A 1,153,433-nucleotide genomic window follows, 5' to 3' on the forward strand; every position below is an offset into this window, starting at 1 on the left:
CAGCTCCCATAATCCCTAACCACTGACCATGCTGGCCAGAGGAGGAGACTGGAAATGGGAGACCAGCTACATCTGGAGGGCCAAATGTTATTCTCCACACTTGCATTACAAAGTATTCTGTTACTAAATTCTACACAAAATAGATAATTTCCCCTTCTACAAGACCATCTAGTTCCCCAGGAATATTGATATTGTATTTCTGAGCATTGTGCTTTCATTGCTCAGACTTTCTTTCCCTCAGTTATAACAAACTCGATGATGATGTGTCAGCTGCTTTATACAAAAGGGGGGGGGGGGAGATCCAAAGCAACTTGATAAGATAAAATACAAGAAATAAAAGCAAATTAAAACCAGAAAAACTTAGAACAATGAATAACACAAAATACATAAAATACCCACCCTGTGAGAAGATGAGCACCACCAAAGACCTGAGTAAACAAAAATGTCTTAGCCTGGCACCTAAAGACTGCCAAATACCTATGGAACTATGTATTAACAGACACATTTAAATAGTGATGTGTCTACTCAGAAGTAGACCCCACTGCACAGTTAGAAATTTATATTTAAATACTATTTAAATGTATGTTTTGTGCAGATGTTTTCAAAACTGCAGGTTCACACAGAAATGGGACAGAACTGATTTAGGGGTGGAAGCCAGCAAATGTGGTGTGGAGGGTCACAGATAGATTCATTTGCCCACCCTTAATTCCAGGGCCTTGTTCAGTTGCAGCCTTCAAGGGCAATCCCATATAATGCACAGTGGTACCTCAGGTTACAAACACTTTGGGTTACAGACTCTGCTAATCCAGAAGTATACCTCGGGTTAAGAACTTTACCTCAGGATGAGAACAGAAATCGCACATAGGCGGCACGGCGGCAGCGGGAGGCCCCATTAGCTAAAGTGGTACCTCAGGTTAAGAACGATTTCAGGTTAAGAACGGAGCTCCAGATCAAATTAAGTTCTTAACCAGAGGTACCACTGTACTTTGCAGTAGTCCAATCCAGAAGCCACAGATGGCCGTTGCTTAGTCTGCACCCTCACATCGTGATCTGTGTATCTGAATACAAATGGGCAGGTATGGTATGGAGCCATGGAGTGTGACAACCCACTTTCGACAAGGCAAATGAAAGGGCTTATGAGTAAATAACATGTCAGCCCCTAAAGAGAGTGAGAATTCACTCTTGGTTATGTTTTATGAGACAATGACAGATCACCAGTCACATTTCACAACTGACTCTTTCCATTTTTCATGCCTGCTGGTTTCAGATTCAATTTGGTTGTCATGCTGGGATATGAATCAAAAGTACCCTGATCGCTACATCGTAAGCACATTTGGTGATGTGAAGGGAGGAGCTGGCCTTCATAGTATCTGGAAGGAAGGAAGGAAGGAAGGAAGGAAGGAAGGAAGGAAGGACCCAAAACCCACACTTCCAACTCTACAATTCTATGATTTGTGATTCCTCCAGGAAAATGCAAAGATCAGCTCCAGGAGGTGATGCTTGTGGCCTTCTTTAGTGGCTTGTGGGACTTGTTGAATCCTGTCACAGTCCTCGATGGCTACAGCTCTGCTTGGTCCTTGCTGAACAGCCTTGCACTGCTGTGCTTTACAGCAGTCCTGGCACCTGGCGCTGGTTGGAACAGTTAAGGTCACGCCTTGTTAAACATGCAAATTGCAAACAAAATTAAAAAGGATCTCTCGCACTCTCTCCTTCAGCCTTTCACAAAACTGCTCATGTCCTCTGGCTCAGGGCCATTGTCAGCCTAAGGAGTTGTTTAATAATAGATGGTTTTTGAAGCCTGCCGTCGTTCCTGCAACTGGACATGAGAAAGAGAGGTGGAGGGGAGAGAAAGAGTGACTATCACAGCTTCATCTGTCATACAGAAGCCCATAGGGAATCCATTCTGAATTTCTATATGCCTTGTCTGAATTAGGCTACACAAGTGACATGTAGACCTGTGATTCTTCTTAAGGATATCCTCCCCTCCCTTTAAATCAAAAAGCATTATGAGGCTGCAAAACGTAGAAGCCCAGCCAACCCCAAGCCCACCCCTACCCAGCTGATTGAAGGCTGGGCTGGGGCGGACGGGGGCTCTGGGCTGGGGATTAGCCACCCCTGGTTTAAGACATGCCTTACCTTGAAGTGTCCATTATTACCACAAAAGTAGATGTGAGAAGCTGCTGCTGGCAGAATTTTTCTTTTGATGGGCCAGTCCTACCATGAGGCAAAATGAGGCAGTCACCTCCACGAAGGAGGATATCCCATCCCCAGAGTCCAAGTGGGATTCAACTGTCAGTCTGGTTGGCTTTTATAGTTGGAATGGAGGGAGGTGCCATCTTCTTGTCTTCCCCAAGCAGCAACATCTCTTAGGCTGCCTCCACTCTCTGCTCACGGATCCTCTTATTATAACCTTTGTCTGCTGGCCCTCCAAAGTGCACCAGCTCACAGCCTTCCCACTCCAGCTATTCCTATTGCACCAGCATTGGACTCATTCTTTATTATTATCCTGTAAAGGAACTCAGAGTGGTGTTCATGGGGGGTTTGCCTCATAAGGACCCTGTGAGGCGGGTTCAGCTAAGAAATGCTGGCCCAAGGCCTTTAGGGGGAGAGATGTTTGAACCGGAGATATTCCATTTAGTATTCTTCACTGCCTCTCCATGTATGATTTCTGAGGACAAGAAAGGAATCGGAGGTTTCCAGTCCTAAGGAACAGGATCCACTGAAAAGCTAGACTACTTTCTGAGTAAAATGTATTAAACGGTGCTGTAAAGCACAAGTCATTGTGTCAGGCATTTTAGTCCAGCAAATATATCCAGACAGAAAACTTCTTTCATTCCAAGGGCCACATTTCCTCATGGACAACTTTCTGGAGGCCACATGCCAGTGTAGGGTTGGGCCAAAGGTATAATAATAATGATTTTAAAAATATTATTTATGCCCCACCCATCTGGCTGGGTTTTCCCAGCCACTCTGGGTGGCTTACAGCGTATGTAAAAACATAATGAAAACACCAAGTGTTAAGAACCTCCCACTACAGGACTGCCTTCAGATGTCTTCTCAAAGTTGTATAATTCTTTATTTCCTTGACATCTGAGAGTTCCACAGGGAGGGAGCCACTACTGAGAAGGCCCTCTACATGGTTCCCTGTAACTTTGCTTCTCACATTGAGGGAAACATCATTGGAGGAGGACCTCAGTGTCCAGGCAGGACGATGGAGGTGGAAAAGCTCCATCGGGCATACAAGGCTGGGGCCACTGGCTTTCAAGGTCAGCACCAACACTTTGAATTGTGCTCAGGAATGTCCTGGGACTCAGTGTAAATTCTTTAGGACCAGTGTTATATGGTCCCAGTCACCAGTCTAGCTGCCACATTCTGGATTAGTTGTAGTTTCTTTGGGTCAGTTTCAAAGGTAGCCCCACATAGAGCACATTGCAGTAGACCAAGCGGGAGATAACCAGAGCATGCACCACTCTGGTGAGACACTCCGTGGGCAGGTAGGGTCTCAGTCTGTGTACCAGGTGGAGCTGGTAGACAGCTGCCCTGGACACAGAATTGACCTCCATGGACAGCTGTGAGTCCAAAATGACTCCCAGGCTGTGCACCTGGTCCTTCAGGGGCACACTTACCCCATTCAGGACCAGGGAGTCCCCCACACACCCCTGCCTCCCTGTGCCCCAGAAACAATACTTCTGTCTTGTCGGAAGGAGGGCAATAGATGTGACTTCTACACACACACACCACCCTCTGTCCAAATAACCAAAAGGCATTTTCACAATTCAAGAGCAGACACTAGGAGTGTCTTAATCAGGGTCAGGGAGGGGGTGATCCAGGGAGAGTCATGAGAGCCAGAGAGTCTTGAGGCTGCACGTCTGACCTATGCAGTTGAAAAATAAAAACAGTGAAACCCAAGGCACATATCCGTAACTCAAAAATATTGTTTTTGGATTATATTTGTGTGAGAACCACACGACAGAAACGGTTTCACTCAGATTCTAAAATGTCCATAAATGTTTCCATATAAAGATTTTCTAAAGGAATGAGAATTTTTACCCAGTCATCTGGAAGGGTATGTTTAAAGTCTACGAGCCAAGTATAGTTCCCTTTTTATCCTTTATTTTTTTATTCTTGATGTAAATCTTCAACTCTCTCAGTTGGTTACTGTGAAAAAAGCAAGAAATTGAATCCAAAAACTGACAGCTAAGTCCAACACAATTCTGCTGGTGGAGGCAGGAGAACACTGCAACCATTTTAAAAGATGCATCTTGTACCAAATTTAAGAACATCTAGGGCAGATCTGAAACCAAACTAATAACTTTGCAACATGATTCACAGGCTGCAAAATCTCTCTCTCTCTCTCTCTCTTTTACACACACACACACACACACACACACACACACACACACAGTGGCCGAGTTTGTAATTGCTTTAGGTGGCGGGTGACAAAGAAGGAGTCCTTCTAGGATCAGTATTGGGAGCTGGGCTTTTTAACTTGTTTGTGAGCAATCTGGAGTCTGGGTGAGGTGGTCAGGTTTGCTGATGATACTAAATGGTTCAGGGTTGTTAAAACAAAAAGGATTCTGCTCGGCTCCAAAAGGACTTCTCTAAACTAAGTGAATGGGAGGCAAAATGGCAGATGCAATTCAGCATAAGTGATGGATGTGGGGGCAAAAAACCCAATACTTTCACATATATGCTCAGGGTGTGTAAACTTTCTGTTATGACTTTGGGGTCATAGCAGAAAGCTCGATGAAGGTGTTGACCCACTTTGCGGCAGTTCTGAAAACAGCAAATTCCATGCTAGGAATCATTAGAAAAGGAATTGAACATAAAACTGCCACTGTCAGAATGGGATTATACAACTCTATAGTGAGACCACACTTGGAACATGATGTACAGAATATGATAGAGTTGGAAAAGGTTCAGAAAAGGGCAACCAAAATGTTTAAAGAGAGAAGATGGCAGCGCCCTGGAGGAAAGCGGGACACGACCCCATTAGGAAACTACTAAATTTGATAGAACACAGCAAAACAACCAAATCTCCACTGACAGTCATGTCTCTAGATATCCTTAAAGCCTTTGATTGTATGGAATGGAAATACTTAATAGAAGTATTAACCAGCATGAAATTCGGCCCTAACTTCCTGGATATCCTTAAACAAATTTACTGTATGGCTTCAGCAAAAATCAGAATCAATAATCAACTATGCAATAGAATGAAAGATCATTCTCCCCACTTTCTCCTCTCTTTCCCCCAACCACATAATGCATATGATAACAGTATCTTATACTGAATGTAAACAAACTTTTTCAGACTCTGAATTGAAAGTGGAGACTCTATATGTAGTTTTCTTTGTTTCTTTGTTTGCTTGTTACATGAGAAAATCTTTAAGAAAAACTAATTTTTAAATGCCAAAATGTTTAAAGAGTTAGTGCAACCTCCCTTTGAGGTTGCAACATTTTGGGCTTCTTGAGTTAGGGAAAAAGTTGCTTAAGGGAAGACATGATAGAGGTGAGTTTATGCATGGCGTGGAGGAAGGAAATAGGGACCCCCCTCCCTCTCTCATAACACTGGAATCCGTTGCCATCCAGGGAAGCTGAATGTTGAAAGACTTCGGAGAGACTAACTGGAGTTGTTATTCACACAGTGCACTGTTGGAACTATGTGAAGAAGCACCTTCTCTCATCTGTACTGAATCTTCCAATGGGGGTGCAAAAATCCTGCTGCTCCCCAGCATCTGCCACCCGGGGCTGCTCCTTCACCCTGCCCAACCGCAGGACTGGCCCTTCTCATGACTTCATGGTAGAGGCAGGATTCGAACTGTGCTGACATTATTAACCACAAAAGACAACTCACAGGATGGGATGTTTGTTCAATTTATTCCCCCCCCCCATAATAAAAAATAAATTAGTCATACGAAAAAATATCAAACTTTTTCCCCATTGGAGAAAATGTATACAAATATGAAAAAGATGCTGTACAGAACTGGTTCAGGTGCATTGCTGGTGATATATTCCTGAACTAGTACTTAAGTATTTTTAAACTTATACATCTCCCACTTTTTCTTTAAAAAAATCCATTTGTAGAAGTGGATTATTAACCATGAATTAAAGAAAACATTAACTATTGATTTACAGTACAATACTTTTATATATGTCAGTGTGGTATAAAACTCTAGGCCAGAGACTGGTTAGTATTGCCAAAAGAGCTGGACAGAAATGTCAATGGCATATATAAATAAATCCACTTTTAGTCCCTTTTTGTAAAACAATTGAACAAACAAATTCATATTCTAAATAATAGAACTATTTTGATGCAGTGGCTTATTCCATATAGACACAGCTTAGAATACATTTTTTCCTATAAACATCTTGTATTTACAAATATAAAAAATAAGTTATAACAAAGTATATCCTTCCTTGTTTCAGACAGGCTGGGTTAATTTCAGGTGTGTGGAGATCTGGGCAATTCTCCACTGCGTGGGCAGACCTGGCCGTGTTATGTATGTGCCTGTTGACTGAAGATGAGCCAACACTCCGTCCTGTCTGGGCTCAGAGTGGCCCAGAAAAAGCAGATCTTTTTTCTCCCCAAAGTCGGAAATGGCTCTGCTGGTCCCTGAGGCAATCTGAACTGATTTAGGATCTGGGTAGGCAGAATGGAGATGGGAGAGGGTGGGATTCTTCTTCCCCTCGGATTGAATCATAGCTGAACAAGAACTTGGGTTCATAACATTCTCCTTCTTTTTGAGGTGAACATTGCAAGCCCCACAAGGCTAATATTTCCAGGCTAAGAAATGCAAGTCTTGGTGCCATCTCTACCACCGACAACTTCTTTTGGTGTCTACACCAAAAGAGCAAAGCAGCTGTTAGGTTGCATCAGGGGTAATCAACACGGTGCCTCCAGATGTTGCTGGAGAACAATTCCCTTTGTCCCTGGCACTGTTGGCCAGGGTGGCTGAGGCTGATGGATGTTGAATTTCAACAGTCATCTGGTGGACACCACATTGACCTACAGCACACTGGTTCTGTCATGGGCATGTCTGAACATTGAATACAGACCTCTAAACACTCTTTCCCATCACTGCTAATAGGAAGAAATGAGTATTACTGAACAGCAGCAAAAGGAAGAGGGGTACGTCATGCACTTGAGCCAGGGTAGTCCACAAGGGGTGCCCTCCAGATGTTTTAGACTACAACTCCTATCAGCCACAGCCAATGCATGGCCAATGGACAGGGATAATGGGAGTTGGAGGCCACCATGTTGTTTACCCTTTTTCTAGTATTACACATGAAATATGTAGGTTGCTCTAGCTGTGATGGCTTACAGTGGCCACATCACCAAAGAAAGGAATATAGATCAGAAAAAAGAATGTTTAAAACACATGCTTATTTACTACAGATCAGCTGGGGTACTCATGTGGGGAACATTCTTCAGGACTGTTGGGGTCTGGGTCCTTACGATACAACCTTCCCCTGCTCTTCAGTCCTAATGGTGTTTGTCTTTTAAGACGGCTAAGATAAAATGAATGATGAGTCAAATGTTGGGTGGGTGGTCAACTAAATGAAGCTCGAATCACTAGGAAGGATGGATGATACAACTTCCAGTCAAGTCAGGTTTTGCGCACAGAGTGGAGAATGCACTATCTTGTCCTTTGCCTCAGGCAACAAAATGGATTAGAACACTCTTGAGAAGCAATGACAAAATGGCTGCCATGTGGGGATAGGGGTGGAATAACACAGAATTCCTGGCACTTCCAAAAGAGCGGAAAATGAGTTGGGGCCACAACATGGCCCCTGATCAGTGAGAAAAAGGCACCTGCTTCACTGTTCTCACATGCAAAGAGAAGTTCTTAGTGATTCTCCTGGGTGGAGAATGGATTGGAAGAGGATGGGTGTCCATCCATCCAATGAAATGTGGGTATGGTTGGGGGGGTTGGGGGGGCAGGCTCAATGCAAGGCAGGCTGAGTCAATGCAAACAGGTACTGACTATGAAGAATGAACATTTTCTCATGCAATGTGGATTTTTGAGAGGATATATACTGAGACCTTTTGCAGGCACCATAGGAGGTATTGGCCAGCACACTGCTGCCTGTGGGCACTGTGTTGGTGACCCCTGACTCAGAAGGAGGCCACCTGAGGTGCAGAGCATTAAAAGTAAATGCACAGTTTGAATGTCATCAAATGCATCATCCCAAAAGACGAGACAAATTTGTATAATAACTTTATATGCTGATTTATCTGTATGTATAGATGCAGATTTAGAAACAATTACTATAATTTAAATAGAAACACAATACATCCCATCATACTAGGAACAGTGACCAGGGGGCCTGTGTGTTTGCTTAGTCACCTGACTGGGTGTCGATGGGCAACTTGGATGCCCCATGTGCTCTCCCTTCTGATGGCCATTGTTAAACCAGATTTCAAACAGAGGCTGGTCCTCTGAAAAGCAGAGAATGTGGCCACCTTAGCTGCCGGCCAGAGAAGGCAATGGATGTGCTGGGTGGAGAAAGAGTCTGACCAGGTATAAGGCGGCTTTCTGAGTTTATTTTTAAGTGATCACAGGACAGATTAATTGTAGTGGAGGGAGACCGTCTAGTAATCGCTGCCATTATGAAATTGGTCGGGTGCATCCGTTTTGACTTTGCCACACATCAAGATAGCCAGTATTCAACAACTATTGGCATTTGCCAACACCAACAAAGAAAGCGACACAAAGGTAGGCTGCTGTGTTCATCCATGGGGCAGGGGACCCTGAACAAGGACAGCAACATAATCACCATTATTGGGACCAACAGTGTGTATGTGTCACAAACAATAAGCTAGCCTTCAAATTTCAGAGCTTTCCTCAGGAATGATGTAAACTACTAAAAAGAAAGGGGAAGTGGTTGAAGAGAGAGAGATATGTATGTTGCGCTTATAGCATTGTGAGCTGATCCTTTGAGGGAATTGGGGCAGCACTGCCCGTCTGCCCTTTATGCAATGCTGTGGTTTTGGGGATGTTTTTATTTATTTATTTATTACAAAAAAAGGCCTGACTGATTATATGTAATTTTATATGCAAAATTATGTGCAAAATTTTAAAATACATGTATTATACATATAAAAGTGTCAAACCCCAATGTGGCACTTTATTACTGCAGCATAATTTTATAAGCACTAATACAAAAGTATTTCTGTATAGTTATATGCATTCTTGTATGTATCTGTTTGAGAGCTGGTTGCTTTGGGAAACCTGGAGCGTATATGTATAGAAAATCATACATATAATAATGCATATAATCATTTATTAGAATAATGAACATGATGTGTGAGCATAGCTCATTTTTTAAGCAGAACTGGGTTTTTTTTAAGAAAATGCCATCCCTGGTTTCATCCTGGTGGGAATCATTTATTATGTCCAAGCAGGAACAAGAAGCTCTGCCTCGATACTAGCAAAGTTCCCAACATTTTTATTAGGTGTCATAGAAGTATTATGTAAAGGAAAATGGTCCTGAGGAAGAGTTTGATGCCAGTCAAGCTCAATGTTCTGGGATTTTCTCAGTACAGTCCTATGCATTAGAAGTAAGTTCTGCTGAGTTCAACGGGGCTTCCTTCCAGGCACAGGACTGCTGCCTCCATTGACCCCTACTGTCCCTGCATGGATTATTAGTTGACTCTGCCTGAGACGGTTCCTTACATCTCCCAAGATGGGCTTTTGCTTGGCTGTGCTTAATGATGTTTGGAAAAACCCAGTTTTACAGTGTACATTTCCAAAAGGGTTCCTATACAGTGTGCTAGTGATATCACAGAAGCATGCACACCCTCAAGGGGTGCGCCAGTATGGGAAACCTCTCTTTTTAAAAGGTAGACTCTGTTTCAGTCCAAGCAGCCACAAATGACTGGGCAGAAGTCCAGCGATGCCAGCGATGGAGCCGTGGTTATCTATGCCCCAGAAACCCAGACTGCCTGTTGGCCACTCTCAAGCACGAAGCGCAACACGCTGTTTTGTAATATGTGTAGACACACAGCCGGGCTTGCACGACAACGTTGCAGTTGTAATATTTGTCTTTGCAGTTCTCATCTGGAAAGGACAAAATAATTCCTTAAACAGGCAATGGCTAAGGGGTTCGCTTGTGCACTGACTGAGACCAGCAGGGAAGTCTCTGCTCCAGGTCCTGCATCGTCCCCATGATGGCATGAGCTCCTGTCAATAATAGCACCCCAATCAGTCTTCACCAACCCAGTGCCTTTCAGATGCTTTGGACTTCACAGTGGCCATGAAGTTTAGTATGAAATTCTCACAGTAAACACATTTTCTATATGCAGTTTTGATTAATTTTAGAAAGCAATTGTCCTTGACGTAATGCATTTTTGTATGGTTTTTGCATCAATCGACCACTTCAATTGGCAGAACTGGCACTACTGCAGGGCCCACATAATGCCCATTCTGTATTGGTAAGAACTCGGTTGTTTAGTGTGGCAGCACCTGCCCTTTGGGACTCCCTGTCTAGGAAGAGCAAGCAGGAGCCTCCACTATCTTCTTTGGTGCACCTGGAGAAAACAAGCATTCTTTTTTAGGCAACCCTTCCCAGGTACTTAGATATGCCAGTGTGAATTCTAATCTGTTTTAGCATTTTAAGTTTTCCTATAGGCCTGGGTAGCTCAGTTGACTAGAGTCTGGTGCTGACAATGAGAAGGTTGCAGGTTCAGTCCCCATGATGGACAGCTGCCTATTTGCTGCACTGCAGGAGGTTGGACCAGACGATCCTGGGGTCCCGTCTACCTTGACAATTCTATGATTCTGTATGTTTGGCTCCAATTTTTTCTTGTTTTCTTATTTTTACCTTTTTGTTAGCTGCTTTGAGGGTCTTTTAAAAAAATATTGAAGCAGTGTATAAATTTTATGAAATAAATAAATGATGAATCTGTTTATTTTATATTATTTTATAAAATTTATATACTGCCTGCTTGTAAGAAGAAAACCTCAAAGCAGTCATTGTTTATTTCATGGGGATGTAAGGTATTGGGCAATGTTGCAGTGAAGGCAAAACCCTTGGATCTCCTCAGATGAAATTCCAGCCCATCAGGGTCTCCTGCTTATGAGAGAGCAAAATTAGTGTCTAAGTGTCTATCTGCGCCTTGTTAAGTTGACCCTAGAAAAGTTGTTTCATTTTATTCTTGAAAGCAGAGCAGATCTGCTTCCAAGTTTTGGATTATGTTTGACATTCAATGGGGTGCAAGTTTCTTCCTGCAAAGCTGCAGTTTAAGCTGATCTGTAGGATTAAGGCTTTTTTTTTTAACCATAGATGTTAAAATCGAATTTTGTTTCTAAAACTCTTCAGGGAAAGTAGAAGTCTAGATGAGCACTTAACATTCACGGTGCTGCTTGGTGGTTTGTGTATGTTGGAGTTTTTTCTTCTTCCTGCACCTAGCTTTGCTTAAATAATACATTTCCCCAAACCACATGGCTTAAATAATACATACACCCAATCACTTTTGTTCAAAGTCAAGTACAAATCAATTTCATTTTCATGATACCTAAACACAAGGTAGCAGGCCGTTGTGTTTGACTGGCAGGCACTGTAGCGAAGCATTAATTGCTCAGCAAAACCCAGCTGTTTGAAGTGGAAGAGAAATTGCAAAAACAATGGCAATTATTATTCATACAAATCCTACACTGTTGCAGATGCAAATCTTGAATTTGAGCCATAGTCCTGGAATGTTGTACATGGGGAACCTCTTTAGTGACCTCAGCTTTGAAAAGTTGACAGAAGAATGGGGGAATTCAAATTCCTATTTGACAATTATTTTTCTCCCATTTTCTGAGGAGTTGGATCAGAAGTGGGGAGAACGAGAGGGAGGACTCTGGGAGGGAGGAGGTTCCAAGAACGAAATCAAAGGAGAAAGAGAAGGTTCATCATCTGTGCTCTTCCAGATATTTTAGGACTCCAGTTCCCATCATTCTCTTTTTCTACATCAAGGGTAGCCAATGTGGTATCATCCAGATGCTGCAGAACACACATCCCACCGTCTCTGATCATGGTGCTCAATGGGAGTTGAATACCACAACATCTGAAAAGCACATTACCTCCCCCCCCCCCCCCCGATGTAACAGCATACAGGTTGCTGGTGGAATCTTTTAGAGACTTCCTGGGCACTCAAATGTTGTGTGTGCCAATAAAAAGACTAAATCCCAAATGAAAAACCAATATACCTTTCAAAAGAAACTTGCTTATTTTGGTCTTGTTAAAAAGAAAAACATACACACACCTAAACTATTACATTTTGTTAAAATCTGACCTTATTGGCTTGCCTCAGTAGGCACAGTGGGTCAGTTTCATTTTTCCTCCACTAGATGGAGTTCCACAATTAGAATAATGGCAACATCACCCTACCTATTTCGGGTATGCAGTCTTGAGTGTTGCACTGCTCCTTCTCTTCAGGTTTAAGCTGGGAGTCACATCTGCTGCTGGGCGTCATTTCATCAGAGAGACATCGCACCTCTCGGACACGGAAGCCGCCTTCGCAGGACTTTGAGCACTGCAACGCATTTAAAATAAATAAATAAATGCTCTGGCAAAGTATGAAATTAAGAAAGCAAGCCACACTCACAGTGCAGCCCTGTGTATGTTTACTCAGAAGTAACCCTCACTGCAATCCACCACACTGTGACCAGTACCAACATTACTCAGTCATTTTGGGAATTTCCACAGATCAGGAGTGGCATGCCAGGTGCTGGCCCAGGATCAGCCCCAAATCAAAAGATCAACAGAACATCAACTGTGTCATTTTGCAGCTTCTAGTTTATTGCTTTCTCAGAATGCTGTTCTCTTGCCTTAAAACAAGAGTGGTAAGAGTAATTTGCCCTTCTGTGTTGTCATGAAAATCTATCCAGGAAGCAAAGCCCTCAAAGTAGGAGAGTGGGCAGAGCTGGGACAGCCAAAGCAATTTCCTCACTTAGCAGTCTGAAGCAATTTGGGATCATATGGTTTTCAAGGACTCTGGGAGGGAGGAGGTTCCAAGAACGAAATCAAAGGAGAACGAGAAGGTTCATCACACACACACAGCCCTCTGAAGACACCCAAGTAAGAAGGAGCTCTTCACAAACCACTTGATGTCCACTAGACCTATTTTTATCTCAGTTGAAGGAGATACAGGAATGTTTTGAGTTGTGCAGAAGAGACAGGTTTTCCTGTCAGCAGGGTGACTGTCGAGAACCTTTGTATGCTTCTTTCCTTGTAACATTTACAGCCCACCTTTCTTCCAAAGAACCAAAGGTGGCAGGTGTGGCTCCTGTTCCTCCCTTTTGTATCCCCACAGCCACCTAACCTAAAGATACCCAGTGACTGAGCAGGGTTTGCAGTCCTGGTGCCCCAGGTGTCCAACACTCTAACTTGGGGGGGGGGGGCGACCTCCAGTCATGCAGTCAATTGTGGTCCTCCAAGCTTCTCCATCTGACTCTCCTCAGGTCACGCACACTACCAAGTCACACCATCTCTCCCCGAGGCCACACCTCTCAGCAGCTTTACTCCGTACCCTCCTTAAGTGTTTCTGCTAAGTTGGGATGGAGGATAGAGCTCTCTCTCTCTCTCTCTCTCTCTCTGTGTGTGTGTGTGTGTTTTCTTTCTAGAAACTAGCCTACATGTCAAAGGTAAAATTCATATTAATTGTTCTTCTCACTTTTGCCTCTGGCCCCACCCACCACCACCAAATGGCCCCTGGGATGCTCTCCAGAAGAGAATGCGGCCCTCAGTTTGAAAAGGGTTCCCTCCTTCTGCTCTAAACCAAGGGTATTCAAGCTCCCCAGCTAAGATAGCTGATGTTCTGGGAGTGCTGGCAAGGGCATGAGGTCTAGAAACTTATTAGTGGGAAATGGCGGCTGCATGCAGCTGCCTAGGCGAACCGGATGCTGATGACCGGCCAGTTGGGTTCCTTGCTGAAGATGCTTTCATCAGCGCCTTGGAAGCAGACTAAACAGACAATTCCTTACTTGCATTCCTGCAGTGTTAAATGTCACTGCACAGATTACTTCTTTAAGTCAAGTCCTCAAAAGGAAAAACTTGGAAGGTGTCAGGTCTGGTAGCCTGGAGGCAGGCAGATGGTGCAGCAGAGAGGAGAGGGAAGCAGTTCAACAAGGAATCAAGCGGGAAGCCAGACAATGAGCAACTCTGCATGACACAGCTGAGTGACAGAGCACCTGCCTTGCATGCAGAAGGTCCCAGGTTCAATCTCCAGCACCTCCAGGTAGGGCTGCAAAAAGCCCCTTGTTTGAAACACTAGTCACTGCCAGTCAGTGCTGACATTAGTGAGCTAGATAGAGATTCCTCTGTTCAGTTTGACCAGCCACTTTCAAGGTCTGTGTGGGAGCTCCTTGGAGGACTAGAAGCTGCACCTCCACCAGCTCTGCATCCTTTCCTCACGGGGGAGCCCCTCCACCCCCCGCTGCTAGTTGTGGGCTTCCCACACACCTCTGGTTGGCCACTAGGAGAAGAGGAGGCTGGACTAGGAGGGCCTTTGGCTCTGCTTAACCTCTCCAGGGCTGGCCATAGGAACAGACGTCAGCTGAGCATTTGTGTTTTGGGCAGAGGAATCAACCAAACGCAGCCAAGTACTTACCGTGCTCCATTCGGTGCTAAACCATTTAGCGCCGCAAGGCTTGAGGTAGCAGGTCTGCTGGCTGGGAGGTGTCTCCAGAAATGAGCACTCCTCAGGGCTCAGCATGTCAAAGCTGCTTTCCGTTTTTCGGATACAAATCACTTCTCTCTGCTGAGTTCCACGGCCACATTCAATGGAGCACTATACATAAGCAAACAGAAAACAGAGGTGGAGATACATACTCATATGTTTACTTCATAAACTTTAGACTGTCTTTTTTGTTGATTGTTTAATTTTATATTTTTTTATAAATAGTCACATTTTTCTATTCTGTTTGGAAACCACTCTGAGGTTTCCTGCAACCAAGTGGTTTATAAGTTTTATGAAGCAAAGAGGAGGTTTACAGACAGAATAAAATAATAAGGTTATCAGTAAAAGCAGATAAAAACAAATCTTTAACGAGTTCAAAAGGTAAATTCAGCAATAAACTAAAAACAGATTAGACGATACATCAACACTCTACATGTCTGGAGGGGCTCGTCTACACAAAACTGTCTTCAGCAGGCGCTGGAAAGAGTGCCGTGAAGGCCCTGCCTGGCGTGAAGAGGCTCCGCGTCCCAGAGTGCAGGTGCTGCCAAACGTCAAAGATCCATTTCTTACAGATGTTGAACAGGCATTATGGGGCACCTGGAACAGGGCCAGTGCCATTGATCAAAGTGGTTGAGTGGGCATATATGGCATAAGAGGTATTCTTGCAGGAAAACGGGTCCCAAGTTGTTAATGACTTTATATATATATAATGGGCAACCAGTGAAGATCTCTGAGCACAGGTGTTATATATGCCAGCAATCGTGTTGCAGTATTCTGCACTAACCACAGATTCAGGATAGGTGCAAGGGAAGCCCCACAAAGAGTGTATTGCAGTAAATGTAATGGAGGTAGCTTATATAAAAAGTCCCACCCCCACCCCACCCCGTCTCAGTTGGTTGCTTACCGTTTTAAATACGCAAATTTTATGAATTAAGATATTTCACCGTATCTCCATAAGTGAACTAGCTTTTCTCTCCCCCCCTCAATAAAGAGAGCACAAAATATAACCTTTTTTTCACCATATTTTTTTCACCATATTTTCACCATATTTTTGCAGCCGTTAGCAAATTCTAAACAGAACTCAGAACTTTTAGAAGACATCTGAAGGCAGCCCTGTATCAAGAAGTGTTTTATGTTGGACATTGCATTATGTTTTTATATGTGTTGGAAGCTGCCCAGAGTGGCAGATGGGTGGGGTATTATTATTATTATTATTTATTATAGTGGTTGCTGATGGATATTGCCAGAACTTGTCTGTATTTTTTTGTTTGTTCCTGTGTGTTCCTGTGTGTGTGTGAGAGAGAGAGAGAGCGCAACAGCTGGCCTTTGGTATTTACACTTGATATTTGTCACATCTTTGTTCCCAGAGACAGATAATGCTGCAATTATTTGACTTGAATCAGAAAGATTAATTGGTTTTGCCCAGCAAGCAAAACAGACAGGAGACTCCATCTTTCAGGTTTAATAACTGTTCCATTTAGCAAAGCAGCTATATCAGTTCATGAGATTAAGGCAAATAGGGCAGGACTCTTCTTGCACCACAGAAATGTCTCGTTCCACTTTAAGATGATGGGGATACATGAAGGGTCAAACTACACATTTGCAGTCAATTGCATGAGACTTTGTTTGTTTGTTTGTTTGTTTGTTTGTTTGTTTACTTAAGCAATGAATCCCCAAGCAGTTGTCTAAAGCTGCAGTCAGTGAGGACTGATTATGTTTCTTTTCCCCATGGGCACATTCCTTATCAAAATATTACCTCCCAACAACTTTTTTTGCCCTGTAATAGACTTTGCTGTCTCAACCTGTCTCCAGATTTAATGGGATTATATTAATTGCATTTTTAATAGTATGGTTGGTTATATTTCAATGCTTGTATAATTTGTGAATTCACTATAGTATTACTGAGAAGTCAATTTGGGCTTTAAGCAGTTTACATTATTATTATTATTATTATTATTATTATTATTATTATTATTATTATTAGTTCTTTGCTGGCAGAGCTCTGAGGAAAGCCCTGAAATGGGGCATTCTGAGTGTGGGTGGGGGCTGAGGCAGCCAGGGATCAACTGGATTCCAAGCTGGGCTCACTGCCATCAGGCAATGGCATTGGGCCTTCTCCAGGCGTGACTGCTGTGCCAGCCTTGAATTTCCCTGCCACCCTCACCTTTCGCTGTGGCCACTGTGAGCTCTGCCCCTTGGCAAAGTCCCACGGCAGCGGTTGGGGCAGCTGGATTGCAGTCTAACTAAATTAGGCCTGGGGGGGAGGGGGTGTCCGGGAGTCTCCTCAATGGTGCACTGTTCTCCTGAGAAAGTGGTGCATTTATTGGAGGTGAGGAATGGTGAAACCGACCCTGTTGGGCTTAACTTTTTTGTTCTGCCTCCAGCATTTGAGGTGAGAATTCGGCTTGGCTTGCTCCCCGCCCCCCTTTCCCATTCTGTTTGATATGGGGGAAGTTAGATGCCACCAGGGTTTCCTTTTCATCTCCATAGCCTGCTCCTGAGGGAGGGGGCTTGGGCCCAGTTCAGAAACAACTTTTGGCCCAGGTAGCCCTCGACTGAATCTTTAAAGGTTAAATACACAATACAGTACCTGGCACTTTTTGGAAAAGGTCTTCAGGAAAGAAATCCAGTGCTATATTGGTTTCCATGTCACTTGAAAAAGGCTTTAAAAATACCAAAACACGCTTAGCACAATTTACTTAAAAAGAAGAAGAAGAAGAAGAAGGGGGAGCCTTGTTTTTACTTCTGGTAGATATGAAAAGCACAGGATACTTAACCAGCCCCAAGTAACCACTTTTAAATTGGCCCAGGGAGACTTCAAATGCCTGGAAAGCCCCTCAAACAGAAGAGAGCAAAAACTTGACCGCTGCTTCCCAAGAGGGGAGGACTATATGGCAAAGAGGCATGTCCTCACCCAGGCCTTTGATACCTGAGGTGTGTGTTTGCAGGAACCACCATGTTCCTGTGAATGTCAAGACTTCTGAACTGTTTTTTACTTCAATTCTTTCCTGCCAGGCCTTTGGCTTTGAATTATCTATGGCCTCCTTTGGTGGGTGGGATGTTCTAATCCTCCTCCCCCCTCCCCCTCCCCCCTCCCATTACTACTACTACTATATACTACCTCCCCTTCACCCTAACATGCCAGGGCAAGTTATAACATGTGAAACAACATTAAAGTATTAAATTAACATGAAAACTTAAGATCTTTCTTGGATCAGATGAATGATCCATGTAGTCCCACATCTTGTCCTCACAGTGGTGACTAGGTAAAGCCCACAAGCGCAACTGCTCTTTCCTACTTGAGATCCCCAACAGGCATTCAAATACATGCTGCCCTTGATCCCTTTACCCCCCTCCATTCATTTGTCTAATCCCCCTTTAAAGCCTCCCAGACTGGTGGTCTCCACCCCCCCCCCCATCCTTTAACTATGGTGCAAAACAGGGTTTCCTTTTGTCTGGAATCTCCCAGAATTCAGAGGTTGCCCAAATTTCCTTGAAACATCATTTTCAATAGAAATTTGGGTGGCCGCTCTAGATGGCAGATATGAAGCATAGAAATGATGGAATAACGTTTTAGCAAGCATGTTTGGAAACTGCCAGAGGTTCATAATGAAACCGATTTGGAAGAGACACTGATAATCTGCTCTAAACATGACTACAAATCAGACGGTCTGAATGGTGCAAGCACCATTTTCACCACAAATCAATCTTCAACACATATTTATTTTTTTACACTATATTATATATTGTAGCTGACCAGTGGAGAATTAAAATATTATGGGTTTTAAAATGTCCGTGGCTGCATATTCCTGAAGAATTTATTACTTTAGAGAAATAAATTAGAAGCCTGAAGCAATATGGTAGATTTATGGATAAACTCTCTGTGGGTGCTCCGGAGTTCAAGACATAATTCCTGTTAACAGCATTGTAAATTGCTGGTCCCAGAGGCAATTAACTCTTGGGATGCCAGTTAACATAACAGAAACTTGGAGCTGGTCCACCATTCAAAGGTCTATGCTGGGATGGGGGAAGATGTCTATGCAAGAAGAACAAGGATTGGGTGCTTTTCCAGGACTATTAAGCAGATGCACTCTAACAGTGCCCCAATATGAAACAAAGCTGTAAGATGCTGATTGTAAATGTTTGAGAGGGGCTTTCAAGTTGCATCAGCTTTTGTCCTGAGAGAGAGAGAGTCTGAGTGTGTTGAGCGAATGCTGCATTTCATTATGATTCCATAGCTTGGAATTCTGTGAAATTCTCGGCTGGCATTTTTATTACTTTAAGTTGCTTTTGTTTACATAGCTCACCACTAATCTAATTTAGATCTTTTTCCGACAGTATGTGTTAAGAGAGGAGGCAGAGGGCATGGAGGATTAAAAAGGGGGCCAGTTCTATTGCAGAAAGCCTTGAAGTCCTAAAAGCTTTATTGTGCATTTTGTGAGACTAAGCAGTTTATTGGCATGATCAGCCATATCAGGGAGTCAATTATGAAAAAAACGATAGAATTCTGATCATCAAAGTCAGAGATATAGGCCAGCGATCAGCAAACTTTTTCAGCAGGGGGCTGGTCCACTGTCCCTCAGACATTGGGGGGGGGGCAGGACTATATTTTTTGGGAGGGGGGAATGAACAAATTCCTATGCCCCACAAATAACCCAGAGTTGCATTTTAAATAAAAGGACACATTCTACTCATGTAAAAAACATGCTGATTCCTGGACCGTCCACAGGCCATATTTAGAAGACGATTGGGCCAGATCTGACCCCCGGGCCTTAGGCCTTTCCAGTGCTGAGGCTAAACCAAACTCCACTGAGAGTAATGGCTTGTCCACACCAGAGTTTGCATTCCCATTTAATTTGTGTAGTTGTAAAGGTGGTGTCTCCCCTTCGCATTAACACCCCGGCACAGTCGGCTTGATATTTACAGTCTTTATTACATATGTACAAGAAACAGCTACAGTTCAGGATTATGCATCCGAACCCATTGAGTCAGATTCGGGGAGTGGCTTCCTTCAATTCCCGCACCAACAAGGTGTGGGAATTGCGTGAGACATCTTTGATCCTTAGTTTATTTCCCTCCTTGTCTGTGCTGATTTGAAAGCCCCCTCCCTTCCAGAGTCTGAGCTCCCTTCTGGAGCCTCTGGGTGGTTGAAGGGCTCTGCAGCATCCCCGAGCCCCTGCTCCGCCTCTTCTGTCACTTGCTCCTCCAAATTCTCCCTGACAGTAGTCCACATGATGTGACCCTCAAACCACATCAATTTCAATCCTTTCCCCTTGTAAATTTGGTTTTACCTGATAAAGGGATAATCCAATAAATTGGAGAAAATTAGGCTCGAAACTGTTTTCCTTGGGGGTTGCAGACTATTTGTTTTAGCGTTTTGGGGTGGGTGGATCCACTGTCACTTTCTGCTGCTTCTCTTCCCTTGCCCACTAACTCATTACCTGAATTATCACTTTTGCTTGTAACTATTTCTGGTGTGCTTCAGGAATTCCCTTTCTTTCATCCTTCAGATTTACACAAAACCAGAAAACTGCCCAAGCAATCACCGTTAGACATTTCTACAGTAGATATATTGAGCAGCAATCTGAAAAAATGTGTGCTGAGAATTTAGTTGCTTTCATTTTCTTTTCCAGTGTGCTAGTAAGGGTGAGTCAGGAGCTTAGCCACACACATATATTCTTTTGACCTCTCAGATTTGCACAAATCCAGAAAATTGCACAAACAGATTTACGATTACTTGACTTGTTTTGCACAGTTCTTTGGCGGGTTTTTAAACCACCAACTAGGCATGCCCTATCAGTACTTAACTGCCATAATAGAATCAACAAATTAGAATGCAGGGACATACACAAAAGCCTAGTCCTTTGCACAGGAAACACCAACCTTGCTCCTCATATACTAATTCAAAAGCATGTTGTGACCCACCCTGGGACATTAGCATGAAGGGTGGATAATAAATCAAGGGCTGGATTCAACTAAACAGTGACTGCATTGGGAGCCATCTGGAGCCAGCACAAGTCCTGCTAGCACAATGGGCTTCCCCTACTCCTCCCTGGAGAACTCCCAGAACAGCACACACTCTGGGAGTGGGAGACACATAGGGCACAGTTTTTCAACATTTTTGAACCCATTGCTCCCTTGACCAACTACAATCTTTCTGCGGCACCCCTGTAGAGCTCAGGAGCCCAGTTATGTCACCCCTTGCCTGCAGCTCCTCACCACCTTTTCAAGCACCATCCCTTGTAGAGTGTTCCCTCAACCTCCCTCCTCTCCCCTCTCCTTGGGAATCCTCTGGGCAGCCACTGCTGCCCCCTGGTCTCTGAGTTGAAAGAGAGGTGTCTCCTCACACTGCCCCACAGGGGCCTGGGAAGAGGATTCCCCCCAGCCTTAACAGGTGAATGTGAGGCCAGCACCTTACCTTGGGAGGCAACAGTGGGTGCTGCCAGGCCTGCATGGCACAGTGGCTCCCCTTCAGCACTGAACACTCAGCTCCCAGGCACTGGCATAGGAGGAGGGGTGCAGGGACCCACCGCAGGTCCTAACACATTCCCAGTGATATCAGAATCCAGTTTGGTCTGAGTGATCTCTTCTGGTTTTCGTTTGGGGTTTGGTGTCTTGGGGGATTAGCTTAGTTTGTCAAGTCAGGTATGGATCAGCCAAGGAGTGTTGGGCTCAGCTCTTCCATCGCTAGCTAACCGTTATGAAGAAATGGCCAAATAATTAGGGAGAAGGACAGATCCCTAATTGATCCATCAGCACCTGTTTCTCTCCAGTTTAACTGGTTGAGGGAAAGTGGCCAGAAGGAATACAACCATAGTAGCAGAGAGAGAAAGAAACACCATTCAGATCTCTTAATGGAATTGTGTAGGGTAAAAAGACATTGAGAACATATGGAGCCAACAAAGGATAATTCTTCAGGAATAATAATGATAATGATAATAATAATAAACCCAAACATTCTGAAATGTGATGATTGCTAAAAGTATTTTCCCAAAAAGACCAATAAATATAATAAAGTAAATTAATGAAAAAGAGCCACATAATTAACTCGCCTGAACTCCGTTTTTCTTAATTTTTGCTGGATCTTCCCCCAAACATTTTGAAGATGAACAGTACCTGGCTCCAGCTTCCAGCAAACCATTCCACTTTCCCCAAACATGGCCCATTGTCACAGGGTGTGGTCTCTGCTGGTCTGTTGTGTCCGCAGCCCTCCAGTGGTAAACTGCTGATGTGGTTGGTCATGCATATGACGGAGCGTGTCCGGACACCAGAGCCACATTCGGCTGAGCACTGTCATCGTGGGAGACAACAAAGACATCCGTTAGCCCAACTGCTGCTTTAGTGAAAGCAGTTGTGAAATGCTTGGAAGGTGACTCAAGGGCTCTCTGGCACAAGAAGGTACACAAATCCAGATCAGGTTCTGACAGCAGGAAATCCACATTCTGCAATCAGAATATATATTCAAAGAGGAATCTTGCTTTGGAAGAGGGGAAAGGGCAAAATGGAAAGAGAGAGAGAAGACAGGGAGATGTTTCCAAGGTGTCATCTGTCTCCTGCCACTTATTCATGAAGCTTAGAAATCTGCTCTAGATAATGATGATGAAGATAAGTAAAAATTGACAGGGTGCTAAATTCTATGCAAGATAGCATAATATGGTGAATTGAGGTTTCCATCAAAAATACTTGAGAGTAATACCCTAGACAGTGTTATAGTACTCATGCAGCCTATTCTGTTGGAAAGAGATATGCAAACTTTTGGGACTGAGGACCACAATCCCTTTGGTGAATTGGTGGTGCTGTGAACAGCCAAAGCAGAAAGTCTCTGTCTGTCTGTCTGTCTCTCTCTTTCTTTCACACCCACACACCCACACACAGAGGCCTGATCCAGCAGGCTCTTCTTATATTCAATGAGCCTTCCATCCAGTATAAATCCTAATTTGCTGGCAGAGTGTCTATACATCTTTCTGCTAATCATTCACTTATTGTGCACACAAAGTGTGTTCCTTTAAAAAAAAACACCATTGATTTGTTATGCTAGGGGGTGACAGAGCATTTTAATCCACTTTAATTTAAATTTCTTGGTATTTGTTTGAATTCCTCCCACAAAACACTCACAGCCTGGTGGTACCATTTTGGGTCATTAACATTCCATGTCCACAAAGTATTTCAATTTCCTTCTGGTGCTTTCAGCACACTCAGCTAGCCATATTACTTGTTGAGGTTCTCCAGAAACTGAGTTCTGTTCTAAGTAAGCTGAACAAACGGATCACATTTCAAATTAGATGCCAACTAAGAAGATACCGACTTGCCCCACTCTGTGCTGTGAGATTTCAGCGCAGATTAACTGCTTGCAAAGGATATTAAAGGGCTTCAGCAGCAGACTTGGAGCCAGGATATTGTTGGGCTCTTGAGCTTTATTTCCATCTTTTAAAATTAAAACAAAGACATTTCTCTGCAAAAACCAGACACCCAACAGCATGCTTAAGCTTCTTGAAAACATCTGGGTGACATCATAAAAGCAGCAGAGGAGCCTTGCTGGCTCAGACCAAAGAGGCTTGTGTAGGCCAGCCATGGGTTCAGCCATGGGTTCAGACTCAAGAGCCTCTGGCTGCAGACTTTCCTGCTGTGGACGGCCAGGGCAGGTGTCACACTCTGAGCTTGTTGCTGGAGATCATGAAACAATGGAGCCTGAGAAACATGAGCCCCCTAAGAAGAACCTCCTGGATGCTCATGGGTGTCTTCACAGAGGGTCCACTGCATAGGGTCACCATACATCTGGTATTCAGTATTTGGCTCAACAACTTTGCCCAAAAACCTCAAGAACTTTTGTGTCCGGATTTTCACTTTTAGAAATATGGCAACCCTACCACTGCAGGAGCCAGCCAGCTCAGGGAGTACACCATGGAAGAGGCTGGAGAGCAGAGTGGGAGTTTTCAGGCCAGAGGGCTGGCTCTTTAAGAACACCCTAAGTCACAAGGGGCGGAGCCAGAGGGAAGTCAGTTGCATACACACCACACACTTAAAACACGCTTCTGCCTCCAAAGAACCCTAGGAGCTATAATTTGTTAAGGGTGCTGGGAATCGTAGCTCTGTGAGGGGTAAACTACAGTTCTCAGGATTCTTTGAATGGGGGGGGTGTCTCAAATTTGTTTAAATGCATGGTGTATATGCATATTTTTTCTGACACTTTTGCCCCCTCTTTTCTTTCAAAGAGTTCAGGGCAGCATGGATGGTTCCCCTGCTCCTGTCCTTGAGGGAATCCAGAGCACAGAGCATCCAGTGGGTGTGCTCATCATTACTCCATGTGGGCAGCAAGTGTGCAGTCTGGGTTTTAGCAACTGCTGTGCTAAAAGTTCCTAGGCTTGAAATGGTGGGAGCAACACCACTTGTAGTTGTACAGCAACAGGGAACTCTCTTACAGTGGGGGTAGGGCGGGATTTCATTCAGTTCACATCTCATAGAATCATAGAGTTGGAAGGGACCCTGAGGATCATCCAGTCCAACCCCCGGCAATGCAGGAATAGGGATCGAACCTGCAACCTTGGTGCTGCCACTCTAACCACTGGGCCATCTGAGCTAATGTGCACCTACCTACTTTGCACTTCCCAAAGCAAGGCACAAATCAGAGCCATCCCTAAAACACATAGACAACTGAATTTTCTTGTAAAGTTGTGCAACAAAAAATTTGTACAAGAAAGAAGGTGTATATATTAGGGGAGAGCGTGCGTAAGAAGAAAATACAATGACTATTTGGAAAAGGGGCTTGCAAAAGTATGTATAGTAGGAGAAATTGTGCCATCTAATAAAGACTTAAAAATAATCACAAAGTGATGTGCAAATGGGAAGAACTGCCAGGGCGGGGGGGGGGGGTGAGAAACTGAGAAGAACCAAAATTGACAATTGTGTCCATACTGAGTTTTTACCAGTGGCTACTGGCTGCCATTACTTTCCCACAACCACCAGCAGCCTGAAAGCCACACTGAAATGGTGCTGTGAAGATGCCAGTGGTATGTTTGCGCACAATCCATAATGTCACCTACCTTTCTACCTTCTGAGACTCACAGCAGGTTTATTGGGTGATTTCAAATAAAGAAACAGCACAAAGGGGTGAACGTCTTTCTTCTCAAGTACTGAGGCCCTGATCCAAATCTCTCTCTCTCTCTCTCTCTCTCTCTCTCACACACACACACACACACAGAGAGAGAGAGAGAGAGAGAGCAAACACACAGCTGCTTTTAAAGGAGTTTTGATCATGGATCTCCCATGGGACCTTGACTGTAAGGCAATCATATTTCTGTGGGTACGTGTGTTTGAAAGAAGTCACCTTAAAATCCAAACTCCAAAGGTAATAATGAGAGAACAGCTGGTGAATTGTGCACAACAGAGTAGCAAACATTTGGAAATGGTTAATATGAAGAATGCACCCAGTGTTTCTCTTGCTGTACATAAAAGCTTGCATTGCATAAAAACAGATCTCACCCCACTGCCATACACACATAAAGGCACCTAGTTCTTCCATTTCTTTGCTGCAACATAAATTAATGCAATAATTCTTTCTTTAAAAAACTATACAATATTCACAACCTATCCTTTGGGCATTCAGCAAAAAATGTTCTAAAAGCATTCTCCAGCATAAAAATAAATAAATAAAGACATATTTTTAAACTTGTGTGGGAACAAATAGTACATTCAGTGGGAGGGGAGAAAGGAAAATGAACTCGTAGCTGATCTGTATGTTCAACCGGGTGGATTTGCACCAATCCTGGATCTAATCCAGAACGCTTTAGTCAGTTTATTTATATTTCGCTGTCTTGGAGAATAATTCTTTTTCTTTTATGCACATGAGATATCGCTCCAATAAATTTCTAAAGAGACGTTCATCTCTGTGTAAAAGAAAATAAGCAAACACACTCAAAAATACTTTGTGATTATAAATTAAAAACGGGTCTCTATTACAAGAAGATCCTTTGAGCCTTTGCCCTGACAAACAAGCTTTGAGGAGCAGGGAGATTCTGGCAGGCTCCACAGCTGCCGGGAAAGAGGTAAGAATCGTCATAAAAGGATTGGAGTGGAAGACTTTAAAAAAAGAGAAAAGACCCAGTTCCTTCCCTTCTCCCCCACAGACAGGAGACCTACTCATCAGATCCCCGTGTGCAACCTGGTGCAATCACAGTGTAATCCCCACCCCCAGAGCTGGTGCACTGCAGAGGCCTCTTGGTGCCTAGGAGGAAGCCATCTTATTCCAGGTCCAGCTAGCCTGTGCCAGGACAGACTCACCTGTGGCTATACAGCAGAACAGATGCCAACTCCTGCCAGCCGCAGACAGAATGGCCAATGGACAAGGGTGACGCCAGAAACATCCAGAGGCCATTCCTGGCCTACACCGGCTGGAGGCAGTTCTCTAGGGCCTGTGGCTGAGGTGTTCCCCTCACCTGCTGCCTGCTTTTCTTTCTAAACTGGGGGTGTCAAGGTTCGAACCTGGGTGTCATGAGTCCCAAAGAGATGTGTCTTGAAAAGACATAGTGGAGGGGCGGGTCAGACCCAGACACAGGGTGGGGCAGCTGCCCGCTGCCGACTGTGGAGAGGGGACCCACAGTCTGGAATGCAGATACAGAAGGGAATGGTCTGTAAACTGCGGAAATCCTTATATGGTCTCAAGCAGAGTGCCAGGTGTTGGAACACAAAACTCACTGAGACGTTGCTTTCTCTAGGTTTTCACCAGGGCAAGGCTGATCCATGTGTGTTTGTCAAGGAGGAGGGGCAAAACAAACTGTATTGTTTGTTTTGTTGATGATCTTCTGATGTTTTGGAAGGATCAGGCTTTGTACCAAAGCACCCTAGCTCAGCTGAAGGAGCACTTTGACATGAAGGATCTTGGTGAGGTATCTAACTATCTTTCTTCAGGTGGAGAGGGACCGAGCAGGTAATTTTCTGGTACACCAAACACAGAAAATTGCTGGTTGAATTTGGTTGATGCAAACCCAGCAGACACACCGATGGTGACAGGTTACCAGGTAGATAGTACTGCTGAAGCGTTTTCTGACACTACGCTGTACAGATGCATTCTAGGCAAGTTGAATTTCATTGCTAGATGCTCAAGACCTGACATAGCTGTAAGCACTAACCTGCTTAGCAGACATGCTAATAATCCTACTGTTCAGGACTGGAAAGCTCTGAAGCGCATAGCCCGCTATTTGAAAGGGACTTTGCACTACAGGCTGAGGTTCACCAGTCAGAAGACTGGAGGTCTTGAAATCTTTGCAGATGCAAGTTTTGGAAGGTTTTTTTTGACACCATGGATGGTACAAGCACTTCTGGAGTATGCTACATGTACAACCACTGTCTGTTTGACTGGCTGTGCAAGAAGCAGATGACAGTAAGCCTAAGTTCCTGTGAAGCAGAACTCAATGCTTTGTCATTTTCACGCATGGATTGTGAATGGTTGATGCAACTGTTTGAGGACATCAGAGTTTCTGTGAAATGTCCTATACAAGTGTATCAAGACAATAGATCCTGTTTGGCTTTGCTGAACTCAGAGAGTTGCAAGCAAAGAACCAAGTATTTGCAGATTAAGCTACATCGTGCAAGAGAGTGTATTCAGAAAGGACTCATTCGGGTGTCCTACATGGCAGGAAATGAAATTCCTGCTGATCTATTGTCTAAGATTGTTAACAGAGAACAACTTAAGGTTTATGTACAGAGGTTGCAATTGGGTTGAACCACAGGTACTACAGGTTACACGGAAAGGGGGAGGATGTTAGGATATTTCTGTTCCACCTTAAAAGGGAGCAGGATGTTTGTGTCACAGCCTGCGCATTTCCTGTTTCACAGGATGCTTCTGTTGTGTCTTTGCTTTCGTTTCTCTCTCTGCCGGAACACTGAAGCAGGCAGTCATGTTTTTCTTTGTTCTGATCAACGCAGAAATAAACTTGTAAATAATGCTCTCCTGAGTGCATCTTTCGCTGTGTGCATTATCTGCTGATAGAGCGTGCACGGCTCTGGAATGTGGCAAGCTATTTCTGGAGCTCGTGTCGCTAATTGCTGATACTGCGTGTCTACGGGAGATCAATGGACGTCCAGAGACGACGTGGAGTCATGATGGACTTTGTCTCCCTGGCAGTATCCCAACACCCAGAAGGTTGGGAGAGGGTGTGCTGGGGCCCTGAGGGAGAGAGCAGTCCCCCCAGAAGGGAGTGACAGATAAGGAGCCAGATTCCAGGGAGGGTCCCAGTGGGGGACCCTCTTACACCTCACATCTGGCTCCATGCCAGCCTTGCCTCGGATCCCAGTGCTCCCTCTAGCACTGCCAGAGACCACTCCTGGCCCATCGTCTCAGAACAAGTTCAGTGCTCACTTTTGCCTCCCCCCCCCCTTTTCCATGCTCAAATTCTGCCTCTCCTGTTACCACACAATGGGACCCAAGGGGGAGGTGCACAGTCTGTTGGAACAACATCCTCACTTGCTTAGCATCTGTTCGGTCTCTGAACCCCATTTTGCTGAGGTGATGTACTGATTTGAGCATTAAAGCATTAGGACAGAAAACATACTCCAGAGTTTCAGATCTTTATCCAGTGAAATGATGCATGCAAAATATTTGCCTCGCCACTAAGCTTGAGCTGGAAGATGACCATTACAAGCCTTACCCGGTCGCTCCATTCTGTGAGAAACCAGCTCTTTGCGCAAGGCCCCATGTCACAGTTCTCGATATCGTTTGGGCGCAGTTTCATGTTACATTCTTCATCATCAACGACATCTCCAAGATTGCTGACACACTTCACATCTCGTGTCTTCTGACCCACTCCACATGGCACTGAGCACTAAAACAAGAAAGATCTCTGGGTCGGGCAGGCACACAGGGATTGCATGCATTTATTCATTTGGATTGCATTTCACTTCCTTTGCACCCTGCCCTTCCTCCAAAAGAAAGAAGTACAATTCAATTAAAAATGACCAAAAATAAAACAGAGTTTTGCTGAGGTTTTGATAAAAATCAGTTTGTTATTCATATGTTCCTCTTATGCTGGTCTGTGATCGTAATAAAGTTGTGTGTGTGTGTGTGTGTGTGTGCGTGCACACGCTTGCAGGGCTCTTTTACTGCATTGCAATGAAATAAGGAATTGATGGCTGTGGCAGTGATTGTATAAACCTGCCCTGCCAGGCAAATAAATATCCAGGACTAAAATACTATTTTCTATTATGTCATTGTTGCAAATTGGATGGAATACAGATTATGTTTTACAGTTGAAGCATATTTTAAATTGTGAACACTAATCTAACATTTGGAGCTATCCAACAAATGGCCCGAGATTTTGTTGTTGAAAGTCTCTACTCCATCCCACTTGGAAGATGAGGAAGTTTAGAGGGCCACAGTACATGGTCCCGAACCTCACCATCAGCATTTCCAATGGTCTCAGCAAGAAGGAGCAGGTGCTGACGAGAACATAAGAAAAGCCCTGATGGATCAGGCTGAAGGCAGGGATGGGGAACCTTAGGCCAGAGGGCCAAAGGCAGCCCCCCCCAACCTTTCTATTTAACCCTCAGGACTCTTCCCTGGCCCTGCTTTGCCGCTTCCAGGAGGGTTTCTGCCAGGCTCCAATATGTCCTTGAACTCTCTTAATGCTTCTTGTTTTCCTGCATGGAGGGCAGAGAAGGGTGTGCAATGTGGCCCTCAGGTTGAGAAAAGGCTATCCACTGCTTTCAGTTATATACTTTTCCCCTTAAAGGGCATCCACGTTCCCCAAGCTCACAGGAGCGGCTTTCCTGCTAGCCTCTTCTACCTGCCCTTTCGTAAAACATTCGGACAACTTCCACGTTATGGGTGACATCCAGTGTTTTGGTTCCATGAATGGAAGGACGTTCTGGTTGAGGAAGGAGAGTTGTGAAAGGAGCCCTTCCACAAATGGAGTGAGAACACTGGAAGTTCCCCAGTGTTGCAGGATCAGGGCTGGTGCAATGTCAGCTGCAGCCACTGCTCCTGAAAGGTAAGCCTGTTGGGGGGCATGTTCTGTGCTCTGAATCATTCCTGTTTACCGATGTCCATTCTGTCCGAATTTGCCATTCGCTGCAGATCTTCAGCTGGCACGTACTTGTGGTCTCTGGTTTCTCCAGATGGTGGCAGCGGTGTGGCTGGACCGTCAGGGTGCGGTTGGCATAGATCTGCCGGCACAGGACTTGGCGGTGCTGCATCCCAAGGCCGCAGGTCTTGCTGCATTCCGACCACTCGCCGATATCCCAGCTAAGAAATGCAGGAAGGAAGAAGAGATGGGAGTCATTCTGTATCTGTTTCGGGGTGGGGAGCCTCAAGCCTGGTGGTGTTGGTAGGGAAATGTGGCCCTCAATACCTCTCTGTCTGGTCCTTGCGACTCTCCCCAGGCCATGCCTTCCCCAGCTCCACCCTCCACTGGCCTTGCTTCACACCCTCCCTGGGATATGAGGGGTGCTCGAGTGTGGGTAGAAAGTAGCCCACGGTACGAAGACAATATTTGCCTTCATTGCCCCACCCACTTTTGCCTCTGGCCCCACCCACCATTAGGATGTGGCCCCCAGAAGGGAATGTGGCCCTCATGCTGGGAAAAAAGTTTAGCACCCCATCTATCTATGTGCTGGACAGAAAACGTTTTTGAGTCAGCCACTGTCCTAGCCCAGGGGTTTGCCAACATTTTTCTCTGGGCCACACTTTCCGAATAAAAATTTGCTTGTGCCACACTGTGTTTGAAATGTATGTGCGGATGTGGCACAAATCAATGTGCAGGGAGTGAAGCAGCATATATTATATTTGATCGGTGAAATGGGCACTGTTACAAGTGTTACATTTGTAAGAAATGCATCTTTAAGTGGGGCAACGCCACGCTTTGGAATGCTCTGCCTCTTGATCTCAAGCAGGTGCCCTCACAATACTCTCTTCAGAGCCTGCTAAAAACAATTTTGATTAGACAAACCTGCTCAGATGTTAAGAAAGTCTTAACATGGACTTAAATTATTCTTGTTGATTTTCTAAGTGATAATGTTATTGTCCTATCTTTTTTGTAAAATGATTTAAAATCAAGTGCTGCATAAATTTTATGAAATAAATAAATAATATTATTGATTGTTTCATTTTCTTGAGAGTTAACGGAGCACACCACAGGGGGTGAAGTCAAATGACCTCCCGGGCCGAGAGCCTGGGCAGTGGGTGCGGAGGTCCTGGACTGCCCAGACAAGACTAGTCTCTCAGCCTCGCTGATGTGGTCCAAAGGAAAGCAGAGTAATACGAACCCTGATTTAACCATACAAGTAACAAGCATCATTCTCTTACAAGGCTGGGCATGGGAAGGTGTTGCAGGCTTCCTCTTCCGGGGTGGGCTTGGTGCTGGTGTCACAGTAGCTCTCAGACACCTCCTCGTGGCTATTTCGGTTGACGCAGAGGAATATGGGATACTGGGAGCCTGCGGTGAAAAGCAAGGAAGGAAAAGTAAGAAGCAGTGGGGGGAAATCTCAGGGTCATATGTTGGGTGAAAGATTCCTGTATTGCCCTGGACTAGATGAGATGACACTTCTGTTCCCATTCAACTCTACAATTTTACAATTTATTTACTAATAGACTGACATAGTTGAGCCTTTGGCCTAATTCACCGGCTTCTTCTTATGTTCTTAAAGGTGGCAAAAAAACAAGAGTAGCAGTCAGTTCTTCCCTATGCATCTAACAGCAGCTTTTTTTGTTTTTAAATCAGGTTTCATTGGCCAATTAAAATAAACAAAAAGGAAAGGTAAATGGCCTTCACACTGGGCAAAGCATACTTGATCTTTGCTCTTGACTATCAGCTCAATCACTATGCCAATCTTTATTTTGCTTACGAAGTTTGTTGTCCTGAACTGCGCTGCAGCTTTGTTATGGCCCGTGGCTAAAACAAAATGCATATGGAATTGAATCACAGAACAAAGGGGGATTAGCTTCTTCCGCCTTGGAAATGTTTCCTAAACCCTTAGGATTGGGCTGCCCATTATATCATGTCGAAGAGCTGATCATGGTCGTCATCGTCGTCGCCCCCCGCCCCCCGCCTAAGCTCAGGAGGGGATTTTTGCAATTTCGCTTTGTGAGCCCTGGAATAAATCCCTTTCTGAATTCAAACCAGAGAGGCACCTCTGTCTTGCCAATTTCTCCAGGGCTAAAACTTGGACCAAGTTGGATAATCTTCCTAGTCAAAATATGACACACGGGTGGACTTGCGCCAACTCTGAAGTGTATTTTGATAACCAGACCGCAGCTCTCTTGAGGCAAGAAGGAATCTGCAGCAGAGCGGTCCCATTAACAGGCCAGCCTGCTCGGCAAAGAGCTAAGTCAGTCAGGCTTCTGTGGGGCACAGGCTGCTGGGCTGCAGCACTTCCCACAGGTTTGGGGGAACAAAATGGAAAAGGTGCAGCAGCGCCCCATAGCATCCCAAGGGAGGTCCTGGGACATCAGCAGGTGCCTGTTTCCCAAGGTCATGAAGGCTCCAGCTTGGAAGTGGACTGCTCTTCACCATGGACTGGAAAACTGTTTAGACGCTGGAGCCTCCACCCATTCCTGACTCCAAGTCTGGCCCTGAACATTAAGAACTTAAGAAGAGCCTTTAGCTGGATCAGGCCAATGGCCCATTTAGTCCAGCCTCCTGTTCTCACAGTGGCTGCCCAGATGCTTGGGGAAACTGGCAAGCGAGAGCTGAGCACTACAGCCCTCTCCTCTCTGTGGTTTCCAGCCACTGTAGCTCAGGGGTAGAGCATCTGCCTCACAAAAAGAAGGTCCCAGGTTCAATCCCCAGCATCTCCAGGTGGGATTGGCAGAGACTCCTGCCTTAAATCCAGGAATGCCACTGCCAGTCAGTGTAGACCATATGGAGCTAGATGGACCAATGTTCTGACTCAGTATAAGGCACCTGCCAATGTTCCTAACCATGGCCAGTAGCCATTGAAACCATGGATTTGTTCTCTGTGTCCTTCGGCTGTTCTCACACATTACAATTTTTCACTTGGTTGTGTTATTTATTTTTTCAGCTCTATCTTAATTTCCATATGTTAAGGTATCATGTTGCACATCTTGTTTTAAACATGCTTTAAATATTCCTAACAACCCATTTTATATGTTATAATATTTTACTTCTATCTTGTTTGGGTCCATGACCACATAATGAAGAGATGTGATTTGACAAAGCAGCACACCCTGAAGGCACTTTGTTTTAATTCATCTTGGACTTAAATGCTGCAGAGTTCATCATGGCCGGGGGGTGGGCAGGGGGGAATAAAACACCTTGGCTGTCCCGATTACCACTAATGGCTGCTTGGCAGCTGAAAAGAGGGGAAAGAGGCAGGTTTTCTCATAAAAGACATGAGAATGAAAGTTTCTGCCAAAATGGAATGTATTCAGTGGTGTGTTCAACGGGGAAAGCTTTCAGCATCACATATGCTAATTTACAGTAATTTCACTTCCAGAGGCATTTTTCTTCTTGCAGGATTTGCAGGATAGGTGTAACTTTTGGAACAGGGTGGAGTTTGCTCCTCCCCCCACAAATGGGCCCATGAACATGGAAAATTTTCAGACAGGATTGATGGAAGTCAAAAATTTGAATAAGATGTAAAAGTATGTTTAATTTCTGTTGAAAATGATATGTTAAACAAAAACCAATAAAAATTACATTTTTTTAAAAAAAATTGCTTCTCTCCATTGCTCCTGCAAGTGACATTTCCTCCTTCTATGAATGCATCCTGTCTTTGCCTTGGAGTTGATGTGTGCACCATGCTTTATAGCTCTTTACAAGCAGACACTGGCTATGTTTGCTTTTCCCTTGGTTAGAGACAAAGACAACACAGTTACTAAGTTCTTCCCGTACTCCGTATTTTGCCTTTGGCAGACCAGGATCCCCCAGGGTAGAATATATGTGTCAACTGTCCACACACTCCAGACCGCCTACCTTTCCCACACGTGGCGGAGCATTCGGTCGTTCCAACTTGCTTCCAGTTGTGCTCTCGGCTGCGTCTTGCTGGCTGACCAGCAGGCACCTGGTTGTCTGGCTGATGAGAGGGAAACCTTCCTGGCTGGATCACCGGAAAGGTCCCCACAGGCTGCCCCATGTGAGTGCCTGTCTCCCCATGCAAATCCTCCTCCTCATAATTCACTGTCTCTGTCACATCCAACTGGCCATTGAATGGCTCCCCTGGGGGAATGGAGACAATAACTGCTTAAAATAATAGTCGTTCCTCTCGACCACGAGCCATTCCAAATGCAGTAAGGCAAAATCCCCATGACAAGCTGGGATGTTTATGCAAGTCCAGAAGCGAGTTTTAACAGGAAAACACAACATTTGTTCATATATACAAAGGCTGTATGGTTCTTTTGGAACAAGGCACCTCATTTGTCACAAATCAGAAAAATGATGAGCTCTCTTACTGGTATCATGATTCCTGCACAGAGCATTAATTAGAGGATCATTGCATTGGGGGAAAATAAATATAAAGGCTATTTACCAATGGGGATCTCTCTGCTCATGCATTTGGAGATTTGAGGGGTGTTCCAATGAAGTCCTGAATAATGGGTTGTACCCAATGGAGTCATATGCAGAATGAACCCATTGAAATCAATGGACTTCAGCAACTATTTTTGCAACAAAACAGCATGATCTTAACTAGATATATCTAAACTAACGAAGTTCCATAGAATCATAGAGAGTCAGAAGAGACCCCAAGGCCCATCTAGTCCAACTCCCTATTATATAGTTTGGTTCAGAGCTGCTGACTTGTGCCCCAAAACAGTCATCTTACCTGGCCGTCGATGAAGAGGCACCTGAGGGCTGATGACATTGGGCCCTGGAATGATGTACTCATAATGTATACCTGGATTGGGCTGCTGATGAATCATCTAAGGCAAAAACGTATCAAATGAGTGCCTGGGCAGATAGGGGGCTTAAGCTTCTCCATAGCAAACATATCAATCTAGAGACATTGCTCAGACCCCAGATTCAGAGATAGGAGACTTGGGGGCTTGTAGTTCTTGGCCTCAAATAAAAAGTGAGCATTGGGACCCCTGAATTCTTCTGCAGCTGAGATGGAAATGAAAGCCAACCTTCTCAATTTTTAAACCACCCTTCATCACAATAGATACTTAAGCCATTTACAAACCATCATATGAAAGAGAACACAATATGCAATAATAAAAATATTGTTCAATTATTAATACAACAATAACAGAGAAACATTTTGATGAACATAGCAGCAGTCTGTCGTAACGACAGTACTAAAACCTTGACTAAGACAATTGATTTCTACCCCACACCAGGCTGAAGGAAACCCAGGCATCTACAGTTCCAAGGGGATGGAGTTCCACAGCTGGGGAGCTGCTACAAAGAAGGTCCAGCCTTGTGTCACTGCATGGCAAGCGCCATTCACTGGTGGAATGGCCAGAAGGTTCCCCCTGGCAATCTCAGGGGGGAGGCGAGGAGAAACATCTCAGCAAAATAGCTAGGTAGGCTAAATGGAAGTGATAAGCCCCACCATTCTCTTCTGGGTACAGCTATGAGGCTTAGCAGGTGGTCTCCTTTCAGTCACCATTTCTAAGCCTCACAGGATTGTGGCGAGGATCAAATGGGATAACTGCCACCCTGAGCTCCTTCGTGGGCAGGAATTTGATCAACAGTAACCCTACTCAAATTCAGTGGTACTTCTGAGTGCGCATGCAAGTCGAATAAGACTGCAAAGCAGTGTGTCCCCCCACAAATTCAGTGGTTTACATACTACTAACTATCAAGGGTGGTTCTTCTAGGTTATAGAGAAAGAGAACAAAATGGTCTTGTAGTTAACTGAAGTGGTATTATTATGCCTAATATTTGCAGCTTACATAGACATCCAAGATTTCATTTGTTGGGCCATCTGCTAGAAAGGATTCCCCTGCAGTACTTGAGATTTCATTGGGGCGTTTGTAGGTGAACATTGTTCCTCCTCCCTCATATCGCCCAGGTCGATCAATTGCCCAGTTCCCATTGATAATAGACCGCCCTGATCGACTCCGCAGTGCTGTGAGAAACAAGGGGGGAGATGGCATGCGTTAAGTTATACAAATATGTATTTATGATATATAAATGTTCATATTGACACAGCAATGTCCACATCAATAAAACCTGAGCACAAATTCCGTAACTGTTTGGTGGCAGAACATGTGCTGTATCTGCAAAGTGTCACGGGTTCCATCCTTGGTATCTCCAGACTGAGAATGATTCCTGCATGAAATCCTGAAGAGCTGTTGCCAGTCAATGTCAACAATACTGAGCTAGACAGACCAAGGGTTGTGCAGTACTTGGTATATGGCAGCTTCCTGTGTTCCTGAGTGTCTAGAACACATCTCTAGGCGAGTCCAGGATGCAGTAACAGGAGAAAATAAGTCATTCTGAAAATCTCACCAAAAAAGAAGAGGAAGAATTGCTTCCAGTGACACTGTATCACTCACCATGAGCTCTTGGAACTGTTTCCTTTATGGCAGGAATGGGGAACATGTGGTCTCCCAGATGTTTTGAACTACAACTTCCATCACCCCCAACCACTGATCATATTGGCAGGGGCTGATAGGAATTAAAGTTCAACAACATCTGGAGGGCCACAGGCTACCCATCCCTACTTTAGGAAATCCTCAGGTACCAACCGCTCCTTTCCAGAATGCCCTGCATCACTCAGCATCCTGCCTTCATTGCCAACACCACACCCAGAAGTGGCAACAGAATACCCACTGCCAGAGGGATAACACTGAGGCCTTTCTGGGGCCACTAGGTGGCGCGTTGGAAGATGGCCGACAATAACATCTCTCTGACCCATACGAGGTATTAAGGGGCTGCTATGGGAAGTAGGCAGCCTTCCTAAACCCCCCCAAGGGCATGGGGGGGCCTGCCCTTGCCAGCGGTGTTCAATGCACCCCCTGATCCGAGAGACGGGGGTGCGGAACACTTGGCACAAGCCCTCGATGGATTCAGATCTTCCCGACGCCGATTCCAATCAGCGCGCGCTGGTTGCTTCAGTCTGGAATTATATTTGGACTAATTGGCGATAACGGATTGGAAGAAAGACTGAAGCACATATATCAAGTAAGGCTCGAGATAAGGACTGCTGACTAATGCATCTCTGTGACCGGGAGCGACGGATGGATAAGTAAATCTCTTGATGAATTACCACCATGAGAACGTAAGGCTGGAACGAAGGGGGGGTGGAGGGAAAAATCCTCTTAAATCCCTTCATATGATATGATTACAATAATCCTCCACCCCAGAAAGAAATAAGATCGTCGCGTTTTAAATAACATAAACAGAACTTTAAAACTGTGTGGGGAAAGGAATACAATACGAGAAGATTGAAAGGCGAGAAGGAGGAAAATTTTATGACGCAGTTAAAAAAACATGGCGTCTCGCAAAGACAGGCCAGCAGGAGAACAGATGAGGGGGAGGAGATTCAGGAATTTGAAAAAGAAAGAAGGCTGGAATGCAAGTTGGACCTGACAGAGCCCCCGATATCGTTTGATTTACGGCTAGCCTGGGAAAAATAATGGACCGACCGAAGGCTGACAGAGGTCGCTCCTGAATAATATGAGTTTGGCAGCATACCCACACAGGGACGCTAAATCTTCAATCTGTTTGTGGAAACCATCAGAGACCGCAAAGAAAGGAATAAATGATAACAACAAGAAGAGAAAGAAGGAATAAAGATCTATCCGAATCGAACTGGATGGAACTGTCTAATAAAAGCAGCAAATAAGTGATGTCTGGAGTCATCTGGAATTTTGGACTCGTGCTGAGCTTGATATATGGGTACCCCCCAAAAATTTTAAAAATTTGGCTGTATAATTTGGAATTAATGTGATTTGAATAATGTGATGTGATTCGCCTATTAATAAAAAATTATTGGAAAAAAAAAAAACACTGAGGCCTTTCTAATGTAGGAAAAAAGTGAATGGGAACATGATATGGGTCTATGAGGTTGTATAAGGTGTGGAGGAAGTGGGTTGAGAGAGGCTTTATCCCTCTCTCATACTACTAGAACCCAATGAGATCGCCCAATGAAGGTGAACTTCAATAGATGGGGGGGGTCAATGATTCCTTCACACTGTGCATAGTTAAACTTATTGGCTTATGGACAATAAGGCTATCAATGGCTATTGGTAAAGATTTGTTTATTTTACTTATTTATGTGCTGCTTAATACAATAGTCCCTAATGTGTACAACAGAAATGCATCCTAAAACCAGTTAAATTAACCAGAATACTGGGGGGGGGGGGGACTCACCTAAATAATGAAAACTGAAAAAAATGCAAGTTGGTCACATATTCTCACCAAGATGAGAGGCAGCATGCTTGGGAGTGCTGCTTCACTTAGGTGCTTCTGGTGGACTTCCCCAAGGCATCGTTGGCCATTGTGAGACCAGGATGCTGGACGAGATAGACCTTTGGTCTGATCCAGCAAGGCTCTTCTTCTGTTCACTCCAATTGTAAACTGGAGTTTAAGCCGCAACCTTTTCAGACTTAGCAAGTGCTTGTCCACAGCAGGATCATTCCTCCTTAGATAGATCTGCTTAGTGACTTTAGCAATGCATCCATTTCCCCTGTGATCTGTCCATGGTCCTGACACCTTGCCAGTCACTTTCCATTGGCACTGGGTGTTCTTTGGATGTACTTCCTTCTTGCTGACACTTAATTCGACCTACCTCCTGGGCTGGAGGTTCTTTCCAAAGTTATGTTCCATTACTGAGAAGCGGCTCCTCCACAGGGGTGAGCCTTGAATAGGCACCTGGCACATCTACCCGTTGATTTAGCAGTGGAGTGCCTGGGTGCGCGTGCGCACGCACACAGTGATATTGTTGGACTCAAACTCCCACCAGCCCCTCTACTTGGGGATTATTCCTTTGAAATTTGATGAAATTTTATTTGATGGTGTTCACAAATGGTCAAGCCCTTTTCCTCTTCTTTCCTTTGCCACCATGTGGAATGGAAATGTTTCCTTGCCATCTGTGGGTCCCGCTGGCATGAGAAAGTGCTCTATGCATATGCTGATGTATGCACATAAAGTCCATCTGTATGAAGAGGGACCCTTCATATTGAGCCAGAATCCCTCCTTGTATAGAGCTCTTCCCTGCACTAGCTAAATGTGCAGATAGCAGGGAAGGGATTCTGTTGCATAGAGCTAGCACAGGGATATGTTCCCAGTGCAAAGTGCTATGGTCAATCTGCATGGCTCCACATCCCCCTTCACATGTTCTGTCAACATGTAGGAGATATGTGAACCTCCCTCCTGACATGGGGAGAAGTGTGCATGATTAACATGGAAGGATTCCACCACTTGCATTCCTTGCTTTTCTGGATTCAAGGTCTACCTCTTGTTAAAAGGACAGGGTGGAAACTTTCAACTGTCTGCGACAATAACTGACAGTCAGCAAGATGCAGCCAGTGCAATTTAATTAGAACACCTGTGCTACAGAGACCTTTGGCAAGCTTTTTCTTGGCTAGACTTAAACTATTTTTTAATATGGAATACTTCTATTAAAAGTATAAAAGTAGTTTTATTTGATAATTTGATAATTCCTAATGTAGTTCTCTGGTTCTTTTCTTAAATCAAAAGCATAGAAATAAATAGGAAAAATGCTGGCAAAGACAGAGTGGTTTATAATGACATTGCACAAAGATTGGATTGGTGCTTGGAAGCACCAATTCCTCACTGGCCTTGCAGACAACTTCATTGTCCAGAAAGTGGGAGAAGCAACAAGAGGAACAGCCATTTTAGATCTGGTCCTAACCAATGTCGATGACCTGGTTAATGGGGTAGAAGTGGAAGGATCATTAGGTGCAAGTGATCATGCTCTTCTGAAGTTTACTATACAACGGAAAGGAGCAGCCAAGCATACTAGGACTCAATTTCTTGACTTTAAGAAAGCCGACTTCATAAAACTTAGGGAAGTGCTGGGTGAGATCCCATGGACAGTAATACTAAAAGGAAAGGGAGTTCATGATGGCTGGGAGTTTGTTAAGAGGGAGATAGTAAAAGCACAACTTCAGGCAATACCAATGAGACGGAAACATGGAAGGTGCCTAAGGAAGCCAGGGTGGCTATCTAAAGAACTTTTAACTGAGTTAAGATTAAAAAAGGATGTGTACAAAAAATGGAAAAGGGGGGAAACCACCAAAGAGGAATTCAAACAAATAGCCAGCACGTGTAGACACAAAGTCAGAAAAGCTAAAGCACAAAATGAACTCAGGCTTGCTAGAGAGGTTAAAAGCAACAAAAAAGGCTTTTATGGGTATGTTCGTAGCAAAAGGAAGAACAAAGAAACAGTGGGGTCACTCAGAGGAGAAGATGGTGAAATGCAAACAGGGGACACAGAAAGGGCTGAACTCCTCAATGCCTTCTTTGCCTCAGTCTTCTCCGATAAAGAAAACAATGCCCGACCTGAAGAATTTGGAGCAAATGATTCAGCAGAGAAAACACAGCCCAGAATAACTAAGGAGATAGTACAAGAATACTTGGCTAGTTTAGATGTATTCAAGTCTCCAGGGCCAGATGAACTGCATCCAAGAGTATTAAAAGAACTGGCAGATGTGATCTCAGAACCACTGGCAATCATCTTTGAGAATTCCTGGAGAACAGGCGAAGTCCCGGCAGACTGGAGGAGGGCAAATGTTGTCCCTATTTTCAAAAAGGGGAAAAGAGAGGACCCAAATAATTACCGCCCAGTCAGTCTGACATCAATACCAGGGAAGATTCTGGAGCAGATCATTAAGCAAACAATCTGTGAGCACCTAGAAAGGAATGCTGTGATCACCAATAGTCAGCATGGATTTCTGAAAAATAAGTCATGTCAGACGAACCTGATCTCATTTTTTGACAGAATTACAAGCCTGGTAGATGAAGGGAACGCAGTGGATGTAGTCTACCTTGATTTCAGCAAGGCATTTGACAAGGTGCCCCATGATATTCTTGTAAAGAAGCTGGTAAAATGCGGTCTTGACTCTGCTACCACTCAGTGGATTTGTAACTGGCTGACTGACCGGACCCAAAGGGTGCTCATCAATGGTTCCTCTTCATCCTGGAGAAGAGTGACTAGTGGGGTGCCACAGGGTTCTGTCTTGGGCCCGGTCTTATTCAACATCTTTATCAACGACTTGGATGATGGACTCAAGGGCATCCTGATCAAATTTGCAGATGACACCAAACTGGGAGGGGTGGCTAACACCCCAGAGGACAGGATCACACTTCAAAATGACCTTGACAGATTAGAGAACTGGGCCAAAACAAACAAGATGAATTTTAACAGGGAGAAATGTAAAGTATTGCACTTGGGCAAAAAAAAATGAGTGGCACAAATACAAGATGGGTGACAGCTGGCTTGAGAGCAGTACATGTGAAAAGGATCTAGGAGTCTTGGTTGACCACAAACTTGACATGAGCCAACAGTGTGACGCGGCAGCTAAAAAAGCCAATGCAATTCTGGGCTGCATCAATAGGAGTATAGCATCTAGATCAAGGGAAGTTATAGTGCCACTGTATTCTGCTCTGGTCAGACCTCACCTGGAGTACTGTGTCCAGTTCTGGGCACCACAGTTCAAGAAGGACATTGACAAACTGGAACGTGTCCAGAGGAGGGCAACCAAAATGGTCAAAGGCCTGGAAACGATGCCTTATGAGGAACGGCTAAGGGAGCTGGGCATGTTTAGCCTGGAGAAGAGGAGGTTAAGGGGTGATATGATAGCCATGTTCAAATATATAAAAGGATGTCACATAGAGGAGGGAGAAAGGTTGTTTTCTGCTGCTCCAGAGAAGCGGACACGGAGCAATGGATCCAAACTACAAGAAAGAAGATTCCACCTAAACATTAGGAAGAACTTCCTGACAGTAAGAGCTGTTCGACAGTGGAATTTGCTGCCAAGGAGTGTGGTGGAGTCTCCTTCTTTGGAGGTCTTTAAGCAGAGGCTTGACAACCATATGTCAGGAGTGCTCTGATGGTGTTTCCTGCTTGGCAGGGGGTTGGACTCGATGGCCCTTGTGGTCTCTTCCAACTCTATGATTCTATGATTCTATGATTCTATGAAGCTAGCTGGTCTTTTCAAACTCCAGCTTGATATTCATCATAGATGATCAACTTAAATTAGGGTCGCCAATGCTATACTGTGATTAAAGCACCACCAAATGTCCTGTCAAAATGTTGAGAGACAATATGGAAATGAAGTTCTCCTGAGCAAAACTCGGGAATGAACTTTTAGGGGCTATTTTGCAGAAGCAAATTTCTTCACTGATCCGGCCCATGGAGGGATCTCCGCTGGAGTGAACTGGCCCAGGCGAGGTAAACCTTGCTGACCCCTGCTCTACACTCTTCCAACTAGGCCTCGGGTGAATGTGGTGCCTGGAAGGCACACCTTAATAAGCCTCTCTGTCTGAGGGACTGCAACACAACAGCACTATCTCCCTGGTTACTAAAGAAGAATAGAAAAAGAGACCTTCTGAACCAAACCAAAAGCCCCTCCAGTCCATCATCCAATCTATTACACCTTCAAAAGAGCTAATAACCTGGACAGCATCTGGTAAGTCACCCTAAATTGTCAATAGTAAGCATGTCAAATTGATGTCTTAGGAAATGTTATTCCCTATGTTGAAAGCACTTTTAGAATGCAATATTTGTATAGTTTGGAGTCAGACAGTGGGATGTGAAGGGCACTGCACCCTCTTTATACATACAAAGAACTTTGCACCTTTTTCGGGTGTCAATCACAGTCCAGAATGTGTCTGAAACATTAAACAGGAATGCTACAGAGTGAAGGAAATAGCATTTCAGATTCTTAAAAATTAAAACCTTGACAAACTTTACATCCTGGAGAAGTGGTGAAGTTAAATTACGTATTAGCTTTCCCCATTACAATAATAAAAGTATATTGTAAAAACCTGGCTAGATTTTAAAACAGTAAACCAGATCCAGAATTAGAAAAGGAGGCAGGCTGAATGCTCAAGGCGGCCACATTCCTAAAGAGGGTTTGATGGAGAAGATTTCCCCCAAAGCTCTCCTGGCTGCTTGTGGTATTCACTCTGTTCCTCCTGAATTCAAGCTTAACTGAGAATTCCTAAAATTATTTCTAAAACTAGAGAATGAACAACTTGCTGACCTTCCAGTTTCTATAAATTCAGTCCCCCCCTCCCCCGCTCCCAATGCACATATGTGCCTGATTGCAAATCTTGATGATGGTGATGATGATGATGGTTAAATCTGTTTACCACGCCTCGACTCACAGGTCTCAGGAGGGTTCACAGGATAAAATCAGAACATTAAACCACGAAAGACATAATAAAAACAAAAACAGCCCGGTAGCCCCTCCCCCAAACCCATTTTAAAAGGGCATCAGATGTCACTCAACCCAAGACCTGGTTAAAGAGGAGCATTTCTGCCTGGCACCTCGAGGTGTATAATGAATTGGTTCGAGTCCTACCCTCAAAAAAAACAAGCTTGTTTCATCTTCCATGTGAAAGCCCTTCAGATATTTGAACGTGGCTATGATATCTCTCCTCTTTTCCAGGCTAAACATAACCAGCTCCCTCAACCATTCCTCATAAGGCTTGGTTTCCAGACCCTTGACCATCTTGGTTGAGGAAGATGTGTCCATTATCACTTGCTTCTGAACCTCCTTGTAGCATTCTTAGCCATTGCTAGTGCTGATCTAGATAGACCATTACTTGCCATTGGGTTAAAATGGGCAACAGCTCAGTGGTAGAATATTGTCAGGTTTAGCGCTTCTCCCACACAAGACACAGAACGCTGGCAGTTTAAGTAGCTGAGGTTTATTTCTCAATAACAAGCCTACAGCAGTCCCAGCTTCCACAACTCATCCTTCAGCATCGGAGTCTGTTGACTCAACTGGCTTCTGACCCCTCCCAAGGCCAGATATACGCCACGTCCTCCCCCGCCTCCTGATGGCCCACCTCTGCTCTAATCACTTGCTCCGCCTCCTACTTCTTGGCGACTCAGGTGCAGCCAATTCCTCTTCCTCTGGAGATTCCTTTCTGCTGGGTGTGTTGCTGACAAACATGTGCTTTGCATTCAATCTTTAAGTGAATGTCCCCTGTCTGAAATCCTGGGAAAACACTGCCAATGTGGACCACATTGAGATAGATGTATCAGAAGTCAGCCTTAGTACAAGGCAGCTTACTCTGTTCCTATGGCAGAACTGGAGTCCAAATGTTTTAGGCACGGGCTCTTGGATTTTCCACATTTTGCAATGAGCTAAGGTGGATAGGAAGATGGTTCCCAAGTTGTCATGACGTGGAAGGCAGCATGGGCTAGGAGCTATGGTTTAGCACACCAGTACATGAATTGAAAATAGACCTGCAACAGAGAGACTACATGGGAACCTGTGTTTTGCAAATTTATGATGTATGTAGACAGAGCTTACAAATGAGTTTTTACTGTCATTGAATCTCCTGCTAGAGAACAAAACCAGCCTAATCTTCAGTGTTGCAGATAAATGATACTGGAATTTTTTTTTAAGGGTGAGTTGCCTGATGTGGATTAGAGAGGCTCAAAAAGCCTAATTTAGTGTGCATCAAACTGGCTGCTAGATTAACAGTCATAGGTTGGCTGGGATTCACACCCAAAGTGATGCTGGTAACTTCTAATGCTGGTGACTTAATAACTTCTGTGGAATGTAAAATTTACTATAAAATGGAAGAACACTTAAAAAAAAACAACCAACCAAAACCTAGAAGTGGAGCATTTTCCTGTCCTACAAAGATGCATAGCCAGAATTGAAGTTGTTGCAGAGTTTTACCAAAAGTGAAATTTCAAGGGGGGAAACAGAGGTTCCTGTTTAGGCAAAATCATTAGAAGAATTTAACAGGAAGGAAATGAGTTTTTATAATGCTGGGAGCTATCAGCCATAACTGTTCAGCTCTGCTTCTGGACTGGAAAGAAGGAAACTCCTGCCATTGAATCTTTGACGAACATGAGAGAAGTTCATCCAATGGGCCAGAGAAAGGGCGAATGCCCTGGGTTACCTATGCCAAGGTAGCTAGCCTGGTGCCCAAGATGTTGTGGTCTCCACCTCCTGCCCAGCCAGATCCATTCATGATAAGGGACGATGGGAGCTGTAGCTCAGCATCAACATCTTGAGGCCATTGGTTGCCCACCCTGCTGTAGGCTAGCCAGAGTGCACTGCTACAAATGAAGTATTGTCCCTATGCTGTGAAATAAGGAGGTATCAGGAACGGTTGGAAGACATTGCTAGCATAGTAAATATTTGTTGATTCCCCTCCCCACAAAAAAGTTTGTTATTTTTTTAGAACCTTTTTCAGGGAGGCATTGAATTGTAAAGTGAGAAATACTTGCCTGGGATGTCTGTGTCATTTTTCATGTTTATGAAGTGAGCCTGCTAACCTGGGCCAGAAATGGCTGTGATCTTGCAGGATAATGAGGGAAGATGGCTAGAAGCAAGCCTGTCTTTGTTATTAGGCATGTCTTTGGCAGTCACTATCATTATGGGATATGATTACTGATTTCCTTGGCTTGAGAAATGGGTTTTCAGTGTGAGGTGTGTCTCCCTAAAGATGTCACTAAGAAGACAGGCAACAGGTCTACATAAGGATATGACATCATAATCACACACACACACACACACACACACACACACTGCTTTGGGACCCAGCAAATAGTATGACATTGCTCCAAGCCTGCCTTAAGACTTTATCCTGCAAATGTCAGGGCCCACTTGCTTAAGTAACTGGGAAGGGACAAGACATAAGATTCACATTTCCGGGTTGGCACCTCTGGCAATGGCGGATTTCCTCTGATCGGGAGGAATCCGTTCCTTGGAAAATAGGGTCTGACCGCCACGGCGAGGCGGAGACCCATTAGAAACCACGGGCGGAAGAAGCTCGTGGACTTGGGATTCGGCCGGTACCTTTTGTGCCTCCCCTACTCGCGGGGAAACCCGGTTTCGGGGATCCAGAGAGACGTGGGGTGAGCGGCGCGGTACATTGAATCAACCGCTTCTTTAAAGGAGTGAATCTGCATTGCTGTTGCCAGAAAGCATCGACTTTTCCTGTGGACATTCGGACTCGAAATAATCACTTGTAAGTAAAATAGAAAATTGGACTTTTTAAACATCGTAATTTGGCATTGAAATGGGGAGGTTTAAACAGGAAGTCCGCCTTCCGTTTTGTAAACAGATCAAAGCAAAGACGTCGCAAGCTAAAGCCTGGGAAAAGTATTTTGTAAAACATTAAACTTTCATCATTTAAGACATTGAACCCCCCCTTGGAAGCAGGAGAAGAGGGGGGAACTCTTTGTGGATTGTTTAAACCTGCAGGAGAGTGAGCGAGACGAGATAATTTACCACTGTTTCGAGCCTGGGATCAGGCTGTTAATAAGATCGATGATTTGAGAAAATTATTTACTAGGAATGGAATACATCCTGATGGACAGTTGAATAAGAGATATATATCCTTTTCATTGTTTCCTCTGCACTTAAAAAGGAGAAAAGTAACTGAAAGTTGAATGGTAACTCTGTTATTGGACTTGGATTTATAAGGATAGATACAAATAGAAATTGTTTCCTATAGAGGGAGCCTTTGAAACTGTTGTAACTGCGAAGTGGAATCAAGGAATTTTCCACTAAGAACTAAGGAGTGTGTGAAATAAGTGACCTTGGATAAGACCTTGGATAAGAATGGCAAAACAAGAAGTTTTAGTGAATGCATTTTACAAAATAAGTGCTCTGTTGGAACAACTACATGAGAAGACGGACTTGACGGTAAAGAAAATTGACAATTTGGGACAAAATATAACTGATTTGGAACAAAAAGTGAACATTTTTACAGGAATTACTCAGGATGCGACTCAGGAACCCTCTGAAATGCAGACAATTCCAACAAGAAACAAAAGTGGGAGGCATCTAAAGAAACCAGTGTGGCTGCATAAGGAGCTAACAGATGAGCTGAGATATAAGAAGGGCATGTCTAAGAAATGGAAGAAAGGGGGAATCATGAAGAAAGCATATATACAATAAAGCAACAGCTGCAAGGAAAAGGCAGGCAGGCCAAAGCTCAGAATGAGCTCAGACTTGCAAAAGAGTTTAAAAATTTTTTTAAAAGGTTTATTTGACTATGTTTGAAGCAAGAGGAAGAACAAGCAAGTGGTAGGTCCTCTGCGTGCAGTAGATGGAGCAATGCTATTGGGTAACAGAGAGAAAGCGGAACTGCTGAACACTGACTTTGTCTCTGTCTTCACCCAAAAGGAAAGCGATGCCCAACCTGGTGATAACAGAAAAAATGGTATAAGGAAAGAGCTGCAGCCCAAAATAGAAAAAGAGGTAGTAAGGGACCACCTGGATACTTTAAATGAATTCAAATCCCCAGGGCCTAATGAGCTGAATCCAAGGCCATAAACGTTGAGAATTCTTGGATCCATTGGGCTAGGGATGTGGGGAGTAACACAGAATAGAATCATGGGGAAAGTTGTGGAAATATGGGTTGAAATTCACAGCATGCTATACTTGCTATACCTTGAGCAAGAATTTTATGAAAATGATATATACCGTAGATGGTACTTTACAACAAACAAATTACCAAAAATGTATAAATCAATGTCATAGAATCATAGAGTTGGAAGAGACCACAAGGGCCATCGAGTCCAACCCCCTGCCAAGCAGGAAACACCATCAGAGCACTCCTGACATATGGTTGTCAAGCCTCTGCTTAAAGACCTCCAAAGAAGGAGACTCCACCACACTCCTTGGCAGCAAATTCCACTGTCGAACAGCTCTTACTGTCAGGAAGTTCTTCCTAATGTTTAGGTGGAATCTTCTTTCTTGTAGTTTGGATCCATTGCTCCGTGTCCGCTTCTCTGGAGCAGCAGAAAACAACCTTTCTCCCTCCTCTATGTGACATCCTTTTATATATTTGAACATGGCTATCATATCCCCCCTTAACCTCCTCTTCTCCAGGCTAAACATGCCCAGCTCCCTTAGCCGTTCCTCATAAGGCATTGTTTCCAGGCCTTTGACCATTTTGGTTGCCCTCCTCTGGACATGTTCCAGTTTGTCAGTGTCCTTCTTGAACTGTGGTGCCCAGAACTGGACACAGTACTCCAGGTGAGGTCTGACCAGAGCAGAATACAGTGGCACTATTACTTCCCTTGATCTAGATGCTATACTCCTATTGATGCAGCCCAGAATTGCATTGGCTTTTTTAGCTGCCGCGTCACACTGTTGGCTCATGTCAAGTTTGTGGTCAACCAAGACTCCTAGATCCTTTTCACATGTACTGCTCTCAAGCCAGCTGTCACCCATCTTGTATTTGTGCCTCTCATTTTTTTTGCCCAAGTGCAATACTTTACATTTCTCCCTGTTAAAATTCATCTTGTTTGTTTTGGCCCAGTTCTCTAATCTGTCAAGGTCGTTTTGAAGTGTGATCCTGTCCTCTGGGGTGTTAGCCACCCCTCCCAGTTTGGTGTCATCTGCAAATTTGATCAGGATGCCCTTGAGTCCATCATCCAAGTCGTTGATAAAGATGTTGAATAAGACCGGGCCCAAGACAGAACCCTGTGGCACCCCACTAGTCACTCTTCTCCAGGATGAAGAGGAACCATTGATGAGCACCCTTTGGGTCCGGTCAGTCAGCCAGTTACAAATCCACTGAGTGGTAGCATAGTCAAGACCACATTTTACCAGCTTCTTTACAAGAATATCATGGGGCACCTTGTCAAATGCCTTGCTGAAATCAGGGTAGGCTACATCCACTGCGTTCCCTTCATCTACCAGGCTTGTAATTCTGTCAAAAAATGAGATCAGGTTAGTCTGACATGACTTATTTTTCAGAAATCCATGCTGACTATTGGTGATCACAGCATTCCTTTCTAGGTGCTCACAGATTGTTTGCTTGATGATCTGCTCCAGAATCTTCCCTGGTATTGATGTCAGACTGACTGGGGCGGTAATTATTTGGGTCCTCTCTTTTCCCCCTTTTGAAAATAGGGACAACATTTGCCCTCCTCCAGTCTGCTGGGACTTCGCCTGTTCTGCAGGAATTCTCAAAGATGATTGCCAGTGGTTCTGAGATCACATTTGCCAGTTCTTTTAATACTCTTGGATGCAGTTCATCTGGCCCTGGAGACTTGAATACATCTAAACTAGCCAAGTATTCTTGTACTATCTCCTTAGTTATTCTGGGCTGTGTTTTCTCTACTGAATCATTTGCTCCAAATTCTTCAGGTCGGGCATTGTTTTCTTTATCGGAGAAGACTGAGGCAAAGAAGGCATTGAGGAGTTCAGCCCTTTCTGTGTCCCCTGTTTGCATTTCACCATCTTCTCCTCTGAGTGACCCCACTGTTTCTTTGTTCTTCCTTTTGCTACGAACATACCCATAAAAGCCTTTTTTGTTGCTTTTAACCTCTCTAGCAAGCCTGAGTTCATTCTGTGCTTTAGCTTTTCTGACTTTGTGTCTACACGTGCTGGCTATTTGTTTGAATTCCTCTTTGGTGGTTTCCCCCCTTTTCCATTTTTTGTACACATCCTTTTTTAATCTTAACTCAGTTAAAAGTTCTTTAGATAGCCACCCTGGCTTCTTTAGGCACCTTCCATGTTTCCGTCTCATTGGTATTGCCTGAAGTTGTGCTTTTACTATCTCCCTCTTAACAAACTCCCAGCCATCATGAACTCCCTTTCCTTTTAGTATTACTGTCCATGGGATCTCACCCAGCACTTCCCTAAGTTTTATGAAGTCGGCTTTCTTAAAGTCAAGAAATTGAGTCCTAGTATGCTTGGCTGCTCCTTTCCGTTGTATAGTAAACTTCAGAAGAGCATGATCACTTGCGCCTAATGATCCTTCCACTTCTACCCCATTAACCAGGTCATCGACATTGGTTAGGACCAGATCTAAAATGGCTGTTCCTCTTGTTGCTTCTCCCACTTTCTGGACAATGAAGTTGTCTGCAAGGCCAGTGAGGAATCTGTTTGACCTTATGCTCTTGGCTGAGTTTGACATCCAACAAATATCCGGGTAATTGAAGTCCCCCATTACTACTATCTCCCTTCCTTTTGCATGCTTGGCCATCTGTTCCAGGAAGGCATCATCTATGTCCTCCGTTTGGCTTGGGGATCTATAGTAAACTCCCACAATGAGGTCACTGTTATTCTTCTCTCCCTTAATTTTGACCCAAATGCTCTCACTTTGGCTTTGAGGTTCTAAATCTTGGATCTCTTCACAGGTATACACATCCCTGACATATAACGCCACTCCTCCTCCTTTCTTGTCTGGTCTGTTTCTCTGAAATAGATTGTATCCCTCCATCTTTACATTCCAATCGCGGGACTTATCCCACCAGGTTTCAGTGATGCCTATTATGTCATATTTAGTTTGCTGTACCAAGAGCTCAAGCTCATCTTGTTTATTTCCCATGCTTTGTGCATTAGTGTACAGACATTGAAGTCCATTAGTCATTCCCCCGTGTCTCTTATTTAAGGATTTTTTCCTCCCACCACTAGGTCTGCTTGCTGTTTGCTCCATTTGGTCTATGACATTTGGATGATCATCTTCATCAATTGATAGACTCCTACCTTCAGGAGCACTGTCTCCCTCCCCCACATTAGTCAGTTTAAAGCCCTCCTGATGAGGTTTCTGAGTTTTTTGGCAAAAACATTCCTCCCAACCATTGTGAGGTGCAGCCCATCGCTTGCCAGAAGTCCATCTTCAAGAAACTGCAGTCCGTGATCTAAGAATCCAAACCGTTCCTGTTTACACCATTTGCGAAGCCAGCTGTTTACTTCCACTATTTTTCCCTCTCTCCCTGGGCCACGTCGTTCAACTGGGAGGACAGATGAGATGACGATTTGTGCATTTAATTGCTTCAATTTCCTGCCCAGAGCCTCGTAGTCTCTTTTGATCTTCTGGAGGCTATTGCTTGCAGTGTCATTGGTTCCCACATGAACCAAGAGGAAGGGGTATTTGTCAGTGGGTTTTATGATTCCTGGCAGTCGTTCAGTTACATCTTGGATCTTAGCCCCGGGGAGACAGCACACTTCCCGAGACATCTTGTCAGGCCCACAGATCACTGCTTCTGTTCCCCTCAGTAGGGAATCCCCTATCACCACTACACGCCTCCTCTTAGGTTTGGTCGGGGTTCTTCCGTGAGCGGCCCGTTCCAAGGTCGCCTGCACATTCCCTGAGGACTGACTTTGCTGTTCATCTTCATATACCTGATCGACTGTAATGAGGGAGAGATCCTCAAATGGAGTCTGCTCTTCGTCTTCCATGCTAGGGGAGAGGACCTGAAAGCGATTGTGTATTTCTAAACAATCAGAGCGAACCCTGGGCCTCCTACTTCTTTGAGTCACGTTTCTCCACATATCGGGCTCCTGTGTTGGTGAACTAGCCTCCTTCCCAGGGGAGTCTCCTGTCTCCTCCTTGGTGGAGACGGTGTGCTCTGCTGCTTCCAAGAAGAGCTCCAGCTCTCTAATTCTTTGGAGTGTAGCTACACGTTCCTCCAGTTGCTGGACTTTGTCTTTTAGGAGGGCAATCAACATGCAATTGCTGCATGTAAAGCTGCCTGCAACCTTTGGCAAGATGGCAAGCATTGCGCAGGAACTGCAGGCGACTGCAGCTGTTCCCTCCCCCTCCATCTTGAGAACGTGTCGTTGGGGGTGGCTACAGCGGTCCTGCATCATAAAAAGTGTGAAGACAGGACTAATAACTCCCCCCCAAAAAACCTAGGTCTCCCCCAACAAACGTTTGAGACTAGCTCCCCTAAATCTAAAAGATGGATCAAACTGTGCGCGCCACAGCTCTCACTTCCATACATCACTACTGGGAAAACCATAGCTTTTACTATACAGACCTTTGTTGGCAAGGTGATGTCTCTACTTTTTAAAATGCTGTCTAGGTTTGTCATTGTTTTCCTCCCAAGAAGCAGGCGTCTCTTAATTTCGTGGCTGCTGTCACCATCTGCAGTGATCATGGAGCCCAAGAAAGTAAAATCTCTCACTGCCTCCATTTCTTCCCCTTCTATTTGCCAGGAGGTAATGGGACCAGTGGCCGTGATCTTCGTTTTTTTGATGTTGAGCTTCAGACCATATTTTGCGCTCTCCTCTTTCACCCTCAATAAAAGGTTCTTTAATTCCTCCTCACTTTCTGCCATCAAGGTTGTGTCATCTGCATATCTGAGATTGTTGATATTTCTTCCAGCAATCTTGATTCCAGCTAGGGATTCATCCAGCCCAGCCTTTCGCATGATGAATTCTGCATATAAGTTAAATAAGCAGGGAAACAATATACATCCTTGTTGTCCTCCTTTCCCAATTTTGAACCAATCAGTTGTTCCATATCCAGCTCTAACTGTAGCTTCTTGTCCCACATAGAGATTTCTCAGGAGACAGATGAGGTGATCAGGCACTCCCATTTCTTTAAGAACTTGCCATAGTTTGCTGTGGTCGACACAGTCAAAGGCTTTTGCATAGTCAATGAAGCAGAAGTAGATGTCTTTTGGGAACTCTCTAGCTTTCTCCATAATCCAGCGCATGTTTGCAATTTGGTCTCTGGTTCCTCTGCCTCTTCTAAATCCAGCTTGCACTTCTGGGAGTTCTCGGTCCACATACTGCTTGAGCCTTCCTTGTAGAATTTTAAGCATAACCTTGCTAGCGTGTGAAAGGAGTTCAATTGTGCGGTAGTTGGAGCATTCTTTGGCACTGCCCTTCTTTGGGATTCGGCACTGCCCTTCTTTGGGATACAGTCATACCTCGGGTTAAATGTGCTTCAGGTTGAGCGTTTTCAGGTTACGCTCCGCTGCGACGTGGAAGTAACGGAGCGCACTACTTCTGGATTTTGCCGCTCACACATGTGCAGACGCTCAAAATGATGTCACAGGCAATAGCGGAAGCAGTGAATCGCGACCTGCGCACACACAGACGTGCAGACATGGGTTGTGTTCGCTTCAGGATGCGAATGGGGCTCCGGAACGGATCCCGTTCTCATCCAGAGGTACCACTGTAATGTGTTGAAAAAGATATTTACGGTAGCTCTCCCCAAAATACCAGAAGCTTTCTTACTGGGGATAACTGCAGCAGATATCCCCCCCCAAAAAAAACAGATAATTCTATTTCTTTGCGCAACAATGGCAGCACCAATATTATACACACAAAAATGGTACAATGAGGTGGTACCTACCAAAGAAGAATGGCAGCTGAAATTGATAGAATATGTAGAATTGGCAAGTTTGGCGTGTAAAATTAGAGATCAGAAAGAGACTGATTTTAAAGAAGATTGGAAAATGTTTTCAGAATACTTAAAAAATCAGTGTAAATGTGTTAAAACGCAAATAGGATTGGAGAAAGAACAGCAATGGGGGAAAACTTTTCATTTTTCTTTTGTGGTCAGGTGAAGGTATAGAGAAACTATAATATGCAGCATAAATTAAAATTTTGGGGGAACCGTGAAGGGAGAGATGGGAAGTCAAAGGTGGAATGATTGATTGCTAAATGTAAAATATTGCTGAATTATTTTATTTTATTTTATTATTTTTTTATTTTTTTAAAAAAGAGAATTATTGGAGAAGAGGTGAGAATGGATGTGGGCAAATATTGTTCCTCTCTTCAAAAAGGGGAGGAAAGAAGACCCAGGTAACTACCCAACCAGTGAGGTTGACGCCAATACCAGGAAAGGTTCTAGAACAGACAATAAAACAGTCACTCTGTGAGCACTTATATTTATATGTACCTGTTTAAAGCAAAAGAAAAGTTAAAAAAGAGAAAAGAAAAGGATGCTGTGACCACTAAGACCCAACATGGGTTTCTCAAAAACAAGTCATGGCAGATGAATCTCATTCCTTTTTTTGATGGAGTTACAAGCTTGGTGGATCAAGTGAACAGATTGGAAAACTGGGCCAAAACTAGCAAAATGAATTTCAATAGGGCCAAATGTAAGGTTTGACACTTAGGTAGAAGAACCAGCTGCATAAATATAAGATGGGAGACACCTGGCTTGGAAGCAGAACATGTGGATCTAGGGGTATTAGTCAACCACAAAGTTGATAGTTGATATGAGTCAACAGTGTGATGCAGCAGCAAAAAAAAAAAAAAAAGTAATGCTATTCTAGGTGGCATCAACAGAAGTCTAGTGTCCAGATTAATTCTGCTCTATTGTGCCTTGATCAGACCACACCTGGAGTACTGTGTCCAGTTCTGGGCCCCACAATTTAAGAAGGATATTGACAAGCTGGAGCATGTGCAGAAGAGTGCAACTAAGATTATCAAAGTTCTGGAAACGAAGCCTAATGATGAATGATTGAGGGATTTTGGTATGTTTAGCCTGGAAAAGAGGAGACTGAGAGGAGATATGATAGCCATCTTCAAATATCTCAAGGGCTGTCACAGGGAAGAGGGAACAAGCTTGTTTTCTCCTACTCTGGAGGGCAGGACTCAAACCCATGGCTTCAAGTTACAAGAAAAGAGATTCTGACTAAACATCAGGAAAAACTTTCTGACAGTAAGAGCTGTTTGACAGTGGAGAAAAAGTCTCCATGAAAGACAAGGACATTTTCTTTGTACTGCCAGCCTGAAGGAGACAGTTACACAGGAAGTTTAGTTCCTGTTAGCATCAAGGAAATGTGCAGACCTTGACTCACTCATCTGGAGGGGATCCCAGGAAAATGACCCAGACAGAGCAGAGATGAGTCAAGACCAAAGAGCAGCACCAGTCGGGAGAAGCTAAATGGCCAAATCCAATTAAACACAGCTCTATTTTTAATCTTTAATCAGGCCATTACATTAAGTAACAAAGGGATTTATTTAATTGAAGCCTTCATCCATAACATGCAATATTACTTTAGCCTATAGTGTCGTTGTTTTCCTTTTAATTCCCTTGATCTGAAATCAGTCTTTGTGCCTTATTATACAATTCAGGTGAAGAGCTTAACAAAACTCAAAAGGAAGATTAAGACATTTCTCTGGTGAAGGGAAAGCTTCACATAGTGGTCACGCTCAAAAAGGGGGTTTCACAAATGAATTCACAGGCAAGCACTGCCACACCCATCTCACTTTGAAATCAGGAAGGAAGAGCCCAGGGGAGTCCATCTCCCTTATTTCTTCATTACAACAAACGATTTATTGTCCCTGGTGTGCGTAGGAATGGAGTAGAAGTTTCAGACCAAGAGATTCTGCTGCCAAAGAGCCTTTTTGCTCTAGATCACTTGCGAGTCACGGCCTAATCCAAGGTGTATCACAACAGGTGCACTGACACCCTGCAAATATATGGTCAAAGATAAAGAAATGGGTCCCCACATGCATATTTGGGCCTGAAAAGGTTGGTGGCACCTGCTCTAGACTTGAGATGGGGGGTCACTTTTGTCTAGTGGTCCAGATAAAAAAGTGGCCACCTCAGACATTTGATAGGTGGGCAGGTCCACCCATCTGTCAATCATCTGACATCATATGTGCTCCAGCCAGAGTTTATGAACTATACAGGGGTGGCAACTTGAATAAAAAAATTGGGGGGGGGTGCAGGTAAGCCTTGCCCCACATCACAAGACGATCACAAGACACAGGGTGCACACACCACTTGAACGGCAATGTTCATCAACTTTTTGGGAGGGCAGCCTCCTCAAATATTTTATTGTGGGGACTGAAGGGACCTCAGCCCCTAGGAGTTGGCTCCTACAGACCTATATCATAGTTTCATTTAATATACTGACAAGAGAAGTGACTTTTCTCTCTCATCCTTTTCCTGCTTATGTTACAAGGATGTGAAATCCAGACTGTGTTGTTTTGCTGGTACGATACATGATAAATTAGCGACCCCCAACTGACAGATAAGGTAGGCATTCAAAGTCAGTATTTTTAGAAATGCACAATTAATTACACAGAGACCCAAATGAGATGGCTACCTTAGAGCTTCATGTGTCTGAATCCTGTATGAAAAAGGAGGAGGAGGTGAAGGAGAGAAAAAGGAAAATCCATATTTCACAGTTTCATACTGAACAGTTTCATTCTTAGCTTGTTCTCAGTTAGGATCAAGGCTGACATAACAGACATAAATCTAGGCCTAATAAACTTAAATTTATTTAGGATCTTCCCCAGTGTTTGACTGCCAAGAATGTGCATAGTACATCTTCTAGAGAAGGGTTTTCTGTTTAAAAACTTTACTGGTAATGGAGGACTTGGAAGCACAGGGCCAATTTCCTCACACTGAGTTTTAATGAGGTACAAGCATGGCAATATATCCCAGTCCTTGCCTGTAGATTCAATATTGTCCCACACTGAGTAGCCTTCATCAGCACAGGCATGTGGGAGAAGCAATGAATGAGCTGTGTAGGAGCTCCACATTGACAGATTCCTTCCTTCCTTCCTTCCTTCCTAGTCAAGAGCACTGGACAGGTTTGCAGGAATGACTAAGGCCACAGGCCACAGGTGGGCTCACAGCACTTTCGGGTTTCTATCAAGCCATTCATCATAACAAGTGCCATGCCAAGGCTAGGAGCTCACTGTGACTTGCATGAGATCATAAGGGTTTGTAATGCCATGATGGTGCCAGTCCCAGAGACCACAGGATTAGGACCCTAGGTAAAGGGAAAGGGAAAGGTACCCCTGCCCGTACGGGCCAGTCTTGACAGACTCTAGGGTTGTGCGCCCATCTCACTCAAGAGGCCGGGGGCCAGCGCTGTCCGGAGACACTACCGGGTCACGTGGCCAGCGTGACATCGCTGCTCTGGCGAGCCAGAGCCGCACACGGAAACGCCGTTTACCTTCCCGCTAGTAAGCGGTCCCTATTTATCTACTTGCACCCGGGAGTGCTTTCGAACTGCTAGGTTGGCAGGCGCTGGGACCGAACAACGGGAGTGCACCCCGCCATGGGGATTCGAACCGCTGACCTTTCGATCGGCAAGCCCTAGGCGCTGAGGCTTTTACCCACAGCGCCACCTAGGTAGCTGCTTTAGGACCCTAGGTAGCTGCTTTATACTGCATCAAATCATGGATCCATCTAGTTCATTGCTGTTAACACCAGGAGTGCGGAATCTTTGATTTGAGGACCAAATGTGGCCCTCCAGACCTCTCTCTCTGATTCTTGGAACACTCCCAGGTGACACACACACAGGGAGAGTGTGTCTGCTCAATGGTTTTTGCCTGGCTGGACAGTGTCCTTGATCTCTGATAATGCCTTTTGCTTGCCTGGAGGGAGGGCAGAGCTGGGTAGGTGAGTGTGTGCAGAAACTAGCCTACTGTGCAGAGGTAAAATTCACATTTATTGCTCTGTCTCCTTCTTGCCTCTGGCCCTGATCACCATGGATGTGTCAGAAGATTGCCCAGAAGGCAATGTGACTGAGGAGGTTCCCCACTCCTAATGTACACTGGTTGTAAACCTTTCCAGGGTTTCCTGGTGGTTCCTGGAGATGCTGAGGACTTCTGCATGCAAAGCAAATGGTTCACCATGGAGATGTGGTCCTTTAACTCCCTTCAGTTACTGAAGGACCATGGAGTCTCTGAACTGGACCACAACCTCAGCACCCATATCACTGTACCAAACAAATGTATATGAGTAATGAACACCGCCTGCTTCTAGTTTAGTGACATTGTGCTCATACCATTATTTGTTCATAAATATAATGACGAATTAGCTACAGACTGAGCTTCTTTAAATCAAAACAAATGTGGGGCAATCTTTTGCTAGAGCCTGAATAAATGTTAGATGAACAGCTCAGATTTCACTTGGAGGGTTTTGTACATTATCATCTTCCATTTGTAGACAATGCTGAAACACAATCACGTAGATGGACTAAGTTTCTCCATGTGCAAGCTGTAACACCAGTCGTATGTTTTTGTTAGGTTCTCCTCCCCTTGGTGGTAATAAAGCATGGAATTCTCAGATGGGGGTAATAAAACTGCTACTTTCTATGCTAGAAACAGATGCTCAGGCAGCGGCAGGTTAGAACTAATAACAAATAGCCTGGCATTATTAAATGTCACAGGAGAAATGAAGGGAGTTGCAGAAATCTCATCTTTTAAAAACCAGCTTGGATGGAATATAAATAGCATCAGGAACTTCGTCAGGAACTGGTGAGGGGTGTCACCTACAAGCGACAGGCAAATCTGTCTATTTTGGTTTCTCTTAAATTCTCATTTTTTTCAACCTTCATTTCTCCACATTTTTTCCATCAGTTTTTTTTAAAAATCCTCATGAAAATTCATCACTGAACACACAATTTTGTAAAAACATTTCCCCTAATTTAATGCATTTTAAATGCTATTTTCACATTAATGTAAGCATTTTCAGGCACATTTCCCCCTAGTATATGCATTTTTGTACACATTATTTGGCTTGAGAACTGAATTGCAGAATACGACGAAGTTCAGGTTTAAAGGTGGGTGTGTTTTCGTTCATGCATATTTTCAGAAAGTATGAATTAGGTTGATACTCTGCTAAATGTGAACTAAATCAAATTTCTCACCCTTCTGTACTGACTACATACAAGCAATGCTATTTTTCAGGGGGTACTCAAGGGTAAGCAGTACCGGCACTCCTTCTTTTTTGTTATTAAAAAGTGTGGCACTTACTGTAATAACTTCATGGTGAGTTCAGCACCTTTTTTTTAATAGAAAAAACGCACTGCATACAAGTGGTTATGATTTTGAGTTGTATCCAAGGCTGGGCCCACTCAGAGCAGACCCACTGAAATTGATGACATGACTAACTTAGATCCATATTGATCCCCAACATACAGTAAGTGTTGGAGACGTGGTCTCTGTTGAGTGATCTGTAAGGATGTGTTTCTCAGTCAGCTGTTTTGTGCCCCCGTTTCCCTAAACACTCCTGCTTTTCTTTTCTCCATTTTATGCTGGCAAGCACCCCCAAAAGCTGCAGGAAAATTTCCAACCCAATGCATCCAAAGAAACCAACACCAGCTGATACAACAACAGTCCCTTTTACGTGCTGGCCAATGAAATCATAGCACACATCTGCAATGAAAGCCTCTCCTGCTCTTACAAAAAAGCGGGGGGGGGGGGAGCCAAGGGCTGATACATCACAGAGCTGCAATGTAAATAATGAGTTGGCTGCACAAAAATGCATAATGGCTGTGAGTAACAGATTAGATGCTGCCAAGAATCAGCGAAAGATCTCTGACACTCACTCAGGTTTTCCAGCTAATCAGTTAAGCGAGGGTTCTCCTCTCATCAGGGAGAAGCGCAAGACTTTGCTTCAACACGCCCTCTCTGCACTCGCTGGCGTCTTTTCACTCTTCAAAGTGACTGACTGAGAAGTTTCACCCAACAGGCATTTAAAAGAAGCAGCTTGCGTCTATGTCAAATGGAACATTTCAAGGAGATAAAGCCTGAGACTCTTCATCTCAGGGTCATGGGTTCAAGCCCCACATTGGGCAAAAGATTCCTGCATTGCAGGGGGCTGGACTAGATGACCCTCGTGGTCCCTTCCAGCTCTACAATACTATGATTCTGATTGTAAATGGATGTTCAAGTGAAATTGTTTACCATAGTGATCCACAAACTGTCATAACAGCAGGAGACAAAGTTTCAAACATTTCCTAAGAAATTCTTGACACAGCACAGTTAGCGTTAGCTCACATATTAATCATTCCTAAGACCTTCCCCATGTTTGCTTTTGAGTATCATGCCTTCTCCTTAGTATGTGTTGAGAAAATGTTTCATTAGGAGTCTGAAGAATTTACTGCAGATCTAATCAGAGCTAATCCAAAGATAATAATAATAATAATAATAATAATAATAATAATAATAATAATAAATTTTATTTATATCCTGCCCTCCCCAGCCGAAGCCGGGCTCAGGGCAGCTAACAACACTAAAATAGTGCAACATTATAAAAATTAATTAAAATCAAAATTGATGGCAACCATAAACTAAAGTTTTGTAAAGACTGCCAAAGGAGGGAGTCAGGCTGCACCCTGACCAAAGGCCTGGTGGAATAGCTCTGTCTTGAAGGCCCTGCGGAAAGATGTCAAGTCCTGCAGGGCCCTTGTCTCTTGTGACAGAGCGTTCCACCAGGTTGGAGCCGCAGCCGAAAAAGCCCTGGCTCTAGTTGAGGCCAGCCTAACCTCTCTGTGGCCTGGGACCTTCAAGATGTTTTTATTTGAAGACCGTAAGTTCCTCTGTGGGGCATACCAGGAGAGGCGGTCCCGTAGGTACAAGGGTCCTAGGCCGTATAGGGCTTTGAAGGTTAAAACCAGCATCTTAAACCTGATCCTGTACTCTACCGGGAGCCAGTGCAGCTGGTATAGCACCGGATGAATGTGATCTCACAGTGAAGACCCCGTAAGGAGTCTCGCTGCGGCATTCTGCACCCGCTGGAGTTTCTGGGTCAGTCTCAAGGGCAGCCCCACGTAGAGCGAGTTACAATAATCACTCCACACACCAAGGAGTGGCGGGATGACAATTCCCCCCCCCAAGCGCCACCCTCTGTCCCCGACCAGAGAGAAACAAGTGCAGCCATTGAAGGACTGTGCCCTGGATCCCCACGTCGGCAAGGCGGTGGTCCAGGAGTTTGTGATCGACCACGTCGAAGGCTGCTGACAGGTCTAGAAGAATCAGCAGCCCGCTTCGATCCAGCTGCCTGCAGAGATCATCTGTTAGGGCGACCAGAGCCGTCTCGGTCCCATGACCAGCACGGGAGCCGGACTGGAATGGATCCAGAGCCGATGTTTCATCCAGAAACCTACCAAGCTGTTCAGCAACCGCTCTCTCAATCACCTTACCCAGGAATGGAAGATTCGAAACCGGGCGGTAATTGGATAGATCTAAGGGATCTAATGATGTTTTCTTTAAAAGCGGGCGCACCACTGCCTCCTTCAGTTCCCCTGGGAATGTCCCGGTGCCAAGGGACAAATTGATGATATCCCCCAGGGGGGCCCGCACCTCGTCTGGACACGCTCTAATCAGCCAGGACGGGCACGGGTCGAGAGGACAAGTGGTGGGCTTTCCAGCTCGGAGGAGTCTGTCCACATCAGCTGGGGATATCCGGTCAAAGTGGTCCAATACTGGACCCGAGGACAGTCGAGGGGCCTCCAGTTCCTTTATTGTATCCAAATTGGCAGGGAGGTCATGGTGGAGCAACAGGACCTTCTCCGCAAAAAAGCTCGCAAATGCCTCACAGCTGTGTGTCAAATTGTTATTTAAATTTGGCTGTCCTTTGAGGGACGTTAAAGACCAAATTATACTAAATAATTGCGCCGGGCGAGAGCTAGCGGATGCAATGGAGGCCGAGAAGTAGGACTTCTTAGCGGCCTTCACTGCCATCTCGTAGGTTTTCATAAAAACCCTATAAGATGTTCTTGAAGCTCCGTCACGGGCACCCCGCCATACTCGCTCTAGCCGTCTGAGGTCCTGCTTCATTTTCCGGAGCTCCTCGGTAAACCAGGGAGCCCGGTTTCTGCAGGGTCGCAGAGGGCGCTTAGGTGCAATCTCATTGATGGCTGCCAGGAGCTGGGTATTCCAGCCCTCAACAAGCTCAGTCAATGAGTCGCCAGGGGGAGAAAGGTCCCGCAAGGCTTGACGGAATCTATCAGGGTCCATCAGCCTCTGAGGGCGAGCCCAAATCGGCTCGCCACCTAAGCAGGGTGGGGGTGGAACGTCAATCCTGGCTTTCAGAGCGTAGTGATCAGACCATGGCACCTTCATCGAAGGAAACATGATCACATCTATACCGATGCCAAAGATCAAATCCAGCGTGTGGCCTGCTTGATGTGTGGGGCCCGAAAGAAACTGGGAGAGCCCTAGTGTCACCATGGAAGACACCATGTCCAGAGCCTGTGAGGAGGGAGTGGCATCAGCATGGATGTTGATGTCCCCCAATACCAATAGGTTAGGGAACTCCAAGGCCCAGCTGGCCACCGCCTCCAGCAGGCCTGACAGGGTGGCTGCTGGTGCGCTCGGTGGCCGGTACACCAGCCAGACAGCCAAGCTCATCTCGGAGCCCCACACTAGGCCAACACATTCAATGCCGGGGATTGATGGCGATGGTAGAGCCCTGAAAGAACAATCTTCCCAGATTAATAATGCCACCCCTCCCCCCCGGCCCACAGCCTGCGACTGGCGGAGGACGGAGAAACCCAGGGGCGCCATCTCTCCTAAGGTAACTGTATCCCCTTCGCGCACCCAGGTCTCCGTCACACAAGCCAGGTTGACCCCCTGTGAGATGAAGAAATCTCGCAGGGTGGCGGTTTTGTTGCCTATAGACCTGGCATTGCACAACACCAGTGACTGAGGTGAGTAATCCTTGCTCACCCTACCCTCGTGCCTCGGGATGGGGCGCAGATTGGAAGGGGTACGAGCATATCCGTATCTCGATCCGCTTCGCCTATGACATCTGCCCCCACCGCCATACCTCCCTCACCCCTCCACAGTAGGAATCCCAAGCCTCATACTCGCCTCCATTTACAAAATATAAAAGCAAACAAACAAACAAAAACAATTACACCAAAACAAAACCAATCCCCACCCCACTCAACAACCATCCCACCCCAACCCAAAATAAAACAAAACAAAACAAAAATACATGGATAAAAACCACCGTTTATGGTGGTACAACAAAGTAAAAAGTAAAAACACTTTTATTAACATATTTGCACAATTTAAATTAATTTAACAGGATTCACAGGGATGGTAGTATAACCTTAACTAACACCTTGTAACAACTATGCAAATCTGAGCTTCTCCTTCTTGAAAACAGGCCAGTCAATGTCTTGCATTAGCTGCTTCTTAGGGGGCGATGCACCAGTGCTTTTTTTCAGGGGGATGCAGCACCAGCACCTCCTTTTGGTTGTTGTTAAGAAGTGGGCACTTACTGTAACAACTTCACGGTGAGGACCGGCACCTATTTTCCTAGGGGGGAAAGCACTGAGATGCACCAAGCTTTGTAACAGCAGCAGTAAGATTACACAAGGGGAACTGTAAGGCCAGACTGACCCTGAAGTCCTATGCCAATATTTCTGTCACATCAAAGCACATAAATCAGCCATTCTCTCTATTCCTAGTCCTTATCTTGCATTCTTCAAATGCCACTTGATGGCCTGGCTGGCTCTATCAGAGCTGATGCTGTTGAAAACAAATGCATGGTTGGCAAGCTGAAGGACACAGCGGGAGATTGTCTGCCAGAACTGAATCCAGTTCATAAAGGAATATCTCCTCTGCTAAAATGGGTCAAGGACTTCCCAACTGATGCTTCACAGGTAAGATTCACCTTCTGTTGTGTGTGCAGGGTGGTCCCTCCCCCTACCTGGCCGATCCCCTGGCAATGCCTCCCCAGGCGAGATTGGGCAATTGGCTGAGGTAGGCAGAGACCTCCAGGTATCCAGCCTGGGGAGGATGAAGCCAGCCCGAACTACCAGGAGCCGCACTGGGATCCAGGGGGCTGCACGTGATCACGCCAAAGGCGCCCCCCATTTGATGTGGGGAGCGGTCACTTCCTTCTAGACTACATAGTCACTGTGGGATAATTCCACATCCACAATGAGGTCCAAAACAATTCAAAGCAAGCCCCAAATGGTTAGGTTCAGGTTCAGGCAGATTGTAAAGTCTTCAGGGAAATCACATCACTAGTTGACAGCAATAAAGTCTTCCAACAGGTTACTGAATCCTGATTTCATTGTGGAATGTACAATTCCTTCTTAATGTGTGTTTGTTTTCCTAATCTCTATATGCTTCCATTTTTCTCTACTTTGCTTCCTAAGCCATCACAGAAGGTAGGAGTTTGTTTGCACTGTACTTTTTGCCAAATTCATGGAAGGCATAGCCATACTCAGTTTGTGGCATGAGGCAGCCTAATTCTGTTTTGGCTGCAGTAGGGTGGTGGTAGTAGAAGCGGTAACTAGGGATATTGGAGAATTCAAATGAAATGAGAGTGGAATTACTTATTTGTCCCACGTTTAGAAATCAAAACAACAAATACAATTAATATTCACTGTTGTTGCTGGTTTCAATACGTAATTGATTATGCTGTTTCCCCCTCTCTATTTGTATTGCATTCCCTTTGCTCTGAAATTAATGTGGGTGGAATAATCCATTGGTAATGTAACTTACGTAACTTAGTCATTGATGTAAATTATGCAAGTTATATAATTTCACCAGAGCAAGCAGTGAGACAGTGTAATTTTTGGCAGGAGACAATCTGTAGTGGGATGGAAGCAGAGTCACATGTGATGAATACAGAGCTCTTTGCACTAAAACGGAACCAATGGCAATTCACACAAAACCCATTGACATTTGTTGCAATTCCGTGCTAAGCCATGAGTTTTCCTAAGGGGAAGCAACAGGGCAAACTGAAGTGTGGGTGAGGCCTGAATCATGATAAAGTATACTCATTGAAAACAATGGGACTTCAGCCTAACTGATTTCAGTGGGTCTGCTCTAAGGGTTCAATTCACAACCCACTTATGTGGGACTCAGCCCCATTGAATTCAATAGAGCTCACTTTTGAGTGGTTAGGATTACATCCAATGAGGTCCTATGATAGTAAGATTTCTGTTCTCAGAATGGAGAGGTAAGCAATTTGCAGCAATTCTCCCTCCCTCCTGCAGCCCTCTCCCCAACGCTGCTCTGAAGGATCCCCCAACCCTCTGGGTCACATTTAGCAGGATGTGACTGATCTAGGGGAGAGGGAAGTACGGAGCATTGCTTTCTTCCTTGTTTTGCTGACAGATTCTACCTTGCCATTATCTAAGTGATGCTATTAGATGCAACCCAACAACTTGATCCTACCCATAATATGCAACACTGTTGTGTACATAACATGATGCAACATAAACAACAAACTATTGTGCACAAAACATATTGAAAACCATTCTTTCCTGTAACAGAATTCAGAACACTACTTTAAAGTGATGAGCCAAAATCTCAATTCCAGCTCTGGAAAATACACTTTGATTTTAAATAACTATCATTTGGCCAGCATGGATTAAATGTTGGGGGAAATACATTCCTGTATGTTAATTTTATGGCCCATTTACAACAAATGAAGCATTAATTGAATGGACTCCATGGTGTTCTCCCAGGCGTCTAATCAACCATCGCTGCTAGAGACGGAGAACCACATGCAAAATATGTTAGACATGTTGCTGTGGGGAGAGGGAAAATACTGTTGAGATTTTAAACAAACAAAAATAATAATCCAGCTCCACCCTTCAGGCAGGTTAGGATTTTTCAGACACTTAACCTAACTAACAAAATAGTCTACAAATGCATAATCCACTAAATCCCAATCAGATTAAGGTTTCCTAAACAGAGGAGGGGAGGGAAAGACACTGAAACCAAGGATAGTATTTCATTTGGCACAACAAAAACAGCCAAATCCAATGATTAAAAACCGCTTGCCTGGTTAAGATCAAGGTTAAGGTCCATGTTAGCTCAAGATCCACAAAGCTAGGGAATTGAAAGTTCAGACAGATTTCTTCAAAGTGATGCTCCATGATCAGCAGCAATGCTGTGCAATGTCAGAAACTGTGCTTGCTCACAACTTAAGCTCCATACAGCCATAGTTTTCCTTGGTTTTTTCTCGGGACCCAAACCATTTGGAGAGGATGAAGTACCTGATACTATCAGAGTACTACACCATCCCTGCTCCTGGTTCCCAGTACGTTTCCAAGCACAGTTCAAAGTGTTGGTGCTGACCTTTAAAGCCCTAAATGGCCTTAGTCCAGTATACCTCAAGGAGTGTCTCCACCCCATCATTCAGCCCAGACAGTGAGGTCCAGCGCCGAGGGCCTTCTGGCAGTTTCCTCACTGTGAGAAGTGAAGCTACAGGGAACCAGGCAGGGAACCAACCTTCTCGGTAGTGGCGCCTGTCCTGTGGAATGCCCTCCTGTCAGATGTCAAGGAAATAAACAACTACCAGACTTTTAGAAAACATCTGAAGGCAGCCCTGTTTTGGGAAGTTTTTAACGGTTGATGTTTTATCATGTTTTTAATATTCTATTGGGAGCTGACCATTATTTTTTTCTGTTGATCCACGTTTACTTGTGGCTATACCCAGTGCTTTAAAAAATGTTTCGGTGTGCTCTCATTTTCCAACTCATATTGAAATAGTGCCCCTCAATGAGGGCAAACTTAGATTCACAAAATGTTTAGGGGAATGCGTACCCCCGCTTCTCCCCAGAAAAAAAGCACTGGTTATACCTTTGTAACACCTTTGTAATTGGGTTGTATATACACTTGTGGATATATGATAACATTCAATAAAAAGTTAATGCTTTTTTAAAAGAAGAAGGGAAGAAGACCCTGGCTGCCAGATTAGGCAAAGGCCCGTCTCATGCAGCTTCCTGTCTATGCAGTGGCAAACCTGGTGCCCACACCCTCCAACATTTCTCAGATGAAAATAGAGATATCCTTTTCTACACCAGGAAGCTTCTCCTGTGTTTTATCTCCTGCACACATAGATGCCATATACACATCTACATTGGTCACCTTGAGCCAATGGCACCCTCTCTGCCAAACCTACAGTACCTCACAGGATTGTTGTAAAGAAAAAATGTGTGAGTGAAGGGCTTGTGTACAACATGTTCCACAATTAAATGGAATAATGGAATAAAATTTTAGCTGTAAGCTGCCTTGAGTCCCTGTCAGGGAAAAAGAGGAGGAGGAGGAGGAGAGAAACTGTGAGAATGATCAGGAACATAAATGTTGAGTAAATGCTATTGAATTCAGTGGGACTTACTTCTGAGTAAAAATGCTTAGGATTGCAATGTAAGGTTGGCCAATCTTGACCCAGTTACCTAGGAGTAAGCTCCATTGAATACAGTGGAACTTACTTCTGAGTAGACAGTGTAAGGCTCCATTTACAATAAAGGAATAAGCACTCTGAGCATTTCCTAAGAAATGGCTGACTGCTGAAGCATTGCAATTAACTAATTTAAAGTGGATTGGTGACCTTTTCCTTCAAAGTTATAGGAAGGGCTTCATATGCCAGCACCAGGAGTTCAGATGCAAGGGGAAAGGGCAAGGAAGATCAGCCTGGTTCAAACAGGTCATAAGCCCAGTTATAAGCTTCCTCCTCCTCCTTCTCCTCCAGTAAGTTTTGGGAAAATGTGTAGGGAGCCAGCAATCCACAGAAGTGCACCAGACACCCTCATTATGTAGCTTCCAGAGGATGCAGAAGATATACCTCTTGACTGTGGCTCTGGATGCTTGAGGTGTATATTTTTAGGACCTACCTTATTTTTAGGGTTGCAAATTGTTTTAAACTATGTTTAATATTCTGTTTTAACATTGTAACCTGCTGTGGGACCTTAAGGCAAAAGGCAGCTAATAAACAAACAAACAAACAACTCAGGAGTAGTCCACATGATATCCTCCAAGTGTCATTTGACTACAACTCCCATCAGCCCCAACCAGCATGGCTAATGGACAGGCATGATGGAAGTGACAGTCCAACAAAATATGGAGAGCACCACATTGGCTACCCCCAAGAAAATGGTGAAATCAGAAACCAGGTTCAATTCTGGCAGAAAGGTGGAAACCTGGGCCTAAAAGGTTTGAGGACGGAACTGTGATGGCATAGATAAAGGCTCACTGGCCCATGAGGATAGAGCCCTTCCATAGCATGAAAAGAGATGGCTGCTAGCTCTGAGGGGACAGAATGGAAACAGTGGTCTTTGCCTTCAGGAATCAACTGAAGAAAAACCAAGTTCATGCAGAGCTTGTAGTGGCAGCAGTAAGTGGAAGGAAATGGAAAACTCAGGATTCCAGACAAGTGCATTGGGGAAAAGGCTACTGAATATAAGACAGAAAAAATAGTTAAAGAAAGGGGTGGGAAGAAGATGGCTTTAAAAAGAGAGAAACATTAAAGCCGATGTGACCACTCAGCCAGCATTTCACAGAAAGAGCACTGGCATAAAATTGCAACATTTCTGGAATCGGGGCGATTGGCGAGTATGGGAACAGAAGCAGCCCCTGGTTTCTCAGGCCTCACACAGTCCCTAGAGTCCCTGTGGCTTTGCCTGTGCCAACCCCAAGGTGGATGCTTTTAAAAACCTGTCACACATGGTTCACTTTAAAGCAGAGGGTCTGGCTGTCAGGCCTCTTGGTGCAGTAAATCAATCTTTCCCCCTCCCAAGAAGGAAGGTTCCCATGACTGCCCTTCCACCCAGCCGCTACCAGACACTTTGCCTACACCATAAAGGCAAATGTCTTTCCTGTTTTCACAAGTTGCAACCAGCTGATGAGAGACCCTGAGAGGCCACATCTGTACCTCAGATGCAAAGCAGATAAGATAAAATCAAAGCCAGGGCATCACACAGGGCTGCAGGAGATGGATACAGAGAGCCCAGGCTTCTGTTTTCAGCCATACTTTCACTAAGTAAAATGCAAAATACAAGCATGTGGATACATGTATTTGTGTGTACAAATTGTATGCAATTTAAATGGGTTTTGTATATATCAGTAGGCAATGGGCCAGTATGCATTTATCTCACAACATTTGTGGACCACTTGAGTGTAAAAGAAAATGGACTTAAACACTGAGTGCATTTGAAACTATGGAACAAAGCCAGGCTGGCCGATCCCAATCTATCCCTCTTTTGACCTCCTAGCATCAAGTTTTTAGTTTAAATGAAACATGACTTACCTAAGTAATTGTTGCTCTTGGACATTTCTGTAATGTTGATTTTTGTGGCCCCCTCTGGGATTTCTACTATCTTGTGGTAGCCAAGGTTGGTCAGGGTGTGCTTGAAGACCCCTGAGACCACTTGACAAGCTGTGTTATCCCCTCCGCATATCCCACATTTGTCAACCACTTTGTCTGAGCCCAGATAGTCATCGCAGCCAATGCTCTGTCAAGAAGAGACAAAAAGTATGGATCAGTTACAAGGATAACTGAAAAGGTTCCATGCAATGCCTTGGCATTTGGTTTTAAAAAATAATAATCAGCAAAACTAATAGGGAGTTCTCACAGATCACTGGAAGAACACATGCTTGGCTTGCAGAATTTCCAGGATCTCCACTCATGCAAAGCAGGTAGTGGAACTGGAGCAGGAAAACCACACCTGAGGAACAACAATAGGCAGCACAGGGCTAGATAGTGCAAGGGTCTGGATGAGGACAAGGCAGCTTCTTATGCCCCTTCTTATGCCTCCTTATCGAAAGGGCCACATGGGTTTGAGTAGGGGTGGGCATCCTTTTTTGTGGAGGGCTGTACTCTCTTGAGAGCAATCTGTTGAGAGCCACGCATTGGTGGTGGGAAGAACCAGAGATTATTATGGATGGAGCCAGAGACAAAAGTGTTTTGGATTAATTAATCTGGGATGAAGATCACCTTGCTCCAGGTTTTCACCATAGTTACCTTGAATTAGAATTTCCAATCTTACACATATGTACTTGGAAGCAAACCCCACTGTGTTTGATGGGGTTACTCTGAAATAAGGAGGAGGAGGAGGAGGATTTTAGTACAACAGACCAATCCAGCTATTAGAAACTAACCCATTTTAGTCCCCCCCCCCCTCTCTCTCACACACACACACACACAAAGTCTACTAATTTGTTTTCAGATGCCTTGAGGCTGGGGTGACTTATTCTCTCAAGCCATATGATTACGAATAAAAAGTTTTGAAAAATATATTTAACTTTTTCAAAACATTTCCTCTTTTGTTTGTTGTGAAACTACCTAAAATCAAGAGGAAACACTTTTAAAATCAATGAAACACAAGGAGGGAATGAACAGGAAGAAAAAGAACTCTGATGGGATGGGAGGATACTCCAGTTTCAGGTGAGGGGGCTACATAAAACAAGGTCTGCAAGTATATGGGTTGGTTTCTTGAGGGTTAGAAGATCCAGTCTGTGGCCCCTGAGTCTGAGCTGTGTAGGCCTCTTGTTAGTTTCAAGAGAATCAAGGTGGGAGAGGGCAGCAACTAACTAGCATAGTGCTACCATGAGTAGAGGCAGCTATGCATACCGAATGCTATACAATTGGACTTTTTAATGGCACTTCATGAGTGAGGCTTCTCAGGTCCTGGCAATAAATGGCATGAGGAAATCATCTGCTTTCAAGCTTCGCCCAACCACCATGATTTGTGGAACCAACACTTGTCAATAGATATTACTTATCACAGCAGACATGACTGTGAATTAATGCAGGACAAATAAAAAAATGTAGCAGGTAGACCAAAGCTGTCTGCAGTCAAGAACCAAAAAGTGGAGGGAGTGGGAATTCTTTAGAGAGAAGCATGGGAAGATGTTTGCCACCAATGGTCTATGTGACTGGAAGTGCTCTCCGTGGTTTTAGGTGGGGCTCTCCTCCAGTCTGAAGATGCCAGCGACTGAACATGGGAACTTCTGCATGCAAAGCAGGTCTCCCCCCGAACCATAGTCCTTCCATTCTCATTGCACTGGATTAAGGCAATGACTAGGACAGCGGGTTGTTCCCAATATTAGCCCCATTCAGAGGAGGCACACTGACATCACTGGGAATTAAATTCATTCATTTCAATGGATTTACTCTGAGCAGAACTAGCATTGGCTAAAACCTACATTCCCTCAAAACATGATCAAGAGGAAACCCCAAGAAAGATTTCAACCTCTTGTCATTTTAGAAACAGCTGAGTTCTTGTTTGGAGCAAGCTGTATTTTTAATGTACATAAAGCTGGAGAAAGAGAGAATACTATGGCAATATAGAAACTATGTATGCATGAGAAAAATAATATTGCATCTTGATATTTACGTAGCTTATTCTGGGCACAATGTGAGGTGTTGGCACTGACTTAGAAAACTCAGTGCAATTATTGCCCTAGTCTTCCAAGAAGGCTTCCCTCATTGTGATGTGTGTCCCAGCACAACCTCTGTCATTAGCCAATAGTTACCTCCGAACTGTGCTATGAGTCAAATCTATTCAATGAAGGCAAACAGGGAGACCCTAGAATCATAGAATCATAGAGTTGGAAGAGACCACAAGGGCCATCGAGTCCAACCCCCTGCCAAGCAGGAAACACCATCAGAGCACTCCTGACATATGGTTGTCAAGCCTCTGCTTAAAGACCTCCAAAGAAGGAGACTCCACCACACTCCTTGGCAGCAAATTCCACTGTCGAACAGCTCTAACTGTCAGGAAGTTCTTCCTAATGTTTAGGTGGAATCTTCTTTCTTGTAGTTTGAATCCATTGCTCCGTGTCCGCTTCTCTGGAGCAGCAGAAAACAACCTTTCTCCCTCCTCTATGTGACATCCTTTTATATATTTGAACATGGCTATCATATCCCCCCTTAACCTCCTCTTCTCCAGGCTAAACATGCCCAGCTCCCTTAGCCGTTCCTCATAAGGCATCGTTTCCAGGCCTTTGACCATTTTGGTTGCCCTCCTCTGGACACGTTCCAGTTTGTCAGTGTCCTTCTTGAACTGTGGTGCCCAGAACTGGACACAGTACTCCAGGTGAGGTCTGACCAGAGCAGAATACAGTGGCACTATTACTTCCCTTGAGCTAGATGCTATACTCCTATTGATGCAGCCCAGAATTGCATTGGCTTTTTTAGCTGCCGCGTCACACTGTTGGCTCATGTCAAGTTTGTGGTCAACCAAGACTCCTAGATCCTTTTCACATGTACTGCTCTCAAGCCAGGTGTCACCCATCTTGTATTTGTGCCTCTCATTTTTTTTGCCCAAGTGCAATACTTTACATTTCTCCCTGTTAAAATTCATCTTGTTTGTTTTGGCCCAGTTCTCTAATCTGTCAAGGTCGTTTTGAAGTGTGATCCTGTCCTCTGGGGTGTTAGCCACCCCTCCCAGTTTGGTGTCATCTGCAAATTTGATCAGGATGCCCTTTAGTCCATCATCCAAGTCGTTGATAAAGATGTTGAATAAGACCGGGCCCAAGACAGAACCCTGTGGCACCCCACTAGTCACTCTTCTCCAGGATGAAGAGGAACCATTGATGAGCACCCTTTGGGTCCGGTCAGTCAGCCAGTTACAAATCCACTGAGTGGTAGCATAGTCAAGACCGCATTTTACCAGCTTCTTTACAAGAATATCATGGGGCACCTTGTCAAATGCCTTGCTGAAATCAGGGTAGGCTACATCCACTGCGTTCCCTTCATCTACCAGGCTTGTAATTCTGTCAAAAAATGAGATCAGGTTAGTCTGACATGACTTATTTTTCAGAATCCATGCTGACTATTGGTGATCACAGCGTTCCTTTCTAGGTGCTCACAGACTGTTTGCTTAATGATCTGCACCAGAATCTTCCCTGGTATTGATGTCAGACTGACTGGGCGGTAATTATTTGGGTCCTCTCTTTTCCCCTTTTTGAAAATAGGGACAACATTTGCCCTCCTCCAGTCAGCCGGGACTTCGCCTGTTCTCCAGGACTTCTCAATGATGACTGCCAGTGGTTCTGAGATCACATCTGCCAGTTCTTTTAATGCTCTTGGATGCAGTTCATCTGGCCCTGGAGACTTGAATACATCTAAACTAGCCAAGTACTCTTGTACTATCTCCTTAGTTATTCTGGGCTGTGTTTCCTCTGCTGAATCATTTGCTCCAAATTCTTCAGGTCGGGCATTGTTTTCTTTATTGGAGAAGACTGAGGCAAAGAAGGCATTGAGGAGTTCAGCCCTTTCTGTGTCCCCTGTTTGCATTTCACCATCTTCTCCTCTGAGTGACCCCACTGTTTCTTTGTTCTTCCTTTTGCTACGAACATACCCATAAAAGCCTTTTTTGTTGCTTTTAACCTTCTAGCAAGCCTGAGTTCATTCTGTGCTTTAGCTTTTCTGACTTTGTGTCTACACGTGCTGGCTATTTGTTTGAATTCCTCTTTGGTAGTTTCCCCCCTTTTCCATTTTTTGTACACATCCTTTTTTAATCTTAACTCAGTTAAAAGTTCTTTAACTCAGTTAAAAGTTCTCAGTTAAAAGTCCCTGCTGTTCTTCACCATCCCTCTCCCTGCCTCACTCTCAGAATGGCCAAGGGGTCTTTCCTCCAAGTGGAGCACTCTGAGCCTGGTGGAAAGTGCCTACACCGTGCCTTGATAAAGTGGTACAAAATGCTCTTTAAACATGGGGGGGAATTAAAGAACCAGGTAATGGTAAATGTTTTCTCTAAGTTTAAAGAGCTTTTCTAGTCATGGCTGCAAACTGCAATGGCACCAAATAAGAACATAAGAACAGCCTTCTGGATCAGGCCAATGGCCCATCTAGACCAGCATCCTGTGCTCACAGCAGCTAGTCAGATGCCCTGTTGGAAACCCCCAAGCAGCACTCAAGCACAAGAGGCCTCTCCCCTCCCGCAGTTTCCAGCAAATGGTATTTAAAAGCATCATTGTCTCTGCTTGACACCCTGCCTAGTAGCCACTGAAAGCCTTCTCCTCTTTTAATTTGCCCAACCCTCTTTTAAAGCCATCCAAGGCAGCCTGAATCGAGTGCTATAGTTAACTCTGCTCTGGTCCAGGGGGTCACGAAGAGTCGGACACGACTAAACGACTAAACAACAATAACAATAGTTAACCATGCACTACATGAAACAGTCCTTTCTTTACCTTCATCTATTTCACTCAGCTTCATTAGACATCCATGAATTCTAGAGTTATGGGCAGGAAAGAAAAAACTTTCTCTACTTTCTCCTTGCCATGCATAATTTTAACAACTTCTATGATGTCACCTCTTAGATGCTCTCTCAGCTACCTCACATAAAATACCTCATTCTGAGGAGTGACCCCTTGATCTTTGGACTCAGGGCTGAAAGGAATCATAGAATCACAGAACTGTAGAATTGGAAGGGACCCCAAGGTTCATCTAGCCCAACCCCCTGCAATGCAGGAATCACAACTAAATAATCTCTGAAAGATGGCCATCCAACCTCTGCTTAAAAATCTCCACCATCTTCCTAGCATAGCCAGCACCTATGCAGGCCATGGGGTCCCAGGCACTCACACATTTTCAGTGAAAGGCACCCCTGATATTCTACTTGGCCATGCATGCATGGCGCACAGCATGCACACATGACATTGGCATGGCCACACGATGTGACCTCAGTATGCCCTGGGCACCCACTGTTGCTGCGGCAAGGTGCCCCTGAATGCAAGAGAAGAATCTGTGGTTTATCAACCACCACCACAACCTGGGCCCCAAAACCTGGGGACAAAACAAGGCTGCAAACCCCACATATACTAAGGACCCTCTTGCTTCAAGGATCTTCAGTGGAGACTGTGTTTCACCGGCTTTCAGGGATGTAGCACATTGATAGACCCTTTATGCAACCCAATGGAATTATGATTGGAGGAAATGGCTCAACTAATTTACAAACTGATTTGACCCAAGCCTTGAGTTGCTCACCCATTTTAACTCAGCATAATTTACCAGAGTTGCCATCATATTCTTTAACAGTAGCTTCTGAAATCAACTATAATTTTGGGGGGTGGGGGTGGGGGAGAATCAGGCGTGCTCTGCCAGACATTGGCATACAGAGAACTTCTGTATTCTGTTGGATTACCAGGAGTCTCCCCCTTCCAATAGCAGGAAGCAGATATTTATAACACTGATGAGTTATGGCATATTGGACCAGACACCAGTAATTGGTCCAAAACTTAATATTACTGGTCTTGGGCCAAACTAATTTTAGGGGTGAAGAAAAAAGCAATTTTTCTGGCAGGTTATTTTTTCCCCAGTTTCTGTTTGTTTTAAAGGCAGCTGCTCAGTGGTGATCATAGCTTTGGAATGTTTAGCAAGGATGGAGAAAATTTTCAGTCTTGCAGCTCAACAGGAAAGGTGAGTTATTAATGGGAGATGGAGCAATGCTGGCAACCTGTTTTGTTCCATCCTTCATCAGGATAAATTGTGACCAGATGATTAGAAAAAGAAAGAAGAAAAACAAAACAACAGGAAGAGGTAAAGAATGCAAGCCGAGACAATATAAGGAGGACATCACTTTCCATAGAGTGCTGGGAAAGGTTCAAATAACATCCTAAGACATGGGGTGGTATTCAATTAAGTTTTGCTCAGAGCAGACCTATTGAAATTAATGGCTCCCACTTAGTCATGCTCATTAATTTCCAGGGATCTGGAATGCCATCCATTCCCTCGCAGGTTGGGCCTACAACCTGCATAGCTCAAAGTGGTGCCCGTTGGAGCTATGGGTGAGGGGTGCTTCCCTGTGTACAAAAGTTTCAGGCAAAGAGTGGGACATCAATGAGAAAATATCTAAGTAAGCCTTTTCTGTTTGGATAGAGTTTTTCTTTTTCTTAATATTTTTTTTAGCCCCACAATCTCCCCATTTCCAATCTAAAATGGTACAATCCATTACTACAGAATGGTATGATAAAATATGAGGAGTGCTGCAGGTTCAGGCCCAAAGCCTATCTAGTTCTCTGCTCTCATGGTGGCTAAATCCCCCTGAGAAGCCCACAGGCAGGTCTGCCCCCACCTCCAGCCCCGAAGGCAGGACAGAGCCCTGGTGGTCAGCAGTCACTAGCCTGATCCTCCATGAATTATTCCAGCCGTCTTTTAAAGCCATCCAGTTTGGTGGCCATCATTGCCTCCCGCGGGAGCAAAAAAACACTTCATCTGTCCTGAATCTTCCAACATTCAGCTTCATTGGATATTCCTAAATTCTAGTATTATGAGAAAACTTTTCTTGATCCCCTTTCTCAAATCCATGCATAATTTTTTATACATGTCTATTTGATTCCCCCATGAGCCTCTTCTCTAAACGAAAACATCCCTAATGTAGAGAAGTTGCTCCAGCTCCTTCCTGTCCCCTTTGAGGTGAGGCAACCAGAAATGTGCACAGTATTCCAAGTGCAGTTGCACCATTGATTTGTACCTTGGTACTCAAACGGCTTAGCACCCGAACAAATTGGCTCCCAAATGCCACAAACGTGGAAGTGAGTGTTCCAGTCTGCGAACGTTTTTCAGAAGCCGAACGTCCAACATGGCTTCTGCAGCTTCCAATTGAAGGAAGCTCCTGCAGCCAATCAAAAGCTGCACTTTGGTTTTCAAATGGTTTGGGGAGTCAAATAGACTCCCAGAACGGATTAAGTTTGAGAACCAAGGTACCACTGTAATGGCATTATGATATTGGCAGTTTTATTATCAGTCCTTCTAGTAATGATCCCTAGCACCATCATCAAAGGTGTAAGAAGGCACTGTTTCCATTCTGCCCATACTCCTTGCACGCAGCACCTTTTCCAATTCACTGCAGTCCATCTCCCCCCAAAAGCACAGGATTCGTCTTACTGTCCATGTGGAGAAATTATGTAACACAAGTTACACATTAGTTATGTAATTGTGTTATTCTACCCCATTCATTTCTTTTTAAAAAATGCTTTTATTAAATTTATTAATTTTTTCATTGCTTATTCATACACATATTCCAATACTGTTTTCACATATACTGTGTGTGTGTGTGTGTGTGTGTGTGTGTGTGTGTATATAACCAGACAATATCAATATTTCTTCACAAGTGACTTAACATCACCTCATTGCAGCTTCTTCTATTTTCTTTCTCTTTTCGACTATGTTGTTTGTCTTTATTACATTTCTATTACATAATATAACTTATCTATCTGTTCTTAACTTTGCGAAATTTATTCGAAACACATCAAGGATTTTATTTGAGAGCAATGTTTTCCTAAATAGTCTTTTACACATTCCTACTCTTTTTTAATTTTTTGTTTTGATTGGTTCCTAATTGCCTCTGTCATTTTTGCCAATTCCAAATGCTCACATAATTTGATTCGCCATTCTTCCTTTGTTGGTGTCTTATCCCCCTTCCAATTCCTAGCAATTAACATTGCTGCTGCAGTTGTAGCATATAGAAACACTTTTTTTTTGTCATTGGGTATATCAATTGTCATAATGCCAAGAAGAAAGGCTTCAGGTTTCTTCTCGAATGTTTGTCGAAACATTTTTTTTAAATTTGTCATAGACAGTGTTCCAGAATTTTTTTATTTTATCACAACCCCACCACATGCGGTACATCGTTCCTTCCCCTTGATTACACCTCCAGCATACATGTGATTTTGATTTATATATTTTAGCCAATTTGCTGGGGATCATGTACCACCTATATAGCATTTTCATAAAGTTTTCTTTTATTGTATAGCAGGCCGTAAATTTTAAATCTTTTTGCCACAATCTTTCCCAATCCTACATCTGGATAGAGTGCCCAAAGTCTTTTGCCCATTGGATCATCACGTCTTTGATCTCTTCGTCCTTTACCTCCCAGTCCAGCAGGAGTCTGTATGTTTTTGATAATATTTTCTTTTTGTTTTGTAATAATTCTTTTTCTAGTTTTGATATCTCTTTCTCAAATCTGATTTTCTTATCTATTTTAAACACATCGTTTAATTGGTGGTGTCAGGGGTTCAGGAGCAGAGGCACAGGAGAGGGAGGAAATGGAGAGCGAAGGGGAGGAGTCCGAAGGAAATGTCAGCGATGACAGCGATCCGAGGTCTCTGAGTCTGTCCAGTGAATCAGAGGATTCACAAAAAGGGGCTCCCATGGTCAGGGCAAGGGGAGTACCCAGGGGGGCACTTCAGGGAGAAGGGGCCAGAGGGGACTCAGAGAGCAGCAGCTGGAAATCTGGACCAGCGTCCACACCAGAGGGAAGTAGGGGGGAGGAGTCCCAGGCATCGGGATCAGGCGGCGCGCTACCAGCGGGAGAACATGAGGCAGGATTGACCACGCCTCCGTCAGGGAGCGAGGAAACGGTTAAGAGGAAGGTTAAACGCGCACGCGCGCCAAGTTCAAATGTACAGGAAGGCAGCACAGTTGGCAGCCCGGGTAGGGAGCCAAGTCCTAAAGCCCGCTGAAGAGAGCGGGAGGAGTCAGGAGGGTCAACGTCTGCGTCAGAGGAGTCCAGGAGGGAGGAGACCCCGGGGGGCAGCAGGACCCAGAGGAGAAAGGAGAGAAGGGAGAGGTGGAGTAAGATTAGAGTCTTAAACTGGTGTACAGGGGGCGGAGATTCAGACGGAGCTTCGCCGGTCTAGACTCTAGACGTAGAGCTGGGGCGCTGAGGCTTGGAAATGGAAACTATTCTTCAATAAAGACTTTGATACTTTACTACCGGCTAGCGTTGGTCCTTTGTGAGCTGGGACCAGGAGCCAGCTCTGACAGGTGGTATTGTAACCTGTCCATACAATAATGTCTAATTTCTTCATATTTTAAAATTTTGAGTTGCTTATGCTCTTCCTTTAGAATTATTTTGTACATTGCCCAATTTTATTCCATATTCTTTCCCTTTACTGAGAAAGCCTCCATAGGTGAGAGCCACCAAGGTTTATTTGGTTCTAACTAGTTTTTATATCTATCCCACGCTGTATATAGAGATTTTTGAATTATATGGTTTAAAAACTCCCTGTGTACTTTCACTTTATCATAACCTAAGTATGCGTGCCATCCATATCCGTTGTCCCATCCTTCTATATCCAGTATACCTGTATTTTTCAGAGCCATCCATTCTTTTAGCCAACACAAACATGAGGCCTCATAATAAAGCTTTAGATCTGGCAAGGCGAAACCCCCTCTTTCCTTTATATCTGTTAGTAATTCAGGGTTTCTCACCTTGCCAGATAAATTTGGATAACTCCTTCTGCCAATTCTTGAAACATCTGATCCCCCCTATGATTTGGGTCATCTGAAATAGGAACAACATTTTGGGCAGCACATTCATTTTAATAGTTGAGATTCTCCCGCATAGGGACAGATTTAACCTATTCCAAATTTCCATATCTTTCTTAATTTCTTACCATATCTTATTGTAATTATCATTGAATAGATTGTTTTTGTTGTTATCCAAATTCCCAGATATTTAATTTTTTTCATTATCATCAGACCAGATGGAATTCAAGTTTTTCTTCGTCACCCATATTTTTTGCCATCAACTTCATTTTGTTTTTATTCAATTTGAATCCTGATAACTGATCAAATTCATGCATTCTTTCCAAAGTTTTTGAGAAACTTTCCTTTGTATATATTTTTTTATTACTTTTCAACTTATCATTTTCGACAATAATTGAACTTATTTTAACATCTTATACAATTTTTTGAATTGTATCAATCTCATCGGAAAATTTTCCAATCTAATCACTAAATATACATTTCTCACTTCCACTATTACTGATAGTACTATTACTCATAACTGATATCACTATTCTTCCGATAATTTGCAATGCTTCATACGTTTCTCCTTATAAAACTTATTGTAGTCCTACTAGCGTAATCTGTTGATTACAGTTGCTTTTCAAATAGTTCACATATTTACCCCAGTCTTCTGAGAATCTCTGATCCCACCGGTTTTGAATCCTTCCTGTCATCTTATCCAGTTCAGCATAGTCCATTAATTTTGTTCTGCTAGGCCCCTAAAACACAATGTCATCTTTCGTTGGTGCATTTCCAGTGTAGTAATTGCATCCCAAATTTCTTCCTGTATTTTTTCCAGATTTGTAATTTCTTCCTTGAGTTTTCCTTGGCTTCTCTTTATATCCTTATGATCACTTTGGATCTTCTTGACCACCACTTCTTGTTTAGAGGTTTTACTTTTAAACTCCTGCACTGACTTATCCACCTCTTTATTTTTGACAGTCAAGTCTTTAATCTGACCTGAGAGATCTATTATCAGTTTGGAGTTTTGTTCTATTTTACAGTGGTACCTCGGGTTAAGAACTTAATTCATTCTGGAGGTCCCTTCTTAACCTGAAACTGTTCTTAACCTGAAGCACCACTTTAGCTAATGGAGCCTCCTGCTGCCGCTGCACTGCCGGAGCCCGATTTCTATTCTTATCCTGAAGCAAAGTTCTTAACCTGAAGCACTATTTCTGGGTTAGCGGAGTGTGTAACCTGAAGCGTATGTAACCTGAAGCGTGTGTAACCCGAGGTACCACTGTATTCCCCATTTCATCTAGTTTTTTGTCCAGAGCTTTAATGTTATCGCTTAGGTCTCTTACATTCCTAAGATCAGCTCCTTTATGTCAGCATTAGGGTCTACCTCTACTATTGATTGTCTTCTAATTTGTGTTCCGGAGGCAGACGTCAATCCTATCATGGCTTGTATTTTTTGAAGTCGTTTTGGATTCCTTATATATCTGTGCCACGTATATTCAAGCTTTCCAAGAACTTCTTTTTATGTCTTCCTCTTGCATTTATTCTATTTTCTAGAATTTTACTTCAATTGGTTATTCCCTGCGGGTAATTTATTTTTTAATTTTTCATATTAATTTTTATTGTGCCCCACCTCGTTCGTCTCTCAATTCAATTAATATACTTTTCTTATTTTTCCCAACTCTCTAATTCGTTCTCTATCCTCTTCTTATTTTATTTTACTTTTTCCCTAATTACTTTGCTTCAATTATTACCCCTTATACCAAATTTTTGATTTGCAAACCTCAATTATATACAATTTATTACCCACAGTTATTTCTATCATAAATTATTATTGCTTGTCTATACACACAGTCAATTCATTAAGGATTTATCAATATATAATAGAAGAGTTCTTAAAAAATAAGGGTAGCAGAGAAAGATCTACTATATTTTTCACCCTTTAGGACGCACTTTCCCCCCTCCAAAAATGAAGGGGAAATGTGTGTGCGTCCTATGGGGCGAATGTAGGCTTTCGCTGAAGCCATCGCTCTCGGACCCGTTCTGGGGGCCGGTGTCGGGGGAAGCTCAGGCTTCCCCCACCTCCAGCCCCACAAGCTCCAGGAGCAATGGCGAGGTTGCGCAACCTTGCCTTCGCTCCCAGACCCCCAGCCCCGAGGCTAAAAATGAAGCCAGGACAGCTAGCGGGATCCAACCCGCTCACTGTCATGGCTTCTTTGCTCTTTGGGGCTCGGGGGGGATAATTTTTTTTTCTTTATGCCCCCCCCCCAAAAAAATAAGTGCGCCCTATGGGCCGGTGCGCCCTATAGGGCAAAATATACAGTAATTGTGTGCAGCTTCGCTTATCTCCCTGAGATGGCTCTCGGTGTGGTTCCCTTTTCTCGATAGTCTCAGTCGTCACCTGTTCACTTCCAACTCAGCTCTCTTTGGTTCCTCTTCCATCCACCTACTTCCGCTATTAATATCAATAAAGAAGCTGACTCATGCCCTGTAGATCTCCATTTTGTCTGTCCTTTCTGTCCTCTTCTCCTTCTCTTATCTGTTCCCAAGCTGTCCCCTCACCCCGCTCTCCATCCTGATGCTGTCCCACATCATCCCTCACCTCACTCTCCATCCATTTGCTGTCCCATGTCGGCCCTCCTCCACTTCTGGGGGTCCCACCAACAAACCCGCTCCAAGCGGCAAAGTCAGCCACCCATCTTCTCCTCTCCTCGGTCCCCTTGTCTGCTCCAATCCGGCCCCTTCTTTTTGCTGGGGTAAACTCTCCTCGCCCCATTCTTTTCTTGCCCAGCTGCTGTCTCTGACAAGGGTTGGGCTGCACATAAGTCTGTTTTCCCTCTCAAAAATGCTTTTAGGCTAGACAAATTTTATACTTTTTTTTAAATATGTAATAAATTTTCGCTTTTGAGCTTCTCTTTCACAAAGTTCTTTTCCACAGTTATTAAGACTGTGCTGAGGTGGACCTCCTTTTCTCCTTCACTCGCGCTTTAATTTTTAGTTCCAAATTATTGCTTTTCATTTCACGTACCTCCGTTATGCATAACTTGTTCTTTGTTGTTGAAAAGCAGTAGTTGTAGTTTTAATTCCAATTTATGGAGACGTTTAGCACTGATTTGCTCGAGTCCCGAGGTGTCTGACAGCCAGAAATGCCCTGTTCTGAGCGCTGAGGTTCTCCCTTCCTCCATCACTTTTAATTAGTGCTGGAGTGATCGGGAAGCCCCTTTCCTGCACCGCTTGGTACTTCTGGGGCTTGAGATCCCCTCGCAAGGCTTTTCAGGGGTCAACGTTGCCTTCGTTTCACCCCTAATTCTCATTTCTGTCATCAGGTATGCCTCAGTGTCTCAGAGTGCGGACCTGTGACCCGACACCCGATTCTGGATACAGGGCGAAGATGTGAACATTTCCATTTTCTTTTTGATTTTGTAATACTTTGTTTAAATCATTAAAACAGCAAAATCATAGATTCTAACAAACAAGCCACAATAAAGACAGCTGTTTACAAATACTAATAGGAATACAACAACAAATTGAAGGTGGCCTAAGGCTGAGCATCATCATGAAACTTGTTATTCCAATGCATTGAAAGAATGTACATTTTCCCTTCAACTTCTTAGGTTGATTTATGTGTCCTCTGTTATATTAACTTAATTAACATTTCTGTTTTTATCAGAATTCTCTGACACCTCTAATCTTCATTAAGCTATCCACTGTTGCCCCGAAGTCAAACTGTTGGAAGGTTACACCGCCTGCCGTGGCCTCAGAGACTGACAAGGGAGAGACATGTACTGTTGCATCTGGGGCAGATGAAGGCATCCCGTTGTCCTGCTGCAGATGCACCAAGGCATCTCTCTGCGCTCCTCCCAGCAGTCTTTCCTCCTCTGGTCACTGTTATGAATGCACAACCTGTCTCCAGGCATTAGAATCATCTGCAAGGGATTCCCACATGGCAGGGTTGATGATGTCAGCCTCCACGTCACATTTACAGACATCTTTGTGGTGCAGAGTTGGTCTGCAAGCGGGCCTGGTGCCCGAAGCCTCTTCCCTGTTGAGCACATCCTTGGGGATCCTGCCGTCTTCCATTCTGTGGATATAACCAAGCCAGAGTAGATGTTGCTGAGACAAGAGTGCATGGGAATATGTGCTTCGGAGAACACAAATTTGTCTGACACTCTGTCCTGCCATTTGATGCCCAAATCTTCCTAATGCAGCGAATGTGGAAGGCACTCAGGCGTCACACCCGGCGCTTGTAAGTTGCCACAACCTTCTTGCTTTTCAAGAGAGAGCAACTGTTTGAAAATTTTCAGCTTCCCATTTTCAGTTCACCTCTAGCATCAAACATTGCATAAAAATCACAGCCATGTGAAGTGAGAAGCTGAGAAGTGAAAGGGAAAGTGAGTAAGCAAGCTAGAAACTACAACCAGATCAAATTGATGTTAAACACACACACACACACACACACACATGAGGAGTAAGACTCTGAGCTCGGTACTTTGGGGGGGGGGGTTGTCCTACATGAGTTATGTTTTGAGGACTGTTTCTTTTAACAAGGCACATAAACAGAGGATACAATGTTCTGCGTGGGGCTACCTTTGAAGGTGACTCGGAAACTACAGACAACTAATCCAGAATGCTAGACTGGTGACTGAGTGTGGTTGCCAGGACCATATAACACTGGTCCTGAAAGCTTTTCATTGGCTCCCAGGACGTTTCTGAACACAATTCAAAGTGTTGGTGCTGACCTTTAAAGCCCTAAAGGGCTTCAGCCCTGTAGACCTGAAGGAGTGTCTCCACCCCCATCGTTCAGCCCGGACACTGAGGTCCAGCGCCGAGGGCCTTCTGGTGGTTCCCTCACTTCAAGAAGTGAGGTTACAGGGAACCAGGCAGAGGGCCTTCTCGGTAGTGGCACCTGCCCTGTGGAATGCCCTCCCATCAGATGTCAAGGAAATAAACAACTATCTGACTTTTAGAAGACACCAGAATGCAGCAAGTAGCTCTGTATACATAAGTTTTTATACATTTATTATTATTACTGTTTTAGTTTAGAAAAGAAGCATGGTACAAGAGGACAAGATAGAGGCATAAAAAGATACGTGAAGTGTGAAGAAAGTTGCTTGAGATTTCTCTCTCCCCTATGATACTTGAATCCCTCTAGGATCATCCAGAAAAACTGATTAGTAATGAGTGCAGACCAAAGAAAGTGCTCTGTTCTGCTTCTTGGTTCACTACAGAAATCTGGTTGGCCAATGTGAGAGCAGGATGCTGGACTAGAGGGGTCATTGGCCGGATCCAGCAGGGGCTTCTGAATTTCTTATTCTTAGGAGTGCACCAAGGTTTGCAGAAGTAATGGATGGGATGGATGAGCTGCTGCCCACTAAATCCGGGTCAGCTTTTTAGTCAGTTAAAGAAGCTCTGATCAATCATTGAAACTCTTCAGCTCTAAATTTAATTCTTATGTTCTGCATAGTCTGGACTTCACAGAATACTAAATCAGAACCCCATGAACATCTGTCCTCCTAAAATATATTTTGTAACAATATGATTTACACTAAAGATTTAACTCTACTCTTTAAAAAAGCCATGCTACATGCCAAACATCTTTCAGATTCACAAATATATCCAGCAACACATTTCCAAAACCTTTATAAGTTGCAGATTCCTGCTACAGAAACTGTTCAAGACTTACACCCAATTGTGTGCCAAATTTAATTTTGATGAAAACCCTGGAGAAAAACAAGGGGCAATCTGGATGAAACATTCAGTGGTGGACTTCACAGGGATTTAAGGCAGTGTACACAATGGGAAGGGCTACTTGCCAGCCATTCACGGAGATGAAGTGCTGATTCTCCAAATGGAAAACAGATGTTAACATTTCATTGCTAAGTGAATGTATTTAAATAGGTGCAGCAACAGCCGTGTACATAATGGAAAGTGACAATCATTTGTTTTCGCTGATCTAGTGGCACCAATCGTGAATGATAACAAGAATTATGCGTTGATGATGGACTCCAATTCTGAAGCATTAGGACTGGCATGGTGGCAGCTGGTGATTAGCTGAAAAAAATGATCCAACAGCAGCTCACCCAGAGTGGTACATGCTAGGGATGAAAGAACGGAAGAGCAAAGAGCCAGTCTAGTGTTGTGGCTACACAGCCAAGCTTAGCCTGTGGAGAGCTGGATTCAGGTCTCAGCCACAGAGCTCGGTGGGTGAACTTGAGTTCAGGGATGGGGGGGGGGAATAATAAGGTCCACTTTACACAGCTGACCAAACCAAAGCTCACCTCAGATGGCTTATGTATGAGGATGCAAACCCCAGTCATAGAAAGCGGCCTTATACCAAGTCAGACACTTTTGGTCCACCTAGCTCAATATTTTCTGGATGGGTTTTTGGGTTCTCTCCTAGCCTTCGCTGGGGGTGTCTAGGGATTACATCTGGAACCTTCCCCCGCTGTGTACCTGGGTCTTTCCCATGAGTGTCTGCTTTGCATTTAGGTTTGGTTTTTTTAATGTATTGGCTGGTTTGTGTGTGTGCTTAATTTTTTATTTTTTATAGTACCTTGAGATGATTGTGCAGAAGGTCATTCATAAATTGATGATGCTGATGATGTGATAACAATGGCACTCCTCTGCACCAAGAGTAACCAACATGATGCCCTCCAGATGTGGTTGGCTCCAGTGTCCATCAACGTCACCCCACATGCACAATGGTCAGGGATGACAGGAGATTTAGCCAAGCAGCACCCGGAGGGCACTACATAGGTTGTCTCTGCTCTGAGCACACCATCATATAATCCCAAGACTAATATTGATTTGGAGTCTACACTTCAAGCCAAATCCAAAGCTGGATAGTTCTCTCATTCAAGTATAATCCACAGTGCAAATTCTTCACCCAATTATTTCTGATCTACTGCACCAGATTTCATCTTACCAGAATTCTGGGCATCATGCCAGTGTATCAGCTTTGATTAATCTACTGTTTGTTTTTTCTTAGCAAGACAGATAGGATTTGTGTCAACATTTCAATTGGTGGCACTTTGGAAGTTTAATTCAGCATTTCCCTTTCCGGACCTTCTCACAGCATCCCATCCACAATCCCATCATCCACCTCGCTCTCTCTCTTTCCAATTTTGCTACCAAAAACGTTTTTCTTCATCTCATACAAAAGTGTATAAAATATGCATAGCAAAGAGAAACTGGGTAGAGAAAAGTTTTTCTCCCTCTCTCATAACACCAGGACCCATTGTTTTTGTAATCATTGAATCACAGAATTGTAGAGCTAGAAGGGACCCAAAGGATTGTCTAGTCCAACCTCCTGTAATGTGGAATGTAGAAAAATGTGTTTGTGTGAATTCCGAATCATCCTTAAACTTTGCTTTGGGGTCAAGCTGGTTTGCCACCTGGTTGAACATGGCCTACAGGCTATGCAGTGGTGGCTCATCAAAGGCTTAAGGAACCTCCCAGTTTTCTGCTTGCGAAAACAAAGCTCCCTTAGGTTTAGAAAAGTTTTCCTAACCAATTCACCACACCATCTCAGCCATTATCTTTGAAAAACAGGAAGTAAGAAAAACATTTCACATCTCTGTGCTATTTCTAAACACACCAAGTAGTGAGCCGCAGAAGGACAGTCGGATGGATTCCTCCCACCCCCTAAAGTAATACCAAACTAGTTATCAAGTGTTTCCAATCAGATATCTTGGGGAAAAGAATCTGTGTTTCATCTTTTAGAATGTTTTCCATTTGTCTCCATGGATGTACCAACAATGGATTTTCTCATCATCACCATTTTTATCCCCTCCGTGTCAGCTTTATGAGGTGAAAGCAGTTTAGAGCAGGTAGTAAACTTGATTAAAACTGGCTAAAGCTATAAGGGCAGCTTTACGTCTCCAAAAGTGAAGGTATCTGGAGTCCCTTCATTCTGCACCCATGCTGGAAACCATAAACTGTTTAAACCAAAACAAATGTGCACATGCGGCAATTTCCTTCAGGTTCACCTTCTTAGTGATTTTCTAAGGCAAACAAACGCATGCACACACACACCTTTTCAATGCCAAAACCTGCTTCATGTGGATTTTAAAAGAAAAGAAACATTTACAGTGATGAGGGGAACTTGATTTCATTAAAACGTAAGAGGTTCAGCACTTAAAAGTATACCAGAAACTTACAGGGAAGAAAAAAAGTTTGACTATGAAGAAAGGTTTGATAAGTTGAGTATGTTTAAATGGGAGAAGCAATGATTAAAAGAAAACATGACACCAATCTTTAAATATTTGAAGAGTTGTCACATAACGATGGGACATAGATGATGGGACAAATTTGTTTCCTATTTTCCAGAGGGTAGGACCCAAATCAGTGGGGTTAAAAGAATGACAAGAAAGAGGATTTAGACTAGGAAGTCTTCCCAATGGAAGGAGCTGTTTGACAATGGGACAGAGTGTTTTGGAACTCCTTTGTTAGAGGTTTTTAAGTGGAGCCTGGATGGTTGCCTCGAAGTTCTTCTGTGTCAGCAGGGTTTAGACCAGATGACCTTTCAGGTACCTTACACTTCCATAATTCTATGATCACAGTTCAGTGGTGGAGCCTGCGCCTTGCTTGCAGAAGTCCCTTGGTTCAATCCTGCACATCATAGGCTAAAACAGCCTTCTAAACGAAACCCTGGGTCTACAGATGTTGTTGGAGTACAGCTACCTTTGGCTCTAGCCAGGACAGCAAATGTTCAAAGATGGCAGGGGCTGCAGCCAAACAGGATCTGGGGATATGAAGCTGGGAAAGGCTGAGTTTAAAAGACCAACCAGCAGATTCAAACACAGAACTTCATGGTTGGGACCTAACATTGTAAGCTAACTGCAAATTATGTGTATTTTAACCTCAGAGCTCTCTTCAAATAAAGAAGGTGAAAGCCTTGTTACAACGTTGGTTTGCACTATAAACCCATTAGGTTTTCTGAATTGTGGGGATAGAACATGGCAATCCTAGAATGTACACACCTCCTTAATGTCTTAAAAAAACAAATCCAGCAAATCTAGTCCAACCTGCTGCAATGCAGAAATAGCAGCTAAAGAATCCCTGACAGATGGCCTTCCAACCTCTGTTTGGAAAGGAAACCTCTTTCCAGTAAAGGAAAGCCCACCACCTTCTGAAGCAGTCCAACAGCTCTTATCATCAGTTCTTCTAACTGTTGAACCAGAATCTCCTTTCTTGTCATTTGAATCTGTTAGTTTGGATCCTGCCCTTGAGCAGCAAAAGACAAGCTTGCTCCGTCTTCCATGTGAAAGCTATTATATCACCTCTTTTCCAGGCTAAACAAGCCCAGCTTCCTCAACCATTCTTCATAAGGCTTGGCATCCATCTTGGTCACTCTCTTCTGCACACATACAGAATATCCAGCATTACTTTTTACATAACAAAGAAAGCACCTACCTGGGCAGGAATAATGGCTATAAGGAATCGAGAACAGACCCATTCATAACATGGGTTCATTTAGATCTTGTGACTGAATCCATTAAGTAGTGGTTGGTAGACTCTGATTATGTAAATGCATTGCTAATTTATTCTCAAAGAACATGTGGTGAACAAATGGATTCATTATGACAACAGAGATCCTTGAACTTCCAAATGAGCTAGAGATTGTTGTGCATGCTTAAATAAGTATGACTTGACCTCTTTTAAATAAAAATACGCTGTCAAGTTTACATAATATTTTGAAAGAAGGGCTTCAGGAGGTCAAAATGAAAATGGTCTGATGTTGAAGCTTACCGTTAAACTGAGAAAACAACAACAATATAGCATGATATTGTCTAAATCTGAGGGGTGGGGTGCTTTATATTTTATATTGCTCATTCAACCAGTTTCAGAAAAGCCTGGATGAAGAGGAGTGGTGGGAGCCACCAGCCAGGGAAAGGGAAAACCCACAGGAGGAAGGCTCAGAGCCATGGCAATGGTAGTGGGACAAAGAGGAACAGTCAGAGGGAGAAGATTGGTGGGAGGGAGAAGATTGGTGGGAGGAGGTGGTGGAAGTTAAGGAGCAACAGGGTTTAGTGAGCAGGAAGAACCTGTGACAGGGAGCAATTCAGGCTCTGAGGCTGAAGCAGAGGAGAGCATGTCAAGAGATCTTCCCCCATTCCCTTTTAAATTTCCAGTCATGTATTGATCATTAATCTTTGCTCAACAGTTGATTACAGATTAAATCCCACTGAGATGATGCATCCAATGCTGAGTTAAACCTTTTCCTCCTGCTCATCAGCATATGTGACCAGTGACATCAGCTGGTGGGTAGGTGGATATGGTTTGGGGAAAACACCCTGGTGTGACAAATTCAACCCCCTAGTGGGCCAAGATTGCCCCATGGGTAGGAAGTTCCCACCTGCTGCTGTACAGGATGGGATAATGGCCAGTCTGAGTAGGTAGATACACTTCTGTCTGAGCTACTGGAAGGGGTCTCAGACACTGTTTCGGAGAACCCAAGGACTTTAGTCTTGGTGAAATTCCATGTCCAAATTGGGATTGCTGTGTCAGGTCTGGCTCAGGAATTCACAACCATCATTAAAACCATGGGGTTGCCTCACTATACCTTGGATCTAACCCACAGAGTGAGCCACGTCCTTGATCTGGTTTTTGCTAGTGATCATCTAAAGGTTGGGGGCACCCAAAAGTTATTGGACTGCAGTGCCCATCATCCCTGACCATGCTTGGCTGGGCTTGATGGTATCTGTGGCCCAACAATATTTAGAAGGCTATATGTCCTCTAAGCCTGCACTAGGCAGTCAATTAGCGAGGCCATAATCTATTTCCACAGCTACATCTCTGGTTACTGTGAAGGGTAAAAAAGAATCAGAACAAGTATTTTAAAGACATGCTGCCTTCTTACAAAATACCCAGGAGAATTCCTTTGAGCCCTCCTGTGAATCTTATCCTCTCCCTCTCCCATGCATTAAAGCTTAAATTGGCCAGCCCTGGCTTTCACAGTCCAAGAGATCATAGTACCTAGCCATAAATCAGCTTAAACCCAAGTACTGGGGCTTGACGGGGTTGCTAACTGGGCACTCAGCCTGCTAAATACAAACAGCTAAGTTTTTAGAAGGTTCTCTCACACCAATCTCCTGCTGATTTCCAGTCCTCTTGCTTAGAATTACCACTTTTTATTTTGTGCCATTCACTGCCTAGGGGGAAAACAGCAACAACAACATGTCTCTTGTAATACAAGATCCACAGGCACAAATCTCACGCTGTGCACTGTAAATGTGCATTGAAGAACCCTTCCAAATCTGGTCCACATTTCTTAGTAAGGTACATTTCAGCCATAAAACTTCAAGGACATTAAACATCTCTGCAGAAAGCTCTTCGTCTACTCCATTCCCACACTGTAACACAACAACAGCTTAGGAAAACCTCAGCGTTCTTCTCCCTTTTTAATAGCCATAGCAAACCCATATCAGCTAGGTGACAGATGTTCACCATTTGCAAATATACATGTGTGAATACACAGCCAAAAATAAAGAGGGGTCATTTCTCACATTAACAAATAAACACATGTGGTCTTATAACCAGAGAAAGTCACCTTCCTTTTCTGTGAGTGTGCAGATCTCCTACATCTAAAGGCACGGCACGGTTGGTTTTATTTCGCTGGAACAACTTGAAACAACCTTTTGATTTGGCCACCTATTCAATAAGAAATAGGGGAGGCAGCGGCCAATGGGGGTCACCCATCAAGGATGCTTAACTGAATCTGCTACTCATTTAACTATTGAAAACCTATCGCAAATCAGAGTGCATCCACTGCTTTCCTTTTCAAAAGATCTTGATCCCCTTTCAGCATCAATGACAATAGCAACACAAAAGGTGTTTCTCATTAGAGACCCTATTTCCCAAAGATGCGCCAACATTACTAGCCACTAAGGCCATTCTTCCTCCAGTTTTCGCATTCTGCCCTCTGCCATCCCCCCGAAAGGCAGGTGGGCCTCCAATGAGCTTCAAATGAGCTCACACGCCTCACAGGCGCACAATGGCGGCTAAATCTTCATTGGCTTAAAATTCTTTCCTCCCCAGAAACATACAATAGTGTTGCAGTGGGACTTTACAGAGTTATTGATGCAGGCAGAGATCCGGTTGCATTTCAAGTGTGTCTAAGGGCAAAAGAGGCTGCACTGCTAGGCGTTCTGATGTGTCTGGTGGAAACGCAATGTAGATGAAGGGCACTCCATGTTCCCCGTGTCACCACATCTTTTCAGTCTCGCCCATTGCTTTAAAATACCCTGTGCTTAAGCTCATTACACATGTGCATAAACCCTCTAACACATTTTGATAGTCTTATTGTTTTCTTGAAATCCCTCCAACTATTTACCCAAGCAGGACTCTCCATATTTGCTTAAAACATGCAGCAGCCTGAGCTCCTCAAAAGAAGAGCCAGATAACAGATCCAATGTTTTCTCCTCTGCTTATGAACTACAGAGTAATGTTCTTCAAAGCTCTGAATGGCTGGCATGGGAGTTAGATGCTTATTCTCTTCTCATTTCAGAAGTAGACTTTAGCTTAAATCAGAGATGGAGAATCTGGTGGCTTCCAGGCGCTACTATAGAACAAACCCTGCCGGATCAGGCCAAGGGGGTTGGACCAGATGACCCTGGGAGTCCCTTCCAACTTTATAATTCTATGATTTTAGACCTGCCTCCTGTTCTCACAGTGGCCAGTCAGGTGCCTGCAAGACCTGAAAACAAGAGCCCTCCCCCTCCTGTGACTCCCAGAAACTAGTATTCAGAAAGATTGTGGAAGCAGGGCAGAGCCACCCTGGATGACAGCACTGATGGCCTCCTCCTCCTCCTCCTCCTCCTCCATGGATTTGCACAATCCTCTTTGAAAGCCATCCAGGTTGGTGGCTGCCACTGCCTCCTGTGGTAGTGAATAAATACTTTATTTTATCTATCCTGATGATGCTGGACTCCAACATAATATATAAAATTTTAGAAATTAAAATAAAACCAGCCTACCTACCCCCTGGACATGTTCAGGCCCACTTAATCTAGGTTTCTTAGGGGGAGTGGTTTGGAAGGAAGGTTGGGCAGACTTATGCTCAAGCCCAGCTATGGGGGAAAAATGATTATCCATTGATATTTCTGAGTCACTTTCATCTCCGGGGACATTTAATTAGGGGTGCATAATGTTGTTGTTGTTGTTGTTGTTGTTAGATAAAGGACTAAAATAGGGTCAAATGTCTTATATGTTAGAGGAGGAAAGAGAGAACAGGAGAGGGTGGAGGGACCATTAATGATCCATTAATTTAAACACAGAGACTGTTATTTATGAATCCAGCCTGACTCAGCAGACGTCCCTTATGTTCCTATGTTGTTATGAATATATATATAGAGAGAGAGAGAGAGAGAGGAATATTTTTGTAGTTTGTAAATTATTGCCAAAATATATACAAAGACCTTAGCTGTATTTTTTCGTATTTTGTTATATCTTAATTCATCAACTAAATAAAAATATTTCACACATAAACATAGTGACAGTGGAGTGCATCCTTTGTCGCACTTAGAGCAGGCCCATCAGAATTAACTTAATTCCCACTGATTTCAAAGAATCTGCTATAAGCATGCCTAAATCAGGATCCATCCCAGTGATTTGCGAGGGCCAAGTAGCAGAATATAACGGCCACTGGAGCCTGTCGAACACAACACTGAAAATAAAGCCTGGTTTATCTTTTGTTTTGTTCTTCCACGCTGTCATCTGGAAAGGACTGCTCCCATGGGGTTTAAATGGCTAAATTCAGGGGTTAGAAAAATCCAGTCACCGCGAATACCAAGCTTTTACTGCCAGCTTTGACATTTTTGTAAGTAGGTTAAAATATGCCATTAAGTCAAGGAATTCGCCTTATGAAGTTATCACCTTTGCAGCTGATGACTGAACTAGTGGCAGTGATTTTTAATAGATATATATCTTCAGTGTGCATTAATCTAGAGGAAAACAAATGATATCTGCTGGTGGTTAATATTTCTGAGAATCCGCACTCAGTAAGAATGCCTTGCCTTAGAACAGAGGCGCCAGCTTGCGAAGGCGGCAGGGGAGGAGCTAACGTTGCATGCATGATGTCAGGGTGTTGGGAGGAGTCGGGGCGGAGCCAAACGCGGCAGCCAGCAGCTCCTCCTCCTCCTCTTGGTGCAGGAGGAGGAAGGAGGAGCCAGATGTTGGAGGCATGCTGCGCTCAGCTCAGCTCTTCGGCTCTCTACTTTTGAGACATAGGGGGCCCCAGCCCCACCCCAAAAGGGCTCAGCCCCTAGGAGCCCCTGCCTTAGAACATATGAACTGAGAATCTCTAAGCACCTGTCTTTGTACACCTGGAATTCAAGGCCTGTTGGTAACCTTGAAATCCACCCTCCCTCCTCACCTACATATTAAACACTAATAGCACAATCCTAGCCACACCTACCCAGTCCTGTTGAATTCAATAGGGCTTATTCTCAAGACTGCTGCCTAAAATTGCAATTTAGTATTAATATGTCATGATAAAATGTCCCCCCCCCAAAAAAAAATAATAATTACTCAGCTAATAGATCCCCTGTACTAGGAATATTTTATTTTGTATGGTTTCTTCATCTTTATTCAGCATAGCAGGGATAAAGAAACAAACACAATTTTCCTTGACGGCATGTGTTTGGGCACTAGTGTGGTCCAGTGGAGCAAATTTGTATGATAGTTGCCTTTTCACCAAGGCAGGCATATTGAAATTTAATGTTCTGAAATTGGATGTAAGATATCTGGGTTCTGATTAAGAATGTTGCCAAAGTTCCCAGTGCAAGTGAACCTCAGTGACTCTTCATGCTCACCTTAAATGCAAGGCATATCATCATCATCATCATCGTCCCACCTTTTCACCAGATTGGGACTCAAAGTGACTTACCCAATTTACCTCAAAGCTAAAAACATAATGGTTAAAAAGCAATTAACAGAATTAAAAGAATATTTAAAATGTACATGCTGATAATAAAAGCAACACAGCACTACAAGAACAACAATTGCTCCCCAGAAACTGCCCTTCAGAGACATCATTTTTGTGTCTGATCCCAGAGTTTGCATCACCATGGTGACAGGCTGCCGTTGATAGCCTGGCCTTCCACGAAGCCTCAAATCCACTTTTAACACTATATAGGTTTGTAGCCATCACGTTCTTAAAGTATCATCATCATTATTATTAATTAAATTTATTAGTCACCTTTTTGTCACACATAAAAACATTAAAATCAACATTAAAAAAAATCTAAAAGACCATTCTACTATTAAAAACTAGATTAAAACATTCCACCCACACAAAAATACCATAAATATTTTAATGTATTTTTAATCTTTGTTGGAAGCCGCCCAGAGTGGCTGGGGAAACCCAGCCAGATGAGCAGGGTACAAATAAATAATTATTATTATTATTATTATTATTATTATTATTATTATTATTACAATAAGTAATTAAAAGGCAAAGGCAAAATGAAGACTAAATACTTTTGTCTGGCACAAAAATCATACGTAATGATGGCACTAGGCAAGTCTCCCTGGGGAGAGCATTCGACAAGTGGGGAGCCACCACTGAGAGGGCTCATTCTCCTGTTGCTGCCCTCCAGACCTTCCACGGAGGGAGCACACAAAGAAGGGCCTCAGACGATGATCACGGGGCCCAGGCTGATTCCTATGAAGAAAAGCGGTCCTTGAGGTATTAGGGTCCTGTGCCTCATAAGGCTTCATAGGTCAAAGCCAGCACTTTGAATTGGGCCCAGAAGCTCATTGGCAGCCAATGCAGCTGAGCAGGATGATGAATTCTACAGTTCAGCAAATGCTCTGAAATATTTAAAAATTGTGTGCCACCCCCACCCCTGCCACCCCTAAGTAAAAAAATAATCTGTCAAGAGTTGGCGTCAGTGATACCAACTGAAGTACCAACAGTATCAGTGGGGAAGAAGAGAGTCCCCGAGACTCTCCCAGGCCTCTTCATGGTTCCTGTACTGGGAATATTGTAATGCAGAGCATGGCTTGTTTAGACAGTAGACCTTATCATTGGTCAGGGATGATGGAAGTTGTAGTCCAACAACATCTGGTGTGCCATTGGTTCCCCATCCTTGTTTGAAGTCCTCTTTGGAATGCTTCAGGGGGGCTACAGTCTTCAAGAGAACCTGCCAAGCCTCTTCTTTATTCTCTATGCAATGACTTAAGTCTGCTTTAAAGAAGGGTCAGGGCCCACCATCTCTTCCAGAAGGGCATCTCCTCAGGAAAACTTTTTTTAAAAAACAGCTAAAGACCATGAAGAAAACAGTCTTTTAAAATTACCCCAGAAACATAAGCGACCAGCATTTTGTTATACTGTTTATTGTCAAGGATCAGGAGGAAAGGAGGAAAGGAGGAGATAGGAGGTGTTGAGTGCTTGGCCCCCGTTTCCCAGCCCCATCCATGGTTGGTTGCTCTTTCTAAACCAGGCAGGGAAGCAAATCCAACAAGAAAAATGACAGGCCCACATTTGGAGAGCAGATGTCAGGCAACAATAAAAAATAAATAAATAAAAAGGCTGAGAAGGCTTAAGACTAAAGGGGGGAAAGCCTTGTTGTCATTCCAGTACAATCCCACAGATGGATGTTTAAAGTATTAGGCCTCTGCTGTTTTTCTGGCTGAACTATTTAGATTAACATGATGTAAAATCAGAAAGCAACATCAAAGAATAGTTGCTATATTTTCCGGTTCCTTAATCCCCCATTTCTCATCTCTCTCTGTCTCTGTGTTTAATTGTTACTGCTGTGTTAGAAACCTGATGGTTTTTAACACAGCACTAACAATTAAACACAGAGACAGATAGAGAACTTTCATAACTAAAGCTGACAAAATTTGCCACTCTGGTCATGTGTGGTGAAAGTGTCTGTGTGTGTGCCATTTTTCACAGGGGGTGGACTTTGGTGAGAGTCTTATCTTTGGTGTCTATGACAGCTGTTTCTCCCTCCTTTACTTCCTTCTGCTGTCATCACAGCAATCAGTTAGGTTTGTCACAAGCCACCCCCTTGGAGCAATGCATACCAGTGTGGTTCCCTTCAGAGGTTTTGGAGTACCATTCTCATCAGCCCCAACCAGCATGGCCAATGGTCAGGGATGATGTATGGCTATAGTCCAGCAGCATCTGGAGGGCACCAGGCTGCGGAAGGCTGTTGGGGAGCCTTTGTTGGGGCATTCAGGGAGAGCAGGTTATCATGGCTGTCTGCAGGAGCATCACCCTAGGCAGGAGCCAAACTAACATTCTTGGGGGGTTTTAAGGGAGAGGCTGCCTTTCATTTCAACATGGTTCAAAATGAAGTCAAGTTGCTCTTTTTGTTCTAAATGTAGAGAAACCTAGCAAGTCATCAAGATTTATTTTGGTGCCTTTGAACTTAGCCTTCCCACTTTTTTTCTGTGCAAAACTCTCACCTAATTTTGAGGGAATCCAGAAGACTCAGTAAGCAGAATTTCTCTGGGGTACTAGATTCACCTTCACTCTGGCTTTGGAAGGCTGTCTGCTGTGCTGGGCAACTTGTGTGGAAAAGAACAGCATCAATAAATGATGATTTGTTTAATGCAAGTTCAGGGTCCACATTGCCCAAATGCTTCCATAATGAAGACAGCAGCCTTGTAGCCAAGGCCCATGGATGGGCAAATCTGCCAATGCTGGTTTCTCATTTTCCCAACCTTATGTTCAGTTCAGTTCTTGATATTTCCACATCAGTTTGCAATGATTCTTATTTAGCTCACCAGGATTTTAGTGTGAATGTCTCATAATGTACACATTCATCTGTTGTTGTTTTTTTGGCCATTATAAACTTTTTTTGCAAAGCAATTTCCCCTAAAACAATGCACTACCCACATGCATTTTTGCACACATTACATAGCTAGAGAGCTGTGATGCAAATTTCAAAGGACAGCTGTGTTTTGGTTTGCACATTGTGTCAGGCAGTGCGAATTGGGGAGGTTCGCCTTTAAATGTGAATTGAATTTCTTTCCCAACTCTAAGCTAATCCTGGGTTGGGGTTTCAAGAGCCTTCTCGTTCATTTGTTATCCAAGTGGAGACACCTCGCCCAGAGCCAGCCTCCCTTGTGTGCCTTAATTCCACCCCCATCCCTTTGGTCATACTCCGCTTGGTCATTTTTCAGTCCACACCTGTGTTTGCTCCTGCCTTGAGCTATGTAAACACAGTTGTTTCATTTAAAAAATATCTGAACACAATAACAGGTTGTTTTAGGTTTGGAAATTCAACATCTGGCTTCTTCTGCCAGTGATGGCAAATGGTGAATATATTAGCTAATTAATTTTGCTTTCCTGGCACATATCAATCAGAAATGTAAAACCTGATGCCAACTCATAATGCCATGCAAGACAGCTTCCAAGGCATGATTATTTCGATACACATGCCCCCAATGCCCCTTCATATGCACAGGCTCAAAAAGATCAAGGGGAACAAAACCCTCCATAGCACTAATATGGATTAAGGAAGGAACTCAAAGCCTGTACCTGCTTGTTTGGAAAGGCTCTATTTTTCCCCAAAGGGAGAAAAATTAGGAATTAAATCAAATCCCACCCACGATGCACCGCATTGCCAGTGCATTAATGGAACATTGCACAAGAAACAACTGCGGGGCATTCCTGATGTACTTGTCAAAAATTAAGTGAAGTTAAAGAGCTGTATTATCAACTCCTATTTCAAGACCCCATCCATTTCAGAAGCAAGGAACTTCTTAAAATCATGTTCTGCTACACAAAAAACATCCTGGGGAAAAACAGGAATGAATTCCCCTGGCCCCTTCCTCCCCCTCTCATACACAAGCCTACGAAGTGTGAGGTTCTGTGTGAGCCACACAATTCCTACTGTGTGGTAGTGAAGTTTACCATGGTAGTTAGCTTTTAAATGTGCATTTACAGTCTTACAAATGCAAACATAATCTACTTTTTATTGCTTTTATTTCATAAATAGCTCAGCCATTTCCTTTGACCGGTAGCTCTATAGGAAGAAGTTGTGGGTAAGAGGTGAGAGGATGGAAAGAATGGGGGAAGGGGGTTGGTGTCTTCCCCACCTGCTTCCCAATGGGCCTAAACTGCCCTTCACATTTCACAGGCCTTTCCATGGTTTGTGAGAATACTGGCTAGCTCTGGTGGTGCCAGTATCAGGCTGCACTTTCATGAATCACAAGAGTCTTTCAAGAGTTGGTAGCTGGATCTTCTTTGAAACCTGAACTTGATACCGAAAACAAAAGCAGGGGATTTAAAATTATACTGGATTATGCAGTGCACTAAAGAATCTTAAAGTAGCTGTAATCTCATAATTATGGCATGTCTCTAATCTTTTAATTTGTATTGCATTTGGATTCCTGTTTACAGTAAACATTAGCAGTGCTTAACAGGGACTGCTTAAAATGAAGGGATAATTGTAATTCATGTTTGGAAGATTTTCTTGACATTTTGCTGGTCCCCTCAGTCTTAACCGGGTAATATATCAAGCTTAGTACTATGAAAGCAAAGCAAAGAAAAGAAAAATGATTTCTTCTGATACATATAGAACAGGATGGGTGACCAACTTCTTTTTAAAAAATCATCTTCTAAGCTCAAAACAGTTTATAATATACTGTATAACCATAGGTACATACAAAAGCTAAGGAATACTACAAGGTAAGAAGTTAAACAGCCTGCAAGAGTCAAGAAACACCTGATAGTAAAGGCATTGCTAACTTGTGATCCTGATGCTACATTCACACCATGCAGTTCTCCCACCTGCTAGGGTCTTGAATTCTGATTCAGTCTTCTGCAGCATTAGCTACCCCTCCCAGTTTGGTGCCATCTGCAAATTCCCTCAATTCCTTCATTTATAAAGTCGTTGAACAACAATGGGTCCAGCACAGAACCCTACGGCACCCTACTTTTTTGGTTCAGCCAGCCAACCGGTCAATAAAATCCACCTAATGGTTATCTTGTCCAGTCCACATTTTAGTATCTTCTATCACATTTTAGCACATTTAAAGCACTATGATACCACTTTAAACAGCCATGGTTTCCCCCCAAGTATTACCTGGGAGCTGTAGTTTGTTAAGGGTGCTGGGAGTTGTCATGAGACCCTTATTCCCCTCACAGAAGTACAATTACCAGAAAGGTTTAACAGCCAATCCCTTTTCATGGGGAACATTTTGAATTCTAGCTCTGTGAGGGTCTCCTGAGGTCTCCTGACAACTCTCAGCATCTTTAACAAACTCTTTGTTGGCTCGAGAGGCAGTGGAAGTGTGTTCCTTTGGGGTAATGCCAAACTGTGGGAGAGGTACAGCACCTGCTGTGGCTGTAGAAACCTTAACAAACTTTGAATCTCAGAATTCTTTGGGGGAAGCCATTGCTCTTTAAAGTGATATCACAGCACTTTAAATGTATCGTGTGAATGTGGCCAGAGTCTGCAGTGCAGGTGAACTAATCAATCTATTCACTGTCTGTGTCACTTTTGAATGTGTTCACTCCAAAGTCTGTTCCATTTCTGCATTAATCTATTTTTTTAAAAAGTGTCTTTCTATAGCAATATTTGCATGAAAATAAGTATTTATGAGTGTACTTTCTCACGAAATACACATTCCTAGATGTATTGTCTTCCAAAATGTACATTTTTAAAAAATGCATTTCTTTGCCAAGAACTGTCCTGGAACACTCAGGAAGCATGAATCCAGTGCAGAATGCAGTTCTGATCTGTACATGAGTCCAGGTGGGTGTGGGTCACTTCAGTTCACAGCAGAATTTGCAAAGATCACAATTCTCAAGCATCCCTTTTTTGAAAATCTTATCAGATGATGTAAGAGGTGTCCTTGGTGGATCAGACCAGTCCTCCTTGTCTGGCATGCTTTGCAGGAATCTGTCAGGTTTCGATACCTTCTGCTATCTAGCCTTAAGTTTAGTTCACCACATTGGTTTGTGATTTATTTATTCTTTACAAGTTGTCATGGAAATCTGCTGACATTTTAGTTTGCATTTCTTCTAATATACTAGGAATGTTCACTGGCTCTGTACGGGGACCAAATAGTGAAGAGAATTGGGGTGGTCACCTCCCAAGTAGAAGTCCAGTGTCAGTAACCCCACAGGTCAGACTGTGGCCCACAGAAAGCTTCTCCCTGACTCGAACAAAGCAACACATGCAAAACTGAAGAAGAATCCCTCAAGACACATCTTCTGCATTTGAGCTTTGAAGCACAGAATGTTTGTGATTCCCAACAAATTTCGACTAGAATCAAAGGTGGTAACATTATTGGCAGAGCATGCTTTGCGTGTTTGGGTGTCATTTCCAATGCTGAGTTTTCAGCAGAAGTTTGGGAGAAATAAACTGGGCAGTTTAAATGTGTCCCCACGATTCCCACCCACCTCCAGTACAAGATAGGTGGGAAATCTTACCATTGCCAATAAACTAGCTCCAACCTGATTTACATTAGAGTTCTGTTGATTCAAGTGTTCTCTTTTATGAAGAAAATGCTTGGCTGCCCTTCAAGGCAAATGGAGGGGGAGGACCTCCTTCAAGCAGTAAAACATTTTAAAGGACAGATGTCGAATCTTGTAATGGCAGATAACATTACAAGAATATATCTGTGTAATAAACACTATATGTATTGTGGAGTTCTGAAACAGCTACTATTACTCTCTGCAGTAAATGTTAAGGTGGCAAAATGTAAAGAATGGCTCATTAGATGGGAAATCTACAGGCTGTTGCACCCTAGGGGATGGGGATTTGTGGTCTTCCAGATGTTGTTGGTCTCTGAAATTTTGCCTAGCCAGCATGGTCATTGTTCAGGGAAGATGGGAGTTGTAGAGCCTGTAGGGTCATGGGCTCCCTATCCATGCTATACCTACTTTATCCCAAACATCTCTGTTCTCTACTACAAATCCTTCAGAGCCACCCAAACCCCTTTGAGATTCCACAAGACGGTTGCAAAGGCATGAAAGACGTGAGGGGAAATATGTCCTGGTAAGTCTAAAACCATCCACTAAAACCACACTGTGGCTGCATTGCTGTGTGAACAGAATCTAAGAAATTTCACAACCACTTTTCAAAATCCTCATTGTATATTAACTCAGATATAGCCTCCTTGGGGAAGACCTCCTTGGGGTTCTTCTTCTCAGGGACTGGAATATTAAATATTAACGTCTACATAAAATGTGAGCTAGGGAAGAATTCCTGGTTTACTCCCACCCCTTCCTTTTAAGTCCCTTTACTCAAGTGAGTTAGTGGCAACTGCACTCTGGCCATGGGGAGAGGGAAGCCGTGAAACAGAGCCCAAGGCTCCATTGGCCCTTGGAAAACATAGTTCTTCAACAGCAACTGACACAGCAATAGTACTGCAGGTACTATGAGGGAAGGAATAGAGTCAGGGTTTCATGGGCATGAGGGTAACAAGGCACAGGGCCTGGCACAGAAATAAGTCAAAACACACTTGTGGGATAAGTGGGGAGAGATGTTTAGGGGCTTTACGCATCCCAATTTCCACACACATCGTTTTTTATTTCATTAGTGATAGTAACAGGTGAACTTGGTGAAAAGATTAGGAAATAATTCATGGAAAAATTCCCATTGTTTCAATTTACTATAAGCTGGTATTGTATAACCTGCAATTGCTTTGAAATACAAGTTGCAGTGGATTTTATGCCCTTATAATGTGACCCCAAATGCCACTCAGAAAATGAATGATCTACATTCTCTGGGCACTTATGAAAGCCGCTGTCTCATGCAGCAATATGGGGCCTTTGCTCTGAGTGCAGGACGTCACAGCTTAAAAGCTTGGAATCCAATCAGACCTATCCATCTTCCTATCAAGAGTGAAACCACAATATTCTGAGAACTTGAGCCTGTAGAAGACCCCACAGCATGCTTTATAGCAAAGGCTCCTAATCCATTTCTGTTCTGCTGGCTAATGTTTCCTCCACCTTTCATGCCAAAGCTTCCTTCAAACATAACCTGAAAGATAAATAATATTTCATAGAATCATAGAGTTGGAAGAGACCATAAGGGCCATCAAGTCCACCCCCCTGCCAAGCAGGAAACACCATCAGAGCACTCCTGACATATGGTTGTCAAGCCTCTGCTTAAAGACCTCCAAAGAAGGAGACTCCACCACACTCCTTGGCAGCAAATTCCACTGTTGAACAGCTCTTACTGTCAGGAAGTTCTTCCTAATGTTTAGGTGGAATCTTCTTTCTTGTAGTTTGGATCCATTGCTCCGTGTCTGCATTGGCTTTTTTAGCTGCCGTGTCACACTGTTGGCTCATGTCAAGTTTGTGGTCAACCAAGACTCCTAGATCCTTTTCACATGTACTGTTCTCAAGCCAGGTGTCACCCATCTTGTATTTGTGCCTCTCATTTTTTTTGCCCAAGTGCAATACTTTACATTTCTCCCTGTTAAAATTCATCTTGTTTGTTTTGGCCCAGTTCTCTAATCTGTCAAGTTCGTTTTGAAGTGTGATCCTGTCCTCTGGGGTGTTAGCCACCCATCCCAGTTTGGTGTCATCTGCAAATTTGATCAGGATGCCCTTGAGTCCATCATCCAAGTCGTTGATAAAGATGTTGAATAAGACCGGGCCCAAGACAGAACCCTGTGGCACCCCACTAGTCACTCTTCTCCAGGATGAAGAGGAACCATTGATGAGCACCCTTTGGGTCCGGTCAGTCAGCCAGTTACAAATCCACTGAGTGGTAGCATAGTCAAGACCGCATTTTACCAGCTTCTTTACAAGAATATCATGGGGCACCTTGTCAAATGCCTTGCTGAAATCAAGGTAGACTACATCCACTGCATTCCCTTCATCTACCAGGCTTGTAATTCTGTCAAAAAACGAGATCAGGTTAGTCTGACATGACTTATTTTTCAGAAATCCATGCTGACTATTGGTGATCACAGCATTCCTTTCTAGGTGCTCACAGATTGTTTGCTTAATGATCTGCTCCAGAATCTTCCCTGGTATTGATGTCAGACTGACTGGGCGGTAATTATTTGGGTCCTCTCTTTCCCCCTTTTTGAAAATAGGGACAACATTTGCCCTCCTCCAGTCTGCCGGGACTTTGCCTGTTCTCCAGGAATTCTCAAAGATGATTGCCAGTGGTTCTGAGATCACATCTGCCAGTTCTTTTAATACTCTTGGATGCAGTTCATCTGGCCCTGGAGACTTGAATACATCTAAACTAGCCAAGTATTCTTGTACTATCTCCTTAGTTATTCTGGGCTGTGTTTTCTCTGCTGAATCATTTGCTCCAAATTCTTCAGGTCGGGCATTGTTTTCTTTATCGGAGAAGACTGAGGCAAAGAAGGCATTGAGGAGTTCAGCCCTTTCTGTGTCCCTTGTTTGCATTTCACCATCTTCTCCTCTGAGTGACCCCACTGTTTCTTTGTTCTTCCTTTTGCTAAGAACATACCCATAAAAGCCTTTTTTTTTTTTTTTTTTTTGCTTTTAACCTCTCTAGCAAGCCTGAGTTCATTCTGTGCTTTAGCTTTTCTGACTTTGTGTCTACACGTGCTGGCTATTTGTTTGAATTCCTCTTTGGTGGTTTCCCCCCTTTTCCATTTTTTGTACACATCCTTTTTTAATCTTAACTCAGTTAAAAGTTCTTTAGATAGCCACCCTGGCTTCTTTAGGCACCTTCCATGTTTCCGTCTCATTGGTATTGCCTGAAGTTGTGCTTTTACTATCTCCCTCTTAACAAACTCCCAGCCATCATGAACTCCCTTTCCTTTTAGTATTTAGTATCCATGGGATCTCACCCAGCACTTCCCTAAGTTTTATGAAGTCGGCTTTCTTAAAGTCAAGAAATTGAGTCCTAGTATGCTTGGCTGCTCCTTTCCGCTCTATAGTAAACTTCAGAAGAGCATGATCACTTGCGCCTAATAATCCTTCCACTTCTACCCCATTAACCAGGTCATCAACATTGGTTAGGACCAGATCTAAAATGGCTGTTCCTCTTGTTGCTTCTCCCACTTTCTGGACAATGAAGTTGTCTGCAAGGCCAGTGAGGAATCTGTTTGACCTTATGCTCTTGGCTGAGTTTGACATCCAACAAATATCCGGGTAATTGAAGTCCCCCATTACTACTATCTCCCTTCCTTTTGCATGCTTGGCCACCTGTTCCAGGAAAGCATCATCTATGTCCTCCGTTTGGCTTGGGGATCTATAGTAAACTCCCACAATGAGGTCACTGTTATTCTTCTCTCCCTTAATTTTGACCCAAATGCTCTCACTTTGGCTTTGAGGTTCTAAATCTTGGATCTCTTCACAGGTATACACATCCCTGACATATAACGCCACTCCTCCTCCTTTCTTGTCTGGTCTGTTTCTCTGAAATAGATTGTATCCCTCCATTTTTACATTCCAATCGTGGGACTTATCCCACCAGGTTTCAGTGATGCCTATTATGTCATATTTAGTTTGCTGTACCAAGAGCTCAAGCTCATCTTGTTTATTTCCCATGCTTTGTTCATTAGTGTACAGACATTGAAGTCCATTAGTCATTCCCCCATGTCTCTTATTTAAGGATTTTTTCCTCCCACCACTAGGTCTGCTTGCTGTTTGCTCCATTTGGTCTATGACATTTGGATGATCATCTTCATCAATTGATAGACTCCTACCTTCAGGAGCACTGTCTCCCTCCCCCACATTAGTCAGTTTAAAGCCCTCCTGATGAGGTTTCTGAGTTTTTTGGCAAAAACATTCCTCCCAACCATTGTGAGGTGCAGCCCATCGCTTGCCAGAAGTCCATCTTCAAGAAACTGCAGTCCGTGATTGAAGAATCCAAACCGTTCCTGTTTACACCATTTGCGAAGCCAGCTGTTTACTTCCACTATTTCCCCCTCTCTCCCTGGGCCACGTCGTTCAACTGGGAGGACAGATGAGATGACGATTTGTGCATTTAATTTTTTCAATTTCCTGCCCAGAGCCTCGTAGTCTCTTTTGATCTTCTGGAGGCTATTGCTTGCAGTGTCATTGGTTCCCACATGAACCAAGAGGAAGGGGTATTTGTCAGTGGGTTTTATGATTCCTTGCAGTCGTTCAGTTATATCTTGGATCTTAGCCCCGGGGAAACAGCACACTTCCCGAGACATCTTGTCAGGCCCACAGATCACTGCTTCTGTTCCCCTCAGTAGGGAATCCCCTATCACCACTACACGCCTCCTCTTAGGTTTGGTCGGGGTTCTTCCGTGAGCTGTCCGTTCCAAGGTCGCCTGCACATTCCCTGAGGACTGACTTTGCCGCTCGTCTTCATATACCTGATCGACTGTAATGAGGGAGAGATCCTCAAATGGAGTCTGCTCTTCGTCTTCCATGCTAGGGGAGAGTACCTCAAAGCGATTGTGTATTTCTAAACAATCAGAGCGAACCCTGGGCCTCCTACTTCTTTGAGTCACGTTTCTCCACATATCGGGCTCCTGTGTTGGTGAACTAGCCTCCTTCCCAGGGGAGTCTCCTGTCTCCTCCTTGGTGGAGACGGTGTGCAAGGATGAGAGAGTCTGGACAAGTGGGAAGGATGAGAGCAAAAGAACAAGGGTTCATGGAGAAAGAGGAAAAGGAGATGGATGGTCAGCCAAAGCGGGTCAATAGTGAAGAGCAACAGCAGTTTGTATAAGACCAGCTGTGCCAAAGAAGGCCTTGATTCCTTTGAGTTGTAGTAAGGCAGCTTCCAGGTGGAAGGTGGTCTTTAGCAGTGGAACACTAGGATAATGCCTTACTAAGAAGATACCATAAGAGCATAAGAGTTTTGATGGATCAGGCCAAAGACCCATGTAATCCATCATCTTGAGTCTCTAGAGTCTCTAGGACCAGGATAAAAGTGATAATCTAAAAAAGGGATAAGAAACTTGTGACCCTCCAAATGTTGCTAGATGACAAGTCCCACCATCCTTGGATGCAATGGGATCCAAGACCCATTGACCATGCTGGGGCAGGCCTGATGCGTGTGTGAGTCCAAAACACAGGTTCCCTATCCCCCAAGATGCAAAGAAGCAAACCATTAGTGCACAGTACCACAGTCAACAATTGATTGGAACACAGAAATATCACCGTCCTGGTTGCTTTCTTTCTTACCTCCCAGTATATCAAAGCCCCTAGATCTCTTTTACATCTACTGAGTCAAGCCAGGCATCAGCTATCCTATATTTCTGCACCTGATCCTCCCTGCCTAAATGTAGAACTAGACATTTATCTGCATTGAAACTGATTCTGGCCCAGTTCCTCCTGCAGTTACTGTAAGATCATCTTGAAGCCTGATTCTGTCTTCTAAGTGTTTGCTTCCCCTGTAATAAGTATCAACAACACTTTGAAAGGTTTTAACAAACAGTTTGACGGGGACCTTCTGGAGATGTTTCAAGTGTACAACTGCTGGCCATGGGATGCATCAATGGAGGAGATAACCCCATTCTTGTACTTTTTCAGGTCCATCTCATTAGGTCATGATTGCTTGCCAGATGAAATGATTTGCTCAACTGGAATCTATCTGCATGGCCTCTTGCCTTTGCATTTCATAACCACTTAATAAATAACTCATGTAAAAGGAGTCTGAAGGTCCAAGTTCTGCCCACACTAATGCATACAAGCACGGGGGGGGGGGGGGAATCCTGAGTCATTTCCTCTTTTCAGCTCTGCCAGGTGCCTGTAATAACTTAGCAAAACAAAAAGTAGCAAATTAAGATCTATTTTCTCTTGCACAGTGCTGGACAAAACCAGCAACCACAACTGAGTTTTCAATTTATAGCAGGGGGGCTATACATTTCTCTAGGCATGGCAAGGGATCACACTCCCCCTTCTTCCTCACTTAAGAAAAACAGCCAAAGGATGGAAGAAAACAGCCAGAGAAATATATTCATGACTGGCATGGGAAAATCTGGACTATGTTTTATATATAAGAATAACTATTAATCTCCCACCTTGAGGACCAAAAAGGGAGGGGAAAAAACAGGGAGAGTTTCTTTCTGGAGTAATTTAATAAGTTTGTACCAAGTTCTTGGCAAGGGGTGTGTGTGCGCGTGTGTGCGTGCGTGACAGAGGCCCTGGCACATGCCTCCAAACCAAACATAGAAATACAGGTACAGAGGTGTAAATTTACATCCTTCAACTGACTTAGAATCAGAGTTAGAAGGGACCCCAAGGGTTATCTGGTCCAACCCCCTGCAATGCAGGAACCTCAACTAGATCATCCTTGACAGACGGCTATCTAATCTCTGCTTAGAAAGCTCCAAGGAAGGACTTGCTTTATATTTTTATTTATATAGCATCGCCAGTGCACATGGCACTTGATGGAGTTACATACATAGGCAAACAGATATCAGGTCCCTGGACAGGAGAACCTACAGTCTGAATTATGAGGATGAAACGCATGGAGGGAAGAGCGGAAATAGAGAGAAGCCTACTATGTGCTCCAGTTGCCCATATTGACCAGTGCTTTTAAAGCAATCACTGCCCCTAAGTTGCCTTTTAGGGAGATTCAATGAAATTCTTTTGCAAAATTTTGCACCTGTGTTGACATGTGCACAAGACCAGATGAATACTTTCCTTCTCTTGCATCTCTTCCCACTCCAATAACTGTCTTTCTAGATAGCAAGTGTCCTTCAGTCCATTTGAGTTTCAGGCCATAGCGCTGTGGTGGACCACCTCATTTGCATGCAGAAGGTCCCAGGTTCAATTCTTGGTGTTTCCAGGTAAGATAGGAAAACAGTTGCTGCCAGTCAGTGTAGGCAGTACAGAGTTAAATGGACCACTAGGTCTGAGTCAAAAGAAGGCAGCTTCCTATGTTCTTTTGTTGGCAGTGCCTACTAGTAACCCCTTTCTTTCCTCCTTCTGCCCACCTCTGGCATAAACATTATCCTCCCTTGGAGATGCTGGAAAACAGACACCCCCAGCACTGGGTTGCTATGGAACATCATATGGGGGGGGGCTGACCCTGACCTCTGAAATGTTATGGATGAAAACCTTCCTCTAGAGAAGAAGGTCCTGCGCCCACAAACATCCACTTGCCTGAAATATTCTAACACTGCTGGAACCTTCTAGGGCCACAGCAGGGGGGAAAGTCCTCATATAGTCATCATTTCTCACCACTAAAGTCTCACAAAGTGAGGAATGATCTACACTAAATACTTTTGTGGTGAGCAGGGAGAGAAGAGTTATGTTCTCCACTGACAGTTTGGGCTGCCTGTCCCAACACCGGCTGTTGACCTTGCTCAGGGCCCCAGAAGGGGCATCAGGAAGAGAAGGTCCCCACCCAGCAAGAAGCTGTGAGGCTGCAATCCTGCCTAGGCTGCCCCGTGAGCATCTGGACTCTGTGGGGCTGACCTCTCAGCAGACAAGCAGACGGTTGTGCCACGACAGATGTCATATTTAACCTGACCTTTGGACGGTTATTTTGTAGAGCCTATCTTCTTTTAGCTGAATTTATATTTTTATGTTCTATTTGGAATGTTGTGGTTGTTTCTTTTTATGTGCTTTACAACTTCAATGGTTTTGTTTTTAGAGTGGTATATTCTGTTGTTGTAACCCTGGGACCTTATGGGGAAGGGAGGCTAAGAAATCAGATAAATAAATACTTCTCTTTTGTGTGGGTAGGAGAGAGTGAAGTAACTTGAGGCTGAAATATTTTGTGCACACGTTTTTCAGCCTGGGCAGCCCTGGCCGGGGGGCATGTTTACTATCAGCTCCTGACAGGACCACCATTGGCCTGAGAGAGATGTTGGGGGCAGCTCCTCCCCGCCCTTCCTCTGGGGCTGCTGGAGACCCGTGTTCCTGAAAGGCATCGCAGGCCAGGAGGAGCACACAGACTATCCTCTCCTCTTGGAAGGTAAGAACACAAGACGAGCTTGCTGGGTCAGGCCAAAGGGGGCCCATCTTATCCAGCATCATCCTTTTCTCACAGAGGCTACCCAGATGCCCCAATGGGAAACCCAGAAGCCGAACCCAAGCATAAAAGCGCTCTCCATTCCTGTGGTTCCAGCAACTAGAATTCAGAAGCATTACTTCTGAACTGTGGCAGCAGAGCATAGCCATTGTGGTTAATAGCCAGTGGTAGCCCTCTCCTCCTCCATGAATTTGTCTGTTCCTCTTCTAAAGCCACCTAGGGGTGAGGCAGTGGGGAGGTTGGCATGATGCAAACTCTCCTCACTCTCTCCTCCCCTCCTTTCCCCTCCAGCATAGCTAGTAATAATGTCGGTCAGGAGAACACCAGAATGTTTCACACATCTATAGCCCAATTTGTTCCTACCTGGGCCAACCCAAATGACACCCATCTCAACCAGCATAGAGACTGAGGTAAGGCAGGAAGTGACCAGATAGAAAGTCTTCTCAGTGGTGGCACCTCATTTGTGGAATTCCCTACACAGGGGCAGGCAAAGGCATTTCTTTTAATCGTTCCAAGAGTTTAATATATATTTAAGATATATCTTATTTAAGATAATGTAACAAAATGCTTTCAGGATCTTCAGGCAGCCCTGTATAAGGAAGCTTTTTAAGGGTTAAGGTTTTGCTGTATTTTTATATATGCTGGAAGCCACACAGAGTGGTTGGGGCAACCCAGTCGGATGGGCAGGGTCCTATTTATTTATTTATTTATTTATGATATTTTTATTTGTGCATTTAACCTTGTTTCTGTAAACTGCCCTGAAATCTCCTCTGAAAAGTGGAATATGAAACATTTGGGTAAATTTATTTACCTGAACACAAATAATTGTGCAGACCTCCTGTTGCAAATCTGTGCAATACAGAAGAGCAACCACACTAATTCTCCAGCACATGAGTGAGAAGATATGTGAATGGACTCCAGTTGATTTGTGGTAATTCATGAGACGGTAAAAAGAATCTGACGAGCTTCCTGTTTCCAGCGGTAGGAAATGGCTGACTACCACATGGCTGGACCCCAGACGTGCCAGTAATTCAGGGCTGATATGGGGATAATTAGCCCTGAGAACCTCCCCAGGGTGGGGGAGGACTGTCTCGCAGACCCGCGGATTGTCCGAGATTGCTGACCTGCATCAAGGTGCAGGTGGCAGGACACTGGGTCAAAGAGCACGGGATGGCTGGCACTCTCCGATGCCATTCTCATAGCCAGTAACATCTGCTTGGGAAAATGAATAGATTTGGACAATAAACAGACATGGACTGGATTGAAGAAGCTTTAGAAAAAACCTGCAGAAGTGTACAGTCCCTGGGGGTTGAGCTCGGACTTCATGGAGTTTGGATAATGGAGGTGTTTGGCATGTCCCCCCCCCCCTCCACCTAATATCTACAATCAGGACCCAGATCTGGGTCACGATAAAATAAAAGCACATAGAGGATTCACTAATCATTTGGTGAGAAAGGCCCTATTCGAAGTCTGGGAAAGAAATAAAACAATAGTAACAACCAAAACTCCCTGGTGGCTATCACCTATAGAGTCATCAGCCTTGCATAGAAGCAATATGAAAGATAGCTGGCTAACATATAGGGAACTCGTAGAAGAGATAAAAGATTGCCCAATAGTAAAGAAATTTGAAGAATTAAAAGAGAGGGGGTGAATTGGTTAGAATATTTTCAATTAAAAACAATATTTGAGAAGGATAGTAAGCTTAAGGGGTTTGATAAAAAAATCTCGGCATGGGAAAAAGAAATTTTATATAACAACCAACAGTCTCTCTCAAAAATATATAAACTGTTACAAAATGGGAAAGTAGAAAAGGAGGAAATAGGAGACGCTATTAAAAAATGGGAACAAGATCTGGGCCACCCAATTGAATATAATGAATGGGAAAGACTATGGACAAAAAATATAAATTTTACAGCATGTTACCTAATAAGAGAGAACTATATAAAAATGTATCACAGGTGGTACTTGGCACCAGAAAGGCTTGCAAAAATGAATAAAACATATAATAATAAGTGCTGGAAATGCAAGATACAAAAAGGAACCTTCTACCATATGTGGTGGACATGCCCCGAAATTGGGAAATTTTGGAGCATGATCCACGAAGAAATTAAGAAAATATTAAGAATATCATATAATAAAAGGCCAGAGGCATTCCTTTTAGGAATTTTAAATGACGATATTCCAAAAGACAAAACTAATTTTTTTCTTATACGCAACGTCTGCAGCAAGAATCCTGGTGGCTAAATACTGGAAAGGGAACCAGTTACCCACTAGGGGGGAGTGGCTATGTAAGATCTCAGAATACTTAGAATTAGCCAAATTGACAGATATAATAAGACAAAAACCAAAAAGTGAAGTAAAAAAAAGAATGGGGGTGCCTAAATGAATACCTCAAAAGCCAAGGTTCGAGGGCAGAAATCTGGCTGAGTCTGGAATAACCTTGTGAAGTGAAAGGACATGAAAGAAGGATTTATATCTAGATGTTAGGATAGAGAGGATAAAGAAAACAGGAAAACAGAATGAGAGATAAAGGAGGTGCTGTGGGATTGGTGGAAGTCAATGTCTTGTTGTTTTAGTGTTTATAATATTAATTTGTAAGATATGGATTTGTGGTTTTTTGTTTTTTGTGTTTGTTTTTTGTCTTTTTTAGTTTTCGAATGTGCGTTGTGTATTGTTATTGTTGTTGTTGTGTGGAAATACTAATAATAATAATACTAATAAAATTCATTTAAAAAATGTTTTTTTAAAAAATCTACAATCGGTTTTCAATGCCAAGCATGATTAAAACTTTAATAATAATAATAATAATAATAATAATAATAATAATAATAATAATAAAGAGTACAGATGGGCTTCTATTTGTAAATAGGCATTTAATCGCACAGCTTTACTTAAGACTTGAAAGATTTGATAAAGATGGGACAGGAGGCAAGATGACGCTCACTAATGACGCAGCAAGGAAAAATATATTCCTCCCTTTCTTTGAGGGCAGCAGGCGTTATGTGTTGGCTGATTTTGCAATGATAACAACTTGGAACAATATACGGTGCAGCTGTTTGCAGAAGTTTTTATATTAATTATGAGTGCGAGAGAAGGCTAAGTGGTGTCTAGCAGCCCCCCCTCTAGGGCCCGGAGGGAGGGGGTGCGGTCTCCAAAAGCCAATCGATCGCCAAATGACTGATATTTGTGGAACACAGTTTAATATTGCAAACAGTTTTGCCTAACAATTTCATTTGGAAGGTACTGGTTCAATAAAGCTCAAAAGGAAGGTTTGGACAATTAGTGAGCTGCTGAGCCATTAAACTGCAGATAACAGACTTGGACAACACCCCGGATTGGAACGGAGTCAGAGGAAGAGCTGATAAAAAGACAGTTGGAAAAATATATATTAACAAAGCTGTATTTGACGGATGTATATGATGTTTGACATGACTGAGAATGGTGGACTCAGGGACAAAGAATTATGAAGCATCAAAATCGAGATGTGGAAAATATGGAAACAACGAGGAGAAGCAGGACTAAGATGTGGAGATATGCTTCAGAGATCCAGACCATGGGGAGCTCCGAAAAATTAATAATTATAATTTGGACCATAATTTGGTCTTTTTTATTTTAGTTTATTTTTTATTTTTTAATTGGAGTATTATGATTGGATATATTAATTGGAAAATCAATAAAAATGATTAAAAAGAAGAAGAAGAAGAATCTGACTGCTGGATCCGGCCAAAGGGAGCCCCTCTAGTTCAGCAACCTTTGACCAGAGCAGCCAACCAGATGCGTATGGGAAACCTAGAAACAAGGGCATGAGCAAAATATCACCTCTCTCACTTATGATGCTCACCAACTGCTTTTCTGAGGAATATTTCTTCTGATACTCCAGGAGGTAAACAGATATATTGACTAGTTGTCCTAGACTCCTTCATACATGCAGGTGAAGCCCTGACACTGTGGTTGTTCAGCATATGGCTACCTAATCACTCCCTGATAAATGCAAAGCACTTCATTTTAAGAGCATATCTCTGCTCTCCCCATCTCTATGATACTCTCCATTGAGCCATGAGCCATAAATAGTTCTAAGGGCTCGATCCAAACCCACTGAAGTTTGCTGAAGACTTGCCAATGGGCTTTGGAAAAGGCCCATAGCCAGTGCTGCTTTTCATGTGTTTCATATTATCCTAAAGTTTCAAGGCTTTCAAAATACCAAAAGAGAGTCAGTACTATTCCACCAAAGAAATACAGGAAAAAAACCCTGTTTCAAGAGAGAAAGAGAGAAACTTGAGTTACTCATTTTAACTCCTTCCTGTGTTCTCTCCCTCTCTCCGCTCCCCCCCTCCTGTCATGAAGAATGGATCAAGGATTTTCAATTCTGCTTGGGATCATGTGTCAAGATTTAACACAGGGGGGAAGCACAATTCTTCTTCAAACTGAAATGCTAGGATTCAGAACTGAAAGGAATCACAGAATCATAGCACTGTAGAGTTGGAAGGGAACCCAAGGGTCATCTAGTCCAACCCCTTGCAATGTAGGAATCACAAATAAAGCATTCCTGGCAGATGGACACCCAACCTCTGCTTTAAAACCTCCAAGGAAAGAGAGTCCACCACCTCCTGAGGGAGTCTGTTCCCCTGTAGAACAATGTTTACTGTCAGAAAGTTCTTCCTGGTGTTTAGTCAGAATGTCCTTTCTTGTAACTTGAAGCCTACTCTCTGGAGCAGGAGAAAACCAGTTTGCTCCATCTTCCATACAGCAGCTTTTGAGATATTTGAAGATGGCTAACATGTCTCCTCTCAGATGAAGATGCCCCAGAGACCTCCCAAGTCACTGAAAACTTAAAGCAGAACTGTTCTGTTTTGGTAAACTAATACAAAGCATGTAAGACAACATCTGGATTTTCAGAAGAGCACTAAAAGCCTGATTCCATGAGCAGTTAGATGTAGCAAAGCCTGTTGAGATTGAAATCCAATGGCTTTGAGGAGAAGCCTAGCTCAGCTGGAAGAAACCCTGCTGCTATGGAAGCCCCTGCTCTGAAGCTGGTCAGTCTGAAAGTGATCTCATGAGTGCCCGGCAGAGGGTCTTGTTTAGCTGTGACAAAGGCAACAGGATGAGGACTCCAGTTTACAAGGGGGGGGTGTCCCTGCAAAGTGCAGGAAAAGAATGACATGGGCAAGCCTTGGCAGTAACATCCCCTCTTGCAGCCCTGAGAGGGCAGCCTTTCATTTCACCTCCTTTAAACTATGCTGCACTTATTATTTTTATTGCCCATGTGGTTCCATCTATATTGTGTTACAACAGAGCTCTATGTTTTAATTCTGCAAGCTCTTCAGATATAAACCAGAATCAACTAGGAACTCTGGTGATTTGGGGTTTTGCTTGCTCATGCTATGGACTTAGACTGCTTCATTGTTTTATAGCCTCATGCTGCTTTATTTTGAATCTCTAAAACTGCTTTCCAATCAATACAGCAGGCGCTGCCTCTCTTGTCTTTTGGGCACCTATTGAAGACCTTCATTTTTCATTCAATTTGAAACTGTTTAAGTATGCCATTGATTCTAATTTTTAAAAATCACATTATTGCTGCTTTTGATCGTTAAATTGCTTTGAGATGTTTTAAAGGAAGCACTTTATAAATGAAAGGGAAATAAAATAACTAAAAACAGTGTTGTCTGTTAACCACTTTGAGCACTTTCTGCTGTTACTCTTAAATTGCAACATACAAATACTGGAAAAGTGGTGGAATTTATTAAAGGAAGGGAGCAAATTAATAAAGAAGTGGGGAAGTAAGAAAAGCAAAGAAGAAATGAGGTCAAGCAGAGGAGAATTGGAAGAAGATGCCTACAGCTATGAGGGCAAAGGCAACCAGGCAAAGGAATGAGAGTCTATGTAGGGAGCAGGCAGGCTCACCCCATAGCATACAACAGTAGAGGCTGCATTCCTTACTCCCTTTGTCATTGGGGCAACTCTCAGGCACAGTGAGTTTACTGGCCATTGCTATTCAGTGCACAGTTAGAACTATGGAACTTGCTCCCACAAGATATAGTGGGTCCCTCTGAAAGGGGATTAGAAAAATTCATGGAGAGCAAAGTGAACAAAATGGCTGCGGCTATGATGGAAATGGAGCCGCTAACTACACTGTCAGAGGCAGTATGCTGGGAATCATGAGCGAAGAGAGTGCAGTCACACTCACATTCTGTTCACAGGCTTCCCATAAATATTGGGTGGGCCCCTGTGAGAACAGGATGCTGTGCTTGATGGGCCTCAGGTGTGGTCCAGCAGGTTCTTCTTATGGTCTCATTCTGCAGTGCCATCCAGATTATGGCCACAGAGGGGTCAACTGGACGAACCAATTTGCGGAGTGGGAGCCAAGGGTCTGCCTGGCCTTCTATAATTGCTGCCTGAGTCTGGATTCCTCAGTCTGAGGAACTTCCTAGATGGGGTAGGTGCTTTGGAGACTTCTGTGCCTCACTTTGCCTGCGCTACTACCTTTTGAAATGTGACCATCTGCCTGACTTTGACTACAACTCACAATGACGATATTACTGTGTTCCAAAGTAGCATGTGCATTAACTCTTGGTCAACCTTTCTTTCCCTTTGCCCCCATCTGCAGTTGCCTTTAGGGAAAATTCCCAAACAGTTTAAAAGGTCTTCATTTCACCAGCCAGTTCTAAGATAATTGACATGACACAGCTCAAAATCATCTCACAAATGATGTCACAACTTGTGAGTCTGAAATTTAGGATTGAAAACAAAACTGGACATTTCATTGATGTGACTTGTCATAAGTAATTTATCAAATGGTAAGAATACATGACAAGAGACAGCATTGATAGGATAATATCAGGGCTGGCCTGGGGGAGCAACTGGACCCAAATCCAGACTAGATTCTCGACACCCAGGGTCCCTAAGGTCAGCTGCTGGAGGCTGGAGACTTGGGTTGCAGCCTGAATTAGAGCATGCTAAAGCTGCTAGTTTCGGGGGCAAATTCGGACACGTAGGTCATCACGACAGTTCCCATAACACATTGGTGAGCAGCAGACATTGCCATGCCCCCAAGGAGAGTCAAAAAAATGTGATGCAATCACACAGCAGCACATAGCATAACTGCATTTTATTAAGATCAGCTCACAGTCACAAAAGAAGACCCAGGTAACTACCAACCGGTGAGCTTGATATTGATACCAGGAAAGTCATAGAACAGATAATTCAACAGTCAGTCTTTGAACACTTAGAAAAGGATGCTGTGATTACTGATGTCCAGCATGGGCTTCTCAAAAGCAAGTCATGCCAGACAAATCTCATTTCTTTTTTTCTTTTTCTTTTTTTTGAAAGCAGCCCTGTTTAGGGAAGCTTTTAATGTTTGATGGATTACTGTATTTTAGTATTTTGTTGGAAGCTGCCCAGAGTGGCTTGGGAAGCCCAGCCCGATTGGCGGGGTATAAATAATTTATTATTATTATTATTATTATTATTATTATTATTATTATTATTATTAAATTACAGGCTTGGTGGATCAGGGGAATGCTGTGGACATAGTGTATCTTGACTTCAGTAAGCCTTTTGACAAAGTCCCCCATGATATTCTTGTGGAGAAGCTTTATAAATAACTTGGCTGAAGGAAGTGGCTCATCCAATCTGCAGATGACATCAAACTGTAGAAGGCAGAATTAGAACTCAAAATGACTTCAACAGATTGGAGAACTGGACCCAAGCTAATGAAATGAATTTCAATGGGAACAATGGGAACTTAGGCAGGAAGAACCAGCTGCAAAAATATAAGCTGTAATGATCTCTGGCAGGCAAGCGAGCCACGATAAGAAGCAATGACTCTCCGGCAGTTTTATGTACATTTATTTACAACAAAACACATCCAGAGCATGGCTTCTCACCTGCTCGCATTGACGATAGTTGGCCAGTCTGAAATTTCGCTCCTCCCACAGCAGGAAGGACGCCAAACTCCCACCTTTCCCCTCTTGCCCTTCTGTTGCCCTCTGATCTTATCCAGGCTCCTAGAATGGGGACTGAAAGGCTGACCTTCCACCTCCCCCCTTTCACTTGACACAGTCTCAGACTTCTGCTTATCTGCTGATTGCCTAGCAATGCTCTAGCTGACTTCCAACTCTTCCTCTTCTCGAGAGCTAACAGTGTCTTCCTCTGGAAGGGGGGTCGAACTGCCCATCTTGAGTTTGACAGTCAGCTCTCATCTGCAGAGTCGGTCCCTCTTTCACTTAGTTCAGTTTCTGAATCTGACTCTTTCCTTGCGCTCTTGTGAGCCACATTCCTAACATAAGATGGGGGACACCTGGCTTACTAGTAGTACATGTGAAAAGGATCTAGGGAAGACCACAGGCTTAACATGAGTCAGCAGTGTGATGTAGCAGCAGAAAAAGCTACGGATATTACCAGAAGTAAAGTGTCCAGATCAAAGGAAGTAATAGTACCACTCTATTCTGCTTTGGTCAGACCACACCTGGAATCCTGTGTCCAGTTCTGGGCACCACAATTTAAGGAGGATGTTGACAAGCTGGAAAGTGCACAGAGCAAGGCGACCAAGAAGGCAACAACACTGCCAAAAATTTTGCAGAGCTGCTGCTAATGAAATCAAGAGTTGACAATCCTGGCGTAAGGCAGCTGCCAACATTTCAGTCATTAGCCATAGTGTGTGAGTGGTGATGCAGCAATTTGCCTGTGTCATTCCTGACCATATCCAGTGATTAATGTTGAGGCTATAAGCAACAGGGGAAATTTGTGCTTGTGAAGTGCCATCCAAAGCAGAAGTCTTCAAAGCAAGAGCAGAAATCCCCTCAAATCTCTCTGGTCCCGTTATTCTTTGACATAAATCTCTCAGCAGCTTTTAATCATGTGTCATCTGCAACCACATCCAGCTGTTTCATAACCAAATAACCCACAGCAACCAGACATAAAACTCTCTTTTAAACAAACAGTTTCACTAAATTTCCCAGCTATGGTTGTGACCCCCCCCCCCAAAAAAAGGGACAGAGCGCTTGTGTGTGGTGGCAGCACAAGAGCAGGAGGGGGGAATTGCAGAAGCTTCATAGCTTCATGTATCCATTTCATGTAGGCAGGTTCCAAAACAACCAGACAAATATCAAGCTGCAGGTACCATAAGGGCATTTCTTCTACAATTTTCAATAATGATGAGGCAGGTGGGTTTCATATGCATCACAGTGGTGACTAACGGTAGTTATAACCCTAGAGGTGCATTGCATGGATAAGATGGCACACCACCAGTGGTGAGGCAAAACCACACAAGACATTGAACCACTTGCCACTGGCTGCCTATCTATCCCATGTGAGTGTTTCTATACAGCTGGAAGGTTTGATTTGCACCACTGGAAAGTGGGTGTACCGGATTAGCCCCATCCACTCAGAATTTTAGCTGTATGTAAGAAGTCTGCAAGCAACAGGCACACATAGGAAGATGAAAACCTTTGATAAATTATGTCTCCTTTGTTAGAATGTAGAGATGTTATTCTTACTTGTCTTTTGTACTAAATCAATCTTCATTGGTAGGGTGCTGGAACGAACAAGTGGGCTGCAAGCCATTACTTAATTAAAGTTTTGAACTGCTGTAGATATATTATAAGCTGTTCAAAATAATGCAAATAGACTGACTGAAAAAAGTTAAGAACTTTGCTTCAGGATGAGAACAGAAATCATGCTCCGGCGGCGCAGCAGCAGCAGGAGGCCCCATTAGTTAAAGTGGTGCTTCAGGTTAAGAACAGTTTCAGGTTAAGAACGGACCTCCGGAATGAATTAAGTACTTAACCCAAAGTACCACTGTAAAAGGGGAAATTGTTTTGCCAAAAAATGCGTATTCAGCAAAATTGCATACAGCAGTGTGCATAACAGAAGAAACTCAAATTTGGAGGCTGATGAATTTTCATGAGGACATTGCAAACAGATATGGAAATGCAGACACTCAGACTGAAAATTTAGAAAGTGAGAAACTGAAACTGAAATTGACAGAGTTGACCATCCCTAGTTCCAACACTGGCAGAAATTACTTGGTCATCTGAAAAATAACTTAACTGCGAAAGAAAGAAAGAAAGAAAGAAAGAAAGAAAGAAAGAAAGAAACCCCACCCATGAGAATTTCACTAAATTATTTCCCTCCCCTTTAATAATTTTCAAATGTAGTTTCTTTTTTCATGAATTGATGGGGAGTGGTAAAAATATAGAAGAAAATTTCAGCACAGCACTGCTTTGTTCGTGTTATGCTGGATTTTCCTACCAGTTTACTTTTTATAAGCGCTTCTTATTATCATGCTAATTAAGAGAGAGAGAGAGGTGGCTAACAATGCTAATGAGTAAAAAAAGAACAGCCCTCGCTATGAGAGCAGAACAAGAAATTGGAACCCAGGATCCAACACTGGCAAAATGGTGACTTTGATCCATTGATGGGATTGCAGAAGAGCATTCTGAATTTTCAAACAGGTTCAGCACCCTGTGTATAAACAGAGTTGCTCTCAGAGTTTCTGTACTAAGTTATCCTTTTTCGCTTGCTAGGATTCTATCATTTTAGTTTCCAAAAGAAAAGCACAATCATTGTATATGCATAGAATCATTCAAAGGGATCCAAGGGTCATCAAGTCCGATCCCCCATTATGCAGGAATCACAACTATGAATCCCTGGCAGATGGCCATCCAACCTCTGCTTAAAAACATCTAAAGAAGGAGAGTCCACCACATTCTGAAGCAGTCTGTTCCACTGTCGAACACCTCTTCAAATCAGAAAGTTCTTCTTTGTCATTTGAATTCATTGGTTTGGGGCCTACGGCCTGGTACAGCAGTAAACAAGCTTACTCAATCTCCCATGTGACAACCCTTCAGGTACTTGAATATAGCTCTCCTACCACCTCCCTATCTCCTCTTCTCCATTCCCAGCTCTCTCAGCCGTCCCTTCTAAGGCTTGGTTTCCAGACCTTTTATCACCTTGATCACACACAAGTATCACCGCCAAGTGTTTGAGTTTCTTTGGGAATGAGTTAGCATAATTTATCCTGAAGGGTAGTAATGAAATTACATACACCGGGGAAGAAGAAGAAAAACTTTATTCAACTGAATCTGCCAAAAAAGATTGAAGTTTACACATGGAATTGCATAAAATATTCTACAGTTTCAATTTTTATGATTTATTTATTTTATTTCTACACTGCCCATCCTCTCTGTGGCACCTAGGACAGTGTACAGGTAAGCAAAAAATTCAAACAAAAATAAAATATTAAAAGCATTGTACGATATAATAGCACTATGCATTGACTCTTATCTGAATAATGAGGTGGATTGGAGTACTACCAACTCAGATTGCACCACTAACAAGGCATGTCAAGGTGGATCAGAGATTCACCCATCTTCTAACTAGCTCAGTTTTTCCATAAAGCTAAATGCACGACCAACATCCTCACCTTTCTCTTTATTTCTCTGAGAACCAGAACCAGACTGACTGAACAAACACTCAGGGTTCAAGGGGGAAGAAGGCAGCGAGGCGAAGGGAGATGGTGGAGAGACAGGAGGTCATCTTTCATTTTGACAGACAGGTCTAACCTTTAATTACAGCAATTTATTTCCCCTATACACACCAATCAGTGATTTGGGAAGAGAAAGGAGAGATGTTGAAGGAAATACATGGATCATCCTTAACCTCTGAGTTTTGGCTGTGACAGAAGGGCATTAGCAAAGGAGTTGGACAAACAGGGCCCCCAGAACGCTCTGTCAGAGCAACACTATATCTCTAGGCAGCCTTGCTCAGCCAAAGGGCTCTGGGCTGGGTGAGTTTCGTCCTCTCCAAAATTACTGTGGTTCAGGGCCAGCTCTACCATGAGGCAGTATGAGCCAGCTGCCTCTGGTGACAAATCCTGAAGGACAGAAAGGGGCTAGAAAGGCATGCCTTGTGGTGTGTCCTGCAACCCTGAGGCCCGCTTCCCGCCCTAGCATGGCCAGCGCACCAGTGAGAAGGTGTGGGGTGACCCGCCTTAGGCAGCATGCGCCACACGGGGCAAGAGATCTTGATCCGGATTCACCTTCAGGTAAACCAAAGACATAGATGAAAGCCAAAGCCAGGGAGAGCCGTGGCAACACCTGACAGAACGGCCCCTTTTCACCAAGACTCTCTGCGGAAGAGGGGCCCTCCCACAGAGAGGCTGCATTGCCACTGGCCTTCATGGGCCCGGATCTGGGGAAGGCAGGGGTGGCAAAGGTTGCTGGGCCAGCAACAATCCATCCCACACATTTCGAAGAGTTAACTCTTCCAGTTTGTGCTTCTGTTTGAACAGAGCTCATGGTCAAGATAAAAAATGTGCCTGGATTTAGGCTAGGCCTGAAGTTGAGCTCACAACCTCACCATAGACTGACCTTCCTTGGGAATCTGCACTTTGTGTATCCTAGGCCTCCTGTCTTTAACCCAGGCAAAGAAACAAATTCTGCATTTGTTTGTTTGTTTGTTGCGTTTATATCCCACCTCCTTTTCCAAGGTGTCACACATGGTTCTCCCCCCTCTTCATTTAATCCCCACAACAACCCTGTGAGGTAGGTTAGGCTAAGAAATGGTGACTGGCCCAGGGAGCTTCATGGCTGAGTGGAGGCTAGAACCCCAGACTCCCAGGTTCGAGTCTCTAACCACCACAGCATGCAATCACTGTTGAAATCAGTGATTCAAAAGAGCATTGTCCCACAACCCAGGAAACAGCCACACCAATTCTAGGGGGTGGAAGTGTTGTCAGCCCCTTCAATATTAGCAGGGGGCTCCAACCCCCCCCCCAATATTATTGGGGCAGAGGAGGCCAAACTGCTGAGCTGAGTGCAGTGCAGAATCAGAGGCAGGCTCCTCCTGAGCGCTAGAGAGAAGCCATTACCATTGAAGCTACATGGTACTGGGCAAAGCAGCTTCCCGATGCCACGCATCCTCCCGACGTCACACGCACAATGCGCCTCTGCCCCCCTCCCCAATCTTTGGCACAATGCACTGCCTCTGCCAGGAAGCATAGCCCGTAATCCAGCTACAGCAGAGAACCCGAAAGGAAGGGTGGGTGTCCTGATGCTAAGAGCCAAAAGGTCACACAGTTACTCAGCAAATAATGAGCCAGGTCCATTTCCTGATGGCTTCCTGGTGGAGATGCAGAATAATTCCACTGGCACACTTGTCTCTCCCAGGCGGAGCTGCGCACACTCAGAAGAACAACTTGCCAAAAGAGTGCTCCACATAGGAATGAGCCAAAATCATTCTATAGCCAACGTGCTGAGGAGGGGGGGGGTTGAGGTTTTTTAATAGAAATGGTAGGCCAGAGTTTCACAAGAACATCTAATTAACATGTATTGTGAGGCTTGAAAGCCATTTGTGTGTCTCATTACGTCCCATGGCAAAAAAAAGCATTTCCAGGTTGATAGAGGGGAAAATCACAAACACCATCTTTTTAAAGAGCTGTTTGAATAAGATGCATATCGTTTCCACGATGGGGGAAAGAGTTGGTCAATTATTTTGGCATTTTTGCAAAAATGTGCCTTGCTTTCAGCAGGGCTTGGGGAAAATATTTTAAATTCCTGGGGGTTGGTACAAAATTTCAAGGTGTCATTTGTGCACAGGGATAGACAACTGTTTCAGATTCTGGGGAAATCATTTGCCTGCGTACCTGGGCACCTCAGCACCTGAAACGCCCCAGCCTTCCTTTTAATATTATAAGACTCTAGGAAAGGAGGGAAATTTCATTTGATCTAAAGTGAGCTGTCTTGAAGGTGTGTTAGGGATGATATTTCTAAAAATATACAGTAAAGTACTGCCACAGAACATATGTAACTAATGCAACTTGTATGATGTTGACTTAATAGGAAATACTAATAACAACAGTAAAAAAACCCACACACCACAGCCTTAAACATTGCTCTATTTTAGGACATCATAACATGCAAGTACCATATTTTTCGCCCTATAGGACACACTTTTTCCCCTCCAAAAATGAAGGGGAAATGTGTGTGCATCCTATGGGGTGAATGCAGGCTTTCGCTGAAGCCTGGAGAGCGAGAGGGGTCGGTGCGCACCGGCCCCTCTTGCTCTCCAAGCTTCAGGAAGCTATCCGCAAGCCTTGCAAGCCCAGCGGAAGGTCCCGCAGGCTTGCAAGGCTTGAGGGCAGCAGCCTGCAGCTCACAAGCTCGGGGGACAGCAGGGAGGCGCAGCGCTGCCACCCTGCTATTCCCCGACCTGGTCTGGAGGCTGGCGGGGGGGGGGAGAGAGAAGCAAGCTTGCTTCTTCCCCCCCCCCCAGCCCCACAAGCTTGGGGGATAGCGGGGAGGTGGAGCACCACCACCCCGCTATTCCCGGACCTGATCTGGAGGCTGGCGGGCGGGAGAAGCAAGCTTGCTTCTCCCCATCGCCAGCCCCACAAGCTTGGTGGATAGCGGGGAGGCAGAGCACTGCCACCCCGCTATTCCCGGACCTGATCGGGAGGCTGGCGGACCCATCGCCAGCCCCACAAGCTTGGAGGACAGCGGGGCAAGCCGCTGCCCCACGGAGGCTAGAGAGGCTGTCCCTGAAGGCAGAAGAGGGAGATGGAGCGCTCCGTCTCCCTCTTCTAGCTTGGGGATGGCTGCACAAACCTGGGGGGAGATAAAAAAAATTCCCTTGATTTCCCCCCCAAAAAACTAGGTGCGTCCTATGGGCCGGTGCGTCCTATAGGGCGAAAAATACGGTAGATATTTCACAGTTATTGAGATTTCACAAGTTTTTATGGCATTTGATTTATCTTGTAAATTTGGCACTGAGAAGATCTGGAGATCAAAGCCAACAACTTCCTCACCTTCTGCTTTGCACATTTTTCACACCTGTTCACAACCATTGTTCTCTTTTGCTGCTGCTTAAGTGCCATTGGCACGATCACCTGACAGCGCCCTCTAGCCAATCAGATCTGACTATGTGACAACATCACTCAGAGTGAAGAGTTTGGGATAAGGTGAATTGAAGGACCACCATCCCGTGTGGACTTGCCTACACACTGCATGCATCAGCAGATGCCTTGCTCCACATCCGGCTGTCTTCAGGAGCCCAGCTAGCAATGACAAAAGAACCAGGACTTCTCAAGTTTGACACCAAGGCTGTGGAATTCCCTGCCCCAACAGGGATGTTTCTGTGATGTTTTCTCAGGAAATTGCAGTGATTTTTTTTAACTCTGTGAAGTGAAGTTTTTATTTACTTTTTATTTATGTTTTCTGCTGGCTCTGGTTTGTGTGTATGTACATATTTTGATGTGTTTTGCATACACTCTCAATTTGTGTAGCTTTTTCTTCTCCCACAGATATCCCACAAGCACCCCAAAGTTGACGGGCATTGCTATTCAGATGATGCACTGAATCTTGTGACTGATTATGTGGAGCAGAGGTTACCTGCCCCCCTCCCCAATATTTTTTCAAGTTGGCACCCATGCCTGCAAAGCAGCAGAGGTTTAGAACCAGGGTTTTCCTTCTTCTAGATGGGCTACCTTCCCAGGTTGACGAGCCCCATCTTCCCCTCACTTCCCTCCACAGCACGGGCAGAAACGGCCTTCTTGACTGTCTGACCCATTCTTGGTCTTACCTGCTCCATCCGCTGGAGCCTGTCTTTGCAAGCAGGGGAAGACCGTAACTCACTAAGGGTTTGAGACCCATCAGCCACCCTACCCTCACCTCACCTACTGTAGCTGGTCAGTGGAAGCCATTTCCTGGGGTGTGGCTGCTGTCACATGATGACAGCTCCTAGGAGCCACAGGTGAGAGCTAAATGCTCAGGTGGCACCACCAGGAAAGGACTTTGGGGCAGAGGTCCAGAGCTGCACTCAGCAAAATGAGCAGCAGGGCCCCAAATGCAGCAGGGATCGTTTGCCCCATTTTGAAACCAATTAAAGAGGAGGGCATAATCATATTTGAAGTAAACAAAGTTAAACACATTAGCACTTAAATCCCTGCCCCTCTGTGACCATTAAGAGCATTAAGTGCAGAGTCTTAAGTGATCCCTGCACATTGCTGGTGGGTGTCTTTCCATGTTGTGGCAGCTCCACAGCCTGCTGCCACCAGGCACCGAGATTTTTCCCCTAACTCTGCTCCAGCTGGCTAGTTGTGTGTGACTGGCTGACTGGGTTGGTGTGAAAGATCCAGTTTCACCGAGTGCAGATTGGCTGGGTGGCCTCGACAACGAGGATGTGCTCCCTCTTGTCCTCATCACCCCTCAGGCACACACACAACTTGCAAAGACTGCTAACCTAGGGCAGAGGTGACTTGGATGGCTTTAAAAGAGGATTGGGCAAATTCAAGGAGGAGGAGGAGGAGGTGGCTACTGATGCTTATGAGCCATGATAGTTATGCTATAGCAGATATAGTCATGGTTGGCCACTGTGAGAACAGGATGCTGGACTAGATAGGTTTGATCCAGCAGGCTCTTCTTATGTTCTCATTTCCACATCCATTCACTAAAGGGTACCAACAATATCTGCTCTGCTGTGAAGGGACAGCTCCCTCAGGCCTCCTCTTCCTCCCCTGTCCCCTGGAGGCAGCCATTTCATCGGAGTGCCTCAGTGGGAGATATGGCAAGAAGGGTTCACGCCACCAGCTTTGCTGAAAGACCAGCTGCATCAGGCATCACCTATTTCTGAACTGTGCCAGCTGCTCATTATAAGAAGAACTGAGGTGTCCCCCTCCCTCTTCTCTGCCTGTCCCTTTCCCCTTGTGTGTTGGGGGGGGGGTGTTTTATTGGACTGTAAGCCTGCAGGCAGGGACTGTCTTGCTATAGTTGGTTGTATGAAAGCTGCTCTGAGATCCCTTTGGGCCGAAGAGCGGGATAGAAACGCTCTAAATAAATAAAATCAATAAATTGAATCCCCAACAGGAGAGGCATGTTTTGTGGGTAGGATGGGAGACACAAATGTTCACAAAATGCACTCTCGCCTTCCATTCAAGCAATGCCTTAGCTCTTCTGCGACTTTTATCATAGGTATGTTTACTTTCTTTTCTTTTTTAAAGCAAAGCAGATTCTGCTCCCCTCTCCCGCCCCCGCCCCTATTTCAGAGACAATAAAGCAGAGCCTGTTTTCACATTCTGCCTGCTCTGGGGCCAGAGAGCTAAATGGACTGGGGAAAGTCTAAAGCATGTGGCAGCCGGTTTCCAGTGTGAAAACATTCCATGCTGCACCTCCTCCTCTGGCAATTCATTTCCAGGTAAGAGCACAGCCCTCGCTTTAACGGATAATAAGGGGAACTGGCAGCCCAACTCTGCTCTGCCGTTCTGGATTTGAGCTTTATATGGTTTTCTCAAGACCACATGTGTGCTCTGCGGTGACAGAAATACTTTCCATATGAGCAGCCACAGTCTCTCTCTAGCCAGGGCAAGGTAAGTCGGGGGGGGGGGCTCCAGCTAAGTCATAGAGCACATGCTTCTCATGCAAAACCCCCGGTATCTCCAGGGTGAGGGCTGAGAAAGACACACACACCCTGGAACCCTGGAAAGATGCTGCAGTCAGTGTATGCAATAATGAGGCACCTGGATCAATGACCTGACACTGATAAAGGCTGCTTCCCATGTTCTTATGTCAGTCATATTTCACTGTTTTTCACCCATGGCTGTTACGGTATAAATCACATAGTGCTCTTGTGGGATAAATCCACAGCTCAGTGGTAGAGCATCTGCTTTGCATGCAGAAGGTTCCAGATTCATTCCTCAGTATTTCTGAGAGAGACCCCATGTGAAATCCTGGAGAGCCACTTTTGATCAATGTGGACTATAATGAGGTAGACAAGAGAGCCACTTGATTCAGCATCAGGCAGCTTCCTTTGTTCCAAGTCCATCTACAAATTCAGTAAGAAAAAAACCAGTGCAATAAGTTTAAAGCTCTTTAAGAGCAATCCTGGGGCAATGGGTAACCTCCTGGCATCATGAACTTCTATGTACTCGAAATTAGTTCAGACTCTGCTCCCAGGCGACCTATGCATTTATATTTAATTACTGGTACATCAGCCAAGGCAATTGCCAACCCAGAAGGACTTCCAAATAAAGCTCTGGTTTCAGAAATTGCTGGACTGATTCATCCTGCATCTCCTCCACAGGCACACAGTATATGGCTAGGAGTGAAAGTGATCTTCAGCCTCAAGCCAGCTGCCGGAGGCACAGATGTAAGCTCAGCTCACTCCAGCAGCAGTGAAAGTAGCTGAGAGGAGCCTATAAAGCTGCTGGAAATGTCTGACAAGACTAACAAAAGGCAGAGCTTGAAAACAGAGTCTCTGTTCCTCCCAAGACTGACACTTTTTCACTAGTTTTTCTGCACACAAGACGACTTCTGTCCACTGGTCATTATAAGCAGACATAAATGTGTACTTTAATTGGACAACTACAACCAGCATTTTCATGGTAGTACTTAGAATAATCGAACCATTTTTTGTGGCGTGTGGTTTTCCAAATCCATGTACTAGATCTCTGAGATTTTTCATTTAAGTACGAGAACATTTGACATGGAAAGCTTGGATATTAAACACAAAGAAGGACGCCCCAATGATTTCAAATCATGTTGTCTTAAATTAAATAAATCACAGCATGTCTACTCAAAAGTAAGTCCTGCTGAGTACAAGAGAACTTACTTCCAGGTATGTAGGGATTACAACTTCCATAAGAAACCGTAACAATCAACAACAGTAACAGTAACTATCAAAAGTAACAAGAATCCAACTTCAGATATTCATTTCAATATGAATGTAACCAAACACATTCTATATAAAACCACAAACATGCATTCCAAAACACAGGCAGCTTTCACAATTCCTTTGCTAGTGAATCCAAGACTTCTCAAAACATGTGGCAAGGACATGCTCATAACTAGAAGGGTTGGGGTATTTCCCCAAAACAAGCTAACAAAAAGTAGTCATCAGCAACTTCCATCACACACACTTCTTCCTACAGAACCCTTTAAGTGCACAACTTTCACAGAGTGTTGCAAACTGTCCAGCATTTAAAGTTATTCCTACTGTTCTGCAAAGCAGAAAACACAACACACCTCTTCCTCAAACAAAGCAAGGTGAACTAACTTTTTGGCAGCTGGCCCTGTCCCTTCCTTTGCACTGATGGCATGTAGCACAGCCACCATGCAAAGCAACCTGCTGTCTTTTTGACGGGACAAGGTGGGACAGAAGAAGGACCCTGAGAACAGAGATGATTTCTAACAAAGTGTTACACTCAGCTTACCTCTTCTTCAGGTCTCGCTAGCCTCACAGCTTGAAAGTGAAGCAATGTCAATAGCAGGTAGCTGGAAAACATGATAACCGAACCTGACAAGTCTCACAGGGTTGGGATCCCTTTTCATCAAGCACTAACAGCTAACAGATGGACTGGTCTCTCCAAAGTTTATCCTGGTCCTGCGCTGTTGCTCAGTGCATGTCTCTCTCTGCTGCCTCACTCACTCTGCTCACTACCGGGAGCTTCTGAGCTCAGCCACTCTGCTCTGAAGACAAGTGGTAAGCTGATCTTTTCATGTAATGACTTCTCTCTGCTTGGGGAGGGGGCTCATAGCGGCAGTGAGCTAAGGAAAGGGGTTGGGTTGTGGGTGTGTGAGTGAGTGAGTGTGTGTGCGTGCGTGCGTGCGTGTGTGTGCGCGCAAACACACACACACTTAGTATTAAGAAGGGGAGGCACCAGGAAATGGGCAACAACAAGTCTGGCATCTGCTCCGATTTATAAAACTTTTAAGAAGCTACAGTAACTCCCCCACCCCTGCAAAAGGAATCTCACCAGTGCCTTATTAAGTTAGGCAGGCATGACTGGAGGATTGGAGGCTGAAGGTGCCTCTGGACAATTAAACAGTGAAAGCTTTTCAAGCAGCTGCCACTGCTCCAATTCCTTGCTATCTCCCCTCCCCAACATTTCTAGGAAATAATCAAGTATAACTTATTGGGAGGAAATGCAGAAAACCCCAGTTTACAAATACCCTGAAAACCTAACATTTCTCTACAGTAATACTAAATGCTGCAAGATATATACCTGCGTCAACGTTTATGCATCTCAAGCAGACAGCTTAGGAGAGTCATCAGTTAGCAGCTCCTGTGCAATATCCTGCCCAGCTTCCACTTGTCCCAACTGCCAACTCCATAATAAATATAATAAAAAGACAGGAGTGGAATTGGAACTTGGCAGTAATGAACTTGGGCAGGGTGGGGAACAGGCTGAGGCCTACCACATCCACTCCCTTCTTGAACTGGCCCAAGCCAGCCACTGACCAAGGCTGGGGAGCAGTTCTGCAACAGCCCCATAAGCCCCATATTCCCAGTTGCTTGTTGGTAACATTAGCACATACTCTACACAGGGGCTAAGAAAGCCAGTAGGGTCAATGTCAGCACCTATAAGTTGTGGGGATCTCAGCATCTGATGGGGCCACCAACCCCAAGTGCCCAGCTCCCATAGAATCATAGAGTTGGAAGAGACCACAAGGGCCATCGAGTCCAACCCCCTGCCAAGCAGGAAACACCATCAGAGCACTCCTGACATATGGTTGTCAAGCCTCTGCTTAAAGACCTCCAAAGAAGGAGACTCCACCACACTCCTTGGCAGCAAATTCCACTGTCGAACAGCTCTTACTGTCAGGAAGTTCTTCCTAATGTTTAGGTGGAATCTTCTTGCTTGTAGTTTGGATCCATTGCTCCGTGTCCGCTTCTCTGGAGCAGCAGAAAACAACCTTTCTCCCTCCTCTATGTGACATCCTTTTATATATTTGAACATGGCTATCATATCACCCCTTAACCTCCTCTTCTCCAGGCTAAACATGCCCAGCTCCCTTAGCCATTCCTCATAAGGCATCGTTTCCAGGCCTTTGACCATTTTGGTTGCCCTCCTCTGGACACGTTCCAGTTTGTCAGTGTCCTTCTTGAATTGTGATGCCCAGAACTGGACACAGTACTCCAGTTGAGGTCTGACCAGAGCAGAATACAGTGGCACTATTACTTCCCTTGATCTAGATGCTATACTCCTATTGATGCAGCCCAGAATTGCATTGGCTTATCGATGGTACTTAACACCAGTGAAATTAGCTAAGATGTACAAGGGATGTAACAAATGTTGGAAATGTAAAGATAAAGAAGGTGCATTTTACCATATGTGGTGGGAATGTAAGAAAATAAAAAATTACTGGGAAATGATATACAATGAATTGAAAAAAATGTTTAAATATACATTTGTTAAGAAGCCAGAAGCATTCCTGCTAGGTATAGTAAGAAATGAGATAAACAAGAAAGATAGGAAACTATTTTTGTAGGCAGTAACAGCAGCGAGAATATTGTTAGCCCAGAAATGGAAACAAGAAGAACTACCAACACTGGAAGAATGGAGAATGAAAATGATGGACTTTGCAGAACTGGATAGAATGACAGGAAGAGCTTATCAGACCTTGCAGGCCAGCGGCTGAAGAAGGAGCCAAAGGGTTTTCTTGTGTGGGTGATTCTTTGTGGCTGATTAGCTGCTCTCCCTGTACAAAGGTCAGAGGGGGCAGGGTTTCTGTTGAGGCAGGTGATTAGCTGTGGGAGGAGCTTATCAGACCTTGCAGGCCAGCGGCGCGCGCCTAGCGGCGCGCGCAGTTTGATCCATCTTTTAGATTTAGGGGAGCTAGTCTCAAACGTTTGTTGGGGGAGACCTAGGTTTTTTGGGGGGAGTTATTAGTCCTGTCTTCACACTTTTTATGATGCAGGACCGCTGTAGCCACCCCCAACGACACGTTCTCAAGATGGAGGGGGAGGAAACAGCTGCAGTCGCCTGCAGTTCCTGCGCAATGCTTGCCATCTTGCCAAAGGTTGCAGGCAGCTTTACATGCAGCAATTGCATGTTGATTGCCCTCCTAAAAGACAAAGTCCAGCAACTGGAGGAACGTGTAGCTACGCTCCAAAGAATTAGAGAGCTGGAGCTCTTCTTGGAAGCAACAGAGCACACCGTCTCCACCAAGGAGGAGACAGGGGACTCCCCTGAGAAGGAGGCTAGTTCACCAACACAGGAGCCCGATATGTGGAGAAACGTGACTCAAAGAAGTAGGAGGCCCAGGGTTCGCTCTGATTGTTTAGAAATACACAATCGCTTTGAGGTCCTCTCCCCTAGCATGGAAGACGAAGAGCAGACTCCATTTGAGGATCTCTCCCTCATTACAGTCGATCAGGTATATGAAGATGAACAGCAAAGTCAGTCCTCAGAGAATGTGCAGGCGACCTTGGAACGGACCACTCACGGAAGAACCCCGACCAAACCTAAGAGGAGGCGTGTAGTGGTGATAGGGGATTCCCTACTGAGGGGAACAGAAGCAGTGATCTGTGGGCCTGACAAGATGTCTCGGGAAGTGTGCTGTCTCCCCGGGGCTAAGATCCAAGATGTAACTGAACGACTGCCAGGAATCATAAAACCCACTGACAAATACCCCTTCCTCTTGGTTCATGTGGGAACCAATGACACTGCAAGCAATAGCCTCCAGAAGATCAAAAGAGACTACGAGGCTCTGGGCAGGAAATTGAAGCAATTAAATGCACAAATCGTCATCTCATCTGTCCTCCCAGTTGAACGACGTGGCCCAGGGAGAGAGGGGAAAATAGTGGAAGTAAACAGCTGGCTTCGCAAATGGTGTAAACAGGAACGGTTTGGATTCTTAGATCACGGACTGCAGTTTCTTGAAGATGGACTTCTGGCAAGCGATGGGCTGCACCTCACAACGGTTGGGAGGAATGTTTTTGCCAAAAAACTCAGAAACCTCATCAGGAGGGCTTTAAACTGACTAATGTGGGGGAGGGAGACAGTGCTCCTGAAGGTAGGAGTCTATCAATTGATGAAGATGATCATCCAAATGTCATAGACCAAATGGAGCAAACAGCAAGCAGACCTAGTGGTGGGAGGAAAGAATCCTTAAATAAGAGACACGGGGGAATGACTAATGGTCTTCAATGTCTGTACACTAATGCACAAAGCATGGGAAATAAACAAGATGAGCTTGAGCTCTTGGTACAGCAAACTAAATATGACATAATAGGCATCACTGAAACCTGGTGGGATAAGTCCCACGATTGGAATGTAAAAATGGAGGGATACAATCTATTTCAGAGAAACAGACCAGACAAGAAAGGAGGAGGAGTGGCGTTATATGTCAGGGATGTGTATACCAGTGAAGAGATCCAAGATTTAGAACCTCAAAGCCAAAGTGAGAGCATTTGGGTCAAAATTAAGGGAGAGAAGAATAACAGTGACCTCATTGTGGGAGTTTACTATAGATCCCCAAGCCAAACGGAGGACATAGATGATGCCTTCCTGGAACAGATGGCCAAGCCTGCAAAAGGAAGGGAGATAGTAGTAATGGGGGACTTCAATTACCCGGATATTTGTTGGATGTCAAACTCAGCCAAGAGCATAAGGTCAAACAGATTCCTCACTAGCCTTGCAGACAACTTCATTGTCCAGAAAGTGGGAGAAGCAACAAGAGGAACAGCCATTTTAGATCTGGTCCTAACCAATGTTGATGACCTGGTTAATGGGGTAGAAGTGGAAGGATCATTAGGCGCAAGTGATCATGCTCTTCTGAAGTTTACTATACAGCGGAAAGGAGCAGCCAAGCATACTAGGACTCAATTTCTTGACTTTAAGAAAGCCGACTTCATAAAACTTAGGGAAGTGCTGGGTGAGATCCCATGGACAGTAATACTAAAAGGAAAGGGAGTTCATGATGGCTGGGAGTTTGTTAAGAGGGAGATAGTAAAAGCACAACTTCAGGCAATACCAATGAGACGGAAACATGGAAGGTGCCTAAAGAAGCCAGGGTGGCTATCTAAAGAACTTCTAACTGAGTTAAGATTAAAAAAGGATGTGTACAAAAAATGGAAAAGGGGGGAAACCACCAAAGAGGAATTCAAACAAATAGCCAGCACGTGTAGACACAAAGTCAGAAAAGCTAAAGCACAGAATGAACTCAGGCTTGCTAGAGAGGTTAAAAGCAACAAAAAAGGCTTTTATGGGTATGTTCGTAGCAAAAGGAAGAACAAAGAAACAGTGGGGTCACTCAGAGGAGAAGATGGTGAAATGCAAACAGGGGACACAGAAAGGGCTGAACTCCTCAATGCCTTCTTTGCCTCAGTCTTCTCCGATAAAGAAAACAATGCCCGACCTGAAGAATTTGGAGCAAATGATTCAGCAGAGAAAACACAGCCCAGAATAACTAAGGAGATAGTACAAGAATACTTGGCTAGTTTAGATGTATTCAAGTCTCCAGGGCCAGATGAACTGCATCCAAGAGTATTAAAAGAACTGGCAGATGTGATCTCAGAACCACTGGCAATCATCTTTGAGAATTCCTGGAGAACAGGCGAAGTCCCGGCAGACTGGAGGAGGGCAAATGTTGTCCCTATTTTCAAAAAGGGGAAAAGAGAGGACCCAAATAATTACCGCCCAGTCAGTCTGACATCAATACCAGGGAAGATTCTGGAGCAGATCATTAAGCAAACAATCTGTGAGCACCTAGAAAGGAATGCTGTGATCACCAATAGTCAGCATGGATTTCTGAAAAATAAGTCATGTCAGACTAACCTGATCTCATTTTTTGACAGAATTACAAGCCTGGTAGATGAAGGGAACGCAGTGGATGTAGTCTACCTTGATTTCAGCAAGGCATTTGACAAGGTGCCCCATGGTATTCTTGTAAAGAAGCTGGTAAAATGCGGTCTTGACTATGCTACCACTCAGTGGATTTGTAACTGGCTGACTGACCGGACCCAAAGGGTGCTCATCAATGGTTCCTCTTCATCCTGGAGAAGAGTGACTAGTGGGGTGCCACAGGGTTCTGTCTTGGGCCCGGTCTTATTCAACATCTTTATCAACGACTTGGATGATGGACTCAAGGGCATCCTGATCAAATTTGCAGATGACACCAAACTGGGAGGGGTGGCTAACACCCCAGAGGACAGGATCACACTTCAAAACGACCTTGACAGATTAGAGAACTGGGCCAAAACAAACAAGATGAATTTTAACAGGGAGAAATGTAAAGTATTGCACTTGGGCAAAAAAAATGAGAGGCACAAATACAAGATGGGTGACACCTGGCTTGAGAGCAGTACATGTGAAAAGGATCTAGGAGTGTTGGTTGACCACAAACTTGACATGAGCCAACAGTGTGACGCGGCAGCTAAAAAAGCCAATGCAATTCTGGGCTGCATCAATAGGAGTATAGCATCTAGATCAAGGGAAGTTATAGTGCCACTGTATTCTGCTCTGGTCAGACCTCACCTGGAGTACTGTGTCCAGTTCTGGGCACCACAGTTCAAGAAGGACACTGACAAACTGGAACGTGTCCAGAGGAGGGCAACCAAAATGGTCAAAGGCCTGGAAACGATGCCTTATGAGGAACGGCTAAGGGAGCTGGGCATGTTTAGCCTGGAGAAGAGGAGGTTAAGGGGGGATATGATAGCCATGTTCAAATATATAAAAGGATGTCACATAGAGGAGGGAGAAAGGTTGTTTTCTGCTGCTCCAGAGAAGCGGACACGGAGCAATGGATCCAAACTACAAGAAAGAAGATTCCACCTAAACATTAGAAAGAACTTCCTGACAGTAAGAGCTGTTCGACAGTGGAATTTGCTGCCAAGGAGTGTGGTGGAGTCTCCTTCTTTGGACGTCTTTAAGCAGAGGCTTGACAGCCATATGTCAGGAGTGCTCTGATGGTGTTTCCTGCTTGGCAGGGGGTTGGACTCGATGACCCTTGTGGTCTCTTCCAACTCTATGATTCTATGATTCTATGATTCTATTCTAAGAACCCACTGACAAATACCCCTTCCTCTTGGTTCATGTGGGAACCAATGACACTGCAAGCAATAGCCTCCAGAAGATCAAAAGAGACTACGAGGCTCTGGGCAGGAAATTGAAGCAATTAAATGCACAAATCGTCATCTCATCTGTCCTCCCAGTTGAACGACGTGGCCCAGGGAGAGAGAGGAAAATAGTGGAAGTAAACAGCTGGCTTCGCAAATGGTGTAAACAGGAACGGTTTGGATTCTTAGATCACGGAGTGCAGTTTCTTGAGGATGGACTTCTGGCAAGCGATGGGCTGCACCTCACAACGGTTGGGAGGAATGTTTTTGCCAAAAAACTAAGAAACCTCATCAGGAGGGCTTTAAACTGACTAATGTGGGGGAGGGAGACAGTGCTCCTGAAGGTAGGAGTCTATTAATTGATGAAGATGATCATCCTAATGTCATAGACCAAATGGAGCAAACAGCAAGCAGACCTAGTGGTGGGAGGAGAAAATCCTTAAATAAGAGACACGGGGGAATGACTAATGGACTTCAATGTCTGTACACTAATGCACAAAGCATGGGAAATAAACAAGATGAGCTTGAGCTCTTGGTACAGCAAACTAAATATGATATAATAGGCATCACTGAAACCTGGTGGGATAAGTCCCACGATTGGAATGTAAAAATGGAGGGATACAATCTATTTCAGAGAAACAGACCAGATAAGAAAGGAGGAGAAGTGGCGTTATATGTCAGGGATGTGTATACCTGTGAAGAGATCCAAGATTTAGAACCTCAAAGCCAAAGTGAGAGCATTTGGGTCAAAATTAAGGGAGAGAAGAATAATAGTGACCTCATTGTGGGAGTTTACTATAGATCCCCAAGCCAAACGGAGGACATAGATGATGCCTTCCTGGAACAGATGGCCAAGCATGCAAAAGGAAGGGAGATAGTAGTAATGGGGGACTTCAATTACCCGGATATTTGTTGGATGTCAAACTCAGCCAAGAGCATAAGGTCAAACAGATTCCTCACTGGCCTTGCAGACAACTTCATTGTCCAGAAAGTGGGAGAAGCAACAAGAGGAACAGCCATTTTAGATCTGGTCCTAACCAATGTCGATGACCTGGTTAATGGGGTAGAAGTGGAAGGATCATTAGGCGCAAGTGATCATGCTCTTCTGAAGTTTACTATACAACGGAAAGGAGCAGCCAAGCATACTAGGACTCAATTTCTTGACTTTAAGAAAGCCGACTTCATAAAACTTAGGGAAGTGCTGGGTGAGATCCCATGGACAGTAATACTAAAAGGAAAGGGAGTTCATGATGGCTGGGAGTTTGTTAAGAGCGAGATAGTAAAAGCACAACTTCAGGCAATACCAATGAGACGGAAACATGGAAGGTGCCTAAAGAAGCCAGGGTGGCTATCTAAAGAACTTTTAACTGAGTTAAGATTAAAAAAGGATGTGTACAAAAAATGGAAAAGGGGGGAAACCACCAAAGAGGAATTCAAACAAATAGCCAGCACGTGTAGACACAAAGTCAGAAAAGCTAAAGCACAGAATGAACTCAGGCTTGCTAGAGAGGTTAAAAGCAACAAAAAAGGCTTCTATGGGTATGTTCGTAGCAAAAGGAAGAACAAAGAAACAGTGGGGTCACTCAGAGGAGAAGATGGTGAAATGCAAACAGGGGACACAGAAAGGGCTGAACTCCTCAATGCCTTCTTTGCCTCAGTCTTCTCCAATAAAGAAAACAATGCCCGACCTGAAGAATTTGGAGCAAATGATTCAGCAGAGGAAACACAGCCCAGAATAACTAAGGAGATAGTACAAGAATACTTGGCTAGTTTAGATGTATTCAAGTCTCCAGGGCCAGATGAACTGCATCCAAGAGTATTAAAAGAACTGGCAGATGTGATCTCAGAACCACTGGCAGTCATCTTTGAGAATTCCTGGAGAGCAGGCGAAGTCCCGGCAGACTGGAGGAGGGCAAATGTTGTCCCTATTTTCAAAAAGGGGAAAAGAGAGGACCCAAATAATTACCGCCCAGTCAGTCTGACATCAATACCAGGGAAGATTCTGGAGCAGATCATTAAGCAAACAATCTGTGAGCACCTAGAAAGGAATGCTGTGATCACCAATAGTCAGCATGGATTTCTGAAAAATAAGTCATGTCAAATTCAAATTCAAAACCTTTATTGCATTAGCAAACTGCCATAGCAAAATAAGACAATACAAAAAAGAAAAAGACAAACTAGAGACAAGCAACCCAGCAAAATTCAGGTGTTTTGGCTGGCGCAGTGACATTTAAGTTACCCGAAGGCAATAATGCAAAGATATAATAGCCAGCGCCCAAAAACTAGTATGCGGGTATATATAAAGCACAAAATGGCCCCAGAACAGACTCAGCATATTGAGTTAAAAGTAATAAAAAGATTAAAACAGGTCCAGGTCTAGGGCACGCTACCCTGTCAGAGTAGCCCTGAGTTTCAGAGCCTGCACTATGAATATTGCCACCCCACGTGAGATTTGGGGATTTGCGTCCACAAGAAGCGATTTCAAACAGTCTTCCTTAGATGTAATGGTGGACGGGATCAAAAGGAGGAGCTTAGATCTTATTGGCTCATAAATAGGGCAGTAGAAAAAGAAATGTATGAAGTCCTCTACTTCATTCATTGTGCATAGACATAGACGCTGGGTAATAGGGGTCTTAGAATAAATCCCCTGCAGGAAGGCCGTGGGTATAGAATGGAAGCGGGCCATAGTAAACGCTCTTCTCAAGTTGGGCTCCGTCAGGTCTATCAAGTAGTTGGCAAGTGATCTTACCACTTTCACTTTAGGGAGCCACATGGAGAGGCGAGCTGAGGTGGACTGTGCCCGGTCCATGGCCTCGTCTCTTGTAAGAATCCAGGCCCGGATTTTATGTTTGTCCCAAGAGGACAGCGAGTCAAGATTTGGAAGAGAGTAGCGTGCAGTAATAGTCACCATGGCCTTGGACCATTTATTGCTTTGAGAACACGTTAAAAAGGCTTGCCTGGCTAGTAGGGGACCTGGGGCATTGATTAATTTACAATAAAAGCTAATAATTCTAATGTGGGCTCTCGCAACAATGGAGGGGAGGCCCAGTTCTGTTCTTAACTGTGCTGCAACCGAGCCCTTGGGGAGACCCAGTATCTTCCGTGCAAAAGAGTTTTGTAGAATCTCCAGCCGTTGTAGTGTTTTTAAATTCCACCCCCAGATTTCAACCCCATACAATAACATCGGGAGGACTTTGCTGATAAATGCTTTTCTGATTGGTGGAACCAGCTGGCCGCCTTTTGCATAGTAGAATTTCTCCAAGGCTTTGATGGTTCTGCGGGCAGCCAGGATGGTTGTATTTAGGTGAGCTGACCAGCTAAGCCCATGCTGAAAAATGATACCCAAATACTTGAATGCTGAACAATGTTCAATAGAATGGCCCTCAAAATTCCAGAGTGACTTCCGAGTTTTCATGCCAAAAGTAAGAATTTTGGTTTTGGCGAAATTAATTTTAAGGGAGTTGGTATCACAATATGTCATGAGCCCTCTGAGCATGTTGTTTAAGCCCAGCTTGGTTAATGACAGTATCACCATGTCGTCCGCATAGAGTAATATGGGGATCTTGAGCTGTTGTAAGGAGGGGGCAGATTGATTTAGGGCCAATAAGTCATGTCAGACTAACCTGATCTCATTTTTTGACAGAATTACAAGCCTGGTAGATGAAGGGAACGCAGTGGATGTAGTCTACCTTGATTTCAGCAAGGCATTTGACAAGGTGCCCCATGATATTCTTGTAAAGAAGCTGGTAAAATGCGGTCTTGACTATGCTACCACTCAGTGGATTTGTAACTGGCTGACTGACCGGACCCAAAGGGTGCTCATCAATGGTTCCTCTTCATCCTGGAGAAGAGTGACTAGTGGGGTGCCACAGGGTTCTGTCTTGGGCCCGGTCTTATTCAACATCTTTATCAACGACTTGGATGATGGACTCAAGGGCATCCTGATCAAATTTGCAGATGACACCAAACTGGGAGGGGTGGCTAACACCCCAGAAGACAGAATCACACTTCAAAACGACCTTGACAGATTAGAGAACTGGGCCAAAACAAACAAGATGAATTTTAACAGGGAGAAATGTAAAGTATTGCACTTGGGCAAAAAAAATGAGAGGCGCAAATACAAGATGGGTGACACCTGGCTTGAGAGCAGTACATGTGAAAAGGATCTAGGAGTGTTGGTTGACCACAAACTTAACATGAGCCAACAGTGTGACGCAGCAGCTAAAAAAGCCAATGCAATTCTGGGCTGCATCAATAGGAGTATAGCATCTAGATCAAGGGAAGTTATAGTGCCACTGTATTCTGCTCTGGTCAGACCTCACCTGGAGTACTGTGTCCAGTTCTGGGCACCACAGTACAAGAAGGACACTGACAAACTAGAACGTGTACAGAGGAGGGCAACCAAAATGGTCAAAGGCCTGGAAACAATGCCTTATGAGGATCGGCTAAGGGAGCTGGGCATGTTTAGCCTGGAGAAGAGGAGGTTAAGGGGTGATATGATAGCCATGTTCAAATATATAAAAGGATGTCACATAGAGGAGGGAGAAAGGTTGTTTTCTGCTGCTCCAGAGAAGCGGACACGGAGCAATGGATACAAACTACAAGAAAGAAGATTCCACCTAAACATTAGGAAGAACTTCCTGACAGTAAGAGCTGTTCGACAGTGGAATTTGCTGCCAAGGAGTGTGGTGGAGTCTCCTTCTTTGGAGGTCTTTAAGCAGAGGCTTGACAACCATATGTCAGGAGTGCTCTGATGGTGTTTCCTGCTTGGCAGGGGGTTGGACTCGATGACCCTTGTGGTCTCTTCCAACTCCATGATTCTATGATTCTATGATTCTATGATTCTATGAATTAGGAATCGATGAGATCAGAGATTCACTGAAGAATGGGAATTTTTTTTAGAATATATGCATAACTTAAGTGAAAAACAAATAACGCTTGTAACGTTTAGCGAAGCTTTGTAAAAATTAAAATTAAAATTTTGGAGTGAAATTAGATTTAATTTAAGAAGTAGATAAGAACTAAGAAATGTGCGGAAAATTGATAAGGGAAGGAGTACCAGCCAAGTTGAGGGAAGTCAAAAAAATTAGAGAATGGTTTTAAAAATTGTTTGAATTGTATTAATTTGTCTTATTTGTAAACTGAATAAAAATTATATTAAAAAAAAAACAGAATTGCATTGGCTTTTTTAGCTGCCGCATCACACTGTTGGCTCATGTCAAGTTTGTGGTCAACCAAGACTCCTAGATCCTTTTCACATGTACTGCTCTCAAGCCAGGTGTCACCCGTCTTGTATTTGTGCCTCTCATTTTTTTTGCCCAAGTGCAATACTTTACATTTCTCCCTGTTAAAATTCATCTTGTTTGTTTTTGCCCAGTTCTCTAATCTGTCAAGGTCGTTTTGAAGTGTGATCCTGTCCTCTGGGGTGTTAGCCACCCATCCCAGTTTGGTGTCATCTGCAAATTTGATCAGGATGCCCTTGAGTCCATCATCCAAGTCGTTGATAAAGATGTTGAATAAGACCGGGCCCAAGGCAGAACCCTGTGGCACCCCACTAGTCACTCTTCTCCAGGATGAAGAGGAACCATTGATGAGCACCCTTTGGGTCCGGTCAGTCAGCCAGTTACAAATCCACTGAGTGGTAGCATAGTCAAGACCGCATTTTACCAGCTTCTTTACAAGAATATCATGGGGCACCTTGTCAAATGCCTTGCTGAAATCAAGGTAGGCTACATCCACTGCGTTCCCTTCATCTACCAGGCTTGTAATTCTGTCAAAAACCGTTTATTTATTGATATGGATTTCTCTCCACTCTTCACCATGCACTCTCAAGGTGGGTAACATATGGCTTAAAACAGCAAGCAAGCTACATAACACAGCACAATGCTGAACAACCAACTAGACTATACCAAGCAACAAGCAGCAACAACACTGGATTTGTACCCTGGTCTCCCAGGTCTACCCACTTTGCTGCACTGGCTGACTATTGTCTGATGTGTATTCAAACCATTGCTGATTTGTTCAATTGTGTTATAAAATTTCAATAATAATAGAAAAAGAACAGCCAGTTCCTCATCTTCCCCAGGGCCAATGGAACAGAAAAGACAACCAACTCCCTCACTACCACCCTTCTTCAGCTAGCTGTATGTGAGGTACCTCACGAGGAGGGGGCACTCAGACAGGGACCTGTAAAGCACAGAGCTGTGCTTGGAAAGAGTACAGCAAAATGACAACAAGGTGTGGCTTCCCTAGGGAGGGAGTTCCAAAGTCTGGGAGCATCCACCAAGAAGGCCCTCGCCCACATCCCCACCAAGCGTACCTGGAAGGGTGGAGGGCCTCCCCTGAAGAACTCAAACCCTGGCAGGTTCATAGGAAGGAACACGTCTTTCCAATAGCTTAGATCTAAGCCATGTAGGGCTTCACAGGTGAGAACTAGCACTTTGATTTGTGCCTGGAAACAGACTGGTAGCCCATGGAGCTGTTGTACCAAGGGAGTTGTCTTCTCCCTATAACCAGCCCTGGTTAACAACCTCACTGCAGCCCTTTGAGACAGCTGAAATTTCTGACCCCTTTTCAAAGGCAGCCCCATGTAGAGCATGCTACAGTAATCCAAACGGGATGTAACTAAAACGGGATGTTTTAATGTGCTTCATTTTTAGTATACGTGCTGCCAAATTTCCTTTAATTGTCTGCAGTACATTAGAGTGAACCTCTGAGGGCAGATGCCCAACCTTTGGTCTCTTGAGGTCTGTGGACACAGCATTACACTGTATGCACCTATAAGTGGTTCAATATGCTTATAGATTCTGATGTGTGAGAAAGTCTTGCCATACTGGCATTGGAAGAGGCAGGGTAAGATGGGGACCCACGCCTTCAGTGCAAAAGCTAAATGACCATATTGCTGCATTTATTGATTCAATTTGCATTTAAAGGCAAACCAACCTAATTCCAAAACAATACACAAACTGAAACACAACCATTCTTTAACATCTGCACTTCTCCAACTGTTGCAAGGCAGTTCTCCAGCCAAGGAATGTGTACAAACCCCCCATACACTATGAACTTATAAATGCATGTATTATTAGGAACAGCAAGCAAAAATGTGCTACGTAAGGGGGAACTGTTTTGCCAAAATGCATTTATTAGGTGAAATTGCATACAATAATCTGCATATTATGAGAAACTCGCACTAAAATGCTGATTAATTTTCTTGAGGGCTTTTAAAAAATCACAAGCCAATGTGGTACTGTGAAGAACTGAACTTAAAATGGGGGGGGGGGACTGAAAGAAATCAAAATTGACAAATTCACCCACCTCTTCTTAAGATCATAATAAAAGTCTCCTAGATCAAGCCAATGGCCCATCCACCTGTTCTTATGATGGCCGACCAGATGCCTGTGGGAAACCAGTGATTTGCAGCAGCTGGAACATAGAATCCTAGAATTGTAGAGTTGGAAGATACCTTTGAGGGTCATCTAGTCCAACCCCCTGCAATGCAGGAATCAACAGCTAAAGCATCCCTGACAGATATGCATCCAACCTCTGCTTAAAAACCTCCAAGGAAGGAGAGTCCGCAACCTCCCAAGGACTTCTTTTTACCATTAGAACATCATCTTTATATGCAAGCAACAGGCCATTCTAACATTTTATAGCAACCGACAATTACTAAAAGTACACACTGATACAACAGTAAAACACAGATTTATAATTCTAGCCCATATATCTATCTACTGGAAACCGAGCTTTATGAGGAATGGCTGCGGGAGTTGAGTATGCTTTGCTTGGAGAAGAGGAGACTGAGAGGGGATATGGCAGCCATCTTCAAACACCTGAAGGGCTGCCACATAGATGATGAGCAAGCTTGTTTTCTCCTGCTTCAGAGGAAAGGACCCAAACCAATGGTTTCAAGTTGCAAGAAAGGAGATTCCGACTAAATATTAGGAAGCACCTTCTGAAGATAAGAGCTGTTTGATAGTGGAATGGGCTACTTGGGAAAGAAGGGGGGCACCTGCCAGGGATTCATGTGCTGCAGGGCACTGAACTAGCTGGCCCTTGGGGTCCCCTTCAAACGCTATGAATCTAACAGGATTGTGGAAGGGGAGGAAGTGGACAGCATGGCACCATGTGGTGCAAAACACAGCTCTTGATGGGAAGAACGGGGGGGGGGGGGGGAGAGAGTTGGCAGCAGGCATGACGTGTAGCCCGGCCTGGAGGAAGTGATGCAGATGGAACTGAAAACCACAATATTTTATGAGGTCACCGAAAGACACTAATAGACCCTGAGGAACCCAGCATAATAGAATGAGGTCATGATCCATATTGGTGTGATATACCATATTTTTCTGTGTATAAGACGCCCCCGTGTATAAGACTATTTTAGGGCACTCCAGTTTAAGAAAATGGGAGATGGCACAGAGTTCTTTAGCTTTGGGGGGGGGGGGTTGCCAAAAATCACTCACCAGACTGACAAAAGCTGACAATTGCACGCATCAATAAAGCCACAAAGCATCTGCCCGATTGCCACCGGCAGCCGGCAAGCACATGCATAATTGCCGCAGTGGAAGCCAATCCACAGCAGCCCTTGCCACAGCCACCAATCACCCACCAAAATCGCTGCTGACAACTTCCTGCTCGCAGCTGCAATGAATCGCCCGCACCCTCTTATATCCATGTATAAGACAATCCCTGATTTTGAACATTGTTTTAGAGTAAAAAAACTCATCTTATACAGAGAAAAAGTATGGGGTGTTGGTGTGGGTGGGTGTGACTTGTGCACTTATTAGTACAGTTTAAACAAGCCACACTGCGGTTCAATAGTTAAACGTCTTTAACCTGCATTGCGTGGTCTCCATTTGTATTTCATTAACACCCCCCCCCCCTTTGGCAAAATAGCCAGGTGTGGACAACCGTGTGCAACAGTCCCAAGAATGCACAGGGCTGAGGAGGGAGCCACATGGGCTTTCCTTGTCTCAACCCAATCAGGTTTCAGTTTACTTCAGGAAATCCAAGGGTGAGTAGCTTAGCAAATGGATTACTCATGCTCTTTAAAAAAAGGAAAAGAAAGAAAAAAGGAAAGGGATGCATATGTTTAAGTGCTTTCCTGGATCTGGGGCTAGTTGAAGACCTGAGACTCTTTCCTTCAAGATAAATTCCCAGGGACTGCCCATGCCCAGAGCCTCGCAGTCTATAATACGGACCGCATGGTTATTTCACTAGCCTGTTCCAGACTAATTTTCTTCACCTCCCCACTCTGCAGATTGTCGTAGTCCTTCCAATTTGCAAAACACACAACCTGTGGCTATGGCCGTTTACTGGAACTTGGGTCCTTTCTATGATATTCAGCAGCACCAAGATATCTGGCATGGAAGCCTGAGTAGATCAACTTGCTTATTTAAAGTTTTCCACCGATGGCTCCAGTAGCCTCCTCATCCTTCACAGTAGCAACCTTTGCCTTGCTCCAGTACTGGCCAAAGACTCCGTGTGCCTGTATCACCTCTCTCCCTCTCCCCGTCCTGACTCTGGTGCCATGGGCCAGCCACTGTTGTGCCAGCATGCTGGCGCATGGCACAGAGCAGCAGAGGAGGTGGCCAATCTGGACTCCAATGTGCATGCTGCAGCTGCCCCTGATACCACCACAGCCGCAGCAGGAGATGCATTCATTGGAGGCCAGATCCTGTGGATTCTGCTGCCCAAGGCACCTCACGTCGGGTCACCTCACGTCGCCTCATGGGTGACCCAGCCCTGCTTCAGACTCTGTGTCATGCTCATTGCTGGATTCTGGGATCATGACAGGTTTGGAGTGAAAGGGTGGGGAAACTGCCTTCTCCCCTTCTCATTTTGGGCAGGGCCCTTTCATTTTGGGGGTGGCACTGAGACTCACCAGAGTTCTCTTATAGCACTTTATCAGCAGGCACACACCCTTTTCACCACCAACACCCCAAAATATATACTCAGTTTCAACAGATTCTGGGAGGAAATAGCAGCTGCCCCATTTTCTCCCAATATGCCTCCCAGAACTGGGAATTTTTGAGGGAGAGGGAAAGTGGATGTCAACCAGTCAGACCTCTGAGACTCAAATCCCCCAAATGACGTGGTTTGAAAATAGGTATACAAAGCAGGAGGGCCTTAGGTAAAGGTAAAGAGATCCCTGACCATTAAGTCCAGTCATGACCGACTCTGGGGTTGCGGCGCTCATCTCGCTTTATTGGCTGAGGGAGCCAGCGTACAGCTTCCGGGTCATGTAGCCAGAATGACTAAGCCACTTCTGGCGAACCAGAGCAGCGCACAGAAACGCCGTTTACCTTCCCGCCAGTATTTATCTACTTGCAGTTTGACATGCTTTCAAACTGCTAGGTTGGCAGGAGCTGGGATCGAGCAACGGGAGCTCACCCCGTCGCGGGGATTCGAACCGCCGACCTTCTGATCGGCAAGCCCTAGGCTCTGTGGTTACCCACGTCCCCTAGGAGGGCCTTAGATTTGCTCAAATTCTTCCAAAATGTCACAAAGTATTTATGACTTCATTGGCTTTTCATTGTGCTAAAATCATTATCTTCTTTCCTTGCCCGGAAATATGGTTTAGATGCTTAGGGAAAAAGCAAGCAAGCAAGAGGTCCTCAGTTGCCACCTGCCTAGACTTGAGCTCAAGCATTTATTTTGTCTGGCCTGACTTCAATCTTCTGTGTTCTGATGACAGATTCCTGGTCTCCATCCCAGGTTCCCCCATTCAAAAAGAAAAAAACCTCCAACCTTCTCTCTCATTCCTGACAGCAGTGAGGCAGTGCATGAAGAACAAAAGCCCATTTATAAGACACTGCTATCCCTCCCAACCCTCCAATTTGACTACAAACAAGGGACAACCTCATGCTGAATTTACTTTTCATATGATTAAAAACCTGCCTTGTGCAGACCAATGTATTGTCATCATGGAATGGTCTCTTTTGAACCCATCTCTTCTCAAAACAAACCAGGAAGAACTTTAGCAAGCTCTTCTAGCCTTTAGAAGCATTCTATGCAAGTTCCTCACTTTGCTTATTCTGCTGCAGCTCTGACCAGGACTGGCTCCAGGCTTTCATGGGAAGTGGGTGGGGCATGCTCCACAGTTTCAATTTCTAATGCTGGTCTACAACAATATTCTAGCAAAGGGCTCTTCATTATAAGAGAGCATACTCTGGTTTCAGAGAAGGTGAGATGCTGCGTGCGCAGAGGAAGAAACCCGCACATCCTGGCATGTTCTCCTGACAGGTTATTACAGCAGAGTGCTCCTGCACTCTCTCACTCTCTTCACAGAAAAATCACAACAGAGAAAAGGTCACAAAGCCATTCACATTGCCATGAGGTATCTATACCTTCCCTCTTAAAGGTTTATGTCCACTGTCATGCTAGACTGCACCCTCTGCAGGACAGGAGGGTGTATCACAACAGAAATCCAGTGTGAACACGATAAAATATGCCTTTGGCATATACCATTGAAGAGTTTCCTCTCCTAACATAAGAAGTGACAGGCTGTATTTTGTGTATCATATCAGCAATGAGTAAACATGAAAAAGAGATACACAACTCTGTGATGCCACCAGCAACATTTATTCCTCTAGAGATGCCCATACTTCAACAACATCCAGAATCCAAAATCATGTATGCATAGAACATGCTACAGATAATAAAGTTTTATCTCCAGATACACTTTAATATCAATTTGTTGATATATCAATTTGTTTAATATCAATTTGTTGAAATGCCATGTTTCAGACCCCTGTACTTGCAAATGCTGCTGAGAGGAACTACAGAACTGCAAACCAATCACCAAATGAGCCCTTTGGCTGAAATCATGAGCCTTAATTGAAAGCAAGATCAAAACACACTGGATTAAACTTTGCACAGCTGGTGTAAAAGAACACCAATGCCCCTTCATCCCAAAAGGAAACATTAAAAAATAAGAACCAACAACAAAGCAAATTCCTAAGGCATTCTCCACTCTGCAAGGAACCCAAAGAGAGCAGTCCAAGGAGAGCTAATCCTCTTCTTATATTACTAATACACCAGGCAGCGCCTCAGGGGGTTCGTGGTCCTTTCCTACAAAGTTCTGGAATCACTGAAAGAGCCACAACTATTTCATAAGGTGTCCATTTTCTGTCCTTCCCTGGATGTATACAGACTATTGAAATCTGCGTGATTCATGGATGGTTAACTTTGTTTCTTGCATAGCAGAAGTGGCCGTAATGCTGGCCAAGGTGTCAGGAGGTGTTGGGACTACCAACCGGGACACAATAGTTGGCATAGGCTGCTGCTGCTGCTGCTGCTGCTGTTCTTTGTGTCATTCCTTCCAGGCTGTAGGTCACAGTGTTACCTGGCTGGTCAACTGCTCCCAAGTTCCAGAGTGACCTCACTAAAGCCAACAGTTAGGAACCTCTGGTCAGGCAGGGACTGGGTAACAACTGCCTTCACTGCATCAGACCTATTCTTATTTCTTTTCTTATTTACAGCATATCCCACGTTTCTTCTATCATGTAGCCTGGCAGTGTGCACGTGGTTTGTGGCCAATTACGGGGACGCGGGTGGCGCTGTGGGTAAAACCTCAGCGCCTAGGACTTGCCGATTGCATGGTCGGTGGTTCGAATCCCTGCGGCGGGGTGCGCTCCCGTCGTTTGGTCCCAGCGCCTGCCAACCTAGCAGTTCGAAAGCACCCTCGGGTGCAAGTAGCTAAATAGGGACCACTTACCAGCGGGAAGGTAAACGGCATTCCGTGTGCTGCGCTGGCTCGCCAGATGCAGCTTGTCACGCTGGCCACGTGACCCGGAAGTGTCTGCCTATAGAGTGAGATGAGCGCACAACCCTAGAGTCTGTCAAGACTGGCCCGTACGGGCAGGGGTACCTTCACCTTTACCTTTACCCATCCAATAACTGAACAGACTGTCATAAATCCCAAAGAGACACTGCGGAGGGGCTGGTTGGATCAGGATAGGGGATGGGAGGAGTTGCCCATTGATGACCCTAGGGCATAGGTGTCAACTTTTCACTTTTCTTGCAAGGAATCCTATTCAGAATAAGGGAATTTCCCTTTTAAAAAGGGATGCCCTAGGGGGTGTCCCAGTGGGTTTGAACAGGATGCATTAGGGCTTTGAGAGGCAGAGGAATCACCCCAGGAGGGAATTACAGTTTAGGAGTCAGATCCCAGGGAGGGTCCCAATGGCATAGTCCCCCTCCAGAGCTCTGCTTTGTCCCCTCTTCTGTCAATCAGATAGCCTGTGCCTACTTCAACCCCTGGCTCCCATGCCAGTCTCTCCTCCAATCCCAACACCCTCTGGCACTGCTGGATCCTGCCCCTAGCCTATCCTCTGTCTGATTTGGAGCTGCTGCAGCCACTTCCCCCATCGCCTGGGCAAAGGAGACACCAGCACAGGACTGAACAGATGCCTCAGCCCTCCAGAAGTAGTTCCTGTTTGACTGCCCATTCCAAAGGACAGCAGCGCTTGCCACCCTGGGGCAGCCCATTTCCTAAGGTTGTGTGTTGTTTGTTGGATCAACCTCATCTGGAATACTGTGTCCAATTCTGGGCACCTGTCAGGGAGCCGACAAGGAGAACAGGTCATTTTCAGATCAGAGAAAGAGAGTGGAACACCTGGCTAACTTACAGTTAGTTTCTTTATCAAGGAAGCAAAATAAAGAACACCCAGCGACTTCTAAAGGTTGCTCCTGTCTTGATGAGGCAGTTGTTTGGACTGGCTTGTAGCTCCCCCTTCACTCCCTAGCCCTCTGTGTCAGGCCCCTCTGTCTGCCTATGGCCAGCTCCAAGGGACCCTCTCTGTCTGCCTGGATCTTTGCTTGGCAACATGCAATGAATGTCTTGCTCAGGGAGCTTGCAAGCTGTCAGCAGTGAAGCTATCAGATTGGCTCTGTGAGAGAAGTGCCACGTCTGACTCCTGTCCCTGCCCTGTGCTGGAGCACTTGCCTGTTTCTCTTCTTCACGATCTCTCAAGCTCCCTGCCTCCAGTGCTTCCCAGGCCATCCCCTCCTCTAGGGTGTGGCCGGTTTTCCACCACCAGGAGACAGCATCCAAGTCCTCTCCCTCTGTGCTTTCCCTGGGGGACTCTTGGTCAGGTCAGGCTTCCATCACTCCTCCTCATCAAGCCAATCCCTGAAAGCACCACAATTTTAGAAGGATGTTGACAAGCTGAAAGGTGTGCAGAGCAAGGAAACGAAGATGATGAAGGGTCTGAAAACAAAGCCTTATGAGGAACGGTTGAGGGAGCTGGGTATGTTTAGCCTGGAAAAGAGGAGACTGAGAGGAGATATGCTAACCATTTTCAATATCTCAAAGGCTGTCACATGGAAGATGGACCAAGCTTGTTTTCTCCTGCTCTGTAGAGTAGGACTCCAGAATGGCTTCAAGTTTCCAGAAAGGAGATTCTGACTAAACATCAGGAAGAACTTTCTGGTGGTAAGAGCTATTTGATAGTGGAATTCTCTCCCTTGGGAGGTTGTGGACTCTCCTTCCTTAGAGGTTTTTAAGCAGAGGCTGGATGGCCATCTGTCATGGATGCTTTAATTGAGATTCCTGCATTGCAGGGGGTTGGACTGGATGATCCTTGGGGTCCTTTCTAACTTTACAATTCTAATATGCTATGATTCTTAGCTTGTTGGATCAAACTCTTAGCTTTCTTAGCCATGTATAAACCCTGTTGTGCATTTGAACCCCATTTTGACTATGTACCGTCCTGACTTCAGCATTCAAAATTTGTACTCTGAATTTGAGTTCTTCATCCTCCATCCTTTCAGCAAAGTGATGGCCTCGTGTGTCTTCAGGCCATAGCCGTAGCTGGCTCTGGCTCCCAGCTCATGGCACCTGGCTCTCTCTTAAGTAGTTCCTAAGCTCAGCACAGACACAGAGAGACCTGCTCAGCCATGAGCCTTCAGTCTTGGGCAGTAACCCAGTGGGAGGGAGATGATTTGGCTGCCATCTTGTTGTAGTTGTGTTCTCATGCTTCTTTAAAGAAATTTTAAAATAACTTCCAAAAGCATAAAAGCTGATGAGTACATATTGCTTCTTGCTGAAGTACAAGCTAGCCCAGAAGCAGCAGTGTATTAATAGTAAGCTACCTCTTGTCACATATTTAAGAAACAAAGCACAATTAAGTTGAGTCACTCTCTCTTTGATTAAAAGGTCTATCTAAGTCCTACTCCGTAAGATGCCATAAAGCAATGCAAAGCTTTTGGAAGACATTTCTGGAGCTGAAATCAGCAAAATGCAATTCTAGTTACAATCCTATGCATCCACTCCAGAACCTCCCGCATCTTGCACCTAGCAATTAAAATTAAGAACCCTGGAAATGATTTCTGGAGATTGCTGGGGAGAGCCAGTGTGGCAGAGGGATCAGAGTGTACAGCTAGGATCAGGGTTCAAATCCCCACTCATCCATGAAGCTCATTGGGTGACTTTCAGCCAGCCAGTCTCTCTCAATCTAACCTACCTCACAGGGTTGCTGGGAGAATAAAATAAGACGCACACACCAGCGGTGTCACTTGACACACCCTTGAAGGAAATGTGAGATATAAATGTGTGTGAGTGTGTGTATCTGTAGCATATCCAATTATCTACCCAGTGAAAGAGAAAAATAAAAAGATGCTCCCAGTAAGAAAGAAAATGGACCAAAAGGCAAATGGAATGGAATGTAACAGGAAAAGTATTTCAAATTGATACTGTACAACCTTAGCAGACCTTGCCAGAAGTCTTCTGTGAGTGTAGTATGGGGGGGAAATTGCTGGAAGTTTAAATTGACACAACTTTTACTCAACACAGCAGATCTTTTACAAAACATCTGTATTATATGCCCCAGGAATGAAGGTATATTGAATTCACAGCTTTGTGAGTATACAAAAGCCAGATTGGCCTTTTTAAATTGGACTCCCCCCGCCAGGTCGCCCACACAAGTTGCTTTTGAAATGGGCTGAAGATGCAGATTTACAAGGCTAGACGGGGCTTCTATACAATGTCTTAAACATCTGTTAGATGTCTACACTGAGTCAAATATGCAGACATACTCAGCTTTCACAGGAGGCTGTGCATTCCCCCACTCACTCAACCTGTTCCTAACAAAATCCCTTATTTCTTCGTCACAGTGATATTATTATCTAAATGACAATCTGCTCCCAAGCAAACCTGCTAAGGCTGTAAGAACTTCCCTGCAGGTCCTTCTCCAGGTAGCCCTGCTCCCCAGAGGACGGCCATTTCAGCAGTGGTGAGGAAGGGGTGAATTTATTTCCATTTTAGTTTCTCTTATTTTCTCATTTCCCCAATCTTCTACATCAGTTTGTGATGGGGGCTTTTCAAGTCCTTATGAAAATTCATCAGCATTTTGGTGCCAATCTCTCTTACTTCACACATTGTTGTATGCAATTTCGCCTAATATACACATTTCTGCCTGCTCTTACTGGTAATAACTTCCCATGTTTTCAAACGGGGGTCTTTCCTAGCGCTTCCTGGAGACTGAACCTGGGGCCTTCTGAATGCAGGCATGTGATCTACTCCTGAGCCCTATTCCAAAAGAAAAGTGGGGGCACAGCAGCCTGCCTGACTTCTAGTCATACTGTTTCCCCGACTAATCCAATACTGGTACAGCTCCACAGGGACTTGGGCAGAGAAGTGTCTTTTCTGTCACCAGCTACCCAAAACATTTTCTAGCAGGAGATGCTGGCTTGGGGGTTGAACTTGGAACCTTTTGTGGGCAACTCATGCACATCACCACTGATCTAGCATGCCTACATTTGTGAGACAAGAGAGAGGAGCTCCCCACTTCCAATAGGCACAGAATATCACACATAAGGCGGGTGCTCCATGGGGAGGATTTTAAGTGCAGGTCTGGCTCTACCTGTAGGCAGAGTGAAGGGGCTGCCTCAGTCAGCAGATACAGGGGAGCAGGAGCAGGGGCAAGGTGTTGGAGGACAGAGCTGTGTGCCCCAGGGGTGGCTTGCTCTGCAGCCCCCTAACCAAGTCTTCTGCTCTCTGAAGACCATCCTGTTGCCAGTGCCGAAATAAGATTCAGCTACCAGCCTTATGGGGACGCGGGTGGCGCTGTGGGTTAAAGCCTCAGCGCCTAGGGCTTGCTGATCAAGAGGTCGGCGGTTCGAATCCCCGCGGCGGGGTGCGCTCCCGTTGTTCGGCCCCAGCGCCTGCCAACCTAGCTGTTCGAAAGCACCCCCGGGTGCAAGTAGATAAATAGGGACCGCTTACTAGCGGGAAGGTAAACGGCGTTTCCGTGTGCGGCTCTGGCTCGCCAGAGCAGTGATGTCACGCTGGCCACGTGACCCGGAAGTGTCTTCGGACAGCGCTGGCCCTCGGCCTCTTGAGTGAGATGGGCGCACAACCCTAGAGTCTGTCAAGACTGGCCCGTACGGGCAGGGGTACCTTTACCTTTACCTTACCAGCCTTATTGGCCTTTGTGCATGGCATTTGGGAGGTGGTGCTATCTTGTACTATGGCTGACTGCATATTATTTTCTCCCTCAAGTGTGCAGGAACTGTATAAACCAGGTCTGAGTCCCATTAGGGAAAAGGGGAAAGTTTAGCTCTGCCACCTACCTTCTCTAGGTAGTTATCTCCTGGTTCATAAAGCCACAATAGTGAATGACTTTAGGCCTGGGCAGAATTCCCTTGTGAAATGTTGGCAGTCATACTGAAACCTCCACCCACTCATCCGGCAAATGAGGCTAGGCTATTTACTCTGACATCATGCTTTTTCTGGATTAAAGTCAAAGCTGAAGCTGGTAAGAGAAAAGGATTCTTTTTTAACTGTCTGAACCAATATTTGGAACCAGTTTACCTTTTTAAGTACACACTTTTTCTGAGTAAATATTAGCTAAAAACCAAAGTACAATTTGCCATACATGCTACATTTTTCAATTATTCTCTAGTTAGGAACAGCGGGTGAATTCCGAATCTGTTCCAAGACAGGTGCTTTGTTATCTCTGTAAACGTAGTTGAGCTTGGAGAAAACCACAAGATCCTTTATTGGGTCACCCATAATGTTTGCATAGCTACTGCGCTCGGGGTGGTAGGTTTGACCTTAAATGTAGTAATAATTTAAAAGCAGGGGAGAGGGAGAATAGATCCTTCTGCTAGTGCCATGGGTGTAATCTAAATCTCACGCATCCGCAATTCAGTCTTGGGGAAACAGAGGCCATAGGTGAGCCAGGGGGATACAGATGCACCAAGTAGTCTGTGGCAGAGAAAGGGGACAGGGAGAGTTCAATCCTGGGCAGTCAAAGGGAGGTTTTAAGGACCCTGGACAGAGACCAGAGAGCAGCTAAGTTGCTCTGATAGGATTCAGTCTCAATGGTGCTTTCTTATACTTCTGAATAAGCCTCTCAGGGTCTGCCTCCATGCTGTGGAGTACAGATATATAAAAAATAATAATAAAAATACCCCCCCCCCCCAGCCTAGGCTTGGCGGCAGCCTCGGTCCATAGAACTTTTGGTGTTATATGTTCCACTCTCCCTGCTTCAGTTAATATCCTGGCAATCCCAATTTGAACCAGTTCATTAACTTTATTCTATGGCTACTAATATCCATTTGCTTATCTCCTTCTCCCATTTAATGCCCTAAATTAATAACCTAAAAGTTAAAAATTGTCAGGGCAAGGTGGAATGACAAGTCAATATGTGCAAATCTGCATCACTTATGGTACACAAAGAAACAGGATGCTTTTTGCTTATAAAATGGCAGGTTGTACAGCCAGAATACCCATGGTCCTGGATATCCTTTGCAAGTCCAAAATTATCTTTAAAGGTAAAGGTACCCCTGCCCGTACGGGCCAGTCTTGACAGACTCTAGGGTTGTGCGCTCATCTCACTCTAGAGGCCGGGAGCCAGCGCTGTCCGCAGACACTTCCAGGTCACGTGGCCAGCGTGACGAAGCTGCTCCGGCGAGGCGGCACCAGCGCAGCACACGGAAACGCCGTTTACCTTCCCGCTATAAAGCGGTACCTATTTATCTACTTGCACTTAAGGGTGCTTTCGAACTGCTAGGTGGGCCGGAGCTGGGACCAAACGACGGGAGCTCACCCCGCCGCAGGGATTCGAACCGCCAACCATGCGATCGGCAAGTCCTAGGCGCTGGGGTTTTACCCACAGCGCCACCCGCGTCCCTTAAAATTATCTTTAGCTTTTAGCAAATCTTCAGGATTTATTATTTGTGTGAGTGAGTGTGTGTGTGTGTGTGTGTAATAAATCTCTATCTGGAATTAATTACATTTAATTACATCAACACCTTAGGGCCGTTTAAAACTCGGCTTATCCTCACATTTCAGCTAGTTTTTGGCTCTTTCCCAAACGGTGTTTGGCAGTCCATTTGGACTCCTTGAAATATGTGAGATTCTCACTGACACTGGAACCATTGAAGTGCTGGACACAGATGCAGGAATCTGGTAAAGTGAGACAAGGGCAAGTTTTCCTTGTCAAATAAACACAAACTAATTTTCTTTCTATAGTATCTGCACTGGGCAATTGTTCACATGACTGAGTGTTCTCTCCCAGTTTTGAATTTGATCTTAATTAATTTTTTATAATGTTTTTACAATGTTGCACTATTTTAGTGTTGTTAGCCGCCCTGAGCCCGGCTTCGGCTGGGGAGGGCGGGATATAAATAAAATTTATTATTATTTTCATGCAGCCGTTTTGTCAAATACAACTTTTTTGTAGCAAGCCAAGATTCCCTCTCCTATACAAGTTGGAAAATGCCTTCTTAAAGGTATGGGAAAGGAGCTGAAGGTCAGGGATAGAGCAATTGCTTTGCATGCAGAAAGTCCCAGGTTCCAACTGCATAAGGTAGGCAAGAGCTCTCTACCAGAAACCTTGGAGAGCGATATCAGTCAACATTATAAATAATAGGCATGAAATGCTCCCCCACCTCCTTGTGCCATAACAAAGTCAGTAAATCTCCTCCGTGAGTCAGACGGGGGCCCCACAAAGCCCCATGCCATTTTGCATTTGAACTTTTTGGTAAAGTATAGCTTGACGTTGTCTGATATCTCAAAATTTGCCTGGGCTCATGGGTTTTGCAAGATATGAGGCTGTCCAAAATTCTGCTTGTGCAGCACTGAAGACCTCTGTCTTTTGTTGTTGTTAAAGGGCAGCAGCGAGTGATTTTTTTAATGTTAAGAAGCTTCATTTAAGTTTGTAACATACAAACAAACATGTTGCTCTGATTTAAAAAAATAAACAAACAAACAAAATAAAACAGAGCTATTCAAAACTCTGAAAGCTGCTGAACAGCATCATATTGTAAGTCCTATGCGAGGATACAAACCAGCACAGGAAACTAAACCAGCTTGAGACTGCAAAGTTTGTTTTTTAAAAAACACCACAGACACAAGAATACACACCACTAAGCCACCTCTTAGGGAAGCAGGTGGAGCTGTGGTCTAAACCACTAAGCCTAGGGCTTGCCAATTGGAAGGTCGGTGGTTTGAATCCCCACGATGGGGTGAGCTCCCGTTGCTCAGTCCCAGCTCCTGCCAACCTAGCAGTTCGAAAGCACGTCAAAGTGCAAGTAGATAAATAGCGGGAAGGTAAACAGCATTTCCGTGCGCTGCTCTGGTTTGCCAGAAGTGGCTTAGTCATGCTGGTCACATGACCCAGAAAAACTGTCTGTGGACAAACGGCGGCTGCCTCAGCCAGTAAAGCGAGATGAGCGCCGCAACCCCACAGTCGTCCACAACTAGACCTATGGTCAGGGGTCCCTTTACCTTTACTTTTAAGCCACCTCTTAATTATTTTAATTTGGGGTTCTTAGTTGACCTAATAAAGGTATTGTGCTAATATGGAAAATGGAGAAAATTAAATCCCTTTTATCACAAAGCTCCATGACCTATTTGTCTGCAATTTGACAGGGTTAATCTACTCTGGGAGTTTTCTTGTACCTACAAATTTCATCCACACTGATCAAAAGGGAGAAAAGAAAAGTTTTTAGATTCCCCATTACAGTAAATGAGGAACATAAGAACGCAAATTTTATACTGCAGTGGAGAGAGCACACAGCGATTCAGCCTGGTGCTTTCAGGACCAGAGACACGTGGCCCCATTGGGCTGCCCCACTTGACAGCCACATTCTGCAGTGATACTGATTTTTATATATTAGCAGCTTTGTAGTAATGCAACTTTTTATATTCAACTGTGTATTTTTTTCTTGTTTAAGCTATCTGTTGTTGCTTCAGTTTTTTGTACATCATTTAGATATATTTTTAAAATATTAAGCAGAATAGAAATTAAATCTTCATTATCATCATCTGGGCTGTTTTCAAGGGCAGCCCCACATACAGTGCATTACAGTAATCTAGATGGAAGGTCATCAGAGCATGGACGCCTAGTTTGTCCTCTTTATGTAAGGCAGCTTCCTGTGAGTCTATCAGTGTTACAGGACATGCTTTGGATGTGGAAGTTCAGTCCCTAGCGCAGTGCTGGCGAACCTATGGCACGCGTCCCAGAGCCCTCTCTCTTGGCACGCCAGCACAGAGCCAGCAGAAGGTGAGGGCAGCACATTGAGTCCTCAGCTCAACTTGTGTCCAAGTAGAAGTGCCTCAGACAGGGCGTTGGGGTGTGTGTGCGTGTGCAAAACGGAGCCACAACCTCCAGGTTGTGCATTTTCCCTTGGGGAGCCTCCGCTGTGGGTGGGGAGGGCACAGTGCTGTGCACGCGCTCAGAATCACGCTGCTGCCTTGGTGGACCGCCGAGAGTTCCGAGCGGCCGCCTTCCTCCTGCTGCTGCTGTGAAGTTGAGGCTTTACACACCGGCCGGGTCCAATGGGAGCAGAGTCAGTAGTGGAATGGAGGCTTCAAGCAGGAGCAGGGTGGGATCTCTCAGCTGGGGAGCAGGAAGCCTCCACTCCACTTCTAAGAGATCCCTGCTTCCACTCCTGCTTGCACGCAAGTAGGAGCGGGATCAGGCAGCTCAGCTGAGGAGCGCCTGGCTGCCTTCAGGTGGTGCAGGGGCTCTCAGATGCAGCTTCCGGGCTGCCTCCACCTTCCCCAACCCCAGCAACTATTCAGCCTGGCTGCCTTCATGGGATTGCAGGGGATCTAATGCAGAGGTGGGGGCTCCTTTAAACTTCTCCCTTGAGGGGGAGCCGTGAACCCCTCAATGGAAAGTGTGACACAGCCTGCACCTCCCCAGCTGAGCAGCCCCGATCCAGCTCAAGCAGGAGCAGGCTGGGGGGGTGGCGGCGGCATCCCTTGCCTGCTTGCCTGCCGCCCCAGCCCAGCCTTCCCTCACTCAGCACCTCCAGAGATGGAGGAGGGGGTGGTTGTTGTGGCGGCAGCAGCGGCAGAGGGACCCAGCGCTGGAGGGCAGCAGGTGCCTGCTCGCTTGCCACCCAGCCCGCCTTCCCTCACTCTGAAAATGGAAGTGTGGCAACCAAAATCAAAGTTAGAACAGAGCATGTTCCACTTCTGAAAAGAGTTTGAAAACCAGAGCACTCATTTCCAGGTTTGAAGTGTTTGGGTTCCAAGTAGTTCGAGAACTAAGCTGTTCAAAAACTGAGGTGCCACTGTATTTGCTCCACTCTCCCTCTAGATGCATGTGCCAACCTTCCCTTCTAAACTAAAACCTTAGTATTCAGGTTAAATTTCCATGTTGGCACTTTGCAATAAATAAGTGGTTTTTGGGGTTGCAGTTTGGGCACTCGGTCTCTAAAAGGTTCGCCATCACTGCCCTAGCGTCTCCAGGCAGCAGGAAAGGAAGACCTTCACCTGAAACTCCAGAGAAGTGCTACTATTCAGAAAAAGCAAAACTGAACTAGATGGTCAAATAGCCTGACCAGTTAGTTATTAAGGAAGCTTCCTGCTGGGGCCTGTCATCCCTTGCATCCAGTCACCCTGTTCAAAAGCAAAATGGGATTCATGCAGCCCATCAGAACCACCCAATTTAACCACTTAGCAAAACAGAGGAATCAAAACAGTGGGTCACACGTTCAGAATAAAAATTTGCTCATACTACACCGTATTTTGTTTATAATAAATACCGGTACATTGGAAAACAAAAAGAAACAACTCCCAACAGTGCTTGATTTACAACACAGAACACAACTACTTTAGAATATTATCACAGGACATCCAGAAATGCAGTCCCTTACATATGTATCTTAAGTATGTATGCAGACTCAAAGTGAGACGGGAGTTTGAAGCAGGGGTGCCAACTTGAATAAGAGATTGTGGAGGCCCAGGTAAACTCCACCCCACAAAATTGATCACATTATGCAGTGCATACACACCGTTTGAATGGGGATGCCAATCAACTTTGTGGGGTCCTGGCCCCCTCAAATATTTTATTGGGGGGCCAAAGCCCCCATAGCCCCTAGGAGTTTGCTCCTATGGTTTGCAGTATCACTTGATGCTCTCCTCATTTTAGAAAGGTATCTCACCATATTCTGCAAATAATATTGTTTTGGTACTATATTATACTACACTGAAATGTTTAAATGTTTCTTTGATTGCCCTTGAATCTTCCTGCCACACTTGCCATCCTCTCCTGCCACACCCTTTGAGAACCACTGTTTTAAGATTAAAATAAGTTTCTACGTGTATTTTGAAAGCACGTTGAAAGTACCTACCTACTATATATTCCAGTGTAAACAGGATGAAACTTCTGCAGCACATTTATTCATTCCTACAACATCTTTTTTGCAATTTAATAGGCAATGTCAATGATCAAATGATACAATCAGTCAAGACATTGACATCACAGTCTCAGATTTTACATTCCTCATTTAAACTGTTCCAATACATAATAAATGACTTCCAGATGTAGGGTTTTCCACCCGCCTTTCTCTTCTCCTGGATGCTTCTCATGTGCTAGTTCATCCTCTTTAAGTATTATTTTATTTTAAGATTTTTATCCCATCATATACCTACATTTCAAGGTGGCTTATCAAAACAACAACAACACAAAACAACAACAGAAAAACAGGGCAGGAGACAAAACACATAAAGTCACCCCATTTTTCTTCCTTTATTCATCTACCTGTGGAAAATGGGCTAAAGTCAGGAGGCAGGAAAATCACACCAAAAGCTTATTGCAGCCTTCCGCTAACCCAGGGACCCTCCAGTTGTTGCCGGACTCATGTGACAGAGACTTGGTTAGATGAAGCAGATGGGCCTGTTCTTGCCACTGCTTGTCCACCAGGTTTATCTTATGCATAGCAACCCAGGTCCTGTGAGTCGGGAGGGGGGGTTGGAGTGATCTTTAGGAAGTCATTAGCTTGCACCAGGTGTCCTGTTGGGAATGTCCAGTTTTCTGAGTGCATGTTTTGGAAGCTGGGCAATAGAGGCAGTACAGGATTCCTTTTGGTGTGCCATGCTAGGATTAAATGGGCACAAGATGTTGGACATAACATTATGATGGCTGACTGGGAACAGTTATGGACCACAGGTATGAAGTTTACGGCATGTAATGCCTTAAGAGAGAATATTATGAAAATGATATACAGGTGGTACATGTCACCAGTCAAGCTTGCAAAAATCTATCATTTGCCCGATAATAAATGTTGGAAATGTAAAGAAACTGAAGGTACATTCTTTCACCTTTAGTGGACGTGCCCAAGGATTAAGGCTTTCTGGGAGATGATATATAATGAAATGAAAAAGGTATTTAAATATACCTTCCAGAAGAAACCAGAGGCCTTTCTCCTGGGCATGGTTGGCCAATTGGTGTTAAAGAAAGATAGATTTTTTTTTATGTATGCTACAACAGCAGCAAGAGTGCTCATCGCGAAGTACTGGAAGACACAAGAATTACCCACTCTGGAAGAATGGCAGATGAAGATGATGGACTACATGGAATTAGCAGAAATGACTGGCAGAATCTGAGACCAGGGAGAAGAGTTGGTGGAAGAAGATTGGAAGAAATTTAAAGATTATCTACAGAAACACTGCAAAATTAATGGATGATAGAATGATGTTGGATTGAGGTTAAGGAGTTTTTAGCAATAATGTTTGAAATAATATGTAAAAATGGAATGTTAATAGACGGAAAGGTAAAGTTAAAATATATTAAGATTAAAATTAAGATAAAGGTAAAGAGGGAAAGGATTTGCTGAACAAACAACTGAATTGGAATACAAAGAGGGGAGGTGTGGGGAAGTCCGAGAAACAAGCAAATGTAAGAGATGTTTTGAAAGATGGAATTGGTTTTTAATTGTTTCTTATTTTTTGTATTTTTTCTTTTTTTTCTGTTATTTTGTGAAAATCTTAATAAAATATTATTTTTTTAAAAAAGGATTCCTTTTGGTGTGCCAACCTCCTTGCTGCACCAAGGATTCCCTGCCCAAGCCACTTCAGGTTGTGACGAATGTTCTCCTGGAGACAGCTACTTGGGTTGTCCTAGGGAATTTTAACATCCATGCTGACACAACCTTACAAATGCTGCTCGGGACTTCATGGAAAGCATGGCCTCCATGGGGCTGTCCCTGAGTAAGTTTGGCCCAACTCATAGCTGCGGACATGCCTTAGAGCTGGTGTTCACCTCTACGGATGTTGGTGATCTGACATTAAGTAAAAGCGAAACAAAAGAAGTGCCATGGTCAGATGGCTTCCTGGTGCAACTGGACTTCTCTGCGACCCTTCCCCTCTGCAGGGAGGTGGGACCGATTCGGATGGTCCGCCCCCGTCACTTAATGAATCCATTAAGATTGCAGAATGCAATGTGATTGAGTGTTTGGGGGGGGGAGGCTCATTTAATTTCATTGTACACAGGTTGTACATTGACAATACAGTGGTACTTCGGGTTACATACGCTTCAGGTTACAGACTCCGCTAACCCAGAAATAGTACCTCAGGTTAAGAACTTTGCTTCAGGATGAGAAGAGAAATCATGCTCCGGTGGTACGGTGGCAGCAGGAGGCCCCATTAGCTAAAGTGGTGCTTCAGGTTAACAGTTTCAGGTTAAGAACGGACCTCCGGAACAAATTAAGTACTTAACCCAAGGTACCACTGTAAAGGTATTATTATCAAATGGTTTCCAGAGAGTGGTAGGGGATGTTTTATCCCATGTTGATGGCCTTTCTGCTGATGCCCTGCAGAAAACAGCAGCAGATTCTTTCAGGTGGGGGCCCCCTGGTCCTGAATGGGGTAACTGTGCTGCTGAAGGACCAGGTGCACAGCCTGGGAGTCATTTTGGACTCTCAGCTGTCCATGGAGGCACATGTCAATTCTGTGTCCAGGGCAGCTGTCTACCAGCTCCATCTGGTACGCAGGCTGAGACCCTCCCTGCCCACAGACTGTCTCACTAGAGTGGTGCATCTCCTGCTTGGACTACTGCAATGCACTCTACATGGGGCTACCTTTGAAGGTGACCTGGAAACTACAACTAATCCAGAATGCGGCAGCTAGACTGGTGACTGGGAGTGGCTGCCGAGACCACATAACACCGATCCTGAAAGGCCTACATTGGCTCCCAGTATGTTTCCGAGCACAGTTCAAAGTGTTGGTGCTGACCTTGAAAGCCCTAGACGGCCTCAGCCCAGTATACCTGAAGGAGTGTCTCCACCTTCATCGTCCAGCCTGGACACTGAGGTCCAGCTCCGAGGGCCTTCTGGCTGTTCCCTCCCTGCGAGAAGTGAGGTTACAGAGAACCTGGCAAAGAGCCTTTTCAGTAGTGGTGCCTGCCCTATGGCATGCCCTCCCATCAGATGTCAAGGAAATAAACAACTAACTGAATTTTAGAAGCCATCTGAAGGCAGCCCTGTATCAGGAAGTGCACTTGGAACTGAGCACTGGCACCGCCCCCCCCCCCCCCATTCAGGCCAGTAGTGCCAGGAGGCAGGCCGCACCTGCAAATAAGCCTTGAATTTTAAAGCTGTTGTTTATTTGTGGGTGCATCTTATATTCGGGCCAATACGGTACTCCCTCCAAAAATTGACTCAAACTAGGCCTAGTCAATTGCATTATGTAAAGAAATATTTATGGCCAGTTTGGACAACCTAATTTAAGGGAGAACAGGAGGGAGAGAGAGAGACTGTGGAAACAATTTGAAACCTCCCTTAAATTATGCTGTAGATGGAAAGAAAGGAATATTTGCCTTGCTGCTGGAGTAGTGAAAGGTGATTAGGTTGCACCTAATTAAAATGCTAAATTTTGATTAGCTTGTGGCCAATTCAGGCTACCAATAACATTCCCACTGTTTAAAGAGTTCCATTAAAAATATTTGGGAATGTTTTGCATTTTTGCACTCCATCTGTGCTTACAGGAGAAGCAATAACATCAGATGTGGGGTCTGAATCCATTTATCAAATTATTTTCTTTCAGGTTTGCCTCTACCCGCACCACTTTTTCTGCCTGGCCTCTGCTCCCGTGGTACTGACATTTTAATTAAACCACAGCCAACACTATAAAACTACATCACTATGCGCTGAACTGGGCTAGGAGCTGCATTTCATCGGCACCAGTGCGCACAGCACTGAAGCACTGTTTGGTGGGGGAGGGGTAGTTGGAGGAGAGGCAGAAATAAAAGTAACCTGAAAACTGGGCAATTAATGCAGCTAAGTGAAGATTCTGTGGCATTTAAATGCCACACATCAAATTTATGCATGAATCCATTGCAGTTGACCCTCCAGCATTTCAGCAAGCTGCTAAGTAATTAAAACAAGCTTGATTAAAATAAGAAATAAAATTTGCTGAGTATTCTCAGCTCAGCGCAACAAAGAAGGCAGAAGTTATGCCGCCTCTGAAGTACGCCAGCCTTCCCCAACCTGATGTCCACCAGATTATATTTCCGATCTGGAGCAGGCAAAGGACAAGATGGGAAGATGGGAAGTGAGGAGAGAGTGACAGTGAGCATTGTAGATGCAGTAGCAGGGAGCCTTGTGGCAGCGAGGAGCAAATAAAGAAAGATCGAAAAATTCCTATCCGCTCCATTAACAGGGCTTTGAAAAATAAGAAAATAGCTCGAGGTCTTTCTTTGTCTTTTTTGCTGCTCCTTACTCCAAATGTAAGAACTCTAGCAGGCTGCTGATTACCTCTTGGTTGGATGACGGTATTGGACTCTGCATGGGGTGGCCCTCGAATGGGAGTAATGAGGAGCGAATAAATGGGGAGAGAAGCTCAATCAAAATGATCAAAGGGATGGAGCAACCCTCCTATGAGGAAAGGCTGCAAATTGCTGGGACTTTTTGGTTTATAGAAAAGGCAAGGAAGAAGTGACATGATAAAAGTTTATAAAACTTTGCATGGTGTGAAGAAAGTGGATAGAGAAAAGTTTTCCTCCCCGTCTCATAACATTAGAACTCATGGACCTCCAATGAAGCCGAATGTTGGAAGATTCAGGACAGAGAAAAGAAAGTCCTTCATCATGCAGAGCATAGCTAAACTATGGAACTCCCTCCCGCAGGAGGCAGGGATGGGCAGCAAGTTGTAGTGCAAGGAGGCATCCTCTCCAGCAGGGGGGCTTCTCCTTCCCCCTGCAACCCCCCAGTGCTCACTAATGGTTCCTCATCATCCTGGAAAGAAGTGGCAAAGTGGGGGGCCACAGGGCTCTATTCCTGGCCCATTGTTGTTCAACACCTTTATAAATGACTTGGATAAAGGATTGAGAGGCTGCTCATCCAATTTGCGGATGAAACCAACCTGAGAGGGGTAGCTAATGCCTCAAAAGACAGAATCGGGATTCAAAATGACCTTAACAGATTGGAGAACTGAGCCCAAGCTAACAAAATGAATTTCAGTAGAGGCAAATGTAAAGTTCTGCACTTAGGCAGGAAGAACCAGATGCACAAATATAAGATGGAGGACACCTGGCTTACTAGAAGTACGTATGAAAAGGATCTAGGGGTCTTAGTGGACCACAAGGTTAGCATGGGTCAATAGTGTGATACCGCAGCAAAAAAAAAACCTAAGACTGCATCCACAGAAATTTAGTGTCCAGATCAAGGGAAGTCACAGTCCCACTCTCTTCTGCCTTGGTCAGACCACACCTGGAATACTGTGTCCATTTCTGGGCTCCACAATTTAAGAAGGATGCTGACAAGCTGAAACTTGTGCAGAGGAGGGAGACCAAGAGGATCAAGGGTCTAAACTAAGCCTTATGAGGACAGCTTGAAGGAGCTGGGTATGTTTAGCCTGGAAAAGAGGAGACTGAGAGGAGATAGGATAGCTATCTTCCAATATCTCAAGGGCTGTCACATGGAAGTGGGAACAAGCTTGTTTTCTGCTGCTCCGGAGGGTAGGGCCCAAACCAATGGCTTAAAGTTGCAAGAAAGGAGATTCCAACTCAACAAAAGGAAAAAACTTTCTGACAGAAAGAGCTGTTTGATAGTGGAACAGTCTCCTTTGGGAGGGTGTGGACTCTCCTTCCTTGGAGGTTTTTAAGCAGAGGTTGGATGGCCATCTGTCATGGGTGAAATTCCTGCTTTGCATGGGGTTGGACTAGATGACCCTTGGGGTTACTTGCAACTCTACAATTCTATGAGTCTATGATTCTTGCACAAGCAAGCAGACATCATTGAATGTTGTCCATCTAAAATAGTTGTTTGGTTCCGAGTATGAATTAATGCATGGAAGCCTGTGGAGAGCCAATCCCCCTCCCACATAGGCTTTTGCTGTTATTGCCAATGGTTAATTACAGAACCTTCCCAGAATCTCTAAGCACTCCCAAACTTTAATTAAGCTTCTAGTCAGCTTTCTTTTTTTCTTTTTTTTTTAAAGGGAGCTCTGTGGCCAGGTGGGGGTGGAGGGTAGAGAGTTTTTGATATTCATGGTCATGGATGCTTTAGCTGAGATTCCTGCATTGCAGGGGGTTGGACATATGACCTTTGTGGTCCCTTCCAACTCTACAAGTCTATGATTCTATGAAATATCTTGACCTGACCTGAGTTAATAACAAATCACAGAACTGTGCAGTTGAAAGGAACCCCAGGGATCATCTAGTCCAATCTTGCAATGGAATGAATGGAGAGGGGAGAGGAGGTTCTCCCCCTGCTAACTAATGTACTAACCTAGTAAAGACATGCTGTTCTTCCCCCCCCAAAAATCAAATTACAGAATAAAACGTACTGTATATTAAGTACTTGAAAAACTAACCACTTATTTTTAATGCAGTGGGATATCAATCAATCTAGCTGAAATTAAGGCCTCATCCCTTGTCCCACCTCCAATACAGAGCAAAAAGGAATACATCGTTCAGCAGCTTTATTTTGGGTTGGAAACATTATAATTAAAGCCTTAAATGGAATGAAAACAGATCAAAACTGAGGTCATCCTGTGAGAAATGGAATTGCAGGGAAAGCTCCCACTTTTTGGTTACCCCTTATGTTCATGAAAAGACCACCCAAGGAACATTTCTTCTAAGAAATTGCCTAGATAAATAAATTGGGGGGGGGGGTGAGTTTTACATGCAACATTTAAAAAAACACACCACTTGGATGGCCACAGCGAGGGTGACATTTCTCAGCATCAATCATCAAAACACAAATCCAAAGTAGGAATGGGACAAAATCCTTAATCGGGTCAGAATTACACCAGGGAAATCAAATTATTTCCTACAAAACATGATAAATGGTTCTGTTTATTCTGAGCTGAATAATCCATAATATTATCAGCAGCAGCTTCACCTAATTTACGCTTTTTTTTGTAAAGAATTTCCCTAACACACTTTGGTATGTTATTTTCACTAACTTGTGCACATCTCACCCTCCAGTATACACAACTTTGTGCACATTACTCTGCTGGAGAACTCCTTTGCAAAATTCAGCAAAGTGTGAATTTCAAAGGAATCCCCTTCCTCTCTTCCACCTGCTTAGATGGTTTCTTCTTCCTGCTGTATTACCAATCAGTTCTCTCCCCCAAAGTACCAGTGCCTGCCGTATATTGCCCAACCCCACAGCGGAGCAAGCCCCCATACCGCTTCGGTTCAAGCAAGCGGGCTTCCTCAGAGGCACATGCACGCAGGCAGAGAGAGCCGAGAAGGTGCTTGCCCCTCTCAGGCTCCATGCACCTGCCTTTGCATCTGCTTTTGCCTGAGTGGGTTGGCTGCCTCTTTCCTCTTTCCTCCAGGAGTGACCAAACAGGAGGAAGAGGCAGCCTGCCTGCCCAAGTGAAGGTGGAGACAAAGACAGGCAGGTGAATGGAGCCTGATGGTTCCGGGCAAGCACCTTCTTGGGCTCCGTCTGCCTGCCTGCCCTTTTGCCATCTGCAAGCAATTTAAGAGGGCAATACATCTCAGTTCCCTGGCCACTGCCAGCATAGCGCAGGCAGGCAGGCAGGAGTGAGGTGCATTACGCTGGCGGTGGCTGGGGAACTGAGATGTATTGCCAACTCAAAACGTCTGAAACTGGTCACACGATCTGAATGACATACTGGTTTCAGGTAATTTATCAAAGTATTGCCCAGCTCTAGTGTTTGAAGTGGGAGTCAGGACAGGTTGGAAATGTGTGTGTGTCCTATGGAGCGAATGCAGGCTCCTTGGCTTCAGCGATAGCAACCCCTCTCGCTCTCCAGGCTTCAGGGATAGCCTCCTGAAGCCTTTGGAGCGCAGCACGAGTTCCCGCTGCACTCCGCAGGCTTCGGGTTCCTTTTGCTGAAGCCGGGAGAGCAAGACTCTCCCGGCTTCAGCAGAGAGGGAGAGCTGTGCTGCGCCCCTTCAGCCAAGCGGGAGGAGAAATGGAAGGGGCTCCGTTTCTCCTGCCGCTTCGCTGAAGGGGCACTGAGCAGGGGGAGGGGAGAATAGAATAGAATAGAATCATAGAGTTGGAAGAGACCACAAGGGCCATCGAGTCCAACCCCCTGCCAAGCAGGAAACACCATCAGAACACTCCTGACATATGGTTGTCAAGCCTCTGCTTAAAGACCTCCAAAGAAGGAGACTCCACCACACTCCTTGGCAGCAAATTCCACTGTCGAACAGCTCTTACTGTCAGGAAGTTCTTCCTAATGTTTAGGTGGAATCTTCTTTCTTGTAGTTTGGATCCATTGCTCCGTGTCCGCTTCTCTGGAGCAGCAGAAAACAACCTTTCTCCCTCCTCTTATTATTTAAAAAATAAAAAATAAAAAAAAATTCTTGTTCTCCCCCTCTAAAACAAGGTGCGTCCTATGGTGGGGTGTGTCCTATAGAGCAAAAAATATAGTAATTCATTCCAGAGGTCCGTTCTTAACCTGAAACAGTTATTAACCTGAAGTACCACTTTAGCTAATGGGGCCTCGCACTGCCGCTGCGCCGCTAGCACACGATTTCCGTTCTTATCCTGGGGCAAAGTTCTTAACCTGGAGCAACCACTTCCTGGTTAGCAGAGTTTGTAACCCGAAGCATCTGTAACCCGAGGTACCACTGTAATGGACAATTCAAGAAACCAAGCATTGCAATTACAATAAGTAACCAATACTTAGAAGACTGAAAATAAATCTAAGGCATTTCTTAATAGCATCTTCTATGCCTGCTTATTTTTAAAAAAGAAAAAGGGACTAATTAATCTCAAAATTGTTAACCGGCCCTCTGCTGTCAATTCTAACCAAGTTAGCCAGTTTATAACATATGGAACCTATGAAGGTTTCCAGATAATCGGTATTATTGTTGATGCCTCCAGTCCTACCATCTCACTGTAATTCCATCCCCACCTCAACTTGTATTTAACATGAACTCTATAGATCTCCCCCTTTGATTTTCCCCCTCATTAGGATAAGGCTTCCCAAATGCCAAAAACAAAACTATAATTATTAATTTTATTTTTCTTTCAAGAGTAGTTGCAACTGCCCTATGCTAAGTCACTGACCCAGCAAACTGTTGTCCCAGGGGAGACACTTTGAATAACGAGGTCCAATGCCCTTGTCATTTCATGGGATCATTCTGATTTATGGCCCATTAAAACCTAAATGGTAGTTCATTAGCAAGTGTATTACATTAATGAATGGAAATGGTGTCCCTCAAAGCAGAGCTGCAATCTACAGGTGAGCTTTTAAGACCTTGGGATGGAAAATGGGCATGCAAAGGGTCCATTTCCTTCCCCACCAGGTGTTCTGCTTTGGATATTGCTAGCTGAAAATCACTCCTTTCATGGGGCCATTAGTTTCACATTAAAGGGTCAGGGACTTTGGGGAGACTTTTTTTTTGTCTTTTGTTTTGTTTTTGATAGAGAGTAAGGAAGATGTTTTTATTATGGAAGATAAGAGACTATTCAACATCGGTTAATGAGTCACAGCATCCGTAATTACGCTCAGGCTAGTTAGGTAAGGTGAAACCAGCAGTCCAAGTTTAAGGAGTCTAAGATCAAGGTGGGGGGGTCAAGGCAGGGGGGGTCAGAACTGCATGGTAGGAACAGAGCTGTCCCAATGGGTTGGCATGCCCACCCACTAAGCTTTTGGAGGGTTGGGAGAAATTCACATATTGGGATGAATGGTTTTCCATGATAAGATATGAGGTGGCAGAGGGTTGAAGTCTTTTTTTTTATTTTACTATTCTGTACATCTAAAAGCACAATATTGTTAAATGTTGATCTGACATCAAAGATGGCTTTCCCCAGTGCAGTATGATGGATTTATACATGTGTGCTTTTATAGAAGAAAATCCTTAATAATGTGCCAGGTGTGCTGTGTGATACTGCCAAGACCATGTGCAAGACCTCACTTTTAATTATGTAGAAGTCCATTCGTTAAGTTAAATCTCTGCAATGGCTACTCCCCAAGTTGCTGCACCATATAAATGATGGGACACAATGGTCTTCTAACAAATGATGGCCCTCAGTAAAGGTGAGCTTCATTATAGACTACAGTGAGCAGGCTGCTAAGGCTGAAATTGCCTCCATGTGGGTATGCCATAAGTTATTTTCAGAGAAATAGAGCCCGAAATGTTTGAATGGATGGCACTGTTCAATCCTGTGAACAGCCAGAGCCGATTTACATTGCTCATGCTTCTTGGCAAACACAACAGCTTCGGCCTTGCTGTAATGAATTAACAGGACTTCCTGCTTCCAATAAATTCCAAATTTAGTAAGTAAATGCCTATTTGAGTTGATGATAGTTTAAAAGCTTTGCTGCCACTTAAAGTGAAGACAGTGCAACAGTAGGGAAGCCCAGCGGCATTCCTCATTGAGAATGACCCTGTGGGACTGATGCTATGTCATGACTGGACATTTGGGGCAGCCATTCATTTTTACCAAGAATATCATATGGAGTGATGCTATGTTGTAGGTTTCCACGGGGCTAGAGCAGCCTTTCTCAAACTTGGGTCTCCAAATGTTATTGGATTACAACTCCCATTATCTCTGACCATTGGTCCTGGTAGCTAGGGATGATGGGCATTGTAGTCCAACAACATCTGCGGACCCAAGTTTGAAATAGCATGGGCTAGAGGAAACACTCACCCACTGAAGGCCAGATAGTTGTTGGATTACAGCTCCCATCATTCCTGGCCATTGGTCATGCTGGCTAGGGCTGTTGGAGCTCAGCAATTCTGGGAGTGCAACATGTTAGCTATCTGTCCTCTGTGCACACCACAGGAACATAGGGAGTTATAGTGAGTCAGACCAGCTATCCATCTAGGTCAACATCATCAACACAGACTGATGAGTCTTTTCCAGCTCCACTTGGAGATTAAACCTGGGAGCTTTTGCATGCAAAGCATGTGCTCTAGCACTAAGCTACTATCACACCAAGAAAGAAAACAATACTGAAGACTTACAGAGTTGCAAGTGCCATTTCTCTGAACAGAAATCCATTCTTTTTAGCCAAATGGAGTCACAGGCCACCTGTTGCATACAGACAAAGCCCTTTATTCCACCCAAGAACTCTCTGCATGCACTGTACAACAGCAGCACAATGTTCCCACATGCCATCAAGACAGCAAACCTCCCCAGCATAAGGTGCTCAACCATAACCCATCCTGCATAATGAAACCTCAAATTATTCTATCCATTAATGAACATAGTCAGGATAATCAGTTACTTTTCATCCTGAACAATTGTGGTGAAAGCTCACTGAATGGAAGTGTCTTCTGGCAAAGAAAAGCCTTCTTTGGTCTCACAAGTCTGATTTCAGCCTGCCTGAGAGCTCTGGCTACACCACCTATTTCTCAAGGCTGGCTTTTCAGTTTAATAGAAGTACAAACTCCTTGACCTTAACTGGTTTCCGCAAAGACAAACCAAAGTTGATTGGCGCACTGTGCCGACATCTTTCATGAAAAGACTTGTTCTTCTCCAGGGAGACATCTCAATGAATTTCAGCAGCTGCTATCAAATTCATTGGAGAAGCATGCTAATCTGAGAATAATTAAGCCATGTTTGTTTTCCCACACACACTTATAAAGGCAGACAATCGTCTTAAGGCCTCCTGTAACAAGCTGAGATTTGCAATCTCCCCAGCTGGGTCTGACTCTTTCCACGAGGGTATTGTTGTTCCGGGCTCTGCATTCACTCTCTGTGTGCAGCAAATCATATCTTCAAACAGGTCGGAGAGGCGAGGATTTCCGACAGCCAATGAGAGCCAATAATTCTCCTCCCCTGAAAATCATTCTTTTCAAAGCCAAGACAATTAAAAAAGGTGTGTCTTGTCCCTCAAACTTTGGAATGGATGAGAAGGCCTTTCAACATACAATGTTAACAGAAAACCAAATACCAGATTCCTTTGTCATTTCATAAATTAAAGAGTGACACTGTCTTGTTGCTTAGCAAAACAACACATACATCTTTGGTGTTCTTTGTTATTTTCTTTAAGACCATTTATATCTTTTTGGGAGATTATGCTGCAAGATTTTAATGCAATTGAAACCCACCTTCTTGCAATTGTAAGCAAACTGCACTGCTAAAATGTAAATGTAGCTTTGTATGGATGACAGACAGGGACACAGGAATATGGGGAACGACCTTTTACTGAGTCAGACCATTGGTTGATCTAGCTCTGTGTTGTCTACACTGACAGGCAGCGACTCTCCAGGATTTTGGAGAGGGGTCTCTCCCAGCCGTACCGGGAGATGTTGGCAATGGAACCTGGGATCTTATGGATGCAAAGCAGATGCTCCACCATGCAGCCACGACCTTCAGTCATGGCTTCATTTTGTCCCATTTTGTGCAAATTTGTTTGGACAGAATGCACAAAAAGTTCCCATTTAAATTGTACACATTCATTAAGTAAAATGTACACTTTTCAATGCATCACAGATAAACATTTTGCATCCACCCTTCATGCAACGTATCTATTTTTGTGTGTACTTTTTGCACAAAAAAGCAGTGTCACGAATTGCAGAGGAGTTGTCAGGGACTGGGCAGAGGAGGAGGAATGGTAGAGACCGCCAGGGAGGAGGAAGAGGAAGACAGTATAGATTTACAACAGGGGTTTGAGGAAGGTCACAGCTCAGAGGCAGATGAGGGGGAAAGTTGGGAAATCATGGGGGAGCCAGAGCAACACCCGGCTGACATGTTGTCATTAGAAAGTATTCCAGACCCTCCATCTCCCAGAACCCGGCAAGCCTTAAAGGTAGGAATGCAAAGAGCTTGAGGGCAGAGGGCACATAGCAGCACCCGTAGAGGAGATGATGAGAATGACAAATGAGGAAGTGGGAGAGAGGGGGGTGGAGATTCACTTCGGACACTGCCATTATCCAAGAGGCTGGGTTCTATAGCCTCTCTCTGTAAAGACTGAAATAAAAAAAGGATGGTAAGAAACTTTTCCTTGTCTTTATACTTTCCTGGACAACCAAACGGGAGCCGCTGACAGCATCCTGACAGGAGTGCATAATCAAACTGGAAGGTGAGTTCTGAACTACAAGAAAATCTGGGACTATAGGAGTGGGTTGATCTTCTGGAAAAGTAGATCAAACACATTCCTCTGCCAGCCCTTCTCCTCTAAGTGATGGAGGGGCCTACTCAGTCTGCCCCAGACGGAGTAGGGAACAGTGTTCATAGAGTCATTGAAGTGCAGCATTGGAAGGGACCCCAAAGATCATTTAGTCCAACCCCCTGCATATGCAGCTGCCCCATACAGGGACTGAACCTGCAACCTTGGCATGGCAGCTAACAGATTGAGGTTGAATCCCAACAAATCAGAAGTCCTGTAGTTGGGGGACAGGGGGTGGGCAGGTGTGGGGGACTCCCTGGCCCTGAATGGGGTAACTGTGCTATTGAAAGACCAGGTGCGCAGCCTGGGAGTCATTTTGGACTCTCAGCTGTCCATGGAGGCACAGGTCAATTCTGTGTCCAGGGCAGCTGTTTATCAGCTCCATCTAGTAAGCAGGCTGAGATCCTATCTGCCCACGGACTGTCTCACCAGAGTGGTGCATGCTCTAGTTATCTCCCGCTTGGTCTACTGCAATGCGCTCTACGTAGAGCTACCTTTGAAGGTGACCCAGAAACTACAACTAATCCAGAATGCGGCAGCTAGACTGGTGACTGGGAGCGGCCGCCGAGACCACATAACACAGGTCCTGAAAAGCCTACATTGGCTCCCAGTATGTTTCCAAGCACAATTCAAAGTGTTGGTGCTGACCTTTAAAGCCCTCAATGACCTCAAAGGCCCAGTATACCTGAAGGAGCATTTTCACCCCCATCGTGGAGGGAACCAGGCAGAGGGCCTTCTTGGCATCGGCACCCGCCCTGTGGAATGCCCTCCCATCAGTTGTCAAGGAAATAAACAACTATCTCACTTTTAGAAGACATCTGAAGGCAGCCCTGTTTAGGGAAGTTTTTAATATTTGATGTTTTATACTGTTTTTAATCTGTTGGGAGCTGCCCAAAGTGATAAATTCTTCTTCTTCTTCTTCTTCTTCTTCTTCTTCTTCTTCTTCTTCTTCTTCTTCTTCTTCTTCTTCTTCTTCTTCTCCTCCTCCTCCTCCTCCTCCTCCTCCTCCTCCTCCTCCTCCTCCTCCTCACTACACTCTTGTCCAAACTCATTCAATCTGAGTGAAACAAAAATCTGTTAGGCAGCTCTTCATCCCAGCATCCTCTACTCCTCTGCTCTCTGTGGAAGTTCACATCCACACCCACACACTTTCCCAAGGGGAAAAATACTTACTGTGTGGAAGGGGAAAGGCGTATCAGATTGTGCCAGCTGAGTCTAATGGGAATTGTAGTCTGAAGGGCACTAGGCTTCAAAAGCTGCTCTGATCCTTCAAGAAGGGCTGTTATCATTTCCCAAAGGGAGGGGAACACTTTGAACACTCACCCCATCACTTTGTGCAGACTTACAGCTAATTCTGACCTAATTCCAGGGGTATGATTTGGGGCAAGCTCTCATGTTCACAAGTTGGATCACACCATTAGCAAGGTGTCTTGAGGTAAATCACAGAGTTCACAGCCTTCCAAGTAGCTCTGTTGCATTGTTGTTGTTTTTTCTAAAGACCTTCTTTTCTTTAAACAAAACCAAGCTGAACAGGGAAATGCTCAGAGTTCAAGAGGGCAGCAGCGGAGAGGGGAGATAGGAGAAACTTTCATTTTAAGGGACAGGTCTAGCGTTGAATTCCAATAAATTATTTTCCCAGGGCACTCCAATCACAGTGATTTGAGGGGGGAATAAACAGGGTCATTCTTCATGTGGGTCATTATTCTGCTCCACATTTTGGCTAAGAGAGCTGGGCATAAGAAGCAGAGTTATATTATTGGGAGGGTCTGCTTTTTTCCCAGTCTTTCCCCTAAGAAACAGTTAAGAAACATAGAACTCACTTTCTTTTTTCCTTCATGGAGGGCACTTCCAGGATGGGGGAGTTGCAAGGGAAAAAATGTGAGTTTTCTGGTGCAATGGTGAGAACTGGGACCTGGGAGACCAGAGTTCAAATCCCTACTTAGCCATGAATGAAGCTCCCTGGGTGACCTTGGGCCAGTCACTGCCTCTCAGCTTAACCTACCTCACAGGGTTGTTGTGAAGAGTAAATGGGGGGAGAACCTTGTAAACCACATTGAGCTCCTTGGAGATAGAAAACGTGGAATATAAATGCATTATTTTTTTTAACAAGGGTCAGAACTTTGGCAGGTTCCTTACCCAGCGGTGCCTCCCTCATGTCTTCAGTTTCCCATCTGGTTATTTCCCCTCCCTCCCCCCTCAAAAAACCCCAAAAAAGCTTGGCAAGTGAACATTATTTCAAATTTTCTACCTCTGCACTTGCATGAGAACCACTGCATCCATGTTTTTGAAATGTGGCCAGTTTCATCCTTTCAGATGGGGCATCCATGCCTGCAGTATGCATCCAGTTCTGGCAGAGGGGAAGAATACTGACTTGAAAGGTTCCCTTCACAAAACCCTGGATGCCTGTACTTGAACTTTGACAAACACAATTAATTGCCTGCAAATTTTGTCCACTTATGTGACAAGGGGGCGGGGGGAGTTACAGCCATTTTTATATTTCCCATTGTAGTAAATAAAAACAAAACAGAGGTTTGGATTTCAAATCCAAATCTGCAGCGCCCCCAAAACATATTGAATCAGATTGACACGCAGGAGATCTGAAATAGATGGGTTGCTATAGGTAGAGATGCAAAGTGGATCTTGTGGTCCGTGTACACTCCAGCTCTGTAGCCTAATCCTGAATCTTGCTTCACAGAGAGCTCTCCATGGTCCTGACCCTCTACTCTCTGGCCTGCACTTTGACACACTTCATCCAAATGTCACCCACCCAAGTCCTATCCTGGAACAGGAGAGAAGGAGGCAAACACTATTTCAGTTGGCCAAAGTTCTCTTCCTTGGTCACACCTTGGTGATTCTTATCAGTTGTATTAATACTACTGACTTTTTGCAAAAAATTATAAATGCAACTGTAGATGCACACTGGGAAAATCAAAGGATTGCGGAACTGTCGTTTTGCCAGCATAGATTAACAGGTTGGCTTATGTTTACCTTTATTTTGACATCTTTTCATCTCTCCAGAAGGAAGAGTGGGTGGGCAACCAGTAGACTCTGTCAGGAAATCCTTTATTTACATATGGTATGAAAGGGGAAAATATTTCTAAAAATAAAACTTGCTTTTTTTCCTTGACCAGCAGCCCTGAAATTTGATCCACCAGCACTGTCCATAAATTCTTCATTTGAGCCTCATTTCAAACATTTTGGTGAACAAAGCAGGACAACTGATGAGTGCAAAGCAGCCCACAATTAGCAAACAGGCTTGTGGAACATGCCACAACAATTCAAAAGCAGTCTCAGTCAACAACTATGCCTCTTGTTGAATACAAAGTGCTTTATGGTAACTGCAGTGCAGATTTCCAGGCACCTACAAGCATCATTGTTTCCAATACAGTACATCTGAATGTGCTTAATGCAGAAAATCAGTCTTTTCCTGGAGTTACATGGTAGGTTCGGATTGGTTGACATCCAACTCCAGAGTAAACTATATCCTTTTAGGAATGCTGAAGCAGCAGCAGCAAAGTTTGCAGACAAACACTACATTGAAAGACTGTTAATGCAGCAGCATAAGCTTTCAAAGGACTATTTTTACTTAGGAATGAGCCTTCAGTTTCTCCTCACAATGGCATGTCAATAGGAGCAGGATTTAAATGTACTGTGCTGTATTCTCTGTGCTTGTGAAATCTCACCCCTGTGGCTTTGTTTCTTAACTTCTAATTATTGAAGACAAAACCAGGCACATGTGTTTGCCATTATTCCGGGGGGGGGGGGTGTTATTAGAGGAAAGGCAAGTGAGTGGGGATCAAACACAAAGTTGTGGCTTTGGATGCAGAATCTTCCTCGGAATTACAGCTTTCATTTTAAATGGAATGTAAGTTCCTAGCCCTCAGAGCTGTGCTTCAAGTGCTTCGCAGATGCCTGGTGAGACCTCACAAGCCAGAGATGTCACTGCATAGTAATTCCAGTGACAGGCAGGGCATCCAGTAATGTTCATGGCCCATTTCTCCTCCTTATGATTAGCAAAGCCAGATTGAATTAGGCAAACCAAATGGCATGGTGCAAATTTGCTCGCTTTGCTTAATTTACATGGTTATCGGACTAAAAAGTTTTCAACAAAGAATCTGGAATCCCTGAGCACTGAATAATTAGTTTAATACCCATGAACAATTCTTTATTAAGAGGTGATGTAAGGGGTCAAAATAAGTAAAAAATAAATAAATCTCAAACCACTTGTGAAAATCCCCTCTGCTTCTATACCATATCCCCATCTGTCCTGATGGATTACTGATGTAAAGACAAATGAGCCCCAAGGCTTCATTGGCAATGAGCAGTTAGTGGTTCACTTCTTTGAATTTGGTTCTTCATAACCCAGCCCCCCCCCCCCAGGAGGGGAGCATAGCACAAATGGGGGGGGGGACATTTTTGTACCCAAAGCAAAATCCAATTCATCTTTGGGTTTTTAACTGTCCCAGAGAAATGAAATGTGTGTTGTGCTAGAAGAAGGAGCTTAAGTTTGCTTTCCTGGATCTGGTTGTTTTTTGTTTCAGAAAGCCAGGGGCTACATTTATATATTTTTATCCCAGTATGCTAATACCATCTGGGGCAAAAGAAGAGATTTCATGTTTTGTATGACTGTTTTGTTTTGTTTTGTTTTGTTTTGTTTTGTTTTGTCCAAGGCTCTTTTTGCAGCAATAGATCAATCTGTGGCAATAGATCTATTTTGATTGGACTCTCTTTTTTTATCTTAAGTCAGTGTTGGCCAGGACAAAAAAATGGGGGAGGGGGACACTTCATGTGCCAAATTCAGCTGGCTTCCTTGGGATATCTGCTTTTGTCCTGGACACTTCTTTATTTTTATTGACAGAGTTCTGTAGAAATTTTGCAATGAAAAGTGCACTGGGGTGTAATTTTGCCACCAGAGGTCTAAGTTTTTTATTTCAGGTCACTGCTTTCAGGACTTCTTTTTTCATCTCACACAACATGGTTAACCAAGAAACAAAATAACCTATCAGGTCACATTCATGCAGCCTAGAACATACTGGAGATTTGCCTGTTGTGCAGCAAGATTGGGGGGCGGGGAGAGATAGAGAGAGAAAAAGAGAGTGTTGCATGGCCTCAAAATGTAGGATCAATTTCCAGCTGATTTAGAGAAATGTGACTTCCTTTTGGAGTACACACATCAGGAGTACAGGAATTGTCTTCCCCATCCCCAGATTAGCAACAGCCGACTGTATTTGGCACCCTCTCCCATTTTAGGAACCCAAACTTGATCCGAGTGGATTAGAGATGGCCAAGGATTAGCAGAATCTCCTGGCCTAGTTCAAATGGTGATGGCTCAGAATGAATGGACCAGTGAACATTGGGAAATTTCCCAAAATGCTGTGAAACAGCTTCACTTGTTATCAAGCCAAGCCCAAATGATTTCCAGCCAGCTAGCCCCCAAATCTTCCCCCTCCCACCCAGAAGCCAGTCCTCAAAGCAATGCCAGTAGTAACCCTTAGGGAAATGGCCGGGACAGGGAAGGCCTGATGGCTAGTCAAAGTCTGCTTCATCCACACAAACAGGCCCTTAAGCTTGGCTTGAGGTGCTAGCCAAAAGGCGCTGGGCCTGAGGCTTTCAGCCATGGGCCAGAAGCCATGGTGTAAACCATTAAACAGTGGGGAGAACTGGGTGCTCGCCAAGGTGGTATTACTCCTGTATACCAGCACAATAAGGAAATCTAGAAGACAAGGAATTTGGGAAATGATTGTGATTTGGTATTGCCAAGTATAACACAGACTGAACAGGACCTCAACTTGCCCCAAGAGCTGCAGCCAGACTAGACGGCTGACTGACTCTAGTCCCTTTTTGCAACAGCTCCGTAGGCTACCAGTCTGTTTCTGGGCACAATTCAAAATGCTGGTTATGGCCTATAAAGCCCCACATGGCTTAGGCCCAGATCACCTAAAGGCTATCCCATAAACAAAGCTGCCCAACTCTGGAGTCTTCTGGGGAGGCCTTTTGCTCAGTCCTGCCACTTTCACCGGCGTGTTTGGTGGGGAGCAGGATAGGGCCTTCTTGGTGGCTGCTCCCAGACTTTGGAAATCCCTTCCTAGAGAGGCTAGACTGGCTCCCTCCTTGTTGCCTTTCACCAGCTGGTGAAGACCGTTTTATTCTGGCAGGCTTTGGGGAACAGACTGGAAAAGGCTCTGCTGTTCTTCCTATCTGTATTTCACATTGCCTTAATTATAGTTTAATTACTTTTTAATTATATGTTTTATCCCTTAAAAATTATTTGTGTGCCTCCTTGAGTCCAGTTTTCGGGGTGGAGAAGTAGGGTATTAATAAATAAAATAAAGCAAATGATAATAATAACAAGAACCATACAGCAGGAGCACCAGGTGTTGCTGGGCCCTGACTCCCACCGGCCTTTGCCCGCGTGGCAAATGCCTGTCTGCCATTGGCTCCCTAGTTTGGGTAGGTGCACGTGGCTCTGGGTCACACGCAACAATGTATCTCTGAGCTAACACAAGCAAAATTAAGTGAATGCTAATTTATATGTGAAAACGAATTCATTCTCTCCTGATCTTTATTTTATTTAACTTTTTAAAAATGCTGGCATTCAGCTACACGCTGTCTGTTTTCTGGGTTGGTTTGTTTTTAAAATGCAACCCTGCTTGATGTGTGCCATGAGAAATCCAGACGTTCATTTGGCCTCAGAGCAAAACTGAATAAAATTACTTTCTTGTCACAGAGCAGCCAAGCGCAACTCTTGCAGTGTCCCAGAAGGGTCTAAGCTCCAGCTTGCCTGTTTTGAGTTTGGAACTTTCTATTTCTATGAACTACTTTGGGCTTTTTTTTAAGTTCTCAGCAGCAGCCTCCTTTAAACAAAGTTCATGGGCCAAGCAATAGTCTCTTGTAGATTTCCCTCCCTCTCTCCCACCCCTCCCTACTCTACTACCACCAGAACTGTCGGACATGGGCCAATATGGATCCCTTCCATGTGGAACACAAATTCCTCTAAGGTTTTATTTAAAAAAGCAGGGATCTCACTCATTCATTCTGTACAGAAGACTTAATTATATTGGGTTGGCTCCAGGCTAAGACCACACCTGCATGGTACATTCAAAGCAATACTGTACCACTTTAAGCCATCATGGCTTCCCCCAAAGAATCTGTAGGGAGACTCCTATACCCCTCACAGAGCTACAAACTACAGAGTGATTTAGCAGTCTACCCCTCATCGAAGCATTACCCCTTCAAGGGTGGAGGTAAAACACAACCGTTGTGGCTAGATGCCATCAATAGCGCTGTCCTCCAAGAATTTGTCTTTTAAAGCCCATCCACATTGGTGGCCATCACTGCCTCCCTGGGAGTGTGTTCCATAGTTCAACTGTCTGTTGTATGAAGAAGAACTTTCATTTATCTGTCTTGAGCCGTCCTACACTGAGCTTCATTGGATGTCCAGTAGTTCTAGTGCAATGGGAGAGTGTAAAACACATAATCTGCCAAAACACACACACCCTGCTCTGGGGAATTTTGTGTGCAGAAGGTCCCAGGTTTAACCCCCAGCATCTCCAGGTAGGACTGAGAAAGGACACTCAAATCCTGGAGAGCAGCTACAAAAGTACTGTTTTGGGCGGGCAGAGTGTGGAAGACTCCCTGGTCCATAATGTGGCAACTGTGCCCCTGAAAGACAAGGTGCACAGCTTGGGAGTAATTTTGGACTCACAGCTGTCCATGGAGGTGCAGGTCAATTTTGTGTCCAGGGCAGCTGTCTACCAGCTCCATCTGGTATGCAGGCTGAGCCCCTACCTGCCTGTGAACTGTCTTGCCAGAGTGGCGAATGTTCTGGTTATCTCCCACTTGGACTACTGCAATGCATTCTACAGGGGGCTACCTTTGAAGGTGACCCGGAAACTACAACTAATCCAGAATGCGGCAGCTAGACTAGTGACTGGGGTCAGCTGCCGAGACCATATAACACTGGTCCTGAAAGACTTACATTGGCTCCCAGTATGTTTCCGAGCACAATTTAAAGGGTTGGTGCTTACTTTTAAAGCTCTAAATGGCCTTAGCCCTGTTTACCTGAGGGAGCGTCTCCACCCCCATGAGGTCCAGCTCCGAGGGCCTTCTGGTGGTTCCCTCACTGCGAGAAGTGAGGTTACAGGGAACCAGGCAGAGGGCCTTCTCAATAGTGGCACCCTTCCTGCTGCATGCCCTCCCATCAGATGTAAAGGAGACAAGTAACTATACAACCTTTAGAAGACACCTGAAGGAAAGTTTTTAATGGGTCAGCTCTAAATAGAACTAACACTGGATAAAACGCCTCCAGTGCCAATGGCTGGAAATCACAAGTGGAGGGAGGGCCATTGTGCTTGACTCCTGCTTTTAAGCTTCCCATGGCCATCTGGTTGGCCACTGTAAGAACAGGAAGCTGGAATAGATGAGACTGTGGCCTGATCCAGAAGGGTCTTCTTATGTTCTTAAGGGTACCTCTAATTTTAATCAGGAAGGTTGATTCTGTATCCTGTGTATCAACGTTCTAGGGCAGATGAGTGCAGAGATGATGATGATGATGATGATGATGATGATGATGATTGTTTCTGCATACCTAAATTAAGGGCAGGAAAATGTTCAAGAAGAACACAGCAGGATGTGCTTTGGCTAACATGGTCAGCCAGATGTTACATGGCTTGTTTTTTAAAAAATGTCTCATGGTTTGCTATAAAACAGAGACCGCCATTTTATGAGGTATAAATTTTAATTCTCCCAAAATTATGCTGAGAGTTTGGATAGATGTGAGAAAATTTGCTTAGCAACATGAAAAAAAGAATGCACTAACCATGTTAGGTTATTAATATTTGTCTCCAAGATGTATTTACAGCTAATTAGAAGACCCTTGTGGTTATGGTTCAATGAGCCATGTCATGTGGAAAACATTCATTTGTTTTTCATTTAAACGATATAGTCCTAAAAATGTGGCTATTGAATTAGACTAAGTGGCAGCTTTTATCATACAGAAACAGATGAGCTGCCCAGTCACTACTGTAGGGATGCCAGCTAAGTATTGTTATCAATTGATTTCCCCATCAGTCTGCATGATATTTTTAGAGGTTAGAAGAAGGCAGGCCCCTGTGGTGAGGACCTTGAACTAATTACACCTCCAAAAGCAGAGGGAATATGCCTCAAACCCTGGAGAGCTGGCTGGTAGTCATTGCCAACAGTACTGAGATAGTGGACCAAGGATATGACTGTGTAAGACAGTTTCCTATGAGATTGCTCTATCCAAGCGCTGAATCTAGACAGCCAAACCTATTATTGCCATTTTTATTTTCCTTAATTCTGAGGAATTCCCCCATTGTTCTGTTCAGAGAGTCTCCTGGCAGCCATAAGAGATGAAATCAATCTCAACTCAATGAAATATCAACCATGACATATTGGCTCTCAGCAAAGACAAATGACACATCCCAGGTTATCATTGGTCAAAACAGGAAATCTGATTACAGCAAGCCTGGTGGCATGTTTGTGCAAATTGAACACATTTGGTGGAAGCATCGCTTACGAGACAAAATGCAACTGGCTGTTTGGTTTTAATGATTCTTAACCAGCACTACACAGGACAACGAGACAGCACATCATTCTCAAGTATGAGTGGTGGCCGAACATGACATCAAAGTTGAAGTTTTGCATATCTTTCTTCATAACAGCCTAACATAGAAAATATAATTATGTGAACCACATAAGAATATGTTGATTGTCTCGCAAAAGAAAGCAGTGTGGGTGAGATCAAAACCCCACTAGCTGCAAAATTAAATCTAGTAGTAATGGACACTCTACAACCCCCAAAAAATATCCCAGTTCATATCTTTCTGGTTTTACTTCTGGCCATGCCTCATTTCCCCTTGAGAACGCCTTCTCTTCTATTGCAGTAAGATGAAGAAGGGTGATGAAAACCCTTGATCTTTCACAATCCCACCATCCTCCTTGACAACTGCTCATGAGGCTCATAAGAGTTGGAATCCAGCAACATCTAGGGGTTCATAGGTTCCCCAACACTGCAGAACTATGGGATTGTATCAAAGGCTTCATGGAAAAGGTAGACTTTGATTCAGGAAGATGGTGTCACACAGGCATACTGGAAGGCAGTTTTGAACATAGGGGGGCAGCAAGGGAGAAGGGGCTAAGTCATCTGAGAGGTGCAGGGGTGGTGGAGATCAAGAGTCAGATGTCATGGGCAAGTCTGCATTAGAATCCAAGCAACAACGAAAGCCTGGCTGTTTATCATGTTCTGTTAAGGACTCTCCTTAATCCCCAGGCTCCAAAAGGCAAGGAAATTAAAGCTTCCATGCCCTTATTAGGCATGTTACTTAGGCAATGCTGATTTGGTATTTTATCCTGTGGTTAGTTCAAGCTTCACATCAGCCAGAGGCAAGTAAACCAACACCTTACAAAAGGCAGGTTATGTGTATTATTGACAGGATCGTGTACAGTTTGGCTTATTTGCACTTTTAAAACCATCCCATCTTTTCTCCTTATAGATGAGCGAAGACTCATTGGCCTGCATTCTCCCTGCCCAAACCCCCATGTCAAAGCTGATGCCAAAACCTTGTTTGTCTAGACTCTGCTATGTATAGCTGCACATGTTTTACATACATGCTGTGAATGGAACTTAGATATCTTATTTTATGCTACACATGTTCTCTATTTCTCGTTTGGCACCAGAACCAAAATACTGTATGCATTGCCTAGAAGCCAAACTTCACATAAGGTATCTATTCAAAAAATGGACAAACTGAGGAAATGGGTCTCACAGCAACATGACAAAAATTAAATGTTCCACAAGACCTCTTTTCCCACCCTCAGTCCAGGATGGTTTTATTTTGCACTTAGCAGGTCTGTATAGACAGCCAGAAGAGGAATTCAGCTTTCTCTCCCTGCCGCCACACCTCAAAAAAAAAAAAGATGGGGAGGGGGAAACCTCTTAAGGCTACATCAAGTATCTCTACTGGAGTTAAATCCATTCCCTGCTGTCGAGCTGGAGTGGAGAAGCTGCGCTAAATATTTAAGGAACAAATGGCAGTTCCAACTTGGCTACCTTCTCCATGAGGAGATTTACTGAAGGTCTCATGCAGATGGAGCTGAAGACTGTGATAATGCGAACAGGACATATGGCAGCCTGCATGAAACCACCCTCCTCCAGCTCACCTTCTGGGCTCCTAGTGCATGCTCCGCAGCCCTAACGAGGATGGAAACCCTTGGAATCCCACTGGGTGGGGGAAACCATTTCCCAGCTCCATCCTTGAATTCCCTATAAAAGTGAAGGCAGGAAGCATATGCCCCTACTTTGCTTTCAGGAGTCAATGCCCTCTCGTCTCACCATGAAGCCTTCTCATGAAGCCAGTGCTGAGTGAGGGCAATGCTCCCTGACCTCACTCTGGAGACCTGGGAGGGGGGGGGCGTCACTTGTCTGCAATTGGGACTCTTGGAATTGTTACCACTGCCAGCGGTATGTCATACACACACACACCAAAATATCACCACACCCAAACTTCTCAGTGTGAGAAGAAAGTAGTGGAGTTGATGAAGGTATTTCATTGTCTGACTCTTCTTCAACATTTAGGGCCTGAAGGAAGCAGTGTTGACACAGAAGACTCACACATTCCCCTTATCTCTCAGTCAGGGCAGAATGTTTTTTCCCAAGATGATATTAGCAGCCACTTGCTAGGGCCTTGTGAAGATTCGCAAATATATCACAGCAGGATTCTTTTCACACACTCATTTTTTCCTGCGAAATGGGGATGTCTCTTCAAAAATGGTTGACTACAATTTTGGGTTCTTTTAAATGAATAAAATGATTTAAATCAGTTAACTTAATTGGTTATTTGACCAAGGCTGCACTCCAATGAGCACTTACTCAAGAGTAAGTCCCATTGAACACAATGGGGCTTAGGAAGTTATCTTAAACTAGATCAGAATTTTTGCCCAGCCAACTCAATATTGTCTACTCTGACTGGCAGCCACTCTACAAGGTCTCAAGGTCTTCCACCTCAACCTGGTATTTTCAACGGGATATGCTAAAGTTTGAACTTGGACCCTTCAGAATAGTCTATTACATGCTCTAGAATTTTTTATATTTTATATACATATATAATTCTATCAATATTTGTTTAATTATTGCTTTCTTGATGTTTTAGCAGTTCTTATTTTTATCTGTAAGCTGAATTACAGGGTATAATTTTTTTATTATTATTACTATTACTACTACTACTACTACTACTACTATTATTATTAAGCTATGGCAGCTCCCCTCAACTTATATATAATTGGATTAGGCTGCAAAAATGAATCAGCTGGCCTTCCTAGGTCTTCTCCAGTTGCCCACAAATGTGAAGGTGCTCAGTATTGCACTCTGCATCAACCTTCACATGTTGAAAGCAGGTATAATATGCACAGCTGCCCCCCCAAAAAACCCACAATGCCCTCCAGCTCCCCGAAATCAACCTGTATTCTTCTCCAAGAAGAATACCAAAGCCAATTCTTCCAGGCTTCTGGATCCCACGCAGGAGTGTTTCAAACTGACGTGTTCATCGTTCCAGTTCACAGTAGTGCTGCTCAGCTTGTGTCTGGCCTCTTGCAAGATAATTCTCAAACAACCAAAAGGGAAAAATAATAGGATGTATTTGTTACACTGTTCATGCCCTCAGTTGATGCTTTAAGATTCCAGTGAAATTTTGGTTTCAAAGAATGCTGTAAATTACTTTGAAATGTGGAAGATGTTATCCAAACATACTTTATCAGAGAAATTTTAACTCTGTCATCACGATTTCCCACAAACAGCTTTCAACGAAGTGTACAAAAGTGAATAGTCAATCTGTTTTCCTAAAATGACTCCCCACTAAGACACAAATATAGGGGATCATAATAATCACCACAAGAAAGGGTATAAATCCCAGAATAATTGTGCAAGCCCCAAAATAGTGTTCCAGTTTACAAATTCAAGATTTAAAGGAGGACATTTATTCCCAGATAATATAGAGCAAACACACACACACACACACACACCCCAATGGATATTCAAGAATTCTCTTGCCCACTGATCCAAGCTGAAATTCTGCTGGGGGAAACAGTCTTACTGGTCTCTGGGTGAAGTTAACAGGAGACCAGAATGGCCGAGTAGCTACTGGAATTTAAGAGATGTTAACAATGGACATAGGAACAATGTTGCAGGTGAAACAGGAGGACCATATTTATTCAGAACATAGAGACACCACCAAACACAATGCCCTTTTGCTGAGTTCTTCTGTCTTGGTCACTGAAGGCTCATGAGATAGATTACAAGATGGAAGTGGAGGCTAACAGGTGAACCGGGAAGACAAACCAGTAGAGAGCAGATTGCAGAACAAAGCAAGATGGCAGGAAAAAGATTGGCCAAACACAGTATGCAGGACCTTCGACAGCTCCAAGGTACCTTCCTCCAGCTGCCAGGGCTGAACTGAGTGTTTATGCCAACCCTGATGCCTTTTTTTAAAAAAGCCCCACCTCTTTGATGAGGTGCAACATCGTAAAGAGCTCATGAACTACCTTGAAGACTCAATTTCTTTCAAATCCTCCAATATCTTGGCCAGGCTTTATATTCCAGGATAAGGAAAGTTGAAGGGGTGACTTCCTACGGGGCTTTGGATACTTGCGTCAGTCAACTGGGCCTAGGTTTGCATCTAGCAGTGCCATTCTGTTCATCGTTTGCTGCTCTGGAGATTTGGCATGTGAGTTGTCAGTGCTATATTGGTCCTCTAAAGCTGTACTTTCTAGGTTGGTTCCAGAGTTGTAATACACTTGTATATATTACAATTGATAAAACACTTCTCTACCCCAAAAAAGAGATCTAAAAGATATTAAAGATATACATTCACATAAAAATCAAAGACCCACAGTTGGTCAGCACCTTTATTAGGATCAACCAAATGTTCTCAGAATAGTGAACAAACAAAAGTCAAAGTAATATCAAGAAAAACCTGAACCTAAGCAACAAAGCCATCAGAAACATCAAAACAACACAGTTTAAGGGGAAGCAACCAGTGCTGAATGCCTATCAAAATACGACAGTCTTCACCAGATATCCAATTATTAAAAAGGAAATAAGTAGGTGAACTTTTGAGGGAAGGTCTGGGGGCTGCAACTGAAAGGGGCCTGAAGATGATAGAGAGCAAAACAGGGTCTTCCCCCCCCCCCCCCGCAATCCTCAGAGACCCTCAGATTCCCTCCTAATCCTTCAACGGTGTCTCTGGAAATTGTTTCCATACAAACTACGGTATGTATGCATATTTGCTCAAAGTTGCACCAAAGTTTGGAGTCCTCAAGAGATTCACTCCTTAGTGGACCTTGAACGCAAAGGCATGGTAGTGAAAGAGTAGACACAACTGCACATACTTTAGCAGAAAAGGATTTCCAAGAACATACTGCGAAATTACAGATTCCATGAAAATGTAAAACGTGTGATGTTGCAACAGGAATTGTAACAGGCACCTTCTGCTGTAGCTTTTAAATGCCTGCTGAAAACTTTTCTGTTCTGTCTTGATTATTTTGCAGGGGACTGAAAATACATCTTTCCACAATGGAAACCTTTAAATAAGCTTTTTACTGTATGGTTTTTGTATTTTTGTTGTAAACCGCTTTGATATCTTTTAATTAAATAGTGGTCTATAAATATTCCATAGAACAAAAGTTTTTAGGGTGAAGGTCTGCATTGCAGGGGGTGCACTAGATGACTCTTGGAGTCCCTTCAAACTTCTATGACTGAAGGCAGTCAAGGGAAAAGAGGAAATAATGGTACCCACATGCTACAAAATAGATTTCCTCCCATAATGCAACAATTATTTCTTTTCAACCCATGCCTTAACATGAGTAACGAAGAGAGAGTTGCCAAATTTGGATTTCATTCTCCAAATAACAATTGTCTGTAAAATCATTCATTTGTAATCCTAACCGATAAAATAGTTTTGTTTCCTTCTAATAAATTGCCAAAGCTATTTTGGAATTGCTACAGAAGCCTCATGAAATGCACACTCTTGCTTGCTTTCCCTTTTCTCAGTATGTGTAGAATCCCAAAATATAACTACCTACACATGTTCTGAACCCAGTCTGCCATTGGATGAATAAGAAAACATATTAAATAATGGGAAAGTATACATCACTGATGCACAAGGCTTGAAAGAAAATTCTTCCCAGATCATGGCATCCAGGGATTCCAAAGCTTTGGCCATAAGATCTACCTTACCCTCGGGGCTTCTAACACACAATGTTTTAACACACTGAAGTACATAGTTATGTTTTCAATTGTATGAAAATGCTACAAGGAAAGTGTGTGTGTGTGTTACACAAACACACACAAATATTCATGGTTTTCTAGCTTTACATAAATTTTCTATTTGAAATCAATCTGTGTTTAGGTCAGCCTTCCCCAACCAGTTATTTTGGAAAACAACTCCTATTATCCCTGGGCATTGGGCATGCTAGCTGAGGTTGATGGAAGTTGTTGACCAGACTGGGGAAGGTTGGCACAGATCTGTGGAAGGGCTCATTCTTGAGTTGGCATTGTCACCATCAGCAGGGCCCTCAGTGAACCCGCAGCACCTCGTATCCCCTCCCACTGGAGGAAAGACCCTACAGCCTAGACTGTATCATCAGCATCCACGAAGCGGAAGACTCTGCAGTTCAGTGGTGGTGTTCCTGCAAGATGCCGCCTGGACCATCTGTCTGGACCACCTGCAGCTCTTTCTAGAGAGAAGGATGCGCCAGTAATTTGGGACCATGACTGCCAAGGTTATTTATCTATTCTCTTTAATATCTATTCTCTTTTGTACCTATCACTTCATTGCAAGAGAACCTCTACTACGTTTGCAAAAATAGAAAACCTTAAAATTATCAATTTAAAAAACAGTTTGAAACAGGCATTTCAAAACATTCAAAATATGATTAAAATTAACTGTAGCTAAAAGAGACAGAATAAAAGTAACAGTGTCGGGTCAGAGTTTGAGCTCTGAGCTGCTCAAGGCAGACTCGGCACCTGGAGAGGCGAAGCAGGAGCAACAGGAGGCACAAGTTGCCTCTACTCTGGTGGATTTCCCAGGAGCAGAGGCTCAGCGGCGCAAAAAAGGTGTTTCCCCACACTAGAAGTGGACTTTAAGACACTTTAAAAAGAAGAAATTTAGGGGGAAACCTCAGCGCAAAGGAGACCGCCCTCCGGTGCCTTCGCCTCCAGACCCCATGAGCTAGCGCTGAACTATCCAGTAAGATATTGACACAAATTCAAAGAGCGTCCCCCCCCCAATATATACAGTGAGAAAGGGGTTATTTAAGCCCCAACAATACATCAGAAACAAAAAAGGGGGGAACTAACAAACAGATAAAATTAAGAAGTTGCGAGTGGAATGCTAAAAGGGGGTCATCCCTCACAACAGAAATTAACGCTGCAGAATCGGCAGTGCAGTAGAGATCTTGAGGGGCGTCTCTGCGCTCCCAAAATAACACAGTCAACCCAAGAAGTGTCACTGGAGTTTGGAGCGGGGGAACAGTTTAGACCAGCTAAACAGATGACAGAAATAAGGAGAGCTCTTTACCAGAGACTTGCGGAGATCTGGAGAGGTGAAGAGAAGGCTGGAGAAGTGAGTCAGCAGATTGAGTGAGGTGGGCGGCAGCCATTACTGAAAGACTACACTGGAAAAGACTTCAAAGAGCCGCTTTAACACCAGAGAAAGATAGAGTGAGGAACAGCAGGAAGAGCAACACAGCAGTCACTAGTGGAAGAAGAAGACAGAACAGCCAAGAGACATAATAGTCAAGAATAGTAGGAAAAGCTACACAGTGGCCACTAGTGGAAGGAAAAGATATAACAGCCAAGAGGAAAAGTATATAGCCATACCCGCAACACCAATACTTGCTTAGAGGAACTGTAAAGCATAAACATCAGATATAAATAAAGGGGAAAATTAAAATTCCAAATATATCCAGCATAAAGATAAAATTAATTACCCATGAAAATTAGATCCAATTAAACTTCCCACAGGGGAACTTCCAATAGTTTTAATCTTTGGAGACCATATAGAATCTGAGTTGGAGAAGCGGAATCGAAAGACAATTGAAGTCAATCTCAAAATAACCAGCCATCCAAAAATATCCAAATACCCAAATGGGTTCAAAGAGAATGCAATCAACAATTGGCCAAACTTTAATTGCCAGCCAAGCAAGGAGAACTTCGGTGGCAGAAGGTGAAGCAAGTATGGATGTCAAGGATTTGATTATTGCCATGCAGAAAGACTTAGGGGACAAAATAATCTCAGTAGATGGAAACATAAAATCACTGGAAGGGAAAGTAGTAAACTATGGGCAATAAAATTGAAAAAAAAATCAGCTCTTATAATGGACCTCACACATCAAATGAACCAATTGACAATGAAGAATAAAGAAATTGATAAGACAGTGAAAGAAGTGAAGGCAAAGACATTGAAGCAAGAGGAAATAACCAAAAAGATGGGGGCTGAGCAAAAAGAACTCAAAAAAAAAATTCCAAGACAAAAACAAGGGGGAAATAGAGGACCTAAGGAAGATGCAGGAAGAGATTTGGGATGAATTGGCGGTCCTTGAGTTGAAACAAAAAGAAATGATTCTCCGCCTGAGAGGAATACCAGAGAGCCAGGATGAACACATTTTGACAAAATTATTAAAAGTCCTGGCGGACTGGTTGGGGGTCCAGGAGGAGGACTTATCACTAGATATTGATAAAATTTTCAGGATAAAACTGCATAAATCTAAAACCAAAAAAAGGACCAGGAGACTGCCTGGTCTTCTTGAACTCAAGACTTCTCAAAGAAAAAATATTATTGAAAAGTAGAAGTAATGCCTTATGTATAGATGACAAAGTCATAGAAATAATGAAAGAGGTCCCAACTCGCCTCCTGAAGAAAAGGGGAAACTACAAAACCCTGACAACTGCTCTAAAGAAAAACAAAATTTTATTTAGATGGGAATTCCCCGAAGGGTTAACTTTTACCTATAAAGGAAGACGCAAGACCTTCAGATCGGCAGAAGAAGCAGACCCTTTTCGTAAAAAAACCTGGAAGGACTTGGGGGGGAGAAACCACTAGAAGCTGAAGAAGCAAGAAACAGCACTAGAAAATAGGACTTTATTTTTAAACTTTAATTTTCAAAGGGTGACGTGTGAATATTAAGACTTTATGGCACTAAAGTGCATTTCTTGGAAAGTAAATTGGTTAAACAGTAAACTTAAAAGGAATAAAATAAATCACGTATTAAAGAGGAAAAAATGGGATATCATATGCCTACAAGAGACCCATATCTCCAAAAGTCATACAAGGGTCTTACAGAATAGAAACCTGGGTCTAGAGTTTATTTCATCAGGAACAGAGAGAAAGAGGGGTGTTGTGATTTATGTTAAAGCAAGCCTAGACTCCCAATTGCTTTTTGTAGATGAAGAAGGCAGAACTGTAGGAGTGTGGATTACTATAGAAGGGGGGAAAATAATCATAGTGGTCATATATGCCCCGAACAATAATAAATCAGAGGTTTTTTAAGGAGCTGGGAAAGAAGTTATGAAACTATATTGGGGAGAATATTGTTCTTATGGGAGATTGGAATGGAGTGGTCTCGGTTGAATGGGATAGAACTTTTAGAGGGAAACTTACCAATGAGGGTAAACTACCGCTCTCCTTTTTCCAGATGGTGGACAATTTTGACCTCTATGACTCATGGAGAATTAAACACCCTAATGGGAAAGATATTACACACTTCTCGGAAGCTTAAAAATCCGGGGGGAGGTTAGATGCTATTTGGATTTCTAAAGGGCTGACCCTCTTCTTAGAAAAAGCAGAAATTCTGGGAAGGACTATATCACATCATAATCCAGTAACAATACAAAGGGAAGGTGGAGGATGAATGATGAGATATGGAGAGACGAACAATGGGTGGCACAAGCAAAAAACAAGTTAGCGGAATTTTTCGAGATAAATGGGAAACAAAATACAGATATAAATGTAGTTTGGGACGCAAGTAAAGCATACATGAGGGGTCCTGGAATACAACAAATGGCTAGGCTGAAGAAGAAAAAAGACAATAACATCCAAGAGCTAACTAAACAGATAAGAATTAATGAAAAAGAATTGACCAAAAATCCAAAAAGACATTAAATATTACAGAAAATAAAGATATTGCAATCCCATATCTCTAGTATATTAAATAAGGAAGTAGGAAATAAAATTAAATGGGCAAAAGAAAGGTATTTTTTTTTTTTTTTATAATGTATTTTTGCTTGTAATTTTCATACAGGCAACTCCCAATTTACATGGGGGCTATGTTCTGGGCCTCTGTGCAGGTGACCAAAATGACATAGCACCCTGAAGAGTCTTCTTGGCTCCCCAGAGCCCCAAGGGGAGCAGCAGGGCTTACACAGCTGACGTGCGGGGAAGTGGCAGCTGCTGCTGTGCTACCCCACACATCAGCTGTTGGGCGGGAAGGCCTCAACAAAGCCCCATTGCGCCTCCGGCTCGTGGGGAGACCCTCTCCAGAACCCAAAGATGACACCCTCTTCAGACTCAGCGGAAGGTCTCCTTGTCAGACAGGAGAAATCTCCAGGGTGCTCCCAATTTCCAGGTTTCACTTTTGAGTTCCTGGCACTGTGCATTTGCATGCAAATAAAGAGTGCATAAATAGGGAGTTGCCTGCATTTATCCTCGTGAGCCAGGAGAACTATCCAGGATGTCCTCCATTTCCGGGTTCCAGGCACCATGCATATGTGCGCTTACATGCAAATAGTGTGTGTTTGTGTGTGTGTGTGTGTGTGTGTGTGTGTGTAAATTGGGAGTTGCCTGTATTTGTGCACTTTCCTTAGTATGTGCATTTTTGTACACATTGCTTTGGCTGAAAAATTTGGAGATATGTTAATTTCAAAAGATGGAAGTGTTTTTGGTTCTCATATTGTTTCAGAAAGTGCACATTATGTAGATTTTCCTTTAAAGGCAACCTGAATCTAATACAGTGGTACCCCGCAAGACGAATGCCTCGGAAGACGAAAAACCCGCTAGACGAAAGGGTTTTTCATTTTCTGAGGTGCTTCGCAAGACGGATTTTCCAAAGGGCTTGCTTCGCTAGACGAAACAGCCCTGCCTCTCCTGTCATGGCGACGGTCACTGCACGCACGCACGCTCGCTTCCCCACTCCTCCGGCTCCCTCCCACCTTCCGGCCGACCTTCCGACCTTCCGGCTGCCTCGCGCTGCTGCCCACCGCCCTCGCGCGCTCCCCTCAGGAGCTGTTGCCGCCAGCAGCCAGCGCTGCAGCCGGAGACGCGCTCCTGAGCCCCGCCGCCCTCCAGCAGCCGTGTCGCACGGTGTCCACAAGGCGCGGGTAAGTCCAAGGACCGGCTGCGGCAGCTGCCCTGCTTCTCCCCACCCCTCCCCACCGTGGTGCTTCGCAAGTTGAAAAAACTCGCTCTACGAAAAAACTCGCGGAACGAATTAATTTCGTCTTGCGAGGCACCACTGTACCTCCCTCATCCCTCGGTTAAACACAATAATCACCACTTGATGCAGCAGAAATCAAATTGTGTGGCCATTGTTTCTTTTAAATGTGAAGCTTCTTACTACTCAAATAACCTTCCCACCTTAGAGAAGGCAACAAAAATATTGTATGTGGGGTCACACAAAACTCCATGAATACGTACTACACAAAGTGTGTTGTTATAAAGCACCTGGTTTTTAAAAGAATGGCTTGTGTTTCATCCACTTGATCCATTATTTATTCTGCACTAGACCTAGGGCACGAAAGAAACTGTTGGATTTAAAATATGGGAAGAAATCTGAAACTTTTTAGTTTAGAGAAAAGGCAAGTAAGAGGTGACAGGATGGGAGTTTATAAAATTATGCATGGCAGGGAGAAAGTGGTAGAGAAAAGCTTTTCTCCCTCTCTTGTAGCCCTTGAACTCTGGACAGCCAGTGAAGCTGCACGTCGGAAGATTCAGAACAGATAAAATAAATAACTGATTCATGCAGTGCAGAGTTAAACTATGGAACTCACTCCCACAGGAGGCAGGGATGGCCACCAACTGCCTCCACCATCAGCAGCAATAAATGCCTCTGCACCCCAGTTGCAGGAAACCATGGGAGTAGGAGAGTGCTCCTCTGCTCTGCTCCTGCTTGCCAGATCCCCACAGGCATCTGGTGCAAACAGGATGCTAGACTAGATGGTCCAGTGGCCTCATCCATCAGGTGGTCCTTATGTTCAGATGTGGCCAAACCAACAACTCTTAGGGTTCAGAAAATTAGGGGGTGGAATTTATGGGCCTCCTCTATGCCCCCCCCCAAGCCTCAGCCTTATTCAGCACATTCAGAATCTTCAACGCTCACAAGCATCCTGCAGAAAAAGCAAGGAAATGAGCAGAAAATAAAATTCACAATTAATCATTATGCTGAAAAGGCAAAGGAAGAAAATGTCATACATTTTTCCTCCTTTTTTTGAAAGAAATTCTTAGGAGGTACATTAAATCCTTTCATTTCCTCTGCATGCCAGTCTTGCAGTGCTCCTAATTAACTCCAAGTTGGAGGTCAACTTACAAACTGGAGCTGAATTAAGGCAAGAGAAATGGATTCATAATTCAGAAGGAATTAACCTGCACCCTGTAATTCTGCAATGCCAATGTTGTGTTACATAAAAAACTAAGAGACACACAAAACCACTTTTTAGTTAGGTGAACTGAATTTCTACAGTTGAATTTTAGTGATTAAATAAATTAGATGACATTTCTTTTTAGTTCAGAACAGGTGGGGATCTTATCAAGAAATTGTTTCACCCTTTTGCTCACACATTTCTCCAAGATAAATCCTCCAAAACTATTTCCTTCATAGTTACCCATAAGTGTTTGGTGTGTGTGTGTAAAGATTAGGAAAATAACGGAGAAGTGTTGATTTCTCCCAAAGTTCTACTCCCCCATCTCTGCTCCCATTTTCTGCAGCAGGAGTAGCCAATATGGTGCCCCTCATATTAACTCCAGCTCCCATCTACCCCAGGCAGCCTGGCCAATGACCAGGCATGGTGGGAGTTGTACTTTTTGTCTCATTTGGCCAACTAATTCATGTTGTACATGGAAAGGCAAACATAAATCAAATGATTTTACAAGTTAATGGTAACAGAGTTCATCCCATCACCTGCAACTGTTTGCAGCTCATACCTGCCATTGCTTGGGAATTCTAAGAAACAAATAAACAAAAATCAGTGCAATTTTGAAAGGTTCAATACATCATTTTCATTCATTGGAACCAACATAGATGAAAACCTGCTCCTTTATTTCAAGAACCATGCAAAAGTTGGTCGTCAAAATGCAAAATGTACAGAGAAAAATAACAGATAAATAACTCATTGTTTATTAATATTATCTCTAGCAGGAAGTGCCCACTGCTACCTGGGAATTCAATGGGGGGGGGGAATAGTGTAGTTGGAGCTAGTATCTGTCATGAGAAAAATTGGGTGAAGCCAAGCCAAAGTCATTCTTTGGTCCACCATCTTGATTCAAAATGGTACCTGGCACTGAAACACTGATGAAGATTGCTGCCCTTTCCTCAAGAACCCTCATGCAGAGTTTAGTGATGATATCTCGAGAGGGGGCCAAACCCATGGCCCCCGAAAACATGGGCAAAGTCATGCCAATGTGACATTTTGGTCTGCCATCTTGATTCAAAATACTATCTGGCATCCAAATGTCAACAAAGGCTACCACCTCCAACTTGGAAACCCTGGTGCCGAGTTTGGTCAATGGTAGGTCACGAAGAGTCGGACACAACAACAACAACAATAATAATAATAATTTATTATTTGTACCCTGCCCATCTGGCTGGGTTTCCCCAGCCACTCTAGGCAGCTTCCAACAAAGACCAAAAATACACTAAAATATTACGCATTAAAAACTTCCCTGAACAGGGCTGCCTTCAGATGTCTTCTGAATGTCAGGTAGTTGTTTATCTCTTTGACATCTGATGCGAGGCGTCACTACCAAGAAGGCCCTCTGCCTGGTTCCCTGTAGCTTTGCTTCTCGCAATGAGGGAACTGCCAGAAGGCCCTCAGAGCTGGACCTCAGTGTCCGGGCAGAACGAAGGGGGTGGAGACGCTCCTTCAGGTATAATAGGCCGAGGCCATTTAGGGCTTTAAAGGTCAACACCAACACTTTGAATTGTGCTCGGAAACGTACTGGGAGCCAATGTAAACGACTAAACAACAACAACAACAACAAAACTTGAGAGGTGGCCAAATGCATAGAGAATAGATAGACTGACAGACAAACCACCTTCCAAAATATATAGTAGATTATGATTACTATGGTTGTTGTTGTTAGTAGCAGTAACGATTGAACAGGTTTATATAAAACACCCTGGCAGGGCTCTTAGCACACTGCTGCAGCACGGATTTTCGCAGCCCCAGGGGAAAGAGTGATCTGGTTGCTGTACTGTGCTTAGCAAGACAGGGCACCATTGACCAAGAGCATCACCCCACGCCCAGGGCAGGCTGTTTTCCAAAGGGTTGTACAGGGGCAGCACAGGAAACATCCTAGTAGCTTTAGCAAACAACCTGCTAGATACCTAATGAAATAAAGGCCACAAAGAAATCAGTTTCTGTAGCTGGGGAGGTTGGGAAAGAATGAAGTCCTCTTAATGACACAGTATCAAAATATCAGAGGAACCTCTGGATTAAACTTCAAACATTTCAAGCTAAAGCAGCATGCTAAAAACTCATAACGGAGTAGGTATTTTAAGAGCAAAGCTTACCGTATGAATTCCCCTGTAGAAATTCCAGTGAACAGTGAAAGTTATTTATTTTAAAGCTCAGTTTTAATTGGAAACATATGTTTGGAACAAATGAACAAAATTTCAGTAAGTGTCAGGGATGTGGCTCAACCGCACGCAGGCAAAGAGTCAGGTTCAGAAATTGACCCAAGTGAGAGAGAAGCTGGCTCTGTAGATGAAAGCTGGCTGACAGAGCCGGGAAGGGGGAGTTCAACCCCCCTTCACAAAGAAGTCACAGTCAGATAGCTCTCAAGAAGGGGAAGAGTTAGGAGGCAGTCAGAGGGTTGCTAGGCAACCAGCAGAGAGGCAAAGGATGAAGAGTGCATGTAGTGTGTCTAGTGTCATTTTAATGTCTGTCTGCAAGTAACTCCCCCCCCCACCCCATACATACATACATATTGTTAAGCATCACTGTGCCCAACATCAGCACCAGGAATTTTCCATTTTAACTTCTCAGAATGACAAGGAGAAGTACCTAAAAATGGATCCTGAAAAAGCATCAAAAGTGGGCTCTGCTGAGGTCCTATCAGCTCCGCCAGGACACTGCATGGCGGCACCAAGTTTGGTCTCTTTAAGCCACACAGTCCCATCCTTTCCCCCAGGGATTATAGGGGTCATAGTCCAGCAACATCTGGAGGGATGCAGCATTCCCCTCCTCATCTTAGACTCTCTGGCTCTCTTTTTCTCTTTGCTCATGGGATAGAATCAGTCTTCAAAATTAGCCTTCAAAACAGCAACTTTCCCTGTGGGAAGCCCACCTGCTCAAGCATTTATGCATAACTCGAATGTAGATTAAACGGAACTGATAAAGAAAGAAAGAAAGAAAGAAAGAAAGAAAGAAAGAAAGAAAGACAGGCAACCTTTTTAGCCTATAAAGAACAGGCCTGTATTGTTGAGGGAATCGTTTTTGTGTGACCAAAAAATATTTTTCCCCCATCTCTAATTTCTATTATTCCAAAAGTCTGCCAACCTGCAGCTATCATTCCTAATACTGGCACATTCTTGCTGAGGGAGAGAGAGATGCCTGGGCAAACATTTTCCATTCGGGATATAACAGAAAGCAGATCCTGAGCCCAAGCTCTGTCCTCCGCTTGCTATGAGCGATATATATGTGGCTAACGTATGTTTCCAATTTATACCACACAGGAGTCTGTAAAAACTACAGACAAGCCTAATTAAAATAAAATACTGCCAGGGAGCAATTGCAACTGCCTGGCCGTAGGCATAACATGATTTCCAACACACAGGCCAATTTTATTGTGCTATGAAGTTGCGGGGGGGGGGGTCCATAAAGCCCCCAAAACTACAAGGTAGAGACGTCATTAAAAGAATGAAAAGGGTGTCCTGGTTGTTGAAGAAGGCTGGGTTGATATCTGGTAGTGTGTGTGTCTAAAACTAGTTTTGAGGAGAGGGGTTTCAGGAGAACAGGTTCTGACTTCTTTAAAAGTAAGAGCAGACAAAACTCTTTCATAAGGCAGGTCAATGGCTTCACTGCATGGCTGCGCAGTATAAGAAATTCCCTTCCGCCATGCCCTCCACTTTGCGCCAAGGCAACAATGCAACCCTATATACGTGGTCATTATTTATGTCTATTCAAAATAAATTCTCATTTGAGATCAATGAGACTTACCCCGGGGTCATGAATTTGCTTGTATTCCTCATCCCTCACCATCCACTTGTTCCTTTGGTGTTGTGTCTCTTTGAATCAAAGAGTTGGAAGGGACCACGAGAGTCATCTAGTCCAACCCCCTGCAATGCAGGAATCTCTTGCTCAAACCCACAACCCTGAGATTAAGAGTCTCACGCTCTAGGGGCAGACGTGGCCTTGTTGTTGACCTGCTGCCCTTATCAGTTAAAAAAATAAATAAAGACCACACAGAATGAAATAAAGCATAAATAAATGAAGCACGGTAAGCATAATAAAATGCATATATTAGCAAATAAAATAAAGCTGCCAACTCACATTAGATGCAGAAACTAATAAATGGCTGTGACAGCAGGTATCTTTAAGTTAAATATGTAGCCTCTGCCCACCCAGATGTTGTTGGACTCTAGTTCCCATCAGCCTTGGGCAGCAGGACCAAAGGTCAAGGATGATGGGAAATGGAGTCCAGCAACATCTGCAGCATCTGGGAAAGGCTGGCTTAGGAGCATCAATATTCATTACCAGTGACTATTACTGCCTTATAAAGGTGTGGTTTTTTTCTGTTAGACTTTTTATCAGGTCTAAAGTTTCATTTAAACCCAGCCCTCACAAATCATTACATGGTTTCAAGTTTACTTTTGGGAGGCCAGCAGAGATGCCTAGTGGTGACTTGACATAATTCTGCCCAGGGCCACAATCTAGGCTGCATTCCTTTACACTACAGTTAAAATTTATTTGAACACCAGGCATGTGAGATTTGAAAATGATGGAAGATCTGCTTGGACCCCAGTGGACCAAATCAAGCTCCCAAGAGACACTTGAGACTTAAAAGGGAAAAGGCTACGTTCTGGATTCTCTTAAACATACACATCTTGGTTGTTCCAGAGTTGAGGCAGTCGAGAGTCTTGCAGATTGCACAGAAATGAGTTGGTCAGACTCTCCCAACCTGCTGATCTCAACCAGAATGGCTACAGCCACTGGCAGCCTTCCCACCATGAATTTCCTTAATCCTTTTCAAATACACCCTGAGCCTCTGGTCATAGCCAGGTCTGTGCACTGTGTGAAGTTAATCCTCCATTTGCTGCTCCTGAATCTGTTGCCCATCTATTTGACTGAGCAGCCACCAAGTTCTAAAATAAGTGGGGGGGGGGGACTTTGTCCTGTTGACATGACATCATGTGGCGGGGCTCACGTTTTCAAAATCCTTTCTCAAAAATGAGGAATAGAAGCTTGCTGGGAGAAAAGTGAACCAGGAAACTAAGTAGTTTATAATCAGATGTCGAGAAATTGGTTGTATGCTTTGATAGCCTTTCCCTTTTCAAAATGTAACTTAAAGTACATTCGCTTTTTTCCGCAATTCTGCTTCTGCCAGCTGGCAAGTGTCCTAATTTATGTCTGGGATGTAGAGGGCAGATCTGTCCACTTGCTGCTGGGTTTTGGAGCACCTTCACACAAGACTCTGTGTGTACGGTTGAGTGAGTCTCCTTCTCCATAAAGGCCTGTTTGGAGATCAGTGTTGGATATACATTTTCCTTGGCATGTGGGTCTTGGGTGGGGATTTATTTTATTTAACTTTTATGCAGCAGGGGAACAAAATGCTATAAACTACATTCTCACTGAAAGTTCATTCATTAGGGAAAATCAAATTATAAGCTGGGAAACAAGACAGCTCAGTTGCACGCTGCTTTGGAAACGACACTCAGGCAAACTCAGGTTGCATTAACAGGTGCATAGTGTCTAGATCGTGAGAAGTAAAAAGTCCTATGCAGGCCGTCTCCTCCTTGGTGCGTTTATAATCAAATGAGAAGAGAGAGGGACACAGCAGCCACCTCTGCCTTTTGCATTGTGCCTCCGTCACCTGGCCACTCCCCATGGAAGAAAGGCAGCAGTCAGCAGGAGGCCCGTGAGTCTGCATCAAGTGGGTAGCCTATTCCGGCACCAGCAGTCTTTAATTTGTCCCTGTTTACCCTCCAACTCATGCAGAGTGATGAGGATGTAACTTGTTTGTTTAAATATTTATAACCCACAGTTTCATAAAGTTTCATAAAGTATATCAAGGCAGCTAACCAAATGTAACAACACCAGTCCATAAATATCCATAAAACATCATTTTAAAAATCAATAAATTTTGGGTGTGGGCAAAGATGGCTGGGATGTCTTCACTATGGGGGAGTGGTGAACCCTGGAGAAGAGAAGGATAAGGGCAGACATGATAGCAGTCTTCAAACAGAAGGTATCAACTTTAAAGTGGAGGTTTCTGCTATTGCTCTTTTTCTATTTGCAGAATACTGCAGTATATTGTAGTGACTATATAATGAGCATTCAAAGGTGATTATTCAAATGAGCATTCAAAGGTGATTATCAAAGTGGAAGACAGAAGTTCCTGGCGTGCTCTGGTCCATGGGGTCACGAAGAGTCAGACATGACTAAACGACTAAACAACAACAACAACTATATGTAAAATTCAGTTTATTTGGTCTACAGATGATAAGCATCAAAATACAGTATGTGGTCCTTAAGACAACTACAGCAGAGAAAAAGCACAAGACACATGAAAACAAATTGAGCCTTTTAAAATAAAAGTATAACAATATCCATTATCAGATATATTCACTCCTTCATGCAACAGGCACCAAAATGTCTTAGACTGAACAAGTTTCCAGAGTGTTTTTTTAAAAACTGCTATCCAAAATAACCATCAGGAACCAGCCAGATCTGATTGTTCCTTCTGGAGTTTTACACACAATGTATATTTCATTCTTTAGAGTGGAGCACCACTGTGTGGCCTTTGTGAAATGAAAATGAATTCTGTATAACTTGAAGGCATGCCCACATTTCCATTCTCTACTGCACAGGTTCCCCATCCATCTGCCACACTCTCCGTCCTTCTGGGAATTGGGGGGGGGGGTAGTTATGCTTGTAGGTGTCCTGGGACCCATCCTTCAACTTTAAATTTTTTAAGTTGAAAGTTTTACAGTGAATTGAGGGAAATAAGAAAAGAAACAAAAGGAGAAGAAACAAAAGAAAACAGGATAACAACATGAGCACCAAGGAGGAGTTAAGAGACAGGGGGAAATGGGCTAACCGAAAAACCATTATATGGGCAAAGGCACACTCCCAGGCAAATCACCATGTTCTGAAACCTTGCCACATTACTGCTGGTGAGTGAAAAGTCAGATTTTAGCCATGCAAAAAGTGGCATCACATCCAGTCAGTGTAAGCATCATATGCTTCATCCGGGGGGGGGGGTGAGGGAGGAAGTGAAAAACGAGGCAGTGGGTGGGTGTCCTTTTGGGGCCACAAATGCTTTCACCACTCCGAGTTAAGGAAGGAGAGGGCAATGTGTTTGGGGGTTGGAAATGAGTTATGGGCTGACAACATCTTTCTGAGCCCTCAAATTGCCTTAGGAATTATTTCCCCAGTTTTCCTGTCTTCCTATCAGCTTCTCTGTGTGAACCAGCTGCAGCCTCCCAGGTAACACAGACGCTGTTAGGCAGTTGAATGTCCATCCATTTCCTTCCCTCCCACTCACCCTTCCGCCTGGCCCTGGGCACTGGCAGTCCCTGCTACGCCACTGTACTATACACGGTGTGAAGAAGGCCTACCTTTTGTTTTTCCTGCAACTTCATTCACCTTCATTTGATGACCCCACTGGGCTCCACCATCTCCCCAAGGAACTCCGTCTGGCATCAACCTTGCCACCTTTTAGGTGCCAGGCAAAGACGTTTCTGTTCTCCCAGGGTTTGGGATCTTAAGGTGGAAGTGACCTTTGACCAGTTTTGCTGTTTATCTTTAAGGGTGGTGCGGCATGGAATCTCCCATGTTATTTTTGGATAAACACTATGTTTTATAGTTCTATTTTATGATATGTTTACATTTTAGAAAGTTACTTTGTATTGTACGTATTTTTGTAAGTTGCTTTGAGATTGATTTAATTGATGAACAGATTTAGAAAAATAATAATAGCAGCAGTATTTCCAGGGGGAAGAATATTCTCTATCCACATTTTCAGAGGTCATTACAATGTATTCATTTCTTTATCGAGTGCAATGGAATAGCAGATTGTCCACCAGGTGGCACCAAAGGTCAATTTAGCTCACTGTGATCTGTGGCCTGGGACAATTGGGGAAGAAGGAATTGGCAACAGCAACCAGAACCGAATCTTACTTTTGATGATACGTGCAGCACACAACCTTGTTATTACCAACACACTGTTTTGACAGAAAAATAAATTTAAAACTTCATGGAGGCATCCTCGGTCAAACCACTGGCACCTCTTAGACTATGTAATTGTCCGTGCTAAAGATTGCCGTGATGTGCTCCTTACCAGAGCTATGACAAGCACCGACAACTGCTGGACAGATCACCGACTAATACGCTCCACGATGGCTATCAAGATTATACCTCAATGCAGGCTTCAAGGAAGGAAACCAAGGCGCAAAAACCAAGGCTTCAAGGACCAAAAACCAAAGCGCAAAATGAGCACTCAAGCCCTTCAAGATCCCATTAAACGGGATTGCTTCCAAATGACTCTTAAGGACCATCTGTTTCAGAATTCCCTGGTAACATCTAGGAACACTGGACCAAGCTAAAAATATCCATTATTGCAGCCTGTGAACAAATTATTGGATACCAAACCAAGAAACACCAGGACTGGTTTGATGAGAATGACAGTGAGATTGAACGCATGATTGACAAGGAAAGGAAGATCTTTCAGATCTGGTAAAGAGGTAGAAACTGCGCCACTAAGGAAAAAACCTATGCCAACGCTAAGGCTGAGGTTCAAAGAAGAACCAGAGAACTAAAAAATACCTGGTGGATAAAAAAAGCTCAAGAGATCTAGCACTTAGCCGCCACTCATGATGCACAGAGTTTCTTTAAAGCCACAAAGACCATCTATGGACCAATAAATCATGACATATGCCCCCTACGCTCAGCAGACGGTACCACACTTCTAAAAGATAAAAAAGCTATTGCACTGCACTGGAAAGAACATTACCAACATCTCCTTAACCACAGAATCATAGAATCATAGAGTTGGAAGAGACCACAAGGGCCATCAAGTCCAACCCCCTGCCAAGCAGGAAACACCATCAGAGCACTCCTGACATATGGTTGTCAAGCCTCTGCTCAAAGACCTCCAAAGAAGGAGACTCCACCACACTCCTTGGCAGCAAATTCCACTGTTGAACAGCTCTTACTGTCAAGAAGTTCTTCCTAATGTTTAGGTTCTTCCTAATGTTTTAACCGCAACTCCCCCATAGCTGCTGAGGTCCTCTCTCAAATTCCACAAAACCAAGTTAGAGATCAGCTTGCCGTATCTCCAAATCTGGGAGAGCTGTGTACAGCTACTAACCAAATGAAAAACAACAAAGCCAGCGGACCTGATGGGATACCTGCCAAAATCTTCAAAGTGGGTGGAATCGAAAAAATCCCGGAGAGAGACTAGATCACAGCAGACTTTAGAGATGCCAAAATCATCAATCTCTTTAAAAAAGGTGACAGAACTGATTGCGGAAACTATCAAGGCATCTCTCTATTAGCTGCGGCCGGCAAAATTCTTGCAAGGATCTTAGCAAACCGTCTCGTAACAATATCTGAGGTGACCCTTCCTGAATCCCAAAATGGTTTTCGACCTTCTAGGGGACAGTGGACATGATTTTCACTGCTTGACAGCTTCAAGAAAAATGCAGAGAGCAAAACCAACCCCTGTATATGGCGTTTATTGACCTGACTAAGGCTTTCGACACCATAAATCGTAATGCCCTGTGGACTGTCCTTCTGAAAATTGGCTGCCCACATAAATTTGTAAACATAATTCGGCTTCTCCATGATAATATGACAGCAACAATCACAGATAACAATGGCTCTCAAATTGAACTATTTGCAGTGGGATCAGGTGCTAAACAGGGTTGTGTTATTGCCCCAGCTCTATTCATTACCTTCATTGCCATGATCCTACACTTTGTCGAAGGGAAACTCCCCACCGGAGTAGAAATCATATATCGAACAGATGGAAAGCTCTTCAATCTGCGCAGGCTGAAAGCAAAGAGTAAGGTTACCGTAACTTCCATCATAGAGCTTCAGTATGCTGATGACAATGTAGTGTGCGCACGCTCAGAGGATGTCCTCCAAACCATCCTAAATATCTTTGCAAAAGCTTACGAAAAGCTTGACCTATCACTCAACATCCAAAAAACCAAAGTTGGCTGCACCAACAAGTACAAAATAACCCCTCTGCAGTGCCACAAATCCAACTCCATGGTGTAACGCTGGAAAATGTTAATCACTTCTCCTACCTAGGCCATTATCTTTCCACAAGGGTCAACATTGATGCCGAAATCCAGCATCGCCTGAGCTCTGCGAGTGCGGCTTTCTCCCAATTGAAGTGCAGAGTGTTTGAGGACTGGAACATTCACAGGGAAACCAAAATGCTTGTTTCCAAAGCTACCAACCTTACTGTATGCTTGTGAAACATGGACCACTTATCGATGCCATCTCCAACTCCTCGAAAGATTCCATCAACGGTGTCTCTGAAAATTTGTACACATCACTTGGGAAGACAGACAAACCAATACCAGTGTACTGGAAGAAGCAAAAATCACCAGTGTTGAAGCAGTGATTCTTCAACATCAACTTCGTTGGACTGCTTATGTTGTGCGGATGCCTGATGATCGTCTTCCAAAGCAACTACTCTATTCTGAACTTAAAAATGGAAAGCGTAATGCTGGTGGTCAACAAAAGAGGTTTAACGACTTTCTCAAGGCAAATCTTTAAAAATGTAGTATAAACACCAACAATTAGGAAACACTTGCCTGCGAGCGCTCCAATTGGAGAACAGCCTTTACCAAAGGTGTCATGGGCTTTGAAGACGCTCAAGCTCAGGACGAAAGGGAGAAACATGCTAGGAGGAAGGAATGCTTGGCAAAGCCACACCGTGATCAACTGCCATCCAGAAACCAATGTCCCCACTGTGGAAGGACGTGTGAATCCAGATACTTGCACAAACAAACAACATTTTTGATAGTGCAAGGAGAACCAGTGACTTACAATTATGCCCCCTCTATATGAAGACTCTCTGCCCTGATCTTACCACACCATTTATTCCCAATGATAACTCAGTGGAGAATAGGAGGCTGCAAGAGGGAGGGCAGAGCAAGGGAGTAAAATGCTGCTCACACTTATTAGGATCCAGCCCATGACCTATAGGACTGGCCACAGGCTGTCAGGCACCTTTCACAAAGGAGCTTGTCAATATTAATTGACTGCCCCTTTCTCCTCAGCAGTTAAAAGGTTGGGATGTGAACATTTTGGCTCCAATCCTACATACATTTAGGGTGACATCCTACATTGTGTATGGCAATGTAGGAAAAGTGCAGGTTCTATTATCACATATTCAGTATGATGCCATATTCCTCTGTACAGCCAGGCTCCCCATCGCCACGTGCCTTTGGGTTAGACTGTGGAAGGAGAGAGAGGTGAGGAAATGAAGACTGTGATACAAAAAACCAGAGGATGGAGTACCCTATGCAGTTTGAGGGTGAGCTTGACACTTCTGACGACACCCCCATATTCTCAACAAGGCAGGTGCCACCATGGAACCCAGTGCAAGTCTGGCTGAGACCACAAGATGTCAGATTAACACTAGATGTCACTATACCCTAATTTTACAACTACTACTATTTGCAGACACTGTATCTTTTTGGGTCACTTTGCATGATATAGCAGTAAAGACACCCAGCTGCAGAATTCACACATATTGCAGCAGGTGGGAAAGCTTTATATTAATACTTAATACTTGGGATCGTTCTCCTTCAAAATACTGACAGTAGATGGCCTGATCCTCTCCCCAGCTGCTGTTTGTACACATTTTAAAGGAGCAAGCTAAATTGCAACGCATTTGTCCTTTTCCGCCTGAGTGTCAGCATCTCTTGCTTTCCTGGATGAACATGAGAACATAAGGATGTAAAAAGAGCCCACTGGACCAGCATCCTGGTCTCCCGGCGGCCAGCCAGGTGCCTACGGGAAACCAGTGAGCAGGATTCAAGCACAAGAGCATTTTGTGGTTTCCAGCAACTGGAATTCAGAAACATGACTGCTTCTCACTGTGGAGGCAGAGAAGAGCCAATAAGGTTAGCAGCCCCCAATAGCCCTCCCCTGCATGAACTTGTCTACTATTTTAAAGTCATCCAAGGAAGTGGCCATCACTGCTTCCTGTGGGAACGAGTTCTCTAGTTCTACTACGTGCTGAATGAATCTCACTGCTTGGTCTTTATACTCTCCAGGCTCCCCCATTATGTCATGTAGTCAATGTGAGCACCCTGTGCCATTCCATCCTGGGGCCCAAGGAAACACTTGGGACAGCCCAGGGCTGGCCAACCTATGAGACAAGGTGAGGCAACCATCTCAGGCAGCAGGATCCCTCTGGCGCTCCTCAGCAGCCACCCCCCGCCCAAATGCCTCCTCCACAGCAGTCTCTTGGCAGATAGGAGCCAAAGCTGGTCTCCTCCTACCCTTGTTCCCAGTGTGAATTTTTATCCCCTTGTTCCTGGTGTGGATCTTCACTCACCCCTTCCTCCCTTGGTTTGCCTCAGGTGCAACAATTTATTGGGCCAGCCCTTGCACATGGCTTAGCAGCAGAGATATCTTGACAGCTGCGTCTTGCAGCTTTCAACCCCGTTCTGAAGCTGCTTCCTGCAATAGCCGAACAGCTTTTGTTCCAACAGAGAAACTTTAATCTCTCTGCTGCAAATGTCCAGGCCCTCAGGGGTGGCAGCTCTTGCTCAGTCACACCTGCACGGTGCCTCTGACAGGTAAACCGAAAGCTGGTCTACTTACCACCCATTCTGCCACTACCCGATAAAAAGAAGCATTTGCTTAGCTCATTCCTTTTTAAATTATTTTGCATTTCCACAGTTTATCTGGCACCCTCACAAATGCTATTCTGATAAGGAAAGGGTAGAATCCAAACCAATGGATTCAAATGGCAAGAAAGAAGATTCCAGCTAAAGTTTAGGAAGAATCTTCTGGTGATGAGAGGGGAATGGACTCCCTCGGAAGGTGGTGGACTCTTCTTCCTTGGAGGTTTTTAAGCAGAGGTTGGATGGTCATCTGCCAGGGATGCTTTAGTTGTGATTACTGCATTTCAGGGGGTTGGGCTAGATGACCCTCGGGATCCCTGCCCATAAACATTAGGGGAAATTGTGCATGAAAATTCATATATTTGGTGAAAATAACACCTAACAGTACATATTTTTGTGAAAGTAACCTATAAGAATGCATTGTACTCCTAACATGAATGCTAGGAGAAACATTCTGAGCACTAACTGGGAGACCAAGAGGTTGGCACATTCGCCCTTTCCTCCGCACAAGGTTCAATCATCCACCTCCCTTCTGTTAGCATTAAGAGGCTTTGCTAACAGGTTTGGAATGGGAAAGAAAGTCTCAATGATTATGTCAAGAAAGGAATGGCATTGCAGCTGTAAAAGAAGAACAAAAAGAGGCTTGTCATGGCACAATCCAACTGAGCTTTCTAAAAGGATTATGGTGCAGGACATTGTACAAGGCATGAGACACAATTATCCATGAGCCACAGTGAAAGCACAATAAAAAAAGGAGATCCTGCAGAACTCGATAGGAAGGGCTGGCTGCTGTAAGTGGCACTGGACAACTCTAAATACACATGGCTCCTTTGATAGCCTAATTGTGCAATGGACATTCTCACCTTAACTCTTTGAATTGCTGAAAGCAGGGAAAGGGGTTGAATAATTCATCATCACCACCCTGTTTGCAAGTGAAGATACAAGAAAAAGGAGATGGACTATCACTATGTTTTTTTTAAAAAAAAAAAAGGTATAGAGAAGAAGAATGTTAGCAGAAAGAGTAACCCAAGACACAGTTCCCACAGAGGCAGAACTAGGCTTTATTTCACCCGGCTCAAAGACCCAGTTTGGCACACACACACACCGGGCATTTGTGTACACACACACACAGGCTGGGAGCCTCAGTGGCGCCCCTCTGGAGGCTTCTTCCGGGGCAAAATACCAGGCTAGCCCTCACCCCCTATAGCTACCGTTCTAGTTCCCATTCCTTCCATTTCTGCAGCAATTCAAGCTAAGTGAGATTATGATGCTGGGTGCAAATGTTTCCACCATTGTGCTTATTTCCTTCCTACTTTTAGAAAGACATCATTTCATATAATCCTTTTAATTGGAGTGATCAGGGATTGAATCCGGGACCTTCTGGAGTCAATGCAGGTGTTCTCCTACCAAGACCCATCACAAAGCAGTAATGTGCATTAAAACGTCAATGAAAGATTAAAGCGTATTATGCATCAGTGCAACACTTGATATTGTAATGCTTCGTAAATAAAAAAAAGGGATCCTAGATGTGAAAGCACTAAGCAAAAGAAACAGCTAAAACAAGAAAGAGGGTGCTTCTTTCTCTTCTTTTTTTTGAAACTGGCTCTCTCTCTCTCTGGTGAATCTGAGGCTGGAGGAGGAATTCAATACAAACCTACCAATCCACTTTCTGAAACAATATGTGAACTGAAGCACAGCCGCACTGCTCCTGTATTTTACAATAAGGTTCTCCTGCTAAGGAAAGTGTAACCAACAACTGATTGATTGTTTTGGCAGGCATAAAATGCAAGAACATATCAGCTGGCAAATAACAGCCACTACGCGTCATCTGTGAAATGCTGTTGGATACAAAATATAGTCAAATATTAAATACCATGCTGTCAGATCCATTGCATTCCAGCTATCAAATCCTGGCAAATAATATCAAATATTGACATCAGGATTTTTCAAAATGTCAAGTAACTGGAGAATATCCAGCAAAATATTCAAAGGATTACTGACATCAGCGTTCAAAGGAGAGTGCAGGGAGGCAAATTAATTTAGTTGCTATGAAGTTCTAAACACTCTGGAATACAGATTAGTTACATGCCAATTTTGCTTCTGAGGTTTATTGAACATTAGGTCATTTGAATGGAAGTACAAGTTCGGCTAATCAACTAGCAGTGATCTGTACATTCTTACATGACAGCTCCTTTAATTTTTAATCTCATCACTCTCCTGTTTTGATCAGAACCTGCCTAAAAGAGATTCCCACTGTCATGCGCAGAGAGAGAGCATGAGCTGATGAACAAGCAGAACACAGGAAGCTGCCGGATACCAGGCCAGAAAACTGGTCCATACCGTCTAGCATTGTCCGCTCTGACGGGCAGCAGCTCTCCAGGCAGGGAAAGAGGCTTCCCCTCACTGCTCCTAGATCCCGTTTCAAATGAAGATGCTGCCAGGGGCCTCCTGCAGGGGCTGTACCGCTGAGCCATTCATTCCTTCAAAGCATTTGTTGCCCTTCTTTCCTCAGCAGGGCTCAAGGTAGCTCAGGACAATGACATTAAAACAATATAATGACAAGTAAGTAGCAGGAAGAAAAAGTGTCTTAAGACCAATGTCATAAAGACAGCTTCCAGCAGGTGAAAAGCAAGTCATCCAAACTACTTATGGCACATAAGTCAGGCAAAACCTGACTTTCTGCAGGCAAATAGCATGAATAATATTAAGCTGCCACAAGATACATAAATATTGTTCTAGCTATTATATATGGTGGCACTAAGAACGTTGTTGATGGAGAGATGTGGCTGAGGGGGGCGGGGGGGATGGGATCTGCATGGATGAGGTTCCTGTAAGAGAGAGATGTCTGAAGCAGCTCTTGCCCATCCCCCTTGGTCTCCCGGTGGAGTCCTATGCATCATGGATGACGACCCTGTGACCTTCAAGACTCCAACCCCCATCAGCCATAGGCAGCACAGCCATGGCCAGAGAGGATGGGAGTTGTAGTCCAGCCATATCTGTAGGGCCATAAGTTTGTCTCCCCCACTATTTGTTCATTCATTCATTTCAGATGTTATAAACTGATTTACGATTCATGGTCAAAAACAGAATATAAAGCATAATACAAATAAATAAATAAATATAATAAATAAAAATAGAATGTTGACTTTTGTTTTAATGAGTTTCAGCTTATAGTTGATTTTAATTATTTTTTGAAAGTTTCACATAGTTATCCATATTTTTATGGATAATTTCACTGTTTTATTCTTTTGAGGGCTTCTGTTAGCTTTTTTAACAATCAAGGGGCATATAATTTTTATTAAATAATTTAAATTAAAACAAAAAATACAATAAAATAATTCAGGACGGCTTGGGGAAAAGGAAACCTTTCAACAAATGTCAAGAACATAACCATACTGGGACTTGCTTCACTTGTAAGAGAGGAGATTTCCAAGAACCTGTCTCATAATGTGGCAAGCACATGCCTGAGAGCGCCTGGCTGCAGGGGCGCATGCGGCACCATCCAGAGATCTTCATCCATTGATCTCAATGGCCGGTGTGGATGCTGGAGGGGAGGCAGGTTTTTCACACGTTTGCATTACAATCCTATGAATGTCCACTCTGAAGGATGCTCCATGGACTTCAATGGTGCTTACTCTCAGATTATCAAGTGTGAGATGACTGCCATACTGTCCTCTGCATTTGTGTCCCCATCTCCCTTCTCCAAAAAAACCACCCAGAGAATGGCAAAGCAGCTACATTGTGAAGATCCCAGTTGAGCTTCAGGCACTCAGGATCAGAAGAGCCTTTGGCTTTAGATCAAGAGATCGCTTGGTGAATAATCTGACCTTAAAAACACACCTGCCATCCACAATAAGGTTACCAGATTTTTTCCCCCCAATGAATCCGGGGACACTTTTCAACTTCCTACTAAATAGATGGATTTTGTCAGGGGACTGATATCTAAATCCGTGGACTGTCCCTGGGAAATGGGGACGTCTGGTAACCTTAATCTACAAGAAAATGCAACACTTCCAACTATGCTACAAACAAAGCCCAAGAAGATGCGCAAGGTTGTCTGAATATGGACAAACATGGAGAGAGAGGAGAAAGATAAAGAGGAAAGGTTGTCTTTGTCTCTGTGACAAGTCCCCTGGCATGGCAAGCAATATATTTTAAAACAAAACATTCATCCTCCCCATGCACATACTTTGCTGGTGGGCTTTTTAGTTTAGTTTTGATTTTGAGAAATCAGCACGTAGAAATGGCGCATAAAGACAAAAGAAACCCTCTCCAGGTGGGCATCATCCCTACCTTGCACTGCCCAGACACGCAGACGGAGGTTGCATTTTGGTCACACGGCGTCCCGTCAATGACCTTCTCCGCTTGTCTCACGTAGAACCGATAACCTACTGCTCGACAATTAAGTTCGCATTTCTGACTGCCCTTAACTGAAAGAAAGAGAGAGCGAGAAGGCAATGAGTATGGATAGGGCTGGGTTATACGACCACAGCACAAACAGAAAGCTTGAGTGGAAAGAAGCTAATGGCGGGCTGGAGCTCCCCAACTTCTGCCTCGGGTGCGCTTGGGGACACCGTTGGCACTGGGTTCTATAAGCAAGAAGGCCGCAGTGGCCCCTCTCTCTGCATGGGCTTCCCGCCTAGGGATGGAGGAGAAAATTCATGGGGTCACATTTGAATGCAGGCTCACCAGATTTTCACTTCCCAAACAATACAGCCTTGTGATGCTTCAGAGCATGTTGGGCTCCATCAACTGCCCTCAGCCCCAGCCAGCAGGGCCAATTGTCAGGGGTGATGGGGGCCATCATAGAGCAATGTCTGGATGGCCAGAGATTCCCCACTCTTGCAGTGCATGAAGCATTACAAAGCTCTTCTTTGAAACTCACCCTTCTTTGAATTTTGCAATACAGTTATCAATACAGCCAAAGAATTGAAAATATCCTGGAAGAAGTGGCAGGAGAGAGTGAGAAGGGCAGGCAAAGCCCACGTCCACCACCACTGGACCACCCACTACCAACTGCCCAGAGGGAAGGAATCCAAGGGAAAGGGAGGCAGTCTAGGTTGGCCCAGACCTCTGCTCTTGCTCTAGCTGGGCTCGTGATGTTTTGTTTCCTTGTGTTTGAAATATTCTTTAATGCACATGTGTATTTTGCAACTTTGAGGGTGCCAGTCAAAAGGCAGGATAGGAAGAGCTTTTGACATGGATGTTAGCTGCAGAGAGGATTTCAATGACCCTGCAATGGAAAAGCTTGTAAAATGTGTATCTGATTGTATGGTATAAGACAGGGCTGTCCAACTTCCAAGAGACTGTGATCTACAACCACCACACACAAAAACTGGCAGTGATCTACCCACTCGATTGACCAGAGTTGTTGAGCCTTTAGGGAAGCCAAGGTTGTTGCGGAGGATCCAGCGACTGACCACAATTGACCAGGGGCATCCCACAATCGACTGGTAAATCATGATCGACAGCCCTGGTATAAGACTTACAGACTTTAGCTATGATGGCAGGACACACACACACACACACACACACACACTGCATGTTTCAAGGGTGATGAGAGGATCCAGAACATGTTTATTGTTGGGATACTGCCAGGGAGACGGAGGCATCGGGCAGGCCTCCAAGTCGCCTCCAGATGATCACCGGTCTCCCGTAGAACAGCATCAGGCAATTAGTGACACAAGCCTCAGAGACATTTCAAGACTCGTGCACACCCTTTTCAACAGTCTCCACAACGGAAGATTCAGACAGGAGAGCATATTTACAGCTTTATTCAACGTAGATCAGAACAAAGGAAAAACATGACAAAGGAAAAACATGTTTTCCATATAAACAGCCAGAAACAAAAGCTATATACAAAACAGAAGTTCCTGACTCTTTTAAGGTGGAACGGAACTATATCCTAACATCCTCCCCCTTTCCGTGTAACCTGTAGTACCTGTGGTTCAACCCAATTGCAACCTCTGTACATAAACCTGTTTAGTTCCAGCCTTCGGGCAAAATCTCTGAATATGACCTTGGTTCCCACAGTTCCAGCACTTCACAGCTGCCAACGCCTTGGCTCCCCCTGGAGGCTGGAATGCTGTCCCACACTGCTCCCCCTGAAGCACACAACCTGACTCAGCTGCATTCCTCCTATCATATTCGCTTTGCAAGGTCACCAAAACTTTTGTAGCAGTGAGGTCCTGCGCAGGAAGAGTCACCAGCTGGCTTGCCACAGCATGATAGCTCTCATGCAGGGAGTCCAGGTTAAGGATTGCATACAGAGACTCAGGCATATTAACTGAGTTAAGATTAAAAAAGGATGTGTACAAAAAATGGAAAAGGGGGGAAACCACCAAAGAGGAATTCAAACAAATAGCCAGCATGTGTAGACACAAAGTCAGAAAAGCTAAAGCACAGAATGAACTCAGGCTTGCTAGAGAGGTTAAAAACAACAAAAAAGGCTTTTATGGGTATGTTCGTAGCAAAAGGAAGAACAAAGAAACAGTGGGGTCACTCAGAGGAGAAGATGGTGAAATGCAAACAGGGGACACAGAAAGGGCTGAACTCCTCAATGCCTTCTTTGCCTCAGTCTTCTCCGATAAAGAAAACAATGCCCGACCTGAAGAATTTGGAGCAAATGATTCAGCAGAGAAAACACAGCCCAGAATAACTAAGGAGATAGTACAAGAATACTTGGCTAGTTTAGATGTATTCAAGTCTCCAGGGCCAGATGAACTGCATCCAAGAGTATTAAAAGAACTGGCAGATGTGATCTCAGAACCACTGGCAATCATCTTTGAGAATTCCTGGAGAACAGGCGAAGTCCCAGCAGACTGGAGGAGGGCAAATGTTGTCCCTATTTTCAAAAAGGGGAAAAGAGAGGACCCAAATAATTACCGCCCAGTCAGTCTGACATCAATACCAGGGAAGATTCTGGAGCAGATCATTAAGCAAACAATCTGTGAGCACCTAGAAAGGAATGCTGTGATCACCAATAGTCAGCATGGATTTCTGAAAAATAAGTCATGTCAGACTAACCTGATCTCATTTTTTGACAGAATTACAAGCCTGGTAGATGAAGGGAACACAGTGGATGTAGTCTACCTTGATTTCAGCAAGGCATTTGACAAGGTGCCCCATGATATTCTTGTAAAGAAGCTGGTAAAATGCGGTCTTGACTATGCTACCACTCAGTGGATTTGTAACTGGCTGACTGACCGGACCCAAAGGGTGCTCATCAATGGTTCCTCTTCATCCTGGAGAAGAGTGACTAGTGGGGTGCCACAGGGTTCTGTCTTGGGCCCGGTCTTATTCAACATCTTTATCAACAACTTGGATGATGGACTCAAGGGCATCCTGATCAAATTTGCAGATGACACCAAACTGGGAGGGGTGGCTAACACCCCAGAGGACAGGATCACACTTCAAAATGACCTTGACAGATTAGAGAACTGGGCCAAAACAAACAAGATGAACTTTAACAGGGAGAAATGTAAAGTATTGCACTTGGGCAAAAAAAAATGAGAGGCACAAATACAAGATGGGTGACACCTGGCTTGAGAGCAGTACATGTGAAAAGGATCTAGGAGTCTTGGTTGACCACAAGCTTGACATGAGCCAACAGTGTGACGCGGCAGCTAAAAAAGCCAATGCAATTCTGGGCTGCATCAATAGGAGTATAGCATCTAGATCAAGGGAAGTTATAGTGCCACTGTATTCTGCTCTGGTCAGACCTCACCTGGAGTACTGTGTCCAGTTCTGGGCACCACAGTTCAAGAAGGACACTGACAAACTGGAACGTGCCCAGAGGAGGGCAACCAAAATGGTCAAAGGCCTGGAAACGATGCCTTATGAGGAACGGCTAAGGGAGCTGGGCATGTTTAGCCTGGAGAAGAGGAGGTTAAGGGGGGATATGATAGCCATGTTCAAATATATAAAAGGATGTCACATAGAGGAGGGAGAAAGGTTGTTTTCTGCTCCTCCAGAGAAGCGGACACGGAGCAATGGATCCAAACTACAAGAAAGAAGATTCCACCTAAACATTAGGAAGAACTTCCTGACAGTAAGAGCTGTTCGACAGTGGAATTTGCTGCCAAGGAGTGTGGTGGAGTCTCCTTCTTTGGAGGTCTTTAAGCAGAGGCTTGACAACCATATGTCAGGAGTGCTCTGATGGTGTTTCCTGCTTGGCAGGGGGTTGGACTCGATGGCCCTTGTGGTCTCTTCCAACTCTATGATTCTATGATTCTATGAAAACCTCTATGAGTCAATTCCTGTCTGAGATGCTGCATATGCAAAACATGGGCTCTAAGGTCTTCCCCTGGCTCCAAACGCTTCCTTTGTAGCTTTCTGAAGTAAAGCAACACAGACCCAGCCTCTTGTCGGAGATGACAGGCCTGAAGCCCTTCCCACATCTCACGGGAGCTGGCCTTGCCAGCCAGGGTGATTAACTCTTCAGGAGCTACTGAGAGCAAAATTATTCCCAGGCTCTTGAATCCTGTTCCACCCATTCATCTGTCAGAGGGGCTGGGGGGTCCTCAGAAACAGTATGCCACACACCAAGCCTTCTCATCTGGCCCTTGCAGTACCTTGCCCAGGTCTGATAGTTGTGGCCATTAAGCTTTGGGCATGGAGCCCCAACTGTGGCTTGTAAAAGATCCATTTCAGCTCTTAACTTCAGCCATGAGCTGGTTTCCCTTTTACAATCAGCCTTATCTTTTGTTGTTGTTTAGTCGTTTAGTCGTGTCCGACTCTTCGTGACCCCATGGACCAGAGCACGCCAGGCACTTCTGTCTTCCACTGCCTCCCGCAGTTTGGTCAGACTCATGTTTGTAGCTTCGAATACACTATCCAACCATCTCGTCCTCTGTCGTCCCCTTCTCCTTGTGCCCTCCATCTTTCCCAACATCAGGGTCTTTTCCAGGGAGTCTTCTCTTCTCATGAGGTGGCCAAAGTATTGGAGCCTCAGCTTCAGGATCTGTCTTTCCAGTGAGCACTCAGGGCTGATTTCCTTCAGAATGGAGAGGTTTGATCTTCTTGCAGTCCATGGGACTCTCAAGAGTCTCCTCCAGCACCATAATTCAAAAGCATCAATACCCCTTCATGGATCACTGCCTTGCCGTGGCGAAGGGGCTTGAAGAACTCAGAGAAGCTATGAACTATGCCGAGCAGGGCACCCAAGATGAACAGGTCATAGGGAAGAGTTTTGACCAAACATGACCCACCTGGAGGAGGAACCGGCAAGCCACTCCAGTATCCCTGCCAAGAAAACTCCATGGACAAAGACAACAGGCCTTATCTTTAGCAGCTCGTAAATCAATGAGGCCTGCTTGCTCTTCTCTGCCAGGCTAATTACTTAGCTCGGACTTCAAAGTCTCTGCTGTGGCATCAGAAAAGCCTCCCTTTTCCACATACCTCTTGCAGTCTTCAACAGTCTTACTCTCCTGTAAGTGCCATGGGCCCGAAACCTGTTGTCCGGATACTGCCAGGGAGACAGAGGCATCAGGCAGGCCTCCAAGTTGCCTCCAGACAATCACCGGTCTCCCATAGAACAGCATCAAGCAATTAGCGACACGAGCCTCAGAGACATTTCAAGACTCGTGCACACCCTTTTCAGCAGTCTCCACAATGGAAGATTCAGACAGGAGAGCATATTTACAGCTTTATTCAACGTAGATCAGAGCAAAGGAAAAACATGACAAAGGAAAAACATGTTTTCCATATCCAGGAAAACAGCCAGAAACAAAAGCTATATACAAAACAGAAGTTCCCAGCGAGAACAGTGCTGGGAGTAAACAGGCATGTGACACACAACAATCATGCCTGACTCTTTTAAGGTGGCACGGAACTATATTCTAACATCTATGTTATCTGGTGGGACATTATTTCCTATGCTTCAGACTTTAGATGCTGAACGTTCACCACCCATGCCAGCCTGGGAAATATTGATGCCTTTATTCATATTGGTGTGTCACCATGTTTTCCTCTTATTTATTTATTTATTTATTTGCTTTGTATATGCTTTGATGTAACACCCTGCTACCCCACTTTAGGGTAGTATTGATATACTACATTGAATAATGTTGTAATAATCAACATTGAATAATGTTGATAAAGGTACCCCACAAAAAGCAGTGTTTAATCTAATCAACCAACCATGCTTATTTCTGTGCAATGAAATACTATGCCTACTAATTTCTGCAGATAACAGTGCTATTCAAAATGCACTGGAACAGCCCAAGTCTTCCCTCTTCCCTCCCCCCACCAGAAAATTGGCATCTCCAGGTACAGATGCATCCCATCCTCCTTTGCTCTTGGCCACCCAGTGACTTTGTATCAGGATCTGGCAACACTTAAGAGATAAATGCTCACTCAGGTGCCTCTCCACCTGTACTGTTTGAGGTGGGCAAGCACAGGACAGGGGCAGATTATCCTGATCTACATACAAGCAGCTGCAAAGTCTGAACTGGGGGGGGGGGTTCCAGTCCCCTTTCTCCCACTCCCCATCTCCTGCAACACACACTTGGAAAGAAAAAGTAGTAGATTCATGTTTTCCCAGGATCACTTCCTGCAGCACCAGTAATCCCTCTCGGTATTTGATGGGGCCATTACTGATTGCTAGCTCAGGAGATCACAGAACTAACAGGGAAAGCAGAGAAATCTGGTCCTCCTCAGAGCTTGCTCAGAAGCGGCTGGGTTACATTTTGTCCAAATCCCCTTCACAGTTCTGTATGGTGGCCAAAGTCTTAATGATGCGAGAAAATAAATGGAAGGTGAGTAGGAGAGGTGATGCAATTATTATTAAATTGCAACTTTTAAAAAGTGTTTCCACATCACCACCAGAAAATATCTGCAGCCTGTTCTTTTTCACATAATGTTGCTATTAACAGTTTTGGTGAGTTTTAACAGGAGACTGATCAAAGTATTGCAATGCAATTTGGAACAAATAGCAAAGCAGTATTTTGTGCACATGAATACACTTTTTCCCATGCTTTTCAATGTGTTCATTAGCAAAAGACACATTTTACATGCATCTTTTATGTAAAATACATATTTTTCTATGTCCATTTTGATAGAAGTTTGGGTGCAATTCAGCTTGCTGAGTGGGGTTGCATGGGTTAAGACAGATGGAGTGGGGGGTTCTCTGACTGTCCCTATAAATTTATCTTTGTGCTGACTACCTCTTCAATGTTTAGAGTAATAAATCCTAGGATGCATGCTGTTTACCACTTCCCACTCCTCAGACACTTTCTCTGGACCCCGAGGTGAGAGGACATGTTAAGTCTATCTTCTGAAAGCAAAGGAACAAGCATGGCCTCTTTGTTCCTCCAACTAGATAGTTAGCTAGGACTATGGAAACTTTCATATCAGGTATCTACTTCATTTATTATTTATTATTTTTACACCAAGTGTCAAACTGAATACTTTTCCACTAAAGGTGTGGTCCAAGCAAGGATTTAGTTCACTAAAGTTACCTCCTGCTGCAGCACGGAAACTCTCTATACTAATACTTTTTGTGGACCAAAAATGCATTTGAAAACCTGGAAAAGTGCACAATCAAACTGAATGGCTTCGATTCAATGTGCACGCAAGTCTGGGGTGTGTTGAATTGGGTTGGTCCCCAGTGAACCAGCAAGGTAAACCACAAAATCTGGAACACAGGCTTCCATAAGGATTAAGTAATTCACTTATTGCTCCATCTGCACAAGCCTCCATGAAGAAAGAAAGAAAGAAAGAAAGAAAGAAAGAAAGAAAGAAAGAAAAGCTTTAAAATTCATTTTTCTAACAACTGAATCCTCCTTGAAAGGGCCGGCTTAGCATTTGCAATGTGCGGAAATCAGTTGACTATTTACTGTATTTTGTGACACTCCTGCTGATCTGGTACAGGAGCTTTTCTGAATTAGTGGACTCATTGAGAAAGTTGCAGGAAAGGCACTTCCAGGAAAGTTAATGGAGTTTTGAATCAAAATGGCTTAAATTTGATTAAAAGCAGCATTAAAATCATTTTCTTCTTAGGATTTCACAAAAGAATTGTAAGGGGGAGGTCAAGGAAAAACAGTTACAAAGCTTCAGCTTTCATTGTTATTATTTGTAAATATGGGAGAAAAAAGTTCAGGTGATATTAACAAAAATATGTCTTCCACCCTGACTTGAACATATATAGGCAGTCCCTATATCCAAACAGATATCTAAACAAGACTGATGATTGTCACTGTGTTTAAAGGGCTTAAAGTGCTTAACTGGTGCACTTTTGTTGTCCATCTGCCCCATAATGCACACAAATATGAGCTGCTGTGGTTCATTTCTGAGCCGAGGAATAAATAACAAGCGGCTTCTTGAAATCCCCTCTTCCAATGTCATTAATAAAAATGGAAGCTCTGGCAGATGTCTCCTCTGAGGCCCTTCAGCTGACAGAGCACAGGGGAGAGACCAGCTGCAGTGAATGAGGGGAGAACTCTAGGTATGCATCAGTTCACAGGGAGGAGGACAAGCTGAAAAGCCTCTCTCGAAAATGAGAATAAGCCACTGAGCAAAGCCAGCCTTGGTGAACTGCCAGTGCTTGCTCAGTTCTCAGCACAGCAAAAACCGGTTGCCGGCCCAAGCTGCAAAGCACTGATAGCCGTGTTATCAAGCCTGCTTGTGCCCTGATCCAATTGTCAACTTGCAAAATAATTTGTTTTGCTTGGATTACAAACATTATTATTTTTTGCCTTTTCTTAGCCAAGCATCTTGTAGTAGCTATTGTGGGTAATTAGAAACTTCTTTCTCCTTTGGCTCAGGGCTTTCTTTGCTTCCTGCTGGGCTGGAAATGAAAGCCTTATGACGGCAGGGCTAAACAAGGAGGGGGAGCTGGGATGGATGCCCTCCCACCCCCCACCCCCAGAAACACTTTGTCCTGAAAGGGACAGCTCTTCAGTGAAAGCGCCAGCAGGGGCCTTGTCAAAACAGCACGGATGTCATTTCCATGGAGTCATAGCTGTTGAGGACCCAACCTTCTCCCTTGAGCCCCGCCTCCCTTTCCCCAGCCACCTTCCTCTCTTGACCATTTTTATGGACTGTAACCTCCTTCAGGCAGGGACCCATTCTCTCAATCCTTATAAAGTGCCATGGGCATGGATGGCACAATCTAAACAAAAAATAAAAACAAACAACAGATAAAAGGATAAAACATATTTCTTTATTTTTCATTAAATTTGTATACCACCATCCGTTGATCTCAGTGCAGTTTACAATAAAAATGTGAGATAAAAACAAATAAAACATAACAAAAACAAGAACAAAAAACCCCACAAACCAATATCCCCTCCACCCCCTCACACAAAGACATTTCAAAGGGTACAGGGTGTTAATCAGCCAAAGGCCTGGGAGAAGAGGAACGTTTTTGCCTGGCACCTAAAAACATACAATGAAGGTGCCAGCCAAACCTCCCTGGCTCCCGCATTCCACAAGCGGGGAGCCAATGCAGAAAAGGCCTGCTCTCATGTTGCCACCCTCCAGACAATATAATAGTTAAAAGGTAATTGAACTATAACAGGATTAAAATTATGTCAAAACTAATCTGTTAAAATGCAGAAACGTCACAGCACTATTAAAAACACTTTTGTTAAAAACCATCCAGTTCCCAAAGACCTCTTGGAATAGAACAGTCTTCACCTGCTGGCAGATGGACAGCAAGGAGGGAGCCAGTCGAGTCTCTCTAGGGAGGGCGTTCCAGAGTCTGGGAGCCACCACCAAGAAAGCCCTTTCCCACATCCCAACCTTCTCCCAATAAATGTGTTTGGTATTTCTCAAGCATTTTCTCCTCATCTGATGCATTTTTGTACATTATTCTCACTAGTATATTCATTTTGATGCACATTTCCCACTAATACATACATTTTGTAAACATTGCTGGGAGAACATCATCACAAAATTTGGATGTGTGAATTTGAAGAATCTGAAGAAGTGTGCATGCACACGAAAGCTCATCCCAATAACAAACTTAGTTGGTCTCTAAGGAAGGATTTTTTTTGTTTCGACTACGGCAGCCCAACATGGCTACCTACCTGAATTTTGAAGGGTGGCCATGTTTCTCTTCATCTTGTTTTAGAAAGCACAAATTTGATCAATTCTTCTTTTAATGTGAACTGAATTGAATTTCTCCCCCTTCCCAACCCAGAGCAACCTTCTATGAGATCCCTAAGGCATAAGTGGGGGAATCCAGCAATGTGCAAACTCAGGAGCAGAATCAAACACAATCCCCACCTGGATCAGGACAGGACAGATGGGGCGATTTTCTCTCCATGCCATCCCTAGTATATAAATGCTGTAATGATCTCAGGCAGGCGAGCAACCCCCGATTAAGAAGTAATGACTCTCTGGCAGTTTTATGTATGTTTATTTACCAAAAAAAAAAAAAAAACCCCAAAAACCAGAAAAACACACATCCAGAGCATGGCTTCTCACCTGCTCGCATTGACAATAGTTGGTGAGTCTGAAGCTTCACTCCTCCCACAGCAGGAAGGACACCAAATTCCCGCCGTTCCCCTCTTGCCCTTTCGTTGTTCTTTGATCTAGAACGGCCACCCTCCTCACTTTCACTTAACTCAGTCTCTGTCCTCTGCTTATCTGCTGATTGCCTAGCAATGCTCTGGCTGCCTCCTAAGTCTCCCGCTTCTTGAGAGCTAACAGGGAAGGGGAGGTCAAACTGCTCCTTCTTGGCTCTGTTAGTCAGCTCTCATCTACAGAGTCTCTCTCTCTCTCTCTCTCTCTTAGCTCAATTTCTGAGTCTAACTCTTCCCTGCGCTCTGGTGAGCTTCATTCCTGACAAATGCCTTTAAAAGATAAATAACCTCAATCAATTTTATATAAATGTGGCAGTTCACCAGCTGCGGGCAGCCACACAATCCTGACTCATACCACCTCCGGAATCTTAATTAAGGAGATAGAGCGATAATTTTTTTCCATATTTCTTTAAAGATTGTTTTTGCCACACATTAAGCACAACGGTCTGCTCCCAGGACCTCATTTTTGACCTGAGAGATTCTTCAGCCATTTTCTACAGTGGAGGAAAGAAACAGGAATCCAGACAAAACACATGGCAGTGTTCCAACCATCCTCTCCGAAAGTTGCCTTAGTTAGTTAATTATGTACAGTTACTGCTCTTTCTTTGTTTTAATGTGTGTGTAGAGAGAGAGAGACAGAGAGAGAGAGAGAGAGAGAACAGAACTCTCTCCCATGCAATGGGGTTATGGTGTGGTGGAAATCACCAATGAGAAAGAACAACTTAGTTCTTTGTGGTAGAGCAGGAGACCGAGAAAGATGACTGCATCAAGGAAGGCTCACAACCAACCAATACAGTGCCAAGTGCTTCTCAGGGTTCCAGCCAGCCATGCCCTTTCCCACTGCTCTCCATTGTGCCACTTCACCCCATGTTTTCTACCCCTCCTTCAACTGCCAGCCAGCATTCCATGCCTACTGAGCGTGCTCCGTCCCCAATTGCCTCTTTGGGCCTTCCCTGCCCTTAGGGTTCTTTCCCCGAAACTATTCCCCCAAGCCAGCTGATTCCCGCCCCCCATCTTGTGTTTGGTTCTTGGTAAAGATGAGGAAGAGAGAGTTTATAAGTAGGTGCCAAAAAGTCAGGAGGCCTGATAGTGGGGGGCTCTGAAGGACAGACAAGGAGAGCTGTGAGAAAGTACACAGAATGACTTCTCTCCCAGTCTTGTCTAGACTCTTAGAGCTGGAAGGGACCCGAAGAGTCATCTAGTCCAATCCTCTGCCTAGTTCTGGGCACCACATTTTAAGACAGAGATTATTATTAATTATTACAATTATTACTATTATTATATTTGTATACTGCCCCATACCTGCAGGTCTCGGGTTGGATCACAGGATATTGGCACACTGGAGCATATTGAGAAGGGGGAAACTAGGAAGACTAGAATGGTAAAGGGTCTGAAAACCAAATCCGTGAGGGAGCTCTGAGAAGAGCTGGATATGCTTAGCCCAGACAAGATTAACGGGTGACATAGTAGATGAAAAGACCAGCATTCCCATTAGCTTGCATTTTTCAGCTTCATTATCGGGTTTATACTTAACAGCATTTACAAACAACACGATAAAATACAATGTAATGAAAACCAACTAGTTAAAAAACATTAATTAAACGAGCAATTAAAATACAGTTTGCCCTGGCAGAAGACCAGCCTCGCCTGCACTTTAGTTTCCAAAAGCCCGTCTGAAGAGGAAGGTCTTAGCTCCCTGGCACAAGGACAGCAAGGAAGAAGCTGGTCTGGCTCTCTCACAGGTCGGCACCAGCTCTGCTTCTGATGTTGATGGAACCAAGAGAAGGCCTTTACCCGAGGATCTTCGCTGCACAGCCAGGAGGGTGCATACGGGGAGATAGGATTTTTCAGGTACCATGGGCCCAAGGCATGTCATAACCCACACTTTGAATAGTGCCCAGAAACAGACTGGTAACCAGTGAAGTTCTTTTAACAAGGGAGTTACATGCTCCCTGTAACTGACCCCAGTCACCAGTCTGGCCACAACATTTTGGGTCAGCAGAAGCTTCCACACACTTTTTAAAGGCAGCCCCACATAGAGTGTGTTACAGTAGCCAAGCTGGGATGTAATCAAGGCATGTGTCACCATGGCCAGATGTGACATTTCAAGCAAGGGGTGAAGCTGGGAGGTGGGCAAGTGTGGTGCTTTTCTTTCTATAAACATTTCTCCAGCCCTCTGCCACCTCCTTGACTTCCTGACCTGAAGAAGCCTCATGGAAGGAGGCTTAAGCAGGCAGTGTGCCCGTTACTGGCAAGATGTTTCGCATAATAAAAGATTTACACCCCCCCACCTTGAAAGTAAGTGCATCAAAAACCCTGCAACCTACCCACAAAAATGTATTTTCTCTTCCCGCTGCAGGAGAACAAGCTCTTTGGTAATTTCCATCAATATCTGAAGAGTCCATACTTGTAAGCTGTTTAGAAAATAACTGGAAGTTCCCAGCTGGACCACCATTTAAAAGCAGCATCTTTGAGAAGGCAAAGGCATCACCCTCGTGGTTCATCCTATCTATGCAGCAAAGGGTTACAGTTTACATTTGCTTTAAAATAAAACAAGCAAACAAGCAAACAAACACATTCTTTCTTTTCTCTTATGCAATCTGTTTGCATGTCTTAAGAAAAATGTGTTCACCCAAGGGAAGAGAAAAGAGGTAAAAAGTTGCTTATTTTGACTTTTAAATAGAATTTGGAAGGGCAGCAATGAACTGATTATACGCTGGGCACCTTCACCAAATCAATCAGCATCTAAGTCACAAAGAAAAGGCAATCCAATAGGCAGACTTGAAAAGTGGAACTGCAACTTGTAAAGTCCCTCTTTAAAAATGGGGAGAGGAGAGGATTTGTATTTCACAGGCTCTATGAAGAACCCTATGAGATCACCTCTATTGTGAGAGTCAGGATATGTTGCTGGTTCCCAGAAACCAGAGCCAAACAGCACTTGATGGTTCTTGCCTTCCTAAACCGAATGTCCACAGCAAGATTACTGTAAGTTGCGAGTTACTGAACCAGGTTCGTTTTTCATCTTCCCAACCCAATTTTTGAAGCTACGTCTCTGTTCAGTTCTGCAGGCCTGCTTTGCACCCATTTGCACATTTACCCTCATGTCCACACCTCCCCTCCCTCTCCTTTTGTGCAACCCCCCCCCCCTTGTACAGAGACCACCCCCATGGAAACTGCCTACATCTTCCTCCTCCCCCACATTGCAACTACTAAGGACCCTTTTCACCTTCTGCCTCCTAGTCTCCAGACTCCTTTCAAGCCCCTGCTTTCATATTCAGAACCATTCCCATGCTGCCTCCTTCTCCCTCTTTGCAACCCCCCTTTGCACCCGTCACTTCCTTGTCTCCTCCACTCTCCTGCTTACTTTCATCCTCTCTCCCTTGCACACAGACCAACCCCATCCCCATGCCTCTCTCCTATTCCACATCCTCCTTCATGGACACCCCTCATGTCACTGGATCTGTAAGGTGCCCAGAATCTTAACAGCATGTCTGTCCGCTTGTTCAGTCTGAGAAAGTTTAGTTCAGCTGCTGGTGGTTGTAAATGTATGGCTGTTTGCTTCTCCTAAATTACTACACCAAATTGGGAACTTCATGTTGAAGACAGCACATGGTATCAAGAGTGAAACACATTGTAGGAAGGTGCTGTGGAATATTGGGGGGCTCTGCATCCTATCTCTTTTTCATGTGAAGCAACTGAGAAATGGAACAGGGAGAAGTTTAATAGTCAGGGCTCACCCACTTTTAGTGTCCATCCTTTCTTGCTATACTAAAACAATGGCAGAAGATTGAGTAAAGTGTTTTGTTAGCTTTATGATGTTAGCATCTTGGTTGTACCCATCTCTGTTATTTCTCCTTGTTGAAACTGGTTTCTTTGTTTGTTTGTTTGTTTGTTTGTTTGTTTGTTTGTTTGTTTGTTTTGGAAAAACCCTGTGTTCCATTCTTGCTTGGTTCCATTCTGGGCAACTGAATGGCATCGCTCCATCATTCAACCATCACTTCTTCCATTAACATACCAATTCTTGAGAATTGTATTTCTCCACTGGGTAACCCTATTAAAAGTTTGTGGGAATGACCCTGATGGAATGCCATTTGTTTACTCCAAGAAACTGTTCTGCTTCAAGAGTGTTCCACTAATAAAATGTACACATTAACCTCTCCGCCCCCCCCCCAAAAAAACCCTAGATGTTCAAACCAGTCACATAACTAAGCTTGAATATTTCACTGGAATAACTTGTTTAACTCTATTTTTATTACATTATGTTGAGATATTTTCTCCTTATTAGGCCTCAAGATGAATCTTATCTGCTTAGAGAACAACATTTGTAGTGAGTGGTTCTGCTCCTTGGTTTCATTTCATTTTTCTTCTGGCAAACGTTTCTCCCTGTTCATATGGTTTTCCTTGCATTAAGTGGTTGCTGAGTGTTCATATGTCAAACGTCCATAATAAACTGTTTAAAGCCTTGACATAATCAGAAGATAAGCACTGGCTATTTAGAAGGTAGCTTACTGATCAAGCAGAACCCTTATCATTTTCCATTGTCTAAAATCTGTTTTCCTCTACAGTCAACTTCTGTAAAACAGTGGCATTCAGCCCTGTTCTGTGAGAGTAATAAAGTACACAGTTCTCTCTCTCTCTCTCTCTCTCTCTCTCTCTCTCATTCTCTCTCATTCTCTCTCTCTCTATATATATAAAGTGAAAATTCTAGAGACACAGTAATATAAAATCTCTTTTTCCATGCCATGAACACAGCTCAAAAGATTTCACACATAGGAGTATGTCCCCATAGAGCACTCTTTGGCCACATTCGCATCATATACCGTATTTTTCGCTCTATAAGATGTACCCGACCATAAGATGCACCTAGTTTTTAGAGGAGGAAAACAAGAAAAAAAATATCCTGAATCAAATGTTGTTGTAGCGGCTATCCCTGAAGCCAGAACAGCAAGAGGGATTGCTGTGCAGCAACCCCTCTTGCTGTTCTGGTTTCAGCGATAGCTGCACAGCTTTCATTCGCTCCATAAGACGCACACACATTCCCCCTTACTTTTTAGGAGGGGGAAAGTGAGTCTTATAGAGCGAAAAATACGGTACTTTAAGGAATCATGCTTTCCCCAAAAAATTATGGGAAGTGTAATTTATGAAGGGTGCTGAGAATTGTTAGGAGACTGCTATTCCCCTCCCAGAGCCAGAATTCTCAGTGTGTTTTAACAATCCATCTCTTTTCATAGGCAACTCTGGCAACTGAGGACTCCAGCAACACTCGGCACCTTTAACAAACTACGGTCCCAGGTCCCTTCTTGGGGGAGAAGCCATGACTATTTGAAGTCTTTTAATAGCTTTCAATGAATGGTGTGAGTGTGGCCATGGTCTCCCCCTTGCCCTTGACCCTTTTTGAGTAAAGAATGCCACTGATATTGGGTGACGTATTTGTCATTTGAATCACAGAATTGAAGGGGTCCCTTGAAGGCCGCCCAGTCCAACCGATGCTTCTCCTGCCTCTGCTCCAACTCCTCCACACAAGGCGATCCCACCACCCCTCTGGCTTGCGGGTTCCACTTCCAAACTGCTCTTTCTGGGGTTGTGTAATTGCTCCAGCAAGATGCCAAGCTGAATTGCACCAAATGGACTCACAGCGAACTGTCAAGGAGGGGGGCAGGGTGGATGGGAGCAAGGAGAGGAAGAAGTAAATGATGATACCTTTCTCTCCCCCCCCCAAAAAAAACCCCTGCATGTTTAAAATCCTGATTAAACTCGTGGTCAGGAGCAAGGAAGAGGAGAAGAGGCAAGCAGGCTGCCTGTGTCTCCTCTCCACCCAGCACCCATCCCAGCAGAGAGGGTGGGAATGGAGGGGCAGTGCAGCTCTGTAAGGGGGCTGGTTCTCAAAGAGGCAATGATCTCTCAGGAAGTAAAGGATGAAGGGGACTGTTCTCGTGAGGAGCACCCCAGACAGAACATTGCTTTTTGAGCGCTGCTCATGGAAGGGTACAGCGAATCTTGCAAAATCTGTGCACCCCTAACAGACACAGGAGAACACATTTGCACAATCCTCCATGATCAATGTAGTTCACACTCTTCCTCCTTTGGTTGAAAGTAATCAAAATAAATGGTATTAAAAGTAACAGATACACAAATAAATGTCAGTTCTTTAAAGATGTTACGTTAAATTAATCAAGCTGCTCCCTGGAAGAACAGTTTTAGGATGAAAGAGCAAGGACACTTGGGAAATATAAATGCTAAATTCTTTTGCAAATATTTTAGATATCTGGGATGCCGCCAATGAGCCTGGTTTTAGAAAGTTGAGGAGATGTGGGGTAGAGAAGTCTGGTGATACATTTTGCAAACCCTGGGAGAGATGCTGATAATATCATTATAAAGGCACAATAAAATGAGACATCTATAAACACTGGCGCCTGTTTCTGATAATGGCATGACATAAAGTTATGGATATGTTTTCAAAGCACGATGCCCTTGTTGGCTGGTATCTGTATTCCATGCCATTAGCTCAACAAGGGGCTCATTAGATGTCCTCTTGTGCCATGTTTCTAGGCAGAGTTTTGTGCTTAAAGCTCCATGTCCCAGCACTTTCTTTTCTGCCAGCACTTTCCCCACAAAAACTCTGCCTACTGCTGAAAACCATTCCATGGAAAACTCAAATTGCTGTTTGCTCCAATTCAGCATTAAAAAGTGGGTTTTCCTGGGGGAACTGGCAAGGCAGAAAGAAGGGGCTCAGCCTCAGAGCTTTAAACCACGGGTCAAAGGTAAGTGTGGCTGAGCCCTCAGTTCACGCTCTGCAGCACCAACCAGGGCTTCTAACAGGCAAGCCCTGCCTCACAAACTCCTGCCAGGCAGGTTCCCCTGGGGCTTTCTCATCCCTCTTTGATCACCTCATGAGCGGCTCTCATGAGGTGATCTGGATTCAACCTCAAGCCATAGTCCTAACTGACAGAGCCCCCCCACACACACACAACAGACCCGCTAACACTCTATTGCAGGGCTCTTCACACTGGGAGTCCCAAATGTCCTTCCCTCAATATTTCTGGAGGGAATATAACTTTAAAATACCCTACCACGAGCGCAAGTGCCCTTGCAACTCTGCAGAGGTGATTTAACAATCAGTCCCTCTTCCCAGCTCTGAAAGGGGAATGGGGGCCTCCTAACAACTCTCAGCACCCTTAACAAACTATAGCTTTCACAAAACTGCTTAAAGAGATATCATAGTGCTTTGAATATACAGCACAAATGTGGCCTAAAAGAGGCAGGTTAGGTAAAGGAAAAGGAGCAGGACCTTAGCACAAAACCTTAGCAAGAACAGATTTTGCTTTGAGAGGAAGCATCCACAAGGTGTCTCCACTGCTCCACACTGAGGCAATGACAAGGCAGATACAAATTCCCTAAGTTTCCTTGTAATTTTCTATATTTGCATAACTTTCTTTGCCCAATAGTTTACGGAAAGGAAAAGCTTCTATATGGAACTAACCATCTTGTTGTTGTTATTGTTGTTGTCGTTTATAAGCCACCCATCTGACTGGGTTGCCCCAGCCACTCTGGGCAGCTCCCAACAGAATCTTAAAAACACAACAAAACATCAAACATTAAAAACTTCCCTGAACAGAGCTGCCTTCAGATATCTTCTAAAAGTCAGATAGTTGTTTATTTCCTTGACATCTGATGGGACGGTGTAGCACAGGGTGGGCACCACTACTCTGCCTGGTTCTCTATAAACTCTCGTCTCACAGTGAGGGAACTGCCAGAAGGCCCTCAGAGGAGGACCTCAGTGTCCGGGCAGAACGATGGGGGAGGAGACACTCCTTCAGGTCCGAAGCCATTCAGGGCTTTAAAGGTCAACACCAAAACTGATTTGTATCTGGAAATGTACTGGGAGCCAGTGGACATCCTTTAGGACCAGTGATATAGGTCCCAATAGCAGCTCCCAGTCACCAGTCTAGCTGCCGCATGTATGTTTCTCAAGATACTAGCTCCTCATGGTGCATATATTGAACAACTAGCTCTGATGAAGAGTCCAGGCCAGAGCACCTGCCATTTAATTAGAAAGCATCCACATCTATTGAGGAAAAACACATTTTGCCCATGTTGTCCATAATGAGAGCAATAAAACTATAGCTCAAACACATCTTACACAAAATATGACATAAATGCCTTAGACCAGCAGTCCCTTCACAAATTGCTACTTAATGGATCATCAGTCTCTCTGTGTATTATTTATTAAAGTATTTTTGGATCCTGCCTTTTAAAAACAGTTGCAACAAGAAGTGAGCCAGTCACTTATGGAACAGTTGTCTCTCTGAAGAAATTGTTCTATCATCTCCCTGTCTGTCTATCTATATCTATCTATCTATCTATCTATCTATCATCTATCTATCATCTATCTATCTATCTATCTATCATCTATCATCTTTCTATCTATCCTCTATTTATTTAACTTGCTGTGCTGATTTTATCCTTTTTAGAACTTGTGTTTGTATACTTGCTTCTGTTTTTATCTTGTATGACACTCTGATGACTTGAAGGCTATGAAACAATCTTTGTTTGTTAAACCAAACCAAGCCCTCTCAGAAATTTAAAACAGATTAACTGCAATTAAAAAACAACTTTTAAACAACAGAACACACATTAATAAACCAAACAAAAAAACTTAAGTCATCAGCAAAGATTAAAAGGCATTATCAAAATGTCATTAAAAGGGAGGAATGAATTAAACTGTTTTTTCCTGACATCTAAAACTTGTAAAAGTGGATAAATGACAAACATCCTGAGAGCTCTGCTCTCTGAAGATTTCTCGTCAAGTTGCATTTTGGTCCTCCTGCCAGACACTTTAACTAACACCTGGGAAACCCATGCCGTCCAACCGTCCCTAGTTTCTGGTCCCTGGTCAATCCTTTGTTAAAATGTTGTTACTGTGAGCTGCTAATCATTCATCAGTGTTCAGCTACCTCCTCCTCCCCAGTCTCTCTAGATGTTACCGGTACATATCTGAGAGATGAGGAATAAATTTTGCCTCAAATGCACAGTTATGAACACCAAAAAGCACCATAGTTTGATGTCCCGTGCAGTGCAGAGGCTCAGGTATATACTGAGCTCATGATAACAGATTGTAATCCGATTATTGGGGCGGGGGCTGCCAAGCATATCTTCAGCTGAAATCATCCTTCTGGCTTTCAAATCAACGGAAGAAAAGCTATTGCAGAATAAATGAGTACACCATAAACCAGGTGGCAGAGAGTCTTCAGGAATGCATATGGGGGGGGGTCCTTCAGGGTTTTACAAGCATGTAAAGTGACCACCTGCCCTTCTTTACAGAGGAGAGTCTTGTTGAAGGGCAGTTGGCATTCTTTCCTTTGAAGGAGCCCTCTGTTTGAACTTGGCTGTCTGGTCTAAGTCTTTTTGGTGGGGGGTGCAAGAAGGAAGAGCAGAGGCCTTGACACTGACTTTCAACTGTTTGCACCTGGGGAGAAGACTGAGAAGCACACCTGTTTGCATCAGGGGTTGCCAACGTGGAGCCCTGTGGATGCTGTGGAGTAGAGCTCCCATCAGCCCCAGGCAGTGTGGCAAGAGGCAGGAATTATGGGAGTTGAAGTCCACAACATCTGGAGAGCACCTTGTTGGCAACCCCTGAATTACATTATAGTAATTCTTTCTAAATTTCTTCTAGATGCATAAATTAGCATATGCAAAACAGTAGCATCTTCTGACCTCTTTTTCAACGTGTCAGTGAGCATTCTTACAAGCTTCCCCTGTGCTCATGTGTGACATCTTGAGAAGGATACGGAAACATGTAATTGCAATAAGAAAAGACCCAGAAACAAAAGGAGGAGTAGTAGGAAGTAAATCATATAAAATAAAGGCCTTTGAGGATAATTTGATAAAAACTACTGAAAATCCGGCAAAAAGCGTACCAAAAATATTAGAAAGAATTTCTGAATACAGGAAGGTGGCAGGATTTAAAATAAATTTAAATAAAACTATACTGTTGGCAAAAAATATGTATGCATACACAAGAGAAAGAAGAACTGCAAATAATTTCAGGTCTGATAATAGTTAATGAGGTCAAATACTTGGGAATCTGTTTACAAATAAAAACAGCAATCCTTTTAATGCTAATTATATAAAGATGTGTAAAGAAATCAAAAAGGATTTAAAAATATGGAACTGGCTGAACCTGTCGCTCTGGGGGAGAGGATCCGCAGTAAAAATGAGTGTGCTCCCTAAGATGATGTTTACATTTCAGTAACTGGGGGGGACAGGATGTTTCAAGTCTTGGCAGAAAGACTTATCAAGGTTTCTTTGACAGTATAAAAAACCTAGAATAAAACACAAATTATTAATAGACAGCAAGAACAGAGGGGGACTCCCACTGCCAGACCTGAAACTTTATTACAAATTGGCTTGCTTATGTTGGGTAAAGGATTGGATGACACTGCAGAACTCAGATTTACTAGATTTGGAAAGTTTTGATAGCCGTTTTGGGTGGCATGCATACCTGGGATATGAGAAAGTTAAAATTCATAGAGGCTTCCTGAACCATGTTATAAGGAAACCACTATATAAGGCATGGGAAAAATATAAAGATATACTGGAACCCAAAACTCCCTGGTGGCTATCCCCTTTGGAGGCCATAGCAGTGAAAAGAATAAATATGGGGGGGGGGGGGGCTAGGCCACTTATAAAGATCTATTAGAAGAAGAAAATAACAAATTGAAAGTGTGGGGGGGGATTGAGGAAATAAAACATCACCTAACAGGCTAGCTACAATATTATCAACTAAACAAGGTGTTTAAGATAGACAAGAAAAATGGTTTTGCAATGGAAAAAGAAAAAGTAGACAAAGAATTAGTACCGTGCAAGTAGATTAATAGGTACCGCTCCTGCGGGAAGGTAAACAGCATTTCCGTGCGCTGCTCTGGTTCGCCAGAAGCAGCTTAGTCATGCTGGCCACATGACCCGGAAAAACTGTCTATGGGGTGGACAAACACCAGCTCCCTCGGCCTGTAAAAAGAGATGAGCGCCACAACCCCAGAGTCGTTCTTGACTGGACTTAACTGTCAGGGGTCCCTTTACCTTTCCCTTTAAGAAAAGAGTAATATCTAGAATGTATAGGCTTCTTCTAGAATGGGAGGTGAAAGATGAAGAGGTTAAAGAAGTAATGATTTAGTGGATGAAAGATTTCGATAAAAATATCCAACTATCGGCATGGGAAAGATTATGGAATAAAGAATGGCAATTTATGCCCTGTTATACACTAAAGGAAAATCTTTTGAAGATTTTACAGGTTGTATATAACTCCCACCAAACTATCCAAAATGTATAAAATGAGATCTAATACGTGCTGGAAGTGTAAACAGGCAGAAGGGACACTGTTTCATATATGGTGGGATTGCAAAAATATTAAGAATTTTTTGGATATTACCGTATATATGGGGAATTGAAAAATATGTTTAAGCAAACATAAAGAAACCAGAAGCCTTCCTCTTAGGCATTTTAGATTAAGATATTCCAAATGAAAAAAGAGAATATTAATTGCCAGAAATTGGAAAGGAGAGTTAGTGCCAACAAAAGAGGAATGGCAGGATAAATTATTTGAATATCTCGAACTGGCAAAAATGAGGAAACAGCCAAACCAAAAGTTCAAAAAAGAGTGGGAAATTTATAAAGAATATTTTAAACAGCAGTGCCCTCAAGTTAAACCCCATGCTTTGATTAATTTTCGCAAACCACAATTTGGATTATAAGAATAGTATTCAGATAACAAAAGAAATGGCAAAATGATTAAAGAAGCAGTTTAACAAATAGATAAGACAGACCCACTTTGAGGAAGACGGAAGTCTATTGGGGAAGATAAGGTATTTGGAATTAAGAACATGGTGACATAAGTTCTTTTGTAGGAACGTATGGATTTATGGGTGGATGGATGTTTTTGTTTTTGTTTTTGATCATTTTTGTTAATTTCTTGTGTGTGTTTGTTAAGTAAGAAAACTAATAAAAAGCATTTTTTTTTTTAAAGGAAACATGTTTTTCAACCCTACCTCTGTTGTGGTGTCATGGTACGGCTTTTGGAGAGGGTCTGCCACTCATGGTTGTCCACAGAAGATTCCAGATTCAAGCCCTGGCATCTCTGGATCAAAGCCTCTCTGGTAGCATTGATAGTCTTCCTCTAATGTTGCTCCCTAACATTCAGTGTTCAAAACTCTCATTGTTCTAGGCGCATTGTTTTGGGACAGGGAATTTCATTACTGCAAGCTCTGGGCACAGTACTGAACCTAAGATTTCAGATTAAAACTGCAGAGTGGAAGGAAAGGAGGACCTTTTTCTGCCTCCCCACTTCCAGCTACTCTCTAGAGAAGAGACCCTCAAAGAGCTTTTTTTAGGATTGAAGTTGATTGAACTTACATTTACACTTAGGTGTTGAGGAGACAGAAAAAACAGTGACTGCGGTAAAACTTCAAAGAAACAAGCTTCTCATTTGCTGGGCTGCTTCAACTCCCGAGACTCTGCAGCAGCCTTTGTCAACCTGGTGCCCCAGATGATGCAGCAGCAGCAGCAGCAACAGCTGCAAGCAGTGCAAATGTAGGATTTCAGAAATCCATGGGACTTCATGTTCAGGAAGATGGAGAGACTGTTATCCCAGCATTATCCATCCACCCATCTTTCCATTTTTGTCCCACCTGTCTCCAAGGAGTTCCAGGCAATCTACGTGGTTCTTCTCCCCTGCCCTCACTTTAACTCTCACAACAGCCCTGTGAGGTGGGTTAGGCTGAGGAAAAGTGACTTCCGGCCACAGCAGTGACTTTTGAGGAAGAGTGGCAGTTTGAAGCTGGTTCTCCCCCAGGCCTCTAACCACAGTGGCTTTCAAACTTCTGAAAGGAAGGAAGATATGAGTAGGTGTGTGTTATGTGTGTGAACATTTGAATACTATAAATATGCACAGATTGGTCAACCCAAGGAGTGACGCAAGGGAGAGCTCCGTGAGGAGCCCACAACACCATTTCCCTGGTGAAGAGAAATGGCTTTGGTGGAGCATTGGCTCCTGGGCAGAGCAAGGTCCAAACTCACAAATTGCACTGTTTGAAAATTGAAATATTTTTTGGTTTCTACAAATTCCTGGGCAACACCAGGCACTCCCCACTAGTAACAAAATAAATGTAATGAACAAACAGTAATTCCCCATTGGAGAAAAGAGTCACGAGTGTCAAAATGTCATCATGACTTAATGGTGTTTTCATCTTCCATAGGGTTGTAAAATGCTCCTGATCCATCAGGGCATTCACTCTGCAAAAGATGAGGGTTCAAGGTTTCAGACTCGCTCCATTAAACTTCTGCCGCCACCTGGCAGAAATCATCCGGGTAGCATGATACCAAAACTTTAATCTATATCTGGAATTTGGCACTCCACTCCTTGCCTAGTGAATGACATGGGTAGCAGGCAATAGGAAGAGACAAAAGACGATGGAGAATTGCATGGAAACTCTTCCCTAGGTACATGGTGCCAAGGGGGCCTCAATTTACTTTCCATTGCAATTTTTAATCTTCCCTGAAAGATCAGCAGATTATGAGCATTTTCTTTTCTCAGCACAATCACTTAGAGCACAGCTTCACAATGACACTGTGTGCCACATCACAAAAAAACAAGAAGGGGGGAGGTGAGGAAGAAGAAAGGAACATCAAGTTTCAGTTCGTACAACTCAGAGCAACATTCCAAGCAATGATTCAAGAAGAATATACAGTGTATATTCACAAAGTCAAGTGAACATATACAAGTTTCAATTCAGCCGAAACTGGATGGGGAGGTGGGAATGACTCTGCAAGGCAACAGCACAGAAAGCAATCTTTGTCATTAGCATAAAAAACTGAATAATATGTTAAAATATCAATGAATTCATAAAATGCCTTCAAAGCAGATGGCTATAAAACATAGGCACAAGGCCACCTTTTGTATACCTCTTTTGTGCTACTCAGTTGTTGTCCCAGATTATTCATGAGGCTAGCCATTAAATGACATAATAGATGCTTTTTAAAAAGTAAAGAAATATCCAACTTTTTAAATTCTTGCTAGGCTCCAATTTGGTACAGTTATATTGTGCTGGGTGCAATATGCCTGTGAGACAATGGCATTTCCACAGGCCCTGAGCACTATTAACAGGTGGAATTATTGTTAACATGAGATGGAGGATCTAAAAAACTATGAAAACCAAACCAAAAAAGCATGCCCTGTCCCAGTGAGCTTAAAATATAATTAACTCAAAAACTAAAAAGGAAGTACAGGAAGGTGCCTTATACTGGCTCAGACCAGTTGCCCATCTAGGCTTTAACTGTCTTCTCAATTAATGGCTCCCATGAAGAGGCCTGAGTCCCTGACCCATCAAGAAGGAGATGAGATGCCTAGGGCTCAGTTTGGGTATTTCTGCAGCAAAGGAGAAGAAAGTGTTAAAAAACAATAATGACATCAACCAGGCAGTATAAAAGGCATTTTAAAAGAGATGGAAAGGATCAAATGGGTATCAACAAGTGAAGAATCCCACCTATAACCATTGATAAGAGGAAAGCAGGAAGTCATGAAGCAGGAAGTGTAAGAAGGGGTTTAGAAAGCAACAAAGACCAGAAAAATGCAAAGTGGGAAGATGTAGAGAAATGAGAGATGAAAGATAAGCAGGAGCAAAGGATTGACTGCATTTGAAAGTAACAGATTCTTAAACTGGAATGTGAAAGGGAAGAGATAGCCAGCACAGGGATACCAAAAGCAGGGAAACCCCATCATCTCTTTGTGTGTCCTGGAAGGTGGGGAGGATACGGAGTGACAGGATAAAAGAGAGAGAGAACCAGCATGTGACACAATTCTACTCAGATGCAAGCCCCATTGAGTTCCATGGGCTTTACTCCCAGGTAAGGGAAGCATGGGATTGCAGCCTTAAGGGAGGAACAGGAGACCAGGTAAGAGAGCACTGTAACAGCATGTGTTAATTTAATGCATGTATTTGCCACCATCAAGGCACAATATAAATCCTCAGGGTAGCTGAGAATAAACCAACCAGAACACTATCAGCGCAGTGGCATTGTTGTTTTATTTCATCTCTGCATGCTCAAAGCACTTTGCATACATAACGAATTTTACAGCAACCCAGGAAGGAAGGTCACTTATTGATTATTGATTATCTTCATGCTCTCAGGTGAGAACTTCCACAAAATTGCAGGGCATTCCTAACCACTAGCTGTGTTCCCATTCAGGAATAGAAGCCTTGCTGTGCTGCTCACGTCTTGGGAGAGGGGATACACTTACCCCTTACACCCCTCTGCAAGGCTTTACCTTGCTGATATAGCACGGCAGGGGACAGCTTTGGGGCTGGGTGCCAGTTCTGAACCTGAGCATTGCACAGCTATAGAGTGCGGGGGGGGGGGTGCTCTGGAAATGGGGCAAACGGGGAAGGATATTTAAAGTGCTAGAATGCGCAGTCATGGCTTCCCCAAAGAATTCTAGGAGCTATGGTTTGTTAAGGATGATGAGAGTTGTTAGGAGACCCCTATTCCCCTCAAGAGCTACAGTTCCCAGAGTTTCCTAGGAAAATTGATTGATTGTTAAACCTTTATGGGAAATGTGCCTCTGGGAAGGGAATAAGGGTCTGACCCTAACAACTCCCAGCACCCTTAGCAAGCTACAGTTTCCAGGATCTGTGTGTGTGGCATGACTGTTTAAAGTGGTCTCGCATGTTTAAAATGTATGTGGTGTGAGGGTGGCCTAGGTCTTAGTCCTTCACTCTCATCATCACACCCCACTGGATTGTCAAAAGCATGTGTGGTGAGCTGCCTTGAGGGTCAAAATATTCTAAACAAATAATCCGCCAGAGGGATAATTTGATGATAAATGGCATGTCTAATGACAGCTCTTAAGTGTGACCAGCTGCATCTTTTGAGGTCCGTCTTCATGCAACAATTTAACATGTAGCACTTAAAACTATCTTTACCGCACCACACAAGGCAATAGGTAGGCAACCAAGTTGCTGAAAGGTCATTAATAAAAGTTAAATTGCCTGACTATAATTGCCAACTCTCCACTTGAACATTCCCCTCAGGCACCGCTGTGGCATATTAATCTTATAATGGAGTTGTTACAAGGTTTTGGCATTTTCCGGCTCACTGTTCCCAAACAATTAACAGGGTGTGTGTTTTTCTCTGTGTGTGCTGGCTTGGGTGATTTTAAAAATTATTTTAATCAGTCTGACCTTTGAGGCCCATAAGAAAATGCCCCTTTGTTTATAATGAGATAACCAAAACCAGGGTTTTTTAAAAAGGCACAGGCCTGCTGCTGTGCCAAGGAAAAAGCTAATTCTTCAAAAGTTTTGTTTCTGCTGCCACAGGAAGCTTACTGATCTTGGGCAATCATGGATCACATGAAAATATATGAGGAGGCGGGGTACTCTTTGGGAGCTAGAGGAAAGAGGGCAGCGAGATAGCAGAATTCTTTTCAAATTGGGACTGAGGGCTGTGGAAGCCAGTCTGGAGATAAAGTTATTGTTGCTCTGAAGATTTATTGGTAGCTTTTCTGTCATGTTGGGAAGAAGAGAGACTTTGACACTACTGGGTTGGTGCGCCAACGAAGAGGGTGTAGCCACAGAGGCTGGTCTGTCAGGGTGACTGGAACACTGTTCCGCCAGCCTCCACCAGCCTCACCTGCCTGCCTTCCAACTCACAGCTCAACCAGGGGGTGGAACTACCTGCCAGCTATCTGCACCTTAGTCTCCGGATTGCTTTTGTAGAACACAGCTGCAAGGAGGAGGAAAAGGACAGGGACAAAACCAGAACTGGTTGGTTCCACCTGGCACCGCCTCCAGCTGGCCTCCCTTTCTTCTGCCCTGCACACCAGCCACCACAAGGCCCAAGGTAACCTCAGGAAGAATATAGGGCTATTAAGAATCCACAGATGACAGATTCCAAAGCAGACTCACCTGATTTGATCTGGGTGGGAAATGACCCACATTGGATCATGAGACCGCTACAGAATCTGAGGTCCTGCAAGTCCCTTTAGCAAGGCATCCAAAGGTCACAGAGCTGCCTCTTTCTGGTCACATTTTTTATTCCATTTTAAGAACCCTTGGACATTCAGTTGCCTACAGCCTAGAGCTACTACAGAGGACTCCTTGCTGCCACTAGAGGAAACCCCCACCCCTACCGCAAGCATAGATAGATAGATAGATAGATAGATAGATAGATAGATGATAGATATAGATAGATATAGATAGATGATAGTTTATTTACATTAGTTTATTTATTTATTTATTTTCCCACCTTTCATAATAAGATCTCAGAGCAGTTCACACAGTAACAACCAGATGTTCCATTGCTCGCAGTGGGAATTCTATGGAAAACACTGGGATGGACATAACTTAAATGGGCCTGCCCACCCCTCTTAGAAGTGCCATCCTCACAACTGTTACCAAAGGCAGGAGTAGTCATCAATAGTATTAGGAAGAGCTAATACCCAGTGTTAGGTGTAGGCACTGACATGGTACTATCCTCTTAATCACTACCTAGGATACATCGTTTTATAGATATAGTTAGTGTGTGTGTGTTGCAGGAGGAGCCTGAGTCAAGAAATAAAGGTTCTGGGGCCATCTTCTGGGAACCCTGATTCAAGAAACCCTGGAGTTTTACGCGCCAGTTCTTCCAGCCAGTCCAGAAAGGGTACCTGGGTGCTCTCATGGATGTTACAACCCCCACAAGTCTTGAAGGTCAATTCTATATATGTGGAAAAGTGGAGGGAGAATGGTGCCTTTACCGGTTGCCAAAATTCCAAGAGGAGAAAGAGAAAGAAGCAGGGGGAGATCTTTGGAGAACTCCTATTGCGAAAAAAATAATGCACTCCAAGCTGTAAGCTATAAATTGTTCCTTTTTTCACCAAAGAGCAGCTTTCACAAAAGCTGCTGTTATCCATTATGCACTCTCCATTGTAACCATTCCTCATTGGCTCAGGCCCTCGAAAACACACACACACACACACACAGAGAGAGAGAGAGAGAGAGAGAGAGCGCTCCAGCCATCTCTCCTGAATTACCAACTATTATTTTGCACACGCACACAAAAAAGAGTCAGACAGTAAATACACTTAAAAGTCACTTGCTGAACTTGATGCCCTGAATATTTAAGGATGTGAAGAGTACCAGACCTAAAAAGCAAGTTAGGAAGAGGCGTTTTCTTCGAGACCATTCAATGTGTCCAGGCAGGAGAAAAAGCATTAAATACTAAGGATCAAATTAATATCTGTGGGTTTCAAGTCCCAAAGAGAAAAACAAACATGCACAGCTACAGATAAATGTCCTGAATAAAGCAACAGGTTTCTGAACTGTTATATTGCAGATCCATAATAAAAATAAAACCTAGCAACCTTTTGTGCTGGATGTTGTACAATCAGTTACAGCATCCTGTATGTGTTTACATGGAAATAATTCCTCTGTGTCCAGGTAATATTTGTTTTATGACATATTGATCCTGCCTATTCTCCAAGCACCTCAAAGGAACAAATATACAGTGTGTCTCCCCATTTTACCCTCAGAGGGAGGTCAGGCTGAGAGATAGAGACTTGTGCAAGGTCTCTCAACGAGCTGCATGACCAGGTAGGGATTTAAAACCTGAGTTTCCTCAGTCCTCATCCTGCTCTCCCACACACGCCTAGACTGCAATCCTATACTAACCAGAATTTAGTGGGGTTTACTTCCAAAGAGGCATGCCAAGAATAAGCACTAAGTTATGGAGCTAGTTGGTTGCACTGTTAAACTACAGTTGAGCTGAAGTCCACTCACCCCTCTTGGTGTGATGGCGTTGCAGGACGGTAGAGGCTTCACTGGGGCCCTGACAAGAGAACTGGAACAGTGGTGCCCTTCCTGGTAGGCAGTGAGTGATTAAGCCCCCTCCGCCTATCAGGAACTGGCTGTGCCAGGGGGCGGAGCCGACAGAGCAGGTAGGCTTCCCTTGGATCCACCCCTTGCCCATTTAAGCACCCTGCACCTGTTTGTTCCTTCGCTGGATTTTTTCCCTGCCCACCCACCCTCGGTTTAAGCTGATAGTCAATGACTTTGCTGTGGCTATGGTGGTCGCCGTTCTTTAAGGGATTGGGTAGGAATTTGCCCTCTGGGCTAACTGGCACCAAACTGGTGGTTTTGCCTACCTCATAGCAATCGTCACAACTGGTTGGGCATTAGGGCAATCCTTCGTTTTGGATGGAGGGGAGGTTGTAGTCTCCGCCTGCCCCTTCAAATACTGGGGTATCGCATTGAAGGGATCTGGGGGGAGTGGCCATGTCTGTGTGCCCGGGCGGGGCCAGGGCCGAAGGCACTCCCCCATATGGCAGTCCCTGCAGGGGTCACCCTATTTGATGTAAGTCTTAGGAACCACACCTGGATTGACCACATATCAATTGCCCCATGCCCAAGCCAAATCTCGTTCATCTGTATTCAATAAAGTTGTGGCCTGTTATGACCCAAAAAACCCAGCCTCAATGGTCTCTTATTTGCATGGTTTGGGGTATAGGGAACCCGATGCCTGGTCCTGCAACTCTAGAAACTCACAAATAAATGAAAGAACATTGTTTATTCATCATTCTAGCTAAAGTCCAAACTGGGCATGAATGCAGTGTACATCTACATGGGGGGGGGGGGGGCTAATCTCAGCCGCGCAGGGCCTTCATAATAAACATAAAAATATTAAACATAATAAAATATTAAACTTTTTTATTTAAAAAAACAACTTCCCTATACAGTGCTGCCTTCAGACGACTTCTAAAGTTGGTATAGTTTCTTATCTCCTTGGCTCAAGGGTCAGATAACTCCATAACTGCAATATGGATGGAGTGCAACTGTTTGCTCTGCCAAGCAATAGCCTAGCACCAGTTGAAATAGGAAGCAAGTGAGCATTTATGCATTCATTAGATTTTTATATTAGATTTCCATGCTGCTCTGCCCCCTTCCACACACAGAGAGAGGAACAACAAACCATCTAGCCAGATGGCCCACACTTTGGTGAGGCGGAATAATCAGCAGCAGCAGCAGCCCAGCACTGCGCATGGCAGGCCCCTTGCCCTGGAAGGCGGGGGGGGGGTGCAGTTTCTGTGGGGAAGCAAATCAGATATGAACCAAGATGTCCTAAGTGAAATCTTGCAATGAAAAGCAGAGCACAATGACTAACAGTGATTGTGCTTGAATACTGAATTAAAGCCATACTCCTGCCCTGATCCAGAAACCACAGTGATGTTTTAAAAATGAGAATAGCATCAAATCAAATCCACCAGATTTTCTTTTTCTTTGTACAGTTTGGAGAACACAGATTACTATGATGATCCCAAACATCATTTAATATTTATGTTTAGGGTTATCCAAATTTACCAATAAATATCCTAAATATTAGATTATTCTGAAAGAACATTCACACACAATCATAAAGTTGTTGACAGAAATATGTCCTGCTTAGTTCAATAAGTCTTAGACTGTCATTCTATACCTAATTATGTGGAAGTAATGAACTTAGTAGGTTTTTCATCAATGTAGACATGCACAGAATTGAGCTGTTTGAGTTCAATATTAAATATATTTATTTAGAAGTGCCACTGAACTCTGTGATGCTTAGTCACACATATGCACTGGACTTTGAGTTTCATTGTATCCAAGAAATAAGATTGCATGCTGCTTTACTCATTCAATCCAATCATGTGTGACTTACCCTCATGTATCTGTGCATAGGACAGCAATCCTATGCCTAAATCTCACTGACCTCATTATTGCTTACTTCTGAGTAGACAATGATAGGGTCGCACCAGTCAAACTGCATTTAGGCAGACTTGAACTCACAATGGTGCAAACATAAATTAATAGCGTTATTCATCCAGGTAGCACTCCCAAACGTAAAAGTCATATTCATTATATGGAGCAATTAAGAAACCAATTAAAGCAAAGGTTCCCAAATTCATTTGACCTACCACCAGTGCTGTTTTTGTAGAAAGAGAGGTGCCGGAACTCACCATGAACACCCCCCTTGTTCTCTCAGAATGGCAAAGGTGCCCACCTGAGAGGTGCTGGAACTGAGTTCCGGTGAGTTACAGCTGGAAAAAAGCCCTGCCTACCACCCCCTTTTCAGGAAAAAAATATTCAGTGCCTCCCCCCAGAAATCTACCTTCTTTAAGTGAACAGTGGTGGGTTTGGCACCGCAACACGCCTGCCATTGGCCAAATAGGCAGACAAGCTGCAATTCGCTTCCCAAACCTGGGTGAAGCCGAAAAGGGTCCACCAAAGCCCAGGAAAACCCCTCGCCTCCAACACGGATACAGGGAAGGCATTATTGATGTCCTGCAATGGCACCCAGCCTGGCAGGAAGCGTCATTACACAACAGATGAAACATGCACAGACAGTTTTTCAAAATTCTCTTCTCTTCTTTCTTTATGCTTTCACCACCCCCTTATTTTTATTCAATGCCCCCAACTGCACTGCACCCAAGGCTACAGCCGCCCCCCTGGATCATACCCAGGGTGGTTTCGGCCATATTGGGAAACTCTGAATTAAAGCATCAGCTCCTCAGTGCTGTCTTAAAAGGACCTCTCTGCACACAAAAAGTTGCCAGCGTCCTTTCCTTTCTGTAAGGCAGAAATCCCATCAGTCAGTTCTTCCTGCAGCTGTTCAGGCAGAGAGAAAAAGCAAGCCTGAAGTTTCAAGCATTATCAGTGTGCAATCTGACCTTCCTTCAAATTGGAGTTTATCCAGTGTTCCTAACAACGCCCCAAGGGCAACTAAACCAGGAATGACTTTTTAAGCAATCATCCAACAATAGATTCAACATGTTTCAAATATCTTCTCTTATTTCCCAAACATTAATAGACAGTATTTTCATTCTGATAAGCATCTAGGCAAGTCACAAGAAAAACAAAGAAACAAACAACAACAACCACCAGGAATCAAACCACTAGCATTTTGCTAGTCTTTGTCCTTTGCATGACAGTTACAAAAAGTATGAGAAATAATTAAGATAGCTTCAAAGGCTGGGGTACAGCAGCCTCTTCCCTCTCCTGAAAATGGAGGGACTTAAAGGATTTAGAGGGAAGCTGCTCTCTTTTTAGTTTGGCAACAGCAGATGACCTCTTGGTGTTGGCCAGCTACTGACCACCATTGTTTCCCAAGAATATCCCAGATATAGTGTTGTTTTGGAGCATTTAGGTGGGGAAATGGTGCCCTCGTGGAATACGTGTATCCAAGCTGTCCTTGATATCAGACTTTGTAGCACTGCGATGCATCCTTGGGACTCTGCAAGGAGGCTTTGCGCCTCGACAGAGCTCTCCCCCATGCCTACCCTGGACCCCCCCAGCACTCTGCACCAGGCAGTGAAGCACCTGCCATTTAAATTGTTTGCAACGCCCTGAGCCACGCTCTGGAGCTAATCCGAGGAACCCTGCTACAATGTTAGCTCACCCAGGGGCACTGTGCTGTGCCCCTCCCCTCAAGTCTGGAATCGACTCTGCTTGAAATATTTCTATGCATCAATTTCCTCACATTCTTCTCTTATCCCCCACTTTGGAGCTGAGAAACCATCTCTATATATCCTTTCCTTGCACTGCTAAAGAGAAGAATTGGGAGGGGGGATGACACGTCTGAAGTGGCTGTTTAGTTGCCAGAACACTTAATCTAGCCACCACCCTAAATTTTAAAGGGGGCCCCTGGATAATGCCTTGAGGACTTCCCATTAAACTGTCTGTAACAAGCTGGAAACCACTACAGATTCCTGCTTCCTATGACAATTCTTGCCAATGATGGGTTCAAGATATGTGCAACAGCTCCACAGTGTGTGTGTGTGCGCGCGCATACACATTATTAAAAAGAAATAAAACTGCATATCATCAATTCCTCCCAAGGAAAGCCTCAGTCTGCAAAAGAATTTGATCATTCCCATTTCAGCAACAGGGAATTTCAGCATTTCAGAACTATCACCCTGGAATTTCCCTCAACTTTCACTGAAAGAAGGTCTACACTGATACTGGTTTCAAAATTGCCAGGGACTCCAAGACCTACAACATCATTACTCTCTACCATAATCCAAAATATTAAATTTCAGCAACTTGTTGCTGTTTTCTTTTTTAAAAAAATAACAGCAGCAACAACATTGAGCATCTGTTTATATTTAGGACAGTCATTTTACTGTATTCAAAGGCAGAAAAAAAAGGGTTGGAACTAATGTTTCTCTGCTCTCTCTCCCACTGAAGAAAAATTAAGGAATGAGCAGAAAAATGTATGCTTAATGTAAGGAATCAAAGAGCAATTTACAGTGAAAAAATCACATCATCTGCATCAAAATATTAGGGATGGTAAGAGGAGGATGTTTGCTGTATGAAATTCAGAATACTCTTTATCTAGTTTATCAGTGCTCAAATGTATTATGAACTGAGACATTTACACCACAAGTAAATGAAGGATCCTCAGCATACATCCAAAATGTCCTTTAATTTAGGTCAATTGACTTTGCCTATATTATGGGAACTTTGGGTTGGGAACTTGCCCAGATCTTGTTCAGAAAAGCTTAGGGACTGCCCAGTTCCTGCCCCCCTCCCCAGCTTGGGAGCATCCCTGGGTTTGCCAAGTAGTCTTTCCCTGGAGGTGTAGATAAAGGCTATGGAGAGATTTCCTTAGAACTGTTTGAGCTCACATTGGTATCCAGAAAGGACAAACACACAGAGGCTAAATTTTAAAGCAAACCAATGAAATGCAAATAACAAATAAATAATGCAAAGTTTTATGGGTATAAAACTTTCAGGAGGGAATTGCAGTCTTCTGCATCCGCATGTATATTCCAAAGATGCTCCTGTTCTACCGTCCCAATACTTCTGTATGTGCAAAGTGTTTTATATCCTTATAACAACCCTCAATGTGTAGACTACTATTTTTATCCCATATTGCCTGGGGGGTGGGGACTGAGGCTGAGAGGAAGTGGCTTCCCCTAGGCTATCAAAGGAGGTCACAGTTCAGTGATGGAGCACGTGGTTGACATATGCTCCCCAGTTCAATTCCCAGTACCTCCAGTATGAAGGATCATGTAGCATGGTGGGAAAGGCCTCTGCCTGAGAGGCTGCAGGACCAGAGTTCCTCGATTTTGACGACTTCAATCTGACTCTGTATATTGAATGGAAAAGGCAAGATTCTGGACAGAGAAGTTGATCTGGCAAGCTTGTGCATAAGATGCTTGGAAGACGCTTCAGGAGTTGGAGGCAACCTCTACTTCCTCCAGACAGATACAGAAGAAACACAGAAGGCTCCCCTGGGTGCATCCATCAGGCTAACAGTGTGTGTGTGTGTGTGTGTGTGTGTGTTAATAAGGATTCTTAGATCACGGACTGCAGTTTCTTGAGGATGGACTTCTGGCAAGCGATGGGCTGCACCTCACAACGGTTGGGAGGAATGTTTTTGCCAAAAAACTAAGAAACCTCATCAGGAGGGCTTTAAACTGACTAATGTGGGGGAGGGAGACAGTGCTCCTGAAGGTAGGAGTCTATTAATTGATGAAGATGATCATCCAAATGTCATAGACCAAATGGAGCAAACAGCAAGCAGACCTAGTGGTGGGAGGAAAAAATCCTTAAATAAGAGACACGGGGGAATGACTAATGGACTTCAATGTCTGTACACTAATGCACAAAGCATGGGAAATAAACAAGATGAGCTTGAGCTCTTGGTACAGCAAACTAAATATGACATAATAGGCATCACTGAAACCTGGTGGGATAAGTCCCACGATTGGAATGTAAAAATGGAGGGATACAATCTATTTCAGAGAAACAGACCAGACAAGAAGGAGGAGGAGTGGCGTTATATGTCAGGGATGTGTATACCTGTGAAGAGATCCAAGATTTAGAACCTCAAAGCCAAAGTGAGAGCATTTGGGTCAAAATTAAGGGAGAGAAGAATAATAGTGACCTCATTGTGGGAGTTTACTATAGATCCCCAAGCCAAACGGAGGACATAGATGATGCCTTCCTGGAACAGATGGCCAAGCATGCAAAAGGAAGGGAGATAGTAGTAATGGGGGACTTCAATTACCCAGATATTTGTTGGATGTCAAACTCAGCCAAGAGCGTAAGGTCAAACAGATTCCTCACTGGCCTTGCAGACAACTTCATTGTCCAGAAAGTGGGAGAAGCAACAAGAGGAACAGCCATTTTAGATCTGGTCCTAACCAATGTCGATGACCTGGTTAATGGGGTAGAAGTGGAAGGATCATTAGGCGCAAGTGATCATGCTCTTCTGAAGTTTACTATACAACGGAAAGGAGCAGCCAAGCATACTAGGACTCAATTTCTTGACTTTAAGAAAGCCGACTTCATAAAACTTAGGGAAGTGCTGGGTGAGATCCCATGGACAGTAATGCTAAAAGGAAAGGGAGTTCATGATGGCTGGGAGTTTGTTAAGAGGGAGATAGTAAAAGCACAACTTCAGGCAATACCAATGAGACGGAAACATGGAAGGTGCCTAAAGAAGCCAGGGTGGCTATCTAAAGAACTTTTAACTGAGTTAAGATTAAAAAAGGATGTGTACAAAAAATGGAAAAGGGGGGAAACCACCAAAGAGGAATTCAAACAAATAGCCAGCACGTGTAGACACAAAGTCAGAAAAGCTAAAGCACAGAATGAACTCAGGCTTGCTAGAGAGGTTAAAAGCAACAAAAAAGGCTTCTATGGGTATGTTCGTAGCAAAAGGAAGAACAAAGAAACAGTGGGGTCACTCAGAGGAGAAGATGGTGAAATGCAAACAGGGGACACAGAAAGGGCTGAACTCCTCAATGCCTTCTTTGCCTCAGTCTTCTCCGATAAAGAAAACAATGCCTGACCTGAAGATTTTGGAGGAAATGATTCAGCAGAGGAAACACAGCCCAGAATAACTAAGGAGATAGTACAAGAATACTTGGCTAGTTTAGATGTATTCAAGTCTCCAGGGCCAGATGAACTGCATCCAAGAGTATTAAAAGAACTGGCAGATGTGATCTCAGAACCACTGGCAGTCATCTTTGAGAATTCCTGGAGAACAGGCGAAGTCCCGGCAGACTGGAGGAGGGCAAATGTTGTCCCTATTTTCAAAAAGGGGAAAAGAGAGGACCCAAATAATTACCGCCCAGTCAGTCTAACATCAATACCAGGGAAGATTCTGGAGCAGATCATTAAGCAAACAGTCTGTGAGCACCTAGAAAGGAATGCTGTGATCACCAATAGTCAGCATGGATTTCTGAAAAATAAGTCATGTCAGACTAACCTGATCTCATTTTTTGACAGAATTACAAGCCTGGTAGATGAAGGGAACGCAGTGGATGTAGTCTACCTTGATTTCAGCAAGGCATTTGACAAGGTGCCCCATGATATTCTTGTAAAGAAGCTGGTAAAATGCGGTCTTGACTATGCTACCACTCAGTGGATTTGTAACTGGCTGACTGACCGGACCCAAAGGGTGCTCATCAATGGTTCCTCTTCATCCTGGAGAAGAGTGACTAGTGGGGTGCCACAGGGTTCTGTCTTGGGCCCGGTCTTATTCAACATCTTTATCAACGACTTGGATGATGGACTCAAGGGCATCCTGATCAAATTTGCAGATGACACCAAACTGGGAGGGGTGGCTAACACCCCAGAAGACAGGATCACACTTCAAAACGACCTTGACAGATTAGAGAACTGGGCCAAAACAAACAAGATGAATTTTAACAGGGAGAAATGTAAAGTATTGCACTTGGGCAAAAAAAATGAGAGGCACAAATACAAGATGGGTGACACCTGGCTTGAGAGCAGTACATGTGAAAAGGATCTAGGAGTCTTGGTTGACCACAAACTTAACATGAGCCAACAGTGTGACGCGGCAGCTAAAAAAGCCAATGCAATTCTGGGCTGCATCAATAGGAGTATAGCATCTAGATCAAGGGAAGTTATAGTGCCACTGTATTCTGCTCTGGTCAGACCTCACCTGGAGTACTGTGTCCAGTTCTGGGCACCACAGTTCAAGAAGGACACTGACAAACTAGAACGTGTACAGAGGAGGGCAACCAAAATGGTCAAAGGCCTGGAAACAATGCCTTATGAGGATCGGCTAAGGGAGCTGGGCATGTTTAGCCTCGAGAAGAGGAGGTTAAGGGGTGATATGATAGCCATGTTCAAATATATAAAAGGATGTCACATAGAGGAGGGAGAAAGGTTGTTTTCTGCTGCTCCAGAGAAGCGGACACGGAGCAATGGATACAAACTACAAGAAAGAAGATTCCACCTAAACATTAGGAAGAACTTCCTGACAGTAAGAGCTGTTCGACAGTGGAATTTGCTGCCAAGGAGTGTGGTGGAGTCTCCTTCTTTGGAGGTCTTTAAGCAGAGGCTTGACAACCATATGTCAGGAGTGCTCTGATGGTGTTTCCTGCTTGGCAGGGGGTTGGACTCGATGACCCTTGTGGTCTCTTCCAACTCTATGATTCTATGATTCTATGATTCTAAGAGTTAATAACACGCTAATAAGCCTCTCTCCTTCAGCCCCCTCACTGGGTAACAGTTCCTTGATATACTTGCTGTGAACATTTGGACAAGAGCACTTGCATATAAGGGAGCCCCCCACTGAAATTCCTGTGCACACGCTTGGTTCACTATCCAGAACCACATGTGCAAGATCCCATGCTGAAATCCAGCTTTTACATCCACATTTAACTTTGATCCTCTGCATCAAACCTCCTCAGCCTGATGCCCTCCAGATGTTTAGGACTACAGCTCCCATCAGTCCCAGACAGCATGTCTAATGGTCAGGGACAGTGAGGATTGTGGTCCACTATGCCTGCTCCAGATTGGGAAAGGTTGCGATTCACTGAAACCCAAGAAAGTCAGAGTTTGCAATATGCATGCAGAGAGAACAAACCATTTAACTGCTACTTTATTTGTAGTCCTGCCCATTAGAAGTCCATGATTCCTAATACAGTCAAGAGTTTTTTTTCTGTTTAATTTGCATCTCCTGCTTATACTCACATGTAAAATATAGGATTCAATGGACCTTTTAAGAGATTAAGTAATGATTTTAACATGTCCTTCAAAACTTTAAAGTTCTTTGTTGGAAACTGCATGTTTGCTATTCAAACATAAAAGGCTAATAAAGTTCTTCATGAAATTACTTTAACAGGTAACTACTTGTTCAATTTGCAGTAGGAAAAGTTTATTTAATTAATTTCTATCTGAATGTTCTGGTATTCAAAGGACGATACCCAATGGATATTGTTTAAAACCAGCTGGGAACAAACAGCACGGATGGTAGGGCTGTGGCTGTACAAAGAGAAAAAAGTTTAATCTTTGTTTAGTTTAAATGTTTTTTAAAAAGCTGCTGATGAAGGACCCTGGAATGGGTTTTTAATTGCTATTGCTCTTTTATCTGCATGGGATTTATGCTGGCCTGTGTTAGCAGCATTGTTAAAACTGCCAATGTCATAATGCCGTTATACAAATGCAACTGCATTTGGAAGGCTGTGTGCGGTTCTGGTCTCCTCACATCCAAAGGGACATTGCAGAGCTGGGAAATGTTCAGAAAAGAGCAACCAAAATGATGAAGGGGACGGAGGGAGCCTCCCCTAGGAGAAGAGCTTGCAGCATTCAGGACTTTTTTGTTCAGAGAAAAGGACAGGAAGAGGTGACAGGATAAAAGTTTATACATTTATACATGGCATGGATGAAGTGGATAGAGAAAAGCCCTCCCCCCTCCCTCATAATTCCATATCCTCCAAGTGTCCTGATTTTCCAGGGACAGCCCCGCAATTTGATCCTGGAATTTCCCTATTTCTTCCTCTAGTGCTTGAAATCCTCTGAACTGTTATTTTGGAGTACCGTAGATTGAATCCAGCAGATTTAATGGGAATCCAGAAGATTAGAAATTAATCACATCCATTAGAAATTAATCATCATTAGCAAGGTAGGGTTTAAAAACCTGGGAAATTTGCTTTAGTTTCTTTTTCCCATTCTAGGAAGGAACATATGAAATGGCCTTAATCCAAGTTAGAACATGATTAGTTCATCTAGCTCAGTACTGCCCTCTGGTAACAGCTAGCATTGCAGACAGGATAACCTTGGGTTTGGTAAAGACTGCAAAAGCACCATCCTCTGTAGATTCACTCTGAGGCAAGTCCCCTTCTGTTCAAGGCAGCTGATTCTCAGGTAATGCACATCGGATTGTGCTGTAATACCTGGGAGTAAGCTTCAGTGAACTTAATCGGACTTACTTCTGTGTAAGCATAGGATTGGTCTGTAGGGGTATTATTAAAAAATAATTTCTTTCTATAGTAACAAAACTGCCGTGTGCATTCCATGGTATAAACAGAATCCCTTTCCCTGAAGCCACAGTCTATTTTGACAATTAATATTATATATGTTTATACATTCAGTGTTCTCCAAAAGCTTGATCAGCTGTTCCTTAAGTGTAAGCATAATTGCAGATTCCCAGTATCAAATCAAGGCTATATAAGCAGCTAATAAGGGATTTAAAATAAGTACTCTATAGCAGTGTTTATAACATATCACCTGTATCATTAGGTAACAAGGACTATGGTTCCAATGTAGTACTGACACCCATAATTTGAGAGGACTTCCCCTTCAGAAAACCAGAGGCCAATAGGGCTGTACATGATTACACTCTTGCCAAAATTTCAACACATGAGCATGAACTGCTGAGCTTTTTAATCTAATTAAACTGGCTGGTAGTGCTACTGATATATCAAAAAATGTGCTGACAGCAATCTCAATGACTGACTGGAGGAGGGCCGGGGTGAACAACGACAGCGTCGGAGGAGGAGGAGACTGGAGTATCCTGGAAAAAGTCTTGGTTGGCTAGAACCCTGAAGAGTCGGAGCATTCCAGATTGCAACATTTTCTTGCATATTATATTGTAATAGATCGTTGGTGTTAGTTTTTTTAGGTTTAGTAAATATTAGCTTTTGATTAGAACTTGTATGTTATTACTGGACTATGTTATAAGACAGTCTCAATGTCAGTCTAAGGTGGCTTACAGATAAAAATAAGATCTAAAAAGGGGAAATCATTAACAAGCAATTAAACACTGATAGAATTAAAATCACACACACAATTTCTTAAACCTATACAAATAATTACAATAAAAACAGAACAGCTGTTTTCATATTTGAAACAGCCCTTTCAAATATGGCTTTTTGTGCACTATCAGCATATCTTCCTATGCCTGGGGGTGAGTGTTGGTGGGTGGGTATAAATGTGCTGAAATACACTTGTGTTCATCATATTTATGCAATAACTGCACCTTTGCATTCCACGTCAATTGCAACTGCCCAGCAGGTTGCCTTGGTGTCAGAATGCGCAGAGACGAAAAGTCCCAGATGTCAGATGGGCTAGACCCACAGAGCTCACACTAATCTGTAACAAATTTGAGGCACATCTGAATTGCTTGCATTCAGGCTTCTCTCACTTCTATGGAATTTACTTCCCTCACAGGGCTTTTGATACCAAAATAGATTTGCCGGCAGCTGTCTGGGCTGTGGCAAGGTTATCAGGGGAGCCCCGACTTTTCAAAGCAGCTTATTTATGTGGTTGTAAGCTGTTTTAAACTGTTTTTAATGCCGTGTTTTAATGTTGTAACCTGCCCTGAGTCCTTAGGGTGAAGGGTGAGTAATAAAATAGGAGTGGGGGAGAGAGGGGCACTGGCGCGACATCTCAAACAGAAAGGTTCAAAACCAAGAGAAAGTCAAAGCTGCATCATTGAGCATATGCTTGGGAGGCAGAACTGTGGCCTTGCATCAGCAGACCCAATACAAGTTTTGCTTTAGCTCTTCCCTCAAAAAATAGTTGGTACAAGCTTGTGCTATCAATGGGATACCAGGGCAAAGTAGTTCCCTGGGCAGCAAGTGTGAGTTTGAAGGGCCCCCCCCCCCCCGGTGGTGTTGGGGGTGTGCCAGGGGGAAGACTTCAGCCTAGATTTCTGCCTGGCTCTGTATTTCTCTGTCTGCCTGTCTCCAGAATGAGGGGTGGGAGCAGTTGCCCCTTCCCAAGCGTGGGGAGAGGCCAACCACCTGGGGCCGTGCCAGGGCCTCAGGAGACAGAGGGAGTCCCAGGTGAGGAGTCAGATCCCAGGCAGGTTCCAGTGGTGTAGCCCCCCCCCCCAACGCCTCCCTGCACATCACCCAGATGCTTGGCTCCTGCATCACCTGTCCCTGCCTCTCATCCTCACACCGCTGGAGGCAGCCCATAACCCATCCTCCCAGAAAGAGCCCGCTGCTCAGTCTGATTCAGAGCTGCCACTGCCACCACCTCCATTATTTAGGTCATGGAGATGCCAGAGCAACCCAAAAAACAGTCCCACTTGCCACACTGAAGTCGTGCCCACCCCTTTCCCATATAAGGGACCCAAGCGGGGTGTCACTTGTTGGCTCAACATCTTCGCTTGCCTAGCCATGCAGAGCACCTGCTGAGCCTCTGAACCCCTGCATGAAAGACAGAATCATTCAATGGCAGAATGGAAGAGACTCTGGGGGACATCAAGTCCAACCCCCTGCTATACAAGAATCCCAACTAAATCATATATACCAAATGGCCATCTCTGCTTATAAACCTCTAAGGAAAGAGAAAACACTGCCTCACATGCACCTCTTCCACTGTTGAACAGATCTTACTGTCAGAAAGTTCTTTCTGATGTTTAATTGGAATCTCCTTTTTTGAAGCCATTGGTACAGGTCTTAGCCTCCAGAGCAGGAGAAAACAAGCTTGCAGGGAGCAAGAGCTTCCATGGGACAACTCTTTAAATATTTCAAGATGGCTCTCATATCTCCTCTCAATCCCCTCTTTTCCAGGTTAGACATACCCAGCTCCTTCAACCGTTCCTCATCGGGCTTGGTTTCCAGACCCTCTGTTATCTCAGTTGCCCTCCTCTGCACACATTCCAGCTTGTCAACATCCTACTTAATTTGTGGCATCCAGAACTGGACGCAGGATTCCAGGTGTGGTCTGACCAAGGGAAAATAGAGCGGTACAATAACTTTCCTTCATCTGGACACTAGACTTCTGTTGAAGAAGAGAATTAGCTTTTTTTTGCTGCTGCATCACACTGTAGACTCATGCTAAGTTTGAAGTCTTCTAAGATCCTAGATCCTTTTCACATGTACTACTGTCAAACCAGTTGCCCCCCATCTTAAATTTGTGCAGCTGATTCTCCCTGCCTACGTAAGTGTAGAACTTGACATTTGCCCCTATTGAAATTCATTTTGTTAGTTTGGGCCCCGTTCTCCAAACCTGTTAAGGTCATCTTGAATCCAATAAAGCTTGCAGTAGAAAGAGATCCAAGTCTGAGTCTTCCCTCTAGCCAGGACACCATTCCCAGTCACCTTCTGTACATGGTTGCCTTCTGTACATGGAATTTGAGGGTGCAGGCTCCTTCTTGGCCTTCACCTACAACAGAAACATGTCTAGGGCCGGCCTCGTTGATACTGATGTCTAGATTGCAAACCCCTTGGGACAGGGACCAGCCAAACCTGTCACTTGTTAAGTGCTAGATACAGAAATGCAATCGTGATGGTGGTAGTTTTAGGAGAAGCCTAAAAACAGAAGCACATAGAGAGTAGCCAAAGATGTGCATCTGTAAGATCAACCACAGAATAAAAAAAGGCTGCATCATAGCCAAGATTCGCACATCTGGCAATCATGTTTGGCCCTTTGTACATCCCAAAAGAGGCCCATCTCCAATAATTTCCTGGCCATTTCTCTCCAACGGGTTCCTTAAAAGCACAAGGAGTAAAATGTAACCCTAGAAGAGGCCTTGAGAAGAATGTGGCTTTAAGTAAACACTTGCAGAGTCAGAGAGACCACAAATAAGAGCAAATATTGACACGGAAATAAAAAAAAGAGATGAATAACTGGAAGAATTGTATTTGTAGCCAAGAAAGCAGAGAGGGAGGAACCATCTAGAAGTTTGCACTGCAGAGACACCATAAACTTTGCCCTGCCAGCACTACTATCTACATGACAAGCATCAACACATAACCTGAATTTTTTGCATTCTTCTTCCACCCTGAAACACACACACACACACACACACAGACCAGCAGATTTCCAAGCCATGACTTTATACAAGCAAAACAATACTTCGGTTTCTAATGTACTACAGAGGCAGAGGGAAGTAGCAACCATTTCTCTGGGTATCTAGTTTCTATAGTTTCAAACTTATTATTCAGACTTATTACTTGTCCTAAGGACCAAGCTGCTAGATCTGTGCTTGGAATTCCTGCACTTTTTAAAAGATGAGACGCAGTGGGGAGACCAGATCAGACAATGGTTGCAGCATTGGCAGGGCCAGAATCAGAGGTCAGGATCACTGGCCATTTGCTGAGGGTTGCACCCCAAAAGGGGGCTCACTGCAAAGCCCTGGGAACCTTCTGGTTGGGTGAGGATGGGGGCAGAAATTAGATGCAGTTCAAATGGGAATGCAAACCTACCTAATCTGCACTTCCCAAAAACACAACCCGAACAACAGGCATCCTTCACACTCTTCTGAATTTTGCTGAGAACGATATGTACAAAAATGACTATATGACGGGAAAGTGTACATAACAGTGCATATATATACTTGTGAAAATAACATACAGGAATGCATTCAGCTAGGAGAAATTGCTTGCAAAAATATGTCTGTGAGGCAAACATGCATACAAAAGTTTTTACACAAGAATATTGGAAAAAAATGAATGAGGACCTTGCAAAAAATATTGAAAACTGATCTGGACACGTGAAAAACTGAATGCAGGATTGGAAAAGTGGAGAACTGAAATGGCCAGGTCCACCCATTCCTAGCTGCTTCTCTTCCTTTCTTTTGGTGCCTGTTCACCTGGCACCTCCACACATCCCGCCCCCCAACCCGCCGTCACCACCGCCTTCTCTCTCTCCGTAGTGATGCTGATTGGGCACAAAGGAATAAGGCAACTGAGTGGGCATGAGCAAAAGTGGGCAAGGAGCAAATGCAGGGCTCACTATGAACATTTTTTGTTTTCCAATAGTTGAAATGCTGAAACAGTGAAGATAAAGCATAGCCTAAATTTTGGCCAAAGTATTGGTGCATAAATGCAAAGTGAGTTTGTCCCCTTTCAGTGCACCCTTTGGAAAGCCCCTTGCAACAGTATTTGAAATGTTCTCTCCACTTCTGCATGTGGATCTTCCAATTCCAGTCTCCAGGACTGCATTTTGCAATATATTTATTTTTAACCTAACTATCCACCACCCAGTATCATGTCTAGTTTGGTCCCAGCACTGAAATTTCAGAGAGAGCCTCGTTTGCCTCAGCTGTGCTTTCAGATGAGACAGCCCCAGTAACAATAACACCAGTAAAACGTTAATTTAAACAAGTGAAATACAGAAGAATAAATAAGGAAAGACGTTTATCCAATGGGTAGATTTGTTTATCTCCTATGACAGCCCACCCACAATGCAGTGGAGTGACAAAATGCATCTTGGTGATTAAGAGAATGAAATAAAATTGAACCTAAAATAGCTAAACCCAAAATGTCAGTAACTGGAAGGAAGTTTATTTCTGCAGCTTGACACACTGAACTATTCCAAAATGTTTTTCTGCATTCCAGAGCAATGCTTCCACTTACCATTTTTAACTCCCTGGTTCTGCTCCTGGATTTACTGCCTCTGTGTTGAATACTTCAGTTCAGCAGCATCCACAAATATCACTGTTCAGACCTTATGAGTAGAATGCACAGAGTGGGATCTCACCTGACAGCCCTACTTCCTGCTATCTGTATATTCAGCATAATTTCACCATACAGGCTGTTAACAGATGGGGAATCCTGTAATAACTCCATGATGCGTCTAAAGCCTTCGCAACAGCAGTGAGGAACCTCAGACCAAATGAGCCATAGGCCAAATACAACACTCCAGGCCAAATGAGCTTCAGACCAAATGCACCACCCCAGCCTTACAATGCAGTTCATCAGATCCTTCCTAGCTTCCATCCCCTCTCCCTAGAACAGACCCCTCACCAGGACTGGCACCAACAATTTTAATGTCAACTTGCTCTTAATATTTGATTTTATAGGTACTTTAATGAATATTTTATATAGCTTTGTGTAAACTGCTTAGATGGTGGCGGGGTGGGGGGTTGGTTGGCTAAGTTATATATAGTAAAGTAAAGATACCCCTGCCCGTACGGGCCAGTCTTGACAGACTCTAGGGTTGTGCGCTCATCTCACTCTACAGGCCGGGAGCCAGCGCTGTCCGCAGATACTTCCGGGTCACGTGGCCAGCGTGATGAAGCTGCTCTGGCGAACCGGCACCAGAGCAGCACACGGAAACGCTGTTTACCTTCCCGCTGTAAAGCGGTACCTATTTATCTACTTGCACTTAAGGATGCTTTTGAACTGCTAGGTGGGCAGGAGCTGGGACCGAAAGACGGGAGCTCACCCCGCTGCGGGGATTCGAACCGCCGACCATGCGATCGGCAAGTCCTAGGCGCTGAGGTTTTACCCACAGTGCCACCCGCGTCCCACCCAAGTTATATATAAATCTCGTTAAATATATAAATCAGAAATTTAGAGCCTAGGAGGCTGCTTTATACCAACTTGGGCTGACTGTCTTGCTCAATACACTGACTGGAAGTGGTCCTCCGGAAGTCTGCTTCAGAGAGCGACATCTCAAAGATGCCAGGGGAGGGTCACAGAACCACCAGTGTGCAAACAGGGGCTCTATTGCTGAGCTACAGCCTCTCCAGGCAGACCAAAGCAGCATCCCTCTCACATAGGAAACATTTGGGGGTTGAGCCAAGGTGAACACAAATGGAATTATAGACTTCCACTCCCTGGTGCCAGTAAATCAACTAGAGGAAGATAGGGAAGAAGAAAATTATGCCAAGCAATACAATGAATTACTGTGTGTGCTTTAATGAGTGCTTTGGAAGGTGGCAGCTATTAAAAAGTAATCTCCACTGATCTTTTATTCAAAAGAACTGAACACAAACTTAACACTTTCTTTTTTCCTTTTGAGATGGTGGTTTAATCAGCTTGGATTCTAGCTCCCATTCTTCTGAAATTATTGCCAGGTTACATAAAGAAACTGCTGGAAACATCTGAGGTCCAGGAAGCCCAATATCAGATTATTTACAATATTGTCAGTAGCCCCAGTGCTGAGGAGTCTGCTCAGTCCTGAAGCTGCTACATCCTTCTGCCCAACATCTCAGCTTTCTTCTCCCACACCCACCTTGCCTCAATCCACGACGTTGTCGTTTATGTGATTAACATGAATACTTTTAGCGGCTTTTGCAAATAAGGCTGCTTTATATGTGACAAGCGGGTAGCAGTCAGATAATAAGTAGGAGAGTCAATGAGCACAAGAATATAAGAAGAACCAAAGGCCCATTTAGTCCAGCATTCTGGGCTCTACCCTGTGTTCTCTGTGCACTAGTGCAAGAACCCTTGTGCTAGCAGATGGCAGAATTCAAAGGGTGTGCAACAAAGGAATCCAACAAAGCAGTTGTGCTAGTGGAAGCTTGTTGCACAACAGCTGGTTTTTGATGTCCATCATGTTGTACAACAGTCTTTGTTAATGCTCTAGGTTTTTGCCTATGCAACCATATTCCATCAGTACAAGTATACCGCTAAATGACTAACAGGGTTGTGGTGGACACAGCCCCCTTTTCTTACCGTGGCCAACCAGATGCCCATGGGAAGCCCAAAGGCAAGCCCTGAGCATAATAATAATAATAATAATAATTTATTATTTGTACCCCGCCCATCTGGCTGGGTTTCCCCAACCACTCTGGGCGGCTTCCAACAAAGATAGTGGAAGCAGAACATAGCCATCCTGGCCAATAGTCATTGATAGCCTTATCCTCCACGAATTTGTTAGTCTTTCAAAGCATAACGTTCAGAACATGAGAAGTAACAGTTCTACTATTTTCTGTTCTGTTCAGGTCACCTCTGGAAGCAAGGACATTGGAACTTGTCCAGAGGAGGACACTTAGGATGGTGAGGGTATCTGGAAACCAAGTCCTAGGAGAAATGACTGGAAAAAAGCTTGGTATGTTTTGCCTGGAGACATGACAGCTGTTTTCAAATATCCGAAAAGCTGTCAGATCAAAGATGGAGTAGGATGGCATTCTGTTGCCCCAGAGAGCACGACTAGAATCAGTGGGTGGAAATTGCAAGGAAGCAGATTTCATCTGAATATCGGAAGAAACTTCTAATTGTAAGAGCCATTTAACAGTAGAACTGTCTGCCTCAGGATGTCGTGGGCTCATTTCATTGGAGGTATTTAAGCAGAAGCTGAAGGTCCACCTGTCAGGGGTGATGAAGCTGCATCCGGCATTAGAGGGCCCACACTGAGCATGGAGTTGGGCTAGATGACCCCCAAGGTCACAGCACGCTCACATGAAAGGCAACGTGTCTGTTTGCTTTTGGATGTGCTCTTATTTCTCAAGCAGCAGTGACTGCTCCTACCAGCAGCGGCAAGTTGTGTCCAACATCGTAAGGGCCCGTCGTGTGTGCATGATGTCCCACGCAGAACACCCTCTCCACCTCTGCCTGTGATCCTGATGGAAATCACCCTGCCCTGCAGCTAGAAATAGGAGAAATGCTGCTCTTGACAGCATGGGGGATCCCACCCCCCACCCCACCCCCAGCATGCTAATTGTCAAGATCATGGCCAGAGAGGGAAGGATTAATCCTTCTTTTCCCATGTACTACAATGTGGATGGAAAAATTGGGCCCCCATGCCTAAGATTAAAAAAAATTAATCCCCCAAAGTGAGGAGGAGCCAAAGCTTTAGCCCCATAGAATCAGACAGATTATGGGAGAATGAACAAAGGCAAGCAGGTGTTCTCTGGCCAACAGCGTAATGCTTTGGTTTGGAAGGCAGTGGAGCAGTAGAAGACGAGTCAAGTTTGCACAGCAAATTAGATATCTCATGTCATCATTTGAATCCAACATAACTGCAACCACCCACTACCAGGAACTCAACAAAGCCTTTCCATATCTGCCATCAAAAGAGGCAGTTTCGTTATTTCTTTCCCTCACTGAAAAACATGGGCTGGTGCCCCTACCCATAAGAACACAGGAAGCTGCCTTGTACTAAGCCAGACCCACTGGTCCCCACTGGTTCATATAGCTCAGCACTGTCTTCACGGACCGGCAGGAACTCTGCAGGGTTTCAGACTCCAAGTCTCTCCAATCCCTAACCTGGAGGTGCTGGGGACTGAGCCTGTGGCCTTCTGCATGCAAGGCAGATGCAGCCCTTCCCCAGTCAATCTGCGGGGCTCTCCAACCCACCAGCATTTCAATGCCGCAGGGTGGGCTGCTGGCCAGTGAGCCATTCAGCAACCTTGGATTAAACACTTGGAATTCCTCCACAGATGCTTCATGGACTAGCCTTGTTTAGCTGGAGAGCAGCTTAGCGTATTTGCAGTATTGCAATTTATATGCACAGAGCTGCCTCCTTATCAGCAATAACGACACAAATAAATAGAGAGGGTGAAGGGAAACATTCTATATAAAATTTCCAACTCCAATGATGTCACCAGCTTAAAAAAAAGAAATCCTGGCCCAGTGAAAATTGCAGGCCCCAGTCTTTGAGGTCTGTTTTTATACTTGATACCTAAAGAGGCGGCCCAAGCATAGCCAAACAGTTTCTTGTGATCCTTTTCCAGAGCTGTCACATTATTGTTTCACCAGCAATTACACTACAAAAAGATTCTCATAACTTTCCCCCGCTTCTCAAACCCTTTGCATCCTCCTGTCCCACGCAAAAAAATGGGCAAAAAAGTGTATGTATGTCCCACAAAGGGCCGGGATAGGCATTTCCATTATTTGCCCCTGGATCTAATCTGGAAAGCAGATTACACAATTAATAAAGCAACAAGCCATTGCAAATGTAGGATTCATAAGACTCTTGGCTCACTTATTTTATTCATTTTTAAACGTTCTTAGCAGGAGTGGCTTAATAACCTTTCCTAGTATCCAGACTCAGTCTCGAATATTATTTATCATATCCTGAGATGAATCACATCACAATCCTAAACTGAAGATATGATGGCTGAGGATTTGGCAGAATGCAACACAGGTAGAGCGAGAAGATATGCCAGTGGGACTCCTCAGAGATGCCAGCAGAACAAGGTGAAATGAGTCGGATGTGAGCAGCACAGAGACACGGAGCTGTCACAAATCTATCCCTGAGACAAAGAGCATCTATCACATTGATGTCAATGGGAGAAGAGAATTTAAAACAGCTGCCCCTTCAGTTTCAGGGGGGAGTGGATGGATACTAGCATGGAATTAAGAGACAGTGTATTTTCAAGAGGGTTTTTTGAAAGGAAATGGAGACTGGCCCCCATCCCCACCCCATCTCAGAATGAAGCAACTCGTTGCCATGGTGTGTTTCCAGAGGCTTTGGGGGGAATCAAAATGGTGTCAAAATTACCAACAAGGGGGTGAGGAATAAAGATTCTATCCATGTTTCAGCTGCCCCCCCCCCCCTTGACCACTAATATCCCCCCCACAAACTGAGCCAACAGCTCAAAACCACAAACCTTCAGTCCTAAGCAAAACCTTTTCATTGCATTGGTGCAAATCTGCCAGAGCGTTGCACATCAGAAGCATGCTAGTTCATAAATTATTTTTATTAGATATTTGTTTGTTTTGCTTTTCTTTTTACAGCTTCTCGGCTTTGGGAAGGACGCAGCAGGGCTCCAGCATCCTGCTAGAGACCTGGCGCCTCCTTCTCAAAGCCCAGGAAACTTCTGCCTGGCTTAGGAAGGGAGGAGCATTACTTGTGTGTACAACATCAGAACATGGCAATGTCATGTGTGCAACATGCCCCCCCCCATCACCCTTGCAAGCTGGCGCCTCTGGCCCTAACTGTTCCCCTACGAAAAATTTCGTCGCACGCCACTGCCCACCTCTCCTCCAATCGAAAGCACAGGGCTGCTTCACTTAAAACATTAAAGTGTCATTAAAACAGCTATCTAAAATAAACATAGCCATAAAATCACTACATTGCACTAGAAGTACAGCTGCCCAATCTACCCCCCACCCCCCCACGCCAGGCACATATCTTGGACCTTCTCTTCCCCGCACAGAGTTACAGGTCCCAGAGTTCCCAGTGCAGAGAGATTCACAGCTAAACTACTTTGGAAACTGCAACTCTGAGGACTAGAGGTTCCCTGACAAGTCTCAGCACCCTTAAACTACAGCTCCCATAATTATCTTCATGCTTTAAATGTATGGCAAGAATGTGGCCCTATGGTTGACCACAGCCCTAAATTCCCCTCTTTGCATTAGCGCACTCGTGCATCAGGTCTGTACACACAGCACTATAATTTAATAGATCCCAGTTCTTAAAGCATCCCTAAGTAGAATTTGGGACGCGGGTGGCGCTGTGGGTTAAAGCCTCAGTGCCTAGGGCTTGCCGATCGAAAGGTCGGCGGTTCGAATCCCCGCGGCGGGGTGCGCTCCCGTTGTTCAGTCCCAGCGCCTGCCAACCTAGCAGTTCGAAAGCACTCCCGGGTGCAAGTAGATAAATAGGGACCACTTACCAGCGGGACGGTAAACGGCGTTTCCGTGTGCGGCTCTGGCTCGCCAGAGCAGCGATGTCACGCTGGCCACGTGACCCGGAAGTGTCTTCGGACAGCGCTGGCCCCCGGCCTCTTTGAGTGAGATGGGCGCACAACCCTAGAGTCTGTCAAGACTGGCCCGTACGGGCAGGGGTACCTTTACCTTTACCTTTAAGTAGAATTTGCTCAACCAATGTATCATACATTTATGCATATTCAATCACTCCAGTCAAGATAACTTTATAAGATGCACAGTTCTCTAACCAGTTTCTTCATTTCAACAAGAAATTGCACAAAGTGCTCCCACCCATCACAGGAAAACCAAGCCATGATCCACAGAAAGTTAAAATAACTTCAGTTTATAGTTTCAGAGGGAAATACACACCTGGCTTTTCCTTTTTAAAAAAACAATTTCTCCAGAACAAAATGGCAGAAAGCTCAAAAGATTCACAATACATGGCTGGTTTCTGCACAGATCAGTGAAAACATCTGGAAAATAGAGGAGAGAGGAGGGGACCTAAGCACTCTAGTTGTTTTACCATATGCTAGCATTAACATTTGAGAATTCCTAACAAACAAGGAAGCGATTAAGCCAAAGATGATCTACATGTGTTCTATTCTCACTGTTGAATCCATTTCAATAAAAGTATCCTCTCTACAGCAAAAATGTTCACAAAAGTCACATTGCACAGCAGTGCCTTGCTCTGAATGAGCTCTGTTTACCAGTAGTGAGAGCACCCCGTAGCCAAATCTGGGTGCATGATGATATCATTGTTCCAAAGGAGGAGAACTCCTCTGAACAAAGAAAGATGGGGCTGGAGCAAGGAGGAAAATGAGAAGCTGCCTTACTCCAGGCCAAAAGATTTCTCCAAAGGACTACTATGATTTATTTCAAACTGGCAGGGAGTGGCATTTTAGTCTCTGGCAGAAGTCACCGACCCACCACCTGCTACCTGACTTTTTTTTAAGGAAGAGAAAACAAAAATTGAACTTGAAACCTTTTACATGCAGCACTGGCACACCACAGGGATGTATGCTAAGTCCCCACCTGTATTCATTGTATACATATGATTGTGTATCATCTGACCCGTCTACTACAGTTATTAAGTTTGCAGATGACACCACCATAATGGGTTTAATAACAGGTGGAGACGAATCAGCGTATAGAGGGGAGGTCCAAAAAATATCTACATGGTGCCTAGGGAACAACTTGCACCTTAATATCAGCAAGACAAAGGAGATGGCGTTGGACTTTTGGAGGAAGAGGGGAGAACTAGCCCTGCTGTACATCAGGGAGGGCTGTGTGTCTCTTCCTTTAAATTCCTAGGAGTTTATATCAGTGAACACCTTACCTGGAAAATCAATACAACCCAGGTGGTTAAAAAAGCCCAAGAGAGACTCCATCTCCTCAGAGTATTGCGAAAGAACGATGTCAATCAACATTTGATGATCTCCTTCAACCGGTCCACAATAGAAAGTGTCCTTTCATACTGCATCATGGTGTGGTGCCTACAGAGGGTGGTGAATGCAGCAAAATATATTATGGGCTGTCCTGTGAACCCGCTGGTTGACATCGTGGAAGAACATTGCCTCAGGAGAGTGACGAAAATTCTCAGGGATGATTCACACCCTGGCCGGCACTTTCTTGATCTCCTGCCCTCAGGCAGAAGATACAGAAGCATGATTAGTCGCACCAACAGAGTAAAAAACAGCTTCTATCTGTGGGCTGTTGGGCTGCTGAATGAAAAGATAACAACAGGGCAACTGACCTTTGGGTTTGGTGGGCGCGCGTCAGTAAACGAGGGGAATTAAGGCTAAGAGAGCTGAATTGGGGGTGCTCGTGTAATCTCACTGTATACAAGTTGTACAAGTGGCAATAAAGTATTTCAATTTCAATGTGCTCTGCCTCTTACCTGTGGCCTCTTCCTTACCAGATTCTGGGGCCATTCAGTGAAAATTAAGGACAGACCAAAGAAGGTACACACAGTACAGAGCTAAACTATGAAATTCACTTCCATGAGGTGGAATAATGGCAACCAACTTGGATGGCTTTAAAAGGGGATTAAACAAACCCATGGCTGGTAAGGCTATCTGTGGCTGCATATCCATTTTCACATATTGTCAGCCACCTTGAAGGCCTGTTATCAGGCAGGTAGGCAGGATATAAATGTTATCTTTATACCCGCAAATAAATAAGTACGGTAAATGAAAGCCTCTGCTCCAATTTCAGATACGGAAAGTGAAGACGTTTCTTGAACATATTGGGTGGGGCCATCACCTCTCCACAGCCACAAAAACCCACACTCACACAAACCATCAGAAAGGAGTCCCTTCAGAGCATCACTTGAAAGGGAGGCCACGCTTCATCGGGGGATGGGAGAAAGAAAGTCTTCACAGCATGAGCCCTCCCTGTTTTGACTCAGCCCTCATGACCTGCACCCTTGATCCTTCATCATCACATTTCTCACTGTTTGTCCGCTGTCAATGTTTCTTCTGTAAGACATTCACTCACTTGCAATAATTGCCTAGTTGTTTTGTGAAATGCGACTGTCTGTCAGGCAGTGACTTGGCCTCAAGAGGCTTTTGCCTCTACTAGGCTTTTAAAGTAGAGAACTTGGCTTCTAATGCCCAGGGGCAGCAAGGGGCAGAGGATCTGCATTACAGATTTTTGCTGGGTTCTTAAGTATGAGGCTCTGAAAAAGCTGGTTCCAAGAGCTCAATGGAACAGTTTGTTAAGGCTTAAAAACCAGTCTATTGTTTCTATTTTTATAAAGTGATTCGATAGTGTGAAGAGGTGTGCCAGTAAATCTTGGCAGCAGAATAGAGGCAGAGTTAAATTACTTCAAAGAAATAGGGACTGACTCTCTCCTCCTCCTCTCACCTCACTGTGTCCCGACAAATCCCCTCACAGCACAAAATTAATGGATACGTCATTCACATGTTGATGTGCTTCAGGAAAATAGATTGTTTTCCTCCATTTGCCGTGATCCTATCCTTGAAACAAGACCCGTCTCTTATTTTATGTTTCCAACAACTGTTTAGCCAACAGCCTCACACATGCAGAATCTCCCAGTCCCTTTCTGCTCTCTCTATGGCATCCATTTTGAGATGAGTCTAAGGCAGGGATGGGAAGCCGGTGGCTCTCTGGCCACATATGGTGGAAAGTGGGGGGGGGGGGTATTTAGAATTAGGAGCTTTAGACTCTGGTGCCATCAATCTTTGGCTCTGTCCCATACATCATTGGCCTTCAACTGGCAGGTTGGAGCACTGCAGCCCATCCTAAATTAAGGGAATTGAGTCTGTTTAACCTGGAGAAGAGAAAACTGAGAGGTGTTAGAATAGCCATCTTTAAATATCTGATAAGCTGTCACATGGAAGATGGAGCGAGCTTGTTTTCTGCAGCTGCATTAACTCATTGTGGTTACATAAATGATGGAGATATTTAAAATATTATGTTTCCTTCAACTTATGAAATGCATGAAGTATGGGGGTTATTTAGAAGGATTTAGATTGGATACAAAGCTGGTACAAGCACTTTCAAGCCCCATTGATTCCAGTGGGAAAGATTCAAGCATGTGCCTCAAGCTCTTGTTTAAATTAATGAAACATAAGAGTAACTGACTTTGGTTGAACTGTGACCTGTGTGGTTCTGATTAAAGCAGAATCAAAATCTTGAGGAGGCGCCTGAATGCGAAAACAGAGGAAGAGATGGCTGGGTGCCCAGCAGAAGACCATCCCAGCGATAGAGATCCAGAAGGGAAAAGGGGCACAGGTGGGCAACAGGAAAAAGTAAAAATAAAGTGTACTAATTGGCATTCGTATAGAGAAAGGTCTGAGAAGGATCATACAGAACATAGCTGGGGAATCAGTGGCCCTCCAGAGGTTCTAACTCCCACCAGCACCAGCCAACTAATTACAGAATCAACAGAGTAAAGGATGTGATGGTAAAATTTCTGTGTTTTGGAGTAAGACATAGTTGAAACCCTAATATAGGACAAGCAAAGATTCAAGCCTTTGCAGGTTATTTTTACTGAGTATAAAGTGAGAGGCATCTAAGGAAACTGGTTTGGCTGCCTAAGAAGCTTACAGATGGGCTGAGATTTAAAAACAGAAATGGAAGAAGGGGCAAATCATGAAAGAAGAGTATAAACAAGTAGCCAATACTTGCAGAGCTGAGGCAGGCAAGAAAGAGTAAATATAACAATAATAAAAATTGGCTATCTTTGAAGCAAGAGGAAGAAGGAGGAAGCAGTATCTCTGTGTGGAGAAAACTGATAAATGCTATTGGGTGGAACTTCTCAACACCTGCTTCACTCAAAAGGAAAACAGTGCCCAATCTGGTGGTCACAGAATAAAAGGCGGGAGCTGCAACCCAACATAGGAAAGGAGGGAGCAAGGGAACTATTTTAAATGAATGGGGCCTGAAGAACTGCATCCAACTTGCAGATGTAATCTCAGAGCCTCTGTCTATAATCTTTTAGAATTCTTAGAGAACAGAGGAGGTCCCTGAAGATTGGAGGTAACACAATGACCCTGCCAATTCTACGATTCTATGATTATTATTGTCAAATATGTAATCTATTGTTTGAGATTTTTAAACAATCAAACAGTATATAAATTTAATAAAAAAGGTAGATAGATAAATAAATACTTGCAATAACAAATAACATTTTTTAAAATTACATTTAAAGTGAAGAAGAGAAGAGAAACCAGTAAGGATATTACAAATATGTGATATTATAAAAATATTGATCTACCGTAGGTTCATTGCGATGATGCGTGTGAATTGCTAACGATTTAAATACTGCTTGCAATTATCCATACATCTGTAAAGGTGGTCATGCCAAAGTCCTGATTTTATGGATGAAACTTATTTCAAGATGAACAATACACTCAGAGCACGACTGCTGATATTTCAGTTTATACACACAGATGCAATGGCAGCACAAAGCAGTGGAGAATTTAAACAGGACTGACGAATCAAATATACTCTGAGTCGAGAGTGGATTTCATGCTCTTTATTCAGCTCATAGTGGTGAGGAGGAATGGAAGTTCCCACCAAATGTCTGCCTTACATACATTATTTACACAATGGGCCCCACATGATTGGCTAATTCCAGGAGTCTCCTGTAGGCCAACCAGGTTGCGGATTCCCTTCCACCTGGAGCTGGATTGGGTGACTCCTGTGGACCAATCAGACTGCTGCATTCTGGATCCTATTGTTCTAGGACCAATCAGACTGCTGCCTTTTGGATCCTATTCAACACAGTACATAACAAAGCAATAATTTTTTCTCATGTAAACAGGAACAGCTTGTAACCCTCACTAATGGGCTTGCTACAGTTCACTAGCATACTGGGGGTAGGGGCAGAACACCCTGGGCGGCACTTTTTGGGGGTGGCACTGGAGCCCTGCTCACCTACCAGCAGCCGAGAGGGAAGAGGAGTGCACATCTGCCAGCTGGCCGCAGTTCCAATCCCAGGAGCGGAAGCAGCGGAGAAGCCGCGGCAGCATTGCTGCTCCTCTCTGACGCTGGAATAATGATGATTATAACAGCAACAACAACAATTTATTATTTATACCCTTCCATCTGGCTGGGTTTCCCCAGCCACGCTGGGCAGCTCCCAACAAATTAAAAACAGAATAAAACATCAAACATTAAAAACTTCCCTAAACAGGACTGCCTTCAGATGTCTTCTAAAAGTCAGATAGTGATTTATTTCCTTGACATCTGATGGGAGGGCGTTTCACAGGGCAGGCGCCACTACCAAGAATGCCGTCTGCCTGGTTCCCTCTAACATCACTTCTCGCAGGGAGGGAATCACCAGAAGGTCCTCGGAGCTGGACCTCAGTGTCAGGGCTGAACAATGAGGATGGAGACCTTCCTTCAGGTATACTGGGCCGATGTTCGGAAACGTACTGGAACCCAATGTAGGTCTTTCAGGATTGGTGTTACATTGTCTTGGTGGCCACTCCCAGTCACCAGTTTAGCTGCCGCATTCTGGATTAGTTGTAGTTTCCGAGTTACCTTCAAAGGTAGCCCCACGTAGAGTGTGTTGCAGTAGTCCAAGCGGGAGATAACCAGTGCATGCACCATTCTGGCGAGACAGTCTGCGGGCAGGGAAGGTCTCAGCCTGCGTACCAGATGGAGCTGGTAGACAGCTGCCCTGGACATAGAATTGACCTGTGCCTCCATGGACAGCTGTGAATCCAAAATGACTCCCAGGCTGCGCACCTGGTCCTTCAGGGGCACACTTACCCCATTCAGGACCAGGGAGTCCTCCATACCTGCCTACCCCCTGTCCCTCAAGAACAGTACTTCTGTCTTGTCAGGATTCAACCTCAATCCTGCGGAGGCAGTTTCCTCTCGTGGAACCCCATGCTTCAAGTCGGCCACAGCACAGAAGTGGTGGGCTCCCGTGCACCACCCAGCAGCGCCCCAGCCCCAAGCAGCAACCACAGACACTACGCCTCTGCTGCAGTTCAAAAGCTGGCTGCGCCCACAACATTATCACTGCTCAACATGCCTCAGCGTGGAAAAGGGAAAGCACTTTGGGACTGCTAAAAATTGCTTTAGACTTGGATTTCAGTTTGAACTTTTGGTTGCCTTCACTGGAGAATTCTGATCAGACAGAGCACTTAGCCACACATTAAATACAAGACCTGCAGCCCCATTCTCAGGGAGGCATTTCCCCCACATTGGGGGATTGGCTGGAGAATTTCTTAGTTAGCAACTTAGTTTTAGCAGTGGAACTGTAGCAGTCTGAGGCTTCTCCTTTTTAAATGTTCAACTGTTCAGATCTTATGTAAACATATTTCTTCCCACAACTTTTCAAAGTACCATTCTTGATCCATAAGTTTTCAAACTGGACCAACCCTACTGTTAGGTAAAGCGAAGTGGTTGCCTAAGGGGGGGGGGCAGGTCAGGTGGGTGGCGACACCAGCATCCATCACTGCCCGGCTTCCCAATCAGGATAGGACAAGGCTTCAAAAGGAGTTCCTTGTGGGCAAAAGCAACAAAATGTGGAACACAGCATATACTTTACCTCATAGTAAATATTTATCCCTTGCCCCACAGTAGTTCTTTGTGTTTTGGGGACCTACACGCATCTCTTGCCATATGGGAAGTGCAGGAAGGTAGAAGAAGCATAACCTATTTGATTCTGTTATCTACTAATCAGAAGTAACACATTCCTTTAAAGCCAATTCTGTTCAGAGATACTAAACCCTCTGAGACTTGGTGGGTTGGGGAGAGACGCTATTCACTGCTCCACCTTAGGTAGCAAAATGTCTTAGGCCAATCCAGCTTTCAGATCATAAGTGCTTCTAAATATCAGCTCTCAATCAGAAGCTGTTGTTTGCGTCTCCACTTGCTTACAAGTCTCATGTATCACACAACACAATGATATAACTGACAGCATCTGGATCCGTTCAGCTAAGTCCTCATTTTCAACCGGCATGAAGTCAGACCTCCAGTATTTCATGGCTGGTTAGCGAAACTTTAAAACTTTATCCCTCCCTTTACATAAACCTACAAATCCCTTACGGAGATTAATGATAATTGGCTGTGCTAATGCATGCCTACATTGCTCTATTGGCGAAAGGCGCTCATTCAGAGCTGGCAAAGTTTGTTTCAAAAGAATTTCAAAAGAGGAAGAAAGTGAAGGCATTGTATGGGAAGAGGCAGGGATAGTGTTGACAGGTGGCTGAACTCTTGGATCACAAGTGCCTGAAGTACTTTAGGGTGACATTTCTCAGGACCTTCTCCATTAGCTCTGGGATATCGCAAAGAGGTTTTTGTTACTGCCATTGGTGCCATTATCCTAAGTGTTGACAGAGGAAGCTTACTGTATACAAGGAAAGCAGGAACGAAGCAGGAGGACGGGCATTATGGCAGGATTTCTTAACTGGAGCTGCAGAAGGGCTGTGTTCCCTAGGTTTGCACACCTGGTTTGCACACAAGAGGAACCAAGTTTAGTCGCCGGCACCTCCATGCAGGGAAGACTAATCTGAAACCATGAAGAACCACTGCCAGTCCATGTAGACATTGCATCACTAGATGGATGGACTCAGCATAAAGTAGCATCTTGTGTTCCTCTCTTTTTCTTGTGGGATAGGACTCTGGTTCAGTGGCAGAGCACATAGTTGAATCCCTGGCATTTCCAGGTACGAATGAGGAAAAACTGTAACCCTGGGGAACCACCACCACCACTCAGATAACTGAGCTTCGCAGACTTGTATTCCTAAATGTGGACCACCCATTTGAGACTAACAAATCAATCACAGAAGTTTGTGGTTTATCAGTCTCTCAGAACTAGCCATTCCTCCAAGAGAAGAGGTAGAAGAGCTTGACATTGTGTCCCTGGCATCATCCATGTCCTGTTCTTGTTATCTCCCACATAACTTTTCCATTGTTATTTATATATCTGTTCAATTTGTATGCCACCCTTCATCCATAGAAGTCAGGGCAGTTCACAGCATAAACATTACTTGCCCAATGCTATGGCATAAAAAGATTCCTGATAGATCAAACCAACAGTTCCAGTGAGACAGTCGTCATAACTAACTTTATCTGGATCACAGCCACAGAAGGTAGGACAACCAATAGGCCATAGCAGCTCAATGGAATCTCCATGTTCAAATACAGTATACAGCAGGGTATACACAAACAACAAGGGGCAGTTATCAGCTTCATGACGGGGGTCTTTCCAGAAACATCTACTGCCCCACTTTTGGAGTCAGAATGCTACACTCGAGAAAGTCAGTCTTGTATTATTACTCACAGCCAGCTCTTATCTGCAAGGCTCAAGTATCTTGCTTTGCTGTATGGAAGAATCAAAGCCAGTAAGCCTGTTAATTTTAATTGGTTTCACTTGGTTGCTTCAGCTTTGCAGATGATATCCCGAGCCACATACTCAAGAATCCCAGATGACAGAAATTGTCTAGGCCACATTTTACTTGAGTGCCTTTGACATCCCATATGTGACATATTTTCCAGAATTATGGAATTAGGAGGAAGTCTGATGTGGCTTAGCTTTGCAATGGGAATATATACAAATGCCTTCACTAGTCACATTTTCCCTTTCACATTCTCAAATTGATCTGCACCTCTGCTTTCCTGTGGCAATGCTCCTGATGACAAAGATAAACTTTAACAAAATGCAAAAGCAAAACAACAAAACAAAGAACAGCACACAAAGTGAAGTGACAATCTTTTCTCCAAGGTGTTTTTTTTTTAACTTAGCTAAAAATTAAAGATGCTGCTTTAATGTGTACTCTTGTGTAATCGTCTTGATGACTGGGAGCAGAAAACACCCCACCTGCTTACCGTATATAGAGACTGGAATGGGTGTACATTGGTGGAGAGGGATGGTTTAATAACTGGCTTTTCACCAACGAGGTATTGGATATTGCCAATAAAGAGGAGCCCTTTCTATCATGCCTCAAATTAGTGCATTAAATAGTGCATTCCATTCACTTTAATGTTCCCCCTCAGCTATTTTGGAAGGAAGATTTAATGGCATCCCACAAGTGAATCAGTTGCAAAGTTTGTATTTCATGCTACAAAGATTTATATGGTTCTGAAGGGGGTCAAGGCATTCTCTTATCTGGCTCTTGTATCTTTTCTTAATAGAAAATGGAAGTTCAGATTTTATAAGGAATACTGCAATCCAGGCAAGGTTCAGAACATTACAATTCCATTTAATTAAATGACAGAATTGATTCAGAAACTGCCAGACTGAAAATACACACTTCTCAAAATGGTAGGATCCAGTTCTGGTTATTTAGAAGCTGCCCCAAGGGGACACTGCATATTTCACTAACAACACTGTATTTACAGGTGTTATTTACCATTTCCAAGACAAATGCAGGCACAGCAGATGGCCAGGAAACAGAGGAATTGATTAAGCACCAGGTTCAGGAATTGCCTCATATTTTAAAAGGAGTCTCCCCCACCATGCAAAAAGTTGCAAACTCCCCTCTGTTTTCCCTGATGCATCATTCACAAACCAAGAATTAATGCAGCTAAAAGGAGAGGCATGGTTTTCAATAAATAATCATTTGCTTCTTTTGTAGTTGACTAGATTTTGCTTTTGCTGCATTATTTATTACAGCATTGGAAACAATATTATTACTAGCCCATAGCTCTAGATTTAGGCAGTGAAGCTATAATAGCTATATAGTGCCTACAGTCTTTACACAATGAACTTATTGTACCCATTTAGCCAATGCAGCTTCTCCTTAAAATTCCTGGGAAATGCAGTTTGACAGTGCTAAGAATTTCCTACTGGACATTTCTAAGAACATAAGGAGAGCCCTACGGGATCAGACCAAAGGCCTGCCTGGTTCAGCATCCTTTCTCTCGCTGGCCATCCAGCTGCCTCAGAAAGACCCACATCCAGGATGGCAATAATCCTCTCTGCTGTTGTTCTCCAGCAAGTGGTATTCAGAACCACAGGCTGCATTTGATCCTGGTGGCAATATAGTCATAGAATCATAGAATCATAGAGTTGGAAGAGACCACAAGGGCCATCAAGTCCACCCCCCTGCCAAGCAGGAAACACCATCAGAGCACTCCTGACATATGGTTGTCAAGCCTCTGCTTAAAGACCTCCAAAGAAGGAGACTCCACCACACTCCTTGGCAGCAAATTCCACTGTCGAACAGCTCTTACTGTCAGGAAGTTCTTCCTAATGTTTAGGTGGAATCTTCTTTCTTGTAGTTTGGATCCATTGCTCTGTGTCCGCTTCTCTGGAGCAGCAGAAAACAACCTTTCTCCCTCCTCTATGTGACATCCTTTTATATATTTGAACATGGCTATCATATCACCCCTTAACCTCCTCTTCTCCAGGCTAAACATGTCATCGTGACTAGCAGCCCCAGCATTTCTGACTTTGTGTAATTTATTTTTAAAACCATCCAAACTAGTGGCCAACACTATGACTTAAAAAAAAACAACACCTAAATTCCTTTACTTACAATGGGAAGAGATTATTAGTTTGGAACACGGGGTAGATGAGGCACCACAGGAAAAACATGGAACACTCAGGAGGTGATGGCGGTTGAAGATGGAAAGAGACTAACCTTGAGAGTTGCCTTCCTCTACATCTCACTTCACCGGGCAATCACCACTGGGCTTGTTATTTGGACCAGTGGACGCATTTTCAATTTTTCTCATGACAAGCAGCCCATCAGCTATTTTACCAAAGACTACTTGCTTCCCAGCCATCCAGCCACACTTGGAGCAGGTGATGAAGAATTGGCAGCCATTAGTGTGGAGGCCACTATTTGGCATGGACAGCAGGCAAATAGTGTTTCAGCTTGAAGTTTTCATCTGTGAAGGGACCCCGGTAGATGCTCGCCACTCCCGTGCCATCTCCATTTACAAAATCGCCTCCATGAAGTCCGTTATGACCCTGTGAAAAGTGCTGCCTTTGCAGCCAATAGGAACACCATCTTTCCTGAATTCACCTGTGCAAAACTGCCTTGATATCAGGAGTTCCCCCACCAAAGAAAGAAAGCAAGCTATCAGCCATGTGGGTCCAGAACAGCTTCCCACACACATATGGGCCAAGAGGCATCACTCTAGGCCTGCAACTCACTTGTGACCCACTGCCATCATCTGCCAACACTATGACTTGTGGCAGCGAACTCAGCATGTTAGCAATGAGCTCTGTGAAGAAGTACATCCGTTTTCTGTCCTGAATCTCTCAGGCGTTCTGCATGCAACTCCTGTGCCCTACCACCAAGCTCTGTTGCTTCTCCACTAACACATGTTCCCTGGTGGTATTCTACACAGCAGGAGAGTGGATGGCATCCTGATTCATACCCAGACCTCAGCATGGAGAGCCCCTCCCAACATCCATCGCTCCCAGCAGCTGCCTGGTTTCTGAACACTGAGGAATTACGATGTCTCCTGTTGGAATTTAAAACTTTCTCAACCACCCAGCTCCTTTTGGTTTTAGTTTTCCCGCTGCCTTATCTGAGTTTTCAACCGTAGTTCATGCAAAAGTGAGAACAACAAAACTGGTTTATGTCATCCTTCTATAACTGGAAACAATTAAAATGGAAGCTTAAAAATAGATAATCCTTCCCTACAAAATGAAACAGGAATAACAAAACTAGCAGGTGGAGTCAGAAAGTGAAGGGGATCTATCGCCATGAGAAAGAGAGCCATAAAGCAGCTGGTACAGTGGAAGTAATAATTTACATCTGGAAGAAAAACAGAACAGCTGGATTACTTCTTGAGATAAGCATGCAGACTGTCAAAACATCTGCCAGGCAACCAATTCAAATTAGTGTACTCAAGGTAAATTGCAACTAACGAGATCATTCTTGACTTTGCCTGCAACAGTAAGTAACTGGGATGGTGACATTTTTGCGTAAGTCAGAAGATTAGTATTGATTGCTCCCAAAATGAACATTTGTGGAAGGCATGATCTGGAAGGCCAAGACAACATCGGTTTTTGCTTCAGAGATGGCCCCATCCGAGCCAAGAATTTACAGGCCCACGGGAAGCATCCATCATGGATTACTTTACTGTGTCTTCTCTGCAGATGTGAAGACTTAAACATGCAACAAAGCCAACGCACTAGGCCATCCGCAAACATGTCTGCTGCTTCCCGTTCTGAAGGATGAGTGTCTGCGGGTTCAACTGACATCATTTATTCAAATCTGGGCAAAACTTTAAGAGGCATATTTTGCCTTGGGCCTCAGGAAATAACATCGCTCACCCCTCATTCCTCCAAGGCAACCTTTCCATCCTACAGTGTCCCACAGTATTCACAATTTATTTGGGGAGAACCCCCTAAATCCTAGAAATTAAGAAATGGTAGGATTTTGATTATTCGGGATGTGAATGGAGAAGTAGAAGAATTCCTGAGCTAACCTATGCAGAACAGCCAGGCCACGCTAGAGTCATTCAGAAACAATACAGCGTCCTTGAGGCCATTGGCAATGCAAGAAAACAGTCCTTGCCCACCCATCCTGCCCTGAGGTATGAACAGGGACTGGGGGTTTGGAAGGTTGCCAGGGTAACTGGGTGTGAGGTGACAGGAAAAGAGAGTCTTTAGCAAGGTGTGCTGGGAAGAAGAAATGGAGAAGAAAGACTGAGGTCCATCTTGGGCAGGCTGGCTGAAGGGTGGCCAGGAGAGATGCTTCTTTGCATAAGATTTGCATATGTTGATTTATATGTATAGATATAAATTTAGAAACAATTTCTATGATTTAAACAGAAATACATCTCACCATAATGACAAAGACTGTAACCAACTGAGTTCTGTGCCAGCTCAGTTTGCTATCCAGTGCTGTTGATGGGCAGGGGCGGAGCTACCTGCCCCGGCATCCATAAAGCAGGACATATGGCCACACAATGCACAATGGTATCGTGGAAGGAAAGACCCTGTTATATCAATTCTCTCTCATGTCAAAAAATCCCCAACCATCAATAAAAAAACACACAGAAAACTAGAGGTTCTATCCAATGTTAGCTCTACTCAGAGTGAACTCCTTGAAATTAATGGACATAATTAACTTAGGTCCATGAATTTCAGCAGATGTACTCAGAGCGGACGTACGCCCCATTCACACCATTTTAAGCATTGTGATACTACTTCAAGAAGGCTTGACTTTCCCCAAAGAATTCTGGGAGTTACAGTTTATCAAGAGTTGTTAGGAAACCATTCCCATCTTGGAGCTACAGTTCCCAGACAGGCTTAACAGTCAATCCCACTTCACAAGGAACTCTGTGATATGCAGGTTGCTTTTCTCTCTGCAGGGAGGAAGATGCAGACAACTATAGCATCCCCCCCCCCCCAAGGGAAGGTAGTAATTTTGGTTTGGGCAGGGGGAACAGCCAGAGGGCATGGCATTAGCCTGCACCTCTCTGCACCCCACCACGCGACACAACACACTGCTCCACCGTTTAAACTCTGTGCAAGAGAGAGAGAGAGAGAGAGAGAGAGAGAGAGAGAGAGAGAGAGAGATACAGATCCTGGTTTGAATACAACTCCTGTATAAAGAAATCAAATAAAATGGGGAAAGTTTGTGTTTGAGAATGCAGCACTTTTTCAGATGCAACTCCATATTGTAACTGTACTTACCCGTGATGTACAATGTAAGGTTGTTATTGTTTTTCCTTTTTAAATTGTTTAAAAAACACACTTTAAAATCAATAAAATATTATACCTCAAAAGTGTGTGCATGTGTTTTAACATCTAGTTTAGTCGTGTCTGGTTTCAGCCTTTTGTCAGGGCTCCAAAGCAGAATGGTGCTTTCTGGGTAATGGCAATGCTTCTGGCCCTCCCTTGAGCCTGTTATCTGCAGCAAGGTCTGGGAATCCCAGTATTAGGGCTAGGAATCCTTTCTCAGGATGATGTCATTGACCATATATTTGCTGAGCTAAGGGAAGGGATCAAAGTGTTAGGGAAGGGCTGTAGCTCAATGGTAGAGTATCTGCTTTGCATGCAGAAGGTCCCTGGTTCAGTCCGTAACACCTGCAGGTAGGAAAGACTACAGCCTGAAACCCTGCAGAGCTGCTGCCAGTCAGTGTCAAAGATACTAAGGTAGACAAGCCAATGATCTGACACATGATAAGGCAGCTTCCAATGTGTGCCAAGTCAGTGCCCTTGAGAAAACTGGGAGGCAGTGTTGGCCACCAACTTAGATGGCTGAAAAGGTTCATGGAGGAAAGGCTATCAAGGGCTGCTAGTCATGATGGCGATGCTCTGCCTCCATGCTCAGAGGCAGCAAACGCTTAGGAATAGCAGTTGCTGGAAAGCACAGGAAGGAAGAGCACTGTTGCCGTGGGATCCTGCTTGTAGGCTTCTCACAGGAATCTGGCTGGCCACTGCGGAACAGGATGCTGGACTAGGTGGGCCACTGGCCCGATCCAGGAGGTTCTTTTTATGTTCTTAAAGCTCCTTGACGTCATGAAGAGGCAATCAGCCCAGCCCACTTTGTGCATGCATTGCTCTGCTTGATCCCAGCACCATTGACCGATACCAGGCAGAGCAGTGAGCAAGGCGTGGTCAAGTGTGGTTGCCATGCAATGAGCCCACCCAACACCTCCTAAGCTAACCTACTGCTCTCTCGTACGGCAGAAGACTCAGTCCATCCAGCTTCTGGGGAGGTTACATCTTGTCCTTCACCTTGGGCAGGAAAAGGTCTTGCACTGGCCAGGCAATGGAACTCATGCAGCCAAATGTCCTGGGAAGGAAGCGGGGAGCAACTATGCCCCAAAGCTTCAATACATCTTTAATTAAGGGGCACAAAGAAAATCATCTCATAATATAATTTTCATTGTTATCAACTTGTACAAGGTGGCAGAGTCAGCCAGCCCCACAGAACTGCCGCCTAAGGCAAAGATCAAGATAATGCCATCCCACATTCCACCAACAGAATCCCACTGGACTGGTACCAGTGCCTTCTCGGTAGTGGCGCCTGCCCTGTGGAATGCCCTCCCATCAGATGTCAAGGCAATAAGCAACTATCTTACTTTTAAAAGACATCTGAAGGCAGCCCTGTTTAGGGAAGTTTTTAATGTTTAATGCTGTATTTTAATGTTTAATGCTGTATTGTGTTTTTAATATTTTAATATTTTAATAGTTGGTTGGAAACCCAGCCAGATGGGAGGGGTATAAATAATAAATTATTATTATAATTACCATAATCGTTCTTCTGTGCTTGCAAGCTAACTTAGGGAACAGTGAGGGGCCTGCTACCACCCCGGCATCTGCTTCACCCCGTCTAACAGTAGGGCTGGCGCTGTTAAAACATCTGCGCTAACTGCCCATCTACTACCAAGACAGGTTCACGGTCCTTGAATTAATTTCGAAAGCCCTGAACAGCTTAGGTCCAGGGTGCCTCAGGGATTGTCTGAACCTTTCCATCATAGCTCGATCACTCATTCTGCTTCAGTCTCTTCAGCCATATTATTCTCCTCTCTCATTAGCAAAGTGTGAGGTTCCACTATGCCAGCATCCTTCACCGTAGATTCTAAATTGAGAGGGTTCTTCATTCCTGAAATATGGCCCCTTTTAATAAATACAAAAGTTTGTATTGGAGCAATAGCAGATAAAACATGGTTTAAAACTGTAGCTGCACCACAGCAAATGAGGGAGAATAAAACTGCATGCCTTACATGGTCACACAGAGATACTTTAGAGGCGGGGAAGGTGGTAAAATTATTTTGAACTCCATCGTTAGGGCTTGGCTGTAAATTGGGTGAGGTGCCCTTCCAAGAGTTCCAATTCAAACAGGAGGTGTAAAATCCAACCCTTCCTATAAAGGATTGCGTTGTTCAGGAGAGTGAAACAGAAATGGTAGAAGCTATACATTGAAGCCTGCAAGCTTTCTTTCCTGGCACCATAGAGAATGAGTCATGGCTGGTGAATTGTGGGAAGGAGGAGGTCCCCAAAGTAGCACACACAGTGTTATTGCTTCAAGGAGCAGCAGCAGACTCTGCCCACAGTATGGAACCAATTACCATCTCTGTGCAATTACAACATGGCCTAGACGAGCGTTCCCTGGGGCCATCTTGCTCAGCAAAGAAGTTGGCATGCTCACTCACTGTTCCCATGTGCGTACACACAGGCCGTTGAAATACACAGTTGTGAAAATGACTACTTCCCTTAGGCTGCAATCCTAAACCCACTTAAGTTGGGGAGTAAATCCCATTGATCTCAGTGGAATTTACTTCCAAGGAGACATGTATAGGATTACCCTGCAAGACTGCTATGTCCCCTTCTATAACACGTATGACAGAATTTTGATAATCCCACCAAGAGGAACTGTTAAAGCTAATTTTTAATAATCTTGTAGCATTATCATCATATGCTGTCATTATGACAGCTTTGTGGCCTACTCAGTCCTGATAGTTTGGGGCAGGGCTCACCAGAACTAGGGTGCCAAAATTGTTGAAAACTCCAAAGAAATGTAATTTTTTGATTGACTTGCCTAAAATTCAGGACAAAGCGCCACCTTTCGGAAATTCCTCCCAGACATCAATTCCACCTCTGAAATCCCAGTAATGTCAGGCAAAATCAGGACATATGGCAACCCTATCAGAACTCAGCTCTGGCCCCTCTCAGGTGGGGGCCATTGCCATTCTAAGAGAACAAGAGAGGCAAGTTCACTGGTCAGTTCCGCCACCTCTTTTTTTTTAGAAAAATAGCAATGGTTTGGGGGAAGGTTTGGGAAATAACAGCCAAGTTTCTGCAACATGCACTGAGGATTTGTGAATGTTACACAACATTAACTTGAGTGTTAGATGCAGATTTTGCTGAGTGACTTTTTTGTACTGATCCTTAATGGAATATATGGCAATAACAGTTTGAGAACTGATTGAATGAACAACACAGCAAAAATATCAGTTGTGACACGAAGGCCAGGATAAAAAGAAAGGTTCCCACATTGCTTGAATGTGGCCAGTGTGGAGGCCAACCAAACTTTATTCAGGAGGGAGCTCCATAATCTGGGGGACACCACCAAGAATGCCCCGCTCTGCTTCACCAGCCAACTAGCAGTAACTAGTGTTGAGACAAACAGGGCATTCCTGGCTGATCTTAACAGTCAGTTGGGGCAATACCCGAGAATGCTCTCCTTAATGTCTTTGAATCCCAAGTTGTTCAGGGCACTTTACACAAAAATTAGCACCTTGAATTGGACCTCTCAGCTCACTGGCAGCCAGTGTGGAGATTGAAGATCAGGGTAATATGATCCCCACCCCTCGCCATCTGTGAATAACTGAGAAGCGGCATTCTGCACCAGCTGCAGATTCCAGGCTGTCTTCAAGGCTACCCCCACATGGAGTGAAACTGTAGTAGTCTACACAGGAGGCAATTAGTGCCTTTGATCTGAACCAGTAGAATTCTTCTTACGACAGCATGTAAAGACAGGAGGTGTCTCCCATGCGCATGTAGGCTCTCTCTTCAGACATTCAAACCAGTATGTATACGTCAAGGGTAGAACATGCTGCCAGCATGCTGCTCCCCACCCCAAAGATGTGCTAGTTTTACACAGGTCAAAATTTCACACAGATCACAGGTGTGACCCACAATGTCCTCCATGTCCTTAAAAGCCCTGACTTGGCACTTGGGTGATTTATGAAAGAGGTCCAGCAGACTGAGAGAACGTGATGGGATGCATTGTTTTCCTCCCTGCCTGAGGTTGACAGATCACAATGGGCCATGCTGTTTTTCTTAAACACATTTCAGCTGCGTTTATAAGAGGATAGGAAGAGAGGCCTTAACAATATGGAAGCATCCTTACATTCAGAAGGGCAATACAGTGGTGCCTCGCAAGACGAAATTAATTCGTTCTGCGAGTTTTTTCGTCTTGTGAATTTTTTCATCTTGCGAAGCACCACTGTGTATTGACGGTTTCCCATAGGAATGCATTGGCGGTTTTTTTAAAAAGGCGCAAGACGTTTCGTCTTGCGAAGCAAGCCCATAGGGAAATCCGTCTTGCGAAGCAACTCAGAAAACGAAAAACTCTTTCGTCTTGCGAGTTTTTCGTCTTCCGAGGCATTTGTCTTGCGAGGTACCACTGTATATATATATATTAATCAGGGTTAGGAGTAAATATTTGACAAAAATCCATAGCTGATCTGTTCTCTCTCTGTGTGTGTGTTCTCTGAAAGCACAGAGGAAGGGGGCCTCTCCTGATCTGGTCTGCTGGTAAGAGGAAAAGTACCATAACTTCCTGCCAATAATAAGAGAGGTAGTTGATTTGTATTTCTTGTCAGCAGGTATCTAATATTAACCTGCAAGTGTTTTTACACATCCTTGGAGGAAACTCTATAAGAATATATTACTGCAGGGGCTTCAGAAATGTACACTCAAGCCCTGCCAATGCTTTGCAAAGAGAAAATAATCAACATCTATAGCGTACCTTTTAATTAAATCTGTTTCTAAGCAAATAGGTCAGCCATGAGGCTTTAAAAGCAATCCGAGTCTCAAACACACTGACTTCCAACATTTATTCCTCAAACAGACTATATTGCATAGCACAGTTTGATTGCACTTTTTGTACAGCGCCTTAAAAAATTGATTTTATAAGGCATTAAATAAATAAATAAATAAGTAAATAAACTGATTGTAAAAATGCAGGGACAATATACCTAGCACCAGATTCACAACTGAGAGTAGCCAATCAGCCAAATCATTGCACCCTAGGTTACCAATATTTGTATCAAAAGAATCATGGAGTTGGGAGGGATCTTATAGGTCATCTTGTCAAAGGTCCCATTTGCACCATACATTTAAAGCACCATGATACCACTTTAAAAAGTTGTGGCTTACCGCAAAGAATCCTGGGAGCTGTAGCTTGTTAAGAGTGCTGGAAGACCCCTGTTCCCAGGGCCAGCCCATGCATGAGCAGAAGGAGGCAGCTGCCACAGGCAGGGGTATTCAGAGGCTGCCTCTGCCAGAGTGATCCCCCACCACTGCTGGAGAAGTAGCCGAGGCAGCTTCCAGGTTCCAGTGAGATCCTGCAAGTGCCCCCAAGATCGCACAGAGGCCTCAAGAGATCTCGCCAGAAGCTGCAGCCACCTGACCCTGGTAAGCAAGGCTTGATCAGGGGTGGCAAGAGGGCAGGCAGCACGCACCCAGGGTGGCTCGTTCCCATTTCACCTCACATGGCGAAACAGGATGCCCCCCCGTCCTGCTTGTTTCCCTAGCAGAGCTACACTTCTTAGAATGGTTCAACCCCCCTTCCCAGAGCAATCTGGAAACTGTAACTCTGTGATGGGAATGGAGAACTCCTAAAAAGCTCTCGGCTCCCTGAACAAACTATTGTTCCCTGTATTCTTTGGGAGTGCTAAAGTGGTATGAAATGGATGGTTGGGCTTTGGCTCCACTCCCTGCTTCATGCAGGAAGCCCAGAGCTGGCGTATCCATATCAGATGGTTGCCCAGCTTCTGCTTGAAGGTCTCCAACAAAGAGAGCCCACCATGACCCCTCCAGGATCCCACTGCCAAAGTGATTGTACTGTTGAGACATTTCTCCTGACATTCAGCTGAAATCTCTCCTCCAGTTACTTAAGCCCATCAGATCCACACTATTGTCATCGGGCAACAGAGAATACGTCTCTTGGCTCTTTCATGAAATAGCCTCTCAATATATTTGAATAGTGATGGGGTGAACACCCTGCATTTGGGCTCAGAAAGCCAAAGAGGTCCTATTTTAAGGAGTGACCTCTAAAATATCACACCCATGTCAATCCACTGCACTAAAAAATACCCCAAATGAAGAGTCCTGTTAATCTTGAAGATTAACACATTTGGTGTAGCAGAAGGTTTCATGGGCCTATAAATCAATAAGGACCATGTCAGAATATGTATTTAGGAAGTACAAGAGCTGGTGTTCAACTAAGTTCTGATCCATTCATTAGTCCAGGTCAGTTTGCATCCAGTTCCTTAGGTAGCCCTATTCAGCAGCTTCAGCCCTTGAAGGTGTCTTGTAGCAGGATGGTAACGGGGATGGGGAACCTCAGGTCTAGGGACCAAATTCAAGCCTCCAGGCTCCTCTATCCAACCCTCACAACTCCCCCCAGACCACACCTTTCCTCAGGACACACCAATTGCCAGCCTGCTTTGTGCTCTCCTCCCAGTGTGCTTCTGGATGGGATGTGTCCTTAAAGTGTTTAGATACCTCTCCCTTTCCTTGATGGAGAAATTTATATGGTGTAAGGGATGTAAAGCAAGGGATGTAAAGGGATGTAAAGCTTTTATCTTGTGTTTTTATCTTGAGAACCTCCCTGAGAGGTTTTGGTGAAGGGTGGTATATAAATATTATAACAACAACAACAACAACAACACCAAAAAACCCACATCAGTTGAATATTGTGTGGCGGGACAGTGAAAGCCACAACATGTTGCCCAAAGGTAGAAACTTCCCTTACCTTCCGCAAAAGGTTCCCACTCATAGAATCTTCCCATAAAAGGCTTGTTGTTGTAGGAGGAGCACTGCAACTCTCTGATGTTTCTGTTCTCAGGACACGCCTGTCAAATAAGGAAGAATTAGGTCAGAAACATGTGCAATTGACATGAGTGCTGACATTCTCTCATGCATTAATGATAGATCACATCTGGAAGTGTGATCTCCAACAGAGGTGTAATCAATTATTTGTGAGATATCAATTTTGGTGCATCAGAGCCAGAGCTTCTTATACATACGGAAATTACAAACAGGCTACGCTAGTATTATGGGAAGGTTTGCTTATTTATTGGCTTTCAAAAACGTTCTCAGTGTTATTATTGTTATGTGTTTTTATTTATATGGAAAAATCAGTAAAAACATTTTTAAAAATATGTTGGATTTCAAACGTACATATTCAGGAAAAAACATAATATCTCTTATATGTTTGCATGCAACTCAGTAAAGAAAGACAAAGGCAAGTCAAAGAAAATGCATAGTAAGATATCCTCTGTGACATAGAAACAACAATATGCCACAATATATATAAGTTATGTACAGATTATGGGGCAATTTATTACAGGTCTTGGTGGCTACTGTGGATTTCTGTGTCTTCCCCCCCCCCCACACACACACCCCCCCCGCAGTTTCTTACTGTCTTGGAAAGCTGTAATCAGAGGCAAAGGGGTGGTTGGAAGTGGGGTGCTGCTTAACCCTTTCTACTCCTGCTATTTGTTTAAGCCCGCCCACCAGCAGCAGCCATTTCCCCACTTGTAGGTGAAAAGTATTTGACCCTCAGCACATCTCTCAGTCTACCGCTTCTCTTCAAAGTAATTTACTAAAATGCATTTTGAAAACTACCTCTGCAGACCTGTCCATTGTTTGGAGCTTTTTGGCCAAGTGCCCTGAAAATGCCACCACTCTCCCAGACACTTGTGAGTTCAGACTGGTTGGATACCTGCAAATGAGCACAGCTGTTCCAGACCTGTGCTGAGATGACACACGTTTGGAAAAGGAGCCACGTGGGTCACTTTCTAGCCAAAACAACCTGAAAAAGCAATTAGAGCCCTAAGTCCTTGCACGGTCTAGCTTGCATGGCCCTCTAGAATCTGGCAAAAAACGCTCCCCCCCCCCCCCAGCCACTCCAGCTTTCCTGGATTTCCCCAGGTCAGGCATGGGTTTGCCGGCTTAACACTCATTAGGATTTCTGGAAACTAAATGCAAGGAGTGAAAGGGAGGAAAAAACCAGCTGATGTATCACTCGAGAAAAGTCCATCCTTCTGTGGAAATTATAAATTGGGTGAGGGGGAGGTCTTAGTCTTACTCTTATATTTCCCCCAATAATTTTGCTCAGCTACAACCTGCAGCTGACCAGCTGCATCCTGGCTCATGGAGGACCCCAGTATAAACTAGGAATGGGGGAGGGATTTGATTTGTTTGTACTTTAATAGGAAACTACCCAATTTGCACTTCTTGAACCAGTATGCAAACTGAAACACATCAACCCTTTCACTGCACTTTGCTGAAATTTGCAGTGCAGTTCTCCCAACCAAACTATGCGGACACAAATGCATATATTCATGAAAACAGCAGGCACAAATGTATTATATTGGGAGGGGGGAGGCCATCTCGGTCAGCTCAGTCAGGGGAGCTGCTGGGCAACAGAGTGGTCGATAAACCAGCAGCATCCCCAACCTGTCCTTGTAGCCTAACACGAGGTGCAGACCTTTGAGGCCCTTCCCAAGTGTTATGTTGAATGGGATCCAGAATGCAGCAGTCTGGTCCTAGAACAATGGGATTCAGAATGCAGCAGTCTGATTGGTCCACAGGAGCCACCCAATCCAGCTCCAGGTGGAAGAGAATCCGCAACCTGATTGGCCTACAGGAAAATCCTGGAATTAGCCAATCACGTGGGGCCCATTGTGTAAATAATGTATATAAGGCAGACATTCGGTGGGAACTTCCATTCCTCCTCACCACTATGAGCTGAATAAAGAGCATGAAATCCACTCTTGACTCAGAGTATATTTCACCAAGGTAAGAGGTTTTCTGGCAAAGGAAATGGTGCTTTGTGGGCAATAGCACACTGCCAGCACCTGTCAAACCCCAGCCTAGCCAGGTGCTTTACAGAGTAGCCAGGTGGGCACAGCTGTTCAGCAACTCAGACAAATAAATTGTCCATTTCAAAAGCCTCCCTTTTTGCAAGGTTTTGACGCAGCCTCTTTCTCTCAAGGCATCTGCTACCTTTCTATGCTCATAAGATATATTGAGAGATTGTCATTTCCTTCACTGCTTCTTCAAAAACGGAGAAAGAAAAACCCTTGGGTCAACCTCATCCAGCCTTGCTGATTGGTATGTGTTAAAAGTTTTCCCAGGTAACTACCTCCAGCCATTACTTTGCTGTTAACCTCCTAGGGTCACCCTCCCCACCACGACTATCACCTATGAGGTACCGTACATTAAGTTACCAGAACTTCTCAGAGCTAAAACACACTGGACAGAACTGGACTGCTGGCTGTGCTGCAACAATGCAGTTAATGCCTAGGAACAAAAGATGGACCTTCGATTCACCAACCAATCAGGAAGGATTGCTGCACACCTGAATTCACCCGACCCATGTGACTTGGATCACTGGAATGAGGCTTTCCACAGGTGCTTGTAGCAGCTGGTAGCTGCTCTGCTCATCTAAGCATTGTTGGGATGAATCCATGGGACACAGAACCCCAAATCTCTTCCTAAATGCCCCAAGTGTTTCAAGTAATAAATTTTGAGGCAGGGGGACTCTGATCCTCAAGAGGACCTTGATAAGATGGTGTTGTTTAATAAATATAGATATATCTACACACACACTTTTTCTTTCTGCTTTTTTTATATCTTAAAATACATTTTTTATATCTTGAAATACAAAACCTGAGGAATGGAAAAGGATGAGGGGCTAAATTGCTGGCCCTTGGAAGAATGGAAGAAAACCAGTTGGCAGGGGTAAGATGGAGAGATTCCTCTGCTCCCTTCTCGGATGCTCTGGGCATAGGGATTAATCTGGAGTTTGTATCGCTGCCAGGAAGTCTGGGAAATAGAATTCTTAATGTGCCCTGAATCATTTCATTCACTCCATTTTCCAGGCTCTCTGGGAGTTACGAATTCACACAAATGTATAGGACTTCCTTCATTCCAGTTCTCCCTCCTACCAACCTTACCCCAACTTAAGAATTGTGCATTTTAGGAAAAACAGGGGTCACTGGAGCCAGGTTGACCCCACTCCCAAGCCAGGAGGCTTTTGGTTCCTTGTTTTTCAAACAGCCTATGCCACATGATGTCACAATAGTGAAATAATAGAGAAGCAACCATGACTAGCAACCCAAAAAGGATGCTTGGGAAAGGCTTAAATGAAGCTTGATGGAAATCACCTCCATGTGGTAAGTCCTACATCAGGGATGGGGAACCTGCACCCAAACTCTTGATGGAAGGCGCTGGCACTAATTGCGCCCCCCACAAGGGATGGGAGTTGACCCCCCCAATCCCATATCGTCCCGACCCAAAGGACCTCTGTCTTTGAAGGATTTAACTTCAACCGGCTCCCATGTAGCCATCCAGCCGCAGCTTCCAGACATCTGATTAGTGTGTCTGGGGCCGAGCCGGGATGACTGTCCATCAACAGAAAGAGTTGGGTGTCATCAGCATACTGATGGCAACCCAAACCAAAATTCCAGACAAGCTGGGCGAGGGAGCACATAAAGATGTTGAAAAGCATCGGGGAGAGAATTGTGCCCTGCGGTACTCCACACACCAAGGAGTAGCGTGATGACAGCTCCCACCCCCATCCCCAGCGCCACCCTCTGTCCCCGACCAGAAAGGAACGAGCGAAGCCATTGAAGGACTGTGCCCCAAATCCCCACGTCGGCGAGGCGGTGGTCTAAAAGTTCGTGATCGACCATGTCGAAGGCTGCTGACATATCTAAGAGAATCAACAGCCCCAACCCGCCTCGATCCAGCTGCCTACAGAAATCGTCTGCTAGGGCGACCAGAGCTATCTCGGTCCCATGACCAGAGCGTAAGCTAGACTGGAATGGATCTAGAGCCAATGTATCATCCAGAAATCCACCCACCAGTTCAGCAACCGCTCTCTCAGTCACCTTACCCAGGATCGGAAGATTTGAAACTGGGCATTAATTGGATAGATCTAAAGGATCTAATGATGTTTTCTTTAAGAGCGGACGCACCACTGCCTCCTTCAGTTTCCCTGGGAATGTCCCAGTGCCAAGAGACAAATTGATGATCTTACTGAGGGGGGTCCGCACCTCATCTGATCATGCTCTAATCAGCCAGGACGGGCACGGGTCGAGAGGACAGGTGGTGGGCTTTCTGACATGGAGGAGTCTGTCCACATCGGCTGAGAGTATCGTGTCAAAGTGGTCCAGTAGAATCATAGAATCATAGAATCAAGGGGACAGTCAAGGGGCCTCCAGTTCCATTATTGTATCCAAATTAGCAGGGATGTCTCGGCGGAGCATCAGGACCTTCTCTGCAAAAAAAGCTCACAAATGCCTCACAGCTATGTGCCTGATTCATAGTTAAATTTGGCTGTCCCTCTAGGGACATTAGAGAGCTCATTATACTAAAACGTTGCGTTAGGAGAGAGGTAGCGGATGCAATGGAGGCTGAGAAGTACGATTTCTTAGCAGCCTTCATGGCCATCTCATAGATTTTCATAAACACCCTATAAGAGGTTCTTGAGGCTCTGTCGCAGGCATCTTGCCATACTCGTTCTAGCCGTCTGAGGTCCCACTTCATTTTCCAGAGCTCCTCGGTAAACCAGGGGACCAAGTTTCTGCAGGGTCACAGAGGGCGTCTAGGTGCGATCCCATCGATGGCCGCCAAGAGCCGGGTATTCCAACCCTCAACAAGCTCAGTCAATGAGTCACCAGGGGGAGCAGGATCCTGCAAGGCCTGATGGAATCTATCAGGATCCATCAGCCTCCGCGGGTGAGCCCAAATAGGCATGTCACCTAAGCAGGGTAGGGGCAGGAAGCCAATCCTGGCTTTCAGAACATAGTGATCAGACCATGGCACCTCCATAGTGGGGGACATGATCACATCTATGCCTGCGCCGAAGATCAGGTCCAGCGTGTGGCCTGCTGGATGCGTAGGGCCCAAACCAAACTGGGAGAGCCCTAGTGTCGCCATGGAAGACACCAGATCCAGAACCTGCAAGGAGGGGGAGGCTTCAGCATGGGCATTGAAGTCCCCCAATACCAGTAGAGTGGGGAACTCCAAGGCCCAGCCGGTCACCACCTCCAGCAGGTCTGACAAGGTGGCTGCTGGTGCGCTGGTGCGCTAGGTGGCCAGTACACCAGCCAGACAGCCAAGCTCTCCTCGGAACCCCACACCAGGCCAACACATTCAATGCCGGGGATCGATGGCAATGGCAGAGCCCTGATAGAACAATCTTCCCAGATTAACAATGCCACCCCTCCCCCCCCCCGCCCTTAGTATGCGACTGGTGGAGGGCAGAGAAACCCAGAGGCGCCATCTCTCATAAAGTAACTATTTCCCCTTTGCGCACCCAGGTCTCCGTCACACAAGCCAGGTCAACCCCCTGCGAGGTAAAAAAATCTTGCAGGGTGGCGGTTTTGTTGCCTATAGAGCTGGCATTGCACAACACCAGTGAGGGATGTGGGTAGTCCTTGCTCACCCTACCTGTGTCCCTCAGGATGGGGCGCAGACTGGAAGGGGATGAGCATATCCATATCTCATACCCCTTTGCCTATAAGATCTGCCCCCACCGCCATACCTCCCTTGCCCTTCCATGGTAGTAATTCCAAGCTCCATGCTTGCCTCCTTTGATAGCATTAGTGTTATTATTAGAGCCTTGTAAGCTGTGGTGGTGAGTATAGGGCCCACCCCCAGGTCCAAGATGGGAAATGGGCTTCAAGGGGGAGCAGTCCTCCCCAATACTCACAGGCAGATCAGCAGCAGCAATGCCCTGAGGCCTTTTTTACACACATACACACACACACACACACACGCACAAAAGAGAACTCCACATATATATGGAGTGCTCTTTTGCTGCATCTGTATCTCTTTTGCAGAAGCAGTGACTATTTTCAGAAAAGAGGCAGCCTCAGATGGCCCATTTAACATCACAATTCAGATTCAGGACTATGAAACAAATCAGAGGAGAAGGGTCATGCAAATTCACACCCAGGCTGACCCCCTTCTTAAGTATTCTCCCCAACTAAAATTGCTATGCACATGTCAAGCACAAGCAGCTGAACTTGGCCAGTCTTCCCAGATCCTCGAAGGCCAATAGCAGAAAGCAAATCAGAGGGAATAAATTTGGAAAACAGGAAAAAATGTTCCTGTCGTCGTTTTTCCAAGTTTCTGTTGGAGCTCAGTTCACAGTGAGATGCAGAAGCAATGACGTCTTTGTCTTGACTATCCCGTGGATCTTCTCTGAATGATCCCAGTCAGGCATCAACTTGAGGCCACTGCTATTTCGAGCAAATCCTCTAACTACTTTTACAAACCCGTCCAAATATCCCTTGCCTAGAAAGTCATATTTATAGAAAATGTGTGTAATGCAAGAGGCACTTGGTTAAAGGGAATGAAAAGTTATTTCCATTTGACAAAAACTGGCTGATGGTTTGCAGGCTGTCCAAGCTCTAATCACCGTCTGGCTCCTCCATTGGCTGCACCAGGCAAAGGTGCTTAAAAATCAGCATTCCCTAACCAAGTGCCCTACAGATGTTTCTGAACTACCAGTTCCATCATCGCTGACCATTGGCCATGTTGTCTCGGGCTGATACGAGCTGAAACCCATCAACATCCAGAGGGCACCAAATTTAAACAGGCTGATATAGTGCCATTCCATTTATTCTGGGAAAATAAATATGGTGGCCCCCAAACAAGAGTGTGCCCTAGCAGTCCCCCCCCCCAAAATGGGCAACATACCACCACAAAATATGAAAGAGGAGGCCATTTCACCTCCTGTCATTTCACCTCCTCCAGTCCAGGTGTGGATTGGTTTTGCAGCTGACCTGAGAAAATTGAGTGGCATTGTGGAATAATGATCATGTTCCAAGAAACCATTTTGGACTTCAGTAGGGTAGAGGATCAGAACTTTGGGGGAGCAACAGCAATATTTTAAGCAAGGTTTAAACTCCTGTATAATCTTATTTCATTAACAAAATCTGTATGCCACACCATTGTAACAAAACCTCTAAGCACTCTACAATATTGAAATTATTAATTTTTAAAAAAGTAAAAAATATTAAACAGCATTTTAAAAAATTAAATTACTAAAAAGAATTGAATTAGGAATACTTACTCATGATTGTGGTTCCACCCTCAAAAATGCAACCCAAGCCTGCCCAGAGTTTTCTCTGGGTGGTAACAAGAAGTGCTTATCTTGAGAAAAATTATAATATAAACAAAGGAGGCAAGTGACATGAGAAGAGGAGGAGGATTACACATTCCTTGGCTGAGAAGCTTCGGAGACTCCAAAGCCAGGGACACAGGCAGTTGGCAAGAAGGATCTTGTTGACTTCTTCCTACCTGCAGATAAATCAAGGTCTGGCTTGTTTGGTGACGACGAGAACTACTGTTCCCTCAGCAAGGTCATCAACCTGCAACATGAATGCTACAGAAATGTAAGGAATTTGCGGCTCACTCTCCTGTCATGAGGAGGATAGGCCTGAAAAGTAGAATCATATGAAGGGACCCCATGGTTCATCTAGTCCAACCCCGTGCAATGCAGGAATCTCGGCTAAAGCATCCATGACAGAAGGTCATCCTGCCTCTCCTTTAAAACCTCTAAGAAAGGAGAGTCCACAACCTCCTGAGGGAGACCGTTCCACTGTTGAACAGCTCTTACTGTCAGCACTTCCTGGTGTTTATTTGGAATCTCCTTTTTGTAACTTGAAGCCATGGATTCAAGTCCTACCCTCCGGAGCAGGAGAAAACAAGCTTGTTCCTTCTTCCATGTGACAGCCCTTCAGATATTGGAGGATGGCTCCCATATCTCCTCTCAGTCTCCTCTTTTCCAGGCTAAACATACCCAGTTCCTTCAACCATTCCTCATAGATGCCATTGGACTACAACTTCCACCACCTCTGACCATTAGCCACATAGGCTGGGATGGATGGGAGTTGCAGTCTAGCAACATACAATGAGCCAGGTGGCTGTTGAGGGGAAACACCTCTACCTGAGGCCTGGAGAAAGAGCTGCCACCAGTCAGCAAAGACCGTACTTTTGCAAAGCACTCTCTATAGGGGCGGCCCTTGAGTCCAGTCCAGGAGCTACAGCTAGTGCAGAAGGCTGCAGCTAAACTGCTGGTGGGGGCAGATGACTGATGGCATGGGAGTCCCATGGGACACCTTTGCTAAAATATCTGCACTGGCAGCATATATGCTACTGGGCAAGGCTCAAGGCTCTTATGTTATGTTAACATACAACACCCTGGATAACTCAGGTCTGGGGTGCCTTAAGAATCATCTGTCTTAGCCTGATCACTGAGATCATGCAAAGGAGCATTGCTATTTGTCCCCCATGTTACAGAAGCAGGGAAAGCAGTTATCTGGAAAACATTCATTATTTGCATTCTGGACGAGTAGAAAGAGTAGCTTTGACTCTTAAAAATTCCTACAAGGACAGTAATGGGGGGCGGGGGGGGCATCCTGCCAGTAGAAATTTGGTCTGTCCTTCTGTCTGACACACTCTCTTTCTATGTTCAAAAAGCCTCCTCCCACCATGGGAGGAGCATTCAAATAGGCCGTCCCCTGCCGGACACCTGAAATGGTCCAGACTTGTCCCACTTAGTTCTCCTGCAGAGGTGGGGAACGGGCATCCCTCCAGATGCTTTTTGACTCCATCTCCCATCAGCTCCAACCTGAACAGCCAACAGCCAAAATGGTGGGAGCTGCAGACCAGCAACATCTGGGCGGCCACAGGTCCTCACCACCGCCGTTCTGCTGTTTCTAGTAAAAGCCTCTCAGAAAAACTTTTCCTTAAAGATCAGCATTTTGGCATGAAAGATACGCAGTCCTGCTGACTGATATTTCTAATCATAGGCTCCTCTAATGACCCTCCCCCCCCCCTTCTGAAAGCAGCATACTGTATATTAATTTGGCACAGACACATCACGTTCAATGAATATATACCCCATTTAAACTTCATTGTCCATTGCATGCCAGCCCTGCAGGACCTAGGGGCTTGTATTCACTGACCACCAGGCAAGGGTTCAGAAAAGACATTTTCCCCCTTCCATGAAAGGGAAAGTAGCATCTTCCAAGGACAAATACTAGCAACACAATAATTGTTGTTGTCCCTCAAGCAAAATCACACTTCCTCCCCAAGCCTGTGTGGCCCAGGGCCCATTCAGCCTTGACTCCCGGCTTGTGCTGAAGACAGAGCCACCCTGACCAATGGAGGGAAAGCCTGCCTTGCTATCAGGATTCTTTCAAAGCCACAACTGGGAAGGAAGCATTGGGCAGAGATAAAGAACTGTAACAGGAGGGAAAAGTCCTTGGAAAGGAAGCCACTGGATTCAAACTCCGCTCCTGAGCCACTTAAGAACTGAACCACTTTACTACTTTCCACCCACGTTTATTATTGAAACTCATCTTACAGTATTCATTACTACCTATTTATGGTCTTCTGATTGATTCAGAATGCTAGGTGCCACTGCTATGTACTCTGTGAAACCAAAGGACACTGCAGCCTCAAGCGAGGGCTGGGCTTGTTTTTATGCCCAGAAAGCAGACCTTTGGCAGAAGTCTGCATCAGCCCCTCCCCAGCACAGCCATGCCCCCAAGCAGACTAGTGATTGGCCCAAACTATCGACAGCCATGGGACCCCAAAACCAGGAGCCAGGAAGCAGCAGGTGGTGGCTGGGCCGCAAACACTGTGCCACCCCCAAAGAAGTGTTGAACAGTCATTCCCCATGATGGCAGTTATGGGATTGTTGTCTATCACAATGGTGTATGTTTTGACTCAACTGAGTGGGAAGTGATGGAGACGGGATGTTTGTGTTCCTGTGTTCCGTGAAGTGGGACTATTGTCCTTTGTTCTTTCTCTTTGCTGTCTGATGCTAGAGAGAGAGGGAGCCATGTTGCAGTGCTCCGTGTGTGCTTATATGTAAATACAGTAGATTAGCCCAAATGCTGAGTTGCTGAGTTCTGTTACGCATGCTGCGAAGACACTGCGGATCCCTAAGTGTGCCGATGTCTGTTGGCATCGGCCCCTGTGATGTTTGGGCAGAAGAAAGCTTTTGAAGCTTCCGAATGAACGACTAGGAGGGAGAGAACATGCCAGTCAGGCATGTGTCTCTGCCAGGGTCCTACTCGAGAGTAGGACAAGCTCCTGACAAGAAGATGGCCAGATATTGCCCCAGTCAAGGTGCCTTTTTTGTTATTTTTAATATGTTCTTACCCTCTCTGAGCACAGTTTCTGCAATGGAAGGGTGGGGAGGTAAATATTCTTTGTAATATTCTCAGTGCTCACCACTGAAAACATCTTCTCTTGAAAGCAGTCCACATGCAACTTTAATGCCCCTACAACAGGCACTGATCTCAGTGCATGGAGCACTTGCACACTGCTGCTATGCAACTATAAAGAAACTGCAAAGCACATTCTTCATGCGTTTGGCACACCACACATGGAGCTTGGCCAACAAAGTTGGCTAAGACATTTACCATTGATCCAGTGCACTATTTCTAAGCCACAAATCTGTGTCCAATCATTCATTTTCCTTGCAAAATCAAATCCCACAGTCTCAGCCAGCCTGCCTAAGCAGTTTTACAGAAATCACTCACAAGCTAGCAGCAACACTCAAATCTATTTTTTTTAGGCTTACAGCAGGAGTGTGAAGCTTCCAAGTCGTTGAAGCTGAAGTTGGGTTTTCCAACAACCAGGATCAGCTCATGTCCTCTTCCATCTGTGCTAATTTAATGGGAAGAGCACCTGTTTCCTCACGAGTGTTGCCAGGCGCTAGCGTGAACCAGATCAGGGCCGACCAAGTGTACGCAAGACGCAAGATTGCAGGGCAAGATACACATTACCAGAGCCGTAGCTAAGTGATCTTGGCAGAACGGCAGAACCGTCCAGATTGCGCCCTCTAGCCATGAACATATTAGCTGTTCTTTCCGCCTCTCCTCCAACCCCCCCCCCCATTCAATTCCTCACACACTTCAGCTTGTAATGAATTATTTCACAGAAAATCCAATATTAAATTTATAATTTCTTAATAAAAGGTTTCAGCAAAGAAAATGACATTGTGATGTGAGTTGACAGGTTTTTTAAATGTAATTCAGTTGTAAAACAATACACAGATAGGCCTAAATGAAACAAACAAACAATATCATAGTGATTTGATCCACAATGATAACTTTACATTACACTATATGATGTAAAATGCCATTACTTTCACAATATCTGTGTTATTTGGTTGATATAGAGTAAGAAAACTTATTATTATTCACAAGTCACAAGTTACAAGTTCTTATTCACAAGAGTTGTCATTTTTTTAAAAAAAAGTCAAGTTAGGCCAACTCTGGCTTTAAGTAGCCATCTCCTCAATGAAGTCTGATGTGGTTAAAACTTTATTTTTTTCACTTTAACCAAAGAAAACTTGTTTTGGCAATGATCCACTCAGGTCACAGCAGGATTCAGCTACTGATGCTATGTACTGGAGCTGAGAGGAGGACATTTGTCAGTGTGCTATGTGATTGCTATCAAGTTGGTTGGGTTTTTTGTGTTCTTCCATTTAGTGAGCTTGTAAAACGTAATAAAATTAAAGAAATGGCACAAAGAGTTGACTGGTCACCCAGAAAGCGATGTGAAATAGTACTATTAAGTGAACAAGGCTACAGTTATGAAGACATTAGAAGAAAAATTGGTGGAAACTTAACCAAAGGTGGCATTTCTAATTTTTTGAAGAGGTATCAGGAGACTCAGCCACTACAAAATCAGACTGGTAAAGGCAGGAAAAGGTGCACAGCAGCAAGTGATGATAGAAGAAATGAGAGACTGTGCCTACGTGACAGAAGAAAATCATCTGGGTGTATGCAAGATGACATGGTGCAAGGTAATGTGAAGTTGAGTGCAAGGACTGTTCAACACAGACTGCAGGAATATTGTCTAAATGCCAGAATTCCAAGGAAAAGGTCATCGTTATCTCTCAAACAAAGGTTCAAAAGAGGAAACTGGGCATGTTAACTGGACAGCGGAACAATGGGACAGTGTAAATTACATTATGTTGCAAGCCATCCTGTAAGGGCTTTGATCTAAAAAGCAAGATGCAAATATTTTAAAACAAAGAAACAGGTAAACCTGGAAATACATCACTGGTGGTGGTCATGAGCAAAAGTCATTTACATTTTTAAAAAGGGATAACCTTTTGCACACACAAGAACATCAATAAAACTTTCTGCTCCCTGCTGCACAACATTTCATTACCACATAGATCATCCAACAGCATGCACATTTTTTACTTTTGAGCAAGGGGTGGTGGGTTTTATGGCATTTGCTTGACTCCAATAATAGACCATTCCCCCAGCAAAAAAGGGGGGTCTTCCTAAAACCTGCATGCAATTAAAGCAACACAGAGGTTTTCTAACTGAAGTTTCTGCAAATGGAGGGTCTTCAAGCAACACATCTTATATGAACTGACAAAAGAACCGAAGACGGCTTGGAATGCGTTATCACACTTTCTAAGTGTACATTTCTGCAGTCAGAAAAATGGCTGGTGCTCAGATCTGCAGGGAATTATTAAAGACACATTAAAATATATAAGGAATGCAGCAATCTGGCTTCAGATAAGATATGAGCAGATCCACATGCTCGCTCTCAACCCCACATGGAAGACACATTGGATTGGGGACAATTTGCCACAAGAAAATGGCTCCTGCAAAAAAAGCTCAGCAGTAGAGCATCTGCTGTGCCTGCAGAAGGGGACCCAGGTTCAACGCCTGGCACAGCTGGAGAGACTGAAACTTCTGGAGATCCACCAGGTGGATGTGCAGAATAGCCAAGGACTTTGGGGAGGTGATTTATTATGTGTTGGAAAAATATTTAAGGTAACTCTCCCCCAAATACCAGAAGCTTTCTTACTGTGGATAACTGGAGCAGATACCCCCCCCCCCAAAGAAACAGAGAACTCTGTTTCTTTACACAACAATTGCAGCACCAATATTATACACACAAAAATGGCAAAATGAGGTGGTACCTACCAAAGAAGAATGGCAGCTGAAATTGATAGAATATGTGGAATTGGCAATTTTGACGTGTAAAATTAATAATAATAATAATAATAATATATTTTTTTAATACCCTGCCCTCCCCAGCCAAGGCCGGGCTCAGAGCGGCTTACAAGCAATAATAAAAACAAGATGAATGATTACAACTTAAAAACAAAAGTAAAATACAACATTAAAATAATGGAACATTAAAATATTAAAATGTAGCCTCATCGCAGGAGGAGAAGGAAAAGAAAAAAGAAAGAGAGGGAGGGAGGGAATCAAATTGGCTCCAAGCCAAAGGCCAGGCGGAACCACTCTGTCTTACAGGCCCTGCGGAAAGAAATCAGACCCCGCAGGGCCCTGGTCTCATGAGGCAGAGCGTTCCACCAGGCCGTTCCACCAGACCAGGAGAGAGAGGCTGTCCCGTAGGTACGAGGGTCCTAGGCCGTGAAGGGCTTGAAAGGTCAAAAGCAGCACCTTAAATCTGACCCTGTACTCCACCGGGAGCCAGTGCAGCTGGAAAAGCACTGGGTGAATATGCTCCCATGGCAGAGACCCCGTGAGGAGCCTCGCTGCAGCATTCTGCACCCGCTGGAGTTTCTGGGACAGCTTCAAGGGCAGCCCTGCGTAGAGCGAATTACAGTAGTCAAGCCTGGAGATGACCGTCGCATGGATCACTGTGGCCAGGTCGGGGCGGGAAAGGTAAGGGACCAACTGCTTGATGCGGCAAAGGTGGAAAAATGTTGCCTTGGCTGTTGCTGTAACTTGCGCCTCCATGGAAAGGGAGGCGTCAAGGATTACACCCAAACTCTTAATGGAAGGCAATGGCACTAATTGGGCCCCCGCAAGAGAAGGGAGTTGGTCCCTCATCCCCATGCCATCCCGACCTAGCCATAGGACCTCTGTCTTCGAAGGATTTAGTTTCAATAGGCTCCCATGAAACCATCCAGCCACAGCTTCCAAGCATCTGGTCAGTGTGTTCGGGGCTGAGTCGGTGTGGCCATCCATCAACAGATAGAGCTGACTGTCATCAGCATATTGGTGACAGCCCAGCCCAAAGCTCCGGATAATCTGGGCAAGGGGGCGCATAAAGATGTTAAAAAGCATCGGGGAGAGAATTGCGCCCTGCGGCGCTCCACACACCAAGGAGTGGCGCGACGACATTTCCCTCCCTAGTGCCACCCTCTGTCCCCGACCAGAGATAGAAGAGCACAACCAGTTACGGGCTATGCCCTGTATCCCCACGTCTGCGAGGCGGTGGTCCAGAAGATCATGATCGACCATGTCAAAGGCTGCTGACAAATCTAAAAAGATCAGCAGTCCTGACCCGCCTCGATCCAGTTGTCTACGGAGATCATCTGTTAGGGCAACCAGAGCCGTCTCCGTCCCAAAACCAGGACGAAAACCGGACTGAAATGGATCTAATGCCGATGTTTCCTCCAGAAACCTACCAAGCTGTTCAGCAACCGCTCTCTCAATTACCTTACCCAGGTATGGAAGATTTGAAACTGGGCGGTAATTGGATAGGTCTAAGGGATCTAATGAAGTATTCTTTAAGAGTGGACACACCACTGCTTCCTTCAGTTCCCCTGGGAATGTCCCCGTGTCAAGGGACAAATTGATAATTTCAACCAGGGGGGTCCGCGCAACATCTGGACACTCCCTAATCAGCCAAGACGGGCACGGATCAAGGAGGCAGGTGGTGGGCCTACCAACTTGGAGGAATCTATCCACATCAGTAGGGAGTATCCGATCGAAATGGTCCAACCCTGGACCTGAAGTCAGTCGAGGGGCCTCCAGTTCAGTCACTGTATCTAAATTGGCAGGGAGGTCACGGCGGAGCAACAGGACTTTCTCCGCAAAAAAGCTCGCGAATGCCTCACAGCTGTGGGTCGAATTTGTGCTTAAATTTGGTTGTCCTCCTAAGGACGTTATTGACCTAATTATTCTAAAAAGTTGTGCCGGGCGAGAGCTAGCGGATGCAATGGAAGCTGCAAAGTAAGATTTCTTAGCAGCTTTCATAGCCATCTCATAGGCTTTCATAAGCGTCCTATAAGATGTTCTTGAGGCTCCGTCACGAGTCCGTTGCCATACTCACTCTAGCCGTCTGAGATCCCACTTCATTTTCCGGAGCTCCTCAGTAAACCAAGGTGCCCAGTTTCGAGATTAGAGATCAGAGAAATTAGAGATCAGAAAGAGACTGATTTTAAAGAAGATTGGAAAATGCTTACAGAATACTTAAAAACTCAGTGCACATATGTTAAAATGCAAATAGGATTGCAGTAAGAACAGCAGTGGGGGTGAACTTTTTGCTTTTCTTTCATGATAAGGTGAAGGTATATAATATGCAGCATAAATTGAAATCTTGGGGGAACCATGGAGGGAGGGAGGGGAAATCAAAGGTGGAATAATTGATTGCTAAATTTGGAATGTTGTTGAATTGTTATTATTATTATTGTTGTTGAATAAAATTATATAAAAAGGGCAATATTGAACTAGATGGACCAATGGTGTAAGTCAGGCTTCCTCAACCTCAGCCCTCCAGATGTTTTTGACCTACAACTCCCATGATCCCTAGCTAGCAGGACCAGGTCAGGGATGATGGGAATTGTAGTCTCAAAACGTCTGGAGGGCCGAGGTTGAGGAAGCCTGGTGTAAGTCATAGAAGGCAGCTAAGCTCCGAAAAGAGCACTGAACACAGAAGGCTGGCTCAGACCACGTCAGACCACTGGTCCATCCAGGGCTCCCCACACCAGGGTAGCCAACATCCAAATGCTGCTGGACTATAACTCCCATCATCCCGCATCCAATAATCTATAATAATATGCAGAGGGATACCGACACTGTCTGGCAGCATTTTCCAGAGTTTCAGGAAGGGCTCTTTGGCTAACTGATCCCTTAGCTGGAGATGTAAGAGCCTGAGCCTGGGGCCTTCTGCATACAAGCAAGGTGTCCTACGAGAGTTACGGCCCTTAAGTTCCAATTAGAGGCCCCGGAGTTTTATCTCACTTCTAAACCGGACCTTTCAGCCTTCTCTTCACATCTTCCCTACTCCCTTCCTCTGCTCTTCCATATCCCTGGGCAAGAGCTTGAGGCGGAAGGTGTACACCACCTTGAACTCCTTTGAAGAAAAGTGGATTATTAGATAGATAGATAGATAGATAGATAGATAGATAGATAGATAGATGATAGATAGATAGATAGATGACTGACAATGATGATGGAGGAGAATCTCGTCCATTTACTACAGAGATATATGTCCACTGCATCAGCATGTAATTCAAATGCAAGCAAAAGGTAAGGCAAACATCTCCACTCTACAAAATAAAACTGCCATCTGATCCCTCTCTCTCTCTTTTTCTGTGGCAGCTTGGAAGAGAGTTCCACTCCACCACTTTATTCCCTACAATCACAAAGCTCACTAGGGAAAAAAATCTTAGAACTCTCCCACGAAAGATCCCAGATGCAATGTGTGCAAATAGCCTCTTATACGCAACATGGATTAGAGCCATTTAGAGGGAATGATTTGTAATTGAAAACCCCTGCCTTTGCAAAAGGGCTAGAGAAAGAGGAAGAGGAGGAATGCCAGAATGCTGACCTGGCCATGAAACTGAAGTTCCTTCACCATATAAGCAGAGGCAGGATTGCGTAAATGTTATGTGCATTGAGTTTAAATGACTTTAATCAAGGATGCTGGAGAAATATTTTTGGGCACACCAAATATGAATGCCAAGTGCGTCCATACAGTTTGCAAAAGAGAGAGAGAAAATCTTGAAGACATGAAGCAATTTAGAGAAAATCCACAGGCAGGGAGGCTGTCAGGCCTGGCAACAAATGGTTCAAAAAGCTAAATGTGTCTGCATTAGCTGAGTGGTAGGCAAGGAAGACGTGGACTAGGCTATAGGTATGAATACCAAGAAAGGGTGAGATGTTACAGATGGAGGAGGGAATTATACCTAGGAGAAATGAGAATAATGAAGTGAAAAACTGAGACACACACAAAAAGAGAGAGAAACTTGGGGTGAAAACTAGGAAAAATGTCTGGGATTTCAATGGAGTTGGTTGGGGGATTCTGAAAAGGGGAGGGGGAAGGATGGAATTTGATCTAGTCACACTTCATTGAGTTTTTAAAAGAACAGACTCTTTGGAGTGCCGTTAGTTTTTAATTTTCATTTCAGGGCAAAGAGAGTGGGGAGGGACACCAGCTGTTAGAGGCAGACATTTGCCACGTTTCAATAGAAGCACCTCCCTTTCGGCTAAGGGGGAAACTAAAGGGAAACTTACAACTGGTCATATTTTGAGAACCTGATAGGGACACATTGCACACTTTTGTTTTTTAGGCATAAGGGTTGAACCTGCAATGTCTATACAAATCAATACACTCTACATTACTTCAGATGGCGTGGCATTTTATTTTATCCTTGTGAAATTTTGTTTTTATGTGAAATTCTGAGAATGCCTTTTTGGTGTTGTTGATTAAGCAAGCAGCTTCTCAGGCGCAAGGCTGGAAAGGAAGTAGACAGCATGATGGTGTTCTGGTTCTTCACAGACTATGGGGAATAGGAAGGGAAGCCTTATCAGTACACTATTATTCCTCATAGAGTCTTACTCTTTATTACAGTGGTGCCCCACAAGACGAATGCCTCACAAGACGAAAAACTCGCAAGACGAAAGAGTTTTCCGTTTTCTGAGTTGCTTCGCAAGACGGATTTCCCTATGGGCTTGCTTCGCAAGACGAAACGTCTTGCGCCTTTTTAAAAAAACCGCCAATGCATTCCTATGGGAAACCGTCAATACACAGTGGTGCTTCACAAGACAAAAAAACTTGTAGAACTAAAAAACTCGCAGAACGAATTAATTTCGTCTTGCGGGGCACCACTGTATTTAGAGCACAGTAGTACTTCCGTTCTGGAAGTCTGTTCGACTTCTGAAACATTTGACTTCCAAAGCGTGGCTTCTGATTGGCTGCAGGAAGCTCCTGCAGCCAGTCGGAAGCTGCGGAAGCCCCGTCGGACGTTCGGCTTCTGAAAGAATGTTCAAAAACCAGAACACTCACTTCTGGTTTTCGATCGTTCGGGAGCCGGAACATTCGGGAGTTCCTGAGCCGTTCGGGAGCCGAGGTAGGACTGTATTTTAAATAAAATAAATAAAAACGATTCCATTTTGCCAAACCTCTGATCCATGTGTTGAATTCACAGCATATTGATCTCTCACTCACTCTCCGAAAGAGATTGTAGTGCATACATTAGTGCAGAGATTCAGGCTCTGGCCTCAGTCCCAACCAAAGTTGTTGGATCTAACTGCCATTAAAATGAATGGAACTTAGGTTGGCCACAAAGTAACTTATCCCATTTATTTCAGTGGCACCTGGACATAACCAGATTTGTGAGCACTGGGACCACTATATCCACACTGAAGCCCCATGTTTTCTGGGAAACACTAGAGCAGGGGTCGGCAACGTGCAGCCCGTGGTCCGGATGTGGCCCACGAAGACCGTTTTACTGGCCCATGAGCCGAACCAAGCCGCCCACTCGGCGAGTCCCCAACATGCTGTGCTAAACTGGCGCAGCACGGCGCGGGGACTTGCCGAGCTGTGCTGCAAATCGTGTCTACGCATGCGCAGATACCAGAAATCACAACTGCGCATGTCCAGATGCCGGAAATCACTTCTGCGCAGGTGTGATTTTCGGCATCTGGGCATGCGCAGAAGCGATTTTCGGCGCTGCAGACATGAGCAGACACGATTTCCAGAATCGCACTGTGCCAGTCCAGCCCACGGACAATCTCTGTGGGAGTGATCCAGCCCATGGCCGGTAAACCTTGGGATCACTAAATGAAATAGATAGATCAACATCTTATCTCATACTTAGCTATGCAATTCACTCATTCTGCCTTTATCCCTTGCCTTGCCTTGCCTTGCCTTGCCTATGGATCACTCAGATCTATTTATTATTATAATATAATATTGTTATTAATGATCATAATACTGATTTTTAAACATATGAATTGCATTTATATCCCACCTTTCCCTCCAAGGACCTCAAGGTCATATACATGGCTCTACCCCCCCTCACTTAATACCACAACAACCCTGTGGGGAGGTTGGGCTGAGAGGCAGCAACTGACCCTAGGCCCCCCAGTGAGTGGGGATTTAAATGCTGGTCTCCCAGTCCTAGTGCAACTACTCTAACCACTACATCATATAGGTTCTCATGGCAGCATTCTGTGCATTGAAGAGTCTGGCAGGAACAGGAACCTGAGTTCAAGTTCTTCATCTGGCAGGGAGTTCCAGGACGCTTCACTCCCATGAACATATTCCAAGCTGTATATCTGACTGCTGGCCACACAGTGAACCCAAGGCTCCCATTTCTTTCCCCAGCACAGATGACGGCTTATGTTAGCTGAGATGGCTTTAAAAGGGAACCAGGCAAATTAGGAGGACAGACCTTGCAGAGGAGGCTGTTCCATTAGGGCAAATGCAGCCCTGTTCCACCCACTGCAGCCTACCTTCTGTCCTGGACCTTCACTGGATGCCCCTGCGTTTTAGTATTATGAGAGATCCACTTTGTCCACATCAGGCATAGTTTTATATAGCTCTGCAACTCCCACAGAATCATAGAATAATAGAGCTGGAAGGGACCCTGAGAGTCATCTAGTCCAACCCCCTGCAATGCAGGAATCACAACACTGATGGCTGGCCAGGCTGGCTGGGTCCAGCAGAGCCCCAGGTTCTCCATCTCTGCTCTAGATGTCTTCACATTCTGCTTCTAGGCCTTCCAGAAGCATCCGACTGGCCACAGTTGTATAAACAGGAGAGTGGATTAAGTGGACCCAGCAGGGCTCTTCCCACACAAGCCTGAGAAAGCCCCGCACGACTCTTGGGTGCTGCGCAAGTGCACTTACACTGCTCATTACAGAGAAGGAAATGCTTCCCCTCTTGAGACCCATCTTTACCTCTGGCAAGCCTCAACACTTTCCCTCTAAGTTATATATGAAAAAGTTTTGTTTGTTTTAATTATCCTTTTCCCTTCTCGTTTCAAATCGTTTGTAGGTTCTAAGCAATCAGCAAGGACTTACTTGCCCTGGTTTTTCTTTGTAACTTGTACAACACCTAGCACAACTTCAAGCACTTGATCAAAAACACTACAAAATAAGACTTTCTTAACCAACCACCAGTCTCTATTTATTATTAATCACACAAGCTGAAAAATGTAAGCTCAAACTTCACATGCACCAAAGTGTCAGTCACAAGAAAGCAAGTTCTGCCTTAAATGAAAAAACAATAAAAATGTAACGACAAGGAAATGACCTAATGGACCAAAGCAGATTGACTTAATTTGTTATTAATTAACTGCCCCAAGCAGAATCCATAGGGGGAAACGACCCAACACTAGGATTCCAAATAACAGTTCTTTCCCCTTGATAAATTATATTAACCTCATGGAATGTTCCAAATAAAAGAAAAAACTCAGTGTTCTCTGGATGCCAGCGGGGGGCCTCAAAACATTACAGCTAATAAATTAAATTACTGCCCAATTGTATGAACTGGGAGGTCATGTACTATATGGAGAAACACTATAGATTTCCCAGCTTCAAAAGCTTGCTCATTTTCCTAGCTTTGTGATTTGGCTTTTGGGAAGTTCCTCTAGGGCCGGCTTCACCATCCTGATGCCCTCCAAAAGTTCTGAACTACAGCTCCCATCAGCCACAGGGAGCAGAGCCAAGCTGCCTAGGGCTGATGGGAGTTGTGGTCCAAAACATCTGGAGTGTGTCAGGCTGGCAAAGTCTGATCAATTGTATTGGTGGGGCAGAAACCAGAAGAATCTAGGAAGAGCCCTGCTGGATGAGGCCAATGGCCCATCGAGTCCAGCATCCCACTCTCACTCTCAAGAAGGATCTTGACTGGCTGGGAGAGATGCCTTGGACTCCAGGGCAAGCCCTTCTTGAGATGACCATGTTGTAAGATCCGGACTCTCTCCATCCAAATTCAGGTGAATAAATCATATTTCCTAAAGCTTCAACAGCCCCTGCCGTGTCTTGATTCTCAAAGGCATACAGCCCCTGGACCCCCCTGGAATCTTGCTGCAGCTCAGCAGAGAGCGGGGGTGGCACCCAACTTTTGTAATGAAATTATGTGGGTGGTTCTCACCCAGCCAAGCAATTACTACATTCTTTCAGTAGCTCTTAACAGTCCAATGAATCCCGCAAAGATCCTAAAAGCAAAAGCAAAGGGAGCACCACTTACATTGGTGTTGCAGAGTTTGTGCTGCTTATAGGCTCCAGTGCACACGATTGCCGAGGTCCTCTGAGTGGGAGTCTGGCTTTGAACTGCCCTGTGAGCAACAGGAACATGAGAGACCAGCTCTGTGCCATGGAACAAACTCTGAGATGCTGGAAAGGCTTGCAAGCGGGGCCCAGCCTGGGGGTAAACAGAGTCACTTGAAACCTGAGTCCTGGGTGGGGGCCTGGAGTCCTCTTGGTATAAGTTTCCATGGTGAGGCGAAGGGTTAAAAGGGTGAGCAAAAGGGCTCTGAACCGCTGCGGCCCATTGCTGGCTGGCTGCATTCCGGGTTGACTGCCGCTGCCTGCGTGGCTTGTTGGGCTCCTGCCCCGTGTCAGTCTGCAGAGGTAGGATATAGGGCACTTTTCCGTAGCCATACTTCCCAGGTCCAATGGGGCTTTTATTTCTGCCTCTGAAGACAAGAGGGGCAGGGTGTGAACATGAACAGGTTAGCTCAGCAACAATTGAAAACAAGCATGAATTTATGGATAGTTTCAAGGAGAAGTCCAGGTTAGGGGGATGTCCTAGCATCCTAGCAGGGTGTCCTGAGGTTGCCAGCCCTGCTCACTCCCCCAGGTCATTGGCTCAACTCAAAGTGGTGCACCACAGAGGTTTCTGGAAGTCCCATCATCCCCAACTGCTGCGCATGTGGGCTGTGTCCGATGGAAACTGTAGTCTGGCAACATCTGGAGGGTACCATTTTGGCTACCCCCAGCTTAGCTGGTGGAAGCAGCTGCCTATGGGAAGCCATCCACCATCTGGCCTTGTTCAAGGTGCTTGTGAGTAACTCTGTGTTGGGTATTCCAGGGTACTGTGGGGATCAAAATGGCTGGTAGCTTCCCACTGCAAGGAATCAGAAGAAGGGGGTTTTAGCCTAGGCTCTTGGGTCCAGCACCTGCCCCAGGAGAGCAAATGTTGCCGTCTCTCCAGTGCACTTTGAAACCTTTTAGCAGCCTAGATGTCCAAGAAAGGACCAGTGCCCAAAACCTATCCTGCCTCCACCACTGTTACATATCCCTGAAGACTTTGCTTCAACCATGGGACATTGTATTGCTTTAGGTTGCAATAAATTTCCTCCGTGTCAACGGCGGAAGCCAAGATGGAGACCTCCAGATGTTGCCTACTGGCCATGCTGTGGAGAACACCATGTGAGCTACTCCTGATTTAGAAATCAAGAGGCTTTCGTTCTGCATGAAGATATATTTGGAGGAGAAACACCGTTGTACTACCATAAAATAAATAAACAGCAAATCCTACACACTGCTTGATTAAAGCAAAACCTCTAAGTGGTTTACATGAAATATTAAAATTATCAGCAAAAACAGATTTTAAAAAGTAATTAAAAACATTTAAAATTCAATTTATAAAAACTTAAAAGCAGCCTGCTGCATCAGGCCAGTGGCCCCTCTAGTCCAGCATCCTGTTCTCACAACGGCCAACAGATGCCTGTGGGAAACCAGCAAGCGGGATTCAAACTCAAGGGCACTCACTTGTCATTCAGCTGGTTTTCAGAATCATTGTTACCTCTGGTTCCCTCCAACTTCCAGTTCTTCAGACTGGAGCAACAAAGAACAAGCAGAGGCTCCATGTTCACAGAAGGGATTATGCAAAGGTTGTGTATGTGATTGTAACACGTAGCTCAGGGGTAGAGCATTTGCCTTGCAAGCAGAAGGTCCCAAGTTCAGTCCCCAGCATCTCCAGGTGGGGCTGGGACAAACGCCTACCTGAGCCCCTGGAGAGCTGCTGCCAGTCAGTGTATGCAGTACTGAGCAAGATGGACCAATGGTCTGGCTCGGTATAAGGGAGCTTCCTATGTTCCTCTTTCACCAGGACTTACTTGACAAATTCTACTCACTCAGCATACAAAAGGGGTTCAATGGGTAATTAACCCAGCTACTCCCCAAAACCAGCAATTTAAATCCAGCCTTGAGAGGAGCTGTCATAGCACAGGTGAAACAAGCACAAACTTCCTATCCCACAATGCAGCAGAGCTCTTTTTATGCCCTGGGAGGAAACATGCACTTGGAGGAGATGCCACCATGGAGCCAAACATGCCTTCTCTCCTGATGCAAGCAGGTCTTAAGGACTTGAGAGTGCCTCAGCTAGGGCCTCCTTTGTTCAGAGCCAGCCCCCAACCCCAACTCCCTAAAGCAACCCCTTCTTCAGCTAAAACAAAAGCATGGGACAAACATTTCTGATATGCATTTTCAGTAGGAAAAGCAAGCTCCAAGCCTCAGTTCAGAGGCTTTTCCCAAATTCCTTGTCCCAGGAGTGTTTGTTTTCTTACTCACCCTCTCCCATTGCCAGTCAGGGTGCTTGTTACACTGACGTCTTTGAGATCATTTACATAAACTTCCAGCGTTTGGGGTTTATGATCCATTTCCACCCTTTAAGCATGTATGAACCAGAGTGTTGTTCACCAACCCTAAGAGAAACTGTCACTCAGGACTTGCACATGGCTTCGTTTGTTCTTTTGAACAAACTGCAGCAGAGGCACCTTTTTCAATTTTCTGTCATGACATATGGAACTGCCCTGGGCTTGAAAGAGAGGGAGTTAAAATGACAAGGCAAAAATGGGGAATGATGAAAGAAAGAAAATGGCAACCTATGTGGATCAATGGTTCCCAAACCTTGGCGAGGGGGCCCTGCCTATAAAGTCATCCCAGCGCCCCTCCCTCAATAAAAAGCATAATTCAGAATAGTGGTTTGCATGACCCTCTAAGGAAGATAATAACACAATAAAGTTCAAAAGAGTAACAATGAATTGCCCATTTATTCAAAAAACCAGTTAAAACTATTAAGTTTAATTCATTCAACAAAATGTATGAACTTAATCTAGTGATACCATCTTTTTAAGTCTGGTAGTCAACTGCACAAACCTGCTGCCTGCTTGGCCCTTCCTAGTACTCCCCCCCCCGGGGGGGGGCAGTACTGTCCAGTTGGGCTGCTCAGATAGCACACAACCCTTTCACTGGCTGCAAATGAGTGAATTCTTTCGGCAGCTGGATACTTGTGAGTCAAGGTCCCTGCTTTGTGATGAAATAAGACACATGGACACAAGTTAATGCGCTAAAAAAGGCCACAACTTTATTGGTTACAGAATGTGAGTGGTATTGGCTTAGGCATTGGATCCAAACCAACTATACTTGACTCCTGCCCACTCTGCAGGGAGTCACACGAGGGTTAACAGCCTGTAGGGGGAGCTTGTTGGTGCAAATCAACTGGAAGCTTTCCCCTAGAGTCACCAGGGGGTCGTGCCATGGCCCTAGCCACCACCTGGGCATCAGACAGGAACCACAACCACCGGATTCCTTTAACGGAACACCCTTCAAAGGGAGGGGTAGGTGATGGCCACAACCTCGCCTCCGACACAACACATTTTTCAATGCCTAACCACCAAACCTTACAAAGTTGTGACTATTTGCTACCAGGCAGGCGAAAAAACCAAATGGCTGGTGCCAATCTGCCAAGTGGGGGGGGAAATCCTACCAGGCCCCTTGAACAGGAGACCAACCGAGGTCCATAGCAAGGTTAGGTGCAGAAGCGAAACCTAGAGGGAGGGAGGGCAGGTGATCAGAGGAAGCCGGAAGAAAACAAGGATGAGCTTGTGGGCCCGTGGCCATTTAAATGCAGCTAAACCACGCCCGCCCGCCCCCCAGCCAGCCAGATTGCAGAGTGATGTGGGGGGGGCGGTCACGCCCCCCTGCGAGTGTGGGAAGCAATTTCCACTCACAACCCCTCCCCTCTGGGAAGAGGAGAGGCTTTCCTGGAAGTTCTCAGACTTCCATTTGGTTTGCAGCCAGCCACCATTTTGTTTTGCCCAGAAATAACAACGAATTCAACTGAGCTGAAATCTTAACTCCGGGGAGGGGGGACTGGATGCCCTCTAGATGCCACTGGACTGTTATGAGAGGTTTCTGTATCCAACCAAGTGCCATCCAGAAGAAAATCAGAGAAAACAAAATGGAGCAAATTAGGAAAGAGATAAGTACAAATGAGAAAGAACTGTCAAAAAAAAACCCCATAAACGAGACCACAAAACAAAATATCAAAATGTTGCAAACCAAATTCTCCATATTTTTAAACCATGAAATTGAACATAAATTAAAATGGTTAAAACAAAAGAGTTTCAAATTTTCTAACAAACTGGGTAGAATGCTGGCTTGGCAGTTAAAGAAGAAACAAAAAGAAAAGACGATAGGAAAACTCATAAAAGGAAGGAAAACAATTGATGAACCTGAGGAAATAAGCAAAAGTTTTACAAAATATTTTAAAGATCTCTACCAAGCAAGAAAGGAAGATGATGAGAAAATAGAAAAATACTTCAGTTAAAGTAAATTTCCAAAAATCACAAATGATAAAATTGAATATTTAAACTCTCCCATAAAAATGGTGGAAATTCACCAAGCAATTACAAAGGCAAATCTAGAAAATCTCCCAGAACGGACAGACTCTTGGCAATTTACTAAAAGAAGTTGGAAAATGTGCTTTCATCACCACTTAAGACATAAGATACTAAAGGAGGGGCTGATACCAGAGTCATGGCAAGAAGCATTCATAACGTTGATCCCAAACAAGGGAACGGATTTGACATCAATCAAAAACTATAGACCTATATCACTCTTGTACAATGATTATAAACACTTTGCAGATGTGGTGGCAAACAGGTTAAAGAAAATATTGAAAGACCAATAAATGAAGACCAAGCCAGGTCTCTACTGGGTAAACAAATGAGCAACAACATGAGAATGGTGATCGATATTCTAGACTATTTAGAGATGAGACCCAGCAAGCAAGCAGCATTGATGTTTTTAGATGCTGAAAAAGCATTTGACAATATTTTATGGAAATTTATGAAAAGAACTATAGAATCAATGGGCTTAGGGGAAATATTCAGAAGGGGAATAAAGCAATTTATAAGAACCAAAAAGCTAAATTGATTATAAATAATGAATTATCAGAGAGCTTCAAAATAAGGAAAAGAACCAGACAAGGTTGCCCACTGTCTCCTTTATTGTTTACCACGGTTCTGGAATCACTGGTGACAATAAGAATGGACTCAGAAATAAAAGGAATTACACTAGGAAATAAATCCTTTAAGTTAAAAGCCTTTGTGAACGTTCTTATTATAAAAACAGAAAATCCATTAGAAAGCATACCAAAAACTCTGGAAAGAGTGTATGAATTCGGTCAGATGTCAGGGTTTAAATTGAACAAAAGCAAAACGAAATTGTTGGTAAAAAAATATGTGGGACCAAGAAAAGCAGGAATTACAAACAAAGTCTGGTTTGATGCTAACGGAAAAAACAGAATGCCTAGGAATTTGGGTTTCAGCAAAAAAACATCAATTTATTTAATGATAACTATAATAAGATATGGAAAGAGATAAAAAAGACTTCGAAGTTTGGAACAGATTAAACCTGTCACTTTGGGGGAGAATCTCAAAAATTAAGATGAATGTGCTTCCCAAAATGTTGTTTACATTTCAGATGATACCAAATTGGGGGGGGGGGGGACTGGGTGCTTTAGGAATTGGCAGAAGCAGTTAGGAAAAGAACAATTGGCTGGAACAGATTAAACCTGTCACTTTGGGGGAGAATCTCAACAAAACCCACTAAGTTTTGTTGCAGAAATAGGTGAAAGCCACATTTCCTTCATCAGAAAAGCATCTAAAGGAGCACAAATCCTAGCCTGGAACCCCCTGGAATCTTGCTACCGCTTGGCTGAGAGTGGCGCCTGGCTTTCGTAATAGTATGCTACAGGATGAACAAAACATATTTATTTTTAAACACCTGGCAAACATTTATTTTATATATTAATGATGATAGCAATTTCCAATTGCCTCCTGTGAAATATGCTATGAGTCATTTATCAGCTTTAAGTGAGTTGATCATAACGCCTTGAGGACAACATCCTGATAATTATATATAAAACAATTTTTTAAAATGTTAACTACATCACAGCACTAATAGTAATATTTTTTTTCCAGAGAATGTGGCTGAAACAACCCACTTTATATTTCGTGTGTATGTTTTCATTTTCATTCAGTTCATTCTCTTAGCTTTTTCATGTTCCTTTGTGTTATTTTATGTGCATGTTCTTGCTTAAATGAATAAAAATATTTTTTAAAAAAGTTTTTAAAAACAGTACATCAACTCAGGCAAATTTTAAAGTGGGGCATTAGCTTTGAAGCAATCATTAGAAGGCAAGCTTCTGTTTAACATATCACATGTTTAAAGAGGAGAATGTCATGACATTCAACATCTCCTGAGGCTTTCAGGTTTACTGGACTTATCTGAAGTGGAGCACTATCTCGCTGATAAAATGCAAGGCTGCTGATATCTTTCCTCTAAGAACCACTTTTGTCCTGCAGTTTAGTTTATTTATTTTCCAATGCTTGATCTCTCAGAGGAGGTGTAACCAGCTGGAAGCAATGAGAACCACCATGATCACTAGAAACCAGATTAAGGCCACGTTCACACCATACATTTAAAGCTCCAGGATACATTTTTTTAAAACTGTCAAAGCTTCCCTCAAAGAATTCTGGGACATGTAGTTTGTTAAGGGTGCTGTGAGTTGTTAGGAGACACCTCCCTCTCCCATTCCCTCAAAGAGCCACAAGGCCAAGAATCATAAAATCACAGCTGCAGAGTTGGGAAGACCCAATTAGCCCAACCCGTGACGAGGATCTGATTGGCCACTCTGGAACCACTCTGGAAATAGGGGCAATGAATGGGGGTCACTTTTGGCAATGGGATGTTTCCCATTAGCCACCTCCCCTAGCTCAGATTCCAAACTTTCATTTCTCTTTTTTAAAAGTCTCTATATAAAGCAACAATTATGGTACTGGAGGAGACTTTTGAGAGTCCCATGGACTGCAAGAAGATCAAACCGATCCATTCTGAAGGAAATCAGCCCTGAGTGCTCACTGGAAGGACAGATCCTGAAGCTGAGGCTCCAATACTTTGGCCACCTCATGAGAAGAGAAGACTTCCTGGAAAAGACCCTGATGTTGGGAAAGATGGAGGGCACAAGGAGAAGAGGACGAAATGGTTGGACAGTGTTCTCGAAGCTACAAACATGAATCTGACCAAACTGCGGGAGGCAGTGGAAGACAGAAGTGCCTGGCGTGCTCTGGTCCAGGGGGTCACGAAGAGTCGGACACAACTGAACGACTAAACAGCAACAGTAAATATAAAGCAACCAAAGACATTTTCCTGTCTAAGATGAAAGAATAGATCTGTAGCCACCTGAAAGGGACCAAGCAGGCAACTGCATCTTTCTTCAACACCGGTGACAGAGCCACATCTTTTACAGCACCAGAGGGCAGCTCTGTCCTCCAGCTCCACATACACCCAGCCTTCGCTTCCTCATTCAGCCTCTTCTCCAACCTGCTGCCCACCAGAAGTTTTGAATTACAGCTCCCATCAGCCCTAGCCAGAGCAGCCCATCACAGTAAGGACAGAAGCTCATGCTCTTTCTTTTTAACTCAGACCTTATTTCATGTTGGGAAAGATTCTAAGTGGGTTGTTTTAGTTTTTAAAATATTTGCACATTTCCCTGCCTGTCCTCATGCAAATGCAGCCCGTTATCTGCTGGTGGGATTGCAATCCATCACCACCCCTAGTAAATTAGGTTCACAGGTGGGAGATACTTGTTGGTCCAGATCTGTCACTTCCCCCAGCCAACAGAGATGGCCTAGCAAAACAACATGCAAAGACCACGACTGGATGTCCCAGGAGCATGCTAACCTGCGCTCCGAAGGCTTGGGGATAGCTGCCTGAAGCCTTCCGAGCACAGCGCAAGTTCCTGCTGCACTCCAGAGGCTTCAGGTTCCTTTTGCTGAAGCTGGGAGAGTCTTGCTCCGAAGGCTTCAGGCGGCTATCCCTGAAGCCTGGAGAGCAAGAGGGGTCGGTGCGCACCGACCCCTCTCGCTCTCCAGGCTTCAGCGATAGCAACGCAAAGTCTCCGGAGCGCAGAGGGAGCACTCCCTCAGTGCTTTGGAGGCTTCGCGTTGCTGTTGCTGAAGCCAAGGAGCCTGCATTCACTCCATAGGACGCACACACATTTCCCCTTAATTTTTGGAGGGGGGAAAGTGTGTCCTATAGAGCGAAAAATACGATAATGGTGATCCAGGAACACCAGAGGTTGACACCTGCCCTGCATCCTGCTTCCTGAACCTGCAGGCCCAAATGACTACTGGACACTACTTTCAGTCCAATGAAATTACTTTCAGTTCAGAACCAATGTGGTGTAGTGGTTAGAGTGTCAGCCTAGGACCTGCATTCAAATCACCACTTGGCCATGAAGCTCACTGGGTGACCTTGGGCCAGTCACTGGCTCTCAACCTAACCTACTTCACAGGGTTGTTGTGAGGATTAAATGAGGTTGGGAAGAACCTTGAGATCCTTGGAGGGAAAGGTGGGATATAGATGCAATAAATAAACATAATGATACATAGTTCAGTAGCAGAAAGGAATCCTTGATGATGTGAAATGTGGAAGAAGCAAATACCTCAGTGGAAGAAAAGGCTCAGCAGCCATCTATATAACTCAGGTGAGCATCACTGCCTCCCTGTCAGTGAAAAAGTAAGTAAGTAAGTAAGTAAGTAAGTAAAGGCATACCCTGTTCAAAGTAATGGTAATTATGTAAAGGTTTGGAAATAAATCAAAAAAGATTTGCAAATTTGAAGTAGAATGCAATTCTCATTGTTGGGTAAAATTTCAGTTATAAAAATAAATATACTCCCAAAGAAAGCCTACTTTGCTGCCTCCATTGCATCCTCTTTATGTCATCTGGCTGAGCTTTTCCAGGCCTTTTACAGGCTGGCCCAAAGGAGGTGGGAGAACCAAGAGTCGCTCGCTGTGACTCGTTTGCAAGGCATTTTGAGGATAAGATCACTTGCATCCACCAAGACCTTGACTCTGCTGTTATAGCAGATGAATCTCATGGGGTGTCCAGAGCACAGTCTAGTGCTGTTGTGCTGGATGAGTTTCAGTTGGTAAGGCTCAAGGATGTGGCCAAGGTGCTCGGATCAGTCAGAGCGACCACTTGCACTCTAGACCCTTGTCCCTCCTGGCTGATAAAAACCAGCAGGGATGGAACAGCTGGCTGAGTCAGGGAGGTGATCAGTGCCTCTTTACAAGAGGGGGTGGTCCCTGCCTGTTTGAAGGAGGCAATGCTAAAACCACTCCTTAAGAAACGTTGCCTGGATTCAGAAAAACTAACTACTGGCCAGCTGCTAATCTCCCTTTCCTGGGCAAGGTTCTGGAGCGAGTGGTTGCAGACCAGATCCACGTGCTTTTGGAAGAAACTGATTTTCTGAATCCATTTCAATTGGGGTTTAGGCCTGGTTTTGGCACAGAAACTTCTTTGGTTGCCCTGTATGATAACCTCTGTCAAGAGAGAGACAAGGGAAACATGTCCCTGTTCATTGTTCTTGACCTCTCAGCGGCTTTTGGTAACAGCAACCATGGCATCCTTCTGGAGCGACACTCCTAACTAAGGATGGGTGGTTCCAGTCCTACTTGGGTGGTTGTTCCTAGAGGTGTTACTTGGGGAATGTTTTTCAGCCCCATGGACCCTTCAGTGTGGGGTTCCTCAGGGCTCAATCCCATCCCCCACATGGTTTAACACATCTCCATGAAACTGCTGGGTGGGGTTATCCGCAGGATCGGAGCGCGTTGTCAGCAGTACGCTGATGACACTCAGCATTATTTCTCCTTGACATCTGCAGGTGAGGCAGTGGAAGTGCTGGACCAGTCTTGGTAGTGGACTGGATGAGAACCAAGAAACTGAAGTCCAATCCAGATAAGACTGAGGCTCTGTTGGTGGGGGGTTCCCTAGACCAGATAGGTGGGAGGTCGCCTGCTCTTGATGGGGTTATGTTTCCTCTGAAGGAGTTCGTAGCCTGAGGGTCCTCCTGGATCCTTTGCTGTCACTCAAGGCTCAGGTGGCCTCAGTGGCCCAGAGTGCCTTCCATCAGCTTCAGCCGGTGGCCCATCTACATCCCTATCTGGACAGGGAGAGCTAACTACTGTTGTCTATGCTCTGGTAACCTCAAGGTTAGATTACTGCAGTGTGTTGTACGTAGGGCTGCCTCTGAAGACAGTTCAGAAACTTCAGCTACTGCAGAATTCAGCGGCCAGGTTGCTCACCGGAGCAAGACGGTTTGAGCATATTACATCGATCCTGGTCCGACTGCACTGGCTACCGATTAGTTTCTGGGTGTCATGGACATGACTGACTACAACCAAGAGGAGCAGGCTTAAGGGGGGGCAGCCAGGCAGAAGTGGAAGAGGGAGACATGCCTTTTTCTCAGACAGTTGAAAGCTGTAGGCTAAAAAACCCCTTCTCAGAAAGGAATGCGCCTTATCAAGGTAGTGAGAGTGGGCTGGAAGAAAGCCAACTCTCTGCTTGGAGGGGGGGATTCTTTCTCAGAGGAAGGGGAGGCAGCTAACCCTGTGAGCCCAAGGTCTTGACGAATGGCAAGGGTCAGAGACATGTGTCGACCCCAGAAGCGGAAGGGCAGGAGATTCCGTGTTTCCTGCTGGGGGAGGGACTCAAGTTCAGACGTTTCAATGGAACTATGATATACAGTCGCTAGAGAACGCAGCTCCGAGAATAATTGGCTGTAGACAATAAATCTTCTTGTAATTACTACCACTGCTTGCTGTTTCTCTATGCCGGCAGCCTGCCTACTCCTGATACCAGGCCCAATTCAAAATGATGGTTTTGACCTATAAAGTCTTAAATGGCTCAGGACCACAATACCTCAAGGACCGCTTCTTTACATATTAACCTACCCGGACTCTGAGATCATCTTCTGAGGCCTTTCTTTGTGTGCCTCAGAGACTATGGGAACAATTATGGAAAGTAAATATAAGGTTTACAGCATGCTACACGCTAAGAGTAGGGACATGGGTGGTGTTGTGTGTTAAACCACAGAGCCTAGGACTTGCCGAACAGAAGGTCGGCGGTTCGAATCCTCATGACGGGGTGATCTCCCGTTGCTCAGTCCCTGCTCCTGCCAACCTAGCAGTTCGAAAGCACGTCAAACTGCAAGTAGATAAATAGGTACCGCTCCAGTGGGAGGGTAAATGGTGTTTCTGTGCGCTGCTCTGGTTCACCAGAAGTGGCTTAGTCATGCTGGTCACATGACCCGGAAGCTGTACGCCCTTGGCCAATAAAGCGAGATGAGCGCCGCAACCCCAGAGTTGGCCATGACTGGACCTAATGGTCAGGGGTCCCTTTACCTTTACCCGCTAAGAGTAAGCTTCACGAAGATGATGCACAGGTGGTATTTGATGCCCAATACTAGCAAAAATGTCAAAATCAACAAAGGGCAACTGTTGGAAATGCAAAGTAGCAGAGGGAACTTTTTACCACCAGTGGTGGTCATGCAGCATAATTAAAATTTATTAGGAAATTATCCATAATAAACTTCTTCTCTTTTTTTGAAGAAAAAAAATCATTTTCTAAAAATCCAGAAGCATTTTTGCTGGGGTTAATAACAACAGAAGTTACTAAAAAAGGACTCTGTTCCTATATGCAAGAACTGCCGTACATGTGTCATTAGCACAAAAATGGGAAAGAGGTAAGGTACCAAGAAAGGAAGAATGACATATTAAACTATTAGAATATGCAGAGCTAGCAGGGATGACCACTAGCATAAGAAATCAAAATGATAAATGATATAAGGAGGACTGGATATTTTGCACTGAATATATGAAGAAGTTTTATAAGCAGAGTGGGAAGCCTGCCAGCAGGACCCAAGACAAGAGCAGCTCTCTCCCCTCCGGGGGTTTCCAGCATCCGGCCTTCACAAGCAGGGCTGCCTCCGACGTGGAGGCAAAGCCTGGGCCCTGAAAGCTGCCTCCTCCTCCACGATCCTGTCCCTTTCTCTGTTAAGGCCGCCCAGCTTGGTGTCTGCCACGGCCTCCTGTGGGAGCCCGTTCCATCACTGAACTATGCCCAAAAAGTCCTTTCTTTTTTCTGTCCCCGAGTGTGAGAGTTACGAGGGAGAGAAAAACTTCTCCCCACCCACCTTCTCCATGCACTGCATGATTTAATTCACTTTGGTCTTAGGGCTATAAAGGGAGGAGGATTAAAAATTGCGGGAAGTTCAGAGATAAATACTTTTAAAGGTAAGGAGTTAAGGTTTGTTTATTGTCTCATTTATTTCCAGTCTTTTCTCCAAGGAGCTCAAGGCAGCATACCTGGCCCGCCCCCCTCTTATTTTAACCTCACAACTTCACCGCCTCTATTGCATCTGCGGAAAACAGCAGTAGGAGACTTTTTCAGGTGGTTCGCAATTTAGCGGAACCAACTGCTACATTGGGGACCAGTATGGGCCACATGATCTCCTGCAATAATTTTGCAAAGTTTTTTTGCAGATAAAGTCGCTCAGATTCAGAAGGAGGCAGACTCCACCGTGGGAGCAGAGCCGGGGCGGGAGAGTGCTAGAGTCCTGTCTAGTCAAGTTTCAAGGGATCAGTTCCAACCTGTTACCTCCGAGGACGAGTGAAACCAACCACTTGTCTCCTTGATCCTTGCCCCATCCTGGCTTATAAAAGCGAGCCGGGAAGGGCTGGGCGATGGGCTTTGTGGGGTGGTGAATGCTTCCCTCTGTGAGGGAGCCTTCCCACACCCGCTGAAAGAGGCGGCTATCAAACCGCTTCTTAAAAAACCATCTTTAGATGCGGCCACGATGGCCAACTATCGCCCAGTCTCAAATCTTCCATTCTTGGGCAAGGTGATTGAGCTAGTGGTTGCTGAACAACTCCAGGCACGCCTGGAAGAAGCGGACCATTTGGATCCCTTCCAGTCGGGATTCAGGCCTCATCATGGGACTGAAACTGCCTTGGTCGCACTGGTTGATGATCTCCGGCGGGCTAGGGACAAAGGTGAGAGCTGTTTCCTAGTTCTGCTGGATCTCTCAGCGGCGTTTGATACCATCGACCAGAACATCCTTCTGGACCATCTAGAGGGGCTGGGAGCTGGGGGCACTGTTATACAGTGGTTCCGCTCCTTCCTCCTGGGCCGTGTCCAGAAAGTGGGGGGGGGATGAGTGTTCAGACCCTTGGGCTCTCACTTGTGGGGTGCCTCAGGGTTCTGTCCTCTCCGCCGTGCTTTTCAACATCTACATGCAGCCGCTGGGAGAGATCATCAGGGGGTTTGGGCTGGGTGTTCATCAGTATGTGGATGATACCCAGCTCTACCTCTCTTTCAAATCAGAACCAGTGAAGGCGGTGAAGGTCCTGTGTGAGTGTCTGGAGGCGGTTGGAGGATGGATGGTGGCTAACAGATTGAGGCTGAATCCTGACAAGACAGAAGTACTGTTTTGGGGGGACAGGAGTCGGGCAGGTGTGGAGGACTCCCTGGTCCTGAATGGGGTAACTGGGTCCCTGAAGGACCAGGTGCACAGCCTGTGAGCCATTCTGGACTCACAGCTGTCCATAGAGGTGCAGGTCAATTCTGTTTCCAGGGTAGCTGTCTACTAGCTCCATCTGGTAAGCAAGTTGAGACCCTATCTGCCTGCAGACTGCCTCGCCAGAGTGGTGCATGCTCTGATTATCTCCTGCTTGGACTACTGCAATGCGCTCTACATTGGGGTACCTTTGAAGGTGACCCGGAAACTACAACTAATCCAGAAGGCGGCAGCTAGACTGGTGACTGGGAGTGGCCGCCAAGACCACATAACACCGGTTTTGAAAGACCTACACTGGCTCCCAGTACGTTTCCGAGCACAATTCAAAGTGTTGGTGCTAACCTTTAAAGCCCTAAACGGCCTCGGTCCAGTATATCTGAAGGAGCGTTTCCACCCCCATCGTTCAGCCCGGACACTGAGGTCCAGCACCAAGGGCCTTCTGGTGGTTCCCCCACTGCGAGAAGCCAAGTTACAGGGATCCAGGCAGAGGGCCTTCTCGGTGGTGGTGCTTGTTTATTTCCAGTCTTTATGCTCCACAAACGATCTCTCCTAATGTGGGAGCTGCCTCCATTATGGCAGAAAGCATCAGAAGCCACCCCCTGAATCAGATCTAATCAGATCTTAACAGATGTGCAGAAAATCCAAAGAGAGATTTAGCTCAGCCAAGCTTCAATTCAGCAGGTAAGAAACTGCCCCCTCAAAAACTATTAGAGCCCTGGTGGGAAGCTGGTTAACAACCAGATGAGTGAATAATAGCAAACAAACACTCAGCAATCTTTGGAAAAGGTCCTGCTTATTTATTCTTATGTTAGTTATTAATGCATTTTCTTCCTGGTTTAGAAGCAATGATAAAAGTTCCAATCCAGCTGCTGAAAGCTTGGCTAGCAGGGCCAGCTGAAACATTTCTGCAGTGTGGTACTCTGGAGCCTCCTGCGTCTCCCCATCATAGCCACTGATGGCTTCTAAAGGATCCTAGAACAATTGGAGATCGCAATAAATTTAATCCCCACATTCCCCTTCCCTCATTCATCTCCACTGCCTCCAGCAGACTCAAATAAAACACCTTTTATTGCCTTGATCAGTGTCTCTCCCTCCCAGATTTCCAGCAGAGTTCAAGCGCCTCATACTTTACTGCTTATCATTCTTTTTTTACAAGATGCTGCCTTCTGTAATTTCAGACGTTTCCTTCTTTTAAAATCTCGAATCACGATTCAAAACATGCATCACAATGAATAAAACTCCAAGACACTGCAGATTAGTTTTTGTATTTTGTATTTTTAAGACTCTTGGTTGGAGTTGAGTTTAAGGTTCTCCATTACCTCAACCCAAGGGACGAATTTAGACTTTGCATTTCAAGTAGCATTTAAAATGGTTCACTGTGTGTGTGAGAGAGAGAGAACAACACGGGCACTGGGCTTATGTTCACTAGTTTGATGCACATCATATGAACCTATTGACACTATCAAGATCAACTGCACAATCAGATTCTCAGGTCCCATGGGCCTTAAAAGGTTAAAAGGAGCACCTTGAATTGAGCCCAAAAGTAGAGGTCATTAAAAAAAAAAAAGTCCAATTTTAAAAAAATCAAAGACAGGGTTCAGTTCAAAAAACAAGTAAATGCTTCAGTAAAACAAGAGGATGCACATCGGCATAATGTCTTCTGTCACGGTGTCCTGTTGTGCCAGAAGCGGTTTAGTCATGCTGGCCACATGACCCGGAAAGCTGTCTGTGGACAAACGCCAGCTCCCTCAGCCTGAAAGCAGAGGTGAGTGCCACATTCCATAGTCAAATTCAATTGGACTTAACCATCAAGGGGTCCTTTACCTGTGCTAAATGATACGCAAAGGTGCAAATGCAAATTTAGGTGAGGCTTTCTCATATACTCAAGTTGGCCAGTGAAACCAGGGTTCAATCCCCACTCAGCCATGAAGCTGAATGGGTGGCCCTGGGCCAGTCACTGCCTTTCTGCCTAACCTACCTCACAGGGTAGTTGTGGGGATTGAATGAGGAGGGGGAGAACCATGTAAGCCACCTTGAGTTCCTTGGAGTAAGAAAGGTGGGATATAAATGATATAAAGAGAGGAGGAGGAGGAGGAGGAGAAGAAGAAGAAGAACTGTAGGGGCAACAGGACACTTTTACACATATGGTGGGACTGTGATGTGGTAAAGTGGTTGCGGTCTTGGGTATCTAATATATCAGATATCATTTCCCAGCAACTATTACCTGATTCCTTGGTAGTGCTGTCACTTACTGAAACCACCCACCTCCATGCACCATAAACATCTGGAGGTTGCTCAGAGCTGGGGAACCACAGAGGTGACCCTCTAAATAACACTGGTGGTCAAGGGTGTGGGAAGTTGCCCTTTCTGAACATCCAACATGCCACTACAGAATCATAACAGGCACAGCCAAACTGGATAAATTTGTCAAAATTTGGTTTCCCCTTGTAAGCTTTATTAATAAGGTCCAATGCAAATTATGGTTGTCTCCAGCAAAACACACCTCCAAATGGAGTGCCTACTTCATGGAAGGGCTGAAAAAGTCCAGTTCTTACTGTATTATAGCTGGCATTGTTTCTTTTTACAATCTTTGTTTGCAATCACAGAGCCTGTGTTTCTTGTTATACCATTTTTGTTTTTGTTAAAAAAAGAGAGAAATGAGTTCTATAAACTAAATAGGAACAGATCTTAAGCAGAAACAGAATTAAATAGAGATGCAGGTAATCTGGTAGCCTCTCTGCCTGCTTAGTCTGCTGTTCAGGTGCTGAGCAGAGATAAGCCACTTCAAGGCCCCTCCTGATTTCTCTTCTTAGGGTCCTTTATCTTTCAGCTGGATGCAACCCACCTAGCCGGCAAACAGAGGAACATCCTCTGTGAAGAAGGGCCACATGGTCACCCGACCCGGCCCTTGGCCAGTGTGAGGTGGCAGCTGCTGGAGAGAGCAGCCTCAGGCGCCACAAGACCCGCCCTGCACCCACCCCAAGCCAGCCTGCTGCCTCGGGTGCAGGAGAGGACATTGTCCCATCTCCAGTTTCTAAATTGTTTCATTTTATTGAAATCAAGCCTAAAACAAAATCATCAAATAAAGCAGCTATGAAATATTGAAGCAGACACAAAGAGGTCAGAGACATCAGTAATACATTCCAGACGTTTGGTATAATAGAAACTATAACTATAAAAATAAAAACTTATTAATAAATAGTAACTTATTTTCTAGGGGGGGTGAGCTGCATTTCCAACAAACCTTAGTTTGTCAAGCCCTACAAATATTCCTATTTTATTGTATTGTATTGGGGGGGGTTGATCTGTTATGTTCCACATTATTAACGTAAACAATAAAATAAAACCAAACAGAAAGAAACTTGTCCCTACTTTTTTGACCTCTAGAGATTCTCAGTTTACATGACTATTTTCCCAGTAAGGCTGCTTCCCATATCTTTGCGTAACAGTAGGGAATATCCATAGCTGTCAACTTTTCCCTTTTCTTGCGAGGAATCCTATTCAGAATAAGGGAATTTCCGTTTAAAAAAGGAAAACATTGACAGCTATGGGGAATATCTGCTCCAGCTAGATCCCTCCAAAATCTGGCTATCATGACTCTGACCACAATGTACATATCGATAATCAACTCCTTGCAGCCTTATCATTTATCATTCTCATCAAACACTCTGTTCCAGTGCTGAAGCAACTACAAATTTCTCCTGTCCTCTTTTAAAGCCACCCAAGTTGGTGACCATCCCTGCCTGCTGTGTGAGGGAGTTTCATAGCTGAAGTATGTGCTGTCCCAAGAAGTCCTTTCTTTTATCTGCCCTGAAGACTCGTTTTCTGTATGTGGAAAGGGAAGGTGCCATCTTGTTCCTCTGGCAGCAAAATGTCCTGGGCCAGCCCTGCCATGACTCAACCCCCGAGTTGGCTGGTATCCTTCTCCACTTTTTGTTTTTTTCTCAGCATTCTCTAAAAATAAATCCACTGTCCGTTGCTCGGCCATTGCTCTAGTCTAGTTGATACTTGGAGGGTTACTTTAATCAGGGGCGGGTTTGGGGCTGTCCAAGTGCTGTGCACCCACTGTGTGCTGAGCTGAGGGGGTGCCATCTCAAAGCCCTGTAGGCAAGTTGCTGGGCTTTGGGAAGGTGGCATGTGGCTCTGACAGGATTCCAGAGTCCTCCTTCGCTTTCCCAGCTTTGAGAAGGAGGGGGAAGGCTCCACGACCCTGCCAGAGCCTTCACGCCTCCTTCCCAAAGCCAGGTGCCTCCTCCCCATCTTTGGGAAGTCAACTTGAGGGTTGGGGGGGACCCAAATTTTGGCCTCACACAGGGTGCCACAGCACCCAAGTCCACCCCTGTTTTAATGAAATCTGGCAAACAGCTGGTGCTTGAAGGGTGATGCTGGAAGAGTGCAAAGCCATCTTCTCACACAGGGAAAAAAGAGCGTGATCTGAACAGCCAGGTGAATTTATTGCCTCATCTGAAGCAAAGCTGGCCATATATCACCTTTCGGTAGCATATCACTGCCACCAGGTGTACAGATTAACATTCCAAGAGTTCCCATTTCACTGTGATGCTCTTAAAGCAAATGAAGTGTTTAAGGTTCAAATGCAACCCATTCTAAACAGACAGCCAACAAGGGGAACACCTCTGGCAAACTGAAAGGAAGAATTTTAAAAAACATGTATTTAACATTGCACTGCTACAAAATCATTGCTTATTTTGCTATCTAAATGCCCATGCATAATGTCTTACCTGAAGCTCAATCCAAATGAGACTGAGGCACTGTTAGTGGGAGGTGGCCCACTCTTGATGGGGTGGCACCCTCTGAAGGAGCAGGTATGCAGCTTGGGGGTAATTTTGGATTAATCTTTCTCTTTTTTAAAAAAGTGCTTTTATTGAGTTTTGTGACAACATATAAACACTCAAAACATAAACAAAAAGAAAAGAAAAACAAACTAAAAAGAAAACACACACAAAAAGAAATTACAAACATATAACCATAAATCCAAAAGTTCTTACAAACGAACTTATGTTGTCTTCTTTTCTACTCCCAATTCTTATTCTGTTCTTATAGACTTCCTTCCTTCTCAATGCAGTTCTGATTTTCCTTTCTTGGTAAACTGCTTCCTTCTCTTTTCATCATTGCTATCTTTTTCCATATAATATGCCTGTAACCCTTATTTTGTTTTGCAAAAATTACTCAAAGCAAGTCCAGGTTTTTATTTGAGGACACTGTTTTTTAAGATACACTTTATACATTCCCCACTCTTTTTGGGATTTTAACTTGGACTGTCCCCTAACTGTGTCATTTTCACCAGTTCAAGATAATTGAATAATTTATCCTGCCACTCTTTTTTAGTTGGTATTATATCACTTTTCCAAATTTTGGCAATTAATATTTTTTGCTACCGTGGTTGCATATAAGAATATTTTCTTATTTTCATTTATGATATCTGATTCTAGTATGCCCAATAAAAGGGCTTCTGGTCTCTTTACAAAATTTTGTTTAAATATTGGAGTCATCTGTCTCTTGAGGCTCAGGGGGTCTTGGTGGTGCAGAGTGGCACCTGGTCTGGCCAGAAACAACCTTTTGTTGTCTACACGCCCCACTGAATTTGGCAAAATGTCCCTCCCTCATTTGGCTGCCTGCAAACAGGATGCAGAATTTCACAGCAATATGTTCACTCGGCACTACCTGCTTGTTTTCACTAAATTGGAATTTGGGTTTTAGTTGCCTAGAAACACATTTTCATGCCCTCACAACAGACAGAGAGAGAGAGAGAGAGAGCGCAATGCCTGGCCTCTGTTACAAGCTGCAACCAGGAGAAATTTCTTGAGATGTTATGGCATGGAGAAAGTAGATAAAGAAAAGTTCTTCTTTCTCTCCCATAATGCTAGAATTCATGGACATCCAGTGAAGCTGAATGTTGGGAGACTTGGGACCAATAAAAGAAAGCCCTTCTTCATGCAGCGCATAGTTAAACTACGGCCCACCCTCCCCCAGGAGGCAGCGATGGCCACCAACCTGGATGGCTTTAAATACGACTGGACAGATTCATGGAGGAAAGGGCTATCAAAGGCTATTCACCATAATGGCTCTGCTCTGCCTCCAGAGCCAGGGCAGCCCTGCTTCTGAATGCCAGGTCCTGGAAACCACAAGAGGGCTCTTGTGCTTGGGTCCTGCTTACGGACTTCCAGGCATCTATCTGGTTGGCCACTGTGAGGACAGGGTGCTGGTCTAGATGGGTCACTGGCCTGATCCAGATGGGTCTAGATGGTCTAGATGGGTCACTGGCAGCTAAACACAGTTTTTTCCTCCTCTACTGGCACCAAGAGATGGGAAACTTCACTGTAGCAATGTGAGAGGTTGATGGTTTCTTTGTACAAATGCTTCCTCTGACCATTTCCTCCCCTTCCCTTTCCACATATAAAAATAGCTTTGAGAAACTATCACACCCGCTGCTGCCCCATTAATATTTTGACAAAATTGCGGGCAAGGTCAGTGTTTTTGATTACTGAGGGGGAGACGTAATTCCTTTCAACTCACACTGTTTGTTTAAGGCTAGGCTACCCACCCACCTCTTTACCCTCTCATAAATCTAATTGACAATTACATTTTCCCCCTCAGCAAAAGAAAACGTATAAAGGGTTTGATTCAGACCAGAGCCCACACCAACCTCCATCAGTGGAAAAAAAGGAACTTGGAGTTCCCATAATTAACCAAAAGCCAATGTACGAGCATCAAAGGTTTCTTGCTAAGCAAAGGCCAACAGGAGGTGAAGCTTTTCTTGATGATACCCATTCCAATTCAGGATCTTCCCAAAAATTGCATTTGCAGACTCAGAGATACAATTCGTGGTGGGCTCAGCTCAAGTCCTCAAGTCAATATGACTGTGAGACAAGCATTACAACTCCAGAAGTTCTTCATTAGCTCAGATTTTAATCTAAATTCCAGAAAGGAATTTGTGGGGAGGCCTCCCACACTGCCAACCTGCCTCGAAATCCCCTTTTAGAAACACGCTCCTCTTTCTTGATGCTCTGTCAGTGGTGAAAATGTGGGAGGGTTCTCTTCCTCCATCCCTTGCTATGAGCCATGAAGCTCACTGGGTGACTTTGGGTCAGTTCTCAGTTTAAGCTACCTCACAGGGCTGTTACGACAATTGCATGGGAGGGGGGAACCACATGAACCTTGGGTCCCCTGAAACACTCAGACTGAAAATTTCCCTGATCAAGCTGAGGAGAAACAGGCAAAATCTGTATGGCTTAACAAATTTTCCTCTCAGAATAAGCACTTATAAATGAATTTTGATACCTTCTTTGAACGAAGAATGGTTATGGGGGCTTTAGCTCATCAACATCCAGAGAGGACGCTGTCAGCTACCCCTGGTATAGATGAATATCAACAGCCACACAACTTCAACTGGCACTGAAATTACATCAAAGCAAGCACAAAGAAAACTTCCCTGGGCAGAATATTCCACAGAATGTGAGGTACCACCAAGAAGGCCCATGTTCACAGGAGTCACCCACTGTACTTTTGAAGATGGAGGCACCTGAAAACCACCCTTTTAATCTACAGACAGACATGTGTGGACTGTGGAGATCATCTTTATCTACAAACAGAGACAGTGGAGGTTTGTGGGGTTGTCAATGGGACCAATAAGGCAGAAGGCAGAGAGCCCAACAGTAGTTGGAGCCAGAGCAAACAACTCTAATCCATTATAAAGCAGAGCCAGCTAATCGTGTCTTTCCCTGCTCAGTTCTACAAAGGTAGCACCGAAGGCTGCATTATACAGACCATGGGCCCATCTAGCTCAGTCTTGTCTATATGGCTTGGGAGCAACTCTCCAGGTTTCTAGGCAGGTCTCTCTCCCGACCCCACCTGGAGGTGCTGGAGTTTGAACCTGGGACCTTCTGCCTGCAAGGCTGATGCTCTAACCCTGAGCCATGGCCCTTCCAACATGGCCCCCTCAGCCCCAGTGGACCAGCCCCTCCCTCGTGCCAAGTGGTGAAGGGCTTTGGAAATCAGAAGCAGCACTCACAGAGCTCCTGGTCTGAGACTCCCTCAGAGCCCATCACTCGATTGCATTTGTTAGTCTGTTTCCTGGTGAACTGCCTAGCAGCAGCTTGAAGACATTTCCACTTGTCTCCAAGTGGTACAAATGTTTTATTTTGCATCTTTGAAGGATTTCCACATCTCTCCAAGGTTGTTTGGTTTGGAGTCTGTCCCATTTCATCTTGAACTACGTTCTCCAGAATGAGTTAATCTCAGTCACAAATCTTTATCCCAACTGTTTCATTAGTCGGCGAGGGGGTGGGTATCCCAAAAGCTTTCCATCAGTACAAAGCATTATTGTATTGGAATCACTTCAGATCTTTAAGCATTCCCCATTGCCAACTCATTCTGCAGGCTTTGCCATTCGTCTTTCTATCCAGCTACAGACAATACCCCTTCCCTTGCATTCTACGTTTGACCTCTGGAGCCCATGCAAAAATTTAGAAAACAGATTAGGCTTATCACACTCAGCCACTTCATTTAAAATTTTATCTTCCATTCCCCCATAGATCTGCATATTGATGTATATTTAAAGCAGGGAATTATCAGCAAATGTCAGGAAGATGTGTCCATTTTGCGTGGACACACCTTTTCCTAGACTGTCAGGCTCATAGTGTTGTAACCTGCTGAAGAGCAGGTAATAAGTTTATCAGTAAACTAAATCATCATCAACAACGACAACAACAACAACTAGTACAGTGGTACCTCGGGTTAAGAACTTAATTCGTTCTGGAGGTCCGTTCTTAATCTGAAACTGTTCTTAACCTGAAGGGGTTAACCTAATGTTCTTAACCTAATGGGGCCTCCCGCTGCTGCCGCACCACCGAGGTATTATTTCTGGGTTAGCGGAGTCTGTAACCTGAAGCGTCTGTAACCCGAGGTACACTGTAGTAGTACCAGTTATCATTATGATAAAGGTATCATTGTTTTTATGTGCAGCCTCCTCCCCCCCCCCCGCTGTCCTACCTTCTTTCGGCTTTGGGGCTGCGCCTCTGGGACTGTGAGGGCCGGCGGCCTCTCCAGGCTCCCCTGCTCAAGTGGCTGACATTGCGCCCTTCGGAGGAGGCTCTGGCCTGGAGTCCTGCTCGCAGCCCACCTTCCTTCCGGTGAAGAGGCACCGACGTACGGATGGCAGAGATGATGTGGCCAGAGAAGGGACTGAGCACGTCTTCGTGTCGGTGCGGAGGCTGGTGGGCAAGAGTCCTCTCCGAGGTTGGGAACTGCCCAGGCCTGCGGTGGCTCCTCTCGTAATAGTATCCTGGGAGGCAGGGCCTCGTCTGCTCCATCACGCCACCACTGCAGCTTCGGGAGCAGGCCGACCAGGGCCCCCAGCTGCCCCATGCCCCCGGGGCTCCTGCGCTGTCGTCTTCCGTGGCAGCACTTTGCTCTCCTATCCTCTGTGGAACCTAAGGACACCAGAGCAAACCAATTAGCAAGAAAGAAACCCCCAGGGTGGCCGGTGCCTCTTTGGAGACCAGCCGCTTCACTCCACCATCTCTGAAAGCCGTGCTGCAAAGCAGAAGGCGGTCCTTGCATTTGAGCACAAACTGCCCTTTGCGCTTCGGGATCCGAGGCCACCGTGGCTGAAGGCAACATCTGCAGCACTTTCAAGGCAGTGCTATACCTCTTCAGTCAGGCTTCCCCCAAAGAGTCCTGGGAGCTGTTGTTTTTGTTAAGGGTGCTGAAAGTTGCTAGTAGGTCCTTCATTCCCCTTGCTAGAGCTACAGTTTCAGAGTGGTTTAACCATCAGTCCCTCTTCCCAGAGAACTCTGGGAATTGTAGTTCTGTGAGGGGACTTACATTCCCAACAACAAACAACAGTTCCCAGGGGGCTTGCAGGGGGGAGCCATGAGTGCTACATTTTCATAAGAGTGTTTGACATGTATGGTGTGGTCTTTGTATTCAAGTGACTTCTACGTCTGCCCAGCGCAGTGTCTGGAAACCTGTCAGCCAGGCTCTGACCACGGTGTCAGTCTCCACACCTGCTGACTGGGCCTGAGGAGAATAGGGTGGAGTGCTTTTCCTCCTTCACCCCTCAAATTATTTTTACAAAATAACACACATATCTATGCGTATATCTAGTTCTCCCCAAAGTAAGTGTACATTGTACATTGTGTGAGAGTCCCTGTGTGTTTGTGGGATTACAACGGCCCCAGACCCTCTTTTCCCTGAAATTTACTTACGTTTCTTTTCTTGAAATAACCAGCTATATTATGTCCATTACACATTTAATCTCCATTCCCTTGGTTCTATCTCCCCCGCCCCCACATAAAAGATCCTTATATGTGGGCTTCATTTTACAGTGGAAAGGAGGGTCTTCTGAGGAAGATAGGACTTGGATTGTATCCTGCAGGGCTGTTAGTATGTCCCAAAAAGAAAAGGATTCCATTGTGTCCTGGAAACCCCAGATCCCACCTGCAACCCACCCCTCCCTCAACCAGGTAGAGAAGGCTGGAGCAATCAATTGTTGGGGTTTAACTGCAGAAAGACGCAGCAAGACGTAGCAGACCTTTCCACCTGTGACCCTCAGCAACAGGTACACAGAGGCATTCTTTAAGCAAGCAATCCATCCCCTCAATTCTACACCACCTCTTCTTCATTGGTAATGTAGGCAGAATTATTTTTATGAAATATACACCAAAGTATTATGAAATATTCCCAAGGCGAAGCACTCAGGAATGAATGAGCTTCAAAATTATGGAAAAGAAGCATTGGCAAAGCAGAATGGGCTCAATAATTTGCAGAAAAATTAAGAAAGCAAGGTGGCATCTCAAGCAACGTCCCTAAATGGGAATTTGTCCAAAGTGTCTGGCAGTGCCCTATACACAACATCACCTCCATGTATCTCCATTCCTATGGATGCATAGGAAGGAATAAGTCACAATGATCTCAGTGAGCCTAACTTCAGAGTAAATGAACATAGGATTCACCTAAAAGAACAGCATCAAATATCCAAGAGAATGCTCGTACAATATTTAGTCCTGTTCTACTCTTCCATGTACAAATATGGGGCTTATTTTATGCCTAAATGGCTCAAGGCACATACAGAGATTAACCTTTTACTCACGCACAATCATTGCAGGTAACTTTCTTTACCTCACAAGGGCAAAGGAAGTGCAGAGCCTTCTGCTCCTCACAACCCAACACTGTTAAGACTTAGAGCTAAACGCAGTGCCTGGAATCAGTGGTTATAACCCAACTCCAAAGCAACCCAGCCAGTCAGAATGCATCGCTGAACAGCCAACGGCAAGGAAATCAGAGCCTTTGGTGGAATACAGCTTGCAAAGCATGGCTTTTGAGAGAAGTCGATGGCAACACATAAACTCTATCCAAGCTAGGCTTTGGGGTGGGCTACATACAGCCCACTCTTCAAGGTGCCCCTCATTGTTTCATCTCTAGCCCCCTGTGGTACTTTCCGGGGAGGTCTATGGGGCAGAAGTCCAGGGCCCCACTCAGCAGAATGAACAGAGAGGCTCCCCAGATGTAAGGGGGGGGTGCTTACTAGGAACATAAAAGATACCATAAGACACACTTTTTTCCTCCTAAAAGGTAAGGGGAATGTCTGTGCGTCTTATGGAGAGAATGCCTACGGATGGTGGGGGGATCCTGCTGCAGTCGCAAGCAGAGGATCCATGGTCCCCTTCCTTCCCTCCTCCGTGGCTCCCTTTGAAGCAGCAAAGCGGGAGAGGAGCGGCTTACACGGGTGTAAGCGGCTCCTGTCCAGTTGGCTGCTTCAAAGCGAGAGTACTCTCTTTCCCTCCCTCCTCCCCGCTCAGCAAAGCTTTTCAGCGAGCTGAGCTGGGGAGGTGGGAGAGAAGGAGAGCCCACTCGCTTTAAAGGAGCAAAGCGGGAGAGGAGCTGCTTACACAGGTGTAAGTGGCTCCTGTCCGGTTGGCTCCTTTAAAACAACCGTGCTCTTTCCCTCCCTCCTCCCCACTCAGCTCGCTGAAAAGCTCCTTCTCCCCACACCCCACACGTGCTCCTTGTCCCTTCAGTGTTTTTCCTTCCCTCCCCACTTAAAACGTGGTTACAAAGCACGGATCCACATGGATCCTCAGGATTTTTGCACTGGGCTACTCCAAACTCACTGTCAAATCACATGTCTGTGGCCACAGCATGAACCACAAAAATTATACATCCACTGTTTCGTTCAGAATATTTTTTTTCTTGTTTTCCTCCTCTAAAAACTAGGTGCATCTTATGATGCAAAAAAAACACGTATTTTATACCTAAGGCAGCTCACTGGTCCATGCCCTCCAACATTTCTCCTATGAAAAGAGGGACGCCCTAAGGGAAAGCGGGACATTCTGGGATCAAATCAGAACCTGGGATGGCTTCTGTAAATCCAGGATTGTCCCTGGAAAATAGGGAGACTTGGAGGGTCTGGTCAACTTAACTTAGTATTGTCTATGCTGACTGGCAGCAGTTCTCCAGTGGCCCTCAAGGTCCAACTCTACAATTCTATGACACTATGATTCTCATCCCTACCTGAAGATGCCACTGCATGCAATGCAGATGCTGGGATATTCCCCTTCCCCTGTACAACATTTTGAAATAAATGGAGTTATACACCTTGCCATCTAAACAGCATGAATGGTGGAGAAATTTGGTTTGCTTCATATTTGGTTTTGCTTCACATTTTAATTTGTGCCTCCCTAATACACAATTATTGAAGCAATACACAAACCAAGTCTAGTGTCCAGATCAAGGGAAGGAACAGTCCCACTATTCTGGCTTGTTCAAACCACAACCTGAATTACTGTGTCCAGTTCTGGGCACCACAATTCAGGAAGCATGTTGACAAGCTGGAACATGTGCAGAGGAAGGCAACCAAGAGTCTGGAAACCAAGCCTTATGTGGAACGGTTGAGTGAGTTTAGTATGTTTAGGGATAGGTTTAGCCTGGATAACAGGAGAGTGAGAGGAGATACGATAGCCATCTTCAGATATCTAAAAGACTGTCACATGGAAGATAGAGTAATGTTGTTTTCTCTTGCTCCAGAGGCCAGGACTCGAACCTATGAAATGGAATCAAGTTACAAGAAATGAGATTCCAACTAAACATCGGGAAAGACTTTCTGACAGTAAGAGCCGTTCAACAGTGGAACAGATTCCCTCAGAAGGTGGTGGACTCTCCTTCCTTGGAGGTTTTTAAGAGGTTGGATGGTCATTGTCATGGATGCTTTAGTTGAGATTCCTGCATTGCAGGGAGTTGGACTAGATGGCCCTCAGGGTCCTCTCCAACTCTACAATTCTGTCATTCTACGAAAACACAGCTACCCCTTGAAATCTACAGTGTTCCAGAGTTCGCAATGCAGTTCTCCAACAACGCCTTTTTCTTTAAAGAACGGTCTGCAAAACAGTGCAAGTACATTTGCAAAAGTACTTGTAAAAATTGTGCTTGTTAGGAGAAACACTGCCACCAAATGCTGACAATTTCCCATGAGGACTCGGGGAGGCAGGAATCACAAACCTACTGCAGCAAACTGAACTGGAGCCTGGAAAAGTGAGAAACTGAGAAAAACCAAAACGGACAGATTCATCCATCGCTACTTCAAGGAGAGGGGGTCCCACAAGACAGCTTGAAGGAAGGGAAGGAAGGCAGCTTTTCAGATAGTTTTACCTGCTCTGCAAATTGCCATGCTGGCTTTTTCAGTTTCTTGGTTCTCACCCATCAGAGTTCAAGGCAGCTGCTCCTTGCTTTGTTCAGGAAAACAAGCAGCACTCCCTTCTATGTCTACCCCATCAGGCCAGAGAAGCTTGTTGAAACAAAATGCCTCCAATTGTTTTCCAGAAAGTGCAAATCATGGTCACCTGCAGTCACAAACATGCGCTTCCCCTGCTCAGCAGGCTGAGAAGTCCATTTTTATCAGAGCCAGCTTGAATTTCAGTCTGTGGGTCTGCTCTGCCCACATTTTATACCCTCAACAGCACCTTTTGCAAAACCAGAAGACATTCATCAGATTGCCAGCGCCTAAAAACCACCACTTAAAATTATTCAGTTATCCAGGGTGGGGGGGGGGGAGGAAACCTGATAAGTGACAAGTGCTGGCCTGCAGCAGAGGCAAAGGAGGTGGGGGCAGGCCCCCCGCAGCTGCTACAGCCTGAAGTCCTCAGGAGCAGGTTTGAGATAAAAAGGATATGCTGGAAGAGCTCCAGGCAAGTCAGAAAAGGTACAGTTTCACACATGTTAATCCCGGAGCTCAAGATTTGCTGGCAAATGACAGCAAGCAGAATCCTAGGTACTGAAATCTAAAGCAGAACATGAGTCGGTCAGGAGAGGGGGGGTTCATTTGTAATGCAGAAAGTCTCAATGCAAGAATATAGATGCATCCAGGGATGGAGAACCTGTGGCTCTCCAGATCTCTCTCTCTCTCTCTCTCTCTCTCACACACACACACACACACACACTGCAAACCATACTCTTAATAATGGCACATGCCCACTTTTTTCTCTTGCAAGGCTGGCATGCACCATCCAGGAACAAATGAAGTATGTTTCTCACTTTGGGACTATTTTGTTTACCCACATGCATGATTTAATTGATTTGTGCCCTTTAAATGGATAAGTTGAGTAAAACCTCTGTGGCTAATTGGCAGAGATTTCAAGTGATGGTCCTGATTTCTACCACGCATGGCCAAAACAGCAGAGCCCTTCGGTGGCTGACTGCAACCCAGCTGTTCCCTGGCCATGCTGGTTGGGCCTGCTGGGTGCAGAATTGTAACTACCTCCACAGCCCTGCTATAAATCTGCAAGGTCTCCATATAAGCACAATCTGGATGGGAGCACAAGTAGTTTTATTTCATTTCCTCAGTGTTTTCCTAACTGTTGATTTCTGCATTATACTTTAGCTTTTACATGATGTAAAAAAGCTTATGAAAAATTAATGGAATCTAGCACAAGTTCGGCTTCCAACTCACTTCCATGTTGTTTGATTCCAGAAAATCCATTTGTAGCCCCTCAACCCGGAAAACTACAGGAGTCCAATGATGAAATTTCAAGCAGTATACTGGCATGCAGTCCTTTCCTACTGTTTTCATGTGGAAACAAGTACACAAATGTGGAAAAGGTTTGGGAAGCAGCAACGCTATCCATTGAAACTTGCTGTTGTGCCACACTGTGCCCATTGGTGTAGAGTTACCAGGCGTCCGCAGTTCCCGGGGACAGTCCCCGGATTAGCAAATCTGTCTCAGGACAAATTCCGTCCCCGGAATGTCCCCAGATTTGCAAATCTGTCCCCAGGAAACGTGGCAGCAGCAGCCTCAGCAGCCCAGAGCCAGCCTGGTAGTGCAGTTGGCTCTGGCTGGCTTCAGGAGCTGCTCGCTGCTCGCTGCCATGGCGCCTGCCATTTTTCCTGTGCCACGGCAGCAAGCAGCTGCTGCCACTGCAGAAGGGGAACCGGGGACATCTGGCAGTACAGATCAAAGGGGAAAGGGGGCAGGAGATCGGGGAAGGCTCGGGAGTCACGGGCGGGCGGCGCGCACTTGCCCAGGAGCGGCACAAGGTGCACGGTTACTCTGCCGGGCAAGGTGCAAAGCCCTTCTTTCGCACCCTGTGAAACATAAATGCACAGAGTTTTAAAAAAACTGGGCAATGGCTGCCCACCTGCGACTCCAGAGCCTCCCCCAATCTCCTGCCCCCTCCTTTGTTTTGACTGATTGGGGAAGGCTTGGGAGTTGCAGGCAGGCAGCCGTTGCCCAGTTTTTTTTAAAAAAAATCAGAGCATTTATGTTTCACAGGGTGCGAAAGAAGGGCTTTGCATCTTGCCTGGCAGAGAAACCATGCGCCTTGCGCCCCTCCGGAGCAACAGCTGCCTGCCCGCGACTCCCGAGGTTCCCCCGATCTGTCAAAACAAAGGGGGAAGGGGGCAGGAGATTGGGGAAGGCTTGGGAGTCATGGGCAGGCGGTGCGCCATTGCCCAGTTTTTTAAAAAAACTCTGTGCATTTATGTTTCACAGGGTGCAAAAGAAGGGCTGTGCACCATTATGCAATATGCATGTGTGCTTGGGCCCAGGGTCTTTTGCCTCACCATCCCCACTACTGACTCCCTGTTGCTACTCAGCTTCCAAAAAAAAAAAAGGGGTCCCCAGATTCACTGAAAAAATCTGGTAACCATACGACTGGTGCAAACAGAATTTAGCATGACATGCTGGTAAATTGATCATAATAAGGCACAGTTCCATAACTCAACAGGCACTGCAGTGTAAAAGGGATATTAGAAATATTCAAAGAAAAGGGAGTTCAAGATGGTTCCTCTTCATCCTGGAGAAGAGTGACTAGTGGGGTGCCACAGGGTTCTGTCTTGGGCCCGGTCTTATTCAACATCTTTATCAACGACTTGGATGATGGACTCAAGGGCATCCTGATCAAATTTGCAGATGACACCAAACTGGGAGGGGTGGCTAACACCCCAGAGGACAGGATCACACTTCAAAATGACCTTGACAGATTAGAGAACTGGGCCAAAACAAACAAGATGAATTTTAACAGGGAGAAATGTAAAGTATTGCACTTGGGCAAAAAAAATGAGAGGCACAAATACAAGATGGGTGACACCTGGCTTGAGAGCAGTACATGTGAAAAGGATCTAGGAGTCTTGGTTGACCACAAACTTGACATGAGCCAACAGTGTGATGCGGCAGCTAAAAAAGCCAATGCAATTCTGGGCTGCATCAATAGGAGTATAGCATCTAGATCAAGGGAAGTTATAGTGCCACTGTATTCTGCTCTGGTCAGACCTCACCTGGAGTACTGTGTCCAGTTCTGGGCACCACAGTTCAAGAAGGACACTGACAAACTAGAACGTGTACAGAGGAGGGCAACCAAAATGGTCAAAGGCCTGGAAACGATGACTTATGAGGATCGGCTAAGGGAGCTGGGCATGTTTAGCCTGGAGAAGAGGAGGTTAAGGGGTGATATGATAGCCATGTTCAAATATATAAAAGGATGTCACATAGAGGAGGGAGAAAGGTTGTTTTCTGCTGCTCCAGAGAAGCGGACACGGAGCAATGGATCCAAACTACAAGAAAGAAGATTCCACCTAAACATTAGGAAGAACTTCCTGACAGTAAGAGCTGTTCGACAGTGGAATTTGCTGCCAAGGAGTGTGGTAGAGTCTCCTTCTTTGGAGGTCTTTAAGCAGAGGCTTGACAACCATATGTCAGGAGTGCTCTGATGGTGTTTCCTGCTTGGCAGGGGGTTGGACTCGATGGCCCTTGTGGTCTCTTCCAGCTCTATGATTCTATGATTCTAAGATGCATGGGAGTTTCTTAACAGTGAAATATTGAAGGATCAAAGGCAGAAAAATTCAACAAGAAAGAAAAGTGGGAGGCACCTGAAGAAACCAGTGTGGCTGCATAAGGAGCTTACAAATGAGATGAAATTTAAGAAGGGCATGTACAAGAAATGAAAGAAAGGAAAAATGAAGGAAGGGTGTACACAAGTAGGCAACAGTTGCAGGGACAAGGTCAGAATGAACTCAGGCTTAAAGGTTTCTTCAGCTATATTTGAAGCAAGAGGAAGAACAAGAAAGTATTGTGTGCCCAACCTTGCAGCCTAAGATAGGAAAAGAGGTGGTCAGGGAACACCAGGATACTTTAAATGAATTCAGATCTCCAGGGCCTGATGGGCTGCACCCAAGGGTACTAAAGGAGCTTGCAGATGTAATCAGAGCCTCACAGAACCTATAATCTTTGATAATTTTTGGATAATAAGTGAGGTCCCTGCAGGCCGGAGGCAGGCAAATATTATCTCCATCTTCAAAGGGGGGGGGGAGAGAAGATCCAGGTAACTATTGACTGGTGAGCTTAATATCAACTCCAGGAAAGCTCCTGGAACAGATTATTCAACAGCTGGTCTGTTAGCACTTAGAAAAGGATGCTGCGATTACCAAGACCCAGCATGGGTTTCTCAAATCAAGTCATGCCAGAAAAATCTCATTTCTTTTTTGATGCAGTTAGAAGCTTGGTAGATCAGGGGAATGCTGTGGATGTATCTTGATTTCAGTAAGGCTTTTGACAAAATCCCCCATGATATTCTTGCTTGTAAAGGTAAAGGTACCCCTGCCCGTACAGGCCAGTCTTGACAGACTCTAGGGTTGTGCGCCCATCTCACTCAAGAGGCCGGGGGCCAGCGCTGTCCGAAGACACTTCCGGGTCACGTGGCCAGCGTGACATCGCTGCTCTGGCGAGCCAGAGCCACACACGGAAACGCCGTTTACCTTCCCGCTAGTAAGTGGTCCCTATTTATCTACTTGCACCCGAGGGTGCTTTCAAACTGCTAGGTTGGCAGGCGCTGGGACCGAACGACGGGAGCGCACCCCGCCGCGGGGATTCGAACCGCCAACCTTTCGATCGGCAAGCCCTAGGCACTGAGGCTTTTACCCACAGCGCCACCCGCGTCCCCGATATTCTTGCTTAGAAGTTGGTAAAATGTAGGGTGAATGAGGTAACTATTTGGTTAGTTTGTAGCTTATTGACTGACTGATCCCAAAAAATGCTCATTAATGGTTCCTTGTCATCCTGGAAAAAAGTGACAAGTGGGGTGCCACAGGGCTTGTTCATTGTTCTGGGCCCATTGTTGTTCATTGTCTTTATGCATGACTCGGATGAAGGAAATGAGGGGGTGCTCATCAAATTTGCAGATGGCACCAAGCTGGGAGGGGTAGCTAATGTCACAGAAGACAGAATTGGAATTCAATGTGATCTTAATAGATTGGAGAACTGGGCAAAACTCACAAGATGAATTTCAATAGGGACAAATGTAAGATTCTACACTTAGGCAGGAAGAACTAGATGCATAAATTTAAGATGGGGGACTCCTGGATTGGCAGTAGTATATGTGAAAAAGATCTATGGGTCTTGGTGGACCACAAGCTAGATTCTTGGCAAATCTGTCTGTCTCATAGGGCCAGTTCATGCATGATTGGCAATCCCTTGTGAGATTTCCTTGGGAGGTGTCAAGTTGTGTGAATTGGTGGCTCTACAGTGAGGAACCTTAGTATGTGTTTGCATGTCTTATGTTGTGATTAAGATGGGACTTTGTCAAGTCACTGCCGATCGGAGGTCAAATGGTTGTCTTCTGCTTTTCATATTTTGGCATCCTTGCCTCCAAAGTTACTAATTCTCTTGACTTCTGAGTCTCTTCCAGCTTTGGCAGTGGAGCTTGCAAATTCCTTTAACTTGTACAGCTGAGTAACTGACGGTGCATTTAAGAAGTCATTGCATACAAAGCTGAGAGATTAAATTACCAACAGTCTTAAAATCGTCCCCAAATGCTTGTATCTATATAAAGCTTCAGTCTTATCGTCTGCTGGCCAGAATGTTGTGCATATCATGTTCCCCTTTGAGGGGCTATGGCAATGATATTATCTAATAATCTCAAAGTGATTAACATATTGCCCACTATTACTATTATACTATTTGCATACCACCTTTCATCTGCGGTTCACAGCAAAAAAATACTATATAAAAACATCACATGCATAATAAAAACAAGAACAAGAACAAACCAAACCAACAACCTCCTCCCCACCCCCCATTCCCACAAACACATTTAGAAGGATTTAAGATGATAGGCAGCCAAAGGCCTGGTTGAAGAGCAGCGTTTTCACCAGGTTCCTGGTTCAGTTACAGGAAACCCCCACCCCCCTTTTATTTAATACTTCGGCTACAGCTACTTACTTATCTATCTATCTATCTATCTATCTATCTATCTATCTTATATGTCACCTTTTCCTCTAAGGAGCTCCAGATGTCATACATGGTTCTCCGCCTCCTTATATAATCCACACAACCACCCTGCGAGGTAGGTTACACTGAGAAACAGTGACTGGCCCAAGGTCACCCAGTAAGCTTCATGGCAGAGTGGGGATTTCAACTCTGGTCTTCCATATCCCAGTCCAGTACTCTGACCACTGCAACACACTGGCTCCCTGAACATCTTGTAGGTTGGCAAGGAACAAAATAAGTATTAAATGAGAATTAATGAGTGCCAATATCCAAGTTTGGGCACATTCTCTCTTTGGTGAGAGAACCCCAGCAGAGATTTTAAATAACAAAATATGTACCAAACTAAAGCATGGAAATATAGGCTGTTAGACCTTTAGATTGTGCCCTTGTGTTCCTCTTCCCCCAGCCTAGAAAAAGACACACACGTGGTAAATTAAAAATGCACTCCAATCTATTTTACTGAAGAGAGTGTGAATGATTGGAAATCTGCAATAACTTGGTTGCTAAGGTGTGGCTCACTTCCTGATCCACCTCCTTTATTCTTGCTCTCTGATTTGAGACATATAAGCTATCTAGATTATTTGGTTCTCCACAGTAGTGTTATAAGTAGAGGATCCTGCCCTGCCCAGTGACTAAAAGGCAACAATGGCTGCTTCACAACCTGAGTGTTTTGGATGGAGCTGCGAAGTCATCTAAGTGTTTCTTTGCTTTTTGTCAAACCCAAATGGGAAATAACAATTTTTCCTTCCCTCATTGGAGAGGCACAGATGAAACAAAATTAAATGCTTAGGCAAGTTGGACTACTCGTTTAAGAATTGGGTGCAGGCTGGGAGGAACCCATATAGACTCTTAAGAGCATGGATGAAAATACTAACATTTGAAGTTGAGGACATGACGTGGTGGAATGCCGCAGCAGGATTTGCCAGCAGGAGTTCGGGATGGGTACATAAGTTATCACTGAGCACTGCAAATTACCATAACTCAATGCTAAATAAAGCCTATCCTAATGCTAGAGTCTGCTGACCGGGCCCTTTCTGCAGCAACAATGATAACCCCTTGTCCAACCATAACAATAGATTCTGCTGCTTGTCTTCTCTGGCTACAGGCTGGAGAGTGCTGGAAAATTGAGGGGATGGAGTGATGCCCCAAGTGGGGAAAGGTTACAGCACTTTGGGCTTTTCAGCTTAGAAAAAAGGCAAGTAAGGGGTGAGTGCACCATAAGTCCATAAAATGATGCATGACATGGAGCAGGTGAATGTCAAGCAAGACTAGTTTTCCTCCTTTCTCATAACACTAGAAGATTCAGGATAGATCAAAGAAAGGACTTATTCACACAGCGCTTACTGAAACGATGGAACTCACTTCCCCAACAAGCAGCAATGCTCACTTAGGGTGGCTAAAGGAGGATTAGACAAATTCTCAGGGACACAGGTGGCGCTGTGGTCTAAACCACTGAGCCTTGGGCTTGCCGATCAGAAGGTCGGCAGTTCGAATCCCCGTGACGGGTTGAGCTCCCGTTGCTCGGTCCCTGCTCCTGCCAACCTAGCAGTTTGAAAGCACGTCAAGTGCAAGTAGATCAATAGGTACCACTCCGGTGGGAAGGTAAACGGCGTTTCCATGCGCTGCTCTGGTTTCGCCAGAAACAGCTTAGTCATGCTGACCACATGACCCAGAAAAACTGTCTGTGGACAAACACCGGCCTGTAGAGCGAGATGAGCGTGCAACCCCAGAGTCGTCCAGGACTGGACTTAACTGTCAGGAGTCCTTTACCTAGACAAATTCAGGGAGGACAATAAGGCTCTCCATGGCTCCTAGTCATGATAACTGTGCCCTGACTCCATGTGCTTCTGAATCCGTGGTTGGAGACCCAGGAGGGGGCAGTTCTTGTGCTCAGCTTGTGGGTTCCCCACTGGGGCATTCGGTTGGCCCCTGTGAGAACAGGATGCTGGACTAGACGGGCCATTGGCCTGATCCAGCAGGCTCTTCTTTTCTGTTAGTTCCTATTGTGGTCTTTGCAATGCATCTTACAATATGTTTTGTTCTGAGATTCTTGTGTACTTTATGGTTTTTATTTCTAGTCTATTGACTGAAATAAACTGATGAATAAAGAGGATATAGTCTTTCTCTCTCTCTCTCTCTCTCCCACACACACACACACACAGCTCCAGACTTGGATTGGGGCCATAAGTAATCTGGCTCTAGAGTAGCCATTGCTCAACAGCTGCTTCCCTTAACTGTTCTTATATTTTCCAGACATCTGAGGTTTTGCGTGCTCTTGTTGGGGTGGAGTAAGGAAATGGAGGTTAAATGTTAAGCAGACCTATGAAATTTGCATTCCTTTTTGAATTTTGGAAAAGGCCACCATTAACTCAACCTTGCCTCCTCATTTGCCAAAACTGTGTGTTACTACTATTAGATGAAAAATCTCTTAATGACAAAAGATTATGTTGGTTATCACTCTGAAGTAGCATTCATGGCCTTCCTTTGTACATTTCAGAATTATGCCTGTGGTAGATTGACTTAAGATGTTTGCTAAACAGGGAAGAATAGAGCAATAATTTCTCGAGACACGAATCGATTTCTCCAAACACACACCTTGGCTCTGGAATCCATTCAAATATTTCCACTAAGCACAGCAGTTCATAAGCTATTTAAACTGCTGTTTTAAATTGTAACAGCACTTCCATCTAGACATAGAGGAAACGGGAGCTATGTCTTGGGACTTGGTCTACTGTTGTTGAAACTTCACTATGCAAGAACACCCCTGAGGAGGAAATATCGCTGGAATTAGAAGCCACAATTATTCCAAAACTAACTGGTTCTACAAGAAACGGAATATATAACAAGGGTTCAGAAATTCTAATTTTCTAACATGGTGGAAGACTTCAGCAAGGCACAGGGACTAGCACATGAATATGTTCACCCAAAGGTTTTGATGCACATTAGCAGTTCAGTGTTTGGACACTACTAACTCTACTGAGGGTGTCGTCATCATTTGGATTGTGATCTAGAGAATATGTGAAAATATATAATACCAGATTTCCACAAGCACTCGTTTTCACACAGTCTATGGTAAAGAAACGGTTTAAAAAACGGAAAAGAAAGGTCCTCAGCTCAGTGGTAGAGCACCTGCTTTGCATGCAGGTGGTCTCAAATTCAATCCCCAGCATGACCAGATGGGGCTGAGAGAGGCCCTTGCCTGAAACCCTGTAGAGCGGCTGCCAGTCAGTGTGGACAATACTGAGCTAGAGGCACCACTGGTCTGACTCAGTCTAAGGCAGCTTCCAGGGTTCCTAATGCTTCTTCCTACCTTAACTGATCTACATTCCTACTCTTTCTACATTAAAAATACTGGAAACAAGTATATTGGTGGTCACAGACCTACTGTGGTGGTCAGCAAGGTCTGGGAAGCACCACTGGGGGCATCTGAAGGGACCTAAGCACTACTGAAACACTTGATAGGGCAAACCATCCTGAACCCATTTCATGCATGCCCTCTTGCCTCCAGAGCTTCCTCAAACCTAGCCTCCCATACCAATAAACAATATAGGCACTGTGGGTTGGTATCCAAGAGACCGAGTCTTGCATCTCATGTAATTACCGTATTTTTCGCTCCATAAGATGCGCTTTTTTCCTCCTAAAAAGTAAGAGGAAATGTCTGTGCGTCTTATGGAGTGAATGTGAGGTCAATCGCTGGCTCCCTTTCTGGCCCCACCCCCTGGCCCAGGCCTCCATTGTTGAATGTTCTGCAGAAGGAGGCTGTTTGTTTCCCCAGCAACATGTGACTGGCGGATTAGATTATCTGTCTGGAAATTGTAGAAACGGCTCCCTGTCCTTTTGCAAAGAAGCTGCAGAACTGTGAGTTGAACCCCATAAAAACAAGATTTTTTCCCTTTGCAAAGTGAGCTCAACAACTTTGAGCAGATCCTCAAAAAAGGGGGACTTTTCCCCTTTGCAAAAGAAGCTGCAGAACTGTGAGCTGATCCTCAAAAAAGGGGCTTTTCCCCTTTCCGCCTCTAAACACTAGGTGCGTCTTATGGAGCAAAAAATACAGTAAACTAGGTGCAGTTTCCTGCATTCCAGCCGTTCCTATTTGCTAGTGGAAGTTCCAATTCTGGCGGTTCTTTCGCCAGCAGTGGATGGTGTCCATTGGGACTGGCAGGGCATAAGCCAAGGAGACCAACAGGAGGTGGCACCAAGAGCCCATGGCAGGCAGAGCCAATTATTTTCTTTTTATAATATTTTCTATTAAATTTTCAAATTTTACCAATTCTTTTAGAATAAGTTGACTTCCCACCCACCCTTCCATTGTGTTCTTTTGTTCCCATATAAAGATGCTATGTTAGTTATATTTTATCCATTATATATGTTATTCTAAATTATTAAACTGCAAATTATCATTTCTTGCTATACTTCAAATCCTGCATACGCTTTAACATAACCATGATCTTTTTTCAAATATTCCACAAGTATTTCCATTCATCTATTTTATTTCTCATTTTGTTCTCTCATTCTCACAGTCTAGCCATCTCAGCATATGCCATCATCTTCATAAGTCAATCTTCTTTCATTGCAACTTCTTCTTTCCATCTTTGTGTGTACTCTTGTTGCTGCTGCTGTATCACACGTAAACAGATTAAACAGTTCCTTCGGAAGCTCTGGTCTAATTATAACTAACAGAAAGGCCTCAAGTTTCTTGGGAATCACCACTTGAAACATAAAAAAACCCAACTCATTATAAATCATTTCCCAATAGACAGAGGGAGCCGATTAATGCTAGTTTTGCTGACGTGCTTCTCACTGAGACGCAGGAGGGGGGAGCTGGCAGGCAGTTCACCCCCTGGACTGGTTTAAGACGACTCAGAAATTTCAAGTGGCCCAAAATGCAAGGGCTGGATTACTGGCAGGGGTTCTGCTTAGATCCCACATAACCTCTAGTTTAAAACAGTTACACTGCTTGCAGGCCAGCGGCAGCAGTTTGATCCATCTTTTAGATTTAGGGAGCTAGTCTCAAACGTTTGTTGGGGGAGACCTAGGTTTTGGGGGGGGGGAGTTATTAGTCCTGTCTTCACACTTTTTATGATGCAGGACCGCTGTAGCCACCCCCAACGACACGTTCTCATGATGGAGGGGGAGGGAACAGCTGCAGTCGCCTGCAGTTCCTGCTCAATGCTTGCCATCTTGCCAAAGGTTGCAGGCAGCTTTACATGCAGCAATTGCATGTTGATTGCCCTCCTAAAAGACAAAGTCCAGCAACTGGAGGAACGTGTAGCTACACTCCAAAGAATTAGAGAGCTGGAGCTCTTCTTGGAAGCAGCAGAGCACACCGTCTCCACCAAGGAGGAGACAGGAGACTCCCCTGGGAAGGAGGCTAGTTCACCAACACAGGAGCCCGATATGTGGAGAAACGTGACTCAAAGAAGTAGGAGGCCCAGGGTTCGCTCTGATTGTTTAGAAATACACAATCGCTTTCAGGTCCTCTCCCCTAGCATGGAAGACGAAGAGCAGACTCCATTTGAGGATCTCTCCCTCATTACAGTCGATCGGGTATATGAAGATGAACAGCAAAGTCAGTCCTCAGAGAATGTGCAGGCGACCTTGGAACGGACCGCTCACGGAAGAACCCCGACCAAACCTAAGAGGAGGCGTGTAGTGGTGATAGGGGATTCCCTACTGAGGGGAACAGAAGCAGTGATCTGTGGGCCTGACAAGATGTCTCGGGAAGTGTGCTGTCTCCCCGCGGCTAAGATCCAAGATGTAACTGAACGACTGCCAGGAATCATAAAACCCACTGACAAATACCCCTTCCTCTTGGTTCATGTGGGAACCAATGACACTGCAAGCAATAGCCTCCAGAAGATCAAAAGAGACTACGAGGCTCTGGGAAGGAAATTGAAGCAATTAAATACACAAATCGTCATCTCATCTGTCCTCCCAGTTGAACGACGTGGCCCAGGGAGAGAGGGGAAAATAGTGGAAGTAAACAGCTGGCTTCGCAAATGGTGTAAACAGGAACGGTTTGGATTCTTAGATCACGGACTGCAGTTTCTTGAGGATGCACTTCTGGCAAGCGATGGGCTGCACCTCACAACGGTTGGGAGGAATGTTTTTGCCAAAAAACTAAGAAACCTCATCAGGAGGGCTTTAAACTGACTAATGCGGGGGAGGGAGACAGTGCTCCTGAAGGTAGGAGTCTATCAATTGATGAAGATGATCATCCAAATGTCATAGACCAAATGGAGCAAACAGCAAGCAGACCTAGTGGTGGGAGGAAAAAATCCTTAAATAAGAGACACGGGGGAATGACTAATGGACTTCAATGTCTGTACACTAATGCACAAAGCATGGGAAATAAACAAGATGAGCTTGAGCTCTTGGTACAGCAAACTAAATATGACATAATAGGCATCACTGAAACCTGGTGGGATAAGTCCCACGATTGGAATGTAAAAATGGAGGGATACAATCTATTTCAGAGAAACAAAGTGAGAGCATTTGGGTCAAAATTAAGGGAGAGAAGAATAACAGTGACCTCATTGTGGGAGTTTACTATAGATCCCCAAGCCAAACGGAGGACATAGATGATGCCTTCCTGGAACAGATGGCCAAGCATGCAAAAGGAAGGGAGATAGTAGTAATGGGGGACTTCAATTACCCGGATATTTGTTGGATGTCAAACTCAGCCAAGAGCATAAGGTCAAACAGATTCCTCACTGGCCTTGCAGACAACTTCATTGTCCAGAAAGTGGGAGAAGCAACAAGAGGAACAGCCATTTTAGATCTGGTCCTAACCAATGTCGATGACCTGGTTAATGGGGTAGAAGTGGAAGGATCATTAGGCGCAAGTGATCATGCTCTTCTGAAGTTTACTATACAACGGAAAGGAGCAGCCAAGCATACTAGGACTCAATTTCTTGACTTTAAGAAAGCCGACTTCATAAAACTTAGGGAAGTGCTGGGTGAGATCCCATGGACAGTAATACTAAAAGGAAAGGGAGTTCATGATGGCTGGGAGTTTGTTAAGAGGGAGATAGTAAAAGCACAACTTCAGGCAATACCAATGAGACGGAAACATGGAAGGTGCCTAAAGAAGCCAGGGTGGCTATCTAAAGAACTTTTAACTGAGTTAAGATTAAAAAAGGATGTGTACAAAAAATGGAAAAGGGGGGAAACCACCAAAGAGGAATTCAAACAAATAGCCAGCACGTGTAGACACAAAGTCAGAAAAGCTAAAGCACAGAATGAACTCAGGCTTGCTAGAGAGGTTAAAAGCAACAAAAAAGGCTTTTATGGGTATGTTCGTAGCAAAAGGAAGAACAAAGAAACAGTGGGGTCACTCAGAGGAGAAGATGGTGAAATGCAAACAGGGGACACAGAAAGGGCTGAACTCCTCAATGCCTTCTTTGCCTCAGTCTTCTCCGATAAAGAAAACAATGCCCGACCTGAAGAATTTGGAGCAAATGATTCAGTAGAGAAAACACAGCCCAGAATAACTAAGGAGATAGTACAAGAATACTTGGCTAGTTTAGATGTATTCAAGTCTCCAGGGCCAGATGAACTGCATCCAAGAGTATTAAAAGAACTGGCAGATGTGATCTCAGAACCACTGGCAATCATCTTTGAGAATTCCTGGAGAACAGGCGAAGTCCCGGCAGACTGGAGGAGGGCAAATGTTGTCCCTATTTTCAAAAAGGGGAAAAGAGAGGACCCAAATAATTACCGCCCAGTCAGTCTGACATCAATACCAGGGAAGATTCTGGAGCAGATCATCAAGCAAACAATCTGTGAGCACCTAAAAAGGAATGCTGTGATCACCAATAGTCAGCATGGATTTCTGAAAAATAAGTCATGTCAGACGAACCTGATCTCATTTTTTGACAGAATTACAAGCCTGGTAGATGAAGGGAACGCAGTGGATGTAGCCTACCTTGATTTCAGCAAGGCATTTGACAAGGTGCCCCATGATATTCTTGTAAAGAAGCTGGTAAAATGCGGTCTTGACTATGCTCCCACTCAGTGGATTTGTAACTGGCTGACTGACCGGACCCAAAGGGTGCTCATCAATGGTTCCTCTTCATCCTGGAGAAGAGTGACTAGTGGGGTGCCACAGGGTTCTGTCTTGGGCCCGGTCTTATTCAACATCTTTATCAACGACTTGGATGATGGACTCAAGGGCATCCTAATCAAATTTGCAGATGACACCAAACTGGGAGGGGTGGCTAACACCCCAGAGGACAGGATCACACTTCAAAACGACCTTGACAGATTAGAGAACTGGGCCAAAAAAAACAAGATGAATTTTAACAGGGAGAAATGTAAAGTATTGCACTTGGGCAAAAAAAATGAGAGGCACAAATACAAGATGGGTGACACCTGGCTTGAGAGCAGTACATGTGAAAAGGATCTAGGAGTCTTGGTTGACCACAAACTTGACATGAGTCTGACCAAACTGCGGGTGGCAGTGGAAGACAGAAGTGCCTGGCGTGCTCTGGTCCATGGGGTCACGAAGAGTCGGACACGACTGAACGACTAAACAACAACAAATCTTTTTTTATGTTGTATTCCTGCATGCCACTTAGGCTCGTCTAAATATTAAGCAGTTTTAAAATGTTATTTAAATAGAATAAGTAGAATTATTTAAAAGGTGCTGCCAAGAGACGCAGAATATCAGGGTTCCTAACCAGACTTCCATTTCGTTCCCTCAGAGCGGCTTTAGAAAAGGGGGGGGGGCTCAGCACTTGGCCCTGGACTCTTCTGCTCTTCAGGGTTCATTTTACCTGCTGATCTCTTTTGGTTGTTCATAGTAATTACACATAATGCAGAGATACTATCAGTACTAATTAATTCCAATATTTACTAATGCTGCTTTGGGTGTTCATAAAACTGAAAAGACAGGACAGAAATGGTTTTAAAATGTAAACAAAATTAAAACACACCCACAATTAAATTCTCCGTAAAGAAGGCTCATAGCTGCATTATCGGTGTCTGGGGAAACAGAACTGGCAAGTCAGTTGATTCCTGTCCAATACGCTGCAGATTTTCTTGTTGTCACTTCATTTTCCAATGAACTTTGCCATAAAGAAATATCGAACTATTTACAAATATCTTAATGGAAAATTCCCTCAACGATCCAAGCCTCGAAGCCTGATTATATTTCCTGTGCTTACCTTCCAGAGCAAAACCAGATGTGTAAGGTGTACGCAGAGGGATCCTAGCATTTCCTTCACCAAAAACTGAACTCTCTGATCCTTCAGAACTTACATACATGCCTTGCTTTGGGCTTAAGGGAAAGCACATGTGCTTGGCGGGGGGGGAGGGGGGAGGCAGTGTGAGAAAGTGAGGCTGGTTTAACTCAAATTCATTCTGCCAAAGCAGCACTGAAGGCTCCGTGGGTCAAGGCTGGTCATCGTTCAGCTTTAAAATACACCTTTAAAAAAATGTTTGCACAGATCAGTTTGTCAGTTTAAAATTGTTTCAGTGCTATGATTGCAAGGAATCCCACTGTTGAGGCAGAAGATATTCATTCTGTAGATTGATTTATGTGCAAAGCTCTCCCTGTAGCTGGTGGATAGAATTACTGGGGAGGAATGCCAGCACTGAGCAACTTAAGCCTAGGGAACCTAACCTTGATCTAGCACTGGTTAGAAGAGCGCATGCTAACCAAAAGTCGATTCCTTCTGCTTCTTAGGGATGGAGGCAAAATTCATTAGGACACATTTTTATTTTTATTTTTTTTATTAGTTTCAATTCATTATACAACACTAAACATTAGACAACAGAAAACACAAAACAAAAAGAGGGGGGGGGACGACAAAGAAAACAGAAGCATTGCATAACATAAACCACCAACAAATTAAACTTACAATAACTAAATAACTAGATCACACAACAATAATTGACTTCCCTTCAACTCGGTTTCGGAATATGTTGCAAAGGGTTTTCTATCTGCAGTTTCGTTTTCTCAGGACTCTTTACGTCGCAGACGTTACATCAAGCCTACTGTGATTTTTAAATTTTTTACATCTGTTTCAATATACCGGTAAGTCATAAATTTATTCCACTCATTATTAAACTTTGATCCTTTTTGGTTTCTTATTTTCTGTGTCATTTTTGCCAATTCTATATAATCAAATAATTTAGATTGCCACTCATTTATAGTTGGGATTTTTGATGTCTTCCAGTTTTGTGCAATTAATGTTCTAGCAGCCACTTTTGCATATTGGAAAAGTGTTTGGTCTTCCTTTTTAATTTCTTCTCCAATTATCCCCAGAAGGAAGGCCTCAGGTTTTTTTGTGAAGGTATATTTAAATATTTTTTTTAATTCATTGTAAATATTTTCCCAGAACTTTCTAATTACCTCACAAGACCACCACATGTGGTAAAAATTGCCTTCCTTAATCTTACATTTCCAGCATGATTTGTCTCCGGTTTTGTACATTTTTTCTAGTTTTACAGGTGTGGTGTACCACCTGTACATCATTTTTTCCATGTTCTCTCTAATTGTTGTACATGCTGAGAATTTCATACCTTTATTCCAAAGTTTCTTCCACTTATCAAACTCTATGTTGTATCCAAAGTCTATCACCCATTTCACCATTACTTCTTTTATTTCTTCATCTTTGGTGTCCCATTCAAGCAACTGGCTGTACATTTTTGATAGTTTTGATTTGTTTTCTAATATTTCTACCTGGAATCTGGATTTTTTTCTGTTCATCCCACTCTTTTTATCTTCAGCCCATAAAGCATTGATTTGATGAAATTGGATCCAGCCTGTCAGTTTATTCTTTATCTCTTCATATGGCCCAATCTTCCATCCATTTTCTGCTTTTACTAGCAAATCTTCGTAAGTCCATCTTTCTCCTTCAATGTTTGTTTTTTTTATTGTTAGGATGTTGATTGGTGATAACCACCAGGGGGTGTTTCTTTCCAATATTTTTTTGTTTCTCTCCCATACTTCCAACAGTGGCCCTCTGATAATATGATTAGAAAATCCTTTGTGGACCTTTTCCTTATTACGCCACAGGTAGGCATGCCAACCGAATCTTATGTTGAAGCCTTCTAAATCTAACAAGTCTGTGTTTTTAATAATAATCCAATCTTTAACCCAGCAAAGGCACGAGGCTTCATAATACAGCTTCAAATTTGGAACCTTGCCAAATAAATTTAGAGAGTACTTTCTGCCAATCTTTAAATACTGAAGTTCCCCTGATTATCGGTATATTTTGAAATAAGAACAGCAATTTCGGTAATAGACTCATCTTATATTGTCTCCCTGCTTATTTAACTTATATGCAGAATTCATCATGTGAAAGGCTGGGCTGGATGAATCCCTAGCCGGAATTAAGATTGCTGGAAGAAATATCAACAATCTCAGATATGCAGATGACACAACCTTGATGGCAGAAAGTGAGGAGGAATTAAAGAACCTTTTATTGAGGGTGAAAGAGGAGAGCGCAAAATATGGTCTGAAGCTCAACACCAAAAAAACGAAGATCATGGCCGCTGATCCCATCACCTCCTGGCAAATAGAAGGGGAAGAAATGGAAGCAGTGAGAGACTTTACTTTCTTGGGCTCCATGATCACTGCAGATGGTGACAGCAGCCACGAAATTAAGAGACGCCTGCTTCTTGGGAGGAAAGCAATGACAAACCTAGACAGCATTTTAAAAAGTAGAGACATCACCTTGCCAACAAAGGTCCGTATAGTAAAAGCCATGGTTTTCCCAGTAGTGATGTATGGAAGTGAGAGCTGGACCATCAAGAAGGCTGATCGCCGAAGAATTGACGCTTTTGAACTATGGTGCTGGAGGAGACTCTTGAGAGTCCCATGGACTGCAAGAAGATCAAACGCATCCATTCTTAAGGAAATCAGCCCTGAGTGCTCACTGGAAGGACAGATTGTGAAGCTGAGACTCCAATACTTTGGCCACCTCATGAGAAGAGAAGACTCACTGGAAAAGACCCTGATGCTGGGAAAGATGGAGGGCACAAGGAGAAGGGGACGACAGAGGACGAGATGGTTAGACAGTGTTCTCGAAGCTACAAACATGAGTCTGACTAAACTGCGGGTGGCAGTGGAAGACAGGAGTGCCTGGCGTGCTCTGGTCCATGGGGTCACGAAGAGTCGGACACGACTGAACGACTAAACAACAACAACAACAATTGCCGCCATTCTTCCCGACCAAGAGAGTTTTATTCTATTCCAGGTATCCAGGTCCTTCTTTATTTCTTTCCATGTGTTTGTATAGTTCTCTTCCATTAAATTTATATTCTTCATCGTTAGCCAAATTCCCAGGTATTTTACTTTTTTGGTTACTTTAATCCCAGTCTGTAATTCAAGATGGTTTTTTAACTGATTTTTAGTCATCATTTTAGTTTTTATTCTATTTAATTTAAAGCCGGATAACTTTCCAAATTCTTCTAGCAGATCTATCACTTTACCAACACTTTTTTTGGGATCTTCCAACGGCAACATAAGATCATCGGCATATGCTTTCAATTTATATTCTTTTACTCCAATTCTTATTCCGCGTATCTCTGAAGTTTTCCTTATCTTATTTGTAATTATTTCTAACACCATAATAAACAAAAGAGGTGACAGAGGGCACCCTTGTCTTGTACCCTTCGAGATTTCAAAAGATTCAGTTAAGTTGTTATTAATTATTAATTTAGCACTTTGTTGCGAGTAAATTGCTTTTCTTCCTTCCAGGAATGTGCCCTCTATCCCTGCTGTTTCCAAACATTTTATTAGGAAATACCAAGATACATTGTCGAAAGCCTTTTCAGCGTCGATGAACATTAATACTGCGGGAATTTCATTTTTACAATCTAAGTATTCAATAAGATTTATTATATGTCTTATGTTGTCTTTTATTTGCCTATTGGTCCTTATGGATGAAATTGGCTAAACACTTTTTAAGTCGACTCGCCATTACGTCTGCGAAGATCTTATAATCATTATTTAATAATGAAATCGGTCTGTAGTTCTTGATATTAAGTTTATCCGAGTCTGGTTTAGGTATTAGCGTAATGTATGCTTCTTTCCAGGACGCTCGTATTCTTCCACCTCTTAAAATCTCATTCATTACTTCACAAAGCACTGGGTTTACAAGTTCTTCTAAGACTTTGTAATACTTGGCCGATAAGCCATCTGGCCCCGGAGCTTTCCCCAGTTTCATCTTCTTTATCGCCTCCTGAATTTCCTCTGCTTTTATGGGTTTATTTAATAGGCTTTTTTCCTCCTCTGATAGACTTTTGATTCTGTTTTCTTCTAGGTATTTTCCTATTTTTATTACATCTTCTTCTTCTCTTTTATATAAATTTTCATAGAATTTAAGGAAGCTCTTTTTTATTTCATTAGGGTCCTCCACAACTTGTTCTTCTATTTTTACTTTATTGATCACATTTTGTTTTCTCCTTTTTCTTCATTTTTCTTAATTGCCATGCCAGGAATTTTCCAGTTTTATTTGCAGACTCAAAAATTTTTTGTTTCATTAACTTAATTCCCCATTCCACCTCTTGGTTTATTAATATTGAATATTGTGTTTGTAACATCTTATACAATTGCTTATTTCCTTCATCATTCGGTTTCTCTATCAAATTATTTTCACATTCTCTTAATTGGGTAAGTAACTCTTCTTTTTTTTTGTTCTCTCACCTTTTTTCTATAACTATTTTGTTGTATCAAAAAACCTCTTAACACTGCCTTGCTAGCATCCCAGACTATATCCATATTTATTTCTTTATTAATATTTAAATCAAAATAGTCTTTCAAGGTGGATTTAGCCTTTTCAATCACATCCTCTTTTTCAAATAAATAATCATCCACTGAGTGGTAGCATAGTCAAGACCGCATTCTATGAAACATAAATCCTGGCTATGCCCATGAGTGCCACAGAATTTGGGTGGGGAAACTTTCAATTATGTGATATCATGATGCAAGATAAGATGCACTTAAAGCATTAAGCAGAAGAACAAGACAGTGGCTCATCAGCAGAGAATTCCAGGGCTCTACACATCAGGATAAAAGGAGGGCACCCCACATTTTAAAACAAAATATGCTGCCATTTTGGGGAGAGAAGTTACATATGCTAATCATATTAATACATGCGCTCTTCTTTGTCCTTCATAGAATCATAGAATCATAGAGTTGGAAGAGACCACAAGGGCCATCGGGTGCAACCCCCTGCCAAGCAGGAAACACCATCAGAGCACTCTTGACATATGGTTGTCAAGCCTCTGCTTAAAGACCTCCAAAGAAGGAGACTCCACCACACTCCTTGGCAGCAAATTCCACTGTCGAACAGCTCTTACTGTCAGGAAGTTCTTCCTAATGTTTAGGTGGAATCTTCTTTCTTCTAGTTTGGATCCATTGCTCCGTGTCCGCTTCTCTGGAGCAGCAGAAAACAACCTTTCTCCCTCCTCTATGTGACATCCTTTTATATATTTGAACATGGCTATCATATCACCCCTTAACCTCCTCTTCTCCAGGCTAAACATGCCCAGCTCCCTTAGCCGTTCCTCATAAGGCATCGTTTCCAGGCCTTTGACCATTTTGGTTGCCCTCCTCTGGACACGTTCCAGTTTGTCAGTGTCCTTCTTGAACTGTGGTGCCCAGAACTGGACACAGTACTCCAGGTGAGGTCTGACCAGAGCAGAATACAGTGGCACTATTACTTCCCTTGATCTAGATGCTATACTCCTATTGATGCAGCCCAGAATTGCATTGGCTTTTTTAGCTGCCGCGTCACACTGTTGGCTCATGTCAAGTTTGTGGTCAACCAAGACTCCTAGATCCTTTTCACATGTACTGCTCTCAAGCCAGGTGTCACCCATCTTGTATTTGTGCCTCTCATTTTTTTTGCCCAAGTGCAATACTTTACATTTCTCCCTGTTAAAATTCATCTTGTTTGTTTTGGCCCAGTTCTCTAATCTGTCAAGGTCGTTTTGAAGTGTGATCCTGTCCTCTGGGGTGTTAGCCACCCCTCCCAGTTTGGTGTCGTCTGCAAATTTGATCAGGATGCCCTTGAGTCCATCATCCAAGTCGTTGATAAAGATGTTGAATAAGACCGGGCCCAAGACAGAACCCTGTGGCACCCCACTAGTCACTCTTCTCCAGGATGAAGAGGAACCATTGATGAGCACCCTTTGGGTCCAGTCAGTCAGCCAGTTACAAATCCACTGAGTGGGAGCATAGTCAAGACCGCATTTTACCAGCTTCTTTACAAGAATATCATGGGGCACCTTGTCAAATGCCTTGCTGAAATCAAGGTAGGCTACATCCACTGCGTTCCCTTCATCTACCAGGCTTGTAATTCTGTCAAAAAATGAGATCAGGTTAGTCTGACATGACTTATTTTTCAGAAATCCATGCTGACTATTGGTGATCACAGCATTCCTTTCTAGGTGCTCACAGATTGTTTGCTTAATGATCTGCTCCAGAATCTTCCCTGGTATTGATGTCAGACTGACTGGGCGGTAATTATTTGGGTCCTCTCTTTTCCCCTTTTTGAAAATAGGGACAACATTTGCCCTCCTCCAGTCTGCTGGGACTTCGCCTGTTCTCCAGGAATTCTCAAAGATGACTGCCAGTGGTTCTGAGATCACATCTGCCAGTTCTTTTAATACTCTTGGATGCAGTTCATCTGGCCCTGGAGACTTGAATACATCTAAACTAGCCAAGTATTCTTGTACTATCTCCTTAGTTATTCTGGGCTGTGTTTTCTCTGCTGAATCATTTGCTCCAAATTCTTCAGGTCGGGCATTGTTTTCTTTATCGGAGAAGACTGAGGCAAAGAAGGCATTGAGGAGTTCAGCCCTTTCTGTGTCCCCTGTTTGCATTTCACCATCTTCTCCTCTGAGTGACCCCACTGTTTCTTTGTTCTTCCTTTTGCTACGAACATACCCATAAAAGCCTTTTTTGTTGCTTTTAACCTCTCTAGCAAGCCTGAGTTCATTTTGTGCTTTAGAGTTCATTTTGTGCTTTTGTGATGCAGTTCTCCAACCAGGAGAAGCATGCAAAAATGCATGCATTAGGGGAAAGTGCACATAAAATGCATATGTGAAAAGAACGCATGAAATGCACTATATTGTGGGAAATTGCTTGCAAAACTCAGTGCATCGTCCCAAATTACACACAAAAAGACATGTTTTAAAAGAAATATGCAATAAACTTGCAAACTGATTCTGAAGTGCCGAGAACTGGCAGAATGAGAAACAGAGACAAACCGAAACGGTCAGATTCCTCCGCCAGAAGGCAACAGCACGGAGCAGTCACTCAGAAGGAACTTGCACTTCATGCAAAAAGGGGTCTGCCTTGCCCTTGGGGAGAAGAAGCGCAGCTTTCTTGCCCAGCAGCTGATTGGGGTCCCACAAAGTTTAGCCAGCGTGTGGCTCCTGCCTGAACGCTTAGAACCAGCTTCTATAACATGAATCCCCAGAGAGGGTCTCCAGACTCTCAGAATCTCCCTTGTTCCCAGCAAAATGGGCTGCTTCAAGGTGGCTGGCAGCAGCGCTCATGAGCACCTGAAAAAAGGTCCCCTAATGCCAGGCATTTTAAGAGAATTCAGAAGGAGTCTCCAAACTTGCAATTTATTTTGTTTACAACTCCAACATACCCAAAGAAACCATTTACGGTTTTATCACACCACTCTGCAGATTAGAATGAACTGGCAGGGCGGGGGGGGGGGGAGTTGCTCTTAGTCTGAGCACTCCCCCCCCCCTTTTTCTTAAATGTCTTAATTATGCTATTCTCACCAGTGCTGGCATTGTGGAAGGGCAGGATAAATAACAGACCCAGTACTGACCAGAGAGGCCTGCCCATCTCAGTCCAAACAATGCAATCATTTCAAGAGCAACATGCTCTGAGGGGCCTGACTAACCAGCTCAACACAAAAGGAAGCAAGTCAGGACCAGACACGTTTTGAAAACAAGCTGTTAAAAGTTGCTAGTAACCCTGTTTAACCTGTGCAAAGAACCTGAGTACCTTAGCATGACAACCACATTCTTTAGGAACAATGGAAATGTCAATCCCAATGTGTGTTGGGGGGGGGGCGTTGCTACCCAAAGGAAATACTACATTTCTCAGAAGTCAGCATATGGTTATTACTAGGCTGTAGGGAGAGGGGGGTTCTTCCTTCAGCAGAGATTAAAGTTGTTGTGGACCTCACCGTGCCTTCAGGACAAAAATGCCACTCACTTACCCACAATGGGTGAATTCTTAAGGATGAAAAACATACATTCATCTAGGGGGATTAACAACCAGATCAGGGTGTTATTGCAGGGTTGAGCTCAGAGATCAAACTGAAATGGAATTTCTGCTGGGACAGCTTTGCAAGTTGAGCAGTGAGCACCACTTCATTTGAAAGCCAGCGTGAATATAGCGTTCTGGGACAGCTGGGTGCAACCTCCCCTTTGTCATAGGCTTGTGGTAGGTCAAATGCTCCTCCTCTGCCCCAGTTCCCCATCTGTGAAATGCAAAGCTTACTGGGCCATGCACTGCCATGCTCAGAAAGCACACTTTTGGGTCTGCCTTTGGTGCCTGGAAATCCATGATTAGGAACTTTTGTGCTTTTTTGCTCTGCTAAATTAGCAGCCCTGTAAGAAAAAGCTCTACAAATACTGTTGTGGGTTGTGGGGGTCAGTCTGGATGATGCACCGAGTCCCTTCCCATTTTTTGGGTCCTTTGGGAGGATTAGATCTAAATAGAGGATTCCATTGCTGAAGGAGTCAAGTTTCTTTGTAAGACAAGGACCTTAGCAGGTCGCTTAAGTGTCTTCATCCACATCCCAAAAGAATAAGCTAGCCTGCAAGAGCTGCAACTAAGGGAGGCTGTCCTTTAGGCTAGCGGGTGGACCTTTCCTCCACGCCCCCCCCCCACCTGCCTCCTAGGTAGAAGAACAACAGCCAGAATGTAGGCGAGAGAGCGGAAGCGGAAGCCGGCTGGACACTGGAGATGCCAAGAGCTGCTTGTTCTGTGCTGGATCCAAACTAATGGAGAAGAAATATCTGCCGGGGAGCTAATGCGGTAAACCCCTCCATCTTATGTTCACATCGTGCATATGTGTAAATAAAACCACATATTCTAAAGACAGCCCAGACTCCCCTGACCTTCATCCCAAAAGGGTAAGTGTGCCTGGAACCCCAGAAATCTCTCCCCACTTGGACATTGGGGTGGTATATGAAGGAACCTAACATGACACGGGGCAGCTGTTTTGCAGCAACAGCCTCACAATTATCAGGAGATAAAGTGTAATAGATTGTCCTGAAGTGCTGTGTGGGTCACTTACCTTTCTGTGTTCGATGGAGGGCTGTGGAATGACAAGCTGAAATCCAAGGACCACAATGAAGCTCAGAAGCCTGCAGGACAAAATAGTTTCTGCTGAGTTCCAGGAGTCAAGGAAAACCACAAGCAACAGTTATGGTTTCTTTTGCTTCCACTCAGCTCCCCCACCCCCCACAACGGCACCCCTAAGCAGCCACAGACCACACGACGGGGGTTCCAGGTCAGAGGAAACAACACCTGTGAAAGGTTGAACCATGACATTTTCCTATTTAGAAATTAACCACTGCCCCCCCCCCCATTCCTCCCAGGTGAATTACACCACCGCAACTCAGATCCTTCTGGAACCATCTCAAAGGGGTGTGAATGTCTAAGAGAGAATATACTGTATAAATAAAGAAATATTTATTTGGGGGGGGGGGAGAGAGAAACCAACACAAACTACCAGTATATGGTTTTGCTTTTCCCTCCTTCCAGATGCTGCCCTTCATTCCATTGTTATTGTTGTTATTGTACTTATTTATATCCACCTTTTTCCCAGACTGGGATTCAAGGCGGCTTACACAAATTAAAACAGGCATCTTTAAAATCCAAAAAGCTAAAAAAAAAAATTATGAAAGACATCAAAAAGCAATTAAACTCAAATTGAAATAAAATATAAAAAACCCAAATCTGTTAAAATGCAGCACAGTGCTATTTAAGCATTTCTGCAGCCCCTGCATGCTGCTGGTGGGCGAAGCAGAGGCAGCAGTGGGTCTTAGCTTTGTATAGACACTCAAAAGCCAGAGATTTCGGCACATGCAGACTCCATCCTATGTTGCCCCTTTGAACAGCCAGGGCTTCCCGGCTTGTGCTAGCAGATGGAGAAGGTTGGATACAGCCCAGAGAGTAGCTGAAGGGGACTACAGTAGACTACAGTGGGCTCCACAATGCCTCCGTTTCCTTGTCACATGTTTGGCTCACACACACTCCCTGCTGGGCATTTTAACCCTGAGCAATGGCCCAGAAGCAGGGCACAGTTAGACGTGCCTTAAATCATTTGTGGGGAGCCAACATCCTACTTGGGCTACAGGTTCAACCCTGGTGGGAAGTGAGACTTGGCATGAACATGTAGGGATGTTATAGCATTTATTTATTCATTCATTTATAATTTACTAACACTCCTACAATTGCTTGATTGTAAAAATAATAATAATAATCGAGGCAATTTACAAGAAAGATAAAACAACAGAATTATCTATAAAAGTTCACAACCATAATTTAAACCATTCAAAAACTTTAAAGTTAACAACAAACGAAAAATGGATAAAAACACACATCAACTGTCTAAGCCTTTGAATAGACTTATCTAAACAAAAATGGTTTTAGGCCCCGGGAAAAGTATAGTGAAGGTGCCCGGCTAAGATCACTAGGCAGGGAGTTCCAAAGTGTAGGCACTGCTGTACTAAGAGACTGATTTATTCCAAATGCAGACTGGGTCCTCTTTGGCACATGGCACAGGGTCAGTTCTGCAGACTGAAGCGGTCAATTGGGCATACATGGCGTCAGACAATCTCACTGGTAAACTGGTCCTAAGCTGTTAAGGGCTTTACATACTAATGGTAACATCTTGAACTCGGTCAGGCAGAGTTCTGAGCAGCAGTAGGAGATCCTGGCAAGGCTTCACTCCTGTCAGCAATCGTGCTGCAGCATTCTGCACTAACTGCAGCTTCTGGATCAAAGCCACCCATGGAGCTCATTGCAACAATCCAGTCTTGAAGTGACCAATGCATGAACTACTACTGTGGTCAGGCTGTCCTGGTCCCAGAATGGCCGTAGATGTTGAACCAACTACATGTGTCCCTTTTGTCCTCTGTGAAGTGTTCCAGTGCATAGAAGGATAGCCCAGTTGAGAGAGCAGGAGTCTCTTAATCTCAGGGTTGTGGGTTTGAGCCCCACATTGGGCAAAAGATTCCTGCATTGTGGGGGCTGAACTAGATGACCCCCACGGTCCCTTCCAATGCTATGATTCTATGAATTGAAGGTGGTGTTCTGCAAATTCGGGGATTAAGCAACTCCACCCCCCGCACCAATGAGCAGTTGCTTTTAACTTCTCTGTGCCCTCTTGCGTTCTCTCTCTCTCACACACACTGCACCATTCATTCATAGAAAGCTCAACACTGGTAGGAGGAAAATCGTTCCACAGCTTGCAGTTCAAAGAGAGAAAAAGGCTCAGCCGTTCCTAATCTGCATGTGGAGATGTGCATTTCCATGAATACATTCTGCAAAAAATCCCACATGGGGGGGGGGCAACCATTTGGGAGTGAGCAGAGCCCTTAATCTTCAAAGCAAATTACTTAACGGATTAAAAGTTCTTTCTCCAGAGCTAAAAGTCCTCAGGATTGGGGTGATTATTCTGTGCCAAGCTTATCCCAATCATTTTTCCAAAGAGAACATTATAATCAGGGCCTGTTGGTGGATGGGAATGGAAACCCAATTGGACAATGGAGCTACTTTCTAGCAAGCCCTGGGTGTGAAGTCTGGTAGACTCAAGTTGCAAAGCTGTTATCAACTTTTGGCTTCATGCGCATAGGAAATTTGGCAGGGATCTTCATTTTGATTCAGTGTGTTGTGATTTTTAAAAATGTATTGGTGTATTTCATGTTCCATCAAATGACGGTTTCCTTTGGCTTTATTAACTGCCTCTTAAATGCTTTGCCATGCTCTATTTTAAAAGGGAAGGAGGGTTCTTTCTTATAAACAACAATGAAGTCTTCCTAATCCAGAAGGTTTGCTACACACTGGCAGTCTTGAAATGCAAGAATGCCATAAAACAGAGCTAAATAAAACTTGGTGGGGGGGGCATTCCATCCTTGCAGCCCTTTGGAATGGGATCATAGATGTGTCTCACAGCCAAGGAGAAAGATGCTTCCACAAATCACACCAAAAATGCTCTGGGTGTGTCGCTTGTAAATGTTGTTGATACAGGGCAGAAAGGAGGAAAAGACATTCCAAAGGAGACAGCAGTTTCACTTTTAGTCAAAGGGGCCGGCTGCATTCAGTTAACAAAACTGGAAAGTACAAAAACATATACACTGAAGATGCAGTCCTAAAAAATACTTGCCAGGGTGTGAGCCCCCACCAAACACAGTAGCACTGACTTCTGAGTCAACATGGGATTGCACTCCAAGGGCATCTTGTGAACAGGGTTACCAATTGGCCATTGTACAGTGGTACCTCAGGTTAAGAACTTACCGTATTTTTTGCCCTATAGGACGCACTTTTTCCCCTCCAAAAATGAAGGGGAAATGTGTGTGCGTCCTATGGGGCGAATGCAGGCTTTCGCTGAAGCCTGGAGAGCGAGAGGCGCCGGTGTGCACCGACCCCTCTCCCTCTCCAGGCTTCAGGAAGCTTTCCGCAAGCCTTGCGAGCCCGGCGGGAGTTCCCGCGGGCTCGCAAGGCTTGCAGGCAGCAGCCTGCAGCCCGAAGCACAGGGCGCCCTCTGGAGGGCGCCCCGTGTTTCGCGCAGGTGTCCGGAAGCCTTGCGCGCCCGGTGGGAGCTGCTGCCGGGCTCACAAAGCTTGCAGATAGCAGCCTGTTCTGGGGGCTGGGGTTGGGGGAAGCTCGGGCTTCCCCCAGCCCCGTGGCTGGGGGGGAGAATATGTTTTTTTTATTCATTTCCCCCCCCAAAAAAAAGGAGGTGTGTCCTATGGGCCAGTGCACCCTATAGTGCGAAAAATACGGTAATTCATTCTGGAGGTCTGTTCTTAACCTGAAACTGTTCTTAACCTGAGGTACCACTTTAGCTAATGGGGCCTCCTGCTGCTGCTGCCACGCAATTTCTGTTCTCATCCTGAAGCAAAGTTCTTAACCCGAGGTACTATTTCTGGGTGAGCGGAGTCTGTAACCTGAAGCGTATATAACCCAAGGTACCACTGTATTACTAATCTGACAAGGAATCCGCATTCTGGAGAGAAACTGCCAGGTTCACCATCCTTGGATCCATTGGCAAAGCCCCTCAGGGACCTCCTGAACCTTCTCCCAGCTCAGCCACTGAGATCACCTGAAGAAGCATCACTGGTGGGTTGGTGCTTTGGAGTTTTTGTGGTATATAAATGTCTGTTTTTAAATAAATAAAATAAAATAAAAAACCTGCACAGCTTAGTCCTCCACACTCCATGCTAACATCCCACCCTATAGTGGCAAAGGGGGCCCTGCAGGTCTCTCTGCTTGGCTTTCTGAGCTCTACCCAAGCTACGCCCCCTGCTCAGACCACCCCCTTCCTTGTAGGCACACCCCCTCACTGGCCATTCTCTGTGTCCCCAACCTCTTGCTTGCCTGGATGGAGGATGCGGGGGGGGGGGGGGTAATGGCTGGATGCATGTAAACCACCAACCTTTGCTGACGGTTCAAAAGTAAGGGTCCTACCTGTTGCTCCGTCCCTCTTGCCACCCACCACTGGCATAAGGCTGGGCTAAGATGGAAAGCAGCCCTTGACTCGCCTCATGCCTGCCTCCCTGGGGAATATTGGAAGCAGAGGCTCTGGCCTGGCTGGGCAGGTGCCAGAAGGGGCCACCACTGTCCCTGCCACCACTGGCACCCTGCCTCAGGCCCTGCTGCCATCGGAGCTCCAGCCGCCACCAGTCATGCTCTTCACCCCGTCCTCCCCACAGACATGTTTTACCCGGGGATGGGGCTTGTAATGGATAATGAGCCAGTACCTGAATCCTGGAAGCTAGGCTCCCATGCGCCCTTGGCCAGGAGCTGTCTGGGAGCCCCCAAAGCCGGGACAAACCATGCACCAGAAACTCAAAAAGCCCTTCCTTTGCACTCCACCAGCAACTTCCTCCACAGCCATTGGGGGCAGGTTTGCTCTGCTCTGCTCTGCCTCCTCCTCCTCCTCCTCCTCCTCCTCCTCCTCCCCTGCCAGTCCATCTGCCTCCCTCCCTTTTTCCTCTTCCTGCAACTTCTGCCTGTTCTCTCAGTCTTTCTTCCCCAGTTCCTCTCACACTTCTAATCGTGCCACCGGCTGACTGGAGAGAAGGTCCCAGAGGGCTGCTGCAATGGCCCATCCCAGCGGCTGGATTCCTCCGCCCAGAGGAGCCTGCGCACCTCGCCCAGCGCCCAGAGCGTGCGCAAACAGGCAGGCAGACTCCTGGCCCTCCAAGCCAGAGTACAGAGGTGCCACTTTTGCACCCACCCAGTCTGGACCTGGGCCATCAGCAGGCCAGCCTGGCCAGCCCCAAGGAATGCCCTCCATCAAGCCCAAACCCTGCAATGCAGGAAACACAGCAAACCAATTGTGCCAAATTGTCTTCCAAACTGGCTCTGTTCCCCACTGGGCAACCTCCATGTGAGATTCCCCGAGGTACAATGTTCAATGTAAGGCACATGAAGAGGGCAGGGTTGACCAATACTTACCTTAAAGAGCCTTTAAAATTGTCTGCCATGGTTAGTGACTCTTAACGTGATGTGTCCAGTGTGATAAAAAATTCAGGGTGGGTTACAGCAAAATCCTAGGGAAACAACAAAAACAAGATAGATTACTTTTCAGCATTTCATGACAGAAAGCCCACTACCCCTCTAGGTAAGCGGTCCAATTTGGGGGCTGCTCCTACCATCAGCAAAGCATGGTCTTGGTGGTGGTGCCGCCACCAGGAGCTGCCCGGTTGGTACAGACCTGTGACAGGGCCTTTTCAGTGGTGGTTCACTGATGGTGAAATGTCTCCCTCATTATTAACTGTCAGGAGGCATTGGGGGAAAGTCCTATTTACTCAGTTAAAGACTATTCCAGGCAACCCTAAGATTATTGGATGGAAGAATGTTTTTATAACTGTGTTTAATTGCTTTTAGAATGCTTTCTTGTATTTAAAAAAAATGTAAGTGATTTTTGGTGCTTTTAATTGTAATGGTTTTTAGAATGTTTTAATCTGTTCTAAAATGTTGGTTTTGGTTTCAAATAGTGCATCTGTTTGTTGCCACAGACTCCTTGGGGTGGAAGAACTGGAAATAAATTAAATCAATCAATCAATCAATCAATCAATAAGACACTTTTCCTAATGTTCCACCCTATGTTGAAAGGGTTCAAGGAGGGACAGATCAGTGTTTCCCCAGCCAACATCAATTTTGCATTCATTCATAAATCTGTTCTGTCCTGTTCCCACATTAATAATAATAATAATAATAATAATAAATTTTATTTATATCCCGCCCTCCCCAGCCGAAGCCGGGCTCAGGGCGGCTAACAACAGTAAAACAGCACAAACAACACTTTAAAATCATTCATTATAAAATTAATTAATTCAAGCCACTGGCAACCATTGGGCCAGAGCTCTGCGAAGATTGCCAATGGAGGGAGTCAGGCTGTGCCCTGGCCAAATGCCTGGTGGAACAGTTCTGTCTTGCAGGCCCTGCGGAAAGATGTTAAGTCCCGCAGGGCCCTGGTCTCTTGTGACAGAGTGTTCCACCAGATCGGAGCCACGGCCGAAAAAGCCCTGGCTCTAGTTGAGGCCAGCCTAACTTCTCTGTGGCCTGGGACCTTCAAGATGTTTTTATTTGAAGACCGTAAGTTTCTCTGTGGGGCATACCAGGAGAGGCGGTCCCGTAGGTACGAGGGTCCTAGGCCGTATAGGGCTTTAAAGGTTAAAACCAGCACCTTAAACCTGATCCTGTACTCCACCGGGAGCCAGTGCAGCTGGTATAGCACCGGGTGAATGTGATCTCGCAGCGAAGACCCCGTAAGGAGTCTCGCTGCAGCATTCTGCACCCGCTGGAGTTTCTGGGTCAGTCTCAAGGGCAGCCCCACGTAGAGCGAGTTACAATAATCCAGTCTGGAGGTGACCGTCGCGTGGATCACAGTGGCTAGGTCAGGGCGAGAGAGGTAAGGAGCCAACTGCTTAGCTTGGCGGAGATGGAAAAATGCCGCCTTTGTTGTAGCTGCAATCTGCGCCTCCATTGAAAGGGAGGTGTCGAAGATTACACCCAAACTCTTAACGGACGGTGCTGGCACTAATTGCACCCCCGCAAGAGATGGGAGTTGCCCCCTCAATCCCATATCGTCCCGTCCCAGCCACAGGACCTCTGTCTTCGAAGGATTTAACTTCAACCGGCTCCCACGTAGCCATCCAGCCACAGCTTCCAGACATCTGGTCAGTGTGTCTGGGGCCGAGTCAGGATGCATAAAACTGCATAAAAAAGAAATCCATACAATCATCACCATCATCATTATTAATTACTACTTATACCCCACCCATCTGACTGGGTTATCCCAGCCATATATTTAAATATGTACAGTAGTGCCTCGCAAGACGAAAAGAATCCGTTCCGCGAGTCTCTTCGTCTTGCGGTTTTTTTCGTCTTGCGAAGGAAGCCCATTAGCGGATTAGTGCTATTAGCGCTATTAGTGGCTATTAGCGGCTATTAAAGGCTTAAGGGATTAGCGGATTAGCTGCTAAAAGGCTATTAGCGGCTATTAAAGTCTTAAGGGATTAGCGGATTAGCTGCTAAAAGGCTATTAGCGGCTTAGATCAGCTGATAAGCGGCTTAGATCAGCTGTTAGGCAGCTTAGCCATTAGCTGTCAAGCGGCTTAGCTAACAGCTGTTAAGCGGCTTAGGGGCTTGGGTAAAAGGGGGGGAGGGAAAAAAACCCCAGGAATCGCAATACATTTTCGTCTTGCAAAGCAAGCCCATAGCAAATTCATTTTGCGAAGCACCTCCAAAACGGAAAACCCTTTCGTCTAGCGGGTTTTCCGTCTTGCGAGGCATTCGTCTTGCGGGCACCACTGTACTTAAATGTTTAGTTAATATTTTACACTTTATGCTTGCCTGTCTTGTTATCATTATGTGATAACTTCAATAAAAATATAATTAAAAAACAAGGCATGTATTAAAAATATATTTTATCCCAATGTACACATTTCTAGATGTATTTTATCCCAAGCACCTCTTTCTTTCTTTTTTTTACACATTTTGAGACAACATCCATATGGCAAAATTGAAAGTGCAAAAGCTGTTGGATAATTGCATTGTATTAATCCAGGAGGTGCAAATTAGATCAGGTCACTTAAAAATGCAGACCAGACAAAATTCTCCTCTGTCACTGGAAAAGTCTAGGCAAACCTTTTTCTACTGTTGTTGCTGTCTCTCTCTGCTGAATAGGTTTAGACAGGCTCTGCTTCTTCTACAGAGAAGTGCCTTTTGCTGCTCACAACTAGCACAGTGTTTGAACAGAGCGTAGGGCCATGAAGTGAAACATTACAGCATCATTCCTTGTAGATAAGATGTTATCCATTTCTGTCAACCAATCAGATAACCGCAAGGTGGCCGAAGGAAGCCTGGGTTTATCTTACAAACCGGCCATGTGCACAGCTCAGTACAAAGCTTACAACCAGTTTATTGTACAAACTTTGACATTATCAGCCAGATAACATTGGTTTTAATTATCTGCCCAAGACAATCGTGGCTTGTAATTTTGCAAAAAAAAAAGCAAAGCAACTTTTGAAGCCTCTCTTAACTCAAGGGGGCAGCCAGGCCTGTGCCAGTTCAGAGAAGTCCAAGATCCATGCCAAGGAAATTGTAAATCTGAACTCTGAATAAGTTGAAACGTATTCTGTTTAATTCAGAGCCAGCATCAGAGAGTTCAAATGGAATTCTCTTCCTAGTAAGCATGCATAAATTACACAAGATCTTGCTTGACCCTGAGGTTTTTAAGTGTGCTTGAATATGTAGAATGGGAGTCATTGCACATGGAACTTTACAGGGACATCCACATCCTTAAACAAAACACAGATAGTAAAAACAAAGAGGTAAAAAAACCCTGCACTTTTCTGGTGCGTTTCTATTGGAATATACTACACGTTAAATATCTGGTTTTGTACATGATTTGCACATTCAAGGCTAAATCACCAGTCAATGGGTTTTCTTTTCACTGAACACAAAACATTATAAATCAATATCTAAGACTAATTCAAAAGTTTGTCCATGCCCCAATACGTCATACAGACCTGAGCTCTGAAGGCAACACTGCACCAAACCTGGATCCCTCCTTAATGTGTAAACAACGTGGTTGTTTCATTTAGAGAAAAGGCTAGTAAGAGGCGACAGGATAGAAGATTATAAAATTATTCATGGCCTGGAGAAAGTAAACAAAATTCATAACTCTTGAACTAGTGGATATCCCATGAAGCTGAATGTTGGAAGATTTGGGACAGAAAAAAATAAAGGACTTCTTCACACAGCACATAGAGAGCCTCCGTGTGATGGAAACTGTTTAGTAGTAGTATTACCAGAGGAGGAGGAGGAAGAGGAAGAATTACTATTTATACTTTCATTTCAAGAAGAAGAAGAAATGCTAAATAATGAAGAGGCCAGATGTGCAGCCCCAGGTAAGGTATTCCATAGCCCAGGTGCCACAACCAAGAAGGTCCTGCCTCTTGAACTCCAAAGGGCAAGGGAATACAGAGCAATATCTCTGAAACTGATCTGTGTGTGGAAGAAAAGCAGATAAGGGAGGAGGAGGCCATCTGTCCATTTACGTTCTTTGGTTGGATGGATTTGCCACCATGATAGCAGCAAACCTACATGCATCATAGAGGGGGAATACAATGGGCTGGATCCAAAATATGCCCTCCTGCTTAGGAAAGGAATCCTTGCACCCATAGAAGTGCAACATTGATGGAAGACTCTGACCTACAGAAGGGCATTTCTGCATCCAACCCAGTAAGATTTGAATTCCAAAAAACTGAAAACTTTGAGGGTCAGCAATGGAGACAACACACCACCGTTAATTACTCACAACAGCGCAATCCTGTCCATGGATGCCTCCTCAGGCATCTGCTTCACTGAGCTCCATGGGGCTACAGCCTTAAACAAGGTCCTGTAAAGTCTAATGCAAAAGGTAAGAGAAGGAAAATACCAACTTCCTAATTGGTAATTTTGATTTCCTCGAGGCAGCTCCTGTGGGATTATATGACTTGACCCTTTGTTTATTGAAAGCAGACACTTTCACTTTTTCAAACTCCCCAGAGGCGACAGTCACACATGAAAACTCTTCCTGTATCACTGGATGCTCTTTAAACTGCCACCCTCCACCCCCCCAGCCTCTCTTTTCATCTCTCTACATGCAAACACGGATCAAAAGAGTTCAGCTAAGAGCTGTTCACCTGCAGCAATTGTGCTTCTACTCAGTCAGGTGCAGGATAGGTCTGTGCTATGTAATCTATTTTGTCTTGTTGACTTAAATGTCTGCCATGCCAAGCCAAATTTCCCTTGGTATTTATCTTTCTGCTTGGTGTGTGTGCCTTCCCAGCTGCTACTAACAATTTTAGTGGAAGTAGCAAAGAAACTTCAGGACTTGCTTGCTTTTTCTTTCTTTCAAAGGACTGTTTCTCTTTGATTTATTACCCTGTTCCTTTTGTTTAAATTCAACAGCCAACCAGGCCAAGCAAATAGCTTTTCAGGGAACAGAAAATAAGTACCATCCCTTTCAACAAGTGTGTGTATGTGCACTGCAGTAAACACTCAAAATTTTGTGAATGCGGATGTGCATTGTGCAATATAGGAACAAATCAATAGTTAGAGTACTGGACTTGGGTCTGGCAGATGTAGGTTCAAATCCCCACTAGGCCTAACCTACCTCACAGGGTTGTTGCAAGTATAAAAAAATGAAATATGGATGTGGAAAGTGGAAAGTGGAGGAAAAGTGGGATGTGGATGTAGTAATGCAGTGTAAAAAAATGTATTCCTCGTCTCTGCTCCAGAGGAATCTATCAAAGCAACTAATAAAGTATGTAAATAGACATATATAACAAAATATTCTATATTATGTGTATATCTATTATGTCTATAATATGTTTATGTCTATACAAAAAGAGGAGATTAGATTGATTGATTTATTAAATAAATTAAGCAGCAGCAAGAAAACCAAAGCTTTCTTTTAAAAGAATCATCTCAAATGCCAGCTGAACACAGACAGAGAGGAAGATCTTCTCAGCTCTTGTAGGAAGGGCTGAAGAGTTCCCCAGGGACCTCCAGATGTTCCTTCCTTCCTAAGTTTCATTCAGAATTGTATTTCTATGCTCCTCTTCCACAAAACAAATCCTGCCCAAAGCTGTTTACTACAAGGAAAGCAGGACTACATGGCAAATCAAACAGGAACACGTTCATGGTATTATAATCAAACAGCAACATAATAGCAAATATAACAGCACATTTTAGTACTATAAATATAATGAGATTAAGTTGACAACTTTACACCTCCTGGCAACAGCAAAAATAACAAGGGAGCTTGGCTGTTTCTCCCTGGCCCTAGAAACCACAGTACAGTGGTACCTCGGGTTAAGTACTTAATTCATTCCGGAGGTCCGTTCTTAACCTGAAACTGTTCTTAACCTGAAGCACCACTTTAGCTAAAGGGGCCTCCTGCTGCTGCCAAACCGCCGGAGCACGATTTCTGTTCTCATCCTGAAGCAAAGTTCTTAACCCGAGGTAATATTTCTGGGTTAGCGGTGTGTGTAACCTGAAGCATATGTAACCTGAAGCGTATGTAACCCAAGGAACCACTGTACTGGGTCTTGGCATCTTGCATGCCTCCAGTCACTAGAGGGCAGCACTGAGACTGAGAGTCAACAAAATACACGGTGTGGTCTCTGGTCTCCTGCCCAACTGCCAAGTTTCTCCCTCCCCCTCCCCTTCCCCCATGTAGGCTTAGAATCCAAAGCCATCCTTAAAGGGATGGCAAATAGGGGGGGGGGAGGTAAGCCCCACCCTGCATAACTGATCACATGACAAGGCACACGTACACCAATTAATGGAAATACTCACTGACTTTGTGGGCTTGACCTCCTTGAATACTTTATGGGGGGGCTGAAGGGATCTCGGCCCCTAGGAGGTGGCTCCAATGTTTGTAAATAGAGCTCCTATCCACCGAGCCTCAGACCAACCAGATGCCCCAAAATGATACCGCTGTTGACTGTATCAAAAGCTGCTGAGAAATGTCGAATAATAAGCAGGGGCTTATTGTAAGTGGTCATCCACCAGGGCAACAAAGCTACTTTGGGTCCCACATAACAACCAGATTGATACAGGTTAGCCCTGTCCAAGACTCGCTCCATTTCAGAAGCAGCTACAAGGGTCTGCAAGGTGACTTTTAGATTCAGCTTGAATCATGGACAGGTACCAGCATGGCAGCAGAAACACTGTTCTTGTTTAGTTGTTTAGTCGTGTCCACCTCTTTGTGACCCCATGGATCAGAGCACGCCAGGCACTCCTGTCTTCCACTGCCTCCCTCAGTTTGGTCAAACTCATGCTGGTAGCTTCAAGAACACTGTCCCACCATCTCATCCTCTGTCGTCCCCTTCTCCTTGCGACCTCCATCTTTCCCAACATCAGGGTCTTTTCCAGGGAGTCTTCTCTTCTCATGAGGTGGCCAAAGTCTTGGAGCCTCAGCTTCAGGACCCGTCCTTCCAGTGCTCATTTCCTGAAGAATGGATAGGTTTGATCTTCTTGCAGTCCATGGGACTCTCAAGAGACTCCTCCAGCACCATAATTCAAAAGCATCGATTCTTCGGTGATCAGCCTTCTTTGTGGTCCAGCTCTCACTTCCATACATCACTACTGGGAAAACCATAGCTTTAACTGTATGGACCTTTGCCGGCAAGGTGATACAGAAACACTATAAAGCCAATAAGTTGTCATTTTCCAACTACAATTTCAGACATTGGCTAAATGTTGGTATATGCATGACAAGATTGCTGGGACAATTATTAAATCCTTGGGAAAATAAATCTTTGCACATCTGTTCAGTAAGAGCGCTGTTTGGGAGTATGCTGACATCCATCCTCAAAATATTGTGAAGAAAAGCAAATAGCCAACTTCCTGTAAAAAGATAGTTTGCGCACCCAGACTTGCCTATGAAAAGGCCACGTTGAAACTACATTTCAAGAGTGTCCTGCACATTTGAAAAAAAATCTGAAAATCTCAAACTACCCTAGGAGTGACCAAGGGTCATCTCGCAACTCCCAGGCTACACACATCTGTACTTTGGGGCAGTCCCATTTTATCTTCACAGCAGTCCTGAAAGGTAGGATAGGTTCTACGGGGTGGAGAAAGCCAGTAGGGCAGCCATGTCCAAACTCCCTTTCGGGGGACTAATCCGGCCCCTGCGGCAGTTTATTTTCTGGGGTAACGGAAGCCTAAAAGAAGCTCAACAACTTTGGGGTAAAATCATAAAAAAGCTCAACAACTTCAATCTTAAAAAAAAAGGCCAACAACTTTGGTTGGCCCTTCGGTCAGCCCTCATGGCCCTTCACTTCATCAAATCTGGCCCTCTTTGGAAAAAGTTTGGACTCCACTGCGGTCAGGGAAAGGTTTTCTCTCTCTCTTGTAACAGTAGAGCTCAGGGACATTCCATGAAGCAAACGTTGGGAAATTCACGACAGAACTTTTTTTGCACAACACATAAATTATGGAGCTCACCTTCCGCAAGATGGAGTGGTAGCCATCCACCTGAATGGTTTTCAAAGAGGATCAGAAAAAATCATGGGGAATAAGGCTTAACAATGGCTGCAAGATGGAAATAGAATGAAACTACAGTAAATCTAAATATGGGAATACACTACAATAAATCAATAAAAAGACTAGACAGCATCAACACAGGGGCACCATGAATCATACCTGACGCATTCATGGGGGCTTTTCCCACCTGTCTGGCTCGCCCAAGGAGCCTTCACAAATGAGGCACTTTAAGGGGTATTTTTATCTGATCTATTAGCAAACTGTAGGAATGGCTAAATGGGTAATTGTTGGTTTTTTAGTGTTGTGGTGGACTGATATTATATGTCTTCTTAAGTATTGGTCCTACAAAGTTTCCCTTTAAAATTAATAAAGATGAAAACAGATAAAAGTATTCTTCACCAGTGAAGTTCCATCATTATTAAGGATAAAAGTTCTATAGAATCTTAGATGAGCCAGATATTGGCATATACTGGTGGCACTCTAAAAAAGATCCTTTGAGCTCTGTCCTTTGCATACTTTTAGTTCTTATGTATTGTCACTGTAATTCAGCACTGAGACTTTGATTTTTCTGTGAACTTCTTTGAGCACAAATTTACTGTGGAAAATGCATTATGCAAACTACCAATGACAATGAGCTCATTTGTGCTCTCACCACAACCCAACTGTCCCAGCCATGGACTCCTCCCTGCAAGCAAGGGCAGCTGTGGCCAAGCTCTTACAGGTGCCCCCAAGGTGGGGCTGGCTGGCTCAGCCTTCTGGCTCTCTAGGTGCAGGTGCAGCAAGGAAGGTCCAGGGAGGCTGCATAGCCAGCAATAGCCTTAAGACTGCTACCTGCCCACCTCCGGTTCCAGTTCTCATGGGGGAGCAGTCTGGCAAGAGGGAGGGTTGGATTCTGGGGCCTCCCCAACAATCAAATCCATCTTGGTTTCAAGGCTGAAAATCCTTTGGGGCGCTCGCCCCAAGAATGCCTCATTTCAGGGCCCACTGCCATGCTAGCTCCATGCTCAAATGCAAGCAGGGGAGGAGACTCTGGAGTGGACAGACCCCTCCACCATCAAAGCTCTTCTCCACCACCGGAAAAGCTCCTCCACTCCTCCCTCCCCCTTCCAGCCAGCAAATCTGGGGCTTAGAGTTGCACTGCTAATTCTCAAAGTTTGCTACCAATCAACCAGCCAAAGCTTGAGTCCAATTATCTACCAATTAAAACCAATCAAAGCTTGCAAACTTGAAATATGCCCAAATGCACTAATCTGTAACTACTTCCAAAGATTGCATAGAGACATGTCGAGAAAAAGAAACGCAGCCCTTCCTCCTGCTCTGCTTGCTTGGAACGTCTGAAGCTGAGCGATCCCACCCTTCACCACCGTGAACTTTTCAGGAACCAGAGAGTGCCAACAGCAACATGATGGTATCCCAAAGCAAATTGCTATTCTCAGAGGATTTGTGGTTCAGCTGCAGTATTAATATTCTAGATGGAACCAAAGCCTAGCTTGCTAGCTTCTCTTAAAAGTTTATGATCCATCTTATTAGCAAGACCTTAGGAAACAATAAATACTTCCACGCGGCTAATTGCAAGCATGTGTACACAGAGATTAAAGTGCAGTGCATGTCAGGATGATGTAGGGCCAACCCAAAACCCAGCGAAAAATTATGTTGCCGTGGTCAAAGGTACTTCCGTAAAGTACTGTGGAAAAAAGTGTGGCAGGAAACATTATTCTACAACCTCACCCTGTTAATGACAACCACTGTCTGAGATGGGACGAGGAGCTACCTTTTTCTGTTTCTAAAGCAAATGTTTTGCATCTATCAGGCTATATTAAAGCTTCCACTCCCTTTCCTGAAACGGGCAAACCCAGCTCTCTAAGCAGAATACCATAAACATTTTCAGTGGCACCTTCAGTCTGAGAAAGGGGAAGACTGACTCCTGGGTTGCAGCCCTTCAAGCACGGCCTTGTTTGGCAGGGGTTGAACGTTGCTATCAAGTGACAAAAGTGAAGCATCTAACTTCCAAGGTGGTCTTCCTCTGGTTTAAGAACACAAGAGGAGTTTGCTGGATCCGGCCAGTGGCCCATCTAGTCCAGCATCCTGTTCTCACAAGGGCCAACCAGATGCCTGCAGGGAACCTGCAAGCAGGAACTGAGCACAAAGCAATCTCTCCTCCTGTGGTTTCCACACACTGGTAGGGAAGCAGTGCTGTCTTTGACCATAGAGATGACCTACATGCAAAAGGTACGGGTCTCCTGGAACTGTACCACTTCAACATGCAAGTGCAGGAATCATAGGATTAAATGCTCTCAAACATCAAGAATCCCCTGGCTGTGGAAAGCAAGCATGTCAGGGACCAGGGCACCGGTTATTATTACATGTGCATCCGTTTATCACATATCCATTTGTGTTGCTCTATAATATTGTTGCCACGTTATATTCCTGCCACTCAGTTTTTTTGTTTTTAAAATAAAGGGTGAGGGAATCCCAGGTTTTGCTGAGGTTTTACTGTCTACTTTTCTGCACCTGGCACCTTCACTATATAGCAATTCTTTGCCCTGGCTCTTGACAGTTGGGGGGTGCATTTTTGGGTGTGGCTGTAAGCTGCTTTTAGATGTATTTAATATTGTGTTTTTATGTTGTAATCCACCCTGGGGCCTTAGGGTGAAGGGGAAGGTAAATAATAGCCCTGATGTTTTGGACTACAGTTCCCATCAGCCCTGGTCAATGCGAGTTGTAGTCCCAAACACAGGGAGGGCCCCAGAGTGGTGAAGGCTGGTCTCTGAATTGTAACTCCTCACCCTTGGTAAAATGGCTCACCTCACACATTAAGCTGCGTCAGGTCAACCACACCAGTGAATGCAACATATATTGTGTTCCTTTTTGAAGAGCTTATATGACCTTATTAAAACATCTGGTCACGCACACAATGGAAGCCAGCTCTTAACTGCTAGCAGATTTACTGGCATGGTGAAAAGGCTGGGTGGGTCATTTTCAAGCAGAGAATCATTTTGATTCATTTGTGGCTACATATCTCACAAAAGGCATCCCTGCTCTTGATGTGCTTCCAAGCTCTTCTTCAGGGAAGGCAGGAAGGATGGAAGAGATTATGGCGATTCCCAGAAACAAAGCCTCGTTGACCTGGTGCTGCATACCCTCCAAGTCTCCCAATTCTCCAGGGACCATCTCAGAATTACAAAAGCCACCCTGGCTTCTAATCTGGAATGTCCCTAATTCTCCCACCAGGGCTGCCGCCGCCAAGCTCAAAGACAGGGCTGCCATACGTCCAGATTTTCCCAGACATTACCAGGATTTGACATCCGAGGAGAATTTCCCCCCCCCAACCCACCTTGCAGGGTTGCTGTGAAGATAAAAGGTTAGGGCAGAATCTGCATGCAGTGCCTCAAAGTCCTTGCTATGAATGGGCCCCATTCCCTTGACTTTCAGTGGGGCTTTCTTTGAAGGTGACTCGGAAACTACAACTAATCCAGAATGCGGCAGCTAGACTGGTGACTGGGAGCAGCCGCCAAGACCACATAACACCAGTCTTGAAAGACCTACATTGGCTCCCAGGACGTTTCCAAGCACAATTCAAAGTGACCTTTAAAGCCCTAAACGGCCTCGGCCCAGTATACCTGAAGGAGCGTCTCCACCCCCATCATTCAGCCGAGGGCCTTCTGGCGGTTCCCTCACTGCGAGAAGTGAAGCTACAGGGAACCAGGCAGAGGGCCTTCTCGGTGGTGGCGCCTGCCCTGTGGAACGCCCTCCCATCAGATGTCAAGGAGATAAAGAACTATACAACTTTTAGAAGACACTGAAAGTCAGCCCTGTATCGGGAGGTTTTTAACACTTGATATTTTATGTTTTTAGATATGCTGGAAGCTGCCCGGAGGGACGTGGGTGGCGCTGTGGGTTAAAGCCTCAGCGCCTAGGGCTTGCCAATCAAAAGGTCGGCGGTTCGAATCCCCGCGGCGGGGTGCGCTCCCGCTGTTCGGTCCCAGCGCCTGCCAACCTAGCAGTTCGAAAGCACCTCTGGGTGCAAGTAGATAAATAGGGACCGCTTACTAGCGGGAAGGTAAACGGCGTTTCCGTGTGCGGCTCTGGCTCACCAGAACAGCTTCGTCACGCTGGTCACGTGACCCGGAAGTGTCTTCGGACAGCGCTGGCCCCCGGCCTCTTTGAGTGAGATGGGCGCACAACCCTAGAGTCTGTCAAGACTGGCCTGTACGGGCAGGGGTACCTTTACCTTTAAGCTGCCCGGAGTGGCAGCATATATTATTATTATCCCTGCATCTAATTTTAGACTCCTTGGGCCAGGCACCTGCCTTAACTGCACACTCCAAGGCAGGAGTAGCCAGTGTGGTGCCCCCCCCCCCTCAATGTTGCTGGACTACAATTATTACCATTGCCTTTTTTCTAGAAAAAGAAGTGGGGTGCTCAGCAGTTGTGGACAATCTCCCTTCAACCTCGGCTGCATCTCCAGTGTACAATACCAGCAGTGGACTGCACCGCAGGGTTGTCGTTAAGCCATTAGTTCTTCGCTACTGCTCCCTAATCTGCAGTATGGGCGTGATAACTGTATTATATATTCATTAGCATAACCATTTTTAATCCTTAAAAAGGTGTTGCTTAAAACAAATACATTTTACAAAACCAGACCTGAGTTAGAAACAACATGAACAACTCCTCAGGCATCTGTTCCAATCTCACCTACACTGAAATCCTGGATTCCCCTCTGCCGTTGCTTTCCTCTCCAGCAGAAGAGACTGGGTGGAAGTGTGGGATTGCCCTCAAAAGAATCCAGGAAGCTCTGTCTCTAAACCATCCAATCATCACTCTATTTCTTTAAAAATATAACATCTATGCTGGTGTGTGCTTTCCTCACCTGCCTGCCTGCCTTGGGCCTGCTGAGCAATGCTCTAGGCTTTGTCCATTTGCTCCCTGGTGGGCTGCCCCCTTGCCCACTCACAAGTGACCGAACGGACAGATCAGTTTTCCAGGCAGCAAGCTCAGCCCAGGGAATTGCTTCCCCAGGCAAAAAAGAGGTGCCACTACAAAGTACTGGCACGTACCAGCTAAACCCCACCACCACCACACGCTACTTCTTCGTCTCATTATTATTATTAACCAATACAATTCCCATCATTTCTGCCCATTTGTTGTGCTGGATAGAGCAGATAGGAATTGTAGTCCAACATATCCGGAGAGCACCGTGTTGGCCAGTGCTTTTCTAGGGCAGCATGTGCCCTGGTGGCGCTGGTCATTCAGTAGTATGCTCTTCACATTCAGAAGCAAAGCTCTAAGAATGATGCCACATGCAGGATTTATTACTCACTTTCAAGTCGCTAGGGACGCGGGTGGCGCTGTGGGTTAAACCACAGAGCCTAGGACTTGCCGATCAGAAGGCTGGCGGTTTGAATCCCCACAACTGGGTGAGCTCCCGTTGCTCAGTCCCTGCTTCTGCCAACCTAGCAGTTCGAAAGCACGTCAAAGTGCAAGTAGATTAATAGGTACCGCTCCGGCGGGAAGGTAAACGGCGTTTCCATGCACTGCTCTGGTTCGCCAGAAGCGGCTTAGTCATGCTGGCCACATGACCCAGAAGCTGTACGCCGGCTCCTTGGCCAATAAAGCAAGATGAGCGCTGCAACCCCAGAGTCGGCCACGACTGGACTTAACTGTCAGGGGTCCCTTTACCTTTACCTTCAAGTCGCTACTAATTAGATGTCTCTGAGACCAGAGGAACCCAAAGGTTCTCACTTTGCTCAGAAACCAAATCACAGAGAGAACCCAGGGGACTGTACAAAGCAATGGAGCAAAAGCCAACAGAAACATCCAACTCAATGCAGACGTGCCAGCGTTGATGACATCCCTCATTCAACATGCGCTGCAGGCAGGCAGAAAATCCTACAGCCCAAAATTGTGCTTCTAAGCGCTAACCTGACAAAGACTGGCTCTCTCCTCTGCACGTGGCCCAGGTGGAAGGGAACGTGTATAAAAATGCAAAAAGGAATCTGTCTAGGGACAGTTTTATTCACACATGTGTGTTCAGGAATCATTATTTGCTCCATTATAGGGAGCTGCTTTATACCAAGTCAGACCAGTGGTCCACATATTGCTAACACTGCCTGGGCCTCCCCTGGTTCAAGCACAGCTGGTCAGACTTTGAGGCCTGTGCACAGCACCCATGCCTTTCAGGGATTTCCCCGCTTCCCCCAATCCAAAGCCACCAAGCTGCGAGTCTTCAAGTGTTGTTTATCAGCAACTAGTGCAGAGAGCCCAGTGCTGCCCAGGAATTTGTAGAAACCCAAAAATACTGTGTTTTTAACTGCACTGTGCTATTTATGAGTTTGCATCCATCGTGCCAAAAAAGCAGGCGACCAAAAGTCACATTTGGGTCCACCATCTTGCTTCAGAATGGCATCCAGCACCCAAACATAAATAGCAACTGCTGCCCCCACCTCGGGAACCCTTGTGCCACGTTTGGCGACAACACCTTGAAAGGTAGCCAAACCTATAGAGAACAGGTGGTCAAAACCACATTCAGAAACATATAGTAGACACTGGTACCCTGCATCGGTTTCCAAACTGGATGGGTGTTTAGAAACCATAACCATTCGCATAAAGTTACACGCAAGCACTTGCCTGCAATAAATTAAATTAGATAATTCCTGCAGCAGAGAGTGGGGGGGGGGCAGGATCCTGGTTGGCTGACATTTCTCGGCTGCCATTAGATTTGGCCTATCAGCTGTAACCCCCAGGGAGGGCAAGACAATTGCCTGGGTTGCCTTCACAAAAATAAAGACAGAGATTAGATAAATATTCGAGGAAACTGCTTTCTAAATGGTCGCTATGTCATATTTTAGCCGTTTGCTTAATGATAGAACAATGCGAGGTTTTTCGCCAATGCTGGAATAGTATTTGCAACATGCATACACGCATACACTTTATGGTGTTTAAAAAGGGGTCAGCGGAGGCTGGTCCATGAGGGCAAATGGGAAGCTGCTCCGCCAACTTCAGCCTGTCCTGAGCCAGCCAGCCCCCAGCCCCACCCGCTTGCTTTATTCCTACCAGTTCAGGCTCCCGCCTCTTCCTTAGTCCTGCTGTTGCCCCACACAGAACCCAGCAGGCAGGGATGCGAACTTGATATTGGGGGGCAGGTAAGCCCTGACCCACATAATCAATGACAAGATGCAGCGCATGCACGCTATATGAATGGCAATGCCCGACAACTTTGGGGGACCCAGCCCACTCTTATATCTTATTGGGGGACAAGGGACCTCAGCCCCTAGCAGTTGGCTCCTATGCCAGCAGGGAAGGGGGGGGGGGGCAAACTAGAATCAGTTGCCTGGTCCTGCCGTTGGCTCTGGTGCCGCCTGCTGTGGGACTCTCTGCCTTCCACACACAGCCCCAAGGGAGCAGCCTCTACTAGCGCTGGTTCCGCAGGGAGGGGTTACAGCCAAATTACCTGCTCTTCAAAATCCGGTTCCCCAAGCACTTCAAAACAGTTTGTGGAAAATCTGTAGCTATTGCATTACCCAATCAAACTACTGGTTTGTGTAGTCCAGGAATCCTTCCTATGGTCCAACTCCCTTCTCCCTGACCATTGGCCACAGTGGGCTTCTTGGAGTTCAGAATCTGGCAAGGCTTTGAGGGCCACAAGTTCCCATCCCTGGTCTATGGTGGCTAGCAGTAGCTCCCCAGAATCTCAGGCAGAGAGACGTCTTTCAGCACCTGAAGCGGAAGATAGCAGGAACCAAAGAATTTGAGAGGTCCTGAAAACTTGGAGGGGGCTATAGCTCCACGGTAGGGCACACATTTTGCCTTGAGAAAGCCCCAAGTTTGATATACTTTGATCCTCCATGAATTTGCCCAATCCTCTTTGAAAGCCATCCAAGGTGGGGGCCAACACTGCCTCCTGTGGCAGTGAGTTCCGTAGCTTAACTGTGCTGTGTGAAGTAAGGGAAAGGTAAAGGACCCCTGACAGTTAAGTCCAGTCGCTGCTGCTGCTACTGCTGCTGCTGCTAAATATTTGAATGAGGAAGCTACATCAGATGAAGGGGCTGTTTCTTTGTTTGTTGCTGCATGAAAAATCCATACCTGGATTTTAGTCTTCAGAAGAGGACAATTAAAAATAATAATCTTTGTTTGGCAAAGGGATGCTTCTTGGAAAGGAATAAAAAGCCCACTTTGGGCAAAGATTAATTTCCTGAAGTAGCAATGACTTCCAGGAACATTTCTTATGGTTACCAAATTATACTCCATAACATGGTACAATCACAACCATTTAAAAGAAAAAAGAAAAACAAATGGATCTGAGCTGCTGGCATTCACACCTAATATGTAGCTCCATTTAATCATTGATAATGGGGGGGGGGGGGCGTGGAGATACAAACTGTCCTCAGAAATATACACAGGGGATCTGAAACACAGCAGGGAGCAGATGCCTTCATTGGAGGGGGGTCTTTCTTAAAGAGCACACCTTTCCCAATGCTATCTGCAATGCAATCCAGCATCCTGCTTCCTTGAGAGGATCACGAGAAGTGACTGCATGCTGTCCTGAATGCTGCCTTCACGCAACAGCAAGATTAAAATGCAATTAAACAAAACTAAGTAAACCGGCAAAACATGCACACAGTTGTATTCCATTCATTCTGGTGCAATCTGTGGAGGAAGGAGACACGTCCTGCCAAATCTGTCCCTGTGCATCTTTCAAGGCAGCCACACATTTTCACTGGAGACACATTCCTTGGCCCCACGGCTCGTATCTTGCCAGAGTGCAAAAAACCTAGAGTAATTAATGGTATGCGCTCTTTTTAAAAAGCAGACATTTTGCTTTCATGCTGTCTGGAACCAGCTTCCTCATTATCTCCTTCCATCATGAGAGACTTCAAACTTCAGCTATGGAGCAAAGCCAAGGGGAAGGCATGTTCACGCCCCCCACCCCACCCCACCCCTCCCCAGTCATTTTAGACACACATATTTATCCCTGGCTGTGACTAGGATACCTCCAATGGCTGGAGCCTGGGGGCAAAGGGGGGAAGTGATTCTGAAATGATCACTTGCAACAGGAGAAGGTGGGGGATGCAGCCATAATTTGGGAGTGTGCAGATAAAACAGGAAGCCTTTGAAGCAACAGCATGGAATCATATATACAGGGTGAGTCCTTTAAAAGAGGCCCTGTGGATACCGAGTACACATGTTCCACGGAGCCTCTTTTAAAAGACTCGCCCTGTATATCGCTTTTCTGAGGGTCAGGGAGCTACACAACAGGTGTGCCACGCCAGATCAATTCCTCCGGCCAAATGAGGACCTGATCCAACTGAAATTGCACACCTTAAGGCTGCAATTCTCCAAGTAAATGCACACCTATGAAGGGAAAATGCCATGGGCTTTCTGCATAAGGCTCCTTAGGCTGCAAATCACCTGGATTTCACGGGGAGAGTTAGGAACATGTTTGAAATCAAGAGAGTTCTGGGGCTGCGAGTTGGATCATGACCCATTTACACACAGGCAACCTCCACGCTCCCCTTGGCTCTGCTCATGGGCGCTCAAGCGGCCGCCTGCCCTTCTCCCTAAATCCAACTCCCCCACCCAAAATGCGGAGCAGAATTAGTACTGCAAGCCCCGGTCAGAGGGAGCCCCGCCGCCCCGCCGCCCCGCTTCCCGGCGAGAAAGAGGCGGGCAGGAGCGCGTCCCCTTCCCTTCCTTACCAGTCTCTCGGGGCTCCCCGGGAGATGTCCCGGCTGAAGGCGCAGGGCTGCGGGGTCCGTCCCGGAGCCAGGCGGGAGAAGCCGGGGAGCCGCAGGCGCCTCTCCTCCCGCGCTCGCCAGGGAAGAAGCAGCCCGTCTCCTCCGGCCGCGCGCCCGGATCCTCCCGCCCAGCCGCCCCGCCCCCTGGTGGCCGCCGCGGGAAGAGCGCCGCCGCGGGGCCTCCGGGCAGGTAAACGGACAGGTGAGGCCTTCGACCCGCCCAATATTGTTTCGTTTGCTCGCTTGTTTGCTGTTTGGGGTATTTTCACACCGAACGTCGTGCTTTTCATTTCATCTTCAAGTTCAGGGAATAAGTGCATAAACACACACAGGTAAGATGGAACTCTGGCCCACAGCCCAAGACTGTAAATAAGTCTGCTCCTGTCTTCACCTATAAACTGACTCAGTAAATTCACTTCTTAAAGAAATAAAAATAAGCACTTTCCTTTTGTCCAAGGCAGTTTCTATCAAGCCTTGCCCCATTTTCAACTAATGGTGTGAAACAGGAAGGAGGAGCCTTTTCCGCCCCAAGAACCACATTCCCTCCCAAGGAAGCTTCCAGGGGCCAGATGCCGGTGACTGGGGGTGCCAAAGGCCAAAGTGGACCAAGCAACAGACATTCCAGCCTCGCCAAAAGGTCAGAGAGGTTTTGATCTGCCTCCATCTCGCCCAGGTGAGCAGCCCAGCCAGAGCACTGGGGGGGGGGGAGGCCTCCGGAGAGGCTTGAGAGCCACATTTCATCCTCAGGCCTCTCAGCCCCCACAGTAGAACATTCAAACTTGCATCCTTAAAGGACAATCACCGTAACAGAAGTGAGGCAGACAGAATATGACAGGTAAAAACCCAGTGGAAAGACAGTTTGGATTTTTAAAGATGCATTCACTGAGTTTTCAAAAGCAATATGCAATAAAAGCAATACAAAACAAAGAACAAGGACAGAGGAGAGCACATCACTGCAGCTGGAACTGAACATAAGGTTCAGGACACTGTTGCAGACACAGAGTCATAAAACAGATTCCAAGAAGGGGGAAGAGTCAAATTGTACGATAAGGGAGCTTCACCACCTGGCGCAACATAGGAACCAGCTCCAAGGGGTCTTCAGCCCTCCAATAAAATATTTGAGGGGGCCAACCCTGCCCCCAAAGTTTAAGGGCATTGTCATTCAAATGGGTGTGTGTGTGCGCGCACGCGCGCATGTGCGTGCACCGCATCATGTGATCAATTATGTGGATTGGGGCATACCTTCTCCGCCCCCAGTATTTTATTCAAGTTGACATTCAGTGGGATGCTGTTTCTCTTTATGAAGCATGTCAGAAGCTAGGAAACATAAAAATGGTCTCATTTTGCATCCTCTCTTAGAACCATCCTGCAGTTCTAAGAGAGGATTAAACACTTAGACAAGGTAATGCCCTACCAGGGCAGGTGTGTGCACATGTGACCCCACCCCAGGGGAGGACACTGCTGCTCACTGCTGCTGCTGCCAGGCGAGGACCAGACGAGCGGGGGCAGGGTGTGGAGGGTGAAGAGCCCTCTTCACTCTTTCCTTGTCAGGCACAGGCAGCCCCATCCCCCAGCTGATGGGCGGTGGCTCCCACGCTGAGCAGGGGCGGGGTGTGTGGGGAGCCCCATCAGCTGGGAGCCAAGTGGGCTAGCGCGTGTGGGGGTGCGTGGTTCACCCCCATGCTACATCACTGTGCCCCACAGGCTCTCAAACTATCCATCCCTAGAGCAACCCGATGCAGACTTCCAGTGTTTGATTATTTTGAGTCCGGTTGCAACCAGCAAGAGAGCTAGGAGCTTCTTGTGAACAAGGGTGGAATTTAAATCACCTCCAATGGCCAGGAGGGCTAATACTGAGTCTGGAGTTTTAGAGTGGCTCATTGTTGCAGAAAGGCCTGTGAATATAGACATAGAGGTTTCAAAAAAGCTAAAGGGGGAATTTTTGTGCAGAGAATTCCATAGTCTGCATTGTTCAAATATTATGGATTTTTTAACTTTGTTGTAACAATTGGGGTGGAGTGGGTGGTAAATCTAGCCTTGTAATTAAGTCCATTATAGTTCTAGGCTGAAAATAAGAAAATAAGCAAAACAAAACCAAAGTAGCTTGTGGTAAGAACATGAGAAGAGCCCTGTAGGATCAGGCCCATGACCCATCTAGGCCAATGCCTTCTGTTCTGCTCAATTCACTACATCACAACTGCAACACCCTGCACTGCTCCTAGGCTTGGCATCTAGGGTGGCGGAATCAGTCTCACTGCCCTGAATTGGCCTCTGTCTCCAGCAAATGGCATTATAGCCATTGTAGCTGGTAGCCACTGGTAGGGCGCTCCTGTCCATGGCATCAGGTGACTGGCATGCAGGTGGCCCTGCCCACCTGCCCAAAGTGGTCTGCAGCATGTTCCATTGGCTGCCCGCTGCCCTGCTATAACCAAGTATGTGCAATGGAAATCCGTGCCCAGGAGAGAAACCTACAACAAAATGTTGCAGCATGGAGTGCCTCCAGTCCAGTGTGGGGCTGAAGTCAGCTAGTCAGCCATGCCCCTTTTGCACAGTACTCCATTTGATTCCCTCTCCACCATTTTTCTATCCTTCCCAGCAGAACTGAAACTGAGGCGAGGCGAAGCGAGGCGAACCCTTGGGCCTCTCATAATCAGTCCAGGTAAGCAAATCGCTCATCACCGTCCTTTTGCACAACTTGTTTACTGACAGGGAAAAGCATGCTTGATGCCAGCACAGATTTGTACCCTCCAAGATTCTTTCCCTTGTGAGTGGGCAGAGATGGAATGCGGATTGTACTCCCTCCAGTTATATCACTGTTGAAGCTTAGGTATTTCTATTCATTTACCTGGATTAACCTTGCTGAATGACAGAAGGAGTTGTGTAAACTCGCCTGGGTGATCTCATTAGACTAGGCAGAGGTAGGTTGAATGGTGAGGGTGGCAGAAGAGAGAGATTTGACTCTTAAATCCCAAAACAACAATGTCCTTGGGGAACACATGTGAAAACGGGAAGCAGTTTGCCCACAGTGTTTTCCCAACAGACGTTTCTGAGGCACCCAAAGGAAATATAATGTCAAAAATGTCACCTCTTGCAGTGAGTTCTCCTTTCTCATGTTTACCCTGAAAGACTAACAAATTTATCATGCCCTAAGATTTCATGGACTACGGTCTACTTCGCCAGATGCAGTTGTGGCTGTGGCTGCAGTTCACACAAGTGTAGCTAGAGCTACCCATTCCTGGTTCACGTCTCAGAAATCTATAATTCCACACTCTTATGTAGCAACTGCCGAAGGCTCTAATGTTAATGGTCCATTCATCTAATCCTTAAAATAAATAAAAAACTGCTATCAAAAGTGGCCAGGGCCTCATCCTGTGGGTAATGATTTCCATAAGTTAATTTGGAACACATGAGCAATCCCAACAGAAATCAAAGTTTTTCCTCTGTCAACTTATGAGCAATTAAGATGTCTCTTTTACCATCATGGCTGAAAAAAATGCTGAAGTTTTTATCTGATGCTTTCCAATATTTTGTCAAAAAATACCTATCCTCTTGTGGCTGGCGATTTGGGATAGACAGTCCTTAGCCTTCTCTATCTGTGTTCTGTGCACTTCTCACCCTCAAAAAAAAGGGGGGGATATCCATTATTTGCTTATTTCTTGTTATTTTACTAGTGGCGATCGCCCTGTGCTGCTTGGGAATTTGTAGAGACCATCAAATATTGTGTATTTTAAATGGATAGTGCAATTTGTGAGTTTGGATCTGTCATGCCAAAAATCAGGCAAAGTCATGCCAAAGTCACCTTTTGGTCCACCCTCTTGATTCAAAATGGTGCAGGGCATCCAAACATCCATGAATATGGACACTCCCACCTCAGGAGCCCTTATGCTGAGTTTGGCAGCAGTATCTCAAGAGGCAGCCAAAACTATGTCAAAACATGGGTGAAGTCATGCCAATGGCCTGTTTCAGTCTGCTATCTTGAATCAAAATGGTGCCCGGCATCCGAGTGTCAATGAGGACTGCCACCCCCATGTTGGGAACCCTCTTGACGATTTTGGTGATGGTATCTGGAGAGGTGGCCGAACCTGTGGAGAACAAATGGCAGATAGGCAGAAAAATCACTTTCCAAAATATGTAATATATATTTTAGGTAAAGGTAAAGGGACCCCTGACAATTAGGTCCAGTCTCAGATGACTCTGGGGTTGCAGCGCTCATCTCGCTTTACAGGCCGAGGGAGCCAGCATACAGCTTCTGGGTCATGTGGCCAGCATGACTAAGCCGCTTCTGGCGAACCAGAGCAGCTCACGGAAATGCCGTTTACCTTCCCGCCAGAGCAGTACCTATTTATCTACTTGCACTTTGACATGCTTTCAAACTGCTAGGTTGGCAGGAGCAGGGACCAAGCAATGGGAGCTCACCCCATCACAGGGATTCTGATTGGCAAGTCCTAGGCTCTGTGGTTTAACCCACAATGCCACTCGCGTCCCAATATATCTTTTAAGACATAGCTATTTCCCAAGTTGGTGAGGAATATATATTAATAAACATTCAACACCTCCCTTCCTTCATGATGCACCAGGCCAGTGTGATGTCAAGCAGACAGCTGAACTGCTGCTGAACCGTCACTCTTCTCATGCAGAGGGGCAGGATAGGAATCCTGTCATGGTGTCATTACAAATATAAAATAGATTTTAATTACATGTGGCATCTTACAAAAAGCGTACAGAGAAAACAGATGCAAGCCAGCAACCTTGGGACATGACTTGCCTGCTGTAGGTCTCTGGTTCTGCTGCAGATTAAGACAGACAAGTGAGACAGATGTTCCTGTGACTTAGCCAAAGGAAGATCTGCATTTGTTTTTTAAAAATCCTGATATGTTAGTTATGCAAGAGCTTGGTGAGCATGTTATGTAAAGAAATTTGGGGGGTGCCAAGTCACAGGATGCATGCAGAGGAGGGCGACCAGGATGATAAAGGGTATGAAGGCAAGCCTTGTGAGGAACAGTTGAAGGCGTTAGGTAGGTTTAGTCTGCAGAAGGGAAGGCTAATAGGTGATACCATAGCCATCTTCAAATGGCTGCCTCTTGAGATACTGAAGGACTGATTGTCACTTGGAAGATGGAGCAAGATTTTTTCCCCTGGGTTCCATTAAAGTACAAATTCTCACACATTATTATACACATTATTGTGTGCCCTGATTATAAGCTATATTATATGAGTAATATATTATACATGTAATTTATGTGCATCTACACTCCAGGATTCCTAAAATAACCACCACACAAAAATGTGAAAAGGCACAGGACCATAACAACAATGCATCGATGGCGAGAAGACAAGAGAGAAAACATCATTACAGTTGCAAAGTGTATATTTCAGTGATGCTTACCATGTAGCACAAAAGAATTACTAGTGTACTGCAGAATGCTGTAAGCATCTGAGAAGATAGGCTTCCACATCATGTCCTGTTTCAGATATCTTCCTCTGAAAGCAACACTACTAGGAGGACACCAGAAATATTTACAGTATCTCTCCAAAGAAGTTACAGTGGTGCCCCGCAATACGAATGCCTCGCAAGATGGAAAACCCGCTAGACGAAAGGGTTTTCCATTTTCAGAGGTGCTTCGCAGGATGAATTTCTCTATGGGCTTGCTTCGCAAGACGAAAATGTCTTGCGATTCCTGGGGGGGGGGTTTCGCTCCCCACCCCCTTTTTCTAAGGCGCTAAGCTGCTAATAGCCTTTTAGCAGCTAATCCGCTAATCCCTTCAGCCTTAATAGCCGCTAATAGCCGCTAAACTGCTAATAGCGCTAATCCGCTAATAGGGTTGCTTCGCAAGACGAAAAAACCGCTAGACGAAGAGACTCGCAGAACGGATTAATTTCGTCTTGCGAGGCACCACTGTACTTGATTCCAAGAGGACAAGGCCTCTGCAAGGTCCACATTACAAACCTGAAGTCTTGAAGTCCTCCCAATCGTGAAAAGACTTTATTTGCAGAGTGAGCAAAGGTTGGAGAAATAGCTGTTTCCTCTGGTTAGGGCTGCTTCTTAGGATCTTCTGGCTGTTTCACATTTACTACAGTGCTTCAGTGTGTGAGGTGAAAGTTGGCCTATTTCCAGTTGTGGAACCAACGACAGAACCAGTGAAAACTTTTCAGGAAATGGCTATGGCACTGAACGCCCCTCCCCTCTCTTTGGGAGCCTGCCCATTTACCCCCGTCTCCAAAGGATTAAACGAAGGACTAATTACTTCATTAGCTGTTCTGACAGAGAAGTGTGTCAAAAGTTTCAGGAGGTGGTGAAAATGTAGTTTTATTCGTTTGTCTGACATTTCTCAATGTTGCAGTCTCCACGATGTGCCCACAGCTGCCAGGCTCAAGGAGGAACTGGCTCAAGGCTTTGATCAATGGTGCTTGTAGAGCCTCCAGAAAGGAAGTCCTAACCCCTGGCCTTTGAGGGTTCGTTCCAAAATTCCTCCTCCCACAGATTACAGTTCTTTCGGTGTGGTTAATTAAAGCCCTGTTACAAAACCAAGCAGGCAAAGGGGGCAGAGGAGGGGACATTTGACGCCATGAACATTTACCTCATTAAGCAACGTGTGCCAAGCAGACACACATGCACATCTTCAGAGAGGTTGTGCTTCAGCCAAAAGATACCTATTAAAATGCAAACTACACTAATGAAGTCTTCTTGGCAGTGGGGTTATATTTACAGTTAGGCATGGCAAGAGGGGTTTTACAATGACGGTTTAAAAAACCAACAACCCACCAGGAGTTCTAAAATGTTTGCCAAACTTAGTAGTGCAAGATTTCTCAAGGTCGCTCATGGAAACGAGGACTTGCTTCCATTTCATGGTTAGAGGGTGTGCCTCTGCGACACCTGAGTAACAGATTGCCCAGGCAATCTAACTAAAACAATTTAGCCATGCTTCCAAAATTTTCCTCATTTGGATTTCTCACTGGATGTTTAAAGTTTCAAAATGTCTGGTCTCTTCCCATCCTACAAAACAGCAGGACTAATGAATGTGAATTCTCCATTGTTCTAATACCTGTTCTAATAGCTAGTTCAGGTGGGAAGTGCCAACAGAAATGGGTCCAAAGTGAGGCTACTGAGAAAGGAATTATCAGAAGTGCATATGGAACTCTCTCCCACAGGGGCAGAGACGGCCCCTAACTTGGGTGGCTTTTAAAAAGGATTAGATAAATTCGTGGAGGAATACTAGCCATGGTGGCAGTGCTCTGCCCTCGTGATCAGAGGCAGCCATGCTTCTGATTCTAGGGACTGGGAGCGGGGGGGAGGGCTGCTCTTGTGCTCAAATCCTGCTTTCAAGTTTCCCAATGGTATCTGGATGGCCAATGTGAGAGCAGGGTGCTGCACTAGGTGGGTCTGATCCAGAAGGCTCTTTTTATGCTCAGAGGAATGCTGACATTTGCAGAAATACTGCATTGGAGGAAAACATGAGGGACAACCCTCTTCACCTCCCCTCCCCCTAAAAAAACCCTCAGACAAGGACTAAACATACTCAGTAGCAATGAAGGTTGAGAATCAATTGGAAAAGAAAACTGAAATCTGGGAGGTGGGAGGGAAGACTGTAATGACCTGCTGGAGGAGGGTGCAGCTACTGGGCTAGAACTAAGGAAAGGGGGAAGGAGAAGAAGGTGAGGATGTGCTGCAATACTTTGCTGCAGTTCCCACTTGACCTTTTCTATGTCTGAATTTTGCACGCTGGACTTGCACAACACGTACCATCCGTGATCACTGCAGATGGTGACAGCAGTCACGAAATTAAAAGATGCCTGCTCCTTGGGAGAAAGGCGATGGCAAACCTAGACAGCTTCTTAAAAAGCAGAGACATCACCTTACCAACAAAGGTCCGTATAGTAAAAGCCATGGTTTTCCCAGTAGTGATGTATGGAAGTGAGAGCTGGACCATAAAGAAGGCTGATCGCCGAAGAATGGATGCTTTTGAATTCTGGTGCTGGAGGAGACTCTGGAGAGTCCCATGGACTGCAAGAAGATCCAACCTCTCCATTCTGAAGGAAATCGGCCCTGAGTGCTCACTGGAAGGACAGATCGTGAAGTTGAGGCTCCAATACTTCCTCATGAGAAGAGAAGACTCCCTGGAAAGGACCCTGATATTGGGAAAAATGGAGGACACAAGGAGAAGGGGACGACAGAGGACGAGATGGTTGGACAGTGTTTGCGGAGCCTGACCAAACTGCGGGAGGCAGTGGAAGACAGGAGTGCCTGGCGTGCTCTGGTCCATGGGGTCACGAAGAGCCGGACACGACTAAACGACTAAACAACAACGTCTCAAGCTGCCCCGGACATCTGTAGAAATGATTCCCTTATCAGAGGATATTAAGACTTTACAATGCAAGGGCCCAGCTGGATTTAAGAGCGTAAGAAGAGCCTGTGGGATCAGGCCAACAGCCCATCTCACCCAGGATCCAGTTCTCAACCTGGCCAACCAGATGCCTCTATTGAGAAGCCAGCAAGCAGGATTCAAGCCACACACTCCTCTCCTGTGTCTCCAGCAACTGGTATTCAGATGTTACAACTTGCTTCCCAATGCTGCCAGACAGATGCTTTTTAATAGAAAAACATAGCCCCGCTGGTTGAAATGAGGGTCCACCACATCAGGCCTCCCATTTCCCCCAACAGGGTGCCTCTAGGAAGCCCACAAGCAGGGCCTTTCCTGCAGCTGCCCCTCATTGGTTCACTGCCTTTGCACAGTCAATGTTTTATTTATGGGCCACAACATACATTTAAAGCACGACGATGACGCTTTAAACAGTCAGGAATTCTGAGAGCTGTAGTTTGTTAAGGGTGCCAGGAGATGTTAGGAGCTCACAGAGCTACAATTCCCAGAGTTCCCCGGGAAGAGGGATTGATTTGTCAACCACTCTGAGAACTGTACCTCTGGGAACCTTCTTTTCTTTAAGCCACCTGCTCTTCAGCTCAAAAACTAAGGAGGAATGTGTCTTTTGAACCCTGATCATGTTCTAAAGATTGATTAAAGAATACAAACAGCTTTGCAGGCTGCTGTTGTCTCTGCTCAAGCCCCTGAGCTTGTACCTGGCTACACCAGGCGTGCAGGAAAGGGAATCTTGGAGCAGCCCTCAGCCCCCTCCCCCTGCCGAGGCAGCCAAGCCAGAGACGGTGTTTGTTAAGCCTCTTGCTCATGTCAAACCTTTGGCTTCTGTTTCAGCTTTGGCAAGATGGAGCACGTAGAACTGCCACGCTAATAAATTACAAAAATGAAACACACAGAGAGAGGAAGACTAAATTTAGAAGCTGATTCTGTAAAAGAAAAATGTGAAAATTCTTGACCAATGGGAAAGCAAAGTTATTTCAAACCAGGCAATTTCTGGGCAATCATGGGTTTGGGGAGGGAGATTAACGTGGGGAGATTTGTTTACAACATTTGCGTCCTCTAAGGAGCTCAAGGTGGAAACATGGTCCTCACTTATCCTCACACCAACCCTGTGAGGCAGGTTGGAGTAAGAGCAAGGGATGACAGAGGTGTGAACAGACATCCCCCAGGACACATCAGAAATACAGCTCTTCTTTGCCTGAGGACACATCTCCCACATTTTGTTCAAGGATTTTCCTTCAAGACATTCTGTGACATTATGGAAATTCAGCCAATGTCCCACCACGTCCCAGCCACCTCCGCCCCACAAAGCCACCCTAAGAGAGCCACCATTAAACACATTAAAACAAATGTCAAGACAAACAGCAGCAGCAGCAATATACCCTTTTGTCAGCAGAAACAGTAAACAGAGTTGGACCTGCATATATCCCTGGGGAAGGAATGCCACAGAGTGGGTTCTACAATAAAAAAACATTTGATTCAATGTCCTGGCAGATTTTGCTTATGGAAATGAAAAGATGAGGAGCAAGACCTCTCCAGCTGATCTAACAAAATAGGGAAATATATTCAGGTGGGCCCTAAAATAGTCTGTTCAAGATTTTGAACATTTTGAACATTTTTAAAGTGTGTGCCTAGTGCTTACTGATCATCCCTGTACCTTCACTAGGCAGAAGATTAGAAGATGCAAAGCAATTTGATTCTTAGAAGTTTATTTTGTGTGCTTGCTAGAATATTTGCTTATTTGTTTTCATTTTTGGACTGTGTGTCTTCCCATAAGATCCCTTAGCAGTTCATAACATAATCAGATGAAACACAACATCACAAAACAATATTTAAAACAATAAAAAACCTTCTGATGCGAACACATTACAAGCATAAGCACTTCCTGTATGGCAGCAGGCTAAAGAATCGCTGCTGGGCTCCACAGAGGTTTTATCTCTTAAAAGCCTGAAGCAAAAGGTACGTTGTCATTTGACAGGGCTGGCCCAAGGAGAAATGCTGCCCAAGACAGAACAGCAAATGATCCCTGATCCTCTTGTAGGAATGGGAGAAAAAAATCAGTTTGGTGAGGCCGGGTACAGCAGGAGTCGGATGGCGGACGGGTGTTCAGACAGCATGCAGACAGTTGACCTCCTTGAGAAGAACTTGAAAAAAATCCAGGACCACTTATCCCTTCTGGACATGCTTCAGATGAAGGTGGCAGATGTTTGTGTGGGGTGTGAGGAGACCCGCCGGGACATGGAGGCCGAGGAGGAGAGGCTGGCAGAGCTGGAAGCCCAGTTGAAGATCCAGGATGCCTCACCTGAAGACGAGGAGGAGGATGACGACGACGACGAAGATGATGACGACGATGAGAAGGAGAATGGTATACTGGAGACGGTCAGGACCAACATAGATCAGCTGAGGGTAAAGATAGAAGCCATGTCCCAGGAGGCTACTGAGCTGGTGGCAGATTTCACCAGGTGTGCCCAGCAGAAGATGGTCTTGGCAGCAGGCCTTGAGGAGGTCCTGAAGGGCAAGCAAGGTGCCCATCAGCGGCGGGCAGAGCCCCTTTCCTGTGACCAGAAAGCAAAGTGCCTGAAAGAGGATGGAGGAGAAGGAGACCAGGAGGTCCCAGCCCCATCTCTACTGCTGCAAGAGGAGGTGGCTGCTGACCTCAGAGCAGAGGACCCTTCTGTCCAGGAAGAGGTCACGAGATTTATCTGAGCAGAAACGGGGGTCTTCCACACCTCCCTAGCAGGCTGACACCTGAGCCCTCCAGACCAGCTGCTCACCCCCTACTGAACAACACCCCATCCTGGCAACAGCGGGGCTGGGTTGTCGTGCCACTGAGGAGGAGGAGCTGGACTTAAGTAGTTGACCTCAAATGAGCTTCCAACTGCTGGGGTTGGTGGGGTGAGACGAATTGTGCTTTACACACAATTGGGAGACTTGGTCTGATACCTTTGGGGCAAAAGTGTTCGTGATTTACTTGGGAAGTTGCCACAGAGAAGAGAGTGGCCAGAATCCAGGACGAAAAAGCTCCAGGAACTTTTAACTTCTCTCCATCCCTCCACCAACATCCCCTCTCAAGAATTAACGCTGACCTATGACCTTCCCCCATTGACCAAAAGTTGTCTTCAATTAAGTGAGGTGCAACTGTGGACTGGCTGCTTGTAAGTTGTTTTCCAGTGTGCTATGCACATGTTTTTTGTTTTTGTGGGGAGAAAGACCCCAGTTGGGATTCTCTGCAAGCCTTTTTAACAGGAAAATAATCCTGCCGGTTTTCTCTGTGCCAGACATGCTTTCTTCCCTTCTAGTCCATCACAGTTGATCAACGGGAGGCGATAGGGCAGATCTCCAAGCAGAGGGTCTGCGCTTTCAGGATCCCAGAGACTCTCAACAATTTTAGCACAGTCCCGCAGTCAGAGCATTTCTGCCTAGGAAGGATTGCAATGTAAACAGCTGCCTGCCTTTAAAAAAACAAAACAAAAACTTGTTCTTTGTTTTGAAGTGCATCTTGCTCTTTTATTGACAAAGGCACTGTTTGCATAGCGATCTTCCTTCTACTGAACATTTTTCTCCCAGTTTGGAAGTGGTTTAGTGCCCAAGCTCCAGTTCCCTTCTTGAGATCCTCCTCCTCCTCTTCCTCCTAAGACTTTGTTTTTGGACAGCCTCTGGTTTTGTACGGAGTGGCCTTATTTTTAAATGTGTCCTGCTATGTACAATTATCCTGCTTAAAAATGTGTTTCATCCCTATGGGTGTCTTTTTGACTATTTTGGATTTCGAATAAAGTCCTTTGAACTTTGCAGACAAAAAAAAAAAATCAGTTTGGTATCATTTAGAAAGAATTCACACTTCCCAAAACAATATACAATATAATATCCTTGAAATTCACGCTTCTCCAGATTTCATGATGCAGTTCTCCAGAGAAAGAGCAGGCACAAAGATACGTACAGTGGTGCCTTGCAAGACGAAAAGAATCCGTTCCGCAAGTCTCTTCGTCTTGCGGTTTTTTTCGTCTTGCGAAGCAAGCCCATTAGCGGCTTAGCGGATTAGCAGATCAGCTGATAAGCGGCTTAGCGGATCAGCTGTTAAGCAGCTTAGAGGCTTGGGGAAAAGGGGGGGAAAGGAAAAAAAACCCGCAGGAACTCGCAAGACATTTTCGTCTTGCGAAGCAAGCCCATAGGAAATTCGTTTTGCGAAGCACCTCCAAAACGGAAAACCCTTTCGTCTAGCGGGTTTTCCGTCTTGCGAGGCATTCGTCTTGCGGGGCACCACTGTATATTAAAAGAAAATGTGCATTAAAATGCATGCATGTGATGGCCTGGGATTCGGACTCGGATGCTGAACCTGAGGGATCCCAGCCTGCACAGGATTCCCCGCCTCCAGAACCAGCTGAGCCAGGGCTGGGGCATGAGCCTGAAGGGTCCTCATCTGTGCTGGGTCCTCAGGTGCAGGCACCAGCTGAGTCTGCTCTGGCTGCTGAGGTGATGGAGGACCCATTGCCTGCAGGTGCTCCACTCTCAGCCCCGTCAGGGGAAGAGGAGGTTGCCTCTGGGTCCGGTAACCCTCCAGCCTCTCCTGAGCTGCAGAGGTTCAGGGCAGAGAGGTGGAGGGAACTAAGTTCCTGCAGGAGGAGTGCTCGCCTCCAGGCCAGGAGAGGCGAATCACCTGTGGACTGGGGCCGCCCTATGCCTCGGGGCAGATAAAAGCTGGCCAGCCCCAGTCCCAGGTTGCGGGAGCAACATTGTTGGTAGCCTGTTCCTGCCTGCACCCTGTCCTGCTCTTCTACCAGAGTTCCTGACCTCACCCGACTCCCTGCCTTGGACCCAGCTTCAGCTTTGACGGACAGCCTCCATACCGTACCCTCGACCTTGGACTGGAATCAGACCTCGCTGCACGGTTAGCCCTTGGGACCCGCACAATGTATATGTGAAAACAACATGCAGAAATGAATTTTATTAAGGAAATCTGCTTGCAAAAATGTTTATGCTCAGAAAAATTGCATTCAGGAACATGTACATTAGGAGGAACATATGCTAAAATGCTGGTAAATTTTCATGAGGACTTTCTAAAATAAAAAATTAAACATCGGAACCAATGCAGGAATGTGGAGAAATGAACTCAATATCACCTTATTTGTCCAATCTTGAGTTGCTGTTGTTGTTGTTAGGAAAATTCCTAAGCAGATAAAGCTGGGAATGCTCACAAAAGCAATGCACGATCTATTGAGCCCATAGCACCTCCTTTGAAAGTCACTGGCCTTCTGAGTCAGGCCGATGTGCTGGAATAATGTGAGGTGATGGCTCCATCCTTGAGTCCTTGATTAACTTTGCTTTCCATCAAAGCGTTGCTTGTCAATGGCCAACACAATAGCTAATTAGGGAGGCCAAAAGGCAATAATGCCTCTCTCTATGTGTCCCACCACCTTTTTTATTTTGCAAATAGCAAGTCAGCCTCAGAAAACTTGAAACCTGCATTCAAGTACAGGTATGAGATGCAGATCAAAGGAACTGTTCCATTAGCTGCAACATGGTTTACAGAGCTGGGCCTTATGGCCACAGCCAATCTTTATGGAGAAAGAGAAAGGAGAAGGGGCAGGCAAGAGTGGACAAAAGTCTTTGTCAATTCTTCAAGTAACTCATGGAAAGGAGTTCTAGTAGAGATGTTTCAATTGCACAAAAGCCGAATTCAATTCTGTATGAAGTAGGACACTGGTGAGAGCCAACTCAAGACCTCTCCTGCAACCCCTGCCAGGGAGGAAGGGGTGAGCGAAGATCAGTATCAGGAGCAAGTGAATGATAAAGATCCACATTGGGATCTGCCTCCTGAGGCTGTCACCTCGTCTTGCCTCCTGGTTGAGCCAGCCCTGGCATTGATCCAATACAAAACTTAGTTGATTAATTGCATGCATTGCAGTTTATTAACCAAAGGTTTGATTTGGGTAAAAATGGTTTTGCTGAAGTACATAGCATACTTTAAGACAATGCATGCATTTCTCATAGAACACAGAGCAAATATTGTGTTGTTTTGTATAATTATGCTTCCAACTTAAGAAAATTTGTTCACCCTAACTGCAAGGTTTGACTGGAAAGTTCAGTGAAAGGTCACAGAAATGAGACAGCAAGAAATATTCAAACATACAATCGGCATCAGAAACCCACAAAATGCTCACCATTGTGTACAGAGATGAGGCTGTAACTCAAAAGATAGTGTATGAGTGGTTTAAGCATTACCATGAAGAGCTGCAAACCATCCAAGATGACCCTCGTTCTGGCAGACCGTCAACAAGCAGAACAGTTGCAAATGTCGACAGAGTTCGTGATTTATTCATAGAATCATCATAGAATCATAGAGTTGGAAGAGACCACAAGGGCCATCAAGTCCAACCCCCTGCCAAGCAGGAAACACCATCAGAGCACTCCTGACATATGGGTGTCAAGCCTCTGCTTAAAGACCTCCAAAGAAGGAGACTCCACCACACTCCTTGGCAGCAAATTCCACTGTCGAACAGCTCTTACTGTCAGGAAGTTCTTCCTAATGTTTAGGTGGAATCTTCTTTCTTCTAGTTTGGATCCATTGCTCCATGTCCGCTTCTCTGGAGCAGCAGAAAACAACCTTTCTCCCTCCTCTATGTGACATCCTTTTATATATTTGAACATGGCTATCATATCCCCCCTTAACCTCCTCTTCTCCAGGCTAAACATGCCCAGCTCCCTTAGCCGTTCCTCAGAAGGCATCGTTTCCAGGCCTTTGACCATTTTGGTTGCCCTCCTCTGGACACGTTCCAGTTTGTCAGTGTCCTTCTTGAACTGTGGTGCCCAGAACTGGACACAGTACTCCAGGTGAGGTCTGACCAGATGCAGGATCGGCCGAATGACGGCAAAAGACTTGCATATTCTGCGTGAAATCATTACTGAGGTTACTGAGTTGTTCCACCCTCCATATTCTCCCAATCTAGCCCTACCGAATTTATTTATTTTCCCCCCAGAACTGAAATCTGCATTGAAAGGGCACAGATTTTCCAACATTTCACACGTCCAAGCTGCTGTGACGAGGGAACTGAAAGCAGTATGAAAAGAGGACTTCTCCAGAAGTTTCCAACAGTTCTGCAAACGTTGTCAATGGTGAATCGTATCAGAGGCGGCCTACTTTGAACGCCTATAAGGCATGTATGTTCAAATATTTCTCACTGTCCGATTTCTGTGACCATTTACTGAACTTTCTGGTCACACCTTATATTTGTATTGCAAGTTTTATTCCCACCCCAAGCTCCACAAGCAAGGAGTTAGTCACTATTCCTCATTTCCACTGGTGGCTCTTTTAACAGTCCTCCAAAGAAACACCATGGGAGTTACAATGGGCAATTGGAGTTTAGAGAAACTTCTGAGTGGTTGCTCCATTTCTAAGATGGGGAAAAGGCAACTGAGGCTGGGCCAGAGAAGCAAAGAGTTTAGTGGGTAAATGCTTGTTAGGGATTGAAGCTTCAAGGGGGAAGGGTGGAGAGTGAAGATGGAAACATTTTACTATGCATTTCAGAGGTTATCCTCTGCTTCAAGAGGAGCATGTAGACATTCCTGGGTCTCCTGGTTAACCAGTGCAAAAAGTCTTTGGACAAAACCTCTGTGCTCTGGGCCAGACCACACAGAGCAACCCTGCAAGGAGCTGCCGGTGGGAAAGCTGAAATATCAGTGCAAATAAAGGGCTGCATCTGGAGAAAAATATCTGAACTCAGGCAAGCCACTGGCTGCATCTCCCTTCCTGCCAGTGAAAATAGTTTTTTAGCAAAGGTCTGAAGGATAATTGATACTTCACAAAATAAACCGCCCTGTTTGAATAGGCATCTGAATCACGTTGGTGACTTATAATGCAATTCTGTTCACATTTGCTTGGAAATTGTTTACCTGAGACTTGAATGCTTTTTCAAAAAAAGTGTATTGACATTTTATGTCCCTGGTCTGCAGCTCAGTGGCAGAGTGTTATTTTAATTATTGGTATTATTTGGTTTCTTTTGCAACAAGAGATACAGAGAAAACTAAACCTGAAATCAAGGCAATTCACAAATATTAGAGCATCTGCTTTGCGTGCAGGAAGTTCCTGGTTCATTCACCAGCATCTCAAGGTCCTGCCTGAAACCCCGAAGGGCTGCTGCCAGTCAGTGTAGACAATACTGAGCTACATGGACCAAATGGCCCAATTCAGTAAAAGGCAGCAGTGCTCCTGTGTTCATAGCCACAACCTTGAGAGACCTTCTTAAAGCTCAAAAGTGGTGTGGGATAGTTTTATAATTTAAAAAACTGAATGTCTTCTTAAGTTCAGTAGGGCTTTCCTCCTGCTAAAACAATCTGGATGGGATGGATGCTGCAGCCCTAGTGGAGCATGACCTCCCTGATTTCTGTTTGCAATTGTGGGAGATAATTAATAATAATAATAATAATAATAATAATAATAATAATAATAATAAATTTTATTTATATCCCGCCCTCCCCAGCCGAAGCCGGGCTCAGGGTGGCTAACAACACTAAATGTACTCTTAAAAATTCAAAAAGGCAGAGTAGATTATTTACTATTATTACTATTATTATTAATCACTTCATCTTGTCCAAGGTAACCCAAAGTTACTTACAACCAAATGGGTAAGTGGCTCTGTAAGGAAAACAGACTCTGCATGAGGTGAGCGGGGGGGGGGGGAGGGTGTGCATTCCACAACCCAGGAGGCTCTCACCTGCCTCACCTGATAGAGAGGTAGGGATCCTGGAGAAGGAAGGGTCTCCGAGGAGATCCAGATTCATGAGAGGAAAGGTGGCTTATTTTGGTTGCGCTGTAAACTTTGCTTGCCCTTTCTGTGCTCACAAAGGCAGTCTACAGTCAGGGGATTTCTTTCTGGCAATTGAGAGGTTCTTTTTTGGTCAAGGTAAGCCAGATGTTCCAACTTTGCTAGCTCTGTCCTCCCCTGATTTATAGTCCCTGCCACCAAACAATCCTAGGAGTAAAAAGCGGCTCCACATTCCATGTCGGCTTGGCCTAGGAAGAAAAGCACAGGCTAGCGCCGGGGGGGGGGGGGATGAGTTTGCCCCGGGGTTCCATGTAACGGAGTCGTTCAGAAGCCAAGGTGCAGCCTTGAGATAGTTGCAGACCTATACAGAAGGCTATGGAAAACAAGGACAAAGTAGAGTTCAGCCCCTAATGAGGTATGAAGATGCTGCCAGATTTCTGCTGGAAATTGTTTTTAATTGAGCTGAAGTTGATTTTCCACTAAACCGCTTAACAAACTGTTCAGGGCCATTAGAACAAAATGCAAAGAGCTCCAAAAAGGATATCTCCAAACGGAAGGAATGGGCAGCAAAGCGGCAAATACAAATCTATATAAACAAGCGTTAACTGAAGCACAGGGTTGGTTTTTTCTTTCTTTCTTCATTTCACATATATGCTCATAGGAACTAGTAGTGACTGACCAGGAGTGAGACCTTGGGGTCATATTTAATTTTTACTTGTTTCATTGCATTTACATTCCCCCTTTTCTCCAAGAAGCTCCAGGTGGTGTACATGGTTTTCTCTCTCCTCATTTGATCCCCACAACAACCCTGTGAGGTAGGTTAGGCCAAGAAGCAGTGACTGGCCCCAATGGGCTTCATGGCCAAGATTTGGACCCTGGTCTCCCAGGCCCCAGTCCAACACCCAAACCATTGTTGCACACTGGCTCTCAATGAAGATGCTGACTGAGTGCAAGCCAGCTGTAGAAAAAGCAAATTCCATGCTAGGGGTCATGAGGAAGGAAATGAAAATAAAGCTACCAATATCAATAAAGGTGACAACCTTCTCAGGGGTCCAGATCAGCAGAGCAGACCCTCTGCCACCCTCAGGAGCTCAGGTGGTGGTGGTGGTGCATTCTCTGCATCAGCCCCAACAAAGGGGTGTTTGGCAACTTCATTATACAGGTTTTTTTGGCAAATACTTTGGAAAAATTGAAGAGAGATTTTGCTCAATTCAGCTGGTAAGATCAGTTTTTCACAAGGCACAGCCATGGAATAACGAGAAAAGCTCTCATACCTGGAGGGAATTGATCGGTACACAATCTGGTCAAAATACAGGTCTAGTAAAAGTGCAGATGAGCTCTGCAGTAAATCCTTTCTTTCACAGTACTCAGCAACACAAACTCAGACTGAATTCTAATTTGTGTGAGCGATGTCACTATTACATACGTGGCAATGCTTAGCATTCTTGGCCTAAGTCTGGATAAGTCTGTCAATAGCGCATGATGGAAATATAGAACCTCCCTGTACAGATGCAGTCTGAATCCCAGTCGTTGTGGTCAAACAACCAGGGAGGGCTGTTGCCTTCACAGCTTGCACATGGGATTATCATTGGCCTGATCCAGCAGAGCTTTTCTTACGCGAACTTTTCAGGGCAATTGTTCTACAGCCAGACCACTAGGCCAACTTGCACCCACCCACCCCACCCCACAGGATGATAGGCTGGCAACAGACATTTAGTCAAAGTTATGGTCAGCGTGAAAAGTTTACTGCATCCTGTTGACACACACTCAAAATTAACAGATCATGGTGAGTTGCCTTCTGGTTTCTTGGCTGGTTTTATCACAGATAAATATGATGAGCCATTAAGTCTAGAGGGCATACAGATGCCTGCTATGGGGCTACGAAGGCACAAGGGCGAGTGCTCGGACACAGCAACACACACACACCAGATAATACACGGCTGGAAAGCCAAGCCTTTCTCAAAACGCTGGCATGACTTGTTTCACCAAATGTAAATTACGTTAATGCCATTAAAGTCTCTCGTATACCCAAATAAGATGTCTAGACGATGGGAGTGTATATAAAGTAATGCAAACACAACATTTCATAGGCCCAGTTTCTTCACCACTGTATTTTGAATTAACTTTACAATCATTTGTCTAACAGTATATTTCAAGCCGATGGAAACCAGATGTGATTCTGGGCGATCCTCCCTTGCACTTAAGTGTTAAAGGCACGAATGGAGACATGCAAGGGGGGGGGGTTCTTACCCCCCTTTCTTATCCTGATTCTTGCATGGGTACAGAATACGCAGTTTCTTGGGAGGTGAAATCTAGCACCTTCTGTGCATGGTCCCCACTTTAAGCAGAAGGGGTTTCGCTTCAGTATCCAGATTAAGCCCCCCCCCCCAACATGTGAGGTGGAATATGAGGTGGAATACATCTTGCTAATGTATGGAGGGGGGTCATCAATCAAGCTAACTAAAAAGGGGACTGTTTGGCCTGAACTGAAATAGTATCACTTCCATGGGCACGGCTGCTGAGCGAGCGCCAACAGGACCGATCTGAGCACATTACTCTTTGAAGAGGTTTGGAAGGCAAGCTGACAGGGGGCTCAGAGCTACAATATTCAGAGTGGAAAGGCAACACAGTTTCTTTGTTTTTTGTTTTTTAAATACTATCAATGATGGTGGCTGTGGTTCAAACTGCAACATTGCAGGACCACCACCCTCAAAATTCCAATCGGTATATCCCACCTAGGGTTATAAAACCCCATGGGTGTCACCAGAGGGGGCAGGGGCTCCCTCCCCACTTTCTCCCCTGCCACATAGATAAACTTCTATCATGAACATGCACTGTTATTTTTCCTTCAAATACCTTAAAATGTAAGATGCAAGTCACCCACCTAGAAAAGCAGAAGCTTACAAAAAGCATGGCATATTGCTCAACATCCATAAAAAAAGTGCTGCACCAATAGGCACAAAGCAACCCCTCTGCAGTGCCACAAATCCAACTCCATAGTGTTATGTTGGAAAGTGTTGATCACTTCTCCTACCTGGGCAGCTATCTTCCCACAATGGCCGACATTGATGCCAAAATCCAACATCACCCAAGCTCTGCGAGTGCAGCTTTTTCCCAATTGAAGGGCAGAGTGTTTGAGGACCAGGACATTTGCAGGGAAACCAAGATGCTTGTTTACTAAGCTGTTTACTCCCAACTTTACTGTACACTTGTGAAACATGGACCACTTATAAACACCATCTCCCACACCTTGAAAGATTCCATCAATGGTGTCTCCGAAAAATTCTACATATCACTTGGGAAGACAGGCGAATTAATGCCAGTGTACTGGAAGAAGCAAATATCACGTGTTGAAGCAATGATTCTTCAACATCAACTTCGTTGGACTGGTCATGTTGTACAGATGCCTGATTACCATCTACCAAAGCAATTACTCTATTCCAAACTTAAAATTGGAAAGCGTAATGCTGGTGGTCAACAAAAGAGGTTTAAAGACTCTCTCAAGACAAATCTAAAACAATGTAGGATAAACACCGACAACTGGGAACGCAGTGGATATAGCCTACCTTGATGAAGGGAACGCAGTGGATATAGCCTACCTTGATTTCAGCAAGGCATTTGACAAGGTGCCCCATGATATTCTTGTAAAGAAGCTGGTAAAATGCGGTCTTGACTATGCTACCACTCAGTGGATTTGTAACTGGCTGACTGACCGGACCCAAAGGGTGCTCATCAATGGTTCCTCTTCATCCTGGAGAAGAGTGACTAGTGGGGTGCCACAGGGTTCTGTCTTGGGCCCGGTCTTATTCAACATCTTTATCAACGACTTGGATGATGGACTCAAGGGCATCCTGATCAAATTTGCAGATGACACCAAACTGGGAGGGGTGGCTAACACCCCAGAGGACAGGATCACACTTCAAAATGACCTTGACAGATTAGAGAACTGGGCCAAAACAAACAAGATGAATTTTAACAGGGAGAAATGTAAAGTATTGCACTAGGGCAAAAAAAATGAGAGGCACAAATACAAGATGGGTGACACCTGGCTTGAGAGCAGTACATGTGAAAAGGATCTAGGGGTCTTGGTTGACCACAAACTTGACATGAGCCAACAGTGTGACGCGGCAGCTAAAAAAGCCAATGCAATTCTGGGCTGCATCAATAGGAGTATAGCATCTAGATCAAGGGAAGTTATAGTGCCACTGTATTCTGCTCTGGTCAGACCTCACCTGGAGTACTGTGTCCAGTTCTGGGCACCACAGTTCAAGAAGGACACTGACAAACTGGAACGTGTCCAGAGGAGGGCAACCAAAATGGTCAAAGGCCTGGAAACGATGCCTTATGAGGAACGGCTAAGGGAGCTGGGCATGTTTAGCCTGGAGAAGAGGAGGTTAAGGGGGGATATGATAGCCATGTTCAAATATATAAAAGGATGTCACATAGAGGAGGGAAAAAGGTTGTTTTCTGCTGCTCCAGAGAAGCGGACACGGAGCAATGGATCCAAACTACAAGAAAGAAGATTCCACCTAAACATTAGGAAGAACTTCCTGACAGTAAGAGCTGTTCGACAGTGGAATTTGCTGCCAAGGAGTGTGGTGGAGTCTCCTTCTTTGGAGGTCTTTAAGCGGAGGCTTGACAACCATATGTCAGGAGTGCTCTGATGGTGTTTCCTGCTTGGCAGGGGGTTGGACTCGATGGCCCTTGTGGTCTCTTCCAACTCTATGATTCTATGATTCTATGAACTGGGAAGCACTGGCCTGCAGGCGCCCCAGTTGGAGAACAGCCTTTATCAAAGATGTCATGCACTTTGAAGACACTCGAACTCAGGACGAAAGGGAGAAATGTGCAAAGAGGAAGGCACACTTGGCAAACCTTCACCATGATCAACTCCCACCCGGAAATCTATGATCCCACTGTGGAAGGACATGTGGATCCAGAATTGGCCTCCAACAGTCACTTATGGACTCACTGTTAAGGCCATGTACATGGAAGACAATCTTACTCGGCTGCGAGGGATTGCATTATTATTATTATTATTATTATTATTATTATTAATACCCCACCCATCTGGCTGGGTTTCCGCATCCACTCTGGGCTGCTCCCAACAAAATATTAATGAGAATAATAATAATAAAGTGATAAAAGATCAAACATTAAAAACTTCCCTAAACAGGGCTGCTTTCAGATGTCTTCTAAAAGTCAGATAGTTGTTTATTTCCTTGACGTCTGGTGGGAGGGCATTCCACAGGGTGGGCACCACTACCAAGAAGGCCCTCTGCCTGGTTCCCTGTAGCTTCACTTCTCGCAGTGAGAGAACCGCCAGAAGGCCCTCGGCGCTGGATCTCAGTGCCTGAACGATGTTCAGTGGCTGAACGATGGGGGTGGAGACGCTCCTGCCATAATCTTTTTTCTGGTCCACCACCACTGTATATTGGTTTCTGGGTCCAATTCCAGGTGCAGCTGAAACTCATTGCTCTATCACTCTCACAGAACTTTGGAAGTGATGGAGCGAGGCAGGAGGAATATGGCTTTCCTAGACATGGCACATCGGGGATGGACAGGGCTGGTGTGCCACGAGGCATGCTGAGGCAGCTGCCTTGAGTGGCAGAAGCCCACGGGCGCCCCATCACCACCAGTGAAGCAGCGTTGACTGTCCCAGCGGTCCCAGAGAGATCGTGCCAAAATCTCAAGGCAAGGCTGGCTTTGGTGGAGACGGGGGCAGGAGAGCACCTTCCAGTTTTGCCTCAGGCACACCCTCCCTATTTATTTTTTGTTACTACAGTTTATGTTCTGTCATGGTGGGACCAAAGGTCCTGGTGACCTTCAGCAAGGGAGATGCATCCTGTGAATCCAGAACCAGGAGAGCAGAGTTGTCCTTTCCATGGAAAAGCAACCCCTGGATCTCTTGGGGCTGGGAAAGAGCCCTTGCAGAAGCCCTGGAGAGTTGCAAAAGTCAGTGCAGACAATACTGACCTCAGCAACCCATAGGTCTGAATTCTAAGGAGGCTTCCTAAGTTTCTGCCACTATAATGGCTGCTGCTATAGAACTGCCATGTGTTTTAGTGCAGCTATACTATGAAATTGTCTTATATTATTATAATTTGCTGTTTTTATATAAAAAAACCAGCAAATTATTATAAATTCTCCAGTGGTAAGCCACTGGAGAAGGGGAGCTGTCCTAGGGATGAAAGATACTGGGTACTGCATGTAGTAAGCTTAATGAAATAAAATATTTGCAAAGGTATAGGCTAACTGGGTAGGTTATATTCACACAACCTCTCAGGGGGGCTGCAGTGAGGGACAACTGAGATAACCCCATGTAAACCACACAGAGCTCCTTGGAGAAAGGGTGGGAAAAGCTTGCTTTCTCATGCTTAAACTATGAAACTCCCAACCTAGGAGGCAATGTTGGCCACTAGTGTAGGTGGCACTGAAGGAGGACTGGGCAAATTCATGGAAGAGGAGAGAGCTATTGATGAGCCACAAGGGCTCTGCTCTGCCTCCAGCCTCAAAGGCGGCAGGGCTTCTAAATACCAAGTGCTTTGCAGGTTTCCCACCGGCGTCTGGTTGGCCTCTGTGGGAACAGGAGGCCAGACTAGAGGGGCAGGCACTTGTTATTCATAATAATTTATTATACCTGAAAGCAAATGATATGCACTAGAAATCATATAAAAATAGTACACGCCTTGTTCCACAGGCTGACAATCCTTTTTGGGTGCGGGACACAAAAGTGGAGGTGAAGTAAGGGAAAGGAGAAACTTACACAACAAGGGGAGAAAAAAAGAAGGGGACTCATAGAATCATAAATTCTAGATTTGGAAGGGACCCCAAGGGTCATCTAGCCCAACCCCCTGCAATGCAGGAATCTTAGCTAAAGCATCCATGACAGATCCAACCTCTGCTTAAAAACCTCCGAGGAAGACCGTCCCACTGCTGAACAGCTCTCACTGAGTAATTCTGGGTAGATAATGAATTTAGGGGAAATCAAATCGGAGGGTAGATGATCTGGTTACCAATTAGGGTGTTCATTTGGGAAAATATATTCATATAAATTTAATCTCTAGAATTAAATTTATCTGGAGTAGGCTATGCTGGAGATCAATTGAGGGAAATGAACTGAAGAGGAACTTGTTTACGGTAAGTCACAAGTTAACTGAAGAATTTCTATGGGATTATCTGGCTGGGAAATCAGTTGGCTCACTTTCTGTGGCATTTAAAGCCTTAATTTGCATGTACACATTGGCATTAGCACTGACACATTTTTTTTGCAAATGTAGGCCTAAGGGCCCATGCCCTGCATCTCTGAAGCACTGGAACCCTTGAAGGTTAATATGGTTAGTATTCCAGGAATGGTGGGAAATGGAGAAAAAGCCACAAAGACAGACAAGTATTGACAAGAGGATGAAAAGACTTACTAGAAAACAATAGAGGAAGCTACTAAGAACTTCCAGGGGTCTAAATTGCGCCAAACCCGTTTGTTGCCACAAATTACAACAGCAAAGTGAACCTATGGCTAAAATTAGCAAGATCCACCCACTGACTTCTTTTCAAATGGAGAGGCGGGGGGGGGGTGAAATGTACTTATGCTTGTTTGTAAGGAATGAGATACTTAGGGCAAGTATGCATTTGAGACAGGCTGAGCTTCAGGATAGTTTCAATTTGTACTTTCAAAGGCTTGTAATTATTAAGATGATGAAAAGGGGAGATGGCTTATACAAACTTGTGCCAAGGTGGCTCAGAGTTTGATCACAAGATGGAGAAGCTCTTTGGAGATACAGATCTTTATTGGCAAACAAGGCAACTTATCTAACACGGGTTGCATGTGAATGAAAAATCTCCAGTCCACCCCCCACCCCTTTAGTTCTTTTCCCAATGTTGGCAAAGGCACATCATGTTGAATTGCTGCTCCTTTCATGCTACAGAGACTCTCCAGATAAACAAAAGAGCACACACTCACTTTTTCCCTTTAAGATCCTCTTTCCAAAGCAGGAAACGAGATACAGCCTTAGTCATCAAGATCTGGATTCCTACTCTGAACAAGAATGCATAACAAATGGGGAAACATGTCCAACCCGTGAAAGGCTTCAGGACTTGGTACACACCCTTACTGTGCAAGCAGATGCTAAGAGAGGGCAGAGGGACAGCCATTTCCATGGGGAGAAGGAGCCGTGCATACTCCAGGGATAGATGGATCAGTCTATTTATGGCCTGCACTGTTTTATCTCTGCATCCATATAAAAATATGCATCTTATTCAAACATGTATCTTATCTCTATGTTACTTGAGCCAAGAGATGCACAACAAAATTAGGAGAAGTGAGAAACCCAAAGGATAATTATGTTCCTAGCCGTGTCTTAGTTCAGGGATGATGCTGGGCGATCACTCAGCTAAGAAACCTAATCTGAAAGAGCAGGTAACCAGGACACCAAGTTCCCCTTGCTGCAAGAATTCTTCCCCTGAGGCATGCAAATGAACAGATTCACCCCCACTTCGGAGCATCACACTCACCTGGATGCAATTGCCTGATACCTCTGAACAAAAATTGAGATCAACAAGGAAGGCATACTCTGGCTTCTCCTCAGATCGTATAAATCTTTCGCCTTTTACTAGAGATCAACAAGGAAGGCATCCTAAGAAAAATCTGACAACAGCTATTAGTTAGTTTGATTGGTAATTGACCTTCCTCCTGAACAAACCTGCCAGAGCCTTGAGGTCATTCTCAGAAGCCTCTCCCTATGCCCTCTTTTCCCCACCTTCAGAAGTGAGATGAATGGTTAACACAGGAAGCTGCCTTACACTGAGTCAGTCCACTGGTCCATCTTGCTCAGTATGTTTACACTGAAGGGCAGCAGCTCTCCAAAGTTTCAGACAAGGGGCATCTCCCAGTCCTCCCTGGAGATGCCACAGAAGGAACTTGGGAGCCTCTGTGTGCAAGGCAGATACTCTGCCACTGAACTATGGCGATGCAGCCATTTCACTGAGGTTGCCCAGCTTTACTACAATAGCACCAAAAGAATTCTTTTGAGACAAAAACACTTTTTTAATGGCCAGACCTTTTAGATCCATAACTTGTAGATTTTTGATGAACATGCCTAACTTTGGTACATTCATTTCAGTGAGTCTGCTCTGAGTACACCTTGGCTGCATAGAGCCCTTAGGGTTTTTCTGTAGGGAATGAAAATACTTTCTGCCTGGCTCTATTTTGTAATGCTCTTGTTTCATTTGAGCTTTGCATTTTAACGTTTTTAGATGTCTACCTGTCACCCTGGGAGTCTTTTTTAAGATCAGGGATGGAGCACCTGGAGCCTTCCAGATGCTTGGTTGTGCTTGTTGTAGCTGGTTCAAGTGTTTATATTGTTTTAGTAAGCTGCTGTGAGTCACTTTTGTTTAGTTATAAACAGCAGTCTCCACCAGAGACCAGCCTATTTGCTGCTTCTGAGAAATAGAGGAGGCAGTGAAGCCCCTACATCAGCTTAGCAGGGACTGTCCTTTGGCTCCTCTCCCAGAACTGCCTCTATCAGCTGCTTCACAGGAAGAAGAGGAACAGTGAGGCCCCTTCCATTGGCCTCGCTGGGACCAACAGTTGTTTAGCTGCTCCTTTTCCAGGACTGCCTCCTGTACTGACCACTCCACCAGGAATCCAAACCATTGCCTGGATAATTTTAAATGCAGATTGTGAAAGAGTTGGTGGCCTACAGGTGCTTATTGCTCCTTTCCCTTCCCTTCCCATTCTTTTCATTTTCTATCATAACAGTTCAATACACACACACACACACACACACACACACACAAAACCCCACCCTGATCGCTTTGAAAGAATATAAAAAGAATGCACCCAAACATTTAGCTTGTAGGACTGTATTGTATGTTCTCATTTAACTTGGAGCCACTTCATACAATATCCGAAGGCAAACATGCATTTGCTATCAAGTGTATGTTCAAACGGAACTTGACACTAATCCCTAATGAGTGTATTTGTAAAAAATGTGAGTTGGATTTGCACATTGCACTTAAAACCTCTTTTGGTGTGTGAAGGAGCCCTGAGGCTGACCAATTCCAACTGTTTCTTAATGTTTTAACCGGAAAATTTAAAATAACTAAGGGGACAAGACAAGGCTGTCCCCTGTTACTGTTACTGCTTATATTGGTTTTACAGGTTCTGACTAAAAGAATTAGATCTGGTAATGAAATCAAAGGGATAACAGTGGGGCAGAGAGCATATAAGCTCTTATATCAGCATTTGCAGGTGATGCAGTGATATCCGTAGAGGAACCTATGGTCAGTGTACCAAGGGTTTTAGAACAAATTCGGAGGGGTAGCAGGTTTCAAACTTAACAAAAACAAAACACAAATTATGGTGAAAAACATGAATGACCTAATTAAAAATGATCTACAATCATTAACAGGAATAATGATTGAAAAGAAACTAAATATTTAGGAGTGTGGTTAACACTGAGGAATATAAATATTTTTAAAGATAATTATGTCAGAGCTTGGAGAGAGGTTAAAAAGAGTCTAGAAATTTGTAGAAGGGTGAACTTGTCACTTATGAGAAGAATATCTGTGATAAAAGTGAATGTGCTACCAAAAATGTTATTTTTGTTTCAAACAGTACCAGAGATCAACAATATAAGATGCTTTAAAGAATGCAGGGGAAGAAACCAAGAATAAAGTATAAAGTATTGACTGATGCTAAAGGGAGAGGCGGATTCTCCTTACCAATTTGAAATTTTATTTTGAGACGTCTTGTATTTGCTGGCTAAAGGAATGGGTATCCTTGGGAAATGGTTCCATATTAGATCTTGAAGGGCATGATAACAGATTTGGTTGGCATGCTTATTTGTGGTATAACAAGGTTAAAGTTCATAAAGCTTTTCTGAACCATGTTATACGGATAAATGTAAAAAAATTATTGGAACAAAAAGCACCATGTGGCTCCCTTTACTAGAAGTAATATCGATGAAAAAAGAGAGTATGAGAAATGATTGGGCAACCTATAAAGAATTATGAAATGATGTAGATCAGGATTTAAAACTAAAGAGGTTTGAAGATATAAGGGAATTAGTAACAGATTGGTTGCAATATTACCAATTTAATGAAATGCTTAAGTTGGATAAAAAGAAGGGTTTTTCAAATAAAACCTCCCAGTTTGAAAGGGAACTGTTAGGAAATAAAATTATGTTCATTTCCAAAATGTATAACCTTCTATTAGAGTGGCAAACAAAAGATGAACAGGTCAAATCGGTTATGATCCACTGGGCCAAGCATTTTGGCTATAACATTGAATGAGCAGCATGGGAGAGACTATGGACAAGAGGATTAAAATTTACACTGTGTTACACTCTGTTGCATCTACCATGATGGATAGGACTCAGAGATCAAAGGTATCAAACTCTGGCAGACTACCTAAGGCTTTCTTCGACTGACAAATTAACTGACAAATTTGATTTGTCAGACAGATGGAAAATAAGAAATCCAATGGAAAAAGACTTTACTTTTTTCTCAGATGCTAACCAAGTATTTTCGAGAATAGACTACCCATGGATATCCAGAGACTTGTTTCCTAAAGTAATAAAAACGGTAATTTGCCCTAAAACTTGCTCTGATCATAATGCAGTTTCTATGGACTTGAAAATGTTTGTACAGGGTTCCTTCGGATGGAGAATGAATGATGATTTGTTGAGAAGTACTTCAATTGTGAATAAAGCCCAAAAAACCCTAAAGGACTATTTGGAACTTAATATGAATCAGGGAACGGAAACAAGGACTATTTGGAACTTAATATGAATCAGGGAACGGAAACAAGGGTTATTTGGGATGCCAGCAAAGCAGTAATGAGAGGGTTTCTGATACAACAAAACTCTATTAGGAGAAAGTCACAGAATGAGAGAAAAGATAAAATTATGGAACAATTAAAAGATAAAGAGAAGAAGCTTAGAGGAAACTCAAAGAATTTACAGATTCAAAAATAAATTAAGGTCCTACAGATTCAATATTCACAGTTAGTTAACCAAGAAATAGAATGGAAGATAAGAAGGATGAGACAAAGAAATTTTGAAACTGCAAATAAATGTGGGAAATTATTAGCCTGGCAGTTAATGAAGAGACAAAAGCAAAGTACTATCACAAATATTGTAACAGAAGGAAAATCTGTAGAGAACCCTGCAGATATAAGAAAATGTTTTTACAAATATTATAAACAACTGTATAAAAAGGACAAAGAGGGTTTGGCAAAAAATGAGCAATTTATTAAGATATGGTTTGCAGCAGATTCCAGATGATAAAAAGATCCTACTAAAAGGGTTAATTACAAGACAGGAAGTTGAACAGGCAATAAATTCAATGCAGCTTAGCAAGACACCGGGACCTGATGGTCTATCAGCGAAATATTGTAAGACACTGAAAGATTGGCTTATTCAACCTCTGGTAGAAGTAACCATCATGCAAGGGGGCAAAGCACCTGAAACCTGGAAGGAAGCTTATATTACTCTGATTCCTAAACAGGGTCAAGATAGATCCAATGTTAAAAACTACAGACCAATCTCCCTACTCAATGTGGATTACAAAATTTTTGAAAATATATTGGCTAACAGGCTAAAGAAGGTTCTATCTAAATATATCCACAAGGACCAGGCAGGATTTCTGCCTAGAAGACATATGAAAGGTAATATTAGAAATGTTGTGGATATTTTGGAAAAACTGGAAGCAAGAAAGAATTGTAAAGCAATGTTAATGTTTATTGATGCAGAGAAGGCCTTTGACATATAACATAAATCTCCAAGATACATTGTTATATAATTTTGAGAGTATGGGGGTTGGTCAAGATTTTTTAAATGGTATCAAAGTGATCTTTCAGGAACAAAAAGCTAAAATTATTGTAAATAATGTGGTATCGGAGGAAATTAGAATAGAGAAGGGAACCAGGCAAGGCTGCCCACTTTCCCCTCTGCTGTTTATTTCAGTCCTAGAGGTCTTGCTAAGTATGATTAGAAAGGATGAACAAATTAAAGGTATTACAGTAGGATCCAAACAATATAAATTAAAACCCTTTGCGGATGATTTAGTATTGACTTTACAAGATCCAGACTCCAGTGCAGTTAAAGCACTGGAGCTGATACAAGAGTTTGGACAGGTAGTAGGATTTAGACGAAACAAGAGCAAAACCAAAGTATTAGAGAAAAATCTGGATAATGATGAAAGAAAATCATTACAAGAAAAGACGGGCCTGGATTTTGTGAAAAAAGTTAAATACTTAGGGGTGAATCTGTCTGGGAAAAACTTGAATTTATACAAAGGTAATTATGAGAAATTATGGAACAAAATTAAGAGAGATCTGGAGATATGGTAAAATTTAAAATTGTCACTAATGGGCCAGATTTCAGTGGTTAAGAAGAATGTGCTGCCAAAGATGCTTTTTTTGTTCCAAGCCCTTCCAATCATACACAATGCAAAATGTTTTAAAGAATGGCAGAAAGCTTTATCTAGATTCATCTGGCAGGGGAAAAACCAAGAATTAAATATAAATTACTCATGGATTCTAAAGAAAGAGGGGGATTTTCCCTGCCAGATTAAAAAATTTATTTTGAAGCAGCAGCTTTCTGCTGGATTAAAGAGTGGATGCTTTTAGAAGATGACCCCCCCCCCCAGCTCTGGGAGCAGCGGACGGGCTGCAGGCAGCCTGTGCCCTTCTCCCAGACCTCCTCCCTGCTTTTGCGGGAGGTGGGGGAATTCCCCCATGTCCTGCAAAAGCCCACAGGAGCCACGCGCTCTTTAAAGGGGCTGCGCGGCTTCTGCTGGCTTTTCTACGAGGTGGGAGAAGGGACTGATGCGGCCAGTCAGTCCCTTATCCCTCCTGGGGAAAAGCCCGCAAGAACCACATGGAGCTCTTGGGGGCTTTCCCCACCTGCCTCCCCCCTGCATTCGCTCCATAGGACGCACACACATTTTCCCTTGCTTTTTAGGAGGGGAAAAGTGCATCCTGTAGAGCGAAAAATACGGTAATTAGGAAATCATTGTATAATGTATGGATTAAATATAAAGATCTTTTAGAAAGAAAGACGCCCAGGTGGCTTTCACCAATGGAGGCAAAGGCCCAGAAAAAGTTAAATATGGATACAAAATGGTTGAGAATGGCAGAATGATTTAATATTGGAAGATCAAGAAGGATATAAATTAAAACCATTTAATCAAGTTAAAGGTAAGTTAAACTGGCTACATTACTACCAGATTAATGAATTGTACAAACTGGATTTTTTTAAAAAAACGGTTTTGCTTCTGAAAAATCTAAGTTGGAGACTAAAGGTAAAAATTTGTCTAAAATGTATAAGTTATTGTTGGAGTGCCATACAAAAGATGAACAAGTTAAATCTGTGATGATAGATTGGGCAAGAGACATTGGACATCACATAATGCTTGATGATTGGGAAAGACTGTGGAAGGGGTTAAGTTCACTGCATGTACTGCGTTAAAGGAAAATATTATGAAAATGATGTATAGATGGTCTTTGACCCCTGTTAAATTAGCTAAGACTTATCATAACTGTGATAATTTATGTTGGAAATGTAAAGAAAAAGAAGGAACTTTTTATCACATGTGGTGGACCTGCCCCAAGGTGAAAGACTTCTGGGAAAAGATTTATAATGAATTGAAAAAAATGTTGAAATATATATTTATAAAGAAACCCGAGGCCTTTCTTCTTGGAATTATTGGTCGGGAATTGCCCAAGAAATATGTTAAATTATTTTTGTATGCCACAACTGCTGCTAGAATTTTACTAGCTAAAAAGTGGAAAATGCAAGAATTACCAACTGTAGAAGAATGGCAGATGAAGATGATGGATTTTTCGGAGCTAGCCGACCTAACCGGAACAGTCTGCGACCAGAAGGAGGAGGCGTATCGGGAAGAATGGACAAAATTTAATAATTATTTAGCTAAATTTGTTAAGTTAAATTAATTGGAAACAGCTGGCGGGTATTAGATTGGCTTAGGATTTTTTATAAATTAAGTGTTGAATTAATATGTTTAATTTCAAATTGAAAAGATATAAGGATGTTAAACGATTAAGTTAAGTTTATAAGAATTCTGATTTGGAAAACCGTTAAAAGGATATACACTGAAATTTAACCAAGGGGAAGCGAGGAAGTTGTTTAACAATATTAATAAGTATAACTTTAATAAGGTTATGATTTATGTTTGTTTATAATTTTGTGAAAATTAATAACAAAAAATTGGGGGGGGGGGGTATACAGAGTGTTACACTCTGAAGGAGAATTATATGAAATTGATGTTATCGCTGGTATTTAACTTCCAGCAAATTAGCTATGATGTACAAAAAAGAGTCTAAAACGTGCTAGAAATGTAAAGAAAAAGAGGGTACTTTTTATCATGTGTGGTGGTCATGTAAGATGATAAATGATATATAATGAACTGGAAAAAATGTTGAAGATAACTTTTCCTAATAAACCAGAAGCTTTTCTTTTAGGCATTATAGGACCAGAGATCCCAAAGGACCAGACAAAACTATTTATGTATGTGCCCACGGCCAGGCGGACTCTGTTAGCCCAGCAACGGAAAGAGGGTACAACTCTGACCAAGGAAGAGTGACAGTTAAAATTGGTGAACTATGCCGAGATGGCAAAACTTAGAGGAATAATTAGAAACCAGGAAGAGGAGGTCTTTAATAAAGAATGGGGAAAGTTTATAGTTTATTTGAAAAGCTATTGTAAACAATTACATACATTTGTAGGATTGACAGAAAACTTGTAGTAAAAATTTGAACTATAGATTAACAAAGGATTTATAAAAAATTGAGTTCTGAAAGAGATGCAGAGGGGGAAATCATTACATTAAAATCCACAATGGGGGGAGAGAAGTCAAAAGTGATTATATGTTTACATATTTAATTCATTTGTTTATGCAAAATAGAAAATGCAAAAATAAAATCTATTAAAAAAAAATCCCTGATTTTTGTTAGTATTTGCAGGATCTATTAGTACCTTTTGCTACTGAATCCTTAAGCTTAGCATTGCAGGGTGCCATTGTAACCAAATGAAAGCAATTCTCTAAAGATCAAATTTGGGGTTTACAAAAAGAATAATTTATTGATTTTTCAATCCCCCCCAATCCAATATTTCCATCCGAGAAGTTCTGTCCCAACTCAAACAACAATAGTGCCAAATCAGGAAAACGGCTGAAAGGATGAGGATAAGAGAGAGTGGGACTTTTTACCTGGTAATTTGAGTGCTCTAGCAAAAAAAGAACAGCAGCATCAGCAACAAAAAACAGCCAGTAAACCACAGCACAGATACCAAGTTACCTGCATATTGCTGCTTTAAGCTGGTGTATAGACACACGGGTGTATATTTGAACAAGGAAAAAGAACTCCATCTGAAAATGCAAAAGAGGGAACATTTTACGGTGAAAATGAGGCTTCTTCAATGGAATATATATATATACACACACACACACACACACACATACACACTGTCCTAGAATGATGGTAATTTTTACACTATTTTCGGCCTTTGTGGGAAATGTAGGGTGGCCCTGAAGGGCAGAGGAAGCCATGTCCCTACGATTTCTGACTGGCGATCCGTTGCAGGCACAGCTTCATGTAGGAATCCTTATTGCGAATCTCAATCACTGCGTCTCTGACGAGTTCAATGAACATCTGAGGCCAGAGCTTCTGCAAGGACTCATTCTTCATATTGATGTCAGTTGCTTCCTTCACCAAGTCTTGGATGTAGGAATGGCAGAAGTCCTTCCTGTCCTTCGCTTCCTATGCAAAAGAGCCATTTTCAAGGGTGAAGGTCAGGAAACAAATTCCTCCAGAGCAGCTAAGCTTAATTTAAAAAATGCCAGAGACATAAGAGTGAAGCGGGCTGAAATGTTGGTCCTCAGTGAACAACAAGGAACACCAAAGGATCCGTTTTGAGAGCAGGTTCTGCTGGGGTAAGAGAACACAAGTGTTTGAGCATTGCCAAGCTCCCTTTGGCAGAAGAGAAAGGAAGCTATTTTTCAACTTATAAAGCAAGCCAAGATAGGCTAAAAACAAAAATATTCTAGTCACTTCAGACAGCAGCCTGCTGTCAAAGTACTTTCCACTTCAAATGAATATACAAAATGTTAGCCCAGTTCAAATGTCAATATCAAAGCAAGGTGTGGCCATTAGTGCCATGTGCTCTCCCTTGCTTGGCAACTGTTTGTTTGTTTATTGTTTGGAATATTTATAAAGCACTAAACACTGCAAAATACCACAACAGTGTACAATAAACAACATTTCTTTGTACAAAAAATAAAATCAAATCTATCATCAATTTACTGTTTTCTCTTTTTACTTTTCCACAAATAATAATAATTATTATTTTCCACAAATTATTATTATTATACCCTGCTCATCCGGTGGGGGTGGCACTGGAAACAGTGAAAAATAATTCCAGCAGGAGAAAAAGAATCAAACACCAAAATGCATTTTCAAAATCTGTAGCCAGGGGGACTGTGAGACATGTACATATCAAGCTTGCGTATGCCCTTCCAGACCTTATACCAACATCTCCCTAATCCCAATTTCCTTTTCTCTCCATGGTTTTAAGACACAAAGAGTCAAAAGCAAACTTCCCCAACAGACCTAATGTTAATATCTGGCAAAAATCAATGTGAGCAAAAGGAAATATGGAGCGCCTCTTGTATTTCATTTTGCTTAAACAATAGCAGCGAAGTCCAAAACACATGTACTCTGAAGTAAGTCCTATTGAATTCAGTGAGGCTTTCTCACAGGTAAGTAGGGTAATAATAATTTAAATATTTGTACCCCACTCATCTGCCTGGCTTGCCCTAGCCACTCTGGGTTGCTTCCAACACATATAAAAACATAATTCATGCAAAAGCTAGAGCTGGGTATTTGGTGGGAAACCCACCCAGCAGGTATTCAGATTCAGCTACCTGGGAATCACATTCCATCGTAGGCTTCTCTGGTCCTCGCACCGTGCAACGGCGGTGAGCCAGCAAGATGTCTATGCAGGCCACAAGGTGTTTCTTTATAACAAGAGGTAATTCGCATATCCCCTCTGCCCTCAAGGTCTTCAGCGCCAAAGATATAGCTCAGTTGCTCTACGGAATTCCAGTCTGGCTGCCAGGGTTTACCCAGCTGGTAGAACGAGTGCAGGCAGCTTTCCATTTTAAGGTTTTTGCTGTCCCACGTTGTGTACCCTATGCAGCCTTGTGTCTAGAGGGAGGTCAACACAAGGTAGAGACCATAGCCTGGGCGAGATTCCTCACATGCTGGTTAAACATCTGCCTCACAACAGATAGAGATCCTCTCCCTAGTGAAGTTTTGCTAGATCCCTTTCTTTCCCCAGGGCTACAACGGTACAGCAACGTGGGCTGTCAGTGGAATCTTTGCGATCAATGTCCCCACCATCTGCCAAGGCTACAATAAAAACTAGGTTGTGGGACATTGAACGCCAGGAACTAACAGCAGCAGCAGAGAAAACATGCTCCCCTCTTAACTTTCAACTTTCTTGGGCACATGAAATTAACCACAATTATCTTGAATTTTTGCTTAATCCTCAAGAAAGAAGGGCATTTTAATTCAAATCCTTCCAACCTCCTATGGAGAAGGTTCTCGGGAATGGTGGAAGGAGAAGAATTTGGCCATGTGAAGACCATCAGGTGGAAACTCTTACACATACGGTTCTGAAATGTAAACTATATGTTGATCTCTGCCAGCAGCTCCAAATGGAAACCAGAGTTAGAGATCATACATTTTCTATTATTGGGGAATAATCAGGAGCTCACCAAGGTAGTGGCTAAATATCTTTATCTGTTTTTTTGTCGTCAAAACACATTGCAGACGTCTGATCTCCCTGGAGACCTAGAGATGTAATGTTAGACTGCCTTGCCTCTTTCATTTGACAAATGTTTTGTGTCACTGAGAAGGCGGTAATTCTGTACTGATTTGCTATGGATGTTTGTATGTGATGCCAATAAAAGGTTTGATGATGATGATGATGATATAAAAACATAATAAAACATCAAACATTAAAAACTTCCCAAAACAGGACTGCCGTCAGATGTCTTCCAAAGGTTATATAATTATATAGCAAGGATTGCAGGCTTTAAAAAGCAACGATGTGTGTTTCTTTTAGTGCCACAGTTGGCAGGAATGTATTTGGATGTAACTATTAACAACACTGTGTATTTCTTGAAGCTGGCAGTCATTAATCATTTGGATGCAGCAACTTCTACTGTCAATACTGTTGGAAGTCTATTGTTAGGCAGTGTACTTTAATATTGTGCCATAGAGCACCATTTCCCATTATTATGTATTGAATTTGTATCTCTGAATTCTCTCTCTACACCCACCCACCAGTATTCCTTCTGTGTCGGGAAACATTTTTTGATCAATGAGATCTAGAAAATCAAGCAATTTGGCCTCCACTGATGAGTGGGGAGGGGAGAATCTATTGTTGTGACACTGAGGCTTTCTTGTTCAGTTATTCTAATCCCCTTCTATCAAGGCTTTCCACAAAGCCCTATGACAATTGGCTCTTTGGAAGCTGTCACAATGTTTAATCCAACTGATTTATAGCCCAGCTGAAAATGTGAGGTCATGACTTGCTCCTGCAAACCACATAGAACTGTTTTTAATGGGTAGTAGAAGAGAGGGAACATCCCTTCCAGCTGCCTCGATCTGAAAATGTAACATTAACTTGCTGCCCTCAAGGGTGAACTACCCGTCACATTCATGATGATAGTTTGCAGTTGATGACAAGCTGAGCTGGCAGTTACTCTTCATCTTGCTTGTTCCCATAGGATGTTTGGTAAAATCCACAGCAGGGGTGGCCTATGTGGTGCCCTTCAGATGCTGGACTCCAACTCCCATCAGCCCTAGGAACACAGCCAATGGTCGAGGATGATGGGAGTTGGAGTCCAACAATACCTAGAGGGCTCCATGTTGGATACCCCTGATCTACAGGCACATGTGGAACATTGCCTTTCCTAATAACACCCCCCCCCCAAAAAAATATGCAATTTACCCAGTTGCGAGATTCCTCAAGGGACCTTATTTTGCTACATAGTCTTTTCTTGAGACGTGATGGAATCATGAAGTGAAGCCTTGTTATTAGCTTGTCTTGCATACTATTTACTGCTTCAAATCCCTGTTACACAGCCTCACTTTACTTGATCTTTATAAGAATTCTGTACACGTGGCTCTGGGAGTGGGGAAGGGCCTCTGTTCATAATTGACCTTGGCCATAAAAAGCACTAACTGGCCTCAGCTTCAGGCCCACAAAAGGTGGTCTCATGTCCTGGCCACATGCAGGCTAGACTAGTGCAGTATGTTATGAAGTGGGCTGCCTTTGAAGACTACGCAGATCCTACAAGTGGTGAAGAAAAAGGAATGTAGACTACTGTACCCTCTTTTGGTGGTGCATTGTTTTTTTAGAGGAGTTTTTACATAATGTTTTAATCTGTCTTCTATCTTCTACTACTTTTTTGCCTATATCCAGGCAATTCTAAACACAATTGCCTGGATATACGTGCTGTTGCACCCAATGGGATTTAGGACATGTGTAAGACCATACTGTTAGCCACTCAGAGGTCTCCCCTAAACAACACACATTTCTCAATGACAAACGAATTAACTGTTCCCCTCCAAGGGCCCCTAAGTGCTGCAGTTGGAAAGCAGTTGGGAGTGTCTGGAGGGGCACTAAGCCTGCTGGAAATCTAGAAGGCTACCAAGGCACTTGGTGGAGATGGTAGTAGAAGATACCATACCTCTCTCATACACTTTGGCTGCCCCCCCCCCCAATCCCACACCACCAACTGATTGAACGGTGAATTTTAAACCTGGGAACTCTCTTTGCTGAAAGGTGGTCAATAAAAATAAATACATCTGTATTTGCTCATTCCCAGCTGCACATCTGTACCAAATATATATCAGCAGCTTTCTGCCCGTGAAACCCTAATCTGTTTATATTCATTTTACAGCAGAACAAAGAAGGAGAAAGAGAATGTCTTTGGGTATGTCCAGCCTGTGCTGAATATCTCCATTTACAACAAATGTGCATATGCCAGCTTTATGAATATTTTCAACAGTGCTACCGCTAGGTTGCAGAGCAGGAGGTATTGGTTATGTTCCAGTTAAATCTTGAAATAAACTGTTTCACTAGATAGAAGTCAACTGTGCTGTTCGAAGCAGAAGAAAATATATGATAAACCCATTAAAAAGTAAATGAGCTACTGTAACAAAAACAAACAGTTGGGAATTTTTTAAGTGTCTGCTCCACCTGGAACTCCTTACCTCCAGCTTTTCTGTCTGGGAATCTCTCGTGGTGTAATTCAGCGCCAGCCGACTGGCATTCTCTCCTCCCAGCTTTCGGCGATCATTGCCATCCTCACTGGCAGTCCCCAATTTCTTCCCCTTTGCTTCCAAAAGATAACACAACTGTTTCTTCCTAAGGACAGGCAAGGCAGGAGGGAGAGAGATTTACAGAGCCAAATTATTGTAGCTTGGCCATTGCCTGAGTAACCTTTCATTTGTGCTTGTCCATTCAAATTCATGGGTTCCTGGTTACTGAATATCTTGCTGCCGGATTCATGCAAGGTATTCCTCTGTTATCTCAGAACTGCAGCCCCTTGATAGATGTGTTTGACAGATACAGTGGTACCTCTGGTTGCGAATGGGATCCGTTCCGGAGGCCCGTTCGCAACATGAAAAGAGCGCACCCTGAAGCGCTGTATCTGCGCAGATGCGCTGCATGATTTGGTGCTTGTGCGCATGTGCGAGCGACGAAATCCAGAAGTAAGGGGTACTTCCGGGTTGCCACGGGACACAACCTGACAGAATGTAACATGAAGCAAACGTAACATGAGGTATGACTGTATTGTAAATGAGTCTCAGAGAGAGAGAGAAGTAGGGGTGGGGTTTGGGAAATCTAAACACATTGGCGATGGACCAAAATGAAAACTGAAAAAAGTAGTAGTGAAACTAAACATTTTCTTTATTTGAATTTTATATGAATGTTTCTATCTTGCCCTTCTGGTTCCCATGCCATCACGCAGGGCAACCAACAACATTTTAAAATAAAAACACAATAACATATATATTAAAATACAAAGAATAAAAACAACACAAATATAAAAAACATAACAAATCCATTTAAAGAAACATCAGATATCAGCCAGCAAAAAATGTCCAGAAAGGAAGCCATCCATTTAACAGGGCAAGGTTTTCCACAATACTGATGCATCCACTATCAAGGCCGTCTCTCGAGTCATCATCAACCATGTCTCCACCCAAAGTGGGACCCAAAGAAAGACCCTTCCTAGTGATCTTAGGGAGCTGGAAGAATAGCAGGGGAGGAGGCCATCTCTCAGGAACTTTGGGTTCCACACATTATTGATGACAACACACTGTAAACCTCCAGACCAACTATCTCAGTGGTTCCACCAAGACATGTGAGCCTAATTGAAGTTATGAAGCTGCTTTATGTTAACATTAGGATAATAATGCTCTATGAGCACAGCTTTGGAACTTTTGTGTTAAGTGGTTTATTAAATCTTCTAAATAAATAAAGGGAGGGTGGTTGTTTTTAATTCTGCCTTTCTACAGGAGTCATCTGTCAGGGAAGAGTTAGATTTAGAAGTTCCCAGTTTCCCACATGGAGAAAGCTTTCCCCAAGGGGGGAAGGAGAGCAGTGAAGCTAAGAGAAGAGAGCAACAGGAACAACAGGGAGGGACAGGATGTTCCGAAGAAAGGCAAGGGTTCAGTTCTAGCTCAGATTCGGAGGAGGGGAGATGCAAGCCAGCTCTAGCGGGAAAGCGAAAGGAGCAGCGCCTTCACCATTTTGAGAGTGGCTGGTCACAGAAATAAGTGACTCTGAGGAATAATAGTTAAAGATAAGAACCTAAAAGCAGGAAAGTTGGGGAAAGAACAGTTTGTATTACCTGTGAAAGGGATATCTAAAGGTAAAGAGACCCCTGACCATTAGGTCCAGTCGCAGGCGACTCTGGGGTTGCGGCGCTCATCTCGCTTTATTGGCCGAGGGAGCCGGTGTTGGTCATGTGGCCAACACGACTAAGCCGCTTCTGGTGAACCAGTGAAGCACAGAAACACCGTTTACCTTCCCACCAGAGCGGTACCTATTTTTCTACTTGCACTTTGACGTGCTTTGGAACTGCTAGGTTGGCAGGAGCTGGGACCGAGCAACAGAAGCTCACCCAGTCACAGGGATTCGAACCGCCGACCTTCTGATCGGCAAGCCCTAGGCTCTGTGGTTTAACCCACAATGCCACCCGCGGCCCAGGAACATAATCTGCCATCATTATGGGAAGATATTGCCACCTTGTGGTTGTAGGCAAAATCTGAAACTGAAGTCTCCAGGGAAAAGGAATGAAGAAGTCTCCACTGAAGCAGCACAATGATGGCAGACACACGCACACTACATTTCCATGCAAAATTAAAAAGGAAGTGGAAATTGCTGGTTTGTGTATTTGTCTGTGATCAGGAATGAAAATCATTCAAGCAGATATGAGAGTTATTCATTTATGTTGTGGGCGGGGGCTTTAAGTCCACAAACAATACATAATTAATTAATTATGTTCACATTGTTTGACGTTTCCTTTACACTGCAATGAATGTAAGTTACCTACATTAACTAGCATACTGTGAGAAAAATAACGTAGTACAGTGGTACCCCGCAAGATGAATGCCTCGCAAGACGGAAAACCTGCTAGACGAAAGGGTTTTCCATTTCTGGATGCGCTTCGCAGGACGAATTTCCCTATGGGCTTGCTTCGCAAGACGAATATGTCTTGCGAGTCTTGAGATTTTTTTCCCCTCCCCACCCCCTTTTTCTAAGCCGCTAAACCACTAATAGCCTTTTAGCAGCTAATCCGCTAATCCCTTAAGCCTTTAATAGCCGCTAATAACCGCTAAACCGCTAATAGCGCTAATCCGCTAATAGGGTTGCTTCGCAAGACGAAAAACCCGCTAGACGAAGAGACTCGCGGAACGAATTAATTTCGTCTTGCGAGGCACCACTGTATTTGGCAGAAACCATCTGCAGCAGAATGGAAACAGCCATTTGTGATGAATCTCTACTTGAAAGTCAACATACCAGAACAGAAGAGTTAAAGAAGGAGGAAGCACAACCTTACAGATGGCACAATTCTGAGCAAGTGCACCAAAACAGGATGGTCTTCATGGCAGTCAAGAGGCGATGTACCTCTCTAAGGAGGACCTTCCGTTTTGTGGGTATCACAAAAGAAGGTGGTTCTCTGCCAGGGCCCTATTTGTTGTGCATCAGGGGACTTGAAGGGTGATCTCTAGGGTGGAATGGCATTCTCATGCAGACTCATGAGGGAGGAGGCAAACAAAATCAGTCCACCTGTCCCACTACTGGACTGTCTATTCCAAATGTCTTCAGAGATGCTCTCGTAGCCCTCCTTCAGGCAGGGGTGAAGGAAGGCTAACCGGCCCCTGGTGCTGGGTGTCAGGGGGTGGGGCAAACCGCCTGGCGACCATGCATGTGCACCATACGTATGGCGCATGCACAGCGTCGCTACATGAGCCAACGGGCGGCGGCGGGATCTTCTGCCCGCGGCTGCAGCTCTGAGAGAGCTGGAGCTGCAAAGCCGCGTGCAGACGATGGCTAGCTTGTCTTTGCACGGCGCTTTGCAGCTCTCCCCTTTCCCCAGCTCGCTGTAGGCTTGGGAGTCACGGGGGGGGGGGGCAGAATGTCAGCCCCGTCAGGATGGCACCCAGAGTGTGCCGCACCCGCCTTGCTCCGCCTCTGCCTCCAGGGATATCCGCAGGAGGCTTCTTTTTGTGCATACAAAGAAGCTGCCCCTCTGTTAAATTGAATGAGGAAGCACAATCCCGGGGGAGCTCTATGTGTATGCAACTAATCACAGCCTTGGCATACAAAGCAAAATGACTCTCATGTGTGTATTTATATTTACCTGCAATCTCCGAGGAATGAAAGCAGGCGGCAGTAGGGTACATCTGAAGATGCTACATATGCTAAGACACCAAAGAGATTTTCGGCCATGACCATGTCATTCTGGGTAACCTGCAGAAGGGGAAAGATGGAGGGGTCAAAGTGGCACCATCTGGGCCCTGGTAATACACAATGGGCCAAGGACCTCACTGCTCCGGTTGCATTCAAACAGATTTCAGACAGGCATCCATTTGGACAGCTGAAGGGCTTGTGTTAATTTACATGTTTAATTGAAGATTCATGTACTGATAGTCACTCTATCCACAATATGAACTGAATGAGGTCTACTCTTATTATTAGAAATCTCTGTTTATTATTATTGTGTTTTTTCCTTCCTCTTCTTTTCATTTTAATTCATTTTTTTCTTTTTTTGTTAAATTTTCAAACAAAGCAATTAATAAAAAGACACCAAGTGATCCACTTCAAAGTGCTCTCCATTTCACCAGAAAGGTTTTGCACAAGTTTCCAAAAATGACTGGGTTTGGCAGTCATGGTTTCTGGTAGCCAATGAAGGTCAGCACCTCAGTATCCACACCTGCAAAGGCAAGCAAGCATGTCCCTTCTGTACCCACAGCTGAGTGTGCAGTTTTGCAGGGGGGGAGCAGCTGGTCACCTCTGTGTGCGCCTGTTCCCCCACCTTCCCTTCAGCCCATAACAAGAGCCTAACATCCTGGTGCCATTTTGACAGAGGCCTCCTTGTATTGCTGGTGGCCTTTTCTCCTATAGTAGATTACGTTGGCTAGAGAATTTTACTGCAGAATTTTACACCAAAATTAAAATGAAAGGTTGCCACTGGATACTGTATTTGTGGGCTCCCTGGTTTAATAACTCAGTAAAATGTCTCCCACTTGTATAGATGCATTGCAGGGGGTGGGGCTAGTTGACCCTATGGGCCCCTCCCAACTCCACAATTCCATGATTTGAAAACTGCTTTCTCTTGCATGGCCTGTGCCCTTTCTTACGTAGCATGAACGAGTCTGCAGCACGCACAAGCACTTTGCAAGCTTCCTCCTTTCACAATCGCCATGCCATACAGGGCATAATTACCTCCATTTTATAGACAAAGAACTAAAACTGACTATCATTTTGCCTGACGCTGCACAGCAAGACTGCAACCAAACTGGCAATTATTGCAAATAATAATACATAGTGTTTCAAAGCATTTCACACAATCATTCTTACAACAACCGTAAGGTAGAGTAGAATTTTTATCACCTCCAGATAGAGTGGCTGGGACTTGGGCCTGATTCTATGAGCTCACTGCATTACTCATAGATCCACCTATGGAGCATCCTCCCCCAAAATAAATAAATAAACAAACAAACAATAATAATAATAATAATAATAATAATAATAATAATAATAATAATAATAATAATTGTTGCTGTTGTTGTTGTTGTTAATTTATTTATACCCCGCCCCTCTGGCTAGGTTTCCCCAGCCACTCTGGGAGGCTTCCAACAAAGGATTAAAAATACATTAAAACATCAGTCATTAAAAACTTCCCTAAACAGGGCTGCCTTGAGATGTCCTCTAAACGTCAAGATAGTTGTTTATTGCCTTGGCATCTGATGGGAGGGCGTTCCACAGGGCCGGCACCACTACCGAGAAGGCCCTCTGCCTGGTTCCCTGCAACTTCGCTTCTCGCAGTGAGGGAACCGCCAGAAGGCCCTCGGAGCTGGACTTCAGGGTCTGGGTTGAACCATGGGGGTGGAGACACTCCTTCATATGGTGCCATAGCCTTTATAATATCTTTCAAAAGCACATTACCTACACACTCTCCCTGCAGAGCCATTAGTCTCTCCCCTCATATTGCAGACTTAGCTGCAGGGATCCTCCAGCTCACATATTTTCTTCTCCCTCCTCCAATATGGCTGCAAGGAAGAGAGTGGAAGCTTCCACTTCCATTTTAGATTCACTACAATTTAACCCAACTGCATTTATCCATTGCATGGTTAATCTTAAATCTGAATTGCTGAAACAAGCCAGCTCCATAAGCCAAGGCTTAACACTGGCTTGTTTCCACAGAACAGGGGTAGGGAACCTGGCTGGCTATCCGTATGCTGCTGGGCTACAAAGCAGCCCATCCTTTGGCCCTGCTGCTGACCAGGCTGGACAGTGTGAAGGGTAGATGGAGTCCAACAACTAAGACAGACTGAAAAGGGAGGCATTCATTTTGTTTGATAGTACAAGATGGCTCTACAATTTCTCATAAATATAAGTTATGCTTAGCTAAGAAAAATATCTAAACTGAGGTATTAGACATTTTATGGCATGTTCTGCTTTATAAGGTCCTGAGTTACTATAGGGTAACTATTCCCTGGCTTTCTTTCTCCTCCCTTTGGGAGGTTTCAGTTGAGTTTAGTGATTTCCCCCCCCCCCCCAACTCCATGGTTAATGCATGCCAGAAAAAAATTGGAAAGTAAATCTTGCCATTTGTACTCCTAGATATATATTTCATTAGTTATCTAATACAAGCCCAGTTTGTAACAAATTATAAACAATGGTTTCCAATTATCAGTTAATTTAAGGCTTTCCTGTATGACCAATATAACCTATTAAACATACTGAACTTAACAAAAGATAGAATAGTTTTGCAAAACAAAAACAAAACAAAAATTGCAGCACAGATCCTAATTTATTTATTTTTTGCTTCCTGACCTCCGGAGTTCTTGCTTAGCTTCTATAATGACTTCTTTCTTTCTTTTTTTGCTGTTGGAATGACAGCTGGCTCAACAGACAGATCTGTCGCCTTGTGGAACACCAGAAAAATGGCTCAGATAAACAACCAATTCATGTAAGCAATGCAAAAGAGGCAGGAAAAACTCTTGCACGTCCTCTGTAACTGGGGCTCCTTGGAGATGAGACAGCCCTGTTGTGGGACTCCTGCAATCATACTGAGATTGTTTTACACTGTGAGTAGACCTCTCACGCAAGCAATTTCTCTTGCAGAAGTGAGTCAGTGATAAGACCAACTGAACCAGCTCTAAGGTGTCTGAATGCCCCCCCCCCTTCAAAATGCTGCCTATTCTTACCTCCATTCCATTTATTTTTTGCAGGTTGAAATGGCCCAGTCTAAACATCACGTAATACTTCCACAGGGTGAAGGTGACAACTGGATTTCCTTGAGCATCAACTGTTAGCTGCTCAAGGCGGCGAAGTTGGGCTAAGGCATTGAACTGTTTCAACACAGCAAGGTTGTTCTCCTTAAATTTCAAGTGCTGTAAAGAAACAAGCAAAACAAGAAGGCAGGCAGACATTTAGTGGAAGATACAATGATTGCAAGGGGCTGGGTGGCCATTTTGAGAAATGTCAGACAGCACCAGATTGGCTGTGCTAGTCAAAGGTCTCTACTCGCTTTGACATTAGGCCTTTGCACTGAGACCCAGCACAACATACCTAATAGGGCAATAGCCAAGACCAGCCAACCATTAGCCAGGTGCTGAGCGATGTGGAGCAGACATAGCCGGGTACCACACATCCTGACCTGTGCACCAGCCTGCTGCCGTCAAGTGCAATGGGGGATGCTCTCCCATTGCCAGTGGTGAAGATTTAACTGCCAGCCAAGGCAGCTTCTGTATAAGGAGTGGATATGTCATCTTATCCTTTGCCTCAGACAGCAAATCATCTTGAGCCGGACCTGGCAATAAACCAAGGTCCTGGGACTCTTGCAGTGAGTATTCAGGACCTTTATTAGACCCTGGAATCACTCAGCACATGCTGACACCCACATCCAAGCAGGGAGCCCACTAAACGGCCTCAGCCCAGTATACCTGAAGGAGCATCTCCACCCCCATTGCTCAGCCCAGACACTGAGGTCCAGCTCCAAGGGCCTTCTGGTGGTTCCCTCACTGTCAGAAGTGAAGCTACAGGGAACCAGGCAGAGGACCTTCTCGGTAGTGGTGCCTGCCCTGTAGAATGCCCTCCCATCAAGAAAAGAAACAACTATCTGACTTTTAGAAGACATCTGAAGGCAGCCGTTTAGGGAAGTTTTTAATGTTTGATGTTTTGTTGCTCTATTATTATTATTATTATTATTATTCTGTTGGGAGCTGCCCAGAGTGGCTGGGAAAACCCAGCCAGATGGACGGGGGAACAAATATATTATTATTATTATTATTATTATTATTATTATTATTACTACTACTGCTGCTGCTGCTACTGCTGCTGCTCACCCCTGGAGCTCCTCCTCTTCTTTGCTGTTCTCCTGCTCTCTCCAAGCACACATGTACAAATACGAGCAAGTAGGTAGAGCTTCCTCTACTCACCTTGTCTCTCTCCTCTAGGTATGCAAAAGGAGCAGTGGTAGTACAGACTAGATGGCTAGAAGGCTACAATGGCTTGTTTCTGGATATTTCCATGCTTGTTTGCCCAAATTAGCGCGCAAACTTCTACTTAAACACACATGACTATGTGCTTGAGGGTGTGTGGGTGTAGTCTGGGTACCAATTTATCTATGCAGTGATGTAATCTGCTTTTCACTTAATTATTTTCTATGGCCGAGAAGAGCAAACTTCAGTCATTCCATCATAGCAGTCATCAGCAATTGCCAAATTCTGCTTTTACAAGTTTGCCCAATCTTGAGCTCAACTGCTTGCCGCATAATGTCTCAGGAGGCCACCTGAGAACATTCACACATTTTCTGCTACAATGTGAATGTCTGCCATCCATGGGTTGTATGGCAAATTATCTGCTGCATGTGGTATGCCACACAAATAAGAGAGACAGACAAGCTAAGTCAAATGACATCCACAAAAGGTAGAAGGTAAAACTGGTTGGCTGCGGGTTCAGGACAAGCAAAAGAAAAGTACTTCTTGCCTTGCCACAAGACGTGGCACCGGTCATAAATCAGAAAGTTTTAAAGGGGAATTGTACTACTTCATGGAGAAGGAGATCTGTTCATCACTGTTAGCCATGATGGCTAAAGAGAATTTATCTCTTTATCCCACCTCCAAGGAGCTCTAAGTAGTGTACAGGGTGCTCCCTCCCTCACAGCAAGCCTGTCAGGCTGAGAGAATGTGGCTGGCCAAAGTCACCAAGTGAGCCTCATGGCCATGGGTCTCCTCGGCCTGAGTCAAATGGTCAAACTACTAAACCCTGGTTCCACATTCCACAATTAGAGGCAGATACTGGGGAGTACTGAAGGGAGAGTGTTATTGCCCTCGTGTTCTGCTTGTGGGCTTTTCCAGAGGAATCTTGATGTCCCCTGTGGGAAACAGAAGGCTGAACTAAATGGAGTCTTGGCCTGATCCAGAAGGACATCTTGTAGATTCTTTTCCTGAACCAAATTAGACATTTGGACATCCTGCCTCTTGTCCCAGATTGCTAAAAGATCAAGAACAAACTTCTTACTAGAGAATTGGGAAATCTGATCCTCAGTTTTGGCAACACTGGAACAATTTCATCAAAGTCTATGAAATTAAAGGAGATTGTGGTGATGCTCCCAGCCGTCTGTACACTCCAATTTCGATCAAGGGATTCCAGAGCTCCAGAGCCATATAGGTACACGGTGTCACCTTCTATCTCTACCAAGTGTGAATCGAGGACAGGCAGCCCTTGCGTGCCTTTGTTCAAAAGTGAATCAAGAGACCTGCAAGGAGAAATAAAACAGTCTTTTAAAGGCAAGCCCTACCAATTGAGGCAGTGGAAGACAGGAGTGCCTGGCATGCTCTGGTCCAGGGGGTCACGAAGAGTCGGACACGACTAAACGACTAAACAACAACAACAACCTACCGATTGACAACTAGCATGTGGCTCAGTAACACTTCCAGTCCATGGCATTTAGAATAGATATTTAACATTACAGTTTGTTTATTTATACACCACTTAATGCCAAAATGGGATCCTAAGTGGCTCACAAAGTATAAAACCCGATTACAAAATGTTTAAAATACAAACATCCAAAGCATGCAATAAAACAATTACATTTAGACAACCCATCAAGGAATGCCAAGACAGATTATTTTAGCAGTGAGAGATAGTCAGATCAACTATCTAATTCAGTATTGTCTACATTAGTTGTTCCCAAACTTTTCCAGGCCACTGCCTCCTGGGTTCCATAAACTCATCCCCAGTGCCCCCTACCCTACCCTATAAAAGGCACTGTTCAGAATAACAGTTTGCACAACCCACTTTGGAAGATAATACAATAAAATTCAAAACAATAAAAATTAATTGCACATTAATTCAAAATCCAATTAAAACCATTTGGTTTAATTTATTCAACAAAATGGATGAACTTGATGCTGTGATACCAGCTTTTCAAGTCTGATAGTCATTTACACCTCCAGCACCCCCTGCCGCCCCCTTATCTCTTAACAATGCAAAGCAAAAGAACTGAATATAGAAATGTGCTTCCTTGGCAGTAGGGCGGTATCAGCTTGCAATCTATTCTTTGGAAAGTGGTGCCCACAAGCCCTACGCTAGTAGCGTAACTGCTGAGAGAGGGGGTCATGCTAACCAGGAAGTCTTCTTTTCAAATCTCTCCTCTTCTGACGTAAACTCACTAAGCAATGCATCCTGCCTCAGCCTTGTTGTGGTGAAGGGGCTTGAATAACTCAGAGAAGCTATGAGCCATGCCATGCAGGGCCACCCAATATGGACAGGTCATAGTGAAGAGTTTTGACTAAACGTGATCCACCTGGAGCAGGAACCGGCAAGCCACTCCAGTATCCCTGCCAATAAAACTCCATGGAAAAAGACAACAGGCATATAAAAGTTATGACACTGGAAGATGAGCCCCTCAGGTCGGAAGGCGTCCAACATGCTACTGAGGAAGAGCGGAGAACAAGGACAAGTACATTCAGAGCTGATGAAGCAGCTGGGCCAAAGCCGAAAGGACGCTCAGTTGCGGATATGCCTAGAAGCGAAAGGAAAATCCAATGCTGTAAAGAAAAATATTGCATAGGAACCTGGAATGTAAGATCCATGAACCATAGTAAGCTGGATGTGGTCAAAAATGAGATGGCAAGAATAAATACTGATATCCTGGTCATCAGTGAACTAAAATGGACGGGAATGGGCGAATTCAGTTTCTTCTATGGGAGTCTTGCCCACAATAGTAGATATGATGATCATCCAATCATCATATCTACTACTGTGGGCAAGACTCCCATAGAAGAAATGGAGTGTCCCGCATAGTCAACAAAAGAGTGGCAAAAGCTGTACTGGGATGCAATCTCAATAATGACGGAATAATCTTGATACGAATCCAAGGCAGACCTTTTAACATCACAGTAATCCAAGTTTATGAACCAAGTTTATGCTGAAGAAACTGAAATTGACCAATTCTATGAAGCCTTACAACACCTTATAGAAATGACACCAAAGAAGGATGTTCTCCCCATTATAGGGGATTGGAATGCTAAAGTAAGGAGTCAAGAGATAAAATAAATAACTGGCACATTTGGCCTTGGAGTTCAAAACGAAGCAGGGCAAAGGCCTGCCAAGAGAACAAGCTGGTCATCACAAACACTCTTTTCCAACAACGCAAGAGACGACTCTACACATGGACATCACCAGATGAGCAGCATCGAAATCAGAATGATTATATTCTCTGCAGCCAAAGATGGAGAAACTCAATACAGTCAGCAAAAACAAGACCTGGAGCTGACTGTGGCTCAGATCATCAGCTTCTTATAGCAAAATTCAAGCTTAAACTGAAGAAAGTAGGAAAAACCACTGAGCCGGTAAGATACAATCTAAGTCAAATCCCTTATGAATACACAGTGGAAGTGAGGAACAGGTTTAAGGATTTAGATTTGGTGGACAGAGTGCCTGAAGAACTATGGATAGAGGCTCACAACATTATACAGGAGGCAGCATGTATAAACCATCCCAATGAAAAGGAAATGCAAGAAAGCAAAGTGGCTGTCCAATGAGGCCATACAAATAGCGGGGGAGAAAAGGCAAGCAAAATGCGAGAGAGAGAAGAGCAATGCAAAGATATAGAGAAAAACAATAGAATGGGAAAAACCAGATATCTGTTCCAAGAAAATTGGAGATATGAAAGGAACATTTTGTGCAAAGATTACCATAATAAAGGACAAAAAGTGGTAAGGACCTAACAGAAACAGAAGACATCAAGAAGAGGTGGCAAGAATACACAGAGGAATTATACCAGAAAGATATGGATGTCTCGTACACCCCAGGTAGTGTGGTTGCTGACCTTGAGCCAGACATCCTGGAGAATGAAGTCAAATGGGCCTTAGAAAGCACTTAGAAAGGCCAGTGAAAGTGATGACATTCCAGCTGAACTATTTAAAATTTTAAAAGATGGTGCTGTTAAGGTGCTACACTCAATATGCCAACAAGTTTGGAAATCTCAGCAGTGGCTAGAGGACTGGAGAAGATCAGTCTACATCCCAATCCCAAAGAAGGGCAGTGCCAAAGAATACTCCAACTACCGCACAATTGCACTCATTTCACACGCTAGCAAGGTTATGCTTAAAATTCTACAAGGCAGGCTTAAGCAGTATGTGGACCGAGAACTCCCAGAAGTGCAAACTGGATTTAGAAGAGGCAGAGGAACCAGAGACCAAATTGCAAACATGCGCTGGATTATGGAGAAAGCTAGAGAGTTCCAGAAAGACATCTACTTCTGCTTCATTGACTACGCAAAAGCCTTTGACTGTGTCAACCACAGCAAACTATGGCAAGATCTTAAAGAAATGGGAGTGCCTGATCACCTCATCTATCTCCTGAGAAATCTCTATGGGGGACAAGAAGCTACAGATAGAACTGGATATGGAACAACTGATTGGTTCAAAATTGGGAAAGGAGTACGACAAGGCTGTATTTTGTCTCCCTGCTTATTTAACTTATATGCAGAATTCATCATGCAAAAGGCTGGACTGGATGAATCCCAAGCCGGAATTAAGATCGCCGGAATAAATATCAACAACCTCAGATATGCGGATGACACAACTTTGATGGCAGAAAGTGAGGAGGAATTAAAGAACCTTTTAATGAGGGTGAAAGAGGAGAGCGCAAAATATGGTCTGAAGCTCAAACATCAAAAAAACGAAGGTCACGGTCACTGGTCCCATCACCTCCTGGCAAATAGAAGGGGAGGAAATGGAAGCAGTGAGAGATTTTACTTTCTTGGGCTCCATGATCACTGCAGATGGTGACAGCAGCCACGAAATTAAAAGACGCCTGCTTCTTGGGAGAAAAGCAATGACAAACCTAGACAGCATCTTAAAAAGCAGAGATATCACCTTGCCAACAAAGGTCCGTATAGTTAAAGCTATAGTTTCCCCAGTAGTGATGTATGGAAGTGAGAGCTGGACCATCAAGAAGGTTGATCGCCGAAGAATGGATGCTTTTGAATTCTGGTGCTGGAGGAGACTCTGGAGAGTCCCATGGACTGCAAGAATATCAAACCTCTCCATTCTGAAGGAAATCAGCCCTGAGTGCTCACTGGAAGGACAGATCCTGAAGTTGAGGCTCCAATACTTTGGCCACCTCATGAGAAGAGAAGACTCCCTGGAAAAGACCCTGATGTTGGGAAAGATGGAGGGCACAAGGAGAAGGGGACGACAGAGGACGAGATGGTCGTGTTCTCGAAGCTACTAGCATGAGTTTGACCAAACTGCGGGAGGCAGTGGAAGGCAGGAGTGCCTGGCGTGCTCTGGTCCATGGGGTCAAGAAGAGGTGGACACGACTAAATGACTAAACAACAATGATGTATATACAGAAATAATGCATTGAAATGAACTCACTTGCAGGATTTGAGTAAAACACTTACAATGGACAAATATAAATAGAAAACACAAACATGAGGTAAAAATGTTAAGAATAGATTAAGAATACTATTTTAATTTTAGTATATAAGGTATATAAAATTATAAGCAGAACAAACAAATATGTTATAAACCAGAAAGGGAAGCTGGGGGAAGTCTTAGGGGGGGGGGCAGGTGTGAACTGAAATTGTAAAAAGCAATTTGAATTTTTGAATATGTTAAAACTTGTTGAAAAATCATAATAATTTTTTTAATGGATTGGAATCCAGCCCCGAACCCAATAGGGGGTGGTTTCAGGAAGATGGGAAAGGGGGAGTCATTGTTCATCCTCACCACCACTCCTGTGAACTCACCCCCAAACCGTGAACAGCAATCCAAGTGTCCTGTTCTAGGCTGGATGGAACCCTATGCAGAAACACTTCTGTTAATAGCTGGGGATGCACTTCAACACTTGGTTGTATGCATCTACTTGGAGGTATAATACGGATATATCTTACATGGCTTTTGAGAGAATATATATGAAATACTTCCAACAGTAATATGCTTCACAGATGTTGTATTAGGAATAGTCTTATTAAGCTTGCTCAGTACCCAGTTCTGAAGTTCTTGCTTATTTAACATAAAACATTTTTATCTAATTTTCCCTGTCAAATATTTGGGAGTATTGTAATGTACAATATGTCTAAGCACTTACTGGAAGAATCCAACCTTTGTGCCAACATTAAAAAAAAAAATTGGCATCAACATCAATTGGGCATATTTATAGAAATCTAAAGGAATCTAGGCACTACTCAGAGAATGTTCATTGTGCATTAAGTTTACTTTCCTTGTACTGGCTCAGTTCCTCAAATTTATCACGTACAGAGATTTTTTAAAGAAAAGCAATTCCAGAGAACAGTAGAACAATGATATTGAAAATAAGTTCGGTTGTGTTGACTTTTATAATTAAAAATCAAGCATCGCCTCTCTGAACTTGACCTATTATACCATGACACAGTCTTTGGCAACAGGGGGCCCTCTAGATGTTTTAGACTACGGTTTCTATCAGCCCCAACCAGCATGGAGGACACCCCGTTGGCAAAGGCTGCCATCGAAAGTGTAAAGTTATGGTGAGGGAGTGACTGAAATTTTATTTTATGTTTCAGTCTGCCTTGCTACTTAGCATATTGGAGTAAAGTGTCGCATGGTCTTTCCTAATCTACGCATGATCCATGTCAACACCTGGGCCTTCTCAGTGTCTTCCCATGAACTACAGACCCTCCCGTGCATCTTGACTCCATTACACTAATGCTACTAAAAATCTGTCTGTTTCTGAATAAATATGAGATTAGACACATGCTTGCTGTATCATAGATTCTAGTTGTTCGCCCCCTTGCCAAAACTCAAGGGATTATCTTTGTTCTTTGGAAAGAATATGGGTACCGAAACTCTCTCTTGGGCACAGCAGGGAGTGCGAATGGTGTCTGGAGGGAGCAGTTATCTCCTACCCCAGTTCCTCAGGGGGAGGGGTGCAAAGTGAAGCCAAGGGCAGATTATCACGGGGCAGGGGGGGACCTCCTTTGGCCAGCAAAAGGTGAGAATCTCTGCTTATCTTCCCTTAGTCCCAGTTTCTGGGGGCCACAACAGGCTCAAATCCTGGCACTTACTTAAAGCAACAGCTTCTACCTGTATGTGCTCAGCAGTTTAATATAAAGGGGATGATCTGTTATTCTATTACCTACAGAATTCTGATTTATAGAAATTCTACAGAGATTAAGAAATGTGAGACAACGCCCTGACAAAGCCCTCAAGTTGTGGAGAGGAGACAAGCCCTGACAGCCCCCCCCGAAGTTGGTTACTCTAACACAGGCTGCCTTTAATAGTCTTCCTTCAGAGTAAATGGTGCCATGAACTGCAGGCCCACTTACCAAAGAGAGGGAAATATTTAAAAACTCGCTGCCTGGAAAATGCCCAGGATCATTGTAAACTCTGCAGGACTGTAGCCCAGCAAATAGTTCAGCTCATTTTGTAATAAAAGTAGTATTTTTGCCACTTTATTTTGAGAGGGGAAAAGGCAGAGTGATTCTTCCAACATCTTCTCCTATAAAAGAAAATTACAGCTTCCAGAAAGAACGTGGAAACTTATTTTACATGTTACATTTTATTATAGACAGCTTGGCTAAAGAACCACAGCGTTCACAATCAGGAAATTACTAAGAATAAACCAGCTTCACAGCCCGTCCGAAAGTAAGTAAAAGAAAACTTTACACAAAGAACTTTGCTTTAACTGGATAGAGGGGGAAATCTCTTAATACTACACTAATGCAGAGTTCTTGGGGAAAGGAAAGGGGTGGAATTATTAACATTAATAGATGCTACTGTAGGATGCAATGTTTTTACAAAATAAAACTTCATACAGATGACAGATACTGAAAAAAGGCCACTATAAAATATATTCAGGATAATTTGTTCCATTTTGTTGCAAAGTCTAAAGAAACTTAATGTTAGAATTAAATAGGCATATGGGAGGGGGAGTCAAAGCAAGGCATGCTGGGATTTATTCACGTTTCTGCCCTGCTCCAGTATAAAGTGGGGCTCTGTCACTTCCCCGCCTGCCTTTCCTCCCTGAATTCCACTGCTGGAGGCTTCCCCACTTGGGCCAGCTCAGCTCCACTCTGACAGCTGAGCCTGGGGAAAGGGGGTTTGAATTTATCTGAATGCACAAAGTGCTTTTCTTTAAGATACTCATTTGAAACATTTCTAGAGCACCCTTCATCCAACAGATGTTAGGGCAGGGCATAATGGGGAGGATGAATAAAGCTATTCCAGACAGATACAAAAACAACCAAAAAGTAGAACATCAACTCTCATAATGCCATAGCAAAACGGCATTTTGCCATCTTTCAGAGGCAGGGTGCCATTGAATACCTGCTTGCGGATTTCCTGCCAACATAAAGCTGTGGACCCTGTCAAGTAGGCTGCTGGAAAAGATGCATTCGCGGTCTGATCCTGTGGACGCTTCTTATGTTCTTTTTTATTTATTTGCATTTCTAGCTCACCTTTTCCACCCATGAGCTCAAGGTGGCATACAGAGTTCTCCCCCTCCTTGTTTAATCCCCACAACAACCCTGTGAAGCAGGTTAGGCTGAGAGGCAGGGACTTGGCTGCATGGCCACGTGGGGATTGGAACCCCGGTCTCCAAGGTCCGAGTCCGACACTCTCTCTCATGTTCTGCAGCAAGGCAGGGCACATCATCCAGACGGGCCCCGTTTCTCAGCCAGGACTAAGAGGGAGCCAGCATTGCACCTGAGCTGTCCCGCAAGGAGGACCTTGCCATTCCCATGTATGAACTTCTGGAAAGGAGTTCAGACATTTCTGCCTCACCTTTATGTCAACAAGAATTCCAGTCTCACAAAGTTTCCATTTAAGAATCCTAAAAGAAGCACTGGTGCCATTAGTTCAAAGATTTTTTTGTCTCGTGTTTTTTTCTTTTAAAAAAAGCTTAAATAAATTACAATTATTGGCTTTGGCAGGCATACTCAAAGCTATATGAGAAAAATAACCCAAAATAATTCCAGAAATTATCTTATGAATCATCAACAAAGTAACAGTTAAAGAACAGTTTCTGTTAAAATAACACAGGTGCAGGCGTCAACCAGGGAAGCAGACGGTTCAATTTGTGGAGAGCTGTTCAGAGGAGCCTGTGTTTATGAAGTCTATTCATGCACAAAGAATTAACAGCTTCATTCAGCTGATTTTGCATTATCCGTTTGTTTGTTGATCTTATTAAACTCACTGTATATTTTGAAAACATGCTGCCAATGGCGAAGGGAGAGAGGGGAAAAATCTGGACTTAAATACCAATGACAAAAACAGTATTTTGGAAGACTGGGGGATCATATACTCCTCTAACTATTACAGTGGTACCTCGGGTTAAGAACTTAATTCGTTCTGGAGGTCCGTTCTTAACCTGAAACTGTTCTTAACCTGAGGTACCACTTTAGCTAATGGGGCCTCCTGCTGCTGCCGCGCCGCCGGAGCACGATTTCTGTTCTTATCCTGAAGCAAAGTTCTTAACCTGAAGCACTATTTCAGGGTTAGAGGAGTCTGTAACCTGAAGTGTCTGTAACCCGAGGTACCACTGTAATACTTTTTAAAGCCAAATACTAAAATCACAAATTTAAAATACAGCACACTTATACTCTCTTGCAGCTTCCCTCCAGATGTTGGTGGGCTCACAACCCCCCTCACCCCAGGAAGCAAGGCCAATGGCCAGGGATGAAGGGAGCTGGAGTCCAGCAACATCCAGGCGGCTGCTGGATGGATCAAGGGAACACTTTCAGCAGAACTCCACTGGTATTTCTGAAGATGAATTCCTACCATCTAGGAAAGTATAGAATCAAGGAACTGAAGAGCTGGAAGGGATCCCCAAGGGACATCTAGTCCAACCCCCTGCAATGCAGGAGTTTCAGCTAAAGCATCCATGGCAGGTGGCCGTCCAACCTCTCCTTCAAAATCTCCAAGGAAGGAAAGTCCACAACCTCCAGAGGGAGACCGTTCCACTGTCAAACAGTCAGAAGGCTCTTCCGAATGTTTAGTCAGAATCCATTGGTTAGGATCCTATCCTCCAGAAAAGGAGAAAACAGGCTTGTTCCCTCTTCTGTGTGACAGCCCTTGAGATATTTGAAGATGGCTATCCGATCTCCTCTCAGTCCTCTCTTCTCCAGTGTTGTTGACGAGCAGCAGCTGCTCCATCGGCTGTCACCACAGAGCTCCCAGGCGGCGTGCACCACGCACTGAGGCCCACCGTCCAAGGCCAGGACGGCAGGCAGGCTACGCACGCGGAGCGCCAGGCAGCAGCGCTGAGCTGGACGCCAAGCTCTGGCTAAAGCCTCGCGAAGCACCTGTCACAATGCCCATGGTGCGGCCCAGACCCGCCGCCCACCCGCCAGCCTCTCCGCCCATGGCCGTGCCAGGTTTACCTCAGCAGCGCATGGACAACAAGGAACTTCCTGCAGCCAATCTGAAACTGCACCAGCCTCACCTCCTGCCCAGAGGCGTCCGTGGCTTTCGATTGGCTGCAGGAGCTTCCTGGAGCCAAACCGAAGCCATGCCAGTATTGTGGAAGTCAGTCCACGCACGGCAAGGCGCCTGCGGCTTATTTTCAAGGAAATGCCATGCCGGTTTAGCTCAGGGCAGGGACTGACAGGATTTACAAGCCTGGTGGGCCGCATCCAGCCCCCGGACCGTAGTTTGTCGACCCCTACTCTATGGCATGCAAACTAAACATTTTCTGTTGTAAGTTAACTTTTCTGAAGTGAATTAACCTAATTTGCACAGAGAAACTGTCCAGTTCAACATTTCTGGAAAACACAAATCACTGCTTATAGCAGACAGTGCTTTTGAATTGTGTGGATGAATTTGGGGAGAGACTGCAGGTGTGTGGAATGGTGGAAGACTGTGGCAAGTTGGACGGTATAGCCTTCAGCTATTCTCTTAATCACAAGATCATTTTACTCAATTTTATCTTATAATTATAAGCTCCTTTTCCTAGCTGTCATTTGCTGTTCCTATTTTTAGGGTTTTATTGCAGATTTCTTTTGGGGTCTGTGTGTTTATTTTAGTGTAGTTTATAGAGAAGGGGGGGAAGAAAGTGAGCCGCCTTGAAGACTTCACACCAGAAAACAATATAACTTTCCCTAAATAAAGAAGAAGAAAATTATTGTTACATTACAATAGCTTAACCCTTTAATTCCTATTGCAAATGGAATTTTAAAATGCACAAACATAGAACAGCAAATGAAAAATACCCTAAAATTCCTGGTACTCTGAACACTTATAGAGAATTCTCTGGTTTACTTCAGCAAAAGACCAAAGGTGTATACTTCTCCTCATACTTTTTGTGGACCTCTGATTATTTGAATTCCGTCACTACCTTTATAAACAACAGAAAGACGGGGATATCCAAAACAAGCTGAATCAAAGAGTCACAAAAAGCCTAAACTCCAATTCCAAAGGATCACTAATACTGGAGAATGCACAAAGACGCACATTAATGTTGCCTAAACCTTTGAAAGATGTTTCAAACTGATGAAACAGCCCAAATTACACACAGAGGACACCACTCTGTAATATACATCAGTGTAATGGAAACTTTCTGCTGGGGGGCAAAGTCTTTGACAAAACTAGTGCTCCCCCCCCCCCCCACTGCTATCTCCTCCGTCCAGTTGCATAATGCCTCAGGCAGTACTTTTATCCCACATTCCATAATTAATGTTGAATGACAAAATTGAGAGGGAGTATTAGGGCATGTAATAATATTTAGAGAGAGAGAGGGGTGATTACCAAACTTCCTCCAGCCAGGAACCAGAAACCAAGGTTCCACATGTGGTTCTCTGAGGGCCTCTAGTGGCCAATGGCAGAATCACACCCCACTTCAGTAATAGAGAAGGACCATCTCCCATGGTAACATGGGGAGGGAAGCATGTGACTCTTGATTCCCTCTCTGCTCCATCTCCACAGGGCAATCTGCAGGAGAGGGGGGCAGGATTAAACTCTAAGCAAAATGCCCCGGGGTTTCACCTCCAATTTTGGGTTGTTTGTTGTCCCCTCTCCCCAGTACAAGATCCCATGCCATGACTGAGGCTGCTGTTGGGCTGTAACCCACTTCATTGTGGATTTTCTGGATTCTTCCCCCAAGAAGACACTGAAGTCCAGCTGACTGTTTGATTTTGGCTGCTAGAGCCTGAAAAAGGGGAGGAGGTAGCGGGGCAGCGGAAGCAAGAGAATTAAAGTGAAGGATTTTTATTTGTTGATTTCTTTTCTTTTCAGAAGGTGACTATAATGGCAGGGAAGAGAGCAATTCAGAAGCTATGAGTGAGACAAGGGGAAAATCAGACCGTAAAGAGAATGAATAGCAAGCTGTCTGTTTGGGATGGCAGGAAATGAAATTAGGGGAACACAGAGAGGAGGAGGAAGAGGAGGAGGAACCTTCCAGCTGCTCATGGGGACTTCCTGCCTTGGCCAGGAAAACAAGGCCTCCATACCTGGTTTCCTCGGGAAATACATATGGAGCACTCCTGCTGTTCTGAGAAGATTCGTTGTCTTCGTTGTTCTCTTGGCTGGAAGGCAGGTGGGCAGAGCGGTTCTGCTGGCTCTCCCACCGATGGGCAATATTGCTAATGGTTAATCGTTTCTTTTCCTGAAATGAGATACAAATATACAGTTCGAGAAAAGAGTTTGCTAAAGTAAAACAAAACAGCATTCTGGAAACTAAGATCAAAGAAATGGAATTACAGCAATCAGAAAATTATGTTGATTTCAGTTGGCTATCTGTTTGCTCTCAACACCGATTATTCCATCGGTGGCTTTTAACTAAGATAGACTCCCTACAATCAGAGGCTGCAAGACTCTCAATGACAGTTGCTGGGCAGTTTGTGGGCTCCCCATAAGCCTGTGAGAAGTAGGATGCCATGGCCTGTTCCAGAGAGGCTCTTGTCTTCTTACGGGTAAGACAGTGGGAAGCATGGGCAGACTACAGTGGTGCCTCGCAAGACGAAAAGAATCCGTTCCGCGGGTCTTTTCGTCTTGCGGTTTTTTTGTCTTGCGAAGCAAGCCCATTGACGGAGTAGCACAATTAGCGCTATTGGCTAAAAAAGGGCTAAAAACGGCTTTTTAAGGGGGGGGGGATTAGCGTTTTTGCTGCTAAAATGCTTTTAGCAGCTTAGCGATTCAAAATAAGGGGTTTTGGAGCAAAAAAAACCCCGAAAATTTTCATCATTTTTTGTCTTGCGAAGCAAGCCCATAGGGAAATTCGTCTTGCGAAGCGCCTCTGCAGACGGAAAACCCTTTCGTCTTGCGGGTTTTCCGTCTTGCGAGGCATTCGTCTTGCGGGGCACCACTGTAGATCAAATACTCTATAGCAGGAGTTCCCAGTTGGCCAAGTTCTGTGGAACCCGTTTTTCAAAAGCCAAGCCATGGACCCCCCTACATTTTCAAATGTTGATATCTCTGTGGTCATTTCTGTTATGTGACTGGTTCCGCCATACCCTCCAACATGTCCCAGAGCAAAGCCAGGCTGCGTCTTCCAGGCCATGCTTCCGCATGAGTCACACGACCTGCACAAGAGCATGGAACCCAAAAACAGGATGTCCCATGCCTTTGACGGGTATGTGCCTTGGTGGGTTATGCGGCCTTCCAAGAGGGAACATAGGAACACTTTATAGGAACATGGGAAGCTGCCTTATATGGAGTCAGATCACTGGTCCATCGAGCTCAGTGCTGGAAGTACCTCTCCAGGATTTCAGACAGGATTCTCTCCCAGCCCAACCTAGAGATGCAGTGGATTGAACCTGGGACCTTCTGCAAGAAGAGCCGGTGCTTTACCACTGATCATTCTTCCCCTGCGATGGAGGATGCCATGTGGTTTGTTTCCAGCAGGGAAGGAGCAGCCATAACAAGGAGACGCAGCTACCAGGGGGGTGGGATAAGTGAAGGGAGAGAAGGGCCCGGTTCTCTTCCATTTGCATCACACAAAGGCCACCACTTGGTACCTTCAGTAAGGTCTGCTTGTGGCTTTCACGCCTCTTCTCTTCCTCTTTTCGTAAGGCAACAGATGCCATGCGCCTTTCTTCTTCCTGGGTTAAAATAAAACAGAACACTTTGCGGTGAGACTCACGATGGTACTAGTCAAACTTTGCAAGGAGTCAGTCCATAGCAGGGTAGGGGGTCTAAAGGTAACAGGGAAGTCATACTGGATTTTGTAAAAACACAAGTCATGAACAAGCTTTCAAGTTCCACAGAACAGTGTGTCCAGCTGCTAAGCAGAAAACAAAGAAACAAACCCAAAGTATCCCTACTGGGTAGACTGTGTAATTCAATTAAAAGAAGTCCAAGCATTCCCATATTTTCCAAGTAACAAAGCAATGCTCACAATGAAATCAAATATTAAAAGGTTCTTAATAACAATAATAAAAATATGTATACCCTGCCCATCTGACTGGATTGCCCCAGCCACTCTGGGCAGCTTCCAGAATATATAAAAACATAATAAAACATTAAACATTAAAAACTTCCCTATACATGGCTGCCTTCAGATGCCTTCTAAAGGTTGTATAGTTACTTATCTCCTTGACAACTGATAGGAGGGCATTCCACTGGGAGGGTGCCACTATCTCACTACATAGTGAGGGAACCACCAGAAGGCCCTTGGAGCTGGGCCTCCGTGTCCAGGCTGAGCGATGGGGGTGGAGACGCTCCTTCAGGGATACTGGGCCAAGACCGTTTAGGGCTTTAAATGTCAGCACCAATGCTTTGAATGGTGCTAAGAAATGTATTGGGGGCCAGCAAAGATCCTTTAGGACCAGTGTTATATGGTCTAGGCAGCCAATCCCAGTCACCAGTCTAGCTGCTGCATTCTGGATTAGTTGTAGTTTCCAGGTCATCTTCAAAGGTAGCCCCACGCAGAGCGCATTGCAGTGGTCCAAGGAGAGATAACTAGAGAATGCACCACTCTCGCAAGACAGTGCGCAGGCAGGTAGGGTCTTAGCCTGCGTACCAGATGGAGCTGGTAGACAGCTGCCCTGGATATAGAACTGTGCCTCCATGGGCAGTTGTGAATCCAAAATGACTCCCAGGCTGCACACCTGGTCCTTCAGTGGCACAGTTACCCCATTCAGGACCAGAGAGTCCCCCACACCTGCCTGCCCCTTGTCCCCCAGAAACAGTACTTCTGTCTTGTCAGGATGCAACCTCAATCTACTGACTGCAACCCAACTTCCAACAGCCTCCAGATGCTCACACAGGATGTTTACTGCCTTAACAGGTTCCGATTTAAATGAAAGGTAGAGCTGGATCCGTATACAGATGAACACCCAGCCCAAACCCGCTGATGATCTCTCTCAGAGGCTTCATATAGATGTTAAAAAGCAGGGGGCGGCAGGACAGAGTTCTGAGGCACCCCACGTAAGAGCCGAGGGGTCTGAAGACTCATCCCGCAACACCACTTTCTGGACACAGCCCAGGAGGAAGGAGCAGAACCACGGCATAACATTGCCCCCAGCTGGCTTCCCCAGAAGAATACCATGGTCAATGGTATCAAAAGCCATGGTATCAAAAGAACTGAGAGATCCAGCAGAACTAGGAAACAGCTTTTCCCTCTGTTCCTCGTCTACCGAAATCATCGACCATCTTCCATTATTGGAAAAACTGACACAAAAATTGGAAGTAGCAAGAGGCCAAAAGAAACCTGACAATTTTAATGCAGTCTGGTGTGACAGTTATGGTAGAACAGTACTAATAGTTTACAGCACAGTTGTGCGTGCATGAAGGGCATATTTTAATTTTCCACCTTCCCCCTCCCTATGAATTTTTATAAATTCTAATTGTTATTGATACAAAGTACCTTTTACTTACGGTCACCAATCTAAGCATTAGACAATACTATACATAATTTCATATCTGTAATAATTGTAAGTTTTGGTATATACACTTTGACACATCTTTGTTAATGCATTCAGAAATATATATATCTCAATGCAACCATGAATGAATAAAAATTATGTTACCATAAAATATATTAAAAGGTTCTCCAATGCAAGTATCTTGTGACTCTTAATTTTAGATTTATTTTATTCATTTATATACATCTTGGATGTTTAATAAAAAGCCTCAAAATATATTTTTATTAAGAGAAAGTTCTAGAAAGAAGAAAATCTGTAGGGCTGGATAGACCCTGCATATTAAATGCAATGAGAGTATTCAGCAGGTGGTTTGTTTAAAAAATAAAATCCTTGCTGTCAAATTTATTCAGGACATACCTATTCTGACATTTTCATTCTATTTATTTATTTGCAGCAGTTGTAAGGATGCCTGTTGAGAGATGGTAATTATAGTAATGTTGGCATTTCCAACATTTTTAACTAAGCTGTTAAATAGGCTGCTAAAAGAGCCACTGGTTCAAAGTAAAGCCTGTTTAGCTGCATCATACCTTTGGGATGGAGGAATTGTTTGGTGCAAGGTTCATACAAACATCTTTGGAGGGAATGTAAGACAGCTACTAAGTTTCAGAGTCATTTCTTTCACGGTAAAGTTGAACTGGACCTATTATTTCTCTTCTGGGGAGCAAATAAAGCCATCCTCTCCAAATGGTTAATGATCCATCTTCTCACAGCTGAGCAAATGGAGATAACCTTTCTCTGGAAAAGTGATCAACAATCTGCCCCTCCAAAGGTGGTATGACAGGAAGCTTTCTCTGTCAAACTTACCCAATGATGTAGCCTAACCCAAAGTGAAATAAGAAGTGATGGGTTCTAGGAAGACTAGTTCCTTCCTCTTATATTAATTCCAGTCCAGGAGAACAGGCTGTCTCTCTCTCTCTTAATGCCTTAATGGTGAGGTGTTTATATTCTTGACATGGGAGGGAGTTTTTCTTTCATTCATTTGTCTCTTTCTGTGGGGGCTATTTGTATTCTTGTGTCTTTATGCAGTACAATAAGCTCACAATTTAAACAGGGATCGGGTTCAATGGTGGGTGGGATTGCCAACACCATTTCCCCCAGAACTCAGCCCCTTTCTATTTTTTTATATTTATATATTTTTATTTTTTGCCATATGTGTTAAGCTGAATGAGCACAAGTGTGTAAGTTGTGGGTTTACTGTACACAAAGGCTGGTTTCAAAAACAGCTTACCATGCCATTGGGGCTGCTGCTTGTGCTCATTTATAATATCTGTATGTTACATGTTGGCTTTCTACTTCAGAGTGGCTTTCAACAAAAATACCAGTAAAATTAAAATGCTGAATATAAAATGCAAACTTAACAACAGTGAAGAGAAGATGCATCTTAACTAAAGTTCCCAGCGCTTATTTATGGGAAGGGGATTCCGTAATTTGGGAGGGGGAGACCGCTCTCTCCAGCTCTGCCTGCCTAAATTCTGAAAGAGCCAATACCCAGAGAAGAGCCTCAGAGAATGATCTTATGGAATGGGAAACTCATACTGACACAGACAGTCCTTCTGCTGTCTTATCCCAAACAGAAATTCAATGAGTGTAGACCTCACTCCTTATGGGGTTGTCAATAAGACAAACCAGAGGAGATTGCTAAGCATTTTATATATAGAAAATAGTAAAAATACTCTTAGTAACTGTAGTAAGTTTTTTAAAAATAATAAAAAACACAAAACCTGCTGGCACTGTGAATAGTCTGGTTAAATAAAACTCCTTCCTTATTTCAAGGTTTAACCCATCACAGAGTTTCCCCCACAGAGTTTCTCTTACTGTGATCTTCTTCATATCCAGCTGTCGGAGCTGCATCATATGGTGGAGAACAGTATGCTTGTAAAACGCCTCTTGCGCTATCGGGTTGCCATCTAGGGTGATGTCTGAAAGGGATGCAGAATCGGCAAGGCACAAGATGTCATCAAAACTAGGTGAAAAGAAAAAGGAATGGAACACAAGTCACGGATCTCAAACATACAATCATCAATTTCTATGACTATTAACCTTAAAATAACCATTATTGATATCATTCCACTAATTAAAAGTAAGCAGTAACAATACTATTCCCCCCATCAAATAGAGAAAGGTGAATTTTTGCAATAACTGGTCAAGGTTTTTTGACATATTTGGTTTTATGTGACTTTCAAACTTAATGGGATGTTTCAGTTAACTTTCACAATATTCACTGGTTTTCTGTTGTTAAGGTTTGAAATGTGTGAATTGGGTTATATCCAGATCTGCTCCTGAGGGATGTCATATCAGTTACATCTATCACTGTCATGGTTTCAATCACTCAAATGTTTATCATGGCTGAGTGACCAATAAACAAAGCACCAATGCAGCTGGGAATGAAATATGCTCAGGAGAGGGCTGGCTGTTTCAGTTGCCCTTTTTTAAAAAAAGGAAATATATCAAAAAGTTTACATGTTTCCTCTGCACCTCTGCTTCTTTCTCCTGGACCCGCAAGCTTGTCTTTCCCATTCTCCCAATGTCAAATTTGCCCAACAACACCAATGCAGCGGCGGCGGGGGGGGGGGGGGCAGGGGGTAGCATAGGGCTCTCCCATGCAATAGGATCCTGAACAGAACAAAATACAAAGTCCCAACAGTGAACGAGCGCAAATAAAGGCAGGGGCTCCGATAATGGCAGGAGGGTGCAATGGCCAAAGAGATACGTATGTGAGACCACTGATTCAGAGGGGATTTAACTGCAAACCTTCTGGCCTGTTTGCTGGTCCCACTGTGGCAAGGGAGGGGGACACACCCTCAGGCATGCAGGAATGGCGGCTGTTGTTGATGATTTAAGCGGGAACCCAGAGGTCCTCCAGGTGCAGTGGCTCAGGGGATGAGGCCCAATGCCAAATGGTAAATTGGGGAAGAAGTCCATTATTTACTGCTCCCGGGCATCAAATTCCAGTGCAAATCCTCTATCTAATTTCCCCAAACAGATGGCCAGCTGGCAGAGACAAAAATAAGGTATTTAAAACACACATCAGTTTTTAGTTATAGGTTTCTATCTGTTTTTAGTTTATTGTTGATTTTAATTTTCTTGAACTTTTGAAATTATTGTCAGTTCTCTTTACTGATGATTTTATTATTTTTTGGAAAACCGCTTTGAGGGTTGTTGTTTTTACAATCAGTGTATAAAATTTATGAAATATATAGAAGTAACAGTAGAAATGACCTTCAGTTACTTTTATCAATAATTTATATTAATTGTTGTTGCTGCTGAAATTTGTATGCTGCCCTTCATCTAGCGATCTCAGGGCGGTTCACAACATAAAAATACAATAGCTCTTTAGAAGAAGCAACTTTTCTCGATCTCTCTCAGCTACACAAAATATAAATGCTTTTTTCTCCTCTGTTGTGCTAGATTAACTTTTGCAGAGAAATAAAATCTTAATCTAATATAAATGAATACACTTGACCTTAAAAGCTACACCTGCTACATCTTCCCTGAGGGATCTAGACCTTCCCGTGATTTCCCCCCATAAGTGGAGAGAGGACTGTGACCCCTCTGCCCCCCTTTCTCTTCATGCTGATGGGGGAGGAGCCCCCCAGCTCACTTTCTGTTCTTTTTCTACTGCATCAGTGGGGATTACCTCTTTCCCCTGCACCTTCCTTTCCCCTTCTGACACTGTTCTAGCAGCGGCCTGGCTGGCCTCCCCCGGCTTCACTAGGTGCTGCCCTCGCAAGGTACCCAAGGCTGGGGCAGAGGGCAGTCACCCCTGGTTGTGCCTTCCCTGGGGTTTCAACTTAAGCAGGTCTGCAACATATCTTTAAAAATGCTGCCATTCTTAGTGCATAATCCCTGCTTTAAAAATACTGCTTTATACACAAAAACAATGGCATAAGTGACAGCAATTGTGCAGCCTGAGGTGGAACCTTCACTACTTCAGGTGCTCTCCTGTGGTACATAGGCTCACAAGTAGGAGGAGAAATAACTCATGAAAGCCTAGAGATACAGAGAGATAGAAACAAAGATAAATGGGGAAAATACCAACAGGGAATACTGAAGGAATACAAGAGAGGGCTAGTCACAGAGAAGGAAAGATGGGGGGACGACCTCTGTTGGAAAGAAGATTCCCTCTTTCTGATGTACACATTTACGTGGACAAACTAACCCAGAAGGAGCATGGCCAGAGGTACAACTCCTCTTCCCTCATACACACACCCTCAATTATTACATCTCTATTTGAAGTGTCAAGAACTTAAGCTTCTACTTTAAAGAAAAACATAATATTAATGAACCATCACTTTTTATTTAAGCACTAAGAGTGATAAACACCATGGCTATCTCAAAAATGATTCGCCTAGAAAGTACCGTATTTTTCGCTCTATAGGACACACTTTTTCCCCTCCAAAAATTAAGGGGAAATGTGTGTGCGTCCTATGGAGCAAATGCAGGCTCCTTGGCTTCAGCAACAGCAACGTGAAGCCTCCAAAGCACAGAGGGAGTGCTCCCTCCGCGCTCCAGAGACTTTGCGTTGCTTTCACTGAAGCCTGGAGAGCGAGAGGGGTCGGTGCGCACCGACCTCTCTCGCTCTCCAGGCTTCAGGGATAGCTGCCTGAAGCCTTTGGAGTGCAGCGCGCGTTCCCGCTGCGTTCCGGAGGCTTCAGGTTCCTTTCGCTGAAGCCAGGAGAGTCCTGCTCTCCTGGCTTCAGCAGAGGGAGAGCTGCACGGCGCCCCTTCAGCGAAGCAGGAGGAGAAATGTAAGGGGCTTCGTTTCTCCTGTTGCTTCGCTGAAGGGACGCTGAGCAGAGAGGGGGAGAATTTTTTTTTCTTGTTCTCCCCCTCTAAAACGAGGTGCGTCTTTGGTCGGGTGCATCCTATAGAGCAAAAATACGCTAAGTTTTGCATGTGACAACAGAATGGCAAGCAAACAGCAAGAACATAACTTGGGTTACTTCCGTGAACAGAGCTGATGAAACAGTTTCCTGTGAGGTGACTGCATCCCTGCCTTAGAGCATTTGGAAGAGCTAAACCCTCCTGAGTCCAGCGTGACATCACAGGAGAATGACCCCTCCAACTTCACAGCACAAGAAACAGTTAGCAAACTCAGGAAAGGGCCATTTAAGTTCAGCCCCAGTCTAGACATTGCAGTTTTCTTTTTTCTAATTTACAGTCTCCCTTCCCCAAGTACAGAACTACCACCACCACAGCGGAACTTTGCTTGAGAGAAACTGGGACACTGGAAAAATGATGTTCAGTTACACTGAGCAGAAAGTAATTCTCACTGACTGCAGGGTTTACATCCTAAAGGCAGAGCAATATACCTCTGCAGTCTTTCAACTGCTGAGCCCAGCCAAACACTCCCTCCCCCTCCAAAAAAGTTAAATCAGGGTAGAATTTATGTATCATTCAAAGTGAAACACAGGGACGTGGGTGGCGCTGTGGGTAAAACCTCAGTGCCTAGGACTTGCCGATCGCATGGTTGGCGGTTCGAATCCCCGCGGCGGGGTGAGCTCCCGTCTTTCAGTCCCAGCTCCTGCCCACCTAGCAGTTCGAAAGCACCCCTAAGTGCAAGTAGATAAATAGGTACCGCTTTATAGCGGGAAGGTAAACGGCGTTCCGTGTGCTGCGCTGGTGCTGGCTCGCCAGAGCAGCTTCGTCACGCTGGCCACGTGACCCGGAAGTGTCTCCGGACAGCGCTGGCCCCCGGCCTCTTAAGTGAGATGGGCGCACAACCCTAGAGTCGGACACAACTGGCCAGTACGGGCAGGGGTACCTTTACCTTTTACAAAGTGAAACAATCCAAACCATAAAGGAGGGCGGGGCAGATTAAGCTGGAGTGTTGGTAGATGGCTGTGTTCATGTCTAAATAATGCTGCCAAATCCAATCTATGGAAGGATATGCACTGAATGTGAAGTTTAGGTTCTCAGCACTGTTGCAATACATAAACTCCTAAGTACTGAAAACTCTATCCAGCAAGTGGCACATATCCTTCCACAGTTTAAACTGCAGCCAACAAGCAACACTTTCACAACAAAAGAGTTACCATTTTCACTTATTTCAATTAGTTCACTTCCCCTTTCCACTTCTCCAGAACATAAGCACAATAAAACAAACAGCAGTAGTTCCACGTGGTTAAATTCCACTGAGAGCAATTAAAACCCCTTGCCTGCCTCCCCCACCCTCCCAATGTGTGAGTAATTGCTGCAATCCCAGGCTGAATATCCTGCAGTGAGGAATCGCTGCAACACGTAATTGCCTCTGAGAAAGGATGTTAGACATACTAAATTGTGATCAAGGGGAAAGTGCATCCAGGAAAGAATACATTCGCTAATTTTGAAAACAGGCTTAATTAAATGCTGCAGCCAAAATTATATAAAAACAGAATAAAGGAGGGGGTGGGGAGAATAAGATTCAGAAAATGCAGCTCTTATTTTTAAAAAGGTGTTTTACTCCTGATTTCATAACTAGGTTGAAGCGTAGCATAGAAAGTAACAAGCTGCATCTTAGTAACTAAAAAAAGGATGCTCAATGACCTGCACAAATGGAAGCCTGTAACTTCAATTAAAGAGACATCAGTTTACATGACAGTCTGGAGCAAATATAACAGGCTGTATAATCTAAACCCAGTTATGGCATTTTTAAAATAATGAGAATAATAGTGATTCACAAACTAATTCAGATTAACATTGACTCTGCAGTATCAATATCCGGGCTTTCTACTTAAGTATGGTAATGACATATTTTAAAACAGAAGAGAAACATTTCTTCTCTGTGCACTTAGAAAAAAAGATTAAATGTTTTGCTAAATTTTGGGTTCATAGTTGTTCTCTTTTTCCATATACTGTATCATTTGTCTACCAGTCAGACAAAAGTAACCACCGGCAAATATTTAATTTTAAATGGATAGTGGTAATAAGTGAGGCACTGAGAGAGCAAACGGATTCTCTCCCCGCCCACCAGCAGTTTCTGCTTACCGAGATATATTGTTAAAGCTGAGGAAGAGACGTTGGAGGCAGGGCAAAGTATCCACATCTTTCTAGAACGAGAGAGAGAGAAAACACCAAATTCAGCATCTGAAGGACAGCATGCTCTCCACGCTCTTGCTTCTCTGGAGGATGAACCATGCCTACTGCAATTTACTGTAACCTTGCTGCAGTGCCAACTGATGTCGAACACGCGGCTCCATCCCTCTGTGGTGCATAGATCCTCTTGGAAAATAAGCTGGACTGCTTGCAACAGAAAGTGTTGAGCAAAAGAGAGGGGAGACGCAGTGGCAGTAGATGCTGGCCTCTTTTTGAGCAGGCTTCTCAAAAAAGGAACTGAGGTGCTGACTCAGGGTTTCAGCTGCAGCGGAAAGCAGACCGCTATGAAACGGCAGGCAAAATAAAATCCAATTTTGTAGTCATGCTGTTGTCTAAAGCATCAAAGTGCTAACTCATGCATGCAGCTGTCCAACCAGCAGCAAGCAATACTGAAATGTGCTCTGCAGACATTTCCCTGCTTCCTCAAGTAGCTTAACGAGTTGGAGTCCCACCACAAACAACACAGAAATGCACTCCAGATCTCACAAAATGGTTATCAGTTTGTAATGCACAGCCTTTGTGGGAACACAGGGAAGGTATAAATATATTATTATTACAGTGGTACCTCGGGTTACATACACTTCAGGTTACATACGCTTCAGGTTACAGACTCTGCTAACCCAGAAATATTACCTCGGGTTAAGAACTTTGCTTCAGGATGAGAACAGAAATCGTGCTCCAGTGGCGTGGCGGCAGCAGGAGGCCCCATTAGCTAAAGTGGTGCTTCAGGTCAAGAACAGTTTCAGGTTAAGAACAGACCTCCAGAATGAATTAAGTACTTAACCCAAGGTACCAATGTATTATTATTATTACTATTACCACCACCAACAACAACAATATCACTTTAACAATCCAACCAATTCTTCCATGAGTCAGAGACGTTTATTTTTGCCATTGCCACCACCAAACTGATTAGTTTAGTGGGTGAGACAACTCTCCAACTTGCAATGAGTGGATACAAATACACCAAGATAATGTTGATAATGATAATGATGATTTATTAAATTTCTATACCACCCTTTATCCAAGGATCACAGGGCAGTTTACAATATAAAAACACAAAAATGTATAACATAGTAACATACAAAAACAATAACCTTGGTCTCCTTGGCTTTCAGGAGCGGGACAAATATGTGGGTCATGATATAGAATCATAGAGTTGGAAGAGACCACAAGGGCCATCGAGTCCAACCTGCTACCAAGCAGGAAACACCATCAGAGCCCTCCTGACATATGGTTGTCAAGCCTCTGCTTAAAGACCTCCAAAGAAGGAGACTCCACCACACTCCTTGGCAGCAAATTCCACTGTCAAACAGCTCTTACTGTCAGGAAGTTCTTCCTAATGTTTAGGTGGCATCTTCTTTCTTGTAGTTTGGAGACATTGCTCCGTGTCCGCTTCTCTGGAGAAGCAGAAAACAACCTTTCTCCCTCCTCTATGTGACATCCTTTTATATATTTGAACATGGCTATCATATCACCCCTTAACCTCCTCTTCTCCAGGCTAAACATGCCCAGCTCCCTTAGCCGTTCCTCATAAGGCATCGTTTCCAGGCCTTTGACCATTTTGGTTGCCCTCCTCTGGACACGTTCCAGTTTGTCAGTGTCCTTCTTGAACTGTGGTGCCCAGAACTGGACACAGTACTCCAGGTGAGGTCTGACCAGAGCAGAATACAGTGGCACTATTACTTCCCTTGATCTAGATGCTATACTCCTATTGATGCAGCCCAGAATTGCATTGGCTTTTTTAGCTGCCGCGTCACACTGTTGGCTCATGTCAAGTTTGTGGTCAACCAAGACTCCTAGATCCTTTTCACATGTACTGTTCTCAAGCCAGGTGTCACCCATCTTGTATTTGTGCCTCTCATTTTTTTTGCCCAAGTGCAATACTTTACATTTCTCCCTGTTAAAATTCATTTTGTTTGTTTTGGCCCAGTTCTCTAATCTGTCAAGGTCATTTTGAAGTGTGATCCTGTCCTCTGGGGTGTTAGCCACCCCTCCCAGTTTGGTGTCATCTGCAAATTTGATCCGGATGCCCTTGAGTCCATCATCCAAGTCGTTGATAAAGATGTTGAATAAGACTGGGCCCAAGACAGAACCCTGTGGCACCCCACTAGTCACTCTTCTCCAGGATGAAGAGGAACCATTGATGAGCACCCTTTGGGTTCGGTCAGTCCATGGTGTTTCTCACCCACATCATGACAGGCAAGATTGTTGATTTTCTGGAACACACAAACACCCCTTCTCTACACAATGTGAAAAGCAAGACTCATTTTGTCATGCAGATGTTTCATTCTCACCACCACAAGGTCTATGCTCAAGATAACAAGGATTAGTTGCTTCTTAAACAATTGCCCTGAGCGCACAGTCTAGATGGCTAATGTAGCAAAAGGTAGATTCTAACAGACAATGCAGCAATTTCAATCTATTTATACCCCCAACTCTCTAGCTGGATAAACTCCCAGAGTGCCTTACAAATAAAAAAAGTTCTTGCCCTCAGGCTTATAATCTAAAAAGCTGTGATATTAAAGGGAAAAAGGTCAAAGAGGAGAAGAAGAAAACGGGCAAACTCTAATACCAAATTCTTAATAAGATCCTCAGGACCAGCTTAGAACACTGTAGTGTAGAGGAAAAACAAACACTGCCAGCAAGGAGAAAACTATCACAACAATGAATGGCCTGGACAATTTTGTCCCTCTCTGATTTTCTACTCAAATGGACTTCATGGACCACATCTCTCCATATGAACCAATCCAGACCCTGCAATCATCATCTGAGACCCTTCTTCATGTGCCTCCTCCGTGAGAGGTACAGAGGGTGGCAACACAAGAACAGGCCTTTTCTGTGGTGGCTCCCCACTTGTGGAATGCTCTCCCTAGGGAGGCTTGCCTGGAGCCTTTGCTACATATCTTTAGGCGCCAGGCGAAAACATTCCTCTTCTCCCAGGTCTTTGGCTAATTAAACAATTTTTTAACTATTGGGGGGGGGGGGTGTCTCTCTCTCGCCTTTCCCTGCTGTCCAACTCAGAGCACCACCCCTTTTCTCTGAGCCATGCTCTTCTGCAATCCTCCTTTCCCAAAACCTCTTCCTTTCCTTGGTGTATGGATATCTAACCTCTGCTTCTCTTCCTTGCCTAGAACCTTCAGCTTTCCCTCTTCTTACTCAAGAACAATACAGTTCAGACAATGGCCGTCAGACACCTTCTGTCTGCCCTGACTTTCCATGACCTTAAGATTCCAAGGCTTGCAGCAATTCAAACATCCCTTAGGTATATCACTTTATAGATCTCCTGCAAAATATGTATTCATAGGCTCTCTCTTCAACTGAAGACTATACATGACAATATACATTGATACCCAAAAGAAATCGACCAAAATAAACTGATTTTTTTTGAATCAAATTTGTTTTAAAATTCCAAAAGCAATATAGTTCATTCAAATTATAGCATTTTTTTCTAGAGCAAATGGATTCAGTTCACTTACCACAATTCTGATCTGATTATATCTAAGATTAAGTTCCGTCAGTGAATCTAGTCCGTTCAGGTTTTCAATGTATGTTAAGCAATTCCGGGCAAGATTCAGCACTCTGAGGTCACTTAAATGGTGGAGATTTTCTATGATAGCAATCTGTTAAAGAGAAGATGAGGAAGAATGAGGGTTGTATCAGTTGAGCCCAACCCTTCTCCCCCCCCCCTCTAAGAATGACACCATTAAACAAGCAGCTTCTCTTCTAAGCCTCAACTGTGCCTCCGGATCTTATGGAGGTAAAAAAGTGAAATGTTTATGGTCACACCCCTATGCACACTTACATGGGAGTAAGCTCCACTAAGCACTGTAGGACTTACTTCCAAGCAACCATGCAAAGGATGAGTTAATTGTAGAGCACCAACTACTTAAGAAGCAAATAACTGAAATAATAGGGTTAGCAAGCAGTACAGCTGACATCACACAGAAATGGAGAACAGGAACAAGTGGCTAAGAATGAAGACTGGAACTCTCCAAAGATGGCTTCTTGCTAGGAGTCCCTCCAGTGCCTCCTTTCAAAAGAGCAGAAGCATTTATCAGAACAGCAGAAATCTGGGATTCATGAAGAATTCATAGAGATGTTATTTATGAACTTCTTCTGTCAGTGCTAATGGAATTCCTTCCTATCACAGCTTTCCTTCTTTCCTTTTTAAAACACACACAAACTATCTATAGATCTACACGCAGACACACACACACATATATGGTTTTATAAAATTATGTTAACTAAAGTAGAAACAAAGCATTAGATGAAACAGAGCTCAAATATTACAGTACGGTTTGAGCACACACAAGATTAAGCATGATTTTCCCAGCTTATCCTTCTCACTCATCCTTCCCCAACAACTAATACTCAGGATACTCCCCTCTGTACACATGAATTCCTTTTAGTAAAAAGCACCATGAATGTTAATCCCTTTTGAAGCTATCTAAGCCAGTGACCATCAATACAGTTTAAGAGAGCAAATTCCATAAATTAATTATGTATTGTGTGAAGAGGGATCTTCTTCTCTCTACCCTGATCCTACTAGAAATCAACTTCTTTGGTCGGCCTTGTTGTATGATGACACAAGAGAAATCTAATATTTCCCTATTGTTTTGAATAAATTGATGGGCAGTTTGCATGTTTTGGTGGGCTGCCATTTCTGCCAGGCCCAGGCTTCACTGCTGCTCCCAATACTTCCTGGGGAGGGCTCTGGAGCAAGACACCTTCCATGCTTCGCCTTCACCCTGTCCCTCAGCAAGTGAGCCTGCTTGTTGCAGCAGGTCCAGGAGGGAACTCTTCTCCATCAGCCTCCTATGGGCCCTTAGCAGGTGCTCAACTCTGCTGATCCTTGATGCCAGCCCTGCACATGAACTGACTAACACTTTTTGGTAGTCAGGTGGGTTCTGTTGCAATTTTAATGGCAGACTCTAATCATAAGATCACAGAATATATAGCCATGTTCCTCACCATAGCCATCAAAACCAGGTTAGTTACTAAATGGAAAAAGTGGTCAATCAAAATTGTATGTATTTTAAACTATTTCTGACTGTTCACACATTTTATTATTTTAAAAGGCACAATTTGTGTGCACATATATGCATTTTCTCTCTGCTGTGGTTGTCTTGATAACATATGTTTGATGTTCAATGTCTGTAGACCAAATAACCAAAATGACTGATTTAACTGATTCATTTAGTAGATCACAACAATCTTGGCTAAAAAGCACAGAACTGTACAAATATAATGAATCAACATGATAACATTATTAATATGTCACCTACAGGAGATATCAGTTATTTCATTTATTTGATTCCACTAAATAATCGTTTCTCAAAAAATAACTTGAAGTGATTCCATAGTGAAAAGATCAATAAAGGTAATTACAAAAATTCCCTATGTCAAACCAATTTTATATGTCAGAACAGTTTCAAATCCAATACAGTCACAGATTAGATAGATTTTCCCCTTACAAGGCTTGTTGAAAAGGGAGGGTTTTTGATAGGCACAGAAAAGAGAGATGGCACCTGAAGAGTAATGGAAGGATACTTCGAGGAGAATGTGCCACCACACTAAAGGCCCAGATTCTACAAGGTCGGATGACGTCCTAATAAGATGGTATCTGATTTTGTAAACATTAGCTGTGCTCCCCCAACCCACTGGATGTCTTTTTCGAAATAAAAAGCCCCCAAACACTTTAACTCTTCAATATAGTGAAGGAGCAGGTGGTTATCTAGTCATCTGACAGCCCTAACAAAATGAATGATACGCTAGACTCCACAGGCTGATGGCATGATTAACTCAATGTAAGATTCTGAAAAACTATGCAAAGTTAAGTTCCTTCAATTTAGCAAGTCTCATGAAAACAAAGGGGAGATGCAAAGCAGCACTACACCTAAAAAGCCAGCAACAGGTACCCCATGGTACAAACTGAAAAGCATTTATCACATTATACCTGATTTCCATGAAGGTCCAAGACATCAAGGCTTACAAGGTTATCCAGGTTTGATATTCTCCTTATTCTGAAACATTCAAGCATTCAAGAAGTATTTTTATTTCAAGGAGGGGAAATTTATTCCCATTTGACCCCTGCCCAGGCTTTAATCTACTATGGGCTTCTGTCCAGCATAACCAACCACCTGAGGATCTAATCCCAAGCAGAATGCCAGAACCTCCAGCATACACAGGTCCCCAATGTGAAGGCGAGGACAGTGGGATTCAACCACAGGTCTACCCCTGCTGCTGACGTAAATGGTAAAGCCAACATGCTGAACAGAGGCAGAAAGAAAGGGAAGACCTCCATACACCAGCTTGAAATTGTATGGATTCTGGAAGTGGAGTGCTTAGCAAGAAGGTGGATACAGGACAAGATGCAACAGCAAACTTGGGAAAACAGCAGCTTCTGAGACTTCTTGCGGTATTAAGCATTCCAATAAAGGAGAGTGAAATTATGAATCTCCTAGCAATCTGTTCCTGACTGGCACCAGGAACTCACCCTCCTCCAATCCAAGGGTGGTTAGAAGTAAATAAAGAAGAAAGCCCCACTTAATTCATAGTTACTTGTGGTTTGTCCCATATTCAGACTTGCAACTGAACAACCTCCCCTCGAGTTTGAGGCGTCTCGAGTGTGTGGAAGAGGATCTTGCATTTCTCCTCCACTCTCACCCGGTTCCCGGGTGAGACCAGCAGGAGTGGTGAGCAAAGCTTGGAAAGAGTCTCAGAGGGAAATGTTGGGATTTGCAGGAGCTGCTCACTCCTAGGGAGGTGGTGTGCCCTTCTGCAGTGCTGGGGGGAGGGAGCCTCACAGAAGGAGGACGATTTCCTCAGGCTCCCCTCACACAAGGCAGGGAAAAGCTGGCAGGGCAAAGTTGGGACTCTTTCTGAGGTTAGCTCCTGCTCCTAGGCTATCCCAGCCCCGATATTCTCAGATAGTACGGAGTCTTTATCATGGATAGTTTGGCTTGCTCTCTAGCAGAGCGCAAGCTGGTATAAGATACTCTGTTTTTCTACTTGTTCAATGTTTTATGATGCTTTTATATACAGTGGTACCTTGGTTTAAGAACAGCTCTGTTTACGAACTATTCGGTATACAAATTCTGCAAAATCGGAAGTAGTGTTCCGGTTAGCAAACTTTATCTCGGTCTACGAACAGAAGCCGAATGGTAGAAGGGCACCAGCAGCGGGAGGCCTCATTAGGTAAAGCGTGCCCCAGTTTAAGAACGGCTTTGGTTTAAGAACAGACTTCCAGAACGGATTACGTTTGTAAACTGAAGTACCACTGTATTCTATATGCCACCCAGAGGGATATTAATAGTAATAATCTTACTCTTATTATTTTTTATTATTCAAAGCCAATATGTACATTTCTGCCATCAAGTGGAAAAAAATTTGCAGAGCTTATTAGGGTCTTGAAATATGCATGCTGTCGATTTCACCATTTTTTTAAAAAATGTATTTTTTATTAAAGATTTATTGGTTTACAAAAGTATGTGCAACGCCTCTTTTTCCAAGTTACATTTTCTACAGATCAGTTTCATTTGTTGAGACATTAGTGTTACATTAGGAAGAAAAGGGGGAAAGAGGTGGGGGGGAACGGTAAGTGGGGTGGGGTCAGGTGGCGATGTTTCTGTTTTACTTAATGTATGTGGGGTTTTGTGTCAGCGTCGCTTGTGCAGGTTCTCTTTACTATTCACTTGTGTTCCTTTGGTGGTGAGAGGTTGGGATTGGCCTAGGGTGTGGTTGTTTGTGGTGGTCGTTGTTTCCATGTGTGAGTGGGGTGGCTGGGTGTTTTTGGATCACGTTAGCCATATTGATTCATATGCTATTGGTGGATTCTTGTCATTGTCTTGCTGGGCTGTACATGTGATAAAAGGGAGCCACACCGGGGTAAAGGCGTCTTCTTCTATTTGTCCCCGTGTCAGTTTGAGTTGATTGGTTAATTTTTCTCGTAAGGCTGTTTCCCATATTATTTGGTACCATTGGTCCATGCTTACTCCTGACAGGTTTCTCCAGTGTCTGGTTATGATGTTTCTGGCTGCTGAGAGTAGGTGGGTGATGAGTTCTTTGTGATGTGAGTGGGAATTATTGTCTTGGAAGATGTTTAGTAGGGCCAGTTCTGGGGTGATTTCTAATACTTGCTTGGTTATTTTACATATTTCTCGTATGGTTTTTGTCCAGAATAGTTGGATTTTGGGGCATTCCACCACATGTGGAGGTATGTGCCTGTGGAAGTGCACCCTCTCCAGCATTTTGATGAGGTTCGTGGGTGTATTAGTGCTAATTTCCTCGGTGTTAGGTACCACCTGTAAGTGAGTTTCAGAGTGAGTTCTTTCCTTTTCGTTGATATGGATTTAAAGGGAGGTTTAGACGACATTCTGGTCCACTGAGTGGGGTTAATCTATGCCTATGTCGTCTTCCCACTGTTTTTTGATTACGTCTAGGGGGTTTGTGGGATTTTGGAGTAGTATTTTGTATATTGCGGATACCATCCCTTTGCTGTTTCCCTTTGTCGTTAGGAGGAGGTTTTCGAAGGTTGTCAGGGGCCTAGTTGCTGCTGATTTTACTACTGGATTGTTTACAAGGGCATGTAATTGGTGGTGTGTCAGCCAGGGCATTTGGGTGTCTTCTAGTTTGTCTTGTATTTCTTGTGTTGATAAGGGTTTGTTATTTTGATAGAAGTCTGTTAGGCGATATAAGCCTTCGGTTTGCCAGGTTTTTATCTGGAGATTTTGTGCTGTGTGATGGAATAATGGGTGGTACGCCAGGGGAATTAGTGGGGCTGGGGCTGGGGCCAGTTTACCTACTTCTGCTTTCCATGCTTTAAGCATGGTCTGTGTGCACCTGTTTAGTGTTGTGGGAATTTTCCTCCGTTTGGGAGGAATGGGTATGCTGTGGTGCAGGTATTTTCAATTGTGTCCCTCTCCAGGTGTATTCATTGTTTTGTCTCATCTTCTAGTATATATGGGATTATGTGACGTACTTGGTTGGAATGGGTATGCTGTGGTGCAGGTATTCCCCCACCTCCCGCAATAGCAGGGAGGAGGTCTGGGAGAAGGGCACAGGCTGCGTGCAGCCTGTCCGCTGCTCCTAGAGCGGGGCGGGGGGGGGGGAGGAGAATCATATTTTCCCCCTTGATTTTCCCCTCTAAAAACTAGGTGCGCCCTATGGTCAGGTGCGCCCTATAGAGCAAAAAATACGATAATTTATAGGTTCAGTTTCACCCATGTTGTCAGTTTACACTTCACTGTACTGTAGAAGTAGCCAAGACTTTTGATAGCACAGCTCATGCACTGAATTTGGGCAAAGCATGCCTGTGTGCGTATAATTACATAATTTGGCCCAACATTAATGGTCTCTGTCTAATAGCCGACCAATTCTGTCTACTCCATTTGCTTCTACACTCCTTCCCACTGGCAGCCCATGGTCCCACTTGCCCTGGGCTTTGTATGCTTCTGAGAAGTTGGAAGGTTAATAAACATACCATAATATTTTGGCAGCTGAGGTAGTGACTTTTGAGGGTTCGTTTCAAGGTACACCTATGGAGATTTCAAAATCTACAGTCTGCATTCACCCCAGGTTGTGTTCTTGCTTAGGGAACAAATTGGCAAAACTGCTATTCTTTTTCTCATATCCACAAATTCTGTACCTTAGTTTGATACCACAGTCACCTCTGTATTGTCACATGTCCAAATTAGTCAGGGCTGGCTTTGACTTTGCAAGCAGACAGCTAGGTAAGTCGTGATTACCAAGCAATAAGAGGTAGATTATGTTGCATTCCGTCTCTGCCAACTGTAGGGGGACTTATTTGACATTACAGTGAACACACCCTATGCAAGTTTCACAGAGAACACCAGAAAGGTGTTTTTTTAAGTATGTCAAGGTCCCCTCCCTTTTTTACCTGTTATTTCCTAACAAAAGGACACGGAGGGACCTTAGTGTAGTAAGGCCGCTGATTTCCTCTATCTGATTATCATACAGATCTAAGAAAACAAGATGCTGCAAATTAGAGATATTCTGGATCCGTGTTATGCAATTATGCTGGAAGCTCAGCAGACGAAGGTGCTCTTCTCCATCAATAATTGGGCAAACAGTCAGCTTTTGTCTAGGAGGGGGAAAGTTTTAAGAAATGTTTAATACAGGTGACAACAAACACAGGGAATCACTTCTAATAGCAAACTCAAGCAAAGTGTTGGCATGACTGAAGCAGTGAGAAAAAAGGTAGAGGTATCAGCATACTCAGGGGAAGCCCAAGGTTTTCAAAACCACAAAAATATCAGGAATTCAAAAAGATTGCAATGAGGACAGAGCATGCACTGTAGCCATGAGTACCCATTAAAAGAGAAAACCAGAAAACCAGGGGGAAGTGGCAATGCAAAGGGCCTGATTTCCCAAACAGGTAAACTCCTGTTCTGAGGGAACATTTTGACCTCAAATATTCCACAGTACTTTATTCAAACTTCCGCTGTTGTTTAAATCCATTATTTTTCTATCAGCTTTCTCCATCCCTGCTTTATTCAACCTTTTGTGGTTATTTTAACCACCACTTTCCCCCACCCCTCAATGTTTCTCCCTTCTCACTCCCATGCCGTGTCCACTGCTGTTGTGCAACCTTCCTTCTCTTTTCTTTCCCTCCACCACCCTGACTTCATGGAAATCCAGGATTGTGATATGGCACTACAAATCCTCCTATGGGGGTTGTGCAGCCTTACCTTTTTATGTACATAGGAATAAAACCATTGAAGTTCTTAATACTAGCCACTGCTCATGATTTTCCCAGACAGACTAACAGTGCAATTCTATTCTAGTCAGAAATAAGTATCACTGAATTAAAATGGGGCTTACTCCCAGGTAAATGGGATTATGACTGTGGCCTAAGGCTGCAATCCTATGAGTATGTGTGATATGATACCATAACACCTTCTATGTAAACATGTACATTACTGTGAAAAGCATCACCCACCAATTCTATTTTTACCTTTCAAGGGTTAGCCTGTCAGAATGCTGCATTTTCTCTTCTGCAGTTCGGTGCACTAGGGGAAAAGCAGTGTTCCCATAAGTGATATTATCTAATAGAAAAATAAACATTTAAAGGAATTTAACTTTTAAAAAACACACATATTACCATTTTACTGTCCAATGATGCACGTGTCTAACTAGCTCTAGCAACAAACATGAGAGACTTGATGCCAAGGTTGCAATGCCAGAGTTAAGGAAGGGGATGTGCTCCTTATGCGCCAGTCAGAAGCAGTTTTGTTGGGAAATGGTTGTAAGTGACATGGCAATATGGCACATGGAAGGCAAGTATGTATATTCTAATTTCATACCTATGCTTATAAGGCCCAAATTAGCCATGACTATACAGGAAAGAGAAGTCAGGGTTATTGTGGAAATATTATTCCTCTTGTTGGGCAGGGCAAACTATGCATCTAGGTGTATAGCTACAATCAGCAAGTAGGCCCTGTTGGTAGTTCTGCCTCTAACTGCTGCCCAGCTCACAAGGACCCATGACAGGGCCTTCTTGGTGGTGGTTCCATCTGTGGAATACCCTCCCTGGTGAGGCGCATCTGTCTGTCTCACTCCCCAGGCATTTGAAGGCTTATAGGCACTGGCCAAAGCAACCATGAAATTAATAACTGTGAGGGTATGTATGTTACATTTATGATATGTGGGCTTGTGTTTCCAGTATAACATTAAATAAAAACATTGATGATGATGATGATGATAAAAATAATAATAATGTGAACCAGCATGGTATAACTCCATAGCCTTCCCCAACCTTAGGATGTTTTGCACTATAGTTTCCATTATCCCTGGTCACTGGTGACACTGGCTGGGGCTAATGCAAGCATAGGCAAATTCAACCATCCAGATGTTTTGAGATTACAATTCCCACCATCCCTGACCACTGGTCCTGTTAGCTAGGGACAGTGGGAGTTGTAGTCCCAACACATCTGGAGGGCCAAGTTTGCCTATGCCTGGGCTAATGGGAGTTTGTGCCTTCTTAATGTTTCAGACTACAAATTAGGGAAGGCTGGATTAAGAGTGCCAGACTGGGGAGCTGCAGGTTCAAATCCCTCCTTTGTCATGAATCTTACTGACCAATCACAATTTATCAGTCTAACCTGCATCATGGGATTGTTCTAAGGATAAAGCATGACTGGGGTGGGGAGATCCATGGAAGACTTGAATATATTACTTAACTATAATAATTAAATATAATACTGATGAATATAAATACAGTGGTGCCTTGCAAGACGAAATTAATCCGTTCCGCAAGTCTCTTCGTCTAGCGGTTTTTTCATCTTGCGAAGCAACCCTATTAGCGGATTAGCGCTATTAGCGCTATTAGCGGCTATTAAAGGCTTAAGGGATTAGCGGATTAGCTGCTAAAAGGCTATTAGCAGCTTAGCGCCTTGGAAAAAGGGGGTGGGGAGCGAAAAACCCCCTCAAGAATCGCAAGACATTTTCGTCTTGCGAAGCAAGCCCATAGAGAAATTCGTCCTACGAAGCACCTCTGAAAACGGAAAACCCTTTCGTCTAGCGGGTTTTCCGTCTTGCGAGGCATTCGTCTTGCGGGGCACCACTGTATTATATGAACTGGAATAAACAAGCATTGGAAGATATGAGAAAGGTGGAAAGGAAGATGCAGTGCCCGTTATGCAAAGAGGAGCAGAGGCACAGAACAGGGCTGAGATCTTTACACAGATGCCCAACGTTCAACCCAGCTTCATACCTAGCATGAAACCTAGCAATAATAATTGTATTATTATTTATTTATTGATTCATTCAATTTATCAGAAGATCCAAAGGTACTGGGATACAACTAATAATTGTACTTATTAGTTACTGCCTCAGATAATGAAGGTAGTACACAGGTATCGTGGCTAGTTACCAATGACAGCCTTACCATCCATGTATTTGTCTAATCCCCCTTTAATGCCATCCACATTGGTCACCCTCACAACGTCTTGCAATAGCAAAATTCCTTCTGCCCAGCCTAAATTTACCACCATTCACTTTCACTGGATGCCCCTACTGGGTTCTAGTTCTAGTGGGTTTTAGTTCTATGAAACATAGAAACATTTCTGTTTCTCCATATCAGCCACATCATGCTCACCTCTATCATGTCCTCCTTTACCTGTCTTTCAACAGACGCCAAATGTTTGGAGGCCTGCTTTATCCACCACATCAGTGCTCATCACTTACCTGAAATATTTGGACTAGCATTATGACAGCCCTGTTGAAGTCTGTATTTTGAAGGGTTAGGAAAGGAGGAATCTCCAAATGTTGCCAGAGAGCCTGCACCATATTTCACCTCCATGCCGGGAATATCTGCAAAATTTGGTGCTACAGGGACATACAACTTTTTACTGCGTGATAAAGGACTTAATCTTCCATCGGCTGGGGGGAAAATATATATATAAGGGTTATGACAGTGCTGCTCATCAAAATACAGAACTACAGTTGCAGTCCTTTGCACTCCATGGCACACTAACTTGGGATGAAGTCCCTTTGAAATCAGCAGGTATGCTATAATTTATCAGCTATACGTGAGAATTTCACAAACTATCATACTTGCTATGACCACAGTCTCCCTCCATGTGTTATAGACTCAACTTCTACATGCATAGGAGAGAGCCTACATGAGTAGAAAAGGCTCCACAGTATGGAAGTTACCCCTCCAACTCATGGAAAGCAACAGAGACTGCAGTCAGGGGCAGAGCTAGAATGATCATCTCCTATCCCCCTCATCAAGCAGATCATTATTATTATTACAGTTATTCATTGCTTACTACATCCAGTGACTCAAAGCGGCATACATATGTAAAAAGTATATACAAATACAAACACTTAACACAACACCAAAATAATAAAACACCAGTATTTCCTAGAACATGCATGTCAAATGTGGATGACCTGTGACTTTGGAAGCCCCTGCAAAAGTTTTAAGAACCTGTTTGGACTGGGGCTCCCCAACACATCCCCACTGGGTGTGTCAGTCACCCTTTTATGTTTCTGCTGCAGGCAACATCAATGCAACAGCAGTAAATTCACAGTAACTGTATCTGCCGTGTGGATCTCAAAGTGGTCCTAAACTAGAAAAAAGTCTATGGTTTGCCTGCAGACAGCTTTGCTACCTATTTCAAGAAACAGTGAGAAATTAAATTACAAATAATGAAAATATGCTACAGCTGTAAAAACATTTATTCTTTTCATGGTTGGCATGCAAACTTTAAGAAAGAGGAGTCAGTCTCACAATGTTACCTTGTTTTCCTGAATAGTTCTTTTCAAGATCATGCTGCAAGAATCTGTTATGAAGGTACGGCTGCTCTTTGTGTAATCTGAACTCAAGCTGCAACAGAAATTATTACAACAAACCATTATACGTCAATGCAAACAAATGAGAAAGTAAGAAAAACGTGGATCTGCATGTATTGGGACTGCAATAAGGCTGCAATCATACACACATTTTTCTGGAAATAAGTTCCACTTAACTCAGTAGGACTTACTTCTGAACATACAGGTATAGATAGGATTGCACTGTGACCTTGGTTTCAGATGTAGACTGGAAATTTCACATAACAGCCCAATGATATGTTGGTGTGGTTGGGAAGTTCAGTCCAGGCACAGGAAACTGGATACAGAGAACTACTTCCATATGTGGAAGGGCCATCACTCAGTGGTAGAGCTTTGCAGGCAAAATGCCCCAGGTTCAACCCAGGGAGGGGTGGACAAGTCCCCTGCATGAGATCCTGGAGAGCCGCTGGTGGTGGTCTATGTAGACCAGGGTTGGCCAACTCCCAGGAGACTGCAATCTACTCATAGAGTTAAAAACTGGCAGTGATCTACCCCCTTTTGGGGGGTTCAGGTCAAAGTTGTTGAACTTTTCTTAGGGAGGAGGAAAGCCCAGTTTTTTAGGGGTTCAGGTCAAGAATGCTGAGCTTTTTTCAGGGGACCCAAACTTGTTGAGCTTCTTTGGGGGGAGCCACTCATCTACCAGTGATCTACCACAGACGTCCAGTGATCTCCCGGTAGATCACGATCTACCTGTTGGACGTGCCTGATGTAGACAATACACACAAAGACAATATAAATGGACCAATCTGTTTCAGTATAAGGCAGCTTCCTATTGTCCTATCCATAGTTCCATTAAGTTGTACCCCTTCCCCTCACCACACATACAACCAACCATGTGTATGATGTAGAATACGAATGTACACTTCTATGTCAGTATCACATTTCATAATATTCACAACAGGGGGCAGTCAATGCCTCACTGTGCATGTGGGATTCCCTTACAGTTTGGGACAGAGAAGGAGATGTACAGTAAATCTGCAATTTGCACTCACTTTACATGCGCAATCGCAACATTACCTGGAGGGAATAAATAAGCAACAGAGAGCAGAGTCTCTTTGTTTATTTATTTCTACAGACACACATGTACACCCAGAGGATTTCCCTTGCTTACCATGCTTTGGGGAGATCATGGCAGGGCCCTGGGAAGCTCCCAGAACCCTTGCACCTCCTTCCCGGAGGCTGGGAAGCAAGGTGGCACCTCACCTACTGGGCTTTGGGAAGGAGACACAAGGGTTCTGGGATGCTGCCAGTTCTGGGGGGCAGTTCCTGGGTTTCCTGAATTTGAGCAATTTTGCAATTCAGCACAGACCCCTAGAATCGAACCCCCACATAAGTTGTAGGCCCACTGTATATTAACCAGCTGCTTTAATGCTATCCCTCATGCTGCTCAGATAGACCATTAGTGCATTGCATTTGAATGCTTCTTTTTAAAGACATGCAGACAGGATATCTTAATAATATCTATTAAGCTGTTCCCAGATAGGTAACTGAAAGAAAGGAGTGATTTACTGGAGCACACGGTTAATATGAGGCTGTGTACTCATAGATACAGTATACATTTAAAAGACAACCAAGTGGTGCCAGTAAAGAAATTGAAAAAGGAGTTGGCAGCAATGTGCCCTGCCTGGATCACCTATCAAGGCAATAAAAATCAGTAGCCAAGTGAAGTGCTGCTGTCTATTCTCACCAGTGATGTAGCGTATATAGATACATGTGTTTTCATGTCCTGGATCACTATTATTATTACTATTACTATTATTATATTTATATGCTGCCCATCTGACTGGACTGCCCCAGCCACTCAGGGTAACTCACAGGGTGACAACAAAATATATAAAACACAATAAAACATCAAACGTTTGATCAGTCATTGTCAACCTGGAGCCCTCCAGATGTTTTGGACTACAATACTCATCAGCTCCAATCACTACTGCCAAACTTGCTGGGGCTAATGATTGTTGTAGTCCAAAACATCTGGAGGACACTGGATTGACAAAGGCTACATTAGATCATATGGACAGTTACAAATCATATGGGAAATTTCATTGAAAGCATTGTACTCTATCATTTGATGACACAAAACATCAAATACACTGGACAACTGTGTACAGCTGTATTTCAATAATAAAAAATCAGGTCTCACAGGCTTGGTTCTTTCTGCTGCTGATGTACTCTGGAGAACCAGCTGAAGCCCATAATTGTTGGCCTGGAAATTGAAGAGGTATTAATAACTTTCAGGAATATATAATTTAAATAACAGAAGGTGAAGAATGCTAGAAAATCAGATACACTCTATAATCTAATAATCTGAAATAAGAGATGGAAGATCGCTAATGAATCTGCCACCACATCCAGTGACCAGTTTTTGACCACATGTCATATAACAAACATTCCAATGTATGCTAAAGAAAGATTAAAACCTCATATAGATATATATGAATTCAAAAGCAATGGAAATAAAAATTGGAACATAAATAATGATCTGTATGTGGTCACTATATGAATTTTACTGTTTAATTGTTTTTAATGATTTTTTAAAAAATACGTTTCTATTTTAGTTGTAAGCTGGCTTGAGTCCCTATTAGGAAAAAAGGTGGGATATACTAATAATAATAATACAGTAATAATAATAATAATAATAATAATTACAGATGAAGGTGATAACATACACTAGTGGTCAAAATTGTGGAAACCTTTTGGAAAAAGTGTATTTCCAAGGTTTAATGGCTCATAACACCACATATTTTTGGAGTAATACCATAAAATTATATAACCAATGGAAAGATAATTTAATGAAGAATGTAATGCAACAAAGTTTGTTCAATTTTCTGTATTCTATCAAAAGTTATAGCCAAGTAACCAGAAAAGGGAAGCACAACTTGCTGAGGTTGATATGCAGTAGCTTTCCTTCATTTGAATGTAGCCAATGAGCAGGAGTGTTTAGAGGAGTGTTTAGAGAACCAATCAGGTATCATCTTGTTTTGGCAATGATTCAATCAATGTCAGAGTAGGATTCAGCTACTGATGCTATGTACTGGAGATGAGAGGAGGACATTTTTAGTTGGTTGATTCTTTTGTGTTCTTCCATTTAGTGAGCTTGTAAAACGTAGTAAAATTAAAGAAATGGCACAAAGAGTTGACTGGTCACCCAGAAAGCCACGTAAAATAGTACTATTAAGTAAACAAGGCTACAGTTATGAAGAAATCAGAAGAAAAATTGGTGGAAATGCAAAGGTGGCATTTCTAATTTTTTGAAGAGGTATCAGGAGACTCAGCCACTACAAAATCAGGAAGGCAGGAAAAGGTGCACAGCAGCAAGTGATGATAGAAGAAATGAGAGACTGTGCCTACGTGACAGAAGAAAATCATCTGGGTGTATGCAAGATGACATGGTGCAAGGTAATGTGAAGTTGAGTGCAAGGACTGTTCAACACAGACTGCAGGAATATTGTCTAAATGCTAGAATTCCAAGGAAAAGGTCATCGTTATCTCTCAAACAAAGGTTCAAAAGAGGAAACTGGGCATGTTAACTGGACAGCGGAACAATCACAGAATCATAGAATCATAAGAGTTGGAAGAGACCACAAGGGCCATCGAGTCCAACCCCCTGCCAAGCAGGAAACACCATCAGAGCACTCCTGACATATGGTTGTCAAGCCTCTGCTTAAAGACCTCCAAAGAAGGAACAATGGGACAGTGTTATTTGGAATGATGAGACCCAAATCTCCTTGCTTGGTAGTGATGGCATGAAATACGTGAGGAGAAGAATTGGAGAAGATTTACATCCTACTTGCATTACATCTACCGTGAAACACTCAGTTAGCGTTATGATCTGGGGTTGTAGGACAGCAAAAGGTGTGGGCAGAATTTGCATCTTTAATGGGAACGTAAATGCCCAGAAATACATGGCCCAGACCTTAAGCCAACTGAAAATCTATGGAGCCGACTAAAGAAACTTGTTAGTCAGAACCAACCCAGCAACAAAACCCAATTAATACAGGCAATAATTCAATCTTGGTTTAACATTATTACAGCTGCAGAACTAAAAAACTTGATTCACTGCATGGGAAGGCATTGTAAGGCCGTAATTAAAGCTAAAGGTTACCAAACTAAATATTAACTGACATGGTGAAAAAAATTGTATATCTCATTTTTTCTATGTGTTCCACATTTTTTTTTTATGACTGCTGTTGTAATAAATAATCCTTCATAAATGTTATTGCATTACATTCTTCATTAAATTATCTTTCCATTGATATATAATTTTATGGTATTACTCCAAAAATAAGTGGTGTTATATGCCATCAAACCTTGGAAATACACTTTTCCCAAAAGGTTTCCACAATTTTGGCCACTAGTGCACAATAACAATAAATATAGATGTATGTGTATGAATTATTACATTCATTTGCATTATTATTACTATTATTATTATTCTATTTATATCCTGCCTTTTTCCAGCACCTTACTTGTTTTTGCATCCATATAAATAAGGATGAGAAAACGTTATATAGGTAGATGAATATTAAATATACGGATTCAAAAGCGTTAAATGCACAAATGCAGGAGGGCCCGTGAGGCGACCCCCCCCCCCCGCAGGCGCGGCTCTGCCTCTCCCTTTGTGTCTCCTCAGAGCGGGCTCTGGAGAGGGAGGCGCCCCCCCGCCCCCGCTTACCGAGACGGCGTGTCCCGGTCGGGCCCCGGCGACGGCCGGCCGGCATTTGCTGGGCACCATGGCAACGGGCTCCTCCTCCTCCCGCGGCGGCGGCGCCCCAACCCCTCCGGGCGACGGACGCCTCCTCCCGCTCCCCTTCGGCCGGAAGCCACCCGGCAGTCGCCATAGCAACCGCGGCGCTTCCGGACAAGGCCCCGCCCTCCCGCTCCCTCCTTTCTCTTCGAAGCGAACTTGCCGGGGCGGGGCCTCTCGACTTTCCTGGACTCCAACTCCCATCAGCCCTCGGCACCGACAGCGCTTGGCTGAGGCTGATGGGAGTTGGAGTCCATCAGCATCCTGGAGGGCTACCCGCCGCCTTTAAAGACGTCGGCCTTCGCGGGGACGCTCTCAGTGGGAGCACAGGGCTTTCTTTCGGTTTTGTAAAGGCGCCCCGAGAATCATAGACTGGTAGAGTTGGAGGGGATCCCGAGGGTCATCTAGTCCAACCCCCTGCAATGCAGGAATACTGACACGTGCCAGTCTCCCATCTAATTCAAAAGCATGCTGCACCCTGCTTAGCTTGGAAAATATGCTAGCAGTTTTGTTGCCCGCTGCAAGAGAAAGAGGCCATTAAACTTAATAAATTGTTGTTGTTGGCATCCATCTGTCTCAGGAGATAAAGGAGGAGTGCACTTGGAAGGTTACAGCACCAGCTTTGACTGGAGAGACCGATACAGGAGAGACATGTTTTGTTGCAGCTGGGGCAGATGAAGGTATCCGCTTGTGCCGCTGCAGATGCACCAGGGAATTTCTTCTCTCTACACTCCTCTCAGTGGTCATTCCTCCTGTGGTCACTGCTGTGGATACACAACATGTCTGTCTCCAGGTGCTGCCAGGGATTCCCACATGACAGGGTTAATGCTGCCTGCCCTCTTGTCATGTTGGCAGACATCTTTGCCTGAAGCCATCTCCCCTCCCAGAACGGGTCCTTGAGGATCCTGCCATCTTCCATTCTGCGGACATGACCAACCCAGCATAGATGTCTCTGAGACAGAAGTGCAAGCATGCTGGTAACATGAGCTTGGAACAGCACATCTTTCTTTGTAGTTCTGTCCTGCCATGTGATGCCCAGAATCTTCCTGATGTAGCGCATGTGGAAGAGGTCGAGGCATTGCTCCTGCGGCCAAATGTCAGGTGCAACCAGCCAAGTCACAATGGGAGTGAGGTGACACCTCCTGACTACCCTTTTAGCAACATTCACATGGAAGCTGGAGGTGTGGGTTGCATAAGGCACCTGCCTTGCTCCACCCCTATGGCGAGGGCTGGGGAACATGTGGCCCGCCAGATGTTGCCGGATTCCTATCAGGCCCTGGCCTCCGTGGCCAATACTCAGGGATGGGGGAGCTGGGCTTCAGCAGCATCTGGAGAAGATGCCATTGCGTTATTTAAGGACATTGGAAGAATCTGCTGGATTTAGTTGAGATTCCTGCACTGCAGGAGGTTGAACTAGATGAGCTTTGGAGTCCCTTCCAATTCTACTATTCTATTATCTAGTCCAGCATCCTCTTCTCCCAGTAGCTGACCAGATGCCTGTGGGAAACAACAAGGAGGACCTGAGCACAAGAACTGCTTCCCCTCCTGTAGTTTCCAGCAAGGAGTACTCAGAAGCATTGCTTCCTTCAGTTTTGGAGGCAGAGCACAGCCATCGCTGCTACCAACCATGGATAGACCTCTCCTCCATGAATTGGTCCAGGCCTTTCCAAGTTGGTGACCATCACTGCCTTTTCTGGGAGGGAGTTCCATAGCTTAAATATGCCCTACATGAAAAAGTACTATCTTTTATCAGTCCTGAATCTTTCAACATTCAACTTAATTGAAAGTCCACAAGTTGTAGGTAAAGGTAAAGGACCCCTGGACAGTTAAGTCTAGTCAAATTTGACTATGGGGTACAGCGCTCATCTCCGGCGTTCGTCTGCAGACAGCTTTCCAAGTCATCAAAACCATCAAGCCTCTTGAGCTTGATGATCCTAAGGTCAGCAATTCAAATCCACACAATGGGGTGAGCTCCTGTGGCTTTGTCCCAACTCCTGCCAGCCTAGCAGTTCAAAAGCATACCATCGCAAGTAGATAAATAGGTACCGAAGTTGTAGCGCTATGAGAGGCAGAAAAACTTTTCTCCATCCCTGTTCTTCCTGCCAGGCATAATTTTATAAACTTCTATCATGTCACCTCTTTCTTGTCTTTTCTCTGAACAAAAATGTCCCACTTGATCATTTTCACTGCCCTTTTCTGAACCAAGTTTGCCAGCTCTACAATATCCAAATGCGACTGTACAATCAACTTGTGTAATAGCATTCCATCAGCAGTTCCATTTTCCGTTCCTTTCCTATGATAGCATGGAATTTGCCTTTCTCACAGCTAGGTCAACATCTTCAGATGTCCACTATGACCCCAATGGCTCATTCCTGTCAGTTGCTGCCAGTTCAGACCCTTGAGCATTTAAATGAAGTTGAGGGGCTTTGCCCCCATATGTTATCACTTGACACTGGTTTAGATTGAATCACATCACCATTTTACTGCCTTTTCACTCCATTTGGATAGATCATTTTGGAGTTCTTCACAATATCTTTTTGTTTCAACCTGAACATTTTAGTATTGAAGACTTGGCCACCTCACTGCTCACCCCAAAGCTCTCTCCATTCCAATATCTGACAAACTGTTCCTGCTTCCAGCTTCTTAACCAATTCCTGATCCGCAAGAGGACCTCTCCTCTTATTCCATGGTTACTGCTAATCTTACTCATCAGTGAAAGCTTATTGAAAGTCCAAGGACACTATGTCAACCAGATCACAGCTGTCTGTATGCTGGTTGATGCCCTCAAACCCCTGGACTAGGTTCCTGAGACTTGCTTCCGATAGACCAGCTGACTATAAAAGAGACCGGTGGGGTTTGGAGGGGGGCTGAATTGTGGGGACCTGACCATCTGCCCGGCCCTAGAGCCACCATTGCTAGTTCCATCCCTGGTCAGCCCGGTGTGGTGTAGGGGTTAGACTCGGACGTGAGAGAGACCAGGAGTCGCCTCTCCACTTGGCCCTGAAGCTGCCTAGGGGACCTGGCCCCAGTCCCGGCCTCGCCGGGTTGCTGCGGGGATTAACCCCGAGGAGCGGGGAGAGCCCTGGGCTCCGGGCCAACGGGACGACCTCGCGCGGCTGGAGGAGGCGGGCAGCGGCGGCGGCGGGAGGGCGGCTCCTCCGGGGGCGGCGGCGAAGAGGCGGAGGGGGACGCGGCGCCTCCCGGCTCAGCTGGCGCTTGGGGCCGCGGCAGGCGGAGGCTCCGGGCGCGGCATGGCGGAGGCGGGCGGGCGGCGGGCCGGGGGCGCTGGCCCCGTGGAGATCCGCGTCGCCGCGGCGCCCGATGCCCGGCTCGAGGGCGAGGACGAGGACGCGCGCCTGAGTCTCGAGCCCGCGGGCAGCGGCAGCTGCAGCGACGACGAGGCCGGGCGGGACGGCGGCTTCGGCGGCGGGAGGTCCAGGTAGGGACGGGGCGCCCGGCGGGGGAGCCCCGCTTGCCGGGCGGGCCTGGCTTCCTCGCGCCCTTCGCTATCCACCTCCCCTTCGGGGCTGGCTTGGCCTGTGTTGACTCCGCGTTCAGCGGGGCTGGGAGTGAGCTGCGCGTCCCGGAGCTGAAAAGGTCCCCGGGCAGCGCTCGCCAGCGGGCTGCTATTTGGCAGCTGCAGAGCGAGTGGCATGTGGTGCCAGGCGGGAGTCCGCTCCTAAACCTGCTCCCGGTCTTTCCCCTCCAGCCCCGGGCAGAGGTGGGGTTTGGCTGGGCTGGAGCAACGCGGTTCCTTTCTTCTTCTTTCGTGAAGCCGTTTAGCGAGGCTTGACTCGCGGTATTTGGTGGATGATCCAGACGGCGCTATTAGTCCGCAACAGTGAATAAGGCTCACAATCCACCCGCGAAGTCTCCCGCTCGAAGTCTAGGATTTCTGCATTTGGGGAATGGAGAGGTGTCAGCCCTTGTGATGGGCTTTTGCAAAAGAAAAAGCCCGATGGCAAACTCTCCTTTACAGAAAGTGGGCGAGGAGGCAAAGAAAGATAGAAGTTTTCCCCCCACGAGCTTCCATAGGAAGTTCAGCGGTTTCCATCTATGATGGAGGGGAGCTCGCCCGGAGAGCAGGCGGGTGAATCGGTGGAGCCTCTGGCTAAGCCTCCCGACCTGTGTCAGCTACAAGGAGGCAGTTTGGATCCAGCTCAGAGTGACCAGGTAACGTGCGCAGTCACCCTTTTAAGCACGCGTGGCCGTGTGTCTGCGATTGCATTTGCTATAATGCACTTCAGCTCATATTCCATCCACACAGTAACTAGCACTAATTCAATGCACAAAGAAGACATATCTATTTTTGGTATCTTTGGACCAAAGAGATGCGATGCTGAGTGGTATCAGGATTCTTTTAAAAAAAATGGTGGCAGGTGTGTGCGTGTGTGTGTGGTACTCCATCAGGTCCACAGAATATCAAGAGAGCAGGCTTAAGTCTTTCCTCCCCTTCCATGAACCCCCACCCCCAACTCGAAGTGTCAAAAATTGCTCACCTGCAACTGTCTGTCTGTCTGTCTATCTATCTATCTATCTATCTACGGTATCTATCCATGATCATAGGAAACTGTCTTATTAAACCAAGTCCCCCTAGCTCCTTCCTTAGGGGCTTCAACCCGAGACCTCCTGCATGGAGAGCATGGGCTCTGCAGCTGAACTATGCCCTTCTCCGACAAACTCCACCATGAGTGCTAAAGATGCATTTGGTGTCACATCCAGTTTGGCTCTGCCAAGATGTGAAGAGAATGAGGTCCATAAAAAACCCCAAACCCAGTCCTCCTTATAGCTGCCCACTGCGCATGGGGCGCCCTTTCCGTGAAAACGTTTCTACCCCAATTCCTCCCTGTCCTGTTCTCCCCTCACATTTGCCCCTCTCCAATTGCGCAGCCTGGGAACTCCCAGCATTCCCTTCCCTCTGCTGTGCAGAAAACAACTGTTTAGCCAACACTGGAACTGTTCACATTGGCAAAACTGCTGCCACCTGCCTTCCACCACCAAGGAAGGAACAGAATCTCAGCCCTTAGTTCAGAACCCGTTCTGCCAGCGATGGGGAATCCGTGACTGTCGAGATGTTGCGGGACTCCCCCTCCCATTGACATCCCACCCAGCCTGGACAATTGTCAGGGGTGGTGGGCAGAGGGCCGCCCCCACAGTTCCGTTGACTCTGCATGCAGTTGGGGAAGCGGTGCGCACGTAGCTTTTGCCACAATCCTTATGCACCCTGGTGCTCTGCTTTGATGTGTTTCCTTCCCAAAGCAGCTTTGATTCGAATTGAGGAAAAGTACGACCTCGCGTTTTAAGCAGGCCATGTGTGCACAGCCTCAGAGTGTTGCAGCATCTGGAAGAGAGAATAACATCCTCCTCCCCGCGCCCCCCCCCCCCGCCGTCGGGCCCGCCTTCCCTTGCCCCCCCCCCCTGCATGATGTTTTGCTATTGCTCCATATTCGCTCCTGCTATAGATGCTGTTAAAGCACCCCCTTCCCTAAACAACGCAGAGGCTCCCCTGCCAAGGGGCGCGCGGGCTAGCCTCTCCCCCCGGCAAGGAGCGGGCGGGTGCCCCGCATCCTCCAGGGGATCCTAGCGCAGTAGCTGACGCAGGCGCCGCGTGACGCGACCCAAGAGGCTCCCAAATCCTGCAGGAAGCGGGGCGCAACTGGAGCCGGATGTTGCACCAAGCGGCGCTGGCCCTGTCCTCCTCCTCCTCCTCCTCCTCCGGTCCAGCCCATGCGATGCCGCAAAGTCGCCTTTGGCCGGGAGCCTGGGAGACGAGGTTCCCCCCGCCCCGCCCCAGGGGAGAGGAAGGGATCTCCTGCTGACCTGGCACTGGCGGGGGGGGGGGGGAGGTGCGCTGCGCTGTAATCTGATGCCCCCGAGGAGGAGCGGATGAGCAGAAGGAGGTGACCTCCGTTACTTTTCCATCCCGCGAAATCCGCCTGGCTCTGCTCCCTGGTGCGCTGGGAGGGGGTCAGCAAGCCGCCTTCGGAAGCGCTTACAAGTTCGGGGTGGGCAGCCGGTGGCCCCCCAGATGGTGCGGGGCTTGAACTCTCCGGTGGGGAGGGTTGATATTCAGCAACACCTGGAGCGCTGCACCTTCGCCAGCCTTATTACCGATGTGGTCCTCCAAGGGGGGGGGGGCGGTTAATGCCGCCAGCTAAGGATGTGCCAAATGGGTTTTTCTCCACCACCCATAAAGTTCTTCTTTCATGAAGAACGGGGGGGGGGGGGCTTGGAGGTCCTTTAGTCCTACCAGCTGCTCAATGCAGGATCCACAGTTACAGCCTCCCCGACAGATGGACCTCCCGCCTCTGCTTAAATACCTCCAGTGAACTATCTGGTTAGATATTCTAAGATAAGATAAGTAGAATTATTTGTAAGTACCAAATTGGCCTAGGAGTTAAATATGTTAAATTGTATAACATTATGGATAGAGAACACTATGAAGAGAGAGACAGATGTTATTTGAATAAGTTAATTTTATTCGAAATTAGATATTGGAAAACTGCTACAATGAATTATATGGAAACTCAGCTAGAGAGACTTGAGGAAGTCATTCAATAATGATAATTAAAGTGGGATGTTAACAGTTAGGATATATGTTTGTTCATTTGTCTTTTTTATATTGTAATGTTTTTATTTTATGTTTCTTATAAATTTGGAAAATTAATTTTAAAAAATAGGGGGGGGGGAGTTTGCCCCACTGTCAAACATCACCACTGAGATGCTCTGCCTCATGTTGAGCCCAGATTTGGTTCCCTGCCTTTCCCATACACTGAACATATCTATTTTGTCTACATAACAGATGTTTGAAGTCAGATGTTTGAAGTCAGCTTATCCTCTGTGCCCTTAATGTTCTCTTCTCCAGGTTAGATATACCCATTCCTTGTAAGGCTTTGCTTCCAGGAACCCCTCTGGACCAGGAACCCTGTGGCCCATGTAGTCTAGCCCAGCATCCTTCTTACCATGGTGCCAAACCAAATGCCTCTAGGAAGCCCATAATCGGGCCCCAGAGTGAACCCCTCTGTTACTTCCTAGCACTTTATCTTCCCTTGCTAGATGTGCAGGTTCCACTCCTCCCTGAATTTGCCTGATTCACTTTTAAAGCTATCTAAGCTAATAGCCAGCACCACCGCTTGGAACAGTGAACACAGAAACCTAAGAGAAAGTAGCTTCCTTGATGAAATGTTATGGAAGAAATACAGTAAGATGAATGAATCAAGAAAGGAAAGTCATAGATTTAGGGAAATTGTGTCATAACAAGGTGATCTAAAGTACATAACAAACAGCAGACACAACCACTTCTAATTCTATTGCAAATTCAGTTCGGGGTCATTAATCTTATGATTCTCCTGTGCAAGAGAGGAATGGGCAGTGGTGCCAGGGCAGGACTTGGGGGCAGATGCACAGTGCCCCACCTGTCCAAATGAGCAGGAGGACTCCCAAGGGCAGTAGGACCAGCTTATCACATTTTGAAGTGGGGGGGGGGGGAGGGAGAGAGATTGAAACCATTAAGTCCAAATTCTAAAATCACCTAACTGCACCACTGGGGACACCAAGACCTGTCACCTTCCACACCCTTTAACTGGAGATTGGACTACACTTTACAAATCCACTTCAGACCATGGGTTCTTTAACTGAAACTCACATCAATGTGGTTTGACTTTCATTTCAGGGAGTGTATGAGTCTCTGCTTGCTATCGCCAAATGACACTTGGCGAATGGGGGTGTTTTGGCTGTGCTGGATGTATGGGTGTGTGTTGCAGTCTTATGCAGGCACGCACGCACGCACGCATATGAACGAGTGACCTGCTGGGCACCTGTTTCCATCAAGACTCTGGAGCAGTGGGCAGGTGGTTGTTTTCATGGTGGAGGAAAAAAGATTAGGGTGGCTGCATCACTCAGAGATTAGTGAAATAGGGCAGGACGGCCTGTTAGGAAGCTGCTGTTAATTAGTGTGATTGGCTTGTTGAAGTCTCCCTCTGGACTGTGACGCACTACTGGCTGCTTGCAAGGAGTCACCTAGAAATAAATGGATCTGGAAGATCCTAGGCATAATCTTGGATTGCCGCTGTCTTAATGAGCTGACGCTGGGCATCCCCCATAGCAGTGGCGTAGAATAGTAGCTCTGCAGCATTCTGTGCCTGTCTCTCCCTTCTTCCCCTACTACTGGTTTCACTTGACTTTTGAATAGGTTTCAATCATGCATACATTTGGAGGGTGTGTAGCGTTGCGGGGGGAGGGACAGGGAGAGATCTAAATGAACTCTGGATAATGTTTACCCAGTAACAAGGACTCTGGGGTAGGAAGCAGAATAGCTTTTGCTCAGTAAGTAGGAAGCACATCCAGAGTCCCACCTGGGCTTGCTAGCATGGCCCAGCAGAGAACTAACTGATAGCCGTAACCCAAATCAAATGGTGTGTGTGACCTGAAAAACTTTCTGGTAAGCTACAGAATTGTTGCGAGGGGGTGCCAGAAGAAAGGGTCTCTCTCATTCTTGTCCCACCAGCATCCAAATCATGTTTGGTTAGAAAATAAAGAGGAGCCTCCACACAGTGGTTCTCCCACCTAAGAGAGTCCCTCCTTTTCCATAGTTCAAACCATGTTCAAGGTGGCTTTCAGCATGAAAAATATATATGTAATTACAACATAACAAAAGTAGTCATAAGGAATAAATAAAACATCAACAAAACACACAAACAAATCCAACAATTTACACATACAAAAATTTTATATCAATAAAAAACCCTAAACACTACCCCTGCCCAATGCAGACACCAGCAGAAGAATTTCCCTTTTTTAAGGTGGCTTTTTGCTACACTATGCTGACTTGCAGACAGCACTCTGCATTTGTAAGAAATAGGTGCTGTTCCCCTGTGACAGTATTCCCTTGCTGGGTGGAAGTCCTTGATGCACTTGAACTGCAAGGGGCTTACTTCTGAGTAGACATGCAGAGGGTTGACCTGAAGCAGTACCATCTCCTTGTTGGAAAGTATGACTCAGAACAAAGAGATTTTCAGGGGTACTAAGGAGATCATGGCCCGTCTTAGACTCTCCGTACACACATACCCTCTATATGCTTCCTCGTTTCTGGCAGGTGCAAAAATAGCATGCTAACAGGGTGAGATTGGATGCCCCATCGACCTCACCACCCCATGACCACCTTAGTGCCTGCAGGAAACTACACGCAACATTTTCTATCCTGAATTCTGCTTAATTCAGTAAATAAGCTATACTGGTGTGTGTTGCATGTGTGTAGAAACTAGTCTTGGGTACCATCGTGGTAACTTTGTGAACCTGGACGCTAATGGGATTTCATTAACTTATTTTATTTTTGGTATTTCTTACCCACCCTTCACCCTAAGGTCCCAGAGTGGGTCATGTTAGCTAAATTACAACCACAAATTAGTGAATAATCAGCAAACTATAAAACAACAACATCTATATATCTATATCTATATCATCTATATCTATATCATCTATATCTATACCTATATCATCTATATCATCTATATCTAAGGTAAAGGGCCCCTGGATGGTTAAGACCAGTCAAGGGCGACTATGGGGTTGTGGCTCTCATCTCGCTTTCAGGCCAAGGGAGCCGGTGTTTTTCCACAGAAAGCTTTCCAGGTCGTGTGGCCAACAGGACTAAACCACTTCTAGCTCAACAGAACACTGTGCCAAGTGCCAGAGCGCATGGGAACGCCCTTTATCTTTCCGCCCCAGCAGTACCTATTTATCTACTTGCACTGGTGTGCTTTCAAACTGCTAGGTTGGCAGGAGCTGGGACAGAGCAAAGGGAGCTCACTCCGTCACAGGGATTCAAACTACCAACCTTCCGATCGGCAAGCCCAAGAGGCTCTGTGGTTTAGACCACAGCGCCACTCATGTCACTATCTATATCTATATCTATTTCTAGAAGAAAAGGTGCCAGAAGTCACAATGAATGTGAGTTCCTGCTGAAAAAAAGCCATACACACATAAAAAATCCCACTGTTGAAAGGAACGACAACTAGAGTACATTTTTCCTGCTCTTTTACCCTGATCCCTTAAGACCCTCCTGTGTCTCTTTCCACTCTTGGAAGGAAAAAGGAAATGCTTGCGACTTTTACATGTGCTTTGGAGAAGGACATAACACCAGTGTTTCCAGCCCAGTTGAGCAGGGAAGTGTTATACACATGTGGTCTGCACTTTCCTCTCTTGGAAAGTAAAATAACAGCTGTTTCTAACCTCCTTTACCAAGTCAAGGTGTTGCTTTCCCTTCCGGCTGCCACCCTTGCAGAGCTGTCATTTGCAAAATGCAGCTGTTAATTCCCAAATTATATTTTGGCTGTTTTAGAAATGCGTACGCAACTACTGATATAAAGTTGAAGTGTGTGTGTGTTTCTCTCTCATTGGCTGAGGCAAACAAAATTGTCTCAAACCCTTTAAACAAAAGTTGAGAAGGAATCCTAGTGACTCAATGGCAGAGCGCCAGACAGCTTCTGGTTCAATCTCAAGAAGCTCTGCAACTTGAAAGCTCCCTAAGGGAGCTGGACATGTTTAGCCTGGAGAAGAGGAGGTTAAGGGGTGATACGATAGCCATGTTCAAATATATGAAGGGATGTCACATGGAGGAGGGAGAAAGGCTGTTTTCTGCTGCTCCAGAGAAGCGGACACGGAGCAATGGATCCAAACTACAAGAAAGAAGATTCCACCTAAACATTAGGAAGAACTTCCTGACAGTAAGAGCTGTTCGACAGTGGAATTTGCTGCCAAGGAGTGTGGTGGAGTCTCCTTCTTTGGAGGTCTTTAAGCAGAGGCTTGACAACCATATGTCAGGAGGGCTCTGATGGTGTTTCCTGCTTGGCAGGGGGTTGGACTCGATGGCCCTTGTGGTCTCTTCCAACTCTATGATTCTATGATTCTATGAAAGGGCCAGGCAGCTGGTGATGAGAGAGGGCCGTTTCTTCCTCACCCCCAGGAAAGTCAGCTGTCAATCAGAGTGGAAAATCCAAGGCTAGAAAAACAGTCTAAACTGGCAAGAGGCAACTTCCTAGTGCATAGCGCACAAGTGTCCCATTTTAGGTGGGACATCCCAGATGGACAGAAGCCGCCCAATCCTGGATGTCCCATTTTGACTCCTGTGCTCTGGCCACACCAGCGTGTGGGACCCAAAGACAGGCGTTTTTTTGTCCTGCCCTGTGGTGTGAGTCAGTTGGCTCACACCAGAGTGAGGAGGGCGGGAGGGTAGCAGCTTCTCCCTTGGGTGCCAGTTGACGCAACTTTGGTCAAGGCCTTGGAGGAGGAAGAGGAGGCCACAGAGGAGGAGGTTGCAGGTGAAGGTGTGGGGGAAGGCAGGGTGGCGGTGGGGTGGCAGTGGCAGCGAAGGAGCAAGTGGGTGAAGGAGCCGGCAGCTGGAGGGGGGCAATGGAGGGGGTGCCCCGATTTGCCCTCCTGAAATGTGGGGGCGGTTATGCTAATGGCACCTCTTTAAGAAACAAGGCAGCGAAGCAGGCCTTGAGAGTCCATGACATTAAAGGTTTCCATTCTTTTGAAGTCCAGGCGTAACAGCTCACTCAGCTGTTTCTTCACTGGATTGGGCAGGTTATACATATATGAAAAATAAAAAGAATAGTTGCACCCAGTATAAAATTATAAGTGCACAAGGTAATACAAGACATGAAAAAAAAAATAATTGTTAAGATACACCCGTGTAAAAAAGATAAAAGAATAAAAAGAATTTTTAAAAAGACAAAAGAGGAAAAGAAGAAGAAATCATAAACATTACGAGATTGTTATTTCACTTATCCTAAACCTAACCTAATACAGTGTATAAAAATGATTTCCAAATATGTATCATTAAATTTGTCCATGGCAAGTCTATGTTTGTACGCAACTTGTTCATGTGTTGCAAGTTTATACTGTACATATTTTTTTTCCTATTCGTTGAAGGGAACCTCATTTTTTTCTTCCAGTTCATCAATACCTGTATTTTTGCCGTAGTAAGGGTGCAGAGAGTCCATTCATATTGTCCCTTTGTTAGTTTCCATGTATTTGGTATATAATTCAAAATGATATTTTCTTCTGCAAATCTAAGAGTTTTCCATACAGTCACATTAATCCTTTCTATTACCCTCTGCCAATGTAGAACATTGTAAGAACATATATTTTAAAGAAGCATTGTCCTTGTTACATCTCCAGCAGCTCAATGTCTTAGATAACACTTTCATGAACAAATGTAATGGAATCCAGTAAATTCTAAATATTATTTTTTTGTTGTATGAGTCTTAGTTTAAGGTCTAGAGACACCCCTGTTAGAGAATACAGTTTCCCATTGCTTGGTTGAGATTGAGACTTCAAGTTCTTTCTTACACTTCCTCCCTTAATATCTGTATTTCAAACTGGTTTGCTGCTAAAAAACATTTGTATAAGGTGATAGTGGGGTGTGTTACATAAGAGTTAATCAGCTGTTTTAAGCTCCAGGTCCATAAGTGGTAGTTAGCCAATCCTTTATCTGAACATATTGCCATTGAGCATTTAAGGGTAATTCATATTACCCTTAACATAACTCTTAACAAAGAGTATACATAAAATTCATCCTTCTCGTCTATCAATTGGCCTAACGTTAATATGGCTGAATTTATTCAGCTCTTCCATATCCCCATTTATTTCCCTATTTTTAGAGTCTGCTCTCCCCACAAAGTCATTTTAGTGTGGGAGAAAAGGTCAAATTATTTTTTTGGACATGTGTTGCCATATTATTCAAATTGATGAAAATGTTTCAATAGCATCTCAGGTATTATTAATGGGTTTTGATCCAAGTGCTCCCCATCTTGCTAGAGGGTATACATAGCAGTATTCCAAGGTAACCTAGTTTGGACAGTTATTATCAGTTATGGGTCTCCAGAATCAAAAGCGAGGATTCCTGTTCTGAATCTCAGTTGGAAGGGACCAGTGCCACCAAATGTCCAGCTTCTAGTTGAAGCCAGCTGGGCCTCTGTAACATGGGGGACAACCTCCAGAAGATCTCCATCGTAGAGCTGGGATACAAGGGCTCAGGCAACCCAAGCCCCTCTGCATTCTGCTTCTGCCCAGTGTGGCTGATGGAGCCTCCCTTTTGAAATGGCAGGAATGCATCTGCTATTGAATCCATGTGTGTATGTGAGCAGTGGAGCAGGTGGAGCAGGAGAACCCCAATGCCTCCACAGAGCCTAGCAATCTGCATTTGAAATATCCAGTGGGGGGTGGTAAGGGAAGAGGAGGGGTGCAAAATTATGGAGATGGAGAAATCCAAAAAAGAAATGATCAAGGAGCCAGAAAAACAACCACATTAGATTGTGACTCATCTGCCTGTGAGTCATCAGACAATCCAAACACAGGCACACGTCAAGGCTAATCCTATGTTCTTTGCCTCCCCAAAGCTGTTGAGGCACAAGAGTATATTGCACCCTTCAGTGTGATATATCTGAAAAACACAATCTATGTTTTTAAATGGGGGGGGGGGGGGAGAGCAGTATTCAGCATCTTTGCTCTCTTTTTTCCCAGACCAAGTGACACTTGTAAGACAACAGCACTTGATGAATCATATCTCTGGTGGGCCATCCGTTTATCAAGACCTGGCATAACTCCATCACTTAACAAAGTAGTTTTTACTGCCCTTGAGGACTAGAGAGAGGTGACTAAAACATGTGGTTTTTGTTTGCAGAAGATGTAGTGATGGATAAGGCTGTCAGTGGGCACTGTTAATATTAGGAAGGGGCTTTCTCTGCACTGTTTCTGATGCCTGCTTAAAAACTTTTATGTTTGGGCAAGCCTACCCAGACATGTAATTCATATATATATATATATGTATTTGTTTTTAAATGGTTGACTTTGAGCACCCTCTCTCTGTCTCTCTCCCTCTCTCTCTATATATGGGGGAAGACACCTACATGTCTCCTGTTAGAAAAGCACACTTCCATGTATCTGGGGATTTTATCAGTATTTTCTTTGGAATATTTCATATTGTTTTATGTAAAGCACTTAGAGACTTTTGTTGATTAAAAGGTATATAAATAGCCACAAAAATAGCCACGATGGCCGTATGCCCCCTCCAGTCTTGGGCCTGCTTAGGGGCACAAGAGGTGAGGGGGCTGGTCCTCTTAAATCCTGCCTGTGGGCTCTCCAAAGGGAGAGGCTTGTTCACTGTGAGAACAGATGGGCCTGTGGTCTAATCCAGTCCTAGGGCTCTTATTGGGTTCTTATATAGGATTGGTAATTGGTGCCTTAAATTGTTCTATATAAGTTGCAGGATTTAGTGTTTCATGACTTTGGATTTCTGCAACTGGGCCTGACATCAGTAAGTCAAACAAGCTTGTCAACCCTGTGAAGTGCACAGGTTTTATTATTATTACCAGTATGTCATCATTCCCAGGGCTGGCAATCATGTCCAGTTCTCCCTCTAATACATGGATTTCACATGCTTTCTTTCCTGCTCTGTCACATTGTGACATGTGAATGAAAACGGGCAACCTCATAAGACTTTGGTTACCATCTAGAATTGCTACTGTTCATTAATGTTCTACATACCGTACTTTATTCTTGGCAACCCATTACATTTCATTGATTTTGTTTTCCTTTGGGAATGATTCATGGCGCCTTGTTTTCTTCTTTTAATTTTAAAATATGGTAGCAGCGCCACTCAAATGGGTGTAGAATAGCAAAGTGCTATGGAAGCTTTTCAGTGTTGGCATTGCCTTTGAATTAGAAGCTTCCGCTTGTGGCTTTTAGAAGTACAAAGGTTTAGAAGTACAAAATCAGTCACTTCTAGTTCCCTGCAGGAGAGTCATAATGGCTGCTCTCCTACCACTTTTATTTTTTATTTTTTTATTGTGAAATAGTTATTTTGGAATAGCAAAAAGACAGTATATCACAGTAAAGATAAAGAAAAACAAAACCAGTAATTAATCTGGATCAGGAACTGACAGGCGAAGGAGCAATTAATCGGTAACAGCACTGTCACACTAAACAGGAAGCAACAGCAAATAGAAGCTACAAATGGGAAAATAACATTTCTCAGAACATTGCTTGAACAAGGCTTAATTCTGAGGAAACATCATAGTAGGACCATTGTTGCATAGCTGCATATTAAGTGTCACATGAAACCATCATTTTAGTTTCCTATTCAGGTGATTCCATTAGAAGAAATGCTTCTGTAGGTCAGAAGGACTCTCTTCTGAAAGTGGCCCTGCAAGAATGATTCCACCTTGCAGCAATATTTCCCTTGGAAGAAGCAGAAATGCAGGTGTAAAATTGTAATAAGACATCAAGGTGTGTTGAGCAATATCGTCTTCTTTTCTCTCTCTTCCTAGTGGTGGTGAGAATGATGGGGATGACTTTGGCCACAACTGGAAACCTCCGGAGCAGGAGCTGATCGTGAAGCTGGTGGCCCAGATTGAGTATTACTTCTCAGATGAAAACCTTGAAAAAGATGCCTTTCTCCTGAAGCATGTTCGGAGGAACAAGATGGGATACGTCAGTGTCAAGCTCCTGACATCTTTCAAAAAGGTGAGCTTTGTTGCATGGTGGCTGCAAAGTGTTGCTTCAACCAGAGGGGCCAGCAGAGTCCGTTCAGGCTATGCTCCTATATGCATATGGTTTTCCCTTCCTGTCCCTTTTCCCTTGTGTGTCAGCCCAGAACTTGGATACCAGAGGGCATTTCCACGACAAGAAAGCTTTGCTGTCTTTCAATTACATGGGCCATGCAGGCAGCCTAAAGCTGCAGGAGGCAGTCATAGAATCATAGAGTTGGAAGGGACCCCAAGGGTCGTCTAATCCAACCCCCTGCAATGCAAGAATGCAGTCCTGGCTGTCTTGCAGGATATGCAGCTGGCCCAGCACAGAGCCACTGAGTGTCCTGCTGCTCCCTCCAGCAGCCTGAAGTAGGTTGTGTGTGCCTGTGTCCCTTGGTCTGCCAGGCTAATGGCAAATTATGCAAGTGAACAAAAGCTGCTCCCATTCACTCATGGCTATGTCATACTATTCTGGTGTTTTGTTTGTTTGTTTGTTTGAATTTCTATAGTACCCTTGACCTGAGGATCACAGGGCTGTTTACAACATAAAACCACAAAAGACATAACATAGAAAGAAACGAAAACAATACCCTCAACAGTTTAAAAGACCATAGATAGTTCAAGTAGCCAAAGGCCTGGGAGAAGAGGAATGTTTTTGCCTTTTCTCAATGAGCTACCTTTCCCTTACAGGTAAAACACTTGACCCGTGACTGGAGAACCACATCTTATGCCCTGAAATATTCTGATGTTTTGGAGCTGAATGAAGACAACAGGAAGGTCCGTCGTAACACTCCTGTCCCCGTCTTCCCTAGCGAGAATCTCCCAAGCAAGATGCTGCTTGTCTATGACATCTGCTTGGTTTCTGATCTCCATCCTCCAGATGGAGGACAAGAGAATGGATGTGTTCAAGAGAAGATAATGGAGCATCTCCTCAAAGCCTTTGTCAGGTTTGGTGTCATCTCGTCGGTTCGCATCCTCAAGCCTGGTCGGGATCTTCCACCAGATATCAAGAGATTCAGCAGCCGATACAGCCAAGTGGGAACCAAAGAATGTGCGATCATCGAGTTTGAAGAGGTGGATGCTGCTATCAAAGCTCACGAGTCTATGTGCATCAGGGACAACGAAACTGCCATGAAGGTTATCCTCATTGGAATGAAGCCTCCAAAAAAGAAGGTCCTCAAAGACAAGAACCGTGAAGAAGACTCCAGCAAGGCTCTCAGCAAAACGCGTTCAGTGAACAAGAGGGTTGAAGAACTTCAGTTCATTGGTGATGAATCTTCAGCTAACAGCTCCTCCGAGCCTGAAAGCAACCCAGCATCACCCATGTCTGGGCGCAGAAGCAACTCTTCCAACAAATTGAGTCTTTCTGCCTACCAGAACAATCATCTTAGCCCAAACGTGTCTCCAAGATCCAGCCCTTGGAGCAGCCCTTCTGCACTGCGTAAAGTGTCCAGGATGTCCCCACTTGCTGGAGAAGGAAGGCTTAGCCTGAGCACCAGCCCTGAGACATCAAGGAGATGCATGGATTATTCATCGGACAGTAGTGTTACTCCTTCCAGCAGCCCGTGGGTCCAGAGGCGGCGGCAAGCTCAGACTCTGACACAAGAGAAAAGTCCTGTAGGCAGCCCAATGCAGAGTCCCAAAATGCCGACTGCAGTTGGGTTACCCGTTGGGGTTCTGCGTCTGCCCAGGGGCCCTGATGGTACGAAGGGATTCTATAACTGCCATGAAAGGAACAGGCCCACAAAGAATGAAGAAGCTTCGTGTGGTGCATTGAACTGATGGACCATTCCAGTGCTGTCCTCCTCAAGGACTTGCATTGCTGTAGTATTTTCCTTTTTTTAAAAAAAGCTTTTCTATCTGTGTAGCTTTGTATGTTTATATTCGCACTTAAATCTATATGTTGTCTTCATTTTATTTTATTTTGGCTGAAATCTCAGCTATGCTGCATTTTACTTCTCTTTTTTATACCAGGAATAACCAAACATTTTAGGGGGGAAACCTTTTTATTTTGCAAAGTGCAAATATATTTTAGTGTGTGCAATGGTCAGAGTTGTACCCATTATTTTAACAGTATGTCGAAGCTTCTCTTGTATGTAATCTTTGAAAGGAACTCTGGAGTTTCTGATATATTGCTAGTGTTGACCGTCAAAAAGACAATTCTGAGTGTTTTTTTAGACAAAAAGTGTATTGGTATGAATAAAAAGCCACCAACATTAAAAAATGTTTTATCTCCTGGCTCATCAGGCTTCAAGCCAAGCAGGTGTGGATTGGATTGTGGAATGTATAAAACTGTTTTCAGACGTGGGTTTGCTTTGTCTTCTCCTGCCCCGCAGGAGTGTTGCAAAGAATACTGGGTTCAGCAAAACTAATATGAAGTGAATTTTGGGGCCCTGCTATGATGGAAAATATTTACACAAATTCTGAGGGAATCTGTAAACACTTGAACCAAAATTTGCTACCTTCATCTAGGTTGGAGGTGGGGAAAGTTATTGGATCACTGTGGCACATTCTAGGGTAGGCCATTAGTTTGTGTGGGGTCACCAGGAGAGCTATTTGGACCTAGACATCGCCCACCTGCATAATCTGAGAATGCCTCTGAGTGGGCATGGTGGTGTATTTCAGAGAGAAACCAGCAACAGTGGGGTTGTTTTTATTCAGGCAAGCTGTTCATGATCCTTGATAAGATTTTGTTCTGAGGAATCTAAAGGTTACTGGGAAATACAGTTGGGGAAAGTGATGTGTCAGGCTGCAGGACGTGAGATGCTTATGTGTCGGACTTTGGGGAATTAGATCCCTTCCCCGGTGGCAGTGATTGTAAGATCAAAACAAAAGGAGCGTTCTTATCAGAGTTTCTTTAATAATCACAGCAGGAGACAAAGGAATGCACAGCTCCCTAAAAAATGGTGTTGCTCCCAGCGAAGGTTCACCCCCCCCCCCGGTCTCCATTAATCTATGCCACTCCTACGTCGGGTAATCTGAGCTTGCTGTTGCGCTTTTTGTTCTATCACTCTCAAAGCCCGTCTAGTCTTAGGCGCAGGGGGGTCAGGAATGCTGTCCAAGGACACTGAATCTGCCAGCTGTCTCTCTCCTGGTGTTTCCTCTTCTAGCTGCTCCTCACCCACTATTTCCCAGCTTTCCCCCTCTAGACTATGCCCTTCTGCAGACCACTGTTCTGCATCAATACTGTCCTCCTGCCCTTGGGAAGGTTCAGGAGAAGGGGGTGGGGCTCCCACCAGTCCTCCTCAGTCCACTCCCTGACACCATGGAGGAAAAACAACTACCCTGCCCCACTACGGAATGGATGGCAGGGCCAGCCAAGGAAGTTTTGCTGCTAGAGGCAAAGCAGAAAATGCTGCCCCCGCTGCTCTTATGTGTGCACCTGCCACCCCCAACTCCTCTACTGCCATGAACCCACTGCCAATGGTTTTTTCCCAGCCGGAACACACTGGATTCGGAACTCAGTTCCGGCACCTCTCTGGTGGGCGCCATTGCCATTCTAAGAGAACAAGGGAGGGTGTTCATGGTGAATTCTGGCACCTCTTTTCCTAGAAAAATAGCGCTGCCCTCTGCCCTCAGCGCACAGCAGAGAAGCCAGCACGAAGGTGAGGCTGTCCACAAGGCTGGATCTGCCAGCCACCTGCAGCAATGGCCTCACCTCACCTCATGAGCAGGCGACCTTTGAGATGCCTTCCCATTCTGATTCTAGAGCAAGGGAGGGGAGCCCTTTTCAGCCCAGGACCACCTTCCCTCATGGGAAGCCTTCTGGGGGCCACATGCCAGGAGCAGCAGGGCCAGAGGCAACAGTGGGCAAAACAAAAGATGCAGCTCTTAGCCGTTGGTAAGGCCAGTGGCATTCCAGCTACGTCTGAGGTTTTCCTGTGCCCACCTCTCCATCCCGGCAAGAGAGAGGCAGGGCTGGCGAGGGCGGTGGCCTGGAGGGGGGCTTAGGGAAGGTCGGGGGGGGGCAGATAGTGAGGTCTGGGCCCACAGGCTTCTGTGTTCTGCTGCTTGTGAATAAACAGCTTTTCTTCTGCTCCAGCCTCCTAATAAGTCTTGGTACCCCATGGGTCCAGCCTGGCAGTGAAGCCACACAGCACAATGGCCAATCAGCTTCAGGCAGGAGCCATTGTGAGATCATGGGTAATACGTATGTAGGGTAATAGTGGTATTAATAATAATAATAATCAGACCTAGGGCCAGCCAAGTGCTGGGATGAACACAATATGGCTTTCCCCTACAGGTAAGTGTCATCTGCTCAGATGAGGTGCCTTCACACTGAGGACCTCCCTGCTTCTGGGACTGTGATAGAGGATCTCTAAAGCAGGGTGGGGGGCCTGCCAGGGTCATCCAGATGTTGCAGGATGACAGCTCCCATCCCTGCTGACCACTGGCCATGCTGGCTGAGGCTCAGGGCCGTCTTACCCATAGGTGCTAGAGGTGCGGGACACCCGGGCGCTGGGCTCTCAGGGGCACCAGGCCAAGAGTTCGGGGCCCGAGGGTTGAGTCTGGGGAACAGCCCGCCCGTTGATCGGAGCGCCACAGCAGGCTCTTCTACTGTAGGTGGCTCTGCAGGTGGAGGAAACTGGCCTGCTGGGTGGGCACAGCCTTTCTGGATTTCTATTGTAGTAGGTGTAGGATTCATTTGTCAGAAAAGAACAGGAAAGCTAAGCCCTGCTTGTCCTCTGTCATGCCTTTTTCACAGAGCTTACCTGCCTCCCTATGCCATCGCCCCAGAATATGGCATCCACAGGCCCGCCTGCCTCTACGTTCCTAGTCCTGTAAGTATGGATTCTCCTCCCCCTATTTGTTTGTTGTCTTGGCCTTGGTGTAGCTCCAAGCCTAGACAACTGCATTATGAGCTCAATGTAGGGCTGCCCTTGAAGAGTGTTTGGGAGACAATCTGTTTCCTGGCTGAGTTGGGCGACCAAAAGTGCACATTGCCCATGGCTGAAAGTCGGGATTATTTCCCTCTGCCATATACAGGGAATGACCATCTTGCTCTCAACCAAAACACGCGAAACTGCTGATGCACACAGCTCTTTTGGCCCCAGAAGGGGGCGGAATGGGCTTACATGGAACTGGTGACACATACGATAACCCAGAACACAACCCCCGTACTGCACTTGACATGGCCAGCTCTATGGTTTGGGGCTCTGAATGTTTAAAGGACTGTCCCAGCCCTGTGCCCCATTTGCAATTTATTTGAACAGCTGAGACTGTCTCCTTGTGTCTACAAGTCTAATGGCTTTGAAATGTTTTTCCTGACTCAGCCGGGACCTAATTTGCAAGACAAGCTTCCAATGTAGGAACCTCTTGGCATAACTGCAAACTTCAATGTGTGTTTACCTGAAGATGCGTAATCAACTTGGATATCTTTTATAAGCTTGGTTTGTTCTCTCGCTCTTTCTCTCTCTCTCACCCCAACAAGTACTGATAATTTATTCTGTTTTCCTCAAAGTAAGCTTGTATATAAAGCTGCCATTGATCCAGCCACCTCAGTACAGTATTGTCTACTCTGACTGGCAGTGGCTCTCCAGAAATGGGAAGCTACTTAGGTGGTGATGCTGGCGGGGACTGACCCTGACACCTTCTATGTGCAAAGTCAATTGTTACCACTGACGTAGCTATAGACCCTCTCCATCATGGAGGTGATTATGATGAACACAGCAGTGCAATTTTTGAAAATTAATTACATGTTAAAAAGAACAACACAAACGATTATTACTGAAGGAGTGTGGGGAAAGCATGTTGGTAATGCAGTTGGGGGAGGCCCGTGGCTCAGGGGCAGAGCTTCCGCCCACCATGCATGCGGAAGGTTCCTGGTTCAATCCCTGGCATTACCATGGAGGCCGGGAGAGAGTGCTGCCTGAAACCCTGGAGAGCTGCTGCCAGCCAGTGTAGACATTAGTGAGCTAGATGGGGAGATGGGCAGATGGGCCAACTTGGTACAAGGCAGCTTCCTATATTCCTAATTTTATTTTATTGTCTCCTTGAAGATTGTAGACTACCGTGGATTCATGAGAGAATGCATTAAACACCGGGGAGCCATGATCATTGATCTGAGTGAGGCTACAGGTAAAAGCCTTATTAGGGTTAAGCTGATGTCTTGAAGGTGCCTTCATCCCTTGTTGCCACCCAAAAGCCATAGCATACGATTCCCACAAACTCCTTGCCAAGGTTTCTGCAAACATCGTGTACTTGAGGCATGTTTGTTTGGATTGAAACTGGAAACACAGTTCACTCTCCGCTACAAATTGCCCTGGAGATTTGAAAACAGGATAATGCACCTTGATATAAGTTCATAGTGTTTTGTGCTAAACAAAGTAATGTATGTTTATTATGCTCTAATAGGAATATGTTCTGTTTTTTAAAACCCTAATTACTGATTTAATTACTCGTTTTAAAGAGTAGTGGTTTTTAATGATGCAAGTTTATGTGAATTCTGTTAGCTTAATTTTTGTTCTCTCGCTTTGTGCTGCTGAGTGTGAAGACCAATGTAATAAAAGATACTTGATTCTGCTCTCCCAGTTTTCAGACATGGAGTCTTTCCAAGCCCAGGGAGGCCAGGGATTGAACCTAAAGCCTTCTGCACAAAGGGCATTCTCCCACTGACCTGCAGCCAATTGTTGTTGTTGGCATCTGTCTGTCTCAAGAGACAATGGAGTGCACCTCCGGGGGGTGAAGTCATGCTGCTGCATTAGCAGCCTTAGTGACCTCCCTGGGGCGCGAGCCTGAGCAGTGTGTAGGGAGGTTCTGGGCTGCCCAGACAACAAGATCCCCTCTTGGCCTCGATGATGTGATCTCAAGGAAAGCAGAACAATGCCTTTGGCACCAGCTTGCGTTGGCAGTGTGATATTTGCTTTGTTGACAAGTATGCAGGCAGTGCATGAGTAGAGGCAGGCAAATGGCAAGGTAACAGGTCTCCCCAGGTTCTGACCGCAGTTTCCACCACATCCAGCAAGAGAGATTAACTGCTTTGGAGGAAGAGCTGCAGCCAAGTAGAAGGTCCCAGGTCCCACCCCTGGCACCTCCAGAGAGGGCTGTGAGAGTCCCCTGCTTGAAATCCTGGAAAGCAGGCCCCTGTCCTGATGGGCAGCGCTGCCCCTGGGTCTCACCTGTGTAAGGCAGTAATTTCTGTACTGCTCTGTGCGGGACCCAAAGCTGCGACTAATGGAGAAGCAAGCTGTCCTCAGGTGCTGACTCTGCGAGCCCCTCCATCCTGTGCTCAGGCTGCACATTGGGATAAATAAAACCATCTATCCTAAAGACACTGCGGTCTCTCTTGACCTTCATTCCAAGGAAAGTGAACCCCAAGTATAGCGCTTGGAACCCTTGGAGTCTCTTGTTGTTTGGAGATCGGGGAGCATGTATTATGAAGATCAGAGTGCAGCACCCTCAATTCATTCCTAAGAAGAATAGTTTTTATTCCATGCATGGGAAACTATGCTAAACTCATCACTTTCCTTTCTTCAGGACCTGGCCTTACGTGGGAACAAAAGTGGATCAATTATGTCAATGTTGTCAACTCCGTCAAGCCCTGGAGAGCAGCTGGCAAACCCTTTGGTCAGTGCCTGGGTCTCTCCCTCCTTTCTCACCTTCTTTTCTTTCTTTCAGATGACACAGCGTGTGGTTTTCAATGCTAGCTCTGCCTGCACAAAACAGCCCCCTTCAAGATGTGACTGGCTTGGTTTTATTAATTTCAGCAGAGCTACTTTGAGTAGGATTAGCTGAATACCACCTGCAGGTTCTTGGAGTGGGTTTGGGCCAGTTCACACATGCATGCCCAACACTCAAGCAATGCCTCCGCCTGTGCAAATGTGGTCATAGGACTTCCTCTGCGTGAAGGATCATGACTAGCTTGGACTAGGGAGGCCTGGGTTCAAGCACATGAAGGCTGTGCTTTGCCTCCACAGCCAGAGGCAGCAATGCTTCTGAGTACCAGTCACTGGAGAGCACACGAGGAGAGGAGGCTCTTGGGCTCAGACCTCGCTTGCGGGTTTCCCCCAGGCATCTGGTTGGCCCCTGGGCAGCAGGCTCTTCTTGGGTGACTTTGGGCAAGTCATGCGCTCCCCTGACAGGGTTGTTGCAAGCATAAAGAGTGATATAAGCCACATGTGCACCATCTTGAGTTCCTTGCAGGCAGGTGGGATAGAAGTGTGAAAAACAAAGAATGAAATGTGATATATTTCATAGGAACAGAGGGGGCTGCCTTATACGAAATCAGGCTATTTTGGCTGCATAGCCCAGTATTATTGACTCTGACTGGCAGCAGCTTTCCAGAGTCTGAGATAGAGATAGGTCTATCTCCATTACCTGGTGTTTGGTTACTTTCATTCAGGACTGAATGGTGGGGGGCGGGGGGGGGGTGATGTCCCTGAGAAGGGGAGTGAAAGTGGACAAGGATCTGGAAAGCAAATTCTATCAGTAAAAGCTGTTAGGAATACTATTGCAGGGGTGTTGGAGTAGATGACTTCTAAGGCCCCATCTAGCATGACACCCTTGCAAAGCTTGCAGACCTAAGTCAAGGGCAAGGAAACTGGCAGCTGCATACGTCCTCAGTATGCCCTCCTTGCCCCAATTTTAAGCTTGAACAAAGCCTTTATAAAAGGCTGCTTGAGTGCCTACTGGCAGTGCTGATGGCTATTTCCAGAGAGGCAACAGTGGGCTGGGAGCAGCATCCCTTTCTGTGCACCTGCAACCCTCTGCTGGAAGGATGAAGTCAGGTAAGAAGCCTCCCTAGCTTTTGTCCAGGGATACCTTGCACTGTGAGATGCTCCACCTGCTACATCTGCCACCTGGGAAGGCAAGATGCCCATCTTCTCTTGGGGCTTTGGCTGTGAATTATTTCATACAATTTGCAACTCTCTTTGGTATTTTGTAGTGTGTGACCGACTCTGGCTCTGGACCAGTTAAAAGGCAAGAAAGCAAGATAAGGAAGAAGGAAAAGACCTAGACGGCTTCTAAGCTCTTTGTGCTTTTATTAAACTTGCCAGCGCCAAATGAGAATGTTTTGCTGGGGTTAAGCTTGAACCTGCAAGTGGTAAAATGAAAACAAACCAGAGCAAGAGCAGTCATTTGACAAGAGTGGATCAATGTTTACCATAATCGCAGCCCTCTTAAGCATTCCTCAAAGGGCCTTTGCTCTTTGGAATATTCTCTGCTCTGGCATTTACTCATTCACTTTTCAGGGAGATGTCGCTCATAAGGTTATTACAACAAGCTGAGTTTACAAAAGCAAAAGGTTACACTAGGATGGAAAAGACAACCTCTCTGTTTAGAAAAAGCTGTTGCTGCTTCTCCTCCTCCACCCTTTCGACAGAAAACGATGGCTCTAGGAGGGAGGGGCCACCAGGGGAGGGGGATGCCATGAATTTATTTCTCTCCACAAAGGGCAAAGGTGGTCCTTCCATCTGCATATCAATCTGGCTTCTTCCACTGCAGCCTTTAAAATGGCCATTCACAGCTCCCATTATTTCCTTTGGGCCTCACTGTTACACAACGGGTATTCTTATCCTGCATTTTAATGCCGCCTGCTTAAGTGCCTCTTAGACGTCTCTCTTTGCTGACACTTCTCTTCTTTAGCATCTGGGACTGGGATTTTGCACAATAAGCTCGGAAGAGGGGTGGGGGTGGGGACACTCTAGAAATAACAAATCTCCAACCTGACAGAGGCAGCTCACACTTTTAACATGCTTCTGATCTCATTGCCCTCCTTATAGCAAAGAACAGAAAGGAACCTCACCCACCCTCTGCCTGCTTTAAGAACATTCCATCCCAGGATAAGGTCTGCTAAATTTTCCAGTCATGCAAAACTAGCATATCAACTTTTCCCCTGACACATTCCTTTTCTACAGGCAGGGAGCTTTAACATCGGGGCCATTCAAAGACACGAGCTGCATCCAGACCGGCTTCACCAGCTAATCCTTCTGAATGTATAAACTGACTCAGAAAACACTCTGCACTCTTTGCAGATGACCTAATGGTGTCAACACCAGACCCCATAAACACAGCAATGTCCCTAATCAGAGAACTCATTACATTTGCAACGGTATCGGGCCAATAGGTGAATTTTGCAAAGTTGGAAGCTATGTGCTTCAGCACCCCTCCTCACATCCAAAAAGAACTCGCTAACGCAGGCATAGTCAAACTTGGCCTTCCAGAAGTTTTGGGACTACAACTAACAGGACTCGTGGCTAACAGGACTCGTGGTCAGGGATGATGGGAGTTGTAGTCCCAAAAGATCTGGAGGGCTGAGTTTGCCTATGCCTGCGCTAACGTCACCAAGGTAAAACTTTGCCACACCAAGTTCAGATACCTACGGGTACAAATAACCAGAAACCTCAATAAATTATAGCTCCACAACTACAACGCCTTGTGATGACAAATTAACAAAGACCTAAAGAGATGGAACAACATGAACGTCACTCTCTCAGACAAAATAGCCACGATCAAAATGATCACCCTCCCAAAACTAACCTACCTATTCCTAACCCTCCCAGTCTGGATTCCCCCAGCCCAACTCTGTAAATGGCAGAAAAACCTACACATTTATTTTCTCACACAAAAAACCAAGAATAAGCCCCAAATACCTGCACCTCCCTTCCTCAGAAGGACGATGGGAAATCCCCAACATAGAAGCATATTATATTGCCAACCAAGTACGTCACATAATCCCATATATACTAGAAGATGAGACAAAACAATGAATACACCTGGAGAGGGACACAATTGAAAATACCTGCACCACAGCATACCCATTCCTCCCAAACGGAGGAAAATTCCCACAACACTAAACAGGTGCACACAGACCATGCTTAAAGCATGGAAAGCAGAAGTATAGAATCATAGAATCATAGAATCATAGAATCATAGAATCATAGAGTTGGAAGAGACCACAAGGGCCATCGAGTCCAACCCCCTGCCAAGCAGGAAACACCATCAGAGCACTCCTGACATATGGTTGTCAAGCCTCTGCTTAAAGACCTCCAAAGAAGGAGACTCCACCACACTCCTTGGCAGCAAATTCCACTGTCGAACAGCTCTTACTGTCAGGAAGTTCTTTCTAATGTTTAGATGGAATCTTCTTTCTTGTAGTTTGGATCCATTGCTCCGTGTCCGCTTCTCTGGAGCAGCAGAAAACAACCTTTCTCCCTCCTCTATGTGATATCCTTTTATATATTTGAACATGGCTATCATATCACCCCTTAACCTCCTCTTCTCCAGGCTAAACATGCCCAGCTCCCTTAGCCGTTCCTCATAAGGCATCGTTTCCAGGCCTTTGACCATTTTGGTTGCCCTCCTCTGGACATGTTCCAGTTTGTCAGTGTCCTTCTTGAACTGTGGTGCCCAGAACTGGACACAGTACTCCAGGTGAGGTCTGACCAGAGCAGAATACAGTGGCACTATTACTTCCCTTGATCTAGATGCTATACTCCTATTGATGCAGCCCAGAATTGCATTGGCTTTTTTAGCTGCCGCGTCACACTGTTGGCTCATGTCAAGTTTGTGGTCAACCAAGACTCCTAGATCCTTTTCACATGTACTGCTCTCAAGCCAGGTGTCACCCATCTTGTATTTGTGCCTCTCATTTTTTTTGCCCAAGTGCAATACTTTACATTTCTCCCTGTTAAAGTTCATCTTGTTTGTTTTGGCCCAGTTGCTGAACAAGTCCAGGCATGCCTGGAGGATGTAGACCATTACGATCCCTTCCAGTCAGGATTCAGGCCTCATCACGGGACTGAAACTGCCTTGGTTGCACTGGTTGATGATCTCCGGCGGGCTAGGGACAAAGGTGAGAGCTGTTTCCTAGTTCTGCTGGATCTCTCAGCAGCTTTTGACACCATCGACCATAACATCCTTCTGGACCATCTTGAGGGGCTGGGAGCTGGGGGCACTGTCATACAGTGGTTCCGCTCCTTCCTCCTGGGCCGTGTCCAGAAAGTGGTGGTGAGGGATGAGTGTTCATGCCACTGGGCCCTCACTTGTGCGGTGCCTCGGAGTTCCATCCTCCTGCCCTGCTTTTTAACATCTACATGCAGCTGCTGGGAGAGATCATCAGGGGGTTTGGGCTGGGTGTTCATCAGTATGCAGATGACACCCAGCTCTACCTCTCTTTCAAATCTGAACCAGTGAAGGCGGTGAAGGTCCTGTGTGAGTGTCTGGAGGTGGTTGGAGGATGGATGGTGGCTAACAGATTGAGGTTGAATCCTGACAAGACAGAAGTACTGTTTTGGGGGGACAGGAGGCGGGCGGGTGTGGAGGACTCCCTGGTCCTGAATGGGGTAACTGGGCTCCTGAAGGACCAGGTGCGCAGCCTGGGAGTCATAGAATCATAGAGTTGGAAGAGACCACAAGGGCCATCGAGTCCAACCCCCTGCCAAGCAGGAAACACCATCAGAGCACTCCTGACATATGGGTGTCAAGCCTCTGCTTAAAGACCTCCAAAGAAGGAGACTCCACCACACTCCTTGGCAGCAAATTCCACTGTTGAACAGCTCTTACTGTCAGGAAGTTCTTCCTAATGTTTAGGTGGAATCTTCTTTCTTGTAGTTTGGATCCATTGCTCCGTGTCCGCTTCTCTGGAGCAGCAGAAAACAACCTTTCTCCCTCCTCCCCCATCCTTTTATATATTTGAACATGGCTATCATATCACCCCTTAACCTCCTCTTCTCCAGGCTAAACATGCCCAGCTCCCTTAGCCGTTCCTCATAAGGCATCGTTTCCAGGCCTTTGACCATTTTGGTTGCCCTCCTCCAGTTTGTCAGTGTCCTTCTTGAACTGTGGTGCCCAGAACTGGACACAGCACTCCAGGTGAGGTCTGACCAGAGCAGAATACAGTGGCACTATTACTTCCCTTGATCTAGATGCTATACTCCTATTGATGCAGCCCAGAATTGCATTGGCTTTTTTAGCTGCCGCGTCACACTGTTGGCTCATGTCAAGTTTGTGGTCAACCAAGACTCCTAGATCCTTTTCACATGTACTGCTCTCAAGCCAGGTGTCACCCATCTTGTATTTGTGCCTCTCATTATTTTTTTTTGCCCAAGTGCAATACTTTACATTTCTCCCTGTTAAAATTCATCTTGTTTGTTTTGGCCCAGTTCTCTAATCTGTCAAGGTCGTTTTGAAGTGTGATCCTGTCCTCTGGGGTGTTAGCCACCCCTCCCAGTTTGGTGTCATCTGCAAATTTGATCCGGATGCCCTTGAGTCCATCATCCAAGTCGTTGATAAAGATGTTGAATAAGACCGGGCCCAAGACAGAACCCTGTGGCACCCCACTAGTCACTCTTCTCCAGCATGAAGAGGAACCATTGATGAGCACCCTTTGGGTCCGGTCAGTCAGCCAGTTACAAATCCATTGAGTGGTAGCAGAGTCAAGACCGCATTTTACCAGCTTCTTTACAAGAATATCATGGGGCACCTTGTCAAATGCCTTGCTGAAATCAAGGTAGACTACATCCACTGCTTTCCCTTCATCTACCAGGCTTGTAATTCTGTCAAAAAATGAGATCAGGTTCGTCTGACATGACTTATTTTTCAGAAATCCATGCTGACTATTGGTGATCACAGCATTCCTTTCTAGGTGCTCACAGACTGTTCGCTTAATGATCTGCTCCAGAATCTTCCCTGGTATTGATGTCAGACTGACTGGGCGGTAATTATTTGGGTCCTCTCTTTTCCCCTTTTTGAAAATAGGGACAACATTTGCCCTCCTCCAGTCTGCCGGGACTTCGCCTGTTCTCCAGGAATTCTCAAAGATGACTGCCAGTGGTTCTGAGATCACATCTGCCAGTTCTTTTAATACTCTTGGATGCAGTTCATCTGGCCCTGGAGACTTGAATACATCTAAACTAGCCAAGTATTCTTGTACTATCTCCTTAGTTATTCTGGGCTGTGTTTCCTCTGCTGAATCATTTGCTCCAAATTCTTCAGGTCGGGCATTGTTTTCTTTATCGGAGAAGACTGGGGCAAAGAAGGCATTGAGGAGTTCAGCCCTTTCTGTGTCCCCTGTTTGCATTTCACCATCTTCTCCTCTGAGTGACCCCACTGTTTCTTTGTTCTTCCTTTTGCTACGAACATACCCATAAAAGCCTTTTTTGTTGCTTTTAACCTCTCTAGCAAGCCTGAGTTCATTCTGTGCTTTAGCTTTTTTGACTTTGTGTCTACACGTGCTGGCTATTTGTTTGAATTCCTCTTTGGTGGTTTACCCCCTTTTCCATTTTTTGTACACATCCTTTTTTAATCTTAACTCAGTTAAAAGTTCTTTAGATAGCCACCCTGGCTGCTTTAGGCACTTTCCATGTTTCCGTCTCATTGGTAATGCCTGAAGTTGTGCTTTTACTATCTCCCTCTTAACAAACTCCCAGCCATCATGAACTCCCTTTCCTTTTAGTATTACTGTCCATGGGATCTCACCCAGCACTCCCCTAAGTTTTATGAAGTCGGCTTTCTTAAAGTCAAGAAATTGAGTCCTAGTATGCTTGGCTGCTCCTTTCCGCTGTATAGTAAACTTCAGAAGAGCATGATCACTCGCGCCTAATGATCCTTCCACTTCTATCCCACTAACCAGGTCGTCAACATTGGTTAGGACCAGATCTAAAATGGCTGTTCCTCTTGTTGCTTCTCCCACTTTCTGGACAATGAAGTTGTCTGCAAGGCCAGTGAGGAATCTGTTTGACCTTATGCTCTTGGCTGAGTTTGACATCCAACAAATATCTGGGTAATTGAAGTCCCCCATTACCACTATCTCCCTTCCTTTTGCATACTTGGCCATCTGTTCCAGGAAGGCATCATCTATGTCCTCCGTTTGGCTTGGGGGATCTATAGTAAATTCCCACAATGAGGTCACTGTTATTCTTCTCTCCCTTAATTTTGACCCAAATGCTCTCACTTTGGCTTTGAGGTTCTAAATCTTGGATCTCTTCACAGGTATACACATCCCTGACATATAACGCCACTCCTCCTCCTTTCTTGTCTGGTCTGTTTCTCTGAAATAGATTGTCTCCCTCCATTATTACATTCCAATCGTGGGACTTTTCCCACCAGGTTTCAGTGATGCCGATTATGTCATATTTAGTTTGCTGTACTAAGAGCTCAAGCTCATCTTGTTTATTTCCCATGCTTTGCGCATTAGTGTACAGACATTGAAGTCCATTAATCATTCCCCCGTGTCTCTTATTTAAGGATTTTTTCCTCCCACCACTAGGTCTGCATGCTGTTTGCTCCATTTGGTCTATGACATTTGGATGATCATCTTCATCAGTTGATAGACTCCTACCTTCAGGAGCACTGTCTCCCTCCCCCACATTAGTCAATTTGAAGCCCTCCTGATGAGCTTTCTGAGATATTTGGCAAAACATTCCTCCCAACCGTTGTGAGGTGCAGCCCGTCGCTTGCCAGAAGCCCATCTTCAAGAAACTGCAGTCCGTGATCGAAGAATCCAAACCGTTCCTGTTTACACCATTTGCGAAGCCAGCTGTTCACTTCCACTATTTTTCCCTCTCTCCCTGGGCCACGTCGTTCAACTGGGAGGACAGATGAGATGACAATTTGTGCATTTAATTGCTTAAATTTCCTGCCCAGAGCCTTGTAGTCTCTTTTGATCTTCTGGAGGCTATTGCTTGCAGTGTCATTGGTTCCCACATGAACCAAGAGGAAGGGGTATTTGTCAGTGGGTTTTATGCTTCCTTGCAGTCGTTCAGTTACATCTTGGATCTTAGCCCCGGGGAGACAGCACACTTCCCGAGACATCTTGTCAGGCCCACAGATCACTGCTTCTGTTCCCCTCAGTAGGGAATCCCCTATCACCACTACACGCCTCCTCTTAGGTCTGGTCGGGGTTCTTCCGTGAGCTGTCCGTTCCAAGGTTGCCTGCACATTCCCTGAGGACTGACTTTGCTGCTCGTCTTCATATACCTGATCGACTGTAATGAGGGAGAGATCCTCAAATGGAGTCTGCTCTTCGTCTTCCATGCTAGGGGAGAGGACCTCAAAGCGATTCTGTATTTCTAAACAATCAGAGCGAACCCTGGGCTTCCTACTTCTTTGAGTCACGTTTCTCCATATATCTGGCTCCTGTGTTGGTGAACTAGCCTCCTTCTCAGGGGAGTCCCCTGTCTCTTCCTTGGTGGAGACGGTGTGCTCTGTTGCTTCCAAGAAGAGCTCCAGCTCTCTAATTCTTTGGAGCGTAGCTACACGTTCCTCCAGTTGCTGGACTTTGTCTTCTAAGAGGGCAATCAACATGCAATTGCTGCAGGTAAAGCTGCCTGCAACCTTTGTCATTTTGGACTCACAGATGTCCATGGAGGTGCAGGTCAATTCTGTGTCCAGGGCAGCTGTCTACCAGCTCCATCTGGTAAGCAGGCTGAGACCCTACCTGTCTGCGGACTGTCTTGCCAAAGTGTTGCATGCTCTGGTTATCTCTCGCTTGGACTACTGCAATGCGCTCTACGTGGGGCTACCTTTGAAGGTGACCCAGAAACTACAACTAATCCAGAATGTGGCAGCTAGACTGGTGACTGGGAGTGGCCGTCTTGAAAGACCTACACTGGATCCCAGTACATTTCCGAGCACAATTCAAAGTGTTGATGTTGACCTTTAAAGCCCTAAACGGCCTCGGTCCAGTATACCTGAAGGAGCGTCTCCACCTCCATCATTCTGCCTGGACACTGAGGTCTAGCGCCAAGGGCCTTCTGGTGGTTCCCTCGCTACGAGAAGCCAAGTTACAGGGAACCAGGCAGAGGGCCTTCTCGGTAGTGGCACCTGCCCTGTGGAACGCCCTCCCACCAGATGTCAAAGAGAAAAATAACTACCAAACTGTTAGAAGACATCTGAAGGCAGCCCTGTTTAGGGAAGCTTTTAATGTTTAATAGATTATTGTATTTTAGTGTATTGTTGGAAGCCGCCCAGAGTGGCTGGGGAAACCCAGCCAGATGGGCGGGGTATAAATAATAAATTATTATTATTATTATTATTATTATTATTACCTGCACAAGCGATGCTGACACAAAACCCCGCACATACATTAAGTAAAACAGAAGCATCGCCACCTGACCCCACCCCACTTACCGTCCCCCCCACCTCTTTCCCCCTTGTCTTCCTAATGTAACACTAATGTCTCAACAAATGAAACTGATCTGTAGAAAATGTAACTTGGAAAAAGAGATGTTGCACATACTTTTGTAAATCAAGAAATCTTTAATAAACAATACGTTTTTTTAAAAAAAGAAAACACTCTGCGCATGCAGCGTGAGTGCCATAGTTGTTGGTGGTCTGATATGGCTATTCAAGCACAGATGCTTTCAGTTGATGCCACTGCTCCTTCAGTTTCGTCTTTGTATGACTGGAAGCAAAAATGCAGTTGATGGCATTGTAGGAGATTTCCCAGATCTGTGCTTTGGACAGTTGGAATGTGTCCGCAAGCAGCTGGTACTCCTGGCTCAGGTCAGTCGCAAAAACCCCCTTGTCGTCCGTCTGGCATAAAAAGAAAATGGTAAAAGGGTTAATTTTATAGGCTTTGGGCACTTAATGGACTGCATCACAGAATATTTTCCTAGCCAACAATGTAGACTGCCTTCCAAAAATACTTTTAATATAAACTTTCTGTTCCTGATGTCCCTGCTGAGGGCTGTCGCTTGTGAGGCCGGAAGGGCGTGGGGTGTGGGAGGTGCCAGAAAGGCCATGATGAGATGGCTCAACCGGCAGCCATCCACCACGAGGGCAAGCAGAACTTCCATGCCCAGGGGCGGCAGACCTGGGAATGCTGCTTGCTAGATACAAAGCAGAGGGAAGGCTGTTCATGGATTCCTGGAGGTAGCATGGTGTAAAGGTTGGAGTCTTGGGCTAGGACCTGGGAGACCAGGGTTCGAATCCCCGCTCGGCCATGAAGCGCACTGGGTGACCTTGGGCCTTTCAGCCTAGCCTAACTCACAGGGTTGTTGTGCAGAGTAAAAATGAGGACGCCACCTTGAGCTTATTGGAGAGGAAAAGTGGGCTATCAGTGTAATAAATAAATATCATTTGATTGGCTATTGTGGGAAATCAGAATGCTGCAACAGATGGCTCCTCCTGATCTGGCAAGGCTATTACAACATGTCAATGGGGGGGGGGGGCTCCTCCCTATGCAGTGGTGTCCAAACTTTTTTTCAAAGAGGGCCAGATTTGATGAAGTGAAGGGCCTTAAGCTTTTTTTAGGATTAAAGTTGTTGAGGTTTTTTTACCCCAGGAAATAAACTGCCACAGGGGCCAGATTAAACTGACCGGCAGGCAGATTAGGCCCCCGAAACAGACTTTGGACATGCCTGCCCTATTGTTTTGAAGAGGTTCTCCACCCTGACATCTTTGTGTGTCTGGATAACGCAGAGTGCCTTACGCAAAGCACGATGGGATGACCCAGGTTGTACCAGAAACCGAAGTGGTGTTGGTCGCTAGAAGGCACCGTCTGGCTTTTGAGGTTTGACGTCAGGCAGAGTTCTGAGGAAGACGAGAGGGGTCTGGTTCAGAAGGGGTCAAATGGGGAGAGCAAGCATGGGAAGGCCAGCCAAAGCACTTGCCCTAAAGCGGACGTGGTCACCTCACACGAGCAAAGCCTCATTCCAGCGGAAGTATAGCAGTGAAGACAAAGACGCAGACCCTAGTGTGAAGGCCTTGGCGTTGCTCTGGTTGTGTCCGCGGACTCAACATGAGATGGTGTCATTAGTGGCATGTGGCACAGCCCACCTCAGACCTCCTGGGAGGAAGCACTGGCTTGAGGGGGCTTCCACATGGAAACTGGCCCTGCATTAAAGAAAGGCTTTTCCCAGTGGAAGTGCCCCCAAATCCCCTTGTGAAGCTAGAAACAGAATGTTTGATGTGGACGTTGTGAAGAAGGAAGAAGAGGACCAACGGTGCTCAGCACCAGCCACCTTCCTCCCCTCCTCTCACCAGGGACTGGCCTCCACCGGGCCTGAAAAAATGCTGCCGCAGCCACAGTCGTCTTGGTAACCTCAGTTGAGCTCTGCCAACCAAGGGCGAAATGGCAAAGGAAAGTGAATCCCAGGGACCCTCCATCTTTCCTTCAACGCCTTTCCTTACCTAGGGGTGTGCGATTTTGCCGAACCAGCTGCACAAGATCCCCTGAGGCCAATGATGAAGAATGAAGAAATGTACCGTGTCCAATTCTGTCAGGTGGCAAGCCCAGAAGAAGCCTGGTCTCCTCTTCCTGGTTTGGGATCTGAGAGAAGACACACAGATTAACTGCGCTGTCTTTTGACCGTCCTGAACCCACCATTCAGCTTTGCTGGGAACCTCTTTGGGTTCCAGTATCACGAGGAAGGAAGAAAACCCCCGCCGTGTTGCCCTTCTGCCCACTGTGCATAATCTGAAGGGTCTCTGCTGTGATGCCCCTGCGCTCACCTTCATCCCCTCAATGCATTTGGTCACCCACTGCGCACCTTTTCGAGTTCCATGAGCTGAAATAACCAGACCAACCAACCAAAACAAGAGCCCCATAAGATCTATGGCAGGTTTTTTGGAAACAGTATGTAGTATATAAATGTTTGTTTTATTAAAACACAAAATCAAGTGTACAACAAAACCATCACAGAAAACATGTGTGAAATGTTTAAGCAGAGATGGGTACAGAGACATCAGTCAATACATTCCAGAGTGTTGGCAAAAGAGAAATTCTAACAAGTCTGTAAAAATCAAAACACCATAAAGATGGATATCCCTTATTTTCCAGAGGGACGAGGTGCCTTTCCAGCAAAGCTCAGTTTGTGAAGCTCTACATGTATTCTTCTATTTCACTGCATTATTCACAGCTATTATAGGGGAGGCAGGGAAAGCTACGTGCTCTGGTCCCAATCCTGATCAATATTGCATCCATCACTACTATTAAAAAAAGCCTAGACATATTAAATGCAATTGCACACTGAATGCAAATAATTGTTTGTCCCTCTCCAAAATCAATTAGGATCCATCACCTCTCAGTTGAAGATACACCAGCCCTCTTGGTTAGCCTATTCTGCTAAGTTCCATTTGTCCCTCACCATCTCCCTTTGAATACAGAAATATCAGCAGGGAAATGATAAAGGGGGGGGGGGAGTAGGGACAAAAACTGCAGCTTGAAAAAGGGAGGGGAGGAATGCCTAACTGGCGGTATAGAACAAAAAAAGAGAGACATATTCTGAAATCAGTTGTGTACAGCTGATGAACATGATTGCGAAAATGTATAAATTATTGCCAAAATTTCAAATGCAAAAAGAACAAATTAAAGTAGGCATGATCAAATGGGTGAGAAATTGTGGGTATAACATACAAATGGAACAGTGGGAAAATGTGTGGACTAAAGGGTTAAAATATACACTGTGTTATAAAAGGAAACTTTAATAAAACAATGTACCATTGATATTTAACACCTGAGAAACTATTTAGAATGTATAAAATATCCCCAATACTTATTGGAAATGTAAAGAACATGAAGGGACAGTCTATCATGCTTGGTGGACAAGTGAAAAAGCCAATAACTTTAGATACACATAAACAATGATATGGAGAATTTTGAAGGCTAACTTTCAATTGAACCCAGAACTCTTCCTGCTGGGACTTATGGATATACAAAAAAGAAAAAGGGGAAAAAAGACTATGGAACGTTGTTCCAATATATGATTAGGACAGTGAAACTTATATACACTAAGATTGAAAGATTAATCATTACCAACAATGGAGGAATGGTTATTAAAATTATTAGACTTAGCTGAGAGGGCAAAATTGACATGCTTAATCAGAGAAAAGTCACTGTTAAGTTATTAAAGATTGGAAAGCTCTCATAGACCTTTTGCATGAAATAATGGCATTTTGGTTTGAAGGCTGAAGATAATGTTGGTTTATAGAAAGTAGTCATGCTGGGGATTATATTGGAGTGGATGAGTTGAATAATGTTTATATAGTTTGCTGACAGATGAAGAATTGTAAGTTCCTTAGTTTCTTAACTTTAATTTTTTTGTTCTCTCTCTCTTCCTTTCTTTTGTATCTGTGTTTTTATCTAAAGTAATGTTTTAGTCTGGATAAAAAAGATATGTGATAATAAACTTTGTATCTCTCTTTTTAAATTCTAATAAAATTTATTCAAACAAGAAGTAGATGATATACCCACAGACAGGTACTCCAGCTGCCAGCTTGAAGGAGGAAATATAAAGGTTTGGGAAAAGATCAAGGATCCCTCCATTGCCTCCTCCCCTCCCCTCCACTCTTACCTGGGGGCAGCCACATCCTCAGACCATGGGCAGGCAAACTAGGGCCTGATCCGGCCCAATAGCCTTCTAAATCCGGCATGTGGGCGGTCTGGGAATCAGCATGTTTTTACATGAATAGAATGTGTGCTTTTATTTAAAATGCATCTCTGGGTTATTTGTGTGGCATAGGAATTTGTTCACCCCCCCCCCAATATAGTCCACCCCCTCAAGGTCTGAGGGACAGTGGACCGGCCCCCTGCTGAAAAGGTTTGCTGAGCCCTGCCTCAGACTGTCCCAGTGGGAGAGACAGGAAGCAGGGCTAACTGCATCAGGGGCCTCGTTCCCTGAACCAGGCCGGCTGGCCAATACAGGAACTGCTATTTAGAAACTGGTGCCTCCGCATTGATTTTCCTCTTCCCTCCCTGTCCCTTTCCCCTTGCGTGTTGTGTTTTTTAGATTGTAAGCCTTGTAGTAAGCCACTTACAGGTACTACTAATTTATTTATTGCCCATGCACAGTTCCCATGTGGCCAGTGCAAACTGAACAAGTGGCCCCTACACAGGCGGGACTGACACACTGCAGCTTTGCGCCATGGTGGCCTGCCAGTGCTGCGCTGATGGCAAAGACAACCTGCCTTTCAGGTGACGCAGGGAACCCTACACACATCACTTAAAATAAATAAATCCTGGTGCCACATTCAGCCTAAGAAGCTGCTCAGTGAGCAAGTCCCGGCAGCAGAATGTTACCTCCGAAAGATGCAACGCCAGCTTCAGCCCGGCTTTTTTCGCTTCTAAGAGAGGCTCCAGAAAGTCCTTGCCATGACCTGCCTTGAAGGTAAAGCAAAAATATAGCTTAGGAAAGAAGTTTACATAATTATGCAAGTTGTGGAGAATGTGGAGAGAGAAAAGTCCCCCCCCCTCCCTCGTAAGGCTAGAACTCGTGGGCAGCCAGAGAAACCGAATGTTGGGAGGATTCAGGACAAAGCACCTCTTCAAGCAGCACAGAGTTGAACTATGGAAATTAAAGGTGAAGGGGCCCCTGACCATTAGGCCCAGTCGCGGCCAACTCTGGGGTTGCAGTGCTCATCTTGCTTTATTGGCCGAGGGAGCCGGCGTACAGCTTCCGGGTCATGTGGCCAGCATGACTAAGCCGCTTTTGGCGAACCAGAGCAGCGCACGGAAACGCCGTTTACCTTCCCGCCGGTACCTATTTATCTACTTGCACTTGGCATGCTTTTGAACTGCTAGGTTGGCAGAAGCAGGGACCGAGCAACAGGAGCTCACCCCGTTGCAGGGATTCGAACCGCCAATCTTCCAATCGGCAAGTCCTAGGCTCTGTGGTTTAACCCACAGCGCCACCCGCATCCCTAAACTATGGAACTTGGGTGGCTTAAAAAAAGGGGTTGGACAAATTCATGCAGGAGGAGGGGGCTCTGGAGGGCTCCTGGCCATGAGGGCTCTGCTCTGCCTCCAGAGCCAAGAGGCAGCAATGCTTCTGAATGCCAGTTCCTGGAGGCGAGTCTTGTGCTCAAATCCTGCTTGCAGGTTAGGCACATGCACCTGGTTGGCCACTGAGAGAACAGGATGCTGGGCTAAATGGGCCATTGGCCTGATCCTGCAGGCTCTTCTTAGGTTCTTAAGATACAGGTGAACAGAAGCCTTAACACAGCCTCCACCAAGCTGGTGCCCTCCAGCTGTTTTGCATGCTCTGCTCAGCTTGAGCCAGCACAGTCCCAGCATCCACTTATTTGTTTCTTTCCCGCCATTCACCCGAAGGTCCCAAGGCAGGTCACAACACTCATGGTTTAAAGCAGGTTGACGAAGGCCGGCTTGAATCATGATAGAAACATATGATAGTTTGGGTGATGGCAGAGGTGTTTCTTTCTTCTTTTTAAAGGAAGCTTACCGAAGGGTTTCCACTGAGGTCCAAGCCCACCACCACTCCATCTGTGGAAAGCAGGAAATCTTCAGCGAGTTTGACTGTTTCCTTGGCAGCTGTTTGTCCTCCTCTTCTATCCACAGATAACAGAAACCTAGAATATAGATAGCCATATTATTGCAGAAGTAACAACCATTAGCTCACAAATGAGGACTGTGATGTAGGGACTGGTCCAGGTTGAAAACTGTACAGCGGCAGCCAACTTCTTTTCCTGCTCAAGTGAATGCAATTAGCTCCTCTCGCAGAAAAGGCCAGGGAGACAGGGCAAACACCAGATAAGCTCGGGGAATCCTTTGCTGGAGATTCAGCACTAGAATCAGTGGCATTTAAAACAAAAGGAGTCTGGCTAACAAACTTAAGTAAAGGTAAAGGTACCCCTGACCGTTAGGTCCAGTCGCGGACAACTCTGAGGATGCGCACTCATCTTGTTCTATAGGCCGAGGGAGCTGGCGTTTGTCCGCAGACAGCTTCCGGGTCATGTCACCAGAATGACTAAGCTGCTTCTGGCGAACCAGAGCAGCGCACGGAAATGCTGGAGCGGTAGCTATTTATCTACTTGCACTTGATGTGCTTTTGAACTGCTAGGTGGGCAGGAGCAGGGACCAAGCAACGGGAGCTCACCCTGTCACGGGGATTCGAACTGCTGACCTTCCAATCGGCAAGCCCAAGGCTCTGTGGTTTAGACCACAGCGCCACCTGTGTATCGCTTGCAAACTTACCTAACATCTATATCCAAGCCATCTTCCTTGCATTGTCTTACACCCTCAAGTACAGCTTCCACATAGGTCCTTTTGGTCATACCTATGAAGAGAAGATCTGCATTCCTTTCAAACAGAAGGTATAAAGTGTTTTTGACACACACACACACAAACCCTAGGGTTTTGTTTCCTGGTATGCCTTGACCTCAGTCATACCCCAATCCATATATCACTAAAGGTCAGGTCACAACTGACCGCCCCCCCCTGGCTTTCGTTTCACAGCACTCAAGTGCAGACATTTGCCAAGCCAGGGTTGCACTACTGCAGAAAGCCACTGGGGTCAAAAAATGGCGGGGCTTTAGCTCCATTCTGAAAGCCAGGAGGTTCCAGGAAAGGGCACGAGATGAGGCTATTCATACCCAGCCCAGTCCAGTCCGGCCCACTGCACCAAAAACTTCTCCATGCCATTTAGTTATTAAGATGTGTGCTCTCGTATAGTCTCGTTTCTTCAGCTTGTAAGCTGCCTTGTGTATAGCAATGTTGAAAGCTGGTCTATCCCAATTAAAAAGGGAAATGAAATGAAATAAATAAGATCTATTCCCAATAGTTATGGACTGCTTTTCACCCTAGAGGAGGAATCTAGGTGGGGAACCTCCACCAGCCCTGGCCTCCCCTTTGGCCCCCAAGGGCTCCCCCCCCGCCTTATGATGTCAGCTGTCGAGCGGGTAAGGGAGGGGCTTCAAGGCAAGACCTGGAGCTTGAAGTGAGCTGGAGCAAGAAGTGCTCCCCCCTGACCTTAGCTGGTGGGGGGGGGGGGAGAGAACATGCCTTGCTCAAGAAGGGGGGGAGCACTTCTCCCTCACACAGCTGCCTTTTTCAACTGATGTTCTATAATAATTTATTTTATTTGTAGTTTTGCTGAGTGTTTGTTTTTTTAATGCAAGCAACCTTGAGTATGTTTTCTGTAAAGTGAAAAATAAATTGTTTCACTGAATGTATGTCTGTGGAAAGCAATGCCCCCCCCCCCCATCTTGGCGAGGGGAGAGCATTTCTTCTTGGAGGAGAACGTGGGGGCGGGGTGCTTAGTGGCAAAGAGCAGGCAATTATAAACTGAAAGGGAAATTGTCACCCGTGGCCGGCTCATCTCTGGGCGTGCTCCTTAGCTCTAGGTACTTGACTCCATCAGCAGCAAATTCCTGGACAACATCTTTCATTACCTGAAATTATAGCGGTATTTTGAACCTAAAGGATATTCACAAAGCACACTGCCATCATTTCAAATCTCAAATTCACTCACATACCTGGTTCTATTTTTCAGAAATAATTCTTATATCATCATGAAATATAAATATATGCAAAATCTAGGATATAAATGTTATGCTTCATATACAATTCATTTACAACCCTAACACTTCAAAAATATTGTAATGTGAATTGTGAAATAGTAAGACATTAGTTTGTATTCATCTCTGCGCCTCTAAAAAGACTCCATCCATTAAGAATTCTTTTTATTAATGATTGGAATTCAGCTACCTACACTTCACCAATTTTTAATAATTGCTCCAGCTGCCAAACCTTATTTAACCACACCTTACATGCTAATATTTTTCTGTTTCTTCAGTTCTTTGCAATGATCAGCTGTCTGCACACACAAGTCAGCCTCAAATCCTGTTCAGCCAGTAAGCTCACTGGGTGATCTTTGGCCAGTGATGATCACTGAGTCTAAACCTGCTCTGCTCCAAGGAGAACGTCTGAGCTGGGAAGGGCAAGAGATGGCTGTGTGCCCCACTCCGAGCTCCTTAAAGGGAAGGGTGGAAGAAAAGCAGAGATATAGGTAAGTAATACACCAAGAATAAAAAACAAAAAACAACCCCATGCTTGGCCAGTGATTGATTCCTTTTCATCAGCAGCAAAAGACTGATTCTATTCTATTCTTTGTATTTACTTACTGCATTTCTATTCCACCTTCTTTCCTCCAAAGAGCTCACAGTGGTCGGGCTAGTTCTCCCCACCCCATTTCATCCCCCAACATCCCTGTGCTACGCAAGGCTGAGAGGCAGCACCTGGCCAAAGGTCACACACCAGGCTTCATGGCTGAGTAGAGATTTGAACCCTGGTCCAACACTTGAAGCACCACACCAGGGGTTGGCAACCTAAGGCCCAGAGGCCACAAGCGGCCCATGGGGATCATTTAACTGGCCCATGGATCCCCCCCCCCACCCGCTCAGTTGGCTCCTGTGCTAAACCAGCACGGAGCAGAGCAGGGACCACCTTCTGCGATGCTGGCCAGCTTCCCATTGGCTGCAGGAAGCTCCATGCTATGAGAACACACATTAAAATTAAGTTTGAGTTAGCTTACCATTAATATGTCTTCAGTCCTATTGGTAATCTGATGGATGATCTGGAACATCTGAAAACACCTAAAGAAAGAAAAGAGAATTGCAATGAATAGGCATTCATCAAAACAAAGGGAAAAGTGGCACACTCCCCCAAAATCAGCTTTTTGAACTTGTTTCCAGAGATCAACTTTGTTTCAAATAGATTTCTGCATTTATCATGCATCCCTTCCCACACGCATGGACCTCTGAATTAAATGTACACATAAAAGGAATATTAAATATATAAATGATATAAATATAAATAAATATAAAATATAAAAAGGAAGACAACTTGTCCTCAGCATCATAACCTAAAAAGACTCAGCACAAAAGAAAAATGGATAGGGAGGGAGGAGGAAAGAAACAAACCTAAAGTTCAAGCTCTTACAAGTTGTTCTAAAGACCAGCTGGGATGAAAGCATTCAAGGAAGAGAGGCATCCAAAGAGCTGGTCCCTCGGATGCTGACGCAGAGGTCCTCATCCCTTCTCTGCTACAGCCTGACGTTGCCAATTAAGAGCATATGGAGGCGTTAATTATGCAGCGCAGGAGGAACAGGAGTGCCAAACAAAGAGTTGGGTTGGCAATTAGGGGGTGAGGATGCAGCATCAGGTCTGTGCTTCATCTGAAGGTCAGCTGCTGATGCTCACACATTCAGCCATGCACAAGGCCGAAGTTGGAGTACAGGGATTTCTCCTTGCATCTAAAGAGCAGCACACATCCACCTGACCAACAGGTGCAGAGGGTGGGATTGGGATGTGTTGTGGGAGGAGGCAGCCAGGCAGATGCTTCACCTAATAAATTCCAGCACAGGCCTTTCCTTTAGGGCTCAGACTGGAGACACTCACTCTTCCAGGCTTCTTCTCTTGCCCTTGTCAATCATGGTCATTCCATGAGGAACCCGAAGGTCTGGTTTCTGGGCCATCAATTTCTTCATGGTAGCAGAACTGATGGAGCCATTCAGGTGGGCATGCAGCTCCTAATTCAGAAGCAAATACGTGCTCAACGCTCCCCAAATTTCATAAGAAACATTTTAAAAACACCCCTTTCCCCCTCCCAGTTCCCTCTCTTCCTTAACCTTAAGCTGTCAGTTCTTATTTCTGGCTGCCTACACAACACAAGAGCAGGGGACTTTTTTTTAGGGCCGCATTCTCCTCCTGACAGCCTTCTGGGGGCCACAAGAAGTAGAAGTGGTTGGATCAACAACGGTTGATAGCTTCAAGATGCTTCACAGGAAGAAATTCCTCAGTGGGATATATAAATTCTCTCTCATCATCCATTGGAACTGACTGGCAATAGGTTCATGAAAGAGAAAAATAAGTCTTTTTTACAGAACAAACCATTCACTTACAGAATTAACTGCATGCAGTGATGGTCACTCCCTCGGGGGGCTAAAAAATGGAGGGCTAGCAAGTGTGAGAAGCTGCCTCACACCAAGACGGACTCTTGATCCACCCAGCTCGGGGAAGGGATTGGGAGCGCGGACTCGCCAGAGCTCCTTCCAGGCAGGAGACCCGCTCAGCCCGGGAAACCCGACCCTGAACCCGGGACTCCAGGTGCTCCCTGGGAGGCGGCAGGCGACTCTTCGGCCTTGCCCGTTCTTTCTCGGCGTGCCGCCTTCTCCTTCCAGCCCCCCGGTCGGGCAGGGGCGCTCCGGCCTCTCCCTCCCCGCCACACCGCCCGGCTCTCGCAGCTCTCCGCAGGCCCCGGCGCCCATCTCCCGCCCCGGCCTCACCACTTTGGGCAGCTCCCGGTAGAAGCCGCGCGCTCCCGGGGGCTCCGCCGCCATCGCGGGGCCCGCCCAGGAGGAGGCCGCCTTCGGCCGGGCAGCAGCGCCGCCTCCCGGCCCCGCGACGCCTCATCGGAGGCGAGAGCAGCCCGCGCTGCCATCCAAGGCAGGCTCGCCAAAGGAGCCGGATCCCAGAAGCAACCGTTCTGCAAAGGATCCTCTTGCGCTTGCATTCTTCTGCAAAGCGACTGTCAGGTCACAGATCATATCCGCTTTGCTGTGCGACTATGGCACCAAAATATGGGCCAGTCCCGCAGATGCTCTTGGTTTTTTACAGCCCCCCCCCCCGTGCATCATTACACCAGAAAGACCACCGGCCAGAGGTTTGCTGCATCACCACTGCACACAAAAACTGAGAACCCAGGTGGCTTTCAGGTTGCCAGGCAGGGCTGCTGCTTTGGTGCTCAGCATGAGGAGAAAAGGCCTGCAGTCTCTGTCCTCAGCAATGGCTGGGAGAGGTAAAGGTAAGACTCCGGGAAAGCTAAGGCCTGTCGAATTTGATACTGGGGTGCCATCTCAGTTTTCAGGCCGAGGGAGCGCCAATGGCTGGAGAACAGAGCTGCAAGTGCAGTTGTGAAAGACATGGGAGTCTTCCATCCCTTTCTCCCATTAGCCTTAGAAGGTTTTTGCCCCACCGATTCTTATTCTTACAGGATACTGTGGCACCTCAGGTTACATAAGCTTCAGGTTACAGATTCTGCTAACCCAGAAATAGTACCTTGGGTTAAGAACTTTGCTTCAGGATCGTGCTCCGGCGGCTAAAGTGGTGCTTCAGGTTAAGAACAGTTTCAGGTTAAGTACGGATCTCTGGTACGAATTAAGTTCGTAACCCGAGGTACCACTGTATGGGAGTCATAATGTTAACTTTGGGTCCTCCCAAGTTTTATATCTGAGGACAAATCAGCAGAAGTCTCTGTGTTAATTTAATGGCTCTAGCCAAGTCTGCTTTTCTATACAGTACTTGCCTCCCAACCCCCCTACCTTTGATCAGCATTGCTGTGGCAGGCGTCTGGTGGGCTATAAATACAGGTGAAACTCAAAAAATTAGAATATTGTGGAAAAGTTCATTTATTTCAGTAATTCAACTTAAAAGGTGAAACTAATATATGAGATAGACTCATGACATGCAAAGCGAGATATGTCAAGCCTTTATTTGTTACAATTGTTATGTACACCATAAACATCACAATTATAACAAATAAAGGCTTGACATATCTCGCTTTGCATGTCACGAGTCTATCTCATATTAGTTTCACCTTTTAAGTTGAATTACTGAAATAAATGAACTTTTCCACAATATTCTAATTTTTTGAGTTTCACCTGTAAAAGGCTTCACTGTACAGCTTAAGAAGAAGAAGAGTTTGGATTTGATATCCTGCCTTTCACTCCCTTTAAGGAGTCTCAAAGCGGCTAACATTCTCCTTTCCCTTCCTCCCCCACAACAAACCCTCTGTGAGGTGAGTGGGGCTGAGAGACTTCCAATAAGTGTGACTGGCCCAAGGTCACCCAGCAGCTGCATGTGGAGGAGCGGGGAAGCGAACCCGGTTCCCCAGATTACGAGTCTACCGCTCTTAACCACTACACCATGCTGGCTCTCAAGTCCAGGTGTATGCCCCTCCACTATACAAATGGCGGATTGAGCAGATGAGACCAATGGGTCCAATGGTAAAAAAGGTGCCGTACACGGAAGTGAGCCCATTAGGAAAAGGAAAAGCATTAAAGGAAATTTTATTACAGTCATTATATTAGAAGACTCAACTTCTAAGGTTATCTAGCAATAACAATGTAACATTCAGTCCTGCAGGAGCCAAAGTATCAAGTTAAATTAACACATAAACTGCATGTACCGTTCTCGGAAATAAAAAATAACTGAATGCAGGAGATAAACACATGTAATAAGAATTTAAAATCTGCTGCTCAATGGATTTTCTCAGGGGGTAACAGAAAGATACTTTCTCTCCTTTTCTTCCTCTTCTTTATTTTCTTCCTTTTTTCTTATTTCTCTCCTCTAGATTAGTTTGGCTTTTATTGTATTTTATGTTGAAAACATTTAATAAAAATTGATGATAAAAAGGGAACTTGCTAGACATGTAGTGAACTAGTTTACATCTGTCCAAGAAACAGAACTGCACAACTTAAAACACCTTTTTTCATAGAAAAAAAAATAAGTGCATTTAAAAAGCCAAAAGGAAACAAACTCCAGAAAAAACCCATCACCCAATGATCCATTCATTTATTTCACCTTAAGTTAAAGGCAGTCTAAGTACAGATGCTGTACATTAAATATATGTGAAATATGGAACAAGTTCTCCTAGGTGTGTTTGTGTGTTTCCAAGTGCAATCCATCTCTGACGTTTCTTGCATTGATGGTTAGATGTAAAGTGAGCCGTCAGCAGGGCCCACGTAACCAACGCCTATGAGCAGTACATCTATGAGAGTCCAGATTCCCAGGCCTCCAAAGCTGAAAAGTTTGCCCAGACCTTCTCTCCACTGGCCCAAGTAGAAACGATCAGCTCCAAAACCGCCAAGTGTGATGCTGCAAATACAACGCAATTATGTCTGAGAAGCTGTCCAAATCCAGACATCCATTACTGATGCCAGCAGCAAAGCATTTAAATTATTTGTACCTGACAAATAGCATAATGAAGTTGATTAACACTGACTTAAAAAATCATCTACTTTAAATGAGCCTACTAGTGATATAATTTTTTAAAAAACTGAAAACTTTGCACTTATTTTTACAGTTTAACACAAAATACTGGTAGCATCCCATTCTGCTTTCAAGACTCAGGACAGGCAGCATGCTTCAGAACTGCCTGAAGACAAAATAAAGTAACCAGACTCCCTTGACCAGCTTAACCAAACATCAATTCCGAAAAAGTAAGTATTTTATTTAGAAAGCAGGTAATCCTATTCCTACCTTAAAGCCAAGGCAGTTGACCATTTATAGCCTCCTGTCCAGTTACAATAAAGCATCTTGGGGAAAGTACGGTTACCTTAAAATAAACAGACATTGAAATCATAAAGCCAAGACCACAAACAGGAATAGTGCTGCAATGTGTGCTTTGAAATTATCTTAATTGATCTTATTGCAAAAACTGTGACAAATACTTTACAGCCCTGATTTAAGAGTGATATAGGCTCATCTGTTATCAGTGTTGCATCTTTCCCCTTTTTATTCATTAGTATTATTTTTTGCATTTCTCCCAAGTCTGGTATTTTTGCCCCCAAAACATCTGTTAGGATTTTATAGAATTCTTCAGGGACACCATCTTACTCAGGAGCCTTTTAGAGATCTTATCTCTTGTTGAATTTCAAGTGTGGTCAAAGAGGTACTTTCACAACTGATCAATTTTGGTCATAAGGACAAGATCCCGGATCAGAATCCTTTTCATGTTGAGGTGGCTCACCCATCATTTTCAACAGCTAGGTAAAGGGTAAAGGGACCCCTGACCATTAGGTCCAGGCGTGACTGACTCTGGGGTTGCGGTGTTCATCTCGTTTTATTGGCCGAGGGAGCCGGCATACAGCTTCCGGGTCATGTGGCCAGCATGACTAAGCCGCTTCTGGCAAACCAGAGCAGCGCACGGAAGCTACTTACACTCGACAGCTACTTACCACTAAATTAGATGCCAACACGCATAACTGATAAGCTGCGAGGCTTTTCCCTCTGCCTAGTGTCTGCACAAGTTGATTGTGATTATTTATTGCAGTAAGGTCCAGCAATCATCTAATAACCAGAAACTTTTAGGAAGGTAGACAGTTACTACACTGTCTAACACCAAATGACCATCATGGTATCATATTACTATAACTGTGGGCCAATAGGAACCCCCTGGGGTGTGAGAGAGAAAACCTTTACCAGGAAAAATGGGATTGGTGATTTGCATTAGAATACCCTCTTGCTCCAAAGTGGTGGGCATGGGCAGGGATGGTTAGAATATCTATGCCTAGACCAGGGGTCTGCAACCTTTAAGACAAAAAGAGCCACTTGGACCCGTTTCCGAAGAAAAAACAACAACTGGGAGCCGCAAAACCATTGCGATATTTAAAACAAATATATCTCCGGAGCCGCGATCTGACAGCGGGCAGGAAGGTGACGTCGGGACGGTGCGTGACTAACGCACGCACTGCCCCCATGCGACGTCACAGCCAGTACAGCGCCCGCCACAGTGGGGAGTGTCGGGGCGCACAATGTGCCTCCTCCCCTCGCTAGTATCCGCCCCAGAGCCGCGGCAAAGATGTAAAAGAGCCACATGCGGCTCTGGAGCCGCGGGTTGCAGACCCCTGGCCTAGACCAATGCATATTACTTCATTTAATAAGCTGGATACCACACAGCTTAGTCATAACCTAAGATCCCAAACTTTTTCTTGGTCCGAACAAGATGCTCTGGAAATAGTGAATAATATTGTTCAGAAAGACGCCTTTCTTCTCCCCACCACGTCAAACACCCACACTAAGGCATTGCTTACCCAGACAATGAATATGATCCCGCACCGTGCAATTGGCACTATATCGTTCTCGTGGACAAGAGACCGTTTTGCAGTTTACAGGATTGGAGCAGACATAATCTGATGGAGGGAGCTGCCAGCAAAGCTGGCAAGTCATGTTGATTGTGAAAGTTTCTGGGCGATTGTTTTTCTCATCCTGCATGCGAATCAGAAATCTTAACTCACCCTTCCAGAAATAATCCACAGGTTAACCAGAGAGCACTTACTGGAGTGTGACAGAATCACCAAATACACTTGGTTTTTTGGAAGCTGAGAGCACCTAAGTTCTAGATACTTTTACTAAATTAAGCAAGCACAAAGTCAAACACATGAGCTGTTATGTGCCAAAAAGAAAAGTCCTGTGGGAATATACTGAAGCATAAGCTTTCCTGGATTAGACTTCAACAGGTGCGTGAAGGTTCCCCCTCAACTGGTGTAGCTGCATGCATTATTTGAGGAAACTGATTGTCTAGACTCATTCCAATCTGGGTTAGTGACTGACTCTACCTTGGGTGCCCTAATGCAGTGTTCCCCAACCTTGGTCCTCCAGCTGTTTTTGGACTACAACTCCCATCATCCCTCGCTAGCAAGACCAGTGGTCAAGGATGATGGGAATTGTAGTCCAAAAACAGTTGGAGGCCCAAGGTTGGGGAGCACTGCCCTAATGGATGACCCTTATTGAGGGAAGGACCTGGCTGCTTCTGCTTGATCTCTCACCTGCTTCTGATACAAGGGAGCATGGCATCTGCCTATACTCTCTGAAAGAAATGAGTATCAGGGGCATTGCTCTGGTCTCCTCTTCAGGGACAGTTCCAGCAGACGGCATTTAATAGTGTTTCTCAGCCCCTAGGCTCTTGAGCTGTGAGGTGCCACAGTGCACTATGTAGTCCCCAATGCTATTTAACATCTATATGAAGCCATTAGGAGTGGTCATTAGGAGATATGGAGCAAGGTGTCATCAGTACACTGATAAACCCAGCTCTCTTTCGCTGTAACATCTGAATCAGCAGAGGCTGTGCAAGCCTGGGTGCAGTGGTGGGCTGGATAGCAGCCAACAGACTGAGTCTGAATCTTGACAAGACCAATGCACAATTTGTGAACACTTATTGAGTCTGTGTAATTGGTCAATTGCCTGCTATGGATAGAGAATGTACTTCCTCTGAAGGAGTGGGCTTGTTGTCCGGGGGTCTCCTGGATCCATCTGCTAGGAGTGCCTTCTAACAGCTTTGGCCATTTCTAGACTGTGGCAGCTGGACCATCGTAGGTCATGCACCAAGGACCTCCCAATTGGTTTAGACCAGGGGTGGCCAACTCTCAAGAGGCTGCAATCTACTTTCAGAATTAAAAACTACCCCCGTTTTTTTGAGGTTCAGCTCAAAGTTGTTGAGCTATTTTTAGGGAGGAAAGCCCTGTTTTGGGGCTGGGGTTAAAGGCAGGGGACAAAGGGGTAAAGTCACTCACAAAAAGATCGCTATGGATGAAAACAGCAGCACAGAGGAAGCTCCGTCTTCCCTTCCAGAGATCAAACAACAATAGAGGGCGGGGCAAGGCAGGAGTCAGTTTTAGCAACGCTAAGGAAAGGGAGCCAGAGATCTACCAAAACCTCACTGGGATCCACCAGCAGATCGCGATTGACCTGTTGACATCCCTGGTTGAGACCATCTATATAATCTTTTCAGCACTTGTTAACAACCTTCTTCTGCTTTCAACAAAACTTTGAAGTAGAGATTTTTATTCCAGTCTTTATCAGCACTGGATCAGAAACTGTATTTGTTTTGATTGCTCGTGCTTTTACTGTTTATCGCTTTGGGAAGAGTCTGTAAAACAGGATATGTCTTTTTGGGGGAAAATAATCTATAAATGCACATATGAAATGTTATAAGGGGTCATAGCAGCCAAACCCTACTGCTAACCACAAGCTGAGGTCTCTGTAATTAAAGTACAGAATTGAATCTTCCCCCTATCAGATAGAAAGCAAATGTCTAGGCCCAACAGAATATCCCTTTCATCTATATCCAGCATCTCCTGAATAAGGTATCTATTCAATTACATATTTTACAAAGTAATTATTCTCCTTCAAACAAGTAAGGTGTAGTATTTCCGCAAGATTCATGTTCATATTACAAATGAACAAGCATTCTACTTACAACACAGTGGACGTGGGATCTGGCTTTACATTCAAAAACAGCAGTTTTGCCATAGATACAGGAGCAATTTGTTTCACAGTCCATACATCCTGGAGGCAGTCGGCTGCACAGTCCATTACTAGGGCATTGGGTCATATACGATGGGGTCGCTGTGGCTTCTGAAGAATTAAAATCTGGTGAGAACAAAAGTTTCAGTATTCCCTTGAAAAAAGCTAGGGAACAAAATATTTGAAATTCCTAGGTTGCTGAACACGAATGCCTAAGCAACTACTTTTTCCTAACCTGCTCAATTTACATTTCACCTATTTTAGTAATGTGCAGCCTATACATGTTTACCCAGGAGTAAGATCCACTATAAGGCCCAAAGAATTTAATGGGTCTCCCTTATATGTAAGTTATTTTTAGGATTAGGAAGATATGACTGTCTCAAACTGGGCCAGAACTTAAGACCATCTAGCTCAGTATTGTCTACACTAGAATGCCCTGTGGCCTTCTAAATATGGTTGGAATCCAATCCTGATTAGTCCCAACCAGCAAGCCTAATGGTCAGGGTTGCTGAGAGCTGTACTCCAGCAATATCTGGAGGGTCTACAGTGACAGGTGTCTTTCCCAGCCTTGCAAGAAGAAGAAGAAGAAGAGTTTGGATTTGATATCCCACCTTTCACTCCTTTTAAGATGTCTCAAAGCGGCTCACATTCTCCTTTCCCTTCCTCCCCCACAACAAACACTCTGTGAGGGGAGTGGGGCTGAGAGACTTCCAATAAGTGTGATGGCCCAAGGTCACCCAGCAGCTGCATGTGGAGGAGCGGAGACGCGAACCCGGTTCCCCAGATTACGAGACTACTGCTCTTAACCACTACACCACGCTGGCTCTCTGATGGGCACAGAACTGGGGACCTTTTGCATTACCCCAGCATTTTTCACAATTCAGATACATTTCTATGGGGAAAGTTATGGGTCACATTCAAATGAAAAGGCAAGTGACTGACTCACAGGCTATATAGAATTAAGTATATTAATATTCAAACAAAAAAGTCAGGTAAGCATTGAGAAATATTACTGGATTATCATTTTGAAACACGAAGCGTATTTAAGTACCATAGCTACTACACAAATAGGAGCTGCATCCATGGAGAGGGATGGACTCACACAAGTGAAAGTGAAGAGAGAAAGTACTCTGGCATTTATCAATGCCATATGGTAATAGTATTTGTAATCACATGCATGAGTATTTATTCAGACCTGCTCACAATAATTCATGCTGGTTCCTTTGCTCAATTGGTGGCAACACCTTTCAGTTTCATTAGTGTTCTTTGGCTCTTAGTAGGAGATAATCAACAGCTTCTTTATCTGCAGGGTACAATTGTTTTGTTTCCAAATGAAAGACGACCTTCATTTTTAAGTTCAAGAAAATTATTTTTGTTTCCTTGAGCCACTCAATGGGCTTCATCCACAGAAAAAGCTTTTGCTTCTAGTGTTAGAAATGCCTCCGAGTAAGTGCTTTTGGGAAACAACAACAGGAGTGGTTCCTGCCCTCCTTGTGGGCGTCCCAGAGGCATCTGGTTGGTCACTGCGGGAAACAGCATGCTGGACTAGATGAACCCTTGATCAGATCCAGCAGGGCTCTTCCTATGTTTTTGTTTCCTGTACAGGGGACCAAACAGTCCATTTCCCTCCCATTAAAGGCCACATTATATAGTATGCACAAGTGGAACACGCCCATGTGGAACAGATGGTTGGTGGCAGCTTGGGGCAGTGTTCACAAGAGAGACTCTGAGTTGCAAAATACTATGATCTTAAGAATCAAGATATAACAGAACGGTGTGTCTTCTCTCATTAGCAAATGTAAAGCCCTAATTTCCTAGTTTTTCTTACATTTGAGAATTTGTTTCTAGAAATTAGGGGGTTTTTTTTACATGGAGGAAGTGGGGTGGAGAGTCCTTCAGAAATAAGCTGTTCTGTGGGTAAATATATCTCACAAACCTCTAAAGATCTGTGCAGAGTAAGGTTTACAAAGACATACATTTTCATTCTAAAAAGTACAGGACGGAATGGGAAAAAAAATACATACCTGATACTTTTGACACTGGAATGTGTGTGCTTGTAGGTACTATTGCAACCTTTGCCAGCTGAGCTTGTGGATGAGAGTGTTCTAAGCTCAGTGATCCTGGGGGTGGGGTGGGGGGAAAGAAACAGAAAATACTAACAGGATTCAAAGCATGTTTAGTTACGACTTGGAAGCAACAGTGTGGTCCAGAGCCTCAGGCTTGGGTTCAAATCCCTTGTGTGTTCAAAAGAAAGTGGTGCTGGTAAGATAAAGTGACTAGAATTGCTCAGTACACTCCTCCTCTAGAGGCTAGTTGCCAACGCTGTACTGAGTGACTTTCTCTGCCCAGGGAACTATTACTCAGAATGTATTTCTCATCTTCCTCACCCTAACCCAGGGCCTCCAGTCCAAGGAGTAGTACTGTGATCTTTCCATACTTATTTCAATTTGCATTTTAAAAGTGTGGGTAGTTCAGACCCATGAGCCGGTAAGTTAAATTACACAACAGCATCACTACTTTGAATTAAGGTGCTGAATTGCGAAGAAGAGAGAGAAGAAACACTGCCTGGTATTTGCACCTTTGACAACAGGTGTCCCAGATCTTTCAAGGCCTCTTAATGATGCACAGCACAACAACTGAGACGTTTGTCTGTGTTGGACATTACTTGTTTAAAAAAGTCCTACAGTAGCAAGACTGGATAAGACCTTGTGGCATTCCTCAGACCTTGTGGGGGGGGGGGCGGACTATATTTTGGGCAAAAATAATAATGAACAAATTCCTATGCCCTACGGATAGCCCAGAGATGCATTTTAAATAAAAGCACACATTCTACTCATGTAAAAACACCAGGCAGGCCCCACAAATAACCCATAGATGCATTTTAAATAAAAGCACACATTCTACTCATGTAAAAACACGCTGATTCCTGGACCATCTGCAGGTCGGATTGAGAAGGCAACTGGGCTGCATCCGGCCCCCGGGCCTTAGGTTGCCTACCCCTGTCCTAAAGCAACACTGCCAATCACAGCAAAGGATAGCAGTGAGAAGCCCCAAAGACTGACTTGAATATAATAGGTTTGCAGTTCCTCATAACCAGATTCGGGAATAACGTAAGAAGAGCCCTGACGGATCACAAGAAAGACCCGTCTGGTCCAGCATCCTCTTCTTGGAGTGGTGAACCGGATGCCTATGGGAAGCCTGGAAAGAGGATCTGAGCGCAGCCTTCTCCCCAACCGCAGTTCCCAGCAACGGGTATTCAGAGGCATACCCTTTAATCTAGCTTTGTATATTAGCCCCCTCACTCCCTGCATGCAATTCCTGGTCACCTATGGCGACCAGGTAATACTTAAACACAAGAAAGGCTGTGTCTGCCCCATATCCTGAAGTAACAAAACCCAGGTATATATTAACAAAATAAAAACATTACTCCCCCCCCCCCACTTCATTTGGCTCTCCTTTCTTGGTTGTTTCTCCGCCCCACTCCCATCATCCCAATGCCAGTTTCTATAGTGTAAGCCTGTTGGGGCAGAGACCTGTTTTCTTAAGGTTTTGCGAGAATGACACAGCACAGGCACGAGGCTGAAAGAGGCTGTTCTGCCCGGGGAAGCGACCCGAGGCTGGCGGTGCAGGTCCCCCCTCTCTCGGCTTCTGGGCAAACGCCAGTGCAGCAGAGCCCGGGAACATTCCCCGGAGAGAGAGACCCCGGGCCAGGCCTCCGTCCCGGCGAGGCAGCCTCACGGCGGAGGCCCGGCCGCCCCCTGAGCGCGTGCAGAGTGCAAGGGGCCCGGCGCCTCCTCGGCGTGACTTGGTGGGTCTGCGAAGCGGCCCGGCCTGGCACTCACCCCGCCCGGAGAGGACGTAGAGCTGCGAGAGGAAGAGGGCGACGCGGCACAGCCTCTCCAGCGCCCGCAGCGCCGCCACCGCCGCCGCCATCTTGGCCTCATCCGGGGACTCCGCTCGGCTCCGCCCCGCCGCGCTCTACGCAGGCGCGAACCCCGAGAGCCCGCGGGGCAGGCCGGGCCGTGCTCTCTGCTGCCACCACGAGGCCGGGAGCAGCGTGGCCTGTCTGAACATTAGGCGCTCGAGGGCGAGACCAGGACTGGAGAGCTGGAAGAGACCCCTGGGGTCATCTAGTCCGACCCCATGCAATGCCCAACGTGGGGCTCCAACCCATGACTCTGAGACTGAGAGATGCTCGACACACCCAGAAGACACACCCAGGCACCCAGTTATCCTTTATAGCCCTCCTGTCCTCTAAGGAGCAGGGGAGAAATACATTGAAAACCTCCTGTCTGCGTCTCAAAGGCAGGAGAAGTAAAGGAGAAAGGCCTTGACAGAGAGGAAAGCTTTTGCCTTGAGCCTATAAATATGATGATGGCGCCTGGCGAGGCTTCCTGAGGAGCGCATCCCACAAACGGAGCCTCGCCCACCCCCTTCCTCCTCCTTGTCCTGCAGGGACCCTGTGAGACAGACGGGGTGGCAGGAAGGAAGCCCACCAAGGAGGCGTTGGAAGGCAACAGGGACTGTGGGGAATGGAAGGTGGCTCTGGCCCAGGCCGGGCTGCTCCCTTAGTCTGTGGAGAACATCAGCAAGGGAGGGAGAGACCAGCCTGGCCTCATCCATTGGTAAAAGAAACAAGTCGCCAATTAATTGCCTTTCCAAGCAAGGGCAGCACCAAGGGGAGATTGGCCTGGCCAGAGCTGGACATAACTATCCCCTTATAGCTCCCCACCTTGTTCTGGGCCTGTGGAACTGATAGCCCACCTCCTCTACCTTTCCTCTCCCCTTGTGTGTATTGTCCTTTTAGTTTGAAAGTCAGACCTGATTCAAGCAGGACCCTTTTTTAAAAAAAAAACATGAGCCACTTGGGGAGACAACTGCTTGAGAAACAGGATAAAAATCTAGGAAACAGGCACTTCACCTCCTCTTGCTCCCAAGTGTACTGATTTGAACTTCATGAATTCCATTTAAGCCAGCATGACTAGCAACCATGGGAACTCCTCTTCCCATGTTTTGTCTGATCCTCTAAAGCCATTTAAATTAGGATGTTTACCACATCTTGATGCAGCAGATTCAGTAAGTAATTGGGCATGTTGTGTGAAATAGTACTGTTGTCTTTCTGGACACTGTCCACTAATTGAAAACCTCGGGAGTTGAAGCACTGAGGGGAGCAGAAGGCCCTAAACTGCTTTTTTGTACTATGCATAATAGTACAAACTTCAGTTAATTAGGTTTTTCACCCCAGGCATCAAAGACCAGCCCACACTGGTTCAGGGGCTACACATAAAGAAACACTTCAATAATTTGTCTAGAGGAATTGTGTCTTTGTAAAGTGCCACAATTTTTTAAAAGCCAAGCAAACAAACACGTCCATATTTTAAAAGATGTAGTAATCAAGATTATCATTTTCTCAAATATGAAGCATGAAGTGCTGGTTTTCCTTTTGCCCCTGTGCAAGGCACTGACATATCAAATCAGTATTGTAGCTTTCTCTATGCAGGAACACTGCACATTTAAATAAATAATAATAATAATAATAATGTATACTTTAAGGTACAATAGTGATAATTCTGACTTGAATGCATTATTTCAAAGAAGAAAGGTACTTATAGAAAAAAGAGGCAACTCATGCTGATTATAATGTAATTTTATTCAAAAGCTTCTATGTGGGCTTATTCATTGCTCTAAAGTGGGGGAAGCAACTCTAATTTGTCAAAGTTTGCTTTTTAAAAAATAAGAACACGTTATAAGGCTCAATCCATCAGGAAGGTGCACACCCAATGAAATGGACCAAACAACCTCTTCCATTTCAATGAGGCTCCAGCAGGACTTCCTGATGGATTGTGCCCGCAAAGCGACAATGCTATGTAAATATGGAGATCTCCCATTTGTGCTACACAGAACTGTAGCATAACCTTACATATAAGCCAGTTCTCGGCACAATGTAGAACCTGACACCAGTGAAAAGCTATTCGAGTTCCACACTTGGGAGTCACTCTTCACTTGACTGATGCATCATGGAGTCTTTTCCTTTCAACCCAGACGCTATTATTTTGCAACATGACCTCTAAACATAAAGGCAACTCCAACATATTGATGAGAGAATCTAACATGAACAGGTGAGGTTGCCACAAATAAGATTGCCCAGACAGGCTCAAAATAACTTGCACACTAGCTCACAAAAAGTTGCATTTTGAGGATATGTTACTCTCCTCAGAAAGCAGTAGCAGTAACAGAACTTCTGTATGAACCTCCCCAGGCCTTTCATTCTATGAAAGGGAGATTTGCTGTGTAATTTTGAAGTGTTTTTTTAAAGCAAGATGCCTGTGGTATCTAATAATGCTTCTTCTTCTTCTTCTTCTTCTTTTTACAGTTTATACAACAGCTTCAAGGAGTTTTGTGTCACCTTAAAGACTAACAAATTTATTATGCTATAAACTTTCATGGACTACCATCAACTTCTGCAGATGCAAGAAGCTGATAACCTGAGTAACAGGTGTTGAATTGTGGTTCAACTTGTGCCATAATAAATAAATAAATAAAATTGTTAGGGATGCATTCAACTAAATTATATTCAGAGGAGACCCCTTGAAATTAATTGGCCTGTTAGTTTGTCCATTATTTTCACTGCATCTACTATGAGTATTTACAGCATTTATATACTGTCTTTTTGTCAGTTTACCATTTTAAAGTACTAAAACAAATAATATAAAATGTAAACTGTGGAGAAGGCTCTGAAGTTGTCTTTGCCTGCTCCCATCACATGATTCTTCCTTCCTGTAAGACTAACCCTGAACACAACCCTAAGTCTTTAAGGTAACACAAGCCTCTTGGTTGTCTTTGCTACCCATCTGGAAATTGTTTCAAAAGAACCTGCATCACCTACATGTTTAGTTTTCTGAATGTCATGATGTACTATAGCATCAAACTCCTGCCTTGATGGAGGGCTGCAGTCCTAAATGTACTTGCCAGGAAGTAAAGCCCACCAAGCATAGTGGAGCTAAATTCAAGGTGAACGCATTTATGATAGAGCCAATATTTCACCTTTCAGTACACTCTCCATTAGCAATAACTAGAATTCCTCTTCTGCATGTAAAGTGTGTGATGCTTTCAATGCCTTTAGCTTTTCAATGGCAGATGTGACTGAAACTTCTCCATGGACCTTGTTGTCTCTTGTTCGCACATTCACAGCATTATTAGTTTTCTCCTTTTCTCCAACCACTGCAAGAAACAACGCAGAGCAATGTTACTTGGCACACAGCCACAATGCCTTGTACTGCAACAATGCTACACACTTACTCAATAAGATGTCCTACTGGATTCAGTAGGGTAATTTCTGAGCAATGCTGTGGCTCACACTAAGATTTATGAGGCCCATGAAAATCCACAGATGTACCTTTTCAGAATATATCCTGTGGCTATAATTTATTTACTCACATGAACTATCAATTCATGTACTTCTCTCTCAAACATATATAATTTATACACACAGTGTGTACTGCCTTCTGTTGTGATGATGCTATGGTCTCCCTTTTCTACTCTCGCCAATCAACAAAGGCCTTGTGCACTGACAGATTGTTACACTGCTCAATGGTTCAATTGTTACGAACATTCTATATCACCACTGAAGCTCAACAAGTTCTTATATCAAGCTACTAAACTCAGAGAACTTACAGCCAATAGTGGTTTCTACTGGCCAGTACTTACTTTGGAGAAAAAATTAGTAAAGCCACTGTTTTCCTACAAATTTACATGTTTCTGTGCCAGTGTGGTGTAGTGGTTAAGAGCGGTAGTCTCGTAATCTGGTGAACCGGGTTCGCGTCTCCGCTCCTCCACATGCAGCTGCTGGGTGACCTTGGGCCAGTCACACTTATTGGAAGTCTCTCAGCCCCACTCACCTCACAGAGTGTTTGTTGTGGGGGAGGAAGGGAAAGGAGACTGTTAGCCGCTTTGAGACTCCTTAAAGGGAGTGAAAGGCGGGATATCAAATCCAAACTCTTTAATTAAAATCTCTGACCAAAAAAAAAGGAAAGCTAAATTCACAAGAAAACATTCAGATTCAAGAAGCATTTGTATGTTATCCAAACATGAAAACTGGGACAAGCTACCCTGAAACTGGCAGTAAATGAGGGACAGAACTTTTCCCTCTACCCAACAAGAACAACATTCTCTACTTGTGTCAACCATATTGGGTTTTTCATTCTGAGTAAGGTGGGAGGCAAGAATGATGAACGAAAAGTCATAGATACCAAAAATAAAATTATACTGAGCCAGTTGTGCGTTTCTTATCTTCTTGTTTAAGGTGCAGCTTTGATCTAGATCAACATCAGCCATGAATCCAGCTGCAAAAAAGTCACTGCAAATCTAAAAAAAAAAAAAAAAAAAAGACAATGTAAAAATGTGTTACATTTTACAATTTGGTAACATTTCTGTGCCAAATGATATATTCCGACATATCTTGAGAAGCAGACTTTTCAAAGCTCCAAGGCTAGAGAAGCCTTTTCATGGCAATCTGTACACTGAGAAACCTCTGCGTGTCTGCCACAAAAACCCCTGCGTTGCAAGGTCTATTTCTGGGGGATGTGTTCTAAATGGGCCCTCTCCATTCAAATAGGGCACCTACCACGTTATGTTGGGCCACATCATTGGCCTAGGTCTAGTCAGAGTACATTTGAGAAGCCTCCCTGTGGTGGTTCGTTGGCAGGGAAACTCTCTAAAGGCAAAGAAGCTGGCCTTCTGGGAAGCTTGGCCATTATGATCACACATCTCAGTGCAGAAGGGTCATCAGCCCCCAAAGAATCCCAGAGTTCCTTGCAACACAGTTTAAAAACAGCCGCTGGGTAACACGCTTAGGCCTAAGTAACATTACTTACAGGCTTATGCTGACTCAGACCACTGACCCACCTAGCTCAGTGTTGTCTACCCAGAGTAACAACAGCTCTCCAGACAAGGGTCTTCCCCAGGGCTACACAGTGATGCTGCTGATTTAACCGGGGACCTTCTGCAAGCAAAGCACATGCTCTGCAGAAGGAAATTCCACAGAGTTCAAGGCAGAAGCATGCTGAGGGTTGTATACATGCAGCCTCTATTCCTGAAGCTCTAAACATCACAACAGTGAACAATTATCTCCCTTACATAATATACTTTAAAAATTTCTATTTAAAACAAAAACAACAACAAAATACATGTAGGAAACAAAGTACAATTGCACAGCAGAGAGGCTGGAAACAGTAGGAGGGATAAAAATACTAGCAGCAAAGATTCCCAAGCCATATTCAAGTCTTCGAAAATGTCATTAAAGTTTAGCAGAGTGAACACTCTGGCAGATCTGAACCAACTTTTAAAAAGGGTACAACTCGGCTGAAAATTACGGTAATTCGGGATTTTATAACTATATATAACTACACTTGACCTTAGCCAAAATGCTGAGAAGCTCAGTAGTAGAGGATCTGCCTTGCAAGCAGAAGGTCCCAGATTCAATTTCCAGCATCTCCAGATAGGATTGGGAGAGACGAAGGCCTGAAAGGCTGGAGAGCTGCTGCCAGCCAGTGTAGAGAATACTGAGCTAGATGGACTAATGGTTTGATTAAATACAAGGCAGCTTCCTATGTTATACCTGAACAAAACCAAAACACTTCAGTTGTTGTGCAGTTGACACTTCTGCTCTTACCTGTTGAGCATATTCTTCACAGGTGTGACCGACAGGAACTACCATGACCTGCCGAGGAGAAAGCCAAAAGGGCCTGGCCAAAATAAGAACCTCAGTGAATATGCAGCTATTATAAACTTTTTTCCCCACACAGCGTTAATCACAGTTGCTTATATGTCACACGCATACATGCAGACATACTTTGCATTATGGAAACATTAAGTTCATATTGTGTCGTGTGCTCATGTTTGCACAACTTCGTAGTGTGTTTCTCAGACTCAATTTATATAAAATGCAGATCACAGGTAAGTAATTACTTGTGCAAGGAGTCTATATGCCCCCAACCATCTTGCATAAAAAATGCTTACCCTCTATGCCAACCCATGCTCATGCAGCACTCGCTTGCCAGCAGCCAGTGTTCTGGCAGAGTGTGCTGCTGGCGTGCAAACATCCACTGTGACAAAAACATTTCGGGGGGGGGGGGGGAATGCTCACACAGATGGATGTTTTACTGCTGGCTAACACCACAGGAACATTGGGCCTTACTGTTTTATGTTTGGAGTAGCTGAAATGCTGCTCAGGAGCTTCTGCTCTATCATCCAGCAGGGAAGCCTTCCCCAGCCGGACACTGGGGGGGGGGGGGGTTAGACTACAACTCCCACCAACTCCAGGAAGGGAGGGAGCTGTAGTAGAAAGCATCTGGGGGGCACCAGGGCAGCAAAGGCCGCATTGTGACAGGATGAAATTGTTCTAAAAACGGTATTTCTGCGAAAATTAAACTTTGTGTTCAAGACCCCAGGGTGCTTTCTACTCTCTGCAACTTTCAAAACTGCTTCCAGTTACTGCTACGCACCATTTTCCACCATAGTTTTCTGCCAGAATGGCAATCATTCGCTCCACCGAGCCCAAAATAGCTCTATGGATTATCACTGGCCTCTTCTTGTCATCTCCATCTTTTCTGTGAAAGAATGGAAGTTAAAAAGTGGAAAGATTTAATACAAGCTTATCTTGATTTGAATCTGGTTTCACCCCTCTTTTACCAGAGTTAATTCTAGCACATTAAAAGGCATGGCTTCTAATTACATTACATTACTGAATTACAACTTCTCACAAGGAAGGAGTTGGGAAGAGTGCCATTTCAACAAGTTGCATCCCACTGACAGATCATACAACACTTTGCATCACCAATCTATTCTGAAAACCTTGAGGCTCTCTTGAGCCTGCTGAAAATTCTTCCCTTGTTCATGATTAGTTCTGTTTTGGCGAAAAAAGGATTGGCACTCAGATAATTTAGTTTACTGTTAGTACATATTATATTGCTTTAAGGTATTCACAGCTCTTTATTTATGTACTTCAGATTGTTGCAATCCTTACAACAATCTTCTGAAATAAGAGAGCAATTTTATCTCCTTATAGCACATGTGGTAGTCAGTGCTGATGTGACTCACCTCAAATCAGACTTTGAGCTCGTCCACACGGGCCCTTGTCCTGTGCTTTCTAACCATGGGCCTGAAAGGTTGTGCCTCGGCCCCATCACTTTCCCCCAGAAAACCCGCACTTTGGTGATAAATCAGAACAAAGAGCAACCTCTGGAAAACATGATTCAGCGCTAAACCATGGGTTTTCCCGGGGGAAAGCAGTGGGGCAAACGGAAGTGTGGATGAGCCCTTACTGTGCTCAGTTACTATGCCACACCAATGCTCCAGACATTTAAGCACTTCTTCAGCTTGTCACCTAGTACCTCCAAGTCCATTTACAGCCTCCTCTGATCCCTTGTTTCCTTGTTTTAGGCTCTACATATTTAAGCAGATCAGCTCAAGTCCTAAAAGACTCTTATGCAAACTTACCCCACATAAGTAAGATTAAATCTGATAGGCAGCTGGAAGTCAAGCTGGATAGTAGCACACTGATGGTACCGACCAATAGCATCTCTGATGTTAATATCAATCTGCAAAGGACAACAATGGCAAAATTATAGTTTGGGCTTTGCCATTTATCCTCCACCTGTAGGCTTCAGTAAGAACATGAGTACAAAAGCATGAATCTTTACTAACCTTGGGACCATAAAATGCTCCGTCTCCCAGATTTAGCTTCCAGGGCTCCCCCAAGTCATCCAGGCTGTTCTGGAGTTGCTAAGAATAAATCAGAAGAGCAGTTCTTCATTTACATTATCTTGTTGTATTCCTTACAACGATCCTCCAAAATAAATTAGTATTATTATCCCCCTATTGCAGATGGGAAGCGGATAATACTGATTGCGGCTCACCTGAAGTTAGACTTCTTACAGCTTAGCCCCCATGGCACACCAATGCTTAAACATCTAACCATCCTCCAATCCATGTGTCCTCATGCTCTTCCTTGCTAGTTTAAATGCCAGAAATATAAGAACTGTTGCTATGACTGCTTCCGCTTCTACTTCTTATTTCTTACCTGTCCTTTACCATAAGGTCCCAAGGCAGGTTAAAGCAATTTAACAGTTCAAAACAAATTAGTCAGTCATTCTCTCTCTCTCTCTCTTTCACACACACACACACACACACACACACACACACACACAGAGAGAGAGAGAGAGAGAGAGGCACTGACCAATTTGTGCAGGGGTTATGTCCCTCACCCCTGTCTCTGCCCCCCTTTCTGGCCATTTCCGAGTCGCCATGATCATGTATCCATCAGATATCCATAAATACGTAAACACACACACACAGAGAGAGGGAGAGACGTCTTATGGAAACTGCATAATAAAGGTGCCACACAAAGTCGCTGTGTTCTCTTTTTTAGAGTAGCAGAATTAAATTACCCTCTCTGCCTGGTCCCAGATCTCCTTTTCCCCTAGAAAGTTGACAGGCCTTGTGGAAAGATGTAGTTGGAAGGTAAAACCGAAGACAGCATATACAGACTGCAAGAAGTTCAAGCAGCCTTTCATCTCTTCTTCAATCTGAAATTTAAAATGCAAATAAATTTACAGTGGAGATGTGTGTGGGATGGGATTTAATGGGTAGGAGACGATGTAGTAATTGCAATCTATCCCTCCAGGTGCCCACATGTGTGGGCTCAAAAGAGTTTTAAAATCCCATCCTTGGCAGCAAAATTAAAAGCATAGGAATTAGGCTGAAAAACCTTGATTTGAGCAAGTTCAGCTATGAAGTAAGGAGGGTTCCTCCTTTTTACCCTGCTTAAGAATGTATCATGCTACAACTCGTAAAAGTAGTTTAAAAATATTATTTACTTACTTTGTATGCACTGGTTTACAGCAAAGGCAGCAGTTAAAACTATGCAGGCACTTTTATTTACAGTATAACCAGCTAGCTTTGGGTATGTGCATAACCAACTTTAGAGCTAGAGTGAGCTGAGGCATGTCTGCATCTATCACCGGTCAAAGGAAGAGAAGGGGTGGAACAGGGAGTACTACGTGCTCCTTCCTCTCTAGCAAAGGAGGGGAAATGACACCACACAGAGCCACCTCTGCTAATTGTAGTTCTATGGTCTGAATGTCTACCTATCAGCCGGTGGCTGATAAAAGTCTGTGGATTTAGTCCCTTCTCATGCTAAGGTTTGGTTTGGCTGGGAAGCCCTTTCACAACAGCTGCTGTCTATTTAGCACTCAGACCACACAGGGACTAGTTTATCATGAACTCTTTTATCATTAAAAAAACAGTGAAGGCATTCCTCTACTGTGGCAACCCCAACGTAAGTGCACTACCTGCTCCATTGTGCAAAAGATATGGGCGTCGTCCTGTTGGAAGCGCCTGACCCGAGTCAACCCGCTTAGGGTCCCTGAAAGCTCATTTCGGTGAAGAACTCCAAAGTCAGCAAGTCTTAAAGGCATCTCCCTCCAGGACCGGGGACGATGGGCAAACATCAAGCTAGAGACATGAAATAGTTATTAGATCCAAGCATGGTTACTTGACCTGTTTATTCACAGGCCTCCTTTGTGTCCTGCCCTTTGTCCGGATGGCTTTCCCCACATTTTACCCTCACAATAATCTTGTGAGAAGGGCAAGCCAAGAGATGGTGATTGTCTCAGGGTCACCCAGTGGGTTTCATGCCATAGGGTCAAAATACCTACGATATGGAGATATGCAGTCAGTTCTCCTGACATTCTTATTTTTTTTATTACAGTTGCTAAACCAAACAATCCACTAGAAGACGTTTTGTGTGTAAAGCAAGAGTAAAAGACTCCAGATTTGACTGACCTAGTGGCGAAGGGAGAGGTTTGGTGGGATTTAAAAAAAAATGCTCCCCCCGTGCCATTTCCCCTGCCTAAATCCTGCGCCCACCTGTCATTAAACCTTGCAGGCATGTATGTTTTCTCCATTGCAGAGTAATACGGGGTGGGGGGGGGGAGAGAGGAAGGCACACCAATGAAAGGTCAACCCCTATAACAACACGGCCGGTCTGAAGAAAAGTCCACCGCCGCTATTTCTGTTTTAATACAGAAGTGAATATGTTGATATGATGATACTTCCGAGTAAAGGGTTGGTGACCTTCTGGCAGCCTGTTGCCATCCATTACCCAAAGAATGGCTCTGGGCCCCACTTGCATTATCTGGGTGGAATTCAATGTCACTCTAAAAGGATTGTTCTGTCAGCATGAGCATATCTGCTAGCCAGATGAAACAAGTTTGCCTCTCCTCCCCCTGTACACTGGGGTTTGGTGGTTCTTCCAACCCTCCAGAGCAGTGCTAGAAACAGAGATATGAAAGCTAGGAGCTAAATGGCACCTTAAACCTAGTTATGGGCCCCACAATGGAGTATCAAGGTGTGCTTTTTTATAACAAGAATACAAAGCTGAAAATGAATGAACTGCAGCTAAAAACTTATGTTCATTTATTACATAGTCTAGTCCTCATCTGAAGACTGCAAAAAACAAAGCCATACTTCCCATGCCCACCCCCCTTATATTCTTATGAGGGTCCCTTCTTCAGTCTTCAGAGAGTGGCTAGAAGTGGGGAGGCAGAAAAAGGTCCTCCTTTTCTTCCAGGAGTGGTGGTTTTAATCTGAAATCTTAGGTTCAATACTGCACCCAGAGGTCAGAAACTGCTCGAATTAATGAAATTCCATCACAAAACACACCTACAACAAGGGGAGTTTCGAACGCTACTCCACAGCAAATCTGGGGAGAAGCCGGGGTGCTGACTAGAGGGAGCCAGCAGTAAATCACATTGAGCCAGTTGGAGTTAACTCTTTATTAGGAAAAACAGGATCTGCCTAGGAGTGTCAGGCCTAAGGAGCCCAGCAATTCAAGTCTGGCAGGTCTTGCCCCCATGCAGCAATTGCTGAGACTGAAGGTCCCTGCCTCTCCACAGCTGTCTGTCCCCTCTCTTCCAGGGTTTCCCCCAATTAATCTAAGACAGTGCCTACGTGAAGCTAACTTCTCTGCCACCCTCTTCATGCCTCTCCTGGTTCTTGGAGACCAGGGGGGAGAGGAGCTGGTCGTAGCAGAAGGGAGAGACACCCGTGCCTCTTCACCAGCCTGACTCCTCTCTGCCTCCTGGCCTCCCTCCTCTCCAGCTTCAGCTTCTGCCTCTGATTCTGGACTTCTTCTCACAAACTCCCCCCCCCCCCACTCACTAAGCCTTGTTACCTCTTCTGCTTCTAACACCTCCTCCCAGTCTTCTCCCTCTGACCACCCATCATTGTCCCACCACCCCTTTCCGGGCTCTGAACCTTCTTCCCTTGGGGGTTCCCCTGCTGGCCCCTCCCACCATCCCTCTGCATCCAGCCAGTCTGTAACAGGTACGCGGGGGGGGGGGGGGGAGCCCTGTTGTCCTAGTGGGAATTCTGGCACTGGCTTCCGCTAGCACATCTGGTTTGTTGAAATTGGCCCTCTAAAACAAGATGCTGGAGAGCTGGAGCCTCACCCACAGCCTGTCTTGAAGTGCACTCAGCCAAGCAGAAAAGGGGGGGGGGTGTAGGGTGATCTGGGTGTAATGCGGGGAAATCAGAAAGGGGGACAGCTAGCAAGGAGACAGAAGAAAGCAAGAGGGCACAGGGGCCAGGAGAGAGAGAAGGCACACCCTCATAGAAGTTTGGCCCAGCAAGAGATCTTCTTGAACAGAGGTGGAGACTATTTTCAGCCCAAGGGGTCACATTCCCTTCTGGGGGCCACATAACAGTGGTGGGTGTGGCCAGAGTAATATGTAAAAGTTACATTTGCACAGTAGTTCCTGCGCATGTGTGCACACACACACCTATCCTACAGGGGAGCCAAAGTGTTTATTAGAGTTCAAGGGCCCAATCCAGGCAGGAAAAAACACTCAAGCAGCGTGTGAAGCAGGGCCTGTAGCAGATGTGGCTGAGGAAGGGCTGTGGCCTGCGGAAGACTCGGAGGGGCCTCAGCCCTGCTCTTGAATGCACATGTCCCCCCATTACGACTTATTCTTATTTAATCCAAACTAAAATAAATTTCCAATAGTTCAAATTAATTGGGAGTAATAATGGAAAGAACCACACACCAGTGTCCAGGGCAGTTCATTGGCTTAAGGGCAAACATTTCCTTCTCAGCCTCAAAAGAGAACATGTTCTCGCTGTAGTGCTGCCAGTGGCCAGAAGCCTCCCACAGTTTGCTGTTGTAGATATTAGGAGACACAACCTCTGTGAAGTTACGCCGGTGATATTCTTCCTGCACAAGGAAACCAAATTCTTCATAAGCAGTAGGCAAACACACACAAACCAATTCTTGCTCTTTAATGTATTTGCATTATTAATGATTTGATTTATTCCCAGCCTTCACCCTAAGGTCCCAAGTCAGGTCAAATTTAAAGTACAGTACTAAAAACGCTACGAAAAAACTAAATGAAAAACTAAAATGGTACTAAAAAACCACATCAAATGCCAGGCAAAGAGGTACATCCTTGTAACCTCAATTATTTATACCACACTTGCAAACAGGAATAGCCTTGCTGATCAGACCATTTAATAAGCATGTCGATACTTCTACACTCAAAGCTCATACCTGCTTAGAATTTATAACACTTTTATCCTACCCTTCCTCAAAAAGTGTTGAGAGGGTGGTGTACACACACTCCAAATTTCATCCTCACAGTAACCCTGTGAGGTAGGTTAGGTGAACAGATGGTGACTGAGCCAGTATTACGCACTAAGCTTCATGGCAGAGTGGGAATTTAAAGCTGGGCCACTCTAATCCCTACCCAGCACTTGCTCTTCAGTGGCACCACCTACAAAATGTCACGGTTTGTAGAGTTCCTGCTCTGGGCTCCAGCCCACCAGCCATGCCACTTTCTAGAATACTCCATTCCGCGCCCCCACAGCCAGCCAGCACCTTCTAGCCTCTGAGCCTGCTCAGACCTCACTGGGCTGTCCTCTGGAGTCCCCCTCTTTAGGGTTTCTTTTCTCCTATAGGTTGTTTTGTACTTCTGAAAGCCTCAAGCCAGCTGGTATTTGCTTCTTCCAGGCGGGCAACACTGTTTGGGTTAAATAAAGATCCAGGCCATAACAACCATATAATTAAATAAATAAGTAGCAACCAATGTCCATTTCTCTGCAGGGAAAAAAAATATTTTATAACAATTTCAAATTAGTAAATGTCACTTACTTTGATAAAATCCATGAGTATATTATAAATAAAGGCACCTCTGGGCAGAAAGAAACAACTTCCTGGACTCAGTTCATGGAAGAAGAAGAGTTCTTGTTCCTGTATCCACACAATCAAACATCAGAAGTTAAAAGAAGACAGAAATGAGGCTTCTGGTCTCTGCAAGATGGCGAACGGAGCACAGATCTGATCGCTCTGACAGATCTGAGCCCCATGGAGAGTCAGGGGGAAACGCCAAGGTGAGGCGTACCCCCCCCAAAGTCTTGAGAGGGTCCTCAAGACGTTGAGGGGTCCAGCAGATTGCAAAGAGCTCTCCTGCAATTCCCAGGCTGGGGAGAGTGGGTGAAAGAGGCGGGAGTGAGTGCAGCCTTGGCAGCAATGCATCTCCGCGGGAGCGAAGCCTTAACGCTTCGGCCACCAGCAGAGATTTTCCATAACCAACATTCAAGCCGATGGAAATGTAAGAAGATTCACTATTGAAATTAATTAAGCTTAATTCGGTGCCAGACGAAGGATTAAAAAGGAAGTCCGTTCTTCATCTTCTGGGTAATTAACTGTACATGGAAAAAATTGCAAGTGGAAAACTTTATCTTATTTGATATTTACGGTGTGGGCCTGCTGATGGGAGAATTCAAAGCAACTGAAACCCATTCTTTATTGTTTGACATTGCTACGGGATTTTAAAGACTTGGTATTTGTGTATGGAAAAGGGAAGGTAGTGCCAGGACTCTGACAACACCCGAGAGCCCTTACGCAGCCCTTCCAAAGCTTTTCCTCAGTTGCAGGGAGGAAAGGTTAAGGCAACTGAAATCCACTCTTCTTGGCTTGTTATCGATACTGGAGTATAAAAGAGGAAACTGGATTTTGGACTGCAGCTGCCGTTAAAACTGAACTCAGCAGAGGAAATTTGGATTAAGACAATTAAAGTACTCTGTTGGGGGAATATAAGATAGACATATCTTGGCTGGAGGGATTTACAGAGCACTGAACTCAGTTTCCTGTATATAAATTGGAATTTTAAGGAGAAAAAAATCTGGAAAGTGAGGTTGATATGCCTATTTATAAGGATCTTCAAGTGCTGCAACTCTACATTCTACCCTGAGACATTTTAGAAAATTGGATACTGAGTTTAGTACTCTCTCTCCTGGACAATTAAGTGGTAATTCTTATGGATATATTGTTTCAGTCTCTTCTTTAAGGTAGATATTTGTAATATATGAATATCAACTTTAAATTTAGTTTTTATGTTAAATTGCATATGTGTATAAACGGGTCTAAAGAAGGGGGTAGTGGGAAAGCACAGAAACTGTTTACTGTTTATTGGGAACTTACACTGAATGGCCTTGAAACTGATAAGGTGGTGGTGAAAACTGGATGTTTTGAGAACAACAGAAAGACAAAAATATGACAGTGATTAAACAGTCAGAGTTGAGTCTGAATAGAAGGGCCCAAGTACAGGACCCGGGGGATAAACCTCAATCTGAATTGGAAAAAGATTTCACGAAAGAGATGAGGGGAATTATGGCTAAAATAACAGAGGAGTTTACAACCTGAATGGATCAAAGAATTAAAAGGGTGACAGAACCGATTGAAACAATAGAGTTTTGGACAGGGAGAATTGAGGAAGGGGATATTCCGAGGCAAAAGTTGGAAAGGAAGCCTGAACACTGGGAAAAGATGACCGATATGAAGTCCAAAAGAACAGGGTAGATTTGGAAGTTTTGTGGTTTAGGCAGAAAACCCTTGAGGAGGCCTAGGTGAAAGTACAACCTCTGAGACGGAGAGAAGTTTGGAGGAAAGGCGAGCTGGAACTTGCCTCAACTGACAGATGTTTTCTGATGAAATTTAAGAACGCCAAAGTTAGGAAAAAGAATGGGAAATGGTCTTGGAAAAAGTTATTGCTTATGTGCAAAATATTGTAGATATTGTTACATTACCAGGCTTTGATTAAACGCTTGCAATTAGTAGAGATGGGGATAAAATTAGAAGGAAAAAGTAATAGTTAAACACAGATGTGGAATGCAGAAAGTTGTTTTAAATGAAACTCTAGATGCTTAAATAACATCTGTGTTAATGATTTGAAGTGTAAATGATTTGAAGTGTTAGTAAGTTTTGATTAACTACAGGTAATTATTAGAAAATTGGATAAATGGAAATGGAAATGTAAGAGAAGAGGGGGTGGAGGGAGGTCCAGAGATTCCTGGAATCTCGGGAAAAAGGGTTTTGAAAAGATACTGCTGTACATGGGGATGGGGGGGGTAAAAATGTTCTTTTTTACTAATGTTAATGTGGAATTAAATTGTGAAAAAGAATAAAAAAACATTTAACAAAAAGACGACGACGACAAATAATCATTATTCTGTGCAGTCATGCAATGCAAACATGTCATTCAACTGACTTATTCTTCTACAGTGAAATCAAGCTGGCATGGAGGTGGATTTCCACTCTCTGCTGTCAAAAACTTTCCCTTTCAGCAGCACCTTGCAAGGTGCTTTGAAATCCCTACTTCAAGACTTCAATATATATTGCATATGGGGTCAAATTTGGCCCTCAAGACAGATCTGGATAAGAGAGCCAAAAAGGTTCCTCCGCCTTGCTTCTCTTTTAACCCTCATGTCAGAAAGCTGCTTCACACTTGAACACAGCTGCACAATGCTGGACTGCCCATTGTTTCAGTCTTGAGTCAACCCCCGCTCCTGAAAACACGGCAACTGTTCTGCAGTGTACACTTTTAACAGTTCTAGGGAGCCAAAACAATAAAAGGACTCGTATGTCACATTAAAAACCAACATTTATTGCTGCATTTGTTGCATATGTATTGCATCTGACAAAGAAACTAGTCCACAAAGGCTTCTGCTGCAGTAAATCTGTTAGTCTTAGATAAAAAAGGTTTCAAAGCGAAGAGAATGCATACAAACCATACTTTGCCAATTTTCCTGTGATCACGATTTTTGGCTTCCTCCTGGACCTTCTCCCACTCTTTCATCATTTTGTTTTCCGGAAAAGATATTCCATAAATTCTCTGCAGTGTTTCCATGTCAGCCTTTCCCTCCCAATAAGTGGAGGAATTCTGTTGTTGAAAGAGTTACCCCAAATGTAAGTACATTGCAAGAAAAAAATGTAATCTGAGCCATTTGTGGGAAATAAACCATCTCCGATTGCCCAGTAATTCTTTATGAAACTAAGCCTGCAATCCTGTGCATTATTTACCCCACTGAATACAGTCTGACAGTGATATTCATTTCTTTAGGTCTCCTGCTGCCCCCATATGCTTGGAACTTCCTCTGAAAGCACCTGTGAGATGCCCCCCCTCTCCCTCCAAACCCACCTTTTCTGCAGGGAAGCTCAAAGAAGCGCTAGGAGCGACCAGGTCACCAGGGATCCCATCTGCCCAAATAAATTAGTGGCTCCCACCTACTGAGGTGACAGATGTCCCAAAGGTTACAAGAATACCTAGAAGAAATCTTCTGCAGCAGACACTAGCTAAAGGTTTACAAAGAAATTTGTCACTTGAAGCTTTTAGGGTTAGATCTTTTCTCTCAGGCTCACAAGTTGATGGGAACTCAATTCAGTAAATAATCATTTTAAAGGTTTGATTGCTTTATTACATGAAATGTTAATAAATATTTCATTTCAGTCTGCTCAGAATCAGAGACTTTGGTGAGAACTCAGTTGAGATATTCCAGAGGAAGAGGAGTGGTAGAAAGAATTTTGGCTTAAACCACCTTCTGTCTGCTCAAACAAGAGAAATCTCACTGAAGCCAGTTCATGGCTGGTACTTTATGCCTAGGCAGCTTTCATTTACCTTGTGTGGCCAGCAGCTCACCCATGTGCTGGAGGGGTGTTAAATTACTGGCATCTATAGAGACGTGGGATGCGGGTGGTGCTGTGGGTTAAACCACAGAGCCTAGGGCTTGCCAATCAGAAGGTTGGCGGTTCGAATCCCCGTGATGGGTTGAGCTCCCGTTGCTCGGTCCCTGGTCCTGCCAACCTAGCAGTTTGAAAGCACGTCAAAGTGCAAGTAGATAAATAGGGACTGCTCCAGCGGGAAGGTAAACGGCGTTTCCGTGCGCTGCTCTGGTTTGCCAGAAGTGGCTTAGTCCTGCTGGCCACATGACCCGGAAGCTGTACGCCGGCTCCCTCGGCCAATAAAACAAGATGAACACCGCAACCCCAGAGTCGGTCATGACTGGACCTAATGGTCAGGGGTCCCTTTACCTTTATAGAGACATGTGGCGGGACTGCCCTAAGGTTGCAGAATTTTGGTGTAAATTCTTCAGTGACCATTTCTTTAATTACAAAAGACAGTAACTCCATCGCCTTATTTATATTATTGAATCACAGAGAAGGAAGCAGATTTACAAAGTAAAGAGCTTACCTTACATTTATTAACACTACACAGGAAGCTTTCGCAAAATTTTGGAAGACATTTGGTTTGCCTACTTTAGAATACTGGTTTACGAAAGTATGGCAGACAGTCCTCCTCAAAAAGATTTCTCATTAAACTAAAAGTACCCAGAGGACCAATTACAAATAACTTTTCTTTTGCCAAATGTTATCATTTTATTTCATATACAAATTAGGAAGCTCGTGGCCAGATGGTTCCTTCGGCATATGCCAAGATATGGATCTTGTGATTCCAAGAACAGAAAGTGGGGTTCTTATATTTGTTTTTCATAACAAGCCAGCAAACATAATGATAAATGTAGATATATCATAACTCTGCTATGACCAACCGTTTACACAAATATACACTGCAAGTTTCCCCCCTCCTGCTTGTGAAGGTACTGGTTATTATTTGCTTCTCTCCCCCCCCCCCCCCGCGTTTCTCTTTGACCCTGTATCTTGTTTCTTTCTATTTTCCTTAAAAAAATCAACAAAAGTATTTTGAAAATAACAAAAATTCAGTGGTTTACACACAAACCACCACATTCAATTCTATCAATACAAAAAGTCCCCACCTCAAAAAAAATGTTTAATATACGGTGGTACCTCGGGTTAAGAACTTAATTCGTTCTATAGGTTGATTCTTAACCTGAAACTGTTCTTAACCTGAAGCACCACTTTAGCTAATGGGGCCTCCCGCTGCTGCTGCACCGCCAGAGCACAATTTCTGTTCTCACCCTGAAGCCAAGTTCTTAACCCGAGGTACTATTTCTGGGTTAGCGGAGTCTGTAACCTGAAGCGTCTATAACCTGAAGTGTCTCTAACCCGAGGTACCACTGTAGTTATAGGGATTGCAAAGCAGAGGCAATATTATTATTTGTTTGTTTTGAAATAGAAAAAAGTGTTTAAACAGCCAAGCAATACAACAGCCTTTGGAAGATGAGTGGACCGTCACACAAACCACATTCCATATTATTTGATGTACAGTCCAAGTTTACTACGAAGCAACCCCATTTCAACACAAGGGAGCTTACTCCCTGCTATAAGGGTGTTTCACTCTTGAAAATCCTAATCTTTAAAGGGCTTGCTTACCTTAAAAATCTTTAAGGCCTTAATTTTCCCAGTATGCCTCACATGAGGGCCTCTGCATAAGTCAATCAGCGGACCACACCTATCAGAAGATTATAAAGGTTAAGATGCAATTAGAAAAAATCAGGTTCCCAGTTCATTTAAGTCTATAGCCAATCAAAAGGTAATCCATTCTGAACTTTGTCACACATGCAGTTGTGTTAATCTGAACTTCTTGCACTTAAAATGAACCTGAGGCATCACACCAAGCCATGGTTTGTGCTTCCAAAAATGTACTGGGAACTGGGAACCAGGCTTGGTGGCTGCTTGTTTGCTTTTGTTTTGCATCCTTGCAGTGCTTGTTCTCAGATGTGCCCCTCTCCATGGCGCAGCAGCTTCTAAGGTGGAGCAACAGCTTATAACTACAGCTTTTCAATTCAGACATTCCAAAATACAGCTCAAAACCACTGTCTACAAAATCCACCTCAAACCACAGCTCCCATTTCTGATTGCATTGCACAAACTGTTGACATAGGGATCATAATGAATCTTTGTTATGCTTCCCTTTAGCATGATGTATGAACCTGTATGTGTATATTGTATATTGTATATTACAGATTATATGTTTAATTGAAACAAAAGAACTTCACGAAACTGCATTTACAGTGGTACCTTGGGTTAAGTATTTAATTCATTCCGGAGGTCTGTTCTTAACCTGAAATTGTTCTTAACCTGAAGCACCACTTTAGTTAATGGGGCCTCCCGCTGCCGCCGCACGATTTCTGTTCTCATCTTGAAGCAAAGTTCTTAACCTGAGGTAATATTTCTGGGTTAGCGGAGTCTGTAACCTGAAGCGTCTGTAACCTGAAGCATACGTAACCCGAGGTACCACTATACTGATCCTTGCCTCATTTGAACCTCCTTTTGTAGAGTTTAGATTGTCAGATCTGTGCAGCAGCAACCTGCCTTTTGCTTACCATAATGCACCATGTACAGTGATGGTGTGATCAAAGAACCATCACAGCATTGTAGAGTTGGAAGGGACCTTGGGGGTCATCTAGTCCCACCCCCTGTGATGTGGGAATCTGAGTCAAAGCATCCATGTCAGATGGCCATTCTGCTTAAAAGCCTCCAAGGAAGGGGAGTCCACAACGTCCTGAAGGAGACTGCTCCACTGCCAAGCAGCTCTTACTGTCAGAAAGTTTTCCCAGATGTTTAGTTGGAATCACCTTTCATGTAACTTGAAGCCACTGGGTTGGGTACGGTCCTACCCTCCAGATCAGGAGAAAACAAGCTTGTTCCCTCCTCCATGATGTATGTTATAAGCAATAATAATAAAGCAACTATGTTCTCATTATATATACAGTATTTTTTTTTCTAAATTTGAGCATATAATTTTCTCTCAAAATTTAAAATTACATACATCTTACAAATGTCTTCTTCCTAAGAATTTAAAAAAATAGCACATTTGAAAGTTTGAGTCAAAACTGCGCATCCTTTTACCTGTACACTGTAGTTGTTGGTGTGTCAACCTTGTCATTCAAAATTCGGCATTTAAACTGGTTATACTATGCAGAAGAGGAGCAAAAAGGCAAGGGAGGAAACAAAATGAGAATTTGAATTTTCTTGAACAAGCATGAAGCCATATACTAGCCTTCTGCAACCTGGTGCCCTGGAGATGCCATACAACTCTTATCACCTCTACTGAGTGTGGCCATTGGTCAGGCATGATGGGAGTTGCAGTCTGGGCTGCCTTATTCTGGCAGACCACTGGCCTACCTCACTTCCTATTCAGACAAGCAGCAGCTCCAGGGTGTTACTGTTGAATCTTTGTGAGCATCTTTTCAAACTCACAAGGTGTCCTGCATGTTCCTCTGCGTGCTCCACTCTGAAAGTTGTCAAGCCTTTTGCGGAGACAATCACTGATGCAATAAACTCACTTCATGCCCATGGTTCAGGCAGTAAGGTTTATTGCCCGCTTACAGCTTAATGGTTCTGTACATCATTGGCCCATAAATCAGTCACTAGCATGCTGCTACGACGGTCTGCATCTGTAGATGGTTCTCCCCCTCCCAGCAGGGAGAAGAGGAGAGAGAGAGAAATGAACAAACTCAGCTCTTTATCTCAGTCTCTGTATCTAGGCCCAAAGAGACACTGTGCAGAACCTCATGCTTCTGACCCTGAAGCCACCTGCTTCTAGATTGTTTAGATTGCACTGTGCAGATAAGGAATGGCTACTAGTTTCCGTTTCACATATACCTACAGTTACTCCATATCCTTTTGTAATTGAAAACGCCAGAGATTGAGCCTAGGACCTTCTGCCTTTAGAGTACGGTCCCTCCTACCAAAGATGTTATTTCTGTTTCAAACCATCCCAGTAATCAGGGGGGCAGCGATTTTTAAAAATTGGCAAAGAGAAATTTCAAGGTTCATATGGCAGGGTAAGAAGCCAAGAATAAAGTTTAAGATATTGACTGATGCGAAAGAAAGAGGAGGCTTCGCCCTGCCGGACCTGAAATTATACTATGAAGCATCCTGCCTCTGCTGGTTAAAGGAATGGATAAAATTGGAAAATACTGATTTGTTGGATTTGGAAGGATTTGACAATAGATTTGGGTGGCATGCGTATCTATGGTATGATAAAAAGCGAGTACACAGAGGGTTTGGAAACCACACCATAAGAGGCTCATTGATAGAAGTCTGGGAAAGATATAAAAATCTGTTGGAGGCAAAAACACCATGGTGGTTGTCACCATTGGAGGTATTATGTGTGAAAAAGACGAATATGAGTGGGGAATGGTTAACATACAGAGAACTAATAAGGAAAATAGATGGTAAATGGATGTTGAAGCCATATGAAGAAGTGAAAAGATATGTGAATGACTGGCTGCACTATTACCAAATTAATGAAATGTTTAGAAAAGAGCTTAAGTTAAATGGTTTTGCGGAGAAAGAATCAAAATTCCAGAAAGAAATAATAAACAGTGACTATAAAATTTTGGCTAAAATGTACAACATATTGTTAGAATGGCACACAAAAGATGAAGAGATAAAATCAGTTATGATTGACTGGGCGAAAGACTTTGGATATAACATATATATGGAGGATTGGGAGAAATTGTGGAGAGAAGGATTAAGATTTACTGCTTGTACAACTATAAAAGAAAATGTGATGAAAATGATGTATCGATGGTACTTAACACCAGTGAAATTAGCTAAGATGTACAAGGGATGTAACAAATGTTGGAAATGTAAAGATAAAGAAGGTACATTTTATCATATGTGGTGGGAATGTAAGAAAATTAAAAATTATTGGGAAATGATATATAATGAATTGAAGAAAATGTTTAAATATACATTTGTTAAGAAGCCAGAAGCATTCCTGCTAGGTATTGTGAGAAATGAGATAAACAAGAAAGATAGGAAATTATTTTTGTACGCAGTAACAGCAGCGAGAATATTGTTAGCCCAGAAATGGAAACAAGAAGAACTCCCAACACTGGAAGAATGGAGAATGAAAATGATGGACTTTGCAGAACTGGATAGAATGACAGGAAGAATTAGGAATCGACGAGATCAGAGATTTATTGAAGAATGGGAAAATTTTCAGAATATATGCATAAATTAGGTGAAAAACAAATAACGCTTGCAACGTTTAGCGAAGCTTTGTAAAAAAGAAAGTTAAAATTATGGATTGAAAGCAGATTTAATTTAAGAAGTAGATAAGAACTAAGAAATGTGTGGAAAATTGAGAAGGGAAGGAGTACCAGCCAAGTTGAGGGAAGTCAAAAAATGAGAGAATGGTTTTATAAATTGTTTGAATTGTATTAATTTGTCTTATTTGTAAACTGAATAAAAATTATATTAAAAAAAAAAATAGAGTACGGTCCCTCCTACATTCTTATTTAAAATGGGCACAGCAGCCGCCTTATTGTGCAGCCCTTGCAAGATTTCTGGATGCCTTGCTAAGAGCTTCTGGACTCCTTTCTCCAGACATAGCCTGGGAAGATTGACATTCCTACCAGCCAGAGAGTATGTTACGAAACATGCAGGGGAAGCTAGACAGGGAAGAGATGGTTTGGCTGCATATTAGCTATATTAAGCACAGCTTCTTTCAGGACACAATTTCATCACGAATTAAAGAAGATGGTGAGGTCACCAGGGCCAATGTAACTGCAGGCTAAAGCAGTCTCCTGCTTCTCAATCCAAGAACTACTAACAGAAGCTTCTGCTCTGAAATAACTACAGGCTTAAGCTACACACGGCCTCTCACGGTGACTTTCTCTTCCTGCCCCAAGCAACATTTCAGGGAAAAAAGAGACTTTGTAGGACAGGGCTAGGGAAGAGTACTGTGGGCATGTACCTGATATGCAGAGCAAGGAGCATAAAAAATGGTTTGCAGCCTGTTGGGCAGGGAAGAGGAAACAGACAACTGAGAAGAAAACACTATTATCCCTAGAGTGGGATGGGGAACCTGTGGCCCTCCATAAGTTGTTGGGCTCAAACTCCCACCATCTCTGCCCACTGACTATGCTGGGAGGAGGGGGGTTATGTAAGCTGGAAGTCCAACAACGCTGGAAGAGCCCCAGGTTCCCTATCTGTTAAGAAAGGAGAAAAGCAGCATTGAAAATATTTTCCCCTTTCCTGCCTGCTGTCTCCCTTGCACCCCTGACTGTGGAACGACAATGGTTTTGAGGGAGTATCTGCATTTACATGCTGTGGAAACAGCCAGCATGAGCAAGTACTAGTCTTCAGATTCCAAAGTTCAGAGCAACGTTTGCAGTGGATGATTTTGAATATTGGAAAACCCAGAGACTTACCTTAAACATATCCAGCAGGATTTCTTTGCGAACTTCTAGCCTTTCAAAAGGCTGCTTCTCTTTTATGATGTTTTTACACAGATTCTCCAGGGTTGGAAATTCTGTACTAGATACACCTCTAGAAAAAAGAAAGGCCAATGATCTTAAAGTAAAAGACCATGTAGAGCAGCATGAAAGTTTATCATCCTCCATTACAAGCTGAAAATCCTATGCAGTTCTTTTTTTCACCATTGTATGGCAGTTTAAAGAAGATGGTCTTATTTATGACTAAAGTTCCTTTAAATTATAAACATGCAGCACAGCCCTAACCATGTCTACTCAGAAGTAAGCACTACTGAATGCAATGGGGCTTCCTCCAAGATAACTGGGGTTAAGGTGGCAGCCTTAGTTTCTATACATTTAAATATATAAATAATGATGCATTTAAAGGGCAAACATTTTAATAAGCAATATAGACTTTTATCATTGATTTAATCATCTTGGATTTTGGGGACAGTGGCAAGGTTGATGTTTAGACACCAGGAAAAAATTGTTTATTTCCACATCTGTATGATCATTTAGCTCGCTTAGCTTTACTCTGCACACCTTACTGTGGTATGTTGTATTTTTGTTCTGGAGTGCCTTTGATCATTGTAAACCACCTTGGATACCATTGTTGGAAAAGCAAGGTATAAGGATTTTAATAAATAAAATACATTTTAAAATGTATGCAATCAAGACATTCAAGTGGCAAAGCTTTGCCTGGGCTATCATCTGAGCCTGCAGGTGGGGAGATTTTGCATGCGTCATTTTTCTCTGAGAATAAAAAAAAAATAGCTCCCAACACACAGGAAAAAATAGCATGTCAGCAAAGAGTATAAGCTGGACCCTTTCCTTTTCCTTTTTAAAAATGGTGCCACATGGTTGGACAGAGTATGCAACTATTCCAACATCCCGCCTCCAGCCTCAACTGATACTCTCCACATCTGTACCACTTGATTTTGCTAAGTAAAGCTAATATTGTCTGAGATTTGCTATATAAAAATATTGGGTTCAGCCAGCTTTGGAGTATGAAATTCTATAACCAATGGTTCTTTCATCAAGAATAGTCATATTTTGCCTCTACATTTCCACTGGTGAAAGGAAATGCAGGCACAAACACCTCCTTTGCAGAACACATTACTGCTACTGAGTACTGATGCTATGGTGAAGATAGTAAATATTCTAACGTAGTTTTAAGGAAGAGGTTACATTAAAACCCAAGTTTATACTTCATCTGTGCTATACCAACTCCAAAATGCCAACACTTGTTGACAAAACAATACCTGTTTTCAATGTACATGTCATAATAAAAACCATTCTCAATGGGAGGTCCATAGCACAAGCATCCACCATAATAATTTTCCATTGCTTCTCCAAGAACGTGAGCACTAGAATGCCAATAAACCTGCATGCAAAGATAAAAAAATAGATCATGAGGCAATTAATTATTAGTAAGTTCCCTATTCCCCTCACAGATAGATTAGAGCTGAGCAACACACAATCAAATATTTACGTTTTCCAATGTGAAACCTTTGCCTGTACCATGCCCCATGTATCAGAGATGGGCAGATTTCACAATCTGTTCCCCCACCTCGAACCCTAAGGTCCATCAACCAGAGCCAGATGAAAAATGTTCACTCACAGAGTAGAGCCAATCACCTACTTGCCACCTTGAGCCAACTACTGGGATAACATGTAGATTTGTATATCTGAGTTGCTTCAGATCAGGGGTTCAAACACAGAATTAGCTAGCAAAAATACCTGATCAAAAGCAATCTCTTAGCATTCAGGTGTTGTAGATAAAGAACAACAAGGTTGAGATAGAAAATTATCACAGCAGATTATTATTTTTTGGTTACTTTCAATTTTACTTGCTAAAATATTAGGGATCAAAAACTCCAATCAGCTGCACATCACTCAGAGCTCTATTAGTTGGTCCTGATCTACTTGATCCATGCCATACATGATCACCTGCACATGGTTAGATAAGGCTGGCTCACATCCTAGTCTACAATATATAACCTTTTACTTCCATCATCCCTTCTCTATTTCCACACTGCTGCTATGTGCCATCACCATACTAAATTCCACAGAGGGGACCTGGCTGCCACTGGCTGCTGGCATCTGGGTGAGGAGAGGAGCGGGCAGTATGTGGACTGTGCCTGCTGTTGTCCCCTGGCAAGCCCCAGCTCAGCCTCTCAGTGCCAGCCCCAGTCTGGGCAGCATCGCCTCTGAAGCTCGGCTGCCTGGGTCTCAAAAGCACCAGGTGAGGGAGGAAGGTGGTGCAGCCTCTGATGGGCCACAGGCTCTCATCCTGGGCTGTCCTCGATTGACTCTGGCTTCCTTCTCACTGCCCACCCTCCTGGCGACATACCAGTGAGGGGCAGCCTCCCCCAATATTTTACTGAAGTTGGTGCCATTGCCAGGCAGCCAGTGGGAAAGCCGGGGGGGGGGGGGGTGCTGGCCTGCAACGGCACCCACCTCGTTCCGGCTGAAAAAAAGCCCTGCCTGTACAAGGATTTCCTTTGCTGGATCAGGACTTCTGTTTTCAAATTATTTTACAAAGAGAGAGATAAAAAAAAACTTTACGTACAGCTTGAGCTTCTTCACTATCAAAGGTGAGCAGCTCCAAGGAAGAGTCTCTTTCCATCGGCCGATCTAAATCCCACAGTTCCCCGTTCACTTTGGCTATGATGGCGTTATCAGCAAGTCCACGACTAAAGAGAGCAAAGGCATGCTAAAAATGTTACCTCTAAAAAACCTGCCAGAGATGTCCTCCTTTTGAGGCCATCAAACCTTTAATTCTATAGTTGCTGAGAGATGGGCTTGAGGGTAGGTCAGAGAGAAAGGGACAGATGTTAAAGCTTAATTGTACATAAAAGAGATGTGCAAAAAAGATAGTTTAAGCTTTAACTTGCACACAAAGTATTTTTAGCATTTCCCCCTCTCTAATCACAGCTATTATATGTTTCTCTCTACGTGCTTTTTTCTGTGTGTACATGCATACATAACATCATTAATCCAACCCCCTGCAACACAGGAATCCTGCCCACCACCATCCCTAAAGTAAAAGGTAAAGGTACCCCTGCCCGTACGGGCCAGTCTTGACAGACTCTAGGGTTGTGCGCCCATCTCACTCAAGAGGCCGGGGGCCAGCGCTGTCCGGAGACACTACCGGGTCACGGGGCCAGCGCTGTCCGGAGACACTACCGGGTCACGTGGCCAGCGTGACATCACTGCTCTGGCGAGCCAGAGCCGCACACGGAAACACCGTTTACCTTCCCGCTAGTAAGCGGTCCCTATTTATCTACTTGCATCCGGGAGTGCTTTCGAACTGCTAGGTTGGCAGGCGCTGGGACCGAACAACGGGAGCGCACCCCGCCGTGGGGATTTGAACCGCCAACCTTTCGATCGGCAAGCCCTAGGCGCTGAGGCTTTTACCCACAGCGCCACCCGTGTCCCTTTACCACCATCCCTGGGTGGGCTCAAAACACTATCCTTCTGGTTAACGGCCAGACCCACTGACCCACTGCGCCATCTGAGGATGACAAAAACCCTGCCTGCAAGAAAAATTACCTAATTCGTAGAGCTAGCTGATGTGGAGTTGTTATCCAGGATTCCCCCTCCATCTTCCTCCCATCAACAAGAGTGATTTTGATAGGTCTGCTTTGGCTGGATGCTCTGGAATCAAGGAGAGCATCGTGCTCTTTCTTCAGTGCTTCATATAACTTCAGCCTTTCTTTGATGAAGCTTGGTTCCTGCTGTAGCTGTTAAAAAGTGTGCAGGGCAGAATGTCAGTGCAGGCTTTCAACACAAATAGGGCATGGAGAACGCATGTGAAATATTAATATTATTAATAATAATATCTATATGTCACCCATCTGACTGGGTTGCACCAGTTACTCTGGGCGGCTTCCAGCAAACGATAAAAACAAACTAAAACACCAATCATTAATAACTTCCCTATACAGGGAAGTTCCAATGGGAGCTGCAGTTGCATGGAAGCTCCCATTCACTGCAAATTCCCACCACCAATCACTTTCACACTTTTTCTAGACTGTATCAATAGTAGCTGTAAACACATGGGTCAGAATCGTGAACAGCTTGGACTTCATTTGACATTTCCAAATGACATTTTCTTTTTTTTTTTAATAAGTTTTTTATTTATACAACAAGAAAGACAAACAAACAAACAAAAGAACACAAATACCAAATTATACACAAATTACAAAAATAACCATAGACGCATAATATTCTTAGCAGACAATAAAACATCTATTGGTCTTAACACTAAAGACCCGACCTCCCGTCCATTCCATACTTCAAATTCATATTACTTATTGCCAATACACATTTTTTCTTATAATTAAACTTATTCTCATTAAATCTAATTTCTTATATCTACCTTACAACTATTACTGAAGTTCCTCGAATGCTGCAACAGAATTTAAACTACTATATTTATTTTTCAGATATTCTTTGAAAACCTCCCATTTAGAAACAAATTCCTGTTTTGATTTATTCTTTACCAAATGACATTTTCAAACTGCTGTAGTTGAAAAGGAAAGTCATTATTTAGTCTAAAAGTGGCTTATATTGTTCCCTGTCAAATGGAAATGGCAAAGGCAAAAATACAAATGTGAGCTCCAGCCGTACATGCAGCGCCCACCCTCCTATAGGTGTAGCTCCTCCGGACCCTGATACAGAATCTCCTATAACTCTCATCCTAGCTAAGTGATAACTCATGCCTTCTTTTTAGCTAGCTGGTCCTTATATTGGACAGCACTGGACATTCGTAAAGCTCATATGTTTTAGGGTTAAGCTCCACAGAACAGAGCAAATGCCATTTATTGCTGCTCATCTTCAAGACTACTTACTGAAAACTGGCAGATAATCATAGTCCACCTCTTGAAATCACAATTTGTATTGTAGTGGTATACCTGTGCCTGGGTTGCAACCACCTCAGGCTGTGCACGGAAACTACTCCAAGCAAAAGATCCAAGACTGGGGAAGAGGGTTTGATCCTTTCCTCCCAGCACTGTTTTCCTGATGACTTCTACCCACCCAGCAGTTATTCTTCAATCCTAAAATTGTAGAACTGGAAAGAACCACAAGGACCATTGCATCCAACCCTCTGCAGTGTCAGAATCCTTTTGCCCAACTTGCTGCTTGAACACACAACCTGAGATTAAGAGCCTCATGAGCTAAAAAGAGGAAAGTTAAGGTCAAGGATCCCCACTGTCTCATCTAGTCAGGCACAGCAGAGACAAAGACAATACCAAGAGTGGCTACCTGGACACCCTAAAAAGTTCACATACCTCACTTCTACATCCATCAGCAGCTTGACTTTCCTTCTTCTCCCTTTTATGTTTACTCTGGTGAACAGCAAGGTTTGCATTGGGAGGATCCTAAGTAAAGAAAAGGTAGAACTACATTATATAAAAAAAATTGCCAATCCAAATGCCAGAATTAAAGTCAAAGCAAAAAAAGTGGTCAGAATTAGTAATTAAAAACACAAAGATAGAGAGGGAGTCAAGGAAATTAATTTCCAAAGCTCAAATCTCTGAACTGTAATGTCAATTACATTACTAAAGTACCATGTATTCTAGAGATACTGTACTTCAGATCAGTCATTAACCGTTACAGGGCCTGCTGTGCCTGTAGAGATCAATATGGAAGAGACATGTTATTGCAGTTGGGAAAGATAAAGGGGGTGGGGGGTGGATATGTATACAATGTTATAGGTTTGGGGGGGGCCTAAACCCTAGAAATTAATAAATGGTAGGATTTTGATTAATTGGGATGTGGATGAAAGTACAAGCTGCAGAACACTGCCAGACAAGGAATCCCTGGGCTGGCCTAGCAAAGAGAAAACCTGTTAACAGGACAAGATGGCCCAGGGAGATAGAAGTTGCCAAGGTGTGTTGGAGATGACAGGAAAAGAGAGGTTTTGAGCAAAGTGTTCTGGGAAGAAGGAGAAGGAGGAATAAAGAGTGGGATCCATCTTGGGCAGGCAGGCTGCAGGCAGGCTGGGGGCGATGCCTTGGTCTGCAGGGCTGCCCTGCTGTGGGGGTCAAGCCCCTCTTCAGATGACCATGCTGTAAGATCGGGACTCCCTCCATGCACACCAAAGGTGCAACCATCATTCTTAAAGCCACGACAGTCTCCGCCCTGTCTCGATTCTCCAAAGGACTGCAGACCCCCCGGGAGCGCCCGGACCCCCGGGAATCTTGCCGCGGCTCGGCGGGGGGGGGGGTGGCACCCCACTTTTGTAGCAATAACCCTGTCACTGTTGGGATGGGATTGCAGCTTTGGAAGCAAGCGCGGCCCCCTGCCCAACCCTGCCCGCCGCTCCAGCCGAAGAAGCAGAAGGGAGGCGCCGCGACGCCGCCCTCCTCTCGCCGATGCTCCAGCCGAGACGCCGGCCTCGCCGGGGGGCGCCAGGTCCCGGCAGGTCCTCCGAAGGGAGCCCCGGCGGACCCAAGGCGCGCTTGACCCGAACGGGGCTCCGCTCTGCCCGCCCCCCGCCGGGCCGCCTCCTCCTCGCCCACCTGCGCGGCCGCCCGAGGCGGCTCTGGCCGGGGCTCCGGCGGAGGCCTGCTCCCGGCGCGGGCCAGCTCTGCTCCGAGGCTCCGCCGCAGGTGCCCCAGGCGGTAGCGGAGCTTCTCGTTCTCGGCCCGCAGCGCCTGCAGCCCCGGGCTCGCCTCCGGCAGCGGAGCCCCGGCCAGGCCGCCCTCGGGCCAGCGCTCCGGCTCCTTCAGGCGCGCGATCTCGGCCGCCAAGCAGCGGACCTCCCGCTCCTGCCGCGCCAGGCGGGACGCGACGCCCTCGGCCCAGGCCGGCGCCGCCATCGCCCTCGCCCGCCGCTCCGCGCTCCGGCCTCGCGGGGAGGAGGAGGAGGAGGAGAGGCGAGGAAGGGGCGGCGGCTTCGGCCTCCCTCGCGAAATGTAGAATTCAGACACGTGGGGCTCATAAATTCAGTAAATGAGATGGGAGTTCGTTGGGCAATTCTAATACATAGGATTATTATTATTATTATTAATATTAAAGAATACATGCGTTATTTGAGGCTGATACCTGTTTCTCCCATGAACACAGGGACACCCTAAGGAAAAGGGGGACATTCCGGGTTCAAATCAGAAACTGGGATGATGTCTGTAAATCTGGGACTGTCCCTGGAAAATGGGAACCTGTGGAGGGTCTGGAAACTTCAGCTGGTGCAAAAGGCAATGGCCAGATTGCCCACCAGAACAAGACGGTTTGAACACCAGTCCTGCCCCGCTGCTTCTGGGCCCAATTCAAAGGGCCGCCTTAGGTGGCTGAGGACCTCCATGCCTTAAGAGCCGCCTCTCCCCAAACAGACCCACCCGGACCTGCGCTTGTCCTCGGAGGCCCTTCTCTATGTCTCCCCCGCTGAGACGTTCGGAGGGCGGCAACAAGAGGAGGGGCCTTTTCTGTGGTGGCTCCCCGATTGTGGAACGCTCTGCCCAGAGAGGCTCGCCTGGCGCCATCATTACTTGTCTTTAGGTGCCAGGCAAAACCATTCCTCTTTACCCATGCCTATGGCCATTAAATAATCTGTGGCCTGCAAAAGTATGGGAGAGTGGACTGTTAAGATCATTATTTTACAATTAGGCTATTTGTCAGTATGCTTATCACTGATGTTATGTGATGTGTTTTTAATGTTGTACACCACTCTGAGATCTTTTGATAAAGGGCGGTATATAAATTGAATAAATAATAATAATAATAATTAATTGGAAGGTTGGCAAAGTTCTATGAAGCAAACAAACAACTTTGGTCCATATAGAGGCATGTAATAGCAGCCACCAAGCACAAGATGGCGGAATTCTTGAACGTTTGGTTTTTTAAAAAATAACACCAGCCCATAGTTTCTCAGCAATAGCAATGAACATGCCTTTCTTGAACCAGTTATCTAGGGAATAGCATGAAGTCTCATCCCAGCTCTAAACAATCAGTAATTGAGCACTGCCAGGAGATATACTGTAAAAATCAACTGTTTATGTATAAGATCCTTACCTTTATAAAAAAATAGACCGAAGATCTCATTTTTACCTATTGTGTACTGATTTCTCTGATTTCCAAAATTTATGAACTTTGGGACAACTCCACATTTGCCAATAAGATCCTCACTCCTTGCATCCCCACTTGATCTTGTAACATGAGCCACACATACCGGGATAATATACCACCAATTAGTAACATTTAAAGAGTTCTCCCTTATGCTGACAGAAACCAGCCTAAAGGGTTGGGTGGACCAGATCTTTGTGCATGGAGAGGCACCAAGATGTTCCTCAAGAACTGATTCCTTTTCCAATTTAAGTGAATCCTGGGGCAAAAATTGTAACTGCAAAAGTAGGGAGCATATGATTGATATCATTCCCCTCCGGATGCCCTGCTTAGTTTTCAGCAGGCATTTAAAAGCTGAAAACAGAAGGCACCAGCTGAATCTCACTGACGGGAACCTTCAGCCAGAGTCTGCTGCCATCCAGACCAATCAGACTGAATTTTCCTGGCCCAAGCCCCACCTAAGGAAATCTTAAGCATCAGTCGGTCTCTCTCCCTCTCCCTCTCCCCTTGTCAGAGCCTGTCACCATGAATGACTGCTATGTAGGCTAGGCTTGTACTCATTTACAAAGCCCTGAGCAACTTAGGCTCAGGGAACCTCTGGGACCTCATTCGCTCAACGGCTGAGATCATCTGCAGGAGCATTGTTGGTAGTCCTTTGAGTTGGTGAGGCTTATTTGACAACAAGAAAATGAGCCTTTGGTGTCATTGGCCCAGAACACTGCCAATTCAGCACACACTTTCTGTGCCAACTTTTAAACACCTGCTGCAAACTTTTCTCTTCCACCAGGCCTGTGCAGGCAATTAAGAACACATCTTTCCATAATACTGTACTTAGCTGATTTCTGATTTTAACCTTTTCATGTTTTTGGTTTTCTGGACAATTGTTGTAAACCGCTCTGATTTATTTTTTTATCACGAATAGCAGTATAAATATTTTTAGAAATAAAATATAAATATTGTAACATGACAAGGCCTCATGGCTCTGTCAAAGAGGTCACAGAACATTTTATTTTCATTCCAAATACAACCTTTATACATCATGTCTTCACACATCTCAACAGTTATATGCACTGAGATCATTCTGTTCACATTAGACTCTGTTTCCAAGGGACAGAGCTACCCCAGCACCCTGGCCTGACGTTCCAAGCAAGATCAGAAGACATGGGAACCTGTAGGCCAGTCTTCACCAACCTGCTGCCCTCCAGAGTGTGCTGGTGCTGATGGGAGTTGTAGCCTCAAATTTCTGGAGGACAGCAGGTTGCTGAAGTCTGCTGCAGGCTATATCTCTGCAAGTTATAAATGTGATAGTAAAAGCATATGCAGTGGGAAATGGCAGAAATATATGTGAAAGTATATATTGTGCTGTGGGCTGAAGGTGACAGTCTGATGATGATTGAGGAAGGGAGTTGCCCTGGGCAATAGAGGCAGCATGAATGTCTCGGAAATCCTGGAGAAAGCAAGCAGATCAAAAAACAAAACAACACTGCTGCAGATTGCAGGAATTTACACGTTAAGAGGGGATGTTATACAAGCATGATCCACAGTGAATAATTACTGCTGGCAGCACACCTACATTGGAGCTGTAAGAATCTCTCTTAATCCTAATTCATTAAGTAGACACTATTTATGAGAGTTTTTTGTATTTTATTTTATTATGGGAGTTGACCTAGTAACCAGCACACATGATAGACATGCTCAGTGATGAAAGTTACGAATATCAGGCTTCAGGGAGAAAACTAATTCTTATCATTAGTCTTTCTGTTCATAAATGTGTCGCATGGAACATATTTCCTATGAAATACTACTTAAAAGGAGCCATCACCAATCAATCATATTGTGATTTGGATGACAGTCCTCCCAGGGTCAAACTTGGTATAACCCTGAAGACACATCCTCTTGTCTTAACACCATTTTGCCATGGGTGATTCATCTGATATTTTGTCTTCTTGAAAAAAGCATCCTTTTCATCTGAAAAAGAGGGTCTTTTAAAGATTGGTTACAGAATTAAAAAGTAACATTAGCCCAGCTATTTTCCTATCTCCTTCACTATGGTTGCAGAGATGCTTATTAACGCTTGTAAAGGGATAATTAGTGTAAAGTAATCCTCTTAGGGGACTGAAAGCCCTGGGCGTGGGCTTCCCCCCTCCCTTTTATCATTTCGACATAGGCCTTTTCTATTCCAGCTGAATTGCAATAACCATAGGCAGGCAATACACACTTGCACTCCCTCTATCCTTGCATTATGCGGCCATCGCCTGCTAAAGACTGCACAGCCCAGGCGGAGTTGGAATATCTGCATTTATTTTTAGCTTAAATGCAAACATGTTTGGATGGTCGGCTCGCTCTTGGTTTTATAACTGTACAAAACTGACAAAAAAAAATAGCAGAGAGAAGAACCGCTGGCTTGCTGATATCCTAAGCAACCACAGGGAGAGAATCGAAGCAGAGCTGGATGTGCAGAAAGTGCTGTCATATCTGGTTTATGAGAGAGTTTTTTCCTTGGAGGAGTACAAAGACATTTTGTCCCAGGAGTGCTGTGAGAAGCAAGCTGCGTATCTTTTTGAGAAACTGACTTGCAAGGGCCCCGGCGCCTTGTCCACTTTCTGCTCCGTGCTGGAGGAGGTCTGCCCCCAGCTGCTCCTTTCCATTCTCCTTGACTATCAAGGTAAGGTCATAGGTCCTGCTCTGAAATGTTCCAAGTGTGTTATTGGCAGTGCCCTCAAATCTTTCCACCCTGATGGTCTATAATTAGAGGCTACTTTCTCCGGTGCTAGGCGTTTGCTCCCTTTATAGCGCTTTGTTAAAGGGAAACCCAGGAGAAGAGAGAAAACTGAGATGCAGAAAGAGAATGTGATATAGATGTAATATAAAGCAGTGTTTGTAATAGAAATAGAAGAAATAGAATTAAGAATAGAAATTCTTAAATGATTTACCTATTTATTATTACATTTATATCCCACCTTTTATCCAAGAAGCTGAAGAGGGCATGCACCATTCTTCCTTTCTCCATTTTATTCTAATTAAATTGAGATGATCACTGATGCTGAATAACCCATCAGTTGATGAGAAACTTTCTCAAATTAAAAAAGGAAAAGAAAAAAAATCAATGATTCATCTGACTATATAGTGGCCACTTTGTTCTATATGTTTAAGTGAGTGTAATTTGCAGTGTAATATTGCCTATGAGACAGGTAGACAGATGGATAGTCAAGTTACATTCATGATAGGTTCTACCACATTTTATTTATTTATTGCGTTTATATCTCACCTTTGGCTTCAATGAGCTCAAGGAGGCTTACATGGTCCTACCCCTCCTCATTTAACCTTCACAACAGCCCTGTGAGGCAGGTTAGGCTGAGTGAGAGCTATTGACTGGCCCAAGGTCACTCGCGGCTGAATGGGGTTTTAAACCATGGTCTCCCCATTCCTAGTCTGATACCCTAACTGCTATGCCACACCGGCTTTGAGTCATAGGATCATTACATGAAACTACCCTTGGTTGAGTCATTACATGAAACCATCCTGATAGCTATTACTGAAAAAGGGAATGGTCAGCAGACAGTGGAAGAACAACTGCTAAAAGCAGGCTGCCAGCTACAAGTAAATGCAACATAGCATCAGGGACAGCTCTATTACATATCATAAAGAGATTTTGCAGGTCAACCCACAACACCTAAATCAGAATAACTGGATTGCTGCATTTGACTGAAGTCTTAATCCCATTTTCATCAGGGAAACTGGATCAGTTTCTCCTGTTCATCTTTACTCAGAAGCATGCCCCATTGTATTCAGTGGTCTACTTCTAAATGTGCTTCGAGTGCAGCCTATTTTAGCTCAAGCAGGCTGGGGACATGTGGATTTTGGTTTCATGGCACTCATGTTGCTTGCGGTTGGGAGGCTGATTTATCCCAAAATCGTACATAGTCTGTGAGTTTATTGTATTGATTGCACACATCTCCAACAGAAACTTAAACGACCCAAAAGGCTTTCTATAGTAACAGCTACATTTCAGTAACCAAATGCACACCAAGGTCTGCTGATTAAAAAATAACGCACCAACATTAACTTCACTTCTGAAATAGCCACTGCTTGCTCTGCCATTATTTCACACTTGTAAACTTAATTACCTTTAAAATTGACAGTTGCAAATCCAATTATGCAATAAGGTGACGGGCCGTTTACCATAATTTATCTTTGAACAGACCACTATGCGTCTCTCTCTGTTTCCTTCTTATGATTTACTGGACAGTTTTATGATGCTGACAAGGATGCAAATGCAATAAATTGTGTTTTCCAAATATCCAAGTGAATTCTCACAGGTGCTGATACAGTATGTTCCATGTTGCCCCCGGGGACAGAGTAAGGTAAAGGTAAAGGTACCCCTGCCCGTACGGGCCAGTCTTGACAGACTCTAGGGTTTTGCGCCCATCTCACTCAAGAGGCCGGGGGCCATCGCTGTCCGGAGACACTTCCGGGTCACGTGGCCAGCATGACGAAGCTGCTCTGGCGAGCCAGAGCCGCACACGGAAACGCCGTTTACCTTCCCGCTAGTAAGCGGTCCCTATTTATCTACTTGCACCCGAGAGTGCTTTCGAACTGCTAGGTTGGCAGGCGCTGGGACCGAACAACGGGAGCGCACCCCGCCGTGGGGATTCGAACCGCCGACCTTTCGATCGGCAAGCCCTAGGCGCTGAGGCTTTTACCCACAGCGCCACCCGCGGGGGACAGAGTAGGGAATCACATTAAGGAGTAAATGAGGGTGGGGAGCCTCTAGAGCAATGCTAGAATAGTTTGCAGATCATGTTTCTATCCTTCATTCACTATTTCCTCACCATTGCCATTTTGCCTTCTAAATTTTGTCCAGCCTTTGAATGAAGGCACTTTTTTGTGAGGGCATCTAGATAAAAATATTATTGTGAATTCTTCACTTCCCTGAGCAGTGTGAGAAGTTCCAGGGTGGAGCTGCTCAGCGGAAGTTTACTTTGGGTGAGAGAGCCTTGGACACTTCCTGTGCCTGGACCAGCGTCCCATTCCCACAGCGGTCAGCCAGATCCTCTTGAAAGCCCACAAGCAGCACAGAAGGACAACCGCACTCCTGCTTGTGTTCCAGCTAATGGTATTCAGAGGCATACTGTTTCCAATACGGGTGATAATGTACAGTCATCATTTCAAATAGCCATTGATAACCACATCAGTGGAACCTACATGCAGGTAAACAGGGCACTTCTACAGTGTTGGATATATTCTACACTGCTACACATGAGGTCCCCCAATCCCAGCGCCTTACATCTCTCTGGGTGTCCTTATCTCTCCTAACCTGTTATTTCTTCACACACACCCCTTGGGAGTGCATCATCCTCTGCCCCTTAGCTGTTTCTGTGTTTATGTCTGTGTTAATGATGGCAGGAGAGAGACCCCCCCCCTCCCAGTGTTGGATGGTTATTCCATAGGCCATAGTTTAGTGTTGGTGTGCTGCTTTGCATGCAGGAGAATCCAGGATCATCCCATGACATCTCCAGGTAAAAATATCAGGTGGTAGAATGTGGGAAGCGCCTCTGTATTTCTCTGCCTCTGTCTACCTGAGACCCTGGATAACTGGTGTCAGAGGAGACAATATAGGGCTAGACAGCTCTTTGTTTCTCATTGCACTTCTCTGCTTGTTATTGGTATTGTTAAACAGAGCTGAAAAGTGTGTGAAAAACTGCATAATCGTCTAACAAATCTGTCATAACAAATCTACATGACTGGTTTTCCATGAACTAGAGTGACTTTGAATCCAGCACCAGTAATCAAAGGAACTCTTTGTTCTAATCCAGGTGCGCTGACCAGGAGTTTCGCAGGCACATATTTCAATAATACAAAACTGAGGACAGTGCCAGATATGGACATTCATGAACCCAGCGAAGCCAGTGACCAGGAAGGAAACCCTTTGCCTGAGGATCACATAAATTTTTCCTTTGACAAACACAGGTAAAAAGTTCTACAGTTGTTTCATTTTGTTCTGCTTTAGTCAATCACAGAATGCTTTCTTGCTGACCTCTGAATATTCATTGGATAGGAGGAGTTTCTTACTCTTTTCCTCCCTACAATATGTCTAAGTAAAGGAAGATGCGGAAAAAAGCAGCCTTGCATTGTGTGCATGCCTGTGTGCATTATGTGTGTGTGCATTATGCCAAGATACTGGATCTAAGAGACAGCTGTATCGCTTCTAGAGGGCCAGGTTGCCACTGTGTTCAGAAATGTCCTTCAACAGCTTTGGTTGGTGCATGGTCTGTAACCTTGAAAAAGCAGGTCAGGCCCACGGGGGTGGGGGCAGCTTTGAATAGTTGGTTGGCTGGGAGCACAGGACAAGGCCATCCTTGTGATGGTGCCAACCCAATGCACCCAGTGGCGTAGCGTGGGTTGTCAGCACCCGGGGCAAGGCAAGTAATTTGCGCCCCCTAACCCGGGGCAAGGCAAGTAATTTGCGCCCCCCCGCTACACTGTCCCTCCCCCAGATAGTCCCTCGCTCTCTCTCCGCACCGCACCGCACCGCACCGCACGCCTGGCACCCCCCCTCCACAGTGGGCGGCGACCCGGCGGCTCGGATCGGATTCGCACAGCCAGCACTGCAGTGAGAGAGAGTGAGTGAGCCAGGTAGGGGCAGAGAGCTGCGAGTGCGAGCACGCCCCCCCCCAGATGTTGCGGCCGGCCCCCCTGCACCCCCCACGCTACGCCACTGAATGCACCAGAAGGCTTGTCTCTCTATCCATGAGGTCTGCACCACTGAGAAGTCATCTCTTTATAAACACACTGCTGAGATCTAACTGATTCCCTGTTTAAATGATGATTAGTCTCTGGTTGCTGTTTCAGTTCATTATGAATGTTTTATTTTACGTGATTGATTTGATCTTGTTCTTAATACACTGCTATTGATTGTAATATGCTTTGAGGTCCTTGACTGGGGAATGACTGAATGTCATTACAAGCCCACCCACCCACCCCTTTAGGGCCCAGATCCCCAGTAAATCATTTACACTAAGTCAGGGATGGTTCTGTCTGAGCCTCCAGACTGCAGGGGGCGGCATAGTGAGGCTGTGTTGCTCACCTAACCTCTGTCTGACTGAGTCTGTGTAGTATCCTGAACTGCAGAAGGCGAGGGGCATGACAGCAGAGAGACTGGCGCAGTGCAAACCCACCAGCAGAGCCAATCCATTGCTCCTGCCAATACATTTGCACTGTGCCCACCTCACACCATGTCCTTCCCCGTCTCCATCCCAGGATGCAACAGCAGTTTGGCCAGATGCAGGTCAGGTGAGCAATGCAGCCCCACTACACTGTCCACTTTTGCCTCCCATCAGCCCCAGTCACTGCAGCCAATGACCAAACGTGATAGTCCTGGGTAGCTGCTGCCTGGAGTGCCACAGGTTACCCCTCCCTCCCTTGACCGACCTGTGAATTCCCTTCTGTTTCAAGGTGGATTTGTGGATGTTCATATACAGTCATACCTCGGGTTACGAATGTTGCGGGTTGTGCGTTTTCGGGTTGTGGACCGTGCCAAACATGGAAGTACTGGAATGGGTTACTTCCGGGTTTCGGCACTCACGCATGCGCAGAAACACAAAATGACATCACGCACATGCACAGAAGCACCGAATTGTGACACGCACGTGCGCAGATGCGGCGCTTCAGGCTTCAAACACTGCGGGTTGTGAACGTGCCTCCCGCACGGATCATGTTCGCAACCCATTGTGTGACTATATTCAAGTACTCTATTTTTGAGTCTCTACTCAAGCCAGGGTTATTTCCATGCTTTAGTTGGTGATTTAAAAAAAGAAACAATTGAATTTGGCAATTTTGCATCTATACACATAAATATTCAATTTATATATTGAATTTTTTAAATAAATAAAAATCTATTCTTTTTTTTTGCCACTGTAGACTGCCATCCTATAAACCATTGCTTTAAAAAAGAAATTATATAGTGTGCTAGGCAAAATGTAGTGACTTGTGTGTATAAAGAACAATATGTCCAACCAGTATCTGATCTGAACAGTCTCTGTTGTTGAAATTCTAACCTTTTGCTCACTGTGTTTAATTTCTTGTTCTTCATGTTGTGTGCAGCTGAGATGAAGACATATTCACTCCACAGGGCTGTGCTTATTATATCACAATGTAAGGTCCCTTACAGAAGCAAACTAATTATAAAATGCCCAAATGCTTTCTTTAAAAGAAAAGAAATGGATAAATTGGGAGTCAGCTGTCAAACTGATGTACGGTGGGAATGCTTAGTAGCACTAAAATAAATAAATTAAATTAAGCTACCACAGCATACATTAGGCTGTGATCCAACCTTGCTTTTCAATTGAGTTTGTGTTTCCATTGCATAGGGGTTTAATTGGAGGGTACACAATCTTGGTGTCCTTCTGTGATGGCCTGGGAATCTGATTCAGAGGCTGAACCGGAGGAACCCCAGCCTGCACAGGAGTCCCCGCCTCCAGGGCCGGCTGAGCCGGGGCAGGGCCTTGAATCTGAAGCGCCTGCACCTGTGCCGGATCCTCAGGAGCAGACACCAGATGATTCCACTCTGGCTCCTGGGGTGATTGAGGACCCATTGCCTACAGGTTCGCCTCTCCCAGCAATGTCAGGGGAAGGTGAGCCTCCCCCTGGGTCCAGTAACCCTCCAGCCTCTCCTGAGCTGCAGAGGCTCAGGGCAGAGAGGCGGAGGGAACTGGGTTCTCTCAGGAGGAGTGCTTGCCTTAAGGCCAGGAGAGGCGGGTCACCTGTGGGCCGGGACCACCCCTGGCCTCAGAGAAGATAAAGGCCAGTTAGCCCGGTCCCAGGTTGCGGGAGCAACGTCGTTGGAAACCTGTTTCTGCCAGCACCCAGACCTGTTCTTCCAGAGTTCCTGACCTTGCCCGGCTCCTCACTTTGGACCCTGCTTCGCCCTTGGTGGACAGTCTCCAGACCCTCGACCCAGGACCGGACTCTGACCATGCCTCACAGTAACCTCCCCTCAGGACCAGCACACCTTCTTTTGTCTATGGGCCCTGGTTCAGATATTTGTGTAGGGAGACATGCTCCTTCCACCACTTGCCCATTTGCAAGAGGCTTGTTAAAATTCAAAAGTACTTTGACGGTTAAAATGGGGGATGCAAAACTGATGAAACAATATTGTTAGGCATTCCCCACTTTTCCAAACAGTGAGATATTCCAGGGGTAGTGCTACTGGGTTCAGTTTCTGGCCTTGGAGCCTTGGGCTATCTTTGCAGTATTTGTTTTATTTACAAATAAATAAGTAGAACACAAGTGTAGGCAAAGAGACTTGTCTACTACAGGGAGAAGATCTCCCAGAGAGTAATTTGGGTAATACCATCCTCAGACTGCACTCCCTAAGCTGGAGTGATGCCACTTCCAAACACCATTCCAAACTGCCCCCCTCAAAACTCACTGAGAGATTTCCAAATATCAGAATATCCTGATCCACTGAAATGCCCACCACCATGGATAGCTGAAGGAAGTGGGTCGGGCAGGAGTCCCAGGATTCTAGGTATGCAAGAAGGCAAGGCAAAATCAGCACATTGGAGAGGGACCTAGGTGTGGATTGCAGGACCACAGTTATAACCTGTAGTTAAGGCAGAACATAGAAGTTGTCTCAGTGGCATCCTGGTCTCAGTGCGTTCCCCTACGGTGTCCAGTCTGCCCCCCGCCTTTGGATTCTTCTAAGCACTGCAGTTTCAGGCTGTGGGAATACCTCCGCAGTGCTGTCCTGATCCTCAGAGGAGGGTGTGTTCCATCATCCGAGTCTGGTGACAGAAGTGTCTCGGGGGGGGGGGGTTTAGGGAGGATAAACAGACTCCAGTGACTGTGTCTCCACATGGGATGGACCGGGGAGTAGATCCATTTCCTCCTTGGGGTTGCCATCATCATAAGACTTTGCTTCTAAGAATTCCTGGTCTGAGGCCATAACGCCAGACACCAATAGCTATTATTTCCCTCCTATTGATAACACAGCACCCAGCTGACCTGAATATAAACCAGCAATCTGCGTAACACATAGCTGATTCTTTCTGGTCTTGTTTTGAAGCTTCCTAAAAGCATGACCATTTCCAGGTCTTGTATTGTGTATACTTTGTTTTGTCTGACCCAAAGCTACAGCTTATCAATTTAATTGTGTGTTTCCAAATTTTTAGCTGGGGGGTGGGACATTCCAAAAATAATTATTAAAGCAAGCTTGTAAATTTAAACTATTCCAGTGACCACCTGTGAGTAAACTTTTCTCCCAGTAACCATGCAAGCCAGCTTTTCTAGACTAAGAGGGGCTTGGTTTGTCTCCTTCGTCTATATTTTACGGAAAACCTTGAAGGCTAGTAACTTTGTAGGTTTTATTTGTAAGGCTAGGTTAAAGCATATCCCAGGACGATTCAATCCTTATATAATTAATCGTAAGCATACCTTCGGAATTCTATCATGAATTGCTTTGCAATTCATCTTTATTGGTTTCTTTTGACAAACATTCATAAAATCACGTTGTAACATTTCAATTCTTCTATAACTAAACATGTGATTTTAAAACATAATAAAGAAAACAAAAAAATATATTATTATTCATTTGATTCATTTGTACTCCATTTACACTTGACTTCCCTCCCTTTCTTACTTGGGTCCTCTATTTTACTTAGCTGAATGCCCCTCATAACAAATCTATATATTTGGTAACCTATTTTTCCACTATATTTTAATGTTCTTCCTTACAAGAGTTATTCTAAACCAGATCATTCTCCATACAGTGGTACCTTGGGTTACATATGCTTCAGGTTACATACACTTCAGGTTACAGACTCCGCTAACCCAGAAATAGTCCCTCGGGTTAAGAACTTTGCTTCAGGATGAGAACAGAAATTGTGCTCGGCGGCGCGGCAGCAGCAGGAGGCCCCATTAGCTAAAGTGGTGCTTCAGGTTAAGAACAGTTTCAGGTTAAGAACGAACCTCCGGAATGAATTAAGTACTTAACCCTAGGTATATTGTTTAAGTATATTCCAATCATTTTTAAATTTTTGTTTTGTTTGATCTCTTATCTGCCCTGTCAGCTTATCCATCTCAGCGTACTCCATCAATTTAATCAGCCAATCTTTCTTTGTCGGTAAGATCTCCATTTTCCAAAGGGAACAGAGTCAACAGTTGTTAAAAATTACAGACCCATCTCATTACTTAACAATGATTATAAAATCTTTGCAGACATCTTAGCGAGTAGACTGAAATGGGCTCTGAAGAACCATATCATAGAATCATAGAATCATAGAGTTGGAAGAGACCACAAGGGCCATCAAGTCCAACCCCCTGCCAAGCAGGAAACACCATCAGAGCACTCCTGACATATGGTTGTCAAGCCTCTGCTTAAAGACCTCCAAAGAAGGAGACTCCACCACACTCCTTGGCAGCAAATTCCACTGTCGAACAGCTCTTACTGTCAGGAAGTTCTTCCTAATGTTTAGGTGGAATCTTCTTTCTTGTAGTTTGGAGCCATTGCTCCATGTCCGCTTCTTTGGAGCAGCAGAAAACAACCTTTCTCCCTCCTCTATGTGATATCCTTTTATATATTTGAACATGGCTATCATATCACCCCTTAACCTCCTCTTCTCCAGGCTAAACATGCCCAGCTCCCTTAGCCGTTCCTCATAAGGCATCGTTTCCAGGCCTTTGACCATTTTGGTTGCCCTCCTCTGGACACGTTCCAGTTTGTCAGTGTCCTTCTTGAACTGTGGTGCCCAGAACTGGACACAGTACTCCAGGTGTGGTCTGACCAGAGCAGAATACAGTGGCACTATTACTTCCCTTGATCTAGATGCTATACTCCTATTGATGCAGCCCAGAATTGCATTGGCTTTTTTAGCTGCTGCGTCACACTGTTGGCTCATGTCAAGTTTGTGGTCAACCAAGACTCCTAGATCCTTTTCACATGTACTGCTCTCAAGCCAAGTGTCACCCATCTTGTATTTGTGCCTCTCATTTTTTTTGCCCAAGTGCAATACTTTACATTTCTCCCTGTTAAAGTTCATCTTGTTTGTTTTGGCCCAGTTCTCTAATCTGTCAAGGTCATTTTGAAGTGTGATCCTGTCCTCTGGGGTGTTAGCCACCCCTCCCAGTTTGGTGTCATCTGCAAATTTGATCAGGATGCCCTTGAGTCCATCATCCAAGTCGTTGATAAAGATGTTGAATAAGACCGGGCCCAAGACAGAACCCTGTGGCACCCCACTAGTCACTCTTCTCCAGGATGAAGAGGAACCATTGATGAGCACCCTTTGGGTCCGGTCAGTCAGCCAGTTACAAATCCACTGAGTGGTAGCATAGTCAAGACCGCATTTTACCAGCTTCTTTACAAGAATATCATGGGGCACCTTGTCAAATGCCTTGCTGAAATCAAGGTAGGCTACATCCACTGCGTTCCCTTCATCTACCAGGCTTGTAATTCTGTCAAAAAACGAGATCAGGTTAGTCTGACATGACTTATTTTTCAGAAATCCATGCTGACTATTGGTGATCACAGCATTCCTTTCTAGGTGCTCACAGGATCATATCCATGATGATCAAGCAGGATTTCTCCCAGGCAGCCATATGTGACAGATATCTTAGAGTATCTAGAAGCAAGAAATGATAAACAGGTGGCACTGCTGTTCATCAATGCAGAAAAGGCCTTTGATAATGTTTCTTGGGGATTTATGAAGAAAACCTTAAAAATTATAGGAGCAAGAGAAAATTTCTGCAAGGCATAAATGCAATAAACGTGCAGCAAAGAACCAAATTAAATACAGTCAAACCTCGTTCTGCGTTCGCTTTGGCGAACATCTGTGGCAAACCTGGAAGTACCGGGACGGGTTACTTCCGGGTTCGCCGCTTGCACATGCACAGAAGCTCTAAATTGTGCCGCGTGCATACACAGGCGCGGCACTTCGACATGCGTAATTTTTGGCTTGCATACGGGCCTACGGAACGGATCCTGTAAAAGCATTTGCTGACGACTTGATAATAGCAATGAAGAACCCAAGAGAAAGTGTGCCAACAGTTATGAAGATTAACGAATTTGGGTCAGTTGCAGGCTTCAAATTAAATAAACATAAAACCAAAATGTTAGTCAAAAACATGAAAGAAGAGGATAAAAGAGAATTACAATAGTTTACAGGCCTTACGATTAGCAAGAAAATAAAATATTTAGGTATATGGATAACAGCTAAAAATATAAATTTGTACAAAGATAACTATATACCAATCTGGAAAGAGATAAAAAGAAATTTGGAAATATGGGACAGGTTAAAATTATCATTCTGGGGTAGGATCTCCACAATAAAAATGAATGTGTTGCCCAAAATACTATTTCCCCCCCAAGCCATTCCAGTAGTAGGAAGCACAAGACATTTTAAAACCTGGCAGAAGGACATAATAAAAATTTATTTGGCAGGGCAAAAGACCTAGAATTAGTTATAAACTCCTGACGGATAGCAGAGAATCAGGAGGCTTTGCCCTGCCAAATCTTGAGCTGTATTATGAGGTTGAATGTCTATGTTGGATCAAGGAGTGGCTGATCTTAAAAAACACAGATACAGTGGTACCTTGGGTTAAGAACTTAATTCATTCCAGAGGTCCGTTCTTAACCTGAAACCGTTCTTAACCTGAGGTACCACTTTAGCTAATGGGGCCTGCTGCTGCATGATTTCTGTTCTCATCCTGAAGCAAAGTTCTTAACCCGAGGTACTATTTTTAGGTTAGCGGAGTCTGTAACCTGAAGCGTCTGTAACCTGAAGTGTCTGTAACCCGAGGTACCACTGTATATTAGATCTAGAGGACTTCAACAACAGTTTTGGCTGGCACGCCTATCTCTGTTATGAGAAAGCAAGGGTTTGTGCAGTCTGGGTAAAAAAATAAGGGTATTTTGGAGCAAAAAACACCATGGTGGTTGTCGCCAACGGAGGCCATGACTGTATAAAAGGTTAACATGAGGAACGATCGGGTAACATATAAAGAAATTCTCTGGGAGGAAGATAATAAATTAAAACTTAAATTTTTTGATGAGATAGAAAATAAAGTGACAGGCTGGCTAGAGTACCATCAAATATTTGATCTATTTAAACAAGATAAAAAGAAGGGATTCAGTAAAGAGCTTTCAAGATTTGAGAAAGACCTGATATACAATGACCAGAAAGCTCTATCGAAAATGTACAAAATTTTACTAGAATGGTCGGTAAAGGACGAGGAGGTAAAGTCAGCTATGGTGAAGTGGGCAGTGGGCTTAGGTCATACTATACAGTTGTCAGAGTGGGTGAAATCAATCATATTTGCTTCATCTGTTAAGAAAAGCTTTCACATATCTACTTATAAAATGACAAACTCCAGATGGAATGATATCTTCAATAACATGTAGCCATTTACAAAACTATAGAAATATGTCTTTTGAAGAAAATGTAACTCAGAGCCAAGCCCATATGCCACCCCATCAGCCCTGCATAAATTTAAACAGTGTGGAAAACCAAGGTAACTGTTTCTCCTGCCAACCAGGCAACCAATTGGAAGCTACCAATCTTGTCTATAAATATAACTATAAGGTGACTATGGCATCAATAAAAATATGAGGAAATCTTGATGAAATTGCAACCTTATTTGAAAAAAAAAGCAAGTAACTGCTAATAACTTGTCTCTGTCTATTTTTATGAGGGAAACAACTGATATTCTGGTCTTCATTGGTGAAAAATAACTTACCATCTTGCGTCTATTACCCCCCCCCCCTTTTTTGGGAGATGTGGAGCTCATTTTGAACAGTTGATAGAATCTTCAGGTTGAATCCAACGTAGCACTGAGTTAGAATTACTTAGCAACATATTCGTTCCACTGGGGAAATGTTTGGGGCTGGCAGAACAAGAGTAGTGCAAGAGAATGCTCAAGCAGGTTGGTGGTAATTTTGTTGCATAATAGATTGTGCAATCTGTTGCGCAGCTACTTTCCGCTAGTGCAGCTCTTGCATTGGATCCCTTTGTTGCACAACAAGAGCCCTTGCGCTAGAAGACGGAGAGCGCTGAATGCAGCCCATGGAGTTAGAAGGGTCTCTGAAAGCTAGCTAGTCCAACCCCACTTGTCAGCAATGCATAACAGGGAGTTTGGGCAATAATCTTTGATTTGAGGCTAAGAGTGTCACAAGTGTACTGTTATCAGGGCCAGCCAGCCCAAGAGTGAAGCCTCAGGCTGCGGAATCCCGGGCACCTCACCCGCCCATGCCACTGCTGTCAGGTTTGTGCGGCTGGGCTGCCATCTCATGGGAGTTCCACAGCATCTCTCAGAACTCACTCAGAGTGACCATTATAGCTGTGTGACCTCAGTAAGCGAGGCAGTGGTGGTGGGGAGATGGCACCGGCGAGTTTCACCTCAGGTGGCAAAATGGGATGGGCCACCCATGAGCCTTATGTTCACCTGTGAAATGTTGTAAGGTACGTAATAAAGCTTTTCAAAAAAATACTTTGAAGACTGAATCCAAGCAATAGAAGTAGGAAACTGTGTGGTGGTTAAAAACAAAGATGAAGAATGTTGGAGGGAGCAGGGATGGAGTCTGGATAGTTTCTTTTTTAAGCGTGAGATATGTTCATGAGTTACCAATTGCCATAGTAACCTAATGCAGTTTACATAATTCTGCATTTGATTATTCCCTTCCTGACAGAGAGCAGCAAGCCTGCCACATTGCTCTTCTTCCCCTTGCTTTGAATCAAGGCTAGTCTTGTGGGTGAATGACCCCCCCTGCACAAACAGAGGCTCCACATAAGGGTTCAATGTAACCTCCCCTTGCATGGTAGATTATCTCCCAATTAGCGACTCCCTTGCCAGTAGGGATGTCACAAGATGTTGAACAGGGATGCTCACCGAAGTGAACACTGCCTGCTTCATCCTGCAGGTAGATTCAGAGTGTGCCACACGACCACCCCAAAAGAATACCTGCCCCAAATCTGTTTGCATTCATGCACTCTCTTGCAGCTTTAGTGGTAGAGATTGTGCAAAGTGGCAGATCAGGCAGCATCATAACCCATGCTTTGGAGAGTGTTGTCAGGAGCTGCATTAAACAATTCTGTATGGAACTCTTATCAACTATTTTGGGCCAGTGTCCGAGGTCACTGCATTCTTTGAAATCACTGAATTTGCTTCCAGTTTCATGTTTCTGCTCTGTCTCTGCTCGTTCCACGAAACTTTCATGTTGACCACTGTGATCATCATCTGTATCAAAAGTATCACTGTGATCATCATCTGTATCAAAAGTATTAACAGTGAGTTGAATATTGCTAGAAAGTGCACAAACTGTGGGAGCTCTATCACTGGTTTCAATGGTGGTTCAACTGTAGGTGTAGACAAACTTGTCATTACAAAATAGTTTTTTTGACATTGATAATTTTCATCACATCACTTTTCCCTTTAAGTACTTTTGTGAACTCAATTTATTCCTTTAGGGTCTTAACCTCTGTTAAAAGTGGGGGGAAATCTGTGCTACGGACTCGCAAACTTTGAGATTGTTGAAATATATATGGGCCTTGCAGAGCCAGGCAGAGGCCCAGGCCAGGTAGATAATGTGCCCCCCCCCCTTTTTTTACCCTGGGGATAACTGAAGTCTTATAAATAAGTAAGTATAAAAATAATTTTCACAAAAGTTATGCTGACAAATAATTTTATTTCAAGGCTTCAACCGTATCTGAATATAAAGACAAAATGGAAAATTGTTGTTGTTGTTTAGTCGTTTAGTCATGTCCGACTCTTCGTGACCCCATGGACCAGAGCACGCCAGGCACTTCTGTCTTCTACTGTCTCCTGCAGTTTGGTCAAACTCATGTTTGTAGCTTCGAGAACACTGTCTAACCATCTCGTCCTCCGTCTTCTCCTTGTGCCCCCCATCTCTCCCAACACCAGGGTCTTTTCCAGGGAGTCTTCTCTTCTCATGAGGTGACCAAAGTATTGGAGCCTCAGCTTCACGATCTGTCCTTCCAGTGAGCACTCAGGGCTAATTTCCTTAAGAATGGATGTGTTTGATCTTCTTGCAGTCCATGGGACTCTCAAGAGTCTCCTCCAGCACTATAATTCAAAAGCATCAATTCTTCGGCGATCAGCCTTCTTTATGGTCCAGCTCTCACTTCCATACATCACTACTGGGAAAACCATAGCTTTAACTATACGGACCTTTGTTGGCAATGTGATGTCTCTGCTTTTTAAGACTCTGTCTAGGTTTGCCATCGCCTTTCTCCCAAGGAGCAGGCGTCTTTTAATTTCATGACTGCTGTCACCATCTGCAGTGATCATGGAGCCCAAGAAAGTAAAATCTCTCACTGCCTCCATTTCTTCCCCTTCTATTTGCCAGGAGGTGATGGGACCAGTGGCCATGATCTTCGGTTTTTTGATGTTGAGCTTCAAACCATATTTTGCGCTCTCTTCTTTCACCCTCATTAAAAGTTCTTTAGATAGCCACCCTGGCTTCTTTAGGCACCTTCCATGTTTCCGTCTCATTGGTATTGCCTGAAGTTGTGCTTTTACTATCTCCCTCTTAACAAACTCCCAGCCATCATGAACTCCCTTTCCCTTTAGTATTACTGTCCATGGGATCTCTGGGCTGCATCAATAGGAGTATAGCATCTAGATCAAGGGAAGTAATAGTGCCACTGTATTCTGCTCTGGTCAGACCTCACCTGGAGTACTGTGTCCAGTTCTGGGCACCACAGTTCAAGAAGGACACTGACAAACTGGAACATGTCCAGAGGAGGGCAACCAAAATGGTCAAAGGCCTGGAAACGATGCCTTATGAGGAACGGCTAAGGGAGCTGGGCATGTTTAGCCTGGAGAAGAGGAGGTTAAGGGGTGATATGATAGCCATGTTCAAATATATGAGGGGATGTCACATGGAGGAGGGAGAAAGGTTGTTTTCTGCTGCTCCAGAGAAGCGGACACGGAGCAATGGATCCAAACTACAAGAAAGAAGATTCCACCTAAACATTAGGAAGAACTTCCTGACAGTAAGAGCTGTTCGACAGTGGAATTTGCTGCCAAGGAGTGTGGTGGAGTCTCCTTCTTTGGAGGTCTTTAAGCAGAGGCTTGACAACCATATGTCAGGAGTGCTCTGATGGTGTTTCCTGCTTGGCAGGGGGTTGGACTCGATGGCCTTTGTGGTCTATTCCAACTCTATGATTCTATGATTCTATGATTCTACCCAGCACTTCCCTAAGTTTTATGAAGTCGGCTTTCTTAAAGTCAAGAAATTGAGTCCTAGTATGCTTGGCTGCTCCTTTCCGCTGTATAGTAAACTTCAGAAGAGCATGATCACTCACGCCTAATGATCCTTCCACTTCTACCCCACTAACCAGGTCATCAACATTGGTTAGGACCAGATCTAAAATGGCTGTTCCTCTTGTTGCTTCTCCCACTTTCTGGACAATGAAGTTGTCTGCAAGGCCAGTGAGGAATCTGTTTGACCTTATGCACTTGGCTGAGTTTGACATCCAATAAATATCCGGGTAATTGAAGTCCCCCATTACTACTATCTCCCTTCCTTTTGCATGCTTGGCCATCTGTTCCAGGAAGGCATCATCTATGTCCTCCGTTTGGCTTGGGGATCTATAGTAAACTCCCACAATGAGGTCACTGTTATTCTTCTCTCCCTTAATTTTGACCCAAATGCTCTCACTTTGGCTTTGAGGTTCTAAATCTTGGATCTCTTCACAGGTATACACATCCCTGACATATAACGCCACTCCTCCTCCTTTCTTGTCTGGTCTGTTTCTCTGAAATAGATTGTATCCCTCCATTATTACATTCCAATCGTGCGACTTATCCCACCAGGTTTCAGTGATGCCTATTATATCATATTTAGTTTGCTGTACCAAGATCTCAAGCTCATCTTGTTTATTTCCCATGCTTTGCGCATTAGTGTACAGACATTGAAGTCCATTAATCATTCCCCCGTGTCTCTTATTTAAGGATTTTTTTCTCCCACCACTAGGTCTGTGTGCTGTTTGCTCCATTTGGTCTATGACATTTGGATGATCATCTTCATCAATTGATAGACTCCTACCTTCAGGAGCACTATCTCCCTCCCCCACATTCTCCTGATGAGCTTTCTGAGATTTTTGGCAAAAACATTCCTCCCAACCGTTGTGAGGTGCAGCCCATCGCTTGCCGGAAGTCCATCTTCAAGAAACTGCAGTCCGTGATCTAAGAATCCAAACCGTTCCTGTTTACACCATTTGCGAAGCCAGCTGTTCACTTCCACTATTTTTCCCTCTCTCCCTGGGCCACTGGGAGGACAGATGAGATGACAATTTGTGCATTTAATTGCTTCAATTTCCTGCCCAGAGCCTCGTAGTCTCTTTTGATCTTCTGGAGGCTATTGCTTGCAGTGTCATTGGTTCCCACATGAAGGGGTATTTGTCAGTGGGTTTTATGATTCCTGGCAGTCGTTCAGTTACATCTTGGATCTTAGCCCCGGGGAGACAGCACACTTCCCGAGACATCTTGTCAGGCCCACAGATCACTGCTTCTGTTCCCCTCAGTAGGAAATCCCCTATCACCACTACACGCCTCCTCTTAGGTTTGGTCAGGGTTCTTCCGTGAGCTGTCCGTTCCAAGGTCGCCTGCACATTCCCTGAGGACTGACTTTGCTGCTCGTCTTCATATACCTGATCGACTGTAATGAGGGAGAGATCCTCAAATGGAGTCTGCTCTTTGTCTTCCATGCTAGGGGAGAGGACCTCAAAGCGATTGTGTATTTCTAAACAATCAGAGCGAACCCTGGGCCTCCTACTTCTTTGAGTCACGTTTCTCCATATATCTGGCTCCTGTGTTGGTGAACTAGCCTCCTTCTCAGGGGAGTCCCCTGTCTCCTCCTTGGTGGAGACTGTTATGTACTGATGTTCTCCCCCTGGGCCAACGGGGGATACTGTAGATAGTTTTCACTCAGGTCCACGTCAGTTATTTTAGGCGGGAAACCCTGGGTTGTTGTTGATACAATGTTGACAGCCGGCTCCTATAAAAGCAGGCCGGCTGAGCTGTTTGCTGTTCAGTTCTGTCCAGCTACAATAAAGAGCTGCTCTGGAGAATCACTGTGTCATCTACTATGTTCGCCCACAACTTAACAGAGACGGTGTGCTCTGCTGCTTCCAAGAAGAGCTCCAGCTCTCTAATTCTTTGGAGCATAGCTACACGTTCCCCCAGTTGCTGGACTTTGTCTTCTAAGAGGGCAATCAACATGCAATTGCTGCAGGTAAAGCTGCCTGCAACCTTTGGCAAGATGGCAAACATTGCGCAGGAACCGCAGGCGACTGCAGCTGTTCCCTCCCCCTCCATCTTGAGAATGTGTCGTTGGGGGTGGCTACAGCGGTCCTCCATCATAAAAAGCGTGAAGACAGGACAAATAACTCCCCCCCCCCCAAAAAAAACCTAGGTCTCCCCCAACAAACGTTTGAGACTAGCTCCCCTAAATCTAAAAGATGGATTAAACTGCCCTGCAAGCTCTGATAAGCTCCTCCCACAGCTAAACACCTGCCTCAACAGAAACCCTGCCCCCTCTGACCTTTGCACAGGGAGAGCAGCCAGTCAGCCACAAAGAAACACACACACAAGAAAACCCTTTTGGCTCCTTCTTCAGCTGCTGCCCTATCAAAGTTAGGTAGTGTACTTGGAGTCTTACACCATTCTTCTGTGCATTTTGTCCTTGTGCAACATGTTCCTCTAATAATGAATCGTATTTACTGAGGAGCTCAACTAAACCCAAAAAGTTACCATTATGACTATCACCAAGTCATTCATAAGAATCAAGGAAAGGGAGAGAAAAACAGGATAATGTCAAGGATGCATTGAAGTATTTTCTTCCATTTAGTGCTTTCAGCCTTGAGCTGGTCAACAACGTAATTGTCAACTGCAGAGCCACATAGAGCAGCTCTACTTGACATTTTCCACGTAATATAGTTTTTTTTTTATGTAAGAATTTTCATGGCTAGGAATGCGATCCTTTAATTTTCTCCATCCTTTCTGTATACTCCATCCTGGATGATCTGTTAATGCACTCACATTAGTCATAACTCCTTCTTAGAGAACAACAACAACAACAAAAAAGCTACACAATAAAGTGATTGCTTAACTTGGCTCCATTTTTCATTATTACAGTAAAAAGACGACTTGGAAATGAATTATTGTCCTTATCACTCGGAACATTCATTGGTACTTCGAAGTCCTGAACTTTTAAAAGTCTCTCAGTATCATTTCTATTCTTCTCATTAATTAATCCAATATCAATTTGTGGCTGTGAGGCAGGGGTTATTTCAACTGAAGATTCTGTATTATTATCTTCAGACTGTTGAGAAGGCGCTTGTTGTTCCACGGCTCGCTCTGTTGATTGATCGCCAGTTTCTTCGATAGCATTACCTCTATAACGGAAGGTCCTGATTCAGCAAGGTGATTGACAGGGTTGACTTGTTGTTGACTTCTGACTACAAATGCAGTAATAGATTTTGATTGTTTTGCAGCTTCATCTTGTTGTCTAGCGCGTTCTCTCTTTGATGCACCACTTTCGAACTTCCTCCCTGTGGTACTCATGTCTGTGCTCTACAGAACTGATCTGTAAAAATATTTATAACACATATTTTTTTAAATAATGTATTATAATTTTAAATACATTTTACAATAAATACATTATTCATTTTAAAATGTATTATACAATTTTTAATAGTTCAATAATGTATTTAAAAATCTATTTTTAAGTGGACAAATTTGACTATTATTTATAATTAAATTATAATTAAAACTTCTCCATCTTATTCTACTCTTAAAAAAGATGTATGCTTGTGAGAAAGCCACTATTGCTCATAAGCCACTATTTCTTTAAAAAAAAATGTTTCCACCAAATTTTATCCTCATTGAGCTATATGTACTCCTTGGGTGTAAGTAATATTCCTGGCCTAGTCAACAAAATTTTAAACAAATGGCTACATCTTCATCAATTTTTCATCATTTAAAAAAAAAAATAGCGATAAGAAAGCCAACACACTTATCTTTAAGGTACGTGTGGTTTTAATTTTTGGCAAACAAGATTTCAAACAAAAACTCACCAACTTTTAACAGCATGAAAAACATGGTCCACCATCACGTTCGCGGTGCCCTGGCTGCTGGAACCTTGGTCGCCTCCACCCACCCGGCGCCCCTTCCACGCTCCTCTGCGGAGCCCATTGCAGGCCCCGGGCGCCCCGGACGCCGGGAAGCTTTTCTCTGGCGCTGCCAGCCAGGGCCCCAGGGAAGCCGCCCGCCTCTGCCTTTGCGCCTCCGCGTTCGCCCCAGTGCATCCCCTGTGGTTGTGAATATGCTGACCGAGGCCCCCTTTGGAATGGGGGGCCCGGGGCAAGTGGCCCATATGCCCCCCCCCCCCCGTCTGGGCCTGTATATACTGTATGTATTAAAAATCAGCTTGAGTTGCGTGACTCAAACTGGGCGTACTAGACCCAATTTTTTAAAGCAATGTGGACTAAAGTCATTTCTGGGGCCCTTCTGGGATGAGGGGTCCTGAAGCTTTCATAGTTGATTCCCCCCCCCCACACCTGTGTTTTCATTTGTTCAAACTGAACTTGTTCAAAGTGAGCACTAATAAAAGCTATTCAAGTTAATAAATGAAACAAATAACATTTCTTCCATTCCAGAAAATAGAAATATAGAAATTTATCTTGTTCTTCAATCTGAAGAGCAGAAATTCGCCCAGACAAGCAAACTTTCCCCTCTTTCTTTAGTATTATGAAGAGGAAAGCAAGCACTGGAGAACTTGCTTCTTCTCTGGTTGATGGATACGTTTAGGCTGGTCTCTTCCATGCACCTGTGAAAAGCAGGGGCAGCATTTTTAACAACAGAACAAACACATAACCGCCAGTTTCTGTTTAAGATGTTTATTGGCTCATTATTATCAAGAGTGGTATCAGTTTTGTTTGATGATTTGACCACTAGATGGTACTATATTAATATAATTAAGTAACTTGGATACTGTCATAGTCATTCAAAGCATATCTTCAACACTCAGGGCTGGATCGAGGGAAGGAGGGCACCACATAAATTTTCCATTGGCAGATTTTTAACATCAATGGTCACAAATTGCTCAGCTGAACATTCATTTTTTCAATAGAAATATATTAAAAATCCCAACAGAACAACTATGCAGCAAGGAAGGCTGGATGCCTTATCTCTACTATGTGTAGAAGCAAATGCATTACATAAGATTAGTTTTGAGGATCTGATCAAGCACTTTGCAATTAGAAAAAGTTGCAGAAAAAGTTTAAAATATAAATAAAGTGGAAGTATACAAAAATAAACACTATTTTCCATCTTACTGTAGGTTTTATTTATTATGGTTTATTATTGTTAATAAGTTGAATTAGATATATATATGGGGGCACCAAAATCATTTAAGTGCTTAGGGCCTCTAAAGGTCGTAATCCAGCCCTGTTAACATTTGTTTTCTGCAAAAAGCTTTTTTTTTATTCTCTGCTATGCTCCTTCCATCAGTGTGTTTTGTTTCCACTTCCTTAAGCAGATTCTAAAGACTGGAGCACGGAGGAGGAGTGAGTGATATGTGCTTTTCCTTCCACTGCTTCTACTTTTCTTCCTGCCTCACAGTGGGTTGGACTAGTTGACTCTCAGGGTCCCCTCCGACTGTACAGTTCTGTGGTTCTATGACCACGTACAGGACAGGAGGAAGGGTGCGGATGTCTCGACCCAGGGAGGTGCATGTTCTGTCACTGCGTCAGGGGAAAGTACATTGCCTTGTGGGGCTGATATGACACACACACACCCAACGCTCTCTCCATTCAATACCCAGTAGGAAGGAATAGGGAGTGATGGGAAAGGAAGTGTTACTCATGCTCCTCAGAAAAGGATGGGAACCTTTTCCAGTCCGAGGGGCTGCGTTCCCTCGTGGGCCATCTTCCAAGGACTACATGCCAGTGTTGGGCAGATCGAGCCAAAGTGGGTGGCTCTAGAGGACAAAGCGGGCAGAGCAATGGCTACGACTCTCATTTCTGTATGGGAGGCTACATTCTAACCAAGCAAAAATCAAAGGTTTCTACTCACACCCACATCTCTTCATCCTTCCTCCAGGCAAGAAAGAGGCATCATCACAGTTCTATCTTTATTTTGGAGGACAGAGTGTTAATAATGGAGAAGAAATTGCCATTTCTCACTTAAGGCAGGTTCTCTGTGTGCCCATTTGGTCATATTACTTGGCTTTTAAATGATGCAACTTGGACACATACATTAGGTGTACCTCTAATTTGCACTCCTCTAAAGCAAACAACAGGGGCAGGAGTACTTGCAAAAAAAAGGAAAAAAGTCAAGCCTTGTCTTTCTGTTCAGAATGCATGGATGTATTTCTATGAGGATATCCTTGCAGTCTGTTCCTCGTCAAGATCCCTCGTGTGGGGTATCTCCCCACCCCACAGATAATATTCCAAGCCAATGTCATTCAGAATGGAAGAAGGTAGAAACGCCTCTTCCTTGCCAAAAGCTAATAAAATACATTTTCTGCCTTTCTCTAAAGAACTCCATCTCTATATGACCCATCTCTTCTGCCAGAGCAAACATTGCACAATTACCAACATCCCTGATCTGTCCTGTTATCTGGGGGCTTAAATGCTGTGTGGTTCCTAGTGCAAAGTCAGCAGTTAAGATCAGCAGCTGGCAAGCCTGTAAGTGGTTTCTGGGGGGGAATTTGCATCTTCATTTTAGCTCCGTAAATATGCAATGACTGATGGCTGTAACACTGATCTGGAGTGTAGTAGTTTCCTTTCATAGCCTGAGACACGTGATTCGCTTGCAGCAACAACGAAGGCTGTCCTTGCATTACCCAGTATGGATGTTGCTCTGGGGAAGGCGCTGGCTTCTGGTTTCACCCATGGTTAGGTCAAGGTGAATCGCTGAAAGAGGAAGGCATTTGTCTCTGTTTGCTACCTTGAACAGCTGTGCCAAGATTATGCTCAGCACTACAGAGGCAAAGAGGAGGGAGGAGCTGGTAATCCTATCGGGATGTATATCCTTCCCTGGATCTCTCCTGAAAGGAATACTCATCCTATCCTTTTGGGTTTCCTTCTATATGCCATGGATATACAAAACTGCTGCTATTTCATACTGTCTTCCCACATTTAAAAAAGTTTTCTTTAAATATTGTTTTCAACTACTGTATTTAACAACAATTTTTAGAAAGGGATAGCTTAATTATACCTTATAGTGTCCCCTGAATTCAACTGGGCTCATGCCCATGTAAGTGTGTTTAATACTGTAGCCTTTCTTTTTTTCTTTCCCATCCTTCAACCTCAGGTCCCAGACCAGGTTACAAGATTAAAACACAGCATTAAAAATGGTTTAGAATAACTTACAATCACAGAAATAAGATGGATCCTAAAAAATCATTTAATTCATTTTTATACCACTTTTCAAGAGAAAGCCTTTCCAAGGTGTCTAGCAATATTATTTTCTTTACCACTCCCACCCCCCCACACCCTTTATTTATTTTTATTTGTTACATTTGTATCCCATTCTTTTCTCTAAGGAGTTCAAGGTGGCCTACATGGTCCCCCCCCCCCCCCATTTAATCCTGGTGCGCTAGGTTAGGCTGAGATTGGCCCAAGGTCACCCAGCGAGATTCATGGTCAAGCAGGAATTTGAGCCCTGGTCTCCTAGGTATTAATATGACACTCTAACCACTACACTACACTGTCTCTCATGTGATAATTGTGTGATTGTGGCCTGTTACAACACAATTTAAAACAATTCCAAGCAATAAAGAGTGGTTGAGAAATCAGTCATAAAAACACTGATGGAGCATCCCTTAACGTCCAATTGCGGTGGCAGCTACCATCTCAGAAGTACCAAGGCAAACAGATAGGTCTTTTGCTGGAACTGAAATGCCAAAAAAGTGCCTCCAGTTGGATGGCATTTCACAGTCATGGCACCACCACAGAGAAGGCACCATTTATGCCACTACCCAGTATATCTCCTCTGGTGATGAGGCATTGAAAAGAGCCTCCCTCTGAGGACTTGGGCAGGTGGCCACACACAGAGGTCTTTCCAGGTTAACACCAGCACTTTAAATGCAGCCAATGTAGATATGAGTGATAAATGTGCAAGTAATAAATAGTTAAAACAGCAAAAAGGAAGGTAGTAAAATACACCATCATAAAACCTCTAATGCAGAAATGACGAACCAGCTTGGAAGCAATAATTCCGACTCTTTGGTGAATGCAAAATAGATATTGCACGCTTTTAACCAGGTTCCCTGTCCTCCCACACACTTGCAACCACTGTCACACTGACAGATCTGTAAACATCATGGATCTGCTGCTTCCCAGTAGTGCATAAACATGGAGCCGGGGCATGAATCATTATGGATCCTCCTAATTTTTACAAGAGAACCTCTCCAAACCACTATCAAAACCTGCAATGCCTCCATGTTTCCAGATGTAGTCTCTGTTTTTTTATAACCTTAGTTTTAAAAAACCTTACATAGAAATCATGAAGATCTATGAGGACATGTGCCTTGAATCGTGTTTGTGTGATTTTCACTATATAGGCAATCACTGGGAGCTTGAATTTGATGGTTGTTTGGGGGGGGCTCCATGTAATTTTTTTTTTAAAAAAATAATTTTATTATTAAAACAATTCAACATTAATACATACATGTTACGAATATGCAAACATACATTTCATACAATCCTCAAGAATATTCAGACATACCCCCACTCAGTCCCACAGATACTTCCTTTTCCCACCACCGTCCCTCACCCCTCTCCCCACCCTTGTGATGAACTTCCAATCTACTCAATTGCAATTTCTTTCCACTTCTATTACTTTCTTTCACATACTTTTAAACTAATTTTCTGCTTCTTTTTCTGTTTCACATTGTTATCCACCTTATTTAGTATTTCAGTATTTATAACGGAACTTGTTTATTCTAATAGGAGTTCTGATTTTTCAATATAATTTTGCAAGTATCCTTTAAACACCTTCCAGTCCTTGTCTATTTTCTCTTTTGATATCCTTCCAATTTCTCCCATTGTTTTGGATATATTGTAATACTTCAATAATTTGGAAAGTCACTCTGTTTTTGTTGGTATAATACCACTTTTCCAATTTTTTTCAACCAATAGCCTTGTGGCTACTGTTGCGTATAAATATAATGTCTTGTCTTCTTTCTTTAGACTTCCTGGTACTATTCCCAATAGAAAGTATTCTGATGTTTTCCTAAATGAATATCTAAACATTTTTTTCATTTCATTGTGTATTCTTTCCCCAAATTGTTTGATTTTTAAACAATTCCACCATATATGCATCATAGTACTTTTTTCAGTGTTGCATCGCCAGCAGACATCGCTACAATTTTTATTCATTTTTGCTATTCTTTCAGGTGTTAAATACCATCTATGTTGTATTTTAAGGTAATTTTCTTTCAATAAATAACACATAGTGAATTTCGTATCTTCTTTCCACAATTTTCCCCATTGTTTGAGCATAATTTTTTCCCTAATATCTTGTGCCCATTTAATCATGGATACTTTAACCAGTTCATCCTTGGTTTCCCACTCTAAGATCAGATTATATAATTTAGATATATTTATTTATTTTTCTTGTGTTAAACATTTATTGAATTTTGATATTTCTTTTTCAAATCCTATCTTTTTGTCTTTCGCTAATCTATACTTAATTTGAATATATTGGAACCAATCACTAATATGAGCTTTAATTTCTGTATAATCCTTTAATTCCAATTCTCCGTTTTCTTCCTTTAATACAGTTTTATAAGTAGCCCAATTTTCTTTCATATTTACTTTTTTCACTGCGACAATTTCTGCCGGCGATGCCCACCAAGGAGTTTTCGGTTCTAGGAGTCTTTTATATTTCTCCCATATTTTGTATATAGACTTTCTGACTATATGCCCTAGAAGCCTTTATGTACTTTGACTTTTTCATCTATTAGATAGGCATGCCATCCAAATCTCGTCTCTACTCCCTCTAAATCCAATACATCCAAATTGTCTAATTTAATCCATTCTTTTAGGGGGGGGGCTCCATGTAAAATAATCCAAATTAAAGATTTCACACTGGATCTAACTTTTACCCAAGCCCCTTGGAAGAACAAGGGCTGTGTCTGAGTACCTACTTTCTCTCTCTTTGTCAGGGGTGGGTGGGACCTACCAGGTGGGGTGGTGTCCACAGCATTCTTTCAAAATCCCCCAAAGAACGGACTACAGTGAGGAGGTAGATTTATGCCCATTCCCCCTGATTCCCATGCCCAGTTGCAACTTGCCCTATAGCCAAGTCTGAGAATCCATAACAGAAACAATCACCTATAGTTTTTGTGATTTTTGTTGTTGTTATGGCACCCTTCAAGCGGGAGTCCCAGGCTGGGTTACACCAATTAGAATACAATGTCAAGATTAAAACACCTTACAATCACAGAACCAAGGTGGGTCCTGAAAATACACCTTTTGGGTGTTAAAAGCCAGTGTAAAGAGGTGCATCTGCAGCATTTGCAGAAACTGTACAATAAAGATGTTGGAAGCAGCTCTGCCGGGAGCAAGTTCTGCAAATTAGGGCTGAGCACATGTTTTCTCCGGGGCATCACCACCCCTGAGTTTCTGAGGGCAGTGGGACAACTAGTAGCCCCCCCTCTGCCAATCTCAACACCAAGAGGAGGTCGTCAGGGAAGGAGGTGGTCTTCCCAGAACTGGGGACCGGAGTCTATTAGGCTGGCTTTTCCCTGGCTCCCCTCCCTCTGTCCCTCACCGCACCCCATGCTGAATTTGAGATTGTAAACTCCTCAGGGCAGGGGCCTGCCCTCTTGTATTCTATGCAAACAAACAAATCCAAGATCTCCAAATCCACAAACAGATTATGCAAGGTATTAAATTTTGAAATGCTATATAATCCTTTTAAACATAATGTTTTTAATCTTTTTAAACAGGATGCATTATCCCTGCTTTCCCCTGCACATACTGCTCTCTAGGCATTGCATGTAAGGGGGGTGTCAGATGAGGGGAGGGGAGAGAGAAGTGTTTATGTTCTAAATGAGTTCATTCTTATTGGGCTTTAACAAAGCCAGAGGGCAAAAGAAGTGGAATATATAACTAGTTCATTTGAAAAGCAAGGTGTGTGTGTGTCCCTGGGGATGCCTGTGCATTAGTGGTGAAGATTTAACATCCTTAACTGAATGCTAATACCTGTCAGTTCTCAAGAGAAATGTAACATTTCTTAAGCAGACCCAGCACTGGTTTGCATCAGAAATGCCATGCTATTCAAAAGTGACCTAAATAAATTTTCACCGCCCGGCCTCCCTGTTGCCATCTTCTCCTGGTAGACTTTCCTTTGTCTACCGTTTGTCACAGATGGTGAATGTCAAGGTTCAAGCCATGCCAGGAGAGGGGGGCTGAGGGGGACAAGGGCTGCCAGCAACCACAGTGTAAATGCAGACGCTGGAAAGGCTCTGAGCACAAGGCCCCTGGGCTGAATTGCAGGGTGAGGGGAGGAATCATACGCTAATCTATATTTATAGCTACAGATTGAAATCTCTGAGCAAATTAAGACGGTGGATGCATGGCTGGGGCCTCACTTGCTCTGTACTTTTGCAGAATGCCCAGCAGCTGTCAGCAAAGTGATGACCAAAATGAACCCTAGATTTAACAGACATACAAGAGATATGAGGCCTAGTGGCTAGAGCATGCATAGGCAACCTTCAGCCCTCCAGATGTTTTGAACTACAATTCCCATCATCCCTGACCACTGGTCCTGTTAGCTAGAGATCATGGGAGTTATAGGCCAAAACTTCTGGAGGACCGAAGGTTGCCTGTGCCTGGGCTAGAGTGAAATGAAAGGTCTGCCTGTGGTGTGTGGCACTGTGGGTCAAACGCTGTGGCACGCGGGTGGCGCTGTGGGTTAAACCACAGAGCTTAGGACTTGCCGATTAGAAGGTCGGTGGTTCGAATCCCTGCAACGGGGTGAGCTCCTGTTGCTCAGTCCCTGCTCCTGCCAACCTAGCAGTTCGAAAGCACATCATAGTGCAAGTACAGTGGTACCTCGCAAGACGAATGCCTCGGAAGACGAAAAACTCGCAAGACGAAAGAGTTTTTCGTTTTCTGAGTTGCTTCGCAAGACGGATTTCCCTATGGGCTTGCTTCGCAAGACGAAACGTCTTGCGACTTTTTTTTAAAAAAACGCCAATGCATTCCTATGGGAAACCGTCAATACACAGTGGAGCTTCGCAAGACGAAAAAAATCACAAGTCGGAAAAACTCGCAGAACGAATTAATTTCGTCTTGCGAGGCACCACTGTAGATAAATAGGTACCGCTCCGGTGGAAAGGTAAACGGCCTTTCCGAGCGCTGCTTTGGTTTTCCAGAAGCAGCTTAGTCATGCTGGCCACATGAAGCTGTATGCTGGCTCCCTCAGCCAGTAAAGCGAGATGAGCGCCGCAACCCCAGAGTTGGCCACGACTGGACCTAATAGTCAGGGGTCCCTTTACCTTTACCTGTGGTGTGTGGTGCATAATGGCCCCTGTTTCACACATGTGAGTCATCTCTGAGCTGCTTCTCAGAATACCTACGTGGTGCCACATCTTCCTTCAATTGCTCCTCAAAATTCACTGTTCATTAAACCTTTGGCACAACCCCCAGATGCCACCCTGGACTGTAACTCAGCCTATGAAGGAACCACATCTTGCTTCCATTATCGTATATACTAATTTCAAATGCATTCCCAGAGTGCCCATCCCCATAGCCCAGTGATGGCGAACCTTTTAGAGACCGAGTGCCCAAACTGCAACCCAAAACCCACTTATTTATTGCAAAGTGCCAACGCGGCAATTAAACCTGAATACTGACATTTTAGTTTAGAAAAAGCAACTCATACATTAACATCTTTTGTCTTAAAAGAAAAACACAACAATAGAGCTTTCAATGATACAAACAACTTTTTACTGAAAGGTAAAAGTTTGCATTTGGCATGCTTTTGAACAATTAATGTGATTTTTGCTGTTGTACGCATGCTGATAGTTTGTCTAACCTTGCTGAACTCAAGGCGGCTTACTCCCGAGTAGGATCAACAGACTGGTGGGAGGCCCTGGCGCATCAAAAGTTGATGCCTGCTCAGCCCCTCGCTCGCCCACCAGGGTTACTAGGGCTCTCAGTGTGCCCGAGAGCAGAGAAGGCGGGTCAGGCACAACCAGGCATGATGGTGGGGAGGCGGAGCCAGCCCAGAGGCGGCCGTCAGGCTTGGCTGTGGTGGCAGGTGGACTTGAGTAGCGGAGGCGCAGGGTTTGGGTGGAGTGGCAGTTTTCTGGCAAAAGCCCTCCTCTTACCCCCCCCCCCGGCGGGGCCCTGAGGGTGAAAACGGTGCCCTAGCAGCGCTGGCACCATGCTGGAAGCGGCCAGGAGCCTCCTGCAGTGCTGGAGCGCCAGTTTCACCCCCTGGCTACGGCCCTGCTGGGGAGACAGCACGTGTGCCCACAGAGAGGCCTCTGAGTGCCCCCTGGCATGCTTGCCACAGGTTCGCCACCACTGCTATAGCCCAAATCACTGTGGTATCAAACCTGTCCTTTAATTTCTCAGACGTTTTCTTCCCCCACAACAGAGACTTCTGTTTTTCTGCCTCATTTGCAGGCCTCTTTATAATTTATTTGTAATTTTGATGGGTGCCACGTTGGTCTTACCTTGGTAATCTTGTGAGGTGTTTTTGTTTGTGCTTTCTTTCCAATAATCATTTCTTCTGAAATCTGCAGCTTCCCTGCCTGCCTCTGTGCTTCTGATTTGTAAAACGAGCCCCTCGTGGGAGGCACTACTTGGTAATATCTTTCCATGTGCTTCAGTTGAAGCACAGGGAACAGGAGAGGTTGCATGCAAAATGGCTGAGATGGGGGCAGTCACCAACCTGCCGTGACTGCCCTGTGTCCCTCACCTAGTGTGTTATGCTGACATAAAGTGTGATGGGTGGGGGAAGAAGGGGATTAGAGTTAGAACTGGGCTGAGGAACGGGGGATAGATTACAGAAAGTAGCCTACATAGGTAGTTGTTTGGGGGTAAGATGGACCATTTGGTTCTTAGCCAGTTAGTCCTGGTCTCAGCTGGCCGGGGGGGGGGGGGCTTGTTTAAAAATAGTCCGTCCCTTCTGTCACTTGCGATAAGGGAGGGTCAGTGAGACAGTGTCAAGCGCCTTTCTGACACTTGTGTTGGGGTGTAATCATATAAGGTCTATAAACAATGTTGTCAGTATTATTAACAACATTATTGGCTTGGTGGAGTGTTAGGATAGGGGTGTGGGTGTTGGTATGTTCTGGCACCACCTTTATGTTCGTAAGAACAAGTCTTGCTGAAGCTTAACTGGCATGGCTTTTACTAGGGTACAACCCGTCTCCCTAACCTTTGGAGTTCTCTGAAATTTCTCTACAAGATTATACATAAAGGTCATCCGGTTGATATTGTGTACTCAGACTTTCAAAACGCTTTTGATACAACCTCACCAAGGACGTCTGAGTAGTAAGCTTAGCACTCATGGAAGGAGATAGAAAGGCCTCTCATGGATCATTATCTGGTTAAGAACAGAGAGCAGAGAGCAGGAATAAATGGACAATCCTCCCAATGGAAGGATGTGGGAAGTGGACTCCCCAAGGATAAGTATTAGGACCTGAGATTTTTAACTTCTTTTTTAACATTTTTAAAATTCATTTTCACTTTTAACATTTACCATCATACATAAATCATAATTATTTAAAACAGGATTCTCAGAATCCTGAAACTCCCCCCCCCCCATGTTTCCCCCAGATATTCTTTTCAAACGGCATCGTATCATATTCTCCATATTTTCTTAAAACTCATTTTCTTATCATAGTTCTCGCTTCATTGCAAGTGTTTTCAAAATCCTGCCAATGTTTTCAGTTGTTTACAGAGTTCTTAGAAATAACTTAGAAAATTTCCCCATTCTTTGTTAAATTTATTGTCCTCTTGATCTCTGGTTTTCTGGGTCATTTTCGCCAGTTCGGCATAGTCCATCATCTTTATCTGCCATTCTTCTTTTGTAGGTAGATTGTCCTTCCATCTTTGGGCAAGCAGCATCTGTGCAGCTGTTGTAGCATACATAAATAGTCTCTTCTGATCATTAGGTATTTCTGGACCAAAAATACCGAGTAAGAAAGCTTCAGGGTTTTAGGTAATTTTAAACATTTTTTTTACAAAGGTAATTTTAAACTCATTATAAATAATTTCCCAATATACCCTTTTTTTTTGCATGTCCACCACATGTGGTAAAATGTGCCTTCTTTCTCTGTGATTATTAACTTTTTCATAGATGATCTAGAGATGGGGTGAGCAGTGAAGCAGCTAAGTTTGCTGATGATACCAAATTGTTCAGAGTGGTTAAAACAAGTAGAAATTGTGAGGAGTTCCAAAAGGATTTCTCCAAACTGGGTGAATGGGCAGTAAAATGGCAAATATAATGCAAGCAAGTGTAATGTTGTGCATTGGGAAACAAATCCTAATTTCACATATATATGGAAATGAAATCGGAACGGGTGGTTGCTATTCAGGCATGAGACTGATGGGTTATCTCGCTGAAGATATTGACCTAGCTGAGAAAAAAGGTGAATTCCATGTTAGGAATCATTATTAAAGGGGGATTAAAAATAAAACTGCCAATATCATAATGCCATTATACAAACCTGTGGTGTGACCACGTATGGAATAGTATGTACAGTTTTGGTTGCCTTTCCTCAAAAAGGGCCCAGTGGTACTTCGGGTTGCAGATGCTTCAGGTTACAGACACTTCAGGTTACAGACTCCACTAACCCAGAAATAGTACCTCAGGTTAAGAACTTTGCTTCAGGATGAGAACAGAAATTGTGCTCCGGTGGCGTGGCAGCAGTGGGAGGCCCCATTAGCTAAAGTGGTGTTTCAGGTTAAGAACAGTTTCAGGTTAAGAACGGACCTCTGGAACGAATTAAGTTCTTAACCCGAGGTACAACTGTATTGTAGAGTTGGAAAAGGTTCAGAAAAGGCCAACAGAAATGATCAAGAGGCTGGAGCAATGCTCTTGTGAAGAAAGGTTACAACACTTGGGACTTTTTAGATATGGGGAGGACGCAATATGGGTGTACAAGAACATGTATGATGTGGCAGAAGTGGACATGGAGAAAGGTTAATTCCTCTCTCTTAATCCTAGAACTGTGGCCATCCCATGAAGCTGCATGTTGGAAGAGAAAAGGCAGGGCAGATCAAAGAGCATCTCCTTCACAAGTGCATAGTTAAACTATGGAATCTGCTCTCGCAGGTTGCAGTACTTGCCAGCAACGGGGATGTTTGAAAGGGGATTTAGGTAAATTCATAGTAGGCCTTTGTTCTAGCTGACGACAAGAGTTGTGCGCTGGATGGCTGACCTGCATTCTTATTTCATCAGGAAAATAAAATATTGTGGTAGCAATGCACAAAATCAAATGCATGTTAAGAGCAAGCACATTGCAGAAACAGTGCATGAACGGGATCCCGTCTGGTGGGCTGGAACAAGAGAGCTGAGTCAGCATTTGAAAGCTTTGCTTGCCTCGGCGCCTATAGCTAATGCTTGTTTGCCAATGAACAGCTTTTCTCTCCCCCTCTGTGTCGCAAGCTGACCCAAAGAACTCCCCTGGCTCACTAGGTGTAAAGTGGAAGTACCAAGAATACCTAGAGTAAGATGTCAGCTGCTTTTGCACTTCCTCAAGATATTTTTGGTACATGATCCTGCAGCGAATATTTGGCACTTTTCCTTGCATTTTTAAAAAAACTTTGCAGGTTGCATTCTATTCTTCTGCAAGTTACATTTGTTAGGTTTTTCCATGAGGTGTTAGATAATGGTCCCTCTTCTGGCACCAGCCTTCTCCAATCTGGTGCCCTCCAAATGTTTTTTTTTATATATAATATTTTTTATTTTCACAACCAATAAACAGACAATACAAACGAACAAATACAAAACAAAAAATAAAACAATACATACAAACAATATAAAATACAGTGTACAGAAAAAAGAAAATAAAAGAAAAAATTTAAAAACAATTATTGTGTCTTTGCATTTTTTAACATTAGCTTGGGTCTGCGACTTCCCCAGACCTTCCCACTCTGTATTCTAGATCTTATATTCTGACAGTAAATTCTTTCCCTCTGGCATATCTTTGGTTCAATTTAATCTTAATATCTTAACATAATTGCATTTCATATGTCTTAAAACATTAGTCTTTCTTAATCGTTAAATTTTTATGCTAATATTCTTTTAAATTCAATCTGATGTCCTCAAACATTCTTTATCTTATAATGCTTCTGTAAATAGTCTTTAAACTTCCTCCAGTCTTCCTTCACCGTCTCTTCTCCCTGGTCTCTGATTCTGCCAGTCATTTCTGCTAGTTCCATGTAGTCGATAACCTTCATCTGCCATTCTTCCAGCATGGGTAATTCTTGCGTCTTCCAATACTGTGCGATGAGTATTCTTGCTGCTGTTGTGGCGTACATAAAAAATGTCCTGTCCTTCACCTGAACCTGTTGGTTGATCATACCCAGGAGAAAGGCTTCTGGGTTCTTTCAAAATGTGTATTTAAACACTTTTTTCAATTCATTATAAATCATCTCCCAGAAGGACTTAATCCTTGGGCACGTCCACCAAAGGTGAAAGAAAGTACCTTCAGATTCTTTACATTTCCAACATTTATTATCGGGCATATGATAAATTTTTGCGGGCTTGACTGGTGTCATGTACCATCTGTAGATCATTTTCATTATATTCTCTCTTAAGGCATTGCTTGCCGTAAACTTTATCCCAGTGGTCCATAACCGTTCCCAGTCAGCAAACATTATATTATGACCAACATCTTGTGCCCACTTAATCATTGCTGATTTCACTTCCTCATCCTGTGTATTCCATTTCAGCAGCAAGTTATTCATTCTTGACAATATTTTTGTTTTGGGTTCTAACAATTCTGTTTCCAATTTTGATTTTTCCACCTGGAAGCCAATTTTCCTGTCCATTTTGTATGCCTCCATTATTTGGTGGTAATGGAGCCAGTCTTGGACTTTGCTTTTTAATTTATCAAAACTCTGTAGTTTCAATTTGTCTCCATCTTGCTCCAAAATCTCCCAATACTTTGGCCAATTGGCCTCCATATTGAGTTTCTTTAAAGCTTTTGCTTCCATTGGAGACAACCACCTTGGAGTTTTATTTTCCAAAAGATCCTTATACCTAATCCACACATTAAGCAATGCTTTCCTGACAATGTGAATTTTGAACATTCTGTGCACTTTAACCTTGTCATACCATAAATATGCATGCCAACCAAATGCATTGTTGAATCCGTCTAAATCCAGTATGTCTGTATTTTCAAGAAGTAGCCATTCTTTCAGCCAGCAAAAAGCTGCTGCTTCATAATAAAGTTTTAAGTCCGGCAGGGCAAAGCCCCCTCTTTCCTTTACATCTGTTAATATTTTAAATTTTATTCTTGGCTTTTTGCCCTGCCAGACAAATCTAGATATATCTTTCTGCCACTTCTTGAAACAGTCTGTTTTATCAATGATCTGCAATGTCTGGAATAAGAATAACATTCTTGGCAATACATTCATCTTTATCACGGCAATACGTCCTAAAAGTGAGAGTTTCAAATTAGACCATATATCTAGATCCTTTTTTATCTCCGTCCAACATTTATCATAGTTATCCTTAAATAAATTCCCGTTTTTAGCAGTCATAGTAATTCCCAGATATTTTACTTTTTTCACCACTGTCAGACCTGTCTCATTCTGAAACCTTTCATTTTCAATTTCTGTTAATTTTTTTGTCAAAACCTTAGTTTTTGTTTTATTTAATTTAAAGCCTGCCAATTGGCCAAATTCTTGAATCAGTTCTAAGACCTTTTTCACACTAGATTCTGGCTCCTGTAACGTCAAAACCAGGTCATCTGCGAAGGCTCTTAATTTGTACTGTTTGGCTCCGACCTGTATCCCTTTAACCAATTGGTCCTTTCTAATCATATTCAGCAATACTTCCAGAACTGATATAAATAACAAAGGGGAAATAGGGCAACCTTGTCGTGTTCCTTTTTCTATTCTGAACTCCTCTGTCAAAACATTGTTAACAATTAGTTTAGCTTTTTGTTCAGAATAGATTGCTCCTATACCATTTTCAAACTCTTGGCCTACCCCCATGCCATGGAGATTCTTCTTCATAAAGCTCCAAGAGATATTGTCAAAGGCTTTCTCCGCGTCCACAAATATCAAAGCCGCTTTTGTGTTTATATTTTCCTGCAAAAGTTCCAAAATGTCAATTATATTTCTTACATTATCTGATAAGTGCCTTCCTGGGAGAAAGCCTGCTTGGTCCTTATGAATCTCCTCTATTAGAACTTTCTTCAGTCTTCTAGCCAAAATGTCTGCAAATATTTTGTAATCCACATTAAGCAAAGATATAGGCCGATAATTCCTAAGTTGATGTTTTTCAGAGTCTGTCTTTGGTATAAGAGTCACAAAAGCTTCTTTCCACGTTTCTGGAGCCCTTTTCCCCTGAAGTATTTCATTACATATCTCCTTTAGGGGTTGAATTAACCAGTCTTTCAATGATTTATAATATCTTGCAGTCAACCCATCAGGTCCTGGAGATTTGCCTAATTGCATGTTTTGAATGGCGCTCTCAACTTCTTGTTCTGTTATCCTGCAACTCAGTTTAAGTTTGTTTTCTTGAGATATTTTTGGAAGCCCGTTCACTTTCAGAAATTCTTCTATCTCAGTATCTTTCTGTGGTTGTTGAGAATAAAGCTGTTTAAAATATTTTTGAAAAGCACTCCTAATCTCAGTGGGATGCTGTAGGATTTTTCCTTCCACTTCCAAATTTGTAATAGTATTCATTTTCTGCCTCTTCTTTATTTGCCATGCCAATAACTTTCCACATTTATTTGCCGATTCAAATGTTCTTTGTCTCATTTGTCTGATTTTCCATTCAATCTCTTGGTTTATCATTTGCATATACTGTACTTGATACAGCTTTATCTCTCTTAATATTTCTTGTGACTTTGGTTTTAATCTCAATCTCTTTTCACCTTCCTTGATCTTTTCCAAAACCTTTTCTCTTTTTTCCTGTTGTATTCTTTTCTTGAGTGCATTCTGTTGTATCAAAAATCCTCTCATAACAGCTTTGCTTGCGTCCCAAATGGTTCTTTTCTCCACCGTGGTGTTCAAGTTTATCTCAAAGTAGTCTTTCAAAGTCTTCTGGGCTTTCTTGACGAATTCCTCGTCTCTAAAAAGAGAGTCATTCATCCTCCATCTAAAGGAACCAGTTGGTTGTAGGTTCATTACCATCTTTACAGCGTTATGGTCGGAGCAAGTCTTTGGGCAGATTTCCACTTTTTTTATCTTTGGTATATCTTTCCCCAATCTGGTGCCCTCCAAATGTTACTGGGCTCCAACTCCCATCAGCCCCAGGCAAGATGGAAGTTTTAGTCCAGCACTTGGAAGGTACTCAGCTGGGGGAGGCTGATTTATGCCTATACAAATATTGGAAGCTTATGGCGGCCAGCCTTTGGTTCACTTCTGCATAGAACTGGGCAATGACCTTACACTGAGCTTTCAGGGAGGGGGAGAAGATGAAATTACTGATTAAATATTAATAAGAATAAAATCTGTGGAGCAGGCTTACATGCAGGGTTTCTGTGTTATCTACTCTGGCTGCATACATGTTACACTTGGGGGGGGGGACCATGTACTGTACGAGTGTCTTCTTTCTTGTGCTGAAATGGAGACCACAAACAGTTTCCAGATGCATGCATTGAACTGCAGAAAGACACCTTCACAGCTGAACCTAGCTTCAGGAATAAGCATTCTACCTTTGTTTCAAATGGTGGTAGAGTAGTGGCCCCGTGTTAGCTTTAATCATAATGATGGTTCGTAACAGTAAACCTTGGTTAACAGATACAGAGCAATGTGGGGGAGGGATTTGGGCACAAGGGAGCAGCAGGTGGAGAGAGAGGCAGTTCGCAAGATTAGGAAGCTGCATTGTATCAGATCACACTATTTGCGCATCTAGCCCAGGACTGTTCTCTCTCTCTCTCTCTCTGCCAGCAGCTCTTCAGAGTCTCTGACAGAGGTACTGCCCACTATCTGCATCAGGGTCCTTTAGACGAGCTGCTGGGGGCTTAGTTATAAAGCTGGCATCCCTGCCTGCAAAGCAAGTGTGCTACAGATGAGCGACGGCCCCTCCTTTCCTCTCAGCTTCTGACAAAGCCAAGCCAGCCATTGCTGAAGGCAAAATTCATGGTACTTTTACCACTCAGCTATAGTTCCTGTGTATAGGTCTGCAGCCTATTGTTAACCCTTTCAAAATGACCCTTTCAGAGTCTCATTCTGGTGTAAACACCAAGTCGGAGAGTAGCTGTGCAGAGATATTCTCCACCCCAGCCTTTTCCACATTCATGATAATGTCTGCAGAGAGTTCAGCTGCAGTGCTTTCTTCAGAACACATGGCTGTTCTCCTTCAGGTTGAATATGTAAAAAGAACCTTTGATGGTGGGTGGCAAGGGCCATCTCAGCACTGACTCGCCATCTCCTATTTGTTCTTTTTTACCCTGAAGAAGTCCCATTGTGTTCAGTGGTGCCTATTCTTTTCTTCATAAGGAAGCCATTCCATAACTCTGACTGTCATCCATTTTGTTAGTTTCCCACTCGTTCGTGCAATCCCCCTTTTCAAAACAAACATATCAGACTAGATTTCAGTTTATCTCCACAGGTGCAGTGCACCCAGGGAGTGCCATTTTAAGCATCTGACGTAAAAAAGATCTTAGTTTTGTGGATTTTAAAATCAACTTTTGAGTCTTTAAGATAATAGTCATTATTGACCCTTCCCCCTTTTACCCTAACGTTACTGAATAATAGCTTTTATTATGATTTAAATACCACCAAATATCTTAAATATGTTTTCTGATAGATCTGGGGCAGTAAATCCCTTCTGGACATCTATCTCTGGAATTACATTGAGAGGAATAAACAGCTGTCGGGAATATAAATGCTAAATCACCAGAATGCTGACTCAGTGCTGCAGAAATCACAATATGTCCGTACAGTGCGGAGGTAACATGTCAGATAGCGGCTACTCAAATTTCCCTGCTTTGGACAGCTGTAAACACCAAATGAAAAGCTGGAACCTGAGCATGGAATTAAAAGCAAACAGTGAAGTAAGCTTTTTAAAACTTTAGCTTCTGCTAAATGCAAATATAAATGGCTGACATGAATAATCATTCAATTTCCATAGCAATTCTACACTACATGTTAAATGTATTACAAGATTATATCATGGTTCCTCCTTCATCCCACATCATGGGAATTGTAGTTTGGTGAGGCTGCTGAGAGTTCTCTGGGTATATTCATACCTACAAATACCTTCCATTTCAGCACCAGTATTTTACTCCTCCAGAAGTAAAATACTTCATGTCAGGAGGTGAAGGCACACTAAAATAACAGTACTGTAGTTGTTTATTTTCCACTGCACTGGTACTGCAGAGCACACAAGAGAAATATTGTACTGCTGCTGGATTTTTTTAAATAAAAAAACCTGTTGTCTGAGAGGCTGGGTGCAAATGCATCCTGGTGTAAGCCACCCAAGATGAGCCATGAACTGGGAACCAGTAATTGCACCAGGGGATTAAATTTGAGATGAAGACAGAAGTCAGAGCCAGAGAGCTGTTTGGGATTGATGGGCAAAATAGGAGGCTGGACCCAAAGTACAACCCAAGGATACAGGAACACATCAAAGCTGAAGAAGCCTGTGTTGCTTTTGCAAGGCTTTTTTTTAAAAAAATATTTTTTATTAAGTTTTCAATTTTACATTTCAAACTAAACATTTTACAAACTTTAAAATATCCAATGACTTCCCTTCTTCTCCTTCCATGGTTCATTTTATGTATCATACATTCCTGCATATTTTACTATAACCATTCAAATCAGTTTTCCACTTTTACATCCATCAAAAAATTTTTACTCTGTTGAATTTATCTTAATGTTGTGGATGACAGCCGTCTTATGAATCATTGACCTGGCATTGCACAGCAGCACCTTCAGGTCATGTGGGTCTCCCTTGTTGATTCTTGTTTCCTTCCGGTTAAGACCCGGAGACAGGGATAGTCTTCAAACAACGACTAAACCTGCCTCCTCGGTAATGACATGGTCTGCTCTTAGCGTAACTCCTCCTTCTCCCCGTGATCACTGAGAGCAGATGTCCCAGTGCATCCCCCCCCCCCCCGTGGAACCTGCCCCAGCCATTCTGTTGGCTGGAGCCCACTCCTTAAAATCCTCCTTAAAATGTTTGAAGACAAGTTTAGAGTTCTGTGTGACCCTTGACATGAGAGCTGACAAAAGCAAGCCAAGATACAAGGTGAGCAGATGAGTGGAAGGAAACAAATGTCTGCGAATATTGACATGGTTGGTCAAACATGGATCAAACCATGGCAAACAAAAACCACCAAACCTGAAACCCCCCTCCCCCAGAACGACTCTGCTTGAACCTCTCTTCAAGACCAGACAGCCACAGACATGACTTCTGGCATTTTAAAATGTGTCCCTCAACAGAAAAAAATGCCTAGCCCACCCCTGCCCTATGGAGTCATGTCTCACTCAAACTATTCCTCTCTATAGCTACAAAAGATGTATTGGGCAACGTCCTGATATGGCCTTAAAGTTTGACCAAAGTTAGTGCTGGGGGTGCTGCACACTGAAGCGAGTGCCCGTTTGTGAACCAAATCAGCTTCCCCTTAAGTCATTCGTCAAACAACTTTTCCAAAGTCTCTTTGCATCCTCAAAACTGCTTTGCAAAGAAGAAACTGCTGATCTCTCCCTTCTGCATGTCTCGTCTCTGATCTCTGGGTAATTATTTGTGTAATATAGCTCCCTTGGGGACAGCAATCCAAACCTTGTCGAGGGGATGCTTGCTCGGCCTTTGAGATGAGGTGCTGCTGTCTATGCCCTCAGCCCTTTGGCCTCGATGAAAAGGGAAGATGAGCCTGTATGTTTGGAACATTTGGCTTTGGGCATGTACTGAGCAAGGCTGGACATGTAAAGGAGATCAGTTTTTGTTTGTTTGTTTACAGGGACACACTCAGAATTAGGTAAGCTCTCTCTTTGCAAAATGGTAAAAATTCTGCTAGAAATTAGAAGTGCTGGTTTGCTGGTTTCAGGAAGTCAGTGGGTCTGGAAATGAAAGATTAAAGAACACAATTTAGTGGCATAAAGAAGTTTTCTTCAATCGAGAGAGGACTGAAGGGCATTATAGGGATGGCCCAGGGGGCCTGAGCCCCTGTTCTTTTGCCCCTTCTTCCACTGCTTTTATTTTTTTTAACTAACTTTGCTTATGAAGTGGCATTCCCTTGCAAGTCATCCTAAATTTGCACCTACAAGTATAAATTAGCATATGAACCTGTTATGCAAATCTGTATCTACCCAGAGCCTTTTAAAGGACTAAGCAGTGTCCCTGGAGAGGACTGACACATTGAGCTTGCTTTGGCCGTCTTATCTCCAAGCACAATTCCCCTCATCACTGGAACACCCCCAGCAACCTGCGTTCTGCTCCGGAGGCCTGATGTTTCCTTTTTCTTTGGGCTTCATTGATCCTTTGGTATCTTTGGCATGACTAAGCTGCCCTGGAAATCAGCAAAGGAGCTGGGAGATCTTCACATTTTAATCCAGAGGCAGTGTGGAACTCACTCTGAGAAAGGGTCATCTCCTTTTGTTAGCTGTCAGAAATAGCCCTTACACTGCTGTGCCAGAGTCTCCCGGCTTCAAGCCATTCAGCCATTATTAATTCACAATGTAGTTCCTGCCATCTCTGTGGCCAGCAAACCTTTGCCATGTTATTGCACCTCAGAGTAGAATGGATTTAATTTGATATTCTTTACTTCACAGCAGGGAACCCTGGAAACTGTAGTTTCTGTGGAGGTGGAGGTGCTGATCTCTTCTCTGCCTCCTCACCCAGCTACAGTTCTCAGAAGTTTTTCGGGAACCCATGACAGGTGAACTGAAATAAAACCAATATAGGTTTACGGTGCAAATTGCACAGCCCTGTGACCAGCTGTATAGTTAAGGCAGCTGGCTTTGACAGCACTGTATTCTTACATAGCCTGAGATTTTTCTTCATCATACATTCATGGACATTTTTGTCCTGGTAGCTTGAAATTTGGCATGGTTAATCTGTCTGAAGAAGGGTATAAGAAGATAGATTTCAGAACATTCTGATGAAAGTTGCCTGAGTTGTAACAGTTTAAACATTTCCCCCCAAGTACTGATGGCATTAGTGTACCCCCCCTCTCTCTCTGTGTGTGTGTGCCTGTGTGTGCATCTGTTCGAAACAGGCCTTAAATTTCTCCTTTTGGCAGTTTAGAATATGCCAAAAATTCAAGGTTATTACAAAGGTCTCCCTTTTGCTTTTTTGGTGAAAATCCAGAGTTTATTCCTAACATTACCAAGTTTCAAAGTACCTATTTTAATCCAGGACCAAATTAAGGGCAAGTTAAATAGCACATGCATGTCTGGCAAATTGAAGCTTACCTGGTGGAGCCTTCATCCTGAAAGAATAATTTCCATTGCTAGCGTTGTCAAGCTGCAGTAGCAAAAGCCACTAGGTGGAGAAACAGGAGCTGTTCCCTTGGTGTGGGTGTGGGTGCTGCTGCTGCCTGTCTCTGCAATGGCTTGTGTAGGGCTGCTATGTGTGTTTGCAGATGTGTTGCTCAGCACTTACAAGATTCTAGACACAGGCCTTCAGCACAAAACTTTTTCTCCATATGTAATTTATTTGCATAGGTTTTCATATGCAGATTTAGGCTTTTGAGCAAATTAAGGTAATAGATAGTTGGCATCTCACTAGCTCTGCCCTTTGTAGCATACTCAGCTATCCTGTAAGCAACTTGCCTTTATTTTTTTACATGTATAGGAGGGAGAGAAGATCCGCTGCCCAGGACAAAAGACTTATGCTTTTGTGTGTTTGTGTGACATGCTTCATCTCTGGTTGCAATGCACACCTCCTGTTCTCTGCTCTCGCATGAATTTTCATGGATGGCTCAAAAAGCCTTAGAGACTCTCAAGGCTTTTCTGTTATAATGGTGTGGCCACTGCTTATTAAAGCAAGATAAAAAGCAGAAGAGAACCACTTTAAAACCAAATGTGTGTGTGTCAAGTGTGTGTTTTAATTTAACTCTCCTCCCTCCCAATTTTATTGACAAGACGGTAATGCGGGGATCTTGTGCAATGTGTTGAGTAGGTAACTGTGTCCAGGCTTTGACATCTGGCACTGGGATCAGCAGGATCCTGTGTGTTTGAAATAATTTAACCTCCTGCCCTAATCTCAGTTTGCGCTGAGAAGCCTTTGTAGCTGCTGCAGTGCCTCAGAATTAGCCAAGGATTTCTTATGTGATGGTCACACTAATCCTTCCAGCCAGGGACATACCTTCCTGGAGATCAAGGGAATGTTCTAAATACAGAGAGTTCTTTCCCTCCCTCTCTCCTTGTAGTCCTTCCTAAGTCAAAAGATGTTTTCCCTTTTTGCTGTCATGACCCCACTGCCGTCTCGCAGTGACAGGACATGGAGTGAGAAGCACAGTGTTGCCAGCTAAGGAGCCAGAACAGGTTCTTGGCTCTAAGGTGGATGCTGGTGATCAGGGGACCACCAAACCCAAGACAGAAAAAAGATCCCACAGTGCCAGGGCTGGTAGAAACAGAGTCAGCAGGATTCTCTCGTGACCTCCATCCCCACCAATGAGTAATTCATCACCAGCTCCCTCAAACCTGGCGCCAATCCAGCCCCAACGCAATGCACCTCTTCATCCCTTCTGAGAGCTGGACAAGACCACATAGGGTTTGTGTTCATTACACTAACACAAACACAATAATTTCCAAGTGAGAGCAGGAGTGTGCCTGTGGCATGTAGGTTGAGCTAGTAAGTCATTTTCTGTGCTAATAAGTCATTTTCTGTTTTGCAGTTTTATTGTGTTCTCCACATTTCCACATCAGTTTGTGAGCAAAACAAAAATCCTCATGAAAATTCACTAATATGTTAGTGAAAATTTCTCTCAATATATATATTTTAATGCATTTTTTTTCTTATTAAAACACATTTTTGCAAAGCAATTCCCCTCAATATAATGCTTTTTGTATGTTACTTTCATAAACATATGCATTTATATCCACACTTTAGAATATGAATTTTTGTATTACTTGTCTGGAGAACAGCCCTCCAAAATTTGAAAAGTGTAAAGTTTGAAAGATGCTTGTGTTCAGAAAGTGTGAAGTCAGTAAGTTTGCCTTTGAATGTGAACTGAGTTGAATTTCCACCCCATTCCTAGTGGAAGATGGCTACAAGACCAGGACTACATTGGGACCAAGTCTTCTCACTGTGATTCTAGGGCCATTCCCTCAATTTTCAGTCCTCTTTTAAAAAGAAAAGTAAACTTCTAGCCCTTTTTATTTCTGGGGTGTAGCGGATCGCACCACTACTACCAAGTGAGGTGGATCCCCCTCCCTATAATTCGATATTCTACTCTATAACCACCATGGTTTTTAACCATCTTGTGGTTTTTGTGTGAAGTAAAACTTTGATGTTTGGAGACTCAGGCAGAAGTTGAACAAATAAGAAAGATTTATTTTACAGAACAAAGTTGGTAGAACAAAAGATTTGTCAGGTGGTAAAATTGTTCCAGGAAACAGTTTAACTCTTTTATAATTATACTAAATTTAGTGAATGTTACAGGCCTCTTGGGATGTGGGTGGCACTGTGGGTTAAACCACAGAGCCTAGGGCTTGCCGAATAGAAGGTTGGCGGTTCGAATCCCCATGACGGGGTGAGCTCCCGTTGCTTGGTCCCTGCTCCTGTCAACCTAGCAGTTCAAAAGCACGAAGTGCAAGTCGATAAATAGGTACCGCTCTGGCGTTTCCGTGTGCTGCTCTGGTTTCACCAGAAGTGGCTTAGTCCTACTGGCCACATGACCCAGAAAAACTGTCTGCGGACCAACGGCAGCTCCCTTGGCCAGTAAAGCGAGATGAGCACCGCAACCCCAGAGTCGTCCATGACTGGACTTAATGGTCAGGGGTCCCTTTACCTTTTCTTACAGGCCTCTAAACGAAGTAGTAAACACACAGCTTTTTTTAAACCTCAGTTGCTTATGTTCAGTTATTACTCTTCTTCAGTTAGATGTTACAAGTTTCTAGACTAGCTTAGTTTATTTCGAGTTATTTCACTTCTGTTCCTTAATTTAGTTCTTACATAGGTGTCACAGCTTAATACTTTTGACAAGCCCACTCCTAAGGTACTTCAAATAGTACAGCAGAGCCAGGGGGTCAACCACACCCTTCCTAACTGGTCTGGGAGTCTCATTTTTCTGGAAGATCTCTCCCCTCCCGACTGGAAGGAGAACCAAGGAGACGCATTTCCACAGCTTCTGCCCTCCTGGCACTGGACTGGGTGGGAGGATTTCGACCTCTCTGCCTTGATGTAATTCCTACTGCAGATCATCCTGCTGGTGGTGGCAAAATCTCGGAAGGTCCTTGGCAGGTCATTTAAATAGGTTTGGGGGCTGGACCCAGCAGATGAGCTGGCAGTTCATGATCACCCTTGGTTAAAAAGTTCACTGCCACAATCCAGGCAGAAATTCTGGTGAGGACGACTGGGCAAGCACCCCAAAAGCTATCATCAAGCATTTGAGCTAAGGGGCCAAGGTCCCTTTGGCCCTGCCAATGAAATATTTGAGGGGGCTGCCCCCAAGTTTACGGGCATTCAGACGATATCTGTGTGCTGTGTCATGTGATCAGTTATGAGGGCTGGGGCATACTTGCCCCCCTCCCAATATTTTACTCAAGTTGGCACCCCTGTCATCAAGCACTGCTGTCTGTTAACCAAGATCACATGTGATCATAAGAAGGTGGTTTCTGAAGCCCAAACTATTTCTGCCACAAATACTGAAAACATTTTTGAATGCCAGTGCTGCAGATTATTTTTTTTAAAAAAAAAGATTGGCACAGAGACATTTGCTGCTGTAGAGAAATTGTAGGCTGTTGCATTAACTAATAACAATAGGTGAATAAATCAGTTTGCTTGCTTCCTTTCCTGGCTGCCAGTCTGATAAACCTGCAATCAAGTTGGCAGCAGCTGGCTATGGCTACATTTTTGTTTTCATCCTCCATTTTGCTCCCCGCCATAAAAATCCATGCTCAGTTCTAAGTTCTCTTTGCTGTTCCTCTATAAACTATATCCACATTCATAATTCACAGACTCCTCTGGGAAAAGGATCTGTCCCCCTCTGCTTTTAAAGAAAATTGAATCATATTTTCAAAAACCAGCTGCCCCCAGATTCTAATGCTCTGCTTCTTTGTAAAACTCACTTCCAGGCAATAGATCAATAAAGGGGTTTTGCTTCTACTGTCTTGGCAGGTGGATGGAGGCAGTGGGGGAGGAGCCTGTGGGAGGCAGGCTCTGCTCACCCTTCATGTGTGCTCCCCCATTGCGCGCCTCCATACCAGCTGCCTAGTCTACTGGGAGGGCACAAGCACTTGCCCTGCCTTGGGCGCCTGCAACCTGTGCTATGCCACTGTGTGTGGTATTTCTAATGTGTGTGAGCATGTCTGTGAATGGGATGTTTTAGCTCTGACCACTGCCAGTATGCAGACCCCCCCACTACTTCCCCCCATGTGGCATTTGGCTTGGTGTGTGTGTGTGGTTCTCCTTCCCTGCTTTAGGCCAGTATAGGCTGCTTTGGCTGACAGTAATTCTCTGAGGTGTACGACAGAACAGGTCTCTTTGCCTTGCTACCTTTTAAATGGGAAATGCTGGGGAATTGAACCTGCTTTGGCCTTGTAAATAAGCAAAGCATGATTCCCTGTGCTGTCTCTGCCCTCTGCTCCTCAGCGGGCTCACTGTGGTTGCATCCAAAAGGCTACAATCCGCTACACAACTGAATGCACATAAGTTCCATTGATTTCACTAGGAAATAAACATGCATAACCATACACTGGATTGCAGCCAAGTTCTGAAAGGCTGGAGACAGAAATGTTGTCTTTAATGTGAAATGTTGCAAGAATGTGAAGAGCTAATGGGAAACTTCAAGGTCTCCTTAATAAAACCCCACACAACTCTCACACACATAAACACAGCATCCAAATTAAAATGTAGAAAATAAATGTTTGGATTTCCCCCCTGCCCCCAATAAATGCCAACAGGGATCAAAAGTTTTAAAAATCTGATTACTAGAATAAAGTTTGCTAATGAGATTCAGAGAGACAGAAAGAGTATAAAGGTGTTAAGTGTATGTAGTGTGGATTAGAAGAGAAAAAAGAATAGAAAAGTTAAAAAGTGAAGTTAAATTCTGTTCAAGGAGAAAAAAACATTTTGAGAACCTTGCAAGGTTCATTGAGCACCAGCAAATACTTCACATATCTCTTGTAATTTCTGATTTGCATTTTTAATTGATTGCCCAATTCATTAAATTTGTACCCAGCCATTCCACCAAATATTGCTCAAGGTGTCCAACAATAACATACCAAGTAAAATGCAAAAAACCAAAACAGATGGGTAGGTCATCAATAAAACCAATCAAAACAACCACCAATGGGATAATATTTCTTATTTATTCATACTCAGATCATGTGATTGTGCTGTGTGTCATGCGGTCTACAATGTCAGGCACCAGTTCTTTGCACCCCCAGGGAATATGGACACATCAGGCCAGAATCCACCTGTCCACTGTAAGCCAATCCTGTGCCATTGTCAGGTACGTGGTCTGCTGAGTTTTCTCAGTCTGTGTAAAATGTTGCTGAGAGAAGGCATACCCTCCAACATTTCTCCACTGAAAATTGAAATGTCCTAAATAATAATAATAATAATAATAATAATAATAATAATAATAATATACCCTGCCCAACTGACTAGGTTGCCCCAGCCACTCTGGGTGGCTTCCAACATACAATATATAAGAACATAATAAAATATTAAACATTTAAAAACTTCCCTATAGAGGGCTGCCCTCAGGGGTCGCATAACTCCATACCCTCCAACATTTCCCTGATGAAAATAGGGTTGTCCTAAGGAAAAGTGGGACATTCTGGGATCAAATCAGAAAACAGGATGGCTTCTGTTAATCTGGGACTGTCCCTGAAAAATAGGGGCACTTGGAGGGTCTGGAGAAGGTTTCCAAGCCAGTCTATAATAATAATAATAATTTATTATTTGTACTCCGCCCATCTGGCTGGGTTTCCCCAGCCACTCTGGGCAGCGTCCAACAAAGATGAAAAATACACTAAAATGTCACATATTAAAAACTTCCCTGAACAGGGCTGCCTTCAGATGTCTTCTGAATGTCAGGTAGTTGTTTATCGCTTTGACATCTGATGGGAGGGTGTTCCACAGGGCGGGCGCCACTACCGAGAAGGCCCTCTGCCTGGTTCCCTGTAACTTGGCCTCTCGCAGTGAGGGAACCGCCAGAAGGTCCTCGGAGCTGGACCTCAGTATCCGGGCAGAACGATGGGGGTGGAGACGCTCCTTCAGATATACTGGACCGAGGCCGATTAGGGCTTTAAAGGTCAGCACCAACACTTTGAATTGTGCTCGGAAACGTACTGGGAGCCTGCCAAGTCTCAGCTAGGATCAAGCTCTAGACAGTGAGGTTCTAGGATCTGGGAGTGGGAAAAGAAACAGGCTGGCGTCATGGGTTGCCACAGCTGCATGTCTGCACGCAGGGGGACCACTAAGGAGAGCCTTCCAGACTTGCTGCAGGGAAGAGGTGGATTTATTAGGGAAAGGGGCTGCTGCAGAGGGAGCCTTGCCAAAGGACCTAAGTGCAGTACTGTGGGGAAGGGAGAGACGGAGGAGTGGGTTCAAAATAGGAGGACTCCAAGGAGCAGTGCAGGATCAGGCATTATTTATTTTAAGGCTTTTGAAAATTGTGCTGATTGTAATATACATAATTGTCTGGCATATTAACTGTCAATGATGGAAAAGCAGGATATAAATATTCTAAAGAAAGGAAACAAATGCAAATACAAAAAAAAATTTTTACAATGAAAATAACTGGCTCATCACAACAGTTCAGTAACAGCTTGCTCCTGTGCAAGCACGTTGATTTCAGGGGGGGGGGGGCTCTGCCTAGCTGGGGCTGCAGGAGAGATTTTAACCTCCTGACTTTTCTCCACTCTGCAGAACTATATACTCAAACACGCTGCTCCTTTATCCATGCCACCTTAAAAATCTCTGCATTTAATTGGATGCCAGGATTGGACACTCACCCTCCTATCTGTTCTGAACAGGGAAGAACTTCCTTCTGTGAGTCGGTGGTGGCTGATGTTGATGCTTCTCCCCACATTGATGGTGGGGCAGGGGAGGGGGGCAAAACCAGTCCATTCTGTGGCATTGCCTCTTTTTCTTCTATTAGGTGTGGCAACCATTTTTTGGTTTTGTGCTATGGCCTATGGGAGCAGTCTTGCTAAAGGCTCCCATGACGCTTTCTCAAAATTGCAAATGTGTCCACTGATCCAAAAATAATAAATAAATAAATGCGCCAAATTTTTTTTTTTTAATAGTTTGTGCTTCATGTAGTAAGAACAGCATGGCTCTTGTTCATCTCTTGTTCTTCCCTAGGAGTTTCCAAGAGATCATACCCTCAGCCATCTTTTGCTAATATTAAGGCAATTCCTCTCTTGCTCCTGATTATAACAAATCCTATTACATTAATGTTCATTGTAACTTTAATCTGATTAACTGTGGGACTCTTAACAGTCTACTGTTTTTAATGGAAGTGCTTTTCCTTACAATTTACAAGGTTTTTCAAGATGAATCAAGCATGCAAAACCAGAATCTGACCTATCAGTGACCTGCAAATAGGATTTGGAAGTGGTTCTTTTTACTCTGTGTTGAAATGGCATCAAAAACCACACTCTAGGTATTATAGAAAACTAGTAAAATCTACAACAAAATGTTGCTGTGTGGAAGATCCCTTCCATTCTCCCTCCCTTCAGTTTTCCATCTCTTGCCATTCCATGACCATTAAGCACACCCAGTTCTCATGGGGTAGTTTTTGAGGGATTCCCACTCCAAACCTTTTTGTTTTCTTCTTGCACTCCTGCAAACCTTGCCAATACCTCTCTCTCTCTCTCTCTCTCTCTCTCTCTCTCTCTCTGTATGTGTGTGTGTGTTGTGTTGTGTTGTGTTGTGTCCTTTCATTTGTATAAGCAATGGCACTCTCCCCCTGAATTAGTATATGCCATCATGGGGTGTGAATCACCTTTCCATTAGAATTCAGTATGCAATATTGCTGATACAAACAATATTGTTGTTGGTATCCATCAGTCTGAAGAGACAATGGAGTGTGCCTCCAGGGGTGAAGCTGAATCACTGCTTTGTAGCACCAAAGTGATTTCCCTGGGGCGCAAGCCAGGGCAGCAGCATATATGGAGGTCCTGAGTTGCCCAAATGACAGGACCTCTTGGCCTCCTCTTGGCCTCACTGATGTGGTCCAAAGGAAAGCAGAGCAAGACGTTGGGCACCAGCTTGGCTGCAGAACTTGCTGGAAGGAGGTGTACAAGGCACCATCCAAACATCTTAGGGACCCCACTCCGGATTTGTGTAGGGTTTACTCCTTAGCTTTTTCTTCTCCCGAAGATATCCTGCAAGGCAGCGGAAGTTCAGGATCAGCGTTTTTCTCCTCCTCCTCAAAGAGCTCCCTTCCCAGGTTGACAAGCCCCATCTGCCCCTCACTTCCCTCTACAGCACGTGCAGAAACGGCCTTCCTGACCATTGGGCCCACCATTGGTCTTGTCAACTCAAACTGCTGGAGCCTGTCTTCACATGCAGGGGAAGCCCCTAACTCACTGAGGGTCTAGCCAGCCCATTGAAGCCTTTCCTGGGGTGTATGGAGTGTTAGGGGAAGCGTGGGGGACACGTCTGGTGGGGGACACGTCCTGCTCCTTCTGGGGTAGTTTGCTACCTTTGGTTCCTTCCCTGCACTCAGCTCTCCCCTGTGGCTCCTAGGAGCTGTCATCATGCGACAGCAGCCACACACCAAGAGCTTGGTGTGGACAGAAAATAACTGAACACATTGAGTCATATATTGTAGTTGATGGAGTTTTGGGAGACCATATAGCCTAACGCCCTGCTCAATGCAGAAAATCCATAGCCAGAAGAATCCCAGGAGGTGGCTGACACACTCACTAGGTATAGAGATGCTAGGAGAGGAGATATTTATTAGATATTAGCCTTCCTTCTTCACATTTGTGAGTTCAGCAGAGTGCATCCCTTTGCAGCTTAAAAGGGAAGCTTTCATGGGCTAGTTTTAACCTTTTTTTCTGAAGCGGCGAATCTTCAGAAAAGAAGAAGCCTTTTTACTCAGATCAGAATGCACCCACCTCTTCAAGGGTGGCTAAATACTGAGGTTCCACATGTAAAACTCGCTGGGAACTAATGGTAGCAAACTTACAATTTTGCTTGCTGTGGCTGGCGTTCTAGAGTCCAATATTCATTAACTATATCACTATGGTTCTCTGTTTTGCTTTGTTCAGTAACATTTTATACACTTCCACACAGCTCCTTGCTTTGAGTACTGGTCACTAACCATAACAAAAGGAATAGATTGACAGATGGATGATTATGATTTGTTATTTATGACATGCCTCCCACACATATGTCTCAAGGCAATGTATAATGACGACAACCACAAATGAATTTTAAAAGTAGCCACCCATGGCAGAGACCCGTTCACGTAGCTGGGAGAGCTACATACGCCGAAGTGTTGTTTGGTTCCACATTCAGGTTATAGCTGCAAAGCACAGGTGATCGTAGTGGCAGTGGAAGGATTACAATAATATGGGGCTATTCTCAGCGCTAATGAGATTTGGAGTGCTGAGGACAGAGACCCAGAGGGGAGAGGGCAGCGCCAGGCCTCAAAGGATGGCAGTGGCAAAGGTAGCTGCTCCCTCTGCTTCCTGGCACGGCTGTGGGACAGAGCTGCAGCATGGCTCTTCGCTAGCAGCAGCAGCAGCAGGAGAGCCCCAGCCTCATGGGACGGGGCCAAGGGAAGAGCCCAGCAGCCCCCTGCTGAGTGGGGGCAAAGGAGAACAGGTCCCAGGTAACGGGGGGGGGGCAGCAGCTGTAAGGGTAGTGGGGACTTGGAAAGTTAGAGGGAGGGTGGCTGGGGTGGGGGTGGGGAGCAGAGCTGGAGGAGCTCCAGGCAGGCGCAGGGCAAGAAGAGGACGCATGGAGGACCAGCTCCCAGGGAAGCAATGGCAGAGCCGTGTGTGTCTCTGTGTGCCTGCGTGCTTTAGAGAGCAGAGGAGAGAGAAATCCTGGGCACATAGGAGAAAGCTGCTGGAAGGGACTCTCCTGAAAGGACCTGCGTGTGTAAGGTTCAGACCAAGGTCATGCTGAGATCTGTGGCGAAAGGTGTGTGTAGAAAAGAAGCAGCCCTTGGGTAGCCTTTATGTGACCACGGGGGGGGGGGCAGTGAGAGGAGAGCTTTGTTTCTGAACAGTGTGTGTGGGTTGTGTGGATGGGCAGTGAGTTGAAGGTAAGAGTTAAATGCCTGCTCCCATGATTCTTTGGGAGTTGTGTGTCTTAAATGTGCTTTAAATATATGGTGTGTACACAGCAATCGGTTTTGGAGGGCAGAGGGAGATGCTACAAATGCAAAAGCAATGCAGGAGACCAGCTTGAGTTGTGGAGGGGGAAAAGAGGACAAGGATATTTTTTTAAAAGGGAGTTTCTCTGAACAGGAACCATTCTTGAATTAGGGGTTGGGGTGTTTGAAGAACCCTTCATGAGTTGATGTGTAGGAGTACAGGTGTGTTTGGATGTGTATAGATATGTATATAGACATAGGAACCCACAAACCTCACCTCTGGACTCTGAACAAAATCATGCTGCCTCCTCCTCAGTTTCCCTGTAATTTGAGCACAGAACCCCTTAGAATCCCTTCTCCTATTTCTTACAGAATATTTTTGTTTATTTAAACAAGATCATACAGTTCACTAACACACAATAACAAAAGCTAGAAAGAAAAAAGAAACACAGAAAAAAAGAAAAACAACAAAACTGAATGCAAACAAAAAATAAACATACATATGTAATACAAATGTTGGTTGTTTCAGGTTGTTCCTGTTGGGGTTATTATTATTGGTGTTGCGGGCTAGTAACATTTTTTAAAAGATTCGTTTTATTTATAAATATTAGGATATTGTCCTTGAGGTCTCATGATGGTCTCACATAACTTGCTCCAGGCTCTGAGATGGTTCCCACATACAGTGGTACCTTGGGTTACAGGCACGTCAGGTTACAGATGCTTCAGGTTACAGACTCCGCTAACCCAGAAATAGTACCTCGGGTTAAGAACTTTGCTTCAGGATGAGAACAGAAATCGTGTTCCGGCGGTGCGGCAGCAGCAGGAGACCCCATTAGCTAAAGTGGTGCTTCAGGTTAAGAACAGTTTCAGGTTAAGAACGGACCTCCGGAACGAATTAAGTACTTAACCCGAGGTATCACTGTATATGACTTTCACCTGCTTATTGCACACTCTTTGACTGGCAGCTGTGTAACTAGATTCTGTTAAATAGCATTGGACACGATAGGAAAAATCCACCCGGGTCTCAATCTGCAAGAGTGGCCCATTCAAGCATGCTTGTCCTCCATTGGTGATGCTCTAATTGAACAATGAGCATGTATTAGTGATCTGCAGCTAAAATGTCTGAACAAGTCCCCAGTTGTGTTGGAGGTGATGGGAGCCGATACAAAAGCTCTCTCCCTCTCTCTCTCTGTGTAGTGATTTACCTGTATCTGCTCATTCACGTGTACAAAGAACCACTAAGACCACAGCCTTAATTACCTGGGAAGAAACAGATGAGGTCCCTACAGACTGGAGGCAGGGAAATGTCTCCATCTTCAAAAGGGGGGAAAAAGAAGACCCAGGTAAATACCAGCAAAGGTCCTAGAACAGATAATTCATCAGTCGTTCTGTGACACTTAGAAAAGGATGCTGTGATTACTAAGACCCAGCCTGGGTTTCTCAAAAACAAGTCATGCCAAACCAATCTGATTTATTTTTTTGACGGAATTACAAACTTCATGGATCAGCAAGGCTTTTGACAAAGTCCCCCATGATATTCTCACAAGGAAGCTGAAAAATGTGGGATGAACAAGGTTGATTTAGGTGGATTTGTAGCTGGTTGACTGACCAAACCCCAAAATGGTTCCTTATCATCCTGGAAAAAAGTGGCAAGTGGGGTGCCACAGGGTGACAAGTGGGGTGCCACAGGGTTGTGTCCTGGACCCGTTGTTGTTCAACGTCTTTATAAACAACTTGGATGAAGGAATTGAGAAGATGCTCATCAAATTTGCAGATGACACCAAAGCGGAAGGGATAGCTAATGCCGCAGAAACAGAATTCAAAATGTCCTTAACTGATTGGAGAACTGGGCACAAGCTAACAAAATGAATTTCAACAGGGACAAATGTAAGGTTCTGCACTTAGGCAGGAAGAACCAGCTGCAAAAATATAGGGTGGAGGACACTTGGCTTACTAGCAGTACATATGAAAAGCATCTAAGGGGTCTTGGTGGACCACAAGTTGATGCAGCGGGGGGCGGGGGGGGGGGGAGCTAATGCTATTCTAGGCTGCATCAAGAAAAGTCTAGTGTCCAGATCAAGGGAAGTCACAGTCCCACTCTCTTCTGCCTTGGTCAGACCACACCTGGAATACTGTGTCCAATTCTGGGCACAGAATTCCGAGGAGGGAGACCAAGATGATCAAGGGTCTAAACTAAGCCTTATGAGGACAGCTTGAAGGAGCTGGGTGTGTTTAGCCTGGAAAAGAGGAGACTGAGAGGAGATATGATAGCCACCTGCAAATATCTCAAGGGCTGTCACAGGGAAGAGGGAACAAGCTTGTTTTCTCCTGCTCTGAAAGGGAGAACTTGAACCAATGGCTTCAAGTTACAAGAAAGGAGATTCTCACTAAACATTCAGAAAAACTTTTTGACGATTAGAGCTGTTCTGCAGTGGAACAGTCTCTCGCAGGAGGGGGGTGGACTCTCCTTCCTTGGAGGTTTTTAAAACAGAGATTGGATGGTAATTTGTCCTGGATGCTTTAGCTGAGATTCCTGCATTGCGGGGGGTTGGACTAGATGACCCTTGGTCCAATTCTACCATTCTATGATTCCATGATTCTAAGAGGGGCTTTTCCCACATCAACACACAAATGTAAGAATGTAAGAAGAGCTTGCTGGACAAGACCAGTGGAGTGTTCTGTACTCACAGGGTCCACCTAGATGCCCATAGGAAACCTGCAAGCAGGACGTGAGGACAAGAGCGCTCGCCCCTCCTGCAGTTCCCAGTGACTGGTATTCAGTAATGGAGGTGGAGCAGAGCCCTCAGGGTTGGGGGCCACTGATTCATTCATCTACAACCATACTTTAAACACACCCACACAGTAGTGGTACCTCGGGTTACAGACACGTCAGGTTACAGATGCTTCAGGTTACAGACTCCGCTAACCCAGAAATAGTACCTCGGGTTAAGAACTTTGCTTCAGGATGAGAACAGAAATCGTGCGGCCGCAGCAGGAGGCCCCATTAGCTAAAGTGGTGCTTCAGGTTAAGAACAGTTTCAGATTAAGAACAGACCTCCAGAACGAATTAAGATCTTAACTCAAGGTACCACTGTACTTCTGAATAACCGTGCCTAGGATTGCACTGCAGATGTGTAAGGAGCCCCTTCAATATGTTATTGCTGAAATGCCTCAACGCATTGTGTTGACATTCAGTGATATAAAAGTTTAGTGTTGATGATGGTGAATCTGAGAGGGCCCATTCACATGTGCAAATAATCACAACAATGGATTGATGACCATGTGAGTGGCCTGTTCACAAATGCAAATAATCCCTCATTTTGCAACTTTAAACTTATTCATGAACAAGCAAGCCTCTTTGAACTCCGACCTGCTTCTTCGAAATGGTGTTCAGGGTTGAACTGTATGTGGTGCAATTATGGAGCATTGCATGTGTGAATCAGCCTTTCCACTGCTGGCACCCAAAAAGCTCCAAAGCATCACACTGGAGGAGATATTTTTTTTTTTTTTTTTATAATATTTTTTATTGCGTTTCTTTCCAAATTTTGTGCATTGCAAACATACCTACAAATTTACAAGAAACCATTTTTTTTTTTTTTTTTTTTTTTTGTATAGCAAAACAATATAAATCAAACCAAAAAAAGAGTCCTAACTTGGACTTCCCCACCCCTTCCGATTCTGCATTCTTTGTATTAACAATGTCAGCAATTTGTTACCTTATATCATACCTTATTGTAACATTCACATGTTATGTATCCAAATTCAATATATTATGTCACCATTTTTATACCTTTAAAAATAAACGTAACATGTTCAATTCATATTATCTCCTTTTCTCTTTTCTCACTTAATTTACTGTTCACTTAATCATAGTTGCTAAAGCATATCATTTCCAAATCATGCATAATCTTAAGATTCATACAGCTTATAATACTTTTGCAAATAATCTTTAAATTTTTTCCAGTTCGCCTCAATTATTTCTACATCCACATCTCGGATTCTGCCGGTCAATTCAGCTATCTCCATGTAATCCATCAACTGCGTCTGCCATTCCTCCAGCGTGGGTAGATCTTGTGTCTTCCAGTTCTTAGCGATGAGTATTCTTGCTGCTGTACTAGCATACATAAACAAAATTCTGTCCTTCTTTAACACTCTCTGGTCCACCATGCCCAACAGGAAGGCCTCTGGTTTCTTGGGAAAGGTATACCTAAATACCTTTTTCAACTCATTATAAATCATTTCCCAAAAGGCCTTAACCCTTGGGCAAGTCCACCAGAGGTGAAAGAATGTCCCCTCTGCTTCTTTGCACTTCCAACATTTGTTGTCAGACAGGTGATGTATCTTAGCTAACTTGACTGGGGTCATGTACCACCGGTATATCATTTTCATGATGTTTTCCTTCAAGGCAGTACTTGCCGTGAATTTCATTCCGGTGTTCCATAACCTTTCCCAGTCTTCAAACATAATGTTGTGTCCAACATCCTGTGCCCATTTAATCATAGCAGATTTAACTATCTCATCCTGTGTATTCCACATAAGCAGCAAGTTATACATTCTAGATAACAGCTTTGTCTTTGGTTCTAACAATTCTGTCTCTAGTTTCGACTTTTCCACCTGGAATCCAACTTTTTTATCCATTTTGAAAACCTCTTGAATTTGAGCATAGTGTAACCAATCTCGCACCTTGTTTTTTAATTTCTCCTGGCTCTGCAGCTTCCAATTGTCTCCAATTTTTTCAATTAGTTCCCAATATTTCGGCCAGTAGGCCTCCATATTGGGTCTTTTTCGGGCCTTGGCCTCCACTGGTGATAACCACCTCGGAGTTTTACTCTCTAGTAGGTCTTTATATTTCATCCAGACTGCAAAAATTGCTTTTCTGACAATGTGGCTTTTAAACAATTTATGTACTTTAACCTTGTCGTACCATAGGTATGCGTGCCAACCAAAAGCATTATTAAATCCTTCCAGATCTAGGACATCAGTGTTTTCCAACAAAAACCAATCTTTCAGCCAGCAGAAGGCTGCAGCCTCATAGTACAACCTCAAGTCCGGCAGGGCAAACCCCCCTCTTTCTTTTGAATCTGTTAGTATTTTAAACTTTATTCGGGGCTTTTTGCCCTGCCAGATAAATCTAGATATGTCCTTCTGCCATTTTCCAAAACAATCCACTCTGTCCACGATCTGCAAGGTTTGAAACAAAAATAACATTTTCGGCAACACATTCATTTTTATAGCTGCGATTCTTCCCAACAAGGAAAGTTTCAATCTTGACCAAATTTCTAAATCCTTTTTAACTTCCAACCAACATTTCTCATAGTTATCCTTAAATAAATTCAAATTTTTGGAGGACAAATAGATCCCTAGGTATTTCACTTTTTTTACCACATTCAATTCTGTTTCTCTCTGAAACCCCTCTGTTTCTGTAATTGTCAAATTCTTGGTCAACACCTTAGTTTTTTGTTTATTTAACTTAAATCCCGCCACCCGACCAAATTCAGATATAAGTTCCAGAACTCTTTTTGTACTGGGTTCTGGCTCCTGCAGTGTCAAAACTAGGTCGTCTGCAAATGCTTTCAGTTTATATTGTTTCACTCCGACCTCTATCCCTTGTACCAACCGGTCCTCTCTGATCATGTTCAATAGCACCTCCAGGACTGAAATAAATAACAGAGGGGATAGGGGGCACCCTTGTCGTGTCCCTTTCTCAATTCTAAATTCCTCCGTCACCACATTGTTCACTATTAATTTAGCCTTTTGTTCTGAATAAATTGCTTGTAATCCATTCTCAAACCCCCGTCCCACTCCCATCCCTTCCAAGTTCTTCTTCATAAACATCCAAGATATGTTGTCAAATGCTTTCTCCGCATCAATAAAGATTAACACCGCCCTTGTGTTCCTATCAGTCTGCAAAAGTTCCAAAATGTCAATGATGTTTCTAGTATTTTCATATAAGTGTCTACCAGGGAGAAAGCCTGCTTGGTCCTTATGAATTACTTCATTTAATACTTTTTTAAGTCTATTTGCCAAAATGTCTGCAAATATTTTGTAATCCACATTTAGGACACACTGGAGGAGATATTAATGTCATCTCCCTCTTTGTACTTGCACGTGTGTGTGTGTGTGTGTGTGTGAGAGAGAGAGAGAGAGAGAGAGAGAGAGAGAGAGAGAGATGCACTCCAATGGCCTGTTCACATGCAAAACCATTACTAAACCACCTTATGAAGGCATTTATGTGCCTATGTGTGTGAATCAGCACTTCTGCCCCTTAAATGATCCAAAAGCGTTGCACTGGAGACCACACCAATATTTTCTTCTATCTTTGAGTTTGTGTGTGTGTGTGTTGTAGCTGGGTTGGCCCATTCCCACGTGCAATCGGGCTAATCATGACGCGATAGGTACGCACGTGTGAATGAACCCGGAGGGGGGCGGAACAGGAGCAGGGATCGCAAAGGTGGGCAAGAGTGAAGGGGCGAGGAGGAGGAGAAAGAGGAGCTCCTGTCAGCTGAGGGAGAGCGAGAGAGAGAAAGAAAGAAAGAAAGAAAGAGCGAGGCAGCAGGAGGAGGAGGAGAAAGGAAGAGGCGAGCGCGAGCGGGGAGGAGAGCGGAGCTGCAGGAGGAGGAGGCGGGGGCGGGGGGGGGCTGCCCGGCGCGAGCGAGCGGGAGCGCGAGGGAGCGAGGGAGCGCGGCAGGAGCAGGAGGAGGAGGAGGAGGCGGAGGAGGGAAGAAGCGCGACGCAGGGACGGCAGATGCCTGGAAATAAAAATTTGATGATTGCATGCAGCGGCTGGAGAGACTCTGTCGGTGGCGGCGGAGGGGACGCAGCAGGGACCGGGGGGGCGACGGCAAAATGAAGTATCAGAAATACCTGACTGTCTTGCAGATGGCCATCGGGGTGACCGCCTCCAACCGGGGCAGCCTCATGCCCTTAAAGAGGAAGCTCTGGTGAGTAGCGGGCGCCGCGCTGCGGGGTCTGGGCGCCGCGCCGGCCGGCCGGGATGGGCGCCTGCCCCGCTTGGCTTGGGGGCCGGAGAGCCGAGCGCGCCCACGCGCGCCACCCGGGCGAAGGCAGCTCTCCCCGCTGACCTGCTCTTCCACGGCCACGCAGCTCGGCTCCGCGGGGCCAGGAGTGCTGCATTAATTAAAATGCGAGCCGTGGCAAATCGGCAGAATCGCCCGGTTTCTTTGCAGTGAAATCCTCCCTCGCTGTCATCTGGATGCTGGAAAGACACCGGCGCACCAGGGGGGGTTTCCGTGAATTATTTGCGGCAAAACAGCCCCCCTTCCCCGCAGAGTCAGACCTTGATGCTGTGCTTAGTAGTTTTCTTTTTTCTTTTCTCGCCCCTCCGTGTCTGTGTGCGGGGTGGGGGTGGGGGTGGGGGAAGAGAGGCTTCGTTGCCATAACCAATTGGAAGCTGTTTTAGAGTTCAAAAGTGTCATGCTTTGCACTATCAAGCTCCCAATCTATTTCTTTTTTAACTGAGGATGTTGGTTAAATTTGATCTGAGATCATGGATGCTCTTCCAGAGAGATACAGAGGGGGAGTGATAAGGGAGGGCCTTTATGGATTTCAGAACATGGAACATAGTCTTTGATCTGCTTGGTAACAGCATTTTGATTTTTTTAAAAACCCTAGATGAATAAAGTGTGTTTTATCCTTGCCAAATAATTGGTGCTTATGATAGTTACTGGAGGGGGTGGGATGTGTGAGAGTGTGTGTGTAATGCATTGTGAGAATTTGACCTTAGCTGCTTGATTCAGAATTATATAGTGCATGTGTGCTTTTCTCTGTTTCCTCCCGTGGCTTTTGCTCAGCTCCTCTCTGTGCACACGGCATGTTGAGGGGGTAGACTGTCATATTGTGATTATGTACTGTGGGTGAGTAGGGTGCAAAGATGCATTGCAATAACTGGTGACTTGTGAAGGATCAGTTTGATTTCAAGCAATAGGACATGGGTAGTTTTTAGAAGGAAAAACCTGAAGGAGAATAAAATCTAAAATCAAACTGAATAGGCTGACATGGGGGGGGGGGGACAGAGCATAGCAGAATTGCCTCAACTATTTGGTTTAACAATATAGCACTACAAGTTTCCATGGGGGAGGGGAATGGCAGAACCAAAATCCATTTACTTCTCATATGCAATTCTTCATCTTTTGTATATGTGATTTTCTTTTTGATGTGCAAAATGAAATGTAGATACATAATGGATGCATCTTTCTCTCTCTCGCCCTGCCTCCTGTCTCTGGCCAACAAGAGAGAGGCATTCATCATATTGCTTAAATTGTATTAACATATTTGAAGGTCCAGTCATGTACACAAGCTTAAAAAGCCACATCTGAGCAGTAACTTGCTCTCCTCCTGACCCTCGGTTGCAGAGAGAGAGTGTAAAATGTCAGAGGGGAAAAGTGCTGATGGCACAGAAGGTAGCTGGAGCATCTTAGAACCACCAGCTAATAGTCTGCTCCTGTTTCCTGCACTTGATATGATTGATTCTCTCTCCATTCAGATAGATTAGCAGAATATATGACATGAGAAAGAGAGTACAGTGGTTACTACTCTGCTCATCTGAAGCCTCGTAGTGAGTAAGGAATACTGCCATGACTATATGTGAAATGCACGTTGCTCATTCTGTCCCATGGCTTGCCCTTTATTCCCTCTGGCAGATATTTTTTACAAGCTTTTTTTTTACCGGCTTAGAACCAATTTAGCTGGTTTCAGGATCACAATATAAATATCATAATATTTAAGGAATATGCAAACACCTTGTATGCCTTTTCTAAAGAACTTCATATAGCATAGCAACTTAACTTACCATAACTTAACTTAAAAAATCATTGCCAAGCCTATTATGTTACAGTAAAGAAGAGTTGAAACTTTTATTTAAAAACCAGTTGTTTGCAGGGGTTCCTATGGCCATGTTCTCATTTGTCTGGGACACATAAAATGATAATTTAGCTCACTCTCAGCAGAATCATCTCTCTTCATTTTGCTGATAGTGCATGTGAGTCATTGAGGTGTATACAGATGCTAATGATAAAACATTATTTGTCAGGAACAAAACTGAGCATTAAATAGGTTCTATTTTTATACTGTTTTGTGTGCTCTCTTCTAAGTACTCTCAGATCATTGTACAACCTTGCTGTAGAAGTTGGGGGAAAATCATTTACAGCTCCCCGGCTATCAGGCATGAGTGTATTGTACATAAGTTTCTCAATGATTGTTATGAAGGATCAAAACAAGGTTGCGCTGTGAGTGTGAAGTCTAATGGACACTTATAGGCAAATTTGTTGATAGGCTGCAGGACGTGCTTAAGTTCTTTCTGTCATTATGTTTGCCTTGTGGCTTTAACATCCTTTTACATGACTATGTTTTATAAGAGCATCCTTAACCTGAATGACAGTACAACATAAAATCCAAAAGTAAGCAGATGTTCTTTAAAAAAAGATTAGCTGTGTTTTTGCCGAAGGGTAAGAATTCATGAGCATAAAAATTCTGGTCTTTGATTAAATAAATTTTATTATGTTGTTATTATTATTATTATTTTAGAAAATATTTTATTAGTATTAGAATGATGTGTGATTTTCATGTACACCATCCTGGAGTCCATAGTTTGGATGAAGGTGCTGTTGAGAAAATTACAAAATAATAAATGAATAAAAACTGACCTAAGAAATGTTTTTCTGCCTACTTAGTAACAAGAAAAGTATACATTTGGCTATGTTACATTGGAAGTGCAGGTCACAACCCTTTTACAAACAAACAATGCACTGCATGTGAAAGAAAATGAGTCAATCTGGTTTTTAATTACATATTTCAGCTTTTATGAATTCAAGTATCATGCTTTGAAAAAAAGAATGAAAATCAGGTTTTACGTATTCTGGTTTGCTCTCAGGTCAGTAACATCTGTGATATATGTTACATACAGTTACTGCAAGCAAAATAGACTGTTTAATAAAAACGGTTTAAAATACTCTTATCTTTTGCTGGGGGAGATAATCCACCTGAATCCCACTGAATGAAAAAATGCAAAGGTAGTGGCGACTGTTTGCTTCCTCCATGGAACATCTGCCACTCTAATTTCTTCCACAATAAAAGGTCTTGTCCTATGGAACATTAAAAGCACAGCTTCATTACTATACGGCTTGTTTTTGTTTGTTTCTCGTGTTTCATCATCACACAGTGTTGGAGAATTTAATTTCTAGGGGCTAATTCAATTTCTAGGGCTCCAAGTGTCAAAACAGTGGGCTGTACAGAAGCCATTTAGAAAATGAATGGGGTGGTCTTGAGATCGATTCTCAGGGACAGTCATCCAGATCACCACAATCACTCTCTTGCTTGGCACCAGTCTAGCAGAGAGGCCACTAAGTGACTAAATTCTACTGGGATAAGATCTTCCAGCCACGTTAGATGTCATGCAGCACCAACCTGCCAACCGGTGTAAATTCAAAAGGAAAGGGTAGAGGCTTGCCCCACACTGACTTTGACAGTTGCCAGCCCCATAGAAGTTGCCATACATCCTGGTACAAATTCCAATAACATTAGCTTAGGTGTTTAAATATTTAGCAGCACCACAGGGAAGAACTGTAGCTCAATGGTCAGGCCTGCCCAGGCAAGGCTGGAAGGAATCCCAGAGTTGCTCCCTGTCAGTGGAGGCCACCCTGAGCTACCTGGGCCAAGGGCTGTAGCCAACTAAGTTCTACTCAGAGTAGCCCCATTAAAATTGCAGAACCTAAATTAGTCAGATCTATTAATAGATCTTTCCTTCCTTGGTGGTTTTTAAGTGGAGGTCAGATGACCACCTGTCATAGAATCATAGAATCATAGAATCATAGAATCATAGAGTTGGAAGAGACCACAAGGGTCATCGAGTCCAACCCCCTGCCAAGCAGGAAACACCATCAGAGCACTCCTGACATATGGTTGTCAAGCCTCTGCTTAAAGACCTCCAAAGAAGGAGACTCCACCACACTCCTTGGCAGCAAATTCCACTGTCGAACAGCTCTTACTGTCAGGAAGTTCTTCCTAATGTTTAGGTGGAATCTTCTTTCTTGTAGTTTGGATCCATTGCTCCGTGTCCGCTTCTCTGGAGCAGCAGAAAACAACCTTTCTCCCTCCTCTATGTGACATCCTTTTATATATTTGAACATGGCTATCATATCACCCCTTAACCTCCTCTTCTCCAGGCTAAACATGCCCAGCTCCCTTAGCCGTTCCTCATAAGGCATCGTTTCCAGGCCTTTGACCATTTTGGTTGCCCTCCTCTGGACACGTTCCAGTTTGTCAGTGCCCTTCTTGAACTGTGGTGCCCAGAACTGGACACAGTACTCCAGGTGAGGTCTGACCAGAGCAGAATACAGTGGCACTATAACTTCCCTTGATCTAGATGCTATACTCCTATTGATGCAGCCCAGAATTGCATTGGCTTTTTTAGATGGATGCTTTAGCTGAGATTCCTGCATTGCCGGGGGTTGGACTAGATGACCCTTGGGGTCCCTTCCAACTCTACAGTTTTATTATTCTAATGGCTGTACTCTGAGTAGGAATACCCACTAACTTGCCTGTCCCCTGCAGCCAGTTGGAGAGGCTCTGCTAGATGTCCCTCTACCAGATGAGGTGTTGCTGGTGGAAACAAGGGACAAGACCTTCTTTGTAGCAATGCCCAGGGTGTGGAACTCGCTGTCCTGAGATACTGGGTCTTCAGTCACCGGTCCCAAGTTTTGGGGGCTTGTCTCCCTGTGCTATTTTAAGAGCAAGCCTGTCACTTAGCTTGTTCAGTCAGAGATGGTTCAGTCCAGTTGATGAATGTTGTGTGTGGGTGTAGGTGTGGGTGTTCTCTTGTTAATAAAATACCCATTCTAAATTACTACATTGAATCTGAAACTACATGTTGAAGACAAGACATATTACCCCAATGCAAGACATCATGTGAGACTATGGAATATTTGAGGGCTCTGTATCTTTCTTCTCTCTCATATGAGGCAGCTGAGAAATGGATGAGGGAGAAGTTTCAGGATAGCAAGAAAGGAGTGCCAATGAGGGAACCGGTGGTTTTAAACAATAGCAGAGGTTTGACGAGAGCAAGCCAAGGTGGGAGACACTGAGAAAAAGAGGTGGCTTAAAACAAGGTTTCAATACAGCAAAAAATGAATTGGGGGGGGGGGTTCTGTTGTGTTAGCTTTTGGTGTTAGTTTCTATTTTGTTCCCATCTCTGCCATTTCTCCTTCCTGCTTAAAACACCTTTTTAAAAAGACAACAGCCCTCCTTTCCCAGTCCATTCAGACCTCTCGCATGACTTTTGTCCCCAGTGTCTTTTCCCCCTAGCGCCTATGCCACGGTTGCTGCTGTGGTGCAACCTGCCTTCTTGTTTGTTCCCCACCCTGACTTCACGCAAAACCAGGATTCTGATGAGGCACTGCAAATCCTCCCTTCGGGGGTGCATGACGACAGCCTTGCATTTTTATGTATATAGGAATATACATGAATAGGAAGCTGCTTTGAGTGTTTTCTGCTGAAGAAGGAAGGTTTTTTAAAAAATAAATAATAATCCTGTAAATAGATAAAATTAATATGTGTAGACAAAGTGATACAGAATAACTTCTGCCAATGTATAGGCTATGTGTGAGAGAAAATGGGAATTAATTTGTCCTGGAGTGCTGTTTGTGGATGCAATTCTGATATTTAACAAGTTGACTGACTACCAACTATTAATTCTTGGCATTCATGATTCTCATATGCTATTGCTATGAAGAATGAGTTGGCCCATGTTGGTCCACATATGCTTGTGGTTTCTCAAATTCTGTGTGGGGCAGTTCATAATATGTGTCAAGGGAGAATGTACAACTGTTTTTTGCAGGGGTGGCAATCTTTTTTCTGTCAAGGGCCACATTCCCTCCAATTAATTTCCTGGGGTCCATATGCTGCAGGTGGGCAGGGCTTGAGCACAAAGTGTTTGGGACTGAAGCCACAATTGCGTTGGGCACCTTCCTCCCCCTCTCATGCCCTTTTTCATTCTGTTTCCACTTCTCTTTGCCAGCCACCGACTACCTCTACTTCCTCCTTTCTTTTACACCACTATTTATAAAAAGGTACCAGAGCGGTTTACAAAAATTATATGTAAAATCATACAAAATAACCATATCAAAATGTTAAAATCAGAAATGAGGTAATTGTTATGGAAATGGGTTTTCCTAATTGCCTGTATAAACCTGAAAGAATTGAAAAACCCGCAGTGGGCTTAAAAGTTTAAAAGACCCTTGCTCCATCTCTAGTGGCAGGATGTTCCACAGGACTGGGCTGATGACACTGAAGGCTTGGGTTCTTGTTGTAGTCAAATGAGCCTCACCAACTCGGGGAATGACTAACAAGACTCCTGCAGATGATCTCCGTGACGGAGCTGAGATAGAAGGGTTCAGGTGACCCCTGAGGTCCCCAGGATCTGAGTGGTTCAGGGCTTTGTAACAAACAAGAACCTTGAACCTGGCTCAGTAGCAGATAGGGAGTCACACTTAGTTGGCCGGATGCCTCCTTCAGCAGTCTGGCTACCTCCTTCTGCACCAGCTGGAGCTTCAAACTAGGCCCAGGGGCAGCCCCACAGAGAGTGCACTGCAGTAACCCAGCCTCAAGGTTACCAGCACAAGGACTACATATATGGAAACACATTCCACATGTTTGAAATGTGTTGTGATGTGGCATAAAATATAATATAAACCAGGTCTGCACATCTTACATCTCACTCAGTTAAAAGTAGAGTCGGAGAATAACAGAGTTGGAAGGGGACTTCAAAGGTCATTCAGTTCAACCACTTGTCAATGCAGGAAATTAATTTCTACAAGATCCCATATAGGTGGCTATCTGGCTTCTGAGGCAGGGAAGGAAGGATTAGCTCAGGGAGGGGAACTTTCTTCAGCCCAGGACCACATTCTGTCATGGGCAACGTTCCTGGTGCTGCTTTTCAGTGTGGACAAAGTCAGTGGCAAAAGTAGGTGGAACAAAGAATGTGACTTTTTGTGTGCAGCAGGTTACATTCCAGGCTACAAAGCACATTTACACATGAGTACTTCTGAATACCATCTCCTGGGGTCAAACAGCAGAAGTAACCTTCAAGCCCTGCTTGCAGATATCCTGGCAAGCAGCTTGCATTCTTCCTCTGAAGACAGAGCGTTCAGCATGGCTAACAGTCACTGAGGTCTCTCCTGCTCACACCGCCAGATGAAGTGAGCTAGGACAAGGCCTTTTGGGTAGTGGCTCCCTGATTATGGAACAGCCTTCCCAGGCAGGTTTTCCTGGCACTGTGTTTTCAGTGTTCGGTGAAGATATTTCTATTTATCCAGGCTTTTTAAATATCTTAAGTTTTACAGTCTGGGTCTTTCCATTCCTTACATGGTGTTTAATTGTGCATTGCTGTTTAGTTTTTAATAAATGTTGTAGTTTTTACTGTTTTATAGATTTACATTCAGACTTACATTCTAAAAAGACATGTCACAAAATGAAAGTGGCATCTTCGGTGAGAAGGTTCCAGCAGCAGATGGATTGGAAGCGCCCTTCTTTGTCTGCTGAGACCTGGAGAGCTACAACTGATCAGAGCAGACAAAATTGGACTAGGTATATTCTTGGTCTGATTTGCTATGCGACAGCTTCATTAGCGGAGTCTGACATGGCATAAGGCAGCTTCCTAGTATAGGCTGCAGGCAGGAGCTCTTGGGAAATGAGGTCAGAAAGACAGTGCTGCATGCTGAGGAAGAGCTTGGAAGGGTGAGGGGCAGCAGAAAGGGTTAGGATGGGCACAGAACTCAAGTTCTGCAGGCCTGGGTTCTAATTTTGATTGCTTTGTTTTAAAGGTTTTAAAAAAGAAAATGGAGAAGCAGATAAGAGAGGAGTGTGGGACCTGGGGAGTCCTACAGGTGTTGCTGGAGTGTCATCCTGCTTGACCATTGGCCATATTGGCTGGAGATGATGGGAGAGTCCAGCAACATCTGTAGAGACACAGGCGCTCCCCGTCCCTGACATGTAGAAAGAGGAGGACAGGATGGAGCGTTACTTCTGTTCCTGAACAGTTTGGAAAGTGCCTGATTATCCCTTTGATTTTGTGGAGCCTGACTCCTATTGAATATGTTAAAATTGCTGTTAGCTAAGAGAAGATTCATGCATAGAATCTAAATGCTCTCTCTCTTTAGGTCTTTCACACTTATGCCAAGAGGATTGTAAACCTCTTTTGGCAAAAACCCATGAATGAATAGTATTGCCTGTGCTATTGTCCACTTTGGGAATATGAGAAGATGAAAAAGAGATGTTTGCTGACAAGCAGACCAGGGCAAAGTCCCATTCCTGGCACCTGGTTCGTCTCTGATTTAGCTCTGTCGCTCCCTGATGGATGCATGTGTCTTGCTGATGTGAACTGAAGTGCAGCAGGATCTGGAGGGCCCAACTCTGGCATAGCGAAAAAGCAGCCACTGAAAGAGAGCACCCCAGAAAAATAAGGATAAAACTTTATGCATCTGATGACTCTAGTCCATGAAAGCTTGTGCCCTGATAGATTTCAGTACCTGTTGTATTTGCAGAAAGATTATTTTGCTACTGACCCCTGAGTCAGTATATCATCATAGTCTACCCTGGAAATGTTTGCAGACCCACCACTTCTCTCTAACCTGTGTTGTTAGCCATTATTTTAATGAACATCACAATGTTCTCTCCATAGTAATTAAAATGAATGAATATAAATACGGAAACGGTTCTTTGGTCAATCAGCTGGAAAGGGATCAGCTTCTCCTCCTCCTCTTGCATGTTGGTGAGATGCTCTGATCATGTTCAGCTGAGTCCTACTGACCTCATCACTTTTGCTTTAGCATTAAAAAGACCTGGCATTTGATGTGATGTTATTTGGGAGAGCATGCTGGATGGCGGCAGTGGGGACACAATCAGGGAGATGAAGTACAGCGAAAGCACCGAGCTCAGAGCTGAGTAACAAACTCTCAGTAGTTGTGTCTGAGAAATGATAGAAGTACTCTTGCTGCAAGCACCAAACCCACCATGTTAACTCTTGGCAACAAAGGCAAAACTACAAGGGGGGGGGGAAGCTTTTTGAAAGTTAATTTGTCCTCCTCTTTGGGCAAAGTGGATCCTGAGGAGACCTGTGATGGCACAGTTGAGAGAGGGAGAGGGCACATGAGCTGAAACTCTGGGAGCAAGATGCTCGGCAGGTTTCCAGGTATTCGAAATTTCAATTCTGCTCCTGTAGCCAAATCCACTGTCTCGGATCAGATCTCCAGAGAGAAGCAACTTCCCAAACAGCAGAAGCAGCTTAATTGTACAGTGCAATTTAAAAGTGTATATTAACAACTTTGCTTAGTCTAGTGTGAATCCAATAGAAAACAGCTTCTTCTTTCCATACCTTTATGAGCAAAGTTATTGTGAGATGTGATTGCTCTCATTTCCTCCTCATTTCAGGATCTGTTAATTGCCTGTTCTGAAAACAGGTATTTTTGAGATGTTCATTGCAAATTGTCAATGTCAAAGATTGTTTGTTTGCTTTTGAACATCTGATTTGTCTAATGTTGTATCTTACATTATCATTTTCCTGTTAGGTTAACCGGTTTGTCAATAGTTGATTTGTAAGAAGGCTTGGGAAAGTATTGAGTGTTTCACTTAAATAAGGAGGGTGGCAGCTTTACATTGTGTACAATAGCTTGTAATTGTCACAGGGGCAGGAGATGTTAATGAAGAAGAGGTTTTTTTATGGCTTCTCTAAAACCATGAGTGGGAGGATAAGGCTATGAATGGCAACTAGCCATGATGGCTCGGCTTTGCCTCCACGGCCAGTAATGCTTCTGAACACCAGTTGCTGGAAGCCAAAGGAGAGGTCCTGATTTTAGATGCCACAGACATCTTGTTGGCCACTGATGCTGATCCAGCTGGCTCTTCTTATGATCCTAAGTTGGTTCGTAAAGCATAGCACCTGGCACCAGTATACAATTAACCTATGAAATTCATAGTTGCAAGATGTAGGGAAGACCGCTGGCTTACATGTTTTTAACAGGTGAGACAAATTCTTCCAGGATCCAGAGGCAAAGTGTATCTGACTAGCAGTTGCTAGAGGGCAGTGGGAGAGAACTACCCTTGTGTCCTGCTTGTGGTCTTCCCCAGGCATCTGGTGGCCACTGTGGGAAAGGGTATCAGATCTAATGGAACTCACTTTATGTTCTTATGGTCCAGTTCTCGTGCAAGATGGCATCTGGAGACCTCTAGGTGACTCTGGCTGAACATGGAATGACCTGACATGGCCTTAGATGTCCTAGTAGAGCACAAAAAGGCTTGTGAGTCATCTTTTAGCTCTTGAACTAAATGTAGGGTCAGAAGGTTTGCTTGCTTGTTTGTTTAAAGGGTTTTTACCCAACTTGCCCTTAACCTCAGTGCTCAGCAAAATGTTGCTTGGCAGCAGCAGAACATTGAATGCCTATTAATATGCATTTGGCAAAGGAGAGCGTTACAGCAGTACATTGTTGCAGGGTGCTGATTTGAGGATCGCCCCTTAGGAAGGCATTTCTTGTTTCCAGTAGAGCAACAATAAAACATTTTGGGCACTTGGAGAATAGCTTCCCCTTTGGCTCATCCCCCACCCCTTTCCCCCATTAATATGGCCTTGTAATGCAAATGATGGCATTAGGAAGGTAACTTTCATATACAGGTCAGACCAGTAGAAGACACATGGAGTGTCTCCAGCAGTGGCTAATAATAGTTAGAGTAGAGGCAAGTGTAAAAGAGGTCGGCAGGTATCTCAGTCATTTCCTTTTCTCTTGCCAAAGGTTCGTAGGCAGCCTGGCCATGAGGTTGCACCGATATGCTGTTTATACATGAAGAGGGAACTTTGAGTTCTCATGAGGTTTCTGACCATGTGGAACTAGAAAGAGATTCCAGGGTATAAAGGAGGAGGCCACCACCTTGCTGAAGCTGTGCAGGTCTGGGTCTGGTCTGAGTCAGGGAACCCCAAGTGGGCCACCTTGAGTTCCATTCTATAAAGGAAGGAAGGCAGAATATAAATATAGCAAAATAAGTACATGAATACAGCTCTGTCCCCTCCTCCCACTCAACTTGTGTATGAAACAAGTGCTTAGAAATCAGGTCTAAAAATTGATTAAAAATGAAGTTTTGTTTATTTGTTTTTGCCTACACAACATAATTATTAATGTGGCTTTTGCTATCTTGCTGCAACAATCTCACTGCAATCAGAAGGTTAACACAAATCTAAAAATGGAATAATGTGCTCATTTATAAATTTCCTCCAATGAAGGCAAGAAGAGGTTAAGATTTTTCTAAAAAAATAAAAATAAAACACTGAATTAATTCCTCTCAAGATGGCATTAAAATTGTTTGGCTCAAAGAGGCAGTAAATCTTGGTTTCTACAATACATGTTTGTTGATGAATGCCCATGCAAAATGCTCCATTCAGTGCTGAATGGAACCTCATATAGGTTTGGGGAAGCCACCCAGGCAAAAATCAGGATGCAAGAAGAGCCATGCTGGATCAGACCAAAGGCTTGTCTAGGCCAGCATCCTGTTCTCACAGTGGCTAACTAGATACATGCAGGAAGCCTACAAACTGGACCTGAGTCATCTCCCCACTACTGATTCCCAGAAACTGGTATTTAGGAGTAGCATGCAGCTGTCATGGCTACTAGCCATTCATAACCCTGTCCTCCATGATTTTTTCTAATTCTCTTTGAGAGTCAAAAGCCTTCATTGAAACTTATGAAATTGCCTTATATTAAGTCATCCTCTCTAATCTCTTGTCTGCTGTCTCTGGCCGTCGGTCTCTGTGGAATCAGTCACAGAAAGTGCTTTGGCCTTACCAGCTATAATAATAATAATAATAATAATAACAACAACAACAACAACAACAATAATAATAATTTATTTGTTTATTTGTTTATTTATTTATTTATACGCCACCCATCTGGCTGGGCCTCCCCAGTCACTCTGCGTGGTACCCAACAGAATATTAAAAATGTGATAAAACATCAAACATTAAAAACTTCCCTAAACAGGGAAGGGCTGCCTTCAGATGTCTTCTAAAAGTCAGGTAGTTGTTTATTTCCTTGACATCTGACGGGAGGGCATTCCACAGGACGGGCGCCACTACTGAGAAGACCCTCTGCCTGGTTCCCTGTAGCTTCACTTCTCGCAGTGAGGAAACTGCTAGAAGGCCCTCGGAGCTGAACCTCAGTGTCCGGGCTGAATGCTGGGGGTGGAGATGCTCCTTCAGGTATACTGGGCTGAGGCCGTTTAGGGGTTTCAAGGTCAGCACCAACACGTTGAATTGTGCTCGGAAACGTACTGGGAGCCAATGTAGGTCTTTCAGGACCAGTGTTATGTGGTCTGAGCGGCCGCTCCGAGTCACCAGTCTAGCTGCTGCATTCTGGATTAGTTGTAGTTTCAGGGTCACCTTCAAAGGTAGCCCCACGTAGAGCGCATTGCAGTAGTCCAAGCGGGAGACAGTGCACAGGCAGGTAGGGTCTCAGGCAGTGTACCAGATGGAGCTGGTAGACAGCTGCCCTGGACACAGAATTGACCTGTGCCTCCATGGGCAACTGTGAGTCCAAAATGACTACCAGGCTGCACACTTGGTCCTTCAGGGGCACAGTTGTCCCATTCAGGACCAGGGAGTCCCCCACACCTGCCCACCCCTCCCTCAAAAACAGTATTTCTGTCTTGTCAGGATTCAACCTCAATCTGTTAGCCACCAGCCATCCTCCAGCCGTCTCCAGACACACAGGACCTTCACTGCCTTCACCGGTTCTGATGTAAAAGAGAGGTAGAGCTGAGTATCATCCTCATACTGATGAACACCCAGCCCAAACCCCCTGATGATCTCTCCCAGTGTCTTCATGTAGATGTTAAAAAGCATGTGGGAGAGGACGGAACCCTGAGGCACCCCACAAGTGAGAGCCATGGGGTCTGAACACTCATCCCCCCCCACCAATTCTAGACACGGCCCAGGAGGAAGGAGCAGAACCACTGTATGACAGTGCCCCAAGGATCAAGGAGACAGGTGGTTGGTTTCACTCGTCCAAGCAGCCTGTCCACATCCTCAGAGGTAACAGATTGGAACTGATCCCACACAACTTGACTACACAGGACTCTAGCACTCCTCTGCCCTGACCCTGCTCCCATGGTGGAGTCACCCTCTGATTGTTTTAGCTGGAGAGTTTGGGGATTGAATCTGGGACCTTCTGCATGAAAGCATAAGCTCTGTGGTTGAGTTGCAGCATAATTATGGCAGGGATAGTCCAGCTAAGCCAGCTTTACAGGGTTGTTGTACGATAATGCAGACGAAGTACTTGCAGCATGCTATAGAAAGGTTAAGCATTATTCCTGTGGCTGTTACTGATACTGAAGCATAGGTAAACCTTATCTACGTTGCTATTTAAAAACAGATTAAAGTCCTTGTCTTGTTACCAAAGGGTTCCGGTTCTTGAAATTGAGAGGATCCCCAGGTTTGCTTTGCACATAAAAGAGTGGTCTGTACTTTAGAGTCTTTTGCATGCTGATAAAATGGGTGACAGTGCTTACCTTTGAAGCCCTACAAACAGTGGTCCCTGAATGAATGCTTGCTCTCATATCAACCTGCCATTACAGAATCACAGAATTGGCAGAGTTGGAAGGAACCTTGGAGGTCATATTGTCCAGCCTCCTGCTCTGTGCAGGTATCTGGAAATGACAGCATTTGTGATAGATGGTTCTATTTAGGCTCCTCCAGCAAAGGAAAGCCCTCCACTTCCCCAGGCACTGTGGAAGTTCCTCCTAATGTTTAGCCAAAATCTGCTTCATTGCATTAGTCTTGGTCCTGCCTTCTGGAGCCCTGGCTGTCTTCCGAGGCCCAGGTGCTCCCTGGACGGGTTTCAGGGACAGTCAAAATGGCGCACCTCCTTCCTTGCTTATTTATTCATTCCTGTGGTAACTTGTCGTTTGTTATATAGTACCATCAATGTGCAGAGTACTTTATAAAGTATAAGAGGACAGGACAATTATACTCCATGATTTGACATGGGGAAAACAGAGGACGGGGACGGAAACTGAGACAATGGAAAGAGTATGCTTTTATTTTTGTGATAGGCCAAATCAGCTGCTCCAGCACCCCTCGTAGGTGGCAGTCTAGGCTCTGCTTAAAACCTCCGATGAAGAAGTGACCATCTTCTGAAGCATCCTGCTCCACAGTCAAATAGCTCATCCTCTCTGGGTTCCTCCTGACATTCAGTCAAAATCCCACTTGTATTTTGGACCCATCAGTCTGGGCTGTGCCCTTGGGAACTGGGTTGGGGAACCTCTGACCTGAAGGTGGAATGCAGCCCCAAGGCCTCTCCCTCTGGCCCTCTGAACTGCCCTCAGGCCATAATCTCACTGGCCTGCTGCGCACCCTCCTTGACTCCTTTTGCAGAGCTGAAATGTGTCCGTGAGCTGTGATAGCATCTGCTACTTGTCTGGATGAAGGATGGAGAAAGGTGCCTGTGTTTGTGTGTATAATAATAATAATAATAATAATAATAATAATAATTTATTATTTATTATTTATACCCCGCCCATCTGGCCGGGTTTCCCCAGCCACTCTGGGCGGCTTCCAACTGAATATTAAAAACAGTCCAGCATCAGACATTAAAAACTTCCCTAAAGAGGGCCGCCTTCAGTTGTCTTTTAAAAGTAAAATAGTTGTTTATTACTTTGACATCTGGTGGGAGGGTGTTCCACAGGGAGGGCGCCACTGCCGAGAAGGTCCTCTGCCTGGTTCCCTGTAACTTGGCCTCTCACAGTGAGGGAACCGCCAGAAGGCCCTCGGAGCTGGACCTCAGTGTCCGGGCTGAACGATGGGGGTGGAGACGCTCCTTCAGATATACTGGACCGAAGTCGTTTAGGGCTTTAAAGGTCAGCACCAACACTTTGAATTGTGCTCGGAAACGTACTGGGAGCCAATGCAGATCTCTCAGAACCGGTGTTATGTGGTCCCGGCAGCCACTCCCAGTCACCAGTCTAGCTGCCACATTCTGGATTAATTGCAGTTTCCAGGTCACCTTCAAAGGTAGCCCCACGTAGAGCGCATTGCAGTAGTCCAAGCGGGAGATAACCAGAGCATGCAACACTCTGGCGAGACAGTCTGCAGGCAGATAGGGTCTCAGCCTACGTACCAGATGGAGCTGGTAGACAGCTGCCCTGGACACAGAATTAACCTGTGCCTCCATGGACAGCTGTGAGTCCAAAATGACTCCTAGGCTGCGCACCTGGTCCTTCAGGGGCACAGTTACCCCATTCAGGACCAGGGAATCCCCCACACCCACCCGCCCCCTGTCCCCCCAAAACAGTACTTCTGTCTTGTCAGGATTCAACCTCAATCTGTTAGCCGCCATCCATCCTCCAACAGCCTTCAGGCACTCACACAGGACCTTCACCGCCTTCACTGGTTCTGATTTAAAGGAGAGGTAGAGCTGGGTGTCATCTGCATACTGATGAACACCCAGCCCAAACCCCCTGATGACCTCTCCCAGCGGCTTCATATAGCTGTTAAAAAGCATGGGGGAGAGGATGGAACCCTGAGGCATCCCACAAGTGAGAGCCCAGGGGTCTGAACACTCATCCCCCCCCCCCACTTTCTGGACACGGCCCAGGAGGAAGGAGCGGAACCACTGTATAACAGTGCCCCCAGCTCCCAGCCCCTCTAGATGGTACAGAAGGATGTTATGGTCGATGGTGTCAAAGGCTGCTGAGAGATCCAGCAGAACTAGGAAACAGCTCTCACCTTTGTCCCTAGCCCGCCGGAGATCATCAACCAGCGTGACCAAGGCAGTTTCAGTCCCATGGTGAGGCCTGAATCCCAATTGGAAGGGATCCAAATGGTCCGCATCCTCCAGGCATGCTTGGAGTTGTTTGGCAACCACCCGCTCAATCACCTTGCCCAAGAATGGTAAATTTGAGACTGGGCGATAGTTGGCCAAATTGGCTGGGTCTAAAGATGTTTTTTTAAGAAGCAGTTTAATGACCGCCTCTTTCAGCGGGTCTGGGAAGGCTCCCTCACAGAGGGAAGCATTCACCACCCTGCAGAGCCCATCGCCTAGCCCTTCCCGGCTAGCTTTTATAAGCCAGGATGGGCAAGGATCAAGGAGACAGGTGGTCGGTTTCACGCGTCCAAGCAGCCTGTCCACATCCTCGGAGGTAACAGATTGGAATTGATCCCATGTAACAGGACTAGACATAGGAACACCCTGCTTTTGCCTGGCTGAAATAGAGCCCACTGCCCAAAGATGGAAGTCCAACTCACTGCTCTGCCTGCTTTTGCTTCTGACCACACCTACTTTGGCCTCTGGCAGTGGCCACCTCTGTTCTGCAGACCCTGGAAGGCTGCCCATGACAAAGGGTGGTCATTGGACAGAAAAAGGTTCTGCTTAGCAGCAGCAGAAAACAAGTTCAGAAAATGTACCTAGGCTTGGTTAGTACAGGGTATGAGGACAAAGGATTTAGGCCTGTGTGGTGTTCAGAACAGAGTTTCTTCCTTTTAAAAATGCTGTCATTTCTCTCCAACAGGGTAACGCCATCCTCTGAAAATCCCACTGGCTCTAATTGTAGTATAAGCCAAGGAAAGCCTTCTCTAAGAAGAATAAAAGGGAGAATACATAGAAGCAAAAGCCTTGATAGCCTTGATTTCTGTGAGTTCAATGTAAGTACATGATTTGTCCTACCTTGCTTTTGCTTGATGTTCCTGAGAATCTCCCCTTAATCAGACAATATGAAAAAGGTTTTCACCTCCTTTTCATTCATTCACAGCATATATCTATCCATATGGTTAAATCAGTGGCTGGTTGCGCATTACGCTTGGTGAATGTGCCTGTGAAAAGTCCCAGCCTTCCAGAGCAGACCTCTCTAGGTTCATGCAAACAGCAGATGAGAAGCTGAAACTGATTCTGGACTGTACCACTCTAGACTTCAGGAAGGGGGAGCCACATGACTGATTGCTGCTCTGTGGGAGAAAAATATATGACTGGCATACATACTTTTACATATAAAAGCATTCACTCATTGGGTACCTCCTTGCAGCAATCTGAAGTGATGAAATCCAGAAGCACTATTGGCTCCTCCTTTGCCATAGCTGCATGCAGGATGTTGCTTCTTGCTCCACTGAGGCAAAAAAGCAGCTGCTCAGGCGGAGCGCCCCATCTGAGTTGGAGTTGCTTCGTGTTCTCTGACATCTTTGGACAATGCTGTATAATTGCTTACTGATACACAATTTGCAAATTATGTTTTGGTTCCTATGAAACACAGTGACCGTTATAACTGAAATAACATTTGCTTCACTGCTCTTCACAAGCATTGAAAGAAAGAGATAGCGGGCTTTTTCCTGAAACTTTGTGGTTGTTAATTAGCAAAAATTAACAACCCTTTAGGTTACAGTGACATGCCTAGACATTGTACTCAGCAGAAAAATACTCACTTTGGTCACAAATATTTTAATAATGTATGTTGGCTATCATTGCAGTCAATTTCATCAGAAAAGTTTGTTTGATTTGGAATGCACATGCTTAACATCACATAGCCAAAGTTAGCAGCAAATATATATTTGTTATTTTTCTCTGCTGAAGTTTTCTAGGTGTGAAAATGGAGCTTCCTTTTCACTTTTCAGTTTAGAGGCAAGTAAGAGGTGACCTGTGATCCTTGGATGAAGTGTGGTGTAGAAATGTAATGAATAAAATAAAATGTATTATAATATGTATGGGGTAGAGAAAGTGGATAGAGGGAGGTTTTTCTTCTTTGCTTCTAATACTTGAACTCGTAGACATCCAAAAAAGGTAAATGTTGGAAGATGCAGGACAGATAAAAGAAATGACTTCTTCACGCAGCATGTAGCTGAACTCTGGAACTTGCTCCCTTTGGGGGCTGTGATGGCTTTATCTAAGGATGGGACAAATTCATGGAGGAGAAGCCTAGCAGTGGCTACTAGCCAGGATGGCCACTTTCTACCTCCACTATCAGGCAGTAATGTTTCTCAAAAGCAGGAGGGGAGCCTGCTGCTTGGGGCATCCCTGGCTGACCACTGTGGGAACAGGCTGCTGGACCACGTGGGCCATGGGCCTTATCCAGGAGGCTCTTCATGCTCTAGGTTTAACCCCAGCAACTGACTCAGGGACCAAAGACCTCTGCAATACATCATTCAGATACAAGTTTAGGTAATGGCCCAGAGAGTGGGAAAATCCTACGGAAGGCAAAGAGCAGCTTGGGGGAAACACAATTTTCACTGGGAAAACAGGGGCAACAGGTTAAAACAAACAAACAAAAAAAAAACTTTCACCCATTTCAACAGTCTTGATCCAAACCTCTTTCTGACCCTATTTGACTCATTTTCTGTCTAGTATATTCCACAGAACAAACTAGGATGATACAAGAGCAGGCAAGGGCCAAACTGTATGTCATCAGGGGCAATTTTCAGCTGCAAAATTATGTGCATGCTAATACACACACACACACACACACGTGTAACATGTAGTTTGGTCCTCAATCTCAGTGGTAAGAGGTTGTCCAGGGGTAAAGACAGTCTATTTCAATACTGAACTGGAATCCAAAGGCCTGAGAATCGTATGTGAGCTGTCCATGTAGAATATATTTTTAAAGGGAGCCAGGAAAGAAACACTTAAATGTAGATTAGTGAGGAGGCATTGGATCTGATTTTCATTTCTCTTGGACAATTTTTGCTCCTTCCTGGTGATGTACAAGGCTCCTTTTAGGTGGACCCAAAGATAGGAGTTCCCTCCCCACCTTGTCTCTTCTGAGATTTGAATCAGGCACCTTGGATGAAGAAGAACTTTAATTTGCATAAACACCAACAGGAATACATTGCAGATATAGTTACCATAAAATCTTGTGACCTATTAAAACCCTAGGTAAATTAATAATCTCAGTACTTAAAACTTGGCAGAAGTAATAAAATAATAATAATAAAACATAACGATAATAATCATAAAAACCTAGGCGAGGAATCCGGGTGACGACACTGATATCATTCAGATACCAGCTCTCAGTCTCATTGCTCTCTCGATAAATTTGGCAACCTTCTCTGTTGTCGAGCTGTTCTGGTCGGCTAGAAGTGAGAACAATTTGGCTTCGCAAGAGCGGCCCGGGATGGCAGATAGGAGCGGTGTAATGGTCTCGTCCCTGAGATCTTTATATAGGGAGCAAGACAAGAGAATGTGTGACACCGTCTCTACATAGCCAGCTCCACAGGGGCAGAGCCGGTTCTCAAATGGAATTTTTTGATATCTACCTTCAAGAACAGCTGAGGGTAACATATTTAGTCTGGCCAGTGTAAAGGCCCACCTAAGTTTTGGAATGGTTAAGTTAGACAAATAAGGTGCCCGAAAATCAAAATGGGAGGGGGACAGATAAGCGTACCAAGCACTAAATTTCTTAATATTGGCCAGATTATTCTGCTGCTCAATATCCTTCATGCGCTGATTAATAATGGTTTTTGCCTTGGGGAGACCCATTTTCAAAAGATGCTGTGCTTGTAGGCCACATGTAAGTAGTTTTTGATGCACTACTTTGGACCACCGACTTCTATGAGCACCTCGTGCTACTAGAGGTAGTAGTCCAGATGGGTTTAAATTTAAACGAAGCCAATAGTTGAATGTTCTTAACCAGGTCCGGGTCTCGACAGAGAGGAGGCCAGTCTCCAGCTGTAGGGCCGCATTTGGTACGCATGACGGAACGGCTAGAATCCGTCTTAAGAATTTAGACTGGACTGTTTCAAGTGTGCGGCAATGATTTCCCGTCCAGATTTGGGCCCCGTAGAGTAATTGCGCCAAGGGTTTTGCTTGAAAGACCTCCAAAGCTGCTGGGATATGTCTGCCCCCCTTCGTAAAGTAAAAGCGAGATAGTATTTTGACGCTTTGAGATGCTTTTTCCCTAGCATATTTATGGTGGGCCTCCCAGGCCCCTGTTGACTGGAAAACTACTCCGAGGTATTTGAAAATTTTGACCTGTTCTATTGGCTGATTGTCCATCTCCCATCTGTGATGTCTGTGTCTCCTAGCGAAGACCATGACTTTAGTTTTTTGGTGATTAACCACCAATTGATCTCTCCTGCAGTAGGCTGAGAATTCTCTTAGTAGCCTTTTGAGGCCTACTTTAGTTCGTGATAAGAGAACCATGTCGTCCGCATAGAGGAGCGCTGAAATTGATTTTTCGGCCAGTTTGGGGGCATGAAACTCCGGGGATGTTAGGTGTTTGACCATGTCATTTATATATAAGTTAAATAAGGCTGGGGCTAAAATGCAACCCTGCTTGACTCCTTTGGTGGCTGGTACAGGGCCAATTAGTTGCCCATTTACTGAGGCTCTTACATATAACTTGGAGTCTTTATATAGGCTTTTTATCAAGAATAGTAATCTTTTGTCAATGTTGGTAGCATTGAGTTTAGCCCAAAGTTTGACTCGTGAAATCGAGTCAAAGGCCGCCTTCAGGTCAATAAATGCTGCGTATAGAATCCCACGTGTTTTATTGACATATTTGTCAATGAGGTGTGCTAATACGAAGCAATGGTCTATTGTTGTTCTGCCCTGTCTGAAGCCGGCTTGCTCCTCTGCCAGAACTGCCTCAGTTTCCATCCAGTCAATTAGTTTGATGTGGAGGTGTTTGGTGTACAATTTGCTGGGGATAGGAAGGAGGCTAATGGGTCTATAGCTCGCTGGGTCTGCCATAGGACCCTTTTTATAGATTGGGATGATTACTGCCTCTGTCCAGCAACCAGGGATTATGCCTGTTGAATCGATGTATGTAAATATTGACGCCATTATAGGAGCCCACCAACTGGTATTGTTCTTCATGAGCTCTGCTGGAATGTAGTCTATGCCCGGGGCTTTGTTGTTTTTCAGTTGGGCAATTAGTTTCCCCACCTTCTCTATGGAGACAGGAGGCCAATATGGTAAATTCTCGGAGTAGGCACTTGGATTGTTGTGCTGAGCTTTGTCGTCATAGAAGAGGGTTTGGAAATATTTCATCCACTCCTGGGGTTCTACAGTACATGTGGGACCAATCTGCTCTTGGCCTAGGAGCCCCCTAATGGTACGCCAAAAGGAGGTTGAGTCTTTGTCATTCGAGGCCTTCACTAGTCTACACCAGGCCAATCTCTCAGCTTCCTCCCCCCCCTTTAATAGCTGTTTGTAATTTCGTCTTAAATAGATGTAGGCCATAAATAGCAAGGGTGCTCCAATGTTTCTGTAATTCTGATAGGTTGATCTCAGACATTTCCTTGCTTGTCTACACTCCAAATCAAACCAACTCTCTTGATCCTTTGCCCGCTTTGTAACAAAGTTAAGTATCTCAGTTGTTAGGAAGGTCTTTAGTCTTGCTAATAACTCGTTGAACGAGTCCATGGCCTTTTCCCCGGTATTAGCTAATACAATGGCTGAGTAGATGGTCTTCACGTCTTCCGAATGGAGGAGGTGAGTTAGGTCTGTATTGAGCATGGGGGACCATTTAATGCTTCTGGGGGCCAATGATCCCAGGTTAACAATGGGGGTGTAGTAAAGGTTAGCCGTGGGTTTGTTAAACGATGGGCCATTGAGCGCTAAAGTTAGTGGGAGGTGGTCGCTTTCGGTGTTATGTCCCACTTGAAACTTCGACACAGAGTTATAGGCGAATCTTGATATCAGAATATAGTCTATCACACTTCCTCCCATCTTTGAAAAATGGGTATACTCCCCTGGGTGATCCTCTTCCCTACTACCGTTTAATATCATCAGCTCCCTTCTTTTTGCGACCTGGGCTAGGCATAGCCCCAAGAAATTACATTTATTATCTTTAGAAAGTTGTGAAACGCCTGCTTGGGTTGGACTTTCAGGGTCCTGAATCTGATGATATTGGCTGTAAAGGTTGTTATCATCAGTTCCCATACGGGCGTTGAAATCCTCCCCGATTATGATCGGTGTAGAAGGGTGGGAAGATTCTATGGACTCTAAGAATGCCTCTAACTCTGCCCAGTTAGCTTTCACTATAGATTTTTTTTGGCAGGGGGTCAGATAGACATTGACCACTACCAGTGCATCTCTCTTAATTTTGAGTAGGACTGCCATGGCTAGTGAATTGCAGTTTGGGAGGGCTTTTAAGGAATGTTCAAGCTCTGTGGAGATGAGACTAGCTAGACCTCCACTAGGCCTACCTCCCCTCACAGATGGAGTAGCAAGTAGGGAGTGGCAAGAATAGTGCATACAATGAAAAGGTGATGAAAGCTGCAGATGTGGTTCAAACTCAGGTGAATTGAATTTGTGCTATAAAAAAAATGGATTGTTTGTGACAGACGAGAAGGAATACAGAATCTCAGGGCTTGCAAATTGCTTAAAATCAAACTGTTGTTGTTGTTGTTATCAGGTAGGAGAGGAGGATAACCAAACTGATCCTGCCTGGATGTTCATGGACCAAGGAAAAAAGAGGGTTTCTACAGGCAGACGTGCTGCATTTGCCAGACATCATGGAAACCCACCTCAACCTTTCCACCCCCAAGCAGATGTGCATTCATGTGCATGCACACTTTCCCCCCAAAGCGCAGGCTTACCCAACTCACACACAGAAGCACTTGCACACATTCACATGCCACATTTGTACACATATCCCAAGGACACACACACACACACACACACACAATGTGGAGAGGGGAAGGGAACATTATGCTTGTCTTCCTCCACTCCAGGAAAACTTGCACCATAAAATTTGGGGACTTGGTTTGATCCAAGGGAAGCAAACAGCCAATCACTTGATTCCTTTTGAGTCCAACTTTTTTGTGGTGATGGAAACCCACTATATCACCCCACCCAATATGTCTTTCTCTCCCACGCACCATGTATACTCTTCAGTTTCCTGGTACTGGCAGGTGTGGGCACATGTCTTAGTTGCTGGCCATTGAGGGGATTTCATTAGTAGGAGTGGGAGGTGTCAGGTGAATCTGTCACTCTGCTTCTTGGCTCACCTGAATATTTAGTGCTATGTGCCCTTTGAAGTTGTGTGTGAGGTGGTATGTGGTGCAAATAGGTCTATGATATTCGAGTTACCTTCCTGTGTTGCCGCTTTGGCTGCAAAACACAGTCTGTCTTACCCGTCTTGAAACTGGATCTTTCAACTGGGCTTATGTATGCTGAATTTTGAAGTGCTGTGCTTTGGGTGCGACAACCCTAACCCTAACCAGCTTCTAACTGAGTGAAAATGTGTTTCCATAGGTTAAAGCAAAGTGACTACAGTGGATGCTCGGGTTGCGAATGTGATCCATGCGGGATGCACATTCGCAACCCGCAGTGTTTGCAACCCGCGTCTGCGCAGGCACGGGTTGCAATTTAGCGCTTCTGCGCATGTGCGACCACTGAAACCCAGAAGTAACCTGTTCCAGTACTTCCGGGTTTCGGTGGTCCGCAACCCAAAAAAGCACAACCTGAAGCTGCTGTAACCCGAGGTACTTTGAAGCAGTTCCATTAAAATTTGGGAGCAGAGCGCTGTGTTAGATCAATAGAAATGCCTTGCTCACTACTACTCCAGATTCCCTGTTGTGTACTTGTGTGCAATGTTAGAAACTCAGATATATATATGCAAGGCACCAAACGGCTCCTTAAACCAGGGTTACAGATGGCAAAATGGAATGCCTAGTTGCCATTTTTCATCCAAACACATTTTCAATATGACTTTTTGGTTCCTGAAATTCATTCTGATTGTGCAGATAAAATATGACAGACAGAATTCTACAGGATGTGTTGTTAGTGTGTGAATACAGGCAAGATCCAAGGATCCGCAGGCAGGCACCTCCAGATGGTGGAGACGTCAGGCACCATCCTGGCAAACGGGCATTTTCACTCGGTCGCAAGTGGCCAGGTACTACCAGGTGCAAAATACACCTGGCACATTTCGAACTCTGCTTGTGTGTGATGCATGCCTCTGCAAACCCTTGCTGCTTGTGTGGTGATCTGCCTCTGATGAAATATTTGAAGCACCTTGCTGTACCAAAAGATTGCAATATTTTTAAGAACCCTATTTTTCTGGGGTTAATGTTCTCATGAAATTTTCCTCTAAGATACATGGTGTGCCCCCCCCCCCACTTCTTTGGCACAAAGGACTCAGAAAGCCCAGTTTGACCATTGTATCCAGCTCAGTGTTTCTCCTTCTCCCTCAGAGCTTGCCTGTCAGAGCAAAGGGTGAACAGAGAGTGGAAAGCAGGTCGGGCGGGATAGGAAGTGTGATGTGCAGCACATCAAAAGTGCTACCTGTGTGCCAGCAACTTTATGTAACACAAACCATCAGCTTGAACAATTGTATTTGACATCATGGACTTCTTTCTTTTTTGCTGTGAGTTTATATATTGGCCTCATCCCTGGGTTGTTCCTCAAATGTGACTGTGCTTCAGAGCTGTGTCATTAAGCTCTGTGCTGTGAAAGAGTTTTGCAATGGCAATGGTGACCCTGTTTTGCTGCCTATTCTAGTTAGGTTGAGGCTGTGTGTTGTTATCTTGATAGTGGTTAACACCTTGTTTGCTTGATGTCTCCTGGTGTCCTTTACCTGAGGAATGTGAGATTTTGTTCTAGGAGTTTTTTGTGGAGTGGAGCAGACGTTTGGTGTTAATCTCTAGGGCTAGAAAACTTAACATGTAGAGCATCCCTAGGACTGCTTCTGTATTAGAAATCCTTCTAGTCTGCAAAGAGACTGTCTCCTTTCCCACCTTTCTTCTCAACAGCCACACACATGCTAGTGGTCCTGTTCCCCAGGGGTGGTCATCATTTTCTGGTACCTCTCTCTTTTCCAGCTCCCTGTCAGTGGAGCATCCTTCCACCTGACATCCAGCTCTCTTCTTAAGGCACCTCTGCTCACCCTGCCTCAACCCAAGAGAAGCTCCTTCCCTTTTCCTAACCATTCATTTCCTCCTCAATGTGTCTCTCTCTTCACCTTTAGAATCTAAACCTGTAAATATGTCCCATTATTTCTGACCCTCATACAGTGCTTACTCATGTGTTAGGGTCCTCAACCAAGTGTGGTCTGGAGGACTGGAGGATCCCACATTCAAATCCCCACTCTGCCAGGAAGCTTACTGGGTGAAGGATCATAGAATTGTAGAGCTGTAAGGGACCCAAGGGGCATCTAGTCCAACTCCCTGCAATCCAGGAATCTCAGTTAAAGCACCCATGGCAGATGGCCATCCAACCTCTGCTTAAAAACCTCCCATGAAGGAGCATCCACCACCTCCCAAGGGTGACTGTTCCACTGTTGAACCGCTCTTCCTGTCAGAAAGTTTTTCCGTATGTTTAGTCTCCTTTCTTGCAACTTGAAGCCATTGATTCGAGTCCTACCCTCCAGAGTGGGAGAAAACAAGCTTGCTCCATCTTCCATGTGACAGATATTTGCAGGTGGCTATCATATCTCCTCTCATTCCTCTCTTTCCCAGGCTAAACATACCCAGCTCCTTCAACCACTCCTCACAAGTCTTGGTTTCCAGGCTCTTGGCCATCTTGGTTGACCTCCTTTAAAAAAATATTATTGTCACATAATAGCCATTACGTACAACTGAAATGTGCAATAGTAGGGTGTTCCATATACAAAGCAAGTAAACAATAAATAACAAGAGAAAGAAATATTTCCCAAGCTTCTGTGGATGGATGGTGAATGTTGAGCATCTAAGTCCAACATGTGGGAAATAAAACCTCCCCAGATGACATAAAAGCATTCTGGATCCTTCATCACTTTGGAGACACACAGTTTAGCTGTTATTTTTCCTTCAGCAGCCAAAGTCTGTAAGTTCTTACAGATAAATGTAGACTTTTTCCCAAGGTTTTCCATTGCTGGGCTATTGAAATCCTAGCTGCAGCTAACATCTGTTCTTTAGAGTGACAGATAATTGTGTTATTAGGGATGGGTGAATTTATCAATTTTGGTGCCTCATAGTTTCATACATTGAGTTTAGTTAGTTAATATGTCAATTTCAGTTTTTCTCAGTTTTTCATTTTTCCAGTTTCCAGTTCAATTCTCCACATTTCCACATCAGATTTAAAAAAAACTAAAATGAAAAAACACTGGCATTTTAGTGCATGTTTCTCCCAGTATACAAGTTTTTGCATGTAAATTTTCCTGTTGTATACATTTTGCAAAGCAATTTCCCCTCATGTAATGCACATTTGTGTATTATTTTAATAAATGTCTGCATTTATATGCACACTTTATCGTGGTATATACATTTTTGTTCACATTACCTGACTGGAAAACAGAACTGCAAAATTTGGAGAAGTGTGAATTTCAAAGAATGGCTGGTTTTTGGTTCATGTAACATTTTGGAGTGTGTGAATTCAGTTAGTCTGTTTTCAAGTGCAAACAGTTGTTGAGCATTTTGGGGAGAGGATGACCAAAACCTGGGGAGGCTTCAGCAAAGTTGATCGAACATGGACGCACCGTTATCAACCGGTGATGCCTAGATCTATCTTTCATTTCAATTGGAACCAGTGAAGGCAGTGAATGTCTTGTTTAAGTGTCTGGAGGCAGTTGGAGGTTGGATGGTGGTCAATGGATTGAGGTTGAATCCCAGCAAGACAGAAGTACTGTTTCTGGGGGACAGGAGGCAGGCAGGTGTGGGGTTCTGAATGAGGTTACCTTGCCCCTGAAACACCAGGCGTGCAGCCTTGGGCTCATTTTGGACTCACAGTTGTCCATGGAAGTGCAGATCAATTCTGTGTCTAGGTACAGTGGCTGCAACCCTACCTGCCCGCAGACTGTCTTGCCAGAGTGGTGCATGCTCTGGTTATCTCCCGCTTGGACTACTGCAATGCACTCTACGTGGGGCTACCTTTGAAACTACAGACCCAGAAACTACAACTAATGCAGAATGTGGCAGCTAGACTGGTGACTGGGGGTGGCCGCCAGGACCACATAACACCGGTCCTGAAAGACCTACATTGGCTCTCAGCACGTTTCCCAGCACAATTCAAAGTGTTGGGGCTGACCTTGAAAGCCCTAAACGGCCTCAGCCCAGTATACCTGAAGGAGCATCTCCACCCCCATCGTTCAGCCTGGACAATGAGGTCCAGCTCTGAGGGCCTTCTGGCGGTTTCCTCACTGCGAGAAGTGAAGCTACAGGGAACCAGGCAGAGGCCCTTCTGGGTGGTGGTGCCTGCCCTGTGGAATGCCCTCCCATCAGATATTAAGGAAATAAACAACTATCTGACTTTTATAAGACATCTGAAGGCAGCCCTGTTTAGGGAAGTTTTTAATGTTTGATGTTTTATTGTGTTTAATATTCTATTTGGAGCTGCCCAGAGTGACTGAGGAAACCCGGTCAGATGGGTGGGGTACAAATAATAAAACATATTGTTATCATTACTATCATTATCACTAAAAAAATTATCCCACCATTCCTCCCAAAGAAACCCCAGGTTGGCACGCAGCAAAATGTTTAAACAGTACTGTTTAAAATCAATTTTTAAGTACTTCTTTATTTAAAAAAAAAACCATCTTAAAACATTTAAACTATCTAAAGCACTTCTTAAAATTCAGGCTGAAGGTGTCCTCAAGCATGTCTGAGGCCCATAGGCAGCCTTCCCCAACTTGGTGCCCTCCACATGTTTTGGATTTCCATCAGCCTCTTCCCAGCCAGCCCAGCTTTGTAGCCCCAAACATCTAGAGAACACCAGGTCAGAGAAAGGTTTTACTAGAGCATAGTCTGCTAGTCCACACATTTCATCCAGCTTCATATAGAAGCTGCCTTACACCAACTCAGACCGTTGGTCCATCTAGCCAGCATTGTCTGCCCTGACTGGCAGCAGCTCTCTGGGGTTTCAGGAAGGGAACTTTCTCAGTCCCACTGTGACTTGAACCTGGGACCTTCTGCATTCAAAGAAGCTGCTCTGCCATGGTGCCACGGCCCTTCCTTCGCATCAGCTGGTCAAGGGAGCAGAAACTGATATGGCAAAGTTCAGAGGGAGAGTGCAAGACCTCCTCCTTGGCACGCAGAGGATCTGAAGAAGGAGAAGTGAGTGATATGGGCACAGCGGAGATCTTGGGAAGGTAACTGATTTTGTGTGTGTATGTTCATAGGCAAGGGAAAGAACAGCCCTGAAAATCAGGGTTCATTTAATAAAAATCAATCTAACCTAATGCATAGAATTGTGTGTTTAAGCATCTTAGCAGTGAGAAACATTGGCCTCCAGTCCTTTGGGAAGAGATACATAAATAAGATCAAAGCCAAGCAGAAAGTGGCTCAGAATTAAAAGGTTTAAAAAAACCTTAAACGACAAGAGACATGCTCACTTTCCCTCTTAATCTGCAAATTTTAATTATCTGTAAGTTTTAACTACAAGTGTTTGGTACTTTGCTGTTAATTAGGATTCAGTGGTACATTCTAAAAGCCTAGAAATAGCATTTTACTGTTAGAAAGGGAGAAAGAAGAGCTTTTTACCTTGACAACTGCATGTACAAAAATGTTATTGTAAATGATAAACCTGCGCAATCTATTTTCAGCACCATCTGCCGCTGATTGTGCTTATGAATCTGATTTAATTAAGGGCTTTGGTCTCTTGCTGGAGACTTCTGCTCCAATTTGCTTTCCTGTTGCTGGGAAGTGACAGATAGAGACGTGATGAGTTTTATTGGGCCCTTGGCTGCTCAGAGTGTGGTAAGCTTTTGGTTTTCACAGAGCTCTTGGTTGGAAAATGGGAGCTCTCATAGGCTAGCACATAGGCCTAACATTCTTCCCTTGTATATTTCCACCCACATTGCTCCTCTTCTCCTCAGCAAGTGCTCACAGGGAAGTTACGTTGGTTAGCAAACGGCATCAGCAACCCGCTTCCCCAAGCAGTGAGGCACTTCAGGGTCAGGTTGCTTTAGGCGAGAGAACCCTGGAGACGTCCAGTGCCTTTGTAATATCTCTTTTATTTACAAATGTGGAAATGGAGGATCTGGGGAGGGGAAATCATTCCTACAATAGGCAACACAACTACAGACCCCACATCTGATTCCCAGAGAAAACAACTGCTCAGACCACATGCCCCGTGATCCTTCCCTGACTGCCTGAAGTCCAGCTAAACTCAAGTGAAAAACTCTCAGCTTCTGTATCTGTTTCTGCCCAAGCCACATGTTCTCAGAGGCCACGAGAGGCCGGGCACAAGCCCATCACGGCTGATGCTCCTGAAGTCTTGCGGTGATAAGGCGGGTTCTTGAGCTGGGCTTCCAATGTGGCAGATCACTCCACTGCCTTTCATCTCCATTCCTTTTGATGGCTGGAGCCCTTTTAACTGTCTTTCAGTCTTCGTGGAAGAGAATCACATGGCAACATGTTGTTAGCGCGCAACAGTAAAGTACTGCTATTTACCATATCCGTAGGGACAAGTAGGCCCTTTCTCACCTCACCTGGCAGTACGCCACAACATCCTCAGATGGAGAACAACCAGCCAAGGGAGGCTGTGTAGGTGAGTTGTGTGAGTTTTTGCAGATGCTGGAAGCTGGAGACTCACAGAAGCATGTCTTAATTTGTTCTGGACTTATGAGTTTGCTGGAACCCAAATGGAAAAGCAAGTTTTACTTCAGGAAGGAACCCAAACCTATAACAATATTAAAAACAAAACAAGACCCATAGCTCACATTCAGAGCAATCCTCTAGTGCATGCAATGGGTTTGTTTATGTGGCTCCAGAAGGACCCTTTGTGCAAAAGTGACCCCTACAATATCTTAATTAAGGAGCTCAAGAGCAAGGCTACTTTTGTGATTGTTGCCCAGTTAATGAAAGAACTCTGTCATTCTCACTTGTGCTCATTGTTCTGCTGCAGTCAGGAACTGTGGATCCTCACCCAGGATGCAGGTGGCCCTGCATGTATTGCGACAGGGGTCAGCAACCTTTTTCAGCCGTGGGCCGGTCCACTGTCCTTCAGACCATGTGGGGAGCCAGACTATATTGGGGGGGGGGTTTGAACAAATTCCTATGCCCCACAAATAACCCAGAGGTACATTTTAAATAAAAGGGCACATTCTACTCATGTAAAAATACGCTGATTCCCAGACCATGCGCAGGCCGGATTTAGAAGGTGATTGGGCCAGATCTGGCCCCCGGACCTTAGTTTGTCTACCCATGTATTATGCTTTGCTGCTTCCAGAATTATGAGTTTCACTCCTTTGCCATTGCAGCAGAGGGCTCTTCTTTTGATTTGTGTTTTAAGGCCGTTTTTCGTATTAACTTTTCTTGAAGGCATGTGATGACAACCTTATGTCTGTGTCTAATCTCTCAGTAGGATGCTATTTAAATTTAGAATGTGCCCTGAAGAATCACCTCCTTTCCCCCCCTTCTTCTTCTTTGCCAGTGCATGATCCCCAACCCACGGGGGGCTGCTGTAGCTGTAATTAAAATCAGCCGTGGAAAAAACAGGCAAATGAAACAAACAGCAGCCTGTGTGGCTTATGCCATGCATCCCATAATGGGCTGCTGAACTAGGGGATATTTTTATTGAAGGGAGATGGCTCTATGGCAGCCTCTATTTCATAAGAAGTTTCCCATCCAAGTTTTTATCTTTGCTTTGAGTCTTTTCATGGGCCTTTAAAATTATTATGACTTAATAATCAAATAATTAAATGGCTTTCCCCCTTCAGTCTGACCCTCGTAGTTTGGAAAACTAGTGTTTGAATTGTGTTTATTTCATTCTTCATAGGTTTTTCATAGGTTTCTACTGTTATATATTGTATTTTAATTGCTGCCTTTGTTTTGTGGGTTGTTTTGTGGTTGTGGGGAGGCTATCAAGTTAACAAGTAAATAAGCAATACAATAAAAATATTACATACAGTGTTTGTTTTAAAAAGTAGTAATCCCCTCCTGTCCATTTCTGTCCAACAATCCCCAGAAGTCAGCCGTGCTATGTGTAATTTTGCAGGAATAGGTTTTGATAAGATTTTCTACTCTATATCAGTGTAAGCTTTTATACAATTTCCAGTTTGGAAAATTTTTTTTGCATCCAGACCTATCCAGTATTAGAAACTGAGATATGAAAGCTAGGAGCTAAATGGCACCTTGAGCCTGGGTTATGGGCGCCACAAACAGAATGTCTAGGCATGCTTTTTTATAACAAGAATACAAAGCTGAAAATGAATGAACTGCAGCTAAAATCTTATGTTTGTTTTTCACATGGTCTAGTCCTCATCTGAAGACTGCAAAAAACAAAGCCATGTTTCACCTGCCCACCCCCCTTAATATTTTTAAGAGGGTCCCTTCTCCAGTCTTTAGAGAGTGGCTGGAAGTGGGGAGGCAGAAAAAGGTCCTCCTTTCCTTCCACTCTGCAGACAAGCTCTGGATTCTCCCTACACCCCCCCCCCTTCATATAAATATATATTTTTGGCACCACAATTAACACATATTACAGGCCTATACAACTGATGGCAGAAACACCCACCTTGAGTGTCCAGTTCACAAACCTAAGACTTCAATGTCTTTCAGTGATCCTACTCCAACGTTTGTTTTGATGAGGTAGATAACACTTTAACATGCACTACTTAAACCAAACCTATTTAAGCCAATCCAAGGCCACAGAGAGCAACACACTGCCTTTCTGTAAGGCCAGCTGAGAGGTGGAATCTATCAGCTTGCCTGATGCTGCAGTGATCTCTTGGAAGTCCAGTGGGGAGTAATTTCTCCTCCCATGCCCTCAGCGCCAGCATTGGCAGTTTTAATCTGAAATCTTAGGCACAGTATTGCACCCAGAGCTCAGAAACTGCTTGCTCTAATGAAATTCCCTGTCTCAAAACGTGCCTAGAACAATGGGAGTTTTGAACGCTGGACCTGATGTATCCCAGTTCACCATCCATTTTATTCAGTTCAAGCCCATTATTTATTATTATTTAAATTTGTATGCCGCGTTTCCATATAAATATGCTCACAGGAGCTCACAACAAAAGAAAAACGCAGATCAATACTTCATTACAATATCAATCAAAACGCTATGATTAAGTGAACAATGTAACATTTTAAAGTCATCATAAAGCAAACTGTCAATCATTAAAACATATCAATTAACATGTCAGTAAAACGTTTTGATTAATGGCAGGTGTTATAACTGTTCCAATGCAATTGCATTTCAACAATAATATAGGCAACAGCCACTATGTGGCACTAATATGCAAAATGATATGAAAAATTAAAAGTGTATAAAATGTTTCATGGTGGCTAAAAATGGAAAGTGTATATATATAATTATATAAGAGCTAGCACCCCTCTAGCTCTAAGAGGCGGCTCACCCTTTTCTAGCCAAGGGTCACACAGATTCAATGGCAGGGCGTTTGTGTCATGAAGCAGCTCAGGCATCTTCAGAGCTGCTCTTGGCAAAATAACAATGAGACTGAGCTATACTCCTTCATTATAGAACTTAATAGTAAAACTTCTCAGATCATAACTAGTCTTTGCATTTCCCCCTCGCTAGCTCTGTATTGCAAAAAAGATGGAACATGTGAATGATTTGCGTGTGAGAAGCAGTGACCCCAGATGGCTTGCTGGGGGTCCATGTGCCAAAGGCCTTTGAAAGATGGGGCCACATGTAGTAGAGGCTTCCTTTCTCCGCTTTGGTCTCAGTGCTGCTCAGCAGCAGCAAGATGGGGCCAAAACTGGAATTGGCTCTGCCCGTCATTGGCTCTGGCGCCACCTACTGTCAGTCTTCCTGCCTTCTGCCCTACAGTTCCCAATGAGCGCTAGCAACTGATGGGCACAGCAGGTGGAGATGAAAGGTCAGCACCTGTCTGCAGAAACTAGGGGAGAAGAGATTCCAATGAGGGTTTTGCTTGGTAAGAAAAAAGCATATCAGCTAAGGATCCTATTTTGGGAGGAGGTCAGAATCATTGGATTGGACAGACAGTCTGAATAGTTAGACCAGCCTTCTCCAGTCTGGAGCCTTCCTGATTTTTCAAACTACGATTTCAATGCCATGTCCAGTAGTCAGGGACGAGTGGAGTTGTAGTCCAGCAACATCTGAAGGGTCACAGGCTCCCCAACCACAAGCAAGTGACTTAAGGCATCTCTTGCTGCCTAGAAGCTGCTGGTGCAATGGCCTTTGTAGACCTGTTCCTGGTCTCACTTCTGGAGGGCTCCTTTCCTGCCCAGCTGTTAAGAGCAGAGACAGCTGCCGCTGCTGGACAGCTCCCTGGCCTGGCTGGGAAGGCTGCCATCTGACAAGGAGTGAAAAATCAGATCTCTGGGAAGGGAAACTAACACGATCCTCTGAGGGAATGAAGGATTTGAAAGTGGTAGCAGAGGGATGTTTAGACCCTAAAACCTGTATCTGAGGTGCCCTGTGACCAAGAGCCATGACCTTGTGTATTCAGACATGGGATGTCCCCCTGCACCACCCACTTCATCAGTTCAAGCACACTTTTCTTCCAAGCTAATCGTTGAAGAACCATGAAGGTAGGATCCCAAGGGACTGAGCTGGTTCAGATGCATCACCAAACAATGCCTGAGCGAGACTCCAGAACCCTCGGCTTCTCCTTTCTCTCTCCCTCCTCTTTCCCATGCTGAGTCCTATCCTCTTCTCCTGGTTTGAGGCAAACCAAAGGTTTCCATTTTGTCTGAAGCAGCAAACTAGGGCTTCTTTTGCCCTGCAAATCAGGTTTGGGAACCAGGAGGGAAGAATGGAGGGAGAAAGGAAGTGGGAGAATGTCTGTGAGCGACTTGGGCATGGAACAGAATATTCAAAGTAAAAATAATTAAGTCTGAAATAGGTGGAAGGGGCTAAGTTTTTCCCCAGGGCTTGTTTTTAAGCAAATAAAGTTACCAGCGTGCTTGTAAACAACAGAGGCCTTGAAATTGAGTGACCTATAAAAGCAGATTTTCTTTTTGAAAAAAACAACCAAAAAACCCCAGAAGATGTAATATTCCCGCCTCCATTTGTTTAAGTGACAAATCTGCTCTCTCTCACGTTCAGTCTCATGTATAAAGATCAATAAATAAATTACAGTTTTCATGACCAGGCTGCTAAAAATACAACTTAATCTCTTTTATGTTGAACCAGAATGCTGATTCATACATTACGTGGGATAATATAGCAAATGTTATTTAAAAGAATAGGGTGTTATTGGACTCACCTAACACTGCAGAGAAAGCACTTATCTGTGCAGTTCTACATACAGCCCTTTAAGGTTTTCTAAGTTTTGTTGCATTTTATTGATTCCTTTCAGCATTTGACAGTTTTGCATAAAATGCCCTATTTTAGCCCCCTCAACCTCTCTCACCACCAAAGGAACACAAGTGAATAGTAAAGAGAACCTGCACAAGCGACGCTGACACAAAACCCCACATACATTAAGTAAAACAGAAGCATCGCCACCTGACCCCACCCCACTTACCGTCCCCCCCACCTCTTTCCCCCTTTTCTTCCTAATGTAACACTAATGTCTCAACAAATGAAACCGATCTGTAGAAAATGTAACTTGGAAAAAGAGATATTGCACATACTTTTGCAAACCAATAAATCTTTAATAAAAATATGTTGAAAATAAATAAATGCCCTATTTTACAGATAAATTGTGTGGTTTCAGTGTACGAGTCACAACATACCACCAACTCCCAAGTCTTGCATTTAGAGATATACATTCATAGAAGAATAGAATTGTAGGATTGGAAGGGGCCCGGAGGGTCATGTGATCCAACCTTCTTCCCTGAAATGCAGGAATCTCAGCTATAGAACCCCTAACCTCTGTTTAAAATCTCCAAGGAAGGAGAGTCCACCACTGTTGAATAGCTCTTCCCGTCAGAAAATTCTTCCTGATCTTTAGTCAGAATCTCCTTTCTTGTCATTTGAATTCACTGGTTCATGTTCTACCCTCCGGAGCAGCTGAAAACAAGCTTCCCCCATCTTCTGTGTGGCACTAGGGCATTTCATTTCAGTGGATGATACTTAATTTTTGCAAAATTCTTCAGTGAGGGGTCTTAAAAAATATGTTTTGGAGTTTGAGGGATTCAAATCTGCAATTATGTTTGTGATTGGACAACATTTAGCTTGCTGTGTCTATGCTTAATGAAGAAGCACATAAAATGCTTTCAGAAAACCAAACAATTTTACTTTTACCTTCAGGAAATGCTAAATAGTAAATAAATAAAACTAGTAAAATATAATAAAACTGCAAGTACTTGGCAATCGTTTTTAATGATTTCTATGCAATTTTACAAACATTTTATTTACCAAGCAAAACTCAATTATATTAATTTAACCAAAATGTCTTTTGAACTCCCAAGTCATGTTACAACTTTTCAGCACCCCTCATTTTTGGAATTTGAAAAATTCAGCACACCCAAATGTGACAGCCTTCAGCTATCTGACAATGGCTGCCCTCTCTCCTCTCAGTCTCCTCTTTTCCAGGCCAAACAGACCCAACAGACCCTCAATTGTTCCTCACAAGGTTTGCTTTCCGGACCCTCGGTCATCTTGCTTGTCCTCCCTCTGCACGTGGTCCAGCTTGAAAGTTTGTCCAGTGTGTGTGTAAAAATGTATTTTCTGGGTTTGGGGTTTTTTGATCATCCTCCCAATCTCTCCCTATTTTTTCCAATTATTTACTTGCCTATTCTCCTGGCTGGAGGCAAACAACAAATTGCCCTTTTGTCTGAAGTAGCAAACTATTTTGCCGTGCAAACGAGAGAGGGTGCATGGACAAAACATTCATGAAACAAGAATGATTTTTTAAAAAAAGTTCCTAAAAAGTAGTTTTTTAAAAAAACAATTTCCAATTTGTTTCAGAAGGACCCTCTGTTATGTGAAGAATTCTACCATTTGAGTGTCATTTTAAAAATTCTGAATGTGAACTATTAAAGGGGGGGAAATAGAGCTCTCTCTCCATCTTGGCTTCAAGTTTCAAGCCCCTGGATATTGGAGGCATCCTCCTGGCTCCATGACGGCTGCTCCGAAACAACTGGTTTGGGGATTGCTGACTTAAAAGCTCAGACAGGAAAGCCAACGACACCCCCCGCCACTCCACAAGGCACAAAAGCAGCAATAATGATAATAATAATAATAATAATAATAATAATAATAATAATAATAATAATAAAATTGTAATGTAATGTAATTGTAATGAAGATTATAGTGTCACTAGTATTGCCATGCCGTGTTCTGACATCATTATTAATGCTATCTTGATGCTTTTAAAATGGCTTTTCCTTAAATCCTTTAATACTGTAAATGGGATTAGTTTGGGCTTTATTTATTTATTTAGGGTGCCCAAAGCATTTAGAGGAAATCTGCTGAGGTTGGCTTCTTGTGCAGCTGACGGTTTTTCCACTTATTCAGCGCCTTACCTTGCCCTCCTGAAGGAGAGGCTTCAACAAGCCCAGCCAACAGTGGTCCCAGGTTTTGCCAGCTGGCTTGGGCTTCACTTAAATCGACCAGGATCCAAGTGAAATATGGTCACCCACATCTCTCCCAAGTGACTCTTGTGATGCCAATGATAAAAAAATGATACATACCAAATAAGTCAAGGTTGAGTCTCTGTACTCTCCTCTGTGTCCTGTGGTCGGTTGTGCAAGTAGAATAGGGGTGACGAAAGATGGCATCCCATCTGAGGTCAGGGCTTGGCTCCTTCGTGGGTCATAATCTACCAGCAGAGGAGCAGGGCTGAAAAATTCTCCTGCTGCTGTATAGTTTGGATTTCCGGTTTTGCCAGCAACACCAAGGATTTGTGCCTGGCAAAGTTTCCAAAGCAGCAACATAGCACAAAGAATTGCACAAAACACCAATATTTTATACCAGCAATAACCAGACAAGAAGGCAAGGACTCTGTACCAGTCTTCCTGTCCCACATCTTCCAGGGGCATCAGGGGCTTTGATCTAGGATTTCATAATTCTTCTTGGGCAGGTTTTAGTGATTCAGAGACCTGTGTTGCCAGACAGGCACTGTGCTTTCTAGCTAATCCAGAGGCCTCATACTGTCACCCAGTTACAAAGGTTGGTGTTGTGCACCTTTACTATCTTCTGAGCTTGAGAAGGGCTCCTTGGTCTGAAGCCACACAGTCCCTGCCTGACCACGAGCCGTGGTCCCAAATATGGCCCATGGGACTTCTGGTTCAATCAAAGTGAAAGTTGCTTTTGTGAGATGTCTGGGAAACACTACAAGGATTTTTCATGACTTTGAGGCCAAATTAACCATAAGAAAAAACTGCATATTCTGCTGACTCAATCATTCTTTGGAGAGTGACAAAGATATAGGAGGCAGAGTTCAATAATTCACTGAGCTAATCTTTCCAGTTATGCACACAATAATAATGCTAATAGTGTACAGGAAAGACATGATCTAGAAGAGGCCTGGAGAAAGATGCTCCATTCTGAATTCACAAACTGAGTAATGCTCCAGAATGTCTGACACCTTCAGTTTTTCATTTTGTTTTGATAGCAGCAGTGACACAATGGTTTGAGAAGTTGATGTCTAGTCCAGCTAGCTTTTTCAATGGTTGACATGTTATTCCCAACCACACATATTGCCAAAACTGGAAGGAAATTAAAAAACCCCCACATATATTATAAAGAATAAAGTTTTGTTTTGAAACCGGCTTTTTCAGATCCCCTCCCCTCCCCCTCTTGCCTGACCAAAGAAGCAGTGGCTTCCCTCTCCTGACTTCATGACTTCTGGGATCCTGGACTGGAGAATACAAACTCCAAAACTGGATCCTGATTTAGTCACTCACAATTGTAATGTGGCATTAGCAGTTGCTAAGAGCAGGGATGGGGAACTTGGTGCCCTTCAGACATTGTGGAACTCCAACCCCTGCTAGCTCCAGCCAGCATGACCAACAACCAGGTGTGGTGAGAGTTGTAGACCAGCAGTATTTGGAGGTTCCTCATCAGTTCCTCATCTCATCAGAGAGGACAGGGATTGTTCCACTTAGATCAGGAAGGATGGAGGAGAAATGAGCAGTGATGGTTCATCTGGTTAACTGCTATAAACAAATTCAGCAAGTTCTGTTTCCTTTGTGGTTCTCAGCATCTAGGAAGAGAGAAGTAGCGAGTGTTTTCTCTCCAAGTGGGATGTGCTTTCCTGTATCTTGCCACTGCCGCCCAGTGTCATGCTCTTTTTTGAGTTGATGTTGATTGTTCCTGATCTTTGTCCTTCTAGAGGGAAATGCCTATCGAACTTTGAGATACTGTCAACTGTCATAAAATTCATTGACTTGCACATGTCATTGATGGGGGGAAACCGATTAGGTCATCCAGCTCATCCTTGGCCAATGCAAGATTGCTCCCCATAGCATATTTCCTGTGGTGTTTTGCCCTATCTGGACTAGCTGATGGCACTCCTGGGAAGCCTAGTGGCTGTTGTACTGCTCACAGGGCCATATTCACCATATTCCTCTGTGAACTATGACCCAGAAACAATCAAAATCATGACTAATTAGTGATGCAGGCAATGAAGATGGCCTTGGTATCTCATCTCCAAGAGGCATGAATGAATCCTGGCACAGCAGGGGGAAATATCCACCAGCAGTATCCAGAAGGACAGGATGACTGAACAGACTTATCTTGCTATTTCTGAACCGGCAGGCACTCCTTGCCAAGGAGATGAACATCAATGACTAAATCTATTAGTTCAATATAACCACAATTGTCTATTCAAGTTAAGAAAACTTCTGGGAAAATTTTGAGATAACAGAACTCAACACCCCCCGTTATCTAACATGCAACTCATTGAACTGTTGCATCTGTTGCTGAAAATATTGTTATGGGTAAAACCACACACAGCATACGCACCATTGTTTCTATGGCACCCCATAGGTTTTCTGGGCACTGTAGATTCCCATTCCCCCTCCCACCCAGCTGTCAGCTTTTTCCACTCTCAACATGCGCTTGAGTTCTTCTTACAAGACAGTTTTGGGGTTCCTTCCTACTTTTAGAGGTTTCCCCCTAAATATATTTTTTTACTTTTGCATACCTCAGCATTCCCTCACGTCTGCCAGTACCTTTGGTATGGGGGTGCTGCTATGCTGTCTACATAAGAGTGGGCACTCTCTACTGAAGCTTAGAAAAAGAATATGACAGCCCTCTCCTTTGGCATGACCAGCCCACAGGGGAAGGCTCTGCTCTCTGTCCCAGGATGGAAAGGGGCTTGGCTGGTGGGTGTGCTGGAGAAGCCCTTCTTTATATGGGTATCTGTACTCCACAGCACCTTGATCTGGGAGATTTCTGACTGGTTGGATGGATGGATGGATGGCTGCCTCCCTGCTCCACTTAGATAACAGGCAAAGACTTTTATTGTGGTGGATTTATGTTTTGTGTAAAATTCTTTTTAACGATCAGCTGTTTTATTGTGTGCATGTATGTTTGTTCGCTTGTTTAATGACTTTATTGTTATGCAGAAAAGAACAATGGCATTACAGAAGTGAAAATAAAATGTACAGTTGAACATTAACATTGAAATGAGTATCCAGCTGGGTATAAAACCCTCCCCCATTATCCATTCATATGCTTTATAATACATGCATTTTTATCAAAAAATGCATTAGTTCATACACCATTATACTATCTTTGGTAGCTGCAATGATTTCCACAATGGAAGAGTTCTTGCACTAGCAGATGGGTGAGAGCCAGCGTGGTGTAGTGGTTAAGAGTTCAGTCTCATAATCTGGTGAACCAAGTTCACGTCTCTGCTCCTCCACCTGCAGCTGCTGGGTGACCTTGGGCCAGTCACACTTCTTTGAAGTCTCTCAGCCCCACTCACCACACAGAGTGTTTGTTGTGGGGAGGAAGGGAAAGGAGAATGTTACCGCTTTGAGACTCCTTCGGGTAGTGATAAAGCAGGATATCAAATCCAAACTCCTCCTCTTCTTTTAAAGTTGAGCAGCAGAGAGCTCTAACACTACACTTGCTTTAGTGCAAACGCATTGCGCTACAGATCATGAAATCTCTTGTGCAAGAGCAGCATCCCGCTTATGCATTCTCTTGGGCACCAATGTTCCACTAGTACAAAACTTTAACTTAGCTCTACACTGATACAATCTACATTTTTTTGCCAAGATAAACAAGGTTAGCAGTTCCAAGTTGTCACTTCAGACAAGCACTTTTAAGGTAATTCAGATGGTACCACTTTTTGGAGAACTGTGGATTTTATGTCCAGATATATGTGAGCATTCAGGGTTTCTGGCCAAAGCCCTTGTGTAACTTGACAAGTTGTCTAGAACATGTGAAAGATGTCAGCATTCACGGGTTTGACACTCATTGTGTGAGTGTATGCATTTGTGGTTTGTTTGTTTTTTAAAAAATGTGTTTTTACATTTTTATGTTGATCGTAATACAACTGCCTTGCATGTTAACTGTCAGTGATGGAAAAGTAAGAGACATATATGGGGATAAGAAACCCAGAATTAATAAAAGAAGATGGTATAAACCCCAGAAAATAGGTGTGTCTTCCCAACATAAAGTTATATTATATAGCAAATAAGTTAAGATATATTATAGACGGGATAACAGAACAAGGAGAGTTAGAATGGTTAGAGAGTGGTACACAGGAAATGAGAGAGAGGTTAGTGAATATATTTTTTATCAAACCAAATAGGCAATTGTGGCAGAATATTGAAAATCCGTTATTAAGAAGCATCATTGAAAAATGAGTGAAATATAAAGGAAAATTGATACCAGTAAATTCCCCACTAACTCCGGTGGTGATTTAAAGAAGGAAATTGAAAAAGAAGCAAAAGAGAAGAAAATACTTAAAAAAGGATTGGGTGGAGAAAATAAGAAGCAAAGAACAAGGAAGAGAAGCTCTAACAGGAAGTGAAATAACTTGGTTTAACTGCATACAACTGGAGCCACAGACAATGAAGTGGTTAAGGGAAAACAAGAAATGCAAAGAGTATACAAAATTTGAAAAAAATGATTATAAAAAGGGGAGCTGAAGAAAATATAGTTATAAAAGGGGAAACCAGTGAAATTTATAAAATATTAGTAGAAATGGAGGGTCAACAAGATCAGTTAAAAGAGGTATAGGAAAAGGAGACAGCAGGGCAGATAAAGCTGGGGGGAAATATGGGAGAAACACACTCTGAAAATGTTGTCTAACAGGATAAAAGAACATTACTACAAGTTAGGATGAAAATGGTACTTAACACCAGTAAGACTAAATCAAATAAACAAGGAGGTGATGCCAGGAAACTGGAACTTATGTTCACATGTGTAAATACAGTGGTACCTCGGGTTACAGACGCTTCAGGTTACAGACTCCGCTAACCCAGAAATAGTACCTCGGGTTAAGAACTTTGCTTCAGGATGAGAACAGAAATTGTGCAGCAGTGGCGCAGCGGCAGCAGCAGGAGGCCCCATTAGCGAAAGTGGTGTTTCAGGTTAATAACAGTTTCAGGTTAAGAACGGACCTCCGGAACAAATTAAGTTCTTAACCCGAGGTACCACTGTACATACAAACTTTTTGGGAAAGGGTTTTTAAGGAGATAACAAAAACCACTGAGTTAAAGCTGAGCAAAAGTACAGAGGTAGCATTGTGATCAATTTATGATGGGGTGGAAGGTTCACAGGCTATAAAGGATTTGCTCACAAATTTATTGACAGCTGAGGAAGTGGATAATTTATTATAGCTAGGAAGTGGAAGGGGCAAGGTGAACAGAGAATGAAAGAATGGTATAAAGAGGTGTGGGATATAGTTATTAATGGTAAATTAACATGTACTGTTAAGGTAAGACGGGGAATATGCAGGAGAAATGATTTTGAGGAGATATGGAAGGTATTTCTAGAATTTGTAGTTAAAATGGAAAGGGGTCAGACCTTCGCAAGAGGTGTTGAATTTTTGGGAGGTTGGATAGTTATAATGGAATGGTCTCAGGGATGCACATTTTTATTTCTAGTTATTTATTTATTTATTTGTTTAAATAAATACATAAAAAGAAAAGCAAAATATAACTATTATAAGGAAAGAAAACAAACAAATACAAATATGGAAATAATTGTACTATAGAAAGGACTGGTTTGTTGTAATGGTTAAGTAACAGCTTGGACCTGCGCAAGTCCTTTGATTTCAGGTGCCTCCTCTGCCTAGATGGGGCTGCAAGAGAGATTTTCAGCTCCTGGCTCTTCTCTCCATTTTGCAAACTCTGCAGACCTATATTCTCAGACATGCTGCGCCTTCGTCCAGCTTGGCAAAGATGGAAAACCGAGAATCTATGATACAGGACAAAGAAGCAATTTCTCAAAGGGTGATAGATTGCATGGAAGCTCATGAAATATAGATGGATTGTCAAATTTAACTCACGTCAGAAGTATTTACCTTCCATTAACTATCATAAATGATGCAGTAATTTTGTTTTAAATAACTTTTTGCAATGCGGACCTGAAGAATACCATGAATTGAGAGTCCCACCCTTCACTTCTTATTTGTGCTTTGGGTCTCAAGAGCCACACAGCCATACCAGAGAGCAGCTGTGGGGAATCTTTGGCCCTCCAGATGTTGCTCAACTGCAGCTCAAATCATCCCTGCCCATGGACCAGGCTTGCTGAGGCTGCTGGGATTTGTAGTTCAGCCCAATTTGGAGGGCCAATGGTCACACCTGCTATAGAGGGAAAGTTCAGAAGAATGTAACTCAGGAGCAAAGACCCAGAAGCAGGGCTTAAGAGCAACAGCACTCTGCTGCCTGTAATTCAGAGGGGCATATTTGCTCCTGGTAGCACAGTATATGGGACGCAGGTGGCGCTGTGGGTAAAGCCTAGGACTTGCCGATCGCATGGTCGGCGGTTCGAATCCCCGCAGCGGGGTGCGCTCCCGTCGTTTGGTCCCAGTGCCTGCCAACCTAGCAGTTCGAAAGCACCCCGGGTGCAAGTAGATAAATAGGGACCGCTTACCAGCGGGAAGGTAAACGGCGTTCTGTGTGCTGCGCTGGCTCGCCAGATGCAGCTTCGTCACGCTGGCCACGTGACCCGGACAGCGCTGGCTCCCGGCCTATAGAGTGAGATGAGCGCACAACCCTAGAGTCTGGCAAGACTGGCCTGTACGGGCAGGGGTACATTTACCTTTTTTTTAGCACAGTATATAGCAAGCATCATAGCTGCTGATAGGCGTCTCCTCTGTTAATTTGTCTAATTCCTTTCCTATATTTGAGTAGAAACTGTGCTCTACAGGGAGCAGTCAGGAGCATCTCTGAGCATTCAGGAAAGAGGAAGAAGCCTTCTGATCTGCTCTGGCGTTTCCTTCTTGCTTCCTGAGTTCACCCCCCCCCCCCCCGCAATCTCTACTTGCAAAGTCGCCTTTTTGCTCCTGCTGCAGATGAGTGGGTGTTTTGGGGGCAAAAAAAAAGAGGCTTGGGTGGGGGTCTGGTCTGGTTGGTGGATTAAACCATTTACCTCAGAATTTGCCCTTTGGAAAAGATCCTCAGTTGTCTAACCGGATCTACTAACAGAAGTGTGGTTCCTCTTGCTTGCCTCACAGTCTTCATTCAGACATTGCAGTGACAGTCATGGCGGGCTGGAAAAGGTTTGGGGCAGGTGCTGGGCATGTGGTGCTTAAGGGGGTGGACAAACTTGGGAGAATTACAATGACAGTATCTATTAGTAATCCACATAATACCAGATCATTCCTTCCTGTGCTTAACAAAGCTTCAGAGCAGTAACCCTGATATTAACTTAATGAGTACATAGCAAATCATTTAGTTTGTTTAAGAATAACAGAGTGCCTTGTTCAAAGGGGGCTTCCAGAGGGGGGCAGAATCCATTGGTGCTGTTTGAAAAGAACCCTTCAGAGGTTTGCTCAAAGGAATCAAGTTGATATTTGCTCTAAATATAGATATTTTGGAACTTCTGTGGTTCTGCTGGAAGACCCCCTTGGGGTGTCTTTGTTACACCCAGTTTGAGTTGTTGCATGTTAATTAAAAGGCGAGTGTTAAATTCTAAACTGTAACATCCTTTCTTCAAATTGTGAAATTATCACCAGGGTTTAAAAGGCGTTAAATAAAAAGAAAGTAACATAGATTCAAAAAGAGTCAGAAATGTTGACTTTGGCCAGGCACTAGTCAGATGTTACATGAAGGAAAATTTAATTTATAGAGAGTAAAGCAGACAACATTTCAGCATCGACTGTGGTGGAGGGAAAGTGGTACAAAGTGGGTGGGGCCAAACCACACATATACCCCATTCTCTCTCTCTCTCTCTCTCTCTCTCTCGCACACATTCTCCCCCTTTCCCATTTGCCTTCCTTGCTGAAGCTAATGAACAGAGAGGACATGCACCAGGCTGGCTATGTGTGAATAGTGTTCTCTCTACCTGTGTGGCCAGTTTGCTGCAGGTGGGAGGCAGTGGGTGTGGCCTAGGAGAAAGTGGTCTTTGGGAGAGTGCTTGAAGCAAATATTTTCAAAGCACATTTCTTCTCCAGAGTTGCTGAAAATGAGAACAATGAACATTTTTTATAATATAATACTAGTAAGAGACTTACACAGGGGTAAAACCAGTGCCATTCAATAAAAGTGAGCAATGGTATTTAAGGGTGAGAAATATTGTTGGAACAAGGATAGTGTTGTGCAAAATGAACCCTCAGCTGTGTAGCCAAAGCAGAATCTGTCAGAGAGTTGATGGGATGCTTGATTATATAAAAACATGCCTTTCATGTTGGCTCTTATTGGGCCTTGGTGGCATGTATGGATGGTACGGTTGAGCCTTCTGAGCCTTCTGCTCTGCTCTGAGACTTGTTCCCCTTCCCTTTCCCTGTTCTCCTGTCAGTTCCTTCCAGGTGTGGGGACTTGGGGGCTCCACCCTTCATTAGCTTCCCAGCTGTTCAGCCCCAGCAGGTGAGCTCCTGTGACTCTGTCTTGCGCTCTGCTGTGACTTGGCCAGAGGCTGCTTGGCTTTCTTCAGTGCCACTGGCCCTGTCACATCTGATTAAAAAGCTCTAATGGGAGAGGAAGCCATTGAAAGCATATTTGTAGAATGCTTTTTGCTCTGTTATGTGAAGCAAATGCCTTGGGGTTTTTTTTTGGGGGGGGGGGGTTGGCAGACTATCGACAGACTGCCTGACTCCTGTCTTTGCTCTGTGCTGGGGCACCTACTTGTTTCCCCCTTTCCTCATCCTCCACACTTCCGGTCTCCAGTACATCCCAGCTCTTCCCCTCCTCTGGGGTGTATCCGGTTGTCCACCACCAAGATCCTGGCTCTAAATCTTCTCCTGTGCTTTCCTGAAGGGCTCTTGGTCAGGTGGTTATCATAGAATCATAGAATCATAGAGTTGGAAGAGACCACAAGGGCCATCGAGTCCAACCCCCTGCCAAGCAGGAAACACCATCAGAGCACTCCTGACATATGGTTGTCAAGCCTCTGCTTAAAGACCTCCAAAGAAGGAGGCTCCACCACACTCCTTGGCAGCAAATTCCACTGTCGGACAGCTCTTACTGTCAGGAAGTTCTTCCTAATGTTTAGGTGGAATCTTCTTTCTTGTAGTTTGTATCCATTGCTCCGTGTCCGCTTCTCTGGAGCAGCAGAAAACAACCTTTCTCCCTCCTCTATGTGACATCCTTTTATATATTTGAACATGGCTATCATATCACCCCTTAACCTCCTCTTCTCCAGGCTAAACATGCCCAGCTCCCTTAGCCGATCCTCATAAGGCATTGTTTCCAGGCCTTTGACCATTTTGGTTGCCCTCCTCTGTACACGTTCTAGTTTGTCAGTGTCCTTCTTGAACTGTGGTGCCCAGAACTGGACACAGTACTCCAGGTGAGGTCTGACCAGAGCAGAATACAGTGGCACTATAACTTCCCTTGATCTAGATGCTATACTCCTATTGATGCAGCCCAGAATTGCATTGGCTTTTTTAGCTGCCGCGTCACACTGTTGGCTCATGTTAAGTTTGTGGTCAACCAAGACTCCTAGATCCTTTTCACATGTACTGCTCTCAAGCCAGGTGTCACCCATCTTGTATTTGTGCCTCTCATTTTTTTTGCCCAAGTGCAATACTTTACATTTCTCCCTGTTAAAATTCATCTTGTTTGTTTTGGCCCAGTTCTCTAATCTGTCAAGGTCGTTTTGAAGTGTGATCCTGTCTTCTGGGGTGTTAGCCACCCCTCCCAGTTTGGTGTCATCTGCAAATTTGATCAGGATGCCCTTGAGTCCATCATCCAAGTCGTTGATAAAGATGTTGAATAAGACCGGGCCCAATACAGAACCCTGTGGCACCCCACTAGTCACTCTTCTCCAGGATGAAGAGGAACCATTGATGAGCACCCTTTGGGTCCGGTCAGTCAGCCAGTTACAAATCCACTGAGTGGTAGCATAGTCAAGACCGCATTTTACCAGCTTCTTTACAAGAATATCATGGGGCACCTTGTCAAATGCCTTGCTGAAATCAAGGTAGACTACATCCACTGCGTTCCCTTCATCTACCAGGCTTGTAATTCTGTCAAAAAATGAGATCAGGTTAGTCTGACATGACTTATTTTTCAGAAATCCATGCTGACTATTGGTGATCACAGCATTCCTTTCTAGGTGCTCACAGATTGTTTGCTTAATGATCTGCTCCAGAATCTTCCCTGGTATTGATGTTAGACTGACTGGGCGGTAATTATTTGGGTCCTCTCTTTTCCCCTTTTTGAAAATAGGGACAACATTTGCCCTCCTCCAGTCTGCCGGGACTTCGCCTGTTCTCCAGGAATTCTCAAAGATGATTGCCAGTGGTTCTGAGATCACATCTGCCAGTTCTTTTAATACTCTTGCATGCAGTTCATCTGGCCCTGGAGACTTGAATACATCTAAACTAGCCAAGTATTCTTGTACTATCTCCTTAGTTATTCTGGGCTGTGTTTCCTCTGCTGAATCATTTCCTCCAAATTCTTCAGGTCGGGCATTGTTTTCTTTATCGGAGAAGACTGAGGCAAAGAAGGCATTGAGGAGTTCAGCCCTTTCTGTGTCCCCTGTTTGCATTTCACCATCTTCTCCTCTGAGTGACCCCACTGTTTCTTTGTTCTTCCTTTTGCTACGAACATACCCATAGAAGCCTTTTTTGTTGCTTTTAACCTCTCTAGCAAGCCTGAGTTCATTCTGTGCTTTAGCTTTTCTGACTTTGTGTCTACACGTGCTGGCTATTTGTTTGAATTCCTCTTTGGTGGTTTCCCCCCTTTTCCATTTTTTGTACACATCCTTTTTTAATCTTAACTCAGTTAAAAGTTCTTTAGATAGCCACCCTGGCTTCTTTAGGCACCTTCCATGTTTCCGTCTCATTGGTATTGCCTGAAGTTGTGCTTTTACTATCTCCCTCTTAACAAACTCCCAGCCATCATGAACTCCCTTTCCTTTTAGTATTACTGTCCATGGGATCTCACCCAGCACTTCCCTAAGTTTTATGAAGTCGGCTTTCTTAAAGTCAAGAAATTGAGTCCTAGTATGCTTGGCTGCTCCTTTCCGTTGTATAGTAAACTTCAGAAGAGCATGATCACTTGCGCCTAATGATCCTTCCACTTCTACCCCATTAACCAGGTCATCGACATTGGTTAGGACCAGATCTAAAATGGCTGTTCCTCTTGTTGCTTCTCCCACTTTCTGGACCATGAAGTTGTCTGCAAGGCCAGTGAGGAATCTGTTTGACCTTATGCTCTTGGCTGAGTTTGACATCCAAACACTCAACAGGTTCCCAACACTCCTCCTCATCCAGCCAGTCCCTGACCTCGCTGTCTCAAGGCAATTTACACATAAGAACATTTTTTAAAAAAACCCCAGCCAATATATTTAAAATAAGATTCAAACCCTAACAAGTGGACACTCATTTATCCATCTGGGAAAGCCTATTGAAACAAAATGCATCTTCAGCCTTTTCCAGAAAGTGCAGATAGTGAGCACTTCTCGTATCTCAAAAGGGATGCTATTCCACAGAACAGGGACAGCCACACTAAAAACCCTGCTCCAGGATACTGTGGAGTGGACTTCTGAGATCTTTGGAACTTGTAGGAAAGACTCTCTTGCAGAGCACAGTGATCTACTGGGTGCATAGAAGATAGGATCAGCTCAAGAAACAAGTACTTACAACCTGTCCAGGGGGTCCCACTGCCTTTCTGCTTCTTTCACCTCACTGTCAGAGCCACCTTTGCAGAACTTCACATGGAGGTGGGGGCTAGAATTGGATGGCTCCGCCTGTCATTGTCTCTCTGCCTTCCACCATACCAGCTGTCCCTGCTCCCTGCAAGACTTCGAACCCTGGTTCTAAAGCAGGCTTTGCTTTCAGATGGTTGGTGGTAGGGGTGGTGCCTGAAAAGTTCTCAAGAGACTCCATGGCATTTTGAAGTTCTTTGTGGCCTTGTTTCTTGAGCTGAACAGAGCCATAAAATGAGATACCAAAATTATTAACTGATTGGCAGTGATTGGGTTCCCCTCTTGCCCCCTGCTTTGGTTTTCACTGTAGTTCCACACAACTTGGTGTTTGGCCAGCAGCTAATTATTTCACTAATTTGGGAGAGCACTTTGATTACCAGTGGGTATATTGATTAAAGAAGCGTGCTGAGAGAAAGAGAGACTGCTGTTCAAAGGATGGGCTTTTTTGGCATTCCCTGAAAAAGGAACACCACAAAAATGCAATGAAGATCAGCTTGAGCCGTTCATTCCAAGAACAGGGAGAAGGATGTTGGGCTCAGTCGCGCTGAGGGAGCTTAGCTTGCTCATTGAAACTGTAGGACTTAAAAAACAAAAAACCTCACTCATTTAACTGGTGTCACATCAAAATGAGCATCCTGTCAGTGCAACCGTTTCTGCTTGCTGAATGAAATGACTTCCCCTCTCCCTGCCGGCTGTTGGAGGTGGGAGACAGAGCTACTTCACTGAATCTAGCCCTTTGGCCACATTTCAGACATCACATTTCTCAATCCTCCAAACCACCCTTTTCAACCAGGTGACCTCCTAATGTTTCAAGTGTACAGCTTCCATTGTCCTCAGCCAGTACGGGAATTGCAGTCCAAAATGTTTGAAGGGCACCTGTTAAGGACTCGTGGACGGTTAAGTCCAGTCAAAGACGACTATGGGGTGCAGTGCTCATCTCCGCTTTCAGGCCGAGGGAGCCGGTGTTTGTCCGCAGACAGCTCTCTGGGTCATGTGGCCAGCATGACTAAACCACTTCTGGTGCAACGGGACACCATGACAAGTGCTAGAGCACACAGAAATGCAGTTTACTTTCCTGCCACAGGGGTATGCTCATGGGGCTATGCTTTCGAACTAGGTTGGCGGAAGCTGGGACAGAGCAACGGGAGTTCACCCCATGGCGCAGATTTGAATGACTGACCTTCTGATCGACAAGCTCAAGAGGCTCAGTGGTTTAGACCACAGCGCCACCCGCGTCCCTGGTACCTGGTAGCAGAAGGCTTCTCCAGACCACACACCATGCTTCTGTGCTCCCCTCTCACAAGTAGCATAATACTTTACTTCCTAGTTTGACCAAACTCTTATGACTGAATTGTCAAACTATGATTTGAATGAGCTCTTCAAACCAGGATTGCAGGTCAGAGCTTGCAATGATATTTCAAGTTTGGCGCAAATATGGTGCATTCAAGCCAGGAAGTAATAATATGTTTCAAGCCTTGTGCACAAGGAGAGGAGAAATCACAGGACTTGTCCCTGATCCCTCAAAGCACAGTTTGTGGGGAATTTGACCTATGGTATCTGAATGTAGCCTTTGGCCTGGCCCTGACTATTTTGCAGTGATGTTTCTAGTCCCAGTTTCTGCTTTAGCCAGCCATTTACAGCCAGCCAAGGAGGTTTAAAATGAGTCCATAGTTTGATCACACCCCAGATGTTGTTGGATTCTCATCATCGCTGGCCACTGTCCATAGGCTCAAAGGCAAGACACAAAACAACTAAAGATAGGCTTTAAAACAAAACAAATAAATACCTAAGGCAGAGACATAAATAAAACAAAACCAAGAAGCAGACTAATCACAGCAGAGCAGGTGGAGCAAAACAAAGAAGAGGTAGAGCTGCATGGATCCCCAGGAGACCTGTGGCTTCTCATGGTTAGCACAAGGCCACGGGCAGAAGCCTCTGCCTGGAGGAGATGTTGCAGCTCCAGGTCCAGGCAGGCAGCTGTTGAAGCTGTAAGCTTGGGTCATGATGAAGCGGCAGCAGGAAGTGTAGCAGGGACAAAATCCTGTTCCATTGACCAAGAAAGGAACTATTACCAAGCTGCCAAGCTTTACAAAATGTTGCTCCTGCTCAGGGTGCTAGGAAGCCAGCCAGCTATGCCCACCTCCAGGATCAGAGCTGCCAACTTACGCCAAGGATTGAAGGGGCCGGCATGGCGCATGAGATGTCAGGAGGAGGCTGAACGCGGTGCGGCTTCCATAGCCGGAAGCTCCTCTCTCGCGCTCGGCCTCTTTCCATGACAGGTGGAGGAGCCGCCAGCCACTGAAGTCATGCTCCACCCTCAGCTCCACCCTCAGCATCCTCTGCCCCCTCAACATTGGGAGCCCCCAGCCCTCTCCCAATGGATGTTGTGGGGGCCCAAAACAGCTCGGCTGCCACAAGCTGGCGGCCCTGTCTGGGATATGCTGTTCTGTGCTCCCAGTTCCCATGTTGCTTTTCCAATGGACACTCATCATTCTGCGGCTGCTGAGTATGCTCAGTCCTCATTGGACTATTTGGTGGAGGTGGCAGGGGAGTGCCTCCTTAGGTGGTCTTTGCAGAACATGATTCTCTCTTCTTGCCCAGTTTAAACATCACAACAACCTCCTGAGGTCTCCCTGAGCTTGCTGGTACCTTCCCCTTGTTTCTCACTAGGCCTGTTTGGCTCAGTTTCCACCAACACCTCTCCCCACACCCCAGATCTGCCATGAGAGGGAATGACTTGGCCACTGCTGAAGCCTCCTGAGGGCTACTGCCACTGGTCTGGTGCTGCACTTCCGTAATTCCCTTCTGGCCCTGAAGAGGGTGCTCTGAGACTTGTTTGTGCCACTTCAGCTTTTCCGGATCACATAACATAAGACTTTAAAAAAGGCTGTTCTGCAATAATAGAGTTGGAAAGGGACCTCATCTAGTCCAGCCGCCTGCCAGTGCAAGAAGCGCACTGTTACAGCATCCCTGAGAGGCAGCATTGCTTGGAAACCTGCCGTGAAAGAGAGTCTGCCACCTGCCGTGGGAATATCTCCCACCATTGAAGAGTGTCTACTGTCAGGATGCGCTTTCTAAATCCATTTTTTGTAATTTGAGCCTGTTGGGTCAGGTTCTACCGTCAGAAACAAGAGAAAGCAAATTTGCTCCATCATCTATGTGGTAGCCCTTCGAATATTTGAAGAGAGCTATCAATCATATCACCTCTTAATCGTATATAATAATGATGGGCCCCATTAACTATGAACCCCCAAAATTGGGATCCTCTCCAAACCTGTGCAAAAGTTTTGCAGTTGTTTTGCAAAGTTTTGCAGTGAAAGCCCCACATTTTGTAGCACCCCAAAAGCTGAGCCATAACTGCTTAAACCTAGGGTCATAGGTATCACCCCAAAACCCAACATTGTCTGATTCACTCCGAATCAATGCCAAAGTTTGGCAACAGTTTTGCAGCATTTTGCAGTGAAAACCCCACATTTTGTAGTACTCCACCAACTGAGTTTAAAGCACACAGAATATGCCCCAAAGAGCCCTTCAGGATTGCCTTCAGAGTAGTCAGACATAGGATTTCATTATGATATGTCAAGACATAACTCTGCCCCTTTGGAAACAGAACTTGCAAGTCAATAATTTCATATATGGAGTTGTTTTTTCAAAGTCCCTTTTTATAGCATTAAAACAAAAAGCTGTTTCTTGCTATTCCAGTTCCAGTGCCAACATTTTACAATTGTTTGCAGTGTTTTGTAGTGTAAAATCATTTTTGCAGCGTCCCTTGAACTATGACCTACTCAGGGTATGGTCTTTCTGGTCTCTTCAAATCCAGTCTTGTCCAATTGCCTCCAAAGCTATTGTTTTTTAGGCATCATCTCCCATGGAGTTATTTCTTAATATGTGTTTTTATGTAAGATAAGATGTTGGATTCAACTTGATAATAAAAATATAGATTGTAATAGTAATAATGTTTTGCTGAAACTTTAAAAACTCTTCAAGAAGGAAAGGTACAGAAAGAAATATACACACATCAATGTAAGCATGTACAGAAGTATTAGATGCAGATATCCACATACACAAGTCAATTTTTGATAAAAGTATTTTCAGCAGTTAAAGTTTGATTCAAAAGGACTTGGAACGAATTGCAGAAGCATAATGTGTGATGAGTGAATGAAAATAGAACAGTCTGTAGACTGTATGAGCATATTTTTAAATCTTTAAGATTAAAGCAGCATTTATAAATTGTAACGTGTGGTAAAATTGAGTCTTCAGGAAGACAGCAATTCAGAACTTCTATGGTTTCCTTACCGGAGTTACCTCCCCAATTCTCTCCTCACCCATATTGCAAATTAGGGGTGTAAGAACATGGTCCTATTGAACAATGGCTAGAACTGGCCTGTCCCATTGAACATAATGAACAATCATAGAAATTGCACTAGAAGGGGTCAAACTTTTTGTTACTACTTCATTTACCTCAACTCTGCATCTTGTTACAGTGGAGTTTTTGTTTTATTTTGCATTAATTATGCCTATTTTAACAATGCAGAACAATGAATTTTGACTGAGGCATAATAAATTGAGCAAGCTGAACTGAGGCTACCACAAGTATAACAATACTTCTAATGAAAACCCTCTTTTCATCCATGTTTTAGCTTCTTATCCTGATGGATTAAATTAAAGGCCTCTCTCAGCAACCAGCACAGCAATAAATTTTACACCATTCTTTGTGCTTGACTACTTTTTTTAGATGGCAAAAAGCCTATGTAAGTAGTTAAGCGCATTTGATCGATAGGGGAATCCGGGTGTTTTGATCTCAGCGGATGGCTTCATCGATTTAACTCAGCTCAACATAAATGCCCAGATCTTGGCTAAGGCTTTGGCGGTGGTGAGCAGCAAACCATGTGTCTCAAAACCTGGAAAATCTACAACCTGCCAAGCTGAACACAGACTGTAGCCACGTACAGCTTGATTTTGTGTGTGTGTTTAATTTTCATTTATCCAAGAGTAAAACAATACAATGTCTGTGAGCAATACCTGCCACTGCAGTTGGGTGAAAGAGCCTTAGGGGGTGTGGGAGCTGGGCAGAAGAACTCACATCCAGCTCCTCCTCTTCCTAGGCCCCTGCTGGGTCATCACTTACAGGTGGACTCCTGGCAATAGAGACTGCTCACTTGGCTGTCAAAGAGAGAGAATCAGGGCTCAGTCAGAGGAGTTGGGCTGGGGGGAGGCTAAAGTCAAGACTTCATGAGACACGCCACCTTCTTGCACATTCTTCCAGGCCCTTAGTTGTAGCAGGGTTCTCAATAGGGCATCTTGGGTCTTTCTTGGAGATCTTCCTGGGGTCTGGGTGAAGTGGGAAGTCTATGTGAGAAACCGTTTTTGAGAAACAGTCTACACCTATTCAGCAATGGCAATCGTTCCTCTGGTGGGGTCTCGTTGAATTCTGATCAGCAGTTCCTTTCCCTTGATATGAGACAATTCTTTGTTGGCCAAATAACATTTTGTTTTCAACACTACATTTTTTGCTTTAATTATTAGAGAATTTTGTGTGTGTGTTTCACAAGTGACTGCAGAACGATACTGTATGACTTGTATGAACCCTTTGGAAGCAAGACTTCTCTTCTCAAGGGGGACATTTTCTTTTCGTTCTTTTAAAAACAGCCTTCCAAGCACAATTTCAAAGGATCTCCCTGTCTTCCATGTATATGTAATAAGGCTCCAGATTTTAATCCACGTCAAATTTCTGAGGAAATTATTTCAATGTTCCTGATCTTTAGAGTATAGAACATGGAGGTGACCTCCTCTGAACTGATTAGGACAAGCCTGTCCAGCTTTTGATTAATGGGGAGGGAGAATTCAGTTCGTTCCACATTTCATACTGGAACAATACATGAACAGAAAGGCAGCTATACTTTGAAATTCACACTTCTCTGGTTTTTCATAGAATCATAGAATCGTAGAGTCAGAAGGGTCCCCAAGGGTTATTTCATCCAACCCCCTGCAATGGTGGTTCCATTTGATTTGATGGGTGAATTTGCCAATTTTGGTTACTCCTAATTTCTTATTATTTCCATTCTTAGGTTGTTTACCTTATTTCTGGATCAGTTTTTGATTATGATTATGATTTTAAAAATCTGTAGAACTCATCAGTGTGCACACATTTCTATACACACATTTCTATACACATTTCAATTTCATTTAATGCATATTTGTATATCATATTCATTAATATCTGCATCAGAGTCTGAACTGCTCCTGTCATGGGTTCCTCCTGCTCACTAAACTCTGTTGTCCCTTCGGTATTCAGCACCTCCTCCCAATTGTCTCCCTCTGACCTCTCCTCACCAAACCCCTGGCTCGGAGCCTTCCTCCTCTGGAGGTTCCCTTGGGGGTTCCCCAGCTGGTGCCCCCAGCACTCAAGCACATGAGCACATGCAGCCATTCCAGCAGTAAAATGACAAGCCCAGCTTGGATTCATGTCTTTGGCTGTCTGGCTTGCAGTTTGATAAGAAAGATCATAATTTCTGTCATCCTCTCATGCAGGAAAAGAAGACGATGGCTCTGGCACACGCACAAATGACCAAGAAAGCACAAAACACACCAAATTGAGCTCTGTCATTCCCCATCTTTTGTTCTTCACACCAGTCACACGTCTGTGTTCTGTGATTTTCTTCCAGCCACCTTAACATATAAACATCTGCTTAGCTGCAAACCACCTGCTATTTCTGTAATGATGGGGTTGAAGTCTGCATGCAGCACAAATAATGGTAATTATTATATAGCTTTCCTGGGAAGAGTAATTTCATTCTTGCTTTGGGGTGACTTTTTGTGGAAAGGGATTTGGCATAGGAGTCTCCTTTAATTCCAAGTATACTAAGCCATTCTTAATTTTACAGCCGGTGTTGTTTAAAATTAAACATGTTTAAAGGCTTCGTAATGTATTAATAAAACATGTCCTGAATCTTATTCCAGATACTTAGACTGGAGACAGATGTAATTCAGAGGCTGCAGAAGAGCCCCCAATACTTGTGTGACACAAATGCACTCTTATGGCTCGGACTGGGCTCAGTGACACCCTTTTTTCTAGCTGGACCTTGCACCAGTCATACTGCAGAGGAGCCAGGGTGGTGTAGTGGTTAGAGTGTCAGATCAGGACATGGGAGACCAAGATTCAAATCCCCATTGAGCTCCCTGGGTGACCGTGGGTCAGTCGCTGCCTCTCAGCCTCACCTACCTCAGAGGGTTGTTGTGGGGAGGAGGAAAACTATGTGCTCCACCTTGAGGGATGCAAATGCAATCAATAATAAATTAATGAACTATCTCACCCTCCTCTAAGCAGCTCAGGGCGGTGCCTGCTCTCCTTCCCTCTCACCAGTTTTATCAGCACAACAGCTCTGCAAGACAACTTTCCCTTTCTCAGTTCAAGGCTCCTCATGCTATTGATTGACTGGCTTTTGTATGTCAGAAAGCCCCTCAACCCAATTTCAAAGTACTAAAGAGAAAAAGAGAGGAGGGGTGCACCTGTTCATGCACCTGTGTGAAGGAGGGGAAGCCTTGAAACAGTAAAGAAGCTAACTTTTAATCAGATAATCCTGCCATCTAATTTTGTGTACGGTGTATTGGAAAAAGTAATCGTGAATCAAAGAGTCTTCTTTTTGTCCCTTTCCCAGTCCTTCGTTCTCACTTTCGACACCAGAGCAAGGCACATGGGTTGGTGCAGGAACAAGGATGCACCTCGTAGCACTGTCCCCTCCCCAAACCCTCCCCTGCCTCCTACGTGCGTCTCTCTCTGGCCTCAGAAAGTCATCTTGGTTCTCTTCTGGGTGAAGGAGCAGCTCAGCTTCCAGCCTGCAATCTTCCAGCCCGTGGAGATTCTTCACAAGATGACACATTAGATTTTGTTTCAAAGGAGGTCTGGAGCTTTTGAAATGATCCTAGAGCACTTCTCAGCTTCCTTCTCCTTCTGAAGTTAAAAAAAAGTGACACACTGCATGCAATAGTCTTTGGCATTCTAAATTTGGTTTCTGTAAAGTCTGGTGATGCATCAGGAGAATGGCTGAAGCTCATTGGCAAGGCAGGTACTTTGCATGCTGGAGCATCCCAGGTCCAGCTGTTGGCATTTCCAGTTGAAAGGAAGAGGTAGCAGGTGGTGGAAACAGAATTCCTGCCTGAGATCCCACAAAGCTGCTGCCTGTAGAGGAGATGGACCAATGCTTCATAGGAGAAAGCAGTGCTTTTTTTCTAGAAAAAAGAGGCGCTGGAACTCGCCATGAGCACCTCCCTCGTTCTCTTGGAATGGCAACGTTGCCCACCTGAGAGGCGCCGCAACTGAGTTCCAGCTGGAAAAAAGCCCTGGGAGAGACTGTAATTCAATTAATGCTTTATATGCAGAAGGACCCAAGTTCAATCCCTAGTAGCATCTTTGGGCAAAAGGATTCCAGGCAGCAGAGGCTTGACAACCATATGTCAGGAGTGCTCTGATGGTGTTTCCTGCTTGGCAGGGGGTTGGACTCGATGACCCTTGTGGTCTCTTCCAACTCTATGATTCTATGATTCTATGATTCTAGAAACAATGAGGAAGGGACCTCTGCCCACTATTTTCAGAGCCTTTTATTATTTTCTTTATTTCAGGTGTTGCTCTTCCAGCTCCCCTAATCCACCACGAATGGCCTTGCTGGCTGAGGCCAAAGCATTTGGAGGTCATCACATTGGCTGACCTGGAACAGAACTAGATGGGAATGTATTATTAATAATCATCATCATATTTATTTAATTTAATATATTTATCACCTGTCTTTCTCCCAAGTTGGGCTTCAAGGTGGCTTACAGTGTTTCAAAACATCAATTATGAAGTACAGAATAATAAAAACAATCTGGTTAAAAACAGTAATTAAAATACATCACAACATATCTAAAGAAAGCAGTTGAAATTTAAACTGCCCTGACAGCAGCAAAGTGGAGCTAATGCTTCACTTTATCCTAATAACGCTCTTAAAGGCTCATTTTCTGAATGCCTCAGCGATGCTCCTGTTTGATCACCTTCCATCCTTGTGCTGTCATTTATTTTCAGCTGAAGTGATGCGACCAACAAAGCTGACAATTTGTTATTATTATTTATTTTAAAGATGTGTACCCCAGTTCCCCCTCTACAAAGGAGTCGCAAAGAGAATCAAAGAAGCACCAACATAAATGCACAGATATTCTGACCTTTAAAACACAGATAAACTACAGATTGCAATAAAAACACAAAAGAGCAGCACTAAACCATCACTGCATGAAGGAGCAGCAGAATTGAAAGCATGGCTTACCGTGCATGAGCTCCAACTTGGGCCTGCTTTGCTCCAGTGCTGTTTTTCTAGAAAAAGAGGTGCCAGAACTCACCATGAACGCCTTTCTTGTGCTTTTAGAATGGACCCCACCTGAGAGGCTCCAAAGCTGAGTCCCAGGGGATTCCGACTGAAAAAAGCCCTGCTTTGCTCCTCCTTGAAATAGTGTTACACCTGAACCAATGCAGCTAGTAGGTGGGGTGCCCCTGAAGTGGCACCCCAGTCTTTTCTGTGAACCGCCCTGAGGCCTCCAGGTATAGGGCAGTATATAAATTCAAATACTACTACTAATAATAATAATAGGTGCCCCACCTGCCCTCCCGCCTCTGCCAGCAATGGAAAATGGGATGCACCGCCCCTGACCTGAACCAGGGACCGAGGTTTGCTTCCCTCTCGACATTTGGTAGGCAAAGCTTGCTCTTGGCTTACTGCAGGTGGTTTGTTTGGAGCAAAATAAGCCATTACCCCTGGCTCAGAGTTCATGCTGAGCCGGGGAGCAGGAGCAGGGAAGGTAGCTTCGAAAAGCATGACCAACTGTCAACAATGGCTTGCCATACTGTGCAAACTGGGGGAAGGGGGGCTGAATTTGCAAACGGGTCTTTGCCGTTCTTTTTTTCTGGGAGTACTCAAGGGTACACAGTACTGGCAATTTCCCCCCCAAATGTAAAATAATAATAATAATAATAATAATAATAATAATAATTTATTATTTATACCCTGCCCATCTGGCTGGGTTTCCCCAGCCACTCTGGGCAGCTTCCAACAGAATATTAAAATTCAATAGTTTATTAAACATTAAAAGCTTCCCTAAAGAGGGCTGCCTTCAGATGTCTTCTAAAAGTTTGGTAGTTATTTTTCCCTTTAACATCTGGTAGGAGGGTGTTCCACAGGGAGGGCACCACTACCGAGAAGGCCATCTGTCTGGTTCCCTGTAACTTGGCTTCTCGCAGTGAGGGAACCGCCAGAAGGCCCTCGGCGCTGGACCTCAGTGTCCGGGCTGAACGATGGGGGTGGAGATGCTCCTTCAGGTCTACTGGGCTGAGGCCGTTTAGGGCTTTAAAGGTCAATACCAACACTTTGAATTGTGCTTGGAAACCTACTGCAACAACTTCATGGTAAGTACCGGTACCTCTTTTTCTTTTTAAAAAAGTGCTGGTCATTGGTCATTGGTAACAGTTTTTTATCAGATTCCCCCCATAAAGGGTGTTTTCAGATTAAATTAGAGGGTGCCAGGATAGGGGCCTGTTATTTTGATGCCAGCAGTGTCATCATGAGGACACTGGGGGAAAACCTTGCTTGCCCAAGAGGCAGCGATCCCCTGGAAGCACCCAGGCTTGGTCCCAAGACTTGAGCAATGGAGGTAATGTGGTGATTGGCAGGGAGGAGGAACAGAAGCCACCGTGAAATGGCAAGATGGGGGCCATTAAAATGCTAATGCTACTTTTGTCTTAGTAACTAGTATGAAGTTGGCTGTATAAAAAGCAACCACGGGTAAGAAGCATTTAATATGATCCCTGCTAAAGGGTGTAAATCCCTCAGCGCTGTCCTCCTAGCTCATAAAACCCGGGAGAGTTTAGACCACTTGAGACTTACAGCTGTTATATTATATTGAAATTTGTGAAGGATGATAAAGGGGGATTTGCTGCGGCACAGATCCTCACCCTCTTTGCAAATGTGACACGAGGGATAAATGTAGGCAAGAACCCTGTCAGAAGAAATTATCTGGTGTCTAGCCCTGAAATTGCAGTGGCCTTCACCTTTTAAAGATGTGCTGGAGCAGGCAGGCACATCACATTTCAAGGAGCTTTTCTGCAAAGGACATTTTGGGGAAAATCCTCCAGATGGCAGAATTTCTGCTTAAATAAATCAGACGTGGCGGAAAGAGGCAGAGTCACTTTTCCACATTCCCACACAGAGGATTATCATTGTTATAATGACTGGTGCTTTGAAGTTTTTCCTTCCAAACGGACTGTTGAAATAGAGGCTCTATGGAAGAGCTTTAACACGGTTAATGCCTCTGATATTCAGGGATCATGAAGAGATCCCTGCAAAATCTCACAGCCCTGGCTTTCTACCTTTCTTTCTGTAACTATAATTTAGAGTATTACAGACTAGCAATAGAGAAGGAATTAATGTATATGGCAGGTCACACACCAACATTTCATAACTTTGCCACAGTCAGAATGTATTGCCCAACTTTCACACATTTATGCAGATGTTATTTTATTATTTAGTTAGATATATCTATACATTGCAATGGATCAAGGCTTCTGGGAAGGGAACCATAGAACATGAAGAAAATTACTTTCCATTAATAATCATATAATCAGATTTAATTTCCTATATGTCAAATTCAAATACACAAAACTGTCTTTACCAAATCTCAAAATTTAGCTTTCATGGTGTGTTTTGCTGCTTTTATTTTTCTACATTAACTGCTCTATTATTTGGAAATACAGCCTCTGTACTGCTCCTGTGTTTTGCAACTGAGCTATTTCCTGTTCGTTGGATGTACACAGCTTGAAATAATAATAATAATAATAATAATAATAATAATAATAATAATAATAATAATAATATTCTGCTCATCTGACTGGGTTGCCCCAGCCACTCTGGGTGGTTCTCAAAAGAATATTAAAAGTATTAGAAATGCAATAAAAATCATAGTTTGTTTATTTATTAACAATATTTAAATACAGGTATTCATTTTAACTCCTGCCCACCTAGCAGTTCGAAAGCACATCAAAGTGCAAGTAGATAAATAGGTACCGCTCCGGCGGGAAGGTAAACGGCGTTTCCGTGCGCTGCTCTGGTTCCCCAGAAGCGGCTTAGTCATGCTGGCCACATGACCCGGAAGCTGTACGCTGGCTCCCTTGGCCAATAAAGCAAGATGAGCGCTGCAACCCCAGAGTCAGTCACGACTGGACCTGATGGTCAGGGGTCCCTTTACCTTTACCTATTCATTTTAAAAAATCAGAGTTGTTTACATGTGTACACAATGACACAATAAAAAACACAGAGAAAAAACTCAAACTCAGACCTCAACAATTGTGAAGATATGCCTGCCTAAACCTGATGGAATAGAAGTTTCCAGGAGGCATTTAATAGTTGGCACAGAAAGCAGTGGTGGAACTTCATGCTCCAGCACCGGGGGGGGGGGGTGCAGAGCAGGTAGGGGCAGGGCTGGTGTGCGTCCTGGGGGCACGGCGCCCAGCGTGGGTGGGGGGGCAGCCGCGATGGCAGCCCACTGGGATCGCACTGCCAAGGGTGGTGCACTCCCCCCGCACTCTTCTTCCTCCGCAGTGACAGAAAGTGTCTGCTGAAACTCTAGTGGCAGAGCGTTCCACAAGACTGGGGTGATGACACAAAAGGCTTGGTTCCTTGATGACAAATGAACCTCACTAACTTGGGGAATGACCAGTGGTGTTCCTGCAGATGATCTCAGCAATTGTGCTGGGATATAAGGGTTCAGGGGATCCTGAGGTACCCTGGACCTAAGTTGTTCAGGGCTTTGTAAATATATTCAAGGACCCTGAATATACAGTATAATATTGTTAATAAATTTTGTGGGCTTCCAAAGGATGTTTAGAGCTTGAAATCAATATTTGTAGTCCCACAGGCAACAAACCTCCCATTTGTGACCCTCTCCATCTCGCACCAGCTTGTATGTCTGAAGACTACTGCCATACTGACAGCCACAGAGAGATTTGCCACAAGTCCCGCTGCAGTGATAAGAATCCCAACATGTTATCCCCCTGCCCCCTGCAAACAGTCAGCAGAATAATTTGTGGGAGGTGAATGATTTAGATGTGTGCCATTTCTGTCTGTAAGAAATGAGGGTGGGGGGAGAGGCAACCTTGAGGGGAATGAGGAAGGTGTAGGCCCAGATCCCTGTCCCATCCAAATGCACTCCTTGCTCTTCCTGCTAGAGAGTCCGTGTGTGTCATTTGCAGCAGCAAGGGGCCCTAGCTAGGCCACTGGAGCTGCAGGCAAACAGGCACCTCAGTGACAAGGCACAGCGGGGCAATGCTGTCCCAGCACCCCAGAGGCTGGCACTGAGATTTGCTGACTGCATGGTGACCGGCACTCCCCTGTGATTGCTGCATCGGCTGTGACATGACAAATCAGGTGAATAGTGAGATGGGAAGTCAGGCATGCAATCAGGGAAGGGAGGGGGAGAGAAGCTGATCTGTGTCCTTGCCATGTCTCCTTTTGCTTCACACCCGTTGAGCAGATGCAGAGCACTCAGGGAAGGCCAAGCTGCCTAGTTATTACAGGCTGCACCCTAAACCCCGGCAACTCTAAACCCTTGAAAAGAATAGCCACCTCTCTCACACCTCTGTGTATGCCGGACAGCCAGAGCAGAGAAAGAGGTTGCAATTCTCTTCCTCCTTACCTGGGAATAAGTCCTGTAGAACTGTGCTTGGCCACTGTGAGAACAAATGCTGGCCTAGATGGACCATTGGCCTGATCCAGCAGGTTCTTCTCATGTTCTTACTAGAATTCAGCAGGATCCACTTCTGTGCAGACATATATAGAGCATAGGAGCCAACTCCTAGGGACCAAGGTCCCTTCGCCCCCCCCCCCCATAAAATATTTGCTCCCGCGGCAGGGAGCACCACCCTTTCCTGCATGCCCAGCAACCACAGCTAATGGCCTGAAGGGGTGGGCCCTTTTTAGGTATCCAGCTACCCTTGGTCAGCCTTCCCAAACCTTGAGCCACAGATGTTGTTGAACTGCAGCCCCCATCACCCCCCGAGCATTGGCCATGCTGGCCAGGAGTGGTGGGGTTCTCTGAGGAAGCCCTTAAGTTGTGGAACTCCCACCCCATAGAGGAGCGTCTGGTACCTTCATTGCACAGATTTTGGCACAGATTACACCTGAGATGTATGTTTTCACAACCCATCTTATTTCTGCAATTCTCAACTGTTTTTAATACTGTATTTTAATTGTTGTGACCCATCTTGGACTCTTAGGGTTAAAGGAGGACAATAATAATACAGTCTAGCTGCATCTAAGGACCTCAGCTGCATCCTCAGTAAACCCAAGTTAACCATGTCCAATAATTTCCAGTGTCTGCTCTAAGTAGCATTTAGTAGGTATAGCCTAAGTTTTGGGAAGACTGTTTAAAAGAAATGAGAACTAGCACAGCCTAAAACATCCTGCAGGTTCAAGCGTGGAGGTGCTGAACTGGGACTTCCCCAGATTTTGAAATTGGGGGCACCTGGATGCACCCCTAAGGACTGGACTGCAACATAACAATGGATCCACGTCATCTCAAGGGCTGTCACATGGGAGAGGGAACAAGCTTGTTTTCTCCTGCTCTGGAAGGTAGGACTTGAATCAATGGCTTCAGGTTATAAGAAAAGAGATTCTAACTCAACATCAGGAAAAGCTTTCTGACAGTAAGAGCTGTTCAACAGTGGAAGAGTCTCCCTCAGAAAGTGGTGGACTCTCCTTCTTTGGAGGTTTTAAAGCAGAGTTTGGATGACCTCTGTCTTGGATGCTTTAGCTGAGATTCCTGCATTGCAGGGGGTTGGACTAGATGACCATTGAGGTCTCTTCCAACTCTATGATTTTATGATTCTCTAAAGCAGCCCCCGAGTCTCTCTCAGTAAGAGACTTGCTTGTGGATTGCTGCTCCCTAAGCTTTCCAAAGATGAATAAGGTGGTTTCAGCTCAGTCTCTCCTTTCTGATGTGGGCTTTCCCCCTCTTTCCTTCTCGTTTATTTCTGCTGATCCAAGAAGAAGCTCATTCCCTCTTCACCTATTTTAATTGTCTGGGACGGCTGCCATCTGCCATCTAGCTCACAGCCACCACCTCCCTAATTGGACCACCCAAATGGCAGAGGCCAGTCTCCCTAATCGCCACAGAGGCAGCCTTTGAACACCTGATCAGCTTAAACCTCCCTAGCAGCTTGGTTGGTATTTGCTCTGGGTTTTGTATTTGTAGCAAATAAAAGAGGCAATTGATGCCTAGTCACATATAAAAAGGTAATGCAGTTGCCTCCTGCCTCCCTCAAGAAACAGTTCCAGAAACATATCTCTGTGGATACGTTGGATGACAAAATGCTGGATTTCTGTAGAAGCCAAGGACTGTAACAAATTTTAATTATTAGAAGCCTTTTTCTTCCCACTAGTTTTTACCCCACCACACACATCCTTTCCAAAATTAGTTATGGATCTAATTTTATTCATCAACCTTCTCTTACATTTCTGTTTATCGTTGTTGTTTTATAAAAATCTTACTAAATTTCTTGTTCTCAAGTATAAAGAAAAAGCTGAGAAAAGGTAGAGATGGGCATAGGGAAAAAGTTAAGTGTATCCACCACCCCACTAATGCTTCCCCCCCTAAAAGTTGCTCTCCCTGCTGCCGCTTTGCAGAGTAAACATGGAGTAGTATGCAACTAAGTTTTACTCAGGGCGGAGCAGCTGAAATCAATGAACATGATTAAGTTGGGTCCATTAATTTCAACAGGTCTACTATGAGTAAAATTTAGTTTAATTGTGTTCAGACACCTCAGACCATTGTTTGCCACCCAAAGTACAAGATCAGCCTCTAGTTTCATGTATCTTAGCTATAGAGATGCTGAAGTTGCAAGATCTTGCACCAAGCAAGGGGTTAGGTTAGGTTTCCTCTAGATTTCCCTTCCAACATTCTGTTATTTACACAGTTCTGTGCATCCTGTAAGCCCGGCTTCTGCGTTCATAGCTAAATGTTCATCAAGAGCTATTTAGAGAATTTTCACTTCATGCTGTGCTGATCCAGTGAACTGAATGCAGTCCCTTGGGGTCAGCACGGAAGAAGAACTTCCAGCTCCTCTCCACCTGCTGAACATATTTATAAAATTCTCAGAAGGGGGGGGGGGCGTTTTCCACATTTTCAGACAGCAGTTTCCAAATGCTCTTCCTTTCCATGGAGCCCATGAAGCATTTCCAAATGGAAACTGTTGTTGACCCTAATGAAACTACTGGGTTGTCAGCACATTAAAACTGATTAAGATCAATCTAACATACTCTGGATAAATCGTATCCTTCTAACATGTGAGAGCAAACACATTTTGGCCCAGGGGGGCATGTGACCCTGTGCCAGCTAGTTTTAACAACTGACATACAAACAACTGCTGAAATTAGCATTTTGATGAAAATATCGACCAGCTATGAATAGCATCAAGTATGATACCTAATGTGTGAAAACACTGCACAGTCCAACCTTCTTGGGCAACTAAATACTTTACCAAAAGTTTGGCTATTGAGATATTGATTAGAGTGACATGATTCTCTTTGTTCATTTACTTAAAATCCTGCACCATGCAGATGGTGTGGACATTTAAAGGGAGCATTTTCAAAGCTGTACATACTTTATTAGCTGGTGTTGCTTGTATAATGGAAGCCAGGATGGCACAGTGGTTAGGATACTGGACTTACAGTGCAGTCTTGTACGTGTCTAACTCAACTGAAAGCTCAACTGAGTTCCTGGGTAAAGGATTGAAACCTTAGACCAGGAAGAACCAAGTTCAAATCCCCCCCCCCACAAGCTCAGTGGACCAGTCACCATCTCTTAGCCTAACTTACCTTTGATCTTTAACAGAACACTGTGAAGATAAAAGGGGTAAAACATGGTTATTAGCGGGTGGTTCAGGATCTTTTGCAACAGGTAGTTAATTAATGGCCTTGATGTCTGGTGGTTACACGGTCCTGCGTACAAACACACAGAGACACATTTTGCTGATACCCTTGCAATCAAATATGTCAAGTTGCAGGAATGAGTTTGGGTTCTTGGCTTGTTTCGTGCCTCACTTGAAGTTAGAAGGGAGGGAGGAGCAAAGTGTATTTCTGCATAAAACCACAGTTTATTTTAATGCTGAATGTGAACTGGGCCACTGTGGTGTATCAGTGTTCCAGTTTTAATGTTTGCTTTCATTTGACAAAAAATTTACTTGTAAGTTTTCCTGGGAGCATGTTGAAGAGTAAAGCATGTACAAACAAATACATGAAAAGCATGGCACGGTCACAAATGGGAGCACTACTCGGAGGAGCTGGAGTGAGTGCCGGTTACAAGGCTGGGTTCAACTGCACCTGAAAGAGATTTTAAAGGTACTATGTGTCACTTAAAACAAATAAAACCCAAAGCGCCCAATTGATTCCAGGTTTGTAATCTATATCAAGAAAATATAACCAAGATTCCGCCTGCAGAAAATGGGTGAAAACGCTGACAAAAAAACAGGCAAATATTTGGAAAGCCGAGAAGTATCAAGGAGTGGCAGAGCAGCACAGGAAAACATGGCCTTGTGTATTTTAGCAAAGTGCCAAGTGGTTTGGAAAAGATTCAAGAATTGTGATTTGGTCTCGGGTGGGGGAGGCCTGTGAATGCAGATCTGTTTCAGCGTCAACAGGAACGGGCTTGGCCTTTGCTAACAGAAGAAGTGCAGCTGATCAGGTCATTGTTTCTTCCAGGGGACAAAAACCAATCAAACGCTTTGCAATCAACACGCTTGCCATCATTCTGACACAAGGATAAAGGCAGCACTTTGGAGCGCCTGTAATCAGCAAGGCAGCACAACGAAATCTACAGAGGGGGCAGAGGCCCCCGTGTATTTTGGATCACAAATGACTAGTCTATAACTAAAGCTGAAAACAGGACCACCAGTCTCTGCTTATTATTATTTTGCTCCAGAAGCAGTTTAGACATGCTGGCCACATGACTTGGAAGCTGTTTGCAGACAAATGCCTGCTCCCTTGGCCTGAAGCAAGATGAGCGCCACACCCCATAGTCGCCTTTGACTGGACTTAACTGCCCAGCACATTGAACTGGGCCTGGGAACTACCATATTTTTAGCTCTATAGGACACACTTTTCCCCCTCAAAAAATGAAGGGGAAATGTGTGTGTGTCCTGTGGAGTGAATGCAGGGGGGGAGGCAGGCAGGAAAAGCCCCCAAAAGCCGCACACAAGCTCCACTCGGCTCTTGCGGGCTTTTCCTCAGGAGGGAGAAGGGACTGACGTGGCCAGTCAGTCCCTTCTCCCTCCTCGTAGAAAAGCCCACAGGAGCCACACGCTCCTTAAAGGATGCGCGGCTCCTGTGGGCTTTTGCAGGAGGTGGGGGTATTGCCATACTTGCGCGCAGCCTCTCCCTGCCAGAGAGGTTATGCAGGGCTAAAGAAGCCATAACCCCGTTCAGCCTCTCCCAGATGTGTCCCGCTCGCTGGCTTGGCTTCTTTGCTATTTGGGGCTGGGGGGGGGGGGGACCCGGGCTTCCCCGGCAGCCCCAAGAAGCTCACGGAGCAGCGGAAGGCTGCGCACCTTTCTGCTGCTCCCCTATCTGCTCTTTGGGGCTGGCAGTGGGCTTCCCCCCGCCAGCCCCAAAGAGCAGGTCAAAAGGAACTTGAAGCCTCCAGAGTGCAGCGGGAACTCCTGCAGCACTCCGGAGGCTTCGGGTTGCCTTCACTGAAGCCTGGAGAGTGAGAGGGGTCAGTGCGCAGCGACCCCTCTCGTTCTCCAGGCTTCCAAGGTAACTCCCCCCCTTGTTCCCCCCCCCTTGCTTGAACGGCACCTTGTTTTAGAGGGGGAGAACAAGGGGGGGGAATTCTCCCCCTCTCTGTGCAGCGCCTCCTGCCGCTTCGCTGAAGGGGCGCTGGGCAGAGAGGGGGAGATTTTTTTTTTCTTGTTCTCCCCCTCTAAAACAAGGTGCGTTCTATGGTTGGGTGCGTCCTATAGAACAAAAAATACGGTACTTAGTAGCCAGTGCGGTCAAGCCAAGATCGGTGCTGTGTGCTCAGACTGCCTTGCCCCACTGAGCAACCTGGCTGCTGAATTCTGCCCCAACTGCGGCTTCCAAACCGCCTTCAAAGGCAGCCCCACGTCTAACACATTGCAGTAATAATAACACATTGTATTGCCTTGCTTGGCATTGTCAAGACTTGATCTCTCCCCACCACTCACTTTGGTTAATATGACCAGGGTGGCAATATGTCCTGCGTGCAGAGGACTGTCCCCTATTTGAAGAGCTGAATGGTCTGAAGACAAAGAGTCATCAGAGGTAAGAGCAGGGCGCTTGGAAGTTCCTCACTAACACCAAGCTCCTGGATGGCAGGCTGGAGGGCACAGAGGTCGCCTGCTCAGTCTTTCCCACTATGGTGAGATGTATGCAAAATTTATGCCCACATTTTTTTGGGGGGTGACATATTTCCCCCTTTTTGGCAGTGTGTGAGTGACCAACCTAAATATGACATTGAACCAGGTGCACCTTTGGTGTGATCCAGCTGGGCTCCTCTTACGCAATATATTCAGTGTCAACAGTATGCAGAACAAACACACACAGCCGCTCCCTAGACAGCTTGCAGTCCACACTGAAAGGGCAAAAGAAGGAGGCAGGGTGGCGACAGGTCAAGACTACCTGAGAAGGTTGGGTGTGAGCATGAGGGATAAATGCTGCAGTGCTAGAAAAGTGAAGCTGGAGTGATTCTGAAAAGGCTTGACTAAGAATGTTGTTGTTGTTTAGTTGTTTAGTCATGTCCACCTCTTTGTGACCCCATGGATCAGAGCACGCCAGGCACTCCTGTCTTCCACTGCCTCCTGCAGTTTGGTCAAACTTATGCTGGTAGCTTCAAGAACACTGTCCAACCATCTCGTCCTCTGTCGCCCCCTTCTCCTTGTGCCCTCCATCTTTCCCAACATCCAAGGAGTCTTCTCTTCTCATGAGGTGGCCAAAGTATTGGAGCCTCAGCTTCAGGATCTGTCCTTCCAGTGAGCACTCAGGGCTGATTTCCTTAAGAATGGACGCGTTTGATCTTCTTGCAGTCCATGGGACTCTCCAGAGTCTCCTCCAGCACCATAATTGACAAGCATCCATTCTTTGGCGATCAGCCTTCTTTATGGTCCAGCTTTCACTTCCATACATCACTACTGGGAAAACCATAGCTTTAACTATATGGACCTTTGTTGGCAAGGTGAGGTCTCTACTTTTTAAGATGCTGTCTAGGTTTGTCATTGCTTTTCTAAGGTCTTCATAATGCATTTCAAAGCACCCCCTGTTAAGAACATCAGAAGAGCTTGCTGGATCAGGCCAAAGTTCCATCTAGTCCAGCATCCTGTTCTCACAGTGGCCAGGCAGAGCATAGCCATTGTGGCTTGTAGCCATCGCGTGAACTTTCCTCTATTTTATTTGTTTTTAATATTGTGTCTTAAAATTGCTGAAACCCACCCTGGGACCTCAGGTGAAGAGCAGGTAGGAAATCAAATTGAACAATAATAGTAACAACAATGCTAATGCTAATACTACTAACGAAAATATCCATGGTCACCCTCCTATCTTAGGTTGTTTCGTTATAATCAATTACATGGGCAATGGGGCGCTTCAACCTGGCCACGCTCCCTGCCGCGCACACTTGCCCCTGGAAGGGGGCCCTGGTGTTCCATTGCTGAGTGCTCCCTCGCACTTGCTGCAGAGGTTCTGCGTAGTGGAACAGGACTGAACAAGGATCGATAAAGAAATACAGCCCAAGTCTCTGCGGCATGCGCTGGGGCAATTTGTTACGGGAGCTGTTCTGCCCTGTTTACACAGGAGGAGGCTCGATCTGACAGGTTTTGCCATTCAGCAGCTTCAGAAGAAATGTATATAAATCTTCAGCTGCTTTGGCTACATATTCCGGCTTTGGAGTGTGTAGAGCTCTCTTCATACAAATTACATTGCTAGATGAATATAAATAAGAAAAACGTCCAAGTGGCATGCCTTGAGTGCTATTGATTAAAAACAGGATCAAATGTCGAGAAATAAAATACTGTTAAGCTGCAAATAATTCCAGCTATTACCTTACCAGGAAGTATCTTATACCCAGGTAGAGGTTACATGGCATTTTAAAAACAAATTATAGCAAAAGACAAAGGTGAACATAACCCTTGACACCTTTATAAATTAATATGAATAATGCTTAATGTTTTCCCTCAGTAAAGTTTACAGCAACCCTGCTGAAGTAAGCCTCTTAGTTTAAATTAAGCGTGGGTTTTAATTAGTAAATACAGAGGGAAACTTTCAGGATTTTCATGCTGTTGCTGTATATTTGTTTTTGACTAAATAAAAAAATGTTCTACTCTATTTATTAGCAGCTCTCTCTTGTTCACACCTGAAGAGTTTGCTCTCAACACCAGGTTATGTTTATATATAATAGTATTGAATTTGTTTGGGTGTTTGCATTTCAAAATTTTGGACCAAACTATGACAATTAAATTTCACTTCCCTTGTAAGAGATCTTAGGAGAGATTTGGAGACCTGGCCAAAGGCCAATATGTCATGGACAGGCAGGGTGTTGGCTGTAAGTGGTGGTGTAGTCAAAATTCATCTTTTTGTTCCAAGTTCTGCCTATTTGCATCCCCTTAGAGCTTTTGAACAAATGTCAAAATATTATTGTGAATTTTGTCCATCAAGGCAAAAGTCCCAAACTGAGATTTTGCCATCTTAGCTTTGTCCTTTTCCATCTCTGGAACCTCCTGCTTTTATTTTTTTAACAAATGAGTCTGATGTGAGCCAAGCCATTCAAGCAGTGCTGATTCCTTTCCTTCTAAATGGGTACGGAATGGAATGGCCGATCCAAAGTTGGAGTCATCATACAATGTTAGAGAGAGAGTGTGTGTGCAGGCACACACACACACACACACAGAGAGAGAGAGAGAGAGAGAGAATTCTGCAGAGCATCTGATTCCTCGGGCTGCCCTTCTCATTCCACCTGGAGCAGCAATAACTCCAATCCAAGAGTGAAATCACACTCAATGCACTTGTTGCCTCTGCTGCTTAATGGGATGCGTGTTTCTTGAATATGAGCCCAGCGAGAGCAGTAAATAACTGCTGGAATGGCTTTGGAGGATGGCTCATTTGAGGGCAATCGGGCTGAGTAAGGTGTCCGGCAGCTGTAGAGGAAACACTCCAAGAAACGTGTTGCGTAGCAGCAGCAAAGGCAACAAGAGCAGGAAGTGAGAGGGCAACCCTGGGTTGGCGGGCAGTATTAAGAGGATTGCCCCAGGTGGGACAGTTCATGTTCTCTTGGTCACAGAAGAGGATGACCCCCAAGACCAGAGCAGCCTAATCTGCACTGAGGAAAGCAAGTGCTGTGTGGCTCTTGTTATGTAAGGCTTGGTTTCCAGACGCTTGATCATCTTGGTTGCCCTTCTCTGCACACGTTCTGGCTTGTCAATATCCTTCTTAAATTGTGGTGCCCACAGTTGGACACAGTATTCCAGGTGTGGTCTGACCAAGGCAGAAGAGAGTGGGACTATTACTTCTCTTGATCTGGACACTACACTTCTGCGGATGCAGCCTTGAATCGCATTCCTTATTATTATTATTATTATTATTATTATTATTATTATTATTATTATTGCTGTTGCATCACATTGTTGATTCATGTTCAGCTTGTGGTCCACCAAGGCCCCTAGATACTTGTGCATCTGATTCTTCCTGTCTAAGTATAGAACCTGACATTTGTCCCTACTGAAATTCATCTTGTTAGTTTGGGCCTCCAAACTCTTAAGATCTTCTTGAATCCTGATTCTGTCTTCTGTTGCATTAGCTACCCCTCCAAGTGTGATGTCATCTGCAAATGTGATGAGCATCCCCTCAATTCCTTCATCCAAGTCATTTATAAAGACACTGAACAACGACGGACCCAGGATAGAACTGTGCAACTGCACTTGCCAATTTTTTCCAGGAGTATAAGAAACCATTACTGAGCACTCTTTGTTTTTGTTTTAAATTATTTTTATTAAGATTTTACAGCAAGTTTTAGTATAATCAAAAATTCAAATTATATTTTCCATTTTCAGTTAACCCCCCCTCCCCGACTTCCCCCAACTTCCCTTTCTGGTTTATAGCATATTTATTTCTTCTGCTTATAATTTTATATGCTTTATGTACTAAAATTAAAGTTGTACCTTATCAATCAGTTCTTAACATTTTAACCTCATTTTTATAGTTTATATTTATATTTGTTCATTGTAAGTGTATTACTCGAATCCTGCAAGTGAGTTCATTTCAATGCATTGTTTCTGTATATACTGTACATCATAAAAGATTCCCAATCTTTTTTGAAGTCATTGTTGTCCTTATTTTTGAGTCTCTCAGTTAACTTTGCCATTTCCGCATATTCCATCAACTTTTCTTGCCATTGTTCTTTCGTTGGTATTTCATCGCTTTTCCATCTTTGAGCTAACAGAATTCTGGCTGCTGTTTTCGCATAAATAAATAGATTCTTCTGGTCTTTTAACAAAGGTTATCCTGAACATTTTTTTCATTTTATTATAAATCATATCCCAGTAATTTCTGATTATTTTACAATTCCACCACATATGAAAAAAGGTACCTTCCTTTTCTTTACATTTCCAGCACTTATTGGAACTTGTTCTATACATTTTTGCCATTTTCACCAGTATAATATACCATCTGTACATCATTTTCATGTAATTCTCTTTCAGCAATATACAATCCGTAAATTTTAAATTACTTTATCGTAATCTTTCCCAATCTTCCATTTGTATATTATGTCCTATATCTTGTGCCCATTTAATCATTACTGATTTCACCTCCTCATCTTTTTTCTCCCATTCTAACAATAAGCTGTAAGTTTTCTTTAGTAATTTACTATTCTCTTCTATTATTTCTCTTTGGAATCTAGATATGGTATAACTAAATCCTTTCTTATTATCTTCCTTAAAAATCTCGTTTAATTGTCGATGTTGCAGCCAATCATAGACCGAGTCTTTTATTTCATCATAATCTTTAAGTCTTAATTTCCCTTCTCTGTCTGTCAATAAATCTCTATATGTCGGCCATTTTGCCTCCATATTTGTTCTTTTGGTTGACATTGCCTCTGTTGGGGCCACCCACATGGGGTTTTTTTGATCTAATAGATTTTTATATTTTTCCCATACTTTTATCAATGCTTTCCTAATTATATTATTATGAAATCATTTATGTATCTTCCCTTTGTTATACCATAAATATGCATGCCAACCAAACCTATTATCATGTCCTTCCAGATCTAATAAATCAGTATTTTCTAATTTGATCCAATCCCGGATCCAAGTAATGCAGCTTGCCTCATAATACAATTTTAAATCTGGAAGAGAGAAGCCTCCTCTATCCTTCACATCTGTTAATATTTTATATTTTATTCTTGGGTTCTTCCCTTTCCAGATAAATTTAAATATATCTTTTTGCCATTTCTTAAAGGAAACTGCGTCACCAAACTGTATTGTTTGGAATAAACAACATTTTTGGCAATACATTCATCTTGATTGCTGCAATTCCTCCTATTAAGGGGAGATTCATTCTTCCCCATATTTCTAGTTTCCTTTTTATCTCATTCCAGCATTTTTCATAATTCCTAAATATTTAACTTTTTATGGGTTTCTGTTTCTATAATTTGAGTTTTATCCACTTCTTTCAAATTTTTAACTATTTGGTCTTGTTTTTATTTAGTTTAAATCCTGCAACTTTCCCAAACTCCTAAATTTTTTCTATTACTTTTGGGAGAGAGTCTTTAGGATCTTCTACCATAATTACCAGATCATCTGCATAGGCTTTCAATTTATATGACTTTGGCCCTATTTTTATTCGTTTAATATTTTCATCTGCCCTGATATTTCTCGCCAGGACTTCTAATACCAATATAAATAATAAAGGTGATAACGGACATCCTTGTCTTGTACCTTTTTGTATTCTACATTCCTCTGTTACCACCTGATTAACAATTAATTTTGCTTTTTTGTCTGAATATATGGCTTGAATTCCTTTCTTAAATTTATCTCCAAAATTTATTTCTTGCAGAGTCCCCCCTCCATAAATTCCCAAGACACATTGTCAAAGGCTTTTTCAGCATCTATAAACATCAATAATAATAATAAATTTTATTTATACCCCGCCCTCCCCAGCCAAAGCTGGGCTCAGGGCGGCTAACAACAATAAAAACAATCCAACATTCTAAAAACTTTTCACCATAAAATCAATCAATGCTGCTTGTTTTTCATTTCTCATTTCCAGATACTCTATAATGTCAATAATATTTCTAATATTATCCTTAATTTGTCTGCCTGGGAGGAATCCCACCTGGTTCTGATGTATGTAATCTTTCAATACTGATTTCATTCTGTTGGCCATTATGTATAATGATTTGTAATCATTATTTAATAATGAAATTGGTTTATAATTATTAACTGCTAACACATCGGCCTCTTGTTTTGGAATTGAAGTTATATATGCTTCTTTCCATGTCTCTGGGACTTTCCCTGAAGTTAAGGTTTCATTCATTATCTCCTGTAATGGACTCACCAATTGGTTGTTTAGTTTCTTGCAATATTTTGATGGTAATCCATCTGGTCCTGACGATTTCCCTGTTTTTGCCAACTTAATTGCATCTAATATTTCCTATGGTGTTATATGGGCATTTAAAACTACTAATTTCTCTTCTGTTATCCTTGGCAGGTTACTAGCCTTCAAATATTGGTCTATCTCTTTGCTTTTTTCCTCTTCCTTTCCTAAGTTCCTTCAGGTTGTCTATAATTTTTTCATTTACTTTGATTTTATTTATGATGGTTTTTTGCTCACTTTTATTTAACTGCCATGCTAATAATTTCCCTGGTTTGTTTGCATATTCAAAATGTTTTTGTTTCTTTTTTTTATTTTCCACTCTATTTCTTGATTAATAATCACTGAATATTGTATTTGTAATAGTTTTATTGCTTGTTTTATGGACTCTTTATCTGGTTTATCTATTAACTTTTTCCATTTTTCATTAATGCCTCTAGTATCTCTCTTTTCTCTCTGTTTCCTTCTATGTGTATTTTGTTGAATGAATAGACCTCTCATGACTGCTTTGCTGGCATCCCATACTACCAGTGTTTTGGTACCTTTATTAAGATTTAATTCAAAATAATCTTCCAAGATTTTTTGTGCTATTTCTAAAAAAAATTGATCTTCTCACAAATCCTCATTTAATCTCCACCTGAAGGTGGATTGAATTTCATTTTGCATTTCTAAAAACACAGGGTTATGGTCTGATATTATTCTTGGCACTCCATTCAAATCGCCCATCAAAATCATTTTCTGACCTGCAAAATCCATTAGGTCATACATGTGTGTATATATATATATATATATATATATATATATATATATAAAATAAAATTTCATTTTTTTCCATTTGGGGCATAAATTCCTATCAATTATTTTTTTCCGTCTTGCACCACAATCTGTATTACTATAACTCCCCTTGATCATCCTTTAATATTTGTTTGGGCTCCAATTTTGATTTAATGTAGAAGACCACGCCACGTTTTTATTTATTTATCTGCTATTATAAATTTGATTCCAAACTTTTTGTTACTAAGGACTCTTTGGTGGTTTTTTTGCTATATGTGCTTTTTGGAGACACGCTATGTCTAAATTTTGCTTGAGAAGTATATGATGTATTTTATTTCTTTTTGTTTTACTATTTAAGCCATTTACAGTCCAACATAATAACAGGTTTGCCATTCTGTTTTCTTACTTGTTTTGACCTAAAAGTTGTTTAAGCTTCTCCTTTTTCCTGATTATTTAAAATATCTGTATCCCCACCTGTTGCTCTGCCTTCCCCTCCTTCTGCTCCCCTTGGTAATTTATCTCCCTGTCCTGGTGAGCCCAAAGGGCCCGGTCCTGGAAATGGGTTGTCAAATTCAAAGTCCTTGCCATATTTGCACCAGAATTCCTGTGCTTGGTCTTCATTTGCCAATCTATGTTTTTTACCTTTAAATTTAAAGGAAAGTCCTTCCGGAAATTTCCATCTGAATCTTATGTTGGCTTTATTCAGACCCTTTTTTATAAAGCGAATCTCTGGCATCGTTGCCTTATAGAATCATAGAATCATAGAATCATAGAGTTGGAAGAGACCACAAGGGCCATCGAGTCCAACTCCCTGCCAAGCAGGAAACACCATCAGAGCACTCCTGACATATGGTTGTCAAGCCTCTGCTTAAAGACCTCCAAAGAAGGAGACTCCACCACACTCCTTGGCAGCAAATTCCACTGTCGAACAGCTCTTACTGTCAGGAAGTTCTTCCTAATGTTTAGGTGGAATCTTCTTTCTTGTAGTTTGGATCCATTGCTCCGTGTCCGCTTCTCTGGAGCAGCAGAAAACAACCTTTCTCCCTCCTCTATGTGACATCCTTTTATATATTTGAACATGGCTATCATATCCCCCCTTAACCTCCTCTTCTCCAGGCTAAACATGCCCAGCTCCCTTAGCCGTTCCTCATAAGGCATCGTTTCCAGGCCTTTGACCATTTTGGTTGCCCTCCTCTGGACACGTTCCAGTTTGTCAGTGTCCTTCTTGAACTGTGGTGCCCAGAACTGGACACAGTACTCCAGGTGAGGTCTGACCAGAGCAGAATACAGTGGCACTATAACTTCCCTTGATCTAGATGCTATACTCCTATTGATGCAGCCCAGAATTGCATTGGCTTTTTTAGCTGCCGCGTCACACTGTTGGCTCATGTCAAGTTTGTGGTCAACCAAGACTCCTAGATCCTTTTCACATGTACTGCTCTCAAGCCAGGTGTCACCCATCTTGTATTTGTGCCTCTCATTTTTTTTTGCCCAAGTGCAATACTTTACATTTCTCCCTGTTAAAATTCATCTTGTTTGTTTTGGCCCAGTTCTCTAATCTGTCAAGGTCATTTTGAAGTGTGATCCTGTCCTCTGGGGTGTTAGCCACCCCTCCCAGTTTGGTGTCATCTGCAAATTTGATCAGGATGCCCTTGAGTCCATCATCCAAGTCGTTGATAAAGATGTTGAATAAGACCGGGCCCAAGACAGAACCCTGTGGCACCCCACTAGTCACTCTTCTCCAGGATGAAGAGGAACCATTGATGAGCACCCTTTGGGTCCGGTCAGTCAGCCAGTTATAATTGAAGGGATTTCTTTATACATGGTCACCTGAGTTCTGTCAACCTGGAGACTGCTTTCATAGCTTTTTTGAAGGATCGCACCTTTCTTAGAAGTAAATGTTACCAAACCGTCTCCAGCTTGCTTTGTGTCTCTTGACCTTTTGGAGTGAATTCGGTAACAACTTTCTATTGATTCCTCTAGAAATTCCTGACTCTCCCCCATCCAATCAGCAAGCATCTTGGCTATATATGTTGTCAAATCCTGTCCCCCCTCCTTCTCTGGCATATCTCTTATTCTAAGGACGTTGGATTTTTATCTCATCTCAAGCAGAGCAAGCTGTAAATCAAATTGATCCTGCCTATCCGATAAACCTCTCATGTCTGCCTTTATAATGTCCTGTTCTTCCTGTAACTCTGGGCAGCTTTTTCTGTTTTTTTGAGTTCTGGATTCTAAAGTTTTTACCATTATTTCCATAGTATCTAATTTATCTGTTTTTGCATTCCCCCCCCCCAAATCCCCCCTTATATCTTGCTTACAACTATCCAATTGTAATTGCATTTGAGCCAGCATTTCCTTATGAAAATTTCCCATTATGGATGATACCTCTGAAGCAACACTGCTCTCCGGGACTGAGTCCCTTCGGCCTGCTGGGAAGCAGGCGGAGTGAGTGGGAAAGTTTGTGCATTCAGCATTGCAGCTTTGAGCTGCTGCAATGGGGATTTGAGCACTTTTGCGTTATCAATCACAGCCTTCCCTTTGTTTGGGAATGGGTGCTATTGGGCAGCCTTTGGCCGTTTCCCTTTTGTGCCCATCCCCCCATCATTGCCCTCCCTGTAGGTAAGCAGGAAAGGCTTTATGCCATAGTCAAATTGCTTCTGTTTCAAGCAGGGACTTAAGCAGCAATTGGCGAACTTAGAGTGCAACGTTCTTCATAGAGCAAATTGGAGGGAGCCTTCTTACAATGGCCTGGGTTTATTTAAGTGAATTTTCACCTCCAGATGTGTATATATAAGAGTGTATGTGTGTGTGCATGTGTGTAGTCCAGTACGCCACAAGGTCTGAGGGACGGTGAACTGGCCCCCTGCTAAAAAAGTTTGCTGACCCCTGTTTAAGATCAAGGTCAGTGCTTTTAAATAATCTTCCCCATGCAGTTGGCTGTCTGCCAGAAAAAGGAGGTTGACTCCCTTTTTAGTTTCCGGTTTCGCCAAATTATTTAATTAGAACAAAATAGATTTTAAAAGCAGCTTACTGCCCATCCAGCTCCAAATGTTATTCAGAAAATACTCTGTTTTCAGTGGCAACCTGTGACTTCAGCCGGCGGAGCCGCGTTTTAGCCAGGAGCGCTCTGAGCCGCTTCTCCCTCCCCCTCCCCCTTCAGCTTGGGTTTTGGGGCAAAAAGCAGGAGAACATCACTTCTGCCAGACCTCTGGACACCTCACAGACCTTCGTGAGGCTTTCTGGGGGTGTTCCTAGTCCTGGCACTCTCCCCTCTTGCTCCTGCCAGCTTTGGAAGGATTGCTTTGATCAGAGCGATCCGTTCTGCTCTGCCTTTTTCCGAGCAGCAGAGAACTGAGCACTGTTTGGATTTGGTCAGTCAAAGTTTTGTTTGGGTTGTTTTGCTTTAAACCCTCCCTACAAATAAAAGCTAGCCTATCGGGGAGAAAGAGTGACTAGGTATGAAAGAGTATGTTCCCTACTTTGCTGAAATTTCTGTTGATGCAAGAGAACATTCAAAAAATGGGACAGTCCCACCTCCACCCACATCTTACAGTCCACTTGCGCCAACCAGGCCTGCTGTGTAGAAAACTAAAAGTCCAGTGCTGATTTGGACCAGTAAAAAGAGCTGGCTTGATTCACTGTAAAGAGCAACTACTGGTTAGTTTGACTTTTCCTTCTCTCTCCCTTTCTCCCTCCAAGGTTGCACTTCTCCATGCAACCTCCTCAAAATCCTCTTCAACTCAACCAGCCTAGCCGTTCCTCGTGATCCAAGCTTCTCTCACACACAGATAAGGGCAGTTCATCTTAATCAAATGGCCTGCATGCCATGTTTTATGGTGCCGCACTGCCGTACTCTTATTAAAGCTGTTATTATGCCAGAATAACTGCAACAATAATTTCAAATGACATTAGAGGATAGCCTTCCACCACCATAGCTGGGGACGGGCCACAGCTCAGCGACAGAGCATCTGCCTTGCACGCAGAAGGTCTCTGGTTCAGTCCCTGGCATCCCCAGTTAGGACTGGGAGAGACCCCTGCCTGAAACTCTGAAGAGCTGCTGCCAGTCAGTGTGGTCAATACTAAGTTAGATGGACTAATGGTCTGAGTTGGTATAATGCAACTTCCTATGTTCCTGTGCACATGCATGTAAAGATGCAGCTATAGGTTTTGGTCTGAGCTTGGCACATGGACTCCTCAGGCAGGGTGTCCCTGCCCACCTGGACCCCTCTTAGATTCCTCCCCCCCCCCCAATCAGTGTCAGACAACCCGGTGCCCCCAACATAGCACTGATCTAGAAAATGGTAAGAAATGGATGTGGTGCTGGTGATGCCTGAAGTCCTTTGAGCATGATATATAACTGCCAAGTTTGATTCTTTGACCATATGGGCTGTGGTTTCCTCTTCCCCCTTTGTGTACTAGGTCAGGCAAAAGGAGGGTCTCCTCCAGGATCCCTGCAGGGCAGGCGGTTGGACTAGTTGACTCTTGGGCTCTATGATTCTCAGAGACACTTGCTCTTCCACTTGCTTCATCCATAGCAAGTTTCCTCAGAAACAAACCCTGTCAAGTTCCATAGGATTTATTTTCTAATAGGTATCCAAAAGATTGCAAGTCTAAACTCTAAACTTATGCTATAAAAATAAGAAGAGTCCCACTAGATTTAATTTCATTCCTGTTATTTGTATCCCACTTTTCTTCTCCGTGGAGCTCAATGTGCTATACCGGCTTCTCCCCCTCCTCCTGTAATCCCCACAACAATGAGGATGAGAGGCAATGACTGGCCAAAGTCACCCAGGGAGCTTCATAGCTGAGTGGGGATTTGAACCCTGGTTTCACAGGTCCTAGCCCAGCACTCTAACCACTACACCACACTGGCTCCACACAGCATTAGGCCAAATACCCATCTAGTCAGCATCCTGCTCCTCACAGTGGCCTACCAGGTGCCTCTGGGAGCCGGGCTGAAGCAGCACATGAAGGCAATGGTCCTCACCTCTTGTTGCTGCAACAGAAAGTGCAATCCTCTGCATGCCTTCTCAGAAGTAAGCCCCATTTAGTTCAATGGGACTTACTCCCAGGAAAGTGTGCACAGCCACAGTGCCACTGAACATGTAACAAATCTTTCCAATCAGCTATCTAATACCCTTTTTAAATCCACCCAAGTTAGCAACTATCAACATACCCTGTGTCAGAAAATCCTGTGAATCAATTTTGCACTGTGCTGCTTTCTTTTATCTGTCCCGAGGGTTTTCACATGAGTAGATGAGGGTTCATTGGATCAGCCCTGAGTGCTAGCATTACCTGAGGGAGAGGTAAGGAGAGGGAGAGAAAAGTCTCCCTGCCTGCTTTCTCCACACAGTGCTTTAAATACATGGATGAGGAACAAGTGGACCCCCAGATGTTGCTGGGCTCTGGCTCCCTGGAGCCTCTGCTAGCATGGCTAATCATCACGATTCTGGGAGCTGCAGCCCAACAAAATTGGGGAGTAGTGGGCTCCCCATCCCTGCTCTGCTATGTCTCCAGTCATTTAGGTAAATGGAAAGGCCATAAATGATATCTTTTTCTCTTTTTCATGGATGCTTTTGCTGCGATTCCTGCATTGCAGGGGGTTGGACTAGATGACCCTTGGGACCCTTCCAACTCTACCATTCTGTGATTCTTTATGAAGTGTGCTAGAACACACCCACACCCACACACCAGAGCTGAATCCAGGTGGCCAGACCATTTGTCAGGGTGGTCTTTGGCAGTAGTAGTTTCAGAGGTGAGTGAAGCACACCATGAAGCAGACTTTTGTTCCATCACACATCTCCAGTGAAAACCCTTCCCGGCTGGGCCCACTTCCTCCCACTTAGCCTGTCCATTATTATCCAGCCAAGAGGGACCACAGCTGGCCATAGCTAGAGATCGGTGCATGTATCTTCTCTTTCTACTTTGACTTCCTCCCATTTTACTTCTGTCAACACCAGCAAAAACAATAGCAACCGGAAGCAGCTCCAGACTGACAGGTCTTTGGAAGCCCAGTGAATGAGGCTGCCTTGCTGGGATTTGTATTTTGGACATTGGAGTTGAGAGGAGGAGGATGATAACGACGACGACTTGCATTCCACCCATCAGCCTCGGTTGCCCCAGCCACTCTGGGTGATGCAAGAGTTGGAAGAACTCTGTGGTTCTGATCTGGATCCCTGGTTCTTCTAGAGCAATGGTCAGCAAACTTTTTCAGCAGGGGGCCGGTCTACTGTCCCTCAGACCTTGGGGGGGGGCGGACTATATGGGGGGGGGGATGAACGAATTCCTATGCCCTACAAATAACCCAGAGATACATTTTAAATAAAAGGACACATTCTACTTAATTAAAAACATGCTGATTCCTGGACTGTCCGTGGGCTGGATTTAGAAGGCAATTGGGCCGGGCCAGCCCCCAGGCCTTAGTTTGCCTACCCATGTTCTAGAGCCACAGGTCCCTCCCAAACTGGATTCTTTGCTTGGTGTGTTCTACAGTGTGTCAAATCCACCTCAGAGCATTTGTGGTGTATGGCAAGCTCCTTAAAAGAGGCTTTCCCATTTTTATTTCCTAAAGGGAATAATGATCAGTCTGTTCTCTTGGACATTTGATTTCCCTCTAACCTCAATGTTTACAATTACTCCCCCCCCCCAAAAACCCACTGTTTGTATCCTGGAACTTCATGCACCTGATGGTCCACTCAAAACTTGATCGGTAATAAATTTGATAGCCTGGTTAGGTTACAAATTCATGAATCCTGATACAACTCATACAATTCAGCAACTCAGGGTACAATTCTGTACATGTTTATCTGGGCATAAAACTCTGCTGAATTTAATGGAGTTTACTTTTGAGTAGATACGCACAGGATTGCACTGTGAGATAAATTTACCAGGCAATCATATCCTAATTTCGCCTGTGGGTGCAGGGGGAGCACAAGGAGAGGGAGAGATGCAGAATGGATCTTGTGCAGACTGGGAAGAGCAGTAATCTTAAAGAATCTGGAGCCGTGCCAGAACTATTGTGTGTTGTGAGCAATTGGTGCTCTGAATCTGAGCGTTGGTCATTTGTAGTCCAGATGTTCAGGGCGTGCCAAAGCCCTGCAAGAGCAAGGGCTTGCATGAGATATTTTCTTTTTTGGCTTCCTGGTTCAGCACCACCATTGCTATTGGGAAACCCTTAAAAAGGATTTCTTGTCTCTATTAATAGGTATAGTGCCAAATCTTCTCACTGTGGGCCAGCTGCTGACATGAATTCATTTAGAGTTTCTAATGCTTATTTCTATGGCAGAAAGCCAGAAGTGCGGAGTCAGCTGAAATCAGCAGGATTAATTCTTAAGGTGAGCAGCATTTTTGGGTGCACAGTAGAAGGCACCTTTATGCATTTGCACCACAGGTGAGCAACCTGCAGTCTTGAGGCTGCATGTGGTCCCCACTTCATTTTATGCAGCTAGTGCACCTGGAAGCTGCTCCAAACTCCCATTGCAGCTCTTTGCTTCTTGTTCCTTTCCTCATTTCCACTGGCTTTTGCAAGAGCTTCCCTCCGCGAGCAATCTTTTATTTGATAACTGTACATGTATGTGGCGTTGCTTCCTTCAGATGTCAAGGAGATAAAGAACTGTTCAACTTTTAGAAGACATCTGAAAACAGCCCTGTATCAGGAAGTTTTAAATGTTTGATTCTTTATTAAGTTTTATATATTCTGTAAGCTGCCCAGAGTGGCTGGGGAAACCCAGCTAGATGTATAAATAATAAAATGATGATTATTATTAGTTTTTGAGCCATTTTTAAGGAAATTCGCCAAAATCGACACTTCCAACGTGGGTTGCTATATGTCTGGATCTTACCAGACATTTAAGCAATTTCTGCCCAGACACTGTTTCTGATGGTCAAATCCCAGCTATGTCTGGGAAATTCCAGGTGTGTGGCAACCCTACTTTTTAAAAATGCAGGTTAGGAAAACTTCTTAGGTTGTAACCTCTTCAATCCAGTGGGACTTACTTCTGAGTAGACCTGTACAGTGGTACCTCAGGTTAAGTACTTAATTTGTTCCGGAGGTCCGTTCTTAAGCTGAAACTGTTCTTAACCTGAAGCACCACTTTTGCTAATGGGGCCTCTTGCTGCCGCCGCACCGCCGGACCACAATTTCTGTTCTCATCCTGAAGCAAAGTTCTTAACCCGAGGTACTATTTCTGGGTTAGCGGAGTCTGTAACCTGAAGCGTCTGTAACCCGAGTGCCACTGTACAGGCTTCAGAACAGAGGTCTGAGACAGCCATGGTGACAATAGGAGCAGAGCAGCCTGGGTAAGTCTTTGGCTCCACCTGCCATTGACTCTGGCTTCACCCACTGCCCACTGGAGCACTTTTGTAATAAGGTGGCCGAGAGATCTAGTAAGTTAATGAACAGACATCCAGGGAGAAGCAGAATTCATTTTTTTTAAATAAGGCAACCCCCCAAAAAGGGGGGGATGGGGACAAAATAAAGGTGTATTGAGGAAAGGATGAGCAAATAGGGGCTGTCCTTGGTAAATCGGAACAGCTGGAGTGTAAGACAATCTCCTGGAGTACCATGGTGCCTCTCCTGTTTCCAGCATCAGTTGCTGCATTCATTAATGGCTTGTGGAAGCCATTGATTTCCTTGCCGCTGGATGCTAATTAACAAAAAAAGAAATGGCTTTTTAATAAAGTGACTTTGATGAAGAAGAATAACCACCAAGTACCATATTTCCCTATGTTGTTGTTGCTGCTGTTATTTTCTGGAGGACAGAAATAATTAGGCCTGTGAGTCTAAAGAGAAATGAAAGCTGTAATTAAGAGGTTTGTCTCTAAGCAAAGCTCCTGGTTTTCTTTTTCATTGAATCAACCCCTCTCTGGTTCTTCTCTGCTCACTGAGCAAAGTCCCCATCTCTTGCTATTGGAACTTGAAATTTGTCTGCTTTGCTGCTTGATTTGAGTATTACCCCACTGGCAAAGGCAGAGAATGATCCAGAACTTTGAGGAAATCATACGGATATGCAAAAACACAGGCAGAAATTCTTGTGCAACAGAAACCCCAAATTCCCACAAAGGGTTCTGGTCTGCTGATCACAGATATAATAAATCATGGACTTGCTGAAGTTCTGCTGCATTTGCTAATAGATAGCATCTTTGTCGGGGGTTGACATCCCATTAATCTTACTCTGGTTTCTCAACATAAAGGTTTCCTTTGGCTTTGCAGACCTGGCTCCGCTGCTCCCGCAGTATTGAGGGAGTGGATGTCCAATATCCCGGGCTAGTGTGGGCTTTCTATTGAAGGCTCCTCCTGTGCTTCTCTTGACCAGGTGTGGGGTTTGTGTGTTGCTTTGCCCCTCCAAGCACTAGTGAAATGGGCCATGAGTCAGCTTTTGGAATCATCGGACTCCCGTGACGACTCCTGATGGCTCAGCCCTGACAGAGGCTGCCCGCTGCTGCTGCTGCTTCCTAGCAAGAGGCACACTCAGGACCTGAACTAATGCAGAAAAAGGGATGTAGCTTCTCTGAGGCACAGGCTGTAAATCAGGGGCCTCCATCTGTCACAGGGCGCCTTCTGGGGGCAGTGTCCCAGCAGTGGGCAGAGACCAAAGTGGGTGGAGTAATGGATGTGGCTCTTGCCTTTGCAAAATGGACTACCATCCATGCAAAAGACAGAGGTTTACACACACACTTCTCTTGCCTCTTTCCAGGCAAGCAGGACACATTATCACAGTTCAGAGACACATGTCAGCCAGGCAAAAGTATTTGAGGACATGCAGCAGAGCCAGCGGGAGCAGTGGCGGAGCTTCATGCGCCAGCACCAGGGAGCAGAGAGCAGGCGGGGGCAGGGCTGGCACACATCCTGGGTGCAGGGCACGCTGCCTGCGGGGGCATGGCGCCCAGCGAGGGCAGGGGGTGATGCCCTCCCCCACCATAGCTGTCAACTTTTCCCTTTTCTTGCAAGGAATCCTATTCACAATAAGGGAATTTCCCTTTTAAAAAGGGAAACGTTGACAGCTATGCTCCCCCCACACTCCTCTTCCTCCGCCAGTGAGCGGGAGGTATGACCTGGCTGGGGAGAGGCATTTTCTAGGGACAGTCCTGCTGGCTGCATTTGGCCCCTGGTCCAGGGGATACCCACCCTGCTGCTGAAAATGAACTTTTTGGGAAGCAGGGGCAAGAGCAAAGCGCCCCTTGATCCAACTTCGGGTGGGGAAGGTTCTTCTTGGATGCCATGACTTTCCAGGATTTGGGATCATGGGCAACTGGGCTCCTGAACCAGCCCCATTAGGAAGCCTCTGACTGAGGTCAACTAGGTTAGCCAATTGACTCCTTAATTGTTTAACTGTCACTTGCCTCAGCGTTGTAGACGTTTCGGATTAAGGCCAAGCTGTAAATGGCATTGGTGCTGATAAGTCCCATTACCCTCGGTGGAATTATCCTCAGTCTGGACGGTCCCACAGTCTCCCTATTATCTGCAGCCAGGAGGGGCTGAGGGGGGCGGAGGCCTCGCGGGGCCTGGGTCCTGGGCCAGCCACCATGGGCAGCCATTAGGGGAGCCACAGTGGGGCCCGGAAAGCCTTTGGGTGGCTGCCACCTCCAGAGCCAAAGAAAGCAAGGGCCGCAGAAGTCCTTTGGCCGGCCAGCCGGGCTGGACCGTAAATCTCTGGGGAACAAGGACTCTTTGCATTGCCAAGAGAGAAGTGATGTGTTGTCTTAGCCTTCAGTTGCTTTAAGAATTATTAATCTTTCCGGTAAGGTTTTATGTCTTCCTTTCCTTCCTTCTCCCTTTTCCTCCCAGCGAGTCATCCGATTTTCTGATACTATGCTTAAGGCTAACCTTTAAATTGTGTGTTATATTATTCTTTGATGCTCCTCCTCCCTCCCCTCCCGTCCCTCTTCTTTCAGTCAATGTGCAAGTGTTGTATTTATTGCTGCATCTTTTTAAGCCTGTTTAAAATCGAGGCAGTTATTTTTAGCTGACTCCACATAGCTGTTAGCAGAGGCTGTGGGCATTCAGCGAGGATCACGGGTTCTTGTGCATTTTTTGGTGACTTGGAGAATTAATGCAAGATGTTCCAAGTATCTCTGGAGCCTGGGAGAAGGCAGAAAATAGAAAATGCCTGCAAGTGATCTCCGTCAGGGTTTCTGATTTGTGTGGAGTCCCCCCCTCCCCTTTTCCTTGCTAAAACAACCCGAAGTGTTGCTGTTTGTTGCTTTTTAAAAGTTTGACTGCTTTTGCATCAGCTTCTGCTGTGCTGTTCACTGTGGTTTTGGCCACAAGAAGAGCACATATGTGATTTTGTGGGCATGCCACAGCAGGGTGCTCAGCAGGGCGCAAATACATATTAGTTTCAATATTATCAAAGATATTATTAAAGCCAGTAAAATATACATTGCAATTTCATTGTTGTGTGCTATGAAAATTAAGGTGGGAAAAACTTCTTGAAATAGTTGAGCAGGTTCTGCGGAGCCCTTTTATTGAGGGACTCATGCATAAAGTCTTCTGGAAAGGCTTGCTGCTAGGTGGGGAAAGGAGCATCCGTCTCTGACTCGGCCACCACCATCCCTGCGGACACCACCTTGCCTTTTCAGGTCTCTGCAAGGGTCGTGCTCCATGTGGTCCCAAACAGGCAGCAGGCAGGTTCCAGGGAAGGAAGGGAGGGTTGAGGGGCCAAAGGCATGCATAGTTAAAACCAGGCAGTGGACAAGGGTGAGAACAGCAGCCAAGGAGCATGAGTTAGGCAGATGGCATAACTGAGGTGCAAGTTATGAGGTTGAGGTTTTATAGAGTCTGGTGGGCAGGGAGGGATTGGCCCTTGTGGTGGGAAAGTGGTCCTTAGGGGTTCCTGCCCTGTAGAGCTCTTGACGTCAGGGTCTGTGTCTCAGTTTCATGAGTTCAGGGGGTTGGACTCGATGACCCTTGTGGTCTCTTCCAACTCTACGATTCTATGATTCATCCTTCTGTGGCCTTGGCTGTTGGCCCTTTTGATGTTGTCCGTCCCTCTTCATCTTGCCCTGGGACAGAGCTACCCACCTGGTGTGGTTCAATGTGTTGCTAATTTCTTAGAGGGATGTTGCGTGGCAAAGATGCAGTTAAAGTATGGGAGTCCCATATGGACATGGTCCCAAGGCATGAACTGAAAGCAGATGAGGCCACCACCTTGCTGAAGCTCAGCAAGACTTGGTCTGGTCACTTCCTGCGAACCCCAGAGGAGGCATCATTGCATGATAACAAATAACTGTCCCTATCTTAGCTGTTCTAGGAAGAGGTTTTATTTTCTTTGGATATATTTTTGCATACCCTTTGCCCAATGCTGTTTTAGTTGCTGTTTTGTTCATACTGTAGTGATTTATAGATTATAATTGTTTTATTGATGATTTGTTAATTATTTTACATGATTTATACTGTATGTTCTATTATGTTATTGTTATTTATTGTTAGTAAGCCGCTTTGAGATTCTTTTGAATGAAAAGAGGCATAGAAATACAATAAGTCAAATAAAATCTGACGGCTGGCCTAAATTTGCATCTTTACACATAAATTTGCACACGTTATGCAGATTTCTCTCCTAGAGCCTGTGCCTAGCAATGCCCTTGAGTCCAAGCTTGTGGGGCGGATTGGCAGGCCTCCGTCGGCTGACGCTGGGCTCTTCCTGCAGCCTCCATTTTGTAAGGCAGGCTTCATGGCTGAATAGGAATTTGAACCTGGTCTCCTCCCTCTACATATGTTACACTGTCCCAAGAGTGGGGGACCTTTTTCAGTCTGAGGGACACATTTTGTTCTGGTCAACCTTCCAGGGGCCACTTGACTGTGCTGGGTGGGGCCAGAGGCAAAAGGAGGTGAAGCAATGAAGGGAAATCTTATGTTTGTACAGTTGGCTAGTTTCTGCAAACACTCTCACTCCTCTCTAGGTCTTTGATCCAAGCAAGTTCAGAATCATTATCAGAAATTCAAGGGCACATTCCAGTCAGGCAAAAACACTCAAGTGGGGTGCATGGCCTGGGGGAGGCCAGGGCCAGATAGAGAGGCCTGAGGTTGTCTATCCCCTGCTCTCAGCCACCCCTTTTCCTTAATAAAAAAGCAAGTGCCCTTTTTCCGGCTTAATTTTTGGTTGTTTTGAAGTTTCCCCTGGTGTCTTGGCAATCTCTTATGTATTTCAGTCACGTTGAAAAAGCTGTGTAAGCTTTCTTACTAGAGGGTACGTCTTTAATATTTGTGTTATCCGTGCATAATGCAAGTTGACAGGATCTATATTTGAGGGGCAAGTCACATGAAGTGTGGATCCAAGGGTTTTCATTTTGTCAGGCAGAGGACAGGTTAGAAGTGCTGTATGAAGAAGCATATGAAGTTTCAGCCAACTCAGATTCAGCTAGTTGCTAGAGGCAGCAGGATGGCAGCTGGTGTTGCTGTTTCTGAACCGGGTGGCACAGGAGTGATCTTTCCTCAGAAGGAGCACCTTTCCTAGGAGGAAATGCAAGAGCATTTGGGGGCCTTTTCAGTTAGGGATAAAAGACAACTATTGGGGAGAATGCCACCCCTTTACATCCATTTCAGTTGTGGGCAGGTCTCAGTCATTCCTTAGGTCTACACTGGGATGTCCATAACCAAATGAGCTTTTACTGGAGCCACATCTATTGCTCAAGGAGCTGTCCAATGTTCTGGAGGCCTTTCCACACCTGGGTCTGTTTGCTCATTACCCACTTACTGCACCACATAATCCCAACAATTCAGGATCTGCAACAGGTTTCCACTTGCTGCCAGTCACCTCCACAATCGTTATGAAGTCTTGCCCGATGTCCAGTGTTTCTCTTCCACCTTTTCACTGGGTGAGCTCATATTCTCCGTGTTCCTGGGCTCGACATTTTTACTATGTTTGGAAGGAACGCACATGCTTTCAAATGCAGTATGCAAGAATGCAGCCAGAAGCAGTGGCTTTGTAATCAAATCTGCTAGAATGAGAGCACATCTTTCTCTCCTCTCAGGGCCAGCCCCACCATGTTACAAGGTAACTGCCTCTGTCAGCAGATCCTGCAAGTGGGGAGCAGTGGGGAGCTGTTTGAGGTCAGCAGTGTGGGGGTGTTGTGTCACCTGCCCTGTGCCCCATAAGGCAGCCTGTGAGAATATGTTGTCTTACCTCCATGTAGAAGTTAGATTCACCTGCCAGGCTGGGCAGCTTCTGTTCATGGAAAGAGAGTGGGAGCCATGTTTCTCTTCTTATCAGACAGCAAAATGTTTTGAGCTGGCCCTGCATTGTCACTGGTCCCATGCAAGAAAAAAATTCTAGTGAGAACTAGTGGAGGGGTTCTAAGTTGTAATATCTAAGTTGTGATCTACGCGACGGTCACCTCCAGACTGGATTATTGTAACTCGCTCTACGTGGGGCTGCCCTTGAGACTGACCCAGAAACTCCAGCAGGTGCAGAATGCCGCAGCGAGACTCCTTACGGGGTCTTCGCTGCGAGATCACATTCACCCGGTGCTATACCAGCTGCACTGGCTCCCGGTGGAGTACAGGATCAGGTTTAAGGTGCTGGTTTTAACCTTTAAAGCCCTATACGGCCTAGGACCCTCGTACCTATGGGACCGCCTCTCCTGGTATGCCCCACAGAGAAACTTACGGTCTTCAAATAAAAACATCTTGAAGGTCCCAGGCCACAGAGAGGTTAGGCTGGCCTCAACTAGAGCCAGGGCTTTTTCGGCTGTGGCTCCGATCTGGTGGAACACTCTGTCACAAAAGACCAGGGCCCTGCGGGACTTGACATCTTTCCGCAGGGCCTGCAAGACAGAACTGTTCCACCAGGCCTTTGGCCAGGGCACAGCCTGACTCCCTCCATCAGCAATTTTCGCAGAGCTCTGGCCCAATGGTTGCCAGTGGCTTGAATTAATTAATTTTATAATGAATGATTTTAGAGTGTTGTTTGTACGGTTTTATTGTTGTTAGCCGCCCTGAGCCCGGCTTCGGCTGGGGAGGGTGGGATATAAATAAATTATTATTATTATTATTATTATTATTATTATTATTATTATTATTATCCTAGCCTTTGTGGAAGGGCTTTAGCTCAGCGGCAAAGCATCTGCCTTGCATGCAGAAGTTCCCAGGCCCAGTCCTCCAGCATCCCCAGCTGTTGTGCTTGGATCCTGCTTATGGGCTTCGCATCCTATTGAGAACAACCAGCCAGATCCAGCAGGCTCTTCTTATGTTCTTATCTCGGGGTCTGGAACTCTGGAGAGCTGCTGCCCGTCATTGTGGACAATACTGAACTAGAGAGACCATTGGTCTGAATCAGTTAGGAAACTTCCCGTGATCCTTTGCGTGCAGAAAAATATCAGATTTGGACAGTTTCTGAAAATCCCACTCCCCCCCCCCTCAGTCAGCCCCAGCCACGCTCAGCATGTGCCACCGTGTCCCCAGCATATGAACCCTTGTCGTTTTGTTTGCGAGTCTCAGCTCTCTCAGGGAGCAGCTAGTAGAAGCAGCAACATGATTATTTTTCTGCATTAAGTGTCTTCTTGGATTTGGCAAGTTATTTCCTGATCTGAACTGTTGTATCTTAGGAGCAAAACCCGTGGCGAAAGCTGGAACAATTGTAAATCGGTTCTGCTTTGACACATGGGGCAGGTCCAGGAAAGGGGGAGATTTTGACCCTCCTGACCCAAGTACATTTCCATTCTGTTTCAGAGATAGGAAGGCGGCCTGCCTTGGAAAGTCACTGGACTTTTACATTATCATTTCAATGCAGTTAGCCTGAGGGGAAGGGCTACCTTTGTTCTCCATGCCTGGTTGTACAAACAGTCCCTAAAAAAGGAAGTAATATATTCAGCTGACAAACTAGGATAAGAGCAGCTCAGAAATGGAGAGAGGATATTAGAACCAAGGGACTGAGGCAGTTATTGCTAAGGGGCATGTGTTTAAAGACCTCATCTGAGTGGATATATACCAGGTTGCCTTTCCCACAAAGTCCTGAATCATAACTGAACAGAAGAAGGTAAGAAGAATCTGCTGGATCAGGCCAGCATCCCGTTCTCACTGCGGCCAGTCAGATGCCTGTGGGAAGCCTGCAGGCTGGCCCTCTGCGCAAGAGCCCCCTCCCCACCTGCACTTCCCAACAACAGGTATTCAGAAGGGTTGGGCGCCTCTGGCCGTGGAGGTAGAACAGAGCCATCCTGGCCAGGCTGCATCCCTGCGTCACTTTAGGCAATTGGTCAAAAAGTGGGTGCTTAAAAGGGGCTTTGGCTGATACCCTCCCCCCTTTAACTTTCATGTTTTAGTTTTGCAATGGCTGTTCTTGAATGGGCCACTACAGTTTGGGGGTTTGGTGCAAACTTTTTCATCTTAATGGGGAATGTTATTTATATAGGTTTTTTATGCCTGTCATCTTTAGCAACCTTCCATTTTGTTTGAAAACTAGGCAGGGTCTGAAGTGATCCTCCAGGCGCAGAGGCCGTATATATCCTGGGGAGCAAGACTGGGGGGCAGGCTGTTTCCTCCACGCCCTTCTCTTTGGGCTTCCTGGAATCATCTAATTGGCCAGCATAGGAGGCAGGACACAGCTGTATCTCTTAAGGTTCTCATCTCAAGCTTGGAAGTCCTCAATAGGTGCAAAGACTTGAGTGAGAAATCAGCAAATTCCTTGCTGCCTGTCAGCAGCACGTAAAACACACAAGTCCAGCTAATTAAAAAGGATGGTTTATTGCCAAGAATAAACAGAACAGCCCGAGCAGCCTCCATCACAGCCTACGATGACTCAACTGGGGCCTGGTTTCCCTTTCTCTTCCTATGGAAAAAACAACGGAAATACATCCTCTTTCTGCACTGCTTCTGCCTCTCTCTATCTTGTGACCCACCTCTCTGGCGAAGTCTGTAGCTTATTGGTTCAGGCTCTCTCTCTGACAGGCTGTTACTGTGTCTCTCTCACTCTGTCGCTTGAACCTTCACCTAATTCCTGTCTGCTTGTTTCTCTGGCAACCTGCATATCATTCTCTTCCTCCCCTCTGTCTCCAACTTCTGCTGGCATTTGCTCTTCGGACAGTGGCAGATTATGAGATGTAGGTTCTTCAGTCCTGACATCATTCCCTCCTCTAGGGGTCTCCTCCGGCTCCCCCTGCTCTTCCTCCTCCCCATAAGGGGCGCTATGGGGACCTCCCCACCATTCCCCTTCACTCTCTTCCCAGTAAGTGTTCCCCTGTGGATTCTCCTCTGTTTCCATTCCCCATTCTGCCCCACTCTCTTCATCTTCATCCTCATCCTCATCCTCATACTCCTCCACCCACCCTCTGGGTTTGGGTTTACTGGGGTAACTGCTGTGGAATTATCTCTGCAACCTCAGGGCATGTATGTTCCCAGAATCCTCCCAAGAATTCTCCTCTTCCCCATACCCCTTCCAGGACACTAGGTATTGCAGTCCCTTCCCCCTCCAGCGAGAGTCCAGCAATTACACCACCTTGTATTCAGGCTCCCCTCCACCAGGATTGGAGGAGGAGGTGGCTCCTTCATTGGTTGGTACCGGTGCACTGGCATCACAGGGGATAACAAGGACCTGTGGAACATTGGGTGTATCTCCATGGATGTGGGTAGTCAGAGCTTGAACGACACAGGGTTGATTTGTTCCACCACTTCGAATGGGCCTACTCTCTGGGGATCCAACTTACGACACTTCCCTTTACTAGGCAAGTCTTTTGTGCACAACCACACTTGGTCCCCCACCCTTATCTCCTTGCCAGTTTATCTGTGCTTATCAGCATCCCTCTTGTATTGTGCCTTTGCTCTTTCTAGGTGGTCTCTCAACAAGCTGTTGTAGCACAGCCATTTCCTCTGCAAACTGTTCTGTGGCTGGCACTGTAAGGTTGTCTTCCTGCCCTGGAAACCCTCGTGGGTGTCACCCTTGACAGGCAAAGAATGGGGTCTGTTGTGTAAATGAGTGTACCACATTGTTGTAGGCAAACTCGGCAAGCGCCAACTTCTCCACCCAGTCATCTTGCTGATAATTCACGTAGCAGCGTAGGTACTGTTGTAAGGTGGCATTCGTTCTCTCTCTGTTTGCCTGCGGGTGCCTAGCAGACGAAAGATATACTTCTACCTGCAGTAGTTGCATCAGTTTCCTCCAGAACTGGGAGGTAAAATGCGTTCCTCTGTCCGATATGACTTTTCATGGCAACCCATGCAGCTTGAACACGTGCTCTACGAAGAGTTGAGCCATCTCCTGTGTCAAAGGCAGTTTCTTGCAGGGCACGAAGTGCGTCATCTTAGAGAACAGGTCTCCCACTACCCATATAACGGTCTGTTTCCATGACTCCAGTAGGTCGGTAATAAAGTCCATCCCTATTGCTTCCCATGCCCCTTGGGGAGTGGGAAGTGGTTGAAGCAACCCTGCTGGTGATTCCCAGGGCCTCTTTGCTCGCTGACAAACCTCGCATGCCTTGACATAGTCCTTGATTTCTGCCTGCATTTTGGGCCACCAAAATTTCTGTGTCAATCGCTGTCCTGTCTTAAATTGTCCGAAATGTCCCGCCGTAGGGCTGCCATGGCATTGGGACGCCCCTTCTGGGACGTACAGCGTTTCCCACAGCAATCCTTCTCTTTCTGTGAAGCCTTCTGCGTCGCTCTCTCCCCCCTGTATCGCCTCTCTCTTCTTCCTAGCAAACTCATCCTCTGCCATCTGCTCCCGGAATTCGGACATCCCAGCCGCTGTAACTGCAGCGAGTTGTAGCTGTTCTGGCTTGAGGATATATCTCTGCACTGGTGCCGTCTCTGCCTCCTGATACTCCGGCTTCCTGGACAGGGCATCCGCCCTTTGGTTCTGCAACCCCGATACGTACTGTACTCGAAAGTCAAACCTGGCAAAAAATGGTGCCCACCTTATCTGCCGCTGGTTCAGGTGCCTTGCCGTCTGCCAGTATTCCAGATTCTTATGAACAGTGCGCACTTCCACTTCTTGCCGTGCCCCCTCTAGGAAATGGGGCCATGTTTGCAGAGCATCATTAATGGCCAGCAGTTCCTGTTCCCAAATGGTGTAGTTCTGTTCTGACAGATTTAGCCTGCGAGAGTGGAACGTGCACGGCCTCAAGTTCCTGTTCTCATCTGCTTGGAACAACACCGCTTCCAGAGCCTTATCCGAGGCATCTGTCTCGACTACCATTGGCTGGTGCGGGTCTGGATGAGCCAAATGCTCTTCTGATGCGAACATGGTCTTGAGCCTCATGGAAGCTCTCTGAGCTTCTTCTGCCCACCAGAAAGGCCTTTTGCCCTTCAAACAGTACGTTAGTGGTGCTGTTAATCCAGAGTACCTGGGTATAAACTTGCGGTAGTAGCTCGCAAATCTGAAGAACCTTTGTACATCTTTCCTGGCTCTGGGCTCTTGCCACGACACCACAGCCTGCACCTTGGTGGGATCCATGTGTACTCCCTCCAGTGTGATGTGGTAGCCAGGAACTCCACCTCAGTCATGTGAAACTGACACTTCTCCAACTTGGCATAGAGCCTGGTTCTCTCTCAGCTGCTGTAGCACTTCCTTCACATGTTCTGCGTGCTCCTCAGGAATGTCTGAGTATATCAAGAGATCATCAAGATAACACAGTACCGTAGAGTCTAGCAATCCTGCCAACATGTGATTGATGAATGCCTGGAATGTCACAGTGCCCAACTGTAGTCCAAACAGTATGACTAAGTACTCAAAGCTGCCGTATCTGGTTCAGAAGGTAGTCTTCCACTCCTCACCCTCTCACACCTATATCAGGTTGTACGCCCCCCCCTCAAGTGCAGCTTGGTAAAGACCTTTGCCGACCTCAATCTCTCAACCAGATCCCCTATGCGTGGGAGGGGGTATTGGTTGGGTATCATCACCTTGTTCAGAAGCCTGTAGTCATTGCAAAGCCTCAGTTCTGCTGAGTCTTTCTTTTTCACGAACAACGCAGGTGCGCCTCCTGGAGCCTTCAACGGGCAAATGAAACCGCGTTCTAGATTTTTGTCCAAAAACTCTCTTAACGCAGTCAACTCCGCCTCAGACAGGGAGTACAGACGAGTGGTGGGTAGCTGGGCCCCTGGTAGTAAGTCAATCTTGCAATCATCAGGCCTGTGCGGGGGTAACCTATCGGCTTCCTTCTCACAAAACATGTCCCTGACAGTCTTATACTGCACAGGTAACTGTCCTTCCTCTCCCGTGAGAGGCCCACAGACCTTGGCCCCAATGGCCTTGCCGGTCTCTGGCATCCTCACCCCTAAGCAATGGAGTCTGCAATACACCAATCAGAATGTCATTGACCTCTGCCCTCACAAGATCATGGGGTCGTGCTTGAACCTTCACCTAATTCCTGTCTGCTTGTTTCTCTGGCAACCTGCATATCATTCTCTTCCTCCCCCCGTCTCCAACTTCTGCTGGCATTTGTTCTTCGGACAGTGGCAGATTATGAGATGTAGGTTCTTCTTACCTTGTTTTGGTCCAGCTTCAGGAGCAAGCATCCTTAGCTTCCCCTCTCAACTACACTGTATGCTTGACTTTTCACCTGCCCCCCCCCCCAAATCAGACATCCTAACTTCTGACTCAGTTGTGATTAGATCAAGGAGATATAGTTGTTTTGCTCCTGCAGAACAAAAAAGCACAGACCAATTAAGTTGAGAGAAGGTCTTTTATTGGACCAATGTCTTTTTATTGGGCAGAGGGGGGGGGGCAGAGAGAGAAAGGTGATCTTTTGAGTCAGAGTTATTGCCAGGCATAGCCTTTTTTTAGGAGGAGGAGGAGGAGGAGGGGAAATATTGAATTGAGGTGAGTTTTTATTCTGAATCACTTTTCTGCCTTGAAAAGTGATGCCTGAGTGAAAAGAAAGTGGGTGTTTCTTAATGACTGCAGGTGGTCTCCTGTGTTGATCCCTTATGTGTTTTGTGTCTCTGCATACATCTTTTTCTCCTTCTTTGGCGATCCGTCATAGCTGAGTAAGATTGTCTTCCATGTACACAGTCTTAACAGTGAGTCCGTAAGTGACTGTGGAGGCCAATTCTGGATCCACACGTCCTTCCACAGTGGGGGGTCATAGGTTTTCAAGCGGGAGTTGATCATGGTGAGGGTTTGCCAAGCGTGCAAACATTTCTTAGCACATTTCTCCCTTTCGTCCTGAGTTCAAGTGTCTTCAAAGTCCATGACACCTTTGATAAAGGCTGTTTTCCAACTGGAGCGCTCACAGGCCAGTGTTTCCCAGTTGTCAGTGTTTAGCCTACATTTTTCAAGATTTGAGAGAGTATTTAAACCCCTTTTGTTGAGCACCAGCATTACGCTTTCCATTTTTAAGTTCGGAATAGAGTAGTTGCTTTGACAGATGATAATCAGGCATCCGAACACCATCACCAGTCCAACAAACTTGATGTTGAAGAATCATTGCTTCAACACGTGATATTTGCTTCTTCCAGTATACTGGCATTAGTTTGCCTGTCTTTCCAAGTGATATGTAGAATTTTTTTGAGACACCTTTGATGGAATCTTTCAAGGTGTGGGAGATGGCGTTTATAAGTAGTCCATGTTTCACAAGCATACAGTAAAGTTGCTTTGTACAAATAGCTTTGTAAGCAAGTATCTTGGTTTCCCTGCAAATGTCCTGGTCCTCAAACACTCTGCCCTTCAATCGGGAGAAAGCTGCACTTGCAGAGCTCAGCCGATGTTAGATTTCGGCATCAATGTTAGGCCCTTGTGGAAAGATAACTGCCCAGGTAGGAGAAGTGATGGACACTTTCCAGCATCACAGCATTGAGTTGGATTTGTAGCGCCGCAGAAGGGTTGTTTTGTGCTTGTTGGTGCAGCACTTTGGTTTATTTGGATGTTGAGCGATAGGCCAAGCTTTTTGTAAGCTTCTGCAAATATATTTAGGTTGGTTTGGAGGTCCTCCAGACCTCTGCATACATACAGCCCCCCAAAGCCTCGTAATTTAGGATCAGCCAACAGGCATTGTACAGTGAGCTGGCAAAGAGTTAGCATCTGCCGAAACCTAGGTCCAGATCCATGATCAGCCCTGTGAAATCCCATGCATAGTTTCCTAGGAGTAAACTCAATTGACCTCTGGTGCTTCCTTCTGGCTGCATGGACTCAATTTCTTTAAAAACTCTGGGCTTTAAAAAAAGATCTTTAGCCAGAAGAGATGCAGCCTTTGGCTTTTAATTAGAAATGCAAACAATCTTACAAAGAACTTTTATCATTTAAACTGGTGGTGTGAAGTAGGACCCCATCAAAAGAAAGGAACGATGCATCCAGCCACTTGATTATCTTTCTCATTATCCGACTTGCTCTTTGAAGCCTTCCCCAGCCTGGTGCCCTGCAGCTGTTTTGGGCTGCAACTCCCACCATCCCTGACCATCGGGCAAGCTGGCTGGGGTGGGGAGGAGTCCAGCTCCAACCGGAAGCCACAGCTCCCCAGCCCGGGCCCACTTGGACAGACAGGGGATATCAGGCAGGACTTTTTTCTGTCGTCAACTGGAGATGCTGGGGTTGAACCTGGGAAGGTTTACCACCCATAGGCTCCGCCTCTGATCCCTGGCTCCTCAGGTTCATGTCAGAAGATGTGGAGAGAAAAATATCAGAAGAGACCTGGTGAATCAGACCAAATGTCTGCATAGTCCAACAGCTTTTTTCACACAATGGCTACCCAGTGCCGGCCCAAGACATTTTGCCACTTGAGGCAAAACAGAAAATTGGGGGGGGGGGCGTGCCACTGCCGCCTTCTCTGCCGCTGCTCCCGTCTCTTCCTCCACTGGAGGCAAATGGCGGCAGCCTGTGTTTGCCCTGGTATACTGAAGGAGCAGGGGGGAAAGAAGGAGGCCAGAGAGAAGAGGGGGTGGCCATGGGTGATGAACACAGGAGACAGTGAGCTGCAAGCTCCTCGAGGACCCAGATCTGCTACCCCTCTTCCTGCCTCCTGGGGTAACAACCTCACCAAGGTGAATGTGTGGGCAAGCCCTGGGCCTACCAGATGCATCCTGGAAGCCCATAAGCAGAACATGAAGGGAACAGCCTTCCCTTGTCATTCAGAAGTAGACTGCCTCCGAACATGGGGGTTCCACTTTGCTATTCTGGGTAATAGTCACTGAGTGACATTCCAGGCTGGGCTGAATCTTCTTTGCAGGGGTATTGCTAGGTTCTTAAAAGATACAGAGGACAAGCTCATAGACAGAAATTTATATAACATTTGCACTTGTACAGATGCAAATTCAGAATTTAAATGTCACAGAAGGCAAAATAACTAATTCCCATCAAAATACATTCTTCAATTAACTCCGTCCCAAATCACACCAAACCAGTTCATTTACCCCCATTTGATTTTCCAGCGGATCCTACTTCAAGTGAATTTAATTCCCTTTCAATTATCCACATTCATTACCTCCAAAATTATCTCCAGATAAGGTCATTGTAAATGAACTGATTCCCCGCAAATTAATATTCTAACCAGTTCAGTATCTCACATTACGTATTTTGAGAAACACCCAAGGCGGTTAGAAAAAGGGCTGAGACTTGCCTCCATGACCTGAATCCTTCAGTTCCCCCTACTTCAGAGTCTGCTGTATTTATTTAATCTTGGGGTGAAATCGAGCTGCACACGAAACCTGTTTTCAGTTTCAGGGGAGGCAGAGGCTGCTCCTGTTTTAGCTGGTGGGAACCAAGTAGGTTTTGAGCCAGAAATCCCCAATGATGGCTGTGTTGCAGAGAGGGAGGAAGAGAATTCCCTGCTGGAGGAGGCAATGTGGGTGAAAAGATACAACGCTTTCTAAGAATGTTGACATATTAAGTTCAGCCATGACATTTGACTTGCCAGCCTGAGAGCTTGTCGTTTGTTTGTTTGTTTGTTTGTTTGTTTGTTTGTTTGTCTGTCTGTCTGTTTGTTTCCCCCTCCCCATCTCTCCAGCTTTCATTCAATATAGAGTGCCAGGGCGGCAGTTTTAGTAATCAGGCTTCCCACACACATTCCTCATAATGGGGCATGTGGGAGGTTCATCTAATCAAAGAGGAATGTTGCTCTCTGGCCTTGGGAGAAGATTTATATGTAAACAAGGAAGGCTTATCTCCTGAAATGGCAAACGTTGAGGATGTGTTTCCAATGGGTGCCTTTCCTGGATTCTTGAAATACAGCTCTTTAAGTTTGTATTTTGAGGAGCAGGTCAGTATATACAGATTTTCCCCACCTAGGAAGGGAAGGAATGAGCATGAAAAGAGGAACGAAGAAAGGGTCCATCAAACCAAGTCTCAAACTGATACTCAGAAAAGAGTTTTATAGCTCTCCATACATTTATTTTGGCACATTGTGCCGTAAGAGAGTTGCTGCAATAAGATACGGAATTTAGGTTGTGCATGTAAGAAATACGATTGGGAATATCACACAGTACAACCATTTTCTATTTTTCTGCATATCTGTTTGCGGGGCTTTGCCTCGTTTATTGGTCCTTCCCACTCCCTCCAATTTTCTCAATGTTCACATGTCAAACAGAAATATTTTAAGGGCCAAACTAGGTGCTTACGCTGTGGGGTTTTCTTTAGTCTGGTTGATTTAGCTCGGTAGAATTTATCGCTTTGGCTTTCTGTGGTAATTGATTGTAGCTGCAATGTTTTGCGCTTTAGAGCTCTGCTTTGGGATGGTGGTTTGCTTTTACAGTTGCATTATTTGTTCCTACATTATTCTTCTTTTATTGGGATTGGGATCCCCCCCCCCCCGCTTGATTTTGTGCTGTCACTCAGATATCCATTACTCTTTGGGTGACCAATAAATTAAATTAATACAGAAGCAAACAAAAAATTGATAGGGAGGCTTTGTGCTTTCATTCCTATATTTCCCCTGTTTCTTTTCTTCTATTTTATTTGTGAAAATCTTTGAACATTTCAGAGCAACATACAAGAATCTAAAACATCAGTGTGCAATAAATCAGTATACAAATTTGGTTCAACAGTTCATGTAAATTAACAGTCTGCATGGCTGAGGTCCATCATCTTCAGCAGGCACCAAAAACCTATTATAGTTGACAGCTAGAAAGTGGGGGGGGGTGTGTGCCTCAGTCCCTTGGGAGTCCTGCGTATGGGCTTCCCATAATGGGCATCTGTTTGGCCACTGTGGGAACAGGATGCTGGACTAGATGGGCCCCTTTGGTCTATCCCAGGTTTCCTCAGCCTCGGCCCTCCAGATGTTTTGAGACTACAATTCCCATCACCCTGACCACTGGTCCTGCTAGCTAGGGATCGTGGGAGTTGTAGGCCAAAAACATCTGGAGGGCTGAGGCTGAGGAAGCCTGGTCTATCCATTGGCTCCTCTCAAGCAGGAAGTACAGTGGTACCTTAGGTTAAGCACTTAATTCGTTCTGGAGATCTGTTCTTAACCTGAAACTGTTCTTAACCTGAGGTACCACTTTAGCTAATGGGGCCTCCCGCTGTCACTGTGCCACCGCCACACGATTTCTGTTCTCATCCTGAAGCAAAGTTCTTAACCCGAGGTACTATTTCTGGGTTAGCAGAGTCTGTGACCCGAAGCGTCTGTAACCCGAGGTACCACTGTATTATTGTTATTATTGTTGTTATACTTGTACCCTGCCTGCCATTCTGGGCGGCTTCCAAAGCATATTGCAAGAGAGCTTCCTCCTCTTCCACCTGAGCCTCGCTGGAGCAGCAAGGGTCTTCCTGAGCCCCTGGCACGCGTCTCTGCCCTTGGTTGTTCTTTGTGCCTGCTTGCTCTCAGCTGGCTTCTCAGACTTCCTGCTGGTTGGGTCTTGGAGTCGGACTTGTGGTTTGGTTGCGGCTGCTGCTCTGTTCTATGGCTCCTGGCTTCTGGTTCTCCACCACTTGCTTTGCATGGACCAGCCCTGACTTTGCACCTGTTCTATGCCTACTTCACCACACGTGCACACTGAATTGTAGATAACCAGTCACTTTAGAAGCATGCACTTGTTTTTTCTTGAAGGGCCATAAGGGCCTGTTATTTTTGTTGCCACTGTAGAATCAGTTATACATGTGAGGACTGACTTACACACGGTCTGAGGCAGGGATGCCCTCTGCCCCGTCACCAAAGGGCCCCCTTGGTGATACATTTTATTATTTTAGCATCCACTGCCTTGAGACTGTGCAACCTTTCAGCACACACCAAAAAGCTTGAGGACATGTCTGCTCCAACTCTAGTGTCTGGGCTGCTGTCTTGCTCTGTTGAACCTCTCTGTTCCACAGTGAGCCCTTGGGGATTTTTGTATCAAGCCTGATTTAAAAACATTTTGAGGTTGCCATGAATTATATATGGTGGCTCTCATACCTTGGGGAATTTCCTTGTTCCAGGGGAGCACAATGCTGCCTTTCAACCAAACTTATGCCTGGCCTCTGCTGGAGAATTTTTGAAATGGGGGAGCACTCTTGCTGAAACCTCATGAAATCACATTGCCCTATAGTAATTTCTAGTTGGTGTTTGTTCCTTGTCTTATAGATATCACACCTCATAGATATCACCCCCTGATCTAGGGAACCATCAGGCTAACAAAAGAGAAGAGGAGCAGAACAGCCTTAAAGTTGTGGTGGCCCTTTTTGTGGGGTAGAGCAGTGACATGGATGGGGGGGGGAGACAGGAGTCGCTCTATGGGGCACGCCATATTTGCCTAGCATTTCTTACTACTACCCACATTTCCTCCTTCAGTTGGAAGCTGGAAGTGCAAATTGAAGTGCCAAGAGATAATGGCCACTGGCCTAAATAGCCATTCATTGATTCAGCCCACCTCCAATATCAGAAGTGCACTAGTTCGGGTGGGAAGGGAGGCCCGTCTTTGGGATCAGTAAAAGGAAGTCCCTCCTCCCCCCTCCTTGACTCCTCACAACAACCCTGTGAGGAGGGTTAGCCTGAGAGGCAGTGACTGCTCCAAGGTCACGCAGTGAGCGGGGTTTTGAACCCTGATCTCACAGGTCCTCGTTCACCACTCTAACCATTACACTACCACTGGCTCTCAGAAACTCCAACGTGGTTGTCTTAAGAGAGGTCCATACAACTTGGGACCCACCAAGCGGAGTGTTGCCTACAAGCTGTTTTTCCAGTGGCTGAAATCCCCCACCCCCATTTCTCGGCCTGCTGGAGTCCTGTTGTAAATGGCAGATGGATCACTTTTGATTCCCTTGCACAGGCCTGGCTTAACATCTCTCAGTAATCTTCCAAGTGGCCCCGCTCCCTCTGCCCCAAGGCTAGGATAGAATAATATTGCTGCTTTGATATATCAAAACGGCTGGAATGTATTTAGGGAAGCAGACTCCAGGGGGCTTCTCTTTCCTGCCAAGAACATTGGCTCCACCTGAAACCATAGCACCCAAATTCCATTGCTGAATGCTTTTTAAAAAGGAAATAAAAACAGCAGGCTCTGTATTTTTAAGATCAGGTGATCTGTGCAATAACAAGCACACAATGTTTCTCTGAAAAGAGCTCTCTCGGGGCCTGAAAGCGCAACAGGAAGCACACCCAGTCCGCAGCCTCTACTATTTCACAGATAAAAGCAGGGAGACGCTTCTCCTGCCCTTGGTCCCATGTCAAGGCTTCCTGCTCAAGCACTTCTGGGTCACCAAGGGTGCAGTGCAGTTCAGGAGCTTGACATGGCAGCCCCCCAAACCATGCCTACCAGGAAGTCCAAAATGCAGGTGGCTGTGTTGATCCATTAGGAGAGATCTTCCCTGCCCTGGTGCCCTACAGATATTTAGGAGTCCAGCTTCCATCAGCCCCATCCATATTGGCCATTGATCAGGAACAATAGGAGGGCACCAGCTTGGATAAAGCTGATCTGCATCATAGGGTCATACAACTGTAGAGTTGAAAGGGACCACAAGGGCCATCTAGTTCAACCCCCTGCCATGCAGGAATATTTTGCCCAAGTTCTACTGACTAAGTTATCAAGGCTCTCAATTTATGTGATTTTCACCAGAGCAGCTGATGAAGGCAGAAGCTGTATCATTTTGCAACAGAAGTTAAATATTGGGGGTGGGGTGGGGTGTGTAAAAATGCACATCCTACACAGAACAATAGATAGCATAGGATCTATTAATTGTAATCAGCTGACAGGCATACAAGACGGAGTTAGGAAAGTGTAGTGTAGCATTCAGCATGTTGGACTCTAGCTGGGGAGATGGTCAACCTTGAGCCCCTAATCCCTTCCCACAACTACAATTCCCAGATTGGTTTGCTGTAACAAAATCTGCCCTATTTCCCTTATGGGTTATCCAAGAGCCTGTATAGAGTCCTTAAGTGGGTTCCCTATTGGTAGGAGAAAATAACAGAGGCCAACCAGAGAATATTGAGAAGCAAAGCAGCTAGTAAGCCTGATCTTTATTAAAGCTGTTGCAACAGGGTGCTCCCCTCACACGCAGGAGGACCCAGAACAAAGGTGTGTGCGCCCATATATAGACATTTTAAATGCCCACCCTGGAGTCCAAGACCACCCCCCAGATACATCATACCTACATCACAGAAATCTGAGTGCATTGTTTATGCAATCCTGTCTGGCAGGTTACCTATTAATGCTCACTTGATTGGATACCCTGGGGAGCCTGGCCAGTCTTTTTAATGGTAAATACTTAGTTCTTGAGCCAGGTCACAGGCTCACCCTATTCATACACAGACATACCCTTAAGACAGGATTTGTGAACGAAAAGACAAGGGGGAGGCCTTTCCATTTTCCTTTGACCTTGCAGAGAAATATTTGAAGTCAATTTGGGAGGGACAAAATGGTTTCAGGACTCTTTCTGTGGGGTTTCAGACATGTGGTTTATATATAGTTATGAACATTTATTATATATCCATATAACCTTAAAATTCTTATAACAGGTTTAACAATCAAGGTCTCTTCATTGCAAACTCTGGGAGTTGTAGTTGCATGAGGGGCGTAGGTGTCAGCGCCCTTAAGAAACTACAGCTCCCAGAATTCTCTGGGGGAAGCCAGGAGTCTTTTAAAGTGGTAGCATAGTGCTTTGAGGGTATGGGGTGAATGTGGCCCAGGTCAGGATTGCACAGAAAGTCATTGATGAAGACGTTTGCCCCGTTTCCAATGCATTTTCCATTCCCTGTCTTTCTAGGCATTTTCTGTTTAACACCAATAACAGGTCGGGTTTGCAGCTGTCCAGTTTCCCCCGTTTTCTGGTGCCTGAGCTGCTCTTTTTTCCACCTTTGACTACTTAGTGAGCCCTTGGGTGAAATAGGGCCTGCCTTTCTCCTCTGTCCTCCTTCTGTATCTACAAGAGTTAGAGCAGGCATAGGCAAACTCAGCCCTTCAGATGTTTTGGGACTACAACTCCCATCATCCCTGACCTGTTAGCTAGGGCTGATGGGAGTTGTAGTCCCAAAACATCTGGAGGGCCGAGTTTGCCTATGCCTGAGTTAGAGGCTTGGTCCTACAACTTTCATCTGTTCTGGGGCACCAGGTTGGCGAAGGCTGGATTAGAGGCATATCTGGGATATCCCTGATGAAGGGAGGAAGTTCACAGCCCCAGGCAGCTGCCTCCTTCCCTCTGACATTGACAGACAACAGGACAAAACCGTGGCGACGGAGATGCTTTGCCCATGTAGGCCCTTCTCCATGTTACATAAGGCGTAGCCACGTAAACATTGGTATGCATCGAGAAGCTGGTGTTACTGGTTAAGACAACTCATAATCTCCCCTTACATTCTGTCTGCATATGACAGCACATTATAAGCGGCATGTCAATAGAAAACAGATCCGTCCTTGTCATGGCCAGGAGAAAAACAGCCAGCACTCGCAGTTTGCTCCCAGCAAGTTTCTCTCTTCTCAACAGGACTTTGAACTGGTGCAGCTGCAGGGCTGCTCAGCTGAATCAATGTTTTCCCCAAGTCTTCTGAATGGTGAAATATGTTCATATGAGGACATATGTCTGTGTGTGTGTATAAACACGCACAGACACAAACACCACGGGGGGGGGGGAATAAATTGTGCTCTGAACAATTAGACTATTGTGTTGTTATGTTATGTTATGTTATGTTATGTTATGTTTTATGTTATGTTATGTTATGTTATGTTATGTTATGTTATGTTATGTTATGTTATGATGTTGTTATGTCTGTTTCCCCAGGTCAGGAAGGGTGGAGCTTGGAGTTGTAAGGGAGGTGTAGCAATTGGACCAGTTACACATCTGGAATAAGAGCATCAATCAGCATCCCGTTCCCCAATGCTTTTTTTCTACATCGAAAGGTGTTGGGATGCACCTCCCTCAGCAGACCCACCCCAGAGCCCAAAGATGATATCTCGTGAGCTGGAGGTGCAGCAGGGCTTTACTGGGGCTGGACAGGTCTCTCCCCACATTTCCAGCCCCTAGCTGAGAGGTCCTGGAACGCAGTTCCGGTGAGTTCCAGCTGGAAAAAAAGCCCAGCCATTCCCTACAGCGGCCAGCCACAGATACCTCTGAGAAGCCCATAGGCAATAGATCTCTTTCCCTCTTGTTTGCCCCCTAGTGACTAGTAACATATAGAAATCAGGGCCAGCTCAATATAGTTTGCTGCCAGAGACGCAGGACCAGATGGCACCTTCCTTTATTCCATTTGCCAAAGCTGGCAGTTCAATCTTATTTCAACACTGGTGGCAGGAGAATGCCTTTCACTTGAAGCAGCCATCCAGCTTAGGGGAGCACAGAGTAGGCTGCATCGGACACAAAGCAGAGTCCACTAACTTCTGCTCAGCAGCTGCTTCACTCAGCCTAATGGTAGGGCCGGCACTGGCCATCCTGACTTGTAGCCACTGATAGCTTTATCCTGCTTGCATTTCTCAAACGCCTGTTTAAAACCTTCTGGTGTAGATGTTGTGGGGTGCACAACATCTCCACCAGTCAGCCTTTTGCGCGTTCCTTCTTTTCCAGTGCTTGTGTATTGTGCAGCTGTGTATATGTTGTCTGAGATTTTTGTGCTGGAAGTGTGCCTGTGTGTGCATGACACACACTCTGTGCTCTTCCTTTCTTTTTTTGTCTGCAGCCATCAAAAAAATTGCCTTCTCGGATTGCTTGATCTTGTGGGTGGCAGCACTTTTACTCTCTTTTGGCTCAGAGCTGTAAACAACCTTCAGTAATATGGATAGTCAGAAAATATGTCAAATTTGTGCAGCTGCCTTGAAGGAGAAATTACTCACTAAAACCATCCATACCCTCTCGTGTACAGAAAGGGTAGAGGGAAGCGTTCTCCGTGCAGTTGTGGAGGGGCTCCTGTGTCTCTTTTCTTGTACATCATCCCAGGACCTGAAAGTGCACTTTCTCCAGTATTGCCTTGCCTGTCCAGTAAGATCCGCTGGGAAGCCTCTGCCATGAGTACTGGGGGGGGGGGGGAGCATGGAAGAGATGGTTGGACTTCGAGAAGAAGTGGGAGGACTTTGGAGAGTTAGATCTGGAGGACCCCAGGGAGGTCCTAGTTCGGTGGGGGGGGGGTGGATTCCAAACTCCAAGAGATGCCTGACCCTAGGCACCCCCCCCCCCTTGTGCCTCTCCTCGCCTCCCTTCCAGACACCCACTCCGAGCTTCTCCAGTTCAGGAGCAACATCCACTGCCTTCTCCTATTGCACAGCAGTCTCCCCCTTCAAGGAAGGCAGCTGGGAGTAAATCAGATGCCCAACTTGCCTCCATCACCTAGGGCAAGGAGATGCCGTGCTGGCATGCACCAATCTCACCTAGCCATCTCACTAGAAGGAGCGCCCATTTGCTTGCCTAGCCTGGGGACTTCAGCCCGTTGCCCTGCTAGATGCTGTCTCTGCCCTCAAATGGAAGGTCCAGGGGGCTTCTGGGTTCAGCATCTTAGCTCTTGCTTAGCTATGCCTTTGATCTCTTGTGTAACCACTGACTTTGCAACCTGTGACTGCCTTGTGTACAAAAGCTAAACTGGAGTCATGAGTTCCAGTTCTGGCCATACGGGGAGAAGCAGGACAGCCTTGTTTCGACTTTGGCTTCTGCTGGGGACGCAGTGACTTGAGGCAGGACATTCACAGTGGTGCTCCCTGGGGCCGGACAAAGATTTGCTTTGTCAGTGTTTGCAGGGCAGCGGCTGAAGAAGGAGCCAAAAGGGGTTTCTTGTGTGTGTGATTCTTGTGGCTGATTAGCTGCTTTCCCTGGTCAAAGGTCAGAGGGGGCAGGGTTTCTGTTGAGGCAGGTGATTAGCTGTGGGAGGAGCTTATCAGTGTTTGCAGGGCAGCGGCTGAAGAAGGAGCCAAAAGGGGTTTCTTGTGTGTGTGATTCTTGTGGCTGATTAGCTGCTTTCCCTGGTCAAAGGTCAGAGGGGGCAGGGTTTCTGTTGAGGCAGGTGATTAGCTGTGGGAGGAGCTTATCAGTGTTTGCAGGGCAGCGGCTGAAGAAGGAGCCAAAAGGGGTTTCTTGTGTGTGTGATTCTTGTGGCTGATTAGCTGCTTTCCCTGGTCAAAGGTCAGAGGGGGCAGGGTTTCTGTTGAGGCAGGTGATTAGCTGTGGGAGGAGCTTATCAGTGTTTGCAGGGCAGCGGCTGAAGAAGGAGCCAAAAGGGGTTTCTTGTGTGTGTGATTCTTGTGGCTGATTAGCTGCTTTCCCTGGTCAAAGGTCAGAGGGGGCAGGGTTTCTGTTGAGGCAGGTGATTAGCTGTGGGAGGAGCTTATCAGTGTTTGCAGGGCAGCGGCTGAAGAAGGAGCCAAAAGGGGTTTCTTGTGTGTGTGATTCTTGTGGCTGATTAGCTGCTTTCCCTGGTCAAAGGTCAGAGGGGGCAGGGTTTCTGTTGAGGCAGGTGATTAGCTGTGGGAGGAGCTTATCAGTGTTTGCAGGGCAGCGGCTGAAGAAGGAGCCAAAAGGGGTTTCTTGTGTGTGTGATTCTTGTGGCTGATTAGCTGCTTTCCCTGGTCAAAGGTCAGAGGGGGCAGGGTTTCTGTTGAGGCAGGTGATTAGCTGTGGGAGGAGCTTATCAGTGTTTGCAGGGCAGCGGCGCGCGCCTGTCGGCGCACGCAGTTTGAACCATCTTTTAGATTTAGGGGAGCTAGTCTCAAGCCCAACGACACATTCTCAAGATGGAGGGGGAGGGAACAGCTGCAGTCGCCTGCGGTTCCTGCACAATGTTTGCCATCTTGCCAAAGGTTGCAGGCAGCTTTACGTGCAGCAATTGCATGTTGATTGCCCTCCTAAAAGACAAAGTCCAGCAACTGGAGGAACGTGTAGCTACGCTCCAAAGAATTAGAGAGCTGGAGCTCTTCTTGGAAGCAACAGAGCACACCGTCTCCACCAAGGAGGAGACAGGGGACTCCCCTGAGAAGGAGGCTAGTTCACCAACACAGGAGCCCGATATGTGGAGAAACGTGACTCAAAGAAGTAGGAGGCCCAGGGTTCGCTCTGATTGTCTAGAAATACACAATCGCTTTGAGGTCCTCTCCCCTAGCATGGAAGACGAAGAGCAGACTCCATTTGAGGATCTCTCCCTCATTACAGTCGATCACGTATATGAAGATGAGCAGCAAAGTCAGTCCTCAGGGAATGTGCAGGCAACCTTGGAACGGACCGCTCACGGAAGAACCCTGACCAAACCTAAGAGAAGGCGTGTAGTGGTGATAGGGGATTCCCTACTGAGGGGAACAGAAGCAGTGATCTGTGGGCCTGACAAGATGTCTCGGGAAGTGTGCTGTCTCCCCGGGTCTAAGATCCAAGATGTAACTGAACGACTGCAAGGAATCATAAAACCCACTGACAAATACCCCTTCCTCTTGGTTCATGTGGGAACCAATGACACTGCAAGCAATAGCCTCCAGAAGATCAAAAGAGACTACGAGGCTCTGGGCAGGAAATTGAAGCAATTAAATGCACAAATCGTCATCTCATCTGTCCTCCCAGTTGAACGACGTGGCCCAGGGAGAGAGAGGAAAATAGTGGAAGTAAACAGCTGGCTTCGCAAATGGTGTAAACAGGAACGGTTTGGATTCTTAGATCACGGACTGCAGTTTCTTGAGGATGGACTTCTGGCAAGCGATGGGCTGCACCTCACAACGGTTGGGAGGAATGTTTTTGCCAAAAAACTAAGAAACCTCATCAGGAGGGCTTTAAACTGACTAATGTGGGGGAGGGAGACAGTGCTCCTGAAGGTAGGAGTCTATTAATTGATGAAGATGATCATCCAAATGTCATAGACCAAATGGAGCAAACAGCAAGCAGACCTAGTGGTGGGAGGAAAAAATCCTTAAATAAGAGACACGGGGGAATGACTAATGGACTTCAATGTCTGTACACTAATGCACAAAGCATGGGAAATAAACAAGATGAGCTTGAGCTCTTGGTACAGCAAACTAAATATGACATAATAGGCATCACTGAAACCTGGTGGGATAAGTCCCACGATTGGAATGTAAAAATGGAGGGATACAATCTATTTCAGAGAAACAGACCAGACAAGAAAGGAGGAGGAGTGGCGTTATATGTCAGGGATGTGTATACCTGTGAAGAGATCCAAGATTTAGAACCTCAAAGCCAAAGTGAGAGCATTTGGGTCAAAATTAAGGGAGAGAAGAATAATAGTGACCTCATTGTGGGAGTTTACTATAGATCCCCAAGCCAAACGGAGGACATAGATGATGCCTTCCTGGAACAGATGGCCAAGCATGCAAAAGGAAGGGAGATAGTAATAATGGGGGACTTCAATTACCCAGATATTTGTTGGATGTCAAACTCAGCCAAGAGCATAAGGTCAAACAGATTCCTCACTGGCCTTGCAGACAACTTCATTGTCCAGAAAGTGGGAGAAGCAACAAGAGGAACAGCCATTTTAGATCTGGTCCTAACCAATGTCGATGACCTGGTTAATGGGGTAGAAGTGGAAGGATCATTAGGCGCAAGTGATCATGCTCTTCTGAAGTTTACTATACAACGGAAAGGAGCAGCCAAGCATACTAGGACTCAATTTCTTGACTTTAAGAAAGCCGACATCATAAAACTTAGGGAAGTGCTGGGTGAGATCCCATGGACAGTAATGCTAAAAGGAAAGGGAGTTCATGATGGCTGGGAGTTTGTTAAGAGGGAGATAGTAAAAGCACAACTTCAGGCAATACCAATGAGACGGAAACATGGAAGGTGCCTAAAGAAGCCAGGGTGGCTATCTAAAGAACTTTTAACTGAGTTAAGATTAAAAAAGGATGTGTACAAAAAATGGAAAAGGGGGGAAACCACCAAAGAGGAATTCAAACAAATAGCCAGCACGTGTAGACACAAAGTCAGAAAAGCTAAAGCACAGAATGAACTCAGGCTTGCTAGAGAGGTTAAAAGCAACAAAAAAGGCTTCTATGGGTATGTTCGTAGCAAAAGGAAGAACAAAGAAACAGTGGGGTCACTCAGAGGAGAAGATGGTGAAATGCAAACAGGGGACACAGAAAGGGCTGAACTCCTCAATGCCTTCTTTGCCTCAGTCTTCTCCGATAAAGAAAACAATGCCCGACCTGAAGAATTTGGAGGAAATGATTCAGCAGAGGAAACACAGCCCAGAATAACTAAGGAGATAGTACAAGAATACTTGGCTAGTTTAGATGTATTCAAGTCTCCAGGGCCAGATGAACTGCATCCAAGAGTATTAAAAGAACTGGCAGATGTGATCTCAGAACCACTGGCAGTCATCTTTGAGAATTCCTGGAGAACAGGCGAAGTCCCGGCAGACTGGAGGAGGGCAAATGTTGTCCCTATTTTCAAAAAGGGGAAAAGAGAGGACCCAAATAATTACCGCCCAGTCAGTCTAACATCAATACCAGGGAAGATTCTGGAGCAGATCATTAAGCAAACAATCTGTGAGCACCTAGAAAGGAATGCTGTGATCACCAATAGTCAGCATGGATTTCTGAAAAATAAGTCATGTCAGACTAACCTGATCTCATTTTTTGACAGAATTACAAGCCTGGTAGATGAAGGGAACGCAGTGGATGTAGTCTACCTTGATTTCAGCAAGGCATTTGACAAGGTGCCCCATGATATTCTTGTAAAGAAGCTGGTAAAATGCGGTCTTGACTATGCTACCACTCAGTGGATTTGTAACTGGCTGACTGACCGGACCCAAAGGGTGCTCATCAATGGTTCCTCTTCATCCTGGAGAAGAGTGACTAGTGGGGTGCCACAGGGTTCTGTCTTGGGCCCGGTCTTATTCAACATCTTTATCAACGACTTGGATGATGGACTCAAGGGCATCCTGATCAAATTTGCAGATGACACCAAACTGGGAGGGGTGGCTAACACCCCAGAAGACAGGATCACACTTCAAAACGACCTTGACAGATTAGAGAACTGGGCCAAAACAAACAAGATGAATTTTAACAGGGAGAAATGTAAAGTATTGCACTTGGGCAAAAAAAATGAGAGGCACAAATACAAGATGGGTGACACCTGGCTTGAGAGCAGTACATGTGAAAAGGATCTAGGAGTCTTGGTTGACCACAAACTTAACATGAGCCAACAGTGTGACGCGGCAGCTAAAAAAGCCAATGCAATTCTGGGCTGCATCAATAGGAGTATAGCATCTAGATCAAGGGAAGTTATAGTGCCACTGTATTCTGCTCTGGTCAGACCTCACCTGGAGTACTGTGTCCAGTTCTGGGCACCACAGTTCAAGAAGGACACTGACAAACTAGAACGTGTACAGAGGAGGGCAACCAAAATGGTCAAAGGCCTGGAAACAATGCCTTATGAGGATCGGCTAAGGGAGCTGGGCATGTTTAGCCTGGAGAAGAGGAGGTTAAGGGGTGATATGATAGCCATGTTCAAATATATAAAAGGATGTCACATAGAGGAGGGAGAAAGGTTGTTTTCTGCTGCTCCAGAGAAGCGGACACGGAGCAATGGATACAAACTACAAGAAAGAAGATTCCACCTAAACATTAGGAAGAACTTCCTGACAGTAAGAGCTGTTGGACAGTGGAATTTGCTGCCAAGGAGTGTGGTGGAGTCTCCTTCTTTGGAGGTCTTTAAGCAGAGGCTTGACAACCATATGTCAGGAGTGCTCTGATGGTGTTTCCTGCTTGGCAGGGGGTTGGACTCGATGACCCTTGTGGTCTCTTCCAACTCTACGATTCTATGATTCTATGATTCTATGATTCTATGATTCTATTCTATGATTTGCTAGATTTCTTACCTGTCCTTCACCAAGATGTCTCAGGGCAGGTTGCAACAATTTACAAGTAATATTTAAAAAAAAAACAATATTAAAATCAGTTAAAAGAAATTGCAGCCCAAAGGCTTATGAAACCCCCTCCTGAATGACATTGGTTGTCCTCCATGCTGGCCTCATTTAGGTTCAAAGTAAAAACCTGTTTTCTTTGCACAGGCCTGTGGAAAATAATCAAGCTTCCTGCTGCTGCTGCTGCTTTGTATATGGAGTTACAATGTTAATGGTGTTTTTTAATGTTGTTGTTCCGAGTTAGCCTCTGTGTGCTCCCATTGGGAGGAAGGGCAGGATATGAGTACAGGGAAATAATGCTTGGTGCAAGAAATATCAGAGCACAGCATAAGCTGCCACAAATGTCAGTGCACTGACTATTTGGCTATTTTTATTTTATTTAAAGATTCTAGATGGCACTTAAGATTTTGTTGTCTTTCAAGCTTATGTCATTGATTATATTGTTTTAATCCTGGCAATCTTGCATTGTTCTGATATTATAAATCTCCCAGGGAAACATGATGAAAGGTGTCATATAAATGAAAAACAACATAATAAAATGTTATGCCAAATCTTGGAAAACTGCAGATGAGAAGGTGGAGTTTGAATGTCCAAAATAGATCCTCATTCTTCTTCCATTTACTATAGTTTTTCTGGATCCGTATCCCAAAACCCACCTCAGAGCTTACTTCCACATTCCCAGGGCTGCCATGGGTGTCATTTTTGGCAGGTAGGGAAGACTTCATGATCCAGCATCTCTGGCAGCATCTGCTGCGAAAGGGAGAGTGGGAGGATGGGAAAACTGATGTTTTAGGGAGACATGCAGTGCTTTTTTCTGGGGGGATGCAGGGCTACGCATACCCCTAAATATTTTGTGAATCTAAGTTTGGCTTCATTGAGGTGCAGTATTTCAATATGAGTAGGAAAACAAGATTACCCCTAAACTTTTTTTTTTTAAAGGAAAAAACCACTGGAAGAGAGAAGGAGCAGAGAGAGTCATAGCTCAGGACTCTCTGGACTCACTGGCCGTGGGTCTCCACGGTTTCAGACAGGGAACACTCTCAGCTCTACCTGGAGAGACCTTCTGCATACAGGGCAGGTGCTCTGCCAGTGAGCTAGGGCTTTTTTGCAGCAAGGGAGGCAGACAAGAAGATGCAGAGGGCCTGAAGATAGTGTGTTATTGGCCAGGAAAGAACAACAGCCCAACATGGCTAATGAAGTTGAGTGGGAGGGCTTAACCTGGTTGGGGTCAGGATCTGAGGCTCATGGATTCCATGAAGGGCTGCCTACACCCCAAACCCAATAACACAAGTATGGGTAGGAGCTGCAAAATCCTTTGCAGGTGGAGAGGCTGTAGTTCAGCGCTAGAGCATCTCCTTTGCATCCAAAAGGTCCCAGGTCCATTCCCCCCCAGCATCTCCAGGGAGGGCAGGGATAGGTTCCTGTCCGAACCTCTGGACAGCTGCTGCCAGCCAGTGTAATACTGAGAGAGGTGCATTGATGGCCTGACTCATAATAAATTGGCTGTGTATGCCGTGTACACATGTCGCTGGTGCTGGCAGAGTCAGCTCAGGATCTGTTGTACAAAGAAGTTCCGAAAAGTGAGAAATGGGAAAGACTTAATCATAATGTTAAAAATCTGTTATGCAATGAGCCTGTGTGTATGTTCTGTGTTTCCTTGCTCAGATCTATAAATAGCTATCACAAGATGAGAAAAAAGGCTCCCTGCACTGATGCAGATTTACAGCACTGATCAGACTCTCCCAGTTCTGGAGAGGCAAAGTCTTGGTTGCCTTGATCTGTTTTCTCTGCAACTTTATCTGATCTGCCACTACCTTGATGTTAGCTTTTGTTTGGGTCAGTTTTGGCTAAAACACTCTAAACATGTTTGCTTCTCCTTTGAAGTTTTTTTGGGGGGAGGGGAGGGGCTTTTGGCAATCAAGAAGAGAAAAGATATGCCTTGAAAAGAAGATAAGAAACCTGCTGGGTGAGCTCCCTTGATGAAGCCAAAACACAGTTGCAAGGAGTCAGTCCATTATGTCCACAGAAGTGTGGCAAAACATGATCCGTTGGATCAAAGCAGACCTCCTTGCAAGCCTGTAGCTCCTCTGCAAGCGGGCAAGCCAGCAAAGGCAAAGTTTGCAACATATTAGCTGCATGTGCAGTTTCACTAAGGTATGTTGTATAAGCTGAGCAAAAGAAGAAATTTTTTGAAGAAACTGTGTTTCATGCTGCTTGTTTTTTCTTCATATATAATAATATTACATGCATTAAGGGTGGTCTAGTGGCTAGAGTGTTAGTCTAAGATCAGTGAGAATTAAAAAAATTAATTTGCAAATGCAATAAAGAAAACAACAGACTAAAATACATCATAAAAATGGTCATAAAGGCAAGGAGAATAAAAATACAAGTAAAAATATTAGAGCTAGGGGTAAATAGGGTAAAATATATTCCATGGTGGAATAAAAAGTTCATATTTATATAACAAATATCAAGGTGCATCCTTCTATCCTTGAGAGATCATTAAACAAGGAGTGACCAGCAGATAGAGAATTAATTGTTGACAAAAAAGATCAGCACCATCAAAAATGGATAAAATACATAACATGGTCCAAGCTGCTAGTCATTAATTTCTGTTACTACCTGCTTCCAGAACTTGTATGCAGAGTTACACCCCCAACACGTTCCTTACAATCCCACCTGCATAAGTGGGACAACAGTAACTCACAATATGAGCTAGTTGGACTGGGGCTAGAGTCTTAGTTTAAAAAAAGAAAGGAAAGCTGAGAGTCTGGGGCCACTGTGGGTGCCATGGTGCCCATGGGCACCAGGTTGGTAACCCCACCCCCTGGGTTAGCCTAATCTACTGCACAGGCTTGAAATTGCCATAGGAACAAAGAGCACATAAGTGGTCAGCTGTTCACAGCACACGCCTATACAATCCTGTCTACTAAGCCCTGCTTCTGTTGAGTGCAGTAGGATTGCAGCCTTTACATTTGTAGATCAAGGACTTCCAAACTGTGCTCCCTGAACTCCATTCACGTGGTCCGCAGTGTGTTTGTGGATTTGTGGTTGAAGACAGGAGACAGCACATCTTTTGCATAAAATATACATATTGATTTTTAATTGTACTTTTATTGCTTCTTGTATTTCTTATATATTGCATTTTATTGCATTACAATTTGAATTCTATGGAATACAATAAAATACCATAAGAAATCAAACAAGCAATAAAAATACAATTAAAAGCATCTAGCACAGCTCATTACAATTGCTACTGCAAGCAGAAAAATAATTAAGTGGTCCACAAGACTCTCAGCAGTTTCAAATGGTCTAGGGGAGGGGGAGTTTGGGAACGATTCATCTATACCAGGGGTAGGCAACCTATGCCCAATCGGCTTCTCAGTCCGGCCCGCGGACGGTCTGGGAATCAGCATGTTTTTACATGAGTAAAATGTGTGCTTTTATTTAAAATGCATCTCCTGGTTATTTGTGGGGCACAGGAATTCAGTCTTCCCCCCCAAAAAAAAATATAGTCTGGCCCCCCACATGGTCTGAGGGACAGTGGACTGGCCCCCTGCTGAAAACGTTTGCTGACCCCTGATCTATATGATGATGCATGAAGCTAAGACTTGATGCCCTCATCTCATAATGCAAATGCCCTATGTAGGTGTGGTACCTGAATATCGTAACTCTGGTGGAGCAGCATCAACATTTTTGGCAAAAGAGGCAAGCCTAATTTAATCAGACCACATTCTATTAGCCCTGGAAACACAAACAATACCCAATCATGCAGTAGTCTGCATCTGAGTAGGATTACAGTCCTACTCCAGTCAATGAAACCTATTGGAGTTTTGCCAATGACTTCAGTAAGGTGAGGCTAGAGATGTCCCCTTTTCCCAGGGACAGTCCCCGGATTTACAAATCAGTCCCCTGACAAAATCCTATCATGAAAAGTGTCCCCGAATTCATTGGGGGGAAAACCTGGTAACCTTACAGTAAGGTGCACTCTGAATGTCTGCAATCTGAGGGTGGTTGTTGTGGGAAATCCCCCATAGTTAAGACAGAGCAGGTGACACTCCTAAGTAGGCTTCAGACTGAGAACATACTGAATAGGTTGAATGACAGCACTGTTTGTAAGGTAGATGAGGAGGCTTCATATCTGCACAGAATGAAAATGCCCAACTAAGAGTCCTGTGCAAACAGAATGCTTGCTGCATTTGCCTAATAACATTTACGGCCTGATGCAAACTGTTTTGGATCCCCTCCGCAGTGAAAGGTGTCATTTCCCCTCCATTTCTTATTCTACACTTGACATTTTCATTGAGGAAATAGCCACCAATGACTGGGGAAACGGAACTGTGCAGTGCGGAGTGCTGCTATTCAGGATTCCTTCCCGCTCCCCTTGGCTTTTCATTCTCCTCTTTTCAACTTTTCTTGGCCACTCGGAACATGGTGTCCTCGCCCCCCCCCACCTTAGGTCCCCCCCCCCAAATATATGGCAATACCTCTCTTTGGTGTGTGAGGGGTGATGTTCTGACTACAGAACAACGGCGCTCACAGCCTGAATATTGGAAATGGAGGGAATTAAGTTTTGGTTACATTGCTTAGGTTCAAGCTATCTGAAAGACCCTATTCTCTCTTATGAACCTGCCTGGATTTTTAGGTTTTCAGGGGAAGCCCTTCTCTCGGTACCACCACCCCCACAGGCACACTTGGGGGGCGCATGAGAGGGTGGCTGCTCTGTGGCTACTCCCAGACATTGGCACGTCCTTCCTAGAGAGAGGCTAGGCTGGCTCCCTCCTTGTTATCCTTTTGGGAACTGACTGCTTTTAATGAAAGGGCTGGTGCCGTGCTGTTTTAGAGTAATTATTTGTAAGTTTTAAACACTGTATATATAGATTTAATTCTATCTGTGTTTAATTGTTTTATTAATTATTGGTTTTTCTATGTTTTAGCGATTCTTGTTTTTACAGTGTTACCTCGGGTTACATACGCTTCAGGTTACAGACTCCTCTAACCCAGAAATATTACCTCGGGTTAAGAACTTTGCTTCAGGATGAGAACAGAAATCGTGCTGCGGCAGCAGCAGGAGGCCCCATTAGCTAAAGTGGTGCTTCAGGTTAAGAACAGTTTCAAATTAAGAACGGACCTCCGGAACGAATTAAGTTCTTAGCCCGAGGTACCACTGTAATCTATGAGCTGCCTTGAGACCTGTCAAGGAAAAAGGCAGGATATAAATAAATTTATCATAATCAGGATAATAATCATAATCACAATAATCGTGAGTTCACTGGGAAATGTACACATACACCCGTGATAGGATGCTGTTAGGAGTTTGGAGAGGTGGGGTCAGTCTGGATGATACCCGAGGTCCCTTCCAAGGCCGCTTCTCTAGTAGAAGAGGCTGCTAGACAAGCCTTGGTTGAGAAAATGGCTTTGGCTGACTAGTTAAGTACTGTGAATTAACATATTCAAAGAGGTTGTTCTGCTGCCATGGAGACCAATGGGGGGGGGCATTTGCCCACTTCACCTCCTAGGATGGAGACCAACCAGCCAAGGAAGGGCTGGGCAAGAGAGAGTGGTGCCTGAGAGCTGAGCCAATGCTAGAAGCTGCAGATAGAGAGGGGTGATCTACTTGGGGCTCCCCTGGAAACCGAATGGAGAAGCAAGATCTCCATCTATCCTATGCTCAGGTTGCATATATGCAGCTCAGAGTTTGGGGTCCTTGCAACAGTACTAAATGCCTCTTTGTTTACTCCTGTGGTTTGGCAAACGGTGAACTGGATAACCTTTGGTCAATTCACTGTCTGTGACACCCATTGCTGATGATGTATATTGCCAGCCAACGTGCAAAAAATTCAGATTAATCACTGTGGTCACAGTTTTACACACTTTCTGGTACATGTGAATATTCATTGGTGTTTATGCAGTTTCACCCATCAACTCACCCGAACAGATAGATAATAATATTGAGGTGTAGGTTACTAGATGCATTGACATGCTGCCATTTTCCTGTTTGGTGGGAATAAATATTATTCTGTTGAAGACTCCTGGCCATGTCTTTCCTAATGAATGCATTCAGGAGAGGGGCAAAGGATTTGCAGTAACATTGGGACTCTCAAATCCACAAGGCTAAAGGCAATATTTGTCTTTCTCCTTCCATGTTCTCCTCCCTGCTCAGGGGCAGATCACTGTTGCTAAAGCATAATAGTTCAGTGAGTTGAAATCTCGGCGCTGTGCAGATTCCACAGTTTGTTTTCATTATGCAACTCAGTATGAATGCTAAGTATTAGACAGGGAGGGCTGTCTAGACCAGCCTTCTCCAAGCTTGTGCCCTCCAGATGTTTTAGACTATATCTCACCTAAGGCTGTGCCAGCTGCGGCCGATGGGACTTGTGATCCAAAACATTTGGAGGGCACTAAGTAGGGAGAAATGAATAGCTAGAGGCTAGAGCGGAAGTGCACAACTTGCGGCCCTCCAGATGTTTCTGGACTACAACTCCCATCAGCCCCAGCCAGCATAGCCAGTGATCCAGGATGATGGGAGGTGTAGTCCAACAACATCTGGAAGGCCACAGGTTGTGCCCCCGTGAGCTAGAGGAATAGAAGAGGCTAGTAAAAGAGATGTTTCAGAGAGCTGGGCCTCCACAAATATTTTATTCTTTAATTTACCTCACACTGTTCCATCGACTGGCCAATCAGCTATCCTCTCATCAGTGTTGTGTCCAGCATGAGTTGCCAGGTTGCACCTGTGGGTGCACATGCTTTGCCATGCGCTGCCCACTCTCATCCCCAGCTGACGTTGGAAGAAGCGCTCTGTGGTAACCAAGAGACCAGGCTGTGGTGTGTGCTTGGACGAGGTGTGCATGTGTCCTGCTTGTTCCATGGAGGTATAAGAAGAGGGGTTTTGTGCCATGTTAATTTGTGGAAGGAGGGGCTTCCTGTTATGGTTTTCAGTATGTGGTAAATACTCAGTTGAATGTATGAAAATGGTATAATATAAAAATCTTGCATGGCCAGAGGGCAAAAAAGCCGAGGGACTTCCATGGTGGACTGGTGGCTATTTATCCAGCACACAAGGTCTCTACAGGGCAAACTGTACCAGCCGCATTCCTCAATCTATAGCAGTGTCAACCTCTTCCTATATATATTTACATCAGCAACATTTGGACTTCCTCCACTTTTGTGATTTTATGAACTATACCATTATTATAAGTTTAGTAAGTTAAGTTGTATTATTAAGTTGTTGTTGTTGTTGTTTAGATCTGAACAGACCATTGGCTGTGGTGAGGACTGCAGGGCCTCTCCCTTCCAAGGCCTTTTCCTACTTGCCCAGGGGGTGGGGCCCAGGCCCTCACACTCCCAGCTACAAAAGGACTCCTGCTGCAGTGCCTAGAGAGTGGGGCTGGACTCATTTGGAACAAACTCTTGGGGAAGTGTGGGGTTGTTCTGCTATTGATTCCCTGTTCCAAGTGTCTAATGTGTTTTAAAATGTCCTTAAATGTGGGGAGGAGGTGTCAGACGGAGCCGATCGGCAGACCTTAGCAATGTGGCCTCTTTTGGAACACTTCTGACAGATGGCGTCTCTGAATCGACACTTGGCATGGGAATGGTTGCCTCCACAGCCGGCACATTCCGATTGGCCCTTGGACTTCTTTTGGAACTTTCTGCGCTCCCACTTTGTCTGGTGCACGTCATCGTCCTCACTGGAAGATGCCTCATCACTGCTGGCCTCTTTGTGATGCACTGGAACTGGCTTCCTAGCAAGACGCGGGCTGCTGGCCTTGCGGATCTCCTGGGCAGCTTCCAAGGCCATGGCCTCCTCAATGGCTTTCTGCAGCGTGAGGTCTGGTTTGGTGAGGAGGCGCCATTGCAGACGGATATCCCGGACCCCACAGACGATTCGATCCATCAGGGCATCGTCTAAGTCTCAGAACTCGCAGTGCATTGCAGCCTGTCGGAGGGCGGCGGTGGTAGAACATATGGCGGGCAGCAATCTTGGACGGCTTTGGTGCTTAATGGTTACGGAGCTTCTCTTGAATCGTGTCCCACGGTGTTGCCTGGACTGCTACAGGCGCAACCAATGCTCAGGCCGTCTCGAACACCTCAGGCCCACAGAGGCTGAGGAATAGGCCCCGCTTACGCTCCTTTGATACTGCTGTCAGCTCGTTGGCTTGGAGGTAGCAGTCGAACCGAGCGAGGTAGGATTCCCATGATTCAGAGGCTGGCGCAAACGGCAGTAGAGGCACAAGTGAAGCCATGATTCCGATGTGGAGGCGATGGATGGAACACAGTGCTCTAGCCAGAACGGTCAGCTCTGAATTGGTTCTGTTCAGTGATTTCGCTTGGTGTTTCAGCTCAGTGATTCAGCTCCGCTCAGAGGGTGGCCGCATCTGGCTGTGCTCTGTTGTCCATCAATCCCACCTTCGTCGCCAGTGTTAAGTTGTGGGTGAACATATCAGACGACACAGCGATTCTTCAAACAGCTCTTGTTTATTCACAGGCCAGAACAGAACTGAACTGAAGGGTTCAGCCAGCCTGCTTATACAGAGCTTCACTAGAACGCAACAGTAACCATTTTCTGTAACTATCCAATCACTGAACGTCACTTTCGATCCCTTATTTGCATATGTGGACCTGAGTGAAAACTATCTACAGTATCCCCCTGCTAGCCCAGGGTGAGAACTTCAGTACATAACAAAGAATACCTGAGAACACTCCTGATCCGGTTGACGGCCTGATTCTGGGGTCATGAGATGGCCTTTCATTCCTGATTTGATTGGCCCCAGACTGACACCTTTTCTGGGTGCTAGATTGCCAACAGAACAGCAGCACCTGCCATGTGTAGGATGGTGATTCCTGCATTGCAGGGGGTTGGACTAGATCAGGTGTCCCCAACCTGCGGCCCTCCAGATGCTTTGGGACTACAGTTCCCATCATCCCTGACCACTGGTCCTGTTAGCTAGGGATCATGGGAGTTGTAGGCCAAAACATCTGGAGGGCCGCAGGTTGGGGGGTGCCTGGCCTAGATGACCTTGGAGGTACATTCCAACTCTACTGTTCTGATTCTATGATTGTTTATCCACAAGCCAGAATGTGGCCAAGTTACCCTAATATGACAAGATCCGGGGGGGGGGGGGGCGGGGGCTGAGGGATACCTCCCTCCTAGAATCAAAGAATTGCAGAGTTGGAAGCTTTTAATGTGTGACATTTTTGTTAAGTTGTGGGTGAACGTATCAGACGCAGTGGCGTAGCGTGGGTTGTCAGCAACCGGGGCAAGGCAAGTAATCTGCGCCCCCTAACCCTAACCCCCAGATGTTGCGCCCGGTGCGGCCGCCCCCCCTGCACCCCCCACACTACGCCACTGATCAGACAACACAGCAATTCTTCAAACAGCTCTTGTTTATTCACAGGCCAGAACAGAACTGAACTGAAGGGTTCAGCCAGCCTGCTTATACAGAGCTTCACTAGAACGCAACAGTAACCATTTTCTGTAACTATCCAATCACTGAACGTCACTTTCGATCCCTTATTTGCATATGTGGACCTGAGTGAAAACTATCTACAGTATCCCCCTGCTAGCCCAGGGTGAGAACTTCAGTACATAACACTTAAGAAGTCAGTGGCATTTTAAGTTTTCTCTCCCCCCCCCCGCTTTTTTTGCTTTGTTGGGGGTGGGGGGTGGGATGGATATCTTGTTGGGGATTAATTTTAGTATAACTGTTTTTGTTGTTGTTGTTGTTGTTGTTTTATTGGTTGTTGTATAGTTTGTGTTTTGTTTTTAAGGGGCGGAATCAGGGCTGCCTGGGAGTGGGCTCCAGCCAACAGAATTGCTGGGGCAAGTTCCACAGGGGGGAAAGCACTGGGACATCCAATCTCAGTGATCACGGGCAGGAGGAGGAATTATGCTAAGACCAGACCATGTCATTACCGAGGAGGCAGGTTTAGTCGTTGTTTGAAGACTATCCCTGCCTGCAGGTCTGGTCTTGACCGGATGGATACTGGAATCAACAAGGGAAACCCACATGACCTGAAAGTGTTGCTGTGCAATGCCAGGTCAATGATGAAGAAAACCACTGCCATCCATGACTTGATCGTGGATGGAGGACTTGACCTGGCATGTGTAACAGAGACTTGGTTGGATAAAGCAGATGGGCCTGTCCTTGCCGCTGCTTATCCACCACGTTTCTCTTACACACAGCAACCCAGGCCTTGTGGGCGGGGGGGGGGGGGTGCAGTGATTTTTAGGAAGTCACTAGCTTGCATCAGGCGTCCTACTGGAAAGACCCAGTTCTCTGAAGTTCCATGTTCTGAAAGCTGGGCAACAGGAGCAGTACAGGATTCCTTTTGGTGTACCGACCTCCCCGCTGCACCAAGGATTCCCTGCCTGACCTGCTTCAGGTCGTGGCGGATGTTCTCCTGGAGACACCTAGTTTGGTTGTCCTAGGGGATTTTAACATCCATGCCGACACGACCTTACAAGGGGCCGCTTGGGACTTCGTGGAAAGCATAGCCTCCATGGGGCTGTCCCTGAATAAGTTTGGCCCAACTCATAGTCACGGACATGCCTTAGACCTGGTGTTCACCTCTAGTGACGTGGGTGATCTGACACTATGTATTCTGAATCCAGGGCAGCTGTCTACTAGCTCCATCTGGTACGCAGGCTGAGACCCTACCTGCCAGCGGACTGTCTTGCCAGAGTGGTGCATGCTCTGGTTATCTCCCGCTTGGACTACTGCAATGCACTCTACCTTTGAAGGTGATCTGGAAACTACAACTAATCCAGTATGCGGCAACTAGACTGGTGACTGGGAGCGGCCACCAAGACCATTATATGTTATATGACCATATAACACCGGTCCTGAAACACCTACATTGGCTCCCAGTACGTTTCCGAGCACAATTCAAAGTGACCTTTAAAGCCCTAAATGGCCTCGGCCCAGTATACCTGAAGGAGCGTCTCTGCCCCCATTGTTCTGCCTGGACACTGAGGTCCAGCACCAAGGGCCTTCTGGCAGTTCCCTCACTGCGAGAAGCAAAGCTACAAGGAACCAGGCAGAGGGCCTTCTCAGTAGTGGCACCTGCCCTGTGGAACGCCTCCCATCAGATGTAAAAGAGATAAACTACCAGACTTTTAGAAAACATCTGAAGGCAGCCCTGTTTAGGGAAGTTTTTAATGTGTGACATTTTAATGTATTTTTAATCTTTGTTGGAGGGACGCAGGTGGCGCTGTAGGTTAAACCACTGAGCCTAAGACTTCCTGATCAGAAGGTCGGTGGTTCGAATCCCCGCGACGGGATGAGCTCCCATTGCTTGGTCCCAGCTCCTGCCAACCTAGCAGTTTGAAAGCACGTCAAAGTGCAAGTAGATAAATAGGTACCGCTCCAGCGGGAAGGTAAACGGCGTTTCCGTGTGCTGCTCTGGTTCGCCAGAAGCGGCTTAGTCATGCTGGCCGCATGACTTGGAACTGCCTGCGGAGAAATGCCGGCTCCCTCGGCCAATAAAGCGAGATGAGCGCCGCAACCCCAGAGTCGGTCATGACTGGACCTAATGGTCAGGGGTCCCTTTACCTTTACCTTTAATCTTTGTTGGAAGCTGCCCAGAGTGGTCAGGGAAACCCAGCCAGATGTGTGGGGTACAAATAATAAATAAATTATTGTTATTATTATTATTATTATTCAGATTGGGTAAAAGGGAGGTTTACTGTTCATTTCCCCTTGTTCCTTATGTAACTCAATGTACATTATTTTTGCAAGTATAAAATGAATATATACACACATTCCATTGGGTTCTGTCAGATTAGAAGAGTGTGCTTCAATTTTAGGACCAGCAGGTCATAGCTGGTGAGCATTAGACTGTTGGGGCTGCTGGTCTCTCTAACTTCATGATATGCTATGCCCCCTCCATGGCAGCCATTTTGCGACTGGTGCCTCCAGTACTCTCTCAAAATTCAAAGTGTGCCCACCGGTCCCAAAAGGCTGGCAACCCCTGCTTTGCACTCTTGCGTGGCTCCTCCTCAATACAGCAAGACCACCACATGAGAATGCCCGGATGGGTTGGGGGGGGGGGAGTGAGTGGCCGCCTGGCTGTTCCCCTCAGGAGCCCCAAAGGGAACCCAAGTCTGAAACCTGAAGGAGCTCCAAGGGAGTGTTTGCAGCTTTCCTAAGATTCAGAAGGAGCTCTCACGGAAAAAAAACGAGAGAGAAAGACTTCTGCATATCAGAAAACATCTCACTGTCTCTTCTAGCACTTGCTCCTCATAAACAATTTCACACATGAAGTAACAGTTTAGCTGACTCTTGAAGGAAAAAAACATGCCAACTGACAACACTGGTTCTTCTCAGTGTGCAAAGCACCAAAGCAGGGAGATGTTTAACAAGTGGAGCATCTTGTGGAGAAGTGATAACCTCTGTGGGAGGGCAATGGGGGCCAATGCAGAAGCTTTCTTTCCTATTTTGGCATAGTATCATAGAACTTTAGAGTTGGAAGGGACGCCCAGGGTCATCTAGTCCAACCCCCTACAATGCAGGAATCTTTTCCCCCAATGTGGGGCCTGAACCCACGAGCCTAATATTAAGAGTCTAGGAGCCACAGGTGAGAGTGCAGGGGCTACCAAAGGTGGACAAACTATCCCAGAACGAACACGATATGTCCCCCACCAGAGGCACTATCCCTCCCCTCATACCTGATACACCCCACAAAAAGAATAAAACCGTAAAATAATAAAGACAGTCAAAGACAGCTATTTAAAACACCCACAAAGTGATTAAGATCAACCATGAGCTAAAAGCAGATAAAACACATGTAAACTTTCTACATATCTGGGCTTGCCTAAACAACGATGTTTTTAGCAGGTGCCCCGAAGGTGCTTGCCTGATGTCAATAGGCATGGAGTTGCAAAGTATAGGAGCAGTCACTGAAAGGCCAATTTCCTTCATATGTGAAGCATGTATTATGTGGCACCTGCAAAGCTACTGAGTGGGCATAAGTGGGGTAAAACAGTGGTTGGGCTCCCGTTTGTGCTGGGGAGGCCCATAGCATTTCTGCAGAGCCACGGGGCGAGAAAAGCTCCTTTGCCACCCGCACGCCACCAATAAGACAGTCTTGGTTGGTGCTGCTGCTCTAGAGTAATCCCACCGATACCAGCTGGGGAAGCCCACACTGGGCAGCAAACGCCAGGCTGGCAAGCCAGAGGGGCTCCTGGACGAGGAACAGCGAGAGGGGCAGCAAACCCAGTGGTGGCCCCGGGCGGCCAAAGCCCCAGCTGCACCACTGTTTTCACCTAACCCTAGATGTTATATTTAAAGAAATGTAGAGCCTTCGTGTTCTCTTATGCCCTCTCTGAAAATGGATAAGAAGAGGCTAGAATGACCATCAGGTGTTCGTGGCCTGGTTTCCAATTCTCTGCTTAATAATTCAAATGAAAGCAATATCACTAGATACTCAGCATCATGTTTTGTAGACGCAAGTTTCTATAGGGATCTACGTATTGCCACTTACTCTGGCATCAGTGTGTTCTCACCCCATTCTTTGAATCTTTGTACACGTTACCCACAATCCCCAGGTATCTTGTAGTTTCTTCTGAAGCACTGTGTCTTGATGTGGTTTCCCCAGGTCTGCTTCACTCCAACTTATTTTACATTGTGTGGTGAATCCCATGTGCATAAAATCATGGAACTATAGAGCTGGAAGGGACCCTGGAGGTCCTCTAGTCCAACCCCCTGCAATGCAGGAATCTTGTTGCCCAGTGTGGGGCTTGAAGCCATAACCCTGAGATTAAGAGTCCCCTGCTCCACCAACTAGGTTATCTCATAGAGTGGAAACATTTGCTGGGGGGGGGTTGATGTGGGGCAGGGCATGTATTGTGGAGGAGCACCCCACTTTCCACCCACCCTGCCACTTGCCATGTTCCCTAATTCTGTTGGCTCAGAACTAAGGTTGCCATTGTAACCGTGTCTCTTCAGAAGTAGGTGCCACTGGATTCAGAGGAGACGGACTCCCTAGTAAGCGGGCCATGACTGAGTCTCTGCAAGCAAGAGATCGGTTTCCTCTCATTTACTTGGGTTTTTAAAAGTGGCAACACCATACCCTCTAACATTCCTCAGATGAAATTTTTCTCCCTCTCCCCCAACTGATCTTCCTCAACCCCCCCACCCAAGCATTTCCTATCAGAAGAAGGGCGAGTGCCATCAGCCCCACACCAATGGGACACAGACACCCTCCACCATCCTAGGAAAACCCTTAACCCCAATTTTCTTTATTTTATTTCATTCTCTCCTTTGGTAGATTTATCAAAACAAACAAACAAACAAAAACAGAAAACACCAATAAATAAATAAATAAATAAATAAATAAATAAATAAATAAATTTTAGAAAGGGGCAAGGTTAGACGTGGATGCACAAAAATCAAGACTCCTTGAGCTCTTCTCCGCTCCCCGCTTCTTCCCACACAGGGCAGCCCTGCCCTCTGCCTGCCCCTCACACGAGGCTGGCTCCGAGTGCCCAAGCGAGGAGGACGGCAGCGGTGGCCATGGAGAGGCAAGGGGATGCTCCCTCACTGCAGCTGTCCCTGCTCATCCTCCTCCCTGAGCTCGGCAGCAGCATTGGCCCTGGTGGGGGAAACAGGGGCATTCCAGGAACAAACCAGAAGGCTTTCATAATTGCAGGACTGTCCCTGTGTTGCCGGAAAAATCCGAGGGCTCCCTTGGACAAAAAGTAAAGACACCAACCAGAGTAAATTGGAGCAAATCAGCAGCCTGTAGGCTTGGCCTTTATTGTACTGTTGCAGCAGGGTGTTCCCCTCACTCGCAGGAGAGAGGAAAGACCCAGAACAATGGTGTGCAAGACCTTATAAAAACTTTTGAAATTCCCCTCCTCTAGGTCAAGCCCACCCCCAGAAACATCATGCATACATTACAGAAAGGAGGGGTTGAGGGAGGAGTTGTGGTGGTAACCTGAGTGTCCTGGCACCTGGCTGGTTCCTCCTTTCTCCCCTCCCCATGAGTACTTTCCAGGTGACAAAGGGGAGATTGCAGTTTCCTGCCCCCTGAGGGGAAATCCAATCACTGTTCTTTTGTTATAGTCCAGGTTGAATCCACTCGTGTATGCAGGGTTGATGGTTTTCTGTCTGAAACCATCAGGGTTGGCATAGCAACTGGGCAGGGCTCCTGTGAATATGCTGCTATGCTCAAGGAATTATGGTGGCCTGTATCAAACCTTCCCCATTTTGTAGTCCTTCCTTCATGGAGTAAAATAAAAATGGAACAGTGCAAATCTGATGTATGGTTGATTTTCTATGAATTTATAACAGAAGTGTAGCGTATGTAGTGTGTGAGTGTGAGTGTGTGTGAAGTCTGTACAAACTGAATGATGGGGGGGGGTTCCTGCTACACCTGGAAAATAGGGACACTTGGAGGGTATGCAACACTGGGGTGAATCAAAGCGGCGAACCATCTCCCTGCAGGATCCTGGAGGCTAAAGGGATCAGAGCCCAGAATGCACACACAGCTTCCTTCCCCCCCCCTCCCTTTCCACCCAAGAGTGCATCAAATGCTAGGAAGGAGTTTAAACTCCAACTCTGTGGTGCGTTCACTTAGACTGGGAGTAAGTCCTGTGGAAGGTGATTTGGGGAGGGCGGGGATGAATGGGAAACCAGGGACAGAGAGCTGGCAACATGGGAAGGCATCGACTTTAAACACAGTATGGAAAAATGACCTCACTGTGTTTTAAACAGGTAATGTGTACATACTCTGGATGTGTACATCCAGGCTGGATGGTCTGTCATCTGCTGGGTTCCAAAAGCAGCATATTCAGGTTCTTAGGTCCCAGTTGACACACTTGCTAAATCGACATCTCAATTTACAGGGCAGAAGTGGAGGCACACACTGCTCAGGGCCTCTCCAGGAGACATAATCGGGCGGGGAGTTTGACTGGGCTGCCTGCCTGCCCAACATCACACAGGCATCTTAAGCAAGCTGAGGGAGGACAGAAACCCTGAAGATAAGCTCATTTGAACTTGAATTTTAGGAGGAATGCAGACCATGAAAGCAGAGTTTAGTGATCCCCCCCCCAAATGTTTTAAATATTTAACTGTTTTTACTGATAATCATTTTCTTTTTGTAAACTGCTTTGACCTTTTTTTTTTACAATCAAGCGCTATTTAAATCTTATTAAATAAATAGATTTTTAAAAAGATATACAGAAGAAAGGAAGCCAGACAAGTGTCTGAACTGTGCCAAAATTTGGAAACCAGGCACCAGAAGCAGTCGCCCTTCGCCAGCCCGGTTACAAACCCTCCTCCAGTGCTGGAATGTGGTCTGGAATTGTGATGATGCCTCTTGCTTGCTGGGAGGGAGGGAGGTTTGTGTGTAGAAAAATCTTTGGGTGTTTATGTGGCTGGTAGATAACCTGCTTAAAGGTGAGCGTCGCATCAGTTGCCCCACCCACCATTGCCACATGGCCCCTGGAAGCTTCTTCATGATGGAACGTGGCCCTTGGGCTGAAAAAGGCTCCCCATCCCCACTTTATAATAACAAGAGTAAGATCTTAACCTTTGGATATTTTCTGTGTTCCCAATTCCTCTTTAACAGCAAGGCTTTATTCTTTTTATGGCCACCAACTGCTCTTTCTGATGAATTTGTTGGAGAAAGAGCCATTTGAATTTTTCTTTAATGGAAACTGCCTTATAGCCATGTCCCTCTCAAGAAATAGCTCTGGACTTGAGGTTTCTGGACTGTGGTACACTAAAGAAAGCGAAGAGAAATTTCAAAACAGTCTGGCAGCAGGAAAAACCACACCCTAGCAAAACAGACACACACAGCTTTATCTGCCTGGATTTGAAACATTGAGGTGCTCTGCATGTTCTTGACATGGTCGTTTTGGAAGCATACAGCCTATTTTGATCTGGAGCATGAAAAGTCACATCCTGGACTTAAGAGGCATTTGCCAGCTCTGTTCATTTTTTAAAGGAGCAATTTCTATATATTTATTACCCCAAAGCACTGTAGCTGATAAACAAGTGTAACTAGTACAATTATCCACACCCTGCTGTCTGAAGTAGTGATCCAGAAGCACTTTGGGACACCCAGGACATCAATGTCATTTCCGGTTTACTAGCCCCCTTCTTTTTCTTCCTTGTTCCTTCTTCCCACTTCCTCTTCCTCCCAACTTTGTCTTAAACTCTACAGAGCTTAAGAAGTGGCTTGTGGTTCTGGGGAGCGGCTGGGCTGCTGAATCAGAAAGGCCACTCAAATTGAGGGTGGGTGTGTGCTAAGGGCTTTGCTAAACTCTTGTCTTAACATGTGAGTTACACATGCCCTGGCTGCTCCTGTGTACTAGGGCCTATCACAAAACCACCAACCTTTTTTTGCTTTGAGAGCTCATGACAACCACCAGTTTTGCTGCACAGTTTTCATTGGGTTTGGCCTGCCCATGAGGTGGACTGAAGCAGCCACCTTGGGTGGCAGAATCCCAGGGGGCACTGGTGCCACAAACGCTGTGCCCGCCCCTGCTGCTGCTGCCGCCACCAGGATTGTGTGGCGACTTCCGGCAAGACCTTGTGAGCTCTCACGAGATCTTGTTGAAAGTCGCCACACGGCCCTGGCCACGGGGCAGCAGTGAGGGACACTTTCCTGTTTTGCCTCAAGACGGCAACATGGAACTGGCCACCCCGGTTTTGATCAGATGGCTGAGATTGTTGGACTTCCCTGCACCAAGAGCCCATGGAGTCCTGGGTTGAGGCATGTAATACAGGCATATAATACCTTGTTAACAAGTCAGTAGCTGAATAAGTTTCCCAAAAGTTGTGTAAATCCTGGTCAAGGTTCAATTTGCAATACGTCCGAAACAAACCTTTCTAGTCTGACCAGGAGGATCCAGGATTGAAATGTCTTTAAGAATGTTTCCCTCAGCGGCAGTCAGGGGCGTGGGGTGTTGTGGGGAGATACAAAAACAGGGGAGATACATGGGCAGGGATACAGATTACACTGCTTGCAAGCCAAAGACAAGCAGGTAGAAGAGAAATGCTTGGATACCTTCATGTGCTCCATCCAGCACAAGCCACTTAATCTTTTGACTTGCATTCTTGACATACTTGGTGCTAGAAACTGACCTGCAGGATTTAATTGTGTATCCAGCCAGCTTCAGGGGTGTCAGATTTGCCCCTGGATCATCAAACAGTTGAACAATGGAGATGACACTCTATTGTCCAGGATACGTCAACACTATTCCTGCCACCCAGTGCCAAAGCTTGCAGTCTTTCGTGCTCACGGCTCCACCATCCAAAGTTTGTTGGTGCTGATTAAGCTTTTCTTCCGTTTCACTCCCTGAGTGAATCAATAAAGAGCTTTGGGGCCTAGACAAAAGGTTCAAGGGTAGAAGGAAATCCTGATTTGCTCTGATGGCTCTGGATAGTGCTGATCTACCTCACAGGGCTCTTGTAAGGATCATTGTGAGACCAAGAAAGGCAAAAGTAGACATGTTTGTCTACGAGAGGAAGAAAAGTTCTCAAATCCGCAGTTGGGCAGTCTGTTGATTAGGAACAACCAACAGTGGACAGATTTCATGTTCTCCAGAACTCTGTATTAGTACAAATCTTACACTAAGTAAGGGATGAAATTGTGTGGGCAATGAGGAAAAATAGAATAAAAGTACAAAAATGAGTACAAAATCAGTTTGTCCCCTGGCAGGCCACATATATTTGGATGTGATTTTAACTCAGAATTTTCATGTCTCCTGGGAACCTGGAAGGGTCTCCCTCCGGAGGTTATGGACTCCCCTTTCTTGGAGGTTTTTAAGCAGAGGTTGGATGGCCATAGATGCTTTAGCTGAGATCCCTGGATTGCAGGGGGTTGGACTAGATGGCCCTTGGGGTCCCTTCCAACTCTACTATTCTATTATTCTCCCTGTTTTTCACCCATTTGCTGTTTCAGGCAACCTTGCCTCTTTAGAAGCTGCTTCACATCAAAAATGCCCACATAAAAACAAAAACAAAAAACTAGACAGAAGTGTCTACAGAAAGCTGGTATGAGTGCTTTTAAAGTGCAGCAGTTGCCCCTTTTGGATTTTCTGAGCCTAGGGAAACTCCAGATTTAGCAGAGAGAAAGTTTGGAACTCAAGGATGAACAAGCGGTACATAATCCACATTAAGCTGGGGTGCAGCTGGACCCTACTCTCTGCTCTCTGCTAGGATTCTAGCAGAATCTCCATTTTTAAAAACAAAGCCCAGCTGTTGCCTAGATTTCTTGCATGCCTTAAGCTAAACACAGGGGCCTGTGGTTAGCCAGAAAGCAGAAGAAGAAAAAATACAGAATGTTTGCTTTACATTAGCAAATGCAGAGATCGCTTTTTGGTAAAAGTGGAAACTGAAGCCAGATTTTGTAGCAATACCTAGTGGTTGGAGGGGATGTGACTCTGAAAATAATGCGAGATAATATACACTCTCAAAGCTGTATATCATCATTTGTGCTACTAATAGTTTGGGGGTAGAGGCAACTGGCAGACAATCCAAGCTGAGAGTCTCTTGCCACTGTAGGGTGTGTATTTGGACAAGAACGGGACAGATGCATCCACCTGAAACACAGCCGCTCCTGAAGGCGATGCATACAGTCTGTTTCTCAGTCTTTCTTTAGTCACTCCCAGAAAGTCAAGAGGAGCTGTGCAGAAATAGGGTAAAAATAATCTAAAACTGTTCTGCAGCAGAAGCGGGATGCCATGCAGCCAAACGATATTTTCCCATCATTCACTCCCCGCCTCCCATCCATCGTTCTGATATATATATATATATTGAATATAAATACAGCGAGAGAAAGATTGGCTCTGATGCAGGAGGATGCTGGAGACATTATTAAGACAGAGCGAAAGGGAGCCTTTGGGTGATGGCTCTGCCCCAGCAATTCTTTCCAATGAAAGAGAGAGAGAAGCTTCTTGGAAGAGTACACACGTTTTGCCCACTCAGCAGATTGTACCTTCTTCTGCAGTGCCTACAAGGCGAAGGTGCACGCAATCCTTAACAGAAAGAAGGGAGCACCAAGGAGTTCAGAATGCCTGGATCCAGGGAATGGGCTGCTGCCTTTTCAAAAAGAGCGCTGGATGTGCGCTTTGTTCCGTAGTTTAACAAACGTTGTATAGCAACCTAACTCAGAATCAACTCTGTGCAACAACATTGGATGGTTGCTTTTCCCTGTATTGCTCTGACCTCCTGGCTATGCCGATATTTGAACTGCGATTGTGTGATGCTCCCTTATATCAAAAGAGACTGCTGATTCACCTGGCCCCATAATGATGGCTTGCCTTCTCAGTGGCTGCCCGAGGCCTGCTGCCTGAGATCATGGCGAGTGCCAGCTCCAGGTTTGGTGGGGCCCTTGAGCAGCCCCTCTCCTTGCCACTGCCATGGCTGCACATTGATCTTTTCTCCTCACCCCCAGCAGCCGCCAGCGAGGCAAGTGGAGGCTCCTCCTCCTCCCTCCTCCTCTTGGATGGGGGACAAAAGGGCGGCCAGAACAACCAATCATCCCCTTGATTGTTCTGGCCACCCTTTTCTGCCCCATCCAAGCCCGTGAAACCAGTGAAAGAGGAGGAGGAAAGGTAGCAGCATTTGGGACTTTTCAATTTGAGTTAGAGGTGACATGATGGAAGTTTATAACATTAAGGAGAGAGTGGAACAGAAACGTTTTTCTTCCTCTCCACACTAGAACTCGTGGGCATCCAATGAAGCTGAATGTAGGAATATTCAGGACAGTTAAAGGAAAAGACTTCTTCATGCAGTGTAGAGTTAAACTGCGGAACTCCCTCCCACAGGAGGCAGTGATAGCCACCAGCTGGGATAACTTTACAAGAGGAATGGACAAATTCAGGGAGAAGCGGGCTACTGATGGCTCCTAGCCCTGGTGGCTAGGCTCTGCCTCAACCGTCGGAGACAGAAATGGTAGCAGTGCAGAAGAGGAACTCTGGGTGCAGCTGATGATGATAGTGGGGAGGAGGTGGCCTTGTGGGGGGAGGCCAAGGAGGGTGAGCTGCCCAAGAGCCCCCCAAGCCTGGAGCTGGCATCACACGTCCTTTGGTCTGGTTGGTGTAGGCATTAATTTTTCATTTGGATCCTACTGATTGTCCTTCATAATAATTATTTCTTTATTTCCTTTCTTGCATTTATTTATTTATGAAGGTTGTTAGCCTCAGGCTCGTGAGGAAGGGCAGGGTATGAATAAATAAACAACTCTCTCTCTGCCTTAAAATTTTCCAGGTGAATTTGTACTTACAAATGGTACTTTTAGCAAACAAAACACTGTGCATCCATGAGCTTGCGAAGGCAGAAACCTTTGTGGAAGGAACAAAGGTTTCCTTCCTTGTGAAAAGTAAAGGGTTGCCATACATCTGGAATTTCCTGGACATCACTGGGACTTGGCCATCGGAAACAGTGTGTGGGCAGAAATCGCTTAAATGTCCGGGAAAATCCAGACCTATGTCAACCCATTCTGGAAGTGCAGATTTTTGTGAATTACCTTAAAATAGCTCAAAAACCTTTTCTTTCTTTTTTTTGAGATCTTTGGTACCTGCCCCCATGGAAGCTCAGCTAAATAACTTTGGATCCCCCCCCCCAAGGAACTTTTGTGTCCGGATTTTCACTTTTTGAAATATGGCGCCTCTAATCTATCTAAGCCATGCAGTCAGTTTCTGAGCAATGAGGGGTTCCTGCGCTTAATCAGGATTTCTTAGGAATGACGGTGTCTTACAGATATATGGTTTATTTTCATGGATATACAACCTGAGCATAGGATGGAGGGGCTCGCAGCCTTACCACCCCAAAAAGTTCTTGCTTCTCCATTAGGCTTCCAGGGAAACCCCAAGCTCCCAGCTTCGGTGTCCAGCACAGAGCAAAGCATCAACAAAGGCATAACTTCCAACATGACGTGGTCCAAATCCAGGATGCCATCTTCCGGATCCACACTCCTGTGTGAGTCATGTGACCTGCACAAGATTGTGGCCCCCCAAAAGCATGCTTTTGAGGCACAATGCCCCAAACAAATTTTTTTGGGCGCCATGCCTGAAAAAAGTGCAGCCTGAAATTGCATGAAAACTTGCAGCAGCCATTTTGATTGCTGTGCTCTTGCAAGAAAAAATGAGACGTCCCATTTCTTCTTTATCTAAAAGGCATATTTCTTTTTTAAAAATGCTTATAGGACAAGTGCTTATAGTTTTCTAGGAGCAATTTATTTAGTTACTAGATAAAAACAACCCAAGGTGTAATTAACAGATCATGTTGGAGTTGGGGCCACTTGCATCATCCGGACTAGTTCTAACCATTTAACTAAATTTGAAAAGGCCCTTTGCATTTTGAAAAGGGGGTTTATCATGGCTGGAAAGCCACCCAATGGTCCAGGCTCAGGCCATCTGAAGGAGCACCTGCGTACAATATCACAGAATGCTACCCACCTCTAAGATCAGCCACATCCCTGCTCTCTGGCCTGTCATTCTTTTGAATCAGATTGGCAGGTACCAAGATAGGGTGTCTGTGTCATGCTTTATGGAGGACAGTCCATTACCAGTTCACAGTCCTCCCCAGTATGGTAAGATCTCCAGGACCAGAGGCATTATACTGGTGAATACCAGTTGCTAAGGGGCAAACAGCAGGAGGGGCATGAGACTGTGCCCTATGGACTTGCGGTATCTGGTTGGTCACTGTGAGGACTGAATGCTGGACTTGATAGGCCTTTAGTCTGATCCAGCAGCCAAGTTCTTAGGTTCGCATTGCTGAATTAGAACCATGTGCACACATGACATGTCCTTTCCATCATGAATGACTATCTTGTGCCATATTGCTCATGCTGTTTATACTTTAGCTATAAGCCATCTTGAGTCCCTGCCGGGGAAAAAGACAGAATGATGCTGATGATGCTGTGAATTTATTTGGGTTCTCAAGATGTGTGTGGTGGGGACTTCTTTCCCATCCATACTGCTGGAGAAGAACCTTTGGACTGGAGATGCTGGGCAGTCCCCTCCAACTCTTCTGCATGCAGAGCCGCTCCCCTCCCACTCACTCCGATAAACAACCTTCATCCTAACAGTTGGTTAAAATGGTGATAGCCGCCATTAATATTAACAGTGCTTTAAATATTAAATTGTATTCCTGCTGCGTCTGCAAGAAAAAAATAAAACAATGAAGCTATAATGGGATTTCCTCCATCCCAGAGCAGCTGAAAGAATCGACAAAGATGCCAGCTCTTTCCCAAGCTGCTGTGTTTCCTTTGGTTCTGATGCTTTAGTTATACACTTTTAGAAGATGAGTGTGTGTGTGCACATGAAGGCTCTAGGGCTCTTCCATGTCTGTGGCCCAGGGCTGGATTAAGACTTTTAAAGGTCCTAAGCACTGAAAAGATTATGGTGACACAAAGTTTGCTTGTATGCTGAAATGTACATGTATGTATGCCATGTACAACACATGACAGAATCTGATTTCCTTACATTATTTCAATCTACATTAGCTGGGGGTAATGGATAAGTAATAAAAAGAGAACAGAAAAATGGGGGAAGGGTGTGGAATGTAAGGAATTATAAGAAGGTTGACTACTTCCATTAAAAAAATATTCAAATGCCAATTTCCCCCCCAAAAAAATTTCTCACTTTTTTACACCCCATTTGCCGCTGTCCTAAGCACATGCTTGCTTTGTCTTTTGGGTAATCTAGCACTGCTGTGGCCCTGTTCAGATGTAACAACAAACTGTGGTTTGCTGTTGCCTGATTGGTTCTGCATGAGCTTCCCACTTCTCCTCGCCCCGCAAGAGAAAGAGTACTTCTGCTTGTAAAGAAACCAGGATATCAAAGCTCAGTTTGTCAGCAAACAAGATCAGACCAGGATTGGATGTTGACATCCCAGCTAACTAACCAGCTGAACTGAACAAGCCACTGTTTGCTGTGTTTGGATGCAACAACAGGGCTTAATGCTTTAAGTCACCATCCATTGCATGCAATGAGGAGTGGAACATGCTTTTGCCTGCTCGTTCACATGTCTTATGCTCCTCCTGTCTTGGAGGTGGTGCCAATATGCGCAAAGGTAGAAGCAAGCACATGGGCAGCTGCACTGAAGAGGAGAATGTGGTGTGGGGCACACTCAGAGAGTCCCCCCAAGAGCATATCCCTCCCCCCCAAACCTGGAACCTATACTGTTCACATAACAGCCATGGTTTACTGCAAGGGCTGCTATCTGTGGCCCTCCAGATGTTGTTGTATTGATGTGGCTGGTGGTAGCTGGAGTCTAATAACATCTGGCGGGCACTATATTGGCTATCCCTGCTGTTTTGTCTAAATTGGTGCTAGTAATACCAGAGATTGGAATGGTGCTTACATTAAATGAAAATAACACTGATTCTATTTACTGTACATAACTCTATCAGCTGGAACTGCCTTCCCCAGCAAAGGACTCTGCAGATGTTTTGGACTACAACCCCCAACAGCCCCATCCAACACGGCCAGTGGACAGACATAATAGGAGTTGTAGTCTAAAACACACAGAAGGCACCATCTAGGGTTGTCCCTGCCCTAGGATGAACAGCGGCTTCATTTGTGGCTGCAAAACCTTTCAATGGAACTTTACACGCCTCCATGCTGCTCAGAAATGTCTGCAAACTCATCCCATTTTGTAAGCTTTATTTTCTTCTGGAAGCTTCCACAGCCTGCTTATCCTCAACAAAAGTTCTCTGTGTGATGTCAACTTCCTCTCTTTGTAAGGTTGCCATATCAAATATGGCAACTGGAACATAATCCTAGGAAACTCAATATGACTGGGTTGCACTTTCTTGAGCAATGGGAATCGTTTCTTAATACAATAGTGTGGGTGTTGTACAGGCCATAACGCTATTGCAGTGGGAAGTGGGGAGAGAGGGCATTGCGGTATATTGAGGGGCATACAAAATAGGTGCCCAAGTTAAAAATTTGTGGAGAAGGGTCAGTGAGGTGACTTAAATAAGAAACAAAACTGGTGCATTAGTCTGCCTTTAGAATAAATACCGTTTTATGTTTTGCGTTTGTTTGTTTATCAACTTATTTTTAAAAGCAAAGAATGGAATAGAGTGTTTAATTTCACAATGATAGAACAGTCAAATAGTTTCAGTGTATTCAGTGTGAGTGAGCTACTTGGGGTTGGGGAATAAAAGGAAAACTGGTACATTCTATTTTTGCTTTATGTCATGCCCAATAAACATTTCTTCCAGAGTCAAAAGCAGGAACAAAATACTCATTTACCAGAAAAGAGACTCTGTGCTGAGTTTTTTAACAGAGCAGATTTTTTTTTAGGTAGAGAACGGTCTGGGAAAACAAGAGGTTTCTAGCAAACTACCTACTGCATTTTCTCAGTTCAGAGGCTGGTTTCCTGTGGTGATCCCAGCCTTTTCCTTCCTGTCCATTCCATCAGGGTTGGAAGATGAAAGCTACAGAAAAGCAACAGTGAGTTCAGAATCCTGTGGCATTCTGAAAGAAAGCATTTTTTTAATAGACTCATAGGGATTTCATAGAGTGAGGATTATTGGAGATTATTAGACTGGAGTTCTTCAACCTTGGGTCCCCAGATATTGTTGAACTACAACTCCTGTTGGTTGTATGGGGTGTTAGGGGAAGGGTAGCACCTTTGGTGGGGGACACATCATACTCCTTCTGGGGTAGTTTGTCCACTTTTGGTCCCTACCCTGCATTCAGCTCTCCCCTGTGGCTCCTACGAGCTGTCAGCATGTGACAGCAGACACACCCCGGGAACAGCGTTAACTGGCCGGCTGAACCAGGTAAGGGTAGCCAATGAGTCTTAAACCATTGGTGAGTTACCGACTTCCTGTGCATGTGAAGATAGGCTCTGGTGGATTGAGTGGACGGCGCAAATAGTGGGTCCAACAGTCAAGAAGGCAGTTTCTGCAAGTGCTGTAGAGGGAAATGAGGGGCAGATGGGGCTTGTCAGCCCAGGAAGGTAGTCCATCTGATTCTAACCCTCCACTGCCTTGTGGGCTATCTTCAGGAGAAGAAAAGGCTAAAGAGTAAACCCTACACAAATCCTGGGTAGAGACTCCTTAAGAGCCACCTTGTACACCTCCTTCCAGCAAGTTCTGCAGCCAAGCTGGTGCCAAAAGTCTTGCTCTGCTTTCCTTTGGACCACATCAGTGAGGCCAAGGGGGGGGGGGGTCTTGCCATCTGAGCAGCCCTACACACTGCTCAGCCATGCGCCCCAGGGAAGTTACTTTGGTACTGCTAATGTAACATTCTGACTTCCTGGAGGTACACTCCATTGTCTCTCAAGACAGATGGAAGCCAACAGCAGCAGAAATTCCTGTTTCCCCAACCAGCTTAGCCAATGGTCTTGGATGGTTGCAGTCTAATGACACCTGGAGGGACCCAAGGTTGAAGATGGTGTATTTTGTCCAATCTCCTGCTCAGGTGAGAAATGTGTGGCCCTCCAGCCATTGCTGGACCAACTCCCACTATCCTGCATTACTGGCCATGCCGGCTGAGGCTGGTGGAGTTGAGAGTCCCACGCCATTTGGAGGTCTGCAGGTACCCCTCTTGCTTTAAAATGCTGGCCAGGGGCAGCTTTGTCACAAGGGGCCCTGTGGGGCACCAGCTACTGCACATTTCTCCTGTGCATGCCCCTGGATTCTGGAGCAGCTAATTCATTTCAACAACACACGTAGAGATGGGTTGTACTCCATGCCACTTGGCGAGAAGGGGTGCCATTTGGATTTTCCTCCACCGCAGGCATGACAATGTTTTAGACCAGTCCTTTGCAGTGTTTGATAAAATAAGGCACATCAAGACAGTCCCCTGGTGCTTAAACTGTAAATGGAATGCCTGGATTTCAAAAAAAGAGAGCACTGCTTCTTGTTCTTATTTTGTAGCGTTGCCCAAGGCTCAGCTCTGCCGTTTAATAAGAGCTTTGTCTGAGCTGAATCTTGGCAGTGTTGAGACCAGATTCTGTTTCAGATACAAACAAGGGGTCCTAGAATCCAAGCTGCAATAAACCCATTCCTGGTAACATTAAGAAGCGCAGAGTAGAGTCCCTCATTTTCCAAATTAAGCTCTAGTATCAACTTTAAGCAACTGTCCTTGAAAGCTGAGTGGAATCAAAGTATTGTAGAGTTGGAAGGCACCCCAAGGCTCATCTAGACCAACTTTTTGCAATGCAGGAAATAGTTAAAAGTCTTCACAGCCAAGAGTGCAGCTGGAAACTAGAGACTGGTGCCATCTACACACTTTGCATATGGGCAGAGGGCTCCATGCCTGGGAGGACCAGTAGAGCTCTGCTGCCCCTGATGTCCATGTGTTGAGCAGCCAGCACAGCAACTGAATTTGGCAGGGGAGGAAGGCGCTTCCTCCTGTGAGGACTGTAATTGCCATCAAGTCAGCAGCCTGAAGGAAGGATTGTGCGGCAAGAGCTGCTCCATCCCCCTGGCCTGGACACTGTCCCCTACTATGTTCCTGGATCTGATCTGGAGGGACAAAGGCTTCTGGGGAGGAACTGCTCTTTATCAAGGTCAAGACAAACAGGCTCACCTCTAATGCTAGTGAATCGCCATTGTTCTACTTGGCAGCCAGAATCCACATGGACAGAACTATCTAATTGTATTATAAGAGCTGTAACTTTAAGAACTGGTGCTTGCTTTCTCCTCCTCCCTCCCATTCCTTGTTCCTCCTGTGTCACATCTTTTTAGATTTTGAGTTTGAGGGCAGGGACAGTTTTAGCATTTTTTGTAAGCTGCCTTTTCAACCGAAAGGCACAGCGTAAAAGCCTTAAAAGGATGAAAATGAACTCCAATTGTTCAGGGCTCCACATCAGGTGGAAATGCTCTGTGCACTTGGACTTCCCACATTGAAATGTTTACGGACAACTCAGGGGCTCACATGTGGCCACACTGCCTCTTCTATATGTGAAGCTTCCTTCACGTGAAAAATGTGTGAAGGGGACTAAAGTCACAAGAAATTCAGCCTGGGGGAGCATCAGGCATGTTGGCAGCAGGTGCAGGAAATGGACACACGTCCTCCAACTGCACTTTCCTGGTGCCTATTGTTGGCGATTCACCACCTCTACAGTGGTACCTCCAGTTATGAACTTCATTCATTCCAGAGGTCCATTCTTAACCTGAAACTGTTCTTAACTAGAGGCGTTCTTTTGCTAATGGGCCTCTTGCTGCCACCGCGCCACTGGCACACAATTTCCGTTCTCATCCTGGGACAAAGGTCTCAACTTGAGGTAACTCTTCCAGGTTAGTGGAGATTGTAACCTGAGGCGTTTGTAACTCAAGGTACCATTGTATTTTTTTTTTGCATTTGGCAGGTGATAAATTTTTGTGTGTGCTAGTCAGGAGGGTTCTCTGTCTCCCCTCCCCTCCTCTTGGTATGTAGACCTCACTTCTGTCACTCCTGAGACTTAAGGCATGGGATTGAAGTGTGCTTAACCTTGCCTGTATTGTGCCTCCAAATTTATCTGCTCATGTTATCATTTCACACTGATAAACAAAGCAGCAGGGACAGAGTTCTCCTGCCTTTGCAGGAACCCAAATAATCATTACCTCTACTTTACATTCAGCATGGAAAACTACACACACATTTGCTCGAAGCTGACTTTACTGTGGTGATCTGGGGGACCACAAGGCTTGATTTCTGCAAACCAGCCTTTGCCAATCTGGTGCCCTCCACCTACAACTCCCATCACCCCGCCTTCCAGCACAGGTTGGCAAAGGCTGTTGTAAATCTTTGCTGTGCACGCTTCTGGCGGTGCTCATGGCTTGCTCAGAATGCAGCACTGCAGCTCCATAGAGTTCTAGGCCTCCACGAGTGATCAAATTATGCCCATCCTGCATCTTTGCTCTAGCTGACTCTTGCAGAGCAACACATTTGAATTTAAGATCACATTGCTCATTTTCAAGGCCCCAAGTGATGTAAGCCCTGTGCTCAAAAACTGGTTTCCTTTTTTTCTCTTTTAATGAAGAACAGGGTATTTTAATGTCATCATCATGTGTTTGTGGAGGGGATACATTGATTGAAAATGTCTAGTAAACCAGATCAGTGGAAGGGTATTTGGCGAGTCAGCATGGCAGCAATGTGGGATTGAGGATTGGAGTGATCGTTCTGTGGTGTTATGGCAGTGGACAAAGCTGTATTCTAACTTTTGAAAAAACTTTTGCAAAAAGGTGTATTATTTTTTTTAAAAAAAGAATTGTTATTGGAACTGCAGTGACTGGCACTCTGCATCTCCGCTGAGGGGATCCCTTGATCACCTCCCTCCTATTTACTTCTGTCCCTCCTCACTTTTAGAAGGGCTCAGAGGCCTTGCTTTTCTCAAAGGCCTTTTGCAGGATCCACACCTGCCTTTCTTGCTTCCCTATATGGGGAAGTTTTTAATGTTTAATATTTTATTACGTTTTTGTGTATGAAGGAATCCGCCCAGAGTGACTGGGGATTATCATTATTATTAGCACCAACTGAAAGTTTTATATTAATTAGGCATGAGCCAGGTTGGGTTCTCTTGTGCCACCATGGTAAGAAGTGTGGCTGTGAGCCTACGTGTGAGTATTCAAAAGGTTGCTAAGATGAGTTCAATGGGACGTGCTCCTCAGAAACTGCACACTGGATTGAGGCTATGCCACTAGACCTCAGGCACTGATGCCTTATTGACTTTAGAAGAAACTTTTTTCTTTCAACAAACCTTTGCAGAGTGCTGTCCTTAAGTTGCTTTATGCTGCCACTGCCTTTTATCCTTTTTAAAAGAATGTTTACTGATTGGTTCTATTGATATTTTGGTTTTTATTTTGCTGAGTTTTGGTTCTGATCTTAAGCTGCCTTGGATATTTCCTTGTTAGGTGTGGTATAAATGCAGAAAATAATGAAGATGCTAATAAGATTTTCTCCCAAGTTAAGTGCTGCAGCCACCAGTGATCAAAACTGCAAATATATGGCCTGTGATTCCTCATCTGTGCTAAATTGGGCCTTGGTTTTCTTTTGGCTAAAAAGCAGAAAATTTAAGTTTCCCACTTGCATTTTGGGAAGCAGTTCTGATGTTGATACCAAAAGCTTTGGCCACAAGAAACCTGTTAAGACGTTAAGGTACCACAATTCTCTTAGCTGGTTTTGTTTTTGCTGCAAGAGACCGTGTGTGGCAATTTTACACCCTTACCTGGGAGCAAGCCCAACTGAACTCGTGGAATTTACTGTACAGGACTACTCAGTATAGGATCGCACTGCTCAAACGCGGCTCTGGGAATGATTATTCCGATTGCAAAACAGAACACTGAAAACAAGAAAAGAAAGCACGCTGGCCTGGGAGAAGAACAAGAGTTCACAGCCTTTCCAAACTGGCGGCCGCGCTCTCTGCAAACCCTCTCCCTCCTCCTGCCGCGTTGGGGTCGCTCTGCAACCCGCTCCAGCCTCCCGCCCGGTCCTCTGCCCGCCTCGCCAGCCTCCCTCCTCCGCGGCCGCTGATAGGCTCGTCCGCGCCGGGCAAGTCGCTGCCCCAGTCGCCGCCCGGGTCCGAACCAAAGCGCTGGGAAGCAGCGGGGGGGGGGGGGGCGCTTGCAAATCCCTGCCCCTTTTGCTCGGAGGGAAGCCAAGCAACTTTCTTGCGAAGCGTCTGTCTTCTTCTTCTTTTTAAGCACCCTGCACATTTATTTGGAGCGGAGGGAAAGGAGGAAGAAAGCAAAATGATGGCGATGGGAAAAGTCCTGGCGCTTCCCGGCTCCTTGCGCAGCCCCGCGATTCCCGCGCTTCCATCCATCCCTATTGATTCTCCCCTCTCCCTCCGCATTCCCCCGGGTCTGCGCACCCGCGCAAGCCAGGCTCCTCTGCGCCCCCCCTCCGGGAGGAGAGAGATGGACACTCCCAGCAGCAGCCAGGCGGACATGTCAGTGGTTGCTGGGAGAGACGGGGGAGGGAGCGGGCGAGGGGAGCGGGCGGCCGGCCGGACGGGCGTGTAGCTGCCGCCGCCGCCGAGGACAGAGGCGCCTCGCCGCTCCGGCCCAAGGAAGCCGCGGAAGCAGCAGCGCCCCCCCCCCTCCCGAGACCCGGGCCGGGCGCCGCTCTGCTCGGGGCCGGACTTGCAGGCAACTGGGCGGGCGATGCTGGCCGGGGCCGCCGCGGCGTGAGGAGGCGGAGGCAGAGCGCGCGAGAGCGAGCGAGCGAGCGAGCGAGCGGCCGCCCCGGGACTCCCTGGCGGGCGGGCGGGCGGGAGGCGGAGGCAGCGCGCCCCGTCGCCCCTCCCTCCTCGCCGCCGCCGCCGCCGCCCGCTCTTCCCTGCCCTCCTCGGGGACGGGAAGGAAACAAGATGTCTGCCCGAGCCGCAGCTGCTGCTGCTGCTGCTTCCACCAAGGTAAGCGAAAGCCGCCTCGGCTGGCGGGGGGGGGGACCTCCGGAGCCAGCCTCCCTCCTCTCCGCCCCCGCCGGCCCGGGAAGGGGAACGAGGGGCTGCCGGGGGGGGGGCGCGCCCCTTCGCCTTCGCGGCGAGTCAACCCCCGCGCGCACCATTCCCCGTGGGGCGCGCCTGGTTCCCCCGGGCTCCCCCCTCCAGGCCCACTGTAGCCTTAGTGGACTGAAAGGGGATTGAAGAGGAGTGGGGAAAACACAACGCTCTGGCCCCATCTCCCCGCCACGCTTCGCTCGGAAGTCTCTTTATTGTTGTTTAAATGCCCCCCTCTTGCAGACTTGGGCTCAGGACAAAATGATTTTTAAATCAGGAAAAACCAAGCTCTGCGAGCCTTTGGGCAGGGTCTGGCTTGGTTGCGTGTGTCTGAAGTTAATGGAGCTCCTCTTTTTAGGTTCGCACAATTCTTCTTTTTCTCAAACTCCCCCCTCCCCCCCCAAAAAAAACACCTGTTGGGTGAAGGGCTGGCTGGTGTGCTCAGGATACCACCAAACTCTAGATTAGTTCCTTTTGGAGTGGGTGGCCAAAGAGTGGATGGCTTCTCCTCTTGGAGGGCAAGTTTTAAAAGTTAAGCTCTACAGATGCTTTCAAAGGGGACCCAAGAGAAGATTCTAAGTCTCCTTACTCAGGAGTAAGTCGTAACTGGGTTCATTGAGACCTCTGCCCTAAATAAATGGACTTCCCATTACAGCCTTATCCTGAGCACATTTTTACGCAGAAGTAAGCCCCTCTTGGTTCAGCAAGACTTAATTCCCTTACTCTCCTTGCGCTCTGCTTCTGACATTGTACCGAGAAGGTGGGCTGGGTTCTGCCCTGCAATTTGTCAAGCAGCCAGCTTTTAAAGTGAGGTGTCTCAGGGTGGAAACTTGCTTCCTGTGTGCTTTTAAAATACAGATTGGGAAGTGCCTAGCTGTGGGGTTGCAGTTTTGCCTTGTAAAAATTGCAGCAGAAAACGTTTGCTTTGGGAGATTTCAACTCTCATCTGAATCGCATGTTGTTTCTGTGCTTTAATCTGGGGTGTGAATGGAATTGGGCTGGGTTTGTTGTTTTTTTAGCACATGGTGTGTGTGATGTTTTTTGTACTCCAAAGGACGTGTCCTTTCTTAGGAATTTCACATCAGGAATTCCTGAAACAGCAGGTTTCACAATTCCTGAAATACAGGATTTCTCAGCAACTCCCTTTGAATCAGCTGCTGCTGACATTGTGCAAATATGTTTGGGTGGTGCTGGGAGCCCAAGAAAAGCTCCACCTGCTCTGTAGGTGTATTCTATGGTACAGGTGCATGTAGTACTCTGACCTCCCTCCGCTCTGCAGGAGTGAGTGAGTGAGTGAGTGAGTCAGCTGTGCTGTTTTACTCCTAGGGGAAGGAGGTGGAGTTGAAATGCTCAACAAGTTTCTCCTTATGCATGAAACCTTAGACTGGAAACTTTTTTGTTTTAAAAAAGGTAGAATAAAGCTTCCCCTTCCTACTCTAGAATTATAAACAGTTCTTGGTTCTTTTGGAGACAGTACATTGGTTGTTTTGTGTTGGCTGCGTTAAGGAATATTGCTCGATAGTTCTCCGGAAGGGTTTGCTCTCAAGTGAAACTGTGTAGTTTCTGTCTGATGTCATCTCTTGGTATGCGCTTGCACCTGAACTGTGCGCCTCTGATACTGCACTAATGCAGTGGCGTTGACGCTTGGCACAGATTCTTGGCAGTAGAATCAGTTTCTGGTGGCATTCATGAATACTCATTCTCCAATAGGTATTGGGTACAGTTTCATTTTTAACTTAAGTCTCGCTTTATTGAGCTTGCAAAGTTTGTGACTCAGAGAAGCACCAAAAAGTTTATAGTAGTTTTTAAATTTCATTTTTTGGCATTATCTTGGCACTTTGAAAAAATATTATAACCTGCATTAGAGTATTTTTCTTCTCAGTCTCCAAAACGTGTTCATTCTTAGGTTATGTCAGGTGAGCTATATCTGCCTTGATTAACGTGGGGTCCTCCAGATGTTTTGAACTATAATTTGCATTATCTCCAGACCTCATAGCGGATGGAGATTGTTGTCCTGCACATCAGGTTGACCAGGGCTGAGGCATATGAATCTGATTCATACATTTTCTTTTGGAAATGGCACATTTATTACTTTGTTCTAGCAAAATGCAGGAAGGGGGTGGAGAAGGGGGAGAAAACCAGATACTTAAAGATAACTATGATGCCAAGGAATCTGAAATACTTTTCAGCTTTTCCAAAATTGCTTCCCTTAGAATGCTGGTTATACCTAGGTGATAAAAGTGAATACTGCTTTCATTTGTGTTCTCTTTGCCCTGTGAGAGTGCCTGTGTCGCTGTTGCATTGCCAGGTAAATATGGCAGGGAGTGCAATGGTCTGTTTAGGCCTTTTGTGTTGCTCTTTGTTCTTAGTAGTAAGGAATGTTTTTTCCCCTTTTCCTGATTTTTGTTCTTAAAACTCAAATGTGCATATGAACAGGAGATTTGAACTGCTTGCTTCAAAGCATCATAGCCAGAGATAATGCAATTCCGTCTAATGGTTGTGCAGTGTGAACTTAAGGATGTAAACACATAGCACAAATTTTAAAGAATGATGAACAAAAGTCATGTCAAACTTGCTCTGTTCCCACTGATAGATTGTGGTGTTGCTTTACAACAGGGCTGGGGCTGGGTTGCCTTTGATGCCTTCTAATAGAGTATGTCCCCCCCCCCCTTTTAAAAAGATACATGAGCAGTGGAGTAGCTTTAGAACACTTTGCTTTCAGAAGAAGGTAAAACAAATTAATTGTATGAGGGGTGATTTTATTTTGTTTTGTTTGTTGCTTTGATAGTCTTACTGCTGCTATGTTTACTTGCAATGAATATTGAATAGTAAAAGTGGGGAAAACGTTGAAGGGCTTTTAACAAGAATGGGGAAGTATTGAGTAGATTCCTATGATACTTCTCAGTCACATTCCAGATAGCACCCGAAGTGATAATAACAGCATTGGTGGACAGGTAATTGCATTTTCTCTGTGATTAGCAGGTTACAGTTTGGGTACTGGTAAAATGCAGTTTCCAGTTTTCACATACCTGGGGATGGAATACTGGATTTTCTCCTTCACCCTCCTCCACAAGTTGAGAAGAAAGTTATTTAGACCCGTTTAATATCTAACAGCTGTGTGTACCTTCCACAATGAAACAATACTATGAAAAGGCCTTTACTAATCTTCTCTAATCACTTTAAAATGTTCAAAGGTAACAGTTTCAACCAAGGCTCTGTACATAGAGGGAGGTAACTGAAATCTTGGGATATGTGGTCTTCCATTCCCTTCCTGCAGTAAATGACATTTTAACAATTGCATAGCTTCTCACCACACAATGCTTTCTTGTCTTATTTATCTTGGGTAAGTTGGTCAATATATTAGAATCATAGAATCATATTAATCATAGATCATATTAATCTGGATTCTTTGTCTAATGAGAACTTTCTTTGTATAAGTGCTGACTTCCATTATCTGCTTAATGCTCTACTGCCAGGAAAACCTCTGCATCCTTATTGAAGGTTTTTTGCTGGGCCTGGTGATGACACCACGTGAATATTTTAGAATTCAAAAGGGATGATGCAGGCATTGCAGTAGGCATGGAGATCCAGTAATTAATACTTGCTTCATTCTTCTTACAAGGGAGGAGTTGGAAGTTTTTCTGTTGGCTTTTCTGCATCCAGAAAGTTAAGCAGTATATTTAGATTCTTGTGCAGTGGCAACCTTGGAATAAATCTGTCATCCCCATCTTAAAATAGAAGTTTTGCATCTTGAATACTGAAAATACAGTTCACGTGGTTTTTATTATTATTAGCTATAGTGTAGTTTATGCTGCTAGCTCAGTAAGACTTCAGCATACTAAATAAGACTTAAAATGGGACACTTTAGGACAAACGGTGGATCTCTTGTTCATTTCTAAGAGTGTATGTAACTAGAGTAGGAATAGGAAGTGCATTGCCTGAAAACTGCACATGTCCCATCAAACAGGCATATTGAATATGTTGTCTGCCTTGAGTTTAAGGACAAGAAATACTAAAGGTAATAAAGGCCCCCTATAATCTCCCCCCCCATCATCAGCTGGCCTGTTGGACACCTGCCCATGGTTTAAACTTTTATTATATGCCATTGAAAGATAACTTTGAATATGCCTGTTTACTTTAAAGTAATTTATATTGTCTTGTGTGCCAATTGTTCCATACCAGTGTTAGAAACTGGGATAGAAAAGCTAGGAGCCAAATGGCTTCTGGGACCTGGGTTGTGAATTAATATGCAATTCACGTAAGTGACACATTGTTAATATCACATTTTATGCAGAAATTCTTAATACAGTCATACCTCAAGTTGAATGTTCTTTGGGTTGAGTGCGTTCGAGTTGCGCTCTTGAGGCAACCCGGAAGTAACGGAGCATGCGCATACGCTCAAAATGACGTCACACAGATGCGTGGAAGCGGTGAAATGCGACCCACGCATGCACAGACGCACCGTCGCGTCTTGCGTTCCGTTTGGGATGCGAATGGGGCTCCAGAACGGATCCTGTTCGCATCTCAAGGTACCACTGTCCATGTTTAATTTGGTGCTTACAGTAAAAATATTGGTACCATACTTCATGCTTAAAAACACTCTACTCTTTATTGTTAAATTCCTTAACATATTGTCTATCCTTAACATATACTTCGAAGCTTCAAAGCACATACATTTTGGTAATCCTTGAATGTCAGTCAGGCACACAAAAAATGGCACCCAGACTTTTTGAGGTGCTTGCAAATGGAGAATCTTTAGGTGCAAAATGCACCTGGCGCCCTGCAAATTTCTATCTCTGTCCCATGCCCATGAATGCATTAAAGAGACCTGAGTTGTTGTTGTTGTTTTTAGGTTTATTTCAATTGACTGAAGCTGCTTTATATTATCTAAAATGGGATGTGGAATTAAGCACTGCAAAGGCCACAAGTATGTATCCAGGCCGGTTTATCAGGAACCATGAATTGTGGTAGTTGACTCTGTCCTATTAAAAATAGCTTTTGGGATGGAGTGAAATCAGAATTCTCTGTCTGTCATCTATGTTTTATAGAAGGTATAGTCTAATTTTTATGTAAGTCTTTTTAAACTACTACTTATTAATCTGTTAAGAGGAATCGGTTGGGATCTTTTTTTGTCTAGTTGATGTTCACAGGCTTGGCTGTAGGAGGAGTTGTGACTCACACACATTTCAGCATCTGGTGGGCACGACGTTGGCTACGCCTGCGTAAACACATTCCAGTGCCTCTTTCCAGTGGAATCCACAAGAAAACAAATTACATTGTTGACCATCGACAGTCTTGTTTCCTGCCATGGTTCCATATGGTGTCATTTGTTGCCATTCCTGTTATGTGAACATTCAACTCTGAATTTCTTCATAAACAGCTTTGGGTAGTATGGTGAAATATGTTCAAAAAATAAACAGAATAATCTGCTAACCCAGGGTCCTATTTTTAGTAGGTTTGTATAAACGATATCACTTAACAAAGGAATTACAGGACTGTCATGTATGCCTTCCCACTGTCTTGCCAGTTTCTCTTTGAGCTGAGTATGGCAAAACAAAGCAATTTTATTGCATACACATTGCCATGCCACCCCTAAAGCTTATTTTAAAATTTCCACACACATCCTTCTGTAATTGGACAGAAATTGACACCAGTGTAGAGAGTAACATGTTACTAATAAGATATATGGGAGGAAGACTAGTAATAATCCATTTTCCTCCTTCTACCCCTCCCCCTGCCCCCAATCAAAATGTGATTTGCAGTAAGAGTTGGGTTGAACATTTTTTGGTGGTTATGCATGATAAGGCTGCAAAATTGAACTCTGTGACACTGCTGAGCAATCATCCTGAGGGGTGCACTTGGAGACAGTTGTCATTTTAGGACATTGAGTGTATTCCTGCACAATGGCTGGGTTCAGATGATCATATCTCTGTTTAATAAAATCAGATACAGTGGTACCTTGGGTTAAGAACTTAATTCGTTCTGGAGGTCCGTTCTTAACCTGAAACTGTTCTGAACCTGAAACATCTGTTGCAAGAAAACATAATTGCAGTCTGGTTACTTATGACTATCTTCACTAATAGGCATTGTAGGTTCTCATCCTAGTGGGCCAATAAATGTTTAGAGTTTGTGGGATATATCGGGCTACATTTTTTTATTTTGAAGTGCAGCCACACTAAGTGTTTTGTGATGCTGACTGTTTCTACTAGTCATCATTATTGTGTATAGAGTAGCTTAAGGTAATAGATTATTGCTTTTTATGGGGCATTTAATTGAAGACCAAGATCTTAGCTTTTGTCACTGTAGATTCAGGGTCCCCCCCCCCCCACATATCCAAAAAAAGTCTGCCTTTTGAGGGAAATGATGGTCAATATATACAATTCAAAAAATAGTATAGTGAAAAGGTAGAAAGGGTTTTAATTCTTTAGAAAGAGGTCAAGATGAATATTTTTAAAATGTCAGTTGCTCAGTCTAGTTTTAGATTTCTTTTGAGTTGGTGTAAGATACAAAACTTATGTAAGATACAAAAATACCTTTCACTTCTAAAATACTTTCCCTAGTATGGCTTCTAATGAGAATGAAGATAGACTGTTTTGCTTTTTGGTGAATGGGGGTTAATATCATGTTCGTTTTGGCACAAGGGAAGTCTGCTAAGTGAGGAATAAGCAAGAAGGCTTGTGAAATAAGGTGGCATGATGCATTCCCCCCTTTCAAACTTCCATGCAGGGTTTTGTTGGACTCTGATATCAGTGGAATACTATGGAGAGCTGGATGTTGAAGGGACAGTGAAATGTTTGTGTATCTGAGATGGCAAAGATGGTGACAGAAATATGATCAAATAATGGAGACTGCAGAGGCCAAGCGCACATCTTAAACATAAGAAGAACTGGTGGATGAAGCCAATGGCCCGTCTAGTCCAGCTTCCTCTTCTCACAGGGACCACCCAGATGCCTGTGGGAAACTCAAAAGTGGGACCTGCAAACAAGAACACTCTCCCCTCTGGTCGTTTCCCACAACTGGTATTGATAAGCATTGTTGCCTCTCTGACTGTGGAGGCAGAGGATAGGTATCCTGGCCAGCAGCCATTCCTTTGCTTATTTGTCCTGAATCATCTACATTCAATGTCATGGGATATCCCTGAGTATTGTGAGCAAGGGAGAAAAACCTTTCTCCATCCACTTTCTCCATGCCACGCATAATTTTATAAACTTCTATTATGTCGCCTCTTACTCGCCTTTTCTCTCAACTAAAAAGTCCTAAGCGCTAGTCATTATCTAGTCCTCTTGACTTCTAAAACTGGCTCCAGGCCTCCCTTAAGGGTCTGTTTGTAAGCTACGGTGAGCATTCCCAAGGCTTCAAAAATGTCACGTAACCTAAAAACAACAAGAAGAAGAAACAACAGCTTGTAAGGATATGGCCTTAGTCATTCGTGTCCCCTCTGGCTTGAAAGAGAGAAATGAGGCTCATTTGAGGCACAGCACTCAAGGCATAGTAAGATGGGTGACTTCCAACCAATATGTACTTACTACTGTTCTGAAATACTGTTGTTGGTTGTAAATTACCAGAAAAACTCAAAGCATTATGATTACAGGCTTCCCTGCTTGCCTGAAAAGGGCTTCCTAAGAGAGGTTTGCTTGAGCCACCTTGAGTCCTGGTCTGGGGGAAAGGTGGGATGATTTGTTTGTTTGTTATTATTAGAGTTTTGCTGTGCAGCAGTCTTACTAGACCTCTAATTGTTTTCTGTAGTGAGCCTTGCTCAGCTTGAATTTGGTCCTGTGACTCTAGTGTAGCCTCCCACAGTCAGCTGTTGTTGGACTCCACACCTTGCACCGTTCCTGACGGTTGGGCCTGTGGGATGGGGCTGATGGGGATAGCGCAGCCAGTAGAACCAGAGACTCTCAATCTCAGTGTTATGGGTTCGAGCCCCATGCTGGACAAAAGATTCCTGCATTGCAAGGGGTTGGTCTAGCTGACCATTGTGGTCACTTTCAACTCTACAGTTCTATGGTTCTGTAACATATGGAGGGCACCGGGTTGAGGACGGAAGTTCTAGTACAGCCAGGCTGGGTTGACCCCCAGGTGTTATGGAGGCTGGAAGAAAGCAGGATAGTATATTTTGATTAGTTTAAGTTCAAAAGATCAATCTGATTGCAGTTGCAGTTCTAAACAGTTTCACTTGTCACTACACATGACTCTAATTATGTCATTAGAAGCTGCATCAAGTTGTGTGTTTTTAATGAAATGGGTGATTTTTCATCAGGTTCACTCTGTGTGGGGTGGGGAGATTTAATCTTTCCCTCCCTCCTCTCCTTTGGATGCTCCTCCACCAAACAAAGAAAAGACTAAGGGATAGCAAAGTAAGGGAGATGGTTTTAATTGGGAGTACAGCTGAAGGAGGAGGGTTTAAACCTTCCCTCCCCAGTTCTGCAGTCCTGATACTTTTTTAAATAGGAGGCAGCAGAAAAGTATCCCAACATCCTTGTTGGGTGTTCCACAGCCCCAGAGCAATGCACATTTAATGGTGCATATAGTTTGATCTAAGGCCATGGAACACTGGCCAGGATCTGGCCCTGAATCAGTTTAAGAGACGAGGTAATGTTTAATTAGGGTTTTAAAAATCCTAATTAAGCATATGGTCAGGAGGGATATGGGAGAAGATGCTGATCCCCCCCCCACACACATTACAGAAAGCGGGGGGGGGGGGTGTCAGTCCTGCTGAGGTCTGCTTTTCCAGCGTGTTCTCTGCAAGGAACACGCTGGTGAAGCAGATCAGTGCTGCCTGCAGGATTGAATCCTGTGCTCCAGCTGATGAGCGAATGGTTCAGTCCTGCTCTGTTTGCCTGCACACGTGTGTCCTACTTCAGAGTAGGTGCATACAGCCAAAGCCCCTCCTTCCTGCCTGATGCCCTGTCCCCTGGCAGCCCAAGAATGCTTCAGGAGGCCTGTCCTGATCTGGGGCTGCCTCCACCTGACACAGCGAAGCCCCCACATCCAGTTGAATCAACCTGGGATTCAGCCAAATCTGATGTGCCGCCCTAGTTTGCATCACCCGCTTAACTTGGATTGATTTCTGAGTGAGCTTGGTTAGGATTGCCATGCTGGTTTGCTGCACTTTGAATTACAGATAAGCTGAGTGTTTTGTCTTTTTCTTAGGAGTATTGAGATATTTGTTTGGTACTGAACATAACATAAAAGGAGCCAGTTGACCAGCTAGTCCAGCGTCCTGTTCTCAGGGACACATTTTTCATCTTAAGTGATTTTTAGCTTCAGGGTCTCAAAGCACCTTTGCTGAAGTAGTACAGCATGATAGATGCATCAAGGAAAAAAGTTAATTGATATTTTAGGGTTGATTTTTAAGCAGTTGAATATCCTTTAACTTGTTGGCAGTCACAGAGGAATGCTGCTTTTGTTTCACTGGTGCCTGCCTGTACCTGTGTGTGGTTGCAGTCAAAGCACTGGAGAGCCTTAGAGAAAACTGCAGCTGTTTACCCCTACCGCTGATAACGCCCAGCTTTTTATCACTCAGAGTTCTTTTGCAGGGGGCAGGGTGGTTAGTTGGGGGAGGGATTGTGACCCATTGTCTGAGGCTGGCTTCAGCTGCCCATGTGACCAAAGCCTTGCTGGAATGTCTGCCGAGCAGGTCATATGACTGGGAAAACTAAATTCATGAGTCAGTGGAGTTTGCAGAAACCACTCTGTAGTGGACATTGAAGAGCACTTGCCAGACTTTTCTTCTTTCCCTTGGTTTCAAAACACAAATCACATTTTTTATTTTTAGAGAGGTGTTAATAATATATTGGTTTTCAAATAGCGTGTTTCTCAAGTTGATTGGAGAATTTCTAATAGGATGCTGCTTACTAATCCACTGTGAACAGATGTATTCCCTCCCCCAACCCTGTGGGGATTGAGCAGAAAGGGAAATTACCTATGCATGCAGGGAAAAAGTTAAGGTGGAAAAGCACAAAAACCTTTGGACTTACCTTCAGATCTAGGATACCGTACAAATGGAAAGGTTCAGCATTTTTTTAGCCTTCACATGCATTTATCTTGGTAATCTTTACAGCTGTGTAAATTAGACCTCAGATTGCAAGGGAAAGACTAAGGGCATAGTGGTTTGCTTCACTAGGGGTCGGCAACCTAAGGTCCATGGGCCACAAGCGGCCCAGGGGGGGTCGTTTAACCAGCCCATGAGCCGCCCCCGAACCGAGCCGCCCATTCGGCGAGTCCCCATGAGCTGCGCTAAACTGGCGCAGCATGGCGTGGGGACTCGCTTCCATGGCACTGAAAATCGCATCTGTGCAGACGCCGGAAATCGCAGGCACGCACAATCCGGCCCACAGAGGATCTCCACTGGAGTGAACTGGCCGACCCCTGCTTCAGACCATCAGGGAGTCTCCCCCTCCTGCTGCGACCAGCTCCTCTGCCCCCTGGTCTCTTAGGACCCGCAGAGAAATGAAATGGTCTGACCAGCAGGTGGTTGTGCACAGACGCATCCTGAGACTGTGTGGGAAAGATCCTGGAGAGGAGGAGTCCTAGCGGACACTGGAAAGGCAGGGATCTTCGGTCCTCGCAAGTGCTTCACTAGGGCAAGACCTCCCAGAAAGAGTTGCTGAGACCACTTGACTGGACCTGTGCTTGGATAAAGAGTTAACTTCATGCATTTGCCTCAAGTAATTTATAATTTTTGCTGCTGACCTATGCTCAACTCCAGCCCTGACATTGGTCCACCTTTGATGTTCTGTGGTCCTGTAGCCTCCCCACATGGTTTAGAACCCAGAAGCAGCAGGGATCTCAGTCACACGCGGCTCCTGCGCAAGCACAGTGCCCCAGCACTGCACAGTTTGCCTTCCTGACACATGGAAGGTGATGGAGACAGAGAGATGCGGCCAATGGGTTCTTCCACTGCTGAACAAAGCTACTGTTCCTTTCATTTTTCCGTGTTTCTGCTTGATGAATGAGGCCAGCTTCACAATGAACTGTCTGCTTTCACACACAAGATAAGTGATTGAGGTGAAATTGAATAAGCTAGCCGGCTTTAATATTTCATGCCTTCCAGATTTTATGTCCTTCCAGATGACTTAGGACTGCAACTCCCACCACCCCTGACCAGTGGCAAATGCTGATGGGATCGGAGAGAGTCCGAAATCACTTAGAGGGATGCAAGTTCTTATCCCTGCCCCCAAGCAGAATCATTGGATAACAGCAGAGGAAAGCAGGCCTAAGAATTACTTTTCGAGAAGTGGCTACAGATTGGAGCTGGTACAAGTCAAGGATAAAACAAAAATAAGATGTGCATTTTACTTTGACTTAAGAAATGTACTTGTTAAATCATGCTTTTAAAAAAGAAGAGATTAAATTGGAATGTAATGCAAGCATGTAAACAAAGATCACATGGAAGCTGGTCTAGCACAGCAATTATGTGACTGGACTGCAAACCAGGAAGTCTCCAGTTTGAATCTCGCCTCTGCTAAGACCTTGCTAGATGGCTTTTAGATAAATCGCTCTCATCTTCATCTGCAGTTGGGGGACAATAATACTGACTGACTGTACAGGGTTCTTGTAAAAATTACAAGGAGAAAATGTTGGTTAGAGTGTGGTGCTGATAATGTCCAGGTTGCAGGTTCAATCCCCATATGGGACAGCTGCATATTTCTGCATTGCAGGGGGTTGGATCATCAGGGTCCCTTCCAACTCTGATTCTGTGTCCTTTCAGCACTTGAAAGGGCTATTCACATACTAAATATTATCATGAAAACTGGTTCCATGACCCTTTATGAGGCACACTGAATTGAATCTTGCATTTCTGTGTAAAAGAATGCCCTGGGACAAAAGTAACTCACCTCTGAAAGTATTATAAAAGTAGGCATTGTGTGTGTTTGGACTCAACCAAAAGACTGTTGGTTCTGGACAGTTTCTGGGCATTTTAGACGGCAATTCTCTGCAGCAGCTTTTGCCAGCCTAGTGCTCTTTCGATGCTTAGGCGTAGTGTAGGCTGGGACTGATGAGAGTTGTAGTTCAAATAATCTGGATGGCTCTGCAACAGATGGACAGAGCTTGGTCCAGCCTCCTGGAGAATCAATAGCCAATCTGGAGGGGAGGGTAGATTTAAAAGAGAGAGCCTGGCAGTTAAACAGCCAGATAAGGCTTGGCTAGGGATTAGCTGCGTGGTTTGGGGTTTTCTAGGTAGAGCACCCCACATTATTTCCCTGAGGGAAAGGAAATGGTCCTAGAAGCCAGCTGGAAATGTTTTGCTGTCTTAATAGAACATACAGCCATTCTAGGAGGAATCAATTTAATGAGAAACAGTGGAATTTTAAAGTAAAGTTCTTAATTACGTCTGTAAAGTGATTTTGACCAAAACAAAGTGTTGTGCTTCCTCAGAGCAAACCATTAGACTTTAACCCTCATTGAGTTTGTTTTAATAAAATTCTAGTTTTGTTTCTGACGTATTCTTACTTTGATCCACTGGTTGAGGGTTTCCTTTCACTTTATATCACCAGCAGTATATCACCAGCCAAATGTTGTGGTCTGGCAATATACCGCGATGTAGAAAAAACAAGCTGCGTGGGCCTCAGCCTGTGAGGCACCGGGTGAAATTGCCGCAGCTCTCACTGCGGGAGCAGAGGCCGTTTTTTTACCCCAGTGCGTAGCCGGCTGGCACAAGGCAGCTTCTTCGTATGGCTCAGCAGGAGGACTCCCCATCCCTTGCACAGCCATCCCTCCTCGCTTGCGCGGGAGCCATCGCCAGGCTCGGGGGTCAGCAAACGTTTTCATCAGGGGGCCTGTCCACTGGCCCTCAGACCTTGTGGGGGGCCGGACTAGATTTTGAAGGGGGGGAAATGAACGACTTTGGGCCGGATCCGTCCGGATTGGGATGGATCCGGCCCCTGGGCCTTAGTTTGCCTACCCATGCCTTAACTACTTGGCAGAGTGGAGTAGCAACCGCGCCCTCCTCAGCCGAGCAGTTTAAAGATGCAGAGGGAAGAACAAGCTGTATTTGCGCCTCACCAGGGCAGCTTTGTTCTCCCTCTGCGCAGTGTGAGGGCAGAGTGAGGTGGTGGTTTCAGTCGGCAATATAGCGCTGGTGAAACTGCCACCGCTCCTGAGTCCCTCTGCTAGCAAGGCTCACTGGAGGAAGTCACTAACAGAGGGATTCTGGAGCGGTGGCGGTTTCACCAGCAATATACTGCTGAGTGAAGCCAACATTGCCGTCTGCTCCTCATACCGGTCCTGGGCGATATATTGATATATCACCCAGGCCTATTGCTGACAGGGAGTGTCCTAAATTTTAAAGCACCCAAAATCTGGTCATGTTACCTCACTCCCATCTTTATTTGAGGGAGTTTGCTTTGGGCACCTGGTAGCTGAAGGCTGCTGTACCTGAGAATAAGTCTCATTAAACTTGATGGAACCTTCAGTGTGACCCTATATGTGTCTACTCTGAAGTAAGTCTTCAAGTAAGTGATCTGACTCACTGCCAGAGCACAAGTATGGAGGGAACCAAACAGAAAACCCATGTCTTATGGCTGTTTCCTATAGTAGATGTAAAGTCTGGGCAAAAGGCACGTGTTTTTCTTCCTACTTTGCAGCGAGCATTTGTTGTGCTGTTCCTTCTAAAAATCATCCTGATAGTGGAGGACATTTCTTGTAAGGATGATTGTGTGTTCTGTCTGGTTCAAGGAAACCTTGACCATCAAGATTCTTCCCTAATTATTTTTGAGGGAACGCTCCCCCTCCCCCCTCTTCTCCTGGGTCCTTCCATCCTGTCAGTTTCATTGGAGTCTAGTCCTCAGTGTGCTGCTTTGCTCTTGCAACCCTTTCCCCTTCTGTAATCCCCCCCCCCAGCCGGCAGTAATTACAGACCCGGAAATGATACTGCTTCCAGCTGAGCAGGGCTGCAGAACTGCAGCTCGCTTTCTTCCCAGGTATCCTTCGCCATGTAGCTAGCAGCATTTTGACCATGATCACCATTCGCTGCAGGGAGGTGGGATGTGATACAATTCCGCCCCCTCCAGTTTGAAATCAGTTGTTAGGAAACAGAAACAATGTAAGCATCTGGTGTACAAAGCCTTGAGCCGAGCACACTATGTTGCCTCAAATGCTTATTTTTCCATGATGTGAAAGGACAATGGGGCAAAGCTGCAGAAGCTGTGGGTGAGGTACATGGCCATTTCTCTTGCTTGTGGAAATAGGGGGGTGGCAGGGAGAGATAAGATGCAGGATGTTTTGCTTCCCGAGAACAACATGGCTACATTTTTAAAGCAGGCAAACAATGAATCATTTGTGTACAGTAGTTGGAGTACGTAGACATGGCATGAGTGCCGTATATCAAGTTAACAGCCTGCAGAGGTTTCTGCTAACCTGTGAAAAGGGTTACTAGGTGAGTTGCTAAATGCAAGGCTATGGGTAAATAGTGTGGAGCCAGGTGGCCACTGCTAGCCAGCCAGTCCCTTTGCCTTACCTCATGCAGTTGTTGTTTTCTTTAGTTGAAAGGACCATGTCCATGATGCTCAAAACAACAACCATAAGCATAGGTATTGGGAATAAAAGTCAAACTTATTAGACACTTTTTAAACCAAAGTAACTCAAAGTGACTGGAAGCAATAATTAAGTAAAATGTACATTAAACCAGCATGAAACAGAACACAGAAAAATGTAAAACATACTCATATTTTCAAAAGGCAGGATTTAAAAGAGACCACAGAGATTTAAAAACCAAAGGCCTGGTGGAAAAGTCCAGCTCTCCCATGGAGGGGCACATGGAGAAGGGTCCCAGATGCCAATGGCAGGGCCATAGTCCACTCATATGGGGAGAAGTCGTCGTTGAGGTGCAGGTAACTGAGCTTTATGTGTTTGTCAAAAACATAAAAAGGGGGTGGGGTCTGGGGAAAATGACTTTGGCCATCCCACCTTTCATTGTTTTGACTATATGTGATTTTGGCTTTACACACAATCCCTGGAACATAACCCCTGCATAAGTTGAGAGTCACCTATATTGGGGTCCTGGGACATAGAAGGCTATATAGGTCAATGTGATTCTTCTAGGTTGTGTAGGGAACGCCTGCCAAGGGGTCAAAGGGCCTCTCTCTGGTACCCAGCTATACCCCTCACTGACTCTGCTTTGTATCTTCCTTGAGTGCTTTTGCTTTTGGATCTTTGTGAGAGAGTGCCTCTTGCTTGCCTGGATAGAGAGACCTGGGCAGATTGGGGTGTAGGAAGGAAACTCCATGACATCTGTGTGGCTGTTCTGTACAAAGGTAGAATTGCATCTCTTGCCCTGCCCACCACTGGCTTGAAGACACCAGAAGGTCCGCCATGAGGAAATGTCATTTCTCAGGCTGCAAAAAAGTTCTCCACCCCTGTTCTCATTGATGTGCCCACAAAACACCAATTCCACAGCAAATGGAGATGGGAGGAGATTGAAGGAAAGACCTTGGTGGTGGTAGAAAGAACCTGCTGTTTTCCCTTTGCAGGCATGTCCAAAGTGAAGAACTTTGGGGTAAATTTATAAAAAAAGCTCAACAACTTTGGTTGGCCCTCACAGCCCTTCACTTCATCAAATCTGGCCCTCTTTGAAAATAGTTTGGACATCCCTGCTAGTGTATCCTGTTTGGCTATGGCCTGTTGTAAAATGGATTTAACAAAATGGTAGGGATCGACTGTAATTGTGTTTCTGCTCTGAAACGTTTACCATGGAAGCAAAAATGTTAACATCACAGTGCTTTTAAATACTTGGCTTATCTGTTTGGCATTTAAACCGGCATCTTCATAGCACACACAGAGAGACTGGGTCAAGAATGCCTTTTGACTAAATTAGCTTTCTAAATGAGACTTCAGGGAGCATTTGATAATACAAACCTTAAAAAGAAAAAACAGAGTACAAAAGACTCAAACAGCCTGATGTGCAAGCTAATTTAAGGCAAGTAGATCCAGGCATTGTCACCAGCCCAACTAAGAAAAGTAACTAACACTCCTGAGAGAGAACAGCTCATTCTCTCCCCGCCCCCAATACGAAAGAAAAGAAAAGTTGCTGAACTGATAGCCTAGAAATATTTCTGAAAGTGTTGGGGGATGATCAGTGGTGCTTTGAGGGTTTTGTGTGTGTGTTTGCCAGGCAGGGAATGTCGACCTAGGATATTTAGAGGGAAGCCTTGATTTTGTAGCACAATGGCTTACGTTAGCTTTGTTCTTAGAGAATGTCATGCATGGAAGCAGGGCTGTAGCTAGGGAGTGGTGAGGTGGGCCCCTGCCAGAGGTGCACGTGGGGGGGGGCACAAAATCAGCTGCTGAGACCCTCCGCCAGGCGCCCTGTGCCCTCCAGCGCTCCCTGCCCGCAGCCCAGGCAGGGCAGAGAAGAGGGTGCGCTGGGCGGCAGCTGCTCCTGGCCGGGCCCCTTGACCCTCCTGGCAGCTGGGTGCCGCAGCTGGGCTGGCTGGGGAGCCTGCGCATGCCCCTGCGCCCCATCCCATCTGGCCCCGAGGCGCCGCCTTTGCCTCTCCTGGACCTCACTTGGGGTTGGGGCCGGGAAGGTCCACCAGCCTCGGCCCCTGATGCTGCCCAGCCCACCTCACTGCCCACACCCTCCCTCAAGGGTGCCAACTTGAATAAAATATATGGGGGGGGGCAGGTAAGCACTGCCCAGTATAATCGAGACGGAGCGCACACACACTATTTGAATGGCAATGACCATTAACGGTGGGGGGGGCCCTCAAATATTTTAGTGGGGGCCAAGGAGTTGGCACCCATGCCCGCCTCCCTATTAAAGTGGGGTGCTCCCCACTTTAGGCAACTTCACTTGTGCATGCAGGGGCCTGGAATGTAAGTGGGGAGATGCCTATATACCACCATCTAGGTCAGCCTTCCCCATCTTGGTGTCCTCTCTCTGTTTTGGCCTCCTTCAATCAGAATTCATTACAAAAAAGAATTCATTACAAGGTGAAGTGCATGAGGAATTGAATGGGTGCAGGGGAGGGGTTGGAGGAGAGGCAGAAAGAAGAGCTACCATATTTTTCGCTCTATAAGACGCACTTTTCCGCTCCTAAAAAGTAAGGGCAAATGTGTGTGGGTCTTATAGAGAGAATGCAGGCTGCACAGCTATCCCAGAAGCCAGAACAGCGAGAGGGACCGCTGTGCAGCGCTTCCTCTCGCTGTTCTATAGCTTCTGGCTTAGCCCCTCGTCCCTTCCCCCACCTCCCGGAAAAGCCCCCAAGAGCCACGCTCCCTTTAAAGAGCCACGCTCGGGGGAAAAGCCTGCAAGCGCCGCACACACGCTCCACGCGGCTCGTGAAAGGGAGCGCTGAGCAGAGCCTGGGATACATACAGGCTCTACTCAGCGCTCCCTTTAAAGAAAAATTTATTTCTTGCATTCCCCCTCTAAAATCTAGGTGCGTCTTATGGAGCAAAAAATATGGTAATTTGTTCGTGGCTAGGTGGTGCAATCTGGACGGTTCTGCCAGGGGTGCAAAATCACCTCGCTACGGCTCTGCATGGAAGAGGTCAAAAGAGTATATTTTTGGGGGGCACTGGATAATAGGCCTTCACAGCTTCCATGACTGGCAGGAGCCCCCGACTCTGAGCAAAAACAACAACCCAAGCTGCTTTTATAATTCACATCCTTTCCTTTTATGCTGGTTCTTGACTTTTTTATCCTGCCCTTATTCACTTTTGTAATCTCACTTGTTTTGTGAATTTAAATTTGTTCACTGCTTTGGCAGTCTGTTTGAAAAGCAGGTTAAAAGTAGAGTGGTACCTCGGGTTACAGGCGCTTCAGGTTACATACGCTTCAGGTTACAGACTCCGCTAACCCAGAAATAGTACCTCAAGTTAAGAACTTTGCTTCAGGATGAGAACAGAAATTGTGTGGTGGCGGTACAGCAGCAGCAGCAGTGGGAGGCCCCATTAGCTAAAGTGGTGCTTCAGGTTAAGAACAGTTTCAGGTTAAGTACGGACCTCTGGAACAAATTAAGTTCTTCACCTGAGGTACCACTGTACTGCAAAGAATAAATATGTGTGAACCCAATAATACAGCTCTCTAGACTGTGTTGAGCTTTCTGGGTGCAAGGGGGTCACACAATCCTTTTTAGGATTCTCTTTCTTCCATTTAAGCTCAGAGGGTGGGCCTTGGCTGTGGACAGTCATGTTGCTGGTAGTTGCTGACAGCAAGTCTGGAATTGGTGCCAGTTAATGGGATCCAATGTATTGCACTAGTTCTTTTTCCTATGCTCTTTGAAGAACTCTGTGACATGACCAGCAGGATCATCATGTTCAAACTCTCACTTTGCAAGTGGGGTTCTGAGGCTGTGAGTAACTGCCTCCAAGACGTAATAAGGCACAGCGCTTAAGCTGGATGGAAGTGCTGGTGGATTAGTGGGACGGGGGTGTCACTTGCTAAGAACTGGCTTAATCAGCCCTTAAGGGCCCATTTACCAGGAAAGTGTTTTTTGTTGGCCAGGTAAATACTTCAGTGGGTGAAACTCAGTGATATGGAACTCGCTGGGTAGGTGGACTTGGGCAAGCAACTGTCAGGAAGGAGAGTTTAATTAACCAAGTGTGGCTTTTGAATAGCTGAGTGAAGTGCGATTAAGAAAGCTCTGATATAATTGCACCAAAAGAGCTGATTTGAGGTTACAGGATTTGAGGGAGTTCAAGCATTAAGCAAATTGATGATTTCATAAAATACTGGATTATGAAAATGGTAAATGGAATAAAGTTAAGCTGCAGTGAGACTGCAAGATAGGGAAAAAAATTGCAGCCAAGCTACAAGCGTAAAAGAAATGGGAGATAAAGCATTTATGGTATGGTCATACTTAATCCATCTGTTAAAGTATCCATTTTGGCCTGGCAAATATATGTCAAGCTAAAAGGTTATGACATGAAATTCAGCAAGTCTCTCTTTTTCACTGTAAATCTGTCTTCCCATTCCTGAATTTTCTGCCGAACAATTTCCAAATGTTCCTGGAGACCGGATGCAGTTGTGCCAATTGGGATTTTGCCTTGCCTTTCCCCTGCCTCCACCTTGTTTATTCCACTGTGTTTCAGCTGCATATTAACTAGACTGTTTTAACAGAAAAACAATTGCTGCTTGTAGGCTCCTCTTGCTCCTTCCCTCGTGGAGGTGGATGTCGCATAGATCAAAGTGCTGGTTCTTTTAGTAAGTGTTGCAGCTGAATCAGTGTTTCTGCTATCTATTTATTGAAATACCTTCTTTTTTTCTGCGGAGGGGATGCTGTGGCAAAGACCTGCTAGCTGGTAAGAGACAAAACCCATTTATAGTCAGAACGCCAGCTTTCACTAACCAGGTGCCCTCCATTTGCTGTTGCACTACAAATCCCATGAGCCCCTGATGGGAGTTGTGGTCCAAAAATGTTTTTAATGTCCAACTTCTAGGCCCTTCCATGTATCTTGTAATATCTAAGGTAGAGTAAGGCTGCTTTTTTGCTTATGTGCCTGACTTCATGTTGCAGTTCTCTCTGTGTATCACATCCTCAGTTGTTCAAAAGTTTTAATGCTCATGCAAGCCTTCGGCTGTTCTGAAGACATTGTACTTTTGATATAATACATAAAGAAAGCTTAACTATACACCAGGACAGCTGTCTTGAGATAAATAAGAAATGCTCATAGGTGCCAGCTTTGTTCTCCTGACTGCTGATGGATCCCCAGGTCTCTTTCTCCCCCCCCCCCCCCCCCGGACTGGAAAGAAAGGTCATCAACTGAATGGTGGCAGTTGCACAGGAGTTTTCCACCAGTGTGGCTAGTAGTTAACGATTTGGTGGTTTTGAGAGGTAATGTGGATTGGTGCAGATGCATCATTTCCTAAGAACACAAGAGGAGCCTGCTGGATTAGGCCACTGACCCATCTTGTCCAGCAACCTGTTCTCACAGTAGCCAACTAGATGCCTGTGGGAAACTTGAAAGCAGGATTCGAGCACAAGAGCTGCCCTCCCCCCTCCAGCAACTGGTATTCAGAAGCATTGCTGCCTCTGGCCCTGGAAGAAGCAGAGCCATTGAAGACAGACTTCTCCATGAATTTGTCCAGCCCTTTTTCAGAGCCGTCCTGTGGAAGGGAGTTCCATAGTCTAAGTATGCGCTGTGTGAAGAAATCCTTCCTTTTATCTGTCCTGAGTCTTCCAGCATTCAGCTTCAGTGGATGTCCACGAGTTCTAATGTTATGAGAGAGGGAGAAAAACTTTTATCTATCCACATTCCCCATGTCATGTGTAATTTTATAAACTTCAATCATGTCACCTCTTACTTGCCTTATTTCAAAACCAAAAAGTTGCAAATGCAACATTCTCTCCTTTCTGGACTTGTTTCTCGCTGATGCAGATGTAACATGCTATGCCCAGCCTGGTTTGCTGTCAGCATGTTACATCTGCATCAGCACTAAAGATTCCCTTCTAACCAAAGTTCAAAAATAAATTTCAAACCCTGTTTTTGAACTCTTTATTTACAAAGGCGATCCTGGTTTGTGTTTATGCAGATACAGTGGACGCTCGGGTTGCGAACATGATCCGTTCGGGATGCATGTTCGCAACCCGCAGCAGTGCGTCTGTGCACGCGCGGGTTGCAATTCGGCACGTCTGCGCATTTGCAAAGCGCGATTTAGCGCTTCTGTGCATGCGCAACTGCTGAAACCCGGAAGTAACCCATTCCAGTACTTCCAGGTTTTGGTGGTCTGTAACCCAAAAAAAGGGTCCCCAAAAGGGACGCGGGTGGCGCTGTGGGTAAAACCTCAGTGCCTGGGACTTGCTGATTGCATGGTCGGTGGTTCGAATCCCCGCGGCGGGGTGAGCTCCCGTCTTTCGGTCCCAGCTCCTGCCCACCTAGCAGTTCGAAAGCACCCTTAAGTGCAAGTAGATAAATAGGTACCGCTTTATAGCGGGAAGGTAAACGGCGTTTCCGTGCGCTGCGCTGGTGCTGGCTCGCCAGAGCAGCTTCGTCACGCTGGCCACGTGACCCGGAAGTGTCTTCGGACGGCGCCGGCTCACGGCCTCTTGAGCGAGATGAGCACACAACCCTAGAGTCAGACACAACTGGCCCATACAGGCAGGGGTACCTTTACCTTTACTTTATCTTAACCCAAAAAAAACACAACCTGAAGGGGCTGTAACCCAAGGTATGACTGTATAATGTTTCAGAGGGAGGAGGTTTGTTTGCCTTTACTCTCCCAATAATGCTGGACTTTGGCTCCCACCTCACTTGACCATGCTGCCTGGGGCCAATGGAAGTTTGAGTCCAAATTCTTCTAGATGGAAGCAGGTTGCTAAAGTCTGATCTAGAGAGCCACAGGTTCTGTGCCCCTGGCTTAAAATAGAGAGTTAGACTGAGAAAATAAAACACCTTCCTGGGCATCTGAAAATAGTCCCCAAGAATTTTGGTGTTTCTTCTGGCTTTGAGCATGGGTTGCTTCTGAAAGCTTGAGGCTACTTCTTGGATGATGGAGGAGGAGATATTTGACACTCACTAAAATAGTGACAGATTACATAGCTTCATTCAAGGAAGTAAAACAATAAATGAGCATTGTCTGGTTATGGTCATATGTTGCTAGTCTTATGTAATTTTTTTTGGTGTATGTGTATGGCAAGCGCTTTATAGTAAAACAATATCTAGGTGGATTCTGAAAGATTTTATATTGTTCTCAATTGCTTTGCATAAGGTGTGGGTTGGCCTAAAAAAGCTTTGCTTGCCTTGAAGTATGAAGCATAATTACAAAGGTTTTCTTTGCAGCAATTGTAGTAGATGGACTCCGTTGAGACATTGGATGAGATGCATAGATTGTATGTGGAGGAGAAACTTCTCTATCTTACTGCATAGATGATAGGCTAAAATCAAAACTGTACGTTTTTGTAATCAAATTTTGCTAATTGCATTTTTGAGGAATTTCTTTTATTTGTGCAATGGTGTTTTAAAAACATAATCCCAACTCCATCTGTTCATATTTACTGAATGTGGGCAGATTTTGTTTTCAAGCGGTAATAGATTTTTGGGGCTGCAATAATAGACTTTAGATCTAACTGATCTTAGTAAGATTTGCTGGTTGCTGTGATTAAAGCAAGATCTTTCAGTACAGTGTTAAGTGGAAATTTTAAAGCACTAAAATGTTTGCAGTTACTCAGTTTTTGGTTTTTTTGACCCAAAAACATTATTGTAAAGTTATTCCTCATCTATAGCTTTTCACAAACCCACATGATTGGTTTCCTTCTCCCCACACTACTGAATTTTCTAAGGAAATCAACACAACTCACTTACATTCTGCAATGTAACATTTCTTCCCATAGGGTCGTTCCCCCTTGCTAATTGGATGGTGTCACATCTCAACATTGTGTTTAGAAATGAGTGTACTGAATGGCAGAATGCAAGAATAACAGCTAATTTGCCAAGACCTGGCCAGCTGTAAACTTTCTTAGGAATTTGAAGTATTTGTCTACCACACAGAGTGATTGCTTTCTGGTAGGACATAGGCTGTCTCTTTATATTGCTGCTGCTGCTGCCGCCCTGTGCTCAGAAGGTTGTGTGAGTAGACTAAAACTGAGCCAGAAATTCTTATTGGAAAACTGTTTAAGTTTCTTCTCCAATGGGTGTAGATGCCTCCAAACACCCTCCAGGTTTCACTGAATTGTTTTATCTTCTTGTGGTTCTATTTTGTGCAAAAGATTATTTAGCGCCTTTGATTTTACTTTGTGTAATGTGCTTTATGAACCTTTTTGTCAGCTGCTCTGAGCTTCTTTTATATAAAAAGCAGTGTATACATTTCCAGATACTCTCTGACAGTTCCTTGGGGGAGGATCACAATTTTTGTGTAGGCTGTCACTGCAGGTAATGGCAGCAGCAGAACTTGTGTGTGTTGATGCGCTAGCCACCACCTTGTCCTTCCACGGTGTCCTCAATAATACTGTTGCTCCAACACATTGTGGAGAACACCCCCCTTTCCATCAGCCTTCAGTTCCTGTTCTGCAGGAGAGTTGGCTGATTACATATCAGTGACCAGGCTTATCTTTCATTCAATTCCCTTCCCAGCAAAAGCAAAGCAAAACAAAAACCAACAAAAGGGTGTTTCCAAGCAATGCTTCAACAGGCAAATTCCACCCCCCCCCCCAGTCTCCCATCATACCAATTTGCTCTCCCTGTTTACAGAGCAGAGAGTGCAAACCAGGTTTTAGCCTAGTGTGGCTAAAATTATTAACATCAGGAATTCACTCACTTAATGATTACGGAAATTGTAGTTGAGTGAGGAAATGGGTTAATTAAATGTAGACAAATGTGCATGAAAGGATAGTTCTGGGTTGGGGAAAGCATATTTTGTAAAACATGTCTGCATGTATTGCTGTCTTGGGAGAGGTGTTCCTACTATGTAAAAGGCAAGGCAGGATGCCTTTTCAGAGATGCTGTCAAATATGATTCTTGCATGAAAATTTTTTATCTTACAGTTGTAAAACAAAAATCTGCTTGGTTAATCTGGATACTCTTAAACTGGCTAAAGATTGCAGCCCTAGATTTTGAGGCACAATTTAATTACGTTCAAGTGGGGCAGCATAATATATGTGTTGGGGAGTTTTATACAATTAAACCCTCTGGACATCTTTTGCTGTTCAAGAATTGCAGCAGTTGCTGAATCTGTATCCCTTGAGCTATAAATGCTGCATATTGTAAAACTAAGAGCTATGGCTGCAAATAAATGCAATTTGTAGAGCAGTGGCTGCTGCACCAATTGTCTGTTTTGCCTGTGCTGTCACCCATTTTAAACTGTGTAACCACACACTCTGGGAGCAGGAATTGGTGCTGAGTAGTTTAATATAAAACTATTTGTGATGGAGAGGAACATAAGAGTCCATAGGACATTCCCTGATGATGAGTATTTTTATTTTATTTTATTATTATCTTTACCCATAGATCTTAGGGTGGTTCACCACATAAAATCACAATATAAAAAACAGAAAATGCACAATAAAAGACTGCCCAATAACCTCCCCTTCTACAACACATTTTAAAAGGGCATCGGATGTAAATCAACTGAAGGCCTGGTTAAAAAGGAACATTTTTGCCTGGTGCCTAAAGGTGCATAATGCAGGGGCAACTGAGCCTCCACAAACAGGGAGCCACTGCAGAAAGTTGCGTTGCCAGCCTCCGGACCTGACATGGAGGAGGCACATGAAGAAGCGCCTCAGAGAATGATCTCGGGGTCTGAGTTGGTTCATAATGGAGAGACGTAGTTCTTGAGGTATAGTAGTCTTGAGCCATTTAGAGTTTTATAGAACAAAACCAGCACTTGGAATTGGGCCCAGAAACTAACTGGCAGCCAGTGCAGTTGGGCTAGGATTGGTGTAATATGCTCAAACTGTCTTGCCTCGGTGGGCAACTGGCCACCAAATTCTGCACCAGCTGAAGTTTCTGAACCATCTTCAGAGGTAGCCATAGGTAAAGGTAAAGGGACCCCTGACCATTAGGTCCAGTCGTGGCTGACTCTGGGGTTGTGGCGCTCATCTCCCTTTAGTGGCCGAGGGAGCCGGCATACAGCTTCTGGGTCATGTGGCCAGCATGACTAAGCCACTTCTGGCAAACCAGAGCAGCGCACGGAAACGCCGTTTATCTTCCCACCAGAGCGGTACCTATTTATCGACTTGCACTTCGTGCTTTTGAACTGCTAGGTTGGCAGGAGCAGGGACCGAGCAACAGGAGCTCACCCCATCGCAGGGATTCGAACCACCAACGGCAAGCCCTGGGCTCTGTGGTTTAACCCACAGAGCGCCACCTACGTATAACACATATAATTATGAGTAAGACCAATGGTTCATCTATAATTATGAGTACGGCCAATGGTTCATCTAGCTCAAAATTATCTATACTGACTGGCAACAGCTCTCCAGGGTTTCAGGGAGAGTTCTCTCCCAGATCTCCCTGAAGATGCCCAGGATTGAATTTGGGACCTTCTGCATGCTCTACCTCTGAGCCATGGCTCTTCCTCAAAGAGAAAGGCGTGTAGTACAGAAAAAGATATGAAATTCTGAACAAGCTTAAGATGACCAAATTGCTGTTAGGAGCTGGAATTTAAACGCTAGAATTCAGGGTCGTCCCGTGAAGCTGAATGCTACAAGATTTCAGAACATACAAAAGAAATGGTTTCTTCACCCTGTGTGTAGGCAGATGTTTCCCTCTGGAAGTAGTGATGGCCACAGATTTGGATGCCTTTAAAAGAGGATTAGATAAACTGTCCAGAGAGTGCGCCTCTGATGGGAAGGCAAGTGGGGAGAGTGCTGGGCATTCAGATCCTATTTGCTGCATTTCCATAGGCATCTCATTGGCTGTTGTGAGAACAGAATACTTGACGGGATGGCATTTGCCTGATTCAGCAAGTTGATGTCAACTTAGAATGTAGCTTTGGTGAAATATTCCCACACTCTGTATTTTTTTCCTGAAGAAGGCTTTGAAAAAATAGTAAGGGTGCTTCCTCTTTTTGATGTGAGGGGGAAATGATTCTTGTTTATTTTAGAAGGTATAAACTACAATCTTCCATTCATCTGATGGCTGTGAACGGTCAATGAGGCTGAATTCCTAGGAAAAGGAATGGGATATTTTGCATGATCAAATATGAGAAGAGAATAATATGACTTGTTTGCTTTGGAATAACAAATTGATTATGATTACAGCCTACAGTTCTTATTCATAGGTATTTTTATGTTATCCTTTGATCCCTGTGGGTAAAATTAATTGCCTTCACTTGCAAGAACTTAAAACGTGCCTGAGTTGAACCTTCTAAGAAGCAAAACTGTGAATGGCCTCCCTGCATACCGAAAAGTGGCTATACCTGCTGAAAGAGTTTCTTGCATGTGCACCAAGGAAGAAAGAAGTCTTAACTGGATTCACACCATACTTTAGGATTAGGACCCATGGCAAGAGGGAAAAATTTGGTGGTTAGGGCACGCTTCACCCGGCTTGCTGAGCAACCCATTGAGCAGGCATTTGCATGGATATGGTTATGGATATTCTGCTCTTTAGTTTGCTGTGAGTTTGTATTTTTAGCTTACTTTTTATAATAGTTATTCCGTTCTAAGGGGGAGGGGAGGGCAGGGCTGCCTGAGAGTGGGCCTCAGCCAACAGAACGGCTAGGGCAGGTTCCACTAGGGGGGATGCACTGGGACACCTGATATCAGTGGTCACGGGTAGGAGGAAGAGTTACACAACGACCAGACTGTGTCATTACCAAGTAGGCAGGTTTAGTCATTGCTTGAAGACTATCCCTGCCTCCGGTTCTGGTCCTAACCAGAATGATATTGGTATCAACAAAGGTGACCCACATGACCTTAAGGTGCTGCTGCGCAATGCCAGGTCAATGATTCACTAGACCACTACCATCCATGACTTGATCGTGGATGGAGGAATTGACCTGGCATGTGTAACAGAGACTTGGTTGGACATGGCAGATGGGCCTGTCATTGCTGCTGCTTGTCTGCCAGGTTTCTATTATATACAGGTCCTATTGGGGAGATCCAGTTTTCTGAGTGTGTGTTCTGGAAGTTGGGCAATAGGGACAGTACAGGATTCCAATGGGTGTACCAACCTCCCCACTGCACCAAGAATTTCCTGCCCGAACTGTTTCAGGTTGTGGCAGATGTTCTCCTGGAGACACCTAGTCTGGTTGTCCATACCAACACAACCTTACAAGGGGCCGTTTGGGACTTCATGGAAAAAATAGCCTGAATAAGTTTGGCCTGACCTATAGCCGTGGACATGCCTTAGACTTGGTGTTCACCTCTATGGACGTGGGTGATCTGACACTAAGTTCCAGTGAAATAAAAGAAGTGCCATGAGCGGTTAACTTTCTGGTGTAACTAGACTTCTCCTCAATCCTTTTCCTCCGCAGGAAGGTGGGACTGAGTTGGATGGTCCACCCCTGCGTCTTATTGGATCCAAATGGTCTCTAGAGCAGCATTTCCGAACCTTGGGCCTCTAGCTGTTTTTGGACTACAACTCCCATAATCCTCAGCAAGACCAGCAATTACTTCTGAGCAGGCTTATTACAGATTGCACAGTAAACATTGTTTAGGATGAGCAAGGGGAGGGGAGGGCCAGTTTGTGCTGGAGATGCATGTAGGGAAAAGAGAAGGAGTGTCTGTTCTCAGATTGGTTGACTCCAGATTTGTTAGCAATGCTTTGCATGGAGCCAGAGTTCGGTCTGCACTGGATCTCTACATTCTTGTATAAGCTTCTTCCCTGGGAGTAGTCTGGTGAAATGTGGTGGGCATGAGCTTTATTTTTTCAAATATTAGGTCTTTCTAATTGTTTTATTAAATGTGGTGTGCTTGGTTCTATTTACCATCCTTGGTGGAAGAAACAGCGCCAGCACCAGAGGAAACGCTGGGGTTCCTTGCTGCCCCCCATCATGTGCTCCTGTGTTTGTGTCTGCTGCTAGTAATGAGCTTCCTGGGCTAAGAGGCTGATGTATTTAAAATGGGTTTTGCTGCTTGGCTCAGCCCCATGTAATGGCAATGTGCTGCCCTGCAGATTTAATCTTCTGAGGGAAGGAATGTGGGGCCAGAGCTACTTGCTGCAGCAGGTGCAATAAAAAGGCTGAGAGAATGCAGCTAAAACGCACATCCAGATTGTCCACTGAGGAATCTGCTTCTCAAATTGGTGGCGGCGGGGGGGGGGGGCAGATTCTTTAGTTAATTTTGGAGGAAGGGATTAATGACAGCTGCTGATGCTTCCATGGCAACAAGGAGAGCAAATAATTTGTGTATAGCAACGTGAAATATATTAAGATTCTTACTGTGTGCAGGAGTGTGAATTTGTCTCGCGGTATAATCACCATAGCCTTGAAGGATCAATTTAGTTGTGAAAATACCACCTTCTGTAGGGATATATTGTTTGGGGCTATTTTTAAAAAATGATTGTAGTATACTAAAGTTAAAAACGGGTACTGTAGCATTGAACACAAATTGCTTTTTCTGAGTCCAGGGTTTAGAGGATTAAAATTTAGAGCAAGGAGGAACTTGCAAGGCAAGTTGAGTGAAAATAGCTGCTATGTTCTGCTGGTTGCAGAGGTAGAGGCTCTAGAGCAGTTACATCACAGAATTTTATGGGATCCCCATTAATGCTATTAGATAACACTCTTTCTAAGCTTCGGTTGAGTTGCAAATCTATAGTAATTTTTTCTCTACCCTTTCCCAAGTTCAAGTCAGTAGTTAAAAGTGGAAGGATAGCCACAATACTCATATCATTCTTAGTTGCCCCATATATCCACAATACTGGCCCAAAGAGTTGTGCAGTTCTTTTGAAAAGTATACAGCAGAGGCGGGGGACTTTAGTTTAGCTTTCCGGCGGGCTTTGGGACCTGGCTCCCTATCCGGGCTGCCGACTGTGCCGCCCTCCTGTACATTTGAACTTGGCGCGCGCGCCCAGCCTTCAACCTTCCTCTTGACCGTTTCCTCGCTCCCCGACGGAGGCGTGGTCAACCCTGACTCCTGTTCTCCCGCTGCCAGTGCGCTGCCTGATCCCGATGTCTGGGACTCCTCCCCCCTGCTGCACTCTGGTGTGGACGCTGGTACTGATTTCCAACTGCTGCTCTCTGAGTCCCCCTTGGCCCCTTCTTCCTGGGATGTCCCCCTCGGCACCCCCCTTGCCCTAACCATGGGGGCCCCTTTCTGTGAATCTTCCGATTCGCTGGAAAGACTCAGAGACCTCGGACCGCTGTCATCACTAACATTTCCTTCGGACTCCTCCCCCTCGCTCTCTATTTCCTCCCTTTTCTGTGCCTCTGCTCCTGAGCCCCTGACATCCGTATTCCCTTGTGGGCAGACTTTGGGGAGGCAGGCATGCTGGGGGCAAGTTATGCCAGAGGCAAAGGTGGTTGGGGCAGTCAATGTGACCTTGGGTGGTACCTTGGGTTACAGACGCTTCAAGTTATTGCCCCAGGATGAGAACAGAAATCGTGCGCGGGCGGTGTGGCGGCAGAGGGAGGCCCCATTAGCTAAAGTGGTGCTTCAGGTTAAGAACAGTTTCAGGTTAAGAACGGACCTCCGGAACGAATTAAGTTGTTAGCCCGAGGTACTACTGTAAGGGGTTACATTCAATGGTGTGGGTGTCCAGTAAATTAGAGTAATTTGCATCAGAAAATTTTCACCTTGCATTGGAATATTTTCTGATGCCCTATAGAGTGATCTAATTTAGTTTTACTTGTATATAGTAAACAAAGCTAAAATGTTGAGATTGCCAAGATTACCTAATATTTATTTGCAACTGGCATAAATCCATCATTTCTAACAAACTTTTGAAATAGAAACTTCAGACATCACTGGTTACATTCCAGTTGTGTGGATGCAGTGAGAAGAAAGTAAAGGAAATACTCAACCTTCGACATGTGTACATCTCATTGTTAATAAATTAGCTCTATACACTCATTCCTTGCTTTTTTAAAAACACCACCACTTGGTTTTCCCCGTGTTGCCCAAATTATGTTCCTCATCTTTTCCAGCCAGCTTTATTTGGAATCTAACCCTCCTGATCCGTGAAAAAAGAAGCAGAATAGATGTATACTGTGCAGTCCTTTACATAACTGTCTGTCTTGGTGAAGCGCTATATCCTGGCTAGATTACTTGAATGCACTCTATGTGGGTGTGCCCTTAAAGATTTGGATCACATTGCCTCTGCTCCATCCCAGTTATACTGGCTCCCTGTTCATTTCTGGAACTAATTTAAGGTGCTGATACTGTCCTTTGAAGCTTTTCATGCTTTGCGACTGGACTATATGAAGGACTGCCTGCACCCATATGGATCTGCCCAGGCCTTAAGATTTGGGGAACAGTGAGAACAGCAGGTTGAATAATAATAATAATAATAATAATAATAATTATTATTATTATTATTATACCTCGCCCACCTGGCTGGGTTTCCCTAGCCACTCCGAGCGGCTTCCAGCAAAATATAAAAACAAGACGGGTTATATTAAGGATAGGCCCTGTTGTGTGATGGCTCTGCATTTCTGGACTGACCTCACTGAGATGCAGATGGTCTCTGTTAGGTCTTTGGATAGCCTTAAAGATGTTTTTATTCCATCCACCATTTTATAGAGCTCTTTTTTAGCAATTGGTTTATGTTAATGTTTTGATCATTTGCAATTTTCTATGTTTTAGCTGCCTTGTGAAGCTATAACCTTGTATTTATAAAATGTTGAAAGGTGGGGTAAATTTAGATAGACATATAATTTTTTCTTAAGTCCTTAAAACAATATTGCAAAAATAAAAGAGTAAGTATCAAGTATGTATGTTCTGGTGGCTGAGTTACGTATTATATATAAAAGCAGCTGCGTCTTGGATTTGCAGAGAGGTTGATACCCAGCACCTGCTTTGAGAACATTTATTCCAGGGAACAGTTTTGGCTGGATCCTAATTGCTCTTAAATGCCTCTTTGGACTTCTTTTCCACTGAACTAAAAACATACAAGTGAAACTCAAAAAATTAGAGTATCGTGGAAAAGTTCATTTATTTCAGTAATTCAACTTAAAAGGTGAAACTAATATATGAGATAGACTCATGACATGCAAAGCGAGATCTGTCAAGCCTTTATTTGTTATAATTGTGATGATTATGGCGTACAGCTGATGAAAACCCCAAATTAACAATCTCAGAAAATTAGAATATTGTGAAAAGGTGCAGTAGCTATTCAATCCATAACACCTGCAATGGGTTCCTGAGCCTTTAAATGGTCTCTCTGGTTCAGTAAGAAGCGCAATCATGGGGAAGGCTGCTGACCTGATAGTTGTGCCGAAAGCCATCATTGAGACCCCCTATAAGGAGAGAAAGCCTCAAAAGGTAATTGCAGAAGAAGTTGGATGTTCCCAAAGTGCTGTATTGAAGCACATTAATGGAAAGTTATGTGGAAGAAAAAGGTGCACAAGCAGCAGGGATGACCACAGCCTGGAGAGGATTGTCAGGAAAAGGCCATTCAAACATGTTGGGGACTTTCACAAGGAGCATCAAGAGCTACCACACACAGACGGATCCTGGAGATGGGTTTCAAATGTCGCATTCCTCTTGTCAAGCCGCTTCTGAACAAGAAACAACGTCAGAAGCGTCTTACCTGGGCTAAAGAAAAAAAGAACTGATCTGTTGCTCAGTGATCCCGAGTCCTCTTTTCTGATGAGATCAACTTTTGCATCTCATTTGGAAACCAAGGACCCAGAGTCTGGAGGAAGAATGGGGAGGCACACAATGCCAGATGCTTGAAGTCCAGTGTGAAGTTTCCAGTCTGTGTTCATAGAATCATAGAGTTGGAAGAGACCACAAGGGCCATTGAGTCCAACCCCCTGCCAAGCAGGAAACACCATCAGAGCACTCCTGACATATGGTTGTCAAGCCTCTGCTTAAAGACCTTCAAAGAAGGAGACTCCACCACACTCCTTGGCAGCAAATTCCACTGTCGAACAGCTCTTACTGTTGATTTGGGGAGCCATGTCATCAGCTGTTGTTGGTCCACTGTGCTTCATCCAGGGTCAACGCAGCCGTCTACCAGGAGAATTTGGAGCACTTTATGCTTTCTTTCACAGACGAGCTTTATGGGGATGCTGACTTCATTTTCCAGCAGGACTTGGCATCTGCCCACACTGCCAAAAGTACCAAAACCTGGTTCAATGCCCATGGGATTACTGTGCTTGATTGGCCAGCAAACTCGCCTGACCTGAACCCTATGGAGAATCTATGGGGCATTGCCAAGAGAAAGATGAGAGACATGAGGCCGAGCAATTCAGAAGAGCTGAAGGCTTCTATTGAAGCATCCTGGTCTTCCATAACACCTCAGCAGTGCCACAGGCTGATAGCATCCATGCCGCATTGAGCCAGTAATTGATGCAAAAGGGGCCCAAACCAAGTACTGAGTACATATGCATGCTTCTACTTCTCCGAGGTCCAATATTGCTCTATTTGCAATTCTTGTTTTGCTGATTTCATTTAATATTCTAACTTTCTGAGATTGTTAATTTGGGGTTTTCATCAGCTGTACGCCATGATCATCACAATTATAACAAATAAAGGCTTGACATATCTCGCTTTGCACGTCATGAGTCTATCTCATATATTAGTTTCACCTTTTATCTCATATATTAGTTTCACTGAAATAAATGAACTATTCCATGATATTCTAATTTTTCAAGTTTCACCTGTATGTCCATCTTTTTCTGTAGAAGTGTTTTGTTTACAAACAAGAGCTTGGAAATGATTATTACCCCCACCCTCCAAGCTCACTTTTCTCTTCTCAAAGATGTACATCCAAGAGAAAGCAAAACAAAAAACCAAGATCCGTATTAATGAACAAGAGTTATCACTTACAGGATCAATGGAGTGCTTGATGCTCCTCTCTTCCCCCTTATAAGCACCTCTGTGAAGCTGTCAGAATTTATTGTCTCTTCATGAGCTCTGGGCTCAACAGAAATCACCTTTTGGATACTTAGAATGTACAAGCAGCATTCCTCTACTTCCTTCTTGCTCACAGTCATCTTGTTTTCCTTAACTACATAAAAAGTTCATTACCATTGGGGTGGGAGATGCTTTTTCATCTAGAGAGCCACATGCCAGGGGAGGGGGCAGCCAGAGGCAAGAGTGGGGTGGAGCAGCAGATGTCTCAACTATATTCCGTTTGTGTGCAGACACAGGCATGAACACAGATGGATATATCCATCCTGGCAAGCAAGAGGCGTTTCTGCAATTCAAAGGCACATTCTAGCTAGGGAAAAGCACTTGAGGGTGCCATGGAGCAGGGCCTGGGGGGGGGGGGATCGGGGAGGGGACATGGGAGCCAGGTAGAGAGATGTGGAGAGCCACATTTGACCCTTGGACCTGAGGTTCCCCACTCCTACATTAGTGTGACTAAAAAAACAGGGTGGGGAGCAGAATTTGGAGGAGGTATGTACCTTCCTCTTCTAGGAAATAGCTGCCCATATCCTCCTATTTCCTGACTTCCCTCCCTGGGAGAAGAGCGCAGGAATGAAATTTGGGGATGGTTACTGAGGAGTCAGCCATGCTTCCATCACTGGGAATAGATGCAGCTTCCCCAGTGCTGAGAGCATCTGCATGCTCAACAGTCTTGCAGGACTCAAGAATCTCATGAGCCTAAAGCTTGGCAGGTGAGGCTGACCACCTATTGGGACAACTTGGTTGCTTCTGTGCCCTTCCAAGCTCCTTGTCCTTAAACTTAGGCCACTGTTTCTAGCCCAGCTACCCTCACCTTTCCTGTCATGTAGCCTGAGCATAGTGGCATCTGTGATTCGTTATCTGTTGCCAAGCCTGTATCTCTTCTTCCCCCCAATAACAGTATTTCCCTTACTGTCAGATAAAAGCCTCTGTTTTCGTGGTCTGGGCAAGAGCTAGGGCAACATGTTTATGGTATTGGGGTGATATCTAGTTAAATTCTCCTCAGAGGAGACCCTCTGAATTGAATGGATATGAGTTGGTCATGTCCTTTAATTTCAATGGGTCTATCTGTGAGTTTGACTATCATAGGATACAGCCCATGTGTGTCATATTTACTGCCCTCATCCACACTACTGTATGCATTTTTCTGATGTAATGTTAGGACAAAATGCCCATCATGATGACAGCTGGAAGGGCCTGCAAATTAGAACAGGTGGTTTTTGGGGGGCGGTGAGAGAGTATGAGTGCTGTGCACACTGAGACACAGGGTCAAACCAGAATGAGAATCTGGGAAACACCCAGTTTCTCCATGTTTAGTAGATGGGTATTGGAAAGGATTCAGCATTGTTAAAATGGAGGTGTTTGGCACACAGATGTTGCTTAATGTAGCTTTTGCAAAAATGGCATATTTTTGTCCCCAGCCCACCAGAGAAAAGGAGAAGAGGCTGATTAGGCAGAATCAGTGGTAACTTGGAAGCTTGGCTACAGTCTTTAGTACTTTAATGCTAACATAATGAATTACAGTTTTTACTTACTTAACTTGATTAAGATGGCTTCAGAAAGTTAAAATGAACCCATTCCAGCCTGCTAGCTAATTAATTAAGCAGTTAAGGGGAAAAAGCCCTGGAGTTTTTCCAAAGAGAGAATCCCATTTTATTGTGAAATTACAATCCACCAGGAATTTGTCGTGCCTAAAACTCTCTGAAAGGATTGAGAATTGAGTAATACAAAGCTTTAGTTGGTTGATTATCCTAATTATCATATATGAGAGTACGGATTATAGTTTTGGCTTCTGTTATTACACAAGTTATTTAGAATTGTACTTAAAGAAAAAAATCATTTGTTTCAGTAATATTGTGTACAGAAGGTTGTGAAATGACTATTGAGGCTTTTGTTGTAACCGTACCAAAGCCTCTGTGTCCCAAGGTGGACTTTGAAACCAAGTTTCCAAGTTGATGTCAGACCATAGTATCCAATTCTGAATATCAAGACAAGCACAAATCATATTTCTGCTGCAATGACAAACTATGGTCTCCACTGAACAGGAAGCTAGGAAGGAAATTTTGGAATATGTAGGGAACTTATGACCCTTGCAATATTTCTGGATTCCTAATACTTAGCACACCTGACCATTGGCCATATTGGCTGGGATTGATGGAAGATAGAGTCCAATAGCACCCAAAGGACCATAGGTTCCCCCTACCTGGTTTAGGAGATGGAGGCAAAGTATGGACTGAAGGTTGACTTGTGCAGCACCAAACAGTAGCTTGGCATTATGTGTGAACCCATGTTGTATTGTTTCATATGCAATGCTTTTACTCTTCTTTAAACCTGCATGTACTGGGTCTGGTGGTGGAGTCCTCATCCCAGGATGCTGCATCCAGGAACAAACATGTTCTGGGCATGTACTGACCATGATACTGAATTATATTCTATTAGATTTCTAAATTACCTACACATGGGTGTAAAGGTGGAGCTGGTTGGTTTGATATTTGTATTCTACTTTTCCAGTAACAAATCTCAGCCCCCAGTGGCTTGTGATAATAACAAAGAATTTGAAAATAGCACATAAAATTTCTGTCAACATAGCCGTTTTAAAAAACGCAGTGACATATCAGTAATGCAAGGCTTCAAGTCACAGGTGGAACTAATTTGTATATATATATTTCATAGAATTGGAAGGGACCCTGAGGATAATCTAGCCCAACCACCTGCAATGCTGGAATCTCAACACACAGTCCTCCATCCAATTTGAAACCATACCACACCCTGCATAGCTTTTGCAAATGTGCTAGCAGTTTTATTGCTGCACCAGTAAGAGGACATTTTTTAATTCTTATTTATGCATTTGACAAAAACAAATACAGTTGCATTTTCTGAATCAAGAAATAAAGAAAGCACGTTTGGTTTGGAACTGTTCTGCCATTCCTGTTTAATGGTTGTAGAGAAAAATTCTGGTGAGTGGTTCAGTCCTGCTCAGTCTTGCTACTTACACCTTTTCCCTTGCTGGGAACATGCATGTGCAGCCTAGAGTGCAGTGTGAGGCTGCTTGAAAGCCCTTTTGCAAACAATTCAGTGCTGCACTTCAAAGTCCCGACAGTTTAGACTCCTAAGCTTGGTATCACCTGGCATCACTATGACATCAGATGACTGACATGTCATACAGTGGTGCCCCGCAAGACGAATGCCTCGCAAGACGGAAAACCCGCTAGACGAAAGGGTTTTCCGTTTTGGAGGTGCTTCGCAGGACGAATTTGCTATGGGCTTGCTTCGCAAGACGAAAATGTCTTGCGATTCCTGGGGGTTTTTTTCCGCTCCCCACCCCCTTTTTCTAAGGCACTAAGCTGCTAATAGCCTTTTAGCAGCTAATCCACTAATCCCTTCAGCCTTTAATAGCTGCTAATAGCCGCTAATAGCCGCTAAACCGTTAATCCGCTAATGGGCTTGCTTCGCAAAACGAAAAAACCGCTAGACGAGGAGACTCACGGAACGGATTCTTTTCGTCTTGCGAGGCACCACTGTATTTTGCCCCCCAGGGTTGGGGAGATAAGAGGCCAGCCCGCCATCCAGTAAAAGGTCTCCACTTCTGGTATAGGCTGCAGTGAGCTAAGTGGACCCAGTGGTCCCATCTGGTGTAAGGAGCTTTCTCTGTTTCTTGTGAGGACACTCTGGTCAGGGTTTTATAACTGGATTACAGTTTTTGCTTTGCATAGAAAGATGGGGCTTATCTGAAGCAATTTGGGAAACAACCCCCCCCCCTTGCTATATGACATTCATGTTTTTAATTTTGTTCAGATTTCATAAAAAGCCTTTAAGACAAAGCTAGAGATTTATTTGCAAGTCACATTAGGTAAACCACAGGAATTTATGATTCAAGAACCTAGGACTTGTACGTTGGGCAAATGTCCTGTAGGTCAGGTGTCACCAAGCTTTTCAGACCCAGGACCCACTTTTAACCCAACATACCTTTGTGGACTCATTTCTTAACATTTAGCCATGTATTTGCATGGTGCCCCTGCTCCGGCCATGGCCCACCAGCTGAAGACCAATGCGGTAGGTGATACAGTCACACGGTTTGAAAAGCAAGAATTTTGAAGCAAGATGGGTTTTGACAAACTACCCAGTGGTGGAAGAACTTCTAATCTCTGCAAAGTTTTACAGTATGTGGTAGTTAAAAAGTGACTTTCAATAAACTAATTTTGTGACTTATTTTCTTCTCTCTCTCTCTCTCACCCACCCACCCACAAAAAACCCACAAATATTTTCCTTCTCTTTCTCTCTCTAGTTGTCTTTCATGCCCCTATTCTGTAGCTTTTACGCAGTAGTTTGTGAAGCACAAATTACTGCTGACTCCCTTGCTGGAGCCATATGCTTCTCTCAGAAAACATGAGACAAAAGTGGGTAAGCTGCAATTCAGTGGAGGTAAATGGTAGCAAACTAAAACAGATTTGGGGCTAAATTTAAGTAACTGCATCTAGTTGGTTGTGCCTTTCACACAACTGATTTTTCAGTGGTGAGCTCTATCAATTCATCTGCCTCTTGCACACAAGTAAAATGTATCTCTGTAACACTAAATGTCTTTGGTGGATGCCTCTTTGGAGAAAATGTTTTGTCACTGGCTTTGCTATAAATGCACAATCATTTTAAAAAGATGTATAATGGGATCATCACATTACAGACTTACTAGATTCCTTCTTCTTACTGCAAGTAACTTTGTTTTCTGGGTCAATTTTGAGTAATAACTGTCTCAAAGCATCTGTTACCATGTCTGTGAAATCCCAGTCAGATATTAGTCAGACTGCATTAGGTGTACATTTCTTGGCCTTCAGTCAACAAAACAAATACAGTGGTACCTCGAAACTTGAATGTAGTCCTTTCCGGAAGACCATTCGACTTCCAAAACATTTGACTTCCGAGGCATGGCTTCTGATTGGCCAACAGCTAGGTTTTAGCACAGTGGAAGCCGCGTAGGACATTCGTGTTCCAAAAAACATTCAAAAACCGGAGCATGCACTTTTGGCGTTCAGGAGTCGAAAGCTTCAAGAATGCAGCCGTTCGAGTTCCGAGGTACCACTGTACTCTGTGTTTCAAAATTGAAAGGTTACTGCGGACTCCCATTCAGTATCATGCAGACCAACTTGGAAAATATTTAAATTGGCCCACATTGTAAAATCTGGGCTTCTTGTCCAATGTAGTGGTTTTTTTTTAACATTAAGAATGGCCATCTACAGCAGGGGTCAGCAACCTTTTTCAGCCGTGGGCTGGTCCACCGTCCCTCAGACCATGTGGTGGGCCAGACTATATGGGGGGGGGGAATGAGCAAATTCCTATGCCCCACGAATAACCCAGAGATGCATTTTAAATAAAAACACACATTCTACTCATGTAAAAACACCAGGAAGGCCCCACAAATAACCCAGAGATTCATTTTAAATAAAAGGACACATTCTACTCATGTAAAAACATGCTGATTCCGGGACCGTCTGTGGGCCGGATTTAGAAGGCGATTGGGCCACATCCAGCCCACAGGCCTTAGGTTGCCGACCCCTGATCTACAGTCTTGCCCTGGGATTTCAAATGCACATGACGGTTATTTTGCATTTCACTTCATTTGTGCCACAGATGCCAGGTTGCCCCCAAGATTGAAGGGGCCCGGTGTATACATGTGACATCACACATGCTCCAAATGCTGCACAGGCTGGCGCAGCCTTCTGCTAGGCTGGTGTGACCATGCACCAGGCACATGAGTCCCTGCAGCATCTCCCGACACCACCCAGGCCAGTGCAGCCTTCCGATCTCTCTCTCTCTCTCTCTCTCTCTCTCTCTCTCTCTCTCTCTCTCTGTGTGTGTGTGTGTGTGTGTGTTGAAATTCTCTGTTTTGGCTGAGGGCTTGATCCAGTTTTGGCCAACTCTTTGCAGGCTACATTGGATAGATGTGTGGGACCACCTATCAGTCAGTTACTTGCTGTCCTGTGATGTCTGCTGAAGCAGAGAGTGGTTTGCATTATGTGGCAAATTTAAACAGCAACGAATGTGTGCTGTTGTAACAAAGGAACAATCAGCAGGGCACTCTGAGGCTCCTCTTAATTCCTTTGCATCTTTACCAGGTCCACACCTGACATCACATGATGTCATGTGAGTGACAGGTGCCTATGTTCCCATACTGTACTGAAAAACAAAATGGAGCATCAACTTCACATGCGTTCAGTCCCAAGTTCAAGCCATTTCATCTTCAGTTGAAAAAAGATACTGCATAACAGAGATGTGAATGCCTGGCGGGGTGGAGGCGGCTAATGAGGATTTCCCCTCCACCATTTCCAGTGGAATAATTTTAAACTTTGGGAAACACTGAAATAAACCCCTCTTTGGAATGAGTGAATGCTTTTTAAGGCAAGGTTTTACTCAATCTGTGCTATGAAAACTAGACAGATCTCCTGTATTAATTCCCTTGTGTACTGTAGACATTTGCAATACCTAGTTGCATGATGCATTTCTGCACATAGTGTGATTCCTTTTTCATGAGAAGAGCATGCAGGTCTTTTGTTTCATTGTGAATTATATGCTTCTCTCTGTGAGGGAGCCTTCCCAGACCCACTGAAAGAGGTGGTTATCAAACTGCTTCTTAAAAAACCATCTTTAGATGCTGCCAATATGGCCAACTATTGCCCAGTTTCAAATCTTCCATTCTTGGGCAAGGTGATTGAGCGAGTGGTTGCTCAACAACTCCAGCCACGCCTGGAAGAAGCGGACCATTTGGATCCCTTCCAGTCAGGATTCAGGCCTCTTCATGGGACTGAAACTGCCTTGGTCGCACTGGTTGATGATCTCTGGTGGGCTAGGGACAAAGGTGAGAGCTGTTTCCTAGTTCTGCTGGATCTCTCAGCAGCTTTTGACTCCATTGACCATAACATCCTTCTGGATCGTCTAGAGGGGCTGGGAGCTGGGGGCACTGTTATACAGTGGTTCCGCTCCTTCCTCCTGGGCCGTGTTCGGAAAGTGGTAGGGGGGTGAGTGTTCATGCCACTGGGCCCTCACTTGTGGGGTGCCTCAGGGTTCTGTCCTCTCCCCCGTGCTTTTCAACATCTACATGCAACCGCTGGGAGAGATCATCAGGGGGTTTGGGCTGGGTATTCATCAGTATGTGGATGATACCCAGCTCTACCTCTTTTTCAAATCAGAACCAATGAAGGTGGTGAAGGTCCTGTGTGAGTGTCTGGAGGTAGTTGGAGGATGGATGGTGGCTAACAGATTGAGATTGAATCCTGACAAGACAGAAGTACTGTTCTGGGGGGACAGGAGGCAGGCGGGTGTGGAGGACTCCCTGGTCCTGAATGGGGTAACTGGGCCCCTGAAGGACCAGGTGCGTAGCCTGGGGGTCATTCTGGACTCACAGCTGTCCATGGAGGTGCAGGTCAATTCTGTGTCCAGGGCAACTGTCTACCAGCTCCATCTGGTACGCAGGTTGAGACCCTACTGCCCACGGACTGTCTCGCCAGAGTGGTGCATGCTCTAGTTATCTCTCGCTTGGACTATTGCAATATGCTCTATGTAGGGCTACCTTTGAAGATGACCCAGAAACTACAACTAATGCAGAATGCGGCAGCTAGACTGGTGACTGGGAGCGGCCATCTTGAAAGACCTACACTGGATCCCAGTACATTTCCAAGCACAATTCAAAGTTGATGTTGACCTTTAAAGCCCTAAACGGCCTCGGTCCAGTATACCTGAAGGAGTGTCTCCACCTCCATTGTTCTGCCTCGACGCTGAGGTCCAGCGCCAAGGGCCTTCTGGCGGTTCCCTTGCTACGAGAAGGCAAGTTACAGGGAACCAGGCAGAGGGCCTTTGGGTAGTGGCACCCGCCCTGTGGAACGCCCTCTAACCAGATGTCAAAGAGAAAAATAACTACCAAACTATTTGAAGACATCTGAAGGCAGCCCTGTTTAGGGAAGCTTTTAATGTTTAATAGGTTATTGTATTTTAGTGTTCTGTTGGAAGCCGCCCAGAGTAGCTGGGGAAACCCAGCCAGATGGGCGGGGTATAAATAAATTGTTGCTGCTGCTGCTGCTGCTTTATTCCTTCCCATAGCATTTGATCTAGTTTGACACTACTATAAGCAAGTATCCTGCCTCTGTTGTCTTTTTGGCCTGGCCCCTCCCATGTGCTTAACCTCCTTTGTTTCTGCCCTCCAGTGTTCTCAGACACTTTGCTACAGAACGTAAGGCATTTATTCTTTTCAGGCTCCAGTCCAGTGTTAGAATCTCAGATATATAAGCTAGCTGCCAAATGGCTCCTTAAACCAGGGTTATAGTTGCAAAATGGAAGGCCTAGTTGCCATTTTGGGGCCAGACAACTCGAAAGTTGTATTTTTCAATATGATTTTTTCTGATTGTGCAGATAAAATATCATGGATAGAATTCTACAGGATGTGTTGTTAGTGTGTGAAAACAGTTAATATCCAAGGATCCCCAAGCATGTAGCTCTAGATGGTGGAGATGTCAGGCACCATCCTGGCAAACACGCATCGTCACTTGGTCGCCAGTGGGAGATTTTAATTAATTAATTTTATTTTATATACTGCTCTTCATCCGAGGAGCACAGGGTAATTTACAATATAATAACAGAAAAATGCACGACATAGTAACAAACAAAAACAACGCCCCCTCCCCAGTTTAAAAGGCCTTAGATTGGCTAATTCAACAAAGACCTGGGAGAAGAGGAATGTTGTTGCCTGGCAGCTAGATACGTAATGAAAGCGCCAGGTGATTCTCCCTGGAGAAAACCTTGCAGAAGTGGGGAGCCACTGCAGAAAAGGCCCATTCTCTTGTTGCCACACTCCAAGCCTCTTGTGGAGGAAGCACATGAAGAAAAGGCCTTTAAGCAGATTGGCCTATCTGAGTTAGGGGGTTATTCTTCTGCAAATTTCATTAATTGATAGAATATAAATTGTTATAAGCAAATATAAATATAAGTTATAAGCAAGGCGTTGTGGTGTTGAGAGCAGTAACATAATTTCAGGTTTGATGAGGGAGTTTCAGTTTCCCCATAAATTTCCACTTTTCACTGGGAGAAAACAGGTTTCCCCATGGCTTTAAAATTTCTGGAAATATTAAATTTCTAGTACAGTGGTACCTCGGGTTACAAACACCTCGGGTTACAGACTCCACTAACCCGGAAGTAGTACCTTGGGTTAAGAACTTTGACCCAGGATGAGAACAGAAATCGTGCAGCGGTGGCAGGGCAGCGGTGGGAGGCCCCATTAGCTAAAGTGGTGCTTCAGGTTAAGAACAGTTTCAGGTTAAGAACGGACCTCCAGAACAAATTAGGGTTGTAACCAGAGGTACCTTTGTAGGAAGACTGCAGGGTGGATTTGATTTAAATCAAATCGATTTAATGATTTAAATCATTTTTTTACAGAAAGACTCATTCTTGCTGGTATCTTAATATTTACAACCAGATGAAGGTTTCATTTCTGGAATAATAAATTATCAGAGTAGTTTTTACAGTTATATCAAAGATTACTGATTTGGTTATATTATTAGAAATACTGTACATAGACAGATAATTATGAAATTATTGTGAGGTTTAATAAGTTACCTGTTTATATTTGGACAACATTTCTGCTGTACTTTATTGGAAGGAGAAAAATAAATAAATGTTTCCTTAATAACAATTTAGACAATTTATTCAGCTAGACCAAAAACATTCTAGCATATATATCCATGTTTGTTAACTGATTTGGTTAGAGACTTCATTGCTTGGACAATGTCCGGCAAGCCCTGGGAAGAAGAGCCTGGAACCAGTGAACTCTTATGAGTTGACTGGCAAGCACTTCAAGGCCTTGCCAAGGACTTACAGACCACTGTTACTATTTCTTCCACCACCCCAATGGATTTGCGTCTACATTCAGGTGCCTATTCTGCACAGTTAAGTGTTAGTGCAGTTGTTGGAACCCAGTGGGATTGGGAAGAGGTTGCCAGTCCTGAAGAGCCTTCAGCACTTGCCTCAAGTCTGAGTTGCACAGACATGCAACTGACTTGCACAATTATTACACAAAGATCCCAAGACTTGTGGAGTATTCTGCTCACAAGGTTGCACTTTCATTTTTACAGCTTCACACTTAGCTACTTGTGCAGATCTATTCCACTCCAAACAATCTGTTCATTGAACCTCTTGGAACTTAGCGTTTAAGAGGTACGGGGTTGATTCTGTGTATATAAATTTGCAAAGGAACAATGGGATTAAGGTTTTTTCCTCAGCCCTGTATGTTTATTTTATAACATTTTTCCTGTGAAGAAAAGGCATGTTATCTCTTCAGACACAAATTCACACTTTTGAAAACTTTTTGAAAACAAGAACCTGTGATAATATATTCTCATTAGAAAAACTGCCCCAAATAATCTTACAGAAACCTCTGGAAGAGCAAGACATTGTGAATGGATTAATGGAATTCATTTATCAAAAAATTTAAACATTGCATATAATGCCTTATGCTACATAATTAAAAACAAATCCTTATTTCCTGATGAATAGCCTTTGGACTATAATGTAACTTAAATAGAAAACTATCTTTAGAAAGATTTTTCCTCCAAAAGCATTTTATTTTTAAAAATCTGTTGAAATAAAAAAATCCAATTTAAATCAAAAAAATCAATTTTAAAAAATCTTTTAAAAAACCATTGATTTTTATCCACCCTGGAAGGCTGGACAATATCCCTGCATGAGACCCTGGAGGCTCACTTTCAGCTGGAATAGATGCTTTGGGGGCAGAGTGGTCTGTCTCACTGTGGAAAATCGATATGTTATAAGTTACTGTGGCATGTTGCTTTAGTTTCTTTTAATGCAGGATTGCCAACATTTTTGGGTCAGTAGACAGATTCAGTGTGTTGAGTGTCACAAAATGGATGCCATGGGGGCATGGCATAACACAAAATGGATGCTGTCAGAACATTCCATAATGGTTGTCACATCTAAGGGCAGAAAGGTGCTGCCGTGTCCCCTCACCCATGAGGGAAAAGGGGCTTGTATCACACCCCCTCCTCCACCTCCCCTCTACGCAGAACTTTCTTGCCTCCATTGCACACTTTGCTCCTCTGTCAAAACTTGATGTGAGGCTGGAGGGGTGGAACCATTTCCTCCCGGGCCCCTGATTCACTGCACATGTGAACAAAATGATTAATTTTATGTGCAGATCACGGGAGTAGATGCGCAAAAGTGGGGAGGGCTTTCGTGTCACCACTTTCCTCCAATGAATTAAATGCTAAAGCCTGTGGTGGTGAATTTTCATCAAATTCTGAACTACTTTCAACCCCAACAGGTGTTTATGGAGGTTTTTTAATGATATAATTGCCAATATAACATGGAATCTAATTTTAGTCCATTCATTATTTTTTTATTCACTTTTTCCTATCAGTACAAACATCAAACTAAAAAGACATGTACAACAAACAACCATAACAACAATAATAACACAAATTGACAACACAAATTTAGATACAGCAATATCCCTATGCCTACTCCTTGTTTATCACCACTCCCCCCCCATTTCCCACTGTTATCTGCCTTGTCACTTAGATATTTGTTCCAAATTTCTTCATAATTATACATTCTTATTTTGCATCAACAAGCAATTCTTTCATATGTAGCTAATCTGTACATATTTTCAATCCATATGCTCAGTGGAATCTTTTTGAGACACTTTCAATTCATCAAAACAAGTTTTGTTGCTTCTAATATAGTGCAATACAACCACTTTTTTTGACCCCTTGAGATCTTCCAAGTTTCCGGAATATAATTTAGAATTAAATTCAGTTCCCCTAAATAACAATTTCTTTTTATTACTTTTACTATAAATATCCTCACCTCGCTCCAGAATGGTCTGATCGTCGGTCAGTTAATCAACATATGTATTAAGTTCGCATTTTTACTCCCACATCTCCAGCAATTATCTACACTTGTTATTTCCTTCTGATATAATCTTGCTGGAGTCCAGTGGATTCTAAATACTATTTTCTGTTGAATAAGTCTTAAATCCATACAGGCTTTTTCTATTGATTTGATACTTGTCTCCCATATATCATTTGTTATCTGTACTCCTACCTCTTTACTCCATTTTTGTCTTTCATATTCTAAATCGTATTTCTTCCTGTTAAGTAAAGTTTTAGATAGTTCAAGTGTGTGATTTTTTGTTTTTGTTGCAGAGATTAAATCTTGTAACAGCATGGGTGTTTCCAATGCTTCTATAGCGTCAGAGCCAAACTGCTTTTCCAACATATGTTTCAATTGGATATACAGTCATACCTCGGGTTGAAGTTGCTTCAGGTTGAGCGCTTTTGGGTTGCGCTCTGCGGCGACCCGGAAGTAACGGAACGCGTTACTCCCGGGTTTCGCTGCTCACGCATGCGCAGAAGTGGCGAATAGCGACCCGCGCACGCACAGTCGCAGCAAGCAGTGGGTCTTGGTGTACGTTTCTTTCTGAGTGTAGAAAACTTAGATTTCTAATTGTTAGCCTACACAGTTTTCTTTAAAGCTTTTTAAACCCTTTATTAGTGAACTGAATTTCAAAGCATAGTGCCTAACTTCGTATCAAAAAGCAACGTATGCATTTCAGTCAAGAGCAGTGTAGCAGCCTCTATTATTTATGGTCTGATAACCTTCCAGCTTAGTGGGATGTGCATTCCAAAGGGGTGATGAGCAACTTGCTGATATCTTAATCCAGAATGTGCCCCTGGATGCCTAAGGTAATATTTGCCCATCTTAAAGTGATGAATTATTTTCCACCCGGGATGTGTACAGAACCTTGTGGCTGGTGCTGCCAGGTGACTAAGCTTGGTGCTGGGGTGGGGTTACTTTAAAAATATTAGTAAGGTATTACAAATGTGTTAGTTTCATCCAGAAAAGAAAAGGGAACCGTCTGCTCTAAAGCCTCCTGTTTCTGGCATTTAAAATGTCAAGAGTGTGGAAGAAACTTACAAGACTTTCATGACTTCTGCTCTGTTTGCTAGGTTTTATGATCCTCTAATAGGGACGTGGGTGGCGCTGTGGGTAAAAGCCTCAGCGCCTAGGGCTTGCCGATCGAAAGGTCGGCGGTTCGAATCCGCTCGGCGGGGTGCGCTCCCGCTGTTCGGTCCCAGCGCCTGCCAACCTAGCAGTTCGAAAGCACTCTCGGGTGCAAGTAGATAAATAGGGACCGCTTACTAGCGGGAAGGTAAATGGTGTTTCCGTGTGCGGCTCTGGCTTGCCAGAGCAGCGATGTCACGCTGGCCACGTGACCCGGAAGTGTCTCCGGACAGCGCTGGCCCCCGGCCTCTTGAGTGAGATGGGCGCACAACCCTAGAGTCTGTCAAGATTGGCCCGTACGGGCAGGGGTACCTTTACCTTTAATAGTGGCAAAATTCTCTCAGCTGTAAGCAGGGGTGGGTTAATGTTTAGGAATGCTTGTGGGTTTCATGAGGATAGGGGCACTTCCAGTTTTGTAGGGCATCAAAACCTTGAAGTAGTTTTCAAAACATTTCAAAATGTTATTATTTTTATTGTTTTTTAAAAATGGCCTCAGTTTGTAGCTTCTCTACAAATTGATTTTAACTGGTCTAGTAGTCTGCTAGCAAAAAGCAAGGCGTTTTTGACTCCCAGTTTTTAACTGCAGTGGTACCTTGGTTCTCAAACGCCTTGGTACTCAAACACTGCAAACCTTGAAGTAAGTATTCCGGTTCGTGAAATTTTTTCAGAAGCCGAACGTGCTCTGTTTTGAATGTTATGCTTTCGATTTGAGTGTCACACTTCCGTTTTGAGTATTATGCAGAGGTCTGTCTGTTTTTGCTATTTATTTTGAGTTTTTGTTTATGCGGCTCTTTTTTGTTTGTGACTGTGTGGAACCCAGTTCAGCTACTGATTGATTGGTTGTGACTGCAGTAGATTGTTTATTGCTTTCATTTTATGGATCAGTGGTCTTGTTAGATAGTAAGATTCATGTTAAATTGCTGTTTTAGGGGTTGTTTTTAAAGTCTGGAAAAGATCAATCAATTTTGCATTATTTTCTATGGGAAAGCGCGCCTTGGTTTTGGAATGGACTTCTGGAACAGATTAAGTTTGAGAACCAAGGTACCACTGTATAACAATAGCAGCCCCTCCCAAATAAGACTACTAAAATGAAAGAAGTGGAGTTGCAGGGTGAGCGACTAGGAGGATATTTTTGTGGAAGGAATGAGAGATCATTTCTGGTATGCAATAACTTGGCTGTATGTGCTAGTTATGCTGTCATATGGTTTACAGAGTGGAGTAGATAAACCATCATTTTGGATCTGCCTCTGCCTCCAAGCCTAAGGTCTACCTACCCATGATCTGACTGATTTGGGAAATAAGTTGTCAAGTGAGAGCACAGCAGTATCGATTCCTGCCGTTCCAATTTTCAACTGTTAATGGGAATGTTAGCCTCTTGGGTGGGACCCTCTCTGTCCCTCCCAAGGTTTCTCTGTTCCCCACCTCTTCCTTCATTGGAGTAACCTCTGTGATTAATATGAACGCAGTTTGCATAGGCAAGGTGTCCTTTCTCTCATGTTTTAGTCACATTTCCAGTTCTGGAAATGCTTTTTGACTGGTTGCCAGCTAAGGTGGAGGAAAGGTGAAGAACAATTTTGCAAGGAGCTCCCCCCCCCCCCGTCACCTTGGTGTAGCAGCAGCTAAAGGAACTGAGCACCTTACAGAAGTTGAGATTGTGTATCTTGAGGCATCCGAAGGTCTTGTGGCCCCAACCTGCTGATGGTATCCCACAAGACAGTTTCCCATAGACTAGCTCAGTCTTCCCCAGCCACGTGTTCCCCACTGTTTTGGAATTTAACTGCTATCATCCCCAACCATGCTAGCTGGGGCTGGTAGGAATTGTAGTCCATCTGTATTTGGGAGGCTCCAGGTTGGGGAAAGCTAGAATAGCCCATCCCATCCAGATTAGATAACCATAGTGGGCAAGCAGGAGAGAGCAAGGGACACCAGGCAAAACTTAGGGACATAGGATAAAACTTGAATACGTGGATCTCTTGGTATTCACAGGCTAAGGTGCCTTCTACTCCACTGGGAGTAGAATCAGGTGCTTCTCAGTTTAGAGTAAGTAGCCTGTGTTTCCAGGGCAGTGGGGTTCTTTCTGAAATTAAAATACAGTTCTATCTTGGGTCATCCCAGGCAAAACAGTTTGTCTCTAGGTGTGACAGTCAGGCACACAAGAGGGGTGAAGAACTACAGAAACCCTTATCTGCACCAATCAATCTCAACACAAACCCTCAACTATCCTTCCTAAAAGGTGTTAAGTGGTAAGGGTGGTGTTGGATTCGCAGAGATTCGGAGACTGGCAACTTTCATTATAACATAAATGTATACATATTAACATACAAAATTGCACTGGCACAAAGTTACAGAGTTACACTCTTGGTCCACCTAGTTTGGTCCTGTGCCCTAGTCCATCTCTCCAGGGTCTCAGACAGAAGCGTATAGATGCAGGACATCTCAGGTTCAGTCCCTGGCATTTCCAGATATGTGCTCAACTACTGAACAATAGTCTTCTATGTGGGTGCTGTTATTTTAAGTTATATAGGGTGTTTCACAGTGCAATGTCATATAAGTTTGCACAGAAGTAACATGTGCTCTGCTGAGCTTGCTCCATAATAAATGTGTGCTTCCCACATGGTCCCTTGGGCACTGCAGTGGCCTCAGACATCCTCCTGCCAAGTCCCACTCCCCGCTCAGTTGTTTTTTTAATCTGTTTGGGTGGGATTCCTTTTTTTCGCGTGGGCTTCCTGGTTTTTTGGGGGGGGTGTATTTTATTTGTTTTAAGAAATTTGTGGGTTTTTTGTCTGCTTTTTTGGCAATGGGATTCTGAGTATCTCTTACGAAAAGGGTATTTTGTAATGCTCATGACAGTTTTTTAAAATTTTCAGATGTGGAACCCCTGTGGTAAAAATATTGTAAATAGCTATTCATGTTAGTTTCTCTCTCTCTCTCTCTTTTTTTTAAAGGAGAGGGAGCAGACAATTGCCCACGTACATTTTCTTGTCAAAGGAATTATGTTTGTAGCGGTGAAAGTTAAATATATTACTGGCTGGGTAAATTTTGCTTTTTCATTTTGTGTGATGTCACACAAATGGCTTGCTGCTTTAATGCTCTGCTTCATACTCAAATTACATAAGTCATCTGGCAACAAATGTTGTACCCCTTTTGGATGACTGCTTCAGAATATCCCAGAGGATAACCCCCTCTCTCATTCTGATCTTTTAAAAGGGGGGGGGGGGGAGAGAGATTTAGACTTGGCTGCTTATCATGCAGGAAACATCCTGGAGCCTTTGCGGAATGCTTGTCACATCTAAAAATGTATGAAGTATACAGAACAAAGGAAGATTGAGGGTATGACATGGCTTACAGGTTAAGGGTTGGAAATCTGAAACGTCTGTACTTTATGAACTTAAATAAGAAAATGAATGGTGTGGCCAAAATTATACAGGCAAAGTTACTAACCCTGTCATTTGTAGCCACAAATCCTTGTGAAGTTTATACACAGCTGCCCTAAAAATATATAACTTGACTGTGGAATTGACAATCAAGTAACATAAATACAAATCATCATGAGAAAAAGAACATAAACATCAATGGCTGTAAGCAAAGACAGGGAAGAAACATTGTGCCTGGGATACCTCTCAAATGTGCACATCTTGAAAATGATTGGGAGAGTCCAAAACCAACTCTTAAGCAGTGGGATTCAGTGTGCAACTTGGGGTTGCATCTCAAACATTTCACACTAGAGAGTGGTGACGCCTTTTGAATAGTGTTTCTTGGATCACTTCAGTTTCCTGAGAGCAGTTCCAAGTAAGAAGACAGCAATGGTAGAAATATTTTGATGAAATGCAGTTTGCTGGTCCCTGTTGGTTTTTATCTTGGAAGCTGCCTTAGACCATCTTATTTGTCCATCTAACCCAGCACTATCTGCTTCAGCAGGGACCTTTTCTGGTCTGTGGGCACATTTGCAAACCAGAGAAACAGTTGTGAGCACCACACACAAGCCACAACCAAGCACACGCTACCAACTATTATAGTGGCTACAACTGAATGCTGTTTCAAGCCTAATTTCAGATGAGGAAGGGGACCCTTTGCAAGCCAGGGGAGTCTCTGTAAGCATGTTGGGAGTCTGTGCACGTCAGCACTAGTCTTGACTGGGATTCAGAAGTTCTGTTTTCTTGTTGATTGCTTGATGCCAATATGTTGCAACAGCCCCTGGGCATCTGCTTGGGAGTCATTTCGGTCATTTCGGCTTCTGGATTCACCAGGGGCAACAGTGGGAACCTTGGGTGTGTGGGCCAAATGTGGCCCTCCAGGCATCTGTATCTGGCTCTCCTCAGATCTTTCCCCAGGCCCACCAACTCTCCTTGAGTGTTTTTGCCTGGATGGAATATTCCTTGAACTCTTGATAGTGCTGCTTGCCTGCCTGCTAACCAGCCTACTGTGCAAAAGGTAAAATTTGTGTTTCCTTGCTCCACCTACGTTCTCCCCTTGTTTGGCCCACTGCTGGCATGTGACCCCTGGAAGGCTGCCCAGAAGAGAATGCAGCCCTCAGGCTGGAAACGATTCCACGTGGCTGCCTTACAGTCATGTGAAAGTGAAGGACAACATGCAGTGATGGGGAAAAGAAAGTGCACCCTCTTTGAATTCTGTGGTTTTACATATCAGGACATAATAATGAACCCCCAGCACACTAGACTCATGCTGACATTTTCCGACTCAGCTACTCCTGAAAAGCTCCTGAAATATAGGGCCCTCTTACAGGACTATAATATTGATTTGAGGTGCGTTTTTAAAGACACGGAACAAAAACAACTACTGCCAAACTTGCTGCATAGCCGGACCGACCCCAAGAAACCAACGCTCTCTCTGCCGAAGGGCTTTTTTCATAAGGCCGCAATTCATTCGGAAGGGCTGTCAAAGATGGATACGCATGGTGAACCCAGCCGTAATACTCCCTTGGAGAGGAAAACCTCAGAACAAATAGGCCAAACACATAAAGAACGCCAGCCCAATCTAGATAAGTCAAAGATAGGACACTCCATTTGATCTCTGGCAGATCCTGAATTTCACCACTCTTTACCCCGGCTGGAATCTGTTCAGCCAACGACAAATGACGCTCCTCCCAAGGGTAACGTGACACACAGAAAGTCAGAGATAGATCTAATTGTCTTCGACGAAGCCCCCCCCCCCCCCCCATGATCTCAGCAATTCAGATAACACTGTCTCTAGGAGAAACTACAGGGGACTATAATTCTAACATCATTCCAAGTTCGAATGAACTCACCCATCAAATCGCTAACTCGAGTACAATCAAGGAGATGACAGTTGCAAGTTCAAGAAGTGATGACACCAGGATCAACGGACTAACAACCGAAGCCCCAGAGGTAGTGGAGGAACTACATCAGGAACCATCTGGGGCTCCAAGTGATAGCCAGTCTTCCAACATGCACCTGGATTGACCTTATGCCATGGCTGGGAACCTGGTGCAACATTCCTCTTTGAAGTTGTTATTGTGGAATGTGGCAAGGTGGTCTTCTAAGCTGTGTCTCCCTGACTTTACAAAGTTAATAAGGGCTTATGATATAGTTTGTTTACAAGAAACCTGTTCATTACGTCACATTGAACTTGCAGGTTTTAATGCCTTTTCAGTTCCGGCAACCAAAAGCCACAAGAAAGGTAGGCCTTCGGGTGGATTCCCTGGTGGCTCCCCATATAAAAAGTAAACACATCCTGTCAACAAATGCTAGCTGTAAATTACAGTGGTACCTCGTGTTATATACGCTTCAGGTTACAGACTCCACTAACCCAGAAATTGTACCTCAGGTTAAGAACTTTGCTTCAGGATGAGGACAGAAATTATGCTCCGGCGGCAAAGCAGCAGCGGGAGGCCACATTAGCTAAAGTGGTGCTTCAGGTTAAGAACAGTTTCAGGTTAAGAATGGACCTCCAGAACGAATTAAGTATTTAACCCGAGGTACCACTGTACTGGTAACAAAGATAGAGCTAGTGTGCCAGGAACTGTTACTGATCAATGTGTATATTCCTCCCACAGCCAAGAACCTACAATGGGAATTTATTGCACATGTGCTCGAGAATCTGGACTTCATCTGCCCTGACCTACCTATTATCTTGACTGGAGACTTTAATGTTCGCCTGGGCCAAGGGTGGGAGTGTATGCAAAAGCATGGGAGATCTTGGTTACCTCTCTTCTTCCAGACTTCTGTTTTTGGGAATGTAGATCCCAGGATCCAGTAATTAATCTGGCTGGTCTGTGACTTACCAAGCTGACCACCACCAGGGCCCTGACGTGGCTCAATGGGCTAACTGATTGGGAAGGCTCTGGGAATTTTACCATAGGTCCAGAGCAGGCAGGGTTCAGGCCAGGGAAATCTGCTTTATGCAACTGCTTGGTGTTATCTCATTTAACCGTTAAGTACACGTGGCTTCATAAAGAATGTCTTTATGTGCCTTCCTTGATATCAAGGCTGCTTTTGACACTGTCGACAGGGGGCTGTTATGGTCCAAATTGGAGACAATGGGCCTAGAACCTAGATTACTTTACTTGATCAAAAAGCTTTACGCAAAGAACACCTGTCGCATAAGAACAACACCAGGGAATGTAATGACAGATCCTGTCATTATAAACAGAGGTGTAAAGCAGGGCTGTTTACTCGCTCCCTCTCTTTTTAATCTTTCTCTTAACGACCTCACTTCTTTACTAAAACAAGGTGGATGCCCACAGCCCAAAACTCAATGCATCAAGCATTCCCATCCTTCTATACGCAGATATGATTTTGCTTTCACAGACAAGAATTCGCCTAAAACATTTGTTAAATTCCTGTATTGACTATCTGTCCAGAACGAAATTGTGCATGAACTTTGATAAAAGTAAAATAATGGTTTTTGGGAATTCACACAAAAGCTAGAGCTGGGTATTTGGTGGGAAACCCACCCAGCAGGTATTCAGATTCAGCTACCTGGGAATCACATTCCATCATAGGCTTCTCTGGTCCTCGCACCGTGCAACGGCGGTGAGCCAGTAAGATGTCTATGCAGGCCACAAGGTGTTTCTTTATAACAAGAGGTAATTCGCATATCTCCTCTGCCCTCAAGGTCTTCAACGCCAAAGATATAGCTCAGTTGCTCTACGGAACTCCAGTCTGGCTGCCAGGATTTACCCAGCTGGTAGAACGAGTGCAGACAGCTTTCCATTTTAAGGTTTTTGCTGTCCCACGTTGTGTACCCTATGCAGCCTTGTGTCTAGAGGGAGGTCAACACAAGGCAGAGACCATAGCCTGGGCGAGATTTCTCACATGCTGGTTAAACATCTGCCTCACAACAGATAGAGATCCTCTCCCTAGTGAAGTTTTGCTAGATCCCTTGCTTTCCCCAGGGCTACAACGGTACAGCAACGTGGGCTGTCAGTGGAATCTTTGCGATCAATGTCCCCACCATCTGCCAAGGCTACAATAAAAACTAGGTTGTGGGACATTGAACGCCAGGAACTAACAGCAGCAGCAGAGAAAACATGCTCCCCTCTTAACTTTCATCTTTCTTGGGCACATGAAATTAACCACAATTATCTTGAATTTTTGCTTAATCCTCAAGAAAGAAGGGCATTTTAATTCAAATCCTTCCAACCTCCTATGGAGAAGGTTCTCGGGAATGGTGGAAGGAGAAGAATTTGGCCATGTGAAGACCATCAGGTGGAAACTCTTACACATACGGTTCTGAAATGTAAACTATATGTTGATCTCTGCCAGCAGCTCCAAATGGAAACCAGAGTTAGAGATCATACATTTTCTATTATTGGGGAATAATCAGGAGCTCACCAAGGTAGTGGCTAAATATCTTTATCTGTTTTTTTGTCGTCAAAACACATTGCAGACGTCTGATCTCCCTGGAGACCTAGAGATGTAATGTTAGACTGCCTTGCCTCTTTCATTTGACAAATGTTTTGTGTCACTGAGAAGGCGGTAATTCTGTACTGATTTGCTATGGATGTTTGTATGTGATGCCAATAAAAGGTTTGATGATGATGATCATCAGCAAGTGTGCCCACCTCTATAAAAGTCAAAGGTTTTAGCAGTATGCTGGTCTGTAGCATTCAGATGTGTTTTAACTCAATGCCAAAGAGGAAAGATGACACAGTGCTCTTAGAGAAGGAAGTGCTGCTGCCCATGAAACTGGGAAGGGTTCTAAGGTCATCTCCAACCAATTTTATGCCCATCATTCCACAGTGAGAAAGATTATTCAAAAGTGGAAAACATTCAAGACAGTTGCCAATCTTCTCAGGAGTGGACACCCCAGCAAATTCACCCCAAGGTCAGACTGTGCAATACTCAGAGAAACTGCAAAAAACCCCAAAACAAAAACCCAAGAGTTACATCTCAGACTCCTCAGGCCTCAGTTAGCATGTTAAAGGTTAAAGTTAATGACAGTACAATTAGAAAAATACTGAAGAAGTATGGCTTGTTTGGAAGGGTTTTCAAGAGAAAGCCTCTTCTCTCTAAAAAGAATATGGCAGCATGGCTTAGGTTTGCAAAGTTGCATCTGAACAAGCCACAAGATTTCTGGAACGATGTCTTTGGGCAGATGATACCAAAGGGGAGATATTTGGCCATAATGCACAGTGCCATGTTTGGTGAAAACCAAACACAGCATATCAGAACAAGCATTTCTTTTTTTTTTAAAAAAAATAATGTTTATTGATTTTTCCAATAGCATAACATCAAAACAAAAACATATCCACATGAAAGAAAAAAAGGGAATATAAAATAATAAAAAAAGAAGAAAGTAGAAAAACCCAAAAAAAGAAACCCTCTTCCCCACCTCCCAACACAAAAATTCCCAAAAAGCAAACACAAAAACACCCAAACAACACAAAGTTTCAAATTCCTTCTTTTTTAACTTGTTTCCTCAGCCTCCTCCCACCTCCCTCTTTGTATACCAGTTTTTAATCTAGTCGGCAAATTCCATCCAGCTTTTACTGCTTTTTCACTTATTTACTTTCGCCCCTTTTAAAGAAAAAGATAATAGAAAAAGAAAATTAACCTTAAGTCTTCTAATCTTAAACCCTGTAGTAATATACCCTTATAGCCTAATGTTTCATATTCTTTATCTTAATTCCCTGGAACCAAATAAATTCCTTCCATCATCCCCCAAAAGTACTTATTCAAAACCATGTTACATTAAATTTTACTTAAAAATTTCCAATTTATCCCACCATCTCTTCCCCCCGGTTTCGGGTACTGCCAGTCCTTTTTACAAATTTTAAAGTCTTTCCAGTCCACAAGGTCAATCAATCAGCCAGGTTGTCATATCCGAGGCCTTTAAATCATCTTCCTGGCCTGTCTGCAGAGTCTTTTTCGAGCCTAAAATTAAGTCCCAAAACACTTTCCCCTCAACGTCTCCTTTCCTCTTGTAAACCAAAAAATTGTCCAAAGCTTGCTCCACACTCTCTTTGAAATTGCTAAATTTCACTTCTTCAAACTTTCTCATAGTGCCAACCTCCAAAATGTACCTTATCAAACCTGAATCACTCAGTCCATATGTGGCACTACTTTTCCAAATCTGTCCTTTAGACTCTTTACTCTCATAGTCCATTTTTTGTCCATCAATTTGAGGCTCTATTGCTGTAATTTCCACAGACGGTTTCTCTTGCAAAGACAGAGCCTGTTCTGTTTGATCCATCTTCTTCTCCTCAGATATCCATCCTTGTTGAGTTGATTCCATTTCTTGAGCCGGGTCTGCTAATTTTTTTCCTTGTTGAGCCAAGATGTATACATTTTCCTTCAATTCAGAAATACCAAATTCCAGAATAGTCAGGTTTTTTTGAAATTGTTCAAACAGAGCTGTTATTTTTCCTGCCATGTTCCCAAGCTTGTTCTTTCAATGTTATCTTGCTGTCAAGGTCAGTTACTTGTATTCAGTCTGCAGGATTGCAGCCTGTGTGGGAATTTTCCATCCAAAAGTGTAACAGTATAACAATCCCATATGCCTTTCTGTAACAGTCCACAACAATCTGTTACAGTTCCCTTTAGTTGTTTTTCATCCACCTTTCAATAACAGTTATAGTTCAGCTCCTTTTCCTTTCCAAAAAAGAGACAGAAAAATTCAATTCTCCCTTGATCCGTTCCTTCTTGATAGTTATTTTCTAGTTGTAAGAATTCTTTTTCTCCTTTTGGCAGCCCGGTCCCGGGCTTGAGACGGTAGAAAATAAAAGCAAATTACACTGCTCTGCAGGGCTATAGACTGTTGAAGCAATCTCCCCCTCTTCCCCTGCTTCCGAGGGGGGGCTTAAAAGGCTTAGGTGACAGATTTGTTTCCTTGCAAAGTACTTTTTAGAGGCTCCAGTTCTCTCACTTTTGCCTTGATCTTTCTACAAAGTGGAAGGTGGGCTTCCTGTTTTAACCTTCCATCTAATGCCGAATTGCAGTAATTTGTAATCCAATTTCCATTACTTACAAAGTTTCTTTAGTCCAAATGTCCACAGGAAAAGTTGGCGCTTCCTGACAGCAGCTGTGCGGCTTCACTCCCCGAAAACAGCGATTGATCCGAAGTGCCGCACCACTCACCCCACGTCGCTCCGGAGCCCCGAAACCGGGTCTCCCGTGAGTAGGGGAGGCGCTGATGGCACGAGCCGGATCCCAAGCCCACGGTCTTCCTCCGACCGTGGTTTTTTTGCGGGTCTCCGCCTCGCCGTAGGCGGTCAGACCCTTCTTTTCGGAGAGCAGTCCCCTCCGAGACGGAGGTAATCCGCCATTGCCTGGTGCGCCCACCCGGAAGCTCTCAGAACAAGCATTTCATACCAAGTGTCAAGCATGGTAGTGGAGCCACAGGACCTGGGAACCTTGCAATCATTGAGTCGCCCATGAACTCCTGTGTATACCAAAGTATTCTACAGTCAAATGTGTGGCCATCTGCCCAACAGCTGAAGTTTGGCCAAAACCCCAGTTTTTCTTAACAACAACAACAGGGCAAGGACCCCAAGCACTCCAGCAAATCTACAACAGAAAAGGAACAGAATCAAGGTGTTGTCATGGCCCAGTCAAAGTCCAGACCTCAACCCAATTGAAATACTGTACGGGATCTTAATAGAGTTGTGTATAAACAAATGCCAGTAAACCTCAATGAAGTGAAGCAAAACTTAAAGAATGAGCCAAAATTCTTCCACAACGATGTGAGAGATGCATAAAGTCCTACAGAAATATTTTTTTCATGTTATTGCTGCTAAAGGTGGTTATACAAGCGATAGAATCATAAGGTGTGCTTAGTTTTTCACACATGGTTTTTCCATTTTGGCTTTATTTCTGTTAAATAAATATTGACATGGTGTAACATATCATGTGTTGTTGTTCATCTGAGGTTGTATTTACCTAATTTTACCTAAGGAACAGATAGTTGTTATTATGTCTTCATATGTAAAACCACAGAATTCAAAGAGGGTGCACTTTCTTTTTCCCATAACTGTAAGTGCATGGAAATCAGAGCTCTAGGTGTTACGGCTTGTTGGCCCTGATCCAGAGGTGTAGTGGGGTGTGGGAGTCAAGGACTTTTCATTTGGCCAATGTGTATGTTGCCCATAAAATGGGTTCATTAGTTCTTGGTCTGAGTATACCAGCAGGTGGCTGAGCTACGTGCTACGTTACAAAAATATTGATTCTATTTTCCTTGGGCAACACAAAGCAGCTGCATTTTTGGATAACATATTCCGACCCCATCCTCAGCTTACTAACAACGCTACTATTCATAACTGTGAACAAACATGGTTAAATATAAAGTAGGCAAGATCTTTTTTTTTTTTTTCTTTAGGAAGAATCAGGGATTACTGGATCATCTTGATAAGTATTCTTTATACATCACATTTAAAAACAAGTCGCTGTGGAGAAATTTGGTGGGTCAGTAAGCCCACAAAATTTACTAGCCTGCTGAGGGAGTGGCTGAGGAATGATAAGAGGGCTCCATCCCTGTTGCAAAAGCCTGCCACACTTCCATGCTGGTTGTGGGGATGGGCTTATGGCAGCCCACCGGGTTTCACTGCTGTACACAGAAGTAATGGTAGGTGGGAGTGTTCCGCTTTCTCACTGCAGCCTCCCCCCTTGCCTGCATGTGGCCTTGTCACCCATGACTCCTAGGCTGGTGCTGAAATGCTACTTCAGTGTCTTGGTTGTTGGCATCCATCTGTCTGAGAGACAATGGAGTATAACTCCAGAGGTGAAGTCAAACTGCTGGAGAATCACAGCACCTGCTGTGGCTGCAGAGACCTGTAACTCATAACTGCTGCCTCCTGCATTATTTTTGTTGCATTAGCAGCACAGAAGTGACCTCTCCAGAGTGCAAGCCTGGGCAGTTGTTATGGAGGTCCTGGGCTGCCCAGACAACAAGACCCCTCTGTCAGCCTTGCTGGTGTGGTCCAAAGGAAAGCAGAGCAATACATTGGGTACCAGCTTAGCTGCAGGAGTTACTGGAAGGAAGCGTACAAGACTCCATCTAACAATCTTAGATTTGTTTACTCCTTCGCCTTTTCTTCTCCCAAAGATGTCCCTCAAGGCAATGGGTATGGATTTCCCGTAGGGTATGCTTCTGAAGTGTCTGTATTCAGAAGTATATTGCCTCGATACATGAGGCTTCTCTTTGGGTCACCCAGTCCTAATTCTTTGCTAGATTAGACTGAAGTGCTCCGGCAATGTGTTCTGTGCATTATCATGGTTCTTGCTTACCTTGGGCCTTTCCCCATTTTTTAAGCTGTGCTGTGATATGTGCATCTGTGTTGTGATAGGTGCTGCTGTAGCCTTTTATCTTTTTAAAAGTAGCTTCCCTTTGCAAGCTGAATTGGTTAAATTTTCTAAGCAGTGGTGGGATATGTGTGCTCAGTCCTTTGAGATACTCTTCCTGGACCCAAACAATATTGGATTTAAAGATGCATACTGGGAGCTGGGACTTGGGAAATTAGAAAACCAGCTGGGAGCCAATGAAGCTACATTATTGTGGACCCCATGTTCTATGTGTGGCAGTCATATATTGAACCAGCTTTGGAAGAACTCTCAAAGGTTGCCCTGAATAAAGTACATGTCACAGTCTTCAAAATTTCTGTTGATGTTCAGACACCCTAGATACAAATTGTGAAGTTGTATAAATGTGAAATATTTGCTTCCTCATGTTGTGAGATCAAAAAACCCAATAGGACTCTTGAGAGCATCTATTTTGTGTTCAGATTTTCTCCTCTTCATCACCAGTTGCATGAGGGGAGTGTTTTCCCCCCTTCCTAGTGATATAAAAGTTCCAAAACTTAAGTGACAGAGAAGAAATCCCCTCTTGTAGGGGGCAGGCTTGAACAGGAGGCTCTCGTTTCCACTTTTCCTAACTCATCATAGCTAGAGATTATTAAGGATAATTATTAAGCACTGGGCTGTTCTGAGCTTGACATATACTCAATAAAGTCAAAGACAGAGTAATGTGCATATTAAGGAGAATGCAGATTAGGCATTGCATAGCTTGTATAAATTAAGTTTGCATATTATGTCATTCAAAATGAAACTCACATAATATGCACCTGACGACCTGCCATCAATTCCTTTGTTGAAATGATTAGAATGCTTTGTGCAGTATATTAGATGCTTAGATGCAGTATATTAGATATTAGATGCTTTCAAATATTCAAGAGTTGCTGAAGAGAAAGATGCATCATCAGGGGCTGATGTTCACCTCTTTCCCTGCCTTTGTCCTGGGACTTGGGTGTGGTCCTGGGTTGGTCATGCTTCTTCCCTGTCCTGTGAAGGGAGCTTGGGCCATCAGATGGGTCTCTGCTCGCCTTTGACTCCTTTGCTCAGATCTTGCATAAGGGAATGGGTACGTGCAGATAAGAAGGCTGGATTTTACAATTTTGTAATAACCAGCCAGATATTGGGTTCTGGACTTCTTTGTGAATAATAAAGCAGTTTAGTCACTAATTTCTGTTCCTGCTTGCATTTTCTGTTTTGTTTTAAACATGTGCTCTTTTGAGTCTGACGTATGTTATGACTTACAAGAAGCAAGGCATTTAAAATTCCAGCCTGCCTTTGGTTTGAAAGCAGGAGTAGATAATACTGGACAGGAAAAAAGAAATTAATTGCTTTTCTCCCACATAACATAATAAGGGCCCCGTGAACCAGCCAATCATTTCCAGGATTACTTTCCTGAGTCCACAGCTGAGCATGTTCCCTGAAAGGACCATTTTGCTAACTCAGATACAGAAACACGATTGGGAGGAAAGGCTTCTCTTGATGCTGTTGTCTCTCTGTTAACAGGCAATATCTTAAACAGTTCTCAAAATGTACAGGGTTTTTTTTATCAGTAGTTGCCAGTAGTAGCAACAAAGCAAAATTTTACAGAGTATTGAATTGGTACTTCTTCACTATTCAAATAAAAATCAGGTGTAAAAACTGGAGCAAAGTTGGATGCTTGCCCCCCACCTCCAGTAAATACCGTATTTTTCATCCCATAGGACGCTCCGTCCCATAGGACGCACCTAGTTTTTTTTGGGGGGGGGGGAAATAAAGGGGAAAAGTTTTTCCTCCCCCGCCCCCAAAAGCAGGTCGGGGAAACCGAACCAGGTCGAGGAACAGCGGGGGGGGGGGGGCCGCTGCGCCTCCCTGCTGTCCCCCGAGCTTGTGGGGCTGGCCGATGTCTGCCTGGCGTGCAGGGCACTCTGCTTCAGGGTGCCATGCGCGCCAGGCAGCAGGCTGCTATCCGCAGCGTGGGGAGCCCTGCGGGAACTCCGGCAGAGTTGCCTAGGCTGCGGATGTGTTCCCGAAGCGCCGGGCGCTCTGCTTTCAGCGCGCCCAGCGCTCCAGGAAGCAGGCTGCTATCCGCAGCCCAGAAAGCCCTGCGGGAGGTCCCGCAGGGCTGCCTAGGCTGCGGATGTGTTCCTGAAGCCTGGAGAGCGAGAGGGGTCGGTGCGCACCGACCCCTCTCGCTCTCCAAGCTTCAGCGAAAGCCTGCATTCGCCCCATAGGACGCACCCAGATTTCCCCTTCATTTTTGGAGGGGAAACAGTGTGTCCTATAGGGCGAAAAATACGGTATTTAAACAGAGTTCCAGAAAAGCAGTACTTTGCTTAAATATCATTATATAACTTTGGCTATGTTCCCACAATCTGATAAGAATGGAATGTGGTTTGTTTACAAAGTTTTCGACTAACTTCCCAATGGATTTATGTCTTCTAAGATTATGGTTTCTGCAGGCAGGAGTCAATTTTAACCTGATAATATTGGAGAAATCTATTTAACAAAACAGCTGCATCAGTTAGTGACTATGCCCGGACAGAATTGGGATAACTCAAGCTTGAATTCCTTTTTTAAAAATGCAAATGTTGAAGGGGGTAGTATTTAGTCTGTGGCTTGTTTTTGCAAGGGCTAAACTTTTTAAACTGGCAGAATGAGGACACCCAAAGAAGCAGAGGGAACAAATAACTAATTCCAGTGGAAAGGCCGGGAACAGGCTTGGGATTCTAACCTGTGCATGTACTAAAGTGTACTTGGGTGTGGGTGGGTGGTAGTAGCTTCATTGGTTGTGGGTCAAGGAATAAAAAATAAAAATTTATTCTGAAATCTACTGGTTTCACACCACGTATAGAATCATAGAATCATAGAGTTGGAAGAGACCACAAGGGCCATTGAGTCCAACCCCCTGCCAAGCAGGAAACACCATCAGAGCACTCCTGACATATGGTTGTCAAGCCTCTGCTTAAAGACCTCCAAAGAAGGAGACTCCACCAAGCAGAATATTTGATTTTCAGAAGAAGTATTCTGATACCCCCTTTGAGTATTTATATACTCTTACAAGGGAAATCTGTTTAACTGCAAGCATTTGAATCTTTCTATTTAAGCAAAATAACAATGCTGGCAAAATAACAACGCTGGCTTCAGTTTTTGGAGGGCCCTTGGGCAAGGCCTTACTGCCCCACTCCCTTTCTGTGGCCAGAGGGAAATCATAGGGCAAGCAGGTGATGGTTTTCCATCTCCTCGCTCTTGCAGTTGTTTTTAGGGTTGGGAGAGCAGGTGAACAGACAGGAAGACCCCAGAGGAGGAAGGAGACAAGTTCCAGAGAGTGGCAGTGGGCTCCACCAGAGTGTGGCGCTTGGCAGGTGCCGAGCTGTGCCAACCCTGCCGCCATCCCTGTGAAAACAGCTCCTTTTTTCCTCTTGGGAAAGACCTCTGCCCTTGGGAAGGGGCATTTTTGAACAGAATTTGATCTTTATATGAAACCCGTCTTACTGCAGGTTGGATGTAGAAAAGAACTGCAGCATTAGTATAAAAATAATAAAGGTGTCTTCATTCAATTCAGTCATTCCATCTAAGATTTTACTTTGGCTTTAACAAAGGCTTTGTGGCTGACCTGTCAATGGCCGCTGGACTCTTCATGCCACAAAGTGTCCTGTTTGGGGGGTTTCCTTCTAAATGTCTAGACTGAAAGCCCAAGCCACTTCTCATGAATGATAGGTCTTGCAGCAACACAGCTTGGTGTGAGTTCTGCCTGTCCCTCTTTTTTGGCCCATTATGACCATTAATGTTTCATCTTGAAGACTGTGCTTTCTAAAGACAACACCACTTACATTTAAAGCAAAACAAAAAGCTGTGCTCTTTCTTTTTTGGTAATCCAGTTTTTAAAATTTGCTCCTATCGATACTCTTTAATCTGGCTGTCTGACATAGAAACCTATTTTGTTCCGCTATGCTGGAATTCACGTGAGAGAAGATTAGCATACACAGAACTGCAGAGTCAGTTAAACGTGACCTTCCTATATAGTACAGTAACTCAGCATGTCATAATCCATGCCTAGTGTAAAATGTGTGCCAAATAATATTTCTCTCAACAAAGCACCACGGTATTTTTGTAGCCAGGAAGCGGGGAGATGCTTAAATGATAGGTAGCTGCATCTGGGTGCCGGGCACAAACCAGTTTTATTCATTTGCAACGTTCAGTGAAATGGAGAGAGTGCTGATACTATAACAAACATTTCATATGTTTATTGACTCTTAAAAGTCTCGTGCATTCTGCATATTGTGTTGAAAGTAGTTTGAGCTGTTCTCTGATAATTTGTACATTTTCACCCTTTTCAGAATTTTAATTATGGTTTACGGAGGAGGGGAAGCTAGATTGGTTCAGCTTGTTTATTTGATTGCAAATTATTTATCTCTTCATTCTTTTTTCTGCTGCTCTGGTGGGTAGGGTGGGAGAAGAGCTCAAGGGGCTTTCTTAAAACAGGAGCCCTAATACCATCAGTCTTAAATTCTTACTGAAATAATCCGGGAGAATGTGGATGTTGCATGTTTATCTCTTTGGATGGTTGGGGTAAGATGCCAGAGATTTCATTAGAAGCACTTGCTTGACGCAGTTTTCATTTATGTGGCTTGTGATAGCCATATTTCTGTGAAGTGTTTTGAAAGTGTGTTCTAAGCACAGTTAAATGGTGGGCAGAGAAATGCAACTCACTAGTATTTGCCCCTATAGGGGATGCATTATATCAGTACATAAGGAAATAATGTTAAAGAAAAACTGAAGGCATGTGATAATGGGGAAATTTATCACTCTGTGTTCCCTGAATGTGGGTTGTCAACTATATCAATAAGTATTTTTTTAAAAGAGGATTGACTATCTGCGTTTTCTGTATTGTAAGACTTCTTTGTAAAACATTAAAAAATAAGAGTGGCTGAGCTAGACAAAGCACGACATGTTAATTTTGTAGTTATTCATGCTGAAAATAGAGGAATTGATAGGAAGAGTTTGATAGGAAGAGTTGACAACTGTCTATGTATTCCAGTTAAACACAGGATGTTCCACTGATCAACTATGTGAATTTATTTCAAAAACAAAACAAAAATGTTATCTGTCTGCCTTCATTTTATTCACTGTTACAAAAACCCAAAGCCATTTTGAAAACACATGTACATTTTAAAGTCCTTATTAGTACAGTGTCTTTATTAGTGCAACCAAGGTATCACAAAATAGTGTGCAAACTTTCAAGTTCTCCAGAAATCTTCCTCAGGTTAGTTAGTAAAGAAAGCAAGAAAGGAGAGAGGAAATATTTGGCTGGCTGTAAAGTCATCTCTGTCTGCATCTTGTAAGACTACACTTGGATTGTTAGCAACGGCAAGAAAGTAACCTTGATTACTTTTTCCTTCCCTTTTAATCAGAGCACAACAATGGAAGAAACAGCTATATGGGAACAACACACAGTGACGCTTCACAGGGTAAGTTTCTGCAATTATAGATCTGTGTTCATAACTCAGGATACTGTCAGCTCTTGAAAACAATAGCAAAAATCCAGATGTCCGGAAGGAAAAAGAAAGGAAACTAGTTGTGTCATATTCCGTTGTTTGAAATTAGTGTGATTGTCAACTGCTTATAATAGTCTATTTATAGTCTCTTGACCACCTTTCTGTAGCAGCACTTCAGGGTTAGGGGCTGCTAGCTTGCCTCTTGTTTGGATCCCCTTCCCTACTTTAACTTCAGCTATCCAACAGTGAGCAGATCCTTCGCATTTCCAGAAGTAGAGCATATCCTTTGAAAGCAGAAGGTCCAGCATCTCCAGGGGAGCTGAGAAAGGCCCTGCCTGAAACACCAGTTTTTCTCAGTCAGTGTAAGCGATACTGACCTAGGTGGACCGGTCATCTGTCCCAGTAAAAGGCTTTCTCATGTCCAGGTTCTGCAGAAATGCCCAGAAAGCATCATTGGACATAATACTGAGCTTCACAAAGAACACTGGACTTCTTAAAGGCTTCAGTTCTTATTGAACTTTTTTATTTATTTACTGTTGTTCTCAGTGCTAAGTAGAATTTGATGGCTCGGGACCCAATACAAACCCCCAACATTGTACAGAAAGAGAGCAAGACTGAGGTTTTCCTGGGAGGAGCTGGATCTGGTTACAGAGGTTCTGAGCACAGATAAAGGGGGCAGGGGGCCAAATATTTAAATAGAAATGGTATTAGCTTCCCAAGGAAGTCACAAGTGGCCAAGAAGTCTAGATGACTGGGGGAAGACAGTTAAGTAGTAGGACAGAACAAAGCTCCATGCTTTCCTCATAGAATGAGAAGGCAATAGGAGGTGTCAACAGCCAGCCAACTTTGCTTAAACTGCTGGACCAAGCAGTGCTGGTAAAGGGACACAAATCACAAGGGAGTGCAGATGTATGCATCCCTGTTGTAGGCCCTTTTCCTGCAGCCAGTTTTGCGGCTTGGGATCCCAGGAAGGACAAGAGCATTGTAGCATTTTATTTAATAACTGGGGGCTGCTCGCCCTGCTTGCCAACCCTCCCTGTCCACTAGCCCCTTGGCCAAGTGCTCTAACCCACCACCTCACCCATCCCTTCACAGCACTCCAAGCCCACCCCTTGGAAAGGAGGTCAGGAAGCGCTTCACAGAGCTGCTTGCTAAACTGCTCCACCCCCCCCAACCCACCCGCCCCCGTTAAACCTTCCTGCAACTGTGTTTAACTGGGAGGAGGCATTTCACAAAGTGAAGCATCTCCCCCCCCCCCCCCAATTACAGATGGCTGACGAGACAAAATAAGTTTCTAGTCCCTAGGATCGAAAAGATACATCCATTCATTTTATTTCTAAACCACTCTCCATCCCAAGGGTGGTGATTAGCAAGAAATAAATGCAATAGCGCAGCATATAAATTAAAAAAAGACCCACCATAAAACTAATATATCTTACAATTCAAAATCATGACTCACAAAAATAATTCTCGGCTCACTCCTCCTCAAATGCCTGATGGAATGAAATAGCCTTGCCAGGTGATGAAAGGCTGGTAAAGAGGGGGACAGTTGCGTTTCTAATGGGAGGGTGTGGACATGTGCATGGTCAGTGCCTGACGCAAGTCCAAAGGGTGGCTGAGTAAGATATCCAGAGGTTGTAAGAACATTCCTCTCTGCTGAATCTCTTCATGACTGACAGAATATAAAGACAGCTCATGCACACTTGCCTAATTTTATGCAGATTGAAGAATGCCATTGTGTCTCAAAATTATTTGGTTTGGCAAAGGATAGCAAAAGATGCTGCGATAGCTACATTGTGTGCACAGGTCTAAAAACAGGAAGTTCCGTGAACAAGAAACGGGTTTCAAGGAATTCAGCAGCTAGAAAAGAGCAGCCTTCCCAGCCCCCTTCTCTCCCACCTCATCCACATGTGCCACATATTTTTCCACCTTGGCTGTTCCTGACAACATATAAGAAAATACATCCCTCCAAAGTAGCCCCCCCCCCCCCTGTTTTCCCCAGGTTGCAGGAGGGGTAAAGCTGTAGCATAGGATCAACAGGACAAAAAATGTCCCTTTAAGTTAAGCACCCTCCAGCTCTGGCCCAGGAATGTAAAATTAGATAAGCTGCTGTGGACTCTTTTCAGCTTGGAATCTCTTGGAGAATATGGAAAAGCCACATTCCTCTTGAAGCTTTATTATGCTTCTTTTAAAATTTCCCACTAAAGAGAAGAAGGAGTGTGTGTATGTGTGTGTTTGTGTTTGTGTTATGGGGGGGGGGCAGTAGCCGTGGACTAGTTATGTGTATGTTGTTCAGAGATGAATTGTAGCTGCACAAGTTGGTGCACGATTGGCCACTTTCAAAATGTATGACACACAACATATATTTAAGAGCAGTTTAAACACCGGTCTAGTTGGATTACATCATGGCACCACAAGCCACAGTTTAATGCTGTCATAACACGGGAAATTCTCGTATATTGACTCAGTTATGATACAGGTCTCACCATTCCTTATCCTATCCTTGATTACTAAGTGCTCCAACAGCTTCCTGTCTTGCTGTGCATTAAAAATGCATGGTCCTATCTTGACAGTCATTGACTTCCATAGATTGTGGATTGAAATATAATAGGATTAGATAAAACAAATCATGCCAATTTTGTGTGTCCCGTCGTTGAACACACAAAAAGAAACTGTGTGTGTGTGTGTGTGTTGGCATCTGTCTGTCTCGAGAGACCATTGAATACTACCATCAGAGAGTTAGCAGTGTCTGCTGTGGCTGTAGAGACCAAAATGGGAGACGTGTGTTTTATTGCAGCTGGAGCAGATGAAGGTATCCGGCGTACCTTATCTAGGACAGATAAAAGAAAGGACTCCTTCACACAGTGCATACTTAAACTATTGAACTCACTTCCACAGGAGGCAGGGATGGCCACTAGCCTGGATGGTTGCAGTGATGCTTCTAAATCCCAGTTGCTGGAAACTGCAGGAGGGGCTCTTGTGCTTGAATCCCACTTGTAGGTTTCCCACAGGCATCTGGTTGGCCACTGTGAGAAGAGGACTGACTCTTTATGTTCTTCTGACTTCTTCATTCAGTCACCACAATATGATTGCCTAACAATCTCAGGTTGATTTGTTGCGCCAGTGCGCTGGTGCAGTGAGACGTATACTGCAGTCTAGGGAATAAAGCTTTAAATGAGAGGCCTTCCGAAGTCACACAGAGAGCTAGACTGCACCATATGCTCTTCATTCCTGACTGAAAGAGAGCTTTCCAGAGTTGGCCTTCTTTCACCAACAGAAATTGGAATAATAAGAGGTACTCCTTCATCTCCTTCTTGTCTCAAGTTGGCTGGACTTCTTAAAGGCTGGATTTTGTTTTGTGTGAAGAAGCATCTGTTTTGCTAATCGGATTAGCAAAACCACAGGAGAAGTTGCAACAGACATCTTTTTTAAGATTTTTACCAGGAATGGGAGGAGTAATATTTCTTGGCTGGTGGAGATTTTTGCCCGGCTGTGAGTTGGACTGAAATTGTGGCAAGTCCTGATCAAATATTCCTTTGAAAATTTGGAGAAAACTATAATACTTGGAGATAAGGCACACTGTGTCGCATATGGAACATAAGAAGGCCCCTTGCCATAGAGCTCATTGAGTCTAGTTTTCTGTTTGCTAGCCAGATGTTTCAAAAAGGCTGGCAAGCAGGCCCTAAAGCAGTCCTCCAGTTGTACCCCCCCCCCAGGACCACCCCACTCAGCTCAATCCTCAGTCCCTCGTGTTCAGAGCTATATTGTGTCTGATGTGAACACTGAGTTTATAGTCTTAATATAGGAACACCAGTAAATTAAAACCAAATATTTCACTGAGACTCTTGCATGAAAGATTATTGCCTTTTGGTGTGTGGTTACAGAATGTTTTGCATTACCTTTAATGATTATGTGTGTATAAACAATATTTCTATTAAAGGTGGTTCAGTCGCTATCTCCTAAGCTCTTGTTGGGCTCTTGCTGTCAGGGCAGAAGTGAGGACAGAGAAAATGAGGTTCTCTGGTGGTGGTGGTTGTTTTGTAGCTCCCCTTTCTACAAAGAGAAAAAATTGGTTGGAAAAATTAGGGAATACTGGGTGAGAAATCAGGAGGAGAGTTTTACTCCACTGCCTGATCTGGAGTAAATCTCTGCCTAGTTTGGGAATGGGTCAGGCAGCTGAGATGGCTTTGGATCTGAGCCATTTCCCATCCTCCTCTGCAGCCCCCCAAGCTCCCTCCATTTGATGGGGTCGGGGCCAGAGACTTCCATGATATCTGAGAGGGGGATCCCATATATATTCTTTAGTCTATTGGAACAACCCTTCCAGCATTCTTAGGATTGTAGACTAAATGCTCATTTTTTTTAAAAAAAGGTTTCCCTCTGTGAGGTTTTTGGGGTTTATTTTTTAAAACCTCTGGGATCCTAATACTAAAGTCATTGTTAAGCTTGCTCTATGACATCCCCTAGCAAAACCACCAGATGACAACCTTTTCATTCCTGGTATTGTTTTCCTAGAGTGCAGCTTACACTTGTGAAACATGAAAAGGAAGTACTATGCAACATACAGAGAGGCATTCATGCAAGATGGAATGCTGTGTCTTCATGCTCCTCTGGGTTTAGAGTTCATTCTAAATTATGGCGGAATATAGAGCACATGAGTTGGCCTTGTAAAAGCTTTCAGGGAAGGAACACCTGGAGAAGCTGCTTCTGTTCTGATGATGGTCTCATCACAGGGAGCGATTAGTTTTTAAATTGGGACAGTCATTTGGACTAAAACCAATTCTTAATATTTGTATACCATGTTAGAATTAAAGAGTTGCATGTCCAATTAAAGATACCTTATAAAAGAAACTATTGCATTTCAGCTAATCCATCAATTACATGTGGATGTAAATAATAGTTTTGAACCAAAGCCCACATTTCCATCCATTTTAGATTATGCATGCATGGATCATAGCAAGCATTGGCTTAGTTCAGAAGTGTTGGGAAGGATTGCTTCTAGCTATTACACCAAGATGCTCTAAACTGCCTCTCCTTCATATACTGGTGGATGAGATCAAGTGTTTTCACATCCAACTTGAAAACAAGCGAGGGTTGAGCACCTTCTTCCTGCATGCCCCTTTGTTTAAAATGGCAACTCCTGTCGTTTTGGGCATGATATTGCTGGCTCCAACTCCAGTCAGCCTCTTCACCATAGCCAGTGGCCAGAGATTATGGGAGTTGTAGTACACAACATAAGGAGGGAGCCTCATTGGCCACACCTTCCCTACAGAAGATTCCTGTTGCCTGTTTGGTCCAAACCATGTGTGCAGCGGGTCTGTAGTCAGATCTAATTAATTGGAATTCAAGGGGAAGTACTAAAGCTTTTAAGATCAGGGAGAATTAGAGTAGACCCCTGTATTATGACCTTCAAATGGTCTTCTCTTTGATAGAAAAAAGTAGCATCCACACCTTTTGCTTTGACAACTCCAGATCAAATATACTTAGTTTTCAAGGTAAATGTTCTGGCTTCTCTGTGTGCCTCACCCAAGGGACTTGTGGAAGGGACTTCATGTAAATGGGCCTTGTCAGTAGTTCCACCCCACCCATCTGGGGAATGCCCTCCTCATGGAGACTCACTCACTTGGTACATTATTATTATTATTATTATTATTATTATTTATTTTATTTTATTTTATTTTATTTTATTTTATTTTATTTTATTTTATTTTATTTTATTTTATTTTATTTTATTTTATTTTATTTTATTTTATTTATTTATTTCCCGCCCATCTGGCTGGGTTTCCCCAGCCACTCTGGGCGGCTTCCAACAAAATATTGTCTGTTTAACAATGTAGCTTCCTATGGTAGTGGTCATCTTTTTAGTGGGGTGGGTAGGACTTGATCCTTGTTAGTACATCACTGGATGATCATGTTATCCATTATGTGCTGTTAAGTGTTTTCATTCTTTTCTGATTTCAAACAGTTTTTATGTGCCATACTTTATTCTTGTCAAGTTGATTTGAGACTCTTTATTGTAAAAGGAAACTGGTAGGTCAAAGAGAGAAACAATACAGCCTCTACAAACTGAACTGGACTATTTGTGATTATCACTGTCTTGCATCCATGTCTTGGGCATGCTGTGACATTGAATGTATTATAGGCTGGTTTCTGTCTCTGAGAGGAAGGAAGAGAATGAAAGGCTGAGAGCAACAGGTTGTGAACTGAAAAAAATGAGAGCCTCAGGATGTTTTGCTTGGTATAAAGTTGTTGCTTTGTTCAAAATCCTGATACCTGCATTTTGAAATACAGTGGTACCTCGGGTTACAGACGCTTCAGGTTATAGACTCCGCTAACCCAGAAATAGTACCTCCGGTTAAGAACTTTGCTTCGGGATGAGAACAGAAAGTGTGCTCCGGTGGTGCTGCAGCAGCGGGAGGCCCCATTAGCTAAAGTGGTGCTTCAGGTTAAGAACAGTTTCAGGTTAAGAACGGACCTCCAGAACGAATTAAGTACTTAACCCAAGGTACCACTGTAGATGGTATAAAAGTTATCTGTTACATGAACTTGTTGATACCTCTAATCCACGCTTCTTTCTGGTCTGTCATAGGCTCCTGGATTTGGGTTTGGTATTGCAATATCTGGTGGAAGAGATAATCCTCACTTCCAGAGTGGAGAAACATCTATCGTTATATCCGATGTGCTCAAAGGAGGCCCAGCGGAAGGACTACTACAGTAAGTTAATTTTGGGGAGTAGAGCTGTATGGGGATGGTTTATTCCTGTTTATCGTCTTATCCTCTGTTCCTGTAAGTGTTGCTGTAAAATTAATTCTTCCTCTCCTTAACCATTGTTGAAGGAATAGGCTTGACTTGAGGATCGTATTTCCTTCAATCAGGTCATACTCACACCATAAATTTAAATCCTATGACTTCCCACAAAGAATCCAGTGAGTTGTAGCTTAATGGTGCTGGGAATTTTATTGGTAAAACCTACTTGGTGTTTCGCAACTTTCCGACTAGTTGCAGGACCTTAGCCAGACCTAGCAGAGTAAACGCAGAATCCACGGAAGCAATTGGCAACTTAGCTGCAGACAGGATAGACGAAGCAGGAACCAGGAACTTGTAGTTAGGTGTTTATTATATATAGTGGACTATTTACAGGAACAGAACACGGATCTTTAGCTTGCTCTCTTATACACGACTCACATCCTACACTGAACTCCTGAACTAACACATTCCAGTTAGTAGGCCGTTAATTATCACTCCCTTGAGAGAGCTTGACCAATCAGGGAGCTGTCTCCATGCCTCTGTTATCACCAGGCAGACTTACTCCTTCAGATTGCCTTCTGGCTGTCTGCCAAACCTTAATTGACTCTGTGTGAGTAGCTGCACGTACACAGATTCCCAACAAATTTTAGCTGTGTGGTGGGTAAACTACAGTTCCCAAGATTCTTTGGGGGAGAGCATGACTGAAATAAAGTGGTACAACTGTGATTTAAATGTATGGCAGGATTGTGACCTTTTTCCTCTCCCTCTTCTCTGTGCATCCTCGAAACCCCCCCCCCCCCGCTTCACTTCACCATGATTTGCCATTGCCTGCATGGGTGTGACCGTCAAACACAATTTGCTCCTAAGCTTGGTTTTTGCATCCAGTTTCAAATACAGGTTTGAGGAAACCCTGTTTGCCATTGACTGTGGCTAATGTTGGTGTGAACTTAAAGGGGTCATGATTGGCCCAAAAGAAGTTCAAGCGTTGGAGGAGACAGTGTGCAGTCCTCTTGCAGCTGGCCCATGTCCTCCCTCTTAACAATGTTTATGGGATGGGGAAGTGTGTCTGTAGTCTCAGAGCTGGTGGCATCAACTTTTAAAAATATAGCAGAGGAACTTCAGAAATTTAGAAGCACATGATGAATATTACGAACAAAACATTCTGATAACTTTGTGGAAGAGAAGATCTGCATCCACAAAGCGCCTCTGTTGGAGTGGCTATATAGCATAGTAATAGTAAGCTTTGCTTGTTTTCTTCAAGGCTTTTTCTTTACTCTTTTACCAACAAGCTTCTTACTTATTTTAATTTTTTTCCAGGGAGAATGACCGTGTTGCAATGGTCAATGGTGTTTCTATGGATAATGTGGAGCATGCTTTTGCTGTTCAGCAGCTGAGGAAAAGTGGTAAAAATGCCAAAATTGTAAGTTGTTGCTTTATCCTATACTCCTAGATGTGTGGGCAAAGTATACATATACCAGAATTGCTCAAACAAAATGATTGCAGCCTTGATGGTGGGTTCATTGACATCTGTCATACAATAGCACAAAACTTGTAAAATAGGTAACGTATTTTAGCAAAAAGTTATGTGTGCTTGAACTGCTCTAGACATTTTAGCAGGTGGGGGGCTGGGGGAATGAAACCCTAAAGCAGACTTGATTACCGTATTTTTCGCCCTATAGGATGCACTTTTTCCCCTCCAAAAATGAAGGGGAAATGTGTGTGCGTCCTATGGGGCGAATGCAGGCTTTGGCTGAAGCCTGGAGAGCGAGAGGGGTCGGTGCGCACCAACCCCTCTCGCTCTCCAGGCTTCAGGAAGCTATCCACAAGCCTTGGGAGCCCGCGGAAGTTCCCGCCGGGCTCCTCCGGCTTGCGCAGAGCTGCCTCTTATCCCGAAGCCCCGGCGCGCTGAGCAGTCGTGCTGGGGCTTCGGGTAGCTCTGTGCAAGCCGCGGGAGCTCTCCCCTGGCTTGCGGAGAGCAGCCTGTTCCAGGGGCTGGGGTCGGGTGAAGCTCGGGCTTCCCTCGCGCCTGGGGGGGAAATAATTTTTTCCCCTTTATTTCCCCCCCCCCAAAAAAAACTAGGTGCGCCTTATGGGCCGGTGCACCCTATGGGGCGAAAAATACGGTACTTACTAGCTGGGGCCACAGGGGATATGCTTAGCCTCTTCCCATGGTATCCACTGATTGCAGCCCCGAACTTCTTCCTGCATTTACTGCCTAGTAATGAAGAGCAGCTAAAGAATACACTTGGGAGTAAAATGGTAAAGGTAAAGGACCCCTGGACAGTTAAGTCCAGTCAAAGGTGCTCAACTCGATTCAGGGCGAGGGAGCCGGTGTTTGTCCACAGACAGTTTTCTGGGTCATGTGGCCAGCATAACTAACTCGCTTCTGGTGCAACAGAACACCGTGACGGAAGCCAGAGCGCACGGAAACGCTTGGGAGTAATGGTAGGAAGTGGGGACCTGCCCTTCCTCTACAACCCTGGGCTAATACGATTTAGCCTTGCTCTTTTACCTACATGAAACACAGCTTCTGTGTTGAGATAATTGGGAAGCTTTCCTTGTTCCTTCTCATGCCGTGAGGGAAGAGGGAGAAAGGCCAATCTTTGGAAGAGGCAGTCTGGGCCCATTCCTCAGCCTGTCTCCATAATGGATGAGTCGGGGAACATAGTGTGAAAGAGAGGGTTGGGATTTTCATTTTCTTGCTCCATATCAGGTGTGGGCTTAGGTCAGTCTGTTGGCTGTTACTCAGGTGGAAGAACCTACCCCAACTGAGACTGAAAACAGCATTGTTCAAGCATGCTTTATAAGCTGCCTTTAATTCATTAGTTGCGGGAAAGACAGAATATAGCTCTCAAGGGACGTGGGTGGCACTGTGATCTAAACCACTGAGCCTCTTGGGCTTGCCAATCATATGGTCAACAGTTCGAATCAGCATGAGGGGGTGAGCCCTTCTCTGTCCCAGCTCCTGCCAACCTCTCTGTTTGAAAGTGTACCATTGTGAGTAGATAAGCAGGTACCGTTGTGGTGGGAAGGTAAACAGTGTTTCCATGTGCTCTGGCACTCATCACATCCTCTGTGTGCCAGTAACAATTTAGTCATGCTGGCCACATGACTTGGAAAAGCTATCTACGGACAAACACTGGCTCCCTCGGCCTGAGAGCAGAGATGAGTGCCACACCCCATAGTTTTATTCGACTGGACTTACCGTATTTTTCGCCCTAGGACACACTTTTCCCCCTCCAAAAATGAAGGGGAAATCTGTGTGCGTCCTATGGGGCGAATGCAGGCTTTCGCTGAAGCGTGAAGAGCGAGAGGGGTCGGTGCGCACCGACGCCTCTCGCTCTCCAGGCTTCAGGAAGTTATCAGCAAGCCTGGGGAGCCCGCGGGAGTTCTGAGGAGGCTGAGGATAGCAACCTGCTGCCCGGAGCGCGGGGCATGCTGAAGTAGAGCACCCCGCGCTTCGGGCAGATATCTGTGGCTGGGGGGGGGGATAACCCCCCCCTTTATCCCCCCCCCCAAAAAAACCTAGGTGCGTCCTATGGGCCGGTGAGTCCTATAGGGCGAAAAATACGGTAACCATCCAGGGGTCCTTTGCCTTACTTTTACCTATATGACTTATGATTATTGGGAACAGAGGCACAAAATGCTCAGCAGTGCAGAAACCTCACTGTGCCTTCTAAACCTTTTGGCACAGGTTTGCATGTTTGATCTGCTTATCAGCACTTACGGGTTCAAAGTTGAAGCAGGGAGGTGGAGCTTTGATGATTCAGGCAGGGGAGCTGGAAACAGGAAAGGAATGTGTTTGCTTTGCAGAGCTAGCATTCCAGGACAAATTGTCTGAAGGCAGTGTTGCTGAGCAAAGTGGGCCTAGGTCTAAATTGTGCCCACACAAGGCTCTCTGTGACCCTGCTCCTTGGCAGCATTGACAAGCAGGATAGCACATGTGCAAAAATGTCTCAAGGCTTAAGTAAGCAATCCATTGGGATGTGCTCCGGGTACTCTACAGCTAGCACTGTGCTAGAGTTGTTGTGCAAACCAAGCAAACTCCATCTTGGATGTCTAGGTATTCTGCAGAATTCTGAACATGCAGAGTTCACATGGAATTCCTCTGCAGAGCTTTCTCCATTCCCAGATGAAACCTGATCAGGTTTAAGATTTTCATTCATTTGTGCTTTTCATTCATTTTGTTAAAATGTTAAAATACACATAAGCAGGGCATGTGGCAAAAACCCCCCACCACTATTCAAGTTGATAGAGTAAAGCACTGTGGAGAGTATACCATTTTAAAAGACCAAGGGGATGTCCACCTATGCAATGGGTGAGCAATCTAAAATGAACAGCAAGGCTTGTGTGGATGCAGTGAGCAAACAACAGAGAGCCTTGGAGAGAACGTGAAGAGGGATATATCCAAAGATGGATAGGAGATGCTATAGGAGAAGAAACTCAAATGTACAGAGAGTGTTAGTAAAGGTAAAGGGACCCCTGACCGTTAGGTCCAGTCGTGACCGACTCTGGGGTTGCGGCGCTCATCTCACTTTATTGGCCGAGGGAGCGGGCGTACAGCTTCCGGGTCATGTGGCCAGCATGACTAAGCCACTTCTGGCGAACCAGAGCAGCGCACAGAAACGCTGTTTACCTTCCCGCCGGAGCGGTACCTATTTATCTACTTGCACTTTGACGTGCTTTCAAACTGCTAGGTTGGCAGGAGCGGGAACCGAGCAATGGGAGCTCACCCCGTTGCAGGGATTCGAACCGCCAACCTTCTGATCAGCAAGTCCTAGGCTCTGTGGTTTAACCCACAGCACCACCCGCGTCCCTTAGAGAGAGTGTTAGATCATGATAAAACTTGGCATGCTAGGGCTGATGTGAGCTGTAGTCCAAAAAATCAATCTAGTGGAGGACAGTAGATTGACCGAGGCTCCAGTATCCTGTCCTCAGTGTCTCCTTTTTCTATAGATCACCGAAGGAACTGTAAGCACTGAGGGCAAGGCCTCAGTACCCATCCCCAAAGTCTCAGGTTGCCAGTATTCATTGCTTCTCCTTAGTCTGTCTTCATAGCAAGGCAGAATTGTGCCTAGCTTTTCACATGCCCTAGGTATTGAATGGCTTTACTTTCCTCTCATGCCTCAACAAGCAGCTTTTTCCTTCATTCTCAGCGCATACTATTTGCCACTGCATGGTGCAATTATATTGATTCCTGCTATTCTTTCAGACAGAGTGCATAGATAGCTTTTTCTTAAATCTGCAAAACAATCCGTCATCAGCAATAGATCAGTCTGTCTTGTGGTGAACAATTGCAACGCTGTATTGTGTGAAAAATCGTAACACACTCATTGTTCCTCACATAGAGTGCATTGTAGTAATCAAATCATGAGGTTACTGGTGCATGGATTGCTGTGGTCAAGCCATCCCGATCCTGGAATGGCCATAGCTGTTCTTCTAGTCAAAGCTGGTGAAAAGCACTTTTAGTAACGAAGAACACTTGTGCCTCCAGTGGCACAGTGGGATGTCGTAGCCTCCATAGACTTTGCACCTGCTCCTTCAGGGCAGACAACTTACCAACTTCATGGATCCACAGAGCCTCTGTCTTCCCAGATTCAGACTCAGTTTGTTAGAACACCACTGGATCCAAGCCAAGGGCCTGCACAGCCATTCCCAGTTCAGACGTTACCTCACTCCAAACCTCCTTATGCCTACTCCCAACGGTGTCAGACAGAAGTTAAATAGCATTGGGGACAGAATAGTTACCTGTTTCACCTCATACCTCAAGAACCAGGGGGCTCAGAAAACCCTCATGCTACGTTGAATTCTGCACCCGTCCCATGAGATCAGACTGGACCTTCTGCAGAATGGTGCAGCTGATACGCATCTCCGAGAGGCTGTCCTGGAGGATAACAATCATCAGTGATCTCAAAAGCTAATGAGAAGTAGAAGCAGCAAGGTCTCTCCTCCAGTAAGATCCTCCATCAGGGCGACCAAGGCCAATTCCATCCTGAGCCTGGGCTGAACCCAGATTGCAATGGGTCTGGATAATCTGTTTCCTCTGAGAGGGCCTGCAACTGTGCCACCGTGACCCTGTCAGGTACCTTGCCCCACCTCCTTCAAGGCAAGAGGCACCATCCCCTCATGCAAAGACACAGTCACTGCACCTGGGACCAACCCAGTCATTCCCCGTGACTAGCAAACATTTTGTCAGAGAAACCAGGCTGCAAAAACTGAAACTGATCCTACAAAGCATGGCATTGAAAACCTCATTTCGAGCCCCATCTGTCATGGTGTCTAGCTCACTACAGGGGCGGACCTGTCATCCTCAACGTGCCTGGGAAGCAAAGAATAGAAAGTCTCTTGACCTTCAGACTTAGTCCTAGACTCCAACCACCTATACAGGTGACAGTAGCCTATGGACCACCTTGAAGTGTTCTGCTGGGATAGAGGCAGCAAAGGGTCAAAGGCCTACACTAAACAGTGGTTTGGAGGGTCAAAAGTATGCTTTGGGCTTGTGTGCTGCTGCTTCTTTTCTCACACGCTGGTTTCCTTCTCTCCCTTTTTGGTTTTTCATGATGAAGTGGGTTTTCAGACTGTAGTTGGTAGGTTAGTACTAGCTATAAGTCTGCCCAATTCAAATTTTCACAGCAACTTGTGATTTGGCAGTCTGATGGCTGACTTGAGTCAGTTGTTGTTGTTGTTTAGTCGTTTAGTCATGTCCGACTCTTCGTGACCCCATGGACCAGAGCACGCCAGGCACCTCTGTCCTCCACTGCCTCCCGCAGTTTGGTCAAACTCATGCTGGTAACCTCGAAAACACTATCCAACCATCTCGTCCTCCGTCGCCCCCTTCTCCTTGTGCCCTCCGTCTTTCCCAACATCAGGGTCTTCTCCAGGGAGTCTTCTCTTCTCATGAGGTGGCCAAAGTATTGGAGCCTCAGCTTCACGATCTGTCCTTCCAGTGAGCACTCAGGGCTGATTTCCTTCAGAATGGATAGGTTTGATCTTCTTGCAGTCCATGGGACTCTCAAGAGTCTCCTCCAGCACCATAATTCAAAAGCATCAATTCTTCGGCGATCAGCCTTCTTTATGGTCCAGCTCTCACTTCCATACATCACTACTGGACTTGAGTCAGTAGGTTGAGCTTGATAGTATCTTTGCTGCTTCTTGTGACTTGTTTAAGTATAAGCCTGAAAGATATCCTGAGCTTGAAACCCAAACAATCTTACTGCTAGTAAGAGGTGTTGGGTAGTATGTGGCAGATTATATATTTGCAGACAGGAGTGGGGTTGCCTGAGGGTAAAAGGGGTTTGTGCGTGTATCTCTGCAAATGTCACCTGTAGCTCTGGGCAATGTTTGGATCATTTCCCCCCTCTCCTGTTTTGCTTGTAAGTCTTACCTGCATGATGCAGAATATTTATCTAGCTTACTAGGTCACTTGACAATTTTCATGTAAGCAGTGTCTGAGGCAGATGATCATAAACTGTAGGCTAAGCTACCCCTTCCTCCCCTGCTGCTTATCTTCATGGAAGTTGTTGTGTTCGCTTCGGCAGCACATATACTAAAATTGGAACCTCATGGAAGTTGAAAAATCCTTGGTTTTTGCTTAGAGAACACCATGCACATTCCTACACTATACTTTGGAGTACACAAAGAATATTGTTAACCCTCAGAATTACGTTTGATCATAAAAACAGCTTTGTGCTTTTCTCAGTCTGAAAGAAAGTTGAATTCCTCAGTTTTGAGGACAAATGTGTTGCTCTGCAGCAGGTTTTTGTTTTGATGGCTTGCCAACAATACTACAAAGGTCTGTATCGCATGCCTATTGACACAGCACATTATGAGAGACTAAGCCACTTTCCACTCCAGCAGTCTTGTCAAGCATTGAAATATTGATGAAGTTGCAGTGTCTGTAGATTATGGGATTCTTTTATATGTTTTGCCCTTTCTCAGAACCTGAGAATGCCCCCTTCCCTTTTTGGGTGGGTGGAGAAAAACTTCATTGAGGACAGTGGTAAGGATGGTGTGCTTGGACGTATCTAGGGATCGTAGACAACTTTGTGCTGTTTTTTAAACAGCTTATCAGCCACCTTGTTTGACTGTGATAAGGTATATCAATCAGCCATCAATCAAGTTTATTAGGAGATCAAATGCAGGTTATAGCCAGACAAAACCAATCCCACAGCACAGTGCAATGCATCGCCCTACCACAGCTCCATCAGAGAGGGAGAGAGGGCTGTCAAAGAAATTTTGCAGTACAGACCTACGCTAAGTTACTTGGAAGTAAGACCCATTAAAATGTGCATTGGATTGCAACCTTAGCTGATCAATCTTTTAGTAAACTAAGTTGGCATGTTTTTGCATATGGATAAGACAGTAGTTCTGATTTTTAAAAGTATTCTTTTATAGTAGGGCAGGATTCTACAAGCCCCTAGGTGGTCTCCCTGTTCTGCTGCAGAATTTAGAATGCTTTTTTTAAAGAAGCATTCAAGAACCTATCTTCAAATCATAAAGCATTGTGAAACTGGCTTCTATAGAGATGCCACTGTCTCTCAAAAACAATGATGCAAGTGAAGCTCTTCGTTAGCCCATGGGTAGTGACTTTGGTGCCAGACTGCAATTCCCCTCATCCCTGATGCTTGGCCACACTGGCTAAGGTGAGTAAGGCTGAGGTGTTCAGTGTGGTGCTGGGGGGCGGGGGAGAGAAGCTGCCCTAATTCTTCCTAGAACACCTGTGTGACACCATCATTCTTACTACTTTCAAAACCCTCCTCAAGACCAGTCTTGCCCATGAAGCCTTTAACACAGTCTCATGGTTCCCATGCCCTGCTGATTCTAAGCTTAAGCACATGTAACTAAGCGACCCACATATTCATATTTATCTCTGCATTCTCTTCCCTCCCTTTTAGGGGTAATTAAAATTATAGAATCATAGAGTTGGAAGGGATACCAAGGGTCATCTAGTCCAACCCCCAGCAATGCAAAATCACAGCTAAAGCACCTATGACAGATGGCCATCCTCCGCTTAAAAACCTCCAGGGAAGGAGAGTCTATGACCACACGAGGAAGACCATTCCACTGCTGAATCGCTCTTACTGTCAGAACGTTTTTCCTGATCTTTAGTCAGATTCTCCTTTCTTGTGATTTGAAGCTATTGGTTTCAGTCCTACCCTCCAGAGCAGGAGAGAACAAGCTTGTGCCCTCTTCCCTGTGACAGCCCTTGAGATATTTGCAGGTGGCTATCATATCTCCTCACAGTCTCCTTTTTTCCAGGCTAAACACACCCAGCTCCTTCAAGCTCCTCATAAGGCTTAGCTTAGACCCTTGATCATCTTGGTCTCCCTCCTTGGAATTCTGTGCCCAGAATTGGACACAGTATTCCAGGTGTGGTCTGACCAAGGCAGAAGAGAGTGGGACTGTGACTTCCCTTGATCTGCACACTAGACTTCTCTTGATGCAGCCTAGAATAGCATTAGCTCCCCCCCCCGCCCCCCGCTGCATCAACTTGTGGTCCACCAAGACCCCTTAGATGCTTTTCATATGTACTGCTAGTAAGCCAGGTGTCCTCCAGCCTATATTTTTGCAGCTGGTTCTTCCTGCCTAAGTGCAGAACCTTACATTTGTTCCTGTTGAAATTCATTTTGTTAGCTTGTGCCCAGTTCTCCAATCAGTTAAGGACATTTTGAATTCTGTTTCTGCGGCATTAGCTATCCCTTCCAGTTTGGTGTCATCCACAAATTGGATGAGCATCCTCTCAATTCCTTCATCCAAGTTGTTTATAAAGACACTGAACAACAACAGACCCAGGACACAACCCTGTGACACCCCACTTGTCACTTTTTCCAGGATGACAAGGAACCCTTAATGAGTACTCTTTGGGTTCAGTCAGTCAGCCAGCTACAAATCCACCTAACAGTTAACCTTGTTCAACCCACATGTACCAGCTTCCTTTCAATAATATCAGGAGGGTATTTCCACAAAATTATGTTTTTCTTTACGACTGAAGTCTACACTGTGGTGTTTTTTTGTCACACAATTGAACAGTGAGGTTGGTGTGTGGGAGAGGAGCACGTCAGCTCTTCACTGTCTCCCACCTCACCAGGATGGCAGCTCATCCTGTTTTCATTTGCCTCTTCTTCCAGTGTTCTGTAACATTGCAGGGGTCTGCTGAGAGTTACCTTTTGGCTCCCTTTTGGCATCTAAATATTGATGAAAATGTTGGCTATCCTATTTCCTTATTCTGTACAGGCACTCATGCTTTGCATTAAGTAAGGGCTTCAGAAGGAGTCTATTATTGTTGTGATTTCAGGAATCTTTGTGTACTAAAAGATATCTGTGTGGGAGGTCTCATGTATTACTCAGAATTCAGGAAACCTCTATTCTGGGTTTTCCCAGCAAAGTCACGACTCTGACTCGATGGGATATCACTCTGCTGGACATAACCTTCTGGCCTCTTACTGCTCCTTCCCCAGAATGGATGGGACAAAGCAGTCTGGGTTGGCCTTTGGGATGCAAGTGACCCTTTTGTCTGCCAGTCTTTTGTAATGTAGTCTGCTGTTTTATGCCTTCTTTGATAATAAAGTTTACTTGACCATGGTTCCCATTTTTACTGGGTGATATGCATCTAAATCATGCTCTGAGTAGACCTACTGAAACCAATAGACATGTTACATAAATTCATTTATTACACTGAGTCTACTTTGAATATGACCCACTGTTTAAGTTTTAATGTTTTTCTAAGCCACCTTGAGTGTATTTTGGGAGCAGAAAGGTGGGGTAAGAAAATGGAATAAAATGAACAATTACTACATATTTTCTTCCTGAATCCCCCCCCCCCCCCGAAACAAAAAGAGTTAACAGTTTGCCACCACTAGATAAGAATGAAATCTACTATGGTGGTAAGCCAGAAGGAAAATTACTAGCATGAGCACAACTATAAATTCTGAAGGGTACATGGAAAATGTTTATGTCCAAAACATTATACTTTCTAGATTTACATTGCTGGTAGTTTGCATTTTATCAGAAAGTGAAGGATTACTGTTGTACGTTACAGACCATCCGGAGAATGAAAAAAGTTCAGATTCCGGTAACTCGGACAGATCCAGACCCGGTCTCTGAAAACGATGAGGACAGCTATGAAGAGGATACGCACGACCCCAGAAGTTCCCGCGGAGCTTCAAGTGTGAGCCGGCGGCACGAGAAGAGCTGGGTGAGGGACCGAAGTGCAAGCAGGGAAAGAAGTTTATCGCCGAGGTCGGATAGGAGGTCGGTGGCTTCCAGCCAGCCCGCAAAACCTACAAAAGTCACACTGGTGAAATCCAGGAAGAATGAAGGTATGTTGTGACTCAGCGGTAGGACTCAAAAGAGAAAGTCTTCCCTGACCTGGCACCTCATGCCATGTTTTAACCAAACAAGCTTTTAAACTTTGTATGCTCTTTAATAGTTTGGATTAGTCTTCTGCAACCTGGTGCCCTCCAGGTCTTTTAACTACAACTCTCATCAGCATGGCCATATCCTTTTGGTGCTTGATGGGAGTTGTAGTCCAAAACATCTGGAGGGCAGCAGGTCAGGGAAGGCTGCATCAGAAGGAAATAGGATGTTTCCATTCATCCATTTGCCCCAAAGAGTTTTTTTAACTGGCCAATCAGCCATAATCTGTATGTTGTACTTTGAGAGTCAGTTGGCTTCCTGGAGAGGAAGTAAGAGGGAGCTGTCGTTCCTCCTCTCTTGTGTGCCACTTACCACTAGCTTGAAAGAGCCATTCTGGAGAGAAATGGTTCAAGTCTGGCATATATATAAGGAGAGTTTAGTTTCTACCTCTGGGTACGGTTGAGGAAGGCAGATTGGGGAGGATGACCGTCCTAAATGAGGGCAGAGTTGCATATTTAGTCCTGCTACAAGGCAAGATGAGAAAGTCTCCCCGCAATTGTTGAGCTGGTAGAATCTGAACTGTGCTCATGGGCCATGGAAGCCCCTTTATATCAACAGAGGTGCAGCCACCTGTTTACACTGCAAAGAAGGATACACATAGTATCTGCAGGACGATGTTTGGAAACAGAAACCATTTTTCATTGGCTTGATGTATGCACATACCTTTCAACTTGAGGTTGGGGCTTCATTTCATAGAATCAATAGAATTGTAGAGTTGGAAGAGAATTGTAGAGTTGCCCCCCTCCCCTGGTCATCTAATCCAGGAATCACAGCTAAAGAATGCCTGAAAGATGGCCATCCAACTTTTCTTTTAAAAAGTCTCCAGTGAAGGAGAGTCCACATCTTCCAAGGTCATTCTTTTCACTGTACAACAATTCTTGTCAACAATCTTGCTCCATCTTCCATGTGGCTATCATATCACCCCTTGGTCTTCTCTTCTCCAGGCTTCCCTTCTTCCTAAGGCTTCCACAGAAGGTTTATTTTTGCTTTATGGGATTAATCTCCTGTATAGTGTTTTGGAAGTTTCTGATGGAAATTAGGAGTAAACCCCTCTTCTTGCACCTCCATAACATTAAGCCATCTCTGCTCTGTTCTTTTTGGATCTTGTCTTGGTTAGGGTTAAGACAGCAAGCTTTCCGATTGCACAGTACTTTCTCCGCAGGAAGAATTTCAAACTGAAAGCTACTTAACCTGGCCCAATAAAAAGTACCCATCAAAAATTTGAAGCATCTTTTCCTTGGGGGTTGACAAAGCAATTGTTCTTGCTATGTACAACTTTCTAGGAAAGAAGGAACAGATTTGTCCTCTATTTCACATTTCCCCATTTACCATCTAAACTTTTTAATGCAAGTTTGGGGAGTTTTGCTTACCTGAACAAAGTGTGATGCTAATTTAGCTTGCTAAATTGCTGGCAAACAATTTGGTTATTCTGATTGCTGCTTCTCCCAAGAATGAATTTGCACAGTCTCGCTATACAGCCATTCCTCAATTATACAGAAAACTGCAGACTGCCTGTTAATGACCCGGGAGTCAATCTCACAGCAGTGTTTTGCATACCAGTTACAGAGCGTGCTGCACTAATTATGCAAATTTGAGATCCAGAGCCATTCAAAACTTAAGTATTTCATAGTTAGGTAACAATATTCCCTGCCTTCTAGCTGGATGCTACCATTCCAGTAAGAACTTCCGTACAACACTGTATTGGCAACATTCAGATTTTTCTAAACCTTTTCTCTTTTAAAAAATGAATGTAGTGTCACAGACATCAAGTCATGTGAACCCTTCCCAAATGATGTACAACTCTGTAAGCTTAGGTCTAACATAGCAGGGAGAGAACAAGCCGTGATAAGGATGTAGCAAGGATAGTAATAATAGTATCTCCCAAACGGTAGTTTCCTTGGCTAAAATTGGAGGCACTTGTGCTACTTAAAGGCCTCGTTTGAACATAACAAACTGTGAATTAACATGAAGAAGCAAGCATGCTGGTTCATGAAGCAAAAAATCATGTGACATGCTTTGTTTCTCTCCCAGCTGAGCTGCTGCTATGATTGCAAGAACTAAGCCATGCTTTGACTTAGCATTATGTGTGAAGTTGGACCCATTGTTTGTCTCAGTGCAAACAACCAGGCTTTTGCTTGGCTTATTGCTTATCGTTTGCTGTGTGTGGAGCATGGGGGGGAGACAAATCACAAGCTCAGGTTCATGCATGACACTAAGCCAAACCATGGCTTCATTTTTGGTGGCATGGCAGCAGCAGCAGGACAGAGAAAGGGGCAAAGGGGCTGCTGTTTTGCTTCTGTGCGCCAGCGCACTTGCTCATTCATGGTCAGTCATGGTTTGGCTTACTGTTACATGCAAACATGACCAAAGAGTTAGATATTTCCTACATGAACTTTCAGAACATAGAATCATAGCTCAATGGTGGAACACCTGTTTAGCAAGCAGAAACTCCCAGTTCAAGCCCCATCACCTCTCTGTTAAAAGGAGCAGCGAAGAGGTGACAGGAAAGACCCTTCTGTGCTCACTGGACTAGTGGGACTAGCCTGGTCCCCAATGTTCCTGGCAGTGAATTAGAGTATTAAAGTGTGTACCTTTTTTACACACCTAACCCCCTTGGTTCAGGTGAGGTATTTGGGTGGCTGGTCGATTCATTTTCCCCAAAGAGTGCTGGTGGGTGGAGAAGACAGGCAGCCAAAAAGCATGGAGGTTCCCTGCCCTAGAGAGATGGCCCTGTCTTCTCTGAAATGATTTCTGACTCACAGGGAGGAAAGGGGCAGATTTGGTAGCCTAGCCTCACAGCTCAGTGTGCAGACGCATAGAGCGAAGTGTTTCTTCAACCAAGTCCCTCTCCCTCCTTTCTAAATAATAATAATAATAATAATAATAATAGTAATAATAATAATAATAATAATAATATTCATAGCCTGCCCATCTGGCTGGGTTTCCCCAGCCACTCTGGGTGGCTCCCAACAAAATATTAACAACACGCTAAAACATCAAACATTAAAAACTTCCCTAAACAGGGCTGCCTTCAGATGTCTTCTAAAAGTCAGATAGTTGTTTATTTCCTTGACATCTGATAGGAGGGCATTCCACAGGGCAGGCGCCACTACCAAGAAGGCCCTCTTCCTGGTTCCCTGTAGCTTCACTTCTCGCAGGGAGGGAACCACCAGAAGGCCCTCGGAGCTGGACCTCAGTGTCTGGGCTGAATTATGGGGGTGGAGATACTCCTTCAAGTATACAGTGGTACCTCGGGTTACATACGCTTCAGGTTACATACGTTTCAGGTTACAGACTCCGCTAACCCAGAAATAGTACCTCGGGTTAAGAACTTTGCTTCAGGATGAGAACAGAAATCGTGCTTCGGCAGCGCGACGGCGGCAGGAGGTCCCATTAGCTAAAGTGGTGCTTCAGATTAAGAACCATTTCAGGTTAAGAACGGACCTCCGAACAAATTAAGTACTTAACCAGAGGTACCACTGTACTGGGCCAAGGCCATTTAGGGCTTTAAAAGTCAGCATCAACACTTTGAATTGTGCTTGGAAATGTACTGGGAGCCAATGTAGGCCTTTCAGGACCGGTGTTATATGGTCCCAGCGGCCACTCCCAGTCACCAGTCTGGCAGCTACATTCTGGATTAGTTGTAGTTTCCGAATCACCTTCAAAGGTAGCCCCACGTAGAGCGCATGGCAGTAGTCCAAGTCGGGAGATCACCAGAGCATGCACCACTCTGGTGAGACAGTCTGCAGGCAGGGAGGGTCTCAGCCTGCGTACCAGATGGAGCTGGCAGACAGCTGCCCTGGACACAGAATTGACCTGTGCCTCCATGGACAGCTGTGAATCCAAAATGACTCCCAGACTGTGCATGGTATACTTTAGTTAGAAAGTTGGTTGGAGAGAGTTGGTTGAGGAAATGCTTCTGTCTGCATGCGCTGCTGAGGTGTGGCACAACTTGGTGGATCCAAGAGGGCAGGTGGAGCATAGGAGACCTGTTTAGCAATGGGCGCTGTGAAAAGGATGGCCAAGTGCGCATGTCTGTCAGCTGCGGAGGCACTTTATTCTCCCCCCTTCCTCCTTATTCCCCCCCAAAGACGAGGTAACCTGGCGGGGGTGTGGGGCGCTCACCAGCTTGTGGGCTCTGCAGGGGAGGCAGGCAGCTTAGGGTTAGTGCTCCCAGCCCATCTCAGGCTGAGCACCTTGGGGGGGTGTGGAATGCTCCTTCGGGGTCCAAGAGCCTTCCCGCCCCCGTCCCACAAGGAGGCAGCAAGGCTCCAGCATCCAGGTTTTTACATTTATTGAGAAGGTTGACAGGCAATTGCTCTTTGGTGTCCCCAAGGAGCTCTTTGTGTCTGTAGCCACTGGGAATCTAAAGGTTGCTTAAATCCTCCCCCACTTTTTAACAAAGAAAGACATTCTTTGAATACAAACATTACATTCTAATGGCAATCAAAGAAATACTTGAAGAAAAGCAGTGGCGCGGTTGTGTGTGTGTGTGTGTGCGCGCACACACACACACACACACACACTGAGGGGTGAAAGCTGAGGGGGGAAGGCCTTTTATCAATGGCTGGAAAAGCCTGAATGGATTTTAAGGAGCTGAAAGCCCACTAGAGAGTTCACATTTATGGGGAGAGCCTTTCTGAATGAAAAAGAGCACAACACTGCGTGTATGAAGGGCCTCAGGCGCAAACATTCTCATAATCTGTGCAGCAGCCTTGTAAGGCAGGCCAGTTCTGCTATCCCCACAGTTCCAATTGCAAGGTATGCATGGAGACTCTTAGAAACATACAGTTGGAAAGGATCACAAGGGTCATCTAGTCCAACCCCCTTTTGCAATGAAAAATGTCACTGCATGCCACTGCTTCTGTGCCTGAAACCCTGGAGAACCTCTGCCAGTCTGAGAAAACACTAATGGGCAGAAAAGCTCGGGTGGTCATGCTTTTAGTTAAGGTCAGGTATGGGCTTATGCTTTCTGAGCCATAGCAATGCTTATGGGGTCCCCACCTTTTAGCTGTAGTGTGGGCTGCATCAGGAAACCCCAATACATCCTTGACTCTTCCCGTATGTTGGCACAGGGTAGGAGCAGGGAATCAGTGTTGTGAAGGACTTTCCCCACCCCGCTTCCAGCACAGAGGAGTCACCACTTCCAGCCTGCTGACTTGGAAACATTAGGCCATACTTACTGTATCTTATTTCCTGGCAACGCGCTCTGTGTGTCCCAGCAAACCGTTTGGGAATTCTTGGGGCCAAGAAAGATTGAATTTATGGGAGCAGTGGTGGTGGACCCTGGAAATGCTTGTTAACAACAGGTATGCATTTGTTTTCTTTTTATTCGAAACAGAATATGGATTGCGCCTAGCCAGCCACATATTTGTGAAAGAAATATCCCAAGACAGTCTGGCAGCAAGAGATGGCAATATTCAGGAAGGTGACGTCGTACTGAAGGTACAGTAAATGCCCCCCCCCCTCGTTTTCTTTTTGTTTGATGAAGGAGAGAACACTTTTACACAACCGGTTTCCTGGTAACTTGATGGTTTTAAAGGGACCAATCCTGATTCACTGGAGCAGAAGATTAAAGAGAGGGTGAATGTAAGCTCCTGTATATCAACCTGCAACTAGCACAGCTGTGCTGGCTGGGGTCAATGGGAGTTGTAGTCCAAAACACCTGGAGGTTTCCCATTTGGCAAAGGCTGGTATATAGGAAAATGTCATTGTCTGCCAAGTCATGGCAGCAAAAGGCCAGTGTTGGGTACCATTTGCCAAGCCCTTGTAGGGATGTTCCACATGTGGAAGACTGAACTGCCTGTAGGCAACCTTGCTTTGGACAAGAGTTTGAGGAGCTAAATCATCTTGGCCAGAGGACATTAGTCCCTTGCTGACTATTCAGTGTAAATCATTGACAAATCTCTGAATCCCATTGACATAATTATGGCACTGGGGTGGGTTCTCCCATTCCTTTGGTGTCGAGTCACGCAATTACAGTAATTCCTTCTATAGGTGTTTTAAGGTACTCAAATGCAATGATTATGTTAAGCTTCAAAGCGTGATTGTTATTTCCATAAGCCAGGTGTGTAGTTTTCTACCCTTTGGCTGGTGCCCCAGATTGAGTATTTAAACTGCACCCATCTCCCCTCCAAACCAGCACAAGTCACATCATCTCAGCCTTTCTGTAGTGTGGCATCCAATGAAGACATGTTCAAAGCATACCCATCAGTGGACTTAAGTTCATTTATTTCTAAGGGTCTGTTCTGAGTATGACTTGGTCAAATGCCACCACAGCCAGAGTGAGCAATCAGGCTTTTGTCTGTCTGTCTTGTCTCTTCCTTCCTTTCCCTCTAGTCTTCAAAGTTGCCATCAAGGCAAAACTGCTGACTTTCTGTTTTTTTTTAAAAAAAGATATTTATTAAAAGTTTTTTAATTACAGGGGGGGAAAAGTGTAAGAGAAAACAGAAACAATGAAACTGCTGACTTTCTGTTCGATTCCTATCAGTAGTCCTTTTGCTCTGTTACAGATAAACGGAACAGTCACAGAAAATATGTCATTGACAGATGCCAAGACCCTAATAGAAAGGTCAAAGGGCAAGTTGAAGATGGTGGTTCAAAGGGATGAACGAGCAACTTTGCTGAATGTCCCAGATCTTTCTGATAGTATTCACTCAGTCAATGCTTCAGAAAGAGATGGTGAGTATGGATCTGCTTGTCTTTAAAGGTAGAAACAGGGTTGTTGTTATATTCCAGTTCCACAAAGATGTAAAATGTTAAATGTAGCAAGACTCTGAGTGTGTATTTAGACAAGGGAGATGGGGTGGATTTTTGAGCTGGTACAAACATTGGTCATTAGAATTGCATGCCTTTAAAAATATATATCAGTAGTTTCTCGATATTGCACAAGTAGAATTATAGTTCACACATAATGCAAAGCCATGGTTTGTTTCACCAACAAGTGGCTTGTTTGAACATCTGAACACAACCCAGCAGACAAACCATTGCCTGATTTCTTCCAAACAAACCACAATGTGAAGCCATGGTTTGTTGTTGGCTTATGAGTGGTCACTTACTTTAACTACAGTTTAGCATTTACGTTCTAACGCAACAGTCTCGCTTAACTATAGTATTCCTGGCCATCCCACACCAGATGCTTGCCAAGCTACAGAAGCACCAGGCAAGAGCAGCTGGGAAGCAGACAAAGCTTTGAAGAAGGAAGCCTGTGAGGCAACTTGTGGTTTGTTGAAACCATGGTTAAACACGTCCACACCATGGCTTAGCATTATATGCAAATTTAGCCAGTACAAGTGATTTGGGGGGGGGTGTAGATGGTCCAATACACTTCATATAATAAGTTCTGCAAAACCTTATATCCATTTTGGGCAGGTCATGTCATCATTTTTTATAAATCATTTCATGGAAAAAACAACTTTTATTTAACAGACATTTCAGAAATTCAGTCGCTGGCATCCGATCATTCCAACCGATCACATGACAGGCCCCGCCGCAGTCGTTCACGATCTCCTGACCAGAGGTCAGAGCCTTCAGACCATTCCAGACATTCTCCACAGCAGCCCAGCAATGGCAGGTGATGGTAGCCTTGTACTATTTTAAATCGGCTTGTTAAACAAAATAGTAGACTAGACGCTTGGGAATATGTGTGCAGTATTTAGGTGCATGGCAGGCCAGCTATGTAGTTGCATGGTGCAGCAATTAATGGAATCCAAAGGCTTGACGCCGCAGGCATAACCTACCTACAAAATGTTAAACTGCCTGAATTTTGCATTGTTTGTTTGTGTCTGACTTGCTCTGGTTAGCCCAAGCGAGACAGGAGTGAGTAATGACGCTTCTGTATGTAGCCTGAGAGGGAGGAAATTTCAGGTTTGTGCTTGTATACAATTTCTGTTTTGACTTGTACACTCAAACACATGTGCTTGCTTTGGGGGGGGGGGTAACACAAACCATTCCCCAGATTAAAGGTGGAAATGGCCATTTGGCGAGTATTTCATATTATAATATTGCAGATTCATTTCCCACCCATTTCTTTAGCGATTCGTATCTGGACCCAGTTCTAGGTGCTAGGCGATACTTTTAAAGTCTTCTGTGGCAGGGATGGGGAGCCTGCGGCCTCCAGATGTCACCCCCGCCAACATGGCAAGTAGGAATTGTGGGAGTTGAAGTCTGACAGCATCTGGAGGCCACAGGCTCTCCACCCCTGCTCTACAGTCAAGGGCCAACTCCCCTTTCCTGGCTCCCACATGCGTCGGCGGAGCGCCTGTAAGCGTGGCCCACCCTCTTATGCCCTGCCCCTGTTGCACCTTCTTCTGGGTCACAAAGGACCCCCTGCATCCACGATTGCACATCAGTTGGATGTTCTTAATATGGTCACTGCCGTCTCCTTGCTCCACCATCATGAGAGATTCACCTGGTTTTAAAGCACAAGAGGGTAGCGATGCCAAGGTTATGAAACTGTCCGAGGCAGTCTGCTTAGCTCACACTTGGTTGGTGGTGTTACAACATCACTTTGCTGTGACATTTATTATGTGTTTAACAAGCGGCTGTTGTATTCTAATGCCGCCCTTTTTAAGTGCCTGCTGAAAAGATTTCTATTCTGCCAGGCCTGTGCCAGCAATTAAGAATACATCATTCCACAATGGTTAATTGATGTCTGTTTTTAAATTTTTATGGATTTATTTTTTATTGCTGCAAACAGCACTGACATTTTTAATGATACAACTTTACAAATATTCTAATAAATGAGCGGGCAGTGGGGGAAGTCCTTGGGTGCTGTTTGTGAGCCTCAGCCTTGTCCTCTTCCTGTCTTCTGGCTTTAATGGACTCTTACCTTCAAAGGCCTGAGACAGGCATGTAGAGATAGCTTTTTAGACTTGATCTGAGACTCATTTGTAGAGATACTGATAACCATGGTTTATTGGTAATTGCTGCTATTGCAGAGCTGTGTTTTTGTGCTGTAAAAATTCTGTGTTCAGGATTGTTCAGTATTTTTTTATTTGATATTTGAGTTGCTATCCATTTCAGAAGGTGAGCTATAAAACTGAAATATTTTTTTAAGTCTCTTCATCTGTCTTGATTCCTTTCAGCTTTTTGCTCTATTTAGGTGCTTTATTAGAAATTGGCATCTAGCTCTCCACTGCTGGAGACATGAAGCTGGGCTAGATGGCTTGTCTTGGGAAAGGCAGTTTTTGTGGGTGTTCAGAATTATCATATGTGGCAGAACCATTTTTTGGAAACCATCTCCTCCAGTAAAAGAGCTTTTGCCCACCAGTCCCAAAAGGCACCCGTGAGGTTTCACACAGACTTATGAAAGAGGCAGAAAGTGTTCCTGTGGACAGGGCTCAGATGCCATTCACATTCTTGTGACACTGGAAGCATACAAGGATTAAATGGGGAGTGTTGTGTGTCTGAATTGTGTGCATTTGATTGGCAGGACAGAAATTTGTTAAGAAATGAGCTGCCACTGATGAAACAAACATGAAGCTGACTTCACTTTTTGTGACTGAAGGTTATTTTAAAATGCTGCAGCATTAAGCATCCTTTTTATATATAAAAAACCCTTCCTGACACAGCACAGATGTTAGAAGTAAAAGCAATACTGGCAGAACACATACACAGCGAAATAACACCTTTGATGACTCATGGGAAATGCAGCTGTAATTTTTAACAGCATTCTGTCACCTAGGAACAATGAGAGTGTCAAGACACTTCATGTATCTTAAAAACTGGGGAAGCTGAATGCTTACTAGAAAGTTCAAAAAATTGGGATGAGCTGCCATTCTTACGGTGGGGGGGGGGACTTTGACTGCATCTTTATTTTCCTTGTTGAAAGCTATACCTTACCTTTCTGATTTGGGGCTTCCTTGTCCAGTGCATTTGGGAAGGAATTGAACCACTATTCTAGTACTGCTTACCTGCAAGAGTCTACCATCTTGTTCCTTAATTTACCTCAGTCATTCTTACAGTTGTAGCCAAAGGCCATAAAAACCATGACATTAAAGGAAAAAAGAAATTTTCAAAGCATATGCATGGTGGGGTATTAAAAAATGAACTTTCCAGCCCCAACGTGCATTTCTAAGAGGCACGGTGTTCACGAATCTCATTTCCCTCCTTCACTTCCTTTGTTTGTGCACATCACAGTTAGTCATTAACATCTGAACTGGGGTACAGACTATATTTTGCTTTGCTTTCCTGTCACAACAAAATTATGGTTTACGTGAGAGCAAGGAAATGGGGGAGAGAACTGGAAGTGTGCAGTGGCTGAGGGGGAAAGAGTGAGCCCCAAGTTCAGGCACAAATAGCCAAACCATGGTTTGCAGTTAGATGCATGGAGCTGCCAGTGATGTACAGGAACTGTCAGCTGCTTCCCGTTCATTCCTTTGTGGAAGATTCTGAGTGCCTGCTTTCCGGCAGTCCTGCGATGCACTTCCTCTCTGTGACATTGTCAGATTGAAGGTATGAAAGCAAATGGACTGAAGTCATGACTTCCCAGATGTCATTCACATAAATAACATCAAATAATTACGAGGCTGTGAAGAGGTGGGTGGAAGAGAAGAGGCTGAGGTCGATAAAGTACTGTTAGACAAAGCAGTACTTCATGCTTCAATATTTTAAGAAATCACTTAGTTGCACAGCTTAAGGACAGCAGCCATCACACTTTCACCTGGGAAGCAAGCAACCCAGCCAAACCTGGAAGAGTGCATGGTTGCAAAGTAAGGTTTGGCGGCCTACAGTCAGTAGACCAAATCTCACCACCTGAGAGATGCTCTGGGTCCCTTTTCAGTTAGTGGTCTTCAACCATTCTTCTGCATTAAAGATAAGGGAGCCCAGGCCTCCATTGCATCAGCTGAAACAAGCAAGCAAATTCAGTGAACCCATTGGCATGACTCACTTTGTAGGTTTGTGTGGGTTCTAGCACACAAACTGAAGACAAATGTTCTAGATTAAAGGATTGGCTTGCCCATGGGAGAGGGCTGTAGCTTCCCCCATTTTCAAGCAGCCAGGTTCACCTCCCTACTTCCAACAGCCAAGATAGTATTTTAAGCAGGGCTGGAAAGACACCCAACCTCCTTTCTTTGAGATCCACCACAAATCAGAAGATTTATCTGAAGGAACTAGAGACTACCACTTTGCTGAAGCTAAACAGGTCTGAGTCTGCTCAGTGCTTGGATAGGAGACCTCCTGGGAACCTCGGGTTCCATTGTGGTATATGCTTAAGAAACAAACAAAAAAAAAAGGTGAATAAATGCTGAGCTTGGTAGACTAGTTGTGGGATTCATCTGTAAGGCAGTTTTGTGTGTTTTGAGTAAAGCAAGCTGAAGTCCAAAAATTAGATGGTTGGGTTGGAGAGGGAGTTGGGAGTCAAAAGAGGCATCAGATGCTGGGTCCTCCTTTCAGATTTCAGTAGCTACAATAATTCTTTGTGCAGTTTCTCCAGTGGAACTACATGCAGCAAAAAGAATGAGGGCCGTTCAGAAATGCAGCCCTGGGGTAGATGATGTGTGTGTCACCCCTGCTGTTGAAGCAGGGACACACATAGCATGACAACATCATTACAAAAGTAAGCTTACTTTTGTAATGATGTTGTCATGCTATGTGTGTCTCTGCTTCAACAGCAGTAGCAATGTAGGGTTTGAGCAAAGAACCATGATGGGACCCCAGTATGTTTAACTGCAAACTGTGGAAGAGGAAGTGACCACAACATTGTGCTGTGGTTTTTGTATTTCCTTGTGTTTATTATAATGGATTTTGCCTATAAACGTCACTTCTTCTAGCTGTTAAGCATTTAGCATTTCTTTTCAAAATCGCAAGGCATTCCTGCATGAAGTTCTTTTTCTTCGATGTGTATACAGTATTAATAACATTGTCGCATAGTCTTTGGGTTCTTTAAACGTCAAATCAAATAATTGGTGCTTAGTATTTGAATGCCTCCCCACCGTGCATGATGATGATGATGATGATGATGATACAGTTTATTATTTATACCCCACCCATCTGGCATAACTTGGTGGCAGCTCTGTTCCTCTTCTGAAAAACTGCTGTGTTTACAAAAGCTGTGCTTGACTTCAGGCATGGCTATCCCACCACTGACTTATTGCTGTTTGCAGTGTGGATATTGAGGCAGCGGTGCCATCTAGCTGTAGCAGATTGATTGTATGGTGGCAAAGAAAGCACTTCGTCTCTCCTTTCGGGAAATTTGCTAGTCATTTATGGTGGGGAACAATTGTATTAGCAAATCAAAACAAGTGTTGTTTTCTCTTATTTAGTTATTCATTATATCTAAGTTAGGTTTGGCGGGGGGTGGGAGGTAAATCTGTGTGACTTTCTAAAAACGGTTTGTTCTGTCAGGTTTCTCCCATTTTCCCTAGCCCAATCCTGTGAGGTAAGCTGGACCTGAGAGACAAGCCTGCTCCAGGGTGGCTGAGGGGGAATTTGAGCCTGCAGAACTCCAGCTTCTCTCACAGGAGCCGTTTCCCAGCCCCCTTGGCACTGTCTCCTTCACCCAGCAGTGGGGGGGGCCTGGGCGGGGGGGCGAGGGGAGCTCCAGATGCCGCTGAACAACAATTTCCACCATCCCTGAGCCACTGACCATGCTGTCTGGGGCTGTTGGGAATTAGATCCCAGAAACATTTGGAGTGAAACAGGTTTGCCACATAAAAAGTGAGGAGGTCTGTAGCAATTAGTGCCTGCATCTCTGAGGATCTTGCCTAATCTGTGCTAGACATTTCCACAGAAAATCCTCAGAGCAATGTCACCTGCATACTATTTTTATGACGGGTGTAATCTACAACTACTTGATTCTCTAGATTTCCTTGGTGGAATTACTGTTGAAGATTTTTAAATGAAGTTTTGTTTTTTCTTGATTTAGTCTCCGAAGTAGAGAGGATGAAAGAATAGCAAAGCCAGGAGCAGTCTCCACACCTGTGAAAAATGTAGAGGAACCCACAATTTCCAAATCACTGGAAGAATCTGTAACGGAGAGAAATGATAAGCAGACTCCGCCACTTCCTGGCAAGTATTAAGGCTACTGCCTGGTTAAATTGACTAGGATTTCTTCAGTCCCCTGTGTTTTAAACCAATTCAGTCCGCATGTGAGGTTAAGCAATCATTCTGAAGCAAAAACATACTCAGCATTTTTAGATGACCTGCATCTTTGAGGCATTCCTTCATGGGGTAGAGAAAGGGTGAAGGGCTGCACCTCATGGTAGAACATCTGCTTTGCATGCAGAACGTCCCAGCTTCAGTCTCCAGGTTAGGGCTGGGAATGTTTGGTCTGGTGGACCAACTGTCTGGATTGCTACAAGGCAGTAGCATCCTATGCCTCTTCTAAGATGGTCTTTATCCTGTACGGGTTTTTAAGTATACACACTTAAAAAAAAAAATCTGCTTGATCAATCAGGTCATGCTTTTAGTTGATCAACAGTTGTAAAAATAGATCAGTTTGATTTATTAAGTGTTGCAACCCCTGGTATGTATAGCTATACTACCGTACTGCAGCAGTTGAGGATTTTATTTATTTATTTATTTATTTACTTCCCATCCTTTTCCTAAGGTCCCCAGGACAGGTCACAAGATTAAAACACAACATTAAAAAACAGTTTAAAACAATTTAAAACAATAAAAAGTGGGTCCTAAAAACATACACCTCAAGTGTCAATAGGCCAGGTAAAGAAGTGTGTCTTCCTCATTCTCCAGAAGCTGTGTGATGAAGAGGCCCACCACCGTGAGGAGGGAGTTTCACCACTGAGAAGGCCCTCTAAAAAGGGCTCATGACTTCAAATATAAAGTCGGATTTTATTTCTTCTAGTCTAATTAGCTGCAACTCAAGTTGGGCTTACCCCATTTGAAAAAAAATATTAATTCCTCATGCTTAAAACCTATAGTTCCAGTGCCACTGCTTCCCTGCCCCCAGCACTTGAAAACATCTCATTGTACAGTTCAGACAATTCTTAACTCATCTCTCTCCTGCATGATGCCGCTCGAAGTGGATCGCTTTTTGCTACACCTTGCCGCATGGCTCTGTGCACTCCTGAAGTATATTTACCTGGTTCCCTGCTATCTTGGGCTTAAGACACAACTATAATTCTGCTCCTGAGTTAACTGATCTTAGGTGGTGACATTTCCCTATGGCTCGCAAATGGTGGGTGTTGGTCCTGGGCAGACGTCCGTCCTCTGCAGCTGCTCCTGCACCATTGCAGAGAAGCATTCTAGCGCTTCACATTGAATCTCAACAGAATATCTGTCCTAGGCTCTCAAGTTAAGCTCACTCCATGAAAGGGATGTAAAATATCTGAATTTGTATAAGTTTGTTTTTTAAATGTAGAAGATCAGTTTTGAACAGTAAATTAAACACGAACAACTAATGAAAATTAAACACGGGCATCTATGTAATTACATTTTTCTATCATTTTTTAAAATGATTACCATAATATTAATTTCTATAGTCATGTTAAATTATTTTAATAAAGCAAAAGGCTGCAAGTCATATTGTACCCTCCAATTTATTGAATGTTCTCCAAGTAGAAGTTTAGCTTTTGTATTTTGAAGCATATACTATCTGCGGAGCTTTTTATGCAACCACATTAAATACTGTACATTATAAATTAAAAATTCTAGTACATTAAAAATAAATGTATTACTTCCCAGTCTGTCCTCTTAAATACATAATTGTGTAGAACAGCATTGGCCAGCTTGATGCTCTCCAGATGTTTTGGACCCCTGCTTTTGGCAAGGAGCTGTATCTTTACCGGCCTCACATCTAATGATACATCTCTGATGTCAGGTACAAGGCAGATGGGTGTAGAAGTTTGGCAGGCCTTATTTGGCTGACAGTCTGGAGGCTCCCCACCGTTGCCTTAGGCACAGCTTAGAGGCAGAAATAAAGATGTGCTAAATCTTGGTAAAATTATAAAGGACCAAACTGAGGACTTAAAAGCACTGTATTGTCCCTTGTTCTTCCTGAGATTGGATCTGAATGAATATTGCAAAGGAGCAAGCCAAGTCATACCTGTATTTGTGTGTGCTTTTAAAATGCATTTTGTTCAATCTTCTTTTGTGCTTTCTAAACAGAACCAAAACCAGTCTATGCACAGGCGGGTCAGCCAGATGTGGATTTACCCGTTAGTCCATCCGACGGCCCTCTTCCAAACTCAACCCATGAAGATGGAATGCTTCGGTAATGGAACTCTTGCTTTTCCTTGTCTTTCACCAGATCAGCATGGGCAATGTCAGTTGTGTATCTGCCCCCTGACGGATCCGCCTGGTGGGGGGATCTGTGGTTCTGCAGATAGCCTTGGATTCCAGCTCCTGTTAGTTCCACACAGCATGGCCAGTGGTGAGGAGTGATAGAAGTTATGGCCCAGCAAAATATGGAGGGCCACAGGCCCACCTAGCACAGTGTTTCTCAAACTTGGGTTCCCAGCTGTTTTTGGGCTACAATTCCCATCATCCCTAGCTAGCAGGACCCAGGGATCAGGGGTGATGGGAGCTGTAGTCCAGCAGCACCTGGCCTAGTGGCTGCAGTTTGCTGAGCCAGTGTCTTCAACCTACAGTTTCATCAGGAAGTTTTTGTGCTTCCAATACTGGAGGACCCCCTTCCCCCCAGTTACCTTAGCTACAGTTGCCATGATTTCCTTTAATGGTCACTCCACGCATTATGTAGAAGCAAGGCTGGTTCTTCCACTAAATCACACTCTGTAGGAAGCTGAAATCCACCCTGGCTTTATTGAGCATACCTGTATGATGCAAGTGTTTTATCTTGTTCACATTGCATGCTTAGGTGTCGGTATCCAAAACATAAATGTGTACAGAGGACCTATGCACTTCCGACAAACCCTCCCTTGCTCACTAAACCATCACTCAATGATGGTCTCAAAGCCAGGTCAGTGAGCAAGCTGTTAACATGCAAGTGAAGCAAACCTAAGATGGAGAAGGATCACAGCTCTGTGGCAGAGCACCAGCTTTGCGTGCAGAAGGTCCCACGTTCAGTCCCCAGCATCGTCAGATAGGCCTAGGAACGTCCTCTGTCTGAAACCCGAGAGAAGCATTCACAGGCACTGTGCACAGTAGGAAGCTGGAAGGACCAAGAGTCTCACTCTGTGTAAGGCAGCTTCCTATGTTCCTCTTGGGAGAAATGGAAGTAAAATGGCTGTTCTTTTTCCACACCACATTTTAAGCACCCATTGTTGGCCCAAGATCCTGATTTAAGGAGGCAGCTGGCATTCAGTGGAGAGGGTTGGGCAAGACCAGATTCCCAGGTACTCTAGAACAAAACAGCTCCCACTTTCCTAGTAAGTAATCATGAGCTGTCTTTTAAAATAGCATAATCTGTGGCCTGTTTCCATTTTGCACCTGGAAAGTTACATGGCCTAATTTTATAACTGCCTGAAACAGGTGCAAACATAAAGGATGCCTGAAAATGGGTGGTGCTAGGATAGAAGGGCTTTTGACAGCATTTCAGAGTACATAAAGAAACTGGAAATGTAAAGGTTTTGTGGTGAGGGATGGGCTGGCAAGAGACAGTTATTAAACAATATTTCCTAATCCGTGCAGGCCAAGCATGAAGCTTGTGAAATTCAAAAAAGGAGACAGTGTGGGCTTGCGGCTGGCTGGTGGCAATGATGTCGGGATATTCGTAGCTGGTGTTCTAGAGGATAGCCCTGCTGCCAAAGAAGGCTTGGAAGAAGGAGATCAGATTCTCAGGGTAGGTGGCAATCTTGAATATTAAGGTGATGATGATGATATAGATTTATATAGCATCCCATCAATAAACATTCCCTGGGTGGCTTGCAGGAAAATAGTAATGAATTATAAACTAAGAATAAAAAACAATAAAAAAATAAATAATCCTTGCATGGAGGTAGCATACAATTTATAAATCTAGGTTTCTGAAATGTAAAGGTGAAGGACCCCTGGACAGTTAAGTCCAGTCAAAGGCAGCTTTGGGATGCGGTGCTTCAGGCTGAGGGAGCCGGCGTTTGTCCACAGTCAGTTTTCCAGGATATGCAGTCAGCATGACTAAACCGCTTCTGGCATAGTAGTTTAAAGGTCTGGATTCATCAAAAGTTCTTCACCTAGTGCCAAAATACCCCAAAGAAGGTACCAGGCAGGCCTTTCTAGGGAATATGCCACTACCAAAAAGGTACCCAGAGCAGGGCATTCAAAGATGGTCTTAAGGTTTGGTTGTGGAGAGTTCTCAACACGATTTGCTTAGGAGAAAGAGACTATAAAGTTCATGGCACATCTGCTACGAGAAACAAACATAGTAATGCAACTAGAGAGAATGTCTAGATGCACACTTGGGTTCTGTCAACTGCGTAGTAACTTTTTGAACTGTTGCTTTGCACCAGGTAAATAACGTAGACTTCACAAATATCATCAGAGAGGAAGCAGTACTGTTTCTGCTTGACCTCCCTAAAGGGGAAGAGGTAACAATTTTGGCACAGAAGAAAAAGGATGGTAAGTAACTGCCTTTTAATGAAAGGACAAAAACTATTTTGATAGACTCTCTTGGATAATAATCGAAAGAGAGCTTTCCCCAACACCCTGGATTGGCAGCAGTGGAGCTTCCTTATCCAGGTCACTCTTTTAAAGGCTGCAGTATCTGCAATCTAATACTGTTGTCTGAGTCATTGGCATTAATTAGTCCAAGGTAGTAGGCAGCAGCAAAACAGAACCAAGCTACAACATGCCTTGCCTATACCAGGTTGTGTGCACACTTCAGGCTTGTGGGATCTGCTTTGTGTCAATGGAAAATGGTAGAGGTAGAGCCCATTACTTAATAAGCCCCATGATGCACTTGGCAGACCTGACCGTTTAAGTATAATCTACACCTGAGTTCCTTAAAAATGGGGACTCTAGCTTTCTGATTTTGCACTGGAGTATTTCTGATCCTGATTTGTGGTGTATTTTGTATTTTGTTTTATAACTTCATTATTAATTTTATGCTGTTCAACACATTATTTTTTCTTAATGCTAATGGTATAGACATTTTTGCAAATAAATAAAATTCAGTCCTGTCAGCTTATTCCTGTAGCTTAATGAATTGGTACATTGCAACACACCTGAGAAATTAGCTTTGTTGTGCTCCCAATTCAGTGCGCCTGGCATTGAAGTGTCTCAAGAGTTCCAAGCCTGTTTACTTGGGATCTTTGTTCATCTGAACATGGGTACATGCTGGTACTGCAATACAAATTAGTTCTCGAGTACATTCTGATAGTGCTGGAAACCATCATGCCTTTTGCCATTTTCAGGTTTTTAAACCATCTGCAGTAGGGATGGGGATCCTATGGATCTCCAGATATTGTTGGACTCCCGCCAGCCTTGGACAGCATGGCCAGTGGTCAAGGATTATGGGAAATGTAGGCTAGCAGCAACTTGGGGAACCACAGGTTCACCACTCTGACCTACAGAATTCAGCTTATTCTCAAATCTATTGTTTCGATTCAATAATAGTTTTCTGTAAGTGCTATAAAGCATTAAGTTTGTGCTTTTATTCCATTCTTTCAGTTTATCGGCGCATTGTGGAGTCAGATGTAGGAGATTCATTTTATATAAGAACTCATTTTGAATATGAGAAGGAATCTCCCTACGGACTTAGCTTCAACAAAGGAGAGGTGTTTCGAGTGGTGGATACATTATACAATGGCAAGCTTGGATCCTGGCTGGCTATTCGGATTGGCAAGAATCACAAAGAGGTGGAAAGAGGCATTATACCCAACAAAAACAGGTATTTCAGAATAGCTCTTGGAGAAGCGTTTATTTGGCTGAACAGCTAAGCTTTTGTAAACCTGCATTGTGCTGAACTTCTTGGATGGAATTGCTGAAACTTCAGACTAGTTAATTTAAGAGTTTTGCTTTAGAACATCAATTTGCAAACTTCAAGCTCCCAGAGCTGCAATTCAGAGTACATATGCAAGGTACAGATTTGCCCTTGATAATCATAACCGTATTTTGAATGTGTGAAGATGAAGCATTGGAGATGCTGGAGATGCATGCAGCTCTTTCAACCTATAGGGCAAACAGCAGAATCCTTTTTGGATTTAACCATTTTGCTTTGCCTGGAGCCAAATTTGGTATGTGAATTGGCACATGCACAGAAAAGCCTTGGAAACTCAGGTCTAGGAGCTAAGTGAGGCTGCTGTTTCCCCCCATTGTCAGTGTTCATTGTCCTTGTTTCTTCCACACAGAGCTGAGCAACTGGCTAGCGTGCAGTACACCCTTCCAAAGACAGCTGGTGGGGACCGTGCAGATTTCTGGAGGTTTCGGGGTCTACGTAGCTCGAAAAGAAACCTCCGGAAAAGCAGAGAGGACCTTTCTGCCCAGCCAGTTCAGACCAAGTTCCCTGCATACGAGAGAGTTGTTCTTCGAGAAGGTGGGGGTTCAAAGGAAATGGAAATGTTACTGTGATTAACATTGTTCAGGGTTTGTGTTTGGAAGGAGGGGAGAGGAAAGGAAATGGCTTGGCATATGGAACGTTAACACAAGGGTGAAGGAGCAGTTGGAGAGAGCATGAAGAGATGATGATGATGATGATGATTACAACTGCAGTTCTAAAGATCCTGAAAGTTTCTAAGCAGTGTACACACATTAAAAGATAAGTTTCTACCTACAGGACTCTTAATCTAATGGACATGATACAAAAGTTTGGAGGGAATATGAAAACAAGCATTAGAGCTGCTGTTCCCTCCTTAGCCAACAGCTGGGGTTGTTTGCCAGACAGAAGTGAAAAGTTGGAAAATGTGGACAATAGAAGGGATTAGTTGTGTAGGAGTGGGTTTAGAGTATTTCCACTAACTAATTGCATTCATCCCAGACCCCAGCTTGCTCAAGTAAACACTTTTATTCCCTAGGCCAGTCCCCAACCCAACAAATGCCTGTGATGTTTCCTTTCCAATCTGGTGTTTTTGTTTCAACCCATTGTTTCAAACTCCTAACCCAGAAGGGCAAACCTTCTTTCTCCTGTTCTGTGACACTGCCTTGCATCTTTTCCCTATAAAAGTGTACTGTGAAGGTTTGGTGGTTCATACCTCAGTAATGGACAAATTCCCCTTGGCTCTGAATGGGACCAGCTCTGACTGTGTGACCTTTCTTTGGGAAGCTTTGAGAGAAAAGCTTGCCTGTTTTGCCCACCACCTAATTCTCTTCAGGGACGCGGGTGGCGCTGTGTGTAAAAGCCTCAGTGCCTAGGGCTTGCAAGGTCGGTGGTTCGAATCCCCGCGGCGGGGTGCGCTCCCGTTGTTTGGTCCCAGCGCCTGCCAACCTAGCAGTTCGAAAGCACTCCTGGGTGCAAGTAGATAAATAGGGACCTCTTACTAGCGGGAAGGTAAACGGCGTTTCCGTGTGCGGCTCTGGCTCGCCAGAGCAGCGATGTCACGCTGGCCACGTGACCCGGAAGTGTCTCTGGACAGCGCTGGCCCCCGGACTCTTAAGTGAGATGGGCGCACAACCCTAGAGTCTGTCAAGACTGGCCCGTACGGGCAGGGGTACCTTTACCTTTTAATTCTCTTCAGCTCATAACATTGGCATATGTGTGCTAACAGTGTAACACCCGGGTGCCTTGTTATATTGCCCTTGCTGGGAATGGTTGGTTGGTTTCACCTGCCCCAGTAGCAGCCATGGCAGGAATTCAAGCACATGCATGCCCCGAGCAAACTCTGCTGAGGCCAGGAGAGGGCTTTAGGTTGAAAAGTGAGGAAACAGCCTCCTAACGCCCTTGCAAGAAACAGTCAGGATAATTGGCTGACCCAGGTAGAGGGGACACTTTCCAAACAAAAGGCTGCTTGGTTGGGTGGACTTGGTCACATAAGATTACAGTAATCAACTAGAGCTTGTTTCATCATTAATTGGCACTTAACATTAAATAACTTCGGTTATTAAACAGCAACTGACTTCTAGCACTTCTTCTGCCAACTAGTGTTTTTTGTAAAAGTAAACACTTTCATCTTAAAATGTCAGAACTCGTAGCACACTAAGATTGACATTTCTGGCAGTTATTATTATTATTATTTAAAAGATGACTGACTGCTCCCAATACTCCCCTGCCGTGAATCTGTTATTGCCCCTCCCCCGATCTCCCCAGTATGTGCCTTTTGAAAGAAAAAAAAATTGTCCAGCCCTACTTTTGTGTTTCCACCACACCCCCTTTGCCATGTCCCCGCACAGGTTTAGCCATGGGTCAGTGCAGCCCTTGGCATGAAAAACAGCAATCCCCACTCAAAGCCATCAAAGAATGTCTTGGTAGTTGTTGTTTTTTGTTTAAAGAAGACTTACTATGATTTCCCTTTAATTCCAGCTGGATTTCTCAGGCCTGTCACAATCTTTGGACCAATTGCCGATGTTGCGCGGGAGAAACTGGCAAGAGAAGAACCAGATATTTATCAGATTGCAAGTAAGCACCTTGCCTGTATTCTATGTCCTGCTTTCCCAGCTAAACCCCCTCCTGCTTACAGGTGCAGACCAAAGTTTTAAAACAATTCCTGGGATTAGAGAGGATTGATTTGTTTACCTGTTTACCACTTATATGCCAAAATGGCTTCTAAGCCATTAATTACTTTAAAATCAATACATAATTAAAATAAGCAGTAGCAAATCCATGGGGGATTAAGCATTCTTAATTAAAATATACAATAAAGCCATTTAAAAGCATAACTATTGGAACAGTTAAAATAAAATCACAAGGTCAGTTCAGGACAGTGCTTGCTTAAACAGGTGTGTCTTCAGGAGCCGGTGGAATGCCAATGCTGATGGGGCCCCTCATATTTCAGCATGGAGTGCATTATGCAACCCTGGTGGCACACTGTATATGAGGAGACAGTGACTTGAGAGCATAGATGAGAAGTTTGCACTCTCTTATGCCAATATTTAAATGGTGATGAAACACCCAAGCAGGTTAAATCAGGTGTCTGTATTATCAGTGGCTTCCTCATTTATGGGGCAGAAAAGAATTTTAAAATATAACACACATGAATATCTAGTTGTTGTAAATGCTCTGAAAACAACGCTGCTTTGTTGTGTCAGACCATTCACAGTCTTGCCTGCTGCTGACTACCAGAGAACCAACAGCTCTGCAGATGTTGCTGGACTTCAGCTCCCATCATCCCAGGCCATTTGTCATGTGGACTGGGGTTGATGGGAGTTAGAGTCCAAAAGGGTCAGGAGAGGCATAGCTCTCCACACCTGGTCTACTCTAGCCAACAGCACTAGGTTCTCTGACAGAGGTGTTTCCCCATACCTGTTCCTTTTTAAGTACTGGTGCTGGGGAAAGAACACAGGGCCTTCTGCACACAAAGCATGTGTTCCACCACCAAGCTGTTAATCAGCAGCCCAAGCTGTCTCTGCAAGAAGATGAGTGGTGTATTTGTGTGGTTCAAAGTAAAGCTGGTGTGTTTCCCATAGTTTTCTTGCACATTCAGCTAGGCCTGGGAGATATATCATCATATTGCCCAGGACCGGTATGAGGAACAGACCGTGATGTCGGCTTCTCTCAGTGCTATATTGCTGGTGAAACCGCCCCCACTCCTGAGTCCCTCTACTAGCAGAGTCTGCAGGAGGGAGTCAATAGAGGGACTCGAGCAGTGGTGGTTTCACCAGCGATATATCACTGAGAGAAGCTGACATCCCACTTTGCCCTCATACTGCGCAGAGGGAGAAAAAAGCTGTATTGGTAAGGCGCCGATAGAGCTTGTTCCTCCCTCTGCATCTTTAAACTGCTCGATTGAGGAGTGTGCAGCTGCCCTTGCCTCAGTCAAGCAGTCAAAGCCCACGGAGTGGTGGGGGCTCCGTGAAACTGCTCAGCTGAGGGGAGTGTGGTTGCGGCTCCCTGCAGTGAGCAGGTAAAGGAGCCCCGGTGCTGCACCCGTTCATGGGTTCCCTCCCCCAGCTGAGCAGCCCAAAGCAGCCCCAGTGCTCCTGCTGAGCAGCAAGAGCACCAGGACGGTCTCAGCTGGGGGGGGCGGGCATTCCCTCCTCCCAGCTGAGCGACACAAACAAGCTGTATTGTCCCAGTCCATGACCCTCAGTGAAACTGCCTCAGCTCTTGAGGTGAGAGCTGGGGCAGTTTTACCCAGTGTCCCGCGGGCAGAGGCCACTGAATCTTGTTTTTTCAACATTGCGGTATATCGCCAAACCATGATGTTTGGCTGGCAATACACCCTGATGTTGAAAAGCTGATATTGCCCAGCCCTGCGCTCAGCACCCCAGAATGCATAAGCAACACTGTTCTGCCCTTACCATGAAAGAAGTGACTTTGAAAAATGATGTTTGAAAGCTTATAGAAGGTTTTCAAAGTAGAAATTTCATAATCTTGTTACAGGCAGTAAAAATGTTACATGTAACTGACCCACAGCTGTTGATTAACTGTTTTCTCTTTAACAGAAAGTGAACCAAGGGATGCTGGTACAGACCAGCGTAGTTCGGGCATTATTCGTCTGCACACAATCAAACAAATAATTGACAGAGTAAGTGAGTAAATGCTCATTTGTATGTTTCTTGTTGGGTCAACAGGTATTGTAGCGCCTTTCATGCAGGAACACAGAAGATGATAAAACCATTTTAAGGAACACATTAGCCACAAATTACTGAAAGTATGGGAAATGCAAGACATGGCATGGCAAGGTGTAATTTAGACATTGCTGCTGCAGTGTGAAAGCTGTGTTTCTGTGGTTTCACCCATGATGATGCTAGGATGAAATGCCACACACAACCATGTGGTGGGGGTCGTTGTACAGATCCTTGCCACGTGCCCATCTCCCCAGACCCTGGCAAGAATTGCATGGCCAGGTCCTGTGCAATTGTCCTGCCCCTTCCCCAGCCTGGTGCCCTCCCCTGGTGTGTTGGACCACAGTTCCCATCAGCCTCCCCTTTCCACACCCTGGACCTCCCAGTTTGCTACAGCAACCCCTGGCTGAGCTTTGGATTTGGCACCTCAGCTCCCCGCTTGCTTGCTTGCTTCCTTTTTGGTGTTCTCTGACCTTCATATGAGGTTCAAATGTAGTTCTTCGTAAATTTCAAAAAAGAAAAATGCCAGTGGTATGTAACACTCCAGGTTCAGCAAATGGTCTACTTCCAAAGTGCTTTTTACTCATGTGTGCTTGCATGTTCATTGACTAGCTAATCCTCTCTGCAGAAATAACTAAACTGCCACTTGTGCTAAATGTTAAAGAAAACCCCTCTTCTGTCCACTTGCTATATATGCAGGATAAGCGTGGTATAGATTTTTGAGGACCTACAACACTAAATCCTTGACCTGCTTAATAAATTATGCTTCAGATAGAATTGAATTTCACACAGCAATTTGGAAAAAAGTAACCCGCATCTTAGTGTTTGTCTTAGAGAGCTCTAAATTTTAAAGATCTATAATGATGGTTAGGCTCAAACAAGAAGATGGACACAAAGCTTAAAATCATTCTGCTGTTTTATTGTTCTGTTCAACCTTTCTCAACAATCCTTACATTTTCAGACCTCCCATATCTGCCTTTGTATTCTCTGTTGACTGCAGAATTAATCTTCAAGGTGTCCAGCTTCACTCTTCCCCCTGCCTCCCCTTTCCTGGTAATTGACTCTTCTACCTGCCTCTGATTTTTCTGCTCTTGAATACAGCTGCAGATGTGAAAATAATTTAAAATAATTGATTTTTGTGGAATCAGTTAGATTAAAGGTGGCAAGTTTGAAATCTAAGGATGCACACTTTTAGCAGGCTTTAGAGAACAGGTCAAGAGCCCTTGTTTTCCTGGGTTGTCTGACGGCTTTGTTCAATCTTTTCTGTTTCTCAGGACAAGCATGCCTTATTAGATGTCACTCCAAATGCAGTGGACCGCCTGAATTATGCACAGTGGTATCCCATTGTGGTGTTCTTGAACCCTGATTCAAAGCAGGGCGTAAAAACTATGAGGATGAGGCTCTGCCCAGAATCCCGGAAAAGTGCCAGAAAGTTATATGAGAGGGCCCACAAGCTACGGAAAAACAACCACCACCTCTTCACAGGTGAGTGCACCAGGGCGGAGAAGAAGGCTGGGGAGGGAATGGGGAGGGAATGAATGAAACAATGCATTGTTTTTTCTTTCACTATGTGCTTACAACAGAATTTAATAGAGGTTTGGACAAATTCATGGAGGATAATGGTTACTAGCCATGATGGCTGTATTCTGTCCCGACAGCCGGAGGCTGTAATGCTTCTGTATACAGTGGTACCTCGGGTTACAAACGCTTCGGGTTACAAGTTTTTAGGTTGCAGACCACGGGAAACCCGGAAGTACCGGAAAGGGTTACATCCAGGCTTCGCCGCATGCGCAGAAGCGCTAATTCGCATCACACGTGTGTGCAGACGCAGCGCTGCAGGTTACGAACACAGCGGGTTGCGGACGTGCCTCTGGCACGGATTACATCCGCAACCCAAAGTTCCACTGTACAAGTTGTTGGAAGCCACAGGAGAGGAAAGTGCTCGTGTCTTCAGGTTCTGCATGCCAGTGGCCTGTCTAGTCCAGCACCATCCTCTTACAGTGGCCAACTAGATGCCCATAGGAAGCCTGCAAGCTGGACTTGAGCACAAAAGCACTCGGCCCACCTGCAATTCCCAGCAGCTGGTATTCAAAGACATCACTGCCCCAGACACAGTGCCATTTTCCATAGTTTTGGTGTTGTTTTGACAAAACCTCATTCAAACTCTGTATTCTTATTTTTAGCTACTATTAACTTGAATTCGATGAACGATGGCTGGTATGGAGCTCTTAAGGAGGCGATTCAGCAGCAGCAGAATCAGCTGGTGTGGGTTTCAGAAGGAAAGGTATGGAATCTATTTTTATTTTTGTTTTCTAAGCTGTTGCGGTGTAGTGGTGACATTTAAATGGACCTGTCTGCCTTTTCATTTGGGGTTGATAATTTTGAATAAGTTATGGGAAGGTTTGTATTGGAATAATATGGGCAGTATCTTATTCTCAGCTACATCTTCGGCATGGATTCATCAATTTCTTCTAGTGAGGCATCTCAAAGCAATTTATAGTGTAATAAAACATGTATTAAAGCAATTGCAGATACAGAAGCAATCTAAATACAAAAAACTTCATATAAAACAATTTTTTAAACCCAACAATAATTTCATGCATAAAATCAGTTTCAAATCCAATGCATATAACATGCATATAAACCTGAATAACATTATCCACTTAGAAGGCTTGTTGAAAGAGGAAATTATTCACGCCTGTTGGTGCCTCTCTTGTGTGTGGACAGCGCCATTTTGGCTACCTAAGGACTGGCACTTCCTCCGAACCTTAGAAAAAGAAGCAAATGATTTTTGCAGATTCCTACAATTCAGCTTTTGCAAGTGGTTGAATTATGCCTTCTCAGAGAGGCAAGAGTAAATAATTGAGGGGCAAGGGATCGCCTCTGTGAAGGGGACCCCTGGGAGAGTGCAGAATGTGTCTGTGCTCATCTCCATTGATCCCCTTGCAGCTCCTTACTCTGTACAAACCCTTTTCTACCCCAAATGTTTGTCCTAGTATGGCATAGCATCCACTGCAGCATAGAATCCCTAAACTGCCTACATGCTTACCCAGTGCCTTTCTAGTGCTGACAGACATTTCACTAGTTTCTGTGTATTATGTAAGGCTTTCTTATTTTCTTTTCTTTTCTTTTTTTCTTTTTTTGGGTGACTGTTAATATATATTGAACTGACATTTTCAGGGCAGCAATTCATTGCAATTCAAAGATCTGTCATGAGAAGTAATAGCTAATTTGCAATCCAATTGCTTCGAGTGTATCTGGGGTGATTTGTCATTCCAGTATTGGTTTACTTTTAATTTCATTCCCTGTGTTAGGACTACTTTGGGGGTTTTGAGTTCAGACAGTGTGTTGACCCTGCAAAATAAGGGACACAAACAAAGTAAACTTGAGCAACACGTAATCCTTAACATTCTAAGTTTTTTTGAACTCTGAGCTTTACAAGGAAAGGTGCTGAGAATTAGCATTGAGAACCAGCCTTGTTATGTACAGGGTGATGGATGACGCTTGCATCTTTTGTTGTTCAGAGCAAAGGAAAGGAAGAAAAGAGAAGAATAAGCTTTAATTAGATTACGCATGCTTAAGTCTTGCCCAGAACAATGGCTCATTAATTACAACTGGCCAGGATCCCATCCCCGGCACGTGACACCTTGAGCAGGAGAGGTGAGGTGGAGGGTGGGACACAGGAAAGCCAAGATGAGACTTAAGAGTCGGTGACTGTAACCACCAGGACAGCGAATGTGGGTTCTCGGTTGCTTTCCATGGTGGCAGCTGATACTTGGCAACTGGCTGAGGAGATTCTAGGAATCTGGGTTAGGGGAAACTCACCTCCTTGCTCTGCCTTCACTGCACCAGTGTACAGGATGGAGGAGGAGGAGGTGTGAGGTGTCATTAGCCCCCCCCCCCCATTACCTTTCCTTATCTGTGGCCCAAATCCTGTCAGCTGACATTTTAGATCATGGAAATATGTTCATAAAAAAACAAACCATAAGGCTACACCTCCTGGTAGGATCATAGGGACTGCCTCAAGCCACTCCTCCTCCTTGCTCAGCACGGTCATCACTGACTGACATCGGCAGCTCTCCAGGGATTCAGGCAGGTTTTCCCAGCCCTTCTTGGAGGCACCAGGGATCGAGCCCAAGGCCTTTTGCATGTGAAGCCTGTGCACTGTACCGCTGAGCTGAGGTCCCTCCTAGTGGTCTGTAACCTTTGAAATCTCTTTCTCTAAGATTCAGGTGCAGGCGAGTTAATCTTCATTCTGCACAGAAAGACATGGTGTTAGAATTTAGAACAGCAACTCTTCCTCCCCCCCCCCCCCCCGGCCATGTAAACACCCAACCCTCATGTGTTTGACACAGGCAGATGGTGCTACTAGCGACGACCTCGACCTCCACGACGATCGCCTGTCCTACCTGTCGGCTCCAGGCAGCGAGTACTCCATGTACAGCACAGACAGCAGACACACCTCTGACTACGAGGACACAGACACAGAAGGCGGGGCCTACACGGACCAGGAGCTAGACGAGACACTCAACGACGATGTCGGGACTCCTCCTGAATCAGCCATTACGCGGTCCTCTGAACCCGTAAGAGAAGATACATCAGGGGTGCATCATGATAGCCAGGCATACGTTCCTTATGCTGCCGCTCAAGCTCAACCTCAACCAAACCACCGGATAGAGTCTCCTGGGTTTAAAACAAGTGCTGCTCAACCGGTAAGGAAGAAATACTTGCCTGCAGGTTTTAAGCAATAACATTACATACAAAGCCCAGCAATTTTCTCCCTTGGATGCGTAAAATGTGGTCCCACTTGGTCTTCATAGCTTTTTGGTTTTTACTCTACCTTAGCCACTTACTTCTCCTTCTCAGTCCATTTGTTTGTTTGTTTGTTTGTTTGTTTGTTTGTGTGCATTGAGTGTTTAGGAGCATTGCCTTCTAAATGGTGCATTGGATAGCTATCATTTCGTTTTGCAAGCCCTGTGGGTCTCTACCATTTGAACACTGGATTCACATAGTTGGCATTTCCGTTGTTGGGGGGGGCACATGCTCTTCAGTTGCCTTTTAAAAAAAGAAATAAATAAAAGGATCAGCACTTTTAAAGAATATGACTCCCATGCTGGCTTCATGGTACAAGAAAGTCTGGCAACTAGTATTAGCAGAGACGCTAACCCCAAAAATAAAAATAGCAAAGGAAATGAAAATGATACACCTTTTCAGTAACTGGTACTGCAGGGAAACATTATAGAATTATTTGGCTGGTATGACTGTATAGTGCACACAATTTCACCACAGGATGGGAAGTATGATATTGCAAGGTTCATGTCTCTGAGAGTGGGTTCCTGTTGTTTCAGGTTGGTTGGTTGGTTTATTGGAGAATAATTTTTAAAAGAAAAGATAAAGAATAGTAATAAAATGATCAGCACTTTTAGAAGAACATGAGATTGTTTCCCACCTCTCCCCATCAAAAAGGAAATTATTTGGAAAAAGATGGAAATTCAGTTTAAAAATAACCATGGTGCCTGTTCAAGAGTTGGGCATGAGCAATCTAAAAATGAATCCACTTTAGCCTTACATGAATTCCAAATGAATTTTATCTCTTAGCTAGAGGCCTCTAGAATGATTCAAAGGAGTAGACAACATGGCGCCCTCCCAATGTGGTCGGACTCCAGAGAGGTGGTGGGACGCAGATGCCATGCACTTGCAGGTGGAGGCCACTGAAGTGGCCCTTTGGACATGGTTGGACTGAGCCTCCCATCAGGTCCAGTCAGCTTGGCAAGTGCTGGGGACGGATAGGAGTTGTGGAACTACAGATCTGGTTGTAGCACAAATTCCCCAGCCTTGACTTGAACAGTGATGAGAGTAACAAGGAACCGCAGCTTCTTCTCCTTGTCTTGCTTTCACCTTCTGGGGTGTGGCATGGATTGGGTCCAGAGGAAGTAAGCAAATGTAACAATGGCAAGGGGGACAGTGGTTCCCATTGTGATGATGGCAACAAGGAGGTGAGCACACTTGGAGAGAGGTGCCACTGATAACATCTTACCCAAGGACCCCTAAAATTTTGAGCCAATGCTGTCGCCTTTTGTCAATCTGCTGTTAATTTTACAAGATGCCCTGTTTTTCTCTCTGGCTAGCTAAATAGGATGTGGGTTATATAAACTTTGGTATAGTCGTGTACTCCAAAGAGGAGGTTTAGCTTTATGGAAGCAGCTGTCCCCAAAATGTTTTTCCAGATGTAGTTGGATTACACCCAGCACATCCCCTAGCCATTGACTGGCTTGGGCTGATGGGAGCTGGAGTTCAGCAACATTGAGGACCCTAAGGTCGTACTGAAGAACAGTTCAGTCCTGGTGTACAACTTGATTTTGTGCAATTAAATATGTTGGGTGGTTGTGGCTAATATGATTTTTGAATGGAAAATATGTCCACTTTACCAAAAACTATATTTTAAACACTTCACAGAAAGCAGAAGCCTCACCTGCAGCCCCCTACCTTTCCCCGTCGCCAGAAACAAACCCTTCAGCCTCATCAACTTCTGCTGTTAACCCCAGTATAAGTCTCACTAATGTCAGGCTGGAGGAGCCTGGCCTGGCTTCTTACAACTCTTACCAACCACAAGCTGGCCCCCTCAGAACACCTGGCACTGAGGCACCTCACATAATGCTCAGAGAACAGGAGCCGCCGTCCTTATCGCCGCATATAGATCCAACAAAGGTACCTCCTGCCTGTGCTGTCATGTTGCACGGATTCACTCTGCACATGATCATTCTTGCTTTGCCCCTCCCCCACCCTTACTAAAGGTGCCCCTTTGTGATTTCCCTCCCACTGAGCATTTGTGCAGCCTGAAAAAGAGCTTCTCTGCTGCTTCTTTTCAATAAAAATAAAACTCTAACTCTTGGTTTTGCTTTGTTGCATGAGTTCAAGTTGCCTTTCTCATTTCCGCTGGAAAATGAATGCATAAATCAGAAGATGTCGCAAGCCCACTTCATTCCAAAGCTTACTTTTACTTCATTTGTGTGTGGCTTAAACCTTCTCTTGTTCATTGCATTAGTTTCAGAGAAACATGATTCTGTCTTCCAAATCTACCTGTGTTTTGTTCTTTATGGCCTTCCTGTATACTAAATGGAAACTGTTCGGTTTTTTGCATTTTTATTGGCTGGATATGTCAGGATAAGCCAAAGATCCTCAAACAGTTGCCAAAATGAGTAATTCAAGAATAAAGTCTCATCATAAGTGTGGACCCTGAGATGGGAATGGTGAACTGTGGCACCCAGATGTTGGGCAGGAAGTTGAACCAAGGCCCAAAGTCAAATGAATTAAAACAAAAAGTTGGGGGAAGCTTTGCAGGGGGAAGCTCCAGCAGCATTAATGAGCGCATTAAATTGGGGTGCCAAGGTTTGGGCTGGACAGCATTTGGACTCCTGACCCCGTCCAGACTGAGAGGGTAGGAGAACCATTATCCCCCAGGGGCAGCATCCGGGGGGGGGGGGGCAGAGCCAGAGGTAAAAGTGGGCAGGGCAACAGGTGACACTTTCGAGCCACACCCGAATGTCAAGTTTACACCTGTCCACCTCCGTCCAGGCAGGCCAGAGGCCTCCTCACAGTCAAAGGCTACATTGCAGCCAGGCAAAAGGGCGCAGGGATGGTGAGGTGTGTGACCTGGGCAGACTCCCAAGGGCCAGATAGAGCAACTTGGAGGACCACCTTCAGCCCCGAGGCTGAGGTTCCCCACCCCTGGGCTAGATTAATCAAATAGTCTTTGGGCAGCTAAGCTAATGCTGCTGATTAAATCAGGCAACTTCCTTTTACTTATTTTTGCAAATACTTAGGCAGATTTTTACATGTACTTACCAAAGCCACAACTTGCAAGCGGCTTCTTAAAATTCAATTCCTCCTCTGTATGGAAAAAGTGAAGGGGAATTGCCTCTTCCAAGGTTATGCATGTTGCAGCCCAGATGTTTGCTGCCTCTAAAAATGAAGTGTCCTTTTTTTTTACTTAATCCATTAATTAAAGCTCGTGCAGTTAATCAGTTACGATTAGGGTACTAGTTAGAATGGGTAAGCTGTGGTTGTAGGTTTCCTTCGACTTGTTAGTCTTCATGGTCTCAGTTGCTCGTGCACCTGAAGCAAACCACTCTCTTTCTACAGATGTACAGGAAGGACCCATTCAGCAATGAGGAAGCCCCTCGGCCGAACTATGTCTTGAAGCAGCCAGCCCAGAGGCAGGAGAAGGACTCCAATCTGACCTATGACCCTCAGGCCCAGTACACAGAGAAGCAAGCTAGCAGAGATTATGAGTCACTGGCCTACAGGTATGACTCCTCAAACTACGTGGACCAGTTTCCCCGTGGCTACGACCCTCGTCTTCATTACGAGGAGCGTGTCCCTCCCTATGATGACCATTGGACCTATTACGATGAGAACCAGCCCTATCAGCCCCGGCCACCTTACAGCAACCAACCTCCCAGAGAGTTTGATCCCCGGCAGAACATAGAAGAGAGCACAGAACACAGCTGCTACTTTCCAGCACAACCTCGCTTTGAAGAGCCGCCTCCCCTGGCTTACGACAGCAGGCCCCGCTACGAGCACGCAGCCAAAAACTTCAACGCCACTCAGCTGAGGTATGAAGAGCAACCCACTGCTGCGTATGAGGTTCACGGAAGATACAAAACAGAGACTCAAGCCTTCCCCCCAGCAGTGCCCAGATCCCCTGAGCCCAAGCATTACTTTGAGCCCCAGCCCAGAGGCTTTGAGCAAGGCCCCCCGCAAGGGTTCAGCGCAAAAGTGGGACAGTACGAGCCTCCTCACAGCACTGCAGGTGCACACCCTCCCCTCCCATTGCAAAGTAAACCAGAAGTTCTGCCTGCCAACAGTAAACCACTGCCTACCGAACCAGCTGAGGAAGAAGATGACCCAGCCATGAAGCCGCAATCAGTGCTGACAAGGGTTAAAATGTTTGAAAACAAAAGATCGTCATCACTGGAAAAAATTAAGGACTCCAATGATGTTCCAGTAGTCAAGGTAAATGCTCAGTGGGCTTGTTTTAGCAACTGTTGTCAATCGTCTGTGGTCCTTGCACAAGACTTACTTGGCATGAGCTGAATCTTTAATCGAGATGGGGCACTTACCTCATGGATGAAGGATTCCTCCTTCTCCAGATCTGTCAATTTCACAGTCTTGGGGCCTTCTGGGACCTGGTATTACCCTTTTCCTGGGACACTGAATGGTTGTTGTCCACAGTTAGGACATTGTGGGGTTACTTTAATAGACTGCACACTCACTTTGAAGCATTTTAGCCACACCTAACCTTTAGGAACTGATGGATACCAGGAAATGAATGGTGTTGCTGCCATGATGCTTTTACCAAGTGAGAATGGTCCATCATTCTAGCCTATCACTTGTCTATTGTGGGTGGCGTTGACTGTCTAGTTCTCAGAGAGAAGTCTTTGCTGTCACCTGCTACCTGATGCTTTTAGCAGGAGTATAGGCTGGCATCAGCAGCTGGTGTGGTTGGGAATCTGCTGAGGGCCCACAGCCCAGCAAGGGGCCCACTGGCAATTCCACCTGCTGGCACACATTCCTTTCGTGCTGGACCAGCAGCTGTGTATCGGAAGCTGCCTTCTTAGGTGTGTTCACGGTTGATCATCAGCGATAGTTTTCTGTGATAAACAAACAAGGCCACTGTAGTGTGTGATCTAGAAATGGGATCAATAATCTGTTTTCAGCTTTAATGACTTTTTTAAACCTATTTGAAGAATGTCAACGCTGTGCTGCTACCACAAAAGTTCCCAGAGCAATAACTTTGGCCTAATTTACAGAATTCTTGTGAGAATTACAGAGGTCTAATGTGTGGCAGTGATGACAAATGCAATTTCCATGCTGGAGATCATGAGGAAAGGAACTGAAAATAAAACTGCCCTGCGGCCACAGCTGGAGGCACCAATGCTTCTGAATGCCGGTTGTTGGAAACGGCAGGAGCCCGCGGGGAGTGCTTTCGCACTCAGGTCCTGTCTGCAGGTTCCCCACAGGCACCTGGCTGGCCATTGTGAGAACAGGATGCTGGAGCAGATGGGCCTCCATTGGCCTGATCCAGCAGCCCATTCTTACATTCTTCAGTGCTGAAATCATTCCCCCTGAATCCAGAATTTGCATTTTAAAGCAAACTGACCCAACTATCAGTTTCCAGGCTTCTATGCGAATCAGAACACAGTTAATAATCAGCCTGCACACATCTCTGAATTAAAAAATGAGGAAATGCATGAAAATGTGTGTTTTCTGAGAAAAGTACAAAATGTGTACAATTTAAGTGTGTGTGTGTGTGTGTGTGTGTGTGTGTGTGTTTGAAAAATTGCCACAGAATGCAGGAACAGACTCAAGTGTATGAAACAAGCATGGAATGGAAATGGACTGAACTAAGCATTAGTACCTTAAAATGGTTAAACTTTAGCTGTGTCAAGCTCCTTTTTATATGAATCTATCCTGAGGATGCCTTTCGTATATGATAGTACTAGAGTGTTAGCATTTTATCTTTTTTTCCAGTTGTTCTAATTTGATCTTTATGTGTGTGTGCTTTTCAGCAACCTCCAGAGCTTGCACCTAAACCTAATATCGCCCCAATGAGTGGTCCGAAACCAGTCTCTCAAAATCAATATGAGCATGACAAGCCAGCTTACAGGTAAGCACAGAGATGCAGCTTTAAAATGAAGGGCTGTTCTCACAAGCCCACAAACGCCTTAGAAGCCTTTCTGGGCATTGAGTGGTGTAGAAAATGATATAAAATAAATTAATAAATGATGTGTGTGTCATCTAAAAAAGAAGAAAATATGCTGTGGGATTCTGCACAAGACCATGACTATTCTGGGTTTTCTGAGCTCCCCCTCAGGTCAGAGGGTGGGGCTTGGGGCTGCTCCTGGTCTCTCTGCCCTTGGACCTCAGAGCTCCAGTTCATCATAAGGGAGGGTTGGGGACTGCCCAGCCCTGCAAACCAGCTAGCTGTTCCCGGAGTCGTCTTTCTTCTCCAGCTGCTACATAACTTCAATCTTCTGCTGTCCTGTAAGTCATTCCATCTCTCTCTCCCTCCCCCCCCCCCAGTCTCTCTCACACACACTACATCCTCTAGCGTTTTCTAGTGCTTATAAAGTGGAAGCAGACCTTCCCTGCCTGCACACACCCACCCCTGTTTTCCTTCCCCACTCTCCTCCAGTCTACCTGGGCATTGCCAGGGAGCCAAACTGTATCATTGTCTCTCCTGGGCTCAGTTCAAATGCCCCTCCCCTCTTTAGAGCCTTTGTGCCACCTCTCATGAAGATGTGTGCAGATTTAATCAGTCTGTTCATTGGCTTAAGTACACTTCAACTGAGGCTTCTTCAATTAGGTGACAGCCCAATTTTTAACTTTGTGTAGAATCCACATCTGTTAGTAGCAGCTCAGTTTACACCAGTGTTTCCCAAACCCTTTCAGGCCACTGTCACCTTGGTGCCATGAACTCATCCCCAGTGCACCCCCCCCCCCCATAAAAAGTATCGTTCAGAATAGTGGTTTGCATAAACCACTTGGATGGCATGGTCTTGGGAGACCATGGTGGAGTGCATCTTCAGATAGGAAGTCAAGCCATTGGAGAGTTACAGCGCCTGCTGTGGCTGGATGGAGAGACTGATCTGGGAGAGACATGTTTACTGCAGGTGGGGTAGATGAAGGCGTCCGCTTGGGCTGAGCACTGTCAAGAACTGTACACATGGGAAAACTTGGTTGCTGACCCAGCAGTTGACAGAGCCCAAACTGCCTGCCTTGGAAGAGTTGGATGTCCCTCCCTGCCATGACGAGCTGAAGAACACCATCAGCTCCAAGCTGTGTGGTAAATCCCCAGGACAGAATGGAATCTCAACAGAAGCTCTGAAAATTGGCCTCGATTCCTCCCTCATGACACACCTCCACGGCCTCCTCTTGCTGTGTTGGGAAGCAGGAGCCATGCCACAAGGCATACATGACTCCGGCATTGTGACCTTCTACAAGAGCAAAGATGACCGCCATGACTTTAACTACTACTGTGGAATTTCCCTGTTGAGTACTGTAGGGAAAGCCTTCACCCGTGTCATTCTCAGCAGATTACAGTCACTCACTGACAAGGCTTATTTTTAGACCTCCAGGGTCAACAATCGACATCATTCGACTTCATAGACCTAACAAAGGCCTTTGACCTCATCAGCTGTAAAGAACTATTCACACTGCTCCACAAGATGATTGTGTCCTTTCACAAGAACCTGAGTGGCACCTTCCACCGTCCACAGTTCATCCTCAAATGCCTTCTCTATAAAAAGCAGCGTGAAACAGGGCTGTGGTCTTCTTGCCCAAACTCTCTCTTCAGCATTATTCCCCCTGTTGCTCTCCTGTGCCTTGATCCACTAAGGATATAATAACACAATAAAATTCAAAACAGTAATTGCACATTTGTTCAAAATCCAATTAAAAACTATTTAGCTTAATTCAACAACATGAATGAACTTTAACCAGTGATACCAGCTTCTCAAAGTCTGAATATGATTTACACCTCCCAGTGCCCCCACCATTGCCTCTTGACACCCCTTAGATAATACCACTTCCTGCTTGGGGAATCACCGTTCTAGAACCTTGTTCCTTTTTAATGAGTGACAAAATTTTCTTAAGCATTTACTTTTTAAAATATTTCTGTTTAGGGCACCTGAACCACAAAGACCTCAAGCAAAGCCCCCCGAGGACATCGTTCGGGCAAACCACTACGACCCTGAGGAGGATGAGGAATACTACCGCAAGCAGCTCTCCTATTTCGACCGTCGGAGTTACGAAAACAAGCCTGCTGCACAGGTCCCTGCTGGCCACCTGGCTGAGCCTGCTAAACCAGGCCATCTCCATAATCAGCTGAATTACACAAACTACCCTTCAAAGTAAGCCTCCCCTCTTTTGCACTTCCGTTATCATTTCAAAGGTTCCCCCTCTGATATCTGCAGATTCTAATAGAAATACTGTATAGCTTTGTTAACCCATCGGAGAGGAGGGTTTCCAGGGGATGGGGAGTTGCTCTCTTGGCAGGGCTGGGGGGGGGGGCAAATGTGGGATATAGACATACATAAATATGCTTATATGGGCATTTCTTTTCAAGTGAACACTGTGTACAGGTGTGGGTGTGTGCACACTATTAAAAATAAACCACAGAGCTAAGTCAGAAGCCAAAATGACAAGGCAGCTATTTTTTGCTTTTCAAACGAGGTTCTTTCAGAAATGGAAGACGGCAACATGAAGTGGGCCAAGTCTTTCCATCTATCATGCAAAAATGGGTCAGGTTCATTGCATCCTGAAACATGGGCTCACCCCTTTCTTGGGGGTTCTAGGTTCAAATAAAGACTGGATCTAAATCATCAGTTAGCATTTGCATAAGGCTTTAGAGTGTTGGTGAAAGTGACTTTGCAGTTTTAACCTGGAGTCCAGGTTGCACTTTGCTTGTATGCCTTCCACCTCCCCTCACCCCCCCCCCCAGATCTCACTGCTGCTTGCTTCCTAGTTCACCTTCCGTGCTTCACTTTTTCTGTCATGGCGCCATCTGCTGCACTGGGAGCAGAACCACAAGCAATATCATGCTCATTGTGCACAGTACTGCAGACAAGCTCAAAGTCACTATGGTGGTAAAGAGGGATGGTTGTGGGTCGTGGGGGACGGGGACACAGCTGCCATTCCCCACTCCTGCTGGCCTTGAAGAGTTGCCCATCTTCCCCTGCTTCATTTCCTGCTACATTTCCAGCTGTTTCACTGACTGTAGAACTACAAGTACAATGGCACATGGTGGTAGAATACATGGTGCCACTGCAGGACGCAGGTGGGGGGGGCAGCCTTTAAATGTTCCACCATATTAAAAGCATGCCTTGTTAGCTAGAGGTAACCATGTACTTGATCCTCTTCTTGTAGAAAGAAAGCTTCAGGAGAAGAGATTGCATCTCTCTAATGCTGGTCTGCTTGTAGCTGGGATAGAGCTGTTTTGGCGTGATGGGGCTGGTCTTGGTTAAAGCTGAAGGCAAACTTCAGTCTTACACTCAAAGATACATAGGCGCATTTTTGTTAACCACTAACAGAAGAGCAGGCAGACATCTCCTTCCATAGTTGCAGGATAGCTTACTTAACACAGCCTCCGAGATTTGTGCAGTTTGCCCCCCAGTTAGTCTGGTCCCATCCTGAGAACTGTTCTCCTGGGCATTGATTGATTGATTGATTGATTGATTGATTGCCAACCCTTCACCCTAAGGTTCCAGGGCAAGTCACAACATTAAAAAACAATATTTTTTTTTAAAAAAGAATTAAAACAACTCTCAGGCACAGAAATAAGGTTGGTTCTAAAAATATACTCCAAAAAATATACACCTCAAGTGTTAAAAGGCAGGATAAAGAGGTATGTCTTCACAGCACCCACCAGAAATGAAATGAAGTGCCTGACAAGCCTCTGTGGGGAGGGAATTCCACAAGTTAGGGGCCACATGCTCTCTCCCAGGCCACCCCACCCCCACCCCCACACCTCTGAGAACAGAGGAATGACCAAGAGAGCCACTTTGCTGATTCCTGAACCCAGGAAGTTCTGTAGGGGAGGAGGAGGTCTTTCAGATATTTGAGCCCTGAGTCATTTAGAGCTTTAAACACTAATGCGAGTGTCTTGATTTGGGCCCAGAAATGAACTCTAAACCAGTGCAGCTGTTTTAAAATGGGTTATATGAGCTCTAAATGGAACCCCTGCATTTTGGGCCAACTAAAGTTTCTGAGTTGTCTTCAGGGGCTGCGTTGCAATGGAAGACATTGCAATAATTCAGTCTGGAAGTTATTGGGAACTGAGTACAGTGGCCTGGTCTTTTCTGCAATGGCAATGATGCTTCTAGATGATGCTTCATGCACTTGTCGGCTGTAGCAAGAGGTGCAACAGAATATCATTGAATTGTACAGTTGGAAGGGATCCCAAGGGTCATCTAGTCCACATTCCTGCAATGCAGGATTCTCAACTAAAGCATCCAGTGAAGGAGAGTGCACCACCTCCCAAGGATTAGGGTTCCACCATCAAACTGCTTTTACTGTCAGAAAGTTCTTCCTATGCTTAGTTGGAATCTCCTTTCTTGAAACTTGAAACCCAGAAACGTTCTTGTAACTTGTGGTTCCCTGAACTGGACACAGTACTCCAGGTGTGGTCTGACCAGGGCAGAATAGAATGGTTCTATTACTTCCCTTGATCTGGACACTAGGCTTCCGTGGATGCAGCCTAGAGTAGCATTAGCTTTTTTGGATGCTGCATCACAATGTTGACTCATGCTTAGTTTGTGGCCCATTTCCCCCCCAAGATGACGAGGAACTTCTTTGGGTTCGGTCCGCCAACTAGCTGCAAATCTACCTAACAATCACCTCATTCAACCTGCAAGAATATTATGGAGGACTTTGTCAAAAGTCTTACTGAAATCAAAATACACTGCCCACAACATTCCCCTGATCATCCAAGCTTCCATAAGAAAAAGAGAGATTCATCTGACATGACCCTTTTTCATCTTACATGACTTGTGTTGCTTCTCTCTGTCACCTTTGGAGGAAAGAGCAAATCTTTTCTTCTGTCATCACTTAGACATTCAGCAGACCTGTACCTGAACAGATGGACAAAGAAGAGAAGAGTAACCTCTTCCTAGTGGTTTTAGCTCTGTCTTGGAAGAACAGAAGGAATTCAGGATTATGGTCGACTGATTGCTTTGCTTTAAGGCAGCAATGGGAAGCCTGTGGTCCTCCAGATGTTGCTGGACTAGAATGCCCACCCACCCAATTTCACAATTGGCTGTGCTAACTGGGGTAGTCCAGCATCACGTGGAGGGACACAGGTCAGCACCCCAGCCTTCCCATAGAAATTCACCCAGAAAAACTGTTCTCAAAAGTCTCTGTAAGGAATATCCACAAAGATCATTTGGAAGGCAAAGCAGCAACAGAGCACCCTGCAGCTGACTTATTTCTCTTTTCATCCCAACAGGGGGAAGCCAGTAGACGTGGAGCCTCTGGACAGGGCTGTTGGCGAAAAGCGCTATGAGCCAGTTCCTCAAGTGACAGCCCCTCCCCCTGCACCCCCCGGGCAGTACACCCAGCCGCAGCCTGTGAATAACCCCATTGTGTCTCTGCAGCCCAAGTCCACACTTGCGGAAGGTAGGAGAGGAGCCTCAAGGCTTGATTTATTGAAAGGTTTGGGGAAACTTAGTTTACGAAGGGAACAATAATTCAGGTCATACGACTGCTACTAAACAGCCGTAGTTTAAGAAAACCCCAACAAACAAAGCACAACTAGGAAAAGCGCCACAAGTGTGTTCTGAGTCGACAGGGTGGGGTGGGGGGCTCTCTGGTAAAATATGATGTGGCCATGTGTGATTTAAACTGGCTACATGGCCTTTGAGATTTAGCTGGCTACGAATGGCCTTGTTCTGATTTGATCTGAGTTTCCTCTTCTCACGGCTGGTTTTATGGGGTGACATCCAACGGTGGCTGCTCTTCAGAAGAACAGATCTGCCAGGGCAACAGCATGTCTTCTGCAGCTCCCCACGTATCCTCCAGATCAACTGTAGACAATCAAGGGATCCTGCCCCAAGCAGATTTGGAGTGGGTGTCCATTGCAAGATGCTGGATGTTGCCAGTGCATTTCTCATGTTTGCTGTTTCTTTTGGGTTGCATTACTGTATGGAAGTTGTGTTAATGAATCTTTACTGACTACTAGACACTTAAAAAAGAAAATGTTTAATAGTTTCCCTTTTCAAATATATAAGACTAAACAAAGGCTGAATAAATGCACAGCACTCCAAACTTGTGGATAGTAAGAAGAATTCCTCTCATAAGTATTTTAAATTCTTTCCCTGGGCAATGAAAACTATGCCGACTGACATAATGCCTCTTGTGGAATAATTTTACAATTTTTACTACTCATGGTTTATTTGGGGCAGTCAGTCATTTGGGGCGGGGGTTGCTGTCAGGCATAGGTGAAGAACTGAAGCCTTGCTCCTGACTACTAGACATCTGCAGTCAACCATGCTTCTAACTTCAGAGAACTGAGCAGGAACTATTCATATGCTTTTGAGTGCATAAGGACTAAAGACCTCTTTTTAGATGAAAGCTGAGATTCTTAAATGAATTGCTATGCTACCACCCAGTAACAGCTGCTTTTTCTTCTTTGTACACTCACAGAATGCAGCCGTGTCTGTGAAATAATTTGCAAACCTAAAAATGTTACCTAGGCATGCCATGTATTTAACTCTTTTAACATGTTTTGTTGCAGTCAACTCTGTGTCAGACTTTCAGAATTCCACCCTGCCCAAGCCCGAGCCGCCTCCGCCTCAGAACAAGCCAGCTGCTTTCCGGTCTGCCAGCCGAGAAGACACCGTGCAGTCCACTTACTACCCTCAGAAAAGTTTCCCTGACAAAGGCCCAGTGAACGGGACAGAGCAGATCCCAAAGACGGTCACCCCTGCTTATAATCGCTTCACAACAAAACCTTACACAAGTGCTGCCCGGCCATTTGAACGCAAGTTTGAAAGCCCAAAGTTTAACCATAACCTCCTGCCAGACGAGAATCTGCATAAGCTGGAGTTGCCATCCAAATCTCAAAATTCTCCCCAGCCAGTTTTAAAAGCACACAGCTCGGCTCAACCCCAGTCCGAGTTTGACAACACAATGGAGACGTTCTCTGTCCAGGCCGACAAACTCAAATATCAACCAAATAACATCAACGCTGTGCCTAAAGCCATTCCCGTCAGGTAAGTCCTCGTATTCTCCATGGGACTGGGTTTGCTTTGCAAAAGGGTTTGCCTCAATGCCTCCACTTAAAACAGTGAAGCTTGGGTAAATTTGACAGCTGAGAGAATCGCTGCACTTTGCCAGTGGTAAATTAAGCTTTCCTAAAACTTCACAACCCTTGGGGAGGGAGGATAGCCCCTTTGTAGACCACACACATTGAGTCTTACCTGTGAGATCTCCTTACACAATGTGTTTGGATGGCCCTCTGTCAGGGAAGCTTCAGCTGAGATTCCTGCATTGCAAGGGGCGGGGCGAGACGACTCTTGGCGTCCCTTCCATCTCTACAGTTCTATTCGACCTGCAGAACTGTCCCTGCTGCAGTTGCCACATAATACTTGTTCCACATTTCTAGAAGTCAATCTTGGAGTGTGGCAGCACCCACACTGCGGAACTCCCTGCCTGCTGACCTCAGGCGGACGACTGCATTGTATTCTTTTTGGCACCTGCTGAAACCATTTTTCTCTAGGCAAGCCTGCCCAGATATGTAGGATGCTGACATGTGTTTCAATCTCTTTTTAGCTTATGGTTGATTTCATTTTTTAATCTTTTAAGCAGCTGGGTTTTGATTATCTTATTGTTTTTTTTTTGAAAACTGCTTTGAGGTGTTCCCCCCCCCCTTTACAATCAAGTGGTATATACATTTTCTTAAACAAACATATAAATAAATAAGACACACCCACACCCAGCATCTGCATTTGAAATCTTTTCAAGCAGTAGACCTGCAAAAGATCCACTTTCTGGAGGAAGTAGCTAGATGACATACATACCATTTTTTGCAGTGCGGCATGATTTAATTTTATTTAAAAAGGAAGAATCCTATGGCCATATGGGCCCTCCTCTTTATTCAAGGTGTGGATTGTCTGAAAGTACATTTAGGCAGACATAGGCTATTTATATTTTCTTGGATTACTAGTGATTGGCAAGCAAGGGAAACAAGGATGCTAACTCTTCCTTCTTTCATTTGGCAAGTTTCTATGAGAACTCCTTAGCCTACTTACATGGAAAATATTGCAATTCTTTTGTCTTCTCCAGCTGGATTTAATGTTACATATTATTTTAGTGCTTTTTTGTTTTTGCATGCAAATTCTGCCCTTCTCCCCCCGCCCTCATTATAGTTTACAAATTTAAATAATAAAAAATCCCCAGCATTTTTAGTATATTGCATAGTATGATTCTAAACTCTTCTGCTTGTTCCTGTGCTTGCTCTAACCAGCTCATCAATAAAGTCATTTCCTCATGGAGGAGGAGGAAAGGGTGGAGCTGGTTCATGCGTCCTAATAATGGCTGCTCTTAGAATGAGCTGGTTGGAAGAAGGGGAGATGGGCAGGCTGGCAGGGCAGGCTCTAAAGAAGCACCATTGTTTCCTCTAGCCCTGAAGTTACAAATGCAATATCACCTCTCTCCTTCGTGACAGCAGAAATAATTCTCTATGTCTGATTTTAGTCCTTCTGCTTTGGAAGATGACGATGAAGAGGATGGACACACTGTAGTGGCCACAGCAAGAGGCGTTTTTAACAGCAATGGTGGCGTGCTCAGCTCCATAGAGACTGGCGTTAGCATTATTATACCACAAGGAGCCATTCCAGAGGGGATAGAGCAAGAGATCTATTTCAAGGTCTGCCGAGATAACAGTATCCTCCCTCCTTTAGACAAAGAGAAAGGTGAGCACCTTCATAATATTCACATTTTCTTCAGTGCCTTTTTCAGTTCCACGTTACCCATGCAAAAAAAGATTCTGCCAATCTGTTGGTTTTTTAAGAGGAGGAAGGGAAAATGGAAAGTAGTTCTTTCTCAGGATCCAGGAGGACAGCTGGAAACCCCATGGGAAGACACCCCCCCCCCCTTCCGCTTTCTCTGGTGGTGGGAGTGAGGACTCAGAAAGGAACATTTCGGAGTGGAGACTGGGCTTTGCCCTTTCCTTTTTTGCTAGTAGTGAAGATCCTCTCAGAAAACTCAGAAAATGTCAAACAACTTGACTTCCAGCTTAGCAGGCAAAATAACTAACTTGGAAGATGATGGGCTCTCCTTCATTTGGGGTTTTTACACAGAGGTTTCCTGGGGAAGCTTTAGCCGTTGTTCCTGCCCTGCAGGGGGCTGGGCGAGGGACCCTTGCGCTCCTTTCCAACTCTATGATGCTGGCAGAAGAGTGACGGGAAGGTCAAGGCAGGGGGAATCACAAGCGTCCGATTTTAGACAAATTGGTTCAAACTAAACTAACAGGCAGATCAGAGTGCGACCATTTTTCATACTTCTCTGACTTTGGTGATATAGGTGTGGATTCACAAGTTCCAAAATGTGCATTTTAGGTAAAATGCACCTGACATATGTATGTTTTGGGTTGTATCCAATGTAGCACTGAATTAAAGTCACTTGGTCATATATTTGAGTTTCTGACTTCATCCTTGCAGCTGCACTTGAGGAGTGGGGAGCATGCAAGCTCAAGTCTCACATAAACCCATCCTTGTAATGTCCAAGCTATGTCCAAACCAACATACTGTGTGTGTTCAACGTGTTTGTCTATAATGTCAAGGCGGAATGTGATGGGGGAACTTGCTCCTAGATATGTTGCAGTGCCATAACCCTGCAATTTATGCAGAGGTTACTTTCCAGGGATTATGCCTACAGCCCAAATTGTGTCTAGTCAAAATACATTGGGTTGAATGGCGGGTAGGATTGACAAAGTATTTTTTTTTCCCAGCTGCCCGCCCCCTTTTTGCCCCCTTTGTCTGTTTGTTTGCCAAGTGCATAAAGCTAAATGTGCACAAGTTCAGTGCATGCAAGTTGTGGGGTTACTGCATGACTTAGAAGTGTGCAAGTGGGCCCTCTGCCTGGAGTTTCCCTCATCACCTCTTTGAGCTTACTTCAACAAAGAATTCCCCTCGTAGAAAGGTTGCCATCCTTTGCAGTCTGCCGTTATGCCATATTCTCAAGCAGTCTTCCCTTAAAGCTTCAGGTGCTGTTGGGTGACTCGCCAGCTCCACCTGTCATGGCCTCTCAGGGAGGCCAGGAGGTGATCCCAAGAGTATCTGGAGGGCCACAGTTCACACCTCTGGTGCAGATAGCATTAAGTACAAGAAGTGTTACCTCTTGCAAAACTTGTCCTTTTTGTCTGTTTACCACAGGTGAAACGCTGCTCAGCCCTTTGGTCATGTGTGGGCCCCATGGACTAAAATTCCTGAAGCCTGTGGAGCTGCGCTTGCCACATTGTGCGTCTATGACCCCTGATGGTTGGTCTTTTGCTCTAAAATCCTCCGACTCCTCGTCGGGTATGCTGTCCTCCCTCTGTCCTTTTGGGGCTTTTGGGTGCTATCGTATAATTTAAAACTCGCCTGACTGAAGGTGACACTGTGTAATATAAAGATATTACTAAATCACTGTATTTGTGTCAGCTCTCCATTTCATTTTCATTACAAGTGTCTTTCTCACACTTAACTCATGATGCAAAATCATTGCAGAAAATCATGATTGATAAACCAGAATGGCAAGGTAGATAATATAATACTATACTATTGTCATTGGTCCATTCAGTAGTACAATTATCTACCTTGTTTCCTATCTCTCACACTCTTCCTGTCTTTCTATCTCTTCCTGTCCTCCTTTCTCTCTCTCTCTCAAGGACTAATACTGCTGCAAAACACTCTTAAGATGAGAAAGTCACACTTTCCTTTATTTTTGGGGTAAATTGCCTAAGGAGTTCTGATTGGGCTTTGTAACCACATATTCACATCTTTTTTCCTTTATTGACCATAGAATGCTGTAGCAGTCCCAATATACTGAACTTGAAGCATTAATAGTTTGAATAAGCTTCCTAATGCAACAGCTGCTTATGTATAAATTTGACCTTTCCAAGGGGCGGGAGCCTCTCTTTGCAGAAGAAGCCCATGCAAGCTCAGTTCCAACACATTTGGGCTGTCCACACAAATTTGTGCTCTCTTCTAAATTCTGAAATGTTATGGAGAGGTGGTCCTCTATTTCCCCCCACCCCACCCTATGGTTGAGACACATGGATATATCCCTGCACTGCCCCTTTTCCCATAGCTATGACAGCTGCCCCTTCACTGAAGGGCGGCGGAAGCATGGCTGGTTTTGAAGCCTAGTGACAAAGATAAAATTTCGTGAAGTGGCTGCAAAGTCACAGCCTTGAGTGAAAAATGAGTGTCTTCTGTATATTAGACAAAAAAATGTCTTAAGGGGGGGGCGTTCTCAGCCACGTAACAAATAACCTCTTTGACACCCTTAAATGTATACATATCTGTATATGGTATATAAAAGCAATGTACTTATGTGTACAGTATTTAAAAATGTATTCATATTTGTCACTGATGTATCTATCCTTTTCAATGCCACTGTGTCAATGCGCCAAAAAAAAAAGTTAGGACATCAGACGCTTCTCTGATGGGGGTTGGGAATCCAGTTACCTAGAGAAATCTTGGCCGGTTGACTATTGCTGGTGTGCTATGCATGTGTTGCATGCAGCTGTTTAACTGTGTAAGCAAAAGCAGAAAGTGCTAAAAATGGACAGTTTCAAGTAATAAGGATCCAAAGTTTTGCCATTTATAATCCATATAATTCCTTCAAACCGTGCTTTTCAGTCATTATTTTGTAACAGATGAACCTTATCATGAACTTACTTGAAATGAAAAGAAAGAGGGGAATATGTTGGTTCTTCCAAGCAACCTCTGCTATTGTGCTAAAGATCATCTTCCTTTCCAAGTTAGAGTCTGATTTGTGTGTGCTCATTCAGCAGGTGTGTGTGTGTGTGTTAAGGGGGTCACCTCTTTCTGTCTGTATCGGAGCTATACATCCCTTGCAGCTAACATAGTTAAATGTGGTGTTATATCAGTAATCTTGCTCCTTGAGACAAACTTCACAATTGGCCAACTCTGTCTTCTGATGTGTAAGCCATACTGTGTCTTAAATAAATACTTGTTTTCTCTCTTTTTCTAAAAACAAAACAAAAAAACTTAATTGGTTATGGGATCTCTTTCTCGCTCTTTCTTTCTCTTAAGCTTTTCCTAACATGTTTTCCATTTTCTGTCCTTTGAAAAGAACATTTGATTATACATACTAACCTCTTCTGCAACACATTTTTTACAAAAAAATAATAATCAAACGTACTGGCACATTATGCTAAAATATGTTACCTTGTTTCATCTCATTTCATGGAGTAGAGGGGGCAGCTAACTCCCAATTTAAATGGGCCAGAGCACAAAAAGTTAATTCCTGAGTACTTAGTATATTAAGCTGTTTTAGGTTGAGCCTTACTGTAACACTGCCACAAACTAGCCTCACATTTTTCCAAGTCGCCCGCAACAAAATTTTGGCTTTTGCATTTTCAGACTATGGTTTCACTGTATGTAGTAAACGAATTATGTGAATATAGTTTATCACCTGTCGGGCTATGCCAGCCTTCCCCAACCTGGTGCCCTCCAGGTGATCCAGTCTGCAACTCCCATCAGCCCAAGCAGCCAGCCAGCAGAGCTCTGCATCACCTGAAGGGGGGCAGGTGGGAAGGTTGGACCACATTTCTGTATTACAACAAAGAAAAGGTCTTCTTTGCTGACAGTTTTAAATCTAGCTTACACATAAGAGTTTCTCCCAAAGACATTCCACTTGAAGTGTGTTGTTTATATTTAAAAGGACTGAATTTTTATTTTTGTATTAATGAAATGCCGTTGTGGTAACTGGGACAACTCCACTGGCTGGCATAACTTAAAATGCAAACCAGGTCATTGAGTATGCCAACAAATTCTCAGCGAATCATACTTCTCTAGGCTCCACATCAGGTGTTGTCTCCCTTCCAGCACATTGGTCATTGTGTGCATCATGTTCGTTTCCATGGGTTACTCAACAGAACTGTGGGACTTATTTGTCTTCTGTAGGTCTGCATAACTTATATATGTGATCTGGAGTATTAATATCTAGCCTTGTTTAATACCAAAAGATCGCAAGAGCTTCACTGTGAGAGTGTGTCTTGATGCGCATATATTGATTAAAAAAGCAGTCTCCACCCACAAAATTTCACAAAGCGATTGTATTGAACTACAGGTGATCAATAATACCTCCACATGGAATGATGTGGTAATTAAGGAAAAGTTGAATTAATTTTCTCAGGATTCTAGTTTATATAAGTGGAATGATAACTTCATGTACCCTGTTCCTCTTTGCCCAGAAGTAGATCCTGCATTGTTCAGTGGGGTCTACTTTCATGTAAACACACACAAGGACTGCAGGCGTAGACTTGGAGTGTACAGTTCAACGTGGCCCATGGGCCGCTGCACCATAAGATGCCTCCTTTACCGACCTCAGATTTGCAATAAACCTTACCTCCTCTGCCCCCCCCCCCCCGGCAAGAGAAGTTCGCTTTTTTAATTAGTACTGTACTTGCAACCCCTAAATGAGGTCACCTATGTTGAAGACTGCACAGGCAGCCTTAAAGGGACAGGAAGCCAGGAGGAGGAACCTATGGCCCTCCAGCTCCCATCCTCCCCAGCCAGCATGGCCCAGTGACCAGGGGTGGTGGGAGTTGTGGCCTAAAGCCTATATGGAGGCACCTGTTTGGGGAAGGCTGAGCTATTGCACCATGGCAGAGCAGTTTGCCTATAGCTAGCCTGCTTCACAGTGGACTTGAGACAGTTTCTCCCTGCCCCCCATGACAGTTGTTGGGATTTTTTGTGTTTGCCCTATGATGAAATTTAAGGTGTAGCTAGGTTGTCCGAAAGCTTCCCCTGCAGGTGCTGAAGTCCAAAACCAGTGCTTTGGGTATGCTTCAAGAGTATTCACATGGTGGACTTGGTTCATGTAGCCTGGTTGCCCTTGAATCCCATAGTTTGTGACATGGAAGTCTCAGGGTTTGATAGTCATCCAAAATCCTCCTTTCACCATTCTGTTTATGAATCAATCTTATTATTAGATTCTCAGCCTCTATGCCTTAACAAAGCTCTTTCTGGCTACCAGGAGAGAGAAAAATCATACTATGTGGGTCTTCAGGGTGAGTTCAGAACAGGAACTTACATTAATGGCCGTCTACTGTGGGCATAATTCCTTGGAGATGTTCAATTAAGAAAACCTTTAGAGCAGCTAAATTAAAAGTGTGGATTCCTGTATAAAACGCGAGGCGATCTATACATCAAAACATATTCTGGTTAGCTTTAGAGGTATTGTTGTCCAAGATGTTCCACCTTTTGATGATGGATACTAAACTACTACATTGTTTTCCTCCCACAGGTGACCCCAAAACCTGGCAGAACAAGTCTCTTCCTGGGGATCCAAACTATCTTGTTGGAGCAAATTGTGTTTCGGTTCTGATAGATCACTTCTAACCCTTACGTTAGCAGACCAAACCAAGATTTTAAAAGCAAAGCAAAGCAAAAACACCTTGCCTAGAAACTGAACCAATCTTTTTTCAAGTATTAAGAGTTATCTTAGTGTTAAGCAATCTTTGCTTTGACTAACAATGGATAATGAGTACGATCCTGAACCATGGTCAGGGTTTATGCTATTAAGCAGCAGGGCAGATCAGCCAGGGACCAAGGCAAGGTTCTTATGGGTTCCCTCTGGCTTTCCTTAACTGGACACTTCTAAGGCATCATAGCTTAAAACTCACTGAACTACCACTGAAGCAATGCAAATCATTATTATTTTCAGATGGCATTGAGTTAGCCTTCCACTACTGAATTAGGTCTTTTTTCTTTCCAAACCTTTTTTTTCCTCTCTCTCTTTTTTATATAAACAAAACACTTTAATATGTGTGTTCAGAATATGCAAAGACTCTTTTTCTTTTTTAAAAAACAAGCAACTTTTTTGATGCATTTTGCCCACAAAGTGGAAATTAAAAAATTGGCCAGCACAATATAGAAAATCCCCCCTCTGTTGAGAAGGGAGAGTTACATGCACGTCTACTTTGATTGTACATGAAACACACTTTTTTTTCCTTTTGTTATGGGGAAAGAGCGCATGTGGTATGACTATGGTTCATTTGCCTCTGTGGATCTGTAAATTAGCCACATCTACAACAGACACGTTAACCAGCAGCCTTACCCTCATGTTTTTACTAGTCTTAGCTGTCATCGTAGTTCTCCGTACTACTAAGTTTGTATGGCTTCTGTGCTTACTTAGATTAATACATATTGAGAGGGGTTGAAAAATTATTTCATTTTGTGAATTTGCTGGTTTAGTGAAAGAGGGAGAGGGAGAGAACTAGGCACACTTGTTTTTGTGTGGATCAACCAGAGGGGAAACCTGAAGAACATGATGGTATGTTTTCTGCTATGCATTTTGAAAATTTATAGATGTTATAGATTGCTTGTATATAACTCGTGCAGACCACTTTTGTTCTTGGTTTGTAAATTAACTTTTATAAGCTTTACCTTTTTTATATATATAAATATATATAAAAATACAAAACAAACGTTTCTTAATATCTTTGTATTCTCATACCTTTTGAGCCTTGAACTTTGACATCTTGCAGCAATAAAGCAGCATTTCTACAGTACGTGAAAACAAGGACTTTTTAAAAAAAGAAAATGCACAAAGTTCTTACCTTTTTAAGTGCTGCATTTAAAGACTAACTCAGAAGTCTATAGTTTGATTACATTCTTGGAGAATAAAAGTATCCCTACTGTAATTTGTGATAAGGATGCTGTACTATGTGCCCTGAAATGTATTTTTTTACTAATAGACAATTTATTATGGCACATCAGCACTATCTCTGTTTAGATAATATTCCACTGCATTCTGTTAATCAGTTATTTAGCTATTCAGGTGTGGCTGATTTTTTCTTTCTTTGCCGTTATTAAAAATTACACATTTCTAAGTATACAGAATAAAAACTGTTTTTAAAATAATAGAATTCTAGAATCTTCTTGTTTCTGTCTGAAATGCATGCATGTGCACACCTGAAGATTTGGAGGTCCCGATTCACTAAACCTTTACCTTGCATCATGAATACAGTTTTATTCAGTTCAAGACATATTAGAGTACAAGGCTTCATGCACAGTTGGAATGAACCTGACTGAGCTGTTAAGGCTCTCCTAAAAAATAGTGGTTTTTGTTGTTGTTTTTTTTAAAAAAAGATGTATCTAGCAATGAGACTTCTTATATTTATCACATTAAAAATCCCCTTAGTCCAAGCATGTTTGCACACTGTCATGTCTATCTAAAATTACAAATTTTATTCTTCTACTAAGAAGTGAAAAGTGTTTTTTTAAAGGGAAGAAACAGAAGCAATTAGGTAAGTGAAACATGTTTTCCAAGTAAGAGATAACTTGCTCTACCCAATAGGTAGTCCTTTTACAGTTTCCCTCCCTGCTCTATCCAGACATTGCACTATATCATCTATCTATCTATCATCTATCTATATCATTTATTTATTTGTTTGTTTGTTTAAAGAGGAAATATCACAAGGAGAAGCTGGTCCTTGTGCCTGTGTTTCTGATTTGTCAGCTGTGGGCAAATATATACAGAACTCTGATATAAGAGGATGACAGGAAACTCCAAAGGTAATGCCGGCTGCCATGCCTAGAGAAGCACTTACTGGGAGTTCACAACATTTACCAGTCAATTACTTTTGTCGGGATTCTGCATCCTAAGCAGTACTTGGTGCGCGCGCACACTGGTTTCCTTTGCAGCATCCAGCTGCCTTTCCTTTTTAATGTGGTGTTGCAGTACAGGTTAGTATTCTTCCCCTTTCTGGGGCAAGCCAAGTTTATATGATCGGTAGAATCAAGTGGTGCAACTCTGGCTAGACATACCTTCAGAACGTTGGGGGTTATTTCATATTTGACTGCTGCCATTTGTAATGAAACTTCTTCATGACATTGCACTTTTTTTCTATGAGGGGGAAGTTTTTGTATGAAAGCAAGTCCAAACATGCAGTCCTTAATGCAAAGTCTAATGAAAGAACTGCATGATCTGATTCTGCTGATCATGTAGTTTGGCTTTGGGGTGTTTGACAAAATGATAGAACATAAGTGCCATATCTAAGTGATATAACTTACGGGGACAAGAGTTCATGGCTCATACCAGGGATTTTGTCTTGTTGGGCTGTTGGAGTGACTGGTCCATTTCAGGGTTCAGAATAGGCCCACCAACAGCTATGTCAGAACTCTTGAGCAGGACTATGAGTTATTTCTGCAGTGGACCGCTCTGCAATAATAGGGCAAATACCAACTTCTACCCAGCATGTAAAAGTGCAAAGGATAGCAGACACAATCCTGTCTCCCTTGGGATTGCACTGGTGTTTAGTAAATGGATGCATCAACAAGGCAGTTCATTCTTCAAGAAGGTGAAGTCGTGTAAATGTGAAATACATTTTAAGTGCCATACTTTCAGCAGCCCACTACCAAAATATGTAACTGAGGGACAGAGCTTACCAAACATTAAAAGAAGAAAGATACTTTGGCTGCAGACTCATCACTGATTAAAACATTTACTAATAAATCTACAAAGGAGAAGCCTGTACCTAGTGCCTTTAGAACATGTGGCTGACATAAAGACTTATACGCACAATCAGACTGTGGTAAACCTACCCTCAGGGGTGTAAAGCTGAAAAAAATGACCATTCATTGCTGTCCATCTCAGTTGGTTTTTGTATTGCTGTGGTTATTGGGACTCCAGGTATCATCTGATTCTGTAAAGGAAAATGAATAAAAAGTGAATATATGTGTATATCGCAGTCCATGACAGATGATCAGCATGAGAAGTCAGTGTTCCAAAAGGAGTGAACCCTCATTGCCATTTGACTAGTCTTTTTTCGGGTGCCACCTTTTGCTCCAAAGCGTTTTAAAAACAGCTAAAAATTGGTATTGCATTGCAAATGTAGGCATAATGGATTTTGAAAATGTTGTAAATCAGGATTTGGTTTGATCACTGCGATGGAGCAGCAACGGAGGAAACCCCACCAAGAGCTGCACCGAGGGCAACAGGAGAAAGGGTCTCCTCTGCTGAGAATTTTGATAGACAGGAACGCGATGCTAAAAGTGCCCATGTTGGTTGCAACTACAGAAGGGCAGCTACTGGAAGCATGGAGATGTGTGGTGTCAGACTTTCCCTTAGTCAATAGGAAAGGAGTGCAGGAAAATTCACCACAAGGTAAGCATACGTTCTCTCATGAAAACATGAAATGAGACTTCTAATGTTGAAAACTCGAGCCTGGAAAATACAGTGGTACCTCAGGTTAAGTACTTAATTCGTTCCAGAGGTCCGTTCTTAACCTGAAACTGTTCTTAACCTGAAGGGAAAGGAGAATGTGAGCCACTTTGAGACTCCTTAGGGTAGTGATAAAGCGGGATATCAAATCCAAACTCTTCTTCTGGGAGAGCCAGTGTGGTGTAGTGGTTAAGAGCGGTAGTCTCGTAATCTGGGGAACCGGGTTTGCTTCCCCGCTCCTCCACCTGCAGCTGCTGGGTGACCTTGGGCCAGTCACACTTCTCTGAAGTCTCTCAGCCTCACTCACCTCACAGAATGTTTGTTGTGGGGGAGGAAGGGAAAGGAGAATGTTAGCCGCTTTGAGACTCCTTAAAGGGAGTGAAAGGCGGGATATCAAATCCAAACTCTTCTTCTTCTTCTTCTTTAGCTAATGGGGTCTCCTGCTGCTGCTGCGCCGCCGGAGCATGATTTCTGTTCTCATCCTGAAGCAAAGTTCTTAACCCGAGGTACTATTTTTGGGTTAGCGGAATCTGTAACCTGAAGCGTATGTAACCAGAGGTACCACTGTACTGTGACATCAAGAGATCCTAGTGACACTATATCTCAGGGTGCCAATATCACAGTGTATCGGATATCGTGATCTTTGCAACAGTGATCCTCAGAACAGCAGCAGCCTCTGTGTGTGTGTCTTTACTACATAGACGTCTGTGTTTTCAGGGACTGGGTGTGAGCAGGAGGCTTTGAGGACATAGCAACATTTCTTACAAATATTTTCTGCTGTAAGGCAGTCAAAATTGACTTGCTGTATTTTTTTAAAAAAGAAAGCATACCATGAAACTTCTATGAAAAGCTGCTAAGTTACCCCACTTAACTTTTTTTTAAATAAATGAACAGCTAGTTTGAGATGTTTGGTGGGTCAGGAATGTGTTGTAGGTTTGCAGAGTCTCACTCCCAATCAGCACACTTGCGTTCCAATTTCCTTCCTCCATTTCTGGGTTCCCCTAACCAGAATTTGTCATTCAATTTCAAATTGGGCAATCTATTCTTGGAGCTAACCTTCACACTGTGAGTTTGAAGAACTTTGCAGACCGTGATTTTGGGAATTAACCATAGTTATTTGGGCATGCCAGCAAAAGTAAGGTTAAGGAAAATCTCAGAATGTACATAAGTCTTTAGGGTGTTCATGACCCTGGAAACCATGGTGTTAATTAAACCAAAGTGAGAGGATTTGATTTAAATAACATTGCTGTCTGACTACCAAATAGTTTGGACTTTTCCACTTTGCCCAAATTTTCAACCATTTAGTGGTGATTAGACCAAGCCTGGTTTGTTCAGACATTTATTGTGATAGTTGAAATCTTCACATAAGGAGCAATGGTGTGTCTGAAAAGTGAGTGCATTCTGGATCCACAGGATATCAGTAGGATTGATCCTACATTTAAATAAACCACCTGGTTGTGTCCTAAAGAAACGTGTAGCAATATACATCTTAAAAGAAAATTTACTCCTTCCCAAAGATTGAACATTATGATGTAACAGACCTAGAAGATGGGTGTTTACAGTGCATCTACTGCACAGCAGTATGGGATAAGAGCGGCACTACAAAGATTGTGCAGGCTGCTGAAATCTTGTGTGTATGGTGCTATATATTTTTTCTTTTCCAGAAACACCTTTTTAACAAGGGTGGAAAAAACAAGCTAGTTTGTTTGCATTCCTGAGCAGTTAAGACCAGCAAGGAGCTAAAAGAGAGTTTGGTGAGTGGGCAAGGTGTCCCATTCGTCCCTTTGAAGATGGATATCAGGCGTGGTTAAAAGGCAACTTGTACATGGAAATGGATGTGTATTAATTCACACGATAAACTTATTTTTTGCATTTATTTTAAATATTTGAAATATATTTACCTGAGAATTTCTGCATTACTTCTCTAAGCAAATTAAGGCCCTCCCTTGCACAAATATAGCAAACATATACAATGAAACCATCAATGCAAACTATTAGAATAATAAAAAGTACAGAAATGTGATGATGGAAGACCCATCTTCCTTCTTTTTCCCAGTCTGGGACGGTTAATAACAAAATCAGATTATGAAGGGTAAATGACTGCTTCTCAGTGGCAGATGTCATGAAATGTATCTCATTCAGAGGAGAGAAGTCTCTTTCTGGCAGAGGGCCACGTTCTATCATGGTTGACCTGCTGGGGGCCACACTGCATCCTCCGTCCAGGCAAGCTGGAGGTGGTGTCACAGCCAAGGACATGTTCCAGGCAGGCAAACTCCCTAGAGGGAGAGCACAAAGCAGGGCCAGAGAGCTGGTAGAGAGTCCTGGAGGTTCAGGCATTGGAGAAAACTGGATATTTGGCTGATCTTGGCAAAAACCCTGAAGCAAGAGGGGTGATCTGACTCTAAATGATCTGCCAGGGCTTTACCAGGTGGTGTTGACAATGTCAAGCCAGCCTGGGCTGTTATCCAATGCTGCAGGTCTTGACAGGAAAAATTCCAGGGCCAGACCTTCAGTTCACAGTTCTCCCAGATGTTCCTGCTGGTCTGGGAATGTGGCATCAACAGCTCTCAACAGAAGACATTGAGGTGACCGTGAACAATGGAGCCCTGCTAATCTTTAAATTTGTCAAAATCTGCCTTCTCTAACCTGGTCACCTCCAGATGTTGCTAGACTCTAGCTGCTCTCAGCCCCAGAAAACACTGTCATTGGTCGGGGGGGGGGGAGTTGGAGCCAGCGGCATAGCCAGCCACTTGGGTGCCCAGGGCAGCACGCGGCGCCCATGGGGCGGGATAGGGCAGGGCACGCCAGAATCCCCGTGCCCAAGCCCCATTCTGCTCCAGCACCCTGCAGGCCCACGTTGCTTTTTTAGCAGCACAGAGCCTCCACAGAATCCGCCCACCAGCACCTCCTCAGCTGTAGGGCAACTGAGGGTGAGGCAGCGGGCAGATGCCAGTCCCACGCTGCCTGCAGCGTCTGCAGGCACCTAATCACTCCCAGGAGAGACGCGTGGCTTGGGCGCACTGCAGGCCTCACGGTAAGTGCCACCCCCCATGGTGTGGTGCCTAGTGCCCCCCGGTGCCCTTCAGGTGTTTGGGAAATCTAGTCCATGTTTCCCTTTTAGTGCTACTGTAAACAAACCATTGCCGCACCTTGTGATCTGCATGTGAAGTGTGAACTTCCCATGCCTATTGGGCCGCAAGAGTGCTTTGACATGGAACTTGTGGACCGCCCAGTGCCTTGTCACATGGGGTGGGGGAAGCCAAAATTTGACACACACTCTTGCGCTGCTTTCCCAAAGCAGCCCAAGCGAGGCACTGGGCTTTGAGAAGGAGGTGTCAGACTGTGGCATGGTCCTAGAGCCCTCCCGCCTCTTTTCCAAAGCTGGGAAAGCACTAACTGGGCTTTGGGAAGGTGGCAAAATAACTCTCAGAGCCATCACGTTCCTTCCCACACTGAGAGCCAGCGTGGTGTAATGGTTAAGAGTGGTGGACTCGTAATCTGGTGAACCGGGTTCGCTTCCCCGCTCCTCCACCTGCAGCTGCTGGGTGACCTTGGGCCAGTCACACTTCTTTGAAGTCTCTCAGCCTCACTCACCTCACAGAGTGTTTGTTGTGGGGGAGGAAGGGAAAGGAGAATGTTAGCCGCTTTGAGACTCCTTCGGGTAGTGATAAAGCGGATATCAAATCCAAACTCCTCCTCCTCTTCTTCTTCTTCTTCTTCTTCTTCTTCCCAAAGCCCAGCGCCTCCTGACATGGCTTTGGGAAGGCTGCAGGTGGGTGTCAAAAGTTGCCACGACCCGACAAAAAGTCTGCATGCAGGATCCCTCTGGTTTATGTAGTGAGCACAAGTCCTGCAATGACAGGAAGTAAGAACTGTTCCCATACCATTAATAATTCTATCAGCCTTTTGTATGCCCCCCCTCCATTATTGTCCCTTTTCCTCACTAAGCTAGGTATAAGGCAACTTTCTGTGCTAGACTGGCTACCTAAGATGCCAGATATTTCAAGTAGGGAACCTGAAGAACGGGCGCTTGTAGAATTTGGAGTCAGTTTAGAGAATATTGAGTTAAATGGACCAGTGAAATTCTGCAGAGTCAGTTTCTTGGTCCATTTAGATCGATGTCATTGCACTGACTGGCAGCGGTCAGTGAGCTACGGCAGATGCTTTTGTGGGACTAAAGCCAAGGGCATTTCAAGGAGACCAAGTGTGCAAGACTGCAACGTGTAGCAAGCAGCTTACTTCCTCATTTCCTCTGTTTCTTCATAATTTAATGTTAATTATGCACTAATTTGTCAAATTTCAGGGCATATGCTGCTTGTTTAGTCAAGCTGCATGCGCCGGTGGTTGACTGGAAATCTCGCTCTCATGGATCGTGTTCTGTGGAGCATGGAGTCCTGTGCATGGACACCAGAAAAGATGTTATTGGGAGAGTCTGGCAGACTGTGCCTCACATATCGACTCCAAAACCTGTTTGCATGTAAAAGAAAAAAATAAGTTAGGCTTCCACACATTATCCTCTTTAGTTATAAGCTGCATATAAACCCCAGTTATAAGTTACAACAAAATATGTTATATCAAAAAAAAAGAGTCTCCTGTAGCACCTTAAAATTGATGGCAGAAGACTCCAACCCATGAAACCCGAAGCTATCACCAATCTGTAAAGGTTTGGTTAAGGATTAGGCCAGACACAGGCAAACTCGGCTCTCCATATGTTTTGGGACTACAACTCCCATCATCCCTGACCACTGGTCCTGTTAGCTAGGGATCATGGGAGTTGCAGTCCAAACACATCTGGAGGGCCAAGTTTTCCTAAGCCTGTATTAGGCCTATCAAAAGTTGAGCCTCTGGAAGGAATAGACATGAGTAACTTGGGCCCGTTAATTTCAAGGGGTCTACAATGAGTAGCATAGGTGCCAACTTCTAGGGGCCGTGGGGGCTTCAGCCCCTGCAATAAAATATTTGAGGGGGCTGTGCGCCTGCAAACTTGATGGGCATTGTCATTCAAATGGTGTGTGTGATTATGTGGGGTGGGGCTTACCCGGCCCCCACAATATTTCATTCAAGTTAGCACCCCTGCTGAGTAGAATTTAATTGGCTGACAACTCTTAGTCTTTATTTATTACATTTATATTCCCTCCAAGGAGCTTGAGGGGCAGACGGGGGTCTACTCATCCTCACAACTGCCCTGTGAGGTAGCTTAGAGGCTGGAGGTGCATCTGGAACCATTCTGTTAGAAGGGAGCATGCTGAGTGGCTGAATATTTTAACTTCTTTCATCCTGCACAGAGACAAAGCAAGGCTCTTGCAACCTTCCTTGGCCATCTAGGGCTTCTAAGCAGGGAGAGAAGCTAAACAAGGTGCACAAGTTATTTTTGCCTCCTGGTGCATGATAAGCTGCTAGCTGATTCAGCCCCCTTCTGAAGATTGCAGTGATCGTCATCTGCAGTTATCCAGCCTTACAGCCACTAGGGGAGGGACTGTGATCATATATCAGAGCACACATCTCTGCCTCTAATGGAAAAGGTCAAGATTTATATGCTGAAGAGCCTACGGAAGCTGGTATAATTCTTGTGCCTTTTTTATTTCCACCCCCTTCAACATTGCTAACAAAACAAACTCCTTCCAGCCTTTCCCTGATCTGTGCTTATTTGTGTCAAAAGGTTATAGCTGCCTTTTGTATGTATTTGTTCTCCTGCTGTGTAGGCTTTCCCCCCCTTAATGCAGTGTGTGTCTGACCTTTTCGAACATCTCTCAGCTATTGTGGTCTCTAGGCAACCACAAGGGACCAAGAGGGGAGGGGAGAGATGGTGGCAAGATGGGTGAGAGGCAGTGATCATGAGCAAAGGAAAAGCAGAGGAAGATGGCCCCACCTTTCCTCCGGGGAGTTTGGCACACCCTATACAGTGGTACCTCGGTTTTCGAACAGCTTAGCTCACGAACTATTTGGAACCCAAACGCTTCAAAACCGGAAATGAGTGTTCTGGTTTTCGAACATTTTTGGGAACCCGAATATATTCCATTCGGGGGGTGCACTTCCGCTTTGAGTGCCACACTTCCATTGGCTGCTCACTTGCCATCGGACCTGGGCTTCCTTTACTCAGCACCAGCTGCGCCAACCACTGGCGACACCCAGTACCGGAGGAGGGGAAGGCTGATGCTGCAGCGGTGGCGGCAGAGGGACCCAGCAAGAAGGGGGCCACCGCATCAATAACCCCCTTCTTGGCTTCTGGATTTTGCTGCTGCGGAATCCCTGAGTCATGCCAAGCAGGCAAGCGATGTCGCTGCCGCACCGCACCGCTGGGTCCCTCTGCCGCCACCGTCACTGCAGCATCAGCCACCCCCTCCTCCAGTACCGGGTGTCGCCTACGGCCGCTGCTCCAGACAACAGAGTAATGCCAAGCGGCTCAGCCCCAGAAGTGACTGCTGCGGCATCCCCTCACAGGGCATGGCCAATTAGCTACCAGGCCAAGATGAAGATGCTCCCACAATTGGAAGCATTCCAGACAATGAAGTGCAGAACCCTAGAAACTGAATTCCAAATCTTTTGCAGTGCAGCCACTAAAACCTGTTCCCCGTTGGGGTTGGGAATTCCACCCTTGTTTGGCCAGGACACTCCCTATTTACACCAGCTTTACAATCCCCACCTACACAGATCTCTTTCCCTCGCAAGATTTAACATCTTACCGTCTGCAGTTTTGCAAGGTAGAGTTTTGGAAATCCCATCCTCTGAAAGATACTGTTTTATTGCCCATTTTATGCAAAAATATATAAGTATTTGACCCCCTTGTTGAAGGTGGAGATTTATCACACTGACTCTTCCAGTGTTTCTTATCTGCTGGACAATTGTAGGAATGATGTTGTGGAGATTTTTGAGTGACGCCATGAAATTACGTCACCATAGGTCCTAAGAGCCATTTTCATACCTCATTATGTCTTGACAGTTTATCCTAAAGTATCTCCTGCCATGTTTCGTTAGCTGTGTTGTGTTCTGATCCATGTATACGATGCACTTTTTATGCCAGTGCAAGTAGATAAATAGGTACTGCTGTGCCGGGAAGGTAAATGGCATTTCCGTGCGCTCTGGCACTCATCACAGTGTTTCGTTGCACGTGAAGCAGTTTAGTCCTGCTGGCCACGTGACCTGGAAAGCTGTCTGCGGACAAATGTCAGCTCCCTCGGCCTGAAAGCGCAAGATGAGCGCTGCACCCCGTAGTCGCCTTTGACTGGACTTAACCATCCAGGGGTCCTTTACCTTTTTTACCTTTGCGGAATAAAGCCCTGTAGAGCCAGGGGACCAGGATGCCTAAAAAATCATCTTCGCCTGCGCTGTGCAGGTGAGGCCTCTTGCAGACACCACCTTATCTGGATTGTGCTGAGTGGATTTCCTGATATTTAGTGTTGTGGCGCCTAGTCTAAGAAATCTCCCCTTGAATTAGGCAGGTGCCACCTCTGTTGTCTTTTTGGCACCTGCTGAAAAACTTCCTCTCCTTCTAAATGCTTTAAGTTGGGATCTTTCCCAGTCTGCACCTGGACTGGAATTGTTTGTTTAAAAAAAGAAAATTAAAAAAGTTTTATCACATTGTTTGCTGACCTAGCTCCTTTGCAAGGAAGGGCACGGTATAAAATAAATAAATATTCCTTTTTCATGGTTACATTTGTATCTTTCTTTTCCTCCAAGTGGCTCACAATTATCCTCTCCCTCCCCATATCTCCCTTACAACCCTGTGCCGTGGATTAGGCTGACAGAGAGACAGTGACTGGAGTGACTGTCCAAGACGGAGTGGGGATTTGAAACCTGCTTTCTCCCCGGTCCAAGTGTGACACTGGAGCCCCAGCACAGCCCAGGAAACAGCTTCCCCATCAGCAAGGGAGCATGAGCTTGTACAAGGAGTGAGAAAATTAGTAATTTGAGTGGTTAATTTGAACCAGGTAGAGGGCAGACCTTTCCCCCTGATGGACCAGCCTGCCACACAGATGTGTCTGCATTTTGCACAGAGATCACTGTGTGCATTTAACAAGCTAGATCCACAAGGGGACACTGGAGCCGTCCACTTCTCCACGCCACTTACTGCTCCAGATGAGGCAGGTTAATAAAAAATAAAATCCTCTCCCTGCACACAAGAATCCCTCCCTCCAAGAATTTTGCACGTGTTATCTGTGATTAATTTTAGTTAAAAGAATAATACAAAGAATACTGTGTACATTTTGAGTTGGAGAAAACGTTGCTTCTGTCTCCCACCCCATTTTTTTGGAGCTGACTAATGTCCCCCTCCTGTTACCATCTGTGCGGTCTCCCTGGCTGGGAAGGTCTCGATTTGCTGCAGCTCATCTGAAAGAGCTTGCAGAGAAGTGGTGGCTGCCCCAAGAGCTGTCCTAGGGGAGCAGAAATGCTTCTTGGCAGCTCTGGGTGAGAAATTTCCACAACCTGTAAATCAAAAGGGGTCAGAAAACAGTCGGGGGGGGGGGTTGCAGGGAGGAACCACAGAGCACAGGGCAGCGTCCTCCTTTAGGTGGTGCAGTAGCTGCCCTGCACTCAGAAGGTCCCTGGTTCAGTTTCCAGAAGCAGCTGCTGAGACCAGGCTGCAGGTGATGGAGTGCCACTGACAATCGGAGCAGGCTTCCGCAGGTGAGAGGACCAGCCGCCCAAGCTAGGGGCCTTTGGCTGTGGGGAATATTGCCGTGGTTTTCCTGATTGTAATGCCAGGACCTCTGTCCCTGTCCTCTTGTCTGATGTTCCTTTCATACAGCAGTACCTGTTGCATTGTGGAACTGTGGCTTTTGACTGACATATTAAGGGTGTATTTTTAAAAACAAATAATTTTCATTAGTTTTCTTTTTTATACATTTTTTATTACAAAACAATTTACATAGAACATAAACCCAACAAAAACAACATAAACAGACCATACTCACTGACTAACACCACCTCATTTGACATTACATACCCTTTAACTTCCAATTCACCTCATTCTGCTTTTTATACCTTACTAGAATCATAGAATCATAGAATCATAGAGTTGGAAGAGACCACAAGGGTCATCGAGTCCAACCCCCTGCCAAGCAGGAAACACCATCAGAGCACTCCTGACATATGGTTGTCAAGCCTCTGCTTAAAGACCTCCAAAGAAGGAGACTCCACCACACTCCTTGGCAGCAAATTCCACTGTCGAACAGCTCTTACTGTCAGGAAGTTCTTCCTAATGTTTAGGTGGAATCTTCTTTCTTGTAGTTTGTATCCATTGCTCCGTGTCCGCTTCTCTGGAGCAGCAGAAAACAACCTTTCTCCCTCCTCTATGTGACATCCTTTTATATATTTGAACATGGCTATCATATCACCCCTTAACCTCCTCTTCTCCAGGCTAAACATGCCCAGCTCCCTTAGCCGATCCTCATAAGGCATTGTTTCCAGGCCTTTGACCATTTTGGTTGCCCTCCTCTGTACACGTTCTAGTTTGTCAGTGTCCTTCTTGAACTGTGGTGCCCAGAACTGGACACAGTACTCCAGGTGAGGTCTGACCAGAGCAGAATACAGTGGCACTATAACTTCCCTTGATCTAGATGCTATACTCCTATTGATGCAGCCCAGAATTGCATTGGCCTTTTTAGCTGCCGCGTCACACTGTTGGCTCATGTTAAGTTTGTGGTCAACCAAGACTCCTAGATCCTTTTCACATGTACTGCTCTCAAGCCAGGTGTCACCCATCTTGTATTTGTGCCTCTCATTTTTTTTGCCCAAGTGCAATACTTTACATTTCTCCCTGTTAAAATTCATCTTGTTTGTTTTGGCCCAGTTCTCTAATCTGTCAAGGTCGTTTTGAAGTGTGATCCTGTCTTCTGGGGTGTTAGCCACCCCTCCCAGTTTGGTGTCATCTGCAAATTTGATCAGGATGCCCTTGAGTCCATCCTCCAAGTCGTTGATAAAGATGTTGAATAAGACCGGGCCCAAGACAGAACCCTGTGGCACCCCGCTAGTCACTCTTCTCCAGGATGAAGAGGAACCATTGATGAGCACCCTTTGGGTCCGGTCAGTCAGCCAGTTACAAATCCACTGAGTGGTAGCATAGTCAAGACCGCATTTTACCAGCTTCTTTACAAGAATATCATGGGGCACCTTGTCAAATGCCTTGCTGAAATCAAGGTAGACTACATCCACTGCGTTCCCTTCATCTACCAGGCTTGTAATTCTGTCAAAAAATGAGATCAGGTTAGTCTGACATGACTTATTTTTCAGAAATCCATGCTGACTATTGGTGATCACAGCATTCCTTTCTAGGTGCTTAATGATCTGCTGTTCGCTTAATGATCTGCTCCAGAATCTTCCCTGGTATTGATGTTAGACTGACTGGGCGGTAATTATTTGGGTCCTCTCTTTTCCCCTTTTTGAAAATAGGGACAACATTTGCCCTCCTCCAGTCTGCCGGGACTTCGCCTGTTCTCCAGGAATTCTCAAAGATGATTGCCAGTGGTTCTGAGATCACATCTGCCAGTTCTTTTAATATTCTTGGATGCAGTTCATCTGGCCCTGGAGACTTGAATACATCTAAACTAGCCAAGTATTCTTGTACTATCTCCTTAGTTATTCTGGGCTGTGTTTCCTCTGCTGAATCATTTCCTCCAAATTCTTCAGGTCGGGCATTGTTTTCTTTATCGGAGAAGACTGAGGCAAAGAAGGCATTGAGGAGTTCAGCCCTTTCTGTGTCCCCTGTTTGCATTTCACCATCTTCTCCTCTGAGTGACCCCACTGTTTCTTTGTTCTTCCTTTTGCTACGAACATACCCATAGAAGCCTTTTTTGTTGCTTTTAACCTCTCTAGCAAGCCTGAGTTCATTCTGTGCTTTAGCTTTTCTGACTTTGTGTCTACACGTGCTGGCTATTTGTTTGAATTCCTCTTTGGTGGTTTCCCCCCTTTTCCATTTTTTGTACACATCCTTTTTTAATCTTAACTCAGTTAAAAGTTCTTTAGATAGCCACCCTGGCTTCTTTAGGCACCTTCCATGTTTCCGTCTCATTGGTATTGCCTGAAGTTGTGCTTTTACTATCTCCCTCTTAACAAACTCCCAGCCATCATGAACTCCCTTTCCTTTTAGTATTACTGTCCATGGGATCTCACCCAGCACTTCCCTAAGTTTTATGAAGTCGGCTTTCTTAAAGTCAAGAAATTGAGTCCTAGTATGCTTGGCTGCTCCTTTCCATTGTATAGTAAACTTCAGAAGAGCATGATCACTTGCGCCTAATGATCCTTCCACTTCTACCCCATTAACCAGGTCATCGACATTGGTTAGGACCAGATCTAAAATGGCTGTTCCTCTTGTTGCTTCTCCCACTTTCTGGACAATGAAGTTGTCTGCAAGGCCAGTGAGGAATCTGTTTGACCTTATGCTCTTGGCTGAGTTTGACATCCAACAAATATCTGGGTAATTGAAGTCCCCCATTACTACTATCTCCCTTCCTTTTGCATGCTTGGCCATCTGTTCCAGGAAGGCATCATCTATGTCCTCCGTTTGGCTTGGGGATCTATAGTAAACTCCCACAATGAGGTCACTATTATTCTTCTCTCCCTTAATTTTGACCCAAATGCTCTCACTTTGGCTTTGAGGTTCTAAATCTTGGATCTCTTCACAGGTATACACATCCCTGACATATAACGCCACTCCTCCTCCTTTCTTGTCTGGTCTGTTTCTCTGAAATAGATTGTATCCCTCCATTTTTACATTCCAATCGTGGGACTTATCCCACCAGGTTTCAGTGATGCCTATTATGTCATATTTAGTTTGCTGTATCAAGAGCTCAAGCTCATCTTGTTTATTTCCCATGCTTTGTGCATTAGTGTACAGACATTGAAGTCCATTAGTCATTCCCCCGTGTCTCTTATTTAAGGATTTTTTCCTCCCACCACTAGGTCTGCTTGCTGTTTGCTCAATTTGGTCTATGACATTTGGATGATCATCTTCATCAATTAATAGACTCCTACCTTCAGGAGCACTGTCTCCCTCCCCCACATTAGTCAGTTTAAAGCCCTCCTGATGAGGTTTCTTAGTTTTTTGGCAAAAACATTCCTCCCAACCGTTGTGAGGTGCAGCCCATCGCTTGCCAGAAGTCCATCCTCAAGAAACTGCAGTCCGTGATCTAAGAATCCAAACCGTTCCTGTTTACACCATTTGCGAAGCCAGCTGTTTACTTCCACTATTTTCCTCTCTCTCCCTGGGCCACGTCGTTCAACTGGGAGGACAGATGAGATGACGATTTGTGCATTTAATTGCTTCAATTTCCTGCCCAGAGCCTCGTAGTCTCTTTTGATCTTCTGGAGGCTATTGCTTGCAGTGTCATTGGTTCCCACATGAACCAAGAGGAAGGGGTATTTGTCAGTGGGTTTTATGATTCCTTGCAGTCGTTCAGTTACATCTTGGATCTTAGCCCCGGGGAGACAGCACACTTCCCGAGACATCTTGTCAGGCCCACAGATCACTGCTTCTGTTCCCCTCAGTAGGGAATCCCCTATCACCACTACACGCCTTCTCTTAGGTTTGGTCAGGGTTCTTCCGTGAGCGGTCCGTTCCAAGGTCGCCTGCACATTCCCTGAGGACTGTCTTTGCTGCTCATCTTCATATACGTGATCGACTGTAATGAGGGAGAGATCCTCAAATGGAGTCTGCTCTTCGTCTTCCATGCTAGGGGAGAGGACCTCAAAGCGATTGTGTATTTCTAGACTAGTCTATACACACTTCATTTTTATAATTCTTTTCAGTTAATTATCAGGGGGGGTTTACTTTATAGTTTCCTTAAACTTCAACTTATTTTAGTACTTCTTAAGATATTCTTTAAACATTGTCCAATCTTTACTAAATTTCTAGTTAGAATTTCCTCTTATTCTCCCAGTCATCCTTGCAGGTTCTGAATATTCTATCATCTTTGCTTGTCAATCAGTTTTTGTGGGGATTACATCACCTTCCCAGTTTTTTGCTATTAAAATCCTCGCCTCTGTGGTTGTGTACATAAAGAGGGTTCTGTGATTTTTTTGTCTATCAATGGACATAATGCCTAACACGGGTCGGCAAACTACAGCCCCAGGGCAGGATCAGGCCCACCAGGGATCTAAATCCGGTCCGCTGGCTCCCGGCCATTGCCCAGGCACTGCAGAGGGAACGAGCAGCGGGGGGCACGATGGTTTCGGCTCAGGCGGCTCCATGTGGCGATGCCACCTCTCAGGGCGGGAGGGCCTTTCCTGGGAGGGGCTGCGGCAGGCGGGCGCCAAAGGAGCCCAAGACCCTTTCCGTTGCAGGAAACATGGCAGGCAGCACCTCCCTAGCGCCACGCCAGCCGTTGCTGTCTCTCTCTCTCCTCCGAAAGGGGAAGGAGCAGGAGGCGGGGATCCGCACGTTGCTTCTCAGATTGGGATCCCTCAGCTGGGAAGGGAGGCTACACGCTGCCTGTCGGAGCAGCCCCGATCCCAACTCCTACTTGCGTGCAAGCAGGAGGGGGTGGGGATCTCTCTCCTGGGGCTTTTTTAAAAGCACCTTCCCACGTGTCCCTCAATCTTCACCTGGCCCCTCTCTCACCCTCATCTACTTTTTGCAGAAGGAGCTGTGCAGTTCCATGTTGCAGCAGCTTTAAAGAAGTCCTCGTCTGTGAGATGACACGTGCACTTCTTTCTCCTCCCACAGCCCTGGTTTTTTCCTTCCTTTTTCTGAGTGTGTAAAGGTCAGGGGTGGATATGATCAAAGGGGTCTCTGGGGGACTTGGGAGTCTGGCTCCCTTTTTGCAAGAAGGCACCTGTGCTGGTGGTGGCTCAGGGCTTACCCAGTGCCAAAGTCCAGTCACACACACACCCCCCTCCCGGTGCCGCTTCTCTGGAGCCGCCATCCCTCCTTTGCCTCCACCATTCATCCCCCCCCCCCAGAGTATAGTCCAGCCCCCCACAAGGTCTGAGGGACAGTGGACCAGCCCTCTGCTGAAAAGGTTTGCTGACCCCTGGCCTAACAAAGAAGCTTCAGGCTTTTTTGAAACGAGAAGTTAAAGATCTTTTTGAGTTCATTGTATATTATATCCCAAAATTCTCTTATCTTCACACAGTCCTACCACATGTGCATAAAGGTACCAACCCCTTTTTTGTATCTCCAGCAAATGTCAGAGCTTTTCTTGTACATCTTGGCCAGTTTGGCCGGGGTCAGATACTATTAGTACAGCATTTTCATTACATTTTCTCTCAAATTATAACATGCGGGTGAACCTTATGTCTCCTCTACTTACCTGGCAGGGGAGATACCATGATCACAATTTTATTAGTTTTCAATTACAATCCAATAATAGCCTCATTATGACAATACCAGTTTCATTCTCCCTATAAAAATAGCCAACCTCTCTGTGGGCCTCAGTGACTCTGAGCGTGTGTGTGTTAGCGTGTCAGCCAGTGTGTGTGTTGTGTTGTTGCAGACAGAGTAGCTCCAGGACTCTAGTAAATCACTAAGACTGTGCCTCTGTGAAGAGTCAGATAGCTACTATGAGCACTCTGTGTATGCTCTTTAACTATGCTGTTTATGAACAACTTTATTTTCCCATGTAAAAGTTTTATTCTGTTTATGAAGAAGACTCTGCGTTGATTAATTTACTGCTGCACGACAAAACTGGTCCCATTATTTCTTTCTGTCAAGGTCATGCTGACTATAATAGTGAGGCCAGAAGGAGCCTGGGTTTCACACTCTCCTTCTGTCTCTCTTTCCTTCTGGTGTGGTGTTCTGTATATATCGTTAAGTTTTAGTCTTGTTATAAGTTCTTGTAAGTTTACGTCTGTTGCAACTGGACTTCTTACAGACAGGGCCAATCCTGAATGTATTGCATTTGTGACCATTATGCTCATTTGCCTTCAGTAGCAGTAAAGCTCTGCTAGATGAAATACAATTGCCTCTGGTCTATTGTTTGAGAATCCCACAACGTGTTTAAGTTTTTACTCTGCTAACTATACGTTGGAGTTCTGCTCTGGATCAGTATTGAGTAGAATCCATGACAGATGGATCCCTCAGGGTTCTGGCCTCTCCCCCAAACTTTTAAACATCTATATGAAGCCGCTGGGAGAGATCATCAGGGGGTTTGTGGATGATGCCCAGCTCTACCTCTCTTTCAAATCAGAACCAGTGAAGGCGGTGAAGGTCCTGTGTGGGTGCCTGGAGGCGGTTGGCGGATGGATCGCGGCTAACAGATTGAGGTTGAATCCTGACAAGACAGGAGTACTGTTTTGGGGGACAGGGGACGGGCAGGTTTGGAGGATTCCCTGGTCCTGAATGGGGCATCTATGAAGGAGCAGGTGTGCAGCCTGGGAGTCATTTTGAACTCTCAGCTGTCCAAGGAGGTGCAGATCAATTGTGTGTCCAGGCCAGCTGTCTACCAGCTCCATCTGGTACACAGGATGAGACCCTACCTGCCCGCAGACTGTCTCGCCAGCGTGGTGCATGCTCTAGTTATCTCTCACTTGGATTACTGCAATGCGCTCTATGTGGGGCTACCTTTGAAGGTGACCCAGAAACTACAACTAATCCAGAATGTGGCAGCTAGACTGGTGATTGGGAATGGCCGCTAAGACTACATAACACCGGTCCTGAAAGGCCTACCTTGGCTCCCAGTACATTTCCAAGCACAATTCAAAGTGTTGGTGCTGACCTGTAAAGCCCTAAACGGCCTCGGTCCAGTATATCTGAAGGAGCGTCTCCACCCCTATGAGGTCCAGCTCTGAGGGCCTTCTGGCGGTTCCCTCACTGCAAGAAGTGAGGTTACAGGGAACCAGGCAGAGTGCCTTCTCGGTAGTGGCGCCCACCCTGTGGGATGCCCTCCCACCGGATGTCAAGGAAATAAACAACTATCTTTAAGAAGACATCTGAAGGCAGCCCTGTTTAGGGAAGTTTTTAATGTTTGATGTTGCTTTTTTATTATTAATATTCTGTTGGGAGCCATCCAGAGTGTCTGGGGAAACCCAGCCAGCTGGGCGGGGTATAAACATGTTGTTGTTGTTGTCCCATTCTTTCTTCTTCCTTCTTCCCAGAACACCCTGCTAAAAACTCCCTGTTCCTGCCAAACCCCCAGTCTCTCTCACACCTCAGGGCAAAGGGGAAGGACAGTTCTCTTGCATTGCCAGTGGCTCTCAGTGGCCTTGTGCTGCTTCTGAATGGCCCTCACTTGGCCAGGTAAATGGCCTTAAGCTAGCCCAGGGATTCCTCTGCAGCTTGTAGTTCTCCCTTCACATCCCAAATAATCAAAATCCTACCATTTATTGATTTCTAGGGTTTAGGGAGGCCCTCATCCCAAATTTATAACAATATTTTATTATTCCATAGAGTCCCGTTGCACTCATGTTGTGTTTGTGGGCTTTGCAGAGACATGTGTCTGACCACTTTGAGAAAAGGATATTGAGTGTCTCCTATTCTTAACTCGCTTTCCACCAGGACTGTAGTGGGGAGGAAAGTTTAACCCTTCAGAAGCTGCAAGACCGACCCCAGGCATTGTGCTGCCTGAGGCAAAGGACAAAATGGCCCAGCATACACCCATTCCACATGGAGTAGCGAATTCTACTTCTGTTTTCGCCATGAGGCACTGCTCTGTCACCGAGGGAGATCAGCAGGGTGGTTTTAATAAGGTTACCAGATTTTTTTCAATGAATCCACCCCCCACCCCCGTAACTATTAATCAAACAAATCCTTGTGGTTTGCTTGCCAGTGGCGCATTTAGCATCATGTGCTGTGAGTTTCCATGCAACCTTTGCTCTTGGCTCCCCCTATTGTCTTCTCCTTGTTGAAGATGCTTCTCAGTATGCTGTGTGATGCTGGAAACTCTGTGCCATCTTCCATCACCTCCAGATTGCTACATTTCCCTGCCTGGAGCAAAAGGAAGCAAAGGCAGAGATCCATGCTTTCTTCAGACAGAAAAGCCCCAGATGACACAACACGAATCAGGTGGAGATCCAGCTGTTCTTCTTGGTGTTGGTTCAAGGTCGAGGGGATGGGTGGTGTTCCCTGAAATGTGCCTGCTGTTCTTCCTCATTTTCCGCTTTAGCAGTTTCTCAGTAGGCACTGGATGTTCCACCTTCTGCTGTTTTCTGACAGAGAAAGTCTGCTTTTAGCTTGGCAAAAAACTAGCATGAACTAATGGAAGCATTAGAAGCGGGCAAAATTTTCTGGAAAAAGAAGTCTCCTCCAGTGAATTAAAACTGCAACTATGTTAAGATAAACATAGATGCAGTTTTAATTCACTGGAGGAGAATTAAAATAAATCCAAGGCAGCATTTCAGATGAAGGAGCAGGAGTTGCTGGGGTGGGGGAGTCTGGCACAATGGCAGCCCCATCTAAAAGAGCACAAAATGACACACAACCACAACATGGTGCAGGCAGGCCCCCCATCCATAGGGGAAAAGGCAGCTATATCAGCCGTGACAAGCCTTCCTCACAGAGACGTGCTCTTTGTATCCTTTCTTCAGAACAGATGGGTGTTCGATCCTGCACCCAGTGAAATGGGGGCCTGTTTGACGGTGTGCTTGCAAACCATCTCTCATGTGTTGTGGATTTTCAAGGAGATGTAGGCCAAGACTTGTCTGGGAGGTTGTGAGCAGTGAGGCTTGGGGGGCTTCTTGTTGGCTTCTGCAAGAAGAGGATGCTGGACTGACTAGGTGGCGTTTGGGCCTCATCCAGCAGGGCTCTTTTCATGTTTTTAATCTTGGAAAGGCTCCTGCACAATAGACCCCACTATGAGTAAGGATAGAGGAGAAAACTGATTCAGTTTGTATATAAATCCAAATTTACTAAATCTGCACTTTCTGAAACCAAGTGAGAACTAAAACACAGCCATCCTTCAAAATTTGCACTTATCCAAAATTCAGTATGGAAGAATTCTCCATCCAACCAATGTTGTAAAAAACGTGAGAGAGAAATATGCATAAAATTTATAAATATAATTGAAAATAACATATAAAAAGTAATTATATTAGAATGATTTGCACATTTCTGAGGTACAATCTGGACTTTCCACTTCAAGCTGCTTTGGGGCTTTGCCGCAAGCTCTCCTTGTGCCCTCTCTTGAGCTTGAGATACAGAGAGACTTTGTGTAGCCCTTATCTGCCCTTAACTTCCAGAAGAGGGCTGCTTAGCTTGGAACATGCTGTTTGGAAAGAATCACTCAGTTTATCTCTGCGGTCTCAGGACAGAGAAGCCTAAAATTTACTTCATCAAAGTTAAATGTTTTTACCCATAAATTGTCGTTCTGGAAACAGACAACCAGTCCACCATTGGCTTCTCCTGCTAATCCTCTTGGTGGTTCTCCTGGAGAAACCCCATGGTGGTGGTGGTGGGGAGCTGGGATAGAGAGGCAGTGTGGTGTAGTGGCTGGAGGGCCTGGGAGATGAGCGATCAGTTCTCCTGCTCAGGCATGGTGCTCACGGAGTGACCTTGAGCCAGTCACTCACATTCAGCGTTGAGGCATCTGATCAAGGCCTGTATTTTAAAATGAGCTTAAAGAAATATTTGCAAATGTTTGTATGTTTCATGCCAGGCAGAAACCAGCTGGCTAAGTACTCTGGCAGTTGATTTTCTTCCTGCTCTCCTGAACAAGGCTCCCCGCCCCTGATTTATAGCAGTAGCAGGAGACAAGTTTCTCAAAGTTGTAAAAGGGAATTACAGGCTGGGAGCAAAGGTTATACTGACCCTACATATTACAAAACACTAATTGCAAAAACACTAATTAAGAGTTGGTAAATAGTAAGATTTATTGTTTAACAGAAAATAATACCATGTGCCTCCCATCAGATTCTAGCCATATTTTCCCAAGGTTTAAGGTATCCTGAGAAAGTTAAAGGGCAATAAATTTTGGGAAGGGCTAATGGGAAAAGCAGCTGGCTGGGAAAGGGGGGTGTAAAATGAAGAGGCTTCTTTTTACTGAGTTCCTTTTACTTTGCAAAGGCCTTTTCTTCTAAAAAGCTATTTATGTTATGTATGAGATTTATTGGCTTAGTGTAATTATGCAAAGGATTTAGAAAGTAAGAAATGTTAGATTCTAATGTTAGATTCTTATTTCATTGATGGTGTGTGAGCATGTGAACCCAAGATCTCTGTTTAGATAGAATTTAATACCATGAGCCATTTGTTTTAGTCATTTGTTTTGGAATGCAGGGGCAGCAGGGGCAAAAGGTGATCTGGTAATTAAGGTGCCTTGTCGAGGCAAATGTAAGATATATGGCTACTTGTCTGCCATTTATGGATAGAAGGAAATATAGCTCTTTGTCTCCCATAAAAGGTAATAGGAAATGGGTGTATCTTTTATGATTGGTTCTAGCAAACAGCCAATAGGAATTTCAACCAGGCTGATTGGACAGAGGCAGCCAAAGGAGGAGCAAGGGGGCTGAGCTGAGGAAATATAAGTGCTGGCCATCAGGGCTGGAGTGGGCAGAGCTTTGGTAACCATATACCACTGTGCCTATCATTTATTTGTCTGACAAATAAATTATTATTTTAATTTCTCTGTTGCTGTGTTGAATATTTCATGCCAGCTAAGCGTTAACCACAAGCAGGGTGCTACAGCGTGAGGTGCTTGTTTTCCACTTAATCATAAATTGTTGAACTTTTTTGGGGGGGCGCTTTTGGGGTGGGACACTTCTCTGCATTACAACACACCCCACAGCCTCCAGCACGAGGCCATGAGCAGCATGAAGCCCAAAACCTCCACTACACTGGTGGTACACTGCAAAGAGGTGACAAAACACACCAAATAGGTGGCGGAACTCAGTTTCAGTGAGTTCTGGCTGGAAAAAAGCCCAGATCATAAGAAGCTCTATGCAGTGTACAGAAAATTAGCCACATATTTAAAGTATTGATGAAAGCCTGACTGAAAAACACGTTAAAGTAAAATAATTAAAAAATAAATAACATTAGCTGTTAAAAATGCACATTATAAAATAAATCAACAAACAAAAAATGCCAATTTTGCATATCTGGGTAAACTGGTCTAAAGAAAAAGAATTCATTAAGTGCCAAAATGAAGGCAGTGGCATAGTGCTGGTTGCTGCTGCCCGGGCAATTCTACATCTTGATGAACAGAAGTAGCTTTTGGACATGTGGATGATGCAATTGCTTGCGAGGTCATGACTGGAGGTCTATTTTTTGCAAGACAGACATTTTCCAAGACATGTTCTTGGCACCTTCCCAGTTTTGCCATCAAATTAACAGAGGCCTGGATTGGGTAATGTTCTAAATAGAGTAAAAACCCCAATCTGATTAATTAAAATTAAGTGAACTGGATCATTCACGTGTGTGTGTGTGTGTGTTACAGCACATTTCACAATTCAATAGCAGAATATTAATTTTCATTTAGATTTCCAAGCCACAGAACGCTTTCATCTTCGCATTTCAATACAGGTAGCTTTTCATTCTCATCCTTGTGACAACCTTATTAGGTAGGTTATTAATTGGCTGTTTCTCAGATGAGAAACTGAGGTTGAACAACAGGCTCTGGTCCATCACTTAGACATATTGTGGTCTCTGGCCACAAGGAACAATTAGTGACCTCAAAATTCTTGTCTTCCAGTGATAATGACAATACCAGAGAGAATGTTGTCCAATGGTTACAGCAGCCTTTTGGTGCCCTCTGGGTGTTTATGGACATTAGGAGAGAGAAAAGGGAAGGGAAAGGCCCATACAATGAAAGGCCGAAAAACTGGAATGAGTGGAAGATGTTGACCATTTTTGGTATAGGCTGGGTGTCAGGGTTGGAATTAGACGCAGGTCAGGACAAAAGGTGCAGGGCTCCATTGTCAGTAAAGTTAACTCTTTATTCAAGGAAACAGCATACAACTCAGCAACCCTTCCCTGCAGGTCTTGCCCATAAGGAGCAGTTGTCAGGACTGAAGGTCTCTGCCTCCTCCTCTCCTGGATGTTTCCCAAGCAGTCTCAAGTTGTGTCTGTGCACCTCTGGTCTCTGTTCTGCCCTCCTCATTTCTCTGTGCGTTCTTGGAGCTGGGGAGGGAGCTTGTCACAGCAGGAGAGGGAGACTCCCAGGATTCTTCAGCACCCTCTGCTTCAGCCTTGGAGTCTGACCTGCTCCCTGTCACCAGCTCTTCCTGCTCACTAAATCATGTTGCCCCTTCAGCATCCAACACATCCTCCCAATCATCTCCCTCTGACCTCTCCTCAGTGTCTCACCACAATCCCCTGGCTCTGAGCCTTCCTCCTCTGGGGGTTCCCTTGGGTGATTGCAGTAACAGCCATAGGAAAGTCCCAAAATGAAACAACACTAGAGAGGGCATTCCACAAGTGGATGTCAGGAGCAGGTAAGCAAACATCCACACAGCATCAGTGAAGTTAGCTAGCTTTGGTTAGGGGGTGGGGCAGAACCTCAGATTTGTATTGTTTTGTATTAATTTTTATTGATTATGGGGGGCAGCTGCTCCCCTGCCCCCCCCCAGCTACACCCATGCACCCCAGGATTGAATTTCTCTACTCCTGGTTTAGCCCTTGCAAGCTTTGTACCAGGATTTGTCTATGGTGATTCAGCACAGCACCAATTTATAAGCAAGATGCCTATTCTTCAGCATTTATTCATGTATGAAGTGAAGCTATTATGGTAAGCGACATGGATTTTATTAGGAAAAGGGTCTCGTTTTCTGCCTTCTCCTACTTTTCTCTCCTGGTCTATAATTAAAATATTTTATCTTCCCCCTCCCCCCATAGCTAATCGGTGTGCAATTAATGAGAGGACTACAGCTTTTGTTAGGATGCAAAGATATTGTGGAGGATTCTTTATGTGAAATGCATGCTCTCAACCATTAACTTAGGCCGTAATTTCAGCCGAACTGGATAGATTGTTGTGGTTAATGAGTTGCTCGTTAACAATGTGCATTTGTCATCAAATACATTAGAATAATTATTTCATTGGGGAACAGTGAACTATTTATTCATTGTCCCATAATAACCATTATTATTATTGGCCTTTTCTAAAAGTGCTGTCTAGTTTTCAGGATGGATGTCCTCAAAACTGGTAGTATTTGGGGAGGTTTCACCTCCAAAAGCTGGTGAATTTAGTATGCCATGTTTACTTCGTTAGGATAAATCATGCTGGGATATTGCCCAAGTATGATCTCATAGACAATATGAATATATTACTGGTGCGGCAGATGTGAAGCTACTGATGATAGTTAGGTCATGTATCTTGTGTCAATAGCATATTTGCTGTGCTTACAGCACTGTGTGTAGGTTTAGGAACTTGGGGGTGGTATAAAGCTGTTTTAAGTGTGGGTTTCCTTGACAGTTACTCAGGGTTAACAACAGAGATTTGAGTAACAATTTAAAAAATCATAAGTAAACAGAAACAAACTAAGATGAATGCAATCAAAGCTAAGTCCTGCTAAGAACCTAAGCAGCGTCTGCTGGATCAGGCCAAAGACCCATCTAATCCAGCTTCCTGCTCTTACAGGAAGACCAAGCAGATGCCCAGAGGGAAAGCTGCAAGCTGACCTGGGCCCCAGAGCCCTCTCCCATCCTGTGGCTTCAGAAGTGCAACTGCTTCCAGCCATGGATGCAGAGCATAGTCATCATGGCTAGTATAGCTTTATCCTCTGTGAACGTATCTAATCCTCTTTTAAAGCCATCCTGCCGGAGTGAGTTCCATAGAGTAATTCTGTGCGGCATGAAGACGGGCTTTCTCTTGTTTGCCCTGAATCTTTCAACATTCAGCTTCATTGGATCTCCCAGTGTTAATGCAGTGGCCTAGTGCGCTCTTATTCTCCTCATGCAAATATTGCCCACTGTCTCCTGCTCCCCCCACCACATGCCCCCATCTCTGTAGCCTGACGCTGGAATACTCTTTCTGTGTGCTGAAGAGCCATGGAGGGGTAGAGTTCTAGATCATGTGTGAGACCTTTTGAGTTGAACAGGCTCTCCAGGGTCGGGGGTCTGTGGGAGGGGCCACCCGGCTGTCCCTGCTGTCCCCCTTATGCAATGGTAATCTGGTGGTGCTGAGAGGAGTGCAGGGTCCCTCTTGTCCATGCGGCTGAGAGATCCTTCTCCTCTCCTGGAACCTTTCCACCCCAGGTGGCCATAAGGAGAACCTGTAGCTAAGAACTGCAGTACTTCAGAGCTACAGTTCCCAGAGGGGTAACAGTGAATCCCTTTTCACAGGGAATTTTGAGAACTGTAGTTCTGTGAGGGGGAAGGGGAGGGGCTTGTCTCGCCTCCTTAGTAAGCCACAGCCCCCAGACTGCACTGGGAAGGCTGTGACTATTGCAAGTGGCATCCTAGCACTTTAAACACAAGGTGTGAATGTGGCCCCAGAGCCCTACACAGAGCTGAATACATTAGAAGTTTTCCACTTGCACCTGAAATAGCTTGTTTGCATCAAGCTTCCTTGCTAGTTCCAAGGTGGATTGAGTTTGAGAAAAGCAGGTGTTTAAGAGCAAAAACAAAAGCTGGAGACAAATGAATATTGTGCCTGGACTAGTCCCTCTCAGAAAGGAGAGAGAGAGAAAGAACTGCTCTTGGCTACATGAGGAACAATTTGCTCTCTGCCATTTTAGTGGGCTCCAATCTCTCTTCTCTGGGCTTACAGAGGTTATCGTTCTTGTTTCAGAGTGATGCTCTTGCTGATGTCTGATTGGCCAGCTCATTAGTAGACCTGCTCTTGGATGGTTATCACCCACTTGGTACCCTGGGAAGCCAGCCTTTCCTCTCATCTATTATGGTTAAGGAGCAGAGAGTACAGTGCTGATTCGGGCTAATAGCATCCGCAGGGATCATTGCTGTACTGAGAGCCCCAAAATATCTCATTTCAATAAGACAAAGAGCCCTTTTATCCCCAGGATGCAAAAAGTAAGACCCAGTGACTCCTTGGACTGTAAATTATTTCAGCCTTTTAAGATGATGACAGCACTTCTGCTCCATCCGAAGGAGACAGTCCGGGGGGGGGGGGTGATTAAGTTACAGAATGAATGCAATGGACGTGTTGAATCGATAGCATTATAACCACCACTGAATACATGCAAGCCTTTCTTTGCGCTCCTAGCCTTGATATGAAGATGCCTTTGCAAGGGAGGGAAAGACAGGCAGAAACCCGTGAAAGTGTGTGTGTGTGTGTGTGTGTGTGTGTATAAATCAATATATAAATGTATGTAGTCTTAGTGGAGCAGCCTCCACGGCATACATAGCCAAACTCTTCCAATAGTTAGTGATCCTCTCTCCTCCTGATGCTTTATCTATCCCACAAGCCCTTCCCCGGTACACTGAAGACTGTTTTCAGATTGTTCCTATACTTATTTCTTCATTTCTCTTTATCACTTAATTTGTATTGTATTGTGTGGTGCTGTTCTCCCTTCCACCACCACCCTGATTCAGGAAATAAAATTACATGTGTGTTGTTGTTAGGTTAGTAACCATGAGGCAGGGAGCCAGGCTAGCATCCCAACCAAAGCCCCTTATTTTCTCCCATGTAAGTGAATGGTGTTATTTACTCATATATGGAAATTGTCAATGTTGCATTAGGAACACCAGGTTGCAAGGAATGCCCCCCCCCCGCTCACAATAACCAGTACCCCCAGCATGCATCACCAACAACAGTCTTGTAGGGAAGTACACAATATTTCTCTCCTTCGCGGAGCCCTCAGGCACATTGTGCATTACCTCCCTGCTTTGCTCTTTGCTATATATATAAGCCTTGCTTCCTTGCATACCCCACCCATTCTAAGGACTGGCACTTTGCCAGCTCTGTAATAGGTTTTGCTTCCTAGTTAATCTCCAGGTTGGAAAGTGCAGCAAAAAATCCTGGATGCCAAAGTGATGTTCTAGAATAAACATCGAGGGAACATCACATCTGCAGAAAGCAAGCCATAAAAGTCACAGGAGCCCAGGGAGCAAACCAGGTTATCCTCTGAGCTCCTTCTGCAAAAGAATATGTGGGGGGCTAAAAATGAACTTCTGGGAGTTCCATGCAGTTTAATGGGCTGCAAGATGGCCCAGGAGTTATAGGACCGGCAGAAAAAGGGTGAGAAGCCTGACTGGGAAGAGGAGGACAGGCAATCAGTGTAGCCTTTGGCAACCTGTTGCTCTCCAGAAGTCCCATCAGCCCCAGCCAAAGTGTCTGGAGGGCACCAGGTTGGCAAAGGCTGCCTAGCAGCTGCAGATACAAATAATTCTGAGACTTCCCAACTCCTGGGCAGTCTGAAGTTTGGGGTCAAATATATTGCATGGTCCAGGAGGGCCCAGCATCACCCTTTCTCCCCTTTCTCATAAGAACTTTATTTTTTAAAATCTCCTAGTACTGTAAATACATTTATCTTTTCTGTTATGTTTAACGCATATATCTATACACATAAATTATATTCTATTCAAATTTGTGTTGTGAGGCTGTTGCCAGAGGGCTTTAAGCACCTTGTGTCACCCTTGGGCTCTGAGAGAGGCTTCTTCTCTCCATTGCTTCAATGTTATTCAGTGAAGGTCAGGGCTGCCTCTTGGGTTGCCTTTTGTTTTGTGGGAGGGATTCAAGGACATACCCAAAGTATAGGTTGGCATAATTAAAGCACATTATATTGCTCTGTTGGCCTTTTTGCTGTTAGGAAAGTGATGGGGAAATGCATTAGAAAGTTCAGAATGGATGAATGATGAATGACAAGATATATAAACACCTTGCAAGAACATTATGATGAATGTGCATTGACATAGGACTTGCCCATGAAGTTAGACTGGAGGTTTAATGAAGTGCAGACATAGTCTAACTATGCATAAGCTTTTTCACCAGCAAATCATGTTGAATGCTGCTCAATAATTGGCACCTGGAGGAGTCACATATGAATGCTGCAGTGTTTTTCCATATTGCCATCAGCACTACTTTGCATTGCTGTTTGAGGTTGATTGGGGGTCGTCCGCCCCCCCCCCCCCAAGAGAGAGAGAGAGAGAGAGAGAATTCTGTGACACTCATATGAGTAATGGAAACCTGCTCTCTTCATTGCTCAGACTGAAAGATGCCTGTAGACGTTGATTCTACACTGCCAAGTTTCAGCAAACTCACTTTTCTATTTTTAGGAAACCTGTCTGAGACTCTGTGAAGCAGACTGATGCACAGTCCTTAGGTCATCTCTGGAATTATATGCTTTTCATCTGCTACCAAACAAGAATTGTACCCTGTGCCTCCAACAGAGTGAGTGAAGTTGCCTCTCCTGCAACTTTTTGATGGTCCAAGGACAGTTTCCTTTGTGAGAAATAGTTGAGGCTTGGAGGAGACAATGGCAGTGGTCCCAATTTATCATCCCCTTGAAAAACCTGGTTCTTGCCCACCTTACTGACAGTTCCCTTCATTTCACTAATAGTCTTGGGAAAGGAACTGATGGGAAGCATCTCTGTCCCCGCCACCTTTCCTGTCCTTGAATTGGAGGGAGACAACCTGAAGAGATAAATCCCTAAGAATCCTCCCCATTGCTCCTGCAGAGTGAAGCCACAGGGGGTAAGCCCTCAACAGGTGGAGCATAGGCACCTGCCCTTTCCAGCACTGGGATGGCACTGGCAGAGCAGGGCCACACCCCCCCCATCCTTCTGATTCTGTGTGCAACATTGGACACTTCCTCCTATTATGTACATGGATTGGTTTCAGACACAGGACATTCCCAGATCTACCTGTTTAGGGAAGTTTTTAATGACTGATGTTTTAATGTATTTTTAATCTTTTGTTGGAAGCTGCCCAGAGTGGCTGGGGAAACTCAGCCAGATGGATGGGGTATAAATAATAAATTGTTGTTGCTAGATACCTGGAGATGCTGGGGATTGAATGAGACCTCTGCATGCAACACAGGTGCTCTACCCACTGAGCTCAGGCCCTTCCCCCACACCAGCAAGAAGCCCAGGACAGAAGAGCACGTGTGGGACTTTGAACAGTTGACCAGGTAGAGCAAGTAGAGGCTAGAAAGCCCCCATAGGGGGGCCTCTGACTGCTGGAAGGATCGGCTGCTTCAGGGAGCCACTCAGCCAGGAGTCCCTTAAAAATGTATTCTTAAACTGAATGTCTCTCAATGGACGATGCAGAGGTGTGTGTAAGCCTCTGGTTTCTTTGTGGATGGGATGTTGCCTACTGTGCAAAGATACGAGTCATGTCAGTTGCTGACATACAATCTACTTGTATTTCCACCCTCTTTGCCTCTGACCTGCACCCACCATAGACATGTGGTGCCCATGATGGGATGTGGCTCTCAGATTAAAAAAGGATCCCCACCCGGATGTGATGGGCACAGGATTAGGCTAAGACCCAGGAAGGATCATCTCTAACCTATATACACCGAGACTGAGGCTGTAGTCAGTTGACTGTGGGAAGAAGAGAAGAAGAGTTTGGATTTGATATTCCGCTGTATCACTACCCGAAGGAGCCTCAAAGCGGCTAACATTCTCCTTTCCCTTCCTCCCCCACAACAAACACTCTGTGAGGTGAGTGAGGCTGAGAGACTTCAAAGAAGTGTGACTGGCCCAAGGTCACCCAGCAGCTGCAGGTGGAGGAGCGGGGAAGCAAACCTGGTTCCCCAGATTACGAATCTACCGCTCTTAATCACTACACCACACTGGCTCCTGGGAATGGTGAAAGCAGACCCAACCCCTGTTCTCTTCCCTTGTTCTAGGCCTGGACCAAAAGGCACACCAAGTGTGACACAGCTTCTTTCAGTTTCATAGTTTCATGAATTTGACACATTATCATTTTATTTATTTATTGGATGTGTTTATAAACCCCTCTCATTAACTGAGGAAAAGGCTTCTGGAGTGGTTTACAATGCTCATTAATGAAATGGTCTCTGCCCTCAGGTTTTACAAGCTAAAAGTCATGGCACAAAAGGAAAAAGGAGTTGGAGGGGGATGAAAAATAGACCACTCAGGCACTAAGGCTTAGTTACAAAGTCTTTACAAGTGCTCTTTCTGTCAGCGAGTGGGGAAGCAAGCTCCCTGGAGCTTTGGGTCCCCTTGCAGATGGCAGACTGTGTGCTCCTCTTCAAGTTCTCCATGTGATTTGTTGTCCCACAAGGGGCAATATTTGCACATTGTTTGTTGATCAGGTGCTGATGCAGTACATTTCCCCACAGATGAAAATCAAACAAACATCAATGGCCACATGCCAATTACTGTTGCCAGACTTACAAGTCAAGCTGGGAGCTTTTATTGCTTGTTTCCTCCAATGATGGAGCAGATAGCCTCTGGCAATTGCCCCTTGAGCCAAGAGTCCCTCCAAGCCTAGCTAATCCACCTAGTTGCTGCCCCCAAATCCAGCTCAGGCACCTCTCCATGCACTCACCAAACCTGTGAAAGAAGGTACTGTCTGTGCATTAAGAAACTGCTCCAAGCCCTTCCTGGTGCAAATTATTAGCAATGAGAAGCATGTACAGTACTGTATAATCGGGGCACCTGACAATTGCAGGCATGTCCTGCTATCACGTTAGAGAACAGAGGTCCTAGAATGGCAACATTCGGATAGATTCTGTTATTGACTTTGGGCACCACGGCTTCCTTTCAAAGCAGGGAGAGCAACCCGTTCTGAGTTTAGCCCTGGGCAGGGTCAACTGACAGGAGCTTTGAATGGGATTCTGCAGGGCACGCAATGCAGCATTATACCAAGCGAGGCAGGATCAACAGCAGCTGAAGGTCTGCCTTTGAAGCCTCCTGTTCTTCAGGCGCTCAAATGAAGTCTGATGACCGATAAGAGAGCTGATGGAGTGATCCCGCCGTCATATTTCTGAACTGCAAAGGAAAAAATTTAAAGGGTAAAGGAAGCACACTTTAGTGCTCTTTTAATGGCAGCTAAAAGACTTTGACATCAAAGGGAGTCCAAGGAAGTTGGCTAAATCTTTTCCATAATTATCACTGTTAATACGTTGTTGTTGTTGTTGTTGTTTGCTGTCCTTGCTACCTGGCTTATCCTGGCTCTTTTGTCCTTGCTGTTTTGCTTTCATTGTTGTTTAATTGTTTTACTGCCATTTTTATGGGACTTGCCACTTTGGCCAGATATGGAGAAGAAAAACCAAGTATATTTATTTATTTATTTTCCATATTTTATATCCCACCTTTTTCTCCCAGGAGCTCAAATTGGTGTTCATAGCTCCCCCCCCCCCACACTGAATCTTCACAACCACCCTGTGAGGTAGGTTAGGCTGAAAGACAGTGACTGACTACTCCAAGGTCGCCCCGTGAGCTTCCTTGCTGAGTGAGGATTTGAACCCTGGTCTTCCAGGTCCTGTCTGACACTCTAACCACTTAACCACATTTGTTAGTCTTCTGTTGGGGGGTTGGGCTCCCCTGCTGGATAATGGCCTGGTGTAAGATGTGTCTCAATAATAGTATTTCCCACCATATAAATATATGGTAATCATATTAAGAAATGCATGTTTGAATTAAAGGTGGTCCTGGCCTTGCAAAGGCAGGGGCTATTGAACCAAAGAAGCCAATGTCATTATTCCATAGGCCTGGGGGGGGGGGGGGAGAGTCTGCTTTGGCTACAAAACTTTGAATGCTTGGCTGCTTGAGCATCTTGGGAAGCAACACCACAGAATGGAGCAAAGATAAATGCATTTAAAACAAAAAACAAAACAAAAACCTCTAGATATATTAGGCATCCATTCGTAAAACGCTTGATGCAAATGGAATGAGCGGTTCCTCCTGGTACCAAATTTTCATTAGCTTGAGATCAGACAGATGCAATCAAAGTTTTCTTATAATTCATCCTCTGGGAAAGCGGGCATTGCTCCAACTGCTGACGAAGCCAATTTTATCTTTTCCAAAAGTAGCACATTGGAGGGTGACTACTTACGGTCAGGACCTATGAGCATTGATATACTGAACTCTGCTGCTAGGTTTGTTTATGGCCTTGGCTGCATTACTTCTGCAGTTGCTCCCTGATTCTATTCAAAGGGGTTTCTGTGAAAGGGACAGAGCTGAAATAGTATTCTAACACTTGACATATTTTATCAGAGAGAGTGAGAGAAAATTGTGGAGTTGGAAGTGATCCTGAGGGTCATCTAGTCCAACCCCCTGAAATTGAAATTGAAATACTTTATTGCCACTGGTACAACTTGTATACAGTGAGATTACACGAGCACCCCCAACTCAGCTCTCTTAGTCTTAATTCCCCTTGTTTGCTGACACACGCCCACCAAACCCAAAAATCAGTTGCTCTGTTGTTATCTTTTCATTCAGCATCCTAACAGCCCACGGATAGAAGCTGTTTTTTACTCTGTTGGTGCGACTAATCATGCTTCTGTATCTTCTGCTTGAGGGCAGGAGATCAAGAAAGTGCCGGCCAGGGTGTGAATCATCCCTGATAATTTTCCTCACTCTCCTGAGGCAACGTTCTTCCGCGATGTCAACCAGCGGGTTCACAGGACAGCCCATAATACCTGCAATGCAGGACTATGCAACTGTCTCATACGGGGATTGAACCTGCAACCTTGATGTTATCAGTGTGGGAACGTTTATATAATTTAGCAGAGTTTAAACCATCCCCTGTTTGAGTTTATGCAGCAACAGGCGGGTTGCTAACTTGTTTGAGTCCTATCAATAATTATACATTCCTGGTTGATAATCCCTTTCAGTCCCACTTAAAGAAAACACACATGAATCTGAATCATATTAACATAAACTACTTTACTATCAGATTCATTCAGGTTGTCAGCCTGAAGGCAGACTTAGGTTACATAACTGATAAACTATATACTAGATAGTAGTGAATCATGAGAAGACTACATCCAAGCAGTTACCAGTTAACACTCCTTGCAGCAACTGACCAACAGACAAACTGCCTGCCACATAGAGGCACTTAGTCCTCTTGGAATGTTGGACTTGACTGACAGCATTATATCCCACAATCAGCACCATGCTCTAACCAACTAGAACAATCCCAAAGGGCTGTAAGAAGATCCTATGTTCTGCATGCAGGAGGTGCCAGCCTTGCCCAATCCCTGGCATCTCCAGGTCAAGGCTGAGAGGAGAGTTCCCTGCCTGAAACCCTGGAGAGCCGCATGCAGTCAATATTGCAGACAACGCTGAGTTAGACGGACTCATGGTCTGATTCGTAAAAGGAAACTTTCTGTGTTTCATTTCCAATCACCAAAACAAGCAATTTGCTAGACTAACAGCCTGATCCTATGCTTAATTACTGGAAAGTAACTTATGTATTATTTGATTATTGCATTTATATCCCACCTTTTCCTCCAAGCTCAAGGTGGCCTCCATGGTTCTCACCCACCACATTTTATCCTCACAACCACCCTGTGAGGTTTAGCCGGAGGGACAGTGACTGGCCCAAGGTCACCCAGTGTGATTCAGAGGTTCCCTCCCCTCCTGTGCTTACTTATTCTCTCATTATTTCCTCCCTGGTCTCTCCCCCCACCCGTCCTCTGACTTTTATTCCCTTTGCTATCTCCATTTGAATTTGGAGTCTGACATCGTCCCATGGTGACACCCCCCCCTTCTTGCATTCCCTGTTCCAAACACACTAAGTCGTTTTGCTCTCCCAACACACCAAATATTCCATTTGATTCCTCATTTTAAAATTTTTATCTAGACATTCGTCAGACTTGTTTCTACCAAAAATTATTGAGCTGAGAGTATTAGTTCTGAAATTTGTAACCTAAGCAGATTTGCTACTGAAGACCCTTGTTCATCAGTTCTATATTTAAAAATCTCATCTAGGCATTCCCTAAGTTTTACTTTTTCTTAATTCTGTCAGCTCTTACTGCTTCTAGCTATGAGTCTAAGGTTTAGCATTTTGGGTTGTTTTTACTCTTGTTTTTAAATGCTTTGTTTCTGTAAGTCGCTTTGAGGTTACCTTTCTGAAGAAGTGACTAATAATAAATATGAATAACAAAAACTTTCAAGTAACGGGATGGGAGCGGCTTTTTTCTGAGCACTGCCCTGGACTCTTCCCTGTAAAACACACAGAATCAAGTATTTCCCTTCCAACAGGAAAAAATGCACTTTGACACGACTGGGGTTTTTATTTCTGCCCACTTTCTCAAAGCTGAGAACTTAGTAAGGATTGGCTTCTCTTCTTATCCTCCATCTTTACAGGTGGCATTTTTTGTATGCTAGGTGTGTAACTGAGTCATCAGAAAGCACAAGTAGAAGCAGGAGCAATGTCACCTTGCCTTGGACAGCAGCTATATAGCCAGAGGGCTTAAAAGTACAGTGTCTAAGAAGGGGAGCTGGTGACTCAGGAAAGTTATCTCCCTCTCCCTATAAGATGCTAGAGATCTGCAGCCAAAGATCTGGCTATTTCAAAATGATATGTGAATTTTGGCCTTCCTCAGGGGAACCTTGGAAGATGACTTAGGCTGTCAGAAGAATGGTCCACCTTGCTCAGAATTGTGAGGGGGCAACATCTGGCCAGGGAGCCCAGCGGGACCTAAATTAGCACAATGTTGTCATCCCACCTTATGCCTGAGGCGATATATGAAGTCAGGCTATGGAGCAAGTAAAGCTGCACCTCCTTGATGAAAGAAGGGTTTGCAGAGTACCTGAAACCACATTGGCAAAGGACGTGGGGTTTGCAAATACCACCCAATGGCTGATCAGTGTAGTTAGGCTCTCAGCAGAATGTGCCTAGTTCTACAGTTCTACAGTTTATGACTGTTTCATAATTTATGACAATTTAGAATTTGAATGTATTTTCATGTAATATTTGATACTTCCAGCTGATGAAGGTGAATACATCGAAACAGGGCCCTGTCCTGATTTCCAATCCATAACTTGACTTCTGCTCTATGATTGAAACTGAGTCTCCATCTGCAAGCTGATAAAATTATAAGGATCAACATTATTGTCGAGTGAAAAAGAGAAAATCTTTGTAACGAATTATTGTGTTATACATATCTTTTTGAGTTTGAAATCTCTGTTAGAGTTTGTAATCTCTATTATAATACATACTTTTGAATAGATTAGTTTTTGTTACTATTGACTATTGAATTGTGAGTAGGGACCACTCCCACTATTGAAACCTACATTGGCCTCAGCTCTTGGTGTGCTTTTTTTCTCAGCAGAATGTTGAGTTCTACAGTTCCGTAGGCTGCTTTACTAAGGAGGAGGTCTGGGCATGCTCAGAATGCAAGAATAATTGTAACTGGCTTGCAAAACTGCCAGGGCTTCAGAGTCAAAAGCCCACACAATTTGGGAGTGGGTTGGCTGGATTACCTATAAGGATTGAAATGGATATATGTAGATCTAAGCAAGTGTCTGGGGCTGCCCTAGCAATTGCTATATGAAATGGTTTTCTGCCTGGAGATGTTTGGGTTTGGGTGGGAATAGTTTGGGACTGGGATTGGCAGAAGTGGATGTAGCAGTTCAAGTGGAAGGTCAGGGAGTATGCAGGTAACAGGAAATCATCTAGTTTTCTTTTTTATTTTCGGGAAAACTTTTAACCCCTCTCCCATTTAAGCTCCATGCCCAGGTGACCAGCCTCCCATTGGCAGCAAGTGTATTGTAGCCATGCCAGTTCCCCACATTTTTGTGGGGAAGTTGTGACACTGAACATGTTTTTTTAAGGGAAGGAGGACCGTAGCTCCATGTAGGCAAAGCCTTCACTGGCTGCTGGAGGAAGCAACCAAATAATGGTTGATTTTTTAAAAACCCAACAGTTACTGAAAAACCCAACATGTACTGAAGTCTACATGGCAGCGTTTTCCAAACTGCATCGCAGGAACCTTTGGAGCAGCTCATGGAGACCAGCGATGGTGGGGAGCTTGTTGGCCACCACTGCGGATCTTCTCTGGCAAGGACAGGGGTGGGTTATCTTCTTCTGTTTATAGTATTCTTCACTGGTTTACACACTTTTATAGATTTTAACTAACCATTTCAAACATTAAAATAAAAGGTTCTTTTATAAGCTGTATTTTAATTAACTGTTTGTTTGTTGTTGTTTTCTTCCTATTACAATTACTTTAATTCATATTTGGTGTTAGCCGCCCTGAGCCTGGCCCGAATATAAATAAAAAATTATTATTATTATTATTATTATTATTATTATTCATGGGTTCCATATTTAAGATTATTTTTTTTGCATCTTTTACCATTATCCATCTGTTATATATCCAGTTACCATACTTAATTCCACATTACAAGTGTCATTACATCGCTGCCAATGATTTTAACTGTTTACAGTGGTCTTTTAAATAAATTAAGAATTTACTCCAGTCTTTTAAAAAATACTTGATCTTCCTGGTTTCAGATCTTCCCCGTCACTTTCACCATCTCCATGAGTTTCGTCTGCCATTCTTCTTTTGTTGGTACTTCTCCTTCCTTCCATCTCTGGGCTGGTAGCATTCTCGCTGCCGTCGTTGCATACATAAAAAGTATTTTATCCTCTCTTGGTATCTCTTTTTATACCTAACAAAAAGGTTTCTGGTTTTTTAACAAAAGTATTTTTAAACATTTCATTTAATTCATTATATATCATTTCCCAGAAAGCCTTTACCAGTATACATGTCCACCACATATGGTAAAAAGTACCCTCCTTCACGTTGACAACACAGATTTGAACCTGTTTTGTACATTTTTGCAATTTTACTCCGTGTTAGATACCAACAATACATCATTTTCATATAGTTTTCTTTTAATGAACAGCATGCAGTAAATTTTATTTCCTTTCCATAACTTTTCCCAAGATGAAAGTTGGATATTATACCTGTCAGGGCTGGCTCCGGGTCCCAGCTCACCAAGGACCAACGCTAGCCGGTAGTAAAGTATCAAAGTCTTTATTGAAGAATAGATTCCATTTCAAAGCCTCAGCGTCCCAGCTCTACATCTGGACTCTAGACCGGCGAAGCTCCGTCTGAGTCCCCGCCCCCTGTACACCAGTTTAAGACTCTAATCTTACTCCACCTCTTCCTTCTCTCTCTCTTCCTCTGGGTCCTACTACCCCCAGGGGTCTCCTCCCTCCTGGACTCTTCTGAGGCAGACGTTGACCCCTCTGACTCCTCCCCCTCTCTTCGGCGGGCTTTAGGACCTGGCTCCCTACCCGGGCTGCCCACCTTGCCGCCCTCCTGTACATTTGAACTTGGCGCGCGCGTGCGTTTAACTTTCCTGATGACCGTTTCCTCGCTCCCTGACGAGGGTTTGGTCCCTCCTGCCTCACGTTCTCCCGCTGCCCGCGCGCCCCCTGATCCCGATGCCTGGGACTCCTCCCCCCTACTGCCCTCTGGGGGGGACGCTGGTCCGGATTTCCAGCTGCTACTCTCTGAGTCCCCTCTGGCCCCTTCTTCCCGAGGTGTCCCCCTGGGCACTCCCCTTGCCCTGACTATGGGGGCCCCTTTCTGTGAATCTTCCGAGTCACTGGAGAGACTCAGAGACCTCGGACTGCTGTCTTCGCTGACATTACCTTCCGACTCCTCCCCCTCGCTCTCCACTTCCTCCCTCTCCTGTGACTCTGCTCCTGAACCCCTGACAATACCCAAATTCTCTAGCCCAATGTATCATCACTGCCTTGACTTCTTCATCTTTTGTATACCATTCCAAAAGTAGTTTGTACATTTTTGACAGCACTTTCACATTATTCGCAGATCTATTTCAAATCTCAATCTCACTGTATCAAAACTTTTTTTTGTCTACCTTAAAAAAATTGTTTAGTGATACTGTAACCGATCCATTAATTATTCTCTTATATCTTCAATTTTTCTCCATTTTAGTTGGTCTTCTGCCTCTATTAACAAATCTTTATAGGTGGCCCAATCCCCTCTCATATTTAATATTTTAACTGAAATTGCTTCCCCTGGAGAGCACCATCATGGTGTTCTCCGTTCTAGTAAGTTTTTGTATCTATCCCATACCTCATAGATTGATTTTCTTCAGGAATCCTTTATGTGCTTTTGTTTTATCATACCATAAATATGCGTGCCACCCAAACCTGTTATCATGACCTTCCAAATCTAATAGATCTGTATTTTTTAACAAAATCCATTCCTACAATATAACTTCAAATCTGGCAAGAAGCAGCCCCCCCCTTTCTTTAGAAAATTAGTAACTTATATTTTATTCTTGGTTTCTTCCCCTGCCAGATCAAGTTGGATATTTTTTTCCGCCATTCTCTGGTGTGTCCCATCCCACTTATCAGGGGTATAGATTGAAATAAAAATAGCATCCTTGGTAGCACATTCATTTTTAGAGCAGATATTCTCCCCCAAAATGATAGTTTCATCCTTCCCCACACTTCCAGATCTCTCTTAACTTCTTTCAGGTATGTAATTATCCTTAAATATATTTATGTTTTCAGCAGTTAACCATACCCCTAAAGATTTAATCTTTCTTTCTACATTTATTTCTGTGATCTGTTGGAACAGGTGGGGCTTATCTTCCAGGGACCCGCTCCTTTCTCCTGCCCCGAGCAAGGCCTCAGCGGAGGACCGCGGCTAAACGCTGCAGGCTTGAGGAAGCTGCCTTAGACCAAGACGGGCCATCCGGACACGGACTGGCAGCGTCTCTCCAGAACTTCGGGCAGGAGACTCTGCCCCGGCGCCCGCCCGCCCGCCAACACGCCCAGGCCGCGGGAAGCCCCCGCGCCCCGAAATGCTTACTCTCGAGTAGACGCGGCTGGAGCGGGAAGGGGGCGGGGCGTCCTCGGCCGGGGGCGGGGGGAGCGGCGGCGGCGGCGGCGGCGGCGGCGCTGCAGCAGCACCTGCCCGGCCGGCGCGGAGGCTGCGCGGCGCCTGGAGGGAAGGAGGCGCTAGAGGCGGCGGAGGCGGCGCCAGCCAGAGCGCCGCTGCAGCCGGGCTAAGCGGAGCCTGGACCGGCCATGCCGCCCGCCGAGGGGCTCCGGCCGCGCGCGCAATGAGGGGCCCGGCGGGCATGGGCGAGGGCGGCGGGCGGCGGCGACGAGGGCGGCGCGGCTCCCCCGCGCGCTGCGCTCCGGGCCGGCGGGGCGGCGGGCTGGGCTGAGCCGCCCTCGGGGAGATGCCTGTGGCCGGGCGAAGCAGCGCCAGCGCCGCCGCCGCCGCCCCGCGGAGGATGATGCCGCCTTTGGCGGGGGGACCGCGCTCGCTGAGCCTCTCCCGCCTGCGCGAGTACCGCACCCGCTCGCGGATCATGCTGGCCCTCGGCGTCACCCAGATGGTCCTGGGCTGCCTCATCGTGGCCGTCAGCTTCGCCGCCCTGGCGCTCACCACCTCGGCCCGCGTGCGGCACTCCTGCCCCTTCTGGGCCGGCTTCTCGGTAAGGCGCGCTCTGCCCGCCCGCCGCCCGGCAGGCCTTTCTCCGCGGGGGCGGGAGCCGGCGGGCCCGGAAAGTTCCTTTGCCCCTCGGGGTTTCCCTGGCTGGCGGGAGGAGGGCGGGCGAGTCGCCTTCGGGTTCCGCGCCGCGCTTCCCTCCGAGGAGAGCCTCCAGGCTCCGGAGCAGTCTACCTCTGACGAGGGACGCGGGGAGGGAGGCGGGTCCTTGGTTTGACCTAGGAAGGCTGATCCGCTCTTCTGAGACTGGTCTCCCAGCAGCCCCGCTTTGCCAGAGGAGGCACGGGGAGCTCCTGCGTTCAGGCGCAGTAGATCGGTGAACATCAGGGAGGCATCAGGAGGGCATTGGCCGCGTCCCTGTTCTGGGCTCCTTGGTGGCATCTAGTTGATCCCTGTGGGAAGCAGGTTGTTTCACTAGGTTGATCTTTAGTCTAATACAGAAAGCCTTCCTTTGGTGACACTGCTCAGGGCAGTTTTCTCATCCCTTTTAAACCCCTGTCCTAACACACACACACACACACACACACCACACATATCCTTCAGATCTGGCTCTCCTAATGATTTTGTCGAATTTCCAAATGGATTTTGTGGTGTTTATTTTTTAATTTTAGATTGCACTTTTTTATTTAAAAAATTCCCCTCACATGCCCTCTGAGATCTTCCTATCCTACCCCCTGTGAGGGTAGGTGTGCCTTCTTGTTGAGAAACGCACTCTCAGGGGATGCCAGCTGGAGACCTCTGGGTTCCACTAGGTGCCACCTTCTGAAGAAGGGTTCAGTGTAACTGGATTCAAAATGTATTCTCTGAACTTGGTTTTGCACCCACTTCGTACTGCATCCTGGGCAAGGGCACTGGGATAATTCGGTAGCAGCGATATTACACCTCTCCTCAGAAGTTCATTTAATTTGACAAAGACCTTGCGTTTACAGAATTCATAGCTTTAAAAAAATAGACGTTAACCTTGCTGAAATGAATCATTGTTTTATTTCCATGCATTGGACTGAGGTGTTACCTTCTCTTTGTTCTGTTTTCTTGGAGTATCATTTATTTAAGAACTAGGAAGAGTCAAGCAGGTAAGAGTCAGCAGGGTAAAATCCTTGCTAGCCTGCAGATAAAAAGGTTGTGAGCTCCCACTTGAAGGTCCTGTCCTGAGAGAAGGAGGTGCCCATCTCTGCATCCCAGGTCAGCTGAAAGGACTTTCGAAGCACCTTTAATAGATGGGCTTAAGTCCAAAGGACTTAATTTAACTAAATGGGGCTGTTACGCTGGAGGAGGAGCTCCAGATTTGACCAGTGTCAGGGGACAAAGCCATTGTAAGGGGATTGTATTTTGTGAGTGGTCACTGTGCTTATTTTACATACAGAGCAGTTTTACATGAATTGCTTGTATTTTTGCATTTCATTGCTGTTTAACTCCCACCTTTTACAATTCTTCTATACCCCTGTATGTATTTTTTTATTATTATTGCATTAAAACCCCACCTTCTTTTGCCCAAGGAGCTCAAGGTAGCATACATGGCTCTCTTCCTCCTCCTCATTTAATCCCCACGACAACCTTGTGAGGTAAGTCAGGCTGAGAGGCGGGTCTGGCTCAGTGTCACCCTGTGAGCTTCATGACCAAGTGGTAATTTGAACCCTGGCCTCCCATATCCTAGTATGCCATCGTAACTGTTAGCCTGCAATCCAAATGGCAGGTACCTGAGTGTGAGCCCCATTGACTCAAACAGGACTTACTTCTAAGTAGACATGGTTAGGACTGTTAATTTTTTAAAATTTATTTTTTTAATGCAAATTTGTTGCAGGAAGAAATTTGTTGCAGAAAGGTACCACAAGGGTCTTTGTCATTTTTGCTGCAAAGCAGGTCAAACAGTTACACCACTAGAGAGAATTCCTCATTTACCCACCTTCCCTTTTTCAGATTGCTCATGTTAGGATCCTGGAGATTTTGGAGAGTTTTAATTACCAGTTTCAAGTAGGAAGTGTCCATAGGGCGGGATTCCTCCAGTACTGGCAAAAGGAGGGGGTGTGTTGCTTCACTTCTGTGGATAGACTGAAGTAGTTTGAAGAGGTTTGCAGAATAAACTGCCCAGAGTGAATGTCCTCTGAGCCTAAGCATGACTTGAGTTGCAATTTCTACTGCTGAGGATCATATTTTTTATTAATCTGTTAAGAAATTGCGCAAGAGAAGAGATATTCACTACTGCTTTGCTTTCATGCTCTTTTCAGCAAACAGAAGGCAACTTTGAAAAAATGAAGCTAGATCACTCAGTATTTGTAGGATTCCTTAAAATGCCCATCTCTTAGCTTGGTGTTAATCTAGTCTGTTATTAAAAGTTTCCTAATGGCAAAGCCCTAAGTGTGTGCTTCATTTCATTATCTAAATATAGCAAATATTAGAGAGGACTTGTACTGTTTTATTTAATTTTTCATCCAGTGAAGATGAGGAGAGGGTACCGCTAGGGAAATCAAAATGTTTGAGATATGATGGAGTTAATGTTGGAAGGAAAAATGACTTTATTTGCAAATCAAGTTTTGCTTTTATTCTGATCCCCCTCCCGCTATGGATTCCATTTCTGTCTCTTGCTTTCTTCCTTGTCCTCATGCACCTTTCTGTGTTCATTGCAGAGCAATGGATTGAGTAATCAAGTTCCATTCTGGAGCCTTCAGTGCTGCAAAAACATGGGCATGCAGCTGAAGGCAGGCTGAGGGCCTAGATGTTTAACTCAGAGCTTTGACCCATCAGCACCCACTTAAACTGGCATAACTGAGTGGGAAACTGGTTTACACCTTGACCTTTGGGAAGTTGCCATCCTGTGAGGGTTGGGCAGGAGTGTAACAAAGAGACTGAATTCTTGACCCAGAAAGTCCCCAATTTCAGCCTCAGCAACCCCTCCCAATCTGCAATATGAGGGTTGGGGAAAATAATACTAAGCAATCTTACATGGTTTACAGCTAGGTAGTGTCCCAATGAACCACAGTTAACCTTAACTATAGTTTAAAGGGTCTTGGTGGACCACAAGCTGAACGTGAGTCAACAGTGTGATGCAGCAGCCAAAAAAGCTAATTCTATTCTAGGCTGCATCAAGAGAAGTCTAGTGTCCAGATCAAGGGAAGTCACAGTCCCACTCTCTTCTGCCTTAGTCAGACCACACCTGGAATACTGTTTCCATTTCTCGGCTCCGCAATTTAAGAAGGATGTTGACAAGCTGAAACTTGTGCGGAGGAGAGAGACCAAGAGGATCAAGGGTCTGGAAACCAAGCCATATGAGGAGCGCTTGAAGGAGCTGGGTATGTTTAGCCTGGAAAAGAGGAGACTGAGAGGAGATATGATAGCCTTTTCAGATATCTCAAGGGCTGTCACATGGAGGAGGGAACAAGCTTGTTTTCTGCTGCTCTGGAGGGGAGAACTCGAACCAATGGCTTCAAGTTACAAGAAAGGACATTCCGACTAAACACCAGGAATAACTTTCTGACAGTAAGAGCTGTTTGACAGTGGAACAGACTCCCTGGAAAGGTGGTGGACTCTCCTTCCTTGGAGGTTTTTAAGCAGAGCTTGGATGACCATCTGTAATTAATGCTTTAGCTGAGATTCCTGCATTCTAGGGGGTTGGCCTAGATGACCCTTGGGGTCCCTTCTATGCTCTTCCTAGGCTTGCTGCCCACACAAATAGGGACTAGAGGGTTGTGCCAAAGGTTTTGTGGAATTGATGAGTCTTGTAAGAGGCATGCTTTTCAACTCAGCTTGATCTGCAGAAAATCGCAGGGGCCACCAAGTTACAATCATTAGGATTAATATTATTATTGCATTTGTATCCCACCTTTTTCTCAAAGGTGGCACAGGTGGTTCTTCCGCCTCCTCATTTAATCCTCACAACAACCTTGCCCAGTAGGTTAGGCTGAGATGCCATGACTGGCCCAGGGTGAGCTTCATGGCCAAGTGAAGATTTGAGCCTAGGTCTCTCCCAGGTCCTAGTCCAACACTCTAAGCCACTGTGCCAAACTGGCTTCTGAGAACAGAGGGCAGGAGCAGATTGTATCTCTAAAAGTAGGTTGAAAGGGTGGAGGGAAGTGATTATTCCACTTAAAATAGACAAGTCTGCTCTGTCTGTATGTTCTGATAAAACATTTAAGGTTACCTTCATTCTTATATGTGTTTGTGAACTTGCCATAAGTTGATTATCTCAGAAGTACCGTATTTTTTGCTCTATAAGACTCACTTTTTCCCTCCTAAAAAGTAAGGGGAAATGTGTGTGCATCTTATGGAGCGAATGCAGGCTGTGCAGCTGACCCAGAAGCCAGAACAGCAAGAGGGATTGCTGCTTTCACTGCGCAGTGATCCCTCTTGCTGTTCTGGCTTCTGAGATTCAGAATATTTTTGTTCTTGTTTTGCTCCTCCAAAACTAGGTGCGTCTTGTGGTCTGGTCTTGTAGTCTGCCTTTCACTTAGCAACTCGGTTATTGCACAGCTGATTTTGCTTAATCTGATAGCTCTCATCATGAGCAACCTTTTAGGCAACTCATGCAAGGGATGGGGGTGGCCAGAGGCAAAGGTGAATGAGCAATGCAGCACTGCTATTTTCCTTGAAGCTTGAATTTGTTTTATTCTCACCGAAAAAATGGAAACTAGACATTCCGTTGTGGCAACCAAAACCTATGTGAAATATACTTGGAGTCCTGCAGTGATTTCATGCTCTTTATTGTAGCTTGTAAAGCAGTGATTGAATTGCCCCCCAAACCTCAGGCTTTTATATACAATATTTACACAATGAGTCCTGTCTGATTGGCTGATTTTGCTTCCCTCCTGGAGCCTGATTGGTCTTTTCCTGCAAGCCAATCAGTTGTTGCATTCTAGGATCCTACTTGCCTATTGTTCTAGGATCCAAGGTTAGTACATAACACTATGTTTGGCGATTAGCTGATATCCTGAGTTTCTAATCCTGGGTGCATTGCAGCCGTGCAGAACTCAGAAGTTTCCAACACCCACCTCCCCACATGTCTCTCCACCCAGGCTAGCAACAGGCATGGGTAAGTTATATTTTAATACTAGGCACTACTGCTCCTGTTTGTGTTGCTCACCAAACTCTTGCCCAACCTCTTCTTCCTCTACAGCTTCCCCCCTCCTTCAAGCCCCCAGAGCAGGGTCAATGATGGAGTTGGCCTGAGCATGTGGGAAAGTCCTGAGGGGTGAATAGGGAGGCCTCAAGCTCTCTGCTTGGCCCCTGAGTGTGGGGTCCCCCACGCCTTCCGTTGCAACTCCTTCAGAGCAAATCTGAACAAACAATTCCCTCCATAATGCAAATGAAGACCAACACTTACAGTAGAAATTCATCACCCACAAAGATAAAGCTGAGGTGCCCAAATGGAAGCTCTAAAAATAAGCACTGGGTGTCTTCCTTCCAAATGACTTATCTCCAGCAAGGCTTCAGCAGCGCTTTATCTATGAAGAAACCTGGGTCCAATTCAGGCCTTGAGAGTTGCGCTCTGTTTGGAGGGGTCCTGATGTTTAGGTAGTTTCTGGAAGTCAATTGGCTTTGTTCCTGGAGGCAGATTCTCTCCCTGCATGTCTCCCACAGACTGAGCCTGGGAGGAGAGCAGGGGCTTGTGCAGGTTGATCTAAAGACTGGCTCTGGTGCGATGTGGGTGGGGCTCTGGTCAAGGAATGGCTGGCTGTAAAGAGACTTTGCACCTACTTTCCCAGTCAGCTTGTAAATTACACACATTGTCAAGTCCTCCCGATTTTTATGGGCAGCTGTGGTGGAAATAAGAGAATTATGCCCATGTTGTGCTTTGGGTGGCTGTTCTACCGAGAATTTTTGTTGCTCTTTTGTCCAGTGGGTAAACTGGGCTGTGGAATCGGAGCACTTTCCATTTGACTTAATTTTAACCATCTGGTCCCTCTCCTGACCTCTTCTCTGTGGCCAGGCTCATGAGATACGGTATGTAAAATCACTTTAAGCAGAAAGGCAAACAGTTGCCCTGAAGCTGGCGCTCTCAGTTATTTCCTGACCTGGTAATAATCAGGGCTATGTGCATAGGCCATGGCAACACGGAATGAGGAAAAATACATCTTTATGTGAATCTCAGCTTTTGTTTAACAAAAAGAAGGGTGTGCTTTTAGCCCTCATGGATGCAGATATGTACTTGAAGGGCTCCTGGGATTTCAATGTGCGGACAGAAATGAACAGGGTCTCCGGTAGGTTGGTCCAGGAGTTCAATGACCTGTCTCTTCTCCTGACTATCAGAACCAGAATAAATGGTGCTGGCAGTAAACCAGCGCAGACTGAAGTATGCAGAATGTTAATCTTTGCATAAACCATGTAGGAGAGTCTCGCTTGTCTAGCTGCTTGTGCAGAGGGCATTTAACTCTGATAAGTAACTTCCCAACTACATGTGGTCACCTCAGAGTGCCTCCTAAAAATAATGTCATTTCCTTTTCCTGGTACATCAGTCTTTTGCAGGCCCTGCCCACTGGTGAGGCAGGGGGAGGTGCCCACCTCTGAGTGGTGGAAGCCCAAGGGGGGCACTGGCCTCGCCTCTGCTGCCCACCCTGCCGTCTCCACCAGCAGCAGAGAAGTGCCGTTGGCAGCAGTTTTCAGGAAGATATTGCCGGGATCTTGTGAGATCTCATAGAACACATGAAATCTTGTAAGACTTTGGCAAGATCTCACCAGAAACTACTGGTACTTCACTAGGATTGTCCAAGCAACAAACTAGTTTAAAATACTTGTGAAAATACATCACAACATACCGGTATTTAAAACTGGCAGTTAAAATATAATTTGCCCTGGCAGCAGTCCAGTGGCTAGCCTCATCTGCACCTCTGTTTCCAAAGGCCTGTATGAACAGGAATGTCTTAGGCTGGTGGCAGAAAGATAGCAGAGAGGGAGAGAGCCAGTCTCAGCTCTCTTGGGAGGGAATCTCACAATATGGGGGCAGCCACAGAAAAGGCTGTTTCTCATATCACTGCCAACTGTGCCTCTGTTATGGTGGTGACAGAGTGGAGGTGCTCACCTGAGGATCTTATCACCTGGCCAGGTTCGTATGGGGAGATACAATCTTTCAGGTAGACTGGCTGCTTGCTGCTTGATCCTACATGTGTTCACTCACAAGTAAATGCCATAGAGCTTTCGTTACTATTTATTAATGTATATACCACACAATCACCGGTGGCTTTTATGCTTTTGTGCCTGTTATGAAAAACACACATAATTAAAGTGTACAGTAAAACTGTTTAATCAAAATATTGAAATAAACACCCAGAATTAAAATGTACAATCAAACAAGCCTATTAAAACAGCACAACAATAATAAGGAGTTAAAGCAGCAAATGAAAAATGGGATGTTTAAGTCAGGAAACAGGTGTGTCTTCAAGAGCTGGTGGAATGCCAATATTGATGGGGGCCTCTCATATTTCAGCAGGAGAAGCATTCCACAGCACTGGTGCCACCAGTGAAAAAGCTCACCTAGGTGTTAAAACAAGCCGATGATAATTGTGTTCAGTAGACCTCCCATCCAGGTTAGCATCTATTGCATTGCAGACTTAATCCTGAGATGCTTGCCAATTAGGTTTTATATCTGTTTTCTTTATATACATCAGGCTGTTGGCAGGAGATAAATACTGGAGGCTACATCTTTCTAGCAAGCACCAGATGGACCGGTCTAAATTTGGAACTTTGTTAGCATGTGTTGAATTTTGAAATTTTTGAAAGTGTCAGTACTGTTTTGTTCTCCCTGTTTCAGGGGCAGCTTGTAGTTCGATCAGTTTGGGAAAGAGGGTGCTGGAGCCTTAAGTTTCCAGACGGTGCTTATCCATTAGACAGCATCAGTCCCCCAGAACCCAACAACCCTTGTGGCTCTCCGGAGCTGTCTCTTACTAGTCACATGCCAAATTCAGTGTGTCGCCCCCCCCTGCTGCCCATTCTTACTGTTTCCCTTAGGTCTTACCCAGGTAGATGCATACATGTTTGGATTGGTAAGACATTTATGGCAATTCCTAGATCAGGATTTGATCAGAGTTGTCCATGCATTGGTAGCCTCATGGTTGGATTACTGCAGTGCAGTCTATGTGGGGCTACCCTTGGGCTGGCCAAGAGGCTGCAGCTGGTGCAGAAGGTGGTGGCTAGGCTGCTTGTGGGGGAAGCCACACTCAGCACATAAGAGTTTGCTGGCAGGATTTGCATTGGCTGCTAATTTGCTAGCAGGCCAAGTTTGAGGTGTTGGTACTAACATATGTCACTATACACATCAGGACCACGTTATTAGAGGCCACCTTATCCCTTATCATGTTCCCAATAGATCACTGCAGTCTGCAAAAAAGTTTCTCCTGCAAGTTCCAAAGATTTCAGAAGCGTCCTCCATAGTGACTTGGAGAAGGGCTTCTATTGTGGATGCTCCTGTTCTGTGGAGCAGTATCTCTGCCAAGAAACCTTATTGTAACTTTTTGGAAATAGTTGAAAACGTTTCTGTTCCAACAGGTTTTCCCAGCTGGATAAATGGACCTTTCACCATGAGTGTCCACTTGTTAGGGTTTTAAATGAATTATTTGTATTGGTGTGTTTACCTTTTTAATTATCTCATGTGTTAATCACCTTGAGAGAGTGGTCTAGAAGGTGATTAATAAATTAGTTGTAATAATAATAATAATAATAATAATAATAATAATAATAATAATATAACATGTTGTGTATTCTAGTGGCTATCAGCCATAGAGGCCATTAAGCAAACCCCTTTGGCTAATAAAATGCAGCAGGTACTTGAGAGATCATTTTGCATGTATCCAAAAGGAATGCTCCCAAAACAAGTATTTCTTAGGGAGAGGAGGGTATGCTGTGTGACTGCAGAAATAGGACCAGGCGAGTGAGATATTTCTGGGTTGCAGCAAAGCTCATTAACGGGTTCAAGAATATTACTTTGGATGGTTTTTCAGTGTTGATATGTAATCAACACACCCAGAGAACAAAGCCGGATGGGCAGTAGAGGAGAAGTATAAATGGATGCATTCAAAATAAATACAGTAACTAACAAACTTGCACGCATCATGGAAAGTGGTTTTTTCAGTCCCATATTGCAACAATTTGTGTTCATTTCAAGACTGAGAATTGTTCCTGTTTCTCCCGGCACCTCCAAATCTGCAATGTTAAATGGCTTGTTCAGCTGGGCCTGGCATGATGGACCCTTGATCTCTCTGCTGCATTTTGCTGATTATTCTGATCTGCCTGTCTGTGCTGGGTGTCGAGATTATGATGCTCGCTTGGGCAGCTGCTGTGTCAGCAGTTCTGTTCCTCTACCACTGGAACATTTCAGGCTCTACTGAGATATGTGTGTGGTACTTTGGATTACTGCAGTGCACTCTCTGTGGGGTTTCTGTTGTGCTTGATCTGGAAGCTGCAGTTAGTGCAAAATGCAGCAGCCCTGCTGCTGGCAGGAGTGAGACACTGCTCAGAGATCTGTACCGGTTGCCCATCTGCTACCAGGCCAAGTTCACGGTGTTGCTATTGGTCTATAAAGCCCTGAACAGCTCTGGTGGCTGGTGTGAGAATAAAGGGTGTGAGTGTGTTGTTTATGCCACCCTGATGTCCTTGGAGGAAAGTGTAACAGGACAAAAAGACCATTAATAAGCAAATTATCCTCCAGGGATCTCTGGATGGTAATGACATTTTTATCCTTGCAACTAACCCTGTGAGATAGGTCAGGACACAAGGGTGCCAACTTAAATAAAATATTGGGGGTGGGGGTGGCCCAGGTAAGCCAGGCCCCATATAATTGATCATAAGACATCACACACACACCCCATTTGAATGGCAGTGCCCATCAACTTGGGGGGGGGGCAGGTCTCCTCAAATACTTTATGGGGGTGGGGCAAAGACCCCTCGGCCCCTTGGAGTTGGCTCCTATGCCAAGTCCTATATCTTGCCCAGGAATGCCCAGGTCCACGCCGAGCAGAATCTGCGATATTTATCGTTTTAGTCTGATATGTTGTTCTCTTGCCTTAAGGAAATGGCTGGGCCTCTGTGGAGACTTGTTAGATTCAGTCAGCTGGAAGAGATTCAGGGCCAACCTGTTGCGTCTCGCAAGGTGTTCAGTCTCTAAGCCAGACTGTGCAATTGCTGTGCAGGAGAGGTCTCTGTGCTTTGGGACATTGCCATTATTTCTTTCCCTGCTCATTTCCATCTTAATGGGTTCCCTCCCTTCCATTAGGAATGCTCATAATGGACATCCGTTCAGCCAGTTGCAAACCTCTTGCCCATTACTTGAGATGAATAATGTATTAAATGCAGCCTTGCAGCCACTTACTTCATGACCGTGACACACTGGCTTGGAGTGAGTGGCTCAAAGGTTGCAGCCAATCTCCTGTGGCTCAGGAGATGCATTTTAGCCCTTCCTAAAGTGGAAGTGTGTTAGCACTGGCGCAAAGGTACATTTTGAGCTGGCAATGTATTATGAAGCACAGCCTTCAAAACTCCAGGAGGCGCTATAATTGCGAGCCCTCTGGTGAGTGGCTGGCTGTCTTCCCTTTTGGTTCCCTTTCCCCTCTGATGGCAGAACAGTTTCACTTTCAGCCTCGGTGGCTCCCCTTAACTGTGGTGCCTCAACCCCTTGCAGGAATTGTGGCTGGGCTGCTTCTCCCTTCTCCCTCTGTCTAGAGAGGACTTGCCTGCCTCCAAGAGGAGGAATCCACAGGGCACATAGCACACACCTATTAGTCTCCTTGACTGCTCCTTCGCCCGATCTCTACCCCCCTACATAGTCCCATGTTTCCAACATTCTGATCTATGACTAAATCACAGTGTTTAGCTGGTGATATATTGCGATGTTGGAAACCAGGTATCACCCAGCCAGCCCTAAGTGAAATGGTCAGTGGGTTGGACTTTGCCTGTAGAAACGTGGATTCACATCCTGGAAGTTTCCTGAGTGACCTTGGGCCAGTCACTGACTGAACCTAGCCTACCTCACTGATGATGCCCTGGAGCTGTGCTTCTGTTCCTTCTTGCTCTGCAGCACCACAGCTGCTTCGCATTATGGTGGAGTTTTGCAAGAGGCAGGCTTTGGGAGCATGTCATGCTCAGGAGAGGCAGACTGTCCTGTCTTTCCCTAGAGAATCCAGGGGACTGTAGTTTAGAATAATAAAAGAAATTCTAACCACTTTCTCTCCATCCCAGACCCCCCAGGGTTCCCTTGGAAAAGGGGATAACTGTTAAATCAGCTTCACGGTCCTGCCAGACTAGTTTTTTTTTTTTGTACATTCTGCAGCATTATTTATTAAATTAGTATGCTGCCCTTCATTTGAAGATCTCAGGGTGGCTCACCACGTAAAAACACAAAATGCAATACAGGAATAATACGTTGGCGTTGGGTTTATAATGGACTGTCCATGCAGAGTTCCACTTTATTAGCTGTTCTGCAGTGCTTCCCAATTGTTATTCTTTTATTGTTGTCCAGAGAGGCACTTTTGCACTATAGCACGACAAAAATGAGCCCCTGGCCCCAAATACTGGTGGTATAAAAAGTTGCAGGGTTCAGCAGGAAGTTGTGGGACGTGCAGTGATTGAAAATGAAGCAGTATGACCTCCCTAAGAAAGCAGAATCGTGTATAACTGCCATGAGCACAAATAACCATACAATCTAAGAAGCCATTAAGGGCCGGGTGGGGGGTGGGGTTTGAGCCACACTTGTGCAGTCATTGTGGGTGATGCTACGTGTCTGATCCTGTGAACCTACACAAGTTTTGGAATTGTGATATTTCGTCTGCCTTTGCCTCAGATGTGATGTTTACTGTCCAGTTGATGACATTCTAAATGTGTATATGTATTTTTTATTTAAAAAATTATTTACTTGTTAAACGTCAAGTTGGTTTACACAACATTGCAAAACATCTGCAAAGTGACCTGCGTGCCCATTTCCCTCACAACTGTTTCCACTTTATGGCATCCTTCCTCCAATGCTTTTATTTCAAAAGGTCAAGACTTACCCTAGAGAAAACTAGATGTCTGGAGAAGGAACAAAAATTATGAGGGAGAGTCGTGTGTGTGACTGGCCGTGTGCCTGCTTCAGAGTTGTTTATGTGTTTCTCCTCTCACCCTATTTTTTGTGGTTTCCCCGACATTTCTGAAAAATTAGGGGGGAAACTGGGATTTCCCCCAGTTTTTTCAGGGGTTTTCCCCACCCCACCCCATTGCATCTCTAGATGGGCCAAGTGTCTGATTCAGTATCGTATAGAACAGTTCATATGTGCTTGACATGTAGTATGTATTCATTGGCTTCTTACTCATTACGTTTACATACCATCTTCTCCTGCAAGTCACTGCTGGCTGTGTCTTTCTCCAAATGGTGAAGCGTCTGCTTTGCATGCAGAGGTCCTAGGTTCAATCCCCAACATCTCAGGTAGGGCTAGGAAAGTCTCCTTCCTGAAACCCTGGAGAGCTGCTGCCAGTCAGTGTAGGCAGCACTGAGCTAGATGTGTTCTTAAGATATCACTGGTTGCTTTGGGAATCTCTCTCACTAAGTAACATCGGGTTTTTCATGAGTGGAAAATTGTGGTGCAAGAGCACAAGGTTTTTGGAGACTTTGTTGCACAATAGATTGTGCAGTCTGTTGTGCAACAAGTTTTTCCTGTTGCGCTGGGTTCCTGTGTTGCACAGCACTAGAACTCTCCCACCAGTTAGCACAGGATGCTGTCAGCGGACAGAGAATACTGGAGAGAGCCTTAGGTTTGCTTAGCAAGTTCATTCTTGGCTCTCTCTCTCTCTCTCTCTCTTGTTAGAAATGATTGCTGTGCTCTTGTGGTTCTGTAATCCCTGCTTCAGCAAGTGCATTTGGCACATAAGGATTTTTTATTTGTTCCTCGAGGTAAAAAAGAGCCTTCGGCCAGAAAAGATAAGGTAGCATTTGCAACAGAAGCAGGTCTGTAGACAGATAGGGGCTATTAGCATAAAAGCTGTGTCCTGTTGTCTGTTAAGGACCTTTGCTGCCTGTGTCCCTTAACCTCAGCTGTGAATGAAGCATCTGGAAACATAAATATTGGGCAGCGCCACTGGGAAGCCAATTCCCCCAGGCTATACCTGGCAGTAGCAGATTAGGGTTGCTTTAAGCATTCAGTTATCTTCATCTCCCCCAGGGGATGAATAGAGAGAGGCAAAATAAATGGTAAGCAAACTGAAAGGGAATGATAACATTTGACACTCCGTCTTCAGGCAGATAGTGGCCTTTGTTAGTTTTTCAGTTCATCCCACGCCTTGCATGTACTAAGAACATAAGAAGAGCCTGCTGGATCAGGCCAGTGACCCATTGAGTCCAGTATCCTGTTATCACAGTGGCCAAATGGATGCCTGTGTGAAACTAGCAAGCAGGATTCATGCACAAGAACCTTCTCCCCTCCTGCGGTTTCCAGCAGCTGCTACCCAGAAGCATGGCTGCCTCTGACTGGGGAGGCAGAGCAGAGCCATCCTGGCTGGTGCCCCTGCATAGCCCTCTCCTCCTCCTCCGTGAATTTGTCTCCTCCTCTTTGAACCATCCAGGCTGGTGGCCATCTCTGCCTCCTGTGAGGGGGGGGGGGTGTAGTCTAACTCTGTGCTGCATGACTAAGTATTTTCTTTTATGTATCTATTCTGAATCTTCCAACATTTAGCTTCACTGGATGTCTGTGAGTTCTGGTGTTATGAGAGGGAGAACAACTTTTCTCTATCCACTTTTTCCATGCCATGCATGTCAATTTCTGTTGAAACTCCAAGTTTTGCTACCAATTTATTACTTCATTTCTATCCTGCCTTTTCTCTGAAGAGCTAAAGAGGGCATATATATCTCTCCTCCCCATTCTCCATTTTATCCTCACAACAACCCTGTAAGGTAGGTTAGGCTGAGATACAGCAACTTACCTAAAGTCACCCAGTGAGCTTCATGACTGAGTGGGGATTCGAACCCTGGTCTCCCAGGTCCTAGTCCACCACTCTGACCACTATGCCATCTTTGCAGCAAGTCAGGATTTTCTGAGTGTGCCTGCAAGATGCACACCAAAGTCACATTTAGTGACTTTTGATGAAGACCCCCACCTTGGGAACCTTTGTGCAGTGTTTGGCATCAACAATTTGAAAGGAAGCTAAACCTATGCCCAAAAATCTCACCAATGTTCTGTTTTGGTCTGCCATTTTGATTCAAAATGGTGCCCAGCATCCAAATGGTTATGAAGCCTGCCTCCCGCATCTTGGAAACCCTTGTGCCCAGTTTGGCGATGATATCTTGAGCGGTGGCAGAACTTGTGCCAAAAAACCAGGCAAAGTCATGCCAAAGTGACGTTTTGGTCTGCCGTCAGAATGGCACCCAGCATCCACACATCGACATGACCCCCACCCCACCTCAGGAACCCTTGTGCCAAATTGGGTGATGTTATCTCAGTAGGTGGCTGAAGAGCAGGCAGAGAAACATCTTTCCAAAAATATAGTACAAGATGCCTCTTGAGCAGATGTTCTGCCCAGTTGCACAGCTGGAAGTCAGACTCCTTTCAGAGCTACTACTGCATGTCACCCGGAGATCTACCAGTGCATCCATTCCCAGGCTGCCTTCCGCCACCCATTTGACCAAGGACCAGCTGAGTCTCTGTGTTGGTCCATGTGTAAGCAAGCATGTGCTGCAACAGTGATGCAGCTTTCAGCTCTCTGTCATCTCTCGCCATTCTTTGGCTCTCTTCTGCTTTTTGAAAGAAGAAAAATTGCAGGCACCCTGCTTTCAAAAGAGGTTGAAGGAGCAGACAGACAGGTAGTTTAGAAGTTATGGAAAGCAGCCCACACAATTTAGCTGTCGTTAGGAGGGAAAAGGTTAGCTGCTATTCAAACCATGAAAGACTGCAGGTATGCACCTTGATAATCCCACTTTGCAGAAAATGAAAATGCTCTGCTTGTAGTGATTGATTGTTTTAAGTACTTATCTTTAAGAGTTTAGACCAGTTAATCCAGAGATGGCTTTACCACAAGGCAAGGAGAGGTGGCGCTCTCCAGGTCTTGATGGACAGCTGCCATCATCTCAGTCCATTGGCTATGCGGTGTTGCCTTCCCCTGGCCTAAACCACAGGCCCAATCAGCTGGATACAGTCCTGCATAAAACCTCTTAGGCACTGGGTGCAGTTCCTGCCTGAAATTCTAGAGAGCCTCTGGCATCCAGGGTTGATGGAATGGAGACAGATGGACCAATGATCTGACTTGCTACAAAGTGGGTAGAGTGATTTTCTAGATGTATCCAGGTACTACCTCATCTTGCCATTTTTATTCATATAATATTCTCGCTGCACTTCTCACCTTTAATATTTTCTTTATCTCATTATAAATCATCTCCCCAAATTCCTTGGCCACTCTGCACATCTACCACTTATGTTAAAATGTACCTTCTCCTTCCTTACACTTCCAACAAATGCCTGATTCTGATTTTTACTTCTTTGCCCATTTACTTGGAGTTGAGTACCATCTGTAAATCATTTTCATTAAATTTTCTTTCACAGCGTAACATGCTGTGAATTTCAAACCCGATTTCCATAGTTTCCCCCACAATTCTAGTTCTATATTATTTCCCGCATCCCGGGCCCAGTGGATCATAGCAGATTTAACCATTTCAGCGTTAGTTTCCCATTCTAACAGGATCTTATACAGCCTTGAGATTAGTTTTTCTCTGTTTTCTATTAGTTCCCTCTCGAATTGGGAACTTTGATCCATAAAACCATGGTGCTTGTCTTGTTTGAACACCTCATTCGGTTGGTAATATTGTTCTAAATACACCTTCCCCACCCGCAAGAAGGAGAGTTAGTGTAGTTCTCCCACACCAGGGTCAGTTTCTGAAATTGCTGAAGTCCTTTTTTCTTTTAAAAAAAAGGCTGTTGTCATTTTGCAGCCTAGAATAGGTGTACTGGAAAATTGCTTGTGCGTTTCTTTTTAAAAGCAATAAACAAAGGCTTTCTTTGCTGGGAATAAAAAGTGGTTATCTAGATTTTGTGTGGATGCTGAGAGCTGGGTGAGATGGTTGCTTGAAAGACACTTATTAAGAGTCTTTTTGCTTGAAAAATAACACCAGTAATTTCCACAACTTCCTTCTTGGTGTTTGATCAGAATTGCCCAAAGCAGATGATGTAGCAGGATAATGGATAAACTCATTTAGCGCTACAATTTTGTTGTTGGGCTGCATAGATGCTGTGATTCTGCAGAGAAAGTACAGGCAGGTTGTATGGGGCTTCCTAAGAAACTGGGCTAAACAATAAATAAAAAAATAAACCCCTAGCCTTCATGGTTATGAAGATATTCTTGGATCTTTCTTCTACCAGGTTATTTGCCCATCTAGCCCAACATTGCTTTCTCTGACTGGCAGTGGCTTTCCAGGGTGTCAGGAAGGTTATGGCCTTTGCCATCACCTGCCATCTGATGCTTTTAAAATGGGAGATCCCAGCAATTGAACCCAAAACATTCAGTCTTCTTCTGCCACTTGTGATGCTTCCCTAGGTGGGCAATATCTGCAGAAATCTGGGAAGCCGGTGGGTTAGCTGAATAATTCCAGCATTCAGAGGTCTGAGAGGCTTGAAAAGCCCTTTCTTTCGTTGGCACAGCCAGAATACATTTTGCAAACTCAGTAAAAAAACAAAATAAGAATAAAATAGCAGGGAAAATTGTGCAAAATAGATGCATTGGCAGAATGTATCAGTGCATCTTGGCGAATCTGGTGCATAGTTTGTGTGAGTAGCAGACACCAAACCATTCTAGGAGGGGCCCTCTTGATTCTACCACATAGCAGAGTACCTGCTTTGCATGCAGAAGGCTCCAGGCTCAGCCCCTGGTATCTCCTGTTTCAAAAGGATCCGGAAGCAGGTGACGCGATGACTCTTCCATGCCTGAATCCCAAAGAACTTCTGCCAGCCAGAGCAGACCCCCCTGGGCTTGGTGGAAAGTCTGGAGCAAGGCAGCTTTCTGCCCTTGTAGGGTGAGGACGAGCGGGGGGCAGTTCCCAAATGGGTGGTTAGATTCATAAGGCTCAATCACTTCCTGCCCCCCTTCCAGGGGGCTTTGAGAGCCAGCTTGTGATTCAGATGCCAGCAGAACTGCCACATGCACATAGAATCTGAATTTCCTTTTGAAAACAGCCAGTTCTAAATGCGGGCCTTCCTTGAGTGTGTTTTTTCTTTTGTCTTCTCAGAGAAATTATTTTTTATAAAGGCTTCTGGGAAGAAAGGGGTTCTGTTTCTTTTGTTAAGGCAGCTTTTCAGAGAGTTTTGTAATTAGGAAAGACGTTTTGGCATTTTCCAGCTACGCTTGGCTAATGAATGAGCAGGGGAGGGGGGAGCAGGTGTATGTGTGGGGGGGGGGGGGACATGGCATCGTTTGAATATTTGATAACACGTCCTGCGATTCCTCCTTTAGGATGCAAAATAGAACCTCCAGTCTCTCTCAAATGGAACGCTGGACCTCATGAAGGAGAAATGAAACAAGATGGAAGCACATTCACAATTTACGTGCCTTTAACATGCGCAGTTTCAACTTTATGTTGATGACAGCTGGCTGATTGAAATTGCACAAATTAAATGCATGGAAGGTGCAAAGAGAGCTTTTAAGCTCTCTGCCTTGCTTATTGGGCTCTGGCATGCTCTTGTGAGATCTCACAGGAACTTGGACGGCCCTGCGAGATCTTGCCAGAGCCTCCCAGAGCAAGGCTTCCTCAGCTCACAGCTCAAGAAAGGCAAGGATGGTCACAGGGGGTGGCTCCAAGGGGTTGTTTGAGTATACACATTGTTTGTGCAGACACACCATCCCCAGAACATAACATAAAGCTGAAAATGGGGGAGATGCTGAATAGGAGGGGTGGGTGGGTTGGTGGGCTTAAACAGAGGCCTTTGCCAGAGCTGCTGGAAGTTCACCAAAAGGCCAACAAATGTCAAGGCAGGGAATCATCTGGTTACAAAAAGCTGCAGGATCTGGAGGGCGCCCAGAGAGACAACTTCTGGTGCACTCAAGTTCTGCTTGCAGGCTTCCAGTAAGCATGTGGTTGGACACGGGGAGAACAGGATGCTGGGCTAGATGGGCCCTTGGCCTGATCTAATGGACAGACTCTTCTTCTGTTCACCCCCCCTCCACATCAGAATTCCCCATTTTTCAGTGTTTGTCTCTTACTCATTCTTTCAGCTGGTCACATTTCTCCTTTCGGAGGTCCAACTTGTCATTGGTTGTACAGATTGAGGCTGATGAGAGTTGGAGTCCAATAGGTGCTCCCTCTTTGCACCAGGAGAAGAGGGCATGTTGGGGTGCACAGTGCTCACCTCTAGTCATTTGCATAACTGCAGCTTACTAGCGTTGACCTTACTCCCCCCTCCCTGCTAAGCAGCCAGCATTGCGGTGGGAAGGAGCTTGCAGTTGAAGCCAGGAAAAGTCAAAGGTAGAAAGAAGAGATTCTCCCTGCTCCCAGCTTCCGTGACATACCTTCATAGCCTTTAGACCAGCGGGGAGGATGCCTTGCAAAATGCTGCAGTAGCTAGGATTCTTGCAAAATGTGTAGTTGTAGACTATCCAACATAGTGTTCTCCCAGTGTCCTTCCATTACACTCACACACACAATATACAATACAATACAATACAATACAATACAATACAATACAATACAAATCTTAGAAGTTCAGTGAGCTATTGTGGTGAATGCCATGTAACTCTCTCCAGGTGTTGGACTGCTGTTCCTGTGCAGTACAAATTGTGTGTTTCCAAGGCTCTGTTTCAGTAAATGATCTCAATCTCCAGGGATACAAATCTGTGATAAGAAATAAACAACCCAATAGCAACTGCTGTAGTGCATTATAACACAGTTTACCCCAGGGAGAGCTCTTTGAAAATCAATACTCCTTATTACTCACGTTCTCTGTCGATTTTTATTTTTAGTTCACTGGGGGTGCATGAGGGAAATGTGTGCAAATTTATCTGTATGTGAAGTTGTCTGGAGATACATATTGAAACTGTATATAGCTAGCTGAATGTTCCAGCCGTCTGGCGCAGTTCCTAGAAATGCCAGACTCAAATTCACTTTGTTTGTAGCCCCCTCTGTTCAAAGGCTTTGTGTTTCTAATGGCATGTGGCCAGAAAATCTGTGGGTGGCCAAAATGCAGCCCCCAGGAGTCTCCTGCAGCTCTTGCAGTAGGCTGGCACGTGACTTGGCTCACTTACATGAGTCACCTTCATCAGTTTGCTCTGCAAGTACTTCAGCATTTGAACATAGGAAGGTGTACTGTGCTGAGTGGCACCATCAGATCTTGATCTCCTAGTAGATCTCTGGGTGATTTCAAGTTCTTCAGGCGTTCCTGACTCACTTGTGTTTAAGAAAAGCAAAAACAAAATGATTCTCCCCGCCAACATTAGGCAGTTGAAATGAAGAAAGCCAACAAGGAGTGGACTGTTGTGTTCTCAGTTGTGTGCAAAGCTTGGTACCGGCTGGGATATGGGAGAGGGCAAGAAACGTTTCTTTATGCACTTCCATCTCTTACTCACCTTTTCTCTGAACAAAAAGTCCCAAACCTGCATCCTTTCCTCAGAAGGCAGTCAACTCCATCACCTCCCTTGGTCATTTTGGTTGTCCTTTCCTGAACCTTTTCCAACCATGCACCTTTCCTCCCTGGTAAGGCTCAGTTTCATAATCTCAGGCTTTTTGGAATCAGCTTGTCTAATAAACCTGCAGATTGCAATGTTGCGGAGATGGAGGAGCTTTGTCTTAAAAGGCAGCCTCTTGGGAGAATTGTTGAGATGAGATGGGAACAGGAACAGATGGATCCATGATGTTGGCTAAAACACACATTTGATGATTCCTCCTTTGTTGAGAGGAAGGGACCACTTAGCAAATATCAGTCGCTCAAGCTGTCTGAAGTGATTCATGATTAAAAAATTAGGAGATGAAAAATACCCTCTGTGTGATTCTCCCCCATCCACCCTTCTCCACATCCTGCAGTGCCAAGTCTTTCAACATGCATAAATGAGTTTTGGGTTTCCTTGTTTGTACTGTGTGAATGTTCCTATTAGCACCACTATTCCCCCCCCCCCTTCCTTGCAGGTGGTGATTTATGTCCTTCCCATTCCTGCTTGGATTCAGCCTCCGTCAGCCAATGGCAAACAGACCAGCTCAGCTGGAGCCCATGGTAGCCTCATGGTGATTATTCTTCAAACCAGCTTTAACAGGGCTTCAAAGTTAAGTGCCTCACTTTGGAGAGAATAGAACTGTCTGCGCCCAGCTTTGGGGCGAGGGAATTGTTTTATTGCTGGTTCGTGGGTGAGATTAGAAACAAGACTGTGTTTGATGGCTGATCCTTTTTTCCTTTTAAAAGACAAACCATTTAGTGTCCAATCCAGCATGAGCTTCTTCCCCACTATTCCCATTCCAGCAAAAACTGAAGACAGAACAGCCTTCCCCAACCTGGTGCCCTTCGAGCATTGTTGTACTACAACTTCCATTGCCTCTAACCATCAGCCATCTTGAATGGGACTAATGGGAGCTGCAGTCCAAAGCATCTGGAGGGCAAGGCTGAGCTAGAGCAGTGGGTTACAGCTTTTCTCTCTGGAAATGTGGCCATTACCCATTGGAAACAAAACCCCATGCAAGTGCTTATGTGAGATTCCACCTTCAGTTGTGTGTTAATTGAGCCAAGAGCCCCCAGATTTCACAGCATTTCCCTCTCTCTTTTGATAAATTGGAGATGGATGTGAATTAAGGGGTAACTATATCATGACATTAGAGGGACGTGGGTGGCGCTGTGGACTAAACCACAGAGCCTAGGACTTGCCGATCAGAAGGTCGGTGGTTCGAATCCCCACGACGGGGTGAGCTCCCATTGCTCGGTCCCTGCTCCTGCCAGCCTAGCAGTTCTAAAGCACATCAAAGTGCAAGTAGATAAATAGGTACCGCTCTGGCGGGAAGGTAAACAGCGTTTCCGTGCGCTGCTCTGGTTCTCCAGAAGCGGCTTAGTCATGCTGGCCACATAACCTGAAAGCTGTACTCTGGCTCCCTCGGCCAATAAAGCGAGATGAGCGCCGCAACCCCACAGTTGGTCACGACTGGACCTAATGGTCAGGGTCCCTTTACCTGTACCTTATATCATGACATTTATGAAAAGATGCCATCTGTTGCCCTACTCTTAGAGGAAATGAAAGAAGACTCTGATGCAATGAAGCCATGCAATTTTTGTTGGGTATTGTTGGTGGTAATAAATCTGGTTTGGTTAAATAATAAAAGGAGGATTCTCTGGATGCCTAGAGCCATGTTTGAGGCAAGAACACCTTGGTGAGAGGACTCCAGCAGAGATTTAGGATCATAAAAACATGGACCAAAGTAAAGCATGGTAATATAGTCTGTCAGACCTTTAAAATATCCCCTTCTAAGTATCTTTCAAAGTTTCCCTTAGCATAGAAATAGAGACCACACGTTTGGTTGCTTAAAAATTGTTCACTTGTTGTTGTTGTTGTTTAGTCGTTCAGTCGTGTCCGACTCTTCGTGACCCCATGGACCAGAGCACGCCAGGCACTCCTGTCTTCCACTGCCACCCGCAGTTTGGTCAGATTCATGTTTGTAGCTTCGAGAACACTGTCTAACCATCTCGTCCTCTGTCGTCCTCTTCTCCTTGTGCCCTCCATCTTTCCCAACATCAGGGTCTTTTCCAGTGAGTCTTCTCTTCTCATGAGGTGGCCAAAGTATTGGAGCCTCAGCTTCACGATCTGTCCTTCCAGTGAGCACTCAGGGCTGATTTCCTTAAGAATGGATGCATTTGATCTTCTTGCAGTCCATGGGACTCTCAAGAGTCTCCTCCAGCACCATAATTCAAAAGCGTCAATTCTTCGGCGATCAGCCTTCTTTATGGTCCAGCTCTCACTTCCATACATCACTACTGGGAAAACCATAGCTTTTACTATACGGACCTTTGTTGGCAAGGTGATGTCTCTACTTTTTAAAATGCTATCTAGGTTTGCCATTGCTTTCCTCCCAAAAAGCAGGCGTCTCTTAATTTCGTGGCTGCTGTCACCATCTGCAGTGATCATGGAGCCCAAGAAAGTAAAATCTCTCACTGCCTCCATTTCCTCCCCTTCTATTTGCCAGGAGGTGATGGGACCAGTGGCCATGATCTTCGTTTTTTTGATGTTGAGCTTCAGACCATATTTTGTGCTCTCCTCTTTCACCCTCAATAAAAGGTTTTTAAATTCCTCCTCACTTTCTGCCATCAAGGTTGTGTCATCTGCATATCTGAGGTTGTTGATATTTCTTCCAGCAATCTTAATTCCGGCTAGGGATTCATCCAGCCCAGTCTTTCGCATGATGAATTCTGCATATAAATTAAATAAGCAGGGAGACAAAATACAGCCTTGTCGTACTCCTTTCCCAATTTTGAACCAATCAGTTGTTCCATATCCAGTTCTAACTGTAGCTTCTTGTCCCACATAGAGATTTCTCAGGAGACAGATGAGGTGATCAGGCACTCCCATTTCTTTAAGAACTTGCCATAGTTTGCTGTGATCGACACAGTCAAAGGCTTTTGCATAGTCAATGAAGCAGAAGTAGATGTCTTTCTGGAACTCTCTAGCTTTCTCCATAATCCAGCGCATGTTTGCAATTTGGTCTCTGGTTCCCCTGCCTCTTCTAAATCCAGCTTGCACTTCTGGGAGTTCTCGGTCCACATACTGCTTGAGCCTTCCTTGAAGAATTTTAAGCATAACCTTGCTGGCGTGTGAAATGAGTGCAATTGTGCGGTAGTTGGAGCATTCTTTAGCACTGCCCTTCTTTGGGATTGGGATGTAGACTGACCTTCTCCAATCTTCTGGCCACTGCTGAGTTTTCCAAACTTGCTGGCATATTGAGTGTAGCACCTTAACAGCATCATCTGTTAAAATTTTAAATAGTTCAGCTGGAATACCATCACTTCCACTGGCCTTGTTATTTGCAATGCTTTCTAAGGCCCATTTGACTTCACTCTCCAGGATGTCTGGCTCAAGGTCAGCAACCACACTACCTGGGGTGTACGAGACATCCATATCTTTCTGGTATAGTTCCTCTGTGTATTCTTGCCACCTCTTCTTGATGTCTTCTGCTTCTGTTAGGTCCTTACCACTTATGTACATACTAAAGAAAATATGGTGAATTGTATTGTATAGAACTGTCTTTGATTTGTATCCTTTTTCTTTTTTCATAGTACCATATATAACAATGTAATGTTGTCAAGCAAACTTAATAAAATAAAAATTAAAAATGGTTTATTTACAAACTTCAAAGGTGAGATTCATGTGCTTTTCTATATTACAGCAAGAAAAGACAGGTAGTACAGCTAAGTTTCAAAATTGGTAAACATTTCTAAATTATTTGCACAGAAACAAAAGATGGTTTGCTGAAGCCACGCGGTCTGGGCTTGGAGCGGCCAGCCCAGACATCCTTACTGGTTGGTTGCATGGTGAAAAGAGAGAAAACAAAGGCTTTGGTAACTCTTTCTCCCAAGTTGAGGGGGTGTGACCCAGTTAGCTCTGGCAGAAGTGCTTCCTCTATGGTCTTAACCCCTTCATGCATTAACTAGTTCCTGGTTATATGAGGCTGATATTTATACCACAGTTATCGTGAATGTTGCCTCATTGACTTCCTTTGACTTCACACACAGATGATGAGGTGGGGGCAATCTAGTGAAAAGCACCCAAGCTCATATTGTAACCATCTGATTTTCTAACTTTGGTTTTGTTGCCAACGTTTGCTATGTTTTGAATATGGCCTATTTAAACTATCATGGTTAATAAGTGTTCTTGTCAAATTTTCAGCCATTCACCTACCACTTAGAGTTGCTTGACATTTTGACAAGGCATTTAGAAAATATAAAGGCTTTTTATTTGAGTATTCAGCTACAGGCTACATCACAGGAATTGTTTAATGGGTTATTATCCGACTCTTATGTATCTTGGGAACAAGCTGCTTGGAATCTCTCTGGTGTGAGCCCTGTGGAGACAAGGCTTGGCTAGAATGAAAATTCAGGTGCCCCCCTGGATCCCTTGCCCAAGGAAGCAGAGCACCTGCGTCGCCCGCAGAAGGGCTCCATCTCCAGAGACTCCATGATTTGTTATATAGCTAAGGCTGTGGTCTTAGTGAAAAGGGGGCCTGTGCATGTCCCCCGGTCTCCCCACACACGCACCATTAATTTAAAGTATCCTAGGAATTGCAGTCCGATTAGGGCAACAAGGGTGGGGAGGAGACACCAATTCCCCTCACAGAACTACAGTTCCCACAGTTCTCTGGGAAGAGAGGTTGCCCATTAAGCCATCAGGGAATAGTAGCTCAGGGAGGGAAGGAGGGGGCCTCTTAACAACTCACAGCACCCTTAGCGAGCTACAGCTCCCAGAATCCTTTGGGGGAAGCCGTGACTGTTAAAGTGGTTTCATGGTGCTCTAAATATGTGGTATGAATGTGGCCTTACTCCACACACAGAGATAGGCAGGCCTCTCCTGGCAAGTGGGCTCCCTCCAGGGATATATCTTGCAGACCCCATTCCAAGGAAGGCCAAAGGTGTGCCCATTGGGGAGAGGCTAAAGGGCCCTTTAGTGGGGTGGGGCTCACAGCCCCATCCTGATCACAAACTTACAGGGCCATTTTATCTTCAGTAAACTGCCTTTGTAATGTTATAGTGCAAATGGATTAAGTTGCTATTACAGTTTATTAATTTATTGTGTTTCCCCCCCCAGACCCGCTTTTACATTTATTATGTCTGTATATATTGTTGGGAAGCCACTGTGGGAGGGTTTGTCCTAAAAGGGGGCTTTTTAATATTGCTTATGCTCCAATATTTTCTAAGCCCTGTAGACAGTGTCCCCCCCAGGGGGCACTCAAGGGTACGCAGAACCAGCGCCTCTTTTTGTTGTTGTTAAAAAGTGTGGCACTTATGGTAACAAATTCATGGTGAGTACCAGCACTTATTTTTCTAGAAAAAAAGCACGGCCTGTAAATATACTTAAAGATACAAAAGGAAGCGGAATCAAGAGGAAGGAGGAAAGCAGGCATTATTTACACACATACACTCCCTGCTCCCTCTTCCATACATTTGCTTTTTGAATAGCATCTCCTTTATATTAGTAACAGTTTGAGGAAGTGAAGCTGGGTAAATGTAATAAAACACACAAAGAGACAAATATAAAATGGACTGGTAAAAAGTGTTTGTCCTTTGCGAAAGTTGGAATATAAAGAGTAAATGTGACCTAGAAAAATATATATTGACCTTGCATTAAGATTCCTTTTATTTAGTGTGAAAACACAACTTCCTACCCAAGAGAACAGTCGTGAGGATATAAGCAAGGGCGGGTGAGGAGGGAGCAATTCTTAGGTGAATTGCCATAAATGACATTTTTTGGTAAGCTGTATAGAGTTGACATAGCATTTTGCGGTGTGGCTTGTGTTCAGATCAATAAGACAATCTGGAGAGATTAGATGCAGCCTGAACATCCTATAATAAAAATCCGCATTGTGTCCAGTGCTGGATGACATCTGTATGTTTTCGACTTAAGCATGGGATTACCTTTCTTATGAAATAAGATACTCGGAGCAAGGAGACATTGGCCATTTCCCCCACTTTATTGATTTGTGTATCTCAGTCACTTTCTGTGTATATAGATTATATACCTTTTACAGATAACTGGGGCCAATTTACTATTTTTCTCCAAGGAGGAGATTCTAGCACCCTTGTTGGGGTCACAGCGCAGGGCTCTTTTACAGACGGATCATGCAGCCATCAGGCTTCGCTGCATGTTTCCCACTGTCCTCTTCCTCATGTTTCCCACTGTCACACACTTTCCACTGCCTTGAGCAATCGAAGGTTTCAGAGAAATCACCACCAGGCTTAGTTTCCTTTGGATGAGAGACAATTCATCTAAAAATGAGAGACAACTCACCAGAAATCATGTAGCTGTTAATTGCCTGCATAAACCTGGCAGAATAAAAAGAGTTCTCAGCCAGCATTTAAAAGCTGCTTGCTGAATCTCCAGTGGCAGAGCATTCCACAGGACTGGGCCAATGACATTAAAGACTTGGTTTCTTGTTGATGTAAAATGAGCCTCACCAACAATGACCAACAATCCTCTCAGATGATCTCAGTGATCGATCTGTGATCAAGGGTTCAGGAGATCCCTGAGATACCCTAGACCAAAGTTGTTCAGGACTTTGTAAATTAATGCACACCTCAACACTAGGCATCATTTTGTGCACCTGATGTTTCCTCTTGCTCAGCTTCGTTCTAAACGAAGAGGCTCCTGGTTGTTGAAAACTTTCCTCATAAGGGAGTTTCTTTTACCCCTCAATCATTTTGCTTTTCTGCACATTTTCCTGCTCTAAAATATCATTTTACAGACTTAAATGCAGTGTTCCAAGAGTGACTGCACCAAAGATTTTTATAGCAGCAGCAGCAGGATCCTGGCACTTTTATTTTCCATCCCTTTCCTTAAAGATTCCTGACATGAAATTCATCCTTATCTCCCTCTCTCATGGTGGAGCAGACAAAAGAAAGCACTTTTTCATGCAACCTGCCATTAATTAATGGAAGCTGCTGCCGTATGTTGTGGTGGCGGCTGCTAGCATAGATGGTTTTAAAAGGGGAGTAAGAATGAGTCTACTAGTTTATGATAGCTATAGGGAACCTTTGGGATCAGTGGCAGGATGTGGCTGGTGTCCTACTTGTGGATTTCCTTGTGGGAAACAGGATGCTAGACTTGGTGAACCTTTGGAATGAGCATCAGGGCTGCTCATACGTCCTTAAGCTTTTGTGGGTGCCTCATTCAAATGTGTAGGGAGATCCCCAGCTGTCATGGAGCCCATCTTTTAACCTTTAGCAGCCAGTAATGAAACACCAGCTGCCCAGCTTGGGCTACTGACCATCACCAATCTGTCTGACACAGAGGATTAGCCAACCAGCAGCTGTAAGACCAAATTTGCATGCTGAGGTTTTTGCATTGTGAGATGGGAAAAAATTGAACAAACTAGTCTTCAGAAGAAGGTAAGAGGTGTGCCTGCTCAGGACTGGATATATGAACTTGAGGCTCTATTATGCCTGCCCTTTATAAGATGTGAAAATTACAGGGCTGGATAATCGTTCTCTAGCTCAGGGGCATTTTCCAAACTCTTAGTTGACTTAAGTTGGGTTGGCTCTGATTTAGTGGGAAATGGCTTGGTTTATCTTCTGATCTGATGTGCAATGGGCAAAAGTTGTGCATCTCATCTAGAGACTGTTATTACTAGGTCTTTCTGTGATTTTCCAAGGTGTATAAAAACTCCAGAATGTGGTAGTGAATGCAGAATTTAGCTTCCTGAATGAAACATTGTGAAGATAATTATTCGCTTGTTCATGTAAAGATAATCATGAACCTTACTGTAATTGCTGCAGTATAAATTATAACAATGCAGTCTGCTCACATTATACTTAAAATGGAATGCTAAATCTATGATTATTGCCATAAACCTCCCCCTTTTATGTTGAATGAATGCAGTGACACTAATTGGCTCAGAGAAGGGAGGACTCTGGTTTTATTTGCCCATTAACATTCTCTTTCTTTCTTTGAATGTAGCATGATAAATTCTCTTGGACCCTGAGAGGTCAGCTTGAAATTTGGTCTGCTCAGGACACCATTATATGCTTGAACTGCAGGTTGCACCCCCCATCCCTAAAATCCGTTTAAAGCGATGTCCAGAAATTGTAAAACACAATACATTTTGGTGTGCCTATACACTTCAAAACCCAAGTTAAGCCAGTTCAGTGAGGAGTAAATTCAATCTTGAACCACAGCCTGGCTATTCCCCAGCAGTGGCTTGTTTTGGTGTGATGAAGGAACCCACGGAACAGACAGGGGTTTCAGCACCACGGAGAGCTCATGGAGAGCAACGTGACCTATCAAAGGTTGAACAACAAACTGAGCCTCAGAAAGCCTTTGCTGCTTCTCCAGGATCCTTCCCCTCAACAGCTTAAAGGGTCCACTCTCTGGCCTGAAGACAGACACTCCTCCTATGCTCCATGGCTTCCTGTGCTGCCTGACTGGTGAAATAATGTGGGAGGCGTTTGGCTCATCGGGCTTTGGGGGAAGATGGCCATGGGAGTCTTGGCACTTACTCTCTACAGACCCTAGTGCTGTGGAAGGTTGCTCCATGGACTCCCAACCCCCACCAGTAGGCTCAGACCCCTGAACTGGGTTTGGTTCCTTAGTTGGTGATAGCTGGAGTCATGACACACTGTCCCTATGTTGAATACTATTCTATCCAGGATGGAAACGAGAGAAGTGTAGAGCAAAAAAATGGGAGATCATTGCAGGGTTTTGCTAGTGGCAAGGAGAAGTGCTGCTCATGTTTCATTGGTTCACTTCTTTTTCCAAAATATCTAAAAGCAACTTAGAAAATGCTAAACTGCAGAGCAACTTATGAGAATTGTTTTCTGTCTCAGTTTGCATACTTGAGCTGATTTTGACAAGAGGGTTTTGTTAAGAGGAGAAGGGGGGTGTCTTTATTAAGTGCTGCTTGCTTAATCATATAACATGGCTCTTGAAGACAGCAGCAATTTGAGACATCGCAGAGGACAGGTTGCTAGACCTTGCAGTGGTCTGAGAATTCCTGAAGTGCAAAGATGCTGCTGCTAGAAGGATATTGGAAGACTCTTGATGATTAAGATTTTCTTTATATTGACTGGTTTGAAGGTGTCCATATGCCATAAATGTGGAGTTTTAGATGGAACTGACAGAGTAGCAAGCAAGGAACAGGCAGTGCAGACTGCAGCAGCCATATTACTGAGTCAGCATTCTTACTTTGCAGTGCTCCTACAATCATTGCCCAAAGTGAAGCTACAGTCCTCACAGAGTGTCAAAGCAGTGTTCTGATGACACTGAGCTTCTTGGTAATTTCCTATTTTTCTTAAAATGGTGTTTGCCACCTGCATGTTTTAAATGTACTTGCATTAAAAATACATTTAAAAACTACAAACATACTGCTTGATTAATCTGGGACACACATTTAGTCTCTCAGAATGCTTTAATGTTGAAGACTTAAGAAGACCATTAGAATTTTCAATGGTCTCATGTGGTGGGCTAAAAAAGTGGACCACTAGGAACTGGTCCCCTTCATGGATCACTGCCTTGCCGTGGCGAAGGGGCTTGAATAACTCGGAAGCTATGAGCTATGCCGTGCAGGGCCACCCAAGATGGACAGGTCATAGTGGAGAGTTTTGACCAAACGTGATCCACCTGGAGCAGGAACCGGCAAGCCACTCCAGTATCCCTGCCAAGAAAACTCCATGGACAAAGACAAATAAAAGTTATGACGCTGGAAGATGAGCCCCTCAGGTCGGAAGGCGTCCAACATGCTACTGAGGAAGAGCGGAGGACAAGTACAAGTAGATTCACAGCTGATGAAGCGGCTGGGCCAAAGCCGAAAGGACGCTCAGTTGCGGATATGCCTGGAAGCGAAAGGAAAATCCACTGCTTTAAAGAAAAATATTGCATAGGAACCTGGAATGTAAGAACCATGAACCTGGGTAAGTTGGATGTGGTCAAAAATGAGATGGCAAGAATAAATATTGACATCCTGGGCATCAGTGAACTAAAATGGACGGGAATGGGCGAATTCAGTTCGGATGACCATCATATCTACTACTGTGGGCAAGAATCCCGTAAAAGAAATGGAGTGGCCCTCATAGTCAACAAAAGAGTGGCAAAAGCTGTATTGGGATGCAATCTCAAAAATGATAGAATGATCTCGATAGGAATCCAAGGCAGACCTTTTAACATCACAGTAATCCAAGTTTATGCACCAACCACTGGTGCTGAAGAAACTGAAATTGACCAATTCTATGAAGAATTACAACACCTTATAGAGTTGACACCAAAGAAGGATGTTCTTCTCATTATAGGGGATTGGAATGCTAAAGTAGGGAGTCAAGAGATAAAAGGAACAACTGGCAAGTTTGGCCTTGGAGTTCAAAACGAAGCAGGACAAAGGCTAATAGAGTTCTGCCAAGAGAACAAGCTGGTCATCACAAACACTCTTTTCCAACAACACAAGAGATGACTCTACACATGGACATCACCAGATGGGCAGCATCGAAATCAGATTGATTATATTCTCTGCAGCCAAAGATGGAGAAGCTCAATACAGTCAGCAAAAACAAGACCTGGAGCGGACTGTGGCTCAGATCATCAGCTTCTTATAGCAAAATTCAAGCTTAAACTGAAGAAAGTAGGAAAAACCACTGGGCCGGTAAGATACAATCTAAGTCAAATCCCTTATGAATACAAAGTGGAAGTGAGGAACAGGTTTAAGTATTTAGATTTGCTGGACAGAGTGCCTGAAGAACTATGGATGGAGGCTCGAAACATTATACAGGAGGCAGCAACGAAAACCATCCCAATGAAAAGGAAATGCAAGAAAGCAAAGTGGCTGTCCAATGAGGCCTTACAAATAGCGGGGGAGAGAAGGCAAGCAAAATGCGAGGGAGATAGAGATAGATACAGGAAATTGAATGTAGAATTCCAAAAAATACACCCCAGGTAGTGTGGTTGCTGACCTTTTCCAGACATCCTGGAGAGTGAAGTCAAATGGGCCTTAGAAAGCACTGCAAATAACAAGGCCAGTGGAAGTGATGGTATTCCAGCTGAACTACTTAAAATTTTAAAAGATGATGCGGTTAAGGTGCTACACTCAATATGCCAGCAAGTTTCGAAAACTCAGCAGTGGCCAGAGGATTGGAGAAGATCAGTCTACATCCCAATCCCAAAGAAGGGCAGTGCCAAAGAATGCTCCAACTACCGCACAATTGCACTCATTTCACACGCTAGCAAGGCTATGCTTAAAATTCTTCAAGGAAGGCTCAAGCAGTATATGGACCGAGAACTCCCAGAAGTGCAAGCTGGATTTAGAAGAGGCAGAGGAACCAGACACCAAATTGTAAACATGCGCTGGATTATGGAGAAAGCTAGAGAGTTCCAGAAAGACATCTACTTCTGCTTCATTGACTATGCAAAAGCCTTTGACTGTGTCGACCACAGCAAACTATGGCAAGTTCTTAAAGAAATGGGAGTGCCTGATCACCTCATCTGTCTCCTGAGAAATCTCTATGTGGGACAAGAAGCTACAGTTAGAACTGGATATGGAACAACTGATTGGTTCAAAATTGGGAAAGGTGTATGGCAAGGCTGTATATTGTCTCCCTGCTTATTTAACTTATATGCAGAATTCATCATGCGAAATGCTGGGCTGGATGAATCCCAAGCCGGAATTAAGATTGCTGGAAGAAATATCAACAACCTCAGATATGCAGATGACACAACCTTGATGGCAGAAAGTGAGGAGGAATTAAAGAACCTATTAATGAGGGTGAAAGAGGAGAGCGCAAAATATGGTCTGAAGCTCAACATCAAAAAAACTAAGATCATGGCCGCTGATCCCATCACCTCCTGGCAAATAGAAGGGGAAGAAATGGAGGCAGTGAGAGATTTTACTTTCTTGGGCTCCATGATCACTGCAGATGGTGACAGCAGTCACGAAATTAAAAGACGCCTGCTCCTTGGGAGAAAAGCAATGACAAACCTAGACAGCGTCTTAAAAAGCAGAGACATCACCTTGCCAACAAAGGTCCATATAGTTAAAACCATGGTTTTCCCAGTAGTGATGTATGGAAGTGAGAGCTGGACCATCAAAAGGCTGATCGCCAAAGAATTGATGCTTTTGAATTATGGTGCTGGAGGAGACTCTTGAGAGTCCCATGGACTGCAAGAAGATCAAACGCATCCATTCTGAAGGAAATCAGCCCTGAGTGCTCACTGGAAGGACAGATCGTGAAGCTGAGGCTCCAATACTTTGGCCACCTCATGAGAAGAAAAGACTCAGTGGAAAAGACCCTGATGTTGGGAAAGATGGAGGGCACAAGGAGAAGGGGACGACAGAGGACGAGATGATTGGACAGTGTTCTCGAAGCTAACAGCATGAGTTTGACTAAACTGCAGGAGGCAGTGGAAGACAGAAGTGCCTGGCGTGCTCTGGTCCATGGGGTCACGAAGAGTCGGACACGACTAAACGACTAAACAACAAAGGAACTGGTACTGTAGGAATGTGGACCTGGCAGCTGTCTCCTGCATGAGTATCATTTAAAGGCACCTTCACATGTTGAAAGCGTAGGGTACAAGTGAGATCCGTTTCCCATTTCAACATGGCAGGGACAAACATTTTGGAACCTGATGGCTCCTTCAAAGAGTATTGGGCTTCAACAGAATATCACTTGCCTCCATCTTCAGACAACGGACATCAAAGTGAATAACTGTGTGGCTGGCAACTTTATGGCTGGCAGTACTCTTATTATTTTGATTAGACAAAGAATGAACATCCAGGTGGATCAAAAGTGCTAGACACATGCTCAGAGTTGTTGCTTATCACCGCAAGATGTTAACTGACATTTGCCCCTACATCTTTCTCCCCCCCCCCCCCCATTTCTGGCTTTCAGGCAACCAGCTATTATACAGAGGAGAACTCTTAAGGTCTGCCAGATACGGCAGATTAAAGACTGCAAGCACTCCACTGTCCACTGTGGTGATGATGGTCAAATCCCATGTTAGCTGCCTACCAAAACCAATTGCATCATGTGATTTACTTAACGGAGCTTCCCAAGTATTTTGCAGGATGGTTAAAACTTGGAAATTTTGAATATATCTAAAGTTCTGTCACCTTTCCTCATTTCATGCTTCATTCTGTAGTGAGGGTTCAAAAAATGAGCAGCTATCATTATAAGCTTGGGGTTTTGGGGTCTGGAGCAAAGTTTACATTGCTGTTTTATAGAAGAGGCCGTAGTGTGCATGCATGAGATTCACAGTTGACCCTCCCTGCCCACCCCCAAGTAACCAAGCTGTTTGGACAGGAATCTTAATTGCATTGATACAAAGACAGATCGGATGTCCTGCAAGGGAGAGTTGTGTGCCTTCTGTGTACTGTTGTACAATTGACTTAGGGGATCCCGATTTGCAGACTGCAGCAGTTTCTCCGGTCATGAAATTGAAAGTCAGCACTCTGTTGGAAGTGGTGCTGTGCCTCGGGGTCATCGCTGGCCACATTGCTCCCATTTGATGAGGCAAATAAATTCCTCTTGATTTTTTAACCCCTTTTTTGCTGAGGAATGGGTGGGCATGCAGACCCTGGAGTTAGTTTTACAACTCTTTTCACAGTGCAAAAGAAATTGTCTCCCTGATGTGCTTGTTCTTCATGGCAAGCTGGTAAGAGAAACTTTCTTTCTCCTCCTCTTAATATAATATTTGAACCCAGTGGGGATCATGCAATGAATCTGAATGTTTGGAGATTATGGACAAAGCAAAGGAGGTACATTTTCACACAGCACAACATTCATCTATGGAACTCATTCCTACAAGATGCAGTGATGGTTACCAATTTGGGTGGTTTCAGAAGGGTTAGGCAAATTTCTGGAGGATAAGACTCTCAATATCTTCTAGTCATTATGAACATCAGAGCACTTTATGTTATTTTATAGAAATATTTATAAAGAACTATTCATAAAAAATCAGAACAGTTTATAACAATTGGACATAAAACTGTATAATAAAACCATTCATAGAATCATAGAATCATAGAGTTGGAAGAGACCACAAGGGTCATCGAGTCCAACCCCCTGCCAAGCAGGAAACACCATCAGAGCACTCCTGACATATGGTTGTCAAGCCTCTGCTTAAAGACCTCCAAAGAAGGAGACTCCACCACACTCCTTGGCAGCAAATTCCACTGTCGAACAGCTCTTACTGTCAGGAAGTTCTTCCTAATGTTTAGGTGGAATCTTCTTTCTTGTAGTTTGGATCCATTGCTCCGTGTCCGCTTCTCTGGAGCAGCAGAAAACAACCTTTCTCCCTCCTCTATGTGACATCCTTTTATATATTTGAACATGGCTATCATATCACCCCTTAACCTCCTCTTCTCCAGGCTAAACATGCCCAGCTCCCTTAGCCGTTCCTCATAAGGCATCGTTTCCAGGCCTTTGACCATTTTGGTTGCCCTCCTCTGGACACGTTCCAGTTTGTCAATGTCCTTCTTGAACTGTGGTTCCCAGAACTGGACACAGTACTCCAGGTGAGGTCTGACCAGAGCAGAATACAGTGGCACTATAACTTCCCTTGATCTAGATGCTATACTCCTATTGATGCAGCCCAGAATTGCATTGGCTTTTTTAGCTGCCGCGTCACACTGTTGACTCATTCAAAAAAGTTAAAATAAAAAATCAGGTAACTCGTATGGAAAGATGTATTCTTAACTGCCTGCATAAGCCTGATAGAATAGGAAGGTTTTCAGCAGGCATTTTAAAGTTAGAACAGAAAGCTCCTGCTTTATCTGTTGGCAGAACAGCCCACAATACTGGGCCAACAACACTAAAGGTTCGGTTTCTTCTTGTCAAATGAGCCGTGCCATCTCAGGGAATGACCAACGACGCTACTCTTCTCCTGTAGATAATCTAAGTGATCAAGCTGGGATAGAAAGGTCCAGGCAATTCCTGAGGTAAAGGTAAAGGTACCCCTGACCATTATGTCCAGTCGCGAATGACTCTGGGGTTGTGTGCTCATCTTGCTCTATGGGCCGAGGGAGCTGGCCGAGGGAAGCCATTGGTTTGAGTCCTACCCTCCAGAGCAGGAGAAAACAAGCATGCTCCCTCCCCCATGTGACAGCCCTTGAGATACTTGAAGATGGCTATTGTATCTCCTCTCAGTCTCCTCTTTCCCAGGCTAAACATACCCAGCTCCTTCAAGCGCTCCTCATAAGGCTTGATTTCCAGACCTTTGATCATCTTGGTTGCCTTCTTCTGCACACGTTCCAGCTTGTCATCATCCTTCTTAAATTGTCATGCCCAGAATTGGTGTACCAGTATTCCAGGTGTGTCTGGCCAAAGCAGAATAGAGTGGTACTATTAATTTCAGGGAGGTGGTGGTACTGTGGTCTAAACCACTGAGCCTCCCAGGCATGCCTATTGGAAGGTCGGCAGTTTGAATCTGTGCAGTGGGATGAGCTCCTGTTGCTCTGTCCCAGCTTCTGCCAACCTAGCAATTTGAAAGCATAGCATCACGAGTAGATAAATAGATACTGCTGCAGTAAATGGTTTTCCTTGTTCTCTGGCACTCATCACAGTGTCGCATTGCACCAGAAGCGGTTAATCATGCTGCCACATGACCTGGAAAGCTGTCTGTGGACAAACACCAGCTTCCTCAGCCTTAAAAGCGAGATGAGCGCCACACCCCATAGTGCTTTTGACTGAACTTAACCACCCACGGCTCCTTTACCTTTACCTTACCACTAATTCCCTTGATTTGGACACTATACGTCTGTTAGTGCAGCCTAGAATAGCACATCTTCAAGCATGTCAACGTCCTTCCTAAATTGTGGTGCCCAGAACTGGACATGGTATTCCAAGTGTGGTCTGACTAAGGCAGAATAGAGCAAGACTATGACTTCCCTTGATCTGAACACTAGACTTCCTTCTGTTGATTCAGCCTAGAATATCATTTGCTTCTTTGCTGCTGCATCACACTGTTGACTCATATTAAGCTTCTGGTCCACCAAGACCCCTAGATGCGTTTCACATGTACTGCTAGTAAGCCAGGTGTCCCCCATCTTATATTTGTGCATCTGGTTCTTCCTCTTCAAGTGCAGAACCTTACATTTGTCCCTATTGAAATTCATTTTGTTAGCTTGCACCCTGTTCTCCAATCTGTTAAGGTCATTTTGAATTCTGAATATGTATTCTGCAGCATTAGATACCCCTCCCAGTTTGGTGTCACCTGCAAATTTGATGAGCAATCCCTCAATTCCTTCATCCAAATCGTTTATAAAGACGTTGAACAAGAATGGACCCAGGACAAAACCCTGTGGCACCCCACTTGTCACTTTCCCCCCAGGATGATGAGGAACCATTAATGAGTAATTAATGGTTGCGTTCAGTCCACCCACCAGCTACAAATCCACCTACAGTAACAGTTACCTTGTTCCACACACATTTTACCAGCTTCCTTGCAAGAATATCATGGGGACTTTGTCAGAAGCCTTACTGAAATCAATATGCACTGTGTCCACAGCATTCCCCATATCCACTATCAAAAAAAGAAATGAGATTCGTCTGACATGACATTTTTGAGAAACTCATGCTTTGTCTTAGTAATTACAGCCTCCTTTTCTAAGTGCTCACAGATTGACTGTTGAATTATCGGTTCTAGGACCTTTCCTGGAATCGATGTCAAGCTCACCAGTCAATAGTTACTGGGTCTTCATTTCCCCCCTTTTTGAAGATGGGGCCAACATTTTTCCACCTCCAGTCTGCAGGGACATCACCTCTTTTGCAAGAATTTTCAAAGATAATAGACAAAGGCTCTGAGATACATCTGCAAGCTCCTTTAGTACCCGTTGATTCAGCTCATTAGGCCCTGGGGATTTGAATTCATTTAAAGTATCCAGGTGGTCCCTTACTACCTCTTTTTCTATTTTGGGCTGCAGCTCTTTCCTTACACCATTTTTTCTGTTATCACCAGGTCGGGCATCGCTTTCCTTTTGGGTGAAGACAGAGGCAAAGTCGGTGTTCAGCAGTTCCGCTTTCTCTCTGTTACCCAATAGCATTGCTCCATCTACAGCACCTACCACTTGCTTGTTCTTTCTTTTGCTTCAAACATAGCCAAATAAACTATTATTATTATTATTATTATTATTATTATTATTATTATTGGATTTTACATTTTTATCATAATAACTACATATCAAATAGCAAAAAAGTACAATTCCCAAATTTCCCCCTCCTCCCCCACAATTTCCCTCAGCTCCTCTTCTGGTTTTTACATATTAACTTCTCCTGTTTGCTTTATTGTATCTTAATATTGAGTTCTTTATATTAAATATTGTTATGCGCATATCATTTTACCATCATCTTTGTAATTTATATTTTTGTTAATTGTAAGTGTTTACTCAAACCCTGCTACTGAGTCCATTTCTTTACATTGTTTCTGTTGATACAACATAAATGGTTCCCAAACTTTTTAAAAGTCTCCATTGTCTTTGTCTCTAAGTCTTTCTGTTAGCTTTGCCATTTCAGCATATTCCATCAATTTTTCTTGCCATTCTTCTTTAGTTGGTATTTCCTCACTTTTCCATCTTTGGGCTAGCAGTATCTTAGCCGCAGTTGTAGCATACATAAAAAGTTTCTTCTTCTCTTTTGGCAGATCTTGACCTGAAATGCTTAATAAAAAAGCTTCTGGTCTTTTAACAAAAGTAATCTTAAACATTTTTTTGATTTCATTATAAATCATATCTCAATAATTTTTAATTATTTTGCAATTCCACCACATATGAAAAAACGTGCCTTCTTTTTCTTTACACTTCCAACACTTTATTAGAGCCTGTTCTATACATTTTTGCAGGTGTGATATACCATCTATACATCATTTTCATATAATTCTCATTTAACAATATACAGTCAGTAAATTTTAAATTCACTTTCCAGTTTCCCCCAGTCTTCCATTTGTATATTGTGTCCTAAATCTTGTGCCCACTTAATCATTACACATTTAACCTCCTCATCTTTTGTTTCCCATTCTTAGTAGTAAATTAGACGCTTTCTTCAAAAGTTTGGTATTATCCTCTATGATTTCTCTTTGAAATTTAGATATGGTATAACTGAATCCTTTCTTATTGTCTTCTTTAAATACCTCATTTAGTTGACGATATTGCAGCCAATCGTATACATATTCTCTAATCTCATCAATTTCCTTAAGCTTTAATTTCCCTTCTATCTCTGTTAATAGATCTCTATATGTAGGACATTTTTCTTCCCTATTTATTTTTTGAATTGAAGTTACTTCTGCTGGGGACAGCCACCATGGGGTTTTTTGTTCTAATAGATCCTTGTGTTTTCCCCATACTTTTAAGTATGATTATGAAATCCTTTATGTATTTTCCCTTTTATTATTATTATTTTAAACCTCTCTTTCAAGTTTGAGCTCATTCTGAGCTTTAGTCTGCCTGACCTTCACCCTGCAACTGTTGGCCACATGTATATTTCCCCTTTCTTCCATTTGTTATACATGCCCTTCCTAAATCTCAGCTGCTTCTTACAGCTCATTCTGTAACCCACACTGGTTTCCTTAGATGCCTCCCAATTTTCTTTATTGTTGGAATTGTCTGCATTTGGGCCTTTTCTCTTTTTAGAAACCATCCATCTTGAACTCCCTTCTCTCTTAATATTTCTGACCATGGGATCTCACCCAGTAGTTCCTTAAGCTTTTTGAAACTGGCTTTCTTAAGGCATTGTCTATGCCCAGCTACACTCAGCTTTCCCTTGCCTCTGCATTGTGAAACCCAGGAGGATATGATCACTTCCCACCAAGTTTCCGAGTACTTCCACTTCTTCCACTTCTTTGATCAGTTCCCCCATGTTGGTGAGGACCGGGTGCAGGATAGATAATCCCTTTGTTGCTTCTTCCACCTTCTGGAAAATGAAGTTGTCAGTGAGGCAATGGAGGAATTTGTCACACCTTAGATTGTTGCCAAAGTTTGAGTTGCAGCATTGTATTAATGCTCTCAGAGCTCTTTTGAGGCCAATTGGTGTTCTTGAAAGTATTGCTGTATCGTCTGCATAGAGCAGAACAGAGATGTGTATTCCAGCTAGTTTTGGAAAGTGGAAGTTTATGTTTTGGAGATGGCCCACCGTGGAGTTGATATAGAAATAAGGATGGGGCCAATATGAAGCCTTGCTTGACACCTTTCTCAGTTTCAGTGGCATTGGTGAAATGGCCCCGAGGGTTACATCTTACTCTGAGTGAGGTCCCTTCATGTAACATACAAATTAAATAAAGTATACGTCTGTCTATTGAGGTGGCCTCCAGTTTTTCCCCACAGTTTAGCTCTGGGTATAGAATCAAATGCTGCTTTGAAATCTATAGTAGCAGCATGTGTTGCGGGAGGAGTACTTCTCAATGAGATGATGGAGTAGTAGGCACTGGTCAATAGTGGATCAGCCTTCCCTAAAGCCAGCTTGCTCCTCTGCAAGTATATTTCATTGTTCCATCCAGTCGTGGAATTTCCACTGAAGGTGTCTTGCGTAAAGTTTACTGATTACGTTGAGGAGACTAATTGGTCTGTAGTTTGCAGGATCACCCTTTCCCAATTTTTAATATATAGGGACAATGATTGCAAGCCCCCAGTCCTTGGGGGCTCGGCCATGGGTGTCAATGCAGGTGAAGAGTGAGGCCAGAGTAGGGGCCCAGAATTCCATATTGTTTTTAATGGCCTCTGGTGGGATTAGATCTTCCCCTGGGACCTTCCCCAGTCTTAGCTGAGCTACCAAGTTCTTAATCTCTGTCACCTTCCAAGCAGAGGTGTCTGAGTAGAGTTCCTGAAAGTGTGCCTCCCAGGTCCCTTGGGTGATGTGACAGCCCACCATGTTTGGGCCATTGCTTTGTGAGCTAGAAGTAATATGCCAGAATGTGCCTGAATCCTTGGATTTGACTGCCTGGATCAGTCGTGTCTAGGTGTTCTTCATGGCTTCCCTTTTCTTGCGTCCCAGCAGATGTTTGTAGTCAGTATCTCTTCAGCTGGAGGAGGTCCATTGCAGCTGTTGGTCTTGGATATATAGTGTTGCTCGGTTGTTCACAGCAGTGCTCGAGATTCGTAGGAGGATGACCTGTGCCACAAATCCGTTTTAATGAACACATCAAAGTGCTCTGTAAATGATAGTTAAAGCCTTTATATATCAACCTTTTGTGCTCTTCCACACCTGCCCAATGTTCCTGACCCTTCTTTTGGATTCTTTTAGCTTCTTTTAAATTCTTATAGATTTTTATATTCACCTTGTGTTTTAGCTTTTGAAAGCACTTTTTAGATTGTAAATGCTGGTCTATGACCGCAATAAAGATTTGAAATTGAGTTGCAGCAGATATTGGGGAAACTGAACTCTCCCACGACTACTATATCTCTCCTTTCTGAATTTTTGGCAATCTACTGTAGAAAGGCTCATCCAAGTCTTCTGTCTGGCATGACAGTTTATAGCAGACACCCACAGTATGGTCACTGTTGTTTCTCTCTCCTGTATCATAAAATCTCCACACTCATAAAATCTCAGCCTGCTTTCCATGCTCCAGGCCACGGATTTCTTCACAAGTGCACACATCCCTTACATATAATGCTGCTGCTCCTCCTTTCCTGTGTGGTTTATTCCTTTTGAACAGGTTGTACCCCTCAATTCCTCAGCCATGGTCTCATCCCACCAGCCTTCAGAGAAGGCTTTTGATCTGGCCCAGCAGGGCAAGTCTTGTGTTCTGCTGTCAAAATTCTGCAGCTGCATTTCAGGCAACAGAGCAGAAGTGAATGTGCTCTTCAATTAATTTGGCAGGAGAGCACGCCCTCCCTCTCGGCCATCATTTAAGCTCCTCTTTGTGAAACGGTGAGAAATGTTGTTTCCTGCACAGAGCTTTGATGTTGTGGACCATTTGAAGCAAAATGTCAGTGTAACTTTTTTACATATCTGTTACGTTTTGATTCATGAAAAGTGGCATTCAGTCTTGGTAAGAAATGTCTGTGCCGATGTGATACATTTCCCAGTACTGTTCATTCTTTCCTGCTGGTGTCCCCCCCCCCCCCCGAACACTTTACCAAGAGAGAGGGCTTGGGAGATGCAGAGATTTTAAATTCACGCTTGCCTCCTTTGCCCTCCAGAGATTTTGTTTAGAGATCAGACGGGCTAATGTAGCAGAACAGCTCCCATGGAATTTGCAGCAAGTTACAGTCTGTGACAAGAGAAGGGGAGCGTTAACCTTCTGCAAAATCTGCACTCAGCGATGGAAATTGGAGGTTATGATGCTGATGTGTCACATCCAGATTTCTGTCTCTGTCTCTCACTGTAGCCTTATTATCAAAGGCACGTTACAGGAGAGTTGCTTTACAAATGCTTGGGTTTTCAGGTGATCTTTTCATGGACACCTGAGATAACAGAGTCTCATCAAAGTCTGAAGCATTTTCTCTCTCTCTCTTGGATGTTGATGCACGTATTCATCTGTGCACCTCCCCTGTTTCCTCATTTCCTGCAAGTATAAAAACTGGTCAGTTAATAAAATGGCAATCCGTGATCAAGGGTGCAGTGTGTGACTCACTTTTAGTGTGTCTTGGTGAACAGGGGTTCAATAGAATATTTTACCTCCAAAGAGTTCTAGACCACTATGCAATGAATGCCTGGGGCCTTTTTAAAAAACCCCTAAAGCCACCATTAAACTTAAGCGGCAGACTCTGTATTTGTTGTGTGCTGTTGTCTTCCTTTCAGAAAACAGAGTCACCCTCTCTTATTCCTCAGAACGTCTTGATCAGATTGGTGAAAATGTAGATAGAAGAGCTGACTTGTCAAAACTTGGCTCTCCCTGGTGCAGCTGGAAATGGCTTTTGAGGTACAATGAAACTGCTGCAAGGCCACATTCAGGTTTTGAAGAGCTCACGTGATGGGGGGGGGGTGCTCCTCAGACTCACCTCCCCCTACTATATTCTCTCCATTTGCTGGAGGAGAAAGCTCTGCAGCACTGCTGCAGGGTCCTAAATGGGGGGGGGGTATTTCTGCAGACTCGGTTCTTCTCCTTGAATATGTGGATGGCAGTCAGGTTGCAGCAGAGAGAGCAGAGAACCTGGGAAACTGTCAGTGCTGGTCTCTCTCAGTTTCAAGTTCACTTCTCCACATTTCCATACCATGAAGACCCATCAGCATTTTAGAACTCATTTCTCCAAATGCACACGTTTCTATGCAATTTTGCCTAAAATACACATTTTTGAAAGTTTTTTTTTCACAAATATACGCATTTTCTGCACCCTTCCCCCTAACACATTTATTATTGTAAACATAATTTGTTTGGAGAACTGCAAATTTCAAATAAACAATTGCTTTTGGTTGATGTAAAAGCTAGGAGCCAAATGGTACATTAACACTAGGTTTCAGTCACCACAGTCATCTAGGCACTTTTTTTTTAGTTTTTTAGCACAAAGAAGCAATCAAGTGGAAAAGCAGTCAAGAAGAGATGTGACTGCCGTTTCATTCTAGCAAAAGTAAAAACCTCTTTTACTCAATTAGAGGGATAATTTGCCAAAACTTGTATCTTTGTAAATTTGTAAACAACTTTGCAAAGAGAATTTATTTGGTTCTTTTTGCAATTTGTGGTGTTTGGGGGGTTGCATCCAGCCATAGCAAAACAGGTCATACAGAGGGCACAGTAGGACTTAAGTTTAGGCATGTATAGGACTGTACTGAAAAAAACCCTTAGTACAGTGGTACCTCGGAGTATGAACGCTTCTGGCTGTTCACGTGTCGGGTTACGAGCTGCACTAACCCGGATTTAGTTGCTCCCAGATGCGAACTTTGCCCCGGGATACGAGCAGGATGCAGTGGGAGGCGAGCTTTCACTAATGGCACCTCATGTTAAGAACAGTTTTAGGATAAAAATGGACCTCTGGAACGAATTAAGTTCGTATCCAGAGGTACCATTGTAGTTCAAAGCTCGGTTTTTTTTCTTTTTAAGAAAATCTTTTGTACAAGGAAAACTAAAAGAAAAAGAAAAAAAGGCTTGAAGCTGCAAAAGAAACCTCCTTTGCCCTTGGCTTCATTGTCTGGGGACTAAGACGGCTATAAATGCAGAGACAGGCAGTCAGAGAATCCCAGCTCTCTCCATGCCCTCTACCTCTAACCAGTGCACCCGACTAAGACTGGAAAACACGTCAGGAGAAGCTGGCAGGTGCTGGAGTCTCTCTCCTCTTGCAGCCTCCCCGAAAGAACTCAGGGAAGTCTTGGCTCAGTGTTTGAGCTCCCACATGAGCATGGGGGGGGCACTTGCTTCTCCCTTGCACTCTTTCCATCACCTCCTTCTTCTCGCCACCCCTGCGCAACCCCGGTCAGTCACACCATTGCAAACAGCATTGTGCCAAGGACACTGGTTCCCCACGCAAGCAGCTCTAAAGGTCAGGAACTGCAGCAGTGATAGCCCTCATCTTCCTCCCCGCCCCCAACCAAGGCTGTGCTGCCTCAGCTTGCCTCAGTCTCCACCATCACTCCTCGGGCTGTTACTTGCCAGTGCCTTGACGTTCTGGCATGCGGTGTGCAGCATTAGCCCTTGCGTGCCTGCAGGCGCAGATTGGGCAGCCAGCAAACATGCGAGCTGTCCTTTGGTGCTGTGCTGCTGCGCGAACCAGCTGGCTTCGTAGCTTCTGTCTCATCCTGCATCTTCTGCCCTTGCTGGTATACTGTGGACTCATGGCTTCTGAACCCGGTGCCTATAGCGTGATTAGCCTGAACAAAGACCTCTTCTTTGCTCTGAAGTCAAAGCCATCAATGTTGCATTTTGGGACGAGCATGAAGCCCAAAACACAGAGATATGTTTTGAGTTGTCACCTGCTTGACTGCTTAGCATGGGGGAGAACTGGATCTCTCCTGGAATGAGCACCTGTCTGGGGGTGGAAGAAATGCTTCCAGCAGAAGGACTTCATGATCTCTGTCCCAAGGGGCGGCGAGATGCCTCACAGGGCAGTCAATAGCTTTGGATTCAAGAAGTAATGTGTTTACCAGGGGCATCTTTTTCAGGGGCATCTGTGCACACGAAAGGCCTGCTTGAGATGAAAACCCTTTCCAGCTCTATCGCGGTGATGGCATGCAACCTCCTCTCCGGCTGTGCTTTTTGGTTTCTGCCATTGCCTTTTTGGGCTGCCTGTTGTGGCCCTTGGAAAGTCCTGTGAAGTGGCTCGATGTGGAAGGGCCGCAAGCTGAAAAGAGGATGTCAATTTGCATGATGCTGGCATTGCTGAAGCTGCAGATTTAGAAGTGCATCTAAGCGTTCTGAGGGAGCCTGCTCAGTTTTCTGCCCCTGGGCAGCTTCAAGGCCTCTGCCTCACCTGAGGTGCTGAGGGCATGCACCTTAGTTGGGCCCTCTGCTGTGGTTCTCAATGTTTGAGTAGTCAGGAGTAGCTAGCATTGGGCCCTGTGTTGGACTCCAGCTCCCGTCAGCCAGCATGGCCAATGGCAGAGATGATGGGCGTTGTAGTCTAACATAATCTGGCTGAAGAATTGACGCTTTTGAATTATGGTGCTGGAGGAAACTCTTGAGAGTCCCATGGACTGCAAGAAGATCAAATGCATCCATTCTTAAGGAAATCAGCCCTGAGTGCTCACTGGAAGGACAGATCGTGAAGCTGAGGCTCCAATACTTTGGCCACCTCATGAGAAGAGAAGACTCTCTGGAAAAGGCTCTGATGCTGGGAAAGATGGAGGGCACAAGGAGAAGGGGACGACAGAGGACGAGATGGTGGGACAGTGTTCTCGAAGCCACAAACATGAACCTGACCAAACTGCGGGTGGCAGTGGAAGACAGGAGTGCCTGGCGTGCTCTGGTCCATGGGGTCACGAAGAGTCGGACACGACTGAACGACTAAACAACAACAACAACAATCTCAAGGGTGGTAGCAGTCCTTAGAGTCCCACGCACTAAGGATTGGACTTGCATATACTTTCTGTCTCCCAGTGATGTGGGGTGGAAAATTCTGCAGGGGGAAATAAAATCCACCATAATATTGCAGCGGGGAGGGGATTCGGTTTCTAAAAAATACTGCTTCAGTTTGCACCTTTTGGTCTGCCATGACTATGGAAATGAGTACCATCATTGGTAACGCAGAACAGGCCGAACTGGATTCATGTCTTCTCTCTAAGTCAACAATTTATTGAGTGTATTGAACTAGTGGTCCTCCGCTTGCTGGGGTCACCCGTCTTGTGGTGACCCAAAGTTGGAAAGGTGGTTCAAACATTGCAATTGAAAACTGACTTTAAAAAGCTGTGCACCTTGTGCTGATCCACCATCTCAAGAGTTTTGAAAACTAGAGGGTTATGTGGATGTGTGGTGGACTTCCATAACATAAGCAACCATCCTCATCTTAATATGGTTCCTGCAAAGTATGACTTGCTTGGGAAATATGTCTGTCTTCTACCCTGGTTACCTGCCATTTTGTACCTTTTACTTTCCACTAGCTTTGTCTATGAACATGTCCTAAATGTTGTTGTGAACCTTGTACCACACGCTTACTTTTTACATGTGTGATGCTCATGCCACCCCTCTCTCTTATTCCTTCACCCCCCTTTTTTCCTTTTCTTACTTGACTGATATACACATGTTGAAACGAAATAAAACAGCTTAAAATTTTAAAAAACAACTACACTGCTTACCTATCTGTGGCCTTTTAGAAGTGGGCTTTGTTTGTAAGTCGCTTTGGGTTGCCCTGGGCAAGATAAACCACCTCCTTTGTTTTAATGAAGGAGGCAAGAAACTCTGCAGGTTGTATAGCAGTTAATCCACACACCCCCTTGTACGAAACACCACTCCTATAAAAGCTGAGGAAAAGGCATCTTATTCCCCCAGCCCCACCACCTAGAGGTTTAAAGGGGGGTCGTTTGCATTTCCCATGGACTGTAAACTTCAAACTGCCAAAGAAAAGAAAAGCAGAGTCTTGTAATAAAACATGGTGAGTTGAAATGCATGCGAGTTGTCGCTTCCAGTCTGCATCAAGATCATTTTCCCCGGGATTGTATAAATAAATGTGGGCAGAGAGCAAAATAGTCCATCATTTGGTCTGACTCAGACCTTGTCTCTTACCAGGGTGTGTTGCATTCTCATGGTCTGTGGGGCATAAACTGAAACGGGCAGCGTCAATGTGTACCCATCCTTTACACTGGCTTCGTGTGGGACGAGGCCAGTCTTCTCCATCCATTGGTAAACCACCACCTGCATCACCCTTGGCCAGCATGACCAGTGGTCAGGGATGATGGGAGATGGGGTGTGGCAACACCTGGAGGTTCACCTGCTTTGGAAAGGCCTTGGCTGGACTGTGGAAAGAAGGGTATAGGATGAGGTGAAAGAATGGAAACAAATGTACAAAACTGCTTTATTACTACTACAACTACACAATATAAGAATCAATCCTCTGACATCCAGAACTACACTGAATAGTTCCAGGTTTCATGATTTAGGTGTAATTAGCCATTTTTATGGGGTAGGTTTTAATAATAATAATAATAATAATAGGTGCATCCTTATACTGAGTCAGACCGTTAGTCCATCTCTCTTAGTATTGTCTACACTTACTGGCAGCAGCTCTCCAGCATTTTGGACAGGGGACAATCCATCCCTACCTGGAAATGGTCTTAGCTACAGCCCTTCCCCAATAGTCCACAGAATATTTAGGCGAGATGAATAGTCCCCTTTTCTGAATAGTGTTATGGATCAACATTTACTCTGGCTGCTGCTTCTTTTTTTTGCATGAGGTGTACCACCCTGTTATGAACCGCACACAGGAAACAGGCTTAGAATGCGATGCCATGTAGCTAATCGAATTGAGCTATGTGAGGATGTTACTTAGGGCCAAAGTCAATTGAGAGTGAGGGAAATGTAAGCAAGTAACATATTTTTGCAGGGAGGGCTGAAAACTCACCAAGGAAGGGTGCTTCTCTCCCCCCCCCCCCCACTGGGAACATTAATGGAAAACGCAGAAGTCTTGGCTTGTCTCTTATGTAATCTTCAATTCTATATTGTATGGCACATCTTAGTATAGTTCTGTCAATTTTATAGGATTCTTAGGAATGAAAACTTTAAACCTGATTAGCTGGACAAACCAGCTTCAGACCATAGTTTATCAGATGATATTGGTCGAGAGAGTGTGAAAAGTGTTGGTATGGCTTTGAAAGACATAGTTTGGTGTTAACATTGGTGTCTGAACAATCTGATATTAAATTGTGGGTTTATGGCACATTTGCCTTCAGCCCCAGCATAGTTTGCTGCTGCAGTTCAGACTCTTTTGCATCCTGGGAGACTTTTCATTTCTCCCAAAATGTTTATTTTGCAAGTAGATGGCAGTACAGAAATGGCAACAGGCAGAGAAGATTAGGGAGCTGCATTTGGAAACCAGTTTGTAGCTTCTTTTCTGTAGAATCTTTGTGTAACCTGAGCAATGAAGACCTCAAGAGGATTCAAATCTCGAGGTTTCCTTGGCAAACCCTTTTTGTTTATCTACTTTAAATCTTTTGAATACATGATAATATTGAAACCAATCTGTAATGACATCTCTTAATTCCTCAAAGCTCTTAAGTTTCAATGGGTTCTCTTCTTCATTTAAAAGTGTTTGATAGGTAGGCCAATTTTCCAACGTCTCCCCCCCCCCTTTACCACTGTGGCCTCTACTGGAGAGGCCCACCATGGGATTTTGAACTCCAACCGATCTTTATATTTCTCCCAAAATTTAAGAAGTGATCTCCTTACGATATGATTTGAGAAATCTCTGTGTATTTTTGCCTTTCCATATATTAAATAAGTGTGCCAACCCCAATGGTTATTATGTCCCTCCAAGTCCAACATATCCGTATCTTTCAAATTGCACCATTCCTTTATCCACATGAGGCAGGCTGCCTCATAATACAATTTCAAATTAGGCAGGGCAAAACCACCTCTATCCTTTATATCTATTAAAATCTGATGTTTAATCCTGGGTCTCCTGCCCTCCCATATAAATTTAGATGTTGCCATTTTTTTCTTTTTCTTTTTTATAATATTTTATTGGGTTTTACAGTAAGTAAACAAAAAGAATAAAACACAGTACAACAAATTAAACAATACAAAGAAAATAAAACAACAACAACATATAAACACCAGACAACAGAAAATACAAAAAAGAAAAAAGAAAAATATTAAAAAACAATTTTTGTCTCCTTATATTCTTTACATTAACTTGTTTCTGCGACTTCCCCAGACCTCCCTTCTCTGTATTCCAGATCATATATTCTGTCAGCAAATTCCTTCCCTCTGTCTTATTTTACTTTCATCATATCTTAGTGTCTTAATATAATTACATTTCCATATATCTTAAATTAATCTTTCTTAATCTTTAAGTTTTTTACTAATAACCTTTTACATTCAATATGGTGTCATCAAGCATTCATTATCTTATAATGTTTCTGTAGATAGTCTTTAAATTTCCTCCAATCTTCCTTCACCGTCTCTTCTCCCTGGTCTCTGATTCTGCCGGTCATTTCTGCCAATTCCATGTAGTCAATGACTTTCATCTGCCTTTCTTCCAGCGTGGGTAGCTCCTGTGTCTTCCAATACTGTGCGATGAGTATTCTTGCTGCTGTTGTAGCGTACATAAAAAAAGTCCTGTCCTTCTTGTGCACCTGTTGGCCGACCATGCCCAGGAGAAAGGCCTCTGGTTTCTTCGGGAAGGTGTATTTAAACACTTTTTTCAGTTCATTATAAACCATCTCCCAGAAGATCTTAATCCTTGGGCACGTCCACCAAAGGTGAAAGAATGTGCCTTCAGTTTCTTTACATTTCCAGCAATTATTATCGGGCAAATGATAAATTTTTGCTAGCTTGACTGGTGTCATGTACCATCTGTATATCATTTTCATAATATTCTCTCTTAAAGCATTACATGCTGTAAATTTCATACCAGTGGTCCATAACCGTTCCCAGTCAGCTAGCATTATATTATGACCAACATCCTGTGCCCACTTAATCATTGCTGATTTCACTTCCTCATCCTGTGTATTCCATTTCAGCAGCAAATTAAACATTCTTGACAATGTCTTAGTTTTGGGTTCTAATAATTCTGTTTCCAATTTTGATTTTTTCTTGTTGCCATTTTTGAGGCAGCCTACCTCTCTCAAAATTGGGATCATCTGAAATAAGAAATCCAGTCTAGGGAGAACATTCATCTTTATGATTGAAATCCTACCAAGGAATGACAACTTCAGTTTGGTCCAGGTTTCAAGGGTTTTTTAATTTCTTGCCAAGTTTTTATATAGTTATCCTGAAATAAATTTAGATTTTTGGGGATAATCCAGATGCCCAAATATTTTGCTTTCCGGCAAATCTTCAGTCGAGGAGGAAGAAGTTACATCAGTTATGATAAAGTGATCTCAAGACTTTTGATATGCTATAACAATGTCCCAATGGGAAAACCTGTGGAAGAATAGTTGGAAATTTACTACGTGCTATGCCATAAAGGAAAACATGTTAAAAATCCAACACCAGTGGTATTTAACTCCATGGAAATTAGCCAAAAGGTACAAAGGAGCCAAAAGTAATTGTTGGAGATGTGGGAACCAAACAGACTCACTGTACCATATATGGTGGCAATGTAGCAAAAGAAAGAAATTTTGGGAGGAAATCCATTTTGAACTAGAAAATGTTAAGAATCTCATTTATTAGGAAACCAGAGGCATATCTGTTGGGCGTTACTGATTCATATATTCCTAAAAAAATTAAATATTTTTTTTTTGTATGCAACAGTGGCAGTGAGAGTTCTTATAGCTACAAGGTGGAAGGGTGACATAATTCCTTCTAGACAAGAGTGGATACAAAAATTGACTGAATATGCTGAATTAGATAGTACAGTGGTGCCCCGCAAGACAAATGCCTCGCAAGACGGAAAACCCGCTAGACGAAAGGGTTTTCCGTTTTTCGATGCGCTTCGCAGGACGAATTTCCCTACGGGCTTGCTTCGCAAGACGAAAATTTCTTGCGAGTTTTGAGGGTTTTTTCGCTCCCCACCCCCTTTTTCTAAGCCGCTAAACCGCTAATAGCCTTTTAGCAGCTAATCCGCTAATCCCTTAAGCCTTTAATAGTCGCTAATAGCCGCTAAACTGCTAATAGCGCTAATCCACTAAGCCGCTAATATGGTTGCTTCGCAAGACGAAAAAACCGCTAGACGAAGAGACTCGCGGAACGAATTAATTTCGTCTTGCGGGGCACCACTGTATCTGAAAAAATAAAAAAATAAACTGAAAATTGAATTTGTATCAAAATGGGAGGTCTTCCGGACATATCTTAAACAAAATTATACCATGTTAAAATCTGCAGCAGCTTTTGAGTGATCCCAGAAGTTTTTAATTGCTTATATAAATATAAACATTTATAAATTGTGAAAATATTAATATAAAAATAGTATTTTTATATGGCAGTAAATTTATGTAAAAAGAATTAAGGAATAAATGGGAGGTCAGGTATAAAAGATAATGAGATTTTTATTTTTATTGTAACATGAAATTGCAATCACAAATTTATGTCATAATTTTTATCTTATTAACAGATTGTGTAAATTTTATTTTCTTTCCTTTTTCTTCCCCTCTTAAGTTGTACCCCTTTTCGGTGTTGTTGTGGTTTTTTTGTATGTAATAAGCATGGAAATAAGCATGAAAAATAATATTTATTTATTTATTTATTTATTTATTTATTTTTTAAAAAGAAGACCTCAAGAGAAGAGGTCATCTTTAACTATCCTCTAAGAAAACAAAGGAGAAAGCATGGCTGTCTTGTTCTTCTTTAGACTAGTTAGTCTAGAACTTGAAACATTTTTATCCAAGTTATGTACCTCCTACAGTAAACAACTTTATTATTTTCTTACCTGCAGACACCTCTGTCTCTGTGTGTGACTGTAACAGGTAAAGTCTGCTCTGTAAAGCCAGCTCAAATTCTGCTCATGCTGCAAACCAAAGGGGGTTTCAACAGGCAATTGACCCTGTCACCCCATTATTCTTGTCCTGGAACTAAGGTTACCTGAGGCTCCCTGTTGCGGATACTGTCAATGGCAAAGCCAGATTTGCTGCTGTATATTGCATTGTTGTGAAATGGCCCAGATTGGAATATTAACGTCACCAAGAAATAAGTTGTACAGCTATTAATGAAGATTGCCCTGTAAGGAAACCCCGAATCAACTTTTCATAAAGGTTTTCTTTTGCACACCCATTAAAATTATTGCTTTTTGAGGGGGGAAATGTTTCCCTTGGGTTCTTTACATCTGTTTTTCAAAACAGACCCATTCATTTTTGCTTCTCTGTTTTGAGCTCTGGAAACTACAGAGGGAGCCGCTGGCTGCATGCGCATCTCCTGGTGAAGTAATGGAATACTTTCAAACTTGTCAGAACTTTTGCCAGGCCTTGGCAGAGTAGCATGCATGGCCAGCATTTCGAGCAACTCCTTCAAATTGGCAAACTGCTGTTGAAGCATCATCATCATCATCCTTTTTAAAGCCCTTTGGAGTTACGTTAGACTTTAATTGTAACACCAGAGGTTCCAGTCTTAGAGGTGTTTGTGGGGGAAGGCGAGAGAGAAAGAACATCATGAGCTGTAAGTGGGCCAAACCCAAAGGCCAGCTCTCTCTTAAGCTTTATTGATGTGTGGATCCAGATCCGAGCCTTGTTAATCCAGCCTAGCAGTAATGTTTTTGAAACTTACACACCCGTCTTTGAACTGGAGATTTGTGTGTTTCACTACCAGTATCTGAAAATGGTTTTAAGGTGAGTTTTTAAATATGTTGTGGAGGCTTGTGGGAGATACTTTAACTATCTTTCCCAAGACAGAAACATTCAGTTTTGTATTTGAACGTGGTTCTTGAAATTAGGTTAACCTATCTGCAGTGAGCTTTATGGCAGAGCTGAGATTTGCAACTGGGCTTCCTGTAATTTTGGGTACATTCTGTGATTGACAGTGCAATCCTGTGCATATACCTGTATACGCGGAAGTCGGTCCCCACCGTGCACCCTGCTGCTTACTCCTTTGACCATGTTTAGCCTAAATAGAATGCCTCTCTTGACATCTCAGGGGCATATTAAAAGAAGAACGTTTTGCTGTGGAAAAGTGAGATTTGATTACTTTCCCCCTTTCTGAGAAAATAAACTTGTGCTAGCTATGCTAGCAAGGTTTTGACTGCAGACTAGCCTTTCCGAAACTGTTGCCTGCAACTGGAAATTAGGTAGGCAGGGATTGCCTCCCTAAATCCCCTTTTGGCTCTAACCTTCCCTCCAATGAAAACGTAATGTGTGAATTTCAGCTCCTGCATCTGCACCCAGCTCCTAGAGGGAAGAGTCATGGCTCAGGGGTAGAGCATCTGCCTTGCAAGCAGCAGGTCCCACGTTCAATCCCCGGCATCTCTAGTCTGAAACCCCAGAAAGCAGCTGCCAGTCAGTGTAGGCAGTACTGAGCAAGAGGGACCAATGGCCTGACTCAGCATAAGGCATCTTTATGTGTTCATACAAGTGTGCTTTTCCTGCAGCTGCATGCAAGAGTTGGCACCACCATGGCTATCTCATTGACATGACCTCCCACCTTTTGCTCCTTTTGTCCCATCTCCATCCATTTGCCACCTCCTCCTTCTCTCTCTCTCTCTGACTCTTTTCTCCCGCAAAAATGCCTCCTTTCCTCTGCTTTGTCATCTCTTGTTTGGTCACAGTTATCCGTTCCGTTTGTGCTCAGCCTCGTTCTGTTTGTTTTATACTGCTGTGTGTCTTACAAATCCGTCCCCAGAGCATTGTCGTTTGCAGGGCTGCGTCCTCAGCTCTGCCTTGAAAGGCTCTCCCGGAAAGCCACTGAAGCATGCTGTGTCTTCTGCGGCAGCTGCAGTGAAATGAACATCTTGCCGGGAGGGTGTGTTGCTTCACTTACTCTGTGCCTGACCAGTCTCTGGAGCATCTTTGGCCAGCCTGGTGCCCTCCAGACGGCCTTGGACTACAACTCCCATCAGCTCTAGCCAGTGCACCCGCCTCAGTACTTCTCCTTGGAACAGAAAGGTTGCCAGTTTGGGAGCAAACCACATTTTGTGCCGATTAACTCCGTAAATTGCTTAGGAATCCTGAGAGTTTTCAATTGCCAGTCAGTTTTTGCTGGATGCAGTACGTTGTCATTTTTGCTGTTTTGCAGATAACTTACCTTGATTTTGCTAGTGCAAACAGGGGCAAGTGGCTTTACTGAAGTTTTCTCTTTCAATTCCACGCTCAATTTCCAGCCACCCTTCTGGCTTCTGAGGTTTCATCCATCATTGCCAAGTGCTTTAAAGAATTGACTTCACAGCAAGGAAGTCTAGAAGCTTACTATCCTTCCAGTGAAAGTGGTGATTCTGTACACGGCCTGATATCCAAAAAAAGCTCAACAACAACTTTGTATGTAGAGCCTCAGAAATGGGATTTCAGTAGAAATAACAATGTAATAAAATGAAAACTGGTAATACAAAAAAGAAGAAATCTCAGCTAGTGCATGAAAGAACTACTGGACTTGATAAGAAAAGTGCCCCTTGGCAAGTTGTGCTATAGTCTGACATCTTATCTTCCTCTTGCTCAGGATTGGTTAATGCCACTCTTAGCTCCCAGATCATAGGTAAGCAAGACCCAAGGCCTCAAAGCCCTGTAAGGATAGAAGGGAGGGGTGACAGAGTGCTTACATAACAAAGGAAAAGAGATGCTTTTGGAACTTTTTATTACAAGCAAATTCTTGGAATGTAAGTGAAAGAACAAAGCCAGAAGGTTAACTGTAATTGATAAGGCTTTGTTATTTGAAATTGCCTGGCTGAATCCTTATCTGTAGCAGAACATTGCAAGACAATAAGTGTGGATTTTGCCTAAGCAGGGGGACATCCACTGAGTATTGTACCTGTTCATCTCAGCGATATATTGCTTTTGATAAAGTGATATTTGACCGATCTTTGCAACCCTAAACTATGTCTTGAAGGCTGGTTTTCTTCTGCACTGTGTAGTGATCAGAATCTGTTAGAATGTGTCAGCCTTTCTGTGCTGAGTGCCCTTGGAAGTTAAAGGCACATGTCAAGACATCCATCTTGTTGATCCTCTGTTGAAACCACACACAAAAGAATTGCCATTAGTTGCCGCTCAGAGCTTTGGCATTTTGAACAATTATTGTCTTCATCATCCCTGAGTGAAAAATACAGCTTTGATTTCTGAAATGATAACTTCACATGGCAAAAAAAATTCTGCAGCAGTGGGCCTTTCTTACAAAGATGGATGGGTGTTTGTGCAGAGGTCCATCTGAAGCATATTATTATGAACTGCATTTCAGTCCATTAAGGCAAGGAAGGCAGCCAGTTGAGACACTTAAGAGCTGCTTAACCACCACCTTTAAATAAAAGAAACTTCCAGATCAGCCTCTCTCCGATCTCCCCTCAGAACTTGTGTGTGTTCCTTTTTCACATCTGGATTTGCTGCAGCTTGTATTGAAAAACATTACTTCCTCTGACCGTGAAGGCAGAGCAGAGCCATTGTGATTAGTAGCCGCTGCTAGCCTTCTCTTCATGAATTTGTCCAGTCCTCTTTGAAAGCATTCCAAGGCATCACTGCCTCTTGTGGCAGTGAGTTCCACAGTTTTTGTGCTGTATGAAGAATTACTGCCTTTTGCCTATATTTAATCCTCCGACATTCATCCTCACTGCATGTCCCCAGTTCTAGTGTTATGAGAGAGGGAGAAAAACTTTTCTGTACCCACTTTCTGCCTGCCGTGCATAATTTTATAAACGTCCATCCTGTCTCTTAACTTGCCTTTTCACTAAACTAAAAAGTCCTCAGCGCTGCAGCCTTTCCTCATCCGCGTGTTGCTCCATCCCCTTTCCTGAAGCTTTCGTGATTCCACAATGTCCTTTTTGAGGTGAGGCAACCAGAACTGTACACAGTATTCCAGATGCAGTTGCACCATAGATTTATGATACTAGCATTTTATTTTCAGTTCCTTTCCTAATGAAAGCAAGCTGAAGGTCCACAGGGCTGATGGCACAAGAAGTGGGGGCAGCTGGATAGAGGCCTCCGTCAGAGGCAGAGGCAGGAGAGGCGGCCTCTTAGGCTGCCTGCTTTCTCTTGCAGTGCTACCAGGCCAAGGGGCTACTGCTTCATGAAGGGGGATACTGCTAATATAACATACTGCTAATGGCACTGCAGACAGAGCCTAACCGTTTCCTCTAATCCTCCATCAAAGCCACCCAGGCTGGTGGCCATCACGGCTTCTTGCGGGAACAAATTCCATAGTGTAACTATGCCCTGTGTGAAGAATACATCCTTCTGTGTGTCTGAATTTGTGTTTTCCCAGTGTTTGGGAGGGTGTGTGTGTGTGTGGAGATATGGCTTGGTGACTGAGCCTGGGGTGGGGTGGGGCTCACTTATCACTATTCTATACCACGTAGCACAAATAAATATTCAGATGAAAACACACTCACTTTAGTCTTCGTCTAAAAACGAACTGATAAAAGAGGCAATGATAAAATGGGCTATTGATATTGGGCATAATATTGAAATTGCTGAGCAAATATTGCTGAGAAAATATGCAAAAAATGCAGTATAGATGGTATTTGACACTAGTCAAACTGGCTCAAAACTATGCTGGAAATGTCTAGAAGAAGAGGGTACATTTATTCATTATGGTGGAAATGTAAACATGCAAAGAAATTTTGGGAGATGGTTTACCATGAGTTAAAAAAAAACACTTTAAATTCACTTTCCCCAAGAAACCGGAAGCATTCCTTCTAGGCGTACTTGGGAGTGAGTTACCAAAGAAGGCCCACAACCTTTTCTATATGCAACAGCAGCAGCGAGGATAGTATATGCAAGATACTGGAAACAAAGAGAGACCCCAGGGAAAGAACAGTGCCTAAATAAACTAATTGAATATGCAGAGCTTGTCAGTATAACATCTAAAATAAGAAATCAAGATGACAAACAGACGAGGAGTGAGTGGGAGCATCTAGGACCTCAAATATCCAAAAATATCAAAAATATCAAAAATCCAGGTAGGGGATACCTTGTGACCAACAGTAGACAACATAAAAGATATGAGAGTGTAGAAAATAAGGTGAAGGAATTAATGTATATGCAGCTAAGCAAGATGTAAAAAGAACTGTCATGGAATGCTGAGTGGGAAGTAAAAAAGGACTACTGTATAAGAATGGAAAATGTTATTGTAAAACTGAAAACTTAATAATAATACATCAACATCATCATCATTATCATTATCATCATCATCTACCAGCTAGCTTCAAACATAGCAGTTTAATCAGATAATCACCAGCTCCAGAAATGTCACTTGACAGGACAAATGTATGTTGGATTTTATAAAGCACAGCAGCAAATGGAGATGTTCTGGAGATGACAGATTTATCTTGATCTGAATACAAGAACCAATTCTTAATAAAACCTGGGAACTCAGCAAGGGCCTGCGGCAACTTCCATAGAAATCTGCTTCTTGGGCCTTCATATAACAGGTGGCAAAATAGAAACATTACCTTCCAAAAAGAATGGTGCAGGAAGTGGCAGGCATCCACACTACATAGCAGAGAGATGCAAGGGTCAAAAACCCTTGGAGGGTGGAAAGGCCAAGTGCATTGTCTAGCTAGCACATTTCAGTGGCAATTCCTGAGCAACTTCTAAGAAGAACAATGGAGGTCACTTCTTATAATCTCATTTAATCTCTGTCAAATTCACAAGTGTCAAAATTTAAGAACATATGTATACAAAAGGCACCCTAAAATGCTAACAGATTTTCATGAGAACTGTTTATTAATTGCAAAGTGATCAGGATATGTGGTAAGCCTAACTCTCTAGTCCGGCCTGGTAGCTCCTTAAGGCACCACCATTCAGACCCATTAGAAGCTTCCTTTGGCAGATATGGCCGTCAGTGGCGGAGCTTCATGCTCCGGCACTGGGGGCAGAAAGCAGGTGGGGGCGGGGCTGGCGTGCATCCTGGGGGCATGGCGTGCTGCCTGTGGGGGTGTGGCGCCCAGCGCATGGGGAGGGGGCAGCTGTGATGGCACCCCACCGGGATCGTGGTGCCAGGGGCGCTGTGCTCCCCCACCCCCTCTTCCTCTGCCAGTGATGTTCACCTGCTGAACACATTTAAACCTCCATGAGGTCTGGATACTTGCTTTGGTCGTGCTTTGCCCAATGCAAGTATCCATGCTGAATGCACAGAGCCAATGTTTTCACTGACAGGGGATGAGTGGCAGCCACTACCATCTGATTGCAGGCATTCAGTAAACTAACGTAACCATGTGTGTGTATTTTGGGGGGGAGGGGAAAGATGTCCCCCCCCCTCTTTTCCCTCATTTGCTTCCCTCTTCCTTTGAGCTGTATGATTTGCACATTGTTAACATGAATTGGCTCTTAACAAGCCTTCCCTGGCGTAGATCAGATGGCACACGTTAAGCTGTGGCCAATCCACCTACCTGCTGGTGTCTCGGGTTGTGCCTATTACAGCAGCCAGGTGCTTTTAGATTCCCAGTTACCTTGTGACACTTATCTGCCATTCACTGAGCTGAATGCTGTCTGATACGCAGGCTGATCCTTGCACCTTAATGAAGGAACAAACATTTGCGACTCAAGGCAGCTGCTCTGTAGAGATGAAATGTAATTCTGCCCCATTTAACCCACCTGGGCCAAATCCACACATGCAGCAGCAGGAAGTGCTGGGCTCTAGGAGTGTCCATTTGTTTTTGGACAAATCAAAACTTTTTCTTATCTTTTTTCTTTTCTTTAATTTAAAGTGGAGCAGCAGGGAATTACACCATAACTATACAAAGGAAATAAACAATGGATAATAAGAAAAAGAAATGATGACACACCATTGTAAACCAAGACATCCCCATTTCCCCAGCTGCTACAGATGGTGAATGCTGAGCATCTAAATTCAAAGCACAGAAAATAAAATCCCACCAGGTGGCATAAAAATGTTATGGATTAAGGTTATCAGGATGTCCCATATGATGACTGTCTGTGTCCCTGTGGAAATGAAGAAGTTGAAACTTTGGGTCATGCCTTTTTTTAATTTTCATAGAGAGGAATGTTATAGCCTACTTTGCTTCCGTATGAGGAAACCAAATGCGGCCCTACAGCTGGAGACTGGCCTCCTCTCTGTCGAGACCCGGACCTGGTTAAGAACATTCAACTATTGGCTTCGTTTAAATTTAAACCCATCTGGACTACTACCTGTAGTAGCACGAGATGCTCATAAAAGTCGGTGGTCCAAAGTAGTGCATCAAAAACTACTTACATGCGGCCTACAAGCACAGCATCTTCTGAAAATGGGTCTCCCCAAGGCAAAAACCATTATTGATCAGCGCATGAAGGATATTGAGCAGCAGAATAATCTGGCCTACATTAAGAAATTTAGTGCTTGGTACGCTTACCTGTCCCCCTCCCATTTTGATTTTCGGGCACCTTATTTGTCTACCTTAACCATTCCAAAACTTAGGCGGGCCTTTACACACTGGCCAGACTAAATATGTTACCCTCAGCTGTTCTTGAAGGTAGAGATCAAAAAATTCCATTTGAGAACCGGCTCTGCCCCTGTGGAGCTGGCTATGTAGAGACGGTGTCACACGTTCTCTTGTCTTGCTCCCTATATAAAGATCTTAGGGACGAAACCATTACGCCGCTCCTATCTGCCATCCCGGGCCGCTCTTGCGAAGCCAAATTGTTCTCACTTCTAGCCGACCAGAACAGCTCGACAACAGAGAAGGTTGCCAAATTTATCGAGAGAGCAATGAGACTGAGAGCTGGTATCTGAATGACACCAGTGTCGTCACCCGGATTCCTCGCCTAGGTTGTTATGATGCAGATTGGAAGTACAGTGGTACCTCGGGATGCGAATGGGATTCGTTTCGGAGCCCCGTTCGCATCCCGAAGCGAACGTAACCTGTGTCTGCGCATGCATGGGTCATGTTTCGGCGCTTCTGCGCATGCGCGTGACATCATTTTGATGGTTTGTGCATGTGCGTGCGGTGAAACCCGTAAGTAATGCGCTCCGTTACTTCCGGGTCGCGTGAAGCGCAACCCGAAAATGCCTAACCCGAAGCGTATTCATCCCGAGGTATGACTGTAGTATTTCATGGGACGGGGAGCGTGGAACCCTCTCTGCTCCAATGCCCCTTCACTGCTGCAGTCAGTCCAGCTGAGGCCACGTCCCCTGCATCTGGGCTATTGGGTGATTTTGCTGGTTTGTATTGCTTTGATTGATTGATTGATTGATTGATTGCATCTAGTGCATCTTTCTTTTGTATTAATATGTGGTTTGCTACATTGGGGTATTTTGAACCAAAAATTGGTATAAAATTAAAGTATAACATACAGGTCTTTAAAGACACAGGCCTGTTTCCACCTCATTCCACCTGGAGTCCATTTTCAGAAAGCCCACTGTAAAAAGAAAGCTGAAGTAACAAGCGAGGCACAGAGGCGCTCTAGATGCCGGGAGTCCCAAGAGTGCGGCAGGGTGAATCTGCTAAAGGGCAGCAAGGAAAATGGTCTTTGGAAGAGGGGTGGGCAGAAGGTGAATTATATGGGCTTTCTGGGAAAATTGAACTGGAAAAATAGCTGCATTGGGAAATGTTCTGATTCCCTGATCTAATTTAGCACGTTTATTTTACTAGTATTTATTAAACAAAGCTAAAATCCTGGGAACCACCCAGTTTTCTTAAGATTAGATTTGCAGTTGGCAACATACTTTGCTATAAATTAACTTATGAAATGGAAAACTTTCTGCAAAAAAATAAATAAAACTCATATTAGAAACTTTTCTGCCACAGATCATTGCAGAAGGTGATTTGCAGTAGAACTGGCGAGGGTTCCTGATTCTCGGTTGCTTAACCATCGCAGCAGCAAAATATATTTCCCCTACTTTACACTGTTGAAATGATGGACTTTGGGTAGAGTGGGGAAAGGAAGAGGTACCCAGGAGGGCATAGCTGTGGGTGGGGGCTGTGAGCTCCACTTGGTTCTGTTACAACCCCCCCCCCCCCCAAATTTCCTGGCTTCAGAGTCCTTTAATTCCAGGTGTGCATCTTTTGTACTCGAATCCAGCTTCTGCACCTCAAGAGTAGAAAAAAAATGAAGTGGATTCTGCAAGCCTGAAATTTGCCCTCTTTAAAGGAATCCAGCATAAATAAGATGAAGGTTTTGACTCAGAAGCAATTAATTTTGGGGTGGCGGAGGGAGATTGATGCAACTGTTTCTCAAATAGTGTAAGAAAGAGAACAAAAAACTCCCTTGCCCCCTTGGTGTACTTTCATTCCTTGAAAGACAGGGAAGGGGTGGCAGGAGTATTTGCCTTTGCTTAGGTTGTGGTCAGCATTAACCAGCCCCTCTTGCCATCTTCTTAGGCTCTGTAGTAAATTGCAAGAAGTAAATTAATCTCCTGGATCCGATTTCAATGGGACCCTGGTCTCTGCAGTAGGAGTATCAGAGGACGTCACTGATCTCCTTTTGGCAATCCTCGTGAGCTGTCTTGGCAGAGAAGATCAAGAAGCAAATTGGCAGGGAGATGTCAGTGCTACTGTTTCTCAGCCAAGAACCGAGGCACAAGATTATGTCTGTGTGAGCCCAAGAGAAAAGTCTAAAGCTTGCATGATGAGGCTCAATTGCCAAAGGAGGATCTGAATATGGAGCTGATCAGGCAAACACATGTAAGCTATTTGGAGGAGCACTTCTATAACAAATGTTAGCAAGTGGCACTGGGCACTTCTGTCAGATTATTTAAGAGGGTGCTTGCCTCTCATTTTGGTACCATTTTCGTTGTAAGTAGTCCCTTTGAGATCAATACCTAGGACTAACTAAAGTTAATTGATTTTGCTCCGGCCATGACTTCGCTGCATGCATCCTATTGTGTGCATCTTAAGAACGGGAAGGTTAATAAATAGATTTTTAGACCAGTTTGAGGGCAATGGCTTCCAAGGCAGCTAATAAATAATAAAATAATTTGCAACAGTTTTTAATTAAAGTTCACAGTTAACAATAGCATTCTGCAGAATAAGGAGGAATGGCAGCAATACAATAACAATACAATCCCAGCAGTTATCAGTATAAAAGCAACAGGATAGAAACACAGCAGGAACATAAAAACATCTTTATACTCAGGACAGAAGAAATGACTTTGGCACTGGAAGTATTGCAAAGTCAGTGGCTGCTGAGCGTCGCTGGGGAGAGCATTCCACAGCCATGGCCCCATCACTGAGAAGGTCCCCTCTCTCTGAGTATGGCCTCTGGGATTGAAAGAGAGGGACAAAAATCTCAGTGTTTGATGAGCCGAGACAGTGTTTTGTGGAGCATATCTGCTTCCTATTTGGTGTTCTCTGCAATGAGGGAGAATGGGTACCCTATAGAATCATAGAACTGTAGAGTTGGAAGGGACCCAAAGGATTGTCTAGTCTAGTCCAACTCCCTTCAATTCTGTAGTGTTCTAACAGTGCAGGATATATGATATTACTCCAATTTAACAAGGAATCTATTCTGTGTTTCTTGCCTCATTGAAAGAGACAGCTGATCCTCTGAAGGTTATTGAATTCTAACTCATAAGTGGCAGCCAACATGGTCAGTGATGATGGGAATTCCTCTTCATCCTGGAGAAGAGTGACTAGTGGGGTGCCACAGGGTTCTGTCTTGGGCCCGGTCTTATTCAACATCTTTATCAACGACTTGGAGGATGGACTCAAGGGCATCCTGAACAAATTTGCAGATGACACCAAACTGGGAGGGGTGGCTAACACCCCAGAGGACAGGATCACACTTCAAAACGACCTTGACAGATTAGAGAACTGGGCCAAAACAAACAAGATGAATTTTAACAGGGAGAAATGTAAAGTATTGCACTTGGGCAAAAAAAATGAGAGGCACAAATACAAGATGGGTGACACCTGGCTTGAGAGCAGTACATGTGAAAAGGATCTAGGAGTCTTGGTTGACCACAAACTTGACATGAGCCAACAGTGTGACGCGGCAGCTAAAAAAGCCAATGCAATTCTGGGCTGCATCAATAGGAGTATAGCATCTAGATCAAGGGAAGTAATAGTGCCACTGTATTCTGCTCTGGTCAGACCTCACCTGGAGTACTGTGTCCAGTTCTGGGCACCACAGTTCAAGAAGGACACTGACAAACTGGAACGTGTCCAGAGGAGGGCAACCAAAATGGTCAAAGGCCTGGAAACGATGCCTTATGAGGAACGTCTAAGGGAGCTGGGCATGTTTAGCCTGGAGAAGAGGAGGTTAAGGGGTGATATGATAGCCATGTTCAAATATATGAAGGGATGTCACATGGAGGAGGGAGAAAGGTTGTTTTCTGCTGCTCCAGAGAAGCGGACACGGAGCAATGGATCCAAACTACAAGAAAGAAGATTCCACCTAAACATTAGGAAGAACTTCCTGACAGTAAGAGCTGTTTGACAGTGGAATTTGCTGCCAAGGAGTGTGGTGGAGTCTCCTTCTTTGGAGGTCTTTAAGCAGAGGTTTGACAACCATATGTCAGGAGTGCTCTGATGGTGTTTCCTGCTTGGCAGGGGGTTGGACTCGATGGCCCTTGTGGTCTCTTCCAACTCTATGATTCTATGATTCTATGAATTGTAGGGCAGTAACATCTCGAGGGCCACAGTTTCCCCATCCCTGAGTTAGAAGACTCATTTGTTTGTGTGGATGTGACCACCTTGTGCAAACTGCCCAGCTTCCTAAAATTTTATTGCTGATCCCTAGGAACATGCGCATTTAATCAGCTTGGTAGAGGAGTGGCCAGGCTGAATGCAGCCACCGCCAACCCAAGCATTTTTTTTGGGGGGGAGAGCTAATTACATTATTACTTTTTATGCAGATTAAAATTTGGTATCCCCACAATTTGGAAAGGCAAAATATTTTTCAGGTAGTAAAGGATGTATATTACCCACTTCAATGCTGCATCATTCTCGGATGTTCTGAGTACCAGTGACTGGGAATTGCAGGTGTGTATGGTGCTGTTCCACTCGTTGGGATACCTCAGTTGGTAGAGCATGAGGTGCTAAATCTCAGAGTTGTGGGTTCAAGCCCCCTCTTGGGCAAAAGATTCCTGCAATGCAGGGGTCTAAACTAGACGACCTTCATGCAATTCTGTAATTCTCTGTTCAGCTTGCTGGCTTCCCACAGGCATCTGGTTGGCCACTGTGAGAGCAGGGCTATGCTGGACTACATGGGCCATTGGCCTGATCCAGGAGGGCTCTTCTTATGTCCTTATCAACGTGATGCATAATATGCAGGCAAATATGTGCATATATAGTATTCTGCTTGTGAAGCCTTGCCATGAAATAGGTATTGTTGTTGTTGTTGTTGAAATATATATCCTGCCATTTATCAGAAGATAACAAGGCAGTTTACAACATAAAAACACAAAATATATAACCTAATCATAATTTTAAAAATGCATGCATGTGTAATCCTGGGAGAAGGGAGGCAGAGAGCTGGTGGAAGCTTGGACACAGTCTGACACTATGCATTTTTAATCCAGAGCAATTCCTATTGTGTTCAATGGGGCTTAGCCATATAGCTTACATGCACACAGGATTTCAGCCTGTGCCTGCCTCCTGCTTCTCTCCCCTGTGTCCTCCCCACAGTCAATCTGCCTGGTCCTCAGCTGGTGCTGCTATCTCTGCAAAGAAGCTGTTTGTTCTTTTCCATGACAGCAGCTGCTCTCAAGGTGGCTGCCTGCTGGAGCAACAACAAATAGGCTTTTTTGTAAAGAGAGCCTGAACTGCAGAAGACCAGATGAGGAGAGGAATGGCAGAGTGCGCTGGTACAGAAGCAGCTCGCTCTTTTCCCTCCCAGACTGAGCACAAGGAGGGCAAAGGTGGGGAAGTCAACAGTAAATTTAGTGGATCCTCCTTAGCTTTGCAAATGGTGCAGTAAATTTAGTGCACTTGCCAAGGGTTATTCCTAGTACACCCACCAGTCAGGACCTCTTGCCTCTTTCATAATATGAATGGGGGGGGGGGGGAGGATGCATGCACAACACAAACTTAAACCTTGGAAATTGTAATCCTGTAATGGTGGTTGGGAGTCTGGAACTGCAGCTGCTGCAGAGTTTGGCAGCTAGGTTGCTCAGAGCAGCAAAACGGTCTGAGCACATGACACCAATCCTGGCCCAATTGCATGGGCTGCCAATTAGTTTCTGGGCCCAGTTCAAAGTGCTGGTTTTGACCTATAAAGCCTTAAATGGCTCAGGACCACAATACCTCAAGGACTGCCTCTCCCCCTATGTACCACCCTGGACCCTGTGTTCACCACGTGAGGCCCTTCTCCCTGTGCCCCCTTCCCAGGAGGTCCAGTGGGTGGCAACAGAAGAACGGATCTTTTCAGTGGTGGCTTCCCGCTTGTGAAATACTCTCCCCAGGGAAACCTGCCTGGCACCAGAATTACAAAGTTTTAGGTGCCAGGTAAAAACATTTATTTTCCACCATTTCTTTGGCTTTCATTTGTCTCCTTGAGTGGGTGGGTTTTTAAAAGTGTTTTGATTCTGCCTTTTAAAAATATGATTGGCTTTTAGATTTTTCTTGGTTTTATTTTATGCTGTTTTTCATGTATCCATTTTTTATTGGTGTAAGTCCCTTTGGCTTACTTTTGTAGGGGTGGGGGAAATGACTAATAAGTAAACCTGACTCTATGGCAGCAAAAAGAAACCCACACTGGCACAATCCCCAAACCAACTGCTTTACCCAAGTAATTTGCTTTTAGTTTAAAAATGTGTGCTGACGTTTTAAGCCAATCTCATCAAAACATTGCATAACACATTTTGCAACAGGATATTAGCTTGTCCAGTGCGCTTCTCTTAAGGAGAGCCATTTGGGAGAGTTGAGTTGGCTTTTAAGAAGAGTGCTCCTTAGAGCACCAGGCACCAGGGAAGCCAGATCCCCCTCCGAGGTCAAGGTGCCGCTGTAATCAACATAGAAAGTCACTTGGGACCCAGATGCCTGAGGGAGCCTCTTCTCCATTACTTCCTACCTATCGAGATCTGCTGAAAATGCCTTCCTTGCTATTCCAACTGTAGACTCTTCTGTTGGGGAAGGGGATGTGTGACAGGGCACTCTCAGGGGTGCCTTTCCCAACCTGCCTCCATTTAGGGACCTGTTTGGTTGTCCCCCAAGTTGGCTACTTTTGTTGGAGGGTAATCAGTCTTTTTGCTGGCAGCAGCACTGAAGAGTGACAAAGAAAAGAAAAAGAAGGAAAACAATGAGAATGAAAAAGAGAAAAAACACTCAGTTATATTCCTTACATTATATTTATTATTATTATTATTATTATTATTATTATTATTATTATTATTATCTTATTTAAATTTGTATACCGCCCTATACCCACAGGTCTCAGGGCGGTTCACAGAATAAAATCAGAATATAAAATCACAAAATACAGAATAAAAACAAAAACAACCCAATTAACCCCCGCCAACACATTTTAAAAGGGCTTAGGATGTCAAGCAACCAAAGGCCTGGTTAAAGAGGAACGCTTTTGTCTGGCAGCGAAAGTGTATAATGACAGTGCCAGGTGAACCTCCCTGGGGAGAGCATTCCACAAACGGGGAGCCACCACAGAAAAGGCCCGTTCTTGTGTTGCCACCCTCTGTACCTCTCACGGAGGAGGCACATGAAGAAGGGCCTCAGAAGCTGATCTCAGGGTCCGGGGAGGTTCATATGGGGCGGTCCTTGAGGTATTGCGGTCCTGAGTCGTTTAGTTAGTAACAGATGTGCATAATCTTACTATCCTAATACACACATAGTTATCAATAACCTAATATATTCTGTGTAAACTCATTCCAAATATCATTGTATTTATCCAAAGAAAGTCTGTGTCTATAAGTTGTCCACTCATATATTGCCAATATTGTCATGTTGTATCAGTTGTTACGATGTCGTTAATGTTACTATTTTTTTCTTGTGCTACATACATGGCGTGGCATGCATTGCTTTCCTCTCTGTGCTTCTGTTGGGAGGAAAGGCAGCATCTAAGTGCCAGGAAATGAATGAATAAGTAATGCCAGTGGTGGCTGCAAGTCAAAGAAAGAAGCTGACAATGCATCTGAATGGATACAAATTATTATTATTTAATAGTTGCTAGTTGCTGCCTTGGGCTCCTTTGGAAAGAAGGGTGGGGTAAAAACTGAACAGCTGCACACATAAGTAAATAATGCATTCCAAGACTATAACACATAGTTTATTTTAATAATACCAGATCTCTGAGCACAGGTGTGATATGCTGACAAGCATTCCACACTAACTGCACTTGCTGGATCAAGCATGAGGGAAGCCCCATGTAGAACTCAGTGCAGTAATCCAGCCTTGAAGTAAGCAACATAGGAACTACTGTGGCAAGGCTTTCCTGGCCCAACCAATTGCAGTTGGTAAAAGCCACTTCTAGTCACAGAGGTTATCTAAACCTCCACTGACAGAGCTGGAGCCAGAAGCATCCCCAGACTGCGAACCTGTCTCTTCAGGGGGATGCAGCCCCTTCCGGGCTGGCCAGTTGGCCAGTTTATTGGAAACAGAACTGCTCACCCACAATGCCTGGTTTTGTTTTTAAATTGCAAAGTGCTATGACCATGAGCAATAAATGTTTGACTGGACTTGAATTCAAAAAACAAACTGATAGATTTTGGCTCCCTTTTTCAAACATGGCAGTGCAAATGCTTTTCCCCAACACAAAAGTTTCCTCTTGGTAAACATTAGCAGTCCTACTTAGGTGTTGATGAAGTCGAATGAAACATTGTCTTTTGCATTGCTTAGATTTCGTTGCTGAGAGCTGCAAGATCCACCGTTTGAGAAACTGATTCGCTGGTAATTGAAAGACCCATTGTCTCATTTCAATTATCTAATGCAATTTCCAGCACCTCATTCCTATAATTATGGCAAACGGCCAGCAGCAAAGCCTGATTAGAGGCTCCTTAAAAGTATCTGGAGACAGAATTTCCCTGGAATAATTCAATGTGTGAAGCTGATGATGGGGTTTTGAAGATGGCATAGAAAGTGATTGAGGATGGCAGCAAACAGAATTTATTGCAATCATGTTTTCCATTGTCATTGCAGCACTTTGAGCATCCTCTTCTTGGTAACCTATGTGAAATGTCAAACTGAAAGTAAAGGACTCAATAGATGTCAAGTGTGCTGCTAACAGTTTGTATTTGCTGTGATGTCTGGCGAGGACAAATGGGACACGTACTTTCTAGGCATGGGGCATGTGGAAGTGTGGACTAGCCCAATATCCCACCTCCTGGCAACAGCCAAGATAGCAAGGAGTCCTAGAAACCCCCCACCCAGGTTGCTGCTGACAGTCCCTCTCCTGCAGAGGCTTGCAAGGCTTCCAACTCTCCCTTGGTTTATGCTCTTTTACCACTAATGTTCGTATCCCAGGCAGAATACCCAACTGATTTATAAGGGGCCAAAAAATAACAGTGTATGTGTGCTTGGCTTTTTGAGCTAAAATTGGATTTACTTGCAAATAGGCTTCTTGACTGCAGTAGGTTTTAAGGCTGATTACATTTGCTGCAAGAGATGGTGGTGCTTTACCCTTTGGAATCCTAATGCTAGCATAAACAGATGACTGTATTCTCTGACCTGTTGTGATGGCAATTGAAACAGAAACCCTAGATTAGTAAAGCAGATGAAAGCCCAGAAGGTGCCAGTGACCAGGATCCAGAGTTCCCCAACATACACATCCCGGCAGGCTGTTTGGACAGGCAGGCAGGGCCACCCAAATGAGGGGAGAGGGGTCTGGTGCTCAGCTCCTGCTTGCAGGCTTCCCACAGGCATCTGGTTAGCCCCTGTGAAGACAGGATGCTGGGCTAGAGGGGCCATGGGCCTGATCCAGCAGGCTTTTGTGATGTTCTTACAAGCGGTGAGGTGGAAGGCAGGGTGGTGGGTGCAAGCACCAGATTGAGGAGGTCAGTGCTGACCTCACTGCCACCTCACACTTTCTGCTGCTGGCAAGCAGGTAGTTACCTCCAACCCAGGGAAAATGAGGGAAAATGAACATGCCGGGCAAGGAAAATCTTTTGAAGAAAAGGAAAAATAGCTGTCCTCTACAGTGAGCCAAAATGAAGTGGAAATATAAACCTGGACTTTTCATTAAGGTACCATAAGCCGTAACCTTTGTTGTTGTTGTTGTTTAAAAGTGGTTTTCTTTAGGGAGCCTGTACTGGCAAGTGAAGCCAATGACAAGAACCAGGCAAAGGCACACCTTCAAAGGTTCTAAACGTATGAACGTGCCGTGCTGAGGAATGGTTACCTGATCAGAAACCCTGAATTGTCCACCCCAAGCCCTGCCTTATTTCTATCCCCCAAACATCAAGCGAAGGGGGGGGGGGTGGCTTAGAGAAACCAAGAGGGGTGAGGTTTAAGCGCACAGTCTTTCCCAAGCCCCGGCAGCCTTTAAAATTTACGGGGGGGCTCCCGATTTAAGTGGTACCAATGGAAGGGATGGCAGGGTAAATTAAACCCACGCTAGAGGAGTAATAAATCAATAAACGGCAGGCACAAACACACGCTGCAAGCACACACACACACACACAACTTAAAATTAGAGAGGAACAGGAAAAGGAACCCTGAGGATCATCTAGTCCAACCCAGGCAATGCAGAAATATTCAGCTGTCCCATACAGGGATCAAACTTGCAACCTTGGCATTATCAGCACCATCCAGTCACCCAGACCAGCCACGCAATTGGACAGGCAAGGGCAATAGAGGGGAAATGTACAAGCACCCTGGCCAAAAATTAAAATAAAACGCACAGCTACCAAGCAGAGGCAGGGAAGACAAGCAAGGAGACAAGGGAGAAAGAAAGATGGAGCCACACTCACACTCAGACCTCACCGGGGGCATGTGCTGGGCAAGGGAACAAGCTGCAGCTTAAGAAAGGTAATTCGCACTTAGACCGCACAAACAAATCAAGCACCAGGAGAGGGGGGAAATGGAAGGTTAAATGTAGGTTTTTACATGGAAAAAAGAGGAAACAGCAAGGCAAACCTGGATTTTAAAAGCAGTAAAGCAATGAGCGCACGCAAGCCTCCTAAAGTTAAAAGGCAAGCCAGGAACCAGGCCGCCTCCACACACACAGACCCCCCAACTCCAAACCTCGTGGCTCTTCCCTGTAATGACTGTGATGACTCCTAGCTGATGACTCTTGGCGAGACGAGGAGGAAAGAGGCCGGGAGGAGGGCTGGCGCTCTGATTTAAAGCTCGCTGGACACGCCCCCCAGCGGCACCCGATTGGGTGCCGGCTGGTGGGCGGGGGCGCCAGCCAGGTGAGCTAGGTAAGCAGGGGGCGGTTGCCCCCTGCTAGGGGCGGAGCTCGGGCTCCCGCCCACAACCACTCCCCTCTCTTTCAGGGAGGAGAGTCTTTACCTCCAACCCACTCACTGGCTGCTGCCACATGGTGCCAGGTGCCCCTCTGTGGGGAGGGAGTTCCACAGCTTAGAGGCTGCCACAGAGAAGGCCCTCTCCTAGGCTGGTGCTCCTCTGAGCCTGTGAGGAATTCTGCTGATCTTTGCAGCCAAGAGGGTCTGTGGGGAAGGAGGCAGTCGTTTACCATTTTGCCTCTGTGGGACTGTGACCTTCATGTTTCCGGGAAGAGGAATGAGCCTAAATTTGGCTTTGGAACGGGTAGGGCCAAGTTGCCTTGCCAAGCCACTTCTTTCCCTGTGTTCTTCATTGCACTACAGTGCTTGCAAAGCTCCATCAGTAAAGGCTTGACTCAAAGCACACACAGCTTCCTTCAAATTCTCCAGGCTTATTGACTTGGAGGGGAAAGGCAAAGGTAATGATGGAGTTAAAATGAAATCCTCCAACTGCAGACTGTTAATAAACTCTGGCAGCTGTGTGAACGTGCAGGTAATTCAACTGTCCTGTTCCTGAGGAGCACCCAGGGATTTCGTGTCTATGTATCTGTTTCCATGGCAATTAGGATGAGATTAGCTTTCAGGTCTGCAGTAGGTAAATGAAAGAAAGCCGAGTCCGGATGATGCTGTGTTTGTTTGGCTGGGACGTATTGAGCCTGATGCCTTTAAAAAACGTTCAAAATTTCTGGTGAGTTGTATCCTGCTGCTCCAGTTTTTGGAACTGTAGTTATCTTTCAGCCTTTCCTCTGGCTGAAAGTCTTTATTATGAGCTGTTAGCCATAGAAATATGTCTCTGTGTTTTGTTTTTGCATGCCTAGATTTTCAAATAACAAATATATTTGGGTAGCACCTTCTATCTCTTGCCAGCTTGTGCGCATAGCATTTTTTTCTTATAAAGAACAAAAAAGTTAATGTTATTCTAGCCTGCATCAACAAAAACACAGTCTAGTGTCCACATCAAGGGAAGTAATAGCCCCACTCCATTCTGCCTTGGTCAGACCACACCTGGAGTCCTGTGCCCAGTTCTGGGCTCCACAGTGTTAAGAAGGGTGTTGACTAGCTGGAGCATGTCCAGAGGAGGGCAACCAAGAGGGTTTGGAAACTAAGCCATATAAGGAACAGTTGAGGGAATTGGTTATGTTTAACCTGGGAAAGAGGAGACTGAGATGAGATATGATAGCCACCTTCTAATATCTCAAGGGCTGTCACGTGAAGGATAGAGCAAGCTTGTTTTCTTCTATTTCAGAGGCTAGGAGCCAAACCAATGGGTTCAAGTTACAAGAGAGGTGATTCTGACTAAACATCAGGAAGACCTTTCTGACAGTAAGAGGTGTTTGGCAATGGAACAGACTCCCTGGAAAGGTGGTGGATTCTCCTTTCTTAGAGGTTTTTAAGCAGAGGTCGAATAATAATAATTATTATTATTATTATTATTTATTATTTGTACCCCGCCCATCTGGCTGGGTTTCCCCAGCCACTCTGGGCGCCTTCCAACAAAGATTAAAAATACTTTAAAATGTCACACATTAAAAACTGCCTTCAGATATCTTCTAAAAGTCTGGTAGTTTATCTCTTTGACATTTGATGGTAGGGCGTTCCACAGGGCGGGTGCCACTACCGAAAAGGCCCTCTGCCTGGTTCCCTGTAGCTTTGCTTCTCGCAGTGAGGGAATCGCCAGAGGGCCCTCAGAGCTGGACCTCAGAGTTCGACGATGGGGCTGGAGACACTCCTTCAGGTCTACTGAGCCAAGGCCATTTAGGGCTTTAAAGGTCAACACCAGCACTTTGAATTGTGCTCAGAAACATACTGGGAGCCAATGTAGGTCATTCAAGACCGGTGTTATGTGGTCTTGGTGGCCGCTCCCAGTCACCAGTCTAGCTGCCACATTCTGGATTAGTTGTAGTTTCTGGGTTACCTTCAAAGGTAGCCCCACGTAGAGTGTGTTGCCGTAGTCCAAGCAGGAGATAACTAGAGCATGCACCACTCTGCCAAGACAGCCTGCAGGCAGGTAGGGTCGCAGCCTCTGTACCAGATGGAGATGGTAGACAGCTGCCCTGGACACAGAATTGACCTGCGCCTCTATGGACATCTGTGAATCCAAAACGACTCCCAGGCTGCGCACCTGGTCCTTCAGGGGCACAGTTACTCCATTCAGGACTAGGGAGTCCTCCACCCCAGCCCACCCCCTGTCCCCCAAGAACAGTACTTCTGTCTTGTCAGGATTCAACCTCAATCCATTAGCCGCCATCCATCCTCCAACCGCCTCCAGGCACTCACTGGTTCTGATTTGAAAGAGAGGTAGAGCTAGGTATCATCTGCATATTGATGAACACCCAGTCCAAACCCCCCGATGATCTCCCCAGCGGCTTCATGTAGAAGTTAAAAAGCATGGGGGGAGGACAGAACCCTGAGGCACCCCACAAGTGAGAGCCCAGGGGTCTGAACACTCATCCCTCACCACCACTTTCTGGACACGGCCCAGGAGGAAGGAGCTGAACCACCGTATAACAGTGCCCCCAGCTCCCAGCTGCTCTAGACTGTCCAGAAGGATGTTATGGTCGATTGTATCAAAGGCGCCTGAGAGATCCAGCAGAACTAGGAAACAGCTTTCATCTTTGTCTCTAGCCCGCCGGAGATCATCAACCAGCGCGACCAAGGCAGTTTCAGTCCCATGATGAGGCCTGAATCCCGACTGGAAGGGATCCAAATGGTCCGCTTCTTCCAGGCGTGCCTGGAGTTGTTCAGCAACCACTAGCTCAATCACCTTGCCCAAGAATGGAAGATTTGAGACTGGGCGATAGTTGGCCATACTGGCCGGGTCTAAAGATATTTTTTTTAAGAAGCGGTTTAATGACTGCCTCTTTCAGCGGGTCTGGGAAGGCTCCCTCACAGAGGGAAGCATTCACGACCCCGTAGAGCCCATTGCCCAGCCCTTCCCGGCTTACTTTTATTAGCCAGGATGGGCAAGGATCAAGGAGACAAGTGGTTGGTTTCACGAGTCCAAGCAGCCTGTCCACATCTTCGGGGGGTAACGGATTGAAATTGATTCCATGCAACTTCACCAGACAGGGCTCTAGCACTCTCCCGCCCCAGCCCTGCTCCCTCGGTGGTGTCTAGCTCCTTCTGAATCTGAGCAACTTTATCTGCAAAAAAGCTTTGCAAATCATTGCAGGAGATCTTGGGGTCTTTACAAGGCCCCGATGGTAAAGGTGGTTCCATTAAATTGTGAACCACCTGAAAGAGTCTCCTGCTACTGTTTTCTGCAGATGCAATAGAGGCAGTGAAGAAAATCTTCTTCGCCGTCGCTATTGCCACTTGGTAGGCTCGACATTGAGCTCTAACCCATGTCCTGTCCAATTCAGAATGAGTTTTCTGCCACTGGCACTCTAGCTGTCTCAGCGATTGTTTCCTTGCCCTCAGCTCTGAAGAAAACCACGGGGCTGTCCGGGCTCCATGCTTCGGGGCCAGACAGTCGATAGCCCTGGTTAACTCCGCAATCCAGCAGGCCACCAGGGAATCAGCTGAAAGGCCATCAACATGGGATAAAGCATCCCTACCACGCTCTGGAAACCATTTGGATCCATTAAGTGGCGGGGGCGGAGCATCCGAATTGTGATTCCCTCATTGCAGAGGGTTGGACCAGATGCCCCTTGGGGTCCTTCCAACTCTACAATTATATAACTCTATGGGCTTTTAAAAAAGGAGTGTGGCTCCTTGACCTGCATGGCTAACATTGCAGTAGGTCATATGATGTATGAAAATATAACCACAGCAAATGCACTTCAAATACATTGCTTTTCCGCTTCAGATGGTGGTTGCTGAGGGCAGGCCCAACATTTATTACATTATGCCATGAATATCATTTCAAACCATCCACATGGAGGCAAATAATGTTTTCTATGTTACTTGTAAAAAAAGTGCCGTAAGTTTCCCTGGCTTGGTTGGTCACCTTGCAAGATTTGTGTTAAAAAACCTTAGTGTTTTTTGTGTTGGCAGAAGCAGCATTTCCTGGGCTTTTTGATCTCTCTCTTCCACCTGTGTTCTTAAACAGTATTTCACCCCAAGATAAGAGCCCTTAAAGCCGCAGCCTCTTGATTTGTTTTTAAGTACTGCACCTCCGGAGCCTCATCTCATCTAAAGAGATTGTTCTCTCTTGCTTTTTGCCTTTTGTCCTCTAAAGATTTTTAGATTAAAGCTTGACTGTTTGGTGCTCTGAAAGGCCACTTCACATTATCCCTGTAAGTTTCACCTCGATAAACAGGAGTTTGTCCTCTCCAAAGCGGAACATTATCTTGGAGCTCAAGGTCAGAGCAGAAGATTTAAAGATTGCTGGTAGGTTTAGTTTCCTTTTTGTTATGAGTGAGCTACATTTGCAGTGCAAGCAAAGATGAAATGTCCAGCTTCATGAGAGTGAGTGGAGCAATATCACTGCTCATCTACTGTAGATCAGAGCTTTTCAGCATGGAATCTGCAGGTGGTGTTGGGCTACAGCTCCTGTTATCCAGAGCTAGCTCAGCTAACAGTCAGGACTGATGAGAGTTGTAGTCCAACGACATATTGGGGGACCCAAGACTGAAGAGAATTGGTCCCAATTACAGTGCACTGGGGAGTTCATGGGGGTGATAGTAAAGTCTCTGATTGGCTGAGCTTCTTTGATGTCACAAGAGGTCAGGCAGGCAGGGAGGGTCTTCAGCTACTGCTCAGATCCTGCAGAAGAGCAGGGCAGTCACATGGATCTAGGCAGGAGGGCAGAGGAGGCACAAAAAGGGACAAGGGTCAAAGCCTATGATGGCAGGATGCAGGCAGCCCATGAAAAGGAAGTTGAAAGGTGTTATAGTGAAATAAAGACGAGGAGCTCAAAGTGTCTGTTTCCCCAGATCAGGAAGACTTTTTCTCTGGCTTCAGCAGTGAAACAGCCAAGACTGACAGCTTATATAGCAGGAACAGGGAATTGCCTGGTAGGCCAGTGCTATTTTTGTAGAAAAAGAGGTGCCGGAACTCACCATTAGCCCCTCTCTTGCTCTCTTATCATGGCAGCAGTGCCCACCTGAGAGGTGACGGGACCGAGTTCCTGTGAGTTCTGGATGGAAAAAAGCACAGCCCCTACCGATACCCCAAATTTTACTGGTTGGTAGGACCACCCACCTGTCAATCACCTGCCATTACAGTGATGACAAGTGATGCTCCATGGGACTTCAAAGCACCCAATCAGCCAATGGGTGGTGACTTCAGGCTGGCTTTCTGCAGGGATGGAGTGCAGTCAGGTTCTCCACAGGAAGCCTGGTGGTCATCCAGCCCCACACTGTTGAGGTTCCTTTAATTGCTGTTGAGAAAAATCGGGTGGGTGGGTGCTTCCCTTATTTTGCACCTGCAGATCTTGTGATTAGGAGGTCACTGTGAGCTGTCAGCCGGCCAAGGGTGTGGTCATTCTTGGGTATATTAAGAGGGGGCTGTACATTGCCTTCTTGCTTTGCTGAGAGGAACTCTGCCAGATTGATACTGAACTCTGTGCTGTATGTATGCTGTGAGCTGTGCTTGCTTTGCATTTGAAGCCTGCATCTTCTGCTAGGGATCTAGGGGAAGCCTGTACAAGGTGTATATAATGAAACTGCCTTAATTCTTTGGACCTGTCAGTAAAGGACTCAACTGACTGAAGAGTTGGAGTCTGGCTGAATTTCTTCCAGCACAAGCTGCACTGCCACGAGCCTACATGCTTAGGGAGCTGCACATATTTGGCACATGCCATATGCCAAACACACATGATGCCACATGTGGAGAGGGTGTGGTTTGGAGAAAAAAGCCTTATGGATCCGATTAGGCCTACAGGCCAGAGGTTCCTGGTCCCTCCTTTATAGGAAGTGGCGGCTCCACCCCTTCCTAGCTCTCAGCTGGCCCTGATCTGGACTGCTTGTTGCATTCAGTTCTCTTTCTCCTGAGGAGTCTCATATACAGCACTTTGCCAGTGTCTCTGTTATTTCCCTCGGGAGACCCCAGCTCCCGTACCTGGACAGGGCTGAACCCTGACAGAGAGGAAGGAGTTTGAGAGTAGGAGGAAAACTAGGGGGAAAGCGCTGGAGAGCTGAGGAAGACTGAAGTCCGCTTGCTATCCACCCTTGCCAAACTACAGACCTTGGGTTTGAAAAGGAATAAGAATCTCAGAAGAGCCTCTTGGATCAGGCCAGGGGCCCATCTAGTCCAGCATCTTGTTCTCAAAGTGGCCAGCCAGATGCCCCAGGGAAACTGAGCAGGAACTGAGCACAAAACAGTCTCCCCTCCTGCAGTTTCCAGCAACAGAAGCGTTTTCTGCCTTTGGCCATGGGCCAGAGCATAGCCATTATGGCTGGTAGCTTTTAATAGCCATGAATTTGTCCAACCCTCTTTTAAAGCCATCCACGTTGGAGGCCACCATTGCCTCCTGCAGGGGCGAGTTCCATAGTTTATGCTGATGAAATCCTTCCTTTTATCTGTCCTGAATCTTTCAGCATTCAGCTTCATTGGATGTGCATAGGTTTCAGTGTTAAGAGAATCTGTGGACATCCAACGAAGCCAAATGATGGAAGATTCAGGACAGATAAAAAGAAGCACTTATTCAAGCAGCACATAGGATATTAGGCATGTGATGATGTATGAATTGCTTTGCCCAGCAATGGCCTTAGAGGCATATATTATTTCAGCTTGTTAGAAAGATGTGTCTGAATCCAAATGTTCTTTTAAAAAAAAGAATTCAGAGAACAATAGTTGAAGAAGCAGTGACTCTGAAAGTTGTGGTTGCACGACGAGACTTTGTGTGTCTGGCAAGAATAACGACTTCTAATCACATGCCACTGATTGTAGCAGGGAAGCTGTTAGAACACGGATTGTGATGAGATGTTTCTTCCCACTTCAAGGGTATATTTTTTCAGTTTGGAGTATAAAGGCAGAAACCATTCTTGCAGTTTGAGACCTTGGGGTGTCTGATGAAAAACACATGACTGCTGAAGAGTTTTGAATGAGATTTGGGAGGCAGGAGCTCCGATTGCTCACTGTCTGCTTACCATCTGTGAAATGGGAATAACATTGACAGGTTATTTTTCTGTGTAAAGGTAAAGGGACCCCTGACCATTAGGTCCAGTCGTGACCGACTCTGGGGTTGCGGCACTCATCTCGCTTTATTGGCCGAGGGAGCCGGCGTACAGCTTCCAGGTCATGTGACCAGCATGACAAAGCTGCTTCTGGCGAACCAGAGCAGCGCATGGAAACGCCGTTTACCTTCCCGCTGGAGTGCTACCTATTTATCTACTTGCACTTTGACGTGCTTTCGAACTGCTAGGTTGGCAGGAGCACGGACCAAGCAACGGGAGCTCACCCCGTCGCGGGGATTCGAACCGTTGACCTTCTGATCAGCAAGTCCTAGGCTCTGTGTTTTAACCCACAGCACCACCCTCGTCCCATATTTTTCTGTGTAGACTCCCCCAGTTTCTAATTATTTTCAGGGCACATCTGGATGGTTCTAATTTTTGAGATAACATGCACCTTCTGAGCCTTTCAGCAAAATTGCGTGAGGTACTAGTCCACATGGTGGAGACGAGGCAGTACAGTGGTACCTCGGGTTACATATGCTTCAGGTTACATACGCTTCAGGTTACAGACTCCGCTAACCCAGAAATAGTACCTCGGGTTAAGAACTTTGCTTCAGGATGAGAACAGAAATTGTGCAGCTGTGGCGTGGCGGCCCCATTAGCTAAAGTGGTGCTTCAGGTTAAGAACAGTTTCAGGTTAAGAACAGACCTCCGGAACGAATTAAGTTCTTAACCCGAGGTGTGATGGGATGAAGAGCTGCTTGTGCGTAAACTGCAAGTCCCTCAGAGTTTGATCAAGTTCTCAAACCTCTGCCTGTGACGGAGCCCCTCCAGCATGGCTGCGTCAATCGCTAGCAGAATCCGAAAGTGGTTGCTTTCGGAATCGTTTCCAACATAAAAGCTCCTTAACGGAAACACGTCTTCTGGACTCTCGGCGTGACAGTTTCCGGCGAGGAATAGGTGTCCCTATAGGAGGTCCTGAGACCTCCCCGCTGTTTTCGCTGGAAGCGTCTCTGAGCCATTCCTCCGACTCCTCTTCCCTTGAAGTTCCTGCTCTCCCCCTACTGGTTCCCTCTTCCGCTGCTGCGTCTCTCTCAGCCTCAGTGAGCCTTTGCACCTCCTGTCCTTCCGATGGCAGTTCCCTGACATCCACCTCCCCTCCAGGGCCCCCTTCACCCCCTCCCGTCTCCTTCCCTACGGGTTGTGAGGAGGTAAAACCCCCGAAAGAACCTTCCTCATCGTCCGAGGTTTCGAACACCTTCCTCCACTGGTTGCTGTTCCTGGTCTCTCGATACTCCTCGCCATCGGAGTCCATTCCCTCTTCCAACTCCGACTCCGCGAATCCTTCCAGTTCCTCTTCCTCGTCGGTGGTGCCGAAATACTCCCTCCTAAACCTTGCTACCGGCTGTGGTTTCCTCGGGAATCTTTGGTGGAACGTTTCTGTTAAAACCTCGTCATTGACCTCCCCTGCAGTCACCCAGGTGTTTTCTGACTCCGGTTCCCCTTCCCACGCCACCAAATACTCCACCTGATTTCCCTTCCACCTGGAATCGAGGATTTCCGCTACATGGTTGCTTCTTTCCCTTTCTTCCAAGGGTGGTCCCCTGGTGTGCTCCCCTTGACGTCCCCCCCTGTACGGTGACAGTAACGACCTGTGGAACACTGGGTGCAATTTCATGTGGCTTGGTAACCGGAGTTTGAAAGCCACTGGGTTGACCTGCTGAATGACCTCAAAGGGTCCCAATCTCTTGGGTCTTAATTTTTTACAACCCCCTTTGAACGGCAACCCTTGGGTTGACAGCCACACCTGATCCCCCACCCTTATGGTTTCACCTTCCCTTCTGTTCTTGTCTGCCTGCTTCTTATATTGAGCCTTGGCTCTTTCTAAGTTGAGCTGGAGCTGACGATGGATTGCTTCCATCTCCTCTACAAAATGTTCGGCCGCTGGGACGCTCCATCTCTCGCCTCCCTCCCCTGGAAAAGCCCTGGGGTGACACCCGTAATTAGCCAAAAAGGGGCTCATCCCTGTGGACACATTCTCCGCATTGTTGTAGGCAAATTCTGCCAGCGCCAACTTTTCGACCCAATCGTTCTCTCTGTCATTGACATAACACCTCAGATATTGTTGGAGGATGCCATTTGCTCTTTCCACCTGCCCGTTGGTTTCAGGGTGTCGGGCAGTCGAAAAATTGACTTCCACGTGCAGTAAGCTCATGAGCTTCCTCCAGAACCTGGAAGTAAATTGTTTGCCGCGGTCTGAGATCACCCTCAAGGGGGCGCCGTGCAGCCTAAAGATGTGTTCCACAAACAACTTAGCTGTCTCTTCCGCTGTGACTGCATGTGAGCATGCTACAAAGTGGCACATCTTGGTTAACAGGTCTACTACTACCATGATGGCTGTTTTCTCCTTGGATTTTGGCAGATCCGTCATAAAATCTATTGATACCGCTTCCCAAGGCCTTTCTGGTGTGGGTAATGGTTCTAATAACCCTGCCGGCGCCCTTCTTTCCCCCTTGGCTCTCTGACATTGGTCACACCGTCTTACATACTCCTTTACATCTTCCCTCACCTTGGGCCACCAAAATTCCCTGGTAACCATCCACATGGTCTTGTGTTGTCCAAAATGTCCCGCTGTGGGGCTATCGTGCAACTGCTTGAGTACTCTTCCCCTCAATTCCCCTCCTGGTATATACAGTGCCCCTTTGTAATACAGTGCCCCATTTCTTTCCTCAAAACCTTCGGGACTCTCCCCCTCTCCCCTTAGACCTCTGAGCTTATCCTGGGCATACTCATCATTTTCCGTTTCCTCTACCAGTTCTCGTCGCCCCACCAGCGCCGCCCCACACACCCAGCGGTCCTCAGGGATGACATGTCTTTCTTCGATTGCCCCCTCCCCCTCCAAATACTCTGGTTTGCGTGAGAGAGCGTCCGCCCTGACGTTTTCTGGGCCTGGCACATAACAAATTTCAAAGTGGAATTTGGAGAATTCCTGTGCCCATCTCACTTGTCGTTGGTTGAGTACTCGAGCCGTTCTCCAATACTCCAAATTCTTGTGGTCGGTGCACACTTGCACCTTGTGTTGTGCCACAATTAACAAATGTCTCCACCTCCGGAACGCTTCGTGAATGGCGAGTAGCTCCCTGTCATACACCGTGTAGTTCCGCTCGGACTTATTCAGCTTCCTCGAGAAGAAGGCGCACGGTCTCCACTCCGACGTATTCCTTCCCGGTTGGAGAAGCACAGCCCCTACCGCCCGGTCAGACGCGTCTGTCTCCACTCTCATGGGTTTCCGTAAGTCCACATGCAGAAGTTGTTCTTCTGAGGCGAAAGCCCTTTTCAATTCTTCAAATGCTCGCTCCGCCTCCGCCGTCCAAACAAATTTCTTCTTGCTACTGAGGCAGTCGGTGATGGGCGCCGTCAAGTGTGCAAAGTTCTTGATGAACTTCCGATAAAAGTTCCCAAACCCCAGGAATCTTTGCACATCCTTCCTGGTCTTCGGTGTCTTCCATTCCAGTACCGCTTGGACCTTGCCGGGATCCATGGCCAATCCTTTGTCTGACAAGCGGTACCCCAGGAATTCCACCTCCTTGGTATGAAACTGGCACTTCTCCAGTTTCACCCACAGCTGATTGGCTTGTAGCCGGCCCAACACTTCTCGCACGTCCCTCACATGCTGCTCTTCATCTTCCGAATACACCAACACGTCATCTAAAAAGGCCACACAATTCTTGTAGAGCAAAGGTCCCAAGACGTGGTTCATAAAACTTTGAAAACATGCTGAGCCTGCTTGGAGACCGAAGGGCATTACGAGGTATTCAAATGCTCCCAAAGGGGTGAACATGGTGGTCTTCCATTCATCCCCCTTCCTTATGCGTATCAGATTGTACGCCCCCCTCAGGTCCAGTTTTGTAAAAATCTTCCCCTTCCTCACCCTGGTCAGAATGTCATCAATTCGGGGCATAGGAAAAGCCAGGGGTTCCGACACGGCATTTAGGGCCCTGAAGTCCACTACAAGTCTCGGCTTATCTGTGTTTTTTTTGTCCACAAAAAACACTGGACTGCCCCCCACCGCTCGGGACTCTCTGATGAAACCTCGCTTCAGGTTTTTGTCAATGAACTCCCTCAACTCCTGCATCTCCCTGTCTGACATGGCGTACAGCTTGCCCACTGGGAGTTGAGCTCCAGGGAGTAGGTTGATTTGACAGTCAAAGGGTCTATGCGGCGGCAGTTTGTCCGCTTCCCTTTCGCTAAATACGTTGCTCAGATCTGCGTATTGCGGAGGCACCTTCCCTTTATTCATTACCTCCATCCCGGCTAGGGTGAGTCTAGCTTCTCCTGGAACCTTCCCCTGCTTGCAGTGTTCGAGGCAATGCGCTGACCCAAAGGAGACCACCCTCTGATGCCAGCCCGCTAGAGGATCGTGTAGTGCCAGCCAGCTCATCCCCAAAATGATGGGAGCTCCTCCCAAGGTGGCCACATTAAACGCTATCCTTTCGGTGTGCCTTGCCACCCTCATTATCATGGGGACTGTCTGTTGGTTCACTTCTCCTCCCAACAGCTCTCTGCCGTCAATCGTGGTCACCTGCAGGGGGTTACTTAAGGGGATGGTCTGTATCTGGTGCTCAGCTGCAAACTCCTTACTCATGAAATTACAGGAGCTGCCTGAATCCAAAAGCGCCTTGATCTGTAGTGGGTGTCCGTTTGGCAGCTCTAGCAACACCTCTATCACTAAAGCAGGTCTGGGAGGTTCCGGCGTGGGCACTTTCACTGCTTTGTGGCCTGGCTGCTGTGCCCCGACGGTGGCAGCCAGGCATTGGCTTTTACTTGCTCCTTGCTTTCCTCCTCTTCTCCCCCAACAGCTCCTGCCATCCCTTGCCATTCTTTTCTTTGTGGACAGACTCTGGCAAAGTGTCCTGGCTGTTGGCAGAGATAACATTTCTTGGTGCTCTTTCCCTCCTTCCGCCCTTCACTGAGGTTTGAAACTGCGCGCGCCCGCGCTGTTCCAACTTCCATCGGCTCTGCCGGCGGGAAAGGCGGCTCTGGAATGTCTGGAATGCGGAGCTCCCTCCAACGTTCTCCTTTTCCTTCTCGCCTTTCCAAAGCCCTCGCTTCCTGGCGCGCTCCTATGGCCAGCGCGGATTTAGTCAGCTGGTCCATAGACTCCGCCCTGGGGCCCCGGGAAAGTTCATCTTTAAGGGACAAAGAGAGCCCCTCTTCGAAAAGCATCTGAATGGGTTCCGTTGATAGGTCCCACCCCAATCTATGAATCAACATAGTGAACTCAGTCCAGTACTCACGGACAGACCGGCTCCCCTGTTTGCAAGCCATTAACTGCCTTCTCACCACCCCCTGCTCAATGTCGCTGGAAAACATCAGGTCCATGGCACGAAAAAACTTCATCGTGTCCTTTAGGATCTCATTATTCGCTGCCATCAGGGGTCTAACCCAGTCCTTCGCCCCTGATTCGAGATGGCTAATCACAAAAGCCACTCGCGATTCCTCGTCGGGGAAGTCATCAAACTGCAGGTTGAGAGCGTATTGCATCTCTGTTCTAAAGGCATGATAATTTCTGGGGTCCCCCCCGAATTTCTGCACCAATCCTGGCATCTTTCTGGTGAGCGGGGTGGTTTTCTCCCTCCCCTTTTCTGCATCCTGAGCCCTCCTCTCCTCCAGCCTCGCCGTTTGCAAGGCAAGCTGGATCTCCAACGCTCTGTACCTTTCCTCCAGGCTTGGACCTCCTCCAGCTGCTCCTGCTCCTCCGGTTCCGGCTGGTTCGCTCATGATGCCTCTCCCTGTCACAAGCTAGCTTTCGGTGACTTTCGGATTGCTGTGATGGGATGAAGAGCTGCTTGTGCGTAAACTGCAAGTCCCTCAGAGTTTGATCAAGTTCTCAAACCTCTGCCTGTGACGGAGCCCCTCCAGCATGGCTGCGTCAATCGCTAGCAGAATCCGAAAGTGGTTGCTTTCGGAATCGTTTCCAACATAAAAGCTCCTTAACGGAAACACGTCTTCTGGACTCTCGGCGTGACAGTTTCCGGCGAGGAATAGGTGTCCCTATAGGAGGTCCTGAGACCTCCCCGCTGTTTTCGCTGGAAGCGTCTCTGAGCCATTCCTCCGACTCCTCTTCCCTTGAAGTTCCTGCTCTCCCCCTACTGGTTCCCTCTTCCGCTGCTGCGTCTCTCTCAGCCTCAGAGAGCCCTTGCACCTCCTGTCCTTCCGATGGCAGTTCCCTGACACGAGGTATCACTGTACTGTCTGTTTTATGCTAGATTGGCAATGAGAGTACATGGTCGGAAGCAGAATAAATTGTGATTTCAGTTCTATGGGTTCCATTGCTTCTGTAGTGCATGTGTTTTGGCTTGGTGAGCAGAAGTGCAGAAATCCAAGGGGGCGGGGCTCCAAACAATGAAGCGCATGTAGCAACTGCAGTGAGGAGGAACCATGTGTGTGGAGGGCAGAATGGAATATTCTGGAAAAGGCCATGTCTTGCTGGCTGGAATGCTGAACAGGAACAGTCCACATGGCAACATTACGTTGTGGGTCTCACTGTAAATGCCAGATTCTGAACGTAAGCAAGAGGCACCCGACACATCCATGCCGTTCTTTTGGGCTTCCCGGAGGCATTCGCCTGACCTGCTGTTGGAAAGGGAGGTAGACTGGGCAAGGCATAAGCTGCCTTAGGCCAAAGCAGTCAGTCTGTCCACTGAGCCCAACACGGTGCTTTGTCTGGAAGGACTCAGGCATAGGAACATGGGAAGTGGCCTTACGCTGAGTCAAAGCATTGGGCCATCCTGCTCAGCATGCACTGACTGGCTGTGCCCCCCCCCCAGGGGTTCAGACACAGTCCCTCTTAACCCTACCCAGCGATGCTACCAGGGACTGGACCTGGGACCTCCAGCATTTAGAACTGAATGGAACTCTGAGGTTTACTCTTTCAACCCCTTACTCCGGGGGGGGGGGGGCTAACTTGTGGGCCTCCACTTGTGACTATTCCACTTGGGCCAATCCAGAGGTGCCATTTCCTTCAGGGCAGGTATATATCTTTCCGTGAGTGAATGGATTGCCAGGTTTTGAAGAAGCTCTACTGAAATTTCTGCTGCTTTCCACCTGTGAAAGGAAGGAAAAGGGCAAGCTATGACTAATAAATACAAAGGAGAGTCCCACCCCCCACATTTATTTAAAATGTTGAAAAGTTTGCATTTAAATTATATTGGTTTATTCTTAAATAAAATATCCAGAGAAGGGCAAGTAAACAAACCTTGGTTTGTGCAAAATAGGAAACAGCAATAATCAATAATTCCCCCCCCCACTGTTACTACAGTTACCAAAGCATGTTACCTAGCAGTAAAACACAAAAAGGGTGAAATATATTTCCATCTAATCAAAGTGGTGCTAAATAACAAATACAGTAACCTGTTGACCATATCTGTCAACTTTCAGATTTGAAAATAAGGGATCAGCAGCCTCGAAAATAAGGGAATTTCCCACCAAATAAGGGAAGGTTGACAGCTATGATAGAATCTGAATTACATGCACCACAAGGCCTATGCAGCCTCAACTTAAGATAGCTCCCTGGCCTGGCTTTGCAGCAGCACGTGCAACAAAACGGCACCCAGCGTTCTAAAACCCCTCAACTTGCATTAACTAGCCACACACACAAGGTGGTGGCAGCCTCCCCCCCTCGCCATGAGATCACCGCCCGCCATTTTAGTCAACCAGCTCCTTTCCTTTCCCCCATAACAGTCAATCGAAGGAGCCTCCAAAACAAATCCAAAAGAGATTGCCACCCGCCATTGTACTCAACCAGCCGCTCCTTCTCTTTCCCCCATGTGCCCCCGCTCCCGACAGACCTTATCCCCAGCAAGGGTGAGTAGGCTGTCCATGTATCCATCCGATTCTGATCACAGGTACATTCCGAGCCCCTCTGAGCCAAAGGGCCAAAGGCAGAAAGCCCAGCCAGCAGCCAAACGAAGCCTCAAGCGGTGGTTCCCACAGCGCAGCAACCCGGCAAAGGGATACGGCAGCAAGGAAAACCACACCGTCACCTCTCCGCTGGGAAGCGCTGAAGCAAAGGCGAGTCCCCAGGCAACGTGGCTGATTTTATCTGCACAAGGCATGCAAGCTCCACCCCCCAGTCGTTCTCAGACTCCTTATTGGTGAGCAACGCAGTTGAGGAGCCTCTCTGGCCGGCAGGGAGCCGGGAGGGAGAGGAGCTGCTTCCTTTGAAATCCGGGAAATTTACGGGATATCAACAATCCAGGATAGCAGCGGGAAACGGCGCTGGAATAAGGGAGTTTCCCACCATGTAAGGGAAGGTTGACAGCTATGCTGTTGACTAGAACTTTGAAGTCAGTGGGCTTTGAAATGTGGCCCAAATGAAATTCTCCCCCTGTCCCGAGCTCCCTTGGTTACTTGGCTTTTTTGTCTGAGGGAGAATACCTACTGGTAGCTTCACATGGGACTTTGCTTAGATGAGCTTATTACAAACAAAAACCTAACCAGCCCAGGGCACAAGGAGCTATGTATTGTCTGTTGAAATTTGACTGCTTTATTGAGACTCCACATAGGTCTTGATAACAAACAGGGCTTTTAATGGCTCCCTGCCAGGGCTTTAAGCTCAGCTGCAGCAGGTTCCTCCCCCCCCCCCCCCGAGGACAAGGGAAGAGAGCATGGTAGGCCACCCAGGCTGAGGTTTGGAGCATCTCTTTGAGCAGAGAAATATGCTGAGCCTCTGGTCTCCCCACATCCTCCCAGGCTGGTCACTGGGTCTTCCTTACCAGGAAGGGTGGCCAAGTGCTTCTGTTTAGGTTGAGTCTTTCCCCGGACTGTGGTCTTTGGGGTTTAGATCAACCTTTGCAGCATTGGCTCTGGAGCAGTCTTCGCCAACCTGGTGGCTTCCAGATGTTTTGGAGTACAGCTCCCATCAGCCCCAGCCAGTGCTGCAGTTCCCCAAAACTACTGAAGGCTACCTGGTTGGCAAAGGTTGAAATAGTACATTTCAGCTCCATCCCTTCATGTTTACTTATTGGCATAATTCTTTGTTGCCAGATCCTGACTCTCATCAGCCTCAACTCAGTGGCTGCCATTTGCCCTCCTGTAGCTCAGTTTTCCCACACTGTTCTACTTCAGCAACCATTTACCATTTCATTTCCTGGATCATAGGCTGCCCATCTGAACCAAACATAACCTGTGGTGGTGCTGCCACACTGTAGTTGTGTTGTGGGGCAATTATGTAAATTGGCTAAAACAGCACAATAGGTTGTCTTGAAAATCCACCAGGGCTGTATGTATTAAAGTTCCACATCTGTATGGGAGTCAGGAGGGGACTGTTTCTCTGTTTGCATACGTACATGTAAACATGTCCCCCCCCCCAGTATATACACTTTTGCTAATTCACATTGTGATCCAATAAGCTTTTGAGTTCACGTAGTTCTGCAAATGAGTTTGCATAATTATACTCTGATAGCATTTTCATTAAGCTTCGTGTGTGCATAATAGAATTAATGTTCTGTAAAAACAAATACTTTTTTGCGGGGGAAATGCCATGGTTTCTTGGCTGCAAGAGAAAATGTAGAAAACAAAGAGGAAAGAAGAGACAATAGCACCTCATAACTTTTACAGCAGAGAAGGCAAACATGGATTTCAGAAGGAAAATGGTGTGTTCTCAATTATTTTGGCAAAAAACTGGATAGTTTTACTGGCATTGCAGTGTGTATGTAGAACAGCTACAGAGGGAAGCAGGTTTTAGCTTTTTCTTTTTAGAAAAAAAGGAAAGATGGCTAAAGCATAGTTTAGGGAAATAAAGGGGAATCATAGTAGAGGTTTATAAGGTTTCTAGCAAAATGCTCAAATGTGCAGGGAGGGGAAGCTTGCATTTAAACAGCCACCAACAAACTACAATCAAATATTTTATCATAAATGTTGATGGCCATCATTAAGAGAGCAAAATAAAGACAAAGAAAAGACAAAGGAAGCACATGAAGCACGTTATCCAAAGGTGCATGATGAATCCAAGTAGCTTAAAACAAAACAAAACAAGCAGCAACTTTTTAAAAGTTATAGACATGTCACAAATACCAAAGAGGAAAATTGTAAAAGGTCTGGGTCAGTTCCTGGTGGGTTTTGCTTGCACAGAACTTGGCCAAGTGAGAAGTGATAGATGCATTTTGAGCAGAGAGGAGTGAAAGCACTGGGGCAAGAAGTGGGTGGGGCCATTGTTTGAAAGTTTTTTTTAAAAAAATGTTTTCTATTGCTGTGCACCATCCTGGTATTTTAAGAGAGGCAGCATGTAAATACTTTTGTAAATAAGTAAATGAAGTGGTGGCCAGAGCAACTGATATAACACTTCATTTTGCAGAGTGGGCCAACTTCTAGCCATGCCAGTGAGAGGTTTCTACCCTCCATCCAGGCGAGTTAAGAGGTATTGCAGCAGTTCAAGGACACAACCTGCTACCTCCAGATGTTGTTGGACTCCAACTCCCAGCAGCCCACACCAGCATGACCAATAATCAGGTACGCTGGGAGTTGTAGTCCAGCAGCACCTGGAGGGCACCAGGCTAGGAAAGTCTGATTTACAAGCATAAGAGCTTGCTAGATCAGCCAGTGGCCCATCTAGTCTGGCATCCTGTTATCACAGTGACCATTTAGATGCCTGTGAGAAACTCTCCGGCAGGATTAGAGCGCAAGAACCTTCTCCCCTCCTGTGGCTTCCAGGACCTGGGATTCAGAAGGCAGAGCAGAGCCATCCTGGCTCTTCGCCATCCATAGCCCTCTCCTCCTCCATGAATTTTTCCAATCCTCTTTAAAGCCATCCAAGCTAGTGACCATCTAGTGTTCTGAGAGAGGGAGAAAAAGTTTTCTCTATTCACTTTCTCCCTGCCATGCATAACTTTATTACCTGAACCTTCACAATTTAGGCTGCAGTTGGAACGATATGTACCAAGAAGTATGTTCCAATAAAATCAGTGGGACCCGCTTCTTGTTTGCTGCAAGTTCAGAATGCTTTTCCAGTGGCACCATCCCTGACGGTCTTTTTTTTAAAAAAAACTTTTTCAAAACCTGTTGGGAACTGTGCAGTAAGTGATGTGAATGTGAAGCCTTAGGGTTAACAGAGGCCTCCGGAGTGTGACCTGGTTATGACACTGAAAGTGGAATGCAAGTGTTGATTTTCTAGGGGGCTGTTTGAGAGCCTGCTAATGGGAGCTCTGAGCTCAGTCCTGAGAGATTTTGGTTTCACTGCTGCTCTGCCATAATTGTTGTCAGCAGTGATGCTAAAGCCCATTAATTCAAAAATTTCCATCCTTTGTCTTGGACTGCTGACTCTTGGGAGATATTTCAAAGGTTAGATGCCAGTGCAGTTGCTGTGGACAAGGCTGCCTTCTGGCAGCACACCAGGATGTAGGAAACATTTCATTTGAATCGGAAGTAGAAATGAATGGATCAGCCTCTTTCTAGTCTAGGTCACCTTTGTGTGTGCTCAGCCACAAGTCTGTTTTGTTGTTTTTTGTAGATTGTTTTTAAATATAAAAATTACAGTTAAATCATGCATACTGTCCCCAAAAATGTACTTCCTGAATGCATTCTGTCTCTAAAATATGCATGTTTTGTTTTTCAGGGCTTTTCACTTAATTTCCACCTACAATACACATTATACTTATATTTTATATACAGGTGAAACTCGAAAAATTAGAATATGGTGGAAAAGTTCATTTATTTCAGTAATTCAACTTAAAAGGTGAAACTAATATATGAGATAGACTCATGAGATGCAAAGTGAGATATGTCAAGCCTTTATTTGTTATAATTGTGATGATACACATTTTGTGTGTGCATTATTTTGAACGGAAATTATATTGCAAAATTCAGAGAACTGCAAGATCGATTAATAGCTGCATTCCAATCTGCATTTAAGTCTGCTGAATCAGTTGGGTTCACTTTATGATGCAGATCAAACCAATTTTTCTCAATTTATAATTAACAGTTCACTTTAATTCTGAGGGGAAATCTTTGAAGGACAGGGTTGGGCATTCTATCCAAAAATGATTTGGTTAATTGAATGGTCAAATATTGGGGAAATGATGGTCAAGCATGCTTAAAGCATTGATATTATTAGGACAAGGAAAATAGGCTTTGATTATCAACAGCTTTGATAGTTTTGCCAATTACAAAAGCAGACAATCAAAGTGCTGTTGTGAAATTTAAACTAGAGAGGGAGAGGGAGAGGGCGAGGGCGAGAGAGGGTTGTGACCAGCTAAGCTACTCAGAATAGATTGGCTGAAATCAATAGACCCAAGTTAGCCATGGCTGTTAATTTCAATGAGCCTACTCTGAGTGTGAATAATATAGAGAGAGCTGTTTTCAACTAAGTCAAAAACAGAGTAGACTTATTGTTTATTTGTATTTTAGCAAGTCTATCAGTTAGCTGAGCTGTGATTTTTAACTTTTGTATTCTTTTTACTGCATGATTGTTGTAAACTGTGCTGGTATATTTTTGTGAATAGCATGTTATAAATATTTATTTCTATATCCCTTTTTAAAGCCTTATATAGTTTAGGTCTAGGATACGTGAAGGACCATATTCTCCCATATGAACCTGCCTGGGCTGTGAGATCTTCAGGGAGGCCTTTCTCCTAGTCCTGTCACCCTCACAGGCATGTTTGGTGGGGACACAGGAGAGACCCTTCTCAGTGGTTGCTCCCAGACTCTGGAACTCCTTTCCTGGAGGAGCCTGACTGGCTCCCTCCTTGCTGTCCTTCTGCCGGCAGGTGAAGACTGTTCTCTTCTGACAGGCTTTAGGGAACTAACTGCCTTTAAGGAGAGAGCTTAAAATTTAAATTGTCACTAGTCTGCCATGGAAATCTGAGCCTTTTCCCCCCTCTGGCCATATAAAGTTTTTGTGTCATTTTTCCAGAAAGTGCTAAATATATAAATATAATCACTGATGCATACTTGTTTTAAAATTCGGTCAGTTTACATCAACTGATTTCAGTGTGTCTGCTTGATTCTATGATTCTATTACGAATTCAGTATAAATTTTGACAATGTGGAGTTAGGTGTCAGGGCATATTATTCTCTGACATTTGTCTTGAAACAAAAGGGTTTGTGATTATATATTTCAATCAATTGGTTGATAAAATTAAATAAAAACAGAAATAAAGCAAAGTAACAGAAACTATTAAAAACAAAAACTTACATCCGTTTTTGGAAGCAGCTGTGCTGACTGGGCAGCGGGCCAATTCTTTAAGTGTTATGGCTTCATAAAATATTTGACTGCTGTCCGTTGAAAGTATTTTATCACTTGGCTAAATGGCAGGCCAGCTCTGGAGAAGGAGGCGAAACCTTCAGAATGCAAAAGCATTTGTTACCCGAAAGGATTCTCCCAAAGGCTTCTGCATAAAAGGCTGCTCTGCATGTACACACAAGAGGGTGGCTAAAACATCAGATAGCCATGAAAATGTGATAAAAGTGCTGTTTTGCAGAATGGTCTTGCAAGGCAGCCCAGTGTTGTGCCTGGGGTTGAGAAGACTGTTACCTGCCTGGCATCTCTTCAGTTGTAGGAATAGGAAGCGTGAAATTGGGGGGAGAGGGAGAACACGCACACTTTCACCCACTCCAGCATTCTTTGCCTGCTATCTTGCTCTCCTTTCTTTTTAAATATGACCTTACACTTTCAGCTAGACACTTATTTAATTGAGAGTATGTAGCTGCCCTGCCTTCTCTTGAACTGCCTCACCCTGTCATTTCACCTTCCTGAAAGCAATGCTGCATTACAGGATTATCAACCCTGGGACCGTTATCGTAACAGTAATAACAGGCTCTCCTAGCTATGTGAGCAAATTTAATTAACTGCAGAGAGAAATTCTCTGCTCTTCTCTGGCTTGGCTGTCATCCAGAAATCTACATTAATGCAGTAACATTTCGGTAATAAGGGATAGCTTGTGCGAAAGTTGCAGGCAGACACTGCAGAACACCCTCCACAGACGAGCCTGCGCTGGGAGTTGATCCTTTGGGTGGTGGCACCTGTAGGGTGATTGTCAACACTCTGTGCTGTGCTTCAACTCCTCTAGCCCCTGAGTCCAAATCTCTGCTCTGTTTGCCAGCCCTCATCCATTCCCTGAAAAGCTGCTGAAAATTTATGAATGTTGAGGTGTTAGGAAACAAATAGGGAAGTGAGTTTTCTGACACGCTTTTTCTTGGGTGACTGCCTTAAACTTCCAGCACAATGATTGTTGAAATGCTGGAATTTGTGCGGCTCTAGAGCATGAAAGCTAATCTCTTGCAGGGCAACGAATTCTCTTAACACACCTCTGCTTTGTAAAACAGTTTGATATAAATGTATTATTATAGCATTTTTTAATCTCTACATGTTTTTCTACAACAAGGGCTGCCAGGCATGTATTTACCTTTTAGCAGGTTGCCATTAATAATAGCCTGTCCTGTTTAATACACCCAGATGCTTAAGCGATTACAAACAAGTCTGGAAGTAATTTTTTTTGCTCTTTATATCTTAGTTTAGCTGTTCTGATTCTGAACCTTCAGTGAGGTTTCACGTGTGCCCATGCACCCACCTACCCACACAATTCATGTCGAAGCCACCACATTCATGTGGGTTTGTAAGAGAGAATGCAAACATGTGTTTGGATGTCATAGCTCAAGTGGCGGCTGGCAACCATTGGAACTGGCGGGGTAATGGGCAAGGCAGCTAATACGAGAGAGAGCTGGGGGCCCCTGGAGACAGTCTACTGTTTCTGGCTTTCTGCCCATCTCTCCCCTAAAAACCTAAGCAATGGGCACCTAAGTGATGATCGATGCTAAAGAGAAATGCTGGAAATGTTGTATGAGTCATGTGATTTTTTCCCAGTTCTGCTCATGCCAACAGAAATGGATGGAGTGTCCTACAAGAGGAAATGTATTAATATGGCTCTGGGGGACACAGGACTGATGGGATAAAGATCTGGGTTTGGGATTGCAAATAAATAATGGTACAACTCTGCCCCACCTTGCTCTAGTGACTGGCCTCCCCTGAGTGGTAAAGTGCAAGCTCTGCATGCAGAAAGTCCCAAGTTCAGGCCTTACTCTTTCAAAGTATTGCTGTGAAATATCCCTGCCTGAAATCCTTGAAAGCCCCTTCCAGTCAGAATCAACAAAACTAAGCTAGATGGACCAATGATATAAAAAGTCCAGTATTTTTATGCCAATGTCTATATAAGGATTTGTATGCATAAAGAAAACAAAAGCAACAAAGAGAGGGGGGGACCCCAGCCAAATATATTTATGCAATTCTGTCCCATGGTTACATAATCAAAAAAGTTGTTAGTGTGTGATGTCGTATTTTAATTTTACTACTTTTGAGGGGCGCTGTCCAGAGTGGCTGGGGCAACCCAGTTAGGTGCGTGGCATATTATTATTATTATTATTATTATTATTATTATTATTATTATTTTCCTGCTAAAGTCGACCCTGGCTGTTCTCTCCCTCAAAGGTGCTGTTTGCAGGAAACAGCACCTTGGGGGTAAAGGACCAACAGCTGAGAGAAACTGGCAAGGAGCCCTGATCTGGTTCAGGAGCATGTTCTGGAATGGAGTCCTGTGGTTGCTTTTCCTTCAAAATAAAAGTGATCCATTTAGGTACACTACTTTTTTTTTTTAAGACCACATTTATTGGAACACAGGGGGAGCCAAAGTGGTGCCATTCAGCTGTTGTTGAACCAACTCCCATCAGTCCCCAAACCAGCCAGTGATCAGGGATGGTGGCAGTTGTAGTCCAACAACATCTGTAGGGCACCATGTTGGCTGCCCCCCCCCTTTACTCTTACTGCATTTTCTCTGGAGGTCTAGATGGGACCAACTCCAATTGCTAATTTCAATGGCAGACATGCCCTTTGCCTTTCAGTTAACCCTTCTGGCATAATTTCAGGTGCTGCTCTCTGGACTGATCGGAGTTGTCTCATGGAAAAGGCCTCTCTCTCTTGTGGTAAGTAAAAATTCTTTTGTCTAGATAAAATAAAGGACGTCAATCTTTGCATGGTGCATAACTAATTTGTGGTATTCATAGTCCCATTAAATGATATTGTCATTTGAAAGGCGATGAGTCAGATTCATGGAGGATAATCCAGATGGGTCAGTCAGTGATTATTTGTTGCATTAGCTAAATGGATCCCTCATGGAGTCCTAGAGGTGGAGCAGGAGCGGAGAACCTGTGATCATCTAGATGTTGCTGGACTACAACTCCCATCATCCCTGACCACAGGCCATATTGGCTGGGACTTTGGGAGTTCACCAACATCTGGAGGGGTCACTGGCTTCTCACCCTTGAGTGAGACGGCACCTGGATCATACATGGTACAGGCTGTGCAGAGTTAGAATATCCTCAACAGATGGCTCCCCAGTCTTCACTTGAAGACCTCCAGTGAGGGAGAGCCCACCATTGCTCTAGGTCAGGGATGCAGAACCAGATCTCATTGGAATGCAGCTCCCATCATCCCTGAGCATTGGCCATGCTATCTGGGGCTGATGGGATCCAGAAACATCTGGAAGGCCGCATGTACTCTATCCTGGCACTAGGCAATTGATTGCATTGTCAAATTGCTCCTACCAACAATACCTTACTTCTACTTTTCAATCAGATTTTACCTTCTTGTAATTTAAACCCATTATATGTATTCATCCCTCTGGGGCAGCAGCCGAGAACAAGTCTTTGTTCTGTTTTGTGTGACAGCCCTTCAGAGATTTGAAGCGTGTCTGATGTTCAGAGGCAGAGGACATGAAATCCCAGCAACCACGGGAGAGAGTTGTCCCATTCTTCTGTGCTTTCCAGAAGCATCTGGTTGGCCACTGTGAAAATTATGATTGTGGACAAGATGGACCTTTGGTCTGATTCACCTGGGCTCTTCATATGTACTTCTGAATCACGCCATCTGAATATTAGCAACTTTTAAATCAAGTCTGAACCCCACCTTTGGACTTTGTCAGTTTCTTTTCAAAAAAAATCCAGTTAAATCCTCTCTTTTTGGGGTAGCATCATTAGCTGCCTGCCAACATCTTCCTAAAAACCAGCTTTGTTAAGCAAGATGCCAATTAAGGACTAAACACTTCTTGTTAGGCATGTTCATTAAACAGCCAGTGAAAAGATAAGGGAAGCGGCTCTTGTCTTTCACACAATTAATTTGGTATAAATTCACAGACATTAATGGAAGGGTTCTGTGAGGAATATCTCTGCCAAAGGTGTTTATATACTGATATTGCAATGTTAATTGAAATGAATGCTATTCATTAATGAACTAAATAGGAAGAAGGATATTTTGAAAACCACTTTCAAGCAAAGGGGAAAAAACCCAAGCAAAGTGCTTTTCTGCTTTTCACCTCCTTTAAATTGTGTACCTTCTCTGCACTTCCAACTCCCACTTCACATTCAGCTAAGAGTTTGTGATGGTTTGTGCCCTGTCCTCAAATACTGATGGATCCAGACAGTTGTTAATGTCTTCACTGCGGAGGCCAGTTTGCTGAGGAATTCATATACCATTTAGTAGTTTTCCCTTAATCCAAGGCAGGCCGTAGCCTCTGCTGAATAATTTATCTTGCTTCAGCTTGTTGAGGAAGCCCTCTGTTGTGCAACACTGAAACTCATCTGCTCCCTAGTGCATGTGCCCTTGTCCCTACTGGACAGAGAATATTGGGTACAGTCCTAAAATTTGACAGCGGGGCAGCCAGCAGGTCAAGGGAAAGGGTTCAAACTCAGTCACCTTTCATACACCTGGTTATTATCCACAGGGAGTTGTTTTCTATGGAGATGCATCTAGTTGCGTGAGCCCCACTCCCTCGATACAGGGGTGCCTTTCCTTTCAGCCCCATCCCAGGGCTTATGCCCTGTTGTAGGGATAGGGGAGAAATTAGATTCAGTTCATGTTTAAAGGCTAGTCATAGTTTCTAAAACAATTATTCTTCTAAATTTATCTGAATTTTGCAATACAGTCCACAATAATGTAAGTGTGCACAAAAGCATATATTTTAGTATTTTAAGAATGCAAAAATGTGTCTGTGAGGAGCATTTTACAGTAAAATTTTGATTAATTTATTTGAGGATTATTTTAAAAATCACAAATTGATGTGGAAATGTAGAGAACTGAATTTCAGATTTGAAAAATGAGAAACCCAAAATGAATAGATCCCTGCCCTGTTGTTAACCACCTTTATGATTCTTGTGACGTGAGAAACAGCTTGTTTTCTTTCTGAAGGAATTGAACTCCAGGGCCCTTACCTTCCACTGCGCTCTCTGGCAGAATACATTTCACCCTGTGCAACGTGAAATTACCATAGAATGCCAAGATCCTTTTTAATTGGCCTGGTCAGCATTTTTGTACTTGCTGGGTCTGAACTGATATGGTATAAGATCTTAAGACTTCAGTAATGCATTCAGTTGCCAATCAGTCTTATTGATTGCAGCAGGACTGGAAGGATGAAGAAGCAAGCACAGGATTGGGGCCAAATACTCCCCCCCCTTTATTTATTAAAATGTTTTATGTCTCACCTCCTGATCCTATGAGGATCCTACAGAGTCAGATTCAACAAAAGCAACTCATTATCTAAATGGGCATGTTCTCGCCAGCCTTTGAAAGATGCCAAGTGGGGTGAGGCTGGCAGCCTTGCAAGGCAAAGAGTTCCAACACAGAGAAGGCCCTACAGCCACCATAGAATCCTAGACTCGTGTTGGAAGGGATCCCCAAGGGTCATCTAGTCCAACCCCCTGCAATGAAGGAATCTCAACTAAAGCTTGGTCAGCCAAGCTTGCTTTAAGACATCCAAGGAAGGAGAGTCCACCGCCTTCCAAGGCAGTTCGTTCCCCTGTCAAAGAGCTCTTGCTGTCAGAAAGGCCTTCCTGATGTTTAGTCAGACTCTCCTTTCTTGTGCTCTGTGTAAGCAGAATCTGCTTCCAATCTAATTTAGGTTCCCCTCTCCTAAAACCCCCCCTCTAATTAAAAACATGCTGGACGCTAACCCGTATACCACTCTGGCTGACCTAGCTGACTCTGCCTATGGTTGGCTCTGGCTCCATCTACTGTTGGTCTTCCTGCCTTATATACCAGTCTCAGTGGGCACCAGCCAGCACTGATCTCCAAGATGAAGCCCCAGAGGAAGCAGGAGAACCTGGATGTGTCTAGAGTCCTGGATGGACCGTTCGATGTGGCTGGTGGAGCCTGTTTTGACTTGGCAGACCAGAATTCTGTAGGCTTGTTCAGAGGGTTTGATCTGGCTGGTTACCCACTTGTTCAGCTAGCTAGAAGATGGAAGGACACTTCAGGCTTCAGACCAAGTTGTTCTGTGAGCACGAGTCCTGGTGTTTTAAAATCTGTTTCACGGTTAGGAGTAGAGCCTCTGCTGGATCTTCCTTCCCTTCTAGGCAGCTGCTGCAGGCATGGAGGAAGCCAGTTTCAACCCTGTGGATCCCCTCTTAATGAGCCTGATTGCTTAGTTTAAAATCCAGCTCCAGGGTAAACTCCTGCAAATCACATAAAGATCAGCCTTTCTTTAAAAAAAAAAACCTGTCAAGATTTTTTGGGAGGGGTTAAATATAAAATAAACTTCTGTTCCCCACCTTAAGAGAGCGTCAGCATTTTTCTTCATATCCTTTTTAGCCTCTGAAGGGATAAACTCTCAGAATTGGCACGTGCCATATCATTTGGATGGAACAGAACCCTCAAGGTGCAACTGGAAAATGAGTTTTCTGAATCAGTTATGAGCACTGACACATTTTTATGCTAATTATTAACTTCTGAGTCACCCATATTTTTTCGGGGTGGGGAGGGAGAGAGAGAGAGAGAAGACCCTCAATGGAATTGTTAAAGCTGTGGCAGAGGTTACTGTAGAGAGAATGTGTTCCTCTCTGCATGAAGTTGAAAAGGTCTTCCACTAAGTTTAACAGGTGAGCTATGTCACCTGTGAGAGCAGGGCTTACCATGGGGTGGCTATCACTCCCTCTTCTAGGAGCAAATGCCATAGCTTTTGCACTGCGCGAAGAAGTATGTTTTCTTTGCTCTGTTCTGAATCTCTGTGAGAGTCAAAGCTAGAAGCCCCAGCCACCTTTGGCTTCTTTCCGCACCTGTGTAGCTTTTAGAGTGGGGGAAAGTTGTGGACTGGACTCCTTCATCATGGCCTGTGGCTTCTGATATTACTCAATTACTGTGAGAAGGAGCAAACACTACCCCACCCAGTTGCACAATAACGTTTTCCTGGCTCATCTTCGCTCCAGTTCACACATGGCCTCAGCGAGTAGGTGCTACACCCTGTGGTGGGCAGGAGCAAATGTTGTGCATAGCATGTGAAGGACCTTGAGACAGGAATTGGGATCATATTGTGTCAAATGGGCCGGGTGAATGAGGCATCTCCCTTTGAAGGCTCACTTTCATGCCACAGTGCATGCCCATACAGTGGCAGCAATGATGTAGTTTCTGTGTTGCCTCAGGCCATCTATGAATTGGACCTGAGGGCTGAATAACTAGGTGTGCAGCAGGGATTAGGAACCTCAGGCCCATGAGCCAAACTTAGCCCTCTTCATCCAGCCCCCTCACCTGCCCTCCTGAAGTGCTGTTGCCTGTCTGGAATATGTCTCTGAAGCACTGGTCACTAGATTGTCCACAGAGGTTTGTCCTGGAAGAATGCAGCCCATTGCCTGGAAAAGGCTTATCACTCCTAGTGTACACTCCTATGTGTGAATCAGCTCTTTGTTGCCATGAGGTTGGTCAGTTCCATACAGTACATAGCAGGCAGTTTGGGTTTGCTGAGTGCACACTGAGTGTGGCATTGCAGCCAATCCTGGTTCTCTGTTTCACAAGCACCTATCTACCTCATTCGTTTGTTACACTTTCAAGATGTGCTTTGACATGGAAATAAAAGAAATTCAGGTGCACACCTAAAAGCGCAATGTGTGAAACAGCACTTTGTCACCCCAAACACTTTGCTTCTTGGGTTTGTTTGGGATTAGCTCTTGCAGGGCAGAAAGAAATCAGTCCATCAAAAAATAAAATAAATAGTTGCCACTTTGAGTGATTAAGCAGTGAAAGAAGCAGTTCTAATTGATTGGTTTGCAACCATGTGCATGTTCATTTCCCCCTGGCTGAGTAGCAAATATTGTGTTACTTATGGACTTGCATGTCTAGCTCGTGATTATTATTTTCAAAACTCACTCTAATGCTTGACAAACCCTATCATCTCTCTGCATAAAGGGCCATCTGCATGCTAATGTGTTTTATTGCCTCTGAGTTGCTCATACTGTAAATGCTCAAATAGGTAGGCAATGTTTCTCTTCTTTTCCCTCCTGGTATTCTACAACCAGACAGGCTGGATGTAGGTGGTGGCAGAGCTAAAACCCATGCAAAGCAATGGAGGGCAATTGTGCTCATGTCCTGCCTTCTGGCTCCCAGTAAACATCTGCTTGGCCACTTTCCAATGATGTCATAGGAGTCAACTCCTAGGGGCTGAGGTCCCTTTGGCCTCCCCATAAAATATTTGAGGGGGTTGCAAGGAGAGAAAATTGTAATTATTGGGACATATGCACCAAATGCGAGAAAATCATAATTTTATAAGGAATTAGAAGAGAAAATGTTTGAGTTGATGGATCAAAAATAATCCTAATGGAGTAGTCTCACCTGATACGGACAGATCAACAAAGAAATTGGGCTCGTAAGGGAGGAAAAAACCTAGAATAAAATATGAACTATTAACAGATGCAAAACAAAGAGGAGCATTCTCACTGCCAGATTTGAAATTATAATATGAGGCATCCTGTCTTTGCTGGTTTCCGGAGTGGATACAATTAAAGAATATGGATGTATTAGATTTAGAAGGACATGACAATAGATTTGGTTGACATGCTTACCTTTGGTATGACTTAAAGGTTCATAAGGGGTTCGTGAATCACATTTTAAGGAAATGAATTTATGAAATATGGGGGGAAATATAAGAATTTATTAGAGAATAAAACACCTTGGTGGCTTTCCCCATTGGAAGCGATATCTGTGAAAAAAGTAAATACGGAAGACAACTGCGTTACTTATAAAGATCTGTTAACAGAGGCGAAAAATAAATTGAAGGTAAAAAACTATGGAGAAATAAAGCACCTGTTAACAGATGGGCATTGCCATTCAAATGGTGTGTGTGTGCCGTGTCATGTGATGGATTATGCAGGGCGGTGCTTACTTGAACCCCCCAATATTTGAGTCGTTGGCACCCCTGACTGATGTGGAGAAAGAGAAGAGGGAGAAGTCCCAGCCGCTAGTCCCATTGTGGCATCCAATGAATGTCAGAAGATCAGAACAGAGAAAATAAAGTAGTTCTTCACGCAGCGCACAGTTAAAACTATGGCGCTCCCTCATACAAGATGCAGCAATGACTGCTTGGGGGCCTTTGAAAGAAGATGAGACAAATAGACGGAGTGTAAAGCTATCCATGGCAACTAAGCTGGATGCCTGATGTTCTCTCTCCACGGCTGGAGGCCTCTGGATCCCTGTTTGCTGCAGATTACAAATGGGGAGAGCACTGTTGCCCTCAGGGCCGTTTGCGTCTGGTTGGCTGCACCGGAAACAAAGTCCTGAACTCCATGGGCCTTTGGTCTGATCCAGCAACAAGGCTCTTCTTACGTTCTTAGGACAGCCAAAGCCCCAGCTCCACATGAGGCCCCCAGGAAGAATCCTCTCTGCACCCCTGGTACTACAGAGCTTCCCAAAACAGAGCTCGCTCTCCAAAATGGCAGTTTGGCCCCTGGCTTCCCTCTCCCCACTCACACCCGCACTGGCATCTTTCTCTGCAGAAGGAGGGAGGTTGCTTGTTGCCCCACCCAGAAGACTTCTTGAAGAAGCAGCTACGGAAAGCAGTGCTACGGAAGATCAGTTCCTGGGAGCCACCGGAGGGTGGAGTGTTCTTGCGACCCAGGCCTGCTTGCAGGTTTCCTTTGGGGCACCTGGTGAGCCACTGAGAGAACAGGAGGCTGAAGCAGATGGGCCCCTTTGGCCGGATCCAGAAGGCTCGATTCTTAGATTTGTTTGTTTTCCATCTTTCCCCTGAACTCTGGGATTTATTTTCCCCTGATGTCAAAACAAGTTGATAGGAAAGTGAAGCTTAGCAAGCATTAAATATCACAAAGTTTCACGTGGGGGTTCCTCCCCCTCTTTTTTGCCACAAACAGTTTTTAAGCTGTCACAAAATGTCAACATCTTAGATACCAGAGTGTATCTTTGACACTGCACCATAATAAAATAAAGGAGACAAAAAAGAACCCTGTCTACAATTTGGGATTTGTGCCAAGCTGGATCTGTTTGTAATTTATCATGTGTTATCAGTCATCTTTTTATGTGCCTCTAAGCTTTTCTTTTACATACATAAATTTCATGCCCAAGCTGTGAAAAGGGGCAGTTTCTTTCTTCAAAGTTTGGTACTGGTTTGGTCCTTTGCTCTGTTTTGCAGGCAGCTCAGTTTTTAGTTCCAAGCCAAGCAGGTTTCTCTAGGAAGAACATTGATTGATTGCACTTCATGTCGTGTCTCTTAGCCCATGCTGTTAATTTGAGGTTCATTTCCCCACTGGAGTACCTAGCCAAGCATATCACGGTCCCAATAGCCATGATACTCAACAAGATAGCTCAGTCAGTAGAGGATGAGACTTTTCATATCAGGGTCATGGGTTCAAGTTGAGCAAAAAAATAATAATCCTGCATTGCAAGACTAGATGACCCTCGTGGTCATCTAGGACCCTCCCTCCCAATTCTATGATTCTATGTTGGTATATTGAATTTGGAGCTTGAGAGAGTGGGGGGGCATGGCGACATGGGAGAGGACATTCTCCATGGTAGCACCAGAGTTGTGGATTTCTTTCCCTAGAGAGGTGCTACTGGCACCTTCGTTAAATAGTTTCTGCTGCATACTGAAGATTCTCCTCTTTTCCCCTGGCCTTTGGCACCTGAGTCACAACCACACCATAAATTTTAGAATCATAGAATCATAGAGTTGGAAGAGACCACAAGGGCCATCGAGTCCAACCCCCTGCCAAGCAGGAAACACCATCAGAGCACTCCTGACATATGGTTGTCAAGCCTCTGCTTAAAGACCTCCAAAGAAGGAGACTCCACCACACTCCTTGGCAGCAAATTCCACTGTCAAACAGCTCTTGCTGTCAGGAAGTTCTTCCTAATGTTTAGGTGGAATCTTCTTTCTTGTAGTTTGGATCCATTGCTCCGTGTCCGCTTCTCTGGAGCAGCAGAAAACAACCTTTCTCCCTCCTCTATGTGACATCTTTTTATATATTTGAACATGGCTATCATATCCCCCCTTAACCTTCTCTTCTCCAGGCTAAACATGCCCAGCTCCCTTAGCCGTTCCTCATAAGGCATCGTTTCCAGGCCTTTGACCATTTTGGTTGCCCTCCTCTGGACACGTTCCAGTTTGTCAGTGTCCTTCTTGAACTGTGGTGCCCAGAACTGGACACAGTACTCCGGGTGAGGTCTGACCAGAGCAGAATACAGTGGCACTATAACTTCCCTTGATCTAGATGCTATACTCCTATTGATGCAGCCCAGAATTGCATTGGCTTTTTTAGCTGCCGCGTCACACTGTTAGCTCATGTCAAGTTTGTGGTCAACCAAGACTCCTATATCCTTTTCACATGTACTGCTCTCAAGCCAGGTGTCACCCATCTTGTATCTGTGCCTCTCATTTTTTTTGCCCAAGTGCAATACTTTACATTTCTCCCTGTTAAAATTCATCTTGTTTGTTTTGGCCCAGTTCTCTAATCTGTCAAGGTCGTTTTGAAGTGTGATCCTGTCCTCTGGGGTGTTAGCCACCCCTCCCAGTTTGGTGTCATCTGCAAATTTGATCAGGATGCCCTTGAGTCCATCATCCAAGTCGTTGATAAAGATGTTGAATAAGACCGGGCCCAAGACAGAACCCTGTGGCACCCCACTAGTCACTCTTCTCCAGGATGAAGAGGAACCATTGATGAGCACGCTTTGGGTCCGGTCAGTCAGCCAGTTACAAATCCACTGAGTGGTAGCATAGTCAAGCCCACATTTTACCAGCTTCTTTACAAGAATATCATGGGGCACCTTGTCAAATGCCTTTCATCTACCAGGCTTGTAATTCTGTCAAAAAACGAGATCAGGTTAGTCTGACATGACTTATTTTTCAGAAATCCATGCTGACTATTGGTGATCACAGCATTCCTTTCTAGGTGCTCACAGATTGTTTGCTTGATGATCTGCTCCAGAATCTTCCCTGGTATTGATGTCAGACTGACTGGGCGGTAATTATTTGGGTCCTCTCTTTTCCCCTTTTTGAAAATAGGGACAACATTTGCCCTCCTCCAGTCTGCTGGGACTTCGCCTGTTCTCCAGTAATTCTCAAAGATGACTGCCAGTGGTTCTGAGATCACATCTGCCAGTTCTTTTAATACTCTTGGATGCAGTTCATCTGGCCCTGGAGACTTGAATACATCTAAACTAGCCAAGTATTCTTGTACTATCTCCTTAGTTATTCTGGGCTGTGTTTTCTCTGCTGAATCATTTGCTCCAAATTCTTCAGGTCGGGCATTGTTTTCTTTATTGGAGAAGACTGAGGCAAAGAAGGCATTGAGGAGTTCAGTCCTTTCTGTGTCCCCTGTTTGCATTTCACCATCTTCTCCTCTGAGTGACCCCACTGTTTCTTTGTTCTTCCTTTTACTACGAACATACCCATAAAAGTCTTTTTTGTTGCTTTTAACCTCTCTAGCAAGCCTGAGTTCATTCTGTGCTTTAGCTTTTCTGACTTTGTGTCTACACGTGCTGGCTATTAGTTTGAATTCCTCTTTGGTGGTTTCCCCCCTTTTCCATTTTTTGTACACATCCTTTTTTAATCTTAACTCAGTTAAAAGTTCTTTAGATAGCCACCCTGGCTTCTTTAGGCACCTTCCATGTTTCCGTCTCATTGGTATTGCCTGAAGTTGTGCTTTTACTATCTCCCTCTTAATAAACTCCCAGCCATCATGAACTCCCTTTCCTTTTAGTATTACTGTCCATGGGATCTCACCCAGCACTTCCCTAAGTTTTATGAAGTCGGCTTTCTTAAAGTCAAGAAATTGAGTCCTAGTATGCTTGGCTGCTCCTTTCCGTTGTATAGTAAACTTCAGAAGAGCATGATCACTTGCGCCTAATGATCCTTCCACTTCTACCCCATTAACCAGGTCATCAACATTGGTTAGGACCAGATCTAAAATGGCTGTTCCTCTTGTTGCTTCTCCCACTTTCTGGACAATGAAGTTGTCTGCAAGGCCAGTGAGGAATCTGTTTGACCTTATGCTCTTGGCTGAGTTTGACATCCAACAAATATCCGGGTAATTGAAGTCCCCCATTACTACTATCTCCCTTCCTTTTGCATGCTTGGCCATCTGTTCCAGGAAGGCATCATCTATGTCCTCCGTTTGGCTTGGGGATCTATAGTAAACTCCCACAATGAGGTCACTGTTATTCTTCTCTCCCTTAATTTTGACCCAAATGCTCTCACTTTGGCTTTGAGGTTCTAAATCTTGGTTGTGTGGCAAATACCCGCCCCCTCCCACTGGAGTAGAAATAACGACTCGGACACAAGAATTAAGGTTAATGGGCGTAAATGGCCACAACTTTATTGATTACAGGTATGAGAGGTATTGGCTTTAGGCATTGGCCCTATCATTCTAACCGGTCTAACCGGGAAGGGTTAAACACCAACAGGGGGAGCCCCCCGAGATGAACATCCGTAGGCGCCCCCCCAGGGGTTACCGCTCGGGGGCGCGCTTTAGGCCCTAGCCTCCGTAGGTTTCGGACGAGGCGACGCCCCTCGGAGTCCTTTAACGAACTACCCTTCGTGATGTGGGGGAGGTGATGGCGCTCCTCCCCCCCGTCCTCATATGCATATCAATACCCCTGCCAATGCCTAACCGCCACCGAGCTGAAGCTCGCCGCCAATACCCTCAAACCTGCAACCAATCCCTGACCCCCTGAAAGATGTCCGCTAACCATACGTCATTGCCAGCATCGGAAAGATGCACGCCATCCCCGCGGTAGAGAGCCTCATTGCTGAACTTAATACCTGGGTGCGTGATAACCCGACCACCCATCGCAGCCACACTGCGAGCCACTGCGCGCTCCAGAAGCCTTCTGGCCTTGCTAACCGCCACCGGATTTGAGGCGTCCCGCCAGCAGCGCCTCTCCAACAAAGAGGACCATAAAATAGACAGGGTAGGGTGTGACCTCTGGAGGTTCTCCAAGTCCCCCACTATGTTCCACCTCAGGTCAACCCCTTTTCTATATGCTAAGTCATTCTCGCCCAGTTGAATTATGAGCGCCTCTGGGGGGCCCTCTACTGCTATTTTGTTTAACACAGTTGGTAGAAATTCTGTCCAACGCATCCCCCGTCGGGCCACCCAAGAGATCTCCACATTGCTTGGGATGACATAGTCGGGCCGCCCGACCGTAGCGATCCATCTCAATCTTGCCCAGTGGACGATGCTGTGGCCCACTATCCACAAACGAATCGACCCAGCGCCTGAAAATCAAAGTAGGATAGCCGGGTCAGGGGGGAAGATCGGGGAAGTGGGGGAATTTAGCTGGTTTAGCTGGATTTCCGAATGTATCCCTTATACGCGTTGGATTTACACCGACCCAGGTCCATGATGCGCTCAGCCGGTAACCCCATGTGCACCGCCGTGGTAGCGGCCCCAATGCGGAAGGAATGCGCTGCGTACTCCTCAGGTGGGAGCCCAATAGCTGAGATTGCCTTTCGCATAACCCTAGTAAACTGGTGCTTGGACAAGCGGGACCCATCTACGTGTATGAAGAACGGCCCCCCTGTTTTTGGCCTCAAGCACAGGAACTTCCTGGCATCCTTTACCGGGCAAGGACCTGAATTTTGAGTCGCTTGCAGTCGTATTATGGCCCCTCTGCCAAGCTGGTCAGTCTTAGAGCTACGGATTTTCAGGATTACTTCCGAGCTTGTTAGGGAAACCTCACCTATACGCAATGCGCCAAAGAAGGCAAAGGAAAATGCAGCGGAGAATAATCTGGCCTCGTAACTAGACCAACAGATGGCCCTGAGGGTTGTACGAATTTCAGTAAGTAAACCAAGGGTTATAGGTCTTCTGCCATCCCGTGAGGGAGGCTGGGACCTGCGCCAGCCCTCGAGCATCTTCCTTACCACAAAGTGAGCACATGGGTCAACTGAGAACAGTGTTTTAGAAAAGAAGGATATAGCAGCTGACTGGATATTGAGTGTTTTTGGGGCCCGACCTAAATCTCGAAGGCGTACAAGGTACTCTATCACCTCAGCCTGAACTGGGGCCTTGCCTATCTTAAACAGCCCCCTCTTTTGGCGAAAGGACGTGAAGTCCAACCACGCCTTGCTATAGGACCTCAAGGTTGAAGGTGCAACTGCCGACAATACTCCCTTTAGAGCTTCTCGTTGCCAATACTCCAAAGGTGCTCCGGAAACGGTTGCGGCAGCGGCTGCGCATCCGGCGCCAACGTGCGAAAGCGGTCCATCTGGAATCGAGACAAAGCATCCGCAATGTTGTTATCGACACCGGGCACGAATTTGGCAGAGGCGTAAAGGTTTAGCTGAAGGCACGATAGGACAAAAAACCTCAGAAGGGAAGCTACTCTGGGGGAGCGGGACGATTGCTTATTTAGCACTGACACCACTGCTTGATTGTCGGTCCAGAAGCACACCCTGCGGTTCTTAAATTGCTCTGCCCACAAATGAATCGCCACTACTATGGGAAAGAATTCCAGGAAGGTTAGGTCCCTAAGTATAGGTTTTCCCTGCCAGGCGGGGGGCCAACGCTGAGCGCACCACTGCCCCTTAAAGAAAACCCCGAAACCCAGGGAACCTGCTGCGTCTGAATGAACTTGAAAATCGGCTTGCAGGGCCATGCAGTCCTGCCAGAGTGAGATTCCATTGTAGCCATCAAGAAAGTGAAGCCATACCTGGAGATCCGCCTTTACGGACTTTGGGAGGCGAACCCTGTGGTGAGGCGACCTCAAGCCAGCTGAAAGCTTGGCCGGTCTTCTACAGAAGGGGCGACCTGGCGAAACCACTCGACTTGCAAAGTTAAGGTGACCTAGGAGGGACTGGATTTGCTTGAGCGTAACCTTCTTTAAAGGCAGAAGCTGTGAGATCAGCTCTCTCAGGGTGGTTAACTTATCAGCAGGCAATCTAGAGGTTTGAGCCACGGTGTCGAGCTCAATGCCCAGGTAGGTCAAGGTAGTGACAGGGCCCTCGGTCTTTTCGGCTGCAAGGGGAACACCTAACTCGCCCGCCATGGCTTCGAAGGCCTGCAGAAGAGCCAAGCAGTCCCCTGCGTCCCTTGCCACCAACAGAAAGTCGTCCAGATAGTGTGTCACCCCTCCGGCGCCAGTTCTAAACTTGAGGGCCCATTCGAGAAAGGTACTGAAGGCTTCGAAGGCGGCGCAGGCGATGGAGCACCCCATGGGCATTGCTTTGTCGATGAAGTAAAGACCCCTGAACTTGAAACCCAACCAGCGATAGTCACTTGGATGGACTGGGAGAAGGCGAAAAGCCGACTCTATATCGCACTTTGCCAGAAAGGCGCCCCTACCGAAGCCGCGAACCAGCTTTACCGCTTGATCGAGGGATGCGTACTTTACCGTGCATAGCTCCTGAGGTATAGCATCATTAACCGAGGCACCCTTGGGGTAGGAGAGGTTATGAATCATTCGGAATTCCCCGGGTGCCTTCTTAGGAACTATTCCTAACGGCGAAACATGCAGCCGCTCAACCGGGGGTTCCACGAATGGCCCTGCAACTCTGCCAGCCACTATCTCCTTCTGAATCTTTTTTAACGCGATGTCCGGCCTCTCGAGTACCGACTTTTGATTAGGGGGGCAATTAGAGTTAGGGGCAACTGACACCGGGATTCTGAAACCTTGGGAAAACCCATTCTCCAGTAGCAAAGCGGCTTGCTTGTTGGGGTAATGTTTTAGAAGGGATCTTAGTGTATGCAGATTAATCGGGGATAGCGCCAGGTCCAGGGAAAGGTTAGTAGCGGTTTCCCATTGCGCCGCGGGAGGTGTTAGGGACATTCGCGGGGGCACCCTGATTTCCCTGTTGAGGGCGACCCCTGCTGCCTCGAAAGGGCTGCTGCCTGTTCTTATAGCAGGAGGAAGCTGGGTGACCGCCTAAACATTTCTCACATTCGTGTAAATACTTACACGTGGTGCGTTGACAGGATCCCTTGTTAAAGTCCCAGCAATGCTTGCGGCGCTTGGGATCCGCCTTACCGGATTTTGATTGATCGTGAGATTTCTTCTCAATGTTGGGCCCCACGTGCACCAACCACAGGTTGTTGTCCATGTGATCCCAACGGGTGGACGACAACTGCGAGGCGTTCCTCCGAAAGTCCTCATCATATGCGATGGCGGCTTCATCACCTGCTAATTCCCGGGCCGTCCGCACATGCGCCAGGTAGGATGCAAGATGCAAACCCCGTTTCGGATAGCCCCCCAGCACTATTCCCATGAAAACCTGATATCCGTTGAGCCAGTTTTCAAATGTGCGCTCAACTCTGGGTGACCTATATCTTTTCTTCCCATGATACCTCCTTTTTTCACCCTTTCCCTTAATCTGAACTGGGGGCAGTAAAGAGAACATGTCTACATAGTCGCCATTTAAAATTTTATCTCTTTTCCTCTTAGAGAGGTGGTTACCCAGAATAAAATCTGTCGCTGCGTGAGTTGACACCTTAATATCCTCCAGGAGGGCCCCGTCTTTCCACTCCAGGGTACCGTTGAATTTTTTACGGTGAGAATTGGCCCGCCTTTCGTGTACCCATAAAGGGGCGCCCGTATTCTCCCCCTCACCCCAGTATGTCTCCATGGGCACATCGCTATCACTATCAGAGGAAGAAGTACCTGTTGTATCCTCGGACTCTGAAGTGTCCCTCCGTCTCCTCTTCTTGGCTACGTGCTTCCTCTTCTCCTTCCGCTTTCCTCCTCCGGACTTCCTTCCCTGAGGCTCTAGGTCTTCTGTTGACTCTACCGCCCGCTGGGGAGGCAGCTCCTCATCCGACGAGGCTACTTCCGACGGTGTCTGCTGGGACTCCTGGAAAACGCTAGGCACGCCAATTGCCTCCTGATCCACCTCAAGGGGAACAGACCGTGTTGGCCTGGCTCTGTTTGCCGCGGCCCTAGCCTTCTGCGGAGCGGGCCTAGCTCTCTGGGGGGCAGCCTTATCCTTCTGGGTACGCACAGTTTGCAGGCGCGTCTGCGGACGGTTACGCTGGGGCCCACCTTGCAGGGTTACGCCTGCGGTGGATGTAGATGGCCCCGCGAAAACCTGCTGGCTGGAAGGGGTATCAGGTATGCAATCTTGAGAAAGCTCGACTATGCTAGAGGCTTGGGCCGCCGTAGGCCCACACTGGGCGTAAAAATTTTGGATGGCCGAAAACAGCTGGACTAAGGCTTGGGGGTTGCCCTGCGCGGCAGGGAGGAGGGGTCCGCTCGCCTGAGCTGACCGTGCTGAACCCCTATTTGCCATGGCTGATACTACTGTGCCAAGGAGAGACCTTAGCGCCGCAGGTGAGTACACACACACACAGCCTAGGTATGTATAAACTGCAGCGGGGAGAAGAGTTTGGATTTGATAAGTCGCTCTATCGCTGCCTCAGAATTTTTTTATTTATTTATTTATTTATTTATTTATTTATATATATCTATATGTATATTTTTTATTTTATTTTATTTTATTTTATTATTATTATTTTACTATTATTTATTTGTTTATTATTATTATTATTATTATTATTATTATTATTATTATTATTATTATTTTTAATTTATTATTATTACTATTATTATTATTATTATTGTCTTTTACTTAATTTATTTACTTATTTACGTATATATATGAATATATTTATTATTTATTTAGATGTACTGCTAATATAATTATTATTCTTATTGTTTAGTATTATACACTTTTATCTCACTTAGAGTTACACAGGAACTAGAATCTATGCCAGTTACAAATGGGTTCTTAAAGCAGACCTAAGCAGTTTAATTGTCTGATGCACAATACAGCCAAGCCTGATTGCAAAAGAAGAATGAGGCTTGCAAGGCTAAGGGCTACAACAGTAGTTTTGCAAGGAACGGACACGTGGCTAGGGAGATACAATGAGGCAATGAGGGGCAGGGCTAAATGGATACAATGCAGCAAGCACACCACAATCGATGTTAAATGGCCCAGTAATCAACTCAACAATAAGCGTATCCAGCTGCTGCCGTTGCCTAGCAACGCAACAGCGGGTGGGCTGAACAGGCAGGGAACAAGAAACAGGTAGATTGTGCTACTATTCGTCAACAGAAAATGGTGGGGGGGAGTTCGGAAATAAAGCAAGTTTAAGCTAACAATAGGAAGGAACAGTAACACAAAGGGCAGAAACCTAAATGTGAGACAAACGCAGCCAAACAGACAGAAATGTATGATGGCAAGACCTCTATGCTCAGCACCCACTGGCCGGCTGGGCCCCCTGCGCACTAACTCTAACACGTGTCCGTAAAACCAGCTACAGCTTAAGGCAGGCAGGAACCCCCAAACCTTCTCCCCAAGCCCCAACCACGGCACTGGGCAAGAGGTGCAGATAGCGAAGGCTGGCTGCTAACAAAAGGGGGGGGGGGAGCTGGAAAGGGCGGCAAGGAAATAAACCCCTCAACAACAGATTCCCCAGCAGGTCAGGCAGAGGGGGAATCCCCAACGGAAACAAAGCAGCCAAAAACCACGCACAAGCAGGGGCAGATCGGTCAGTTCAACAGTAGGAGACAGGAGAGGGGAGGCTGCGGCAGATCGGTCAGTTCAACAGTAGGAGTCAGGAGAGGGGAGGCTGCGGCAGATCAGTCAGTTCAACTAACTCTAACACGTGTCCGTAAAACCAGCTACAGCTTAAGGCAGGCAGGAATCAGTCAGTTCAACAGTAGGAAATTGTGGATACCGGGGGGGGGGGGGCTGGGAAAAGACGCAAGAGTAATAAGGAGGAACACAGGCACAGACACTCGTGGGAAATGACGCTAGCTTCCAATTAGGGACAAACAGCAGCCTGATGCAGCACGCAGCCGAAACAACGCCAGGACACAAGCAAACTGCAAAGTGGGCAACGCCGAAGCAACCGAAAACACCCCCGCCCCAACCGCAAAGATACTTCCCTGCTTCCAGCTGACGAGGACGGACGACCGATCTGGAGCGATCTGGAGCCGGTGCGAGGAGAGAAAGGGGCGAGCCAGGGCAGCCCTGACCTTACATTGCCCTGGCCGGCCCCGCCCCCTCACCAGCCGATTGGCTGGCCCGGGGGAGATGCATAATAATTAAGGCCGGGGAATCCCTGACTTTCCCGCGGGGCTTCCCAGCCCCGCGAGACTGTGGTCGCGGGCGAGAGCCCACAACCCCACCCCCTCTCAAGCTCGGGAGTGGCTATCTCTTCACAGGTATACACATCCCTGACATATAACGCCACTCCTCCTCCTTTCTTGTCTGGTCTGTTTCTCTGAAATAGATTGTATCCCTCCATTTTTACATTCCAATCGTGGGACTTATCCCACCAGGTTTCAGTGATGCCTATTATGTCATATTTAGTTTGCTGTACCAAGAGCTCAAGCTCATCTTGTTTATTTCCCATGCTTTGTGCATTAGTGTACAGACATTGAAGTCCATTAGTCATTCCCCCATGTCTCTTATTTAAGGATTTTTTCCTCCCACCACTAGGTCTGCTTGCTGTTTGCTCCATTTGGTCTATGACATTTGGATGATCATCTTCATCAATTGATAGACTCCTACCTTCAGGAGCACTGTCTCCCTCCCCCACATTAGTCAGTTTAAAGCCCTCCTGATGAGGTTTCTGAGTTTTTTGGCAAAAACATTCCTCCCAACCGTTGTGAGGTGCAGCCCATCGCTTGCCAGAAGTCCATCTTCAAGAAACTGCAGTCCGTGATCTAAGAATCCAAACTGTTCCTGTTTACACCATTTGCGAAGCCAGCTGTTTACTTCCACTATTTTCCCCTCTCTCCCTGGGCCACGTCGTTCAACTGGGAGGACAGATGAGATGACGATTTGTGCATTTAATTGCTTCAATTTCCTGCCCAGAGCCTCGTAGTCTCTTTTGATCTTCTGGAGGCTATTGCTTGCAGTGTCATTGGTTCCCACATCAACCAAGAGGAAGGGGTATTTGTCAGTGGGTTTTATGATTCCTGGCAGTCGTTCAGTTACATCTTGGATCTTAGCCCCGGGGAGACAGCACACTTCCCGAGACATCTTGTCAGGCCCACAGATCACTGCTTCTGTTCCCCTCAGTAGGGAATCCCCTATCACCACTACACGCCTCCTCTTAGGTTTGGTCGGGGTTCTTCCGTGAGCGGTCCGTTCCAAGGTCGCCTGCACATTCCCTGAGGACTGACTTTGCTGCTCATCTTCATATACCTGATCGACTGTAATGAGGGAGAGATCCTCAAATGGAGTCTGCTCTTCATCTTCCATGCTAGGGGAGAGGACCTGAAAGCGATTGTGTATTTCTAAACAATCAGAGCGAACCCTGGGCCTCCTACTTCTTTGAGTCTCGTTTCTCCACATATCGGGCTCATGTGTTGGTGAACTAGCCTCCTTCCCAGGGGAGTCTCCTGTCTCCTCCTTGGTGGAGATGGTGTGCTCTGCTGCTTCCAAGAAGAGCTCCAGCTCTCTAATTCTTTGGAGTGTAGCTACACGTTCCTCCAGTTGCTGGACTTTGTCTTTTAGGAGGGCAATCAACATGCAATTGCTGCATGTAAAGCTGCCTGCAACCTTTGGCAAGATGGCAAGCATTGCGCAGGAACTGCAGGTGACTGCAGCTGTTCCCTCCCCCTCCATCTTGAGAACGTGTCGTTGGGGGTGGCTACAGCGGTCCTGCATCATAAAAAGTGTGAAGACAGGACTAATAACTCCCCCCCAAAAAAAACCTAGGTCTCCCCCAACAAACGTTTGAGACTAGCTCCCCTAAATCTAAAAGATTTTAAATATAGGGATTCTCCCAAAGAATCCTGGTAATTGTAGTTTGTTAATGTGCTGGGAATTGTAGCTCTATGAGGTGTAAACTGCAGTTCCTGTGAGTCTGGGGGAAGCCAAGTGCTTTGAATAGGTTGTGTGGCTGTGACCATATATTTTTAGGACCCACTCTAGTCTCTAGACTATTTTAAAATTGTGGTTTTTAAAATTGTTCTAATGTACCCTGGTGAAAGGGAGGTAAGCAATCAAGTAACAACAACAAAATTCATTTAGTTAATAACACAAGAATGTTTGTTTGTTTGTTTGTTTGTTTGAAGGACTAACCAGTGTTAGCAATGGAATATTTAGATGGTTGAATTGTGCTAAATTTATCTTCTAAATGTTTAGGACATCTCTCTCCCCCCCCCCCCCCCGGAAAAAAGATATTATTTTAAGTGAGCATACAGATTGCCCTAATGGACCACGTAAACTGACTATGTGCCCAAGAAATTGGCCTGGGAGCAGGGAGACATGGCTATAAATGACTACTAGCCAGGGTGGCTACATGGCCTCCATACCTAGAGGCGCCATGCTTCTGAATACTGGCTGGTTGATGATCACCAGTGGAATGGGAGAGGGCTATTCAACTCCTGTCTTGCTTGGCCTCCGTGAGAACACAATGTGGACTGGATGGGTGTTTGGTCTGATTCAGCTGGGCTCTTCTTAACACCCTGAAATGCAGAAAGAATGCCCTGCAGATCAAAAGTCTGAAAAACTGCTGCTGTCATCGCCTCCCCTTGAACTTGTCTCACCAGTGTCAACATTGGCATCTCCAGCTGATGCTAAAGTGATGTGAGGCACTGGCCATGCAAGTCACTGAGAATCACTGCAATAGTGGATGCCAGATCTTAAATCTTTCATTAATTCCCAGCGATCTGTACCCACCGATGTGCAGGAGGCTGGGATCCATTACTTGTGGCAGGGAAAATTCCAAGGTGGCTGTTTCCATGCCTCATGTGAGGTTTGCAGAACGTGCCTGTCTTTCTCCAGAGCCCTGTTTGTGTGAGAGAGGATGAATATACTGGTTAATTTCATGGAGACTTCAGGAAGGCCAAATCCAATCACTCCTGCCAGCTTATGTGGTCTAATCATTATTCTGGCACTTAGCACTTTGATTAAATCCATAGCTTGCAAAGTCATGCAATTTTCTTCTGGTTCTCTCTCCCCCTACCCCCGTTTTATCATCTCTCATGACAGCATGTCTTAACTGTGGTTAGTTGAAATGAGCCAGCTTCAAAAACCTGAGCTTATTTCAGTCAACCATAGTTCAGATTAACCACAGTTTAGAGGTCAGACAGCATGCTAAACTGTGGTTAGTCTTCCAATCTCCTCCTGGGGGTTGCACAACTGTGGCTTATCAATTGTAACACTTCCTGCTGAGTCAGACAATTGGCCTGCTTATCCAGGGATGACTTTCCAATAACTTGGGCAGATGTTTGCAAGTTAGTTGTGTGTGCCTGTTTGTTAAAATATTTGTGTCCTTCCAATCCTCCTTTTTCTTATCACCAGGAAAACTCAAAATTGCTGTACCCTGTAAACTGAGGCCGCAAATAGAATCTCAGATGCTGGTGAACACAGATGTATGAATTTCATCCCACTTTGTTCTTTGTAACTGTAGGTTTGTCTATCTGTCAGTTTGGTTGTTAAATATGGATGCAGGTAGCCTTCCCAAATGAGTAAGTTGCTTGCTGATGGATGCCCTTTCACAAGGGGAAAGCCTCTCTCTCTCTCTCTCTCTCTCTCTCTCTCTCTCTCTCTCTCTGTGTGTGTGTGTGTGTGTGTGTGTTTGGCTTCCTGTGTTCCCTTTGCTCCCTTTGTTCCCTTCCCCTCCCATGGCACTCTTTTCTTTCAGAGCTGCTGCAGGCTGTTTATCTTGCATTTCTTGTTCCACCTCCACCTCTTCTCCTGCTCCCACCCTCTGGCCTGACAAGACCACCTGCTAATCATGTAGTCTCGTTGGCTGGAATTTCCAGTGGCTGCAGACAGCTGTTTATACGAAGTGGAGGCAAGGATGTTTCTGGGGTGTTGCGCTCATCCCTTCCTGAAGAAGCGGGTCTTAATTACCCTTCAGCCAACTGTGATGCTCTTTGCTAGGTTCTCCTTGCATGGGGTCACCATGGTAACCCTGAACAAGGGCACAACACACAAAAGCTGGAGCAGCCTGGCTGATAGGCTGGTGTGACTCCTGTAAGCTACTGGAAATGTGCTCCATTTGCCTTTCCCCAGTCAGGTCCAGCAGCAATTCCACCCCTATTCCCTATTCCCTATCCCCATTCCCCAACTCCTTCTAAATTGCTCTTCCATTTCATTTCCTGCTTTGGGGGATCACAAGCCCACCTCATCTGGTGCATTTGGGTTTGGCAGCTTTTGCACACACTCATATCCAAAATGCCTTCCCTGGTGCAAGACAAGTTTCCTTCAGTATTTCTTCTTCCTCCCTAGGAAATTTATGTTGGTCATTGGCATCTGTCCTGCATTGCTAGATAATGCAGTAGCAAATAAATTGATCTGGGTTTACAGTCTTTCACTTCCTTTCCTCTTTTTTATTTTGACATCCTTTTGAGGTCAGCAAGTAGCATTTCATAATATGTGATGCAGTCTTTATTTTCAATTCCCAGTCTGTGTGTGCACTATACAAAAATCCTGACACGGGGGAAAACCATGAAGCTCGCCAATTCCTCGACATAGTTCCATCCTTATTTCAGACATCATGATATATCAGTAAAACATGATGTTTAGCTGGTGATATATCACGATGTTGAAAAACAGATATCGCCCAGCCCAACTCAGCACTCTTAACAAACAAATGGCTCCCATAATTCTTTGTGGGGGGAGCCATGACTGTTTAAAGTAGCATCATAGTGTTTTAAATGTATAGTGAATGTGGCCAGAGTGCATGAGGAGATGCTCCATCTTCAAACCCATGGAGGCTGTCATTGAGTCTCTGACATTTCTTTTCTTTTTGGAAGTTGCTGTGACCAGAAGCAAATATAAAAGAAGAAAAAATATATTCAATAAAATGCTGTTGGCTGAAAAAAATGCCAACATTCTAACAACTCAGATACCAACTAAATCTGTTTTTTGGTCATAGTCAAAAAACCAGTTGCTGCTAATTTTCCCGGTCTGTAACAATTTGAGCATGGAATAAGCTGAGACCCTTTCCTATTGAAATTTTTTTTTGGGGGGGGGATTGTGTTGAGTGACCTCTTCCCTCCCAAAGATATTTGTAGCAGAGCTCACCCTTTGCATATGCAGAAGATCCTGTTTAAAAAATCTCCGATAGCCAGGCCAGGGAAAGATCTCTCCCTGGAGAGCCACTGGTGCTCAGAGGAGGCCGGGCTGAGAGAGAGCTGGGTGGATTGATTTTGGTATAAGGTCACTTTACATGTTCATGGGCAAGGATGGAGGCTGTGATAATCTGCAAAGAGCACCGAGGAAGCCAAAATAACTTCTTGTGTTCAGAACATGAGCGCAAGAGAGCCAGTATGGCATAGTAACTGGCGCGTCAGACTAGGATCTGGGGGAGCAGTGTTCAAGGCCCTCACTCAGCCATGAAGCTCTCGCTGGGTGACCTTGGGCCAGTTACTCACTCTCAGCCTAACCTACCTCACAGGGTTGTTGTGAGGATAAAATGGGGAGGAGAGAACCCTGTACACCACCTGGAGCTCCTTGGAGGAAAAAATGGTGTACAAAGGTAATAAATAAATAAGGAGAAACCACCTCAGCAGTGTACTTCCAAGTGTGGAACTTATTTCATTGCACTTAGTGAGAACCAGGCAGAAGTAGTAGTAGTAGTAGTAGTAGTAGTAGTAGTTGTTCTCTCTCTCTCGCTCTGTCTGTCTCTGTGTGTGTCCAATCTCCCATCATTTTTTTTAGAATATGTTCCTTCAGCTTGCCTGTGACACTTCCTCCTCATAAAAATCAATATTCCAAGCAACACTTTAATCTGAGGGTTGCTATTTATTAAGCGAGGCAGCAATAATTTTGCCTCTACTTATCTAGCAGGCCCTGCTCCAGCCTGGATTGCGTTCCTCTATTCCTTCCCCTATAGGAAAAGAAAGGAAGGGCAGGGGGAATGATAACAACACATCCTTCTTGCTGAAAGTCCGCAATAGGTAATAGTTTTTAATAATAGCTCTATTTTGGTGCTGCGGTAGTTTTTCCTTCATTTGATAAAAAATAGAGCTTATTGAGTAAGACACACAGCTCTACAGGAAGCGAGGTTTTGACAGTTAAGACATCTAGTGATTCCCGGTTAGTTCCCTTTAGTTCCCTTTCATGCTGCAGATCTGATTTCCATTAAGCCCTTCTTTCTGATGGATGGCAGCCCTGCTGGCCGGTTGGCACAAAGGAGCAGACTCGCTTTAAGGCAGGTATCTTCAGAGCCAGGACCCACACTTAACCCAGACATGCATTTGGGGACCCAGCCCATCATCCTTTACCATTCATGTGCCTGGTGCTAGTTCTCCTGTTGCAATCCACCTTGCATCAGGCAACAACCCACCAGGTGAGGACTTGTGCTTTAATCCATAGCTCAGTGGCAGAACATGCATGCGGAAGGTCTAAAGCAGCACATTTTGCTTCTTGTTTGTCTGTGGTGTGCTAAACTGTCAAACCAAAAAAGGTATTAAGGCAAAATTACCGTATTTTGCACCCCATAGGATGCACCGGCCCATAGGACGCACCTAGTTTTTTGGGGCCCCAGGTGCGGGGCCCCAAGGTGCGGGGCTGGAAGAACCAGGTTGGGGAACAGCGGGAAGGCATGCTCCGCCTCCCCGCTGTCCCCCGAGCTTGTGGGGCTGGCGATGGGGAGAAGTGCGCTGAGCCCGGGACTGCAGGCAGCTCTGCGCGGCCATCGGGAGCCGGGCGGGACTTCGAGCCCGGCTCCCGATGGCCGTGCAGAGCTGCGCTGAGCCCGGGACTGCAGGGAACTCTGCACAACCCTCGGAGCCGGTCTCCCGAGGGTTGCGCAGAGCTTCCTGAAGCCTGGAGAGCGAGAGGGGTCGGTGCGCACCGACCCCTCTCGCTCTCCAGGCTTCAGCAAAAGCCTGCATTCGCCCCATAGGACGCACACACATTTCCCCTTCATTTTTGGAGGGGAAAATGTGCGTCCTATAGGGCGAAAAATACGGTATGTTCTGCTTGTGAAAGCGCCCCTGTTGACAGTTGTCATGTTTACTGCAGTTTGGTTGCAAGAGCATTGTGCATTTTGATGTATGTTGCCTAGTGGTAAATTTAATTATGTTACTTGCATAGCTGCTGCTATGACAAATGCTACTCTTTGGTCTTGAATGTGAGATTTGTATTGTGTAGATTCCTCTTTTATCAATCCCTTTTTGTTGAGATTTGTAAACCGCTCGGACTTCTATTGAAATATGAAGCGAAATATAAATTAGCTAACTAAAAAAATAACAATGCTCCAGCCTGCTTTGTGGCAGTTTGCCGCATTCCTGAGGGGTGAGCTCCCCAGAGTGCGGAAGTGCGGAAGATTGAGGACTAATGTGGAAAGATCTGACCCACAGGCCAATTCACCTCACGCAGTCCTCTGGATTCTCCACAGGGAACACCCTTCCTCAGCCCAGCTCTGTGCCCTGGAGTAGGAATCTGCACATTGATATGCCTCTTACTTGCATGCATGGAAAGATGTGCGCATGCGTTTAGGCTCTTACTTTGGCATGTCTGGAATACAGCCTTTGGTACAAAGTTCAGAGTCACATCCTTTTTCTGAGTCAACACTGACATGTGGACCTCAGGTGGCTGCCCAGGAAGGAATGTGGCCCTCATGCTGAAAGGTTTCCTCAGCCCGAAGTAGGTAATAGAATAAAGAAATACAGGAATCTGCCTCGTAGGGAGTCAGACCATTGGTCCCTCTGGGTTAGGACTGTCCACTCAGACTAGCAGTGGCTGCCCAGTCATGAAGTCCTGCTCAGCCCTAGCTGGTCCCCAAGGTGGAGGAGATTCTTGGCTGTGCTGTTGCCTGTGGTGTCAAGGGAAGAAATAGTACCACCTTATTCTGCCTTGGTCAGAAACCACCTGGACTGGTATGAGGGGCGGTATATCGCGGGTGAAACAGCCACCACTCCAGAGTACCAGTGCTGCTTCCAACATCAGAAGGGACTCAGGAACAACGGCTGTTTCACCAGTGATATACCGCCGGGTGAAGCCGCAATTATGCTCTGCCCCTCGTAGCTCAAATACAGCTTGTTCCTCCCTTGGCTTCTTTAAACTGCTCCACTAAGGCTCAAGCAGCTGCGCGCTCCTCAGCGGAGCAGTTTAAAGAAGCCCCCCCCCCCCTCCAGCTCGTGTGAGCCGGAGGGGGGCCTCCATTGAACTGCTCCCGCCCCCCCAACTGAGCAAGCCCTGATGCCTCGCTCACTAGCCAGAGAGGCATTGGGGCTCGCTCAGCTGAGGTCGGGAGCCTTTGCGCTTCCCAGCTGAGCAGTGCAAGAACAAGCTGCATCTCCCTGGCCCTGTGAGGCACTGGGGTGCAACCACCTCAGCTCCCTTGGCGAGAGCAGGGGCAATTTCACCCCAGCGCCTCGCAAGGTTGGGGCAATGTAGCTTGTTGCTTCAATATCCCATTGTATCACCATATCACGATGTTTGGCTAGTGATACATTGCAATGTTGATAACCGGACCCCGCCCAGTCCTACTGGGCACCACAGTTTAAGGAGGATATTGGCAATATGCAACATGGGTGACCAAGATGATGAAGGGTCTGGAAACCAAGCCTGGTGAGGTATAGTTGAAGGAGCCGGGTATGTTTAGCCTGGAAAAGAGGAAACTGAGAAGAGATACTATAGCCATCTTCAAATATCTTAAGGGCTATCACATGGAAGAGGACTGCCACATGTTCTGGAGGGTAGGACTCGAACCAATGGCTTCAAGTTACAAGAAAGGAGATTCTAACAAAACATTAGGAAAAACTTTCTGACAGTAAGAGCTGTTTGACAGTGGAACAGACTACCTCAGAAGGCAGTGGACTCTCCTTCACTGGAGGTTTTTCAACAGCTTGGGTTGCCATCTGTCCGGGATTCTCTCGTTGTCATTCCAGCATCACAGGGGACTTGACTGGATGACCCTTGAAGACCCCATCCAACTCACCAGTCCTGTGATTCTACGGTACTCTCCCCCTCTGGACAGCAACCTTGGTGTGTAGCAAGTGGGGAATCACGGCTTGGCCTACAGTTTAGTCCCCGACGAGCTGACAGAGAGTCCCACATAGCTGCCATCCATCATATTCAAGTTTTTGATACAAATCAAGCCTGAAAGGAAGTGGAGACTGGTATTCATTTATTTTTTCTTCTACCCAGAGTAGCTAAAAGGAACACAAATCCAATCTTATGCTATGGAAAGTGATTATTAAAACCATAATTATAGATGCCAGTCTCTTGAAAAAAGAAACTAGTTCCACACAAATAAATTCAGATGCTAAAGTGGGTTTTAAAAAGCTTGCCTAAAGTGTGCTGAAGGCTATAGTTCAGTGACAGAACACCTGCTTTGCATGCAGAAGGTCCCAGGCTCCATCCCTGACATCTCCATGAAGGGCTGGAAATGCACTCTGTGTGAAAGCCCTGGAAACCCGTCATTGTAGATTGACTGGCTCAGTATAAGACAGCTTCCCATGTTCCAAAATGGGAAAAGGTCCAAAATTTTAGTCTGCTTCCCAGGTCCTTGGGTATATGGCATCTTTGGAAAAAGAAAGGAAGTAAACTTCATGGTGCACAAGGGCACTGAGACAAACAATTTTGAAAACCGAGTTCTTCCTAAAGCTCATTCTTGAGCACTCAATTTCATTCCTGGCCTGACATGGTTTTATTTTGGCCAAAGTGTGGTTTGTTTGAACATCTGGACCCAACCCAGCAAGGGTTGTTTTCTGTCACAAACTGCAGTGTGAAGCCGTGGTTGGTTACTGACTTACGAATGTTGACTTATTTTAGCGATAATTTGGCATTTATATTTGCTCCCAGCTGCTGTGTTCAACCATGGTTTGCGCAGCCACCTCTCTCCAGATGCTTGTCAAAGTACAGAGACGTGGGGCAAGGGGAGCTGGAAAGACATCCTGATTTGTTTGCTTATTTATGAGAGGTAACGTCTGGTTTGTTGAATAAAACTTGGTTAAAAGAAACCACAACCCAGAATTACATGCAGACGCATATAGCAAAATAATTCCTTGCATTTGTGTAGACAGCCTAGGAATGCAGTTGGTTGTACAAGGGTGCCATTGTGAAAGATTTCTGTTTGAAACTTGTATGTCTGTTTTTAAATGTCATTTGTGCACCTGAGGTCTTGTTCCTTCCCCATCTGTTTATTGCTTTCTTGCTTTCCTCTTCTGTGTTTCAGTCCCAGACATCCTCTATTGTCTCTCCATCTCCAATTTAAGGAAGAAATAATGAGGGGTGCTTTCTGTGTTGGCCATACATTTGGCAGAGTAAAAGATTGTTTGGCCCAGTGAGAATTTATAACGAGAGTATTGTCATTCTTCAGATGAGCTGGTGAGGGTCATCTGCTATTCTCTAATCATGGCCACGACACCCTGCCTTGGAAGCAGAAGGGGACAGCCGTTAAAACTAGCCTTGTGTTTCATGAAACGTGCATGGAGTATTTGTGTAGTATTTTGCCTCCATGTGCCTAGATACCCCTCCATACACACACAGTTTGAGATAAATTGTGACTTTTTCAATGCCTTCATTTTCAAATTTCCAATTTCCTTCTGTCAGAACCTCAAGGTGGGGGGAGGAGAGAGAAATCTTTAGTAAACGATGCAAAGTGAGATTTTCTTCCTTGTTACTATTTTTTTCCTTTTTCCAAAAAAACCTCCCTGTCAGATTTTATCATCCATGCCACCCGCACATTCTCCCCTATCTACTTTTTGATTGAATTACTGTGTTTATTTAATATTTATGGTGTGGTGAGTTGAAAATGAGTGCAGATGAGACTGAGTTACAGCTTCTGGATCTTAAAATATTTTCAGGCTCAGGATCAACAGGGTGCCAAGTTTATTACAGGAAGGGCCTGTGCTTGCTGTGTTTCTGTCCACAGTGACACGGAGTCCTGTCTCGGAATTCATGGGGGCTTTGATGAAAGCCAAGCAATTAGGCACAAATTCTCCCTGTTTCAACAACTTTAGGGATGGCTTTCGCTCCCTCCCTCTTGAATGCACAGAAGTGGCTTCTGCTGTTGATTTCTTGACAGTAAATAAGTAATGGCATCTATTAGTGGCATTATTGCCTTTAAATAGGCGCTTGCGCAGCCATTAGGAAGACGATTGTGTTTTTCTGTTCCTATTTTTATTGAAAGTACAATAAATTATGTGAAGTTAACAAAGCAATCAAATATGCTTTCATTGTTCTAAGCAGTTGCTTAAATAAAGAGAAGGAAGGGAAAAAGAAAAGAAGGGCAGCCTGCCACAGGCTGATTTAATCACTCAATGTAGACGGCTAGCCAAACCATAGTTAAAGGAGATAAACCATGGTTTGCCCTGGTACCTGTATTGACAAAACATACATTGCAAGTGTCCCATGAATCAGAAACAGAAAACATGGTTTGAAGTGTGCTTGAAGACCATGGTTTATGGTAAGTGTGGTTTGGCATGAAACGAGTAGCCTAATAATTGATTACTCCACCTGAGGAGGCTGCTGTATAATGGAGATGGATATGAATCTGAGTGCTCTGTGGATGGAATACACAAGCAGACAAGCATCTCTTCTTGTAAGCTGAAGTCATGGTTTCTGTTCTAAATTATGGTCAGCATAGCACAGAGAAACCAGATATGATCTATGAACTGACATCACAGCTTGAGCTAAGGGCAGCTCTCAGTATGCGAAACATTAAATCCTAACCAGGGCCCAATCAGAATTAGGTAGAACTCAGAATGTAAAGTTTAATCATAGCTCACAGACTGAAAAGCAGCCTTCTGTAATATTAAGTAAGCCACTTTAGATATTAAATCAAGACTAATCCAGCAAAATGTAAGGAGGCATATGCTGGAGAAGCAAGCAGCCGCCTGCATACTTAGCACACCTCGTGGGGAGGGGTCCAGTCATGGAACTTTTTTGGGGGAAGGAGGTCTAAACCAGAATTTGTTTAGTCTTAGGTAAGACCCTGGAGGTAGAGAACACTCATGCCATAATAGGACACCCGCCTGTTAATTGGAAGCTGATGAGGAGATAGTTCCATGGGCCCATGCCACACTCAGTGAGTATGGAGGGCTTGCTTCATGATCTTCTGAAACTGGTGGTTCATGAGCAGATCCTGAACAGCAGATAGGAAAAGATAGGAGCAAGTGATCATAGAATGTGGGCTGAGTTGAGAACTCTTTGCTGAGTGACACTCTAGGGCAGGCTTCCTCAAACCTGACCCTCCAGATGTTTTGTACAGTTCCCATCATCCCTGACCACTGGACCTGCTAGCTAGGGATCATGGGAGTTGTAGGCTAAAAACATCTGGACGGCCCAGTTTGAGGAAGCCTGCTCGAGTCAGTTGCAATTGGAGACATACAACATAGATGGGAATCCTTTACTATTTATTTATTTATTTATTTATCCAGCTACTTATTTGTCTTTATTTTATTGATGTGCAATTGAACAATGTCCATCCAATTGTACTTGTACAGGTGTCTTTGACTGGGGGTGGGGAGACAGAAAAGCAGGGAATGGGGGAGCTGAAGGGGAAGCTGTTGTTAAGTCAAAAGGAGACATGAAAACCTTTAGTAAACTATTATTACAGAGAATGAGACTTGCACTTGGAGGTTGAGAACCAGGGAAGACCACCAAAGGTCAGAACATGGCGCCACTAGGAAAGGCTGCCATTGCATAGGCAAAGTTGCAACCTGAACAGGAATGGAATCCTTGAAAGTCTTTCCCGTGAAGGCACACCAGTGGCTAGTCTGAGTGGAGCTCCTCCAGGAGCAAGGAATCATTCCAAACCATAGTCTGGGGATTCAACATATGGGTCAGCCATGATCATTAAGCTGCTTTGAACACCGCTGTTGACTGAAAGGCAGTGGACACACAGTTTTATAATAAATGATTAAGTGATTTCAACTGAATATCGTGGCAGCCCTGTATTGGAAAACATGATGCACCTGGTTACTTTAGACTGATGCCCGAGGGAGTTACACTCGTGTAGCGTCACAATAGCGAGGGGACTCCCTTGCTGAGACAACATGCAGGATTGGAAGATGATCTTTAGGCTGTTCTCCATTAGGCAGATGATGTTTTCAGACATCTGCTGACACACAGCTCTCTGGAGCACTCCTGGGATTAATTAGTCATGTTCTCAATAGCAAGTCTTATTTGGCACTCATGTTCCTTACAGTTGAGGAGTATCTAAGCAAATCCTCATGGAAAGGCCTGGATCTCTTGACTCAAGTTATTGATGGGAGCAGAAACATGAAGAAGGCAACAGAGACAAAGAGGAAACTTGACACATGCTTGAGATATTACAGTAGGTGATAGTTTTGTCTGAAGTATGCAAAAAAGCAAAGCAAAGCAAAAAGCAACCCTGTACTCCAAAGACTTTGCTTTGCTTTAATCGTGGGGTTGTGTTGTTGTTTTTTTGATGTTTTATTTTAAAACACAATTCTACAGTGTCCTTTTTGAGGCGAGGCAACCAGAACTCCATTTTACAATGAGACTATGACTGTATAAGTAAATGTGTGGTAATAGTGATGGCAGTGACAACAATAACAGTGATGTTGACTAATAAATTTGGTGTGATGTAACAAGAAAGCAAAGTTTGAAGCGGTCCAGTGAGCAAGAAGAAGAGGCCATTTATTTGTTTATTCATTCAAAACACAAAGTTGGGTAGGTTGTGAATGGAAATTAAATGAAGTTTTGGGAGTTGAAGGTGGGGAATAGAATGGCTGCAGGAGTGATAGTGTCAGCTGAGTCCATTACAGTCCATTATCAGTGTTTTTATCATTTCTTTTTCTGTTACAGTTTTTCAAATCAAAGAAAGGGGCAAATGACTTATTTAAGGGCTGGGAGAGGGATAATAGAGGCCACTTTTAGTCAGGGGGTAACAAGCAGAACATGCAGACAGAAAGAAAGAGGGTAAGGACTTTGCTGCTGTAGCAGATTTTCAAGAAAGGTTTTGCAGAGCAAAATGAACCTCTGCAAGGGCAGCCAGCTTTGTGTATTCTCCATGCAGATCATGTGCAGCTACAGTTCAGCTTCCAAAAGTGCACCCTGAGATATTGTGATGAAGGGTGGTGTATAAATCTAATGCATATATACTTGGCTAGCAGGGAGAGATCTTCCCACCTCCTGCTACATGCTCATGAGGGGACAGGACTGGAGATGCTAAAGTTTGAACATGGGACCTTGAGCATGCAAAGGACATGTTCCATCACTTAACTTATGACCCCTCAACCACTTAGTGGGAGGTGCTTGTGTGAATGGAACGGCTAAGGGAGCTGGGCATGTTTAGCCTGGAGAAGAGGAGGTTAAGGGGTGATATGATAGCCATGTTCAAATATATGAAGGGATGTCACATGGAGGAGGGAGAAAGGTTGTTTTCTGCTGCTCCAGAGAAGCGGACACGGAGCAATGGATCCAAACTACAAGAAAGAAGATTCCACCTAAACATTAGGAAGAACTTCCTGACAGTAAGAGCTGTTTGACAGTGGAATTTGCTGCCAAGGAGTGTGGTGGAGTCTCCTTCTTTGGAGGTCTTTAAGCAGAGGCTTGACAACCATATGTCAGGAGTGCTCTGATGGTGTTTCCTGCTTGGCAGGGGGTTGGACTCGATGGCCCTTGTGGTCTCTTCCAACTCTATGATTCTATTATTCTATTCTATGATTCTGTGAATGCTCCCCATCTCCATTACTGTGAATCCCAAACTGCATGGCTAATAGGGATGATGGGAGTTGTAGTCCAAAACATCTGGGCTGAAGAACCAGGCTTGGAAAGGCTGCAACAGTAAACAGTCCACATTACAACCCCCTGGAAAAACTAATTAAAATGATGAATGCAAGACAGCCTTTGCCTACCTGGAGCCTTCCAGATCTTTTGGACAACAGCTCCTATTAGCCCCAGCCAGAACAATTGTGTTGTAGTCTGAAACAACTGGACGTCTCCAGATTTGCTGATAACTAATGTAAGAAATGCTTGTGTGAAAAGACTCCTAATGTGAAACTTGCACACACACCCTTAAAAAAGTAGACATTATTCAGTTTTCTACTACAGTGGTACCTTGGTTTTTAATGCGTTCCAGAAGTCTGTTCCAAAACTAAAGAGCTCCAAAACCAAGGCGCTCTTTCCCATAGAAAGTAATGCAAAATGGATCAATCTGTTCCAGACTGATAAACAACCGCTAAAACAGCAATTTAACATGAATTTTATTATCTCATGAGACCATTGATCCATAAAATGAAAGCAATAATCAATATACTGTACTATAAAATATATAAGACATTATTGTAGATGATAAAAATTAAAATTTATTTTTTTTCTTACCTGCACTGATGGTAGTCATTGTTTGGATGGGGGGCTTTTTTCCATTTCCAACAGTCTCCCTGCCTGAGCTGACAGAGCTGGACTTGGAGGCGGCATTGAGGACTCTCAGACTGCTGGTTCTGGGAGACTTCAACATCCATGCCGAGGCAGCTGGCTCTGGGGCAGCTCAGAACTTCATGGCCGCCATGACAACCATGGGGCTGTCTCAACATGTCACCGGCCCAAAGCACATGGCAGGCCACTATTTGGACCTTGTTTTCTCAAGGAAGAGGTTGATTTGAAAGTGGGGGACATTGACATCAGTCCCTTATCCTGGTCAGATCACTGCCTAATGAGATTTAGGCTGTCAGCACCTTTTCCCCTCCACAGAGGCGGGGGATCTATTAGGAAGGTTGATGATGAATCGGAGGCTGATGAATCCAGTGGGATTCCAAACGGCTCTGGGTTTTTTTCCAGCTGATATGACTGGTGCTCCTGTCGAAGCCCTGGCCGACCTCTGGAACACCTGAATGGCTCGGGCTATTGACACAATCGCCCCTAAGCGCCCTCTCCTACTTTGTGGAGACCAGTTGTCCCCCCTAGTAGACTCCAGAGCTTATGGCGTGGAAACAAGCTGGGAGATGGCTTGAACGCAAGTGGAAGAAAGATCCGAATGAATGCAACTGAACACTGGTAAAGGCTCATTATCGAGCCTACCTAGTGCCAGTGAGGGCAGCAGAGAATGCATACTTTGCTGCCTCCATTGCGTCCTCATCATGTCGTCCGGCAGAGCTTTTCCGGGCTGTATGAAGCTTTTTACCGGCTGGCCGATAGGAGGTGATAGAACCAATGGTAGCTCGCCGTGACTTGTTTGCAAAGCATTTTGAGGATAAGATCACTTGCATCCACCAAGACCTTGACTCTGCTGTTATAGCAGATGAATCTCATGGGGTGTCCAGAGCACAGTCTAGTGCTGTTGTGCTGGATGAGTTTCAGTTGGTAAGGCTCAAGGATGTGGCCAAGGTGCTCGGATCAGTCAGAGCGACCACTTGCGCTCTGATAAAAACCAGCAGGGAGGGAACAGCTGGCTGGGTCAGGGAGGTGATCAATGCCTCTTTACAAGAGGGGGTGGTCCCTGCCTGTTTGAAGGAGGCAGTGCTAAAACCACTCCTTAAGAAACGTTGCCTGGATTCAGAAAAACTAACTACTGGCCAGTTGCTAATCTCCCTTTCCTGGGCAAGGTTCTGGAGCGAGTGGTTGCAGACCAGATCCACACACTTTTGGAAGAAACTGATTTTCTGAATCCATTTCAATCAGGGTTTTGGCCCGGTTTTGGCACAGAAATTGCTTTGGTTGCCCTGTATGATGACCTCTATTGAGAGACAGACAAGGGAAACATGTCCCTGTTCATTGTTCTTGACCTCTCAGCGGCTTTTGGTAACAGCAACCATGGCATCCTTCTGGAGCAACACTCCTAACTAAGGATGGGTGGCATCACTTTGCGGTGGTTCCAGTCCTACTTGGGTGGTTGTTCCTAGAGGTGTTACTTGGGGAATGTTTTTCAGCCCCATGGACCCTTCAGTGTGGGGTTCCTCAGGGCTCAATCCTATCCCCCACATGGTTTAACACATCTACATGAAACCGCTGGGTGGGGTTATCCGCAGGATCGGAGTACGTTGTCAGCAGTACGCTGATGACACTCCTCTGAAGGAGCAGGTTTGTAGCTTTGGGGGTCCTCCTGGATCCTTTGCTGTTGCTCGGGGCTCAGTTGGCCTCAGTGGCACCAAGTGCCTTTCTGCAGCTTTGGCTGGTGGCCCAGCTACGCCTTATCTGGAGAGGGAGAACCTAACTACTCTATGCTCTGGTAACTTCAAGGTTAGATTACTGCAGTGTGTTATATGTAGGGCTGCCTCTGAAGATGGTTCGGAAACTTCAGCTAGTGCAGAATTCAGCAGCCAGGTTGCTCACTGGAGCAAGACGTTTGAACATATTACATCAATCCTGGTCTGACTGCACTGGCTACCAATTAGTTTCCAGGCCCAATTCAAAGTGCTGGTTTTGACCTATAAAGCCTTAAACGGCTCAGGACTGCAATACCTCAAGAACCGCCTCTTTCCATATGAACCTACCCAGACCCTGAGATCATCTTCTGAGGCCCTTCTTTGTGTTCCCCCTCCATGAGAGGTCTGGAGGTCTGGCAACACGAGAACGGGGCCTTCTCTGAAGTAGCTCCTGTCTGTGGAATGCTCTCCCTAGGGAAGTTCGCCTGGCGCCTTCATTATACACCTTTAGGCGACAGGCAAAAATGTTCCTTTTTAACCAGACCTTTGGTTGATCTGATTGACATGTTATGCCCTTTTAAAATGTGGCTCTTTTTTGGGGGGTGCTATTGGGTTGTTTTTATTTTGATTATATATGTATTGGTTTTTATATTGTTCTTTTCTGTGAACTACTCTGAGGCCTTTGAGTATAGGGCAGTATATAAATTTAATAATAATAATAATAATAATAATAATAATAATAATAATGATAATAATTTGAGACACCACTGAGATCTGAGATCATAGAATCATAGAGTTGGAAGGGACCCCCGAGGGTCATCCAGTCCAACCCCCTGCAATGCAGGAATCTCAGCTAAAGCATCCATGACAGATGGACATCCAACCTCTGCTTAAAAACCTCCAAGGAAGGAGAGTCCACCACCTCTTGTGGAAATCTATTCCACTGTCAAACAGCTCTTACTGTCACAAAGTTTTTCCTGAATCTCCTTTCTTGCAACCTGAAGCCATTGGTTCGAGTCCTCGAGTCTCCAGAGCAGGAGAAAAGAAGCTTGCTCCCTCCTCCATGGGGGGCAGCCCTTGAGGGGAGAGGCTTTGTCAGGCAAGGCCTCCTTCCACCTGCCTTACCCCACCCTCTATTCTCTGCTTCTCAGTGTGTATTGTATTATTGTATGTACTGTGGCTTGCTGTTGTTTTATTGATTATAGTTTAGATATTATTTATTGTAACTGTTGAGTAGATTTCTGTTTAAATTTTATATGTTGATATTATTATTTTATACTATTCTAATGATTGTTGAATGTTACTTTTTTGATGTAGGTTGTTTATTTTAAAGTTTTGTCTTGTTATCATATTTTTGTATTTCATTAGATTGTTATAAGATGTACATTTTTTGTTTCTTCAGCTTGTAAACCGCCTTGAGTATTGTAAGATAGAAAGACGGTATACAAATTAAAAATGATGATGATGATATTTGAAGACAGCTGTCATATCTCCTCTCAGTCTCCTCTTTTCCAGGCTAAACATGCAGCATCATTGCCTGATGAAGGTCTGAGAAGCAACTATTAGATTAATGAGCATTTTTCACTTTCTGTTGCTGCTGGATTGTTTAAAAAAGTAATTACCAAATTATATACATTCCAATCTTTTACACAACAGGCTTAGAAAAAGGCACCGGTGTCATGAGCCAGTGTGGTGTGGTGGTTGGAGTGGGAGACCAGGGTTCAGCCATGGAGCTTATCTGGTGACTTTGGGGCATGTCTCTTCCAGGTTTGTCGTGAAGGTAAAATGAAGCGTAGAAGAGCTATTCACACCACCTTTTGCTCCTTGGATGAAACTGGGATATAAATGTAATGAATAAATTAGACAGATTCCTATAATTCACTGTCCATCAAGGTGGAAGCAGGTTATTATATAAACCAGGGCTATGGGTGACTTGTGATTATGGTCCCCATTTTTATTTATTTTCAGCACCTGAACGTTTGCATCATGCTTCTATTATTTTTTCTTATTCAGAATACTTACACCCCATTTTATAGCCCCAAGGGACTCTCAAAGTGGCTTCCAACAAGTTCTTTAAAAAAAAGTATAGGAACAGAAATTGCAGAACATCCATAAAGTGCCAGGATTATGCAGCCAGTGTTAGAGGATGCTAGCAATAGCTCAGGCTGAAACTGGGCTCAAGAAGCTTCTCCATCTCATCTCCCTCATGAGCAGAATCCCAGCATACCAGGTGCTAAATATCAGAGAGGGAGAGAGAAGGTCCCGGAAAGGCTCTCCATACTCCATGCTCAAGCTGACAGCCAGGGCCGGGTCGGCCATGAGGCGGGATGAGGTGGTCCCCTCAGGTAGCAGATCTGGGCTCCTCCCCTGCAGCTGCCCTTGCAGCAATGGAGCACACCTGGGGAGGGTGGGCAGAGGGTTGCCTTAAGTACCCAAACACCTCAAGCCATAACTCTGACATTTTGCTGGTTGGAAGAAGAAGGCAACAGAAGGGGGAGGACGTTTCTGAGTCTGAACTATTATCAGAATGGTTGGGAAAAGGTTGCTCCAAAAGAAACAGTAATGTGTGCCTGCTGGTGTGGATAGTCCACTACGATTTTGTTCCCCCAAAACATAGCAACAAATGACAATAGCACTACAAATAGCAGGTCTGGAAGAGCCCAGAATGTGTCAAAATAATGTAGAATTTGGGGCTGTTTAGAGATTTTGATGCGTGCATGAGCGTCACCAGCTATCTAGATTTTCTTACCCTTTGGCAACCTTTAATCTGATTATATTTACCACCACTCTCTGATCCTTGTGTGTGTATATCTCTACATCTATCTATCTATCTATCTATCTATCTATCTATCTATCTATCATCTATATTTCTATCTATCTATCTATCTATCTAGGTAAAAGGTAAAGGTACCCCTGCCCGTATGGGCCAGTCTTGACAGACTCTAGGGTTGTGCGCTTATCTCACTCTAGAGGCCGGGAGCCCAGTGCTGTCCGGAGACACTTCCGGGTCACGTGGCCACTGTGACGAAGCTGCTCTGGCGAACCGGCACCAGCACAGCACACGGAAACTCCGTTTACCTTCCCGCTATAAAGCGGTACCTATTTATCTACTTGCACCCGGGGGTGCTTTTGAACTGCTAGGTGGGCAGGAGCTGGGACCGAACGACGGGAGCTCACTCCACCGCGGGGATTCGAACCGCTGACCATGCGATCAGCAAATCCTAGGCGCTGAGGTTTTACCCACAGCGCCACCCGTGTCCCCTATCTATCTATCTAGCATCTATATCTATCTATCTAGCATCCATTTTATGGTTACCAGATTTTTTTCAATGAATCCGGGGACACTTTTTTTTTTTTTTTTTTTTGGGGAAGCTGAGTAGCAACAGGGAGTCAGTAGTGAGGATGGTGAAGCAAAAGACCCTGGGCCCAAGCACACATGCATATTGTATGGCACTGTGTGAAAGCCCTTCTTTCACACCCTGTGAAACATAAATGCTCCGAGTTTTTTAAAAACTGAGCAACAGTGCTCCGCCCACCCGTGTCTCTGGAGCCTCCCCTGATCTCTTGCCCCCTTCCCCCTTTGTTTTGACTGATCGGGGGAGGCTTGGGAATCATGGGCGGGCGGCCCTTCCCCAGTTTTATTAAAACTCTGCGCATTTATGTTTCACAGGGTGCAAAAGAAGGGATTTGCACCTTGCCTGGCAGAGAAACCACTTGCCTTGCGCCCCTTCTAGGCAACGGCCACCCGCCCACAACTCCTGAGCCTCCCTGGATCTGTCAAAACAAAGGGGGAAGGTGGCAGGAGATCTGTACCTCCGGACGTCCCTGGTTCTCCCTTGGCAGTGGCAGCGGCAGCAAGCAGCTCCTGAAGCCAGCCAGAGCCAACTGCGCTACCAGGCTGGCTCTGGGCTGCGAGCCGCTGCCACGTTTCCCGGGGTCGGATTTGCAAATCTGGGGACATTCCAGGGATGGAATTTGTCTGGGGACAGATTTGCAAATCCGGGGACATCTGGTATCCCTAATCTATCTACCTATCTACTCGCTATAGTAAAAAATTCCATTAAAAACTTTTCTGTTTATAGGTGACTAGGCTCCCAGCCTGCTTACCAAATGCAATTCAGACTAATTAGATTTCCTGGGAATGGGATTTGTAGGGACTTTTTCAGGTCCTGCTGGGAGACAAGCAGGCAGATGTGTGTGTTTGTGCATGACACAGATTCTTTTACTATGAAAATGTGCATACGCCCCCCTAGCTGGGATCATTGTGGGAAATGTGCCAGCGTTTGCCTTAGAGGCAGATTTTTCTCTCTGTGTGACAAAGGTTGGAGGATTTCAGAGCGATCATCTGTCTTGGGAGAGGCAAGGAGGTTAGTGTTGCTTTACTAATTGGGAATCCTATTTAGCGGAGAGGAGCAGATAGAGAAATGACTGTGATGTTGACCTTTTCAGCTGGCCTCTGTCTGAATTTTGCTGCTATCGGAAGAGTCCGGGAGAGCCAGTCTGCTTCTGCAGTCCTTGGGTATCTGTCCTTTAGAAATTCAGCTTTAGAAGCGATTGGAGAGTCTGTGAGCTTTCTTTTTTTCAAGATTTTTTGGATGCAGCTGAAGCCTTATTTACATAGGCTGGCATAGCCAATGTTCAGGAATATATTTTTATCATTTATTAAATCTTTAGATCTCAGGGCAGTTCACAACATAAAAATACAATATAAAAAACACAAAATACATAATAAGAACAAGAACAAAACAAATCAGTAACCCCTCGCGCTCCCCATGCCTCCTCCCACAAATTTAAAAGGACATAGAGAGAATTAAGTTCTTAACCTGAGGTACCACTATATACGGACCTTCGTTGGCAAGGTGATGTCTTTGCTTTTTAAGATGCTGTCTAGGTTTGCCATCGCCTTTCTCCCAAGGAGCAGGCGTCTTTTAATTTCGTGACTGCTGTCACCATCTACAGTGATCATGGAGCCCAAGAAAGTAAAATCTCTCACTGCCTCCATTTCTTCCCCTTCTATTTGCCAGGAGGTGATGGGACCAGTGGCCATGATCTTCGTTTTGTTTTATGTTGAGCTTCAGACCGTATTTTGCACTCTTCTCTTTCACCCTCTTTAAAAGGTTTTTTAATTCCTCCTCACTTTCTGCCATCAAAGTTAATAATAATAAAATGTTGCTGTTGTTGTTGTAGTTGTTGTTGTTGCAATTAAAGACCCACAAATAGAGCAGCCGACAACAACTCTTGAAAGGGCAAGATGAATAATTTTTACCCATGTGTCAAAACATGGCCATTTATTCTGTTTAAAGCAGGCTTGTCGTGATTATGGGATTGACAAACAAGCACTTGTCTTAACTTTTGTTTTATGAAAAATAGAAGAGCGTCTGCCCCACATGAGCCAATTCTTAATTAGGGCTCTGAGTATCCTGCACTAGAAAGAGTAAATTCTGCACCATTGAAGAAAAATATAATATCATTTAAAAGCCTTAAACCAGACTTCCCCAAGGTGGCGCCCTCCATACGCTTTGAACTACAACTCCCATCAGCCCAGCTAGCACAGCCTGTAGGATGACCTGTACATCAGCTTGTCGCCCATAACATTCTTGCAGCTATGATAAAACTTCGAATTAAAATTCTTTGACCTGTGTTTCTGATTTCATATATCCCAGGAGAACAAACAAGGGATTTCTAGGCACGGAATAGGCTGCTGAATGCTCAATATTCATTATAAACTTCCCCCAGTCTGTTGTGATTGCTAACTGCTGCTTTGGAACCAGGGAAATTACAGGACAGCAACATTTGTTACCATTTTTTTCTCTTTTATATCACAAATGAAGTATTGTAGATTAAGAAGTCACACCTCCACCACCGCAATCTGTAATCGTCAAGATGTCCCTATTCTACCTCTTTCAAGTTGCTGTACGGTTTCTCTGCTTACAACTTGACTTTCATGTTCCTCTTGGTGTTTCTGGGAAAGGGGAAAATGATTACCCTCATAAGTGTGTAGTTTTCATAGCAGCATGTTTCCACACCCTGTTTTAAAACCTAGCTTAGTCCAGCAATCTTGCCATGCAACTTGTTGCCCCCTCTGCTTTTCAGCATCATTAAGGTTATATTTAAGACTGCTTTGAAAGCACAGGAGAAAAAAATATGAAGTTCATTGGCCCACATAGGTAATAGAATCTCTGAAAGGTTGCCTCATTCATGGAGCCTCATGACAACCCCATGGAGAAGGCAGACCCATTTTATCCTGGTTAATTATAGATGTGTGTCTAAATATACTTTGAGTCACCATAGAAGAAGATAGAAAAGACCATCTCTGTGCCAATATCTTGGATTCAAGAGCAGTTTCAGCTTGGAGAATTAGTTGCCGATTGCCAGGGATGGTCAAGTCAAGGAAGGAAGGCTGGGCATGGAATGAACCCCTTGCGTCTTGTTTCATTCATGCCATCAACTTGCCCCTTTCCATAGATATAGGGTGTGGTCCCATTGGGAGGAAGGTGGCTGTCACTGAAATGAATCAGCTCCTCCTATGCTACTTCTTAATCTTCTCCCCCTTCCAGCTAGTATTCCATTTCTGTTGCCTTTCTTTAAAAAAAAGATTGTAGAGTTGGAAAAGTTTCACCAGTCCAATATCACAGGATCTTGTCAGGCAGACAGCCGGAAAGCAGCTAAAGGGTTAGTCTTTCTTTTCCTTTTTGTCAAATCTTTTTTATTGAGTTTTACATTTCAAATTTAAGCATTAAACATCAACACCATCATTTAGGATTCCCTGAATCCTTTGACTCCCCTCCACCCTTCCATGGTTACCATGATTGATCTTTTTTCAGCTGCTTCACTTATTTTCTCTATTTTTAAAAATAATAATACATTTTAACCATAGTTTTTAGTACATTACAAGCATTACTCAAATCCAGCCAAAGTTTTCAGTTGTTTACAGTGTTTTCTTAAATACATTGTAAATTTTTCCCATTCCTTCTTAAAAGTCTTCTCTTCCTGGTTTCTGATTTCCCCAGTCAATTTCGTCATTTCAGCATAATCCATAATCTTCGTGAGCTATTCATCTCTGTTTGGGACTTTATCTTCTTTCCATCTCTTGGCCAGTAGTATCCGCACTGCTGTCATTGCATACATACCGTATTTTTCGCCCCATAGGCGCGCTTCTCCCCACCGCCAGCCTCCAAACCAGGTCGGGGAACCGAAGCCTGGGGCGCGCTGTGCAGCGCACCCCAGGCTTTGAGATGCAGGCTGCTATCCGCAGCCTAGGGAGCCCTGCAGGAACTCCCGCGGGCTCCCAAGGCTTGCTGATAGCTTCCTGAACCCTGGAGAGCGAGACGGGTCAGTGCGCACCGACCCCTCTCGCTCTCCAGGCTTCAGTGAAAGCTTGTATTCGCCCCATAGGACGCACACACATTTCCCCTTCATTTTTGGAAGGGAAAAAGTGCCTCCTAAAAGGGCAAAAAACACGGTAATTGTTTCTGTTCCTTTGGTATCCTCACCTAAAAGACCTAATAAAAAAGCCTCTGTTTTTTCCACAAACGTTATTTTTTTCAACTCATTAGAAATCATTTTCCAGAATGCTTGTGTTATCTTGCATGTCCACCACATGTGGTAGAATGTGCCTTCCTTCTCCTTACATTTCCAACAAACATTTGAAGCAGTTCTGTACATCTTTGCTAGTTTTATAGGTGTTAAATACCACCGACACATCATTTTCACATAGTTCTCCATCAACGTACAGCATGCTGTAAATTTTAAATCCTCCCTCCATAACTTTTCCCAAGATGAAAATTGGATACTGTGCCCAATATCTTGTGCCCATTGTATCATTGCTGATTTAACTTCATCATCTTTAGTATGCCACTGTAGCAACAACTTACACATTTTGGAAAGTAACTTCACATTGTTTTCCAATAAATATTTTTCAAACTCAAAGTTTAGCTCCACTGACTATGGGTATTGTTTGAAATCAAAATAACACTATTGGCAATACATTCATTTTCATAACTGAAATTCTTCCCCCAGAGTGATAAATAGGAAACCCAGCCAGATGGGCAGGGTATAAATAATAAATTCCTCCTCCTCCTCCTCCTCCTCCTCCTCCTCTTCTTCTTCTTCTTCTTCTTTCCAGGTTGCTACATTGTTATCCTTAAAGATATTTATGTTCTTAGCTGTCAACCAAACCCCCAAGTACTTCACTTTTTTCCAATTGTCAGTTGTGTTGCTAGTTGTAGTTCATTTTAATTTTGTTCTGTCATATTTTTCACCAATACTTTCATTTTGTCTTTATTTAACTCGAATCCTGCTACCTGTCCAAACTCAGGTATTTTATCTAATACCGTTGGTATAGTTACCAACAGGTTTTCTACTGTTATTACAAGGTCATCTGCAAATGCTCTCATTTGTATGCTTTGCACCCAACTGTTATACCTTTTATTTCTTCATCAGATCTTATGTTCCTCGCCAGGGTCTGTATGCTGGTCCCGGGGGGGAGGTTACTGTGAGGCGTGGTCAGAGTCCGTTCCTGGGCCGAGGGTCTGGAGACTGTCCACCAAGGGGGAAGCGGGGTCCAAAGCAAGAAGCCGGGCGTGGTCAGGAACTCCAGAAGAACAGGTCTGGGTGCCGGCAGAAACAGGTTTCCAACGCCATTGCTCCCGCAACCTGGGACCGGGCTGACTGGCCTTTATCTTCTCTGAGGCTAGGGGCGGGCCCGGCCCACAGGTGACCCGCCTCTCCTGGCCTTAAGGCGAGCACTCCTTCTAAGAGAACCTAGTTCCCTCCGCCTCTCTGCCCTGAGCCTCTGCAGCTCAGGAGAGGCTGGAGGGTTACTGGACCCAGAGGCAGCCTCACCTTCCCCTGACAGGGCTGGGAGAGGCGCACCTGTAGGCAATGCGTCCTCAATCGCCTCCGGAGCCAGAGTGGATTCACCTGGTACCTGCTCCTGAGGATCCGGCACAGGTGCAGGGGCTTCAGAATCAAGGCCCTGCCCCGGCTCAGCCGGCCCTGGAGCGGGGACTCCTGTGCAGGCTGGGGTTCCTCCGGTTCAGCCTCTGAATCAGATTCCCAGGCCATCACAGTCTGTAACACCAAAATAAACAATAACGGTGACAGGGGACAACCCTGTCTTGTCCCTTTTGTAATTTTAAATGTTTCTGATATTACGTTATTCATTATCAACTTTGCCTGCTGGTCTGTATAAATTAGTTAGTCTTTCAAGTCTTCCAAGAGGGCAGAAGCTCAAATAAGTTGCTCACTAGGAGCTCTCCGTGGTGCTGAGACTAGGAGCTTTCCTTGGTGCTGATTTGTTCTGTGGGCTTCTCTGCAAGACCAGAACAAGAAATCTAGCTCCCTTACGTTCTTTGCACCTGCCACTCCTCCTTTTGTCCCTTAAAGCACTTTTGTCTCCCCTTTTCTCAAGAACTTTCTTTCTATTTCTCTCTTTAAGAAGAGAGCTTCCTCAACCATTCTGTCCCAAATTTCCCCTCCCTTCCTTTCGGATAACTTACCTTACCTGTTGTGAGGATGAACATGGAGCTAAAGCACCATGTTTGTTTAGCCCTTAGCTCCTGGGATGGAGGGAGGGAGGGAGAGGGGAGCATGTGTGTTAAAAATGCAACAAATAAATAAAGGAGAACTGAAACCAGAGCTTCAGTAAGAAGGAGATGTTTTTTTAAATGATATAACAGGGGGATCAAAAGAGGAATTTCAAAAGGCACTAGACTTGCTGCTTAAACTACAGACAGGTGGTGAGGGACATTCACAAGGCAATGGAGCAAGATTTTAGACAAATCTCTCTCCCCCCTCCCCCCCCCACCGGCAATTGGTTAGAAGAGAGTCACAAGAGAGAGTGATGAGTCACCCTTTCAGCTCTGCAGAGGCGTGAAGCTGTTTCCAACTGAGAGCAAAACAAGAAGCAGAAAGACTTGTTTCCTTTGGCTCTGAGAAAAACACATGAAATATAGTTTGCTCCCCTTACAAAGGACTCCATTTTTATTTTCTTGAGAGGTGTGAGAAGCTTGTCTCTGCAGAGCATTCTCTTATTTGCTCTGTGACCTTTAAATTATCTGTTGTATTAGGGAGCATGTTTAGACAAGCTAGAGAAACACATCTATCCATCTCACTTTTGATTTCCTTTCTATGGGGATTATTGCTTGCCCATTTTTAATTTCCACTCAGTGCTGGCTTTTGTTTCATTAGTTCCTGACATGCCCTAGATAGACATATAGATAGATGGAATGTTCTGTTTATATGGCTTCAAAAAACAGTGCTGGCCAACTTGTTGGGTCTGAGCCAAATCTGATTTGCAAAACATATTAATCTGTTTGTACTGTCAACAACCATACTGAATTTTAATCAAGGTGGGCTGCAGTTTTTGCCTGTAAGGAAAATGATCTTTTTTCCTTTACAAGTTATGAGAGAGGCATAAAAAAGATAAAGGTAAAGGACCCCTGGATGGTTAAGTCCAGTCAAAGACGACTATGGGGTGCAGCGCTCATCTCGCTTTCAGGCTGAGGGAGCCAGCATTTGTCCACAGACAGCTTTCTGGGTCATGTGGCCAGCAGGACTAAACCGCTACTGGCGCAATGGAACACCATGATGAAAACCAGAGTGCATGGAAATGCCATAAAGACATAAGAGCAGAAGAGCTCTGCTGGATCAAGTTACCTCATCAAGCATCCTCTTCTCACGGTGGCTTAACAAAACTCCAATCCAGAAGGGAGCAAGGCAAGGGTGTCCATTGTCCCCATTGCTTTCATTTTGGTTTTGGAAGTCTTGCTTAGAAATATTAGGCAAGATGAGAGAATTAAGGGGATAAAGATCAAAAGGGAAAACTGTAAATTACTGTCTTTTGCTGATGATACTTCTGGAAATCCCTTTTCAGGGAGTGGAGTCTTATGAATAAATTAAATGAATTTGGCATGTTAGTAGGTTTTAAGGTTAATCATCAGAAAACGAATATCTTAATAATTAAAAACAAAAGACTGATGGAGAAAACTGAATTCCAAATTGAAAAAAGGAAAGTATAGGCATCACCATGACAAATATAATTACTTTGAAATGATATACAATTAATGTTAAGACGTGGATGGACAATTTAAAAGGATATATTAAGATGGGAAAAATTAAAACTGTCTTTACTGGGTAGAATTTCTATAATAAAGATGAATATAATGCCAAGAATGTTTTTGTTCCAAACAATACGTGTTATAGCTAATGACTCGCAGTTCAAACAACGGCAAAAAGATTTATCTAGGTTTTTATAGCAAGGGGAAAACCTATATAACTTTACAAGACGCAAAGGAAAGGGGAGGGTTGGGTGTACCAAATCTAAAAATGTATTTTGCAGCTTGTTGTTTAATGAGGATGAAGGAGTTGTTGACCTTAGGGCTGAGTGATATCTACTTTCCAACATCATAATGTATCTCCAGTTAAACCTTGCGATACGCCAATATATTATGATGTTGGAAAGGAGGAAAGAAGAGAGGGAGGAAGGGTGCAGTTGCCGGCGACACAGACAATCAGCTTCACCATGCCCAGCTTCTGCCGGCTCCTGGCAAGGGCGTGCGCCGCTGCCCCGGGCTGACCCTCGAGCACATCAGCCAGGGCACCACACGGCATGGCACCACGCACACAGAGCCCCAGAGGCCACCGGCCTCCTCAGATCTGTTAGCCATGACTCACCCTAACAATAGCCTCTTGCCATACAGGTGGCAGCTACCGGGAGCAACCATGATGGGGGCACGAACCAAACATGTTCTGCTCAGACTTCATTCCACTCAGTGATCAGTGTGAGGGAGGAGGCAACTTGCCGGTGCTCACACGGCCAGAGAAACCAGCTGAGGGGCTGGCGGACCTCTTGGGCTCCCGAGGCAATCGCTGGGCTGTGGAAGGAGGGAGTGGGCAAACATCAGGGGGCTTGATTAAAGTGCATGATGCTGGCTGCAGTCGGTGTGAGCGGGGATTTGCAATACATTGCCTGCTCCGAAATTCTGAAATTGCTTTTGCACTTTTAACTTTAAACCTGTTTCAGGCAATGTGTCAATACATCACCCAGTTGACATTGAGAAATGAGAGGATTTTGGAAAAAGGAGGACATGACCTGAAGTTTGGATGACATGGATATTTGTATTACGATAAAGTTAAAGTTAATGTGGATTTTAAAAATCAGTTTATTAGAAGTGCCATGCTAAGAATTTGGAATAAATATAAACATTGGTTGTTCCAAAACACACCCTTTATAGATTTCACCACAACAGGCTTTTAGCAGAAAAGAGAAATGGATAACGTACCGAGAATTAATAGTACTGCATCAAGGAGATCACAAAAATAAAAACTAAGAAGCAATTAATAAGGTAATGTTACAGTCTTCATTGCTTAGAGACGTTTAAGCTGGATAAAAAGAATTTTTGTGTAGAGCAAGAATAGACAGGCTTTGAAATTCAGCTGTTCCCAGATGATGATTTTGCTATTGCAACAATGTATAAACTTACTGAAATTTGAAACTGAAAAGCAGGTTAAAGAATGCACGGGCAAAAATAATTGGTTATAATGTATTGACAGAACAGTGGGAACATAAGTGCACTAAGGGTTAAAACTTACATTGTGTTATTAAATAGATCTTTTATAAAATGATTTATCATTGGTACTGAACTCCTGAGAAACTATTCAGAATGGATAAAGGTGTTTCAAACGTTTGGTAGAAACGCCAAAACACAAAAGAACATTTTATAATGTTTGGTGGCTAAAAAAAAAAGTTGGATACAGATACATACCATATTTTTCGCTCCATAGTACACACTTTTCCCCTCTTAAAAACTAAGGGGGGAAGTCTGTGCGTCCTATGGAGCGAATGCAGGGGGGAGGCAGGCAGGAAAAGCCCCCAAGAGCTTCGCGCGGCTCTTGCGGGCTTTTCCCCAGGAGGGAGAAGGGACCGTCGCTCCCCGACCTGTTCTGGGGTCGGGGGAAGTTCGGGCTTCCCCTGCCCCAGCCCCACGGCTAAAAAGGAGAAGCCTGAAGCACCCGGAGCGCAGCGCAAACTGCCGCTGCGCTCCGGGGGCTTCAGGCAGCTATCCGCAAGCCTTCGGAGAGCAGCGGGAGTTCTCGCTGCGCTCCGAAGGCTTGCGGATAGCCGCCTGAAGCCTGGAGAGCGGGAGGGGTCGGTGCGCACTGATCCCTCTTGCTCTCCAGGCTTCGCTGGAGAGGCGCTGTACAGTTTTCCCTCTCTGCGCAGCGCCCCTTCAGTGAAGCGGGAGGAGAAATGGAAGGGGCTCCGTTTCTCCTGCCACTTCGCTGCAGGGGCGCTGAGCAGAGAGGGGGAGAATCCCCCCCCCCTGTTCTCCCCCTCCTATGGTCTGGTGCGTCCTATAGAGCAAAAAATACGGTACATTGATACACCAAATTTCAAAGGTTAATATTCAATTGAAGCCAGAATTCTGTATTTTAGGGTTAATGAATACACAACTGGAAAAGTATTTGGGGAGATTACTCCAATATATAACCACAGCGGTGAGATTGTTATATGCACAAAGATGGAAAGATTCAGCCCTACCCACTATAGAAGAATGGCTGATAAAACAATAGGACTTGACTGAGATGGCAAAGTTAGCGTATTTAATTAGAGAAAAGTCATTTATGACATTTATTAAGGACTGGAAATTTCTTATGGACTTTTTGTGAGAAGGAGAAAATGAACTTATAATATATGGATTTGAAGATTGAAAAGGTAGTGGCTTGCAGAAGATAAAATGGTTGGGTCTTAATGAGTGAATACTATATTTGGCTGCAGGACAGAGAATTGCAAGTCCTTTTATTTTTCTTTATTTTTCTTTGGAGAGCATGTGGAGCAACCCATATATTTATTAGACGTGATGTCTAAGATATTTGGTCATTTTAGATAACCCTGGTCTTGTGAGACAGTGGAAAACGGGAAGAAAGCAAAACCAAATAGGACAACAGAAGCAAACAAAGAGGAATCACCACAGGCAAATCCTGGGTAATGCAAAGATACAAGGAAGCGATATCACAACTTCTGTAAACCCACCTGCCATTTTGTGGCATCAGTGGAAATAATGGGGACTGGTTGGGGAAGTTCAAAAGATGGCTAAGTTGTGCCTGCAATTAGAGAATGGTGGAATATGTAACGCAAAGGAAAGCTAACTGGTAATCAGGACACACAAGAATTAATTTTGTGTTGAGAATATGAATCATTTTGTCCTGGATGGTAAAATCAACAACCCCACAAACAGGGTGAAAACTCCAGCTAAACACAGCTGCAGTACTAAGAGAGCTGCCTAGGAGACTGGTTGTGTTAACTGCATATGTAGACTGCAGGCAAAGAGAGAATTTTGTAAAAATCATACCCCAGCCTACATCCAGATCTTGAGAGCTGCAGCAGAGAATAATAAGCCTGAGCAACAGTAGAAATAATAAGAGGAGTGAAGTGAGCCCAGGGAATGCTAAGCAGTTACAGGACTGACATTGCTGTTGTCTGGGTCACTTAGCAACTGGCGAAGCAAGCGATAAAAGTGAAAGATCAGATCCTTGGGAGAAAAAAGAAATGGTAGGAATTAAATAGGGGGGGGGGACCCTTTTGTATTTACTAGGGAGGAGTGGATGTCCCCAGCTCTATTTCAATATTGTTCTCTGGGCTTGCGCTGCCCCATGTCCCATTCCACCTGTCTTCTAATTTACCAGAGAGAAATTCTTGCATTGATTGTGGTACATGGGCAGGTTGCTGCAGTTTTCAGTCCTGCATCATTATTGTTTTTACAGGTTTGCAATGTACAGACTTAATCAGACCCTTGCATAAAGGGGGATATTGATGCAATCACATCGTTGCTTCAGGAAACATGCTGTGCATTGATTAAACAGCAGCATGCACAGCCTTGATGGAGGTTTTGATGGGAGTATGTGATTATATCACCGTTCCCTTTTATGTGGCGGCGTCTGGACTGATGCACATATCCTGTGCATTAGTAACCAGCAAGTGAAGGGCCTCCCTTACTGGATTGCATTCCACCTGAACAAAGTTTCAAGTAAAACATGGAACAGTGGCAGATAGCTGATACATTGGTGCTTCTTTCAAAGGAAAGCCATAATGAAATCGGGTTTATGGCCAGGGAGTTCCAATCAGTGGAGCAACTCAAAGTTTAGCTGAGGATGCCAATTGGCTATTCTCCTACTTTAGTGGCTACAGGTGAAAGGCACCAGAGAGAAGAATCCAAAAAGCTCCCTGCTGGGTCAGGCCAGTGGCCCATCTAGTCCAGCAACCTGGTCTCACAGTGTTGAGACAATCAAGACATGAATGCAACAGCACTCTCCCATGTTTGCAATTGCTAGCAACCCCCTGCAAAGAAGGAATCTCAACTAAAACATCCCTGACAGATGGCCATCCAACCTCTGCTTAAAAACCTCCAAGGAAGAAAAGTCCACCACCTTCCAAGGGAGTCCTTTCCGCTGTCAAACTTGAGAGCTCTGGCATCTACTGGAGCTAAACCAATAAAGGCCCTTAACTTGCGTTGAATCTTGCCTATTTTGTATCTCCTATAGTGAGGTTGCACCACTGCCACTCACCTTCAGATGTTGTTGGACTTTTATGATCAGGGATGATGAGAGTCGGAGTCTCAATAGCATCTGGAGTCATTAAATAGATACTAAGTAGGCCCCTACTTAGGCCACCTTGAATGGCCATCTTTCAGGGATCTTTAAATCATGATTCCTGCACTGTAGGGGCTTGGACTAGATGACCCTTTGGGTCCCTTCCAACCCTACAGTTCTGTGTTTCTATTTCCCCCAGCAGTTTGGGGAAGCTGAATTGCAAAAGTCCATCTCCAGCTCAACCTTCACTACACCATGACCAACACAGTAGAACCCTTTCCAGCAGAACAAGGTGAAACCGAGTGGCAGCGGCATTTGATCTTGCCATTTCCCCCCAAATTGCCATTCAGGCATGGATGAGCTGAGGGTTGCTCTGGGTGTTTGTAATTCTCGTGCTGTAGCTTTCTTTTTTCTGCAGGCTGGAGAGCATGTTTGGAAACTGTGTCAGGTTGCGTTTCTCTCCAGTGCTGTAAAGTACATCTATATTACAGCCCTTGGGCAACGTCTCTTCCTACCTGAAAAATGTGTCTTCCCTGTTCTCACACAATAGAGGAATTGCATACTGAAGTAGTGGGTGAACAGTAATACAGCACTGGGGCTTTTTGCCCCCTTCCTTCCATTAGCCACTTTCCTTTCTGTGAATATGGCAGAGTGGCTGTGGGTGGAGGAAGGACCATCTATGCACCTGGGTTGTGCTGGGTGCTCCTTCAGAAGGTGGGGCTGCAGCTCAGGGACAGGACACTTGCCTTGCATGCAGAAGGGGCCAGCGTGATTCTCCAGTTAAAGGATCAGGGAACAGGAGAAGCGCAATCTTCTTTCTGGCAGAGGCCCCAACGAGCTGATGGCAATCAACACGGTCAATACTGGGCTTGGCAGACAAATCATCTCACCTCCTGCAAGGCATCTCATGGTGCTGCTGTGCCAGTGGAATAGTTCTGTTTCATGGTTCTATGACTGGACTAAGGTGTAGAGGCAGTGGTGCACAGCATTGGGAAGTCAGGTCAGCAGTGCAGGACCCCCCCCCCAAAAAACCTGGCTATTTCTGCCCTCGCAGACACAGAAGAAAGGGTTCCCAGTGTTGTGACTCCTCATCTTTGGGGGATGCTGCTGAGAATTTGGCTTGGGAAGAGGAACTGCCCTCAAGGCTGGCCTCAGATGCCCCTGCCAATGCAGAAACGCTGGTGCAAGGGGAGCCCATCATATCGGTAACCCTCTAGCCTTCTCTGACTGGTAAACAACATACAGCTTTTGAATTCAGAATCTCAGTTAATAGGTCGTTCAGGTTAGTTCTGGCAGATTCCTGCCCATGTGGAAATTGTTCCCAGTGAGACTGACGGCAGATCAGGCTGCTAAGGAAGCATTGGGACATAAGGATATTGGCAGTGGAGGTCAGAAGGAGTGAGCAGCAAAGACAGTGAGAAAGACAAGGGAGATTTTCATATTTTCAATTTGCAAGGGCAACTGAAACATGTCAGTCTGTTTAGCATGTTGACTGGACTCTGTGCTCTTCAGAATCGTTTGTTTAAGGTCGGGAGGATTGAAACAGAATCTCTGCACTGTTTGTAGGGTGGAGGAAACAGCTGAAAACATAGCATTTAATTAATTAATTAAAACTTTTATGCTCCCTGATCCTAAAAAAGTCCAGTGCTGAAATCACATTTGGGCTCTGCAGCTATGGTCTTAGAACGAAGGGTCAAGACATTAAGACATTTAGGAATGGCGCCTGAATTAGGTCAAGCAAATAGTGAGGACCCAAAGCCTGCTCGATGGATCAGCCAGCTGCGAAAATTAGATGACAGGAACCTGGAAATGTGTGCTTCTGCTGTAAGCAACTCATTTCCTAAGAGTAGCTGGCCTCCATAAGATCTGCCAGTAAATTTGTAACATTTGTTTAGTTGTCACCTGGAGACAAATTTGGAGTAGTTCAACAATATTTCTGTTCGTTAGAAATAGTTATTTCTTGGGGATTGGGAAGTCTCCAGATGGAGGGCTCTGCTCCCTGTTTTCAGAGGCATTGGGCAAAAGGAAGTACATTTTTCATCTACTCATTGTCAGCATGAAAGGGAGATTGCACTGCAAGAAATGTCTGTGATTGTACAAGTAGATGTCTCTCTTTCTCACGTTATGAAAGTAAGCATATGAGCTCATATACAGCATCTACAGTAAATAAATGAATGTAGAATATTAAGCAAGTGCTGTAGAGAACCTGGGGGGTTGGCCATTGTCGCCAAATACACATCATGCATCCAAATCGCTATGATACCACTTTAAACAATCATGGCTTCCCCAAAGAATCCTGGGGACCATAGTTCGTTAAGGTTGGTAACAGTTGTTGGGAGATGCCAATGACGCACCCCCAGAGCTATAATCCTGGGGTAGTTTAACAGTCAGTTTCTTTTACCAGGAAACCCTGAGAATTGTAGCTCTGGGAGAGGAACGGGGGTCTCCTAACAAGGCGGAGGACAGACAGGGGGAGAGTATATGTTATTGCGGCCCCCTCCTTTTGCACTGTTGGGAAGGAGGAAGATGAACAAGGGAAGTTTGTGGATCTCTGGATTGCCAAGTCTTTCTGTGTGTAATTAACAGGTCACTCTCCATCTCTTTTCTCCAGATCACCTTCTTCATGCTCTTGTCGGCCGTCTGTGTGATGCTCAACTTGGCAGGTTCCATCCTCTCCTGCCAGAATGCTCAGCTGGTCAATTCCTTGGAAGGATGTCAACTGGTGAGTAATGAAAAAACACATTATATTTTCTTTTGAAACAAAGACTGATTTGAAAAATAAAATATATATAAAATAAAAATTACAGGAAGAAATGGAGATTTTTAAAATAAAACTGCAAAGCTTGGTGGTCATTTATTGGGAGTGATTGTCAAAACTTAAAGGTGAGCTCCTCCCAAGGGTCTATTGCCATGCCATCACAGACCTTTCATAACAGCTACCTGGGTTGCTTCTAAGGAGAATATCCATGCAAGGATGTCTGTTGGTGGACTCAGGAGATTCTATTCATTCAGTGTAATTCTGCAGCCACCCGATGCATACAAAAATTGCACAGTCTTTCCTCTCTCATGATGACACACAAAAATGTAGGGAAAATTGTATGAATTTTGAAGGATGGTTGTGCTTTGATCTGCATATTATATCTCAGAGGGGCAAATTAGGTATGTTCATCTTTGAATGTGAACTGAAGCAAATCAGGCAAACTTTAAGACAACTGATCCAATAAATTCCAAAACTTGATAATAGAGAAAGGACACCAAGGAATAGCCAGTGACCCCAGACAGGCAACAAGGATGGAGAACCATAGCACTGGAAAGAACCTTGAAAGTCTAGAGCATCCAATGACCCTTCAGATATTGTGGCCTACAACTCCCATCATCCCTGACCATTGGCCATGCTGACTAGGTCTGATGGGAGCTGGAGTCCAATAACAGCTGGAGGCCATGTTGGCTTTTGCTGATCTAGTGCAGGATCTGCAATGCTGGGGTCAGCTAGTACAGCATCCTTGAAAGATGGCTATCCAGCTTTCCTTCCACTGTCAAGCGGTTCTTTCTATATTGAAGTCTTGTCAAGTGTTTAGGTGAAATCTGCTCCCTTGTATTTCCCATGCATTAGTTGCCCTCTGGAGCAAAAGGGAAATACTGTGCTCCAACTTGTATGCAGCAGCCCTTCAGATATTTGAAGAGACCTATCGTCTCTCTCTTGGACCTTCTCTTCTCCACGCTTAGTACACCCAACTCTTCCAAGTGTTCTTCATAGGACTTGGTTTCCAGGTGGGGGTGAGAGCTGAATTTCATGTACTGATGTGAACTCTGCAGTATGCTATGACTGCAGGCTTTTGGTAGTTCAGATTTCGGTATAGTCCAGTTTTCAAATTTAATTTCTTATTGTGGGGAGGGCAGCCCAGGGAAGCTGCATATTTATCATTCCAGTGGCAAATGAGACACTCAGCCGTGGGTGAAAACATGCAGATGCTTAAAGAGATGTTGCAAACATGATTGCAGTTTAATCAGGGGTCTGCTTGGTCTTTAAATTTAATGAGATGTATAAATTGGTAGGATGAAGCCGTCGGAAGTGCAATCCAGCGGGGGAAACTCTGAAGAGGAAATAATGCTGATGAAATTGCAAAATAAATCAAGACAATTGTGTTACGGGCTTCTTTTCTGAACATAGAGTGGTAAAAATTAGCTTTGGAGGGCAGTTTTATTGATTCTGACTCAACAATGGCAACCCAAAACACAATTAATGCCTTCTTATAGTTGCAAATGGGAAATCAGGGATATTAAACCCTAGGAAATATTAGTTGCTTTGCACTATAAAATCTGGTTATCCCTTTTCCATTTCCCTCTATTTATAATTTTAATTAAAAGAGGACCCCCTTACAGCATTTCCTCTCTTGCATCTGTCTGCTTGCTTTTTATGCCAACAAGCATATTTGTTCTCCTGGAGACTTGATGTCGCTCCACAAATGGAGATTGTGCTACCCATTAAGATGCACAGCATTCACTCAGGGCAATCAGGTCTGTGTTTATTTAAGACAATCTGGTAATGTGAATGCAGCTTTTTAAGATCTAGTAATCCAAACCGAGAGATAGAAGGGCTACCTAATACTTTTCTCCACATTTTGCATTTCAGTTGGACGATTTTGTTACTCTTGTTCATGCAGCTGTTCTTAAAAGGATTCAAAAGATAAATGGCAATGGTTTTTCCTGTTCCTAGACTGGCATGTGTAACAGAGACTTGGTTGGATGAAGCAGATGGGCCTGTCCTTGCCGCTGCTTGTCCACCAGGTTTCTCTTATGCACAACAACCCAGGTCATGCGGGCGGGGAGGGGGGTGCAGTGATTTTTAGGAAGTCATTAGCTTGCACCAGGCATCCTATTGGGGAGACCCAGTTTGCATGTTCTGGAAGTTGGGCAATAGGGGCAGTACAAGATTCCATTTGGTGTACTGACCTCCCCACTGCACCAAGGATTCCCTACCTGAGCTGCTTCAGGTCGTGGCAGATGATTTTGACATCCATGCCGACACAACCTTACAAAGGGGCCACTCGGAACTTTGTGGAATGCATGGCTTCCATGGGGCTGTCCCTGAATAAGTTTGGCCCAACTCATAGCTGCGGACATGCCTTAGACCTGGTGTTCACCTCTAGTGACGTGGGTGATCTGACACTAAGTAAAAGTGAAACAAAAGAAGTGCCATGGTCAGATCACTTCCTGGTGCAACTTCTCTGTGACCCTCCCCCTCTGCAGGGAGGTGGGACCAATTCGGATGGTCCGCCCCCGCCACTTAATGGATCCAAATGGTTTCCAGAGAGTGGTAGGGGAGGTTTTATCCCATGTTGATGCCCTTTCAGCTGATTTCCCTGGTGGCCCGCTGGAATGCAGAGTTAACCTGGGCTATCAACTGTCTGGCTCCGAAGCGCCCTCTCTGATTGCCCCGTGGTTTTCACTGGAGCAGAGGGCGATGAAACAATCGCTGAGATGGCTAGAGTACAGGTGGTGGAAAACTCACTCTTAATTGGAACAGACATGGGTCAAGCGTCAAGGCTACCAAGTGGCAATAGCAATGGTGAAGAGGACCTTCTTCACCACCTCTATTGCATCTGCAGAAAACAGCAGCAGGAGACTCTTTCAGGTGGTTCACAGTTTAATGGAACCACCTTTCCATCGGGGCCTGGTAAGGATCCCAAGATCTCCTGCAATGATTTTGCAAAGTTTTATGCAGATTAAGGGGCTCAGCTTCGGAAAGAGATAGATTCCACCGTGGGAGGAGGGCCAGGGCAGGAGAGTGCTAGAGTCTTGTCTAGTCAGGTTGCGTGGGATCAATCCCAATCTTTTACCTCCAAAGATGTGACCAGGCTGCTTGGACGAGTGAAATCAACCACCTGTCTCCTTGATCCTTGCCCATCCTGGCTAATAAAAGTACGCCAGGAAGGTCTGGGTGGTGGACTCTGTAGGCTGGTGAATGCTTCCCTCTGTGAGGGAGCCTTCCCAGGCCCACTGAAAGAGGCGGTTATTAAACCGATTTTTTTTTTAAAAAAAACATCTTTGGAATCGTCCAATATGGCCAACTATCGCCCAGTCTCAAATCTTCCATGGCTCCTTCCTCCTGGGCCATGTCCAGAAAGAGGTGGTGGGGGATGAGTGTTCAGACCCCTGGGCTCTCACTTGTGGGGTGCCTTAGGGTTCCCTCCTCTCCCCCATCCTTTTTAACATCTACACGAAGCCGCTGAGAGAGATCATCAGGGGGTTTGGGCTGGGTGTTCATCAGTATGCGGATGATACCCAGCTCTACCTCTCTTTTTAATCGGAACCAGTGAAGGTCCTGTGTGAGTATCTGGAGCCGGTTGGAGGATGGCTAACAGATTGAGGTTGGATCCTGACAAGACAGAAGTACTGTTTTTGAGGGACAGGGGGTGGGCAAGGGTGGGGGACTCCCTGGTCCTGAATGGGGTAACTGTGCCCCTGAAGGACTAGGAGCGCAGCCTGGGAGCCATTTTGGACTCACAGCTGTCCATGGAGGCACAGGTCAATTCTGTGTCCAGGGCAGCTGTCTACCAGCTCCATCTGGTAAGCAGGCTGAGACCCTACCTGCCAGCAGACTGTCTCGCCAGAGTGGTGCATGCTCTGATTATCTCCTGCTTGGACTACTGCAATGTGCTGTACGTGGGGCTTCCTTTGAAACTGACCCAGAAACTACAACTAATCCAGAATGCATCAACTAGACTGGTGACTAGGAGTGGCCAAGCATTTGCAATTTGCCAAATGACTTTGCCCTTCATATTCTGAATTCAATAGTTGAATCTGTACTTTGTGGAATTTTAGCTTCAAAATCCCAAGCTGATTCACTCTTCCCAGAATCTCTCCGTTTTCTGATTTGGGCAAGCATCGTAAATATCATAAGGTTGTTGTTGTTTAGTCATTTAGTCGTGTCCGACTCTTCATGACCCCATGGACCAGAGCATGCCAGGCACTCCTGTCTTCCACTGCCGCCCGCAGTTTGGTCAGACTCTATTTGCCAGGAAGTGATGGGACCAGTGGCCATGATCTTTGCTTTTTTGATGTTGAGCTTCAGACCATATTTTGCGCTCTCCTCTTTCACCCTCAATAAAAGGTTTTTTAATTCCTCCTCACTTTCTGCCATCAAGGTTGTGTCATCTGCATATCTGAGGTTGTTGATATTTCTTCCAGCAATCTTAATTCCGACATGGGATTCATCCAGCCCAGCCTTTCGCATGATGAATTCTGCATATAAGTTAAATAAGCAGGGAGACAATATATAGCCTTGTCGTACTCCTTTCCCAATTTTGAACCAATCAGTTGTTCCATATCCAGTTCTAACTGTAGCCTCTTGTCCCACATAGAGATTTCTCAGGAGACAGATGAGGTGATCAGGCACTCCCATTTCTTTAAGAACTTGCCACAGTTTGCTGTGGTCGACACAGTCAAAGGCTTTTGCATAGTCAATGAAGCAGAAGTTGCAGTCCAAATATTTTACTTATTTATCAAAATTTACATACTGCTTATCTGTAAAAAAATCCAAAACAGAAGCAGTATTATTATTATTATTTCTGGCTGGGTTTCCCAGTCTAAGCTGGAAGGGGCACTTCCATAAATGAGCCATGAAATTTCTGCCACTCGCTGAATCCCAGGCTCTTGCATTAAGCAAGGAGAAGAAAAGTGTCTCTTTCTCAGCCCCCACCCTTCACAAGGCCATTCTCGCATCTCCTTGCAAAGAGCATTTTTAAAATAATAATTTTTATTAAAGATTTTCATGGTTCACAAAAAATGTGCATTGTCTTTTCTCAAATTGTATAGAGAATGTTATGTTGCCATCTTTTTTGATATTCTTGTTTTGAGTGATTTTTTCACGACACCTGTTTGCTAATAGTCTGGAGTTTTTCCCTCCATACACAGGGAAGTGTTGCTTTGAGTATAGGATGTTTATCATTGTTTTGTTGATGTCTGGTGAGTCAAGGTCCCGTCTCTTTTGTTCTATAAGTTTAAGGAGTCTTTTAGCACCTGTTCATTTGTATTGTGATGAGAGGGCTGTGGTTTTTTGTTCTATTTTGCTAATCTTTTAGGTTTGTTGTTTAAGAGATGCTTTCTCTTTTATGCAGGCTCCTCTGCTAACCGCCTTCATTGTGTCCCAAAGGAGGGGGGGGTTGTTATATTGTCTATATCATTTTATTTGAAATAGTTCTGTAGGGTTTTCATGAGGCTCTCTCTGATTGATTGATTGATTGATTGATTGATTGATTGATTTGTGGTTAGGATGGGACTGAAGGATGGGGTGGTTCGTGTTCCCTCTCCCATTCTAAGGGTCGCTCCTACTGGGGCCTGGTTTGTGACTTTAATGTTGCCCAGGAGGATCAGACCTTGCATGTGTAGAATGCTATCCGGTCTGGACATTGCGCCGTGGTGCCCAGATTGGAACGTGTAGCTGGTGTCTCCCGGATTATTATTTTTGCCCCATATGTTGTAAAGGCCTTCGTCTCACAGCATTTTTAGCAGTTTGTAGGAGTCTCTAGTTGTTTGGGGTTTCCCTCAGAGGAAGGTTGCTCCATGGGCTTGTGGGGTGGTTGTCTTTCAGGGAGATGCCTCTCATATTAAGGTTGACGTCACCTCACAGGATTGCTATTACTTCAGAGAAAGGGAGGAATTGATTTAGTGTTTTCTGGATGAATTCTATTTGTTTTGAGTTGGGGGCATATATGGAGCCAATTGTCAGTTTGGTTTTGCCATCTAGTGTCCCTTTGGTGAAAGTAAATCTACCTCTTTTGACTTTTAGCACTGTCGTGGCTTTAAAGTTCAAGTCTGTACTGAACTTTTATTATTATTATTATTATTATTTATTATGGCTACACCGCTAGCCTTTCCTGAGCCAGGTGCAACCCATTGTTCACTGAAGCGGGGTTTGCTCGGGAGATTACATCCTTTTGGTGGATTGTGTTCTTCCTGTAGGAAGGCAATTTGTGGCTTCATGGTTAAAAATTAGACGTGGATATTGTAAAAGTACGGGGGGAGTGGGACGCAGGTGGCGCTGTGGTCTAAACCACAGAGCCTAGGACTTCCCGATCAGAAGGTTGGCGGTTCGAATCCCCGCGGCGGGGTGAGCTCCCATTGCTCGGTCCCTGCTCCTGCCAACCTAGCAGTTCAAAAGCACGCCAAAGTGCAAGTAGATAAATAGGTACCGCTCTGGCGGGAAGGTAAATGGCGTTTCCGTGCGCTGCTCTGGTTCTCCAGAAGCAGCTTAGTCCTGCTGGTCACATGACCCGGAAGCTGTACGCCGGCTCCCTTGGCCAATAAAGCGAGATGAGCGCAGCAACCCCAGAGTCGGCCACAACTGGACCTAATGATCAGGGGTCCCTTTACCTTTACCTTTAGGGGTGGGAGTAGGATTTAAAATTGAAACACAAAAAGTCAGAGATTAAAAATCTGAAAGTAACAGGACAGGTCTAGTTAGATTGAGGTGGAAGAAGGTAAAAGGTAAAAAAGTAAAAAGTAAAAATGTTTTTCAGGTGTTAACTAATAGTAATGGTGCAAGTTATTATTTTTTGTCCTTTAAAAAGGAAGGGAAGGAGGAAGAAGAAGAAGAGGAAGGGGGGGCGTTAGGACAGCAGTATTAAAATGCTAATAATACTAACAATAAAAAGTTGAGGATTGAAACAATATCTATCTATCTATCTATACACACACACACACACACACAAATACACAAAAATGTGTATGTGTGTGTGTGTGTGTGTGTGTGTGTATATATATATCTATATGTATATATATGGGCAAAAATTAAAAGATTAATGAAAGAGATAGGGTACAGGGGTAAGGGTAAGGATAGGGATTTAGAGGTAGAAGTCAAGAATCAGGAGGATAAGTGAAAAATGGGAGGGGAGGTTAAAAATTTGAAAAGAAAAATATTTTTTCCCCTTTCTGATTTCTTTTTTTCTTTTTCTTAAAGAAAAATAGTGCCAAAAAGTATTTTTTTAAAAAAGGTCTAAAACCAAAATGGAGATTCAAGTTAAAGTGTGAAGTAAAGGCGAAAAAGCTTAATTTGGGGGGGGGGGGGGAAGGGTATGTATATGTTTTAGTAATAATAGTTTGAAGGTATTGTTCAGCCAGTTGGTGTGTGTTTTTACCCGGCTGGGAGTTCTAATTTATTCTGCAACAGGCCCAGCGTAGCTTTATCCCGTCTCCCCTGTGTGATGGCGGAGGTGGGCGAGTGGGGGTGGGGGGGTTCAAGCCCTGGGAATGATAATGATGCTGATGGTGGCAGAGGAGAATAAAGAAACATTTAAAAAGAGTAATAATGATGATGGTAAGAAATAGAACCTAAAATAAAGGTAAAAATAAGGTGGGGGTAACCCCAAGATGACAGTGAAAGGAGATAAGAAAAAAGACAAAACTGGGGAGATACAGTTAGAAGAAGAAGGGGGTTGTCTCTCCCCCCCCCCCCGAGAAATGGGGAAGAAAAGGGGGAAGAAATGAGTAAAAAAAGAAAGAAAAGGAATCAAAATCCTAAGAAAAAAGGAATAAAAATATCCTAACCTAAAATAAAAACGCAGGGCTAGGCTAGCATCCTGGGGGAAGCCCTCCTTGGTCCAGGGCTCCTCTGTGGGCACTGCCATTTTCACCCGCCTCTGAGTTTGCCCATCAAAACAAAAAACAAAATATGGTGTTTTACAATTAAGGGGAAGGGCCAAGCCAAACCAAGCAGACTTGAAGCAGCTGCAGTTGCCGCCTTGCAGAGCGGCAGGGCCAGGGACTGCTACTCTCTCTCTCGTGCTCACAGCTCCGGCTCTCAGATGGCAGGGGGAGGTTGCTAGGGGGTGACACTCAACCACGCTTTGGAGGAGCATCCTAAATTTGGCTCCCGCAGGGCTGCAAGCTACTGTGGCTGCCAGAGCTGGTGACTTTGGAGCGGGTCTGTTAGTTAGCTAGCAAGTAGTTAGCCTTGCCCCAGGTGCAAAAGAGCCGGGCACCAGTCCTGGATGTTGAAGTAGGTGGCCCATTGGCGTGCTCTTAGCAGGCTCTTCCTGTGTTCTAGGGTCTTCTGCATGCCAGGCATTTACCCTGCCACTGAGCCAGGGATGGTCCTCCTAAGGTGTTGTCTGGGACTCTGGAGACTGAACTGGGAACTACCTGAGGCTGGGAGCCTGTTCCCTTCAGGTGCAGAAAGAAATCAGTGCACAACGCCAGCCTCTGCATGCATCAGGCCTCGGGAATATTATGGGCTAGTCCTCTTCCTTTGCCTGCCTACCATGTTGGACTCCTCCCCCATCACCCCTGACCATTGGCAATGCCAGCAGGGAAGGATGAGAGCTGTAATCGAAAACATCCAGAGGGCTCCAAGTTGGGGGAGGTGCCTTCCTTTGTATAGCAGACAGGTAGATTCACCTTTAAATGCAGACCAAATCTACTTCCTCCCCCATCCCTCCCCACTCTGAATCTTGGAATCCTGTGCACACGGAAAATGCTTGAAATGACCCTTGTTCATCTTTTCCCCTCATCCTGCCCCTTGCACCTCCTTTACACTTAAAATATTTCTGCATGTGAATATTCAGTTTTTAAGGAAAGAAAGAATTTCTGCCTTTCTAGTCTCATCCAGTATACTTTTCTCCCCCCCCCCCACCTTTCTCTGAAATTATTCCTGCCAGCACCCCCTTCTCCTTTCCACTCAGTGGGTACCAACGACTCTGATTTATGAGAGACTCTGTAGGGGTGGACGAGCGCTGCTAAATTAATTTGCAAATGAGCTCTAGTTTACTTTATGACTTAGTTCAATCTTCAAATTATATTTTTCTCTCCCTTTATTCTGTGAAGGATGGACAACTTCATATTCTTTTGACAGTATGCATTATTTATTTATTTATTCCCTTGATGTGACACGTTTAAGCTCCCAAAGCTTTCAGTTTCCAAGATAACATGGCTATATGAGTGAATAATATCACTCCGTTCCGGAAGTCCGTTCTTAAACTGAGGCACACTTTCCCTAAGGAGGCCTCCTGCCGCCCTTCCACTGTTCGGATTCCATTCTTAGACAGAGGTAAAGTTCTCAAACTGGGACACTACTGGTTTTGCGGAGTTCGTAAACTGAATCGTTCTTAAAGCGGACTGTTCTTAAACAGAGATACCACTATATTTAAATTGTAGCCAAAGATGGTGTCCTCTTTCACATTGTATAGGAGGGGAATGTTACCTAGTACAAATGATTTAATAATATCCGGTTGTGCTGGTTTCCTCACATATATTTTGCTTTTTATGGGTTTCATGCAAACCACAAAATCCTGCCCCCCTCCTCATAGCTGGATGTCCTGCTGTCATTAAAGAATTAAAAGCGCAAGAGAAATTTCCTCAGTTTTTTGGTGTGTTGTAGATTTTTCTCTTCTCCCTTCTCCCCCTTTCTTATCTCTTTTGTTTTCAAGACTTCTTAAATTCACAAATTAAATGGAAAGGACAGCTTTTTTTGAACAAAACACCCCTGCCTGCTTCTCAGACTAGGCTTTGGAAATTTATTTTGTCTTAGTGATAAAATAAATTTGGTTGGTCATGAAGGAGCAGCAAATTTAGAAACCCCTCAAGCAGAGTCAGGTTTGATGTGTAACCTCTAAGCATTCAACTCCAAAAGAGAGGCCTTTTAACCTCTGGCCTCCAAAACCGCACCCTGAGCACAGCTGCCGGCAGTGAAGGGCAACCAGGGGCTGCTTATTCCTGAGTAGACCTGTTGTATAGGAAGGTAAGAAGAACCTGCTGGATCAGGTTAATGGCCCGTCTAGTCCAGCATCCTGTTCTCACAGTGGCCAACCAGATGCTTCAATGGGAAACCCCCAAGCAGGATCCAAGCTCAAGAGCCCTCTCCCTTCCTGCAGTTTCCACCAAATGGTGTTCAGAAGCATTGCTGCTTCCAATGTGAAGGCAGAGAAGCCACCCTGGCTAGCAGCCATTGATCGCCTCCTCCAGTCCAGTCCTCTTTTAAAGCCACCCAGGTTGGTGGCCATCGCTGCCTCCTGTGGGAGAGAGCTTACCTACGTGCTGCGTGATTCCTGCATTGCAGCAGGTTGGTCCAGGTGACCAATGCTACTGTTCTACAATTTTATGAAATATTCAGCAAGGAGCAGTGAGGAGAGATATTTCATAGAGGAGATCTTTGGTTGACTGAGGGTGCTAGAGGTTATGGGCAAGGTTATATCAAGAAATAAGAACTGAAGGATAGGTTGGTACAAGGCTCTGGAGCGTTTCGGAGGCTCTCCTGCCATTAGGACTGGGGTGCTGGTATTTTTCTTTGGATGTTTTTGGTTTTGAATACCAGGGGATTTCTTCTCCCATGCATCAAAGTAAAGTCTGAAGGTGGCCACCTGGGAAAATGCCGCATTCTCCAGCCCCACACAGAACCCACCATTAGTTCACATGAGAAGAGAGCCTCTGTCCCTTAGAAATACGGGGGGGGCCTTCTGCACTCCCCCTGTTGTTCCTCTGCTTTGAGACCTCATTTGAGAAGAGCAGCAGATTATAATTCCTGAAATAAATACGTATTTATGCCCAGAAGTCCAAAAAGAGGTATCATATTTTAAAGGATGATGATAGCTACAGTGGTACCTCAGGTTAAGTACTTAATTTGTTCCGGAGGTCTGTACTTAACCTGAAACTGTTCTTAACCTGAAGCACCACTTTAACTAATGGGGCCTCCCGCTGCTGCCGCGCCGCCGGAGCACAATTTCTGTTCTCATCCTGAGGCAAAGTTCTTAACCTGAAGCACTATTTCTGAGTTAGCCTAGTCTGTAACCTGAAGCATATGTAACCCGAGGTACCATTGTATTTCTCTCTCCCCACCCCCCTTGGTATTTGACAACTATCAGTTAATTAAGACTAATGCTGCCGCTGTGTGGGAGGCAGAATTATTTTATAGAGTTCCATGTGAACCACAAAGTCTGTGCCCTGCTTGGCCAAGATACCCCAGCAGGGGGAGCCAGAGCGAAGAATAGAACAGAGGGATCCCCTGTCCCCTCTTTCCTGCCCTCGCCAGCTCTGTAAATGGCTCAGAGGACACCCCAAGCTGCCAGTGAGCCAACACTACGAGTACACAAGGAGGGCTTAAAAAGATAGAGTGTTTCTGTTTTTAAAAATCTATTTTTGATCTTTGTTGTTTCTCTGGCAAGCTTTTATCAGCCTTTGGCAACTGTCAACAACGGGGGCAAAAAGTTGGGATGCTGTAAATTTCTAAATTTCTGCCAGCTGCACTTCCAAAATGTAAAGATGGGGTTGTAAGGAGCTGAAGGCTGAGCAATTAATCTGCCCCCTTTTGGTCTTCCAGTCAATGGCCCAGCCCATCCTGTTGCATTGTCATGGTGCCCTGTTCCTTTACGCATTTTGTACACATTCCCCCACATAAAATATTTACTTTTTACATGAAATATGCACTTTCTACTGTTGTATAATGCATTTGTCAGTGAAGTATGCATTTTGTATGTTCCTTTTCATAGAAGCAGAGACTTATAGAATTGGAAGGGATCCCAAGGGTCATCAAGCCCTTGTTGATAAGCAGGAGATCTACCTTTCTGTGATTTTGGAAATGAATCTTTCATCTCCAGTTCTTCCTGGAGATGAACCTGGGGCATTTTGCATGGAAAGCAGCTGTTGTGCTCCTTAGCAAGAAAATCCAGGATTTATAGCTGGCTGACTGACCAGACCCAAAGAGTACTCATTAATGGTTCCCCATCACCCTGGGAAAAGTGAAAAGTGGGGTGCCACAGGGTTCTGTCCTGGGTCCGTTGTTGTTCAGTGTCTTTATAAACAACTTGGATGAAGGAATTGAGGGGATGCTCATTCAATTTGCGGATGACACCAAACTGGGAGGGCTAGCTAATGCCACAGAAGATGGAAATCAGATTCAAGATGACCTTAAAAAATTGGAGAACTGAGCCAAAACTAACAAAATGAATTCCATTGGTGCAAATGTCAGGTTCCACATTTAGGCAGGAAGAACCAGCTGCACAAATATAAGATGGGGGACACCTGACTTGCAGTGAACATGTGAAAAGGTTTGGAAGCTAAGAGGCCCGGTCTTATTCAACATCTTTATCAATGACTTGGATGATGGACTCAAGGGCATCCTGATCAAATTTGCAGATGACACCAAACTGGGAGGGGTGGCTAACACCCCAGAGGACAGAATCACACTTCAAAATGACCTTGACAGATTAGAGAACTGGGCCAAAACAAACAAGATGAACTTTAACAGGGAGAAATGTAAAGTATTGCACTTGGGCAAAAAAAATGAGAGGCACAAATACAAGATGGGTGATACCTGGCTTGAGAGCAGTACATGTGAAAAGGATCTAGGAGTCTTGGTTGTATAGCATCTAGATCAAGGGACGTAATAGTGCCACTGTATTCTGCTCTGGTCAGACCTCACCTGGAGTACTGTGCCCAGTTCTGGGCACCACAGTTCAAGAAGGACACTCACAAACTGGAACGTGTCCAGAGGAGGGCAACCAAAATGGTCAAAGGCCTGGAAACGATGCCTTATGAGGAACGGCTAAGGGAGCTGGGCATGTTTAGCCTGGAGAAGAGGAGGTTGAGGGGTGATATGATAGCCATGTTCAAATATATAAAAGGATGTAATATAGAGGAGGGAGAAAGGTTGTTTTCTGCTGCTCCAGAGAAGCGGACACGGAGCAATGGATCCAAACTACAAGAAAGAAGATTCCACTTAAACATTAGGAAGAACTTCCTGACAGTAAGAGCTGTTCGACAGTGGAATTTGCTGCCAAGGAGTGTGGTTGAGTCTCCTTCTTTGGAGGTCTTTAAGCAGAGGCTTGACAACCATATGTCAGGAGTGCTCTGATGGTGTTTCCTGCTTGGCAGGGGGTTGGACTCGATGACCCTTGTGGTCTCTTCCAACTCTATGATTCTATAATTCTCTTCCTCCTCCTCTAGGCTCAGCCTCCTGACTCAGCTTCCTTCTTCCTAGGATTCTAATTTACTTTCCACACTATCAGATCAGCTGGAGGAAAGACTGAGTCATCGAGGGCACCTGTAAGAAGCTGCCAGCGATGGTTACAATGAAAGGATCCCCCCCCCAATCACCTTGCGAGTAGCAAAGTGTTCTGCCTATACTTCCCAGAGGGTTAAAAAAACATGATTTGATGCTTTTGAGTGAAAGGGGACTCGGCCACTCATTCCTTAGTTTTTAGCCTTTAGTACCTTAGTTGACCAAATCAAGTCATGTTATTGAATCCTTTGTAGGTTTGGGGTGTTCTTTGGTTGGTTGTTTTGCACTTACTAAAACTTTGGCCTGTTCTTTTTCTTTTCTTTTCTCAGATTAAATTTGACAGTGACAGTGTCTGCGTTTGCTGTGAGCTACAACACCAGCCCTCCGGCTGCAGCCTGGGTGAGATGCTGAAACTGAACCCTTTGCAGGAATGCAACACCGTCAGGCTGACCCTAAAGGTGAGATTCAGATAAATTCTCTCCTCCTCTTTTGCTAGGTTTCTTTGTGACAAAATCAAAACCTCTGGAAATGGGAGATGCAGAAATACTAAAGCATGCTGAGAACCATTCAGTATTAGAGGGACTTGACCAGCCATCCTGTGGGGGGGGGGGGGTACCATTATGTGAGTCTAGTCCCAGTAAACTCAGTTGACCATCCTTCCAAATAAACACAGAGGACTTGGCACACACAACATAGATGAGCAATTTTTGTTGTTTAGTCGTTTAGTCGTGTCCGCCTCTTCGTGACCCCGTGGACCAGAGCACGCCAGGCACTCCTGTCTTCCACTGCCTCCCGCAGTTTGGTCAGACTCGTGTTCGTAGCTTCGAGAACACTGTCCAACCATCTCGTCCTGTCGTCCCCTTCTCCTTGTGCCCTCCATCTTTCCCAACATCAGGGTCTTTTCCAGGGAATCTTCTCTTCTCATGAGGTGGCCAAAGTATTGGAGCCTCAGCTTCAGGATCTGTCCTTCCAGTGAGCACTCAGGGCTGATTTCCTTCAGAATGGAGAGGTTTGATCTTCTTGCAGTCCATGGGACTCTCAAGAGTCTCCTCCAGCACCATAATTCAAAAGCATCCATTCTTTTAGCCTGCCTCATTTTGCCTGGCAGTCAAGCAGTGGTGCTATGGAGGGGAAATGCAGGAGCATATAACTCCTGGCCCTTTTCTGCAGCACGAGTGATGTCATCTGCTGGAGCAACAGGGAACATTGCTTCCCTACCTGCATGTGTGTGTGAATTTGTATTGAGACTCTCTGTAGTACAGAGAGAGAGAGATTGTGATCAGCTCCTCTAACTTCAGGTGCCATTTAAAAAATGAGAATCATGCATGTTAAGTCGCTCCTACGTTTCACTGATTGTGTTTACTCTTATCTGTTTCATTTGATGTATTGTTGCACTTGGCTCTTTTCTCTGCTAGATTTATGTCATTAAATACTAGACTCTTCTGCCCCCTGCCAGTGGGCCCAGTCTTCTCTGATCTGTCAGGAGGGCAACCTTAGCTCAGCCTGACAGTTCCAGAGGACTTCTCTATAGCCACGCTTGCCCATTCTCTGCAAAAATGAGAACTGTGTGATATGCAACTTCTCCTATCCCACCCCCTGCACCCCCACCAACCTCCTTCAAAGGGAGAGAATTAGGGGATATGTGAAACCTATTTCTTAACAAGAAAGGCCTCTCGTTTTGAGTTTCAGGTTTGGTTTATTGTACTGGTGTTGCTTTTCATCTCTCCCCAACTCTCCCTATCGGAGGCGTCTTGCTAGGCTTGTGGAGAAATTACAACTAATCAAGTAAACACTGACAGCGGTAACGTTCCCTTTCTATAATTATGTTTAGTACACTGGTACCTCAGGTTAAGTACTTAATTCGTTCCGGAGGTCCGTTCTTAACCTGAAACTGTTCTTAACCTGAAGCACCACTTTAGCTAATGGGGCCTCCTGCTGCTGCCGCGCCGCCGCTGCACGATTTCTGTTCTGATCCTGAAGCAAAGTTCTTAACCCGAGGTACTATTTCTGGGTTAGCAGAGTCTGTAACCTGAAGCGTCTGTAACCCGAGGTACCGCTGTAATTCCTACAGGCTGCTGTGAGTGAAAACCGCTGTTAGGCACACAGGGTTTGGTGTGGCCATTTGCTTGACAAAAGGAAGTGGCACAGAAAAGCCAGAACACGGGAGATGTACGTGCCTTGTGTACAACGAGTAGCTTTAAAAGGGGGTAAGATAGGTTCATAGATTCATAGAATTTCAGAGTTGGAAGGGACTACCGTATTTTTCGCTCTATAGGACACACTTTTTCCCCTCCAAAAATTAAGGCCAGAGGCTTCGCGTTGCTTTCGCTGAAGCCTGGAGAGCGAGAGGGGTCGGTGCGCACCTGAAGCCTTTGGAGCGCAGCGGTAACTCACGCTGAGTTCCGAAGGCTTCGGGTTCCTTTTGCTGAAGCCGGGAGAGCAAGACTCTCCTGCCTTCAGCGAAAGGAACCCGAAGCCTTTGAAGCCTCCTCCTTCGCAGGAGAGGCGCTGCACAGAGAGGGAGAACTGCGCAGTGCCCCTTCAGCCACGCACCTGCCTGGAAGCCGGAGGAGCAACAGAAGGTTCTCCTTCTGTTCCTTCTCCAGCTTCGCAGCAAGGCGCCTGTCCTGCAAAGCCGGAGGAGGAGCAGAAGGGTCTCCTTGTCATTTTACAATGACAAACCTGTAATTTCTAGGGTCCACCCTCTCACCCTGCCCAGATCCCATTTGAAAAATTAGTGTTACAATGGCTACTTCCTAGTCCTCGGGTCTGGAGGCGGATCTGAGGGGCAAGTTATACCTTTTTGTCAGAAGATCAGCAATTGCAGGTGGGCAGAACCAGTGGAGCATCCCCCTGTGTCTGATGGCGCTGGGGGAGATGGTGTGACAGGCACTGTGGAATGAGTGAGAGGTGGGGACGGACAGGGAGATGGGTGAGGTGAGAGAGCAGGTTCCTGCTGGACCCTCCACACCCTCATGCTCATAATGTGTTATTATAGTATGGCCTGGTGGTGATGATGCCTACTTGATGGTGCAGAGCGCAAGAAAACAGTTTGGTGTCCTTGCAGAGTAGTGTTTGAACCTAGTAATGTCCAGCCCATTCACATCCCACCCTGACACATGAGCAACGGTCCTTTTGTTCTTCTCCATAACCACCTCAGACAGCCCAAGCTGTTACTATAAGCCGCAAAATCCAATAAGCAAATGTGGGCAATAACTAGCACATGAGAGCTACTCATATGGAGGGTATGACGACTGTATCTCAGAGGATTTCCATATCTCAAACAAAGGTTTCCTGTTATGCCCTCTTTCCCCTGCTCTATTTCTCAGGTGTTTCAATAATAGAATGACTACAATAGATATGATTTTTTGTGATGGAGGGAGGTTGTTTGGAAAAAACCAAATTACATGAAAGTGAATGGCAGAAGTCCATGACTGAGGAGTAGGTAAGAGGGATCATTAAGCTATTGCCAATGACAGCCCTGTATTTATTTTATTGATTTATAGAGTGTCTTATCTCACAATTAATTGGCCTTCAGTGAACTTGGCATTTGAACAGCTGAGAAGGGCCAGTGCACGAAATCCTTGCCCACAGCATCAAAAGATGCACTGCTTAAATGCTCATGGCCACAGAAGAGGTGGCCTGGCTGCTTTATTATTTTTTATTATTAGGCCAACTTCTTTCTTTTGGCCTAGGAATATGCAAGTTTTTGTGCTGACACAGCTGATCCAACAGCCAGGCTCTTCTTTTGCTCTGATGTTGGGGTGGAGAACTTAGGAACCTAGGAAGCGGACTCATCCCAGGTCAAGCAGTTTGGGCAGCTCACCTGATATTGCCTGTTTTGACTGTCAGTGGCTCTCCCACAGAGCTCTTCCCCTTCCCCTTCTACTGCACTTGCCAGCAATTAAGGTTATGGCCTTCTATTACTGAGCTATTGCTCTTCACTCCAAAATTTGCTCCACTTTCATAGAAACACGCTTGCCCCATACTGTGTCAGACTAATGGTCTGTGTACCTTAGTGTTGACTGCAACTGCCTTCCCTGGTCTTGGACTCCAAAGTCCCATCAACTGCAGTCATCTCTGCCCATGGTCAAGGGTGTTGGTATTCCAAAGCATCTGGAGGGCACATGGTTGGGGAAGTCTGGTCTTCATTGGCTGGCAGTGGCTCTCTAAGGGTTAATAGGAATCTTTTCCAATCCCTTGCCTACCTAGAGTCATAGAATTCTAGATTTGGAAGGAGCCCAAAGGACCTTCTCCTTCAAGCCTCTGCAGTGCTCTCAGCTAAGAGGTGCCCGGGACTGATCCTCGGGTCTCCTGCTTGCAAAGCATCTGCTGCCAAGTTCCTGCTCTGTTCTGTTCTTTATCTGTTTCCTTGTTGCAACAAAGCTTTACTATAAAACACATTACAGTAAGATAAATGGCATTTGTTTTCAGTCCAGCTCCAACATTAAAAATAATAACAATACAATAAACAAAGATTTGTTACCTTGGAGGCATTAAAAAACCGAATGCTAAGTCCTAAGAGACCGTTTTTACATCATTAGGCATTGAGTTAAAATATCCCCTCCCCCCGGTTTAGAGTTTTATTAAAAGTAAAGTCATCCCTGGAGTAACTACAAAAGCATTACATCAAGATTAGATTATGAAATGGCTCCACAACCTCCTACATATTAAGGAAAAATAAATATTTTAATTCAGAACTGCAGTTTTTCTCCTGCTAGAAATGACTGCAAAATTATCTCACTCTGAAATCGTGCTAAACTGAAGATGCTCAGTTGGCATCACAGGAGACAAATTGGGCCCCTGAAGCAGTTTTATCTTGCTTCATGTTACACTTCCATATTTTAATCTAGGAAAGAGGGGAAGAGAGAGAGTCTGTGCTAAAACACTTCCATTTGAGCATCACAATAACCCAGACATATTATCACGGACAGCATCCAGATTCCAAACATTCTGTCCAAACTTACTAAGCTTTGCTGGGAGCTGGCAGCAGGCTGGTGCAGACTTTGCCGTCACTTCCACTCTCCTCCTTCCATAGCATGAGCAGAAGGGGAACCAAACCACAAACCCAGCCAACCTGAAGCCATGGTCTGTGTGCTGATCTTGGCTTATCAGGGAGCAGCAAACCATTAGCCTTAGTTCAGACGCTTGTGTCAAGGGAAGGAGCAAAGTGGGCGCAATCGGGCAGCATGCATGGCCATTCTCAGTAAGCCACAGTAGCTCAGATATTCTGGCTCATGGCGACATGAGACCACTGTGGCTTCTTTCTTTTGCCCATTGTGTGCCGCTGCTCCAGCTGTCTCAGAGGATGTATTTGAAGGCAGAAAACATTTAGTCCAAGTTGTGAAGAAAGTTAAAACATTGACCTCCTCTTGTCAGAATGGAGCAGTGATGGAACAAGATAAAAACATGTCTTGGATTCTTGAAATGGTTGCTATCAACTCAAGTCCCTGGTTTGGCATAGCCTTGCCACAGTGCTGTGAGTTCTGGTAACATCACATCTTGATTATTGCATTGTGCTGTCTGTGGGGCTTCCCTTGAAGGCAGTCCAGAATCTGCAGCTAATTCATGTAAAACCCATTGTGCAGGATCTTCACTGAGCCCAATTCAAGATGTTTTCATTAATTAAGCTGGGGCCAGGTACCTCTCAGAGCTTCTCTCCCTTTACTGTACCCTAAATTTGGCATGGGTGGCCCTTCATGCTTTCCCGTTGGCATGTGTGGCACTCCACTATGGTGGCACCCTGGCTGTGGAACTCACTCTCCCTGAAGGTGCAGGTGGGTTAAAAAGTTATTAAGCTTCTGGTGTCTAGTCAGAACCAAGTTATCTCTCATAAGAACCTAAGAAGAACCTGATGGATCAGGCCGGTGACCCATCTAGTCCAGGGTCCTGTTCTCACAGGGGCCAAATGGAAGCCCACAGACAAGACTTTATCACAACAGGTAATAGTTGTGTTGAAGAGCCTGGTAGGTAAGCAGCTCCCTTTTCTTCAGCAGCAATCAGTTAGACCACTGTCATTTATCATTTAAAATAAAATTAAAACCTTTTTTAAAAGAAAAGAACACATTCCTGTCCTTGAGCTTCCCAAGTAAAAGGAGTACACGGAGAGCAATTTCATGGGTGAAAAAGCTTTACTGCTCATTATCTCTCCTCACGTTATTGTGGGTATATCAGCAACAAAGCAGCGTAATTGAAGTCAATCAAGGGTAAAAGAAGTCTTCTTTACAGTATTGCCAAACTGGGCTTGTTTTCAGGCCTTTGTCAGAAACAATGTCAGTCCGTCACCTTTAGGGTTATTGATTACAAGAGTGTCTTTCGGCATCTGCACACTAATTCTGCCCTTTCCGTGTTTGTGGAATGTGCCTCCAAAAGTTCAAGGGAACTAGAAGAGATTTGCTAAAGAGCTATGAATCTTATTTCTCCAAGGGAAGCCAATCTTATGCATGGAAGTTGAGCAAGAGGTCCTCCCATACCAGGTCAGCTGCATTTTCTTTACTTCTTTATCAATACTGCCCTATCTATACTACTATGACAGGGGTGCAGAATTTGCAGCCTATGGGTCAAGTGGGGCCTTCAGGGCACACCTCAAGTCATGCCCCTTAACGCATTTGGCCTGTAAACCAGAGAATTCCCACACCTGGTCTGAGATTAAAAACCTAGGTTCACACCAGGAGCCCCAGAGTGTTGGATCCCACAATATAAGAATCAGTGACTGATACCCTTATATTCCATAAGGCCTTCTAAGGATTATTGCCTTGCCAAGTATTGGTTCATAAATTGTACTAATCCACATTTAGTTCTAGAGGCTCTGTCTAGGTGTAATTGCTTATAGCCACTGACTGTTGGGATTTGCCACCTTCCCTTTCAAAAGTCATCCACACCTGTGACCATCACTGCATCTTTCAGCAGGAAACTCTGCAAGTAAATCATGCTTTCCTGTGTCTGACTGAAAGCTACTGTCCATCAGTTTCACTGAAAATTGGAACTGCACAGATTTTAACAAGTCTTCCCCAGTACTGCTGCCCCAATCCAATTTGGAGGGACATGGTTGGCTTTCAGCTGAAACCCAGTATTGGGTTCTTGCACACTGCCAGGTCTGGGTTGAGGACAACCGTCTGCGGAGACCCAAGATGCAGGAGGTGTAGGAGGCAACCCGTAGTCAGGAGAACCAGCAAGGGCAAACCAGAAGGCAAGACTGAAGAGCAGCCCCTTAGTTTGCACCCTCCAAACACCCCCCACAGGAACATGGGAAGCTGCCTGATATGGACTGTCTGTCCAGCTTCATGTTGTCTACACTGATTACACTGACAGCCCTAGCGGGAGATGATGGTGAATGAATCCAGGACCTTCTGCCAGAGGCGGAGCTAGCTGCTCCAGCCCCCAGAGCACCACACATGCTGTGCACCCAGGGGCAGGGCTAGCCACCTGCAGGGGCAGGGCGAGCATCCCAGGGGGCGGGGTAGTAATGTCACCCCCCCAGAGATGACACCTGGGGCAGACCACACCCACTGCAGCCCCCTTCCTCTGCTGGAGGGGTGAAGGACAAAGATGCTTTAAAATAAATAATAAAATAACTGTGTGCTTTTCTATACAAAAGTTATGTTGCTATGTTCTAGCAAAGCAAAAAGCAAAAATATGTTTGTGTTAGGAAACAAAATCCTCCCTGCTAGGCTTTCTGTGGAAAAGTTCAAATACCCCAATGTCAACAAAGTAAACAATGTCTAATAAGCCAGCACAGGGACCAGGTGATCCTGACAGGTAATCATTCTAACTCACTCAAGAACAAATTTTGAGAAATCAAAGGATGAAGTGAGCAAGTTGATTGAGATGGAGAACAATGACACCAGCAGTTATCAGGAAAGTAGTGGCCGAGGCTGGATACGCAGGTCAAAGATTACTATGTCCAAGATTTCACTATGAAACTGTTGACTTTTACAAATGTGTAATGTATTTTTCCTTTTACTGTATGGATTATAGACACAGAGAGCACAGTCTGTATAGATAACAATTTTACTGTGTTGTACAGGGAATTTTTTTCCTAAATACCCGTGGTCTTCTGTCAAAGTCATTCCTAGCTGCAAATCACTGCAGGAAAGCAAATTGTATTTAGCAATAAAGTAAAATAAGAGCTGGTGAAATTTGGCAGAAAACCCAACCTTCTGGAAGCCTAAAAACTGAAAAATTTTCAGAACTTTAAGAAAACATGGATCTGTTCAAAATTATAGTTTGTATAATGAAGTGGGCCTCAGATATACCGTATTTTTTGCTCTATAAGACTCACTTTTTCCCTCCTAAAAAGTAATGGGAAATGTGTGTGCGTCTTACATTAGGCTGCACAGCTATCCCAGAAGCCAGAACAGCAAGAGGGATCGCTGCTTTCACTGCGCAGTGATCCTCTTGCTGTTCTGGCTTCTGAGATTCAGAATATTTTTTTCTTGTTTTCCTCCTCCAAAAACTAGGTGCATCTTGTGGTCTGGAAGTGGCCTAGGTATTTCCCCACACTCAAGTGTCGCAGAAGAGTAATACTGCCTGCACTTCACCCTCGGGGATGGGCTTTCAGTGTCTGTAACACTTTCTGGGTCGTTTACACATTTTTCCTTTGAAGTGTTTATTTCATTCATTTTCCAAAAATATTTTTCACCCAGAACCAGCGTTCCACTTAAGAGCTGTGAAGCTGCAGCAATAAACCCCACGTAGATAGAAATTCCAACACGTTGTTCTGTTGAAATGGGAGGCCCTCCCAAAACCTCAGGAAGCTGAATTCCTTTGTTTGATAATATAGAATGCAGATTCCACAAAATGGAAATAAGTACATGAATGAATGAATGAATGAACTTTATTACAGTCGCAGACCAGGATAAAAAACAAATAAAAAAACAACAACATATAAATAAAATAGCAGTTAGGATTTATTTTTTTAACCAATAATTGTTAGTGCAAATAAGGACAAAGAAACAAGCATAGGATAAAACATCTGAATAAAATACAAGATTAAACATGGATAATGGATGGATAAAAACTGATAATTAAAACAGATAAGAACTAAAAACAAATAAAAACACACAGTTAAAACAACTGTTAAAAGCATAAGAACTAAAAGACTCGCAGTTAAAACAACTTTAAGAGGCTGCAGTAGAAGTAGAAGCCTCTGAAGTAGAGGACACTCACAGCATTAGAAACTGATGTCCAAATATGGTTAAAACAGACAATTAAAACAATGTACAACAATAAATTTAGAAACAATGTACAACAATAAACTATCCCAGGGAGTTGACTCGTAGTCACCCATGGAACCGAGATTGGGGATTTTCTTGCCTGAAATAAGTACATATGTACCTGCTGCCACGTCCATCATTGCTCCAATGGAAAAGAAGGTAGCAATGAAATCGTCGTGTTTTCCAGGCACAAAGATGTTACATAGTGCAAAGGCAATACAAAAAAAAAAAAGGTCACCGCATTGGCAATTGAGGCCAATGGCATCAAGTCCTGGGCAAGGATGATTTCAGAGGGTAGGGACTCCTCATCGTTTAATGGTATGCATATAATGTTGATTTTCTTCATTGTAATTCTACGCATAGAACAGGCACCCCAGATCCCAATCCCTGCAATGCCAGGTTTGTTGCTGCCCATGATGTTCTCAACCTGCCACTCTCTCCATTCAAGGTTGGCAGATGTGGAGCAGATGCTCAGAATGCAGCCCATAAGAGCCAGGACAAAGACACCCAGTTGCAAGCAGGATACTCTGCACACCAGCCACACTGAAAAGGAGCCATAATGCGCCTGGGGTGGAACTTTAGCTTTGGTACTGGGAAGGCTGGCAATAGAAGGCATGCTGGGGAAAAACACAGGCAAAAGATAACCGTTAGATACTTAGGCACAGTATCATATGGACATCTCCTAAAGTTTGGGCAAATAGTGATGTGCAGCTAAAACAATGCCATCATTCTAGGGCAAATTCTGCATTTCCCACCTTGAGACGTAGGAATGGAAAAGTCTGCTATACCTACAATCATAGGTGCCAAGAATCAAACTTCCCCAGGGGTGAAGAAATTGCACAACCGCACAACCCCTTATGTTCTTATGGACGCCCTCCATGCAGATAATTTGGCTCTTGTCTTGTCCACCCCTCCTCTGCATTCCTAAGCCCCCCTCCCTTCCCTCTCCATTTTTAAAATGTTAAGCATGATCCAACCAAAGTTACGCATTCTACCCTTGAAAGAAAGTTTGGTGCAACACACCAATACAGCTACTGTTCAGGAAAGAATCCTTTCTGGCTTTAATCCTCATATTCTCTCTCTCTCTCTCTCTCTCACACACACACACACACTGTGAAAAGCCTACCAAGTGGCTCTCAGACAGAACAAAAGGAAATAAAAGTCAATTTGTTCTTATCTGGGAAAACACTGCTATGTTGGTGTGGAACTGAGGAGTGCTGCATATATGCACCTACATGAAATCAGTTCTTCAACTAGTCTCTGGTCTGCAAGGGCTTTTTCCAGGGCTTCCTGTTCGTGTGTCTGACCTAAGACCTGAGGAGAGTGAAGCTGGTCTGAGCACTGCAGCAACTGCCCCTTGGAGTTCTGAGGCAGTTAGAATGCAGCTTGCTTTGAACGCTCGGAACAACACAAATCATAACTCCAGGGTACTGGTCATTTTGAACATTTGGCAACTGCTTGGAGGCAGTATGCTTTTGAATACCAGTATGATTCTGGCACTTTTAAAAGACACTTTTTTGTTAGATGTAAGCTTATGCAAAGATTGGGTACAAAATGTGGAAATAAACACTGAGCGAACAAGATTTGAAATAAACGAATAGACAAATAAAGAAATATTTAGTTGTTTCCATTGGTTTTGAACACCACTTTGAATTACAGCAACTTGATTCAGCAGTACTGGTGGATCAGACTAAGGATCCATCTAGTCCAGCATCCCTTTTCTAAAAATGAAAAGTTTTATAACAACTCTGTGGGGACAGGCATTTATTAGCTCCCTATTGCAGTGTGGCAGAGGTGTGGAGACATCTGAGACAGTGAAATAATTTCTTGCTTACGTTAAGACCACTCTGTAAATTCATGGTTAGGGGGATCTTTGAGTCAGAGGTTTCCCAGCTTCTTGGTTGCTTTCCTGGTCACCCGTATATCAATTCTCCCTACTGTTGCTAGTCCCCAGGGGCGAATCTCTTTTGAGATTTGCTGATTTTCATGTGCTAGGGACTCGTCATATTTGTTTGTAGATTTATAAAAGTCTTCTACAAAGATTTTTTCCGCAACTGCTCGTGGGGATTCCTTCCCTTATAAAACGTGGGACTGAAATATCAGTACAGAATGCCGGAATAACAGTCTTATACCATTGAACCATTGTCTACACTGAATGGCAGCTCTCCAGGGTTTCAGCCAGGAAGTCTTTCTCAGCCCTCTTGGGAGATGCCCTGGGGGACGGAGCCTGGGACTGCGCTGCCGGCACAGAAACCCCCTGCCACTGAGCTTGGGCTCTTCCCTCCAGCCTGCCCTTTTGCAAAACAGACTCTCAAAGTACACATTTCAATCACAACATTGATGTATAAATTGGAAACAAAGATTCACTGGGGGGTGCATTTGCCATTAGAAGCCAGGGCCTGTAATTTGAAAAAAACTGACCTTTGGATATAAACATGAGTGTTTCCCGAATATTTATAAAGTGGCACCAGTATTTCTAAACATACACACACACACCATTTAAGGACCTGGTAAAGAAATGCTGTCAGAAGGAAAAGGATGTTTGCAAATTACTGTAATTTCCTGAGATTATAGAGGAAGTTCATCCACTGAAGTCTTAAAAGGTATTGCTCTGGAGAGAAGTAAACATGTTTTGAACGATCAGGTTCGATGTTAGATGCCCAGAAAAGCTGGCAGTGTCTTTGTGCATGTACTTATGTTTTTAAACGGGAACAGGTTTCAGGACTGTGAAAAAGGGGGGAGACACACAATATTAGGCTGTCATTTTTCTGCAGATAAATTGTTATGGTGTGATTGGATTTGGATTAACCACAGGCTGCACTTGATGGAATGCAGCATTGCAAAAACAAAAAACAAAAGGAAACCTGGTAACTTTTGTCTGTTCAAGTTTCCAAGGCTGCAAAATAGGTCTTTGGGATTTTGAAATCACAGTTTACTAAGGCCCTTCTCCAAAGCATTGAACCTCTCAGAGTTTCCTGCTAATTTTAGCTTCCTCTTTGTAGGATTCTGTTCTTGGGTTCCTTCTGCACAGAGCCCTGGAGACGGGGAGGGACTCAGCAGAGGCAGACAGCAGCGCTTGGCCAGTGCCTCAAATGGCCTTTCCACGACTGTGGCAAACCGTGTGTTGTGGGATCAGTGGAGGTGGTAGATTATCTATTTCTGACACAAGATTTGTATACCACTTAATCAAAAAAACCTCCAAGTGGTTTACAGAAAACTGTATTTTAAAACTCATTTTAAAATACTGATTAAAAACTGCTGGTAAAAACAAGTTGACATAGAATCCCAAAAAATCAGCCAGCATTCTTGTTCTTCTGACAGCACTGAGGCATTCTGCATTGAGCATGAGAGATGTAACCGCATGTTGTAGAGCCAGCATGAGAGATGTAACTGCATGTTGCCAGGAGGGTGGGTGGTCAGAGTGTCAGACTAGGACCTGGGAGAGCAGGGTTCAAATTCCACTTGGCCGCGAAGCTCCCTGGGTGGCCCTGGAGTCAGTCACTGCCTCTCAGCCTAGCCTACCTCACAGGATTGTTGTGAGGATAAAATGAGGAGGTGGAGAACTATGGAAGCCACCTAGAACTCCCTGGGAGAAAGGGGGGATATAAACTCAATCAATCAATTTTTGACAGATTTAAATCTGTTTGCTTAACTAGACTGGGATGGGGGAAGATGCTCAGAAAAGGTTATCTCCTGTCTCCGTTGGCCTTGATTGTTTTATCTCAGGGGACATCAAACTTTCAGCAGGGGGCCGGTCCACTGTCCCTCAGACCTTGGGGGGGCAGACTGTATTTTTTTTGGGGGGGATGAACAAATTCCTATGCCCCACAAATAACCCAGAGATGCATTTTAAATAAAAGGACACATTCTACTCATGTAAAAACATGCTGATTCCCGGACCGTCCGCGGGCCTGATTGAGAAGGCAATTGGGCCGCCCGCATCTGACCCCCGGGCCTTAGTTTGCCTACCCATGCTTTACCTTGTGGTGGCTGTTTAGCACAGGCGCTGTTATCACACCCTTGCCAAAGGTTGCGGCATCCTGACATCCGTCATGTTGCACAACAGCCTTCACCAGCCTGGAGCCCTCCAGCTGTTTTGGACTACCGACTCCCATGATCCCAGCCAGAATAGTCCTGCTGACGGGGGCTGGTGGGGGCTGCAGTTAGGTGCCAAAGGCAGCTGGGGAGCGACAATATCTGTTTACATGATCCAGATGGGTTTCCAGGGTCTTGTGGATTTGGTTTGACACGTCCCATGACTCTAGCCCTGTAATCCAGTGATGGGGAACCTGAGGGACTCCAAATGATGCTCAGTGCTGTCTCCCATCATCTCTGGCACCCTTGGGCATGCAGGCTAGGGCTGTTGGAGCTGAGAATCCAGCAATATCTGCAGGTTCACAGATTCCCGGTCCCTGCCACAATCCAAACCAAAGAACAAAACAGACCGCTTTTTAAACCTTCTGCTTTGTATGTTAGGAAAGTCAAGAGACAAGGCTGAGATTTTGGGGTTAGACCTGGAGGGCTGGATAGAATTCAATTGTTTGCAGCTACTTTGGTGTCTTTCATTCATGCAGAACAAAGTTCTTCCTGGGGGACCCTTTTACCTGCCTGATTTATTTTTAAAAGGTAGATTTATGAGGAGCCATCACCTTATCAATGTCTTTGCCCCAGGATTTTCTCTTCATTGGAAGAATTATGCTCACTCTTGGATTCCAGGCATCCTCCCAGCAAGGCTTTCATAAGACTGCAAATATAAGATGCTGCCCTTCCCTTTCAGAACCCCTGGGAATAATTGTAGCAACGGCATACAGTGGTACCTCGGTCTACCAACAGCCTAGTTCACAAACTATTTGGAACATGAACACTTCAAAACCGGAAGAAGGTGTTCTGGTTAGCGAACTTTTTTTGGAATCTGAACATACTCCGTTCGGGGGTGCACTTCCGTTTTGAGTGCCACACTTCCGTTGCCCGGCAGTGGAGAAGGGGGTCATCACGGCGTTTCCCGCAGCCGCAAGGGAGGGAAGCTGCCCGCCAGCTGGATTGCAGGAGTACAACCCCCCCCCCCGTGCCGGACTGGCGACACCCGGAAGTGGAGAAGGGGGACGTTCTCTCAGCTCTGCTGCAGTTTTCTCCCCCTGCTGCCGCCTCCAAGCGGGCTCCGCCCTTGCCTACTTTCCCCCCTTCACCCAGGGATGGTGTGCAGAGGGGTGTGTTGGGGGGAGGAGAAAGGCAGAGAGAGAGAGACCTCCGCATGCACAGAACCAGCGCGGTGGAACATTTTTAGGGCCTCCAAAGCTTTCCAAGAAAGTGCTCCTCCTCCTCCTCCTCCTCCTCCTCCTCCTCCTCGTCCTCCTCCACCGCCCTCCACCCCCGCTCCGCTTTCCCTCCCTGCCGCGCATCTCTTGCTACCATCGCTCTTACAACCACATGCGGATCTATGCCAATCCTTTCCATTTTGTTTCCATTTTCCATTACTTTCTATGGGAAAACATGCCTTGGTTTAAGAACACTTTGGTTTAAGAACGGACTTCCGGAATGGATTAAGTTTGTAAACCAAGGTACCACTGTATTGATATTTTAAGCATTGTGCCCCCTCCCCCCCCCACTCCCAAGTATCTGCTGGTAAAGAGGGAGCAGAGGAGGGCCAGGCAAGAAAGAAATGTGAGAGTGCTTTATTTATTTATTGGTCAATAGAACTTCTGGACCACCTTTCAGCCAAATGGGTCCTTTTATGTAATACAAGCAGACAGAGCCAGAATGAAATCTGATTGTTCATTTGATATTGTCATGCCACTTTTCCAACAACCGAGTTGAGCTCAAAGCACCTCATGAGAATAGTGAAGGATTGACAAATAAATAAACCCTTCCTCATACAGAACACACACACATACAAAATAAGGATATAACAAGGATCAAATGAAGCAAAGCAATAATAGTACAATAAATACAACAAATGAATCAAAACGGTGGCCAACTAGATGCCTGTGGGGAACCAGCAAGCAGGACCCAAGCACAAGAGAGCCCCCCCCCCCCGGTGGCTTCCAGCAACTGGCATTCAAAGCAGGGCTGCCTCCGACTGTGGAGGTTGAGCATAGCTGTTGTGGCCGGGGGCCATCGGCAGCCCTCTCCTCCATTAATTTGTCTTATTATCTTTTAAAGGCATCCAAATTGGTGGACATCCCTGCCTTCTGGGAGAGTAACTTCCATAGTTTAGCCACATGCTGTGTGAAGAAGTACTTTATTTTATCTGTCCTGAATCTTCAAACATTCAACTTCATTGTATGTCCATGAGTTCCAGTGTTGAGAGAGAAAGAGAAAAGCTTTCTCCACTTCCCCCTTGCCATGCATAACTTCATAAATTGTGATTAATATGAATAAATGGGGTGCATTCTGATGCTTAATTATGCTTTATTTGGTCTGCCATCTTGATCCCACGTGGTGCTTGGAGTCTAAAGGTAAATGGAGATCTCAACCTCCCCCTTGGGAAGCCTCATGCAGAGTTGGCCAGAGGCATCCCAACTGGTGCAGGTTGGGCTTGTCATACCAAATTTGGCAATGTCCTACCAAATGGGGTTACAATATCTTCAGAGGCATCCTAATCGGTACAGTTTGGATCTGTCACATCAAAAAATGGTCACACCACAGCAATGTTTTGGTCTGCCATCTTGATTCAAAATGGCGGCTGGTTGCCCAAAGTCAGTGAAAACTGCTTATCCCACCTCGGGAATCTTAACACATGGAGAACAAAAGGACAAATCATTTTCCAAAATATATAGTAGATAAGGGTGACTAATATATACAGATAGAAAGTGCTGTTTTTCTGGACACAGAAATGTGTTGTGCTTGGAACAGAGCACACCTGCTTGTGAGGCATGTTCCCAGTGGTCTGTGGTGGGGGTTTTGTGTTACCGAATTAAAAGGCTGCACTGGTCTAGGTTTGTGATTTGTTTTGTTTTACATGGTGGACTGCTGCACTGTTGAAACAAAGCATTATTTCCAGTTCTTAGGTTGCTGAGGATCACATGACCCTTGTCCTCCTTTCAAGCACGTGAAAAAGAGATGGATGTTAATTAAGATATGTCAATGAGAGGAGGAAGAGGAGGAGAAAAAGGTTGAGAGAAAATGTAATTTATGTCTTTAATTTTCCAAATGTTTCTCTTCTCCGCCTTGCGCCACTTAACTTTAGGAGTAGCAGTCTTTAATTAGGTACAGTGGCAGCTATAGAGGGTGATTCAGTTTGCATGCCAGGGGTGTAATATATCAAGTTATATCCCCACAAGTCCTGTAAAATAAGTATGGGAGCAATTTTATAATTATGCTGTGGGTGGGTGGCCCCAGATTAATTCTGAAAATGGGAAAAAGAAGATGGGGGAAGGGGAACAGTCTGTTATTTCAGATATCAGTATTTTGATAGGATGATGATATAGCATGACAAAACATCAATCTGGGACATTTTGGTGAAGAAACCCTATGGAGTTGAGGAAATTCCACAAAAATGGGGAGAAATAAGACTTTCCCCCACATCAAGAAACCATTGGGTGGTGCCCAACCAACCTTTACTCAGGTGCAAGCCCATTCAAATCCATGGACCTCTATTAACCATGCCCATGGGTCAACTCTGAGTGTGACTAACACTGAATACAACTCCATGGGTTTTCCTCCACCACCACCCTATACTTATATTCTGCTATTTAACTGGAGTCCTCAAAGCAGCTAAGAACATTTATAAATGCAACAACTAAATCCTACACAGTAGACCCACCAAAACCAATCAGCCTAATTTCATAATTTTGAGTGCAGTGGGGTTCATTATTCCTTCATCCTAAAAGAAAACTCAGGGAATCGAATGGACTCTAATGTGCCCATTAATTTCAGTGGTTTTACTCTGAGTAGTACTAACATTGGGATTTACCCACAGTGGGCCATTCAAAGAAGAGCCAAATGGTAAGTGCTCCAAAGGTTTCTGCCTCTCCATCAAGCAACCACATTCCCCAACTGAGAATGGGGAGCTGCAATTTTCTCCTCCTTCTTGAGTTTTCTGTACAAGCAGCATATGCACAAGATCCTAATATATGATTAGAAATCACCATTCAGGGAAGATACAGGAGCCAAGAAGATGCTCATGGATTTTAAAAATCCTTCCTTCCTTTACTTACAGGAAAACAAATTTACAGTTGATTTAATGCCACCCATATTTTCACTTGCTGCTTCCATTCTGTATTTCATTAATGCCATAGATTTTCTGCACACAGGTGGGTAGGTGGCATGAAACTGGAATGGGATCAGTGCTTTGTAAGCTGAACTACTTGTTCTCCTCAATGTCTTGGGAGCTGCATTTCTGTTGCCTTCCCAGCTGACACAGGGGAGGACCATGAGAGGGGCAGCGGGAGGGACGCAGTGCCCAGTAAGACTTTTCACACACAGCTCTTTTGGGGTAGCTTCAGGTGTGTGAGGCAGGTGAGCAGGGAATGAATGCCTGGCTGATGGAGCAACAAGGTGGGAGGTCTTCAGAACTGTGTTTTGATTTTATGGTTTTTTTATGGATATGATTCATAAATTGCTTAGCAAGAAACTAGACTTCTAAAAACTGGGGCATAGAAGACTCACTCAGTCTCATTGCATCCTCTTTGATGTCTGGAACCCGGATGACCCATTTTTCTGGACTGAACCTGCTACCTGTCAGTTTGGAGCTCCCTGTATTCAAATGCCAGCAGCCTCCAGGTGAATGAAGAAAACAGCCTTCTTGCCCACACCTGTAATTTCGCCAAGCCAACAATTCATCGGCCGAGTGTGGAAGTTATTCCACTAAACAAGACATAAGAAACTGCACCTGTCTTTGAGACAAAGGCTTGAATTCCCCTGAGGCCTCTTTTTCTGTTGAGGTGTTGCATTAACAGAACATTTTTTAGTATTTCCTCTAAAATTATATACCTGGTGCTTTGACCGCTTAGTCTTTTGTACGCATCACTGAAATCAGAGCAGGGGAAACCCTTTGAGGACGCCACTGTTCATCATCAGGTGCAAAATTGAGAAGTATCAGTCAAATCTTTTCAAACTGAGGGGTGATGACCAAAAAAATTAAAGAATCGGCATTGTCTCACACTGGAGGGGAGATGGCAGTTCCAAGTTAGGAAGGAGTTGTCAACCTTTTTTAGGGGGTGGGGGTTGACTTCTGTTATTGAATCAATTACTAGACTGCTTAAATTTAAATACATTTGCACTTTATCTAAAGTTGAAATATAAGTGACTTTTTGAGAGATGAAGGAAGCTGCCCCAGGTAGGGTTGGGAAGGTCCAAGACCCTGGAGAGCCACTGCCAGTCAGAGTAGACAGTACTGAGCTAGATGGACTAATAGCTTCCTGCGCGATCCTATGTATGTTCTCAAGTGTGAGTCAACTGCTTCTGAAATGCCCTCCAGTTTCAAAAACAAGTTGACTTTATGAAGTTACTTTCAGGTCCAGTGAGCTCAGTACCGTTTGCTCTGATGACGGCAGCTTGGCAAGGGCTCAGGCAGAGAAGGGTCTCTCCCCCCCCCCCCAGCCTCCTGTGATCCTTGTAACTGGAGGTATCTGGGGTTGAACCTAGGGGTCTTGTGCATTCAAAGTATGGGCTCTACCACTGAGCTGTGGTCTCTGAGCATTTGTCCACTGTCAAAGGCATCTGCTATTCTGAAAAAGGGAATCTGGAAGCCTGATGGGTGTAGAGCCCATTATGCATGTTGGCTATCTCCCTGCCCAAGAATGAGCCTATGCCCAAATAAATTTGTTGGTGTTAAAGATGCCCCAAGAATCTTTTGGGGTTTTTTATTGCAGGAGAGTTGATATAATTAGAAAAAGACTCAAGGGTGCTTCTCCAGCATGCGGCCAGGAAAACCACACATGGCAACGAAAGACTGGTTGTGAGCATTCCGTGGCTCCCCTTCACACCTTTGAATATAGCTGTTTCATAGAATCACAGAACTGTAGAGTTCTAGTCCATCTAGTAGTCCAACCTCCTACAATGCAGGAGTCACAGCTAAATTTACAATATTTTCCCCCACTTTGCAGACAGTTATTGCCTTCCAAAGCAATTTTAATTAAGGGATGGCTGCTTACAGATTTATCTGGCTCACACACACACGCCAGGGAAGTGTGTGTCCGTAGGAAATCAAATTGTAGCCAGGAATGTTGCAGAATTATGCTTGCAGAATTTCATTGACTAATAAGAAATAAGAAAGACTGTAATAAGAGTTGCTGCTGGAATGCTTTTGTGGCCACAATACAAACAGATGCATTTTCCTTTTTTAGGAGCTTTATACTTGGTTTTTCCTAGGGGTTGGTCCCGCATTTGTTTCTGAGGAATGAAAGGGTTATGTGCAGTGTAAATTGGACAGGCCTAATAAAGACCCACATCAAGCAGATAACCATTGACAGCATTTATTATCCAATCTGCTGGAAATGTTTTTAGCGCCCATCGTCTGTCTTGCTTTGATAAGGAGTGACATTCTTGCGCTCTCTCTCTCTCTCTCTGTCTCCCCCTTGCAGGACCTGTTGTTTAGCGTCTGTGCTCTCAATATCATCTCCACTATTGTCTGTGCTCTGGCCACTGCGATGTGCTGCATGCAGATGGTCTCCTCTGACATTCTGCAAATGGTAAGTGAATTCCAGCGAGAGAATGTGCAGTTATGCGTCTATCTCTTCCCCCTTGCCTTGGTGTATCCATGCAATATTGAAGGGGCTCACCAAGGGGCAAGTCCAGATTCTCTTTTCAGGGACTGTTTGTTTGTTTGTTTGTTTGTTTACCACTATGTCATAAAAAACACCAAAGTTAACAGCAATAAAACTATAATGGAAACCATATAAAATAAGTTAAAAACAGACATCAATTTACCATCATGGAAGGATGTATTCTTAATTGGCGCATAGGCCTGGAGCAATGGAAAAGTTATCAGCTGGCATTTAAAAGCTGGCAGAGAAGAAACGTACTGAATCTCTATTGGCAGAGCATTCTGCGTGACTGGGCCAATGTCAAATGAGCCTGGGGAACGACCAACGATGCTCCTCCAGATGATCTTGTCAGCTGAGCTGTGAGTCAGCATTTGATCTCTTAGAAACTGTTGAATGCTGCTATTCTGTATTCATAGCTCCCGTTTCCTCTTATGTAATCCAGCTGTCCCCAACCTGGTCCTCTCCAGATGTTCCTGGACTCACAACTTCCATCAGTCTCAGCCCTCATGGCAAATGACTCACCAGCCTCCTCATTTGGCCCATGGGGCTTTTTTGGCTATGTCGTGCCCACCTGGCATTTTGGCCTGCAGGGGTGGGGGAAGTCCAGACTGCCAGCTCCAGTTCCCCAGCTAAGGTAGGATACCTCCTCCAGGCAGTCCCCAGTCTCCTTCAGTCAGCAGGGCTCATCTTAGAATAATAGATTCTAAGATTCTCCAAAGAACTGCACTGAACAAATAAATACTGTATCTGACATGGTGCCTCTCAGCTGTTGTGGGAATCCAGCTGCCAGCAGCCCAGCCAGCCTGGTCAATGGTTAGGGATAGTGAGAATTGTAATCCAAAGACAGCTGGAGGGCAATGTGGAAGGCACCACATTGGCCAGCCTTGCTCTGCTCTGATACAGCTTATGTGCTGCACATCAAACAGCAACACAAGTGTGAATCAGCCAGGGGAAGAAGAAAAGGGAATTGTTTGGCGGTGGCTTATTTTTTGGCCCATTTATAAACTCTGTTGTTCACAAGGTAGTTTTTAAGGTCCAGCTCAATAATTGATGGGAATGAGAGTAGAAAAAGTTCTGAGATTGGTGTGTCCGTGTGGCTAAGGAACACGCTGAGCGGTAGGGGGTGTTGCTGAGTCAAGTGCAGTTGCTTTTCTTATCCATACCTTTACAGCTTTTTGCTCTGCATTTTTTTCTTTTTCTTTTTGCTGCATGATAAAAAGTGCTGATAAAGGAGACCCCTCCATTTCCTCTGAAAAGGAGCTTGAGCCGTTGTGCATGTTCCAAGCAAGTGTCCTTGTGAAAAGCACTCGCAGGGGCTTAGAACAGTTAGTGAGAGCATCCTTTTCTTTTGGAACATTCCCTCTTGTGGGAAACAGATGTTCCAAGCATCCACTCTTCCCCTTCTCCAGTGTGCAGGAGATGAAGGGTGTGTCAGTGGAGTGGCTCTAGGTGTTTGAAGGATGGGCCAAGCAGGTCTTGCTCATGGCAGGTTTCAAGCAGAGCCCACACAGCTTACAAGGGCAGAGGAACACTAGGGCCCTTTCATGCAAATTAAAAGCATGAAAGTCAAGTTAAAAGTTAACAAGTCAGATTCATAAGAAAACACCACAGCACCCTCCCTAGCATTCTAAGATTTTTGTTTATGTTCTACCTTTTCACCAAATGATGATCCTCCTTTGCCTTAGTGGTTCACATAATCAGTCCTAAATGCCAACCCTTCTTCCTCTGTCAGCGGTTCTATGCCTTAGCAACACGAAACTGGCATATATCATCACGGCCATCCAATCTCTTTCCATGCTTCGTGAGTCACCTTCTGTCTTTACGACCTGCATGCTCAGTAATCCCCTCTGCATCGATTCTTTGCCCTTAAATTACGAGTTGTGCTTGTGGTATCCTGGGTCTGTCGCTTAATGTCCTGCTGATCTGAAGGCATGAACTGAACCAGAAATCACACCCTTTGCTAAGCTTGGCTTAAATTTACCGTAGGATTGGAAGTGGGATTAGTTTAAACTTACTTGTCAAGCCTCAAGGAATATTACTTCTCATTTTCTTCTGAGAGCGGCCCTCACCTGAACTATATGGTAAACTTGCTCAGTATATCTTGAGAAGTAGGAATGAACAAGAGGAGCCTGTGACAAAATATTGCTGTCGCATTGCATTCTCCAACCTGGTGCCCTCCATAAGTTGCTGGACTACAACTCCCACCAGTCCCTGCCAGAATAGCCAAAGGCCAGGAATTATGGGAGTTGTAGGCCTGCATAGTCCAGAGGGCCCCAGGCCAGGGGAAGTTTATGATTCCTCCCTCAGTTGCAGGATATTCCCGCTGAGGGTGCTGCCCGTTCCTTCATCCCCACCTCCAGGTTTGAAGGACTGTGTTCAATGTCTGGATTACGAGAATACCGTTGACTGTAATGATGCTGGGCTGTTTATTGTGACTGTCACAGCCTCCCTCTGACTTAAAGCACTCTTGACATATTACCTCTTGTAAAAGTTCCAGCAATGGTATCCATCAGCAAATGTAAGAAGAAGTTAATGATGGTATGTGGTCACTGTATAGCTTCTGCTGTCAGCTACAGGTATAATAATAATAATTCATTGTGGGTCTCATTAGGTTCCATTTCACTGAACAGCCTGCCTCTCCGTTTTCTACTTTTGAATACATTCATCAACAGATCTTCTGGTAGAGATGACCATAGTTCAGTAGCAGAACACATGCTTTGTGTGTAGAAGGTCCCGAATTTACTCCCCAGCATCTCCCACTAGAGATGAAGCGTCAGGTGCTGGCAAAGGCCTCTCTCTGCCTGGGAGTCAATAGGTCCGTGTTGTGTTCAGGCACAGGCATTATCTGTGCACTGTTCAGTCAAAGGCAACCCACAACCTGCACCCTACCCCAAACTCTTAGGCTCAAGCAAACCCTGCCACAGGCAGAAATGTGTTGCCTTCCTGAAACCTCTGTGAGCCAGAAATCAAGCCAAGAGGCAACAATCTGTTCAGTTGCCTCATAATTCCCAGAGAGACTGGACTTCCAACACTTCTTATGGAAGTGATATCTTAAATTCAGAATATATATCAGGGATCCAGAGACTCGGTTCACAAAAAATGTGGAGGATTTATAACTCTTATATAACACTTTCATGGGGATTTAATTTCACAGCTCTAGAAATAGGAATGCAATATTAGGGTGCAGGATGAAAGTTATTGGCGCTTCCTGCTGCTTAATCTTACAAAACACTTCCTTTTTAACAGCCACACATAATTTTTCTACCAGAAGGAAGGGAATAGTGGTCTCAAATGACCCAGAGGACCTAGGAACTGAGTCCCAGAAGGATAGGGCCCAAAATTGTAGGGACATCTGGGGAAAATGTGGAGACAGACTTGGGGGCAAGGCAAGCTGTGGAATCAGGTAAGGAATCGGACAAAACAGTAGAGAGGAGAAGAAGAGTGAAAGGTAGGTTTGCAGCCAGGTGAGCAGTCTGAAGGCACCACTGGTGTCAGGAAGACTAAGAGGCAAGGAGAGCGGAGGTCAAGAACGGCATGTGTTACCTAGGGAGCAGGGAGTGGATGTTGGAGCCAGCAGAGAAAGAGCGCGTGCGCGCGCACACACACACACACACACACACAAACGTCTTCTTTTTTTAATCAAATATGTCCTTATTTCCTTTTTGTTACATAGGTAGAGAAAACAGTTACAAACTTTGAGAAAAATGATAAAGAAGACTCTACTATATATTTTAGGGGAATTTGTCCTCTACGTACCATATTGGCCTGAATATAAGCCACACTCGCAAATAAGCTGCACCTTTAAAATTCAAGGGGTAAAAAGAAAAAAAGACAATACCCAAATATAAACCGCTCCCTTAAAATTGCCGGCGCAGGTAAGTGATGAGCGCTCTTCCCTGGTGCTCTCCCCTTGTGGTTGTCCACCTGCAGCAGCGTGAGTGTGGCGTACCCACTTCCCAGCTGGTTTGCGGTGCGCTTACTTCTCAGCTCCCCCCCCCCCCCCGCTAAGATCTATCCTGTAATGGGTGGGAGGCAGTGGCACCCCAAAAAAACTTTTCGGCTGCAGCAGCGGTGTTGGGGGTGGTGCACAGGCTGCCTGGCGACTTTCCCCCTTTTATGATTCCTCCATCCGCAGCAGTGGCACTTGCAGGGTTGCCTAAGGTTGCAAATATAAGCCACACTCTAACTTTGCATTATCAGAAGGAGGGGGGGGAGTGTGGCTTATATTTGGGCCAATTTTGGGCCAATTATATTAGGATGGCTCTTGAGATACTGGGGTGAGGGTTCCCGAGGTGGGGCAGTGGTCGGTGCCATCACTTGACTGCTGGATGCCATTTTGAATCAAGGTGGTGGTGACCTGAATGTGACTTTGGTGTGACACAACCTGTGTTTAGTATAGGTTTGGTCACCTCTTGTGATATCATCACCAAACTTGCCATGAGGGTTCCCAAGATGAGATAGAAGACTCTGTCGGAAGCCGGAAGAGTGGCTGGGGAAACTCAGCCAGATGGGCAGGGTATAAATAATAAGTTGTTGTTGTTGTTGTTGTGTGACAAGTCAAAATTCACAAATTACACTATCCATTTAAAAATCACAATATTGTTGGTTTCTACAATTTCCTGGGAAGCTCCATGCACTCACTATTAAGAAAGACAAAAAGAGAAAAATAAGTAATACAGTGGAGTAATAGTTACTTAGCACTGCATACCTTATGGGAGAAAACACCTCTAAGCTAAAACTGTAAAAACCCAGTATAAATACTATATGAGATATACCAAGTCAATCACTGTCCTGATATGTCCAATCAGTGACAGAGACTGCTACCTGCACCCCAGCAACCCTCATGCTGAGTTTGGAGGCGCTATCCGGGAGGCAGCCAAGCCTTTGCCAAAAATGGGTATAGTCATTCCAAAGTCATGTTTTGGTCTGATTCATATAGTCATTCCAAAGTCATGTTTTGGTCTCATGATTTATAGTAGTAGTAGTAGTAGTAGTAGTAATAATAATAATAATAATAATAATAATAATAATAATAATTTATTTATACCTCACCCATCTGGCTGGGTTTCCCCAGCTACTCTGGGCGGCTTCCAACAAAATATTAAAATAAAATATTCTATTAAACATTAAAAGCTTCCCTAAACAGGGGCTGCCTTCAGAGGTCTTCTGAAAGTCTAGTAGTTGTTTTTCTTTTGGACATCTGATGGGAGGGCGTTCCACAGGGCGCCACCACCGAGAAGGCCCTCTGCCTGGTTCCCTGTAACTTGGCTTCTCACAATGAGGGAACTGCCAGAAGGCCCTTGGTGCTGGACCTCAGTGTCCAGGCAGAGCGATGGGGGTGGAGACGCTCCTTCAGGTATGCTGGGCCGAGGCCGTTTAGGGCTTTAAAGGTCACTTTGAATTGCCCTCGGAAACGTACTGGGAGCCAATGTAGATCTTTCAAGACCAGTGTTATGTGGTCTCGGCGGCCACTCCCAGTCAACAGTCTAGCTGCTGCATTCTGGATTAGTTGTAGTATGGTTTACGGAGTTCAAAAGCCAATGAAGACCACTGCCCCACCTTAGGATCCCTTGGGCTGAGTGTGGCAATGATATCTCTAGAGGTGGCTGAACGTAGGGAACAAGTGGACAAATCGTTTTCTAAAATATATACTAGATTAGACTAGACTCCCCCTCCCTCCTCCCCTCTCTTTGTCGCTCTCTCTCTCTAAACTATGAGATACCTTACCCAACTTGTGCCCACTCAAGTGCTTCATTTGGCAGAATTGGCACTGCTACAGGTTCCTCATAATGCCCTTTCTGCATCTGTATGAACTCAGTGTGGCAGCACATACACTTTGGAACTCCCTGCCTGTGGAGACCAAGCAGGCGCCTTCACTCCACTCTTTTCAGTGCCAGCTCAAAACGTTCTTGTTTAGACAAGTCTGCTCAGATGCTTAGAGAGCTGCTGTGAATTTTAACCTGCTGTAGTATTTTTACTTTTTGTATGTTTTAAATTATTGTTATAAATGTTACTTAATAATATTATTGTTTTATCTTTTTGTAAACTGCTTTTTTCTACAGCCAAATCTTGTGGGAAAGGGGCTTACAAATAAATGGGTGACGATGATGAAGATAACGATGCTGATTGTGTGTCATAGTAATTAGAAGGAGGTACCATTCCCTCTAATGCTGAACATACATTATGCAGTGATTCCTTACTCGTATACGGGTGTTCTTTGGAAATGTGTTTTTGCCTTTTGCTCTGGCTAGCAGCTGATGTGCTTTCTCCTGCTGTATGAACTTCCTAGAACCTACTGAGTGCTATTCCTAATGCATCGTGAATCTCCTGCTTGTATCACACAGTTCCTGCCGCAGAGGTCTCATTCTGCCAACCCTGACTGTATGACGCCCCATGGGACTATCTTGGGGCACCAGACCTTGGATTTTGACGAGTTCATCCCTCCAATTCCACCCCCACCCTACTACCCACCCGAGTACACATGCACTCCTGTGATAGAAGCACAAAGGTAAATGATTTCTTTAGCCTGTGACTACACAAGAGACATGAATGAGCTGGTACTCAGCAAAGGGTTCTTGGTCTGCTGCCCTGTCCCAGGCCCCAGACAGCAAAGAGGGATTCTTCCAGGGCTGCTGCTGGCTTTTAAAGATAGCAATGCACTCTTGGGAGCCGCAGGCTCAGTTCAAATAGGCAGCATTTTCATTCATTCATTGTATATGTTCTTAGTAGGACTGTTCCTTAAGTTCAAAACAAGTCTTAGCTGATAAATCCTACAACATTTAGTTAATTCATTGAGTACAGTGTAAATCGGCATGCCTTTGCAAGAAGCATGCCATCTTTTGTCTTTAGATGACCCAAATGCATCATAGCAGGAATAATCTTGAAAGAGGCATTCCCTCCTGTGGGTGAGCGAAAGGGAGATGCCTCTGCTAAGGGGTTGCTTGTCCTCTGCACTTTTAAGAAGTAGTTGCCTTCAGAAAGAAATCAGATTTTTTATAGAAATGTCTGCCATCCAATTAATCAGGTCACATCTTTCATCTGAGCAAAAGTTGATTTAATTGATTGAACTGATTTGTTGATTAAATGTTAAGGCCCCAGTTGTTGATGGCTTTCTCTATTGCTGATTATTGTTGTCATTGTGTGTGTGCTTGTTTAGAGGGCTCCACCTGGACTTTCCTCACTCACCCTTTGGCGCTTTGTACGAGGTTGCCATCAACAGCCCTGGAATGCTCTATCCATCTGAGCTGCCCCCTCCCTATGAAGCAGTTATTGGACAAAGCCCAGCCAATCAGGTGAGAGAGACCACTAGGGGGAGGATTGTTTGTTTGTTTGTTTAAAAATTATCAATATACTGTACTGCTATGTCATTTTTTAATAAAAAAAAATCCAAGTGGTTTACAGCAATAAACTATAACACTGTACAATGAAAACCATCAAAAATAAGTTAAAAGTAGAAATCAGGTAACTATTGTGGAAAGATGTCTTCTTCATGGCCTGCATAGTCAGGAGGCCTTTGAAACTTGCCCCAGAAGGTGTGCTGAATCTCAGGATTGGGCCGATGACACTAAAGGCTCCATTTCTGATTGTCCATTGAGCCAGCTCAGGGAATGACCAACGACACCCTGCTGGTGCTCTCAGTGATCAAGCTGATCACTCTTCATCTGTGCCCAACCTGCCCAACCCAGCTTTTATCAGTCTCAGCCAGCGTGACCAATGCTCAGGCATTTTGGGAGTTGGGAGGGGTGACAGTTTGAGGAAGGCTAATGTAATTCCATGCAAATGGGGAGCAAGTATAAATCACATGATCAGAAACAACTCTTCTTCAGGAAGAGTTAGACAGGGATTGAATCTGGGACCTTCTGCATGCAAAGCAGATGCTCTCCCAGTGAGCTGCTGCCCTTTCCTCAGACGGCAAGCAGCGACCTAAGCAGGGATGGGCAACGTTTTCCCTTTTTTCCTGCCACAGGCCAACAGTGGGTAGTACCAGAGGCAAAAGCCTACTGGGTCAAAGACTCTCCTGCTTCCATCCTCACCATGTTGGACTGGAATTCTGAGTACAAGTCAGGTCTGCCCCTTAGGGCTCAATGAAGCAGTGAGATCCCTGCAGAGCATGCTCCATCGGCCTGGAGATGGCACAGGGACGGGGTCTGATGTCAGCATATGACCGCAGATCCAGCATAGCTCCATGGGACCTCCAAATCAACATGCACAAGACTGGGCTGTGAGCAGCTAAATCCCGAGTGATTTCTTTGATGGTGAATGCTCTGGTTCCATTAGCTTCCGCTCCTGATTTTCTTTTCTTTGCTTTGCTATTCACAGGTCACTGCTGTGGACCAGCAAGTCACAGAGCCCAGTCTGGGTGAGAGAAACACCACAGCAGGCTTCGGCAGCCAAGGTGATCTACGCACTGCTCATTCACTGGCACAGGGCTCGTGCCCACTTTGATGCCTGTACTTGTGACCACAGGCCACCTTGGCTTTTCCACCTGGTCTGGGGAAGGCGGGCCCAGACTGACTCCAGCTGCAAAAGCTGAGGCTGCTGAGCAGACACTTGGGCTGGGGTGTTGTCAATATTAATTTTTTGTATCTTTATTTTTAGATCTTATTGTGATTTATGTGGCCATTGTTCAATTTGGCTGTGTACTTTCTGAAGTGTTTTATTTATTGTTTATGACTATTTTTGTAATGTTTTGTAATTATGTAAATCTTTTCATGTTGTAAACTGCCTTGACCATGGTTTGAACCAGTGCTTTTTTCCTAGAAAAATAGGTGCCTGTACTCACCATGAAGTTGTTAGAGTAAGTGCCACACTTTTTGACAACCACAAAAAGAGGCGCTGGTACTGCATGCCCTTGAGTGCCCCCTGGAAAAAAGCTCTGGTTTTAACCATGGAAAGGCAGCGTACAAATCACATGACGATGATGATGATACTGTACCTGGCAGCTGAAATCACAAAATCAGAGGCAATTAAGAGAGGTTCGGTGCTGCATTAGATCTGCACCAGTCCATTCATGTGTGGGACTCATTGCTTTATCTTGCGCTCGTCAAAGGATGTGCCTGCACATGCCAGCCAGCTCCAAATGTGGGGAAATTTCATTTAACCTTCCTTGGGGTTTTCCTTAGAAGAGGACTTGGAGAGTTGCTTGTAGGAAGAACACCACTAGACAAATGAAGGAAAATAGAAGAGTTTCCCAAGAATTTAAGAAATCTGGGAAGTTTATCTGAAAACAAGTGAATCACCCAAAGGAGCAAGGGCTTCTTGTTAGAGCAGAGGCTTTAGGATTCAGGGCTACATGAGAAACATAATGATCAAGAGTGTTGCAGTACCTTCAGCCCAGGGTCCCAGGGTGGGTTACAGCTTTAAAACACAATTTAAAAAAACAACTTACAGTCATAAGGCAGGTGGGTCCAAAAAATGTAAGGGTAGGGGTAAAGAGGTGCATCTGCAGCATTCTCTGAAAGCTGTATAATATAGGTGTCAGGTGCACTTCTGTGGGGAGGGAGTTCCACAACGTAGGGGCCACCGCAGAGAAGGCTCTCCTGGGTTGCCACCCCCTGAACCTATGAGGACAGAGGAATTACCAAGAGGACCCCTCTCTCCTGAGCTCAGCACCTGAAAGGGTCTTTAGCAAATAAGGGGGTCTTTCAGATATCTGGGGCCTGAATTTGGGGTCTGAATATTTAGGGCTTTAAGTCTGAGCACCTTGAATTGAGCCGGGAAATGAACTGGCAACCAGTGCAGCTGATTTAAACCAGGTTGGCACTTTATGGCACTACTCCTCTGTTCATTTCATTCTCCCTTTGCATTTTTGACGGCATCATGAAACCAGGTTGGCCTGTGCTCAATAGTGGCACGGCAGCAGTTTCTGACTCGGCTCTGTTTTGCAGCCTCGGCAGACAGCACTTCCCACGTGGCCTCTGAAGCAGCTGACACCCCTGAGCACCTCAGCTACTCCTCAGAGGACCTCTGTTCCCTGGAAGTCCAGGAGTCCCTCCTTTCCACGGACTTCTCTTCATACGAAGCAACCCACAAAGGTGCCGTAAATAGGAGCTGCTCCAGCTTAGACTACAGCATCCATTGTGGGCTGCATAGGACTCTCTCCCAGGGTTCCCCAGGCGACGAGGCCAGCCAGACCTCTGTGAATGGCTCTCGTGGCCAGGAGCCCGAGACCTGCTCCCGTAGTCGCTCCTCAGACTGTTCCTCAGAGAACTTCACTGCCTCCAGGAGAGATTCACGCAGCTCAGTCAGAGAATGCAGAACCACACCCCCTCAGAAGCCACGGAAGATGTGTTGCGGGGTCTTCATCCCACCCGCTGGGCCACAGACTCACCATGCCCATTGCTCAGTGCCTGCAAACAGTTTGCCCCACAGCTGCCCAGAGAGGATGGCCCAACAGCGCACGAGGAAAACCAGGATTTCCAGCATAGTCCGATCCACTAGTGACCCTCTGTCATGTTCGTCTGCCACTGAAGGTGAGTGTTGCCTGCTGAGCTACTGGTCAACAGAGCCAGTGGCGGTGTAGTGGTTAGAGTGCCAGACTAGGACCTGGGAGACCAGGGTTTGAATCCCCCCTCAGGCGTGCTGCTCACCAGGGGGATTTTGGCCAGTCCCTCCCTCTCAGCCTAACCTACCTCACAAGGTTGTTCTGGGGACAAAAGTGGGGAGGAGAAGAAAGATGTGTGCTTCCTTGAGCTCCTTGGAGGAAAGGTGGCATCTAAATGTTATAAATTAAACAAACAAACATAACATTTCCAGATGTTGTTGGACTGTGGGGTGAACACACCTGTCAACACGGCATTCTCTTCTGTTTTTCATTTTTCCATTTAAAGTTCAGTTTGCCACTAATTCATCAATTAGCATTTTTTAAAATGTTGTCAGCATTTATTAATTTATAAAAATATTTAATAGACAACTATTTCATTAAAAATATCAAACTGGTTTCCAGTAAAAATACATAAAACCATACAGTAAAAACCATATTAAAAACCATATTAAAAGGATGTATTCTTAATTGGCTGCATAGACCTGGCAGAAAAGAAAACTTTTCAGCCAGTATTTAAAAGTCGGCACAGAAGGTGCCTGCTGAATATCCAGTGGCAGAGCATTCCACAGGACTGGACCAATGACACTGAAGGCACATTTTCTTTCTGTTATCAAGTTAGCCTCAGCATTTAGTGTGCGTTTCTCTTATATGTGCATATATTGTGTGCAATGTGTGATACCAGGGGATGGGCCACTGGCAGAAGGCCACAGCTTCCCCCCCCCCCAATGTGGTGCCCCCTTTGCATGAGTAGTACACAAAGAGGCCCAGAGAGCCGACTGATCATGACAGGGCAGGCATTGAACAATCAGAACAATTATTATAATATCAGAACAATGATTTATACAGCCAGGGGTGTGCCTGTCTCATTTTGCTGCCTCAGGTGAAATGGGAAGGTGCTGCCCAACTGCCCCCAACCCTGCCAAAGCCTCGCTTACTAGCTTCCAGCGAGGTCTCACAAAGTCCCAGGAGAGCTCAACCCCGGCAGCAGGAGAGCACACACACACCCTGGATTCTGCTGCCCACAGCAGCTGCTTCCGTCTCATGAGTGGGCTGGCTCTGTCTATAGGCACTGGTGGTGGTAACAATGACCCACTGAACGCGCTGTGGGCCTTGTGTCTGAATTAGCGCTGTTTCTCCCCACCGCCTTCATAACATTTCTCCTTCCCGTTCGGTTTTAGTTCCTGCCTCTGGTCCTCACGTGGCTGCCTCTACTTATCAGGACTCCAGAAACCAGCTCCATCCAGTGGGGAAATTGAGGGACCCCAAAAAGGCTGGACGCTCCCGGAAGCCAAAGGCCTTCCAGACCATCTGCAAGGAGCGTCCCCACTCTCTGGTGGACCTGCAAGCCTACAAGGACACGAAGATCCTGGTGGCCAAGTTTTTGGAGCACTCGAACTGCAACCTTCCCCCGGAGGTGCGTCATGTGGTGAACAGCATCCGGTCGGTCATCAAGTCTGACGAGCGGCACATGGAAGAAGCCATCTTCAGTGCAAACATCATTGACCAGGTGGGCAGCTTTAACGCTTTGGTTTGGGTAACGACGGCCATGGTAGAATCTCCTTGTTCCATGGCAGTTTGCTGCTGGATACCAGTCACTGGGGAACAACAGAGCGAAGGCAATGGCCAGGGCAGCCAGAGGGCAGCCGACACCCTCCAGATTAGGGATCTCTGCGAAATTGCTACTTTCAAATTTGATATCAAAACTAGTCACAGTTAGGTTGCTTTGAGCTCAGTATCAAAGTGGATGCAGATTCCATGTTGTCAGGGGTTCAGGAGCAGAGTCACAGGAGAGGGAAGAAACGGAGAGCGAGGGGGAGGAGTCGGAAGGAAATGTCAGCGGCGACAGTAGTCCGAGGTCTCTGAGTCTCTCCAGTGACTCGGAGGATTCACAGAAAGGGGCCCCCATGGTCAGGGCAAGGGGAGTGCCCAGGGGGACACCTCGGGAAGGAGGGGACTCAGAGAGTAGCAGCTGGAAATCCGGGCCAGCGTCCCCCCCAGAGTGCAGTAGGGGGGAGGAGTCCAAGGCATCGGGATCAGGGAGCGCGCAGGCAGAGGGAGAACGTGAGGCAGGACTGACCACACCCTCGTCAGGGAGCGAGGAAACGGTCATCCGGAAAGTAAAACGCGCGCGCGCGCCAAGTTCAAATGTACAGGAGGGCGGCAAGGTGGGCAGCCCGGGTAGGGAGCCAGGTCCTAAAGCCCGTCGAAGAGAGGGGGAGGAGTCAGAGGGGTCAAGCTCTGCGTCGGAAGAGTCCAGGAGGAATGAGACCCCGGGGGGTAGTAAGACCCAGAGGAAGAGAGAGAGAAGGAAGAGGTGGAGTAAGATTAGAGTATTAAACTGGTGCACAGGGGGTGGAGATCCAGACAGAGCTTCGCCGGTCTAAAGTCCAGACGTAGGGCTGGGACGCTGAGACTTGTAAATGGAGACTATTCTTCAATAAAGACTTTGATACTGTACGATCGGCTAGCGTTGGTCCTTGGTGAGCTGGGACCCGGAGCCAGCCCTGACACATGTACATGTGTGGAATGCCCCAGCCCCTTTTGCATGGCAGTGCCAACATTACAGATGTGGCCAGATGGTACCAAACAGGCCAGCAAAGCAGAGGTGGGGGCGGGCATAGGAGAAGGCAGGCAGACAGACACAGGGACTCATAGATGCACATCCACACTATCAGCCAAGCAGTCACAAACTCAACAAGAAGCTTCATGCAGGCAGGAAGGCAGGGACTCAGCCCGGGGGGGGGGGGACCGGGGACCTGCATCTTCAAGTGGGCTGGCAGATTCACACAGAGAGAAACACACACTAGAGGAGAGTAGGATGTAGAAAGGCAGGGCTGGCAGAATGAGGAAAAACAGGCTGGAAGGCATGGAAGAAGTAAACTGACAGGGAGAAATTGGGGGGAGGGTTTGCCACCATCTCAGAGAACACAAGGCAAACAAAGTAGGTGGAGAACTGAAATGAAGGTGAGAAAAGAACTTCCCTCATCCCTGGCCATTGGCCACCTCCTGGGGCTGATGGGAATTGTAGTTCGTCACCATCCAGTTTCCTACCTTCCTAAGATGTTGGATGTTGCACCAGATTATGTGTTTTCATTATGTTTTGATCGGTGTACTTTTTATTTTTTTACACTTGTACGATTTTGTGGCTAGGGAATAAAGATCACAATTCTGTGATCTATAGTGGCTCAGAGGTAATTTGGGGGTGCAGGTCATCCCACGGTGCACCCCACAAAGTGCCAGCAGGTAACTGGCTTGACTCCTTGAACCACGATTGTCAGGGCTGGCTCCTGGTCCCAGCTCACAGAGGACCAACGCTGGCTGGTATTTATGTACAAAAGTCTTTATTGAAGTACAGTTTCCATTTCCCGCCGCAGCGCTCCAGCTCTACGTCTAGACTTTAGACCGGCGAAGCTCCATCTGAGTCCCCGCCCCCTGTACACCAGTTTAAGACTCTAGCTTTACTCCACCTCTTCTTTCTCCTCTGGGTCCTGCTGCCCTCCGGGGCCCCTGTCTCCCTGGATTCCTCTGAGGCTGACGATGATGACCCCCCTGACTCCTCCCGCTCTCTTCGGCGGGCTTTAGGACCTGGCTCTCTTCCCGGGCTGCCCACTGTGCCTCCCTCCTGTACATTTGAACTTGGCGCGCGCGTTTAACTTTCCTGATGACCGTTTCCTCACTCCCCGACGGAGGTGTGGTCAATCCTGCCTCATGTTCTCCCGCTGGCAGCGCTCCACCTGAACCCAATGCCTGGGACTCCTCCCCCCTACTGCACTCTGGGGGGGACGTGGGTCCTGATTTCCAACTGCTACTCTCTGAGTCCCCTCTGCCCCCTTCTTCCCAAGGTGTCCCCCTGGGCACTCCCCTTGCCCTGACCATGGGAGCTCCTTTCTGTGAATCGTCCGATTCACTGGAAAGACTCAGAGACCTCGGATCGCTGTCATCGCTGACATTTCCTTCGGACTCCTCCCCCTCACTCTCCATTTCCTCCTTATCCTGTGCCTCTGCTCCTGAACCCCTGACAACGATTTTGCATCCGGCTCCACCACCACCCAGACACACACACACACACACACACACCGTTTTGCACCAGGCGGTGGCTCTCAGGGTTCTAGCTTTTTAAAAAGCAGCAGCAAATTTTGCTACAAGGGCCTGCTGGAGCCATCAGGGGCAAGCTATTCCACTTGCCTTGCCCCACCCCTTGCCTCAGACCCCTAAAAGGCGGAGCTTCTGTTTAAGTACTTTTTCTTGCTGTCTCTTAGTGTTTTTGTGGGTCCAAAAGGCAGAATATGAATAAAGGAAAAAGTAACGTAACCTTCCGTCCCAGAAGTCTGCAGTCTGCCCACCTCTGGCTCTGCTCTGTATCTCGCTTTCCTCCTTGCTCTCAACTTGTGCCTCTCCTCTTTCTCTGCAGGTGATCATGAGCTCCCGACAGAATGTGGATACCTCAAGAAAACGGCTCCAGGAAGACCTCCACCTCCAGAGCTGTGGGGCACTGAGCTCTCCGGTGGCCTTGTTACGCAGGGCCCACGTTGGCCCCAGCTTAGAGAGACCACACAGTTTAATCGGAGTCTGTCGAGAAACCATCCTTTGACAAAGTACTGTGGCTGCTCCACAGAGGAATGTTCCAGCTCCACTGCAGGCCTCTGGGGGAGCCCAGCATCGGGGGGGGGGGGCGTTAAAAGGCAAAGCAAACCCAATAGACACCCCTGAAGAGTCTTCCTTTCATGGTCCAGCTTTGGATCTTAACTTTCAGTGGCACAGCGCCCCGGTTCCTGTGGCTGCCTATTGAAGGGGCTCCTTTTGCAAAAGACCATTGGTTTATTATTTAACAAACAGACACAGACACATACTTTTTCTCATTCAAAGAAGTTGCTTTTAAAAGTTTTGAAGGACATGCTTGGGGCTGGAGGGCACCCCCCCCCCCCCCGTTGCCAAGCTGCGATGACCCTGCTTTACAACTTAGAAGTTGTATTTTATTCACTGTACCTCAAAAGTGTTTTAACTAATTCTGAACAGTGTTTTAATAAAAAGAGAAAAAGAAAAAATGTATTTCTGGACATCTTCCAGAATTGATTTTCTGCAATCAATATGTGGATTTTCTGTTGGGTTTCTGGGGGAGGGGGTTTGATGCGTTTATTGTCTATGCCCCCCCCCCTTTTTGGGCTAACTGATGTGCTGTTTTCCCCTTTTTAAAGATATTTCTGCTCCACTGATATTGACAATTCTAAGATTGAACCCAGGATAGTGGGCTGGGGCACTTCTAACCTACTAACTACTGTTGGACCAATGCCCGTCATTCCTGACCAGTGACTGTGTTGGCCACAGTCCATGGTCTGGCAACATCTGGAGTGCCCTATTCTTCTAGGTTACAAGCTGGATCCCTGGGGAAAGCTAAGTGTCTTATTCACGGCCGGGGGGGGGGGGGATTGAGCTCATGCCCCTTTTATTTGGCAGTTGTGGACCAAACCAGAACCAGTGCTCACTGCAGAGCTGTCCTATGGGGCTTGGGAGTGGTTCCAGAAAGCAGAAAGGTTTGTGCAAGAACTTGAGCACTTCTTCACCCGGCGCTTATGCAGCTGGAACACTTGCACCCTCCCTGCTGCAACAGAAGCTCAGTCAACAGACGGCAGCGCCTTCCTGGGCGCCTCTCTTGCTCCTTGCCTCTTTTGCTACAGCACCAGCCCCAAGGATTTCTTTGCAGTATCAGCTCAGAAAGATGTCAAAAGTTGCCATCTCTGAAAATGCTTTTTCAGCTCTGCTATTATGAAACTACAGTGACCTCCAGTGGAAGCCCAAGCATTCAGGTGACTCACTCGCACTCCCTCAAAATCTGCAGTGCTGATTTCTGGAGGGGAAGATGAATGGTGAGCAGGAAATTCCTTCTGCAATGTCACTTCAAGATGAAGCCCCAGTGGCTGAAGCCTGCGCTCTGCCTAGCCTCTCTTGGAACAGGGCACGGCACTCTTCCACAAATCCCCTTGGAGGAGACAGGAGCTGTGCCACCAGCCGCACCAGCTGGTCCTGGTGTCACCGCACCTGCTAAGCGAGGGGTGGGGGACCTTTTCCCACACAGAGGCAGAACTCCCTTGGGGGAACTGTTGGCCAGACCCCCAAGTGAACAGGCGGGTGGGGGGGTTGGCCTGTGGGTTGAAGGTTTTCTATCCCTGCACTAAGCAGACTTCAAAAACAAACAAAAGAAGCCACAGTGCTTTATTACTCCAAATTTATTAGCGAGTCTAGATTATTTCTCTCCTAGGGTCACCTGCATGCAACAAGAGATCTACGGCGTTACTCCTTGAACTACAGTAATCCTAAAGCTTTTCTGTTACTGCATGTAAGGCTTCTTTAGTCACAGTGTATTATTGTTTTTTTCAAGGCCTTGGCCAAAAGGAGAGAGAGAGAGAAATCAAGACAAAAAAGGTTACATCAGTTGACATTTATCTCATAATGAACACAACATTACTAGTACTCGGTTTATCATCTCCACAAATTCTAATACTGTTGATGGCGATGACTTCCCCATTTGCAGCCATCATTTACATTCAGACCACATGTTGGCTCAGAAAAAAAAACAAGAAAAAGGAAACAGGATCGACCTTAAAACTATTTAAACATGGCTTTCTGGTAGTAAACTCAAGTTCAACCAAAGAGGAATAGATGGAAGGTTGTGGGATATTAAAAACTAGGAACCCCATGTACCCCATATGCAAATCCATAAGAACAATTTCAGTCATTAAAAAACTTCAGTTTCCAAACCATAAATTTACTTGATCTAAATAAATATCCAGCTTTATATTGCGGCAAGTCTTTTGTTATTTTGCATCTGGGTTTTTGTTTTTTTTAAAAAACCTCCTCCTCCCCATCACCCCCACCAGCCCCCACCCCTTGTTCCACACTTAAAGTCACGTTTCATCAAAACTTGTTAACACGTTACACTTGTCAATAAGAATACCAAGGACAACAGTAGCTTTTCATTGGATTAGCATCAAACACTCCACCCCCCAGCCCCAGCCCCAACCAGAAGTGCATACATTCTTGGTCATTTCGAAACTGGCCTGCCCTCACTTATCTCCTCCAATTACACAGGCCGTTTTGCCACATTGCTTAAAAGCAGCAGGCATGCATACCTGGGACAGGCATGCCGCAGTCAGTGTTCAAATAAATGCCACAAGCAGACTCCACCAGCAAGAGGGATTGCGCAGGCCCCACTGCCTGCAGCTGGATCCCAGACCACACACCAGTGGGGTTTGCACAGGGGCGTTTGTGGTGGATGCCGCCCTATGCTGCCAGCTTCCACAGGGACAGGGCTTTGTAGATGATGTTGCAAAATACTTCCATGTATTGGAAAGGTGGTGTCAGTTGGTTATTGGTCTATAACAGATTCATCTTTTGGCAACAAAATGTTGTTTAAAAGAGAAAGAAATGGAGAAGAAAAAGGCAAAGAAGCTGGATCTGTTGAGGTTCCAGAATATATCCATGAATTGGTTCAAACCCTTTCTGTTCCTACAAAATACAAAAATTCCTCTTGAAGGTTCTAGAATGGCTGGGATCATTCAGTTCTTTTGATGAGAGTTAGATGTACAGTGGTGTCTCCTGTCCCGTTAGCAGCCTGAACATTGCTGCAGGCATTGTCTTCATATGAATCTGTCAAGTAGACGAGAAGAGAATTGGCAGCGGTTAAGATCTGCTGTGTTGAATGTGACAGTATCTTCTTCCTCTGCCCTCACTGCCTTCAGCCTCACTTAACCAGGGTGCCATAAAATCAGGCTCTGGTGACACTTGTGATTGTGTTGATGACATCAATGATGCCTGTAAACAAAATCACTTGCTGCATCATAGCCAACAGAATTAGACACCACCGATATGGACAAAGGAAGGCAAGGACAAGATGCCCACTGAGAAGCAGCTGAGAAACAAGCAAGCATCAAACCATATCCAAACAACGGCAGCTTGGATCAGGGCTGTGCCAAACAGTTCATAATTTCAATATTCAGTCTGAAAGCAGCACCATCAACACAGCCAAACAAATTAGGGGTGGGTGGGGCTAACTCACCATCCTTCTTCACCGGCATGTTCTTGCCTTCATTTGCCTATAGTTGGTCCCCCTGCAGTGCACCATGTGATTTTGTTTACATGCTTCCATAACGTCATCACCAAAATCACATGGGTCACCACTGCCAATAGGATTTTATGTGTGTTGGTAAGTGAGGTCAAGGGCAGTGAGGGCATAGGAGGAAGGTGTCACTGCCTGTCTTCTCAGTGGTACTTCGAAAGCAGCTTGCCAAACAGCACAGCGTCCTCCTCCTAACCTCCCTAAACAGCTTCAGCCCAGTATACCTGGAGGAGGATCTCCATTGCCATCATCCAGACTGGACACGGAGGTTGGAGGTCCTTCTGATGGTTCCCTCATTGCGAGAGGTGAGGTTACATGGAACCAGGCAGAAGGCCTTTTCAGTAGTCGCTCCCATCCTGTGGAACACTCTCCCACCAGATGTCAAACAGATAAACAGCTATGTGATTTTTAAAAGACATCTGAAGGCAGCCCTGTTCCGGGAAGTTTTTAAGGTGTGATGTATTGTGCTGGGGCAACCCAGTCAGATGGGCGGCATATAAATAATAAATTATTAGATTACAAGATTCGAGATTAGAAGACGTCAAAAAGAGAAAAGGAGTTCTTAAAAGCATAAAAGTACTGCAGTATCAGGCCAAAGGCCCAGTATCATGTACACACAGTGGTTCACCAGAGGCCCTAGGAAGAGCATAAACTTGATGTGGACTGCTCCACATTTATCATTACTTTCATTAGGTGCATATAAATCTTGCTAGCTAAATAAACAGGCAGGATCTGAGTGCAACATCAGCCTCCCCACGTGTGACTCCCAGAAACTGGCTGCAATAGTGCCTCAAACTGGACGTGGAAAACTGAAAAGACACATGTCCCGTTCTTATCGCTGACTGCTGGAGAGCATTTCAAACATCTGGGGAGGCTCCTGTCTATGCCAACTCAGTCATACCAACCCAGAATGCACTTGGGGGGGGGAGTGGTGAGCACAGATATTTGAAAATACCTTGGCAGCACAATCTCCTTGCACATGGAAAACAAGTCTTCCTACAGAGCGATCATGAGCACAGAAATTACAATCTGGGGGTGACTTGAAAGAAAGACGCTCCAATACCAATTGTAGGTAAGGTACACATGCGGCGTCTGACTAACTTTTCAGTGCTTGTCCAGACAGGGTAAAATACATTAGTTTTGGAACTAGTTCAGGGCTAGAGCTTAGTGACCCTAGAATTGCTTTTTTAAACTAAGTATTGTACATTGTGTTTGCAACATTATGTTGTAAGTCACCCAGGGGAGCTATTTAAATGTGGTAAATAATAAGAATCTCAAGAGAAAAAGAATTTAAATGTGGTAAACAATAAGAATCTCAAGAGAAAAATAATTCTAGAGAAGGACCCCTCCCTCGTAAGAATGCTGCCTCTCTGGGGTTCCCTTGTATCAATCTGGGGCTCAAATGTCTGAATGTGTTGGCATACTCTCTTTCTGCAGATCCTTACAATCCTCCCATAAGGATGGTATGCAGGCATTATACTTAGAAGGGCATTCGTTTGATGTTCGAGACAGAGATGGGACAAGGGGTGGATGTTGCTTCCAAGGCAACTCAAATTAGTGTGGATAGGGTAAGGTAAAGGTAAAGGTACCCCTGCCCGTGCGGGCCAGTCGTGTCCGACTCTAGGGCTGCGCGCTCATCTCGCTTAAGAGGCCGGGAGCCGGCGCCATCCGAAGACACTTCCGGGTCACGTGGCCAGCGTGACGAAGCTGCAGCTGGCGAGCCAGCACCAGCGCAGCACATGGAAATGCCGTTTACCTTCCCACTATAAAGCGGTACCTATTTATCTACTTGCACTTAGGGGTGCTTTCGAACTGCCAGGTGGGCAAGAGCTGGGACCGAACGACGGGAGCTCACCCCGCCGTGGGGATTCGAACTGCCGACCTTACGATAGGGACAACAGATTAAATAAATTCTTCCCTTCCAGCACACTACCTTGAAATTCCCAGTTTCCGATTTCTCTTTAGATCTTGACAAATGTTTACACATCTCATGCCTGTTTTACAAGCCTGCTCTCTTCAGTCAACTATCTGAATGCCAATTCATCAAACTACCACAACGTATGAAGACAAATGATCATTGTGCATTTCATGCATGAATCTACTGATTTCCAATACTTGATTAATTTTCTCCCCTAACACTGAAATTGAATAATGTATCTGAGTTTTCTCTTTTAAAGCACACACACACACACACACACACACACAATCCAAAGACACAATCTTTCTGGAAAACTAGATGAAAAACAGGCAAGGCCACCATCTTGGATTCAGCCTGGAACACAAATTATTCTTTTTCTTTCCCTTCCCTCCAACAAGGAGAAACTAAATCTGTCACAGTCCTTTATTATGGGGGGAAATATTCTGCTCTGAAAGCCTCACCTCTCCCACAGAGTTTGACAAAGCTTGTACAATCTTCTCATGAGCCGTGGCAACGACACTTTGACCGTTGATCTCAATGATGCGATGGCCAACCCTGACACCACCTCTCTCAGCTATCCCACCTCGCATCAGACTGCAGATCTGGAGAGAGAAAGAGGGAGAGAGATTCACATTGTTTTTTTAAGGTTGTGCCAGGTGTCCTGCAGAACTAGGAGGAAGGTCATGAGCTTTTGCCCTTGGGCCTAGATGTAAATGCACGAGACGAGCCCTGATGGATCAGGCCAATGGTGCATCTAGTCCAGCATCCTGGTCTCACACTGGCCACCCAGATCCTGGTGGGAAACCTGCAAGCCGGACCCAAACATAGTGAGCCCCCTAGTGGCTTGCAGCAAAGCATAGTCACCATGGCCAATGGCCATCAATAGCCTCTTCCCCTTGAGGGGCCGGCTTAAGCCGGGCTTTGGGAAGGAGGTGGGAAATGGAACGTGATCCAGTGTTACCAGATTTTCCAAAGTTTATTGTTATTTACACCTCCAGTGCCCCCCAACTGCCACCTCCTTGCCTCTTAGCAACCCACTAGGGAATCCTACTGTCCCCCCCACCCACTTTGCGAACTACTGCTCTAAACATTTTATTTCAGTTTTGGCCCAGGTTGGGGGGGGGGGGGGGAATGGTCTCCTAGCCTTATACCTGTCAATGCTCTTTTTTTTCCTTTTGTTGAATTGTTTGAATAAATATGCAATTAATTGTTACTGCTTTGAATTTTATTGTGTTAGTATCTCCCTTCATGCAGACTGCTATTCTCAATAACGCCTTTTTGTAGGGTAGGATGGGAAGCACAGTTTATGGAACCAAGGAGGTGGATTTCCTGAAAAAGTTTGGGAACCAGAGGATCAGATTCTAGACTACCGTGAGGGATTAATTTCCAAGGCTAGGTTTGCTGTTCAGGCTAAATACTGTATCTATCTCTCCCTCCAAGTTGGGGCCTGGAATCTCTTTCTGACTCCTCGGTTTGTTTAGCAAGGAAGGTTTGCAGCACAGCACAACACAGTTGACATGCAGAAAACTTTTGAAACGGCTCCCTGTTCTTTAGGCATCAACAGCCCTGAATTACTTTCAGGTCAGTTAGTGGTAACAGACCGAAAGCAGCAGCTGGAGATGACAAGAAGCCAACTCATCAATTCAAGCCTGAGGAAGGGGGGTCCAACTGTGCTTCACGGACCTAAGATGAACACAGCTGGCTGGCTGGCAGGAAATGCCCCAAGCTCTTGTGGTGAGATCTCCCCCCCCCCCCCCGTCTCAATCCCTCAGCTGCTGGGCTATCTGTTTAAAGTTCCCAAAGAGATCCCAAACAAATTGTCATCTCTGGGTCAAATGTGTACACAATGACAGCATTAAGTTCACAGGGGTGAGGGTTTCATCAGGTCCAGTTTAAGACGGGAATGAATCCAGCATCCAGGATGCGGAACTAGATGGGCCTGATCCAGCAGCTGGCTCTTCTTAAGTTCTTGCCGTTTGCACACTTCTCTGGACCTCATGGTGCAAGGCACCTCGGCTGCATCTTTTGAGAACAGGCGCATGGATGGCTTCATTATTTCTCCAACTAGTTAGTTACCTAGAGCTATAGAACTCTTTTTCTCCATCAAGAATGTGCTTCCCTTCATAAGCATCAGCTTTCTTACTTCATAGTTGGTCTGAATGCCTTCCAATCAAAGCAACACTTCATTTCACTAAAGGTAACTTTTGCTCCATACGAATGTCATATGCTAATATATGCCCAATCAAATGGCATAGGGTGAGGGGGCTGTGGCCCCAGGAGCAGAATTCTGAGGGGGGCAACCCAGGCCCCCATGACAGGCTCTCTTGCAGCGGCTGCATGGCTGAGCTCCCGGCTGCTGCCTTCCGGAGCCAGGGGGAGGCTAGCCAGGCCTTCAGAGCTGCAGTGGCCGCTGAAGGGATGCCCGCCCCTGGGCAGAACTCCTGCTGGCTGGAGCCCAGACTTTTCCTGGCCTACGCTGGTCCTTCCCTGGGGCCTCCCTCCCGGCATGTGTCCTTGGACAAGACACACACCCTGCAATGGCAACACAGAGAAGCCGTGGGAGCTCACTGTGATGAGAGAGGGAACACAGAAACCAGCAGGCAACCTCTGTGAGGAGCAGCTGCCGCCGCCGCAGGGGTGCAGTGAAATATATCTCTTGCCTCCTGCACAATGTTCAAAAGAGGGTTAGGAGCTGCAATGCTTGCCTTGCCCCAGGTTCTGGCAATGCCCACTACAGCACTGACCCAATCTTCCCTTTTTCTTAAGAACCTCGTGGGTTCTTAACTGTCTAGATCAGCCTTTCTCAGCCTATTATCCCTAGTGAGAAGGGATAAGAGGAGTTGTAGTCCATCTGGGGAGCCAAGGTTGAGAAAGGTTTCCGTTGCTCAAAGACTGGGTTGGCTGGGACTGTGGTGCAAACCATCTGGAGGACTTCAGCTTGGGGAAGGCAGCTCCATGTCAGCTTTATGCAAACTTGCCAAAAGTGAGGGCTAAGGCCTTATATTGGGTGAGAGTCTGAGGGCTGGCCCCTCTTGCACAGGGATGCAGCCCAGAGCAGATCCAAGGGCACAGCCTATATGGCAGAAGTCTGAGTCATAGAATTAAAACATAAAAATCCAGCTAGGTAAATTCACACCTTTACCTTCAGTAAATAGATGCTCACAGGTTGGCTCCCCATTTGAAATTCAATATGCATACATGCAATTATCATTATTTGAATATATCAGATCAGAGATAGGAAACTTGTGGCCCTGTTGACATTGTTGTTATTGGAATCCAGCCAGCAGGGCCAATGGTCAGAGAAGGGGGAGTGCAATCCAGCCACACTGGAGGGCCACGGGATCCCCATCGTCACATTAGACTCTATTCAAAACAAAGTCCTTGCCAAGGTAAAATTGAGGCAGCAGTAATGTTTGACAACAACATCAGAAGCAAAATGCAAGATGTGAAAAACAAAACCCAGGAAGGTAGAAAGTATGGAATGAGATCACACAATGCAAAAGACAGAAATATCACAAATCTCAGTATATACTGAGAATTGCAACACAGACATTCCTTTTCATATTGCTGCGGCTGTTGTTGTTGTTGCTAAAATTTGTTCAACCAAAGCAACTTACAAACGAACAGAGAAACCCCCTCACATAGATTTATTAAAGCCAAGAGGAAAAAGAAATACATTAATAACATCTCGCTCACTTCTAAAAGGCCAAAGATGGTTAAAGGCCAAAGGCCTGGTTATAGAGGAAAGCTTTTGCCTGGTGCCTAAAGATATGTGATACAAGGCACCTGGCGATACTCCCTGGAGAGAGCATCCCTCAAACAGGGAGCCACTGCAGAAAAGGCCCATTCTCATGTTACCTCCCTCTGGACCTCTCATGGAGGAGGCACACAAAGAAAGGCCTCAGGTGAGGATTGAAGGGTCTGGCTCAGTTCCTATGGGGAGAGGCAGTCCTCGAGGTATTGCGGTCCTGAGCCATTTAGGGCTTTATAGGTCAAAACCAGCACTTTGAATTGGGCCTGGAAACTAATTGGTAGCCAGTGCAGTTGGACCAGGATCGGTGTAATACCCTCAAACTGTCTTGTCCCAGTGAGCAGCCTGGTCACTGACTTCTGAACCACCTGAAGTTTCTGAACTGTTTTCAGAAGTAGCCCTACATATAATGCGTTGAAATAGTTATATGAAAAGAATTTCAGTCAGATGACATTCTAATACTCCAGGTTCACCCTTTAGAAATCCTCCTAATCCTCAGGGCAAGGCTCCTCAGGGCAAAGTGGATCCTTCTGTTTTGCCTTCAAAAGTGCTCGCTAGGCCCTGCATTAGACATTCACTGAACAGGGTGGCATTGAGGCCACTTGTGAATATGCCTAACAGCCACTAGATGGTACCAAACCCCAGTTAAAGTGGTACTGCCTTATGGGAAACCTATTCAGAAAGCAACCTGCTGCTGCAACTAGGTGACTTCCAAATAGAACAGCTGGCATGAACTTCTTTGAGATCAGGGCTCCTCTAAAGAATTTACAAGCAGGACTGCTGGCTAATATGGAAAGGGCCTCTTGCTCCCACAGCGCCCAGCTGTCTGCTGGATGACCTCAAGGCAGGCTGTGAAGCAAGAGTCCTCACTCACTGCTGCTCAACAAGGAGACTGAACTTGGCTATATCATGGCTGGTAATCAGCTATTTGCAGAAGTCATTGTAATAACCAAAGAAGGGTCTGTCTGCTTGATCAAACCAAGACCCATCTAGTTCTAGAATCATAGAACTGTAGAGTTGGAAGGGACCACATGAGTGATCTAGTCCAGCCCCTGCAATGCAGGAATCTTTAGCCCAACGTGGGACGTGAACCCATGAGCCTGAGATTAAGGGCCTCAGGCTCTACCAACTGAGCTCTCCCAGCTCCACAGAAGCCAGCCAGGTGTCTCTTTTGAGAAGCTCACAAGGATGGCATTAAAGCAACAGTCCTCACTCTTGACTGTTGCCCCAAGCAACTGCTATTCAGAGGTATGATGACTCCATAGGTAATATACAGCCATCATGACTAGTTGCCCCTGATAACCTTATCCTTCCTAAATTTCTCTAACCCTTTTTAAGCCACCCAAGCTAATGGGTAGATTTTGTAGTTTGGCTATGCACTGTGTGAAGAAGCACTTTTGTCTGTCCTGAATTTTTTGACACTCAGCTCCATGGGAGCGCCCTGGGCGAGTGCATTATGCCAGTGGGAGAAATGTATCTGTCAACTTTCTCCACCATGTGCAAAATTCACTCACCTTTTTTCCTCAGCTAAATATTGCATTCTCAAAGCAGCCCAGCAATTTAAATTTTCATTTCCAATTCACCTTAAAGGGATGGTGGAATAAGGTAAGGCTGTTAGCAGTTGCAGAAAAAACTACAGAATGTAACAGAAAATCTAGAGGAGTTAAATCTCAGTTACTTGGTCTCTGTTGAATTTGTTTTGAGATGGGAGCAGGGAGCAGTTCTTCCTCCAGAGCATCATTATGGGCAGGGATTATACCTAAACAGTTTTGGTCTGTAGATTAAAATCTGCTACTAATTATCTTTCTTGGATTTCCATATCGCTCTTTGAGTATTTTCTAAATAATTGTTTGGATTTTCTCTTTTTTCTGCGCATCCACAAGTAGCACAAGGACTAAGCTCGTAGTTAAGTTATTTCTTATGCGTTTTGTAATGATGTAATTTTTGTTTATTTGAAAAATCTCAGTAATATTTTTTTAAAACAGCAAATAAGAACCATTGTCCTTATCCATCCGACTCTTTTTGAGCAAAGACAATAGTTTTCAAATCCAAGCACCATACCAACACTACAAGGAAAAGTGAACTTACAATTCCATTCTGCACACTGAAGCCCAACTGGTATTTCAAGTCTGGTCGCTTTATAAGGACAGTGGTGACTGGAGGGCAGCTGACAATGTTCAACTTCACTTGCGTCTGGTTCTTAAGACCCTGAAAAATGTCCTCAAGCTTAGCAAGTTCTTTATCACAAACAAAGGAAAGCAGTTTCCAGTGGCCGCCACTTCATAGTTGGTGGTGTCTAATGGTGTTTCTGTCTTATCCCATTGTGGGCACCCAAAGGGCTCCTGCATGGGAAGTGATTTGATGCAAATAACTGTGTGTTTCGTCTTATTGACCTAATGCAGTGGGGACAGGAGGCGCTGGTCCAGGAATTGACTCTGCACTCCAGGTCTCTCTCCCTGGCCTTTGGAACTATCCTCAGGCCACCCCACCCCCCCCAAAAAACCCAATCTTGTTCTGCACCCTCCTTAAATGCTTTTGCCTGGTGCAAATGTATACTTGAACTTGGATCCTTGAACTTGAACAGTGGGTGTCTTGGTTGCCTGAATGCAAGGAGAAGTCGGGGTGTGGAATGGCTGGGATGGATGGAATGCCCCTCTGGATGGCCCCCGCTGGCATATGGCCCCCAGAAGCCTGCCCTCAAGGGAATGTGGCCCTTGGGCTTGCAAGCGTTCCCCAATGCTTCAATTCCTCCACAACCTACCAAATAGGCAGACGAGCCAACAACTAAGGACATGCTTTTATCACCACCATTCATCATCATGATTTTAAAAACTCCCCTTACATTTCTATCCTGCCCTTCTCCCCTCATGGGACCCAGTGTGGCAAGCATCTGATTCCCAGGCAGTCTCCAAGCCAGGCACTAACCAGAGTGAGACCCGCTTGACTTCAGCAAGACAGAGAGGCCTCGTGGCTCTTGAGACGACTACCTTGGATTTTATAAACTGGTGACAATCTCATCCTCCCACTTTCTCCCTTTGCTGTCAGTAAGCCCCACAGTGTTGGCAACATCAAAATTTGTAATTGTAGAATTTCTAGGAAGTGGGATTCCACAATCCACAGGACAGACCCCTCCCCTCTCATCCTAAACAGTTCCTTCCTTCCTTCCTTCCTTCCTTCCTTCCTTCCTTCCTTCCTTCCTTCAAAATGTTTTTATTAAAAGATTTTTCTTGGGTAACAAAAGTACATACAGAGTTTCTATTTTCAAGTCATAGAGTCCTTCATACAGGTCAGTCTCATTCAGAGTGAGACATTACATGCAGTACCTTTATGATTCCTTGACATGTCGCCAGGGGCAGCCCCACGAGGCTGGTCCCGTTAATGGACATAATCTGGTCCCCGATGCTGAGCTTCCCTGAACGAGCCGCAGGGGCCCCATTCATCATGTTGGCCAGGATCACTGTGGGTAAAATGGACCCCCAGCCAGACTCCACGATGACCACACCGAGAATCTCGCCCTTGTGTTTGGCTATCTGCAACTGCAAAATAAAACAAATTGGAGGGAGAATGTTTGTGGGAATTCTAGGGTTGCAGAATTCTGCAAGGAAGTGTTTGCCCAGCTTAGGGGGGAAAGGTGCAGTGTTCTGATGGGATCCAAAAGCCCCCCCACTTACTCCCCGTCCCCCAAAAAAGCAGTGGACATTGGAATGAATAGCAGGAAAAGTCCCTCAAGGACAACATGCCAAATATGGGGAATATGTACTTAGGAAGCTGGACCTGCAGTGTAAGAATTTGCAAAGCCATTTTGGAAACATACAGTCAGCCTCACTATGTCTTTTTTAAAGATGCAAGACACAGGACATGAGCAATGCATCCTCTATGTAAAGCCACAGCAGGCAACAGGCCCACTCTGCGCAGTGCTGATTACCCCACAGCGGGAGGCCCATTACTGACTTTAAATATATAACACTTAGCAAAAGATGCAAAAGTAAATAAATAATCCTACAGCAATAGGCTTGGAATTCTATGAGAAAGATCTGCTTTGTTCAGGAAAAAGATCATTGGCAGGTTGGAGACATGAAGGGAAAGCTCAGTGAGAGCACATCTGAAGGTCCTGGGGGTGTCCCCCCTTTAAAACCCTGAGGAGATGCTGCCAGACAGTGTGGACACAATTCAGTGGACAGGATTTCATATAAGGCAGTTTCCTGTGTTCATGTATACAAGGTGTTCATAGAATCATAGAATCATAGAGTTGGAAGAGACCACAAGGGCCACCGAGTCCAACCCCCTGCCAAGCAGGAAACACCATCAGACCACTCCTGACATATGGTTGTCAAGCCTCTTCTTAAAGACCTCCAAAGAAGGAGACTCCACCACACTCCTTGGCAGCAAATTCCACTGTCGGACAGCTCTTACTGTCAGGAAGTTCTTCCTAATGTTTAGGTGGAATCTTCTTTCTTTTAGTTTGGATCCATTGTTCCGTGTCCGCTTCTCTGGAGCAGCAGAAAACAACCTTTCTCCCTCCTCTATGTGACATCCTTTTATATATTTGAACATGGCTATCGTGTTGATACTTTACTGAGATTTACAAGTGTGAAGTGGAGCAGAGGGAGAGGAGCTATTCAACAAAGCCATGGGGATTAGGGGAGACACCAAAAGCAATAGACTAGTTTAGCCTTCCCCAATTTGGCATCTTCCAGATGGCATCTATTTCCATCAGTCCCAACCAAAGATTGAGCTAGTTACAACTGTGGGCTTCCAGTTCTGGTCTGCCTTAATGGATGCCACACCCACAATAGCAGAGACTGTTAGCAAAGGATAAACAAGGATGATTTGAGGGCAATTGTCCTTGCAAGCTCCCCAATACAAATGGAAGTCAAAAACTTTGTAGCTGCTGGTAAGGGATTAAGATCATGACTGAATGTAATTGGATTAATTAAGACTTTGGAAGCAGGATGAAATAAAATCATCTCAACTTGAAATCTAGCACGCGGGAGGCCACACAAAATGTATAATTGGCTTTATAGTTGATATGTATTTGAATTTGAATTGTAATTTGAAATAGATAAAATGTGGTTTATATTGGATTTTATTAATTGAAAATTAATAAAAAATTATTTACCAAAAAATGAGAGAGCTAGTTACAACTGTGTGGGAGGAACGTTGGCTGAGCTGAAAGCCAGAGAGACACTTGATTCTCTTGTCTCGGGAAACCCAGCCAGATGGGCGGGGTAGAAATAAATAATAATAATAATAATAACAATAATAATAATAATAATCTGTGCTGAATCCACAGCTATTAGTTTGTCCCCTCCCCAGGCACCTAACAGGGAGGCAAGATCTGTTGGAGCCCCTCCATCTTGTGGCTCAGGTTGCATAAATGTGTAAATAAAACTATATATCCTAAAGACACCACCGTCCAAGCTGACCATCATTTTAGGGAAACAAAATCCTAGGGAAGCACTGGAACCCCTGGAGTCTCTCACTGCTCAGGGTTGTGGACACACAACAATATCAAATGCCTTTTCTTCAGTCTCATGAAGGAGTCCCACCACCTCACACTGAATGGGGGAAATGTATATTTGTAGTGCATGATTGGACTTTATTTTGCCTTGCAATGTTCAGTTTTATATTTGCTATTTTGGAAAATACTAAACATACTTTTTAAGAAGCTGCAGGGTGGTGGCAATTGCAATCTGGACAATGATAAGGGTGAAGGGTTAAGCTCCCATCCCCTCTGTCCTGGCCCTGATCTGGCTCCTCCCCCCACATTGACTATTGGTAAACAAACAATTACTATCAAAGGGAAAACTATATGACAAACATCACATCTAGCTTTAGGTCACCTGTACTTAAGCAGTATATAAATTGACTATGTGGGACAAGAAGCTACAGTTAGAAGGATACGGAACAACTGATTGGTTCAAAATCGGGAAAGGAGTATGACAAGGCTGTATATTGTCTCCCTGCTTATTTAACTTATATGCAGAATTCATCATGCGAAAGGCTGGGCTGGATGAATCCCTAGCTGGAATTAAGATCGCCGGAAGAAATATCAACAACCTCAGATATGCAGATGACACAACATTGACGGCAGAAAGTGAGGAGGAATTAAAGAACCTTTTAATGAGGGTGAAAGAGGAGAGCGCAAAATATGGTCTGAAGCTCAACATCAAAAAAACGAAGATCATGGCCACTGGGCCCATCACCTCCTGGCAAGTAGAAGGGGAAGAAATGGAGGCAGTGAGAGATTTTACTTTCTTGGGCTCCATGATCACTGCAGATGGTGACAGCAGCCACGAAATTAAGAGACGCCTGATTCTTGGGAGAAAGGCGATGGCAAACCTAGACAGCATCTTAAAAAGCAGAGACATCACCTTGCCAACAAAGGTCCGTATAGTTAAAGCGATGGTTTTCCCAGTAGTGATGTATGGAAGTGAGAGCTGGACCATAAAGAAGGCTGATCACCGAAGAGTTGGTGCTTTTGAATTATGGTGCTGGAGGAGACTCTTGAGAGTCCCATGGACTGCAAGAAGATCAAACCTATCCATTCTGAAGGAAATCAGCCCTGAGTGCTCACTGGAAGGACAGATCGTGAAGCTGAGGCTCCAATACTTTGGCCACCTCATGAGAAGAGAAGACTCCCTGGAAAAGACCCTGATGTTGGGAAAGATGGAGGGCACAAGGAGAAGGGGACGACAGAGGACGAGATGGTTGGATAGTGTTTCTCGAAGCTACCAGCATGAGTTTGACCAAACTGAGGGAGGCAGTGGAAGACAGAAGTGCCTGGCGTGCTCTGGTCCATGGGGTCACGAAGAGGCAGACACGACTAAACGACTAAATAACAGCAACATAAATTGACTCCATAAATAGTTTGGTGCTCATTTATTTCCCTTCATTCATCACCCCTTCCTTCTCCATGAGGTTGTTTGTTATCCATGCACATCCAGGTGTGTGTTCATCATGGGATGTTGGAAGATTCAGGACAGACAAAAGAAAGCACTTTGGAACTCGCTCCCACAGGAGGCAGTGATAGACACCAACTTGGTTGGCCTTCAAAGAGGATTGGACAAATTCATGGAGGCATCTGGTTGGCCACTGTGAGTACAGGATGCAGGACTAGAGGGGCCATTGGCCTGATCAAGCAGGGGCATATTATGTTCTTACAAGTGAATAGTGGGAGGTGTGGAAAAGCTGGGGGTGGCTGAAGGGGTAAAGGGGCTGCTTGAAAGAAGTCCAAACTCAATGAACTATATATAACAACAGCAAAATTCAAAACCCAGCTCAGTGAATTTAATTTTATGTTACTGTTTCCATACGATGAAAATATATGTTTGCAAATGAGTTCTTAAAACTCCACATGGGTTCCCAGCATGTACATTCCTAATCCTACAGTGAAGAAGGAGCTTTAAGAACAGGGCAAATTAACCTCCTTGCAGTTTTCCGAGTTGGAAAAATGGATCAGATCATCGTTGTACATCTCCTGGGTGTTGATGATGTCACTGTATTCCTTCTGACTCAAATCCTCAGGGTTGATGCCATTAGCTCTGAGGAACTCCTGGTATGCCACACTGAAGGCCTGGCCAATTGACTGGGCAATCAGCTGAGCCTGCAAAAAAAAAAAAAGTGGAAAATAATTTCTGCCTGCCTGTTGTTCAGGAATTTTGATGTACAATTGCTAGACATTGAAGTATTTTATTTAAAATATTTAAAATTATATAGCCCATCTTGCTGCCAGCCTTGGCTTTATTCCTTGGCTGTGCTGTACTCCTTCTGGGAGGACCACCAGGTTCTAAGGACAACGAAACAGCCTCTGTGCCCATCATTCATCATGCACATGTAACTATGCCACTCTGCAGAGTCACCACTGTGGACCACCTGGAAGAAGCTAATGGACTTGCACTGCAGGGGGTTGGACAATTCTAGTATTCCATGACCACTGATGATCCACAGACCACAGCATGGAAGCCTATGATCTAGCGCACACTAAACTAGAGTCAAGCACATGGCACATACATATTCCACTGCCAGTCATTACACTAGGGTTGTAAGGAAAGGTATTTAAGCTAGATTCTATTCAATTGCTCACAAAGGAGTAATGCAATTAAATCATGGCAGTTGTGTTAGATGACCTATATTTATGCTCTGACTGCTCTGCAATGATTTGCCAGCCCTTCAGTTCTCCCTGCTGCAAAGGTCTCCCCATGGTCTGCATCACAATGACAGGAAGAAAGGGATGTCCCTTAGGGGTGGGGCAAGGGTGGGGACCTGTGGCCCTCCAGATGTAGCTCGACTCCAGTTCCCATCAGCCCCAGCCCTCATGGCTCATGATCAGAGATGATGGGAGCTGTAGTCCAGGAACATCTGGATGACCCCCAGCTCACCATCCCAAGGCGGGAGAAGGACCATGGTTCAGGTATTGTAGCTTTGCATGTAGGAGAGAGTAACTTCGCTCCATGGCATCTCCAAATAAAAGTTGCAGATGGTGGGGAAGATCTTTCTCTGCCCAGGACCCTGAAGAGCAGCTGCCAGTCAAAGTAGATAACACTGACCTATGAGTCCATGTTATGCTGTCATTTTAGGTCATGTCTGCTTTAAAAGACCTTTTAAAAGTAAGGTAAATTATTAAACGTTCAAGCACTCCAGGAGAAGGGCAATAACGTACGGATGTGCATTCTGAGCGTGGAATTCCAAGCGGAATAAAGAGGAAACTTCTTGGGAATGGAAAGAAGGCAGCAAACACATTGGCCCTGAACATCTCTGAAAGGCTTAACCAAGCAAAAGCTTCAGCCATGCACAACCTCTAAATAATGCATTTTTCCAAATGCCGTTCACTTACATCCTCTGATTCGAAGACGTGGCAGATCATCTTGTACTGCTTCTTTCCTTCCTGTGCGCCGGGGGTCGTCTCAATGCAGTCCTGCGAAGCTGATCGGGGCATCCGGCGCCTGGCCATCAAAACGACGATGTTACCTATGTCGGCAATGTAGGAGATGGTGCGCAGTGCATGGTCCATCATGGTTTCCTAGGAGCAACCGATAAGCCAAAACTATCAACATGGGCCCCCAACTATTCCTTCATGTTCCTTCATATTTTATAAAGAAGAAGAGAGAAAACATTAGAAGAACAGTGCCCCACTGCCTTGAAACAGATGTGCCAGCCCACTTCTGCTGCCCAGAACTGAACCGGGGCTGGTGGAAGCTGCAGCCCAACAATATCTGGAGGGTCACAGGTTCCTCATCCCTGAACTCTTTGGTCCAGTCCAGTCCAGCTCTGTTCTGTTCCTAGACTGGGCAAGTTCCCCATCTTCCTCATGTCCTGCTTGGGGGCTCTCGGGGGCATCTGAAGGGGAAAGAGGTCACTGGACTAGACAGGCTTTGGCCTGAGCCAGCAGAGCTCCTCCAAAGTTCTTATGGTCTCCATGCTTCAGTTCATCTGTTCACTGCAATCCTGCACAATAATCTGCAGCAGAAATATCCAGAATTCTCCCGCCTCTTCCTGTGTGATGTACAAATCAGCTCCTATTGAACTTGCACTGAAAAGCAAATGTGATTAATTTTTTGCCAATCATTATGGGTCATTTTAGAGTGTGCTAGTCTTCAGAAAAATCTTTCCATTACCAATATATAGAAAGAATCATTGATTTCTTATTCTTTGATAAATGATGTAAGCAACTCAAACTGTCATTTCAAATAAAAAGCCAAAAGTGTGGGGACACACGCACGCACACATATACACACACGTGCGCGCACAAACATCTGACATTTCAGTTAATTAAATGGGCATTTAGAGACCCTGGATGCAGCTCAATTTAAAGCCATTTAGTTTGTGCTTTTAATTAAATTTGGTGCTTTAAAAACCTTGGCTGTTAAGCCACATATAATGCAGTACTCATATGAAAAGTATTATATTCTGCAAAGCAGCTCTTACATTTCAAAATGAAATGGGTTCAACAAGTCTTTGACAAATAAAACAAATAGACTGGCTATATGGCTCAAATCAACACAACTAAAATTCACGCGCAATTAAGGAATGAGAGGCATTCGTGAGATCAATTAAGGGAAATAATAGACATTACTGAAAACATACAATTTAGAAAGCAGGGGAGGGGAAGCTGAATGTTAGAAGATGAAGGTGCTGGAATTTCCCCTAGGCAAGAAATGAAAGTCTGCTACTGTATTTTTAAAACAAGACAATAGAATTCAGGGATGAGCGTTCAGAGGACAGCAAATTGAATGCACATCTGCCTCCATTCCGTTCCTCCTCATGGTCCACACTAATCAAACAAATAATCAATCTGCAGGGACAAAGGTCAAGAGTTGGATCAAAGGAGCTGTGAATGGAAGAAAAAGGCAGCCACAAAAACTAATCTGCAAATGCATTTGACTGATGGAAGTTGTAATCAAAGCTTCATTAACGTGTGACCCAGAAATTCTGGATCCCCCTGTCAACTGATGCCAAGGTTTTGTGCTAGTTTGTGCCATTTTGTGTTGCGAAACCTGTGTTTTGTGCCACCCTCCAAACCGAGTAATTGACAAAGCAAATTGAGGTCACAAGTTAATGCCAAAAATCCAAAACTGTCCGATTGACACCAAACAGGTGCCAAAGTTTTGTGCTGCAAACACCATGTTTTCTGCTGCCCCACAAACTGAGTAATTAAGATGCAAACTGGGGGCCGTAGGGACACCCCAAAACCAAAGCTTGTCTGAAATCTCAGGATCACACATTAAAGAAGCTTTAAAAATAGCTGGAAGGCACTAGCTTGGCAAAAGTGGTGTTAATTTAAGCAGCCACTGCAAGCTGAAGACCCTGCCTTTGGCTTCCCCCTGCCTTTAGTGTATTTGAGATGGCAGCCTATGATAAGAGACCTGTGACTCCCATTCCCTGTCATCTCTCCCCCCCCCCCATCCCTGCGTTGAGCATCAGCTTGGTGGCTCCTTCCTGGCCTCCTGAATGAGTGCAGGATTACAGACTATGTGGCCCTCCCACCGGGCCCTACGTGAAAGTTGGCTGGTTCCACTATAGGCCATGAGCTCTCCTCTGCAAGGAGTGTGTGCGCTATACTCCTCCTTGGTCCTGCTTCTCACCATCCGGAAGGGCTCTTTGCTTGGCTGGAATGTGTCCTTCAACCGTGATAATACTTCTTGCTTGTCTGGATGAAGAGATGTGTAAGACTCATACCATTGCTCCACCCATTCTTTCCCTCTGACCCCACCCACTACTGGTCTGTGGCCCCTCAAAAGATGGCCCAAGATGGTTGTCAGTCTGAAAAATGTTCCTCACCCCCGGTATACAGAATGTGAAAAGGGACTGCTTTCAGCTTCCAAGCACAGAGAGGGTGAGACAGATTTAACACATATACCTCATTTCCTGTTTCAGTTTGAAATCCATTATTTTGGTGGCAGGACCATGCTGCAGGCAATGGTAGTGCTCTGTCAACAGCTCCCTTCTCAAAAGGCCTATTTGCTAGGGATTCACTGTCAACCGACAACATTTAGGTAACCGGACACCAGTTGTGTCAACCAAACTGCCTTGGGAGCGGCTGCATTAACCCCCAGACTGTCAGCAGTGAGGACGGACAGAGACTCCTTGGCCAGTTTGGCTTTGAGGCTCCCTGCACAATGAGAGCTCAAGAGCCAAGCCAAGGAATATCTATTTAGAGAGCAAGCCTGACCCATCAAGGAAACAGCTCCCATTCCTTCCCACTGTGCCCACACACACACACCTTGAACTGACTTATTATTATTTATGTGCAGCAACGAAATGCAGCTATGGAATGCATTTGTTGCAGCGGCTAGCAGGTCCCATTACCATTTGTCATTTTATTAAGCTTTACCAGCAGGCCTGAGGCAATGACGGCGGGGGATTTTAATGAAGATCTAAGCAATTGTCCTGCAGAAAGTATTGAGAATGTGAAAGGACAGCATGGGCAGCTGGCCTGAATGGTAAACTTAGCAGACCTGTGTATGCTCTTATTTTTTTAAAAACCAGACTAGAGAGATAAAAAATGGCTAATCCCAACCTGCAGGTTTACCATCTAAGGAAGAGACACAACACACAATGGAAGGAACCAAGTTATATTAGCAGTAGAAGGGTCTATCTGCTCATCAACCCTAGAACTTTCCTTCAATATGTATTTCTAATAATAATAATAATAATAATAATAATAATAGGGGGTTGTCAGTCTCGGATGCAGGGAATGTTGTGTTCCTTTTCCTGATTATCACGCTGGTGCTTCTGCCCCATTTTCTAGTGTTCCTACCTCACTGCAGTCCCTGTTGCAGGATAGAATGGTGGCTTTTTTATCCCTATATGTCACACTCAATTTCATTCACACCAGTGGGCATGGCAAGACACAACGACAAATGGCACTGGGCAACACTGCTACTCCCCCCTTTCCACACATGCCTGCTTCTCCCCGCCCCCTTAATTCCCCCATGGAAACAGCAGGAAAGAACCATGATGTTTCATCATTCCAAATTTTGTCACTTTACTCTCACTATTTTTAGGGTTAAGGGGGTTGCAAATGGGTGGTGGTTTGGGTCCCCCCCCCCCCTTGAACCAGATAACACAGAAATGAGTGCTAAATTATTCCAGGCACAAGGTCTCACATGAGTGACGGTAGGCTTACATAATCTCAAAGGAGGATTGTCAGTGGAAGCTCTGGTAGAGGCTAGCAGTGTTTCTCAAACTTGGGTCCCCAGCTGTTGCTGGACTACAACTCCCATCATCCCTAGCTAGCAGGGCCAATGGTGAGGGATGATGGGAGCTGTAGTCCAACAACAGCTGAGGGCCCAATTGGAGAAACACTGGTAGCGCTAGATTACTTCCATATCCCTTTGGTGCTCGCTGGGGCTGATAGGAGTTGTAGTCCAGAACACCTGAAGGGTACCAGAGGGCTGAAGGCAGTTCTAGATGCTCGTTTTGCGGCATCGGGATTGTATGCCTGTTACCTGTGTATCTGCGTTCAGAACTTTAATCCTCTGTGTGGAGATGAATAAATCCACTTCTGTCAAAGCCTGGGAATCTCCCTCAGAGCTCTGAAAAAAGAAAAGAAGGAAAGAACTTACTTAAGACTTCTTCTCTTGAAAACAGTGCCTTCCTCAACCAGCTATTTCAGACATGATGGGAGTACAATGACCAAGCTGCACAAAGTTACTGCAACACAGAACAGATATTTGGAATGGTCCATTTCCAATATACATGCACAAACAGAGATTGAGAGAGGAGCATTCTTAGGGCCTAGTTCACTTAAGGGTGTCCTAAAATAAGGATTTCTCACGTTGGCATCTCAGAAGATGGAGCCAGCAAGGGAACAGGAGATGAATTCTCTTGACAAGAGAAACCCGTTTAAGTTTAAGAGTAACAAGTTCAAGAGGGATTGGTTGCATTACTCTATTGCATCAAGAATATGCCTTAAAGACTAACAAATTCATTAGGCTTTTGACAGGCTTTTTAGCCCACAAGAGCTTAAGCCCCAATGGGTTTGTAAAGTTTTCTGAGTTGCTTTAAGACTCATGGTTGTCTTGATTCCTTAGATCATCGAGGCAGGAGGGGGGCAGACTTTAGGTTTGCAGAGTAAACTTTTGGGTTTCTTCTTCTTTTAATAGAACCCCAAAGTTCACCAACCAGAGCCAGATGGAAAAGGACCAGATAAATGACAACAGTCAAGGATCAGGGTGCCTCTGAACATGAGAATTTGCTTTCAGTACTAGACCTTGACCTCGCAGTCCTTTCACACAAAATTTAGTCTGCCCTCTACCCCAAGGAAAACCCCATTCCTGGTTTTCCTACCTCACCCCAAGTTTAGTAACCTAACTTGTGGGTTGCTTTTATTTATTTATTTATTTTTGGGGGGGGGGGACTGGGACTATTGGTAGCTCTACTGCTAATAGCCCAGAGATCTACCAGTGAACCTACCTTCTGTCCATCCCTAGTCTTAGATCACAGGTGCAGAGCCCCTTTAAAAAAGTGTCTTGTGCAAGTTGAGCACACAATTTAAAAAAATAAAACTGAAGGTGTTACACTACAATAAGACCATAAAAGCTTTCCTTTTATAAAGTATGTAAGTCAGAATTATTTGCCCTCAGTGCAGTTTTTCAGAACACCCTTCCTCAGTTTTCCTCTTCCAGAGTGTCCCCTGCCTGGAAGGAAGTCAGCCCAGCTCAGGGGCTCCTACAGAGATACAACAGGAGAACTCGTGTGAGTGTGGAAAATCCTCCTCTGCCTCTTCATTGGAAGTGAGTGAAGTCGCAACAGAGATGCAGCAGAGATGCCTTCCTTCTGGACAGCTGCTTTGAGCTCACTTCAATCATTTGATTTCTTTTCTCGGAGAACCGTAACCATTCTCTTCTAGCATGCTGATATACCCCGGCTCAAAATTAAAGAATTAATGTCAGCTTACAATGAGTTTGTGCCAGGGCTGGACACAACATCCCTCATTTGTGACGAAATGTTGGAGGCAAATTGGGAAGGTGCCACCCTGAGCAAGTGCTGTGCGCCCCCCACCCCCACCCCTTGCTGCCCCTGCCAAAGCCTTGCATATTGCAGTCATGCGGCTGCGTTTGCCAGATTCTGGTGAGGACTCCCATGAGCCCCAGAGACCTCTGCGCAATCTCACAGGGCTCTCGCACAATCTTGCCTGAACATAGAAGCTGCAGCAGTCTCTTCTCCTCGCTTCTCTAGTGGCAGCGGCAGGGGAGACATCCCTGCAGAGGCACCCCACAGATTTTGCTGCCTGAGGCAACTGCCTCGGTCTGCCTCCTGGACAGGTCAGCCCTGACTGGAGGCCTCTCAGCAATAAAATAAAATAAATGGAAAGGTGGGGAAGGCTTATTGGAGTACTGCAGGGCCCTGTCAGGCTGGTAACAACTATTTTCAATTTTCCTGAATGACCTATATTTGGTGAGTGGAGAGGCAGTAGCATTCCACAAATGGCACTCCCCACTGGCAACTACCATTTTGCCTCCCCACATGCACAGGGTATTCTGGGAAATATGTGATGATCGAGAATCCTACAGCCCCAGTAACTCCCTCACCCCCATTCCCCCCAAATGATGCTTTTCTCCATCTCTCTCCCTCCCCCCTCCAGTTATGGGTGAAGAAGACTATCTAGCCAAAGTATTTATTTTGCATAATAACAGGAAACTACACTCAAGGATATGGGACGTGGGTGGCGCTGTGGATTAAACCACAGAGCCTAGGACTTGCCGATCAGAAGGTCGGTGGTTCGAATCCCTATGATGGGGTGAGCTCCCATTGCTTGGTCCCTGCTCCTGCCAACCTAGCAGTTTGAAAGCATGTCAAAGTGCAAGTAGATAAATAGGTACCGCTCCGGCGGGAAGCTAAACGGCGTTTCCGTGTGCTGCTCTGGTTTGCCAGAAGAGGCTTAGTCCTGCTGGCCACATGACCCGGAAGCTGTACGCTGACTCCCTTGGCCAATAAAGCGAGATGAGTGCTGCAACCCCAGAGTCGGCCATGACTGGACCTAATGGTCTGGGGTCCCTTGACCTTTACCTTTACACTCAATGGAAGACTTATTCTGTTTGCTCATTTGCACAAAGGGAAGACAAAAAAGTCAATTCACACAACCCAAAGAGTTGTTTATATAACAGGGTTGTTTAACTTGTGAAGGGCTGCTGCGTTCAAACAGAGGTGAAGCTGCCCTCTGCTGTGTCTGTCTTTCTCAGAACTGGATTGACAGGGTCTCCATCTGGACATGGACCAAGGACCTTCTGCAAGGCAAAGCAGGTGCTCTGACCATTCCCTCTGAGCTCAAGGAAGTCAGACCTCACCTCAGTCAAGGCTGGCACTGCTGCACAGGCAGCTTAAGAGGAACAGTGTTTTCAACGGTCAACCAACACAACCAGCTTTTGATCTAAGAGTTGTGTGCCCACACTTTCAGCAATGTTGCAATATTGATTTCTCCTGTCGTCCAGCACACACCTCGGGGCAACAAAAAGTTTGAGGTGGGCCCCCATTTTGTGCTATGTACACACGATGCCTTTAGAGTGCATTCTTTCCCTCAAAGCAAATTGCTGGGAACTGTGGTTCCACCACTCAGAATGTGCTTCGAGTTTATCATGTGTACGCAGCCTAAGGGGCGGCGGTGAGAGTATTGAGGAATGTTATTTGACTGCCACCACCAAATCTACATTACGACAGAAACAGTTTGGACCACGGCAGTGTAGTCAGAGCTTATGAAATCATCACTGGTATCTTCGGGTGAGTCTCTGTTAAGGCAGATCCACACCATGCAAGAGCACATCCAGTGCACATTTAAAGTGCATGGTCTTCCCCAATGTATCCTGGGCACTGCAGTATGTTAAGGGTGCTGGGAACTGCAGATCTGTGGGGGAAACTACAGTTCCCACAAGTCTTCATGTGAGAATCCTGGAAACTGTAGTTTGTTAAGGGTATCAGGAATTATTATTACCACCCACTCGAAGGTCCCAGGGTGGATTACAATGTTAAAACACAATATTAAAAACTGTTCAATGTCACAAAAATAAAGTGGGTACTAAAAATATCTACTTCAAATGTCAAAAGTCAGGGCAAAGAGGCTCGTTTTCAGCATTCACCAGAAGCTGTAAAATCAAGGAGCCAGACACACCTCTGTGGGAAGGCAGGGCCACAGGGTTGCCACAGAGAAGGCCCTCTTCCCAGGCCACCACCCCATGAGCCTCTGAGGGTGGAGGAACTTCTCAGCAGGAAGTTCTGTAAGGTGCTGTAGGCAGTCTTTCAGATATTTGGGGCTTGAGTCATTTATGGCTTCCAACACCCTAAACAGGGCCCAAAAACAAACTGGCAATTAGTTGTAGCTTTGAGAGAGGAAAACTACCGTTCCCAGTATTCTTTGGGGAAAGTGATGTGCTATATATGTGCACTGAATGTGCTTCAAATGCACGGTGTGAAGTTGTATATATTGGTTCCCCATGTACAGCCCATATCCACCATAAGCTGTGCATGCAGTAATGTGGGCTCAAGTCTACAAAACTCCCTCCCAGGTGAGACTAACCAAGTCCCCTCCCTGCTGAACTTCAGGAGCTTGACAAAGACTTTTCTGTCCCCGCAGATGTTTTAAGGAAGTTCTCTGTGTTTTTTATTATGTATGTTTTTTGAAATGTGTATGTTTACTGGTTAGAAATGATTAAGTGGTATCAAAAAAAGCTCTAATAAATCGTAAATATTAATGAATATTGGGTTGCAACACCAATCTTGGCTGCTTCTCCTCCAAAAAGCAATAAAGTATGTCAGATGGAAATAAACTCCTGCAAGAGGAAAATGTGATGTTTATCCAGGCTTAGCAAAACAACAAGAACAACAACAAAATCACCCCCCACAAAAAAACCATTTCACTGGGATGGATAGCCACAGAGGAAAAGAGGAGTTATTTAGCAGGAAAGTGGGGAACTCTCTAATGAAACCAACCAACCCTGCGAAAATGGGAAGGTTTCTGATGAAGCCAACCAATCTTTCCCACTCCATCTGGTCAACTGCATTTTAAAATGAGCAAAAACAGAAAGCTACGGCTTGACGAAGATCCACAATGAGAGACACAACACTCCAGGATGCACAAAGACCACAGAAAACATAAACAACAAAAATAACCAAATGTAAAACAGACAATAGCATTCAAGAAAAACAGTCTACACACCGCTTTTTTCTTGATTTTAGCTGCCTTTTGCATCCTCTGGGGAGAAGCATTTAAAAATAAAAAGGGAAACAGACAAATGCACAAAAAGAAAACGAGAGAAAGAGATATTATGTGAAGTCAGGGAAATCTTTCATCAAAAGATTCTCAAACCTATTCTCTACAGAAATAAAGGAAGGCTATTGCTGGTCTTTATATGTGTGTACATGTGTGTCAGTATCATCCATCGGTTACAGAAACTGCTGCATAATTTTGTTGATCTTAGCTGCAGATTATATTTCCATACTACACATGTAGTTGCAACCCCAATCTGCTCCAGTGAACTCCCAAATCCCATGCCATCTAATATCCAAATGCAGAAGCCAAGCTTTTGCATCCTAGGACATGGAGTTAATCCTCCAAGCTGGCTCATTCTGATATTGCTGTAGCCCAGCCCACATAACCCAATGATGTCATCAGGTCAGAGGTGAATGTAGCTTAGGACTAGTGAGCGAAAGCAGGAACAGCTTCCACATGCCAGTCAAAACCACACCCACTTTTATATCAAGAATCACGTTGCTAGTCCCAATACTATCAAACACTTGTCAAGTTGCCTCTCAACTTGTCACTTAGCAAAACTGAACCCCAGTTCCTTCTCAGTCTGTCCACACAAACTTAGTTTCCTGCAAACCTTCCCCTTTTGGGCTCTCTTTCTCTGACTTTAGCAAGTGGGGGAAATGTACAAGATCCCTCCATCCTATAAAAAACAAATTGTGCAAATGTCAAAAGATTCAGACTTTCTCCAGATTGGCCGTACAAGCAAATGTATGAAAGCTGCCATATACTAGAGTCCCACCACTGCTCCATCCAGCCCAACTGGCAAAGGGTTTCCAAATCTCAGACAAGAAGAGCCTTATCCAGCCCAGATACACTGGAAATGCCAAGAATTGTGCCTGGGACCTTCTGCATGCAGAGCACGGGATTCACCACATAACTACAGCCAGAGACATAAGAAGATAGCTGACACAGACCACACATTCCGCCTAGTCCAGCAGTGCCTACTTGGGGTAGCAACAGATCTCCAGGGTCCCACACAGAAATCTTCCCCATCACCCCATCATTTTAACTAAAGATGCCAGGGATTGAACCTGGGAACTTTCCCATGCCAAATCAGTGCTCTATCAGTGAGTTATGCCTCTTTCTTCCACTTTTGCAAAGAAAATTAACCTTAAAAAAACCACCCAAGACTCGGATAAGTTCTGTGGCCCTCAGTGCAGCCAACAAAGTGGGGTGGGGGCAGGGATACATATCAAAATAAATTCTCCATTAGCGTCATAACTCAACCTGGTGCCTTCCAGATGCTTGGACACCAACTCCCATCACCCCCAGCCAGATTGGTCAGTGTTCAGGACGGTGGGAGTCAAGAGTTCCACAACTTCTGAAGAGTACCTCATTGGGGAAGGCTGTTGTAGGCTCATAGCTCCTTGTAAACCATAAGGTTATACCCAAGGCTAGTCCTACTCAGAGCAGACTGTAACTTTGCTGTCTAAAGCAGCATTTTTATATAGTCTTTCACTCCTATTTTATATAATAAACCAAGTTTTCTTTATTTCTTTGTGTGAGAGCTTCTTGGGGGCATAAGGTTAAAGGTCAAAACATGTCCATAACAAGTGAACATCATAATTCCAGTGAAAGAACTGAAACCTCACAGGAGTGCTGGCTGTGCACATGTGAGTCCAGGTACACATTTGTCACAGCACAACAAAATCAGACCAAAGGTCCCTTTAGTCCAGCATCCACATGGTGGTCAGCCAGATCCTTCCAGGAGGCTCTTAATCAGATGTCAAGGAAGGGGTGCGGGGATGGAGCCTGACTTGGAGAGGGGGGGCAGTGAATTGTGGGGTACTGTTTTGGTCAGAAGGCAAGAGTCAAAAGCAGGGGAAGCTTCAGAGCTGGAGGGTGGAGCACAGAATGAGCCAGAAGAGGAGGAGGAGGAAGAGTTGGTCAGGTAAGTGAAGAGCCAGGTGCTCCCCCCCACCCTTCTGCACCCCTGTCTCCCAGAATGAGCAGAGGAAGTTTCCATGCAGGCGCAGCTTCCGGTTGTGAGTGTGCTGTCTATCAGAGGAAGGTGCATAAACTGGTGGAGGGAGAGTGGTCCCGGGTTGCTGCAACTGCGCCATAGACTGTGGACCTGGGAATAGCTGCCGAGATGCTAGATTGGTGTGGATATGTCTCCAGAGCTGTAGAAGTGACTGTAAGTGTTATCTTTCACAATAAAGAATTGATTATTGAAATGAGTCCTTGAAATGAGACAGGCTACCCAGCAAATGCAGTAACATCTCATTGCAAGAAAAGAGGACTCAATTGGGGCAGAAATTTCTACTATATTTAATAAATTAAAAAGAAAGAACAAGATAGTTTTGCTGCCCCCTTCTTATGAAGAGTTGCATGCAGCATTGAGCCGCTATTAAAATAGCAGCAGCCAACTGTCTTTGAGAGACTGCCTACCAAAAAAAACCAGACAGCATTGGAACTGATAAACAGTGCTGCACTTTGGCACAATACAAATCAAGTTTCGTTTGTGGCTGCCAGTTTCTCTTTTTTTTTTTTACTTGAAAGCCAAACCACTCATTAGGAGCCGGAATGGGGAAAGCAATTAAAAGGGGGAAATGCTATTTCTCTAACGAGAATGAGCAGTGACACTTTTAACCTGTATTTAATGCTGAGATTTAGTGACACTGGGCTGTGCAAGGGCCTTGACCACAAAAATGTCAAATGTCTGCAAGTATCTTCATGATTTGTGTTTCATAGAACTGTAGAGCTGGAAGGGACCCCCAAAGTCATCTAGTCCAATGCTCTTCAATGCAGGAATCAGCACTAAAGTTTCCCCGACAGACAGCCATCCAACCTCTGTTTAAGCACCTCCAATGAACCTCCAATGATATATTGGCATATGCTTTACCAGCCCAATAGAAGTTAAGATATTTGTGCATACAGCTATTGTGGGCTATTTAGAAGCTTTCTTACTAGCCAAGCAACAACAGACAATTCCTTGTGCACCATCTTGAGCTCCTTGGGAGAAAAGGTGAATGGATGAATGAATGAATGAGAGAATGAGAGAACCCACATAAGCAGCAGGAACTGGGCAGATGAAGGAGTGAATAGAATAGAATAGAATAGAATAGAATAGAATAGAATAGAATAGAATCATAGAGTTGGAAGAGACCACAAGGGCCATCGAGTCCAACCCCCTGCCAAGCAGGAAACACCATCAGAGCACTCCTGACATATGGTTGTCAAGCCTCCGCTTAAAGACCTCCAAAGTGGGTCTGCACCAGGGCTGGGGAACCCTTTTGGCGAGAGGGCTGCTTTCCCTTCTGCATTTCCTGCCTCACAGGGTTGTTGTGGGGATTAAATGAGGAGGGGGAGAACCATGTACGCCACATGGAGTTCCTTGGATGAAAAGATGGGATATAAATGCAATAAAATCAAAGATAAATAATACAAGTTATTACACAAGCCTGGAAAGCCACAACTGGCTGTTACTCTGATTTGGGGGAACTTTGAAAGAACCTGTGCATTATTTATATTCTGCTGCTCTGTGGCTGCACACACAGTTTGGGTAGCAGGGAGAGAGAAATTAACGCAATGGTGGGAGCCAAGAGGGTTTTGCCACAGCCATGCGGGAATTCTCTGCTGTGGATGCCGAGGAGCAGATGTTTCCGACTCTTCTGAGTTCAATCATCAAGGGATCCCAAATCCTCTTCCATGGATTGAAAACATCTACCTTGACGCGGCTCACCGCCTCCTGGGCTTGCATCATTCGGATGTTTTTGGAGGGGTTGCGCTCCGAGAGCAGCTGCGTGGAGCCCAAGTAATTGGCTGCAAAGATGATGCCATCAATGAGGTCTTCGGGTTCGCAAGGTCCTGGAACTAAAAAGCCAGAAGGCAGGCAATTATTTCTCTCCTAAGACAGAGCAGCAGAGAGGCAAAACGGAGCAAGGAAGAGCACTCCGTACTTCCACACACTGCCCTCAATAGACTATCCTTTTGCTGTAGATGCCTAGCTAATTGCAAAGAGCACAGCACAACAGCAGCAACAAATATTTAAACAAGAGCATTCGGTCCATGCACTTGTGCGTCAGGGAATGAGGAAGCAAAAAGCAGTGTTAAAATTAAAAGTAAAGCAGATATAACAACACCAACTTCAAACCATTTTAATGGCAATTTCACCTCCCCAAAGAAAGGGCTGTGAGTCAGGAAGAGAAAACTCTCACCATCCTCCCCAATCTGAGGCTGAGCTAAAAGCTAAGTGTCTGAACTGGAGGGGGTGGGGGAGGAAGAAATGGGGGATACTTAAAAGCAGGAGATGTTCTCAAGCAGGCTCTTCTAATGTTCTTCTATTTCCCCCCAGAATGGCCCCTTTGCAGCATTCTGGGGCATTTGGAGGAGGGGAGGGAACAGGGGCCACCACACTTCCCCCAACATACACACCAAAAGCATAGTTCTTGAGAGGGTGCAGGGTGGTGGTGATAATATGACTGAAGTCACTGTTCCACCAGTGCCAAACCTCATCCCACATGCCATCTGGGAGGAAACTGCCCCTTGAAAAACTACCAAAAAGTCCTCAGATTTGCGAATGTCTCCCAATTCCATTTCCCATGGTCCTTTGGGGGCAGTCCTGACAGTTAAGCAGATACAAAGCGAATAAAGGGTTGTAGAGAAACCTTGGCCAGCTAGGGGTGATTCATAAGTAATGGCAGTGAAATGCAGGCCCTCTGGGACATAAGACTGGGCCAATGGCCCATCCAGTCCAGCATCCTGTTCTCACAGTGGCTAACTAGGTGCCTGCAGGAAACTTGTAAGCAGGACCTGAGCACAGGAGGACAAGTCTTTGCAGCAGAGAACAAGGGAAACTAACACAAGAACCCCCCTCACACTTAAATGCACCCCATGTGGCCCAGAATGAGCTCTCCTTGGTGCTGAGCCAGCCAACCTGCTTTGCTCTGAGGGCAGGACCAGCACAAAATATCTGTAATCTCAGAAACGAGAAGGGGAAATATATTGATGGAGATGAACCCCTGGATCTGGGAGCAGTTAGAAGAGGTAGCTTTGGAGGCGCTTCCTTGTACCAACCGGCTCTAAGATTTCACCATTTGTTTAAAATGTTGCACCCTGCATTACCAGATATGCCAGACTATCAAAGCGCCCAAGGTTCCATAACCAACACTATCATAAAATGCTGCTGCTGTTGATTTCATTAAAATAAAAACAACAACAACTTTAAAATGCAGTAAAATAATTATCCCAGGGTCCTAGCTTTCCAGAGCAGAGGTTAGCTGGGAGTCTGTGCAGGGCCCTTGGTCTTTGCTCACAGAGAACGGGCTCTAATTCCTTGCTGCTTTCAGTTGCTCTTTTCTGCACTTTCCCCAGCTCTCTGCAAATAGGTCCCCACCATGCATATGTTTGGCCAAATGGCTACAAATGGAATTATTGACGCCTTGCACTTCTTTATTTTCTAAAGTTTTATTAAAATGCAAATTTATATTATTACATTCTTTAAAAACAGAGAGTTGTATCCAGCTATGTTTACTCAGAGTAAATCCACTGCATTAGTCGTTCACCTAACAAGTCCCATCAGCAGAATCTCTGCAAATGAACTTCCATGCGCACAATGGGTCTTCTCCCTCTCCTCCCCCTGTGCCCCCATTTCCCTAACACTGGCTTGGGGGAGGGTCAGGAGAACCCTCCCCACAGAACAGCAGATATGAGGAGGACAGGGGGCCATTCTATCTGACAAGCTGAAATGCTTGCACAGATGGAAGATTCATCATGGTGCTTCACTGAAGTCCACTTGGTGTATTTAGCTTTTTTATTTTTGCCATATCATTTTAATGATATATTTGCTTGTTTATGCTACAATAACATTTCTGGCTCCTGACCAGACTAACTTATTAACTCAGATCCTCTTCAAAGGGAGGGTGTGCAGCGGTGAGATTGGGAGATCTCAAGCCACCTTTTATTTTGTGTGCTGAGATTTGCAGGCACCTGTGTCTCCTGCAATCTCTGATGTTTCCAGACCTTAGCCAGGTTTTGCTGGTTGCAAGTGTCAGGGAAAGAACTTTCCCTCCCTTTAGCAATGTGGTGACAGAAACAGAAGCTCTGAACATGCTCACTGCAGCTGGAGCTGGAAGCTGTTCAGAGAAATGGAGGAAGAGACTGAAAACTGAAGGGCTGAAAAGACTGATAAATCAGCAGTCAAGGGCGATGTGGCAAATCAAGAGACATACTTCCAGCTGGAGCCTCAAAGGGCAGAGAGAATGACCAATAAGACTGAGTTTCTCCTCTTTTAAAGCCAAAATGAGTGCAATAATTGACCCAAGACTAGAAGCAGAGCATTGTCTCTCCATGTAATGAATGTGGGCAGGGGAGGGGAGGTTATCTGGACAGGAGGCTGCTGGGACAGTGGAGGCATAGCTGACACAACCCTCCACAGCTTCGTGCCTGCCAGATGCTCTGGGCTACAACAATCCTTTTACGAAGTTCTATGACAATAAAGCAATGAAGGAAGATGCCTTGAACCATGTCAGATTATCTCTCCATCTAGCCCTGTGCTGTCTACTCCATGGGTAGGCAACGTGGTGCCCCTCTGATGCTGTTGAACTCCAATTCCCATTCAGCCCCAGGAGGATAGGAGCTGCAGTTGCATAATATCTGGAAGGCATCATGCTGGCTGGCCTACTCTATTTTGACTGGTGGCAGCTCTCTGGGGACTCAGACAAGGATTTGTCCCTCTAATAGTTGCTGCAGGTGACGTCACTTCTGCATGCAAAGCAGCTACTGGGGGTGGGAGGATTTTGGGTTGATCTTTCAAGAGGGCTCATTTGCTTGAATTAAGACAAGACCTACAATCCTAGTTAATACAGACAGGTTATACATGACAAAGTATAAAAGAACCCAACAGGATCAGATGAATGTATCTATGTTTTTT

At 44.8% G+C, this 1,153,433-nt stretch overlaps 11 protein-coding genes and 2 long non-coding RNA genes across 53 annotated transcripts in view; 4 read left to right on the forward strand and 9 right to left on the reverse strand.

The window, feature by feature from the left end:
* Positions 1-5,858: 5,858 nt before the first annotated feature.
* THSD4 (thrombospondin type 1 domain containing 4) lies at positions 5,859-127,587 on the reverse strand. The gene is made up of 12 exons (XM_083412791.1): positions 127,252-127,587; positions 68,239-68,443; positions 35,508-35,683; positions 34,436-34,532; positions 33,589-33,831; positions 30,960-31,089; positions 29,696-29,900; positions 28,309-28,482; positions 21,782-21,955; positions 14,597-14,776; positions 12,376-12,520; positions 5,859-10,061 (listed from the first exon to the last, which is right to left on the reverse strand). The coding sequence occupies exons 1-12, from the start codon at positions 127,321-127,323 to the stop codon at positions 9,919-9,921; spliced, it is 1,944 nt and encodes a 647-aa protein (XP_083268917.1). The 5' UTR covers positions 127,324-127,587; the 3' UTR covers positions 5,859-9,918.
* Positions 127,588-280,102: 152,515 nt separating this feature from the next.
* Positions 280,103-377,336, reverse strand: LOC310664152 (thrombospondin type-1 domain-containing protein 4-like). The gene is made up of 7 exons (XM_083412818.1): positions 377,197-377,336; positions 359,411-359,505; positions 354,018-354,087; positions 324,969-325,408; positions 302,495-302,942; positions 281,001-281,100; positions 280,103-280,405 (listed from the first exon to the last, which is right to left on the reverse strand). Exons 2-7 carry the CDS (start codon positions 359,437-359,439, stop codon positions 280,398-280,400), a joined length of 1,095 nt encoding a protein of 364 aa, XP_083268944.1. The 5' UTR covers positions 359,440-359,505; positions 377,197-377,336; the 3' UTR covers positions 280,103-280,397.
* A 10,346-nt stretch (positions 377,337-387,682) lies between these two features.
* LOC310664065 (uncharacterized protein) lies at positions 387,683-389,395 on the forward strand. Its single transcript, XM_083412607.1, has 2 exons — positions 387,683-388,296; positions 388,349-389,395. Exons 1-2 carry the CDS (start codon positions 387,700-387,702, stop codon positions 388,358-388,360), a joined length of 609 nt encoding a protein of 202 aa, XP_083268733.1. The 5' UTR covers positions 387,683-387,699; the 3' UTR covers positions 388,361-389,395.
* Positions 389,396-398,205: 8,810 nt separating this feature from the next.
* On the reverse strand, positions 398,206-465,912 carry LRRC49 (leucine rich repeat containing 49). 11 transcript variants are annotated; one of them, XM_083412766.1, is made up of 17 exons: positions 465,667-465,912; positions 463,135-463,197; positions 460,899-460,986; positions 459,840-460,034; positions 457,609-457,699; positions 456,532-456,735; positions 452,590-452,656; positions 450,110-450,253; positions 446,523-446,584; positions 441,372-441,519; positions 437,649-437,732; positions 436,143-436,297; positions 424,727-424,964; positions 422,410-422,595; positions 419,337-419,446; positions 415,675-415,828; positions 410,444-411,147 (listed from the first exon to the last, which is right to left on the reverse strand). In XM_083412766.1, exons 1-17 carry the CDS (start codon positions 465,724-465,726, stop codon positions 410,941-410,943), a joined length of 2,256 nt encoding a protein of 751 aa, XP_083268892.1. In that variant the 5' UTR covers positions 465,727-465,912; the 3' UTR covers positions 410,444-410,940. The 11 variants fall into 11 exon arrangements, with proteins under 11 accessions (XP_083268901.1, XP_083268892.1, XP_083268894.1 ...); XM_083412768.1 differs by having other exon boundaries at positions 459,840-459,980; positions 465,667-465,845; XM_083412765.1 differs by having other exon boundaries at positions 457,609-457,663; positions 465,667-465,836.
* Positions 465,913-468,977: 3,065 nt separating this feature from the next.
* On the forward strand, positions 468,978-483,511 carry LARP6 (La ribonucleoprotein 6, translational regulator). Of its 5 annotated transcripts, XM_083412814.1 has the most exons (4): positions 478,663-478,874; positions 479,263-479,310; positions 481,068-481,263; positions 481,959-483,511. In XM_083412814.1, the coding sequence occupies exons 1-4, from the start codon at positions 478,840-478,842 to the stop codon at positions 483,048-483,050; spliced, it is 1,371 nt and encodes a 456-aa protein (XP_083268940.1). In that variant the 5' UTR covers positions 478,663-478,839; the 3' UTR covers positions 483,051-483,511. The 5 variants fall into 5 exon arrangements, with proteins under 5 accessions (XP_083268939.1, XP_083268943.1, XP_083268941.1 ...); XM_083412813.1 differs by lacking the exons at positions 478,663-478,874; positions 479,263-479,310 and adding an exon at positions 468,978-469,177; XM_083412817.1 differs by lacking the exons at positions 478,663-478,874; positions 479,263-479,310 and adding an exon at positions 469,804-469,911.
* A 14,936-nt stretch (positions 483,512-498,447) lies between these two features.
* MAPDA (N6-Methyl-AMP deaminase) lies at positions 498,448-509,329 on the reverse strand. Of its 4 annotated transcripts, none has more exons than XM_083412835.1 (10): positions 509,231-509,329; positions 508,344-508,474; positions 507,479-507,539; positions 506,249-506,336; positions 505,141-505,222; positions 504,419-504,515; positions 503,230-503,310; positions 500,343-500,481; positions 499,642-499,742; positions 498,448-498,743 (listed from the first exon to the last, which is right to left on the reverse strand). In XM_083412835.1, the coding sequence occupies exons 1-10, from the start codon at positions 509,282-509,284 to the stop codon at positions 498,552-498,554; spliced, it is 1,026 nt and encodes a 341-aa protein (XP_083268961.1). In that variant the 5' UTR covers positions 509,285-509,329; the 3' UTR covers positions 498,448-498,551. The 4 variants fall into 4 exon arrangements, with proteins under 4 accessions (XP_083268961.1, XP_083268960.1, XP_083268963.1 ...); XM_083412834.1 differs by having other exon boundaries at positions 504,389-504,515; positions 509,231-509,325; XM_083412837.1 differs by lacking the exon at positions 509,231-509,329 and adding an exon at positions 508,847-508,993 and having other exon boundaries at positions 504,389-504,515.
* Positions 509,330-511,002: 1,673 nt separating this feature from the next.
* Positions 511,003-520,579, reverse strand: TM2D3 (TM2 domain containing 3). 2 transcript variants are annotated; one of them, XM_083412851.1, is made up of 6 exons: positions 519,812-520,579; positions 517,994-518,089; positions 515,923-516,080; positions 513,758-513,932; positions 512,205-512,280; positions 511,003-511,820 (listed from the first exon to the last, which is right to left on the reverse strand). In XM_083412851.1, exons 1-6 carry the CDS (start codon positions 519,900-519,902, stop codon positions 511,655-511,657), a joined length of 762 nt encoding a protein of 253 aa, XP_083268977.1. In that variant the 5' UTR covers positions 519,903-520,579; the 3' UTR covers positions 511,003-511,654. The 2 variants fall into 2 exon arrangements, with proteins under 2 accessions (XP_083268977.1, XP_083268976.1); XM_083412850.1 differs by having other exon boundaries at positions 515,923-516,095; positions 519,812-519,936.
* Positions 520,580-521,598: 1,019 nt separating this feature from the next.
* Positions 521,599-550,421, reverse strand: TARS3 (threonyl-tRNA synthetase 3). 3 transcript variants are annotated; one of them, XM_083412755.1, is made up of 19 exons: positions 550,193-550,421; positions 548,786-548,875; positions 547,044-547,234; positions 546,061-546,184; positions 544,751-544,872; positions 543,447-543,564; positions 540,130-540,194; positions 538,651-538,729; positions 536,096-536,242; positions 533,173-533,271; positions 532,073-532,239; positions 529,319-529,481; positions 528,416-528,553; positions 527,673-527,750; positions 527,466-527,566; positions 526,472-526,576; positions 525,640-525,712; positions 524,219-524,333; positions 521,599-523,190 (listed from the first exon to the last, which is right to left on the reverse strand). In XM_083412755.1, exons 1-19 carry the CDS (start codon positions 550,316-550,318, stop codon positions 523,042-523,044), a joined length of 2,250 nt encoding a protein of 749 aa, XP_083268881.1. In that variant the 5' UTR covers positions 550,319-550,421; the 3' UTR covers positions 521,599-523,041. The 3 variants fall into 3 exon arrangements, with proteins under 3 accessions (XP_083268881.1, XP_083268880.1, XP_083268882.1); XM_083412754.1 differs by having other exon boundaries at positions 550,019-550,352; XM_083412756.1 differs by lacking the exon at positions 550,193-550,421 and adding an exon at positions 549,065-549,992.
* Positions 550,422-553,865: 3,444 nt separating this feature from the next.
* TJP1 (tight junction protein 1) lies at positions 553,866-887,174 on the forward strand. Of its 15 annotated transcripts, none has more exons than XM_083412714.1 (30): positions 553,866-554,223; positions 557,375-557,528; positions 628,744-628,876; positions 818,779-818,835; positions 825,452-825,576; positions 826,927-827,029; positions 836,648-836,927; positions 842,366-842,469; positions 843,537-843,705; positions 844,453-844,597; positions 849,893-850,035; positions 852,094-852,199; positions 853,576-853,726; positions 854,373-854,481; positions 855,532-855,751; positions 856,212-856,396; positions 858,317-858,412; positions 860,398-860,480; positions 861,795-862,005; positions 862,704-862,804; positions 864,876-865,232; positions 866,977-867,228; positions 868,663-869,535; positions 871,092-871,189; positions 873,207-873,434; positions 876,527-876,696; positions 877,814-878,291; positions 879,775-879,992; positions 881,454-881,597; positions 885,559-887,174. In XM_083412714.1, exons 1-30 carry the CDS (start codon positions 553,881-553,883, stop codon positions 885,651-885,653), a joined length of 5,931 nt encoding a protein of 1,976 aa, XP_083268840.1. In that variant the 5' UTR covers positions 553,866-553,880; the 3' UTR covers positions 885,654-887,174. The 15 variants fall into 15 exon arrangements, with proteins under 15 accessions (XP_083268840.1, XP_083268847.1, XP_083268848.1 ...); XM_083412721.1 differs by having other exon boundaries at positions 881,454-881,558; XM_083412722.1 differs by having other exon boundaries at positions 881,454-881,537.
* Positions 887,175-917,132: 29,958 nt separating this feature from the next.
* On the reverse strand, positions 917,133-925,843 carry LOC310664049. The gene is made up of 3 exons (XR_014504763.1): positions 924,894-925,843; positions 923,654-924,128; positions 917,133-918,196 (listed from the first exon to the last, which is right to left on the reverse strand). It is a non-coding gene; the product is annotated as an uncharacterized lncRNA (long non-coding RNA).
* Positions 925,844-926,349: 506 nt separating this feature from the next.
* Positions 926,350-1,119,728, forward strand: ENTREP2 (endosomal transmembrane epsin interactor 2). Of its 3 annotated transcripts, none has more exons than XM_083412776.1 (11): positions 926,350-926,647; positions 1,018,614-1,018,670; positions 1,071,188-1,071,298; positions 1,084,897-1,085,025; positions 1,104,306-1,104,413; positions 1,110,833-1,110,996; positions 1,111,645-1,111,780; positions 1,112,808-1,112,883; positions 1,114,376-1,114,960; positions 1,116,210-1,116,538; positions 1,119,443-1,119,728. In XM_083412776.1, exons 1-11 carry the CDS (start codon positions 926,390-926,392, stop codon positions 1,119,620-1,119,622), a joined length of 2,133 nt encoding a protein of 710 aa, XP_083268902.1. In that variant the 5' UTR covers positions 926,350-926,389; the 3' UTR covers positions 1,119,623-1,119,728. The 3 variants fall into 3 exon arrangements, with proteins under 3 accessions (XP_083268902.1, XP_083268903.1, XP_083268904.1); XM_083412777.1 differs by having other exon boundaries at positions 1,112,808-1,112,847; XM_083412778.1 differs by lacking the exon at positions 926,350-926,647 and adding an exon at positions 999,930-999,972.
* On the reverse strand, positions 1,094,067-1,095,842 carry LOC310664174. The gene is made up of 2 exons (XR_014504808.1): positions 1,095,018-1,095,842; positions 1,094,067-1,094,399 (listed from the first exon to the last, which is right to left on the reverse strand). It is a non-coding gene; the product is annotated as an uncharacterized lncRNA (long non-coding RNA).
* A 1,509-nt stretch (positions 1,119,729-1,121,237) lies between the features above and the next one.
* Positions 1,121,238-1,153,433, reverse strand: part of APBA2 (amyloid beta precursor protein binding family A member 2) — a 100,806-nt gene continuing 68,610 nt past the window's right edge. For 4 of the 5 annotated variants that reach the window (XM_083412760.1, XM_083412759.1, XM_083412762.1 and 1 more), the window contains 9 exons: positions 1,150,230-1,150,375; positions 1,146,467-1,146,502; positions 1,141,764-1,141,850; positions 1,137,650-1,137,835; positions 1,136,240-1,136,419; positions 1,132,137-1,132,349; positions 1,130,902-1,131,021; positions 1,125,524-1,125,664; positions 1,121,238-1,122,675 (listed from right to left, as the gene is read on the reverse strand). In XM_083412760.1, coding sequence (XP_083268886.1) covers positions 1,122,604-1,122,675; positions 1,125,524-1,125,664; positions 1,130,902-1,131,021; positions 1,132,137-1,132,349; positions 1,136,240-1,136,419; positions 1,137,650-1,137,835; positions 1,141,764-1,141,850; positions 1,146,467-1,146,502; positions 1,150,230-1,150,375 — 1,181 coding nt within the window. In that variant the 3' untranslated portion in view covers positions 1,121,238-1,122,603. The remainder of the gene's footprint in view (positions 1,122,676-1,125,523; positions 1,125,665-1,130,901; positions 1,131,022-1,132,136; positions 1,132,350-1,136,239; positions 1,136,420-1,137,649; positions 1,137,836-1,141,763; positions 1,141,851-1,146,466; positions 1,146,503-1,150,229; positions 1,150,376-1,153,433) is intronic. The other variant, XM_083412763.1, reaches the window with a different exon arrangement.

This window comes from Podarcis tiliguerta (assembly GCF_965153285.1).
Source record: "Podarcis tiliguerta genome assembly, chromosome: 14".
Lineage (NCBI taxonomy): Eukaryota > Metazoa > Chordata > Lepidosauria > Squamata > Lacertidae > Podarcis > Podarcis tiliguerta.

Bases quoted from the DNA above. Each gene is read 5' to 3' on its own strand.
- LARP6 (XM_083412813.1), top strand. From the start codon at position 468,990: ATGGCGGAGGCGGGCGGGCGGCGGGCCGGGGGCGCTGGCCCCGTGGAG. The intron at 469,178-481,067 runs GTAGGGACGGGG...CTCTCTTCCTAG, and splicing joins TTCGGCGGCGGGAGGTCCAG to TGGTGGTGAGAATGATGGGG. The intron at 481,264-481,958 runs GTGAGCTTTGTT...TTTCCCTTACAG, and splicing joins TCCTGACATCTTTCAAAAAG to GTAAAACACTTGACCCGTGA.
- MAPDA (XM_083412834.1), bottom strand. From the start codon at position 509,284: ATGGCGGCGGAGCCCCCGGGAGCGCGCGGCTTCTACCGGGAGCTGCCC. The intron at 506,337-507,478 runs GTAAGCTAACTC...CTATAATTTCAG, and splicing joins GGACTGAAGACATATTAATG to GTAATGAAAGATGTTGTCCA. The intron at 503,311-504,388 runs GTAAGCTTCCTT...TTTACCTTCAAG, and splicing joins ACCTCAGTGGAAACCCTTCG to GCAGGTCATGGCAAGGACTT.
- THSD4 (XM_083412791.1), bottom strand. From the start codon at position 127,323: ATGTTTTCCAGCTACCTGCTATTGACATTGCTTCACTTTCAAGCTGTG. The intron at 33,832-34,435 runs GTAAGATGACTG...CCATTCCCCCAG, and splicing joins GCCTCTTCATCGACGGCCAG to GGGAGCCATTCAATGGCCAG. The intron at 29,901-30,959 runs GTAAGAGAATGA...TGCATTTCTTAG, and splicing joins ACCTTCCCATGCCCAGCCTT to CTGGGATATCGGCGAGTGGT.
- ENTREP2 (XM_083412776.1), top strand. From the start codon at position 926,390: ATGCCTGTGGCCGGGCGAAGCAGCGCCAGCGCCGCCGCCGCCGCCCCG. The intron at 1,071,299-1,084,896 runs GTGAGTAATGAA...TTCTTTTCTCAG, and splicing joins CCTTGGAAGGATGTCAACTG to ATTAAATTTGACAGTGACAG. The intron at 1,116,539-1,119,442 runs GTGGGCAGCTTT...CTTTCTCTGCAG, and splicing joins GTGCAAACATCATTGACCAG to GTGATCATGAGCTCCCGACA.
- TARS3 (XM_083412754.1), bottom strand. From the start codon at position 550,318: ATGGCGGCGCCGGCCTGGGCCGAGGGCGTCGCGTCCCGCCTGGCGCGG. The intron at 547,235-548,785 runs GTATGTGAACTT...ACTTTTTAACAG, and splicing joins CTGATGGATGTAGAAGTGAG to CTACAGCAGGAACCAAGCTT. The intron at 543,565-544,750 runs GTATTGTTTTGT...TCTTTTTTCTAG, and splicing joins GACATGTACATTGAAAACAG to AGGTGTATCTAGTACAGAAT.
- LOC310664152 (XM_083412818.1), bottom strand. From the start codon at position 359,439: ATGGCAGACAATTTTAAAGGCTCTTTAAG. The intron at 325,409-354,017 runs GTAAGTGACCCA...TGGTGTCCTTAG, and splicing joins CCTCCATCGAACACAGAAAG to GTTCCACAGAGGATAGGAGA. The intron at 302,943-324,968 runs GTAGGACAGCGG...TCTTGTCTTCAG, and splicing joins AGCCCCAAAGCCGAAAGAAG to AGGCAGAAATAAAAGCCCCA.
- LRRC49 (XM_083412766.1), bottom strand. From the start codon at position 465,726: ATGGTGCCCAGCAAATGCCGGCCGGCCGTCGCCGGGGCCCGACCGGGA. The intron at 441,520-446,522 runs GTAAGCAGAAAC...CTTTTCACCTAG, and splicing joins AGCTTTAACAATATATCTCG to TTTTGATGACATCTTGTGCC. The intron at 422,596-424,726 runs GTAAGAAGTTTG...GTTTCTTTACAG, and splicing joins TCAGATTTCCCAATTCTCTA to CACTTGAAATTTAAGGAGAA.
- TM2D3 (XM_083412850.1), bottom strand. From the start codon at position 519,902: ATGGCGGCGGCGGTGGCGGCGCTGCGGGCGCTGGAGAGGCTGTGCCGC. The intron at 518,090-519,811 runs GTGAGTGCCAGG...CCCCACCCCCAG, and splicing joins CTACGTCCTCTCCGGGCGGG to GATCACTGAGCTTAGAACAC. The intron at 511,821-512,204 runs GTAGGAATAGGA...TTGTATTTGCAG, and splicing joins TCAACTGCCTTGGCTTTAAG to CATCACACTTGGCGGTTTTG.
- TJP1 (XM_083412714.1), top strand. From the start codon at position 553,881: ATGTTTGGATGGTCGGCTCGCTCTTGGTTTTATAACTGTACAAAACTG. The intron at 856,397-858,316 runs GTGGGGGTTCAA...CTTTAATTCCAG, and splicing joins GAGAGTTGTTCTTCGAGAAG to CTGGATTTCTCAGGCCTGTC. The intron at 865,233-866,976 runs GTAAGGAAGAAA...AACACTTCACAG, and splicing joins AAACAAGTGCTGCTCAACCG to AAAGCAGAAGCCTCACCTGC.
- LOC310664065 (XM_083412607.1), top strand. From the start codon at position 387,700: ATGGCGGACGGGTGTTCAGACAGCATGCAGACAGTTGACCTCCTTGAG.